The following is a 1,105,250-nucleotide window of genomic DNA, read 5'->3' as shown; positions in this document are numbered from 1 at the left end:
GGGCAGATCCTTGCGGGTCCTGTTTTAAACTTCTCTTGGTGCATTTACCATCTCCCAGGTCAGAAACGAAACTAACCCACCCAAGCCCCCTTTTGAAGGAAAAACAATCGCCTCTGTGTCACGGGCAAGTCCGAGTCCGGCGGCGCGTGGAGCAGAAAATGGCTAGCTTGAAGTCAGGCAAATAAAAGAAACCAGAGCCAGCTCGCTCTGCTACCCTTTTATCTTGGGACTGCTGGGCGTTCCCTTAGAAGGGAAATTTAGAACTTCAAAAGCACCTCGGGAAGATATGGAGGGGAATCCTCTGGATCGTTAACCAGGGGCGTTATCGACCGTGTGGTTGCTTTTGCTTTTAGCGACGAAAATCACAGCACGCGAGCTTCCAGGCAAATAAAATTGAACCTCCGAAGAAAAATAACTATTTACCTTTCTAAAGACCCTAAGTCTGCTGTTTTCATGCACAACTGAAAACGGGGGAATCTCACACTTGAGTTCAACAAGCCACATGAGAATAATTACTGTTGAATGAAACCAATTGCAGTGGCTGAGCTATCAATTAAGAATTAACTAACGTTTAACACTGGCGTGTATCAGGCAGTGCAATACCCCTGGCTAACAGAACAGAAAGATTCTCAAGAAATGGGTCTTTCAATTTGCCTAATAACTCCTCCAAGGCAGGGCTGAATGGTGAAAGTGGCCCTCTTTATATGAGATTTAGATATATTATGCATCATCTTCTGGAATTACAATAAACTAATCATTGACTTTCTGTTGATTTTTATTGTTTGTTTTTTGATGGATGACAACATGTCATACATTTCACCGTTCTGCCAAAGATTGTAGAAGGGATGTACAGAGTCCACCACTGTGTCTCATTTAATCCCCATAACCATCCTGTAAGGTGAGCGTCATTAGCCCCATTTTAACATAAAGGAATCAAAGGCTCAGCCAGGTTACATAAGTAAATTGCTCCATAACGCCCAGAACTGCCGTTGAAACCAAAGTTCATTCGATTCCGAAGCTATTTCTTCTCTTTAGAGTAGGGATGGCCCACAATCTACACACACTCAAACACTGTAATGCTAAAAATAATCCACAGACCCAGGCCAGTGCTCTCACAGACCAACTTCTATACTATTACCATCGTGCTGTTTGTCAAGCCTACACTATTCCAAGCTCCTAACATATTTCTGAATCCTTTTTTCCCCTGCACTAAGTCTTTCCGTGCAAGACATCCAAATGAATTTGCTAAAACAGTTTGGTTTTGCTATCAACATCTTCCTCTAAATCAGGCCGCCCTTTCCCTGCAATTCTTAGCTGGCCATTTAAAACTCTCCCCGATCTGGCCTCTATGTACCTTTCCCGCCTTATCTCCCACTTCAGTCCTGGGAAACATTCCACTACAAACTGGTCTACTTTCATCTCACCTTCTCGCCTACCTGGAATCCCCACTCTCTTCTGTGTGTGAGAGCTCTGTGGGGTTTTTCGTTTTGTTTTGTTTTTGAGAACTTTTAAGATCTACTCTCTTAGCAACTTTCAAAGACGTAATACAGTATTATTAACTATAGTCACCATGTTGTACATTACATCCCTATGACTTACTTATTTTATAACTGGAAGTTTGTTCCTTTTGACCCCCTTCTTCTGTGTGTTAAGTCCCGCCCTTCTCTCAAAGCCTAACGTCCTTGTCCTTGCTGTGCCCTACAGAGGACAGAAAAAGTGGTCCATTGTCCAGTTCTGCAACTCACTTGCTGTGTAACTTTGACCAAGTCATTAAAACATCCATCAGAAACCTAATCACCTCCTTTATAAAATGGGGCTGATAAGACTCAGATCAAAGGTTATTGTAAGCCTTATTGATATAGTACAGATGTGTAAACATATGGTTATATATGTCTAGTTATATACATTTCCTGTCTTCTCAAACTCTGAAGAGGATGCTGCATGCCTAATACCTCTTTGTATTCCTTACACTCAATTCAAGGAAAACACTCAATAAAAATATAGGATGGAAAATAGATCAGCAGATCATCTCTAACCACCCTCCATTCCTTAAATGTACCCAAACCCCAAACGATCTCATAGCCAGAAACCATAACTACTTAACTATCTCCTCTCTCTCTCTCTCTCTCTCTCTCTCTCAATGCTTTGCCCACAGTCCTTCTGTCTTCCTGCCCTCCCACCATTCATGCAACAACCCTTAACCCCCTCAGGTATTTTATGCACCAACCACTTAACCTGCCTCTTAGCCACTCACCCCTCCTTCTCCCTCAGTCAGGGACCCACTTGTCTGTCGTGCCTGTTGCCTCTCCCAAATGCCTTCCAACAGTGGCCGGGTGGCTACCAGTCATTCTTCCAGCCCCAGTCATAGGAAGCCTGCCAGGGTTCACATTCTACAACCAGCAGCAGGAGATGGGGGAGGGAATGTCCCACCCCCAAAAGGATGGCAGGATAGAATAACAGGAAGTTGCCTCCCATCCCCTCTGCAGCTGGAGTGATGAGAGCTGCCATCCAAGTCCAGAAAACAAAAGACTCAGGAGGAAAACTGAAAACAGGCCAAGGCTGGGGCAGTAGTGTTCAGACCAGGGGTTCCAGAGTAGGTGAGGAAGGAACCAATGGGTCAGATTTCAGCCTCCTTCTCCCCTCTCTTCTTCCCCTTCCCCTTAATCAGAGTTACAGCTCTTATATGTTCTACATTTAGGCTTCACCGTAATGCTTCATTTTACAACCAGATCTAACACTTCAATGAATAGATTGAAACCAGTGGTCTCTGGGTATCTTGGGGAAGCCCCAAAGAATCAGGACATTGCGGGAAGCAAATTAGGATGCCTGATGAGCAGGTACCCAGAGTCTACCCACTAACCTGGATCTTAGCTGCTTTAATGGAAAAGTCCATTTACAACTCCTGTGGTTTCAACACTGAGTAACTCTGAAGGTCTAGATACCTATTTTCTGCCTAGTTATTCCTATGATCAGCCTGACCTGTAGTACCTATGAGTTTTGCCAGATAATATCACTATGGGGTAGAGGTAGGGAAGAGGACAGCATGAAAGCAGGAAAAAACCTGCAGAGAATAACAACAGTAGAACTTGAAATGGACCCTAAAGGTCATCTGATGTAACGACCTACAGTGGTCCTGACAAGTACCCTTCTGACCCCTGCCTGAATTTATCTGGGGCACACGAGCTGGGAGAACATCCCACCACTGATGGGATTCTTTCTCCTGGGAACCCATATCCTGCTTTTCTGACTAGTCCCTCAAAGAACTCTGTCTCGTGTCTCATTTAATCCTCACAACCATCCTGTAAGGTATCATTAGCCCCATTTTAACATAAGGAATTAAAGGCTCAGCACGGTTACGTAAGTAAATTGCTACGGAACACCCAGAACTGGGATGGAAACCAAGGTCTCTTTGACCACAAGCCATCTTTTCTTTATCTATCCAAAGCACTGATTGTTCACAATCTACTCTCTTTCAGCTCCGCGCTCTGGAGTAACAGAGAGCTGGCTTTTTTTTGTTCCTCCCACCCTCAAGCCTGCGCAAGGGCAAGGATACATCCTTTACTTTGTTTGGTTAGATGCAGGTACCAGGAGAGGCTCACCCCTCTCGTCAAGGTTATATCCTTTGCCGACTGGTCTTCATAGGCCTCCAGCTGCAGCTCTCCAAAGCACAGTCGTAATCACTCTCGACTACGTTCAAAACACTTGACCGTCTCCCCTTTACCGAGGAACAAAGTCCAAACTCCCCTCTGGCGTCCAAAGATCCTTATATCCCGGCCCCCAACCTACCTTTCTGAACTTCTCGTCCACTCTGCTTCATACTTGCACACTCCACAAATGAATGACTTTGCACCCATATTCTCTGATAATGTTTCCTCAGTTAAGGAAGATTTTTGCCCATTTCTACTAAAATCTACCGCCCAGGGTTGTTTCGATGATCTGATGTCATATGCAAGGTAACAGAGCACATTGCCTGACACATAATGAGTCATCAGTAAACATATTTCCCTTTTTCTTATGACAGAAAACAATTGTAGTATTATTTTTAATATATGGCTTATGGCTCTCACTGACTGTAAGTTCCTTACGGTCCTTGAGGGCAGGATGCCAATTTGTTTCATCTTTACATTCTTTATGGAATTTAGAAGCATGCGTTGCCCTATGGACATTCGATAAAAATTCACTGAATGAATGAATGAATGAATGCTGCCTTTTGCTTAAGACTTCTAACCTGCTGTATAGGCTGTGCCTTTAGAAATTCAGGAAGAACTCCACCAGCATGATCTTAAAGGATCTGGGTGCCTCAGGTTGTTCTCGTCCCAGTGACATCAACAAACACAGGGCCGGTTGAACACATGGTATAAATCATGAACCCAAGTTCAAATGAAAGAAGCTTAGCTTTAGAATTCCTTCTAGAGGAAATTGCTGCTTATTCTGTCTGATTCTAAGCATGACATGGGTGATAACCCAGATACCACTTTAATATCCTTTAGCCGAATACTGAGCCACTACTCAGCTATCACCACTGACATCATTTATGAACCCAATCCTTCACCCCAGTCCCTGCCTGCCCATGGAAACAGGTTAGAAGTAGGCCCAATATCTCGTTCCAAGCAGTCTTATTTTAATCACTCTTTCCTTGCATCCCAGGTTGTGCTGTATTCTCTGGTTACCTGCCAGAGATATCCAAACACCTAGTTACATTCAACTTCCCCATTTTATTATTCTATTTATAAAAGGAAATTTTACAGCTAAAAATAGAAACTATCTCTTTTCATGGTGTTTGATTAATGTTCAATTAATGACTCAAACAAATTAAATTCCTTTAAACAATTCATTCCCTTTACAAATGCAGTTAATTCAGTTGCTTAAAAGTGCATCTGATTCCTGTACTCTGAGAGAGGTCAGGAGGATAGAGAGCCCTTTCAACACATAGCAGCAGTTCTTATTTTCCATTCCATGCAGATGGTCTGCATAGCATTCTTCCCAAGCAGGCGGAGCATTTATGCAGGCTGTCAGGCCTCTCCTGAGGTGACAGGTCACTGCCATTTCTTCCTACCAACACCCACTGTGCACAGACCTCTTTTAGAGGTCGTGCGAACATGCTCAATCAACAACAGAGCATTACTCATAACCAGTAATTCCCACCTTGATTTTCACCCGCCACAATATGAAATAAGGCTCACTTTTCAAATAATACATCATGGCTCACTACCAGGTTACACTAGCAGGTTACACTAGCAGGTTACACCAGGTTACACTACCAGGATACACTACCATGTATCCAGGTTGACATTGTGGTGCACCCCATTCTCTGGACCCGTGTCACCTACAGCTCCCAGGCCTCCAACGGATCCATTAATTCCTACTCACTCACCTTTTCACCTGGACAATCATTAATTTACTGTTGCTTTATTCAGTCTCTCCTAATCCTTTACTAGCATTCTTCTACTTAACTAGAATTTACATTTTAAAATGGCATGTCAGACTTCACTCCAGAAACCTCTGTCTACAATGACTAAGAGGAATAACTTTTAGCTAAAACAGATGTAAGACGAGGATGGGACAACTGGCTTAAATAAATGTTTTCATTAAAGGAACTTTCTTGCAAGTTGAAACAAGTTACTGATAAACTAATCTTCAGGCTAGAGCATCTTATCACCCAAATTCTATAAAGAATGTGTTTCTCTGCTGCTTTCCCTTGTTCTTCCAGATTCTATCTCCAGACGAGCTTTTCCACTGATGAATGCTGATTGTGTAGGACCTGAATTGCCAGATAATTGGTACTGTGGTTTGTTAAACTAGCCAAGGTATTAAGGAAGCAAAGAGAAAGTGTCACAGCTATCACTTTTGTATGTCTGTCTTTTAAATGCTTTAAATCACTTCCCTCTTGTGTTACCTTAGATAATTCCCATTTGACCCTACATTGTTTGAATTCTGAATTAGATATAATGTAATAGCCATAGAAAGAGTAGCTTTTACATTGCAAGATGCCATTTCTGAAAAAGATCATCACCCGTTCTTGAATAAAAGGAAGAAATACCCTCTTCTTTGGTAAAATTAAATAAAGCACTTCATGTATTCCGAGCTATAAGACCTAGGATCACTTTACCGTTTTGAGTTTCGGTTTTTCATCTATAAATGGGATGGCAATAATGCTAAAGAAAGAGTGCGTTGGGGTGGAGCCATGACACCCTGGGTGTTGCTACCCTCCTTCTGGCAGAGTCTAATACGGTTCCCTACACACAGGATTCTCAGTTAATATCCTGAAACCCTTGCCACCTTGAACAGTACAGATTGGACCATGGATGCCCTCCTGAATCAAAACAGTCCAGTATACACTTGGCAGCAGCCTGGGGCAAACAAGCATAAGGACACTTGAGCAGAGCTCCATACTGAATTTTCCGTAAGTGGCCCTATCAAATCCTCTCTCAAGACACTGAATGTGAGACACGTAGAAAACAGACGACAGAGCAGAGCAGAAAAACGCAAAGGGGCGTACAGAAGGAAGGCAAGAAACACGAGTTTCTTGAAGCACGAGTAGGTAGAAGCATGAGGTATAGAAAATGAGATCAGAAGAAAGTCAGTCACTCAAGTAAAACATAAAGCAGAAAGGGATGGACGCTGAGAGTCACGTGTAAAAAAGGTGGCGAGAGTCATACACAGAAAAGGTAGTCATCAGAACTATGGAGCAGTAGACACCATGAGGGTCGTGGACAGTAGCTGCAGAAGTAATTAAAAATATAACAACAATAATAAAAATGATGCTAATAGGACATACCAACGTCTGTGTGCCTCGTTCTATTTTCAATGCTTTACATATATTAACTTCAGCCCTGTGAGACCTGTTTCCATTTCACAGATGTGGAAACTAAGCCACAGAGAGTTTAAGTAACTTACCCAAGGTCACATGGTAGAAGGTAGCATGACTCAACGCACTTCGGCCTCAGAGTCTGTGCTGAGAGAAAAGCTGAGTTACAAGCATGATGGACACGTAGAGTTCCTGTTAAATCCTCAACCACGTGCAGGCTTGGGGGTCCAGTGATTCCCTGCATTTCCTTCATTCCCCAGGTACTCACACTCCATCTCCATCACCTGAAGTAACCTGAACACCCTTTAACTCCTTACCACTTGAAGGAGCCTAACTAACACCGTGATTTCAAGTGAGGTGATAAATGAGAGAGCATTTTACCTTCCCTGAAATAAATGGGACAAAGTGAAGTGTTTTTATTCTGAAATGAGGTAAAAGTTCTGAAGACGTGGTCTGCTGGTCAAGACTGTCTCTACATCAAGCTCCTTTCACACATCACTTTGGGCCAGCCTCTGTTTGTCTTGGTGGTATATTTTGCCACACGCTGGGGGAATTTCAGAATGTATTTGTTTTCAACGTGTAATGATCATCATATATCAATTAAATAGAATTATATTAATGACATGACCCTGTTCTCCCTCATTCCTTCTCTAAGCAACTAGAATGAAGAGCCTATGATTATGGGGACAATGAATAAAAGCCAAAGGAAAAGGAGCTTGAATATTGTTTTATCTTTCTACCGCCTCTCACAGCAGCAGCCAGATCTTTTAGGGTCTTAAAGGAGTTTAGATTTATTCTAATTATACTGCGAACCAAGCCAGGACATATCTTACTACCATATTCTTGTTTCGCTAAAAACAAAACCTTCTCTCAGTCAACCCCAATTTGCTTTTATCGAATACATTTGTGAGAGTGGCCACTGGTCCAAGGACAGGTGCTGCTTTCTTTTAGGATTCATTTACAAGAGTCTAAACTCTCCTATCAAAAGGGCAATCAGTGGGTATCATGAATCAGTGATTCCAGCATAACGTTAAGAAGAAAAGTGTTGGAGCCTAGATTCAACCCTGCCTTAGGAGAGATTGTATTACCAAAAATTAAAATCTGTTGAAATCTTTCAGAAGATTAAGAACTTTATGTCTTGTACCAAAGATTATTTCCATATGATATTATTGTTTGAAAAATTATTAGTGTTGGGCATTGTACTTTAATCCATTCAAACCACTGGCTTTCAGAAGGTAATACATATGTCAAAGAAAATATTTCCTCCTTCCCAAATGCCACTCAAAATCCCCTTTCTTTACCTGCTAATGAGGATTAAATTTACAAGGATCAGCTGTATTTGTCTTGTCCTATTTTAGACATCAGGGTTGTGTTCAGTTGCCTTCTAAAGCTTTATTTATTTGTAGAATAAAAGAGTCACATGTGTGGAAATAATAACACTTTTGTCAGAAAGTCAGGCAGCAACATGGAAGCTCCAGGGGTCCATATGCCACTCTCAGGGGAGCATACTTCCTCAGGAGCAGGGAAGAGAGAAGGAGGGGGAGAAAGAAATTTCATGCCCTGCATCAGAGACCCTAAGCCCATAAATAAGCAAATTATTAAATAAGCCACACTGTTCACCCCAGCAGCTTCTCTCAGCTCTGAGATGTCCCTGTCCCCTCCCCCCCCACTTTCCCTCCCCGACACATACATACACACTCTCCCCTCCCCCTAACTAATGGCTCATTGGCCATAAATAAAGAAAACAAGCCATTCTTGTGATCCTGGGGCTCAACCCAGGCAGGACATTTAATGTGAAACTTTGAACACCTTTCTTGGTCACCCCTTCATGTTCTCTGAGAGCTTAGTCCTAGAATCTGATCTAATCTTCTCAGCAAACCTAAAAGTAAGTGCAATTACGATCACTGCTTTCCAGACAGGGAAACTGACATCTAGAATCAGAACCGGCTTCGTGGGTGGGAAGTATGTTCCCTGGCACTTAGAGGGGCCCTGCACTTGTTTAATGCTCCACTGTTGCCGTCTTGAAACACTTAATAATTTTTTAACGACGGGCCCTACATTTTCATTTTGCACTGGACGCCACAAATTATGTAGTTTATCTGGCCTAGAAAGGTTATGTAACTTTCCTAAGGCCCCTGTATTAGTTTGCTAGGGCTGCCATAATAAGGTTTCTGGGTGCCTTGGGCAGCAGGAATTTACTTTCTCACAATTTTGGAGGCTAGAAGTCTAAGATGAAGGTATTGGCAGGATCGGTTTCTTCTGAAGGCTCTCTTTTTGCATTGTAGATGGCTGTCTTCTGTGTCTTCACATGGTCTTTGGGATTAGGGCCCACCCTAACGATCTCATTTTAACTTAATTACCTCTTTAAAGATCCTATCTCCAAATTCCCTCACATTCTGAGGTACGGTTAGGACTTTGGCACATGAACTGGGGAGGGAGCACACGATTCAGCCCATAACAGTCCCATAACAACCAGTAAGTAGAAGAACCACTAAGATTTGTTTCATTCACTCTGCTCTATTTGTCTTCACAAATACCTGTATGAATATTTATACTTGTATAAATATGTAAGAATGGCTCTTCTCACCACCAACAGGAAAAGCGGAGGCACAGAAAGACCAGTGCTTGCTATGGTGAAACAACGTAGCAGTACAGGAACTATATTAGTATAATGATAGCACTGGGTCCAAACGTTAGCCCTCCTGGCACTGAATCTACTGCTGAGCCCGTACTGCCTTTTACAACCTGCACACACAGACACCACTGCCAGAAAAGACAGTCCCTCTCTACAATTATAGGTTCTTGGACGGTCTGCCTTTGGTAGATTTCAAAATAGCCCAGTGGACTCCGATTCTAGCCAGGGGGGAAAAAAAAATCATTACTCTTCGGCGCACAAATTATACAAAGGCACCTCTGTGGAGTGCACCCAGCATGCCAGGGTGTAGCCTCTGTATCTCATTCTTTTGCTGGCTCCAAGCTGTAAGCATCCAGCAGTGAGAGGTGAGTTTGTGGAGATAGCCAGGGAGTAAGGTAACCCATTTAAATGATAAAACAGGTAGCCATTTCCAGTTTGGACGTGGATAGTGTTTTAACGTGAACAGCTCTGGAGTCTGGATGGGAGACCTGGGAGAATTATAATACAGAGTGGCAAGGAGGGGAGGCAGCAGGTTTCTCCTTTCGAAGAAAAGGGTTCTTGGGTGACCGATGGGCAGGGAAAGCCTTTGTTGTGCTTTGCTTCGCAGGTACAATGGGCGGGCGGGGGTGGGTGGTGGTGGCAGATCAGAGACAGAGTATACTCTGGCCTTAGATACTAACATTGGGCAAGTTACTTTACCTCTTCGAACCTCAGTTTCTTCCCTGCAACGTGATGCTTTAAAGTTCCAGTCTATGTCTCAAATTCAGTAACTCTTGTTGGGGTGTGATGAGTGCTGTTTGTACAAATGAGAGCATGACATATAATTTTTTATGAAATTCAGTTTCCCGTTATTAAAATATGAAAAAATTCTTGCATCAGTGGGGAAACCAGACAACATCTTAACCAGCTGATGAACTTTATATGCCTCCAGATATGATGCTCTGAGAAGGACGCAACACCACTTAGGTAACATTCTGGCCTAAAATGCATAAACTGAATCTAACCATGAGGAAACATCAAACAAACACAAACTGAGGACATGATGTAAAATAATTGGCCTACTCTTAAAGAATGTCAGTGGCATGAAAACAAAGAAAATTGAGAAAGCTGTCCAGATGAACAAATAAGACAAGTAATATCTGATCCTGGACTAGATCCTTCCTGGAAAAGAATTTCTATAAAGGACAGCTGACAAGATAAGAATATGGGTAGTAGATTAAAGTAATGTGTCAATGTTAAGTTTCCTAAATTTTTTAACCATACTGTTATAAAAAAAACACTTCTGAAAGAGAACATTTTTGTTCTTAGGGTATATACATTCAAATATTATAGAGTAAAAAAAAATGATATATGCAGACTTTCAAATGGTTCCGAAAATATATAGAGAAAGAGAAATTAAGAAAGCAAATGGTGGCAGAATGTTAAATATTGGTGATTCTGGGTAAAGGATATATGGGTATTATGCATTCTAGCAAATTTTCTATAAGTTTGAAATTATTTTAAAATGAAAGCTTTTTAAAAAAGGTAATGCATTCTCACTGCATAAAATTTTCTGAAGAAGAAAAATCACTTGCAATCCCTCTACCCAGAGGGTAACTGTTAACCTTTTGTGTATACTGGATTTCTACTGAAGAAATTCACTGGTGACAGCTGGGCAGGGTAAGTGTTTGCTGTGCTCACAAGAAAAAGGGAGTGGGGAGGGTGGCAGATCAGGACCAGTAATTGGTTTGTTGGGGCCTGTGATCTGGTCTGGCCAAGCGTTTCCCAAGACGAAGTCCGCTGGGAGTTTCTCAGAAAGATTTTTTCCTCTGTTGTTTTCTTCTGTCGCACATTGTATCACGGGAAGATGTTTGAAGTAGCCATCTTGGGATCGTAAGGCGAAAGCCAAGAAAATATAAGATAAGGTGACTCAAAACACATCAATGAGCTTAATTATCCACCCTAGCTGTAGATATTTCATCACATGAGGTAATAAATGTCCTTATTCTTTAAGCCAATATTATTTAGGTACACTATTGCAGACAAAAACCTCCCAACTGTTAAACCTCTACTATTAAATAAGACTATGCAACCATTTGCTTCACTCTTCTATCAATCACCTGTAGCAAAAGCTCTTCCAGGGCTTCCCTGGTGGCGCAGTGGTTGAGAGTCCGCCTGCCGATGCAGGGGACATGGGTTCGTGCCCCGGTCTGGGAAGATCCCACATGCCGCCGAGCGGCTGGGCCCGTGAGCCATGGCCGTTGAGCCTGCGCATCCGGAGCCTGTGCCCCACAATGGGAGAGGCCACAACAGTGAGAGGCCCGCGAACCGCAAAAAAAAAAAAAAAAAAAAACTCTTCCAAGTGAAAAGAAGTCATGGGACCAAATCGGAATTTTGGGCGTGTGGCAAATTCCCCAGCCAGAAGCTAAAGGGAACACAGGCAGATTGAGACAGGCAGTGTGGGCTTCATGCCCAGAAAGAAAGAAAAAGGGAGGTCCAGCCCTACTCTCTGGTGCAGAGTGGCCCTGAGTATCAGAAAAAATTATTGGACTTTAGACTTGCTTTGGTTTCCTGAAGGGGATTCAGTGTGGAGTAGACAGTGGAGGAAGCAGAAAAGTTTGTAGTCCCTGGAGCAGCTCAGTAACTGTGCCTCACAGGCAGGCTGGGTGAAGAGCGGGCCATTGGCCATTCCAAGACTATGTCAACCACCTTTGCATCAGCATGGCTCCTGGAAGTAGCGATCAGTGGTGGAGATGACTCCAGAGAGCGGCAACATGACAGGTGGTATGTGAAAGCTTCAGCACTGGTGGAAGCTGTACTTGACACAACAAATGTTAATTCCTTGGTTCATTACTAAACATTTATTGAGCACTTGCTATCTTGTAAGTAATCTACTAGATGCTAAATATACAGGGCTTAACATGGCATTGTTCCTTCCTCTTACAGAGCTTACAATCCAGTTCTGAGAGGCTGTGTGTTGCATGAAAAGGATGCAGGTATTAAAACTTAAATGGTTTCACCCTTCATGAAGTTATGCCAAAATTGAAGCTAATCTCCTAGGTAACTAACAGGCCTCCCTCACACACTCCATCCCCCATTGCAAACTAATTGTCCTGTGGACAATTTCTACCTTTCCCCAGTTCTGCTTGGCCATAGACCCGGGGACCCTTAATTTGAAGATACTGTCTCATTCAGTCCCAAACTAAGATGAACAGTATAACCTTAGGCTAAATTTCACCAGCCAATGAATTTAATTTTGCTTCCTTGGGACCCAGTAAGTACTGGGTCGTCTTACTACATTTGTTCAGTCTGCTCTCTCCTCTCTAGCCTAGCATAGTTGCAGGGTCTATATGAATGACTTTAGTCAGCATAACTGGGAAACCCACTTCCCATACATGGAACATGTTTTCCTCTTTTCCTTTTAATCCTTTATTTGGTGCAAGCCTCCCAGAGATCCGGCCCTTCTCCTTCCTCATGATTTCTTACCCCTTTTAAACTTTGGCTCTCTCACACACGATATAGCTTATTCCTCTTCAGCCTTTCAACATTCAGAGCAAAGTAATCATTCTCAGGAAATTTTTCTTAGTGATTATAATGCTAGTATCCCCACGTTCAAATGGACGTATTTTCTGATATTACACGTATAGATAATGTGGTGTCTATGAAGTCCCAGTTTAGCCTCTGCTCTTGTGGAAGTTACATTTCAATGGAAAGAGACAGATAAACAATAAACCTAATAAATGAATAAATTCTATATTATGTTAGAAGTCATGGCAAAAAAATAGAACAGAGAAGAGCAATGGTGAGGGACGGAATGGGGATGGGATGGGAGGACTGCAATTTTAAACGAGACTGTCATAGGTCTCATAGGTCATATGTCTCATTAAGAGGATGACATTTTTAAAAATTGAGGTATAATTCATAGAGCATAAAATTCACCATTTTAAAGTGTACAATTCAGTGGACTTTGGCGTATGCACAAGGTTATGCAACCATCACCACTATCAAATTCCAAAATATTTCTTCACTGTAGAAAAGTCCTGTACCCATTAGTAGTCACTGCCCACCCCCAGCCATTCATCTACCCTGTCTCTATGGATTTCCCTATTCCAGACATTTCATATAAATGGAATTGTACAGTAGGTGACATTTTGCTTCTGGCTTCTCCCACTTAGCATAATTTTTAAGGGTCACCTATGTTGTAACATGTATCAGTATTTCCTTTGTTTTTGTGGTTGACTAATACTCCATTGTATGCATATACCACGTTTTGTTTATCTGTTCATCAGTTGATGGCTGTTTGAGTTGTTTCCACTTTTTAGCTGTTCTCAAATGCTGCTATGAACATTCATATACAGGTTTTTGTGTGGACGTATGTTTTCAATTCTTTTGGATATAACCTAGAAGTGAAATTACTAGGTCATACGGTAACTCTATGTTAACTTTTGGGGGAACCATTTTCCTAAGTGGCTGTATCATTTTACATTACCATCAGTAATATGTCAGGGTTCCAATTTCTCCTCATCCTTACCAAAAACTTATTATCTGTCTTTTTGATTATAGCCAAGAAGATGACATTTGAGCTAAGATTTGAAGGCACTGTAGGAGTTAGCCATTTGGATAGTCAAGGGAAGAGACTGCCGGGCAGAGGGGCCAACCAGGGCAAAACCCTGGAGGTGAGTGTGCCTGATGTGCTCCAGGAATAGCAAGATGGGCAGTGAAACTGGAGTGGTGTGATCAAGTGGGCAAGGAGAGCAGGGTGAGGTGAGGGAGCTAATGGAAGGCCAAACACAGGTCATTGGAGGGCATCATAAGGACTTGGGCTTTTACTCTGAAAGAAATGGGAAGCCATTGAGGGTTTTGGAGCAGAGGGCTGATGTGATTTGACCTACATTATAACCATATCACTCTGACTGCTGAATTACATGTGGGCAAGGGTAGAATCAGGGAGACTCCAGGAGACAGTTGGTGGATGTTTGCAATAATGATGGCTTGCAGGGTAGTTGGTATCAGGGAGGTGGTGAGAAGTGGTTGAATTCTGCATATGTTTTAAGGTAGAATCAACAAGATTTTCTGCCAGACTGTGAGCAAAACATGAAAAAGAAAGGAGTCAAAATTTGTGGTTTTTTCATTTCTACTTCAGGATATAGTATATCAGGAAGTATATTCAAATTCATTTCTTCCCTATTAGATCAGACTCCAAATTCTTAATTAGGTAATCTCACATGTTTAAAAATATTGTCTATGATAATGATAATGATAATAATAATTAATAACACCCTACAACCTAATAAACATCAGGGGTTTCCCTGGTGGCTCAATGGCTAAGAATCTGCCTGTCAATGCAGGGGACACAGGTTCAAGCCCTGATCCGGGAAGATTCCACATGCTGTGGAGCAACTAAGCCCGTGCACCACAACTGCTGAGCCTGTGTTCTAGAGCCCGCAAGCCACAACTACTGAGCCCGCGTGCCACAACTACTGAAGCCTGTGCGACTAGAGTCTGTGCTCTGCAACAAGAGAAGCCACTGCAATGAGAAGCCCGCGCACCGCAACAAAGAGTAGCTCCCGCTCGCTGCCACTAGAGAAACCCCCGTGCAGCAACAAAGACCCAAAGCAGCAAAAAAAAACAAAACCTCAGGTCCTTTAATCCAACTATCTCATGAGGCAGATATTATTTTCCTCAATTTATACATGTGTAAACAAAGATGTGGTTAATAAATGACAGCTTCCCTAATTTTTGTCCCCCTTTTTAGGACCAACCAGAGAAAGTCAAACATGTACCCCTAACCATTATAGGATGCCCTGCTTCTGGTCAGCCCACCTGCATCTTCCTCAGGCCAACAGCCTTCAGTTAGGGCGAGCGTCCCCAACCCCCGGGCCACGGACCAGTACCAGTCCATGTCCTGTTAGGAACCAGGCCACACAGCAGGAGGTGAGTGGTGACCTAGAGAGCGAAGCTTCATCTGTATTTACAGCCGCTCCCCATTGCTCGCATTACCACCTATCTCCGCCGCCTGTCAGATCAGCTGCGGCATTAGATTCTCAAGGGGGAAGAACCCTACTGTGAACTGCACATGCGAGGGATCTAGGTTGCACCCTCCTTATGAGAATCTAAAGCCTGATGATCTGAGGGGTAGCTGAGGCGGTGATGCTAGCGTTGGGGAGTGGCTGCAAATACAGATTATCATTAGCAGAGAGGTCTGACTGCACAGAGACCACAATAAATCAATTGCTTGCAGACTCATATCAAAACCGTATCAGTGAGGGGCAAGTGAAAACAAGCTCAGGGCTCCCACTGATTCTGCATGATGGTGAGTTGTATAATTATTTCATTATATGTTACAATGTAATAATAATAGAAATAAAGTGCACAATAAATGTAATGCGCTTGAATCATCCCGAAACCATCCCCCACCTGCTGGTCCATGGAAAAATTGTCTTCCATGAAACCGGTCCCTGGTGCCAAAAAGGTTGGGGACTGCTGAGTTAGGGGACACCTGAAGCCTTCCTCTTTTTCCAATATAAAGCTTTCCCACTCCTCTGCCTTCCTGAGTCTCTGTTGAAACACACGTGTTGGCAGTTGACTCCCTTGCTTTCTTTAGGAAGCTCTGAATAAATAGCCTTTGTTTGCCCTCATTTGGTCAGTCTTCATTTCCACAGGTATCTTCAGTCAAGTTTCCCTGAAGTGGACCTTGAAATGAAGACCTGAGTTTAGGTTTATTGGAGAATACTCTCAAGATCATCACATTTCAAGGGGATGGTGGGAACAGGACTGGAGAGAGGGAGAAATCGAACTGCTGTATGGTTACACCTTAACCGATCCTATGGGGAGCTCTGAGTCTGGGATGGCCCTTCGGAAATGTACCCTGGCCTGGATCAGTCACTGGATGCAAGAAAGGAGAGGAACTTTAGGTGAAGCGGGTCTCTTTGACCAAAGGTAATTGCAAGGGAAGATCCTAGCTGTGAGCTCTCGGCAGCCCGCGCTCTGGGCAGCCGGGGAACAGTGCTTGGATCCCGTTTGGGGTGGGGCTGTGAGGGTGTGGGAAAGGTGGAGACTGGCATACAGTTGACAGCAGGTCATGACCGTAACTCAACCTTGAACCCAAGTTTAAAGCTTTTTTCACTACAGCATAGCTGTCTTCACTCAAAAAAACATGACAAGTGGAGATTCTGTGACCCCTCATTTTCTTTCCTCCCAGCCCCAAATCAAGACCATGTTGTAAAGTGATTCCAACATTTTTTGGTAAGTGATCTTGAGCATAGCAGTTGACTCAGTTGAATACAGCATTTTAAAGATCTGAAATAAAACCAACCAAAGCAGTGAACTGAATTATCACACGTAGACATTTATATCATCTTAATATTACGGTACTTTACAAAGTGTTTCCCTCTCTCAGTAGAGAACATTGTGACATCCTGCTTTCCAGCTTGAGATGCTGACAAATTGAAAATAAATTGATGTGAAATAGCACCATTTCCACTTTAAGGGTATTCATACCCCAGGGAAAATGATTCCCTCTTAGTGAAAAGCCTAATAAAGTGTATCTTGGAAGTTAGTAAAATATTAATTTATTCTTCAAAATAATCTAGTTCCCCTACCTTACTTCATCACTAGTGTCATATGATTCTTGCAAGACTTTTAGCTTTATTTGAGCTACTTAAACTCAATGTTTCTATTTTTGGTTTTACAAATAAATCAGCTGATACTGTATCCAGCAATGATCATTTACCGAAAGGTTATAAAAAACATATGCCAAGTTCTGTCTACAAATTGGCCTGAACAGTCTTTTTATCTGTAAACAAGTCTGTGACTTTTTTTAATCTGTCAGCATATTCTCTCACTATCACAAGACCTTTCAAATACATTACGCATTGTTCCCAGAGCTTTTGGCTTTTTTCCTTTCCGTGTGTCCTGGAAATTCCCTCCCCCCATATCCCGACTCCCCCTGCCTGCCCCGCAAATTTCCTAGCCTCTTGTTTAACCTTGTATGAGATCTCAGCCGAACTGTAATTCCAGGTAACTTCTGCCCGTAGCATAGCATGGTAGTTCTTAAACTTTGAGCCCCACGAAATGCTAGGGGAAATGATTAAAATAGAAAATATTAGAGATTCACCCTAGATCTAAAGATTCAGAATTTCTGGAGGTGATGCTAAGGTAAATGTATAATTAAAAGTCTCTTTATGGAATCCTGGTAGCTATCCCAGCTTTAGAGTCACTCACAAGCGTATTTCATACATCTGGCTACCGCTGTAGCTTGCTGGCTGTAGACTATCAGGACAAAAGTGGCATGTGGAGTCTATTCTTTTCTAAGGTTGGTGAATAATAGCAGTTTATGGAAGTGGAAACAACAGGCTGGCTTTTCTCAGCAATAATCCATTTGTATGTTAAGACCTATCAGAATGGAAACATTATAACTGCAAAGAACAGGGGCTGATCTGAGAACATTTTCTGTAGAAGAATTGGAAGGGCCTGGTGATTCCTGGAAGGTTAAAACAAAAAGATAGTAAAGGACCTGATGGTTATTTCAAGGGTGTGAGAAGATGTGGGGACACTGGGAAAATGGCTATGATGAAAATTTTTGAACAAATATTGAATGTAACACTAAATGAGGTGATAGGGAGGCCACAAAGATAAGAGCACCTAATTTAATTTACTTCAACATGTATTTACTGAGTAATTACTGTGTGCACAGCATTGTCATAAGGTGTACCATGGCATGGTTCCCAAATTTGGGATCTGTATTAGATTCAGCTGGAGAGATTTTTAAAAATAAAGTTCCGGGCCCCATATTAGTTCTGCTGAATCTAAATATCTGGGGGCAGGGTTGGAAATCTCTACTGTTTAAAGCTCTCCAAGTGATTCTGATGCATCCAGTTGATGGACCAGAATGACCATGAAATGAACAAGGTCGAGTGTTTGTTTTAAAGGAATGTACAAACTATACTGTTGGTGGGAATGTAAATTGGTGCTGCCACTGTGGAAAACAGTGAGGAGGTTTCTCAAGAAACTAAAAGCAGAACTACCACATGACCCAGAAATTCCACTCCTGGGTATATACCCCCCAAAAACACTAATTCAAAGAGATACATGCACCCCAATGTTCATAGCAGCATTATTTACAATCGCCAAGATACGGAAGCAACCTAAGTGTCCATCAATAGATGAATGGATAAAGAAGATGTGGTATATATATATATACAATGGAATACTACTCAGCCATAAAAAAAATGAAATTTTGCCATTTACAGCAACATGGATGGACTTGGAGGGCATTATGCTAAGTGAAATAAGTCAGACAGAGAAAGACAAATCAGTATTTGTATGATATCGCTTATGTGTAGAATATTAAAAATACAACAAACTAGTGAATATAGCAAAAAAGAAGCAGACTCATATAGAGAACAAACTAGTGGTTACAAGTGTGTGTGGGGGAGGGCATTATGGGGGTGGGAAAGTGGGAGGCACAAACTACTGGGTGTAAGATAGGCTCAGGGATGTATTATACAACCCAGGGAATATAGCCAATATTTTGTAGTAACTGTAAATGGAAAGTAACCTTTAAAAATTGTATAATTTTTTTTTTTTGGCCATGCCACGCAGGTTGTGGGATCTTAGTTCCTCGACCAGGGATCAAACCCCTGCCCCCTGCAGTGGAAGTGCGGAGCCCTAATCACTGGACTGCCAGGGAATTCCCCAATTTTTTTTTTAATTAAAGAAAAAAGGAACATACAAACTGGTTTGTTGAGCAATTTGCTCAGCCAGATTTCTTGATTCTGCCTTCTGTCCATGGCTCAAATTTTACTCATGCTGTTATTTTCTCTGAAATGCCTTTTCCTCAATCTCTTCCATGAAAATAGTATCTGTCCTTCAAGACCTATTCAATGTGAGGAGAACTGAACTGCATTCCACACCTCCCTTTGTCAGCATCCTTCCAACCCCACATCCATCACCCACGCAAATATCATAACATCCACCCTTACAATATCTACCTCACCCATCAGCTCCTTTTTATCCCCATTCCCACCTCTTTAGCTCACCTGAACCACTGAATGGCCGTTTAACTGATCTCTCACAAACCATCTGCCCACCTACTCCAGTTCATTCTTCATGGTTCTACTAACCTTGCACAGTTCAATTATAACTATTTTTCGTATTGCAAATAATGTTCACTATTTCCCCATTACCTACAAAGCTAGGGATAAAAATGCTCCAGTCTGGCTTTCAAAACTACTGTATCGATTAGACTTCCTTTTTAAATATGCTACAGAACCAACTCTGGCTACCTTAAGCAGAAAAAGACATGGGCTGGTTCACAAAATTGAACTTCCCGTCATTTTCCTTCTTTGTATGATTGTTCTCAAAATTCTTATTCTTAGAGAATGTCTGATTCAGCATATCCCCAACTCTTGCTAATAGGAGGACAAGGAACATTCCTTCTTCTCGTTAATAGGAAGACAGGAACAGAGAACAATAGGAAGACTGAAAAGCCACCTATAACTATGCCCACTGAGAAAAGAAAGTTCTTTCAAAGCAAAATCAGGATGCTGTTACCAAAAGGAGAAATGAACGGTAGGGAGCAAGACCCAAAAATGTCCACTACATTCAAAATATGGACCCAGGGCTTCCCTCGTGGCGCAGTGGTTGGGAGTCCGCCTGCCAATGCAGGGCACATGGGCTCGTGCCCCGGTCCGGGAAGATCCCACATGCTGCGGAGCGGCTGGGCCCGTGAGCCGTGGCCGCTGAGCCTGCGCGTCCGGAGCCTGTGCTCCGCAACGGGAGAGGCCACAACAGTGAGAGGCCCGCGTACCGCAAAAAAAAAAAAAAAAAAAAATATATATATATATATATATATATATATATATATATATATATATATAGACCCAATTTGACTGAATTAAAAATGGGGAGGAATTTTGTGCTTTCTTTTCTGAGACATCAGAGGTCAAAATGGGGGAAATAACCACCCATGAAAGCTAATGTCTGATAGTCTCAGTGTCCTTGGGGGTGGGGGAGAAGAGAGGCTAGTGGTTTGAAGGAAATGTTTTTAAAAATGCATGCAGGGACTTCCCTGGTGGCGCAGCGGTTGGGAGTCCGCCTGCCAGTGCAGGGGGCACGGGTTCGAGTCCTGGTCCGGGAGGATCCCACATGCTGCAGAGCGGCTAAGCCCGGGCGCTACAACTACTGAGCCTGCGCTCTGGGGCCCGCAAGCCACAGCTACTGAGCCCATGCACCACAACTACTGAAGCCTGCACGCCTAGAGCCCGTGCTCCACAATAAGAGAAGCCACCACAATGAGAAGCCCGTCGACACAACTGGAGAAAGCCTGCGCGCGGCAGCAAAGACCCAACGCAGCCAAAAATAAATAAATAAAATAAATAATTTTTTTTAAAAAAATGCATGCAAAGATTCAAGATGTCATTGTGAGTCATGAGGATAAAGATAAATTGTTTTCATTTTTTCTGTTATCAACCAATTTCCACATAACTACAATGTCCTTTGCAAAACACCCTATAGTGTTTTTTAAAAAATAAGTTTACGACTGTAATATAAGAACAGCCAGAATTTTATTAGGAAGAAAGTCAGTAGGGTAACAGTATCTTTAGGAGAGTAACAAGTCTTCCACTTCCAAATTCAAGAAAGGGCCAATAAAGATGTTAAAAAAAAAAAAAAAAAGAACGTTCAGAAGAAAACCGCACTGATGTGACTCCTGGTTCCTCCACCCATGTAGCTCTATAAATTCAAGTAAGTAACTGAATTTCTCTTAAACTCTGTTGACATCTGCAAAAGAAGGAACTTGGAGTAGATGGACCTAAGTCCATCCTAGGGCTGGCACTGGAATTCTAAGATTCTAAAGCCATGAAACAATGAATCCCTGGGTTACTGTGAGGCTCTTTCCTTTGAAATACTCTTCTCACACTCTAGCAGTTATTGCCATCTCTACCTCACTTGGGAGGTATAGGATGCCTATTTGGGAGGAAATAAAGGCGCAGGCAGTTAGATTTTCCTCAGGGTACAAAATACCATGTGACAAGTGGAATTCAGCTCTCTCTATCAAGTTTTATCCCAGCACCAGACATGCCCTTTTTGTATTTTATTTATTTGCTTTGAAGTCCTTGCATTATTATTTTCTAATTATAAATGCAATACATGATTGGGGTAGAAGATCTGGAAAATCCAGAAGAACACAAAGAACAAAAGAAATGTCACAGATAATCCAGTTGCTTGGAGATAATTACCTTCTATAACAGGTTTCAGAAGAGCAAATCTAGAGCACAGTTAAAGCTAGCCATGGATCTATGTTGTGACCCAACTCAGTGGATTCCATGAACCTGAGCCAAGTTTCTTGGCATTATTGCCACTGGCTATCTCTTGGCAGTTACACAAATCATTGCTTCTACTTCACACATTTATTAAAGAGCCAATGTTCCTAAAATACTCTATTATGAAGAGACTGTGATGGCTGCCAAGGTGAAGCAGAGATGTTCTGTCCTCAGGGAGCACTAAATCTAGATTTGTTCTTTCTTATGAAAAGAAAAATGACTCACTACCAAAACATATCTAGTAAATAAATACTGTCTTCCTAAATCCCAAAATTAATCATCTCAGAAATGCTAAGCTGGAACATTCTCAAAGAAACACATTTTAACATTAATTTTTTAAAAAAATTTTTTATTTGGCTGTGCCAGGTCTTAGTTGCCGCATGCGGGATCTAGTTCCCCGACCAGGGATCAAACCCAGGCCCCCTGCATTGGGAGTACAGAGTCTTAGCCACTGGACCACCAGGGAAGTCCTAACATTAATTTTTAAAAGAGAAAAATCGTTTTTTTCTAAATTACAGATAACTTGGAAAACAGAGAAATGAAAAAACTATAATCCCATCACTTTAATATAATCAGCTAAGTTTTCTTTTTTCTTTCTTACCTTTCCTCCTTTGATTTATTCATCTTTCTATTTTATTTTAATTTTTGGTTTTTTCTTTTATTTTGTTTTTCTTTGGTTTGTTTCTCTTTTGGTTTAGAATGTGTCCTTCTAGTTTGCCCTTTCTTTCAATGAACACTTCAGGTATGGATGGATTCAGATCTATTTCTTGATACTACTGAATCACTTGATTTTTTTCTTTTTTGCGGTACGCAGGCCTCTCACTGTTGTGGCCTCTCCCGTCATGGAGCACAGGCTCCGGATGTGCAGGCTCAGCAGCCATGGCTCACGGTCCCAGCTGCTCCGTGGCATGTGGGATCTTCCCGGACCAGGGCACGAACCCGTGTCCCCTGCATCGGCAGGCGGACTCTCAACCACTGCGCCACCAGGGAAGCACTACAAAACATTCTTAAATGTTCCTTCTTGCACGCTCCAGGGCTTACTATTCAGGGATGTTCTCCTTTGAAAACTGCAAAGATGTGGATGCCTGGGGATCTTCCTGTTGAACGTGATCTCTTTCTTGCTCAGCTTGTTCTGCTCTGCAGGTCCCGGTCATGCCCAGCCTCCAGCTCCAACATATCCTGATAAAGATCATGAAGAAAGCAAAGCAGAACAAAAGGGTTATCACAGGAGGTGGTGGCCCCCCTTCTCTGGGGGCAAGCACATAGTCCCCTCTGAGGCTGGAGTCTTCTGATGCATCTGTGAGGTAGGCTGACATGCCCTCCTGCTCTGTGACAGAGGAAGGCTGGGGCAGGGACATGGAGAGTAGAGAGAACAGATCAGTTTCTTATTGAAATATCTGTGTACATCACTGACCAAGTCAATAGGAATAACATTCACATACCTCTACAAATTGCCTTCATGTACATCATTTCTTTTAATTCTCGTGATAGCCCTGAGGTGGATAAAGGTAGGTACTGAAATCCCCTGGGCCATTCCTATTTGGTGATTTGGTCAAGGTCATATGGTGTAGTGAGTTAAGTGATGACCCCAAAATGATATGTCCATGTCCTAATACTAGGCCCTGACAATGTGACATTATTTGGAAAAAAAAAAAAAGAAAAAGGGAGGGGTTTTTGCTGAGGTAATTAAGTTAATAAACTTGAGATGAGATTATCTTGGATTACCTGGGTGGGTCCTAAATCCAATGACAAGTGTCCTAATGAGAAACAAGAGGAAACAACACAGAGAAACTCTTGTGAAGACGGAGGCAGACTGGAGTTTATGCAGCTACAAACTAAGGAATGTCTGGAGCCAGCAAAACCTGGAAGAGGCAAGGAAAGAGTCTCCCCAGCAGCCTTCAGAGGGAGCGTGGGCTCGCTGACCCCTTGATTTTGGAATTCTGGCCTCCAGAACTATGAGAGAATACATTTGTGTGTGTGTGTGGTTTTTTTTTTTTTTTGCGGTACGCGGGCCTCTCACTGTTGTGGCCTCTCCCGTTGAGGAGCACAGGCTCCGGACGCACAGGCTCAGCGGCTATGGCTCACGGGCCCAGCCGCTCTGCGGCATGTGGGATCTTCCCGGACCGGGGCACGAACCCGCGTCCCCTGCATCAGCAGGCGGACTCTCAACCACTGCGCCACCAGGGAAACCCTGTGTGTGCGTGTGTGTGTGGTTTTAAACCACCAAGGCTAATTTGCCATAGCTGCCACAGGAAACCAATCGACATGGCTGGTAAGTATATGGACTAGAACTTGAACTAGGTTTTCTCATTCCAAAACCATGGAATTGTATTTAGGACTTGGGTTCAGGTTAAAGAATACCTAGTCCCTACCGTTGGCACTCTCACAACCCAGTGTCACCTCACCAGTGATGTAGGTTTATTATCACATTTACAGATGAAGAAATCAAGGCTAGATTTTCCAAGTATTATGTGACTCCACTATCTCTTAGCTACCTCTTCATGAATAAAAAGCAACCATCATTTCAATTTCTTTCCACCGTACCTTTGACCAGTATATTCAAAAGCAGCAGACACGCTGTGATGTGGAGAAAGACACCACACTGGAAATCAGAGGACCAGAGGTCTAAGTCCTGTCCTACTGCTGTGGATGTTGAACAAGTCACTTAACCACTGTAAAGCTCAGCTTCCTGGCCTGTAGTAAGAAAATTGGGCCAGATCATCTCTAGAGTTCTATGTCCAATAATTGATGGTGATATTTCTTATCTTTATCGGTCATTTCATGGTAATGGTTAATATACTGCAAAAGAGTCAAAAGGCAGGAAGTAGAAACAAAAAGAGTTTTTAAAATCTGCAGGACCGAACACATAAAGAAATGTGTGTGTTTTTTAAATAACAGACTAAACGTGTACTTGCACGAAATACACAGTCTAAAGGCATTCTTTTCCATTTACATGCAGCTCTTTGAAGAGCTCACATGTCTCCATTTGGATGTTTCCTAGGCACCACAAACTCAGAAAGTAAAAAATGGAACTCGTCATATTTCCCCTCTACCTTGTTCGGGTTCGCCACCCTTGCAAATGGTCTCCCTATCCATCCAGATGCCTCTGCCAGAAACCTGAAAGAAGCTCTTGAATTGCCACGGGAGACATTCTTTTCCCTCTTCATTACCTACGTTATATTCACTTTGTGCATATCCACTAATAATACCTGTCATTTAAATCGGTGTACTTTTTTCCCATCCCCCCAGCACCACTGCTCATGGCATCCCAGACAGGGCCCTACTTTGAGTCCTCCTCAGATCTTGATTCCTGTTGATGTCCTGGCTTCCCGTCTGCATCCTGCTCTATCCCTACCTCAGTGTCCTGCCTGCCTGTCATGCCTTTTCCTGCACCCTTCCTCTCTCACAACACAGTTTCTCTTTGGCTTCATTGTCTTTGCATGTGCTGTTCCTTCTCTCTGAAACGCTTTTCATCCATCCAGCTCATCCTTCAAACCTCAGTTGTCACATCCCCAGTCTTCTCCCTGTACAGCCCTCCCTCCCGTGTACTTCATAGCTCATCTGCTCCTCTAGGATGGATCTTACACAGCCACGGTCTCGTCTGAGTCCCTCCTAGCGTGTGAGCTCACTGAGGGGAAAGGATTTTATATATATGTATCCTAGCACCTAGGGGATCCTCAGTAAGTGCTTTTAGAATACGTAGGCTTCAGAAACAGGCAAATACATTCTGCTTGTGAGAGATGCAAACAAAAGCAGGAAATAGGAAAGTCTGTTCACTGACCTGGCATCTAAAATCGACACTGTATGTAGCAGTGCCAGGGATTAGCAATGTGGAACCAGAGCAAAGTATTCATTTCTAAGTATTTTAGGGGGCTTTGATGGGTAGACATGGCAGCTTTGGCAGTCTGGTTAAAAAGCCTATTTTGTTAATTAACCCAACAATTTTTTCTTTACTCCTCTTAATTCTTTGTCCATTTTCTGGACCTGTCCTTTAAATCTTTCTCTTATAAAAGACGAAGATAAGATTATGCAAAGTAGAGACCTCCTGGTTTGTTTTCAGAGAATAAGAGAATAAGTGTCTTCCTCAAGAAGTCATATATTTGTCCTTTTGTTAGCAGATAGCCAAATTTTTTAATAATTATTTGTTAATTATGTGATTGCCTATGATTTATTTGTATGTAATTGTAGAATTTTCCATACAAACAGACATAAAGAAATACAATCATAAATTTTAAAAAATATTTTGTTAAACCGTTATGCCCTGATTTGAAGTTTGTAAGAAATAGTCTATAACAATGCCTTATACCCTGAGAGTGTGGACTATTTGATAAACTCTTCCAGAGTGAATAATTTTATTATCTAATTAGACTTATTCTGTCCTAGGCCAACAAGTGATGATATCACCATTCACTGACTAACAGGATTCAGCAGGGTTCACTGAACCACAAGTACAGGGAAGTTGTCCTGGAAAAGTAGGTCTAATGGTAGCAGCCCTTACCTGGAGTCCAGGGACAAGGCCCCTGTAAAGAATCAGATGACACTATTTATAGAGTTACACCTTCAATTCATGTGTTGCCTAAGATCATCCCTACGATCACCTCAATTTCCCTATTTTCATCCTAAGACTACTCTTCTAATTCAGTTCCTATTATTCTTTTTTTTATAACAATTATCTGTCTGTCTCTTTCCACTTTTTGTCTTATTATTATCTATACTCCACACGTCTAACTCCATTCCTTCACACCTTCTATCCCCTTCTATTTCTTTTTTTTTTTTTCTTTTCCCTTTTTTGCGGTACGCGGGCCTCTCACAGCTGCGGCCTCTCCCATTGCGGAGCACAGGCTCCTGACGCGCAGGCTCAGCGGCCATGGCTCACGGGCCCAGCCGCTCCGCGGCATGTGGGATCCTCCCAGACCGGGGCATGAGCCCGTGTCCCGTGCATCGGCAGGCGGACTCCCAACCACTGCGCCACCAGGGAAGCCCCCTTCTATTTCTCTTGTTTCTTTTTTCCTTACTGCAGAGTCCTTGAAGGTAAAGTCCAGTTTGGGATATTCTTTGAGGACCTTTCTTTCTATGGATTGTAGAGTTAGCCATCCTCGTATCCAAAATGTATTCAAAAGAGAAGTAGACAAAGAGATGAATCCTGAGCTTCCATAGGGGGCTGGATAAGCCTAGGAAGAGGAAATACCCACTCCATCATTTCTGTATGTTTTTCTGACTGGTTGAAATCACCTTCCTCTATAGCCAATAGCCTGGGGAATCTATGGGGAGATCTGTTCATCAATAATAAAAGGGGTCTTGGCCATGCATTTGCTTTCAACTAAATGAAAGCGTAAACCCTCTCCAGGACAATCTCAGGCATTTTGTCCAAATTTCTCCATTCCATGTCAGCTGGGTGACTGAATTTCAGACTGAGAGAGGTTCAGACTGAATTAAGAGTAAATGGGTGCTCACTTCAGCAGCATGTATACTAAAATTGGAACAATATAAGGATTAGCATGGCCCCTGCACAAGGGTGACATTCAAATTCGTGAAATATTCCATATTTTTTGTGAAAGTAAAAACATCCCATTTTAAACGGCATCAAGAAGAATAAAACACCTAGGAATAAACTGAGCTAAGAAGGTGAAAGACCTATACTCTGCACACTATAAAAAAATTAATGAAAGAAATTGAAGATGATATAAGGAAATGGAAAGATATTCCATGTTCTTGGATTGGAAGAATTAATATTTTTAAAATGGTCATACTACTCAAAGCAATCTACAGATTTAATGCAATCTCTATTATTTAAAATACCCAGGACATTTTCCATATAATGAAAACAAATAATCCTAAAATTTATATGGAACCACAAAAGAACCTGAATTGCCAGAGCAATCCTGAGAAAAAAAGAACAATGCTGGAGGTATCACCCTACCAGATTTCAGACTGTACTACAAATCTACAGTAATCAAAACAGCATGGTACTGGCACAAAAACAGACACACAGATCAATGGAACAGAATAGAGAACCCAGAAATAAACCCACACATCTATGGTCAATTAATCTATGACAAAGGAGGCAGGAATATACAATGGAGAAAAAACAGTCTCTTCAGTAAGTGATGCTGGGAAAATTGGACAGCTACATGTAAAGCAATGATATTAGAACATTCCCTCACACCATATACAAAAATAAATTCAAAATAGTTTAAAGACCTAAATGTAAGAATGGAAACCATAAAAGAGAACATAGGCAGAACACTCTTTGACATAAATTGTAGCAATATTTTTTTTTGGCTATGTCTCCTAAGGCAGAAGAAATAAAAGCAAAAATAAACAAATGGGACCTAATTAAACTTAAAAGTTTTTGCACAGGAAAGGAAATCATCAACAAAACGAAAAGACAACCTATGGAATGGAAGAAAATATTTGCAAATGATATGATCGATAAAGGATTAATATCCAAAATATATAAGCAACTCAATATCAAAACAACCCAATCCAAAAATGGGCATAAGACCTGAATAGACATTTTCCAAAGAAGACATACAGATGGCCAACAGGAACATGAAAAGATACACAACATTGCTAAATTATTAGAGAAATGCAAATCAAAACAACAATGAGATATCACCTCACAACTGTCAGAATGGCTATTATCAAAAAGTCTACAAATAACAAATGTTGCTGAGGATATGGAGAAAAGGGAACCCTTGTACATAGTTGGTAAGAATGTAAATTAGTGCAGCCACTATGAAAAACAGCATGGAGGTTCCTCAAAAAACTAAAAATAGAACTATCATACAATCCAGCAATTCCACTCCTGGGTATATATCCAGAAAAAATGAAAACACTAATTCAAAAAGATACATGCACCTCAATATTCATAGCAGCACTATTTATAATAGCTAAGATATGGAAGCAACCTAAGTGTCCATCAGCATGAATGGATAAAGAAGATGTTGTGTATATATATATATATATATATATATATATACACACATACACACACACAATGGAGTACTACTCAGCTGTAAAAAGAATGAAACTCTGCCATCTAAAGCAACATGAATGGACCTACAGAATATTATGTTTAGTGAAATAAGCCAGAGAGAGAAAGGCAAATACTGTATGATATCACATGTGGAATTTAATAAACAATACAAACAAATGTATATAGGAAAACAAAAAGAGACTCACAGATGTAGAAAACAAACTAGAGATTAACTAAAAGGGGGAGGTACAAATTAGGGGTAAGGGATCAAGAGATACAAACTACTATGTATAAAATAGATAAGCAAAAAGGATATATTGTATAGCACAGGGAATTATAGCCAATATCTTATAATAACTTTTAATGCAGTATAATCTGTAAAAATACTAAATCACTATACTGTACATCTGAAATTAATATAATATTCTAACTCAGCCATACTTCATTTAAAAATGAGTAAATGGATCTCTCTAATGCATCTATTGGAAGACAATCTGCAATCCAGGGGGCAATTCTACATACAGTAATTTGCTCTGAGGTAAAAAATGTCACAGTTATTTCACAAATCCCAAGGACAAAAATAAGGTAATGCACAATTCTTTGTATGGGAATACTAGTAAGTCCCTTGTGTAATAACAGCAGGCTTCAGAGGAGAGAATGCCTCCATCTTGATTTTAAAGCCCTGAACATCTCACACCTATTATGAGGAAACCTTGTGATAATATCCTTGCTGCTTTGAGATATGAAATATGAAGTTCCTCTCTTCACCCACTGTGACATTTAAGTCTGTCCCTTACCCATTTTTTAGTCTCCAAATCATGAAGGAAGTCAGTTTGAGAGTTTTCAGAGAAAATGTCCTCATCATCTGATCTGTCCAAGATGTGGTCCATTTTGGTAAATTCCCTTAGCAAACTGTAAGGCACACAACTGAAAAAGATACTGTTATTATGTCTTCGGTCTATAGCTTAGGCCTGCCCTAAACTTCTCTAGAGGGAGAACACTGGATCTTTCCGGCCCCAAAGAGCACCTGGTACTCTTGTACTGATTTCATTCTGTGTGAATAATGTCTAGTGTAGTGCATTACACGAGATAGGACTAGAGAGGCTGGATAAATATTTGTTGACTGAATCAGTAAATGATTCAAAGTGAGATCCTGAATTCTGAAGCCATTGCAGCTCTTTGTGTGTATATGCAAATGCGTGTGTAAAATAAACAAATAATAAATAAATATGCTTCTTTAAAAAGTAGAGTTAAAAAAGTGTCATATGCTTCAAAGGAAAGGAGTAAGTCTGTGCTACCATCATGATTTCTAGACCCAAGACGTCCTCCTCCCAACATTTACTAGTTTCTTCTTTATTCTTCCACAGAGATTCTATGCATAAATAAGCAGCTATGTTTATATAAATATATACATGCCTTTTTAAGTACAAATGAGAGGATATTATCTTGGAGTCCATTTCGTACTAGTACCTATAGAGCTGCCTCTTTTTAAAAATTGTTATATGGTATTGCATCATAATTTGCTAATCAGTTCTTTATTAATGTTTATGCACACTGTTTCTAATCCAATGCTACTGCAAACAATGCTGCAGTGAATATCCCCACATATCTGTGTGCATATGTACAAGAGTCTCCATTGGATAACCCTAAAAATAGAATTGCTGGGTCAATAGATACGTATATTTTAAATTTTTGATAGATTTTACCAGATTATGCTTTGAAGAGGTTAAATCCATTTACACTTTCAGCAAAAATGATGAGACCGCCTGTTTTCCAACTCCTTTTCTGAAACCACGTGTTAGAAAAGTTTTTGATCTTCGCCAATCTCGTATGTTTAAACTGGTATCTCACTATAGTTTTAATCTCTTTTTATGAGTAAGGTTGAGCATCTTTGCCCGTACGTATAAAACTCATTTGTACTTCCTTTGCTATGATAATCCCTTGCCCATTCCCTATTGGACTATTGTTATTTTGCTGGGCTGCATATATGTGTATAGCTGTGCACACACACACTCACACACTCAAGTATACTTTTAAATGAATTGCAATATACTTGTGATGGAGGCCTAAGGCAGTGGTTTCCTATATGTGGGTCTTGAACCCTGAGTTGGGGGACATTCTATACCTACCCTGATAGACAGTGGTCCTGGAAAGTATATAGATTTCTATAGATTCAATAAATACTGCTGAATGTTTCCAAATGTATATGCTACTGTTATTAATAAATTATAAATGGATTTAAAAACATCCTTGATATCATAGTAGCTTTTTTGACATATGAGGGGTTCTGGAAAATCTTTTCCTTTAGAAAAGTTCTTCCAATTTAAAAAGGTTGTTAACCATTGGTTTGTATTAGTATACATTTTTATCATGTATTAACAAATGCATAAATACTTAACAAATATTTATATGAATGTGTGTTTCCTCTACTCTAGAAACCATATTAAATGGTTTATATCTTTAGCAGGTGAAGATGATGAAGGAACAAAACAATCAACGTTTTTTCACAAATTGAGACGAGCATCTTGACCATTCCTATTCAACTGATATCTGCCTAATTTATGACCATAGGTCCCTTGACTATCCCACAGGACCTACCACACTAGATATTCGTGAGATCAAAATTAGAAGCATTATAGAGAAGAATGTCAACCCCAACCCTGAACCTGGAAATCTCGTCATGCGGTCCTACCAGGCTGAGGAAGTCTCCAGACAGGACCCCAGAAACTGCCCCTGGGAGCTCAGCCCTGACTTACTTCTGCATTGCACCTTCAGCCACATCGATGTTTTGGAGAAAGCCATTGTTTTTCTCTGTCAATTCTTGCTCCTTCCCAGCTAGCTTCATCTGCAGAAGCATCTTGACACTTAGCTTCGTGAGAGCCATTTCTTCAGCACTGCAGGGGCAATGGTATATTTCTTTCTATTTGTAAATTGATGTTTGTTTTACTCTTTTCCTATCGTTGACAATTATTTCTAATTTCTCACTGCTGTAAACAATATAGTAATGAATATATTTGTTTAGGAATTTTCAGTGCATTTCAGTGCATTCAGTGTATTACTTACTTAGAATACTTCCCTAGAAGTGGAACTCCTGGTAATATGATATACTGATTTTTAAGGACTTAGAAAAATATTCCCAAATTACTTTCCTAAAGGTTCAACCAATATATATTACTAGCAGCTGTGTGTGAGAAGAGGCACCTTCATTTCAGTCTGATAGGCAAGTGTTAGCTGCAGAGCAGAGAATTGAATTGTTAAGAGTATTTAAGTACTGTAGTGAGAAAAATAATAGTAAAAGGAAATAGGAAAGAAGGTAGAAAAGGGTGAGACACGTTCTAGGAAGCTCATATGAAAAGCCATAATAAAGGGTCCATGCGAAACATAACTTGTAGTAACTAGCAGAGATCAGAGGTGGTACCCAGCCTTAAACAGAAAGAAACCTTTTCCTTTGTGCACTCAACTAACTATAATAAATTGTCACTGGAGGGTGGTCTGGTCTCCAGGACCCTGTGGGACAGAATCCCTGAGGGACAGAGGGGACGGTAGACTGACAGGAATGGAAGTGATTAGCAGGGATGGTCCTAGAAGAGTGATTATGGCTGCGATTAGAAACAGAGGGAAGGAGAGGCACCGGGAACCACAGAGATACTGGAATCATCTGAGCAACCAAGGGCCCGGCCTATCACTCTGGGGCAAAATTGAGCTTTATCTTTGACCTGTGTGGGGATCCACAGTGGATGTTGTTCAAAGGGGACCCCTGTAAAGTTGAAGCAGCAGAAAAAGGCCAGAACCTTGAGCGCAACAAAAAAGAATAAACCTTTGATCTCTTTCAGGAAGGACACTGTGACCTGCCCGATCTCATCACAGCTCCCATCCAGACAGTCCGTCTGTATCCTGAAGCATTACTAACACAATTCCAAGCTCTGAAAGACAATGACCACTGAGATCTACCTAGTCTCTTTCCTGTCCGAAAATTAGAATCCTGTACAAATAATAAGGTTTCCTTATTTTGGTAACTTTTTGACATCCTAATGGCTTCCATTGGGTGATTTAAAAGGAAAATCTATTCTTCTCAATTCAGGTAGCTACACAAATTCTGCCTCCATACATTTCCTCACATTTCAAGTAACAGAGTCCTAATGAAGGCTTATGTTTGTGCGGCTCCTAATAAATTACACAGTGTTTCTCACGTATGTCCTTATTCAGTTCCCACGACAACACGGTGGGGAAGGTATTAGCCCCATTTTCTGTGCACGTTGACCAAGGCTCTGGGAGTTCGCATGATGTACTTAGCAAAGCCACGACCCAGAACTCCCATATCCTCACAGCTACTCATAAGGGATTTCTTCCCCAACCTAAAGATGATCTAGATGAAGGCTCTCCAATAAAACTCTCTGTGATGATGGACATGTTTTCTACACTGTTCATTTCAGTAGCACCAGACACCTGTGTCTACTGAGCACTTGAGATGCAGCTAATGCAACCGAGGAACTGAATTTTTAATTTAATTGAAATACATTTAAATTTAAATAGCCACCTGTGGCAAATGGCTACCATATTGGACAACTCAGAATTTTCTAGACCAGGGATCGGCAAACTATAGTCCACAGGCCAAATTCATCCTGCCATCTGTTTCCGTAAACAACATTTTATTGGAACACAGCCATACCCATTCCTTCATGTATTGTCTGTTACTGCGTTGGTGCTGCAATGACAGAATGGAATGGTTGCAAGACAGACCTAAATTTGGCATGCAGAGCTTAAGATATTTACTATCTTGCCCTTTACAGAAAAAAAAAAAAAAGTTGCCAACCCCTGTTCTAGACCATCACTTTTTTCTATGATGCTTTTTCTATGGGTGTTTGCTACAATGAATCAACTGAATACATTGAATAAGAGCTTGGATTTTGGAGAGTCAGGCTGAGTTCGTATCACGGCATCAACACTCAGCAGCTGGGCCTAATCTTAAGGTTCTAGGTCTTACATTCCTCATCTGTAGAATGGGATTTAACACAGTGCAAAAGCTGGGCAATGGTATCTATCTATTTATAACAGTAGGAATGGGAGCTATTGTAAGGTTTCTTTGGTTTCAAATATTACAAATAATAATAATATGCTTACACACGTGCAGCACCTTCAGTTTAAGAGGCACTTTCACTAAGTTGTTTCTTTGATCCTCACAGCTACCCTGTATAGTCAGTCAACCAAGGCAGATCCTATTACCTCGATTTTTTTAGATGCAGAAACTGACACTCAGAGATGATCCATGATCTGCCCAAAGTTTTATTGCTAGAAAATGGTAGAAACAGGATTTCAACCTGCAAACCTCTGGCTACAAGTTTTGCAGTTATCCTACCATTAAACATAAATCTGATACCCAATATGTTTTAATGGATTGGTTAGCAGCCTTCTTACCTCAAAATAAGCCATCTTTTGAAGCTAACTTTTGACTAGTTATGTAGTGTGGACCCTTGCTATTCAAAGTACGGTCTGTAGATCATCAGTATAAACTGGGAGCTTTTGCTAAACACACAGAATCTCAGGTTCCACCCTAGACTCACTGCATCAGCCTCTGCATTTTCGCAAGATCCCAGGTGATTCCCAGTCATATTAAAGTTTGGAAGTGCCTGTACTCTAGGCCTCGTCAGCTAGAATCTGTCTTCTTCCCCTTCCTACATCCCATCTCTTCATTCCTATATGTTTACACTATGGGCCTCTAGGACTGTTAGGTACAACTGAATGGATCCCTCCTCCTTCCACCCGCACCTCATCAAAACCTTTAAAATTACAAATTTGGAGAAGCGTTAGTCAAAAGGAACAGATCAACTGTTTTAAAAGACCACCGATGACATCTCTAACTTACATTTTGTGTGCATTTCCTCTAGGCCAGACCACCCAGATAACCTTCTTCAGTACCTGTTAGCTGGACAACTTGAGATATCAGAAATTTTAAAGCATGGTTCCAAGAATCAGGGATTTGGTGTCCCCCTGGCCCTGGCAAGGTTATAATGTGCAGGTATGGCTGTGAAATTGTATATACCTGGTGATATCCTTGCTCTTCCCAATTTGGTGATCACAAATACCTCTAAGTTCAGTGGGGTAGACTAGAAACAGTCAAGTTTCCCTGGAAAATTCTGGTGATGCCTCCTTTCCCCAGCGCCAAAGGCAGAGAGGAGGCCATTGACGAGGGTGCACACTTCGGCAGGTGAGTTTGCAGTTGGACTCGCCCTCTCTGACATTCTACTTGGAATGTGGCACACGTGACCCTTCAACCCCCCTCTCACAAGGTTCCAGGTACGCAGTGCTCTCCCGCTTTCCTTTTACCTGCATCTCCAGCCTGTCTCCCAGCTTCCTGGCTTCTCTTGCCAACTTTCTGGAAACAGAATCCCTCCCCCGCCCCAACCCTCTGTCCATCATCTACTGGCCTCTGACAGGAGGCTCTGGGAGGCTCTTCCCACCTCGGCTTCTCCCATGCCTGCCCTTTCATCTCCTTGCCTGAACGAAGCATCTGAGACCTTCTACGAGGGAGGACAGGACTTCACCTACTCCTTCCCTCCTCAGCAGGAATGAGGAAGCAGTTGATCATGTTGCAAACTAGGGCTGCTCCTACTTTACGGCTCGGTCACCTACTCGCCTTTGCCTGCCACATTCACAGCCCACTCTCACTTCTTCCAGGACTTCAGTGCTAAATTCACATTTCCCTCTGTACCTCATCTTCTCCCCTCATTCTCCAGGAACTCAGCACCTAGGCGAGGGGTCTAACATTCTGACTTTACAGATTCTCAGTCCCTCAACTCTTGAGGCTTTCCCCTTCACCTACCAAAATTATTCAGCAGCACGGAGATGAAATACAGAACGTTTTTTCATACATATAAACATGAGAGTTAGATCAGTGTTGGAAACCTGGTTTTGCCATTTATTAGTTATTTGATTTGCAGCAAAATTTAATTTTTTGTCTGAAAAATGGGTTTGATAATACCTGCCTAATTGGTGTGTCGAGAAGATGAAGGTAATAGTGTAAAGAAGGAGTTTAGGGTCGAGCTGGACGATTGCTAGTGATCCCGCCAGAATGTGGGCTCCATGAAGACAGGAGTGTTTGTGTGTTGTGTTGACTGCTGTACCCACAGCACTAGAAGAGTGGCTGGCACATAATAGGTGCTCAGCAAAATTTTGTCAAAGGAATGGGACGAATGCACATATGGTGGCCATGATTTTTATGGCAACAAATTAGGTCTTGTCATCACCCTGAGCGTTTCCTCAGATAGAAGCTCAATCTGAGATGTCTCACCTCCCTCCTGGGCTTCCCTATGTTCTCTTCCTAGCTGGGAACCCAGACTCCCTCGCGTTGCCCCCCCACCCCCCCACCCCAGTGCCTGCCGGGCTAAGCTTCAGCCTTGGGTACCTGTCCCATATCAGGACTAGGCTCCTAGCTTTTGTTGTCCCAGGTGACCTCATGTTTCTTTAGGAAAAATCACAAGATTCTTACGAGAGGTTTCACCACAATTTAATAACGACAGCAACAATAATATCTAACACTTATGAATGTTTCCTGATGTACCAGGCACTCTTCTAAGTGTTACATATATGACCTAATTTAATTCTTACCACCTTCCAAACAGGGGGGTTCTGGGATTCAAACCCAAACCTGCTCAATCTGGCTCCACGGACCATGTCCTTAAGCGCCCCTGTACACGACTATTCTTCTCAGTATTACTCAGCAAAACTGTATGCATCTCTTGTTGCTTCCCAAACACGTGGGCCCCAGCAGCTGTTTCCTGTCTCGCTCCGCTCCTTTCCCACTGCCAGGCTCGCTCCCAAATGCTGCCAGCTCCCTCCGCCAGCAGTGACCCGGCCTCTGCATTACTGCACTGATGGAGGCCACATGATGGGAATTTTCTCTCCACCACCAGACAGCTCCTTGGTGTAGCACTGCTCCATTCAGAACACACCATGTTTCCCTCATCCTCTCCCACGGCCCTTCTAAGCTCCGAGAAAGTTCTTTTCACCCTCCTTCCTCAGGCTCCCTGGAAGACCCTTGTTTGTTTGAGGGGGAGGGTGGGATCCTATTCCATCAGGATCAATTCCCTTGCAATTTCAAAAACTCTTTTTGAGCTCCACTTCAGGCATCCCACGAAGAAGCTCACAATTTCTTTGAGGAAACAGACATTTTCTTACATCTTCTCACATCTTCAAGTTCTGCCTCTGTCCTATCACTTTGCCTCCGTGTGCAAACCACGTCCTATTTCCCCTCTTGTAGGAAAATACCCTTCATCCTGTATATTTGAGCTACGATCTTTTATGTCTCTTTCCTTTTAACAAAACTTTCTCAACATTTCAGAGACTGTATGTTGCTCATTACATATTCTTATGCTAAATGCTTTCAGTATGGCTTCTTGTTTGCAAGGTTTTTGTTAGTTTGTCTGTTTGTTGCTTAGTTTTCTATTTTTAGAGGCTTTGATTTTTGGTGGGGTGAAAATAGTACACTTTGTTTCTCACACTCATTTGACTCCACCAGAGCTGCTTCTGAGCTCAAAGCACTGTGTCTCATGGACCACACTTTGGGAAACCCTTTTATAAGATCATAGATACTGTAAGTAAAGTTCCAGGCACACAGGAAGCTCTCCTAAACAGCAGCGACCACAGTCATAGGGCGTCCCCACTGTTGCATCTTGGAATTCTTGACCTTGGCAGTTTCTTGAATGACTTCTTTTTGTCCACTGTCATAATCTCTAGGTGCTCAGAAATAGGCTTTCTCCCAGGCCTCAGCGAGGTCTAACCCCAGCATCTGTCCCATCCAGCGAGTTTTGGTCCCAGTTTGTCCTCACTGCCTGTCACCAGGTCACCCCCAGCCCAGCGAGTCCTGAGAGGTGGCCTTAGTATCAAGAAGGATGTTGGATTCCTGTGAAAACCCTAAGCCCTGTATATGTTGGCAAAAGGCCTCACTGAGGGCCCAGAGATTTCAGGACTAAAAGCTAGAGACGAGTGAATATGTGTTTATGTATGTTCCCAAAGGAATAGGAACTTTTAATGAGCACCTTTCCTTGGCGGGTTCTGCAATATTTTCATTTGCTAACATTGTTGTGAAGCCAGCAGTTAGTTCACCGAATCTGCTTTGAATGTGACTCTTTTCAAACTTTGCCAGGACAGAGAGATCCCTGCAAGCTACTTCATGTCTCTGAGCTTCCCTTTTTTCATCAACAAAATGGAAGAACGTCGACCTTGAAGGCTTATTGTGAGTAGGAAGTGAAATGCTGTGTATAAAGCAGCTGGTACAGTCCCTGGAGCACAGTGGGCACTAAAAATGAGAAGTGACGGCCTGAAGGAATAGAATACGTAAAACCACATGTGAAGGTCTTGGTCACACAAGGAGAACATTGCTTGGGATAAGGAGAACATTACTCATTCTGCATCTGGGAAGCCCCTGGCTTCCAGCCCTTTGATAAAACGATAAAGTCACTGTTTTTAAGGATACTGAGTTGAAAGAGAGAAAGGGCATAAGAAGGAGAGGGAGGAAAACTGTGTTTTGCCTGAGGTTAAGGAAAGATCTTGGAAGCCCAAACTCTCCATTAGACCCTAAACAAGAGTGATGTCAGAGTTGGAACTGTATAGAAATTGCTAGGGAGCTCGTAGAGAGAGAAAGATTAGGGAAAGTAGTGCCTGCACCTCCACAGATATTTAGGAATCAGTATCTGTGTGAAGTTCCCTTATGTGGTGGTAACAGCATCCTCACCTCTCTTATCAAATATTCATCAGCTGGTTATTGAATCTAGGACAATGTGCTAAAGAAGGCAAGGGATAAAAGGATGTGCAAGACAGTCTTTACTTCAGTTTAGAAGAAGGTAAATGACAACAACAGTCAGTATATGTTGAATGGCAAATGTTGAGCGGCAAATATAGGATTGCTACAGGATCGCGGCGATAAGGGATTATTGGATGGATGCCTACATGGGGGTAGGACAGCTGTTCTAATACTTTTAGAGAATTTCACACAGTGAGTATGACTTTAATATTATTCAGATAAATGAAGAGTAGGGAAGAAAATCTTCCAGGGAATGGGAACTGTCTTAAATGCCAACATAAAAGTTCGAACTTAAATAGGACTTGATGAGGAGATAGTTTTTCTGACACATTTCATTGTATTTTATTCAATTATAATTTAATTGGTGTTTTAACCTATTAAATAGGAAAGAAGGCAATGGCAAAAGGCATTTATGTCAATATGTATTTATAGCCATATCTATATTTTTACTTTACGTAGATAATTTGCAGTATGTTCACCCAAAAGTTAAAATAGGCTATTTTGGAGGGGTGGACATTTTTGTGATTTTTATGTGCAATACAGATTTCAAAAAAGAGAAGAGAAAGGAAGAAAGGCAGGAAGGCAGACAAGGCCACTGGCAATGGGGAATTAGTATTCCCATGAAAGGGCGTGACATGAAACAGTCATGCTGTAGGAACACAACCGTTTCAGGCAAGGTTTAAGAAAGGAATGTATGGCTTCTAAGCAAGCTGGTAGAAGAGGAAACAGTGGTTTGGGGGCACTGGGGTGGGTTTTCCAAGACAAGCCTTGTGAAACTCATTTCACTTATTTTTGCAGGACAGAGATGCCATTAGTCTCTCCTGCACACAAAAATCTTCTCTCAAACATTTTAAACAATGCAATTGACGTAAAATGAGAAAAAGGGGATCATTGTGGAAGCCCATATCAGTAAACCATGAGAAGACAATTTAATTTTTCTGCTAATGCAAAAAAGAATAAAAAAAGGAGGTAGAACACATGAGCCCATGTATTGCCAGAAATCATCAGTCATTTGAAGCTGTGATTTCAGGACCTGGGTGCTGACGGCTGCTCAGAACTCTGGCTGAGGCTGACTTCCAAGGCTCCATTCCCCCTCAACCCCCAATCCCCCAACCCCCTACCATTGGTTGGCTAGTGAGTGATGCTGATACTTTGAAAGCACGAAGAAGACTCTTGGAACTCAGAGAGTGTCTAATCTACTGTCATGACCGACTACATAATTTATGGGGCGCAGTGAAAGTGAAAATATGGGGCCCCTTATTAAAAATTATTAAGACTGTCAAGACAGCAACAGAAGAACACTAAATCAAGGGTGGGGCTCAGGTAACTGCGCAGATCTCAAGCCTTTGAAGCTGGTTTGTAATGAAGCCCGTGCTGATTTCAGGTTTCAGATATGTTGGTATTTTACTTAAAAGTTAGGAGGGGAAAGGTTTCTCCTGCTAGAAAAAAAACAGCGACAACAAAAGACAGAAGGAAAACAACTGACTTCAATCCTTTTATTTCCTACTTTAAAGAATATTGTTAAAAATCACAAAATGAAAACAGTTTAATGTTATAAGAATTAAAACACTATAAAAATATGCAGACTAAAAATTTTGCCTTACAATCCCATTTCTCTCCTCAGAGGTTACGTATCAATATTTTGATCTGTATTCTCCCAGATACTTATCTATTCATATCTACATTACATATTCAGATACTTTTTAATATAACATTACTGTGCTGATACTTCATATTCTGTCCTATAACTTGTTTTTTCCCTCAGTATCTTAGAACTTTCCATGTCAGTCTTATACATCTTCCTCATTCTTTTTAATCGTTGTATAATATTTCATACTATGGATTACCATAAAGTATGTAAACCATCCATTTCCTCCTATTCCTGAATATTATTTTATTTTCAGTTGGGGGATTGTTGTTTTTATAATAAACAACTCTACAATGAATGTCTGTGTCCATGCCTCTTTTTGTACAGCTCAGGGGCACTGCAATTCACAAACCTGCGGAGTTATAAAGGACAACTATCGTCCAAAAATATATTGAGGTAAGGCTACGAAGAGGACTTGAAAGCAAGGCAGAATTGCAGGAAACAGATTTCAAGAGGTAGATTGGAGTTGCCTTTAAAGCATATGAAAAGCGGCAGAACTTCGACAATGATGCACTTGGCCAAAAAGGGCATATGCGTTTTTTCCTGAATATATTCAGAGTATTTTTCTTGTATACATAACCTATAAGTGGATTTGCTGGCTTGAGAGGAATTGAGATGCAAAAAAACCTACCCCATGGCACACAAGGTTTTTTTTAAATAAATTTATTTATTTTATTATTTTTTATTTTGGGCTGCGTTGGGTCTTCATTGCTGCACGCGGGCTTTCTCTAGTTGTGGCGAGTAGGGGGTGCTACTCTTCGTTGCGGTGTGCGGGCTTCTCATTGCGGCAGCTTCTCTTGTTGCAGAGCACAGGCTCTAGGCGCACGGGCTCAGTAGTTGTGGCGCATGGGCTTAGTTGCTCCATGGCATGTGGGATCTTCCCGGACCAGGGCTCGAACCCGTGTCCCCTGCATTGGCAAGTGGATTCTTAACCACTGTGCCACCAGGGAAGCCCAGGTACACAGGTTTTAATGGTAAAGTTGGTGAGATAATAAGCTTGGCAAAAGTATAAACTGTGTTAACTTTGGAAAAACAGTGTGGAACTATATACTGAAAGCTGTACAGCTGTATCATATCTTTCGACACAACAAAGGTGCATCTGGGAATAATCAGAGATCTGTGCAAAGATATCTCTATAAAGATGTTCATAGCTCTACTAGTTGTAATATTGATAAATATTCTGATATTCAGAAAATTTGCACCAATATAACCATATGGGTAGTTAAAATATTGAAAATCTTTTGTGTGATTGATAAAGAGATGCTGCTTGCATCCCTTCGCTCAAGTCCCTGTATACTGCCTGCCTCCTAGATCCTCCCCCAGATCCCTGCCATTCAAACACTAAACTAAGGTTCATGCCTGGCAGTCTGAAGCCTCCAGAACCCAGCTCTGGTCCGACTGCCTGGTCATTCTGATTGGTTGGCCCATGCCTGGGGCTGTTAAATGCTTTCTATATATTTTGCATATAATCCCTGGAAATAATGTGGAAGTTCAACAATAGGAATTGGTTAACTGGAAGACCATGCAGCTATTAAAAATGGGGGTTTGGGGGATGCTGAAAATGGGGAAACTATGCATGTGTGGGGGCAAAGGGTATATGGGAAATCTCTGCACCTTCCACTCGATTTTTCTCTGAACCTAAAAACTGCTCTAAAAATTAAAGTCTATTTTAAAAAATTATAATCTGAAGATACATGATATCATTGCAAAATATTTAGAATATACTACCAAGTGGGGGAAAAGGCAGAATACAAAACAGTATACCCAATATAATCCAACTGGAAACATGTTTATTCGCACTGATTCACAGAGAAAGGCTAAAAGAAAACAAAAATGTCAACAATGATTATATGCGGAAGACAGGGTTATACTTGATTTTTGTGATTTGCTTTGCTGCTTATCTGCATTTTTCAACACTTTTTGCAATGAGCCTGACAACTTTCAGAATTAGAAAAAAAGTATCGTTTTAAAAGCAAACTGAAACTAGTTTCCTAACTGGGAAAAGGCAATCTTTCTTCTTGATTCACACATTTGCCATACTTGCGCGAATACAGCTCCCTGGGGAGTGAGCCAAAGAGTAAGCCGGGAAGGCCGACAGGAGTTCAGTGAAAACATCTGGGAGGAGTGAGGCTGGCGGAGGAGGGGCCGGGAGGCTGAGAAAGCAGCCCGTATCCAGGCTCCTTTCACTCTTCCTACCTCCTTTTGTTCAGACAGTTCGTTTTTTTCTTTTGTTTGTTTGTTTTGCGGTACGCGGGCCTCTCACTGTTGTGGCCTCTCCCGTTGCGGAGCACAGGCTCCGGACGCGCAGGCTCAGCGGCCATGGCTCACGGGCCCAGCGTCTCCGCGGCATGTGGGATCTTCCTGGACCGGGGCACGAACCCGTGTCCCCTGCATCGGCAGGCGGACTCTCAACCACTGCTCCACCAGGGAAGCCCCAGACAGTTCGTTCTAATGAGACAACAGGCATTTTTGAAATTCTGCGATGTGGGGAGCTGCCAGGGCAGCCTTGCTGTTCCTTCATGTCTGAGCATTTGTGACTGTTTTTCAGGGAATACATACAAGCGAATGTTCCATTCTCTAGCTGGGCTTTAATCCAAGGAATAGATTTACAGAACTGTGCACACAGCCACTGAAATAACACTCATATTCCCCAGCATGGGATGGGGCAGCAGCTTTTATCTCAGCAGGCTCTAGTTAGAATCATCTTTTCATAATGATAAACCTTTAAACAACAGATGGCAAACCCAAACCACCCTAAAGAATCTGGACCACGTTTCAAAGGCTGTCATGGTACATGCTTTCCCAGCCAGCCAGCCACTGGAGGAGGTACTCCAACGCCAGCAATCTCCTGTGGTATGAGGGATGCTCAACTCCAAAATCCCATCTGCTTAGAAACCTGGGGCCAATCGACAGGTACATATCTCCTTGGACATTGAGATGAAAGTCTGAAATACAGAGACCCCAGGAAGAGTGGTCTGGGAGCTCTCATGCTCTGAGATTTCTGGCATTAAACAGAACTCCAGGACCATAGACTTCACAGAATATATTTTACAACCATGGGCCTAGGTAGAAAGTTTCAGTTCCCAGAGTAGGTGGTCCCTTACATGATATGATATCAGAAATGTTCCTTCTTTATCCTCATTTCCTTTAGAATCCACCCTCCCACTCTGCAACCTTTTATTAAAGTTTCATTAAATATAATGAAGGAACAGATTTTACAACATCATAAATATCTCTGGAACAGGCATCATATCAACTATGACCTGTTAAATTCGATTGAATTTATTGCAATCAATTCCTGCGAGCTCACATACGTTCCCTGCAGAGAGTGGTAGATATTAGCCAACTTTAACAGTGGGGAGGGAAGGGATTCGATTAAGGACTTTGCGTCAGGAAAGCAGGCCCAGGAGGGTTCTAGAACAGAAGACCAAGAATGAATGAAGGTACTTGAGGGAGAGGTGGCTGAGGAACCAAGAATATATACAGTCAGTCCTCATTAGTCACAGATTCCATATTTGCAAACTGACCTACTCACGAAAATTTATTTATAAACTTCAAAATCAAAACTCTTGGCACTTTTGCAGTCATCTGTGGACTCGCGCAGGGCAGTGGAAATTTTGAGTCTCCTGACCACACATTCCCAGTTGAGGCTGGGCAAGGTGATGCACTGCCTTCCTGATTCAGCTCTGATACCGTAAACGAGCATCCTTTGGGGAACCATGGTTTTCACATTTTAGTGTTTTTTTGTTGATGTCACTGCTTAAAACAGACCCCAAGCAGAATGCTACAGTGCTGTCTGGTGTTCCTTTGTACAAGAAGGCTGTGGGGGCTTCCCTGGTGGCGCAGTGGTTGAGAGTCAGCCTGCCGATGCAGGGGACGTGGGTTCGTGCCCCGGTCCGGGAAGATCCCACATGCCGCGGAGCGGCTGGGCCCGTGAGCCATGGCTGCTGAGCCTGTGCGTCCGGAGCCTGTGCTCCGCAGCGGGAGAGGCCACAGCAGTTAGAGGCCCGCGTACCACAAAAAAAAAAAAAAAAAAGAAGGCTGTGATGTGCCCTACAGAAAAAAAAAAGTGCGTTAGGTAAGCTTCATCCAGGCATGAGTTACAGTGCTGTTGGCCGGTAGTTCAATATTAATGAGTCTTGATATATATTAAATATGGTGTCTTTAAACAGAAACACACATAAAAGGAGGTTATGTATTGATCGGTTGATGACAAACTTGTGACCAGAGGTTCGCAGAAGCCTAGCCCTGCATTTGCCCTCAGAGCAGCCGTTCACTGTTTGCTAATTCACAGTGTTCACGGCGACTTCACGGAACGTAACTACCATAAATAACGAGAACTGACTGGGATCTGAAATTTTGGAAGGAAAAGAAATAGCAGATGGTAAATAACTATCTGTAGCGATAAAATAAATGACATGTGTTTGTATCTTCCTATTATTTTCACGAGAAAAGAGGAATGAGAGCCTCAGCTTGGCAGTTTCTAAAGTTGATCAAAGTCTAGAATTCCTTGGACTCTATCAATGTCTCATAAAGAGGTCCCTGTGGAGTTACTGTTAAAGCACTTCGTGCTCTCGGAACATGTGGGTCTGAACAAGTTTTAGCTGTAACAAACTAAGCTTAGGTAGCTTGTGTTGCAAGTTATCAGTTTTGTAGTTGTGGCTCCTGTTTCATTTTTCAGTATCCTAAACTAAGGTAGTGGTATGAGTATTTGAAATTGAAATAGGGCTGCCAGATAAAATATAGGATGCTCAGTTAAATTTGAATTTCAGATAAACAGCAAATAATTTTTTACTATAAGTATGTCCCAAACAGTGCACGGGTTATACTAAAAAATTATTCATTGTTCATCTGAAATTAAAATTTAACTGATGTCCTATATTTTTGTTTGCTAAAGTGGAAACTCTAACCTATAATTAATATAGATAGATGAATATTTATCAAATGAATGATGTGGTTGATCAGATGTATCAAGTGAGAGGCGTGATGAGTGGATGATGCCTTACAGGTGTCTGGCTTGAAAACTGGGTAAATATTTGTGGCTACAGAAAAACAAGGGGCCGTGGAGGAAAAGCTGATTGAGGAGGAAGGACAAAGGGATGAATTACGTTTTGGACACGTTGAGATTTAAGGTCTTTCTGGAACAAATAGGTAGATGTAACCAGTAGGCAGTTGGAGACACAGTTCTGGAGCTCAGGAGAAAGATTAGGATAGAATCATAGATTTGAGAATCATAAGCAATTGGGTGGTAGGGAATCTCTACTTGTGGATGAGATCACAGAATATAGGCCACATAGAAAGAAAAAGCCTAGGACTAAGCCTGAAGGAATTCCACCATTTGAATGGCCAGAGAGCTGAGAAGGAAACCAGGAGTGAGATATCACAGAAGCTGAGGAAAGCAGATTCAAGAAGGGGAGGAAGGTGTCTGCAGTAACGAATATTAAAAAGAAAGAAATGCTAGAGACAACAAGGAGGTCGCTGGTGAACTTGATGAGAAATTCAGTGAGGAGTGTGAGGGAAGAAGTACCTTGGAGGGGAGAAACTGAAAGCAGGCAGCATGGACTCTGGGCAAGCTGTGAAGAGGAATAAACGGAACTGAGGATGATTGCTTTGCTACCAAGAGTCAATAGCGTAGGTTTAAATGCCGAAGGGGAAGAGGTAGAAAAGAGGGAGATGTTGAAAACAAAAGAGAAGACAGACTGAGGTGGCTAAGGTGTTGGGAGACCAGATGCAGAGTCCAGGAGAAGGGCTCTTTGGACAAGAAGAGGGGCCCTCTTCTGTTCAGATGGGAAGGAGGATGGAGGGATGGCCCTGTGCGCGGTGAACAGGTGGGCTCAGTGGAAAGATGTGGAGCGTGGCAGGAGCCCTGTACACAGACTCTCCACCGAAGGAACTTTTCCCCTTGTGACCTGTTCATCCAGTTGTACTCATTGCCTTGGCTAATGTAAACTGTTGTTTTTATGAAAGTTAAGCTTTGGGGAAAAAAATCTTAAAACGGTGAGTTGCCCTTTTTTGTTTTTGTTAAAGTAGGTGTGGGTAATGCAACTTTAAATGTTTGGAGTTAAAAAAAAAAAAACCTAAACAAAAAATCTAGTAGGATTTTCCACTCACATTGCTTCAACTAAAGAAATTCAGATTGGACAACACAAATGATAAATCATTGGCATGGTTTCTGCAGAACTCCAGGTAATGGACCGCCCCCAAAATGCCTTGGTCCTAACTCAGAATTATTAACAAATGGAGGCACAATTTTTAGGTTAAAACAAAATGTTTGTTATACATGTAGCATTTTTAAAGTGACTTTCTATTTTTTCTTAGTGTGTTTACAATAATTCTTTCTAGTTTTATTGATGTAGGATTGGCAAAAATTGTATATATTTAAGGTGTACAATGTGATGTTTTGATTTACGTATACATTGTGAAATGATTACCATAAACAAGTTAATTAACATCCATCATCACATAGCTACCATTATTTTTGTGCGTTATGAGAACACTTGAAATCTACTCGCTTAGCAGATCTCAAGTATACAGTATGTTATTAACTATAGTCACCATGATGTACATTAGGTCTCTAGAATTTATTCATCTTCTAACTGAAGTTTGTACCCTTTGACCAACATCTCCCCTTTTCTTCCACTTCTCTGCCCCTGGTCCTAACCATTCCACTCTCTGTTACTCTGAGTTCCACTTTGTAGATTCTCTGTATAAGTGAGATCATGCAGTATTTGCCTTTTTCTGTCTGACTTATTTTACTTAGCATAATATCCTCCAAGTTCATCCGTTGTCACAAATGGCAGGGTTTTCTTCTTTTTTATGGCCGAATATTACATATCTCACATTTTCTCCATTTGTTCATTTTGTTGGACACTTACATTTTTAATTTTTTTTTTTCTACACCGCACGACATGCAGAATCTTATTTCCCCAACCAGGGATCCAACCCATGCCCCTTGCAGTGGAAGCACAGAGTCTTACCCACTGGACCGCCTGGGAAGTCCCGATGGACACTTAGATTGTTTCCATATCTTGGCTACTGTGAATAACACTGCAGTAAATATGAGGGTGCAGATATCACTTTGAGATACTAATTTCATTTCCTTTGGATATATATACTTGGAAGTAGGATTCCTAGATCACATGGTAGTTCTATTTTTAATTTTTAAAGGAACCTCCATACTGTTTTTCATAATGGCTATACCAATTCACGTTCCCACCAGCAGTGTACAACAGTTCCCTTTTCTCTAAATTCTCACCAACATTTGTTGTCTCTTGTCTTTTTGATGATAGCCATTCTGACAGATATGAACGGATATGTCACTGTGGTTTTGATTTGCATGTCCCTGATGATTAGTAGTGTTGAGCATCTTTTCATGTATTTGTTGCCCATCTGTATGTCTTCTTTGCAAAAATGTCTACTCAGGTCCTTTGTCCATTTTTAAAATTGGGTTGCTTTTCTTTTCTTGTGTCCTCATCTAGCTTGGTATCAGGGTAATACTGGCCTCTTAAATGACTTTGGAAGCTTTCCCTCTTCAATTTTTTTTGAAGAGTTTGAGAAGGATTAGTATGTATTCTTTAAATGTTTGGTAGAATTCAACAGTTAAGCCATCTACTTCTGGACTTTGAATCAGTAATCAAAACCTCCCAATCTCCTTACTAGTAATTGGTCTGTTCAGATTTTCTATTTTTTCATGGTTCAGTCTTGGTAGGTTATATGTTCTTAGGAATTAATCCATTTCTTCTAGGTTGTCCACTTTGTTGGCATACAACTGTTCATAGTAGCCTTATGATCCTTTGTATTTCTATGGTACCAGTTGTAATGTTTCCTTTTTTGTTTACAATTTTGTATCATCTTTCTTGTTAAGTCTAGCTAAAGGTTTGTCTATTGTTTATTTTTTTAAAAAAAGCTTAGTTTTTGCGGTTGACATGTACATACTGTTATGTTTAAAATAGATAACCAACAAGGACCTACTGAATAGCACAGGGAACCCTGCTCAATGCTCTGTAATAACCTACATGGGAAAATAATTTGAAAAAGAATAGATACATGTATATGTATAACTGAATCACTTTGCTGTATAACTGAAACTAACATAACACTGTTAATCAACTATACTCCAATACAAAATAAAAAATTTTTGAAAATTTTTAAAAGCTTAGTTTCATTGATCTTTTCTATTAGCTTTTTAGTCTTTATTTCATTTATTTTTGCTCTGATCTTTATTTCCTCTCTTCTGCTAACTTTGGGCTTAGTTTGTTGTTCTTGAGGTGTTAAGTTAGGTCGTTTTGAGATTTTTTTTTAATGTGCACATTTATCACTATAAAGTTCCCTCTGAGAAATTCTTTTGCTGCACCCCATACATTTTAGTACACTGTTTCTATTTTCATTTGTCTCAGGGTATTATTTGATTTGTCTTTCAATTTCTTCTTTGATTCATTGGTTGTTCAGGAGCATGTTTTTTAATCTCTACGTTTGTGAATTTTCCAATTTTCTTCTTGTGATTGATTTCTAGTTTTACTCATTTATAGTGAGAAAAAATGCTTAATATAGTCAGAAAAGATGCTTAATATGATTTCAATATTTTTAAAGTTAAGACTTCTTTTGTGGACTAATATATGATCTATCCTGGAGAACATTTCATGTGCACTTGAGAGGAATGTGCATTCTGCTGCTGTTGGGTAGAATATTCTGTAAATATCTCTTAGGTTCATCTGATCTAGTGTGTAGTATATATTCAATATTTCCTTATTTTCTGTCTAGATGATCTGTCTGGATTCTTGAAAGTGATGTATTAAAGTCCTCTACTATTGTTGTATTGCTGCCTATTTCTCCCTTCAGATCTGTTAATATTTACTTTATATATTTAGGCTCTCCTATATTGGGTATAGAAATATTTACTAATATATCCTCTTGATGAATTGACCCCTTTATCATTATATGACCATCTTTGTCTCTTAGACTTTGGCTTAAAGTCTACTTAGTCTGGTATAAGTTTAGCCACCCCTACTTTCTTTTAGTTTCTATTTGCATGGAATATATTTTTCTATCCCTTCACTTTTAGTGTATGTGTATCCTAAAGGCAAAGTGAGCCTCATGTAGCAACATATAGTTGAGTCTTTTTTAATCCATTCAGCCACTCTGTCTTTTAGAATTTAGACCATTTACATTTAAACAAATTATTGATAGGTATGAACTTACTATTGCTGTTTTGTTCATTGATTTCTGATTGTTTTTAGTCCGTTGTTCCTTTTTTCCTCTCTTGCTCTCTTCCTTTGTGATTTGATGATTTTCTGTAGTGGTGTGCTTCGATTCCTTTCTCTTCAACTCTTGTGCATCTATTATACACTTATGCTCTGTGGTTACTGTGAGACTTACATAAAACATTTATAAGTTTGTTTTAAGCTGAAAGCAATTTATCTTTGAACACATACAAAAGCTCTACATTTTTCACTGCCCCCACATATTTTGTTTTTGATATCATAATTTATATCATTTTACCTTGTGTATCCATTAACAAACTGTAGTTATTTTTAATACTTTTATCTTTTAGTCTTAGAGTATGAGTGACCCACATTACAACACTAGTGTATTTTGAACTTAACTATATGTTTACTTTTACCAGTGAGTTTTACACTTTCATACGTTTTCCTGTTACTAATTAGTGTCTTTTTGTTTCATCATGAACTCCCATAAACAACTATCTTGTAAGGCCAGTGATGATGAACTTCCTCAGCTTTTCTTTGTCTGGAACACTCCATATTTCCTTCAATTCTGAAAGACAACTTTGCTTGGAAGAGTATTCTTGGTTGGCACTTTCTTCTATCAGCACTTTGAGTATTTCATCCCACTCCCTCCTGGCCTGCAACATTTCTGCTGAAATAACTGCTGATACTCTTTTGGTTTGCTGGCACATGTGGAAGGACTACAGCTCCTGGGTCTGGGGTGGTGGTGGTGTCAGTGCCCAGGTCATAGGAACCCCTGCTGCAACATCGATAATGTTGTGTGAGGTGCAGGTGTTTGTGGAGCAGCTATGGAGTTGGGGTTTGGAACATGGTCTGAGCAGAGTGGCCACAGCTCTGGGGTATAGGGTATGCACAGTATTAGGAGAGGGTGGCCCTGCTCTCAGGACTGGGTAACAGCAGATCCTTCTTTAAGGGTGACAGTAGCAATGTCCCCATTTATGGGGATCTGTGGTGGCAATGGCTGTTGGTTACCCTGAAGCTGCCAGTGTCTTCCCATAGCAGGCTGCTGGGGTCCAATGCTGATGAACACTGTGGTGTCCTCTACTGTGGAAGCTAGGGAGAGTCCACAGCTGCTAGATGCTGCAGGAGTTGAGGTCCTTGGTGGCAAAGGCCGTCAGGGTCCTCTGTAGAGCAGGCTGCTTTGGACTGGTGGCAACTACCATGTGGCTGATACTGTTAAACCCCACCCTTTGTCTTTGTTCTTAGCCATCTCCAGGTGTCTCAGCCATGCCGATCTTCTTAGTATCCTTTCTGTGTGGTTAGTTCTAGTTTTTGCTCCCCTGTGCTGCTGTAGGTTCTTAATTGGATTCTTAAGCTCTCACTGGACTATTATCATTCATGGATAGGTGTCCCATTGTTTTATTTTCCCCCCATGGGAGGATGAAATCTAGTGTCTCCTACTCTGCCATCCTGCTGATATCACTCCGCATAATTCTCTATTTTAATCAACCTTTTCAGTTAATCAAATAATGAGAAGTCCTGACCACATCAAATACATAGGTTTCTGCATTGTTTTTATGGTGAACATGGTGAAGTGATATGCAAAGTTATCTTTCATAAATACACACAAAGCAGTAACATAAAAGGTTTGAAGAAAGTGTGGATGGTCTGAAATAGCTGTTAATGGAAATGGGCAAGACAACTGGCTTCAGAAATATATGTGTAGCCTTATTGTCATGCCCTTCAGTGCCTGAAAGGGCATGTGGATACAGTCCATTACCAGGAGAGCACAATATTACAAACTTACCCTTAGCTAGCTCACTAGGACCATATGTGGGGGTCAATAGATGGAGTAAAATTTTACTATGGCCCATCTGGTCACAAATTTATACAGAATCAGACTGAGGTAGGCATCCAGTAGCACGTTCTCTCCCTGGCTTTCTTTTTCTACCCCCACTTCATTTTTTTCCTACCCCTCTCCTCTCCTATTAGATCCCTCCTGAATGTGCCCTTCAGGGTCAGGGCTGGGAAAGGACTGTTCCTGGCTCATTGTGGTGGGTAAGTGTGGGTCCATTCAGTGGGTCACTCCTACAGTCCCAGTCTCCCACCTCCAACATTTTCCATTCTTCAATCTGCAGTATTAATAAGACAAAACCAAACCAAATCCAAACAACTTTTTGTTGTTGTTAATATTGAACACCGTTCCAATGTGTGTATGAGCTCCCCACTCCAGGTGAGGATGGAAGAGATGGAGGTGGGTGAAGAGAAATAAGAACTTCAGGCTGCCTCACTGAGGCTCATGAGTGGGAGACCACAAATTTATGCAGACTTACGATTTTCTCAAGTGATATTACTTGGTAGTCCTAGTGTAGGTGTGGGGTTGTCAGAGAGCTGAATTGATCCAGAACTGGGATTTTTCTGGGGTTCACTGAGGCTAAAGGACAATGGGGCGAAGGCGTTGAGCATTGATTAAGAGTAAGCCAAACGATAGCCTTTGAGGACCAGTCCAGTTGTGGAAGGAAGTAAAGACTGTATGTGTTTTGGGGAAGAAGGGAGGATGCGTGAGGGGAGGGGATAAATAGGGAAAAATGAGAGTGATCAAAGGAGTAGTGGTTTTAATGAAGATAAAGAAAAGGAAGGGTGATTTTTTTCCTACCCACTTTAACAAAAAGGGGAAATGATCTCTCTAGAGCAGTGGTTCTCAACTTGGGAGAGAGGGGAGAGATTTTGCACCCCTTCCTCCAGAAGACAATGGCAATGTCTGGAGATGTTTTCGGTTGTCACCATGGCGGTTGCTACTGGCATCTAGTGGGTATTGGCCAGAGGTGCTGCTGAGCATCCTACAGTGTACAAAACAGCCATCCACAGCAAAGAATCCCCCAGCCTAAGATGTCAATAGTGACAGGGTACAGAAACTCTGCCCTAGAGAGAGTGTCATTATAATCTGAAAATCATGAAGTATCTCCCCAAATGGAAATATTACTCAGGATTTTTTTCAAATGCCTGGTTAGGGAACCCAGTTTTTCAGCAAAATTCACATGGCTATGAAGGTGAATGTGAAGGTCTACAGAGGGCGGGTAGATTTCAGGAACCCCTCAGAAGGTGGTGGCTGTGACTAGAGCCTTCAAGCCACCCACCATGGCCCAGTACCAGATGCCACCTCTATATAGCAGACAGCCTCCTACAGAGGCGCAGCCACTGGATCTGCTCTGTGGGGTGGGATGTCCCTTCAATCCTTAGAGCAAAGATGCCCTCTTATTTGGCTTGTGGACAGCCTCCACTATTTAAAATGTCCTCTTTCTATTTATATGAGTTTGGACTGTTTTCATAGGGGGGGAAGAGCTACACTATTTTCTTCTTAAGCTGCCACAGATATTAGTCAATTTCATAGCTATACTATACTCTTATCCTGTACTTTTTCCCCTTTTATTTGTTATTTGTAGAGCAATCATCTAAACTTAGTGACAACAGAATGGATCTTTTATAGCTGGCTTGTTTTCCTGAAAATGCTAGCAAATCTTTTTATGTTCTAAAAATACAGAGACAATTTTTATACTCTATTTTGCTACAGAGGGAGGGTCATTTCTGATTGCTCATTAGATGTTATATTTGGAAAACAGCCTCTGTACTCTGCTCCTCAAATGTGGGGAATTTCCATTATTATCAAGATCACACAGAATGAGAAACTTCAAAGAGTCTAGGTAACATAGATCATACTAATAGCATATGTGAACTAGATTAATTCTCAAACCTTAGCATATATCAGAATCAGCTGGAAAACTTGGTCGAACAGATTACTGGGCCTTAATCCCAGAGTTTCTCACTCAGTAGGCCTGGGGTGGGGCACAAGAATTTGCATTCTGACAAGCTCCCAGGTGATACTGATGTTACTTATCCCAGGACCAGATATTTAGAACCAGTGTGGAGTTTTACATTTTTTTTGGTAAATTCTATTTCCATGTTAATTTATGTTTAAGAAATCAGGTCTTTATAAGGTTTTGCACCACACAGTATGATTTTCTGTTTTAGAAAGGCTAGATTTAGTTTTTTAACAGGTATTCCTGTGAACACACATATCTGAGAGTGAAAAACATTAAGCCTTAAGATGTTTTGCAAACTTACATATTCACAGCAACTGCTGCTATGATTTTTAAGGACTTGATTTATTTTCTATAATCTCTTGAAAAGGACCAATTTAATAAATGCTCACCAAAATTGTACCTATGTAAACACAAAAATCTAGAGTTAAGTGAGAGCCAGACTCTAGGTAGTGGGCCTGAGTGGCCATGTTTCTCATTTGTATAAAATACCAGGTAGATAGCATATTAATAATTACATCATCCCTTTTGTTTAGTTATTCAATCTTTTTAATCATTATGGTTTATAATAGTCACTAAAAGTAGGACAGTGTTTTAGACTTTCTTTCTCTTCCCAGTTTTCAAATTTTCATTCCTAGTTTGAAGATATGATATTCTTTAAAAAAAATCTTCCTTTTTAGTCAGTAAAAATTAAATAGAAGTAGATCAAGATTGCAGAGTAGAAGGACCCAGAGCTCACCTCCCCCAACATACACTTCAAAAATACATCTACATGTGGAGCAGTTGTCACTGAAAACAAATGAGAAATTGGCAGAAAGACTTTTCTACAACCAAGGCTATAAGAAAGATCCATGCAGAGCTGGATAGGAAGAGAAGAGAAGTGATCATGTTGGGGACCTGTGCCCCTAGGAGGGGACACAGAAGAGAAGGATTACAAAGATTCAGAGCAGTTCAAACCACTTACTGGGCACTCAGCCCTGGGATCCAACACTGAGAGGATGAATCCCCTTAGCTGGTTTGAAAACCAGTAGAACTGACAGTGGGGCTGTAAGAAACCTAGACTCCATTCGTGAAGACCACACACATACTTGCTTACTTCCAAAACAAGGCAGAGGAAGCAGACTGGAAGTGACCACCCCAGCCCAAGCTGAGCACCCATTCTGGCCCCCTCTCGCTCTACAGCATAGCTGAACACTAGGGTGAAGGCAGTCAGGGCTTAGCAGAATGCACAGATGTGTAGGATGAAGCTGCCTCAGACCCAGCATCTGAAATGGGGTCAGGGCAACTATTCCTGGCACATGTGGAGGCAACAGATTAGAAGCAATCTGGAACTCTGATTGGTGTGCCAGAACCACCCCAGTGTGGGCCCACACTGGGTGCCCTCTCCAGCCCCTCTTGCTCTAGCACTGCTCCCCTCTGGGGCAAAGGTGCCAAGGCTGGGAGGGGAAGAACACACATGCTTAGAGGGAACAAAACCAGCCTGGACTCTACCTTCAGGACTTCTTTTCCAGCAACTTAGGACACACCCTACCCTTAATAAGGTGGCATTGGTCACTAAGCAGAGGAGAAGCCATGGCTCACACCTGGCTCTGGCTCTGGCTCTAGCCCCTTTGTGTCCAGCCCCACATCTTACCAAGGTAACAGCTACCAGCAAACCCTGGGGGAAGATGTGACTCATGCTCACTTCAGATACAGGTCTTCACCATAGTCACTGGGCACACACAGGCTGCATAGGGTCACTCCCACACAAAGACACCCCTTCCAGACCAGGATAGGTAACTGTTTCACCTAACTTCATAGAGTAAGAGAAAGTTAAGCAAAGTAAGGAGACACAGGAATCGGTTTAAAATGAAAGAACAAGGGAAAAAACAATTAACTGAACAGAGATCAATGATTTATCAAAGAGTTCAAAGCATTAGTACTAAGAATGTTAACTGAACTAGGGAAAAGAGACGACCAAAGTGAGAATTTTAACAAGGAACTAGAGAATATAAAAAAGAACCATTCAGACATGAAGAATAAAATAACTGAAATGTAAAACCCATTAGAAGGAATTAAAAGCAGATTAGGTGATACAGAAGAACACATACGTGATCTGGAAGATAGAATCATGGAAATTGCCCAATCAGAACAGCTAAAAGAAACACAAATTTAAAAAAATGAGAACAGTTTAAGGGACCTCTGTGAAAACATCATGCATACCAACATTCACATTATAGGGGTCCCAGGGGGAGAAGAGTGAGAGAAAGGGGTCAAAATGTATTTGATAAAATTATGGCTGAAAACTTCCTGAATCTGAGGAGGGAAACAGATATACAGGTACAGGAAACACAGAGAGTTCCAAACAATATGAAACCAAGCAGACCCACACTAAGACATATAACTAAAGTGGCAAAAGTTAAAGGGATAATTCTAAAGTCAGCAAGAGAAAAACAAAGAGTCAATGCAAGGGAACCCCCATAAGATATCAGCTGATTTTTATGCAGAAACTTTGCAGGACAGAAGGGAGTGGCATAATCTATTAAAGTTCTGAAAGGGAGAAACCTACAACATAGGATATGCTACCAATCAAGATTGTCATTCAGAATTGAAGAAGAGATAAAGAACTCAGATAAGCAAAAACTGAAAGAGTTTTATCAATCTACCCTAAAAGAAATATTAAAGGGGCTTCTCTAAGTGGAAAAGAAGTTAGACTCTATAGGAAAGGGAAAATTGCAGTAGTAAAGGCATATATATAGTAAATTCTGTGGATCTACCACTTAAATAAGCTAGTAAAAATATTAAAAGACAAAAAAATTAAGACAAAATTGTAAAATCAACTATAACTACAATAAACAGTGAAGGAATAACCATGAAGATGTAAAATATGACATCAAAAACACAAAATGGGGGGGAGGGGAGTAAAAAAATTTAGATCTTTTAGAATGTATTTGAACTTAAGTGACTACCAGTTTAAAACAAATAGATATAGTTATAGGTCAACATCTATGAACCCCATGGTAACCACAAATCAAAAACCACAAAAACTAGAAAGAAAGCAACACAAGCATACCACTAAAGAAAATCATTAAACCACAAAGGGTTTAAATTTGTTTAAACCACAAATCATTAAACCAAAAAGAAAAGGAACAGAAAACTACAAAACAACCAGGAAACAAGTAACAAATGGCAATAAGAACATACCTATCAATAATTACTTTAATTGTCAGTGGACTAGATGCTCCAATCAAAAGATATAAAGTGGCTGATTGGATTAAAAGAAAGCAAAACCCATCTATATGCTACTTACAAGAGAACCACATGGACTGAAAGTGAGGGGATGGAAAAAATATTTCCTGCAAATGGAAACAAGAAAGCAGGGTTAGCAATACTCATACCAGACAAAATAGACAGTAAACAAAGTCTATATAACAAAAGACAAAGAAGGGCATTATATAATGATAAAGGGATCAATATAAGAAAAGTATACTATGCTTGTTAACATATATGCACCTTATACAGGAGCACCTAAATACATAAAGCAAATATTAACAGACATAAAGAGTGAAATTGATAATAATACAATAATAGTAGAGGACTTTAACACCCCACTTACCTCAACGAACAGATGATCCAGACAGAAAATCAATAAGGAAACAGTGGTCTTAAATGGCACAATAGACCAGTTGGACTTAAGAGATATCTATCAGACATTTCATCCAAAAAGAGCAGATTACACATTATTGTCAAGTGCACATGGAATGTTCTCCAGTATAGATCACATTCTAGGCCACAAAACAAGACTCAACACATTTAAGAGGATAGAAATTATATCAAGCATTTTTTCTAACCACAATAGTATGAAACCAAAAATAAATTACAGGTAGAAAATAGGAAAAACACAAACACGTGGAGACTAAACAACACGCTAATAAAAACCCAGTGGGTCAGTGAAGAAATCAGAAAATACCTCAAGACAAATGACAATAAACACGCAAGTTTCCAAAATCTATGGTACACAGCAAAAGCAGTTCTGAAAGGGAAGTTTATAGTAATAAAGGCCTACCTCAAGAAACAAGAAAAATCTCAAATAAACAACCTAACCTAACACCTTAAAGGAATTAGAAAGAGAAGAACAAAGCTCCCCCAAAAGAAATAAAGATCAGAGGGGAAATAAAGACCAAAAAAAAGAAAAAATCAATGAAACCAAAAACTGGTTTTTTGAAAAGATAACAAATTGATAAGTCTTTAGCCAGACTCATCAAGAAAAAACAAGAGGACCCAAATAAACCCAAATAAAGATAAAAAATAAAAGAGGAGAAATTACAACTGACATCACAGAGATACCAAAAAAAAATAAGAGAATACTACAAATAGTTCTGGCCAACAAATAGGATAATCAAGAAGAAAAGGATAAATTTCTAGAAGCATACATTCCAAGACTGAATCAGGAGGAACAGACTAATCACTAGTAGTGAAACTGAATTAGTAATCAAAAAACTCTCAGCAAACAAAAGACCAGGACCAGATAGCTTCACAGGGGAATTCTACCAAACAGATAAAGAAAAGCTAATAGCTATACTTCTCAAACTCTTTCAAAAAATTGAAGAGGAGGGAACACTTCCAAATTCATTCTAAAAGACCACCATGACCCTGATAACAAAACCAGACAAAGACATTATAAAAAAAGAAAAGTACAGGCCTATATCTCTGGTGAATATAGGTTTAAAATTCCTCAACAAAATATTAGCAAACTGAATTCAACAATATATAAAAAGGATCATACACCATGATCAAGTGGGTTTATTTGAGGGATGCAAGGATGGTTCAATATCCGCAAATCAATCAATATGATATACCACGTGAACAAAAGGAGGGATAAAAATCACATGATCATCTCAATAGACCCAGAAAAAGCATTTTACAAAATTCAACATTCATTCATGATAAAAACTCTCATCAAAGTTGGTATAGAAGAAACATATCTCAACATAGTAAAGGCCATTTAAGACAAACCCACAGGTAACATCATACTCAATGGTGAAAAGCTCAAAGCTTTTCCTCTAAAATCACTAACAAAACAAGGATTCCCACTCTCACTACTTCTATTCAACTTAGTATTGGAAGTCCTAGCCACAGCAATCAGACAAGAAAAAAAAAAGGCATCCAAATTGGAAGGGAAGAAGTAAAACTTTCAATATTTGCAGATGACATGATATTCCATAAAGAAAACCCTAAATTCTCCACCAAAATATTATTAGAATTAATAAATGAATTCAGTAAACTTGTAGGATAAAGGATTAATTTACAGAAATCTGTTGCATTTCTATACACTAATAATGAACTATCAGAAAGAGAAAGCAAGAAAACAATCCCATTTAAAATTGCATCAAAAAGAATAAAATACTTAGGAATAAACTTAACCAAGGAGGTGAAAGACCTATACTCTAAAAACTATAAAACATTGATGAAGGAAATTGAAGAAGATTCAATGAAATGGAAAGACATCCTATTTTCATGGATTGGAAGAATTAATATTGTTAAATGTCTGTATACCCAAAGCAATGTACAGATTTAATACAATCCCTATCAAAATACCCATGACATTTTTCACAGTACTAGAACAAATAATCCTAATAAAATCACAGAAGACCCTGAATAGCCAAAGCAATCTTGAGAAAAAAGAACAAAGTTAGAGGTATCATCCTCCCAGACTTCATATTATACTACAAAGCTACAGTAATCAAAACAGCATGGTACTGGCACAAAACAGACACATAGATCAATGGAACAGAATAGAGAGCTCAGAAATAAACCCACGCACCGATGGTCAATTAATCTATGACAAAGGAGGCAAGAATATACAATGGAGAGAAGACAGAATCTTCAATAAATGATATTAGGAAAACAGGACAGCTACATGCAAAAGAACGAAATTAGAATATTTTCTCACACCATATAAAAATAAATTCAAAACGGATTAAAAACCTAAATCTAAAATCTGATACCATGAAACTTTTAGAAGAAAATATAGGCAGAACACTGTTTGACATAAATTGTAGCAATATGTTTTTGGATCTGTCTCCTTAGACAAATGAAACAAAAGCAAAAATAAACAAATGGGCCCTAATTAAACTTAAAAGCTTTAACCCAGCAATGGCAACCATCAAGAAAATGAAAAGACAACCTACTGAATGGGAGATAATATTTGCTAACAGTATGACCAATAAGGGGTTAATATCCAAAATATATAAGCAGCTCATACAACTCAATACCAAAAAATTACAAACAACCCAATTGAAAAATGGGCAAAAGACCTGAATAGACACTTTTCAAAAGAAAACATACAGATTGCTGATAGGAACGTGAAAAGAAAAGATGTTCAACTTCACTAGTCATCAGGGAAATGTAAATCAAAACCACAATGAGATGTCATTTCACATCTGTTAGAATGCCTATCAGCAAAAAGACCACAAATAACAAATGTTGGTGAGGAGCTGGCAAAAAGGGAACACTAGTACACTGTTGGTAGGAGTGTAAATTGGTGCAGGCACTATAGAAAACAGTATGGTGGTTACTCAAAGAACTAAAAATAGAACTACCATATGACCCAGCAATTCCACTCCTGGGTATGTACCCAAAGTAATTGAAAACAGTATTTCAAAAAGATACATGCACTCCAATGTTCATTGCAGCATTATTTACAATAGCCAAGGTATGGAAGCAACCTAAGTGTCCATTAACAGACGAATGCATAAAGATGATGTGGTATATATATATATATATATATATATATATATATATATATATACACATATACATACAATGGAATACTACTCAGCCATAAAAAAGAATGAAACTTTGCCATTTGCAACAACATGGATGGACCTGGAGGCTATTATACTTAGTGAAATAAGACAGAGAAAGACAAATATTGTATGTTATCTGTTAAATGTGGAATCTAAAAAATAAAGCAAATGAATAACAAAACAGAAATAGACTCATGGAGACAGAGAGCAAACTTTTGGTTACCAGTGGAGAGAAGGAAGTGGGGAGGGGCAATACAGGGGTAGGAGGTTAAGAGGTACAAAGTACCATGTATAAAATAAACAAGTTATGAGGGTATATTGTACAACACAGGGAATATAGCCAATTTTTAAAAACTTTAAGTGGAGTATCATCTACAAAATATTGTATCACTATGTTGTACACCTGAAACATATAATATTCTAAATCAACTATATTTCAATTAAAACAAATTAAACAATTTGTGCAGACCAGATTCCACAGATGTAAAATAAAGTTGACTAACATTTTTCAGAGTATTGACAGCAATATAAAATGATCTTTCAATAGGAAATATCAGAGAACTATTTCAATATCTCAAATATTACCTATTTCTTTTTTTTCCAAATATTACCTATTTCAGAAAAATCTAATTTCATAGTATTTTAATAAGGAACAATGTGACAAAAAGGGTTCTATGATAATACCAAATTAGGAAAGAATGGATTAATCAGTTCAGTAATTTCTTTCTGGGGGAACTTCTTAGTGAGTTTAATATGCTTATAATCATTATGAATCTGCAATCATGACTCTTTTTCAATGTGGCATGTTTGAGGAATTCTCCTTCACCTAATGTTGTTTTGGAGGTGCTTGAGGACAGGATGATAAATAGATTTTATCTATATGTTGCCTCAGTTGATTATGAGTGGTTGCCTGGAGCAGTGTGTTGAGAAGGATTCTGAAGCCCAGTTGGATTCAACAAGAAAAATTATGTTATTTCTTTAGCCATGTCTGCCATGCATGTGAAGAGGATGGTGGCATAAATACCATGTCCTGCCATACCTCCTCTAGATATCTTAGAAGAATAGTTCTTCTTTGTCCCATTTCTTCTTATATAACTGTAAATTAGCTTCTCATATTTACTGTGCTGAACTAAGTAATGATTTGTAAATATAATTTCCTTCTACCTATTTGAAATTTCCTAAGGTTTTCAAAATTCATTTCACTATGGTCTTTAAAAGTTTGTAATGTATTTCTTTCCCAGATAGATAGGTTATATACTTCAGCAACTGAGATGGAAATAAACACCAAAAGTATAGGCAACAAAAGACAAAACAGACAAATGGAAATGCATCAAACTTAAAACCTTCTGTGCATCGAAGGAAACAACAGTGAAATGGCAACATACAGAATGAGAGAAATATTTACAAATCATGTATCTGATAAGGGGTTAATATCCAAAGTATAAAGAATTTCTACAACTCTCAATAGCAAAAATATCCTGATTGAAAAATGGGTAATGGACTTGACATTTCTTCAAAGCAGATATGCAAATAGCCAACAAGCATATGAAAAATGCACATCACGAACAATTAAAGAAATGCAAATGAAAACCACAATGATAAATCAACTATACTCTAATAAAATTAAAAAAAAACACACAATGAGATATCACCTCACACCCATTAGGATGACCACTATAAAAAACAAAACAAAATAACGAGTGTTATTTGGATGTGGAGAAATCAGAACTCTTGTGTATTGTTGGTAGGGATGTAAAATGGTGCAGCCACTATGGAAAACAGCATAGCAGTTCTTCAAAAAGTTAAACAGAACTACCGTATATGATCCAGCAATCCCACTTCTGGGTATGTATTCAAAAGAATTAAAAGCAGGATCTTGCAGAGATATTTGTATACCCATGTTCATAAAAGCATTATTCACAATAGCCAAGAGGTAGAAGCAAATGTCTATTGATGGATGAACGAATAAAAATGTGGTATATACATATAATGGAATATTATTCAGCCTTAAAAGGAAGAAATCCTAGCATATGCTACAACGTAGATGAACCTTGGAGACATTATGCTGAGTGAAATAAGCCAGTCACAAAAAGACAGATACTGTATGACTCCACTTATATGAGATCTGGAGCAGTTGAACTTATAGAAACCGAGAGTAGAATTGTGGTTATCAGGGGCTGGGAGGAGGGGGAAGTAGGGAGTTGTTCAATGGGTATAGTCTCAGTTTTGAAGGTGAAAAAGTTCTAGAGATCTATTGGACAACAATGTGAATATAGTTAATCCTACAGAACTGTACACTTAAAAATGGTTAAGACAGTAAATTGTATTGTGTGTTTTACAATTTAAAAAATATTTAAAAGAAAAGAAAAGAAAAATAGTGGTGCATTGCGTTTAGGACAGGGTTAGGGGAAGGTAGAAAGACCCTGAGAGTCCTACAGCAAATCAAGAGGTTTACCAAAACGCAGGTTAAGAGCAACAGTCTGGGCCGCTCAGGTCTGGATCCAACTCCACAGCTTACAAGCTGGGAAACATTGTTGAGTTATTTAACTCTGAGCCTCAGTTTCCTCATGTGTAATATGGGGCAATACCAGCATTTATCTTCAGGGTTCTTAGGTGGCTTAAATTAATACATGTAAAAGGTTTAGGAACTGTGCCTGCCGTTTTAAGAATTTAATAAAAGTTAGATTTTATTCTTATTCCCTCAGAATGTCAGCAACTTAAGGGAATGCAGCCTGTAGCATTGGACAGATGGTTGTTCCAAGAATAAACGTCTTCTATATATAACAAAAGCATAGAAGAATGCTAAACACATCAACACCATTCCTCAAAGACGCAGTTGTAACATAAGTGTGATTAACTGACTTAAGTGATCTATTTGTAGTCTGATAAATTTAAAAGTTTATTGAAGAAGAAATGTTGAAGATCAGAAAAGGCTACTATTCTCGCTACTTTATGAATTTATAAATTCATAGAAATACATATTTTTATTTTTAAAACTTTTCAGTGAAAAGGAATGAAAAAGTGTGGCACAGGAAAAACTTCCTTCCACTCTCTTAGGTTTTGCTACTGGGCCTAAGAATTAAACTGACAAAGACAGGTTAACAGAAGAAAAGCATTCAAATTGCTTTAATTTTTTGTGTGTGCATGAGATCTCTTTAGAAGGAAAATGAAGACCTGATGAAGCTATTAGGCCCAAAAGCTTATATCCATTTTTACACGAGGAAGGATAAATTGTGGGGATGTGATAAGACAAAGGAGCTTGGGCTAGGGGCAGCAAATTGTGGGACAGTGACTAGGAACTAAACGGGGGAAACTGATGGAAGATTGGTGTTATTTTACGAGGTGTGTTTGTACAGGTCCATTACAACATCGATTTCCAGTTTCTGGTGAAAGAATGTTCTTCTCTTCCTGGTACAGGGAAGGCATCTTTCTTTGGGGAAATTTCATGTCCTGCTTTTACGTAGAAAGGGGGAGTCACAGAGCCCTTCCTGTACCTGCTGTTCTCAAGTGCCTTCAGTTTAAAATAATCTGCCAAAGCAGCATGTTTTGGAAAGTCATGTTCTGAACCCTTCAGAAGAAAAGGTGATATACTATCTATTACATTTAATTAATTTAAGCGGTTTGGTACTGGTGAAAGAATAGACAGATTAACTCAATAGCACGGAAGTCTCTCCCCTCCCTACCTTCCACTACCTGCATCTCCACCACCACCTCTTTTCCAAATAGGTTCCAGAATAGTATATAACAACTAAATTGATGGTAAAGGTAACATTTCAAAATGGTGGGAAAAGGAAGGACTAGTCACTGAATGGTTGTGGGGCAAGTGGCTAATATTTTGGAAAGAATAAGTAAACTTCTGTATGGTTAACAATTAAAATAAACTTCAGCTAGATTGAAGCCTTTAGGGTGACACTATAAAAGCACATGACACCGAGGAGGAAATACAGGTGTGTGTTTATTCGATCTTGGGGTGGAAAAGTTTTTCTTTTTGAGCATAAAAGCAAACAAGATTAAAAAAAAGGAAATATCGACATATTTAACCAGGTAAAAATTAACTCTGGAAAGAACACTGTATACAAACTTTATGGGAATTGGGCAATGTTGATCCGTAATTACACTTCAATAAAGTCATTCTAAACAAAATAGTAAACATTTGTGTAGAAGGATGTTAACTGACATATTATCCATAATAGTAAAACTTTCCAAACATCCTAAATGTTCCATAGGAGGGGAATATTTTAAATAAATTGTTGGCTCCCTGTTCTATACCCATTCTGGATAAATCAGGAAGTGGCAATAGAACCATATTTAGAAATATAACTACAAATACCATAGTCAGTGAAAAAAAAGTTTCAGTGGTTGATCTAGAGAGTGAGAATTAACAATAAGTTGCCCCCTCTATTTTTTTTTGGTACTTTTATGCCTTTCAATACTGACTTTTAACTGATATACATCTGTTACTTTCCTACAAAAAATATAAGAATAATACAATTGTATAAATAGCAGGATTCTAACTTCAAAAAAAATCATCAGAATATAAAGGCCTAGAAAAAAGAAATATTCAAGTATCAATTGTGGTTTTTCACTAGGTAGTAAAATTATAGTTGATTTTTATTTTCTTAGCACTGTTCTATATTTCATTTTTTTCATTTTCACCATTGCACATTTTTTTATTGAAGTAGAATTGATTTACAGTGTTTAGTTTCTGCTGTACAGCAAAATGATTCAGTTATATATATATATATATATATATATATATATATATATATATATATATATATATATATATTCTTTTTTATATTCTTTTCCATTATGGTTTATCACAGGATATTGAATATAGTTCCCTGAGCTATATAGTAGGACCTTGTTGTTTATCCATTCTATATATAATAGTTAGAATCTGCTAACCCCAAACTCCCAGTCCATCCCTCCTCCACCCACCCTCCCCCTTGGCAACCACAAGTCTGTTCTCTATGTTTGTGAGCCTGTTTCTGTTTTGTACACAGGTTCATTTGTGTCATATTTTAGATTCCACATATAAGTGATATGGTATTTGTCTTTCTTTTTCTGACTTACTTCACTTAGTATGGTAATCTCTAGGTCCATCCATGTTGCTACAAATGGCATTATTTCATTCTTTTCATGGCTGAGTAATATTCCATTGTATATATGTACCACATCTTCTTTATCCATTCATCTGTTGATGGACATTTTGGTTGTTTCCATGTCTTGGCTATTGTGAATAGTGCTGCTATGAACATAGGGGTGCATGTAACTTTTTGAATTATAGTTTTGTCTGGATATATGCCCAGGAGTGGGATTGCTGAATCATACTGCAACTCTATTTTTAGTTTTTTGAGATACCTCCATACTGTTTTCCACAATGCCTGCATCAACTTCCCAGTTCCCACCAACAGTGTAGGAGGGCTCCCCTAACAACCAGCAATTGTTATTTGTAGACTTTTTAATAATGGCCATTCTGACCGTGTGAGGTGGTACCTCATTGTAGTTTTGATTTGCATTTCTCTAATAATCAGTGATGTTGAGCATGTTTTCATATGCCTGTGGTCCATCTGTATGTATTCTTCGGAGAAATGTCTATTTAGGTCTTCTGCCCATTTTTCCATTGGGTTGTTTTTTTGTTGCTGAGTTGTACGAACTGTTTGTATATTTTGGAAATTAAGCCCATGTCGGTCATATCATTTGCAAATATTTTCTCCCAGTCCATAGGTTGTCTTTTCGTTTTGTTTATTGTTTCCTTTGCTGTGCAAAAGCTTGTAAGTTTGATTTAGGTCCCATTTGTTTATTTTTGCTTTTATTTCTATTGCCTTGGGAGACTGACCTAAGAAAACATTGCTATGATTTATGTCAGAGAATGTTTTGCCTATGTTCTCTTCTAGGAGTTTTATGTTGTCATGTCTTATATTTAAGTCTTTAAGTCATTTTGAGCTTATTTTTGTGTATGGTGTGAGGGTGTATTCTAACTTCATTGATTTACATGCAGCTGTCCAACCTTCCCCACACCACTTGCTGAAGAGACCTTTTCTCCATTGTATATTCTTGCCTCCTTTGTCAAAGATTAATTGACCATAGGTGTGTGGGTTTATTTCTTTGCTCTCTATTCTGTTCCATTGATCCATATGTCTGTTTTTGTGCCAATAACACACTGTTTTGATTTGTATTGTACTGTAGTTTTGTATTATTTGATTAATGATTTGTACTGTAGCTTTGTATTATTATCTGAAGTCTGGGAGGGTTATGCCTCCTGCTTTGTTCTTTTTCCTTAGGATTGCTGTGGTAATTCTGGGTCTTTTATGGTTCCATATAAATTTTAGGATTATTTCTTCTAGTTCTGTGAAAATTGTCATGGGTAAATTGATAAGGATTACATTAAATTTGTAGATTGCTTTGGGTAGTATGGCCATTTTAACAATGTTAATTCTTCCAATCCAAGAGCATGGGATATCTTTCCATTTCTTTGAATTATCTTTAACTTCCTTTATTAATGTTTCATAGGTCTCAACATATAAGTCTTTTACCTCCTTGGTCAGGTTTATTCCTAAGTATTTTATTTTTTTGGATGTGATTTTAAAAGGAATTATTTTTTTTACATTCCCTTTCTGATATTTCATTGTTAGTGTAATGAAATGCAACCAATTTCTGTACGTTAATCTTGTATCCATTACTTTGCTGAATTTGTTTATCAGTTCTAGAATTTTTTGTGGGGAGCTTTTAGAGTTTTCTATATATAGTAATGTTATCTGCATATAATGACAATTTTACCTCTTCCCTTCCAATTTGGATAACTTTTATTCCTTTTTCTTGTCTGATTGCTGTGGCTAGGACTTCCAATACTATGTTGAAGAGAAGTGGTGAGAGTGGGCATCTTTGTTTTGTTCCAGATTTTAGCAGGAAGGCTTTCAGCTTTTCATCATTGAGTACTATATTGGCTGTTAGTTTGTCATAAATAATTTTTATTATGTTGATATATGTTCTTTCTATACCCACTTTGGGTAAGAGGTTTTTATCATGAATGGATGTTGAATTTTATCAAATGCTTTTTCTGCATCTCTTGAGATGATCATGTGGTTTTTGTCTTTTCTTTTGTTGATGTGGTGTATCACATTGATTGATTTGCATATGTTGAACCATCCTTGTGATCCTGGGATGAATCCAACTTGGTCGTGATCTATGAGCTTTTTCACGTGTTGTTGGATTTGGTTTGCAAATATTTTGTTGAGAATTTTTGCATGTGTATTCATCAGATGTTGGCCTGTAATTTTCTTTTTTGATAGTGTGTTTTCGTCTTGTTTTGGTATCAGGGTGATGGTGGCTTCATAGAATGTCTTTGGGAGTGTTCCCTCTTCAATCTTTTGGAAGAGTTTGAGACAGGTAAGTATAAATTCTTCTTTGTATATTTGGTAGAATTCACCTGTGAAGCTATCTGGTCCTGGACTTTTGTTTGTAGGGAGTTTTTAAAAAAATTATAGATTCTATTTCACTTCTAGTGATCAGTCTGTTCAAATTATCAGTTTCTTCTTGCTTCAGTTTTGGTGGGCTGTATGTTTCCAGGAACTTGTCCATTTCTTCTAGGTTGTCAAATTTGTTAGCATATAATTCTTCTTTTTTTTTTTATATATTTCTGTGGTATCAGTTGTTATTTCTCCTTTTTCATTTCTTATTTTGTTTATTTGGGTCTTCTCTCTTTTCTTCTTGGTGAGCCTGCCCAGAGGTTTGTCAATTTTGTTTACCCTTTCAAAGAACCAATTCTTGGTTTTATTGATTTTTTCTACTTTTTAAAATCTCTGTTCTATTTATTTCCTCTCTGATCTTTATTATTTCCTTCCTTCTGCTGATTTTAGGTTTCATTTGTTGTTCTTTTTCTAATTCTTTTAGGTAGTAGGTCAGGTTATTTATTTGTGATTTTGTTTTTTGAGGAAGGCCTGTATCGCTATGAACTTCCCTTTCAGAACTGCTTTTGCTCCATCCCATAGATTTTGTATGGTTGTGTTTTCATTGTCATTTGTTTTAAGGTGTCTTTTAATTTCCTCTTTGATTTCATTGTTGACCCACTGGTTTTTTAGTAGCATGTTGTTTAGTCTCCATGTAATCATTTTTTTCTCATTTCTTTTTCTGTGGTTTATTTCTAGTTTTATGCAATTGTGGTCTGAAAAGATACTTGAAATAATGTCTATACTCTTAAATTTGTTGAGGCTTGTTTTGTGCCCTGGTATGTGGTCAGTTCTAGGGAATGTTCCATGTGCACTCGAACAGAATGTGTATTCTGTGGTTTTTTTGTATGTAATGTCCTGAAAATATCAATTAAGTCTAACTGTTCTATTGTATCGTTTAGGATCTCTGCTGCCTCATTGATTTTCTGTCTAAAAGATCATTGGTGTGAGTGAGGTGTTAATGTTTCCTACTGTTATCATCACATTCCTTTCAAGTTCATCACATTCTGTTATCATCACATTCCTTTCAAGTTCTCCCTTTATGTCTGTTAGTATTTGATTTATGTATTTGGGTGCTCCTCTATTGGGTGCTTCTATGTTGATGAGTGTAATATCGTCTTCTTATATTTATCCTTTTATCATTATATAGTGTCCTTATTTATCTTTCTTTATGGCCTTTGTTTTAATGTCTATTTTGTCTGATATGAGTATTGCAACCCTGCTTTCTCGTCATTTCTGTTTATGTGAAATAGCTTTTTCCATCCCCTCACTTTCAATCTATGTGTGTCCTTTGCCCTAAAGTGGGTCTATTGTAGGCAGCATATTGTAGGCTCTTGTTTTTTAATCCAATCTGCCACTTTGTCTTTTGACTGGAGCATTTATTCCATTGACATTTAAGGTAATTATTGATAGATATGTATTCATTGCCATTTTAAACCTTGTTTTCCAGTTGATTCTGTATTTCTTCTTTATTCCTTTCTTTTCCTTTTTTTCTTTTTGTGGTTTGATGAGTTCCTTTTATATTATGCTTGTGTTCTCTTCTTTTTGGCTATTGTGAATCTATTGTATGTTTTTGATTTGTGGTTATCCTGTTTTTCAAGTATGTTAACCCCTTCCTGTATTTACTTGCTTTAGACTGATATTCATACAGGCTCAAAAACATTCTAGAAGAAAAAAACCCTACATTTTCTTACTCTCCTCCTCCATATTTTATTATTTTGATGTCCTCTTTTACATCTTCATGTTTATCCTTTTGCTGTTCATTGTGGTTATTATTACCTCACAAAAAATTTTTTTGATTTTTTAAATCTGTATACTGTCTTATTTAAGTGATTTACTTTCCAATTGTGATTTTCTCTTTCCTATAGCTTCTTGCCTCTTTTCTATTTAAAGAAGACCTTTCAATACTTATTTTAGGATAGGTTTAGTATTGCTGTATCCTTTTAGTTTTTGTTTATCTGAGAAATTCTTTATCTCTACTTCTATTCTAAATGATAATCTTGCTGCGTAGAGTATACTAGGTTGCAAATTTTTCCCTTTCAGGACTTTGAATATATCTTGCCACTCCCTTCTGGCCTGCAACATTTCTGTAGAGAAATCAGCTGATAGCCTTATGGGGGTTCCCTTGTAATTCTTTGTTTTTCTCTTGCTGCCTCTAGAATCCTATCTTTAACTTTTGCTGTTTTTATTATAATATGTCTTGGTATAGGTCTGTTTGGGTTCATCTTGCTTGGGATCTTCTGTGCTTCCTGTACCTGGATATCTGTTTTCCTTTTTAGGTCTGGGAAGTTTTCAGTCATAATTTCTTCAAATACATTTTTGGTCCCCTTTTCTCTTTCTTCTCCTGGAATTCCTATTATGCACAGATTGGCACACTTTATATTATCCCATAGGTCTCTTACATTGCTTTCATTTTTCTGTTCATTTGGCTTTCTGTCTGCTGTTCTGGTTGGGTGATTTCTATTATTCTATCTTCCAGATCACTTATTTGCTCTGCATTGTTCAATCTGCTATTCATTGCCTTTAGCTCAGCTTTTATCTTAGCAAATTAGTTTTCTAATTTTTCTTGGATCCTCTTATAGTTTCTAGTTCCTTTTTATAGTAATCTGCATTTCTATCAGTAGCCTTTCTTAGTTCCTTCAGTATTTTCATTCTCTCATTTTTGAACTTGGTATCTGTCAGACGGAAGAGGTCTGTTTCATTGTTTGTTCTTCCAGGGGAGTTCTTTTGATCTTTTAACTGGGAGCGGTTCCTTTGCTTCCTCATTTCACTTATATTTCTCTTACTCTGTGAGTTTAGGAGAAACGATTATCTACTGTGGTCTTGGAGGGCTATTTCTATGTGGGTGTCCCTGTGTAGCCTGCGTGGGTTTAATATTTTTAGTGCAAGGGCTGTTTTTAGTATGAATGCCTGCCACCTCTTTCCTCAGTGTGTCCTAGCCATTATCCCCTTGATAGGGGGTGTGACTGATGTTGTGGTGACCAGAGCCTGCCCTGGATGTTGAGCGGGTCCTCCTCTTTGCTCTGTGGTTGTCACAGCACTGTCAGGGGCAGGGTCTGCTCCCTAGTTGTTGGAGTAGAAGCTGCCAGATCCGTTTTTAAGCTGCATTTCTGAGCTGCGGTGTGAGGTAGGTGGGATCATATTCCTCCGTCACAGCTGTCCACCAGTGAGTGCGCTCTGTTGTGTCACTTTTCACCTGTTGTGTGGGCTCACAAAGTACACTGTTGTTGGCATCGCCCTTGGCCCTGCCTCAACCGTGGGAATGCTGGCAATTGACCCAAGTGTCCCTCAGGCATTGTTTTCACAAGGCCACCAGCACAGATCCATTACGTCAGGTCCCGGACTGCAGTAATCAGGTATCTGAACCCGTTGTGGGAGCTAATGAGGCAGCTCAGACCCTCACCTCACCCAGCCCCCACCTGTATGTGCCCACAAAGCTCATGGTTGATAAAGCCAGACCCATCCCAGCCACAGGAGCCCCTGTTGTCTGCTCAGATGTCCTGCAGGCACTGAGTTTACAAAGCTGGTGGCAGAGGTTTAAATTCATGGTTCATACAGCCACAGGGAGATATTTCAGCCCTGCTTTTTTTTTTTTTTTTGGTACGCGGGCCTCTCACTGTTGTGGCCTCTCCCGTTGCGGAGCACAGGCTCTGGATGCGCAGGCTCAGCGGCCATGGCTCACGGGCCCAGCTGCTCCACGGCATGTGGGATCTTCCCGGACCAGGGCACGAACCCGTGTCCCCTGCATCGGAAGGAGGACTCTCAACCACTGCGCCACCAGGGAAGCCCTCAGCCCTGCTTCTTAACTCACACGGCCCCTGGGGCTCAGCTATGATTTCATCCCCACCTCTGCATGTGGGCAACCTGCTGGTACCTGCTCCTGGAGCCCACTGAGGCAGTGGATGGGGGGCAGAGAAAGAGGCTGCTAAGGCGGGCCCACCCCTCCCTTTATGCGCCACTTATCAATGGCACTTTGCTTTAATGGCAGGCCTGGGCTTCTTCCGTGTACACCCCTGTTTGCAGCTGCACCACGCTCCAGCCCCACTCAGGCTGTCTCCATGCAGCCAACCCCAGTCTTCTCCCTGGATCTGTCCTCTGAAACCCGAGTTTCAGCACCCAGCCCCAGCCTGTACCAGCAGACATGCGTCTTGGGCTGGGGCACACAGAGCTGTGGCACGGACCATCTGTGCAGGTCTCTGCTCTGCCTGCCACAAACCAGTTGTTGTGATCTCCATGGAGCCTCTAAAGCTCCCTTCTGTCCTGGCTGATGTCCCTGGGACTTCCCAGGGTGTGGGAACCTTTCCTCCCTCCCAGGGGCACAGGTCCTCTTCTGCTTCAATTTTTTTTTTTCCTCTCGTCCTACCCAGTTATGTGCAGATCTTTCTTGTCCTTTCAGGTGTCTGAGATCTTCTGCTAGCGTTCAGTAAGTATTCTGGAGAATTGTTCCATATATAGATGTATTTCTGATATATCTGTGGGAGGAGGTGAGTTCCACGTCGTTCTACTCCCCATCTTGATTGGATCCCACTTTTCTGTATTTCTGAATTTTCGATAATGAATATAAAGTTCCTTTATAATCAGAAAACCAATTAAAAACAAAATATGCTGCTACCGTTATTACAAAGAAATAGAATAGTATCCTTTCTATTGTAAATATTACGAATTTGATTATCTTACATATAATCTGATATGTATCCATCCTCCCCAAAAAAACCATTTCAGGCCCTATAACTATGTCTTTCTTGATCTTTGTTAAATGAAACAGAATACTATGGATTCCCACAAATAACTGAACAATCAGGTAATTGTTTGCTATTGGTCTAGATGTTGGTTCTGATAGACGGGAAGCCTTTTGGGTTACTCCATATTCAACCAAGTATTAAATGAGATTTCCAAGAGCTCACTTAAGTTACAAGTTTACATAATCTAGGCTTCTAATTTTAGTATTTTTTAACAAATATTTTATCGCAAAAATTATTTTGATGTCTTTACCCCCAAGGTAACATGCAACAGATTTCTTCCTGGATAAGAGTAAATGTGGGAAATACTGCCTAACAGTCAGCCTAGTGCTAGGACTGCCTAAGAAAGTGTAAATTCAATGCCAGAAACACATAGGGAGACAAGGATTTAACAACCCTTTATTGTCTCCCTCAACACACACCTTAGGCAATGGACAGAGCCCTCCAAAGTGACTAGTGGCTGGGTATCAAACAAAAGAGGTAGCCAAGGCTTAAAAACATGTGATGTAACTTGCTATTCCTTGCCATGACCCACGCTCCAAAAAAAAAAAAAAAAAAAAAACAAACACCAAAAAACAGCAATCAAAAACAAACTATGAAAGACTTGAGGCTCACATAACCTAAACACACAATTCTAGGAAATCATCAGCTCTCAAGAGTTACAAGCTTTCCATTGTCTCTTCTGCCTACATCCTCATTCCTTCCTCTGGCCCTAGGCTGTCAGGCAGTTGGCTATTTTTGACCTGATTTCCCTTTCAAGGATGCCTTTAAATCCAGATTTAGTCATGGAACCAAAGCCTTGCCATCTGTATGTTTCAGCCTGTTGACCCCAGAAAAGTCCATGTGAACCAAGCTGAACCAGAGGCTTAATCAATGGACATTTTTGTGTGAATTACTAGGAAATAGAGAAGCTCTCTTTCCATTGTAATTGTCAGGTATAAGGATAATTTGTGCTTGGAGCTTCTGAGCATTAGTATGGAGAACAAGGTCCACTAGAGGATAACACCCGCTTACAGGAAAGCAAAGCTGAGAGTTGGAAAGAGAGAGAGGCAGGGAAGGGGGAGGAGTCAAGTCAGGGAGACAGTGCTAACGACATCAGATGTGATATGAGCAGAAGGAAACCTTTAATGGATTAAGCCACTGACACTTTAGAGTTGTGACAGCAGTTAGTACACCCTGATGAACACACCCCAAAATGTATAAAGTAACATATACCTCCCTTCCCAGTGGTCTTAGAACACTGGATCTTCTACCCATTCTATGTTTCCACTTTATAAAATAGTTAAGGACACACTTTTTGGAGGAAGTTTAAAATGTTAAATGAAAACTTCAAACTAGTAATTATTATAAAATATAGTTTAATTTCACTCTTCATTATTTACCACAAAATTTAAAAAATACCAACATACAGATAAGAGCAAGTGAAATGGAAAAGAGCTTAAAAATTGTATAAAAGACAAACCTAAACTCAACACTAAGAGCAGTGACACACACACTCAACACTCCGCAATGAGTTCAGAAAGCATATTCTAGGTTGGACGGGTTTTCCTTCCAAAGTCCGCTTTTACTGGAGCCACATCTGGAGAGGTCTCTAAACCAAAATTCTTATTTTATGTGGAAGGGATCTTCCCAGACTTCTCTTAAAAAGCATTTCTTATAAAACAGGGGCAGACTTATTCTAGACACAGAAGTCGTAAATGCCTGTCCTAGGCCCCATGGAACTTGGAAAAATTAATCTAATGAAAACAAAGCCCTATAGGAATGGGAAAGTGACACCTAGTGGCCACGCAGCAGGTTTTCTTTATGGCTTCTGATCATTGTAGACGTCAGGGCTGCTGTGCCCACAATACTATGCTTGGCAAATCTGAATCTCTAATTCCAGAGCTCAACAATGACCTACCTGAGTGGTGGATTCCTCTTTACAGCAGGATCTGAAACTGGACCCACTAAACATGGTCTGATACCGAGAGAGTTGTTATTTTATATACCTATGTCCTAGACTCTATGGAGATTTGTCAAAGATTATGAGGACCAATGAATATAAGCCTTTTCCCATTATGACACTGTAATTAGATACTTTCCTTTAATCCCATTTATTTACCAAAAGTCTATTCTGTATCTCCTTGTTTGTCTTTGTGCTTATCAATGGATTTCCCAATTTAGTGACTACCATAGGGTGTCAACATATACCTCAAGTTTTGTTTGATTTCAGGCTAATAAAATGTCTAACATTTTCAAGGTTACTCATTTCAAAAAAGTTTTAAATTTGATACATCGATAGAGGTTCACAGTTATTTGCACTGAACCGAGGATCAATAAATGTCCTTTAAACCATAGCATTTAGAGGTAAATATCATACTTATAACCTTTGGTCTGCTTAAATAACATCCACTTAATAAAATGTTCTAGAGCAGGGCCATAGAATGGAAATATAATGTGTGCCACATGTGTAATCTAAAACGTTCTAGTAGCCACATTAGGACGGTAAGAAAATAAAATTAACTTTAATGTTTAATTTGGTATACCCAAAATATTTGAACTGTAATCAATATAAAACTGTTAATGTGATATTTTATATTCCCTTTTTTCATACTAAGCCTTTGAAATCTGGTACGCACTTTACATTCATAGCACATCTGAATATGTATTAGCCATGTTTCAAGTACTCAGTAGCCACATGTGGCCAGCGGCTATCATACCGGACAGCAACAGGCTAATGCTCGAGTCCTGCGGGTCAGAATCACAGAATTAGAACTGGAAGTAAATGGAGAGATCAAACCTCTTTTTACAAAAAAGGAAACAGAGGTACAGAGAGTTTAAATGACTTGCTTGAGGTCACACAGATAAATTTAGGTTGAGTGGGCTCTCCTGATTCCAGGCATGCCTGTCACTCCACTACATCATTGTAGGTAATTCTCAGAATTAAAAAAAAAAAATAGGGCTCCCCTGGTGGCACAGTGGTTGAGAGTCCACCTGCCGATGCAGGGGACACGGGTTCGTGCCCCGGTCCGGGAAGATCCCACATGCCGCGGAGCGGCTGGGCCCGTGAGCCATGGTCGCTGAGCCTGCGCGTCCGGAGCCTGTGCTCCACAACGGGAGAGGCCACAACAGTGAGACGCCCGCATACCGAAAAAAAAAAAAGAGTATTCTTTATAGGATGTTTTCATTAAACTTATATTTTTCACCAAAACGTAAGAACTTAATTGGTAGGAGAAAAAAGTAATATAGTATAAAGCATAAAAATACGTCACTCCCAGTAGCAATCAAATATAAACAGAAGGCATTTTGAAGCAAGCACTGAACTTAGAGCTACAGCATCATACAATGCATGGATTGGATCCTGGGTCCAGGGCAAAAGCTAAATATCAGAGTGGGCTACTAAAGGATCAAAGCCTTCAATTGACTTTCCATCCATAAGGCTATGGGATAACCTCTCCTCTTGCAAAGACAGAATTGTTACTGTGCAAGCAGCCATGGCCAGCCTCTAGAAAGTCTGCCTCTCAGATCCCTGCATCATGAAGTTTTGCCCCACCTGCTTTGGAGGTCATGCAGCCACAATGACCTATCCTGCTACCACTAGCTTAGGCTGACTCTGGAGGTCTAGCCCGACCTGCAATGGTCCAGATCCCTAAAACGTTACATTTGTAGGCAGGCCTCTCTGGGCTTAGAGAACAGATGTGATCCTTCATGCTTCTTCAGACTTAACTGTCATGCTTAGGCCACTACAAACCAATATATCCCCCATCTTGTGAGGGTTTTTTTTTGGCTTATTCTAAACCTAGATGTCTCCCAAGTCCTCAAATGCCAGAACCAGGAACGGTGCTGACCCTCTGACGTTACTGGAACATTGCATCGGCTCAAGACAATAGGCCAATACATCTTTGCCCACACGGCCACTGCAAATGTCAAACGTGAAGGAACATTTGATTTTGGTTGTTGCCTGTTGCTATGTTTGCCATTAACGTGTCTGAAAGTTCTAATCTATTACTTACAGCCTACGGAAATATGTGAGGTCAAAAGAATGCTTTGTTTTCGTGGGGCTCTGAGGGAAATCTGCTGGAGATGTACAGCACCACAGAGAAAAGGAAAACTGGATTTGATCCCCATATCTGAGCCTCAGAGTTTCCCAGTTAGTTTCCTAGACTATCATTACTTTCCCTGTGGGGCACAAAAGAGAATATATGGGAACACACGTAATAAACTAGAAAGAGCTGTTAAAACCATAGGTATTACGGAAGCATGATCTTCAAAAAGGTAGCTACACATACAGTATTTTATTTTTGGTTTTTTGGGGGGTTTTTTTTGGCTGCGCTGCACTGCTTGCGGGATCTTAGTTCCCCGACCAGGGATCAAACCCATGTCCCCTGCAGTGGAAGCGTGGAGTCCTAACCACTGGACTGCCGGGGAAGTCCCTACATACAGTATTTTAAATATCCTTAATTCTTGCCCTCAATTTGAGCTACCTCTGAATTAATTACTGGTTTAAAAAATGCTCTCGATTTTTAATTATAGCTAGAAAATTGGTTTTTAAATTCTTTCTCGTTGCCTCATGGTTTTTTTTTTTTTTTTTTTTTTTTTTTTTTTTTTTTTAATTTGAAGTGGACCTCTCACTGTTGTGGCCTCTCCCATTGTGGAGCACAGGCTCCGGACGCGCAGGCTCAGCGGCCATGGCTCATAGGCCCAGCCGCTCCGCGGCATGTGGGATCCTCCCGGACCGGGGCACGAACCCGCGTGCGCTGCATCGGCAGGCAGACTCTCAACCACTGCGCCACCAGGGAAGCCCTGCCTCATGGTTTTAAAAACACACTTATATAACTACCTTTGGTTACAGGCAATAGTAACTGTAATTGCCTAATAATTTAAAAAGCCAACAACTGTTCCTAGGTCAGTTAACTAATCATTTAACCAGTGAGACTACTGCTTTCTCAAATGTGTATAAAGAAACTGGTTTATATACATTAAACATTAAAAGACGTATGAACTTAATTGTGACATTACACAAGGCGTTGACTCTGCCTGGGCCTGTTTCTTCCTCTAAGACTAATCCTAAAGGTTGCTAAAAGCCTTTTCAGCATCAAAACCCTGTTCTATCTGTAATAAGAATCTTGAGTGGTTATATTAAGACTAAATCTTATAGGAAATAGTTAACCACCACCAAGCTGTAGGGCCCAAGATCTTTCCTTTTCTGTAAGCAAAGCTGAAACTCTCTCAGCTTTTTTTTTCTTTTCTGAGTTTTAAATAAGAAATCATCTCACTTAAAATCCATCTCAAAGTGCTCAACTGAGCGTAACTATCGTGGCTCTGTGCTTGCCCAAGTCTACAAAGACTGAATACAGTATTCACTGTGAGTACCACTACAAATTGCACTGTCCCTTTATTTTTTTTTTTGCGATACGCGGGCCTCTCACTGTTGTGGCCTCTCCCATTGCGGAGCACAGGCTCCGGACGCGCAGGCTCAGTGGCCATGGCTCACGGGCCCAGCTGCTCCGCGGCATGTGGGATCCTCCCGGACCGGGGCACGAACCCGTGTCCCCTGCATCGGCAGGCGGACTCTCAACCACTGCGCCATCGGGGAAGCCCTGCACTGTCCCTTTAAATGTTCAAGTACTCATCGTTTTCTTAAAATGGATAAGCCCTATCCTCAATTAAGGAAATACACAAGGAATGGAAATGTTCCAAATTACACAAATCTTCTATTATAAATCAATTATAAATGAATCTCAGACACAAGGAAGATGTCAACACATTAAATTCCCCAAAACAAGTGCATCAAAAAATAAAAACAAAACCCAAACAAGATACATGTGGTATTCTTGGTTAGAAAGACTTTAGCAAAAATATAGCAACTAGTGGGTTTTAAGCTATGTCAGTGAGTAAAGTGGTCTATAGAAAATTTTGAGAATTTGAAGGGAAACATCACATTTCCCTGTACCCCTGTGAAAGTCAGGAGCAAATCTATAAAAACTGGTCAACCATTAATAGGAATAAAAGATAAAAACAGTTATCAGTACAGTACAGAAGAATATATAGTTTTTTGTAAGCGAAATGCTTCAAAATATTTCTCATGTTGAGTTAAAAATCAAATGCTAGAGTGCCCAGTGGATGTCACTGAAGTCCCCAGGGTCTCCCAGCCCCCCCTCTGCTTCTAAGTAATTCATGAAGGCAGCCACGGCTGTGTCGTCATTGTCACAGAGGGCATCAAAATCCAGCTGGGCACCTTCTCCTATTGAATTAAAATACAGGCTTATGTAAGTACACTTGGAGGTTAAAAAATGAGTTATCATCAAAAACGGCAAAGCAAGGCTAGGATACCATACAATGTATTACTGAAGGCAAAGTATACGTCTTAAATTGCAGAAGCCTGATACATTTTTAAATGGGTCGCCTATTTTTATAACAATCTGCTGTCAGATAAATTGAGCTTCACTCATTGGATGCATGTAAGTGAGCTAGTCTACGAGCTTTCTAATAGAAAGTAAAAACTAAGAGGTACAGACTCCCAGACAGTTGGAAGCTAGGGGTTGGGGTTTATTCATGTGTGTATATAGAGCCTTGAAGGAGAAATTTAACTTTAATCTGCCTGTGAAAATACTCTGCTTGTTTAACCCCAAAATGAGAAGGCTGAGACAAAAGCATCTTCTTCCAAATTTGAAAGACTCTTATAAAAGTGGGGGCGGTCCCCAGATTTTTGATTGAAAAAGGAAATAAGGAGGAACCATGGAAATGAGATTTAAATCAGAGATAAGGAAGAGGTTCTAGAAATTCAGGGTTAAAACACAGCTACAGATTAATCGAAGTTTTCTAGGTATCTTTCAAAGCACAATAGAATTGCGATGATTAATATGTGGCTCTCTGTGAAGCTGACGTCCAGGTTCCTTCAAGTCCTTTGATTCTCTTTAACATATATTTTCAGGAGATCAGAGTCAGTTATGGGGGGGTATAAAATTGTGTCATTTCAATTTTCTTCATTTGGACTTTGCATAAACATAGTTAAAATGAATAATTACATCTTAAACATTTTATGACTGGTATCTTTAAAAATTCTTTTTCCTAAGAATGGACATTTCCCCCTAAATACAATAGCTTTAGTTTTACTGAAATTGTGTGTTTTAATAATACCCATAACTGATTCAGTGGATAATCAAATTGTCAATGACAGGTCCATTAAGTAGCATACACTTAAAAATTAACAGCATGATTACTGTATTTATGATTTTGAATGAAAAACTCTTAGTTATTTTTATTGAAGTATAAAAAATATATTATAATGTGTTAGTTTCTGGTATACAGCAAAGTGATTTAGTTTTATACATATATGTTTTATATGTATAAAACTGAATCATTTTATATAAAATATATATGTATTCTTTTTCAGATTCTTTTCCATTATAGTTTATTACAATATATTGAATATAGTTCCCTGTGCTATACAGTAGAACCTTGTTGTTTATCTATTATATATATAGTAGTTTGTATCTGCTAATCCCAAACTCCTAATTTATCCCTCCTCGCCTTTTCCCCTTTGGTAACCATACGTTTGTTTTCCATGTCTGTGAGCCTATCTCTGTTTTGTAAATAAGTTCATTTTTTTAGATTCCACATATAAGTGCTATCATATGATATTTGTCTTTCTCTGTCTTACTTACTTTACTCAGTATGATAATCTCTAGGTCCATCCATGTTGCTGCAGACGGCATTATTTCATTATTTTTTATGGGTGAGTAATATTCCACTGTGTATATAAACCACATCTTCTTTATCCATTCAACTGTCAGTGGACACTTAGGTTGCTTCCACGTCTTGGCTATTGTAAACAGTGCTGCTATACACATTGGGGTGCAAGTATCTTTCTGAATTAGTTTTCTCCAAATATATGTCCAGGAGTGGGAATGCTGGATCATATGGTAGCTCTATTTTTAGTTTTTTAAGGAACCTCCGTACTGTTTGCCATAGTGGCTGCACCAATTTACATTCCCACCAACAGTGTAGGAGGGTTCCCTCTTCTCCACACCCTCTCCTGCATTTATTATTTGTAGACTTTTTGATGATGACCATTCTGACCGGTGTGAGGTGATACCTCACTGCAGTTTTGGGAAAAATCTTAAAGTTGTTTGCATCTCTAGAAATTTCCTAAGCCTGAAAATATAGTGATTAAGAAAGAGTTTTTGGCAAACCAAAATGGCAGGCAGTTGCCAAAGAAAACTTACCAAGGAGTGGTTCGTGCCTATGGGGAGCAACAGCGCTTTGGTTTTGCTTTGTAGCCTGTAGCTCCCCTATTTCAGAAGGACTTAGTGTAGTCAGCTCCTTATTTGACATCTGTAAAGAAAGAATAACAAACAGAAAGTTTCCTATTTGAATGAAATAAAGACCTCTTAGCAGTTTTCAGATGCGGGCACTCTGGCAATGCCACCACTGCCATCAACAACATGGCAGCTCACACTTCGTATTCTGTGCTAAGTACTCCACAAGCATCATCTCGTTTCATGTTACACATGTCGTGAGGTCAGGCATCTGAGGCCTCAGGAGTCTAATATCTTGCCCAAAGTGCTGGAGCCATGATTCTAACCCAAGTCTACCTGACTTCAAAGCCCCCGCATTATTCATAACCATAACTGAATTACATACATAAGGAAAAGTTTTCAATTAAAAATGAAAAGCTATTTCAGTTTTTTTAAAATGATGATAAAACAGTATCTCATATGAAACTACAATGGGAAATACTGCTTTGGAGTAGGGAATGGAGTAAACCAGAGACTTTTACCAAAATGTTATCATACTGTTAAATAGTCACAGGACAAACAATCTAATGTTCATGTAGCTCATCATAAGAAGAAATCTTTTACCTATGTTGTCTTATTCAGTTGATGAACTTTGCCATAGAATGCCTATATAACGTACACTACTTGGACATTCTTGTGTGTTACAAGGACTTAAATCCCTGTTTCTGGCATATTGTCTGGCACAAAATGGGTACCCAATAAACATTTGCTAAATGTATGAGTAAAACTGGCAAATACTAGATCAAAAGCCTATATTAATATAAAAAGATGTTTTCAAGTTCCCTTTTGTCCCTGGTCAGATTTAATTTCTCTTTTCTCCTACATTCTTACACCACTTAGTTTATATACCTACTTTAGAGCTTTCTGTTGTCTGGGGTACATCAGAACTGTATATGGGTCTTCCACATTTTCAGCACTATGTTCAGTCATTTTTGTATATGCAACAATGCATTTCAAATAGCTAGTATTTGTTCAATTGAATTAAATAGTAGGTAGTACTTAATTTGTAGCTTATATTATTTAAACATCTTTCCAGACCCTAAGGAGTATATTTAATCCACGGAATCGAATCTATTAAAATAACAATAATAGCTACCATTTACTGAGCACACATTGTGTCCCAGGCACTGTGAAGTTTTTGTTTCTTTGTGTATTAAATCATTTAATTCACACACCACTCCAAGAGACTGGTGCTATTATTAATCCCTTTTTTACAAATGAGGAAGTTGAAGTGCAGAGTTTAAATAACATGCAGGAGGTTACCCAGAAGTAAGTGTCTGAATCACAACTTGGACCCAGATAGTATGGTCCCAAGCGACTTCACTCTTAACCACTATTCTACATTGCCTCTTAAAAACTCTGAGCCAAGTAGAAAGGGTTCATTCTTTACAGGATGGCCTCTTTTCTCAAAGGAAATAATCAACAAGGAGCAATGTTACTGTTCATTTATTTCACAAATATTATCACTTACAATGGTACTTACATTCCTGCAGTTTATAGTGTGAGTATCTTTCAATAAATCTGTTGGACTTGAATCATCAAGGGATGAAGAAGACTGTAACCTTCAAAAAGTGACACATAAAACATTTTATGTGTCTATTTATATATATTTTAGAAAATTTTCTCCTCTGAATACATAATCTACTGATAAAAATACAGGGAGGAACATAAGACTGAATATCACAACAGTTTTCATAATCAGACTGACTCGTTCAGTGCCAGACTTATTTTTGACTATGGAGTGCTGAAAACACTATATAAATAGAAACAAACTCTGAGGTGAAAGCTCTTAAGTAAATCACGTTACCTGTCTTAATACAGCACGTGGCAAAGTAATGGAATAACAACATGGTTCAAGACAGGCATTCAGTTCCTCATCAGGATACTGAAAAGCAGAACTAAGAATAAAGAAAGATTTCCTAACATCCTGCAACCTTTTTTTTAAAGTAGAAAATGCGTCATATTTTTACTGTAATAGGTCATCCCCAGGTCCAAAATCAATGGAACACATAAAGACAAAAACATAATCATACGCTTTGATCATAAATCTCTTCAAGACTTAATATGTAAAACTGACAGTGTCATATAATATATTACTAAATGCTCAATTATGTGAAATATAATGGCATAAACATAACTTTATGTCCTTTTGTATTCCCAAGAAGGCAACTGACAAGAAAGTATAGAGGGAGAAATTAAAACAGAAGAATGAAATGAATTAGGTAGGAAACACAGACGAAAAGATCAGTGACATGTCTTAGAGATTTTTCACAATGTAATGTATATAGCTTGGCTGGCTTCCCATCTGTGGTTCATGGTTTAAAATCACCATCTGCTCAACTAGCCTTTGTTTAAAGATGAAAACTATCTGCCCCCACATGCACATCACTACCAGATTAATCTTCTGAAGTATGGCTTTCTTCGTATTAGTCACTGGGCAGAAACTTGCTATTTAAGTCCCTCCACTATTTGACTTCACCTTAGTTAAAAGTCCCTTTAATCAAGTTAAAACTCAGTTGCTCAGCAACCTGACTCTTCTCTCAGTGAATCTCCTTGATGTTTGCTGAAACCACCATGCTTTCTCCCGCTCACCTCCATACGTTGGCTGAGGTGCTGCCATATATAAATGCTCTCCCCACTGTATCCTGCAGCTGCACCCAGCTAGCAACTCTGGCTCAATTTCCACTTTCCCTACGAATCCCTGCCAGCATATACAGTCAAATGATTTTCAACAAGGGTGCCAACATCATTCAGTTGGGGCAGGGACAGTCTTTTCAGTAAATGCTGTGAGGAAACTGAATATCCACATGCAAAGGAAGTTGGATTCTAACCCTACTCAGGGTAGTGTTTTGGTCGAACTTTGTCCTACTTAGTACAAGTATTTACAATTCACTCCAGAAATACATTTTAAGCTTTTATTATGGAAAACTTAGATATAAAAACAGACAATATAATGAAATCTCATATTCCCACCAAACAGCTTCAATAATTATCCTAATCTTGTTAAATGTATTTAACCTGAACTCATACTTCCCCTCTCCTCCCAGACATTTCACCATTTAATCTGTAAATACTTCTCACTGCAGAAATACTGATTTAATTGATTTTGGGGTGCTATCCATGATATAACTGTTCTCTGCGGGTATTACACATATATCTTAAAAATAATTGAATTCCAGGGGCTTCCCTGGTGGCGCAGTGGTTGAGAGTCCGCCTGCCGATGCAGGGGACACGGGTTCGTGCCCCGGTCCGGGAGGATCCCACATGCCGCTGAGCGGCTGGGCCCGTGAGCCATGGCCGCTGAGCCTGCACGTCCGGAGCCTGTGCTCCGCAAGGGGGAGGCCCCAACAGTGAGAGGCCCGTGTACCGCAAAAAAAAAAAAAAAAAAAATTGAATTCCAAAACATTGCCTTTCTCAAATCCAGAAAAATTCTGAGTTCAAAACCTATCTGGTCTAAAGGGTTTTAGATGAGCAGTTATGGGCCTGTATATACACATATTCACATATAACAACACATATCTTTCTTTTTTCTTATACAAGTGAGTTATTATACATGCTATTCTTTTGTTCTATTCCTGTGCTTTTTTCTATTAACCAGATAAAGCTCTTGCCATATTAGCATAAACAGAGCTACCTAATATTTAACTGTTGCAGAGTATGCCATTGTATGGATATACCAAAATAAGTTATGGTTATGGTAAAGATTTAAATATTTAAATCACTACTTAAACAGTGCAGCAAGAAACAGTCTTGTTCATGGGTCTCTGCGCAGTTGTGTAAGAATATTTGATCCTGGGGTAGAGATGCTGAGTCTGAGATCATATACACGATTTTTGATGGCTGTAGTCAAATTGTGCTTCAAAGAGCTCGCACTAGTTTATATTCCCATGGACAGTTTAAGAGGGACTGTTTCCTCAGACTCTCACCAGTATCACCAAACTTTCAAATCTTTGACAATCTCCTAAATGAAAAAAGGTATGTCATTATTGTTTAATTTTGTATATATATAATTTTAACTGTGAGTGGGGTTGAGCAATTTTTAAAGTTTCTTGGCCATTTGCACTTTTATTTTCTATTTATGTCCACTCTCTAAATTTTTTGTTATTGAGTTATTTAAATGACTCCTTTAATAACTTTACTCTTTATTCTACACATAAAGTTTAATATATATAAAATTATACAGTTTAATATAAAGTTCAATAACTTTATTCTTTATACAAATCTCTTCATGTATTAAGATAATGAGTACATTTTATCATATGAAGTACATTTTCGGTGTATAATTTGTCTTTTAACCTTGCTAATTATAATGGTTATAGTTATGTTTTTTGAGTTTTTATCTAATTAAATTTATCCATTTTTTTCTTAATAAATTTGGCATTTTGTGTGATGTTTAGAAAGGACTTTCCAAACTATGTTGCTACTGTAAAGGTGATCTTCTCTTCCATTATATTATTGAACTGGTTATTGTTTGCATATAGGAAACCTATTGATTTTTTAATATTGGTTTTGTAAATATGATGATAATTTTGTGAAAGTATTTGCAGCAATAAAACATTACCTTTGTAAGTCCAGAAGTTCACTTGCAATATCTGTTCCGATACTACCAGCACCAAGTACCGTTCCCGTATACATTCCAGGCACACTAATGCAAGACTGTCTTGAGTATCCTAAATAATAACAGAAGGAAAGATTCAATAGAAGGCTTTAAAATAATATATAACTTTGGTCAATATCTTTCTTTCAATTCAAATATATTTCCTATTTCCCTCTTACTTAATAAACCAGCTGCATCCTAAAATGTTACAAATATTCATGCTTACATTACAAACGTAACTCATGATGGTTTAAGATGCTTATGAAGAGTGATGTGAATCAAATATGTGGAAAGTCATTGAGGGTTCAATCATGACCTGTAACCTTTGAGTACATACAGTTCCTTCCCACTTTAATCTCCACACTAAAGCCAGAGCAATACCACTTTTTTTCTTTTATTGAAGTACAGTTGATTTATAATATTGTTAGTTTCATGTGTATAACAAAATGATTCAGTTATATATATGTATGTATATATATTCTTTTCCAGATTCTCTTCCTTTATAGGTTACTACAAGATATTGAATATAGTTCCCTGTGCTATATGGGAAATCCCTGTTGTTTATTTTATATATAGTAGTGTATTATCTGTTAATCCCATATTCCTAATTTATCCCTCTCTCCCCCGTTTCCCCTTTGGTAACCATAAGTTTGTTTTCTATGTCTGTGAGTCTGTTTCTGTTTTGTAAATAAGTTCATTTGTATTACTTTTTCAGATTCCACATGTAAGTGATACCACACAATATCTGCCTTTCTCTGAAGTGACTTACTTCACTTTGTATAATAATCTCTTTGTCTATCCATGTTTCTGCAAATTGCAATATTTCATTCTTTTTTATGGCTGAATACTACTTTATTTTAAATATTTCCTAATATTTTAATTTTTCTTTATACAAATAATATATTAAAATATTCCTGTGGTAAAGAACTAAGATAACTCCCCCTTAGTGCTTTTCATTAATTTGACCAACAGATATTTGAGTGCCTTAATGTATAAGGAACTATGCCAGCTGCTGGGGATGATAATGAGTAAAACACCATTCCTATCCTTGAAGAACTCACAGTCTAGCAGTGAGCCAGTTGAGTGAACGAATAATTGCAGTACAATGTAAGACTGTAACAGAAGTGTGACCAAAGTACTGTGGGAATTCTGAGGAGGGTAACTCAACCCACTGAAATCTTTTTTTTTAATGAAACTCTCTAGGAGTTAAGCCAGCATTTTATTTATTTATTTTTGGCTGCGTTGGGTCTTCATTTCTGTGCAAGGGCTTTCTCTAGTTGTGGCAAGCGGGGGCCACTCTTCATCGCGGTGCAAGAACCTCTCACTGTCGCGGCCTCTCTTGCTGTGGAGCACAGGCTCCAGACACACAGGCTCAGTAGCTGTGGCTCATGGGCCCAGTTGCTCCGTGGCATGTGGGATCTTCCCAGACCAGGGCGCGAACCCGCGTCCCCTGCATTGGCAGGCAGACTCTTAACCACTGCGCCACCAGGGAAGCCCCTGAAATCTTTTTGATTTCACCTTGAAATTTTTCCCTCTCCAAGACAGAAAATGATGGTAACTTAATAATAACAGTCTTAGTAATAAGCCTCCATCACCTAAAACTAACTTACCTTCTGATGATTGAGAGCTGCAAGGAAGTAATGATGTTTCTCCAGTATCACTATGTCCCCTAGAATTAAGAAACACCATAGGTGATTTTTTTTTAAGGTGAAGGAAAATGTTAAAGCAACTACATTAAGCTCTCTGTATTTGAATTATCAGTTTTTGACCTATTTGTGTTTTATATACATATTGTTAATGTCACCACCAGAGACGGAGGTATTGATGTGCTAAGTACCAGGGCTTTTGCCAGATGTCATATTACCCTGTAATGTACATGCTTCCAAAGATACAAACTCTCAGCTCATATTCTAATGATAAGGAGACAAGAATTATTGGGATAAATAACAGAATTATTGGGATGGGTAATTAGTACCTGCTGGAGGCACTAAGAACTGGGGGGCTCTTTTTTTAAATATTGTACATAAGGAAATAGAATTGGTTTGATAAAACCTTATAGCAATTTTAAAGAGAAACATAGAAAAATAATACTTAAGAACAAGGCCATGCTAGCATATTGAGCAAATCAGGAAAAGCTGCCTCTCCCTTCAGGCTGACACAGCCATAGACCAGGGCTTGAAAGGCAGTGAACGGGCTGGATTTGTGCTTATCCCTCAGCCAAGTACTCCTGCACAAGCATATGTGCTCCCCAGGCTCAGAAGATGGACATGCAAAAATGATGTGGAGGACAAAACAGTTTCTTACCATCTTAAACAGTTTAAAGCCACATCCACATCGTTTTTTGGAAGGACAAAGCAAGGCCATGAAGGGTACGAAACAATTGCCTGAATAAATGCATTTACTGTCACATTTTATACTAAGCCAAAAGGAATTTTTTATGAAAGGGCAAACTTTTAGCTTAACTCTGAGAACTAATGCCAATGAACGGTGAATGAATTACTCAAAATATATACTCAAATTCCAAAGCCAGAGGATCACACAGGGTTTTTTTTAAAAATTGAAGTATAGTTGATTTACAATGATTCAGGGGTACAGCAAAGTGATTAATATACATATACATATATGTATACACACATATTCTTTTTCAGTTTCTTTTCCACTATAGGTTATTATAAGATATTGAAGATAGTTCTCTGTGCTATATAGTAGGTCCTTGTTGCTTATCTATTTTATATATAATACTGTGTATCTGTTAATCCCCAATTCTCGATTTATACCCCCCTTCCTCTTTGGCAACCATAAGTTTGTTTTCTATGTGAGACTATTTCTGTTGTGTAAATAAGTTCACTTGTATCATTCTCTAGATTCTACATATAAGTGATATCATATGATATTTGTCTTTCTCTGTCTGATTTACTCCACTTAGTAGGATAATCTCTAGGTCCATCTATGTTGCTGCAAATGGCAATATACTCAAGTTATAAAGCCAGAGGATTAAACAGGTTTAATGGTTTAGCAAGATGAAAAGAGAGAAGCAAAGATACTCATTTGAAATCAATATAAAGGTCTTAACAACATAAAAAATTACTTACAAAACTAAAGTGTTGACAGACACAATATATTCCAGTTCTTTGGTCCAAGGATTTGTGAAACTAAACCACTGGCTTTTTAAAGTTACGAAAGAGCCATCTTTTGCTCTGAATTTGTATGAATCTGTAAATATTTTCTCTTTACTCTGCAGAACTTAACAAGAAAAGAAAATAATCAGCATAACAGTCTACCACTATATAAATCAATCCCTTAAGGATTAATTCAAGGTTCAGATTTCACAGGAATGAAAAATTAAGAGTTGAAGTTGTAATTAAAAAGTACCAAAAGACGATCCCACTCAATGCATACCTGCTTTGTGCTTGTCAGTCAAATTACTGTGGTCATCTTGATGAAAATATTCATAACAAGAAGTTCCCAAAAGTTCCTGAGGCAGATATCCTAAAATTGCTGTTGCCCTGGTTTTAAAATTAAAAATAAAGTTCAGAATTGGTGGATGTATCCCCTTCCAGAATACTGTTGGTCCACACATGGTCAGGATAGTAGAGAAGTAGACCGGGGGGATGAGTAACCCATTTGCTTTACTGGGCTCCCTTGGCTGCCCTAGACCCAGATTAGAGCTGCAAAGCAGAATGGACATCCAGGCACCAGGCTACTCCAGAGGCCGCCTACCCAATCCAGGGTATGCTATTCCTACCATTCACCAATAAAATTGTGGCCATAGACCATGCCCAGTTTCTGCACCATTGGCTAAGAAATATTTCAAGTTTACAATTTGGCTTGAACAAATTTACTGATATATCCATATCCTTATTTCATTTAAACTTTATTTCCTGTTCTAAAGCCTTAAAAAAAAATCCAGCCGTGCTACTAAGCCACATTTTTTTTTTTTTTTTGCGGTACACGGGCCTCTCACTGTTGTGGCCTCTTCCATTGCGGAGCACAGGCTCCGGACGCGCAGGCTCAGCGGCCATGGCTCACGGGCCCAGCTGCTCCGTGGCACGTGGGATCCTCCCAGACCGGGGCACGAACCCGTGTCCCCTGCATTGGCAGGCGGACTCTCAACATTGTGCCACCAGGGAAGCCCCTAAGCCACATCTTTAATAGTCTTAAACATCCCATTGAACTCTAATCATTATGGCACATAAATGTTTACCTTTGATCAACATAGACAAATTGTCCATTCACTGCAAAACGGGTAATAAATTCAGTTGGTTTCACTTTAATCTCTCCACTGTTCTGCGGGACAATATATGGATGTAATCTTCCAATGGCAACAAGGCAGGTAAAATTACTACTGTCTTTCTTATTGTCCATTTCTTCTTCCATTCCAACAATATTTGGAGGCCAGTTTCTCAAGTAACCAGTGCAGTGGATAGTACAGAATTTTCTATGATCTAATTCAAAGGTTTAAAAAAAAAAAAAAAAGCATTTGTCAACTATATCACAATAAAACTAAAAAAAAGATAAAAATTTAAAAAGCATTTGAACCATTATGAATTCTTAAATTTGTTACACTGACATTTATAATAGTTATAATTGTGCTATGAAATAGTCTTTAAATATGCTAAATATGAAAGGGAATAGGATTGCATTAAAAAGAAATCATCAATCATGTTTACTTAACAACTTCATCCCTAATGGGTTACTTTTCTCAAGAACTAAACTATACGTACTACATCAAAATGACTGTTTTAATTTCGGTTTAAATAGGTCTATAGTTATTTTGTTATTTCCAAGTTAATTTTTTAAATTACAGTACTTTATGTGTTAGAAAAAGTTAAACTTCATGCTCCCTTGCTCTCAGCTACAGAAGTATTGTTTTCAGCTTATTTAAATTTTGGTATATTATAATTTATATTCATAAATTTAAAGGATACATGGATATATTCATAAATTTCTTATATAAGCACTTATAATGGCTGATACATATGATTATAATATATTATAGAGACATTTCAGAGAACATTTAGAGAAATTTATAATAAAATGTATAAAAATAAAACGACTCAAATTTCACTTTTCAAAAAAATCTTAATCAATTAACTCATAAGAAAAAGCTCATCAAACAGATCCAACCAGAAAAATAAAAAATTGGAAATAATCCATATATTCAAATAACAGGAAATGCTTAAGAAAACAATGACAGTATAAAAGATAGGCAGTATACAGATTATGGCAATCTACAAAAAAGTAACTTAAAGGTTAAAAAGGGGGGGGGAAGCTGATAAAAATTACTTAAAACAGTTGCTTGTGATAAAATTTAGAAAAGACCAGAACAGTCATTGTTTTAAGTTGGCACCTTTTGCTAAGACTGTTACTACAAATCTTTAAAAAAAAAAATTTTTTTTTTTAATGGAAGATGATATGGGCTGTCTTATAAGATAGCAACTAATAGTATTAGCAAAGGTGTAAAGAACACTTTATGTGCCATGCTCTGTTTTAAGTTCTCTAAATGAATAATTCATTTATTCTTCTTAGTAGTCTTATGATAGGTTCTAATATCATCCCCATTACCTCAGGAAACTGAGAGTTACTGCCAGGGTCACAGCAGGGAAGGGTGGAGCTGAGGGTAAATTACATCCAGACAGGCTGGCTTGAGAACATCCTCTGTGAACCACTACTGTGGTGCTATTTGATGGTAGTGAGTGCCTGTCATAGAAGGTGTTCAAACAGGAGTTGCCTGAGTGATGGAGGGGGAGTACTACAAAAAGGTGTTCCAGTCAGAGGGAACAGCCAGTGCAAACAGAGTCAAGAGCGAGCAGTCAGAAGCAGCTGAAGCATAGTCTGTGATGGGGAAGTGGCAGAATAAAGCAGGGAACAGATAGTTTAGCTCTTGTAAGCCCTGCGTAGAACCTTGTATTCAACACCTAACAGACATCATCCCCTCCACAGCCCACAGATGCCTTAAATTACATGTCTTTATCCCTTCCAACCCCAACCCAAGCCTTTATCACTTATTCCCTATCCGGCTTAATGACACCACAATCAACCCAGGTAGTTAAATGAGAAACCTGGGCTCCTCCCTTCACCTCACCCAACATCCAAGATATCTTAAAGGAATTAAAAATTGGGGTAAGTGTAATACAAGGTTTTCATTCATATTAACAAAATTAGATGGCAGTCAAAAATAAAAAGGTTTACATCTGTGACAACATGGGTGGACCCTGAGTATATTATGCTGAGTGACATAAGTCAGACGAAGAAAGACAAATACCATGTGATTTCACTTCTATTTAGAATATAAAAAACAAACAAACAAAAACCAAAATAAATGAACAAACCAAACCAAACAAAAGCAAACACATAGATACAGAGAACAGAGTGGTGGTCACCAGAGGGGTAGGGGAGAAGGAGAGTGGGGGCAGAGGGGAGGGCAAGATGAGTAAAGGGGAATCAACCGTATGGTGATGGATGGAAACTAAACTTTTGGTGGTAAGCATACTACAGGGTATACAGAAGTAGAAATATAATGTCGTACACATGAAACTTACATAATGTTATAAACAAAAGTGACTTCAATAAAAAAATAAATTAACTTTAAAAAAGGCTTATAAACTGAGTTTGGCATTTCTGATGATGCTTGCAAATTTACAAATGATACTGACGAAAAATATTCTACTCAATGGAAAATATAGACTGAAAAATGTTTTAAATTTATATATGGAATCTCATCACACAGAACTTAGCCTCTTTAATTCTTCTCTAACAACAGGATTACTAACAATTTCCAACTCAATTCTCACCTTGAACATTTGAACATTTATTCAGTTGGCAAAATTCTAGCTGGGATTGTGTAATTCCATTCACTGATGGAATCTGACCCATTTGATCAATTATTTAAAGTTTAAAAAAATCCTATTAAAAAATCCTCTTGGGGATTGCTTCAAGATGGCGAAGTAGAAGGACGTGCTCTCACTACCTCTTGTGAGAACACCAGAATCACAACTAACTGCTGAACAGTCATCGACAGGAAGACATTGGAACTCACCAAAAAAGATACTCCACATCCAAAGACAAAGGAGAAGCCACAATGAGATGGTAGGAGGGGAGCAATCACAATAAAATCAAATCCCATAACTGCTGGGTGGGTGACTCACAAGCGGGAGAACACTTATACCACAGAAGTCCACCCACTGGAGTGAAGGTTCTGAGCCCCACATCAGGCTCCCCAACCTGAGGGTCCAGCAACAGGAGGAGGAATTCCTAGAGAATCAGACTTTGAAGGCTAGCAGGATTTGATGGCAGGACTTCGACAGGACTGGGGGAAACAGAGACTCCACTCTTGGAGGGCACACACAAAGTAGTGTGCACACTGGGACCCAGGGGAAGGAGCAGTGACCCCAGAGGAGGCCGAACCAGACCTACCTGCTAGTGTTGGAGGGTCTCCTGCAGAGGCGGGGGGTGGCTCTGTCTCACCGTGAGGATGAGGAGACTGGCAGCAGAAGTTCTGGGAAGTACTCCTTGGCCTGAGCCCTCCCAAAGTCTGCCATTAGCCCCACCAAAGAGCCCGGGTAGGCTCCAGTGTTGGGTTGCCTCAGGCCAAACAACCAGCAGGAAGGGAACCCAGCCCCACCCATCAGCAGTCAAGCAGATTAAAGTTTTACTGAGCTCTACCCACCACCAGTCCCTCCCATCAGGAAACTTGCACAAGCCGCTTAGACAGCCTCATCCACCAGAGGGCACACAGCAGAAGCAAGAAGTATTACAATCCTGCAGCCTGTGGAACAAAAACCACATTCACAGAAAGATAGACAAGATGAAAAAGCAGAGGGCTATGTACCAGATGAAGGAACAAGATAAAACCCCAGAAAAACAACTAAATGAAGTGGAGATAGGCAACCTTCCAGAAAAAGAATTCAGAATAATGATAGTGAACATGATCCAGGACCTCAGAAAAAGAATGAAGGTAAAGATCAAGAAGATGTAAGAAATGTTTAACAAAGACCGAGAAGAATTAAAGAACAAACAAACAGATGAACAATACAATAACTGAAATGAAAAATACACTAGAAGGAATCAATAGCAGAATACCTGAGGCAGAAGAACGGATAAGTGACCTGGAAGACAGAATGGTGGAATTCACTGCTATGGAACAGAATAAAGAAAAAAGAATGAAAACAAATGAAGAGCCTAAGAGACCTCTGGGACAACATTAAACACAACAACATTAGCATTGTAGGGGTCCAAGAAGGAGAAGAGAGAAAGGACCCGAGGAAATTATTTGAAGAGATTATAGTTGAAAACTTCCCTAACATGGGAAAGGAAATAGCCACCCAAGTCCATGAAGCACAGCGAGTCCCATACAGGATAAACCCAATGAGAAACATGTCGAGACACACAGTAATCAAATTGGCAAAAATTAAAGACAAAGAAAAATTATTGAAAGCAGCAAGGGTTTTCCAACAAATAACATACAAGGGAACTCCCATAAGGTTAACAGCTGATTTCTCAGCAGAAACTCTACAAGCCAGAAGGGAGTGGCAGTATATACTTAAAGTGATGAAAGGGAAGAACCTACAACCAAGATTACTCTACCAGGCAATGATCTCATTCAGATTTAATGGAGAAATCAAAAGCTTTACAGACAAGCAAAAGCTAAGAGAATTCACCTCCACCAAACCAGCTCTAAAACAAATGCTAAAGGAACTTCTCTAGTGGGAAACACAAGAGAAGGAAAGGACCTACAAAATAAAGCCAAAACAATTAAGAAAATGGTCATAGGAACATACATATTGATAATCACCTTAAACGTGAATGGATTAAATGCTCCAACCAAAAGACACACATTGCTGAATGGATACAGAAACAAGACCCATATATATGCTGTCTACAAAAGACCCACTTCAGACCTAGGGACACATTCAGACTGAAAGTGAGGGCATGGAAAAAGATATTCCATGCAAATGGAAATCAAAAGAAAGCTGGAGTAGCAATACTCATATCAGATAAAATAGACTTTAAAATAATGTTACAAGAGACAAGGAAGGACACTACATAATGATCAAGGGATCAATCCAAGAAGATATAACAATTATAAATATATATGCAACATAGGAGAACCTCAATACATAAGGCAACTGCTAACAGCTATAAAAGAGGAAATTGACAGTAACACAATAATAGTGGGGGACTTTTAACACCTCACTTACACCAATGGACAGATCATCCAAACAGAAAATTAATAAGGAAACAAGCTTTAAATGACACAATAGACCAGATAGATTTAATTGATATTTATAGGACATTCCATCCAGAAACAGCAGATTACACTTTCTTCTCAAGTGCTCATGGAACATTCTCCAGGATAGATCATATCTTGGGTCACAAATCAAGCCTCAGGAAATTTAAGAAAACTGAAATCATATCAAGCATCTTTTCTGACCACAACGCTATGAGATTAGAAATCAATTACAGGGAAAAAAACATAAAAAACACAAACACATGGAGGCTAAACAATACAATAGTAAATAACCAAGAGATCACTGAAGAAATCAAAGAGGAAATCAAAAAATACCTAGAGACAAATGACAATGAAAACACGACAATCCAAAACCTATGGGATGCAGCAAAAGCAGTTCTAAGAGGGAAGTTTATAGCTATACAAGCCTACGTCTACAAACAAGAAAAATCTCAAATAAACAATCTAACCTTACATCTAAAGGAGCAAGAGAAAGAAGAACAAACAAAACCCAAAGTTAGCAGAAGAAATCATAAAGACCAGAGCAGAAATAAATGAAATAGAAACAAAGAAAACAATAGCAAAGATCAATAAAACTAAAAGCTGGTTTTTTGAAAAGATAAAAAAAAATGATAAACCATTAGCCAGACTCATCAAGAAAAAGAGGGAGAGGACTCAAATCAATAAAATTAGAAGTGAAAAAGGAGAAGTTACAACAGACACCGCAGAAATACAAAGCATCCTAAGAGACTACTACAAGCAACTCTATGGCAATAAAATGGACAAACTGGAAGAAATGGACAAATTCTTAGAAAGGTATAACCTTCCAAGACTGAACCAGGAAGAAATAGAAAATACGAACAGACCAATCACAAGTAATGAAATTGAAACTGTGATTAAAAATCAGGGGCTTCCCTAGTGGCGCAGTGGTTGAGAGTCCGCCTGCTGATGCAGGGGTCACGGGTTCGTGCCCCGGTCCGGGAAGATCCCACATGCCGCGGAGTGGCTGGGCCCGTGAGCCATGGTCGCTGAGCCTGCGCGTCCGGAGCCTGTGCTCTGCCACGGGAGAGGCCACAACAGTGAGAGGCCCGCGTACCCCCCCAAAAAAAAAAAAAAAAAATCTTCCAACAAACAAAAGTCCAGGACCAGATGGCTTCGCAGGTGAATTCTACCAAACATTTAGAGAAGAGCTAACACACAACCTTCTCAAACTCTTCCAAATAATTGCAGAGGAAGGAACACTCCCAAACTCATTCTATGAGGCCACCATCACCCTGATACCAAAACCAGACAAAGATACTACAAAAAAAGAAAATTACAGACCAATACCACTGATGAATATAGATGCAAAAATCCTCAACAAAATACTAGCAAACAGAATCCGACAACACATTGAAAGGATCATACACCATGATCAAGTGGGATTTATCCCACGGATGCAAGGATTCTTCAATATATGCAAATCAATCAAGGTGATACACCATATTAACAAATTGAAGAATAAAAACCATATGATCATCTCAATAGATGCAGAAAAAGCTTTTGACAAAATTCAACACCCATTTATGATAAAAACCCTCCAGAAAGTGGGCACAAAGGGAACGTACCTCAACATAATAAAGGCCATACATGACAAACCCAGAGCAAACATCATTCTCAGTGATGAAAAACTGAAAGCATCTCCTCTAAGATCAGGAACAGGAATGTCCACTCTCACCGCTATTATTCAACATAGTTTTGGAAGTCCTAGCCACGGCAATCAGAGAAGAAAAAGAAATAAAAGGAATACAAATTGGAAAAGAAGAAGTAAAACTGTCACTGTTTGCAGATGACATGATACTATACATAGAGAATCCTAAAGATGCCACCAGAAAACTACTAGAGTTAATCAATGAATTTGGTAAAGCTGCAGGATACAAAATTAATGCACAGAAATCTCTTGCATTCCTATACACTAATGATGAAAAATCTGAAAGAGAAATTATGGAAACACTCCCATTTACCACTGCAACAAAAAGAACAAAATACCTAGGAATAAACGTACCTAGGGAGACAAAAGACTTGTATGCAGAAAACCATAAGACACTGATGAAAGAAATTAAAGATGATACCAACAGATGGAGAGATATACCATGTTCTTGGATTGGAAGAATCAATATTGTGAAAATGACTATACTACCCAAAGCAATCTACAGATTCAATGCAATCCCTATCAAATTACCAATGGCATTTTTTATGGAACTAGAACAGAAAATCTTAAAATTTGTATGGAGACACAAAAGACCCCGAATAGCCAAAGCAGTCTTGAGGGAAAAAAACGGAGCTGGAGTAATCAGACTCTCTGACTTCAGACTATACTACAAGGCTACAGTAATCGAGACAATATGGTACTGGCACAAAAACAGAAACACAGATCAATGGAACAAGATAGAAAGCCCAGAGATAAACCCACGCACCTATGGTCAACTAATCTATGACAAAGGAGGCAAAGATATAAATGGAGAAAAGTGGTGCTGGGAAAACTGGACAGCTACATGTAAAAGAATGAAATTAGAACACTCCCTAACACCATACAGAAAAGTAAACTCAAAATGGATTAAAGACGTAAATGTAAGACTGGACAGTATATAACTCTTAGAGGAAAACGTAGGAAGAACACTCTTTGACATAAATCACAGCAAGATCTTTTTTGATCCACCTCATAGAGTAATGGAAATAAAAACAAAAACAAACAAATGGGACCTAATGAAACTTCAAAGCTTTTGCACAGCAAAGGAAACCATAAATAAGACGAATAGACAACCCTCAGAATGGGAGAAAATATTTGCAAATGAATCAACGGACAAAGGATTAATCTCCAAAATATATAAGTAGCTCGTGCAGCTCGATATTAAAAAAACAAACAACCTAATCCAAAAATGGGCAGAAGAGTTAAATAGACATTTCTCCAAAGAAGACATACAGATGGCCAAGAAGCACATGAAAAGCTGCTCAACATCACTAATTATTAGAGAAATGCAAATCAAAACTACAATGAGGTATCACCTCACACCAGTTAGAATGAGCATCATCAGAAAATCTACAAACAACAAATGCTGGAGAGGGTGTGGAGAAAAGGGAACCCTCTTGCACTGTTGGTGGGAATGTAAATTGATACAGCCGCTATGGAGAAAGTATGGAGGTTCCTTAAAAAACTGAAAACAGAATTACCATATGACCCAGCAATCCCACTAATGGGCATATACCCAGAGAAAACCATAATTCAAAAAGACACATGCACCCGAATGTTCATTGCTGCACTATTTACAATAGCCAGGACATGGAAGCAACCTAGATGCCCATCGACAGATGAATGGATAAAGAAGTTGTGGTACACAGATACAATGGAATATTACTGAGCCATAAAAAGGAATGAAATTGGGTCATTTGTTGAGGCATGGATGGATCTAGAGACTGTCATACAGAGTGAAGTAAGTCAGAAAGAGAAAAACAAATATCATATATTAATGCATATATGTGGAACCTAGAAAAATGGTACAGATGAACTGGTTTGCAGGGCAGAAATAGAGACACAGATGTAGAGAACAAACGTATGGACACCAAGCGGGGAAAGCGGCAGGGTGGTGGTGGTGGTGGTGTGAAGAATTGGGAGATTGGGATTGACATATATACAGTGATGTGGATAAAATTGATGACTAATAAGAACCTGTTGTATAAAAATAAAATAAAATAAAACTGAAAAATTCAAAAAAAGAAAATCCTCTCATCCCAAGAATTCTTTAGACTTTTACCTAAATACTGGGGTCATGGGCCTCAATCCTCTCAAACTAATTATTTACAATCAGCTCCACAGGGTAGACTCATGTGCAATCGACTGCATGATTTTAAAAAGAGAAAGACAAAGAAACAAAAACAACCCAAACACTGCCTTAATCCACAGGGTATCTTTTCAAAATCCTTTATGAAATTTTTCTTCCACAAGTTGCCGGCTGGGTCTCTCAACTTGGTATCTTGATGGCTTACTTTGAATTCTCACAGACGCTGATCCTGAGACAAGGATTTGAGTATAAGAAGTGTATTTGAGAGGTGCTCCCAAGGGAACTCTGGCAGGGAAGTGAGACAGGGAAGACAAAGAAGCTAATAATAGATACATTTTTCAACAAGTCCCCACTTTGGGAAACTAAAGCTTAACCTATTGGGGCATTCTGGGAAAAAAATGTAGAACAAGAACCACAGTTATGCAGCTTGAACGGCCTCAAGGAAAAGACAGCAAGAATATTTATCCATCAGCTCCCCTCAGTCAGTGGATGAGGGACCCTCCGGGGAGCACTGACTCCCCAGCACTGGAGGTCCGCCCCTTGCTGGTACAAGCAGAACTGTCTCTAAGGACCAGAGAAAGAGGTCAAGCAGAGAGTCACGAGTATTGGACACTGGAAGCCAAGGGGCATGAGAGGATGCCACATCTTGTTGCACAAGAAGCCCATGGATTACTGATTATCTTACCAAGATAAATTTAAGAAATACCTAAGATATTTGGTAACAATCATCCATCCTTATCAGCATTTGATTTCACAAGTGGAGACACATAAGCAATCTTAACCCCATTTTAAAAGCTGTTTCAAAATTTGAATCCATGGCATTTATGTTAGAATCATGGTAGAAATAATGTTTTTAATGCCAATCGTGTTTTTAAAAAACTTTTTATTATGGAAAATCTCAAATATTCACAAAATCAGAGAGAATAATATAATGAAGCCTCACTTGAGCGACTCATAGCCGATCTTGAGAAATGGCCTTTCCATAAACCTTAATTTTTATTTTTTTTGGTTGTGTTGGTTCTTAGCTGTGGCTGGCAGGCGCCTTAGTTGTGGCATATGGGCTCCTTAGTTGTGGAAGGAGGGCTCCTTAGTTGCGGCTCGCCGGCTCTTTAGTTGTAGCATGTGAACTCTTAGTTACGGCATGTGTGTGGGATCTAGTTCCCTGACCACAGATCGAACCTAGGTCCCCTGCATTGGGAGTGCAGAGCCTTACCCACTGCGTCACCAGGGAAGCCCCTTAAATTTATTTTCAATTAGCATTAAAAGGGCTGCTTTCTAGTCTCTCTTCTTTTAAATTTAAATATAACGAAGGCAAAAGTAGGAAAGAAAAAATAAGTGACTGCCAGGGCTAGTTTGGGGGAGAGATGAATAGACAGAGCACAGAAGATTTTTAGGGCAGTGAAAATACTCTGTGTGATATTACAATGATGGACGTATGTAATTATACATTTGTCCAAACCCACAGAATGTACAACACCAAGAGTGAACCCTTAGGTAAACTAATGGACTTTGTGTAATTGTGATGTGTCAATGTAGGTTTCACCCTTGTTTTAAAAAATATATATGGTATTCTGGGTGGGGGATGTTGATAATGGGGGAAGCTATACATGTGTGAGGGCAAGGGGTACATGGGAAATCTCTGTACCTCTCTGTCGATTTTGTTGCAAACCTAAAACTGCTCTAAAAAATAGTCTTAAGCAATAATTTAAAATTTTAAATGGAACTGGCACATCCTGGTAAAAGGGAAGAAAAACACCTTTACTAACTACAGGCTTTCTTCATTAATAGGGAGTGGTCTTAAAACATAGTGAATTCCATTAGCTAATTATTATTGGAAAAAACAATGTAGTAGCAACTCTATGCAAAAGATAATCATTTCACTTGACGGACATTGCCTTTGGTTAAAGTAAAATACAAAACAGTCTCATGAGTGGGAAGCCATCCACGTGGCCAATCAGGGTTACATTCTGCGGTTACCTCATTGGGGCCCAGGCATCTGTCTACATACACTGCTCCCCAACTTCCAACTCTTCCACTGTGGGGACTGGCCCTGCTGATGGTTAACACAAGCCCTCATCACCTCTTAGGCCAAATCGACCTCATGCCTTTGGCACAGAGCTTTGGAGTATTAAGAGAATACCTGGTCAAGTACTTGAGCAGATTAAAAAGTCCTCTTTGAAAACATACTTGGCTCTAACTGCAGGCATCTGTGTGGCCCAGCTTCGCGTGGGGATGAGCATCTGTGTGTGGGCGGGGGTACATTCCCACAGCAGGAGCCGACCCCCTTGTTGTGTGTCTGCTGCAGAAATCATCTAGAATGGATCTCTCCCGTTAATAACCTTTGGCATCTAGGAAGCTACTCTAATAGGCGGCACGGCATAGTGGAAAGAAGACAGATTTTAAAGCCAGATTCCTGATTCTGCCACTTTCTATGTGACTTCAGACAAGTTACAGAACCTTTTTCAGCTTCTGGTTTTTCTCATTTGCAAGACTGGGATGGTTTGCACAGGACTGTTATGCAAATTAAATTAGGTACTTATGCAAAGTGCTTGGCGTACAGACTTTAAATACATACTGATTCTCCTTCTTGCTCTTTTATTTTCCCTCTCTTCTTTCTGAGCCACAAATAAGAGCTTACACATAGTGAGTGCTTACTAGGAGCCAAACACCGCCTCAGCTACATGTGATCCTAACCACACTCCCGTGAGGTGCTGTTAGCCTAGCCATTGTATCAGTCTGCTCAGGCTGCTATACAAAATACCACAGACTGGTGGCTTAAACAATAGAAATTTATTTTCTCAAAGTTCTGGGGGCTAGAGGTCCATGATCAAGGTGTTGGAAGGCTTGGTTTCTCCTGAGGCCTCTCTCACTGCATCCTCAGGTGGCCTCCTCTGCGTGTATGCACCCCTGGTGTCTTCTCCTCCTCTTATGAGGATACCAGTCACACCGGATTAGGGCCCCACTCTTATGACCTCCCTTAACCTTTATTACCTCTTTAAAGGCCCTGTCTCCAAATACAGTCACATTGGGAATAAGGCCTTCTACATGTGGATTTAGGGGAAACACAATTCAGTCCACCCACCCATTTTCCATATATTGAGAGGAACTTGCTTAATGTCACACAGTTGTTAAGCAGCATACCTGACATTAAAACTCTATTGAATTCAGAGCCCAGGCCCTGTCCACTCTGTCCTAAAGCCTGTCCACCAGCATGGCTGTTGTGAAGCAGGACCTAGTATAAGAACCTGTGACAATGGAGGGACTTAAAGATATTTCAGTTTCTTTAATGCATCACAGAATTCAACTATAAATTAGCTCCAATTGACCGTTTACCAGATATTCTTGAAATATCTGTCTTTTCCCAGTAGGATTATCAATATTTATTTCAAAGGAAAGAAACTTTCCCTGCCTCTCTTATACATCTCTAAAACTTATAATTAAAAAAACAATCCTTTTAGAAACCACATGGAAGGACTAAAGTTTGATTATTACATTCTTCAAGAATGCTGCTTGGATTTTTTTTTTTTAACCTATGACTATACACATGTGTTTTTGCTTAAGATTCAGTATTTACAAGACTGCTTTGGAATGCTACCACAGTACCATGTAGTTTCACAGAAGATATCTCACTTTCCTTTCGGTATCTTTACAAAGGGTTAAAAGGCCAGACACAGAAAGCACTATACCTCTAAGATTATTATTAGTGACTAACTGTATATATTCAGTCATGTGCTGTCCTAGAATTTGACAAAAAATGAAATGAAAACTCTAAGGTAAGAGAAAGGACGAGCCTAGACAAGGTAGAGTCCTACCACCGATTTGCGACTTGCAGTCCCGTATTTCAAGACAAACTGTAAAATGCCAACTTAATAAACATACATTTATTTTCAGCAAGGCCAAGATTCCTTTGGTTTCCACTGCAGAGCCTTTTACTTATTGGAATTTTGGTAGAGAAAAATGATCCAAGCTGTTTCCCATCCTAGTCAGCTGGGGCCCGCATAACAAAGCGCTACAGGCTGAGTGGCTTAAATAACAGAAGTTTATTTCCTCATAGTTCTGGAGGCTGGAGCTCCGAGGTCAGGATGGCAGCATAGTTGAGTTCTGGTGGGGACTCTCATCCTAGCTCACAGACAGCTACCATCTCGCTGTGTGCTCACAGACTGCAAACTCTCTGGGGTCTCCTCTTAGAAGGAGGGCATCACCCCCATGACCTCACCTAAACGTAATTATCTCCCAAAAGTCCCATCTCCAAATACGACCATATTGGACTTCAACATATGGATTTTAGGGGACATAATTCAGTCCATAGTATTTGCTCAAAATGTCTTGGGGGAAAAAAATCTCAAAATGTGTTTAAATTGCTTCTTTGGTGAAAGAAAGTCCCTGTAATGTAGACTAATTCACTGGATTCTTAATTGTTCTTGTAAACTGAAGAGCAATGATGTGGTCAGTGAATCAGGAACAAAGGGCAAGAGGACGGTCACTTATGCCTTCAGTAAATGTTTCAGTGCCTACTGTGTGCCAGGCATCATGGAAAGAGAAATGAAGCTCTCAGTTTAGTGTGGGAGGCAAACAAAACAATAATAATAATTTTGATACAGTGTGGAAGGGCCATGATGTAAGAGATGCTCAGGATTATTAATGGATTAGCAAAAGCGGGTACTGGGGACTCAAGCCAACCAACAAGGGGAGGGTGTCAGGGAAGATTTCCTGGAAAGAGGTGTTGCCTGTGCTTTAATGGTCCAGGATCTGCCAATGGGCTTGCACTCTCCATTCCTTCCAGCAGGATGCCCTGGTGCTGCTTTTGGCATCCTGTTTTGGAGATCTGAGTCTGGGAAGCCTCCAGGGCCACAGGCTTGACAGGCACCAATCTTTTCTTCCACACTGGGCACTTGTCAATTCAGGATTAAACCTTCATTAGGGTGGAGAAGCACATCACCAAGCTGTCCTCTTAAATCTTTCATATCTCCACTGATCATCCTGTAGTCTTCCTTATTCGGGACAGATCTTTTGAAATGTTTGTGAGGTTCTCCTAGCTGGTCTACACGTCTTGCCCTTCCTGTGGTCTTAATATGAAGTCCTAAGGGGGGCAGACCCAGGGTGTCTGATTTAGTACTTCATATGTTACTGCGGTGATGGCAATGGTCACTTAGCTCCCACTGGACCTCATATAACATGAAAAAAGTCTTTCTCACTATCAGGTGAGGGGTCTACTAAAAGCACAGAGGTGTTCCTAGGGGTATCCTGTGACTCATCTATTACTTCTCTAATCTCTAAAGCAATGGCCTTCAAACATTATTTTGCACGCTATAAAAAAACTGTAAGCGGGCTTTCCTGGTGGCGCAGTGGTTGAGAGTCCGCCTGCCGATGCAGGGGACGCGGGTTTGTGCCCCGGTCCGGGAAGATCCCACATGCCACGGAGCGGCTGGGCCTATGAGCCATGGCCGCTGAGCCTGCACCAGTCTCGGCACTGCTGCCCAGGGCATCCCCTCTTCCTCTACCCTTTCCTCTTCTTGTGTTCCCAAAGAATCTCATACTTGACACAAGAGTTTAAAGCAGTGGTTCTCAAAAAGAATAGAGAGGTTGCAACCTACGCAGTTGCAAGGTTGAGAAACAAAGAGTAAGATGCTAGGCCGGGAGCAGAGGGTGAGATCAGGTTTTACAGAAGTAAAATGGTTATCCTGGACACTAGCCATGCACCACAACAAAGAGATGACTGAAATATTAGTACTAAATAAGTCCACGTGGAAACTCTTTTCTTCACAGAAGGAGAGAGAAATTAATCTGGTGGTCTTTAAAACACAAACAAAACTTGATAATGTTAGCCTCTACTCAATTTATAACTTGCATCAAACATCACAGAGATTTCAGCCATGTTAAGGTAGTTGGGTTGGCCGCCAAGGTTTTCTCTCATATGGACTGCTGTGTAGGTTAGCTGATTCACTTACGGTTGGATCTACTTAACACGGTCTTGGTTCACCAGAACCAGAATTATTTAGATAAATAAATGCTTTTGGCCTCAATTATTTGCCTCGACCATTCAGCTTATTTTTTTTTTCTTGTACAGAAAATATTTAGGACATTTAATTTTATATCCATGGCTCAAATCACTTGACATTTCAAAAGGACAATACCTTTCTTCTTTGAGTTGAGTAAGCATTCGTGCTCTTCTTTAACAGAGATTTTACAGCTCTTGATTCGACAGAAAAAGGATCGTCTTGAGCCAGAATACACACAACTCCTTGCGGTGTGGAAATTACTGTGAGCTTGCAAACCAGCTTTCATAGTGCAAAGAGGTAAGAGAATAGGTAGAAAATAATATTTTCAAATAATTTTGAAATCTATCTCCTAACATTTTCTGGTCATCTATTACTTGAGAAATGGTTATTGACATTATTATACAGTAAGCCCCAAAGTGAAACATACCAAAAAAATGTATTTGTCAAGCAATCACGTTTTGATAACTTATAATCACTTGAAATTTACCTTTATATTTTTCCCCAGGGGGGCAGATAGTAAAGATAATTTAAATGAAATAAAAATTAAATGAAAAAAACCTTAACTAAAACAGTAATCAGTAGCATAAAGCATTATTATTTTTATATTATAAATAATTATTAGGCAATAAGCATTTTCAGAGAAGAAAATTATTTCTGGAGAAGATAAAGAATATGTATACTTCTCAAGCACAATTATACAAGGCCTTTCACATTGAGTAGACCTAACTAACACATTTAAGAAAGAGAATAATTGTCCCTCAGCATACAACTAAATAATAAAAAAACTCCTGCAATTTTTTTATCCCAAATGATACTTTCCTATAAATATTTTATTAGCATATGAAAAATAGAGAATATGAAGTAATCACATTTTCCCCAAAGCATCTTCAGATGAATGTATTTGTTTTTATATATGTGTACAAATACATGAATTCTCTATATAGTTATATATTTTTTTAAACTGAGGTTGATGATTATAAAGTTTACTAAATAATTCTCCTCTTGATAAAACCATAATTAGCTAATGTTTTCAAAACACTGTACAGACGTACTCTGAAGTAATAATTACATTTACGTAAAATGGTAAGAATGCTGAAATGAGTACTTACTTTCGGCATCTATTAGCTTCTCTCTTGGTGAAATATCAGAGGAAGAAAGTTGTTCCTTTACTTCGGCAACATCTTTTGGATGTAAGAAGTCAAATAAGCTTTGTCCAGTCAAACTAGCCTATTTATAAGGTAGATGTTCATTGAAAATCAGTATCATGTCATTTCTGCCTGTCCTCATACAGACATAGGATACTCTTTCTTTGGTTTAAAGTGGCTTTTTCTTAAGCTCAGGTACATTTACTGTACTGGGTGACCTTAGCTTGGTCAGTGTTAAAAACAGTGATACGTGTAGATAGAAAAAAACACATGCACACAGACCCATAACTGGATACACACAAACCACATACACACACCTAGTAACTAACATTCTATTTATTCTTGTTACTCTTGGTAACATCCCCAATTCACATGTTACTTCAAGGCATATTATTATTTACTTTAAACTTTACCATTAGTAAAAGAGATTATAGTACAGTATAATATAGAAGTCAGAGAATACCTGTGATTTTTATGGTGTAACTCAAATTTACCATACTGCTTACAAATAATTACCATACTGTTGATAACGCAAATCCAACCTGGAATACGTCTCATTTGGCATTCCACTTCTCCCCACATGCACAGCATTCCTCAGCCCATGACTTTGCTTGCATGGTCTCATCACCTGGAATTCATTACCTTTTCTCTAGAAACTCAGTTCCCTGGCTGATCCAGCCAATTGCCTTTTACTCCCTGAATTCCAAGTTTCCTTCTCCCAACCTGAAATGTCTTCCTCCCCTTCTATGCTCATCTTAAAGCCTAGGAGACATTCTACTTCACATGTGAAGCCCACAGTGATCACCCCTCTTCTGAACTCCTTTATTATCCAAGCAGACATTCCTACAGAAGGTAAAAAAATGGACCAGCTGGCCCAAGTGGCCTGGAGTGCTTGGCAGTTAGATATCGCTATCAAAAACAAAACAAACAAAAAAACCCCACTAGCAATCTGATTTATACATCAGTCTATTGTGTGATTGGCTAAGATAAGTCTATACCCAGAACTGCTTCGAGCAAATCAGTTTTTTTTTTTTTAATTGAAGTACAGGTGATTTACAATTTGTGCCAATCTCTGCTGTTCTAGACAAATCAGATTTCTGAGGCTGAAAAGCTGAAGACCAGACCCTGTACCATGGGGATCCCAAAGTCCTCCTGAGCAGTCAGTGAGTCTCTTGAATGGTCTCTGAAATGCAAAGTCAGTGTCCAGTGGGGCTGGCCTCCATGTTACTAATTTGGAACTTAAGAGCAACCTTGAATTGTCAAGTATCTTGGTATGTATGTATGTGTGTGATGTTCTCTATTTCCAATTAGAAGACAGAAAAATCAAGTCTTACCCTGCTTTTGTGTCCCCACCTATAAACAGCTGCATGATTCATTTGGTTTTCACTCCCTCTGTATGTAGGTTCATAAAATCTTTTTCTGTTATTTAACTCATTACCTATGAATGCCTTCTATCTCTCCAAATTTTCAAGTTTGGGGGGAATACAGGCAGAGATTAATGGGAGTTATTTAAGATTAAAGCTGGGGGCTATCTTATTTCTATATTATTTATTATATCTTTATATATATTATTATTATCTTTTTTACAATGGTGTGTTAGTTTCTGCTTTATAACAAAGTGAATCAGCTATACATATACATATATCCCCATATCCCCTCCCTCTTGCGTCTCCCTCCCTATCCCACCCCTCTAGGTGATCACAAAGCACCGAGCTGATCTCCCTGTGCTATGCGGCTGCTTCCCACTAGCTATCGGATTTACATTTGGTAGTGTATATATGTCCATGCCGCTCTCCCACTTTGTCCCAGCTTATCCTTCCCCCTCCCAGTGTCCTCAAGTCCGTTCTGTAGTAGGTCTGCATCTTTATTCCTGTCCTGCCCCTAGGTTCTTCACGACCATTTTTTTTTTAAGATTCCATATATATGTGTTAGCATATGGTATTTGTTTTTCTCTTTCTGACTTACTTCACTCTGTATGACAGACTCTAGGTCCATCCACCTCACTACAAATAACTCAATTTTGTTTCTTTTTATGGCTGAGTAATATTCCATTGTATATATGTGCCACAGCTTCTTTATCCATTCATCTGTCGATGGACACTTAGGTTACTTCCATGTCCTGGCTACTGTAAATAGAGCTATATATATTATTTTTATTATGTATTATATTATTCTATTTCTATTTTGAAGGAGACCACAGGTGCTAGTTTATTCACTCTGTTGGTTTCAGTGCTATAGTTTTTGAGTAACTAGTTTAAATTAAATGGTGTTCAGTAAAAAGGAGGCAAATCAGTCACACCACTAGTTAAATGAAAGACGTATTTCAGAGTTTGTTGCCAGAGCCCTGATAAAAAGCTGTTTTGTAGTGTGTGTAACTTAATAAATAATAATGCTGTCTCTTGGAGGAAATAGAGAAGGGTGACCGATATTTTTCAGACACTCAAATATGATATCGTATTTAGTGCTTACATCCTGAGAGACAGGTATAATCATAATTTCCACTTTTTACATAGGAGAAAGCTGAGGTTCAGGAAAATGAAATAACTTGCTGAAGGAAGTGAACACTCCTGTCAATAACAAAAATTCATATTTTCCACACATCTTCCCATCTCTCTTAGTTCTAACTTAGCAGAAGCCAATCCCACAGCCCAATGGGAAGAAAGAGTTCAGAAAAACAGCTTCAAGGTATTTTTTTTTTTTTTACAAAATAAACATAGTGGGACTTCCCTGGTGGTCCAGTGGTAAAGAATCGCCTTCCAATGCAGGGGACATGGGTTCGATCCCTGGCTGGGAAAGTACGATTCCACATGCCATGGGGCAACTAAGCCCACATGCCACAACTACTGAGCTCGTGCGCCTCAACTAGAGAGCCCGCGTGCCTCAAACTAGAGCCCATGCACCGCAACTAGAGAGAAGCCCGCATGCTGCAACGAAGAGCCCATGCGCCAAACGAAGAGCCCACACCACAACGAAAGATCCTGCATGCCTCAACTAAGACCCGACGCAGCCACACAACCCCCCCAAAATTTTTTTTTTTAATTAATAAACATAGTAAGAAAATATCCTCAGTTTTGGATACCTGATCATAATTAAGTATTTTGGAGACTGATTTAGAAATGAAGAGAATTTTTCCTCTTTCACATCCAACCACAAATAGGAAGCCTTCTGCAGTCTAGAATTTAAAAATACAAAGTGAATATTTTAAAAATACAAAGTGAATTCTGTCTCTCTCATACACATACATTCAGATTTGGAGGAAATTATTGTAGCAATGAAACTAGTAGAGTGGTCATAAGAGCTAGTAAAATTAATTTTAAGAAATTTTCTCACTACATAAAAAGACTGATAAAATCAAATTGAACCCCAGTCTAAAGTAATGTTTTTGACTTGGAAAGTCCAGGCATGGAATATCTAGTTGAGATATTTCAAAATATAAAAATTACCTATGTTGAATTCTATACTCATACAGAAACTCTGTAAAGATATCAAAACACATCAATAACAGTTGCCTGTGGATGCACTGAGACGGAAGGACTGTGCAGATTGGGATGAAGGAAGCATCAGGAATACTATATTTGAATTCAGCTGTTCAAATAAAAAAGGGCTCTTTAAAAAAATTAAAAGAAAAACGGACAAATGTATATCAAAAATCTTTCTATTTAATCATACTAAGGCATAAAGCCTAGTAGTAATAGCACAAGATCAAGACATGTATCACCTCCTGGGAGCAGGATAAGCCAATGACATGGTCATATTTGCCACGTCAAATAAACCTGTAAACCAGTGAATCTGAAACCCAGGCATGCACGTGAAATGATGAGGACAGAAATGGCAAAGCATCGACTAATAACTCATTCAGTAAGCAGTGGCTGGCTCATCTGCAGACAACAGGATCCTGAAGGAACTGAGTACAAGGTAGATGGCCTTGAAGGAGGTGCCAATAGTGGGGAGTAGAGCCTACGGTGTGGGAAGTGAGTGCAGCAGGCAGTGTAAGGAGCTTAGCATTAAAGACAAGCTATGCTCTCTCCTTTGGAAAGTGCCTATCCTCTGCCTCTACATTCATTAGCCCAAACTAATAAGACATATTTACTTGCATAACTTAAATTTTTATCTTAAAGGAAATTTTGTATAATACAGAGTCCTGTATGTTTAGAACAGGAATTTTTAGAACTAAAAATCTTCCTCCCTTTCAAACAAAAATGAAAGGACAAATACAACTTAAACAAACATATCTCTTAACTTACCTTAAGAATTAAGTGTCTGAGCTCATTATCCTGAATGAATGAAGGTCTGTAATTATTTCCTGCATAAGAACTTGTCATACCTGAAAATAAAGAAGTCAACTAGTTATTAAAAATAGAGATGGAGGGACTTCCCTGGTGGTGCAGTGGTTAAGAATCCACCTGCCAATGCAGGGGACATGGGTTCGAGCCCTGGTCTAGGAAGATCCCACATGCCACGGAGCAACTAAGCCTGTGCACCACAACTACTGAGCCTGCGCTCTAGAGCCCACGAGCCACAACTACTGAGCCCCTGAGCCACAACTACTGAGCCCGCGTGCCACAACTACAGAAGCCCGCACGCCTAGAGCCCGTGCTCCGCAACAAGAGAAGCCACCACAATGAGAAGCCTGTGCACCACAACTAAGAGTAGCTCCCGCTCACTGCAACTAGAGAAAGCCCACGTGCAGCAACAAAGACCCAATGAGCCAAAAATATAAATAAATAAATTAATTAAATAGAGTAATAAAATAGAGTATTTCTTTAAAAAAAATTAGAGATGGAAATGTAGTAAATGCTCAGTGAACATTAGCAATGCTGCTGTTGCTATTGGTGACAACGACGATGATGGTATTTTCTCTTTTAGCACACTCTAAGACCTCTTCCGTAATCATTCTCTTTCTTCGTTATTACTAGACTGAAATGTCTAGTAATACAGCCTCTCAGACTGTAAATTCTTAGAACTACTTATTCCATTATACTCAAATGTGCAGACAGTAAGAGCTGTATATTGAAAAGTAATAAAGTGCAATATATTATCTATAACATTATAATAACATGCAACAATATTCATGACTCTGGTTATTTTTATAATTTCTTAGCTTATTAAAACTGATCATATGAATTACCCTGAATAGAGAGATTCTGGAATTCTAAGCAAATTTTATGGATTCATAAGATTTCCCATAGGACGCTTTAAAGAGCATATGGAGACTTCTGATAATACAAAAAAATGTATAAAATATAAATGAAATAATTCACTTTAAGCCCTTAGCATAGAGGTTACTGTATTAAAAGGAAAGTCTCTAAAGAAACCAGAAGAGCTGGGAAAATGATAAGTAATGATCATGTCAAAGCTAGGTAAAATTTGACCTGAGCGAAGTAAGGGAAGAACTAAAAGTACGTTTGTCTTGAGGGCATCCACCAACCTTGACAGGGAAAGCCCTTCATGGCCACAAGGGGGCGCAGGGGACAGTTCATCAAGCCAAGGTGTGCTGTCCCCAGATAACCTCCAAGAAAAGGTGATTCAAAAGTAAATCACATTTCCCTCCCTTACACTTCCCAACCTCCCTAACCCTAAACCCCTCCTTCTAGGCACCGCAAGGAAAGATGCTTTTGCAAAAGAAAGGTAGGGTAACACCCTGAGACATGTTAACCATTAATTGGTCCTTGGATGAATTTATAGCCGAAACTCACCAACTACCTAAGTGGTGGGGAAAAAACAAAACCAGAAAAATCACACACACTCATGGAGTGATTTGGTAAAGTCTTCTCAGACCGGCAGCACCCCTTAAAGGCCTGGCATAAGCAAACGAAATCTCTTTTGGAATCTACCTTCCAGGTAGCCCTCAAAGAATTCCCCCAAATGACTGTTATTATTATTATTACTACCCAGTAGCCTGGTAGGAGGGAGTTGAGAAAGGGATGAAAGACGCAGACTCTGCATGCCAAGCCAGGCACAGGAATAAATCAATGTGAGTGAGGCGCTGACACTTCCAGGCTGGCCTGAAGCGAGGTTGGCGGAATCGTGCTGAGGAAAGCCGGTCAGTGTCTGTCAGCCAGAATGGGCGACCCTGACGCAACAGGAGAGTGAGGACGTGAGGACGTGAGGACGTGAGGATGTGCCAGGGAGAAAAAGAGGGCAGTCAGCAAAGAGCTGAAGCCAGGGTGAGGTGAGCTAACAAAATGCAAGCCGTGCGATTCTGTATGCCTGCCAAAGGGCAGTGACAAAGTTGAGTCTCAGATTCTGGTGGCAAAAATAAATGAGGAAACATGATCACTGACTTCTGTTATAAAGTTCATCACTGTCATTAAAAAATGACAGTATGACAATGATCATTATAATAAGGATAATAATGATCAATATGACAATAACAATTCTTCCTCCTGTCCTCTGACCACCACCTCCAGCATCAAGAAACCCTGTGCTCTTTCTCTGACATCTGTCTTAGGACAAACTTCATATGATATCACTTACATGTGGAATCTAAAAAAATGATACGAATAACAGAAACAGTATTTACAAAACAGAAACAGACTCACAGACGTAGACTCACACTTGTGGTTACCAAAGGGGAAAGGTGTTGGGGGAGGGATAAATTAGGAGTTTGGGATTAATGGATACAAAATAAACAACAAGGACCTACTGTATATGTATAGCTCAATATACACTTTGCTGTACACCTGAAACTAACACAACATTGTAAATCAACTATACTGCAGTAAAAAAAAGAACAATAATGAAAAAAAGAGAAACACTGTGCTCCCCCTTTACACTTGTCCTTTACTCTTAGCAACAACCCTATGAGGCAATGCATTATCCCTGTTTCACAGCTGTGGGAGTTGAGGGTTAGAATGTGAAGTAACTTAAGTCCCATGGCAATTAAGGCAGGGAGCCAGGATTCGAACCCAGGTTTGCCTCCAGGACCCACGCATGCATTATTGGCTCCCAGGTGTTCAGACCCACGCAGGTTCTCGGAAAGCACCTGCTGCTGCAGAAGAAGGCTTACTCCAAATGTGGTCTGCAAACCACTGTCGTCATCAGCCCGTGGTGAGATGAGCACAGAAATTAAGAATACACATTTAGACACTTTTATGGAAACGTAACACTGTTGCGGCATCCCAGCCCATGAGCGTTTTTCCACTGATTAATTGTACCGTATTTTACAATGGATGGGGGTGGGGAGCACTTGCTCTCCCCCCCAGATAGTCTGCAAAGCACTGCTGCAGAGTGTAGAGAAAAAAAATCATTTCACCACCCTCTGTCTTCAAAGTAATTACGTGTGGACCATCCACGTGCAGCCTTCTCATGATCTGGCATCTGGGCATTTGTGGATCGAGTTGGGGTACACTCTGGCTAGGGCACTGGAATGCAGCCCCAGCTGCTTTAAGTCATCTCATCCGTGGGTAGCACTGACTAAGGATCTGGTCAGGATGTGTGATGCGTACATGACCACTTCGCTTCAGCTTAGAAGGGCCAATGGTGAAATCTACGCTCTGTTCCAAAGAATCCCTTTTGGATTTAGGCAGCATCTCCTCCCTACTGAGCTGCCCCTCGACCCAAGCATACTTCCACATAACATTTATCACACTGGGTGTTAATGATCTTCTCCGGGGTCTGTCTCCCTTGTCCACCACGAACCCCTCCAAGCACAGAGATCTTGCCTCCTTCATTTTCCTAACCCCAGCACAGGACAGGAACCGAGCTGAAGCTCATTTCATGTTTGTTGAATTAGTTGACTGATTCATGGCTTTTCCCTTAGGTCCTCTTCTGCCAGGACGTTGTGAATGTGAAAACTGTTGGGTAATTTTAGGGCTGCAAGCAAATGACCTCGGTTGAGCCTGCTAATGTTCACTGCTAAAAGATTGAAGGGAAGTGTTACATACAACTTATGCAAGACCCAGTTGTGGGTAAAAGAGAATCTTCTTTCACAACAGACTCTTATGAACCAAAGACCTCCTATCATACTCCCAAAAGGAAGCCTGCCAGGCAGTCTCCCAACACCTGGGCTGCTCTCTGCATGGCACTGAAGGGATCAAGGGCTGAACTTGCTTTTCCCCACTGCCTGCACTCCAGATCTGCATGCACTCAGCTCATCACAGTGCATAAGTCATTTTTCTACCATCTGTGGAGATCTAAGGAAGGTGATTTAAAGTACAACTTGCACAAATTACTACTGAATAGCCCTTTAATAGCTGTCTCTAGTTTTACTTCCTAATTTGCCAATGCCCCCTCCTCCTCCAATCCGAACAGATTTGCCAGGATTTTTTGTCTCATTATGAAGTAAGATCCTCTTTGTCTGGGCTCCAGTTTGCACCTGGAGTCCAGGGAGCACTGCTTTCCTCTAAGCCACTTTAACTTGACTTGGCAAAGTCTCTACGTTCAGACCACAGAACTTCCTTTTCCCTGAAACAGATTCCTTTTCCTGGTATGCAGTATAGGACAGAGATCTAAAGAAGACCCTTGGTCTTCCTTTGCTTATTCCTTTCTTATACTTTTTGAGCCAGATTTCACTATAATCTTTTAGATCTTTACAAATCTGAACTTTCAGAGTCTTCTCAGTGGTCTGCAGCGAACTCCTCTGCCGGTCCTCTGATAATCTCAATGTGAATTTATGTCATTAACGTTCCTGTACCTAAAACTCAATTCTATTTCCATCATTCTGCCCCCCAAGTCAGACCAGGGTTATTCCCAAACCAGATGTGATTTCGACTACACATATGCACAGAACACTTATTACACTTGGATTTAAAATTCAAGCTCAAATAGGGGAACTTCTAAAGTCAGAAACGATCCCGCACGCCCCAAGAAGCATCAGCTAAGGACCTCCTTCACCCAATGTCTCGTAAATGTGAGAATATCTTAGAATAGTAAGGTGTGATGCATTTTCAGTACTACTTACAAGTCTGAATAAAGTTTTAAGAGAAATTGCTGAATTTAAGGAGGTTTTCTTTTCTAATAGTGGAAATCTGTCAACTTAAAATTATAATAATTAACATTTAAAAACTTCTAAAATATTGAGAGGTATGTACAGCAGGTTTTATCATCTTCATATTATGTATGAGAAAACTAGTAGAAATATAAAGGCTTTTCAAGTTCACATAGTAAACTCAAGATGAAGCTTTTAGTGAAACCAAGTTTTCTGACATCCAAATTAGTATTTTCTCCATGTACAGAATACGGACAAGCATCAAAATGAATACCTATAAAGTTGAAAGACACATCTGTATAAAATCTCAGTAGCCAATAACAACAAAACAAACCCATCAGGGACTTCAATTACAGGGAAGACTTCACAAATCCAAGTGTGGAGGCCATTTTCAAACTCACCTTTTAAAGATCTCAAGTGTTCAACAGCCATTCTTAAAACTGTCAGTTTGTCCAGTTTCCGTGCCATGGGATTGCACTGAGGGATCATCGCGGACAGTTTTTCAATCAGGTTGTTCATTTTATCTCTCCTGCGCTTTTCGGTTTGGCTATGCGCTTCTCTAAGAAGGAGAAAGAGCTTCCATTATATTTAACATTTAACAGACCCCCAGTGACTCCAGAGGCAGCAGTGGGAGCACGGGTGAGGCCAGCAAGCCCCCACTGTTCTTCCTCCCGACTTTGGCCCTGCAGGTGGCATTCAGGGAAGAGGCAGGAGTGGCACTCATTCACACTGCTTTTACCTCCACCCCCCATACCCTTGCTCCTTCCTTCCTGACCTTATTCCCTGAAACCTTCAAGAACTAAGACCTCTGTGCGAGAGCTGCAGCAGGTGGTTTTTTAGCTTCCCTCCAGCCGTAGAGGAAGAATGGGCCACCTTCTATTCAAAGCTAACTCCTTTCTGGTCTTTGCTTGCACAGTTATCAGCATTTTAAGCTCATTCTCTTTCACAGCTCCTTCTATGCGTCGATAAATGGGCTCAAGTCTCTTCCCTTTGAGGAAGAAATCCCTTTCCAGAATTCTAGGGATTTTTTTTCCTTGCTAATGTCTTCCCTCCTTGGCCAGCTTCCTGAGAGTACGGTCTCCACTTAACGTTTCATCTCCCAGGTGCCTCTCCTATTAAAATCAACCTCCCAGGACTTCCCTGGTGATGCAGTGGTTAAGAATCCGCCTGCCAATGCAGGGGACACGGGTTTGATCCTTGGTCCAGGAAGATCCCACATGCCATGGAGCAACTAAGCCCGTGAGCCACAACTACTGAGCCTGTGTGCCGCAACTACTGAAGCCCATGCATCTACAGCCCGTGCTCCGCAACAAGAGAAGTCACTGCAACGGGAAGCCCACTCACTGCAACGAAGAGTAGCCCCCGCTCACCGCAACTAGAGAAAGCCCACGGGCAGCAACGAAGACCCAGTGCAGCCAAAAAAAAAACTGAAATCAAATCATCCTCCCAGCCCCCATTCCACTACAACTACTCTAGCAGAGGTCATACTCATCTTATGCAACCCCAGGTGATCCCTGCCTTGAATTTGACACTACTGCCATTTCTCATTCTTCGCTGGCTTCTGTGACCTCTCCGCTCCTCCAGCCTCTCCGCTCAGCTCCGCCCCCTTAGCCTCCCTACTCAGCTCTTCCTCTGTCCTTCAATACTGGCCCCCCAGAGACCCCTCACTTGACACCACTCTCTCCTCACCTATAGCTTCACCCTAAGGGACTGCACACCTTCATAAGGCTTTACAACTACTCATTAGCTACTTACCATTCAATCCCTATCTCATTCATTCTTTATCCAATTCCCAACCTTCAGAACTAAAATTATGCACCTCAGGGATTCATAAGCCCCCTAAAACTCAAGAAATCCCAAACTGAATGCATTCTCTGCAGCTGACCCCATTTTAATCCTTCTTCTGCCAGCCCTGATTACTCTTCCTTCTATAGGGTTTATCTTGATTGGTGATGCCACTAGACTAGCTCTAGACCCTCCCTCCCTTCTTCACCCTGAAGAGCCAAATAACCACAGACTCCTATAAATTCTAGTTCTTAAAATAGTTCTTAAATATTTGAGATGGCTTGAGCCACGTGGTCAAACTGAAGTTGCAGAGTCACTTTCCCTGGAGTACACATCCTGAGGAGCCTGAACATGGGAGGGCACTCGGGGCACCAGGACGCGCAGTTAACTTTGAATTTCAGATAAACAGTGAATACTTTTTTAGTATAAGTATATCCTCGTGCAATATTTGGGACATACTTGTACTAAAAAGTCTTCATTACATATCTGAAATTCACAGTTGGCCAGGTGTCCTGTATTTTATCTGGCAGCCTAGTCTGGGGGGGCCTCATTCACACTCCCCAGCAGCCAGTTCAGCAGATGAGGGGCAGTCTTGGCCTCCGGATGAAACCACAACGATGTGATGTCACTTAATCCCCTCTCATCTCTGTGCCCCTTTTCTAACTCAGAGGTTACGTGACTTGTCTATGAGCATGAGGCTGAAACTTGAACCACACATGGCCCCGGCCTCTCGAGCCTCCTGCTATTATCACAGTGCTCAGCAAAGTGGTCGCCACAGCCCAAGAGAGAACTGGTTCTTCCCAGGGTAAAATGGTCATTCAGCTGCATTGACATAAGAGAAATATTGGCAACATGTGAAACGTTGAACAAGTTATGCAACCTAAGCACTCTCTCTTAAGATTTGTTAAGAATCTTGTGGTTATAGATGATCTTATTTGCAAAGCAGAAATAAAGACACAGACATAGAGAACAAATGTATAGATACCAGGGGGAAGGAGGGGATGAATTGTGCGATTGGGATTGACATATGTACACTACCATGTATAAAGTAGATAACTAATGAGAACCTGCTGTATAAGCACAGGGAACTCTATTTGGTGCTCTGTGGTGACCTAAATGGGAAGGAAATCCAAAAAAGAGGGCATATATGTATACATATGGCTGATTCACTTTGCTGTACAGCAGAAACTGACACAGAAGTGTAAAGCAACTATACTCCAATAAAAAAATAAAAAAATAAATTAAATAAAATAAACATATCTAGGTTCTGAGTGGGGAAAAGAAAGAATCTTGTGGTTACAAGTGACAGAAACCTTCACTTAAACTGACTTAAAAAGTATAAAAAGGGCTTCCCTGGTGGCGCAGTGGTTGAGAGTCCACCTGCCCATGCAGGGGACACGGGTTCGTGCCCCGGTCCGGGAAGATCCCACATGCCGTGTAGCGGTTGGGCCCGTGAGCCATGGCCGCTGAGCCTGCGCATCCAGAGCCTGTGCTCCACAGCGGGGGAGGCCGCAGCGGTGAGGGGCCCACGTACCTCGGAAAAAAAAAAAAAAAAAAGAAAGAAAAAGGTTATATTACAACAAAAGAATAAAAAGAAGAAGAAGAGTTTGGGGAAGGCAATCTAATGGGAAAGAGGAAAAATAGGAGACTCCTCCCGATCTGTTCTTAGAGACTTTAAACTAGATGGAAGAGTGGGGCCAAGGCAGGAAGCGCTGATGGAGCTCCATCCGCCCAACCATTCACGCTTGGCCAATGGCACTCCTGGAACAAAATAAGTACTTTGGGGTGAACTGGATGGAATTCAAGTTACCTGTGTAGTTACATAAAATGCAGTTATCTGCTCGTACTTTGGTCTATTCATGAGCAATTTTTATTTATGTTTATTTTTGGCCACACCACACGGCTTGCAGGATCTTAGTTCCCCGACCAGACTGAACCCAGGCCACAGTAGTGAAAGCGCTGGGTCCTAACCACTGGACCAGGGAATTCCCCCATGAGAACTTTTTAAAGATTTATGATTTTTAAAATGTTATGATTATCTACTTGCTATAATGTTCACCTCTTCTTTCTAACAATATTACCCATTAGCATGGACAGTAGCAGTGGAAAGAGATGCCTGATTCCAGGAATGTACAGCAGAAGGGAAAGTGACTTCTCTTAGAGCCTGGGTTTTGAGGGAGATGAGAACAGGTAGGAACAAGGTCACTTGGGAATAATGAATGATGATGCTGGGAGCTAGGAAGACAGAGGAAGGTGAAATAGCCAGTTTTTGAATAAGGTACTTTACTTGAAGGAGGTGCACCTGAAAAGACTTCTTAAAGAATTTTATTAAAGAAGGGCATGTTTACCCAGAGGCAAGTTCTCTGCTTAATAATTTATCAGGGCTCTGGCTCTTAATTCTGGGAACTGTTACTGTCACTTTGAACCATGTCAGTGTTCTGCAGAGTCATATTAAAAAAAAAAAACAGAATAAATGGAGAAAAAGCAAAACTGAGATCTGGCCATGTTGCCAGATGTAGGGAAAAAAAACTTGTTGATGTTGAAAGAATATGATGAAACAAGTGACAGACTTTATGGTGATGGTTCCTAATAATCAGACACTCCTTGTAAGTAATTCTGATTTGCTTATTGGATGAATTAGGTTTTCTCTAGTGCTTCAAGAAAATAATAGTTGTTTTCAATAAATAGCTATTCTGAGAAAAATTTAAAGACATGTAAGCCAAAATGTTATTCAAGTAGATAGAGAAAAAAGGTATAATGTATCTGATGATGGTACCAGATGGTTTTGTTTTGTTTTTTTAGAACTGTATTTATTTCCAGTCAGTCCTACTCCTTCACCCTGAGTGGCTGCATTACTTCAAGGCAGGGGTCTCTGGCTCCGTGGAGAAGGAAATGAGTTCCCATTTCAGACTTCCTATGCTGAAAGGTGGTCCAGCAGGGCTGAGGGAGCTCGGGAATGCTCTGGACTCAGGGCAGGCAGGCACGCGGCAGGGACCCTGCCCTGTGGGATCTGCCTGGCTTCTCTGACAGAGAAGCAGAACTGCTGGCATCACCCACCTGACTCCCTGCATGCATTCCAGAGCTGGAAATGAGCTCATCAGAGCAAAAGGAACTTATGAGCGCCACAATTTGGGCCTGAGGTATCTGCATCTTCTCAGAGCAGAACATATGAGAAAAAGCTAATATTCATGAATCCATTCTACCTTGACATCACCATTTGCTTTAGCTAACGGTCTACATGTGCGACCTCTCCCACCCACCGTGTACCCTCTCAACAGTTCAGTATACCTGAAGGACTTCATTTTTACTTGTTGTTCACCATCTTCCATTCTACAAAAAAGCAGGATAAAATATCAAACTACATGAAACAGATTTTTGGTAATTCTTGAGAAATAAATGTGGGATTAAGTCCAATCATCCTAATTCCTATTAAGTCTTTAGTTATACATGCTACCCTGAGCTCCTAATTGAAACAATTATTACTGTCTGCATGGGCTGCTCTCCTACTCCTGCTCTCCTATTATTACTGTCTGCATGGGCTCCTCTCCTACAAGTTGACAGGTGCCTCATCCCCATCAGGTAACAAAACTATGTGAACTGACAATGAATGATAATTACCGTTCTATTTAGAAATTATCCCATGCCAATCTTGAAAAGGAATATAATGTTCATAGAGATAACATTAAATAAAATAGCTATTTTTAAAACAATTGATGGATTAGCCAAAAATTTTATAATAGCTCTATTAAAATAGCCTGAAAATACATTAAGAATCTCAGATCTTTAATCAAAAGGAATTCATTTTACCTGAAAATTCATCTAGATGGTAAGAAATATTTTTAAAAACTGGAAACCGATCACTTGCCAATAATATTAATTTTCACATTAGTATATGCCTTAGCAGAATATACTAAATGTATATATATGTGTGTGTATAAATATTTATATATACATATACATACATACATGTGCTCTATGGGTGTGTGTTTATTCATTCAGAAATGTAGTCGCCAGACCACTACCAAAGTGAAATATACTGATGGTGATAGAATACTTTCCACATTAAAAAACTATGCAGAAGGAATAGGTCTTTTTAAATATGTATTTTAAAAAATACATTCCCAAATGTATCACTTTTTGAAAGGGCATTTTAAAAATTCAGGGCAAAGCACCCATAATCTCATCTGGAAATAACCACAGTCAATATTTCAATGGGTCTCCCTCCAATCTCTTTCCTAGACATGTGTCTAGATTCATACAAAAAACAGCTTTGACTATTTTACTTAGCTATGGGGGTGGTGGTGGGGCATGGGAGGATATTTATGTAGATGTGTGTTATATATATATGTGTATATATATATAAAATAAACAAAATTCAGATCATAGTGTAAAATTTTTCATGTCTTGCCTTATTCACTTAATGCTGTAACATAAATATTTTCCCATAGTTTCAAATATTCTTGGAGAATATGATTTGTAATGATTACATAGTGGCCCATTGGTTAGCTGCACTACAATTTATTTAATAATTTTCTATTATTAGATATCTCAATATTCTAATTTTTCAATATTATCAATAGTATGACTAATACTATTGTGGTACATGCATCTTTGATGATTCTCCTGGGATAAACCCTTAGACAAACAATTTACGGATAACTATTTTAAGGCTTCTGACTCATCTTGCCAAATTTCCCTCTTAGACGACTCAACAATGATCATTTTCCAGGCTTTGAAAAAAGTTTGACCTACCTTTGAACTATTTTATTCATGTGGTGTATTTTATTTGAGGTTTCAAGAATATTTTTTGCTTACAAAAGATAAATATATGTTGTTTATAGAAAAGTTAATAAAATTTATGAACAGATGCATATAAATATTCCAAATAAAAAAGGACCACTAAGGTAAAACCTTAATCAAAGGATGCTTTTCCTTATCACTGTCTAAATAAATAGCTTTGATGATAGTTTATCAAAAATATTTTCACATGTGTTATTTCATTCTCACAGCATTTAAGAATCATGTAGTTATTACTATCCCCGATTTTACAGATGAAGGAATTGAGGCCCAGTAAGGTTAATGACCACTCAAGGTCACAGACCTAACAGGAGGCCAGTGAAACTTATTCTGTGCTGGCTGGTGTACCTTCCTCTATGCCTTGATCATTGTCAGCCTGCTCTATGGTATAAAATTAAACAGCTTCTTTGAAGCAAAAGAGAGGGTTAGATTAAGTCAGCTTCTTTTTTTTTTCTCTTTTCTGCCTGACTTCATATTTATGGACTAAAACAGAAAATAATTATATAGACGAATGATTTTCTTCCTAATGGTCTGGAATTATATATACATATACATTACTTCAATCTCAAAAGGTAAAGTTTGGCTGTTTTAAATCATGCTTTTGCTTTGATTATACGTGTTTTAGCAAATTAACTCACTGACTGAACTTGCCTCCTTGGTGAAATCCAAACCTATTGTACTTAGGAAATCCAAATACACTTTTATTTAACGGTCCCCTGCAGAACAGAATAAAGGCACGACGTTGTTAGTCATATAATTCATTTCTTTATTTGCAGCACGCACCTAGATAATTAGTAAATTTGCTCTTTGTATTTTTCTCCATGCTGGCATTTGGTCTACAGTCATAATATTTATGAATTTTAATAAGCTCTCTGATATTAATAACATTCACATTACTTAGATGCATTTTCTTAGTGTAGCATCTTATATCACAGTAACATAATTTTTCCAAAACACAGTGCAAGCTTTCCTTGAAAACTACTTTCACTGCATTTTGAATCCCTAAATCAATGAAACACAAACAAAATTGGAAGCAAATACGGTCAAAACAGCCTCCAGATTTTCTGTTTTCTTTTTTTTTCTTTCTTTCTTTCTTTTTTTTTTTTGTGGTATGCGGGCTTCTCACTGTTGTGCCCTCTCTCGTTGCGGAGCACAGGCTCCGGACGCGCAGGCTCAGCGGCCATGGCTCACGGGCCCAGCCGCTCCACGGCATATGGGATCTTCCCGGACCAGGGCACGAACCTGTGTCCCCTGCATCGGCAGGTGGACTCTCAACCACTGCGCCACCAGGGAAGCCCCAGATTTGCTGCTTTCTATGCCTTTCTCTTTTTAAAATTTTCTTCCTTCGGTTTCTGAGACGTCGCTCCCACTTCAGAGCCTTCTGGGTAGGCGTCCCCTCCTCCATGAGCCCCCCAGTCTTCCCACTCCATACATGCATCCATGCCAGTCCACTTGCTCTCTGTACATTAATGGTGTCTGAATCTCCATCTCCGGGGCAGGCCTCACCCCTGAGTTCCAGACCTTCATATCCATCCACCCACTTAAAGATCCCATAAACATCACACTCTCATTGTGGCCAAAACTGAACTCATCATCTTTCCCTCAGCCTCTGTGAATGAAAATACCATCCTCCATCTAGGTGTCCAAGTCAGAAAACCTGGATGCTTCCTACATTTCCGCTCCCCCCCATGAACAAGCACGAAATCTTAGAGATTCTATCTTCTAAATGTGCCATAATGTGTCCCTCCCTTTCCATGCCCTTGCTGCCTAGGGCCACTCTCTTGGACCAATGCGCAGAAAAACCTATTCCCTAGCAAACATCTCTCAGCTGTTTTCTCTGCCTGCTGGATTTTCCTCCTTCAGCCCATCCTCCATGCTGTTTCCAGAGTGGTCCTTTCAAAATATAAATCTGTACCACTTCACACTTACTACGATAACTTTTTTTTTAATGGAAAATAACAGGTGCCAGCAGGAAAACGGAGAAATTGAATCCCTCACACATTTCTGGTGGGAACGTAAAATGGTGCAGGCACTGTGGAAACCAGTTTGGTGGTTCCTCAAAAACTAAACATAGAATTACCATCTGAGGGGCTTCCCTGGCGGCGCAGTGGTTAAGAACTCGCCTGCCAATGCAGGGGACATGGGTTCGAGCCCTGGTCTGGGAAGATTCCACATGCTGCGGAGCACCTAAGCCCATGCTCTACAACTACTGAGCCTGTGCTCTAGGGTCTGCGAGCCACAACTACTGAGCCCCTGAGCCACAACTACTGAGCCCGCATGCTACAACTACTGAAACCCATGCGCCTAGAGCCCATGCTCCGCAACGAGAAGCCACCACAATGAGAAACTCGCACACCACAACAAAGAGTAGCCCCCGCTTGCTGCAACTAGAGAAAGCCCGCACACAAGCAACGAAGACCCAATGCAACCAAAAATAAATAAATAATTAATTTTAAAAACTGATGAATCTCCAAAAAAAAGAAAAAACAATTACCATCTGACCCAGCAATTTTACTCATAGGTGTATACCCAAAAGAATCGAAAGCAGGGACTCAGATACTTGTACACCAATGTTCATAGCAGCATTATTCACAATAGCCAAAGGGTGGGCACAACCCAAATATCCACCAAAAAGTGAATGGTTAAGCAAAATGTGGTATATACATACAATGGGATATTATCTAGCTGTAAAAAGGAATGAAATCCTAATACATGCTACAACGTAGGTGGAATTTGAAAACATTACACTAAGTGAAATAAGCCAGAGACAAAAGGACAAATATTGTATGATTCCAATTATGTGAAATGTCTAGAACAGGCAAATTCTTAGAGCTAGAAAGTAGGCTAGAGGTTACCAGGGGCTGGGGGAAAAGGGGGTACGGAGAACTACTATTTAGTGGGCACCGTGTTTCTGACTGGGGTGATGAAAAAGTTTCAGAAACAGTGGTGATGGTTGTACACACCATGAGTGTAATTAATGCCATTTAATTGTACACTTAAAAGTGGTTAAAACAGCAAATTTTATGTTACATATATTTTACTACAATAAAACGTTTTTTTAAAAAGTGCAAAGGCAAGCAAGGTTTTAAAAATGTAATCTGATCAAGCTCTTCTCATGCTTAAAATCCTTCCATTTTCCTTACTGCATTCAAGACACTTTTCAGATTCTTTAGCAAAGACACTTTTCTGACGCTTTAGTTCCGCAGAGGTTCATGACCTAGTCCACGTTTACCCCTCAAGTCTCATAGCCCACCCACCTCACCTCCTGGTGTGCCCTCCGCTCTACTGTGACAACCACTTGTTTCCTGATCAAGCAGTGCGCTGCTTCATACTCTGTGCTTCTGCACAGCTGTTCCTTCTGCCTAAAGTACCTTCTCTACTCCTGCTCTGAATGGCTCATTTCCATTCTTCATTCAAAACTTAGCTTAACTCAACATCTCCAGGAAGCTGTCCTTCACCCTGATCCCAATATTATGTAAATACCCAACTTTCCTTGTTGCCATAATACCTAGGGTCCCCCTTATGGAAGCTATCATGATGTGCAATAACTATTTGTATCTTTCCCATTTGTACAAGTTTCTTGTATCTTATCTGTGTGTCTCCCACCTGGTCTACTGGGTATCATATAGCAGGTACTCAGTAAATGTTAATGACTACCTTCCAAGGTATCTTCATCAATGACTGTTTTAAAGAACCAGCTCTCCACTCAAACCCAACAGTGCTGCAGAAAGGGTGAACCTTCTCATATATTCTTCTTTGTTTAAATATATCCAACACTTGGAGGCTCCACCAATGAAATCAACTTCATGCCCCAAGTCTCTGGGAAGGACGCTATACAGTCAGTACTTCGTAAAATCCATAAAGTACTTTGACATCCCTCATTTCATTAGAGAGAATGGAAAATGGTGGGATGAAAGAAGGATTGGGGCAGAATGGAGAAGCTCTGGGATAGATAATGGGCAAATCAGTAGGGTGTACGCTCTCTTTCTGCTGCTACTATATGCCGTCTTCAAGTAGGAATTATGTCAAATGATAGTCCAGGACTTACCTGCTGCCACTGGATGCTGGTATTTCTACCCTTGTGGAAAGGAGATAGGAAAAGGGATTCTGAGAAAGTTTTTCCACCATTTTTTCTTTCATGATTCCTGACCTGGAAGGAGGGAGGCCTTGGGTCACCCCTACCAGACATGCTGGAAAATGGACAGCATGGTTGTCCTCATGTGCTAGAAGCACCCTCCCCTCCAGTTGCAGAGAAACAGGAACCAGGGTGTAATGAGGAAACTACCACACTGACAATCAGGCATTCCAGCTAGCTGGATAATGTTGGGCAAGGCAGTTGACATTTCTGAGTTCCAGCTGCTTCATTTTCTAAAATGCAGGTAATTGACTAAATAATCTCTAGTGTTGCCTTCTGCCAAAAAAATCATTATCTGTCATTACTTTGCATGTTTCTAGTATTTCCCGTGTCACTGCCCTCATTTTCCCATTCACTCTCAAAACCACTATAAGGTCTCAACCATGCCCCTACGTCGCGTAAAATCATGTGACTCTAGTTCTCACTTGAAAGCCACATTCTTATTTAGATATTAAGAAAGAACAACGGTGCTTATGATTCTAAAGAAAATAAAAAAGGACTGACAGTCACTTCTAGCTCGAGGTGAATGGGGACTAACTGATAGCCTAGGATGTAGCACAGCAAACAGTTCTAGATAGACTGGCACTTGATCAACTGTAGTTATTTACAATCATCCACATTATTGGAAGAGACTAAGAGAATACAGACAACCAAAAGCAGTAGATAATCTTCAAGTCATTTATATGTGTCTTGGGAAGTGTGTTGGTACTTATATTTGAATAACACTGAATCTGCTGTCTTGGAAACTGAAGCTAAAGTACATAAAGTGTCCTAGGAAGAACTGAGTTATAAAGAGCTATGATGTTTCATTACGTCCTCATCCTGTCCCCCACTCAGGATTTTTCCCTTTGTTCATGATTTACATAAAGTACCAGCCTAAAATGAATTGCTTCAGATTGCTATATTTACTGTGCCCTATTACTTCCACCAGATCAACCCCAGCCTTGGGGAGGTCATTAAAGAATATTTGGGACTGCAAGCTGCATTAGGCAATAAAAATGAACCAGGAGATAGTAAGTATTCTCAACATTGATTGTATAATCTACTTGGCTTACTAAACAGGGAAAACAAGAGTTTTATTTGATTAAAGTCGCCACAGATAACCAAGGGTTGGTTGTTACACGAATGGTAAGTAAGGAAAGAAGCAAGTGGTGATTATTATTGTAAGCCAAACATGCAAGAAGATGTTCTCCTCAAAGTCAAGTGTTTCAATTAGGAAGGCAAATATCTTCCTGTGACCATAAATGTTAAGCAAATTAACCTCCAGTTGACCTTCCTGGATACCTAATAACCTTCAGAGTTGGATCAGTCAATGACAGAGGTGGCAGCTGGGTGGATAAATAATTGACCCTATCCAAATTTTTAATTACCATGTAATTAAAAATAATGATTTAAAAAGTAGTCTTTTTCTAAAGAAGATGTGGTATATACAACAGAATATTACTCAGCTGTAAAAAACAATGAAATGATGCCTTGTGCAGCTACATGGATGGACCTACAGATTATCATACTAAGCGAAGTAAGTCAGGAAGAGAAAGATACCATACGATATCACTTACATGTGGAATCTAAAATATGACACAAATGAACTTATCTACGAAACAGAAATAGACTCACAGCCATTGAGAACAGACTTGTGGTTGCCAAGGAGGGGTAGGGGTAGGGTTGGATTGGGAGTTCGGGACTAGCAGATGCAAACTATTACATATAGAATGGATAAACAACAAGGTCCTACTGTATAGCACAGGGAACTATATTCAATATCCTGTGATAAACCATAATAGAAAAGAATATGAAAAAGAATATGTATGCATATGTATAACTGAATCACTTTGCTGTACACCAGAAACTAACAACATTGTAAATCAACTAAAGTTCAATAAAATAAATAAATAAATAAAAAGAAACTAAAGGTTTTAATTTGTTTTTAAAAGAAAAAAAAGTAATACTTTTCTTTCTTCCCTGGAGTCGAAGATTTCTTGGGGTTAGAAGAACAAATTCACTTACTGGGATGGGTCTGAATCACTCCCTTTTCGTTTTCTTGGAAACTCTGTCACATGTGGGCTGAAGGATCCAATAGTTGCTGGTTTTGTCCATGGGCTCAGATGACTGGAAACCATGGCAGCAATGCACTGGTTCCCTTCGATCAACACTTTACCTATGAGACATAAAGCACAATAAGGCATCTATTTGAAACACTGACTTTTACTTTATACATATCCATATCCCACATTTTAAATGGCTTTTTACTTTGATATTTTAAAATGTCAACTAAACAGCAACATAACATAGAATGAAAGACTAATCATGTACACCCAAATATTAGTTAGAAATGTATTGTTAGTCTATATTTTTAAGTTTATTTTCCCTATCTAATTGGAAAAAAATATATGGATATTGTAGGAAATATGAAAAACACAAAAGAGTAGAAAGGAAAACCAAATCTCACCAACTAATATTACTATTTAGAATTACTTCCTTGTAGAATTTTTTCTACAGTTGTTATTATAGTAATTGAAGTCATAGCGTATACTCTGCATTATTTGCATATCATTGTGATAATAACGTTACAGTGTTATTACAAATTCTTTATAAATGATTCTAATGGCTGCATAATATACCATCGTGTAGCTGTGTGCTACTTAACCACTCTTCTATTGTTCGAATGTATATTTGGTTTTTTTCACTACCATAAATATGTATGGTGCTTTTATCTATGTGTATAAAACTTTTTATCTACTGGTTATTTCTTTTCGTCTTCTAGTTATTATTATTTTTGGGGGATAGCATCCCAGAAATGAGTTAACAAGGTTAAGGGACAGGAATATTTTTAACCCTGAATTGCTAAATATGATAGTAAAATCCTTTTGGTCTAAACTGTAGTTTACTAAATGTTTTATAAAATGTAAAAATCAGAATCGCTGAACTAAAAATAACTTATAGTCTAAATGTAGGCCTCTCTGAATATATTTCTCATATTAAAATTGACCTAACAAGTTTAAACTCATTTGTACCTTATAACATAGACTGAAATATATAAGCAATATTTACAAGGAGAATGCAATACATCTTACAGTAAGAGTGGGAGCTTTAACACATCTCTAGCAGTAACTGATAGAGTGAGCATTCAAAAATAATGATATAAGAAATCTGACCCACACAACAGACAAGCTTGATATGACAGACATATAGACCACTATACCTAGCAGCTTCAAAATCCAGTGTTGTTTGTTTTGAGGTACCCATGGGGCATTTATACTGGACCAAAAAGATTGATATTACACATGAAACATTTTCTGACTACAACGTAATTATGCTAGACACCATAAAAAGATTGAAATTTAATGAGCTAATAATTTATTTTATGAAATTAGGAAGACTAAAATAAATCTAAAGAATTAGGAGAAAATCATTAAAATAATACCAGAAATAATGAAATAGAATACAAATTAGTACAGATCAAAAAAGCTAAACATAGGTTCTTCCAAAACATTGGAAACTCTAATAACCTTATGGCAAGATTTTTCCAAAAAAAGGAAAGAGGGAATAAATGAATAAAGATAGGAATGAAGATGGGGTCATAATTTTAGATGCTCTAGAGATATAAAAGATAAAAATAGATAAATTCTCATGAATTTAGAAAAACATTATTCTAAAAATTTGAAAATTTAGAGAAAAATTTGTAGGGAATTTTTTTTTATTGAGGTATAGTCGATTCACAATATGTAATTGTGACACACTAATTGTGTTAGTTTCAGGTGTACAGCAAAGCGATTCGATTGTACATATATATAATATATGTACTTTTTCAGGTTCTTCTCCATTAGAGGTTATTACAAGATATTGAATATAGTTCCCTCTGCTATACAGTAAATCCTTGTTATTTATCTATTTTATACATAGAAGTGAGTATCTGTTAATCCCATACTCCTAATTTATCCCTCCTCCCACTTTGTCTTTGGTAACTATAAGTTTGTTTTCTATGTCTGTGAGTCTGTTTTGTAAATAAATTTGTTATTACTTTTAAGATTCTACATATAAATATATCATATATTTGTCCCTAGAGAATTTTAACTGACAGAAAACGAAGCAAAGAGAAATAAAAACCTGCATATTCCTATATTCTTTCTTACACATACTATCCCAATATATAGTAAACTCAACTTTTTATGAGGCTTATAGAAATTTGATATTAAAATTCAACAATGGCAATACAATAAAGGATAACTATAGGCCCATCTCATTCATGAACAAAGATACAAAAATCTTAACAAAATATTAGCAAACAAAATTCAGAAATGTATAAAGAGAATAACCCATCATGACCAAGACAGCTTTATCCCTGGAACACAAGACTGGTTTAATATTAGTAAATTAATGAATATAATTTACCACAATACCAGCTTAGTGGAAAAATATGATTATCCTAATAGATTCAGAAATATTAACGAAGAAACACTGAAAGAATTCTTTTTACAATCCAAAACAAGAAGATCTTTTATCAGTACCCCTTTCAACACTGTATTAGAAGAACTGCTAGTAGAATACGGCAAGAAAACAATATATGAAGTACAAGAATTGGAAAGGAAGAAAAAAAATTTGTCATTATTGGGAAATGACATGATTGAGAATACAAAAAACACAAAATAATCAACGTATAAATTATTAAAACTAGGAAGTGTATCAAGGTTGACTGTTTGTAAAGTTAATATATAAAAATCAACTGCTTTTCTAATCACCAGCAACAAACTATAAGAAAATGATATTTTAAAAAACATAATTTATAATAACTTCAAAAAATATATAGTACCTAAAGAATAAATGTATTTAGAATAAATGTATAACCTAATAAAAGTATACAAGGTCTTTCTGGAGAAAATTATAAAAATTTATTTAAAATATTGAAAAAGATTCAAATAAATGGAAACATACACCATGCTTATGTACTGGAGGTCTCAATATCAAAGATGTCAATTCTCCTAAAATAGATGTGTAATTCCTCTCAAAATATTCTTTTTTTTGGTGGGACTTCACAAGCTGAATATAAAATGCACATGGAAGTGCCATGAGTTATGAACAGCTAAGGGAAATGTGGGAGAACTGGACCTCTCATATATCAAGATATTATAAAGCTATGGCAGTTAAGACAGTGTGGTATTGGTGCGGAGATAGACCAAAGGAAAAGAACGGAGAGCCCAGACATGTAAATATGGATATCTGCTAAATGTCAGAGATGGAATTTTCAGATCAATGTGAGGAGACCAGCTTTTTAATAAACAGTCCTGGGCCAACTGATTTTCTCTATGGAAAAGAATAAAACCAGATCCCCTACTACCATATGCCAAATATAAAAACCAAACCAAATATAAACATTCAACTCAACTGGATTGAAGACCTAAATGTAAAAGGTCAAAATAAACAGAGAATACTCTGAAGGAGAAAGAATATCTCTGTTATTGGCGTAGAAAGAATTTCCCAAAACAAAAACTAAAAACAATAAAGGAAAAGACTGATCAATTCAATCTTCTTAAAATTAAGTTAACGTTGATCAAAAGACCCTATAAAGAGAATAAAACCGCAAGTCACAGACTGGGAGAAGATGTTTGTTACACACATAAACAATAAAGTGTTACCATGTAGACTGTATAAAGAATGCCTTTGCATCATTAAGAAAAAGACCAACACAAAAACCCAGCAGAAAACTGGATAAAATTTAATGGGCACTTCATAAAAGAAATTCTAATTGTCAGTACAAAAATGAAAAGATACTCAACCTCATTAGTAATCAGGAAAATCCAAAGTAAACTATAGTGATAGACTATATACCCATCTAATGGCTACAAATGAAAAGTTTGATGATACCAAGTGTAAGTGAGAAAACAGAGCAATGGAAAGAGAAACGGAACACTCATGCTCTGTTGGTGGGAAAGTACATTGCTACACCACTTTGGAAACCTTTTTTGCATTACTTAATAAAGTAGAACACATGCAAATAATATGGTTTAGCATTTCACTTCTAAGTATATGGAAAATTCTTAATATATCTTAAGAGATATGTACAAGAAATACATTCACAGCATTGCTTGCAGTTGAACAACAAAAAATAATGAGAACTGGAAACTATAATTTCCATCAACAGATGGATAAATTGCTTATTCATTGAATGGAATACCAAGAATAATAAAAATGAATAAAGTACTGATATACTCAGCATGGATGAATCTCAAAATAATGATGCTAGGTAAAAAAAAAAAAAGTCACAGACAAAACAGTAGCATGTTTTTTAAAAAACTGCATAAAGTTCAAAAGCAGGTAAAACTAACTAATATGTTTTTACTGATATCTACATAAGTTACCTCACTATATAGAAAAGAAAGGGAACAGCTAACACAAAAGTTAGAATTCTCTTTGGGAGAAGAAAGCGGGGTGCAATCAGTGAGGGATATACAGGTACTTTTTTTTTTTTTGTCTTTATTCTGTTGAGGTAGGTTCCCTCTATGACCACTTTCTGGAGAGTTTTTATCATAAATGGGTGTTGAATTTTGTCAAAAGCTTTTTCTGAATCTATTGAGATGATCGTATGGTTTTTATTCTTCAATTTGTTAATATGGTTTATCACATTGATTGATTTGCATATATTGAAGAATCCTTGCATCCCTGGGATAAATCCCACTTGATCATGGTGCATGATCCTTTTAATGTGTTGTCAGATTCTGTATGCTAGTATTTTGTTGAGGATTTTTGCATCTATATTCATCAGTGATATTGGTCTGTAATTTTCTTTTTTTGTAGTATCTTCGTCTGGTTTTGGTATCAGGGTGATGGTGGCCTCATAGAATGAATTTGGGAGTGTTCCTTCCTCTGAAATTTTTGGGAAGAGTTTGAGAAGGATGGGTGTTAGCTGTTCTCTAAATGTTTGATAGAATTCACCTGTGAAAGCATCTGGTCCTGGATTTTTGTTTGTTGGAAGATTTTTAATCACAGTTTCAATTTCATTACTTGTGATTGGTCTGTTCATATTTTCTATTTCTTCCTGGTTCAGTCTTGGAAGGTTATACCTTTCTAAGAATTTGTCCATTTCTTCCAGGTTGTCCATTTTATTGCCATAGAGTTGCTTGTAGTAGTCTCTTAGGATGCTTTGCATTTCTGCGGTCTGTTGTAACTTCTCCTTTTACATTTCTATTTTAATTGATTTGAGTCCTCTCCCTCTTTTTCTTGACAAGTCTGGCTAATGGTTTATCAATTTTGTTTACCTTCTCAAAGAACCAGCTTTTAGTTTTATTGATCTTTGCTTTTATTTCATTTATTTCTGCTCTGATCTTTATGATTTCTTTCCTTCTGCTAACTTTGGGTTTCGTTTGTTCTTCTTTCCCTAGTTTCTTTAGGTGTAAGGTTAGATTGTTTATTTGAGATTTTTCTTGTTTCTAGACGTAGGCTTGTATAGCTATAAATTTCCCTCTTAGAACTGCTTTTGATGCATCCCATAGGTTTTGGATCATCGTGTTTTCATTGTCATTTGTCTATAGGTATTTTTTGATTTCCTCTTTGATTTCTTCAGTGATCTCTTGGTTATTTAGTAACGTATTGCTTAGCCTCCATGTGTTTGTGTTTTTTACATTTTTTTCCCTGTAATTCATTTCTAATCTCATAAGCGTTGTGGTCAGAGAAGATGTTTGATATGATTTCAATTTTCTTAAATTTACTGAGGCTTGATTTGTGACCCAAGATGTGACCTATGCTGGAGAATGTTCTGCACGCACTTGAGAAGGAAGTATAATCTGCTGGTTTTGGATGGAATGTCCTATAAATATCAATTAAATCTATCTGGTCTATTATGTCATTTAAAGCTTCTGTTTCCTTATTTATTTTCATTTTGGATATCTGTCCATTGGTGTAAGTGAGGTGTTAAAAGTCCCCCACTATTATTGTGTTAATGTCGATTTCCTGTTTTATAGGTGTCAGCAGTTACCTTATGTATTGAGGAGCTCCTATGTTGGGTGCATATATATTTATAATTGTTATATCTTTTTCTTGGATTGATCTCTTGATCATTATGTAGTGTCCTTCTTGTCTCTTGTAACATTCTTTATTTTAAAGTCTATTTCATCTGATATGAGTATTGCTACTCCAGCTTTCTTTTGATTTCCATTTGCATGGAATATCTTTTTCCATCCCCTCACTTTCAGTCTGTATGTGTCCCTAGGTCTGAAGTGGGTCTCTTGTAGACAGCATATATATGGTTCTTGTTTTTGTACCCATTCAGCAAGCCTGTGTCGTTTGATTGGAGCATTTAATCCATTCACGTTTAAGGTAATTATCGATATGTATGTTCCTATTACCATTTTCTTAATTATTTTGGGTTTTGTAGGTCCTTTTCTTCTCTTGTGTTTCCCACTTAGAGAAGTTCCTTTAGCATTTGTTGTAGAGCTGGTTTGGTGGTGCTGAATTCTCTTAGCTTTTGCTTGTCTGTAAAGCTTTTGATTTCTCCAGTGAATCTGAATGTGATTCTTGCGGAGGAGAGTAATCTTGGTTGTACATTCTTCCCTTTCATCACTTTAAGTATATCATGCCACTCCCTTCTGGCTTGTAGAGTTTCTGCTGAGAAATCAGCTGTTATCCTTATGGGAGTTCCCTTGTATGTTATTTGTCATTTTTCCCTTGCTGCTTTCAATAATTTTTCTTTGTCTTTAATTTTTGCCAACTTGATTAGTATGTGTCTCAGCGTGTTTCTCCTTGGGTTTATCCCGTATGGCACTCGCTGCACTTTCTGGACTTGAGTAGCTATTTCCTTTCCCCTGTTAGGGAAGTTTTCGACTATAATGTCTTCAAATATTTCTTCAGGTCCTTTCTCTCTCTCATCTCCTTCTGGGACCCCTATAATGCGAATGTTGTTGCGTTTAATGTTGTCCCAGGGGTCTCTTAGGCTGTCTTCATTTCTTTTCATTCTTTTTTCTTTTTTCTGTTCCGCAGCAGTGAATTCCACCATTCTGTCTTCCAGGTCACTCATCCATTCTTCTGCCTCAGTTATTTTGCTATTGATTCCTTCTAGTGTAGTTTTCATTCCAGTTACTGTATTGTTCATCTCTGTTTGTTCTTTAATTCTTCTAAATCTTTGTTAAACATTTCTTGCATCTTCTGGATCTCTGCCTCCATTCTTTTCCCGAGGTACTGGATCATCGTCACTATCGTTGTTCTGAATTCTCTTTCTGGAAGGTTGCCTACCTCCACTTCATTTAGTTGTTTTTCTGGGGTTTTATCTTGTTCCTTCATCTGGTACATAGCACTCTGCCTTTTCATCTTGTCTATCCTTCTATGAATGTGGTTTTTGTTCCACAGGCTGCAGGATTGTAGTTCCTCTTGCATCTGCTGTCTGCCCTCCATACAGGTACATCTAAGGAATTCATGTTCCACTTCTTAACCTAGGTGTGGGTTCACAGAGAATTGTTTTGTTTGCATCCTTTAAACTACATATGTAATTTTTACAGTCCTCTGTAGGTATAATGGATCTCACCATAAAGAAGGGAGGAGAATAATTTTACCAATGATCGTTGGGAATGAAGTTTCTAATTTACTATATCCCAAGACTTTTAGGCCTGGACTCTCTTCATGGGACCAATTCGGGACCATCAGATACCACATGAGATTAATTACGGTTTCAGCCCCTAGGCTTCATTCTAATGTATTTTGAATGGCAGAACACCATTTGTCTCCAGAGAAAAATGTGGGGAAATTTATGAGATTAAATAGCAGATCAATAGGAAAAATTCACTATGTAATATTAGACCCCTCCCATTTCCCTCCCACCCCCCAACACAGACTCAAGCAGGCACACTCTTTCCCTCACATAAGTTCAAAACAGAAATAAAATGAAGATCCCTTTTTGCCTCTCATTCTAGAAGTCACGATCTCCACGTCTTAATCCTTCTTTCTTATTAACCTTGAAAATAAGAAATGGACTATCTTTAGGCAGGCAGAATAATATACTTCTTTTCATGAAATCAAATCTGAATCACCTACGGGACTTATTTTTATATTCCTTAATGGGTGGGGGAGTATTGCCCCATAATTAGCTATGTTCCATCATGAAGCTATGTCAGTAGAAGTGTATTCAAAACAGGGCTTTCTGTAAACAAAAGGAAAAGATGGGTTAATGGGACTACGTAGTTCTGGAAGAAAGGATCTGTTCCTTGGAAACAATTCATGTAGTGGACTTTTATTTGTTAGGTGACTCACAATTTAAAGAGTAAAGCTTTCTTTTTAACCTTCCAGTTTACTTTACTTTCAGCCTCCACATATACTTATGTAGAAGATGAGATCATGTGTTGAGAACTGAAATTTAACTCTGTTTTTATATAACTCATTTTGGAGGTATGATTTAACACTTTGGTATTGTCTTTCCTCGCCAAATTGGGTCACTTCTCAATGGCGAAAGTAATTTGTGTTATTTAACACTCGGTAAAATAACACAGAATTTAGATTGAAAAAAGATACTGTGATTATCTTTTACAAAGGAAGTTTGTGGTTTTATTTAAAATGAGATCCACAGTAAATCTTGCTCCACTCTACGTACATCTCCCTGGTGACGGTAATCAATCTACCAATATTTTAAAGTATTTAGTATCAAACTGCTCAAGCATGGAAATAAATTGTGGGATATGAGCTGCTGCTTAGGAGCCATAAGCAGGGGAGACCAAGTAGCCACGTGGCTTAGGCCCACAGTTACAAAGCGGTTCAACTTTAAAATTTGACATTATGCTTGAGAGAATATGTTTACACATATACATATACATGTGCACACACATTTGATTCACAGAGGTGAAGTGGTAGGATGGAAAAAATATACTTCTTTAAAACAAAAAATTTTGTCCCATTACCTACTTTCCTTGCCAGTGTGCTGCATGTTAAAATTTAAATTATTCCATGAATAATTTTTGTTGTTAAAAACCATTTTTTCAATGTAAACATTTAAATTACTTCCTTAAAAAATGGAAGTGGCCTTTGCTTCTTACCTTCTGAGAGTCTATGCTCACAAAATCTTTTTAATCTGGTCTACACATGTAAGCTGAGGCACCTGGTGGTCTACTGTCTAGGATTCGATGCTTTCACACTATAAACTGGTGTTTTTTTTTCCTTTGGACAAGTCATTTAACATATCTGAGCCTGTTTCTTTAATACAGAAGTAATTTCCTGCAAACCTCATGGTTTCTTTTGGGAATCAAATAATGTATTTGAAATCTGTTTGAAAACCAAAAGTTTAATGATGCTAAGTAACTAGTCCAGCGAAATTTGAGTCCAGTGTTTTTGTTTTGTTTTACTTTTTGTTTTCCAAAGGAAAAATTTTTTAAAATTGAAGTATAGCTGATAGAGGGACTTCCCTGGTGGTGCAGTGGTTAAGAATCCACCTGCCAATGCAGAGGACACAGGTTCAATACCTGGTCTGGGAAGATCACACATGCCGCGGAACAACTGAGCCCAGGTGCCACAACTACTGAGCCTGCACTCTAGAGCCCATGTGCCACAACTGCTGAAGCCCACGGGCCCTAGAGCCCGAGCGCCGCAACTACTGAGCCTGCGTGCTGCAACTACTGAAGCCCACGCACCTAAAGCCTGTGCTCCGCAACAAGAGAAGCCACCGCGGTGAGAAGCCTGTGCACCACAACGAAGAGTAGCCCCTGCTCGCTGCAACTAGAGAAAAGCCCGCGTGCAGCAACGAAGGCCCAATGCAGCCAAAAATAAATTTAAAAAAAAAAGTACAGTTGATGTACAGTATTACATAAGTTACAGGTGTACAATATAGTGATTCACAATTTTTAAAGGTTATATTCCATCTCTAGTTATTATAAAATATTGGCAATACTCCCTGTGTTGTACAATATACCATTGTAGCTTATTTTATACATAATACTTTGTATCTCTAAATCCTCTACTCCTATAGTGCCCCTCCCCCCACTCCCCTCTCCCTACGGTAACCACTAGTTTGTTCTCTGTATCTGTGAGTCTGCATTTTTTTAGGTTACATTCACTAGTTTGTTCTACTTTTTTGGTTCCACATAAGTGATATCATATGATATTTGTCTTTCTCTGTCTGACTTATTTCACTTAGCATAATACCCTCCAAGTCTATCCATGTTGCTGCAAATGGCAAAATTTCATTCTTTTTTATGGCTGAGTAGTAGTCCATTGTGTGTGTGTGTGTGTGTGTGTGTGTGTGTGTGTGTGTGTGTGTGTATCATATCTTCTTTATCCATTCATCTCTTGATGGACATTTAGGTTGCTTCCGTATCTTGATAATTGTAAAGAATGCTTCTATGAACATTGGAGTGCATGTATCTTTTGGAATTAGTGTTTTCTGTTTTTTTCCATATAAATACCAGGAGTGGGGAATTCCCTGGCAGTCCAGTGGTTAGGACTCCATGCTCTTCACTGCCAAGGGCCCAGGTTCAATCCCTGGTTGGGGAACTAAAATCCCATAAACTGCATGGCACGGCCAAAAAAAAAAAAAAACAACCCCAAGAGTGGAATTGCTGGTTCATATGATAGTTCGATTTTTAGCTTTTTGCAAAACCTCCATACTATATTCCACAGTGGCTGTACCAATTTACATTCCCACCAACAGTGTACAAGGGTTCCCTTTTCTCCCCATCCTTGGCAACACTTGTTACTTGTGGTAGTTTTAATGATAGCCATTCTGACAGGTGTGAAGTGATATCTCATTGTGGTTTTGATTTGCATTTCCCAGATGATTAGCAATGTTGAGCATCTTTCCATGTGCCTGTTGGCCATCTGCATGTCCTCTTCGGAAAAAATGTCTATTCAGTTCTTCTGCCAATTTTTTAATCTGGTTGTTTATTTTTTATATGTTGAGTTGTATAAGCTATTTATATATGTTGAGTATTAACCCCTTATCAGTCATATCATTTGCAAATATCTTCTCCCATTCAGTAGGTTGTCTTTTTGCTTTGTTGATGGTTTCCTTTGCTGGGCTAAAGCTTTTAAGTTTAACTAGGTCCCACTTGTTTATTTTTGCTTTTATTTTCTTTGCTTTCAGAGCCAGATCCAAAAAAATTGCTACAATTTACGTCAAAGAGTATTCTGCCTATGTTCTCTTACAGGAATTTTATGATTTCCAGTTTTACACTTAGGTCTTTAATCCATTTTGAGTTTATTTTTGTATATGATGTTAGAGAATGTTCTAATTTCTTTCTTTTTTTTTTTTTTTTTTTTTTTGCAGTACGCGGGCCTCTCACTGTCATGGCCTCTGCCATTGCGGAGCACAGACTCCGGACACACAGGCTCAGCGGACATGGCTCATGGGCCCAGCTGCTCCGCAGCATGTGGGATCTTCCCGGACCGGGGCACGAACCCGTGTTCCCTGCATCAGCAGGCAGACTCTCAACCACTGCGCCACCAGGGGAGCCCTAATTTCATTCTTTTACAAGTAGCTGTCCAGTTTTCCCAGTACCACTTATTGAAGAGACTGTCTTTTCTCCATTGTATATTCTTGCCTCCTTTGTCATAGATTTACAATAAGTGTGTGGGTTTATTTCTGGGCTCTCTTTTCTGTTCCAATGATCTATGTGTCTGTTTTTGTACCAGCGCCATACTATTTTGAATACTGTAGCTTTGTAGTATAGTCTGAAGACGGAGTGTGATTTCTCCACCTCTGTTCTCTTTTCTAACGACCGTTTTGGCTATTCGAAGTCTTTTGTGTCTCCATACAAACTTTAAAATTATTTGTTCTAGTTCTGTGAAAAAAGCCACTGATATTTTGATAGGGATTACACTGAATCTGCAGCCTGTCTTGGGTAGTATGGTCATTTTAATAATATTAATTATTCCAATCCAAGAACATGGTATAGCTTTCTGTTTGTGTCATCTTCAATTTCTTTCATCAGTGTCTTATAGTTTTCTGAGCACAGATCTTTTACCTCTTAGGTAGGTTTATTCCTAGGTATTTTATTCTTTTTGATGCAATGATAAATGGGATTGTTTCCTTCATTTCTCCAATACTTTATTGTTAGTGTATAGAAATGCAACATTTCTGTACATTAATTTTGTATCCTGAAACTTTACCAAATTCATTGATGAGCTCTAGTAGTTTTCTGATGGCATCTTTAGGATTTTCTATGTGTAGTAGGATGTCATCTGCAAAGAGTGACAGTTTTACTTCTTCTTTTCCAATCTGGATGACTTTTATTTCTTTTTCTTGTCTGATTTTGTAGCTAGGACTTCCAGTACTATATTGAATAAAAGTTGTGAGAGTGGGCATCCTTGTCTTGTTCCTGATCTTAGAGGAACTGCTTTCAGCTTTTCACCACTGAGGATGATGTTAGCTATGGGTTTGTCATATACGGCCTTTATTATGTTGAGGTATGTTTCCTCTATGCCCACTTTCCTGAGAGGTTTTTTTTTTTTATCATAAATGGATGTTGAATTTTGTCAAAAGCTTTTTCTATATCTATTGAGATGTTCATACAGTTTTTAATTCTTCAATTTGTTAATGTGGTATATCACACTGATTGATCTGTGAATATTAAAAAATTCTTGCATCCCTGGGATAAATCCCACTTGATCACTGTGTATGATTCTTTTAATCTATTGTTGGATTCGGTTTGCTAGTTTTGTTGAGGATTTTTGTATCTATGTTCATCAGTTGATATGGACCTGCAATTTTCTTTTTTTGTGATAACTTTTTCTGCTTTTGGTATCAGGGTGATGCTGGCCTCACAGAATAAGTTCAAGAGTGTTCCTTCCTCTACAACTTTTTGGAATAGTTTGAGAAGGATAGATGTTAACTCTTCTCTGAATGTTTGGTAGAATCCACCTGTGAAGCCACCTGGTCCTGGACTTTTGTTTTTTGGGAGTTTTAAAATTACTGATTCAATTTCAGTACTGGTAATTGGTCTGTTCATATTTTCTATTTCCTTTTGGTTCAGTCTTGGGAGATTTGCACCTTTCTAAGAATTTGTCCATTTCTTCTAGGTTGTCCATTTTATTGACATAGAGTTGTTCTTAGCAGTCTCTTATGATCCTTAGTATTTCTGTGGTGTCAGTTGTAACTTCTCCTTTTTCATTTCTGATTTTGTTGATTTGGGCCCTCTCCCTTTTTTTCTAGATGAATCTGGTTAAAGGTTTATAAATTTTGTTATCTCTTCAAAGAAACAGCTTTTAGTTCCATTGATCTTTTCTGTATTTGTCCCTATTTCATTTATTTCTGCTCTGATCTTTATGATTTCTTTCCTTCTATTAATTTTGGGTTTTGTTTCTTCTTCTTTCTCTAGTTGCTTTAGGTGTCAGGTTAGGTTGTTTATTTAAGATTTTTCTTCTTTCCTGAGGTAGGCTTGTATCACTATAAACTTCCCTCTTAGAACTACTTTTGCTGCATCCCCTAGGTTTTAGATTGTCATGTGTTTGTTTTCATTTGTCTCCTCTTTGATTTCTTCAGTGATCCCTTGGTTGTTTAGTAGCATACTGTTTAGCCTCCAAATGTTTGTGTTTTTGTAATTTTTTTCTTGTAGTTGATTTCTAGTCTCATAGCATTGTGACCAGAAAAGATGCTTGATGTGATTTCAATTTTCTTAAATTTACTGAGGCTTGTTTTGTGGCCTAGCATATGATCTATCCTGGAGAATGTTCCATGTGCACTTGAAAAGAATGTGTATTCTGCTGCTTTAGATGCAATGCTCTCCCTATATATAACAATTAAGTCCATCTGGTCTGATGTGTCATTTAAGGCCAGAGTTTCCTTATTAATTTTCCATCTGGATGATCTGTCCATTGATGTAAGTGGGGTGTTAAAGCCCCCTACTATTATTGTGTTACTGCCAATTTCTCCTTTTAGGTCCATTAATATTTGCCTTATATATTTAGGTGCTCCTATGTTAGGCACATATATATTTACAATTGTTATATCTTCTTCTTGATTGATCACTTGATAATTATGTAGTGCCCTTCTTTGTCTCTTTTAACAGTCTTTGTTTTAAAGTCTATTTTACCTGATATAAATATTGCTACTCCACCTTTCTTTTGATTTCCATTTGCACAGAATACCTTTCACCATTCCCTCACCTTCAGTCTGTGTGTGTCTTTAGAATCAAATTGAGTCTCTTGTAGGCAGCATATATATAGGTCTTTTTTGGTATTCACTTAGCCACTCTATGTCTTTTGACTGCAGCATATAATCCATTTACATTTAAGGTAATTATTGATATGTATGTTCTTACTGCTATTTGGTTAATTGTTTTGGGGTTGTTTTGTAGGTCTTTCTTTCCCTTCTTTTGTTCTCTTCTCTTGTGATGATGACTATCTTTAGTGTTATGTGTGGATTCATTTTTCTTTTTCTGTGTGTATATTAAAGATTTTTGATTTGTGGTTACCATGAGGTTTTTATATAGCTATTGATCTACCTATCTATCTATCTATCTATCTATCTATGGTTGTTTTAAGTTGCTGGTCTCTTAATTAAAATGCATTTTAACAACCCTGCATTTGTACTCTCCTCCCCTCATAATTACTGTTTTTGATATCACATTTTACATCTAATTGTTTTGTGTATCCCTTAACTGCTTATTGTGGATATAGATGATTTTACTACTTTTGTCTTTTAACCTTCCTACAAGCTTTGTGTGTGGATGATTTCTTACCTTTACTGTGTGTTTGCTGTTACTGGTGAGCTTTTCATTTCATAATTTTCTTGTTTCTAGTTGTGGCCTTTTCTTTTTCACTTAGAGAAATTCCTTCAACATTTTTTGTAAATCTAGCTTGGTGGTGCTGAACTCTCTTAGCTTTTGTCTGTAAAGCTTTCAATCTCTCCATCCAATCTGAATGAGAGACTTGCTGGGTAGAATATTCTTGGTTTTAGGTCTTTCCCTTTCATCACTGTAGATATATCATGCCACTCCTTTATGGTCTGCAGAGTTTCTATTGAAAAGTCAGCTGAAAGCCTTATGAGAGTTCCCTTGTATGCTATTGCTCTTCCCTTGCTGTTTGTAATATTCTCTTTATCTTTAATTTTTCTCATTTTAATTACAGTATGTCTTGGTTTGTTCCTCTTTGGGTTAATCCTGTATGGGACTCTCTGTACTTCCTGGACTTGGGTGACTGTTCCCTTTCCCAGGTTAGGGAATTTTTCAGCTATTATTTCTTCAAATATGTTCTCAGCCACTTTCTCTCTCTTCTCCTTCTGGGACCCCTATAATGTGAATATTAGTGCGCTTGATGTTGTCCCAGACGCCTCTTAAACTGTCATTTCTTTTCATTCAAAAAGAGTCCATTGTTGATGAACCACTGCAGATGCTTAAGGTGTCAGTCAAGAAAAGGAACTGAGTTAAATGTCTTTGAATCTTTTTTTAATTAAAAAATGTTAAACTTTTAATTTTGAAATAATTTCAAACTTGTAAAAATAATACAAAGAATTCCCATATACCCTTCAATCAGATTCCCCAAATGGTAATGTCTTACTTAACTCCAGTCTAATTATCAAGACCGGGATATTAACACTGATGTAGTATTATTATTTAATTTATACACCTTATTCAAATTTTGCCAATTTTCCCCCTAATGTCCAGAATCCAATCCAGGATCACATGATACATTTAAGTGTCTATTATTTGTCCTCAGTTTTCTTTAAACATCTGGTTTTCTTTCATCTTTTTTGAGATTTTTGAAGGGTACTGGGCAGGTATTGTATAGACTGTCTTTCAGTTTAACTCTTTCTGTTATTCCCTCATGACTAAATTCAGGTTATGCACTTTTTTCAAGAATACCACAGAATTGGTTTCTGTGTCCTTCTCAGTACTAAATGCTTTCACTTTAAATTTAATTGCTTCTGGTGCTTTTTGTTGCCTCATTAAGATCCTCTTCTTCAGGATGCCAAATGGTGTTCAGCTCATGGAATCCACAGAAGAAGAGGCAGGGGAAAGATTTATGAGATCCTCTAATTAGGCTGTAAGCTCCATCACTGGAAAGCTTTCAGAATCATGTCATTTTTTAGCTCAAAATCTTAGCACAGGGGCTGACATATGGTGTTTAGGGTTTGCTGAAGGAATGAATCACATTTCATTTCATTACCCCCAGACATTCAAAAGAGAATCTGAAAGAGGTGTAAAATCAGGATTTCCAGATTCATGTATTTGGGCTGCTGGGATGATGAAATTCCCAGAATAAGGAATATGCAAATCCCCACTGTACCTACTTCACAAACAAGGAGGCCTACTCCCTACCATTACTTCATTTTTACTATTTTTCTTTCACAAAAGGAAAAATATACCTGATTGTCCGCTGGAAAAAAAAAAAAAGGCACTGTGTGGCATGAGATTTGGCAATCGGAAGTAGCTCTCTGGAATAACAAGCAGTCGTTGTTTCACAGGTTTGTGCTAATGCATTACAATGGAAACCAAATACTGTTTCTCACCACTGACAAATTACTGTAAGATGCTTAGTCAATAATAAAAATTCAGTACTAGTTGGCACTATTCAAGAAAAATACCAACTCGCTATATATATAGAAATTATGAAAAAGCTTTGGCTCAGCAGAGATTAAAAACACAGTATTATTCCACAGTATTTTTTAAGAATTTAACCCAGGTGGACAATATGTCTAAAAGGGTTAAGATTTAGTACCTGCCCTTAAGAAGCTTATGATCCTGTATATGTTTGTGCATATGCAGGGGAACAGACATAGAAATCAAATACTGAATGCAATTAGACCTAGATGGAGACACAGGTTTGTGAGTTTATGCTGCCAGAACACAGAAGGAAGGGCACTTAATTCTGTTTTGGGAAAGGAGTAACATTTGAAAGCATTTTTTGGATGGGTATTTCAGACTAAGAGAACACCATGAACAGGAGGTGAAACAAATGCATTTAGTATAATCCTATGCTATCATTAAAAATGACGTTTGGGTAATGAATCCAGAAAACATATCAAAGTCAGGCGTTAGAAAATGCATCTGCTGATATGACTCTGATCAGTAAAATTGGACTTTTTCAAAACAATTTTACGTTCTCACACATGAAACTAAATGCACACTAAATTGACAGAACACCTATCAGACCAGAAACCAGATACCTAATCATCATGCACCATCCAGAAATGCAGCTTCCCAAGAAAATTCAAAATAGAGATGAGGTTTAGATTCACTGATATTTTGGACTTCCCTGGTGGTGCAGTGGTTAAGAATCCTCCTGCCAATGCAGGAGACACGGGTTTGATCCCTAGTCCAAGAAGATCCCACATTCCGCGGAGCAACGAAGCCCGTGCACCACAACTACTGAGCCTGTGCTCTAGAGCCCATGAGCCACAACTACTGATCCTGCGTGCCACAACTACTGAAGCCTACGTGCCTAGAACCCGAGCTCCGCAACAAGAGAAGCCACTGCAATGAGAAGCTGCGCACCACAATGAAGAGTAGCCCCTGCTCACCGCAACTAGAGAAAGCCCACGCACAGCAAAGACCCACTGCAGCCAAAAATAAATAAATAAAATAAGTTTATTTCAAAAATGTATATAAAAAAAGGATTCATTGATATTTCATGCAAGTCCATCAAGATTTATTTATCCATGAATCCTTACTACACTTGGAAAAGGCAGGCAAGTGTGTCCCCCATGACCACCTTTCCTGAATTCCAATCCAAACAGCCATACAAACCCTGAAGAAAAGCAGATATTTAGCAAGACTGGTCTTAACTGAAGCCAGCAGAGTATCTTGCTCAAAATGGGGGTTCATAGTGGGTGTTGAGATACAAGAGCCTAATTAGGTAATTTTCCAAATTTCCATCCATTCTCTTCAACAGGACTTGTCAACAGAATCTTCACACTTCAAATACCCCTACTCTTTTTGAAGGGTACTCAATTTCAGACTCCAGTGCATGCCTTCCTATTCTGGAAGAATTGCACCTGTGATAACCTGGTTCTTCCACCATCTCAGCCTCAGTCACCGGGGAAGAGGAGAAGAATCTGAACTTTGATTCAAAGGCAGGATTTCTACGGGGGTCTACCTACAGGGAGAAAATGAAGGAAACCACGTGGACACCCAGACAAAGTCGTATGAGGGAGACACTTTGCATTCACTAATAAATTAGCATCCTGTTTTTACATGTCAAAAAAATGACATTTAACGTCTCTCCCTATGATACCAGCCTGTGTCACTGGTCTCCCTCTTCTGTTCACTGAAAAGTGCAACACCTTTGGCAAGTGGGTGTGGCTTGGAGGAAGACGTTTCAGGGGCTGATAGAAGTTATATCCTAGGAAGCACTTATTTTCTTGTAGCACCATCCAGTTGCTGCATTTGAAGAACACTCTACTTGGTATTTGCCCTGTTATTTAATCTAAAGTCAGAGGGCCTGGAATTTTATTTTATTTTAATTTTGGTCTTATTTATACATGTTTAATTCACATGCACTCTTTTCCTTTTTTTGAAATATAAAAACTTTTAATGACGTATAGTTAATTTACAATACTGTGGCAATCTCTGCTGTAGAGCAAAGCGACTCAGTTGTACACAGAGACATTCTTTTTTAATATTCTTGTCCATTATGGTTTATCACAGGTATTGTGATAATACCTGTGCTGTACATTAGGACCTTGTTTTTTATTCATTCTAAATGTAACAGTTTGCATCCACCAACCCCAAACTCCCAGTCCACCCCTCTCCATCCCCTCCTCTTCCCTGGCAACCACAAGTCTGCTCTCTATGTCCATGAGTCTGTTTCTGTTTTGTAGATGTGTTCATTTGTGCCATATTTTAGGTTCCACATATAAGTGATATCATATATTTGCCTTTCTCTTTCTGACTTACTTCACTCTTTATGATAATCTCTAGTTGCATCCATGTTGCTGCAAATGGCATTATTTTGTTCTTTTTTATGGCTGAGTAGTATTCCATTGCATATATGCACCACATCTTCTTTATCCATTCACCTGTCAATGGACATTTAGGTTGTTTTCATGTTTTGGCTATTGTGAACAGTGCTGCTATGAACAGAGGGGTGCATGTATCTTTTTGAATTATAGTTTTGTCTGGGTATATTCCCAGGAGTGGGATTGCTGTATCATATGGTAATTCTGTTTTTAGTTTTCTGAGGAACCTCCATACTGTTCTCCATAATGGTTGTACCAACTTACATTCCCACCGACAGTGTAGGAGGGTTCCCTTTTCTCCACACAGAGGGTCTGGAATTTTAACCTGACCTGTGGACCAGAGAGGTTGAAAGTGCTTCACTCTTGGTTGATACTCACGTTGCCCTTCTGCCTGGGAGTCTGTCTGGCCCCTTTCCATAAACATTTTTTTTCCAACGCTTACAGCTCTTCAGTAGAAACTTGTTACATGCATCATCATTTGTGAAGTTGGAGAGTCACAGCTTCAGCTATTTGACAGGCTTCCCACAGTGAAGGCTTTGATCTCTAACACTCAGAAAATCTCGCAGCAAGCGGCTCTCCCATCTCTCCTTTCCTGCTGTACCACCTCACACAGGGCTCTGAGGAGCACGCTCCTTCTCAGGTGATGGGCACTCCCTACTTGGTCTGTTAATAGGCAATGTGAGGCAGAAATAAGAGGACATAATTTTAACTTTGTCTTAGCACCGATTTGGATGCTGTTATGGAGTGAATGTGTCCCACAAAATTCATATAAAATCTAATCCCCAATGTGATTATGTTTGGAGGTGGGGTCTTTGGGAGGTAATTAGATCCTGAGAGTAGAGTCCTCAAGAATGGGATTAGTGCCTTATCAGAAGAGGCCAGAGAGCTGGCTGTCTTTCTGTCACATGAGGCTACACCAAGAAGCTGGCCAGCTGCACCATCAGAGCACTCTCTCCAGAACCCAACCACACTGAAACCCTGATCTCAGACTTCCAGCCTGCAGAACCATGAGAAATAAATATCTGTTGTTGACAAAAAATAAAATAATGTTTATGGGTTTTATAACTATGGAAAATGTTTATGTAACATTTAGTTTAAAAAGCAGGATGAAAGACACAGAGACTACATAATATCAAGAAACTAAGATAATGTATTTTCAGGGAGAAAAAAATCTAGAAAGAAACACAGTGAAATGTTTCCAAGTGTTTTGTCTGAGTGGCCAATTAAAGCTTTTCTTCCTTTTTACTTTTCTGTATTGTTCTAAAATTTTACAAGTGTCATGTCTTACTTTTGTAAGACATACCTACAGTTCAGAAAGAAAAAAGAATATATATGAACTATTAGGGAATAGCAAGTAGATCTGTATGGCTGCATACAGTGTGAAACATTAGGAAATCAAGCTGGAAACACAGACTGAGCTAGTTGGTGGAGGGCCCTGGATGTCCTACTGCGGAGTCTGAGCTTGATTTCCAGGTAGCAGGGAGCTAGTGAAGTTACCTAGCACTGCATTTCAGCCCCCTTTGTTTCTTGGCCAATCAGCACGAAGGCAGAGGGCACATTTGTTCTCTCTTCTAGGAACTAGTCTTCCCATCATAAGCTACAACTTTTATCCTAATGCATTCCACCTTTGTCCAACCTGAACGGCTCACTTCTTACCTGGGTCCCTATTTATTTCTGTAATGAAGATTGTACTCAGAGCTGTTCACTGAACCCTTTCCGGCTTGGCTGGGAAAATAAGGCTTTGCTGCCAAGCATGAGCAGGGAAAGCCAAAGATCCTTCCACACGGGGATCAGGGTCCCACCTAAGGATCAACCACCACTTATCTCAGATACAGTATCAGAGCATCACAGAAGGAGCCACCTCTCCTGCGTAGGCTGGAGGAGGAAATGTTATACTCTTGGCCTTGACTTCAAACGTAGCAAGATGTCTAAAAGCTGGAGAACCAAAGCAGAGAAAATAGGTGGCTTTACTTGCCCAAGGCCAGTCACTAGCCGGGGAAGTATGCAGAAAGTCAAAAGAACAATGAATAAGTGATGCCTACAACATCCTACAATTGACCACTGAACAACACAGGTTTGAACTGCACAGGTCCACTTATACAAGGATTTCTTTCACTAAATACGTACTAGGGTACTACACAGTTGGCAGTTGGTTGAATGTATGGATGTGGAACCATGGATACAGAGAGCTGACTGTAAAGCTATACAAGGATTTTTGACTGCATGGAGGGTAGGGCACCACAATCCCCGCTGTTGTTCAAGGGACAACTGTAGTAAAATAGTGCATCACAGAGTACAGGCTGGTAGGAAAGCAAGAGACACCAAAAAGGAGCTGAAAGAACAGGCAGGTGGCTGGAATGTTTGTGTAAGTGGCAGAGTCATAAAAATACAAGACCATGGTCAGCAGGGAGAAGTTCAGACTTGGGGATTCAGAGGTAAAGCATCTGCAGCTGATTCAAGGGCGAAGTAAGAGGTGCCCAGGGGGCACTGCAGTGCAGTGACGATGGGGTATTCTGGGGAAGAGAAGAAAGACCAAAGTCATCCAGGATGACATCAGGGGATGGGCAGGAGAGGAAGATGTCTAAGAACACAAGGGGCAGCATCCTGGAGGTGGGTAGATGATTAAAATAAGGATAGAAGAGGGGTGAATAAACAGAAAACCTAAGTGAAGGTACAGGCACACCTCGTTTTACTGCACTTTGCAGATATTGTGCTTTTTACAAATTGAAGGTTTGTGACAACCCTGCATAGTGCAAGTCTATTGACACCATTTTCCCAACAGCTCACTTCATGTCCCTGCATCACACTGTGGTAATTCTCGCCATATTTCAAACTTTTTCATCATTATTATATTTGCTACAGTGCTCTGTGATCAGTGATCTTTGATGTTGCTATTGCAAAAAGATTATGACTCACTGAAGGCTCAGACGATGGTTAGCATCATATTAGCAATAAAGTATTTCAAAATTAAGGTATGTACATTTTTTACACATACTGCTATTGCACAGATTATAGTATAGTATAGACATAACTTTTACATGCACTGGGAAACCAAAAAATTCCTGTGACGCACTTTAATGCAATATTAGCTTTATGGCAGTGGTCTGGAACCAAACCAGCAGTATCTCCAAGGCATGCCTGTCATCAAGTGACAAAGGGGAATAACGTCTGGAAGAGGCAGTGAAGCTGAAATAAATGCCAACCTCACTTCCTAGTTCTGAAATATAGGAGAGAGTGATTAGCTTCCACAACCCCACTATGATCATTCCTTCAAATTTAGGTTGACCACATTACAGATCACCTGAGAATTACTGAAGTGAGAAAAGAAACGTTTTTCCCCCTATCAAACTGACTTATCCTAATAAATTATTGTACCCAAAAAGGAGTCTTGAAGAAGGGGAAGAGGTGAGAAGAGAGACACTCTCACAGTTTCATATACTTCTGGTGGGAATGAAAACTGGCATAACCTTTCTAAAATGCAATTTGGAAAACTGTATCAAGGGACACAAAGATACTTACATCCTTTGACCCAGAATTCTATTTCTTTGAGTTTATCCTAAAAATATTAAAGATGTACATACAAATGAACTAAAATATTTCAACAGTGTAAACCTAACAACAACCTAAAGGTATCAACAAACAAGGAAACAACTAAAACACTAGGCTGCAACCATGTGATGGACCGCTCTGCAGCTTTTAAATACAATGTTTTCCAATTATTTATGAAAGAGTAAATGCTATATGAAACACTAAATTTTGTACGTTTCTTTACTGTTTAAAAATACAGTATATTAATATAAGATTTAAGGTACACTAAGGCCAACAGATCAGGAGACAAAAAGGTAGACTGCTACTCACGGTTCCCAGGAGGAGGAGGCATGCCAGGCCACATGGGGCCACAAGGGAAAGCACCAGGGCCAGTCAGGAGGCAGAGGGAGAGGGGCATCTGTGGGTAAGAGTCTCTACTGTGGTTTCTGTGGGAAGGAATGGGCAAGACAGGCTGAGCAGGTTTAGTTTGGGCTAGTTTGAATGATTTCAGCAGCCTGTGGGGCATCGGGGCTGTCCCTCGTTGTCTGGTACCTGGCCCAGGGGCAATTAGGACAGGCAGACAGTAGCCCAGAGTGTGAGATCCCAATGAAGGAGGTGGCCGGGGTGTGGGCTCTGGATTGGCTGGTGTGGTATTTGACAAGCGCACTCACAGGGCAAGTTGTTTACTCTCAGTGGGCGGATCCTGGGAGGGGCAGTCCCTCCCGAATCAGCAGGGTCCCACATGTGAAAACATCAGAATACAGAAAATAAAGAACATGGTGAATGCATTTATTTTCCTTAATTTAAAATTATTTGAAAATAAAAATTTTCAAATTTTCTACAACACATACTATTTTTTTAATTTAGAAAAAATAAACATTCCCCCCAAAGTTTTGTGTTATGCACAAGCCTTGGGCATTTTTTTGAAAGGATAAATTTATACCACTATTTGAAGAGTCATGTATGCGGCCCTTCTTATATTGTTTTTTTGTTTTTGTTTTTGTTTTTTACATCTTTATTGGAGTATAATTGCTTTACAATCGTGTGTTAGTTTCTGCTTTATAACGAAGTGAATCAGTTATACATATACATATGTTCCCATATCTCTTCCCTCTTGCGTCTCCCTCCCACCCTCCCTATCCCACCCCTCTAGGTGGTCACAAAGCACCAAGATGATCTCCCTGTGCTATGCGGCTACTTCCCACTAGCTATCTATTTTACGTTTGGTAGTGTATATATGTCCATGCCGCTCTCTCTTATATTGTTTTTTAAAGCCAAAGAGCAAATACAGACTGCTGACACCATGAACTTGTTGTTGCTGAAGATGTGAGCACACACTGAGCCACTTTCATGGCACATCTTAATGTTTTCCTATGAGAAGCGACAGGGAGTTTCTAATCAAATGCACACGAGTCCAGACTGACCCTTGTCCTAAACTGTGTGTGAAAGAGAGGTCTGTTGGCGAAGTATTTAAGGAAGAGTCAAGAAGAAATTTTCCACAAGCGTTACCTGCCTATAGAGGATTCCCTTTGTTGAGGAGGCAGGGAGAGTAGGTAACTGTTCTGATTTCTGAAAGTGGCAGCCACGCTGGATAACCGACTGAAAGCACCCATCAGGTACAATGTTTAATGCTCTGGAAAGAACTGTGACACCACAGAGTCCATAAAAGGCTGTTGTCTGTGGCAGGCAATAGCCACAGTCTGCCCAAAGCACAGCTTCTTCATGGGGAGTGACGAAGTAACCTGACAGCCTGTACTGATTTCTGACGATTCTCCTAAGGGAAGAACCTCCTGACTGTATGGCCTTCATGGAGCCCAGCTCAAGTTCAGCCCCCACTGCAGTAACACTGCTTCCCACACGTGAGCAGCGAACCAGGCACAGCCAAGAGCACTTCTGTCCAAGCTTCCCCACCTCATTGTGTGGCTCCAGGTGAGTGGTTGACCCTCTCTGTGGAGTCCTCATCTGTAAAATTAGAGGTTATGATGCCGACTAGAGTTCCCTTGCAGAGCTTTGATACGAAAAAAAATGAGATAAATGTTGAAGCCTCTTGGAATCTATGAAGTTTTGCTGGACAGATAGTAGGTAGGACATTAATTACTTATCTGAATTGGGTATAATGGGCTTACGGCCACGCAAAAGATCTAAATGGATACCGATGTGCACCTCTCTCTACCCTCACACAAACGGTCAGATTGAATGATGATGTAACTGTTAAAGATGACTGAGGTCTGAGTCAAATTAAGGGGCAGCTACAGAGCTAGATTAAACCAGAAGTATAGTGTCAGATAATTCAGATCTCCGCATGAAAATCCTCATATAATCATTAAACAAGAAATCTCTCCCGCCGCTTCTGAAGAGGGTAATGTGAGACATTCATCAATAACCAAACACATAATTCAAAACTGTGATCGTTGCTGTGAAAAAAGCAGCACGCTACTCAATATGCAGACCACCAGCAGTATGATCATTGCACAAGGGCTTTGACTACTGCATTTCACTGCTCAAAATTCAACTGTGGCTCCCCACTGAATTTTTTTTTAATTGAAGTATAGTTGACTTCCCACGTTATGTTAGTTTCAGGTGTACAGCTCCGCGCTGAAGTGTTTGTTTGATTATTTATTTTTTTGCGGTACGCGGGCCTCTTATTGCTGTGGCCTCTCCCATTGCGGAGCACAAGCTCCGGACGCGCAGGCTCAGCGGCCATGGCTCACGGGCCCAGCCGCTCTGCGGCATGTGGGATCTTCCCGGACCAGGGCACGAACCCGTGTCCCCTGCATCGGCAGGCGGACTCTCAACCACCACGCCACCAGGGAAGCCCCCCGCTGAGTTTAAGATGACATGAAATACAAAGTTTTTCAGCCTCCCTACGAGCCTCACCGCATGCCGCTCTCTTACTCGTGACCCAGGCAACAGGCACAAAGCACTAAGTGACAGTCCCCAGCCATGTCATGTTCCCCCCTGGCTCTGCTTCTCTAGGCATGTTTATGCCTGGAATGCCCTGTCCCCAAATCAGGTTAACATAAACTTACTTGTCAAGACATGTTATCTCCACAAGAAGCCCTCTCTGACCACTGCCCCCCAAACCTGCCACCTAACTGGGGCCCCTCCTATGTAATCCAGTAGCACCTTGTAATTGATACCATCATTGAGCTGATCCCACTTCACTGTAATTATCTTGTCACTAGTCAGTCTCTCTCACCAGACACAGCTCCTTGAGGGCAGGGACCATGTTTGTATTCCCAGCTTAAAACAATCCCTGACACACCACCCACACTCAATAATTGAGGAAATGACGGATTATTCAATTAACTAGTATTAGGTCAATTCCTTACCTATTTGGAAAATATTAGATCTCTATTTCCCGCTATTTACCAAAATAAATTTGTGCTGGATGAATGAGTTAAATGTAGGAAAATAAAATCATAAAAGTATAAAGAAAAAAATATGTGACTGTTTACATAACCTTAAAGTGAGGACTTTCAAAGTATGAGGCCAAAGGTAAAAACCACAAAAGAAATGATTACATTAAAAAGTTAAAATTTCTACATATCAAAAACCACCATAAAATTAAGACATGAAAAAACCAGGAAAAGGTTTCCCCAAGCCCTTCCCTCCACCCCAATCCCAGGCAAACAGTGACTTGCTTTTAGTTTTTTAACCATTTGTTTGCATTTTCTAGATTTTATATAAATAGAATCATATGACATACCCTTTTGAGTCTGGCCTCTTTCCCTCATAATGATTTTGAGATTCATCCACGTTGTTGTGCGGTTTTATTGCCAATTTGTTTCCCCTTGGGTGGGTATCATATTTTGTGTATCCACGGAATTCATTTGTTGATGACCATTTGGCTTATTTCCAATTTTTGGCTATTGTAAATAAGGCTGCTTCAAATATTCATGTACCAGTCTCTGCTTAGACAAATGTTTTCCTTTATCTTGGGTAAATACTTAGACACAGAACATGGGTTGCAAGGTAGGTACATGTTTACATTTTGGGGAAACTGCCACACTGTGTCCCTAAGCGTTTATGCCATTCCACGTTTCCACTAGCAGTATCTCAGAGTTCCAGCTGCTCCATCCTCACCAACAACTGGCATTGTCAGCCTTTTTAACTTTATTCATTCTAATGAATGGGTTGTGCGATGGATTACATAGTAATCCATGTAATTTTAAGATGTTTTTATTAGTTGAAAAGGTTACTTCTTGGAAAGCCAAAAAGTCTCTCTGTAATTTCTATCCAACATCCCTATGTCTGATGAGTCTAATAAGTTTCAATTCAGTTGCAAGTACTTGCATACTTACTACTGTGCAAGGCACTGGGCCTTCACTTTAAACTGTTGATTCGGGCTTCCCTGGTGACGCAGTGGTTGAGAACCTGCCTGCCAATGCAGGGACGCGGGTTCGAGCCCTGGTCTGGGAAGATCCCACATGCCGCGGAGCAACTGGGCCCGTGAGACACAGCTACTGAGCCTGCGCGTCTGGAGCCCGTGCTCCGCAACGAGAGGCCGCGACAGCGAGAGGCCCGCGCGCCGCGATGAAGAGTGGCTCCCGCTCACCACAACTAGAGAAAGCCCTCGGACAGAAACGATGACCCAACGCAGCCAAAAATAAATAAATAAAATGTAAACTGTTGATTCATTCATGTAATTTTAGAACTGTAACTAACATTAGAGATGGTCTAGTATAGCTCCTTCTTCTTCCAAGAAAGAAACAGAATTCCATAGTTGATTAAGTTCCTTGCCCTTTATCATACAGCCAGACATTGATGGAGGAGGGACTGCTATGTAAGTCTCCTGATTCCCAGGTAGGGATTTTCTCGAGTAAACCCAAATCTGTCTTTTCTACGGGCTGCTGTTAAGTCACATCTTTACCATTTCATACGTCTGCATTTTGTTTTACACTGAGGTGCTGGCCCTTTTTTTGTCGTTAAGTTTAATCTTCTTTGGTATCACCCTATAAACATCTTTTTGGATTCAGAATCTGTCTACCAGATTGACTAAGCCTCCTTAAAATACGCCATCTGCAAAAGTGACCAGCATGACATTTACATTTTCAAACCAAATGTCCGGCTGGCATGTTTAACAGCAACAACAAAAAGCCAAAGAGGGAAGAGTAGGGAATTATTCACTGTGACCAAATACAGCATAGACAAAGCGAGAGCTCAAGTCAGAGTCACAGAGGTAAGCCAAAGGTTGACACTAGGGAAGAGATGTGAATGGTCAGAGTGGACTCAAACAATCACTCAGCCATAGGAGAAAGGATCCACTTTGGGTTGGGGAAAGCAGTCTGGGAGTACGACAGTGAACAATGCAAGGGTGTCAGAGAGCCTCAGGGATTAAGTGGTGTTCGCTGCATGGACTATGTTGGGTCTCCTGGCTTAAAATGGGCCAGAGGGCAACCTGGTTTCCTATATGACACATCCCTGCTACTAGTAAGGAGGGGCCAGGGATCTCCCAGGCTTGCTCTGTGCAAAGGCATTTATATTCCAGAGCACGTGTGAGGTAACATGTGGATTTGCTTACATCATCCCCATCTGACTAGGTACTAAAAATGGCTTTAAAATAAGCAGGTGCCCTGGATCTCCTGCATGGCATATGCTAAGGCCCTCCATATCTGGTCATGAGGGCGCAGTGCTCAGGGTGGAACACAAACCAATTGCATGGGTGTGAATGGGAGGAGTAGGATACAGGAGGATAGGAAATTTATGGCTTCTAAACCTTAGAATGAGCTAAAAAGACAGTTCCCCAGTGTGCAGCACAACAGTACAACACAACAGGTAGAAAGGGCATGGGAGGAAAAGAGCTAGCCAAGTCCCCTATTGGCCTAGTCACCTGGTGAGTGGAACCTGTCAGCTGTGGCCCTTGGACATCCTGCATGTCGTGCCATCAGTACATACTCATCAAGCTCCTGTGAAGCAGACACCGTGCTGTAGGGGCTGAGAATATGATGGTGACCAGAGACCGCTCCTTCATGGAACTGGAAATCTGATCGATCCTCCTGTAATACCTGGGATTCTACCAGGTATTAACCAAAGGCTTGAGTGCTGCTGGTGGTGCGGTGAAATGGAAAAAAAGGACAAATTATTGGGAAAAGGCATCATTTACGCATTTCAATGAATAAAATCTGGAACGTGATCTTAAACGTTAAGGTTCACAGCCCACTCGCTTGCTGTATGACATTCAACGCCAAAGATGTTATTCCTATAGACTTTTAACAGTTCCTAAGTTCGTTCATTTGTTAACGAGTTGTTTCTCATCCGACAGAGTGGGGAAGTGGAAGATTCTCTTGGCTAATTCTTTATTTACTATTTGATTCAACTACTGTTTGATTGACCTATATTCAAAAGTACTGCCTTTTAAGTATCTGTTTTGATCTGGAAAAAAACAAACAACTTTTGCTCAAAAAGATAAAAATTACTATAAAATATAAAACCCTAAAAATATACACCTGATTTTCTTAATTTGCAATAAAAGATTAAGAGGAGGGAAAGGGAACAAAAGACGTTATCCTGTCCAATTCACTCACCTTACAGTTGAGGAAACTGAGGCTCAGAGTGTGAAACAAGATGCCCAGCTGTGTGTTACACTACAGTTTCAATAAAAGAAACAGAACTTAAATACAGTAGCCTCTTTTGGAGAAACAGTTCTCATGCATGTCCCACTCTCAATCACTACAGAAATTCAAAAACAAAAACAAAAACAAAAGCACTCAATGCCACTGGGGAAGGCAGTCCTCCCTCCCGCGAGCTTTTAGCAAGCAAGCGGTGCGTAGCGCTTTTGGGGGAGGGAGTACACTACTGCAGTAATATACTGAGGAAAGCCATAAACACAGTGAGTCTGGATTGCAGTAAGACATTTTTTTCAAAGATGGAGAGTAGTGAGCTACTTTAATTCTCCAATATAGTCTTGAGAAAAAAAACGGATGAGAAGAGATTTTCGGTAGGAACATCAGTTAGGCAGCACTTCCTGCAGTAAACCAGACTGGTCAGGAGAGTGATAAGAAAGGGGATTAAGTCACCAATGCTGGGCGAGATCACAGCTGCTGCTGCTGTCAGCATCCCCACTTCCACCACCACCACCAGTTAAATAATCTTGTGCTGAATCTTTACACGCCAGGCACCGTGACCTTTACATACCTTACTTCGTACAATCCTCACAACAGCCCTATGGCGATGGTTTAGCGTACAAGGAGACAGCCTCAGAGGAATGAAGTAACTTGCTGCCGCGGTCTTTTTGCCGTGTCAGCTTGGTTGGCTACAGTCCTCAATTCACTCAGTCAGATACGAATCTAAGTGTTGCTGTTGAAGGTATTTTGTAGATGTGATTAAACTCTATAATCAGTTGACATTAATAGGGGTGACTGTCCTAGATTAGGGTCAGGGTTAGAGTAGGGCTAGGGTTATCTAGGGTTATCCTAGATGATATGGGTGGGCCTCATTTTATCAGTTGAAAGGCCTTAAAAACAGAGCTGAGGCTTCCCTGAAGAAGAAACTCTGCCTACGGACAGCTGCTTCGGCCTGTGCCTGAGAGCTCCAGCCTGCCTTTTCTGATGGCCCATCCTACGAATTCCAGGCTTGCCTGGTTTGCTCCCACATTTGCGTAAGCCAATTCCTTGTAATAAATCTCTTAATATACATATCTCCTACTGGTTCAGCTCCTCTGGGTGAACGCTGACTGGTACACATGCCAAAGATCACACAATTATTAGGTGAAAGAGTTCACATTCTTCCAAAGCCAAAAGTAGGCCAGTATTCCACACTCCCTCCCAACAGGAGCTCAGTTTTAGACATCAGAACATCACAGAAATGGTACCTCATCCAGAGGTCTAGCAGGCTTTGAAGAAGAGGATAAAAGCTCTGGAGGCCAGTCTGCCTGGGTTCAAATCCTGGTTCTGCTACTTACTATGCACACTTTACCTTGGGCAATGTACTTAAAATCTCTGTGTCTCAATTTCTTCCTCAGAAACATGGAACAATAATAGTACCAACTTTACAGATTTGCTGAAGATTCGTGAATCATACCATGTCAAGCATTTAGACAACTAGCACAGAGTAAATCCTCAACAAAGGTTAAGAATTATTCACTCTTTAGAAGAGCCAAAAAGTGAGAATGATCCATGCTAAGCTTTTGAAATGGGGCAAAGCGGGAAGAGAAACACCCAGAATGACTCGAAGGAAATCGGAGTCACGGGAAACCACGCAGTTATGATGCAGAATATAATCAGAGTGATATAAGCACCTAAGAATGCTTCCCTGACGACGACTGTTGCAGAAAAGGCCAATCTTCCAGAGGCATTATAACCTCATCCAGGATGGCAAAAGCAAGAAAAAGCAGTTCATTCAGAATTTGTTCCACACTGAGACAGAAAATTCCCCTAACCTGGTCCAGGCCTGATTGATCCTCATGCATAAGAATGCGGGGTTCAGCATTTTCAGTATCAGCTGCTTTCTCCTGAAGTCACAGAAACATCTTTAGATTTTGATGGGCTACCCCACAGCATTGTTACACAGGAAGATACAACGCAGTACATAGGAAACACAGTGTAGGCTATTATCATGAGTAATATTAGTCAGGTATGATTTGATATGCAAAATTCGATACAGAACCTACAAAACATATCATGGTTCTTCACATCTAAAGTATCAACAAAGTAAGACACCTTCAGTTAACTTTGGGGAAAAAAAAATTTGTCAGTGTGCACAAAAATATTTGTGTATCTCTTTACCCAATGGTGATTAGTCTAGAAAGAAGGAGACCCTTTAAAAGGGGGTGGGGCGGGAAGCACTGCCACTGCAACAGGAAAACGCTGAAGTCCTAAAACTGAAACACAGTATGAGTTTTAAAAGTAATAAAACCCAACATGACATTTATGACTTCAATATTATCTACAGATAACATACCATAGTTATAATGATGATTAGAATCTAAAGCTGCCTTCGGGCTCTTCCTAAACGAATAGCTAACAAAAAATTATTTTAAAACCTCTTGATAAAGAATTCGGCCTAGACGTCTTCTAAAATTTGAGGTGTGAATTCGAACGTCCTTCTAAGATCTGGCTGCTTGGTTTGCGACCACATGTCCCGGAGGTGGCAACGGTTACTGCTGCTGAAAGGAACTGACAAGCCAAAAGCTCTATGTGAACTCAAGTTGAAAAGTAAAGAAAAGAGAATTGTCCTAAAGAAACCACTAGCGCCATGATGCCTGGAAAATTGAGTCTGGTCTCTCTTTCCTAGGTCAGTGCTGTTGTCTGGATGACTCATTCCAGAAGAGATGGCCTCCCTACAATGCAATACGGTTTGTCTCCCTGGTAGTGTAAGCACTGCCTACCTTTGGGTACCACGTAACTCAGAGAGGAAATCCAATACTCCAACCAGGGAGCTGGGAAGAAAGACAAATGTAGAGCCAGAGATTGCGTTCAACTTTTTCAGTAAAAACTATTCTCTAGATTTTGACAAAACAATTACTAATCTTCACTATCTTCTATGCCTTTAAACATATATTGATCTCTGCTGTGAAAAGCATTCAATTTCAGTTCTGCTCATGGTATGCTGATCTCTCTTTCACAATCTGTATTTCTATAAAATACATACGGCTTTGGTACCGTCTAGCTCAACAACAACCTCTTCTCCCTATATTCTCCTCTCCTAAGAAAAAAAGATGCAGAGGTATTTTGATATATATATAAGAGCTTCTGCTTTCAAGTAACTTCTAAGCCAGAGATCCTCTGCACGGTGTCTGAATCAAAATAAGAACATCTTCTGATGTTATCACACACAGGTGTTTCCAGGAGTGCTCTTTTCACATTAGGAACATGTTCTGACTTGCCTGGCAATGGATTCCTTTTGGTTTATAAATCTTCACTGTTTGTTTTGGAAGTCAAGGTTGAGAGCCTGGTGCAGCCCTGTCCCGTGCAGCTGCACGGGAAGGGTCTGAGATCAGGCCAGGAGCACATGTCCATAGGAGGGGCACATCAGCGACGGGGACAGTGGAACAACATAGGTCATTACACTGAACAGATGATGCAAGTCCAGAAACCTGCTTCTCAACTGGCTGCAATGGGAATAAATGAAATAGCACTAGTGAGGCTTTTCAGAAGAAAGAATGTGAAATGGATTTAAAGATATAAGCAGCTGCTTTTTTTCAGGGAAAAGAGGATGAGACAAAGTAGTGTCCCAGGTGCACTTGGAGTGAAGGCTAAGACCATACAACTAATCATCTGCCGAGAACCAGGATCTCTGATTTTTTTCTTTCTGATCAGAAACATGCCACAACTAGCCTTTCAGGGTGATACAAACGCTCTCTTGCTGGCCAGGGACCCAAAAGAAGCTACATGGATCTTTCCTTTTGGAGAGAAGGCAAATCACCAGGCTGTAACTCAGGCTTTCTGTGTTAACTGTCCTGCCACATCACAGGCGTGGGAGGGGAAGCCCTCGATGGCACTAACAAGACGACGACAGGCCAGTTCTTCCTTTTCCACTTTTCCTGGCCAGACCCAAAGGATCTTAGCAACAGTTTTTCCAAGCACATCACTGACAATTTTCCACATCCATGCCTAGTCTCTGTCCTGGAGGACCCTCTTCTGGGCTGCTAAACAAGAGTTGTCTAGTCACCAATACTAAACTTGACCTCTTCTCTAAAAGCCTTCTCTGAGTCCCTCCCCCACAAACTAGGTATAATTTTTCCCAACTTTGGGTGAGGAGGCTCACTCCTAGCAGTTAAACTATAGATTTTGCTAAGGTCTATCTTACACGACACATCAGGCTTTTCACCTTGCCTAATACATCTTATAAGCTCTTTAACCCTTTTGCTTGATTTATCCATTTCTTTATCTCTGTTTGCCTAGAACAGTAGTAAGTACGTACTGAATGGATACTTTGTGAATGAACCAGCCCTGCCTGTACCTCAAACCAATATTCACTTAAAATCGATAAAACTTGATTAGGTACTTAATAGGTACGAGGAGTTGAAGACTGTAAAGATGATCAAGAACCAACCCTGTTCTCCTAGGAATGTGCCACCCAAGGATGGAGCTAAGATGCGTACATATGCCGTGGCAAGCAGGCACAAATGTTCTCATAGGCACACCAAAATCTACAGTGTGGAAATAGAAGGGGAGAATCATTTCCATCTAGGGATGGGGGAAGTTCTGGGAAGGGTTCGTGAGGAGAAGAAGAAAAATCATTTGTTGAACATCAGATTTCACTATACAGTTTGGAATCATCTCATTTAATTCACCATAACTCTCCAAGGTAAATTTTTAACCCCCATTCTATAGATGAGGAAATTGGGGCTCAGAGCAGTTAAATAATTTGGCTGAGGTCACATAGCTAGTATATAAACTCGCACTCACATTCCCAATGGCCTGGCTCCAAAGCTTGTGCTGATTTTCCTACACCAGATCTTCTGCTCCACAGGCGGATGAAACATAGTGATTCCTGAGCTCGGCCCTCAAGACTCCTACAGGCCCATCTGGAGAGAGGGCAAGACAGTCCAGGAGCAGTGAACAGCCTAAGCAGAGGCCTGGACGTGGGACCGTTTAAACCGTATGGGGAAAGGCACATAACTGAGTCTAGTACATGTAAGGGAGACACAGTGGAGATGTTTTGGAAGAGAAAGTTGATCGATGCTTCTCTACTTTCCCTGTAATAGGCTCAGAATATACAGTAAAGCATACTTCTTACCTAAGTAAAAATATTAATAAAATATTGTAAGTAAAACATTTGGAATGTATTGGAAATTGCTGTTTTATAGCAATCATCTTGACCCTCAATTGTAAGTATCCTATCATGCAAACCATGTTAAGAGGAAGAATGAGTCTCTATGTCCTTTTCCTTCAGTCTTCTTTGTTTTTCTCTCTCTGTAAAGACACTGTCTAGAGATTTAAATCATAAGATTAAAGACTAGAGAAACGAAATACTAATTTACTTAGATAAATGACAAATTTCTTATCATGCCAACCAACATTTAAGTATTTTCAAATGAGAATTTTAACATTATATAACTGGACTGATTTAAATATTTTAATTAGTTTTAAAATATTTTAAGGTTAAAAATTGCAGGCTGGGTAAACGAGATATTATAGCCTAAAGTGATATAACACTACGTGTCAGAGACCAGTAAATGTGACTTCACCCGAGTAAGAGAACAAAACAGGGCGGGGAGCGTGTACAGCCAAGTGCTTCATAAATTAGCGGTAACTATCCAGAAACACTACACACTACTGCAGAGAACATCTTTCACCTGGGGTCGCAGCTCCACTAAGCTTAAATTGTAGGTTCTTCTAAGCTCTCAGAGCCTCCTGCCGCCTGGAAGGAGAGAGGCATTGGGTGAAGCAGGGGGTACAGAAGGGCTGAGATTTGGGGGGAGCCACTCCATACAGCAGACTTGCAAAAACCAGAGCAAGAAATCACTGTCTCAAAGCAAAGGCAGATGGCTCAGGTACACTTGTCTCCTGTGGGGCACCTGGCTCACTGAGCCACTGGTGATGCTGATGCTGACCCAGATCCCAGGCACCTGTGTTACTCAGCTGTCGTGGTGGAAATCTGCAGGTCTTCAGCTCAATGGGGCAACTGAAGTCAGGGCTATAGAATGAAATGTTATCACCTTGGTTATGATGTCCTGAACATTATGTAAAGGGAGAGGTTTCGAAAGGATGCTCTAATCAATGTTCACTGCACAGAAAAAGATCATGCTTTTTAGAACCAGGAAGTCTTTCCACAAGGAAAAAAGTACACTGAAATCACTGTATTTACAAATATTTTGGTTTTCCCATATATTTTTTTTATTTTTTGCGGTACGCGGGCTTCTCACTGTTGTGGCCTCTCCTGTTGCAGAGCACAGGCTCCGGATGCACAGGCTCAGCGGCCATGGCTCACGGGCCCAGCCGCTCCGCGGCATGTGGGATCTTCCCGGACCAGGGCATGAACCCGCGTCCCCTGCATCGGCAGGTGGACTCTCAACCACTGCGCCACCAGGGAAGCCCTCCCATATATTTTAAACATTAAATTTCTTTTTATTTTTCCTGGAGTCAAACTTTGATGGGTGTCAGTCCCTACCCTCCCTTCCTTCTCTCCCCCATCTCTCCTCACCTCCATCCCTCCTCAGCCCTCCCCCCTTTCCCCCAGTGCTCCTTTTCTTACTTCCCCATTCCCTCCTCTGCCTCGTTCTCCCTCGTCTCCTCCCCCTCTGTCCTCCCCTTTACACCCTTTCTACCCGGCTACTTCCCTCTCTCTCTCCTCCTCTCTCTTTACTCCACCCCTCCTCTCCTCACTCCTCCTCCCCCTTCTCTCTTTTCCTCTCCCTTTCCTTAACCTAAAACATGTGAAAAGTAATTTTAGTCCATCCTGGTTTATCCTGAGTAATGCACGTCAGGCTGAAACTTTGCCTAAGGATCTAGGCCAGGAAAAGGAGTTTATGCAAAGTTGATTAAGACATGACTTTTGATGTCACGAATGACAAAAATGAACTTAAGCCACTATAACTACACCTCAAAAGAGTTGGATCTGATAACATCACAGGTGAGAACATGGGACGGTAAGGTAAAAGATAGGGGTGGAGGGAAGGGAAGGTGAGAAAGCTGCCCCTCAGATGCCTAGACCGAAGAGCAAGTCTGGCAGTCAGTCGTGGGAAATGTGCTGCTCCCCCAAGATTGGCTGCTTCCTAACTCCAAGGATTCTGGAATCTGTTACCAGGAGGACGCCCAGGCACTTGACAGCTTGCTTTATCTTGGTGTTTACCATAGCCTGTCAAAAACAAGTGAGCAGGCAATTATGTACCAGCTGATTTCAGGTGGCCATCTTCAAAACCAGGCGCCCAGTTTTTTCAGCAGTGGAACCAAACCATGGGGAGGTTTCTCCATACACCAGTCTTAGATTTTTTTTTTTTGGCCCCGCTGCACAGCATGCAGCATCTTAGTTCCCTGACCAGGGATTGAACCCGTGGCCCCTGCAGGGGAAGGGCAGAGCCCTAACCACCAGAACTCCAGGGAATTCCCAGATTTTTATTTTACCGTGAGGGCCTGAATGTCAAATTGCCTAGGAAAAAGGAATCTGCAAGGATTTTGTGCCAGGGAAAAAAACCATGGCCCTGGATTCTGACATTGAGAATTCTGTTTTGTTTCAGTTTTCTTCTCCAGGAATGGGAGAACTTGTAACAATATTTTTTTTTCTCCCTCTTTAGATAAAGAGGGTGTCTGGAAGTGAGCACACTGCTCATCAACCATCCAGCCAGCCAGGAAAGAAAGGAGAGCAGCCCAGGCAGTAGTCACAGATTTTAACTTCAGGTTTGTCAATTTCTGGCTACAGCCTCAGTGTTCTCACCTCATCTATGAAAGGGAGATAATATCTCCTACATCACAGGGCTGCTGTGAGGCCACAGAAGGTCTCCCTCATGAAATGCCTGGTACATAATAGGACCTCAATAAATGCTGGCCCTTCCGGCCCCCATGGAAACTTTGCTCCTCTTACCTAAGAAAGATTAGTGTTGATCACTCCCAAGTTAACATCTGGTATTCAGCTAAATATCAGTAAACTTTGTCCAAATACTTGTCATAAGACTTACCTGGTGAAAGCCCTGTTTTGAATTGGTAGGTATATTTTCACATGTCTTTTTTTCAGAAAAGCCCAAATAGTCTTTCAATTTGGCCAATTTCAGCTTGTGTGCAACAACACTTTCTTAATAGGCTAAACGAGATTCATTACTTTCACAAAGCAAATTGAAGCTGTAAACTAATAACTATATTAAGCTAATATTTACAGCATACTTACTATTTCCCAAGAACTGAGCTAAGCACTTTATAGGTATTTAAATATATTCATATCTCCTTTAATCGTCACTATTCTATAAGACAGATACTATAATTATCCCCATTTTACAGATGAAGAAACTAAGGCTAAATAGCAATAACTTAACCCAGGTGACAGAGTAAAGGGCAGAGTTCAGTCACAGCCAGAGCAGAGAGGATGTCTGAGCTTAAAACGATGCCTTCTCTTTTCAAACCAGTGCTTACTCACATCTTCATATCGTCCAGAAAGACTTCAAATATTCACATGACAGAATTTTAGAAATCTCCGCATGACCCAAATCCCCACAACTGTATTAGATTTTTCAAAAGCACCTCTTCTCATGATGCTGTATTTCAGAGAACAATCTAAACTCATCACAATATTCCAAAAGGAAAGTGGAAATTTAATAAACTGCTTCCCTGAACTTCTCTCTGCCAGTCTTCCTTTAGCTATTTCTATGGTTTTTTTTCCTGCCTCCTGTTCGTCTTAAGTAACAAATATTTTATGATCAGCCCATAATTACATGAGTAGTCATACGGAAGAGACCGCCAGTGAATACCAAAGAGAGGAAAAAGACGTAGCAACGCTTCCAGCTCAAGTCACAAAAACTCCAAAGAAATATAAAACGAAACAAACCAATTCCACTGATGGCTTTCCTAAAGCTGTAGTGGCACAAGAGCCGCCTCTCGCTGACAGAGAGCTGTTGCGGTGCAATCTGTGGTTTTCGAGAGTACGAAGTGCGGGGAGCCCTGCCTCCCCGCGCTCGTCTGCCGCTGGGCAGTTTTTGAAGAAGGGAACAGAAGTGAGTATTTCCAGTTCAGAGGGGATGGGCTCGCAGAGCCCGAGCTCCTTTAATGGCTGCTGGCAACTGGTTTATACACGGGAAAAACGAAATCTAAGAAGTCCGCACAGCAGTCCCTGCAGACGGCGAAGTGAACGCCCAGTGGTGGGCGGGGTCAGGCTGCTCGCCATCACAGGGTGGATGGTCCCTCGCCAGCTCACCTTCGTCGACACGTCCGGCCCGGGGCCAAGAAACTGGGCTGCTGGCAGTCCGAAAGCCGGCGGCGACCGCGGGCGTCACTCCCCGCCTCCCGGTCTCGGGGAGGATGCGCGGGGCGACGCACCGCACCTGTACCGCAAGGAACGACCTTGGCCCCAGAGGCCACAGCAGGTGATGCCGGGCCGGAGGACAGCCCCCCCCGCAAAGTGCGCCCACCTGGCGTCGCCGTGCCGGCCGCTTGCCCCTCAGCCTGGCCCGAGCGCCCCTAGCGCATCGGGCGCCGCTCTCGCAGCTGGAGCCACGCGCCCGCAGCCTCACCTCTCGCCGCCTCCTCCTCTTCCGTCGCCATCGCAGGAGCCACCCGGCCGACTCCGCAGCCCCCGGGCCGGCAGCATGGAGAGCCCCGGGCTCGCCCTGCGCCGGCCCAGGCGGCGGTCCCGGGGTGAGGGCGCGGGCACACGCGGGGCTCTGCCCGGTGCCGCGGCGGCCGCCACTGCAGCCCCCGGGCACGCGGCCAGCGGAGTCCGCGGAACGTGCGGCGGGGATTCGCCCGCTCGCGGGGGTCTGGGCGCCGCCGGACCGGGGGCGGGAGAAAGGGACGGCGCGCAGGGCGGAGTCACGGCGGCCCCGCCCCGCCCCGCCGACCCCTGCGGCAGGAGGTAAAGTGCGTAGAGGCCAGCGACAAAGCCCCTCGAGGCTTTCTGGAAACCGGCCTCTTTAAAACAGGTTTCCCCGATCACTTACAGGTCAGTCGTCTGCCTATTTTGGAGGTAGGAGTTGTTTCCCTTGGGGGGAAAAGGTAAAGGATGGATGCAAATCATTGCATGGCGGGGGTTACGGGGCCGGGGGCGTAGGGGTGCGTGGGAGGGGCTTCCGGGGGGAGCTGGAAGGGGGACTGCTCCGGCCCCTTCTCTTTTCTGCCGTGGAAGGGCTTAGCTGCGAAGACGAGGGTACGATGACAGAGAGGGGTCACCGAGGAAGCCCTTTGGGATACTGCAACAGTTGTTGTGAATCCAGAAGCAAGATCCTTTGCGGATCACTTGACAGCCCCTCATCATATGCCGAATACGCTGGTTCGCTCCACGCCCACGGGACCCTCGGGTTTTACTTGGTCACAGTTTGTCTAGTAGAGGTAGTGGAGAAAAGGAACGGCCGAGAAAACACCAAAGCTTTGCATCAACCAGGCTAAATTTATTAGTCTTCCTACCAGGACTCTTCATTACAGCGTAGAAACTAGCCGCTTTTTGTGTCCTGAGGGCTACTTAGGACCGAACCTGGCGGGGGCATTTGGACGCGTGTTCCCGACGGAAATAGGCAAGACCCGGAGAAACTGTTGCGCTTAAGGTGGGCACGGGGACTTCATCCTGCTGGAGGTGAAAGGAGAAGCTGCTCTCAGTAGCACACAGCGAGACACATCCCTAACGAAAACCATTCTTGAAACATCCCAGCCCTAGCCTTGACTTGGAGCTCTACCCCAAATGCACCAACACCAACGTATGTTGTCAGCTCAGAAAGAAAAATTCCACACAGAGCCTGGCAGATACTCTTGCAATCTGGCCTAGGTTTCCCTGAACGCGTTCAAACCCTGGCTTTCCAGACAAGTGTACACTGTTTGGAGGTGGTTTTCCAAGATTGGGAGGCTAAGGGGACATTCTTAGACCCACACGTGTTCAGTGCCACCTTAATGGTGAAGTGGAATTGCTAGGATCCTGGTTACAATGTACAATACAGACTGTGTATACACTTTTGCTTACAAAGCATTTTTCCCTTTATCATCTCATGTGAGCCTCACAACAACCTTTGTGAGGTGGTTGAACACCTATAATTCTTGTCTTCTCGGTAGGCAAACAGAGGTTCAGAAATGAGTATTTTGGCCAGGATCACTCAGTAGATGGTAGAAGCCAGATGGTGAAAGTCAGATCTCCTTAGGAGTTCATAGTGGCATGATAAGGTTGCCGGTGAATCACTGCAGTCCTCATTTCTTGGAAATGTTGATTCACTTCCACCAAAAGCCTGAGAGCAAGAGAAAAGAATCTAGAACCTAAACATGACAGGAGGAAGTAGAACACACAAGGGGAACAGACCCACTGGATTCCTTGGGGCAAATCATTCTTAGTTTAACGTGTGTTCCCCCAACTGTTCAAGTTTAGATTCTACTTTCTAGTTTTTCCTTATGCTCTGGAGCTTTACATTCTAAGGCATGATTTTTTTTTTTTTCAAGAGTGGTTATACCCCCAAGGATAAGGCAGAAATACACAGTCACACAATGTCTTGACAGATGGATGGGAAATTCATCTTTCATTTCCAACTATTGGTCTTCTTACATTTTCTCCTCGGGCAAAATGTAAGAAAAGTGATTTGGAACATAACTTGTACAGTGCATGGTATAGTTTCTTCTGGTCAATGTGGTTTCCTTGACAAAAGCCCAGGAATAGGTTGCTCTTTAGGAATTATTGCTAATCCTAGGAGGAACTTAAGTTTGTTCAGTAATTGGCTTCACTGCCAAGTACTCAGGCAAGAACAGGACTGGCATTAGGAACCACTGTCTCACACACTATAAATTCCTATTCTTGTCAGCCTCCTGCTGGGATTGTAACAATGTAATTTAGTTTGGGGTACCCTTTAAGTTCACTTAGATATTTCTGTTGGTCCAGGACAAAACACAAATCCACCTGCTTCAGAGTGTAGTTAAATTGAAGACACCATCTCCAGTGATGCATAAAACTAAATAACTACCCATTAATGAGCTCCCAAGTGACTGAGGAAATAAATTATTAATATTTAAAACTACCCTTTCTTCCCCATCACTCTGCCACCCCTGGCATTTTATGGAGGGTGAATTCTGGGGAAGATTCTTGGATTTGCTGAGTAGGTTGATGAGAGAGAGTGCAGTTAGGAGAAACAGGGGTGCCAAATGTGCTTAGAGGGATAGATGGGCCTCTAGTGGGCTTCTGGAACGGGAAAGATTGGCTTGGGCTTGGCCTGTGGAGGGGAGAAGCAGAGAAGGTAATTGCAGGAGGGTATCCTCATGAGAGAGAGGAAAAGAGGTGGTGGCAGCTGCCACAGGGAGGGAAATCTGAGAAAGATTTTCTAAAAGGGTATTTAGGGAGCTTCACTGTGTAATGCAAAATTTCTTACATTATTTCCCTGTAAAATAACAACTTTAGCAAGAGATACATTCCTTTTCAATGCTTTTGGAGTTATGTTTTTATTAAAAGTGAAAACATTTTGAGGTTGGCCTTAGAGGGAAAGAAGGGCCGCCCACAAAATGCAGTTATTTATTAATTCATTTGTTCACAAATGCTTATAGAGCACCTACACTGTGCCAGGCATGAATCTAAGGGCTGACTGCTGTACGTCACCTACTGGGCATTCGTTACTTCATATAGATGTTCTCACAACAATCGATGAGGCAGGTATTATTTCATTTTAGAAAAGTCCAACCGCAGTGCCCTTTTTCCTTTAGCTTAGTAGTTCCCCAAGTTGGATTGAGACAGTGCAGAAGTTCAAAACCACCCCAGAAACTCTGATTCAATAGGTCTGGGGTGAGACACACTCAATCCTTATTTCAAATTCGCATCCTAGTTGATTTTGAAATAGTTGCTCTGAGCACTTTACTTCAGGAAATATTGCTTCAACTTGTCAAGAATGAATTTTCTTAAGGCTAGGTTGTCGCAAGGGATAAGTTGTGTGTGTATTTCTACAAAAGCCAGAGGACAGAAGTAGTAATAAACTAAACTTTCTAGAAAAATACAGGGAGAACAAAACTTAGGACAAGAGGGAATAGTTGTGCGGACATCTCTTTATATATGGATTTCCCCCTTAGAGATTATGTATTTGTGTATGTACGTATCAAAAGCTAAACTAATTTTTACTTCTGCAGGTTTTGGACACTCTTACAGTAAGTATGGTGCCCCAGGTCCCCCTCAATCCTCCCCATATTGTACAGAACTGTACAGGAGCGTTCTTCAAGTTCTGCTCATGACTGTCTTACCCAAGAGGACAGGAAAGGCAAAGGACAATTTCCCTTTCCTGTTATGGATTTCTCCCTTTGACAGACTTAAAAGTCAGCCTATGTTTAAGGGTTTGATAAGGAATGTAAGTTCAGAGATAACTTTGTAATGGTTAGCAGTCTCCTAAGAAATGTTTTTTTTTTTTTTTTGCGGTACACGGGCCTCTCACTGTTGTGGCCTCTCCCGTTGCGGACAACAGGCTCCGGACGCGCAGGCTCAGCGGCCATGGCTCACGGGCCCAGCCGCTCCGTGGCACGTGGGATCTTCCCGGACCGGGGCATGAACCCGTGTCCCCTGCATCAGCAGGCAGACTCTCAACCACTGCGCCACCAGGGAAGCCCCTGAGAAGTGCCTTGATTTCTATTCATCAAAGCCCAGATTCTCAAGTTAGACAAAGCAGTTGAACCAACAGTGATTAGGCCCACCCTTGGCTGGATCTTGAAGGGAAATAAGTTGGTGAGGATCCCTAATACTGATACAACAGTTTTGGGGGAGATGGACCAATGAGGAGATGAATAGCAGCTGGCAGGGATGGCAATAGCACCAAAAAGACCAAGCCCTGATCACTGGGCCAAACATCCATTGTTTGAATGATGTCCAGAGACCCACCCGTACTCCTGGTTCTCTGAAGGACAAGAAACCTGGGGTCCCAGTAGCTGAGCCATGGTCTAGCACAGTGGTATTCAGTATTCCTATTTTAGATGGGTCAAGAAAGACGTTAATGGACCAGCCTTCGGTTTATACATAGGCAGTGGCAGAACCAGCAACAAAATCCAGATGCAGTGACTTCAGGTAAGAACCATTGCTATAAACCTGTGTGGCACCCTTTCGAGTATCTTGGAGGTTAACTCCAACTTGGGTCTGGTATCCCGTAGCCCTGTGCTTTAGGGGAGCCTCACTCTGGCACCAGGGATGTGAATCCTGATTAGTTTTAAATCAGTCACCAGGCCAGGTACTGTTGTAGGAGGGGATGGATGACATGATCATGGCCAACAAAATGTGTGTGTGTGTGTGTGTGTGTGGAGGGGGTACTTTGCTTAGAATGCTTCTGGAAAAGATTTTCTTTGCTCTTAAAAAGAGGATGAACAAGCAGTAGTTTCTCTTTTTAAAGACTTGTTGTGTGAGGATTTGATGCTTAGGCTCCCTGTGGCCATCTAGCCCCTCTAAGAAAACAAGACCAAGGACATCCAACACAATGAGGATGACAAAGTAGAAAAATGCAAAGAACTTATATTCTTTTTTTTTTTTTTTTTTGCGGTCCGCGGGCCTCTCACCGTTGTGGCCTCTCCCGTTGCGGAGCACAGGCTCTGGACGCGCAGGCTCAGCGGCCATGGCTCATGGGCCCAGCCGCTCCGCGGCATGTGGGTTCTTCCCAGACCGGGGCACGAACCCGCGTCCCCTGCATCGGCAGGGGGACTCTCAACCACAGCGCCACCAGGGAAGCCAAGAACTTATATTCTTGATGATATTTTTGAGATCCTAAATTTACTCTGGAAGGTCCCTATATTGTGTCTTAGTTTTACATGATACTCATTTTCCTTATTGTTGAAACCACTTTTACTTTCATCTTCTGATACTTGCAGTCAAAAGCACCCAACGTGACAACTCTGTCACTTGCTTCCCATGTGTTTTTCTGAGGTCTAGAAGCATACGAGGTAATTTGCAATGAAGCATGCTCTGTGATTTGGGAGCAGACTGGACTTGATCCAAGAGCAATTTATTACCTGTTTGGGTTAAGTCATGCTCAGCTTCATGTTCATCACCTGTAAAATGATAGTAATTATTTAATTTCACAGATTAATAGAATAAGGTGAGAGCATTTTGTACACCAATGTAAGTTCTTTTAATCACAAGATGCTTTTGAAAGAAGGTAAATGTAGAGAGGAGTCCAAGTTTGCTCCAGCGTCCAAATTTTGACACTCAATGTTTTCACCGTTTTGTCTTAACAACAGCATTACTGAAATAATGTCAGTCAGGGAACAGTTGGGAGCACAACTAGGATGAATAGGATTCTGATTGGCTCTCTCTGAGCTCAGCAGAAAGAGTATCATGATCAATGATCAGTGTCTCCCATGGGACAGGTGTGGTGGTACCTGGGTACCTGGGGCACTTACATCACTCGTTTCCATACTATTTTGAGGCATTTTCAATTTAATTTTGAGGCATTTTAGATTTCACTTCTGCCTGCCAATTGGTTTTGGCCTAGTGGGTGGGGTAGCTGTATATAAACCTGTACAACTATCTTAATTGTTTAAACACAATTGAAACTTAAAATATTTATTTTGTTCTTGATGTAATTCTTTAAGTATAAAAGTTGGATACATTTACAAAATAGTCTTTCTTGAGTTTTGGATAACACCTATCTCAAAACTTGAAAATATAACCAAAAAACCTCACCAGCAGAAATATTATAAACATAGTTTTTATTCTTTTCTTACCTTCAAGGAAAAAGGCCTCATGCCACCAAAACATTTCTTTGAAACTCAGTAACTGAAGACAGAACTCGATAGCCTGGTGATTATTTTTCCAGACAACTGAATAATTTATATTGCTTTAAAAAAAATAACTAAGATCTATTTTTATTATTTCAGACCTTTTTAAAACAGCAATATCTCCCTCATTTTTTTTCACAAAAATCTAAAATATCTCTAGTAGTCCTAAGTGTCTTGTACTTATATTTGTTCCAAGTGTTTGTTTCATTAAAAGTTTCCAGAAATAAGTGCACTTCTATAGAGAAAATAAAATTTAAATAAAGACAAGAGGAAATAATCATGGTTGTACCAAAACGGTTATTTTGAATGTTCTCAGTCTTAGCAATTCAAAGAGAGAGTGTGTTTGGTGGGTAGGGACCTCTCTACTGATTAAAAGCTCAATTCGTTTATTTGTAGATCATTGATAGATGGATAGCTGTTTCTCCTACCAGTAGATACTGATGGGTTGATTGTCTAAAGGTTTTCTACAATAAAGCACCAAAAATAAATGTACTTAAAAATGTTTTGAGATATACAGATTTATACAAAGATAACAGGTGTTTAAAAAAACAGAAAAAGTATGTTATTATAGAAATAAATGAAATTCTATCTTGAGCCTTAGCAACCAAAGAAAGTTTTGAATATTCCACACTTATTTTCCATTCAACTAATAGCTTATTAAATCATATATATATTCCATTCAGAAGAGGTTGACTTATAAGAAATTCCCTATTCTCAGATTGTACTATGCTTCAATAAATTTAAAGATTTAAAGCTATGTTAATAAGAAAAGCATAAAAGAAAAATAACATAACTTGCTTTAATATAAAGGTTTTTTTAATAAAAAAAGTCAAAGTCTACATTAAATCAGGAAATCAATAAATCTGAATTATACAAGCTTTCTATATACTTAGAAAAACCAAGAACACACAGTTTATAACAAAACTCTTTAATTCAAAATAGTCTAATTTAAAGAAAATGTCATTATGCTCAGTTGATTAGATAGGGTTTTGTCATTTAAATTAAATGGTTCACCTGAAATATGGGAAGTATATAATAGAGAAAATTCAATCTCAAGGGTACTTCGCAAATCATCTAGCTAATTTGCATCATGAATCAAATTCTTAGCTTCCAAAGGGCAGATACAGTCTTCAGTTGCTTCTAGATAGGCACTTAAGAAATGCTTTTGATGAGGAGGAAACCCCAAAGATTATGAATCACTCTATTAACTCCAGGGAAAAATGAGACTCTAAACAAAGTAAATTTTCCCTAACTGCCCTTCCACTGCCAAGAAACCATAACTGTTCCCCAGTTCTTCCTATTATTAAGAATGAAGGAGATGGAAACTAAAATGCTCTATTCTTATTCAATTAAAAGGTAAACTCAGCTCCTTTATGTCAATCTCTCTCCAACTTGAATTAATGAATTTTTTTATACTAGAAGAGTTACCATATTAGAGCCAGAGAATGTTGCAATTTCCCCATATCTTACCCATTCACTATCACACTAGCAAAACATCCTTTTTTAAAATGGGGGGGGGGCGTTTGAGAAAAATCTCATAAAATTAAACATAAGTTAAAGATTTTTTACAATTAGAGGCAGTTATAATTAGAAAAACCAGAGTTAGTCAAATTGAGATAACCCCAGGATTTTAATAGATCTCTCTCCTAGATGAGAGATGATCCAAATAAGAAAAATGGAGATGAACTATTAGATGAACACATAACAAGTATCAAACAAATACTAGGAAAGAGTGGGGTGAGGGAAAGGCAAAGGAAGGAAAGGGAGGGAAGGGAAGGAGGGGGGAGGAGGGGAAGGGGAGAACAGGGCAGGAAAAAAACCTAGAATGACCTTATTAAAACACTGTGGAGTTCCCCAGCAAGCAGCGACATTTATAAAATCTTTTGTAGATTTGCATAATGATCCTATGCAATTCTTCCCCACTAAGAAGAACATCCGTACAAATAAATTATCATTTTAGATTCTGATCACAGATCATTTGTAATAGTGATAACTGTTGTATCTAAAAAAATTCCACCAGTTAACAGTTAGGACAAACATTAGGCCATTCTTTGATAAAGTATTACTTCTCCACTACTACTGATGAAACCAAAACCTCAGAGAGTCATTTTAAAATTAAAATGTTGAGCTAGAAAAGGCTATTCCATTCTTAGGGAAATACCCGAAGAATTTGCTGCTGACATCATCACGCCTGTTCTCTAATCACAACCCACCGGCCTTCATTTACTTCCTTAATTCCATTTACATTAGCCACAGTGATGTAGCTAAACATGAACAATATTGCCCTTGAATGAACTGGCCTCTATCAAAGATCTGAAGACAGCATTCCCACAGGACAGTAGAATTCTCCTCAGTTGTGAACATCCACTCTGTTCAGGATCTTTGGTACATTTGGAGTATAAGAAAATAATGGCACAATAATACAAGTACTATCAAAGGAAAAATTTTCATCAAAAGAAAGAAAAGTTAACCAGCCATGATAAGTAACAACTTTCTAGAAAACCAAAGTAAATAGCTCTTTGTTCTCTACAAGTCCATTTACATGATCAGAAGTCTGACGTTTAAAAAAATAGTTTAATAAAAATACACTAGTTCTCTACAAGCAGCCCTCATGGTCATTTCTTAAATTCAACTCACCATAATCAAATTAAAATAATGCCATGTCCTCTTGTTAAAAAAGAAGTCCTCTTGTCACAAGAAAAGCAACTTTACATTTTATATAATACAGTACATCTCCCTATGAGTATACAGACTACGTATATAAAGGTCATCAGTATTTCTGAATGCAAAGTAAATATATTAGTGGAGTGCTTGAGTGAAGGTGTTAAAACTTCCTCCTTATTATAAACTTGTCACTCCCTACTGTGGAGTTTGTGCAATAACATGATAAATTCTATTTTTTAAATAACCAGTGTATTTCCTTTTTAAAATGTCTTAAAACCATTATGGAATTTGTCTTCATATATATTCTGTACATGTCCAAACCAATAGGGCAAGTGTTCTAATGGCTTTTATTGATTATCTAGACCCATAAGGTTTGCAGTAAAACAGCAATACTGCAGTGTTACCTACAGGTTAGCCTATGTTGCTTTAAATGACATATGTTGCTCCTGAATTGATTAGAGGTGTTACAGTACAAAGCCACAGCACACACAGGCAGAATGGACCTTAATACGCATGTAGGCAGTGCAGTTAGAAAGGGATGTACATTTCTTTTATTCCAGTACCTTCATATAATAAAGTTAACAAAAATAATAAAATATTAAAAAAAAAAAAGCCAGCTGGCACTGCCAACCAATTCCTGTAGTAGTCTTAGAAATCCTAATCCTGTAGAATTTCCTCTTGTAGTCAGAAGCACCACCATCTTCGGGAGTATTTCAGTGTACTGTTATCTACGCCAAGCAAGCCTGGTGATGCAGCTACCTGAGTTCTCTGGGTTGTGAGCGAATGTGATCTTCATTCATAATTTCCCAGCTTTCATGTAGGTGGGGATAGAGCCACGCTGAGTCAACCCTTCAAACCTTTTATAGGTATAATTGAGAAAAACCCAGTCTTTGGATTTGTAGTCCGGTTCTGTGGTGTTTGGCACTAGGAAGATAGAAAAGTTAACGAAGAGCAAAGGGATTTCATTAATGAAAATGTCATCATCTTCAGAGACTTTTAATAGTGTTAATTGTGTTGTAGATTGTCCTACCTGGTTGTAAAATATCAGATTCAGGAAAGTCATCAAAATTTGATGTATCATCAATGCTTTTGATTTCTATAGGGATCGCTGCTGGCCTTTCCCTATAAAAAGGTATTGAGTAACCATGGTAAGTTTTCTTGAACTCAGTTTTCCAAAACATAATCCTGCCTGCAAATTCTGCATGCTGTTCTATAGATATTAGAAGAGCCAAGGAAATTTATTATGGATTTGAAAATACCTGTAGTTAAGTGGATTTCATAGATGAGTATACTTTTTTTATTAAAATATTATCATTTACTTGGAAGTTTTATTTCTTTGTACCAAGACTTTCTCATGCTGTCTTTTTAAAGAGGAAAAATAAGAGTTAATGAAAGGGAAAGCTGAAAAGATTTTATTTAAAGAACTTTGTCATTATATAAAGTACCCTAGATATTGTGGGGACTGGATCCTACCTAATTAATTCAGGAATAGAATTCTTCTAGTAGAGGATCCGTAAATCAAGTCATTTAGGAAAATAAGGGGCTCAAAGAGTGAAGGGACTACACATTTGTGATGAAATCTGAATCCAAACACTTCTCAGTCATATAAATGTTAAGGGAATCAGGGACATTAGGTTAAAAAAATACTAAGTCATGAAAATACCTTCTTATCATGCTAAAAATAGTTAAAAGAATTTATCAATTTTTATTGCTTCTATATTTTTAATAACTACTTATTGGATCTATTAGGTGATAAGTTTACAGAATTATGTAAGAGCATGTATATATTTTCCCCAGAATTATTCTAACCTATTTATACTTAATGTACTAACTTAATAAATTTACATTAGTTTAGTGTAAAGAAGCATAGACCCTGGTGCCCTGAGATCTAATCTCTTGTCATTACTTAGCAGGATGACCTTAGGTACTGCGAACTGTTCCCTAATATAAAACCAGGAGACTGGACTGGTAGTCTCTAAGCATCCTTCCAACTGTAACAGGGGGGAATCATAGTTCTGCTCAATGAGGTGTTGTATAGACAGTGTAATACAGTGTAGCAGGTAAGAGTCAGGACTCTAGAATCAAACTGCCTGGGTCTAGTTCTAGTTAGCAGTTCTAGCTAGATCATTCACTAGCTGAGGCACTGCAGGCAAATTAATTCTCTGTGACAGGTTTATTATGAGGATAAGATGAGAAATGCATCTAAAGCACTTACAACAGTGCTGGACATACAATAAATGATCCCCCCAAATTGGCTATAATCAGGTAGAGTGCCTAGCATATCACAGAAGCTCCAGTGAAGATCTCCAGTGAAGGGACACATAGACTGTCTTGAAGGTGAAAAGGGGCTGGCTAGGCAGGGCAAGGGCAGGGGCAGGGAGGTGAAGAGCATTTTCATCAGAATGAAGAGCAAATGACAAAACCCTGGGGTGGGAGAAGTGGGAAAGACCATACAAGATGCAGCTTGTACAGATGAAGCAAGAGCCACATCCTACGATCCTGAAAAGCAGTTAAGGATCCTTAGTTTTATTCTAAGTGCAAAGAGAAGGAAGAAAACGGCACGATCAGACTTGTTTCTAAACTGTTGCTGTCTGAGGAACAGACCAGAGCCACTGAAGGTGGTTTGGCCACAGACTGAATAAACGCCAATGCTCACAACGAACAACTGTAAGCAAATTCTTAAAAGTTACTTGCATTATTTAACTTTCCCCACAATGTTCAAAAGAGGGACTGTATATTCTTACAAATTAATGAAGGAGACACAGTATGGTATATTAATTAGAGGACAAAAATGAGGGGTTATAGAGTCAAATGTAATGATATCTTTGTTGTCCGAACAGTCTCCGTCATGTAACTCTGAATATCAAAATCTAAACAGGGGCACAATATGTGCTTTTTCCTTAAAGTGGACATTAGATAAAATGAGTCATTTAGCTATAGCCACTATAGTCTCACTCATTTATATAATCCAGAGAACACTGATTTATCACATTATCACAGTGCTACTTCTTGTATTTAATCTAGCAGAATCAAAGAAAAATTAATCACCAAATCTAGTAGAAAAGTTTTTACTCAGACCTCTCCCACTCAAAGCCTATAAACATACCTGATGTGCCCCCAATCTACACCTTCAAAAAAAGGATGACTTTTTATTTCTTCTACTCCACTATTCCCAATTCTATTTTCAGAATCAATACAAAACCTGGAAAACGGAGACAGAGAAATTATCATATGCAGATTACATCTAAAGTAGTCTATTTGCATGATTTCAAACATTTCATCTTTTTTTCTGTTTACTGAAGTTAACTCTATTGTGGGAGATGTGGGAAAAAAATAGAAATCATCTATAATTGCACTACTCAGACATAACTACTATAAACACTGAAGCCATTTCCTTCTAGTCTTTTAATATAATTTTTAAAATATTGTGTTAATAAGTAGTTACCATTTTAGGACTATTTTTTTCACTTAGAACATTTCTCAAAGTCATTAAATATTTTTCTATAACTTCATTTTCTACAATTTACACATGGAAACACTACAATTTATTTAGCCAGTTCACTATTGTTGAACATTTAGAAGGTTTTCAATTTTTCATTACTAAAAACAATATCAACATACTGTACCTAAATCTTTACACACATCTGATTATCTGCATATGCGAAATTCCTAGAAGTAGCATTGCTGGCTCAAAGGTCATAGACAGTTGAAGATTTTGTATAATATGCTGCCAACTGGCTGTTCCCATGGGTTGCCCAATTTATATTCCTTCCAGCCATTTACAACAGAGCCTAAACACTTCATCTTAGTTGAGAAACAGAATGGAATCTTGTGCTTAGAAAAGGTTTCATGTAGAGACTTTTGTGATATGAACTGCTACTAAGAATTTATTTTCCCTTTCTCTTTAGGGAATAGGGATATGGTCATTGTATTTTTTTTTTTTTTTGCGGTACGCGGGCCTCTCACTGTTGTGGCCTCTCCCGTTGCGGAGCACAGGCTCCAGACGTGCAGGCCCAGCAGCCATGGCTCACGGGCCCAGCCGCTCTGCGGCATGTGGGATCTTCCCAGACCGGGGCACGAACCCGTGTCCCCTGCATCGGCAGGCGGACTCTCAACCACTGCGCCACCAGGGAAGCCCAGGTCATTGTATTTTAACAGGAGTGACCTTTGAAATAATACAAGGCCTCTTCCCTCTTCTTAACTCTGACTTTTCTTCCTGCATAATTCCTTTTAAGAGTCTTCATTTTTAAAAAACACCTTTTCTTTACTGATGCCTTTGACTGTATAGATCAGTGATAGTCTTTTTCCTCCCACAAAGCTGAAACAGGCAATTTAGTCTTTTAGGTCCCTGTGAAGTTTTAAGATACCACAAACTCTTCTAGGGATTTAACTACTAACCTAAGAATTAAGTCCTTGGCTTTTTCAGATATAGGCACCTCTGGAGGAAATACCAGAGTTTCTTTCCAGTTCATCACTTTCCTATATGTTTCTTGAGGTGTTTCAGAGCAGAAAGGTGGATATCCTACGTATCAGAGAAAACAAGTTTCATGAGCTTTTGTGATCAAATATGCTACACCTATTATATGTGTGTCACAAAAAACAAAATAGCCCTGGGTGCTCTGCTTAACGATAAAAAATACCACCATTCAGCCATTTATAATAAAATTGCTAATAAAGTCAATAAAGTAAAGGATTTAAAGCATTGCCCCTCTTTTACCTAAAAGGCCATGCAGACACAATTTTGATACACGGGAGTTCCAGTTAAATGCCCCCTTCCTGACAGAGGATCCCTGGAGAGCTCACTGATACTTATCAGTGTGTATTTTAACATTGGCGGATGTCAGAAATCAGTTAAAAGAGTTCAGATGTTTCAGCCCATAATATCTACAATATGTTCATCAGTGGCACTCAAGGAAATTTATATGGTATGTACATAAATGAATGATAAAACATACCTATTAGCATTTCATACATAATTACTCCTAAAGACCACCAGTCACACAATTTGTTGTACCCCGTCTGCATGAACACTTCTGGAGCAATGTAATCTGGTGTCCCCACTGTGGAATATGCCTGCAAAGGAACAGCTTGTCAAATCAGTGTTCTCAATATATATTTTTTTAAAGATCCAAGTATGGCTCACTACTGGAAAAAACAATATATACAGAAGTTAATTTTTCATTTAATACTTGTTTTGCGTGTTTATCATGTATAAGGCTTGGTGATAGGCACTGAGTCAGATAATTTGTTACTTAAGACATGATTTCTGTCCCCCAAAGAGCTCAACAACGTTATTTATGTATTTAGCGCTAAATCCATTCCAAAAAGAATAAAAAGCTTGTGCCCAGTGAGCCTGCCTTCCCCACTCACTAGTAATGTGCTCTCAGGCAAGTTATTCAACCTTTCTGAGCCTCAGCTTCTGCTCACATAAAATTGGAGTAGTAATACCTGCCCTAACAGAGTGGATACGAGGATGAAACAAGCGAAGGAATGTGTTTGTAAACTACAGCCTACTATAAAAACGTCACGTATTTTCATTATAAACTCATTTCCAGGGCACTGCTTATCCATCAGAAAGCAATGCAGTTTATGATTGGCATAGAGTGGGCAGGGGATACAGGTTCTAAAAGAATTTCCTGCCCCAAATACCAAGAGTCCCCTCTGTTTCTTCACTGGGAAACACTGATGTAAGTCACGATGGTCACAAGAATAATAAAACCTGCACATGAGTAATCAGTGTGAATATTCTGTAATCAGGGGGTACAGAATTCCCACCATAGCCTTAGGCAGTATTCATTTTTCCCTTTAAAAGTAGGAAATACTACAATTCTTTTCTCAATTGTAAAATCTGATCTAAAAGTGACACATTTAAAAGTAGAAGGAAGATTCTGTCATTAATGCATAGCTCAAAACATTTTAAAAAACTTATAAAAACACCAAAATGTTTTACAAGCACAAAAAGTTTACTTGGGCTAATGAGAGAATGAGCTCAATAATGCAAAGGTCATTTTATTTGCTTTGAGAGGGTATCAGACTCTTGCCTTTCAGTCTATTTACCTTCCTGAGGGACTGCTGAATGAGTTTCTCTTCATCACTTGGTTGAATTTAACAAATATTTAGAGTGTCGATATGTACCAGGCTGTTGTACAAGAAGTTAGGAAATTAAAGTCAAAAGGCACATTCCTAACCTTGACAATGTTCATGGACCTAGTTAAGAGGATAAAGGGAAAGAGGAAAAGGGGCAAATGATTCTAATATTTGCTGAGTAATGGAGGAGGAATCGTGTGGGGTTAAAAATAGACAGTGTCGTTCCACATTAAAGCAGTCATTAAGTTTATCTGCAGTAAAGTCTGCTTTCCAATTTTATTTTATCTATTTTATTGTAACACTGTTAACATGCCTAACTTTCTGTTTACTTTCTCTATGAAGTTCTTAGAAGCACACAATAACCTTACTTATGCTGATTGACATTTGTTGCATCAGGACAGGTAGGGAAAATGGAAGCATGAAAATCATACGGCATTTACTACAATTTACACTCATCTCGGTGAGTTTTATAGAGAATGCACTCGTAAATAGACAGATTAACTAACTATAGATATGCTTGGTAAAATATTCTGAAGTGAAATCATAAAGTAAAAATCAGCATTTTCCTTTACAGGCAGGGAAATGTTACCGAGAAACTAGGAAAACTCTATGATCCTGGAACAAGCTCTATCATTGCTATGAAGTAAGAACTAATCATTGTGAAGCTCCAAATTACCAAGCAAATACCAAGTGAGAGTTTAGGACCAGGGCACAAACTTCTGCCTTCAACTCACCAGTTGTCTCCTGTTCTTCTTCCATGTTTCTGCTTTCCTCTTTGAGTTCATGTTCTGGAATGCTAATTTCAACAAGACAGAATTGTAATTACGAGGGAAAAACTCTTACCAGAAAACAAATTCACACATATCCATTGAAAATACGTTGGTTTAAGGGGTGAGGAGAAGGAGAGAAGCTTCAGTTCTCAACAGTCCTGCATTAACCAGCTGTACTACTTTAACCCCCAAAAATCAAACTTACAGAAGTCACTTGGTGGGTTGTGTGTAAGATTTCTGTAGAATTCAGTCCTATGAGCCTTCTTTAATCCCGTGCACAAACCAAAATCAGATAATTTTACGTGACCCTAAGGAAAAAAAGAAGAAAGACAAAACCTAGTAAAATCAATAGGTTTTATTAACTTAGAGACAAAAGCCTCATTAAAAACTCTTCTAAATGGGCTTCCCTGGTGGCGCAGTGGTTGAGAGTCCGCCTGCCGATGCAGGGGGCGCGGGTTCGTGCCCCGGTCCGGGAAGATCCCACATGCCACGGAGGGGCTGGGCCTGTGAGCCATGGTCGCTGAGCCTGCGCGTCCGGAGCCTGTGCTCCGCAAGGGGAGAGGCCACAACAGTGAGAGGCCCGCGTACCGCAAAAAAAAAAACCCAAAAAACCCCACAAACTCTTCTAAATGCAATCATAAAAATTCTTAGCTTAGAATTCATACAGGTGAAACGTAAAATTATCAATATTTGATGATGATTATTTTAAGGAGTAGAAAATGGAAGATGATAAAAAGACAGCCAGTTTTCCCTTGATGTCATTTCACTTCACAGCTCTCTCCTACCGTATCAGTCTATGAAATAATGTAGGTTAGCAATAATATAAATTGCAGTTGCCCATTTCCAATCACAAAATCACCTCTATTACTTCATAAAATAATCAGCAACCTAATAATTCACTTTATTCACATGCCTTGGCATCCAATAAGAGGTTGTCTGGTTTAATGTCCCGATGGATGAAACCCAACTGGTGGATCGCATCTATTGCCAGAACAGTCTCTGAAATGTAGAACTGTGTTTCCTCTTCCGTCAAAGTATCTTTCTTCATTAGCAATGTCATCATGTCACCTAATTAAATGAGAATAAGTACCATGTGTTAGAAATGCCTCAAAAAGGGGAATGCCTTATAAAAGATTTCTTTGTAATATACAACATATGCCTGATTTTTGCACTTTATGATCTACCCAGTGTACCTCCTACCATCTCTAGGGCCCAATAAAAAAAGTGTCACTGCATAAGGAAAAGTTTCATGACATTTAATGGTTTCAAGGTAGAAAGTATGTGAAATCAAATCAGGGCAGAGGTGATAAAGAAGTAATATCTACCACTCAACATCCAGAATAAGTGGCTGAGGAAAATATGTCAAAATGTGAGAATGAATCAGTGTAAGCACACCTGGAAATGGGATATATTCTTTCAAATTCAGGTTTCAAAAACACTCAGTACTCTCTGGGCCAACAAAAATAGGTCATCATCCCACCAAAAGGGTCATTTCTAGACATTTTTTTGTTTTCAAGAAATCTTGCTCTTTTACAAGGGGCAAAGAATAAACACTGGTGAATTTACAACTCAGAATTGACAGTTGTTGATATTTTTTCATGATGCTTCATGTCTTAAAAAAAAAAAAAATACCACGCAGGCTCTTTGTCCTCCATTCCCATTCTATTCCCCTTTCCCTTTTTGCTGAGTAGCCATTATCATGGATTTGGTTTGGTGTGCATTCTTCCAGCTTATTTTTGAAGTATGTTTTCATATACATATATATTAATCTATGAATTTACCGTCTTTTGTATGTTTTTAAAAATTACATAAGTAATATCAACTGTACATAATTCCACAGCTTGCCTTATTATTCTACTTTGTTTCTGAGATCCTACTGTTGAAATAGAGCTCCTGACTTTTCACTACTGTAAAACATTTCATCACACAATTATGCCACATTTTATTTATCGATTCTTCTACTGATGGACATTAATCTTGTGTCTAGCTTTTCACTATTATGACACTGCTGCAATGAGCATCCTCTTACAGGCCTCTTGCGCACGTGCATTTTCAGCTTTGCTGGTATCTCTGAACTGCTCTCTGGAAGGGTTAGAGATTCCTTCGCACAGATGAGAGGCCCATTTCCCACAGCCCCATCAGACTTTTGGTGTTTTTACTAATCAGATGAGTGTGAAATGGAATCTCATTCTTGTTTTAATTTGCATTTCCCTGAATATGGGTGAAGTTGAACATTTTCCTATCTATTTGTGGACTAACCAGAGTTTTCTTGTGTACACTGCCTACCATTTGCCCACTGGGTTGTCTGTCTTCTTCTTTAGTGACTTGTTCTTAACTCCAGACTTGTAAAGATCTAAATAAGTATATACAGTAAACACAGAATGATAATATTTAAAATGTGCCAACTTTATCGTTTCTTCAAAATAATCTGATTTGTGGTCCAAATTAGCATTATTGTGGGAGGAACTATTAGAAAATCATGACTGACTGTGTAAAACCTCAGAGCTAGGGATATAAAAGTAAATCTAATAAAAAAAACTATAATTACATATAACAATGTGCTTGTGTCAGTCTGTCATTGCTATTGTTTGCTTTTACCTCCAGGGAGAAATTCCATGATTAGATAAAGGTTCCTCTTATCTTGAAAACTGTAAAACATCTTCACCACCCAGGCACCATCTGCTTCTACTAAAATATCTCTTTCTGCTCGGATATGGGCCACCTGGAAGAATGTATTTTGAAAAAATAATTGTAACACATTACATATTTTCCAAGCTTACTTCTTAACAATTATCATATTCTCAGTAAATTTGGAGAAGCTCAGGAAATAGTTTATTTTAGCTGATATCATTAGGCCTGAAAAGGTGGGATCACAAGGGGAAGCTGAGGCCTTTGAAGTAGAAAAATGATTAGTCTAAAATTTTTCTAACCAGAATCTCCACCTAGCCAAGGATCTTGGCTTTGTCATGTAAATTTAGGGTCTGACTTTTAAAAGTTAAAAGTAGTAAGCAATGCCCTATAGATGGGTATGACAAAGTCTGGGTCCTTAGCAAACTATTTTTAACTCTTACTAGTCCAAAAAAGGGACTGACTTGGTCTTTAACCATTAGGTTGTTTTTCTAAGAAGGAGAAACATTTATAATAATTTTATATCATTTTGTTACAATGAACTTTTATAATATTTATAAACATCTACAGCAAATCATTATATAACTTTTTGGGATTTTGCTACTTACTTTTGTCAGACACATAATTACTAGAGCTACTATTACATGAACAATAGACTGAAAAATTTTATAAACTGAGTGATTTGTGGGGTTGGTATAATCAACTTTCAGATGCTTTTCCACTGATATCGTTATACATTCTTTCTTCAAAGATTAATGATAGGATTTGACTTTATGCGTTTGCTATTTTCATTGTGCATCATTATGAACTCTGACCTAAAGCACACAAGAACACAGATTTTGTAAACCTTTTCATGACAACAAAACATGATCTGCTTAAATTATCTGGGATTATTGTATTATGATCTGATACAGTAAATGCTCTGAGATCAAAATCAAAGCACAAGAATAAACGTTAAAAACTAAAAACTTGGGCTTCCCTGGTGGCGCAGGGGTTGAGAGTCCGCCTGCCAATGCAGGGGACACGGGTTCCTGCCCCGGTCCGGGAAGATCCCACATGCCGCGGAGCGGGTGGGCCCGTGAGCCATGGCCGCTGAGCCTGCGCGTCCGGAGCCTGTGCTCCGCAACGGGAGAGGCCACAGCAGTGAGAGGCCCGCGTACCGCAAAAAAAAAAAAAAAATCTAAAAATTTGTTTTCTGGCATCAAAAACCTTAAAATCTCTCTGGACCTGTTTCATAAAGTGAAAAATGATACCAAAATTCTTACCTATTGCCCTTTACAAAGCATTTTAAGACGGTAAAGGAAAAACAAACTTTTGATGTTGCCTCTGTGGTTGTCAGGATAAACTTGGCTTGATTATTTTTAAGTATCTTAAAGCCAGATTACAGGATATGTTTTCAAAAATGAGCCTATGTTTCTAAAGTATAGGAAGTATCATGCACAGTAATCCAGTACCACAATAGTGGGGAGAAAAGTTGCTACTTAATTTTGCAGAGTGGTTAGCATTCAAGTAAATGTGATAAAAACTTAAAATAATGACATATTAGAATTGAGTGGGGAAAAGGTTTTCTAAAATGAAATTCAATGGTGACAAAAGCAGATTAATTTATATAGGGGAAAAAACAACCCCAAAGTGCGAAACAGACTTGATGTTGGACTCCAGCGAGATCCTCCTGCAAAATATTCTAGACCAGGGCTGTCCAATAGAAATAAATGTAAGCCACGTACATCATTTTAAGTTTTCTAGTAGCCACACAAAAAGTAAAAAGAAATGGGTGAAATTATTTTTAACAATATAGTTTCTGTAACACCCATATATCTAAAATGTTGTAATTTCAGTATATAATCAATATAAAAATTGAGATATTTTACACTCTTTTTTTTTTTTTTTTGCACCAAATCTTCAAAATTTGCTGAGCATTTTCCATTCACAGCACATCTCAATTCAGACTAGCTACACTGAAGTGCCCAGTAGCCACACGTGGCCAGTAACTAAAGACTACAGCTGGAACTAACTGCTGCCTTTTGTTCTTCCTCTAAAACCCAACCCAGGACTAATCCCATATGGCTTAGTTAGAAGATTCCTGTTTATGTCCTCATCTCTGAGGATCAACATCTTGACACAGACACTTATTCCCATCATTGTCTGCAATTCTCTAACACAGCTCAGTATCTCGACCTTCCTTGTCTTCCGAACCGCTTCCCCCTGGAATCAGCCTGTGTTCAACAGAACCCCTGTCACCTCATCTCTGTTCCTCCTGTCACCTTCTCATCCTAACTGAAATCAGGCTGTCCATGGAGAGTCCCGTCTTCCTGCAGAGTGAGTTGTCAGGAATGACCCGCCTTCTCTCTCGTGTTTCTTGGTTTCCTGCTCATCCTAGCTGCTTCTGAACCACTGATACTTTCCTCATGCCCAGCTCCTCTGCGGGCATGCTGTCAGGCGCCGTAGCTGTCATCCTTCCTCCTGGTCAACCCCCTCAGTCATTCATGACTTCAGCTCATGGTTCACCAGCTTCCTTTCCATCCTTTCTAGTCATGGGTGAATTTCAAGATCCATAAGGACGAACCACCAAATACCCCATCTGCACAGCTCCTGCATTCTCCCTCACCTCCAGTGATCTTTTCCTCCACTGCACCTCAGCCACCCATGGTAATCTTCTTGTCCTTTTCATAACCAATAACTGCCCTCCCTCTAAAATCTCCACTTTAAGGAACTCTGTTTCTGATCCCCACCTTTTATCCTCCCAGGTGTCTTATTCTTGTACTTCAATCTCCATTCCATGGACCCTACACCACTTTTTCTCTGTTACTCTCCTCAGAACCTCATTTCTTTCTCTACCCGGCCTTGGTTCCATCATTATAGTCACTCTTTTGCAAACAGCTTCAACTCCCTTGTCCTCCTCTCCCTCTGTTGTATTTGCCTGGCAAAATACCAACCCTAGTTAGGCCCAAATTTCTGCCTATTCTGTACCTGCCCCAGAGCAACTAAGTATTACCAGAGAAAAATCACCCAACGATACCAAGTGGTTTCACTTTACGTTCACGACTGAAAATCTCAAGGGACATTCAACTGCAAGTCTGCTTTCCCACACTTCAAGTCAATAGTTGTGACTGTTTCACAACTTCTCTCCGCTTACACCTCCAGCAAGCTACCTACCCCTCCTTTCCTCCTGCTGATGACTCCCTTATTTGCACTCAGGAGGAACCTGGCACGCCAGATCAACCACCCTGCGTTTGTTCCTACTTTCTCTGCTTTTCTTCCCTGTCGTAATGTCCCAGCTCCTATCGAAGATCAACTTCTCTGTCATCTGTGTACTCCCGTAATTATCTGCCTTCTCTCTCCTGCATCTTCAATTTTTCTCTCTCTAATGGATTCTTCCAATCAGCAGTGCCTTAACAATAACAACAAAGAAACCAACATTCTTTACCAAACTGTTCTTTGTTCCGCTTTAAGTGAAAGACTTATCTATACTCACGTTCTCCACTTCTTGCTTCCCATTTTCTTTCCCACTATTCCACTTAGGCACTCCAATCCACTGGAGCTGTCCTTCCCAAGTTATTCAGAATCTCCAACAGTGACACCCAGTGGCCTGTCTTCCTCTTGCCCCCTCTCTTAGCAGCCTTCAACATACGTGACCATTCACCTTCTCCTTTGAACGCTTCCTTCTGCTGGCTCCCGTAACACCATGTTCTCCTAGGGTCTCCCTTAACTGAGCAGATGTCCCCTCTTAGTCTCCTTTCCTGGATTCTCCTCTGCCTAGTGTTCCCTAAGGCCCTCTTGTCTTCGCTATATTTGTTCCCTAGGCAACTTCATCTGTCCCATTACTTTAAATACTATCAATCTATTGATTACTTCTAAATTATATTTCTTTTTTTTAAATTTATTTATTTATTTATTTATTTATTTTTGGCTGCGTTGGGTCTTCCTTGCTGCGCGCAGGCTTTCTCTAGTTGTGGTGAGCGGGGGCTACTCTTCGTTGCAGTGTGCGGGCTTCTCATTGCGGTGGCTTCTCTTGTTGCGGAGCACGGACTCTAGGCGCACGGGATTCAGTAGTTGTGGCTCGTGGGCTCTAGAGCGCAGGCTCAGTAGTTGTGGCGCTCGGGCTTAGTTGCTCCGTGGCATGTGGCATCTTCCTGGACCAGGGCTCGAACCCATGTCCCCTGCATTGGCAGGCGGATTCTTAACCACTGTGCCACTGAGGAAGTCCCTAAATTATATTTCTAGTCAAACTTCTCCCCATATTCTAGCCAACTGTCAACATAATTATCTCTACTTGGATATCCAACAGGGAGCTCAAACTTAATATGCCACAAAGAGAACACTTGATTCCCAGTGTCACCAAACCTGTTCCTTCCTCAGTCTTTCCTACATTAGAAACTGACAGCATCAGGCATCCCATTCCCAAGTAAAACTCTAGGTATTATCCTTGATTCCTCCCTCCCTTTTCACTCCCCTTACCTCTCCTCTCACCACCCCCCAACACAGAGTATGTCACAGAAAATCCTGCTGGCTCTTCCACGGAAACATAATCTGTTTGACTTTTTTCCTCTTTGCTGTTGTATAAGCCACAGTCACATCCTGGCTGGAATCGCTACACAGTCTCTCAAGTGTTCTCCCTGCCTCAACTCTTGTTTGTCCTTCCAGCAAGCAAAGGGATTGATTCATCTTTGTAAAACATCCATCAGACATGACGCTTCTCTGTTTAAGCAGAACATGGCTTCCCACTGCATTCGGAGTAAGACCCACATGGCCTGCAAAGCTGTGTGATCTGGTCCCTGCCTCCCTCTCCCCCTTCATCTCCACCACTCTTCCCCTCACTGAATTCAGCCACAGTGGCTTCTTGCCGTCTCTGAGCAGGCCAAGATTATGCTTGCCACAGGGCCTCTGCATTTGCACCCTGGATCTTTGTTCTACCAGATCCTTAGATCTCATACTTTCTAATTATTCAGTCTCTCATCAATATTCCCTTCTCAGAGAACCTTCCCTCATCTCATTCTTCCTCCTAAAGCCAGGTCATCTGCATCACTTTATCCTTTTGTAAAATCTATCTTCATACTACTCATCAGAAATGACTATTTCAAGTAGCTGTCTGCCCTTTTTCCCCACGACTGTCAGTGAACAAGAATCAGGCTTCTCCTGTTAATCACTGTACTCCCAGAATGTAGAATAGTATTTGACACATCATAGGCACGTAATAAATACTTGTTGAATAAATGGAATAGAAATAAAGTGAAACAGTGCAGTGAAAATTAAAGTGGGCCATATTTAAATAAAAATCAACATCATACTGCTGTACTAACAAAGTAAGCTGTAGGTGGGACTAGAGACTGACATCAAGCATTAGGTGCAGAGAGGTACCATCTCTCTCTGTACCCTTGTTGAGTCCTTCACTAGCATATATATGTTCACTTAGAGTTCACCCAGACTGGAGATACAGGTGAATGCATGAAATAATACTACTGATGTTTTCAGATTTATGGCCGCCCCATAAACTGCATCAAGTCACAGGAAACGTGGAGAGAGCCCAGGAGTACAAAATTGGAGTGGTTACAGATTTGGGAAATATGTAAAATCAGCAAATTCTCAAGAGACTGGTTTGCTTATTTGATAGGTGACAGGGACTGAGAGAGCTGAGAACTGTCCTTTATTTTCACTGAATTCAGAGAAGGAGGTATTCTGTTACAGACTGAATGTTTTTGTCCCTCCTGAAAATTCCTACGGTCATGTGCTAACTCCCAGTGTGACTGGGTTTGGAGACGGGCCTCTAAGAAGGTACTGAAGGTTAGTGAGGTCGTAAGGGGCAGGGCTAGTGTTCTTGTATGAAGAGACCCCAGAGAGTCACTCTCCCCTCTCTGTGCACACACCAAGGAGAGGCTATGTGGGGACCTGGTGAGAAGGCGGCCGTCTGCAAGCCAGGAAGAGTGCTCTCACCAGCAACCAAACCCTGCTTGCTCTTGGACTTCCAGCCTCCAGAACTGTGAGAAAAGAAACTTCTGTTGTTTAAGCCATCCAGTCTGTGGTATTTTGTTAGACATGTAAATCAGATTATGAATTTGGAAGAAATCTGAACTATAAGAATTGAGAAACAACAAAGCAGGCTACCAAAAGTCTACAGATGATATAGTAAGATGTGTAGGTTTCTTTCTAAAAGTCCCAGTTTTAGCACTTGCTCTAACACCTAGGCAGTGGACACCCCTTTGGCTACGTGTGTTAGAGAGCTCATACCTGCTCTTTTTCAAGCATATCAGCTTTTCTCAATATCTTCATTGCATAGATATGGCCTGTATCTTTCTTCTGGACCAGCCGCACCTAGAATGTAAAAATTCATATCACAAATGTCAAACAATCACTACTATTTGTTTCGGAGTGAAAGGTAGGCTCCTTTAAAGAAAGCAGTGTTGTAGTTTGCTGTTGCTGGTGTTTTAGAAATTCTATTAAAATTAAGCTATTTTAATACACATTTTAATATATTACACTACTTTAATACATATTGAGCTATTTTAATACATATTCTGAACTATCTTAAGATGCACATGTTCAACAGCAGTGACTTAAAAAAGAAGCACACCTCCCCGAATGCTCCTCTTCCTATAACTTTCAGAGACTCAAAGTCATCCAAGCCAAGTCTGGTCCGCTTGAGCCGTAAGAACTCTGTTTCCTTGCGAGCATGTTGTGATCGGCGTAACTTTTTCTATTAAAAAAGGACAGTTTAAAAGGATGATTTTAAAATCAGATTATTTCAAAGGAAGCCTATAGTATTAAAAGATGAGATACATTATAATGAGGGTAATGTATCTAAATATTATATACTGGTGCTATAACTTATTTACCAAAGTTGAATATTTATTAAGCGTGGAAAAAATAAAATAATCTGAAAAAAACAATTTTAAATTTTTAACAATTGATAAATCTTTATTCTTGAGGCAGACTCCATTAAATATTTCTTCTTAACTAGTTCACATATTCTTTCATTTTTATGCTAAAGTAATTCAAAAACAAAAATTAAACTTTAGGAAATGCTAATAGTATTCTGATATTGATTTTTTACTGTCAAGAAATCTACTTTGCTTCAATTCCCTAATTTCCAAGGTTGTTCTGTCACAACTACTGAGACTTCTGACACCGAAATAACACAACAGCAGTATTTCCATACAGATTTATTTATGGTAGAATTTATTCTTGGGCAGATTTTTAATAAAGTGCTTGAGACTTGTCACACAACTTCTTGAAATTGCAACAAAAAAATAATTACACAAAGTATCCTTTAAAATATCCAAGTCAAGAATTTCATAATTCATTCTCCAAAGATTACAAAAAATACTATTAATAAGAAACATTATGAAATACCTGAAGGTTACACTTGGAATGGGCATTTATTTAACTGTTCTAAACCTCATTTTTCCCCTCACCAAACAAAATTCTCTTTTTTTGACATAGAATTATGTCAAATTACCTCTCCTAGTAGAGGTCACATAGAATGGGTAACGAACAAAATCAGGGAAAAAATTAAACCCCGGTTCATCTTCAACTGAACCCTATCAAGCTTTCAGTGGTTCAGGTCTGAGGAGAAAATAAGTCAAAATGACTGAAACTGTTCAGAAACATTACTCCTAAATGCAGTACAAGATATAACCACTGAGTAGTCCCTTCCTACCCCTGTGTACATCTGTTTCCAAAAGGGTAAGGTGAACTATTAATTAGAATTATGCAAGCATGGGCTTCCCTGGTGGCGCAGTGGTTAAGAATCCGCCTTACAATGCAGGGAAGACGGGTTCGAGCCCTGGTCCAGGAAGATCCCACATGCCGCGGAGCAGCTAAGCCCGTGCGCCACAACTACTGAGCCTAAGCTCTAGAGCCCGCTGAGGCACAACTACTGAGCCCACGTGCCACAACTACTGAAGCCCGCGCGCCTAGAGCCCATGCTCCGCAACAAGAGAAGCCACTGCAATGAGAAGCCTGCGCACCGCAACAAAGAGTAGCTCTCGCTCGCCGCAACTAGAGAAAGCCCGCGCACAGCAACGAAGACCCAACGCAACCAAAAATAAATTAATTTATTTATTTTTAAAAAAAAAGAAAGAAATATGCAAGTATGTATCATTAATGCAACAGAATTCTGATACTTCTAACAAAGTTAATCTAAGAGGATAAAATTAGGAAATATGTCTTCAATCTAAATATCTTTAAACAGCTAAGTAAAGTCACATCAATGGTGAAAACAGTGAAGACCTCCTTTGTTTAAAAATGCCTTTTGAATAATAATGTTGAAAAATGAATTATTAGTAAAACAAAAGGAGAGCTCAAAAGTAGCTTTTCAACTATATATCTAATAAAAAAGGCCACATGGTGGCACTATACCACCATCTTTCAAAACAGCACAAGCCCTTTTTAAAATTACATAAATGAACAAATATAAGAATTTTGAAAGGCATTCTGGATTTATGACTTTATGGATTATAAAACAGTGTGCAGTTGGATGTAGTTCAGAAACTGGTCTAATCTGAATGGAAAAGATGACCTCATCACACAGTTTCATAAATTATGCTCAAAATCGACAGACAAGAGAAACAGCCAAAGAAAATAATGTTTATTAGTATTTGATAGGTTGTGTAGTGCAGTAAGTAAATGATGTTTATGTAGTTTTGGGGACAGCTATTAAATGGCAAAAAGGAAGATCACAGTGTATGGAATATATAATACTACAAAAAAGGGAAATCACCTACAACATTGTTATAGTACTTTAAAAAAAAAAAATCTATCCATGATATTAGAGTCAGTGTTGTAGTCCAGAGACAGCTGAAACAAGTTCACATTAAACTACAAAAAAAAAAAAAATCGATGAAAAATCATTGACACATCTGCTCACAACCTGTGTAGATTAAGTCACCTTGAAAAACAAATAACATTTTTGAGGTAATCACATTCTTTCCTCTCCAAAGACAACAACAAAAATCTGTGGACAAACTTAACAGCTCATGGCTCTCTTGCAGCTTAAGACTTGCCCAGTTTGGTTTTCCATTAGAGTAAATAATATTCCATGTTCGATGGGATTTTAAGTGAGATGAAACTAGAAGTACGCCATTTTCTTTTTTTTCTCCATTCCTTTTCAAACTGCTGTTCTTCAAACTCTCAATCTGTAGGGTGCTCGGTTTTTGTAGAGGACAGTGTACACAGAAGTTTTAAGATAAGAAAGGGGTCAGCTAAGAACTTCACCTCAGTATAAATGCTTTTTAAGGCCACATTATATATGGTTGAGTTTTCACAAATTATTTCACAAATAACTTTCTATTACAGAATGGATTAAGGATGAATTTATTTTTATAAAACAATTTTACTTTGAAAAGACCCACCCCACATAAAGATAGTTCCAAAATACTGTACATTAGATTGAGAGACCATGTCTATTTTATAGAATGTGACAGCCTGGGACCTAGTATGGGGCCTAACAAGAAGCATTTGTGGAATTCAAATACCTTTACCAAAAATTTTAGATGTTTTATAAATGGTTATAATGGGCCAATGAGCATTTTTAGGGGTAAAATCACCTCACATTTTCTACAAGTTATTTAAGGAGAAACAAAGAAAACAGCTCTAGATGTACTTAGTACTTCCTGGTGTGAACCAGAGATTACAAGCCAGAAGCTACAAGCTGTACTCAACTCACAGATGCATTTGATTTGGGACCCCAAGTTGTTTTTTTTTGTTTTTTTTGTTTTGTTTTTTTTTTGTGGTACGCGGGCCTCTCACTGTTGTGGCCTCTCCCGTTGCGGAGCACAGGCTCCGGACGCGCAGGCTCAGCGGCCATGGCTCACGGGCCCAGCCGCTGCGCGGCATGCGGGATCCTCCCGGCCCGGGGCACGAACCCGCGTCCCCTGCATCGGCAGGCGGACTCCCAACCACTGTGCCACCAGGGAAGCCCACCCCAAGTTGTCTTTAAATCACTCTAATGACTTGCCAATATTTAAAAAAGCGAGTGTTTTCACAAAACTCCAGATTTCCAGCTTCTCTTGAAAAATAGGAACTTGGCCTCACTGGGCCAACGGTGCAGCCCCCTTGGGTGGGCAGCAAGCAGCTCTGGGACCGGTCAGTCCCTATCAAGGCGCCAGTCACCGGGCGACAGGTATAATCGGGCTGGTGCTCTTGTTCTCTTTCAGTAAAGTGAAAAGTGGTATGTCTTTATCAAAAGATAAACTGTGAGGAGGGAATCTTTTACAACAAGGCAAAAAAAGAATCTATTTCTTCGTGGAAATGAAAAAAAAATGAGAGTTGAATATGCAAAGTATGTTAGATCAAAAGAATATAACCTAAGACGTCACTATGAAACAAGCGTGGCCAGCTTTTCTCATTCATGTTTACCTGCTTGGCCCTTGGACATCTGCTTTCATACAGTTGTTCATTATTAAAGTTCAATAGTCTTCATATATTCAATATTTTGTACATACCTCTTAACGATCATGTAAATTCTACCTATTTCTTTAAGATTCAAATCAATTGTTACTTCTTCCATGAAACGTTTTCTGATCCCCTGAATTAGGGGAAAAAAATCTCCATATTTTCAAAGTTTGCCACATTCTATCGTGTGTACATATTTTTACACACACACGTAATCTTTCCTTCCAATCTGTAAACTCTTCAGGGAGAGATCCATTGTCCATTTGTTCATTTATTCACCAAATATTTATTCTCGCCCTCTGACAGCCCTGGAGATGTAAGGAGTTTCTACTCTGGGAAGATGGTATTTTAAGGCTGCCACAGGGACAGGAACAGAGCTCTGTCCCAGTGGACATGATGCCTAAAGTGAGATGGAAAGAGTCTTGAAGAATAATGAGACTCAGGCAGGAGGAAGGAAGAGTTCCAAGCAGCAAAATAAAGCACGGGAAAAGGTCCACAGGCAAGAGCGTGGAAATGAAAGTAATTTGACATTGTTGGTCAGCCTGGCAGCAGGGTGACAAAAGATGAGGCTAGAGACAGGGAAGCAGAGGCCAAATCATAAAGGGCCTTGTACACCCATGTTAAAGAGTTAGCCTTATCCCAAGAGTACTTGGGAGCCAGTGAAGGGTATTAAGCAAAAGAGTGACATGGTCAAATCTGGTTTTTGACAGATAACCCTGGTTGAAGTGTGTAGAAAAACTGGGAGTGGGAATGTGGCTGAGAATGGAGGAAGAGAGACCAGTTGGGGGCAGTGATTCTTCAGGTGAAATACACGGTAGTTTAAACCACTGGGTTCATGGCACCAGACTAGTGAACTGGGTGGTTTTAAGAAATATTTAGGAAAAATGTAAGGAAATTTGGCAACTGATCAATTATTCTTGAAGCCCTCTTTTCTTATTCCTCACACTAGATACTATTCACTGAATATATATATGTTCTTGGAATTAAAAAAAAAAAAGCTGCCCCCTTTCAAAGATTTCCATCACAGCAACAAAGGAAGAAGCTCACGTTCAAATAGGAAACCCACATTATCTAAGTTATAAAATCATCTGATACCATTATAAGAAAAAGTCACTGGGGTTGCTTTCATACAGTAGTTTTTCCCCCTTTTATTGAGATATAATTGATATGTAACATTGTGTAAGTTTAAGGTATACAATGTGATGATTTTGTTTTTTTCTTTTTTGGCCATGCCGCTAGGCTTGGGCTTGCGGGATCTTAGTTCCCCTGACCAGGGATCGAACCCGGACCCCCTGCAGTGGAAGTGTGGTGTCCTAACCACTGGACCACCAGGGAAGTCCCTACAATGTGATGATCTGATACAGGTATATACTGTACCTTGTGAAATGATGACCACAATAAAGTTAGTTAACACATCCATTACCTCACATAACTATTTTTTTTTGTAGTTTAAGATTTAGCAACTTTCAATTATATAAGAGAGTACTGTTAACTAGAGTCATAGTAATTATAGCTTACATACCTCTTCATCTGCTAATCCTTCTTCTTCCATAGCCACTTCTAATTTCTTCTGCCTTTTCAAAAAAAATTATTTAAATTTTAATATGTACCTAAGTATTCCCACTTAAGAAATGTACATTTATTTTTTCAAGTTTACACTCAGTTTGCCATGCTAAAAAAATCTTTCAAGTTGAATCAAAATAATCACTAAGAATAGTGACTAATATTTATAAACATATATGCACATATAAATATTTCTTTCTCAAAATATAAATACAGTCCAGAATTAGCTGCCTCATACTAGCCAAATGAATAATTTACTTCTAAAGCTGCCTAAATGAATCGTTAGCAAAGGTGACTCATGTTCTGATACAGAAAACTCTGTTATCTAGTGTTCAAATCTCCAAAATCATTAACATTTATCAGAGTTTATACTAGATGTATAAAAAGGTAACTACAGTGACTAAAAGTAAAAAGTTTTAAGGTGGACATCCCTGTGCTCGAACCTTGGTTTTAACGCTTATTAGCTAAAGGAGCTTGTCCAAGTGCTTCACTTAAACACTAAACTTGATTTTCCTAATTAATCACAGAAAGATGTTCAGTGCAATTAAGTGTATTTTATTCTAATTCTTGGAAAATTGGAAAGTCATATACGTACATTAAAAAATAACCCATTAACTACCAGAACATTTGCTTTTCTAGGTATAGCCAAGTTCAGTTCTTCAATATTTTAAAATGCACCCTTAAAGTTACTTAAGCTACAGGTGAGGGGGTGATGGATGAAATAACTAGTAACCAGACAGATAGCTGTGGCACACATTTTGCAACTCATTTGCAAGTGACTATTAGTATTTTATTTCCATGGTATTGCTCTTTTTCCTAAAGATAAACCTGGGAGAGCTCGTCCTAATTAGTTTTGGAGCATCTCAGATAAAGACTAACTTTCAAGGATTTATCCAAATGGGTATGAGGGCTGAGGATTGAAACCATCATACAAATCTTTTGGCATTTGTTGTTTATGACAATATGTCCAAAGATAAGCTCTTTCCTAAACCACTGTTAAGATCCTTTTTATTTCTTATGGAAAATTCATAACAAAAATACCTAAAGCCTGTTCATAAATCAGCACCTAAAAGTATATCCTCCACTGACTTTCTCAATTCTAGTAATAAGCACCTACCCTGATGCTAATCACACTGATTTTTATCTTTTTTTACACATTATTCACCCAAGCCCAACCCTTCCAATGGACTAAGTTCCTAATGCTGGATTCTGTGCCTGCCATCAGGCACCTCCGGGCGCCACAGAGCTGCTTGTTGAATGATTTGAGTTTTCTTCTCTGCAGGAAGAATCCAAAGAGTAAGAGGACCATTAACCCAGGAGGACAATCAATATACGAACAACTTTATCCCTACTGTCCCCTTTCCTCAGTCCTTGCTAAAGCTAATATTTCAGTAAATTATCCCTCCTTCTAGGGAGACATGCAATAACTTCTATCCATTTCCATACCTAAATGAGAAGACCCAAGGACTTCTCTTGTACCTTTCTAAAAAATAGCTTTCCTGCTAAAATGACCTTATGCTTTGTTCTGATTGGTACTTTATTTGACTTATGCATTTATCCAGTTAATTAAGCCTTAAAAATTCATCACATGTTTCTTAAAGTATTAGCTTCTAGAAAATAGCTGACTATTTAATTTGACTTCCATGGCACCACCATGCTTTTTTTTTTAATAACAGTAGATACTTTTATTCCTATTTTCCTTTGTTTGGGAACAGAGAGCAAAACTGAATTATTTTAAGGTTTCAGCAATAAAAGACAATGAACCTTTAAAATTCTGATGAATAACTTGAGTGACTGTCGAAAAAATACAGGTCTTTCCTTCCTTGGTTCTCTTTTACTTTATTCAGTCTCCCTTGATGATCTGCTCACTTCCAGAGACTTCCATTGCATTTACAATTAGTATAATTTCTTACATGTTTGGATTTATTTCTAACTTATGGTGTGGTTTCTACTTGTGCCTGCCTTTTGGTATTTCAGTTTTTCTTTTTCCCTTGGCTTCTTCTGAACTTATTTTTCCCCCATCCATTTTTTTTCCTTCTATTAGTTGGAAAGTTACAAACTCTATTTTTATTCTTTTAGTGGCTACCCTAGAAATTACATGTACACTTAATTTGTCAAAGCCTTAAATTAACCAATCTTTACCCCTTTCTGTGTTGTATCCCTATCCTTAGAGACACACTGATCTCTAAGAACAATTTAATTCCACTTACTTCCCTCCTGACTGACAGTCTACTGCAGGAAAATATATATTTTTTAATACATGTGACATTATCATTATTGTTGATTTTTCTTACACATTAGCCACATATTTACATTTAGATCTTCTGAATGCGATCACTTTCCTTCTGCCTAAGTTGAATCTTTTGGAATTTCTGCTGATGGCAATCTCTTAGTTCTCTTTCCTCTCTTCCTTTAGGAAATTTGATCAAAGATACGTTTGCTCTCCTCACTATTCTGCACGTTTCTTAGCTCTCTTTTATATTTCCTTACTCTAAGTTGACTTCCGAATAGTTACTTAAGTTTCATTTTCTAGTTCTAATTCTCTCCCCAGCCACGTCTAATCTGTAGTTGGACCTGCCCAAAATTATGTGCAAAACCAGATTCTTCCCCTCGAGTTCTGTTTCACTAAGTTGTACCACTCTCTGGTTGCCCAGGTGTGAAATTTCAGAGCCAGCGTGGACTACTTTCTCTCACATTCCATATTTGGGTAGTTGCCGTGTTTTTTCTGTCTTTCTCACTCAGTTCTTCCCTGTTGTTGTCATAATCCTAAAGCAAGCCTCCCTTCCACTGGCCTGGACTACAGTGCTAGCCTTTCCTGTTTCTGATCCCTCCTCCCACAGTCCACTCTGTACATCACAACTAAAGTAATCTTCCAGAGAAACACCTGTGATCATTTAAATCTGTTCAAAAGTTTTCCAGGCTCTTTACTACCAGGAAAATAGCTCCATTACAAAGCATCCAAGGCTCTCAGGAAACGGTATAAAAATCCAGCTTGAGTTAAACTGGACAGTGCCTGACCTGGCAGTAAAGGTGCTTTCTTCTGTCTCTGATATCCTTCCTCCTGCTCCTTAACCTCTTTCTTCTCCCTTTTATGTATATATAAATAGTACTCTTCCTTAGGAGCTCTGTTTAAATGCCACCACCATTTATGAAGCCTTCCCAGTTGCCTTAGTCAAAACCAATCTCCCCCTTCTTTGCCCTTCTCAAAGGGCATACTTTTCACCCTTTCATGTAATATTCATGTGCATTATCTCCCTTACTATAAGTTTCCTGAAGGCAAAATAACGTCGTTCATTCTTTTTATAATTCTCCCATTTCCACTGATATACACACAACACTACAAAAGTTTCTGGATTAAAGGCAGTCATTAAGTAGCCCTCTAAAAGAGAGTATATAAAAAAAGAAAGTATAAAGATATACCATAATTTCATGGTTAGAAACGTTTTGTTTAAAACATCAATTGACATGTGATATAAGTATATGGGTGCCCAGGACAGGACACTATTCTGTGAAAATAAAACAAGGAACCAGGTATACTGTCAGCATACAGGGACCCACAATATTTATATTATTCATGGACAACATGCTTACACCCCACTTGCGGTATAACAGCTTATTTAACTACACGGAAAATTTTGACCAGTCTTTACTATACCTGGTTTCTCTCTCTTCATGCTGTAAAATGAGGTTGCTGTAAAAATTCTCCAGCGTGAGCTTGGCCACAGTCACTCTTTCCCGGGTATGGTTGCTCATAGGAAAGGTGGTTGTGGTCCCTGCCGTCATTGCCATAGTAACAAAAACTAGAACAACACAGAGACACAAATTACTCAACAGAAAGAAAACTTTCTATCCCTTTTAACAAACTCTAGAAATGGTTTCATTTCTACTAGTCAACAACATTTTACCCTAACAGTTAAGACGTTCAAATGAAACTCAAATCCCTGTAGGAACCAGGCAGGAAACAAAAATGTATGAATCAAGCCAGGTGACAACATGGAAGTTTTATGGCTTTTCCTGAACAATGTTTGTCTACTTAAAGCCAACTTTTAAAAACCACTGAGCCAGCCAAACAAAGTGCTGGTTTAAAGAAGATAATGTGGGGACTTCCTTGGCGGTCTAGTGGTTAAGACTCCGCATTTCCACTGTAGGGGGCACGGGTTCGATCCCTGGTCGGGAACTAAGATCCCACATGCCACATGGTGTGGCCAAAAAAAGAAAAAAAAAAAGATAATGTGGACAATTAGACAAGATAAGGAATGTAAGACTGAACTCTGGTGGCTGCTATAGGTGGGCACTGACCCTAAGAGACTTGCCTACCATAGTCCACATCTAGACCCCAAAAAAAAGCCCACAAAAAACAAACAAACAAAAAACCTAGAATGGTTCCATACATTAAAGATGTTTTTGCTTATCTGGACGGGAATCATAACAGACTATCTTAGAGGAGATCCAGATTGCCAGGGTGACCATCCAACATTGCATTCTTAGCCGAAAAGTATTCTTCCAAATCTGCCACCTATTTCCCAACACCTACCTCTCCTTAACTACATAAAGACACAGAGCCCTGGATATCGACCTCAACTGGGATAGTGGAATGAACCAAAGACCTTTCTTGTTCTTCATGTGAAACAAGTCAAATACAGGTTGAAAGTAAACAGTTTAACTATGGCAAACTCCCAGTTCCACTGTTGTCTTAGTGGGTTTATACCTCCATTTACTGCTTCAGCCTCATTATGTCGATTACTTCAACATCATAAACTTGTTCCTCTGCTGACTACTATAAATCTTTTCTTTTTTTTTGCGGTACGCGGGCCTCTCACTGCTGTGGCCTCTCCCGTTGCGGAGCACAGGCTCCAGACGCGCAGGCTCAGCGGCCATGGCTCACGGGCCCAGCCGCTCCGCGGCACGTGGGATCTTCCCGGATCAGGGCACAAACCCGTGTCCCCTGCATCGGCAGGCGGACTCCCAACCACTGTGCCACCAGGGAAGCCCCTATAAATCTTTTTATAACAAGAAGCTGATGACATTACTTGTTTAAATTGTTCATGGCACGTACAGCAAGTCAAATTAGCTTAGCAAGATAAACAAAGACAACCCACAACGCGGAGTGCTGGTATCTAACAGAAACTTGATGAGAGTTTATTCATTAATTTTCCCCTTTTCTTGCCTGAGGATTTAAGGCAGTGGCACTCCTAGGCATGACTGCATTTCTTCCTCACAGAAGCCTGGTAAAGAAAGGAAGTGAAGCTTGGCCAAGTCACACAGCTGGTGAGCTGCAGAGTCCAACCCCACCCAAGTGCTACCTCCAACTTGCCTTTCTGGCCTTATCTGCTGCCCTTCCTCACCACTCACTCTTCTCCCAACATACTTGGCCCTTTCATGCCTCCAAGCCCTGACAGGACCTATTCCTGAACCAGTTACGTCCTACACTCTATTTGCAGGCATCCTGCTGGTCCTTTACAGCCCAGTTTGTCTGAAGCCTAACTGCGGTGACTTCTCTAAGGTTCCCTGCCAGAAGAGACATCGATGGACCAGAAGGGGCCAAACGGCATTCTTTCGAGCGTGCTCTCTACCATTTGTAACAAATACTCCCAGGACCGGTGCTGAGCACTTCACCTGCCTGTCCCCCTAAACTAGGAATACCTCTGGGAAAGAACTTTTTCTGAATCATTTTTGAGCGTTCACCTTGATAGCACCGTATTGGACACACAGTGGGCATTAATGAGTGAAGGAGTCCACCTATCAAATGGCAGGGGGAGGGGGCGGTGTGGGAGGAGCGTTGAAAAAATAAGCAAAAACTGCCTATAAAGGTTGGCAACTGTGGAAAACGAAACTTACTGAACCTTGGAGTCAGATATTTAGAGATCTAATCCAGGTCCTGCTGCTAACTGATCACATGGTCTTATTCAAATCACCAGAACGCTCTGAATTCAAGTCACTTTCCGGCCCAGACAGGAATTATGGCACTTGCCCTGCCTCGTTCACAGGCCTACTCTAAGGCCATCTGAGATAATATAACATAGAAATTATACAAATGTAAGACATTATTTTAGGCATCTAGTTTAATTTTTTTAATGTGCTTTAATGATAGTGAGCATTATTTTTTAAACAGTAATAAAAATAAGCTCAAGAATTACTCTGGCCAAGTGATTTTTAAGCACTAAGCTTGGAATGCTACCTAAGGCAATGCTGCCATACCATCTCTGGAAATCTCACCTGGGTTCGTGTTTTATGTTTCAGGATCACATGCAGAAAAGTCAAAGAAAGGAAAAGAGGGAGTGGGATTGTCTATAGCAAACATCCCAAATCGTGTTTGCTAATTGGGATTTGGGGATTTGGGGATTTGGTGAGGAGAGGGGAGCTGGGAGGATGGACTAGAGGTGGAGGAATTCAAATAAATTTAGGAAATCCAGATTATACAAAGTTTCTTACTGCGAGACTTCCTGGCATCATTAATATGTTAATATGTATCCTGAATCCTCAAAAAGGGTTGGGTATACATTTGCAGTAGTATTCTAGGGAGCCTCTTAGGCATATAAAATTTAAATTTATAGACAGTTATCTTTAAACACTGGTTAAAAAGTGCCTGCTACTCTTTTTCAATATCTGGGGGAGGGAGACTTAGAAACTCCAACAAAGAGTAATTAATACCTAGAAATTTTAGGGCTTCCCTGGTGGCGCAGTGGTTGAGAATCTGCCTGCCAATGCAGGGGACACGGGTTCGAGCCCTGGTCTGGGAAGATCCCACATGCCGCAGAGCAGCTAGGCCCGTGAGCCACAACTACTGAGCCTGCGCGTCTGGAGCCTATGCTCCGCAACAAGAGAGGCCGCGATAGGGAGAGGCCCGCACACCGCGATGAAGAGTGGCCCCCGCTTGCCACAACTAGAGAAAGCCCTCGCACAGAAACGAAGACCCAACGCAGCCAAAAATAAATAAATAAATAATAAAAATAAAGGAATTCCCTTAAAAAACAAAACAAACAAAAAAATACCTAGAAATTTTAGAGTGCTTTCTGATTTGTCCAGAGTATCTGTAGCTGATAGAGAATTTTCAGATTGGTTTGCCAACTTGCAGGAGGAAAAAAGGTCAAGACCCAACTATAGTGGTCTATAGTTTCCTTTCAAAAAGTGAATGATGCAAAGACTAACAAACAAAATCATGCCCCTTGAAAAAAAGCACAGAGAAATAACACATCAGTAATATTTGTAGAAGTTGGAAAGAAAGATGTATGATGAACTCAGGGTGTGGCCTTGGAAGGCAGCTGACACGCTGCTCTGCTCTGTCTGGCAAGAAGCAAGGTCTGGCCTTCAGCTGCCAGCGTCCCAGGACAAGGGAATTCTGGAAGCTCCTTTATCCTCACCAAGTTCACAAGAGACTGATACACAAGACATAATGGCAATTTGCTGATTCACACAATAAGAAACTGAGGAACACGAAACAGATACTTGTATCTCTGGGCAAATGTGCTCCGTCCTTGCAGACTAGCTGAATGTACAGACTGAAGAAGACTGCTTGGTAAGCATGGCATCAAAACAGAGAACTGTTATGCAATTTAACTGTTTAATGGCATAAGGATAAGGAATCTTAAAAAAAAAAAGATCGATTGCTATCCTGCCCAGGACACCTCTGCCCACTTCAAAGTGGCTAGAGGAGATGGCCAATATTAAGCCCTGCTACTAACTGGGCTTTCCCAGATGATGCAAAATTGGGGGGGCTAGCAGTGGGCAGAAATATTACTGAGAAAAACTTTGGGGGAAATTTTTGTGAAACATAAGAAAGTTAGGGAATTGAGAACAATTCCAAACTACAGAAATTGTTTGCATTAACAGTACAGAAATAAATATGAAATTGTTTTAGATAAAGATTTTTGAACCTGAGGTCTTTATAAAAGAGGGGTAAAGAGAAGATCAGGTTTCTCCATTATAAAGACGTAATGAGTTTATAACTCCAAGGTTCAGAAGTGGATATCGAGTAATGAAAAACAACTTCCAAACACTGTATAATTTAACCATCATCACTATGGTCTTTCCATTCTAGTTATACATACATGCAAGTGTGCAAGCCCTGTTTAAAAACCAAATCAGAACAAAACCTATGTCTATTCATCTTTGTAACGGAAGTATTACAGCACCCGGCAAAGTGCTGAGCACACAGTCGGCATTCTGTAAACGACGGTGACTAACTGAACTCAAGTTTAATGGATTTTAAATTATATATGTCCCATATATAATAATTTCCTTTGGATTAAAAACTACAGAATTACTTACTGTTATGTTAAGCTTCAGAGAGACAAATCCTACTTGAGAGATACAACTACAGTAAAAGCCAAAAATCCCACCCTTAGTCTTGATTGAATAACATCTTTTAGAGATTAGCTTAAAAAAACAAGAAAAAATTATTACTCTCCAACCAGACACAAGTAGGCTTTATAAAATTCAAATTAAACATAACTAAGAACAGAAGTGACCAAATTATTAAAAAGAATGATCTGGATGACTGGCACTTATTATACTGCAGATTTATTCCTCTAATGGATTTCACACTGTTCTTTGTCTTTTACTAAAGCCCTTTCTTTAGCCAGAAAAAGAACAGGATACAATTTGCAAGTCTAGAATTCCTGGACTGATAAAAACAACACTAGGTGCCCTTGGATTTCCTGTTCATGTGTTTTCTCCAGACTCCCCTGTTCATTAATGGAGACTCTACCAATCGTTGAGTCCAGCATTCTTTCGTGTTTATCAAGCCTGGGGAAAGGAGATAACAAATCTGGCGCTCAGGCCATCTATAAATACACGTAGTGTCTCCAGCATTTGCCATCACACTTCTAAAATAGGAAAACAGAGCTGCTTTACCTGACTGGTAAAACAATACTTAACCGATGATTTCACCTTAGCTTCTTCATACTATATTTCAGAGTATCATTAATGCCTTCGTGTATAAAAATTTTCCTAGATTCATCATTAGTTGCCACCACAGTGTCCTAGGCTGCAACAGGTCCACAGTTGGACACTGCGTCCGCTGGGTCCCTAATGATAACAGAGCAGCCACAGCTTCTTTCCTCTACGAGGTACGATCCGAAGAGCAAGAAATTCACAGTCGGGTGAGAGTTCAAGTCCCAGCACTAACTTTTACTAGTTGTATTATTTCCAACCAACATTTACTGCAGATATACACTACCTTCCAGCACTGCACAAAGTACTAAGAATGATAAAATACAGTCCCTGCCCTCAGGGAGTTCACAATCCTATGCGGACACAAGGGAAACTGAAGGAAAAGTGTAGTCAGAGGTTTAAGAGAGGAGGAGATGCCTGAATTGAATCTTGGTGGTGGGTTGGGAAGGATAAGAGTTCACAAGTCAGACGGCCAGGGCAGAAGAGGAAGAGGTGAAAGGGCATGAAATCAACTGACTCACTTGAGTGTAGAGAAGGGCTTGAGTATACATTTGGTGAAACAGCCAAAGATGAAGGTGGAAAGTCAGTTAGGAATCATGATAAAATACCTTTTATGCCATGTTAAAAGATTATCCTGAGTATAAATGGGAGTCATTTAAGGCTTTTAATTAAGTGAAGAACTAATAGCCAATAAAGAACATTAATTGAGTGCATACCCCAGTACAAGAACTTTCCTAAAAATGTTACGTTTTAATACTTTTAATCCGCCTAACCACCCCTAAAATTCTATCTGATTGGCACTTCAGATAGATTATGCTAGCAAAGGGAAGACGGCAAGAAGCCTGGGAGTAGACTAGACTAGAGGAGTGTAAATCAGGTTAGGGGACTCAGTAATAAACACTCAGGGGTTACAAACTGGTGGCCTGCAGCCATGTTTTGTGTGACTTGCACTATGATTCAGACATTAGAAGATTTCACGTAAAAATCCAGATTTTTGGTTCCTCTCCAAAAATCAAGTCTGTCAAATTTGAATCCATATTCCTGCCTGCAAATAGGCAGCAAGGACAGAAGAAGCAGGCCCCTTGCAAGCCCGCATCCCACCAGAGTCCGCCAACTTTCTTCCCTCAGGCCCAGCCTCCTTCACTCCTTGCATTACCTGCCTGCTTCCATTAGCATTTGAGATTCCAATTCTGGTTTACTGCAGAATAATAAGGGCCCAGTTTCACATAGCAGCAGAAGAGATTAAAAGAAGGGCTCAGATACTCAACTGAAAACACTGAAATCTATAATTCAATTTCAGATTTGGATGACTGGGTAAATGTTGATATCATTAGTAAGAATAGGAAGTATAAGAAGAGCTAACGGTGGGGAAAGAAAATAAGTTCAAGGCTGATCCTGAGTTATTTCACCAGACACAGGATCCATGTCTCTAAAATGGATATAAACCATGCCAGCCTTACAGAGCGGATGTGATGCTCCAGTGATGGCAGAGCACAGTGACGAAGGACCAGAGCGCTAGATCTGAATCTTGGCTCAGACACTCACTGGCCGTGTGAGTTTAGGCAAATTACTTAAACTTTCTGTGCTTCAGTTTCCTGTTGACTAAAATAAAGATAATGATGGCCAACTTGTGTACATGCTTATTATGTTAATGCAAGACTTACAAGAATTATGGAAGTTAATATTTATAAAGGACTTAGAACGGTGCCTAGCACAGAGCAATGTCATGTGTTTGATAAATCAATATATAAATGAAAAAATATTTTAAACACATCCGGCTCATGTTAAATGCACAGAAATGATGAATTTTCTTCCCTTCCTTACCCAATCCTCCTGCTCATTCTTCCTTCCTTGAGCTGCTATCCTAGTAAGTTAGTTTGTAAATTTATTCTCTAGTGGATATTCTCTATCTCTTCTAGTCTTCAAACCTACTTGATTTGAAAATTTAGAGTGCTTTTAGTGGAGAAAGAAATGTATCAAAAAGTACTTATCAGTTTTCTAAATAGAAAGACGTGAAGTACAGAAAAACAAAAGACAACAACAAAAGCTTTCGGTAGAAGTCTTACTAGAAGTTAGTGGTGATTTGGGGCTATGACTAGGACAGGAGAAGGTGTTCCAGAGAAAAACTAATCACTCCTCTTGCAAGATGGAGTAATTCTCCTGAGACAACAGACATCCACTCTACTTATAATCTGTTTACTGTGTTTAGTGCCAAGAGCTTTTGTTTTTCATTAGTTAATGTGACTCTTTCCATTTGGTGTGGTGTCCTGTTCACCAGTCCAGAGGAGCGAATTCATACAGACGGTTGTCCTTGCTTTCTGTGTGTCATAAGCCTGATGGTGATGGCACAGTGGTGCTGAAATCAACATTATCATTTTTATTTTCAAACCTGTTTTACAAAGAGGCATTTTTCCCTGCTGACCAAAATATAGTTCAAAGGTTGAGCTCCCAAAAGCTTATTTAGCTATAGTAATACTGTTAATAGCAGACTATTTAAGTATGTTGATCCGAATAATTACTAAAAATCCCTCTGCACATTGTTTTTTTTAACTTGAGAAGGGAAAGTGTTTATGAAGTAAATGTAAACAATTAAGCTAAATTAAACTGAATTAAATTTGCCAAACAAAGTAGCAGTAATTTTATCTAAAAACTGGCCTGTTTACAGATCTTAATGTTTAGGTAAGGTAGTACCCCATTTTTCTCAAAAATATTCAGAAAGAAGCCATCTATTCTTAAATGTATTTACAAAATTAAATTTTCTATCGTTATAGCTGTCTAGTAATGCATTAGATCTTGCCTGCAAAAGATGCTCAGTTCAATCTACCAAGTCATAGTGAACTTAAAAAAATAAACTGGGTCTTCCCTGGTGGCGCAGTGGTTGAGAATCCGCCTGCCAATGCAGGGGACATGGGTTCGAGCCCTGGTCCAGGAAGATCCACATGCCGCGGAGCAACTAAGCCCGTGCACCACAACTACTGAGCCTGTGCTCTAGAGCCCAGGAGCCACAACTACTGAAGCCCGGGCGCCTAGAGCCCGTGCTCCGCAACAAGAGAAGCCACCGCAATGAGAAGCCCGCGCGCTGCAACGAAGAGTAGCCCCCGCTCGCCGCAACTAGAGAAAGCCCGCACGCAGCAACGAAGACCCAACACAGCCAAAAATAAATAAATAAATTTATTTATTTTTAAAAATTTTTTAAATAAATAAATAAAAACTAAACTACTTCAGCTGAAATGCCGAACAACTTAGATACTGATAATTTAGCACCAGAATGGTAAAACAAAGTTAGATAGTAGAGGCACCCCTAAAAGAATTTTAGATCAAGTTCTATTAATTGGTACCCTCATAAACACACACAGGAAAATACTCGCCTTTATTAGACTAAAAGAGGAAAAATAAAAATCACAATTTGCAAGGCAAGAAGTGGGGGGCATGGGGGGAACGGGGGAGGGGGAGAGTAAGGGAGGACCAGAGTGAGGACTTCAAAGCTATTTGTAATGGAGAATTATGCAGAAACAAAACAACAAAAATAACATGGGAAAAAAACAAGGATTAATAGATTATAAAAATACATCCTTATTTATTAATATTTTATTTACATATAGAATTCATATATGTAGAAATTATAGAATTTACAAACATGAACTTAGTAGCCTAGAGAAGTTCTTGGAGAGCGAGAGAGCGTGAGAGGGAGTGAGGGGTTACGAGTGATCTGGAGCCTTCTGGGCTCCCAGCCTTAAGCTGTGGCTCTGAATTGGGAGGTGGAGGAGTAAGATGAACAAAGACACTGAAGGCGCCAAGAGAACTACCCCTCCCTGCGCCTTGTCAGATGGTCACACTCCCATCTATTTCCAATACCCAACAACATGAGTTTTCTGTTTTTCGCCTCTGTTATAAAGAATATGGGTCACTGAAAGTAAGACAATGATTTTCTAAATAAAGTGTTCAATTTGAAGGTTAAAATTTATGCTTTAAAAGGTTAGTTTTAAAGATAGACATTTAGAAATGGAAAAATAATCCTGTTCACAAAAGTAGCAAGGAGGAGGAGACGGAGAACAACATTCATAAAATCCCTGGAATAACCTTGGTCCAAAACAAAACAAAACAAACAAACAAAAAAAAACTGTTGGCCTTTTAATGAAGAAATCTCATCATAGATCGTGGAAGGAAGGGAAGAATTATTCAATTAATGTGCTGAGACAACTGGTTATCTATTTGGGAAAAAAAGCAAGTCAGATGTTCATTTCACTCAAAAGATCAAAATAAATTTCAAGTGGTTCAAAAGGGTGAACATAAAAACTAAAGGAAAAAACAGAAAGGAAGGAAAAAGAAAGGGAAGGGAAAGAAAAGGATGGAAAAGAACGGCAAATAAAAGTAAAAGGAAAAATGAAACTTCAAGAAAATAAGATGAACAACTGATCTTTTAAAGAAAAAGGACTGTCTTAAAAGGAAATCATCACAATGAAAATACTGCTAGGAATCATTACAGAAAAATTTGGAATATACATATATGTATGTCAAACAAGATTAAAGGATAGTATTTTAAGCGAAATTGCAAAGTAACATTATATATTAAACGCTTATGTTAAAAATACCTTATACCCATGTTAAAATAACAAATTATATTTCTTAAAACATATATAAAGTTCGTAACAGCTTTTATAACATTAAAGTTGTAAAGAGACAATAAAAACCTTACTAGTAAGTGGCTAATACTGATTGACAAATATATATAAGTAAAAGTAGCTAACAAACATATGAAAAATATTCAATTTTACCAATAAATCACAGACATGGAAACTTTAAAATAATGCAATATATTCCCTACCTGAAAGTAGCCACAGTTTTGGGGAAAACCTTCTTGGTGGGGTCCAGTCTATCATCAGACATCTTTCTACACATCATCTGTGTTCGTGTGTATGTTTTTCTAGCTTTATTGAGATATAATTTATATATAAGATTGTGTAACTTTGAGATGTACAATGTAATGATTTCATATATGTATATATTCAGAAGCAATTATCATAATAAGGTTAGTTAACACATCCATCACCTCATATAGTTACAATTTTTTTGTGTGTCTAGTGAGAACTTTTAAAATCCACTCTCCTAGCAACTTTCAAATATACAATACTTACAAATACTTTCAACTTTCAAGTAACAGTATAATATTGTTAACTATAGCCACCACGTTGTACATTATATCCCCAGAACTTATTCATCTTAAAACTGGAAGTTTGTAAGTGAAGTCAGACAGAGAAAGACAAATATCATATGAAATCGCTTATATGAGGAATCTTAATGTGGAATCTTTTAAAAAAATGATACAAATGAACTTACAAAACAGAAACAGACTCACAGACTTAGAGAAGTACTTATGGTTACGGGGGGGGGGGGGGGAAGGGGGAGGGGGAGGGATAGATTGGGAGTTTGGGATTTACATGTACACACTGCTATAATTAAAATAAAATGCCTTTCCATGAAAAAAAACAAAACGAAACTGGAAGTTTGTACACTTTGACCACCTTCACCTACTCCCCCTCTCCACTCCATCCTCACCTCTGGCACACTGCAACCACCAAGCTGCTCTGTTTCCATGAGTTTCAGTTTTTTTATATTCCACATCTAAGTGAGATCATACAGTATTTGTCTTTCTCTGTTTGACTTATTTCACTTAGCATAATGCCCCCAAGGTCCATGAGTGTTGTCACAAATGGCAAGGTTTCCTTTTTCATGACTGAATAATATTCCAGTGAGGTGTGTGTGTGTGTGTGTGTGTGTGTGTGTGTGTGTGTGTGTGTGTGTGTGTGTGTACCATTTTCTTTATCCATTCATACATTAATGGGCAGTTAGATTGTTTCCATGTCTTGGCTATTATAACATGAGGGTGCAGCAGTGTCTCTGAAAGTAACTTTATTTCCTTTGGATAGATACCAGAAGTAGAATTGCCAGACAATATGGTAGTTGTATTTTTAATTTTTTGAGGAACCTCCATACTGTTTTCCATAGTGGCTGTACCAATTTACATTCCCACCAGTAGTGTACAAGAGTTCCCATTTGTCCACATCCTCAATAACACTTATCTCTTGTCTTTTTGATAATACCCTTTATAACCAGTATAGAGTGATATCTCATTTTGACTTGCATTTCTCTGATGATTTGTGATGCTGAGCACCTTTTCATGTAACTGTTGGCCATCTGAATATCTTCTTTGGAAAAATGTTTTTTCAGATCCTTTGCCCATTTTTTTATTGGATTGTTAATTTGCTACTGAGTTGTATGAGTCCCTTGTGTATTTTGGATATTAATTGGGGAGATTTTTGATTACTGATTCAATCTCCTTGCTCATTACTGGTTTGTTCAGATTTTCTGTTTCTTCAGGATTCATTCTTGGTAGGTTGTATGTTTCTAGGAATTGATTTCTTATAGGTTGCCTAATTTGTTGGCATGTAATTGTTCATAGTAGTCTCTTATGATCCTTTGTATTTCTGTGGTATCAGGGTAATATCTCCTCTTTCATTTATAATTTTATTTATTTGGGTCCTCTTTTTTTCTTGGTTAGTCTAGCTAAAGCTTTCTCAATTTTGTTTTTTCAAAGAATCAACTCTTAGTTTTGTTCATCTTTTCTATTGTTTTCCTATTCTCCATTTCACTCATTTCTGCTTTGATCTTTATTATTTGCCACCTTCTACTAACTTTGGGCTTAGCTTATTCTTTTTCTAGTTCCTTGAGGTGTAAAGTTATGTTGCTTATTTGAGAGCTTTCCTTTTTCTTAATGTATGCTTTACATTTATCACTATAAACTTCCCTCTTAGAAGCTTTTGCTACATCCTGCAAGTTTTGGTTTGCTGTGTTTTCATTTTCAATTGTTTCACATTTTTAAATTTTCTCTTTTGATTTCTTCTTTAATTCATTAGTTGTTCATGACTGTGTTATTTAATTTCATGTATTTGTAAATTTTCCAGCTTTCCTCCTGTTATTATTTCTGGTTGCATACTGTTGTGGTCAGAAAAGATACTTGATATAATCCTTATCTTCTTGAATTTGTTGAGACTTGCCTTGTAGCCTAACACGTGATCTCTCCTAGAAAAAGTTCCATGTTCACTTAAGAATAATATATGCATTCTGCCTCAATGGGATGGAGTGTTCTGATTTTGCCTGTTAGATCTATTTGGTCTAATTCAAATCTGCTGTTTCCTTATTGATTCTCTGTCTGAATGATCTATCCATTATTGAGGGGGGTATTCAAGTCCTCAGTTATTATTGTATGGCTGTTTATTTCCCCTTTTCATTGTTAGTATTTGCTTTATATATTTTGGTGCTCTGATGTTGGATGTACAATTATTTACAATTGTTCTATCTTCTTGATGAATTGACCCCTTTATCATTATATAATGACCTTCTTGTCTCTCTTGACTATTTTAAGCTTAGTCTATTTTGTCTGATATAACTATAGCTCCCCCTGCTTTCTTTTCGGTACCATTTGCTTGAAATAACTTTTTCCATCCCTTCACTCCCAGTCTATGTGTGTTCTTAAAGTGTCTTGTAAGCAGCACATTATTGGATCTTCTTTTTTTATCCATTCAGCCTTTCTATGCCTTCTGATTAAGAATTTAATCCAGTTATGCTTAAAGTAATTATTGATAGGTTAAGACTTACTATTGCCTTTTTATTGTTTTCTGACCGTTTTGTAGATCCTTTGTTCTTTGCTTCCTCTCTTGCTACCTTGTTCTGTGAATGATGACTTTTTGTGGCAGTGTGCTTTGACTCCTTTACTCTAGTCTTTTGTGAACCTACCACAGAAAGTTTTTCCTTTGTGGTTACCATAAGGCTTACATAAAACATCCTATTTTAAGCTGATAACAACTTAACTTCAATAGCATATAGAAACTTTATACATTTAATCCTCTGTCGCTCATATTTTAGGTTATTGCTGTTACAATTTACATCTTTTCAATATTGTGTATCCAACAACAAATTATTGTAGTTATGGCTATATTTAATACGTTTGTTTTTTAACTCTTTTTTTTTTTTTGTGGTACGTGGGCCTCTCACTGTTGTGGCCTCTCCCGCTGTGGAGCGCAGGCTCCGGACGCGCAGGCTCAGCGGCCATGGCTCACGGGCCCAGCCGCTCTGCAGCATGTGGGATCTTCCCGGACCGGGGCACGAACCCGTGTCCCCTGCATCGGCAGGTGGACTCTCAACCACTGCGCCACCAGGGAAGCCCTGTTTTTTAACTTTTAAACTAAGTTTTTAACTTTTAACCTAGGGTCACAATTTCAAAGAACCAGATTTTGACCATATATTTACCATTACCAGTAAGTTTTACATATTCAGATGTTTTTATGATGTTAATTAGCATCCTTCAATTTCTCCTTGAAAAACACCCTTTAGCATTTCTTGTAAGTTAGGTCTAGGGGTGATGAAATCCCTCAGCTTTTGTTTGTTCAGGAAATCTTTTTCTTTCCTTCATTTGTGCAAAACAGCTTTACTGGGTATAGTATTCTTGGTTGACAACTTTTTTCTTTCAATATTTTGAAAATCATCCTCCCACTCTCTCCTGAACTGCAAAGTTTCTATTAAGAAATCGACTTACAATTGTATGAGGGCTCCCTTGTATGCAGGCTTACACAGATGCTAGCTGAGGCTACTGCCCATATTCTGCGGTATGTGGCGGTGCTGCTGGCTGGGCTCTGTGGTTGGGTGAGACTGCTGGCTGGACTCTACATCCAAGCAGAGCTGCTGGGAGGGCCCCCTCACACGGTGGGACTGCTGGCTGTACCCGTGGTCAGATGGGGCCGCCAGCTGGATTCCACAACCACCTCTGGCGGGGTGAGGTGGCAGGCTGTGTTCCTTGGCAACATGGTGCTGCAGGTTGGACTCCATGAATGGGAAGGTCTGTGGCCTGGGCTCTGCGGATGCTCCTGGTTGGGTGGGGTCTCAGGTTGTGCCTCCTAACCAGATGGTGCTCCTGGCTGGACTCCATGTTAAGGGGGGTGGTCCAGGCTGGGCTTCGCAATTGGGCAGGTTATTGGCTGTGCCCTACTGTTGGACAAGGTCACCGGCCACGTTCACTGGTTGGGAGAGGCTGTATCCTGCAGTTGGATGAGCTACAGACTGTGCTTTTCAGATGGTCAGGGTCACTATCCAGGCTCCCTCAACAGGTGGGGCTGCAGGCTATGCTCTGCAATTGGGCAGGGTCAGTCGCTGGACTCCCTGCCTAGGCAAGGCCACAGGTTGTGTTCAACAGTTGGGCAGGGCCCTAGGCTGGGCTCTGCTGCGGACCAGAGCAGTAGGGTGGCTCCACAGCTGTCGCCATGGTTTCCTGGTCAGACAGGACTACAGGCTATGCTCAGCAGTTAGGCAGGACTGTGAACGTGCTTCTCTGCCTGGGTAGGCCTGTGGAATAGGCTCCACGCCCAGTTTGCTCATTGGCTGGAGACCTAAATCAGGCCGAGTTGCTAACTGAGCTCCCTGGCCAGACAGGGCCACCAGCCTGCCTCTGCAGATGGACAGAGCCACTGACTGGGATCTCTGCTCAGGCACCACTGTAAGCAGGAATGTGGTCCACCAAGATCTGAGCACTGGTTGCTGTGAACCCCACCTACCTTCTCTGTCTCTAGTGTCTCCCAGTGGTTGAGTCCTACAGATTTCCCCAGTGATTCCTGTGAGGTGAAACCCAAGTGGGCTTCCCAGGAAGTGTCCCGCATCACTGGGGGAGCCGGATGTCCAACTTGGGCTCTTTTTCCCACTGGAAAAACCACAGACTCAGGGGGACCCTCTTGGTGTGGCACTGTGCTGGCCCGGGGGAGCAGCAATGCATTCAGAGGGTGGCTGCTCCTTTCCCCCTTTTAATGTGGTCGTTCTCGGTCTCTGCAGTCCCGAGGGGTGCGTCAACCTCACCCCCGGGTTGTGGGATTTTTACAATGGTGTCTGGTCCACAGATAATCAATAATTGGTCCTCTTGTGAGGGGGACTGAAGTTGGCGATGACTTATGTCACCATCTTGATGATAACTTTCCCTGTGCTTATGTTAACTGGTCGGGATTAATCCTTTCTGACAGGGAATGTGGCAGTTTATACCAAGAACCTTAAAGTTGTTTTTTTATCTTTTGACATAAATAATTTCACCTTCAGGAATCTATGCTAAGAAAAGAATCAAAATTGCAGCAACGATTCGAAGTTGTTTTTTTTTTTTAAATCAAAGCATTATTTAAAACAGCAAAAAACACAAATGTTTAAAAGTAAGTGAAATGACTGATGGAATGGTGATAGCATGAAATATCATAGAAATAATACTGAAGAAAATTTCCCCCCCAAAATTTAACAACATGAAAAATAATGTTAAGTAAACAGGATACAATGTTCTATCTTCAGGTAAAATATGAACTCAACTATATGGGGGGAAAGGGGAGTAAATTAGGGTGAAATATGATGTGAAATTATGGATGATTTAAATTTTGTCCTTTATCTTTTTTTTGATTTTTTTAATTTTTCCATAATGGGAAAACAACCATTTTTATAGAAAAAAAATATTTAAGAGTGTGTGAGGGTGCAGGTAGGAACAGTAAAAGGGAATCAACTTGCACTTTTCAGCCCACAGAGGTGGTTTTCCAGGTACCACTGTACTTGAATTTTTTCTCTATGAACCAAATTCTTAGTTTTGGTTTAGCGGAGGATTGTGAAAAGAGTCTGAGGCCACAGCATAAAACTAAAGGCAACCAGAAGACTAATGGGAATTCTGCAAAGTTTTTCAGTCACACCTTACACTTCTTTTTAGAGAAGCATTTTCTTAGTGGCTTATACCTGTGCATATTTACAAGGGCTCAAACTGTCACTCTCTCCTCAGATAGTTTTTCTACTGGTGACTCACAAGGCCCATAGCGAAATCAAACAGCAAGGCAGCACAAATCTCAGCTAAATGAACTTCAAGTCTTACTTAAGGTAAGGGAACTACTTCTCCAAAATCATAAGAGACAAAATGATTGCTCTAGCTTTAAAGAAGATCCCCACTCCCCTTTATTCCTTCTTTACCTGGTTTAAAGGAGATAATAATGCCTGATTCAAAGCACCAGTACAACTAAAATTGCCTATTTTGTGCTAAAAGGTGAAGGTTTGGTGTACAGAGAACAACCAATGAATGGGCAAGGCAGGAAAATGGTGAGTTGTGAGAGGTGGTGTGACTTGCTGGTAAAGGAACGGGGAGGAGCTTTGGGAAGCAGCCTGAACACACAAATCCCTCAGCAGCCCAGTTATAAAAAGTTTGGTCATCTCTGCACTATTACCTTTCACTTTCCTAAAAGTAAGCTTCTGAGAGGAGAGACAGAGAGAGAAAGAGAGAGAAACAGACCAACATTCACACACACAATAAAACTTGAAAACAGATCTGAGTTTAAGTGAGGCTGTAAAATATAAATTTCATTAAATGACTTTAATTAAAAATATAGGGGCTCCCCTGGTGGCGCAGTGGTTGAGAGTCCGCCTGCCGATGCAGGGGACGCGGGTTCGTGCCCCGGTCCGGGAAGATCCCACATGGCGCGGAGCGGCTGGGCCCGTGAGCCATGGCCGCTGAGTCTGCGCGTCCGGAGCCTGTGCTCCGCAACGGGAGAGGCCACAGCAGTGAGAGGCCCGTATACCGGAAAAAAAAAAAAAAAAAAAAAAAATATATATATATATATATGTATGTATATATAAACTCCTATTTTAATTTCCCCATTCATTCAAAATATTCAAAGCTTCTACATCACTAAATAGCTTCAGGAGAGACTTAGGTAGATTCCTCCATTATATCAATTTCTTTTATATTTCTTAGTTTTAAAATTACTGGGTTGCTTTTTGTTTGTTGTTTCTTTTTAAATGAAAACCACTCGCTGAAAGAGATCAGACTAATTTAACAACATAAGAGCCAGAAGCAGAAGTGCTTTTTGAGGGCAAAGATTGGATTAGACTAAAATTAAAACATGATATCATGAGTTACCTTTAGTTATTTTGAGTGATTTAAACTCTCCCAAGAGACTTTTGACCATTACAACTGACCAACGAAAACTGTTCCCAGCTAAAAGCAGACATACCATATGACTCATCAGACTCAGATATTGTGTTTAACACACAGATAATACTTGACTTCTGCAATCATGAGAAAATCCAGGAGGTATCCACCTCAGTTAGACACCAGAGAACAGAAAACTTTAAGGCAGAAAAAAATATTTTTAGTGCTAGTGACCTTTATAATTAATACCTGAACAGCTTATTATCTAAGTATCAAACAGGGCCATACCACTTTATTGAACACAATTCTGGTTTATTTGGAAAACAAAGATAGGAGAAAAAATGCCTAAAATGGAATAAAAAGTAAGTAATACAGTTTTTTGTCATCAGGGATAGCCTGCAATTCAAGTAAACATTCTGGCAAACCCTTCCATAAATCACTTTATGAGCTCAATGCTGTTCAGCATTTTTCTAGACTCCACTAAAGGTCTCGGTCACAAATTTAGCTCGCCACCAGGCAAGACTGTTAGAATCACAGAACTCGAAAACAGAAACTCTATTATCTAGTCCATCTCCCTCATTTTACAGACGTGAGGCCCACAGTCACTTGGCTATCTGGGGCAAAAGCCTGGACTGGAACAGACCACTCAACCTTTAGGGGGAGCCCCCAGTCCAGCTGGAGAGTCTACAGTGCAGTGGCAGCTCTAGGACACTGTGTAGCCCCTGCAGAGAAGCTGCCCTTCAGAACACTGACAGCTAGGTCAGTCCTGGACCACAATGGTGCCTACCAGCTCTGTCATTGATGTCCATATCTGACACTGACACTGCTTCCTATCTTAGGATTACGGGTCCTTGGATCAAATAACTGGTTTTCTGCCTGCTTTTCAGACGACCGAAGAATGACATTTTTACCCCAAACTTCCTGGAAGCCAAAGTATTGTGACTAAAGTCTTCTTAAAGGCTATTAGTACCACGATTACAGAAGTTAGTCACCATTAAGCGATCTAGATTTAGCTTAGGACTCCACCTCTATCTATAATTTTTTCCTTATAAAATTATGCCCCAAAGTGAGGTTCTCAAAATCATATATACTGTAACAGGGTCCTGTGTACTCCTTGTCTAAGACACATGGGCACGAGGGCAAACCTAAATGTACAAATATTCAGGTCTCTGGAATGTGCCATAGGTATTCTATAACAGATGAAATAAGGTTTCTAAAACATAAAAATACATTTTTTTTCCAAACTGGAAATATCTTCTTTTCTATTTATGAAAGTAAAATATCTGTCATGTAAAAATGTGAAAATATCCAGAAGTATATAAACTGCCAAGTGAAAGTGACTTCACCATCCTACCACCCATAATATCCGGTTTTAACTGTTGGGTGACAGACTGGAGTTAGACTGCCTGGATTAAATTCTGGGCCTGCCACTTATGAACTGTAAGACCTCTCAGGGTGTCAGTGTCCTTATCTACAAAACAGAGATAATGACAGCATGTGAGAATTATTAACTAGTGTTGATTTAGTACTTTACAAAGTGTAGGTATTGTTCTAAGCACTTAAAACATATTAACCAACTTTAATAAGGTAGTTGATTGATCCACTAAATGGTTAAAGCACTTAGAATAGTGCCTGAGAATTAGTCGAGGGCTCATTAAGTGCTAACTGTTGTTATATCCTTCCAAAACTTTAATGCCCATATAAACACACACACATACAGTTTTAACATAAATGGGTTTATATAAACTGTTCTGTATCTTGCTTTTTCCCTTACTATCTTGCAGACATCCTTCAATGTTAATACCAACACATCCACTTTATCCTTCGTAAGCAACACACAGTAAGAATATTTTCTAACGTATAATGAATTGTTTTGTGCTGGACCCTGTACTTTGTGTATCATCTCACTTAATCCTCATAAGACCCCTAAAATGCACGTGCCATTATCATTCCTATTAGAGAAGAGGGAGGTGAGACTTAGCTGGATTAAGTAATTTGCCCAAGATCATACAGCTAAACATGGTGGAACCAGGATGTGAACCTGGGTTCCTCTGCAACTGAGGGACCGTGCACACTCCATTTTCTACAGTGCTGTACTTTGTAACTAATGTCCCCTAACAGATGTTTGGATGGTTTCCATTGTGCGGGGGTGTGTGTGAGATTTTTAGCAATGTTGCCGTGAACATATTAGATCATAGGTTGTGCATTCTTTCTCCTATTTCCTTACTATATTCTTCCATATATGCAATTGCTGAGTCAAAAAAAATTCACATTTAAAATTCTGATACACACTGCAAGATTGCTTTCCAGAGATACAGAACCAATCGATCCATCACAGTTATATGACAGAGCCAACACTGGTCACTGACCATCGTTTTAATCTTTGCCAGCCCAATAGGTTAAACAGGACATCTTAGTTTTGCTTATGCATTTCTTTGATTGTGATGAGATAAGCATATTTTCATATATTTTAAGTAATTATTTCTTCTTTTATAAGCTGCCTGATTTAAGTTCTTTGCCCAGCTTAAATCATACCATAATGCCAATATTTAAATAATTTCAATTTATACAATCTAAGAGAAAAATCAGAGCATGCTTTAGTTCATGCGGGAACTATAGTTATTACATTAGCAGCAGGGCACTTTCCTGTAAATCAATAGGATCAAATCAAAACTACTGTCACAAAATGCAAAGGTTGAGAATATATGTAGAATATGACTTTCCAAACCAAGTACAATTTTCTGTGATACAGATGTGACATTAAGACCCTGTTGCTTAGACCCTATTTATTTGGACTAGCATATATAAATTTTTTTAATAATGCCAACTTATTCTTTAGCAGAAAACTTCCCAGCTTAGACCACAAATCTCTGGAAAGCAACTAATCAATGTCTTTACTGTTATCATGATCATCACTGCCATCGTCACAGCCATCGTGATGGGCCCGACAGTACTGTGTGCCTCATCTCGTTTAATCTGCCCAATGGCCGCGTGAGGTACTATTTTCGCATTTTCCAAATGCGAAACTGAAGTTCAGAGAGGTTAAGTCACTTGCCAGAGGCCTCTTAACTAGAAAGTAGCAGAGCTGGGATTTCAACCCTGTATGACTCCAGACCCTGTTCTATTGTTCCAGTAAGGTGCCTACCCTTCATGACCAGACTCAAGCAGTTGAAGCTAAAGCCAAAAATAAATCTATGACTTTCAAAAAGCAACTCCAGAGAATGACTGGTCTTTTCTCACATGATCACCTTACTTATTCTTGACAAATCTTAAGTTGCTGTATAATTCCCAGTTTTAAAGAAACTTAAAAGGATGGACTTGCCCATCCTTCTACCAGAAACAAGGCTGTGCTAACCTTCTTCCCACTCAACTTGCCTTCTCACCCAAACAGCTCTATAAGCTGTTTAAAAGAGATTTATAATCTTTGTCGTCCTCATTTACTTGTCTAAATAGGGAAAAAGTATCAGAATGCTTTGCTGTATGAGCTGGAGGATTAACCAACATTGAGAGGCAGCCAGAATCTTGGCAAAGATACCATCACTCGGGTTGAAGTCCAGGTTTAAGCTGTATCTAGATGGGGTTGCAGGAGCCCTGAAATAACCTCAGGGGACAGAAAGGTCTCCTATGGTGACAAAGGAGTCCTTCTTATCTGCTTGGCAGCCTTACAGTCAGCGAGTTCTTACATCTAACCTAAATCTCTCCCACTGAAATTCAAACCTATTTCTTTTTCTCAAATTCTCCATAAAAAGAAAGAACTTTACTGCAGCAATTAACTTGCTCACATTCTCACAGCAAATTTTTAAAAAAGGTAGCTGGAATCAGCACTGATTTTCTTTGATTCTCTTCATTGCATAATCAGAAGTTCTTAATTTTCAGTCCTTTTTGCTAAGGGAAGAATTGCTTGTCTCTCTCAAGAAAACTGTGAAATTGGTTTGAAAATAAAGTTGCTTTATTTATAAATCTTCATGACTAGTACCTAACTGAGAATTTCAAAAACAAAAGCCCTTCACAGTGCTTTTACAGCCTTTACTAACAAAAACCAAACCATAGGTAACTTTTATCAAAGGCTTCTGTGTCAAGTACAGCGCTAAACGTTTAACATGTATGACGTTCTTTCATCTTCACAATAATTCCATGAAGTAGATGTTTCCCACGTTTAAAAATAAGGAAACTGAGGCTTACTTAAGTCGCCATCCCAAAGACATACAACTAGTAAATGGAACCGGGTCTGCCTCATACCAGAGGCTAAGCTTATAACCCATTCGGCTGCATCGTCTCTCATCTGACCTTTATTTTTAAATGGGTAAAAGCCTCTGTTTATAGAGCATTTTGTTCCTAAAAGCACCAAGTTCTTTATAAGTAATTTTATTTTCCTCATCTCTTTCCAATACAAAATTTGTGCAATATAACAACCCCAAGGTTTGACAAAACTAAAGAGAGTCGTACTTAAGAATGCAGCAAATATCTTAAAAAACTAAGAAAAAAATACGTGTGCCAAGATTTAGGAGCCTGAGTTTCAGCAAGCATAGAACTTTTGCACTAGATAACCATCTGGTAACAGTCCACTTTGAAATTCTACTCTGTTCCATCCACCTACTTATTTATTTATTCTCATACTTAAACTAAGCTATTTCCAGAGCTGTAAAATACATTTTGACATCTGGTTGGGTAAGCCTCTCCCCTTTTTGCTTTGTTTTGCCCCACCCCCAGATTTTTACACACTCTTTCACCTGAACATTAGACTCTGCTTGTAAAGTTCAATTAAAAATATTGATTGGGTATCAGTTTTTTAAAAGAGGGAAAAAAGCATGGTTCAAGCAAATCCAGCTTCAGCCCCAGGATTAAAATTACCAATTTGACTTTGGTTCCTTTGCCAAGGTATTTCTGCCACCTGGGAGACAAATATCCAAACTGAAGGTTAAGGTTTTAAAATCCCTTTTAAAAAGCTGCATCCAAACTTACAGTGTCTGTTACTGATTACAGAAAAAAATTAAATATTCAATAAACCTATCAGGTGGTGTTTGCAAGGCAGGCCTTCAGGATGCCTAAAGATAGAGAAATAGAAGCAAGGAGCTGATCAAATAATTGGCATCAAAAGCACCCATTAGAGAACAGACACTTTGCTGGCAGGAAGAGACCCAAACAGTAAGAGAGACGACACGAGCGCTTAAAATCCCGTAATCTGTTGAAAGAAGCAAGGCTAACCCACAAAAGCAATCAATGCATATGACAAATATGCCTGCGTGGGCCTTTCTGATATAAGCAGGGCTTCAGAACAGGGAAAGATCAGTGTGGGCTGCGGTGCCCAATGAAGACTAATAAATTGGGTACACTCAACTCTAGCTTACCCGAATGTGGTAACCAAAATTTAATGACAGCTATTTAGAAGCCCATGTGAAGAAAACCAGTGATGAGCTCAACTTGGTTTACAAATCATGACTGAGCCAAACTTCCAGCACCCTGATAAAAGGGCAGAGAGCCTATAAGCAAGCATCTCTCACTGTTCTTGCAGCAGCTACTCCAGATGACATGCAGAAACTGTGGCCGGAACCGGATTAACACAATGGGAAATCCCCAAATACTCTGCGGCCTGAGGGCTATTCAGTACCAGAACCTGACCCTACTCCCCTATACTCAACCTGAAAAGTCCCTTTTCCAGAGGACTTGTATCCACAAAAACTCCACCCAGTTTCCTGACATCATGGAAATTCACTAGTTCACTCAGAAGACCTAGTATGTGGGCTCATCTATTCGTGGAAAGAGGTAGCTCTTTCCAAAAGTACTGAGTCAGAAATTTTTACCAGCACTAGATTTGTTCAAAAAAAAAAAAAAAGGAAAAAAGAATTTTTTTAGTTGAATAAACAGGATGAGCACTGTATCTCCTTCCAAGGAGCAAAAAAATAGTGCTAAACATAGCTGGGAAAACTGGTTGGGAGGAATTGGGGTGGAACTTCTCAAAACCTGAAATCATATGCAACCTCTACAGTTATTAATTTTAAAACATTAATAGATAATGCAAAGCAAGACGTCTCAGTGACTTCTTTACCAACCTGACATGTCAGTAAGCATTACTTAGGGAGGGTATTTGCTTTGAAAATGAGTAGAAAACTTACCTGTGAGTTAGTTTTAAGACAGTGTCACTAAAACGAGGAAGTTAAGACTATTTAATCTTCTGAGGTTCCTTCCCAATCCCATGACACTGTTTATACTTTTTAAAGGTAATTATTAGTACTTTAAGCAGAGAACCTAGCAGGCTGTGAAGAGCTTTCACACACAAGCCTCAGAACTCAATTTCTAATGAGATACACTGTAAATCATAAAACATCTCCTCATATCCTATAGCTTTTATTAAGTGAAACTGGGTTAATTTGGTGGGTTGTACATTTTTAGAAGTGAAATAAACACTCTATATGGTTTAGACAATAAAACTTCTACATCCAGGATAACAGTTATTTTCGGGGAGAGAAGGAAGGGAAGGACTGCAAAGGCATCTCAAACTCTATCTGTAATGTTTTGCTACTTCAGTAAAATCCGAGACAAACAGAGCAAAAAGTTAAGATTTGTGCAGCAGGTACACGAATGTTCCTTACATTTTTCTCTATAACTTTATAATAATTCATAATAAAAAGTCAACTCTAAGTTTCTAATGTAATCTTGAGAAAATAAAAATGACAAACATTCCAAGGACTTTTAAAAGGTTTCTTGCGGATAAACCTTTTTAAAGCTATTTAACCTTTTACTGTATATAAATAGAGTAGATTGTTTACTACTAACAACTATCTATTTTCCTTATTAATATCGTCACCATTTCTTTTCTTCCTTACACCTCCATCTAACAGAGTCTACGTAAAAAAAGCACAACTCTCTCTAGGGCATGTGGACAAAGGAAGCTCAGGGAGATGGGCTCAGTGGAGGTGATAGTCCTGGAACAGCTGGGGAGGGGGAGGGGAGAGCACAGGTACAAAGACCACCACCCAGTGGGAGAGGCCGCAGATTTCTGGAACCGTGTCTTCAGTGAGGCTGCATTATTTTGCCTGAAGTATCAAGACTTCCCAGAACACCAGAGAGATCTATATTTAAAAGATTAAAAACGTATCCCATACATACTATAGTATTCCCAGATGAAATATTGTAACATCATCAAGAATCTGCTGCAAAATAATATGGAAGGAATGGGTGTGGGTATAGATGAAATAAGATTTATCATGATTTGGTAACTGTGGAAGCTGGTGATGGTACATGGGAATATATTACACTCTCCTGTGCACTTCTGTGTATATTAAAATTATCCCGCAATAAAGTGTTCAAAAAGTATCCCCAAACTAAAATAAACTGTTTAACTATTATCACATTAAAAGCCTTGCCCCATTCCCACTTATTAGACCTATTCACGACAAGGAGATCAGCAGTCAGACCAGAGTTAATTCTGACGCTATCACTCCTCAGCTGTGTGCTCTGGCCTTAGATACTCAGTCTCTTTGGTTTTGAGTTGATTCATTTGAAAAAATGAAAAGGGCTGGATGAGGTGATGTCTTAAGTTCCCTTTTAGCTATAACACGATTACTGGATTTATAAAACTGACTTAGTTACTGCATAATACAGTTAAGAACTGCACGTTATTAATAATATACTATGGTCACACAGGAGCATCTTTAATCCCTCACTTATTTATTTATTTGACAAACATTTAGGGAATGTGCACTATGTGCCTGACAGTATCACATGTGGGTAGAATACAAAGTTAAATGATGCAGAATCTCTGCCTTCAAGATCCAACCTAATGGTGGAAGACAGATGTATAAACAATACGATATAAGTATATGATAAGAGCGGTGATGGAGGTGAAAATAGTAGAAGGCCTTCCTAGCGTGAGAAAGCAAGGAACTGTAAATAATTTCATATGCAGAGGGAAAGAGGAAGTAAGTGGCAGAAGATGAGACTGGACAAGAAAGTAGGGACCAGATTGAGAAGAGCCCTGTATGTTATGCCAAAGAATTTGGACAGTATATTGAAAAGTGATAAAGAAGGTATTTTAAAGATTTCTAAGCCAGAAATGATGTGGTCCAATTTACATTTTAGATGAATTGCTGGAACAGGAATATAGATTTGGTGGTGACTGGTGGTGTCTGAGGAACAGAGGAGAGTAAAAAGGAAGGAAGTTAAACCTAGTATTTAAGAGATAACTAAAATGGTCCAGCAGGATATGATGAGGCCTTGAATTGAGGTAGTATTACTGGAGATTACTGAGATACTGTTCTAGCAGCATCTTGAGGCTTGGAGTAGGGAATAGAAAGCATACTAAATTATATAAGGAGTTGTTAATGCACAGTAAAAGTAATCAGTTCCTTCTCCAAAGTAAAGGTAAGCAAAGATCTTAGAAATGCACATTTTAGGTACTCTATTTCTACCCCCGTCTTTCAAGATACCATAGAAACTACGGCATGAGACAACAGTATCTCTTCACCACCGGTGGGGGACCAGCTTCAAGCACAGTGCCACACATATTAGGCGCTTAATAAATATGGGTTAGGTGTCGAACGTGACGAGTTTTAATAACTAATGAAACAGTGCCACATGGTACAGGGGGTTAACTCCCTGCTCACCGGCCATATTAGCAATGATTTGATCAAGAGCACAAGTAAGGAAAGATGAAAATTCTTTTTCAGGTGATTTTTACGCCCCTCTGAAACTCTTCCCATAACCCCTCATCCCCTTCAGATTTTTAGACCATATCAGCAATAATCCTCACACAATGGAGTGGACAGCTAAGTTCTTGTTATTTGAGTTAGACTACACCCCACATGTAGAGCATTATAGAAGATAGTTTTTTCCTTATAAATTACATTGTACCTTTAACCTGAGCCCCCAAAGGGGCACCTCTGAGAGAAGAATCAGAAGTGCTCAGTCAGTCCTAGGTGTTGCAAACCACATGGACTTGTTTCAACTTTTATAAAACAAAAGCAATACTTTTTTCCCTCAAAAGCCATTATCTTTATTTGAATAAAGATAAAAAGTAAAGCACAGGAAGGTAGGTCATCTAGACAATGTCTTGCTGTTAATGGCTATTAGTCTGAAATTAGAAAATTCTGCCCATCTGTTAAGTACTACTTTCTTATACTTTAAGATTTTCTCAGCAGTAAGCCTGTGGTACCAAACAATGAAATGTAGAAATCTGGTCACTCTATTCCAAACTCATAACTTTATAAAATGTTAATATCACCCCAAATGTTATTGACATAATTGTCAATAATATGTTGATGTTATTGACATGTTACTGACAATAATGACAATATATAATTAATAATAATTAACTGAATATTAATTATGTGCCAGGTAGTAAAGCTTAACACTTTATATACACTGTCTCATTTGATTTTGATCCTCACATTAACCCTAAGAAGTAGTATATAAAGTTACTGCCATTCTGAAGTAGGAAAAAATGGGGCCCGGAGATGTGTATCATATCTGATTTTAAATAACCAAAACAAGCCTGTCAGACTCAGTAGCCCAGAACTCTTCATCACTCTGCAGTACTGTCTCTCCCAAACCATGTCAGGTAGGGGGGCAGGTAATATCCCTATTTAAGGACAAAAAACCTGAGGCTCAGGAAGTTGGCAAAGCTTGTCGAAGGTCACACATTTAGAAACAGAGCCAGCGTTAGGCTCCTGGTTCAGGGCCTCTACCACTCTACCTCTAATGCTGGATCTGTTCCATGAAAAAATCATAACCACCCCACAGGAATCAGCAAAGTATAAAATCCCCACCCTGTTTCAAAAAAAGAAAATCAAACACAAATGGCTTTGTCAACATAGCATAAAGGTCATGAGGTTCTTAAAAAAAAAGAGAGAAAAGCCAGTAAGATTTCTTTTTGCTGCATCAAAGTCACTTTTTAACTCAGATCATAAAAGGAGCTAATTTCGAAAATAATGCTTTTCAGATTTCTAACTCTGCATTTATTTTTGCTTTCCCAATATTTATTTATGTGTTTCTTTTACAGTCCACATTCAATTGTCAAAGTTTTCAGTATTTATCAAGGACTTGGGAAAAGGTTAAAGAGCAATTTTCTGTCCCCAACCCACAGAGAAAACAATGTATACAATTAATGCTCATAGAACCTACTGCCAAGTGACAAGCAGGTGCAATATTTCTCCAATGCACTGGGCGGGTGTGGGGCAGGGGGAGCAGAAGGACAGGAGGGGTGAAAGAGGGCAGAGAGAAACACTGAAAACAAACCACACTTGGTGGGGTTCATTTCTTTTAAGTGACTTACATCTCATAAGGCATTTGGCTGTTGACAAGATGATCCCGCCCTTGAATACAAGGAAGTTGCACCCAGTCTCACAAAGCACAGATTCAATCACCCCAAACAGAAGTCTGGACTTCCCTCCAAGACAAATATGGAATTCAATCTGTGTGATGCTTTGAACACAGCTAATTAATTTGCAATCCTTCATTATGACCATACAAGGAAGGGAAAAGAGCTACCTTCCTAGTCCTTCCTTGAGGGGGAAGCAATAGAGGAAAAAGCATAATATTTAAACCCCACAGCCAAGTTTTAGAAGTTTTCCATTAAGATACACACCCTAGCTGAGTCATCAGCATAATACCCTACAGTGGCTCACCTCAGTACTAACTACCTTTCCTATACATGGTCTTCCAACTCTGCTAATTGACTCAAAACAGAATTGGTAAGAAGCTATAACTTGTTTCATTCTTTTCACTTAGTCATTTAACCCTATAATTTTTAGAGTAAATGCACTGACCTTAATCCACTTAAGTACTTAATCTATAGCTAAATGAATAAAGAAACCACAACTCAGTGAAAATTGTATCTGAAAATAGCCAATAGCCAAAGCAGTAATAGCAACATAAAAAAATTGCCTCGGGCTTCCCTGGTGGCGCAGTGGTTGGGAGTCCGCCTGCCGATGCAGGGTACACGGGTTCATGCCCCGGTCCGGGAGGATCCCACATGCCGCGGAGCGGCTGGGCCCGTAAGCCATGTCCGCTGGGCCTGCGCGTCCGGAGCCTGTGCTCCGCAACGGGAGAGGCCGCAACAGTGAGAGGCCCGTGTACTGCAAAAAAAAAAAAAAAAAAAAAAAAAAAAATTGCCTCATGAACCAATGAGAATGTTTTAAATCCAAAACAAAGACTCAAAGACTATGAGGGGGGGAATTCTCTTAACCTAAGGTTAATGAGCGGACCCTTTTCAAATATGTTTACTCCCAAATAGTTGTATAAGATTCCCCTACTAAATCTTTTGGGAGGGTTCCAACCAAGCTCTAAAATCAGTGGGAGACCTCTGTGGTACTTCTAAAGCCATTTTCCCACTTTTCCCTTTCCATATAGTTGAAAATGGCATACGGGGGACTGAATTAAAGGTTATGGATTTCCTGACCTCTTTCACAGGCCATCGTCCACTCACACAGATCCAAAGTGTTCATAATGGAAGCCTGACACATCAGGCAACTCCAGCTCCAAGCTTTGCTCCTACCTTAAAAGTACCTGATCCCATCTACCACGCTGAAAATGTGTTTTCCACTCTTTCACCACCACATTAAAAAAACAATACAGAGTTTTAGGCAAATTCTTTTAAAACTAAATGAAGGGCTTCCTGGTGGCGCAATGGTTGAGAGTCCACCTGCCAATGCAGGGGACACGGGTTCGTGCCCCGGTATGGGAAGATCCCACATGCCGCGGAGCGGCTAGGCCCGTGAGCCATGGCCGCTGAGCCTGCGCGTCCGGAGCCTGTGCTCCGCAACGGGAGAGGCCACAACAGTGAAAGGCCCGCGTACTGCCAAAAAAAAACACAAAACACTAAATGAAGTAATACTTCTTCAGATACGAAGCTGATAACTATCTTAGGAATCTGCTTCTAAGACTGCAACGAGACTCCCTGGATTTGAATCCCTGATTCCACTCTTGCTAGCTTTGTAATTTTACAGAAGTTAATTCACCTGTCTGAGCCTTGGTTTTCTCACTGATCAAGGAAATTCTTGCCAGTTACTACATGTAATGCCTTTAGGACAGTACCTAGCACATGGTAAGTGGTCTGTCTGAAGAAACTATCATTACCATTATCATTGCTATCTATCATCACTGTTGTTAACTTGACAATCTGTTAACATGTCCCTTTTACCATCCTTCCAATATATGGAAGAATCTATCAAGAGATAACTAGATCTCTGAATTACCACTAAGCTAAAGAAAATAATACATTAACAGCTTGGTCAGCAAGTTACATATTCCAAAGAACTTAAGTCTGTGACTTAATACCATAAGGACTCAACGACTCAACTATAATAATAGTTTAGGATTCATTTGAATCTCTTATGGGCAACTGTTACAGACTTCAGGAAGGCCCTAAGTTATGAGTATTCAACTTTTGAAATCATGAAGCCAAAAATGTTTCGTCTTCAAAACAATCACAATACATTTGGAGAGAAGGATGTACCTATAAGTAGGCTACAATATAGAGAATTAAACTACAGTAATTTGAACAGGAAATTAAATAGGTTAAATTTTCCTGGGGTTAGGGAAAAAACAGCAGCAGCAAAAAAAAATGGTACTGCAGATTGAAAAGTTATAGGTTATGAACTATAACATTTGCACCATGAATTTGCCATGGTGATACATATGTAATTCAAGATTTTATATAAAACTTAATTTATACATATGAAAATACTATGGTAGAAAAAACACATTAGCATCACAGAATGAAAAATAAGCCATAAACTAGCATAAGATATTTGCAACATATAAAAACAAAGAACTAAATACAATGGTAATACAGTATTAACAGCTATTCTTATATAGTTCTTACTATGTATCAGGTACTGTTCTAAACAATATATGTGTATCTTAAATACATGAAGAATTCCTATGAATCAATAAGAAAAACACAAACAACAAAATTTTTAAATGAGCAAAAATCCCAAATAGGAATTTCACAGAAGAGAAAACACAAATGGCCCATACACATAATGAAAGATGCTCAACTACAATTCTAATCAGGGAAATGAAAATTAAAGCCCTGATGAGGTATCAGTTCATACCCTAGATTTGCAAACACTGAAAAGGCTGTCAGCATCTAGTCCTATTGAGGAAGTAGAACAATGAGAACTCTTATCCACTGCTGGTAAAGGTCTAAATTGGTATAACCGCTGTGGAGAAGAGTTGGATATTACTCAGTAAAAACGAACAGCCAATGACCAAGCAATCCTATTCCTAGGTATACACAGTAAAGATACTCCTGCACATGGGCAGTACCTAACAACATTCACTGGACATTGTTACCACGGACAAAAAAAAGTACGAAACAAATGACCATCAACAGAAGTGGAATTAAAAAAAAATAGTCTGGTATATTCATCTAACTGAAAACTACACAGCAGTTAAAATGAACAAAGGACCACTACATGGATAAATCTCAGACACATGAAGTTAAAAAAAAGAAAGTGAGTAATAGAAGAATATGTACTGTATGTTTCTATTTATATAAAGTTCAAAAAGAAGCAAACCTAAAAAATAATATTGACTCAGTGGGATGTATTCCTAGGTGATGAAACTATAAGTATAAGCAAGGAAGTGCTTACCATAAAATTAAAGACAGCAGTTACCACCAGGAGGAGGAAGGGCATATGAGGAGCTTTGGGGATACTGGTAAAGTTCTATTTCTTAAGCTCCCTGGAAGATTCTTTGTTGTCTGTTTCATTATTTTTTCTTACTCTGTACAGATACATTTTATATGCTAATATGTGACACACTTCAAAAATCTTAAAAAACAATTTAACATGTATTCATTCCTTTGTAGGCAAGTCTACATAATGAATCCATCATTGAAACAATGTATACACTGCAGAGTAGAAAAGTAACTACTTTAAAATAAAGAAAACCTTAAAATCTGCAACAGAAACAAAATCCTAAAACTTTAAAATTGAACCAAACTAATTCACAAGCAGAAAAACTACACAGTAATGACCCAAAGCGTCATTTGTCCAAGTGTGTTCTACAAGATATTTTTTTCTTAGATGTCTGAGGGAAAATGGGTACCAGGAGTGAAATAAATTTGAGGACTAATGGGTTAAACAAGTAAATCTCCTAAGGAGGAAACAGAATTTCCCGAACTCCTTAACTCTGGAATCTTTTAACGTGGTGAATTACATAGTGATTCTTTTAGGATTCACGTTTCCTATAACACAAATCGGGGAACATTTTATGACACAGAGGTCATACTAGAAAGAGAGCAGGAGATACTCTGATAAAAGGTACTCAGATATCTAAGTCTTCAGTAGCTGAGCAGTCCAAGCCAAACCCTGGCAGTTGGGATCAAAACCCATAACCAATTACAATACTTTAGTAACTAAGGGAACAGTCATTTGAGGTGTTGCATGAACATGGAGACAGCTTTATGTGCCTCCCTTGGGGGCAAAACATGATATAAGCAGAAGGTGCAACAGAAAAGATCTGGATGGTATATAAAGAAACATTACTACAGCTTTTACGGTCAGGGTAGACTAATACAGAGGGTTTATTTGGCTTAGGTAGAGTTCAATAGAAGCCTCCAGCACAAAAATCTGTTTCAAATCATATCTCTCAGTTAAAAGGTTTTTCCACTAGGCTTCTCCTAATACAATTAGAAATTCTCTAGTTTTCTACTAAAGTTTTCCCCAGGTACAACGAATCTGTGAACTGGATCTGCCAATTCTTCCTAATGTGCTTTTATTACCATAGGAAATTAAGATGGTGATGCTCTTCAAAAGGAAATATAAACTCTGCACATTTATTTTTAAAACTTCTTTATGATTAGACCACTAACATATACTTCTGCAAACACTTATTTCTCTTGGAAACTAACTTCTGTATTTTTAAGGAAAAAGTTGTCAGACACAATGTCTTTGTATCTCAAATGTGTTAAAATATTATTTGAAGAGAATCAAGCATCTGTCTTTCCAGGGTAGCACAGGGATTCAAACTGGAAAATGTGGTCCTGACACAGGTTTCTGTAAAGATGGCAGACGGGCTTCTTCAGAGGGCTCTTGACAGATGGCATTGTTACTTGACGATTTACTGCAACCCACGCCCAATCTACAGCCTCACAAATTCAGAAATTTGTTTTTACCAGCATCAGGTATCTCCTTCTCTTAGGAGCAAACAAAAATAAACCAAGCTTCAACAGGAATCAGAATACAAACCTATTAACATAGAATGACAAATATGACTGTGACAGAAGGAAGAATGCCTATTTGTGGCCGTACATGGCCAATTATTTCATTACAGCCAGATTGACACTGACAGCCAAATCACAATCACAGGGTTCCTGAGTACGCATGGAAGCAGAATTAAGGAAATAAGAGGAACTGAGTATTTAATGGTCTTCTGTCATCCTGGCAATAACTGTTGTGTTTTTTATTGTTGAGGTTGTTCTGTTTTGTTTTTAATTAAGCAACTTCTATGTCCAGGCATTCTTCCAGGTCCTAGGGAAACAGAGGTCTCTGCTTTCAGAGAGCTCAAATTTAAGTAACAGCTGAAGAGTATATATTTCACCGAAGTTTGCTGTAATATTATTAATAAGACCAAAAATATATGGAAGCAATCTAAACGTTCAACGATAAAGTTGCAAATAAATAATGATAAATCTAAATGATGAAAAAATGCAGTTCTTAAAGAAAAGTACTTCTAAGCAGTTATTTATGACATGGAAAAATGATCATGGTGCAACATTACATGAAAAAAGCAAGTTATGAAAGTATACGTACAGGAAACCTGCACAAGCCTCTTAGATACCCTCATCCACCAGAGGACAGACAGCAGAAGCAAGAAGAACTACAATCCTGCAGCCTGTGGAACAAAAACCACATTCACAGAAAGATAGACAAGATGAAAGGCAGAGGGCTATGTACCAGATGAAGGAACAAGATAAAACCCCAGAAATACAACTAAATGAAGTGAAGATAGGCAACCTTCTAGAAAAAGAATTCAGAATAATGATAGTGAAGATGATCCAGGACCTCGGAAAATCAATGGAGGCAAAGATCCAGAAGATGCAACAAATGTTTAATAAAGATGTATAAGAATTAAACAACAAAGAAACAGAGATGAACAATACAGTAACTGAAATGAACACTACACTACAAGGAATCAACAGCAGAATAACCGAGGCAGAAGAACGGATAAGTGACCTGGAAGACAGAATGGTGGAATTCACTGCTGAGGAACAGAATAAAGAAAAAAGAATGAAAAGAAATGAAGACAGCCTAAAAGACCTCTGGTACAACATTAAACGCAACAACATTTGCATTATGGGGTCCCAGAAGGAGAAGAGAGAGACAAAGGACCCGAGAAAATATCTAAAGAGATTATAGTTGAAAACTTCCCTAACGTGGGAAAGGAAATAGCCAAGCAACTCCAGGAAGCGCAGCGAGTCCCAGGCAGGATAAACCAAAGGAGAAACACACCAAGACACATAGTAATCAAACTGGCAAAAATTAAAGACAAACAAAAATTATTGAAAGCAGCAAGGGAAAAACAACAAATAACATACAAGGGAAATCCCATAAGCTTAACAGCTGATTTCTCAGCAGAAATTCTACAAGGCAGAAGGGAGTGGCATGATATACTTAAAGTGATGAAAGGGAAGAACCTACAACCAAGATTACTCTAGCCAGCAAGGATCTCATTCAGATTCGATGGAGAAATCAAAAGCTTTACAGACAAGCAAAAGCTAAGAGAATTCAGCACCACCAAACCAGCGCTACAACAAATGCTAAAGGAACTTCTCTAAGTGGGAAACACAAGAGAGGAAAAGGACCTACAAAAACAAACTCAAAACAATTAAGAAAATGCTCATAGGAACATATATATATCAATAATTACCTTAAATGTGAATGGATTAAATGCTCCAACCAAAAGACACAGGCTCACTGAATGGATACAAAAACAAGACCCATATATATGCTGTCTACAAGAGACCCACTTCAGACCTACGGACACATACAGACTGAAAGCAAGGGGATGGAAAAAGATATTCCATGCAAATGGAAGTCAAAAGAAAGCTGGATTAGCAATACTCATATCAGATAAAATAGACTTTAAAAAAAAGAATGTTACAAGAGACAAGGAAGGACACTACATAATGATCAAGGGATTAATCCAAGAAGAAGATATAACAATTATAAATATATACGCACCCAACATAGGAGCACCTCAATACATAAGGCAACTGTTAACATCTGTAAAAGAGGAAATTGACAGTAACACAATAATAGTGGGCGACTTTAACACCTCACTTACACCAATGGACAAATCACCCAAAATGAAAATAAATAAGGAAACAGAAGCTTTAAATGACACAATAGACCAGATAGATTTAATTGATATTTATAGGACATTCCATCCAAAAACAGCACATTACACTTTCTTCTCAAGTGTGCACGGAACATTCTCCAGGACAGATTGCATCTTGGGTCACATATCAAGGTTCAGTAAATTTAAGAAAACTGAAATCATACAAGCATCTTTTCTGACCACAACGCTATGAGATTAGAAGTGAATTACAGGGGAAACAATGTAAAAAACACAAACACATGGAGGTTAAACACTACATTACCAAAAAATCAAGAGATCACTAAAGAAATCAAAGAGGAAATCAAAAAATACCTAGAGACAAATGACAATGAAAACACGACAATCCAAAACCTATGGGATGCAGCAAAAGCAGTTCTAAGAGGGAAGTTTATAGCTATACAAGCCTACCTCAAGAAACAAGAAAAATCTCAAAATAAATAATCTAACCTTACATCTAAAGGAATTACAGAAAGAAGAGCAAACAAAACCCAAAGTTAGCAGAAGGAACGAAATCATAAAGATCAGAGCAGAAATAAATGAAATAGAAACTAAGAAAACAATAGCAAAACAATAAAACTAAAATCTGGTTGTTTGAGAAGATAAACAAAATTGATAGACCATTAGCCAGACTCATCAAGAAAAAGAGGGAGAGGACTCAAATCAATAAAATTAGAAATGATAAAGGAGAAGTTACAACAGACACCGCAGAAATACAAAGCATCCTAAGAGACTACTACAAGCAACTCTATGGCAATAAAATGGACAAACTGGAAGAAATGGATAAATTCTTAGAAAGGTATAACCTTCCAAGACTGAACCAGGAAGAAATAGAAAATATGAACAGACCAATCACAAGTAATGAAATTGAAACTGTGATTAAAAATCTTCCAACAAACAAAAGTCCAGGACCAGATGGCTTCACAGGTGAATTCTATGAAACATTTAGAGAAGAGCTAACACTCATCCTTCTCAAACTCTTCCAAAAAATTGCGGATGAAGGAACACTCCCAAATTCATTCTATGAGGCCACCATCACCCTGATACCAAAACCAGACAAAGATACTACAAAAAAAGAAAATTACAGACCTATATCACTGATGAATATAGATGCAAAAATCCTCAACAAAATACTAGGAAACAGAATCCAACAATACGTTAAAAGGATCATACACCATGATCAAGTGGGATTTATCCCACGGATGCAAGGATTCTTCAATATATGCAGATCAATCAAGGTGATACACCATATTAACAAACTGAAGAATAAAAACCATATGATCATCTCAATAGATGCAGAAAAAGCTTTTGACAAACTTCAACACCCATTTATGATAAAAACTCTCCAGAAAGTGGGCAAAGAGGGAACCTACCTCAACATAATAAAGGCCATATATGACAAACCCACGGCAAACATCGACCTCAATGGTGAAAAACTGAAACCATTTCCACTAAGATCAGAAACAAGACAAGGTTGCCCACTCTCACCACTATTATTCAACATGGTTTTGGAAGTCCTAGCCTCGGCAATCAAAGAAGAAAAAGAAATAAAAGGAATACAAATTGGAAAAGAAGTAAAACTGTCACTGTTTGCAGATGACATGATACTATACATAGAGAATCCTAAAGATGCCACCAGAAAACTACTAGAGCTAATCACCGAATTTGATAAAGTTGCAGAATACAAAATTAATGCACAGAAATCTCTTGCATTCCTATATACTGATGATGAAATATCTGAAAGAGAAATTAAGGAAACACTCCCATTTACCACTGCAACAAAAAGAATAAAATACCTAGGAATAAACCTACCTAGGGAGACAAAAGACCTGTATGCAGAAAACTATATGACACTGATGAAAGAAATTAAAGATGACACAAACAGATGGAGAAATATACCATGTTCTTGGATTGGAAGAATCAATATTGTGAAAATGACTATACTACCCAAAGCAATCTACAGATTCAATGCAATCCCTATCAAATTACCAATGGCATTTTTTACGGAACTAGAACAAAAAATCTAAAATTTGTATGGAGACACAAAAGACCCCGAATAGCCAAAGCAGTCTTGAGGGAAAAAAACGGAGCTGGAGGAATCAGACGCCCTGATTTCAGACTATACTACAAAGCTACAGTAATAGAGACAATATGGTACTAGCACAAAAAGCGAAACATAGATCAATGGAACAAGGTAGAAAGCCCACAGATAAGCCCACGCACCTATGGTCAACTAATCTATGACAAAGGAGGCAATGATATACAATGGAGAAAAGACAGTCTCTTCAATAAGTGGTGCTGGGAAAACTGGACAGCTATACGTAAAAGAATGAAATTAGAACACTCCGTAGTACCATACACAAAAATAAACTCAAAATGGATTAGAGACCTAAATGTAAGACCGGACACTATAAAACTCTTAGAGGAAAACATAGGAAGAACTCTCTTTGACATAAATCACAGCAAGATCTTTTTTGATCCACCTCCTAGAGTAATGGAAATAAAAACAAAAATAAACAAATGGGACCTAATGAACCTTAAAAGCTTTTGCACAGCAAAGGAAACCATAAACAAGACGAGAAGACAACCCTGAGAATGGGAGAAAATATTTGTAAACGAATCAATGGACAAAGGATTAATCTCCAAAATATATAAACAGCTCATGCAGCTCGATATTAAAAAAACAAACAACCCAGTCCAAAAATGGGCAGAAGCCCTAAATAGACATTTCTCCAAAGAAGACATACTGATGGCCAAGAAGCACATGAAAAGCTGCTCAACATCACTAATTATTAGAGAAATGCAAATCAAAACTACAATGAGGTATCACGTCACATCAGTTAGAATGGGCTTCATCAGAAAGTCTACGAACAACAAATGCTGGAGAGGGTGTGGAGGAAAGGGAACCCTCTTGTGCCGTTGGTGGGAATGTAAACTGAAACAGCCACTATGGAGAACAGTATGGAGGTTCCTTAAAAAACTAAAAGTAGAATTACCATATGATCCAGCAATCCCACCACTGGGCATATACCCAGAGAAAACCACAATTCAAAAAGACACATGCACCCCAGTGTTCACTGCAGCACTATTTACAATAGCCAGGTCAATGGAAGCAAACTAAATGCCCATCGACAGATGAATGGATAAAGAAGATGTGGTACATATATACAATGGAATATTACTCAGCCATAAAAAGGAACTAAACTGGGTCATTTGTTGAGACGTGGATGGATCTATAGACTGTCATTCAGAGTGAAGTAAGTCAGGAAGAGTTAAATAAATATCGTATACTAACGCATATATGGGGAATCTAGAAAAATGGTACAGATGAACCAGTTTTCAGGGCAGAAATTGAGACACGGATGTAGAGAACAAACGTATGGACACCAGGGAGGGAAAGCCGTGGGGGGGCGGGGGTGGTGATGGTGTGATGAATTGGGAGATTGGGGTTGACATGTATGCACTGATGTGTATAAAATTAATGACTAATAAGAACCTGCTGTATAAAAAAAGAAACAAAAAACCTGAGCCTAGAGGGTTAGGGGAGGGATGGAGTAGGAGGTTGGGGTTAGCAGATGTAGCTTTTGTATGTAGAATGGATAAACCGCAAGGTCCTACTGTATAGCACAGGGAACTATATTCAGTATTCTATGATAAGCCATAATGGTAAAGAATATTAAAAAAAGAATGTATAAAAATTTTTTAATAAAAAATAAAAAAAGAAAGTATATGATCATATGTACATATATGTATCACATGCATATATACATAGATGTATATTTTCTATTTCTTTGTATGCATAAGAAAAAGACCAGAAAGAAAGTCACCAAAGTACTGTTAATAATTATATATTTTTCCTTGATACCTTTTCAAATTTTCTAATTTCCTGAAATATCACTACATGCCTTTCATCACCAAGGGGAAAAAAATTACTTTTAAAGTAATTTCAACCAATACGAATACTAGAATCTCTTCAGATTTATCTGTAAGAAGTTATCCATGAATGCCAGTCCTTGACTTTGTCTTTGAACTCTCAGGGAGAGGAGTCACCCTTCCCTATGCCTTTAAGCCATACTCTACAAGGATGAGCAATACACCTGAGTAACACACCCTGTTATCTCTTCACCCTACTGGCAGTCTCATATTTCTTGCTGTCATTTCAACTTAAACACCTTACAGGTAACTCATATTTAATTATGTCTGAAAGTAAATACATAACTCTTCCCCCACAGCCCATCTTCTAACAACCCCATTTCTAGCCATGGCACTAACCTTTCTCCCAATCAGATAGCTTAGAAAGCAGCCTTAATTTCATCTCTCCCTTTCCCATTTCAGGTTCATCAATAAAACCTGTTGAAATCTCTCTCCCATCCCATCTTACTCATCATTCTTACTTCCATCACCATGCAGTCCAGGCCCTGACTGCACTCACTGTCAGTAACATGACTGTACCAGTATTCAAGTGGGTCTTCCTGATGCCATTCTCTCCCTTTGCTAAATCACAGCTCCTTATACAGAATTTGGATGATGTCATTCCTAGGCTCAAAAACTTTTAAAGCCACCCCCTTTTTTCCATTCCAATCTAAATTTCTTTGCCTGGCTTTTATTAAACCCCATAATTTGGCTCCACCCTTACTACTTAACTTTATTTTCCATTATTTTCCGGTCTCGTCCCTCATGAACCAACAGACATGCCATAATCAATCTTACCACCAAGCCCTGATATATCTAAACATAAAAATGGCCCTTCCCTTCCCCTCTACTTATATTTAAAGAACCTAATGAATATTCCCTCTTCTACAAAGCTTTTCTTGATTTCTCCAACCTCATTTACATTTCACTTTTCAGAAATTGTCTAGTGTGGTGTGTGTGTGTGTGTGTGTGTGTGTGTGTGCATGTATAAGTTCTTCACCTATTCATCCACTGATGGACACTTAGGTCATATCCACATCTTGGCTAGTGTATATAATGCTGCTTGAACATGGAGGTGCAGATATCTTTTCCAGTTAGTGTTTTTGTTTCCTTTGAATATATTCCCAGAAGTTACTATGTAATTTTGACTCACTGATCAAGTGGACTTTAAGCTTAAAATGGAAGCAGCGGTAGAAAAAGTCCAGATATTACCGTAACTACGAAAGAAGCTAGTCATACTCTTAAAGAAAAAATGACAATAATGCGTAGGGTCTAACAAATTATTTACTGCAGAAAAAGAAATGGGAAGGGTGTGAGCAACAATGTGGTCTTAGGTCCCTGCAAACCCATGTTCAGAATATGGTATTAAATAAAGAAAACTGACATTTTAAAAACAAGTTAATATAATACCACTAAGCATCGCTGAGATTTGATGGTATGGGACTCTGAACTGGAATAGAGCGATGGTGGAAAAGGAGAAGCATAAAGAACTGCTGGTTTGCTCTTGCACTGTTGGTGGGAATGTAAACTGATACAGCCAATATGGAGAACAGTATGGAGGTTCCTTAAAAAACTAAAAATAGAACTACCATATGACCCAGCAATCCCACTACTGGGCATGTACCCTGAGAAAACCATAATTCAAAAAGAGTCATGTACCACAATGTTCATTGCAGCTCTATTTACAATAGCCGGGACATGGAAGCAACCTAAGTGTCCATCGATAGATGAATGGATAAAGAAGATGTGGCACGGGCTTCCCTGGTGGCGCAGTGGTTGAGAGTCCACCTGCCGATGCAGGGGACACGGGTTCGTGCCCCGGTCTGGGAAGATCCCACATGCCGCGGAGCAGCTGGGCCCGTGAGCCGTGGCCGCTGAGCCTGTGTGTCCGGAGCCTGTGCTCTGCAGCGGGAGAGGCTACAACAGTGAGAGGCCCGCGTACAGAAAAAAAAAAAAAAAAAGAAGATGTGGCACATATATACAATGGACTACTACTCAGCCATAAAAAGAAATGAAATTGAGTTATTTGTAGTGAGGTGGATGGACCCAGAGTCTGTCATACAGAGAGAAGTAAGTCAGAAAGAGAAAAACAAATACCATATGCTAACACATATATATGAAATCTTAAAAAAAAATGGTTATGAAGAACCTAGGGGCAGGACAGGAATAAAGATGCAGACCTACTAGAGAATGGACTTGAGGACACAGGGAGGGGGAAGGGTAAGCTGTGGCAAAGTGAGAGAGTGGCATGGACATATATACACTACCAAATGTAAAATCGATAGCTAGTGGGAAGCAGCCGCATCGCACAGGGAGATCAGCTCGGTGCTTTGTGACCACCTAGAGGGGTGGGATAGGGAGGGTGGGAGGGAGGGAGATGCAATAAGGAAGAGATATGGGGATATATGTATATGTATAGCCGATTGACTTTGCTATAAAGCGTTATAAAGCAGAAACTAACACACCATTGTAAAGCAATTATACTCCAATAAAGATGTTAAAAAAAAAAAAAGAACTGCTGATTTGGAATATGTTAGAGACTGAAGCTGACATAGAGACAAACTGAGCTGTAATGGGGACTTCGACATTTGGGATATCTGCTAGAATTCTCCCACAGCTAAAAATCAAGGCATCTGATAAATGCCTCGCTTAGCCTTCCATCTCTCACATAGGGAAAGAAACATTCTGGATATGCATGCAACCACTAGGAAGGAATTAGCCGATTAAATGGCAACGATTAATTGGGAAACCTCAGAGTAATTCTGAAGTTGGTTACAATGGCTAGGGATGGGAATGTGGGACATAACTAGGGAACAAAAATTACAAAAAGTTCAGAGAAAAGTAAATCCCGCTTGAGACTATAAAAGGTAAGATATGTCATACGTTTCAGCAAGTTCTCAAGAACAGAATTCTAGTTAAACTAGCCTTGATTAATTTTTTTAAACATCTTTATTGGAGTATAATTGCTTTACAATGTTGTATTAGTTTCTGCTGTATAACAAAGTGAATCAGCTATATGTATACATATATCCCCTCCCTCTGGAGCCTTCCTCCCACTCGCCCTATCCCATCCCTCTAGGTGGTCACACAGCACAGACAAAGGTGGGTGATAGCTAAAATCAGCAAGGATTCAGGAGGAACAAGTCTTGCCCAGTAACTTTATTTCTTTTCTTGGCAAATCTACAAGGCAAACAATCTATGTGACTCTCTGAAAGGTACTTAACAAGCTCCACTCTCCAATTTTTTTTAGAGGGGTAAGGGAGAAAGATGAAGAAAAATGGGCTGAGTAATAGATGTGTTGATAACTGATTAAGCAACAAAACCCAGAATGCTCATAAGAAAGTTCTGCAAGGCTCACTGGGCTTAGACAGTTATATTACCAATGAACCAGATAAAGCTTTTGACGACATCCTTATCAAAACATGAGGATGAATAGATCCTAGAGAATAATCAAAAGTGGGGCAGCAGAGTCAGAATCCAAACTAATTTTTACAGAAGGTTAACTTTAACAAGTGAAATTGAACAGAGAGAAGGGAAAAATTATATTTGGATTCAAAAGCAATCAAATGCTAAGTATAAATTGTGATAAACTGTTATATACATAAAGAACAACTAAAGTTTTTGTTGAATAAAGCTTGCCACAAATTAAAGTGTGGAATGACTGCCCCCAAAACTTACATGACCTTAATCTTAGGCTGAGTTAACAGACACAGGTTAGGAAGAAGCAAGGTGAATGCCATACTCTTTGCTGTATTGTTGGGCTCATACCTGGAGAAGCTTTCAATGGTCGGCAATGCCCTGCAGACAGTATGAAGGGACAAAGTAAAATGTTCTCGTAATTTGAAAATTAAGTCCTCTCCGGGAGTAATAACAGCATGAAACAAATCAATTAGATAGTAATTCCAAGAAAATGTGTAACTGAAAATATTTGAGAATATCCCAATGCAATCAAAAGTGAGCAGGGCGGGCTTCCCCGGTGGCGCAGTGGTTGGGAGTCCGCCTGCCGATGCACGGGACGCGGGTTTGTGCCCCAGTCCGGGAAGGTCCCACGTGCCGCGGAGCGGCTGGGCCCGTGGGCCGTGGCCGCTGGGCCTGCGCTTCCGGAGCCTGTGCTCCGTGACGGGAGGGGCCCCAATAGTGAGAGGCCCGTGTACCGCAAAAAAAAAAAAGTGAGCAGGGTGTACTTTTTGGGAGGCAGGATTAGAATGTGAATTAAGAAAGCTGAAACCTTGTCAATTGCTTTTCTTCTGGCTAAAGGAAAGACTGTGTTAATAGAAGAGTTACATTAATTAAGAGTTACATTAAGAGTTCCATTAATCTAGGGGGCGGGGGAAGCAGGAGTTTAACAAGCAAGGTTTTGCCTGCATTCCCCTAACATTGTCTGAGGTGGAGATGGCTGACCATATCCAGAGCAGTGCTGGGCAGGTGCACCCTTATAAAAAAGAGGCTCCATCAGCTATTGTGGCTTAGTGACACTCCTCAGGAGGATGACCCATTTTGATTAGAATGACCACTTCCTACGTAGATTGTTCTACTGAGGTGACAGTGCGCTGATCAAATGATGCAAGCTTCCGTTCTACTCACAGTGATATTAACAAATTCATTAGTTGACATTTTTGTTTCTATGTCAGTCTCCTGGTCACTTGCTAAATGTAAGTAAATTCTAGAATCCTGAGTATTTCTGGACACACACACACACACAAACACACAAATTCACATCTATGTACTGGAAAAGTGAGATCTACATCTTAAATATGACAATCTATATATCCAGATACTACACACCTGTGAAGTTCTGCTTCTCTTTATGACAACTGTAATTTATCTAAAACTGAACCACACATTTTAAGAGAGAAAACTAACGAAATGTAACACATATGGAGGAGAGTGGCCAGGAAGGTAAGAAGTCTGGAATCCATGATATTTGAACAAATTAAATGAGCACGCTTAGCCTGAAACAGAGAAGGCATAAGACAGCTGTCCTCAAACATCACTCTTACAGTGATACAAAATTCTCTCTAATTCTGTGATGACAACCAGTTGAAAGCTGCATAAGGAAGAACTTTCCAATTTACACTGTTCCATGCCTGGCACATAGAAAAAGCTCAGTAAGTTTTGGCACACGATAAATGTTCACAATGTTAGCTGTGATTGGGTTTTAAGATATAAAAAGTGTCATGAGAGAGATGCACAAGATGCTGTGGGAAAGCAAAGGAGGAGCACCTAACCCTGAACAAGAGGTGAGAGGTCAAGGCAGGCATCCCAGAAAGTGGAGATGCCTAAGCAGAGTACTAAAGAAAGCACAGGAGTTACCCAGAAGAGTATGGGAGAGGGCATTCCAGAAAGTAGCATGTAAGACCCAAGGTCAGAGAAAGCTAGAGGTTCAGTACAGCTGCAGAGGTGTGTAGAGGGAGTAATGAAAGATAAGGCTAGAAAAGCAAAAGGGCACCACTTCTTAAAGGGACTCAGGCTCGCATGCCATGTTAAGGAATCTGGAGGAGGCGATGGGGAATCATTGGAAATTTTAACTGTAGGAGTTACATAATCAGATTTACATTTTAGGAGAACCCTTTTGGCAGCCACATAGAAAACGGAAGACAGCAAGACTGGTAGCAGAGAGATGGCTATTTTAGTAATTTGGAGTCCACGTGAAGATACTGACACTGAAAAAGGGCCGAGATGGATAGAATTCAAGAGGTAGTAAGGAGGACTTAATAAATAACTGGATGTGAGGGATAAACAAGAAGAGGAGTCAAGGATGATTTCCAGGTTTATGGCTGGGGCAACCAAAGAGAGAATAACATCATGCATTGGAGGAGGTAAGAAGCATGAGAAAGATTCTGGGAAAGGAGAAGATAACATTGACTCTTGCGGAAAACACCCAGGTGGTGATATCTAGGAAAGAGATGGACCATGGGGTCTCAAGCTCAGAAAAGGGTCTGATTTGGAAGTCATCATCACAGGGTTGTCAAAGAAGAAGATATCGGAGCATATGAGACCATCCAGACCCCAGAGTGTGTGGAGTGAGAAGAGGATCGGAGACAGAAGGCTGGAGAACACCAACCACTGAAGAGAATGAAAGTCAGCAATGCTGTGATCTGTTAAGTTTCTTATCTTTAGGCGAGGAACGGAAATCTTTAGGCAAAGACTAAACACCCACTTACCAGGGATTAGAGGGAATTCACAGTAGAGAACTGGACTGTTTGACCTCTACAGCATCTTTCAACTCCACAGCATCTTTCAACTCTGAGTCAAAGACTTTAATTCAATCCAGTATTTCTTACAATCTGAGAAAACTTTTTATCACTGTTAACAGAAAAACTAAAATCATACCTATTTTTATTCTTTGGCTTTGTTTGTCCAATGATGAAAAAACATTTTGAAGAACAAGTTTCTTATTTGATAATGTTTTCATAAAGGGAAGGAGGACCTGTGTTGACCTAGAAAGGAAAACACAGGCTCTAGAGCTAATTTCTTATCCTACTTTCCCCTCTATGCGTCCAGTTATACGGCTGGTATCAGCATGCAGTTTTACCCAAACACATGTGCCTACTTATTCTTCCTTTCCCTTTCTGTCACCTTGTACCTGACTGGGACTATACATAATCTATGGTTTTAAGTCTTAACATTTCAGACGGGTAGCTATAACTTTCACTAATATTTAAAGTGTGTTGGTTTCTGTTTCCATTTCTGCTCAATTCTAAAAACAGAGAGACACAGGTACATAAACAAGTTTTTAAACTTAAATCCAGAAATGTTTGATGAAAACAAACTGTCATTTTTGGCACAATTCACCCAGGGTATTTTTAGACAACACTACTTGCGGCTCAACTTAACCTTAAAATATGGCACTGGCCCCACCAAGTGGCACCTGGAATGGGTGTTAGAGGTGCTTGACCTCCGTCAACTATATGCCCCTTTTCTCCCGCCCCCCGAAGATGCCTCTCCCGCCCCTCGGCAAGCCTTCGTTTTCTTCCCCTGTCCTGCCTTTCGCTTTCCTCCTGGTAGTGGCCATAGATTTTATTACCACTAATGGCACTAAAGCTAACACAGCTGTCAACACCGCCGCCCCCACCCCCCGCCAGAAATACACCTAACTGGGGTCTACAATGAACTTTTCAGTTGTCCTTAGAAAACAATTTAACTATATTCTGTGTCAGTGGCCCAACTCACAGGACAGAAAAAACAAATGGCTGCAGAAAGTAAACCTTTGTGAAAAGAAACCTTGAGTGCTTTTTAGCTCTGGCAGTCTAATGTCGAGACTCAGAATCATGACTTGCAGATGCAGGTTTCTAAATGACCAAAAAAGGTGGAAGCAGGACAAACTAGAGACAATGGCTGACACCATTTGAAGTTTAGAGTCATGCTAAGTAATTACAATATAATAAGCGCTAGCATAGAGAAGATGAAAAAAAAAAAGGCTATATCCAGAATAAAAGGACTTTAGCACTAGATACTACAATTCTGGGAAACTTTTAGGGCGCCATAAAACTTGATGGGAAAGGTAAATAGTTATGTTCCTACCACAATCCCCTCAAGTCAAGTGCTCCTGAAGCCATGCTCTGATGCGCATTCTCCTTATACGTCAACCCTACTTGCTCCGGGCACTCATCAAAGAAAAAGGTTTTAGTGGATTTCTTCTCCTCTATCTCTCTGGCTAATGGTGTCATTACCTTTTCTATTTAATTTCACAAAATGGAAGCAAGAGACATTTATCCCTGGCAGCAGGCTGAGTGCGAAACACAGCAGAGGTGCTTCCACAAGGCTGTAAGAGGCAACAGAAACACTTCCTTACAGAAGCTCAGAGTGCTAAAGCGGAATAAAATAAATATAGAAAAACACAGCAAAAATAAAGTTATTTTATTAGGACAAGTTCGTTTATCTTATCCAGCCTCTTGCCCCAACACTAAAATAATCCCTCAACAGCCTCTTACATTCTATGCTATAATGTTTTCCTGCTGCTTTTTGGCCTGAAAAACTCCTACTCACCCTTCAAGTCTAAGCTCAAACACTACCACCTCCCTGGAAACCTTCTTTGATTTTCCCAGATAGGTGCTCCCTTTCCTTAGGTGCTCCCCTGAGTGCTCCTTCATTACAGCAGCTACATGACACTGCAATTATTTCTAAACCTCTAAGCAGCCCTGCAGGTGCCTGCCTGCTTTCTGAGTGCACACCATGTCTTTTCATCACTGCATTTCCTGGTACTCGACACGTACCTCATAGGTAATTCACAGAGTCCAAGAACTCCCTAGGTCTCAACATGAAGGGGCATCACCCATTCATCCAAGTCTCTCCTTTCCAATCCCACATGGTTTAGAACTTCATTATCTATCTCCTAGATTATTTAAATTAGTCTCTTCATTGGTCTTCCCATTTCCGGTCCCTCTTCCCTTGAATCCGTTCTGTATACTGTTGCCTCTGTAACATTACTAAAGTATTGATAATACTTTAATTAAATATACCAGGTTGAGCAGTTGATGATGCAGAACATGAAAAGCTGAAAAAACACCTGTTCCCTAAACTGAATGGGCTCAAGTCCAGTAGGGCAGAGAAGTAAATAATTAACATATAATTTATCAGGTGTTGTACAGACGTTACCAACTCATGCTAATCCCTCTGCCTAGCATGTCCTTCACTCATAAATGGTCAATTCCTATTTCACTTTATATAAGAAGCCTTCCTAATCTCTCCAGCCAGAAGCAATCTCTCCTTCCTCTGCTCCCACAGGGCCCTGTTACTTGCTTATCACTTTCTGCTTGAATTACAGTTATTTGTACCCATACATTTTGTCTCTTACTGGATTGAAGCTTTCTAAATAGAAGGGCAATACATTTTACTTGTCTCTATTTTGCCATGGTACCTAATACAGTGCCCAGAAAATAGCTGATAAATGTTGAAGTGTGATGATTAACCTCACTAAAATATTGAGTCTGTGATTAATTCAGGATTTGCCAGTATTAAGACTATCAGTGGGTCAAATACATACAATTCAAGACTGAAATTTTTCCACTCTAGCCACAAAAATAGAAAGTCTATTCTGTTTGGCGAGGTAATAGTGGACATATGGAGAATATTCTCAACCAGATTTGAAAGATGTGTCCAAATGAAATGGATCTCTATTGTAAAAAGACAACAAAAGGCAACTCCCTAGTCTTCAAAACCAGACAATTAGCCCCTGCTGACAAATACAGAAAAATTAAGAAGGACAAACATGGTGTGGTATTTCCATAATGGGGGCAAGTCAATGGACAAATGCTCAGCTAAGTAAAAATGTCCACAACTCAATAAAAACTAAATTTAATAAAACAAGATACTGGCACAAGATAGTATTTCAAAAATGGTTCATTACATAAGCTCTCTGATCTCTCAAATAACACAACTTTCCAGAGGTGAATACTTGCAGCTTATCCATTCTTTAAAATTTATAACCAATTTCCTAAAACAGTGCTACTGTAAGATACCCCATCAAGCCCTTGTTAGGATCCCCAATTCTTTAATTTCACTTTTTTTTAAGCTAACATTTTATTGTATTGTATTGTACTGTATTGTATTGTACTGTATTGTACTGTATTGTATTGTATTGTATTGTATTGTATTTTTTGGCTGCCTTGGGTTTTTTGCTGCACGTGGGCTTTCTCTAGTTGCGGTGAGCGGGGTCTACTCTTCGTTGCGGTGCGCGGGCCTCATTGCAGTGGCTTCTCTTTGCAGTGGCTTCTCTTGTTGCGGAGCACAGGCTCTAGGCACACGGGCCTCAGTAGCTGCAGCTTGTGGGCTCCAGGAGCTGTGGCTTGCGGGCTCTAGAGCGCAGGCTCAGTAGTTGTGGCACACGGGCTTAGTTGCTCCACAGCATGTGGGATCTTCCCAGACCAGGGCTCGAACCCCTGTGCCCTGCATTGGCAGACGGATTCTTAACCACCACTGTGCCACCAGGGAAGTCCTAATTTCACTTTTGAAAAAGTATCTGTCCTCCCTCCACCCCATTCCTTCATCATAATTGTTCTAGTTAAATCCAACAGTTGTGTGCAGGATGAGGTAGACAGCAATTTAACTATCATTCACCTGAATCACAAGAATTGAGAACTTAAAACATTTTATGATTTAAAATGCAGAACTAAAGCTCCAACTTCTCAATTTTGACCAAAAAAGAAGTTCAAAGCTCAAAACTATAAGACCTTTTAAGAAAACGCTGGGCTACAATGATATATATCTGCTCCCATTTGGCTTGAATGAAGTCAGAACATTTGATCATATCATTTATTTCAACATTAAAACTGCTTAGGGCAAGAACTGTCTCATCAACTAACTTTATAGAAGCCTTAGCAAACTACCTGTAGCAGCTTTTAATCTAAAGACCCGAATTTAAGTTTGCTTTGAGGATTAAGCGAGAAAATGTGTAAAAATGCTTTATAAAACTCTAAAGAACAACACAAATGTAAGGTGTTACTAGTATTATTCTTACAATAAGCTCTCTCCAAGAGTAAATCCCCCTCTATAGGAAATCAGAAGAGAGCTGAAATATTTCTGTATACTTTTCGCAAGAGAATTTATGCTCTACATCAAAAATGTAAATAACTCCTAAAGAAGGAGGGAGGACAGGGAAGAAAGAAAATTCAGGTGGGACTAGAAGAAGGAGGTAAATTAAATAGCAAAGGAGAAGTTTTTGTAATAAAATAAAGCAATATAAGAGAAAGCAAACCTGGCTCTTAGGAATCAGTTTCTAACTCTGCCACTTAACTATCTACTCATCTACTCATGAGGCCCTGGTCCCTTCACCCCACTAGGCTTCAGTTTCCTTGTTTGTAAGTAGTAGAGATAATAACTCAGAGGGTTGCTGTGGGGATTAACTGGGATAATATTTATATAGAGTATTTAGCACTATATCTGGTGCATAGTAAGTGTTAAGTAAATGATTACTGTTGTTGATAAAATTATTACTAGGGGCTTCCCTGGTGGCGCAGTGGTTGAGAGTCCGCCTGCCAATGCAGGAGACACGGGTTTGTGCCCTGGTCCAGGAAGATCCCACATGCTGAGGAGCAGCTGGGCCCGTGAGCCATGGCCGCTGAGCCTGCACGTCCAGAGCCTGTGCTCCGCAACGGGAGAGGCCACAACAGTGAGAGGCCCGCATACCAAAAAAAAAAAAAAAAAATTATTACTAGACCTGCACCCTAACTGGTGACATTCAGAAAGAAAAAGGAGCCAAGAACATGTCAGTGGGGAAGATGATATACAGACAGCTAAGTCTACATACCACTGTTAGGAGACAGTGTGTGAGAAATACAGATTACACAGAGCATTTTTCATATTAAATGCACAAATTACTTCCTGTGCCTCCAGGACGGCAGAAGGATCTAGAGAAGCGTAGCCAAAATCTCCGAGTCATAAAAGCTGAAGAGCGATGACTGTACAGAAGAACAAGACCAAGAAAAATCAGAGGTGCTTATTGATGTGTACAGAGGCGTCTCTGATTCCGAACTTTCGATTTTCTAAATATTCATAGAATGAAAGCGAAGCTCCATAGCAAAGACACAGCAACTCTGCTTGCCCAAAATAGATGGTATTAGCATCATGCAGAGTCATTTAAGTTTCTGCCATCTTGTTCTTTATTCTGGGGAAGTGGTTGTATCTGCGGTTGATTTTGAGGTGTTAACCATTATTAACTCCATCATATTTGGTAATTGCAAAAGCAGTAAAAGTGCCCCAAAATTAGGAAGAAGAGGAATAGAATCCCCTCCTGAGGCTGATGTAGAGATAGCAAATACCTGTAAAAGGTGAAAGAGCAATGGATGCTGCCTTTGCACATGGGCTCAGTGACTTACACACCCGTGGAATCAATAAGAATCAGCAAAAGACAAGGAAGACAGGAAACCTTCCATATGTGTGCCCAGAGAATCAGCACCAATTTGGGTTGTCAGCTGGTCTGGTGTTAATTCAGGGGAAGACAAGGAGCTTGTTTAAGAATTTAAAAGTTGAGCACAGTACAAGTACTACTATCGTAAGCCACAGACAAATTGCCAAAGTTCGAGGCCTTTCTGAATTTACACAACATCAACCTGAATGGTCGGCTCACTATCTGACCTGTACCTTCTAAGGTCTCAGGGAGGCTACCTGTCTCAGTGGGCTTTCAATGCAGACAAAACTAGCCTATGGGGCTTCCCTGGTGGCGCAGTGGTTGAGAGTCCGCCTGCCGATGCAGGGGACACGGGTTCGTGCCCTGGTCCGGGAAGATCCCACATGCCGCGGAGCGGCTGGGCCCGTGAGCCATGGCCGCTGAGCCTGTGCGTCCGGAGCCTGTGCTCCGCAACGGGAGAGGCCACAACAGTGAGAGGTCCGCGTACCAAAAACAAAAAAAAACTAGCCTATGATGGGAAAAGATGCCCCCAAAATTTCTATCAGCAAGGAGGTGAGAGTATGTGTCTGATTTCTCTTTGAGTTTGCCCAACTCACACTCCTTTTTACTGAGAATAACCTTTCAAAACAAAACCCGTACTTAAAGGAATGTGGAACTTTTTACAACAAAGCATAGTGGACTTAAAAGCATCTCCCTCAAATTATGGGCTGAAGATCCTGAAAATTTTATTAATCAGGGGGTGGTAAATGGAAATAATATGCCAGCACTGCTAATTCAAGCTGTGTGGGAAAAATTTCTTAAATTTGTTTTGCCATTTTTGTCTTATTGTAATAATATAAATACATGGGCTTTAAATCCTGGTTATTGTTCTGCCACTTTTCCCATTAGGTTTTACAGTCATCAGGGTTTTCTAGAATCTACCACACTCACACAAGGAGAGAACACTTATATTCATTCACAGAGACTGTGCCTCTGGAGCTCTACTTAAAACTATGAGTATGGTCGATCAGTGCACTGACAAAGGTCTCCATCTTGCTAGACGGGTAAGGACAGGTAAGTACCCCTACCACTGCCTAGACATACTTTTTTTCCCTAACATTTAAATCCAATTGAGTTTACTGTGATTTCAATACCTAGATAACCAATAACAAATACGAACCATTCCTGAAACTTCATAAACAAGATCAGTTGGACCATTCATTCAAAAAAGAAGCATTTACTGTGTAGGCCTATACTGGGCCCAGTGTAATTCTATAGCACCTTTTATTTCACAATCCCAGAGAGCTTTCAAAGTTGCCCTAACATAAAGTATCAGTGATTGAACTTCTCTCATTTTAAGCATGCACAACACTCTATTCAAAACACTGATTCAGGCATTATAAATTTAGCTGTTTGTGGAAATAAAAACTGAAAGGGCTGAGAATGACAGTCAATCATTAACTAAATTCCAACTTCACAATTCAATCCAAAAAATACCCAGTGCCAAGTGGTTTAAAAAAATCACAAGCCAAATATACAATGATTCAAACATTCCACTAGGCAAAGGAGCTAATATAGTTATAACTTCTCACTTATAAATCCTTATGGGTATTGCTTCTAGGTAATAAGTCAAATTTATCAAAAGTCCCACTCAATGATTACATTTAATCTGCACCAAGAGCAACTTCCAAAAAGAGATTAAATATCTAACATGCCAAAAATAAGTTATTTACCTGGGTTTTTGCTATCTTGGAGCTCTTTCTAGAAAACAAATCCCTAAATTTAAGTGCCAGAGGAATGTATTTTTCCAAATCAAGTCTTTGAAACTACAGACCTGAGAAAAGTCATCAAAAGCGGGAGATAGGGCCTCCCTGGTGGCGCAGTGTTTGGGAGTCCGCCTGCCGATGCAGGGGACAAGGGTTCGTGCCCCGCTCCAGGAGGATCCCACGTGCCGCGGAACAGCTGGGCCCGTGAGCCATGGCCGCTGAGCCTGCGCGTCTGGAGCCTGTGCTCCGCGACAGGAGAGGCCACAACAGTGAGAGGCCCGTATACCGCAAAAAAAACAAACAAACAAACAAAAAAAAAAAACAAAAGCGGGAGATAAAATAAGGAGAGTGGTTAAGCACAGGGATGCAAGTATAAGTCAGAATGCCTGGGTTGGAATCCTTGCTTTACCATTTTATAGGTACCTCAGTTACCCTGTCTGCAAAATGGGAATAAAAACACCTACTCCATACAGTTGCTGTAAGGATTAAACCCAGGTAGATTAGTACTGTAAGGGTTTAGAGGCAAGCAGCATTATATAAAGTGTTTGCTTATGATGACTTATCATATGACTAGCTCATCCAAATCATCTACACAAATGCCTTTCTCTACTGAAAGCCTTCCTTAATTGGTCTAGTAGAATTTAACCCCTCCCTCCTTGGCTTCTCCACAAAATGCATTGTGTACTATAGTTATTGGGTATATTTCCCTCCCATGACGTTGGAGACAGAGACCAGTTCATCTGAGTGTACAGGACAGCAAATACTGTTCATTGTTGCCCTTCAGTTTCCTCTCTCTAAAAGTTCTGAACAACAATATCCTGTCAATTAGCAAACCTTTACCTGGAGAAAGGAGCTTTATGTAATCAGCACACTTAAGTACTGGGCATACCTTGCTAAATGTTATAAGACTTAAACAAACATTTGAGGGGTTGGAGTGGGGGGAAAGAAGGATTCACTTAATATTTTTATAACTAATGACCAAGGTTATCTTCTTAAATTAATTTTTAAAAATTTCTTATGCTTTAAAAGCTTATTCTCATTTTTTTCATTCAAAAAGTCTATGGTGCTTTTAATATAAAAATACAGTAGCATAATTTCTGCATATGTCAAGTCTACTTAATCGTAACTTGACCATCTGCTGATTTTAACATTACTTTGAGATGCCAATCTTTCTGGCTTTGATTTGTGCCCTCTTTTCTCTCACAAAAAAGTGCCACACACATACAAAAAAGCTTCCAACTTATCCCAGATCACTGGGAAAACACTTTATAAAGTGTTATCCTACTTCGCTAACATAATGATGTTGCCCTTCCTTTAAGAGGACAGAACTTTTCTGAAAACAAATGGCTGAATTGAGTCCCTTGCTTTGTTACCGCTTTCTACAAAGTACAATTCTTCCTTTGTTTTTATAGAGTCTTACCTATTGAAATTAATTTTTTTCTGGCATAAAAACTGCTGAGGACACCTTCTTAGTTGCACAAATATTCCTGGCCTCTACTCTTTGATTTATTTTAAAACAAACTCAAAAACAAAAGGCTAAAGAAGAATTGCACTCATTTAATGTGGTTTTTCTAAGTCTAATTTTTTCATTCCCCAGTGGCACGGCCTTTCAAAGGATTACACAAACTACACCCAATTTGTTTCTCATTCTAAACATAACCCAACCAAATGGGGAATGTTATCAGCCATCTTAACAAGGAGAACACCACAAAGCTAAAACCAAACCAAAGATCAAACCAAAAAAAAAAATTTTTATCCATTGTACCTCCTTTGAGATTAGGACTTTTTTACATAAAGGTACTTTGACGTACCTATGCAATGAACAAATGTCATCATAATTTAACATCCTATTTTGGACTAATTTCTCTCCCCTCAAATAGTCACAAGAATGGCCAATTCACATACAATACCTCTCAGCTACTGGGTAGAGAGTATAATAAACTTAATTGTTTTATATATCCTGAGGCATACAAAGAAAGACTACACAAACACAAAGAGGTTTCCAGTATCTTATATACATTTATGATTGAGACAAAGAACTTTCAAAAACCTGCCCTCAGTAAGCAAAACTGGGCTTAAACCACAATAAACCCTGCCTTTAAGTAGGGAGACCTGACAAGTTTAAGCCCCCAACCCACTCACACCCCCCAAAAGACTAAGTCTCACTCCCTTCTTACAGCTAGGAGGCATAATTAAAACACTTGTAAGTTGTTTCCTCAGACTCTAGTAGTAATAAAGCTAATACTCAGGCCACCTTCTCCGAGCAATCGGCTTCTATCAAAACTTATCACAAGTTGCATGAAATAGACAGGAGCGTTGGTTTTGCATTTTATCAAGTGAATAACAACAGCATCACACTTTTTGGAGAAGCCACTACTCTCAGCACCACCAGCTCTCCCAGCCCCCCTCCCCATTTTTTTTTTTTTATGTCTTTCCTCCAAATTTACAGTCTGAAAAGCAGTCCCACGAAACAAAAGTATCAGTAAACGGGAGTCAGTCCACTGGTTTTGAAAATAAAGTTTGTTCTTTTGCTATCAACCTGACAACTTTTTAAAGGTGAAACGTCTCCTCCTCAATCGGGCACAACCTTCCCTATTCCCATACCAAACAACCACTCATTTGCCCCCGATAGTAAATGTGAAAAAAGGGAGTGGGAGAAAATGATGTTGAAAAGAAGGGTCTAGGGTTCCAGTGGTAGGGACGGATTTTGAGACCGGTTTTGAACACTCCGTGTCTTCTGGGAGCTGGGCAGCTTTACTGTGTCTATCTGAGAAATGTTTAGCAATCTGACGCATCAGTTTTTAGGAATGGTACACAAACAGCCCCCACAATCTAAGAGCCATGCCCAGAATCCTTCCCCTCGGTGGCATCGGCTGAGGGCAAGGGAAGGGAGAGCGGGGGATACAGGACAGGATCCGCGACATTTGTTATTGTTTATGAAGCCCAGGCAGGGACCGGGAGCGTGGTGCTTGGGGGCCGAGGAGTGGAAGGCGAAAGGAGCAGGGAAGGACAAAGATGCCTCCCGGGGCTCGAGGCCACCTCTCCGGGCACCCGGTGCCAGTACCACCCCGGGAAACAAGAGGGCCAAGGCCGTCGCCGGAGCTTCACCGGAGACATTTCCAGCCCCGAAATTAGCCCGGCTTTCCCTGGACAGCCAAAGACACCTAAGATCGTCTACCGCTCCCGCTCTCAGAGTTGGGGCCGGCGCGGCGAGCCGAGCGCCCCAGCCCCCTCCGCCGCGGAGCGCCGCATCCGCGCACTCACCTGCCTCCGGTCGCTCCAGCGGCCGGCTCAGCCTCGCACGGGCCGCAACCGACCCGCCGCCAGTCCGCTCCCTTCTGCCCGCTCCGCCCTCGCCCCGCCCCCGAGAGGTGGGACCCGCCGCCGCGCCGGAATCTCGGAGCGGCCTCCCTGAACTCTCGCGAGGCCTCCCTGCTCCGCTTCTAGGTGGCTGGGCCGGTCTGGCTCGGTCCTGACGTCATACGCACCACAGCCGGAAGTAGCCTTCTGTCGTCAACGCAGCCAGCCCCCCTACCGCCCCTCCCACCTGCACCTAGTGAATTCGTGACTGACCCTGGAGGGGTTGTTTGGGGAGTCACCGTTTCCCTCCTTCATCAGCCTCACCTCACTTCCCTCTTCTCTGCTCAAAGCTAGTTCAGGCCACTCTTGAGAGTGGCCCAGTGTGTTGCCACATTAGTCACGTGTCCTAAATGTCGCCAGAGTTTTTCTTGATGCTTCACAATGCAATGTGAATGTTAGAGGAGGAAAGGGGCTTAGAGATCATTTCAATTATTTTTTTGGAACATAACTGTAGAGCAGAGTAGGAAAATGTGATCAACAAAAATGGACTGACTGACCTAGTTGCCTAGGTAGTAGCTGTGGCATCTAGAAGCCACCCAGCTTCCTTGATCCTTTTCCTCTTCATCATGACTCAACTGTAGAGACTAGAGAGGGATCCACATTTGGAAAAGCTACCAAAATAACTCCACGGTATTCATGAAAAACTTGCTTGGGTTATCTTGGAAAATCTAAAATAACTGACAATACTGGGCTGCTTATTTAGGATCAGAGAACTAAGAGGAAAATCACCTGCCTGTAGCATGACTCAGAAAGGATGGCTTTGGGAAAATGATAATAGAGAGAATAGTTCCCAATTATTGTTGACAAATTATCTTCTATCTGAATAGTGGAGATTTTATTAAATACCATTTACTTGTAGTCTGTTAAGACAGTATACAAAGCTAGTACTGTGCTTGCAGAAAATATAATTCAGAGATGCCAATCATTATCTTTAAGTTTCACCAAGAGCAGGTGACATGTACGAAAGACTTAGGGAAGAATCTGAACATCACTTCTATTTTTTTTTTCACTGTGCTTTTTCATGCATAGCTTGATAGCAGAAAAAGCACTATGTAGTCTGGTAATTAGTGTATTCTTGGGGAAATCAGTTCATTCTATATCATACGGTCATTTTGAGGCTCAAATGACAATTGCCATATGCGAGCATGAGGTTTAATTGTGATCAAACATGCTCGACAGAGGCCTGTACAACTCTCTCCCTCCACCACGCACATAGTACTTCAAGTGGGTAGGATTAAGAACAGTTTATGGAGTATTATATAGCAAATTTATGTTTTCAAATGCGCCGTGCTATTTTCATGGAGCTAGAGTAATAGGGACTTGTCTAGGGTGTCAGACTAGGATAACATGAGGCAGGCTAAAGCTTCGACTTTTAGTTTCTTAATTGAGGCCATTCCAAATAAATTGCCCCTGGTTGTTGAAGTCACCTGAACTGAATCAAATTAGATCCAACTGCTCTTTTGGAAGTTTGGTGAAATCTATGGACCCTTTTTCAGAACAGTGTTTTTAAAGGCATAAAATAAACTACCTAGGGCTATAAAGGAAATTGATTATATTAATATACAATTATTAAAATAGTAAAAAAATGAGGTTTTGATATAGTTCTGTAGTAGGCAGCTTCTAAGATGATTCCCAATAATACTCACGTTCTGGTATTTCTGTCTTGTGCAATCCCCTCCTCTTGAGTGTGGGCTGAACCTAGTGACTTGGTTTGGGTTTTTTTGGTTTGTTTTTAAGTTTTTTTGATGTGGACCATTTGTCTTTATTGAATTTGTTACAATATTGCTTCTGTTTTATGTTTTAGTTTTTTGGCTGCGAGGCAAGTGGGATCTTAGCTGCCCGACCAGGGATCGAACCTGCATCCCCTGCATTGGAAGGCAAAGTGTTCACCACTGGACCACCAGGGAAGTTCCTGTGACTTGGTTTTGAAAAAGAGAATCTGGCAAAAATGATGGGGTGTTACTTCCATGATTAGGTTACAAAAGACTCTGGCTTCCATCTAGTTCATCTTCTCTTGCTCCACTTCTTACTTACTCTGATGAAAGCCAGCTGTCAGGCTGTGCCCTGTCTTATAGAGAGGCCCACGTGGTACAGAACAGAGCAAGGTCTCCAGTCAACCGCCACTGAGGAATTGAGGCACCCAGTCCAACAACCCATGAGGAACTGAATCCTGCCCACAACCACTGTGCCTGGAAGCAGACTCCGTCCCAGTGGAACCTCAAGATGACTGCAGCCCCAGCTGACACCTTGACTGAGCCTGGTGAAGGACCCTGAGCCAACAGACCCAGCTAAGCCTTGCCAGATTCCTGGCCCCCAGACACTGTGAAATAATACGTATTTATTTTTTAAACCACGCATTTGGGGGGACAGTTAATTTATTATACAGCCATAGATAACTAATAGTTATATACTTGCTTCTTTATTAATGCATTAAATTACAAGATCAATACCTACAGTAATTTTGCAGTAATGATGCACATAAACAATATTTTGAGATATCTGCACCAACTTTAATGTGGTAGAAAATATGTATGAGTTCTATTGGGGGCAAAGTCACTGGTTGCTAATATTACTGTGGTTTGCTGACTACCTTCATAATGAAAGAAATGCTAATTTTCAACTAGGTAGGGCTTAGTGAAAAATACATTTATTTTTTGCATATATATTATTACAGACCCAGATTAAGAACATTTAGTCTAGATAATAGATTTTTTGGTAGGGCTTTCCAAAACTCTTATTATCAACTGTCTTATTATCAATTGGAATTAAATAAACCCAGGTAACCATGGCCATTGCAAACTGTATTAACCTACAGTTGAATATGAATTTTTATCCCCTTTCCCTTGTTCCCTCTTCTCCAAATCTATGCTAAGTGTAGGTAGACAAGCTAAAATTGTAGGCCAGAGGAGAGAGAGAAAAATCATGATGAAAATCTTTTCAGCACCCAGAATTCATCTGATTTTTGTTTTCAGTGTGTGCAGTTTAGTATTACTTTTACTCCCCTAGGCCTACCACATAGTAAATAACCAAAGAATGCCAAATGATGGTAGTAAATGACAACAGAAGGAAACTATCAATAAAACTCTTCCATATAGAAAACACAGAAACATAGAAAAGTTGCTTTCGTATATATGCAGCTTTGCAACTGTGGGATATGGTCAAAGCAGCTTTTAGAGAACAACTTACTGCTTTAAATGCATTTAACAGAAAACACAAAAATGTAAAAAAAAAATGAACCAAGCTCTCAATTCAGGAAACCTGAAAAAGGAAACAAAATAAATCCAAAGAAAATAGAAGGATATAAAGATTAGAGCAGGATCCCTTCCAGATGTCTTTGGCAAGACTAATTGGGGGTGAGCAGTGGCCGGGGGGGAAGGGGGTGGGGGGAGACACAACTAGCAAGAATGTTAATAGAGCTGTAACTGCAGATATGGAGTTTTTTTAAGCATTACAAAATCATGATTAAAAAGAGAGAGGCTATCAAGACAAGCTGTGTGAGTATGAGCAATGCTAATTCCTGATTAGCTCCATGGATAGACCAAGAAGAGTAGCTAATATTTACTGAGTTCTTTCTGTGTGCCAAACATTGTGCTCTTTGCTTGTACTGTCTCATTTAATCTTTACAATAAGCCAGTGAGTTAGGTATTATTGTCACCAGTTTATAGGTGATGAAACTGAGGCTCAAAGAGCTGTAGTGACTTACCTAAGATCACCCAATAGCAAGTGGCAAAGCCGGCAACCCAGATTCCTAACAGTAGATAAAATAAGTACTACTGAGCAAAAGTACAAAACGGAATTTGGAGACAGGGAAACTAGTTTGAAGTACTTACCTGTTTACAATATGCTCGATGAATGTTAGCCTCGAGTACTATTATTATGATAATCCCCATCCTTTAAATGGGATTAAGAATGCTACAACTGCAAACATGCAGAGATATGGACAGAAAGTCACATACAAAGATGTTTATCTCAGCATTATTTATCCACAACTGTAAAAAGTTGGAACTAATCTAAATATCTAAAGATAGGGATTGGTGTAATAAATTATGGTGGATCCATACAGTGTAATAGCATATGTGTGTTAAAAATCATATGTAGATAAATGGTTAATGACATAGAAAGATGTTCAGAATATACTGTTAGGTTTGGGAGTTCTTCTAAAGCACTTTACCAACAGTGTAATAGCTTTGGTATACAAATTATTTGAAAAATAATATATCTATGTATTCATAATATACACATTCCACATCTATCTATATTTAAAGACTAAAAAGAAAAACAGTAAAATAAAAACGTTCAATGTTGTGATTATGGGAAAAAGTTAATGATCTATAATGTTATGCCAATTAATTTTTGAGGAGAGAGAGAATAAGTGCTTTTCAGTTCTCTTGGAAGACTGTCCGATGGAAAACCATTAATTTTTTTATTGTGGACAAATAGAAAGTTGATGGGATACAAAGAAAGTTGAATGGACCTTTCCAGTTTGACATGAAGAGTGCTTGACCCCTGGCTCCTTTTCTCACAGCCAAGACTTTCAAAGGGGCTCTTGCCCAGACAGGCTAAATGCAATTGAGTTTGTTTGTTTGAAAATAAAGGTTCTTTTCTACAAGCTTCAGGGGACTTTCATTGGACCATTTAATCAAACACATGACAATCCATTCAGAACTCTCACCAGACTGCCTTCTGCAGAACACTTTATAAACCTGGAAACAATGACTTCTAATTGATTCATGTTTTAATTTTTAACTGGCTTGACTAAAGTGCAAACTATTTATCACCTAGGGTGTAAAGCATTCCAGGTTTAGGCTATTAATCCTCCAAAGTTAAAAGCACCTTTGTAAACCAGAAACCTGAAGAAAAGCATTAAGGAAAGGTGAAAATATATTATGTCTAACTATCTCTTTGCATTATAGTTATTGCTCTGCAAAGTGTAACAAAGAACCACATGGGATTTGTATTCCAAAGACCTGGTTCTTTTACTACTGTACGACCTTGCACAGATCAAAAAAGTTCTGTGAAGTCTTATTTCCTCATTTGTAAGATGGGAGAATATCAACATGATAGTTGCTGCAAAGATGAAATATTTTTTGATGAAAGGACTCTGTGAACCATACAACATCACTGCCATAATGGAAAGAACACTGAAGATAGAAAGATCTCAGTTTGAAAAATAGCTACCTCTTAGGATTGAATGAAATTAAATGAGATAATATAAATAAACACCTAGGATATATTCACACTCAATTCAAGGTAGCTATTATTATTATTATCATCACTAATACTAATAATTAGTGATATAACAAAAACGCATGTTTCAGTATGAAACCCTTTTGTCAGCTGCAAATTAAATGGATTCTCTGCATCTGCAGAAGATTTGGGTGCTGTTTACATTCATGAAGAGAGAAAGTCCCTGTCAGACCTTTCTTGCTTTGATTCTTGTCTACTCTATTAATTTTTACAGATTCCTGATACTAACAGAGATACAGTGGATTTTCTATCTGTGAAATAGGAAATACAGTGCATAAGTAAGATGAGGATAAGTGATGCTGTGGTAACAATCACAGAATTTTAGTGGCTTCAAATGTTGAGTACTTATTTATTGCTAGTGTTTTATGTCCTTTGCAGGTCAGCAATAGTGCTTGCTCATCAGGGTCACTCAGGGTTCCAGACCAATGGAGCAGATATCATCTTGCACATTGCTGATCTTCATGCCAGAAGGCAAAGACAAGATTGGAGAGTCTCGGGCTTCGCTGGTGGCGCAGTGGTTGGGAATCCGCCTGCCGATGCGGGGGACGCGGGTTCGTGCCCCGGTCTGGGAGGATCTCGCGTGCCGCGGGGCGGCTGGACCCGTGAGCCATGGCCGCTGAGCCTGCGCCCCGCAGTGGGAGAAGCCACAGCAGTGAGAGGCCCTCGTGCCAGAAAAAAAAAAAAAAAAAAAAAAGATTGGAGAGTCTCAAGTAGAGACTTTTGCTCACAACCCATTCATTGGCCAGAAGTGGTTGGATGGCCCCATACAAATAAAAGAAAGCCAGGAGGTACAATCTTTTAATATTCCAGGAAGGAGCAAAAACCAGGAATATTTGGCAATAGTACTAATGACCACCACATATTGTATATGTGAAAAACACTGTCCGAATGCTAGATGGTACATTATTCCCTTTCTCTACTTCTTAAAGAAAAACTGATAGTTAAGCTCTTTACAAAAGAAAAATACAAGACACTATATAATATTTTGTGATAATATATGCTATATTTGAATGGTTTAAAGTTTTAGAATAGCAAATCAAAACAGAAAAAATAAATTTCTGCTTGGCGTTTTTAGTCTCCCAAAAGTGACGTTCATTGACATTAGAAATTCACTAACATTGCATAATATTAAGTTTTAAAAATACCTTCTTTTTAAAACTAAAAAGTGGGTTTTTTTCCCCTTAAATCTCACTGCCTTTCTCATTCCTAATTTTAGGATTGAGTCCTAAAAATTTTATTTTCTCAAGTAAGAAAAAGAATACCCCGCCCCAAAGACTGTTTTTCATCACAATAGTAGAATTCAACTTATAGAAAAACCCATTCATGTTTAATGTAGGCAGCTGAAGAAAGCTAAAATAATTTGAATACATTCTAGGAAATTATTATAGTCACTTTGTTGTAGAGTCTATTCATATTCTGTGAGTCTAGTACTTAAAATTATCATACCTTTAAAAAGCAACTACTCTCCAGTTTTTTATTCATTTATTTTAAATATTTATTTTAATTATTATTTATTTATTTAAATTATCATTAAAATATTTATTATAAATAAATAAATAACCTATTTGGTTTTTGGATCTGCACCAGAGTTCCTATACTTTATTTGGTTCTTCTTCTATAACTTATTAGCCCATTTATATAGAATATATTTTTTTAAGTTGATCTCTTTATAAGTGATTATGACTCTGCTTCAAAATCTATTTAGGTTGTTATAATGCACTCTTTAGAGATGATGTCAGGTCTCAGAAAATCTATAAACTAAGAGGGTTTAGAGGGGGTTTCTTTTTTGCAACTCCCATCTGCGGGGGTGGGGACTCTTTCCTTTTCTTACAGCCACGTTATTCAGTGACTCTAAGTGCAGCTGCTACTCCTCAACTACTACATTCTACTTTCAATCTACTTTCTTTATTTTTTATTTTTATTTTCTAGATGTTGAAATTCCTGGGAATGGAGGAACAGGGCAGATGGAGAATGTCTGTAACTCATACCCCTGTAGATGCCCGAGTGCCAGTAGATGTTTCTATAGTTCTATAGTCTGAGCCTGGAGGGACAGTCGGACATAGGGGCAACAATCAGATCTATTTTCCACGGTTTGAAGTAAACGGCCTGTGCTCAGAGATGGAGGACAGGACTGATCAAACAGTCAGGCAGGACAGAGGGTCCCAAATGTGTCACACTGTGCAATGGAGGGAGGACCACATCTGAGGTCCACATTTGGACTAAGGGCTGAGTCCTTAGTCTTGTGGTCTTGGGCACTTAAACTCTCTAAACCTCAATCTACTCATCCATAATATGGAAAATGTAGGATGTTCTCATTATCAGAGGATAATTGTTACCAGCAAAAAAAAAAAAAAAAAGTAAATATCAGAGGGAGGGCCAGTATTTTTTTTTTTTTTTTTTTGGTTGCATTGGGTCTTCGTTGCTGCACGCGGGCTTTCTCTAGTTGCGTTGAGTGGGGAGCTACTCTTCGTTGCGGTGTGCGGGCTTCTCATTGCAGTGGATTTTCTTGTTGTGGAGCACGGGCTCTAGGCATGTGGGCTCAGCAGCTGTGGTTGGCGGGCTCTAGAGCACAGGCTCAGTGGTTGTGGCACACAGGCTTAGTTGCTCCATGGCATGTGCGATCTTCCCGGACCAGGGATCAAACCAGTGTCCCCTGCATTGGCAGGCGGATTCCCAACCACTGTGCCACCAGGGAAGTCCGAGGGCCAGTATTTTATAGAAACTATGGAAGAAAATTTATGTTATATGTATTTTACCAAAATAAAAGTAATTGGAAAGAAATTTCACATTGCAGTTGTAGCCATGCAGTACTTAGACTGAACAAAGGCTGAATCACATCACAATCATATAGAGGACTGCTCTTAAAAAAAATGTTTTCTGAGATCTTTTGATGTTCACATTTTTGTATTTTAAACCATTGTTTGTAACAGTGTCCACTTTGTGAAAACAGTTAAAACAATTGAACTTCCTTCTCAGTTATCTCTTCCTACTAGAGAGTGTCGACTTTAGGGTGAATTCCTAGAAGTGGGTCAAAGAGAATGCACATTTTATTTTTCCCACACCGATTGCCAAACTACCATCCAGAGGTTGCACTAATTTCCACTGTTACCGGCAAGCAGTACAAGAAAATTCCCCATTTCCCCACATGCTGTTCACAGTAGGCTTTGTCCAGACTTTTAATCTTAACAGCGAAAGAGAGGCTTACAGTCATAGAAAACAAACTTACAGCTACCAAAGGGGATAGTGGGGGGAGGGGAGAGGTAAATTAGGAGTTTAGGATTAGCAGATACACACTACTGTACATAAAATAGATAAACAACAAGGACCTACTGTATAGCACAGGGAACTATATTCAATATCTTGTAATAACCTATTATGGAAAATAATCTGAAAAAGAATATATACATATATATGAATATATACATATATATTTTATATATATATATCTGAATCACTTCACTGTACACCTGAAACTAACACATGTAAATTAACTATACTTCAATTTTTTTTAATGGTTTAAAAAAAAAAGACAGAGACTAAGACCTTGGCATGATATTAGAGATAAACCCTAGTGTTAAGCAGAAGGGGAATTTGTATGGAGACTCATTTTGTAATTGGTCAGTTGGTTAGTAATTATTTTCATGTTTTGATGATTCCCTCGAACAATTTTATAACAGTGGAGACTCAGAGAATGAATAAGGAGGATCCCCTCCCTCCATCTAATAGAGTTGTGAAAACTAAATTAGATAAGGTACATGAACTGACCACCACCAGAGTACCTCTTCTTCCTGTCAGCTCTGGAGCTAAGGTTGGGAACAAGACAGTGTAAGGAAGTAAGTGACAAAACCTGTGGCTTGTTTAAACAAAGAGGATTCAAGTACGGTCAGGGGTAGTGCTGGTTGTTGCTGCGTTGAAAATTTCTCTTTGCCAGATAATTTTATAAATCTGAAGACAGGGATTGTAGGGGAGAAGTTACTGGACCTGCCTCTCATTGTGCTATGCTTTCCAACCCTTCTGTGAGTCAGGTTGTTTTCAGAGGGTTGGGCTCATGCATTTTATGCTGACTTGGTTTCCCGGAGGAAGTAACCCAAATAGGGCTTTCAAAAAATTGATCTTTTTTCTCATTCGGCCACACGGGGCCTTGTGGACAAGGTTAAGGAGATTTATCTTCACTTAATAGCAACTGGAAGCTATTAAAGGGTTTTAGGCAGAGGGGTGATGTGTCAAATAGGCATTTGAAAAGTACTCTGATGCTCGTATAGAGAACTGGTCTCATAAGTATCAATATTAAATTGTATATTGTAAACAGTTTGGGGCAAGAATGCCATGGTAAGCAGAAATAAATGTCTGGTCTACTTGTAGGTGTGTCCCACCAGGGCTGAAGAGTGCAAATATGATCAGATATGATAAATCAGATAAATGAACATCAGATAAATCATCTTAGTCATCACGTAAATTTCTGACTTGGCTTCTCATTTAGATTTTCTTATAAATTAAGGGTGTGCCAATTAACCAATAGCAGTTTTTGGTTTGCTAGGCAATTACATGTCTCATTATAAACTGCTACATGTTCTTTTCTGAGTTAGATTACCATTACTCTGTATTAGTTTCTCTGAGTTTTATCACCTCTGACAAAGTTAAATTTCTGGCCATGCAAAGCTAAGGATCAAGCTCTATCCTGAGCAACAGAGACAGTGTCTCGTTGACTTCTTAGCGTGCATGTTCTCTGACTACAACAGTCTATGGTAGAATATCACTGGAGTAAACTTCTTGTTAAGAGGATTAATATGCAGACTATTTTAATGGTTTTAATATGTTTAAAATGAGCCTGTTTTAATGTTTGAAAGGATTATGAAAAGACTCACTCACATATGTAAAATGGCCCAGTCGTAGGTCAGGTTTCCTGGGGAAAAGACCCTAAAACTCTCAGATTAACATGCAAGAGATTTACTGGGGAGTGCTCTCTGGAACAACTCAGGTGAGTGAGAGAAGACAGTAGGATGAGGCAGAGGAAGAAGTTGAACTCAGATGCAGGTGAAAAGGAGGCCTCAGCCTAACCTGCAGGGAGCTCTGGAGTGGTGATGACTTTTCCGAGTTGTCCCAGTTGAGACAAGTAGCCAGGCCTTTGTACCCCAACTGCAGCCAGCTGTCGAATGTGGGAGAGGCAGCCTCTTGGCTGAGGGAATAACTGAAGAGGGACATGTCTCTGGGCTGTCAGAAGCCAGGGTTCCCAGCAGCTGTGTGTTTGATGGTACCCCACAGCATCCACTACCAGCCCCCTGGAGTCCTGGCCTTGATCCTTGGTCCTAGGCCTGTTTATTGCATGTACCAGTAAAATACTGCTCTTTAAAAATGTTCTACTTTGCCTTCTGATATGATTTACTGAGGTCACATCACTTCGTCTTACCCTGCTTACCCTCAAATTAATCATGAAGAACATCAAACAAACAAAAAGTCAGAGATATTATACAAAATAAATGGCCTATGCTCTTCAAAATATAAATGTCATAAAAAAAGGCAGACTGGGAAATTGTTCCAGATTTTTAAAAACTAAAGAAATAAGACGGCTAAATGCAACATTTAATCCCCAATTAGATCCTTGACCAGAATTGCATTATTTACCGTAAAGGCCATTATTGGGACAGTTGACGAAAATATGATTAAGATCGGTAAATTAGATAAAGTCAATGTAAATTTCTGATTTTGATAATCATTCTGTGGTTATATAAGAGAATATCTTTCTCCTAAGAAATACACACAGGAATATTTAGCATAAAATGGTAAAATGTTCCATTTGAACAGTACCATTTATTTTTATCTCAAATAGTCCCAATTTTGCCCTGGGAAAAACTACTGTTTCTGTCAACGGAGAACATGACATTTTCAGTAACTAGGACTAATTACATCCCACAGAAATACATTTACCTAGAATGCATATAAGAAGAATAGATCCTATTTTCTAAAAGGGCCCTTTCTTATAGTTTTTTTACAAAAGCCAGGTGGCTTTGTTTATTTTAGATTGGTGCAACTACCTCCTTCCTGCCTATGTTCCTTAGGTCCAAAGGCCCTGTATCATTTACCATCCTTCTTTGATATTTTTTAAAAGAACAATTTGTTGTGAACTAGTTCCATATTATGTAAATATTGTTAGTGAACCTCCATGGGAATTATAGTATCTAAATAATGGTAAAAGAATCCCTCTAAGCTCAATCAGTAAGGTGCTTTGAATCCTGCTGAGTCTCTCTGAATAAAATAAGAATAATATTGTTACAAAGCTTTACAGTTACTTAGTGCTTTCATCAAAGGATCCCAAAGCAATTTACAGGTATTACTTAAGCAATCAAACACTCCTGTGAGCACACTGCATATTATTCTCCTCACTTCAAAGCTGATTCAACTAAAGAAAAATTAAAAGGTGCATATATACATACATATACATATAAATGTATATATATATTTAAGTGCCTATATGGGTTATAAAATTAATGGAAAACAATGTTTATCACATAGACCTAATGCCCTTTATTTATATCTATATAAATATGATAACCAACTCATCAGTTTGCCAGGGACTTTCTTGGTTCCAGCAGTGAAAATCTTGTGTCCGAGGAACTCCCTCGATATTAGGCAAAGCAGAACCATTGGTCACTCTAAGTAAAACTTTTGCTTTTTTCAAGGTAAATGAATGAAAATTGACTATAAAAGTCAGAGACCCCAGTAGTTAATAAATTATGGACTGGCCTTGTGGTCCCATAAATTTAAACTCTCATTTTGTTCTATTAAAGAAGTGAGACCTGGGTCAACTTACATGGGCTTTTGCATTCTCCACCAAATATTTTATATTCACATCTTTTTTGAAGAACTGACTATATAAATAGTGGTATAAAACAGAATTGCATATTGCTTCTTGCCTCTTGTGAGCCCAATCTTAAAATTCATAGCACTGAGAAACAGAAGTTATTAAAGTTTTAAGGGGCTTGAAGCTTCATAATAGGAAGGTTGACTAGGAAAAACATAAAATCAAAAAACACATCAATAGAACTCTCAGAGATGTTGTGAGGAATAACAGACTTTGGCAAAATAGAACCAAGAAGTATGTTAATGATGGCTTCCTACAGTAACACTGGATCTTGACCCCAGCTAGCATCATCATCGTCATCATCAATGCCATCATCATCATCACTGTCATCATCATCAACATCATCCCACTATAAATTGGTACTGTATAGACTTACAGTTTATTCATATTTTATATATAAGGAAAGATGAGGTTAAAAAGGTGACTAAAATGAATAAAACAGCCATTGTGTATAGCCATGTGTATGGCTACTGTGTATAGCAATTAAATTACCTGTAACTAATTCATGTAACTATCCCTTAAAAATGAAAAGTAAATGGAACAAAAAGAAAGCATACAAAGAAGAAAACATTCCCTCATTTACACTGTTTGTATCCTGTTCACATTTTACCGCAGCATTTGCAACATTCCAAGCATCTACAGTGATTATTGATATATAATGAATATTCAATAAATATTTCTTGAAGAAAATACTTGGAGAAAGAAAAGCAGTCAGGCAAGGGTAAATAGTCTACTGAAAATTAGTTCTTCTAAACACACAGGTGCTAACTAGACAATGGTAAGACATTGTTCTTAATTGGGAGGAAGGGTATGAGGACAAAGAATGTAAGATTAGCCTTCTGTCATTAAGAAGATTGACCTTATATTAGGGAGCTATGATTAAAAGTTTAAAAATGCCTTGTGTTCAGTACAATAGTACAACTCTCCACATAAGTAAAAGTCAAATGAATGATAAGGACAGTAAACTTGGAGGAGACTGCAAGATCACTGTGACCTAGACTAGAGTAGGTGAGGTCTTAGCTTAGATTCACCTTCTCCAGGAACCCTGGCCTGATGACCTAAGATTGGGTTATATGTTCCTCTTATGGTATCACTCTCACAGTATGGAGGTTTTGAAATTGCCTTTTCTTCTCTTTTTCTGCCACTAAGCAAGAATGTCCTTAAAGGTAGAAACTCTATTTCATTCACCATCACATCTCCACTAGCTGCCATGATGCTTGGTAAATAAAAGGCCAAAAAGAAATGGTTTTTGAAAGGCTGACTGAGTACCTCAGTGAATAAAAAAATCTTCTGGCTGAATCTTAAAGGATTTGGAGAAAGTAAAGGATTGGACATTCAGAGACAGGGAAAGCAATGTGGACAAATGTGCGGAAGCAGGAACAATGTGTTCACAGAATAGTGACTGGACCAGAAGTCCCAGGAAGGAGAATTTAGAATATAAAGCTAGAAAAGTAAGTTTTAAGGGGCTTGAACATCAGAGTAAGGATTTTTAACTTGGTGTTCTTAGGCAAAAGGAAGGCAATAAAGGTTTGAATTGGGAGATGATAGAAATCAAAGAAATTCTTCTGGGAGATTAGTGGCAAGGAATGGATGCATTAGTTGAATGAGGGAAGGGAAGACACAGAGATTAGTTAAAAGGCCAGGGCACTGGTCCAAGTCAAAAAGGCAAGAACATGAGGGTGGCCTTGAAAAAAGAAAAGCAAGGACAGACAAGAGAGATATTTTATTTGTTTGTGATCCCACCATAAAACAGATATATTCAGGAGAGATTTTGAAGAAAAGATCTTTATAGTAGATTGGCTATGGGCAAGGTCAGGGAAGGAAGTAAAGAATTATGTTCTTGGGCCTGGATGAATTAGTGAATGACAGTTTTAGCTATGTATATTAAAAAACCAAACAAACAAACAGAATAGGGGGATGAATTTGGTTTTGGAATGTTGCTGTGGTAGCTGGTCTGAAGATGCTTCCAAACAATTGCACCATTCCCTATATACTCAAGCTGCTTCTCCCATCAAGAGGTAGAGCTTCTGATCTCTCCCCTTGAATCTGGCTGGGCCTAGACTGCTTTCATCAATAGAATGCAGAGGAAGTGATGTTCTGGGACTTCTGAACTCAGGCATTAGGAAGGCTCAGCAGCTTCTGCATCCTCCCTCTTGGAGCTCTGAGCCCTCAGGTAAGAGGTCTAGGATACCCTGCTAAAGAGAGTAGGCCATGGGGATCAGATGACACATGGAAAACCATCAAGCCACCAGACATCCAGCCCCAGCTGCAGCCCTAGATACAATCCGACTGCAACTGCATAAGAGAATTCAAGTGAGAAACACGCAACTACCCAGCTAAGCCATCCAGGTCAAACTATTTTTTGTTTTTGTTAAATCTGGCAATCTTACCATTAGCTGCAATATGGAGGATTCTTGCCTAAAAGAAAACCACGTGCAGCCAGTGTGGGCATTAGGCTTCCCCAGTGTCTCCCTTTGCATTCAGGAAGTTGAGGGATCCGTGTAAAGTCTGGCTCCTGAGGTGAAATCAGCCCGCCAGCAAAACCCACCCAGATGCACAGTAAAACAAGGAGATTTGGCAAATACATTTAGAATATAGAATAAAAAAGACATTAAGGTAAAAAATAGGAGAGAAAGTCAAGAAATGAGAGATCATTCCAGAAAGTCTCAACTGACTACAAAGCATTTCAGAAGGAAAGAACGGCAACATAATAGAAAAGCTAAATGGAGAAACAAAATGTCTTCACATTGCAAAAGCCCACTGATTGCAGAGTAGGATGAGTAGGAAAAAAACAAAAAGAAAAAGTAAAAACCCAGATACATCACTGGGAATGTATAAAGATAAAATCTTAAAAGCTTCTAGAAAGAAATTTCACACACACACACACACACACACACACACACACACACACACACACCTGTCATCAAAGGCATGACTCAGACTTCTCAACAGAGGTAGTGCTGTCAAAATTCTAAGAGAAAAAGAGTTTCCACCTAGAATTCTATGTCCAGCCTAACTATCAGTTAGGCTGAAGACCAAATACAGACTTTACAAATATGTAAGAGGTTGGCAATTTTACTCCCAATGCATCCTTTCTTAGGAAGTATTTGAATACTGTCTCCAGCAAAATGGAAACAGAGATCCATAGGACCGATCAAGGAAAGTGATGAAGGCAGGTACCAGCGTGGCATCTATTTAGCAGGTTTAAGACAGAAACTCCTTCATTTATCCAGCCAATACTGACTACGCACCTACTGTCTCCTAGGCACTCTTCTACGTGCTGGGAATTCATCAGTGATCAACAAAGTCATCATAATGCTTCCGTTCGGACACGGGAGACAAAAGAGGTAAACAAGTATGTATATAAGCTAATTTTAGGAAGTGATCAATGCTATGATGAAAAAGAAAGCAGGGAAAGAAGAGGTGTTGCTCATTCAGGCAAGGTGGACAAGGAAAGCCCCTCTGAGGGGTGGCACTTACGGGGAGGCTTGAAAGAAATGAAGAACTGGGTCATAGGAAAAGCTGGGGGAAAATTACTTCAGGAAGAAGAAACAGGAAGTGCAAGGCCCCAGAGGTAGAAATGAGCTTTGTGTGTTTGAAGAGTGTAAGAAGGTAACTGTAGCCAGAATGGTGGGAGTGACACAAGGTGTGGTAGATGATGTGAGAGAGGTAAGCAGGGGCTAGATCACAAGGGCCTTCTCTGTCCTGTTCACTGTGCCCATAAGTCATTGAAGGGTTTAGAGCAAGAGAATGAGCGGAGCAGGACAACGGAGGGATATAGGAAAAGGAGGATTTCATGGGCTTAAATGTGTGATTGAAATAATGGAAAATGTTAAGGATCAAGCCAAAGAATGAGAGAAAAAAATGGAAGGTAATTTGAAACTATAGGGGGACAAGGTGGTAGAAAAAATAAAGGTAATCATGGCACATTAGGCGCCTTTCCACTGAAAGATATTTAACTCAACACAAAAATAGAAATAATTTTCATTGACTTTCAGATTTTAGGATGGATTGGGGGAAGCGTGAAACAGAGGAAGCAGAATAGCACAGTAGTTAGAAGCACGGCTTCTAGAAGCAGACTGCCTGAATTTGAATCCCAGCTTTGCCATTTATCAACTGTGTGACCTTTGGAAAATTATATTACCCGTTCTTCAGTTTCCTTACCTAGAAAATGGGGATAATAAAAGTACCTACCTCATGTGGCTGTAAGGAGTAAATGAGTTGACATTTGTAATGTAGATAGAACAGTATCTGCACATAGCTGGCATTAAATTAGTGTTTCCTTAAATTATAAACGGAGTATGATTAGAGGGCAATAGAAAATTGCTCCACCCGAATTTCTCCCTCCTACAAGTATGAAATTCCATTATCAGAAATTCTGTCCAAGGCTTTACAATCTTTTAGAGTCCCCCGTTCAGTAAAATTTCTCTTGAGAGGAATGACATCTTAAATTCTCATTTGCTGCAAACGTGTTTGAATCAATCAAATCCTTTCCAACCTTGGTTGCTGTCTGAACACAGAGGCAGCATGGTGGGCTGCTGAGATGGCCAGAGGGCTCCACCTGCCAGGAGAGTAAACAGCTTCAGAAAGGGAGGTGAGGGGATAGTTTAAAAGGCAACTAACGTGGAGAACTCCAAGACAAACGACCTCCCCATGTGGCCAAGAGCCAGACTTCAACCAACAGAGTCCTGGCTCCTGTTTCCCCATGGCCAGTCCTGGCTGTGTCACATTGACATGTTAGAACCAAGATAGACCTGGGCATGAGTTCCAGGTTTGGCACGAGTTCCAGGTTTGGCACAGGTACAGGTTCTTTATCAACAGACTGAAAAACCACATTATTTCTGGGTCTGCCATGGAGTCAAACCCAGGGACCACTTTCTTCACACTTATTTTTGTCCAAGGCTCACTGGCCCCTATAGTGGATTTGATCCCAAATGGTAATCCCTGAACCAGCTCAGCCTCAAGGGCTTGGGAGGGGCTGTTTGTTCAGACAGGAAACGGTACCCAGAAACTCAACCTGCCTTTGGGAGTGGTTGCCTCGGGAGACCTTTCAATCCCCGTGGACTGGGGCCTCTGGCTGGCCAAATTTCCCTACTATTTCCACAAAAACAATGTCTGCATTTGAGTGGAAAGAACATGTGGACAAGTTAGGACTTGCCCCTTTTCAAGATGAGAATTTCTGATCCATAGACAATTTACTTTGGGAGTTGATGAATTCTGAAATGTGGCCATTTACAGGAAACTTTTTCAGGCTTTTAGGTTTCACTTGGAGAGAAATATGATACAGGAGAAAACCGTGCTGGCTTAAACCATCACCATCTGTATTTGTATTTAAAGTACATAAATCATAAAATTTTAAAGCTGGAAGAGACTTGACATCATCTAGTCCCCCTCCTTTCTTTTTATATATGAGGAAGCTAAGGTATGAAGTAACTGAGAGCGACTGAGATTAAACTCAGGTGTGTTGACTTCCAGGCTAGGAATTCAACTCATCAGACACCATCCATAAACTGGAGGGGATTGGAAATATACTCTATGAGGCTTGGTGAAAACACTATATTTTCTTTGTCTGATACCATTATTATCTACAAAAATGCAAAAATAATTTCAAATGCTGTAAAATTTTTAATACTTAAATGGTTTAAAATTTTTAAAGACTATAAAAATTTAAAACCATCAACATCTCACAGACACCTGTAGCCTGTGGCATGTCCACTGGGAAACTCTACAGATCCGCTCACCTAAGGAGTCGGTAAAGCCCTCTGAAGTGCAAGTAGTTAGTGGGGAAAAAAAAGTATTAGATATCTCCCTTGCAGCCCCACTCCTACCCAAATGGCCAAGCTTAGATGTCTGGGTGTTTGTGAAGGCAAAAGAAACTCAGAAGCTGGGGGCTGGCAATGGCCAGGCCAGGCCAGTCTAGACCAGCGTGTCTGCTGTACTGTGGGCCCAAGGGTTCTGGATCCAGAGCACCAGGGAGCTAGAGACAGAAGCAAGGATGGGAGGGAACAGGAAAGTTTGGGAACAAACAGGTAGGAATCAGACATATAGGACTGTGCTCAGCTAAGGATGAGCCCATCATTCTGAGACTTAGCACAGCTACCTATGGCTTAGGCTGTAAAGTGTATCCACCCTGAAATATAGAAGTATTAATATTCGATCAGACTGATAAAATGGGCACATTGGAGGAAAGACGAAGTGACTGAATCCTTAAATGGGTGAAGGTAGGGATGGAGTGGGGGAATACAGGATGTCACGGAAGAAAGCAAACTTTCCTCAGCAGTGTCAGAGAAAACTAGCCTCTGCTACTCAACACTTTTATCCCTCTCACTGACTCATCACTTATAGTCTTTCAAAAATGAACTTTATTTTTTAGAGCAGTTTTAGGGTCACAGCAAAACTGAGTGGAGGTACAAAGAGTTCCCCTCACAGACACAACCCCCATCACTTTCAACATCCAGCACCAGAGTGGTACATTTGTTACAATTGATGAACTTAATTGACACATCATTATTACCCAGGTCTCTAGTTTACACTAGAGTTCGCTCTTGGTATTGCATGTTCTTTGGGTTTTAAAACAATGAATGATGAACGTAATCCACCATTACGGTATCATACAAAATAGTTTCACTGCCCTAAAATTCATCTATGTTCTGCCTATTCATCTATCCCTACCCTGTAACCCCTGGCAACCACTGATCTTTTTATATGTCCAGAATGTCATATTGTAGGAATCATACAGTTTGTAGTCTTTTCAGATTGGCTTCTTAGTCTTATGCATTTGAGGTTTCTCCACATCTTTTTTGGCTTAATAGACCATTTCTTTTTAGCAACAAATAACATTCATTGTCTGGATGTACCACAGTTTATTTATCCATTCACTGACTGAAGAACATCTTGGTTGCTTCCTTTCTTAATGACATATGATGTTGAGCATTCTTTCATATGCTTATTTTCCATCTGTATATCTTCTTTGGTAAAGTGTCTGTTCAAGTCTTTCATTGATTTTTTAATTCAGATTGTTTATTTTTTACTGTTGAGTTTTTCTTATTGTTGAGTTCTTTGTATATTTTGTACAAGTCCTTTCTCAGATATGTCTTTTGCAAATATTTTCTCCCATCTTATGTCTTCTCATTATCTTTAAAAAAAATTTTTTTAACACCATGCATTTCCTTTTTTAAATATTTTATTTTATTTTATTTATTTTTGGCTGCGTTGGGTCTTCATTACGGTGCATGGGCTTCTCATTGCGGTGGCTTCTCTTGTTGCAGAGCGCAGGCTCTAGGTGCGTGGGCTTCAGTAGTTCTGGCTTGCAGGCTCAGTAGTTGTGGCTCGTGGGCTCTAGAGTGCAGGCTCAGTAGTTGTGGCGCACAGACTTAGTTGCTCCGTGGCATGCGGGATCTTCCCGGACCAAGGCTTGAACCTGTGTCCCCTGCATTGGCAGGCGGATTCTTAACCACTGTGCCACCAGGGAAGCCCTGTCTTCTCACTATCTTGACAGTGTCTTTCACAGAGCAGAGGTTTTTAATTTTAATGAAGTCTAACTTATCAATTATTTCTTTCACAGATAATGCCTTTGGTATTGTATTTAAAAAGTCATTTCCACACCCAAGGTCATCTCAATTTCTCCTCCTATGTTATCTTCTAGGAGTTTTATAGTTTTGCATTTTACAATTATCTGTGAACCACTTTGAGTTAATTTTTGTGAAGGGTGTAAGGTCTGTGTCTAGATTCATTGTTTGCATCTGAATGTCCAGTTGTTCCAGTACCATCTCTTGAAAAAGCTATGTTTCCTCCATCATATTGCCTTTGCTTCTTTGTCAAAGTAACTTGCTGGGATTTTTATCGAGATTGCCTTGAATCTATAGATCAAGTTGGGAAGAACTGACATCTTGACCAGATTTGGTCTTCCTATCCATGAACATAGAATACCTCCCCCTTTATTTATTTCTTCTTTGATTTATTTCATCAGAGTTTTGTAGTTTTCCTCAAATAGATATTGTATATATGTTGTTAGATTTATACCCAAGTATTTCTTTAGTATTTCTTTTGGGGAGTACTAATGGAAATAGTATTGTGTATTTTATTTCAATTTTTACTTGCTTATTCCTGGGATAGGAAATTGATTGACTTTTGTATATTAACCTTATATCCAACAACCTTGCTATAATAGCTTATTAGTTCCAGAAGATTTTTTTTCTCTATTCTTTCAGACTTTCTACATAGACCACTTATGCTCTTTTAAGTTTTGTTACACCTGTGTTTTGTTTCAGTTACTTCCAGTGGAGCACCAGAGTTGGGGGAAAGGGTTTGTGGGCAGACAGTTTTCCCTGATTCCCCAGACTGGACTGAGCAGAGCTGCAATTCAGATGAAGCTTGTGTTTAGGTCAAGTCACTCAGAAGGATAGTGAAGGGATGAGATAGTGGGTGAATAAGATATTTAGTTCACCAATTTTTCAGATATTTTGTCTGATTTTTGGCTATTGTTTCCCCTAAGTGCTTTCTTTGTCCAAACAGCCACGGATGGTTGGAGATACCATCTTGTTCTCAGGACCTTGTACAATGCTTCTAAAATTTCTAATGTGGAATTGTCTGGTCCTTAGGTTCGCTCTTTTGCAGCCCTGGCTACCCAGCTAGTCTCCAGAGAGACAGCTCCTTAGTGGAGCAACCTCGAACTTAAAATATATATATATATATATATATATACCTTTGCTGTTTTATCTTACTCCTCTCTCCCAACCTCCTGGAAGTCCTGGGCCAAGTCAAGTAGCCCCTACAAGCAAATATTTACAAACGTTTGTTCAACATTGATTTGGTCAGGATATGGCTAAACTTTTTTTAATCAGTAAAAAAAAAAAAATGTATTTAGAAACATATTTACTACCAATTCACTTCCACTAGCTGAAGAACAGGAAATGTTCTAAAAAAAATTTTAACAGTCACTTCCTATTTTTCTGAAGCTCTCTTCTCTCTTGAGTTTTGTTTGTTTGTAATTCTATAAACCAGAAAACATTTTGAGAGGCATATGAAAGGGTTAGTAAAACAAACCACCCACTCTCAAAAAATAGCCCTAGGTCGTACATTAACTGATTCAGGAATTTCAGCTGACCACTAGTGCACACATGCATCTCAAAAATATCCAAATTAGACGGACTGCTACTAATAAAGAGTGCTGTTTTCATCTCCTTTTGAGGGGAATGTCTACCTCAGTGAGACTGGAACCAATTTTCATTTTCTTAGCTATATAAGGAGTTGATAGATAAACCAGCGTTAAAGGACACTGCTTTCCAGTTCATTCCAGTGAAATGTTGGAGTTGATTTGTTTTTGCCAATGTTATTTTAACATCCTTTTAAAATCACCCTTCCCCACCCACCTCCTTCCACAGCTGCCCACTGGCCTGCCTCTTTAATCTGGCTCTGAAACTCTGTGACCTAGTCCAGTCACATAGTTGCTCCTTAAAATACTTTTTTTTTTTTTTTTGCGGTACACGGGCCTCTCACTAGCGGCCATGGCTCACAGGCACAGCCGCTCCGCGGCATGTGGGATCCTCCCGGACCGGGGCACGAACCCGTGTCCCCTGCATCGGCAGGCGGAGTCTCAACCACTACGCCACCAGGGAAGCCCAAAATACTCGTCCTTGACTTGCTGACTTGAAATTGAGCCCCTGAATAATTTAACTCCTTTCTTGGAATGGCCACATTTTAAGACCTCTCTTCACTTTCACTTCTGAGGGTGGAAAGAAAGTAAAAGTGTTAGAGACTCACTATGTACTTGGCTAAGGAGTACATGGACCTGACAGTAAGAATTTTTACTCAGTCTGATGTATGGGCATCATATAACCCTAGCTTGATCTGTACTCACCACAGTCCCCACCTTTACTCATACAAGTGTGATGGTTTGACTGGGATGCTCTCCTTTAGTCAGGAGGGGGTGGGGGTATGAAAAGAAGAGACAAGACTGTTTCATACTATAATTCTACCCTGACCCACTGTAGCAATATCAACCATAATTCAATTCAAAATTCCACATATTCCACAAGTATATTTGGCAATACCATTCTGGGAGGTATTTTGGAAACATGCACCGAAACCTTAGACTATCTATATTAGGCAAAAGTCTTGGTTGCCTAAAGACAGAAAGTCAGCTCAAACTATTTTAAGAAAAAAGGGGAAGTTATTAGGTCAAGTAATTGGAAAAGTCTCGGGCAGCATCTTGCTTCTGGCATGGCTGGAACCAGGAACTCAAATGATATCATCAGGAATCTCCCTTCTCTCTCTACCTCTCAGCTCTGCTTTCTTCTGTGCTGGCACCATTGTGGCAAAGTTGACTTTTGTCAGTTTCAATCTTAAACAGTCCTTGTTGCCCATAATTTCAGAAGAAAAGAGATGTTTTTATCCAAGTATCGTTAGCAGACTTGGAAAAATTCCCCCTAATTGACCCTGCTTAGATCTTTTATACCACTCCTGGGCCAGTCACTGTGTCTGGAGTGGTCGGAAACAGGACGCTCTGATTAATCCCAGCCATGTGACAGAAAGTTCCACCAGGTCAGGGAGAAGCAATTCCCGAAAGGCAGTTCATAAGTAGAGTGTGAGATCTGAAAAGGGGAAAGAATTCTGCACAGGCAGAAATAAAGGACATCTATACCCAAAGTTCTTATTCTTCTATGTATTAACCCTTAGGAAATAATCAGGGGTATGAGAGAGTTACAAGGTTATTCACGACAGAATTATTTATAATAATGCGAAACCGGAAAGAATGGAAATATTCAATAATAAGGGATTAGTTGAATAAATTATGATACATGTATCCAAAGGAACACCATGCAGCCTTTGAAAAGTGTGTTGTTGAAGAAAATGACGTGACAAAGTGTTCATGGTGTGTTGTTAAGCATAACAACAGGGCACAGTGTCCCAATTTATACACATTTTTACACAGGGACACATTTTATCTAAAAAAAACATATTGTGTAAATGTTTTGAAAGATTGAAAGCATAGATGACGTTGATTACTTCTAGTTGGTGATATTAGGAGTAATTTTAATCATTCCCATACTTTTCTCTATTTTCTACAGTCAATTCACCAGTTTTCTGAGATTAGCTAAGACCCAAATGTATTCTCCACTGTGTCACATTTCCACATTTTGAGACTTTTTTTGTAGGCACACCACTAAGTCTTTCAGAATTAATCAACCAGCCAGCTCCACACTCAAAGCACAGGCCCAGATATCTACACAGAGAGAGACTCAGGGTTCCTTTCTAAACCTTACAATTACTCCTGAATGTATCTGAAGAAAGTGAAATGTATTTCCTACTGCTAGAGACCAGGACTTTTTCTTGATCGTATTAGAAATATTCAGATTAGAGGAAACTACTTCAGTGAAACAGAGAGCAATAAACACCCTAAAGGAACAAACCTTAGCTCCCGAAGCTCACTTACTCACAGTTTCTCCTGGAGAATTCCCTTTATGAATGAGACGTGGCATCAACCAAAGAGCCTCTACGTTACCCAACCCCTGGAGAGAGGATCGAATAATTGGTCTCTCCCCAGTTTACTAACAAAGTATCAATGAGCCAAATCTTTATAAACCTAAAGGGAAAATTGTAATTATGTCAGTGACTTTTAGAAAAGCACAAAGTTAGGAGTAAGGACAAAAAGCAACACGCATGTTCCCTGATTTCTACCATTACCCGAGTCCATCACTTCACCTGGAAGCTAACCCCATTTCCTTTTGAATTACCAAACCAGAGGCAGATTGATGCCCTTAGAAGACGGCCTACAGGGTGCTCCCTATTAAGATGACATTTCTGTTTCTTGGTACCTTCCACCATGGGATACACTTACTCGTAGAAGTTTGTTCAACATAGAGTCCGCTTTATCTGGTAAAGTTGTTCTTGTCACTCGAGAAGGAAACTTAACAAAGTATATCTGATACAACAGTGGCCTATACAATATCCTTTCTTCTTTCTTATTAACAGAACTCCAAATCTCTTTAGGAGGGCAACATGTCCAGCTGGAAACCCCCATTTTCCAGAGTGGCACACGTGGGGATGTACCGGTCAAATCCCCTTGCTTCTGGAAAGGATTTGCTACCCATGTCAAAGAGTGTGGTTAGCTGACTGCCTCCAGTTATTAGCTCCTGTCAACTTTCAAGCTGAGATCCTGCTCTCCTCAAGGCAGCCCCCAGCCAATAACTAAGTAAGATGGTAATACAAAGACCTAGCCATTTCCACCCAACACAGGATTCCCCTAGCGGGCAACCCTGACTCTCACCGGGCTGGCAGAGACTGTCAGGTTTGCATCAGTGAATGCTGGCTTCCCCTGCCCAGTTTGGCTTCCTGCTTCTTTCACAGTGTCACTCCCCATTAAACCTTTCTCACTCCTCACTATCTCAGCATCTATTGATACTTCCTGAAGAACATAACTGATGACAGCCAGCTTCCTTTGTGGCTTTGGGCAGACACATGACACAGTTCTGACCAGTGAGATGTAAGTGGAAGTGGCTAGGTGGGAGTCTAGAAAAGTACTGTCATCAGAAGCAGTTTCAACTGACACACACCTTCTGCTCTTTGCTTTTTCTCTTCTTTTTGCCTGGGTTACAGATGCATTTTAAAGGGTGGAGCAGCTATCTTGTGACAATGAGGTAACAAGCCCAAGGTCTAAAACCACATACTAAGGATGGCAGAGTAGAAAGCTGGAAAGAACCTGGGTCCTAGAAGGCATTGTGAAGGGATCATACCAGCCTTGGACTGTGTATCTCTGGGTTTCTTATTTTGTGTCACAAATAACCCCCTTACTTGTTTAAGACTTGATATGCAGGCTTTACAGTGGAATGCAAATCTAGCTAATTCATAGGACATGGGAAATGGTCTTGATATTAAGCATGTTGTTAAGCCACACCAGTAGGTTACAGAGCATGTATGGGGCGTGGTCCTCATTAGCTGTGTGTGTGTACATACATGCAAATGTGCAGATGTCCTTTATATACACATTTTTAACATGCACACATGCAGATATCTTTTATACATACATTTTATCTATATAAATCTAAAATATGTGCTTAAGAAGAGGAGGGGCATGGTGATACCCACCTATTCAGACAAATGAGCTAAATCAGCCTCCTTCAGTGAGGGGATCAGGAGTGACATAGGTTTACCCTCACATTCTCCTGTAACAGTTTAAGTCATGAGGAATAAACCAGTCAGTAGGGCTTCCCTGGTGGTGCAGTGGTTGAGAGTCCGCCTGCCGATGCAGGGGACATGGGTTCGTGCCCCGGTCCGGGAAAATCCCACGTGCCGCAGAGCAGCTGGGCCCGTGAGCCATGGCCACTGAGCCTGCGCGTCCGGCGCCTGTGCTCCGCAATGGGAGAGGCCACAACAGTGAGAGGCCCGCGTACCGCAAAACAAAAACAAAAAACAATCAGCATATGAAATATTTTGTGTGCAAGACAGAAAGCAAATGTTTATCAGTTGTGTAATACCCGTATTGATTTACCCAGTAAACTGCAAAGCGAAATGCTGCACATAATTTAAGCCAAGCAACGCTTTTCCTAGCGGAGTAGGAGAATTCCAAAGTTCTACCTTGTCATCATCTGACAGTTCCCAATGACAAGGCAAGATATGCAACCTTCAAATTTCTGAATAAGGAAAACCAGGCAGCCACCTGTGCTTTGGTAGTAGAAAATCTGAATTGCAGCCCTCGTGTACTGAGTAACTTCATCGGCAAAGGTGGTAATATGGCTTGTCTTAACCTTTTTCACAGGGTGTTGTGAAAATCACATGAGATAATGACTGTAATATGATATAAAACATAAATTAATAGTAATAATAATAACTAACGCTGTCTGTTATGTCAGGCGCTGTTTACAAACTTTATACATTTTAACTCATTCAATCCTTGTACCAACCCAATGGTATTTTGTGATGTGACTATGGGACCCAGAAAACTGGGACCCAGAATACGCTGGGGGCCATTCACCCATTTTGTGGGTGGCCACATTTATGTACTTATTATGAAGGAAACATGCTTCACTGGTATTTTCACATTTCAGGAAACGTGTTTAATTATGATCGAACTGAACACTGAGACACTTGTAGATCTTTATGATTCTAATTATTTCTAAGAATAGAAGACACACAGGTAAGGAAAACTGTTGAAGAGGGAGGGACCTCCTTTCACCTCATGAGTTTGCCTTATCCCAGAGGAGAAGGAAACTCACTACACTTCTGTCCTCTCTCGTTTCACTTCTTTCTTTGTTTCTCCTCATGGGAGTGACTGAGATGATTGGTCAGAGTTGGGAACACTTGTTGGGCTAGATTCACTGGTGGGGGACCTGTTTTCAAGGCTAAAGGTCAGTGCTCATGACTGTCCTGTCCTTTCCTTTGCTTCTGAGCCCAGATCTGACTTGACTTCCTGTCAGAGTGGGAAGCACATGTGGGCAGGGCCTGGAGCCTACCTCTTAACAAGGAACTTGTGGTCCTTGCTGTTTGTCTGCCATTTGGGTAAGTGACCCAGGGGCTGCTCTGAAGGCCCGGCCTGTGTTTCCCAGCCGCATGCCTGAAATACTCAGGTAGCGAGTCTGCTAGTCAGTGTGCAAAGGAGGAAACCCCAGTACAGCTTCAGCCAGACTCAAACTTCAGTCTCTGACGCTGCAGTTTATCACAGCCTTGCATCTGGGGGCATGTGTGGCTACTGCCTGGATTAAGAGAGTGGTCTACCCTTTTCATTTGCCTAGTGATCTTTTCACTTGTGTTCCTAGAAGAGAAGAGGGTTAGTGGCACCCTAATCCCCTGAAAGAAATTCAAACCCAAAAGAATATATATATATATACATATATATATCTGAATCACTTTGCTGTATACCAGAAACTAATGCAACATTGTAAATCAACTGTATTTCAATAAAAAAAAGAAACAAAGAAATCCAAACTGCAACTTAAGAAACTTCATGTCTTCTGTTAGATGGAACCAGATACCCTTCTTCTATGTCTCCGGGTTGCAGCATAAGATTGGACCTATAGTAGTGGCTTTAAAAATGCTTCCTGGATGAATTAATAAATTATGTCTTTTTTAAAGTAGAGTTTGAAAAAAAAAATCGAATAGAACAAGTTTCCAGAAAGATGAGAAGGTAAACTTAGCTTTGACAGAACAAAGAAGGATACAGTCTTTCACAGAACCAAGGCAAAGTACTCAGAACTGAAGAAATACTGGACTTTGGAGATAACAGAAGTATCCAAACTGAAGGGCTAGAGTCAGAACACAAGGGCACACATCCTCAGGCAGTTGCAGAAATTAAAGTTAGCTATCGACAGGTGGGCTGCTCGACTGCAGAGCCCTCCACAGGTAGGTCTTGAAATATTTACTGTCTGACTCCCCACAGTTGAAACATCTTTAGATGTTCAATCAAGGTACCTGTCAATATCATGTATTTTACATGTCAAAGGGGAGCAAACCAGTATAGGATAGTTGTAACTTCTCAAAACGTAAATAAAAGATGTAGAAGAAACAGTATGTGCAGTCCTCTAAAAAAATCTGTTTAATGAATTAATTAAATCTTATCAAAACAACACAGGTGCACTTAAAACAAATAGTGAAAAAAAGGCTTACAATGAAAACAGCAGTTCCTGCTTCACCATTCACCAATCCCCAGTACCTGTCATAACAGGCCACTCTTCACTTTTTATCTGTTTCTTTTGGTGTGTTTCTAAATAATATGCTTATATTATAATATTATTATTATATTTCTTGACTAATGTCAGAAATCTACTAACTTCTTTTGATGGAGGATAAAACTTTAACTCTACTTTCCCTACTCTCATTCACTGTATAGAGTTAGGTCAGGATAACTCAATAGTATTATTATAACTATGTAATTGTTGACTATTGAAATAAGCAATGTACTTTGGGGGGGGTTCTATCTTTTTATTTTTCCTACAGTTAACCACTGCCTCATTTGTTCATATGCTTAATTTCCAATATTTATAATCCTTAATTTTTTCTATCAATTTGTTGCACTTGTAGCAATGATAATTTTCCAAATGCCAGACACATCAGTTTTTTCAATCAAATCCATTTTTCCCTAAAGCCATTCCCTAATCTCAGCTCCAATTCTGACTGGTTTTTGGGCACAGGATGACATCCATGAACTTTATTTTGTTATTTTCTTACGTTAGATCTCTATTTACTAGATCTCATTTCTCAATTGTATTAAGTTGATGGCTTTATACTTTTTACAAGTTATCAGCACTAATTTTTCTGCTTTCTACTCATTTTTATCAAATGTTAAGGACAAGATGCCATTAAACTATCCTAAAAATTACACACACTACTGTTTAACAGAAATAACAATGCCCTCAAACTCAGTACCACCAATAAAATCCTCAGACATATTTAGTGCACAACTGTTACAGAGGAATGTACAAGAAGTACTGCCTGGGTTGTATTAAGGTTTCTGTGGGCGCAAGAGAAGCTTCTGATTTGGTGTCTCTTCAAACCAATCTCTTAAAAATATTTCCTTAACTTCTGTGTGTGTGTGATTAAAAGGATAAGCTGATTTTCGGCAAATTGAAATTGTATGCTTTTTCTTCATGTCTCTAACCCTTATTCCAACAGTATACTCATCCTCTTCTTTGTTTCCCCTAAACAAGACTCCATTTAACAATAATGTTAGTGACTCAATTTTTTCTGAAAATTCCACTGCGGGATAGTGCACTTATACTTATACTTATATGTATAAGCTTTCCACAAAAAGAAAAAAAAAGGAAGGAGAGAAGGAAGAAAGGGAGGGAGGGAGGGAGAGAGTCCACTAGCTATATCTCTTCTTCCAAATCTCTGTATTTGGCTTGAAACCACCTTCTCCCTCTAGCATTAAACTGGAGCTATCCCTGGGGTCTTGGATCTTCCCCCACCCCCGCAACTCTCTCTTTCGCCAAACACTTAAGCTCTGCCCCAGCCTCTTGTTCCAAATTTGCACAACAACCATTTGTTACTACTACTCCCGCCTCCTAGTGTGTCAAAAGCTCTTAGATTGATCCTCTAGTTAATGCGGATCCATTTTCATTAGGAGTCAGTGAAGGATTATTAATAATAAATTTTCCTCTTACATGTTCAAAATCAAACTAATGGATTATTTTATGCATTAAAATAAGAGTTGGACTGGGGATTCCCTAGTGGTCCAGTGGCTAAGACTCTGCGCTCCCAATGCAGGGGACCCAGGTTCAATCCCTGGTCAGGGAACTAGATCCCACATGCCGCAACTAAGAGTTCACACGTCACAAATAAAGATCCCTTATACTGCAGCTAAAAAGATTCCTCATGCTGCAATGAAGATTCCACGTGCCACAACTAAGACCCAGTGCAGCCAAATAAATAAATTTTAAAAAAACAAGAAAAACGAGTCGGACTAACTTCAATTTCTCCACTTATATAGGGAGATGCATGTAAAAATCTAGGTTTACCAGCACCAAATTTCCAGTTGGGGTGGGGGTGGGGTTCATGTTTTGTTCCACTTACAGATTCTTACCTGGGTAGCTGGTTGACTAACACTGAGAGTAGGTTAGTTGAAAGTGGAGTAACTGAAATCGAGGACCACCATGGAGTTTTCCAGAGAAAGGCAAGTCAAAAAGAGCACTGGGAGCCATGGCCGCTGAGCCTGCGCGTCCGGAGCCTGTGCTCCGCGGCGGGAGGGGCCACAGCGGTGAGAGGCCCGCGTACCGCGGAAAGAAGGAAAAAGGGAAAGGAGGAAAAAAAAAAAAAAAAGAACTGCTTTAGACTGTCAAAAAATGAGGAAAAAAAATGTGGTTAGATATATGATTAAAGAAAAAAAAAAGAGCACTGGGGGTGGGGATTTGGGGATATAAGGCAGCATAGTATCCAGTGTTCGGTTCTCTGAACTGTGATGGAACACTGTTGGACTTTCAGTTATAAATGAACTCTTACAATTAAAGTGCTTTCTTCATAGCACTGTTATGACAACTACGTAATCCAAGACACAAAAGACATTTAGAACACTGCCTGTCATATCATAAGCCCTCATTAGCTAATAGAAACATTGGCTGCAACTTTGTTCACTGACCTGTGCAGCTGAGACCAATTTACCTGTTTTTCTCCCTGCAGAAGCCAGACCTGGTCTTTGGTAAGGACAATAGAAGTCAGCATGTCACTCAAGACAGGCTTGAGTCAAAATTGATCTGGGGCTTCCCTGGTGGCGCAGTGGTTGAGAGTCCGCCTGCCGAGACAGGGGACACGGGTTCGTGCCCCGGTCCGGGAGGAGCCCACATACCGCGGAGCGGCTGGGCCCGTGAGCCATGGCCGCTGAGCCTGCGCGACCGGAGCCTGTGCTCCTCAACGGGAGAGTCCACAACAGTGAGAGGCCCGCGTACTGCAAAACAAACAAACAAACAAAATTGATCTGACTTCACAATCACGTCCCTCTAGGAGAAAGTCTTTGCCTTCCACCCCGTTTTCCACAAGAGTTAAATTTCCTTGCTCTGAATTCCAGCCTTTTTGACCAGGTCTTTCGTGCCTGTTTCTAGACCTCTCTGATGCCAGTTACTTGTCCATATGGGTCTTTGTTAATTATCTGCAACTCTATCCTCTGCTCATCCCTTCTTCTACATGGCTTGGGTAGAGATGGTTGCTTTGACAATGGTTCTGACCTTTTGCTAATAGAACATGACCATAAAGTGTTTGGGTTAGTATTAGGTTCATTTATGTAAAATAGAAAACTAAAATAATTAACTTACACAAGTAAGAAATTTTTTTTTCCCCATGTAAAATAAATCCAGGCTGTAGAGTTGCTCTGTGACGTCGTCAATGTTCACCAGTCTCCTGTCTCATTCTGTAATCCTGTCCATAGTGGTGGATTCCACACTCAAGGTTGCCTCCTGAATACCAGACAGTAGCTGTAAAAATAAATAATAAAAAATAAAAAAATAAAAATTAACATTCCAGGCAGAAAGAAAGAGGGAGAGAAAGGAAGTGTGTGCCTGTAGGTAAGTCAGTCCACTTTTAAGAACTTCTGTAGATGCTTCGCCCAAGGGCTTCTGACATCTCATTGACTACCACTATCTACAAGGGAGGTTGGTAAGTATACTTCTCAGGATTGCCATATAAAGTACTGCATGGGACATTCTTAAACTGAGAAATTATTCATTGTTTATCTGAAAGACAAAATTAACTGAGAGTCCTATGTTTTTAATTTGTTAGGCTGGCAAACTTAACGTTTTTATTTGACAGGACACATTGTCATACCCAACAACATGGGCATCTAATCGGAAGCAGAGCAGTCTATGAGCAGAGTCGCTGCCATGTTGAGCCTTCAGTTTTCTTCTGTTGCTTAATCCTCCAGTTTTTAACCCATGTTTCCTCTCCCTGTTCCCTAGAGTAATTAGCCAGTTTTAGTTTTCCTACGGTTCCTCATCTACTACAATTCTAATATTAAAATGATTTTATTTTTAGCAGTACAATAAATGCCATTGTGTATTTGAAGTTTCCCTTGAGAGGTGAATAGAAAGAGAGGCATTTAGCTCAAACTGGATGTTAAAGATAACTGAATGCTAATATAATTTGTCACATTAATTTTTTTTTTTTTTTTTGCGGTACGCGGGCCTCTCACTGTTGTGGCCTCTCCCGTTGTGGAGCACAGGCTCCGGACGCGCAGGCTCAGCGGCCATGGCTCACGGGCCTAGCCACTCTGCGGCATGTGGGATCCTCCCGGACCAGGGCACGAACCCGTGTCCCCCGCATCGGCAGGCGGACTCTCAACCACTGCGCCACCAGGGAAGTCCAGCCACATTAATTTTATAGCCTAAATCTTTGGGTCCACCTCCCTATGTAAAATGTCTTCTACCTCACTGCTTTTATAGTACTTAACTCTGGGTTTTAATAATTAATTTTAAGGTAACAAGTATAGGAACAAAAATGGTGATGTAATTATATTAAAAGGAAAGCAGAGGGGAAATAGAGGAAGGTATGGGGAAGTGAGCTGTTTCATCATCCATTGTAATAGGATGTCAACATACCATGTTTAACACTGATAAATTACAAATAGTTAAATATATGTATATATTATTTTAAAAGGTTCCTCTTGGGTTTTGGTGGAGTGGGGCAGGGAGCTATTGCCTTTCAATATAAACCATTATTATTTGATTATTTTTAATCCTGTGATTGAATTATTTCACTAAAAATTGAAATGTGAAGGGGAGATTGCTCACTGATTACACATGGGATTTTATCTTCTTGGAATAAACAGGATGGCTTAGCAAGAGAGCCGTTACAATTAATCAGCAATAGTGACCAACAGAGTGGGCCCTAGTAATTAATGAACTAGGCAAAGGTTATGTTTGTTGCCCACCAACTGCCAGATTTTTCTTTTTACAGACTTCCTTCCTTTCTGTCCACCTGAAAGCTAATATTTTCATTCTTCAGAAACGTCTCACCTGCAAGGATCAGAATTCATCTACTCCACTATAAACTACCAAGCTTAAAGAGTTACTTTCTTCATGGCTATTTTGATTAAAAAGATAGGAAGTGAGAGAGTGGCATGGACATATATACACTACCAAACGTAAAATAGATAGCTAATGGGAAGCAGCCGTATAGCACAGGGAGATCAGCTCGGTGCTTTGTGACCACCTAGAGGGGTGGAATAGGGAGGGTGGGAGGGAGGGAGACGCAGGAGGGAAGAAATATGGGAACATATGTATATGTGTAACTGATTCACTTTGTTATACAGCAGAAACTAACACACCATTGTAAAGCAATTATACTCCAATAAAGATGTAAAAAAAATAAAAGCCTAGTGTTCCACAGGATATAAAAATGTTAATGTAACTGGAGCATGGCTACTTGAAGCAGTCAAAATGTTTGGACCTATACATGGATCACCATGAATATGACAACTATAAATACAGACTGATACCACATACTACAGTTGTCACTGGTGATGTGATTTTCTAAATAATTAATAATTTTGAACAGACTTCTGAACAAAATAAAAAATACAAATATTAATGTAAAAAAAAAAAAACCCTATCAGTGAGTGGCAACTGAAAACAAGCTCAGGGCTCCCACTGATTCTGCATTATGGTGAGCTGTATAATTATTTCATTATATGTTACAATGTAATAAGAATAGAAATAAAGTGCACAATAAATATAATGCCCTTGAATCATCCTGAAACCATCCCCTCACCCCACCCCCACTCCGGGTCAGTGGAAAAATTTTCTTCCATGAAACCAGTCCTTGGTGCCAAAAAGGTTGGGGACCGCTGTCCTGGACCATCCTGTGGACTATGGCCTTGCTCAGTGATGACTGGGTTTTTCACATTGTACCCCTTTGCTTTAGCATTTTTGAGATTTCAAGGTAGTCACCTAAGCAAGGATACCTATGAGATGTAGGTGACATTGGGAGAATATCAATGCAGAGTCTTTTCAGGCTGGTTATGCTAGGCTACAAAAGGCATTTAGGCCCACCTGGAATAAAAGTGCTAAGAGAGGAAGATTAATCTTGTTATTAGAATTGATCTTCCTAGACTATATTTCAAGATGGTCTCAACCGATAATCCCAGGGACCTTCTGCAGGCTCTCAGGAGGTAAATACTCTTGTGGTCTGGTTGAGGTGCTCGTGATTCACACAGAGGTCCTGAGACCACACAGCAGATGCTGCCAGCGCTCCCTGAGGCCCTGCTGCAGCATCCTGCCCCTCTCCCAACATACGCAACTCAGGGTACCACCCTCTTGGTCTGGATCAGGGATGGAAATATGTGGCACGCATGCCATTATTCTCCCCATCCTTCCTCCCGGCCCATGGCAGACATTGCTAATCCATCATGGTGGCCTTTTCTGAAAAGTCTGAATGTGGTCTCTAAACGCTCCAGAACACAGTACTCCAAATATCCGACATCTGTCAAATACCTAGCAGAGCAGGTAGATGGTGGGTACTTGGAGTTGGCAAGAGCATGACAGTGGATAGGATCCAAGTGAACAGAGATGGGTACTTTCCTCTTCATCTAGGAACATCTCTCAGGTATCCATGCCTGTCGCCATCCTTCCACGAGATCTGGTGACAAAGGTCTTAAAGCAGAGGCTGACAACCCTATAGTTTCTCTCCAGGTAGTTCTTCGATGGGGACCGGATCTCAGGTAGGTAAACTGGATTTATTGCTAATTAATCATGTTACTTCTTCTCATCAAGGCCAAATGCATCCCCACAATCCTTCTCAAAACAGCTCCAGAGGGCCTCTACCAATAACTGTAGATAAAATCTGCTTGCATCCCATCAATGGAGACTTTTTATATTTTTTAACTGGACAAATGGGAATCTTGACTGTGGACTGGCAACAAGGGAATCAAAGGATGGCTCGAAAGCTGCCCTTGTCTCAGCACGGCCCATTTCAAGCTGAGGCTTGTGACAGTGCACTAGCTCAGGTGGGCTCAGGCACAGGGTGAGGGAAGTCCCTGCAACAGAAGGCCCACAAGAAAACGCAATAAGCCAGAACGGATGAAGACTGGCTTCTTTGGCCTGGACAGAGGCCAGGGAAAGACTTGGCTAAAGAAAACAGCAGGGCTTCCCTGGTGGCGCAGTGGTTGAGAGTCAGCCTGCCGATGCAGGGGACACGGGTTCGTGCCCCGGTCCGGGAGGTCCCACGTGCCGTGGAGCAGCTGGGCCCGTGAGTCACGGCCGCTGGGCCTGTGCGTCCGGAGCCTGTCTGTGGTCTGCAACTGGAGAGGCCACAACAGTGAGATGCCCGCGTACTGCAAAAAAAAAAAAAAAAGAAAGAAAAGGTGGTCCAAAGTTCAATATTCAGTGGGCAAACCCAGCTTGGATATGATGACCTCATGAGCAGAGACTGGGCTAGTATAGCTGGGAAGTCAGATGGGACACTGGTCAATTATCTGGATATCTGCCCTGATACAGCAGACTTAACAGCTCTGAGCAGAGTTTGGGGAGCGAGATCCAGCTCCTGGAAGGAAAGGCTGGGAGGTACTTGTCTGTGTACCAAGGTCCTAGTCCTAAAGAGGCACTTGGGTACCAGTCAGGGAGACTCAGGAGGAGAAACTAGACAAAACTGAATGTCTATGAAAGAAAAAGAAAACACAAGGCATGGAAAATGCTGTGGTGAAGGAATCTCAGAGGGCACGACTGCAGGAGACCAGTGCTGATACCACCAGGCGCTGGGTCCCAGGAGCATGACTTCATTCCAAGCCACCTTGGTGAGGCTACAGTTGCTAAGCTATGTGCTGAGGGAGACTAATCCTAGAGTAGGCACCCAGCTGTGCAGCTCCGAGAAAGGCAAAGACAGGAAACGGGGTGAGGCCCACAGCTACGTATCAGACTTTACTTCTCGGTGTCCCCTCTTCCCCCCCTTGTGCTCCCTGTCTCTGTTCATTTTCTCACATGGCTCCTCCTGCCTACAATCCCTTTCCCTCTTTCCAGATGAGCTGATCCTATACCTTCCAGCCTTTCTAAGCCAGAAATATTTGGTCCTCACTGAGGACACCGCATTTCACATCGTATTCTGTTTATCTGCTTACAGGTTCCCTCCACGGTACTGAACTTGAGACTGTCTGTACATTTTGCATTTTCATATTTCTCCACAATGCACAACACGGTGTTAGTAGATTCTTTTTCTTAAATGCTCATAACCTTTCCTCTTTCTTTTAGTTCAAATGTCAGCAAACGACAGCCTGTGAGCTAAATTCAGCCCTCTACCGGTTTTTGTAAATAAAGTTTTATTGGGACACAGTCATGTTTGTCATTTATGCACTGTCTATGGCTGCTTTCACTCTAAAACAACAGTGTTAGGTAGTTGTGACAGAAATATAAAGCCTGCAAAGCCGAAAATATTTATTATCTGGCCCTTTACTAAAAAAGTCTTGCTAATCCTTATCCATTTTTAGTAAGAAAAGAGATGTGCCCTTTGGACTTAATCCATTAAACCACTCACTGTTTTCCCTCTCACCTTATAAAATCTGCAAGCATTAGAATTGTGAAGAGGAATATTCATCATAAAATAGAATCTCAGTTCGGGAAGTGTCAGGTGTCAGCTAAGGGCCCTGAAGGAAATTCATCTACAGCCAAAATGTCTAGAAAGTGTCTAATTATCACTGAAAAATAATGACCTGACATTTTAGATTCGTAGATAATTTTCTCTGAACTTGGATAATAGGAACCTGCCATTTGTGTCCACCCCAGCGGGAGTTAGTCTCTCCTCCCCCAAAGCCTCCAGAATACTTCATTCTCTCTGTCACAACGTCTATTTCAATTGCCCTTGCATTAATTTCTTTTCATGAGTGTACTTCCAGACTCGGGTTATCAACACCCTGTGGTAAGGAACCTTTTGTCTAACCTTGCAGCCTCCATGGAGTTTTCCCAAATCAGGTATTGATAAAGGGCAATTGAATGAATGTCACTAAGACAAACATGAAAAATAGGTTTACAATACATTGATCTTATGAAACCTCGGGCAATCCCTCAGCAGAGATTCTTCATACTATGCTTCATGCATACACGTTTTCAACCCTGTTTTTTCTGCTTATATCTCTGTTTCATTTGTTCATATATGTGTACAAAAAGGAAGTCATCTCAAGAATGCTTATATACAATAGCGCTCTGTTGTTTTAAAAAAACACAAGACAAAACAATTCTCTTGAAAAAGTAAATGGCTTGTCTGGGGTCAAGCAATGTTCTCAGGAAATTAACATTATTGTAAACTGGAACACCCTTCTGGACTTTATTTCCTTAACTCTTTACTGTTAAACTTCAGCAGATAATGAATCCCATTTAGCAATCCAAGTGACAGGTGATCCAATAGGCCTCTGGTTTTCATCCGTGTGAAGTAATATTTATAGTTCAGACCCAGTAGAAACTAACTTGAAAAACAAAGCATCTCTAAGTACTTTATTTGCCTTTGTGTAAATAAAGGTATTGGTTGCAAGACGATAGAAACACAGCTTGAATTTGCCTAAGAGAAGGGGATGGGCAGCAGGGGTTGCTGGTTCACAAAATCCAAGGAGGTAAATAACCAAATGATGGGGGAAAATAGGATGCAGCAGAGCTTCTGAAACAATGGGAACCAGGGACTGGAAAGCTACCAGAACTCTCTCCTTCTCCATTTGGAATCTCTGCTTCTCTCCACATGCTACCCTCAATCTCAATAGATCAATCTACTCTACCAGGAGGAAACCTAACCTTACACATCTCCTTTTTCCCCTCTCTTTCAAATCTTACAGATCTATTCCTAAAGAGGGACAGTGTCTCAATTTTAATTAGAAAAACCCCAGGGAAATCCTTTGGGCCCAGGTTGGATCAAACCTAACAGATGTGTCATATAAGAAAATGATACTCTTGACCTAGCCATGAGGGTAAAGAGGGAGAGAGGATGGAAGAGAGACAGATCCTAGGAGAAGGGGGCTGGAAGGTTATTGGGCTAACAACTCCATCAATGTTCTTTGCTTTTTTCTGAGGGCATGCACTGTCCTATTTACAAACAAATCCCTAAGATTCTGGAAAGACAAAACAGGGCTAGTGAAGAGACTTACCCTGGATACTTGACCTCAGAGAAGAGACTTTCATCATAGTAGCTTCAGCTAAAGGTAGGGAGAGGTGAAATGTTTAACTATAGTCAGTGACAGTAGGCTTCCCATCAAAGGGCTTTGAGAGAAACTGACAAGAAGCACCTAACATGTGTAGCACCTGAAATGGAGCATACTGGGAGGGGTCTGGTCTGTTTTCCTAATATGAAAGACTATAACTACAGAGTGCCTTAAGGTTTCTCCAATCCCTGCCCAGGACTGCTGCCAGCCCATGCAGTGTCTTTGTCTAAATCACAAAGGCACACCTTCGTTGAGGCAGACCCAGTGCCCACCTACCTCCCTAGCACCCTGCCAGGACTCCCGTGTTGAGTGCTGAATTTCAGCTTCCACGTACCCCTCAGCCAGGCACCCTTGGGCAGGGTCCCACCTGCACAAGCATCTCTGGCAGCCCTGGCCCACCCAGAAGGAGGTGAGGTAGGCAGGCTATCCCTTCTCCAAAAGCGAGACTTCCAGCATCAGTAAAAGTGAAGGCTCAGTGGTAGCTTGGGTTTGGTGATGGAAGACAGTAGCAGGAATGGCAACAATGGCTGAATTCAAAGGACTCTAGCCCACTTCCGGTACCGGAGCCATAGGGACATCTCTGGGAGCGGAGAGGCCAGCAGCAAACTCCATGGGCGGAGCAACAGCAGAAGCAGCATTAGCTTCTGAGGCTCCTGGAGTGATTCAAGGAGCAGCAATGATGAAGGTCTGTGCATGCTTGTCTCTCCCACTTACAAAGATGTAATTATTGCATATTAGCAGCATGTAATAATTACATCATAAGTTCTCAAGCAGAGGCAGTCTATTGCAAGGACCTTTATGCTGCCAGTTATCACAGGCTGTTTTAAGTTAGAAAACTGAATAGCAACACTGAATACTGTAGAAATGCACTTTGCTCAGTAATACTTGAGTTGTTGCAATATTTGGTTATCCGTTTGGTTGCTACAGAAAAATTCTTAACTGTAATTGATGGTTGTTGCAGTAATAGTATATTGCCTGTATTTCTACCTCTGGCAATGGGCTTTATGTGCTAGATTTTAATATCCTTGAGCCTGGGCAAGTGCACAAGTCTTTTTAAAAGAAACATGGTTTACTTGCACAAAACTGATCAGTTTTGAGAGATCGTAAATGCCCTTGAAGTGGTCTTTGTGGGTGTGAAACAAATGGTGAGAATTTGAATTGGTCCTACTTAATTTATCAAGTCCTGTTCATGCCCTGATTTTATATACTTGTATCTATCAATAAACATTGTGATACTTGAAAAAAAATCAAGAATTAATTAATTAATCAATTAATTAATCAAGAATTTACATAGCAGAATGCCTTGACAGAGATGAAACTTTTTTATCTCCTTCAAATACCATATGATATCACTTATATGTGGAAGCTAAAATGTGACACAAATGAACTTATCTACAAAACAGAAACAGACTCACAGACATAGAGAACAGACCTGTGGTTGCCGAGGGGGAGGGGGGAGGGGAGGGATGGACTGGGAGTGTGGGATGAGCAGATGCAAACTATTATATAGAGAATGGATAGAAAACAAGGTCCTACTGTACAGAACAGGGACCTATATTCAATATCCTATGATAGGGCTTCCCTGGTGGCGCAGTGGTTGAGAGTCCGCCTGCCGATGCAGGGGACACGGGTTCGTGCTCCGGTCCGGGAAGATTCCACATGCCGTGGAGTGGCTGGGCCAGTGAGCCATGGCCACTGAGCCTGTGCGTCCAGAGCCTGTGCTACGCAGCGGGAGAGGCCACAACAGTGAGAGGCCCACGTACTGCAAAAAAAAAAAAAAAAAAAAAAAAATCCTATGATAAACCATAATGGAAAAGAATATGAAAAAAAAGTTATTCATGAATAACTGAATCACTTTGCTGGACAGCAGAAATGAACACAACATTGTAAATCAACTATACTTCAATAAAATAAATGTTAAAAAGCATTTTTGGCTCCTTTATTTTTACCTTTGAAACATGAAGAATAACTCCCCTTTGAAGGGGGTGCTTGTGTAAGGATTTAAGGAAGCTATACTTAGAAGAGGTAATGTAAGGATTTAGGAATGCCATGTTTTAATTGGGTTGGCCCAAAAGTTCGTTCGGCTTTTCCTGTAACAGCTTAAAGAACCCGAACGAACTTTTTGGCCAACCCAATATAAGGTTGTATTCAAAGTTGTAGGGTAGCCCCTCTTCAAAGAGAAGTCACACCCCCATTGTCCCCAAAGAGGGAGCAGTCAGTCCATTTAAGGTGGGTGTGCGAAAGAGAGGCACTGGCACCCTGAAGCAGAAAGAGAGGGAGGGAAAATGATCAAGGTCAGGGTCTGGGTGTAGGGGACACCAGAATCTGGGTGTGCCTTCTGATACCAGTCGGAGATCGGCATTCACCCTGGAGGTCCTGAGCACCATGAACCTGGGCGATCACGGTGCAGTTCTGCTGCAAATGGGCATCGGGCCAGTGCCTGAAGCAACGGCCAGAATAGAGAAGCCATCATCCCAGCACTGCAGTCCAGAGAATAAGTGCCCAGGCAGTCTGCCACTGTGCTGTTAGAGCCCCATTTATTTTTGTCTTTCGAAGGAGCCGCCCATCAATTTTCCAGTCACTGCATGAGTCAGAGTCTTGTTCTCCAAGCGTTGCTGCAACGCCGCCTCCATTCCACCCTCTTCCCCCACTTCCTGGACTCCATCTGAGATGCCCATCACCAAGTCTGTGTATGAATTAGGGGCTGGGCTGGGTCTCATACTCTGACGCTAGCACAGAGCCACAGGGGGCAGGGAGATGGGAAAGAACTGGGCCCTAGTTATGTGAGTATGTGACAAAAAGTGATATTCAAACCATTGAAGAAAGTAATGGATCATTTTATTTTTTTGGCCATGCTGCGAGGCATGTGGGATCCTAGTTCCCTGACCAGGGATGGAACCTGCGTCCGCTGCATTGGAAGCATGGAGTCTTAACCACTGGACCGCCAGGGAAGTCCCAAGAACGGATCATTTTAAAATGTTGGGTAAATTGACTTGTAATTAGGGTAAAAAATACTAGCTCATTACTTCACTGCATCTAAATAAATACAGACAGGCCAAAGATTTAATGTAAACATTTTAAACATAAAAATAACTTTAAAATAGGAAAAACAATAAGTAAATAATGTTGAGTACAAACAATTGGAAACTTCTGTGTGGCAAAAATTTTTAAATCACATAAAAGTTTGAAACATAAGTGACAATCAGGAAAATAATAAGGGTAATGTGAGGCAAAAATTTTTAAATCACATATAAGTTTGAAACATAAATGACAATCAGGAAAATAATAAGGGTAATGTGAGGCAAAGGCTTTCTATTCATAATATTAAAAGAGCTCATACAAAGCACGAAAAATTAAAACTTCAACAGAAAAAAATGGGCAAAAGTCACAAACAGGTAATTAAAATACAAATGGACAATAAATATGTGAAAAAATGTTCAACTTCACTAATATTCAAAAAGGCAAGTTGAGGGCTTCCCTGGTGGCACAGTGGTTGAGAGTCCACCCGCCGATGCAGGGGACACAGGTTCATGCCCCGGTCTGGGAAGATCCCACATGCCATGGAGCGGCCCTGCCCGTGAGCCATGCCGCTGAGCCTGCGCATCCGGAGCCTGTGCTCCGCAACGAGAGAGGCCACAACAGTGAGAGGCCTGCGTACCGCAAAAAAAAAAAAAAAAAAAAAAAGGCAAGTTGAAACAATGACAAGATAATTTTCACTGTCAGATTGGCAAATTTTTAATTGCTGAAACTCACAAATTGACGAGGTTGGAAGAAACGTGTACTTCGTGCTTTTTTTTTGTGGGCATGTAAAATAGTACAACTTTCCCAGAGGGCAATCTGACAAGAAGTATCAAAGAATAAGATGTATATACTCTTTGATGCAACAATTCTGCATGTGGGACTTTAATCCAAAGGGATTATTACACACATTTGAAAAGATGTATTCAGACTTTACCATTTTGAAAAATGAGAAACAACTTTAATGTTCCTCCGTAGGGGCTATTTAAGTAGTTGTGGTTACATGCATCCCTGGACTACTCTATAGCTCTTAAAAAGAATGATGTAAATCTGGGACTTCCCTGGTGATGCAGTGGTTAAGAATCTGCCTGCCAATGCAGGGGACACTGGTTCAAGCCCTGGCCTGGGAAGATCCCACATGCCGTGCAGCAACTAAGCCCATGTGCCACAGCTACTAAGCCTGCACTCTAAAGCCTGTGAGCCACAACTACTGAAGCCCACGGGCCTAGAGCCTGTGCTCTGCAACAAGAGAAGCCGCCACAATAAGAAGCCCGTGCACAGCAACGAAGAGTAGCCCCCGTTCGCCGCAACTAGAGAAAGCCCATACGCGGCAACGAAGACCCAACACAGCCAAAAATAAATAAATAAATTTATAAAAACTATAAAGAATTGATGTAAATCTATATTGACACAGAAAGACGACTTCAATTGTTGATTCTCTGAGGATCATGCCATTCAGTCATATCAACCACTATCCTTCCTCATCAGCAGTTTCCGATAAATCTCCCCTTATTAATCATAGGCTTCGGCACTTAGCTCATCGTCTTCCAACTGACTATCATCCAAGGTGACTTCAATATCTGTATTGACAACGCATACCCTCTCCAGTCTCAGGAATTCTCGAATTCCTCATTTACAATACAATACAGTAGATGTTACTCTGTCGTCACCTACTTTCTTGGCCATGGTCTGCACCAATTGCCCCATCTCTAAAATTGCTAAAGCATCCCTCTCTCTGACCACATCCTCTTTTCGTCTCAACTAGCCTGCTCGATTCTCATGATACATTTGTTTTTCTTTTGCTTCAGGTCTTCTAGGCACCCCTCTAGTCATTGTAGACTTAATGATTGACCATTTCAAACATTCTCTTGCCCATATTTTAAAGTCCTTTACCTCATTATTCTCCCCATACCTGCTGCAAAATCTCCTGCCCTTTGTGGTTTGGATTATCTGTTCTTGTTGTTTTTTTCATACCCTGGCTACCAAGTAACACTAGAGTATCACACCCTGGCAGGCAGGTATCACTATTCATTGATTCACTAATTTCAGCTGGGCCCTTGTCATGAGTTCAGTTCCCACAAAGGCAGAGCCTGAATCAAAGATTCGGATGCAAATGGTTTATTTGGAGATAATCCCAAGTAGAGGAATGAAGTGGGGAGCAAGAAGAGGAGAGAAAGAGGGAGAGAGGGATAGAAATAGAGAGAGAGAGAAGTGGGGCTGGGGGAGAGGGCCCAACACAGGGCATGTTAATGAGCAGATTACCACCATGGGCAACTGAAGCTCAGTTCCACCGGGAGCTCCAAGAGACTGTGTAGAGCCACTCCTTCCTCTCTGCCTTCGGTTGAGGACTGCTCTCAGGGGCATGAAGTCCCTCTCATTCCAGGCAGCCTCATGAACAGGTCACGCAAGCTCCTAGCCAGAGAACACCCTCGGGCAGAGTTGTAGGTGTTTGTGGTAGAAAGTTATCAGCACGTGTGCACCAGAACTGTGAGTGTCAGGGGATGTTGGTGGGTCACCAACCGCATATGCTGCAGCCTCAGTGTGGCCCAGCATCTTTGCCCTGATATCTTAGTCCCCTTCGTCTTCCCTCCCTACAACCATTTCAAAATTCCTTGTCACTTCAAACCTCTGATGCTGTTTGTTGTCCCCTCACTCTCAGCAGATGACCTTGCCTTCTAGTTCACAGAGAAACATTGAAGTTATCAGAAAGAACTCATCAAATTTCTGCTGACAATTCTACCACTCCATCTACGTCTACACCCATCACATCTCTCTTCTCTCCTCTTTAATAAGAGGCATCTCTCCCCCATCAAAGGCCAACATATCTGCCCGTTCTTTTTTTTTTTTTAACATCTTCATTGGAGTATAATTGCTTTACAATGGTGTGTTAGTTTCTGCTGTATAACAAAGTGAATCAGCTATACGTATACATACATCCCCATATCCCCTCCCTCTTGCATCTCCCTCCCACCCTCCCTATCCCACCCCTCTAGGTGGTCACAGAGCACAGAGCTGATCTCCCTGTGCTATGCAGCTGCTTCCCTCTCTGCCTGTTCTTAACATTCCCTTCGTCTTCTTGGTGACTCTCCTCAATTGATTGCTTTTTCTCTCTCATGAGTCTCCAAACTCTGTCTCCCTTGCCTCCTCCCTCCCATCTAGGGAAGGCAAACACCCTTCCCTAGAATTCACCTCCCATTCCATCTACGGTCCTGTCTCTTTCCTCCTCTTCACACCAGATTTATTGAAAGAGCATCTTATTCACGTGACCTCCAGTCTCTCTCCTCCCTTCCACGTCTTCCTGCTCCATAGTAACTGCTCTCACCAGGGTCACAAATGGCCTTCTTGTGACAAAAGTCAGAGGATGCCAGTCCTTATCTCTCTTGCCATCTCAGCAGCATTTGACTCTGCATATTAGTTTCTCCCTGGGCTTCCAAGATATCTAATTCTTTTGGTCTTGCTCCTTTCTCTCTGTTCATATCCATTCAGTGTCTTTTTTTTTTTTTTTAGGGTGTCATTCTTTGGTTTTTAAAATTTATTTATTTAATTTATTTATTTTTGGCTGGGTTGGGTCTTCACTGCTGTGTGCAGGCTTTCTCTAGTTGTGGTGAGCGGGGGCTTCTCTTGTTGCGGAGCACGGGCTCTAGGTGTGCGGGCTCAGTAGGGCTCTAGGTGCGTGGGCTCAGTAGTTGTGGCGCACAGGCTTAGTTGCTCCGCGGCATGTGGGATCTTCCCAGATCAGAGATTGAACCCATGTTCCCTCCACTGGCAGGCGGATTCTTAACTACTGCGCCACCAGGGAAGTCCCCCTTCAGTGTCTTTATTCATCTCTTAAATGACGCTGTCCTCTGCTCTTCAACACTCTCCACCAGTGTTCTCATCCACTTCCACACCTCTATCACCATGCTAAGGGAGATGACCTCTACATCTACAGAAACAGCTCAGATTTCTCTGCTGAGCTCCAGACCTAAATATGCATTTGCTTAATGCACACACTCAAATCTGTCGCTTTTGCCAACTCATTAAACTCTCCTTAACCTATGTTCTTGAGTGTAATATGAAAATGAGATACCTATCTCTTCTATCCTTTAAAATTTTTTTTGAAATAATTATGGAGTCACAGAAAGTTGCAAAGACAGTACAGAGATGTCCCCTGTGCCCTTCACCCAGTTTCCCCCAATGGTTACATTTTATATAACTGTAGTACAATATTAAAACCAGGAAATTGACGTGGGAACAATGTGTGTAGTTCTATACCATTTTATCACCTGTGTGTGTTTGTGGACCCACCACTGCAGTCAAGACACAGAACTATTCCATCACCACAAGGAGCTCCCTATTTCCAACTCTTTTTACATGTTTCTTTCTTTTTTAAAAATGCTCATCAGATCCCTGAGCGAAGGGACAGCTATGTTATTTGGTTTTGTGTTTTCAGAGTCTCATGTGGTGCCCTGCTCTTTGGAAGGCACTGCTAAATGTTTGTGAAAGCAAGGATGGAAGAAGGAAGAGGGATTCTATCTATGGAGGCCAGGGACAGTTGCCTGGGATCCAGAACAGGTTATGACAATGCTTAGCTCCAAACCAGTGGCCAGGGACCTGAGGACAGAGGCCTCCTCCTTGGATTTATCTCCTGTTTGAAGAATATGTTGGCAGATACAAGAAGAGTAAGAATGGTGAGGCTCACCCCACATTAATTCTAATAATCACAGCTCTGCCTGTAGAAGAGAAGGACTTTCTCAATCCAGTACCTTTTGTGGGAATCTCTCACATCACACCACATGGTCACTTCCCCACTCCACCCATCTGATGCCTGCCCTGCTCTGCCTCACATCACTGGCACATCCTCTGCTTGCTGGAAGAATCAGGAAGACCATCCTGACCTCATCTGGTTTGCTACCTGGCCAGCATGTGGGGCAACATTTGGCTCAAGGCTCAAGGAAAGCGTTCAGTCCTAGGGCATGATTTTAAAAGTTTTTCTTAGTAGTAATTGCTCTTGATAGATAAGTAATATTTTTGTTTGTTCAGTAATTATTATAGTCAATAGGAAAACTCTGAAGCTGGGAAGAGAGAAAAGCATAGAAGAAAACAGCTAAAGAAACTGCATAGACAATTACACATACATTCACAGCTATACACACCCCATATAGAACGTGTGTGTGTGTGTGCGTATCATCAAATTACTATTCCTATTAGAAGGAGAAATAAGGGAATATTTATCAAACATGATCCATGTTATTATAACAGATTTTAATCCGAGCAAAAGTCAATTGTGTTCCCTTAAATAGCATGGTTAGAGCCTCCACAATGAGATGTATTAGCTTGGAATCTCTTTGCCAGCAATGAGCAATTTGTGTTGTCTAGTCTGCAAGTCTCAAAGGGCAATTATTTGATTTCCAAGTCTTAACCTCGTTTATCAGTGGTAGTTTATAAACTTGGTGTAGCGATTTGTGAGCTGATGTCATGCTTACAGCAGGGTGGTTTGGAAATGGTCCAAATGGGAATGCATTTTCTTTTTTTTTTTTCCTTCCTTCCTTCTTTTTTTTTTTTTTTTTTTTTTTTGGCCACGCTGCATGGCATGCAGGATCTTAGCTCCCCAGCCTGGGATCAAACCCATGCCCCCTGAAGTGGAAGTGCAAAGTCTTAGCCACTGGACCACCAGGGAAGTCCCGGGAATTCATTTTCGACGGAGGAAGGGATAGGCATGGAATTAAGGCAATACTTGTCTCCATCATCTGGGAAAATTGGGGGGGGGGGGTTGGAAGTACAGTGTGTCTTGTCATTAAGTGGAAGACCCACTGATCTCATGTCAGAGTGTGTTTGATTTTAAAGATCGATGTTCGCAGAGAGCACATACAGGATGGACATGGTTAGAAGGACAGGGATCTTGTTTAATTCACTTGCGTTTCCTCAGTGCTCAGAATAGTTCTTGGTGGATGGTGGACTCTCAGAAAATTTTTGTTGAATGAATGGTCAATACTTACACCGCATACAAGGGAGAAAGGACAAATCAATAGGTGTTCAATTATCAACCAACCCAGGGCACTCTGGGTAATAATGTCACAGCTCAGACTTAGCCACAGAGCCTGTTGGGTCACAGCAAAATGAAACAGGATTGAGAGAGAAACAAGGAGTCAGAAGAATAAGGACAGAGGGGACAATCAAACCAGCTCTGAAACCATCTGTGGTTCAGGGCCAGCTTGGGTTGGGTTTGGGCAAGTTGGTCCAGTCTAGAGGGGAGGGAATGACAGCGTCAGTCCCCGTGACAGGCTAGAATCAAAGTCAGGTGGATGGAGAACATTCCAGTCCTAGCAGAACCTAGTCAGTGGCTGAAGATATGAGAGAAAGGATTTAGTCTTATAGGAGAGGGACCTGGAAAGAGCTAAGAAGGTGAAAGGATCCAAACACCAGCAAAGTACTAGACTGCAGGAGAGTGGAATGGAGATCCACCCAAACTTACTGGGCTGACCTGGCAGATGACTGGGGCAGGCTGATATCTGGTGGGTCCACATGGATGTCCAAGGCGCCTGGTTTTCTAGGTCATTTTCTAATCCTGAAGGTTCACCAACTGATGGGCAAGGGCTCACATTGTAGGCAGGGCTGAACCTACAGGTAGAGGGAAGCAGATCAGCCCCTCACTGTGTGCTTCCATGGTATCTGTAATATGCTTTGGGGTAACACTCATCACACTTGCAATTCCTTCAATGGCTTGTGTTTCTTCCTGTTTTTATTTTTATCATCACTGTTTGCACAGCACCAATACTTGGCACATAGTAGGCACAAAATATGAGTAAAAGAAAGAACCAGGGCCTCTCTACAGAAGAGCTTGGGAAAGCAGAGACAGACTCTGAGACTTGGCAGACTTACATCCTGGCAGTATTTCTCACCCCCTCCACCACTTATGTCCTTGCAATGGTCAGACTGGCATTGAGAAGAAGGAAGGAGACTAGTCATGGCCAGCCTTGCAGAGTAAAGCTCAACGAGGCAGCCCAGAATGTATATATATATATATATATATATATATATATATATATATATCTATGTTTTGGGTTAGCCGAAAAGTTTGTTCGGGTTTTTCCGGAAGATGTAAGATGTTACAGAAAAACCCGAACGAACTTTTTGGCCAAACCAATATAACTGAGTCATTTTGCTGTACTGTAGAGACTGGCACAGCACTGGAAATCAACTATACTTCAATAAAAAAATAAAATAAAACAAAACAAACAAATGAGGCACCCTGGCCACACTGCCCCTTTTTTCCTGAGCAGCCCCAGATTTTCTGTTGCAGTCATACACTTTGCTCTTTAAAGAATGTATTCTCATGCCAGCATTTTCTTCTACTTTACAGAAGAGAGCTAGTAAGACAGTATGAGTTTCAAGGAGAGGAAAGGCGAGGAGGAGAGAGAGGAAAGAGAGAAAGAAAAGGGAGAAATTGCTAAGGAGAAGCAAATTGGAAATCTCTGAGCTATTTTCCATGTTTCAAGAGACAAATAAAATCACGAAATCTCCAACTGAAAGACTGCTGAGACTAAAATATCAATTTGCTTAGCGTTTGATTTAAATTATATCAACTAAGTTAATCTCTCTGGGTATATCATGCCAATTAGAAGTATCATTTGAGAATTCTATATGAAAGTGATTTGTAACAATGGAAAACAGAAACATTGTTACTTAATAAATACAATCTTGTAGACAAAGTTTTTTCAACTATAGGATGAATGCAGGAAGAGGTAATTAAATACATGGGGTCCTAGAGTACTCTTATATGGTTTTGGGAAACAAGACATTCATCGATGTGCCTGACGGAAAGATATTGCTCAAGAGCCACATGTTGAATTAATAAACAAACAGATGGGCTTCCCTGGTGGCGCAGTGGTTGAGAGTCCGCCTGCCAATGCAGGGGACACGGGTTTGAGCCCCGGTCCGGGAAGATCCCACATGCCGCGGAGCGGCTGGGCCCATGAGCCATGGCCGCTGAGCCTGCGTGTCCAGAGCCTGTGCTCCGGAATGGGAGAGGCCACAACAGTGAGAGGCCCATGTACCGCAAAAAAAAAAAAAAGAAAGAAAACAAACAGATATCTAGGTTGTAGGCTTAAGAAAAAAAGAAGAAGAAAAGAAAAGGAAGAAATTAAGATACCCTAGTACCACTTGCGCCAGGACAGGATAGGGATTGCTGATGGCCCACCTCCCAGTTACTGCCCCCATCCTGCCTACTCCTGACTTCCACTCTCCCGAAACACTGCAGCTGCAGCAAACTGCAACCTCAGGAGAGCCATCCGAGAGACAGAGGGAGCCCTGCCCACCGCAACCCAGCACAGCAGCCACCTTTGTTCTGAGCGCCTGACTTCCCGTACCATATACACTGAAGTTCTGCTCTCCTGTGGTTACTTGACCTTTTAGGGCTTTTTTTCTTTGTAGCATAAGCATCTCAATCAGTGAGACAGAGCTAGAAGGTCATACACTCTACAATGCCTCTGAAACCAAAGCTAATAAATAGCTGAAAAATGGGTGAATGGTGGGAAAGAAAGACTCTGTGTGTGTCTATGTGAGATTTTAAACTAACGGGAAAATCATTGTAAATAGAATTCCAACAGGACAAAATCCTATCCAACAGGAAACTGTAAATAGTCCTAAGAAATAGCAAAGAACATAAACTGTTTGCAGAAAAAACTGAGGGATGACATCATCACCTCTAAAAGGACTTGGTGTCTGAAAAAAAAATAAACTGACCCATGAAGCAAAGAGATAACAGGAGCATATCTGGAATGTGTGATTCTTTGACCCATATTTTCATAGAAAGTTAAAAAAAAAAAAAGGGTTTCAAGCATGATTCTAAGAGGGAGGAGGGAAAAAACAAACAAACCAAGTGAACATGCAGCTTCTATTCTAGTGGAGTGACAGGTGATAAACCAATAAGCAACACAGTATATAATACAGTGGCATGTAATAATACGCACTCTAAAGAAAATGAAGTGATGGAATGCTTTTTACGTAGGATAGTAAGGAAAGGCCTTGATGAGGAGATGGTATTTGACAAAGATCTGAATGGAGCGAGGACACAAATAGTGTGGCTATCTAGGGAGAAGAGTATTCTAGGCAAAGGAAAGAGCATATGCAAATGTCCTGAGGCAGGCACATGCTTGGGGAGCTCCCAAGAGAGCAGGAAGGCAAGTGTGACTCAAGAGGTGTAAGGAAAAAGGGTAGGAAATGAGATCAGAGAAGTAGGCAGGGGCCGGATCATACAGAGTCTTGTAGGCGTGATGAGGACTTTGGATTTTGTTTAAGATTAGCCATAAGCCACTGGAGAGAGTTGAACAGTGAAGTGACATTATCTGACTTATGTGTAGAAGGATTGCGAGGGTGAGAATGAGAGCATGGAGAGTTGTTGGGTGACAATCATCTAGATATGAGATGATGGTGCCTTAGCCTGGGTAGTAAGAAGACACTGTATTTGAAGGGAGACGTTATAATAGCCTTGTTGTCAGGTTGGTCACAAGGTGTGAGAGAAAGAGGAAGCATGGAAGTATTTGTTCTGAGCAACTTGGGAGAGTGGTATCACCATTCACTGAGGTGAGCGTCATTCAGGAAGGAGCCATTGGGGGAGGGGAGGTGTTGAAAAGTTTGGCCTTGACTGGTTAAGAAGATGTGAGATATATATATATATATATATATATATATATATATATATATGTAATGGAATATTACTCAGTCGTAAAAAAGAAAGAAATAATGCTATTTGCTACAACATGGATGGACCTAGAGATTGTCATACTAAGTGAAGTAAGTCAGACAGAGAAAGACAAATAATCACGTGATATCACTTATATGTGGAATCTAAAAAATAATACAAATGAATCTATATACAAAACAGAAACAGACTCACAGACATAGATAACAAACAAAGGTGGGGGGAGGGATAAATTAGGAGTATGGGATTAACAGATACAATTACTATACATAAAATAGATAAGCAGCAAGGATTTACTGTATAGCACAGGGAGCTACATTCAACATCTTAAAATGGAAAGTAATCTGAAAAAAACATACATATAACTGAATCACTTTGCTGTATACCTGAAACTAACACAAAATTGTAAATCAACTATGCTTCAATAAAAAATTTTGGTCCTGGACATGTTAATTTTGAAATACAAATTAGACATCCAAATTCAGCAGGCAGTAGCAATGAGATTTTATAGTGGAACATTAATAAAAATAGTGACTACAGCAAGTATTTCCATGACAGGTTCGAGGGCCTGTGTGGGGACAGCAGCAGGATAAAATAGGAACCACCTCGCAGGCAAGGAGAACCGAAGGTGAGATGGTGGCCAGCAGTTCAGAAGCCCTCGTGCAGTGGTGTCAGGCACAGCGTCAGCCAGGTGACAGTGGCAGCATTCGGGCAGGTAAGGGAAGGGGATTTCTCAATTGGGTACAAATAACTCCAGTGTCACACTTGTTTTCACCCTGTCTATAGATTCTGAGACCGAGGCTGTGAGGCAAAAATAAATCACTTAGGGCTTCCCTGGTGGTGTAGTGGTTGGGAGTACCCCTGCCGATGCAGGGGACACGGGTTCGTGCCCCAGTCCGGGAAGATCCCACATGCCGCGGAGCGGCTGGGCCCGTGAGCCATGGCCGCTGAGCCTGCGCGTCCGGAGCCTGTGTTCCGCAACGGGAGAGGCCACAACAGTGAGAGGCCCGCATACCGCAAAAAAAAAAAAAAAAAAAATCACTTAATATTTCTAAGCGTCTTATTTTTATCTGTAAAGTAAGGAAGATAGACTAACAATACTAATAAGAACGAATAATTATTGAATATTTTTCTCTATGCTGGACCCTGTACTAATTATTTTACAAGGACTGTCTCCTTTAAATGTCACAATAACCCAGAAGACAGATGTCATTTTACAGACAAGGAAACTGAGATTTAAAGAAGTCAAGGAACTCTCCCAGGGTCACATAGCTTGTAAGCGGTTAACGGACAGAGACCAGGATTGAAATCCAGTCTGACTCTAGAGCCTGCTAAACAGTTTGACACTCAGCTCTCATGCCCTCTTAACATAGGATAAAAATGCCACCTCACATAGGTGTTACATATGACAAGGCACTCCTGAGAAGCACCGGTATGTTTCATTCAGGGTACCTAAGGTAGTAGCAGCTGGCCAGCATCAAATGGTGTGGGGGGCTGAACGGTGCCCTTCTGTCCCCACTGCCTCCTCCCCAGGACCATTAGGATGTCCATGTCCTAATCTCTGGAACCTATGGCGGCTGCATTATATGGCTAAAGGGATTTTGCAGATGTGATGAGACTGGGGATCTTGAGATGGGGAGATTGTCCTGGATTATCCAAGTGAAGGCAATGCCTGAAGGCAATGTGAAGATGGAAGTAGAGGAAGATTGAGATTTAAAGATGCTATGCTGGCATAAAAAGAAATGAAATTGAGCTATTTGTAATGAGGTGGATAGACCTAGAGTCTGTCATACAGAGTGAAGTAAGTCAGAAAGAGAAAGACAAATACCGTATGCTAACACATATATATGGAATTTAAGAAAAAAAATGTCATGAAGAACCTAGGGGTAAGACAGGAATAAAGACACAGACCTACTAGAGAATGGACTTGAGGATGTGGGGAGGGGGAAGGGTAAGCTGTGACAAAGCGAGAGAGAGGCATGGACATATATACACTACCAAACGTAAGGTAGATAGCTAGTGGGAAGCAGCCGCATGGCACAGGGATATCGGCTCAGTGCTTTGTGACCGCCTGGAGGGGTGGGATGGGGAGGGTGGGAGGGAGGGAGACGCAAGAGGGAAGAGATATGGGAACATATGTATATGTATGACTGATTCACTTTGTTATAAAGCAGAAACCGACACACCATTGTAAAGCAATTATACTCCAATAAAGATGTAAAAAAAAAAAACTGGTACAAAGCGACAGCAAAATAAAAACAAGAAATAAATTTTAAAAAAGATGCTATGCTGGGACTTCCCTGGCGATCCAGTGGTTAAGACTTTGCCTTCCAATGCAGTGGGTGCATGTTCGATCCCTGCTTGGGGAGCTAAGATCCCACATGCCTTGCGGCCAAAAAACCAAAACAGAAAACAGAAGCAATATTGTAATAAATTCAATAAAGACTTTAAAAATGGTCCACATCAAAAAAATCTTTTAAAAAAAAATAAAGATGCTATGCTGCTGGCTTTGAAGATGAAGGAAAGGTCCATGAGCCAAGAAATGCAAGAAGGGACTTGCCTGATGGTCCAGTGATAAAGGATCCGCCTTCCAATGCAGGGGACGCACGTTTGATCCCTGGTCGGGGAACTAAGATCCCACATGCCGCGGGGCAACTAAGCCTGCGCGCCACAACTACTGAGCTTGCGCACTTCAATAAGAGAGCCCGCGTGCCGCAAACTACAGGGCCCACGCGCCCCGGAGCCTATGCACCACAATTAGGGAAGAGAAAACCCCGTGCACCACAACTAGAGAGAAACCCAACTGCCGCAACGAAGAGACCACGCCACAAGGAAAGATCCCACATGCCTCAATGAAGATCCCATGTGCTGCAACTAAGACCCCATGTGGGGGCTTCCCTGGTGGCGCAGTGGTTAAGAACCTGCCTGCCAATGCAGGGGACACGGGTTCGAGCCCTGGTCCGGGAAGATTCCCACATGCCGTGGAGCAACTAAGCCCGTGTGCTACAACTACTGAGCCCACATGCTGCAACTACTGAAGCCCACACACCTAGAACCCGTGCTCCACAACAAGAGAAGCCACCACAATGAGAAGCCGCAACTAGAGAAAGCCTGCGCACAGCAGTGAAGACCCAACGGAGTCAAAAATAAAAATAAATAAAAATTAAATAAATTTAAAAAACACAATCAATCAAAAAAAAAAGACCCAAAGCAGCCAAAAAAAAAAAAAAAAAGGAATACAGCTCTAGGAGCTGGAAAAGGCAAGGAGACAGATTCTCCCCAAGAACCTCCAGAAATGAACAGCCCTGCTGACACTTTGGCTTAGACCACTGAAACCAATTTTGGACCTCTGGCCTCCAGAACTATGAGAGAATAAATCTGTGCTGTTTTTAAGCTCTCAAGTTGGTTGGAATTTGTTACAGCAGCCATAGGAAACTGATAGAACAGGGCAGCATGGCAGCTACTGGCACGGGTGATGTAGAATTGGTGAGGTGGTGAAAGTCCCTGGACGTCCTCAAGGGTAGGACAGTCTGTGAGAAAGTGCCAAGAAGTAGCCTCAAGCGTGGGATGGATGTAATTTTTAACCAGCTCATAGAAGGCGGTGCTTCCAGAAATGTCAGGAACTGGTTTCCCGCCATGAAAAGGTATGTTGAATCAAAGCAAGTTGTGCGCTGCCCAGACTTTCTTTAAGGTTAAGGACTGACACACCTGCACCAGGTGAGATTGGATCCCAGGCTTTGGGGGTGAGGAATGGCACCTTGGCTTGGCACCCAGGACCGTGCCTTGTACGTAAAGGGGCTCCAGTAAAACTGTCCTTTGTTTTCTCCTGGACAGTGTGGCTCAAAAACAAGAAACACACAGACATACAAACACATTCTCTTTCTAGATTTCTAAACAAAGCCCTAACTTAAAGGATTAAAGAAAGTAATGACACATAGGGAGTGGTTCTGATTCTAAGGAAATTCATGCTGTTTTTCATGCATATCCAGACTCATGAGCGTTCTGCCCACAGAAGGAAAAAACGTCAGCATTAGCAGGAACAAGTTACCACTGTGCCTGATTTATCCCTGGCTCTGGGGTAACTGCAAACATATTCCATAATAATTTCATTTTAATCAGCCATTGTGTGACTAATTTAAATACCAATACACTACCTTTCGTTTGGAATTAAATTAAATTAATTAAGTTATTATTTTTGGCTACGTTGGGTCTTCGCTGCTGCGCGCGGGCTTTCTCTAGTTGCGGCGAGCAGGGGCTACTCTTCGTTGCAGTGCGCGAGCTTCTCACTGCGGTGGCTTCCCTTGTTGTGGAGCACGGGCTCTAGGCACACGGGCTCTAGGGTACAGGCTCAGTAGTTGTGGCGCACGGGCTTAGTTGCTCCGTGGCATGTGGGATCTTCCCAGACCAGGGATCAAATCCATGTACCCTGCATTGGCAGGCGGATTCTTATACACTGCACCACCAGGGAAGTCCCTACACTACCATTTTCAACAGGACTATCTAAATTTCCTAAAGTTGTTCCCTGTAAAGGCTGCTTGCCAAACACTGGGAGTATTGCTGATTTGCTCCCCAGGAAAGCATCATTCACAGAATGACATTGTATCATTTCAGACCTCCAAGGTTTTTAGAAAGCTTCAAGTACACTTGGTTTGAGTGACATTGAACCTAATGGGTTTTGGTACACAGTTATTAGAATTCACAAATTCAACCCCAGATACGTCATTTTTATTATTTTTTTTCCTGATTATTAAAAACAGTGCATGTCATTGTAGAAAATTTAGGAATGCAGAAAAGTGTATAATAGGAAAATACAAATCAGCCAGCCATAACAGAGCCACCTGGATATAGAACTATTAGCATCTTACTGAATTTTTAAATATATTTTATTTCAAGACAATTTTTAAACGTTTATATACTAATGTGTGTGTGTTTTCTTTTTACAACATTCAGAACATACTGAAAAACTACAACCTGAATTTGTATTGTATCACAAACATTCTCCCAGGTCATTAAATATTCTTGAAAAAAATCTGAGTTTACTGGTTGTATCACGTGGATTTACCATACTTATTAATGATTTTACACTATTGGATTTTAGATTGTTTTTCCAAGATTCAATTATGAGTCTTGTACTTAAACATTTATGACAACTTCTAATCATTTCTCTAGCTAAATTCTTAGAATTACTGGGTTAGAGGATAGTAATTTTTAAAGGTCCTGATACAGGAAGGTAATAACAGTTTATATTTCCACCAAACTTATACCCATTCTGAGTATTATCTTGTTTACATTAAAAACTAAGACTCAAGAACAAACAGAAAGACTCCAACAGTCATAAACATGCACATGTCAGATCGTAAGTAAATCTACCTTTCCTGAACAGACAACTGAAATTTCCGCCTGAACAGACAATTGGAATTTCTAGCAGAGTTTCACATTTACAGTTTTTAAAAAGCAGTGTTTTCCTTCTTACTTCTTTTCTGGTGTGTGTGTGTGTGTGTGTGTGTGTGTGTGTGTGTGTGTGTGTGTGTGTGTGTGTGTGTGTGTGTGTTTCCAATGAGCGTCTATAACTTTTAGAATCAGGAAAACAAATCCTAAGTTAAAAACCTGAGGATACTCAATAGTTGTACGAAGACTTGCTGAATTAGTACACCTATTTATACACAGCTTTCAGTAATAGAACACAATCAGAATATTTGCTTTCCTTGCCTGTCAAATGGGATCCAGTGAAAGAAAGACTCTATTTTGTGTGTTTGTTATTTTTTTGTTTAGTTTACCAGAAGGATTTTTAACAGAAAGAAAACAATGCAACTGGAACAGTTAAAAGAGGCACTGCCTTAGATAGTGTTGCTTGAGTTTCTTTGCTCAGAATGGAAGGGAAAATGATCTTTTTCTATTAAAAATCCCTAAAGATTCCTTTACCCCTCCACCTGCTCCTACCTCTTCTACCATCTCTTTTCTCCTCTACCCATCAGACTTTTGAAAGTTGTCTACACTTACTGGAAGGCTTCACTTCCTCAGCCTCCCCTTCAGTTCATAGTTGCATCATAGCTCTGTCCCAACCATTCCGCTAAAACATGATTTTCAAGAGCAGTCAGCGACTTTCTATTGAGAAATCCATTGATTACATTTGTCCTTATTTAAGTGGATCTTTCTGCTGAATGTATTGCTGGAGACTACTTCTTCCTTAAAATTCTCAACCCTTGGCTTTGGTGACACCATATTTTCCTGAGGCTTCTTAAGCCCTTCTAATCCTTTCTTCTTGGCCACCTTCCTAACCACTGCCCACTCCATAGGTCTCGATATTCTCTCTTTTTCCCACTAGCTCTCTTCTCTTTTTGCTCTACGTGTCCTCCCTGGCAGACCTCACACACTCTTACAGTTGTAACAGATACCTGAATGCCAAGTCTCCCAAACCGATACCTCCCTAAAGCCTCAGACACACAAATCTGTCTGTTCAACTTATCCATTGAAATCTACCACCACAGACACTGCCAGTGAATTGACTGAAATTGGTCTTTTACTGACTTTTCCTCCTTTGTTAATCGTATTGCTTTCTTTCACTTAACTTCATATTTCGATTTTCCCTTGCTCAATTTTTGATAATATGCCTGGCTGATTAATTAGGATGATCTCTCAACATCATAAAATGCTGTGGAAAAATACACATATTTGGTGTATGTGGTTTCCCAGTTTTCAGCGATACAATAATCACTTTTCATTAGGAAGATATACTTTTTCAAAGACTTGTGCAAAAACATATCAGGTTGCCTTTTGGTGCAATAAGCAGGAATTTATTAAAGTGAAATATAAAGGCATGCTTGTGCTCATGTGCCTCTGACCAACATATCTTATTCAGGTTGGGTGGGGATTGGCTGTGTTTTCTAACTCAAGGAATGGACTTCTTATGAAAGGTCATCTGTCTAATGCATCCAGCCTTGTCAACTAAAAGTGCTAGCCATCTTATTTCTGTCTCTTTGAAGCACTCCAGCATACATAGCTCTAAGAGCTGATAAGATATTCCATGCCGTAAGACTCCAGTAGGATAAAAACTCCCCTGTCTTCAGAACTGCTTTAAAAATTCTGACCTGAGAGAAAAAGAAGAAAAATTCCTGGACAATAGTAAATTCAACATCATGTAAGGTCTGAATGTTAATAATTCACTTTAATTATTTGCATCTATTTAGCACATCATTTGACGACTTTCACATGCCTGCTACAGAACGCAGCATCCTTTTGCCTTAAAGTCAAGATACATTTGGATGTCTGTAGGTCTACTCTTCACTTTTAGGAGGAAGGAGATACTTTAGAATCCACTCTATTCATGTGTTTGTAATAAACCATCTTTCCTAGTCTTCCTTTTATAGCCTATTAACATAAATGACCCCCACCCTTTATTACTATCCCCCTTCTAGGAGACATGTAGAGTTCCTCTCTTGAGAGAAGATCTCTAAGTTGGGAATTGACATTATTATGCATTTGGCAATGTTATTCATTCAGTCAGTCAATAAAATTTTTTGAACACTTGCTATGTTTCAGGCATTGTTCTGAGAACTTCAGATTTGGCCTTGAGACAAAGACACGAGGTCTGTTCTCACAGACGTTAAATTTCTGGGGGAGGGGTATGATTTCAGTCAATTAAAAAATTGAGTGAATAAGATAATTTCAGGTATTGCTATGAAGAATATATAGCCCAGTAATGTGCTAGAGAGTGTGGCGGCAGGGGGGGCTACTTTAGATTTGATGCCAAGGGAAGGCTCTCTGAGCAGGGGGCCTACAAAGGTAAGCCACCCCTCACTCCCAGCCTGGTCTGACAAGGAGGGATTGAGAAAAACTAGCTGAACTGCCCTGTGAAATACACTAAAAACTTTCTCAGTGACAGTGGGGATGGGAAGTAATCTTAGGGAGATTCTTTGATGTGAACTGATTGTTTTTTTCTTCTCTTCCCACTTCTTCTGACTGGAGCCAGGACAGATGTCAGAGTCCTGGATTTCAGGAAGCAGGCACAGTGTATTTGTTTCCTAAGGCTGCCATCATAAATTACGACAAGCTGGAACAACGGAAATTTATTCTCTCACAGTTCTGAAGGCTAGAAGTCCAAAATCAAGTTGTTAGCAGGGCCATGTTCCCTCCAAAGACTGTAGGGAAGGATTCTTCTTTGCTTCTTCATAGCTTTTGGTGGTTGCCAGCAATCCTTGGTGTTCCCCTTGGCTTGTGGCAGCATGACTTTAATCCCTGCCACAGTTTTCACATAGCCTTCTCCCCTGTATCTCCTCTGTGTCTGTTTTTATTTAAAAATAAATATTTTTAATAAAAATTTCCCTCTTTTTATAGATACTGGTCATTGGATTTAGGAGGACCTACCCTAACCCAATAGGACCTCATCTTTTTTTGTTTGTTTTTGTTTGTTTGTTTTTGCGGTACGCGGGCCTCTCACTGTTGTGGCCTCTCCCGTTGCGGAGCACAGGCTCCAGAGGCGCAGGCTCAGCAGCCATGGCTCACAGGCCCAGCCGCTCCGCTGCATGTGGGATCTTCCCGGACCAGGGCATGAACCCGCGTCTCCTGCATCGGCAGGCGGACTCTCAACCACTGCGTCACCAGGGAAGCCCAGGACCTCATCTTAGATTGATCACATCTGCAAAACCCTACTCCAAATAATGTCATATTCACAGGTTCTGGGTAGGCATGAATTGGGGAGAAGGGGAAAATATTCAACCCACAGCGGAGTCAGCTGGAACTGTCATCAGTGGGAGGAAACGTACCCCAGTAACTTGATGTCATCCAGGGACTAAAGAAGAAGGAAAACTGCGGGGACCGCCTGAGAAGCGTGGTCTGCGGAGTCTTGGAACAATGTTATTTGGTATATAATTTTAACTTTGCTTCCAGTGTCATCAATCCCTTCTGTCATCCTCAAGAATTGACTTAGGTGTGGGTGGGTCTTCGGGCCTCGGCGGGCGGGCGCCCGGGCTTCACCTCCAAGGCGTGTCCCCGGGTAGAGGCCAGAGCGTCTAGGCGGGTGCTGAAGGGTGGCGGGAGGTGGTGTGGGCGCCACACGTGACCCACACCCTCCGCCTTATCCCCGCCCCCCCCCCAAGGGAAGTGGGCCAGATCCTGGAGCCGCTAGCGCTTGTGGACTGTGGCAGCCGGAGGCCGCAGCACGGCCAGAGAAAGCCATCGCGTTCGCCTACAGGCTCTGCGCCGTGGACACGGACGGGGTGGAGCCCGTGCAGTCAGTCCTGGAGGATGCATGTCTGTGCTTAAGATCCGACAACGTGGCAGAAGGCAACTGTGCCAAAGAACTGCTACAAAACTCCCGTCGAGATGTGGAGGAGTATTTTGTGGCCCCCCAGGTCGTATGTCTTGGCCAAAGCTAGATGGAAAAGAGCCCCTCTCACACTGCTGAGGACCTATTCTGCGAAGGGGCGCCCTATGAACAGGTGGAAGGGCAACGACTATTTTGTTATTATGAACACAAGTGTTCCCGCTCTCTTCAGTCACCTGAAAAAAGTGATGGTTAGGGATCTTTTAGTAACTAACTCTTCTGAAGACAGAATTGGGAAAGATCTAGCTAAAACAAGGCAAAGAGTCCCTGATGCCAATGGAAGTAGAAGGTATTGCCAGTTTCTAAGAAAATGGATCAAGTGTTTACTCACAGGCTGTTCAGTATGGAAGGCTTTATCCCCTCCCCAAAGACGGTCTAGCAAATGGCACTTAAGTGAAGTTTTCTACTCATGTAACTGTTAGACATTGCATCTGATCACTATGTGACAACCTGAGCTGTCCCTTTCAGTTGCTGTTTCCATCGACTTGAGCAGCCTTTTATCTTTACTGAACACACTAAATTTGTTCCTGGGTACCCACTGTATTCCAAGCAGAGGGCTGACTTTCAGCTAAAGTTAAAGGAGTAAGGAGGCAGCTTTGGGAGGTGATGTGTATGTTTACGGCCTTCAAGGTTGTGATTTCATGCATGCATACTTAACCCCAAACTCACTGACTTGTATACATTAAATAAGTACAGCTATTTACAGGTCAACTATATTTCAGTAAAATGGTTTAAAAAGAATTGAGTTAAATTTGTTAAACCGCCAAAGCCTCTTAGGAGTTGTTTCAGGAGGTGGCTCAGAGTAGTTGAGTCCATGATTAAGCAAAGTCGGTGAAGAGATCACAGCAGCCCAGAGAGGCAATTGCCACACAGTGGGTTGATCAGCAGTCTCGACCTGAGATGACAACGAAAACCAGGACTACCTGGGTGTCCTCGGAAACGTTTGCTGACAAAATCTTTAATGATGCAGGCTTCATTCACCCAGCCAACAACATTCCTCAAATACCTGCCGTATGCCAAGTACCTTGCTGGTGTTGGGAAAATGCTCAGCAACAGGAAGCTGGTCCCTGCTCTTGAGAATTTCACTGTCATCAAGGAGGGTGAGAATTTGAAAGATGGGGTTATTTGGATACAAAGGAAAATGTGACCCCAGGAAGCTGAATTGAGGACATGACTTACACTGATTATAAAGTGAGGGACAGCACAACAAACGTTTGTTGATTGCCTCCCACGTGCCAGGCGCTGTGCTGGGTACCAGCGTCCAGAAGCAGCATCCTCCCTGCTCCCCTTCCTTTAGCTTCTCCTTCACTGTTCCGTGGAATCTTTAGACACAACAAATCTATAAGACACTGATGTCCCTATGACCTTCCCCAAACAATTCCTTTTTGTGTGTTTCATTTGGAAATAGCCCTGTAATAGTATCAAATACCAAACACTTGATCACTCAGCATTCCAGCCCGAAAAACCCAAATCAATGTCCCTCTCCTTCATTTCGATTTAACCCCCACGGCACAAAGACACATGGCACAGTGTCCAAAGCAAAGTAGACATTCATTCACATTTACAACTACTCTGCACCAGGCACTGACCAAATGTTAGTTCCCTTTTCCTTCCTAAATAAATATCACAGGTTTGCTTGTTGGTCACAGCAATGAGTTTAGTATAAAACAAATAAAATTCTGATGAGTGATCTCACTATAATTTAGCCAAAGAAAGAATCACTGTAGTTTAGAATTTCAGAAAAGTTATACCTTCTCAAGATCTTAAGAGAACCCATCTCCAGCTTTTCTTTAATGTTGAATTTCCCTCCAGGCATAGTTCCTGTTATGTAATCCTCTTGTCTTCTCTCCCTTCTTGCCTTCTCCTCTGATCCCCCATCCAAGATAGAGAGTCACTCACTATTAAGTTTGGCCAACTACAGGCAACTTGTAATACTTTTGTCTAAATAAAAGTTAGATGGGCAGTTTACATCTATCTTATAAGAGCTTCTAGAAATCAATGTCTAAGTCATAACTTGTGAACGTACCTGATCTGACGTGGCTCACTTTTCTTTTACAATTACGGACACCATGACATTTTGGAGTGTGATGGAAGACCAGGGTTTCGGGGTCAGGTGTAGTTTTGAGTCCCTATTCTTCCATTTGCTGCCTGAGTGAACATAGGCAAGTTCCTTAATTTTTTTCAGCTGAAAATCATAGCTATATTTTTGGACTATAGTGAGAACTAGAAACAATCTATGAAAACTGTCTGGCAAATAATAGGCACTGAATTCGTGGAAGCTACTCCTATTATTCTAGTCATGTCCAGTAATCTACATAATCTCTTGGATCTATTTATGGTGGCTTCTGACATTTCTACTTTTGCTTTTTTTACATTGGTTATGAATGTACTTGTAAAAAATAAACTGGTGTCTTCCAAATGCAAGGGGGGAAAACCCAATGAAGATTACATTACATAAAATGAGTGTCCTGGAATTCAAGCTGTGAGATACTAAACAGATTACCTACCATGGACTGGTGGTGAGGTCATAGCTGAAAATAATTTGGCAGAGTTAAACCAGACTAGCACACACTTCTGAATTGGCACATAGCACAAAAGGTAGCTCTCCCATGCCCAAATAAAGAGGTTGACTCATGCCGTCTGGGTGAAACATCTGAGGAACAAAGTGATATCATCCGAGGAGGGAGGCTGACTTCATTCTGCAAATGTTTCTCGTCTGTCTGGTTTTGGGCTTGGGACTTCTGGGGCTCCTATGTCTCATGATTTCCATCCGTTGCTCTTAAACTCACCCCTCCTTGAGGGAGGCAACAGCAGCTCCTGCCTATCTTTAAATTTCCTGTATGATATAAATATTTTTTCCATGTCTGGCACAGTATCTGGTTTCCACTCTGCTCATTCTGTTGAAACTGGTCTCAGAAGGGTTGCTAAAAATAGTCTAGTTGCCCCATCCAATGGATTCTTTTAAGTTTCCTTCCCACTGGAACTGTGCGCTGTGGTTGACACGTAGATCAACTCTTCTTCCTCGCCCCTTTCTTTGCTTCCTTATATGTCTCCTGATTCTCTTGATTCTGAAGATCACTTCTTCCAAGGCTTCTTCACTTGTTTCTCTTCTACAGCTCACCCTTAGATGTTCTCCAGAGCTATCATTCCACCCTCTTCTCTGACCACAGGCCCCCTTGGCAAGCTCATCTCCCCTCTTCCCTGATCTCAATCACTGCTTCCGCAACAACCTTCTCCAGACCAAACCTGGACAGGTCACTGCCGCAACTGAGAACCTTCCATTTTCACTGTTGCTTTCAGGATAGAGTCCACACACTCTAGGAAGACTGTTGCCTCCTTTATTACCTGGATTAGCAAATCTTCTGACCTTCATCTCCCACCATGGAGCTTCTCTGCCTCGGGTCATGCTGCTCCTCTGTTTCTCTACCCGCTGCCTCCAAAAATCTTATAGATCCTCTAAGATCCCATCCAAGTGCCACTTCTACAAAGTCTTCCTTAGCAGCTTCCTCCCTGCCACCCTAGTGGAATTAGTGGCTCCTTACCACGTAACATTTTTGCATACTACTAGTGGAGCTCTTACCACATTTTGTTACTGTCTGTTCCACACTTATTTTTCTGTTCCTGTAGATGGTGATTTCTTGAGAGCAGAGATATTACCTTCTTTGTTTTATTATTATTCACACCACCCAGCACAGTGCCTTGAAGATAATTACATTCTCAAGAAATACTTCTCCGTTTGAACTGAATCTATTTTTCAAAAATCAGTCTTATAATCAGGTCAGTTGCTTTGCTACTTGCAACAGAAGAGAGAGAGACACAAACTCTGCCACGCACTCAATGTATGTTAGGCCATATTGGACTTGCTTGGCAAAACTCTTTTCCACACTCTCTGTATATAATTTAACTGTGGCCAAAAGAAAGGTGTGTTCCATGCTTTTTTATGCACAACCAACTCCCAGGTCAGCTAAATTCCAACGCAGAATCATCAGAAAGAACGAACATGTCTAATCTACTCTGTGTGAATAAAGGGCATCCTCCATTAAGTTGAGTAAGCCCTTCTAGAACAACAGGGTATCATTTGGTAAATTTCTTCTCCTAGGAGATTAAATAGGGCCTGGATATATGTTATAATAAATGCACATAAGCTCTAATTTTGTTCAGCAAAATAAATGGTTGCTTAAGATTAAGACTGGATCAACTCAAATGTATCATGTAGCCAATCCAGACAGAAATAAAGCTCATGATAATGGTTGTGAAGAGCACAGTTTTTCTACTTTCAAGATCTACTTCAACAATCATCTCTGTATAGGAATATCTAGTTAAGTTCTTTAGCTCAGGATTTCATAAAGGCAACAGAAAAAAATCTGTGAATGACTGAATTTCTACTGCTTAATAAGGGTGCATACAATGTATATGTTTCTATAAAATAATGGATAACATGTATTAAGCAATAGCATGTATATGTAAAGCCCTGGCTGTGCATCTTATATGGATTATCTCATTTCCTCACAGTAACCATATGAGGGGAACTGTTATTATCTCCATTTTAAAGATGAGGAAACTGAAGGTCAAAAGGTCAAGTAACTTCCAAGTGTTACAGAGCTACTGCACAGTCAGCTGGGAGTCAAAGACTGAACCTGGCTCCAGCGAATTTAGGGGATAGAAAGAGATTTTTGATGTCAGTTACTAGCACCTGTTTATGACGGGAAGGATGATGACCTATAAGCCATGTGAACAAGGAAACATGGTCGGTCAGGTCTCAATCTTTATGCACTTTCTTCCAGCCCAGGCTTTACCAGTTACAGGTTCAGAAGACTTTCTTTCTTTTTGAAGTGGAAAAGGGGATAGGAAAGGGAGAGATGCCGAGGAAGTGAAAGTGTATGAATGCACATTTTCCTGCTCAAACCTAGCTTATAACTATGTGTGGATAAGTGGAGGCTGTGCTCAAAATCCCTTAGGACCTTGACAGTGGGTCTGATTGCACCTTAGCAGAAACAATTCCACCTTTGCCTGGCTCTCTCTTCCACCACCCCAGGGGAGTTCTGCAGCTTGGAGCCCAGGGGACTGTAGTACAGGATGGTCAAACACTGCCATGCAATCACTTCATTTATATGGACATTTCTTTTGTAAAGTGACATTTCTCTTTCACTTTTTCCTGTGTCTACTAGAAAAATACTCCCATATCCCTTTTGAAGTGGAAGAGTCAAAATATTGAATTGTATCTCTAAGAATAAATGTTACCAGTTCTCAAACAAATCACTTCAAGGCTATCATTTAAAATAGAATTGCAATTATTATTAAATGCAATAATTGATGCATGGTATTAGCTAAAAACTGCATTTTAAAAAATCTCAGATGGATTATTAATGAGCAATACTAATAATGGTACAGCAAAATACAAAGCATTTGACAGCACACTGTATTGCTGAGGGTGTGGGAAAACAGACATTCATATGTATTACAGGTAGGCGTAGCAATTGATGATTTTCATAGACAGCAATTTTGAAATAACTATTGAAATTACAAATGCATTTACAGATGATTCATAGGTGATTCACTGTAGCTTTGTTTTGTAACAGTGAAATACTACAGCCTAACTCTCCATCAACAAGGTATATACAATGTAAACCTAAAAAGACTGAAGAAGCTCTATTAGTGATATGGAATGATAGTTGGGGTGTGTGTGTGTGTTTATACCATGGTGTGCTGGTACATGTTCAACTACCAGCTCCCCAAGTGTAGTTCCATGAATGATGGTTGACAAGTAAAGTGAAAGGGAAGCAATGAAGGTGTATTCTGGGGCTTCACTGGTTCCTCAGTGCTGTGAGTGACTTCTTTGCCGGACTGGATAACAATTTCAAATATTGGAAGAATATTTATTTAATTTTTTATTATATTCACATAAACAAACATTTAGCTTTAATTTGTATTATTAACATATTTACCATCATTTTCTTAAGTCTAGACAATCACTGAAACAAAAAATTAAGTACTGATTGTATCATATTCTGATTTCTGTGGTGGAAATACTCCCACTATGGCCAATTTCAAGCTACAAATGTGACATCACTGAATACAGAGTTGCAAGAGATGCACGTACCTGCATGAACGTCATTATACAGCATTTACACCTTTCTGATACAGTAGATGCAAATAATCTCACAACACACATACAATAGAGAAATGTAGTAAAATAATTAGGAAGTGATGAAATTTTAGTATTTATTATCTGTTATAATTTATTTAATTGTAAGTTTCTTTTATTTATTTTAAAATAGTGGCTGTGTTTGATAGCCAGCACACAAAACTCCTGTATACCACCAGGTATACAATTAGATATTTCCCGCGGGGAAACAGAAAACACACTTAGATGAAAATCTGAAGAAAATTTGGGACTTCCCTGATGGTTCAGTAGTAAAGAATCCGTCTTCCAATGCAGGGGACACGGGTTCGATCCCTGGTCGGGGAACTAAGATCCAACATGCCGCAGGGCAACTAAGCCCGCGCACCACAACTATTGAGCTCACACGCCTCAACGAGACATCCCGTGTGCCACAAGCTACAGACCCCATGAGCTCTGGAGCGTGCAAGCCACAGAAGCCCAAGCACTGGAACGAAAGATCCTGCATGCTTCAACGACCTGACACAGCGCCCCCCCCCCAAAAAAAAACCAGAGAAAAAAATCTGAAGAAAATTAATTGAAGGGTGTGATCAAGGTTAAGGAAACACAAAGAGAGGCTGACAAATCTGTGAATATCCAAAAAAAGAATTTTACACTTTAAGTGAGTGAATTGTATCGTATGTGAATTACACCTCAACAAAGCTGTTTTTAAAAAAGAGAAAGATGCTGAGGCCCCCAGGGACCATCAGGGGCAGGAAGCCACCATCATCCCTAAGTCTCATGGGGCAAGAAGACGGAAGGGTGTTATCAGAGCCTGTGTGAGATAAAGACCCAGAGGAGGCACTCCCAGCAAGAGCTGCAACTGTAGAGGGATTCAGCCACCGCCCCAACAGTAGCTCAGAAGAAGAAAATGTCAGTGGTGGCGGTCGTGGGGAATAACCCAACCTTTCTCCTCTCCTGCCCTTCAATCTACTGATGCCTCACATTGACCAAACTCAGCTCTAAGTCAGAGGATAAGGCAACCTGGGTGCTATTTGCCTACAGGTCAACTCCCTGACCACAGAGCAGATCCATGAAAGGTAGATAATGAATCTGAGGGCAAACAGAGAATACACACACACACAAGTATTTGCTAATAAGGTATATATAGAGAATATTTCTGGAAGAAACACAAGAAAATTGTTAACACTGGTTGGCTCCCAGGGAAAGAGAAAGATCGAAGGATATAGACTTTTTCACTCTATAACGTTTTATAGCTTTTGAATTTTGAACCATGTGAATGCATCACCTATTTCTAAAAATAAATAACATTTACATTTTAAAAATGAAAATAAATTTAAAAACAAGGAAGTCTGTGGTAGTCATTAAGTTGTGCATGAATAGCCTGATACTTTTCTCCTGCGTGCAGAGAAGAACTGTAACTCTCTATGTCTGCTGAAGTTAGGTGTGACCACATGTCTTATTTGAAGAAGAAAATATGAGCAGAACTAATGTGCACCACATCAGGCAGGAGCTTTAAGAGCCAGTGCATGTACTGCCACTTTCTCTTTTTCCCGCCTTATAGATCATGGAAGCATCATGGCACCCCTGTGAGCCAGAGTCCATGACATACAAGGAGTAGACACCCTCCCTCCTACCCCACTACACTAACGTTGGACTTGTAGCATGAGTGAGAAATAATCCGTGTTGTTTTAAATTACTGAGATTATGGGATTGCTTGTTACCACAGCATAAACTGCCCTATCCTTGCTGATAAATGGAACCAGATGACTCCTGGCATTATTTCCAAGTAAAAAATATTTTAAAGAACATTTAAATTTAGCCTCTTGTATTAAAAACAATACACATATTTGCACCCATGGAAATACCATTGATTTTTTTTGGGGGGGGGGCATGCGGCTTGTGGGATCTTAGTTCCCCAAACAGGGATTGAACCCAGGCCCTCAGCAGTGAGAGCGTGGAGTCCCAACCACTGTTCCACCAGGGAATTCCTAAAATATCATTGATGTTAATGACAGTATGAATGTTGATTTGTGAATATTAATTCTCAGCTTAAATTTGGCAATTTATAACAAAACCTCAAAAATGCATACCTTTTGAACAAACAATTCTACTCCTAGGAATTAATACTAATGAAATAATCAATAATAATGGCTAAATGTTACTGAACAATTATTATGCACCAGGCACTCTTCTAAGTGCTTTGCACAAATTAATTTAGAATGCTTATAGCAATCCTATTATGTATGACATTATTATTATTACCTACTATTATTATTACACTTTTACACAAGGAGACTGAGGCTTAGAGAAGTTGAGTAACTTGTAAAAAATTATATAATGGAGGACCTTCAAGATGGTGGAGGAGTAAGATGTAGAGATCAGCTTCCTCCCCACAAATACATGAAAAATATACCTAGGGCTTCCCTGGTGGCGCGGTGATTGGGGGTCCGCCTGCCGATGCAGGGGACACGGGTTCGTGCCCCGGTCCAGGAGGATCCCACATGCCGCGGAGCAGCTGGGCCCGTGAGCCATGGCCACTGAGCCTGCGCGTCCGGAGCCTGTGCTCCGCAACGGGAGAGGCCACAACAGTAAGAGGCCCACGTACCACACACACACACAAAAAATCTACATGTGGAACAACTCCTACAGAACACCTACTGAACGCTGGCATAAGACCTCAGACCTCCCAAAAGGCAAGAAACTCCCCACGTACTTGGGTAGGGCAAAAGAAAAAAGAATAAACAGAGACAAAAGAATAGGGATGGGACCTGCACCAGTGGGAGGGAACCGTGAAGGAGGAAAGGTCTCCACACACTAGAAGCCCCTTCGCAGGCGGAGACTGCGGGTGGCGGAGGGGGAAGCTTCGGAGCCACGGAGGAGAGCGCAGCAACAGGGGTGCAGAAGGCAAAGCGGAGAGATTCCCGCACAGAGTGCCAACCGGCACTCACCAGCCCGAGAGGCTTGTCTGCTCACCCGCCGGGGCGGGCGGGGGCTGGAAGCTGAGGCTCGGGCTTCAGAGGTCGGATCCCAGGGAGAGGACTGGGGTTGGCAGCGTGAACACAGCCTGAAGGGGCTAGTGCGCCACAGCTAGATGGGAGGGAGTCCGGGAAAAAGTCTGGAGCTGCCGAAGAGGCAACAGACCATTGCTTTGGGGTGTGCAAGGACAGGGGATTCAGAGCACCATTTAAACGAGCTCCAGAGATGGGCATGAGCCGCGGCTATGAGCGCGGACCCCAGAGACAGGCATGAGACGCTAAGGCTGCTGCTGCAGCCACCAAGAAGCCTGTGTGCGAGCACAGGCCACTCTCCACACCTCCCCTCCCGGGAGCCTGTGCAGCCCGCCACTGCCAGGGTCCCGGGATCCAGGGACAATTTCCCCGGGAGAACGCACGGTGCACCTCAGGCTAGTGCAACGTCACGCAGGCCTCTGCCGCCGCAGGCTCGTCCTGGACTCCGTGCCCCTCCCTCCCCCCCGGCCTGAGTGAGCCAGAGCCCCTTAATCAGCTGCTACTATAACCCTGTCCTGTCTGGGCAGGGAACAGACACCCTCAGGTGACCTACGGACAGAGGCAGGGCCAAATCCAAAGCTGAACCCCAGGAGCTGTGCGAATAAAGAAGAGAAAGAGAAATCTCTCCCAGCAGCCTCAGGAGCAGTGGATTAAATCTACACAGTCAACTTGATGTACCCTGCATCTCTGGAATATCTGAATAGACAAGGAATTATCTCAAAATCAAGGTGGTAGACTTTGGAAACAACTGTATACTTGGGGTTTGCTGTATGCGACAGACTAGCTTCTGATTTTTATGTTTATCGTAGTATAGTTTTTAGCGCTTGTTATCATTGGTGGATTTGTTTATTGGTTTGGTTGCTCTCTTTTTTAAAATATTTTTTTATTTTAATAATATTTTTCTATTTTTTTATTTTAATAACTTTATTTTACTTTATTTATTGTTTTTTCTTTCTTTTTTTTTCTCCCTTTTCTTCTGAGCTGTGTGGCTGACAGGGTCTTGGTGCTCCAGCCAGGTGTCAGGCCAGAGCCTCTGAGGTGGGAGAGCCAAGTTCAGGACACTGGACCCCATGAAATATCAACTGGCGAGAGCTCTCCCAGAGATCTCCACCTCAACACTAAGCCCCAGCTCCACTCACAACCGGCTAGCTCTAGTGATAGACACCCCATGCCCAAAACTAGCAAGATAGGAACACAAACCCACCCACTAGCAGAGAGGCTGCCTAAAATCACAATAAGTTCACAGACACCCAAAAACACACCACCAGACGTGGTCCTGCCCACCAGAAAGACAAGATCCAGCCTTATCCACCAGAACACAGGCACCTGTCCCCTCCACCAGGCAGCCTACACAATCCACTGAACCAACCTCACCCACTGGGGGCAGACACCAAAAACAATGGGAACTATGAACCTGCAGCCAGCAAAAAGGAGACCCAAAACACAGTAAGTTAAGCAAAATGAGAAGAAAGAGAAATATGCAGCAGATGAAGGAGCAACCAGACCAAACAAATGAAGAGGAAATAGGCAGTCCGTGAAAAAGAATTCAGAATAATGATAGTAAAGATGATCCAAAATCTTGGAAATAGAATGGACAAAATACAAGAAATGTTTAGCAAGGACCTAGAAGAACTAAAAAGCAAACAAACAAGGATGAACAACACAATAGATGAAATTAAAAATTCTCTAGAAGGAAGCAATAGCAGAATAACTGAGGCAGAAGAACGGATAAATGACCCGGAAGACAGAATGGTGGAGTTCACTGCTGCAGAACAGAATAAAGAAAACAGAATGAAAAGAATTGAGGACAGTCTCAGAGACATCTGGAACAACATTAAATGCACAAACATTCCAATTATAGGGATCCCAGAAGAAGAAGAGAAAAAGAAAGTGTCTGAGAAAATATTTGAAGATATTACAGTTCAAAACTTCCCTAATATGGGAAAGGAAATAGTCAATCAAGTCCAGGAAGCAAAGAGAGTCCCATACAGGATAAATCCAAGGAGAAACATGCCAAGACACATATTAATCAAGCTATCAAAAATTAAATACAAAGAAAAAACATTAAAAGTAGCAAGGGAAAAACAACAAATAACATACAAGGGAATCCCCATAAGGTTAACAGCTGATCCTTCAGCAGAAACTCTGCAAGCCAGAAGGGAGTGGCAGGACATTATTTAAAGTGATGAAAGAGAAAAACCTACAACCAAGATTACTCTACCCAGTAAGGATCTCATTCAGATTCCATGGAGAAATTAAAACTTTCACAGACAAGCAAAAGCTAAGACAATTCAACACCACCAAACCAGCTTTACAACAATTGCTAAAGGAACTTCTCTAGGCAGGAAACACAAGAGAAGGAAAAGACCTCCAATAACAGACCCAAAACAATTAAGAAAACGGGAATAAGAACATACATATCGATAATTACCTTAAGTGTAAATGGATTAAATGCTGAAACCAAAAGACATACACTGGCAGAATGGATACAAAAACAAGACCTGTATATATGCTGTCTACAAGAGACCCACTTCAGACCTAGGGACACATACAGACTGAAAGTGAGAGGATGGAAAGAGATATTGCATGCAAATGGAAATCAAAAGAAAGCTGGAATAGCAAGTCTCATATGAGACAAAACAGACTTTAAAATAAAAACTATTACAAGAGACAAAGAAGGACACCACATAATGATCAAGGGATCAATCCAAGAAGATATAACAACTGCGAATATTTATGTGCCCAACATAGGAGCACCTCAATACATCAGGCAAATGCTAACAGCCATAAAAGGGGAAATCGACAGTAACACAATACTAGTAGGGGACTTTAACACCCCACTTTCACCAATGGACAGATCATCCAAAATGAAAATAAATAAGGAAACACAAGCTTTAAATGACACATTAAACAAGATGGATTTAATTAATATTTATAGGATGCTCCATCCAAAAACAACAGAATACACTTTCTTCTCAAGTGCTCATGGAATATTCTCCAGGATAGATCATATCTTGGGTCACAAATCAAGCCTTGATAAATTTAAGAAAATTGAAATCATACCAAATATCTTTTCCAACCATGATGTTATGAGACTGGATATAAATTACAGGAAAAAAACTAAAAAATACAAACACATGGAGGCTAAACAATACGCTACTAAATAACCAAGAGATCACTGAAGAAATCAAAGAGGAAATAAAAAAATACCTAAAAACAAATGATAATGAAAACACGATGACCCAAAACCTATGGGATGCAGCAAAAGCAGTTCTAAGACGGAAGTTTATAGCAATATAATCCTACCTCAAGAAACAAGAAAAATCTCAAATAAACAACCTAACCTTACACCTAAAGCAATTAGAGAAAGAACAAAAAACCGCCCAAGTTAGCAGAAGGAAAGAAATAATAAAGATCAGATCAGAAATAAATGAAAAAGAAATGAAGGAAACAATAGCAAATATTAATAAAACTAAAAGCTGGTTCTTTGAGAAGATAAATAAAATTGATAAACCATTAGTCAGACTCATGAAAAAAAGGGAGAAGACTCAAATTGGTAGAATTAGAAATGAAAAAGGAGAAGTAACAACTGACACTGCAGAAATACAAAGGATCGTGAGAGTTTACAAGCAACTATATGCCAAGAAAATGGACAACCTGGAAAAAATGGACAAATTCTTAGAAAGGTATAACCTTCCAAGACTGAACCAGGAAGAAATAGAAAATATGAACAGACCAATCACAAGTAATGAAATTACAACTGTGATTAAAAATCTTCCAACAAACAAAAGTCCAGGACCAGATGGCTTCACAGGTGAATTCTATCAATTCTATCCAATATTTAGAGAAGAACAAACACCTATCCTTCTCAAACTCTTCCAAAATATAGAAGAGGGATGAACACTCCCAAACTCATTCTACGAGGCCACCATCACCCTGATACCAAACCCAGACAAAGACGTCACAAAAAAAGAAAACTATAGGCCAATATCACTGATGAGCATAGATTTAAAAATCCTCAACAAAATACTAGCAAACAGAATCCAACAGCACATTAAAAGGATCAAACATCATGATCAAGTGGGGTTTATCCCAGGAATGCAAGGATTCTTCAATATATGCAAATCAATAAATGTGATACACCATATTAACAAATTGAAGGAGAAAAACCATATGATCATCTCAATAGATGCAGAAAAAGCTTTTGACAAAATTCAACACCCATTTATGATAAAATTCCTCCAGAAAGCAGGCATAGAGGGAACTTACCTCAACATAATAAAGGTCATGTATGACAAACCCACAGCCAACATCGTCCTCAATGGTGAAAAACTGAAACCATTTCCACTAAGATCAGGAACAAGACAAGGTTGCCCACTCTCACCACTATTATTCAACATAGTTTTGAGAATTTTAGTGACATCAATCAGAGAATAAAAAGAAATAAAAGGAATCCAAATCAGAAAAGAAGAAGTAAAACTGTCATTGTTTGCAGATGACATGATACTACACGTAGAGAATCCTAAAGATGCTACCAGAAAACTACTAGAGCTAATCAATGAATTTGGTAAAGTAGCAGGATACAAAATTGATGCACAGAAATCTCTGGCATTCCTATACACTAATGATGAAAAATCTGGAAGAGAAATTAAGGAAACACTCCCATTTACCATTGCAACAAAAAGAATAAAATACCTAGGAATAAACCTACTTAAGGAGACAAAAAACCTGTATGCAGAAAACTAAAGGACACTAATGAAAGAAATTAAAGATGCTACAAACAGATGGAGAGCTATACCATGTTCTTGGATTGGAGGAATCAACATTGTGAAAATGACTCTACTACCCAAAGCAATCTACAGATTCAGTGCAATCCCTATCAAACTACCAATGGCATTTTTCACAGAACTAGAACAAAAATTTTCAGAATTTGTATGGAAACACAAAATACCCTGAATAGCCAAAGCAACCTTGAGAAAGAAAAACAGAGCTGGAGGAATCAGCCTCCCTGACTTCAGACTATAATACAAAGCTATAGTAATCAAGACAGTATGGTATTGGCACAAAAGCAGAAATATAGATCAATGAAACAGGATAAACCCATGCACATATGGTCACCTTATCTTATTTTTTTTTTCTTTTTTGCAGTACACAGGCCTCTCACTCTTGTGGCCTCTCCCATTGCAGAGCACAGGCTCCAGACGCACAGGCTCAGCGGCCATGGCTCACGGGCCTAGCCACTCCGCGGCATGTGGGATCTTCCTGGAACGGGGCACGAATCTGTGTCCCCTGCATTGGCAGGCTGACTCTCAACCACTGCTCCACCAGGGAAGCCCCCACCTTACCTTTGATAAAGGAGGCAAGAGTATACAATGGAGAAAAGACAGTCTCTTCAATAAGTGGTGCTGGGGTAACTGGACAGTTACATGTAAGAAAATGAAATTAGAACACTCCCTAACATCGTATACAGAAATAAACTCAAAATGGATTAAAGACCTAAGTGTGAGGCCAGACACTATAAAACTCTTAGAGGAAAACATAGGCAGAACACTCTATGACATAAATCACAGCAAGATCTTTTTAGACCCACCTCCTACAGAAATGGAAATAAAAACAAAAATAAACAAATGGGACCTAATGAACCCTACAAGCTTTTGCACAGCAAAGGAAACCATAAAGAAGATGAAAAGACAACCCTCAGAATGGGAGAAAACATCTGCAAATGAATCAACTGACAAAGGATTAATCTCAAAAATGTACAAGCAGCTCATGCAGCTCAATACCAAAAAAACGAACAACCAAATCCAAAACTGGGCAGAAGACCTAAAGAGACATTTCTCCAAAGAAGACATACAGATGCCCAACAAACACATGAAAGGATGCTTACCATCACTAATCATTAGAGAAATGCAAATTAAAACTACCATGAGGTATCTCCTCACACCAGTCAGAATGGCCATCATCAAAAAATCTACAAACAATAAATGCTGGAGAGGGTGTGGAGAAAAGGGAACCTTGTTGCACTATTTGTGGGAAGGTAAATTGATACATCCAGTATGGAGAACAGTATGGAGGTTCCTTAAAAAACTAAAAATAGAACTACCATGTGACCAGCAATCCCACTACTGGGCATATACCCTGAGAAAACCATAATTCAAAAAGAAACATGTACCACAATGTTAATTGCAGCACTACTTACAATAGCCAGGTCATGGAAGCAACCTAAATGCTTATCAACAGACAAATGGATAAAGAAGGTGTGGTACATATTTACAATGGAATATTACTCAGCCATAAAAAGAAATGAAATTCGGTCATTTGTTGAGACGTGGATGGATGTAGAGATTGTCATAAAGAGTGAAGTAAGTCAGAACCTAGGGGTAGGAGAGGAATAAAGACTCAGACGTAGAGAATGGACTTGAGGACACAGGGATGGGGAAGGGTAAGATGGGACGAAGTGAGAGAGTGGCATTGACATATATACACTACCAAATGTAAAACAGATAGCTAGTGGGAAGCAGCCACATAGCACAGGGAGGTCATCTGTGGGCTTCGTGACCACCTAGAGCGGTGGGATAGGGAGGGTGGCAGGGAGATGCAAGAGGGAAGGGATATGGGGATATATGTATACGTATAGCTAATTCACTTTTTTATACAGCAGAAACTAACACAACATTGTAAAGCAATGTTATTATACTTTATTATACTCCAATAAAGATGTTAAAAAAAAAAAAACCTTCCCTGAAATCCATCAGGGAGTTTGGGTCTTTAGAACATGAGCTTCCCATTCTCCTTGCTTGGCCCTGCAATAAACACTGTACTTTCCCTCACCAAAATCTGTTGCAGTAGATTGGCTTTGCTGCTCATCAGATGAGGAGACCCAAGTTTGGTTTGGTAACGGTCTGAGGATCTAACGTATAACATAGTGACTATAGTTGATAACACTGTACTATATAATTGAGATTTGCTGAGAGAGTAGAACTTAAATGTTCTCTCCAAAAAAAGGTAAATTAAAAAAAAATTCCACATCCTGCAATATGGATGAATTTTACATTGAAGAAAAGAAGTCAGCACAACAGAATTCATATTGGGTTATTCTATTTATATGAAGTTCACAAACAGGCAGGACAATACTACAACGTGTGAAAATTCATGCATGGGTGGCAAACTCTACAGAAAAGCATGAATGTAGTGACAATAAAAGTCATGATAGTTTTTAACTTTGAAACAGAGAGGAGTAGTAAGGAAGAGGGAGCACAGGGGGAGATTACAGAGTTTAGCAATTTTGTATTTCTTGATTTAAGTGGTGGTACTTAAGGTTGGTTTGAGATTAAATGCACCTCTACTTCAAGGTTTGTTCATTTTTATTTATCTATGTTATGTTTTACAAGAAAAATTTAATTTTTTTAATTGAAGCATATTTGACTTACAATATAATACTAGTTTCAGGTGTATTACCTAATGATTCAATATTTTTCTAGATTATACATCACACAAAATTATTATATTATTGACTATATTCCCTGTGTTGTACATTATGTTTCTGTGATTTATTTTCTAGTACAAGTAGTTTGCACAAAAAAAGTTTAAAGAAAGCTATATGTCTAGGAAAATAAATGAAAGTTTCTCCTAACCTAAAGACGTGAAAGTTTCTCTTTACATAACAGCCTTCCCAGGTCCAACTCCTGGGAACATGTGTTGGGTACCTCTTTCATTATGCATATACCGTATGCATATCTCTGTGTATATCACACATTTTTAATTTTTAAAATAAATTTTACTATTCATATTTTTTAAAAATTATATAACTAATAGAGTACCCGGATTTAAATCAATCAGCTTGAGTCCTGAGCTTGTACAAAATTTCAACCACTATGATATACTGCTACTTTTTTTTTCTCTGTTTCTTCTTTGACCTATAGACCTCTTAATTTCCAAAGGTATGGTCTCTTTCTAGTGATCTTGCTTTTCCAAACTTTACTGAGGAATAATTGACAAAAATAGTCATGTCTATTTAAAGTGTATGACGTGATGATTTTATATATATAAATATTTTATTTTATAAATATAATGAAATAATTACCAAGATCAAGATAATTAACACATACATCACCTCACATAGTTAACTCTGTGTGTGTGGTGAGGATGCTTAAGATCTATTCTCAGCAACTTTAGGTATACAATAACTTATTATTAGCTGTAGTTGCCATGCTGTATATTAGATACTCAAAACCTGTTCTTCTATAACTGAAAGTTTGTGCCCTTTGACCTATATCTCCCCATTTCCCCCCTCCCCTCAACCCCTGGCAACCACCATTCTATTTTCTGTTTCTATGAAATTGGCTTTTTGTTTTTTTAAGATTCCACATGTAAGTGATACCATACCTATTGCTGCTTCTTAAATAGCTTCAAGGATGTAAATCATAGCACTGCTTTAGAATCACAGAGCTGGGAAACAAATTTGAAGTCCAAATGTGAGACAAGGTTGAATTAGTTGTAGTCACACTGTGTGATAGAATACCATGCATGAGTAGGTACACAAAAAATGATTGCAATACATAGAACGAGAATAAGTTAAAAAAATCTTGTCCCATTTTTCAAAAAAGTATATGCATAAACAACAATCTAGAAAGCTTACACTTGGGTAGTAGGTCTTGCATGAGATTTTCTTCTAAGTGTCTACATGTATGTTTTGACTTTCTATAATAACATGAATTAATCATTTTCTTTTTAAAGAACTTTACTGATATACAATTGGTATGCAATAAACTGCACATATTTAAAATGTACAGTTTGACAAGTTTTGGCATATGTGTACAACTGGAAAGCATCACCATCATCAAGATAATGAACATATTCATCACAGTTTAACCATTCATTTTTTGATAGACATTAAGGTTGTTTCAAATTTGAGGCTATTCAAAATAAACCTTCCATTAACATTCATGTACAAGTCTTTTCATGAACATATGCTTTCTTTTCTTTTTGATAAATAGCTAGGAATGGAATGACTGGGTCATATGGCAGCCGTTTCTTCAACTTTTTGAGAAACTGCCAAACTATTTTCAAAGTTGTTGTATCATTGTACATTCCCAGCAGCCCATATGAGTTTCATTTCCTCCACATCTTCCCCCAACACATAACATGGTCAGTCTTTTAAATTTTAGCCATTCTAACAGGTATAATGTGGTATCGCACTGTGGGTATTTTTAATTTTTTAATTTAATTTAATTAATTCATTTATACAGCAGGTTCTTACTAGTTATCCATTTTATACATATTACTGTATATATGTCAACACCAATCTCCAAATTCATCCCACCACCACCACCCTGCCCCACTTTCCTGCCTTTGTGTCCATACTTTTGTTCTCTACATCTGTGTCTCAATTTCTGCTCAGGAAACTGGTTAATCTGTACCATTATTCTAGGTTCCACATATATGAGTTAATATGATATTTGTTTTTCCCTTTCTGACTTACTTCACTCTGTATGACAGTCTCCAGATTCATCCACATCTCTACAAATGACACAATTTCGTTTTTTTTATGGCTGAGTAATATTCCATTCTATACATGTACCACATCTTCTTTATCCATTTGTCTGTCGATGGGCATTTAGGTTGATTCCATGAAATGGCTATTGTAAATAGTGTTGCAATGAACATTGGGGTGCATATGTCTTTTTGAATTATGGTTTTCTCTGGGTATATGCCCAGCAGTGGGATTGCTGGGTCATATGGTAAATCTATTTTTAGTTTTCTAAGGAACCTCCATACTGTCCTCCATAGTAGCTGTATCAATTTACATTCCCACCAACAGTGCAAGAGGGTTCCCTTTACTCCACACCCTCTCCAGCATTTGTTGTTTGTAGATTTTCTGATGATGCTCATTTTAACTGGTGTGAGGTGATACCTCATTGTAGTTTTGATTTGCATTCCTCTTATAATTAGTGATGCTGAGCAGCTTTTCATGTGCTTCTTGGCCATCTGTATGTCTTCTTTGGAGAAATGTCTATTTAGGTCTTCTTTCCATTTTTGGATTGCGTTGTTTGTTTTTTAATATTAAGCTGCATGAGCTGTTTATATATTTTGGAGATTGATCCTTTGTCTGTTGATTTGTTTGCAAATATTTTATCCCATTCTGAGGGTTGTCTTTTCATCTTGTTTGTAGCTTCCTTGGCTATGCAAAAGCTCTTAAGTTTCATTAGGTCCCATTTGTTTATTTTTGGTTTTATTTCCATTACTCTAGGAAGTGGATCAAAAAAGATCTTGCTGTGATTTATGGCAAAGATTTTTCTTTCTATGTTTTCCTCTAAGAGTTTTATAGTGTCCAGTCTTACATTTAGGTCTCTAATCCATTTTGAGTTAATTTTTGTGTATGGTGTTAGGGAGTGTCCTAATTTCATTCTTCTACATGTAGCTGTCCAGTTTTCCCAACACCACTTGTTGAAGAGACTGTCTTTTCTCCATTGTATATCATTGCCTCCTTTGTCATAGATTAGTTGACCATAGGTACGTGGGTTCACCTCTGGGCTTTCTATCTTGTTTCATTGATCTATATTTCTATTTTTGTGCCAGTACCATACTGTCTTGATTACTGTAGCTTTGTAGTATAGTCTGAAGTCAGGGAGGCTGATTCCTCCAGCTCCGTTTTTTTTCCTCAAGACTGCTTTGGCTATTCGGGGTCTTTTGTGTCTCCATACAAATTTTAAGATTTTTTGTTCTAGTCCATAAAAAATGCCATTGGTAATTTGATAGGGATTGCATTGAATCTGTAGATTGCTTTGGGTAGTATAGTCATTTTCACAATATTGATTCTTCCAATCCAAGAACATGGTATATCTCTCCACCTGTTTGTAGCATCTTTAATTTCTTTCATCAGTGTCCTTTAGTTTTTTGTATACAGGTCTTTTGTCTCCATAGGTAGGTTTATTCCTAGGTATTTTATTCTTTTGTTGCAATGGTAAATGGGAGTGTTTCCTTAATTGTGTATAGGAATGCCAGAGATTTCTGTGCATTAATTTTGTATCCTGCTACTTTACCAAATTCATCGATTAGCTCTAGTAGTTTTTTGGTGGCATCTTTAGGATTCTCTATGTATAGTACCATGTCATCTGCAAACAGTGACAGTTTTACTTCTTTTCCAATTTGTATTCCTTTTATTTCTTTTTCTTCTCTGATTGCCATGTCTAGCACTTCCAAAACTATGTTGAATAATAGTGGTGAGAGTGGGCAACCTTGTATTGTTCCTGATCTTAGAGGAAATGCTTTCAGTTTTTCACCATTGAGGACGATGTTGGCTGTGGGTTTGTCATATATGGCCTTTATTATATTGAGGAAAGTTCCCTCTATGCCTACTTTCTGCAGGGTTTTTATCATAAATTGGTGTTGAATTTTGTCAAAAGCTTTTTCTGCATCTATTGAGATGATCATATGGTTTTTATTCTTCAATTTGTTAATATGGTGTATCTCCTTGATTGATCTGCATATATTGAAGAATCCTTGCATCTCTGGGATAAATCCCACTTCATCATGATGTATGATCCTTTTAATGTGTAGTTGGATTCTGTTTGCTAGTATTTTGTTGAGGATTTTTGTATCTATATTCATCAGTGATATTGGTCTGTAATTTTCTTTTTTTGTAGTATCTTCGTCTGGTTTTGGTATGAGGGTGATGGTGGCCTCATACAATGAGTTTGGGAGTGTTCTTTCCTCTGCAATTATTTGGAAGAGTTTTAGAAGAATGGGTGTTAGCTCTTCCCTAAAGGTTTGATAGAATTCACCTGTGAAGCCATCTGGTCCTGGACTTTTGTTTGTTGGAAGATTTTTAATCACAGTTGTAATTTCATTACTTGTGATTGATCTGTTCATATTTTCTATTTCTTCCTGGTTCAGTCTTGGAAGGTTATACCTTTCTAAGAATTTGTCCATTTCTTCCAGGTTGTCGGTTTTATTGGCATCAAGTTGCTTGTAGTGGTCTCTTCGGATGCTTTGTATTCCTGTGGTGTCTGTTGTAACCTCTCCTTTTTCATTTCTAATTTTTTTGATTTGAGTCCTCTCCCTCTTTTTCTTGATGAATCTGGTTAATGGTTTATGAATTTGTTTTGTCTTCTCACAGAACCAGGTTTTAGTTTTATTGATCTTTGCTCTTGTTTTCTTTGTTTCCACTTCATTTATTTCTGCTCTGATCTTTATGATTTCTTTCCTTCTGCTAACTTTGGTTTTGTTTGCTCTTCTTTCTCTAATTCTTTTAGGTGTAAGGTTAGATTGTTTATTTGAGATTTTTCTTGTTTCTTGAGGTAGGCTTGTATTGCTATAAACTTCCCTCTTAGAACTGCTTTTGCCACATCCCATTGGTTTTGGATCGTCGTGTTTTGATTGTCATTTGTCTCTAGGTAGTTTTTGATTTCCTCTTTGATTTCTTCAGTGATCTCTTGGTTATTTAGTAACGTGTTGTTTAGCCTCCATGTGTTTGTGTTGTTTACGTTTTTTCCCCTGTAATTGATTTCTAATCTTATAGCACTGTGGTCAGAAATGATGCTTGTATGATTTCAATTTTCTTATATTTACTGAGGCTTGATTTGTGACCCAAGATGTGATCTATCCTGGAGAATGTTCCGTGTGCACTTCAGAAGAACATGTAATCTGCTGTTTTTGGATGGAATGTCCTGTAAATATCGATTAAATCTGTCTGGTCTATTGTGTCATTTAAAGCTTCTGTTTCCTTATTAATTTTCTGTTTGGATGACCTGTCCATTGGTGTAAGTGAGGTGTTAAAGTCCCCCACTATTATCGTGCAACTGTTGATTTCCTCTTTTATAGCTGTTAGCAGTTGCCTTATGTGTTGAGGTGTTCCTATGTTGGGTGCATATATATTTATAATTGTTATATCTTCTTCTTGGATTGATCCCCTGATCATTATGTAGTGTCCTTCTTTGTCTCTTGTAATAGTCTTTATTTCAAAATCTATTTTTTATGATGTGAAAATTGCTACTCCAACTTTATTTTGATTTCCATTTGCATGGAATATCTTTTTCCATGCCCTCACTTTCAGTCTCAGTGTGTCCCTAGGTCTGAAGTGGGTCTCTTGTAGACAGCATATATACAGGTCTTGTTTTTGTATCCATTCTGTGAGCCTGTGTCTTTTGGTTGGAGCATTTAATCCATTCACATTTAAGGTAATTATTGATATGTATGTTCCTATGACCATTTTCTTTATTGCTTTGGGTTTGTTTTTGTAGGTCCTTTTCTTCTCTTGTGTTTCCCACTTAGAGTTAGCGTTTGTTGTACAGCTGGTTTGGTGGTGCTGAATTCTCTTATCTTTTGCTTCTCTGTAAAGCTTTTGATTCCTCCATCGAATCTGAATGAGATCCTTGCTGGCTAGAGTAATCTTGGTTGTAGTTTCTTCCCTTTCATCACTTTAAATATGTCATGCCACTCCTTTCTGGCCTGTAAAGTTTCTGCTGAGAAATCAGCTGTTAACCTTATGGGAGTTCCCTTGTACGTTATTTGTTGTTTTTCCCTTGCTGCTTTCAATAATTTTTCTTTGTCTTTAATTTTTGCCGATTTGATTACTATGTGTCTCAGCATGTTTCTCCTTGGGTTTATCCTGCCTGGGACTCTCTGCACTTCCTGGACTTGGGTGGCTATTTCCTTTTCCATGTTAGGGAAATTTTCAACTATAATCTCTGCAAATATTTTCTCAGGTCCTTTCTCTGTCTCTTCTCCTCTGGGACTGCTATAATGCAAATGTTGTTGTGTTTAATGTTGTCCCAGAGGTCTCTTAGGCTCTCTTCATTTCTTTTCATTCTTTTTTCTTTATTCTGTCTCGCAGCAGTGAATTCCACCATTCTGTCTTCCAGGTCACTTATCCGTTCTTCTGCCTCAGTTATTCTGCTATTGATTCCTTCTAGTGTAGTTTTCATTTCAGTTATTTTATTGTTCATCTCTGTTTGTTTGCTCTTTAATTCTTCTAGGTCTTTGTTAAACATTTGTTGCATCTTCTCTATCTTTGCCTCCATTCTTTTCCCGAGATCCTGGATCATTGTCATTCTGAATTCTTTTTCTGGAAGGTTGCCTATCTCCACTTCATTTAGTTGTTTTTCTGCAGTTTTATCTGGTTCCTTCATCTGGTACATAGTCCTCTGCCTTTTCATCTTGTCTATCTTTCTGTGAATGTGGTTTTTGTTCCACAGGCTGCAGGATTGTAGTTCTTCCTGCTTCTGCTGTCTGCCCTCTGGTGGATGAGAATATCTAAGAGGCTTGTGCAAGTTTCCTGATGGGAGGGACCTGTGGTGGGTAGAGCTGGCTGTTTCTCTGGTGGGCAGATCTCAGTGAAACTTTAATCTGCTTGTCTGCTGATGGGTTGGGCTGAGTTCCTTCCTGTTGGTTGTTTGGCCTGAGGCGACCCAATACTGGGGCCTACCCGGGTTCTTTGCTGTGGCTAATGGTGGACTCCGGGAGGGCTCACGCCAAGGAGTACTTCCCAGAACTTCTGCTGCCAATGTCCTTGTCCTCACAGTGAGACACAGCCACCCCCCGCCTCTGCAGAAGATCCTCCATCACTAGCAGGTAGGTCTGGTTCAGTCTCCTATGGGGTCACTGCTCCTTCCCGTGGGTCCCAATGCACACACTGCTTTGTGTGTGCCCTCTAAGGGTAGAGTCTCTGTGTCCCCCAGTCCTGTTGAAGTCCTGCAATCACATCCCGCTACCCTTCAAAGTTGGATTCTCTAGGAATTCCTCCTCCCATTGCCGGACCCCCAAGTTGAGAATCTTGATGTGGGGCTCAGGACCTTCATTCCAGTGGGTGGATTTCTGTGGTATAAGTGTTCTCTTTGTGAGTCACCCACCCAGCAGTTGTGGGATTTTATTTTATTGTGATTGCACCCCTCCTAACATCTCACTGTGGCTTCTCCTTTGTCTTTGGATGTGGGGTATCTTTTTTGGTGAGTTTCAGTTTCCTCCTGTTGATGATTGTTCAGCAGTTAGTTGTGATTCCGGTGCTCTCGCAAGAGGGAGTGAGCGCACGTCCTTCTAGTTCGCCATCTTGAACCAATCTCAACATGAATAAATCTTATGTTTCATAGTGCCACACTGAGCTCACATAGTAGATCCTGAAACAAGAGCTTGCACACAGTGATGCTGTCTTGGTCAGCGATCCTATAGGGAGCAGGAGTGGGAATGTGCCAGAGTGAAACCGGATGGAAGGAAAGTGAAATCAAGGGTGTGATGTGGTATAAAGCTGATCACCACTGTGGGAAACTGAGGTGTTCTCTCTAGAACTCTCTCTAAAGAGTCAGATGGAATGGACCTCCCCGTTGTCTGCCTGAGGGACATAAGACAGGAGGACTTCTCTGTGGTCCCTTCCCCACTGGTCAAGGGTGTTAAGCCCCTCCTGTTTCCAGGTTGACACATTTGACAGAAAAGCTAAGAAGGTTGCTGCAGGTGACCCACTGCAGAGCAGAGACACCTCTGGACAGAAAGCCAGAGCTATGAAGGGCAGCTAAAGTGAGGTGCCAGAGTGTAACTGAGGAAAACGAGATGAAACGAGAGAATGAGCCTTAGGGCATGAGAGGTACACCATATGTATAGCTTTGTGAAGGTTTAGGGATTGAAATGCCTTGCTCTTCCAGTCATGACTCTCTTCTTAATTAGAATGTGATGAGACGCACGTCTTATCTTGTTTTTCTTTTAGAGTAAGAGCCTCATTGTAGAAGAAAAAGTCAAGTGGGATCCTCTGAAACTACCCACCTCCCCATCCAGCCAAGACAGTAAATAAAAAAACCAAGTCACATCTCAGAGGAGCATGGAAGAGATTAGACCCATCCTCAAAGCTTTAAGGATGCAGGGGTGGTAGCTCCCATTTACTTATTCTGGCATCTATGGAAACCAGATGGTGGATGATCATGCATTACTCAATGGTAACAAAGGAGGAGCCCCAATTGCAGCTGCTGGGCTGGATGTGGGACCTTTACTGAAGAAGATTAACAGAGCCTCAAGTATGTAGTGTTCATTTGATCTGGTGAGCATATTATTTTCCATATCATTCAGAAAGAAGGACCGAAAGCAGTTTTAATTGGCATGGAATGACAACAGTATATATTCACAGGATTGCCCAGGCAGTATGTTAATTCTCCCATTTTCTCTTGTAAGGATCCATACTATTTGGACATTTCACAAAAATTACATTGGTCTATCATTCTGAGGAAACATGTTGATGAGCAAAATGTGCCATGTACCCCTGATGCCTTGATGAGACATACAGAATTCCAGAGGGTGACAAGCCAACCCTAGAAAGATCCAGAGGCCTGCCAGATTAGCATAGGTCATGCAGGGCTATCCCCTCCCAAGTACAAGGTAGGTTACTGCATCTTTCACTTCCAATCTATAAAAAAGAAGGACACCACTTGTCAGGCCTCTTTTTTTTTTTTAATTTATTTTTTTATTCTGGCTGCTCCGGGTCTTAGTTGTGGCATGTGGGATATTTTAGTTACAGCATGCATGTGGGATCTAGTTCCCCAACCAGGGATTGAACCTGGGCCCCTGCATTGGGAGTGCAGAGTCTCACCCACTGGACCACCAGGGAAGTCCCTTGTCAGGCCTGTTTATCATTTGCTTGCAGGCTATTCCACACTGAGATACACTCCTTCAGTCCATTTATAGGAAGGTTGCTAGCTTTGAAGTGGAGCCCAGAGCAAGAGAAGGCTTTGTAGCAGGTCCAGTAATAAAAGCAAGCTTGCGGCTTGGGTCATATACCCCGCAGATCCCATGGTAGCAGGAGTACCAGTGGAAGAAAAGATGCCGTGTGAGTTCTTTGGCAAGTCCCAGTAGGAGGATCGCAACGCAGACCTCTAGGGTTCTCAAATGATGCCATGCCATTTGCTGCAGAGAACTATGCCTCATTCAAAATGCAGCTCCTGGCAGACTACCAGGCCCTGATATATAGTCTGAGTACCTCACCATGGGACATCGTGTAACCCTGTGTCCAGAATTGGTCATCATGAGCTGGATGCTCTCAGATCCCCAAGTTCTAAGTTAGGCGGACCGAGCAGCAACGTGCTATTGAAAGAGATAAGTGGTACCCTGGAGACAGTGCCTTGAATAGGCACAGAGGCCCAAATAAACTGCATGGGAAATGACCCCAACCCCTGGGATCACCCTGCCGTTGCCCTGACTGACATCTCTTCCTCAGTTCACGCCTATGGCCTCACGGTGGTTTCCCAACGACCAGCCAGCAGAGGAAGAAAAACCCAAGCTTGGTTCACAGACGGATGAGCTGGGTGAAGTTAGTTCGGGTTGATAACGGACTGATAATTCCCATTCAGGGGTGGCCTTGAACGACAGAGGTGCAGGTAAATCTTCTCAAAGGTCAGGCCACTTAAAAAAAATAATGAAATTGTCTTTGTACACATTCACATGTTAACTTTTAAATGTATATTACCTCTACCCACAAGCTTTATATAGTGCTTAAAAATAATATTTGTATTAAGTGTTTGCTTAAATGTCCTGGGTTTAAATTACACCATCAGTAATGAAAATTATTTCGCTACTACCATTAACATTGTTAGTAAGAGAGAATCAAAGGGAAAGACTTCCAAGACCATATGGAGAACATGCATGGGAAGTTAATAGGCTCTTGAGAATTTTGTTATGTTGCCTCCACAGTGGGAGATTTGGTAAGCCTTAGCGAAAGAACAAGAAGGCAAATCGAAGTAGCAGGCCAGCAGGCTTTCAGAACCAGATAAATGTGGCTCTGAGTCAAGGCTCTGCCACTTACTAAGTGTATGACTTTGGGAAAGCTATTTAATTTCTCGTAACCTCAGTGTCGTTCTGTGTGAAACAAGGTTGATGATACTTTAACTAGCTTCTTGAGAGGCCTGCCAAGTACAGTTGTGCAGCCTGTGAACTGCACAAACGTACCTAGTGGAGGAGGTGAGAAGGGGCTGACATCCCACTTGGGCTCAGATCCCTGGGTAGCATCTACCATGCTGCAGTACCTATTTCTAATTTGCACAAGGCCCCCTATAGGCTACTTCAGGCCTGCCTGTTGTCAGGATTTAAATGAGATCACATATGTAAGGCACCTAGTAAGTAGTAATAAATGGTAGCTGCTACTGTATTCTGTTGACTCCAAGTCCAGTTATTGAAAGCCTAAGTTAAAAATAGAAGTCGGAACCCAAGCCCTGCATAATACAAATGGTCACACAGGAAGGGCATGTCTCTGACGGAATTGGGCTTCCCCCAATGGACTCTAAAGACCACAAGGCTGGGACCTGCCTCACTCACCTCTGGATGCTCCTGGCACCACTTAATAAATATTTGCTGAATGATTGGTTGAATGAATGAATGGATGGAAGGATAATTTCACTTTTTATGAAACAAAGTAACAGCATCTTTGAAAATATTTGCTTGGAGTTGTTCTTGAGTATCTTCCCATACCTTGATTTCAGTTTGCCAGTTCCCAGAGTTTCCTGTAGTTTTGAGGCCACTTATAGAATAAATCTAGGTCAATGTTCAGAATAGGTTGCTTCAACTGTCTTAAATTTAGTGACAGAATCCTCCAATAGTGCAACCAAGCAATAACAATCCCACAGTTTCTCCAAGCTTGGCTCTTTGTCATGTTTACCATGTGATCAAACTATGTCTTTTGGCCCCTTTAGGCTACACTGATCAAACTTAAGTCTGATTTATTTAGAGTTATTTTTGTTGTCACTTTTAGACTTTTAGACTACGTAGAAAGAATCTGGTTCCTTACGTTAAGCTTCCTGAACCATGTGGCTGGTGGGGTGACTACTACAAGAGGGAGAAATTGTCTTTGGAGACAAGTTTCTGTGGTAGAACTTTCTCTGGTTCTACCACAGACTCCTCCCCTTCTCAGCTGTGCAGTGGAGAATGAGACCTCCCTGGGGCACTGTTAGCAGCATGGTGAGCTCCAGAACAATCCTCTTGGGTGATAAGGGTTGCTGTGAGATATTATGGAAACTAAGTCTTTCCAAAGGAATAGAACTTGCACTGGAATCCAGCAAAATAATGTTTTCAGTTCAGCAAATTTAGTTTTCCTGTAGTTACCTCTGATTTAGCATAAGTGGTCTGAATTAGCTCTAAAGTATGATACGATGTGATGATGAAATGCGATAAGCCTTACTCCCGTGGGTCGTGGGTCGTCTGTTCCGTTCGCGCTCCCTCCCTTTTGTTCCATTGTCTGGTTACATTCCTCTCTTCCTCTTACCTCACCACTGGCAGGGCTTATTAACTGGGTCAGAATTAAATTTTACACGTTGCACCAACAGTTTTAAACATTAATGAGAACTCCAGGCCCCGTAACTGTAACAGTGAAAAGGAGCTGCACAAACCTCCCCAAAAGGACAGCCTCAGTGAGGATCGGAAGGGCCTTTGTTCATCTTCAGAACAACTAATCTCCCTTGCTAAATTCGCCTTCCATGCAATTCCAGAGACTTCTGAATAGTTCTGTTCTTGGAGCATTTCCTTACTTGCTCCTAATATGTTTCATTGTCACAGTAAGCCAGATCTTTTGCTGGTTTTAGTTGCCTGTTTAGAAGTTACTTTTAGGATAGTCTGCTTTTAAATTAATCTTTATAGTCACTAAGTTTGATGGTAAACTAGCAGTATTATGTTGTCATTTCTTTATGAGAACAGGATTTCCCAAATTTAATTATATTAAAGCCAAGATAAGAAGTTTTGGGGCATTTAAGAGAGCCTATATCTGTAAATGCAGTTTAAAAATCTTTTCTCATTAAGTAAATTATATTAATTCAATTTACTTCACAGCAAAATGATGAAAGGAAGAGGAAATAATTACGTTCTGCATAATAATTATGTTTTGGAAAGCCACGTTATAAAATCACAAAAGATTTGAAGAGAGGGTGATACAGATTTCTTCAGATAAGGTTTTCCATTTTTGGTCTTAATAAAATAATTGATGCCTGGCCTTCTGTTCCTGATCTAAGAAGTTCTAGGTTCCCTTAATTTCAAAATGATTACGCAAGACCCTCTCCATTCCCAGAACCTTCTCATGCTCACCAAATTCTCTTTCTCGGATACTGCCGTGCTGTCCCATTAACATCTCAAATCCCATTTCTCAGATACCCCAGGAAAACAACAACAGAGAGAAGCCTTGTAAGGGAATGGCTAAGAGCGTGGACCCTTATGCTAGACTAGCTCTACCACTTACTACCTGTATAACATTGGGCAAGTTGGCTAAGCTCTCTATGCTTCATTTTCCCATCTGTAAAATGGGGATAGTAACAGTATGTACCTCGTAGAGTTATTAGGAGGATTAAGTGATTTAATCTTTCTAAAGTACTTAGAATAGTAGCAGTAGGTACTATATGAGTGTTGTTAAATAAAATTTTATCTAATAAAGTTTAATCCTGATTTTTACTTTTTCTCTCCAAAATCAGAAGGATTTTTATCCCATAAATCCAGTAGAAGAAATTGTTAGTAATTTTTAATGCCTTTTATATAAATAATGTATCTAATAAATATCTTTATCACAGATTATAAACAAACTAGATGTCCAACAATATACAAATTGCTAAAACTTCAGATATTTAAGTGACATAATCTATTTTCAATATGTTTAAGTGAAAAAAAGTAGGTTACATAAAAATAATATGTATTATGATCCCACTTTTTAATTGGAACAATATGTATCATATACAAAGGCCAAAAAGAGTAGTCATCTATCTTGTTGTTCAGATAGACAACAAAATGTTTGTAATGGTTATTTTTTGGTGATGAAATGATGGATGGTTTTTTATTTTCTTCTTTTTGAAAATCTGGATCATCTAAATTATCTCCAAGAATCTTAATTACTTATTAATAAAGGGAAACTAAAAATTAATAATAAAAATATAATTTATGATTGTGGAAATTTATTTTCTCTCCATGGGAATCTCTAAGGAAAGTGGAGAAATACATTAAATTCCTCTAATTTAATTCAATCACAGCTTCCATAAACTGGACAATTTATTTATTTATTTATTTTATTTTTTGGCAGCACAACACGGCTTGCAGGATCTTAGTTCCCTGACCAGGGGTCAAACCCTGGCCCCAGCAGTGAAAGCACTGAGTCCTAACCACTGGCCCGCCAGGGAATTCCCATAAACCTCAAATTTAGTAAGATTTTTTTTTATCCCATTGTTTTTAGATATGCTAAGACACTAAAAGGTATTTTAAACAATCTTGCATTTATTAGTGTGGATCTTTTAATCATTTGTTCTCACTTTTATCTTACTTTAGTTGTGGATAATTAATGTTTAATGTTGGTTTATTTTGTGTAAGCAAACCTTTAAAACAACTTATTACACTAAATTTGAGAACTGAAGTAGATATTCTGTGAATACAATAATTTTAGTTGTTTCTTGAGTTTATCAAATAACAGAAATAAAAAGTTTCTAGCATTACTTATGAGTCAAGATAGATGACTACTTAACTGGATACATTTTCCAAGAATCAGAGAGAAAAATTAAATATACCATCTTATGGAACAGAATAGGGAGCCCAGAAATAAACCCACATACCTACAGTCAATTAATCTTTGACAAAGGAGGAAAGAATATACAAAGGGAAAAAGACAGTCTCTTCAACAAGTGGTGCTGGGAAGGTTGGACAGCCACATGTAAATCAATTGATGTTAGAACATACCTCACACCACACACAAAAATAAAAATGGCTTAAAGACTTAAACATAAGACATGACGCCATAAAACTCTTAGAAGAGATCATAGGCAAAACATTCTCTGATATAAATTGTACCAATGTTTTCTTAGGTCAGTATTCCAAGGCAATAGAAATAAAAACAAAAATAAACATTTGGGACCTAATCAAACTTACAAGCTTTTGCACAGCAAAGAAAACCATAAACAAAATGAAAAGACAACTTACAGAACGGGAGAAAATATTTGCAAATGATGAGACTGATAAGGGCTTAATTCCCAAAATATACAAATAGCTCATACAACTCAACAACAACAAAAAACAAACAACCCAATCAAAAAATGAGCAGAAGATCTAAATAGACATTTCTCCAAAGAAGAAATACAGATGGCTGATAGACACATGAAAAGATGCTCAAACGTTGCTAATTATTAGAGAAATGCAAATCAAAACTACAGTGAGGTAACACCGCACACTGGTTAGAATGGCCATCATTAAAAAGTCTACAAATAACAAATGCTGGAGAGGGTGTGGAGAAAAGGAAACCCTCCTACACTGTTGGTAGGAATGTAAGTTGGTGCAGCAACTATACAAAACAATATGGAGGTAACTCAGAAAACTAAAAATAGAATTACCATACGATCCAGCAATCCCACTTCCGGGCATATATCCAGATGAAACTATAATTCAAAAAGATACATGCACCCCTATGTTCATAGCAGCACTATTCACAATAGCCAAGACATAGAAACAACCTATATGTCCATCAACAGATGAATGGATAAAGAGGATGTGGTACATATATACAATGGAATACTACTCAGCCATAAAAAAGAATGAAATAATGCCATTTGCAGAAACATGCATGCAACTAAAGATTATCATACTAAGTGAAGTAAGTCAGAAAGAGAAGGACAAATACCATATGATATCACTTATATGTGGAATCTAAAATATGATACAAATGAACCTATCTAAGAAACAGAAACAGAATCACAGACATAGGGACCTCTCTGGTGGTTCAGTGGTTAAGATTCCACCTTTCCACTCCAGGGGGCACAGGATCGATCCCTGGTTTGGGAAGTTCTGCATGCCACACAGCGTGGCAAAAAAAAAAAAAAAAAACTTTAGAAAGAATCACAGACATAGAGAACAGACTGGTGGTTGCCAAGGGGGAGGGGGTTGGAGGGAGGGCTGGAGTGAGAGGTTGAGGTTAACAGCTGTAAGCTATTGTATATAGAATGGATAAACAACAAGGTCCTACTGTAGAGCACAGGGATCTATATTCAATATCCTGTGATAAACCATAACGGAAAAGAATATTCAAAAAAGAATGCACACATATATATGTATAACTGAATCACTTTGCTGTACAGCATAAATTAACACAACATTGTAAATCAACTATACTTCAATTTTTAAAATGTGTAAATGTACCATCTTAGCATTAGGGAGATTGTACTGCAACACTTCTGATTTTGCCCTTCTTGAAGTGTGACCTTGTTTCTCCTCAAGCTCAGTTGTAATTTTTTCCCACTCATCTGTGACCCTTGTATTCTTTCCTTTAATCAACTTTTAAAGTGTTCAACAGATTCTTAAGTAAAATCCTTGCAAAAATGCCAACTACAGCTCTTTTTTCTTCTTTAAAAAATAAAAATAAAAAACTACAAAGGGAATTACCTTTCTCTCTCATACTAAGAACCATAAACCTAAAAGCCACAGTGAATCAGTATGTTGGAGAACTGATAAATCAATACATTTAAATTTGAGGGAAGTCAGTTGATCTTTGTTCTCCCACAAAACTGAGAAACCGATTTGTCTCTCATTAAATCAACTGTTAACCCACTAATTCACACACTTCTTTCATCCGCTAGAAATATTTATTTCAATCTTGCTAATTCCATGCAACCATCCTCTCTAGCTATTTTACTTCTTTTGTCTCTAAGAGGAGTTCCCCACTGGATTGTTGAAAACTTTCCACCTTTGTTTCCCTTGAATGTGTTCTCAGATTTAGGGAAAAAAAAGTTCTGAAAAGAAGATGATCCTGATTTTTTAGAGTGAATAAAAATTTTCTTCACCCACAGTGGAAATCTTACAGTATTTTTCCCCAGAGCTATAAGATGGTGGAAAAGGAGTATTTTTTTTTTCTTATTTAGAAGTATTGAATAAAAGGTGTCAAAAATCTTACTTAGAAAATCTACCAACCAAGATTCAGTAGAAAATCCCAGAAAACTACAAAGAGGTTTAAAAAAAAAATTAAGGGAAAGCCTCTTTTCTTGTAGTCTAACTTCTCTATTTACTTAAAGTTTGAATGAGTCTTTTTATTCCAGATCTTACAGTATAAAGACAGTTTATTAACCAGTGACACTAGGTTAGGAAAATATTTTACTCAAGAAAACAGATAGCCTTTATATGCCATATAAAAAGAGAATGCTGTTTTAGAAAAACACTCAAATATAGCTCAGAGCAGAAAGTATTAAACTATATGTATATAGTTTAATACTATATATATATAAAGTATTAAAATCTATATAAGGAATTTATCAGATTTTCTGGAAAGCTGAGAGTTTTTCATATTTTTTTCTGATATGCTGTTTCCCTTAAATGTATTGGCTCTTCATCTCCTGCTGTTACATCTACAAGAAGCATCTTAAAGATATTCTTTTACAGTGTCTAAACACTTAACTCTAAAATTTTCTACTGCCACCTCCTCCCTGCTACTCCCAGGAATACATTCTAATTACTTACATTTAATGTTTTTCCTTCATCCATTTATGTATTTATTCAACAAGTATTAATTGAGCCCTTACTATGTGTCAGTCCCTGGGTTAGGCTCTGGGAATGTCATGGTGAGCACAGATAGACAGAGTCCCTGCTCTTATAGAGCTGAACATCTAATGGGGCATTCAGATAGTAATCAAGTAATCACACTAATGGAGGGATAATTATGAAATAAGGTTCACTTTCTGAAAAATAAAGAACACAATCTTAGAACCCAAACAGCAGGAACCTCACCAAGACTAGAGGGACAGCCAGGTTTCTCACAGGAAACAAACCAAAACAACATCAAGACCAAACTTGACTGGATCTACAACACAAGATTTAATTTATTTTCATAATGGCATTGCTGTAAGCCAAGCAAACAGCCTATTTATTAATTCTAAAGGTAAGTAGAAGAAAATTTAATCTTGACCCTTTCCCCACCAAAAGTATTCCTTCTCATCTGAGAGGAAATATTTACCATCACTCACCTAAGCGATAGATTTTACACGGTGCCCCCCGCCCTGGTTATTCCCATAAATTATCTAAGTGAGAAAAAAAGAGTTTTAAAACATCTCCAGCAATTTTTCATCATTTTGCTTCTCTGTCAAATGAATTACCCTCTTGAAATATTTTCTGTATATTAAAAAAAGATGCTTCATGGGTTCTTATTTGCAAACCTATTCCATAGATATTGCTTTAGTAGATTCAAAATGTATTCTTTTTTGCCCCCTTTGGAAATCTGTGACTCTAGATCAAATTACTCCTCACTTAGGTTTCATTGAATGGAGTATATTAGATAATTTTTATTTCCAATCATTGCTTTATTATGCATTTTGAATCATTGTAAAGAAGATATTTCTTACATCAAAATTTTCCTAAAACTCCAAATATATTTGGTTACTTTTCATTTGGTTGTTCTTTTCTTTCTTTTTTTCTTTTTTAAGTAAAGGTTTGTCTTCATTTCTGTTATCTTACTCTAATTATCCCTTATCCTTATTTTAAACTCTGCTGGGTTTTTCCTTTATCTCATAGATTTTATCTTTTTGCTATCAGCACAGCATTTCAGTCCACAGAAATCACTAGGAATCCTAATTTCATAATCTCTCATTTTAGCTAAACCTCCTACTTTTTGTGATCAACACATTTGAAAATAATTTCTTCTAAGCCTTCATTTAAAGCATTTATTTAAAATGTCAAACCATTTATAGGATATCGTAAGGATGGCTAAAAGAGAAAGGACAAGAACCAAGTAGCTCACTACACAACTCCAGTGAAAAGACAAATAAGAAAGAGAGAAAAATAAGAAGAAGTCCTATGGATGCAGTAATGACTTGCTCTGGGTGCACAGCTGGAACTCCAGCTTAAAAGAAGGGAAGGGAAAATGGAAAATAGATAGCTAGTGGGAAGCAGCTGCATAGCACGGGGAGATCAGCTAGGTGTTTTGTGACCACCTAGAGGGGTGGGATAGGGAGGGTGGGAGGGAGGCGCAAGAGGGAGGGGATATGGGGATATATGTATATGTATAGCTGATTCACTGTGGTATACAGCAGAAACTAACACAATATTGTAAGGCAATTATACTCCAATAAAGAAGTTTAAAAAAAAAACTTGTACTGTCAACCAAAAGCAGTACCCACGGTGAAAAAAGATGTGAGAACGGGGAACTGAATTCAAACAAATCTGCACAAATCTTTTGATATTATCCCAGGGAGAGCTATGTATCTGTATGACTGCAAAAAGTTGCATGTTGATGCCGTTTAAGTATGCCTGGAACGTTACAATAAAAATACATGCTTTTCTGTTTCTGTTTCATAGATTCATTTGTGTCATATTTTAGATTCCACATATAAGTGATATCATATGATATTTGTCTTTCTCTTTCTGACTTACTTCACTTAGTATGATAATCTCTAGTTGCATCCATGTTGCTGCAAATGGCATTATTTTGTTCTTTTTCGTGACCAACTAGTATTCCATTGTATGTATGTACCACACAGAATCACGCACATAGAGAACAGACTGGTGCCAAGAGGAAGGGGATTGGGGGAGGGATGGAGTGGGGTGTTGGGGTTAGTAGATGTAAGCTTTCATATACAGAATGGATAAACAACAAGGTGCTACTGTATAGCGCAGGGAACTATATTCAATATCCTAGGATAAACCATAGTGGAAAAGAAGATTTTTAAAAAGAATGTATATATATGTATAACTGAATCACTTTGCTGTACAGCAGAAATTAACACAACATTGTAAATCAACTATACTTCAATTTAAAAATTAGTTTGGCAAAAACAAAACAAAACAAACAAAAGAGATACATGCTTTTCACAGCCAATTAGAAGATGGAAGGAAGATTTGACCGCTGTTGCTTGAATCAGCAACGTGTGTACTAGTCGACATGGCACCTGTATGCAAATTAGAAAAAGATGACTCTTCCCCAGGCTGACATAGCTTCACACAAGCGCTTGTCAAGAACAGCACGGGTTGGACTTCTGCCCTCACTCACGCCCTCGGCCAGGAGTCCCGTGTGCTGACCACACATCTCGGCTTTGCTAGTGGGCTCCTTGTTAGGCTCTGACAATAGGGGGCGCTAGAGGGAGCCCGAAGGGCTGGAGGAGGAACAAGGGACTTGCTCCTGCCTGTGACCCTCCTGGTGGCTGTGTTCTTGCCAGTGGTACTCCATTACCACTTCTTCCCCGTAGCAGCAGTTAAATCCCGTGTGCAGTTCTCCCAGCACTTGCAGGACTAGTTGTCTCGTGCCCCCTCAAGGACACCTGGCACCAGACCCTTCCTCAGAGGTGGGTCCCAGCTCAGTGAGGCACCTCCTCCAAACGCAGAGACACCAGCGCCCCCTGAGCAGCACCCGCTTCCTCAGAAGTCTGAGTTTCAGCTCCACAGGGCCCCTCCTCTAAGTTTCTACATTTTAATAATAATTCTTACCTCTTGACATTGTTTCCTCAATCCTGAAGGTAATTAACCATTTCCTGTAGTTGCTACCTCAACAATACATTCGATTTCTCTTTATACCTTTATGGTTACCAAGTTGACAGTCGTACACCTAACTGACAGTTCATTATGTTAAATTCTCTTTGTCAAATAACTGTGTAGTTTCTGTCTCTTGACTAGACCCCGACGGGTACAAAGAGGAAGATGAAGTAGAACAATAAAGGGTACAATCTACATACATGGTATTTTTCAGACATTACTTGAACTGCCCTAACAGACAGACTATGCAAAAAGGGGAAACTTTCCATCAGCCTCTTGAGCTGGGGATTATTGCCAGAATCAAAAAACTAGCTGGCTTAGTTGGCAAGCTCCCCTTAAGGAATCCTGGTTGGAGAGCGATAACCCAACCTACATCTTTCCAAAGGGGTTGTATTAATCACAAACAGGTTATTCTACAATAACAAGCAACTCTCCAGTTAGCAATGACTTAGAACATTTACCTATCTTAGAGGTTTCCTGGTAGCCGAGGATCTGCTGCAGCTCTGTTCCATGGCTCTGCTCCAAATATCTTCTTCATTTGGAGGCCTGGGCCAAAGGTGGGATGCCCCTCTCCTTGTCTCCTGGCAGAGGGAAGAGGGTAAGAGTGGAACCAGACAGTGGCTGCTGGGAGGAGGCATAAATCACCTCCACTTGTGTCTAAAAGCAAAGTCAAGTGGTCAAACCCATTATCAATGGGGCAGTTTGGATAAAGGGTGAACGAAATTTTTTCCCCGCTGTGTAAGAATTCAATCTTTAACCTCACTAACTCTATTCCCCTGGAACCAGATGAGAGTAATACGTTAACAGTGTTCCTCAACAGCTTTGCTTATAATAAAAATGATCTCGGATTGGAAGTTGCATCTGTACTGGGAGGAACTATAAATGCACGATAGACCCCTGGTGGAGGCTGTGTAGCTTTTAGCTTTCCTGAGTGTGGTGACTGTTTTCACTGGGCGTGTCCTCGTGGGGATGCTAGAAGTTATGGCTCTGAAGCTGTTAAAGGACATATTGGCTCCTGTGGGGTAGGAGTGGTTCCTGCACCTGCCCCAGGTAGATCTCATCTTCTTGCACTTGAGCTGTCCCTAGGCAGCTGTGTGACTTGATGTCCCAACAGAAGAGGAACACCTGATGGCGCCCTGCTGGCAAACTGTGGTTCCTCTCCTGTGTTCTTCTGCGTGACTCCGATGCCAAAGTGGTCGATGGTAGATTTGTGCGTCTGAATGCTGAGTTGAACCTAAAAATACCGCATGGTGGGCACTGTAGGAGCAAATGTATACTCTTCCACAGGGAAGCACTACAAAGGTGTGGGCCCTTCTTACAGGGAGAGGAGCAAGTAATTAGGTGCAGTAATAAACTACATGGGAGAGTCTCCTGCAGGACCCTGGTACCTTCCAGTAAATAATAGATTGAGAACTACTGATCAATAGAGGCAAATGGAAAGAGAAATAGGTTTGTGACTCAGAGAGATCTCAGAAGCCTGGATCTCTTGCTTACTGCTTGTAACTTGACTGATTGAGTAGCAGAATCATCACCTGTGAATTTATTATCATTCTGGCCTTTTTACTAAAAAGGAAAAAAAAGACAACCGAAACTCAGTTAAGCAAAAAAAGTGGAATTATGTGTTCATGTGATTGAAAAGGGCAGGGATGGAGTTGTAATCTAATGGACTTGAGTCTCCAGGACTCTCTTTCTGTCCGTATCTCCAATTTATTTGGCTTCTTGGCTTCATCCTATCCTACTTCAGGAAGGATTTTTTTTTTTTTTTTTTTTTTTTTTTTTGCCGTACGCGGTCCTCTCACTGTTGTGGCCTCTCCCGTTGCGGAGCACAGGCTCCGGACGCGCAGGCTCAGCGGCCATGGCTCACGGGCCCAGCCGCTCCGCGGCACGTGGGATCTTCTTGGACCGGGGCACGAACTCGTGTCCCCTGCATTGGCAGGCGGACGCTCAACCACTGCGCCACCAGGGAAGCCCAGGAAGGATGTTTTTTACATGACAGAGCTGCTGGCAGTTTTGGCGGACATTCTTACAATGAGCATATATAAGTCTTTTTAAATTAATGGTTTCATTTTAAAATGTGACTGGGTTCTCTCATTATCTCACCTGTCTTACTTAGATGAACGTCTTTATTTAGGCTAATTGTCCTGACGTTTGTACATTGAAGGCTATCCTTCTTGCTAGAGAAGCTGAAGCAAAGGTAGAAATTGAGTAAAGTGATTATCATAAAGTTCTATGTATGGTCGGGACCATGGAGATCACCTGGTCCATGAGTTCTGCCCTCATCTAACCTTACAGCATCCTTCCCGGGATGCTGGCTTACCCTTCTCTTGTTCTTGTTCAGATCATGCCTTGAAAGTCTTTCCATTTTTATTAAGAATATTCACAAACTTACACTTATTCTGGACTTTAATCTTTGCAACCATCCTAGTGTCTTCATATGTTTCTCCAATTTTTTCTCCTTTGGAATTTTTCACATTTATGCAGTCAGATATTTTTGTTCTTCTTTTTTGGCTGTGTCGGGTCTTAGCTGCGGCACAGGGGATCTTTGTTGAGACATGTGGGACCTTTCTCGTTACAGGGCACGGTCTGCTCGGGTTTCTCTCTAGTTGTGGTGTGGGCTCCAGGGGGCCTGGACTCTGTAGTCTGCTGCACGCAGACTCTCTCGTCGAGGCGCAAGAGCTCAGTAGTTGTGGTCCAGGAGCTTAGTTGCACTGTGGCATGTGGGATCTCGGTTCGCCGACCATGGATCGAACCTGTGTCCCCTGCATTGTAAGATTCTTTACCACTAGACCACCAGGGAAGTCCAAGTCAGATATTATTTCAGAATGTTCTCCTTTTTTCCTATTACATATGGTATTTCTCTGAATTTTTGTAAACCTGCTTTTCTAAACCTATCCATTCTGTTAGGATGTAACTATTTCATAGTAATTTTTTTCCCATATAACCAGTCTTTTCTTTCTTATTGGTAGGGGAAAAATTAGAATATTGGGTTTCCCTTTGACTTTCTCTACTTTCTAAGAATGTTTCGGTTAGAGGTCTTGGTTGCAAACAAAGAAAATAAATCTAGTTTGGTTAAGGAGAAAAATGACTTTTGGAGGGGCTGAAAGTTGCACAATAGGCAAGAAGGCTGGATAAACAGACTTGGGCAGGAACACAGGTGAACAAAGCACAGCCAAGATCCTGCCAAAAGAGCCATCTGTGCAGGATGCCCTATTGGCGCTGGCCCTGCTTGAGAGTCACAGCTGTGCTGCTGGCATCTGCTCCCTCTGCACATTTACTCTCATGCCTCCGAACTCACGGTGTCTCTATATATACAGTGACTGGACTGACATTACCAGAATCAACTGTTAATTAACCAGAAAGACTATCATTCCCTTTCAGTTTCCATGCTGTCAATCAGAGCTCTTTGTTTCTTATTTCTCCCCTTGGGATTCTCCCAAACAAAGAAGGTGTCCATGTACTGGGTTACCAAAACAAGAACTGACCTTTACAAAAATATCCAAGAAATGTAAGGATTTGTCAGCGTCATTCCTTTAACATAATTAGTTTTCAGGATGTTGGTATATTTGAATTCTTACATTACCACTCTAGCCTGTCCCTCTGCAGTTTTTATCATTTATATGAGGAAAGCATCTTTTATATAATCTACCATCCTATGTCTTCATTATAATCTAACAGCAATAGCATTTTTGTTTGTCCCTGTTTTTATCCTAGTCTGAGGTCCTATGAGATGTTCAAACTGTGTTCTGTGGAGGGAAACTTACCATATAACATTGAGAAGCACTACAAACTATAACTCCCTTTTGAAAATGTTCAAAGCACAGTAGCATATTAAAGGTTTGGGGAAATCTTGAAGTAAAGAAATGTGTTTAATTTTAACTCAGCTTTGACCATTCTTACTATTGTTCTAGTTATCTGACTATTGGCCTCCAACTTCATATTGGCCTTCACCTCTTTTTTGCATCTCAGGGGCCGGAAGCCTGAAAACTACATCTCCCAGACTCTCTCATCTGCTGGGTCTGATTAGGTTCTGGCACGGGAGGTCCTGGCAAGAGGTTACAAAGCAGGAAGCGCAGAAGAGCCCTTACTCTCCTTCCTCTGCTCTGGCTGGGGCAGCAGCGGTGGCAGGCCATCACAGGCCACACAGATTGCTGTAATAGTGGCACAGTCATAGCAACAGTGCCGGAAGACAATTAGCAGCTCCAGCAACAGCAACATCTCTCAGCAAAAACGGGACTGTGGCTTCCAGAAGCCTGAACCATCACAGGGACCTCTGGCTTCCTGTGAAGCAGCAGCTGCTGTGGTTCCAACAGTGGCAGTGCAGCAGTGGTGCTCTCCAAGCCCCAGCAGCACAGCACTCAGGGGATCTGGGCAGCACCCTTTCCCTTTTTCTCCTCCCGCCTTATAGTTTGGCAGCTTCCTGGACTTACTGATATCTGAGTAGCATCCTATCACCTTTTGGCCCCTTCAGCCCTTCTAACACTTTTGCAAACAATTCTCTGTATCAAAGGCTAAAGGTTAGAAATACCCAAATTGTGGGACTTCTCTGGTGGCACAGTGGTTAAGAATCCGCCTGCCAATGCAGGGGACATGGGTTCGAGCCCTGGTCCGGGAAGATCCCACGTGTCGCGGAGCAACTAAGCCCTTACGCCACAACTACTGAGCCCGTGTGCCACAACTACTAAAGCCCGTGCGCCTAGAGCCGGTGCTCCGCAGCAAGAGAAGTCACCGCAGTGAGAAACCTGAGCACCGCAACAAAGAGTAGCCCCTGCTCACTGAAACTAGAGAAAGCCCGCACGCAGCAACAAAGACCCAACACAGCCAAAAATAAATAAATAAATTTATTAAAAAGAAAAATACCCAAGTTGTTTCTATCATTCTGACTAGACACTGAAAGATACAAACACAGTAATTTCCCCCCCCAGCAAACATAACATCTTTTATGACTACAGTATTCTGCATGACATAGTTTAGGAAAGGCAAACAGCCCAAATTCTCTCTACCTTTCTTCTGTTTTCTGGTTGTTGTTTTTCTATAAATAAGTACTTTGACTATTTACAGTGAGTGAGGGAAAAAATGGGAAGAATTAAAAGTGGAGATAGAGTAAGATTTTATATTTTCTTGAGCGTGAATAATCATGTGTGCTTAAAGATCAGATTTATAAATAGGGATACAGAATTCCATGTTCTGGTGAAGTTTACTAAGAGAAACTAACACCTCACAGATGAACCAATGCTCCTAAGTATAAGTTTTGGTTCTCAAATATCTGCTGAAGAAAAACCATACACATTTCAGAACTGTAATGAGTCAACAAGCTGAAACCAATTTTGTCCTTCAAAGTACTTCAAAGGAAAGGTGTACCTCAGCCACTCCTATATTCTTTTTTCTAGAAGGTAAACGAAGGTGACTAAAGCAATTGGTGATCTGAAGCCTGTATTTTTCTTACATGGACCAAAAAGACCTCATAAGGATTTTGAGTTTCATTATTCATAATGAGTCCTTTCTATCCCTATAACAGGCCAAGCTTGTTCCCCGCCTGAGCCCTGGCTCTTTGCTCAGCTGGTTCTCTTTAATGATCAAAGTCTAAGCTCAAATTGCTGCCCCCCACAGATAGGTCTTCCCAGACAACTTTATCTGAGACTTCTCCACCCTCCTCACCATCTCTCTCCATCAGCCTGCATCCCATTACCCTGTCTTACTGTCTTCTTAGCTCCTATGTACGCTATCTGAAATTACCATTTTGATGTATTTATTTGTTGATTGTTCATCTCCTCCCTCCACTATGTGATCTCTTTAAAGATATCCCTGGGATTAACATTTTTTTTGTGTGGCTGCATTGGGTCTTTGTTGCTATGCGTGGGCTTTCTCTAGTTGCGGCAAGCAGGGGCTACTCTGTTGCGGTGCGCGGGCTTCTCATTGCGGTGGCTTCTATTGTTGTGGAGCTCGGGCTCTAGGCGCGTGGGCTTCAGTAGTTGTGGCACACGGGCTCAGTAGATGTGGCTCGCAGGCTCTAGAGAGCAGGCTCAGTAGTTGTGGCACACAGGCTTAGCTGCTCCACGGCATGTGGGATCTTCCCAGATCCCACAGGGATCAAACCCATGTCGCCTGCGTTGGCAGGAGGATTCTTAACCACTGCACCACCAGGGAAGCCCTGTGATCTCTTTAAGAATAAAGACCTGATTTAAAAAAAAAAAAAAGAGTAAAGACCTGGTCTGGCTTATTCATTGCTATATCCCAGGGCAGTCCCTGCACACAGTGCGGGTGCAATAACCATTTGCATCGTGAATGAATAAGTAACTGACCCCCCCTACTATGTTCAATTGTTCAAGACACTGTGCTGGACCCTGTACAATGTTAAGATGGTCCCTGCTCTTTTTGAAACACTACCATGTCAAGTGTGAGCCAATGCTCCTAAAGTTTGGGTCCATAAATATCTACTGAAGAAAGATGGATCTTAGTTTCATGTGAAAGTAATAAAACAATACATAGTCAACAGAAAATTAAATAAATCCAATAATTAATGTATGCTTTGTTCACAAATGTTCAAAGTTCAAGTTTATATACTTATCTGAATTCTATAAATCCTCCGAATTTATTAAATGAGGTCTAAGATTATGTAAGAGATCAAGCTTTTATGATTCTGATTCCTGTACTTACAAGATTTAGGACGGAGTATTGGCAAGTGCCCTGGAGTACTGGAATCAGAGGGCCTGCCACAGGCAGGCTCTGGGTCAATTGACAATTAACTGTTGATCCTCAGTTTACCCTTGGAAATAGCGATATCTACCCCACAATAACCACAGAGATATGTGAGGTTCAAGAAATAAAAGAAAACCAATTATAAATAACATTTTTTTTTTTTTTTTTTGCGGTACGCGGGCCTCTCACTGTTGTGGCCTCTCCCGTTGCGGAGCACAGGCTCCGGACACGCAGGCTCAGCGGCCATGGCTCACGGGCCCAGCCGCTCCACGGCATGTGGGATCTTCCCGGACCGGGGCACAAACCCGTGTCCCCTGCATCAGCAGGCAGACTCTTAACCACTGCGCCACCAAGGAAGCCCTATAAATAACATTTATTGGTCACTTCATAACAGACTAAATACTTGACATTATTGTTCAGATCAACTTCATAATCCAATGAGGTAGGTCATTATACTTTTTATTTTATAGATTCGGGATCTGAGACACAGAGTGGTGATGTGACTTAATCAAGGTCACATGACTTGTAAGTGGTATGGCCAGGGTTCAAACCCAGAGCCTATGTACTAAACCGTTATGTCTTACGCCTTCTAAATAGTAAAAAGTTGTTCAAAGGTGATGTGTCAATTCAATCAAGAAGTTCTTGCAACAATAATCAGGAGACTACACAGTTCTTTCAGCAGTAATCAAGAGACTGCATAGTAAGATCCTATTTTTCATAAGCTCAACTTACATCTACTGAACCCGAAGCCAATGCTTCTGGTATTCTCAGTAGCTGCATCTAATTTCCAACAAAATCATGGGAGTAAAATTCAATGCTGAGTCACCATATAAGTCCTGGATTCTGCATAGCATGCTTTATTGGCAAGTATTCCTTTGTTGTGATTTAGCCAAACCAGAAAAAAAAAAAAAAAAAAAAAGGCTGACATTGAACTTGCATCTCAAATCTGAAAAAGCCTCTCTGAATTCCTATGTATAAACCATTGTTAGAAAGAATAAGTACAAATCAAGGGAATTAAGTTTAATCCCCCTAATAAATAAAGAGAGCCTTAGCCAGGGTTAGGGAGAAATCTCTTCCAGCAGCGCTCTTAGGAAGGATAGGGATTTACCGTACTGTTTTGTGTTATTTGCTGAAGCATTTAGAATAAGCCACTGTCTAAGAGAGCAGACTACATCAGGAAGGAGCTTAACTCTTCTAAAATTAAAGTGTATGTTCAATCTCTTATTGGATTTTTTCTTTGAAAAGCACTTGTTTCTAATACACAATTTCTTCACTGTCGGTTGAGAACAATAATTTCAAGATCACAGATAGGACCCTGGTGTCTAAGGATTTTCTTAAATTTTTAGCTCTGGCAGAAGAAAAGTATAATTTCAGGGGAATCTTCCAACTTTAGCCAATCCTGGGCCTGAGAAATAAATAAGATCAATGTAAACAGTCTGGATAACTGACAAGGAAATGCTTCATTGTCACGCTCAGCATGGTTATGTGACTTAGGAGCGTCCTCCATAATGTCAGAATTCTTCTTGCCAAAACAAAACAACTAAGATAAAATACCAAGCTATAACAGACCTCAGCCAAAGAGGAAAGAGTAAGAAGAAAAAACTATAACCACTAATTGTTACATCTGCTGCATCACTATTTGAGGTAAGCGTCTTCTCCTCTCACCCAGACCCTTAAACAATCTTAGCAAAGTAAAGGTACCACGCTGTCTTATTTTATTTTGAGGTAGCAGTTCTCAAACTTTTTAGTCTCAAGACCCCTTTATACTCTTAAAAATTATCAAGAACTCCAAAGAATTTTGGGTTGGATGATATCTAATAAATGGGAAATTGTTAAAGTTCAGGCATACCTCAGAGACATTGTGGCTTCTGTTCTATCACCGTAAAGCGAATCTTGCGATAAAGCAAGTCACATGAATTTTTTGGTTTCCCACTGCATATAAAAGTTATGCTTACACTACACTGTAGTCGCATTTTGTCTAAAAAAAAAGTACACACCTGAATTTAAAAATACGTTATTGCTAAAAAACGCTAACCATCACCTGAGCCTTCAGTGAGTCATAATCTTTTTGCTGGTGGAGATTCTTGCCTCAGTGTTGATGGCTGCAGACGGATCAGGACGGTGGTTGCTGAAGGTTAGGATGGCTGTGGCAGTTTCTTAAAATAAGACAATGAAGTTTCCTTTCACAGACATTTCTCTGTAGCATGCAGTGCTGTTTGACAGCATTTTACCCATAGAACTCTTTTCAAAATTGGAGTCAATCCTCTCAAACCCTGCTGCTGCTTTATATAACAGTCCTTTGTTATCATTTCAATAATTTTCACAACATCTTCAACAGGAGTAGATTTCATCTCAAGTAACTACTTTCTTGGATCATCCATAAGAAGCAACCCCTCATCCATTCCAGTTTTATCATGAAGTTGCAGCAATTCAGTCACCTCTTCGGGCTCCACTTCTAATTCTAGTTCTCTTGCTGTTTCTACCACATCTGCAGTTACTTCCTCCACTGAAGTCTTGAACTCCTCGACATTATCCATGAGGTTGGAATCAACTTCTTCCAAACTCTTGCAAATGTCGATATTTTGACCTCTTCCCATGAATCTCAAGTGTTCTTACTGGCATCTAGAATGGTGAGTTATTTCCGGATTTCAATTTACTTTGCCCAAATCCATCAGAGAAATCACTATCTATGGCAGCTATTGCCTTACGAAATTTATTTCTTAAAGAGTAAGACTTGAAATTCAAAATTACTCCTTGATCCATGGGCTGCAGAATAGATGTTGTATTAGCATGCATGAAAACAACACTAATCTCTTTGTACACCTGCATCAGACGTCTTGGGTGACCAGGTGCACTGTCAATGAGCAGTAATAGTTTGAAAGGAATCTTTCTTTTCTGAGCAGTATGTCTCAAGAGTGGGCTGAAATTCCTCAGTAAACCATGCTGTAAACAGATGTGCTGTGTGTCATCCAGGCTGTGTTGTTCTATTTATAAAGCACAGGCAGAGTTGATTTAGCATAATTTTGAAGGGTCTTAGGATTTTCCGGATGGTAAATAACTTAGCTTCCACTTAAACTCGCCAGCTGCATTTGCCCCTAACAACAGAGTCCTTTGAGGCATTGAAGCCAGGCATTGACTTCTCCTCTTTAGCTATGAAAGTCCTAGATGGCAACTGCTTCCAATAGAAGGCTGTTTCATCTACAAATTGTCTGACAATCTGTTGTTTAGTGTAGCCACCTTCATGAATTAGATAATCTGAATAACTTGCTGCAGCTTCTACATCAGCACTTGCTGCTTCTCCTTGCACTTTTATGTTATGGAAAAGGCTTCTTTCCTTAAACTTCATGAACCAACCTCTGCTAGCTTCAAACTTTTCTTCTGCAGTTTCCTCACCTCTCTCAGCCTTCGCAGAATTAAAAAGACTTAGGGCCTTGCTGTGGATGAGGCTTTGGCTTAAGGGAATGTTGTGGCTGGTTTGATCTTCTATCCAGACCGCTACAACTTTCACCATATCAGCAATAAGGCTGTTTCTCTCTCTTATGTGTTCACTGGAGTAGCACTTTTAATTTGCTTCAAGAACTTTTCCTTTGTGTTCAAAACTTGGCTAACTGTTTGGCTCAAGAGGCCTAGTTTTCAGCCTATCTTGTCTTTCAACATGCCTTCCTCACTATGCTTAATCATTTCTAGCTTTTGATTTAAAGTGAGAGACATGCAACTCTTCCTTTCATGTGAACACTCAGAAGCCATTGTAAGGTTACTAACTGGCCTGATTTCAATACTATTATTGTGACTCAGGGAATAGGGAGGCCCAAGGAGAGGGGGAGAGACAGGGAATGGCTGGCTGCTCAGTGGAGCAGTCAGAACACACACAACTTTTATCTGTTAACTTTGCTGTCTTGGGTGTGCACAGTTTGTGATGCCCCAAAACAATCAACAGTAGTAGCACCAAAGATCACTGATCATAGATCACCTTAATAAATATATTACTAACAAATTTTTTTTTGAAATATTGCGAGAGGTACCAAAATGTGACACAGAAAGGAACTGAGCAAATCCTATTGGAAAAATGGTGCTGATAGACTTACTAGATGCAGGGTTGCCACAAACCTTCAATTTGTTTAAAAAAAAAAACAGCGTCTGAAGTGCAATAAAGCAAAGCACAATAAAACGAGGTACGCCTGTATTAATATATTCTACAATAAAATAATGAGCCCAATATATGTAAATATAAATAATGTAGATTTTTATGGAATTTAATTATATTTTCCAAAACAAACTAGTGAGAACAGAAGGATTTTGCAAATAATGGATTATCATATCTGCTTCTGTGTTCAACCTATTATGATATCGTTTTGATTGAAGTATGTGAAAAAAATCTGGATGTGCAATGTGAACAGGGAAGCGTATTTTAATAGTCTTTTCAGATCATTGTGGATATTCCTCTTTGATCCAGCCCTGAGAATCAAGTCAGTTTACGAAAAGTCAGTTGCAATGTGGAATCCAAAATCATTATCAGTGAGCTTTCTTATTGCGTTACAGTAAAATCCATTGCATTTAAATGGATATTTTACTGGTGAATTATTTTATAACATCAAATAATGGCCATTTGGGGGAAAATGGTTTGCTGAGCTATTTAGATCTTCCCTATATCGACACATATTATTAAACAATACTTTAAAAATCACAATTGGTAACCTCATCACTCATTTCATCAGAAAGATCTCAGAAAAATCTTTTAAGTATTGGGAAGCTATTGAACTCATGAGGAGGATACAAGTTTTCCAAAATTCTAATTTTTGCTTGAAAACTCATATTTTATCGTTGGCAACAAATACTGTCAGTTGTGCTCCTTGAAGTGACAAGATTACTTGATTTATAATATTTCTGAGACAATTATCTCCCAAGTTACCTGAGTCCGAACAGTTTGTCTCTCAGTCATTAGTAAATGATGTTCCCTGAAAACAAGCAGCTAGTGTAGCTCACAAGTCAAAAAACTAAGTTCTTTCTCCTTCATACAACCGTTATACATGGATATGCAGCAGAAGTGCTATATGTATTCGTCATAGTTTGTCACCCAGAATAATAAAAAGATGTACATTCAAGGGTCAAGATTTAATAAAATTAATTTTTACTGTTTCATCAGGGGCATTCTTAAATGAATAGGCTTTTTCCCCCATGTGAGTGTATGACAGTAAAGAATGACAGTTTATGATGAGTTTGTTTCCAGTGCCTTGACTCATGGCAAGGCTCCAGAAGTTTTACCCACCATGGCTCTTGTCCCATCAGTACAATGCCAACACAGCAGAAAAGGCAAGTAATATCTCAGCATTATTATGAAAATACTTTTGACTTCACAGACCTGGGTATCCATGAGCCATACTTTAAGAACTGTTTTCTATAGCATAGCACATCAATACCTGGATTTAAATGTGGATATTCTAAAACCACTTTCTAGGGTTTTCTTCTTGAAAGACAGCCCTAGAAAAATATTCTGACTAAATGTTGCTATTGAGATGACCTGATATTTAATTGAGTATATGGGTTGCTTTGTTATCATAGAGGTCTATGATCCCCCAATTTATTATTGCACACCCCATCCCAACAAATGTTGAGTTGACATCCCTGATACATGCATATTTATTTCTTTACAAACTATACGTAGTGCTGTCCTAATATATTTGTTATTATAAGTCATACTTCCAAAGACAGAAATTTTGAAAAGATGAGATAAAAAATTAAAACTATTCTTCAATATGGTATTTTATTTTATGTTTTATAAAACATTTCTTTGCCTTCGCCAAAGAAATTTTAGTGAGAGAAATGTAATTGAAGAGTTTTGTTTCTATAAAATTTGGCTTGGTACTATTGGATAAAGTGATACGAAGTTCTGGTTACAAGTTAGGTTTATTCCAATATTTGGTGTTAATGGCTCTCACAGCTGAAAAAGATCCTGCAAAGAATTATGGATTCAAATCGAAAGGTTAGCTGCATTTACTAAATCAGTTCATCCACCTGTTATAAAAAGCTTTTTTTTAACATCTAAGTAGTAAATTTCCATCTTCCCAGATGTCAATAAATTGTTCTTCCAAACAGTGAAAGTTTTTGCATTTCCATATTTTAAACAAATTGGTTCAAAACTAACTTTTTGGAAAATTTTAAAATAGATCAGACAGTTTTGTTTCAGAGATATTTTAAGTGTTTAGATAGGAGAGCTTCAGAGAGGATGAATATCATTTTTGGCCAAAAAAAATCCTGTAATAATGGGAGTATTTCCAAACATCTGTTGTCAAAACGTCTTTTACATTAGAAGAGTTTCTTTCAAACTGAAGATACATATTCTCACTCAGTGTTAAATATTCCCCTTCTCTTGAAATGACGTATTAAATGTGTTTTTTCTGTGTGTGCTTTATTTTGTTTCTTATTTCCATACAACCACTTTGAAAACAGTTTTGCAGATTCTTAAAACATGTTAAATATACACCTATCATAAGATCCAATCATTCTATTCCTAGGTATCTACCCAAGAGAAATAAAAGCATATGTCCATATAAACACTTATACCTAAATGTTTATAAAGAACTTTATTTGCGTTGGACAAAAATTGGAAACAATCTAAATGGCCATCGACAGGTGTATTGATAAACTGTGGTACATCCATACAATGGAGTAAGACAGCAGTAAAAAGGAATGAACTATTCATATATACTTCAACATGGATGAATCTCAAAATCATTATGCTGAGCGAAAGAAACCACACAAAGTACATATGTGTGATTCCTTTTATATAAAATTCTAGAAAATACAAACTAATCTACAGTGACAAAAAGCAGGCTAGTGGTTGCCTGGGGTCAGAAAGCAGGAGCAGGGAGGGGATGGAGGAAGGAATTTCAAAGGGACATGAGGAAAACTTTGGGGAGTTACACCTACACACCTCCTGGAGTGGCTAAAGTTAACAGACTGTTATAAGTGTTGATGAAGGTGTGGAACAACTGGAACTCTCATCCACTGCCAATGAGAAAGTAAAATGGTAAACTTTGGAGAAGAGTTTGGCAGTTTCTTAAAAAGTTAAATATATAACTAATAAATACCCTAGATGTTCCACGCCTAGATATTTATTAAAGAAAAATTAAAACAAGTTCACAAAAAGACTTGTATAGAATAGCTGTATTCATAATATCCCAAACCTGGAAACAGCCCAACTATCCATAAACAGATGAAAGGATAACCATATTTGGCACATCCATTAAATGGAATACTCTTCAACAATAAAAAGGAATAAATTACTGATAAACTCAATAACATGTGTAAATCTCAAAATCATTATCCTTAGTGAAAGAAGCCAGACAAAAAAAGAGTACACACTGTATGATTGCATTTATATAAAATTCTAGAAAATACAAACTAATCTATAGTGACAAAAAGCAGATCAGAATTTCCCTGAGGATGGGGGTGGACGGAGGGATAAATTAAGAAGGGGCAGGAGGAAACCTTAGGGGTTCTTGGAAATGTTTGTTATCTTGGCCTTGATAATGGTTTCATGAGTGTATGTGTACATCAGACTTATCAAATTGTACACTACACCCCCCAACACACATGCAGTTTATTGTTATCAATTGTACCTGAAGAAATTTGTAAAAACAAAGGACTGGAATATGATGGTTATTGTTAGGTGCTACAATCAATGCATTGGGGTGGGGGGGGATGAGAGGCTAGAGGTATTAATCACCAATTTAAGGCGAAGTGTGAAAGCCAGAAGGTGTCCTTGACAGCAGACACTCAGCTCTTATAGCCTGAAAGCAGAAAAAGCTGAAGATCACATTCAGTCTTTAATTATAAGAGAAGTGAGCCTCCAGAAATATTTGATTCTCAACCCAGGCAAGTCAGCTTCACCAAAGTCAGGGCATTGATTGGGAAGGAGTGTGACACTCCGACTTAGAATGGGGCCTTCTTGGTGACAGCACTCAAACATCTTGAATCACCAGATTCATCTGGGTCTGAACAAGGCTAGCTCCTCCCCACTAAAGGCTAGCTCTACTCACTTCCTTGAACATGATGCAGAATCCTCTGCTTTGCAAGACAAATGCCATACCCACACATCTCTGGCCGGGATATACCGCCACCTCATAGCCTGGCTACCAGATAAGAAACTAGGGTCAGTCACAGTCTAACACAGCTGAGGAGGTTCTGGGTCTACTGAGAAGGATAAGGTGCTGCAGGACCTAGCTAAGGTGTATGGGAGGAGCTGAGAAAATATATGCAAGACCAGGACATGACACCAGTGTACAGAACCAAGGGGACAAAAAATAAAGTTGGACAAGGGAGACTTTACTGCCATCAGACCACTCTCTTGTCATATAACATTTAACATCTTGTGTTTAACAACTAGTTCATAAAATTCCTAAAAATGTCACTACTGGGTCTTGTAAGAACTGATAAGAGCCATCCTGCCCTAGCACACCACTGGCTAAGGCTGATGGCAGAAGATGCTGGCATTAAATTGGGCTACCTGACAGTAGTAGAAATGATAGGATCCCAAATAGGGGTCAGGTGGTAATGCTTATCAGATGCACAACATGGGCTCAATCATAGTAATAAATAGCAAAGTCAGAGTGGCTAGCAATGGGGACCCTGACTTCAGAGAACTTAACACATGGAGTGTGTTAAGAGAACACGAGTCCCCAAGGGCAGGAGAGATGGGCAGTACTGCTCAATCAATACAATCCAATGAAACCAAGGATGGATGATTAAACACCAAAGAGCTGCTGCCCCAATTAAAAGTCACAATCTCTTCCCTATTTCCAATCTTGAGACCCTTGTCAGATTTAGAACCCATTGTCCTCATGAGGATCCCCACAAGAAAGACTCTACAATACCATAGCAAGTGTTTATGATAATTCTCCCAGGCCTACTCCCAAGGGACCCATGGCCGTTTACCCAGGTAACTGTATACAAGGAAAAGAGAAATACCCAAGGCATTTTGAGGAGTGTTAGCTAAAGGGTCTGATTTGACATTAACACATGAGAATCCAAAGCATTATCATGGCCCCTTTGTTGGGGAAGGTAATAATAAACAATAAATGGTGCCCTGGGCCAAGATCCCACGCATAATAGGTCCACTGGTTCCATGACTTACCTTACCAGTGACCATTTCCCCAGCCCCTAAACTTCACAGTTAGCAACCACTCCACATGAGTTACTTAACCCCTGGCATAAGAGCTATGGAAGTGGACAAAGGCAAGTGGAAGCTCTGAAACTGTCCCTCCCACTCTGCCTTGGTCAAAATAGTAAATGAAAAACAATATTGCATTGGCAATATTGGAAATAAAAGACAAATATTGCAAATATTTGTAAATGCTGTAAAAATTCAAAACAAATTTATAAAATTTTATTATAAATACTGTAAAGAAAAAACAATATTGCCTGGAACTATGGCAGAGATTGAAGCCACCCTTAAAGACCCAAAAGATTCAGGCACCATTATCACCATCACATCCCTACTTAATTCAATAGTCTAGGCCCTACAAAAACACACGTCCAGCATATGAACCTATCTATGAAACAGAAACAGAATCAGACATAGAGAACAGACTTGTGGTTGCCAAGGGGGAGGGGGTTGGGGGGAGGGCTGGAGTGGGAGGCTGGGGTTAGCAGATGTAAGCTTTTATATATAGAATGGATAAACAACAAGGTCCTACTGTCCAGCACAGAGAACTATATTCAATATCCTACGATAAACCATAATGGAAAATAATATTTTGTATAAAGGAATGTATATATGTATAACTGACTCACTTTGCTGTACCACAGTAATGAACACAACATTGTAAATAACTATAGTTCAATAAAAAACAAAACACGTGTCTAGGAGGATGATGCTACACTACTGCACACGTATACTCATTTACCCTTCGTAACAACCCCATGAGGAAATTAGTAATATTTCCGCTGTTTTTCAGTTGTGTTGAGACATAGGTAACCTGCCCAAGGTCATACAGCTAATTAGTAGCAGTGCAAGCAGGTGGCACATGCGCCTATACTATTAATCACTTTTTTCATTGCCTCTCCATGTAGGGCAGGTTTCTGATGTGTGGCCTGTCCAACACACACCCACATGTGTGAAGGTGGACGTAAAAGATAATTTACCATCCAGAGAAAGTGCTCATTGAGCTTCCTCTGTGGCCCATGCCAGGACTTAACAACCTCTGTATGAAAAGCCATGAAGGTGTGTCCCTGTCCTTTTATTTTCAGCTGAGAGTGGACAGCTTGGTCTCAGATTCAAGTTACTGGCTCCAGGACACTAGTTCAAATCAGAATCATAACACTAGTTTGAGTGGATTCCAGGGGAATCGTAACCTGGCACGACAGCTAGTGTCCACATACCCCTCTAGGTCACAGAACAGCCACTTCCTGAATGGAACCAAAGTTCAGGGTCAAACGGCCCTCTCGTGGTGAAAGATGGATACTTGTTTGGTCTCAGAAGCCCCAACCTGCAGCATCAGTGCCTTAATGGAGCTTTCGCTCCATCTGAGGCCTTTCTCAGGCAACTGGAAGAAAAAAAAAATGCAACCCTCAATAGGCAGGGACAAGGATGCAGAGCAAGGACACGGCGGCAGGCAGTTCATCTTCCTAAATTCTACTCACTGTTGAACTTCTGAGGAGTTGCGGAGACAGCGGGAGTCAGTCCTGTGGAGGAAGATCGAAAGGCCTCTTCCACCAATATCTATAACTGGCTAACAGCAAACCAGTTCTGCCGAAATCAAACACCACTGAAGCATTATGCTGCTTAAAAATGTGTTGCCTCACCATTTACAATAGCCAAGACATGGAAGCAACCTAAATGTCCACCGACAGATGAACATAAAGCAGTTGTGGTATACATTTAAGATGTTATGGAAAAACCCAAACGGACTTTTTGGCCAACCCTATATATAAAAATATAAATATAAATAAATAAATAAATATATATAAATATATATATATACATATATATATATAAAATGGAACGTTAGCCATAAAAAGAACGAAATAATGCCATTTGTGGATGGACCTAGAGATTATCATATTAAGTGAAGTCAGAGAGAGGCAAATATTGTGTGACATCACTTATATGTGAAATTTAAAAAAAAATGATAGAGACTTCCCTGGTGGCGCAGTGGTTAAGAATCTGCCTGCCAACGCAGGGAACACGGGTTCGGTCCCTGGTCCGGGAAGATCCCACATGCTGCAGAGCAACTAAGCCCGTGTGCCACAACTACTGAGCCTGTGCTCTAGAGCCCACGAGCCACAACTACTGAGCAGCCCACGTGCCACGACTACTGAAGCCCGCGCGCCTAGAGCCCGTGCTCCACCGCAATAAGCCTGCACACCACAACGAGAAGCCCCCACTCGCCACAACTAGAGAAAGCCCGCGTGCAGCAACGAAGACCCAATGCAGCCAAAAATAAATTAATTAATTTTAAAAAATGATACAAATGAATCTATATACAAAACAGAAATAGACCCACATACATACAAAACAAGCTTACAGTTACCAGGGGGGGAAGGGGAGAGGGATAAATGGGGAGATTGGGATTGACATATACACACTACTATATATAAAATAGATAACCAGCAAGGACCTACTGTATAGCACAGGGAACTCTACTCAGTACTCTGTAATGACCTATATGGGCAAAGAATCTAAAAGAGTGGATATATGTATAACTGATTCACTTTGCTGCACACCTGAAACTAACACAACATTGTAAATCAACTATACTCCAAGAAAAAATTTTTTTAAATGTGCTGCCTTAAACCTTATCATTGAAAACATGACCCTTAAACATAGTTTACGTGAAATATTGAGTTTTATTAAATATATTCCTTCCTGTTCAAGAATATTATTACACTTACCTTAAAAGACCCTCTTCCCAATAGCATTCCCTTCTTTCCACCAGAGAGGTAATCAGTGCCCCGAATTTTGTCTTTGGAATCTCCTTATTTTTAAATTATATAAACATACATGTATAGGCCTGCCCTGAACGTATACAGCCCTGGCCAAGAATACTTGGAAGCCTAGGGACCATATATCCAAATTATAAAATGTATAAATCAAGCTAGCAAAGTGTTAATTAAAAAAATAAGAAGTTTTGTCCTCCTGCCTGGAAAAGTGAACCTTCTTGAACACCTAGAAAGCCAGATTCAAATTTCTCAGATTACCAATGAGGCTGAGCATTTGTGCACCTTTATTGGCCATTCCTCTGCTGTGAAATGATTATTTTGTGATTTTCCTAATGGGTTGCTTTTTTCTTTTTTTTTTTGATTCATAGAAGGGTTTTACACATTTTAGATACTAACCCTTTGTCCAGTTCCAAGTACTGTAAATACCTGCTGCAAGGCTGAGCTTGCATTTTTATTCTTTTTGGAGTACTTTCATGAACAGAAGATCTAAATTTTAATGCATTTAAATGTATTAACCTTTTCTAAATTAGTTAATATATGTAAGTTTGAAGCAGTGTCTGACACATTGTCTATCGTAATTTTTGAATTCTTTTCCTTTATGATGTGAAATTTTTATATCTACTTTAAAAAAGCCTTTCCTATCCTGAAGCTATGCATATTTTCCTAAGAATGTCTTCTAAAAATTTTAGATATTTGCCCTTCACCTGGCATGAAATTTTTTTCTTTTTCCTTTTTTGTAACGGCTTTATTGGGAAATAATTAGCATACCATAAGTCACCCTTTTAAAGTATGTATTTCAGTGTTTTTCAGTAAACTCAGTTGTGCAACAACGTCCACTAATTCCAAAACATTTTCATCACCCCAAAAAGAAACCTCATAGGCACTGAATTTAATATATAGCGTATATATAACCAACATCCAGCACAATTTCTATTATTTCCCCAGTGATTCACATCATTGCCATCACAAATCAAGTTTTCCAATCTGCGTGGATTTCTGTTAGATCTCTCTATTCTCTTCCACTGGCCTATTTATCTATCCCTGCACTAATACATGCTGTCTTATTAAAGCAAGCTGTCATTCTGTATTTTCTAATGAGAATACTGATTTCTACTGACACTTTGTACTTCCATATAAATTTTAGAAATAACTTGTCAATTTCCACAGAAATCCCAGTTGGAAACTTAGTTAAAATTCTGGGGGCTTCCCGGGGCTTCCCTGGTGGCGCAGTGGTTGAGAGTCCGCCTGCTGATGCAGGGGACATGGGTTCGTGCCCCCGGTCCGGGAGGATCCCACATGCCGCGGAGCGGCTGGGCCCGTGAGCCATGGCCGCTGAGCCTGCGCGTCCGGAGCCTGTGCTCCGCAACGGGAGAGGCCACAGCAGTGAGAGGCCCGCGTACCGCAAAATAAATAAATAAATAAATAAAAGAGGCAGAAGGATATCAACCTAAATTCAAAAGTCCACTATCTCTGCATTTACCACCTCTCCTCTGGCTTGAGGGATGTTTTGATTTGTAAAGACTGTAGAAATATGACAAAAATAAAGACAAATTACATCACAACAGAATTTTATAGTACATCTGTTTAATTATATTATGACCATTAATGCAATATCTGCCTCAATAATTTAACCCAGATAACAATTTAAAAAAATGGCATAATGACAGTTTAAAGCTGGTTCAATCACGATTTTACAAGCTTATTATTAAGAGTGAAAACAGAAGACTATTTAAAATAGCTAAGAAGATAACATGTGTCATAGTGCTTAACGTTTCTGTAACTGTTGGTAAGGCTTCCATCTAAATCTGATGCAGAATTCTCAATGGCATTGAAACAGTTCTTTTCTCAGCCGCACGCACGGTATAGATACACTGTGCTATGAGTCTGGAAGAGACTGGCTATGGGTGCCACTTCTTGTCTTCAGCTGGGACTGTGCAATATCAGCAAGTGCGCTCTGTATCTTTTCCAGAAGCATGTCCCCTCGATAAACAACATCCTCCAGACACGTAGCAGCTTCGTGATTTTCTTCTTCCAGCTTATACAAGCTTGCAGCCTTTATAAGACACAAATTTAAGAATGTTCTGAGAAATGAAAAACTTGGAGATTAAAGAAAGTTGAGGCGGAAAGAACCTGCAGTAGAAGTATTTACTTTTAAATCTGATGACTACCCAACCATTGTGATAGAGTTTTCAGTTGCAGAAATCCTAAGATCAGATAAAACTTTCAGTGGCAGAAATCCTAAGATCAGAGTCTTCCCTGTATGAATTAACTTAAAAGATGACTTCGACTGGAGATCTCTGGATGGCTACATGAGACTTCCTTCCACGCTGCTTTCGGACACTACTATTCTACTCCACACCCAGAATGTGCCCCTCCTCTCACTCTTTGCAAGGAAAAGAAGCAAACTGAGGAAAATGGCAAGTTTTCTTTAAGCTCAAAATTGGACAATTATACACATTCAGCTCAGTCTTTAACAGACTACAGTAGTTCACAGTAAAATTCCCACTTGAAAATTTAGATTAACTTTGAAAATTGTAACAAAAGGCACTAAATCTATCTCTTTAATTCAAAATTCTCTACTCACAAAATTCTCAAAGGAAAAGATATTTTTACCTGTAAAGCAGCTGTAGATTCTTCACTGGGTAAGGAATCTATCAAAACATCAATGTCTTTTGCTGTTCGTGCAATCAACGCTGCAAAAAGCTGGGCATATTCTAGAGAAAGATGGTACTCGTTTAGGATATTAGAGAATCTCAAGTTTTCAGAAAGAGAAATTAAACTTTATGAAAACAGAAAACTTCATAACTTTTTCTGTAGCAGGCTTCTAATGATTAAAGTGTAATTTCAACACATCAATTCTATTACGTTTGAGAATTAGCTTTAATATTAACTCAAATTGGAATGTAAGCATAATGTATATCATTTCATTTATTAGGACAATACAGTGGTCACTTGAATAAAGGAATCTATAAATGGGATGCCTTTCTTATTAAGGTCCCTCAAGTAAAATTCAGCTAAATTCATACAATTCTCCTCTAAACAAGTAAAACGTCTGTTATTTGACAAGAAAAGAATTATGAGGTGTTACATAAATTGACTATAACAAATTCATTTCTTTTATGACAAACTTGCAGTAATATTCTCAAACAATAACATTTTTAGAAAGCCATAAATAAGTTGAATTTTTCAATAAATCTAATTTTAAGGGATTACAGGTAATGTGAGAGTCAAACTAAGAGAAGCCAAGAAAATCTATTTACCTTCTGTAGGATTAGCTGGCTGATCTTTGTTAATGGCTGTCTGAATATTACTAAAAGAGGCAGGAGGACCACACTGCTGCAACACTCCAATGGCATTACAAAACTGATCCGCAAGCTTGAGGCCAAAGGAAAGGTGGCAAAGTTAGAAAGGATTTATCTGTTTTACCGATTTTATTGGTAACGGCAGCAACAATGTTCCTATTATAATGGTCTCTGAGCAAGAAAATAAAACAGAAAGGAGTAATTCTGGATAACATAAACCAGTTACTAACAATGATTAAATGTTTTAATCATACAAAGAAACTACGTTTGGTTTCAATCAAAGAAATACAAAATAATCTTTCTTTTCTTCCCAAGGTAACAGAATGACTAGAGAAATATATGCCAATACTTACTGCAAGCACAAGTAAAGACTTTTGGGGAAGTAGTGGTGGAAAAGAGCAAATGTGATAGGCAAATATCTAAGAATGGCCCCAGGGTAAATTTTAAAATGTGACCCCTTTTCTCAAACTAGAGTAGTTACAAGAATAAAAGTGGGGAAAAGACTGCACCTTAAGTATTCTGAAATGTTTTTCTCCAGGACTCAAGCTGTGAACTCCCAGGGCTCTAAAAGTATTCCTTAATCAGTTTTGAAGATTGAGAATACCAAGTCCTTACAGAAACCGTGTCCCATGGGGTTAATGGAAGCTGTCACGCTAACAAAAATACTGGAGTATGTCTTACAGAACAGCAGATAAGGGAACAGCTCGTTAGAAACCCCTCTGCTTGTAACCTGCCTTTAATGATTAAGACTGCTTTAGTTTTTTTTTCTTTCCCTAATTGCACACCCTCCAAGCTTCACGTAGCCCATGTCATACCACACCAGACTTCTTACCACCCCTACAGATAACACTGCTGATGCGTGCATCACTGTAGTAACAGGGGCTTAAGTTGTTTTCCAGAAATTTGGAAGATTTGGAGTGGGCCCCTGCCCAGTTCAGACCACCTAAGAATTGTTGGGACCACCAACCCTAAAACTGGTCCCGTGCACAACACCAATTACCTCACCTTTTCCCTACCTCCACCCACCCTTCCCCAGGCCTGAGAACACCCTGCTTCTTTAACCCATAAAATCTCAAGCCTCTTGCCTTCTGGGAAGCAATCTGAGATTTGTTCTCCTGTCTCCTCACTCCGCTGCCTCCTGAATAAATAAACCCCTTCTCTGCTATGAAACTCGGTGTCTCAGTGTTCGGCCTGCTCCAAGTCCAGCAAACAAACCTGGCTCCATAACATTACCATCTCCAAACCTAAGATTCCTAGTCTCCCCACCAACTGCTCTCCATAGTCCCGACCTCTCAAACCTCAATTCCTTATCTCCAATCAGTGAATCAGCATTTCCACTAAGATTCACTGCCATTATTTGAATGACAGAACTCAAAGTCAACTGTTTCCTTTGTTTAATATCTAATTTCTATTGAGAATCTCCTAGTGAACCAGTCTAACTTCAGACTCAACTTTCATCTTCAAATCCTGCTAATACTACTACAAATCTTTCCCTTTTCCTTCTACCATCACTGCTGCTGTTAGTTCAACTTCACACAAGAATTGTTTACAACAGACTCCTTATTAATTTCTAGTTCTTATTTTCTTTTTTAAAATTATTTATTTATTTATTTTTGGCTGCTTTGGGTCTTTGTTGCTGCAAGCCGGCTTTCTCTAGTTGTGGCGAGTGGGGGCTACTCTTTGTTGTGGTGCACGGGCTTCTCACTGGGGTGGCTTCTCTTGTTGCGGAGCACAGGCTCTAGGTGCAGGGGCTTCAGTAGTTGCAGCTCAAGGGCTCAGTAGTTGTGGCTCGCCGTCTCTAGAGCACAGGCTCAGGGGTTGTGACGCACAGGCTTAGCTGCTCCGCAGCATGTGGGATCTTCCCAGACCAGGGATCGAACCCGTGTCCCCTGCATTGGCAGGCAAATTCTTAACCACTGTGCCACCAGGGAAGTTCCTAGTTCTTATTATTTTCTATGTTATTTTACTCTGCTCAAAAATTTTGAGTTTGCCCCAGCATGGTCTTCAAGATAAATCTTCAAGTCTTCAGGCTATTTCAAAGCTTTCAATAATCTAAGTCAACTCTACTTGTTCATTATCTACTCCTCCTTCACATATGCCTGACTGGTGATAAATTCATTCCTGACTACACTGCTTTTGCTCACATTTTGCAAAGGTAATAGAGTGGCAGTCACTGCTCTGAAGCTGTACAAATGTGGATTCTAATTCTGGTTCTGCTAACTCGAGTTTCTTTTAATTTTTAAATTGGGAACATTCTCACATTATAGCATTGTTATGAAGAAGACAGAAAACACACACAAATATTCAACACACTGGCTATTTGCTCTGTCCTTATGAAGCTCTCAAAATCCATTTATTCAACAAATACTTATCAAAAATCAACTCTATGACAAGCATTGTATATAACTGTATAAACACACTGATACAGTGAACAAGACAGTTTCTGCTCTCATGGAGTTCTCAGTGGGTAAAATAAATTTTATTTTAATAATTTCACAAATAATTACAATTCAGATAAATGCTAATAAGATTCCCTCTATTTTAATTAATATCACTCAACAGTTCACTTTACTTCAGCACTTACAGCTGAAAACACTCAATTCATTACAACTCATAACCACATACTGCCTTTGCATTATTTAAATGTCTCTTGAGTATATGACATCGTTCTAATCAGACTGTAAACTCCTCAAGGAGTATTTCTCTGTAACCATGGTGGTGCACCCATCATGGATACCAGGCACCCATACCAGTTAACCTAGAGGTTTTTCTCCAAAATCCAATGATCAGCCTGCCTACCATGGAGTTAAGGGCCATATTCACTTTTCCTTACCATCCTTCTGGCTGAGACATGTATGAATACACAACATTTCCCCTAAAATAACATTTGTATCCAGTTGCATCATTACAATTTGATTTTGTAAAGCGTCAAAGGAGTATCTCCTTGAGGGAGACTGGTTGGCAGCCCAGGCAAGTCACCAAAGGTAGAATTTACCTTGGTGAATTCATCAACATTTAGGGGCTGGCCCTCACACACAAAGTAGATCAGTTTCTTGTGAGCAGATTCACACTCTTCAAGTGCACAAAGACTAATAACAGGAATACCAACTTATTAGCTTCCGCTGAGAAAAAACTGGCAAGAGACCAGGTACTTGGATTTTCCAGTCAACATCTCACCTGGGACATCAAATTATAAATAGAATAACAGAAATGTAAACAAGTTAGCTCTTAATGGTAATAAGTATATGAATTCTTTGGTTTGCATATACTTTCTACGTACACATAACAGGAAAAATAATCAGAAGGATCAAAGTAAGGGGGTCTACTCACAACACCTGACTTTTCATAGGGAGTAAACCCACTGGCAGGCATTTTAAAAACCTTAAATAAAGATATACGAAGGTCAGAAGATTGACTATCATAAAGACGTCGGTTTTCCCTAAACTGACATGCTGGGGGCGTAGCCAAGAGATGGAACCCTTGGTCTATAGGAACCAACTAAGATGAAACAAAACTTTTCACTTTACTATCACTCCCGCCCCAACCTGAAAATTTTGGCGAAGGAATATTCTCGGCTAACATCTAATGGCAAAAATCCAATCATTAAGAACAAGAATTGCCCTCCGTGGGTTAAAATTGATAAGGGGAAAAAAGCTTCCGCTTCCTCTCCCCTCCCGGCCAAAGAATCCCATAAGCACCACTGACAAGCAAATAAAACCTTTCCGAGAGAACATGATAAGGCCGTGAAGCGTGACAGTCCACGCAGTCCTGTCACGGAGTGGAGTGAGATTCTCCACTTCGCAGGCTAAGAGGCCGCTGGCTCCCGCACCGCCCCGCCGCCGGCCTAAGACCTTCCAGACCGCGGCGCCGCCTCCCCCCAACCCCAGCGCTTGATGCTGAAGCCCGGCCTCACTCCACTCCCCACTTCCGAGTTTTGTCCCTCGGACCTCTTTTTCTGCCTTGCTTTCCCTCGGGAAAGAAGACGACGGAGATTAATCGCGCGCAATTACTCACCGAGTTCACGGCGTCCTGCAACTGCGTGAGCCGATCCGCCATGTTCCTCCCGCAAACAAAGAAACGCGAGAGTAGCTGCTCGTACGCAATTGGGCAGCTCTAGGATGCGTCATGGCCAATCACAGGGCTGCGTTCTTGGAGTGGGTGGAGTCAAGCCTTACTCCACGCCCGGCGCGAAGTGGGAGGGACTTTCCGGAGGCCTACTTTATATGGACTACTTCCACCTGGGGCGACTCAGCTGTGCGCACGTTCGGTAACGCGGGGACTGTACAGGGCCCACTTTGCTTGGGGTGCCAACATACTTTCTCGTGGCTTTTAGGTGTTAAACACTTTACAGAGATTGTTGGATTATGCGGTTTTTAAAAGTAATTTTCCCTATCCTCCCTTGTATCCATTTATAAACATCGCCTTGAATACTTGCATGGACCACAAAACATACACAGCAAACAACTAAAGAATACTTGGGAGTCACGGTACCGACTTGAGTGTCAAGAAATCCAAATTAAAATTCAGCAAGTAATCAGGACGGGCTGTGTTCGGGTGCCCCTCCGTTGCTTTTGGGTGCGGAACGCCTGGATACGTATTTAAATGTGGGTGTGCTGGGGCAGCTGACACACGTGAGATGGAAAGTGTCCAAAACTAGTACTAAACTGAGCTGTAATGGCCGTGTTGGAAGATTATGGAAAACATAGGTCTTGTGGGCAAAAGTGAGAGGAGGAAGACGGTAAGGTAAGAGGTAAGGTGTAATCAGCATCTCTTGTTTGTGTGACTGCGAGAAACTCGGTAAGGAACAGAGCAGGGTTGGTGGAGAAGAGAGTGGAAGTTTCACAGTGGGAAAGAGGAGGTTCCTGGAAAATAAGCCAGGTGTGTAGGTGCGGTATGTTCAGTTTTAAAAAAGATAAGCTGTGCAATTTAGGCTTAGACTTGGTACCTATTGAGGGTTTCAGTGTGGAGAGTGATGGTCGAAACTTGGTATTTAAGGAAAGTTAGAGCTGGGGATAGTCTGGAAAGAAATGAGGCTGGAATCAGCTAATGACTGCTTTGTGGACTTGAGACAAACTCACGGACCCTCCTCCTCAGGCTGATTATCCCTGATTACCCTCCTGGGGTTGGGGGAGGGTGGAGAAAACTCTCCGTTGGGAACTCGGCTTGTGGGATCTACTCCAGCCCTAGCTGGGAAGCTCCACTTCTGCTTCACCACCACATGACCCCATCTCCAAACAATCGACAAAACTGCTGGGACCTAATTGGGAACCTCTACAGGTGAGGCACCTCCCCCCTTAATGGGATTATTGAGAGAATTCTAATTTGTTTTAACTGTAATATGGGGTAAGCTTGTGACCCTCTCTTCTCACCCCCAGCTGAGAGTGTTCCTTACTGAATGTCTGCCACGTGCCAGAAAGTTATGTGGGTGCTGGGTTTGCAAAGATGAATAAGCCAGGGGCTCACAAGGAGGAGGGGTCTGCAGTTATTCAAGAATGAGGTGAGTTGGGCCTAGACTAGGGTGTTGAGCCTGAGAAGAGAAGACAAGGCTAGTTTTGAAGGAAAAATTCACACGGATTGGTGCCTGGCTGGATACAGAGGGATGAATGACAGCACCCATGAAGGGAGAATACTAAGTTTTGTAGCCTGATTGAAGAGAATTTGGGCACTTGGGGTAGAACCACTCTGAAGCAACTCCTATTACAACCCAACTTCCATCCTGTTGTCCTGTCGTTACGTTCCTTACAGTTTTCAGTAGCTCCACAGAGACTTCAGGTTGATGTTCAGCCATTTCTGCTTGGGTTTCAAGGTTGACCATAATCTGGCTCTAGGAAACAGATTCCCGCCTCCTCGTGCAATAGTTTTCTGAGTGAAATAATCACTTCAGATTATTCAGCCACAGCCCCTGAAAACTTTTGTTTTTCCTGCGCTTCTTAAGCCTCTTCTGGCCATGGACCCCTAAAGAATCAGATGAAAACTGTGGACCTTTTCCCAGACCAGGCTCTCAAAATTTTGCATACATTTTCAGGGGTTTATGAACCTCTTGAAGCTGTGGACTTCAGGTAATAATCCACCTGCAAAATACAGTCTTATATGTGTAGCTCAGGATGCCTCAACAATGGCTCTATTGACTTTTGAGGCTGATTATATTCTCTGTTCTGAGGTGCTGTCCTGTGCATTGTAGGATGTTTGTCAGCATCCCTGTCCTCTACTCACGAGATGAGAGTAGCAACGCCCCCCCACCCAGTCGTGACAACACAAAATATCTCCAGATATTCCCAGATGACTCCTAGCAAGTGTGGGGCAAAATTGCCTCCAATTGATAACCACTCAATTCTTTACCTTTATCAAAACAATTTCTTTGCTGTTATTTAATTCACACTCGACCTTTTAAAGTTTTACTTTTTACTTTTAATGTAAATTTTATGAATTACTAGATTCCACATGGACCCCTTCTCTCTCATGATTTTGACTTTTTTTTTTTTTTTTTTTTTTTCGCAGTACGCGGGCCTCTCACTGTTGTGGCCTCTCCCGTTGCGGAGCACAGGCTCCGGACGCGCAGGCTCAGCGGCCATGGCTCAGGGGCCCAGCCGCTCCGCGGCATGTGGGATCTTCCCGGACCGGGGCATGAACCCGCGCCCCCTGCATAGGCAGGCGGACTCTCAACCACTGCGCCACCAGGGAAGAAGCCCCGACATTTTTTTCATATGCTTTTTAATTTGCTTTTCTTGAATCCCCTACTGGATTATATGGTTTTAAGAGGAGGAACTCAGTATTATGTATCTCTTATCTTTGAAACACAATTTTGGTATGTCCTTTTAAACTTTATATTATTAAAAGTTTCAAACATACACAAAAGTAGAGAGAATAGTATGGTGAACACTCATGTACCCACCACCCAGCTTTGATTTTTTTATCAACTCATAGCCAATCTTGTAGTAAGTACTTTGATTTTTTTAATCTGTAGTGACTCCCTATTTTTTCAGGAAAAAAAGTCTTTAACAGTTCTTTAACTTGACATTCTAGACCCTTAACTACCTTTATTACCTACTCAGTCACAATTTATTAAACATCTGAACTGTTCCAAGCACTGTGCTGAAATACTGTAAATAAGCATTTGTTACATTAGATTCTTTGCAATTCCCTACAGATGCTCTGCTGTTTCGTACTCCTATGCACATCATATAAGATGCATTAATTCTCTCTTCCTTGTATGAAAAGCCCACACTTCCATCCCTACCTCGATTTTGTTCCCCTGTTGATCATCCACTCAGCTTTAAACCTCAGTTTAAACATTTCTTTCTTGATAAAACCTTTCCTGAAACCCTGGAGTAAGTTAGTTGCTCCCAATCTTCAGAATTGTTCCTTGTACTTGTTATTCCATTTAACACATTGAGGTTTAATTATCCATACATGACTCTAATTCACTCACCACCATGAGCTACTTGTGGGCAGGAAACATATTTTAATTGTTTCCATATTTCCAATGCCTAGCACCTAGCATTTAGCCTGACACTTAGAAGACTCTGAATGCATATTTATGGACTAAATGAATGAATTTCCTAGCATAATCATTTCCATATGTTACTAAATAAACATTTATTGAATTTAATTTAATGAACACAGTCCAAAGAATGTAACCCACAGGAAGAACAAGTGTTAAAAAATACAGAGCAATAAAATGGATAACTAATAAGAACCTGCTGTATAAAAAAAATAAATAAAATTCTAAAATTCCAAAAAAAAAAAAACCAGAGCAAAGGTGAGGTTAGAATGAGATAGAATACATGGGCAAGCTTCACAGAGCACCTTTCCTGCCTTTCCCCTGGAGCTCTATTCCCATCTCCATCCACGGTGTCTTGGGCTTTGTCAAAAATCTAGGATAGGTTGCCTGCCTTCTTTTTCTAGACTTGAAGCAGTCCTTAAGGCTCTAGTTATCTATATCTTGGATTTGGGAATCTTGTCAGTTTTTGTGTTTCCTTTCAATTCTTAGGAATAAAAACTCATCTGCAAAGCTGCTGGGCCCATTTGCTTCACAGGTTGCCAGTGGAACTCTGACATGAGCAAGGAACCCCAGCCAATATTCTTCCCAAGCTGTTACAGTATTTTGAAGCCAAGGTAATGAGGCCCTCTGCTGCTTACTGACACATCTGTCATCAGCTGTCCACTGCAGGCACAGGGAACTGCAATGCTAAAGTGTGGAAGAGAGGGAATGGGGTTAGTTCAGGGAAGTGAAATTAATTCAGCATGGCCAGCATAGAGGAGTTGAGTTGCAGCAAGAACCTGGAGAGCTGGACAGGCGCTACATCATGAAAAACATTATGTGTCATACTCAGGAAGATGGACTGTTATCCTGAATGCTTTTACCAGAAAACCTTTAGAAGTATATCTTTAAAAAATTTTTATTTTCTTATTCAAAAGCCATACACATTCAATGTAGAAATTTTACAAAGAGCAGAAATGTGCAGAGAAAATCATTCTTAATCCAATCACCTGGAGATAAACTCTTTTAAACATTTTGATAATGTTCTTTCAACCTTTCTATGCATATAAACATGAATGCATATTAAAAAGAAAACAAAATAAAGCTTATACTATATACATACATATATATATATTGCTTTTTAACTTGCCTTTTCATAAACACTTCCTGATCAATCAGTTGCCTTTTAAAAAATGATTTTTGAAGGGCTACAAGGTATTCTATTATATGGCTATGTTACAGGTTATTTAATTAACTTATTGTTGGGCATTTAGGTTGTTTTAGTTTTTTTGCTATTGTAAATAACATCTTGAACAGTTTTGTGCACTAATATATATATATATAATTTTTATACATATTTCATACTTAAATCCAAAAGTGTAATTATCACACCAAAGCTGAGTATTTTTAAGATTTCTGATACAGCTCATGCCATAAAAAGTTGTATGAAATTACACTCTCACTAGTTAGATCTTACAATGTCTTCTCAGCTCTTTCATCCACACTCGAAGTTCTTGTTCTTTTAAAATATTTACAGCTTAGTTTCTTAATTTGATTTTGTGTGTTACTAGTGAATTTGAACATTTTTTCATGAGTTTACTGGCCATTTGTGTTTCTTTTCTTCTATTTTTTTGTTTTTTTAATTCCCTATTCATGTCGTTTGCTAACTTTTACTTTTGGTCATCAACTTGACTTTTCATATGGTTTATTGTTTATGGTGTTTATTGACTTTAATAAAATTAAAATTTTTAAGTAGCCAAATCTACCAATCTTTTCCTTTATGGTTTCCTCCTTTGCTTTTTTGCTTAGAAAGTTCCTCCACTGAATAATTCTGATCACTTCTTGTTTGGCACTGCCAGATTCCAATAGATTTTTGCTCAAATAAACTCTTAAAAGAAAAAAAAAAAAAGACAGTTCCATCATTCTGCGATCAACTTTTTTTTTTAAACGTGTATTTCTTCTAGCTCTTTTAAGATTTTAATTTTATTTATTACTTTGGGATTTCATTGTGACAATGTGAGATAGAGTTGTAATCCTCTCTCCCCAGTACAGTGCAGCTAATCAGTTATCAGACACAATTTACTGAATAATACATCCACGGGTCCAAATGCTACCCTTATAATCGCTGCTATCATCGTCCCGGGGTTTCATCTATTGAGAGTTACTGGAAAGAGGGTATGTAGGACAGTGAATAAACACCATAGGAATAAATAGTACTACCGCAGGTGTGAACATTTAGACCAGGCAGAGGAAGGACAGTAAAAGAGTTGTGCCTATTAACATTATGGTGATTGCTATAGGTTTTTAGTTTAGTAGTGGGTTAACCACATATGGAATTTTCAACATAGTTGCTTATTAAAATAGATAACTGAAAAAGTTAAAGAACAGGAAAAATAAAGCAGGGCAATCTTCCCCAAATAAATTTGAGTCTATAAATCTAATTCCACAATCGTCTCACGAGCCATCTGTCACATGGACTACGGTCCTTTAAACAGCCCTCACGTATAAAATTTGAGAGAGGAAGTTCAGATGAAGGTCTTGAGTCTTCGAGGATAATTTCACTTAGAGAAAACGAAACATTTTTAATTGTGGCGCTCATCACCAGCGCAATAACCACCACAGAAACAGCACTGCCCCCGTATTTTCATACCAACATATCCCTGAGGAGCTAAGGCAATTGCGACAGGGAGAAACGATCAACTCTTACCGTTTTGAGCACCAGATTCCTGTTTTTTTCCGTTTGCAAAGGAAACGCGGGAAACTGGAGCCTGGAGACGTTAGGCCGCAACAGAAAGGGTTATTTTTCACTCGAACGGTAGTTTTCGTAAGTGCGAAAGATACCAAAGTGAGAAGTACAGGTTACAACCCAGAACTTCCTGGGGGCGCCGCAGCCCCCGGCGCAAGGGTGCCCGCAGCGTCGCCGGCCGGGAGGAGGCGAGCGTCGCCCGGGCACGCCCCTCCGCTCCCGTCCCCGCCCTCGCCCCGGGGGGCGCCGACGCCGTGACGTGAGGGGCTGGAGGAGGCGTGGGGCCGCGCAGCGGTGCTGATTGCAGGAACTGGAGCCCTCTGCCGGGGCGGGGGGCGCGCGGGCTCCGCGGGGCTGGCAGGTGTGCTGCGCGTGCACCTGGCGAGCGATGGCGCCGGACGCGGGCGCCCCGGGATAGCGCGGGCTAGGTGGCGGCGCCCGGCTGGGGCAGCAATGGAGCTCCTTCGGCTGCTGCTCCTGGCTGTGTTGGCGTCGGAACCGGCGGCGGCCGCCGGAGCCGAGACCGTCGGGAACTCCAGCGAGGGTAAGGTCGGGGGCGCCTGACTGCTGCAACCCAAACTTGGTCTTGCATTTCTTGCAAGGTCAGAGTCCACCCCGGGGTCTGTCCGCGCAGCGGGGGAGGCGGTGAGTTCAGAACCGGCAGGAATGGATCGAGGTCCTTTCCTGCAGAAGGCAAGTCCCATTGCTAAGGAGGCCTTACTGTCAACCTCCTAATTTAGGTTGGGGGAATGGGAAGAGATAGGAAACTCTCTTGTTCAGACACATTATTCTCTCCCTTAGGGTGCAGCCATGTTTGTAGGTTTTATTTAACACATTAAAACACCTCTTTGCTCCCAAGTGGCTGGTCTGAGCGTCTGGACTGCGAGGCTTGATGCAGCCAAGGTGCAGCGGGTTTTTGTACTCCAAAATCTAGGTGCTTTTCAAACTGGTTATGCTCTACGGAGTTTCAGAGGAAAAGTGAACCCAGAATGGGACTTTAGACCGTAGGTCATGTGCTTGGTGAATGGATTTTAGCAATAGTTGGTGGTTTGTTAATATAAACTGTAAAAAGCGTTAATTGTGTGAAGCTGATAATCATGTGCTTTTCCACGGGGTCAAGAACATTCTTGGTTTTGTTTTGAGCTTAAGAGACTAGTTGTAGTTCTGAAACATAATATTTTCTGAATAATGTGATTCTGTTTCTGAATGCTTATCTTTGAAAAGCACTTGTGCAAACTGAATCCTAGAATTTTTGCCTAGAATTTAAGGCCAAAGCTGAAAAGGGCGGTTATAGTTTTGCAGAAAAAATAGCCTTATTTATAACAGGGCGCTAACATTCACTGCGTGCAGTACGTACCAGGTGCCTTTCATGGCAGTGTTATTTAATCCTTACAACCCTGTTAGATAATTATTGTCCTCACTGGTGGAGGATGAACCTGAGGCCCAAGACGATGCTCACTACACAAGCAAACAGCTAAGAGGGGCACAGACAGCAGATGAACCCGTGTGTCTTGCTGTCAATTTCATGGTCTTCCACTTCTACAAAGCTGCCCTCCAGTGAGAATGTTTTACTCAGTGTGGTGCTTTACACTTAATTCTTCTCTGAATTCTCATTCCTCAAAGTAGAGTCTCTTCTCCCTCCCTCATATGGCTATTTCCATTCTTCCAAGGTGAAGAATCTGAGAGATTGAGTTTGCAGATGATCAGACGAGAGAAGGAATTTGAGAAACTAATGTTTTTCAGACACTGTTTCTCACCTCTTTTCTGCGATTACAGCACTGTTATTTCCTCAACCACATTATTCTTCTGACCTTGCATCAGTATTGCTGTTGTGTGCAGGAGAGGGACAGCAGGTGGGAACTTGACTGCTGAGGGTTAATGAAAGCTGATATTCTCCACATCTGTCAGATAAAGATCAGAGTGGAAATTAAGGAAGACTTAGTTCCAGACTTGCATGATCCTCCTGGAAAATGTCTGGATTTCTATTTGAGGATTCTGGTGAGTACACAAACTCGAAATTGAGTAGCTGCTGTAAGTTAGGAGGATTTACCCATCTTTAGCAGGAAGAGCTAAACACCTTGAGTAGTGGCTTAGAAGCTAAGTGAATCTTTGAAGGTGGCAGATCGAGTTCTAGAATGTCTGAGGATGGTGCTTTCTGTGACCAGCAGGAGATGAACCATACATCTAAACAGTTTTCCCTTCTCTTGGAGTCCCGGTTCCCTGCTACCCTGAACACCTTTCATTATTGATTCAGGTTCATATCTGGTAACTCACAGGAACCTACCTAGTGATTGGAGTTGAGCAGAGTGCTATTTGAACCTTCTCCAGTTTGTGCTATCCATAATGCTTAAGGAAGGTAGCAGCCCACTTGTGTAGTTGGTTGCAGGTGTTCTCTTTCTCTCAAAAGTGTGTGCATTTTTGTGTTTCCTTTCACCTTTTAGGGCTAATGAAAATTCATAAGAAAGTATCAATGAGAAATTGGGAGGGGCAGTTGAATGCTGGCCAGCTCAAGTAGCTGAATGGTTTTTGTTTTTAATATTCCATCTGAAAGAATTATGAAGACTAAGCGTTGACAAATCTGTCCTAGAATTTTTCTGTTGAGTTAAAGCAGAAACAGTGGAGGTACATTTCAGTAAATAGTAAAAAGGAAGAGGTGGAAAATTTTAAGGTTGCAAGTTTAGGATCTGATTGAGAAAGAAAAGGAACATATTGGGATTGGGCAGCTCTTTTTAGAATGGAATTATTGGAAGGAAAGAGTGACTCTGGGTAGGAATGGAGGAAGGGTATGAAAAATAGAAAAGGGTCCCCTGCTGTACGTTAGATGGCAAAAAACATTTTTGCCAGAAAAAGCAGAGCTACTGCTTTTTAGAGGAGAGCTACAGCTTAAGTGCTCAGTCTCGTGTTAGCCATTTGCCCTGTAATAGCCTTCTTTTTTTTTTGTTAAATTTATTTATTTTTGGCTGCATTGGGTCTTCATTGCTGCACGCGGGCTTTCTTTAGTTGCCGTGAACGGGGGCTACTCTTCGTTGCAGTGCGTGGGCTTCTCATTGTGGTGTCTTCTCTTGTTGCGGAGCACGAACTCTAGGTGTGCAGGCTTCAGTAGTTGTGGCACGTGGGCTCAGTAGTTGTGGCTCGCGGGCTCTAGAGCGCGAGCTCAGTAGTTGTGGCACACGGGCTTACTTGCTCCGTGGCATGTGGGATCTTCCGGGACCAGGGCTCGAACCCGTGTCCCCTGCATTGGCAGGCGGATTCTTAACCACTGCGCCACCAGGGAAGCCCTGCCCTGTAATATCCTTGATGTGCTGTCATTCCTGTCCACTCCTCAAGTCATAAGATCTAATTATCCCTCAAAAAATGTTTCTGATGCATCCTTTTCCAGATGACTTAGAAGCGCAGCTAAGTTCCTGTTAACCTCTTCAGGATATATTTTTGTATTTGTGTCTCCCTTTGCCATGTCTGTTTTTATGAGTAGAAATGAAATGCAGTTTCTGCCAGGCTAGACTGTTAAAGTTGTCTTGACTTTCAGTATATTTCCTTGTCGCTCTGTGGAAGTCACTTTCTCAACTCGCTGTTCATGATGGATGTGCTGGGCGTTTTATATCTGTTAGTCCTCTTCTTTCCACTAGTTTATTTGTAGGAGGACCATACTGACTGCCTGCATTTTTTTTTTTTTTTTTTGATAAGGACATGAGCCTCTGAAACATTGGAAAGCTAATAGAAACTAATAATGATATTTTATTGTGTAGTATCGGACAGTTTACAAATTTTTTCCCATTTGATACTTTCAGCAGCCATGTGATGTATGCAGCACAGTTAACTGCATTTTACCATGAGGGAACTGAGGCCCATAGGAAATAATTACTTGTCTGAGGTCACAAAATTCAACTATCATTTACCAAACATATACTGTGTGCCAACCAGGTACCTGGCACCGTGTGAGGCTCCGGAACATCAAATATGACAGGGCCCTGCAAGTCAGGACTCAAACCATAACTGGTTTGTTTAATATACAGTATTCTATAAAAATTGTGAAATGGCTCTTGGATTGCCAGAGGATTTTCACACAAAAGTTAGATAAAGATAACAAAGAATAGGAAAAAATATAAATTCCTTCCCTGATTCATCAAACGTTGTGTTAGAAGTTCTCACGCCTGGCTAGACATTAGAATCACCTGGAGCCTTGAAAAAAAGGCATGTTGGTGAAGAGACAGCTAGAAATTGAAATAGAAAATAAAAAGTAAATTTATAATACCATCAAGAAATATTAAATATTTAGGGATAATTATAAAGGGATATGTTACAATCTCTATAGAGAAGACTATACAACATTCTTGAGATGAATTAAGAAAATAAATAAATAGAGGGATATCTCAAATTCGTAGATTAGAAAAATTCTGTTATAAAGGTATCATTTTTCCCTAAATTAATACATTCAGTGCCATGTCAATCAAATCCCAGTAGGGTTTTTTTTGTGGAAATTGACAAGCTGCTTTCTAAAATTTATATGGAAATGAAAAAGGGCCAAAAATACTCAAGACAGTCTTGAAGAGGAAGTACAATTTGGGGCAGAAATTAAGACAGTGTAATATTGGTGTTAGGATAGGCAAATAGACCAATGGTACACAGTTAAGAGTCCAGAAATAAACCCTCACATATGTCACTTGACTTATGTGAAAGGTGGAATCGCTGAGCAGTAGGGAAACTACTTTCAATAAAGGTTGCTATGCCAACAGGATATTCATATGGGAAAATGAACCTTGACCATCCCGCCTCACACCATACATAAAAATCAGTTTCAGGTTGATTTTAGACTTAAATGTGAAAGGTAGAACAAAGTTCTAGAAGTTAACATGGGGAATGTATCTTCCTGATCTTGGAAAATGTTGGCAAAGAATTCTTTAAAATCATAAAGGAAAAACTTGAGAAATTGGACTGCATTAAAATTAAAACTTCTGTTAATCTAAAGGTAACGAGAGTGAAAAGACAAGCTATAAGAGTGGGAGAAGATATTTGTAACACATATCTGACAGAATACTTGTATCAGTGATGACTAAAGAGTTCCTAAAATTCAATAAGGACAGATAATCCAGTTTTTAAAATGGGCAAAAGGCTTAACAGACCCTTTCACAAAGAGGATATTTAAATAACCAATAGGTAAAACAAAATGTTCTTACCAAGTATTGGTGAGAGTATAGTGTAACTGGAATACTTCCTCACAAGCTGATAGAGGTCTAAATCGGCAAAACCATGTTGGATAACTGTTCAGGAGTATCTACTAAAATTGAGCATAAGTATACCCTGTTACCTGATAATTCTACTCATAGGTTCCACCCAATAGAAATGTGCACATGTGCACCAAAAGACGCATACAAAAAATTGTCTGAATGGAGTTATTTATAATTACTACAAACTAGAAATAGTCCAAATGTTTGTTAACAGTAGAATAGATAAATAAATTGTGGTATATTTATTTCATGAAGCACACAACAATGAAAGGGAATGAATAGCAGTTACGATAGCAGCTGGGATGAATCTCACAAATAAAGTGTTGATTTTTAAAAAGCTGGACACAAAAGAATTCATGCTGTATGATTCCATTTAATTAAATTTCAAAGAAAAAAGCCCAGCTGTGGTGTTAAAAGTTAGGATCATGGTTACCTCTGGGGAGGGGGGAAGAGGTAGTGATTGGAAGAGGCCACCAGGAGACCTCTAAGAGGTTAGAATGCTGTTTCTTGATCTGGCAGTGTAAACTTTGTGCACTTCTTTGTAGGCATTTTTTTAAAAATTTAATTAATTAATTTATTTAGGCTGCGACTGGTCTTAGTTGCAGCATGCAGGATTTTTTTTTTTTTTAATTGCGGCATGCAAACTTTTAGTTGCGGCATGCATGTGGGATCTAGTTCCCTGACCAGGGATAGAACCTGGGGGCCCCCTGCAGTAGGAGCACGGAGTCTTACCCACTGGACCACCAGGTAAGTCCCTGAATGTTATTTTAATGAATATTTGTTTTGTAATTGATACTTGAACCCTAATCCCAGGAATTTTGATTTAACTGGTTGGAGAGGGGCCCAGGCAACAATATCTTTTAAAAAGCACCTTCAGATAATTGTAACGTACAACCAAGGTGGATGACCACTGTATTAGAATTCCTTTCTAAGAAGGGCACCTCATGAGCACCACAGAAAACATGAAAAATAGGAAATGTGTAAAGAAAAGAAAACATTATTTAAAATACACCCCATAGGTACCTGTTTTTAATAGCCCTACTTACTTTGTCAAGTGACCAGTTTTTTTAAAAATAATGTATACAGTGTCTCTCCCCTTTGTTGTCTGGCTTTTTTCTGGTTCTTGTCACAGGCATTTGACTGGGGAAAGAGGGTTAGTAGGCATCACCTTCCTTTCGGAAGCTTTCGGAAATCTGTTTCTGAAATGGCAGGTGTTTTTCTCGAAGAAGTCGGAAACAGAGACTGTCACTTACTGTTTTTGTCCTGATCATTTTATATTCTCACAGAAGCTGTTTGTTTTCATTTCTGATTTTCTTAATGAGAACAAGACTTCTTAGTTACTTTAACTATTTAAAATCAAAGGTGATCTGCTACACTGTCACAGCAAAAACCTTCTCAAATAGGTTTATTGCTTGGCATATATATGTACACACACACATATATATATGTTTTTTCTAGAGTATTCTTTCACAAAATAGAACTATTTTATTTCTTATTCATGCTGGATGGTAACAGCCTATATGTTCATTAGTAAGGGATTGGTTGAATAATCATGTTTACCTAGAATGGAATATTTTATAGCTTTTAAAATGATAAAGCTAGAATTATCTGTTGATGTGGAAAGATATCTAAGATCTATGAAATGGCTATACCAAACATATTTGTGTCTTTCTTTTTCCATCTACATAGAGATGCTCATGCTGATATCTGCCTAAATCCTGAAAGATGTATACCAAACTGTTAACAGTGATTATTTCTGTACAGTGTACTTGCTGGAGGAATTAACTTTCTCTGCAGTTCTTGCCTTTTAAAATATGGCTTATGTATGATCTGGAACAATATTACCATTTTAAGGGAAAAACAAAACAGGTGACACTTGTTGAGTGTTGACAGTGTCACCATTTTGTCTAGATTGTGTCCCTGTTTTATAAATTTCACATGAAGAGTTGAGGTAGAACCTGTGTTTTGAGTGCCATGAGGAAGGAGGTTTTTTCCAAATTGTGCATTTCCTTTCTGGTAAGAAAGCCTCATTATTGCTATAGAAATCTGATAAACAATGAAATGTGTAAAGAAAAGGCACTTAGGGCTTCCCTGGTGGCACAGTGGTTAAGAATCTGCCCGCCAGTGCAGGGGACACGGGTTTGAGCCCTGGTCCGGGAAGATCCCACATGCCGTGGAGCAACTAAGCCCGTGTGCCACAACTACTGAGCCTGCACTCTAGAGCCCGTGAGCCACAACTACTGAGCCCGCGTGCCACAACTACTGAAGCCCACGCGCCTAGAGCCCGTGCTCTGCAACAAGAGAAGCCGCTGCAATGAGAAGCCCGCACACCATAACGAAGAGTAACCCTCGCTCTCCGCAACAAGAGAGAAACCTGCGCACAGCAACAAAGACCCAATGCAGCCAACAATAAATAAAATAAAAATAAATTTTAAAAAAAAGAAAGAAAAGGCACTTAACATACATCCCCAGGAATACCAACTTTTATTACCCCTACTTATTTTGTTAAGTTACCAGTTGTTTAGTAGTATATTTTAATTTCTGTGGTCCTGTGTTTCCTTACTGTCTTTTAAATCACTGAAAGTTTTGGTTCTCCAAGTATTTCTGATTTGTGATTTATCTTCACCCTTATGTGATACATTAAGGAAACGTTAAGAAAACCAACACTTCACTAACTGATAGCTTCAGTCTCTTCCAGGGCTTATAAATGTTCTGGGTAGTATTTTGATTCAAGGCCCATGTAATGAGAGACAGATATAAAGATCATCAAAAATTTCTAAGATAGGCTTAAGGGCAAATTTAAGTGTTATTTAAGTGATTATAACCTTTATGAATTTACTTATGTCATTTCTGGTCACAGTATTCAATAGGCAGAGCGACTAGTCCATAAGTACTAAAATAAGTATTTGTCAAATAGAGAAAATGGGATGGCGAGGGACTGAAAAAACAGAAAAACTGAAAACGTAACTCGAAAAGGCAGGCCGGTAAGTGAGCTGAGTGCTTTGGACAGTTAAAGGATGGAAATCCAATTAATTCCTAGGAAAACAAACTGAGACTGCTCTTAGACTGGAATTTGTGGATAGTTTTAAGAGTTGGAAGGTGGAGAATGGATGGGAACAAAGTTAAACTGCAATACATGAAAAGTTTTTAGGGCCATTTACCGAGTTCCACTTAATTTTATGTATAATTTAGTTTCCTAATAAAGTAATCCTGATGCTGGGAAAACATGGAATATTAAAATGTTCCTTGTTCCCCTTTAAAAACAAAAAAACCCCCAGAAAGCTCCCCACGTTTTCCAGACTTCCGTAGATTCTGTTAGCCACTTCCTAATATTTTTACCACTATTCAGGCTGGAGTTTTGTTCCACATACAAGGTGAAATGTCTTTCCAGTTACATAAATAGAAAATATACCACCTTCATTTGTCATTGTTACAACTATTAAAATTTTCTCAGGATTTTTAGAAATTAAATTAGAACCACAAATAACCTTTTTTTCTATAATCAATTAAAAAGTTATGAAGATAATATAATAACATCATGGAGTTTGGGGAAATTTTTTTTTTTTTTTTGGGGGGGGAAATTTTATAGAGAGTAACCTTTATTCTAGTTCTAGCAATGTTTGTATGTTCTGTTTGGCTTTCTTGGTTAGCCTTTCTTGATAGTCTTTTTTTTTAATCATCCAAATGGAGTACTTGTGTTAACTACAAGAACAACAAAAAGTGCTGAAAAAATTAGCCTTCTTAGGAAACGGTACATAAGAGTGAGTTAGTGTCTGGGGTGTTTTCTTTTAGCTCCCACTGACTCAAATTTCCTTCTAAAATAAAACATGATCCTTCCACTGTGGGACTCTGGTGAATATAATCTTTACCTCATCACCTACTTTTCATCTCTATTAAATTGAAATCTTTTTTTCCTATTTTGAGGTTCCAGCCCCCAAGACTGCTTATGTAATGCTTGCAGGCTCCTCTGCTGTTTATGCAAAGACATACTGACTCTAGGGCAGGGGGTGAGATGGGAACCCAGAACCACACAGAAGTCAAAGCAGCCTATTTAGTGGATCCCTTGAGAATTAGGTTGGAAAAGGAAAGAACTGGTGAGCAGCCGGGAGATAAGATACAGTGAGTGAGTGAAACACAAGCAGACAGTGGAGGCAAGTGGACAAATGGGAAAGCCTAGGTGAGGTGTTGGAGAACTTGTTAGAGCCTATCTTTTATGTGGACTCTGAACTTGATCCTCAAACAAACGAAAAGCTCCTTCTTCCAGAAGCCCTATGATTCCTGAAGTTCCTGGTGTGGACACTCAATAGACATTTTTGCCTGTGATGATGACACCTTCCTTTGCAAGCTGAGTACTTCAGTCCCATTTGACAGATGAAGAAATTGAGGTGTAAGGGAATTAAGTAACTTGCCTGAGATCACACAGCTAGTAAATGGTGGGGTAAAATTGAAGCCAGATGTGTCTCTCTAGCTGGGCTGACTTCAGAATTCACTGGGTTGTAATAATCTTTAGTACCAGTGCATTTACGATTGTTAGTAACTCATCAGGGTGGTTAATCCTTAAATTCAGGGACTCTGTTCTGAATAGAGTTGTTATTGCTGCTACCAGAAGGGGGATTTTCCTGGGCTCTGGGAGCCAGGCGCTTTGAACGGCCTATTTTTCACATCTTTTGAAATACCTTTCTTCCCCTTAGGTTCTCAGTTCCACCCTTTGTAGCTGAGGCACTCTGGGCGGGCAGCTTCACCCCTTTGAGCTTCATTGTTCTCATCAGTGAAATAGGAGCAGTAATAATAATATTTATCTCAACGGGTTTTTCTGAGGATTAAATTAGCCATGCATTTGTGTTTAAGTATGCAGTTTGTACAAATCGCTGTGAGAGATGTAAGTGTTACAATGAAACGTTTCTCTCCTTGTAGGTCTTCTTGAATTTTCTGTGGGGAGATTTAGATACTTGGAGCTCAAGAAGCCCTCTCCAGAGGAAGCTATTTTGCGTCATATTTCCAGCAATGTCACTTTTCTTATTTTCCAAATACATTCACAGTATCAGAATACAACAGTTTCTTTTTCTGAGGTAAGTACAAAGAGTTACTTCCATAAAAGTCATTTCCACATTTTGGGGTCTTGTATTTAGCATGAGCGGTAGAGTTTTTTTTTTTTTTAAAGACACATTGTTGGGTTTTTTTTTGGCTGCATTGGGTCTTCGTTGCTGCGCACGGGCTTCTCATTGCAGTGGCTTCTCTTATTGTGGAGCACGGGCTCTAGGCGCACGGGCTTCAGTAGCTGCGGCGTGTGGGTCAGTAATTGTGGCTCACAGGCTCTAGAGCACAGGCTCAATAGTTGTGGTGCATGGGCTTAGTTGCTCCGTGGCATGTGGGATCTTCCTGGACCAGGGATCGAACCCTTGTCCCCTGCATTGGCAGGCGGATTCTTAACCACTGAGCTACCAGGGAAGTCCTGAGCATTAGAATTTGATGCCACTTTATGTCTTAAATTTTTTTTCTTTTTTTAACAGGAGGGGGAAAAAAAGAGTTTATTTACACGTACAATGTGCGTATACGTGGGGGAACGCAGTAATGAGTAATTCAAAGAGGTGGTTAGAATTTGGGGCCCCCATACCATCTTAACAAAGGGTGATAAATTTGTGGAGAAGTGTATGTCTTAAATTTTTTAAAAAAATAATCAAGATTGGGTCCTGTCAAATTAGTGGTTTAGACTGGCTTAAGAGGTGAGTATCACAGGCCTTTCCTGAGTGGTGACCTCTGACCTAAAGAGGGGTGATGCTCCTGAGTTTGGGGGAGGGTGGCTTGTACCAAGTGTCTCCTGTCTGCAGTTAAGCTTTCCTCATGCTTCCCACCTTTTCTTTTTCTTACCCTAGTGTGTCCTCAGTGATTTTTACCTGAGAGTACATTTTAATGGGTTTGCTTTGTCATTCAGCCATTTAGTGTTGAAGTTTATTAAGACTCCTGTAGGCTCAGCGTTATTCTTTGGAGTCTCATGGAAACAAAAGAATCCTAACACTCAGTTTTAACCAGTGCAGTGCTTTGCTTCCAGCAGCATTTAGGACCCTGTTACAGAGATCATCACTACACCCCTGAACCTCAACCTCAGCTCTGGGAAGTTTTTCAAATGTCCTGGGTCAGCTTAAGCTATTCAGGCTCTGCCATTTATGTTAACCTTTTACAAATCTATTTATATTTAGTCTATATGACCCTCTAGACAAATAAATGAATTTCACTCTGTATAAAGTTGTGCTGCGTTTTTATGTGTCCTAAGCCTACCTTCTCATATTGTGGTAATTATATTACCACATATATTCTAATATTGTGGTATTTGCTAAACAGAGCTGTCTTAGTCCAATTCCTATATATCTTATGGGCATTGGTCACAGTATCTTTCAAACTAAGTATTTGGTATTTTTTGTTCCTGCTTTCCTGTCTCTGCCACGAAGGTTTTGAAATTGTGTGTGGTGATCTAATAGACTAGAAATGGAAGGGTTTGATCAAGGAAAAGAGGAAGGAGTAAGTTATGTTAATTGAAGAGATAACAGTGTCTATGACCCATATATATATATATATATGTTTTGTTTTGTTTTTATGACCCATATATTGATTTTGCCTGAGTTCTTTGCAACCAGAGCAGAGATCAAAGCAAGTTAAATTTCATAACTTTCTTAGAAGGAAGAAACATGCCAGTTCTTGAGGGGAAGCGAAGTTTTTTTCTGGCACTAAATTCAAATGGAAACTTTCTATTCAGGCCCTTACATAGGATACATAGTAAAATGGCACAGAGATAATTTCCTTCTTAATAATATCATAGCAAGGACAACATTTGAAGGAAGAGAAAGGATGGAGAAAAAAGGCATTTCTATTTATTGCATGCCCACTGTGTGCTAGGCCAGTGATCCTTAAGCTCCTGGGGCCATAGACTTGGAATTTGCTGAAATCTCAGGACTCTCCACCTGGCAAAATGTATGCCTACATCTGTATAATTTCATGAGGACCTCTGGAAACTCACTGGGCCTCTGGGGCTCCTAGTTAGGAGCCCTTGCATTTGGTTTTCCACGTAGTTAATTTAATTCTCATAACAGTTCAACCAAGTAGTTCTAATGCCTATTTTTACATTTGAGGAAACTGAGGTTAGATAAAGGGAGGCCAGCATTACTAACGTGACAAAAATGGCCTGGATGAACAGCATCTTGGGCCTCGGTTTTCATGCAGAAAGGATCTTAGTTATCCTTAATTATAATCGTGTTCCTTTCTTGGACTGCCTTTAGTTCTCACTGTATTTATGCTGCTGAGAAGATGATAACCAGAACTGCACATAGCTCTAGAAGTGAGTCTGTGAAGAGAACTTTCTGTTGTAACTTCCTGATGAAGTGTGGCACTTTGGAGTTTCTGGGTCATCTTGGCAGTTAGTTTTGTTTGTTTGTTTGTTTGTTTTGCGGTACCCGGGCCTCTCGCTGTTGTGGCCTCTCCTGTTGCGGAGCACAGGCTCCGGACGCGCAGGCTCAGCGGCCATGGCTCACGGGCCCAGCTTCTCCGCGGCATGTGGGATCCTCCCGGACCGGGGCACGAAGCCGTGTCCCCTGCATCGGCAGGCGGACTCTCAACCACTGCACCACCAGGGAAGCCCAGCAGTTAGTTCTTTGAAACTGCTGACCCTGTAGTTCCTCACTTAGTATTTGGGTCATTCTCTTTTACGCTTGTCAAATTGAAACCCATCTGGCACTTTTTTCTTTCTATTTCCTTAGCTTTAAGAAAACACTGAATCTCCTACCTCTTAACTTAGTACTTTGTTATTCAAAAAGCTTTCCCAGCAGATGGGGGCAGGGGATGGGAGAGTGGCTGGGGTCTGAGTAAGGGTTAGAACAGGGCACAAAGAAGGTGATCTGTGTGTTCACTGTCTTGGTTGTGGTGATGGTGTCAAAGGTGCCTACATTTACCAAAACCTACCGTTAGTATACTTCATGTGTAATTTATAATATGTTAATTACAACTCAGTTTTTTAAAAAAGCTTTCCAAGAACTGAACTCTTTGGGGGCAGAGCTTATATTTTTGCCTTGGTAGTGGTCAAGTTAATTTGTATATCGGGACCACAAATGGAGGCTGCCCCAATGGCTTGGTCCACGTCACAAATCTAAACCTAAGTCAGCCTGCACTTACAGGGAACCCCTGTCAAGGAAACCTACCTTACACTGACCACAATCTTCCAGCTCAGCTTAGCCTAGAAAACAGGACCCTCTCGACTTTTATGGAAATCCTGACCTAGCCAAGCATGCCCTTCTAATGCTCTAAAAAACTGGTTCATGCCCCACATCCCTTGGGAACAGGACTCCACCGCTAGTGAGGCACTGTCCTCCTCCAATCCATGGGTTGTTCTCCCTTGAATAAAGGACATCAGACTCATTACTAAATTGTTTTCGTTTTGTCATTCACACAGTAGTCCTTAACCCAGTGGTCTTAGTACTTGACATAGTAGATCCTAACTGAGAGGATTGAAAAGCTTGGGGATTTTTCTGTGTATCTGCTATTCCTGATCAAAGACGTATATTTTAAAGAGTTCCTTCACATGTGTGTGTGGTCACTTGCACATAGAGGTGAAAAGAATTCTTTAATCATCTAAGGAAGATCTGTTTTTATTCCTTTTTGCTTTGAGAAGCTTTGGAGCAGGGCATGCACACTAGACCCACTCCAAAATGTAAGCACTCTGGTCAACTCCCGATTCACGATGACTCTTCTTTCCTTATTGCAGACTCTCCTTCCCAATGCCTCGGGAACAGGCACTGACAAAGGACTGGTTTTCATTCTTAGACCAGAGCAGAGTATATGCACTTGGCACTTGGAGACTTCAGACCCTGAGCCTGTCCAAAATGTGGCCATTCCACTCTCCTACTCGGAAAGCGGTAACCTTTCTATTGTCGACTCCCCGTTACTCTCCAGAATGCGGGACTTGTGTGTGAAAATTTAGGGAAAACGATAATCCTATTAAAAGTGTTTATTATAAGTACAATACCTTGAGTCAGAAAGGTATTAACAGCAGGGGAGTCAGAGAATTAGCCTGATGACTGAAAGCCCAGGTAGGGAATAGGAGAACACATTTATTCATTTGGAAAACATTTAAGGAGCCCTTGGAGAAGCTGTAACAGAAAGACAAGGCATGGTCCTTCACACATTAGTTGGTTATCGGAGGCCGAGGAAGACGTGGAAGAAGAATGGGGTGTTTGGAGGATGGTGAACAGTGGGTGTGGCTGGAGCCAGGGTGTGAAGGGCCTGGTGTACAATGTGAGGTTTGCCCTCTATGCTGAAGAACATAGTGAGTTTTTTTTTTTGTTTTTTTTTGGTTTTTTTTTTTTGCGGTACGCAGGCCTCTCACTGTTGTTGTGGCCACTCCCGTCGCGGAGCACAGGCTCCGGACGCGCAGGCCATGGCTCATGGGCCCAGCCGCTCTGCAGCATGTGGAATCTTCCCGGACCGGGGCACGAACCCATGTCCCCTGCATCGGCAGGCGGACTCTCAACCACTGCGCCACCAGGGAAGCCCCATCGCGAGTTTTTAAGCAGAGGAATGATCTGATACATTTAATCTCTTAGAAAGTTAACTCTAGAAGCAGTGTGAGGAGTGGGTTGGAGAGGGCATAGCAGAGTCAAGACAGCACAGCTTTCAGGACTCATAGTGAGAAATGAAGATGCGAACAAAGGCCCCTAGAGGGCGCTGGAGAGGAGGAGCTGGGTTGAGATATTCAGAAGGTAGAATTGACAAGACACAACGACCAGTGGTTATGAATTGTAAAAGTGGGGAGCATGGGCTTCCCATTTGGGCAGCTGGGAGGTGGTGATGCAAAATAGGCATGGAGATAGGATTTTTGTGGTGCTGGATGTTTCAGGGGGTTGGGATGAGGTAGATGGTGACTTCAGTTTGGGACACATTGAATCTGAGACCCTTATAGGACATCTGGATGGAAATGTATAGTAGGCAGTTTAAAATAAGGGCCTGGAGTGGAGGTGTGAGGTTAGATATCCAACTGAATAGTTGTTAGTAAAAGCCATGGAAGTGAGTGAGATTGTCCAGGCATGAACTTAGAGGTTTAGGGGGGAAAAATAATAGCAGATAACTTCCTAGTGCCTTTCACGTGCCAGACTGTTTCTGGGGGATGCTAACTGCTGAAGAATAATTGTAAGACTAAGGAGTAGACAGGAAGGTAAGAGGAGAGCCTGGACATCCTGCGTTAAGTAAGGAGTGGTAAATAGTACTTTGCAGAGAGATCAAGAGAGTGCTGAAAGTGTCCATATGATAGCACAACCCAGAGTCAGTGGTGGCCTTTAATGAGAGTCATTTTAGTGGCACAGTGAGGGTGAAAACTAGATTACAGTGATTGAGGAGTGAAGGTGAGGTGAGGAAATTTACATTCTTTTAAAGTTTGGTAGTAAAGGGAAGGAGAGGTTGCAATAACTAGTAAAGGAGGTAGAAGCCAAAAAGTGATTGGAGTTGAAGAAAGACAGTGTTATGTAGCAAAAGGGTAATTACCTGATTGAAAAATGATAGATTTCAAGCTTCCCTCAGGGTCAATGCACAAGAAAATTTATGAACAGTGGAGTGTCAGTTACAATGCACATGCTTTTCTCAGGTGTGGTAAATATTTGTAAATGTAGGGAAAGGAGAGTGTGAAAGAAAGGCATAGAATTCTGAGAAAGATTCCACAGAAATTGAAACAGTGCACACTGGGTATCTCCAATCTGCAGAGTTCCAGCAGTTTATGGAAACTAAGAACCAGCTCTGGGAATGATTGGATGAGTGTATGAAGTTGAGATCTTAAAAACCTTTAAATTGGTTTACCTTGTTCTTAGCTTCTCCACTTGAGTCTGCTGTATACAGTTCTTTGCATGGAATTGAACTAATGTCAAGTGACTTCTTAAAGTGTTGTCTTGCTTAAAGGTTATGAATAGGATTTCTAATAAGAAAAGAAGAGCTGTTTTAACCACATTATTAATGTAACTTAAATACCCCAAATTTATTTTCTGTTTAATTATACATATGCTATTCTAATACGTGGTCTTGGGGTTCTTGAGATTTTTAAATTTTTACTCTTTTATATATACACAAAGACTTCCAGCAATGAGGATGACACCATCTTCCTCCCTGTTGAAAGAGTCATGTGAAAAGTGGACACCCTTCTTCTGTATATACTAAAATCTAATAAAAACTTCTCTATGTAGGAAAGGCACACATTCAACCTTTGGCATACAATTTCAAGGTGTTCACGGAGCCCCTGAAACCCACTCTTGGACGCCAGCTTAAGAATCTTTGCCACTTCTGACCTTTTTAACTCTAGTGCAGAGGTTGGCAAACTCTAGAGCGCAAGACAAATCCAGCTTGTTGCCTGTTTTGTACATAAAGTCTCATTAGAACATAGCCCAGGGACTTCCCTGGTGGTCCAGTGGTTAAGACTCTGTGCTCCCAATGCAGGGGGCCCAGGTTCTATCCCTGGTCAGGGAACTAGATCCTGCACGCTGCAACTAATATACCGTGTGCTGCAACTAAGACCTGGCACAGCCAAATAAATAAATAAATATTAAAAAAAAAAAGAAAAGCAACTAAAAATCTGATACTTAAAAAAAAAAAAACAAAAGAACACAGCCCATTCGCTTCCGTATCATCTATGGCTGCTTTCCTGCCACAAGAGAAGGGTTGAGTAGTTGCCACAGAGACCATCGAGTCTGAAAAGCCTCTAAAATATTTACTATCTGACCCTTTACAGAAAAGGTCTTCTAATCCCTGTTCCACAGCCCGTAACCTCAGTTAACTTTACCCTTAGTCCATGAGGTAGTACAAAACCAGAAGCTGTCTATTTAACTTCTATATTGGGAGTTCTTATAAGGGGTGGGGTTCTGTTTTTCCGAGTGTGGTTTGAATATATAAGAATTCTATGTTAAGTAACTTCCTTGTTTTCCATCCAGATCCTATCCCTGGTGGTTGTAATTTGGAGTTTGATTTAGATATCGATTCCAACATTTACCTGGAGTATAATTTCTTTGAAACAACTATCAAATTTGCTCCAGCAAACCTAGGTCATGCGAGGTATGTCTGTCTCCCGACTCCTAAAACTCCTTTTAGGACGTGCGTTGCTCGCTGTTGCGTAGATTGAGTAAATTCTCTCAAAATCCATAGTTTCTCTTTAGCAAAATTGAATTGCTAATTTTTTTTTTGGAATGGAAGTAATTTAAGCTTTGTTACGAATACTCGAGCTGTCATTTACAGTTAATGTTGTTTCCCTTCATTCTTAGGAAGGGCCAGATGTTGAGCCTTTATTATGAGCTTAGAAGTACATCTTAGTTTTTGTAAAGAGTTTTAAATATAGAAAACATTCTGGAGGCGTGAAACACTCACATTTTTTGTAAGCAGTTTATTATTTTAATTAACATTCTGCCCTAGTTTCTACTTTAATAGTAATGATAGCTAACGTTTGAAATGCTCCCTGTGTATCATCCATGGTGCTGCTAAGTGCTGTGTGTTGTCATTTAATCCTAATTTTATGAAGAAGGGGCTGCTGTTCTTATTTTACAGAAAGGCCCCCTAAGGGTTGTTGAGATTAAGTGACTTGCCCACATACACACAGCCAACAAGTAGCAAAGCGAGCAGTTGACTCAACCTGACTGATACATCTGGTTATGTAACCATACATACTGCCTCTCCTTTCTTGGTGGTGCCAAACTTGGCATCGTTGCAGAAGTTTGAAGTTCCAGCTTTCGGTTCTTTTTTATAGATGAGACTTGCAGCACAAGAGACTGATGTTCAGTTTTGTTGGTTGACTTTAGAGGCGCAGATGCTCCGCCGTGTGACGTCAAGACGGGCCAGGACTCCAGGTGGAGGTTACAGTATGACGTCTATCAGTATTTTTTGCCGGAGAACGACCTCACTGAAGAGGCATTGCTAAGGCACCTGCAGAGGATGGCCGAGGTGCCTCAGGTGCAGGCCAATGCTCTCAAGGTAAATCTGACTCTCATAATTTGTGTGGCCAGACTGTGATGCCTTTGTAAGAGTTGAGAAGGGGAGAAGCTACCAGGAGCTTTTTTTTTTTCTTTTAAACTGTTTTCTTGGTTTTTCTGGGATTCTCACTTTTTCTCTTTTATTTCATTATCACCTTGGAAGTCATTACTAGTGATATCCCTAAGTAACGTTGGCTTTTGAGGAGATGCATGTAAATTGTGTTATATTTTAGTTGCAGCCACATCTATGACTGGTAATCTTGAGCTATGGATGGAAGTGGGTGGTAATTTTCTATGTACTCCCATAACTATTAGATTAAAAAAATTTGGCAAGTCTAAAGGTTATAGTGTTTTGAGAAAAAATAATGTGAAACTGTTTAAGGATATATACGTTACCTTTAATATTTAAACCCAAATGCAAAGTTTCTAACTTGCAGCAAAAGTTTTCTTCGAGCTTTTGAAACCCCTGAAAACTCTTGTGACTCCAAGGGTGGGGACAGGCCAGCAGCCTTGGCATCATCTGGGAGTTTGTTAGAGTTGCAGACTCTTAGGCTCCACCCCAGAGCTATGGAATCAGCATCTGTCTTTACGATCCCCAGGTGATGCCTATGCAAATTAAAATTTGAGACTCATGCTCTAGATCATTTTTGTGGAGGGCAGGATTTTATCTTTATGTCTTAAAGGGTGCCTGATATCGGTCTAATAAACAAGGTCATCTATCAGTCTAGTGGTTGGTGGGTAAAGTTTTTCTAGACTGCTAAGATCTTCCTAGAAGGTTGTAGATTATCAGATTACATAGAAAGAAGCGATTGAAACTGGGTGTCTGTGATTAACCTAGGCACTCAGCCTGTTGCAGAGTAAGATCTGATTTTGTTGCTGTGTCACCTAGCATGTTATTTCCCCATGCTAAGAGGGAGCCTTGAACAAGAAAACTCATTGTGCTTATTCACCAATTAGGAAGCTCTATTGGCAAAGGTTGCCTTCGTACATAGGAAATTTTGAAGACCATTTTTATTCTTATAAAGAATGTAAGACTTCTTAGAGTCTTTTTAGTTTACTTCTTAACTTTTGGTTAAGAGCTAGAATATCGCGTGCCAGAATTCAAGGAAACCCTCAACGACTAATGAGGGCGTGTCGAGAAGACTCTGGAGCCTGCTTTTTCTGGTTGTTCTTTGTTTTCTTTGGAGTTTTTTTGATGTGGACCATTTTTAAAGTCTTTATTGAATTTGCTACAATATTGCTTCTGTTTTATGTTTTGGTTTTATGGCCGCGAGGCATGTGGGATCTTACCTCCCTGACCAGGGATTGAACCCGCATCCCCCGCATTGGAAGGCGAAGTCTTAGCCACTGGACCACCACGGAAGTCCCTGGAGCCTGTTTGAGGAGGCTCACACTGGCCATCTCTGGGACAATTCAGTCATCAAAGAGAACGTGATTGATTATGCCTTGAATAAACAAAAACACGTCCATAGTGATACTAAAAAAAGAAAAAGGAAAAATGCTCAGTTGCTACCGTTGGAGCAATGTACACAAAATTATACTCTGAAAATTAATAAAGGGAAGGAATTTACCCTGCCTTTTTAAAAGGAGGATCTGTAATTCACTCCCAGTTGATAAGAGAAAGTTCTGCTTTACAGAAGAATGCCAGCTAGTAAATGTAGAAGGAATAATAGAATTAGAAAATCTCCATTTTCTGACCCTCAGTGAAATAATTCAGGCAAGGATCACCAGGTGGAAAGAGTGTTGGGGGGAAGGATATTCCCAGGATACCTAAATAGCACCCTCAGATTAATTCTTATTGCAAAGGGAAAACTACTCTCAGAGTGGAGTGATCCGATGGTCTCTACCTTATCCATGTGGTCAGAGTTAGCTTTGCTGATAGTAGGTGAACCTGCATTATGTGCTCATGTGAATGTAGGCTGACTTTATCGCCATAACCTATGGAATATTCTAGCAAAACAGGTTTAACTTGAGTTCCTGTTTATAGGAGTCCCTGTTTACAAGAAATGCATAGGATCAAAGTACAAGTTAGACATCTTGAGCACAATCTGATAAGTTCAGATTGTGGAGTGATCTGTAAAATAACTTCCTTAATCTTTCAAAGGTGATTCTGGATTGCAGAAATTGGAGATAAACATCATACATGAAACTTGGTTGGATCTTGGTTAAGGGGGAGAAAAGCTATAAAAGACATTTGGGAAAATTTGAATATGGACCGTGTATTAGGTAATAAGAAATTATTAATTTTCTTAGGTGAGCTGAGGTATTGTGAGCACATAGGAGAATATCCTTGTACTTAGTACCTTGCTATTCAAAGTGTGGTGGATGAATGCATAGCGCTGCATCACCTGAGAGATTCTTAGAAAAGCAGAATCTCAGGTACCTCCTCTGACCAGCAGAATCAGAATCTGAATTTTAACAAGCTCCCCAGTGATTCATAGGCTATTACGTCTGAGAAACACTGTGTTAGGACATGCATGCTGAAGTATTTAAAAGTGAAATGCCATGATTCCTGTAACTTACTTTAAAATGGTTCAGCCAAAAACTATATATGTGGGGTGGGGAGGATCAGGAGGGAGGGACAGAGAAGCAAATACGCTAAAGCAAGAACGGCTGTTGAATCCAAGTGGGGTGTATAACGTTTTCATTGTATTATTCTTAACATTCTGTTGGACTTGACCAATCCTTTGCCCAGAACACACATATATATATATTTTTTGCGGTATGTGGGCCTCACACTGTTGTGGCCTCTCCCGTTGAGGAGCACAGGCTCCGGACGCACAGGCTCAGCGGCCATGGCTCACGGGCCCAGCCGCCCCGCAGCATGTGGGATCCTCCCAGACCGGGGCATGAACCCGTGTCTCCTGCATCAGCAGGCGGACTCTCAACCACTGCGCCACCAGGGAAGCCCCAGAAAACATAGTTCTGAAGGCTGAGCACTATATTTAAACGGTAGAAGTTTTCTAAGAGGCTCCTAATTATTTACTCCTGAAACCCAAACATTTCGTTTTCTCCCTTCCGTTAGTAGGAACATATCTGTGTATTAGGGCTACGTGGGGCCTTTGTTTCTCCTATTATATTTATCCCCTATTTAACAAACAACCTTTAAAAGGGAATTTTTGAAGTGAAGGGCTACAGGGCAGCACAGCTGTATGTGATTTTTCTTATCTCAGAGCCTGCTAGACAAAGGTAAGTGGGTGCTCTCTGTGAGACGTTAACCCACACGGCCTACGTCAGCTCTGTAGCTCGCAGTGACCGCTCACGTTTGTTGGACGCTTACAAACGTCTGTGCTAATTACTGAGGGGACACTAGTGAGCAGGATCAATAAGGTTCCCGCCCTTACGTCATTTACAGTCTAGCAGACGAGACAAAAATTCTTTTCTTTGTCCTAACTAGCGCTTTTTACTTAAATCATTTATTTATATCACATTTTACTTAAATTATTAACATATACAAAATCTTTAGATGCATTTTGTGTAAGAGCTTGTTCATATCAACACATGCAGACTGTGCAGGACAATCTCTTGACAAAGTCTAATGGGTTGGTAAACTATTTATATGTAGGATGGATAGCACAGGGAACTATATTCAGTATCCTGTGATAAACCATAGTGGAAAAGAATATGAAAAAGAATATATATATATATGTTTGACTGAATCACTTTGCTGTACAGCAGAAATTAACACAACTTTGTAAATCGACTGTACTTTAATAAATTGTTTTAAAAAAGCCAAATGGGCTAGTGTATATTTTAAACAAGAGTTGTACTTTCATGTTAGAATTTAATAGCACATGTAGGTGGGGTTATAATAGAAAAGCTTGTGGGGTTTTCTTAAAATTAATTTTTATTGGAGAATAGTTGCTTTACAATGTTGTGTTGGTTTCTACTTTACAGCAAAGTGAATCAGCTATACGTATACATATATCCCCTCTTTTTTGGATTTCCTTCTCATTTAGGTCACCACAGAGCATAGAGTTCCCTGTGCTATACAGTAGGTTCTCATTAGTTATCTATTTTATACACAGTATCAGTAGTGTATATATGTCAATCCCAATCTCCCAATTCATCCCCCCCTTCCCCCTTGGTATCCATATGTTTGTTTTCTACATCTGTGTCTCTATTTCTGCTTTACAAATAAGATCATCTATACCATTTTTCTAGATTCCACATATATGCATTAATATGTGATATTTGTTTTTCTCTTTCTGACTTACTTCACTCTGTATGACAGATTCTAGGTCCATCCACATCTCTACAAATGACCCAATTTCATTCCTTTTTATGGCTGAGTAATATTCCATTGTATATATGTACCACATCTTCTTTATCCATTCATCTGTTGATGGACATTTAGGTTGCCTCCACGTCCTGGCTATTGTAAATAATGCTGCAATGAACATTGGGGTGCATGAGTCCTTTGAATTATGGTTTTCTCACTGTATATGTCCAGTGGTAGGATTGCTGGGTCATACGGTAGTTGGTTCTGTTTTTAGTTTTTTAAGGAGCCTCCATATTGTTCTCCACAGTAGCTGTATCGATTTACTTTCCCACCAACAGTGCAAGAAGACATGCCGATGGCCAAGAGGCACATGAAAAGATGCTCAACATCACTAATTATTAGAGAAATGCAGATCAGAGCTGCAATGAGATACCACCTCACACTGGTCACAATGGCCACCATCAAAAAATCTACAAACAATAAATGCTGGAGAGGGTGTGGAGAAAAGGGGTTTGCTTTTTTTAATCTAAACACTAATCGTGCATTATTTTTGGCTTCAGGTGGTTACCCTAACAGCTGATGATAAGACAAGTGTTTCTTTCTCCTCCCTCCGTGGACAAGGTGTCATTTACAACGTCATCGTTAGGGATCCATTCCTAAATACGTCTGCAGCTTACGTCCCTGCTCACACGTACGCTTGCAGCTTTGAGGCAGGGGAGGATAATTGTTCTTCCCTTGGTGAGTATGTGGATTTCAACTGTGAAAATTCTTCTTTGGCTTTGCGGATCTTTATCAACTAGTACAGCACTTAAGGATATTTAGAAGTGCTTTTGTCTCATTCATTCATGCATTCAGCACATGCCTCCTGAGCCCCTCCGTTACTCCACTCTCTGTTCTAGGCACTGGGATAGAGCAGTGGACAAAACAGACAAAATACTAGCCCTCCTGCGGCCTGCATCTTAGTGGGGGAGACGAGACAGACAAGATACATTTGTGAAATATATCGTATGTGAGATATACATGACGAGGGTAAAGAAGCAAGAATTAAGTAGGAAAGGGAGATAACCAGTGAGGGCGAGAGAATTTGAGAAAGCATGGCTCAGGAAGTCCTTGCTGAACAGGTAGCATTAGGATAAAGACCCAGGGCGAGGCAGGGAGCCATGGACGTGTCACCGGGGGGGCAGTGGCGGGGGGTGCCAGGCCGAGGGGACAGCCAGCGCAGAGGCCCTCAGCTGCGAGCCTGCCTCGTGTGGCTGCTGGAGCGGGCGGCCTCGCAGGTCCCAGTTTGGACTATAGCTTTTCTTCTGAGAGCAATGAAAAGGCATTGGAGAGCTTGAGCAGATGGTGCTGATTCGTGTTTCAATGGGATCACTCTGGCTGCTTTGTTTTGTTTTGTTTGAGAAAAATCAGGCAAGAGCAGAAATAGGGAGATTGACCATCATAGTGTCCAGGAGAGAGAGGGCGCTGGCAGTGGGGCTGCTGTAAGATCTTTCTGTTTATGTCTATTTAGCTCTTATTTTGAAACAGTTTCACAGAAAAGATGCAGAAATGGTTCAGAGAATTCTGCATAGTCTTCACCAATGGTCCTCACATGTTAGTTACCACGTTAGGCTGTTTGCTTTTTATTCTTTCTCTCTATGTACACATATATATACATTTTTTTCCTGAAGCATTTGAGAGCAAGTTGCAGACATAGAGACCCTTTGGCCCTTAAATGTTTCTATTTATTTCCTTATGTAACTAGTAAAACTGTCAAATCACAAAATTAACATGGATATAGTACTGTTATTTAACCTACAGATGTTATCAAATTTCACTAGTTACTCCACCAATGTCCCTTATAACCAGAAGAAAAATTTTTTTTCTGGTCTAGGGTCCACTTCATGATCACATGTTGCATTAAACTATCTCTTTTATCTTCCTGCGTCTGGCACAATTTCTTAGTCTGTTTTTGTCTTTCAAAACCTTTACCTTTTTGAGGAGTACAGGTTATTTATTTTTGTACAACATCCTCAATTTGGGTTTGTCTGATGTTTCCTTGTGACTAAGTTCAGATTATGAATTTTTATAGGAATACAAAAGAAGTGATGAAGTGTCCTTCTCTAGAGGCACCTGATATCTGTGTTTTCCGTTACTGGCGGTAGTAACCCTGATTACTTGGTTAGGGGTGTCGGCCAGGTTTCTCCACTGTGTAGTAACTGTTTTCCCCTTTAAGTATCTTTTGGGGAGATACTTTGAGTACAGGTAAATAGTCGTTTCTCAAACTCTTCACTTGCTGGCTTTAGCATCTGGTGAGCCTTGCCTGAAACATTTATTACCAGCCGGTTGCCAAATGGCATTTTTCCATGCTTATCATTCCTTTTATGTTTATAGCTGTAGGAGAGGGAGGGGGTCTAAGGACTGAGCCCCGGGTGCTCCAATGATTACTGAGGTCAGGAAATTGAAGGAGATCCCACCAAGGAGACCGAGAAGGAGCAACCAGATTGGTAAAAGGAAAGTTTTTTGTAGCTAAGAGAAGAAAGTGTTTAGAGGAAGGCAGAGTGATCACCTGGGTCAGATGCTGCTGACGGGGCAGCTGAGAAAGAGACTGGAAAATGACCATTGGATTTAGCAACATGGAGGCCACAGGTGCCAGTCAGAGCATTTCAGGGTAGCCTGACTCGAATATGTTCAAGAACAAACAGGAGGAAAGAAATTGGAAAGAGTTCAAACAACTCTTTCAAGGAGTTTTGCTCTAAAGAATGAAGTCTGTCGGCTGGGTTCAAGCCGGGGTTTAATGTTTGCTGTCTTCTGTAGCCTGCCCAGTCTTCCACTGCCACGCGCAAGGTCCTTGAGAGATACAGAGCAAGAGACCAGGCAGATATAAGTTCTGCGTTTTTGACTGATGGGTTTATCTTGTCTGGGTTCCTCCCTTTCCTTTCCCTCAAACTCTTTGCGCCAGGGCCCCTCCTAATGAGAGTGAGCTCTGGGACTTGTCTTTTCACATTAGGCGGAGGGGAGGGAAAGGTCCCATCCTACTGTTCCTCCAGCTCAGAGTTCGGTTCTGTGGCTTCTGTCTTCAAGCTCGATGCACACTAGGATGCCTTTCCTGAGCTTACAGTAGGGCGGATGGACCCACGTTGCCTTTTTTTTTTTTTTAATTTTTTAAAATTTATTTATTTATTTTTGGCTGTGTTGGGTCTTCGTTTCTGCGCGAGGGCTTTCTCTAGTTGCGGCGAGCGGGGGCCGCTCTTCATCACGGTGCGCGTGCCTCTCACTGTCGCGGCCTCTCTTGTTGCGCGGAGCACAGGCTCCAGATGCACAGGCTCAGTAGTTGTGGCTCACGGGCCCAGTTGCTCCGCGGCATGTGGGATCTTCCCAGACCAGGGCTCAAACCCATGTCCCCTGCATTAGCAGGCGGACTCTCAACCACTGCGCCACCAGGGAAGCCCCACATTGCCTTTTAATTAAAACCTTGGCCTCTGTCATAGCTATAGTGATTCCGTCATGATTAAAAACACTAAACATTGGCTCCCCTGTGTCTTCCCCTCCCACTCACCCCTTTGTCTTCATTTTCCCCAGAATTCGTACCTTGTGTTGTCTCTAGATTCTACTTATGAAATCTCTCCTCTCGGGCTTTACTTGTATGTTTAACTTTTTCTCTCCTTCCTTCCTGGTACTGTGATCCGAGATTCTACTTAGTTCCTCTCTGCTGTCTAATGTCCTGGAGGAACATATCTAACTGTGTGTGCCAGTTTTTCTTGGGTTGCTGTCTTTGGTGACTGCACCACTTGCTGGAAACTTCCGCTAGATTTTCACTTGAAAAAAATTATCCCACTGAACTGCATGTTTTTGCTCTAAGGATTGAATCGTAGAACTGCTGTCAGCCGCAGGTCTGAAATAAGCAGGATGTTGCAGTAACTCTCATTTCATCTTTCTTTTGAGCTCTTCATTCTCAGAGAAACTGATATGTAGGTATATTTTATGCCCTGCAAATGGTGGTCTTCTGTTTTGTGTTCCTTATCTAAATGTAGGTCTTCATGGTATCCATCTGAACACTCAAGTACTTTATGTGTGTGTGTGTGTGTGTGTGTGTGTGTGTTTTAAAGCACTGACTGATTTAATCCTCACATCCACAGTGGCATTGGTACTTTTGTTTTTAATTAATTTATTTATTTTTGCTGTGTTGGGTCTTCGTTTCTGTGCGAGGGCTTTCTCTAGTTGTGGCAAGCGGGGGCCACTCTTCATCGCGGTGCGCGGGCCTCCCACTATCACGGCCTCTCTTGTCGCGGAGCACAGGCTCCAGACGCGCAGGATCAGTAGTTGTGGCTCACGGGCCTAGTTGCTCCATGGCATGTGGGATCCTCCCAGACCAGGGCTCGGACCCGTGTCCCCTGCACTGGCAGGCAGATTCTCAACCACTGCGCCACCAGGGAAGCCCCTTTTATGTGTTTTGACTTGTGGTCAGTTTGTAACACTTCACAGGAGTTTGCGTAGGTGCTTTGTTTTTGTTTTTAGTTCGGGGATGACTTTCTTGTGTTTATCTCAAAGGTGTCACGATGGTGGTGAATTTAGTGGATCTGTTTTTCCCTTCAGTAGGGCTTGTCTTTCGAATCCTGTTTCTTCTATTTAAGTTTGTGCCGATTGAGGATCACAGGGTTTGGATTCTTCGGCATCAGGGAGCATATTGTGCTTCATCATTAGTTATTACACTACATTTTTTTCCCAAGCAACATGTATAATTGAGAAGATTGGTAGTAATTTGTTCATGTGTTACTTATAGAATAATACGTCTTCTTTAATTTAATGTGAGTTTTGGTTAAAATTTTTTGTGGTGGAAAACTTCAGTGAGCCTCCATATATCATTATCCCGCCTTAGCAATTTTGATTCATGGCCGTTATCTTGTTGCAGTTATACACCCACCTGTGTCCCTGTGCCCCACCCCCCTTATCACTGGATTCTTTTCGAGTGGGTCCCTAATGGTCATTTTGCTTATGAAATTTTAGTACAGTATGTATATCTTAAAGATAAGTGCTGTTTTTAAAAAAATATATAGCCACAGTATCATTAGCACAAGTCTCAATGAAAAATATTGAAGATAATTCCTTAATAGCGTCAGATTAACAGCCAGTGTTTACATTTTCCCAGGCTTCTTAATTGTTTTTCACAGTTTTGTTTGTTTGAATCAGGTTTCAGATGAGGTCTGCACATTGTTTTTAGTTCATGTGTGTCTTAAATCCCCTTTAAGCCATCGTTCTCCCTCCCCCGACCCTCCTTTTCTTCTTGTAGTTTATTTGTGAAGAAACAGTTATTTGTTTCAGGCACGCTCTCTCTCCTCCTCCTTTCCCACTTCTCCCCCATCCCCTCCCCCAAATGTGTCGTGGGTAGCATTGCAGACCTTCATCAGGAAGCAGTGTCGTCTGACTTCTCTTTTTGTGACACCAGCAACCATTGGTATTCACTGCCCACATAGAGTAAGTCATTAGGGGTGGCAAGGATGTTTTTAAAATAAGTTATACACGTATGGAATAAATTATTGTCAGTTCACTTTGCTTTTTTTCATGACGCTTTGTTCTATATTGATTCAAAGTATCAAATTCGATGTATTATGCACTCAGTTTTCATTATTTTTAGGAAGAGTATCTACCAAAGTGTTCTTCACTCTTTTTGCCCTGCTTGGTCTCTTCATCTGTTTCTTTGGACACAGATTCTGGAAAACAGGTATTTTGTCTAATATAGTTGCTATTTACATGCCTTGTGGTCTTTTTTCTGAAATGCTGCTGGCGAATTTATGACTTGTAAGGAGAGTAAGCAATTGGCTACCTCCACTATCTTCATAGATTTGTAGCTGGGGTCTTTTAGTAAAGGTTCTACTGAATTACAGTGCATTTTGATTTTTTCTCTTTTCTCAGCAATGGAATGCAACCTTCTCTTATTAAGAGGGGAATAAAATTTGATTTGTGCATCAGAACTTCAATTGCTAGATTGACTAGTTGACCAAAGATTACTAATTAGAAATCAGGACGTCTATGTAAAAATATATGTGGATTCTGGTGATGGTGATTGACATGGTTTCGTATAAATCAGGCTGCAGTGTACAGTACAGGGAGGTCGAAATGTCTGCACAACCCTGGGAGGTTCAGACAGCAAATGGGAACTCCACGATCTGCTCAGTGAAACCCAATGGGGGAAGTAGAATATGAATTATGCTCATTGAATTGATTTGAATTCTCTGAGCTGACTTTTTTTTTTTTTTTTTTTGTGGTACGCGGGCCTCTCACTGCTGTGGCCTCTCCCGCTGTGGAGCACAGGCTCCGGACGCGCAGGCCCAGCGGCCATGGCTCACGGGCCCAGCTGCTCCATGGCGTGTGGGATCTTCCCGGACGGGGGCACAAACCCGTGTCCCCTGCATCGGCAGGCAGACTCTCAACCACTGCACCACCAGGGAAGCCCTGGGCTGAATTTTGTATTTGCAGTTACTAAAAAAACAAAAAATCCTTATATAATTCATTAACCGGCAGTATAATGAGCATCAAGGGGAGAGTAAACATAATCTTGATCTTATAAAACTCTTCGAACTTGCTTTAATAAATTGTTTGAAGCAGCAACTCCTTTCCCTCCATTACTATACTTGTTTTCTTGATTGAGAAGAGAATATTGTGAAGAATATTTAATTTCTCAAAGTGTAGAATGATTCTATAATACAGAATTTAATTGTTAAGCTGTATGCAAGGTCCCAAAGATATTACTAGGTTTTTTATAGATAAAGACAATGGTTGATGTTCATCCTAAACAGGAAAGGATGACTTAAAAGAAGACATAAAAGTCACATTTTGCTTTGGAATATTTTTTTTTTTAACCTTTCAAATTGTATTCTTGCTCATGTAATGAATTGAAATCTAATCTGTAATTTCAGATCAGACACAATGACAAAAGTACTATTTTTGTTTTAAGTAGGAAGTATAAATGTATTAAAATGAGCTATGAAATTAACAATTAACTGACCAATTGAAATTGACCTATATACAAGAAAATGTATCCAATAGTTAATACTTGAATTTGTACCCATTTAATGATAATATTTACTCCCAATGACTTCTGAATTTTTCCTGCCTTTTAGATAATTATCTCTCTTCTCTGAATGCCCTCATGTGTACGTTCTGGGAACTGAAGCATGTATTTGTAGATTAGACATTTAAATTGCATTTACTAACTGTAGCTTTTGTTTTTTTTCCTTCCTTGGTCGTTTGCTACTAGAACTATTCTTCATAGGCTTTATCTTCATGGGATTCTTCTTTTATATACTGATTACAAGACTGACACCTATTAAGTATGATGGTAAGTGAAAATAATATAGTTTGATTGAGTGTTCAAAAAGGAAGGCACCGTTTACACCCACCTTTCCTTCTACAGTTTGACCAGTATTGTGTGTGATATCCTCTTATGTGTGTAAAATAACTGGCCACCTGTGCTCTACACATCTTTTCTAAACTACTCCTCGTTCCTTGGAGGAATTCCTTGGTACTGAGGGAAGTGAAGGACCATATTGATTATAAACCTGTGTTCCAGCTGTGTGGTATATTGACCATATGACATTTACAGCAATCAGAGTGTTACGATTTTCTTTACCTTAAAACAAACACAGCTCCTCCTTCCGTGTCACATTGAACAGAACGCTTGTCACCCCTTCTTCCTCTGCCCCAATTATAGGTTGTACCAAGCCATGCCTGTCACTAGTCCTTGGAGGTTTAGCTCCCCGGCTGGTTTCCAGCCTCAGACCGGGCCCTCCCTAGAGAGGGCCTCCCCGTGCCGGTTTCACTGCACCACTGATGCGCCTTCGGTGCCTGACCCAGAGAAGGGCTAGGCTGGCTCTGGTAATGGTATAGTGTGTCTAAGGGTGCGGTTGGAAAAGCTTCCTCTGATCTAACTGTTCATCCTCTCTCCCTGTGCAGTCCGCCTGGTTCTGACGGCCGTTGCCGGAAGTGTCGGTGGGATTTTTTTGGTCGCTGCTTGGTGGCGATTTGGAATCCTCGTGCTCTGCATGCTGTGTGTTGGACTAGTGCTGGGGTTCCTCGTCTCATCAGTGACTTTCTTCACTCCACTGGGTAGGAGATGTGGAACTCACGTTGTGTGTGTTCAGTTCACTGTTTAAAGAGTTCATTTCAGCTCTCTAGTATACATATCCCCTCGTCAGGTATTCGGGGCCTCTCCTTAGAGTTCTGGAAATTTGCACGGATAATGTGGCACTTTGGGGAGGGTCAGTACCAGTAAGAATCCCTCTCTCCTCAAAGGCGCTCTGTATAGATAATTCTAGAATGTCTTTGGAGGTAGCTTTGTATCTATTTGTCATGTTAAGGGCAGTGTGGGTGTGTGTTTCTGTTAGTTAAAATTAAGGGAGGTAAAGGGGATTCTTTATATATGGCAGAATAGTGGTTTTCGTTTTTCATTTGTTAAACCCTGGAACTCTTTCTTCAAGTGAATTTTAAGCAGAAGCCTGATACACCCCACAGATAAACTTGGTGCTGCTCTGATGGCAGCTGAGCTGAGGAACCTGGTGCTTCGTCCCCCGTCTTCTCTTTACCCCTAACCTCTGCTCCCACCCTTTGCCAAACCCCGAGTATTCCCAAAGTACCTACTTGTAGTCATCCTAGGACAGTAGCAAAGGGATGGTTCTGGGGATTTTTTTAAGTTATTCAATTTCTATCAATTTTTAAAATCTAGTTAGCTTGTAAGTTAACTTCCTTTTGTAGGGGAGGAAAAATTTTCCTTCTACCCTTCTAGGTTCTTTGGCTGCTCTAATAATTAAATTGACATAAGACAGGTCAATAGGAGAAAAACAGATTTAATTTCATGCCACTGGAGTCCCATAAAAATATAAGCCTCAAAGGCAGTCAAGCAGTTGAGGCTTATCTGCCATCCCGAGCTAAGAAATGGAATGGAGTCTGGGGCTTCAAAGGGGAGGAGGGCAGTTTACAGGAACATTATAAGAAGAGCAGATGTTTGCCATGCAGGTAAGTCTTTCAGATAAAAAGTTATCTCTGGTAATTGCTTTCGTTCCGGGCCAGGCCCCTGATCTAAATTCTTTTAGGCAGTTAAGGGAAAGAAAAGTTTTTCTGAATCTGCGGGGTCTTGATTGCCTTTCAGCTCATGCCAAAGGGGCACATTTTGGGGTGCCCCATTCTGTTTCCCTTCACTTTGCAGTTGTACAATAACTTAACATTTCTTGTTTGTTGTCAAAAATGCAAAAAAAAAGGAGTATCTACACACTACTATATTTAAAATAGATAAACAACAAGGCCCTACTATATACCATGGGAACTATATTCAATATCTTGTAATAACCTATAATGGAAAAGAATCCAAAGAAGAATATATATATATGTGTATGTGTGTGTGTATAACTGAATCACTTTTGCTATACACCTGAAACTAACACAACATTGTAAATCAACTGTATTTCAAATAAGAAAAAAAAGGGAGTATCTACATTCAAAAGTATTAGGCGGGCTTCCCTGGTGGCGCAGTGGTTGAGAGTCTGCCTGCCGATGCAGGGGACACGGGTTCGTGCCCCGGTCCGGGAGGATCGCACATTGCCGCGGAGCGGCTAGGCCCGTGAGCCATGGCCGCTGAGCCTGCGTGTCCGGAGCCTGTGCTCCACAGCGGGAGAGGCCACAGCAGTGAGAGGCCCGCGTACCACACACACACACACACACACACACAAAAAAGTATTAGGCTATTTCCTTCTTGTGACAATGTTTAGTTCTTATATAATAATATCAGATTAAAGGTGATGAAAATGTTAGATATAAGAAGAGCTGTCTCCAAAAAAAAAAAAGAATGCCTGTCTCTTGAGGCTGTCAGTTCTTGAGAACACAGGATATTGAGTGCAGTTGGCTCTCTAAAGATTGTTTTTTAAGATCAGAGAGAATTGGTGACCTGTGTGTTTACTGACCATTCCAAGGCCCTTTGTTCTGATTTTAGCAAACCTATAGCCGAGTTCATTTCCACAGCCACCCCCGCACCCCGCAGGTAGCTTTTTATCTACCTGGAAAGTAGCATTGTTTAGATTTGACTAAATGACAGGTTCCCAGGGATGTCTGTTGAAAATGCAGATTCAGAGCTCTACTCTGGAAGTGCTAAATCAAATACTACTTAATGAGCTTCCTCCCTCTTTGTTAATGCTTAGAGGATGGAGGGCTGATGGGTTAGAATTGTTTGTAGTTGATGTATTGAACTATCTTATTTTTGGTAGTTAATGTATGAACTATCTCATTGCTTAAGGACATTTAGGGTGAGTGTCTCCTTAATAAGAGTGGGTGCAAACTCATATATATATATATATATATATATTTTTTTTTTTAAAAACCCTATTAAATCGATTTTGGTGCTTATATGGGAGTTCATATGGTTAACTCTGAATGCCACTTATATTTTTTACTTTGCAGTACAGAATCATGGAATCATAGAAATTTGTAGCTAGAAGGGACGATTTGAAGCTTGGGGATGAAGTAGTTCAACCATCTCGTCTTATGGGTTAGGAAACTGAGGCCCAGCATCACAGCTGGTAAACGGAAGAGCTTGGACTAGTCCAGCCTCTTCTAAATTATCCTGGTAATAAATGCAGAGTATTTACCTGCTTGATTTTCCTCCCACCCCTCTACCTTCTTAGGACACTCCCTTCAAAGGGGATTGTATTGACAGTTAAATGAAAAAAGTCAGTTCATATCTAATTGCCGACATATTCCCTGGTTGTTAAATTAAATCTTCGATGTGCGTCTATGTTCACACGTTGAGAAAATGAAATTTAACTTGGTGAACCTGTTGTTTACTCTTGATTTCTTTTTGCTTTTCCAGGAAACCTAAAGATTTTCCGTGATGACTCAGTGTTCTGGGTGACCTTCTCTTGTATAGCTATTCTCATTCCACTGGTTTTCATGGGCTGCCTAAGAATAGTAAGTGTCATCCGGTCAGTTTATTCATCCTATTGTCCTGGGCCTTCAGTTGTTTTGCATTTTTATTCACCAGAGAGAGCTGTCTGATTATCTGTATCAGATGATTGATTTTTTTTTTTTTTTTTTTTTTTTTTTTTTTGCGGTACGGGCCTCTCACTGTTGTGGCCTCTCCCGTTGCGGAGCACAGGCTCCGGACGCACAGGCTCAGCCGCTCCGCGGCATGTGGGATCTTCCCGGACTGGGGCACGAACCCGTGTCCCCTGCATGGGCAGGCGGACTCTCAACCACTGTGCCACCAGGGAAGTCCCAGATGATTGATTTTTAAATAGCCTTGTTACTATGAAAGCAAGAGAAGTTCTAGTTACCATTACCTAGTTACGATGTTTTTTCCATCAAGTGGTGCAGGTCATCCCTCTTTTAACAGCAGAAGCGGAGAAGGTAGGGCTTACAGTAATGCAACAATCTGCCGGATTGTTCATTTCAGCCGTCTCTCCAGAAGAATGGTTCTTAATCTAATTAGAATTTATTGTTGAAGTTCTTTCACAGGGAAGATATTTTCTATGATGAGGGAAACTGTTTTACCAACTGTAGGTGTTGAAGATTGTTTTCAGTTTATATTTTCAGGTAACCTTTATTCAGCTGTAAGACTTGGTCTCTCTTCACATGCTCTGAGGGAGAAGTAATTCCCTGGGATTGAGGCCAGTGATCAAAGTTAAAAACTATTATTGTTCTACCAGAGGTGCCGCCTAAACGCTTCTGCTCTTCCACAGCTGAACATACTGAGTTGTGGATTCATTGGCTCCTATTCGGTGGTCTTGGCCGTTGACAGTTACTTGTACACAAGCCTTTCCTACATCACTTTGAACGTACTGAAGAGAGTGCTCCACATGGATTTCCGCAGAGCTTTCATAAATGTGCCTTTTCAAGCGAATGGTAAGACTCAATCCAAGAACCAAGTGATAGTCAGATAGGAATACTGGCCCACCTGTGCTAACAAGAACTCTTGGTAACCAGATTGAAAGATTGAAAGAAGGTTAACTGGACAAAAGGTGGAAATTCACACCATCCAAATGCGATAAGAGCCCTGTGTTAATAACTTATGATCATAGGAATGAAGAATTTAAATTTGTAAGGTGGCTGAAAGCCATACTTCTAAAAATCTAGTAAATGAACTTTATTAAGAAATTTCTAAGTCAGGATTACAAAGGTTTATCTGGTCAATTCCCAGTTGTAAGAAAAATGCTGAGAATAAAGCTGTTTGGCACCTTATGAGTTGGGGTGGGGTGAGGGGTGAGAACGACAACCTGATATTTTTAAGCTATTCCCTTGTTTTCCTCCTATAAAGAAGCACATAATTTGCTAATCAAAGTGAAAGTGGTTTTCAATCAGTAGCTGTATTTTTCCTCAATTGTAAGAGTCTACCCATTAAAGATTTTCCATTCACTTTTTGAAAAAAATGACTACTAAATTAAATGTTCACAAAGATTATAAGATATGTTGGTTTCAGAAATGTTAGAATAGCGAGCATGGAAAAGCAGGTCTTAGAATTGAAGATATATAAGCACCATTGTGATTGTTATGAATATTTAAGGGCACATCTTTCCCTCTGCTATCCTGAACCTGCCCTCATTCTTTAGGAGGTTGATGGTAAAGACCTTGAAATCCACATGTCTTGGAAGTTTGACAGTATTTTGCCAAGTCTTCTGCTAGAAGCTCAGTACAATTTGTTGAATCTTTTCATGCACTTCTGTATCCACTCTATATGCGTGGGGTGGGGTCCCATATAGGGTGGGATGGCAAAAAAGAGCATCATGACGTTCCAATGATGTACATTTGTGAGATCACTGCCTTTCCCCCCCACCTCTGGAGAAACACAGCAAACAGCAAACAGCTGTGTCTGTGGGCACTAGTCATAAAATATTGGAATGCCAAGGGTCCAAACAACTGATTCCTTTACAACCTGTCTGGACTTTGAAATGCCGGTAATTGGAAACTCCTATTTTAAAATGTAAGACCATAGCTTCCTCACTTATTCCTTGGCTGGTGAGGAAATACACATATGTTTGGACAAACTTACCAGAAAGTCTAATATTAACGGAGAAAAGATGATACAGGTTGAGGCTATGAAATGTTGTCTTCGATCTGTGTTAGGTTTTAAAATACAAGAGTTCAAACTGTGCTTCTCTACCATTCTTTAGACTTTATTATCCTGGCAGTATGGGGCATGCTGGCTGTAAGTGGAATTACGTTACAGATTCGAAGAGAAAGAGGGCAACCGTTTTTCCCTCCCCACCCATACAAGTTATGGAAGCGAGAGCGTGAGCGCAGAGTGACGAACATCCTGGACCCCAGCTACCACATCCCTCCACTGAGAGAGAGGCTCTACGGCCGATTAGCCCAGATCAAAGAGCTCTTTCAGAAGGAACAGCCAGCTGGAGAAAGAACACCCCTGCTTCTGTAGATGCGGAGGGCTTGGTCAGTGCAATCTTGAAGTACAACCCAGGTACCGCCTCAGATTGGGTGTTGCTGCCTTGCTGCTTCAGCAGTCTCTGGGGCAAGTCTGCTAAGAAACCAGCTTCTGTGTCTGTGCTTTGTACAGTATTGTGGTCTCCTTATTGATACAGGGTAAGGGTATACCAGGGAGATGACAGTAATTCTAAGTGAGAGGGAGAAAGATGGCCAAAAAGTTGGTGGTAGGGAGGTTCTTCCTTATTATAAAATACGTAAGGCATTACCTTTTGGTTTATAAATATATGTCAACTTATTCCATTAAATAGATACACTTAAAAAAAAAAAAAGGAACTTGAAAACAGTGGTTCTCTTGTAAAGCCCTGGTGTTTTTTTTTTTTTTTTTTTTATAACACCTTGAACAATTCTGTCACCTGAGTCTGTCCAAACTCGGGGGCCAGGGCACGGAGAGTGGTTTAATTTAAGGGTTGGATTGAACTTTTATTTGTCACTCTGTTTGGAGCTTTGGGAATTTGAAACTGGGCCTTTGAACTTCAGAGTACAAAACAGGGAAAACTAACTTATTTTCTTACTGATAGCAGTCTGATTACTTAGTTGCATCTTTCTTAGTATTATATATTATCAAAAAGTACCCTTCTTTTGTTTATGGTAAAATACATATTTACTGTATCGATCATTTTTTAAGTATATAGTTCAGTAGGTACCCCTCGTGTTTGCCTTTTATTGCTTAAAATGGTATTTTAAATAGCTAAATTATTCCAGTTATTTGAAAGTAGCTCCATTTATATAGATAATAGAGCTTTTATATGGATGATTTATTTATATTCCAGATTAAAAAATGGCCTTTTTTTTTTTCTTTCAAGACCTTTTAAAATAGTGTTGACAGCTGATCTCTAATTGAAACTGCATTCGATGACGTATGAATTGTTTTATTTTTAGGAGACAGATTGGCTCCTAGCTTCATCCATAATCCCATTAATAGGGAAACCTTTAAAAAATTTGCATTTTGTAGTTCTTTCTGCTAAATTAGTTGTTAGAGCATTGGCACAGTTTCAGAAAATCTGTGCATGAAGCCTTTGTTTGTCCTGTCTGTGTTGTAAAGCGCTGAGGAGGGGGTCAGAAAGGACTCAGGTGTTTAATAGAGCTGCTTTCAGTGACTTGGACTCTGTAAGGAGAGTCCCTTCAGTTTTGACTTTGTTCCACCACGAGAAAGCGCCCGATGCCCTGGGCTGCATCCCTTCTCCTCACGGCCTTTTAACTGTCAGAGCCTCTGCCGAGGAGGTTCTGCCTTGCATTTAGAGCTGGGAACTCTGACGTGCCTGAGTGGCCTTGAGGTCGGTTGTGGTTGTTGCATTCCCATTTGTAAGTTAACCGCTGTTTACATGATGCTGCTTTTCTGAGGTTTTCAATGGACAGTAGGTTTCTGAAGTTTCGGGTAACTGGAAAATTTTCAACTTTCGCTCTTAGAAGTGTTCTGGTAAGGTTGAAACAAAATGAAAAAATGTATGACTAATCATTTCTTGCATTGAAAAATTATACACAGGTGTTTGTTTACTATTTATTTTGTAATCTTCACTGTTTATATAACTCCAAAAACACTTAAACTTGAAGAAAAAATGTGTTTTCTTAATAATTCGCTGTAGGGATTCTGGATTCTGCTGTACTGTTGTAAATTCTAACAAAGTTATATGGAATATGTGTGAATTTTTTCCTATACCATCAAAATGCACTGACAGTAAGGAGTATAAAGACAAAACACACTTTCTTGGAGGGGGGAGACATATTGTTTAAAATTTTTCATGCTAATTTTTTTTTGTGAGTAATAAGTCAGTTCGTATAATTTTTTAATAATAAATACCTATTTTGAAAAAATGCTAAGAAGTCTCATTATTATAAAATTCTTATAAAATTTTTTACCAACTGTATTTTTGTACCAAAGTAACAAGACATGAGAGGACGGTTTCACAGCTATAAAAACAAAATTATTTAATCTGGACAAACAATTCTTTATTAAAAAAATCAGTTTAAGTATAAATTGAATGATAGGAAATGAACAAAATATGGGATAATGTGTTAAAAGTTATATCCTTTGGGGCTTCCCTGGTGGCGCAGTGGTTGAGAGTCCACCTGCAGGGGACGCGGGTTCATGCCCCGGTCCAGGAAGATCCCACATGCCACGGAGCGGCTGAGCCTGCGCGTCCGGAGCCTGTGCTCCGCAACGGGAGAGGCCACAACAGTGAGAGGCCCGCGTACCGCAAAAAAAAAAAAAAAAGTTGTGTCTTTTGTTAAAAGGAAAGCTGATGTCTTTAATGCATTAGTTTGTGTTGGTATCTTTAGTACTTCAGTTGTGTCAAACAAGAAAAATAGTGTTGCTGGAAACTTGGCTCTACTATTTAAATGTTTTGGTTCTGATTAACCTATTGTAGATTAGCTACTAGGTTGCCAAACCACAGCAGCTAACCGTGCAATAGACTAGTTGAGTTCTATATAAATTGGGATAGAAAACTGATTCTAGCAAAGAAATTGCTAGAATATTAGACCAGGAGTGAACTTCAGAGATAATGTTAACTGATCTTAACATGTTATCATGTTATTTCATACCTGAGGCAATTCTTAACCAAGGAGTAAATTATATGAAGTCACAGTTATCAAATAATTGTGCCCAGACCAAAATTTGAGAACTCCCTATCCAAATGTGCTTTATACTCTGTCATAATGAAAATGTAATTCATTGGCTATTTTCAGTTTTCTTCTGCTGCTGAATTGGTAGGAAGCTCGTATGCTCCTAATATTGCCATGATCTCTACTTTTGGGGAGTTATTAACTTTACACAGTGAAAACATGTTTTTCCAAGTTAATTCTCTTTGGTCGTGGACCATTTCCTGTTCATTACAAAGTACAAGATAGATACTTAAAATTTCCAATATCCATAAGTATTTCTCCACAGCAGCATTTGTAAAGAATTTTTTGGTATAAAGTTCACTCCTTGATGATGTACTTGATACCTGTTATTAACCTTCATTAAAACCCCAGAATTCTTGGCTAATCTCCTGAGAACTGGGTGGAGGCTTTCCCATTGTGCTACAGCCCTTCTTGGGAGGGAGGCTACCTGTGTTTTCCTTTTTGATATGGGCTGAGTTGTGTTCCCCCCTCCCAATTCATATGTTGAAGCCCTCACCTCCCAGTGCTTCAATATGTGACTGTATTTGGAGAGAGGGCTTTATTAAAGAGAGAATTAAGTTAAAATGAGGCCATTAGGGTGAGCCCTTATCTAATCTCACTAGTGTCTTTACAAAAAGATTAGAACATACGGAGACCCTGGGGCAAAGTACATGTGAGGACACAGTGAGAAGGTGGCCATCTGCCAGCAGAGGAGAGAGTCCTCAGAAGAAATCAGCCTTGATCTTGGACTTCCAGCCTCCAGAACTGTGAGAAAGATTCTGTTGTTAAGCCCCCCAGTCTGTGGTATTTTGTTATGGCGGCCCTAGCAGACTAGTACACTTTACAAGTCCTTTTATCCTGATGGTTGATTGAAAGACACCTGGGCACTTTGGCCACTACGTTTGCAAGGACCACTCTTTAGGAAATTGAGGTAAAGAGGGGCTCAAGTTTAGCGGAAACTTGGGCTTACCAGGGACTACCCCATAATCATTACACGGGGGAGGCTGGCAGTTCTGTACGAAGCTGCATCACCAGGGGCAAAATTTTAATAACCGTAATACAATGAATGATAATAGTCTGATTTCGATCTCACCTTCACCCATTCACTCAATATTTTGTTGAGTTCCTAAATGCCAGGCATTGCCTTGGGGCCTAGAAGAAGATGACAAACAATACAGGCCTGGTCCCTGCTTCAGGGCTTAGAGTGTGATAAGTGAGACAGATACTAAAATACTTACAGAAGAAGTAACAATATGCAATGAAAATCTACAATGGAATTGGGGGTGGAATCTGAGATGCTGGGGAAGAATTCCTTGAGGAAGTGACATTTAAGTGGAGATCTGGAGGAAGAGCAGGACCACAGGGAGGCTCAGTGCATTCCACATAGTGGAGGAAAAGCACCAACAAAAGCCTGGAGGCCTTCCCTTCTCACTTGGGAGGTGCCCCGGTGGAGTCTCACTTGTATGCCCACCAGTCATTATAGCCCTTCATTTTGGTGCTTGGTGGGAATCAGCTCTCCTATTCTCAGCTTTGGACATTTTGAGCAGTTGATCCAGACCAGGACGTTGTCAGGTTTTGTTTTGTTTTCTTTAAAATCGAGTAATAATTGACATATCAACACTGTATAAGTTGAAGGTGTACAACGTGTTGATTTAATACATTTATATATTATGATTATCACAGCATTAACTAGCATCTCTTATCATGTCACATGATTATTTCTTTTTTTGTGGTGAGAACAGTTAAGATTTAGTTTATTAGCAACTTTGAAGTTTATAATACAATACTGTTGACTATAATCACTATGCTGGATATTAGATCTCCAGAGTGTATTTATCTTCTAGTTGTAAGTTCATACCTTTAAACATCTCCCCAGTTCCCCTACCCCCAGCCCCTGGTAGCTACCATTCCGCCCTCTGTTAGTAGGAGTTTGGCGTTATTAGATCACACGGATGAGTGATATCATAGTGTTTGTCTTTCTCTGCTGACTTATCTCACTAAGCCTAACGCTCTCAACGTCCATCCATGTTGTCACAAATGGCGGAAATTCCTTCTTTCCCATGGCTGAATAATATTCAGTTGTATACAAATGCAACATCTTTATCCATTCATCCGTTGAAGGACACTTAGACTGTTTCCCTATCTTGGCTACTGTGAATAATGCTGCAGCTGAAGTAAATTTGGGAGTACAGATTATTTTTCAATATCCTGGTTTTGGTTCTTTTTGGATATACGGAAGTGGGATTGCTGGATTATATGGTAGTTCCGTTTTTATTGTCAGTCTTCTCTTCCTCATTAAATTTTAACTGTACTACAGAACTGCACGGAGCACACCTTACCTCTTTATTTACCTTTCTTTTTCCATTCCTTCCAAGACCCTAGTGATTCCTAATGATTCCTTACAATCATTCCCTGGCAGGTAGTTCAGAACTTGAGTGACCCACAAGCTGTGGCCCTCGGAATCATTCTTTCTATTCCAGAGTCTATACATGTGAGTACAATAATATACCTGACTCTACTGCCCCTAAGGGTGAATGCCTTCCCCTGGAAGGAGGTTAAAGCATGGCCACAATTTTTTTCTTTTTGAAGTCCTTAAGGGTGAAAGGCCTATTCTGTCTCCCATGAGGTTCTCGTGGCTCCTCCTGTAATGGATTCTCTCTCCCAGACTAGCTTGAATGTGCTTGGCCTGCCTGCACTCGTGGTGCAGGATGGATGATCTGGGAGCTTTGAGGAAAGTGCTAGAGGATAAGAAGATGAATGCAGCTGCAATAAGCAAGCGAGACACATTACTAAGCCTGCCTTGGCTCCCCCATGCTCCATGGGCTGTGTTTTCAGGAATTGAACCAGTTCTCAACTTTTTAAAGTAAACTAGCTGTCTCATTTGGAGACCATCCGTGTATCAAAATTCCTTAAAATGACTAAAATATATGTATCATTAGGGCCGGGCCTAAGGTTCTAGGGCAGGGGTACCCAAGCCCTGGGCCACGGACTGGTACCAGTCCATGGCCTGTTAGGAACCAAGCCGCACAGCAGGAGGTGAGCAGCGGGTGAGCAAGCGCAGCTTCATCTCTATTTACAGCCGCTCCCCATCGCTCGCATTACCGCCTGAGCTCCGCCTCCTGTCGGATCAGCGGCGGCATTAGATTCTCATAGGAGCACGAACCGTACTGTGAACTGCGCATGCGAGGGATCTAGGTTGTGCGCTCCTTATGAGAGTCTAATGCCTGATGATCTGAGGTGGAGCTGAGGCGGTGATGCTAGTGCTGGGGAGTGGCTGCAAATACAGGTTAGCATTAACAGAGAGGTCTGACTGCACAGAGACCACAATAAATCAATTGTTTGCAGACTCATTTCAGAACCCTATCAGTGAGTGGCAAGTGACAATTAAGCTGCATCTGGGGGCAGGCTTTAAGTCAGAATCCGACACGTATTTTAGTCCGTGCGTGGCCCACCCATTATTTTATTTACTACTTCCACCCGTGCCTCTTTCCCACACTGCGCACTTGTCTCAGTCACAGTTTTGGTAAGCCCGCAAGCTAACCCTAGCCAAAATGAGTAAAAACCAAACGTCGCTGGAGAGCTTCTTTGAAAAGGGGAAAGACACAATGATGAGACAGCAGAAGGCTCTAAGACTGCCAACAAAAAGAAAGCTGCATTTAAAAGAAAGTACCAAGAGTCCTACTTAAATTACGGGTTCATCGCAACAGGTGATTCACGTCCTCCAAGCCCGCTGTGTATAATATGTGGCGACCGGCTATCCAACAAAGCCATGAAACCTTCAAAACTGCTTCGCCACGTGGAGATCAAACACCCTGCATTAAAAGACAAGCCTTTCGGGCTTCCCTGGTGGCGCAGTGGTTGAGAGTCCGCCTGCCGATGCAGGGGACACGGGTTCGTGCCCCGGTCCGGGAGGATCCCACATGCCGCGGAGCGGCTGGGCCCGTGAGCCATGGCTGCTGAGCCTGCTCATCTGGAGCCTGTGCTCCGCAGCGGGAGAGGCCGCAGCAGTGAGAGGCCCGCGTACAGCAAAAAAAAATAAATAAATAAAAGACAAGCCTTTGGAGTTTCTCAAAAACGAACCGTGAACACAAAGAACACAAGCAATTACTGAAGGCCACAACTTCCTCAAATGTGTCTGCACTGAGAGCATCATTCTTAGTGGCTAACCGCATTGCTAAAGCTGAGAAGCCCTTAGTATTGGTGAAGAGTTGATCCTGCCTGCTGCTAAGGGCATTTGTCGTGAACTTCTAGGAGAGGCTGCAGTTCAAAAGGTGGCACGTGTTCCTCTTTCGGCTAGCACCATAAGTAGACGAACTGATGAAACAGCAGAGGATATTAAGGCACAGTTGTTAGGATTAATGAGTCACCGAGGTCCTCAATCCAGGTTGATGAGTCTACCGATGTTGAAAACAAGGCAACAATACTCACTTTTGTGCAATATATTTTTCAGGAGGATGTGCATGAGGATATGTTATGTGCACTTTTGTTGCCAGCCAACACCACAGCTGCAGAACTATTTAAGTCTTTGAATGATTGATTACATATCAGGAAAACTGAATTGGTCACTTTGTGTCGGTATATGCACAGACGGAGGTGCTGCCGTGACTGGACGGCTTTCTGGTTTCACTACTCAGGTCAAAGAGGTCGCTTCTGAACGTGAGTCTATGCACTGTGTCATCCATAGAGAAATGCTGGCTAGCCGAAAAATGTCACCTGAACTTAACTGTTTTGTAGGATGTGATTAAAATTATCAACCACATTAAAGTACATGCCCTTAGCTCATGTCTGTTCACGCAGCTCTGTGAGGAGATGGGTGCAGAGCACACACGTCTTCTCCAATACACAGAAGTGAGATGGCTTTCTAGAGGTAGATTACTGGCCAGAGTTTTTTTACAAGAGCCGCTCCAGAGATTACTTTTAGAAAAAGTCACCACTGGCAGCACATTTCAGTGACACAGAATGGGTCGCAAAACTTGCTTACTTGTGTGACATATTCAACCTGCTCAACGAATGCAATGTCACTTCAGGGGAGAATGACAACTGTGTTCAAGTCGGCAGATAAAGCGGCTGCCTTCAAAGCCAAACTGAAATTATGGGGGCGACAAGTGAACATTGGGATTTTTGACACGTTTCAAACATTAGCAGAGATTTTAAAAGAGACTGAGCCAGGGCCTTCTTTCTCCCAGCTGGGGCATGATCACCTGTCTCAGCTTTCAAGAGTTTGAGCATGACTTCTTAACCACAAAAGCCCGAACTGGGAAGGAATGGATCTGTGACCCATTTGTGAATAAGCCAGGTGAATTGACTTTGTCCGTGCTAGAAGAGGATCAACTGCTTGAGATCGCAAATGACGGTGGCCTTAAAAGTATGTGTGAGACAACTTCAAATCCCCATACGTTCTGGATTGAAGTCAAGGTGGAATATCCTGAGATTGCCACAAAAGCACCGAAAGGCCTGCTTCCATTTCCAGCATCCTGTCTTTGTGAAGCAGGGTTTTCTGCAGTGACGGTGACCAAAATGAGATCACAGAGTAGACTGAACATAAGCAGGACACTTGGGTGTCACTGTCTCCCATCCCCCCCAGATGGACCATCTAGTTGCAGGAAAACAAGCTCAGGGCTCCCACTGATTCTGCATGATGTGAGTTGTATAATTATCTCATTATATATTACAATGTAATAAGACTAGAAATAAAGTGCACGATAAATGTAATGCGCTTGAATCATCCTGACACCAGCTCCCCACCCGACACCCCCGCCGTCTGTGGAAAAACTGTCTTCCACGAAACCAGTCCCTGGTGCCAAAAAAGGTTGGGGACCGTTGTTTTAGGGGACTAATTTCAGGGATGGGATTGAAGGCCTTTCTCTGAAAAAGAAGACAAAAGATGCACTCTCTCATTTTGCTTATTAACGTCGGAAGGTTTTTCCAACAGAGGACAACTTCCCATTCCACAAGTAGAGCTACTCAACCTTTCTTCCAAACCAGCTCTCCCTCCTGAATCCCTTCAATGATAGATACCAGTGATTTTCTTTCTACTGAATAGAGATGGTTTTCACTTCTTGTATTCTATACATGCTAGAGTCTGCATGAGCTAGGAACAAAAACCTTATAATTACTGAGGCAGGTCTTAAAATGAACATATTCTAGGGGAAGTTAGTATTTGAGAAATTCATTCACTTGCTCTCACATCAGCCTTTGGTTTGACAGGCCAGAAGTCTGAAATCAAGCAGGGTTGGTCCCTCCTGGAGGCTCTGAGGGAGCCAAGGTCACTCCATGCATCTCTCCTGGCCCCTCATAAACCTTAGGGCTCCTTGATTTGCAAAACCCTCTGCCTCTGTCTTCACATGACTTTCTCCTTGTGTGATTCAAATCTCCCCCTCTCCTATAAGGACAACAGTCATTGGATTTGGGGCCCATACTAAATCCAGGCTGATCTTATCCTGAGATCCTTAAATCTGCAAAGACTCTATCTGCAAGTATGCTCTCATCCACACGTACAACAGGTTAGGACCTGGGCATACTTCTGGGGGACACTATTAAACGCACCACAGATGATCAAAAGGTCTGCCAAGTCAGCAGTAAGTTGCTGGCCAATTCCTAAGAAATACAGATAGAAGCTGTTGCTAAGTACTAAGTTTCTGGTAAGAAAAAATAAACTTGGAGACCATACCAATTTTAATCGCTCATCTTTACTGATAAAATAGGTTCCTAGTAGTACATATTCTCAGACATAAATTTTAAGGTTCTGCTTAAAAAAAAAAAGTATGGGCTAGAACACTTGCTATATAATAACATAAATGTCTTTAAACACCAAGTTCTTAAAATAATATCCAAGTAAGAAGACCAAGAATAAATTAAATCAACTTATCTGTTTACAAAAATAATTATTTATCAAGTAATGTTTTATAATAGAGCTGCCCCAATGAATTGCCTCAGACTTACTCTCAATTGTGTAGCTTATTTCAATTCTGACTTGGGATAAAAACTCTATGAATGAATGTGGCATCAAACTAAAGGATACTTTCCCCAAAACCAACAGAAAAGTTGAAAAATAAAAACTGTCACTTGTTTACCAAATAACAATTAAGGCCTCTGAATGAGAAAAGAAATCTATTTAATGTTTGGGCCATTAGCCCTTTTCTATTCAATCAGTCCCATCAACCCCACTTTCCCCAAACTTAAGATAAAAAATTCCGAAGTGAAAAGTAGTTTTGAATTTTACCAATATATGAAATTATACATAAAAGTTACCATGTAAATATTACTTTAACAAATTATATACTCCAAAGTAGAATTTTCTACTGTGCTATTTTTAATATATATTTAATGTGAGTACAGTATATTTAATAATCATATTTGACACTCTTACCTTTTCTTCTATAATCACGACAAAACATGAAAAATTTAGATTTCAACTGATGTTAAAGCACATTTCTATTTCTAGCAGCTTTTAAAAATTTATATACTGGATATATATTCTGTAAAAAATAAAACAAATACTTATAAATCCAGATTTCCCCCTCACCACCCCCTAGCCCTTTGACTGAAAGGTTACAAGGAACATCTTGTAGGTTATGAGAACCAGATGGAACTTAAGAATAGATCTAGAAAAAAATTTTTTTTATATTTTAACTTACTGTTTCTATATGTCTTAAGCGTAATTACTTAAGGAAAAAAAAAAGGTTTTGAGGCAGAGGAATTCCCAATTTACTTTGAAATTACCATACTTATCTTGCTATATCAAACATTTCAACTGTTAGCTAAATGAACTACATAATATCCTTAAAGATCAAACAGAGAAGAGAAAAATCTCATCTCCATTACTGATTTAGAACCAAAACTTATTCTTTCAAAGAAGTAGTTTAACCTACTAAATATGTCTCTTATAAGCTCTTCTTTCTTAGAAAGTAGTATTCCTTCTCTTTCATTCCTGAAATATTTCATATACTTAAGCAAATCATGGACAACTGTTAGTATTAATTAGGATAAATTAGCTAAAATTAAATTACCTCTTTTATTTATGGTGCATATAAAACATTCCTAAGTCTTTCAAACTGAACTTTCTTTGACAAAAATTTAAATTAATGAGAAGGTAGATAGGCAATCATTAAAGCTGAAGTCTCATGGTACATAAGCTACTTGCTAACTTTCACCATACAGCGAGGATATAATTTAGTATGACGATTTTCCATTCACAATTCTGTGGCAAAATTTGTATTTTAAAATTGGGATGTTTCTATTAATTCCCAGACACTTGTTGGGCATATTCATGTTTATCCAAGTGTCAACCAGAAAGCCAGCAGCACTGCTGAAAGCTCTTGATACATTCAGCAGTCACTGTGAAAATCTTTAACTTGTTCACCAGTTAACAAAGGCTTAGTTTCTATTTTTCAATTATAGTTTGGAATAACATCTATGACCATTAACTATGCATTTTCTTGTTGCTGTCTTTTAAAAATGTCATTGCCAGTGCACTGTACATATTATAAAAAATAAAACAAAGGGCAGCTTGAGATGGATTTTTCTGTTAATTCATTCACAGACTTAAAAGCTCTTCAGCTCTTCCTCAGACTCAGGTCACTATTGGTCACTAATGCTGATAAAGATGTACTTTCCGACACATCATCTTTTCTAAGATTCAAGAATGATTCTCGAGTTATTTGAAGGATCTCTCTCAAGCCTTTATTTTCTTGCTATAAGAAAGCACAAAAACAAAGAAGCAGTCACCGAGGTGGCTACAAGAGTACAAACATATCTTAAGAAAAGCCAAACACATGAAGGTATGATAAATAAAAAGCAAGTACTGTAATTGGCAGAAATGTATTCAATGATATATGCAGCTGAAGTTGACAACTTGAATCCACGGAACACTTTTTTAAAGAGGTAGGAATCATGTATTCAATGTCTTCCACCACTGAAAAGCCTTTTTATTTATGCAGCTGTAACTGTAGACAGAACCTCAGAAACAGCCCTATTTTATAATCACAGTATAGAAAATCACAGTAAGAAAATAACACCTAGATTTATATTTGTGTAAACTCAGAAAGTCTGAATAATACCCTGGGGCTAAAAGCTCTCAGTACTTTAGTAATTTGATTATTTCCATGATAGCATGGAATGCAGGGCAAGGCCTGGTTTGCTTCCCTCACTGGAATTTAACAGCAGCAGGGCTGGCTGAATAGATTGTGATATTTCTTAGAAGGAAAGTTAAGTGACCAAATCTAGCACTGGTAAACAACTTTGCCTTTGCCCTTTCCTTCTAGATTAGTTACTGCAAGAAATTTTTAGACATTTACAAATAACTCTCATAAGTTATTCTCTACTGCTTTGTCTTTTGGTCTTACTTTCTAAGTTTCAATGGTATAAATAAAGCAGAGATCAGCAAACTATGGCCTGGCTTGAGTGAGGCCTGTTATTGTAAATTAAACTTTACTGGAACACAGTTGAGTCCGATCTTATTTTTTGTGTGTATAGCTGCTTTTTCATTACAATGCCAGAGGTGAGTAGCTACAACAGAGACTGCCTGTTTGCAAAGCTTAAAAGATTTACTATCTGGCCTTTCACTGAAAAAGTTTGCTTACCTTTGTTATAAAGAATGAGAGAACTTTGTACACTTAGAGAAATCATTTTTGGCCCTCTATAACCAATTTCTCCACCACGATTTCAAAAGAAAGGTTTTAAAAGTATAAAGGTCTACTCTACTGATTTCAGTTATTCAACAATGACTTGTGCTTCTGCTACCACAAAATAAAGGACAGATGCGATAAAAGCTTTTATATTCCCCAGAAAAATACAAGTGGCCAAAGAATATGATTTGTGGACTGAAAACATTTCTCCCTGCATCACTGTGACCTCTAATAAAATAAAGATATTAAAAAAAATTACTAAACTGAAGAAGTATATTCACCTAATAACAGAAGAGACACAGGATAAAAAACAAATCAATTTTCTCAATTACTGGTATAAGTTTACTATTGATCCTAGACTCTTGCATTACTATATAAATGGTCTTGCATTATACACCCATATAACCAGTATCCAGATTAGGAAAAAGAACACTACTAGTATCCCAGAAAGTGTGTGTGTATATATATACATATATTATTTTTTTAAGATTTTTTTGGGACCATTTTTAAGGTCTTTATTGAATTTGTTACAATATTGCTTCTGTTTTTTTTTATGTTTTGGTTCTTTTGGCCACGAGGCATGTGGGATCTTAGCTCCCTGACCAGGGATCAAACCCGCACCCCCTGCATGGAAGGTGAAGTCTTAACCACTGGACCGCCAGGGAAGTCCCCAGAAAGTATATATTTTAAAGTGGGATATATTTTCTGGCATAAATCTTTGTATAGACAGTTTTCACCTACATGTGCAATTTAAAACTTACCTCAAGTTGAAATATTCGTTCCTGTTCCCTGCAACCCTGTTGCTCATCGATTTCAATGGCTTTCCTCATTACTGCTGCCATTTCAGTTATCTGGTCAACGTGTGCTTGTAATTCCTGAAAAAAAAGAGATGGAAGTTGTGAATCAGTGAAATACTTTTTTAAAATTTTTGGATCCTCCCCTTTTTATAAAATCTGCATTGCCACTTAATATGAATGTAATGTCTTTTCATTGCCATTTAACATAAATGTAATATATCAAACATATTTACAAGAAAGTTGACTGACCATGAATGTGCTTTTGAAGTCAGATTTCTGTTAGGACTAGGATTAAGGATAAGCAGCACAGCATATCTAAACCCGTAAACAGGAAAAATACTCATTTCACATTCCTCTCACCACAAATGATCAGCAACTTTCTTTTCTGCACCTACATACCCATTGACCAAAGTAATGGGAAAGATAAGCATTCAATCTCTTTTCCTCACTGAAGTCTTCATGATTTAAAAATATTTTCTGTATTTTCCATGCCTAAAAATTCATCTCAATTCAATCCAGAACCTCTTCTAGATTATAATCCTCATTGAGAGCAGGAACTGTACATTGCTTATATTTGCCTACTATCTAATGTTAGGTACATAATAGATAATAAGTATTGAGTAAAATGAACAGAGTTCTTCTTTAAAGTATGGAATATTAACTGGCCTTCGCAAACTGTTCAAAATATAATTTTAGTATAAAATAGACATCCACATTTGTTTGGCACAGCAAGTAGCATAAATTTCTTCCAATCTCATTCTCTTATTCTTTTTTGCATACCTACGATGAGCCAGGCACTGTGCTAGGTGACAGGAATATGAAGCCTGTTAAGAAATGTTCCCTGATTTCAAGGAGCTTACAGTCAATGAAACAGACAGACAAAAGGTTTATAATCAACAAACATGAGAATAATACTTTTTTAAATGAACAAGTTCTACAGACCATTGTTCACTAGCAACTGAGGGTCATTTTATTATACTAAGGACAAAACTTAAATATAAAAGTTAATAGCTCCCCAAATAAACACTGTCTCTTAAATAGTTGTATATACTCTGTAAAAAGTATTTGAACAAGACCCCCCAAAACCTACAAAACTAGTAAACTATGGAAGGAATATAATAGAGAATAGGAATATCTTTAGCAAACCACACATTTAATATCTTCTTAACCAACAAAAATACAGATCCTTATATTATTTTAACACAATCTATAAAAAGCTGGTACGCAGGAAGAAGTCAAAATAAAAGATTACGCTGTCCACTATGGCACTATTTAAATTGAAATTACTTGAAGTCAAATACAATTTTAAGAAATTAACAATTCAGCCCCTCAGGTCGCACTAGTCACACATCAAGTACTTAATAGCCACATGTGGCTGGTGGCTTCCATACTGAACAGCATAAAGAACATTTCCATCACTGCAGAAAGTTCTATTGGACAGCTCTGGATTAGATTATGATAGCAAGAATGATATCAAGACAAACATCTGTCGTATTCTGTAGTAGTTTAAAAAAAATGATTACAATCCCTCCCACTGTAAAGGGAGCCTAATGTTTAAACGCAAGTTAAGTATAGATAACTGCAGCAGCAAACTGAATAAGGGTAACGAGTAAAAATTTTGAATACCAACAGCTTTCTCAGTTTATGATTTGGTGTCTTATGGCACTGACCTAGGTTAAACGACTACAAGGAAGCAGAAAATTACTTGCCTTTAAAACGAAAGAAGACAAGAAACTACTAATTTTTTCAGGACAGTCTGTTTTAATACAATCATCGTAAGAAAAAAACCCCAATACTTCAAACAGAAGTGTATTTTTATAGGTCTGGTTCCTGGGTGGTTCACTTATTACAATAAAATCTTCAGGGAAGTGTCATGGATCTCTTAATAGGCACAAGAAGGCAAGACCTGTGCTTTCAAAACTGTCTTAAAGGCAAGAAGTGCTAGCAACATAAACCTTGCACTGTCTTGAAATGCCTTTCAAGAAAAAAAAGGCAGTTAAAACACAATAGACACAATGGAGAGGGTATACTGCTATACTTAGTAACACCTAAACAAAGGCAATTTTACTGTGAACTCAAACTAAAGGACTATAACTATCGAAAATCTGAATTAAAACAGTTCAATAGTTTGATTGAACAAAAATTTTTAGAAAATCAGATTAAAATTATTACCAAGAAAACATCTTTGATGTCCAGCAAGAGGATGACCGTTTGAAGCTTACTAAAATTTTGCATCTGTAGCTAACAAGAACAATAACATGAAAGGCTGGCCCAAAGAACCTTTAAAGCCTGCAATTATCTAACAGGCTATGTATAATACAATACACAGAGAATTGATGACAGACTTAAAGTTTCTACACTGAATACTTTTGCAAGGCTATGAAAAGCACAGCGTTTTTAAAAGCAATTTCATTTATTTGCTGATTTAATTTGGGAGGAGAATTCAATGTAAAAGAACTTTTTAAATGGACCCCCCTTCCAGCCACACCCCAAAAGCTGACTGTTTTATTTAGTGTACATTCTGATTTGCTTCCAAGTGCCTCCTCTGCAGTCCATGTTGAGGTGCTTCAAGGATGTGTCGAGATGCATCAAGGAAGAATCCTTCGGAGTTGTTACGATGCACCATGTCAATCTGTAGTACAGAGTCATTATAATGTTAATACGGATATTATCCGTAATTTAAAAACTGAATGAGTGTTAGTTCATGCGTGTTAGCCAACTGTTTGAAATGTTTGTTTTTTTAAGATTTCCAAAAAGGTAGCAGTTCAAAAATAATGTAAAAATGAGTATTTGAATGAAAATGAGTTCTCCTCAAACTTTTTATTGGTTTTTAAATGTGTGCTCAGAAACTTCCAGGTGAGGACAAAATTCTATGTTACACTAGTCTCAAAAGGTTCTCTTACTCCAAAATGCTGTTACGTGTACCTTTGTTTATTAGCCTGAAATGTGTTATAAAATTATTTTTGTGCTTAGGCATATCAGAGCACTAGTATCTAAACATATCTTGGAAGCTCATATTTATCATACAAGTTTCTCTGCTCACCCACTTCTGCTTGTTGACCCCAATAATTAATTCAAGGCTAGATTTAGATGGATTTGCTACCTTTCCTTGCCACTTTCCCAGATTCTCCTCATGAGAACTAACCTTGCTTCCTCTAGTATTCCAGTAATAATTCAGATCTCTATTTTAGGATTCATCACATCCTACCTTATATTAGATAATCATGTTTGTGTCTGTATCTCCCAATACACTGAAAGCTTCTATGGTAGAGTAATAAACTTATTCATTCATATTATTAATAATAACTAAGCCAGTGCAAGTGTTAATAAATATCTGTTTGAATCAAAGTGTCTCCTTTTTGTTAATAAATATCTGTTTGAATCAAAGTGTCTCCTTTTTGGGAAAAATCAAAATCACAAACATTAATATGTATTAGTTAGAATTAATAACAAGTAACTGAACTGTCATTTCATGGAAGGCAAGAATCAGCACTTAGATGAAGACTTCAACTGACATAATTGAAAAAGGATGATTTACAGCTATCTTAAGAAATGTTTAACTTTGCTAATTAATAAAACAGCTGTGATGAGTGGTAAAATCTAATGTGTTTCAGAAAACATTTGCTTCTGACATAGCTGCTACCACAAGAGACTAGCTAGCGTCAGTACCTTATTCTTAAGCACTAGTTCGCCAGAGCATTCTCTTTAGATCTTAAAAAAATCTAAGCTGTTAAACATAAGGGCCTTTTGGAATGTCTCAAGATTATACTTATCTTACCAATAATTTTAAGTCAGTTCATATTTGTACCTTAAAAAAACCTCTTAAATTATATATTTAAAATTAAACTTTTTATAATGATCTCATTAACAATAGATACAGTTTATAGTCAAAAGATTGCCATTTAACTATCCAAGGTTTCTTTTTGGATAGGAGATGAATAACATAATTAGATAATATTAAAGCCACATTTATTTTTACTGTTTTACTATTTGACACAAGAGCTGTCGATTACTAACTTCCTTAATACGTAGAGTTGAATTTACATATTAAAGCAATTCACTAGGTATTTAATTTTAATAGAATTAATAATTTTAAAATACCTACAAGCACCAAGATGGAAGAAATATAACATTTTAAGGAATCTAAAAAGTGTTTCAATAATCGAGAAAGATAAAAATGTTATATGAATATTTCTTAAATAACATTAGTTATAACTAATAGTTAGTTCACCATTATCCAATACAGATAATGGCCTAGTAGTCACAATCTATTCTAATATTTTTATTTCACACCAGCAGTTAAAAATCAGTTTAAAATAAAACATAAACGGAAAAGGACTATTCTACCTGTTTTCAAAACAGGTGCTAGTAAACACAGGGATCAGAATGAGTACGATGAACAGCAGGAAAAACACTAATTTCTATTAGTTCAGCTCTGTCTCTAGAAATGATATTAAGTGATATGTGATGGAGGAGGGGGTTGGGGAGGCAATGTATTTTATATATACATAAATCTATACATATATTTGACATATATATGTCTTCTCCCCCCACCATGGCACTACCATTAATAATCAGGAGTATCTATAGTCTGGATGAATTAACCTCATTCAGAAAATAGTCTTAAGAAAAACAAATCTACCTTTAGCTGTTTTCAGATTTTTAAAAAAGTTTTAAGCATTTAATTTTCATTTTTGCAAGAGATATCAATACACAAATTAAAAGAAGTATTTCTTACAAGCAGATAACCTTATAAAAATAATTTTGAATTGAACAGACTTACCTTTATTTCCCAAATAAAGTTTATTTTTTAATATATATTAAAGCTACTAGGGAAGAATGGGAGTTAGAAGAGTAAATCAAACAGAAAATGACACATAACATGAAAAAAATAAGAAGAAAATGTCAAAAAGAGAAGTATTCAATATCATGTAAGTAAGATTCCTATGATTTTTTTAAAAAATCTGAAGACAAGTTAACCAATTGTCCTCCTTTTCTATTTCAAATTATATTTACAGAAAGGATTACCTTGGTGTGCTGCTCTTTTAACTTCATTATTATCCCTGGATCATCTTTTTTGCTAGCCATTAGCAATCTAAACATTTGCTCTCGATACTTGCTCATTATAAGTTCCAAGGCAGACTGATGTTCTTCCAGGGATGTACGTAATTCTATCAAAAACAACAGTATATTTTATTCAAACTTGAGTTCAGGGTGTACAAAGTATTCTCTTCCACATTAATCAAAAAAGCAATTTATAAAGGGGGTATTTTAAAAAGAAAATATGAGGTACAAAAATCTAGCCACATAGAAATAAAGGATACCGGGGCTTCCCTGGTGGCACAGTGGTTCAGAGTCCACCTGCCAATGCAGGGGACACGGGTTCGTGCCCCGGTCCAGGAAGATTCCACATGCCACGGAGCGGCTGGGCCCATGAGCCATGGCTGCTGAGCCTGTGCGTCCAGAGCCTGTGCTCCAAAACGGGAGAGGCCACAACAGTGAGAGGCCCGCGTACAGCAAAAAAAAAAAAAAAGAAAGAAAGAAAGAAATGATACCAAATGGAGTCCTTTATTAGTTCTCAAAATGACCATTTTAAACTCAGTTTTTGAGAAATCATTTTAACAAATATTTACTGAACAGGGATTAAGTATCAGATCATGCTCTATATTAGGAATACCAAAAGGCCATAAAGCTCAGAGTCTAGTGGAGAAAACAAAACATAAATAATTAAAATACAATGTGGTAAGTGTAGAGTGGAGCTCTATCCAAATACATACAGAAAGTCTGTGAGGAAAAATTGGTGAAAGCTTCACAGAAGTATGGTATTGAGATCAACTTGCATTCCTTGAAATGAAAAATAAACGACAGGGCATTCTAAGCAGGGAGGCATGAAACTGGATGGTGTGTTTGGGAAATCGTTCAGGGTGACAAGAGCAAAGGTTTCACGGAGAAGAGAAGTATGGGAAGAATACAAAAAAGAAGGCTTGGAGTCGACTTTGAAGGACGATGGATAAGAAAATAGTACACAGTGAAGGTTCTCAAGCAAAAGAATAACATAATCAGATATATTTTTGAAAAATCAATCTGATGCCTGTGTTGAAGATGGACTGGAGGGAAAACACACTGAAATCAGGGAGACCAATGAGGACAGTTCAGGCAAGAGACTATGAACACCTAAGTTGTGGGCCAAAGTGGTGGGACTGCCGAGAATGAAACTGAGTTATTTCATAGGTAATGACAATGGTGCAAGCTGGATACTGAGGGTGAGAGTCTAAGATCCAAGTAAGGTAGACATTCATATGTAGGAAAGGATAAAGAGCAATAAATATCCTCTCTATCTGGGGAGCTACCTTGATCACACGCCTCTTAATCACCACATCAGAGCCTTTTGCCCTCAGCTGTCTGTGGTTCTGGTTCTGCATGGGCTCCAACTAACTTCACATGGGAGCAATCTGACTTCAGGCTTCTGCCTGGCTTCCAGCTAGCACCGTGCACCTCTGTCTTCCACGCTTGAGTCACATAGCACAAATGAAATTGCCTTTCATAGCTAAGCTAAAATAGTTTTATTACTTAGTACTGAGAGTACTGGCTGATACAAGGGAGGAGATGTAGAGTGTCAGGTCCATTAAAAATATGCTATCTTAATCCTCATCCAAATCTGAGAAGAGGATATTATCCATTCCATCATCTGGATGGAGAAACTGAGACTCTGCAAAGGATAAAATATTTCTCCAATTTAATAAAATTCAACTGTAAAAAGAGTGATGTGTGACCCAGCAGAAACAAAAAATAGATGTGTGATAGCAGCAAGAATGGAGAAGAAGTGAAGATGGAGTGAGTCAGGAAATGTGTAGGTATGGCTGCTAGTCCGTGGGTGCCTCAACATTCCTTGTTGTTTCCTTCCACATTCCTGAAATAGTGCCTTCACTGCCTTTTCCTCAAAGTCCCAGCTAAGCATGCTGTTTCCTAGTGGAACCCTAAGTAATACAGCAGCCGTGTGGTTGACAGGGTCTTGGAGCTTGGTCCTGGTGTCAGGTGGGAGAGCTGAGTTCAGCTGGGAGAGCTGAGTTCAGGACACTGGACCACCGGAGACCTCCCAGCCGCACGTAATATCAATTGGCGAGAGCTCTCCCAGAGATCTCCAATCTCAACGCTAAGACCCAGCTCCACCCAACAGCCAGCAAGCTCCAGTGCTGCACGCCCCATGCCAAACAACTAGCAAGACAGGAACACAACCCCACCCATTAGGAGAGAGGCTGCCTAAAATCATACTAAGTTCACAGACATCCCAAAACACACCACCGGATGTGGCCCTGCCCACCAGAAAGATAAGATCCAGCCCCACCCACCAGAACACAGGAACCAGTCCCCTCCACCAGGAAGCCTACACAACCACTGAACCAACCTCACCCACAGGGGGAAGACACCAGAAACAACAGGAACTATGAACCTGCAGCCTGCGAAAAGGAGACCCCAAAGTTAAACAAAATGAGAAGACAGAGAAATATGCAGCAGAAGAAGGAGCAAGGTAAAAACCCACCAGACCTAACAAATGAAGAGGAAATAGGCAGTCTACCTGAAAAAGAATTCAGAGTTTTGATAGCAAACATGATCCAAAATCTTGGAAACAGAATGGAGAAAATACAAGAAACGTTTAACACGGACTAGAAGAACTAAAGAGCAAACAAACAATGATGAACAACACAATAAATGAAATTAAAAATTCTCTAGAAGGAATCAATAGCAGAATAACTGAGACAGAACGGATAAGTGACCTGGAAAATAAAATAGTGGAAATAACTACTGCAGAGCAGAATAAAGAAAAAAGAATGAAAAGAATTGAGGACAATCTCAGAGACCTCTGGGACAACATTAAACACACCAACATTCAAATTATAGGGGTCCCAGAAGAAAAAGAGAAAAAGAAAGGGTCTGAGAAAAGATTTGAAGAGACTATAGCTGAAAACTTTCCTAACATAGGAAAGGAAATAGTCAATCAAGACCAGGAAGTGCAGAGAGTCCCATACAGGATAAAGCCAAGAAGAAACACGCCAAGACACATATCAATCAAACTATCAAAAAATAAATACAAAGAAAAAATATTAAAAGCAACAAGGGAAAGGCAACAAATAACATACAAGGGAATCCCCATAAGGTTAACAGCTGATCCTTCAGCAGAAACTCTGCAAGCCAGAAGGGAGTGGTAGGACATATTTAAACTGATGAAAGGGAAAAACCTACAACCAAGATTACTCTACCCAGTAAGGATCTCATTCAGATTCAAGGAATTGAACTTAAAACCTTTACAGACAAGCAAAAGCTAAGAGAATTCAGCACTACCAAACCAGCTTTACAACAAATGCTAAAGGAACTTCTCTAGGCAGGAAACACAAGAGAAGGAAAAGACCTCCAATAACAAACCCAAAACATTTAAGAAAATGGGAATAGGAACATACATATCGATAATTACCTTAAGTGTAAATGGATTAAATGCTGCAACCAAAAGACATACACTGGCTGAATGTATACAAAAACAAGACCCATATATATGCTGTCTACAAAAGACCCACTTCAGACCTAGGGACAGATACAGACTGAAAGTGAGGGGATGGAAAAAGATATTCCATGCAAATGGAAATCAAAAGAAAGCTGGAGTAGCAATTCTCGTATCAGAAAAAATAGACTTTAAAATAAGGACTATTACAAGAGACAAAAAGGACACCACATAATGATCAAGGGATCAATCCAAGAAGAAGATGTAACAACTGTAAATATTTATGCACCCAACATAGGAGCACCTCAATACATCAGGCAAATGCTAACAGCCATAAAAGGGGAAATCTACAGTAACACAATAATAGTAGGGGACTTTAACACCCCACTTTCACCAAAGGACAGATCATCCAAAATGAAAATAAATAAGGAAACACAAGCTTTAAATGATACATTAAACAAGATGGACTTAATTGATATTTATAGGACATTCCATCCAAAAACAACAGAATACATGTTCTTCTCAAGTGTTCATGGAACATTCTCCTAGACCATATCTAGGGTCACAAATGAAGCCTTGGTAAATTTAAGAAAATTGAAGTCATATCAAGTATCTTTTCTGACCATAACACTATGAGACTACATATTGATTACAGGAAAAAAACTGTAAAAAATACAAACACATGGGGGCCAAACAATACACTATAAATGACCAAGAGATCCCTAAAGAAATCAAAGAGGAAATTAAAAATTACCTAGAAACAAATGACAATGAAAATATGATGACCAAAAACCTATGGGATGCAGCAAAACCAGTTTTAAGAGGGAAGTTTGCAGCAATACAATCCTACCTCAAGAAACAAGAAAAATCTCAAATAAACAACCTAACCTTACAACAAAAGCAATTAGAGAATGAAGAACAAGAAAACCCCCAAAAGTTAGCAGAAGGAAAGAAATCATACGGATCATATCAGAAATAAATGAAAAAGAAATGAAGGAAACAATAGCGAGATCAATACAACTAAAAGCTGGTTCGTAAAGAAGATAAATAAAATTGATAAACCATTAGCCAGACTCATCAAGAAAAAAAGGGAGAGGACTCAAATCAACAAAATTAGAAATGAAAACGGAGAAGTAAAAACTGACACTGCAGAAATACAAAGGATCATGAGAGGATACTACGAGCAACTCTATGCCAATAAAATGGACAACCTGGAGGAAATGGACAAATTCTTAAAAAAGCACAACCTTCCGAGACTGAACCAGGAAGAAATAGAAAATATAAACAGATAGATCACAAGCACTGAAATTGAAACTCTGATTAAAAATCTTCCAACAAACAAAAGCCCAGGACCAGATGGCTTCACAGGCGAATTCTATCCAATATTTAGAGAAGAGCTAACACCTATCCTTCTCAAACTCTTCCAAAATATAGCAGAGGGAGGAACACTCCTAAACTCATTCTACGAGGCCAGCATCACCCTGATACCAAAACCAGACAAAGATGTCACAAAAAAAGAAAACTATAGGCCAACATCACTGATGAACATAGATGCAAAAGTCCTCAACAAATACTAGCAAACAGAATCCAACAGCATATTAAAAAGGATCATACACCATGATCAAGTGGGGTTTATCCCAGGAATGTAAGGATTCTTCAGTATACTCAAATCAGTGTGATATACCATATTAACAAATTGAAGGAGAAAAACCATATGATGATCTCAACAGATGCAGAAAAAGCTTTTGGCAAAATTCAACACCCATTTATGAAAAAAATTCTCCAGAAAGTAGGCATAGAGGGAACTTACCTCAACATAATAAAGGCCATAACCCCACAGCCAACATCGTCCTCAATGGTGAAAAACTGAAACCATTTCCACTAAGATCAGGAACAAGACAAGGTTGCTCACTCTCACCACTATTATTCAACATAGTTTTGCAAGTTTTAGCCACAGCAATCAGACAAGAAAAAGGAATCCAAATCAGAAAAGAAGTAAAACTGTCATGGTTTGCAGATGACATGATATTATACAGAGAGAATCCTAAAGATGCTACCAGAAAACTACTAGAGCTAATCAATGAATGTGATAAAGTAGCAGGATACAAAATTAATGCACAGAAATCTCTTACATTCCTATACACTAATGATGAAAAATCTGAAACAGAAATTAAGGAAACACTCCCATTCACCACTGCAACAAAAAGAATAAAATACCTAGGACTAAACCTACCTAAGGAGACAAAAGACCTGTATGCAGAAAACAACAAGACACTGATGAAAGAAATTAAAGACGATGCAAACAGATGGAAAGATATACCATGTTCCTGTATTGGAAGAATCAACATTGTGATAATGACCATACTACTCAAAGCTATCTACAGATTCAAAGCAATCCCTACCAAACTACCAAAGGCATTTTTCACAGAACGAGAACAAAAAATTTCACAATTTGTATGGAAACACAAAAGACCCCAAATAGCCATAGCAATCTTGAGAAAGAAAAATGGAATTGGAGGAATCAGGCTCCCAGACTTCAGACTATACTACAAAGCTACAGTAATGAAGACAGTATGGTACTGGTACAAAAACAGAAATATAGATAAATGGAACAGGATAGAAAGCCAAGAGGTAAACCCACGCACATATGGTCACCTTATCTTTGATAAAGGAAGCAAGAATATACAATGGAGAAAAGACAGTCTCTTTAATAAGTGGTGCTGGGATAACTGGACAGCTACATGTAAAAGAATGAAATTAAAACACTCCCTAACACCATATACAAAAATAAACTCAAAATGGATTAAAGACCTAAATTTAAGGCCAGACACTATAAAACTCTTAGAGTAAAACATAGGCTGAACACTCTATGACATAAATCACAGCAAGATCCTTTTTGACCTACCTCCTAGAGAAATGGAAATAAAAATAAACAAATGGGACCTAATGAAACTTCAAAGCTTTTGCACAGCAAAGGAAACCATAAACAAGACCAAAAGACAACCCTCAGAATGGGAGAAAATATTTGCAAATGAAGCAACTGACAAAGGATTAATCTCCAAAATGTACAAGCAGTTCACGCAGCTCAATATTAAAAAAATAAACAACCCAATCCAAAAATGGGCAGAAGACCTAAATAGGCATTTCTCCAAACAAGATATACAGATTGCCAACAAACACATGAAAGGATGCTATCACCTCACACCAGTCAGAATGGCCATCATCAAAAAATCTACAAACAATAAATGCTGGAGAGGGTTTGGAGAAAAGGAATCCTCTTGCACTGTTGGTGGGAATGTAAATTGATACAGCCACTATGGAGAACAATATGGAGGTTCCTTAAAAAACTAAAAATAGAACTACCATATGACCCAGCAATCCCACTACTAGGCACATACCCAGAGAAAACCATAATTCAAAAAGACACATGCACCCCAGTGTTCATTGCAGCACTGTTTACAATAGCCAGACAATGGAAGCAGCCTAGATGTCCATCAAGAGAGGAATGGATAAAGAAGATGTGGCACATGTATATAATGCAATATTACTCAGCCATAAAAAGAAATGATACTGAGCTATTTGTAGTGAGGTGGATGGACCTAGAGTCTGTCATACAGAGTGAAGTAAGCCAGAAAGAGAAAAACAAATACCGTATCCTAGCAGATATGTATGGAATCTAAAAAAAAAAAAAAAAATGGTTCCAACTAACCTAGGGGCAGGACAGGAATAAAGACGCAGACGTAGAGGATGGACTTGAGGACATGGGGAGGGGGAAGGGTAAACTGGGATGAAGTGAGAGAGTGGCAATGACATATATACACTACCAAATGCAAAATAGATAGCTAGTAGGAAGCAGCTGCATAGCAGAGGGAGATGAGCCCGGTGCTTTGTGACCACCTAGAGGGGTGTGATAGGGAGGGTGGGAATGAGATGCAAGAGGGAGGGGATATGGGGTTATACGTATATGTATAGCTGATTCACTGTTATACAGCAGAAACTAACACAACATTGCAAAGCAATTTTACTCCAATGAAGATGTTTAAAAAAAAAAGAGCAATAACTACGATTTAGGCATAATGGACTAGAAATTGTCACAAAGTAACTTTAACTGGCTATTTTCCCATTTAATTTAATTTATTTATTTATTGACCATGCCGCACAGCTTGTGGAATCTTAGTTCCCCAAGCAGGTACTGAACCCGGGCCCATGGCAGTGAAAGTGCAGAGACATAACTGCTGGACCACCAGGAAATTCCCTTTTTTCCCATTTTAAAAAATAGTAATTGGTCCCAAGTTGATAGTACAGTTGCAGATTAAAGTTCTCTTTTGATTTGGTATACACAGTGATAATATAGCTTGCCTTTGTTCTCTTGTTGCAATTCTCTGATTTGTCTGTTTTCTTGCTGGATACCCATAACTAATGTGGACCGTGGCCGATGTCTTGCAACTTCATTAAGTTCTTGAATTTCTTCTTGATACTAATGAAAAGATTTTTATTAAAATGAAAGAGAAAATATTTGAAAATATGTATCTGATACACACACACACACACACACACACACACACACACACACACACATATGTATATTTGATAAAGAACCCTTACAACTCAACTCAATACAACTCAATAAAAGGAAAAATAACTCAATTTAAAAATGGGCAAACAAGTAAGTTCTGAGAATGTAATGTACATCATGGTGTCTAGAGTTAACAATATTGTATTATATACTTGCAAGTTGCCAAGAGAACACATCTTAAATGTATACACACACACACACACACACACACGAACGGTAATTATGTGAGGGGATGGAGGTATTAACTAACCTCATTGTGGTAGGTAATCTTTTCACAAAATATACATATATCAATATATATTGTACACCTTAAAGTTACACAATGTTGTATGTCAAGTATATCTCAGTAAAGCTGGAAAAAAATGGGTAAAGGATTTGAAGAGACATTTCTCTAAAGAAAATACACAAATGGCCAATAAACACATGAAAGATGCTTAACATCATTAGTCATTCAGGAAATACAATTCAGTGTAACAAGGAGATACCACTTCACAACGACTAGGATGAGCTTAATCAAAAAGCAAGTAATAACAAGTGTTGGAGAGGATGTGGAGAAATCACTCTCATATACTGTTCATGGGAATGTAAAATGATGTGCCTGCTCTGGAAAACAGTCAGGCAGATGCTCTAAAAGTTAAATATAGATTTTTAAGACCCATCCATTCTAATTGAACTAGGTATATACCCAAGAAAATTGAAAACATATGTCCACATAGAAACTTACAAACAAGTATTCATAGCAGTATTATACATAATAGCCAAAAAATAGAAACAATCCAAATGTCCATCAACCAATGAACAGATAAACACAATGTGCTGTATCCTTACAATGAATATTATTTAGCAATAAAAAGGAATCAAGTACTGATACATGCTACAACATCGATGAAACCTGAAAACATTACGTTAAAAAAAGTCACAAAAAGCCACATATTGTATGATTCCATTCATATGAAATGTCTAAAATAGGCAAATCCATGGAGACAGACAGATTTGTAGTTTCCAGCGGCCAGGGAAAGGGAGACCTAGGGAGTAGCTACTAAGGGATATGGGCTTTTGGGGTAATGAAGTGTTCTCAAACTAGATAGTAATTATGGTTGCACAGCATGTGAATATACTAAAATCCAATGACCTGCACTCTTCAAAAGGGTAAACTTTATGGTATGGTTCTTAACTCTGGTTGTCAACCCCCCTTTTTTACAACTCAATACCAGATATATATGTTCACTGGAATGCATGAATCAAGGTAGACAGGGACGTATGTAATGTGCTTAGGGCAACAGAGTTGCAAAACAAAATAAGTAAACTTCCTTCACTATTTTCAGCAGCTTTGTTAAAAGCAGTAACCCTGGGTTGCTTCCTTTTACAAAAGGGGTGATGCATTTCTAGAGAGTAAGCTATGAATATATATTTTCCTCCAGTGATTTCCATCATAATATCAGAGATTTTATAACTCTCTTAGAGTTGCAACTCTTTATCAAAAGAGGGCTTAAAATAGTAGCTCACTGTAAAGTTCTTATATACAACAGTAAGGATAACAAGAAGTGAAGTCCTTTTTATTTCTTCTTTAACTGGCAGCATTAAATGAAAAATAAGGTAGCAAGTACAAATGCAGTAACTGCAAAAGGTGGAAACCAGATATGGCTTTGCATCATTTTCAAAAACTATTTTATTGTTAAATAGTGTCACTTAAATACTCCTATAAAGAAAAATATTTCTACATTATAAAAATAGGAGACAGAGCAAAATATGTGTCAATTATATAGTGAAAGATATTATCTGGTCTTTGTCAAATGTATCTAGACCTAAAAAATTCATGTATTTTCCAAACTCAAATGTGCCTCACTGTCAGAAAAGTAATCAAGTCTATATGTTTTAGAATATCTACATATATACATGCCAGCTGAACTTGACAAAATTACATTTCAATCTAAAGTAAACTGAAACACACAAGTCAAGCTACTTTTAAATTTTAGAGAACATTAAAAAATAATAAAATACTAATTAAGCAGAAGTTTACAATTCAAGCAACACATAAATATCAATGACTGCTTTTTAAAAATGGAATCAGCAAGGAAAAACATCAAACCTGCTTCATAGCTTCTACTCGCTTGTTGAGAGCTGTGGTTTGCTCAATCAGAGATTCTGCTGCATCGTCGTGATCTCTCAGTCTTTCAACAAGGGCTTTAGCATCAGCAAGTGCCTTCTCAATTGTGCAACTCATTTCTAAAGGAATATGTATAATTAAAAATGAAAATCAAGATTCAAAACAAAGCTGGCATAGCATCTTATTTTAGTTTCACGTTAACACAGATATGCTTAAGTTACATTTGTTACTGGATTGCTCACTGTCTCGGAAGAAAAAACATCTAAGAACATCTGTGGTTTTGATTCTGTTAAGGTAGAACAAACTCAAAAGTGAATTTATAATATTCAAAAAATACAATGCGTGTAAATATATATAATTATATAATTACATATATATATACACACACACACACATATGTGTGTGTGTGCGATCATACATGTATGATTTGCAGACATAATCAGAATGTATTTAAAACACCCTGAATTTATAGTGGGGAAAAAAAGTACACATCCAATGGATATATTTTATGTTATACAGAAATTGTGCTCTTCATAAGGGCAAACCCTATCAAGTCATTTGTCATTTATGAAAAAGGTCACTTTAATAGTCTTTATTCTGCAGTCAATGACTGTCAGGTCTCTGACCATAGACCCTTCCTAGCCTCTGCTTGGTCAGGTGACCTGAGACACCATTCACAAATGCACACTACTGACCAGCCAAAGTGGCCTCTATGTGTCATGCTATGCTCAAGTGTCAACCTCCTTCTGGAGGAACTTTGGCTTCTTATACAAAATTGCATTATAATCCTAACTCTTGCACTTTCCTTAGTGAATGGCAAAGAAAGTTTTAACTTAGAACAACACTGGCCATTGTGGGAAACTTCTGAGGTGTTAAAATCAATAATTAATATGCATAAAAGGAGCTCAAAAAATTAGGAGGCAAAACATGAAGCAGCCAACAGTTATTGTAGTTTCTTCAACTGGCAAGCTGAGACCTCAAAACAAAATTTTAGTCTTAAAATAATGTCTCTCAAAAACTTTAACCTTCTAAAACTTATCATTCTTGAATTTTTCTCTTTCTACTAAGTGTCACCTTACTTTCTATATAAGCTACCCTTTCTTCAAGATTTTCTCAAAAAATAAAATTATACTGTAAAATTACTAGGCCAGAAGCCAGGTCTATAGATATTAAATTAAAACTCAGGTATAGAACCAAGTTAAGGGCTATAATGAAGGATTTTCATCAAGTTTAGGAAGACAGAAATTTGCTACAGAATGTAGGACAGTTAGATGCTACTGTACTGGACTATAGTTCAGTTAATTATTAGCCCCTCAGACAGAGAAAAATGCAGTAAGTACAAAAGCGATTTAAATAACCCAACTGTGTAACATTTTAAAAGAAGGAAAGAGAACACATCAGGCCATTTTAGCAGGCTTTCATTTAAGGTTATATAGCAAAGATTCAAAATTGTAAACTAAATAAAGATGAAAAAACGTTCAAACAGTATTCTTGGTTGTACCCAACAGCTGAAGCAAAGGGTATACTGCCCTGTTATTATAAACAGGTTTAAAGCTGAATAAAAAGATTTAATCAAAATAAATTAAAATGTAAAACTGCCAATCTAGAAAATATTCATGACTAGACATTTCCAGAGAGCTTTAAGAATTAAGCTGGAAACTAATACAATTTCTGTCTCTCTAGATAAAACAACCAAAAGATTTGTCCTCTAATATCTAGGAGATTTAGATAAGTGTACTTCAAAATACAAGCAAAAGGGCAATTAAAGGAACCAATGGCTTGTACTGGCTAAAACACAAAAGGACAGCCATTCAAAATCTATCTAAGATGCTCCAAGGGAGATATTAGTCTCCAATAATGCCTTGCCCTTCCTCTAAACTTCCAAGGGGAATAATCTAAAAATATAGATAGGGGCTTCCCTGGTGGCGCAGTGGTTGAGAGTCCGCCTGCCGATGCAGGGGACACGGGTTCGTGCCCCGGTCCGGGAAGATCCCACATGCCGCGGAGCGGCTGGGCCCGTGAGCCATGGCCGCTGAGCCTGCGCGTCCAGAGCCTGTGCTCCGCAACGGGAGAGGCCACAACAGTGAGAGGCCCGCATACCGCAAAAAAAAATAATAAAAAAATAAAATTATAGATAGGTAATAGTATGGCTTTCCTATTTATGTGGGAGTTACTATATCTCCATATCTCCTATCAATCCCACTACTATAGAACAGCAGATTCTTCAGAGAAAAATTTTAAAGTTATTTGTGGGAAAAAAAAATTAAAAAGAAAAAAATATTTGTCTTATAGTAAAAATAACTGGTTGTAATAGATGGTGAAAGAAATAAAAAAAACAAAGTCTAGAGAAAGTTATAAAAGATCTTAGAGAAGTAAAGTTTATCTTGATTTAATAGAACAAGTATGAGGAACCTCTGACAGTCCTAGGTTCCAACCTAGGATATTGTTAAATGATACTGTTGGGACTACTATGAGAAGAATACCTCTTTATGCTTTGTAACAACATGACATCTACAAACAATAGATAGGATGCGTTTCCAAATAAAATGCACTAAAGTTCCTATATATGATCAGATGATAGGTGATCTAGACATGAGAATACCTATACTGTGTGTAATTCAATAAGTTGCCCTCTCCCCAAAAGCCATGCTCCCAGAATTCTCTGGGTGAAGGAATCTACAGAGCCCTGAAACTAGATGGAATCTTTCCAGATAATCATAAATCTTTCTTTTTGAAATACGAAAGAGTTGGGACTTCCCTGGTGGTCCAGTGGTTAAGACTCCATGCTCCCAACGCAGGGGGCCCAGGTTCAATCCCTGGTCAGGGAACTAGATCCCGCAATGCCACAACTAAAGATCCCGCATGCTGCAACAAAGACCCTGTGTGCTGCAACAAAGACCCTGCATAGCCAAATAAATAATAAATAAATAAATATTTAAAAAAAAAAGGAATATGAAAAAGTTAAGCTGTGTTCTGGGGGTATCAACTTGACAACATGGCACCAAAGACCCACTGCCTATTAAATCCTAAGCTTTGATTCAGTAGCTAAGGCTCACCCTCCTTGCCTCAATCACAGGCCTCAACTAAATTAGTCAAAGCACCTTCAGAGTTTATACTAGGTCTTTATACCTAATGTTCCCATATGTAGTAAATCCCAACTGCTAAATGAAAGCACCCTAAATCATCTACTAGTGGAATAATTATGAAATGTTGTTACTTTCTCCGCTTCATATTACCATCTTCTGGTACAAAACTCTTACTCCAACAATCATGCCTACTGGAAGAAAATCTCGTGACTGTGTTCCCAAAATTCACGGAGTGTCCAAGCCCAAAGCAAAGACTTTGAACTCTCTAGCACCAAATCCCGACTTTACTGTTTGTTAATGGGTTTTACATCAAACATGAAAAGTGACGTGCATCAGGCTTGATACATAACAGGCACTTCAGTCATGCTGATAAAATTCAATTTCTTACCAGAAGCCAAACTGATCAAATGACTTAACTGTGGCCTTCTAAGATAGAGCAACTCGTTAAAATGAAAGAGTAAATACATACACTAGTAGCTGAGTTGTTTTTGGAATAATTCACTTTTTTAAATGCTGCAAGGAAGTTCCTCCGATATCCTTTAAAAAACAACAAATACATTAACTACTTGATGGCTTGATGCTACCTAAAATAATAAGGTAGAGATGCACAGTAAAAAAAAAAAAAGATTCTAAAGCTAGTATCGTATATTACAGATACTATCGAACTACTTTAAAGTACATAGTTATAAAAACATTACTTTTACTAAAAGTCCTATGCAAGGGTTTCATGTAAAACAATAAAATCATAAGAAATCCATGGAGAAGTCAAAGATTCCATCACAGACACACAAAATCTGGCCTTCCAAATTCCAGAAAGAAACATGGGATGATCAGGTTATAAAACCCATGAGTATAAGAGCTGACATAATCAGGATGGCTACCTGATAGTACCAGACAAAACCCTGAATGAACACTAACTCATTGCAGTAGAAAAAGATTAGCCACAATATTAAACACTGATGGGAAAATTGCTTGGATGGCAGAGGATATGGTCCAGTACACACCTTATTTGTAAATAAATGTATCCGGAAAAACTGTAAAGGTGAAGCGAGGACTAAAACCATTCCTAAAGGACGTTTTGAACATCTCCAAGTGGATTTTATGGGGTTGCCTCTCTCTATGGTTTAGGACTACATAACATTCCTAAATATATGAGCAATGTATTAATAATAGCATATTTATTTTTGTTACGTATAGATTTTAAAAGTCCCCTACTGAAAAGCCATAATACTCACAATGGTTAATATACTATTATATTTTGTGTCCTTCCAAGAATATTCTACCTTGTCAATCAGGTAAAATAGAAACATTTAACTGGATCAGTTATTCATGAATTTAAATTATGCAACACTTTGCCTCTTTCTCAGAAATCTTTCTGCTTGTATCATTCTCAGTCCTCAGCAAGCCCAAAACAGGATAAATCCAAGAAGGTCCAAGCTCAGACACATCATAATCAAATTTCTGAAAATGAAAGACAAAGAAAAATCCTGAAAGCAGCCAGAGAAAAATAACATATTACTTACAGACAACCAACATTTTGAATGACTATAGATTTTTCATCAGAAATCAGGAAGGCTGGGGCTTCCCTCGTGGCGCAGTGGTTGAGAATCTGCCTGCTAATGCAGGGGACATGGGTTCGAGCCCTGGTCTGGGAGGATCCCACATGCCGCGGAGCAACTAGGCCCGTGAGCCACAACTACCAAGCCTGCGCGTCTGGAGCCTGTGCTCCGCAACAAAAGAGGCCGCGATAGTGAGAGGCCCGCGCACCGTGATGAAGAGTGGCCCCCACTTGCCACAACTAGAGAAAGCCCTCGCACAGAAATGAAGACCCAACACAGCAAAAATAAATTAATTAATTAATAAACTCCTACCCCCAACATCTAAAAAAAAAAAAAAGAAATCAGGAAGGCCAGTTAAAAGTGCTGAGGAATGGAATGCTCAACCCATAATTCTATATCCAGTGAAAATACCCTGCATATATGAAGGTAAAATAAAAATCATTCTCAGATGAAGAAGAAGAGAATTCACTTCTAGTAGATTTGTTCTAAAGGAAATTCTTCAGAGGGAAGCAAAATGATAGCAGAAGGAAACTTAGAGTATCAGGAATAAAGGAAGAGCAAGAGAAATCATAAATATCTTGAAAAAGAGAATAGACTATTCTCTTTTTGAGTGCTTTAAAATGTCTGATATTTGAAAACAAAAGCTATAACTTTTGTGATGGAATTTTCAATTTATGTAGATGTAATATATAACTATAACATAAACGGGGAGGGTAAATGGACCTATACTATAATGTTTCAACATCTCACTTGAAATGATAAAATGTCAATTGTAAACAAACATATATGTTGTAATACTAGAGAAATCCCTAAAAAAAGCAGTATGGAGATAAGACTTAAAATCATAACAGATGAATTAAAATGAATAAAAAGTTTTAATAACCCAAAAGAAGGAAAAAAGGGGAAAGGAAGGAACAAAACACTGAGGGTACAAACAGAAAACAAATAAGATGGTGGATCTAAATACAAATATATTAATAACTACACTAAATATAAATGTTCTAAACACATTAGAACACGCAGTCTGATAATCTAACTCTTTAATTAGGATTTAAAACAGGACCTAATTATATGTTGTCTACACGAAACTCACTTTAAATATGATATAGGTAAGTTAAAAGTAAAAGGATGGAAAGAGACACACTATATAAACACCAATCAAAAGAAAGCCAGTGTACTAATAATAAGTACATGAAAAGGTGCTCAACATGATTAGCCATCAGGGAACTGCAAATCAAAATAACAAGATTCTACTTCATATCTACTAGGCTGGCTATATAATAAAGAAGATAGTTAAGTGTTGGCTAGGATGTAGAGAATTTGGAGCTTTCATGGACTGCTGGTTGGAATGTAAAATGGTGCAGCCACTTTGGAAACCAGTCTGGCAGTTCCTCAAAAGGTTAAACACATGATCTAGCAATTCTCCTCCTAGGTACACACCAAGAAAATGAAAACATGTCCTTGCAGAAAATTTGTACATGAATGTTCATAGCAACACTATTCATAATAGCTCCAAAGTAGAAATAGCCCAAATGTCCAACAACTGAAAAATGAATAAATAAAATGTGATACAGTGAATATTTTTTGACCCCCAAAAAAGAGGAATGATGTACTGACATAAGCTACAAAATGGATGAAACTTGAAAAATTATGCTAAGTGAAAGAAGCTGGTCACAAAGCACATATTTTGATTCCATTTACATGAAATGTCCACAAGATGCACATTCATATAGGCAGAAAGTAGATTAGTGATTTGTCTAGGGTCAAAGGCAGAGGGGGAAGATAAGGGGAATGGGTAGTGACTTAATGGGCATAGCTTTTTGGAGTGAAGAAAATATTCTAAAATCGATTGTGGTGCTGGTTGCACAACTCTGTGAATATACAAAAAAACCATCAAATTGTACACATTAAATGATGGAATATTATGGTATGTGAAATTGTATCTCAAAAAAGGTATTATATTTAAAAAAGAGAGCTGGTGGCTATATTAATACTAGATGAGGGACTTCCCTGGTGGCGCAATGGTTAAGAATCCACCTGCCAACGCAGGGGACACAGGTTCAAGCCCTGGTCCGGGAAGATCCCACATGCTGCAGAGCAACTAAGCCCATGCGCCACAACTACTGAGCCTGGGCTCTAGAGCCCACGAGCCACAACTACTGAGCCTGCATGCCACAACTACTGAAGCCCGCACACCTAGCGCCCGTGCTACACAAGAGAAGTCCACACACCGCAACTAAAAGTAGCCCCCGCTCACTGCAGCTAGAGAAAACCCACGCACAGCAACAAAGACCCAACGCAGCCAAAAATAAAAAAATAAATTTATTTTAAAAAATATACTACATGAATTAGACTTCAGAGAAAAGAAAATTACCAGGGATAAAAGAGGGGCAATACATAGTTGATAAAAGGGCCAACTCACCAAGAACACATAAGAATCCTAAATGTATATGTACCTAACTAGGGAGCTTCAAAATCAAATAAAAACTGAAAAAAATAAATAGACATACCCTCACTTACTGCTGAAATCTTCAACACTTCTTTCTCAGTAATTGATGGAACTAGTACAGAGAAAATCAGCAACGATATAGAAGAAATGAACAAACTCCGTCAACTAAGTAGACTGAATTGATATTTATAAAACACTATAACCAACAACAGCAGAATACACATTATTTTTAAGTACACATGGGACATTCACTAGGATAGAGTATATCCTGGATCAAAAAACAAACCTTAACAAATTTAAAAGAACTGCAGTCATACAAATTATGTTCTCTGAACATAATGGAATTAAACTAAAATAAATAACGAAGAGACAACAAGAAAATCTCTAAATGTTTGGAAATTAAACAACACACATAAGTAATCCATGAGACAAAAAGAAAGTTTTTTTGGAAATTAGAAAATATTTTGATCTAAGTACAAGATATCAAAATTTTGGCATGCATGTAAAGCAGGAAATTCATACACTAAATGCTTATATAAGAAAACTAGAAAGATATTAAATCAACTATCTAAGCCTCAACCTCATGAAATAAGGAAAAGAAAAGCAAAATAAACACACAGTAAACAGAAAGAAGGAAATAATACAAGAGGAGAAATTAATGAAATTGAAAACAGGAAAACAACAGAAAAAAAAACAATGAAACCAAAAACTAGTTCTTTGAAAAAGCAAAAAAAGTTGATAAACCTCTAGCGTAACTCACCAAGAAAAAAAAGAGAGAAGACATAAATTACCAATGTCAGGAATGAAAGAAGGGATATCACTGCAGACTCCTAATTCATTAATAGGATAAGTGAATACAATAATAAATTTCATACACATGAATTGGATGAAATGGACAAATTCTTCAAAAACCACAAACTACATAAAGTCATACAAGATGCAACTATTAGTAATAATTATTATAGCTATAACTATTAAATACCTGTAACTATTCTATAGTCCTACAACTATTAAAAACATTCGTAGTTAAAAATCTTCTGCCAAAAATCTCTAGACTCAAGTGGTTTCAATGGCAAATTCAACCAAATAGTCAAAATAATTTTGAAAACAAAATTGGAGAAATCACACTTCTAAATTTTAAGACTTACTATAAAGCTATAGCAGTTAAGATGGCATGGTATTGGCAGAGCCAGTCAGATAAAACAGAACAGAGTCCAGAAATAAGCCCACAGAAACACGACCAACTGATTTTTGAAGAAGGTGTAAAGGCAAGTCAAAGGAGAAAGGATAGCCTTTTCAGCAAATGGTGCTGGGAGACTGGACATCTGCATGCCAACATGTTAAGTAATTCTTACAATTTTCACAAAAATTAACTCCAAATGGACCATAGCTCTAAATGTAAAACGAAAAATGGTAACGCTTCTAGAAGAAAAAACAAGAGAAAATCTTTGTGACCTGGGGTTAAGCAAACACTTTTTAGACATGATACCAAAAGCTTGATTCAAAAAAGGAAAATTCAATAAACTGGACGTCATCAAAATTAGAAACTTTTGCTCTGGGAAACACTGTTAAGACAGTCTGAAAAGACAAGCTATAGACTAGGAGAAGATACAAATCACATATCTGACACAGGACTTGTATTCAGAATACATAAAAACCTCTCAAAACTAACAATAAGGTAATAATCTAATTTTTAAAAATGAGCAAAAGACTTTAACACTTAACCAAAAAAATATATGGATGGCAAAAAAGGCACATGAAAACATATTCAACATCATTAGCCATTAAAGAAAAGCAATTAAATCCATGATGAGCTCCACTACACCCCTATTAAAATGGATAAAATAGAAAGTACTGACATACCAAGTGCTGGCACGGAACTCTCACACAGTGCTGGTGAGAATGCAAAATAACATGGTTATTTTGGAAAATGGTTTAGCAGTTTCTGAAAAGTTAAATGTATTCTACCATATGACCCAGGAATACCAATTCTGGGTATTTACTGTAGAGAAATGAGTGGATAAACAAACTGCAGTACATACCATCCACACAATGAGATACTACTCAGCAATAATACTGAATAAAGCACTGATAAGGCAACAACATAGGTGAATCTCAAAAATATTATGCTGACTGAGTGAAAGAAGACAATCTCAAAGGTTACATACTGCTTCCATTTACCTGGCACTGCCCAAAGGACAAAACCACAGCGGTAGATAAGAGGGTACAAAAGAGATCAGTGGTTGTCAGGAGCTGGAAGTGGGAGTGGGCACGGGGGTGGGGGAGAAGGGTGTGGCACAAGAGAGTATTCTGAAATAATGGATAGTTCTGTATCCTGATTGCGGTGGAATCTGTACACATGTTAAAATGAATAGAACTATATTGCAAAAAAGGGCATAATACATTAATTTTAAAACTTAAAAAAAAAGATCTGTCCCCAAGGTTTTGCCTTTGTCTTTAATTCATCTGCTGTTTATTTGCATGCGTGGTATAAGGAAGATATCTAATTATATTTTCCTTTTCTCATGTGGACAACTAGTTGCGCCAGTTCCCATTTATTGGATAGTACGTTCTTCCCCCACTGAATTGTAATGCCACACCTGTTGTATGTTTTTTCAATAAATGTATGGGTATGTTTCTGAGCTCTCTATACTACCTTTGTATCTATTATCTATCTTTACATCAATATGCTGCCTCAACTGTTACAGTTGTAAAATAATGCTTGCTATCTGATATGGCAAGTCATCTTTTCCTTCTTCAAAAGTGTGTTAGCCTTTTCTCCAACCTAATTCAATCTAAATGGACTTCTACAGCACTCCAGAGTAAAATCAAACTGCTAGGTAATAATTTTAATTAATTCCAACTGTTGGTAGCTTTCTGAGCCTGAGTAATACAACCTTACACTGAATCTTGCTCATTGGGATAACTGTTATTTCCATTTTACCAATGAGGAAACAGACTCAGGATTTCAAAGGTAAGGAGCTGACTGACAGCACCATGTAGCAAGGAAGGAGCCAAGCTAGTACCAGAAATAGCACTTCTGACCCCCAGTCTAGTGGATATTCATGAGCCATGATGGCTCTCCAGGGCCCTGTTTGCTTTTACCTATATAAAGACTATCCTGGTCTCCTGGGTGGAAAAACAAAGCAAATTCCTTGCCCTACTCGACCGATGAGACTTCCAAAGTATTATATAAATTGCATTTCAAACCAGCAATAGAAAATAAATGGAAGTGTAAATGAAGATGAAAAAATAACAAATATTTAATATTTTTCTGCATAACCAATAAAAGCCTAGTACCTATTTTAACCAGCCATCACAGTTAATTATAAGACTGTTAAAAACAAGAAAACAGGCCCCCAAATGCCATGTCACTTATGCTAAGCCCCACATCACCAAACCAAGATTTAACTTACAGTTTTGGCCTCTTCCAGAAATAGAACCCTAAATCTGTCGATCAGGAATCACTGTGAGGTAATTTGTCTGACAGACCCCTGCCGTCCCCTAAAGGAAAGTGACCTTGTCCCAACCAATCTGCTTTTTGTTAGTATAACTTCCTTGTCCCTTCTCCTATAAAAGTCTTTCATTTTGTACAGCTCCTTGGAACTCCTTTCTGCTAGATGGGATGCAGCCTGATTCATGAGTCGCTGAACAAAGCCAATAAGATTTTTAAAGTTTACTCAGTTGAATTTTGTTTTTTAAGGAGACCAATTAGACTTTCTGAAACTAGAATTAACATCCACTTTAAAAAACATTCTCTACATTGCATAATGAAATACCACTATCAAAATGAACTATATTTGTAATTTCTTTTGTAACTATAAAAACATACCTGTTCAGGGAAAGGAATTATAAATAGCAGGTAATTAAAAGCATACCTTTATTAGCATTTCAGAAAAACAGTGACACAAAGTTTCTGTGAATCTGCATGTTCATTTCCTGTATGTAAAACCACAGAAAAGTTTAAAATATTTTATAATATGCCTTTACTTTGCCACCTTTTTTGAAAACCATTGTGCTTTTCCCCCTGCACTGTTTGGCTGGCAACTGGAGTGGGAGGAAGATTGTTTTCCACATTCTCTAACAAGTTTTAAATTTAAAAGACTCCAGTTAAAAAAAAAAAAGATATTCTCAATTTTATCTATTTTTAGAGAGCATGTCTTAACTAGTCACACTTAACTAGTGTACTTACTTACATTATCTTCTATAGGTAGGTTCATATTACAGGTAAAATTTTTTAAAGCAGTTCCCCGCCCTCCACATTAGCCACATTCTCACCCACTTTACCGCCCAAAGACATTCGCAGTCAGACTCCTGGCAGAGGGTTCAGAACATTGTGCTGCTGATAAAAGAGAAACCACCACCCACCCAAGACAGAAACTGCCAGCTGTTAGTTTTAGATTTTGGTTAAGAAAAATTTAAAGAAATTCAAACCACTCTTCTTTCCCCTTTATCCACAAATCCATTACCCTATACCTGGAACTACACAGAAATACTGTGACCGCTGACATACCACAGATGTGTCTATCAATGTCAACAATCTAGTTTAAAAATTTTATTGTTCAGGCAGGTGCCTCTAAAGTTAATTAGTAGATAATACTAACTGACACATATGGAAATATAAAAAGTCCTAGTTATGGCTCTCTTAGAAACTTATAAAGAGATCAAGAAAGAAAACATGTAAATTATAAATTACATATTTTTAAAAAGCATCTTATACAGACATAGCACTGTATCTGAAAGCACAAAAAATTTTCACTGTCCTTGAAAATGATGGAATGAACACGTTTGGAGTTTTATGAAGGTGCTTTATGAAGAAAATGAATTTTTAAAGTTATAAGAAACAACCTGAAAGTAAGGACACAGGAGAATTTCTTTTTTTAATTATACATTACCTTGGAATTGTGGCTAAATATAAGTTGCATACACCTGTATGTTCAAACAGGTATGACAATTCAAGAAGGATCTAACTTAATCTAAACCAGTTATTTCTAACCTATGGGCAAGGAATCATTGGAAGGGCTGCATGGATGTACATATACCAAGCATGGTCTGTAGTCTAAATACTTCTCTCACATAAATAGCCCACTATTTTTAATAGAGACTAGTAATAATAAAATACAAAAGCATTTAAAAGCATAATAGTCTTTTTGCCACTATGCACAATCTCAACTAACAGATACTAAAAGTACAATTACTTGTGTATTGGTGGTACAGGGTTCCTCATATTCAAAACAGGTCAGGGTTCTTTGAGCTAATATACAAGGTTCCTCTGGCTCTAAAATTCTACACTTTTAAGGATGCTAAGGATTCCTACTCCTATGGTGAATCTTCAGAACTATAACTAACCTGCTATGTGCCAAGCATTGGTCTAACTTTTGTGACAAAGATGAATAAGACGTGATCCCAGGCTCAAGTTCAAATTAGCGCAAGAGACAGATAGTGGAACAAATAATGTTATACAACCTAAGGAATACTGCAGAAGTACCGTCTCAAGTGCTTTGGGAACACCGTGGTACTATCAATATCATCTGTGGGAGCCTGAGAAGACAATGGTCTATGAATTGGATCTTGAAAGTTGGTTTAAAAAAAATAAGGAAGAGTAAGCATTCAAGACAGATGGTACAACACATACAAAGGCACAGAATTGTGAAAGTGCTTCCATGTTTGGAGAAACATCCAGCAGTCTGGCATGACTGGGTATTGAAGTATTTGGAGGAGAGGCAAAATAAGACAGAAAAGGTAGAATGGAATGTATTGGAACAGACAGTATAAGGTCCTAAGTGATATGCTTAACAATTAGGACTTAATTCTGTCAGCAATACGGTTATTCAAAAAGCTTAAAGAAAGTATTGCTATGAACAGATTTGTATTTCAGAATGGTAACTCTAGGGAAGGATGATGGTGGAGAAATCATCTGGTGAAAGAAAAAGAAATAGCATCGTGCAGTGTAAGTGGAAATACACAGTCAAGGATGAGCCTTAGGTTCCTAGTTTGGACAGCAGGATGGACACCGGTACCATTATCTGAGATAGGATACATAAAAAAGGCAGGAAGAAAACCAAGAAAAGAGTAGGATTCTTCAGAGGGCAGTTTCCAGACAGTATGGTTATCCGTGAAGAGTACCAGGAAAAGAGTAATATTTCTTGGAGGGCAGTTTCAAGAAAGAGGGAATGGTTCTCCATGTCATATGCAAAGAGGTAAATTGAAAACTGAAAAGAACCCCTTTTGCATCCCTGCCGACCACCCCCCAACCCCGCCCCACAAACGGTGAGCTCCCAGGTGGGTTAGGCAGGAAACAGAGAGGGAAGGTGTGTCCACAGGGTTAGGGCCAAGGCTTTTCATCGAACTTTCCGCACCTCAGTTCCGGAAAGAGGTGCTCAGAGCTGAACAAGGAGAGGAAGTACCGCGCCCAGTAACTGGCAGCCGGTAGTTCAAGAGGTGGTGCAAATCACCATCGGGGAAGGAAGCTTCCGACTCCCTATGCCCGCTCTGGTCCCTGGATTGATTCCACTTACTCTGGTCTCAATCCCTCGCAGCCGTCAGCTGTGGCGGTTAGGACTCAAGCCTCGGCCAACGGGGACCTATGCACCCAGGGAAAGAGACTCCTCTTGCCTGTTCAGCTTCTTCAGCGAGCAGACGCAGAACCAAGCAGAGGCAGTGCAGGGGCGGCCTGGGGGAAACAGAGGGGCTCAGCCCCATCACTTGCCAACGGAAAACCTCCGTTCACCGCCTCCGACCAGCGCTCTCAGAGCGCTTCAACCTCGCGAGATTTCCCTCCTCGCGTAACCGTGGGGGCAGAGCCCAGCGATTTTTTTTGAGGCCTCTAGCTGACATGCGCGAGAGTTAGGGGCGGGCCTCCCCACTAATCCACGCTCAAGCTTTCTCTCGGCCTCTCGCAAAGTCTCGCGAATTTTGCTAGGGGAAACGGGCCTGGGTGGAGAGGCTGAGAAGGGGAGATCTGGTGGGCGGGCCTTGCGCTTAGGGGACCGTAGCACCGTTAGCCGGTGCTGTGGTTGGTACTTCGCTGTTGGGGACGCTCTCAGGTCGCCCGGATCAATTTTCCCAATGGGTGACTGGAAAATTAGGGGGTAGAAAATCTTGAGGGTCGGAGGCATTTTTTTCCTTGGCTCCGCCCTCTTCCTGTTAGAGACCTGGGCGTCTGGCCCGCAGAGGGGGAAGGGCAGCTTGGCGGGGCTGCAGAAGAGTGCTTTGCGCACGCGCCAGTACGAGTGTGTGAGTGTTTGTGTTCACGCGCAGGCGCGCGCGCTCCTGCATTTAGGAAGCCTGGGAAGGACCGGTGTGTTAGGAGATGAGCGGGGAAAGCATAGTCCCCTGTCTTTGGTACCAGACACTCCTGACTGAGCGCTGACCCTCCCCACCCAGCCAGCAGCCTTTTCCAGAGAGGCTGTGGTGCATAGCCTCTGTTCGTTTTCACTGCAGGACCAGGCACGAAAGTAAGCGAACCTCGATCCTGAGGTCTTCCTTATCCACTCACCTTGTACTCCCCCCCCCCCACCCCAGTTTCCAGCAGAGTGTGTCTAGGTTTCTCAAAGAAGAGTTTTGCGTGAAGGGGAAATGCATTGGAAAGCAGGAGAAGAAAATAGCTGGATTGTAAAAAGTCGGTTCGTTTTAATGAACACTTCTGCTGTGTTTACCCTGTGCTTTTCGAATGTGGATTGTCTATTCAGTGTAAGATTTTATTAGCGAAGCAAGGGAGTTCTTTCAAGAAAAAGTTTCAAAAGTTCCTCCTTCCCACCATGTGATGGTAGCACCTAAGTTTTTCTGTTCTACATGATGAATTACCGTGGTGTTTCAGAAGCTAAGGTGGAGAGTGTGAATTTGAGGTCCTTATCCTAATGCGAAGACCAGATATGCAGTTATCGTAGGAGATGTTTGTTATGTTTTGAGCTTACCTTTTGTTGTCACTCTTTCCAGTTCATTCTTTCTCCCCAATCCCCACCCTTTTTCAGAAGTCTTGAGATTTTTTTGGAGGGAAGCCCCCAAATGCTGACTTATATTACTTTAGGGGTTTATATTTGATTGATGTCAATTAGCAAGGATCATCAAAAGTGTGTTTGAAGGGTGTTTGTCGTTTATTTTGTTTGGTATTACGTAAGGGAAACCAATACGATTATTTGTAAAAATGTTTTCTTCTGGCAAATTTAAGTTCATTCCAAAAGCAAAAAATATCTGCATGTATTGTAATCTGCCTGTGTCTGGTAGAATGACAGGTGAATATGGTGTAGCTCGTCCCTTGAATTGTTACTTTCTGGTCATGACCTCATTAAATCTTGTCCTTTGTTCGATAAATTTCTTTGACTACTGATTATTCATGTTCCCTATCAAATCTTGAGGAAAAGACGCATTTGTTAGAAATAATTTAAGATATTAAATGTTACGTATAAGGTGTTTGGCTAATATATTTTATCCCTTACAGGTTAAAACAAAATGAAGATTTTTTCTGAATCTCATAAAACAGTATTTGTTGTGGATCACTGCCCTTACATGGCAGAATCATGCAGACAGCATGTCGAGTTTGATATGCTGGTGAAGAATAGGACCCAAGGAATCATCCCTTTGGCCCCTATATCTAAATCATTGTGGACTTGCTCAGTAGAATCTTCCATGGAATATTGTAGAATAATGTATGATATATTTCCTTTCAAAAAGCTGGTAAGTGTGAAGTACAAGTAAAATCATGATTTGGGGGATGTACTTGACTACTTTTTACACTTTTTATGTATGACTTTGCTTTAGATTTGACTTACAACTGTTTATTTACTACTTTAAAAGTGTAGTATATAGAACTCCCCTTTGGGGTTAATACATGTATTTAATTGGGGCCAACAACAATAATAACAGCTAACAATTATGGAGCACTTAACGTGTGCTTCATATTAACTCCTTTAACTCTTAACAGCAGTCCTATGAGGTAGCTACTGTAATTACTGGGACAGTATTCAAAGTGTATAAAACCAGAATGGAACAGACACTGACCACTGAGAACTGTTGTCAGCCGAAGCAGAAGGGATGTTGGCTGAAAGCACTTTGTCAGAATGTGTTGGTATGTTCCATCTGAATATCAGCCTTGTTTATTACTGCCTTGTTGGAGATGCAGAAACTGAGGTAGAGAGAAGCAATTTGCCCTGAGTCATGTAGCTAGTTAGAGGAAGAACCAGAATTTGAACCTGGCTGCTTACAGTTTTAGTGGAAGTGTCCTAAATTGCTGCGGGATTTGGCCATATTGTAAAGAATGCTCTTAAGAATGCTAAGGGGAAATTGTTTTTATCAGTAAGAAGAGAAATTGAAGATTGATAGAAACTCCAAGTGTGAAAATTATCTTCAGTTTTCAGAATCCCCACTGTTTTATTTTGGGAAAGTCATTTGGTTAAGCCACAAGTGGATGCTTTGCTTTCTGTCTCAGTTGGAGCAGCATAGGTTGGGACCTAGCCTGTTCATAGACCAGCACAGGCACAGCAGTAACAGTAAGGCTGAACACAGAGAGGCTAATATATATTATACATTCAGATATGTTCCAAATTAAAATATAAATTGTTTTAGTCCCTCTGTAAATTGTGTATCATGTAAGGTAAAAAAGTATATATGAGAGGAAGCATAATGTAGTGGTTTAGCACACAGGTTTCGGTTCAGGTCCTGGCATCGTTAGGCTACCGGCAGTGTGACCTTGATCATTTCGCTTCATCTCTCCAAGCCTCGGTTTCCTCCCATGTAAGCATAACTATGATTGTTGTAAGATTTCAGTGAGGTAATGTGAGTAAAGTGGCCAGTAAAATATGTTCCTGTCAGGTAAGTCTTAGGAGAAAAGGCTGCTTATCAAACTTACTGGGGAGGCAAAATGAGTATTACATGGATAATAGGAAAAAAGATCATGACTTAGATTATATAGTCCAGGGGAAAGAAGTAATCTCACCCTCCTCCCCAAAGGGAACATAGCCCTCATTTGATATATTTTCTAATGTATCCTTACTGTTATCATCTTACCTGATATATTTTGTTTGCATTTTACTTTAAAAAATTTTTTTAAGAAATTTGACAGATACAGTGGAAGAACTAGGATGCTTTTTATTTATTTATTTATTTATTTATTTATGGCTGTGTTGGGTCTTTGCTGCGCATGGGCTTTCTCTAGTTGTGGCAAGCAGGGGCTACTCTTTGTTGCCGTGCGCGAGCTTCTCATTGCGGTGGCTTCTCTTGTTGTGAAGCATGGGCTCTAGGCATGCGGGCTTCAGTATTTGTGGCACAAAGGCTCAGTAGTTGTGGCACACGGGCTCAGTTGCTCCGCAGCATGTGGGGTCTTCGCGGACCAGGGATCGAACCCTTGTCTCCTGCACTGGCAGGCGGATTCTTAACCACTGCGCCACCAGGGAAGTCCCTTTACTTTAAAATTTAGAATAAAGTGCAAATCCATTCTTTTAGCTTTCAATGCTCTAGGTTATATGGCCACTGCTTATTTTTCTGACCTTATCTCCTACCTCTCTGACCTTCACCCTTTTGAGGGTGTGCACCTAGAGGCCTTTGCATTTGCTGTTTGCTGTACCTGGAATTCTGTACCTCCAGCTCTTTCCCTGGCTGGTTTCTTTTGGTCATTTTGGATTTCCCTCAATTGCCACTTCTGTAGAGAGCCCTTCTCTGATCACCCAACCTAAAGAAGCTAAACAACTTCTGTTTCATAGCATTTATCACTCTCTGAAATTATGTTGTTCATTTATTTTTGTTTGTATTCTCCCTGCACTACCCTCTGTCTTACCACACCTCAGAATCCTGGCTTTCCCCACATTGTGAGCAACAGAACTGTTGTATTCATCACTGTATTCCCATATCCCTAGTGCTGAGAATAGCACCTGGCCTGTACTAGGCATTCGGTAACTATAAAATGATTGAATGAATCAATCAGCAAACCAGAGCTAGAGACTGCACTCTCTATTTATGTTTATGTTATATATAATATATTAAAAGGTATTTATAATAAAATAAATGTTTTAAATATGATGTGATTGAGAAGACTTGGAGTTGAATACTAATTATTTCTTTGAACTCTATTAGGTGAATTTCATTGTGAGTGACTCTGGAGCACATGTTTTAAATTCTTGGACTCAAGAAGACCAAAATTTGCAGGAGGTATGCTTAGATTTTGAACTGTGGCCATTTTTGAAAATTATCTGGACCTGATAATACTTTCTTAAAATATAATTAATGTTTTAAATAGGTATAGTATTTGCACATAGTTTTAAAACACCAACTAATACTAAAAGAAAAACAGCTGTCTGTCTTCCAGTCTTTCCCCACTTTCTAGAAGCAAGCTTTCAACTCTTTAGCTCATCTAGTATTTACTTCATATTTCTAAATAACATGTTTTTACTGCTATTTACAGAATTCTCAATTTAAACTTCATTTATCATTACTGTCGATGAGGATTTACCTTTTATACTTCCTCTCACCCATGCCACTCTCACTGCCTTCTTCCCTTCCCTGATTTTCTCAATATTATATCAGAAGTTTTGTTTAATTCAAAATTTCATGTTTACATTGTAATGTCTACATAAAGTGTTATCCACTGCTAAGCCAAGTGGCATATGTGATTATTTCCTTTGTTTTGTGTTTTATTAAGGTTTTATTGACATATAGTTGACATACAGTACTGTATAAGTTTAAGGTCTACAGCACAATGATTTGACTTCTGTGTTATTTCCTTTGTTGTACAACTTTTTGGTGTTCCTGGAATTTATCATTTCCTTTTTTTCTCCTTTAATATGCTTAGTTTTCTGAGAATCTATTGCTGCTTTTCCTCATATGTCTGTGAAACTTCCCAATATACTTATCATTAATGTATTAGAATTTTAGTAGTTTGATTTTCTTTTCCCCCCTTGAAAAACTTCTTGGAACGCAGTCTTGGGCTGCACTTTGAACTGGTTGCTTTCTACGCCTGGTGCACTGCTGTCATCCTCCTTGCTTTTTGTGTGTGTGTGTGTGTGTGTGTGTGTGTGTGTGTGTGTGTAATCTCTTGTTTTGGTAAAATATAACCTCCAGAATTCTTGTAACTTACCTTACAGTTTATTGATACTTGAGGTATAAAAATTTCAGATTGGAAATAATTTTCTCCTCAAAATTCTGAGGGCCTTACCCCACTGTTTTATAACTCCCAGTGTTACTGTGAAGTCCAGTATCATTTTTCTTCATAATTTCTCTCTGAAACCTTTTAGAATCTTTTCTTTCTCCCTTTATGTTCTGAAATTTCTCAATGATTGGCCTTGGTGTTGGTCTTTTCTCATTCATTGTGCTAGGCTTTATATTCTTCAGGAAAATTTCCCCTGTTGTTTCTTTGATAATGTTCTTGTCTTTGTGTTCTGTGTTTTTCTGGAATCCCTATGAATGGGATGTTGGACCTCCTGGATTAAATTCCTTATTCTTTTTCTCACTGATCCTCCCATTGTTGTTCCTTCTGGGCCTTTTACCTATTTCCTTTTAATCCTTATATGGAACTTTTTATTTGATCTTATTTTTAATTTCCAAGAACTTTTACTTACGCTCTAATTATGTCCATTTTTGTCATATCCTTTTCTTGTTTTATGGGTGTAATTTTTTAATCCAAAGGTATTAGTTTATTTGAAGTTTTCTTTTGATCTCCTTCTGTTTTCAGTGTTCTTTTCATGTTGAGGCTTTGCTTAAATGCCTACTGATATTTAGCTATGCAACCTTATTTAAAAGCAGGCCGCTAAAGAGCAGGTTAGAAGATCTGCATGTTGTGGAGTAGGTATTGCTGACTGGCCTTCATCGTGATTTATTTAATCTAGTTGTTTTCCCTGGGAGGCCTCCAGATGTCAGAATAGACAGATTGTCTCTCCGAGACTTCTCGGGGTCTCCAGAGAAGATCTTCCACTCTTCCACCTGCATGCTATAAACTTGGTTGTCAGCCTTCTGGGAGCCAGGGGAGAGGGTAGGTTCTACCATCCAGTAGGTGAACTTTCACTCAGTCTTTCTGTTTTTGGTCTAGTACTGTGCTGTCCAATATAGTAGCTACTAGCCATATGTAGCTACCATTAGCTATCAGATAGCTACTATTTAAATTTAAATTAATTAAAATTAAATGCAATTAAAAAATCCAGTTTCTCTGTAGCACTAGCCATGTTTTAAACGCTCAGTAGGCCGCATGTGGATAGTGGCTACTGTACAGCACAGTTATAGAACTTTTCCATCATCAGAGAAAGCTCTTTTGGGCAGCACTGGTCTAGTGTCTTCCCCTGACACTCCGCTGTGCTTTGTGGTATCCATGCTTGGTATCTCTCTGGTTCATTTCCTCCAAGGACTGTGATTCTGTATCTGGGGGGGTCAGGAAGAGAGAGTCACTTGCATGGGTAGGGTGTGAGTAAGATCGGGAGTCAAGTTGTTCCTTATACTGGCTTCAAGTCTTTCAGTTTTCAGTATCTTGCCTCATCCTTGCTTTATGTGGTACTTGATGCCTCCAGTTCCTGAACTTCTCCTGGATTCTGAAAGGCATATCATCTTGCCTTTTCCCTCTGTAGGTGCTTAGATTTCAGTTTATTCAGTCTTGCTAAGTCCATTACCATTCCTCCATCCATTTTCATACATTCTTGCTGACATCTCTTGATTGTTCTCTTGTCTCCTCCTCCATTCTCTTCATCTTTGTGGGTTTATGGGTTGTTTTTTTTTTTACCCCCTTTGGTGTTTCCTTTTTTTTTTTTTTTTTTTTTTAATGCGGTACACGGGCCTCTCACTGTCGTGGCCTCTCCTGTTGTGGAGCACAGGCTCCGGACGCACAGGCTCAGCAGCCATGGCTCACGGACCCAGCCGTTCCGCAGCATATGGGATCTTCCCAGACTGGGGCACGAACCCGTGTCCACCGCATCGGCAGGTGGACTCTCAACCACTGCGCCACCAGGGAAGCCCTGGTGTTTGCTTTTTTAAATTAAATTCCTTTACTACAGTTTTAGTGGAGTTTGAGGGAGCAGAAATAAACCCATGCTCAATTCATCAAGTTTATGCTTTTTAAACGTGTCTAAAGCTATTGAATTAGTGGTAGATTACGTTCTTTTCTGTCGTTTAGGTGGATAGAAGACTTCAGTCTATTAGGTCCTTCACTGATGAATATGAACATGAGAGACAGGCATTAGTGAAGTATTTGAATACATTATTTGAACTATTTCATGTTAAAATTTTTCTGTTAATGGATGCCCTTTAGTGGAAATAATCCCATGCAAATGTGTTTCAATGAAAATGTGTTTCTTACGATGTTTGGTCTTAAAATGTTGTGATTAATATTATAATATGTAAACATATCTAACCTTTTTTTCTTTTGAGGTAACTCACTGAAGGGGGACTTTTATTGGCTTGGCTTTGCATTTATATCACTCCAAAATGTTCTTTATTCTTTCATTGCTTGAAAAAATATTAAGGATTCCGTACATTCCCCCTGTACTATCTTTTTGAAATAGCATGTATTCTGCTTTGTTCTTTCAAGAGGTACTGTGAAAGAAGACTGAAGCTTCTCTAGTTGTGTATAAATAAAAATAAGTACAAATTTGAATAGATTTTCGTTACTGCACCTCTGCAGTGCAGTAAGAGGTATGCATTTAATAATGGGAGCTATACTGATGATACGAGAATTACTGCTTCCTTCTGCTTTCTGAAGGTGAAGGCATATTATATCACACGCATTGCTTTTAGATTATGAACAGAAGGGGAAACTCCAGGTGTGAAGGCAACTATATAGCAGATCCCTAATGTTTAAGATGATATAAAGTAATTGACATTTTGTATAAATTATGTATAATCTTGTTTGTGTAAACACATTTAATGTTTAGCTTTCGTTATCTGTGTCACACCTTTCTCTAATTATTGTGACTGATCATGAGAAGCAATTGAAGTAGATTGATTGAAGAATGTTTGGGCTGGAAAGATTGTAGACATCTTTTGCTTTGACTCCTTCCTTTTGCAGGTGAAGGAACTGAAGCCCACAGGTGCCAGAGGTAGTTTGACTTGCATACCTGGGTCCAGGACTCTTTCTGTTACAGCACGTGACTCTATCCTCTACATTGTAGATCTTATTACAAAAAATTTATCAGATTTCAGGAGTTTTGGTCTTGTTTTTGTTGGGTAAATTAAAGTTTGAAAGTATCATACTAATGTGGCACAGGTTCTATTATTAGTTTCACTTTCAGATTAGGAAAAAAGCTAGGAGAGTTAAACCAGGGTCACACAATATTAAAAGTCAGAGCCAGCATTTCAGTCCACAGTTACCTGACTCCAGAAGTTAAGCTTTCTGCTGCTTTCCCAGGACCACAACACCCCTGTCCTAAAAAGCTTTTTATTTTTTCTCCTATGTACCAGGGACTTTTTATAGTCCTATATATACAGTAATTTTTCTTTTATTTTTGATCACTTTTTATGAATAGGTAATACCTATGTTTTTAAAAAATAAATTTTACGTATATACTTGCATGTACACATATGTGTGTGTGTGTAAGTAAAAGCTAAGCCTTGAAAAATTTCCCACTCATCCCCTGTTCCAGTTAGTGTTGTGCTAGAGCCTGGTTATACCAACTTGGAAGAGCTGAGTGTGTGCATCTCCTATCAACTTTACATTCAGTGAAAGCTTGAAAGTAGCGATCATGGGAGTACTTAACCATAGATATTGGCAAACACTACAAATTAGGTTTATTTTTTCCCTTTGGAGAGCTGGTTTACCACCACATCACTATTTATCCCCACCACTATTAGTTTTTAATGGGTCCTTCCAACGTATCTTTATGCATATATAAAGCAAAGTCCTTACACTTTGTTCTTTTTTAAGAGTGTTTTAGCTGTTCTGTATCCCTTGTAATTCCATATGAATTTTAGAATCACCTTATCAATTTCTATCAATACAAAGAAGTCAGCTGGGATTCTGACAGGGATTATGTTTAATCTGTAGTTCAGTTTGGGTAATGTTGTCATCTTAACAATAGTAAGTATTCCAGTCCATGAACATAGGATGTTTTCTATTCATTTAGATCTTTAATTTCTTTCAACAGTATTTCATAGTTCTCAGAGTATAAAATCTGCATTTCCTTTATTAAATTTATTCCTAAGCATTTTATTCTTTTTGGTGCTATTATAAATGGAATTGTTTTCTTAATTTCATTTTTGGCTTGTTCTTTGCAAATGTACAGCAATACAATTGGTTTTTGTCTGTTGATCATGTATCCTGCAACCTTGCTTAACTTGCTTATTATTTCTAAAAAATTTCTAATGGATTCCTTAGGATTTTCTACATACAAGATCATGTCATCTGCAACATAGAGATAGTTTTACTTCTTCCTTTCCAATCTGAATTCCTTTTATTTCTTTTTCTTTCCTAATGCTTGGGCTAGAAGCTCTAGTATAGTATTGAATTGAAGTGGTGAGAGTGGATATCTTTCTGTTTCTGATCTTAGAGGGAACACATCTAGTTTTCACTATTAAGCATGATATTATGTATAGGTTTTTCATAGGTGCCTTTTATCTGCTTGAGGAAGTTCCCTTCTGTTTCTAGTTTGTTGAGTGTTTTTTATCATGAAAGGGTTTTAGATTTTTGTCAAATGCTTTTTCTGTATTTATGGGGATGATCATGTGATTTTTAAAAATTCCATTGATATCGTTTGCATTAATTAATTTTTAGACGTTAAATCAACTTTGTGTTCCTGGGATAAGTCCAACTTGGTCATGGTATATAATTCTTTTTATATGTTCTGGATTCAGTTTGCTAGTATTTTGTTGAGGATATTTGTATCCATATTTATAAGATACATTGGTCTGTAGTTTCATTTTCTTGTGATGCCTTTGTCTGACTTGTGCTTATTCTTGTCAACATGATTGTTTTCCCTTTTACTTAGCTGATGGCAGCGTTAGCTGCTGTTGGGCCTCCTAATCCACGGGCAGATCCAGAATGCTGCAGTATTCTGCATGGTCTTGTTGCAGCAGTGGAAACCCTCTGTAAAATTACCGAATACCAACATGAGGCTCGTACTCTACTAATGGAGAATGCAGAACGTGTTGGAAATAGAGGACGAATAATTTGCATTACTAATGCAAAAAGGTGAGCCATTAATCACAGTAATTCTTTCACTGAGGGAATTTTAATATCCTATTGTAGTTTTTATTTAAAAAAAGCAGGGGCAACATGTTAGCATTTAAGGATATCACATGTGGCCTTTCTAATATCGAAACCGTGTTTATCCAGTTCTAAAATATCCAGTTCATCTTACTGAAAACTGTTTAGATTGTTATCACGTAGGTCGATTTGACTTTTTTTCCTCACTAGTTTTTCATTCAATTGGTTGTTTAGTATTGTAAATGAGCACACTACAGACAGTCCTTATTGAAGTAATTTTAAGTGCCTGTAACAAGATACTACAGCTGAATAGTGTGTTTAATTTTTTCTCTTACTATTTATTTATTTAAGTTGGTTTTATCTTTTTTATGCCATAGTGATAGTCATGTGCGAATGCTTGAGGACTGTGTCCAGGAAACAATTCATGAACATAACAAGCTTGCTGCAAATTCAGATCAGTGAGTATAATCCATAAATGGAATAAATATTCCATTTTATAGTCATATTTACTTCATTATAATTATTCCAATAATTTTAATGATAATTGGTACCATTCCCTTGAATTCTCTACTGGCTCTACAAATTAGTCAAAAATGTATGTTCGATCAGAAACTTCTTGTCCCATTTTCCCTTTAAGTTTAAAATTTTACTTTTTGCTCACAGAAAAGGTGAGCAGAAGGATAAAATAATACATGAATTTATAACGCATATTTTTTTGATGGCTTGTTCTCATACTCTGTATTACAAATCTATAAAATGAGCAAATCATTGGTAGCATTATTCAGTATGTACCAAGCAAAACATAACTAATTATATTGTCTGAATTTTTTAAAAAGAAAAAAGCCACTAAAGATATGTTTGGGGCAATTGCTGTGAGGAGTCTGTATTAGATTGAGCTACTATTAATTTTCTAGGTGGAGTACTGTTATCATCAACAAGTAGGATTATTCTCACTAGGAGAAGGAAGCATGCTGAGGTATTTAGGAATGAAGTATCATTTCCTCTGCAACTACTCTCAAATGACTTAGTAAAAAAAAATAAATGTACATCTATTTAGGCATTTATAGTGAAAACAAATGTAGCTAACAGCTAATTAGCTAATCTATGTTAAGGATATATGGGTGTTCATTGAATAGTACTTTTCTTTCAATTTTTCTGTAGGTTTGGAAATTTTAAAATAAGAAGTTGGCTCACAGATATAGAGAACAAACTAGTAGTTACCAGTGGAGAGAGGGAAGGGGAGAGGGGCAAGATAGGGGTAAGGATTAAGAGATACAAACTACCATGTATAAAATAAATAAGCTATAAGGATATATTGTACAACATGGGGAATATAGCCAGTATTTTATAGTAACTATAAATGGAGTATAACCTTTAAAAATTGTGAATCACTGTCGTATGTCTGAAACTTTTATTATTGTACATCAGCTGTATCTCAATTTAAAAAAAGAAATAAAATAGAGGGGGCAAAAAATAAATAAAATAAAAAGTTGGGGGTAACTTTTTAGTATTACAAATTCTGTATTCTTGGAAATAACCAATTATAGGTAATATAATTTGTTCTTGAAAAACACTAGTAAAAGGGAAATTAATACACAATATATTCATTTTCTCTGTGGCAGTTATCTATTGAAAATTATACCAGAGTATAAGAATTTTCTCTTTATTTTATCCTTCGAATACACAAAATGATCATTTTTGCATTTCAATTAAACTCATAAATTATTCATTAAATGTTCATACAAGTACAGCAGTTATACAGTCTTTCTGAATATTTAGCTTTTATGTTAACTGTGGTATCTGATTATAGAGACACACTGTTTTAGTATATAAAACTTTTTATAGTTTACCTGCCTGAATTCTTTACGTAGTATATAGTCTTATATTCTAAGTGAAAAGTTTCTCTTTAAGTCTCATGCAGATTCAGAAGTGTGAGCTAGTCTTGATCCATACCTACCCAGTTGGTGAAGACAGCCTTGTATCTGATCGTCCTAAAAAAGAGGTAAGTGCAGAAGTAATGGAAGAAGAGATCATTGTTAATTATTAATAATAAATGCTGAGAAGGTTTAGCATAAGAATGATCAGGTTGCCAACATTTTCTGATACAAAAATATTTAGAGTTTTGAAAGCAACCTGTATGGCAAAGTACCTAGATTAGTGCTTTATGTTATAATTGTAGATTTTGAAAGTATTTTGTTTTGTTTGCCTGTTGATGTTTATTTTAAATAACTGTGTTCTCAAACCATACACAATTTGTATCGTTCCTCAAATTTCAGTTACTGTAATGGATTTCAATTGCTTTAATGACTTCTTACTCTGTAGAACTGTTTTTCTTCTCATTAGGAAAACAATACACTCTTTAATCAAAATACACTCCTATAACAAAGAAATTAACTTTACCTATCCAGAGGGGTAAAAGACTAATTTCCAACCTTGGTTTTACTTTTCAAATAAATTTGAACAATTTTAAAGGAAGAGATGAGTCTGTTGATTGTTAAGTGGATTCACATCACATAATATTCTCCATTGGTGGTCTGTGTTTAGAAATAGAGATATGTGTGTTTGTATAACTATATTAAATGTGTATGTTCTTATTTTTGTTTTTTTTAGTTAGCATTACTTAATATAAACGTGAAGTATTAACTTAGATAATGTTTTTTTTAATAGCTGATTTCTTTTTTAGGTCATTATCTTTATCATTGTGTTTTATGTGGTTTCCAGTGTAAGCCCATTTTTTGTTAACTTTTTTCTGACTCTTGGTGACATAACATTATATTGGCTTTACTTTGAGATAAGTAAATAATTTACTTACAATAAATACTATTACCCTGGAATGAGTAAAATTTTGTTGCCTTGTTATAAGTAACTTTTGGCTGCCTTATACATTTCTTGGTGACAAAATATGATGATTGTAGTGATTTTCATTCTTCGTAATAAGTAGTAGTATCTGCAGAGGTTTGTCCTCTCCACAAAATTAATTATTTTTTCTACCGTATTTCTGTGGGACACTTCAAATCAATTTTGCATATAGATAAATAGAAGTAAAAATTATAAATTAAAATATAGATTTAAATCAAAGACTATTCTACGCTAAGTTTCAAGAGGACAGGGATTTCGCCTGTTCACTGCTGTATCCTCCAGTAGCTCACACAGCTTCTGGTAATTTATACAGTAAGTTCTCTTTAATACCTATCGTTGAATGAGTGAATGTATAAAAATGTATTACTAAAATAATGATTACGGTTAATTTATGGACCTTTTCCCCCCTAAATTCTCACAAGTAAAAGTACTTAATTTTCATGGGTTGAAGTAAAATATTTAGCACTAAGTTAAAATGTTTAAAGTTTTGTGGGGTTTTTTTTTCATACCTTTCTATAGTTGTCCCCCGTTTTAACCAGCGAAGTTCATAGTGTTCGTGCAGGACGGCATCTTGCTACCAAATTAAATATTTTAGTACAGCAGCATTTCGACTTGGCTTCAACTACTATTACAAATATTCCAATGAAGGTAGGCAGTTCTTTTTCTTGCTGTTTTGAAAGCCCTGCTTTGCATTTTAAATATTTGATATGTATTATTTATTTTAATGAACCTTAACTTTTTCTTCCCATATCATATTTTCTGTTTTGCTAGCACACATTCAGTGTCTTTGACCAGGTTAGTAAATAATGAAAAGCAACAAGAAAGGATCACAGAACAAAGTGCTGTATTTTTTTTTTCCTAATAAGAACATTCTGTATCAGCTTTTTTGTTTTTAATTTTGTTCTCATTACTTTCATCAAAATATAATTTCTATCTGAAATGATTACTTTTTCTGTGATTCTTTTCCTGACAGTTGTTATTAGATTTTACTCACTTTGTGTGTTCTAGTAGATCTTTTCTTTCTTATATTTTTGTTCTTGCCTACCCAGTATAAAGGTGTTTGTAACTAATAGGTCTAACTAGGGAAAAATAGTTTATAGTTTTAAACAAGTTTATGATTCTAGCTGAAAAACATATGAGTCTTATGATTTTACTAATGGATTTTCTTAGGAATCTGTTACTGTCTTGTCATTTTCATTATGTTATTTAGTTGTCTAAGACCAGCACAATATCTGGGCCATAGAAAGCTTCAAATGAATTTTTACTGAGGGGAGTTACATTTAATTGTATTGATTATATTTACAAATATAAAGTAGCCAGTATATCTAAAAATTTAAATTAGCTTTCTTATAAGTCCAGTTTCATTTTTTTTGCCACCATATGATGAAAACTAAATTGCGTGAGAAATGTAATCTTTTCATTATTGATTTCCTCCTTATACCACTGGCTGGCTCTTTAATAGAAATTATAGCCTTAACTAGTAGAACAGTTTAGGTGAGGCAGCAGTGAACAACTAAAATAGCATGATAGACGTATTTTAATATAATTTCATGAGTTATAAGAAAAATACTCTGAGGGTGACAGATACCTTGCTTTTTAAATTTGACCATATTTGTGTGCTACTGGTGTGACTCCTCAGTCTTTGTCTTTTTCTTGTAAATAGATAATACTGAAGTTTCTATTTACTGTTTAGTGAGGACAAGTTACTAAACTTGTTTATTAGTCTGTATTTGCTATTTTATATAATTGGTGCTTGCTAATTTACTATAGGTATTTAAAGATGCTATTTCCTCCTTCAATCAACTATTTTACATTGAGTAAACTATTTCAATTACATCATATTTGTGTACAAAAAGTATTGGCAGGACAATGCATTCAGAGTAAAAAAAATTCTAAAATTTCTAGATGAACCATCTATGTTAATTCTGACATAACATAAGAAAAATCACTACTTTATTACTGATACGTAGCCAGTAGTTTTTTAATATAGTTTATATTGCTGTGGAAAATTATTGCATCTTTAAATAGATTAATTACTGAGCAAACTATCCCCTTATTATAGCTAATTATTGTTGGGTATATTTGATCTCACTTTAAGCAAAATGAATAATTACTTCATTGTTTTAAAAACAAAACCAAGTTATTTTAAATTTTGCTTTAAGGAAGAACAACATGCTAACACATCTGCCAATTACGATGTGGAGCTACTTCATCACAAAGATGCACATGTAGATTTTCTGAAAAGTGGTAAGTAAGAGACGTTGGAAAATACTATTTTGTAAGATCTAACATATGAAAGCATACTAACAGCTTTGAGAAGTTCTTGAGTAAATAAACCTGATTGACTTTAGTTCATCCCCTTCCAAACTTACCTGACAATATCACCCATTAATGGCCGTGGAACTAGTGTTCTATTGAATTTACTTTGGGAAAGACTAGGCTAATGGAACAAATACAGACATACCTCATTTCATCATGCTTTGCTTTACTGTGCTTCACGGATGTTGCGTTCTTTTACAAATTGAATGTTTGTGGCAACCTGGGTTGAGCAAATCTTTGGCGACATCTTTTCAATAGCACTTGCTCACTTCATGTCTCTGTGTCACATTTTGGTAATTCTCACAGTACGTCAAACTTTTTCATCATTATTTTTCTTATGGTGATCTGTGATCAATGATCTTTGATGTTGCTCTTGTAAATTGTTTTGGGGTTCCACAAACTGTACAGATATAAGACAGAGAACTTATTCCATAAATGTTGTGTGTGTTCTCACTGCTCCACTGACTGGTTATTCCCCATCTCTTTCCCTCTCCTTGGGCCTCCCTATTCCCTGGGACACAACAGTATTGAAATTAGTCCAGTTAATAACCCTGCAGTGGCCTCTAAGAAAGGAAGAGTTGCACATCTCTTACTTTATTTTTTTTTTCATGGAAAGGCATTTTATTTTAAATATAGCAGTGTGTACATGTCAATCCCAAACTCCCAATCTATCCCTCCCCCCTCCCTTCCCCCCTGGCAACCATAAGTTCATTCTCTATGTTTGTGAGTCTGTTTCTGTTTTGTAAATAAGTTCATTTGTATCATTTTTTTAGATTCCACATATAAGTGATATCATATGATATTCATTTTTCTCTGTCTCACTTCACTTAGTATGGTAATCTCCGTGTCCATCCATGTTGCTGCAAATGGCATTATTTCATTCTTTTTAATGGCTGAGTAATATTCCATGGTATATATGTACCACATCTCTTTATCCATTCTTCTGTCACTGGACATTTAGGTTGCTTCCATGTCTTGGCTATTGTAAACAGTGCTGCAGTGAACATTGGAGTGCATTTATCCTTTCGAACCATGGTTTTCTCTGGATATGTGCCCAAGAGTGGAATTGCTGGATCATATAGTAGCTCTATTTTTAGTTCTTTAAGGAACCTCCATACTGTTCTCCATAGTGGCTGTATCAATTCACATGTCTACCAACAGTGCAAGAGGGTTTCCTTTTCTCCACACCCTCTCCAGCATTTATTGTTTGCAGATTTTTTGATGATGGCCATTCTGACCAGTGTGAGGTGATATCTCATTGCAGTTTTGATTTGCATTTCTCTAGTAATTAGTGATGTTGAGCATCTTTTCATATGCCTGTTGGCCAGCTGAAGCTATGTCTTCTTTGGAGAAATGTCTCTAGGTCTTCTGCCCATTTTTTGATTGGGTTGTTTTTTTTTGATATTGAGCTGCATGAGCTGTTTGTAAATTTTGGAGACTAATCCCTTGTTGGGTCGCATTATTTGCAAATATTTTCTCCCATTCTGTTGGTTGTCTTTTCGTTTTGTTTATGGTTTCCTTTGCTGTGAAATGTCTCTCACTTTAAATCAAAAGTTAGAAATGATTAAGCTTAGTGAGGATGGCATGTTGAAAAGCCAGGATAGACTGAAAGCGAGGCCTCTTGCACCAAACAGTTAGCCAAGTTGTGAATGCAAAGGAAAAATTCTTGAAGGAAATTAAAAGTGCTACTTCAGTGAACACACAAATGATAAGAGAGTGAAACAGCCTTATTGCTGATATAGAGGAAGTTATAGTGGTCTGGGTAGAAGATCAAAGCAGCCACAACATTCCCTCAAGCCAAAGCCTCATCTACAACAAGGCCCTAACTCTCTTCAATTCTGTGAAGGCTGAAGGAGGTGAGGAAGGTACAGAAGAAAAGTTTGAAGCCAGCAGAGGATGGTTCATGATGTTTAAGGAAAGAAACTGTCTCCATAATATACAAGTGCAAGGTGAAGCAGCGAGTACCGATATAGAAGCTGCAGCAAGTTTTCCAGAAGATCTAGGTCAGATAATTCATGAAGGTGGCTGCACTAAACAGATTTTCAGTGTAGATGAAACAACCTTCTATTGGAAGAAGATGTCATCTAGGACTTTGATGGCTAGAGAGGAGAAGTCAGTGCCTGACTTGAAAGGACAGGGTGACACTCTTATTAGGGGCTAATGCAGCTGGTAACTTTAAATTGGAGCCAAAGCTTATTTACCCTTCTGAAAATCCTAGGACCCTTAAGAATTGCACTAAATCTACTCCACCTGTGCTCTATCGGTACAACAACAAAGCCTGGATAACAGCACATCTGTTGACAACATGGTTTACTCATTATTTTAAGCCTACGATTTAGCCTACTGCTCAGAAAAAAAGGTTTCTTTCAAAATATTACTGCTCATTGACAGTACACCTGGTCACTCAAGAGCTCTGATGGAGACATACAATGAGATTAATGTTGTTTTCTTGCCTGCCAACACAACATCCTTTCCACAGCACATGGATCAAGGAGTCATTTTGACTTTCAGGTCTTACTATTTAAGAAATATATTTCATAAAGCTATAATTGCCATAGATAGTGATTCCTCTGATGGATCTTGGCAAAGAAAGTTGAAAACCTTCTGGAAAGGATTCACCATTCTGGATGCTGTTAAGAACATTTGTTTTTTATGGGAAGAGGTCAAAATATCAACGTTAACATGAGTTTGGAAGAAGTTGATTCCAGCCCTCTTGGATGACCTTGAGGGTTTAAGACTTCAGTCTTCATTATTATTTTAACATCTGTTTACTCTGAACTCCATTAAGGCAAAAAGTGCTCATTGTTACATCTTCTTATATATTTACCTTATAGATTCCTCATTTTATGTTTCTTCTAATAAATTTATTGGGATTCAGTACAATGAGTTGTGCATTTTAGGTTCCTGAAGCTTTCTACATAACCATGTTAATCATTTAATGGTGTCAGAGGGTAGCAGTTGTAGATTCTTAAAATTTTAAAAAATTTGCTGTTATTTTTAGTGTAGTGACTGAAATGATTAAATTAATTAATGAGAAATTTGTAGGAAAACAAAGTACTTATTTTAATAATAACTGATATCCAAAGTCAATTTGGTATTTTTCTAGGAGACTTTCTAAACAAAGATGTTCTCTCAGAGGTATTTTCTCTTATAGACCTTAAACTCTTGGAAATCTTGTCAAACATTTGAAGTTTGTGATTATTTAGTAATGTTATTATTTCTCTAACTTATTTTTAAAGGTGATAACCACTTAAGTGGAAGCAGTAGAGAAGGCTCATTTAAAGAAACAATAACATTAAAGTGGTGCACACCAAGGACAAATAACATTGGTAGGTATTTAAAAATAATTGAAAGAGAAAATAATAATCAAAAGATTCTTTAAGTATTGTGTAGGCATTATTTGTTTCTTTTTGAATTTTTGTTTTTCATTGTTTTAGAGGATCAAGGAACAAGCTTTTGTTTTTGCTTGTTTTTCCTCTTTTAATTGTGGAAATATTTCTTTATATTCTTTCAAATCAGTGTTTTCTTCTATTTCAGAATTACACTATTGCACTGGCGCTTATCGAATTTCACCCGTAGATGTAAATAGTAGACCTTCCTCCTGCCTTACTAATTTTCTTCTAAATGGTAACTTTCATCATTTAATTGTTTTGACCTAGATTATGTCAAGTGAAATCATTAGTGAGAATATGTGAAAATGTGAATTCTCGAAAAGCTGTTTTTTTCAATATAGTCTAACCATTTTATTTCCCAAAGCTGTTTTAAATTTATGTAATGGGAAATACCCTTTAACAGTTTTACTAATGTTTAAAAATAAGTTGACTTTGTCTTTCACACTATTGTAGCTAAGTAAATTTACTTAATATATTTTTTAGAATTTTTATTTTAAAAATTTGATATTTAGAGTCTAAGTTAATTTTTTTTGGACGATAGAATAATATAGACTTGTTTATCTTGACCTATTGAATTTTAAATTACAAAATATATATGGAATTATTTCTCTTTAAACACTATATCTTTATTATAAATAAACATGTTATTTTCAATAATATACCATATTATTCTTATAGATATGACTTTAAATCCGATGTTTCCTTGTGTAAAAAATTTTTTAAAAAATTATTGAATTCCATTTGCTAAATCTAAATTCTGATGGCTCCTCTGATGATTCTTATAATAACTAGGTTTTGGAACCACTGTTGTAAAGAGTTACTCTGCCTTTATCATAAGGTTAATTTCATTGTTATATTAAGCACAGTTTGATTATCAGATTATGTAATGTTCAGATTAAATAACATTTGGTCATGTAAAGTAGCAAGTAGTTAAAATAACAATGCCAATAAGGAGGTATTGTAGAAGTGAATTGAGACTTGCTTTCTCCCCCAAATGGTTTGTAGCTTTGATAACCTAAGGGTTATATAAGAGTTGTCCCACTTTTCTTCTTGATGTCCAGGAGAAAAATTTTGTATGAACTTGTAATTGAATGAATAATATAACCAAACATTATACCAGAGACCACTGTACTTACTTTGGAAAACTGTGTAACTATGTAAGCTTGGAGAAGCAAAGAGAAAGCTAAGGCTAGAATGCAGATTTTTAGGACTTGATATGCAGATACACTCAATTAGCAATGCTGGTTAAAATATGAAGAGCAATAAATAAAATGAAAAATCTAGACATAAATCTTAAGGGAAGAACTAAGAGCCCTTGGGATTTCATTACTGATAGAGTAATCTTGTTTTTGACAGGTCGTTCTGTTTTATTGGAACAACCACGAAAGTCAGGTTCCAAAGTCATTAGTCATATGCTTAGTAGCCATGGAGGAGAGATTTTTTTGCACGTCCTTAGCAGTTCTCGATCCATTCTAGAAGATCCGCCTTCAATTAGTGAAGGATGTGGAGGAAGAGTTACAGACTACCGGATTACAGTAAGACTCTAATATCTATAAATTTTGAGTCTGTCATTCAGCAAGTACATAGAGTACCTATTATATGCTAAGATCTGTGACAAAAAGTTTAGAGAAGTTGGATTTTTATTATTGTTTTAATCAGGTGAATTTCCTGCAGTACTTGCTCAAAAGAGCTGTTTATCACTATGTTGTCTTCCTTACATACTCAGTGTATGCTGAGAAGTATCTGAATAGCATTGACACACACTGGAATTATAGGCGAGAATGGAAGTTGATTCGAACTAATATTTTAGGTAGAATTTTATTTCTAGTAACTTAAGTGCCAAGCATAAACATTTGAAAGTTTGGATTCTGCTACTTTGAAATAACACTATAAATTTTTATATTATTGAGAGGTGCATACAAGGAAATTCTATCTATTTTTAGTAGAAATTGTATTGTTCTGATTTGAATTTTTCACTCTTCCACCCTTCTTTGATATTTCATGGCTGTCTACTTTTTAAGGTGGTTATAAAAATTAAATGTGAATGATGTATATGAATATACTTTGTAAACCACAAAGTGTTTTGTACTGTAATTGTTTTTGATTAGGCTTTTCATTTTTATTTTTACATAATTTTTTAAATAAGGAGAAAGCTAGTAAGTATTCATTGTAGAAAATGTAGAAAATGTAGATTCTTTTTATAAAAAAAGCAAAAACAAAGACTATCAATTACCTGTAATTCCATCATTCAAAGATAACCACTATTAACATTTTAATGTTGTACTAAGGTAATTTTTAAGTAAGCAAAATGGTATTCTAATGTGATGAACTTATTCTTTTATCTGCATATAATAGAAAAGAGTTAAATTATAGAAGTGAAGAAAAATGAGTGTTTTTAAAAAGTGGAAAGAACCATGAATGTATTAATGTTTGAAGCTTTCTTCATCTCTGTTGAATAAAGGCTGATAGGTTTCATGTTCAAAAAGAAAGGAAGAAATTAGTGTGTGGAGGGCGGGCTGTCAGAGAAAATGCTTTGTTGCATATCACAGGACAGAAGACCTCAGGGGAACAGACTGTTACATGTAATCCGTACTGAAACATTAGAAAATAGTTTCTAATTTTATCTTATTTGGTTATCATTAGGATTTTGGTGAATTTATGAGGGAAAACAGATTAACTCCTTTTCTAGACCCCAGATATAAAATCGATGGAAGTCTTGAGATCCCTTTGGAACGAGCAAAAGATCAGTTAGAAAAACATACCCGTTACTGGCCTATGATTATTTCACAGACCACCATCTTTAACATGCAAGCGGTAAGTGTTAAATAGTTTCAGTTTTTCTTCTAGATTAGTTATATATTCTTTACAAATAACATTTATCAAGCAAAGAATGAAATATAAGAGTTTGCTACAGTTAAAGAATTAGTAATAGAAAATGGAAGTGATGGTTATAGATTAGCTCTCCATGGTGATGCTTAAAATCAATTCAAGTACTGTCTAGATACTTCAATACTTATGTTTCACGACAGATTTTCTTTTTCTTTCTTTCTTTTTTTTTTTTTTAAATCTAACAGGTAGTTCCATTAGCCAGTGTTATTGTGAAAGAATCTTTGACAGAAGAAGATGTGTTAAACTGTCAAAAGACAATATACAACTTAGTTGATATGGAAAGAAAAAATGATCCTCTACCTATTTCCACAGTTGGTACAAGAGGAAAAGGCCCTAAAAGGTAGGGTTTTTTTCTTTCTTTCTCGTATATCACATTTTCTTGATGCTTACTGTTTTTTTGAGCTAACTTATTCCATATGTAAATTATATGTTTGGGAGTGTGTATATACACATACATATGATTAAGATGAAATGATATAAAATAGCAGAATTAGATACATTATCACTTAGAATTGCACCATTGGAAGAGAAAGGAAACCCATGTTTAATTATTTCTTTTAACTTTATCAGTAACAAGTGACACTTGGATATTATTTAAAGAGTATTTTGTAAGGACATTATTTTAAATCTTTACTTTTAGAGATGAACAGTACCGTATCATGTGGAATGAATTAGAAACGCTTGTCAGAGCCCATATCAACAATTCGGAGAAACATCAAAGAGTCTTGGAATGTCTAATGGCATGTAGGAGCAAACCCCCAGAAGAAGAAGAACGAAAGAAACGAGGAAGAAAAAGGGAGGACAAAGAGGACAAGTCAGAGAAAGCAGTGAAAGATTATGAACAGGAGAAATCTTGGCAAGATTCAGAGAGGTGATTTCTTAATTAAATTAACATAGCACTGTGGTGCCTTTTGGCATAATCCATGCTACATGTAGCACATTTGAACATTCAGACCTTATTTATTAGTACTTCATTTAATATGTGTTTATTGTATTTTATAACTATTATTTTATCATTCTTCAAGTCTGGAAGGTCTTTCTTGGGCTTAAAGAGGTATGTTTTTTTTTACTATTGGGGCAAAGATAGTGTTTAATTTTTTTCCTAATTAACTTCTGAAAGTCATAATACATGATTTTTGGTATCAGTAGTTGCTTTTATGTGTTATGAACATCAAAGGCATAGTTTTATTTCTTTATTCAGTGAATACTTATTAAATGCCCATGATGTGCCAGGCATTTGGCATACGATCCCTGCCCTGGAAGAATGTACAGTGTTGTGTAGAGGTAGGCAAGTAAATGAGCGATTTACAGCAAAGTGTGGAAGATGCTATTATAAAAATAGGCATAGGAAACCCTTGAAAGCATGAAAAATCATAGTCCTATTCTGAAAACCTTCCTCAATAGTACACTCTTTTCCTCAGTTCATGATTTATATAGTGATGTCGGGTTAAATTTGGAGAAAAACGTTAAAAGTAATAAAGGTCTATAAATAAAAATATCATGACATATTATCAGTAGTTGGCTTTATCTTCTACCTCCTTGCCAGAAATCAGGCAGAGAACCAGGTAACTATTACAATGGCAATGTAGTCAGTCCTTAAAAACAGAACTTACTATGGAAAATTTGAAACTTAATCCAAGAGTAGAATAAAAAGTTACCTATTATCTACTTTTAAAAGTTAATCAATTCATGGCAGATCTCATTTCATATATAGTCACATCCATTCCCCTCACCACTACCACCCTCCAACTCCCCCACCCGAATAGTTTGAAGCTAATTCTGGAAAATGTATTATTTCATTCATAAATAAGTAGGACACTTTTATTCCCTTTGGCCTTAGAGGTTCACTTCTTCCTTAGTGCTGCTGAGTTTCTGAAACAGAATTGTCTTGCTTTAAGAAGAGGGGGGAAAGAATATTCTCATTCAGATCCCACTGATCTTCAAGTATATGAAATTCAAAATAAGCTTGGAGTTAAGTTCCTACCTTAAGGAACATAAGTACATTTCCACAGTACATAAACTTGGGAACAAATGCTAGTAGATGTCTTAATCTTATTTGTAATTTGAAATAGTATTTTGTCTATATCTTTAGAAATTAAAATTGTGAAGTATCTTCCAAAGATCACTTTATTTGTTTTTTTTTGAATTTTACTTTATTTTTTATACAGCAGGTTCTTATTAGTTACCTAATAGTTTAGTGTATATATGTCAATCCCAATGTCACAATTCATCACACCACCAACACCCCCCTGCCACTTTCCCCACTTGGTGTCCATACATTTGTTCTCTGCATCTGTGTATCAATTTCTGCCCTGCAAACCAGTTCATCTGTACCATTTTTCTAGATTCCACATATATGCATTAATATACGATATTTGTTTTTCTCTTACTGACTTACTTCACTCTGTATGACAGTCTCTAGATCCATCCACATCTCTACAAATGACCCAATTTCTTTCCTTTTATGGCTGAGTAATATTCCACTGTATGTATGTACCACATCTTTATCCATTCCTCTGTCATTAGGCATTTAGGTTGCTTCCATGACCTGGCTATTGTAAATAGAGCTGCAATGAACATTGGGGTGTATGTGTCTTTTTGAATTATGGTTTTCTCTGGATATATACCCAGTAGTGGGATTGCGGGGTCGTATGGTAGTTCTGCTTTTAGTTTTTTAAGGAACTTCCATACTGTTCTCCATAGTGGCTGTATCAATTTACATTCCCACCAACAGTGCAAGAGGGTTCCCTTTACTCCACACCCTCTCCAGCATTTGTTGTTTGTAGATTTTCTGATGATGCCCATTCTAACTGGTGTAAGGTGATACCTCATTGTGGTTTTGATTTGCATTTCTCTAATAATTAGTGATGTTGAGCAGCTTTTCATGTGCTTCTTGGCCGCCTGTATGTCTTCTTTGGAGAAATGTCTATTTAGGTCTTCTGCCCATTTTTGGATTGGGTTGTTTGTTTTTTTAATATTGAGCTGCATGAGCTATTTATATATTTTGGAGATTAATCCTTTGTCTGTTGATTCATTTGCAAATATTTTCTCCATTCTGAGGGTTGTCTTTTCATCTTGTTTGCAGTTTCCTTTGCTTTGCAAAAGCTTTGAAGTTTCATTAGGTCCCATTTGTTTATTTTTGTTTTTATTTCCATTACTCTAGGAGATGGATCAAAAAAGATCTTGCTGTGGTTTATGTCAAAGAGTGTTCTTCCTATGTTTTCCTTTAAGAGTTTTATAGTGTCCAGTCTTATATTTAGGTTTCTAATCCATTTTGAGTTTATTTTTGTGTATGGTGTTAGGGAGTGTTCTAATTTCATTCTTTTACATGTACCTGTCCAGTTTCCCCAGCACCACTTATTGAAGAGACTGTCTTTTCTCCATTGTATATCCTTGCCTCCTTTGTCATAGATTAGTTGACCATAGGTGCATGGGTTTATCTCTAGGCTTTCTATCCTGTTCCATTGATCTATATTTCTGTTTTTGTGCCAGTACCATATTGTCTTGATTACTGTAGCTTTGTAGTATAGTCTGAAGTCAGGGAGTCTGATTCCTCCAGCTCTGTTTTTTTCCATCAATACTGCTTTGACTATCCGGGGTCTTTTGTGTCTCCATACAGATTTTAAGATTTTTGTTCTAGTTCTGTAAAAAATGCCATTGGTAATTTGATAGGGATTGCATTGAATATGTAGATTGCTTTGGGTAGTATAGTCATTTTCACAATATTGATTCTTCCAGTCCAAGAACATGGTATATCTCTCCATCTGTTTGTATCATCTTTAATTTCTTTCATCAGTGTCTTACAGTTTTCTGCATATAGGTCTTTTGTCTCCCTAGGTAGGTTTATTCCTAGATATTTTATTCTTTTTGTTGCAACAGAGATCACATTATTTCTGACCTTTAAAATTTTACCTTTATAAATTCTTCTTCATTTTCTTTTATAATTTTAGCCCCATTTTACAGCTGACTACGTTACTGAATTACTGCATTATAGGGAGGAAAAGGGAAACTTGTGTTTAAATTTGTTAACTTCTCTTACCTGATTTTAAATTGAGGTATAGCTTCTGATTTGTTCCTAGGCTTATGTTGTGAGAGCTGGGTATCTTTTATTGATTGGTATGTAAAGTCCAGTTAAATTATTGAACCATTCAGATTTCTAAGAATTTAAACTTTTTAAGTTTTTATTATTTGTCCCTCTCACAGATTAAAAGGAATCTTAGAACGTGGAAAAGAAGAGTTGGCTGAAGCTGAGATTATCAAAGATTCACCTGATTCCCCAGAACCTCCAAATAAAAAGCCTCTTGTTGAGATGGATGAAACTCCACCAGTAGAAAAATCAAAAGGTAAGGTAGAACTGCGGTAACTATGTTTGTAAAAAGTTTTCCAGTTTAGTTCTGTTGTACAGTGTCCTTTTATGTTGTGTGTGAGGAAGAGCTACTCACTGCTCCTGATGTTGTTTAGGAGACCCTTTGTTCACAGCCTTGGAAAATATAGGCAGTAAATACATTTGTCAGCTTTTTTTTTTTTTAATTTTAATTTATTTTTGGCTGCACTGGGTCTTCGTTGCTGTGCATGGGCTTTCTCTAGTTGCGGTGAGCGGGGGCCACTCTTCGTTGAAGTGTGCAGTCTTCCCATTGCAGTGCCTTCTCTTGTTGTGGAGCATGGGCTCTAGGTGTGTGGGCCTCAGCATTTGTGGCACACAGGTTCAGTAGTTGTTGCTCCCGGGCTTTAGAGTGCGGGCTCAGTGGTTGTGGCACATGGGCTTAGTTGCTCTGCGGCATGTGGGATCTTCCCAGACCAGGGCTTGAACCCATGTCCCCTGCATTGGCAGGCAGATTCTTAGCCACTGTGCCACCAGGGAAGTCCCATTTGTCAGTTTTAAAGGAAACATAGTGTTCTAGCTTTATTAATGAAGCCTTTGGAAGATAAACACTTTTACTATAAAGTCTGTGGTTTAAGAAATTTTAATTACATAAACTTGAATCTGTGTATGTTCCTAACACTATACTAAGTGCTAGGTTATTGAGGACAGACTCTTTTCTCTAAGCTGTTACTGAACTTAGGGAAGGATCTAATATCCCCATTTATTGATACATTAAAATGTCTTGTGAATGGGTTTCAGTAAAGGTATTACAAACAATATTTTTATTGTAATACCTTTTATGTCTTAGTTATACGCTGAAAAGCTGAATTTCCTCTTGAGGAATTCTAGCAGTCAAAGATAGGATTTGGGTTTGGGAGTGCCTGAAATCACCGCAGGCTTTAGTTATCTTGAAGGTAAACTAAATTCAGTTCTTTCAGGGTAAATGGGAAACGGTATGACAAAGGACTGAGTTCTTACCACTGTGCCTTTACATAAGACCTCAGAGCTAGTTACAATTATTGGCAGCTCATCCTAGGAAGAAGGTGGGATTGTTTGTTTTTTTATATACTATTGTTATAGTATATATTGTAATACATGTTAATATTGTCCAGTTCACTGATTTCTTTGAAATTAGAGGTAAGATCTTATCATATTTGTCTTTTAGGCATTTGCCCAGGGTACCTGGAAAATAGTGGGATTTAAATAAATGTCTATTGGTAAATTATTCTATTACTCACATGCCACTGCTGATTAGGATGAGGTTAATTTAGGTTTAATCTAAGCAATGCTTCAACACTGTTTGGAAAATAGAACTCTAAAAATTATTATTTATAGTAGCAAAAAGTTGCAAGCAACTGAAACATGAATTAGCAAGAGAATGACTTAAATGATGGTGTGTCCATAGGGTGGAATTTATAAAGCCCCAGAATAACTATTTTCACAAATACCCACTCTTTCCTCTCGCTAATGTATATCATTCAGATTTTAACTTAAGTAACTACTTTTTCAGAAAAGACTTCCCTGAGGACTTCCTTTCACAATTAAGTTAGGTACTTCTTTGTGTTTCCATTGCATCCCATGATTAATACTATGGTAGCACTTAGAGTACTGCATTGACATTATTGATTGATATGTTGCCTCTACTATTCGTCTGAAACATTTCGAAGGCAGGGGCTTTTAAAAATTTACTGTTGTAAATTTTCACTACCACCCACTACAGTCCCTGGTTCATAGTAGAAGTTCAATTATTACTTGTTAAATGAAAAAATTAATGAATTAATGTATAATAAGTTAAATTTAAAATGCAGGTTACACAGCCATATATACCATGATGTCCACTTTGTTTTAAAAGGAATTTTTATACACATACGCACTAGAGCGTGTCACTTAGATGAAATATCAGCTATAATTCAATTAACCAGATCCCTGAAGCTTTTCATCCTGGAAACACTATATAGAGTGGCCTGTATGAGAAGCAACTTGATTGCAAATCACTGCCTGCCCTTGTAACTTTCCATTCAAGACTGGTATTTTTGTTTCTTTTTTCATTCTATTTTACAACCTAAGTCATACGTCTCTCCTGATCAGCAATTTGATATGGGTCTTTTATTGTACCTCTGTTTCATCTGCTTTGGAAAATAACTTCCTAGGACTCTCCAAAGTGAATTTTGTGCTTGCTGTGTAGTCTGCATGGAAGGTTGGGCTATTCCAAACATGCCCTGTAGATGTGGTGAAAATCTGTTCGCCTCTCTTAGTGTAATGCAATAATAGAAAAACCAAAATGTAATTTTATTGCTATAGATTGACATTAAAAAAATATGTATAGTTGTTAGAGCAGTAGTATTATGGGTGATTTATCCCCTCTTTATATGTTTTGCTGTTTTCTACATTTTATCTAATGAATATGTGTTAGTTTTATAATAAGAAAAAAATGTTTCTAATTTTGTTGTTATGGAAAATTTATATGCAGTAATATAAACTCTCTCTGGCACACAGTCTGTGAGTTTAGACCTTGTATACAGTTGTGTAACAGCCACTACCACAGTCAGATATAGAACAGTTGTGCTCGTCCTACACTGCCCTGCCCCCAATCCCTCATAACCATGGATGTGTCTTTTTCCCTCTATGATTGTGCCTTTCTCAGAATGTCATATAAATAAAATCATAGAGTATGCTGCCTTTTGAGGTTGGCTTATTTCATAGAACATAATGCATTTGTGACTCATCTGTGTTGTGTGTTTATCATTAGTTTTTTTTTTTTTATTCCACTGTATATGACTGACTTTATTAGAAAGTGCCAACTCACTTTTCCAAGTGGCTGTACATGTGCATTCCCACCAGCAGTTAGTGAGAGTTCTGGGTGGCTGTACATGTGCATTCCCACCAGCAGTTAGTGAGAGTTCTGGTTGTTCTGCACCCTTGATAGCACTTGGTATTGTCACGATTTTTTTTTCTCTCCTAATAAGTATGTAGTAGTATTTCCTTGTGGTTTTAATTTATATTTTTCTCATGACTAATGATGGCGAGTGTCATTTCATTTGCTTATTTGCCAACTGTATATCTTATTTGACGAAGGTCCATTCAGATATTTTGCTCTTTTTTAAATTGGGTTGTTTGGGGGGTGGTTTATTGTTGAATTTTGAGAATTTTTAATTTATTCTGGGTACAAATCTTATGTTGGATATGTGATTTGCAAATGTTTTCTCCAAGTCTGTGGATTGTCCCTCTCCTGAGAGCGACTTTTGCAGAGCAGAAGTTTCTAATTTTGATGAAGTTCAATATATAAATTTTTTTCTTTTATGATGTGCTTTTGGTGTTATATGTGAGAAATCTTTGCTAACCCAAAGTCACAAAGATTTATTTCTATGTTTTCTTTTAGGAGTGCTATAATTTTATTTATCTATTTATTTATTTATTTTTATTGAAGTATAATTGATGTACAATATTATATGTTACAGATGTACAGTATAGTGGTTCACAATTTTTAAATGTTATGCTCCATTTATAGTTATTATAAAATATTAGCTGTATTCCCAGTGTTGTACAATATATCCTTGTAGCTAATTTTATGCATAATAGTTTATACCTCTTAACCCCCTCCCCCCTTCCCTCCTCCCACTGGTAACCCTTCCCCCTTTCTTCTCCCCACTGGTAATTACTAGTTTGTTTTCTCTATCTGTGAGTCTGCTTTTTTTTTGTTATATTCACTAGTTTGTTGTATTTTTGAGATTCCACATATAAGTGATATCATACAGTATTTGTCTTTCTCCGTCTGACTTCTTTCACTTAGCATAATACCCTCCAAGTCCATCTGTGTTGTGGCATATGGCAAAATTTCATTCCTTTTTGTGGCTGAGTAGTCTCCCATTGTATGTATGTGTATATATGTATACCTACATATACACACACACACACACACACACACACACACACACACCCCCCACATCTTTATTCATCTGTTGATGGACACTTAGGTTGCTTCCATATTTTGACAATTGTAAATAATGTTGCTATGAACATTGGGGTGCATGTATCTTTTTGAATTAGTGTTTTTGGTTTTTTTGGATATATACCCAGCAGTGGAATTGCTGGGTCATATGGTAGTTCTATTTTTAGTTTTTTGAGAAGCCTCCATACTGTTTTCCACAGTGGATGCACCAATTTACATTCCCACCAGCAGTGCACAAGGGTTCCCTTTTCACCATATCCTTGCCAGCGTTTGTTATCTGTATTCTTTTTGACAGTAGCCATTCTCACAGGTGTGAGGTGATACCTCACTGTGGTTTTGATTTTCATTTCCCTGATTATTACTGATTTGAGCATCTTTTCATGTGCCTTTTGGCCATCTGCATTTCCTCTTTGGAAAAATGCCTATTTGGGTCTTTTGCCCTTTTTTTTTTTTTTTTTTTGCAGTACGTGGGCCTCTCACTGTTGTGGCCTCTCCTGTTGCGGAGCAGAGGCTCTGGACGCGCAGGCTCAGTGACCATGGCTCACGGGCCCAGCCTCTGCGGCATGTGGGATCTTCCCAGACTGGGGCACGAACCCGTGTCACCTGCATCGGCAGGCAGACTCTCAACCACTGCGCCACCAGGGAAGCCCCTTTTGCCCATTTTTAAATCAAGTTGTTTGTTTGTTTGTTTTGATGTTGAGTTGTAAGGGCTGTTTTTATATTTTGGATGTTAACCCCTTATCAGTCATATCATTTGCAAATATTTTATCCCATTTGGTAGGTTGTGTTTTTGTTTTGTTGATGGTTTCCTTTGCTGTGCAAAAGCTTCTAAGTTTAATTAGGTTCCATTTGTTTATTTTTGCTTTAGGAATCAGATCAGAAAAAAATAATTGCTATGATTTATGTCAAAGAGTATTCTACCTATGCTTTCCTCTAGGAGTTTTATGGTTAATGGTCTTACATTTAGGTCTTTAATCCATTTTGAATTTATTTTTGTATATGGTGTTAGAGAATTTTTTTGCCTTTTCTATTGTGCAGAAAAGAGTTAACTATAGCAGGCCTGAGGGTATTATCATTAGAAAAGCCTGCTTTCAAGTTTGGCCCTTGGCTGACATCTGGGAATATGGCTTTTGAAACATTCCCCAAATGATGAAGTTATTTTGCCTTATATCTGAACTGAACACCTGCTTTCCTTCTGGGAGTCTGGAATTTTGGTAGTTGTAGTTAGGCAGGGAATGCCTACGTGACCAACCCCCAGAAAAACCTTGAACTCTGGAATCTTAAGTGTGCTTTTCTGGCAGAAATATAGTACACACATCGCTGCATTTTTGCTGCTGGAGGGAGTATGCACTCTTGTGTGAACCCTCATGGCGGGGAGAGAGCATGGAAAATCTGCAAATGGATTCCTCTAGTCTTTTGACTGCTGTGCCTTTTCCCCACACTGGTTTGGCTGTGTGTCCTTACTATGCTGTTGTAATGATTCCTAGCTGTGACTGTAACTTTATGTTTAGTCATTTGAGTCCTTACAGCAAATCACTGAACCTCTAGTAGGTAGTCTTGGGGACCCCTGAACACATACAAATTTTAGAATAAAGGGAAGATGATATTGCTTAAATTATATAAAGTGAACAATAGACTAAGGGGTAAATTTGTTAAGTTTGTAAATTTTAAAGTAATGAATTATTCTACCTTTGTTCTCTTTCAAATATTACACCAGGGCCAGTGTCCTTATTATCCTTATGGAGTAATAGAATCAATACTGCCAATTCCAGAAAACATCAGGAATTTGCTGGACGTTTGAACTCTGTTAATAACAGAGCTGAGTTATATCAACATCTTAAAGAGGAAAATGGGTTTGTATTCATTATTGTAGAAATTAGTTTTGTTAATTGCCTTATAGTAAGTTTAGAAAAATAAATGCTGCTTGTTTGTTGTGGTCAGCAATTTTTTATTACTTATAATAACTTTTATCTTATTACTTATAATATTATGGACTCATACATGTTACTTATGAAGAGAAAAAAATTACCTTCTTTGATTCTTGGTACTTGTAAAAGACCTGATATTATTGATTGTAACCATGAATGTTCATTAAACATCATAGAGGGAAAAATTGTAGAGAAAACATAGTATGCAACACTGACTCTTGTATAAAATAACAGGGAGAAAATATTTTCCTAGTAAGTAATACAGTATTAGGAATATTGATTTTAATTGAATAAATCTAAAATCTAAAAATAATTGAAGATTTATTAGAATAAATCTAAAATAATTTAAGTGGTTATTTTAATCTTTTTTGGAAGAAATTCTCTTAAAAATGTATTGATAAAAGAATTGTTTAGTGGAAGAGGAAATAAATCCTTGTCAAAATGGAAGAGATTTTTTTCCTTAGTTTTGCTTGGAGCAGTATAGTGGAAAAAAACCAGTGGCCTTTGAAATGAAAGCTTGGGGAAGTCATGTAATCTCTCTGGGCCTGCCTCAATTTTCACTCATTTGCAAAATGAGGAAGTTAAACTAACCAAGGGGAACCCTAATTTTAGTCATTTTCTAAAGTGCTTACATTCTTCTCTTCTATGACTATATTAAATTTTAATTTCATTTAATAGTTAGATAAGGAGAAAAAGTATTGGTCGTTAATTTTACCAACTCATTTTTTCCTCCTATTTTTCAGAATGGAGACAACAGAAAATGGAAAAGCCAGCCGTCAGTGAAGAGTGACTTGAGCAACTGAATTTAGTATATTGCATAAATATTTTGGATGGAATTTGATATAAGAACTTTTACAGCAAGATTGTATAGTTATGTTGCCTGGACTGGTTTTTACATTTTTAAAATATTTCAACTAACTTTATCTTTTTTGTATTAATTGTAAAATTAGCACATATGTCAGAAATATACATTTGTCCTCCCAAATTAAACAAATTTATTTTATGGTAAAGGGTGTTCCCTCTGGAAATGTTTTTTAAAAAATTCTTAGGCTTCTCTTTGCCAAATAAAACTCTTAAAATATCTGAAATGCAAAATATCGGAGTATTCCTTTAGGAAAAAGATAATATTCATATAATGGCTGACAGTTTTAAGAAATTTTAACAGAATTTGGGTGAGATTTATGTTTAATATAAAATATTGCCTATGAACCTGCAGCATATGCAGTGCTTTTCCAAGAAATAATGTTTTTCTGTTTATTTATTTTGTATTTTAATTTAAGTTGTTTTGTGTGTGTGTTGCCTACTTAAAAGCAGAGTTTTCAGGTAGTTGGGGTAAATTTATGTTTACCCATATTGGATGATGTTATATATACTTTTTATGCTAAAAACTTATTGTTCATTAACTTTTCATGTTGCAAGAGAAGCATGAAGGAGATTGCTTCGCAGACTTGGAAGAAAGAAAAGTTACTGTGTTACTTGTTTTAATCCCAGAAAAGAATCTTGGTCTCCTCATCTCTCAGAAATGTCATGGTTATATGGTGTATATTTGGTGAGTCTTCTTCCTGTGCTGCTTCTGGAAGCTCATAACATGTTGCAAGAAACATGTTATTTCAATGTTAAATGCTAATTCTAGGCTTGTCATTTTTCCTTGAGTATCTGTTAGAGAAGGAAAAGCTCTTTTTTTAAATATAGAGATTCAGTATTTTTTATTAAAAAAAAAATAACTGGTGGTTAAATAAGGGTTCAGCAGGCTTTCAATCCAGTGAAATATACATTGTTCTCCTTTATCAACTCCTGTATCATTCTTAGCCCTTGCATCTGCCCTCTCCCCTAAGCTAGAGCCATTTTTATTCCTTACCACTGTGTTTAGATATACACCACTCAAAAGCATGACCAGGCCTTATTAGCGCCTAGACTTGCAAGATTTCAGGAGCTGTAACCCCGTACTCAATTATTGGATCATATTTACTTGTGGTTGAGTTCTGACCTTTTGTGTCTTATCCTTGATACCCATTCAGCTTGTACCAAGTAGGAGTCCTTGCTGTAGTTCTTGATTCAAAAACTTTTCTTTATAAACCATTTCAAAGACCCTTTTACTCTCAATTTGTGCTTTCTCCTTTCCCATGTGCTAAGGCCATGCTTGTTGACAGTCTTATCTACATTTCAGTCTCCATTTTTAAGTATTATCTTTGCATATATACTGCTGTTATTGTGTTCTACCAACTGGTAGAATGTTTCTGTGGCTACATTTTGAACTACTGTACAAGTAGTTTTCTATATTATTCCATATATTGTTGGTGGTTAAGATTGTCCAGCAGACTCATTCTGTGTGCTTAACTAGATGCCTTTTGAGCACCTAAAATTGAGCTCCTCCTCCACCTCCCACAGAGCATCAAGCTATATATTCTTGGTCTTATCTTGAGATACATTTTACAGCCTTTTGGTGGAAGTGACTGTTTTAGGACAGAAATAGAAAAATGACTGGTAGTTGTTGGCTCTTCTAAAACAGGATCCATATTGAGGATTTACTAGTCAAGATAAGTGAACAAAATTTAAATTAAAAAAAAATTATTACCCTTCCAGACTTAATGATTGTGGGAATGAAAGTTATTCTAGAGAGAACAAGTGCCCTTTCAGTTATAAAATTCTGATATCAGTATCATGGTAGCAAAAGATGTCCCTCATTTTTGTCCCCTTGCTCCCCAACAACAGCAAAAACTTGACATCCATCCATGGACAAAAGTGCCTTTGAGGGAGCTGTGGCATCCAGCATCCAATGCCAAGTGACCTGGGAAGGGTGTCACCCACCTGTGTGTTGGATAAATAGGCAGACAAACCTTGGTCTCAGCTGTGGACCCTGCAGTAGCCCATGAAAGGCTCCATACCCTCTCAGCCACAGTCTGGGAACCCCTGGAAAACACTATCTTAGGCACTCATCCATGGACATGGGAGCCTTGTGGAACTCCAGGTTTCTAGGTGAGAGGTTTCAGCACACCATTGGAGTAAAAAAAAAATATGCATCTGGAAGCACTGGAGTAGATAAGAGAAATACCTTGACTTTACCCACATTACCCTTCCTCCAAGGTGATGACACAGCTTAGGGCCAAAAGGGAGCTCAGCCCATGATTTCTCCTGTGGGGGAAAGTGAGAGTGTGTGAGCGAGCACCCAACTTCCCCAGCTGTGTGGAACGTTGCCAAGGGGGCTCATTTCTTTGTTGCCCCATCCAGAGTACTGAACTGTGAGCTACAAGACAAGGGGGTTGGTGAGAGGGGGTGGGAAGATGCTGGGAGAGTGGCAGATAGGATTCTCAGAGGGCATTAAAGGGATGCGAATCTTACTGTGTTGTAGACTCTATCAAGAAGCCCATCCGCCAGCTGCTGGGAACACCTCACCTTGGGTCCGCCCAGCTAGCCCATGGACAACACTCAGTGCTCTGCATGCCTCACCCAGAGACCCCTACCACGCTGTGGCCAGCTCCCTTTGTGCACTGCTGATGGCAGCAGTGAGAGTGAGCTTTGACAGACAGCTAGTGAGCACATGCAGAAAGCTGGATTGAAATCTGCAGGCAAGGGTGAAACTACAAACTTGAGCTTTAGCCACCTTTGGGAAAACAAAGAGACGCTGTCAGCACTTGGCCTGCTGTACTGTAGAATCCAGAGAAGGCAGATAAGCTTAAGAATTTTTCCACAAGAGGGAGAAAGGAGCGTGGAGCAGGTGTATTCACAGAAGGTCTGAGATAGCCTCTGAACACCTAGCAGGGCCGACAGAAGGTATCTCTCTCCTACAGGCAGTTAGTAAAGACTAGAGGAGGTGACTGCTACTTCAAAAGCAAAAAAAGCAATACAAAACTTCAAGAAACATGAAAAATCAAGGTAACATGACACCACCAAAGGATCACAATCTTCCAGTGACAACCCCAAAACATGGAGATCTGCAATTTACTCAATAAAGAATTTTAAATAGCTGTTGACCAGGAAACACAATAAGCTACAAGAAAACAAAGACAATTCAACAAAATCAGGGACAAAAATACATGAACAAAATGAGAAGTCTAATACAAGGAAGTCATAAACCATACAAATTCCTGAGGTAAAGAATACAATGAATGAAATGAAATGGAAAATGTACTAGAGAGCAGCAAAAACAGAATGGATCAATCAGAAGAAAGAATCTGTGAAACAGAAGACATAACTTTGAAATTATCCAGTCAGAGGAGTACAAAGAAAAAGGAATGAAAAGGAGTGAAACAAGCCTAAGTGTTCTATGGGCTGCCCTCAAAAGAGCCAGTTGGTGAATTACTGGAGTTCCAGAAGAAGAGAGCAGGAAGGGGGCAGAAAACTTATTTAAAGAAATAGTGACAGGACTTCCCTGGTGGTGCAGTGGTTGGGAGTCCGCCTGCCAGTGCGGGGGACACAGGTTCGATCCCTGGTCCGGGAGGATCCCACATGCCGCAGAGCGGCTGGGCCTGTATGCCGCAACTGCTGAGCCTGCGCTCTGGAGCCCGCGAGCTGCAACTACTGAGCCTGCGCTCTGGAGCCCATGCTCCGCAACGGGAGGGGCCGCCACAATGAGAGGCCCACACACCACGGCAAGGGGTGGCCCCCACTCGCTGCAGCTGGAGAGGGCCCGCGCGCAGCAACCAAGACCCAACACAGCCAAAAATAAACAAATAATTTTTTTAAAAAAAGAAATGATGACAGAACTTCCCAAACCTGGGGGGAGATTCGGATATCCAAGTACATGTAGTTCATATGTCATCAAACAAAATTAACTTAAAAAGCTCCTTTCCAAAATACACTGTAATACAAGTGTCAAAAATCAAAGACAGAGACTCTTAAAAGCAGCAAGGGGGAAAAAGCTAGTAACTTATAAGGGAACCCCCAAAAGATTATCAGTGGATTTCTCAGAGAGACCTTATAGGCCAAGAGAGGGTGGGATGATATATCCAAATTGCTGAAAGGAAAAAGCTGCCAAACGAGTATTTTATATGGCAAAGCTGTTCAGAAATGAAGGAGAGAGAAAGAACTTCCCAGACAAAAGCTGAGGGGATTATCACTGCTAGACCTGCCTTATGAGAAATGCTGAAAGAATTCTTTGAGTTGAAATGAAAGGACAATAATTAGTAACATAGAAACATGAACATGTAGTGGTAAAGGTAAGAGTATGGTCAAATTCAGAATAATACTATAATATTGTGGAGTATTAACCACTTAACTCTAGTGTAAAGGTTAAAGGACAAGAGTGTTAAAAATAACTATAGCTACAATAATTTGTTAATGAATATACAATATAAAAGAGGTAAACTGTGACATCAAAAGCTTGAAGGGGGTAGTAAAAGTGTAGAGTTTTTGTATGTGATTGAAGTTAAGTTATTATCAGTGTAAAATAGACTGATATATGTATAAGATATTTTATGTAAGCCTCTTGGTAACCACAAAGCAACAATCTACAGTAGATTCACAAAACATAAAGAGCAGGGAATCAAAGCATACCACTTCAGAAAATCATCAGTTCACAAAGGAAGGTAGCAAGAGAAGAAGAAAGGAATGCAAGAAATACAAAACAGCCAGGAAAAAAGATGACATTACTAAATCCTTACCTATCAATAAGTACTCTAAATGTAAATAGATTGAATTCTCCAATTAAAAGACATAGTGGCTGGATGGATTAAAAAAAACAACAACAAGATACAACTATATGCTGCCTACAAGAGACTCACTTCAGCTTTAAGGACACACATTGGCTCAAAATGAAGAGAGGAAAAACATATTCCATGCAAGTGGAAACCAAAAGAGAGCAGGATAGCTATACTTAGATCAGACAACATAGACTTAAAGCCAAAAATGATAACAGACAGAGAAGGTCGTTATATAATGGTAAAGGGGTCAATTCATTAAGAAGATACAAGAATCATATATATGCATCCATAATTGAGCACCTTAATATATTCAGAAAATGCTAACTGATCTGAAAGGATAAATATTATCGTATTGTAACAATACAATAATAGTAGGGGACTTCAGTACCCTAATTTCAACAATGGATAAATAATCCAGATATAAAACCAAAAAAAAAATTGGACTGTAACCAACATTACTTAGACCAAATGAACCTAGGAGACATACAAAACATTCCATCCAACAGCAACAGAATACTCAATTCTTCTCAAGTACACACAGTATTCTCCAGGATAGTTCATATAGGTCACAAAACAAGTCTTAGCAAATTTAAGAAGGTTGAAATCATACTAAGTATCTTCTGTGCCCACAATGGTATGAAACTAGAAGTCACTAACAGGAGGAAAACTTAAAAATTCACAAAAATGTGGAAATTAACACTCTTGAACAGTCAATGGGTCAAAGAAGAAATCAAAGAGAAATTTTAAAATATCTTGAAACAAAAATGGAAATACAGCATATCAAAACATGGTATGCGGGCTTCCCTGGTGGCGCAGTAGTTGAGAGTCCGCCTGCCGATGCGGGGGACACGGGTTCGTGCCCCACTCCGGGAAGATCCCACATGCCGCGGAGCGGCTGGGCCCATGAGCCATGGCCGCTGAGCCTGCGCGTCCGGAGCCTATGCTCTGTAACGGGAGAGGCCGCAACAGTGAGAGGCCCGCATACCGCAAAAAACAAACAAACAACCAAAAAAAACATGGTATGCTGCAAAAGAGGGAAGTTTGTAGCAATAAACACCTACATTAGGGAAAAAAATAAAGATCTGAAGTAAACCTAATTTAACACCTCATGAAACTAGAAAAAGAAGAAACAAAACTAAGCCCAAAGTTAGCAGAAGGAATGAAACAACAAAGATCAGAGCATAGGGAAATGAAATAGAGGCTGGTAAAACAATAGAAGAGGTCAATAAAAACTAGGAGCTGGATTTATTGAAAAGATAAAATTGACAAATCTTTAGCTAGACTAAGGAAGAAAGAAGACAAAATTATAAATGAAAGAGGAGACATTATAATTGATAATACAGAAATACAAAAGATGATGAGACTACTATGAGCAATTGTATGCCAACAAATTGTATAACCCAGAAAAAAATGAGTAAATTCCTAGAAACATACAACCTACCCAGACTGAATCATGAAGAAATAGAAGATCTGAGCAGACCAATCATGAGTAAGGAGATTGAATCAATAATAAAAAAAATTCCCAAAAGGAAAAGCCCAGAACCAGATGGTTTCCCTGGTGAATTCTACCAAACTTTTAAAGAAGTAATGCCAACACTTCTCAAACTCTTCCAAAAAACTGAAGAGGAAACACTTTCAAAAGCATTCTATGAGGCCAGCATTACCCTGATACCAAATCTAGATAAGAATACTACAAGAAAATAAAACTAGATCTTATGGATATAGATGCAAATTTTTCAATAAAATGTTAGTAAACAAAATTCAACAGCAAATTAAGAAGTGTACAATGATTAAGGTGGACTTATCCCTGCGATGCAAAGATGGTTCAACATATGAAAATGTAAATGTAAATGTGATGTGCCACATTAGTCGAATAGAAGATAAAAACCATATAATCACCTCAATAGATGCAACAAAAACATTTGATAAAATACAACATTCTTTTGTGATAAAAACACTCAACTAATTGGGTATAGAGGTAACATCTCAACATAATAAAGGCCGTATATAAAATGCTCACATTTCACAGCATACTCATTGATGACAGGTTGAAAACTTTTCCTCTAAGATCAGGAACAAGACAAGGGTGCCCACTCTTACCACTCTTATTCAGTACAGTACTAGAAGTCCTAGTCAGAGTAATCAGGCAAGAAAAAGAAAGAAAAGGCATGCAAATTGGAAAGCAAGAGGTATAATTGACTTTGTTTGCAGATTACATAATCTTACATATAGAAAAATCCTAAAGATGCCACAAGAAAAACTGATAGAACTAATCAAAAATTCAGTAAAGTTGTAGGATACAACATCAACATATAGAATTCAGTTGCATTTCTGTACACTAACAATGAAATATCTGAAAAAGAAATAATAGAAATTCCATTTACCATAGCATTAAAAAAGTAAAGTATCAGTACTTAAGAGTAAATTTGACCAGGGAGGTGAAAGATCTATACACACTGAAAACTATGACACTGATGAAAAAAATTGAAGAAAACACAAACAAATGGAAAGATACCCCATGTTCATGGACCAGAAGAACTGATATTGTTAAGATAGCCATACTACCAACAGCCATCTATAGATTCAATGCAATCCCTATCAAAATTCCAATGGCATTTTTACAGAAATAAAAAAAAAAGCCCTAAAATTTGTATGGAACCACAAAGCAATCCTGAGAAAGAACAAAGGTGGAGGCATCACACTCCCTGATTTTAAACTAAATACAAAGCTACAGTAATCAAACAGTATGGTGCTGTTATAAAAATAGACACATAGACAAATGGAACAGAATTGAGAGCCCAGAAATAGACCCTTGCATATATGGTCAACTGATATTTGAAAAGGGAGCCAAGAATACTCAATGGGGAAAGGATAGTCTCTTCAATAAATGGTGTTGGGAAAACTGGATAACCACATGTGAAACTGGATCCCTATCTCATAAAAATTAACTTGAAATGGATTTAAAACTTAAACACAAGACGTGAAACCATAAAACTCCTAGAAGAAGATATAGGGGGAAAAGTTCCTAGCAATGATTTTTTGGATATGACACCAAAAGCAAAAATTAATAAGTGAGACTACATCAAGCTAAAAAGCCTCTGCACAGCAAAAGAAACAATCAACAAAATGAAAAGGCAACCTTACCTTTGGAATGGGAGAAAATTTTGCAAATTATATATCTGATAAGGGGTTAATATCCAAAATATATAAAGAACTCATACAGCTCAATAGCAGAAGAGGGACTGAATAGACATTTTTTCCAAAGAAGATATACAAATGGCCAACAGGTTCATGAAAATGTGCTCAACGTCACTAACCATCAGGGCAATACAAATCAAAACCACAATGAGACATCAGTTCATATCTGTTAGGATGGCTATCATCAAAAAGATAACAAATGCTGATGAAGATGTGGAGAAAAGGGAGCCCTTGTGCTCTGCTAGTGGGAATGTAAATTGTACAGCCACTATGGAAAACATTATTGAGAACAACCTTACATTAACAAACAAAACATTAAATTAACATTTAATTAACAAAAATTAAATTAAATTAATAAAACATTACATTAACAACAAAACATTAAAAATAGAACAACCTTATAATTCAGCAATCCTACTGCTCGGTATATATCCAAAGGAAAGGAAACAGGATATTGAAAATGTACCCAAACTCCCATGTTTATTGCAGTTTTATGCATAATTGCCAAGAAACAACCTAAGTTTCCTTCAACAAATGAATGGATAAAGAAATTGTTATTGTATTATATATATAAAATAGAATATTATTCAGCCATAAGAAAGAAGGAAATCCTGCCATTTGCAATAACATGAATGGACCTTGAGGGTATTATGCTAAGTGAAATAAGTCAGAGAAAGACAATTACTGTATGATATCACTTATATATGTAATCTACCAAATCAAACTCAGCAAGAGTGGAGCTTGGGAGTGGGGGAAACAGGGAGATGTCGGTCATAGGATACAGAATCCAGTTATAAGGCAAATCAGTTCTGGGGATCTAAGCACAGCATTGTGATTCTAGTTAATATTACTGTATTATATATTAGAAAGTTTCTAAGAGAGTAGATCTTAAATGTTCCCACCACAAAAAAGAAATGGTAATTACATGACGTGATGGAGGTGACAGCTAACCCTATGGTGGTAATCATTTTGCAATATAAAAGTGCAGTACATCAAGTATACACCTTAAAATTACACTATGTTATATGTCAGTTTTATCTTAATAAAGCTGGGGGGAAAGATTCTACTGACTAAAAGCTCTTTTATTTTTGTAATCATAGTAAAAGGCAAAATTTTCACAATCCTCTGATAATTGCATGGCTTGTTTGACAAACTATTACAGTCATAAATACTGTGATATTTTACTCCAAAAATTCCAGTTTATATGGAGACTGTTCAAAATCACTGTGTGGACATGTGCAAACCTCATTAATACATAGACTTATTAATATATGGATTGACACTGGTATATCATGTAAGTATTAAGAATAAGACTGAAAAATACACAGCTCAGTTTTAGAGGAAGGTCACCAAGTGTTTGAATTCTTGAATACTGCACTTGTATTCCTGACTTTACAGTACTAAGGTGCCCTTAATTGAGGGCAAAACAATCTACAGTACTTTGGCCAACTTGTTTTATGAGGCACTGTGTTATTTGCTTTGTTATTTCTGGAATATTTCAATTAAAGTCACCAGTACAATTGCACAACGTGTAGAGAACAAAAGTGTCCAGATGCTAACTTTGTTATGGAGGTGCTGCTCATATGAGCAAATCTAGAAATTTCCATATTATTGTAAGGATTTGAAGCACTAGACTTAATTTTGAGATCTCCAGGATCTGAATTTACACTTATTAGGTTTAATTTCATTCAGATCTATTTCCATGATTAAAATGAACATATTAGATTGAACCATACAAAATTGCCATTTTTATATTCAAAACAAAATTGAATATTGGCCATTTCATATGGTTCAATTTATAGATTTGTTTTTATATCCTGTCTAAATATTCAGTAGAAACTAAATTTAGCAGGTTGTGTATATTGAAACAAGTTCCTCCTAGTGAAATGTGTAAACTTAATGTCTGATTAGGATTGTCTTATTTGTAACATTTTAAATTTAATTCCATCTCTGCTCTGAATCAACTGAAAATGAAAAGCTTCAAAGGAGAAAACATTTTGAATTAAAATGCCCCTGTAATTTCTTTCTTAGTAAGGAATGGGGTCATAACTATTTAGATGAGAATATTAAAAGAAGAGAGAAAATATTGTCCTATTTAAAAGTAGACATCACATTAAATTTATGTACATACCAAGTTCAAGGACAGTCCTTGGGAATATGTTTTAAGGGGTAGAAGAGAAGGAAAAATAAAGGTCAGAGAGGTCAGAATAAAGAAGCGCCACAAAAGTTGCAGAGGTGTTCAGAAGCCTGAAGACTTAAACAAGGCCAACCAACAGATATGCCAACCAAGATGCTGCAGATGCTGGCAATTACTTCCAAAAAGCCATTTCCATGGAGCAGCGGGAGTAGAAACTAAATTGTAGTGATTAAAATGTTACTTGAATGAAGTTAGAAGTAGAGGATATGAGTCAGCTCTTTCAGAAGTGTAGTGACCAAAGCACCCTTGCCTGTTATGGTAGCTCAATAAAAGAATAGAATCGAGGGAAGGTTTGTTGTTATTTTTTGTCAGTCTTTTTTTTTTGCAGTACACAGGCCTCTCACTCTTGTGGCCTCTTCCGTTGCGGAGCACAGGCTCCGGACACGCAGGCTCAGCAGCCATGGCTTACGGGCCCAGCAGCTCCGCGGCATGTGGGATCTTCCCGGACCGGGGCACGAACCCGTGTCCCCTGCATTGGCAGGCAGACTCTCAACTACTGCTCCATCAGGGAAGCCCTTTTGTTAGTCTTTTAAAAGATCAGTATGAGGTACTTGTTTGTGAGTCAAAGGTAAGAATACAATGGAGAAGTCATTTTAACAATATTAATTCTTCCAATCCATGAGCACAGTATGTCTATTTGTGTCATCTTCAATTTCTTTCATCAGTGTCTTATAGTTTTCTGAGTACAGGTTTTTTACCTCCTTAGTTAGATTTATTGACAAGCTTTTTTTTTTTTTTTAGGCCATACCTCTTTGTGGCTTAAGGGATCTCAGTTCCCCCACCAGGGATTGAAGCTGGGCCACAGCAGCGAAATCACTGAAGCCTAACCACTAGACCACCAGGGAACTCCCAATTCTCAGGTATTTTATTCTTTTGGTTGTTATTGTAAATGGGATTGTGTTCTTAATTTCTCTTTCTGATAGTTTGTTGTTAGTGTACAGAAACACATCAGATTTCTTTATATTAATTTTGTATCCTGCATTCATTGATGAGTTCTAGTAGTTTTTTTGCTAGAATCTTTAAAATTCTCTATGTATAGTATCATGTCAAAGGCACAGAGTGACAGTTTTATGTCTTCCTTTCCAGTTTGGATGCTTGTATTTCTTTTAGTTGTCTGATTGCTATGGCTAGGACTTCTCTGTGAGAGTGGGCATCCTTGTCTTGTTCCTGCTCTTAGAGGAAATGCTTTCAGCTTTCCACTATTGAGTGTGATGTTAACTGTGAGCTCGTCATCTACGGCCTTTATTATGTTGAGGTAGGTTCCCTCTATGCCCACTTCCTGGAGAGTTTTAAATCATAAATGGATGTTTAATTTTGTCAAAAGCTTTTTCTGCATCTATTGAGATGCTCGTATGATTTTTATTCTTCAATTTGTTAATGTGGTGTATCACATTGATCGATTTGTGGATATTGAACCATCCCTGCATCCCTGGGATAAATCCCAGTTGATCATGGAGTATGATCCTTTTAATATATTGCTGAATTCAGTTTGCTAATATTTTGTTGAAGATTTTTGCATCTATGTTTATCAGTGATAGTGACCTATAATTTTCTTTTAGTGTGTGTGATATCTTTGTCTGGTTTTAGTACCAGGGTGATGCTGGCCTTGTAGACTGAGTTTGGAAGCATTCCTTTTTCTGCAATTTTCGGGAATAGTTTGAGAAGGATGGGTGTTAACTCTTCTCTAAATGTGTAGTAGAATTTGTGAAGCCATCTGGTCCAGGGCTTTTGTTTGTTAGGAGTTTTAAAATTACTGAGTCAACTTCATTCCTGATAAGTGGTTCATTCATATTTCTATTTCTTCCTGATTCAGTCTTGGGGGAAGAATTAGCATTGTTAAAATAACCATACTAACTAGGGCAGTCTACAGATTCAATGCAATCCCTATCAAAATACCAGTGGCATTCACAAAACTAATTCTAAAATTAGTATGGAAACTAATTCTAAAATTAGTATGGAAACTAATAATTCTAAAATTAGTATGGAAACACAACAGATCCTGAATAGCCAAAACAATCTTAAGAAAAAAAAGAACGAAACAGATGTATCACATCCCTGACATAAAACTATACTACAAAGCTACAGTCATCAAACAGCATGGTACTGGCACAAAAACAGACACATAGATCAATGGAACAGAATAAAGAGCTGAGAAATGAACTCACACTTATATGGGCAATTGATCTATGACAAAGGGGGCAAGAATATACAATGGGAAAAGACAGCCTCTTCAATAAATGGTTTTGGGAAAACTGGAAAGCTACACGCAAAAGAATCAAACTGGACTACTTTCTCACACCATATACAAAAATCAACTTAAAATGGATTAAAGACTCAAATGTAAGACCTGAAACCATAAAACTTTTAGAAGAAAATATTGGCAGTATTCTCTCTGACATCAGTCTTAGCAGTGTTTTTTGGATATGTCTCCTCAGGCTGGACAACAAAAGCAAAAATAAATAAATTAAACTACATCAAACTAAAAAGCTTTTGCACAGCAAAAGAAACTAACAACAAAATGAAAGGCTGCCTACTGAATGAGAGAAGATATTTCTAAATGATATATCTGACAAGGGGTTAATATCCAAAATATACAAACAACTTATACAACTCAACATCCAAAAACCAAACAACCCAATTTTAAAAATGGGCAGATGACCTGAATAAACATTTCTGCAAAGCAGACATACAGATGGCTAACAGGCACATGAAAAGATGTTCAACATCACTAATCATCAGGGAAATGAAAACCAAAACCACAATGAGATATCATCTCAGACCTGTCAGAATAGGTATTATCAAAAAGTCAACAAATAACAAGTGTTGGCAAGGATGTGAAGAAAATGGAACGCTTGTGCCCTGTGGTGAGATTGTAAATTGGTGCAGACACTGTGGAAAACAGTATGGAGATTCCTCAAAAGCTAAAACTAGAACTACCATATGATCCAGTACTTCCACTCCTGGGCATTTATCCAAAGAAAATGAAAATACTAATTAGAAAAGATATATGCACCCCTATGTTCATTGCAGCATTATTTTCAATAGCCAAGATATAAAAGCCACCTAGAGACCCATAATAGATGAATGGATAAAGAATATGTGGCATATATATATATATATATATATATATATATATATACACACACACACACACACACATATGCACACACACACAATAGAATATTACTCACATAAGAAAGAATGAAATCTTGCCATTTGTGACAACAAGAATGGACCTCTAGGGTATTATGCTAGGTGAAATTAAGTCAGAGAAAGACAAATACTGTACAATCTCACTTATATGTGGAATCTAAAAACAAAACAAATGAGCAAACAAAATCAAATAGAAACAGAGTTATAGATTCAGAGAACAAATACGTGGTTGCCAGAAGGGAGCTGGGTAGGGGGAGGAGAGAAAGAGGTAAGGGAGATTAAGAGGTACAAACTTTGAGTTACAAAATAAAAGAGTGAAGGGTATGAAATGTACAGTGTGAGGAATATAGTCAGTAACTGTAATATCGTTGTATGGTGACAGATGACAAGTAGACTTCTCATGATCATTTTGAAATTTATAGAAATATTGAATCATTATGTTGTGCACCAGGAACTAACCTAGAGTTGTAGGTCAATTATACTTCAAAAACAAACTGATAAACAAACTCATAGAAAAAGAGATTAGATTTGTGGCTACCAGAGGGGGGATAGATGAAGGCAGTCAAGAGGTACAAACTTCCAGTTGTAAGATAAAGAAGTACTAGGGATGTAACATACCACATGATAAAGATAATGAACACTGCTGTGTGTTATATATGGAAGTTGCTAGGAGAGTAAACCCTAAGAGTTCTCATCACAATGACACATATTTGTTTCTATTTATTAAATGTATCTATATGAGATGATGGATGTTCTCTAAATCATGGTAATCATTTAATGATATATGTAAGTGAAATCATTGCTTATACAGTGCTGTATGTCAACTATATCGCAATAAAACTGGACAAAACCTTTCAAAATACAATGGAGAGGGGGCTTCCCTGGTGGCGCAGTGGTTGAGAGTCCGCCTGCTGATGCAGAGAACACGGGTTCGTGCCCTGATCCGCGAAGATCCCACATGCCGCGGAGGGGCTGGGTCCGTGAGCCATGGCCGCTGAGCCTGCGCGTCCGGAGCCTGTGCTCCGCAATGGGAGAGGTCACAACAGTGAGAGGCCCGCGTACCGCAAAAAAAAAATACAATGGAGAGGTAAACATTTAATCATTCTTTCCTATACACAGTCAAACCTTAACCTATTGCAGAATTTATTTATCATTATATTATTTATGCCTTCATACTGAAGGTTGTGATGAGTATCTTGGGCCGGCAGTTTACAGCATTTTTCACATTTGGATATGCCGTTGCCAGTGATGCAATTTCTTTCCATAATGGATGATTCATTACATGATTTGTTTATGGTAGCGGTGGTCTGGGTGACATAAACTTATAATTGACCGTCAGGCTTCTAAGGAGAAATAAGTGATTAGAATTAATTGGTAGTATGTTAATACAGTTAACATGGAGGATGAATTATTTATTGCTTATCTTTTTACAATTTGACTCAGCAATTGTTTATTTTACCTGCTTTCTAGATCAGTTATCCCTGTTTCTCATACAGTTGTTGATACCTTTGGATTTCTGATAGTATTACTCACTTCTCCTCTGGCTAGTGAGATCCATTTCATCATGGAATGGGAGTTGACGTTTTGAAGGCTGCAAGATTGACTACTCTTGTGTCTGTGGCAGAGGTCACGTTTTCTCTGTAAGGTTGATGTTGAGAAGACAATGGTGTCCCTCTCCATAATCCAGCTGAGGGTAGAACTTCACACTCCAGGATAGGGGGCTTTCTCGGCCTTAGCACATACATTTCTTAGTCTGAATTACTTATTAAGCTTCTCCCTTGAAACACCAGGGACTGAGGAATAAGAAAAGTCTTATAGTTCCTATAGAAATGGTAAGCTACACTTGCCGCTATTGCCACAATCAGTATACACATACTTACCAACAAAGCCAAAATAAGATTTCTAATCCAGTGGGTATTTTCTATGTTAGATGAGGCAAGAATGCTGTTTTCAATTACTGACCCATTATCTGGCTCTAGAATAAGGCAGATTCCACCATATGTGATGTTCTCAATTGTGCCAATTTTGTATTCCGGTGACATAGCATATGCAAAATCTGGATGGACGTTCCCATCAGGCCTTCTTAGTTTAAACATCACTTCCTGAATTTTTCTGTTAGGACACCTTTTCAGAGAACTGCCGTTGACTTCACATAAGGTTCTGTTATACCAGGATATAATAGTAGACCCTGGTCTCAGGGTGGTTAATACAATTTGTTCAGGGCTACTGGAGTTTAGATAGTCAGTGAGTTTAGCAAGAAACAAACTAATCCTCTCTCTCTTCTTGATAAATGAGTAGAAACTGTTTTTAGTGCTCAGAGTGTAAGTGTGGCAGGGTGTACTTCTGGGCAGCTTCAGTTCAATGGTGAAAAGCATCTGAGCAGCCAGGCCCCCAGAATCTGTGGCATGAAGAATAAATTCCTGAGGGGAATACTGAAAATCCAGTTCTAGGGGATAACCATGTAGTATTTGATGAGTCAAATTAAATTGCAGCCAGCTTTCTGAGCCTGAAGGATATTCATCTACTGATTTTATTGCAAGTGTCAAATGAGTTGAGCTGCCATCTTCCTGATCATAAAATGTGTCAGGATGGATTGGGAAATGGAGTCTGTGCCCGACAGTTGCTGTTATCAGTTGAATTGGATTAACAACTGTTGGAGATGTGTTGGGTTGACCTAGAAGGAGCAAACAAGAAACAAATTTCAACAAAAACCATTCTTATTTAGATGTTTAAGGTTGTCTTGGTGGTTGACTTATTTCCCCCCCATATTCATTTTTGGACCTGATTTGCATAGGAATGTGGGAAATCACAGACATCCTGTATTTGGGTACCACATAAGTAATTCCAGGAAGGAGTGAAAGAGACTGACTTCTTTCATCTCTGTTTTTAGCCTTTGATTTGGGGACACTTCCTCCATCTACTCAAGGGTCAGGTTCATCCGTCTTAAACTCTGTCTGCACTTTCTCTTTTGGTTTTCTTTCTCTCACTTCCCTCTCCCTCTTCTTTGACCTTCTTTGTCTTCTGTCTTATCATCAACTGGTAGAGTTTGCATTATAGCTTTGATGCTACTTCTTCATATTCACAGAGGTTGTTAGTTTCCAAATTTCCTAATCCTCTCAGCCTTAAATTATAGTATGGAAGAAGATCTTGAGATTAGCTCATTAGTAGTATCAAGTAACTAAGTCTGGGTTAGAGAGCTTCAGAAAAACAATATTTTGGCAGTGGGCTCAAATTTCTAAACTGATTGTGTGTGTGTGTTTGTGCGTGTGTGTGTCTGTATGTCTATGTTAAAAAGCTCAAGAGGGACATTTTTTAAAGTTCAGGACGTAACAGTTGTATAATTGAACAGAAACATAGTAATGAACTAGTGCTCTAATTTCAAAGAACACATTTAAATCCCAAGGCACCTAGAAAACAATTCAAGCTCTGCACAGAAAAGATTTGGTGTTGTCTGAGAGAGATGATGAGGTAGGTGACTATCGCAAAAATGGGAATATGCTGCAACATAACAAAGGCAGGTGGCTTTAGATATTGTGAGTCGCACTAAGCTGGAAAGAAGAGTGTCATACTAGGAAAAAGCGGTGAATCTAGAAGACAGGATGGGACAATTACTTGATGAAGGAAAGACTATTTTGAAGGGAGATCTGAGCACTGTTGCATATTTCATGGGATTGACTAACGGTGTATGTTCTAACTACCAGGGAGATAAGTTTCAAACAGGCTCAAGTTCCATCAGCTTTCCCTCCTTGGTGATAGAATTGCTTACCTGGGGGTGACATGTCCTCAGGTTTCTGAGATTCAGGATGGAGAGCACATGTCTTCAGAATCTTTGCTGCGTGAAGCAGTTCATATTTAGTGAGAGACAAACTGGTTGTACCTTGTCTAAATGATGTTTCTGGAAACTCTGTAGTGAATCCAGATAAAATGGTGAGCCTCAATTTAAATTAGATGTTTAATTGAAACATAGGAAATCCCCCAGAATTAAAAATCATCCATGCAATTTTCCATGGAAGTTACCATACAAGTATGCTTCAATATGAAACAAGTTCTAAGAGAATCACTCCTATATGAGTTACCTAGTTCAGAAAAGAGAAGCTGGGCAGACATGATAACAGGTTGCATTTAAAGAACATTTACCCAATGCCAGGCACTTCACAAAGTACATATTTCATTTTACCTTCATGACAAACATATTGGGATAATGATTATCCTCAATCTATAAATGACGAAAATAAAATAATAAAATTAAGTAGCTACTCAAGGTCACACAAATAGTATATTATAGAGCTAGATTTTGAACCCTTGGCTGACTATAGATACTGAATTCTTAATCACAGTATTGCCTGTGTTTAGAGTATATGATGAGAGAGAAGATGGTCTTAATTTTACCAATAGAGATTGAATTTGTTAGCAAGCCTTTTTCTAATTATGATGAACCATAAGGTTGCAACAGATTATCAGTGTCTTTCTGAGATAATTAAGGAATAATAGTAACTAGACAGAGTATGGTCTAAGTGATGGCTTGAAGTTCCTTCCACGTTTGTGAATCTTTGATAAATCTGAATTATATTTAATGTGTAGAGGGCATAAAATGGGTACTGCATTTTGTTGTTGACTTTTCTTACATAATATTTTCTTAATTTTTTTTCCTCCTGAAAATCACTATGCTCCTTGTAGAAATATTGGAAAATACAGAAAATATAGACAGAAGAAAATCCAGCACTCATAAAGTCATCACAGTTAACATTAGGCACTGTATTTTAATCTTAACACTATTTTAATCTGAATATTTTAACCAACATTATTTGGTTACTACTTGTTAGTATAAAGATTCACTGAAAAATATAGCAAATAGAAAACTAAGCAACTACCACAATCTTACCTTGCATGTTGTTAACGTCAGAAATAGTCCCATATCTTGTCAATAAGTTTTGGGTGGTATGTGGGTGACTTACCACCATTCCAGTAGGATCCAGGTTAAACATTGTGTTGCCTGGTGAAGTTTGGCTAGTTCTTGAGAATTTGCTAAAAGCTAAATGTTCTATGCCTGAATACCAGTCACTAAGAAAATGCATTATAGTCCTTGAGCCCATGCTTTCAGGTAACTCAAATGCATTTGCAAATTTGGGCAGCTCAGAAAGGGATGAATCCAATAAATCAGGTAAATGAGTAAATGATGAGGTCTCCTTAGAATAAGATTGAGTTTTCAAAATCACATCAGATGATGAGTCTTCCTCTGATTGGTTGCTGGAGAAATGAGCAGTTTCCCACAGCAAAAGAGTTGAGTCAAATGTACTATCCCATGCAATTCTGGTATTTACGCTCATGCCAAGAGGTGAAACTGTCTCTGTAGGAGTGGGGAATGAATGAATCCACTGAGAAACTTCAGGAGTCTCAGACACATGACCATGCTCACGAAGATGCTTCTGCCTCAGCCAGCTTGGCAGGGGCAACTGGCTGAACTCAAGGGGAAAATGCGAGACTGCCAGTATCTCCCTCGCTGAGGCTGCAGGTATCAGGAGACTGTTACGTGACTGTACAAACCTTCCCAGGTAGACTGGATGAGAGCCACTCCATCTGCAGAGGAATGTTGTCATTGAAGATAGTCCCTCGGAAGGTGTGGCCACATCCTGTATCACCTCCTCAGAGACTGAGGACCCAGGAAAATGAGAGTACTTGGATGAGGCAAGAAAGGCTCGTGAATACCAAGGTTGACTAACAGACTCTGAGACAAGGTCAGATAAAACAGGATGCTTTTGTATTTTTGTTCCGTGGATTGGGGTGTGCCCCCTTATATCCCACTCTGTAAAGTCTAGTTTTTCTAACAACACGGATACTGTAGAAGTTCTACTCTGAAGGAAATCAGAATCTGTGAATGAAGTAGCTGTTAATACCATAGAAGGAAGGACCTCAGGAAAAGCAAAAGAATATTCAAGGTTTGTTGTCAAGGACATTTTCTTTAATGTATTCTGTGATGCTACTGTATGCAGTGGCCTTGTCATCTTTGTATACCTTGGAGTACCTGGAATAAAGTCAGGATGGAGGATAGGAGTGATCCGTCTTAAGGCAGCAAATAAGCCAGAAATTGAAGAGGCCTCATCTTTAGGGATCCAAGGAGTCACTAAGGTGGGTAGTGAAACAGAGAAAGGGTTGTTTGGTTTTCTCGTCATTTCATTTGGCCCTACTGTTGGGACTGGGATAGCCCTTAACTGCCTGGGTCTTCTTTGAGATTTTTGAAGTAATCTCCAACCTTCAATCTTATATCCTAAAATTTGGGCAAGATACTTAGAGGAAGCATGCTGTTGAAAAACTTGCATTAGCTCTGGCAGTGCTGTAGAAACATCATGTTCCATAGACCAGTGGAATTGTACAGAGTGACCTTGTAAAGGAATGACTTGCCTAGGATCTTCAGCCAACACTGGAAGGTTCCAGAGATGCTTGTTTACCTTGCTTCTGAATGTGCTCATGGTCACCAAAGAAGGATCCAAGTGGAAATAGTCTGCCAGTGTATGTACCAAAAAGAGACGGTCTTGAACACCAAGAGTTTCAGCAGCTGCTTTAAGAGTAATTTCAGCTATGATGGTGGAAAACTCCTTTGAGCCTCCGTGGGTCCTAATACTGAAGATTGAAAAGAACAATACAGCATGGAATATTGCTTTATTAGCAATCCCTTATTTTTATGTAGGCCTTCAGGGTATATATAGCATTCTCTCATACATCGTTTATTGTTGCCTCCAATAACTAGGAGGATAGGGAAGACAATTATCATAATCCCTAATTTATAGTTGAAGAAGCTGAGATTCAAAGTGCTAAGAAAAATGTCCAAAGGCACAGAGTAAATACCTGATCCTAATTCAGGTGTTCTGACTTCAATCAGAAGGTAAGAATTTCAGTGGGAAAGTTGTTTTGGAGTTAGAAAGTTTTGAGTTATTTAACTGATCTGAGCTTCTGTTTCTTCGAATAGAGAATGGGTATAAAAATTTCCCTTGCAGAGCTATTTTGCATATTAATTGATATATGCACTTCACAAGTTATTACCTGGCACACAATAAGACTTTCACTCTTACTGCGCCTGTCCTGTTCCTTTCTGTCCCTTCTCGTCTCTTCCCTGTGACCTTTCCTATCCTTCCCATCCTTGTGTCCTTCCTTTCATCCTACCTTGTGTCCTTTCCTTCCTTGCATTCTTTTTTTTCTTTCATCCTTCTGTATCCCTCTTTTCCTTGCATCCTTCCTTTTGCTTTGCTCTCTTGTACTTCTTTATCTCACATCTTTTGCATCTAGATGTGACCTCCTCTTAAATGGAAGTACTGGTTAGTAGTCCTTCCTCTTAAATGGAAGTACTGGTTAGTAGTCCCTGCAATGACTAAATGCGCTCTTTTAAGTAATAGCCCATGATTTGACTTTAGTCCATAGTTGGGATTGTGAGGCCAATGTCTCTAGAAGCTCGTGGCTTTGCTGAATGGAAACCCAAGTAATAACTCTCACAGATCCAGAAAGGATGTGAGCATAGGATAGCCCTAGTTTACTGTTGAAATGAACAGGTATGCTAAACCAAAAAGTATAAAAAAAAAATTTAGTTCTTTTAAGAAAATGAAAACAGGATTAATTTTTAGGGTGAAATGATTAGATTCTGTTTTGAATGCATTGTTAAGGCTTTCATTTCTTCCCTTCATCTGTAAGACTTTCAAATGTGCCACGGAGCCCATAAGGCTTTTCGAGATCCAGCCTCTGCTAACTTCTACAGCTTCATGTCCCGCCACTACCCAGCTCACCCTGTGTTTCAGCAATGCCAAATTTTGTGTGGTTTCCCAAACATAACATTCTGTTTAATGTTTTTGTAACCATTCAACAGGTCCTTCTTTGAGCCTATAGTGCCTTTCCTCCTGTTTTGGCTAGCTGACTTCAACTTCAACTTTAATGTCCATCATGGACATTACCTCATCCAAAAAGTTTTGCCAACATCCTCCCCCAAGGTGAGTTAATCTACGAATGTAGCCTCTATATCTTACATATATAAGATATATGTAATGCATTCTTTGCACCATATTACCATTTTTTAAATTACATTTCCACATACCCTACCGGAGCAAGTTCCTCAGCAGCAATTTATTCATATTATCTCCTACGCCCAGTTCAGGGATCTGGCAAATAGTAGACACTCACTAAATTCTTAATGAATGAATGCGTAGGTAAATGAAAAAAAATGAAAAAAGATGCAATGATACATGGGAAAACACCTTATAAATTGTGAGTTGCTGTGTAAGAGTTGGTTATTATTGGCCTGAACTATGTTTCATAGTTTTGCATAAAAATTATTCTAGAAGTTAAAAAGCAACTTTCTAGAGAAAAACTTCAAAATTTTAGATTAAGAGGGATAGCAAACAACATGGTTATTTCCATATTGGAAAATAACTTAAGGAAAATAAAAAATACTCAAAATGTGAATTGTTAAACCCTATAGAATTACCTTTTAATCGATTTTAAAACAGATAATACATGAACACAATATAAGATTCACAAGGCACAAAAATGAAAATCATGTAAAATACACTGTGTTCCTTTTTTACCCCGTCATCCTTATTGCCCAGTCTCCCAGTTTTCCTCCCTTACTGTTACCATAATATTCCAATGTATTCTATGCTTACAAGGCATATGTGTATTCAGATGCTGCTTTTTGAAAGAGGAAAAGAGAAAAGGACTGTTCTCAGTTAGTGCATGGTCCCTGAGTGTAAAATAAAATGGTATGAGAAATAAAAACTTAGTTCCCAAGAGTTCATTTACTTGGGGAGGTTGTTTTCCAATTCAAGGAATTACCATAATAAGCTTTGCTCTAAGAGCCTGTTTATTAGCAACACTGTGAAATGTGTCTACTTCTCCCTTTTGTGATGGTCTTCTGTTCCTTATTCTTCCTCCAGTGCAAGGTTTTGCTTCTTCATATCCTGCCCTTGCTCTTTTGACTAAACTCATAGGCTCAGCGCCACACCCAGGTGTCCTGGTACTTTTTTAATGCGGACACTTACCCACTTGGAGAAGGAATCATGCTTGCTTCCTTTACTTCATCCCTATCCAGCACATGAAGGGTAAAGGTGATGGAGGCTGTTCGTGTTTGCTGGAAACAGAAATCCCCAGACACTAGCACCATGATTTGGTAATCTCTTCCTTCATCTTCTAAGGGCAGTCCTTGCAAGGTCTTGATAGAGGGATTATATTCCAGCCATCTTGGCAGTTTGACGTTATGAACCCCTGTAACCTGTTCAATTACACATGAAATAAAGTCTGAACTTGCCTTTAGGAAGAGGTTTTACATTTGTTTGCTCTGTCCCTGTGGCAGAGCACTGATAACAAGAGTTATACCTCTTGTTGAGTATAACCTCAGAGTTATACTCAACCTCTCAACAGGTTGAGTATAACCTCAACAGGTTGAGGTTATACTCAACAGAGAGTATAACCTCTCTGTTGAGGTATACATTTCAAGTTTAATCATAAACCAGTTTTTTTTAAACGCTAAGAATATACTTCTTTCTTCTCAGCTTCATAAAGTTCTTTTGAAAAACCTAAACTTTGAGTAGAAATCACAGAATAATCACTAAACTCATTAAAATACTGGGTCAAGTATTTCATTAAAAGAAGTTTACAAAGCCTAGGAACTATTTAATATGATTGACAATTAAGACTTGTGTCTAAAAATGCTAAATTCTATTAAATTCATATATTGGATTGCTTTTCCTCTCAGACTAGGTTCCTTACAGTAGCTCGTTATCTGTAAGCCTTTAAAAGTACTTTCATTTTCTTGGACAGTGCCCTGAGACACCTACATATAAACTATTACAGGGTTACAGGGACTACTTGGAAAGCTTGAACCCTGTTTATTTTTAATATCTACGAAACACAGTGCTGAACAGATTGGTTAGAGATACTTAGATGCTTACCTGAAACTGACTTATTTTCCCTTGGAAGGCATATGGAGAAACTGGATAATAGAATAATTTTCCAACGAGAGCAGCTGTGTCTGGCACGCCGTGAAGAACTCGGGTCTCTGCACATGAATAGTGAGTTGTCACAGCCAGCCCATGCATGGAGACAGAGGTCAGCACCAGCGCAAGATACGGTATTGCTGAAACTCTTCGGATCCAGTCCAGGGACTGACGGGTGCCGGCGAGGTCCGCTCCCGTGCGTTTCTTACTGGTATCCATGGCTTCTGTATAGTTAGCTCCACTTGGGTAACTGGATATCACCTTACTGAACCGCAAACTGCTCAACCGATTACTATTTCTTATCTATCTTCAGAGCAATATTTAGGGTTTAGAATCCTTTTGTTTTCACATATCATTTGCATCAACGGAGAATTAAAGATTCCCACTATCTCAAAACATCACTGCTCTGTGGTGAAAGCACAAGTGAGAGAGGGAGAGCACTGATGCATTTTGACATAGAGTCTGCCTTGCATGGCCCCTTTAGTGATCTCCATCCAGCGGTACCTAGAGATTAATACGGTGCTCATAAAAGGATGAGTTAATGTAAAAAGACAGTAAAAACAAATACAATACAGCAATAAAAAGACTTCCGCAAAGATAGCCTTATTCCCATTTTCATCTGTGCCCCCATAATAGACATCAGAGGTTTCTCAGCATCCCTGTCCCTCTTTTGGTCATAACAACCTCCCTTTGGGAAAATTTCCCTCGCCTACCTCATGACCAAATGATGTAGGTCCCAATCGTAGTCACCCATCTCTCTGGCCAGAGAGGTGAGCAAATAACTCGGGGCTGGTAGGTCAAAATCCTCAGTGCCGGGCTTCCCTGGTGGCGCAGTGGTTGAGAGTCCGCCTGCCGATGCAGGGGACACGGGTTCATGCCCCGGTCCGGGAAGATCCCACATGCCGTGGAGTAGCTGGGCCTGTGAGCCATGACCGCTGAGCCTGCGCGTCCGGAGCCTGTGCTCCGCAACGGGAGAGGCCACAACAGTGAGAGGCCCACGTACCACACACACACACACACAATCCTCAGTACCTCTTGCTGTGGGGAAAGCCCAGGTTCGGGGAGGAGACCCAGTCTTGGATTTTACTGTTTTCTGGGGTTTTCCATGGACGTGCTGGGACATAAAATCTCTCTTTCCTCTAGGGTTGCGTGTTAACCTGCCGCTTCATCAGTACGCCTTCCCCTCCCCACCCCACCTCAATCCTTTCCCAGCACCCCGCGCCCAGCCTCCTCTCGTTTCTGGAACTTGTTATAGAACAGCCCAGTCATGTACAGGCAGGCACTCCGGAAAATGTGGAATAACCCACGGCCCTAGTTGCAATGTATTCCTTTTCAGCTCCCAGTGGACTGGTGTCTGTAGCATTTCTTCTTTATGTTGAACACGATGTTAAGCTTGGCCAGTAGAGGGCACTGGAGAGACACTGCAGGAAGAAGGAGGTGTCTGGTTTCCGGGCGCTGTTTTGCTTTCGGTAGCTGCTGCTGTAGGGTTCAGCAAGGTTGTATGTGGAAGCGGACATCCAGTGCGCTCTGCACCAGCCTCACACTGTCCCTTGGTGACCTTGCAGTCCAGCCCAGGCCCAGTTGGCCACTAACCATGACCCTCCTGCCTGGACGCTGGTGTGTTCCAGACCTCGTGTCGGCAGCAGCACCCAGACCCTGTCTGCATCCTCCCACCAGCGTCGGCGCATCTGTACCCTGCAAGGTTGTCTCCTGCTGCCTGGTGACTGTGGACCAGCTCTGCATCTGACAACCCAGTAAACTTCCCTGCCATCCCATGGGTGGCAACCATCCTTTTCTCTAAAGAGATCTAAACCTTACTATTGGAGAGTGGGCCTTCCCCCAAGTTTTCTCTTCCTTAGGCACTCTCCAGCAGCCCTAGGTACCCCTAGAGTCTTCTTTACATCTTTTTTTAGCTACTCTCCTACTTTAAGTTAATAATTCTTTACATAAAACCTTCCCTGTTCAAACATACTGTGTTTCCAGTTTCCTTATTGTCCAGACTGATTCACCCCTTATTCTTAACATTACTTTTAGTTTCGGTGACTGGCTTTGTTCTTTTCTTATATTTAGGTTGGTAATGTTTTATTATTACTATTCCACCACTGAAGTCTATGTAAAATGGGAGAAGCTATGCCTGTCTTACCTGTTATCATGCATCTGGAAGAGTCTGTAAATTATGAAGTGACATTTTATGTTCGTTGTTTTTATTATCTAACAGCCCTTCTCTCTTATTTTCTTTAGTCTCACCCTCTCTCTGCATGTTTCCAGGATGCTGGTTCTTGACTTTTGCCTTCTCTCTATACCTTAGCTTCTCATACCTATAGCTTCGTCTTGATCTCTTGCTGGAGCTCTAGGCTTATGTCTCTATGACTCTCTTCAGTTATTCTCCACTGTCTAGATGCTGGAAGATAATGTCCTAAATTTTTAATTTGACAGTCAAAACTTCATTAATTCAACATTCACGAGGGCCTGTTTAATGTGCAAGGTACTATTGTGGGTGCCAGGCATACAGAAGTGAACTGGATAGGCAAAGCCCCTACGTTTATGGAGTTTATATTCCACAATTTAACCCTAATCTATCCTTCCAGACGTATCTCCCTGCATTAACTTGTGATCCAGGGGAAAGTAAACAACTCCTGGTCATTTTCCTGTCTCTCTACCAATTATCAAACGTGAAATGATCTTTGCCCTCTTTGTCTATCCAAACCCTATGCTTTAAGACCCAGTTTAAAAGCATCCATGAATCTTCAGTAGACAACTCCCAAAGCACTTAGAACAGTGATCCACAGCTTTTCCCAAAGCAACTTATCCGGGAGTTAAAATATGCCCTTTTGTAACAGTGCCTCAATATGCATTATTCTCAGTGGGAAAAGGGAGGGTTTTTGCCAGAATTTCAGCACATAGGTATGGGGGACATGTATAATTTGAAAGAGTCTCCCCAGTGATTCTGATATGTCTCCATAGAAGGATATGGCTCCTTCCCTGTTGAGAATCACTGGTCTATACCTTATGTTTCTCAGTGAAATGTGTGCTGCTTTAAAAACATTTTCTATTATTTAAATTCTCATGACTCATCTCTTTACATAAATGGAAACACATTAGGAAAAAGTCAGTGGGTCTACTACTTCTTGAGATTCTTCCCTGCCCACAATTCCTGTTTGTGTGTATTACACACAGAATGTTGAGAAATATTGAAATGATTATTGGTTTTACTTGTAAATTGCAAAAACAAAGTAAAATACTACTCACTTTAATAACTGTTGCCCATGCTTTCCTTTTTTTTTTTTTGACCAAAGCATTCCTAAGCCCATTGCCTGACTTGTGCCTTGAACTTAATTTTAGTTTGAAAAATCAAGGTTATATCTAAATATAAGTTAAACTTAGAAAACTTCTAGAAGAAAATTTGGGGAAAAGCTTTATGACCTTGGATTAGACAAAGAATTCTTAGGATATAAAAAGCACATAATTACCAAAATGATTAATTTTTTTTAGGTTGACAGTATCAAATGCTGGCAATGATGTGGGAAAACTGGAACTCTCATACATTGCTAATATAGTTACAAAATGCCACAGACACTTTGAAAAACACACTGATAGAGCTAATCACATAAATATAGACTTTATCAAATATACAGTTTGTTGTTATTTCTAGTGGCAATATAACATTTCAGAACCCCAAATTTGAAGTTACCTTAAGGATTAGCACTTTGCTTTTTAATGAGGCAATTCCTCCTTAATGTATTTTTCTGCACTTAAATCATCACTTAGCTGTCTCTTCTTAGGTAAACATCCCCAGCTCACTCAACTCCTGCAGAGAAACCACTTCCTGTCCTTTAGGCTTTTTAGTTACTTATCTTAGACCCTCTTTAATATCTCCATCATCCTTTCACATGAAGAGAGTAAAAGTAAGCATCAAGGAAGGGTTTCATCTTGTCTAAATATAAAAAGACAATTTCACTAAAAAATGACTGGGGGGAAATGTGGCAAAGCACTAGCAACATTTGAAGCTACCTTTGGGAAAGTAGCTGATTGTATGAGCATGACTGCCACCCCTGCAGGTTTCCCACACCTGCTGGTGTCCACCCTTTGAACTCCCTGTGAATAGGACGGTGGTGCCAGGAGGGAATGCAGGTATGTCTCAGAAAGGGAATGTGGACCCGGACAAACTGCCAGCTGTTTCACTGGGAATCAATGACCCAAGAAAGTTAGAATCCATCATTCTGATGAGTCCTGAAAACAGGAAGTCCCTCCACTCAACAGTTTGTACTCTGCTTATTAGGCATTTAAGGTTTATCAACAGAAATGATCAATGGAAAGTGGGGGAGTGAATGGAAAGCTCTTTGAATTGGAGGGAGTCAAAGGGTTCTTGTCCCTTTCACAATGAATCAGCTAGTACACTTTGGGAGAATCACTTCCTTTCTCATGGTCTCAGATTTTGCAGTTGTTCAATTAGAGAGGGTCAGACCAGAAGTTCCCTATGGTCTCTTTTGATTCTTCACCTTTTATGATTTTGTAGTAATAGGCCTCAAGAACTTACTAAAGTGAATCCTTCTCCCTGTGGCAATCATAAGAGAATTAACAGAAATAACTACCCTTGCTGACTTGGCTGTCTTACTTGGAAGCACTTCAGTGACTCCAGAGTGTCGAAAAGACTGAGCACTTCAAATTCCATTTCATGACACACACTGTTAAAGAAACCCTGAAACAGATTTACTGGAGAGCTTGAGAATATGTGATTGAGTCCGTCAGAAAGCTACTGTTCATTCATTTATTTATTTAGTTTAAAATTTATTTATTTATTTATGGCTGTGTTGGGTCTTCGTTGCTGCGTGCGGGCTTTCTCTAGTTGCGGCGAACAGGGGCTTCTCTTAATTGCTGTGGGCGGGCTTCTCATTGCGGTGGCTTCTCTTGTTGCGGAGCACAGGCTCTAGGCGCACGGGCTTCAGTAGTTGTGGCGTGCAGGCTCTAGAGCGCAGGCTCAGTAGTTGTGGCACACGGGCTTAGTTGCTCCACGGCATGTGGAATCTTCCCGAACTGGGGCTCGAACCTGTGTTCCCTCCATTGGCAGGCGGATTCCTAACCACTGTGCCGCCAGGGAAGTCCTGTTCATTTAAATAGGTAGGAACTTAATAGACTCTATTCTCTGCAACAAGTGATAACAATTAGAATATAAATAATAGAATAACTTTGCCAGAGTTTTAGATTCTGTGTTCCTTTTGTTGGTGAACAGGATGATCGAAGAAGTAAACAATAGAGAATGGTCTCATTCTTAAAATCTTGATTTTAAGGTACTTTTCCAAAAGAAAAGTATATTTCATGTGCAAGGTCTAAAAATCATACAACTCAAAAAACTATGGCTAGAAAATTCATAAAGTTTTGATCTTAAAAAGATTCGAGTTTGCTTCTTTTTCTTCTCAGAACTTCAGCAGCGCATAGTTAGATATGCTGCGTGCAGCGGTTGCCTAGTAACTGCTTATTTACAGTGACTATGGGGGCCACTTCACCGTAGCCTGATTCTAAAACTAGAAAATTCAGGGAAAACGCAAACACTAAATGATTTATTTCATTGATTATCAGTTTGATTTTCAAACGTTCTGTAAGTACCAGCTTTAAACAGTGGGTTTTAAAAAAATCCAGACTGACATTTGCTTTTTTATTTAGTGGGAAAATTTAATACATTTTCCTTTATTGTGGTTATTAAAATATTAGGATTGTAGAAATAAGTCTCATTATGTCCTTTCTCTTTGTGCTGCCTTTTCTGCCTCCCCTCTTTATTATTGCTGTCTTTCAAATTCATTGAGTTTTCCCTTCCTCCTCTTATTTGAGTCTTTCACATGTATTAACTTGGAAATAATAAGCTCTGTGTCTTTTATTTTGGTGGTTATTCAGATTATTTTATTTTATTAATTTATTTTATTTTTGGCTGTGTTGGGTCTTCGTTGCTGCGCGCGGGCTTTCTCTAGTTGCGGTGAGTGGGGACTGCTCTTTGTTGCCGTGCACGGGCTTCTCATTGCGGTGGCTTCTCTTTGTTGTGGAGCACAGGCTCTAGGCACAAGGCCTTCAGTAGTTGTGGCACACGGGCTCAGTAGTTGTGACTCACAGGCTCTACAGTGCGGACTCAGTAGTTGTGGCTCGCAGGCTCTAGAGTGCAGGCTCAGTAGTTGTGGCACACGGGCTTAGTTGCTCCACAGCATGAGGGATCGTCCTGGACCAGGGATCACACCCGTGTTCCCTGCATTGGCAGGCGGATTCTTAACCACTGTGCCACCAGGAAGTCCCTCAGATTATTTTAATGTGAATGCTTGTCAGAGTTTATAGTTGTTCAATATTTTTGCCTTCCAAAAATTGCAAAGACCTTAGAGTGTTTTAATTCTGATCACCCCCTCACTATTTATGAGCTACTATAATGGTCTTTTGGGTCAATTATTCCCATTGATTTTTATTATGTGACAATCAATGTAGCCAATTATTATAAACCATCGATGTTGCTTTATTTTACCCATATATTACCAATGTCTTTGATCACCATTTCTTTAGCAACAGAGTCCTTCCTTTAATATTCCTTTAGTGAGCTCTTTGGTGGTAAAGTCTCTCAGTTTTTATTTGTCTAAAAATTATTTTCTTAAAGGTAATAGATTGTCAGTTGTTTTATCTCGGTCTATTGAAGATATTCTACTACCTCTGGCTTGTCTCACTACTGCTGAGAAGTCAGTTGTCAGCCTCATTGTTATTCCATTGTGGGTGCTGTGTCTTCTCCCTGTGGACTGTTGAAGGCTTTTTGTCTTTTGGTGTTTTGCGGTTGTGGTTAGGTATGGAATTTTTTTCCATCCTGCTTTTTGTTTTTGTTTTCATTTGGTTTGGTTTTCCTGGATCTGTGTCTTCTAACCATTCTGGAAATTACCAGCCATTATCCTGACAAATATTATTTCTAACCTATTCTATTACCTCATTTTGGAATGATAGTTAGACCTCACTCTACACTCCATGTCTTTTAACTTCTATTTCATACTTTTCATTTCTGTCTGGGATATTTCCTGAACGTCTTTGTGTCTTTCTTCCAGTTCTCAAATTCTCTTCTCAGGTGTAGCTAACCAATTATTCCTGTCCACGGATATTTTATTAATTCAATTGTTGACCTCTAGAAATTCTGTTTGGTTCTATTTATTTATGTATTTATGTTTTGCTCATGCATTTTATTTTATTTAAAACATTTTTATTTCATAATGGAGTATAGTTGATTAACAAGGCTGTGTCAGTTTCGGGTGTACAGCAAAGTGATACAGTTATACATATACATGTATCTCTTCTTTTTCAAGTTCTTTTCCCATTTAGGTTATTACACAGTATTGAGCAGACTTCTCTGTGCTATACACTAGGTCCTTGTTGGTTATGTATTTTAAATATAGCACTGTGTACATGTCAGTTGTTTGGTTCTCTTTAAAATCTGTTTGTTCATCTTTTGAGTCTGTTGTTCTTCTTTTTGGGTGTGTAAACATCTTTACTGGAGTCTAATTGCTTTACATTGGTGTGTTAATTTCTGTTTTATAACAAAGTGAATCAGCTATACATATACATATATCCCCATGTCTCCTCCTTCTTGTATCTCCATCCCACCCTCCCTCTCCCACCCGTCTAGGTGGTCACAAAGCACCGAGCTGATCTCCCTGTGCTATGCGGCTGCTTCCCACTAGCTATCTATTTTACGTTTGGTACTGTATATATGTCCATGCCACTGTCTCGCTTTGTCCCAGCTTACCTTTTCCCCTCCCCGTGTCCTCAAGTCCATTCTCTACATCTGCGTCTTTATTCCTGTCCTGCCCCTAAGTTCTTCAGAACCTTTTTTTTTTTTTTAGCTTCCATATATATGTGTTAGCATACGGTATTTGTTTTTCTCTTTCTGACTTACTTCACTCTGTGTGACACTCTTTATGTCCATCCACCTCACTGCAAATAACTCAATTTCGTGTCTTTTTATGGCTGAGTAATATTCCATTGTATATATGTGCCACATCTTCTTTATCCATTCAGCTGTTGATGGATACTTAGGTTGCTTCCATGTCCTGGCTACTGTAAATAGAGCTGCAATGAACATTGTGGTTTATGACTCTTTTTGAATTATGGTTTTCTCAGGGTATATGCCCAGTAGTGGGATTGCTGGGTCGTATGCTGGTTCTATTTTTAGTTTTTTAAGGAACATCCATACTGTTCTCCATAGTGGCTGTATCAATTTACATTCCCACCAACAGTGCAAGAGGGTTCGCCTTTCTCCACACCCTCTCCAGCATTTATTGTTTGTAGATTTTTTGATGATGGCCATTCTGACTGGTGTGAGGTGATGCCTCATGGTAGTTTTGATTTGCATTTCTCTAATGATTAGTGATGTTGAGCATCCTTTCATGTGTTTGTTGGCAATCTGTATATCTTCTTTGGAGAAATGTCTATTTAGGTCTTCTGCCCATTTTTGGATTGGCTTGTTTGTTTTTTTGATATTGAGCTGCATGAGCTGCTTGTACATTTTGGAGATTAATCCTTTGTCAGTGGCTTCATTTGCAAATATTTTCTCCCATTCTGAGGGTTGTCTTTTATCTTGTTTATGGTTTCCTTTGCTGTGCAAAAGCTTTTAAGTTTTATTAGGTCCCATTTGTTTATTTTTGTTTTTATTTCCATTTCTCTAGGAGGTGGGTCAAAAAGGATCTTGCTGTGATTTATGTCATAGAGTGTTCTTCCTGTGTTTTCCTCTAAGAGTTTTATAGTGCCTGGCCTTATATTTAGGTCTTCAATCCATTTTGAGTTTATTTTTGTGTATGGTGTTAGGGAGTGTTCTAATTTCATTCTTTTACGTGTAGCTGTCCATTTCTCCCAGCACCACGTATTGAAGAGACTGTCTTTTCTCCACTGTATATTCTTGCCTCCTTTATCAAAGATAAGCTGACCATATGTGCATGGGTTTATCTCTGGGCTTTCTATCCTGTTCCATTGATCTATATTTCTCTTTTTGTGCCAGTACCATACTGTCTTGATTACTGTAGCTCTGTAATATAGTCTGAAATCCAGGAGCCTGATTCCTCCAGCTCCGTTTTTCTTTCACAAGATTGCGTTGGCTCTTCGGGGTCTTTTGTGTTTCCATACAAATTGTGAAAGGTTTTGTTCTAGTTCTGTGAAAAATGCCATTGATAGTTTGATAGGGATTACACTGAATCTGTAGATTTCTTTGGGTAGTAGAGTCATTTTCACAATGTTGATTCTTCCAATCCAAGAACATGGTATATCTCTCCATCTGTTTGTATTATCTTTAATTTCTTTCATCAGTGTCTTATAGTTTTCTGCATACAGGTCTTTTTTCTCCTTAGATAGGTTTTTTCCTAGTTATTTTATTCTTTCTGTTGCAATGGTAAATGGGAGTGTTTGCTTAATTTCTCTTTCAGATTTTTCATCATTAGTGTATACGAATGCAAGAGATTTCTGTGCATGAATTTAGTGTCCTGCTACTTTACCAGATTAATTGATTAGCTCTAGTAGTTTTCTGGTAGCACCTTTAGGAGACTATGTATAGTATCATGTCATCTGCAAACAGCGACAGCTTTACTTCTTCTTTTCTGATTTGGATTCCTTTATTTCTTTTTCTTCCCTGACTGCTGTGGCTAAAACTTCCAAAACTATGTCGAATAATACTAGTGATAGTGGACAACCTTGTCTTGTTCCCGATCTTAGAGGAAAAGGTTTCAGTTTTTCACCATTGAGAATGATGTTGGCTTTGGGTTTGTCATCTATGGTCTTTATTATGTTGAGATAAATTCCCTCTATGCCTACTTTCTGGAGGGTTTTTTATCATAAATCGGTGTTGAATTTTGTTGAAAGCTTTTTCTGCATCTATTGAGATGATCATATGGTTTTTCTCCTTCAATTTTTTAATATGGTGTATCACATTGATTTGTGTATATTGAAGAATCCTTGCATTCCTGGGGTAAACCCCACTTGGTCATCATGTATGATCCTTTTAATGTGCTGTTGGATTCTGTTTGCTAGTATTTTGTTGAGGATTTTTGCATCTACATTCTTCAGTGATATTGGCCTGTAATTTTCTTTCTTTGTGACATTTTTGTCTGGTTTTGGTATCAGGGTGATGGTGGCCTCGTAGAATGAGCTTGGGAGTGTTCCTCCCTCTGCTTTACTTTGGAAGAGTTTGAGAAGCATAGATATTAGCTCTTCTCTAAATGTTTGACAGAATTCGCCTGTGAAGCCATTAGGTCCTGGGCTTTGGTTTGTTGGAAGATTTTTAATCACAGTCTCAATTTTAGTGCTGTGACTGGGCTGTTTATATTTTCTCTTTCTTCGTGGTTCAGTTTCGGAAAGTTGTGCTTTTCTAAGAATTTGTCCATTTCTTCCAGGTTGTCCATTTTATTGGCATAGGGTTCCTTGCAGTAATCTCTCATGATCCTTTGTATTTCTGCAGTGTCAGTTGTTACTTCTCCATTTTTATTTCTAATTCTGTTGATTTGAGTCTTCTCCCTTTTTTTCTTGTTGAGTCTGGCGAATGGTTTATCAATTTTGTTTATCTTCTCAAAGAAACAGCTTTTAGTTTTATTGATCTTTGCTATCGTGTCCTTTATTTCTTTTTCATTTATTTCTTATCTGATTTCTGACTTCTTTCCTTCTGATAACTTTGGGGTTTTTTTGTTTTTCTTTCTCTAATTCCTTTAGGTGTAAGGTTAGGTTGTTTATTTGAGTTGTTTCTTTTTTTTCTTTTTTTTAATATATATTTTTTTGTGGTACGCGGGCCTCTCACTGTTGTGCCCTCTCCCGTTGCAGAGCACAGGCTCCGGACGTGCAGGCTCAGCGGCCATGGCTCACGGGCCCAGTTGCTCCGCTGCATGTGGGATCTTCCCGGACCGGGGCACGAACCTGTGTCCCCTTCATCAGCAGGTGGACTCTCAGCCACTGCGCCACCAGGGAAGCCCTTGAGTTGTTTCTTGTTTCTTGAGGTAGGATTGTATTGCTGTAGACTTCTCTCTTAGAACTGCTTTTGCTGCATCCCATAGGTTTTGGGTCATCGTGTTTTCACTGTCATTTGTTTCTAGGTATTTTTTGATTTCCTCTTTGATTTCTGCAGTGATCTCTTGGTTATTAAGTAGTGTATTATTTAGCCTCCAAGTGTTTGTATTTTTTACAGATTTTTTTCCTGTAACTGATATCTAGTCTCATAGCATTGTGGTCAGAAAAGATACTTGATATGATTTGAATTTTCTTAAATTTACCGAGGCCCAACTTGTGACCCAAGATATGATCTATCGTGGAGAATGTTCCATGAGCACTTGAGAAGAAAGTGTATTCTGTTGTTTTTGGATGGAATGTCTTATAAATATGTATTAAGTCCATCGTGTTTAATATATCATTTAAAGCTTGTGTTTCCTTATTTATTTTCATTTTGGATAATCTGTCCTTTGGTGAAAGTGGGGTGTTAAACTCCCCTGCTATTATTTTGTTACTGTTGATTTCCCCTTTATGGCTGTTAGTATTTGCCTTACGTCTTGAGGTGCTCCTACGTCTTGAGGTGCTCCTATGCATAAATATTTACAATTGTTATATCTTCTTCTTGGATTGATCCCTTGATCATTATGTAGTGTCCTTCTTTGTCTCTTGTAATAGTCTTTATTTTAAAATCTATTTTTTCTGATATGAAAATTGCTACTCCAGCTTTCTTTTGATTTCCATTTGCATGGAATATCTTTTTCCATCCCCTCACTTTCAGTCTGTATGTGTCCCTAGATCTGAAGTGGGTCTCTTGTAGACAGAATATATATGGGCCTTGTTTTTTATCCATTCTGCCAGTCTATATCTTTTGGTGGGAGCATTTAATGCATTTACATTTAAGGCAGTTATTGATATGTATGTTCCTATTACCATTTTCTTAATTGTTTTGGGTTTGTTACTGGAGGTCTTTTCCTTCTCTTGTGTTTCCTGCCTAGAGAAGTTCCTTTAGCCTTAGTTGTAAAGCTGGTTTGGTGGTGCTGAACTCTCTCAGCTTTTGCTTATCTATAAAGGTTTTAATTTCTCCATCAAATCTTAATGAGATTCTTGCTGGGTAGAGTAATCTTGGTTGTAGGTTCTTCCCTTTCATCACTTTAAATATGTCATGCCACTCCTTTCTGGCCTGTAAAGTTTCTGCTGAGAAATCAGCTGTTAACCTTATGGGAGTTCCCTTGTATGTTTTTTGTTGCTTTTCCCTTGCTGCATTTAATATTTTTTCTTTGTATTTAAGTTTTGATAGTTTGATTAATATGTGTCTTGTCATGTTTCTTCTTGGATTTATCGTGTATGGGACTCTCTGTGCTTCCTGGATTTGACTGACTATTTCCTTTCCCATATTAGGGAAGTTTTCAACTATAATCTCTTCAAATATTTTTCAGAACCTTTCCTTTTCCTCTTCTTCTTCTGGGACCCCTATAATTCGAATGTTGGTGCATTTAATGTTGTCCCAGAGGTCTCTGAGACTGTCCTCAGTTCTTTTCATTATTTTTTCTTTATTCTGCTCTGAGGTAGTTATTTCCACTATTTTATCTTCCAGGTCACTTATCCATTCTTCTGCCTTGGTTATTCTGCTATTGATTCCTTCTAGAGAAGTTTTAATTTCATTTACTGTGTTGTTCATCATTGTTTGTTTGCCCTTTAGTTCTTCTAGTCCTTGTTAAACGTTTCTTGTATTTTCTCCATTCTACTTCCAAGATTTTGTGTCATCTTTACTCTCATTACTCTGAATTCTTTTTCAGGGAGACTGCCTATTTCTTCTTCATTTGTTTGGTCTGGTGGGTTTTTACCTTGCTCCTTCATCTGCTGTGTGTTTCTCTGTCTTCTCATTTTTCTTAACTTACTGTGTTTGGGGTCTCCTTTTTGCAGGCTGCAAGTTCGTAGTTCTCGTTTTTGGTGTGTGCTCCCAGTGGCTAAGGTTCGTTCAGTGTGTTGTGTAGGCTTCCTGGTGGAGGAAGTGCCTGTGTTCTGGTAGATGAGGCTGGATCTTGTCTTTCTAGTGGGCAGGTCCACATCCAGTGGTGTGTTTTGGGGTGTCTGTGGACTTATTATGATTTTAGGCAGCCTTTCTGCTAATGGGTGTGGTTGTGTTCCTGTCTTCCTAGTTGTTTGGCATAGGGTGTCCAGCACTGTAGCTTGCTGGTTGTTGAGTGGACCTGGGTCTTGGCGTTGAGATGGAGATCTCTGGGAGATTTTCGCCATTTGATATTATATGGAACTGGGACATCTCTGGTGGACCAATGTCCTGAACTTGGCTCTCCCACCTCAGAGGCACAGGCCTGACACTGAGCTGGAGCACCAAGACCCTGTCAGCCACACGGCTCAGAAGAAAAGCGAGAAAGAAAGAAAGAAAAAACTAAAATAAAAAGAAAGTTATTGAACTAAAAAATTTAAAAAACTTTTTAATAAAAATTAAAAAGTAGTAAAAAAAAAAGAAAAAAGAAAGAACGAAAGAAGAGAGCAACCAAACCAGAAAACAAATCCACCAATTATAACAAGTGCTAAAAACTATATTAAAAAAAACAAAAATACGGACAGACAGAACCCTAGGACAAATGGTGAAAGGAAAGCTTCACAGAGAAAATCACACAAAGAAGCATACACATACACACTCACAAAAAGAGAAAAAGGAAAAAAAAATATGTATATAAAAAAAAAAGAAGAGAGCAACCAAATCAATAAACTAATCTATCAGTGATCATAAACTCTAAATACTAAACTAAGATAAACATAAAACCAGAAACCAGTCAGTTGCGTACAGCAAGCCCCAAGTCTACAGTTGCTCCCAAAGTTCACTGCCTCTATTTTGGGATGATTCATTGTCTATTCAGGTATTCCACAGATGCAGAGTACATCAAGTTGATTGTGGAGATTTAATCCACTGCTCCTGGGGCTGCTGGGAGAGATTTCCCTTTCTCCTCTTCGTTAGCACAGCTCCTGGCATTCAGCTTTGGATTTGGCCCCGCCTCTGGGTGTAGGTCACCTGAGTGCGTCTGTTCCCTTCCAGACAGGACAGGGTTTAAAGGAGCAGCTGATTGGGGGCTCTGACTCACTCAGGCCGGGGGGAGGGAGAGGTACAGTATGCGGGGCGAGCCTGCGGTGGCAGAGGCCAGCATGACTTTGCACCAGCCTGAGGCGCACCGTGTGTGTTATCCCGGGGAAGTTGTCCCTGGATCCCGGGACCCTAGCAGTGGCGGGCTGCACAAGCTCCCGGGAGGGGGTGTGGATAGTGACCTGTGCTCACACACAGGCTTCTTGGTGGCGGCAGCAGCAGCCTTAGAGTCTCATGCCCGTCTCTGGGGTGCACGTTGATAGCCGCGGCTCGCGCCCGTCTCTGGAGCTCCTTGAAGCAGCGCTCTTAATCCCCTCTCCTCGCGCACCAGGAAACAAAGAGGGAAGAAAAAGTCTCTTGCCTCTTCGGCATGTCCAGACTTTTCCCCGGACTCCCTCCTGGCTAGCCGTGGCGCACTAACCCCCTGCAGGCTGTGTTCTCGCCGCCAACCCCAGTCCTCTCCCTGAGCTCCGACCAAAGCCCGAGCCTCAGCTCCCAGCCCCGCCCGCCCCAGCGGGTGAGCAGACAAGCCTCGCGGGCTGGTGAGTGCCGGTCGGCCCCGATCCTCTGTGCGGGAATCTCCCCACTTTGCCCTCCGCACCCCTGTTGCTGTGCTCTCCTCCGCGGCTCCGAAGCTCCCCGCCTCCGCCACCCGCAGTCTCCGCCCGTGAAGGGGCTTCTAGTGTGTGGAAACCTTTCCTCCTTCACGGCTCCCTCCCACTGGTGCAGGTCCCGTCCCTATCCTTTTGTCTCTGTTTATTCTTTTTTGTTTTGCCCTACCCAGGTACGTGGGGAGTTTCTTGCCTTTTGGGAGGTCTGAGGTCTTCTGCCAGCGTTCAGTAGGTGTTCTGTAGGAGTTGTTCCACGTGTAGATGTATTTCTGATGTATCTGTGGGGAGGAAGGTGATCTCCGCGTCTCACTCCTCCGCCATCTTGAAGGTCTCTCCCAAGTCTGTTGTTCTTTACTCATATTTTGAGTTTTCATTTTTATTTATTTAAACATATTAAATATAGTTATTTTATATTCTGTGTCTAATCATTCCCACATCAGAAGCCTTTGGGGATCTTCTTCCCCTGTTTCTGCTGTCTCTTTTTCATGGTGCCTTGCTACCTCATGCTTTGTGATATTCAGCTGTGAGTTACTCCTTTTCCTTGGATCTTTGTGTTTGGGAATTTTTGAGTCCTGGATTTTACTCTTTTCTGCCAACCATTTAGGAGAGAATATCACCACTTTGAATAATATTGTCATCTTAAATTTTGTTTTGTTTTTATCACAGTGACAAATTATAAATCACAATTCAGGCTATCAGTCCCTGTGAAAGTCAGGCTGTTAATTTCTGTCAGACAGGGCTTTTACTTGGTTAGAAGATCTGAATATTTCTTACTTTCTTCCTATTTTTATCCATCACTTTGTTTCTATTGTGAGAGTCATTTAGGGCGTCTAATCTGCCATACTGCTGGAAATGGAATAATCTTATAAAATTCCAAGTTGAATGCAATTTATTTTGGCACCAGAATTTCTTTTCTTTTTTTTTTTTAATAACTATTTTATTTTTATTTTTAATAACTATTTTATTTTTATTTTTGGCTGCGTTGGGTCTTCGTTGCTGTGTGCGGGCTTTCTCTAGTTGCAGCGAGTGGGGGCTACTCTTCGTTGTGGTGCATGGGCTTCTCATTGCAGTGGCTTCTCTTGTTGTGGAGCACGGGCTCTAGGTGCACAGGCTTCAGTAGTTGTGGCGCGTGGGCTCAGTAGTTGTGGCGCACGGGCTTAGTTGCTCCGCGGCACGTGGGGTCTTCCCGGACCAGGGCTCGAACCCGTGTCCCCTGCATTGGCAGGCGGATTCTTAACCACTGCACCACCAGGGAAGCCCCCAGAATTTCTTTTTTGACACAAAATGCCAGTGACTACAAAGCCACGAAATTTGGATCAAGCTTAGCAGAAAGAGCAAATGAGAATTATTATAATGTAAATGGGGCCGTAGTTCTACTTTTTGTAACATCCATGGCACATAGTACCTGACACTTGCCAACTTTCAGAATTTACTGTACTCAAGACCTGTATTATTGACTTTAAAAAGTAAAATGTACGTTTTAAAAGAGACTTGGATGGAATCCCTCCTAGTAATTTAATGTTAATAAACAAATTATCCTATTTTACGTGCAGGATCCACACTGGGAGTGGTTCATACTTGATACTGGGTCTGAAAGTGACAATTCCCACGGATGGATATAGCCAGGTGTGTTGTGATGACACCCAGGAAAGCATTCCTCCTTGCCTTCTCTTTTTTCTTTTGACTTTCTCAGTTGCCCTGAGGTCAGAAACAGGTATTGCTTTCTGAGAACAATTCTGAAAAATAGTTCACTTTGGAAATTCACATGAACAGACTACTCTTAATGCCAATAGCAAGTTGGTAAACACCATGTTCCTAGAAAAAGGCAAATTGCTGTATCCCTGTTTCTACCTCTACAGGACACAGTGAAACCTGCTGTTGTCTTAAGAGTTCCTCAACCAGATAACAAAAAGAAGGAAACTCCATACTCAGCTACTGCTTCCTGTAGCCCACAGAGACCCAAGATTTCTTCCAGCTTAAAAATGCTATCATTTCTTTGATTTACTGCAGACTATACATAGAAACGTCCACTATCTCTCGGAAAGCAGTTAGCTGAATGTGGCTCTCACTGTAGGGAGAGTGAGTGGCCAGTGAGGAGACCACCCCTGTTCCTCCAAGTCCTGTTCAAGTAGGCAATCTAGAAAGCTGGTCTCAAAGAGACAGGTAAGCAGTTAGGAATCCCCAAGTCAAAGATCTCACAAAACAGCAGCTTATTCCATAATTTAAAAAAATATTTATTGTGTGTCCACTGTGGTCTCTGGCATTGTTATAAGTGCTAGAGATACAACAGGGAGCAAAACAACTTCATTCCTACAGCGCACAGTCCTTGAATGGAGGGCAGATGAGACAAGGGACGATTCCATTACCAAAGTTTAATGAGGACCGGGATACCGGTGGTAGAAGCTGCTACCTAACCACCTCTGTGTTCACTCTTACGGGTCCGCATGGACCTTTTCAGTCAAAATTGTACTACGTCACAACGCAGCATATAAAATGGTATCTAGAAACTATGTCCCTATAAAAGAGACATGGAGGGTGGGGTGGGAAAGGGAGCAATGAATAATGAAGAAAATATAATAATTATTTGACCTTTTTTTAACCTTTCAGAGAAGGTTAAACTTTCAAATATATTATATCAAGAAAGGCTGTTTAATAAACAAAACATTGGAACATTTGCCTGCATGTGTAATTCTTAGACAAGAGTGGGAAAAGGAAGTGAAGAAAATTTTTAGTTTAGAACTAAAAAATCAAATTTTAGTATTTTTCTATGTGTACAAAAATAGCTTTATTTTAAAAATTAAATTCCTATGTAAAGCAATTTTTTAGGGCAGTGAAAATACTCTGTATGATATTATAATAATGAATGCATGTCATTATACATTTCTCCACACCCATAGAATATACAACACCAAGAGTGACCCATAACGTAAACCATGGACTTTGGGTGATTATGATATGTCAATGTTGGTTCATCAATGTAACAAATGTACCCCTTTTGTTGATAACGGGGGAGGCCATGAATCTGTGCCGGCAGGGAGTATATGGGAAATCTCAGTACCTTCCACTCAATTTTGCTGTGAACCTAAAACTGCTCTTAAGAAAAAGTTTTGTTTGAAAAAAAATATTTTGCATCTTGGTTGGGAGCTCTGAGCACACCCCCTTATAATGCAGCCATATAAGTGAATCAGATATTACAGAATAAAAAGCCCATTAACACACAGGCTCTTAAATGAACAGGAATGGCTCTAGCACTAGTATGTATTAGGGTTTTCTCAGGAATAATAGATAAAGCTTAGCACTCCCATTGGAGCATTAAGACCATTTTCTCTCCTTTTTCAGATGTCAAACCTGAGAGCTGGCGTACTCACCAGCGCCCCCTTACGTATGCTCCTTCTAATTTGTTTGTTGCTACTTGTTAGCACCTGGCTTCTCCCTGTTCTCTCTGCTTGAGCTCTGGACGCAAAAGTGAAGTTGACAGTTTTTTTTTTTTTTTTAACATCTTTATTGGAGTATAATTGCTTTACAATGGTGTGTTAGTTTCTGCTGCATAACAAAGTGAATCAGCTATATGTAAAGATACATCCCCATATCCCCTCCCTCTGGCCTCTCGCTCCCACCCTCCCTATCCCACCCCTGTAGGTGGTCGCAAAGCACCGAGCTCATCTCCCTGTCTCCATGGTGACTGTTGCAAGATATAAGTGACCCTTCCTGTATCGTTTTGCAGTGAAAGCCTGACTCCAAGTCTCCGAGCTGTCCTCCGCATCTTGCCTGGAGAAGCCAAAACAGCCGTATTTTCCCTTGGGCCCTGGCCATCTGGCCCACTCCCCATGCACTGTTTTCTCTAGATCAGGAGACTGGGGCAACCACCATTCGCCCTGAGGGGGAGGAGGTGAAGGGAGTGTTGGAGTGGAAAAGCCTAATTTTAAATAGGGAATATCGTGGGCACCATGCTTACCAGGATAGCCTGGTGTGATGAGAAATCTTTATTTTTTTCATATCTTCAACAATATTCTTCTGATCGGTATGCCTTTCTCATCACTAGTCCTATCTGAAATTTTTACACTATTCTCTCTTCATGAGAAAAAAAATCTGTGTTTAGTTTAAAAACATTACATTATTGAGAAACAAATTTAAAGTACTTGACCCTTTGCTGCACATTGTCACAAAGAGTTGTTTTAACAAATGAGACATAAAAGGATGTTTTCAAGAGTCCCAGGAGAGGGTGGGAGGGAGGCTCAAGAGGGAGGGGATATGGGGATGTATGTATACATATAGCTGATTCACTTTGTTGTACAGCAGAAACTAACACAATACTGTAAAGCAATTATGCTCCAGTAAAGATATATGTATATATAAAGAGTCCCAGGAAAATGCAATGTTATTTCTTAGGATATAGACTTTAGATGGGGTGCTGCATGGGAGCCCCGGATGCTAGTGATAGTCTTGGTGGAAGTGAGTTAGGCATCAAGAGAAAGGAGAGATATAACATAAAAAAGATAACTTGGCTTACCTCACATTTGCTCAGGGCAAAATTAGCACAGACCACTGAGCATACATTTACCCAGAGGTACTTTTTCTATTTACCACCAGGGGCCCTACCTGACTATAATCAGGTGATTGCATTTTTTTTCTTTTTTAACATCTTTATTGGAGTAAAACGGCTTTACAATGGTGTGTTAGTTTCTGCTGTATAACAAAGTGAATCAGCTATACATATATCCCCATAACCCCTCCCTCTTGTGTCTCCCACCCAACCTCCCCATCCCACCCCTCTAGGTGGTCACAAAGAGAGGTGATTGCATTTTGAACTCTCCGTATGGAGCAGGAAAACCAGCTGGCTTTCAGTACTAACTTGGGGACTTCGGTTTTGCATATATTGGGTTGGCCAAAAGTTCGTTCGGGATTTTCGGAAGATGTTACGAAAAACCTGAGCCAACTTTTTTGGCCAACGCGATACCTTTTCAATCAGGTGCAACTTCATGCTTTACTGGATCTTTAATGGTAGTTTAAGTCACTTGATTAGTTGATTAGACGGAGGTTTTTGTTGTTGTTGAGTCCATGAAAAGTTCACTTTTCACTAAGTTAAAAAAAAAAAATTCATTCAAGTTTCCTTTTTCTTTTTCCTCTTTGGCTTCTAGTTAGTGAGTTTCAGTTTTTAAACTCACTTTCAGGCACATTTTATCCATTCATGTGAAATTCCAGGTAAGTGTGGCCTGCATGGGCATCAGACCTGACCCTTTTCTTTACCTCATACCCTACATCCAAATCCTGTCGGTTCTACTTTCAAAATATAGTATATTCCTAAATCAAGTATGTCTCAACATGACATCTTAGTCCAAAACACCATTAACTATTTCCTGGACGGCTGAAATAGAGTTGTAATTGGTTTCTTTACTTCCACTACCTTCTACCACCTTCCCACCCACCCAGCTGTCGGGTTGGGCCACTGAGTCTCCAGAGGTTTAAATGGCAACATTTTTTCAAGGAAATTGGCTTGGAGGTCCCGTCCCTCACGCGGTTTGTTTTTGCCTTATCTGGATGGTCGTCCCTGGCTCATCCCTGAGAGGTGACGTGTGAGAGACTAGATATTACTACATAAGTAAGAATAAGGAGCTGCTGTGGAGTGTAGAGCACACAGAGAAGAATCATGAAAAGAATATTCTAGTTCATGTTGGACAGGAGGATTTTTTGCATGAATAAGTGACTCCTATCTTAACAGCTTCTGCTTCAAAATAAACAAGTTCCAGGACAAAAGTTTAATATAATTAGAGACTCCGAGGGGAGTAAGCAGAAGGTCACGTAAGTCATGAGGAATAAGGTCCAGGAATTTTCAAGCAAAGATAAACATGGGGCTATACACACAAAATAGGATGACCTCAGTGAATATGATAACATTTATTTTTATTTTTATTTTCTTAAAATTTTTGGCTGTTTTGGCTCTTCTTTGCTGTGTGCGGGCTTTCTCTATAGTTGCAGTGAGTGGGGGGCAACTCTTCGCTGTGGTGCGTGGGCTTCTCATTGTGGTGGCTTCTCTTGTTTAGGAGCACACGCTCTAGGTGTGCGGGCTTCAGTAGTTGTGGCACACGGGCTTAGTTGCTCTGCGGCATGTGAGATCTTCCCCGACCAGGGATCGAACCCATGTCCTCTGCATTGGCAGGCAGATTCTTAACCACTGTGGCACCAGGGAAGTCCTCTGAATATGACAGCATTAAACGCAGGGGCCAAGTTGAAAGGGACAATTTGTCTTTAATGAATTTTTTTTCCCCTAGATTTCTGTTTGTAAGCTTCAAGTACTATTCCCTTCTCCACTCTGTCTGAAGTATGACTATCTAATACAGATACAACTGCAGCAAAATGAATGCCAGTCAGCAAACTGAACCGTGCAAGAAGTCTGTTTTTCTACAGGCCTCTGCTCTACCAGCTGAGCTATAGAAGGGAGTACAAAAGTCTTCTTTTCTTTCTTTCTTTACTGGCCGCATCCTGTGGCATGTGCGATCTTAGTTCCTAGAACGAAGATCGAACCTGCATCTGCAGTGGAAGCATGGAGTCTTAACCACTGGGCCACTGGGGAAGTGTGGAGTCTTAACCACTGGACCACTGGGGAAGTCCCCAGAAGTCTGTTTTTCTATAACCTAATTTCTGTTTTGAGCATTCTTCCAATGCAGCAGAAATTAATCTCTGTCAATTCAGGGAATTCCTCCCACACTTCCCAGAGTTGCATTGAATATCTGGAGGATGTTCAAGTGACAAGAGGTTGGGGGTGGGAGTACCAGGTTGAGTCTGACCACTGGTCACCATTTGTCCATTGTGGCATCACTGTGATGGCCAACGCCAGGAACGTAAAAGACCTCCTGCCACTCCAGCTCCCACAGGGACCATACCCTCAGTATCTATCTGCTGGACTCACCTCACAGTCATTTCTCTGCTAGGTTATTCTTGCTCTTTCCCTTTGATCTGGGAATCCACAAACCTGTCTGGAGGTTTGGTAATGCCTCCTTCCCACCTGCCACTTGAATGGGTGAGGGAGAAGGGGAGGGGGCAGGCCCATCCCAGGGCCATATTAGCATCTGTGTTATGCCGGCTTCCTGCCCCGGGAAATCTTTGTGAGGCAGCCCTTCCTCTAAATTACCGAGTAGATTTCTACATCTTATTTACGCCCTGCACATTTGCCATTGCCCTTGGGACCTGTAGTTTGGAGACTCAAAATCCAAAAGAAGCTCATTATTTTCTGTTTTCTGTTAACTTATTCTCCCTGAAGGTAATAGAATTCAAGTAACCTATCTGCTGTTTGGAAGATGGTAAGAATGAAGAAGTAGAGAAAATACTAGAGGAAAGCATTGGCGAGTACTTCAAAACTGTATCCTACCTCATAACTTTCTACTGATGAATTCCCTAACAGAGGTCTGAAACACAGACTGGAATGGCATCTGAAGCAGAATAAACCTCTTGATGAACGACTGAATGATGCATACATGCTCTCATATAATACATAGGAGCTCTTAAAAAATATTATATGCAACAGAAATTACTTAGAATACAATTAGATTATATGGAGTCTATCTCTGCTATGATCTGGCTGTAGAATGCTAGGCTTCATCCATCGCTTTACTTTCTGAGCATAGAGTTCCCCATTTGTAAAGTGGAGATAATAACCTCTACTTCACAATCTTTCTGTGGTAATTAAATCATGTTAAATAATCGAGGTGATTCATGACAACCATTCAGTAAATTCTTATTTGTTCATTCATTCGTCTATCCACTCATATGGTCACCGTTTCTTTCATCAGTTATGCATGCCTTACTCCTGTATAGCAAGACTATAGACACTGTTAATGAACCTTTTGTGATATGTACAAATAGGTCGTCGGACGGGTGTGACTGCCCTAGCCATTTATCTAGTCAGCTCTAGATGGAAGCCTTAAGTAAGATCAGTGAAGATAAGCCCTAGAGTCACTATTCCCATGGATCTGATAAACGATGCTCACGACTAGGGCCTCCCCATTGCCCTTACTGGTTTCTAGTGAACAAGTAGTTTAGAGCAGAAATAGTGACTTATGGACAACAGTACCTCCTCACCTCTTCTCTAAATAAATGTTATCAGTGATACTTTCCGGGCTTGACATAGAGAGTTGGCTGAGATAAAATCTTAGATCCAGAGCAGAGTTCATAACTATCTTTCTCTTTTAAGTGAAGTATAATTTTTTTTTTTTTTTTTTTTTTTTGCGGTACGCGGGCCTCTCACTGCTGTGGCCTCTCCCGTTGTGGAGCACAGGCTCCAGACGTGCAGGCTCAGTGGCCATGGCTCACGGGCCCAGCTGCTCCGCGGCACATGGGATCCTCCCGGACCGGGGCACGAACCCGTGTTCCCTGCATCGGCAGGCGGACTCTCAACCACTGCGCCACCAGGGAAGCCCCAAGTATAATTTTTATATGGTAAAATGAACAGATCTTGTGTTCAATTCAATGAGTTTTTGACAATTCTATACACTCATTTAACTACCACCCAAAACAAGAACTTAACATTTTTATCACCTCCCTCCACAATACTCTCATACCCCTTTCCAGTCAATTCTCCTGCCAATATGGCAGAATTTTTATTGTGAAAGCTCCCAAATGTTCTTAGGGATGTCTTCTATTTTACTTAGCATTTGAATTCTGACAACTTTCATCTGTTGGAAGTAAACTAGTGACAGCCAACGTTTGCTGCATCATCTCAATACCCATAACTATTCTATGAGGTAGGAACTATTACTCCTTTCATTTTACAGATGAGAAAACTGAAGCTTAATGAGATAAAGTGAGTTTCCCAAAGGCCAAAAAGCTCTTAAGTGGGAGAGCTGGAATTTGAACTCAGATGGGCCTGATTCTAGAACTTAACTTTTATTTTCTTTTTTTAAAAAGACATGTTTATTCAGCATCAGGATCAGACCATTACATTTAGCAATCAACAGCATGGGTACAAGAACAAAACAAACCCAAAAAACTACATTAAAACCCTTCGTTGGAATGCTTTACACTTTCCACAGAAGAGAAACTGAAATAACGTGTTATACAATTAGTCACAAATACAGTCCTTGAGTTTTTTATTGCCCATACACATGAGTATTGTCTAAAACATATCTTCTCTGTAGCAGCTAGGCCCTGCCACCACTGTTCTTGCCTGAGCTCACAAATCTGTTATAACCTGTAGCTTCCCTGTCACTCCTCTGGCTCTCTTCTCCTGCTAAGCTTTGTTTCCTGGCAGTAATTAAAACCTTCTGCCACTGCCAGAGGTCCTGCTGCTGCTGGAACAGCCACAGCCGCCTTGGTTTCGTGGTTTGGCAAAGTGTTGGCCTCCGCCACCATAGGGGCCAGATCTTCTGCCTCCAAAGTTTCCTCCATTCATGGGTCCAAAATTTGAAGATTGATTGTTGTAATTGCCAAAATCAATGCAGCTTCTGCCACCTCCAAAATTACTTCCATCGTTACCAAATCCATTATAGCCATCCCGCTGCCACCATATCCCCCACCACCGCGGCTGCCACCAAAGGCATCTCGACCACTGAAGTTTCCTCCACGACCAAAGGTGTTGTTCCCACCAAACCCATCTCCGCGACCACCACCAAAGTTTCCAGAACCACTTCGACCTCTTTGGCTGGATGAGGCACTAGCCATCTCTTGCTTAGATAGGGCTTTCCTTACTTCACAGTTGAGGCCATTCACAGTGTGGTATTTCTGAATGACAGTCTTGTCTGCGGAGTCATGGTCATCAAAGGTTACGAAAGCAAAGCCTCTCTTTTTGCCACTGCCTCGGTCAGTCACGATTTCGATCACTTCAATTTTCCCATACTGTTCAAAACAGTCTCTTAGGTGATGTTCTTCAGTGTCTTCTTTAATGCCACCGACAAAAATCTTTTTCACAGTGAAGTGGGCACCAGGTCTCTGAGAATCTTCTCTCGAGACGGTCCCCTTTGGTTCCACCACTCTTCCATCCGCCTCGTGTGGCCTTGCCTTCATGGCTGCACCCACCTCCTCCACAGTGGCATATGAGACAAACCCGAAGCCTCTAGAGCGCCTGGTGTTTGGATCCCTCATCACCACACAGTCTGTGAGCACTCCCCGCTGCTCACCATGGCTCTCCAGACTCTCTTTCAAAGCTCAAACCTCCGATGAAGAGCTTCCATAGCTGTGCAGGCTCTTTGGGAGACTTTGACTTAGACATGACCTCAGTCGTGGCGGGGTGGGGGGAGACTTTAACGATGCTTACTTGGTGGCGTCCACGGGCAGAAAGGCTAGAACTTGACTTTTATTTTATTTTTTAAAATTAAATTTAATTAATTAATTTATTTTTTGTCTGCATTGGGTCTTCATTGCTGCGCGCAGGCTTTTTCTAGTTGCGGTGAGCGGGGGCTTCTCTTTGTTGCAGTGCGCAAGCTTCTCATTGTGGTGGCTTCTCTTGTTGCGGAGCACGGGTTCTAGGCAGGCGGGCTTCAGTAGCTGCAGCATGCGGGCTCAGTAATTGTGGCACGCGGGCTCTAGGGCTGGCAGGCTTCAGTAGTTGTGGCACATGGGCCCAGTAGTTGTGGCTCGCAGGCTCTAGAGCACAGGCTCAGTAGTTGCGGTGCACGGACCTAGTTGCTCTGCAGCATGAAGGATCTTCCCGGATCAGGGATCAAACCTGTGTCCCCTGCACTGGCAGGCGGATTCTTAACCACTGCACCACCAGGGAAGTCCCTAGAACTTGACTTTTAAATCACTGTGCTAAAGAGCAGGTGCATCCTGAGGTTTGGCTAATGATTGCAATTTTCCCATGTCTGGATTTTGTGCATCTGCTATTATGACAAAAGGAGAAAAAATAAGTTGGTTGACTTAATACCATCATACAGTGTAACTTCCATTTCCTTTATAATATCCTCACAAGGCTTGTTACCCTTTCATTAATTTGTGCCTGCAAGATTTTTACCAGATGACTGTTAAGAACCATGATGGAGATCATGATAATGATGAGAATTACGAAAGCAAACATATCGGAGCACTTACTACGGCTCAGGAGCTGTGTGAAGCACTGCACCTGAATTTCTTTATTTAGTTCTCATAAGCACTTTCAGGTAGAATCTGTCATTAACGTTTTTACAGACTTTTTAAAATTTTAAAATTTTGAGACTTTGAGAGCCTGAGTGACTTGCCCGGTGCTGCCCAGTTAAAAAGTTGGTAGAGCTGATTTTCAACCACTGCCGTATACAGCCTCTTAATCCCCTATTTACGTCCTCAGTCCTGTTAATAAAGAATGATCTTCGTTCCTGCCCCAACAAGACTTCACCAGGATAAATATGTGAACGTGAACTCTGCCAGCTGGCACTGTTTTAGATAAGATTTTATTCGTCCTAAACACTTAAATCCACCTGGTCTTCAAAAACTTGGAAAACAGCCAGGCTGGGCCTTGGCCAAGTTGTGAAGTAGAGGAAGTTTGTCTCGGGCATTTTATACTCCTCTGCACTCTGCCATACCCTCTAAGTATCCTGTCAACCAAAGACTCCTCTAATTTTCCGTTCCTGGAGCCCAAATCTTGCCAGAGGGACTGAGCTCTTCAGCTTCTGCCCCTTTACTTGTTGAGACTCCCTGATGCCCCTCCCACTCCCACCTGCCCCAGCTTGTTGATTTCCCATCTGTATCTGAGTCAGTTTCCCGCTAGCTTCTCCATCCAAGCCTGTGCTAATGTCCTCATGGAGGGAGGTTAGCAGGAGGCCCTCCAGACACCAGCGGCTTTCTAGAGGTAGGACCCCTATCTATTTTGGCAACCAGAGTTCTGTGTCGTCCAGGACTGATAGCAAAGGAAGAGAGGGCAGCCTTAGTGATAACAACAGCTAATCATGTAGTATTTAATCTGTGCCCTGTACTGTTCTCAGTACTTTATACGTATTAATTTATTTAATCCTTACAACTGTCCTATGAGGTATGTTAGTCAAGGCTGCAGCAAGAAATAGGAGGCATGCAGAGATGGAATTCTGAAGAGAATTCAAAGAAGGGACTATTTGCAGATGTGTAGGCAGATTTAAGGGAATCAATCAGGAATATGGAGGTTCACAGGAGACTAGCCATAGCAGGAAACTGTTCTTACTCCTAGGCCAAAATGGCAGGTGAGAAAATGGTGTAGTTAGAGCCTGATGAAGAGCCATTCGAGGAAGAGCTGCTCTAAGGGGCCGATGGCAGTCATGGAGGGATGACGCCAGAGCCCCAGTGGTGTGGGGTTGGGGGAAGCAGGGGAAGTGAACGTCTTGGGGGTTGGTGAGGTGTTGGGGAAACTAGGGCTCTTCCTCCTTCTGATTTCCTATTGGCTGAAACAACTAGAAGCCTGAGGTCAGGGGCATCTGGGTGATACAGGCTTGACGTACCAGTCACCATGGAGATCAGTACAGGGCACAAGGACAGAGAAAAACAAGTCCGTGAAGAAAGTGAAGCACAGAGAGGTTGAACAATGTGCCCAAAGTCACAGAATTAGGAAGTGGAGGCAGTAGATTCTGAACTGAGGCCGTCATGTCTGCTGTAGCAGAGGAGTTTTCCCACACTTAACATAGCATCTTACAGGTTCCAAAAATGCTCTCGGGCTCCATTCATCTGTTTAAAATGTCCTTGTACACAGTAGACCCCGAGCAGAAATTACTTCATGACAGGTTTGGGTGACACTGGTAGGCCTTGGCCAATTCAGTGGGTTAATGATAGCTAACGTGGTCAAGTTTATGAAACAGAAAGATCATGAAATATTTAGTAAGTTTGCTGGAAAACTGCTGAGAAGTTGGGGAGAATCATTTTGCCTCAGCTGAGGAGAAACTGAGACTTGTGGTTTCTGGGTGAGAGAAGTCAGTATGTACTCAATGTGAACAACTTATGCAAAAAAAAAAAAAAAAAAAAGCTACCCACCTGGGTTGAACCTGCTGGTGGCAGAACAACTGGTAGAAAATACATGCATCGCGTGGAGACATTTCCTGTGAAAGGAGGTACAGAAAAGCACTGTTTTGTGAAAAAGAGAATTCAAGAGAGATGAAATGATTAGAATAAGTCCTTTTTACATTAAAGCAGTGAAGCTCTAATGATAGCCTTTTAGTGTTTATTTTTTATTTTATTTTATTTTTTTTGGCAGTACACGGACCTCTCACTGTCGTGGCCTCTCCCGTTGTGGAGCACAGGCTCCGGACATGTCTCACGGGCCCAGCCGCTCCGTGGCATGTGGGATCTTCCCGGACCGGGGCACGAACCCGTGTCCCCTGCATCGGCAGGCGGACTCTCAACCACTGCGCCACCAGGGAAGCCCTAGTGTTTATTTTATTTCTAATTAAGTTTTTGTTTTCTCCTTGGTAAAATGCGGCAGCAAGCTGAAGTGCTCTTTTCATGGAGCCAGACAATGGTTTCTATGAAGAAAAAGGGTGAAGCTGGGAAAGAGGGAAGAGGCCCAGGATGATGCATTTAGAGGCACAAAAGTATAAGAAAAATACTGGCTTTTCTTATGTAATTTAGCAACAAAATTGTGTAGCGTGTAATGGGGTACTATGGCTTGGCATTATCGCTATGATTTGAGAAAGAGAAGCAGTCTTTACAGACACAACAGTTCTGTGATAGAACTCTGTGAAAAGTAAATCAAATGTACTCAGCTTATAACCAAACCAAATGTTATAGACCCAGAGAATATTCTTTCCTACTAGACATTTTTCTCTCCTACTAGTTGTTCAAAAATTGTTCTTGTAAAATTCTATTAAGCTATTTGAAATGTGGAAGTTGGGCTTTAGGTAAGCAATCTTTATTTATCACAAAGATGGAATATAATTGCCTTAATTGTTATTCTTTCTAGAATTTAGCTATTTCTAAAAGCGGATTATTAATAATATTTATTAGACAGCTGGTTTGTTTCAAGCCATAAATACTAGACACATATATAAATAGTCAAATAGACATGAAAAAGGCACTCCCTATCTTTCTTTCCTCTGAACTCTAGGTTTCTTAGGATGCTGTGGCATGGGGCCTGGGGCCCTAGGGGTCATAAAAACTTGTAAGAGGGGACTCCATCTGAACAATGATTTCGGGAAAGGATAGTCAAAAAGATCGTCTAATGTGTATGCATCCAACCCTTCAAAGGGCTGGGAACTTATACCCCCGCATTTGAAAGTAAAAACTAAAGCAACATCCAAATTATAAAATAGAAGATAGGGTTGGGTAATGTCCTTAAGAATCCTAGAAATGGTTCACATTTAAAATACTGCTTAAACCCAAGGATATTTGTTTATAATTGATACATACAGCAAGTGGCCATGATTCTGGTTTGTAACCGGTGTGATCTACGTTGTTTTCCAACCAGACTTATCTATGATTTGTCTAATGGACTCGAGAAATATATAAGGTATGCTGTGCATCTACTTTGCTATCATAGTTTAGGAGGTAGAGAAAGGAACATCTGTCTGTTGAGCTATGACAATATATCATCACCATCTACCTGTTAACTGTCCTCGACTTACAGCAGAACAGCGGAAAGGCAAAGTTATCCTTAATGGTGGTATAACAGCTAATCTATAGGCTGTAATTTACAATAGCATTCCCCTGTAGGACTTGAGTATCTGCTAGTAAGGCGGACAAGCCTAAGGCATGTCCACCCTTTCCATTCACCCAGGCACCCTTCACTGGGATCTGGGAATGATCCTTGGGAACGACATGTCCCCAGGCCCCAGCCCATCCTTAACAGATAGCTGTCTTCCCAGCCCTGCAGTCCCCAATCCTTCCTGCACTCTCCTTGCTCTAACTGCCTGGGCCCTCCCTGCCCTAAATAACCAGTGTCTCTAAGGAGATGACACCCAGCATAGGGGATGGATGTTTCCAATTGTAAGAGACACACCTAAGGGAGCAATTTTAAAGTAGGGACATTTTAGATTAGATAAAAGACACTAATACTAGAAAATCAACATTTGCATTTCTCAGTTCAGTGCTAATTTTTCATTTATCTCTGCATGTCATGAGTCCGACAAAGGCAAATTCAATGAAGTCAGTGTGATGAGAAACTGACATATTTAGCAGAGAATAAAATGTAAGTGGTTTCAGGACTGTCTTGGTATTGAATCCTATCTATCTAATAAGAATATTGTAATTATATTGTGAAAGTCATTGTATTTTGCTTTTTCTAGTCATTTCCTTATTGCTCCTTACTCTCCCTTTCATCTCTATAAACCCCTCAAAAAATAAGTTACTTTTGTTGAATCTTTACTATTTGCCAGAAGCTGTGTAAGTTCTTTACATGTGTTAACATATTTCATCCTCACAACAACCCTGTGTTAATATCTCCCAGTTTACAGAGGATAAAAACAAGAGTCAGAGAGGTTAATGTTCCCAAGGACACACAACTAGTAAGAAGAGAACAGGATTTTTTTTTTAAATTTAATTTTTGTTTTATATTGGGGTATGGTTGATTTATGGTGTTGTGTTAGTTTCAGGTGTACAGCAAAGTGATTCAGTTATACATATACATATATCCATTCTTTCACGTATTCTTTTCCCATGTAGGTTATTATGGAATATTGAGTAGAGTTCCCTGTAGGGAACTGTAGGTCAGTTCCCTGACCTATATAGTAGGTCCTTGTTGATTATCTACTATAAAATATGGTAGTGTGTATATGTTCATCCCAAACTCCTAATTTATCCCTCTGCCCCGCAACTTTCTGCCCCCTTTGATAACCATAAGTTTGTTTTCTATGTCTGTGAGTCTGTTTCTGAGAACAGAATTTAGATCTCAGAGGGTCAGTTTCCAGAGTCTAAGCACTCAGCCACTAAGCTGAAGTGTCTCTGCATGCTCTGGTGGTTTACACTATAGAAATGGGTTGACTACTTCTCATCTTTCCCCTTTATGTATGGTGACTTACAAATGTAACTAATGGCCTGACAGTCCGTACATGTGTCCTCTTCACTTTCCTGCTCTGTGTCCTGACTCCTGTCTGTGTCCCTTATGTTCTCTCTGAGGTCACACCATCTGATTCCACAGTATTCTGAGCATAGTATGAGGGGAAGCTCAGCAAGTTGGTGAGTGCACTGCTGATTACCCCACTCTCCAGATATTTGAACTTGTAGGAAATCTCATGTCAACCAGAGATACAGCAAAACAGAAAGATTGGGTGTCCTGGATTCGAGCATTCTCTATAGATATTGGAAAAGGGGCTAGCCCTATAAGTTCCCAGCTCTTTTTAGATTGGCTGTAAAGTTGCAGCTTTCAAAGTTCTTGACCACAACTTACCATTAGAAATACATTTCTGTTGCAACTCAAAACACATATATTTACATACAAAGAACTGAAACAAAATATCAAAAGACAACACTTACCTTTGCTATGTGATATGTGTTCTGAATGTTTCTATTCTATTCTATTTTTTTTTAAAGATGCTGGTTCAGATCCAGTAAATTGATTTCACAACCCATTAATGGGCCGTGACTGGTAGATTAAAACACACCACAATAAAGAATTATTTCTAACTCAACATACAGTGAATTTTCACTAGTAATAGATTCAGACCAAAATATGGTTCATGCCTTGATTATCTGTGAAAAATTATGCAAATTATTTGTGTTTTCCTATGTTCCATATGCTTACTAGAGGTCAAAATGCCAGTAAGGGGGAGCATCATGTGAGAAAGATTTTAAGATTAGACTTATCTTTAAAATGCAAGGCAATCTTGAGGAAAAAGAACAAAGCTGGAGGTATCTCATGCCCTGACTTCAGACTATACTACAAAGCTACGGTAATCAAAACAGTATGATACTGGCACAAAAACAGACACATAGATCAATGGAACAGAATAGAGAGCCCAGGAACAAACCCCTGCACCTATGATCAAAAGGAGGCAAGAATATACAATGGAGAAAATACAGGCTCTTCTATAAGTGGTGCTGGGAAAACTGGACAGCTACATGTAAAAGAATAAAATTAGAAAAATTTTTTAACACCATATATAGAAACAAACTCAAAATGGATTAAAGACCTAAGTGTAAGGCTGGAAACCATAAGACTCCTAGAAGAAAATACAGGCAGAACATTCTTTGACATAAAACATAGCGATATTTTTTAGATCTGTCTCCTAAGGCAAAAGAAACAAAAGCAAAAGTAAACGAGTGGGACATAAGTAAACTTAAAAGCTTTTGCACAGCAAAGGAATCCACCAACAATATGAAAAGACAATCTATGGAATGGGAGAGAGTGTTTGCAAAGGATATGACCAATAAGGGGTTAATATCCAAAATCTATAAACAGCGCATACAACTCAATATCAAAAAACCAAACAACCTAATTAAAAAATGGGCAGAAAACCTGAATAGACAATTTTTTTCCAAAGAAGACATACAGATGGCCAACAGACACATGAAAAGATGCTCAACATTGCTAATCATCAGAGAAATGCAAATCGAAACCACAGTGAGGTATCACCTCACATCTGTCAGAATGGTTATCATCAAAAACTACAAAAATAACAAATGCTGGCTAGGATGTGAAGAAAAGCAAACCCTTGTACACTGTTGGTGGGAATGAAAATTGGTGCAGTCACTATGGAAATCAGTATAGAAGTTCCTCAAGAAACTCAAAACAGAATTATCATATGCTCCATCAATTCCACTCCTGAGAATATATCCAAAGAAAATGAAGACACTAATTCAAAAGGATACATGCACCCCAATGTTCATAGCAGCATTATTTACAATTGCCAAGGTATAGAAGCAACCTAAGTGTCCATCAACAGATGAATGGATAAAGAAGATGTGGTACATATATGCATATGCAGTGGAATATTACTCAGGCAAAAAAAGAATAAAATCCTGCCATTTGCAACAATGTGGATGGACCCAGAGTATATTATGCTTAGTGAAATAAGTCAGAGAGAGAAAGACAAATACTGTATGATGTCATTAGTATGTGGAATCTAAAAATAAAACAAAAGAATGAGTATAACAGAACAGAAACAGACGTAAAAGTAGAGAACAAACTAGGGGTTAACAGAGGGGAAAGGGAAAGAGGGAGGGGCAATATAGGGGTGGGGTTTAAGAGATAAAAACTACTCTGTATAAAATAAATAAGCAGCAAGGATATATTGTACAGCAGGTGGAAATATAGCCACTGTTTTGTAATAACTTTAAGTGGAGTTTAAACTATAAAAATATTGAATCACTATGTTGTTCACCTGAAACTAATATAATATTGTAAATCAACTATACTTCAATTTAAAAAATGATTCACAGATGGGGGTTGTAATTGTGTTTGACTGTACATGAAGGAGATTATGGCCTTTCCTGAATACATGCTAGCTAAGATTAGCTCTACAGTGTTATTATAATCTTTTAAAATATTAAGATTTGGTCAGTTGCATAGTGGGGACAATTGGAAAAATTTGAATGTGGTCTAGGCCTTAGGGAATTATTGTTAATTTTATTAGGTGTGATGATGGTATTGCAGTTGTGTAGAAAAAAATGTCCTTTATAGATGCTTATTGAAGCGTTTATGGGTGATATGTCATGATGTCTATAATTTATCTTAAAATAAATATTAACAACAACAAAAAAGACTGGGGACAGGCACATGGAAAAGTAGCCCCGTACCTCAGCCAGGGGCAGCTGCAGCAGATGCTACCATTGTCCTGCTGCCACTTCTCCAATCTCCTCTGTAACTAAAACTCCAGTTGCTGGGGATGGGTAAGAAGGAGAAGGAGGGAACAAACGTCCATGGACCCACTGAGAGTTAGATGTTAAAAAAAATTGGTGTCATGTTTCTGGTTCCAGGATAGATGGATTAAGCGTGCTACTCCCTGTCTCTCCAACTGTGTGCAGCTATAAAACCTGAAAAACAGGCGTGGAGCAGCTATCTGAGGACTGTGAAAAATAACTAGGACAGGCAGATTGGCAATAAGAACAGAATTTGAAGTAACATGAAAATGGCAGTGAATTTACAGATTTTAAAAATTCTAACATTGAGCAGCATGGATTCGAGACCATCTGAAACATGGAAGTGGACATGACTGTGGACAGAGAGAGCCCCAGAAGCCTCTAGTTCAAGCATGAGGAACAGGAGAGGAGACAAAGAGTTTCTAGATATAAAACCCAAAGGCACAATCTTTATTTATTTATTTTTATAAATTTATTTATATTTTATTTGTTTATTTTTGGCTGCGTTGGGTCTTCATTGCTGCACGTGGGCTTTCCCTAGTTGCGGCGAGAAGAAAAACTTTGCCAATTAGACTTCATTAAAATGTAAAACTTTTGCTCTGTGAAAGATATTAGGAAGAGAATGAAAAGACAAAGTACAGACAGGGAAATTTTTGTAAATCACATATTCGATAAAGGACTTTTATCCAGAAAATGATAAAGAACTTTCAAAATTAATAATGAGAAAACAAATAGCTCTCCACCCCAAAAGGATAAAAGACTTGAATAGACACTTCACTTAAGAGGGTGTATGGAAGGCAAATAAGCACATGAGAAATGCTCAACATCTTTAGTCATTAGGGAAGTGAAAATTAAGGCTGCAATGAGAAACCACTAAACACGTATTAGAATGGCTAAAACAAAAGATACTGATAGTAGCAAGTGCTTTCAAAGAGGTGGAGCAACTAGAACTCTAAATTGCTGGTGAGAATTTAACATAGTATCACCACTCTGGAAAACCAGTTTGCAGTTTCTTATAAAGTTAAACATATGGTTACTATATGATACAGCAATACCTCTAATGGGCATATACCCTAGAGAAATGAAAACTAACATTCACACAAAACCTGTACATGAATGTTTATATCCTAATAATTAAAGATCAATTAAATAAATAAAATTTAACAAAATATTAATTAATATTATTATATCATAATAGAATATAATTTCATAATTGCCCCAAACTAGAAACAACACAAATGTCCTTCAACAAGTAAATGGATAAACAGATTACTGCATTCATATACTGGAATGCTAGTCATGCAACAATCTGGATAAATCTAAAAGAAATTATGCTGTGTTACAAGATGCTAGCCTTAATAGGCTAATATTATATAATTGCATTTATATGACATTCTTGAAAAGACAAATTTGTAGTGATAGAGAACAAATTGGTGGTTGCCAGGAGTTACAGGCAGGGGGAGGCTATGACTGCAAAGGGATATCATGAGGGAATTTGGGGGAGGTAAGTAAAGAATTCTATATCCTGATTGTGGTGGTGATTTTATGACTTGATACATGGGTTAGTTTTACTCTATGTTGGTTTAAAACTAAAAATTAAAAAAGCTGAACCAAAAGTGACAAAATTCTAGCAACTGTTAATCTATGGAATGTCTCCTCTGTGTATTTGAAAATTTTCAAAATAAAAAGTAAAAGGAAACATTTATTCAGTCAAAACACCATTTTACAATGCAGCAGGGCACATTGATTAAGAAATCAGTTTCTAATTTCAGATTTTTAGTTTTCAGGTCCTAGTTCTACAATCAACTAGTTACGTGACCTGAAGCAAGTTACTAAACTATCTGAAACCTCAGTTTCTTAATCTGTAAAAAGGGATAATAATAGTATCTATCTCTTAGAGTTTTTATAAGGACTGAGTCAATAATGTCTGTATTTAGTAAACACCAATAGTTGTTATCTATTACTGTTGTTACTTTACTATCCCAAACTTGTGATGTAAACAGGATCTTCTGAATATTGAATTTTGGACTGATTTAATAAAAGTCTAGGTCTCTAAATCTTTTATTCTAAAATCAAACAAAATACAGAACATTAAGATATTTTTCTACTATTCTATAAATTCTTTTCTTGGTTTCCTTTCATTCTCAGGGGGATAAAAATGTCATTAAGAAGTACCTGGACACCATATTGATAATTGTTATTTTCTAGGTCATAATTGGTATCCTAATATTTTAGAAAATCTGCAAGAAAGAGAGTTAAAGTGAGTCAATATAATTTGTAAAGGTGTACAGATGTACATCTGTACACGTACAGATCTGTACACGTACAGATCTGTACGTGTACAGATATTCTGATAATTTTTAAATATTGTAAAAGAATTTATTAAGCATTGATACTAATCAGACTGAAGCCTACGAATGCATCATTGCTCCAAAATTCTAGATTATATTAGTAAAGGAGGGATTTATGTGCACCTAGAAAAGAAAGCTATGGTCACCAGAAACCAGCACAGATTCACAGGGAGCAAGTTCATTGGATTGACTGCATCTCCTTCTTTGATAACATTACAATCAGGGAAGTGTGGACCACTTCAAGGCCTTTGTGAAAGTCTCATGATATTCTTTTGGATGCAATTGAAAAATATAGGTTGAATGAAGTACCAGGTCATTGTTAAACAATGGTTTCCAGAATCTGGAGGGAGGTACATCTTTCTTGGTTTTCCCCTTTGTCCTCCGCTATTACACATTTTATCGGTGATTTGATTAATGATACAGAAGGAAATACTCATAAAAACATCAGTAGATTCCATAAAACTTGGATATCAGAATTAGGTTTTAGTAATTTCCTGATAGTTGAAGGGATGAGATGAAGCAAGCAGAATAAAATTGATGTAGATGATTGTTAAGGTTCTGTTCTTTCATCCAGAAAATCAACCATATACATGTGATGTGGAGATTTGTTACAATATCTATAAGCAAAACCTCTATTGCCTAAGCTGAATATGAGTACGTTAGCTTCTCTATTGCTGCTATATAAAAATTATCACAAGTTTAGTGGCTTAAAGGGACACAAATTTATTCTCTTCCAGTTGTAGAGGTCAGAAGTCTAAAATGGTTTAGCGATGCTGCATTTCTTCTGGGGGCTCTAGGGAAGAATTTGTTTCATGCCTTTTCCAGCTTCTATAAGCTGCCCACATTGCTTGGCCTGTGGCCCCACATTGCTCGGATCACTACTTCTGTTGTCACATCTCCTTCTCTGACTCTGGTCCTCCTGCCTCCTTATTGTGATTACATTGGGCCCACCAAGGTAATCCAGGATAATTTCCCCTTTTCAAGATCCTTAACTTAATTGTATCTGCAAAGTCCTTTTTGCCATGTAAGGTAACACATTCACAGGCTCCGGGGTTTAGGATGTGGACATCCTTGGAGAACCATTATTCAGCCTTTTGCAATGATGTTATTGCCAAAAGTTATGAGATCATTGGAGGCGTTAATATTTTGAATAAAAGTTTATTTTGATCATATTTAATAAATACATTGATAATATAGCAAACTATAAAAATAATATAATACTTCAAATGAAAGAGGTTATAGTTTTACTCTACTCTTCCTTACCAGAGAATATGTAGAAAATTAAGTTCAGCTCCCGATACCATACATTAAAATACAGTCAAACAGGGGTACAATCAAAGACATATTGTGAAAGGATGTAAGAATGAGGAGCTAGAATAAGAAATTGGAGATGTCTACTGGAGAAAGAGGGTTGTGGAGTATAGCATAGCTATCTTCCCTCTTTGCGACAATAGCATATGGAATAAGCATTAGAGTTGTTATGAAAATTTTTAATGGGACAAACTAAGGAAAGAGCTGGCCACATCAGAGAAACATTTTAGTTCAATGGAAGGAAGAGCCGTTCGATCTGGAACGGGTTCCCTCGAGAGCTATTGAGTTTTCTTTCACTGGAGACTCTCATGTATGGACTCTCCGTGATTTATGTAAAAGCAGTGCAAACATATAGAGAGTACCGAGCCAGATAAATTGCAATGCCCCTCCCATATTTCAAGTTCCATGATTCCAATGACTAAATATCTGTCCCTTCTTGAGGAAAGGAGAGAGAAATATAGCCAGAGCACAAGAGGCAGTGAGCAAATAAAGCCTTTGTAATGGTCTGAATGGGCTGTTTTGATGACTGATGCTGTGTAAATAAATAAATGTAAGCTTCACTGTATCAGATCAACAATGTGTATACCACAAACGTATGCAAAGTTATATGTCAATCATATCTCAAAAAAACTAGAAAGAAAACTAAAACTGCATTGTCTAAAATGGATCTGATCCTCCTGAAGGCCCCACCAGCTGGGTGACCGGAAAAGAACTGACTTTGGTCTGCTCTAAGTGTTGATCTAGTTACATACATTTAAGCAATCTCTTTAGGTAAATATCTAATCTCTTTGGGGTGAAATGTTTGGTCTTTTTGATTTCACCTGGCGGGATGTGGTTTTGTGACCTTGTGGTCGTGGGGGAATGGTGTCCCTGCCCTGTGCTCTGGCTTCTCTCTTCTCTGTGGCAACGTGTCTGTCTGCCAGGCTGCTGCTCACTCTACTGACATTCTTGGCTGAGTTCTAAGCTGGTGTCACTCATGGTCTGGTCCCTGAGATTGATCCGAGCCCAGTAATCCTCTTTCACCGACTTGGCATTACCCTGCTCGCTATGCTCCCCTCTGAGTTTCTGCCCTGTCTCCTATCTGGCCACTGGCCTGGTTGATTATGGATTCTCTAGCCCTTCACCAGAGTGGGGAGGGCTGTGATACAGTGGCCCTGTGGCAGCCCCACTGGGTCTCAGTTCATGTGACTTCACATGCTAACTCTCAGATGAGCACTTTGGTGCTCACCTCTACCACACGGGAGGGAAAGCAAACTTTGGGGATCCGCTATCAAACTTCCCTCTCTGCACAATTACTCTGACTCACCAGTTTTTTTCTGATGTGGCATTCTGCCTCTCTGGTTAGTGTGGGAATTGCCTGAGAGGCAACCTGCTTTTGGAACTCTAACTGGAAGCAGGGCAAGACCCCTTCTCTGCCCTCAGCACTGCCCTCAAACTAGCCTAGGAGCCCTCCATCCTCCTGTCTCTAAAGCCCCAGAGTGAGGAGATCAGAGCATCTTGCCCCACGTCCCTTGCCTCCTTTCTTGTCTTTTTTTTTTTTTTTTTTTAACCATACTTCATGCATTCTAAGAAACATTCTCCACCCCCTTCATATGCATCTTTGAAACTGGGTCTTAGAACTCGTATCATGTCCTAGTTAAATTAGCAGAATTTTTTCTTTCTTGATGGTATAATGGTGCATCTTACAATCAATGTTCTCTTAGAGTCTATAAAATACTGCATCTCTCTATTTCTCCTCTATCACATTCTCCTACCTTCCTCCTTATCCTCATAACTCAGTCCATTAATGGCACCAAAGACATTTTCCCTACTCTGTGGCAGGTGCTCTTTGTTGAAAGGGAGATAAAAAATTTAGTAAATTCCTTCTTCACCAGTCTGAATTTCTAACTTATTGTCTTGATCAACAAATCCAAAACAAGCCATCCTAGGCCTAGTACCATAAAGCTCCAGGGCTTGGTCTCTGAGATGAAGGCTGCACTGAAACCTGATTTTAGGGGGGGAAATAAAATGTATCTGTTTAATAGTTGCAAAATGAATGTGGTACCTGTTATTCATTTAAAATATCAAAGCAAAAAATACTTTTATAAAGGTATTGCTGATAGTGAAGGTAACAATTTCATGCATATAGTAGTTTATCAAGAAATTTTAATTGCTAATAGTGATAACTAATTTTCTAAAATTGGAAAGTATTTGTATAGATTGTGCCATCTTTAAATTAAATTTTTTATTAGAGTACATATTTTTTAAAAAATTAATTTTCATTGGAGTATAATTGCTTTGCAATGCTGTGTCAGCTTCCACTGCATAGCAGAATGACTCAGCCATATATATACATATATCCCCTCCATTTAGGACACTACAGTACATTAAGTAGAGTTCCCTGTGGTATACAATATGTTCCCATCAGTTGTCCATTTTATACATTGTATCAATAGTGTATATGTGTCAGTCCCAATCTCCCAATTCCTCCCACCCACACCTTTCCAGCTTGGTATCCATACTTTTGTCCTTTACGTCTGTCTTTATTTCTGCTTGGCAATTAAGGTCATCTATACCATTTTTTCTAGATTCCACATATATGTGTTAATATACAATATTTGTTTTTCTCTTTCTGACTTACTTCACTCTGTATGACAGTCTCCAGGTCCATCCACATCTCTACAAATGACATAATTATATTCCTTCTCATGGCTGAGCAACATTCCATTGGATATATGTACCACACCTTCTTTCTCCATTCCTCTGTTGATGGACATCTAGGCTGCTTCCACGTCCTGGCTATTGTAAATAGTGCTGCAATGAACATTGGGGTGCATGTGTCTTTTTGAATTATGGTTTTCTCTGGGTATATGCCTAGTAGTGGGATTGCTGGGTCATATGGTAGTTCTATTATTAGTTTTTTGAGGAACCTCCATACTGTTCTCCATAGTGGCTGTATAATTTACATTCCCATCAACAGTGCAAGAGGGTTCCCTTTTCTCCACACCCTCCCCAGCATTGGTTGTTTGTAGATATTTTGATGATGGCCATTCTGACCGGTGTGAGGTGATACCTCATTGTACTTTTGATTTGCATTTCTCTAATAATTAGTGATGTTGAGCATCTTTTCATGTGCATTTTGACCATCTGTATATCTTCTTTGGAGAAATGTCTATTTAGGTTTTCTACCCATTTGTTGATTGGGTTGTTTGTTTTTTTGATGTTGAGCTGCATGAGCTGTTTGTAGATTTTAGAGATGAATCCTTTGTCAGTTGCTTTGTTTGCAAATATTTTCTCCCATTCTGAGGGTTGTCTTTTCGTCTTGATTATGGTTTCCTTTGCTGTGCAAAAGCTTTTGTTTCATTAGGTCCCATTTGTTTATTTTCGTTTTTATTTTCATTACTCTAGGAGGTGGGTCAAAAAAGAACTTGCTGCGATTTATGTCAGAGAGTGTTCTGTCTATGTTTTCCTCCTAGAGTTTTACAGTGTCTGGCCTTACATTTACGTCTGTAATCCATTTTGAGTTTAGTTTTGTGTACGGTGTTAGGGAGTGTTCTAATTTCATTCTTCTACATGTAGCTGTCCAGTTTTCCCAGCACACTTATTGAAGAGGCTGTCTTTTCTCTATTGTATATTTTTGCCTCTTTTGTCAAGAATTAGGTGACCAGGGCTTCCCTCGTGGCGCAGTGGTTGAGAGTCCGCCTGCTGATGCAGGGGACGCGGGTTCGTGACCCGGTCTGGGACGATCCCACATGCCGCGGAGCGGCTAGGCTCGTGAGCCATGGCCGCTGAGCCTGCGCGTCCGGAGCCTGTGCTCCGCAACGGGAGAGGTCACAACAGTGAGAGGCCCGTGTACAGCAAAAAAAAAAAAAAAAAAAATTAGGTGACCATAGGTGCGTGGGTTTAGCTCTGGGCTTTCTATCCTGTTGCATTCGTCTGTTTTTCTGTTTTAGTGCCACCACCATATTGTCTTGATTACTGTAGTTTTGGAGTATATTCTGAAGTCTGGGAGCCTGATTCCTCCAGCTCCATTTTTCTTTCTCAAGATGCTTTGGCTATTCGGGGTCTTTTGTGTTTCCACACAAATTGTAAAATTTTTTGTTCTAGTTCTGTGAAAAATGCCATTGGCAGTTTGATAGGGATTGCATTGAATCTGTTGATTGCTTTGGGTAGTATAGTCATTTTCACAATATTGATTCTTCCAATCCAAGAACATGGTATATCTCGCCATATGGTTTGTGTCATCTTTGATTTGTTTCATCGTATCTTATAGTTTTCTGCACACAGGTCTTTTGCCTCCTTAAGTAGGTTTATTCCTAGGTATTTTATTCTTTTTGTTGCAATAGAAAATGGGACTGTTTCCTTAATTTCTGTTTCTGATATTTTGTTGTTAGTGTATAGGAATGCAAGAGATTTCTGTGTATTAGTTTTGTATCCTGCAATTTTACTAAATTCATTGATTAGCTCTAGTAGTTTTCTAGTGGCATCTTTAGGATTTTCTATGTATAGTATCATGTCATCTGCAAACAGTGACAGTTTTACTTCTTCTTTTCTGATTTGGATTCCTTTTATTTCTTTTTCTCCTCTGATTGCTGTGGCTAGGACTTCCAAAACCATGTTGTATAATAGTGGTGAGAGTGGGCAACCTTGTTCCTGATTTTCACCACTGAGAATAGTGTTTGCTGTGGGTTTGTTATATATGGCCTTTATTATGTTGGAGTAGTTTCCCTCTATGCTCACTTTCTGGAGAGTTTTTATCATAAATGGGTGTTGAATTTTGTTGACTGTATAATTGATTTAAAATGTTGTGTCAGTTTCTGGTGTATAGCAAAGTGATTCAGTTATACATATATATATTCTTTTTCATATTCTTTCCCATTATGGCTTACTACAGGATATTGAATATAGTTCCCTGTGCTATACAGTAAGGCCTTGTTATTTATCTATTTTATATATACTGGTTTGTATATGTTAATCCCAAGCTCCTAATTTATCCCTTCCCAACCCCCTTTCCCCTTTGGTAACCGTAAGTTTGTTTTCTGTCTGTGAGTCTTTCTGTTTTGTATATAACTTCATTTGTGCCATATTTTAGATTCCACATATAAGTGACCTCATATGGTATTTGTCTTTCTCTTTCTGACTTACTTCACTTAGTATGATAAACTGTAGGTAAATTCAATTTTTTTATAATTGAAATAAGCATTTGAGAAACAAGGCAAATAAAAATTTACTCCTAATGGAAGTATGATAATGATTTATTGTTTAGTGAGAAACGCTAGTTTCCAAATTGTTTGACTAGGACTATCTTTTTCTATTGTTAATCTTATTTTCTATTTTACTACTATAAGCATGATTTATTTGTATAGTACTTTAAAAATTAGGCATAGTTTCTGTTATTAGGATTAATAAAGAAAAAGATGCTAATATGATACTATAATGAGATGAGAATGAGAAGGTTATGATTTAATTCCTGATTTATGGATGAGTCACCTGATTTATTTAGTCCCTAGCTTTTGTCACTTGTAAAATGAGAAAAAGATGATATTCATCTAGGTGTGGAGATGTTATCAAGACTGGGAGTGTTCTGTTTGCAAAATCAATAGGAAAACTGAGCTCAAAACAAAACAGAGAGCAAAAACAGACACCTAAGCTTAAACTCAAGTATTTGGGTATTTCATTATAGTGTGAATTATCTAGAGTATTGCTTTAGGTCTCTGCCTCATTTTGCATTTTTAGTAAACATCATCAGAAACACCCACAAATGTTTTAACTCCTTCACCTATAATATCTTAAGAAATTTAAAAATATTAACTGAAAGAGATATATGGAAATAGTCACCTTATTATTGCTATCTTAGGGATACTAAGATTAATTAATATTGATGATTCAGTCATTTCTCATGATCAGATTGAATGATATAAAGTTCACAGTCATTGATTCCTTTCACTTCTCTCAGGCACACCCTCTGTTCCTATAATCCATCTTCGAGTAAGAATTATGTTGAAAAACTGATGAATAAGGAATTTCCTATTCTGGAATATGCAAGTGTTACAGTGAAATAAGAGGACTTTCATTTTAAGGTTAATGGTGACTTGTTAAATATATGCCAGGCATATAGATTGAATCCTTACACAATTTCCACAAATTTATATTGTGATTTTCTTCAGATTACATAAAATTTAATAATACAGTCTTTGGGATTATACCACATGGAGAATAGATGCATTTTCTGTTAATAAATCCAATTTGAGAATTTCTCTAACTCAGAATAAAGATGAAAAATCTAAAAGTGGGCAAACGAAGTATGTGCCTGGAAGCTATTTGGTACTTTTCATTACAATCTGAGGGAGTGATAAAAAAAGAGAAAATGCAACTTATTTTCCCGAAAATGTTACCAAAGAAACAAGTTCTGATAATCTATTAATATACATCACAGTTTTTTCACATTTACAAATACCTTCCCTATTTTCAGACATAATTTTTAAAAATTTTCTCCTTTTGTTCACTGTGTCTATTTGAGTATAGCTCAACTAGATACAGAAGTAATTCTGAAAATTGTTAAAACTGTTAAAATATATGTTAAGTGATAACGTTGTTTTAAGCAGTCCTTGTACAAATGGTTAGGCCAAGAGAATTCTGTTGTGAGAATTCATATTAAATATTAATATTTAGACAGTTAAATCTATTTTATAAGCAGACCATGTTATTGAGGAGGGATTGTGATGTCCTTCCTGACCTTCAGAGAGATGCTGGTCCAGATTCATTGAAAACTGCCAGTGAGTAATAGGTAGCTGATAGTATGTGATATTTGTTGATTTGTGATTACCACAATTTCCTGCTTTGCTTTGGCTTTGCAAACATGTCTTTATTTTCCACATTAATACATACGAACCTAAAAAAGGCCTAAGTGCAGTCAGCTATGTGCCCTCAACTGCAATTTTTGCAAATGTGACATGAATCCAAAATATATTTTGATCAAAATTAATATGCAAATTTTTTGTTAAAATGAGTTGTATGGGAACAAGCTATATCCTAGAAGAAATAAAAAGCTTGAGAGCAAAATCAGAAATTCTCAACATTGGTAAGTGTCTAACCGTTTAATTATTACACATGGGAGGCAATTATTTTCAGTCAAAATGCATATTTTTATTCTTTGAAAAACATTCAGTGAAAGCATCTGTGGCACTGACATTCTAAAATCCAAACAGAGAATAGATGCATCCTAATAAGTAAGCTGATCCTAGGAAGGCTGGCTCTTGCTGGCCCAGCCTGTCTACCTTGTTCTGCATAGCATTGCAGGGGTAGGGGGATATTTATCTTTATTGTTCCTTTGCTTCTCCGCCCCTCCTCTGCCCTTCGACCCTCTCCATGCCTTTTCCTTCCATTCCCTTTGCTTTCCTTTCCTTCTCTTTCCATATGTTTTGTGTAACTTTAAAAAATTCCTAGTTTCGTCTTCTTTCAAATTGATAAAACACATTTGTAAGTGTCATTATGCTGTTAAAGATATACTACCAAAATAATACTTGATTATAAGAAATTCACACATACAGACAGAAAACATTATGAATATTTCAATTTGGGATAAATTATGGAAACAAATAATAGAATGTGTTTGATTTTTATAAGTAGTAAATACTATGGGACAGCTGCATGTAAAAGAATGAAATTAGAACACTCCCTAACACCATACACAAAAATAAACTCAAAATGGATTAGAGACCTAAATGTAAGACCGGGCATTATAAAACTCTTAGAGGAAAACATAGGAAGAACACTCTTTGCCATAAATCACAGCAAGATCTTTTTTGATCCACCTCCTAGAGTAATGGAAATAAAAATAAACAAATGGGACCTAATGAAACTTCAAAGCTTTTGCACAGCAAAGGAAACCATAAACAAGACGAAAAGACAACCCTCAGAATGGGAGAAAATATTTGCAAATGAATCAACGGACAAATGATTAATCTCCAAAATATATAAACAGCTCATGCAGCTCAATATTAAAAAAACAACCCAATCCAAAAATGGGCAGAAGACCTAAATTGACATTTCTCCAAAGAAGACATACAGATGGCCAAGAAGCACATGAAAATATGCTCAACATCACTAATTATTGGAGAAATGCAAATCAAAACTACAATGAGGTATCACCTCACACCGATCAGAATGGCCATCATCAAAAAATCTATAAACAATAAATGCTGGAGAGGGTGTGGAGAAAAGGGAACCCTCCTACACTGTTGGTGGGAATGTAAATTGGTACAGCACTATGGAGAACAGTATGGAGGTACCTTAAAAAACTAATAATAGAACTACCATATGACCCAGCAATCTCACTCCTAGGCATATACACTGGGAAAACCATAATCCGAAAAGATACATGCACCCCAATGCTCATTGCAGCGCTATTTACAATAGCTAGGACGTGGAAGCAACCTAACTGTCCATCAACAGAGGAATGGATAAAGAAGTGGTACATATATACAATGGAATATTGCTCAGCCATAAAAAAGAACAAAATAATGCCATTTTGCAGCAACTTGGATGGACCTAGAGACAGTCATACTGAGTGAAGTAAGTCAGACACAGAAAGACAAATATCATATGATATCACTTATATGTGGAATCTAAAAAAATGGTACAAATGAACTTATTTACAAAACAGAAGTAGAGTCACTGATGTAGAAAAAACCTTATGCTTGCCAGGGGATGAGGGGGGAGGGATAAATTGGGAGATTGGGACTGACATATACACACTACTATATATAAAATAGATAACCAGCAAGGACCTACTGTATAGCACAGGGAACTCTACTCAATACTCTGTAATGGCCTATAGGGGAAAAGAATCTTAAAAAAGGAGTGGATATATGTATATGTGTAACTGATTTACTTTGCTGTACACCTGAACCTAACACAACATTGTAAATCAACTATACTCCAGTAAAAATTTTTAAAAATTAATGGAACAGAAAAAAAAGAAAATACTATGCACACAGAGGATGAACTTTATTGAGCTAATATTTTAATATATTTTTAATGTGAAAATATTTCACATCATTTATCACACAAACCACTCAAAACTGCCTTTTTTTTATCCTTGAGAGTCTCTTTATAATAATTATCTTATAAATATAAAATTTTGGAATTTTTTAATATGTATTCTTTGAAGGACATGTGTCATTATATACTTATTGTTCATGGGTGACAGTATACGGTTTCATTTTTTTTTTTCCCGTCAGAGCACCAGTTTTCTAAATTCTCATTCCCCACCAGATGCTTTCTTAATAACATATACAACAATACATCCCTATCAGAGGAAAGTGTCCATCCAAAAATTTCAGGAGCTTAATCGTTTTTTCTTCCAGTTTTATTGAGATATAATTGGCATACAGTACACATTTCAGGTGTACAGCATAATGATTTGATTTACCTTCATCATGAAGTGATTATCACAGTAACTTTAGTGAACATCCATCATCTCATATAGGCACAAAATTAAAGAAATAGAAAAAAAATTTGGTGGTGGTTGTGTTGAGAATGCTCAGAAATTACTGTCTTAACAACTTTTATATATAACATACATCAGTGTTAGTTATATTTATCATGTTGTACTTTACATCCCTGGTACTTATTTATCCCATAACTGGAAGTTTGCCTTCATCCAGTCCCCCTACACCTCACTCCCACCTCTGGTAGCCATGACTCTGATCTCTATTTCTATGAATGTGTTCGTTTTTGAAATATAATTGACTTACAAAACTATGTTAGTTTCTGTTACACAACATAGTGATTCTACATTTCTATACACTTCAAACTGATCGCCATGATGAGTCTAGTTACCATATGTCACCATACAAAGATATTACATAGTTATTGAAGGTATTCCCCCATGCTGTACACTTCATATTCAGGAGTTTAATCCTTATTGTGATGTTGAAATATAGCCAAATTTAATTTAGACTTTAATATTTTGTTCAGAAAAAGAAGAGGAAAATAACAATTTTAGTGGTGGAGGAGATTTTGCTGCCTCTCGCTTTGTGTAGCTCCTGGGGATAGCAGGAGAGGGGAATTGTTCTCCTCTGTTTCAGCAGCATCCGACCTTTGGGAGTGTGAGCTCATGACAGTTCTTGAAGAGATTCAAATGCTTAAAGGGTAATTTTTTTCCCACTTTATTCAGTTTTCAAATTAATTCTGATTTTAGAACTCAATCTTCAAGCAAGATGGAACTGGACTTATAATTCATAAAATATTTAATATCAATTTTTTTCTTTAATGCCTATCCAATTTTACATGACTTACGAAAATAAGTTGGCATTTTCTAAAGGATATTTAGATCAGACTCCTTGAGGGCAGAAACAATTTCTTATCACTCTTGTATAACTACCACGGAGCATAGGTACTGGCACACAGTAGGTGCTCTATGAATATTTGCTGAATGAGTAAAATGACTGCCAGTATGTCCCATTAACTTTGAATAAACTGTTACATTTAAAGCATTTAAAATGTCTATGTCTATTTGCTTTATAAGAACATTGTCAGGTGAATGACACACAGTTTTATGTTTCCAAAGCCTGTGTGCAAATTGACCTGGCCATGGAGGAAAAGAACACAGGGAGACTCAGTTTGGGAAAAAAAAGAAGGCTGAGGCTTCCATCAGGTTAGTGGAAGGAGTGGATGGATATACAGAAGTGGAGCAACCTGAAAGCATCTAACCTGACGCAAACTTTAACAGGACTCTTGGGAAAGGTCAAAAGCTGTATCAGGAATAAACATGAATAGCGCCTGATGTATGATGCCATGTGGCTTGGTGGGCTGTGTTGCAGCAGTCGTGAGAGCAGACAGAATGAGCACTCTCCTCTCTTTCCATATCCCTGTCTTTTGGTCCAAGAATACGCCGACAGTAAGAAAATCTGTGAAAAAAAGTTAGACAAACATTAAGCTGGAAGAAAATACTAATGACTAAAAACAAATGATTTCTTTTCCCTTTTTAAAAAAATTTATATTATTGGGGTATAGTTGATTTATAATGTTGTGTTAATTTCTGCTGTATAGCAAAGTGATTCCATTATACATGTACATACAACCACTCTTTTTAAGATTCTCTTCCCATATAGGTCATTACAGAGTATTGAGTAGAGTTCCCTGTGCTATACAGTAGGTCCTTATTAGTTATCTATTTTATATATAGTAGTGTGTGTATGTCAATCCCAATCTCCCAATTTATCCCTCCCCCCTGTCCCCCCGGTAACAATAAGTTTGTTTTCTACATCTGTGACTCTATTTCTGTTTTGAAAACAAATGATTTTTAAACTCTAAGGATGCAAAGTAAGGTTAATGTAGATTTGTAATGTAGCTGCCAAAAAACCAATATCGTGCAACTTTATATGGTGTTGTGTATGCCCGTGTTGGGGGAGATGGCATATGTTAAGAAATCTTAATATCAGAGACATGGACCATTATGGAATGACTCTAGGGGAGAGTATTCCAAATGCTGTGGGAATGAAGAAATTGCATGTTCGTCAGAAGCAAACAGAAAGATGCTGCTAGCAAGTTTTCTTAAAGGTTCTACCACATTCCCTGCCCATCCTCTAGTTCCACCCACTGCCATTTACACCTTCTCTCAGAAATTCTACTATGAAAAGACAGACTACAAGGAAGTGAGCACGTATTCAAAACCTGTTGTTGTGTTATCTTAGTCCCACACAAACATGGGTAGGAAATGACGTCTGAGGCAGGTGTCCATCCATTCAGGGAAATGAAAGTCTGTGTGAAGCAGCTGTGATGGTTGCAGTATTTGAAGGAAATTTTTTTTCTAGTGTAAACCTACTTCAATAGGAAAAATACTGGATTCAATTTATACAAGAGCCTTTAGGCATTCTTAAGAGTAGATGCAATCTGATTTGGGAGAGTTTTGGGGAGCTGAGTTTTGGCCCATGTATTTGAATATCCATCAAAATCTCTTACTGAAAAGAGTTTAGAATTTTATCTCTCCATCAATATTTTTATGTCACTTATTGCAACGCTTATTCAATACCAAGCCTGCTCCAGTTTGATAAGCAGAGATTGTAATGGTGAGCATGGCCAAATCCTTGCTTAGCCCGAGGCAAAAATGGTAACAGGTTTAGTTGCAACACTTTCCTGGAACATGGTACCCAGAAATAACCAGACCCCAAACACTGATAAGGTTGTCATGGAGAACTACATTCCAGTCTTAAATCTGTTTTTTGCCAAGAAGGGTGGATTCGAATTCTACAGGCTTCTTAAATTTCCACTTAGCATCTTTGTCTACTGAGATGTTCTGAAAGATGCCAGGAGACACTGGGCCAGCCTAAACTGAATTACTGAAATGCTGTGAAGCTGTATGTCCTCTGCTTGTAATTTCACTGTAAAGACTGTGATAAATACTTCTTAAAAATATGCATTAATAAGAAAAGATTAATTAAAACACCAGAATCAAAAGGCAGTTTCCTAAGCATGTCTTCTGCATGACTGAATCTGTTGGTTCCAATTTCTCCTGCTCTGTTTTCACTCTACTGTGTCAAGTGAGACTTTGAAAAATCTTTGTCATAGTTTCTTCTTTAGAAATTTTTCCATTTAAAACCAAATGTCACTTATTGCTGTGTTTTTCGTCATTTAAAAATAATATAAACTCTCTAAAACATTAGGAAAGTAGAGAAAATTAGCCATAGTTTTATCATACAAATCTTTTTTTTCTAGTATGTTGTTTTTCCCTGATATTGTAGTGACCAAACTCATTACAGAACTGTTATCCTACTTCTAAGTCATGATATAAATCTTTTTATATATTATTACATAGTCTTAATAAGAATCATTGGTACATATCATGTTAGCTACTCCTTTCTACATCATTAGTTTGCTATTGTTCAATATTTGCTTTGTTTCCAGTGTATATTATTATTATTAATACTATGACAAACATAATTTTGAGTATTTTTCATATATAGGATTTTTCCTTAGGATATACTCCATAGATCCATATTGTTGCTTAAAATGGTTGTACAGATATGAGATTGGCTGTTTCACTCTCAGCATTGGTTATTATAATAAAAAATTTTTTTTGCTAGTCTGATATATGCGAAATGTTATTTCACTATTATATTACTTCTATTTCTTGCTTACACCCAACCCTTTGCCTATAACATTCGTTGCACATGGTTTACCCATTTGGTTGTTTTCTTTTAAGTTTTGTTTATTAGAATTTTGACATAAAAATTTATAGCTATAGGAATCAAATCTACTTGATATTTTGCTTTGTTTTTATATTAATGCATATGTATTTCTAAGCTAGAAAGCCCTTACTCATAGAATTTTAAATATTAATTCCATTTTTGAGTTTTTATATTGAAAAACCACATATTCCCCTGAATTTATTTTCACCCTAAGATATCATGTGATATCCTAGAACTAAACTAAAATTTTCAGCCAACCATGGTATGCCAACATGGTACAACTTTACATGGATGTGTGAGTGCCTGGGTGTTGGTCGAATCCTAAGATGCAAAGCCCATGGATAGGGAGGGCCGACTGTACCAACCATTTTATATGCTCGGGGGATTTTGGCATCCAAGGCGGCTCCGGGAACCAATCCCCTACAGATACTGAGAGACAACTGTACAAAAATTCATACCGTGTACACAAATGAGAGGAAAGCAAGGCAAATTTGAGGAAGGGTCAAGAGGTCAGAAAAAAGACTTCAGGAAGTTCTCGTTGGGTTTATTCTCCCTGTTTTTGCCCTTTTCTGAGTGATGGTGCTATTTTTTCCTTTCTCCCATGTATCTTATTACTTGGGTGACCTTGGGTATGTTCCTTAACCTCTCTAAGACTCAAGTTTCTTCCGCTGTTAAATGGGATTGATAATATCAATTACCTCCTGGAGGTTCTCAGATAATATCAATATATGAAAAGTGCTCAGCACAGAGACTCAGATATATGTTATTAGTATATATTACTTTCCTCCATCTCTTACCCCTCTACCAAACTTGTTCTCAGATCCAGATCTTTCATTCTCATTGGCATTTACCAGTTGACGAGTTTGGCCTTAGTAGTCTGTTTCCATTCATTAAGACAAGGTTAAAATTCCTGAAGTAAGCCTTTAAGAGCAACCCAGAAATCCCCGGGGATCTGGGAAATGGAATTATAAATTGAGAAATTGCTCTTGGTTTGCATTGTAGGACCTTAACTGCCCCAGCTGCACGTTTTATGGTACCGGAAGTCTGTAAGAGGTGAAGGATAGTCAAAGTTCTGCATTGCGTCTTCCCTGTTACCATGCCAGGGACCGCAAGCCTGACGGCTTTCTCTGGTGCTAGATGGCAGTTTTCTCTGTGGGTTTTATCTGCCCCCTTCTGTGAAGAGATAAAAACTGTCAGCTTGTGGAAGGCAGCGTTCCCATGGGGCACTTTGGGGTGGTTTTACAGCACCAGGTTGGGAATTTAGCCACTTTTGTTTCTTTTGTCTCAAAACTTGTTTTCTTTTCTTTATTATGCCTGACATTTCCCTGTTAAAAGTTAGATTCTTTCTTTTACAGAAATTTAAAAAATTCCAATATCCCTGAAAGAGGTTATCAGGCATTTACGACTGTTTACTGAAGGGACTGAAGTGTAAATGAAGGAGCTACGACTCAGACTCTGGAGATGGGTCTGGTGCTGGCTCAGTCACTAATGTGTCTTCTTGCACAGGTCAAAACATCTCTGATGCTTGGTTTTCTTATGACCTTTAATATTGCTTTTCTCTCAAATAATGACAATCATAAAAATAGCTAACATGATTGAGCACTTACTTTGTGCCAGGTACCGTGCCAAACCCTTCAAGTGTGTTTTCTAATTTAAATCTCACAAGGCCCTTAGGAGGTAGGTACTATTGTCCTCATTTTACAGATCAGGAAAATGAGGCATCAGAGGTTGAATATTTGCATAAAGATTGGCAGAGGGTAAATTAGTGAGTTAGTAATTTAAACCAGGTCTATGTGATGCTTGTATTAAGTATTCTGGTATAGTTATGATTGGTGAATACTGTCCTGATATCTAGCTGAGAACATGAAATTATATTTGGGGAAGAATCGTTGCAAATTGAAGTAAGCAAGAATTGAAATATTCGAGTAATTTAAGAGCAGATAGTGTAAATAGCTCTAAGATTTGTGACTATCAGATAGATTCGAAGAATATTTTAATAGGATGTTAGATTGTGAGTTTCAGTGGAGGCATTGAATAGATGCAAATCATGAAGGGAAACATTTGAGTTGGGCTGTTGGAGATGAGAGATGGTTTTGAAGTGCTTTCGAGTGAGCTGCTGCTGTGTTGTGAGTCTTACCACACCCCCAGTGCATGGGCAGACCCGTGTGTGTGTGTGTGTGTGTGTGTGTGCGCGCGCGCGTGCGTGCGCGCGTGTGTGTGTGTTAGGGGAGAGGGTGTGGAAGGGATGATTGGCTCTCATATCTAGTTTAGTGGGAAGAACTTCGAAGGCACCACTGGGGGAGCTTGGTATTTGTCCCTGGCAGGTAGGGAAACATGGTAGACTGATGTCAAACTCCAGCTTTGGAAACAGAGAGGTTAAAGGTCAGGAGATGGGTTGGACACCATTTTTGGCAGGAAAATCAGACTTGCTGCTGCTTTGAGACTGGCCTACATTTCTGGAGTTTTCTCAAGCTAAGAGAATGTTTCTTGTGAAGCAAACATTGAAAAGACAGCTGGTTTGGGATTACTGCCAAACTCTTCTCCACTAGACAACACTTTGACAGTGATCAAAACTAATGTCATAAATGAGGGGGCAGATGGACACTGTGTGCCTGAAGTCAAGGTTACCTGAGGAAGTACAGTTCATCACTTGTGTATTATTCTAGCTGGAAATGCTTAACCTAATCTAATTATGAAGAAATGCAAGACAAACCCAAATTGAGGACTATCCTATAAGTAAATGGCTTGATTCTTCAAAAACATCAATGTCATTAAAGACAAAGGATGGCTGAGGAATTGGTATAGATCAAAAGAGACTGAAGAGATATGACAACTAAATGCCATATGTGATCCTGGATGGGATTCTGTCCTGGAGGAAAAAAATGCTATAAAGGATACTATTTGGACAATTGACAACATTGGAATATGGACAGTAGATTAAAGTTTTAGATCAATGTTAAATTTTCCGAGCTGGATAGCTGTACTATGGATATAGAAGAGAATATCTTTGTTCTTAGGAATACATGAAGTATTAGGTAAAGGGGCATGATTATGCAACCTATAGTCAGATGGTTCTAAACATAAATTGTATGTGTGTACGTGTGTGTTTGTAGAGAAAGACAATGATGAAACAAACATAGCAAATTATAAAAACGGATGAATTTGGGTCAAAGTGATGTACTCTTTGCAAAAAGTTACTCTTTTGTAACTTTTTTGTAAGTTTGAGATTATTTCGAAATAAAAATGAAAAACAAGTCATTTTCTCAGCAAAGTGTTCCCACTAACCAAGGTCTGTTTCACCCCCGACTCCCCCAACCCTTGCCCACACAAAACCACCCCCTTCAGAAGTGCTAGTAAGCCCCACTCTAGACCTGCTAAGTCAAAAATCTCATGGGGCGGGGCCCAGGGAGCTGTGTTTTAAGATGGTTCTTACACTAAAGTTTGAGAAGCCCTGGTTCAGACCAGTGAGGACCCATGCTCAGAGTTGGGGGGTGGAGTTAACCCCATTCAGGCTGTTAGACATGGGGGAAAAGTGGACGGCTCTCTGGGATCTACCTCACAACAGCAGCTGAGGATGACTATGAGATTGTCCTTCTACATTCTTCCCTATATCATCATCTACTCTTCTTCCAGCCTGAACCTACAGGCAAGTCACAGCATTTTTTTTTAGTTCAAAATTTCACAGCACGCCGTATAAATGACTAAGGTATATTTGCTAGGGAGCAAATCCACAGAACTCTCCACCATGAATATGGAGATGGGGATTCAGTAGGAAGGAGAACTTTGCCCTGGCAGTATCTGGGAAGCTTCACTGGGGAAATGGAGCTTGGGCATGTAGAAGCAGGAGAAGGAAAGGAGGAAGGGCAATTTCTGGCAGAGGGACCATCACACTCAAAAGCATGGAGACTAAAATTGTCAGATTATATGTGGGAAGTCTGGCTTTCCACGAGGATATGAGGAGTGGAAGAGTAGAAACTATGGATATCAAAGGAGGAGACCAGGTCATAGTCAGTGTGGAATGCTAGGACATGGTGGTGGAAATCCATTTAGATGGACTGATGTTCACAATATCTAATATTCACACTAGCAGGTTAAAGACTTTGAACTTTCTTCTGCAAACAGGGGGGTGTCATTGTAAGTCTGAACAGTTTTGATCAGATCAACTTTGTAAGGAAACTTCTGGCTTGCTTTGAGGATGGTGAGTGGGGGAGACTGGAAGGGTGGAGACCAGTGAGTAGGCAACGGTATAGAACAGAGCAAGGATAGTGGAGAAGGTAAAGAGGAGACATTCTTGAGATAAAAGAAAGAAATAGGTAGAGGAAAGAATAAAGAGTGACTCTAAGACTTTGTGCCTGGATTCTTACGAGGTTGCTGATGCTACATGATGACAAAAGTGATTTTCATTGGAAGATGGGACATTTTTGAGTTTGTGTAGTCAGACGATTAGTGAGGAATTAAATAATGTGTTTTACCCCACCTACAGCTTCACTGAATTCTTTTTATTTTAAAAAAATTTTATTTATTTATTTTTAAAAGTCTCTCTCTTTTTTTTTTCTTGGACCATTTTTAAAGTCTTTATTGAACTCGTTACAATATTGCTTCTGTTTTATGTTTTGGTTTTTTGGCCAAGAGGCATGTGGGATCTTAGTTCCCTGACCAGGGATTGAACCTGCATCCCCTGCATTGAAAGGTGAAGTCTTAACCACTGGACCACCAGGGAAGTCCCTGAATTCTTTTTAGTTTGAACCTAGCACACTTTCCCCCTTCTCGGCAGCTAGGTATGAGGCTACCCTTGCTTGAAGTAGGTGTCAGGTGGAACCGAGAACACATAGGTCAAGTTAAAGGGAAGTATATGCTGAACAGAGGTGTAAGTTTGAAGAATACTTTCTCATCACCCCAAAAAGAAACCCTGTGTCCTTTACTTACCCACTACAGGCCCTAGGTAACCACTACTTAACTTTTTATCTACATGGATTTGCCTGTTCTGGACATTTTATGTGAATGGAATCATATGTGATCTTTTCTGACTGGTTTCTTTTACTTAGTATAATGTTTTCAAGGTTCATCTATGCTGCAGCATGAATCAATAGTTCATTCCTTTTTATGACCAAGTAATATTCCACTATGTATTTATCCATTCATCAGTTGATGGATATTGGCTACTATGAATAAAGCTACTATGAACATTTTTGTACAAGTTTTCCTGTATACATATGTTTTCATTTCTCTTGGATATATACAAGAGATGGAATTGCTGGGTCAAATGGCAAGTCTACATTCACCTTGTTCAGGGACTGCCAAACTCTTTTCGAAAGTGTTGTACAATTTTACATTTCTACCAGCAGTAGAGGGTTCCAGTTTTCCCATATCTTTGTCAGCACTTGTTATTATCTGTCATTTTTATTGTAGCCATCCCAGTGGATGTGAAATGAAATCTCATTGTTGTATTAATTTGTGTTTCCTTGATGATTAATGATGTTGAGCATCTTTTTGCGTGCTTATTGGCCATTTGTATATCTTCTTTGGAGAAATGACGATTCACATCCTTTACTCATTTAAAAAGTTATTTGTCTTCTTATTGTTGAGTTGTAAGAGTTTTTCAAAAATATTCTAGATACAAGTTACTTATCAGATACATGATTTGCAAATATTCCCTCCCATTCTGTATATTGTATTTTCACTTTTTTTATAGTGTCCTTTGAAGCACAAAAGTTTTAAACTTTGGTGAAGTCAAATTTATCTATCTTTTTTTTGTTGCTTATGGCTTTGGTGTCATATTTAAGAGACCATTGCTAAATTCAATATTATGAACACTTACCTCTATGTTTTCTTATAAAAGTTTTATATTTAGGTCTTCGGTCCATTTTGAGTTAATTTTTGTACATGGTGTGAGGCCAAACTAGTTTTTGATAATTTAATCTGTTTTAAGTGCCCATCTCTACTGATGGCAAACTTAACCTGGCCAGTTCTGGATAAATTCAGTAACTTCAGGTTTTCTCAGTCATTGCAGCTTTAGTCTCAGTAAATTCAGGACTCTCCCTTTTCCTTCATTCTCCTCTCATGTGGGATTTAGCTAAATCACAGTGGGTTAATGGTACTTATTGACAGGTAGTGTAGAGTGAGTTAGAATTAGGATTAGGTGTAAATGGGGAGGTCTGTGTCCCACGATTAGCTTCAGAGAGAAGATAATGATAGAACATGAAGAAAGTTTGGGGATCTGAGATTAGGGTGAACATGCATCCCAATTGAAATATGGTTACTCTTGGAGGGAGCAAGCTTCACAGAGGTCCTGAGACTCCACAAAGATGTTGCACTAGGTGATTTTTTTCCCCCCACTCACTCAACATACATTTATTAATAGGCACATGATAGTGCCAAGAGCTCTTTCATAGAGTGGAATAAAGCAGTGATGAAAACACACAAATTCTCTGCCATCATGGAACCTATATTCTACTGGGAGGAGACAGGACAAATAAATAAGCAAATAAATATATAACATGCTATGATAAAAAAAAACTAAGAAAAATAAATAGAGAGACTTCCCTGGGGGCTCAGTGGTTAAGAATCTGCCTGCCAATGCAGGGAACATGGGTTCGATCCCTGGTCCAGGAAGATCCCACATGATGAGAAGCAACTAAGCCTGTGTGCCGCAACTATTTAGCCTGTGCTCTAGAGCCCGCGAGGCACAACTACTGAGCCCGCGTGCCACAACTACCGAAGCCCGCGTGCCTAGAGCCCATGCTCCGCAAGTCGCTGCAACTAGAGAGAGCCGCGTGCAGCAACAAAGACCCAACGCAGCCAAACATAAATAAATAAATAAATTTATTAAAAAAAAAAAAGAAAAATAGAGTAGGGAGATAGCAAATGGGGCTGACAGTATTTTATATAGCGTCGTCAGGGAAGGCCTCATGACAGGGTGACATCAGAGCAGAGATCTGAAGCAAGAGAGGGACTGAGACTTGCAGATCCACATGGGAAGAACATGCCCGGCAGAGGGAACAGTAAGTTAAGTGCCCTCAACAGGGAGCAGGCTTGGCATATATGAGGGCGAGCAAGGAGGCCAAGGTGGTTGGAATGAGAAGGTCAAGTCAGTGGCAGGAGATGAAGTCAGAGGGGCAGTGGGGGGCTCTGAGAACAGTGGTGCAGGTGCGCACTGCTCACTGCTCACTAACGTGTAAGTGCCACTCACACATGCGTACCTGCACAGACGAACAATACGTCGGCTCAGGGGGCACATTAAATAGGGCCACATAGGCCATGGGAGTGACTTCAGAATTCATTCTGAGATGGGAAGTCGTTGCAGTGTTTTGAGCAGAGACTTGATCTAACTTCTATTTTAACAGCAAATGTCTCGCTTCTTGGTTGAGAATAGATCACAAAGGTGCAAAGGTGGAAGTGGGGAGATCAGTGAGGAGTCTGTTACGACCCAGGAGAGAGATGATGGAAGCATGGACCAGGGTGGTAGGATGTTGTTTATACTGTGAAGGTAGAGCTGACAGGATTTGCTGACGGACTGAATGTGGGGTGTGAGAGAGGAGTCAGAAACGATTCCAAGGGCTACCCTGGTGGCGCAGTGGTTAAGAGTCCGCCTGCCGATGCAGGGGATACGGGTTCGTGCCCCGGTCCGGGAAGATCCCACATGCCGCAGAGCGGCTGGGCCCGTGAGCCATGGCCGCTGAGCCTGCGCGTCCGGAGCCTGTGCTCCGCAATGGGAGAGGCCACGACAGTGAGAGGCCCCCATACTGCAAAAACAAACAAACAAACAAAAAACGATTCCAAGGTTTCTGAGCTGAGCAAATAAAGGCAGAGTTGCCAGAATAGGTAAGGCTGGGAAGACTCTTTTAAGGAGGCTTGGCTGCCATGGAAGGAGAGCTTAAACCTTTGGTGGTTGGCTGACTATCTTTGCCATGTTAATGCAGCAGTGTGACCAGATCCAGGCCTCAGACTATATAGGACACCTCAGTGGGTGGTGACTTGTGAGGACGGGGTGAGGAGGAAGAAACCCATTGGTCTTGGGTATGTGGTTTGAAGTTTGTACCTGTTCATTAGCATAAACAATCACCCACTTGTTTTGTAATGTCTTGTTCACTGATAGTTTGTACCTAGAGGAAACAAAGAAAAACATTCATGACTTTGGCTAATAATTGTGGAGCATCCCTTTGGATGTATGGTACAGGACTGTGCAACATGGGAAACCATAGAATGTAACCCATAGATCTCTTGGATAAACAGAAACCTCCATTTTCAGGGTCTTCATCACGCTCCATCTCAAGCTTTTAAATAGCTCGTCCAATGTCTTGGAGGCTCCCAACAGTAATATCATGTATCATGTAGACAGAAGAGGGCTTGTATCATGTAACAGGCATTTCTAAGTTGCTAAGTAACCATTTCCAAAGGAGAACCCAGAAGTAAAGAGAGATCTGTCTGCTGCATGGTAGGACAATGACTGGGTCCAGTTTATCTCAGTACATTCAGGCTTTGTGCTGGAATTTCCTGGATTCTGGGTCTAACACTTTATTCTCCTCTATCCTGCAGGCTTTCTAAACACAGGTGTCTGAACATTAAGCTTATTCTTTCCTATTCCATTATATGATTATAAGTCTCAACCCAAACCATCTTCAAACTGTAAGACAGCCTCGAACTGTAAATTTACATTTTGGTCAGTTGCACAATTTGGCACACACCTCTGTGCACGCCCTGGGTTCCTCCACCTTTCAGCAAACCTTGCCCTAGGGGGATTACTTAGTTCACAATTCTTTGGGTGGCTAGTGTCATAACTGCTGTCCAAGCCTGCCTTCTCCAGGTCTTCCGGAAGGGTAGGACAAAAGTCTTGTAAAATGATGAGGGTTACAAAAGCAACGGGGAAGGTGTGGAAACGTGTCCCGCTGCCAGTTTCATTTATGACCGTTGGAGCTTTAAGAGTCAGAAGCTTTAAAAGTAAACAAACCAAGACGGTCAATGAGACTGTGACATTGGGCTTCCGGAAGTAGAAAGTTAAATCTGGGCTCCGGGTTAAGAGCAGGGGGCGCGGGATTAAGAGACCAGGAGGCTTAAGAGAAGGTTCACCGCCTATGGTTGGCTAAAAAAATTGCTGGCCCGGCCAAGTGACTTTTACCTCATGTCCACCTGGACATCTGCTGACGGGTCAAGTTTCACTAACGCCCTATACTCGAGACAAAACCTAAACTACATAGTCCAAATAGAGACAGACCTCCCCCCCTTCCCTCCCTTCCCCCTCCTTCTCCTTTTTATTTTCTTTCTTTATTGTGTATTTTAAAAAATGTTCTACTTTTTCCTTTGCTTCAACACCTTCCTTCCTCTCCCTGTGTCAGCAAATTATCCACCCCACGCACCCACGCCGCTCCGGCTCCTCCTTTTCATCTCCACGGGTATCGCCGGCTCACTCCGCTCCGGTCCCGCGCGCGCGCCCCAGCTCCAATTCTCAATCCTCCCCGCCCCCTTTAAGACAAGGGACTGGGTCTCGGCCCCGCCATCCTTCGCTTTCCCAGGCGGGAACTGTCGCCCCCCAAGTCTAGCCTCTCCTGGGCGGCTCTCCGGCGACCGCTTCCCGGTTCGGGGATCCCGCCGCCCCTCCAGCGCCACCCCCGCGTTCGGTCAGCGCGCGCCACTGCTTCCCGGGTGGCCGGGCCCCACCCCCTACCCTGGTCGCCCCGCCCCGTACCGGCTCCGCCCCAGGCCGCCGCCGCCTGATTGGCCTCCGCTCTCTCGTCCCCCGGTTCCTCTCCTCCCCTTCGCCCAATGGGCACCACCACCTGGTGCAAAAATTCCCCCGAAGGAGCCGAGGGGCTCTGCAAGCACCGTCTCTGGCCGGGCTGCGGGGACCGCTGCGGCTGGGTGCGGAGCGGGGAGGGTAGGCGGAGGAGGGAGCGGAGGAGGGAGGAGGAGGAGCAAAAGGTGTTGGAGAGAAAACTTCTAAAAGGAACAGGAAACTTGCCGGGGAGGCGGCGGCGGCTGCGGCTCTCCGGGCGTCCGGGCGGCGCACGTCGCGGGGTGTCCGGAGCTGCAGCGCCGCTCCTGGCGGCTCCCCAGGCGCGGGGCAGGGCTGAGCCTGACACTTGATCCCTCGGGCCGTGCCCGCCGCCGCCGCTCTGGGCGCTACAGGCAGGCGCTCCGTTCCTCTGCCGCGGCGGCTCCCCGGAGAGGGCGGCGAGGGCGCAGAGAAGAGGAGGGACGTATTCTTCGGAGCATGAAGCAGCATGTCCGATAAAATGTCCAGCTTCCTCTACATAGGGGACATCGTGTCCCTGTACGCGGAGGGCTCGGTCAACGGCTTCATCAACACGCTGGGGTAAGCCGGGGCGCGGGCTGGGGAGCGCTGGCGCTAGGGCCCCTAGGAACCCATCCCAGTCCCTCGTGGCGCCGCCGCGTGCCCCGGCGCCCGCTCCCGCCTGGGGTGGCCGGGAGGCAGGGCAGCCTCTGCGCCCGCGGACAGCGCCGTGCGCTCGGCTCGCTCGCTCGCAGGAAGCTGCCCATAGAGGCAAGACTTTCTTTGCTACTTCGTAATCTCAAGCTCGGAGACGCATCTGAAAAGGAGGAAGTGATTCAAAAGCCCGGAGACAGGCCCGGTGAAGAAGTCTTCGTTGGGTTCTCCGTGGGTTGTTTTGATTAAAAAAAATTTATTTTCCCTGTGAAACAAAATGCCTCCTCTTCCCCATCTTTTCTCGCCACCGCTCTCAAGCCCTTGTCCTTCAGGGCCGGGTTTGTAAGACCAGTCAATAAAAGTCCGTGGCCTTGGATATGAAACTCAGGCGATGTGGCGAGCGGGAGTGTAGCTTTTCCCTGCGGGAGGAGCTCACCGTCCCACTTCGCTAAAGTGATTTCCTTTTGGCCTTGCCAAACGGGGACTCGCCCCGCCTCGGGGGCAGCCTGGGGGCTCCGACGGCCTCCTGGGTTCTAGAACTCACACCTGATTTCTCCCCTCCCCGGGCTTTGGCCCACTGAAATGCTCAACCTCTCCTGGGACTCGGCCAAGTGCAGGGCTCTTGAGATTGGAGTTGATTTACGAATGGGGGAAATAGATATATAAACATAACCGTGTGCTAGATGGTTAAAGAGGACTTCCTTGATTACTAGTATTTTCTCTCTGTCCTGATTGTAAATACCAGCTCGCAGTTTAAACGCACACTGACTGCACTGTATTTTGATGCGTACATTTTTTTGTTGTTGTTACCGCCTGGTCTCAGTAGCTAGACTCCCCAGTCTTAGAGATTTCAAGCTGAGAAACTGGTGTTTCCACTTCGGACTGGTCACTTTTTTCTGCTGTTAGGTTTTAGGGCACATGACTTAACATGCAGTGTCCCCGGACGGTGGCTTTGAGCCATGCCATTAATGGAGTGGTGTCTACCCCACAGGGGACGTGGACGTCACCAGAACTTCCCCAGTTTCTGTTATTTGTGCATCTCCCTCAATGGGTGAAAGAAGGGAGGTAGATTTAACTTAATCCCTTTAAGATCAATGTTAAGTGAAACTGAAGCATGGAAGAAAAGAATAGCTGTGACAGGTGCTTTTGTGCTGGGTTTGTAAATCATAAGCTGCCATTTGTTTCCCAGAGAGTTCTTAGTACAAGGTCAGTGTTTGGGCTTCCCGCAACGTTTTGCAGATGGACTCTGCTACACCTCACCCTTCCCCTCTGTAGACTCTCTAGGTGTGTTTAACCTGGTGGTTGATCAGGAAGGGCTTGGGGTCAAATACCGGCTTCTCTGCCTGTGAACCTTATGACCCTGGGCAAGTCACATAATTGCATCTCAAGTTTCCTCACTCATGGTTACTGCCTCGTAGGATTGTGCTGAGGAAGAAGTGAGTTAACATAAGGTGCTTAGCACAGTACGTGGCGTATGAGCACTTGTATTAAGGGTTAGCTGTTGTAATTGTCACTACCTAGGTGGCTGTGAGTGACAGTTGCAGTCGTGGGCAAAATAATAAAAAGGATTAGGAATAGAGTATAAAACCTAGTGAAATAAAAAACCATGTTTTTGTAGTGTCTCATTCAGCAAAGGTATGTGTTTCGGTCACTACATACTTTAGCAGTTGTGGAGTCTGTCCTGCTCATTTTGGAGACAGAGAAACCTAGGGGAAGAGAAATGAAGTGACTTACCTGTGAAGCAGAGGAAGGACATTAATGCCAAAAGCTGGAACTATAACCCTGTCTCCAGACTTTCAGCCAAGTGTGTGTTTCGTTGGTTACACATCATCTTGAGAAAAAGAAGCTTTAATGTAGCGTATGTTTGTATAAAATATTTATTCATATTCAACATTTCTTGCTGGTGTTTTGGAAGTTGAGTTGCCTTAGAGTGTGTTTGTGCAGTATTATTTTTCCGTTGACAAACTGATTCTTGTTGAGGTTAATATGACAAGACCTCTGTGCAGCTCAATTCTAAGGTGAGGACGAATCGTTGGAAATGCTGCCGCTGGTGAAGCTTGGTGCTCTGATTAGATATCCTTTTTCTTTAACTCATGGAACTACGTTGGCCTGAGAGTTTTAGTAGTTACAAAGCTGGCAGGAGCCTATGTTCATGCCACATGAAATGTTATCTAGGCAAAGTAGCATCACCTACTTTGTTAGCTTAGATGACAACTGGTAGATACTTCAGGATGTGTTTTAGGACCATGAAATCAAAGCAGCATTATAGTTTTTCATTATACTTTTGTAGGCTCATTATACAGGTTTTCTATCAAAGACAGAGTACATACTTCAAGTTGAATTTCTTTGCTCTTCTATAGTTGGAGGTCAGTTGTCCAAGGTCTGTTGCTAATTATGACCTTGTTCATATCATTTATTCTCTTTTCTGTGTCAGCATGTCTTTGTGGAGAGTAAGAGAAGGAGTATATGATGTCCCTGCCCCTGGAATATTATAAAAGTGAATGAAAGAGACAGAAAGGAAAGAGCCCATTTTTTTTAAAGAGTTGCTAGGAAAATCCACATTATGCTTATATTATTGTGGGCCTTAAGTTTCTTCAAAGTTGTGGGAATTGTTAAAGTGAATCAGAGAGCTCCATGGGAGACACTGGCATTGTATCTATTTAGCCAGCATAGTTCGTTCCACTGTAATATTAAAAACTCAACGGAAGAGCTAAAAACGAGGCTGGAAGTTTCTGATTTCTATCTTTGCTGTTTATCTATTTGACGCTTTTGGTTGCATGATGGTTTTTCAAATTCACCTTAGGAGATAGTTAGTGAGAATGGAGTTTACAGCATTACAGGTAATTCATACATATTTATTTTTCTGCAGATAAATTTTGTCTGATTTTAGTATCTCGTGTATAAATTTGTTTGGCAGGATGCACATTGTTATTATTGCTTTTGGGAATTTTTGTAATAAGGTCATGAATTTTTCACCTGAAAAAAATCACAGTTTCACTCTATTAGAGTTTAGTAGGCCCTTTCAGAGGCCCTTCCAACTGGAAATGTAGGAAGCTTTTTGTAGGCTCTGTGACCTAGCTTTTAAGTTTGATATCTCGGTCTGAGGAATTAGACTGCTCCGGTTGCAAAGACTTGCATTTCCCTTTTTTCCCCAGTTATCCTTTAACCAGGATTTACCTGACGTTTCTGAACCCTGAGTTATTGCTAAATGAGGTAGAGTATTGTTCTCCCAGCTTGTATTGGTGCAAAAGGGGCCTGGTTTATGTTTTCTAACTTAATTTTTCATCTAAAGATCTATTTAGGAAACACTTATCTTGACTTAAGGAAAACTACTTTAAATCCTGTTGGATGAAGATGGTGAATATATTTTAAATAAACAATTTTTTTTTGTACTGTACATTTTAGGGTTATGGTTTTTATTTTTCTTTTAAAAGAGAAGGGAGGGGGCTTCCCTGGTGGTACAGTGGTTGAGAGTCTGCCTGCCGATGCAGGGGACACGGGTTCGTGCCCCGGTCCGGGAGGATCCCACATGCCGCGGAGTGGCTGGGCCCGTGAGCCTTGGCCGCTGAGCCTGCGTGTCTGGAGCCTGTGCTCCGCAAAGGGAGAGACCACAACAGTGAGAGGCCCACATACCGCAAAAAAAAAAAAAAATAATAGAAGGGAGGACTTTTGGGATATGTTGTACAATTTCAGATGCGGTGTTACTTTTGTTTTTTCTTTTTTTATTTTTAAATTGAAGTATAGTTGATTTACAATGTTACATTAATTTCTGCTATACAGTGAAGTGATTCAGTTATACATATATATACATTCTTTTTTTTAATATTCTTTTCCATTGTGGTTTATCACAGGACACTGAATATAGTTCTCTGTGCTATACAGTAGGACCTTGTTGTTTATCCATTCTATGTATAAAAGGTACATCTGCTCACCCCAACCTCCCACTCCGTTCCTCCCCCAACTCCCTCCCCCTTGGCAACCACCAGTCTGTTCTCTATGTCTGTGAGTCTGTTTCTGTTCATTTCTGTCATATTTTAGATTCCACTTATAAGTGATATCACATGGTATTTGTCTTTCTCTTTCGAATTTACTTAGTATGATAATCTCTAGTTGCATCCATGTTGCTACAAATGGCATTATTTCATTCTTTTTTTATGGCTGAGTAATAGTCCATTGTATATATGCACCACATCTTCTTTATCCATTCATCTGTCGACGGACATATAGGTTGTTTCCATGTCTTGGCTATTGTGAAGAATGCTGCTATGAACATAGGGGTGCATGTATCTTTTTGAACTAGAGTTTTGTCTGGCTATCTGCCCAGGAGTAGGATTGCTGGATCATACGGTAGTTCTATTTTTTAGTTTTCTGAGGAAGCTCCACACTGTTCTCCATAGCAGCTGCACCAACTTACATTCCCACCAACAGTGTAGGAGGGTTCCCTTTGCTCCATACCCTCTCCAGCATTTGTTATTTGTAGACTTTTTAATGATGGTCATTCTGACTGGTGTGAGGTGCTACCTCATTGTAGTTTTGATTTGTATCAAATGCAGTGTTAATTGTCCCTTCCTCCTTCCTCCATTTCTTTATACTAAGATTTACTTCCCTGGTCATTGACACTTCTGACACTTCATATTTTGGGTATATCAACTTGACCAATGGTCAGGTACCACACAGTGGGAGTGAGCATGGCAGAATTCCCAGGACGGGTGGGACAGTAGAATCAATAGAAAGTATACAGTTGTTTCATTGTCTGTTCTCCATGTGGTTGAGAGGTTAGTGAATGACAAGTGTGCACGTGTGTGTGTGTGGTGTTTATGCACGTCTGTATACATATGTTTAAGTGATTGTTGCCTTTGACTTGTGGCTTCTTTTTGGGATCTACTAAGAATCAGCACCCACTAATTAAGGTCTGAGGAAACACTCAGGTGACCACCCATTGGTGCAGTGACTGCCAAGTATCATGACAGTGTTTTACCAGAGTGGGAAAAGATCAGGGCCCTTATTCTTAATTACTGCTTGATTGTGGCCAATTCAATGCGCTTTTTAATTCCTTTGTTTCCATGTTCAACAGTAGACATCAGGTAGGGGGACGGTGGGTCACACAGTGTATAATTCTGACTTAATTGCTTAGATGGATGAATAAGACTTATGTTTTATTTTTACCAATTATAGTCCTTTGAATTTCCCTTCCTGATCTTTTTTCTGCTTAAAGTTTTAATATTTAAATGGTTGCAGATTTGATTTATTATTATTTTTCTTATTTAATTGTGCTATTCTTATCATGGTTTGAAAAATCTTTCCCTTAGTAGGACTGTTTGATCAGTAGAGAGTCATAGATGAAGCAAGGAATGGTTATAGCCAACTTTTATATTTGCATAATTTGTAATTTATCTTTAGCCTCTTCTAAACAGAACCCCACCAAGTAACAGCATTATTTTCTGCTATAACTAGGTGTATGAACTTAGCTTTGTTTTGGCTAGGGCATATGTTACTGTGATAAAAGTTGTCTAAAAATCTGTTGAGTATTTGCATGTGTGTTTAGTGGGGAGGAAGAAGACAGTATAATCTTGAATACTGAGTTGTTCTGGAAAGTCTAAGGGTTAGTAGTGTCATGTTATGGAACTTTAAATCAGCTGGAGTACAAAGACAGTTTCTGAAGTGGTGAACATAAAGTCTATTTTAAGCTGAAAGGTCCACCATTTCTTAAACTTAAGTCATTCTATAAACAACACTGCAGCTTTTAGACCCGCTCAGTCAGGTAAACAACCATCGTTCCTTAAGTACCCCTGATCCTTGGCTTTGATAGAAAGAGAATTCAGAAGCAGTTGCTTGGCCTCATTCTAGATTTAACAGAGGTTTTTTGCTTAAAATTTTTTTTTTTTTTGCGTAGGTAGCACTTTTCACAGTCATGTTTCCCCTTTGGAACTGTTCTTGTATAGATAGCGTGTATATAACTTACAGAATAGAGACAGATTACTTTAAAACTTTAAAGTTAAATTCAAACTTTAAAACTTAAATTCCAGGCACAAGGTATATCTTCATATATAAATACAAAGGAAGTAACAGTGGTCTTCTATGACAAATTTCTAGCATAACAATAGATTGAATTTTACTCCTTTTTTTTTTTTTTTTTTTGTGGTACGCGGGCCTCTCACTGTTGTGGCCTCTCCCGTTGCGGAGCACAGGCTCAGGACGCACAGGCTCAGTGGCCATGGCTCACGGGCCCAGCCGCTCCGCGGCATGTGGGATCTTCCCGGACCGGGGCACGAACGCGTGTCCCCAGCATCGGCAGGCGGACTCTCAACCACTGCGCCACCAGGGAAGCCCTTTATTGAATATCTTTGAAATGGTTGGATTAGCCCTCTCAAAATTCGAATCAATGATTGGTTAATAATGCTACTTTATAGTTTATTCTGACACAAACCTATAGAACTCCAACCCTGAATTAAGAATAAATTATCAGTTTATTCAGAAAAAAATTTAATCATAAAATTGAAAATGTGTCCGCATCGTGAATCCAGTCTATGGACCTTTCCTGGTGATGTGGTTTATGCTGGAGGATGCTGCAGACTGAATCATTGGTTCACCTGACGCATATTTAACGAGCCCTGACTATGAGTTAGGGATACAGTATGAAGAGATGCCAGATATTGTGCTATTTTAAATTATTATCTCAAAAACTCAAACTTCCTTTGAGAAATCTGTGGTATGACACTTGACTAGGATCTATGGGAAACTAAAGGCATTTGATAGTTTTGCTCTCACAGTTGTAAATGCCACAAGATCAGGAACTGACTCTGACTTTATAATCCTTGTATGCTCAGCACCTCACACAGTTCCTGGTAAATGGTAGGCATTTAATAAATATTTGTGAAATCAATGTAGTCATTATTTAGTAATGGAGATAAGATTGGTATTGAATAACTGCAACATAAAGCAATTCTTTTCAAATAAAGATGATTAAAAACCGTATTCATAGGGAAACAGAGGAGGATTCTTCCTCTGGCTGGTATGACCTGAGGAGGACTTCAAGGAGGAGGTGGTATGTAGCTGAACTTTGGAGGATCATTAAGATGGATATTTGTCTCAAATCTATACCCATAATTTGATCATATATTCTTGGTACTTTTTTCTTTTATTAAAAAAATTGGTGACGTTTTATTGTTCATTTTAATAGCTCCAAAAAAGGAAGGAAACAATTTGATATTATTGAGATATGCAAAGATAGAAGAAATCATCAAAAACCATATTTTATGCTTATTTATCAAATGTGAGAGCTTTAAGTTTGATTCAGACCCTCTGAGTTTATTTGGACTGCCTTCAATCCTTGTCATGTGTGCTGAGTTTACTGAGACCAGAGATGAAGAGGGCAGGATATAAAGCCCAGAAACTTGGCTATTTTGGGGGGGAATTTTACAATGTTGCCAGCTCCTTTGCATATTCTGTTTTCACTCCTTTCCCCTTTATTGTTCCTTAGCCCCAGTGTTTCGTAGTTTTTCTTCATTAATCATGAACTTCAGTAGTCTTCTAGATCCCTGGAAGCTTTGGCATTAAGGACAACTTTCCATCTGTAATAAAATAGTTCTAAATTTTTTTGTCTCATAGTGCCTGTGACTATTCAACACACACACACACACACACACGCACACACACGCACGCACACACACACACACACACACACTCTCGCTCTCTCTCCCCCACTTGGCATAGAATACCCTTCTGGTATGTGTGTAGTACACCATGCCCTCATTTCCTTTTGGTGTTTAACAAGCGATAGAGGCCATAGATAGAGTCCCATGAATGCCGGGAAAGACTTAGGAAGTAAACAGAGCATAATCTATATTCGTATCTAAATTCTTAATTCAAGCACATGTTACTGAGGTTCTATCTATTAAAGTGTTTGAGTCATTGTTAAACTGTCATCATAAAAATCTCTGTGAAAATTACAAAATGCTGGACTTTTACATGTTAGTTATCCAAAAAATTCCTCGGTGGAGTCTTAGAAAAAACTTTTAGGTTTCTAATTAATTCCTAGATATCTAGCTCTCCAAGACCTTGTGGTAATGACTGATTGTGAAATAGATACCATAATATCTAGCTCTCCAAGACCTTGTGGTAATGACTGATTAGGAAATAGCCACTAGGAGCAGACACTACTGCTGTCCGTATATCTCCTGTTTAAAGAGGATTCTGCAAATTGTGTAAGGAATTTATGGATCAGCAGAGCTAAATATAAGAGCTCAAACAAACAAACAAAAACCCAGCAAAAAGAAACTGGATTAAAAAATTCTTGATTAACTTTCTAGCGGCAAATAGAAGTATTATTTGTAAAAATTTCAGAGAATAAAGTGCTCTCCAACTCACATTTAGTTAAATTTTTGAAAGCCTCGTACTGAATTGTCTTGGAACTCTTGAAAAACAATCTATAGGTATCCCTTGCTATCCCAGTTCTTACTGTGTTGTCACAAAAGCTCCAGAGATTTGGAAAGCAAAGGACATTTGCATATCCCTTTGCCCATATGGATAAAGCTTAAGAGTTGAGTATTAGAACTAAGGTTCTGTTGTTTGTAAGGAACAGAAACCATCTTTGGACAGCTTAAGGAAAGAAGGAAATTATTAGCATAAAGATACTGGAGGAGCTCCAAGAAATTGAATGATGAGCTGAACAACTGAGCATTAAGAAAGGCAGAAACCCAGTGCTGCTGTGGGCATCTCAGTAGCAGAACCTTCTCTCTGGGTCCTGCCATTTACATGACTAGGATACAGCAGTTTCCTATACTCTGTATCTCTCTTCTTCTTATTATTCTTTTAAAATTTTATTTATTTATTTATTTATTTACTTTTGGCTGTGTTGGGTCTTCGTTTCTGTGCGAGGGCTTTCCTCTAGTTGCGGCAAGCAGGGGCCACTCTTCATCGCGGTGCGCGGGCCTCTCACTATCGCGGCCTCTCTTGTTGCGGAGCACAGGCTCTAGAGCACAGGCTCGGTAGCTGTGGCTCACGGGCCTAGCTGCTCCGTGGCATGTGGGATCTTCCCAGACCAGGGCTCGAACCCGTGTCCCCTGCATTGGCAGGTGGATTCTCAACCACTGCACCACCTGGGAAGCCCAGTATCTCTCTTCTTAACATTGAAAATACAGAGTGATAGAATTTGGCCCCTCTTGGATTATTCACTTATGTCCATAAAAGAAAGTCACGAGGCCAGATCTGACTACCAGGGAGATCCCTGTTAGCAGGGCTCTGAGTTTTGCCTGCTTCTGGGGCATTGTGGTAGGGCAGAAGGAAAGCACAGAGGACCTGGGCATGAGCTGAGGTGTTACCGCTTAGTAGGTAATTTAATAGTAACTTCTTAGCACCTTTTAAAATAAATTATGGTAATATACATAACATAAACTGTACCATCTTATTCATTTTTAAGTGTAAAATTCAGTGGCGTTAAGTGCACTCACAATATTGGGCAACCATCACCATTACCCATTTTCATCATCCCAAACAAACTCTTTATCCTTTTGACAATAACTCCCCATCGTCTCCCCCACCATCCGCCGTAATCCCTAGTCTAGTTTCTGTCTATGAATTTACCTATTCTAGGGGCCTCGTATACGTAGAATCATACGATATTGGTCCTTTTGTGTCTGGCTTATTTTACTAAGCATAATGTTTCCAAGGATCATCCGCATTGTAACATGTATCAGTACTCCATTCCTTTTTATTGCTGAATAATATCCCATTGTAAGGATACAGCACATTGTGTTTCATCACAATTCATCAGTTGATTATCATTTGTGTTGTTTCTATTTTTTGACTATGATGAAAAATGCTGTGATGAATATTTGTGTACAAGGTTCTATGTGGACATATGTTCTTAATTCCTTTGGGTATATACCTAAGCAGGGGAATTGCTGGATCATATAGTAACGTATTTAACATTTTGCCTCAGCCTTTCCTGTTCTCCTTACCGTGCTTTACCTTTTTTTACATACCATCTTATTACACACAGTATAATTTACTATTTATTGTGTTCATTGTTTATCATCTGTCTACACTGGTAGAATGTAAGCTCTTTGAAGGCAGAGATCTTTTGTTTTGTCACTGAGCATCTCAAGTGCTTGACTCCATAAATATTTATTGAATGAATATTTGTTGAATTAAGATATGCATATTCCCAAATCTTTAAGTAGCTGTTAATATCAGTCCCTTTCTGGAAAAAAGTCAATGTAATTGTAAAGTCAGTGTAATTGTTCTCATTAAATATTTTGAGAATTCATATGGGTAATTCTTTTAAAATGGATGAAGGCTGCCACTGGATTTATAGTGCCATTAAATCTTGCTATACTAGGTACTTTTATCATCTCTTGGGTCATATCTCTGCACCTACCTAGTCCAACATGTGATAAAACTTACAGCCTAGAAAAAGTAATGCATATAGCCTTATTTAATGATTTGTATGTTATAGGCACATTAAAGTTAATATTTATGAAAGTTCAATTTTGTTTTTAATGTGTGCAAAGAGTTGAATTTGTAAGCATTTTGTGAGACCATTTCTTAATTTCCATCAGCCCTTTCTCTTAGTGGATAATATATAATACATCCAGGGAAATATTTTATACTTTAACAGCTATCAGCAGAAAAGTTTAGTTGGAAATAATTTGCCAATTTGGAATCAGAAAGTAATTGGGGAATCTATAGAACTTTAGAAAAATAGAAGAGGGCATACAACAACTTGTAATTTTTATTTTTGAAATTTAGGAGTAAGTGTCTGGAAAGGGATAGGCATTTCAATATAGGTTGAGGAGAACAAATGAACGGTATTTTTGTTTTTCATTACTTTATATTCTTTCTATTGACTAAGTCTGTTTTAATGTGCTTTGCCTCAGTCTTACTCTAAAAGACATGTTTGGTCATTCTCTTCAAGAACTTGAAATTCTCCGGTGTTGTACTCTTATTCTTGGAATCCTCACTGGTAGCGGTGTACAAATGAGAACTTCTCTGAGAGCATATCTGCGTATAGGACAGAGGAATAAAGTGAAAAATGTAGATATGTAAAAATTACACAATAATAATTTAAAAAAGCAAAACAAGGTCGTTCTATTCCCTCTAGTTCTAACATCCACTATGATGTTTAAAAATACAATATCTTTAGAAAATAATTTTGAGATGAAAGATACAAAATGTTATCAGAGTTCTGCTTCATTTCTATAACATCCAGATGAATCCTTTTGAAGTGTATCATACCAAGTAAAGACAGTGACTTAAAAAATCTCACCCAAATCACCAAACACAGTTACGTTAGGGATCCAAAGTAAGGTAATGATTTAAGGACCAGTTACTTGTGTTTGGCTAAAGTGTTCAATGTCATTGCTAGTATCAGGGACATAACTACTTAAAACATTTGCATTTCAAGTAGATTTTTGGTTTCAGCCATGTTTTCAAAGAGGGTAATTTCAGTCTTGGTTTGTTAAAATAGGCAGGGAAGGTAAAGGACGGAATTTTGTTGTATTGAGGACTCTACTTGTGGCTAGGAATGGTAAATACTATGACATTTTAAATCAAATCAAGACTCGTTGATGAAAGTGTTAGTTATCTAAAACTTTACTAAATTAATCCATTGCTAGGATTAATAACAAATGATAAAGGGCCTTTATTTACCTTTCTTCCCTATTTACCTAGCAGGACATGATTTAGTAATTGAGTTCCAATTCTAAATCCATGTCAAGAATGAGTCTTCTTTCCTGGTCAGTACAAATGAAGTCATTGTATCTGTCAGGGTGAAACCAAGTACTTATTTCTGAAGTCTTGGCTGCTAAAGAATCTCTCAGAACTGGGTCTTAAAAATTATCAAATTACAAGTCGAAAAACACTGTTAATTACTGGAGAATCCGAATAAAGAATTGTTTAAGTAAACTGACATGTACAAGTCTTGAGAGGCAGTAATTACTTTGGCAACAAGATATCCATAAATTTATACCATTAACATTTTCTAAAGAGTAGATCAACATTTGTATTGCACATTTTTTTTCAAAATAGAAGTTATAATAAACTTAATATCAACTGAATCATTTAGTTTGAACTGTATTTAATTTAGCAAAAAATGCATATTAATTTTTATTTCTGTATCAGAGATTGCTAGTTATTCCCCCAAATTAATTTTTCCCTCTTCCATACTAATAGAAGTACTTGAGTTTGTGGATACTCAGAATAAAGACCACGTTCCCTAGCCTCCCTTGTAGCCAGGTGTGGCCTCAGACTATCATTTGTGGTTAGGTTCTTAAAGGAGAGGTTTACTCTCCTCCTTCCTTTCCTCCCTATCCAGTCCCCATTCAGCTATTTGTAATGTGGCAGGGAAGAAGCCACCTTGAACCATGTGGATGAGGCCAATACTTCAGGAATAATAGAATATCAAGAAATGAACCTGATCTCTGGACAACCTCAAATCCTGACTCTACTGTATTCGAACAGAAGATGAAACTAGATGGGCAGACAAGGACCAGATCATGTATTCCCCATTAGGCAGTGTGAGGCCATTGATGGATTGTTAAGTAGAAGAATGAAATAATCAGCTTTTGCTCTAGGAAGATCAGACGGTGGTAAAGAGAAATAGAAGAAGGCTGCAAATGGCAGGCATGGGAGGAATCAGGTGATACATGAAGGCAGCCTGAATCCAGCAGCTGGAGTTGGGAATGAAGAGTAGCTTGTCATCAGAATCATTGAAAGGGCAGTATCTTTGTTTAGTGTTTGCCTTTAGACCCCAAAAGATTTATGAATTAAAATATTCATTGATGCTTTATTACTTTAAAAAATGGAACATATACACTTGAAAGAAGTTTCCCCTTCATTTGCTTACAGTTGGTTAGAATGTCATTACGCCCGGTATGACTTCAGGCTTTCCATGGTTCTGGGAAGAGGTACAAGCCTTGTCTTGCACCATATTTCCATCCTCTGGCTCTGTTTCAGGCATAAGGCCTTTTTTTCCCCCTTTTTAGTTGCACAAACATTCTGAGCTCCCTCTTACCATAGGGCCTTTTCACATGTTTGTTTCCTCTTTCGATTGGTTTCCCCTCTTAACCCCCTACGCCTTTCACCTAATTAATGCCTGTTTATCATTCAGATTTCAGCTCTGTGATACTTCTTTTTTCTTTTAATTTTTACTGAAGTCGAGTTGATTTACAATGTTGTGGCAATCTCTGCTGCACAGCAAAGTGACTCAGTTATCCACATACAGACATTCTTTTTTTTATATTCTTTTCCATTACGGTTTATCACAGGATATTGAATATAGCTCCCTGTGCTATACAGTAGGACCTTGTTGTTTATCCATCCTCTATATAATAGTTTACATCTGCTCATCCCACACTCCCAGTCCTTCCCTCCCCCACTCCCCTCCCCTTGGCAACCACATGTCTGTTCTCTATGTCTGTGAGTCTGTTTCTGTTTTGTAGATAGGTTCATTTTTGCCGTATTGTAGATTCCTCTGTGACACTTGTGCAGTGAGCTTTTCCTGATCTCCCTGACTGTGTGAGCTCCCTTTGCTGCATATATGCTCATACAGCACCATATTTGTTTCCTTCAGAAAATTTATCCCAGTTGTAGTTTGAATTGTACTTCTATTTATAAGATTTATAAGATTATTGGATTATGTATGTTTCTCCCACTAGACTTTAAACTCTGTAAGGGCAGCAACTGTGTTGTGTACAGTTATGTCCTCAATATCTTGCACAGTGTCTGTCACATAACAGGTATTCAAGAAATATACTGAACAAATGAATATTTTAGCATGATGGTTAAGAGGATGAGTGTTTGATTCAGACAAACCTGGTTTCAAATTATGGCTTTACTCCTTCTCATGGTATGATCTTTGGAAGTTACTTAATATCGAGAACCTCAATTTCCTTATCTGTAAGGTGGGATTATTGCCTGGCTTGTAGTATTGCCATGATGACTAATGGCAGTTAAAATATGTAAAACTCTTAGTAAGCATCAGGCCCTTGGGCACCTAAGTGTTAAATAGGTGGAAACCATTATTATTATTATTACTACTACTATTATTTTTATATCTGAAAAATCAGCAGGAGTCTCTTTGGAGGCTTGGCCAAGTTCATATTGCATTGATTTAAAAGTTCTGCTGTATTATGTTTATAAAAATTTGCAGTAAACCAGTTTTTCAGCTGGTATTTGTTTAGTAGGCTATTCAAAGGCACTCCGCCTTATCTATTGTTTATTTTGTTTTTGGACCTTTTTTTTCCCCTTCCTTACTTTGATAATGCATACTACTAAACTGCAGGCACTTATAATTATCTTTTCTTAGTGGTTTGATGCATGCTATCTTTTTGATGTAATGCAAACACCCGAAGTGTATCAGCATTAGTAATAACCTTAGAATTGCTTGGCATATATATATATATATATATATATATACCATATCTTCCTTGACTAGAATTTTCAAGTCTTGTTAAATTTTAAAGCCAACATGTTATTTCAGTTGCTAACATTTCTCCCTACTGGAACATAGTGGTAAAAGGAAACAGTTTTGTTTTATTTATTGAGACAAAGCAAATGTTTGCTTTGGAGCCATTAGAATGGATGTTTTGCACAAGTTTCCTATTGGCCAAGAATTCCTGCTAAACTTCAGTGACTGTTAGAGGGATTAGCAAAAACATGTATCTAACTTGGATAATGAATCAGTTGACAAATAAACAAATTGGTCTAGGACAGTCTTGTCAGATTTTAAACAGTGACTGATCAAAGGATAATGGTTACTTCTCTTTAGAATGCTAATGAATTTTAGACAAAATCCTAGGGATATGAAAGGCATAGAGAGTGTATCTTATTCCTGCCTCTTAGATATACCTAATGAACAAAAATTATCCGGCTGTAGCCTTCTTTTGGTTATGCCATAAAAGGAGATTTTACTATTTTCTAAATCTTAGTGTGTATATGCACACAAACTATTGAAGAACTCTTAAAAATTAAAGCATTAAAAAGCACTTAAAAAGAACTTTCTTTGCAAACTCTTGTTAGAAAATTTCTCTATGAGAAGCTGTTTCCTTTCAGTTAACATAAATTCCTTATGGTGCAGTTTATGCCAGTTTGTTATTTGTAGTCGTATTGGACTAACTACTAATGCATGAGAGAAAAGTGCCACATTCCTTGTTATGACAGTGAATTAGTCAATCTGAAGACCATTTATTAACCAGGATTTTTTTGGTTGCAAGAAACAGAAAACCCAATTAGAACAATTGTCAGCAAAGAAGAGAACTTTCTGGTTGAGGTAGCTGAAAAGTCTATGCATAACATTGTTATAGACTCTCTCTCTTTATCCCTGATTCTGTTTTGTCATCAATATTAGTCCCATCCTCAGGCAGACCTTCCGCCTTTGGTGGCAGCATGGCTGCTAGCAGCTTCAGCCTTAGCGTATCCCATCCTCTTACATCCAGAGCTGAATAGAGAGTGCCTCATGTCCTCAAACTCTAAAAGTGCTGCATTGTTTGTTTGTTCTATTTTTGTGACTAGGCTCATAGTCTCATCTTCAGCCAAACACTGTGGCCAGAGGAGGGGATGCTCTGATGACAGAGGTGACGTCATCATGCTCTGAGTGGAAGAAGAAGAGCCCTTCTCCATTCTTCTTTCAGGGCTCAGTTGCCAGAAGGAAGGCAGTGGATGCTGGAAAGGCAAAGACAACATGTGTCCGTTGTAGCCAGATAGGATCACCCCGTGGCCTTCACAAGCCATGTTTCCTATGTCCTTATGTCAGGTTTTAAAATATGAAGCCCTTAATTATTTTTGGTACTTATATAAGGCTATTCTCTTTCCAGTTTACTAGTTTTGGGCTTTATACTAACACTGTTTCAGGCGGAGCCTACTGCCTGATGCAAAGTAGAATTGTCTAAGTACTTTACATGCCGCAGTAAAGCCTTGTTAGTCTGGTCTGGTCTAAACTTTTCTTTTAGCATCAGCTCCTGAAGGAAAGCATTCTGAGGATATCAGGGGTGAGGGTCATGGTGAAGGGTCAGAAAGGGAAGGCAGCATTTTATTGTAATGTTGATGCAAAATAAAAAAGAGAGAGGAGCTTAGGAAACAAACTTTTTCAAAATGTGTACACTATTCATAAGTCTATGAATAAACCTGCTTCGATAAATGAATCTCATCCATGAAGGTATATGATTTGAGCCTCTTCTCACAGTAAATTTGATTGTGAACGTATTTGCTTTTAGTTTCAATAGCTTTTGTTTAGACACAAGTAGCTTATCCACTTTATGGAATGATTGAGGCACCTTCTGTGTACACAGTGTACAAGAATTAATTATTATGATGGAGGTGTGTACAAAGCAGGCTGTAATATAAGCAGGATTTAAAACACAAAATTTAAAATTGAAAAATTATTAATTCCGATATCAAAATTGGAAAATTTTGTAGCTAAAATGCTTTTAATTAAAAATTCCTTCTGTAAAACAAATATTTACTGTGCCAGAGTTAGATCTGAATTATAATTCCTAATTAATATGTTAATATTTGAAATGTATGTAATATTTAGATCTTTATATAATATTTAGAAAACACATAGTAAATTTTTCTAACTCTTAAGAGTCAGTGTCTTCAACTTTTTTTTTGGTCATATCTTAAATATTTAAAACTTGGGTCCATCTTGAACTATTGAACAAACTGGTTGGTTATGAAATGACTGTCTAAAACTCATATTTAACTTCAAGGTTGAAGTCAAACCATTGAATAAAAAGATGTTTGATAATGAGTTTTTAAAGGCAATACGGATTTTGGAAAGAGCTGTTTAAGTGCTTAGATTTGAATTCTAGTCTACCCTGACGAGGTCGAGAACTTGGACAAATCATTTAATCTCTGAATTCAGTTCCCCATCTTTAAATTGGGAGTACTATTAATACTTGTCTTCTGATCCTCAGTGGTCCTTTGGGAGTAGGAAATGATGCTATACTTGTGTATTTGGAAAGCTCTACTGGTACATGCTGGATATTTAAAAAGTTAGTATTAGAGTTTAAAAATTTAAAAAACTCAGTTTATTGAAACTAAAAAAGTTCACACATTTCTCCCACCTCCTACCCCCCACCTCTTGCAACTATCTGTGAGCCTTTTTTTTTTTTTAAAGAATCCACATATAAGCGACATCATATGGCATTTGTCCTTTTCTGTCTGACTTATGTCACTTAGCATAAGGCCCTTAAGTTCCATTCATGTTGTCACAAATGAAAGATTTCCTTTCTTTTTTATGGCTGAATAATATCCTATTGTATATATTCATTAATATTTTGTTTCGATAATATTCCATTTTATGTGGTATATTCCACAGTTTTTCTGTTCATCTATCAATGGACACTTAGGTTATTTCCATATCTTGGCTATGGTGAATAATGCTGCAATGAAATGGGGTTTATATATCTTTTCAAATTAGTGTTTTTGTTTTCTTCAGATATATACCCAGAAGTGGAATTTCTGGATCATGTACGGTAGTTATATTTTTAATTTTTAAGGAATCTCCATAATGTTTTCCATAGTGGTTGCGCCAATTTACATTCCCAACAGCAGTGCATGAGGGTTCCCTTTTCTCTACATCCTTGCCAACACTTGTTATTTCTTTGTCTTTTTGATAATAGCCATTCTGACAGGTGAGAGGTGATATCTTATTGTGGTTTTGATTTGTATTTCCCAGATAATTAGTGATATTGAGCATCTTTTCATGTACCTGTTGGCCATCTGAATGTCTTATTTGGAAATAAGTCTATTTGGGTCTATTGCTCATTTAAAAATTGGATTTTTTTTTTTTTTTTTGCTATTGAGTTGTATGAGTTCTTTGTATACTTTGGATATTAACCCCTACATGTATGATTTGCAAATATTTTCTCCTGTTCAGTAGGTTGCCTTTCATTTGTTGATAGTTTCCTTTGCTGTGTAGAAGCTTTTTTTTTCTTTCAAGTTTTATTTAAAACTTCTTATGTAGTTTCCATCCCAAGTCACAATAGAGCCATGATTTCTTTGGTTTACAGTACATTTCTCCAAAACCTTTCATTAAAGTGTACCCACTCTGAAAGTATGCCATGCATACGCTGCAGTGTTTTGTACCTCTGCCATATTTCAACACATCTTCCTTTATCATTGATATTCCAGTTCAAAATAGTATTGGAAGCCTTGTGTATTCTTTTTATTTTTTTTTAAACATCTTTTTTTGGAGTATAATTGCTTTACAATGGTGTGTTAGTTTCTGCTTAGAAGCTTTTTAGTTTGACGTAGTTCTGCTTGTTTATTTTTGCTTTTGTTGCTTTTACTTTTGGTGTCAGATTCAAAAAATCATTGTCAAGAGTGATTTCAAATAGGAGCTTACTGCCTTTGTTTTCTTCTAGGAGTTTTATGGTTCCAGGTCTTACGTTAAGTCTTTAATCCATTTTGAATTAATTTGTGTGTATGGTGTAAGAAAGTGGTCCAGTTTCATTCTTTTGCATGTGGCTGTCCAATTTTCACAACACCATTTATTGCAGAGACTATCCTTTCCCCATTGTATATTCTTGGCTCCTTTGTCATAAATTAATTGACCATATATGTGTGGGTTTATTTCTGGGCTCTGTATGCTGTTCTGTTGATCTATGTGTCTGTTTTTTCCCCCCAATACCATACCGTTTTAATTACTATAGTTTTGTAATAGAGTTTGAAACCAGGGAGTGTCATGCCTCCAGCTTTGTTCTTTCTCAAGTTTGCTTTGGTTATTCAGGGTTTTTTTTTTTTTTTTTGTAGTTCCATATAAATTTTCAGATTGTTTTTTCTACTTTTGTGAAAAATACCTTTGGAATTTTGATAAGGATTACACTGAATCTGTATATTGCTTTGGGTAGTACAGACATTTTAACAATATTAATTTTTCCAATCGATGAGCACAGAATATCTTTCTATTTATTTGTGTCTTCAATTTCTTTCATTAATGTCTTGTAGTTTTCAATATACAGCTCTTTCACCTCCTTTCTTAAATTTATTCTTAGGGTTTAAAAATTGATAAAGTCATAAAGAGGTCACCTAAACCTATTTATTAGCAACAGTTGAATCATATTACATATTTTAATATCAGTGGCTTATTTTTCCAGATTTGCTATAACTGTAAAGGCAGGAAAATGTCTCCCCTGTACCAGTGATGCAAATAAAAAGAAAATGTTGAATTAGTTACATAACTCAGTATTTTCTTGATTTATTTTGTGTTTATTGATAAAGAAACATATTTGGAAAAGAGAAATAATTTATACTAGTTATATACATAATTAAATATCTTGGATATTTTGGATAAACCACTGTTTTAGGCAGTGGTTTTAAAACTACAGTCCAAATGTCATCTAATTACAATTCAACAGATCCATCATGATATTTGGAGTGACATTAAGGTAGCCTACCTTATTACTTTTTTTTAACCTTGAAACATGAGAGAAGAGATGAGACATAGATTTAAAATTTGTTGATTTTTAAAAAGAAATCTAGTCAAGCTATTTCTTAAAATTGCAGTGTTCAGGGAAGTTTAAAGGGTGAAATACTAAGCATAGTTATGTGTCTACTTCAAGGTATTCATAAATGAAAGGAAATGTAACATTAAGTGAGGGAAAATAAAGCATTTCCTATCACATCCTTACTGTTCCTGTTTTTACATTACAGGCTCTTTAGAGAAAACTTTAGCTGCTTAGCAGTTCTTTAGGCCATGGATGGAATACTTATGAGTCTGGCCTAGTAACAGCCCCTGTACTGCCAAGTTCTTGGAATTTAGATTTCGACAGTCAGGGAAGAGGCTTTTGATTGGTTTGTGAAAAGAAAGGAGGACTGAACATCCCTGTGGTGCTGTGCTGAAGAGAAGGGGAGAATTAGAAAGGGTGGGTGCCGGGGAAGCAGCAAGTCCCTACTGTACGGCTTTTTTACATTCAGAGAGCATTCAGTGGTTTAGAATATTGAATTCAGCAGGTAACTGAAGAGATGTCATTTCACTAATTTAACACCAAAATATAGCACTCTCTAGGGGAAAAACTATAAGGCTTTTGGGGGACCCTTTACTGTAGGGACTATCCACAGAATTACTTTGAGAGAGGAAACTAAAAAGGGAATGGGGTGATTCTACTGGTAATACTAAATCTTGGTCCAGAGTGAATCGTGTGCCTTTTTCATAGACTTTCTTCAGACAGGACGGAAACAAGGGCCAAGTGCGATGGTGAAGGTTTTTTATTCTTTATGATTTAGGGTAATTTCTACTCCTCCCGGCAGCAGTTGTCAGCATCTGCAGGGATGAGTCCTTCCCGTGACAAAGCCCTTAGTGTACAATCCAGAACCAACACGCAGTTGCAGAATCGTTTTGTCTCCTAATGGATGTACTTTTTCCATGTAATTTGTTGTTACGAATGGTTTGTGACTTAATGTGCAAAGCTAAAAACTTAAAACAAAAAAGCTGAAAGTTGTATTGGTTTGTGGGAGAGATTTTTTTTTTTTTTAACATCTTTATTGGGGTATAATTGCTTTACAATGGTGTGTTAGTTTCTGCTTTATAACAAAGTGAATCAGTTATACCTATACATATGTTCCCATATGTCTTCCCTCTTGCGTCTCCCTCCCTCCCACCCTCCCTATCCCACCCCTCCAGGCTGTCACAAAGCACCGAGCCAATATCCCTGTGCCATGCGGCTGCTTCCCACTAGCTATCTACCTTACTACGTTTGTTAGTGTGTATATGTCCATGACTCTCTCTCGCCCTGTCACAGCTCATCCTTCCCCCTCCCCATAACCTCAAGTCCGTTCTCTAGTAGGTCTGAGTCTTTCTTCCTGCCTTACCCCTAGGTTCTTCATGACATTTTTTTTCTTAAATTCTATATATATGTGTTAGCATACGGTATTTGTCTTTTTCTTTCTGACTTACTTCACTCTGTATGACAGACTCTAGGTCTATCCACCTCATTACAAATAGCTCAATTTCGTTTCTTTTTATGGCTGAGTAATATTCCATTGTATGTATGTGCCACATCTTCTTTATCCATTCATCCGATGATGGGCACTTAGGTTGTTTCCATCTCCGGGCTATTGTAAATAGAGCTGCAATGAACATTTTGGTACATGACTCTTTTTGAATTTTGGTTTTCTCAGGGTATATGCCCAGTAGTGGGATTGCTGGGTCATATGGTAGTTCTATTTGTAGTTTTTTAAGGAACATCCATACTGTTCTCCATAGTGGCTGAACCAATTCACATTCTGTGGGAGAGATTTTGTTACTAGATCTACGTTTGTTTCTTAGAGGATGTCCAATAAGATAGGGTAAGCATGGAGGTTTGTCTTTTTCTTCTTGATCAGAAGTTTGGTTTGAAATCATCAGTTTGGCAATTGAGCCCTAAAGACGGTAGCTCTAAAAGACAGTTTAAAAAATACTTTGAATAAATTGTACTTAATATCTGTTTAAAGCTTGACATTATGAAAGGGAAGGAATGAGAGAGACAGATATAGATAGAGTACTAAGGGAAGCGTGGGTTACCTAAAGACTGTAGTTGGTTTTATTATGGAGCAAAGTGGTTGCTGGCGACATTGTTTTTCTCTTACCTCTCCAGCGGGGAAAGAGAGTTGTACCATCTTGGAGGAAACTGGGAAACCTTACCAAAATGTCAATTGTTGCTTGTCCCTGGGAGACCTCTTTTGGAGAAGAGTGGAAGTAGCGGGTCCCTCGTGAATATGAATCAGTGAATTATTTGGGCAGGATAAAAAAATTCATTGTGTCCATTTGATTTCTTGGTCTTCAGTTTCGTTCCGTAGGATGGCAGGAGGTTGAGAAATGAGTTGTTTTGCCTTGAAAAGGAATCTGCTTTTGGTAGCTTAGGTGTAGGAGCAGCCAAAGTGAAAGCCACCAGATCACATTCTTTTTTATTTTTTAAAAATTTATTTTAGAACTTTATTTATTTTTTTATACAGCAGGTTCTTATTAGTTATCCATTTTATACCTATTAGTGTATATATGTCAATTCCAATCTCCCAATTCTTAGGGACAGTTTTGGTGAGAAAATAATTGTAACGAATCAGCTGCTGTTTAAACATCTCTAAAGACCTCTTTTTGAATAAGAGAAAGCAGTGACCCTGGTTCCTGTTTTTTTTTTTTTTTTTTTGTCTTTTTATCAGATAGGAATCTGATCAGTATCAGTTAGAAGAAAACCATTTTGCAGATTAAAGGAGATACCTTTTCTTTTGGGTCCAGGAAATGCAAGTGTGAAACATAGACAGCCTGTCTATAAAAGGAGTTAGAAAGTAGGGCAGAATATTCCCATCCATTCAGATGAAGGGCAGAATGCAGAAGATGATATATCCTTCCTTGAGTTTGTCTTTGGAAAATGATTTTCCTCACACTTAAAATTCTAAAGATGAGGCACAGAACTTCAAGAGAAACTTCTATAATGGTAATTTCCCCTGTGATTTTTGCTTGTTGCAACTTGATTGCTCTTTAGTATGGTATTAATTTACCACATGGAAACTTCCAAATACAATTATGTTGCTAAGGGAGAAGAAAAAAACCCTGGCTATTAATGATAGCAATATTTGTAAGTGGGGCCCTTTAAAACAATGTGGGCAGAGGGGATGGAATCTTCCTTTTAAAAAGAGATGTGTAATTCGTTTGCTTCCCATCGGTTTTAAAAAAAGTTATCGAGCTATATGTTAGCCATGAACAGCTTCCTAGGAATATGAGACTATGTTATCTTGAGGAGAGGATCTATTTTATCCTCTGTTCCATACAGCCCTTAACTGAGGTGCTAATTTTTGAGATACTCTCCAGCTTATTAGGGGTTGGGGCAACCAGTTATTAGCTGTTAGTTGTGTTTCCACAGAAAAAGGAATTAGCCTCATAATATATTTTCAAGGAGAGTGATATTTCTGTGAAATGCCTGCTGGATAGAGTGTGTCTTCTTTCAACAAAACTAGGCTAAGGTTAAGATATGAGAATTTCCGTAAGAACTTTAAAACATCTTGATCCTAAGGTATGCTTATGTTCAGAGAGTCTTTCTTAATCTTTTGGGGGGTCATCTTCCCCTTTGAGACTAAAAGAAAATTTATGTTGCAACTTCCCATGAATATATACAAACATAAGATTTTACATATATTGAGGGTGTTCAAAACTCCCTAAAATCCACTCCCACCCAAGCTTGGGAGCACTTGTTCTAACATGTAATAATGGTCCTTACATGAAGACATAAGCTCTGGGTTTGGTCTGTCTTGTACTCTGCTGTTTCCCCAGTGCCTAGGACCATGCCTGGCTCGCAATCAGCACTCAATGGATATTTGTTGAATGAATGACTCAAGGACAAAATGAACGTATTTTATTTTTGGTTATGCGGCTAGTCTGGATTTTCTGGTTGCTTATACTTCCTTTATCAGTTCTTTACCAGCTGTGTGACCTTCATGGCTACATTTACTTCTTTTGCAAGGAACAGAAACCCAATCTGTTTAAACGAAATAGAGGCTTTTTGGTATGCATTTCCGGGAAGTCCAAGAGGAGGTGCTAGCTTCAGGTACAGTTAGAATCAGGGGTTCAGTTGATGAGACCAGGATTTTGTCTTTTTCTTCACTTTTTTCCTCCTTCTAGGCTGTTTTCTCTGGTAGACTTTTGCCACCCATGGTGGGGAAAAATGATTCCTGGCAGTGTTAGGCATACACTTTCCCTCACAATGCTTGATCCTAGAAGGAGATTAAGACCGCTCCCTTTCCCATTCATTCATTGTTCATATCTGCTTCTGTAAAGGCACTTTGGCCCTGCTGGGGTTGTGTACACTCTCTGGACCAAGTACTGTGTCTGGGGGGATGGGAGAAAGAAGCGCCAGCCTAGGTCTCTTCTTTTTTTTTCTTAAATATATTTTTATTTTTTGCTGTGTTGGGTCTTCGTTTCTGTGCGAGGGCTTTCTCTAGTTGTGGCAAGCGGGGGCCACTCTTCATTGCGCGCCTCTCACTATCGCGGCCTCTCTTGTTGCGGAGCACAGGCTCCAGGCGCACAGGATCAGTAGTTGTGGCTCACGGGCCTAGTTGCTCCGTGGCATGTGGGACCCTCTCAGACCGGGGCTCGAACCCGTGTCCCCTGCATTAGCAGGCAGATTCTCAACCACTGCGCCACCAGGGAAGCCCCCAGCCTAGGTCTCTTACCGTAAAGGAGTCCTTTTGGTTCTTAAGCTGTCCTAAGAGTTTTAAGTGGGAAATGGAAGTTCCTAAAAGGGTAAGTGGCAGGATAAAAAGTAACATATGTCTGAAGCACCTATTATATATAATTAGTTCAATCTAAGGTTGCTATTGTGGTCTTAGGATGTCAATGGGTCCCTTACTGAGCAACTGGTTTTCTGGATATCACCAAACGCGCTTACGTCCTCAGAAGAAAGACTCCTATCTTTCTTACAGAATTTTTAAGAATGAAGAGAATAAATACCAACATTAACTAGGCGAGCATTAATAGGAACCTTGTGAAACCTGTTATAAATCAGAGAGAGCTTCTGTCTTCAGATTGCAGAGGCAGTGATTTGGATTTGCGGTACGTGACATCGTGTTCTAGCTTTGGCTTCTTATTGGCCCTCTGGTGCCTCCAGAAGGGTATCAGCCTGTGCTTAGCACACTGTGCTTGGCACGGCTCACAAATGGAAGCAGTGCAGTTGGCTCTGGGTGGGGAAGGAAATGCTTTAGAATATGAGGGTATTGTTTGAAATACTATTCTATATATTTATTTCAATTATAATTTCTTTTTTAAAATTAATTTTTATTGGAGTATAGTTGATTTACAATGTTGTGTTAGTTTCTGCTGTACAGCAAAGTGAATCAGTTATACATATACATGTATCCATTCTTTTTTAGATTCTTTTCCCATATAGGGTATTGAGTAGTGTTCCCTGTGCTATATAGTAGGTCCTTATTAGTTAGCTATTTTATATCTAGTAGTATGTATATGTCAGTCCCAGTTTCCCAGTTTATCCCTCCCCCCCTTGGTAACCGTAAGTTTGTTTTCTACATCTGTGACTCTACTTCTGTTTTGTAAATAAGTTCATTTGTACCATTTTCTTTTAGACTCCACATAGAAGTGATATCATACAATGTTTGCCTTTCTCTGTCTGACTTACTTCACTCAATATGACAACTCTAGGTCCATCCATGTCCTGCAGGTGGCATTATTTCATTCCTTTTTATGCCTGAGTAGTATTCCATTGTATATATGTACTACATCTTCTTTATCCATTCATCCGTCAATGGACATTTAAGTTGCTTCAATTATAATTTCAATGATTCTTTCTTTGACATATATTCTGTTCAACATTGACTTTCCAATAATGCATTTTTTTTTTAAGGAGAAGAGGAATGTTTTCTTTCTGTAATTATCATGCAAGTTTGAGAATAACTTGTTGAGGAAGATTCAAATGCATTTAAAATCTTAAGATATATTTTGATAAGTTAAGATGGTTTAATTTTGAAATGCATAATGTTCTTAATTTTCTTTTGGTTCATTGTGAACCCGTGCTGAGCAGGAGACTATTAAATCCTTGATGCAGTGCTAACTTTTTTTTTTTTTTTTTTTGCGGTACGCGGACCTCTCACCGTTGTGGCCTCTCCCGCTGCGGAGCACAGGCTCCGGATGCGCAGGCCCAGCGGCCATGGCTCACGGGCCCAGCCGCTCCGCGGCACGTGGGATTCTCCCGGACCGGGGCACGAACTCACATCCCCTGCATCGGCAGGCGGACTCTCAACCACTGCGCCACCAGGGAAGCCCCAGTGCTAACTTTTGAAACTTAGATTTTTAGTATGTTCGGATCCTCATCCTGAACTTCTTTTCATGTTTAGTAAGTCAATGCGAACTTATTTGGAATTTTTCCACACCTTTAGACTTTTTTTTTTCCCTGAGTCTCTTAGTTTAGAGACTCAGTTGGAACCTAGTGTGCCAGTTGTCTGTGTTTAATGAAAGGATGAGCAAATGTAAATTAATGTGTAACAGCACGCAACAGTGTTTAACGGTGTGCTTCATGAGCAGGAGGTCTAAATCAGATTTTTTCCTATTAAAAATCATGTTTGAAGAACATTTTCCACCAAGAAGTTGAATAAGTTAATTTACAGAATTAAGTAAGTGATTATTAAGTATTTACTCTGTGTCAGACATTGTCTGGTTTTTTTGATTCTGAAGTACTTATTTATGGTAAATACTATATTGCTACAACACTAATTGCTGTAACACTCTATGGTAAATATATATATTATACTGATATTAGTTATAAATAATGTGTAAAATTCTACCTGAAAACCAATATAATGACCCTTAAAGAGACAATAGGTATTCACATCTCTCCTGACATATCTTCTCTTCTTCTTCGTTAGGATATTGATAGTTTGCATGCGATACATATGGACCCTCACTTTTCTCACCTGGGTTCCTGTGCTCATTTCCACAGTGAGCTCCCTACCTCTGTCTCCCTGACTATTCTCAGCTCAGCAAAGCAGAGGGAGCTTTTTACGTAGAAGCCAGATCATGTTGACTTTTCTCTGCTCCAAGCCTTTCAGGGGCACATACTATCTCATGCATACTAAAAGCCAGAGTCATTACTATACGTAGGAGGTCCTATAGGATCTGGCCTTCCATTCCCTGGCTTTTCTGACCTTTCCAATCGCTCATCTTCTTCTCACTCCCGTCAGGTGTATTGGCTTCCTTGCATGTGCTCAAGCACTGCAAACATGCTCCCACCGTAGGGTCTTTGCACTGGCTGTTCCTTCTGCCTGGAATGCAGTTATCTTAGGTAGCTCCCTCACCTCCTTTGTGTCTTTTGCTATGTTTTATGTTTCCTTTTTTTTAGATAGCACGTATCCCTTAGCACACTATGTAATTTATGGATTTATTATGTTTATTGTTTCTTGTCTCCTTCTTACTACTCCCTGCCAGAGTGTTGGTTTTGTTTGCTCCTAGAACAATGCCTGGCACATCATAGCTGTGCAGTCAGTGTTTGTCGAATGAATGAATTTCCTCATGAAGAGATTTCATTTTTTCTGAAATGATTACCTTACTGCTGAACTTCTTTCAACAATTAAGTGGTAATAATAGATAACAGGGATGAAAATGATGAACCCTAATAATTATTGAGAATGTACTTTGTGCTGGGCATTTATAATAAATAACATTGATGATGATGATGGCTAACCTTTATTGAATGTTAACTTTGTACTGGGCATTTTGCATCGTCAAATCAGTTGTTTTTCAAACCAGCTCTATGAAGTTAGTACTAGAGTTATCTCAATTTTATAGGTAGGCCGGAGAAATAACTTCCCAACATCACACATTTATATGGAGTAGATACAGTTGTGATACTAGAATCTTAAAAGGAAACGTGTATTGTTAAATTTATATTATCCCATTTTTGTCCTAATCTGGTAGAAGCCAATATGTCTCTTTGGGAATATTTATTTGTGGTTTGGTGATCGCTGTCTGGAGGATTAGGGATCTGCATGCATTTATATCAATAGATAAATTCATTACCTAGGATTGATTACAAATTCTACTTTAATAGTAGTACTATTTCTGTTTTTTCCAGGGGTTGGAAAAAAATTTTGCCCAATCTGGAAGCAAGAGAAATCATTTAATTTAGCATATATATGTGCGGCTCTTTTCAGTTATCAGACTTTTCTGCTTGTTTTTGTTTACCTTTGATTTTACCCTCAGTTGGCTCTGCTTTTAGAGATCATGTGTGTTGCTTCATTATTTTCGGGTAAGGATTCATTCACTTCATCCCAGAAAGAGAAGGCTCTGTTCCTTAATTAAAACACTGCAGAAGAGGGTATATATGTCATTTCAGCTACAATTAGACCCTTGCCAATAACACAAATAAGTCTGGGATTATTCTCTTTGTGCACAGAAATGACTTAAAAGAGGGTTTTATGCCCATTGATTCCATCCATACCAATTACAGGTGTGACTTTAGAATGACATCTGTGTTTTTAAACCCATACTTATACACATTTAGCCACTGTTAATTAAATGTTGGAAGCTATGTCTCCGAGGGAATTATGTGAGAGTGTGAAGTTTTTTTGTTTTGTTTTGTTTTGTAACAAGAGTTTTTACCTCTCCCCTTTTCTGGTAGATCTTAGAAGTGTCCCAGTTCTTATTGACTCAGTCATCTGCTTGTAGCTTTAATGAGGTAACTTTTATACCATCCAACTTCCTGGAAAAAAAAGTCTCGTTTCTCGTGCTAATAATTGTGGAAATTGGTCTATAGTTGCCAGAAGTTTTTCTGGCCGGGGAACTTCTCTTGCCAACTGTTTCCTCCTAGGTACGTTTCTCTTTTGTGTCTGATTAGCCAGGAAGTGGTATTTGGTTCTCATATTCATCTCTTTTTGAAGAAGGCAGCATACTTAAAAGAACAGGGAGAAGGCAGGTCCTTACAGCTATAAAACTAATCGCCGATTGCATTGTACTCTGACGATTTCAAAGGAAAGAAATGTTTCTGGCTAAATTATGTTCTGTTCTGCCTAGGAGTTCCTACTGACTGGATTATTTTTTGAGGTCTCTTTTAGCCATTCACTTCTAGAATATATAGTTAAATGTTACTTTATGGCTTGCTGAGGGCATGAGCCAGGGAGGAACGGTCTTACCATTATTACGTACTTAATTCATCTTTTCTTCCTATGTTCTTCCTGCTGCATTTTCATCAGCCTCATTTTGTCCATTGAAGTATGGAAGTTCATTCATTCAACAATTATTTTTATGTACTGACTACATGCCAGTCACTGTGCTAGGTATTGAGAATATGAAGATTAAAAATATACTGCTGCAGTCCCCAAGGAGCTCACTGTTTTTATTAGAGACACGGAGCTAAAGGTATCATACAGTAGATAACAGCTTGAAAGGGTGTATATCAAATATGGTGGGATCATAGAAGGAGACCCTAAGCCTCTAGAGGATGGATGAGTATGGGGTTTTAAGCTAAACATAAGTGCAACGTGAACCAAGAGAATTTCTTAAAACCTTGTGAATTTAAGCTATATTTTAGAAATATAGTAGGGATAAGGAAACCATATAATCTGAAAAGAATTGAGGGAACTGGTGTATTAATGTTCTGTATATGCTCAAAAAGAAAATATTTTCTCCAGTTGTTGAGTTTTATACATTTCCATGAGAAGTTATATGTTTTATATATGTCCGTTAGATCAGGCTTGTTAATTATGGGTTTCAAAGCGTGTATCCTTACTGCATTTTATCTGTTTGCCCTATCAGTAATTGAGAAGTGTGTTGAAATCTCCTACTCTGATAATGTCTTTGTTAATTTCTCCTTCTATTTCTATAAATTTTGTTTTGCATAATTTGGAGCTGTTACATTTAAATTTAGAATTGTTATATATTCTTAGAGAACTGAAACACTTATATTTAATGGCCTTATTTGTCCTGAATAATGTTTTTTTTTTTTGCCTTAAAGTCTATTTTTCTGATATTATCACTGCTACCATAACTTTCTTTTGAAAGTTTTTTCTTTGTTGTGCTTTTTTCTGTCCATATGTTATAGGTATGGCTCTAGTCAATAGCATATGGTTGGATTTTTTCATCCAGTCTGGAAATCTCTTTTTTCTTCTTTAAATCTGGCTTTGAAGTGATGTTAAAAATTAAATATATTATGATTAATATTGACTTATTCCTACCCTCTTAATTTGTGCCTTTATATTAATCATGACTTGCCCTGATTTTTCTTCTCTCTTAATTCTTTTTGGATCGACTGAAGTTTTTCTTATTTTTCTTCTTGTTCCATTCATCTTTCTCTATTGGCTTTGTATTTATATACTATTTCTGTTGTTTCAGTATTTTCTTTTAAAATTATACTTTGTACACTCAGCAAAGTATAAAGTTAATTGATATTTTAACTCATTCCTGTACAATTCAGAGCCATGGAACTATTTAACTCTGATCACTCCCTTTCTACTTATATGCAGATGTCTGGTATGTAGTGCTGTACGTTTAAAGACTCACGTTAGTCATTATTATTCTTTTATACCAACAACATTTATTTAAATTTATTCACATGTTTAACAGTTTTTTCCTTCCCATTTCTTTTTTCTTAAAAATTAATTAATTAATTAATTTTTGGCTGCGTTGGGTCTTCGTTGCTGCACGCGGGCTTTCTCTAGTTGCGGTGAGCGGGGGCTTCTCTTGTGGAGCACGGGCTCTAGGTGCACGGCCTTCAGTAGTTGTGGCTCGTGGGCTCTAGAGATTATTAATTAGCTGTGTCAAATTTACTGTCTTAAATCCACCTACTTAAACAATTATTTTTCATTTCTAGAAATTCTTTATCAAATCTGTCTGCCCATTTTTGATGGGCTCTTACTCTTTGCTCTTTTACGAAAATTATCTTTAATGTCTTTAACCATTCATAATAGTTATATTTTTAGTTGGTAATTAACAATATGTTTATTGTTGTTTTTGCTGATACATGCATAGCAGTTTGTTGCGTTGTCTTATTAGTAATTTGTAAAATATTTGAACTTATATTTCTTGAACTTAATCTTCAGTATAACTACTATAAATTCTGGACAAAATATAAAAAACAACTATGTGGAAATGTGAGGAAGTGACCAAAGCCAGGCAGAAACCTGGGGCCAGGGAGGTGTCTATTCTTGGAATAAGAGAGTGTACCTAGGTGAGTTCCCCATTTTACAGCCTTTTTTCCTGAGAAAGTTGGTGCCAACCATGTGGCAAAAGCTCAGATAGGAATGACAGTCTGGTGGTGGTAGTAGTAGTAGTAGCAAAGTTCTGGACTTGAACTTTGCCTAGTGTGTCACTTTTACCAGTGCCATTGATTTTCTAGCTCTCTGCAGATAATTGAGAACTGGTAGTAGTTAAGGTCACCTTAGCCATCACTAAATAAGTGATCTCAACTGGTATAGATGCCCATTCATATCCTGAGAAAGACACTTTACAAATGCGTTGACTTTCACGAGAACAGTAATGGACCAGCTAGAACAAAATGCTGCACATACTGACTTGCAATAGTATTGGGTTCAAAGAAGTTGAGCAGGCAGGGTAGAGAGGATCAAGGAAAGGAAGTTATTAGATGGAGAAGGAAAATCCTAGAAGAAAAAATCAGATTGCTTTCTTTGGCTGGATTAGGACTTTAAGCTTTCAAAATATACAGGTAAATCCTGTCTGAAGTCATGGTCAGATATACATGCTTCTCTTTGAAAGGCAATGTGTAACTCTTAGTCTTTTTCCCCCAAGTTTCACTAGCATCCATACTCTGAATATAATACAGACGCAAATGTATCGAAGAAATGTGTGGACACCAAGTGGGGAAAGAGGGGGGGTGCTGATGGTAGTGGTGGTGGGATGAATTGGGAGATTGGGATTGACATATATACACTAATATGTATAAAATAGATAATAAGAACCTGCTGTATAAATAAATAAAATAAAAAAATTGTTTCACAAAATGATGGCTTCTTGTGGTGATTTCTAAAAAAAGTTAACATGTGAGTGACAGCGTTCCGTTTGTAGTCCTTATGATACCCATTTTGTTTAAAGGTCTTTGAGTCATTTATATGTGGTTTAGATTAGTTTTATCGTTCATGGAAGAACGACTGGAAGCATTTTAAATACCTAAAGAGCAAGCACAATTTCAGCTTTGGAAGGAACCAATTTTAGAAATATTAGCAGCAACAAACCTGTGCATGGTTGAAAAACTTGCACATGGAATTAAATATACTTTTAATATTTAAACTTAAAGTATTTGTTCTCATAAAGATATATTATTGAAATAAGAAATCTAAAAAGAGAAGATAATGTTAAACCTTATTGGTTTAACTTTTAAAAATCTCATATTTCCAATGGCAAAAGGGAATTTAACTCTACTTGTCATCAGAGACAAAATATGAGTTACAGCTATGAGTGAATTTTCTGTGTTGCATCTGTTTTGCATTTACAAGTTAGAATACTTTTTGGCAGAAAGTTTTACAATGAAATTACTTCCCTCTTTGTGTGATTAGAATTGTTTATGGCCTTGTGCAGGGGTGTGTCCACAGGACCTATCAGACCTAAGGTATGGAACTGGACATTTGTAGAACCTAGCATTTCCTGTTAAGATGCTCTGAATTATGAGCCAGATTAATTGGCTTACAAACAAGAATCTACAGGCCTGGAGGTTGGCTCCGTACTTAGGCAGCTTGAGTACTGGTCAGTAAAAAAAGGTCCCTATTACTAAATGGCAACACCTTAAGATGCTAAAATACTGTGTTCTGAGACTATGGTCGTTATGGTGAATGAATGGAACAAAAATCACATACCAGCACTTTGCTTGGAATGATAAAATAATGAATAAACTTAAAAAAATTGATTCTAAACAGTTAAACTTTCAAACTACAATGTATAAAATATTATAAAGTCAGAATTTGCTGTTGGAAGATGATACCACAAGCCAAACTTGATTATAATACAGGATCAGAGAAATGAAAAAGCACAGAAATAGAAGGAATTTGTGAGATCACAGCTGCCGCATTTAGATAATGAGGCGCAGAGAGGTTAAGTGGCTAGCAGAAACACAGCTGGTTATGGAATGGCAGACCAAGGATTAGAGAGCTCAATTTTTTTTTTTTTTTTCTTCTACTCTAGTACTACTTCTACATGAAGGTGAAGGAGAGGTTTGACTGATGTGCCAGGGTTGTGGTGATGGTGGGTGGTAGGGTTGTGTGCAGTGATGGACAGTTTTGCTAAGAAGTCAGAAGATTGCAGCTAAGGGAGAAATTCATATGGCCAGCAGGGTAAAAATCCTAGAGTTAGGGATAAAGTGATTTGTGACAGTCCTGAAAGTGCTGTAAAGGCAATTCCACCCTACTTATGAACCTGGCCACAATATTAGCCCCCTTTCTTACCAATAGTTTTTAATAATACCCACTGTGGATTCCCCACCTTCTCTCTCCCCTCAAATTCATTTTCTTTAAATATGCTTCAGTGCCATTGTATCGATATTAGAAATGAATTATATCACTTAATTGTACAAATATCAGATATATGTGGTAGGCATATATCAGGAAGATAGCACACTTACTTTTAAAAAGTATTCAAGGTAGAAATACCGTTTATGGCTTCATGAGGAAAAATATATGACTAGCATATTTTACCTATCTCATGACATTTTCTTGGCAGTTGGTGGAATAACGCAAGACTGGAGACCAAAGAATAATTTGCTTTCTTTTGGAAATCTACTTACAAATCTGAAAGCCATGTATTTTTATACAATAATTTATTTACACTCCATGTGTGTTCCTAAAATATATGCTGTTTAGTTTTGCCTACTTATGCTGTCTATATAAATGGAATTATATAACATTTGGGACTTCCTTTTTTTTAGCTCAACTTTATGTCTGTGAGATTTTCAGTGCTGTTGCATGCAGCTGCAATTTATTCACTTTAAAAAATAGTTATCTTTCTTTTTAACATCTTTATTGGATGTTAAAGGACTGTCTGTCCTTTTGTCCCTCAGCTAGAAGCTGTAATGGTTACTAGATTTTCCAATAAAGTGGAAATTTGGAATCAAGAGGAATATAATCAGTTTCCATTCATTGTAGTGCCTGATTAAATCTAACCTGATTTATTTAAAACATATGCTCATTTTCTAGTTTGCATATAATTTTCATGTATCCATATAAGGATTGCTTTACTGCTTTTCTGCCCAACTTACCAATTCTGGCTCTGAAAATTATTTTAAAACTGTGTGTCATCTGCCTTATGTGCCCATATAACCCCACTTATTTGTTTGGTTTAGACAGTGATTCTGGAATGAGTATTATCTAGTAAATGTGCTGTGTGTACAAAGCATGGTAACCATGTTTTTAGAGAAGTAAAGTTTTAAAATTAAAAAAAAATTGGAGTATAATTGCTTTACAATGTTGTGTTAGTTTCTGCTGTACAACAAAGTGAATCAGCTATATGTATACATATATCCCCACCCTCTTGCATCTCCCTCCCACCCTCCCTATCCCACCCCTCTAGGAGGACACAAAGCACTGAGCTGATCTCCCTGTGCTATGCGCCTGCTTCCCACTAGCTAGCTATTAAAAAATAGTTATCTTTTGTATGAAATCATTCATTTGTCATAATTTATTTATCCATGCTACTATTACTGATGGACATTTGGGTTTTTCCAGTGTTTGCTATCACTCTTGTACATGTCTCCATGTGCACATTTGCAAGATTTCTCTAGGGGGCATATCTGTCCAGTTAAAATTTGATTCACATATATTTTTGATTTATATTTATGTATGAAATCTTCAAAGGAGCTAATGAAATCTCCTTATAGATACCTTGGAAGGTCTAATTGTTGAATGATTTTTTTCTTGTCAATTGCAGTGACCAAATAATTTACAGCTATGACCTTATGAAGAAAAGATAGATATGAAGGAAAACAGATTTTATGTTAGTTGAGCTTCAGTGACAGGTTGAGAATTTTAAGCTATCGCTTAGAATTGCCTGTTTGGCTTAGTTGCTGATTCAGACAGGGGAAAATAAATGCACCCCATTAGCTGCATTTAATTTAGCCCATTAAAGTGCACTGATAGATTGGGTTGAAAGGTGCTATATAAGATATTGTTATTTAGAGCAGGCTATCTTGACCCTTCTCAGGATTTGACATTTTTGATAACTTTCTGAGACATGTCTGGATGGGGAATATTTCCTACCCCTTCTTCCATCTACTATTAGGTAACCATTTGTTAGTTCCAGGTTTTTTTTTTAATGTTTCTGTGATCTACCAAAAATACCATGATTGATTTACTCACTTACTCAAAAAGTGACTCAGTCATTCACTCAATTAATAATTATTTAGCATCTTCCATGTTTGAGGCCTAATACTTAGATTTGGGCATATTATGGTGAGCAGAACAGGAATGCACTGACTCTCATGGAACTTATAATTTTTGGTGCTAGTGAAATATGCTTATATAAGAAATCTTGATGGAGTGTGTGATAAGTTGTCTTATAGAGGAGACCCTTGGGTACTCTGGGAAAGCAGGTACTCGTAATCCATTCAAGAAAGTTTGGAGAGCCTTTAAAAAATACAGATTCTTAGACCTTATCCCCAGAGATTTTGTTTTGTTAGATCTGGACCAAAGAAACTTCTTATTATTACCTCCTATATATATACGATTCAGCCAATGAACCGAATGTGGGAAACATTGTTTATCAGTGAGAAAAATGGGCGGTAATCATGAGAGGGTATTTAAATGACTTAGGGATGGAATAGATGGTTTTCAGAGGATTTCTGTTCTTAGGCCAAAGGTTGATCTTTATATATGTCCCTATTCAATTGTCAATTCTTATTCCTAAGTTGTAAAAGTTAACTGCCCCAGTGGTGGATGGGAAAGCCTGGCTTATCAGTAGTACATACGAAAAAAACTTGGAATCGTTTAGCTGTAAGCCCAATGAATGTCAGAGGTGGGTTTGACTGCCACGGAAGCTACTGCAATCTTAGGTTGCATAACTGTAAGCGTAGTGTCAGAAAGAAAGAGGTAACGGTCCCCTGACCCCTGCACTTGTTGGGGGCACATCTGGACTCATGTGAATAGCTTCCAGGATCACATTTAAGGGGGATGTTGACACTTGGGTGTATGAAAGGATGTTGAGTTCCTTGGTAAATATCCATATGAGGAAGAACTGGAGAGAAACAGTCTTGTTCATTCCAGAAAAAGAAAACTTAGTCTATGTAGTTCCAGAAGAAAGAACTGAGATCAAAAAGGGAAAGATATTTGGGAAAGCAAGTCTCATTTTTTCGTTGATTTATTTAACAAATGTTTATTAAGTGGCTACTATATATAACACATTCTAGCGGATGCCAAGGATATAATGGTAAACAAGTTGGATTTAGTTTCTGACTTCACGGAGTTACAATTTATTGGAAGATCAGACAATTAAGCAAGCGGTCATAAGAAAATGTAAGTACTGGGATGGGAAAAAGACCTATACAACAGATTTCTAATATTAGTACTGGCAGAAAGGTGGTAAGTGGTGAATACTCTGGCCCTGGAGGTATTCAAGAAGATGCTCTTGTAGATATTATAGAAGTTGTGCAGTAAAATCCTGTTTGACGTTTAGCATCAGTGATCATATATGTTTTTATAACAGATTCACACTCCTTGTTTCTTTTCTCACCCATTTAATCCTAACCTTCCCTTTCTCCCCTTCTCTCTAAACTCAGCTCCAGTTCTTTAAGTCTGCATGATGAGATGACTTTCTTTATAATTTTCACAGACCTTTGTTTATAAGGGATAGGACAGATTCTTAGAACTGAAGGCACACTTAATTACTGTGTTTTTCTCTGGGCTATCAGATATTTGAGAATAGGCATAAATGTTTACATAAATGCACTGTGACCTGATTGATGGCTTTAGTTTTTCCCATTCCTCTTGGTGGCTAGCCCATGCAGGTGAGGACTCTTCGGGGCATTCTAGGGGAGCCTGCATTTCTGTGGGATTGGCAGGCACTAAGAATATGTAAAATACCCATGGCGCTTTTAATATAATTTTTATGCGCTCTAAATGAGACTATGTGTTTTTTTTTTTGTTTTTTTACATCTTTATTGGAGTATAATTGCTTTACAATGGTGTGCTAGTTTCTTCTTTATAACAGAGTTATTCAGTTATACATATACATATGTTCCCATATCTCTTCCCTCTTGCGTCTCCCTACCTCCCACCCTCCCTATCCCACCCCTCTAGGTGGTCACAAAGCACCGAGCTGATATCCCTGTGCTATGTGGCTGCTTCCCAGTAGCTATCTATTTTACGTTTGGTAGTGTATATATGTCCATGCCACTCTCTCACTTTGTCCCAGCTTACCCTTCCCCCTCCCCATATCTTCAAGTCCATTCTCTAGTAGGTCTGTGTCTTTATTCCTGTCTTACCCCTAGGTTCTTCATGACATTTTTTCCCCTAAGATTCCATATATATGTGTTAGCATACGGTATTTGTCTTTCTCTTTCTGACTTACTTCACTCTGTATGACAGACTCTAGGTCCATCCACCTCACTACAAATAGCTCAATTTCGTTTCTTTTTATGGCTGAGTAATATTCCATTGTATATATGTGCCACATCTTCTTTATCCATTCATCCGATGATGGACACTTAGGTTGTTTCCATCTCCTGGCTATTGTAAATAGAGCTGCAGTGAACATTTTGGTACATGACTCTTGGTGAATTATGGTTTTCTCAGGGTATATGCCCAGTAGTGGGATGGCTGGGTCATATGGTAGTTGTATTTTTAGTTTTTTAAGGAACCTCCATACTGTTCTCCATAGTGGCTGTACCAATTCACATTCCCACCAGCAGTGCAAGAGTGTTCCCTTTTCTCCACACCCTCTCCAGCATTTATTGTTTGTAGATTTTTTTATGATGGCCATTCGGAATGGTGTGAGATGATATCTCATTGTAGTTTTGATTTGCATTTCTCTAATGATTAATGATGTTGAGCATTCTGTCATGTGTTTGTTGGCAGTCTGTATATCTTCTTTGGAGAAATGTCTATTTAGGTCTTCTGCCCATTTTTGGATTGGGTTGTTTGTTTTTTTGTTATTGAGCTGCATGTAAATTTTGGAGATTAATCCTTTGTCAGTTCCTTCATTTCCAAATATTTTCTCCCATTCTGAGGGTTGGCTTTTGGTTTAATTTATGGTTTCCTTTGTTATGCAAAAGCTTTGAAGTTTTATTAGGTCCCATTTGTTTATTTTTGTTTTTATTTCCATTTCTCTAGGAGGTGGGTCAAAAAGGATCTTGCTGTGATTTATGTCATAGAGTGTTCTGCCTATGTTTTCCTCTAAGAGTTTGATAGTTTCTGGCCTTACATTTAGGTCTTTAATTCCATTTTGAGCTTATTTTTGTGTATGGTGTTAGGGAGTGTTCTAATCTCATACTTTTACATGTAGCTGTCCAGTTTTCCCAGCACCACTTATAGAAGAGGCTGTCCTTTCTCCACTGTACATTCCTGCATCCTTTATCAAAGATAAGGTGACCATATGTGCATGGGTTTAACTCTGGGCTTTCTATCCTGTTCCATTGATCTATATTTCTGTTTTTGTGCCAGTACCATATTGTCTTGATCACTGTAGCTTTGTAGTATAGTCTGAAGTCAGGGAGCCTGATTCCTCCAGCTCCGTTTTTCGTTCTCTAGATTGCTTTGGCTATTCGGGGTCATTTGTGTTTCCATACAAATTGTGAAATTTTTTGTTCTAGTTCTGTGAAAAATGCCAGTGGTAGTTTGATAGGGATTGCATTGAATCTGTAGATTGCTTTGGGTAGTAGAGTCATTTTCACAATGTTGATTCTTCCAATCCAAGAACATGGTATATCTCTCCATCTATTTGTATCATCTTTAATTTCTTTCATCAGTGTCCTATAATTTTCTGCATACAGGTCTTTTGTCTCCTTAGGTAGGTTTATTCCTAGTATTTTATTCTTTTTGTTGCAGTGGTAAATGGGAGTGTTTTCTTGATTTCACTTTCAGATTTTTCATCATTAGTGTATAGGAATGCCAGATTTTCTGTGCATTAATTTTGTATGCTGCTACTTTACCAAATTCATTAATTAGCTCTAGTAGTTTTCTGGTAGCATCTTTAGGATTCTCTATGTATAGTATCATGTCATCTGCAAACAGTGACAGTTTTACTTCTTCTTTTCCAATTTGGATTCCTTTTATTTCCTTTTCTTCTCTGATTGCTGTGGCTAAAACTTCCAAAACTATGTTGAATAAGAGTGGTGAGAGTGGGCAAACTTGTCTTGTTCCTGATCTTAGTGGAAATGCTTTCAGTTTTTCACCATTGAGGACGATGTTGGCTGTGGGTTTGTCATCTATGGCCTTTATTATGTTGAGGAAAGTTCCCTCTGTGCCTACTTTCTGGAGGGTTTTTATCATAAATGGGTGTTGAATTTTGTTGAAAGCTTTTTGTGCATCTATTTAGATGACCATATGGTTTTTCTCCTTCAATTGGTTAATATGGTGTATCATATTGATTGATTTGCATATATTGAAGAATCCTTGCATTCCTGGACTAAACCCCACTTGATCATGGTGTATGATCCTTTTATTGTGCTGTTGGATTCTGTTTGCTAGTGGTTTGTTGAGGATTTTTGCATGTATGTTCATCAGTGATATTGGCCTGTAGTTTTCTTTCTTTGTGACATCCTTGTCTGGTTTTGGTATCAGGGTGATGGTGGCTTCGTAGAATGAGTTTGGGAGTGTTCCTCCCTCTGCTGTATTTTGGAAGAGTTTGAGAAGGATAGGTGTTAGCTCTTCTCTAAACGTTTGATAGAATTCGCCTGTGAAGCCATTTGGTCCTAGGCTTTTGTTTGTTGGAAGATTTTTAATCACAGTTTCCATTTCAGTGCTTGTGATTGGTGTGTTCATATTTTCTATTACTTCCTGATTCATTCTTGGCATGTTGTGCATTTGTAAGAATTTGTCCATTTCTTTCTGGTTGTCCATTTTATTGGCATAGAGTTGCTTGTAGTAATCTCTCATTGTCTTTTGTATTTCTGCAGTGTCAGTTGTTACTTCTCCTTCTTCATTTCTAATTCTATTGATTTGAGTCTTCTCCCTTTTTTCTTGATGAGTCTGGCTAATGGTTTATCAATTTTGTTTATCTTCTCAAAGAACCAGCTTTTAGTTTTATTGATCTTTGCTATTGTTTCCTTCATTTCTTTGTCATTCATTTCTGATCTGATCTTTATGATTTCTTTCCTTCTGCTAACTTTGGGTGTTTTTGTTCTTCTTTCTCTAATTGCTTTAGGTGCAAGTTTAGGTTGTTTATTCGAGATGTTTCCTGTTTCTTAAGGTAGGATTGTATGGCTATAAACTTCCCTCTCAGAACTGCTTTTGCTGCATCCCATAGGTTTTGGGTTGTCGTGTCTCCATTGTCATTTGTTTCTAGGTATGTTTTGATTTCCTCTTTGATTTCTTCAGTGATCACTTCGTTATTAAGTAGTGTATTGTTTAGCCTCTATGTGTTTGTATTTTTTACAGATCTTTTCCGGTAGTTGATATCTTGTCTCATAGCATTGTGGTCAGAAAAGATACTTGATACAATTTCAATTGTCTTAAATTTACCAAGGCTTGATTTGTGACCCAAGATATGATCTATCCTGGAGAATGTTCCATGAGCACTTGAGAAAAACGTGTATTCTGTTATTTTTGGATGCAATGTCCTATAAATATCAATTAAGTCCATCTTGTTTAATGTATCATTTAAAGCATGTGTTTCCTTATGTATTTTCATTTTGTATGTTCTGTCCATTGGTGAAAGTGGGGTGTTAAAGTCCCCTACTATGAATGTGTTACTGTCGATTTCCCCTTTTACGGCTGTTAGTATTTGCCTTATGTTGAGGTGCTCCTATGTTGGGTGCATAAATAGTTATAATTGTTATATCTTATTCTTGGATCGATTCCTTGATCATTATGTAGTGTCCTTCTTTGTCTCTTCTAATAGCCTTTATTTTTAAGTCTATTTTGTCTGATATGAGAATTGATACTCCAGCTGTCTTTGGTTTCCATTTGCATGGAATATCTTTTTCCATCCCCTCACTTTCAGTCTGTATGTGTCTCTAGGTCTGAAGTGGGTCTCTTGCAGACAGCATATATATGGGTCTTGTTTTTGTATCCATTCAACCTGTCTGTGTCTTTTGGTGGGAGCATTTAATCCATTTACATTTAATGTAATTATTGACATGTATGTTCCTATTCCCATGTTTTTAATTGTTTTGGGTTTGTTATTGTAGGTCTTTTCCTTCTCTTGTGTTCCTTGCCTAGAGAAGATCCTTTAGCATTTGTTGTAAAGCTGGTTTGGTGGTGCTGAACTCTCTCAGCTTTTGCTTGTCTGTAAATGTTTTAATTTCTCCATCAAATGTTAATGAGATCCTTGCTGGGTACAGTAATCTTGGTTGTAGGTGTTTCTCCTTCAGCATTTTAAATATGTCCTGCGAGTCCCTTCTGGCTTGCAGAGTTTCTGCTGAAAGATCAGCTGTTAACCTTATGGGGATTCCCTCGTGTGTTATTTGTTGTTTTTCCCTTGGTGCTTTTTTTTTTTTTTTTTTTTTGTGGTATGCGGACCTCTCACTGCTGTGGCCTCTCCCGCCGCAGAGCACAGGCTCCGGACGCACAGGCGCAGCGGCCACGGCTCACGGGCCCAGCCGCTCTGCGGCATGTGGGATCCTCCTGGACTGGGGCACGAACCTGCGTCCTCTGCATCAGCAGGCAGACTCCCAACCAGTGCGCCACCAGCGAAGCCCCCTTGCTGCTATTAATATGTTTTCTTTGTATTTAATTTTTGACAGTTTGATTAATATGTGTCTTGGCGTGCTTCTCCTTGGATTTATCCTGTATGGGACTCTCTGTGCTTCCTGGACTTGATTAACTATTTCCTTTCCCATATTAGAGAAGTTTTCAACTATAATCTCTTCAAATATCTTCTCAGTCCCTTTCTTTTTCTCTTCTTCTTCTGGAACCCCTATAATTCGAATGTTGGTGCGTTTAATGTTGTCCCAGAAGTCTCTGAGATTGTCCTCGGTTCTTTTCATTCTTTTTTCTTTATTCTGCTCTGCAGTAGTTATTTCCACTATTTTATCTTCCAGGTCACTATCCGTTCTTCTGCCTCAGTTATTCTGCTATTGATCCCTTCTAGAGTATTTTTAATTTCATTTATTGTGTTGTTCATTGTTGCTTGTTTCCTCTTTAGTTCTTCTAGGTCTTTGTTAAATGTTTCTTGCATTTTCTCTATTCTGTTTCCACGATTTTGGATCATCTTTACTATCATTATTCTGAATTCTTTTTCAGGTAGACTGTCTATTTCCTCTTCATTTGTTAGGTGTGGTGGGTTTTTATCTTGCTCCTTCATCTGCTGTGTGTTTTTCTGTCTTCTCATTTTGTTTATCTTACTGTGTTTGGGGTCTCCTTTTTGCAGGCTGCAGGTTGTTTTTGATGTCTGTCCCCAGTGGCTAAAGTTGGTTCAGTGGGTTGTGTAGGCTTCCTGGTGGAGGGGACTTGTGCCTGTGTTCTGGTGGTTGAGGCTGGATCTTGTCTTTCTGGTGGGCAGGTCCACGTCTGGTGGTGTGTTTTTGGGTGTCTGTGGACTTAGTATGATGTTAGGCAGCCTCTCTGCTAATGGGTGGGGTTGTGTTCCTGTCTTGCTAGTTGTTTGGCATAGGATGTCCAGCACTGTAGCTTTCTGGTCGTTGAGTGAAGCCGGGTGTTGGTGTTGAGATGGAGATCTCTGGGAGATTTTCGCCGTTTGATATTACGTGGAGCTGGGAGGTCTCTTGTGGACCAGTGTCTGAAGTTGGCTCTCCCACCTCAGAGGCACAGCAGTGACTCCTGGCTGCAGCACCAAGAGCCTTTCATCCACATGTCTCAGAATAAAAGGGAGAAAAAGTAGAAAGAAAGAAAGAAAGAGGATAAAAGAAAATAAAATATAGTAAGATAAAATAAAATAAAGTTATTAAAATAAAAAATAATTAAGAAAAAATCTTTTAAAAAAGTAAAAACAAAATAAACAAACAAAAAATCAACCAAAAAACGGACAGATAGAACCCTAGGACAGATGGTGAAAGCAAAGCTATACAGACAAAATGTCACACAGAAGCATACACATACACACTCACAAAAAGAGGAAAAGGGGAAAACATCATAAATCTTGCTCTCAAAGTCCACCTCCTCAATTTGGGATGATCCGTTGTCTATTCATGTATTCCACAGATGCAGGTACATCAAGTTGATTGTGGAGCTTTAATCTGCTGCTCCTGAGGCTGCTGGGAGAGATTTCCATTTCTCTTCTTTGTTCTCACAGCTCCCGGGGTTCAGCTTTGGATTTGGCCCTGCCTTTGCGTGTAGGTCGCTGGAGGGCGTCTGTTCCTCGCTCACATAGGACGGCGTTAAAGGAGCCGCTGATTCGGGGTCTCTGGCTCACTCAGGCAGGGGGCGAGGGAGGGGTACGAATGCGGGGCGAGCGTGCGGCGGCAGAGGCCAGCGGGACGTTACACCAGCCTGAGGCGCGCCATGCGTTCTCCCAGAGGGGTTGACCCTGGATCCTGGGACCCTGGCAGTGGCGGCCTGCACAGGCTCCCCGGAAGGGAGGTGTGGATAGTGACCTGTGCTCGCACACAGGCTTCTTGGTGGCGGCAGCAGCAGCCTTAGCGTCTCATGCCCGTCTCTGGGGTCCGCGCTGTTAGCCGCGGCTCGCGCCCGTCTCTGGAGCTCCTTGAAGCAGCGCTCTTAATCCCCTCTCCTCGCGCACCAGGAAACTAAGAGGGAAGAAAAAGTCTCTTGCCTCTTCAGCAGGTCCAGACTTTTCCCCGGACTCCCTCCCGGCTAGCCGTGGTGCACTAACCCCCTGCAGGCTGTGTTCACGCGTCCAACCCCAGTCCTCTCCCTGCGCTCCCACCAAAGACCGAGCCTCAGCTCGCAGCCTCCGCCCGCCCCGGCGGGTGAGCAGACAAGCCTCTCGGGCTGGTGAGTGCCGGTCGGCACAGATCCTCTGTGCGGGCATCTCTCGTCGCTTTGCCCTCCGCACCCCTGTTTTTTTTTTTTTTTTTTGATTATTATGTTTTGAATTCTTAACGTGTCCTAACTAATTAGAAAAGCTGACCTTTCCCTCACAGCATTTTTTAAAATTTAAATACTACGTTTTGACATTCTCAGGACTCTGAGGCTTTCACGTTCAGTGTTACAGCCTGATCGGATATTGTGGAGGTTTGGGTTTGCTTTCTCTTGACCCAATGTGACTTCCTGTTTCTAGGAAAACAATTTTAAAGACTCTTAAAAGGAATTTCTTGCATGCTTGGCAGCTCCTGTAGAAGCACATTTTAGTAAGCCAGTGTGAATGAAGTATATTAAAAAATCAAAGAAAGAAGCATATTGCTTGATCAAATTAGCATTTTTTTTTGTGGAAATTGGATCTCATAGAAAAATCCAGTGATTTAGGAAGTGGCTGCTTTTGTAACCCAAGAACTAAAAGTTTCATCTTGATTTGTGTAATCATCCTAGTTCAAGGGGACAGTTGGTCACGAATCGGGGTTTACTTTTTGCTGGAGTTAATGCATACTAGTGAGTCCTATTAATATGTTTTTTTTTTTAAAAAAAACAAAGTCACAACTGGGGCATCTCTCTTCAAACAAGCTCACAAATTTGGAACTAATTCACATGCATTGTCACAATATTCTGGAGAAAACCCCAGTTACTTCCATCACTTAATCAATGGAAAAAATGAACATTAGTGAGTCTTTTGCTAGTCAGATATTACTCTGAGCAGGAGATTCACGCCTCCTGGCTCTCAGGTCAGAGATTCAGCTTCTCTGGGAATTGTCCTAGAAATTGGCTTCTCGTGAATATTTTAATAGGGGTATGTTTTTGTAACTAGATAGGTACTTTATTCATTTGAGTAATGTTTGCTGAGTACTCACTGTGTGGTAGGCACCTTTCTAGAGGCAGACAGTATGGTGAGGAATAAGGCAGGGAAAGTCCCTGATTTTATTTATCTTTTAAACACTTGTATAAGGGCTTACTCTATGCCGGAAACTGTACTAGGTACTTTACAGATGTTAAATCATTTAATCCTCCTAACAATGCTGTGGGATGGGTACTCTTATCCTTGTTTTGCAGGTGTAAAGAAGGAGGCTCAAAGTCACCTGGCTGGAAAGTGACCGAGCCAGGGTTGAACACAGGAGGAGTGCTCTTTACCGCACTGTGTGGTCATTCTGTAAGCCTGATCTCATAAGCTTACACATTCCTTATAAAAGCAAAACAAAACACACACGCACACACACAAGAACATAAAACCTATGGGCAGGGCTTCCCTGGTGGCGCAGTGGTTGAGAGTCCGCCTGCCGATGCAGGGGACGCGAGTTCGTGCCCTGGTCCGGGAAGATCCCACATGCCGCGGAGCGCCTCTGCCCGTGAGCCATGGCCGCTGAGCCTGCGCGTCCGGAGACTGTGCTCCGCAACGGGAGAGGCCACAGCAGTGAGAGGCCCGCGTACCGCAAAAAAAAAACAAAAACAAAAACAAAAACCTATGAGCAGTCTGACCACTGTTAATGTTTTAGTGTCTCTGTTCCAATCCTCATCATATGTGTCTGTGTAGAGGGGGGTGTGTGTGTGTGTGTGTGTGTGTGTGTGTGTGTTTAAATGTATACAATACCTTATTGATTGGTTCCCACTTATTTTCACAACATATTATACATGTTTTGCAGGCCAGTGCTTTTAAAGAATAGAATTGTAACTAGCTCTACAGTGTTCCGTGGTTTGTCCATATCATGATTTCTCTAACCAGTTTCCTACCACTTAACAATGTTTCTTAATTTTGTATTTCATAAACCCTGCTTTAATTCATGTCCTCGTAACCAAATCCTTTTACAAATCCATGACTCTTCAAACATTTCTGAGTGAAGAATGGTATTAAAACTCTGTAAATATTTATGCGGTATCCACGTGCAGTCAGCGCTTTGTGAATATGACGATGTCAACATGTGAACATGCTTTTCCTTCCAGGCTAGTGGATGACAGATGTGTGGTGCACCCAGAGGCGGGGGACCTCGCCAACCCTCCCAAGAAGTTCCGAGGTAAGAAAGAGATGCTTACTTTATATTATGTGATCCAACTGGGGATACTTTTGTGTCTTAAAATAAGGAATGTTAGAACTTTATTCAGCGTGAAACTTTCAAATAGAAATATGTCCACTGAAAATTCTTTCAAAAATATCCCCATCATTTTTCTTCTTTTACACGTTGAAGGGTTGATACTGAAAGAATAGTTTCAAGTTTTGTTTTGCTGGACAATAGTCTGTGTGTTGAAAGGAAATCTTGGTAATTAACTGTGAGAGGCCACTTTTCAAACCAGTAAATACGGCCGAATGATATGTGTTTATATATTTCCGTGTGAGTTGTACTATAAATGTTAGTGTTTCATTATCAACTCTTTAATTTATCTTTGTAAAATCTCCAGGATGGTGACGCTGATGTGTTAGCTTAGCTTTTAAAATGTCACTTTGGCTGGTATCTAATAACTACCAATTGTCTTAGAACTCCCTTGTAGGTATAATTTTAGAGACAGCATCATACTGTCAACTGAGAAATTGTTCATAGTAGGAGACTGATTATAACTGTTACAAGAGAAGGATTAATGGAACTTGCAGAGAATCATAGACAACTAAAACCAGTAATTAAGAGCTTGTGCAAATCAATTTCATAGTTTGTGTATACTTATAATAATAATTTAAAAACAGCATTCATTTTGAACATACTGTGTAAGCATTCCTCCTCACAATGATGAAAAGCAGGTTTAATAAGGGATACAGATCTAGAGAGAGAGTCAAAGGGATTTGCTAGAGCCCCAGACCCAACTCGGGATGTGCTCTCCCTGCAGTGGGGAAGGGAGATGCCTAATGTTTGGTACATGTTTCCCACGTTTCACTTTCTGTGATAGGCACTTTCTACACAGTTCTTATAATAATATGCAAGAATATTGCATTTTCATCTTGCAGAGAGAGTGACGAGGACAGTAAATGTCCTTTGAGTGGAATTGGTCACTTAAAAAAAATTAATAAATAAATTAATTAATTTTTGGCTGTGTTGGGTCTTTGTTGCTGCACATGGGCTTTCTCTAGTTGCAGCAAGCGGGGGCTACTTTTCGTTGCGGTACATAAGCTTCTCATTGCGGTGGCCTCTCTTGTTGCAGAGCACGGGCTCTAGGTGCACGGGCTTCAGTAGTTGTGGCGTGTGGGCTCAGTAGTTGTGGCTCATGGGCTCTAGAGCGCAGGCTCAGTAGTTGTAGCGCATGGGCTTAGTTGCTCCGCAGCATGTGGGATCTTCCCGGACCAGGGCTCGAACCCGTGTCCCCTGCACTGGCAGGTGGATTCTTAACCACTGCACCACGAGGGAAGTCCCAAAATTGGTCACTTTGAATAAGTGATCCAGATGTCTCCCCAGGTGGAGAAATTAGCAGAAAGAAGGCTGTGGGAGATACACCACCCATTAGAAGCACCCGTAACAGTGCTCAGTGGGGACACTCCCCCAGCCCTGGGCATGTGAGGTGTTGTCAACTATACACAGTTCCCACCGAGGATGGACTCACAGTAGAACTACATGAAGGAGAGTCAGCAGTTGTGGCAAACAAGATGCGAAGTGCTCCGGAACACCTTGCCAGACGCTGTGCAGTAAGTGTGTGGAAATGATTTCAGAGACAGAAGAGGCTAGAGGAGCCTAATGGAAGAATGGGCAATATGAAAGGGAAGATGTAGGTTCTAAAGAGCGTGAACTAGCTATTATATAAAAATGAGGAGACAGTGTTATAGAAAAGAGAGCTGAGGAAATTACCCAGAATGCAGTGCAGAGGAAAGTTTGAACAAGTCATTAAAAGCTTGGAGGAGGGACTGAGAAGATCCAGCAGCATCTAATCGAATTCTAGAAGGAGAGGCTGGAGCGCATGAGGATGAGGCAACATGTAAAGAGATAGGGGCGAGAACCTTCCTAAATTGTAGAAAACCACTGTTCCTCAGGTGGAAGAGACACACTGAGTTCAGAGTAGGGATGATAAGCAAATCGAGATCCACAGACACTCCTTTGTGCACTGTAGGATGATAAAGATAAAAAGTTTCAAAAGCGAACTGGGACAACAAATCAGCATTTGTAACAGAAAAAAGCTTGGGGTCCGGGTTTTAACGGCACTTTCGCTGGCTGTGTCATCTTAAGTAGGTCACCCAGCCACTTAGCGTCTCAGAGGACATCTGTCATTGGCTGCTGAGACCAGGGCTGTATAAAAACAAGAATAATCTTACCACACAAGGCTTTGTGAGGCTTGGAATCTTTCCAGAGAATAAATGTAGAAGTGTTTTAAGTCATTATACAAATGGTAGCTAACTTATAATAGGCATACTGTATTTCCATTAAACATATTTGACTCTGCTCTTGCATTATAACCTCTTCAAGGGAAGGATTTTATTTATTTATTTTTTTTGTGTGTTTCCCAGGCACAGAGGTTTGCCCATAGTAGACATCCAAAAAAAAAAAAAAAGCCATTAGATGCTTGTGGGTGGGAGACCCAAACTTTCCCTGGGATCGTGTGAAACAGCTTGGTTCCCAGGGGTGCTTCACGGCCACAAGCTTGGGTAGCCTTATTCCTCTGTCAGTCAGGGGAGGTTAATCTGTCAAAGATAAACCTTCAGGTTTTGTGGCTGCCTTTTTTCTTTTAGATATTTGACTGTATCTGAGGGAACTCTGCGGTAACAGCTCTGTACCCAGTAGGTAATAATACACAGATACTTGGTGTCATATGATTCAGTGGGCGCTGGTTCAAAGTATGAATCACTCAGGTGCTCCGTCCGCCCCTGGAAGGCTGGCTTTTCCTGTAATCTAATACTTTAGGTCATTGTCCTTGCTAGTTTGCTCTCATTTTCTACCTCTAGTTTAAGACTAAGCCATTTGTCTCACTCCACTCATCATTGGAGAAGGAGGGTATCTTCCTGTTGGAGATTCAAGGTTCCCTTTTATCTTAAAGCTCCGACTCTTCTCTGATTCTTGGAAGCCCATCCTAACGGAGCCCCGGAGGAGGATTCCCTGAGACGGCTTGTCTCTGCCCTGACCTTCACACTGCTCGGCAGCTATAAGCAAACCTTGTTTTCCCCAATGCTGTATCCTTTCTCATACCTTGTGTTTTTGCAGCTTCACTCTTCTCTTCCTGAGTGTATTTCTCCTGTTCCCTTTGGCTGTAAAAGCCATCACTTTTTCATAGATTTGCCTTCCAAGATCACCGCTCCTGCATTTCCAGACTCCTCTGCTAGGTTTCCAGAGCCACCCTCCTTTCTTGTTACTTTTCAGATAATGTGAAGAAACTATAGTGTATCAGAAACTATAGTTCAGCTGCCCCTCAGTTCCTCTTGCCTTAGCCAAATGATGTTCTGAAATTAATTTGAAAAGATTTTTATTTTTCATACTCACTTTATGATTTGTTCAAGTGAATCATAAAATCTTAGAGCTTTAGCCAATTAAAAGTAAATCTAGTACAGTTCCCCACTTTTTTGAATGAGGCGCCAGAGTTTGAAAGAGGTTAACATGTCTCCTCAATACACAAAATTGTACGAGAAGTGCTCCTTTGACTGTGTCATACTGCCTCTCATGAACAGAGGAAATGAAGTTTTAACAAACAAACAACTTCCCAAGGGTTACTTAAAACCTGGCGGATGGAGAGCTATTTTCAGTAGAAACCACCCAATCGGAATAGTATTAACCGAAGCGTATTGGCTTTCTCTTAAGTGAGTGCAAAATTATTTTCATGATCAAATATTCTCTCATTTTTAAAGATCAACTTTAAACTTTGGAATACATTTTTATTTATTTATTTATAAATATTTATTTATTTTATTTATTTATTGTGGCTGCGCTGGGTCTTATTTGAGGCCTGCAGCCTTCTTAGTTGTGGCATGCATGTGGGATCTAGTTTCCCGACCAGGGATCGAACCTAGGCCCCCTGCATTGGGAGTGTGCAGTCTTACCCACTGGACCACCAGGGAGGTCCCTGGAATACAGTTAGATGTAAGAGGAGTCGTGAAGGTAGTATAGAAACTTCCCTTCCATCCAGTTTCCCCTGTGTTAGCATCTTACATAACCATGGTACATTTGTCAAAACCAAGAAATTACCATTTGTACATTCCTATTGACTAAATTCCAGGCTTCCTTCGCATGTCACCAGTTTTCCATTGTCCTTTCCCCATCATCCCATCCAGGATCCCACGTGCCGTTAGTCATCATGGCTCCTTAGTCTCCTCTGGCCTGTGACACTTGCTTAGTCTTTCCTTGTATTTTTTCTATGACCTTGATACTTTTGAAGGGTACTGGCCGGGTATTTTGTAGAATGTCCCTTGGTTTCGGTCTGGCTGATGTTTTTGTCATGATTAGAGTGGGGCTTAGGTTTTGAGAAGGAATGGCACTGAGGTTAACTGCCCTTCTCCTTGCCTTGTACAGGGGCACATATTATCAACACGATTCATCAGTGGTCCTGTTTTTTGATATACAATTTAACCCTCTTCCCCCACACTAAATTATAGCAGTCATTTTTGTTGACTTTATATTCTTTTCATTTTTCTTTTTTTTCTCCTAGTTCTTTTATGCACGTACATCTCCCCCTGTTCTCTAGAAAACCCTGGTGTAGATTTTTCCAAAAGTTTGTGTGTATTAATACGTGTGCAGTTTCTATTAGGAGGAGAAACTGATCTAAATCAAAACAAGGGAGGTCTGTGTGTCCTTTTATTACCATCAGGGTGATAAAACACAGAAGTAATGCAGAACCCTAGGGGCCACTCCCCAGGAGGGCTGAGGAAAGCAGAGACAGCTCCTTTTCTTGGTTGATTAGATAGTTCACAGCCTTGGGCCATTTGGTCTTGAAATTTCCAACTCTGAGACTCTGTGGTCATTTGACACGTGACTGTTTCCTAATCCGCTAACCCTACCAAGTGGCTGCTTCTGGAAAGCAAAAAGTCATTCTGAGGCAATAAGTTAGAATGCTTCAGGAGCTAAAACAGAGACTTTCTCTGCTGTGCGGTGCCACACGAAAGCAGGTAGTGAGTTTCAGGGACTTGGGAGAACAGTGACAAGACCATTTCTTTAACTCAGTTCCTTCTCTGCATATAATTCCGGGAAGCTGTCTTGAAGGCTGGCACTCTTACCTTTTGGCTCTACTCATGGAGGTTATACACTTAAAAGCATCTGTGAAAAAGCCATCCAGCTAGGTAGTAGCTTCGACTTTTTATGTAGTTGAACATGTCAGTCTTGTCTAGCACAGTAGTCCTCTGGTATGAGCCAATTATAAATACTTCCTCTACCAGCTTAACAATTGCTTTATTGTATTTCTTCAGATTTGATGTTAGTGTAAATTTTTTGGGATGAAGACTGAAACTGTTTCAGGTTTGAAGTTACTACCATTTATCGAGCATTTAATACATGCTACACTGGGCTCAGGGCTTCCTGTGCATTAATGTTTAGTCATCACAATAACCCTATAAAGGAGAAATTGTTGCTATCCCAATTTTGCAGTTGGACAGTTCAGTATAAAGAAACTATACAACTGTTTTAAGGTCGCTGAGCTTATTAGTGGTAGAGTCGGGAGTCAAAACGAGTTTGTCTGACTCCAGAACTGTTTGTTTTGAACCACTATACCATACTGTCTATTGAATAATGCCCTCCGGTAAATTCTACCTGTTGGTCCAGTAAAGCCACACAGATTCCATCTAATCCCTCTTCCACACAGTGGAGCTTTAAGTATTTATTTAGAACGATTATATTCCTGTAGGTCTTTTCTTCTACGGTCTTAATTAAAAAAAATTCTTTCACCTGTTGCTAGCTACAGATTCTTCAGTGATTTCTCTAGTCTTCATTGCACTGCTGTGTTTGGTTTCTGGTTAGGCTCCTGTTTGTCAAATTAATTCTTAGCGGTGTAGAAAGAACTGAACATAGTACATTTGGGTGCAGTCTGATGAGACTCTCCCTCTTTTTTGGATGCCACACTTGCAGCTCAGGAGTCCTGAGTAGGACTCCCTAACTCACCTGCAGCTGTTAGTCAACCCAAACTCCTGAGGCTTTTTCATTCGCATCTCTGGACCCTTGTTTCCCTCCTCGTGTGCTGCATAATTGGTATTTTGGAACCAAGCGGAGAATTGGCTACTTTCATCTTTTTAGCATTGGTCATTGTTCTAACCTGCCAAGCTTCCTCTTTCTCTCTCTCTTTTTCGATCTTAACTCTCATCCACGTTATTTATTCAAATGCCCAGCCTCATGACATCTTGAAATTTAAGTGGATAAAAGGGATATATGTGGGCTTTCCTGGTGGCGTAGTGGTTGAGAGTCTGCCTGCCGATGCAGGGGATGCGGGTTCGTGGCCCGGTCTGGGAGGATCCCACATGCCGTGGAGTGGCTGGACTCGTGAGCCATGGCCGCTGAGCCTGCGCGTCCAGAGCCTGTGCTCCGTAACGGGAGAGGCCACAACAGTGAGAGGCCCGCGTACCGCAAAAAAAAAAAAAAAGGGATATATGTGATACTCTCCCTTCATGTGTTCTTCTAGTGTGATTGGATATATCTGAAGAGAAATAGATTAGGACTGTGTTAGTTGGAGCACCTACACATTCGACCCTGGAAGATGTGGTTGGAGCGAATTACTTTGGGAGGTGGTCCTGGGAAGCGTGAGTGAGGGAGTGAAGGAGAGTCAGCCTCATGGAATGAAAGTCAGTAAAGTGTGAATAAGACCCGCCACTGTGGCAGCTGGAACTCAGTCCTGCAGGGCCCTGGGAGAAACTACGAGGAACGTGCTTCAGAATCTCCTACCCAAGGGCGGAAAGGCTGGGACCAGCTTCCATCCTCTGTGGGCTGAGTTGTCACCCCCTCCCACACAGACATCTGGATTACTTCTGCTTGCAGCTGAGCAAGTTCTTCAAGTGTCAGGGAAGCCCTCATGAGGACAAGAGGAGAGATGCGGGAGCTTGGGCTTGGAACCTGCCCACAGGCTGGGATCCACTGTGGTGTCAGCGAACTTGGGCCCGAGGACGCGGTCACAGTACTGTGCGTGCTCAGAATTTGCACTCGTTTCTTTAGTTGAAAGACCTGCAATTAGACTGCCAAGTGTCTGAGGGCAAGACTGTGTTCTGTTGAATTCCCAAGATCAAGAACAGTGTTTTCAATATCACTGGGGCTGACTTAATTTTTGTTGAATTAATAAATAAATGTTTTTCTAGAAAAAAATTATAATTCTTAAAGGCAATATAATTTCAGTTTTTTTGTCACATGCTTTTTTTGGAGGTCTTAATACTACCAGCATGTAACATAGTTGTTAGCTGATTACTTCATTTATGAGAAGGCAATGTATAGACCTGTTATAGTATTACAGTTTTGTATTCTAGGCCTCTAAATTTCAGCTTATTGGTGTTAAATGTGCATTCTAGCATATAAATCTGTAGTGTGAATAGCAGAAGAGGAAAACTTCTACATGCGTTAAGTGAAGTTCTTTTAGGTTGTAGTGTTTTGTGGTTTGCTGCTACTCAGAGAAGTTTAGAAAATTGCAGTGGATTTCCAAGACAGAAATTACAAAATTTATTAACAAATGTCTTTAAAACTCTCCAGTTCAATGTTATTGCTGTGTTGATTCTATGTATTTATGGTAATCATATTAAGAACCTTCCACAGCTTATTATTAAACTCTTAAGTGGCAGTGGAAATGGGGTAATAAGTTTATTCTTTTCAGTGAGGTTTCAGAGAAGGCCCAAAGGATGAAATGAAAACAGATTGCTTTGCTTCTTTGCTTCTTCTGTTGAAGCTAGTCAGGGTTGTAAAAGGGCTCGTACTTTAAAATACCTTAGTCTCTATTGGAGGGGAGTTGCTGTGGTTTTGAATGGTCAAATAAGACTACTTTGGAAATCTAATCACCTGCTGTTTAGGGCTGCCCTCATACAATTAATTGAATATCTAAAATATATATGTGCTGTATGAACTTTGATTGATTTGTGGCTTTGACTTGTGAAGTTTAATGTTCTCCTTGAAGAGTGAAAAGTAATGGGCAGAAAATTAACACTTGTGATGTACGTGGTTTAGTGGTGTTAGAACAACTCCCTTGCTTACTGATCGTGTATCCACGGGCCGATTTTCCTGAGCTGGGGGCTCGTGTGTTAAAATCTCCCTTCTAATGTTGCGTATGAAATTAAATATGTGTCTAAATTTTTTGCAAGTACTGAATAAATGCCTTTTGTCTGTGAACACTTTAACTTCATAACCAAGATGGCTCTTTCTAAGAATAGAAAGTCCTAAGTATTGGAATTCTTAACTTTGAGTGCTTTTGATGGCCTTTATCCATGTTACCTTACTTAATTCTTAATAGCCCCATTTTACAAATTTGGAAACCACACTGTGGAGAAGTAAAGTTAACATGCTCAACGTCTCACAGTTGGTAGGTGGCGAGGCGGGCTTATTTGAAGCTGGCGTTTTTACACTGTAAGATCTTGATAAATTTAGTAGAGATTTATTGGTTATCCACTCTGTGCAGTGCAGTGTGTGAACTAGTTACTAAGGTTCAAATGAATCATAAACGAATGCTGCTCTCAAGGAATTTATAATCTACTGAGGGAGGTAAGATATGTTTATAAATAATTGCAACCCAAGGTAGACAATGATAAGGGCTAAATAAAAAGTTGTGGTAAAGGTATGGTGGGAGGATGGAGATTTTAATTTCCTGTTTTGAGAGATGAGAAAAGCTTCTTAATTAAGATGGCAATTGACCTGTAACTTGAAAGATTGGTGCCTGCAGGGAAGGGACATCTAGGCTTTTCAGGCCTAGTATTCACCTTTTCATGAAAGTAGCTCCTAGGGTAATGATTGGTACGCAGAGTTAAATTGCATTTCCCTTTTAAACAGTAACGGAATGTTTGGTAGTTTTTCAAGTACAATACTGAGATGAAAGTGCCAAGCCATTACCCCAATAAATTTGGTCTTCTGCAGGAGATAGACAAGTAAAGCAATGATAACTAAATGTGACCAGGGCTACTCTGTTACCACTGAGGCTAATCACTGACATTTATTTAGTCCTTACTATATGTCAGGTGATGTCTGCAATGCTTTACATTCTATTAATCCATTTAATCCTTAAGCAACCCTAAGTGGTACGTATTTTTATTTTTTTATTTTTTTGCGGTACGCGGGCCTCTCACTGTCGTGGCCTCTCCCGTTGTGGAGCACAGGCTCCGGACGCACAGGCTCGGCGGCCATGGCTCATGGGCCCAGCCGCTCCGCGGCATGTGGGATCTTCCCGGACTGGGTCACGAACCCGTGTCCCCTGCATTGGCAGGTGGACTCTCAACCACTGCGCCACCAGGGAAGCCCAGTGGTATGTATTTTTATTAAGATATTATTATTAGCTGCATGTACTAGATAAGGCGCTGTAACAGAAATAAAACAACAACAGCAAAAACCAATGGCTTATATAAGATAGAAGTTTATTTCACTTAATAGCGCCTAGATGAGTAATCCAGAACCATCTTGCCACTCTACTCTCTTCAACATGTGGTTTCCAAAGTTGCTTCAATAGTTACTACTTCTCAGTAAGTAGAAAGGGAGCAAGAGGAATCCAGGGCAAGTAGCTTCTTCTTTAAGGAGGACTTCTGGAATTGCGTATATTACTCCTACTCATATGTCATAGTCACATAGTATATTGGGTTGAATGGCTGTCTGCCGAAAGGTAAGTCCATGTCCTAACACCTAGACGCTGTGAATGTTACTTTCATAGGAAAAAGAGACTTTGCAAATGTAATTAAGTTAAGGATCTTGAAATGAGATCACCCTTGATTACCCAGGTGGGCCCCAGATCCAATGACAAATGACATTATAAGAGACAAAAGAGGGGGAGACACACACATAGAGGAGAGGCCTTGTGAAGACAGAGACAGAGAATGGAGTTATGTGGCCACAAGCCAAGGAACACCAGGAGCCACCAGAAGCTGGAAGAGGCAAGAGAGGATTCTCTCCTAGAGCCTTCGGAGGGAACACGGCCCTGCCGGCACCTTGACTTTGGACTTCGGTCTTTGAGAACTACAGGAGAATAAATGTCTGTTGTTTCAAGCCACCAAGTTTGGTGATTTGTTACGGCAGCCACGGGAAACTCATACACATAGTTACATCTGCTGCAAGGAGGCTGAGGAATGTGATGGTTAGTGGGCTGGCCATGTGCCTACCTAGAATTCAGGAGTTCTGTCATCTAAAGGAAGAAGAGAATGGATACTGGAGGGTGGAGGGAAGGGTAACATTCTCTGCCACATCCCATTCTATCGAGGAAATTGAGATACAATACAATGAAGTTAAGTAACTTGACCAAGGTCATATAACTAGTAAGAAGCAAAGGATTGGTTGAAATCCAGACACTTAACCGCTAATTATACTGTCTTAAGTCCCAAAGGGCTGTGGAAGTAAGAGAAGAGGATTATAATTGCCTTGGGAGTTTAGAAGAAGCATGGAGGTGAGCTGGAGCTATGGAAGAATGGGCAGTTGTTAATCCGGTGGAAAGGAGAGGGTTGGGGAGAAATAGGCACAGGGGTGTGGAGTAGCATGACCCATTTGTGGTTGTGGCTTTTAGGAATGTTAAAAGCTGAGGAGAATGTGGAAGAGTGGCGGAGGTGAGCTTGGAGGAGAGTCCAGACGCCCAATGGTCTTGTATGCTGAGGCAGTTAATTTTTATGTCAAAGATAGTGGAGCACAATTAAAGACTTTTAAGCTGGGCTATGACATGATCAGAATTGAAATTTTGAAAGATGATTTTCTTATATGGAGAGACGGAAAATGTAGGATGGGATGTCAACTAAGAGACTGTTAAAAAAGTTCAGAATATGATAAGGGACTAAGTAGCTAGAAATTTAACTATATTAGGAATTGATGACTCCTTGTATGTGGGAGTGTGGTGGAAGGTCAAGGTGAGGGAGAGGACGCATCCTAGAATTCCCCCAGGTGTCAGATTTGGGCAATGTGGTAGGTATTAGTAGCACTTATTGAGATATGGAATATAAAACAAACTACTTGATAGGGGAGGATAATTATGTTAGTTCTGTATTATTATGTAACAAAACCCCCCAAACTGAGTGGCTTTCTGAGCATTCATTTACTTAACTGATGAATCTGCGGGTTTGCTTGTAGATTCTTTTCTTCTGAGCTGGCTTGGCTGACCTCTGATGAGCTTTTGCTCATGTATCTGGGGTCAGCTGGCAGCTGGATGTCTGGGTTGGCTTCATTCACGTGTCTGCCTGTGGATAGGTTGTTGATTGGGGTGGCTGGGCCATGTGTCTCTCACTATTTGGCAGGCTAGCTCACATTCTTCCCTAGGGAGAGCGTGAGAACAGCAAGAAAGCGCAACCCCCCAATGCTCAAGTGCTATTCAAACCTCTGTGTCACATTTGCTAATGTTATATGGCTAAGTTCAGAGGCAAAAAGTGGAGAAATTGACTTCGTCTTTTGATGGGAGTACCTGCAAAGTCACCTGCAAAAGGACGTGCATACAGGGATGAGAAGAATTTATGGCTGTTTGCAGTTTACCACAGTAATGAACTTGGTTCTGGCATCCTTTCTGCCAGAGGAGAATATCTAAGAGATTTCCTGATATGTTAATTTGGAGGCTCAGGAGAGAAATCCAGATGGAAAATTCAGATTTGAAATTTAATAGCATGTAGATAGAATTTAAAACTGTGAGAGTGAGAAGAAAAGAGTACCCTAGATGGAATCCCTGGGAACACCAACATTTAAGGTGCCGCCCTAAAAACAGCAATATCAAGAGCCACAATGAAGTACCTCTACAAAAATGGCTGAAATAAAAATGCTGACAATATCAAGTGTTGACAAGGATGCAGATCAACTAGGACTCTCATATGTTGCCGGTGGTGGACCAAATGCTACAGCCATTTTGGAAAAGAGTTTGGCAGTTTCTTATAAAGTGAAATATACACATACCATATGAGCCCTAAATCTCACTCTTAAATATTTACCAAAAGCAATGAAAACTTAAGTTCACACAAAGATCTGTTCCTCAATGTTTACAGCAAAAACTGGAAACAGTTAAAAAATATCTTTCAATTGGTGAATGGATAAACAATACATGCAGTGGAATACCACTCTGCAGTAAAAAGGAGTGAACCATGGATACACCCAACAACACCGATGAATCTCAAAAACGTGATACTAGGTGAGAGAAGCCAGTCTCCAAGGGCTGCATAACGTATGACTCCATTTATATAGCATTCTGGAAAAGACTGAGGCAGGAGGGGTGAACTTAGCTAACTCAAGGTAGGATAGTCCAGAGAGGAAAAATAGCCCTGAGGTGGTTAGAAGTTTACTTGACCCAAAAATAATCTCTTGACTTCACTGAAAAATAATGAAGTCTCCCCACTCGACACTTCTGTGACTTCTTTTAACTTCTAAGTCTAGCTGTGTGGGAAGATGGAGAAAGACTTTATCCATTCAGGACTCTTTGCCTCTCTGGGTCCTCATACATGGGAGGGTCCTTGGTGAGGTCTTCAGATATTTACATGATACAGTAGTAATTTTGGGGAAAAGAATGATCCTTATGAAAGTATAACAAAGCACATTTTAATCACTTTTACAAGATGTTCGTTCTTCTAAATATATGGAGGGTTAGAGTATTTCTACCTATGCTATATCCATTTTTATCTTTGTATTCCCTAGGAAAGTAATCCCAGTTATATTACTCCAGTGAAATTTCCTATGAGAAATGCATTGCTTTTGTAATATAGTTTTCAGAAACACATGGTGGTAAGAAGCACAGACTGTCTGTAAAACTAAAACTATGGCTCACTCAAAAACTCTTCAATGTATTATATAGTAGCTATTTTTCTTTTTTTTTAACATCTCTATTGGAGTATAATTGCTTTACAGTGGTGTGTTAGTTTCTGCTGCATAACAAAGTGAATCAGCTATACGTATACATATATCCCCATATCTCCTCCCTCTTGCGCCTCCCTATCCCACCCCTCTAGGTGGACACAAAGCACCGAGTTGATCGTGTGCTATGTGGCTGCTTCCCACTGAATAGTAGCTATTTTTAAATAAACTATTTCCCTATCTTCTCGTATTTTGTCATGTATTAGGCATATTAAAAGACATATTAAGGGACTTCCCCGCTGCTCCAGTGGGTAAGACTCCGTGCTCCCAATTCAGGGGGCCCGGTTTCCATCCCTGGTTGGGGAACTAGATCCCGCATGCTGCAACTAAGGGTCCACATGCCGCAACTAAAGAGCCTGCATGCCACAGTGAAGATCCCATGTGCTGCAACAAAGACCCAGAGCAGCCAAAAATAAATAAATATTTTTAAAAAGACATATTAAAAAGTCAGTCACCCCAGTTTTCACATGCTGTATAGCATAAAGTATCCCCAGTGGGAGAGAGAGTGTCTTACACATATTTGTTATTTTAAGTGAAAGTATGTGTGAATTAAGATTATACTTCTATAGCTTATGGTAGGTGGGCCTTACTTGTTTTACTCTTTTGAGTATTAAATATATTAATATGTTTTGTTTATGAAAGTCTCTGTGCATCTCCATAAAGCTTACTAATCATTAACTTATTCAAGCTACCCCTAAGATAAAAGATTGATTTGTACATTGTGTGTTCAAGTCCAAGTCAACTGCCTTTTCTTCCCAGGTGTTAATATAGTGAATGAGCAGTTTAAAGATCTTCTCTGATCAGGTGCCCTTGTTTACATTTTGTGGTTTTCAAGGTAAATACAGCAATTTCAGAATACAGCGAACTGCTGGCGGGTGGCAATGTTTGTTTTACAAATGCTTGGAAGTAGTTTGTAAACTTGGCCTTCTGAAGAACAAGAGGTAAAAACTGAACAAAGCAGCCCTCGAGTAGAGATCCACCCTCAGCTGGTCACGCACCACCCTCTCACCTTGTTCTCCTCAAGCCTTATTGTCCTTTGTTAGCTGGGGACCCCTGCAAAGAGATTTATGCCCTGAAAGTGAAAGTGATGTGTCCCCAGGAGTTCACGGAGTCTCGCTACTTTTCTAATGTTTTGCTCTATGACTGTGATTGGTGGTGGTGGTGGTGGTGGGGTGTGTGTGTGTGTGTGTGTGTGTGTGTGTGAATCTTCCTCTGGGTAACTTAGAGCCGGTTAAAATTAAATTTCCAGAGGCTCTCCAGGTCCATGAAGAACCAGAAGATAATGTGTCCTGTCTTGGAATCATAGGCATAGGTAGCCTAAAAATGCTTCTTCAGCTAGCACTTTCTAAACGACAGAAGTTTCAGCTCTGTTGAGAAATAGGGCTGCAGAATTTGTCCTTCTAGTTCCACTTAGATGTACTGCGTGAAGCACAAGTCGAGCTATGATTGTTCTAGAAAGCTTCACAGTTACGCAACTTGTATTCTGATTGTATCTGCATAATTAAAACCTCCATGTGGATAAATACTGGAAGGAAAGGAGTTAAAACAAAGTTAAGTATGTGGTTAGGTTGGGAATTAGGTTTTGTAACGTTACAACACAAAAGAAAAACGTCCAATACCGGAAATGTCATGTTAAAAAAACAGTGTGGCTGTCCAGTGGGCAAACGTACAAACAAAGCAAAGAGCAACTGATTGAGTGTAACGGATATTTTGACTTAAAGCAATAACAGTGAAAGTTCTTTAATTCCTATTTCTTTCTCACCCTTGTTTTTTCAAAATATATATTTGGCCAGCATTGTTAATAAAACTAAAGGCAGTTACCTTCACTAGTTGGCTTCCATGTAGACAAGTCAGGAGAGCAAGTGAGTTCCCTATTTTCACCTAACACAAGAGATAGGTAGCATGGTCTAGTGGGTTCTTTGGTTGCTCTGCCTGTCCCTTCCTTGCCCTCCTACATAAGATTTATTAAACAGCCTGGAATTCAAGGTCTCATCACTTAAATAGCCTAGAAGGTAAATATCCTGGAAACATTGACTTAGTTGAGTAAAATCTTTAGGACTCGGAAACTGATCACTTTTTTGCAGAGGAAACAAGGCAATCAGGAGCATTTATTACTTGTGCCCTGTGAGCCACACTGGGATGGTTATATAGTAACCAAGCAAGCCAAAGACAGCCCCACCATCGTGGTCATAGGCCATAGGAGATGGTCAATGCAAAGTGTGAGTTTGTCGTAGGACAAAGACCTAGACGTAGTTCTCTAGCTTGGGGGTCTTCAAGACCCTTTTGAGAGGGTCTACAAGATCAAATTATTTTCGTAATGACAGTAACTTGTTATTTCCCTTTTCTACTCTCATTCTTTCTTGATTGTACAGTGGAGTTTTCCAGAGGCTCTGTGAAGTGTGATGCTGTCATCTGTCTGTTGGCTAATGAAACATGTGCTTATGTTTTATGGTGTTGCAAATGTCTCAGTTTTAATCTGTTATACAGTAAACATCCATAGAAACAGCCCACAAAAGAAAATCTCTTAGGGGTCCTCAATAATTTTTTAAGGGTATAATGAGGTCTTGAGACCAAAAATTTGAGAACAGCTTACTAGAGAAACAGTCAAGTAGCAAGAGTTAGGAATCAGCTTACCTGAGCTATAGGAAAAGGCATGTGTTAAAAGCAGTGAACAGGCAGGGAATAGGTGAGAACTGTGGTCAGGAAAAGTAATTAGAAGTCAGGAAGCCAGCAGATATACCAAGGAGGCAGGACAAAATGAGGGGACAGGAGAAAGAGCTACTTTCCATGAGCTTTTCTAGTTCAGCTTTGTATCCATAGCATTGTGCCTATAGCAGGATGGGTCTTTGATGACTATTTGTGAATGATTGAATTAAGTATAAAGATTGTAGAACTGCATAAAAATTTGAGAAATGTTTGAGATGCAGTGTTTATCATAGTATTTTTCATGACGAAGTAAACTTAAATATACAAAAGGAGGAAAAGGATGTATACACCATGATGAGTCCTAAGTGGGAATTTAATGTTTTCAAATAATGTTTAATAACTATAAAATGTGAAATGTGTATATATATATATATATATATATATATATATATATATATACACACATATACCACATCTCTTTATCCGTTAATTTATTCTGTTGGTGGTCACTTAGGTTACTTCCATATCTTGGCTGTTGTAAATAATGCTATGATGAACAGAGGGGTACATCTGTCTTTACAAATTAGTGTTTACATGTACAATGGGTTATTACTCAGCCATGATTAAAAATGAAATCTTGCCATTTACGACAACAGAGATGGACCTAGAGAGTCTTTTGCTAGGTGAAACAAGTCAGACAAAGACAAATACCGTACCATTTCACTTTTATGTGGAATCTAAAAAACAAAACAAATGAACAAACGTAACAAAATAGAAACTGAGTTGTAGGTTCATAGATACAGAGAACAAACAGGTGGTTGTCAGAGTGGGAGGAGTGTGGGGAGGAAAGAAATAGAGGAGGGAGATTAAGCAGTACAGACTTCCATTTGCAAAATAATTGAGGCTTGGGTATGAAATGTACCAGTGTAGGGAATATAGTCAATAACGATGTAATTATCTTTGTATGAAATGTATAGAAATATCGAGTCACTGTGTTGTATAACAAGAACTAACATAGTGTTGTAGGTTAATTATACTTCAAAAACAAACAAACCAACTGATAGAAAAAGGTAACAGATTTGTGGTTTCAGAGGTGCGGGGGAGGTGGGGAGAGAGGGTAGATTGGAGAAAGGCAGTCAAAAGGCACAAACTTCCAGTTATAAGATAAGTAAGCCCTAGGGATGTAATGTACAACATGATAAAGATAATGAACCCTGCTGTGTGTTATATATGAAAGCTGTTAAGAGAGTAAATCCTAAGAGTTCTGAGCAGGAGGGAAAAAAAATAGTTTTTTTCCTGTTCTTTAAAGTTGTATCTATATGAGGTGATGGATGTTCACTAAACCTGTTGTGATAATCATTTAATGATGTATGTAAGTTAAATCATTATGCCGTACACCTTAAGCTTATAAAGGGCTGTATGTAAATTGTATCTCAATACAACTGTAAAAAAAAGAGAAAGTGTGAAGTGGAAAAAGAGCTTTACATGAAACTGTACATATAATACATTTTCAGTTATCTAAAATATATATGCATGTATAAGTGTATATTTTGGTAACTATCTGTCTGCCTTTCTCACTAAGGATATACATTAAAATGATAAACATTGTTAACTTTGGGACATGAAAAGAGGTGGGACTTTATTTTTTCTTTAGATTTTCCAAATTGTTTTTCAGTGATCATATATCAGTTTTATATTCAGAAAAAAAACCAAGTTTTTTTTTATATACACAGACATATAAACACATACATTTTTAAAGCCACTAGAAAAAAATTTGAGTTGTTTCATATTGAGTTCGTTTTCTGTCTCAGGCTCAGAATTTTTTTATTTCTTGGCTGCCTATGTGAAGCTGGCCTGAATGTCTGGAGGTGGCAGAGGCCGGTGGGAGTTCCAGGCAGAGGGGGGAGTACTGGCAGCCAGTACTGCTCTTATCAGAAGGAAGACTCAAATTCAAGAAGTCGTTTTAACTTGTCCTGAAATACCTACTGCCCCATGTGAAGATCTGTAACAGACTCCAGGCTCAGAAGGAGGCCTGGCTGCTTCAGCGGTGTCAAAGAAAGAACAAGAAAGCTTGTAGCAGCAAGAAGAGGAAAATACTTGTTGATCTGCAGCTTTGCCTGCCCTTCGCCACTGGAAGGGCTAAAAGCTAGGCCCATAATAGGAGGAAAAATAATAATAATTAAAAATACATATTACACACACATATATTCTGCTTGCTAAAGTTTTTAGGGGTTTGAGTTTTCTAGCTGTAACGCATAGGTTGTCCTTTGGTGCTTCACCTTTATCTTTTTTCCTGTCTTTATAGTAGCAGGAAATCTTTGGACATTTAAAAGTGAAAAGACCACACACAGAAATTAACTGAAAGAGGATTATAGGCTTAAATGTAAGAGTTAAAACCGTAAGACTGGGCTTCCCTGGTGGCGCAGTGGTTGAGAGTCCGCCTGCTGATGCAGGGGACACGGGTTCGTGCCCCGGTCCGGGAAGATCCCACGTGCCGTGGAGCGGCTGGGCCCGTGAGCCATGGCCGCTGGGCCTGCGCGTCCGGAGCCAGTGCTCCGCAACAGGAGAGGCCACAACAGTGAGAGGCCTGCGTACCTCAAAAAAACAAAAACCAAACAAAAAACCGTAAGATTATTAGAGGCAAATATAGGAGTAAATCTTCGTGATCTTGTGTTATGTAATGATGTCTTAGATATGGCACCAGAAGCACAAGTAACAAAAGAAAAAAATGGATAGACTGGACTTAATCAAAATTATTGATAAAAATTTTTGTGTTTCAAAGGACAGCATCAAGGAAGTATAAAGGCAACCCATGGTCTGGGAGAAAATATTTGCAAATCATATATCTGATAAAGGACTTGTATTTAGAATATATAAAGAGCTCTTACAACTCAATAATAAAAAGACAGGGACTTCCCTGGTGGCACAGTGTTTAAGAGTCTGCCTGCCAATGCAGGGGACTCGGGTTCAAGCCCTGGTCCGGGAAGATCCCACATGCCGCGGAGCAACTAAGCCCGTGCACCACAACTACTGAGCCTGTGCTCTAGAGCCCGTGAGCCACAACTACTGAAGTCCGCGTGCCTATAGCCTGAGTTCCACGACAAAGAGAAGCCACCGAAATGAGAACCCTGCACACCGCAGTGAAGAGTAGCCCCTGCTTTCTGCAACTAGAGAAAGCCCGCACGCAGCAACGAAGACCCAAGGCAGCCAAAATAAATAAATAAATAAAATAAATGTATTTAAAAAAAATAATAAAAAGACAAATGACCTAATTGAAAAATGGGCAAAGGATCTGAATAGATATTTCTCAAAAAAAAGAAGATATAAATTGGTCAATTAAGAGCATGGAAAGATGCTAAATATCAGTAGTCATTAGGAAAATGCAAATAAAATCCACAATAAATATCACTTCACACTTGCTAGGATTGCTATGCTCAAAAAGATGGATAATAACAAGTGTTGTTGAAGATGTGGAGATATTGGAACCTTCATACACTGCTGGTGGGAATGCAAAATGATGTGTGATTTTGGGAAACAATCCAGGAGTTCCTCAAAAAGATAAAGTTATTATTTGACCCAGCAAATCCCTCCCTCGGTATATACTTAAAAGAGATGAAAACATATGTCCACACTAAAACTTGTATACAGATGTTCATAGCAGGATTATTTATAATAGCCCAAAGTGGAAAAATTCCCAATGTCCATCAACTGATGAATGGATAAACACAACATGATATATCCCCACAGTGGAACATTATTTAGCCATACAAAGTAATGAAGTACTAATACATGCTACAGCATGGATGAACCTTGAAGCCATTATGCTAAGTGAAATAAGCCAGTCACAAGAGACTCCATATTGTATGATTACTTTTATATGAAATATCCGGAACAGACAAACATACAGAGACACAAGTTAGATTAGTGATGCCTAGGGATGAAGGAAGAGGATATGGGGGGGGGGGGGTGGGTTGTGAGTACAAAATTTCTTTTTGAGGTAATGAAAATGTTCTAAAATTAGTGTATGGTGATATTTGCACAACGCTCTGAATATTTTTAAAACCATTGAATTGTACACTTTAAAGGGGTGAACTTAATGCTATATAAATTTTATATTAATAAAACTGCCATGAAAAAGCAAAATATTATGTAGCCAACAGGTGATAAATGTTAAAACTCATAGTTACAGGTTGAAACAACTTGATGTACCATTATGATTGTCCAATCAGCCAAAATATGTGAAAACTGTAAGCTCTAGAGAGGCTATGTACTTCCCCCTCTTAAAAAAAGAGAGGCTGTGTGGAAATGGGTACTCTTACACTCAAGGAGAAACTATAAATTGGCAAAGACTTTCTGGAGAGCTGTCAGATGAACCAAGCCTATTTTACAAGGCTTTGGCTGATGGAGGAAAATATAAAATAACCAGCAAGCAAAGAATTCTGATCTTAAATGTTAAATAATAAAGTTTCATCTCTACGTACTCATGAAGATACAAGTTCAACGATGAACGAACTTATAAAATCTATTACTAACGTATGAAGTATATAATTAACATAGGCTGTTGAATCAAAATAGGATGGCTGTAGTTCAACGCAAATAAGGTATCTTTAGTTGTTTTGTATGTCCCATAGAAAATACTGTTTTTTGGGGTTTTCGCACAAAATTCTAGGGTATTGCTTAAGTTCCACTTAGACAAAGAAATGTTCCAGGTTGTGTCAGTTAGACTTTCCTTACTGTCCTATCTGACAGCAGATCTAGATGGAAGGGCCTGGTAATCTTATCAAAGCCTTTGTTTCAGTTGAGTCTTAGTGTAGCCAAAAAAGTGGACAAAGAACTTGCAGAACTATTTTTTTTTTTTAAGCTGTGTTCCTCAAAATAGCTAGAAAAGAAAAACAATAAAAATCTTCAACAGTTTAGGAATATTTTTATATTTTTAGGCTAAGTAAACCATGAAATATCAATGCCACTAAAAAGAAATATGTGCACTTTTGCTACACGTTCATGAGTATACATTTCCCCTATGAAAGTGAAAGCTCTACGAACAGAGTATAACCATTTTAAAAAAAAATATTTATTTATTTTTAAAAGTTTTGGCTGTGTTGGGTCTTTGTTGCTCCGTGGGCTTTCTCTCTAGTTGCGGTGGGCGGGGGCTACTCTTAATTGTGTTGCGCCGGCTCCTCATTGCGGTGGCTTCTCTTGTTGCACAGCACGGACTCTAGGTGCGTGGGCTCAGTAGTTGTGCCTCGCGGGTTCTAGAGCGCAGGCTCAGTAGCTGTGGCGCACAGGCTTAGTTACTCCGCGGCATGTGGGATCTTCCCGGATCAGGGCTCGAACCCGAGTCCCCTGCATTGGCAGGCGGATTCTTAACCACTGCGCCACCAGGGAAGTCCCGAGTATAACCTTCTTGTTTATTTCTTCATCCACAGCAAATACCATAGTGTTTGTCGCATACTAGGTACTCATTAAATGTCCAACAAATGAGTCTGGAAAATTTTATTTTTTGTTAGGCTTTTCTGTATATTTGAAGTAGTTCATAGCTAAGAAAGATTAAAAACAAAAGAAAATAATGTACCTACCTCTCTTGTTACTGTATAACCTTTTATTTATTAATAAAATTTGAAGAGGATATGTTACTTTATGTTTTGAAATATTTTCCTTTAAAATTGTAAGTATTATTAAAAAATAAGAGCAACACATACTTTTAGTCATCCTAGAACATTGGGAGTTGCTATTTGGTGCAGATTCTACTTTGTTCAAAGTGTCACCACAATCCACAAATTCAGAGACCATTATCAGTCTTCTGCTTTCTCATGGAAGGGCAGATAAGGTGTCAGGATCATTTTACAGAGGAAACAAAAAGCCCAAGGAGTAAGAAAGGGAGGGGGAAAAGGTCACTCTTCTCTTACTTGATAAATACCACTTGATGGAGGAGGAAAAAGGGAAGAGGAAAGATGAAAACTGCCAATATTAGGTTGGCTAATCTAGAATTAACTGGGCAGAGCCCCCAACTAGCCTTGCTCTTCTTTTATTAGACACTTATTTTTAATTTTTTTAATTTTTTGCGGTACGCGGGCCTCTCACTGTTGTGGCCTCTCCCCTTATGGAGCACAGGCTCCGGATGCGCAGGCCCAGTGGCCATGGCTCACGGGCCCAGCCGCTCCACGGCATGTGGCATCTTCCTGGACCGGGGTACGATCCTGCATCCCCTGCATCGGCAGGCGGACTCTCAACCACTGCGCCACCAGGGAAGCCCAGACACTTATTTTTAAGAGCAGTTTTAGCATCACAGCAAAATTGATGGCAAAGTACAGAGATTTTCCATATCAACATCCGCCACCAGAGTAAGACATTTGTTACAATTGATGAACTTATGTAGACACATCATTTCATCCAAAGTCCACTGTTTACACTAAGGTTCACTCTTGGTTGAGTACATTCTATAGCAGTTAATGAATGAATAACGATATGTATCCACTGTCATAGTAACACATAGAGTAGTTTCACTGCATATGTGCTCTCCACCTATTCATACCTCCTTCCCCCCCGACCCCTGTCAACCCCTGAGCCCTTTTTTCCAGTTTGTTGAGGTATAATTGACATACAATATTGCACTAGTTTAAGATGATTTGTTATATGTATATATTGTGAAACAACTACTACTACAAGTTCAGTTAATATCTGTTACCACACGTAGTTACAATTCTTTTTTCTTGTGATGAGAACTTTTAAGATCTACTCTCTTAGCAACTTTCAAATATACCATACAATGTTGTTAACTACCGTCACTATGCTGTACATTACATCGCCAGAACTTATTTATCTTTTAACTGGAAGTTTGTACCTTTTGACCACCTTCACATCCCCCCCGCCCCCGCCTCATCAACCCTCGACCTCTGGCAACCATTAATCTGTTGTGTTTCTGTGAGTTTGTGTTTTTATTTTTTTTAGATTCCACATAAGTGGAATCATACAGTATTTGTCTTTCTTTGCCTGACTTATTTCACTTAGCATAATGCCCTCAAGTTCCATCCATGCTGTCATAAATGGCAAGAGTTTTCCTTTTTTATGGCTAAATAATATTCCAATGTATATGTTCCATTAATATTTCATTCCAATAATATTCCATTGTATGTGGTATATATTCCATTTTCTTTATCCGTTCATCCATTGGTGGACGCTTAGATTGTTTCCATGTGTTAGCTATTTTTAAATAATAATGCAACAAACATGGGAGTGCAGGTACTTCTTTGAGATAGTGATTTCATTTCCTTCACGTATATACCCAGAAGTGGGATTGCTGGAACATTTATAGTAGTTCTATTTTTAAGTTTTTGAGGAATCTCCAAATTGTTTTCCATAGTGGCTGCACCACTTTACGTTTCCACCAACAGTGCACAAAGGTTCCTTTTTCTCTACATCCTCACCAGCACATCTTATCTGTTATCTTTTTGATGACAGCCATTCTAATATCTCATTGTGGTTTATATTTGCATTTCCCTGATGATTAGTGACGTTGAACACCTTTTCATGTACCTGTTGGCCGTCTGTATGTCTTTGGAAAAATGTCTATTCAGATCTTCTGTCCATTTTATAATCATATTGTTTGGGTTTTTGCCATTAAGTTGTATGAGTTCTTTATATATTTTGAATATTAGCCTCTTATCAGATAGATGATTTGGAAATATTTTCTCCCATTTAGTAGTTTGCTTTTTCATTTTGTCGGTGGCTTCCTTTGCTATTCAGATGCTTTTTAGTTTGATGTAGTCCCACTTGTTTATTTTTGCTTTTGTTACCTTTGCTATTGGTGTCAAATCCTCTGTCCATTTTTAAATTGGATTGTTTGTTATTTTGCTCTTGAGTTGTCTGAGTTCCTTATACATTTTGGATATTAATCCCTTATCAGTTATATGTTTTACAGATATGTTCTCCCATTCTAACCTCTGAACCTTTTACTCACCATAGTTTTGCCTTTTCCAGAATGTCATATATTTGGAATCATACATTATGTAGCCTTTTTAGACTGGCTTCTTTTACTTAGTCTATGCATTTACTGTTCCTCCTTATCTTTTCATGGCTTTGATAGAGCATTTCTTCTTAAAATATTTCTTTTTAGAATATTATTATATTCTGTCATCTGCACATCCCACAGTGTATTTATCCATTCACCTACTGAAGGACATTTTGTTGCTTCTGAATTTTGGGGATTATGAATAAAGCTGCTGTAGACAGTGCAGGTTTTGTGTGGACGTAAATTTTCAGTTCATTTGGGAACATACCAAGGAGCAGGATTGCTGGATCAGATGTTAAGATTATGTTTAGTTTTATAAGAAACCACCAGATAGTCTTTCAAAGTTGATGTACTATTTTGCATTCTCACCAACAATGAATGAGAATTCCTGTTCCACATCCTTGCCAGTATTTGACGGGGTTAGTGTTTTGAGTTTTGGGCATTCTCACAGGTGTATAATTGTATCTCATTGTTTTAATTTGCAATTTCTTAATGGCATAATGTTGAGCATCGTTTCAATTGTTTATATGCCATCTCTATATCTTCTTTGGCTAAGTATCTGTTTAGATCTTTTGCCTGGTTTTTAATTGGGTCACTTATTTTCTTATTGTTGAGTTTTAAGTATTCCTTGTGTATTCTGGATAATAATCCTTTATAGGATAAGTTTTTTGGCAAATATTTTCTCTCAGTCTGTAGTTTGTTTTCTCATTCTCTTGACAGTGTCTTTTGCAGAGCAGAAGTATTTCATTTAATTTAGTTTTTTTAAAAGATTTTTTTTTGATGTGGACCATTTTTAAAGTCTTTATTGAATTTGTTACAATACTGCATCTTTTTTTTATGTTTTGATTTTTTGGCCCCGAGGCATGTGGGATCTTAGCTCCCCGACCAGGGATCGAACCTGCACCCCCTGCATTGGAACGCAGAGTCTTAACCACTGGACCATCAGAGAAGTCCCAGTTTTTAATTTTAAAGAAGTCCAGCTTATCAATCATTTCTTTCATGGATTGAGCCTTTGGTGTTGTATCTAAAAAGTCATTGCCATACCCAAGGTCATCTAGGTTTTCTTCTATGTCATTTGCTAGGAGTTTTATAGTTTTGCATTTTACGTCTAGGTCTATGGTCCATTTTGAGTTCATTTTTGTGAAGAGTATAAGGCCTTTACTTCTTTTTGCATGTGATTATCCAGTTGTTCCAGCACCATTTGTTGAAAAGACCATCTTTTCTCCATTGTGTTGCTTTTGCTTCTTTGTCAAAGATCTGTTGACTATAATTATGGGAGTCTACTTCTGGACTCTCTATTCTGTTCCATTGATCTGTTTTTCTATTTTCATCAATAGCACATTGTCTTGATTACTACAGTTTTATAGTAAGTCTTGAAGTAGCCCTTCTCTTTTTCATTAAGGACAAATTGAGGGGAGGTGGGGAAGTTGGATACTAAAATTTCACCTTTTATAAGATAAGGGCTAGGTATGAAGATTTGGCTTTAGGCATTTTGGCCAAGTTGGGTGTGCTGATTGTGAATCTAGAATCAAGTGGAAGTCTTTACCCAGTAATAGGCAGCATTCAGGTAATCAGGTAAGCCCCTTCATTTCCCTGGGTGGGGGGAAGCAAAGGGGTGAGAAATGCCATAGTTTGACTATTCAAGTTGCCATCACCAGAAAGAAGCGATGGAAGTGGAAAAGAAACTCCCCAATAATAGTACTGTTAAAACAACAGCAACGGGCTTCCCTGGTGGCGCAGTGGTTGAGTCCGCCTGCCGATGCAGGGGACGCGGGTTCGTGCCCTGGTCCGGGAGGATCCCACATGCCGCGGAGCGGCTGGGCCCGTGAGCCATAGCCGCTGAGCCTGCACATCTGGAGCCTGTGCTCCACAACGGGAGAGGCCACAGCAGTGAGAGGCCCGCGTACCGCAAAAAAAAAAAAAAAAAAACAGCAACATGAATGCTGATCGGCCAACTTAAAACTAGAACCTGCAAGTACTTTGGAAGCACCCTCTGTGCCCCTACTTCATCTCCCGACCTTTCTTCCCCTGCAGAGATAACTACTGTCCTGACTTTTGTGTTAACCTATCCCTTTCTTTAGTTTTATCATTTAAGATGTATGTATGTATCCCTAAATTAAATATACATGTCTCATTGTTTTCTGGGTCCATGAAGTTGGATGGAAAAAAATTGCATCCATTTTTTTCACTCACCTTTTTTCATGAGATTCACTATTTTTTATTAGTTTATTGCCTTCAATTATGAATGTAGGTATTAAAATATTTTTCTCAGAAGGGGTACGTGGGCTTCACTGGATGACCAAAGGCCCCTGGCACATTCCTGCTAGGGTATTTCCCTAGGAGTGGCATTGCTGGGAAACAGCAGATGCTCCATTCTGGCCCTTCTTGCCAGGAATCCTCATTTACTACAGAGCATGGACAATAATTTGAGGGACTCTTCTAAGTTCTCCAAAGGATGGCACGTAACCATTCCATTCTATTACATGGTAGGAGAGGAGTTGATTTGTTATCTATAGTGAATTCCCTAGGCATTAGGGCTTACTTCTCTCCTGGAACCACAGGTTGGCATTCAAGTCTTGGTTGGCTTACTGGGAACTTCTTTTTTCCTGCACTGGGTATAATGGAGTCTGACTGATTGAGATTTAGACCCTGCCTCTGCCACTTACTAGGAATGTGACTTTGAGGGGTTACTTAATCCCACTCTGTCTCAGTGTACACACTGTAAAGTGATGGTGATATAGACATCCTGGGGTTCTTTGAAAATTAATTTGTGTAAAGTAACTAGCACAGTTACTGGCTCAAGGTAGGATCACTAAGGGTTGTTTTCTTCCTAACCCCCATTCCATTCCCTATATAAGGAATCAGAGATACAGATGGTAAGATACAGTTAAATTTCCCTTCTTTCCTTCACCTTTTCCTTGAAATGCTGAGTTGGATTTTATATATATATATATATATATATACACACACACACACACACACACACACACACACATATATATACGTATATATGTATATATATGTATATATCTTAATTGAAAATTTAAAAAGTATGTATTTTAATTGAAGTATAGTTGATTTACAATGTTGTGTTAATTTCTTCTGTACAGCAAAGTGGTTCAGTTATACATATACGAGCATCCTTTTTTATATACTTTTCCATTATGGTTTATCACAGGCAATTGAATATAGTTCCCTGGGCTAGGACCTTGTTGTTTATCCATTCTCTTTATATTAGTTTGCATGTGCTACACCCATACTCCCACTCCATCCCTCCTTCACACCCCTTCTTCCTTGGCAACCACAGATCTTTTGAGAGTTGTTTTTAATTTCATCTTTATTATTCCAATGCAATCATGTTTGATTCTGGTGACCTCCATATTGCTATGACTTTCTTTAGTTCAGACTTTGCTTGGGCTTAGTGGAGGTGTCAACATGAGTCACTGCAGCTCTAGAAAAGCTGATGTGGATCCTGGCCTTGCCCAAATCTGCTCCTTCAGTGTTTTATCACTCTGTTGTTTAGTCCTGCTCTGCCACCTCTAAGTACTCTTCAGTCTTTGAAGGAATCTTTCTCATTTTCCTTAGGTGGTTTGTGTGTGCCAGCTCATAGTATCAGTAATTTTGTATTTAATTTGTCTAGATTTGCTTGGTGTTTGCAAAGCTTGTGTAATTTCCTTAGGTAAGATATAGTTTACAGCAGAATGATACCTTGCAATTTAAATAGCAGCTGTTGAGGGAAGGCAGACAGTTAACAAACTACTCTTTCTGTTCTTTTGCAAAGAGCTATGCTGTGATGAAATGAATAATATATTTTAGTGCATACCTGGATTTGCTACTGTGGTTTGATTTACATGGACTAAGAAAAAAACCCTAGTTATTTGAATTTGTTTCCAAATGCAACACAAGTTAGATTGCTATGAGAGAATTTTGAAAGAATAACTGTCTTGTTCCGAAGAGAAGGAAATTCTTATCTGTTAGTTCTTACAGTAGTTATGGCCCATCACCTAATTCTGGGGAGGGGTGTTTCTTTTGCAAGGGGAGAATTTATATGTGTGTATCATTCATTTATTTCTAAAGTATTTAATGAAGACTCTTTATGTGTTAGATACTTTAAAAAGTTAAAAGAATTTTTTCCCCAGCTTTATGGAGGTTAATTGACTAATAAAATTATGTAGATTTAAAGTGTACAAGGTGATGTGTTGATACATGTATATATTAGGTACTTTGATAGGCACTGGAGATCTTAAAGTAATTAATACAGACACTGTTTCTGCCCTCGTGGTGCAAATGGCCATTGATGCCCAGAACATTTAAGTTCGACCTCTTGACTTTGGTCATAGGGGGTCGGATGTGGTCCATAGAGGATTAATAGCTTGTTTGAAAAGCCGTATGTTTTGTAAATACTTCATTTTATATTACCTTTGGGACTTAATAAGAAAAGTTAAAAGAAAATGTTGGCTCATTTCCTTTGCATTAAGGAGAATATAGACAAATCTCTCTTTCCGTCCATGTGCCCAGTTCAAAAGGGGAAGCCATGGACCGTTGAGAGATGGGCGTGTGAGTTGTAGCAGGTGAAATAAATACCTTGGTGGCAAATGCAACTCAGTAGGGTAGTCAGGCTACTGAATCAGGTGCCATGTCCTACCTGGGGCTTCTCTTTCTGTGTCTCATCTGTAGACATGGACGTTCTCTTTCCTAATAAGAGGTTTCATATTCTGGACTTATGCCTTTTAACAGAAACATTGCAGAGTTGGAATTTTTTAGAGTCATTTTGGCTCAGTGTTATGGGGAAAGGCCAGTGTTAAGGTGGGGAATCCTATTTTCTTCCTTAAGGGATATTAATCCTCACAAAATTAATCAAGTAAAGGCCAATTACAAGGCAAAAGCAAACAACAAAGAGGGCAGGGTTAACATTAATAATCATCTGTTATGTTAGGTAGTATTTGCTTATTTCTCAGTTTTCTTGTCCCACTAATGTTTTAACACTGAGAAAAGGAGACATCAGTGTATATTAAATGGATACTTAGAATATGCTTTTCTATACTCTGTCTAGTTCATGAAGAGAGATGAGAAGGGGGAGATGGAGGGTGGGAGTGGTGGGAGGGAAGACAGGATGAGGTAGCGATGGCCCCAGGTGACAAAAGAGATGGAGATGGAAGAGCCAGCCACGTGCAGGGAAGAGGAGGCAGGAGGAGAGGTACTCACCCTGGACTCTTGATTTGGGTAGTTTTTTTAGAATCAAATATTGTTGACTATTATTGTTCTTTGGAATTCTAACTAAGGCGTAAGCAATTATTCTTAACGCTCCGAAAGCTATCTTTGACTTTCTACAAATTCTCGAGTAGGAGAGTCATAGCAGTCATCTCCTATCCTTACTTCCCATCTTCTACATCCTGAAGAGGGTGTTTTTCTAAGGATTCTGGCTCAGGCATCCTCACATCCTTCCATGCCCTAGTAGACTGTTTAGAAACTCCCTGAGAATGTGCATATCTTTGGGGGAACCTACTGCACTGCTATTTTTGCCATTACGATGACTCAGCTGTTTTCATTGCCTGAGTGGCGTTAACTAGCTACCCGATCTTGGGCAGATATCCTCACTTAACTCTTGTGTAAATTCGGGGGTAATTGTAGCGATCTCATGGAATTGCACTAAGGTATCTCAGGTTGTTTGCAGTGTCTGAAATGTCAGCTACTTTTCCTGATGCCATTTCTCTTTATGTCACCTCTTCTGTTCATTCATGATATGCACTTCCTTCTCTTCTGCCTTGGGATATTATCTTCCTAGTTTCACTCTGTGTGTTTCTGCTGACTTTCCCCTGAGTCTCGTGTACAGAGAGAGAGGATCTGTTTAGGCTAATTTGTTATAATGAGGTGTCCAAGTTTACGAGTCAATCCTGGTTTTTATCCATTGTCCCAGTGTCATTGCAGTGGTTCTTTTAACTTTTAAAGGTGTCCTGGTTTAGAATAAAGGACATGGTCCCCCTATTAATCAGCCACCAGCAAGTATAGAGGACCTCTGTGGGGGAAGACCTCTTGAATGAAGGTCACCTCCTTGGCACTGCACAGCCGAGAGATGGTGACCTTCTGATGAGCTGTTAGTCTCTCGTTTATCCCATCTGTTACCAGAAGAGAGGGGTCTCATGACTTACTACTCAGATTGCAGAATGAAAATCAAGAATTTATTGGGTATTGAACTTGGAAGTCTACATCTGCCACCTGAAGCTTGATATCATGGTGAACGTTTTCTAAACTGAGAAAAAGTTCTTTCAATTTGGAATGAAATGTGCTGCTATTATGTAAGGTTACCCTCAAATTCATAACAGGAGTTAGAAATAGGTCTTCTTGTTCTTCCTCAGGCTCTCAAGGAGGAGCAGAATAATTTATTGTTCTCCTAATGGTTTACTCAAGACTTTTGCTCCCTGTTTTGTGTTTTTTTTTTTTTTTTTTTTTTCCAGTTCTGGCTCCATGCTTCACCCCTGTTGGACACTCAGCAAATATTAATTACCAATTGTGAAGGTTATTCTAACAGTGCTGGGGGAAAAAACCATACATGATTAGTAAATCATGCATGTCCTTTTCACTTTCAGATAATCCTATAACTGTGTCCCTGAGACATAGTATTTAAAGTTACTAGATTATTTAGGGAATCATAGGTAGAGGACTTACGTCATAAGAAAGAAAAAGAGTTTTTTGGTATTTATTTTGACATTAGTGACATTTATGGGAATTGATCACATAAGTAACTAATGAACAAGTTAACTTTTGCATTACCTGAGATCTATAGGCTTGGTTTCCTAAAATGAATGTAATATTTGGTTGTGATCCTTAGAGTTGAAATGTTAACAACCCTGACACAAGACTTGAAAACAAAAGTCTTTATTTCTTCTCATAGAATTAGGAGCATGTTGTGAATGTAGTGGAACATATCAGCATTTCATTGTTTCTCCAGGAATAAAAAAAAAAACCAGGGATTGAAACTGTATGATGAGTACACTTAGAAATTCAGTTATGACTTAAATGTGGCTACAATTCAGATTTTTCCACAAATGCTTGACATTTTACACTGTAGACTAAGCAGTGACTTTCCCCTTAGAAATTTATATGAGTAATATGTCTGAATGATTGCTACTTTGGGTAACAGTCTATTTTTAATTTTCTGACCTGGACGTTTACAAGTCAGTGCCAACCTTCGTGAGTTCGGTTTTGTCCTTTAGTTTCCATATTGGACTTACTGAAGAGTAGGAATGATAACCCATAAGAACTTAGTAGGGAATCCAGAGAAGACTTTTGGAGAAAGGCTGCAGATATTTGAGTACTGTATGGTACCATACAGTCAAATCCCAGTAATGAATTTCACTTGGTTTAGTCATTCAACACGTATCTAAAGGTATAGATTTCCTTAGGTTTTGCTCTTTTCCCTTCTCACTTCTTTTACTTCCATTTTAAAATTTCACTTATTCTTGTGGCATAAATTGCCATCTTTGTGCTGAAGGACTTTAAAATTTATATTTCATGTTCCTTGTAATTTTCTTCTCTAGTGACTCATCACCCATGGGTTTCCTGAAGGAAGTGGTGTTTTAGAATCCCATCTACTGTTTCACAATTTAAAAACAAATTTATTTAAATATCAAGAAATGATCATTGTAATTCCCATTAAGACTAAAAGGCGCAGATGTAGAGAATGGACATGAGGACATGGGGAGGGGGAAGGGTAAGCTGGGACAAAGTGAGAGAGTGGCATGGACATATATACACTACCAAACGTAAAATAGATAGCTAGTGGGAAGCAGCCGCATAGCACAGGGAGATCAGCTCGGTGCTTTGTGACCACTTAGAGGGGTGAGATAGGGAGGGTGGGAGGGAGACGCAAGAGGGAGGAGACATGGGGATATATGTATATGTATAACTGATTCACTTTGTTATAAAGCAGAAACTAACACACCATTGTAAAGCAATTATACTCCAATAAAGATGTTAAAAAAAATACTAAAAGGACGGTCTAATCTCATGTGGAAAATGGGACACCCAGTGGACACGTTCTGCAGACAACTGGGAAATCATGGCACTGAACCTTTGTGAGAAGATGGGTTAGAGATACATGTTTGAAATTCAGGGAGGAGCAATTGTAGAAACAGTGAGAAAGAATGAATTTTTTTTTTTTTGGTAATATTATATTAGTTGAGTGTTAACAAAATTAGTTAGGGAAACCTTCCTGGAGAAAGTGATTCTTCAGGGTTTTGAAGTTAGAAGGGACTTGACTTGGTGGGAAGTTGATAAGCCGAATTTTTTTTGTTTTTTAATTTGGCCACACCGCATGGCATGTGGGATCTTAGTTACCTGACCAGGGATCAAACCCGGACTCCCTGCAGTGGAAGCATGGAGTCCTAACCACTGGACCGCCAGAGAAGTCCCTAGGCTGAATTATTTAGGTGATAAAACAACACCCATAGGTCTCTTAGGAAGGAAAAACAAGCTATGGGTTTGGGGCAGGGAATTTTTTTTTTGGTCTGAAAAAGAGAATCTGTTGAACAATAATGAGAAAAGGTTAATGAAGTAATGATATGAGATAGGTGACTTGGTGGAGGACACTCAAGATGAGGTAAATAAATTTGCATCTGATGCAGAAGAATTCTTAAACAGGAACCTACGTTAAAAAGCAGTGTTGGGGCTTCCCTGGTGGCACCTGCCGATGTAGGGGACACGGGTTCGTGCCCTGGTCCCGGGAAGATCCCACATGCCGCGGAGCGGCTGGGCCCGTGAGGCATGGCCGCTAAGCCTGCGCGTCCGAAGCCTGTGCTCCGCAACGGGAAAGGCCGCAGCAGTGAGAGGCCTGCATACCGAAAAAAAAAAAAAGGCAGTGTTGGAAGAAATTGACCCAATGGTCTTGAGACTGGATTGGAAGGGAAGATATTTGTGAGGGAGACTCGAGCAAGGACATAGTTACAGTTGTCTTGCTGAGAGGTGACGAGCTGTGAGCTTTGACGAAGTTGTGCAAATAGAGAATGGTAGCAGTAAAAATAGAACAAGAGGCATATCAGGAAAACCGTATGGAATTCGATTAGACAAAAATTTATATTTGAATGTGTAATATTAAGACGAGAGGAGTTGAAGATTTTTTTTTTTTTTTTTTTTGCGGTACGCGGGCCTCTCACTGTTGTGGCCTCTCCCGTTGCAGAGCACAGGCTCTGGACGCACAGGCCCAGTGGCCATGGCTCACGGGCCCAGCCGCTCCGCGGCATGTGGGATCTTCCCGGACCAGGGCAGGAACCCGTGTCCCCTGCATCGGCAGACGGACTCTCAACCACTGCGCCACCAGGGAAGCCCTGAAGATGTTTTTAATCATACATTATGTTTGCACTGTATGAAATTACCAATATTTGAGTTTTTAAATCTACCGAAGTGGTAGTTTTATATGATTCCTTGTCATACACACCTGGTTGATGATAACTACTCTCAAAAATGGATAATGGCATCAATAAGGAGCCAAGAATTGCCAGGGTAACAATGCTACCAATTAAGTGAGGAGAGTGATTTTAAGTGACGGTGGGTATTTTCAGAGCTCTGAGCTGGGAGCTGAGTAAATTGTAGAATTGAGAACAAAATAAATAAATAAAGGCAGATTTCTTGAATAATTTTTCTTTGAAATTTTAAACATGTTCCTATTTAGGTACTAACTCAAAGTCCAGATAAAAGAATATGGCCTTTGAAACTGGACTAAGTAGTCCTTAACCAGTGTAGAGAAACCTTGGAAGATTGGTTACCTCTTCAGACAGCTTTACGCTGACCTGGGCAGTTGCTCACTTTTGATTTATTTGGATATTAGGAAGAAAAAGGATTTTTGTGAATTTGAAAGGGAGTCTGGAAGCATGTTTGTCTCACTTTTACAGTCATTCTTACATAGCTAGTAAGAGAATTAGGCTCAAGTTAATTAAGCAACTAAACAAAATAACACTCTTACACACACACACACACACACACACACAAATGATAAGAGAACACTTGAAATCTTTGGAGGAAAAGGCGTGTATGGACAACAGTGCACTGTTTTGAAATACCCACTTTGACTGAATTACTTTGATAATCCTCTACTTTTCTTTATGCGGATCTTATTGGTGAGTATAAATTAGTCATAAGTGGCCCACATGTACTTCACTAATAAAGAAAACAGTGTTGCCAGATTAAATTAGTGATGCCTCTCAGCAAACCAGGGGTGATGTGAGCCTCTGGATGAAATCTCCCATAGACTCCTTTGAAAAAGACGTGAGTCATCAGACCTGATCTCCCGGGAGTCAGGCCACACCAAGTAGGACCGAGCAGTAGCTGAGGAAAGAAGTGTTCACGGTTTAGAGTGGCAAACTGTCAGGTTGTTTCTGCTCATTTCCTATTCAAACTCACATCCAGTGCTTCCTGCACACCACAGAGAACACTAGCCCTGTCTTCTCTAGCTCAGTAAATGTGGGACATGGGGCGAAATAGAATGGGCTCATTCTCTAGGTGGCCTCCATTTGCATCCAGATTTTACTGGGTCTTGAAAGAAGCAGCTCATGAAAAGCCATGCAGGAACGTGTATGTGTGTGTGTGTGTGTGTGTGTGTGTGTGTGTATGTGTGTGTGTGTGTGTGTGTGTGGTTTGCAGGAATGTTACATTTCGAGCTGTTTGTCTCCCTTGGGATAAATGGGGTGAGATGTTTTATATTTAATCCCACTCTGTGTCCCCCTGGTTAGGTGCTGTTGGGTTATTCAAAAGAAATTTAATGCTCAGTCTCTGAATTTGAGGGAGTTGGGAGGTCAGTTGGGGGAGATAAGCCTCTTTGTATAAAATAAAGAACAACAAAGCCGTTTATAATCACCGTTGGATAGTAAGTATTGGAGGGATCTGAGAAGGGGATTTCTTATGAGTTGCTGTAGTCAGGATAGCTTCTTGGAAGAATGAAGTTTATGTTTTAGAATTAAATTTCAGTTAAATTGGTACTTATTGAACATCTGCTATGCCAGTCTCTGTTCTCAGTAAGGACTAAAATTTGAGTTATGAATAACCACTCTGGTGTAATTCTCTTTGTATACGTTAGGTAAAGCCACTTTTTGAGAATCGTGTTACACAAAATAACATTATGACAAGCACATTTCTCTCTCTCTCTTTTAAACCAAACGTTTCTTAATTTTTGTGCGGCGCAATTGTGATTCCCCTATAGACTTCTCTAAGTAAGGATTTTGTTAAGGCATTGCTTCTCCTTTCTTGAGGCGGTGGCTACGGGAAGGAGTTCAAGGGCGCTGCAAACAGTGTGAGTCAGCTTTCTCGGTAGCAGTCGTTCTAACAAGCTGATAGTTCAACGTTGCCGTTTGGACTATTGAAAAATAATCCTGTACCACTTACCGTATTGTTAGAGCATCCAGAATTTATGCCTCAAATAAACTTTTATGTCTGTGGCTCAGAGGGTTGCTGCTGTCCTTTGCCTGGATTCAGTCACACAGAATGGGAGCATCACTACGTGTCATCATTAGAAGTGCAATCAAAACCAAGCCTCTGCTGGACCAGGTTGCACTTAGCGAAGTCACAGCTGCTTTATGTCTGTGTTTGTTCAAGGATAAAAGGCAAAAGCACCCGGTCTCTTTTCTGTTACCATGTTTTCATCTGGCAGGCGAGGAGCACAGGAGGTCTGTTGTTTGCCATTCCTGCATCACATCAAAGCCCGCCCGTTCCGGCAAAGCTACAACTAACCTGTGGGCAGGATGGGCCTCTGTGACCTGTGAGAACGTTTATGATTCTGCTACCTGGGAAGGATCTCTCACTTTCACAAAAACATTTTAGCTCAAAGAAGTGGCACCTGCCACCATTTGCCTAACTTTTTAACAGAGAACTTTTCCGGGCAATCTCTAAATGAATAATAACATTGTGCCTGCAAATTTATTTCCTCTATGCTCACACTTTCCTTTTAAAAGATCATAGCAACCGCTTTCAGGGAAAGACAACACACTTCTTTGTGCTTTCTTGTTTTTGTTTTACTTTTTAGGCATATCATGGGTAGGATCCAGTTAAATTGCAGGCTCCTGTGGTTGTGCCTTATGTCTTTCGTTTATGGTCCAATTAATCCATACTTATGATAAAAAAATTCAGATTGTACCAAAGGTCGTGGGATTTTATTCAACATCCAGGGATTAATATCACTAATTTTTATTCATTTCTTTCATTCCTTTATTCATGGGTGTGTGTTCATTTTTTCAGGAAACATTCATTGAGCACCTACTAAGTGCCAGGCATTTATCAGGTGGTGACACGCTAGGTGGAAAAATAGAGCAGGGCAGCCTAGAATGCAGGCTGGAAAAGGGGTGCTATTTTTACAGGGCCAGGGGAGGCTTCACTGATATTTAAGCAGAGGCCTAAGGTGGGAGTCAGAGTTGACCATGCAGAAATTCTGGGGAAAAGGCAAAGGCAGAGGGAGCAGCAAGGCCAAAGGCTCTGAGGTGGAGGTGTCCTGGTTAAGTGCCAGTGGTGGCAAGCAGGTAGGGTGGCTGGCGGGGACCTTGGGAGTGGCCTGGGGGTGGCAGGTGAAGTCAGGACAGTCCTTGGGGATGGTGGAGGCGAAAGACTGGAGCCACTGGAGGGTTTTGAGCAGAGGCTGTGGGACCTGACTTGTGTTTCAGTGGATTCACTCTCCCCTGCCTTCTGGAGACTCAACAGTCAGAGGGGCAGAAAGAGGGAGGTTTGCTAGGAAGGTGTTGCTGTAGCCAGGAGAGAGATTGTGGTGATTTGGATCAGATCGATGAGTTGGTAAGAAAGCAGATTCTAGATACATTTTAAAGGTAAAACGTATACTGTAGGGGCTTCCCTGGTGGCCCAGTGGTTGAGAATCTGCCTGCTAATGCAGGGGACATGGGTTCGAGCCCTGGTCTGGGAGGATCCCACATGCTGCGGAGCAACTAGGCCCGTGGGCCGCAACTACTGAGCCTGCGAGTCTGGAGCCCGTGCTCCGCAACAAGAGAGGCCGCGATAGTGCGAGGCCCATGCACCGCGGTGAAGAGTGGACCCCGCTTGCCGCAACTAGAGAAAGCCCTCTCACAGAAACGAAGACCCAACACAGCAAAAATAAATAAATTAATTAATAAAAACTCCTACCCCCAACATCTAAAAAAAACAAAATAAAACCCCAAAACCCCAAAAAACCCTATACTGTAGGTTTCTTTTTGTTTTGTTTATGGTTTCCTTTGCTGTGCAAAAACTTTCACGTTTAATTAGGTCCCATTTGTCTGTTTTTGTTTTTATTTCCATTACTCTAGGAGACGGATGCAAATGGATATTGGTGCTGTTTATGTCAAAGGGTGTTCTGCCTATGTTTCCCTCTGGGAGATTTATAGTATCTGGTCTTACATTTAGGTCTTTAATCGACTTCGGGTTTATTTTTGTGTATGGTGTTAGAAAAGGAAATAATGCCATTTGCAGCAACATGGATGGGTCTAGAGATTATCATGCTAAGCACAGTAAGTCAGACAGAGAAAGACAAATATCATATGACATTGCTTATGAGTAGAATATAAAAGATGATACAAATGAATTTATGTACAAAACAGACATAGAAAACAAATTTATGGTTACTAAAGGGAAAGGCGGGGAGGGATAAATTAGGAGTTTGGGGTTAACACACACACACACTACTATGTATAAAATAGATAACCAACAAGGACCTACTGTATAGCACAGGGAACTCTACTCAATATTTTGTAAAAACCTATAAGGGAAAAGAATCTGGAACAGAATAGATGTATCAATATATATATATGTTAACTGAATCACTTTGCTGTACACCTGAAACTAACACAATGTCATAAATCAACTATACTTCAACAACAACAAAAATAAATAAAAAATAAAATTGTATCTATTCCAGTGGGTTAAAAAAAAGAGAACCTTATAGGGGTTTTATTATTTTGGACATGAGGTACAAGAGATGGGAGTCAAAGATGGCTCTAGGGTTTTTATTCTTTTATTTTCATTGTTTTTATTAATCCTTGGTATTTTTTTTAACCATCTTTAATTGGAGTATAATTGCTTTAAAATGGTGTGTTAGTTTCTGCTTTATAACAAAGTGGATCAGTTATACATATACACAAAGCACCGAGCTGATCTCCCGTTGCTATGCGGCTGCTTCCCACTAGCTATTTATTTTACGTCTGGTAGTGTATATATGTCCATGCCACTCTCTCACTTTGTCCCAGCTTACCCTTCCCTCTCTCCGTATCCTCAAGTCCATTCTCTAGTAGGTCTGTCTTTATTCCCGTCTTGCCCCTAGGTTCTTCATGACCATTTTTTCCTTTTAACTTCCATATATATGTGTTAGCATACGGTATTTGTCTTTCTCTTTCTGACTTACTTCACTCTGTATGACAGACTCTAGGTCCATCCACCTCACTACAAATAACTCAATTTCGTTTCTTTTTATGGCTGAGTAATATTCCATTGTATATATGTGCTACATCTTCTTTATCCATTCATCTGTAGATGGACACTTAGGTTGCTTTCATTTCCTGGCTATTGTAAATAGAGCTGTAATGAACATTTTGGTACAAGACTCTTTTTGAATTATGGTTTTCTCAGGGTATATGCCCAGTAGTGGGATGGCTGGGTCATATGATAGTTCTATTTTTAGTTTTTTAAGGAACCTCCATACTGTTCTCCATAGTGGCTGTATCAATTTACGTTCCCACAAACAGTGCAAGAGGGTTCCCTTTCTACACACCCTCTCCAGCATTTATTGTTTGTAGATTTTTTGATGATGGCCATTCGGAACGGTGTGAGATGATATCTCATTGTAGTTTTGATTTGCATTTCTCTAATGATTAATGATGTTGAGCATTCTTTCATGTGTTTGTTGGCAATCTGTATATCTTCTTTGGAGAGATGTCTTTTTAGGTCTTCTGCCCATTTTTGGATTGGGTTGTTTGTTTTTTTGTTATTGAGCTGCATGAGCTGCTTGTAAATTTTGGAGATTAATCCTTTGTCAGTTGCTTCATTTGCAAATATTTTCTCCCATTCTGAGGGTTGTCTTTTCATCTTGCTTATGGTTTCCTTTGCTGTGCAAAAGCTTTTAAGTTTCATTAGGTCCCATTTGTTTCTTTTTCTTTTTCTTTCCATTTCTCTAGGAGGTGGGTCAAAAAGGATCTTATGAACGCATGTCATAGAGTGTTCTGCCTATGTTTTCCTCTAAGAGTTTGATAGTTTCTGGCCTTACACTTAGGTCTTTAATCCATTTTGAGTTTATTTTTGTGTATGGTCTTAGGGAGTATTCTAATTTGATTCTTTTACATGTAGCTGTCCAGTTTTCCCAGCACCACTTATTGGAGAGGCTGTCTTTTCTCCACTGTATATTTTTGCCTCCTTTATCAAAGATAAGGTGACCATATGTGCGTGGGTTTATCTCTGGGCTTTCTATCCTTTTCCATTGATCTATCTTTCTGTTTTTGTGCCAGTACCATACTGTCTTGATTACAGTAGCTTTGTAGTGTAGTCTGAAGTCAGGGAGCCTGATTCCTCCAGCTCCGTTTTTTTCCCAAAAGATTGCTTTGGCTATTCAGGGTCTTTTGTGATTCCATACAATTGTGAAATTTTTTGTTCTAGTTCTGTGAAAAATGCCAGTGGCAGTTTGATTGTGAATGTATTGAATCTGTTGATTGCTTTGGGTAGTGGAGTCATTTTCACAACGTTGATTCTTCCAATCCAAGAACATGGTATATCTCTCCATCTGTTTGTATCACCTTTAATTTCTTTCATCAGTGTCTTATAATTTTCTGCATACAGGTCTTTTGTCTCCTTAGGTAGGTTTATTCCTAGATATTTTATTCTTTTTGTTTCAGTGGTAAATGGGAGTGTTTTCTTAATTTCACTTTCTGATTTTTCATCATTAGTGTATAGGAATGCAAGAGATTTCTGTACATTAATTTTGTATCCTGCTACTTTACCAAATTCATTGATTAGCTCTAGTAGTTTTCTGGTAGCATGTTTAGGATTCTCTATGTATAGTATCATGTCATCTGCAAACACTGACAGCTTTACTTCTTCTTTTCTGATTTGGACTCCTTTTATTTCTTTTTCTTCTCTGATTGCTGTGGCTAAAACTTCCAAAACTATGTTGAATGAGAGTGGTGAGAGTGGACAACCTTGTCTCGTTCCTGATCTTAGTGGAAATGGTTTCAGTTTTTCATCATTGAGGATGATGTTGGCTGTGGGTTTGTTATATATGGCCTTTATTATTTTGAGGAAAGTTCCCTCTATGCCTACTTTCTGCAGGGTTTTTATCATAAATGGGTGTTGAATTTTGTCAAAAGCTTTCTCTGCATCTATTGAGATGATCACATTGTTTTTCTCCTTCAGTTTGTTAATATGGTGTATTACATTGATTGATTTGCGTATATTGAAGAATCCTTGCATTCCTAGAATAAACCCCACTTGATCATGGCGTATGATCCTTTTAATGTGCTGTTGGATTCTGTTTGCTAGTATTTTGTTGAGGATTTTTGCATCTATGTTCATCAGTGATATTGGCCTGTAGTTTTCTTTCTTTGTGACATCCTTGTCTAGTTTTGGTATCAGGGTGATGGTGGCTTCGTAGAATGAGTTTGGGAGTGTTCTTCCCTCTGCTATATTTTGGAAGAGTTTGAGAAGGATAGGTGTTAGCTCTTCTCTAAATGTTTGATAGAATTCGCCTGTGAAGCCATTTGGTCCTGGGCTCTTGTTGGAAGATTTTTAATCACAGTTTCCATTTCAGTGCTTGTGATTGGTCTGTTCATATTTTCTATTTCTTCCTGGTTCAGTCTTGGAAGATTGTGCATTTCTAAGTATTTGTCCATTTCTTCCAGGTTGTCGATTTTATTGGCGTAAAGTTGCTTGTAGTAATCTCTCATGATCCTTTGTATTTCTGCAGTGTCAGTTGTTACTTCTCCTTCTTCATTTCTAATTTGAGTCTTCGCCCTTTTTTCCTTGATGAGTCTGACTAATGGTTAATCAATTTTGTTTATCTTCTCAAAGAACCAGCTTTTAGTTTTATTGATCTTTGCTATTGTTTCCTTCATTTCTTTTTCATTTATTTCTGATCTGATCTTTATGATTTCTTTCCTTCTGCTAGCTTTGGGTTTTTTTTTTGTTCTTCTCTCTCTAATTGCTTTAGGTGTAAAGTTAGGTTGTTTATTTGAGATGCTTCTTGTTTCTTCAGGTAGGATTGTATTGCTATGAAGTGCCCTCTTAGAACTGCCTTTGCTGCATCCCATAGGTTTTCGGTCATCGTGTTTTCACTGTCATTTGTTGCTAAGTATTTTTTGATTTCCTCTTTGATATCTTCAGTGATCTCTTGGTTATTAAGTAGTGTACTGTTTAGCCTCCAAGTGTTTGTATTTTTTACAGTTTTTTTTCCTGTAATTGATATCTAGTCTCATAGCATTGTGGTTGGAAAAAATAATTGATATGATTTCAATTTCCTTAAATTTACCAAGGCCTGATTTGTGACCCAAGATATGATCTATCCTGGAGAATGTTCCATGAACACTTGAGAGGAATGTGTATTCTGTTGTTTTTGGATGGAGTGTCCTATAAATATCAATTAAGTCCATCTTGTTTAATGTATCGTTTAAAGCTTGTGTTTCCTTATTTATTTTCATTTTGTATGTTCTGTCCATTGGTGAAAGTGGGGTGTTAAAAGTTCCCTACTATGACTGTGTTACTGTCGATTTCCCCTTTTATGGCTGTTAGTATTTGCCTTTTGTATTGAGGTGCTCCTATGTTGGGTGCCTAAATATTTACAATTGTTATATCTTCTTCTTCTTGGATTGATCCCTTGATCATTATGTAGTCTCCATCTTTGTCTCTTGTAATAGTCTTTGTTTTTACATCTATTTTGTCTGATATGAGAATTGCTTCTCCAGCTTTCTTTTGATTTCTATTTGCATGGAATATATTTTTCCATACCCTCACTTTCAATCTGTATGTGTTCCTAAGTTTGAAGTGGGTCTCTTTTAGACAGCGTATATACGGGTCTTGTTTTTGTATATATTCAGCCAGCCTATGTCTTTTGGTTGGAGCATTTAATCCATTACATTTAAGGTAATTATCTATATGTATGTTCCTATGACCATTTTCTTAATTGTTTTGGGTTTGTTATTGGAGGTCTTTTCCTTCTCTTGTGTTTCCTGCCTAGAGAAATTCCTTTAGCATTTGTTGTAATGCTGGTTTGGTGGTGCTGAATTCTCTTAGCTTTTGCTTGTCTGTAAAGGTTTTAATTTCTCCATCAAATCTGAATGAGATCCTTGCTGGGTCGAGTGATCTTGGTTGTAGGTTTTTCTCCTCCATCACTTTAAATATGTCCTGCCACTCCCTTCTGGGTTGCAGAGTTCCTGCTGAAAGATTAGCTGTTAACCTTATGGGGATTCCCTTGTGTGTTATTTGTTGTTTTTCCCTTGCTGCTTTTCATATTTTTTCTTTTCTTTTCTTTCTTTTTTTTTTTTTTTTTTTGCGGTACGCGGGCCTCTCACTGTTGTGACGTCTCCCGTTGCGGGGCACAGGCTGCAGACGCGCAGGCTCAGCGGCCATGGCTCACGGGCCCAGCCACTCTGCGGCATGTGAGCTCTTCCCGGACCGGGGCACGAACCCGTGTCCCCTGCATCGGCAGGCAGACTCTCAACCACTGCGCCACCAGGGAAGCCCCACAGTATTTTTTAATTAAGTTTTCAAATTGAGATATAATGTATATACCATAAAAATTTACATTTTAAAGTGCACAATTCAGTGTTATTTAGTATATTTACAAATTTGTGCAACTATCACCACTCTCTAATTCCAGAACTTTTCAACATCCCCAAAAGATGTAAGTATTAGTAGTCACTCCCCCATCTCCCCCACTTCTACCCCTGGCAACCACGAATCTATTTCCTGTCCCTATGGACTTGTGTATTCTGGACATTTCATATAAATGGAAACATATAACATGTGGCCTTTTGTGACTGGCTTCTTTCACTTAGTATAATATTTTCAAGGTTTATTCATGTTGTATCATGAATCAGCAAACCATTCCTTTTTACTCCTGAATAATATCCCAATTGTGGGAATATACGATATTTTGTTTATCTATCCTCAGTTGATGGAAATTTGGGTTGCTTCCAATTTTAAGCTGTTATGAATAATGTTGCTATAAACATTCATGTACAGTTTTTTGTGTGGGACACACGTTTTCAATTCTCTTGAGTATAGACCTAGGAGTGAAAAGTACATCCTCGTGTGGCTGGTTTCTTCTGATCAACATTATGTCTGTGTAATTAATTCATTTTTGTTGTTGCGTGTTGCAGCAGTTCATTCGTTTTCATTACTTTTTAGCATTCTATTCTATGAACATGCCCCAATTTATCTATCTCCAATTGATGGACATTTGGATTGTTTCCAGTTTGAGGCTATGGTGAATAATACTGCTGTGAACTTTCTTTATATGTCTTTTGGTGGAAAAAGAGCTCATTTCTCCTGGGTAAATACACAGAAGTGATGTTGCTAGGCCATCCTTCTTTATCTGTCTTTCCGCATCATTCCAGCGTGCTTATTCACATTGGTGCTGGGCATGCCCTTGGCTTCTTGCCAACCTGCTGCAGGAGTCCTTCCCTGCCTGGGCACACATTTAGGACTGACTTTTCTTCTGTCTAGTCTCTCTGCAAAGCGTCTTGTAACAATCCTCTCCTTCCTTATATACTTTTTCTCCTGTTGATTAACAAAGCAGAGCTTAGCTCATGCCTGCCTACGGCTCACTATGTTTGTACAGTTACCAGCTTGAGAGCCTAAGATAATTTATAATGGTGCATTACCTTACAGTAATGGTCACTACGGGTTTTGAGGGGCCTAGATCCCTCTTAGAATCTGATAAAAGCTATAGGCCCTCCCATAGAAAATGTACACACACACACACACACACACACACGCACACATACACAATTTATCTTACACCTTTGTGGGATTTGTGAACCTCCGTGAATCCCATCCAACTGTGTGTTCTTGGTTCCTAGGTTAAGGATCTTCTCAATTTTGGGGAATTCCCTGGCGGTCCAGTGGTTAAGACTTCACCCTTCCACCGCCGGGGGCACGGGTTCAATCCCTGGCTGGGGAACTAAGATCCTGCATGCCTCACAGCATGGCCAAATGAAATGAAATGAAATAAAATGAAATAAAATAAAGTATTAAAAAAAGAATCTTCTCAATTTTGTAATACCTTAAAAATATCAGTCCTCTTCAGCCTTCCTCTTACTCTTTAAGATCTTCTATTCCAAGCTGTCATTGTCAACTGATGTGCACATAGGAAGGACCATATAGTCACAGATATAACACTGGCTAATGCAGAGATCCTGATCTCGTTGACAGAAGGGGTAAGAATTACTAGCACTTACAAAGTCACTGTTATTGTTGTGAAGTCCTCATTCTTCCAGTTCTGCTAGCATTTGAGAACTTTTCTAATTGTATCCTTCACCACTCCTGTTCAGCTCCTTAACTGGAGATTAAAAAGGGTACATTGCAGTTGAACTGGACCCTCCCAGGCTGAGAAGGCGTTGCCCTGGCTGCAGGTGCCGCTGGCCTCGGAGCTGGGTGTGCACGCCTCCAGCTTCCTCCCTCACCAGGAGCCTTCCCCTCCTCAACCTGGCAGAGTTTCCTGTCTCACCTTTTCTTCATGGACGAATAATTGGGTGCCACTCAATCACAGAGTTGCATGGAAAAGAACGTGTGTGGACTAAATGAAGTGGCCAATTAAGCAGTCCACAGTAAGTTAGATCTTTTTCTTGGAAAATGAAAAATTTTTGTTTAAAAAAATGATTGGCTTAAAATTTTGATAAAATTAATAAAAAGCACAAAATGAAAATAATTTTCCCTCCTCTGCAATGCCCATTTCCATTCCTCAAGGTTAATAGTTTATCGTCCTGGAGTTTTTGTCAAGCATGGTGTAGATGTGTTTGTTTTTACAGCCCTGAGATCACATTAAGCAGCGCGGTGCATCTTGCTCCTTCCACTTTGCAGGGCAGCACAGACATGCTTCTGTGTATACGCTGCATATGTGCTGTTTTACCTTCCTCTTTTCTTGTCTTTCTCTTTTAATGCTTCGTTTCCTTTACTCCCTCGTATTTAGAGTAATGAGTTGGTACCCTGCCCTCCAAAGAGTACTAATAAGTATTTTTCTTATAACTATGAACTCATGGACTTTAACGTATTTGATGTGCTTTAATCCAATTTAGTCATTAATCTTTATGCACAGGTAGCCTCGTTCTTGTTCAAGGGTGAGGCTTGTTTGAAGTCCTCATTCTTTCAGTTCTGCTGGTATTTGAGAACTTCGCAACAAGCCTCATCCCTCTTCAAGTCCTTTTGATGTGACTCAGTCTGTGTCACTCACTTTCAGGTGGGACAAGGTATTCCAGGCTGTTCTTTCCTCCAAATTAAAATTAAAGTTTGGAATAAGCCTCAATTTTATTGTGTGGCATGTTTAGGAAAATGTATCTCACTAGGTTTAACCAGATCTCCCAGGTGCACCCCTGGGTGTGCCTTATCAGTCAACTGCCAAGTGTGTGTGAGAGCCTACAGGTGCAGGGCAGGCAGCTAGAGCCTGTTATGTAGCCGACAAGTCGCCCCGTCTAACTCTTCCTCCCAGACCAAGCAAACCACAGCGCAAACAACAAAAACAAGTCCTTATTATGTCCTCAAAGTTTATCCTTTTTCAAAAAAATTATTTTTAATTAATTTATTTGTTTTTCTGGCTGCGTTGGGTCTTCATTGCTGCGTGCGGCTTTCTCTAGTTGTGGTGAGCAGGGGCTACTCTTGGTTGTGGTGCACGGGCTCCTCATTGTGGTGGCTTCTCTTGTTGTGGAGCATGGGCTCTAGGTGCACGGGTTTCAGTAGTTGTGGCACATGGGTTCAGTAGTTGTGGCACACGGGCCCTAGGACGGGCGGGCTTCAGTAGTTGTGGTACGCGGGCTCAGTATTTGTGGCTCGCAGGCTTAGTTGCTCTGTAGCATGCGGGATCTTCCCGGACCAGGGATGGAACCCGTGTCCCCTGCATTGGCAGGTGGATACTTAACCACTGCGCCCCCAGGGAAGTCCAAGGTTTATCTTTTATCTTAAGAATATTTATGGGACACCACTGATCCATAGAAAAGTAAGCAGTTGAGGGCTGTCTACAAATCTATTGATGTTTTGTTGCACAATAACTTACATACAATCACATTCACCCATTTTAAGTGCTCAGTTCAATGAGTTTTGGTAACAGTTGTGCAGCCAACACTATAATCATACTTCTATCACCGTCCCGCCCTCCCCGCAAAAAAATTCTTCTTGCCCCTTTGCAGTCAATCCTTGTCCCCAGCCCAGTGCCAGGTGAACCACTGACTTTCTTGTGGATGCTCTAGGTTTGACTTTTCTAGAATTTTATATAAGTGGCATCACATGGTGTATAGTTTTTGTGTCTGGCTTCTTTCCCTTAGTATATGTTTTTGAGGTTTATTCATGCTCTTGTGTGTATCAGTAGTTCAGTCCTCTTTTTTGGCTCAGTAGCATTCCGTCGTAGAGATATACTACCACATTTGGAGGTGGGTTGTTTCCCTGTTTTTGTGGCTACTATGAATAACGTTGATATGAACATTTGTGTACAAGGCTTTGTGTGGATATGTGTTTTAATTCTCTTGAGTAAATACCTAGGAATGGGGATTGCTGAATCATATATTCAGTATATGTTTAACTTTTCAAGAAGTTACCAAAACGTTCTCTCCAGTTGCCGAACCATTTGCTTCTTACCATGAATGAGGGTGTGTATACATGTATGTATGTACCATGTGCGAGGCTTCCAGTTGCTCCACACCTTCACCACCGTGATGTTGTCATTCTTTTTTATTTTAGCCTTTCTAGGGGGTGTGTAGTGGCATGTGACTGTGGTTTTAAGTTGCATTTCCTTAATGACCAGTGATGCTGAGCATCTTTTCCTTGCTTACTGGCCTTCCATGTATCTCTCTTTGGTGAAGTGTCTGTTCATATCTGTTGGGTTGTATGTGTTCCTTTATTGCGTTGTAAAAACACTTTCTATGTTCTGGATCCAAGCCCTTGTTAGATATATGTTTTGCTTTTGCAAGTTAATTTTAAGTTGAGTTTTGATAAGAAAATGTCCAATTCATCTGTATTTTATTTGAAATACAAAAGGTATAATCTTATCCAAGGAAAATCATAATACCTCTTAAGCACAACTTTGTAATCATGTAAGGAAGAGAAAGAAAGAAAAAAGAAAAGAGAAAGTTCAGAGAAGAGATAAAGGAAACATTGGGGAAAGAGTAAAATGAAAGGAAGAAAATGATTAGGAGAAACGAAAGAACTAGACAAAACTGAAAAGAGAGATGGAATGAGAGAGAACCTAGGAAGTGAAGGAAGAGGACAACAAAAAAATTTACAGTTGTGGAGGGAAGAGGAAAAGTGGAAGGAGACGACAAAAAATACAGGGAGAAGAAAATGCCTCCTCATGCTTTGATTTCCCCTGCCCTGTTTTCTGCAGCAGCTTCTCTGTCACCCCGTCTTTCAGTTTCCTTCTTCTGAAAAGCAGGCTCATGTCCAGCCTACTGTCTGCCACTTCCCACTTCTTCAGTATCTACTGCCCTTACTGCCAAATGTGCAACATAGCTGGGTTATGTGTGTCCTTTCCACCTTCAGTGTATAAAAGCACAGACTCTGAAGTTAGTGGTGTGTGTTTGAATCCCAGCTCCGCCACTTGTTTAACTCTGTGACCCTGGGCAGAACCTAACCTTCAACCTCCAGTTTCACCATCTGTAAAATGGGAATGATAGTAGGACCTGCCTCTTATTTTTCTGTGAAGATTAAAGAATCCACGTGGAGCTCTTATCATAGTTCTTGGTACATAGTGCTTGACCATTCAGTGTTAGCTGCTATTAGAGTGTGTGTGTGTGTGTGTGTGTGTGTGTGTGTGTTTTGTGGGGAGAGGGTATTTCTTGGTTATCATTCTTTAAACTTTAGTTTTCTGTTCATCTTCTTTTCATCTGGGAGTATCTTATGAAATTAAAAACTTAAGTGGCATAATATCACAACAAGCATTATGCTTCTGAAACTCCAAGATATAATAAACACAACTGTATTTGCTCATCTGGAATGTAAAGTTGGAAGCAATAATAATGGATATTTATGCTTTAACTTTGAGTATTTTAACCTGGTACTGACAGATATTTAATAGTAGAAGGCTTATAAGATCCAAGGCTGCAATTTTCTGGTCCTTGTAATAGTGAGATTCCAGACCCATCCACAATGTGATAAACACAGTTGGGGCAGGTGAGCCATCTGAGCTTTTTATCAGTAAATACTGGACATGAACTCTACCCTTTCATGCCAATCATCTCTGCCACAATTCCCGTCATAAAACAGAAGGTAGTAAGTAGTATTTGGAAGGGGCTGTCTTCCCAATGCAAGATCCCTTCTACAGCATTTCTCATCTGCCTCTGCCTGAACACTATTGTAAAAATTCACCTGTCTGTGATTAATTTGTATTTTTTGGACATTTCCAATTGCTGGCAAGATTTTCCTTACATTGAACTAATTGACAGTGAATTAGTATAGAAAAAAATGTCTTCCCCTTTCAGCTTTATAAAGTAAGATTACGCCTACTGTTTCTTTCCTGTGTTGGGCAGTGTTTTCCAGTTCCAACCATTGTTCTTCAAACAACATGATTTCTATATTATGCCTGCTTTCCCATTTGCCCAACTTTGGATACAGGCTATTTTGTCAGGATGCCACTTAAAATGTGGCAGCTGTAATTGAGCCCAATATTCTAGACATCTATAATTTTTTTTTTGTTTGACCACACGGCATGTGGGACCTTCGTTCCCCAACCAGGGATCAAACCTGCTCCCCTGCATTGGAAGCGCTGAGTCTTAACAACTGGAATGCCAGGGAAGTCCCAAGGTGTCTATAATTGAGCCTAATATTCTGGGTGTGTCCCTGCTTCTCTGGTTGGGGCTTCATTCTTCCATGAGTAAGTCTAAAATGGCTCCATCAGTTTTCCAGCTGCCACATCACGGTATTCATTTATCATATTTGGGGTGAGCATATACTTTATCATCTAAACCAGGACACTTTTGAGAGTGAAAAAGGACACAATGAATAATTAGGCACAGGTAACAGGCATAAACCAGAATTGTCCTGGGCACACAGGGCTGAATGGTCACTATAATTATATGAAGTTGAATTCAAGTCTATCACATACTGAAACAGTTGAATTTTTCTGAATTTAAATGCAGAACTGTATGTTTGTTTGAAGTTTAATTGTGTTGATGTTTGTCCTGTAGAGATTATTTAAAATCTAGATTTTTGTCTGTCAAATTAGTTATTCCTCCCCAGTCTGCGCCATCGGAAAATTTGATGCACCCCTTTCCTCACCTCCTTCCCAGGTGTTGGTAATGTAAAAGGTGCTTTCCCCAGATCTGCAGCACCAACCCATCTCCAGTTTTAAACTGAGAATCAGGATCTTAGTGTGTTCCCTTCTCAGGTTTTTGCATTTTAACAGGATACAAAAAAGACTGAAACCTTTCGGAGCAGAAATCTAATGATTGTTTCTCAGGCACCTTGGCAGGTGTTTCCCCTGCAGATGCTGAGCATCTTCCATATACCAGATAATAGGTTGTGAATGTAGAGTTACATGCAAACATATTAACTAACGAAAGATACCATTTGATGGATAGGTACTGGAGTAAAGGTAGAGGTTAACTAGAGTGGAGGTGAAAAGGAGGAAGATATATTTAAAAGGGCATCTTCCAGTTTCATTGTAATTGGCTATATAAAAATTTGATGGGGCAGTTAATAAAAGGATAGTTTTTATTTCAAAGTAAAACTGGACTTCAAACGTAATTATAGAGCAAAAAGAAGGTCCCTTAGTAGTCTCAGTTTTCTCTCCTCTTGAGCACAGGATTCCTTCCTCCCTCCCTCCTTCCATTCCTTTCTTCCCTCCTTCCCGTCCTTGCTTCCTCTCCTCCCTCCCCCTCCCCCTCCCCTCCTCTCCTCTCTTTATATTTATTTGTTTTTTTAAAATACTTCGGTTCCCTTAACCCTAACCTATATACATGTATAGCCCTCTAGAATAGTGACTTTCAAACACTTTTTAAAAAAAAAAAATTTATTTATTTATTTATTTTTGGCTGTGTTAGGTCTTCGTTGCTGTATGCGGGCTTTCTCTAGTTGCGGTGAGCAGGGGCTACTCTTCGTTGTGGTGCGGGGCTTCTCTTGTTGCAGAGAATGGGCTGTAGGCACGTGGGCTTCAGTAGTTATGGCACGCGGGCTCAGTAGTTGTGGCTCGTGGGCTCTAGAGAGCAGGCTCAGTAGTTGTGGCGCACGGGCTTAGTTGCTCCATGGCATGTGGGATCTTCCTGGACCAGGGCTCGAACCCCTGTCCTCTGAATTAGTAGGCGGATTCCTAACCACTGTGCCACCAGGGAAATCCTCAGACACTTTTTATTGCAACTCTCAGTATGGAATACTGTACATTTCACATTGTAATCCAGCATGTACACACACACACACACACACACACACACACACACACACACCCCAGAAACAAGTTTCTTTTTTTATCAGAGTTTAAAATTTTTTAAAATTTTATATTGGAGCATAGTTGATTAACAATGTTGTGTTAGTTTCAGTGTACAGTGAAGTGATTCAGTTATACATATATCTATTCTTTTTCAAATTCTTTTCCCATTTAGGTTATTACAGAATATTGAGCAGAGTTCCCTGTGCTCTACAGTAGGCCCTCAGAAACAAGTTTCTTGAAAAGATTACTTGCTATTGCAGTGTCCTCTACTCCTCTTCCCTTCCCTTCCTGTTCCATTCAATTCTATTCCACTCCATTCCATTCCACTCCATTCCATTCCATTCAAAAATGGCTGATTGAACCAAATAAATTGACTTGAAACATGGTTTTCACAATTACAGTTTTTAAAACACTCTCTAAAGTTATTGTCCATTGACTGCTAAATTATTTATAGAGATAGATGCTTTATGGTTATAATAAGCAACAAAAAGCTGGTCTCACTTGGGCATAAATCTACAGTAATAATGATGATTAGGACTTTATGATCTTTTTTTGTTCTTATGGGTAAATATCTGCTCACAGAGGACCTAGCACAACAAACTGATTTTGTTTTGGTTCTTCCAGATGAGAATAGCAATTAATTTAGTAGCTAGACAATGAACAGTGAGCAATTCTTCAATCTAAATATTACATAAGTCTCCATTACATAACTGTAACATGGCATAAAATATCCTGTGTTTGACTTAAAAAAAAATTTAGGCCAGTAGTTATTATTGCAATGCTAAAACTGGTTTAAAAAGCCTATCTCTATAAAGTGAATTTACCTGTCTTAATAATTTAGTTGTTCAGCTATTCGAAAATTAGGACTTTCCAAGTGGAGACCTTGAGGCCATAAAATTCCCTGCCCACTGTTTCTAACTTTCTGGTTTGTTACTTCTATTAAGTCATAGTTACAGATACTTGGATAGTCTCTTTTTCATACATTTTGGGGCCCTTGTAGGAGAAATTCAGGTCTCTAGAAGTATGAAACCAGGGAAAGCTAGACTATTGTGTTGTGTGTTTTAATTTCAGTGAATGTACCTAAATGCACTTTTTTAGCATGTATCAGAATTTTTATTCTTTTTATGGCTGAATAATATTCCATTGTAAATGTATACCACGTTTTGTTTATCCATTCATCTCTTGATGGACATTTGTATTGCATCTACTTTTTGTCTATTGTGAATAATGCTGCTATGAACATAAGAGACTCAACTTTCAATTCTGTTGTGTACTCAGCAGTGGAATTGCTGGATCATATGGTAATCTTATGATCAAACCTTATTTTTTGAGAAGTTGCCATACTGTTTTTCATAGCGGCTGCATCATTTTATATCTCCACCAACAATGCACAAGGGTTCCAGTTTCTCCACATTCACTCCAACTCTTGTTATTTTCTGCTCTTTAAAAAAAAATTAACTGTTCTAATGGATGTGAAGTACATATATTTTTTTATGTTTTAATTTCATAAATATGGAATGTCTTCTATGAAATTACAAAGATGGGCTTTGGACAGAGATTGATCTGGATTAAGTCTTAAAACTAGTTTTGAGACTTTAGGATAGATCTTTAAAATGTTTAGAGTTTTTCTTTCTTCATTTATCAAGCTAATGGTTACCTCAGAGGGTTTTTAGAAGAATTAAATGATGGAATGTGACCACCCCTGATACGTAGGAGACACTATGGCAGTATATTATATACTTATAAATGAAAATACAAGTAAACATATATAAAATATATTATATATGTAAGTATTGTGTATGTATGTGTCTATATGTATAGACACACACATTTATGTATATATAAATTTACTTGCATTTCTTTTCTTTCAGACTTAATTTGTGTAATGGGATTTGGAGACTTGTATTTTGATTTTGGAATCAGTCTGCTTATTACACTTTCTTTTGATTATCACTGTTAATATGATAATTTGAGGATGGGAAAAATTAGTTGAAAAATTATACATTATGATGTTCTGATAGCGATTTCTACTTACGTCTAATGTAATGGTTTGCTTAATGCTAAAATTTACAACTTGACAAGAATGAAAATTAGCATTGGTACATTTGGATTTAGTTTTTCTGCCTCACTCCAACGGAAGCAAAATAGAAAGTTTCATTTGTTTCTGAGTATTTAGCCATTAATCTAGGAATCAGATAATTAATGTTTTTGAGACTAAGATTTTATAACATTCCTATTGATGTCTTACCATTAATTGTATATGCACATGTGGCGTATTTCCCATGAGAAAACATAAATGTTTCTTTTGAAGTATTACAACTCTTTTATATCTATCTATCTATCTATCTAGATATCAGATATTTATGTATCTATGGATGTAGATAGATAAAGCTATATATCAGAGGATCTCAGTTCAAGTTCCAGCTCATTTCCTTACCAACTGTGTGGACTTAAGAAGAGTCTCAGTTTCCGTCTCTGGAATATGGAGAAAATAATCCTGGCTAAATCTCAAGGGTGTTGTGAGGATCAAATGATCTTTATTATCAATATGTAGTACTCTCTGTAGTTCACAAAGTGCTCCATGGCAGTAATCTGTAATGAGCAAACCAACTATGGTATTTAAAAATTTTTTTTTGTTTGTACTTCAAAATTTTTTTTGGAGTATAGTTGATTTACAATCTGTGTTAGCTTCAGGTGTATAGCAAGGTGAAGGAGTTATACATATACATATATCCACTCTTTTTAAGATTGTTTCCCATATAAGCCAGTAAAAAGCATTGAGTAGAGCTCCCTGTGCTCTACAGTAGGTCCTTACAAAGTATGGTATTAACATCCCTGCCACCAAGGGGCCAGACAGTCACTTGTCAGGGCTTTCAAGCATGCTATGTGTGGTTGAACTTGTTCATATTTATAAATTATTTTAATCTAGAGAGTCTGTCGTGAATGACTAAGGCAACTCACTCTGAGGTTTTGCTTGTTTATCTCAGAGAAGGGAAAGGTTGGATTTTATCTCGGGCCCCTTCGAGTTCTAACATCTTCGCAGTCTACAAGCCTGTAATTACAAAAGGCCGTTTCTCTCCCTCTTGAGTAGTAAAATAGCTGACTTTTGCTTAGAGGAAGTTATCCTGTAATAATTCATGGTCGTCCAGCCATATTGGTCGTCCAGCCATATTGTGATAAATTTTAATGTTTGCTAACAACCGCAATAAATTTTCTTTGGCCTTTGTAACATTCTAGAGGACACTTTGCCTCTGACATACCCTCTCTGTACTTGCTTTTGACTATGACCAAAGGAGTAGATGTTTGGTTTGAAATTTCCATGCATAAACAAAACACACTCCTTTTAAAAACACACTCTAAACATGAAGAGTTCTATACACACACTGTATTTCAGGATGCATTTCTTAGAGAAACTGAAGAACAAAAAGAGAGCTACAGTTATATTTTTGGCTAATGAATGTGTACCTCTCCCCTGACCAACTCTGAATTCTAATTGCTGGTGTCTAGTGGCCCCTTGTCTGCCTGTCCCTGACCCTAGGGAGAGTTTTGTTACCACTTTCCAGTTTATCATTGGGAAGCTTCTGTTGTCTTCATGGAATTCTGCTCCATCCTGTTTATATGAAAAAGAGAAAAAGGAAAGCTCCTCCCTCCTCACCTTTCTCCATGTGGAGATAATAAAGCCCTTGGCAACCACGTTCCCTGTAATCAGTATGAGATAATTTTACAAGCTACCATGGAAGAGCCTGCTTTGTGACAGGCATTTGCTGATGGTTTAATTATGTCTTGCCTCATTTAAATCTTACAACATCTGGGGAATTCCCTAGCGGTCCGGTAGTTAAGACTTTGCCTTCCAAAGCAGGGGTGTGGGTTCGATCCCTGGTCAGGGAGCTAAGATCCCACGTGCCTTGGGTCCAAAAAACCAAAACCACAAAAACAGAAGCAATAGTGTAACACATTAAATAAAGACTTTAAAAATAGTCCACATCAAAAAATTAAAAAAAAAATCTTACAACATCTTTTGGAGGGAGGAGAAATGAAACAAAGTTTTCTTTCCACCATTACCAAAGGAAATTGCTGGCAGCTACATAACTTGAACATCCTATATAATAGCCCAGAATGGAGTCCTATAGTCAATTTCTGGGGTGCAGAAGCTGCCTTAGATACAAATATTTTAGGAAGTACTTGTATACATACAAAGCAAAACGTTTCAGAACTATTTAGTGAGGTATTGTGAGTGGAGGTTTAGACTGGGTTCTTTCCAGACGTACATGGAATCGCGTGAGAAAGTTAGTTCTTTGATTTACAGGGTTATATACCATGGATTATGTGCTCCACACCATTTGAATGGCTTTCATATTTCTTCCCTCCACTAGCATTTATTCGCAGGTTAAAGATGCCAGCAGATCTTTTAGTTTAACACGAGCACTTCTGGGAGGCTTGGTTTCCTTCCACGGTTGTAAAAAACCAGTTCTAATTCTGAGACATTGTTTTTAGCATATTGCCCGATTGAACATAGCCCATTTTGTCGAAGTTCTAACATTTCCTAAACTTATGTAATTCTGTGAAATTGCTGGCCATAGTTCTTAAGGTTAAGCTTTTAAAAAATTTAACTCAAATTACTTCCTTCTCTTTGTGCTTTTGGTGTTTGCTCTATGAAGCAAATCTTGCCTTTTTTATTATTCTTTGAGTCTTGAAATGCTGAAAAGATTGTTGTTACCTAGTTAATAAATGACACTGAGCAGGTTTCTAATTAGAAAACCCCCCCCAAGACCTTTTCTCCTAGCAGTTTATACATCTCTAACTTTAGAGAATGAGCTGACTAAGGGATTCTAGAGAGCTAGTTCTAGAAGCAGGGTGAGGAGCTCTGGGTTCCTGCATGCCAGAGAAACACAGGCTTTTCGTCAAAGACTGCATCCATGCCGGCGCTAGTGATTGCTTCTGCATATTTTAAAAGATATTAAAAGGTAATGGAGATTCACCCTCTGCTCCCTGCCATGCTGTTTCAGGGAATTCAAGAACTGTATAAAAAAACACATCGTGGTATCTTAAAACAAAGGGGCGAACACCTTGTCACGAATTGGGCACTTTTGGGTTATGTTTGTGTTTAATCCAAGAACTCTACTTATTGAAGCTCTTTGCTGAGAGCTCTGTAAGGGTTTAGTCACCTCTCAGTGAAACTATCGCTGAATGAATGAAGCAATATTGATAATAATACCTTACATTTAATATTTATAATAGGCCTTTCAAGTTCACAGAGTAGTTTCACAGATTCTCTTTTTTGCGCATCTCAGCAGCCCTATGAACTAGGCGTGGCAGGTATTATTAATGCCTTTATTATGTAGTAAATTTAGAATCAGACAAGATACGCGACTAGTCCAAGACCAGTAGATTTTTAAAAAAGTTTTCCAAAGGAGGCAGAGAGAGAATCACACACACACACACACGCATGCACACACACACACACACACACACACACACACACACCCCCGTCAGAATCACCACCACCACAAGCATTTTTACAGACATCTGCATGCCCTAGGTTCCCTCCTGTCAACCAAAATACTCCTGTGATATTAGTTGCCACACAGAAACAGATCGTTTATTTACAGAATGAGATGCCTCCTGGGGAGTGTTGCTGAGGAGAGCCATACAGCTGAGGCCCTGAAAATGGAAAGGGCTGTGGAAATCTAAGCCTTAGTGTCTCAGAGGGAGTGGATGGAAGCCTGTTTGGCCATCCTCACTCTCTCTCTCCCTCGCCCTTCCCCACCCCACACTAAGAGATAAGACGAAGCCTGTTGGTTCTACTGCTTTGTTTTTAAATCTACAGCTACCCTAGAACTCCCATACGCCCAGATTCAGATCCTCCCTGGCTCTCATCACACTGGCAGTTGGCTTTTGTGCTGGGTTTCTTGCCTCGTGTTCACATCATCCTTCACGTGCTGTAAGAGCTGAAAACCCTGTATAAGAGTTCGCATTTTCCCTGGGATGCAGTGCATACTTCTAACCTAGAACATGGCACTCTGCAGAGGCTGATTTCAGCCAGCCTCACCGATTTCATTTCGCAGCTGGGGCTGTCGTTTTTTGGCACGGTTGGCAGGTCCCTGGGCATTCTCCTTCGCTGCCCTTGTACCGGCCATGGGCTCTGGTTGGGACGCCCCTCCCCTCTGAGCATTTGAACCCTCTTGCGAATGTGCTGAATTAGTATGGGTTCTTTAACACTTGACTTGTGCCTTCTTTTTTGGAAGACTTTTCTGGCCTCCCCTAAAGAATGTGAAAGGTCAGATTCATCTCTGAACCACACAGCACCTTCTCCAGAGCCCCATTGAAAAACTTCAGCCTGTTTCACCCGCTAGACTGAGAGCTTCTGAGGACAGGGTCTGAGCCTTACAGCACCCAGAGGCACAACCTAAGCATTAAACCTTAGTTGGCTGGATGCTTAACTTCGCTTCACAATCACTTTAGCTATGATGACGAGGATCACGACACCCAGTTTCTTTCCTAGTTACCTAAGGATACCACTAGTTAGGAGTGCTACTGGTTGGTCTAGAATTTAGGACAAATATTTTCTTTGTCAAAAGACCATTTCCTGGGCTTCCCTGGTGGCACAGTGCTTAAGTATCCGCCTGCCAGTGCAGGGGACACGGATTCCAGCCCTGGTCTGGGAAGATCCCACATGCCGCGGAGCTTCTAAGCCTGTGCGCCACAACTACTGAAGCCCGCGCTCTAGAGCTGGTGAGCCACTACTGAGCCCGCGTGCCACAACTACTGAAGCCTGCGTGCCTAGAGCCTGTGCTCTGCCACAAGAGAAGCCACCGCAATGAGAAGCCCACGCACCTCAACAAAGAGTAGCCCCTGCTCGCCACAACTAGAGAAAGCCACGTGCAGCAACGAAGACCCAATGCAGCCAAAAGAAAAAAAAGAAGAAAAAAAAAAAGACCATTTCCTAATGAACTTAATTAGGAATTTGAAGTAATGGAGAAGAACACATTTTTTTTTCTCTTTTCATAGTTAAAGGAAGTCAGAAGTAGAGACTGCAGATTATAGAGTTCAGTTCTACTTGAATATGGACTTGTGTTTTTGCTGCACTAAACAATGTAGAGTTTGGCCACTTGCCTGATACAGGACAGTCTAAGTAGCCTGCTGTATTAAATTGGGAGTACTCTTTTGGAGCTATCTGTAAACAACCTCTATATGTGTGCTTGAAAAATTGTGTATTCTCTTTGTAGATACTAATATATGGAAATATTTTCTAGGGTTAATTAAATATGTTGTCAAGAAAAACAGTTTTCAGGTCCAGTTATTTGGTTTCCACACCGTTGTTCTAAGTGATGATTCCTGTAACCTACTGTAATTCTAACAGTCTCTCAACCAACTTTCAGCAGTTAGAAGGTGTCTGTTTTCTGTTGGTTATAAAATCTTTACTCATCCACATAAGTAACTTTTAGACCAGAAGTTAATAATGTTTTCTATAGCTTTGTATGTGTAGGTGGGAGGTAATCAATAGAACTTGTGTTTATAATTACAAGCTATAGGAGAAAAGTCATTATTTCTTCTGACTTTGAAAAATTCCTTAAAAAATTTATGGTCATATTTCTTGGTCATGTGTGCCATTAGAACCATAAAAAAGTGAGATATGAAAAGAGGTCGTCTCATTTAATTTTATAATTAATTTTAAAGAGAATAAAAGAATGAGTGCACATATAGTATAGTCAAGAATGTGGCTAAAATGTATGTTTGAGCTGACTGAGTTTTATTTTTGTGAAACATGCTTGAAAAATGGGAATGATTGTAAATATTAACACATCGATCAAAACAAGGTAAATTTGTTACATAGAATTCTTACAATTTTTTGTGAGAAAAATGAAAATAATGTTTAGATCTTCTATGTCAATACTCCTTTATTATAGAATATTCGGAATTGACCTTTATTCTAGATTGTGTGTTATCCACTCCACAAATGTACAGAATCATTAGCATATGAAGGCCTTTGTTTAGTCAAACTTTCATTTTCCTCATTAAACAGAAAAAAAATTTGTTTTTTGACTTAGAGATATCACTAACTATATTATTCCACTATGATTTCCTAACTTGATATTTAGTAGTAGAGTTAGGACTATAATCTTGATTTAGTTTTTTTTGTTTTGCTTTGTTTTTCCCTTATAACATACTGCGTCTCAGATGTCTACACCATGTTCACCCCAGGTATGTGGAAGCTTGGGGAATAGATGACTGAAATGCGACTGCTTGATTACTGTGGTTGTTTCTACTTCTTCCATCACTTTGGCTGTCAAAGATACATACCATGAATAAGTAATTAATTGTGCAAGGTCAGATGAGGCAGTGAAAGGCACTAATCTCATTCTATTGACTGTCTAAGTCCAGGCACCTTATTATAATTAAGAAGTGCTTTATAATGATTACATTGGTTTGATTTCTTTATAAATCACGCCAGCTGTGATTTCCTATAAATTAATGAAAAAGAAGGTATTTTAACAGGCTAAATGATTATTTAAAAAGGATGTTATAGGGATAATTTAACAGTTGACTGGAGGATGGGCTAGATGATGTTTAAATGTTATTTATACTCAGGGATTCCGAGATTCCAATGCTAGGCTATAAGGGAAGTCTAAGAAATGCTGGTCTCCTTAGTTACAGTGTTTTTGTTTGTTGGTTTGTCATAGACTGCCTCTTTAAGGTGTGCCCTATGAACCGATATTCTGCTCAGAAACAATATTGGAAAGCCAAGCAAGTTAAACAAGGGAACCACACAGAGGCAGCCTTGCTGAAGAAATTACAGGTAAGGGCCAGCCTTCCATCTGTCTGGTTTAGGCTAGGACAAGTACAGCAATAACAAAAGATCTATTCTGTAGCTTAGTGATTTCACTCAATACACTGAGATTCAGAATAGATGTGGCAACACATTAAAAGCGGAAAGGACTTTAAAGTTACAGGGTGTGGCTACTGATTTCCTGGAATGTAGGTAGTGCATTTCTGCTGTTTATTCAGGTGTGCCACACTAATTCAGATATTCACATCACACTGAAAGCCAGTCCAGAATCTCTGCAGGAATACCAAATCCAGTTGTATTTTACTTGACATAGTACCTAATTTTTTTGAAAGACTATTGGAAAAACATTGAAAGTCTGTTGTTTCTGATCTGGGCTCTGTGGAAATTTAATAGAACTTATTTTGTGTCATTAAAATTCCTGTTACTTTTGAATTGAAACTGAATCTTGAGGCTTTTGAAATTTACCTACTATGTTTGGTTTCTCTAGCAATACTCCTTCTGAAAATAATTTTATAAGACCAAAGTGCCTAGTACTTTTCTGAAATTTCCAACATAAAAGCATCTCAATATATTTTGGGCTACATTTCAGCATTAAAATGAGAGATTTTTATCGCACATTATCATCATGTATTTAATTATTGCCCCTCTTTCTCCCGAAGCACCAAGAGCAAAGCAACCCGCCTATTTTAGTCTTGGTTGTATTCTTTGTTCCTAAAATAAACCTTATTTCTTTGTCAATTATTGTGTTCTGTTTTCTATGCTTCCACACTAAATATCTGATAATCAATTTATAGCATGCTGCAGAACTGGAACAAAAACAAAATGAATCAGAGAATAAGAAGCTGTTGGGAGAAATTGTGAAATATAGTAATGTTATACAAGTAAGTGTCTATTTACTTTTGCTTAAAAGGGGTGAATATTTTATGGTTAATTTGCATTTGGTAGGAATGCCAACCTGCCTTAAAATTGGGGGATACAGTGGTTTGTTCTTTGGTGGGAATTATACAGTGTGATATTTTCTGTTAATATTCAGCACACCGTTCTGTATGAATAAATCTGGTGCATACACATAAAGAAGTGAGCTGATCCGGATGTACGCACAAGTTATTAAATCAAAAGGAAGAAAATGGGGAAAACCTGTAACAAAAGAGTCCTTTAGAATTAATGGGACTAACCTGTAACAAATGAAGCTTTATGTTTTCATTTTGTAGGGAGGAAAGTTTTCAAATTGTACTTTTAGATGGGAACTGTCCTTGAGGTATTAGCTCTTCCATTTCAATTAGTATACACACTGATTTCTCTCAGCAGCATTTCTTTCTTGTGCTTCACTTAGATCTTTTAGCTTTTTACTCGGGTAGTTGTGAATGCCCCACCTTGTTCCAAAAAGAATGTAAGGCATTTTCAAAAATACATTCCACATAAGATAAAATATTAATAGAAATAAATAAGGCAACTGGATCAAAGGGAAAATAATGATTGCATGAATAAAATGAAGTCAAGGGTGAGGCATGTTTATAAAATCCATGCTGTAAAGGCTGATAAACTTTGGCTGGAAGCCTTTTTGTTGCTTGAGTAGCTATAAGGGCAGTGTAAAATATTACAGCATTCACATAGAAGGTCCGTACAGAGAGCTAGGTCAGAAGTTTGGAAGCACAAACATTCCCCGGAAGAAGACCAGAGAACTGTTTCTCCAATGAGCTCTCATAAAGAGGGCACTGTTTAATATAGTAAACAATGGCCTTAACAACTTCCTTACTGTAAATACTACAATGAGGTGTTTCATAGAGCTGTTTCAAAAAATAACATCCCCTGATGTTTTGTTATCGGCCAATGGCAAAGTGTCAGAGCACAGGACTGGCAAAGCGGTTCTCTGATGGTACAAGAGGAGAGCCCTGGGTCTGCGGCTCCCTGGACGTATGAGTTAATCTAATGATAGATTGTGTGATACCTGTGGCTGCATGTCCCTTGGGCTTCTGCCCTCATCTGAGAAGGAGTGGGATTGCGTCCTCTTATGGAAGTGGCAGAGTTTATTTAGGATGGGCAGGCTGTCTCCGCACCCAGGGGGTGAGGGCTGTCTGCAGGCAGGGGTGGTTAATAATACTAAGTGGGTAGGTGCATTATTACAGGTCCTCGGTTATTCTTTAATATGTTCTGTTTTTGTGGCCAGGCAGGGATTGAGAAAGAATGTAGTTTGGGGGGACCTCCTGGTCTCCTTTGGAAAGCTTGGGTTTATCTTATTATTTATCAGTAGATGAAAATCATTCAGAAGTGTCCCCTGGTTTGTTTTCCTTATGTGCTCACTTCATTATGAAAGAGAATTGGGGATGGAGGTGAGGAGGAACCCAAAGAAAGTCAGCTTAGAAAGATGGTGACTGTGGAGTCTGGAAAGAACTTCTTTGTTTAAACTCTATCCCGAGCCGTGTTATGTGGGCACATGATATAAGTATAAACACATATATGCAATTAGCAGAGGAGACCAAAGAATAAAGGCGGTAATCCATATCTTTCTTCTACAGCTACTGCATATAAAAAGCAACAAGTATCTGACTGTCAACAAGAGATTACCTGCTTTACTGGAGAAGAATGCCATGCGCGTGTCCTTGGACGCTGCAGGAAATGAAGGGTCTTGGTTTTATATTCATCCCTTCTGGAAGCTGAGAAGCGAGGGTGACAATGTATGTAACTATAAGATTAAGAGAAAAGCAGCACATTCTTAAAGACTGTAGCTCTTAGTAGTAGAGAATCCAGAAAGTGCAAAGAAAACAGATATAGTTTTCAATCTTCAACATATTATTTTTATGTTAATTTCTTTAATAGGTTGAAAGCATTTATTTATAGTAAAAATTATGCTCAGGAATCATAAAAAGACAAAGATCAGATTAATTTAAAAACATCTTCCAGCCAGAATTTGTGTGAAAGAATTTAAGAACGTTAATCTTGGCTGAGACTTTTAAGGGAGAGAGAGGCAGAGTTTGCTTCTCGGCCTGTTCAGGAGGGAGCATGGCTGTAAGGAAAAAGCTGTGTTGCAGAAGATGGAGTCTATTCCTTTCAATTAATAGAGTGACACAGCAAATCATGACAATATGTCATTTACTGCCTCTGTAGCCAGTTGTTTGCAGTCTGTACATCTTAATAGATGTGTAATGAATGAGGAGCTATAGATTGGCAGTAGCTCATTGACGACAATACTTAAATACGTTGTGGAATGCGAGCGTGTTGTAGCATGTGAATTTTAGTAGTTGCTAAAATATTTTCCTGCTACTTTAGAGCAGAGAAAATAAAATTATGTGCAATGATTCAACAGGATCAATAGTTAGATATTTTTGTGTGTAATAAATGAAGTAGCAGGTGACAGTCCCTGGCACATGGAAGATGCTTAATAAATTCTGGTTGACCCCAAATACAGAATAACTTTCATAAATAGACGACTTTACAGATATTGGGTCAGGTGATGAAGAAAAATAGTTGAGATTAAAAAAATTAACATAAAAATTCAAAGCAATATAAAAGTGTAATTATTCTGACAGTTCTCTCAATCAATACTGTGATGACATTTTAAAATGTATTGGGGCTTCCGTGGTGGCGCAGTGGTTGAGAGTCCGCCTGCCGATGCAGGGGACACGGGTTCATGTCCTGGTCCGGGAGGATCCCACATGCCGCGGAGTGGCTGGGCCCGTGAGCCATGGCCGCTGAGCCTGCGCGTCCGGAGCCTGTGCTCCGCAACGGGAGAGGCCACGACAGTGAGAGGCCCGCGTACCCCCCCCCCAAAAAAAATCATTAAAATGTATTGGCTGTTTCTTGTCTTAGAAATGTCTTCTGTTGTAGTGAATCTATTTTTTCCAGTGAATTTTGAAGTCCAAATTCAATTCTACGGGATGCAAGCTTCATGGTTTAATTTGGTTAATAAGTTATCTGATGATATCCTCCTTAGGTAAGGTTTGGGAGAAGCATGGCATGTAGAAATGTAGTGCACTTTAAATCTTGTGTTGGATTTCTTAAAAATAAGTTCTCTTTTTTTTTTTTTCCTTTTGGCATCAAGTGATGTATGCTGTGAGCATGACATATATTTTAATTTCAGTAGGTAGTTAATTACAATCAACTCTCAATTATTCGGGGACTGGTTATGCAGTTTATGAACAACCTGTGTGTTTGGATGCCCTGTTTTGTAATGCTCGTTCCCTTCTCCAGCGGGGCCCCCCGCCTCACTCCCACTGAGTACGGTCCCTGTTGGCAGGTGGTCAGTGAATTTCAAAACAAAATGTCAAAACAAATAAAACCTGAACTCAAGCTCTAAAGGAATGTGATGAAATGATTGGATAAATTGGGACCTGTGACTAGCTGTGGATTTTATTAATTAATTCTGTCTAGTTTTCCGTTCTATCTATTCCTTTCCCTGCTCCCAAATGCCTTTACAGGCTCAAAGAGAGTTGAATGTAATGAACTATTTCAAATAATTAGTTGTATTGGGTTGTGGGGTGGGGAACAACCTACCACCCAAACATTCCATCTTGGTTAAAATGGACAATGTAATTGTTAAGTGCGATGTAGAGATCCTCCTTATATAGATGTACTCTATAAAGCATGGCTAAAGCAACCTTACACACTGCTTTTTGCTGAAATAGCTCACTGTTTTTGCTCGCCACTGTGTAGCTTTTATGTGTGATTAAAGTTGCTGTGAAAACATAAGCATATCCACAGCCCTATATTTGCCATGTAAATAATTGTATCGTAATGGTCATTTTCTTTGCCAGGAATCGGTAGCATTTTTCTAAAATATAAGCCTACTGTATTTTATTGAAGGCAATTGGAAACACTGTTATTTCATAACAAGTGGTTTAATTACTGTTGATTTTCTTTAAAAACATATTAAACTTAGGGGAGGAAATTGCAAGGTTTAAAGGACTTTAAAATTCCTATTTCACTATTTAGCAATTAGTTAAGTTGCGATTTAGGTTATAAGTATCCACAAGATGTTCAGTGACCAAAATGAAATGTAAGAATGAAGCTGATGATAGTCTGGGGAGAAAAATGCTTGTATCCTCAAAAATCAGTTGTTTCTACTGTTTAAGGACACCTTTGTCATTTATCTTATAGAATTTCGGGGTGGATAGTTTTGGGGGGAAAATAGATTCATGGATACCTCAGCTGTATAGAAGTCCTCACTTGCTGTTGCTCAGTTAGAAAGTCACTGGGGACAGCCTTGAGCAGAGTTCATAAATATTTCATTTTCATTTATCTTCCCATGATTGAGTAGTTAATTTTTCATTTAAAACTGATCTAAGAAGGCCTTAGTTCTTTACATTGGTGGTAGATTTTAAAGGGGAGAAAAGGCCAGATATTCTTTCAATCAAGAAAAAAACCCAACCCTTAGGGAAAGAGTCTCCTTAAGTAGATAGCAAGTAGATTTTGCTGTTTTGCAAAACTAGACCCCTTGGAATTCTGGTGAAGGTGGACTCGATCCCTGGTGTTTTGATTTCTATTGCAATGTTCTTTTCACCACATCAGGTGCCACTTCAAAAGAAGGGTAGCTGCCAGTGGCATTACATTGCTCTTCATTTTCGGTAAAATCCCACCGTGAATCTTACATGGCTGTTAACGTAGAATCAACAGACGTGCTTTTGGAATTGCAGGTTTTTTAAATGTTTGTGCACTAGGGTGAATGTGATATGGCAGAAAATTCAAGTTCTGCTTTAAATATGTGACTTCTCAGAAGGCATCTGACCCTATCAGTGGATCAGGCTCCATGCCTGTACTCGTCTGAAAATATTACCAAGTTCCATATTTACCAAGTTATCTAAGTAGATGTGAATTCCCTGAAAATAGAGACTATTTATTACACACTTTTGTGTTATTCCTGGCACTTCTTACCGTTCTTTTTATATCTTATGATTAGCATCTTGTCCATTTCATTTGTAAGTTTTATTCAGCGTGGGTAGTCAAAGTAACTCTTGTCAAGAACAAGACCTAGGACCTGGAAATTAGTGAATTAATGCTAGATTCTCCTTATGAATACCATTCTTATGAATCCGTGGAGTTGGTGACATTTTGGCTATATGGCTAGTCTCTTAAAATTATATAAGACTTTACAGGTGGTGTTTTGAGGTAAAACTAACTTTGGGATTGGCCCAAAGCATACAGACAGCTATAATAAACAGTAAGACTTAGAGCAGTGAATATAGGTGCAGTCAAAAGTATTCTTTTAATTGGAAAGAAATAGCTAAAATATGTCATTATATTTAGCAACTTACTGGCTAATATTTGTATGGTACAGATAAGAATGACAGTGAACCAAATCGAATTGTTCTTTAAGAAATTGGAAGACCAGATATAGCCCTGGCAGAATGTGGTATCGAGTCCCAGTGTTTAGGGTATGGAAGACTACTCAGGCTTCTACATGATTCTGAGACTTGCCTTGGTGTCATGTGCAATAACACATGTTTTTGTTTTTCGAGGGGATGTTGAAAATATGTCTATGTCATGTTGACTTTTATTTTTTGTTTATAATTTAATTGTTTAAAACAGGCAACAATTCATGGTTCAAAGATAGAAAACAATATAAAGATATATCGGGAAACGTCTCTTTCTTATCTTTTTTTTCATGTCCTCAATTCCCAGTTCTTTCTTTTACAGTTTACCACTGGGAGAATTTCTTATGCGTACACTCCTACTCTCTTTCCCTTTTTTATACAAATATAGGCCAGTTCTGCCCCCTCATCCTCTCACTCAACACAGTTTCTTTATGATTTTTCCTTATCTGGACATATAAAGAGTTTCTGTGATGGATATTTTGAGTCACAGCATCTGCCTGATTATGGACTTGAAAGGCAGGATGGTGAATAGAGACCAGTCCTGTAAATAACAGAAGCTATTCCTGCAAACTAAAGGATAACCTTCTGTTGCTCCATTAATGAGCTTGAGGCTTCTCTGTCACATTTAAATCTTCAGATATAGTTTGTGCCAACAGTACTATAGGTGAATGTAGACTCCGGTGTATAATTTATTAAAGGTTAATTTATATTAAAAGTGTGAAATTGTGTTCCTTAAAATCTTGGTCTAGGTTCAGATCCAGGGAGAAGAAGTCCTGTCTGTTTTTACTGTCTGAGTCCTAATTTGTTTTTCAGTTGTCTACTAATCTACTCTAATATTCAGTTGATATGAAATATGCAGAGGGAAGGTGTTGGTTTTCATTTCTGAGATGGTGGTGAGCAATTCTCTGAAGGAGAGTGTAGGTAACTACAGTAATAAGTCTTCTAGCAGAACCTAACAACAAAAGTAACTTGAATAACTATAAAATAACTGTTCATTATTATCATTAAGAAAGCACAACTTAATTTCCCCACAATTTGAGATATGAATAAAAATACTTGAAGATTAAGCAGACATTGTTAATGATAGCATAAATAAAAAATCAACTTAGACTTACTTCTTTAGAGCACTTTTCCCATAACTGATTTTAATTTTTATCTAAAAATGAGCACGAACCTATTTGCAGGGCAGGAATAAAGATGCAGATGTAAAGAATGGACATGTACACACAGTGGGGGGAAGGGGAGGGTGGGGTGAATTGTGAGATTAGGTTTGACATAAACACACTACCATGTGTAAAATAGATAGCTAGTGGGAACCTGCTATATAGCACAGGGAGCTCAGCTCGGTGCTCTGTGATGACCTAGATGGGTGAGATGGGGGGTGGAGGGAGGGAGGTCCAAGAAGGAGGGGATATATGTATACATATAGCTGATGCACTTCATTATACAGCAGTAAATAACACAACATTGTAAAGCACCTGTACTCCAATAAGAAAAGTGAGATAAAAAAATGAGCACCAGGTTTAAGGAGCAATATTAGTGTTGGATGTTTAAGACAAAAGTGAACCATTTGCCCAAGGCCCAAACTGTAAATGTATTCCTAGAGGGTCATACTGGATTCTGCATTCTCTGAATCCGGATGACATTAGAATGTTTAATAAACTTCTGAGACTATAGGGAAGATCAAATATAATAGATTTGTTTTTAATTCTGGAGATAATACAAATGTATAAGGTTTCCTACTTGCACTTGAAGTGATTCTAATATTTAGGCAGATTGGTTTATTTGTGGTGGGTGCATTCACTCTTTGTATCTCCTGTATACATGGCATCAGACCTGGTGTGGAGGGATGCTGACATATTTATTGACATTAAGAAAGCTCTAACTGAAATAGGAGACCAATAAGAAAAGGATCTAGGGACTTCCCTGGCAGTCCAGTGGTTAAGACTCCACGCTTCCACTGCAAGGGTTGTGGGTTCGATCCCTGGTCGGGGAACTAAGATCCTGCATGCTGTGCGATGTGGCCCAAAAAAAAAAAAAGTATCTATACCAGCTTTATGAATCCAGACTGATAGGCACTGTGGGACGTGATTATATAATCATTTATCAGAAGATATTTTACCTCGAAGAGAAAAAGAATTAAAATGAAGGATAAATGGGTCAAATGTTAGGTCAATGACGAGGACTTCTGTGCAGTTAATTTTAGCTTCAGGTATAGCACCACAGACCCATGCACTGTCTCAATTGCAACTTATTTCTGATTCCCAGATTGTTGTTGGAGATAAAGTTGTTTTGATGCCCGTGAATGCAGGACAGCCACTACATGCCAGCAACATAGAGCTTCTCGATAATCCAGGGTGTAAAGAGGTAAGTTCAGGAGGAAAGAAAATGAATTTGTTGATTTTCTCATGAGAGGGTAAAAAAAGTCCCATAGTTTCATTGTTTCCATAAGCATAAGCCCAGTTATGCTAATTACTATTCCTGAGGTACATGTAGATTTCAGATGGTCCTTTGAAGATATTTTTTGACATACATACCAAAGTTGTTCTTTCTGCTCCTTCTACTAGTTGAAGTAGTAATTTCTGGTATAAAGTTGAACCTGCAGTCTTATAACTTAATGTTTCTTCATTAATAGGTGAATGCTGTTAATTGCAACACTAGCTGGAAAATTACTCTATTCATGAAATATAGTTCCTATCGAGAGGATGTACTAAAAGGGGTAAGTATGCGCTACCTAGACATTTACTGGAAGAATTGAAGGTAGTCTTACTGAGCTTCTAGATGCAAAACCTGTGTATTCACTGAGGTTTGAAGCTTAGAATGTGACTATAAACCTTAAAACTCACATTGGGTTTTCCCTCCTGTATTTGGAAACGTACATTTATGCATACTCATTAAAAGCCAAGTGTTAGCAGAAGTCCCAGAGCAACAAAACTATAGAGAGACACCCACTTCTTATGTCTATTTGTTCAAACTTTTGTTGGAAATATAGTTTTCTTGACCTGTTTTTCTAGGGTGATGTTGTTCGATTGTTTCATGCGGAACAAGAGAAGTTTCTGACTTGTGATGAATATGAGAAAAAACAGCACATTTTCCTTCGTACAACTTTGCGTCAATCAGCCACTTCTGCTACCAGTTCGAAAGCACTCTGGGAAATAGAGGTATGTAAATATTTTCTGGCTTTTAATAAATACTTATATCAATAAGACAAGGTCACTAGGCTGGCTGGTTTATTGTTATAAGCGTCATTTGTGATAGACCCATAAATCGGTAATTTTGGTGAAGCCACTTGTACCTCTTTACTGCTGTGACCAGCTTGAAATGTTGCTATACTTCCTTTACCTATCTTCTCAGGGGCATCTCTCTCTCTCTGTCATTTAATAAGGGCATATATATGATTTAGCTTTTTAAAATTCCATCGTGAAGTGTTGAATGGTACTGGGGTTGAAATGGAGTGAGGAGGACTCACTGTAAGTGAGGATCTGAAGGGCACAGTCACTGAAATGAACCTCTGTGTCTTCTGGGGATGCCGTTTCTATTGGAGCGAGGAGACCCATAGTTAAGAATTCATCGTCCTTTAAGAGGTATTTGCTTAAGTGTGCCAATATGATAGAGTAATTAAGAAAATGTAAGATGGATTTTTCTTTAAAAGACCTTTCTGTACCAGGGAATAGATAAGATATACGTAGTTAACTGCAAACAACCTGATAAGTTCCATCTTGATTTTTTTGTTTGTTTGTTTTGCGGTACGCGGGCCTCTCACTGTTGTGGCCTCTCCCGTTGAGGAGCACAGGCTCCGGACGCGCAGGCTCAGCGGCCATGGCTCACGGGCCCAGCCGCTCCGCGGCATGTGGGATCCTCCCGGACCGCGGCACGAACCCGCGTCCCCTGCATCGGCAGGCGTCCTCCCAACCACTGCGCCACCAGGGAAGCCCCGATAAGTTCCATCTTGATTTAATGGAAATCCAGACCCTACAGCAGTGGTTCTCAACCATTTCAAATTCATCACACCTCTTTTACAGCATATATTTTGTTATCTTTCCTTTATGTATGAAAATGAAAGTCATATTTAATATTATTTTATAGTCTCATGATTAAAAGTTAATAAAATGCCCAAATCCTAATATAAAGGAGAAACAAAAGAAAAATAATTTATATAAAACAATATGTATTTCAACATCTAAGTACCTACTTTAGAAGACAAAATATTTATATCTATCTTCGATGGATACATTTGGATTTGAGAGAAGTAGAAGAAGAGGATCAGAAGACATTCTGTACAAGTACAGGAAAATGAAAGAGCAGAGGTAGATGTGTGCCATCGCATAATATCTAGTATTAGGTGAGGTAATAACAGAATAGACTTATTTGTATGTGATTTAAAAAAAAATCGCTATAATTGAAACAGGGATAATGAGGCAAATTCCAAACTATTGAAACAGAGAAAGTGAGGAAGTATCATGTTTATGCAAATGAGCTGAGCCTTAATTATAAATGAAGCGTCAAAATAATTCTCTAAGTTATGACATGGTTTAGAATAGAGATGAAATAGCACGAAAGCATAGCTTTTATCTTGAAACCCCACTCATGTTGAGGCATACTTTCAGTCTCTAGCATTCAGAAGAGACCATATCCTTCAGTATATTTGGAGACCATATCCTTCAATAAGTGAAGGGAATTGAGAAGGTCTGGGGAAAACAGCCACCACCCAAACTACATGATATTCTTCCCAGGAGCCTACCCCACAACTTCTCTTATCAGGGTAAGAGAAAGATAACAGGCAACTAGAAGATAAATACATAATTAAAATACACATTTCCTTATCACTGTGCTTCCAAAATTTTCAAAATATAGGGATAGCAATAATGTGAAAGATTATTTTAAAACTTTATTAGCAAAATACAGTGATGAAAAAGTCAGATAGCAACTTCCCTACACAGTGAGTTCCCTGCATTTCACGTGTCTCTGTCTATTTAATGTTTGGTTCTAAGTCTGTTAAAAGGAGTTTTGAATCTCTCCTCATATATTTACCATTAGTTTTATAGCTTTTGCTGTAATTGCACCTCTGCACTGAAATCCTTTCCAACAAAATGTGTGGTTGGAAATGCTGCGTCCCATTGAGCAGTCCGAATGGAGAGAGTGAATAGATTATTCAGTAATTCTGAGACAATGTCTTGGATTCATGTAAGCTTCCTTCTCCATAGTGGATTTCTCTAAAATTATTCGCCTTTTCATGTAACTTGATGTAAAAGCTTTCTAGTATGATTTCACGTTAAAGCATTACCAGTTTATATTTGTGGTAGGTTTATTTCTGCAATACTATGGGACGTTTCTGTATTGTGTGCTGCATCAGCCAGGCTTCAGTCAGGAAGCCTGAGCATCAGGTGTTTCAAGCAGAGAGGTATTTAATACAGGAAATGAGGTTTCAACGTTGTTGGAAGGACTGGGTGGGAGAAAGTGGGGCGGGGAATGTGGTCTTATCTGAAGATCTGGCAGTGCCAGAAGCCACTTCTCTCTGTGGGAGCCTGCACAAGACAGCTGCCACCACCTTTACTGGAGCCCTAAGAGGATCCTCTCTTTCACTTTCCTCTGCTTCCCACCCCTGTGCTACAGGGGAGCACTTTGAAGGGCAGGGATGCTCCCGAGTGTCGTACACAATATCTAGCCTATGCTGAACTCTCCTGTGAATTGCAGGATATTTAATGTCTTGGCTACTGCCCATTCGTGCCACTAGCATCCCTCCAAAATCATTGTGATAAATGAAAACACCCTCCCTTCCCTATCTGCAAATTGTCCATAAATGAAAACACCCTCCCTTCCCTATCTGCAAATTGTCCCCTAGGGAGCTGTGCTACTGTTGCTAGACCCGATAGTGGATAGGACAGGAGTTCTTAGTCTGTGATTCACGGTGAGCTTCAAGTTACTTGTTAACCTCTAGCAGTGGTATACAAAAGGTGTGTGTGCGTATGTGTGTATGTGAGACAACCACTAGATATGATCAGATTTTTAAAGATATCTGTGCCTCTCGCAAAGGAGTAAGAGTTCAAACATTGACAAGGTCACAGTAGCTGGTGGGATTAGCAAAGGATTGGTGGTAGAAGGTCGATGTGAGAACTGAGCTTTGAAGGATGGGCAGGTGTTTGGCTACAGGGGGAGCATTTTTGTAAGACTTCACCCACTTTGAAGTATTTTCATCATTACCTCATTAAGCTTTTGGAGTAGCAGAAGACATAGGAGCTAGAGTCTAGCAAAAGGCATTAGAAAGTCCTGTACGTTAGCACCCAGAATTTGATGCTGGGGTTGGAGGCAAACAGTATGAACGAGATGGAGGCAAAGAGTATTAATCTGTTGGAGAATAGTGGGAACTTATCTGAGCACTCTAATATGTGTTACGATATTTAATCTTCACAACAATCCTATGAATTAAACCCACTTGGTACATGAAGAAGCAGGCTTGAAGATGTTACTTGCTGTGATCATACCGTAGTAACTGGTGGAGCTGGGACTCATAAACAGTCGTCTTTGGACTGGAAAACCTGAGCTTTGCTACAGCACCGAGCCACCTGTCCTAAGTGACAGTTGCAGACCCACTTTCATTCTCAGTGAGCCTAGTGGCTTAGCATCTGGGGCAAGACAGGTTTCTAGGACAGGTATCAAAGGACATGATGTTAGTAAACAGGCAACACATGGAAAGGGCCAGGAAGTAAGTTAATCCAGACCTCCAGGCCTTGGCGTTTATGGTTCTCTCTGCCTGGAATGATCTCTTCCAATCTCTCTGCATGACTGTCTCATTCTTATCCACCAGAGTGCCCATGCTGATTGCAGTATCGATGGAAAGTAGCCTACTCTAGGTACCCAATCATGCGCTGTATTTAGTTCCTCCTGGCACTTGCCAAATCTTATTCATTGAAAGCTCTGGTCTTATTCATTACTGCGGTCCCTACTGCCTAGAAGAGTACCTGACACATGGTACGCAACAGATTCATTCATAATCTGTTGAATGAATGAATAACAAATGTGGGGAAACCCCACAGTATTTACAGTTTTGGCCCGGGAAACATGTCTTTTGAAGTAAGGCATCTGTATTTGCAGCTGTGAGGTGTGAGAGTCATGCAAGCCCAGTGAGTTAACTGTGTAATTACGCATTTATGGGGAATTTTGTTTTTCTGCCACATTGTCCTCCTGAAACATATATTAGATCTGACAAGTTTAGCATGAACAGGTGGGCACCCCATGTAAACTGTTGGCATTTGCTGGCCAGGAACATGCATGTCTTTTAGCCATTATTTTTGTTTCTCTTTTTGTCTGTAGGTAGTTCATCATGACCCATGCCGTGGAGGTGCAGGACAGTGGAATAGCTTGTTCAGGTTTAAACATCTTGCAACCGGGAACTATTTAGCTGCAGAGGTAAGATTAATGGATATAGTGCTGTTAAATCTCTGATTCTCAAATAGTGGAACAGGCAATACAGAAGATGTTGTATTTGAAGAAACAGTTATTATGCACATTTCATTACTGCCTGTCGTGTTCTGGATTGGCATGTCAGTTGTTCTCAAAATGTAAATATTAGTTAACACCTTAAAATAATCTTTGTCTCGAAAATGAAAACAGCAGCAGCCACCACAACAGAACTGTGTGGTTAGTTTGCTCTGAGGGCATCTAAGGGGGTATCTGATTTGCATCTGTGTGGGATGCGTCCTGAGATTTGCTGTTTAGCTTCACTCTTTCAGAATGTCTGCGTTGGAGCCGTGATCAGCGCATAGTCGATGTGGTGTAGTCTAGATAGTTTCTGGTTGATCTTCTGTGGCTGTTCTTTTACTGGTGGGTGGCTTTCATTGTTCAAACCATTGGAGAGGAAAGGGTTTTTTCCTTGAGATACTGCACTGTCCTAAAACTGTCAATAAAAATGGTAAAAACTTAGAAGGGTCTTTTCTTTCTCCACTGAATGCATGTTGACAATCAGAATGAAGGGTAGGTAGATAGAGTAGTACAGGTGTTTTAGCAATGATTTAATTAAAGTTTGGTTATCTGGTTTAAAACTAATTTTGAAAATATTTATTTTTTTAATTTAGTTTTTCTTAAATCTTTTTTGTAATTGAAGTATAGTTGATTTACAATATTGTGTTAGTATCACGTGTACAGCAAAATTATTCAGTTGTACATACATATATATATATATGTATCTACTTATATTCTTTTTTCAGTTCTTTTCCATTGTAGATTATTATAAGATATTGAATATAGTTCCCTGTGCTATACAGTAAATCCTGTTGTTTATCTATTTTATATATGGTAGTGTATGGAAAATATGTTTTCAGATGTATGAAAATGTCCATTCATTCTACTCTCCTCAACTCTGTTTTTCAATTTAGAGTTTCTTTTGGGATTCTAAACCAGAATTTGGTGTTGGAATTTGTAGTATTACTAAAAATTTTTATAAACGTGCTGACCCCAGTCTAAGCTGGAACCCAACCCTGTTACTATCTCCATCGTGTTAATCTGTGATGATTTTCTTTATAGTACTTCCCACAATCTCACTTATCGTAAATTTTATTTTTTTTGGTAACATCACCACTGTGTTTCCAGCACCTGTGACAGTGCCTGGTGCTTCGAAAGCATTTGGTAAATAATTTTTGAATGAATGAATATGAAGAAGCTATTCAGGCTTCTCTAAGCTTAGAGAAGGGGAAGAAGAAAATTTCGGGATTTGTATCTGGGAGGCATTCGGAGCCATATTTGGGCAAATGAATCTCTCTAAACTCCCATTTCCTCTTCTGGAAAATGGGGATAATTGCAACATTTGTATAATGAGACTATTAAGAGAATGAAACGAGGTGAAGTGCTTGGCATCACGTGTGACCACGGTAAGCATCTAAGAAGGGACGCCGGCATGATTAATTTTATAATATGATAAGTAGAGCTTGTTCTTACTTTTATAAATATCTGACTCAATTTTAATGAGTCTGCTTGACTGAATGAAATAGAGCTTCGCAATCTGTGGGCTGTTTGTACCATAAATGTTTTGAAGTAACTGTTTTGGAAAAGTAACCCTTTGAAAAATGAAGCAGTAAGGTAAGAGAATCTTGTCTAAAATAAGAATTAGAAAAGTCTACTAGATGTCCTATAAAAGAATAGAAATTAGGATTAAAATTCTTTTGGTGATAGGGAGGCACTCAAGAGCAACACACCTTTGGTAGAGGGGGCCAGGGAGGTACAAGGAAGGGCAGCTGCTTGGTGGACGAGTAAGGCAGTTGGGGAAGAGTGGGAAGCGTGTTCAGGCAATGAGGAAGAGGAGGTGTGTGGCATCTTACATTTCCTAGGGATAATTCATGTATCACACGTAAGATGTGTGTGAGGTTAGAAGTGGTACTAGAAGATGGGAAGGGAGTGCTGGGGCCAGAAATGTAGGGCAGCTGTTTTTTTTCTGGCCATGGATATTAAGCCAAGGAGAGTGGATTTTTTTTTTTTTTTTTTTTTGCGGTACGTGGGCCTCTCACTGTTGTGGCCTCTCCCGTTGCGGAGCACAGGCTCCGGACGTGCAGGCCCAGCGGCCATGGCTCACGGGCCCAGCCGCTCCACGGTACATGGGATCTTCCCGGACCGGGTCACGAACCTGCGTCCCCTGCATCGGCAGGCGTACTCTCAACCACTGCGCCACCGGGGAAGCCCCAAGGAGAATGGATTTTATGTGTAACTTAAAGAGCAGTGTTCTAAATAATTTGTGTTCAAAGCAGACCACTCCAGAGTGGCACTGTCCAATGTGGTAGTCACCAGCCACACACTGGTTATTTAAATTAAACTTAATATTCTTAAAATTAAGTAAAGTTAGAAAGACTGGCAGCCTGAGAAGTCATATAAGCAACTGGAAAATCAAATGGGCTGAGTCACAGATGCCAGGCAAGGGAAGATAAGTGTTTCATCGAGGGGGGATGCTACCTAAAAGGTCAGGAACAAAATGTCTTTACAATATTTGGCAAGAACGGGGTCATCTGTGACTTCACTGAGAGCACTTTTAATGGAAACCGGAATGCATGGGGTGGGGAAAGGGATGAGGAAGTCAGGAAGCAGAAAGAAGTGCCGACTGAGTTTTCGTATAATGACTGCGAAGGGGGAGAAATATTAATAAAAGGAGAGTAAGAGTCCAATTAGACAGACTTTTATGAAGTAGTTTTAGAAAAAGTAAGGTGGATGAGTTGTTTTTATATTAAAGGGAAGGACCTATCACAGGGCAGGATTTGATGGTGTCTTTTCCACTCTCAGCACACCGATTTATAATTTAAAATATTAATTTAATGTGCTTGAGGCACCCCTGGTAAATTGGATGATGTAATTCTTGAATTGCCTTTGAGTTTATGGTGTTTATATTGGCCAGTGTGGCAAAGAGGGCCTAGAGTAGTGGGAAGAAAAGTCCCAGGTAGACCGCTCACAATCTCTCTGCTTTTAAGCAAATAGTTAACCTCTCTGAATTTCAGTTCCCTTGTGTGTAAAAAAGGTGATAATATATATTACATGGGATTTTTTTGGAATTAAAGAATATCTTGTGAATTTTCAGCACCTTGTACGTAAAAGGTATTCAGTAAGTTCCTTCACTTCCACTGGGATGAAGGAGACAGAAATTATGCAGTAGTGTTTATTATTATAAAATTTATTTTTATTATTTTTATTTTCCAGAACTGACATTTCTTTGTCAATCAGATAACTTAATGGGGAAAAAAGCTGAGAGGCTCACCACTGGCTACCTTGTGCCTAGAACAGTGTCTGATGTTTAATTTACATTCAGTAAATATTACATAGTCTAATGAATGAATCATAGAGACAATGAGGTACACATCCAATCATTTCACTTTACAGAAAAGGAAACCCAGACTCAAAGAGGTGATTTATTTTGTCTGAAGTTAAAAAACAAGATTAATGATAGTATCCAGGCTGAATGCTACACTTACTTCATCCGTACCAGTGGTTCTCAGCTGAGGGTGATCTTGTCCCCAGGGGATATTTGGCAATGTCTGGAGACATTTTTATTGTCACTGTTGGGGAGAGGTGGCCACTGGCATCTAGTGGGTAGAGGCTAGGGATGCAGCTAAACACCCTACAATGTGCAGGACACACCCCACAACAAAGAATTATCTGGCCCCAAATGCCAATAGTGCCAATGTTGAGAAACCCTGATCTCCGTTATACTGAAATTACACGACCTTTTATTGACAGTCTACTAGGTGGAAGCACTACTTTGTTATTGTGGAAAAAACGAAGATGACTAACATTTTGTCCTTGTTCTTTAAGAATTTGCAATCTAGAGGAGAATTAGATTAACTCATCACTAGGACGTCTCTTTTGCAATTGTTTCCAGCATACATAAACATCTGAGATAACTGGTTTTGTGTAATGTTTACATTATTAACATCTATAGAAGACCATGATAAATCTCAGAGTAAGTTTAAAGGGTGCAACCTTAAGTGTAAGCATATGTGAGAAAAAACACCTAAAATTTTTACTTATACTTGCTTAACATGATATTCTATTTAACCAGTACTTACTGGGTGGCTAAGTTATTCAGAAAAATGTAATAAGCTTATTGTTTGTTTAGAAATGAAGGGAAACTAACTAAATAAAATTAGACCATTCATATGATGAAGATTCTGTAGTCTAACTATAGAGACAAAGCACATAAATTGCAAGCTATTCAAGAATAGCACCATATTTTGTGTGTGTATATGTGTGTGAATTGTGGAAAACATCTAGCAATTAGGACAGTGATATAACACTGTTTAGATTTTATTCTCTAAGTTACTAAAGTGAACCGACATTTAGAAATGGACCCTTATTCAATTTGAATATCTCCAACAGTATTGTCTTAGGGAATTCAAGGTTTATTTTTGAGTAATATGCAGTGCTAGAAACTCATGGACAAAACGTGGAACAAAGTATTTAATTATGAATTAGGTAATCAGGGCATTTGTGGCTGCATCAGATAATGCATTACAGTACTGTATTATTAGGCTGTCTTCCTATAATGTCAGTTTCTGTGGGCCATACAAGAAATTAGGTGACATGAGGGGAAAGTAAACAGTCATGTCTTTTTGCTTTTAATATACAGGACAGTTTTGCTTTTAATGTCAGCACACTCTGTGCCATTTTGCTATAGATCTTTTTCTTGTATCACCGTATTGGTTCAGGAGAGTTCACAACCATGTCTGTGGGGCAGAAAGTAAATTGATCATATTTTGAATAGGATAATATGGGAGCCTTAGTAAATAGTTCTTCTACAGCCATGGAGAGAATGATAAATCAGATATCATAACTTCTGATCTGCTGCATTTTCTTTCTTTGGATATTATTAAAGCAATAACTTTTGATGATCCTTTCCAAAACAAGATGGAGGGACTAGTGCAAAATAATTTTGTTAAAGATTTTATAATTGCCCTTTTAAAGACTGCTAGCTTATTTGTTTGTAGATAGTCCGGACTTCCACCAGATGGCAGTAAACACTTATTTCCTAACTATACAGTAGTCTTCGGCTTTAATTAATTAGGTAAAAACTTTGTACTCAAGAACCTGTACCTTAGCATAGAATCTTATGCATATTAGGGCTGTAGTTTTAAATATCCCAATGTTTAGTTCTCTATCAAATGTACCAGCCATAGTATATGAAAAATGACTCTCTCACTCTCTTTCTCTCTCTCTCTCTCTATATATACACACACATATATCACACACATATATACATGTACAATATTTATATATAATAGAGGAATATGCATACCAGACCCTATACACATGTATAAATATATATCAAAATAGAAATGATGCCTGGCACATATAAGCATCCAGTAAAGGTTATTTTTCCCTTCTTTTCTTTTCTAGACCTAACAGCATAATAGGTTGGCTCTGAAATGCCTGGTCATTCGAAAGAGGAACATATAATTATTTAGAAACCCACATGTGATGGTTTTATAACTTCAATGGTATATATAATAAAAATTGATCAAAAGACTTTTCATTATAAAAAAGTAACTTTTTTTTTTTTACGAAAATGAACAAAAATTATGGATTTACAACTTGTGGTCTGCTTCTTGCTATTGTTAGAGGGACAGTTGCAGCTGTCTTTAATTTGATAGGTGGTACAGCCATGACTTTCTCTCTCTAGGTGTTCATGATATCACTCTCTCTCTCTGCCGCTTTTCTATTCTGACTTAGTCACACTCTCTACCTGACTTCATTCTGGTCCTCTTTGGCCTCTTAAATGAGGACTCCCTTCAGAGCTTAGTGGTGGCTGTTAGCTCTTTCTCTTCTCTGTCACTCACTCCCATGGCTGCAGTGGGTCGTGACTTCGATCTCGGGTATCCCACTGCCATTGAAACTCAATAATCATATCTAAGATGGAACTGTTTTCCCACAGAGAGTGAATTTTCTTAGCTCTGGGTTAAAAACTTGGGAGTCACGATAAACGTGTTTTTCTCTCTCGGTTTATGCATTCAGGTTCTCCTGACTCTGTCTCTGCAAAATCTTTTGCATCTGCTTTTTCCTTTCCATTTCAGCATTGATATCGTTGGGGCTCTGCCACCTCTTACGTGAACCCCACACTTGGTTACTTTGCTTCTTTCATCATCTGTCTCTGTCTCCTACTACTTACGGCCAAGTGAGGATTTTTAATGCACTGTTTCTGCAGACATTTTCCCAGTGATATTCAAAATCTTTCTGAAGATGCAAACCCTTTAGCCTGTGGCAAAAAGCCCCGTTGGCCCGGCCTCTTCCTACCTTGGATCACACCAGTACTCGTTATGGAGGTGGGAGGGAAGTTATATGCTATCAGAACTAAAAGATATAGCTTTGGAGCCCTCAGACCTGTGCTTCTGAATAACCCTGCCGCTCGCCAGCAGTGTGACTTTGCATGGGGTACTTCACTTGATGCCTCCTCTGGAAAATGGGGCTAAGGGTCCCTTCTAATAGGGTAATTGTATGGGGAAATGAATGAACTTTAAAAGCATATAAAAAGTATTCCGTAAATGACATTTATGGGTCTTCTCTCATCAAGGCTCATTTTCTCACCTATTTGGCATTGGCGCCGCCTGCACTGCCTGTCCTCTTTACCCCCTCTTCCTTCTTCTTCTTTTTTTTTTTTTGCAGTTTTAGTTTTTATTTTCTTTTTTAACTTTTATTTTATATTGGAGTGCAGCTGATTTACAATGTTGTGTTAGTTTCAGGTGTACAGCAAAGTGCTTTAGTTATACATATACATATACCTATTCTTTTTCAGATTGTTTTCCCATATAGGTTATTACAGAGTATTGAGCAGAGTTCCCTGTGCTATCCAGTAGGTCCTTGTTGAGAATCAATTTTATATAGATAATCTTTCCTTCTCTCCCAGTTATACTGAATAATTCTACCTATCCTTCAAGGCTTTGCTCATATGCTCCCTTCTCCATGAATAATTCTTCAATAAATTTGCCCACCACAGATCCCTCCTTCTGCTGACCTATATTATTTATAAATTATGCATTCCTGTCTTATATCTCTTGTCACATTCTATTTTGTATTACCGCTAACTGTATTTATGTCTTCTCTTCCCTCCTAGATTGTAAGGTCTTGTGGTCAGGGGCCATATTCTCTTTGTCTTTGCTAAAATACCGTATGCCACCATGCTTTGTCCATTATAGATGTTCTATTAATATTTATTGAGTAAATGATTGAGTAGCATATTAGATCTCTCTCTCTCCAATGCCAGATTTATAACTTATTTTTTAACATAAAGAAATGTTTCCTTTAAAGCCCTAAAAGATTCAGGAACCTCCACATCACTATGTCTTTTTTCTCCCATCTTTAGAAATGTATTTTTTGGATTCATCCTTAGTCTAATTACTTAATTACTGTGGTTATTATGGTTAGAGTAGGAAATCAGCAGTATAATTGAAACATATATTAAAGTGTATATTTACTTGGCCTTTGGTTAATTTTGGTGAATTTACGTAGCCATAGATTTGTTTGGGTGCTTCCTCTTCCTCTTTCTCCTTCCTCGTCTTCCTGTTCTTCTCCTCCTTCTCATTATTATTATTATCACTTTAATGAATTTACTGAAGCAATAATCTTATTTATTTTTTAATGTTTTTTTAAAAAATTTATCTATTTGGCTGTGTCAGGTCTTAGTTGCGGCACGCGGGATCTTTCATTTTGGTGCCCAGGCTTCTCTCTAGTTGTGGCCCACGGGCTTAGTTGCCCCGCAGCACTTGGGATCTTAGTTCCCCGACCAGGGATCGAACCCACGTCCCCGGCATTGGAAGGCGGATTCTTAACCACTGGACCACGAGGGAAGTCCCTGAAATAATAATTTTATATAAAAAAGGCCACATTGCAGCCTGTGAGACACAAGATGAGGCGAAATCTAACTGATCGGCACCGTCTTTAGTATTGTTGCCAAAGACATGAATATATAAAATTTAATGACATGTAATTAGTATGATTAGGTTTTAGTCATAGGCTTTTCTCTTTTACAGATGAGGACCCTGAGTTCCATGGAGGTTAGGCGACCTTTCCTAAGGCCCATGGCATTTCCTTCCAGACCAGAGTCTGGAATCTGGTTCCACACACATCCCTCAGGAACTGAACTGGGTGATCCTAAGAGGGTGAAATGTGTGAAGACAACTTTAGAAAGTAACATTGTCTTTAAGGTAGAATATGACCTATGTCTTAAGGGGCATACATGACTCCTGTTTGACTTAGGTATGTTAATTCCTGTTTCTGTACACATTTTAGTTATGGATATGTCATGGCTTCCAGCATGAAGTTAATATACTTTACAGTCTTTAACCAACTAGTCTAAATGCTTACTGAATGAAAGCTTTGACCATAGGTATATCCTGGTTAAACATGTTACATATCTTTTGAATATAATTTAGCTATAATTTTACTATGTATCTTTTAATTTAAAAAGAAAAGTCTGAATTCTTCGAACTGAAAACAAAAGAACATAACACAGTGATCCTTTTTTTTTTTTTAAGTCATTTTATTTTATTTTTATTTGGCTACACCACATGGCATGTGGGAATCCTAGTTCCCCGACAAGGGATCGAACCTGGGCCCTGGCAGTGAAAGCGCCAATTCCTAACCAGTGGACCGCCAGGGAATTCCCTGAAACAGTGATCCTTGACTAAAAGAGCTAAATAAACCCCTTCTGTGCACTATGCTGACCTTTCATTACTACTGAGTAAAAGTGTGTCTTTTTGAGTTTGATTAATCAGTAGACAGGAGGCCAGTTAAGTCACTGTCTTTTTACTTTCTACCTTTCACTGTTGGATTCCAAAAGCAGGAATAATACTGTTTTGGGACTGATTCGTTTATTCATAATTCAAGGGAATTTAAGGAGCCTGAGGTATGCATCTCCATAGAAAAATAAAATTCAGCCTCAGATCTCCCCAATTGCTGGCCTAGCACCAACAAGCAACTTGTAACTGGATTCCTGTTTTATCATCCCTCCCCCACCCCCATTGTCTGTCTGCTCTGAAAATTGAAAGACTGCTGTCCAGTGGCTCTTGGACTTGGTTCTGCCTTCCAGCCACTCCTCTCCCACTCACTTTCTGATCTGTTTAACTATTTGTTTAACCACAGTTTAGTTTTGTCTGTTCTTAGATTTCCTATAAATGGAGTCATACCATGTCTGGCTTCTTTCACTTTAAAATCGAGATGTAATTGACATATAACATTGTATTAGTTTCAGGTGTACAACATAATGACTTGAGATATATATATATGACATATATCTATATTGACATGATTACCACAGTAAATCTTGATAACATCCATCACCACACATAGTTATAAATTTTTTTTCTTGTGATGAGAACTTTTAAGATCTACTCTCTTAGCAACTTTCAGATATGCAATTCAGTATTATTAAATGTAGTCACCGTGCGCCATCACATTACCAGGACTTATTTTCTTATAACTGGAAGTTTGTGCCTTTTGACCCCCTTCCCCGATCTCTTCCACTCCCACCCCTGCCTCTGGTAACCACAAATCTGATCTCTGTTTCTATAAGTTCGTTTTCTGTTTGTTTGTTTGTTTTAGATTCCACATATAACTGAGATCATACAGTATTTGCCTATCTCTGACTGACTTATTTCACTTAACATGATGCCCTCAAGGTCGATCCATGTTGTTGCAAATGGCAGGATTTCCTCCTTTTTATGGCTGACTAATATTCCATGGTATATATTTCTGAGATCTACCCTTGTTGTGTACATCGGCAGCCCATCATTTTATTGCTGAGTAGTACTCCATTGTTTGAATACGCCATATTTTGTTCATCCGTTCTCCTGTTACATGATATGCATTTTTGTCTAAGCCTAATTTCTGGCCCTATTTTATGTCCCTACCATTGTTCCCCCCACCTTTCCCATCATCCTCAAATGAATGTGCCTGTTGGAGTTGATTTTCCTGGAATAGGGTTACCTCTGCATACAGAGTTCTTTCTTTAGCTGAGGAGAGCTTTATTTTTCATAATCTTTGATTATTGCTTGTATTCCACTGATTTTCTGTTCCTTCTCATATCCTCGTTGCTCATTAGTTGATTCCTCATTCTCTGGTCCTCCGTGACTATTTCCTTTTTCCTAATTTTCATTTCTTTACACCTTTCCTCTATGGTGAAAGATAGCTGCTCCATGTTCATCCTTTGCATCACTCATTTCCAGTAATGTCAGCTATGCTTGTTCCTGCTGCTGACATGGACTTTAATTTTGTATTTATGTTCTCATTGTTATTGAGATCCTCCTTAATTTAACTTCTTTTTATATTGTGATTATTTCTTATATTATTTTATTATTTATCTGATTATTTTTATATTATATTTTTCTGTTCATCTTCTGCTGCCTTCATATGGAGGCAATGTTTACTTGCACTTTCTTGAATATGCCAAACCATTTCCTGAAAATTTATTTTGTATCATACCCTAGATAATATTCAGAAAAAGTCTGAGAAAGAATTCCCCCCCATTTTAACATACTTTTTAACCAGTTCCGTGTTGTTTTTTCCTGCTTTCCTCCCTTATTGTCCTCAGACGAGTGAGCTCCATGCAGAAGCAGAACGGTTGAGTGGACGGTCTTTTTGTTCCATTTCTTTTTTTCTCAGTCCTCTTGCTAAATCTTCAGCTGCAGGGCAGCCTGCAGGGTCCTGATGTACTCCCCAGTTCCAGCAGGTGTCAAGTCTGCGTCCCTGGACTCTCTTGAGGCTGCTTCTCTCCCCGGCCCTCTGCTATTTTTCCTTTATCGCACAGTGTCATTCCAGCCCACAGCAGCTACAGTTCTTTCTCTTCTTGCCCTTTCTTCAGACAGCGCTTCTTAGAAAGCCCTCTGCCATCATCTGCTCCCTCCACTTTCTGCCCATTTGCTTTCTGAGCTTTGCTGTATCTCTTTGGCCATGAGAAGACAGACAGAGGTAGTGGACAGTGGGTGGGAGGATGGGGGAAACAATTTTCTGCTCCATCTCACAGCAGCTTCTCAGTGATGGAGAAGCACTTCTGTATAGGTCTTTGGTTGGTGAATACTCGGGGTCTCTGGGTTGGGGGCACATAGTGGAACCGCACCAGGTATCTTCTGAACTGTGTTCACCTGGCCACTAGCTTGAAGTCAGGTTGAGGTTTGCCATGAGATGACAAGTGAGGAGTTGTTGCCTCTCCCCCAGCACTGTCGGCTTTATAATTACTGTCAATTCATTGATGATTGGGGGTTCAGATGGATTTCAACCTTAGTCTTCAATGAGATGGAGAGTGTTTTGCTTTGTTTTTGATCATTTTCAGTACCGTCATTAATATTTAGTGATAAGTTGGGAGGGGCGTTCCTCAGAGCTACTAGCCAAGTGTAATTCTGAGAAAGACTCCCAGCCTTACATCTTAAATGGTGACTTTAATTGCCTGGGGTTGCGTATTGTATACACCAACCGATTCACATTCATAGGATTACATTCAATTGGACAACTTGTTATTTTGAGAAAACACCTTCTAAACCATATGCTTTACAAATGATCAGTGAGGACATCTTTTTGAAACTGTGTAGTCAGGTGGGAGTCAGGAGTTACGGATGCTAAGCAGCTGGAAATATGTGGGCCAACAGGCAGCATGTGCAGAGCTCATGCTTTCTCATTGGAACGACCCCTGAACTCCACAGTCCAACCCAGAGACATGTGTTCTTTTTTTTTTTTTAACATCTTTATTGGAGTATAATTGCTTTATATTGGTGTGTTAGTTTCTGCTGTACAACAAAGTGAATCAGCTATACGTATACATATATCCCCTTATCCCCCCCCTCTTGTGTCTCCCTCTCACCCTCCCTATCCCACCCCTCTAGGTGGTCACAAAGCACCGAGCTGATCTCCCTGTGCTGTGTGGCTGCTTCCCACTAACTATCTATTTTACATTTGGTAGTGTAGGTATGTCAATGCTACTCTCTCACTTCGTCCCAGCTTACCCTTCCCCCTCCCTGTGTCCTCAAGTCCATTCTCTGTGTCTGCGTCTTTATTCCTGTCCTGCCCCTAGGTTCTTCAGAACCTTTTTTTTTTTTTTTAGATTCCATATATGTATGTTAGCATATGATATTTGTTTTTCTTTCTGACTTACTTCACTCTGTATGACAGACTCTAGGTCCATCCACCTCACTACAAATAACTCAGTTTCGTTTCTTTTTATGGCTGAGTAATATTCCATTGTATATATGTGCCACATCTTCTTTATCCATTCATCTGTCGATGGACACTTAGGTTGATTCCATGTCCTGGCTATTGTAAATAGAGCTGCAATGAACATTTTGGTACATGACTCTTTTCGAATTATGGTTTTCTCAGGGTATATGCCCAGTAGGGGGATTGCAGGGTCGTATGGTAGTTCTATTTTTAGTTTTTTAAGGAACCTCCGTACTGTTCTCTGTCTCTCCATCTGTTTGAGACATGTGTTCTTGTTTGTTAGTTTAAATAGTCCTCATGCATTAGCTGACATAGCGGATATATAGATCCTCTTTTGCTTGACTTTCTTTTCTTGTGTGTATAGCACGTGGAGCATGATCTTGAATCATTGTTAAAACTTTCCTTTGGTCTACTTTTAGAAATCGGTGTCTGCATTATTGGTCAATAGCAGATTCTGTGGTGGGCAAAATGAACTCTCTTGAATGCTTCTTAAGAGGTGGTGAGACTGTCAGCTCTCACTTGTTCAAAAATGTCAACAGTTTGATACAAACAAAGGCCATAAATTTGGCATTTTAACTCTTGTCTCCTGCAACTAGGGTTTGAAGGTATTTCCTAACCGTTTCTTTCTTAGCCTCTTTTTATGTTAAACGTAGTTAAGTGTACAATAGTGTACTGGAATTAAAGATCACTGGTCTTGTTAATGTGCTTTTAATAGCAATTCAAAACTAGCTTTGTTTTTTGTTTTTAGCTTAACCCTGATTATCGAGATGCCCAAAATGAAGGAAAAAATGTGGTGAGTAGAATTGCTTTTTTCCCCATCAAATACAAGCATATTATTTATATTTTATATGAACAAATTGAAAAGTTAGTAGAAAATTTGAAGACTAGGGCTCTGAGAGAGATTCTCCAAGTAGAGGCTGTGGATTGAAGATAAAAAGTAAATGATGATTTGGCTTAGATTATAAGAAGATGACCAGAAGTGGGTGTTTAGGGAGATTTCCAGCAACTTGGAGGCCACTTATGATAGATCGCTGAAGGCAACTGGATTTGGGAGGTATGGTGGGTCTAGGTTTAGTTTTCAGAAGTTCGTAGAAATTAGGATGGAGGAATGGCATTGTGGCATAATATTAAAATAGGACAACAGAACAATCCTTTTCAATTCAAAATAATTTGGTTTCTATTTATGGGGAGAAATTGTTCAGTAACTAGATAATTCTAATCTCTAATAATCTACAGTGTGCTACTCAAAAAAAATTGCAATCTTATTTTAAAGCCAGTTTTCATTATAAATACTTATTATTATTTATCCTGCTCATCTCATCATAATTTGGAAAGAATATGACTTAACAATGACAACATGATTTAATTCAATTAAAAAATTCATAGAGGAAGGGAGTTACCAGTGGGGATGGGGGTGGGTTATGGGTGAAACTGTATGGTGATGGATGGCAACTAGACTTGTGGTGGTGACCACTTTGTAGTATATAAGATGTCGAACTGTTAATGCTGTACACCTGAAACTTATTAAAAAATTCAGAAATTCAGGATATTTTGATGTGATCCAAATAAAGCCTGGACGATGCACTGGATTTTTTTTTTTTGGTGTTTCCTATTATCAATCATTTTTATTATTGTTGTTATATCAATATTTTTGATTACTCCTGCAGCTACTGTCCACTGCTCCATGGTGTCTACTGCATTTTCTGTGTGTGACTCTCAGCAGGGCTGGATTTCTTTAAAAGCAATTTAGCCAGATATTTTGATATAAAATAGACACAGTCTGTAATACAGTTTTGTTAGGAATTTTGCCATCCCTTTTGGAATGGGTAGGTATTATTACTGCATCACCCCAAATTCTGCTCTTTGATAGAAACTGTTGGAATGTTTCATTAAAATGACTACTGTTGTACATTGGCGCACAGATTTACGTTTTAGGAGGATATGGGGCAGATGGATCAAATAAGAATTTCTGGACCTGAGTCAACCCTGTTTGACTCCTCTCTCCATATGATTATCATGTTTACAATAGAAATAAGTGAAGTATCAGGTCACTGACCCAGTGAAAACTTTAATTTGTGTCAAAATGTCTTTAAATATAGAAGTAGGTTTGTTAGATCCATTGGATCTTTTATTTATGATTCAATTTTATGTGTCTGTGTGGGCTTTTCTCCCCCTGGTTTTCAAATAGCTGCAGCAGGACTGTTGGGTCCTTACCTTCCTATGATTTAGGAAAATGCTATCAGTAGCCATGTTTAAAAAGCAAAGTGTGAATCATAGTTTCTTTGGTTCTTCCTATAAGCTTGTCGATGGTCTCAATGGTTTCCGGCCAGAGACCACCAGGAAAATACCCATAGAAGTGGCGTTTATAACTCACTGCACGCACACTATGGGGAACCGTGCTGCTTCTGAGTAAGAAGGTGTTAGAAAAAACGTCTTATAGGAATTGGGCTTGTGCGATTGATTTTGGGGAAGATTTAAAGAAGTGGGGCTTTGCTGTGGACGGGAATGCTGTTAGGAAGAGGAGGTATCTTAATACATTTTATCTGTGGGTAGGGCAGGCTACGTCTGTAATTGCTAAAGAAGCAGCAGTCGCTCATATTCGCTAGAGGACAGGAGCAGGATTGTCATTTTTTGTGGCTTGAACAACATTCACAGTCTGTCGGTGTTCAGATATGGTCAGGGAGTGGTGTTGTTTTGTCTTGATCCATTCCAGTCATGAAGTGACCTTGTCTGGTGTTGCTGTTTTGTGAAATTGTCCATATTCACCAGGAGAACACCATGGCCCAGCTTGAGTGTCAGGCCAGCTCCTAGCAACACCAAGGCCTGGCTCATCCACCAGGCCAGCTGTCGGATGTCGGGGACTGCTTTTCTCTTTGTCAAGGTTCATTTCTGTGATATTCTATGTGACTTCTTGAGCGTGCTGTCGAGACAGCGGAGCTCTACTGTAGCACCACCATGCACTTGTGTAGCCTTGGACAAGTCAGATAGCTTTCCTGAGACTCATTTTCTTCACCTGTCTGATAGGATGAGGATGTTTGCCCTACATCTCTCACCTGCATGCCATGGGGATAAAATGCCAGCAGACAAATGGGAAACTCTCTGAATAAAAGATGTTCGTAGGCTAAAAATGTAAGTTGTTTCTATTCAAAGGTCATCATATCAAAGCTTCAAATTGTGCAATTGAATTAAATCTCTGGCTCGTCTCCTTTTGGCTACATACCCTTTGGAGATGCTACCGATCATTCTGGGCAGAGCTGAGCGGGAGAATAGAGTGAATGAAGGGTTATGGAGCAGCGCAGAGCATATAAATAAGTAATAAATCCATGGTGAAGTTTACTCTTTGTGTTAATCAAGCTTTTGATTAGACTTGCTAAATATTTTTCCTTTGTATTCTGAAGTACAGTTTCTTTATCCTCCTCTAAAGGTGAGAAAGAGGACTCTTCTGTTTAAGCAGTGTTACTAGCAATACTTTAATTGCATACAACGTAGTTGGGTTTGCTTTTGCTGTAGCATTTTATGACTGGATCTCATCTGTCATCTCAGAGACACATCCAACTGGAGACATCTGATTTCCTTCTCTCTAAAACCCCTAGCTTGAAGGTAAATAAAACTGAGAATATGGAACAGTAAAGCTAACAACATGGCTTCTCATTTTAGACACCATTTACCATCTAGCAATGATGATGTTTCTGTCTAAAAAAGAAAACAGAGGAGCATTTAGAGTGTAGCCTGTGAAAAATGAAATCAGTTTCCCAAAACAATGCTATCTCACCTCAGATCTGGGTTCCAGTAACACTGAGTTCCCTGTGACCATGCTAATTATTTTCTTTCCTCATTTTCCCTATGTTGTCTATTTAATATCCAGTTAATATTTTTCCTGTAATTTAGAAACCTTTATCACATGTTGCCTTCCATTTTTGAAGTTTCAGAGGTTAATGGATAATACTGCTGAAATGAGGCGGAGTGTGTCAGAGCTCCCATTAAGACCCAAATAGCTGTATTTATTCTACAAAGAAGTCTATTATTTCCAATCTTACAAATGTACAGCATCCACAGGGACCCTGTAAATATTGGAACTGTGTCAAGCCCAGCTGGGAACCTGAAAGTCGTTAGTTTTTTCTCCGTGCAAACTGGCATCTTTTCAAATGGCTCTTTGAAGGAGACTTTTCTGGAATAACACCACCCATTTTAACATTACCTTATTTATGTGGAATGTGATCTGATTCTTCCAGGGAATGTCTTTTGTCTGTGCTGGGGATCCTCGGCCTCAGCAATACTGATATATTGATATTCGGGCCAGATCATTCTTGGTTGTGGTCGGGCTGTTCTCCGCATCGTAGGATGTGTAGCAGCAGCTCTGGACTCTACTCACTAGAGACCAGGAGTGGTCTCCCTGTTCTCCATCCCCCATCCCCTGCCCAAGTTGTGGCAACTAAAAGTGTTTCTGGAAATTGCCAGACGTCTCTGGGGAGCCAAACTCTCTCCCTTTGAGAACCATCCGTCTTTGTGCAAAAACATACATTAAACAGAAATGTTCTAGGAAGCATGAAACTTTGCTGAAATAGACTTGAAAATTCTATTCTGTAGAATTTTTCTTTTGGGGGGAGGGTACCAGATCCTGAAAGAAGACCCGCAAGTTTCTTTGTGTTTTACTCTGTATTCGTCAGCGGTAAGATGATAAGGAAAAGAAAGAAAAAAGGGTCATATTGGGAATTAGTTTGAGAGCACCCGATTGTCAAGGAACCGTGGCAAGAGAAGAAGGGTTTGCAGCTTTAAATGGCAGGGTTGTGTCTGTTCCATAAAGTCTGCAGTGAGAGCCCCAGAGGGTCTGGACCAAAACACAGATGCCTACACAAAGTTATGCTGCCGTGGCCACAGGTCTGAATCGGCCCTGAAAACGCAGACATTGTTTCTTACCGAATGTCTCTGGCTCTTCACTGCAGAACTGCTACGTGATGTCTCTGCTGAAAATGCGATGACTCACAAATGAGGCAACAGAGAAGGTATAACAGGAGGCTCCCTGCTGTGCGCCGCGGGCAGGGCCCCCAGGAGCTAGAGAAGCTGGCGAGCCATTAGCATCCTCTGGCTTCTCATACAGGATTTTCAATTTGTATAATCTGCGAGACTGTGTGCCTTTCCTTCCAAGTGAAAATGCTAGTTTTCTAAAAGCCCAGCAGACTAGGTTAACATTCTGCAGCCCTTCATTCCCTAAATTGAGAGTGTTTTGGAGACTGAGATGCTGTTAAATTTCACACCTGTTTAAGCTCTGTTGTACCTTAATGTCTTTTCATGATGCAAAGAGGGAGGGCAGTGTGCTTCTGTAATTCTCTGCAGAGAACTAGTGTTTTGGGGTCTTTTTTCTTACTTAAAAAGAGATGTGGGTTCATAAACAAAAGCCACAAGCACACAATTTTGAACAGAACTGCCTTCATATTGTAGAAATATAATATTAATTTTCTTGATATTGAAGCTTGATCCATTTATTTAAAAACTGTATGCTTATAACTCATTATTCATATTTTATTATTTAAAAAATTCCAAGGGGCTGGCTTGAAGTTTACTGTCAAACTGCTATGACAGCTTGTGAAGCAAATTAACAGAGTACAAGAGATTAATAGCAGAATGCTTAAGACTATAGCACTGTTTTAAAAAACTTCTAAATGTGTTAGAAGCTCTTATTCACACATAAACAATTGTTATGCTATTTATAAATGGAACTTATCTATTCATTAAAGCTTTTTTCCTCAAAGACCTAAGCAAATTATTTGGGGGTACATTCCACTTATCCTAGGTAATTAAAATTAAACCACAGGTCTTAAATAGTATGAGTAACTTAGGGTGACCTCTTTTAGCTAGCCCTAATAAGTGAGGTTTCTCTATGGAATAGATTTTTATTTTTCACTGTAAGAGTGTCAAAATAGAGAGGGCTTTTGACTATTCTTATCAGGATCCCACGGGGAGATATTACCAAGGGGGATGGGGTAGGAGGGCAATCTCTTGGGACCTGAATCTGCTCGCCTTTTATAAGTCTAGAAAATTCATTTTATTAGCCTTTCGAAAGGGGGAAAAGGACAGTGCATACAGGAGGATTGATTCCACTAATGAATTCACAAATGACTGACGTATAAACCACAGTGCCAACTGTCAGTTGCTAAGTAGATCTAAATCCTTGGGTCAGTTAGTGCATTTTCCCTGAAGGAAAATCTATATCAAAACCTAAATTATGATTAGAAGATTGGCGTGGAGAGCTCAGGAAATTAGATGACACACATGCCTTTCAGGGATATGGAATTCCTCCAGGAAAACTGGAATACTAATTTGTTTCATCTACCCTAGCCCGCGGAGAGAGAAACTGTCAAATTCTTGTTCATTGACTCTCCGTTTGTTTAGGTTACATGCTTATCTTCTGTTCATAAAGCCTTTCTTCAAATATGGTTCAACGTAATTGATTAGATTTTATTTTCCTTAGCTAAAATCATATTTTAATTGTGCCTTTCTAATACTCCATTTAAACCACTTGTGCTCAAATCCCTGTGCCTACATATTCACAAAAATCCTTTGAGTTTTTTTCTACAACTGACTGATCTCGTCCATTATTTCTGCATTCTTACATTCTGAGGCAATCTTCCCTCACATGTATTAATAACACTCATTATGTTGGTGGTTCTTTCTTTTGGCTGCAGTAGCATTGCCAAATCCAGAAAAGAGCTCTTTCATAATATTTCTTTGTGACTGTAACTCTCCTCGTCTGTTTCCCCCCAAGTTTTCATGTTAAGATGTAATAAACAGCAAACTTCCTTTTCTTTCTTTTAGAATTAGCACTTCCTCTTCTTAAATCTCTCCCTTCCTCTTTCTCTGCCTTCTTCCTCATCATAGTGATTATTATCTTCAATTTCAGACGTCACCACCATTTTTCCCATAGGGAAGGAGTTCATAGCTGCACGTGGTATTCTACTGGGCCCTATGTAAGAAGATTGTGTAGATCTTCTTAAGACCTTCTTGACTCAGTTGTTTGGGGTCAGGCAGAAGTGTGATTCCTGTGTCACCATTACATTTCAGAGCCTTCATGGAAAACTGCTCCTTTGCTATCCATATCTTAGTATAACACCTGGATTTTCATGTTGAGCTGCATGGCAGAGATCAACGCAACAGCACACTTTTTTTTCATTGTTTTAGTTAGTTTGTTCATTCGTTTGTTCCTTCCCTCCCTCCCCCTCTATCTCCCCGTCTCTCCCATCTTTCCTCCCTCCCCCCTCTCTTTTCTTTTCTTTCCTCCCTTCCTTCAGTAGCTTTATTGAGATATAGTTTACATACCATAAGAATTCTCATGTTTAGAATTACAGATCAGTGGTTTTTAGTATGTTCACAGAGTTGTAAAACCATAACCACTATCTAACTTTAGAACATTTTTACCACCCCCGAAAGAAAGCCTGTATCCACTAGCAGCCCCTGGCAACCTGGATCTACTGTCTCTATGAATTTGGCTTTTCTGGACATTTCATAGGTGGAATCATGCAATATATGGCCTTTCTCTCATGGCTTCTTTCACTTAGCATAATGTTTTTAAGGTGCGTGCAGGTTGTACCATGTATCTGTACTTATTCCTTTCATGGCCAAATAATATTCCATTTGGTGCATGTACCACATTTTGTTTATCCATCATTTGGATGATGGTTATTTCTGCTTTCTGGCTTTTATAAGTAAAGCTGCTATGAACATTCAGTGCAAGTTTCTGTGGGGTCATATACTTTCATTTCTTTCAGGTAGATGCCTAGAATTAGAATTGCTGGTTATATGTTTAACATTTTGAGGAACTGCCCAACTCTTCCTAAGTGGCTATACCATTTTGTGTTCCTCTAGCAATATATGAGTGTTACAATTTCTCCACATCTTAACGCTTGTTATTGTCTGTGTCTTTGACTATAACCATCCTAGTACATTTTCCTAATTAGTAATGATATTGAGCACCTTTGCATGTGCTTCTTGGCCATTTGTATGTCTTCTATGGAGAAATGTCATCACATCCTTTCCTCAATATTTATTTATTTATTTATTTTTGGCTGTGTTGGGTCTTTGTTGCTGTGCGTGGGCTTTCTCTAGTTGCGGGGAGTGGGCTACTCTTAGTTGTGGTGCACGGGCTTCTCATCGCGGTGGGTTCTCTTGTTGCGGAGCACGGGCTGTAGGTGCACGGGCTTCAGTAGTTGTGGCATGCAGTCTCTGTAGTTGTGGCACGCAGGCTGTGTAGTTGTGGTTCTTGGGCTCTAGAGCACAGGCTCAGTAGTGGTGGCGCATAGGATTAGTTGCTCCGTGGCATGTGGGATCTTCCCGGACCAGGGATCGAACCCGTGTCCCCTTCATTGGCAGGCAGATTCTTAACCACTGCACCACCAGCAAAGTCCCTTCTCAATTTTTAATTGGGTTATTTGTCTTTACAGCTAGCTATTCAGTTTTAAGTGTTCTTTATATATTCTGGATACAAGTCCCTTATCAGATATATAATTTACAAATATTTTCTCTCAGACTATTTTTTTTTAATAGACACTTTTTAAAGAGAGTTTTAGATGCACAGCAAAATCCAGTGGAAGGTACAGAGGGTTCCTACATACCCCTGCCAGCACACAAGTACAGCCTACTATCAACATTCCTCACCAGGGGGGTACATTTGTTACACTGGTAAACCTGCCTTGACACATCGTTATCACCCAAAGTTCATAGTTTACATTAGGGTTCTCTCTCAGTGTTGTACATTCTATCAGTTTGACAAAAGTATAATGATATGTCTCCACCATTATAGGATCATACAGAATAGTCACACTGCCTTTAAACTCCTCTGTTCTTTTCCTATTCATCCCTCCCTCCCCCAATCCCTGGCAGTATATTCACAGTATATTTTTATTGTGTCCATAATTTTGCTTTTTCCAAGTATCATATTTGGAATCACACAGTGTGTAGCTTTTTCACATTGGCTTCTTTCAAGATGCATTTAAGGTTTCTTTGTGTCTTCTCATAACTTGATGGCTCATTTATTTTTAGTGCTGAATAGCATTCCATTGTTTGGATGTCCCACAGTTTATTTACCTACTCACCTACTGAAAGATTGCTTGGTTGCTTCTAAGTTTTGGTAGTTATGAATAAAGCTGCGGTGCAAGTTTTTGTGTGGACATAGCTTTTCAGTTCACTTGGGTAAATGACAAGGAGCACGATTGCTGAATCACATGGTATGGAATGTGTTTTGTGTAAAACCACTGAACTGTCTTCCACAGTGGCTGTACCATTTTGCATTCCCGCCAGCAATGAACGAGAGTTCATGTTGCTCCACATCCTCGTCAGCATTTGGTGTTGTCAGTGTTCTGGATTTTGGCCATTCTACTAGGTGTATATGGTATCTCATTGTTTTGAGTGATATCTCATTAGAGAATTTGCTATTCCCTAATGACATTTGATGTTGAGCATCTTTTCATGTATATATTTACTGCCTGTATGTCATCTTTGGTGAGGTGTCTGTTCAGGTCTTTTGCCCATTTAAAAATTGGATTATTTGTTTTATTATTATTGAATTTTAAGAGTTCTTTGTATATTTTGGACACCAGTTCTTTATCAAATATGTCTTTTGGAACCGTTTTCTCCAAGTCTGTGGTTCATCTTCTCATTCTTTTGAGAGTGTCTTTCACAGAGCAGAAGAAACCCATTTTCATGAAAACCAGTTTATCAATGATTTCTTTCATGGAAATTGCCTTTGGTGTCATATTTTTCTTGTACACTGCTATTTTTCTTCTAGTGTTCACGCTCATTTCCCTTTCTTTCTCCCTCCCTCATTCCTACTTTCTCGTTCCAGCTATTTCTCTTTCTTTAGACTCTTTCTCCCAACCCACTGTGAGAGTTGAAATATAGGAAATAAACAAAACTGTAGAAAGGCTGTCTAAACTTCAGTAGGGAATAATTAAAGACTAATGTTTTCAAGACCCAAAGGAGTAAATTACAAGTTATAGTATTTCACTAGACTAGCTGCTGCCAGAGATTTATTTGGAAGAAGTCTTTTTAGCTCACAGATGATCTATAAAGATCCCTCCCAAGCTTGATATTCCATGAGCCTAAGCTGTTACGTTACCCAGGCAGCCTTCTTTCCTGACTTATTTGTCTGGCCAGACTACTCTTATTGGGTTATTTAAAGACATTTAGGTTTTCCTCTCTCAGGATGTGATGGTGTTTTGGCCCTTCAAAGACTGTTGTCTTTAGTTCACAGACTTCCATGCCCTCAATGCAGATCACTGTGAATCACTGTGAAATGGGTCTCCTGACCCATGAGAATTTTTTCAGAAGACCTAAAGAAGGTTCTTTTTTTTAAAAAAATATATTTATTTATTTTATTTATTTATTTTTGGCTGCATTGGGTCTTCGTTGCTGCACACGGGCTTTCTCCAGTTGTGGCGAGCGGGGGCTACTCTTCGTTGTGGTGGGCGGGCTTCTCATTGCGGTGGCTTCTCATGTTGTGGAGCACGGGCTCTGGGCGTGCGGGCTTCAGTAGTTGTGGCTCGTGGGCTCTAGAGCACAGGCTCAGTAGTTGTGGCGCACAGGCTTAGTTGCTCCGTGGCATGTGGGATCTTCCCGGACCAGGGCTCGAACCCGTGTCCCCTGCATTGGCAGGCGGATTCTTAACCACTGCGCCACCAGGGAAGGAGGTTCTTAACCATGAGTTCATGCCTACTCTTTGAGGAGTGACTAATTCAGTGCTTAAGGGCTGCAGACCAGGCCGCTGGCTTTGGTTAATTTGGACTGAGGCTTGACTAGTTGAATATGGGGTTGAGCATTCACTATAGCACCCACTGCTCCCCTTGCCTTCCTCTTCCCCCCTCCTTTTTCCCTTTTTATTCCCTCCTCTCCACCTCCTCTCCCTCCTTCCTCTCTCCCTCTTCTTCACTCCCCCTTTTTTCTACTCTGGTCCTTCCCCCTCTCCATCCTCTTTCCTTTGCTCCTTCCCTCATCCTTCATCTCCTGTAGGTAACTGCACTCATGTCTTTATTTAAAGGAAATAATCTCATCCTCCTCTCTCTTAAATTTTTGTGGTAAGATTAGTGAGAACAGTCAAGGGAACGGTTTTGCTATTGTGAGAACTTTTGTATCAATTCAGAAGTGGGGTTTGCTTACTGCTTTTGCGTTTCCTTCTCTCCTATTTCCCTATACTCACTTCTAGTGTATAGTACGTTAAGAATACCTTTTTCTGATGAATGAACACAGTTCACATTTGCTGGTAAGAAACAACTGTTATGGGGGTTAAACCACCTGGGGAGAGTTTTCCAGACCCCTGTCTTCATATAAGTCTGAACTTAGATCTCTGCAGAAAACATATAAATCAGAGATGACAAGAGCTACCAGATACTCCTAGCCTACGTGAGATTTAGCAGATAGCAATCCTGTTCCTTCTTAAGAACACTGGCAGTTCCTCTGCCCATTCACAGTTAACTGGTGCTACCCGTTTGTGCACCATTTACAGAAGACACCAGCATGAAACTGCAAGGGTTTACTGATCCAAGGAAAATGACTTTCACAGTCTTGGGATGGAGCTTCAAGTGAATGTTTTGGAATGAGCGGATGTAGGATTTCATTGTCATGGCAGCCTTTAAAGAAATGCTTGTCTTTGGATACAGATGGCTTTCATTTGCCTTTGAGCATCCCTTCCCACCTATTTTCTTTCAACTACCTGTGATGGTACAATGACAGTTTTTCTCTCTCATTTTCAAATTTCATTTGATTTAATAATTATATATAAGTAATTATATTTATGTACTTTACTACCAAGCTTATATTACATTTGCTGTATCATGTTTTGGTTTTCTTATACATCAGATTCTTCCATGGGACGCTGGAACTTGGGGAAGTTCGAGTGAAAATACATAATCATCAGTCTTGTGTTGTTTTTTGCTTCAAATGGTAGGAGTGTGCTAGAAATATTGACTGAGTTTCACATCATCTGAAGGCTTCTATTCCATTTGATTTCACTTTATATGCCATTATACTATGTTCTGGGATCTAATGGAATGAGCTGATGAACTGAATGGGAATGTTGCTGTTGATTCCCCCTCCCTCCAAGTTAATATCCCAATGATTTTTGGGAGTTAGGCAGGAACTCTGAAACACTTCCATGCTTACTCTTTAATTTATGAACTCGAGATGATTCAACACACTACTTCTTCTCTGTGTTTGTTTTAAATGTGGAATGGTCAAAATTACTACTGTGATAATAGGTTTAATACCAGGGAAGGGATCAAAACTATTGTGACTGGTAGTGCCTTGATAATTTGCCCAGGTCAAATCACCCCTCTGGAATGTGGGACTTATCACTGTTAATAATAATTACCTGAAAGGCTCTCAGACCCGATCTGCTCTTTCTGGATGATGTGAACTGGACATCACTATAATCCAATGAAGAAATAAATGCAAATTTAAAACTTATCTTCCAATTAATTGGAGAGTTTAGTAAGAAACATATAAAAGTAAAAAGTCTTGTACTTCCTCAACAGAGAGATGGAGATCTTCCAACTGCAAAGAAGAAACGCCAGGCAGAGGAGAAGATCATGTACACTTTGGTCTCAGTCCCACATGGAAATGACATTGCATCCCTTTTTGAACTGGATGCCACAACTCTTCAGAGAGCGGACTGCCTGGTCCCAAGGTAAAAAAAAATATGGTTAAACAATAGTGTTTCTCTGAATAATTTTACTGGCAGGTAAGGAATAAAAATCATAATCTTAGTATAATTTTTGTGATATAAAGAGAGCAAGCATAAGTGAAGAACAAGAGTTAAAAAAATCATTCCTCTTTTGTGAGTAGATTAACATAGTTTGTTTTATTCTTAAAAATAATTCAAATGTGCAGGAGAAAAGAAATTCTGAAAAATTCATAAGAATCATTTATTCTTATTACTTATATGGCCTGTGGTTACTAAAATAAAAAATGATCTAGAAGCATTTCCATTAATAGTCATGGCATTTATTTTTATTATGTCAAATTAAAAATTTCATTCACTCATCATCCACTTGTTCATTTATTTAGTCATTCAGTCAACAAATCTTTTTAAAAAGAATTATTTTATTTATTTGGCTGTGTTGGTTCTTAGCTGCAGCACTCCGGATCTTTGCTGTGGCATATGGAATCTTTTGTTGTGGTGCATGGGCTCCTTGTTGTGGTGCACGGGCTCCTTGTTGTGGTGCACAGGGCTCCTTGTTGCGGCCCACGGGCTTCTCTCTAGTTGTGGTGCGGGCTCCAGAGTGCGCGGGCTGCTCCTTGTGGCATGCGGGCTTCTCTCTAGTTGTGGCAGGGGCTGCAGAGCGTGGGCTCAGTAGTTGTGGCATGTGGGCTTAGTTGCCTCACCGCATGTGGGATCTTAGTTCCCCGACCAGGGATCAAACCCGCGTCCCCTGCATTGGAAGGTGGATTCTTAAGCACTGGACCACCGGGGAAGTCCTTCCGTCAACAAACCTTTATTGAGCATCAATTCCATTCCAGGCATTGCCCTTGGCATTGGGAAGAAAACCATGAGCAAACTGGTTATGAACTTAAATTCAGATGGGAGTGGGAGGCAATAAACAAATAAACATAAAATATAAGGTGAGGTAATAAGAACGCTTTGAAGAAAAATTGAAGAGTATGGGGAGTTCTATTATGAGACCTCTTGATTTAGGACATCCGAGAAAAGATCTGAATGATTTGAAGGGTCAGATCCTCTCCATATGGGAGAAGTGTTTCAAGCAGCAGGAACACAAAGTGGAAGAATCTTGAGGTTTACTAGGTGTGCTGAAGGACCAGCTAAGAGACCAGTTGGCCCCCAGTGAGGCAGGGGAAAGGAGATTGTTAATGAGGGAGTCAGAACTTAAGGTAAGAGAGTATTTTACGTTCTTTCACTTCAATTTGATTATTTTAATTAAGATTTTTTTGTTTTGCCTAGAGCTGTCTACTTTCCAGCAATAGCACTCTGATGTGATCTCTAGATGCATAGAGGGGTTTTGCCCATATATTCAGGTCTAGTGAAATGGTTCTAAATTGTCCTTGGTACAGCATGATTGTCTCAGCCTTGGGCAGATGGCAGTGGTTAGGCCGCAGGTACCTGCTCAAAATGCAGACATTATTGTGTAGGTTACTTTCAGGGCAGGTAAAAAGTTGCTGTACTAACACTGCCAAGAAACACTGCTCCTTGGACTTCCTTGGCTGTTTCCTGGCTGTTCTCATTCATGAGAAATGTAGCTCAGTCTACGGCCATACCACCCCGAATGTGCCCAGTCTTGTCTGATCTTGGAAGCTAAGCAGAGTCGGACCTGGTTTTTACTTGGATGGGAGAAATGTAGCCTGAATCTTGGCCTTATATGAGCCATCTCTCACTCTCTTGTACCAATAGAAGCCTGTAAAGAAATACCCTCTGAAGGTTTGGCCTGATGCAGGTCTTTGACCTTCTCTTCTGAGTATTGCATCTTAATAAATCCTTACTCTGACTATGCATTTTCGATTTTAACTCAGCAAGAATAGAGTCCTTCTTGAACTCTAACCAAGAAAGTTTGCTTAGGGAAATGATAGAAAGATCTTACTCTAATGTGACTAGACCCAAGACAAGCCCCTGAGCCTCACTTTATATGGAAGGTTTCATCTATTCCTGTTTGAGAACTGCTGAAGCCCTTCTCAGTATCGAACAGAATTTTGTATTAACATAGATTCATTTGTCATTAATTGTTTTAAAGCGAACACTAATGAACACTTAGTAATGACTACTATTATAACTCTGGAGCGCTGGCTGTGTGCTAAGCACTGTGTCAGCTTCTTTATAAATGTCTTATTTAATGCTGGCAGCAACTCTTACAGATCAGGAACTAAGGGCTTAGAGCAGTGCTTTTCAATTTGGCTCTAAACTGGAATCACCTGGGCAGCATTGCGCCCTCTCCATGCTCTGGCCACACCAAGACCAGTGAAATCAGAGTCTTGGGGGCAGGATGCAGGCTTTACTTTTAAGAATCAGTACCCAGGTGATTCCAATGTGGGGTCAAATACTTCTCAAACTTTACACTCTGTAATCAGTGCTTCTCACACTTTAATGTGTACTGAACTGCCTGCGGATCTGATGGCAGCTCAGATTCTGATCTGCTTGGTCTAGGGTGGGGTCTGAGGTCTGCATTGCTAACAGACCCTCAGATAATGCTGATGCTCCTGGTTTGTGGACTAGACTTTTAAGTATCAAGGGCTTGGAGCAGTGGTTCCCAGTCTTTGGTGCGCGTTGGAATATCTGGGGATCTTTAAAAAGTACTGATGCCTCCTCTTACTCCCAGACATCCTGATTTAAATGGTGTGCGGTGCAGCTTGGGCAATAATAGGGTTGTAAAAGCTTTCCAGGTGATTCTAACATGTAGCCAAGTTGGGGAACCACTGGCTCAGTGTGATTAGGTTGATTGATCCTTGTCAAGCTCATGAAGTGGAATTTGATCCTGGATTCTGTGAACTCAAAATCTGTACTCTTAACCACTGTGCTACTGTGCCTTCATATTTTAGACATTCCGATTATATCAAGATTTCAACAATGGATTTATGTGGCGTGGGTCCTAAAGAGTTACTCATTTCCAAAATTCTTAGAAATTGCAGGTTATTATGCTCAAATGTAGTCTCTTTAGAACCCAGCCATCTAGGTTGACTCCATAAGCAGCTATAGAAGGTCCAGGAGTAAGAATAGGGGGAACGACACAGAGCTGAATAAGCTATGGCCTCACTTTCCAGATGCTTAAAATATCAATACAATGAGGAAGATAACTGAGTCCAAGTGACATCTCCTGTATAATTCCATGCAGAAGATAAGTGGTAATACAGAGGTATTTCAGGATTGGACCTTTGCTGATTATTTGGACAAGGATTGGACCTTTGCTGTTTTAGATTTTTGAAACAATCTCTATTTCTTTTTTTGCACTTAATTTATTTGAAACTTTGTTCACGTCTTGCTAAAGCATTCTAATATTTCGTTCCAAGTGTGATAGCGGTATAGCAGGCACCTCTGTGCAGGGCAACAGAACATTTATTACAAACATACCGTGTATCACAGTGCTTTCCCCTGGAAGAGCAGACTCTATACTTTCTGGCGGCATTTTTTTTAGTCCTGTGGGTATTATTTCCTCTAGAATATGTTCTTTTATTTTACCTGATAGTCCACAAGGTGGATCTTTGCGGGGGTCTCTTTTAGAAACACCACGAGAGGGACCAGGTGTGGGACTACCACTGCATTCACCAAAATGGTCAGTTACCCATTCTCTAGCTACTGCTAACAAAAATTGCTTGTAAGACATTTTATTCAGTGCATTAACTCAGTCTCTATTTTATCTACTTTTATGAATGAAAAGAATCATGATGTTTGAGAATGAATCTCTTTCCCTGAAGTCCTTGGCGTTTTATTTGATTTTCTCTTATTGGCCTTAATGCTTTCTGCCTCATGTTATATGATTTATTTATCTTATCTTTCCTACTGAACTTTCAGCAACTTGAAGGCAGAGAACTTACCTCAGTGGTTTTCTTTTAATAGATACTTTATCCATTTTGTTAAAGAAATAATGATAATAGATTCACCAAAAATGATAATATTTGAGCTGGGTGAAGCTCTAGCTGTCCTTTCTTATGCACTCTCTCTCAGTTCACATATAGTTGATTCTTATTATTTCTGGAACATGAATTAGCAAATACTGACCCATTGCTTCTGAGGGAAATGCAGAGTTAGGTTCCTGCAAGCCTCTGGGCACAATATTTTTGTCAATCAATCAATACTCAACCTTATTTGATATGTGTTTTTGTTTAAAGACACCTTATTTAATATATATTGTTTCATTAGCGTTGAATTCACGGCCATCATCACTATAACTCATGCCTGAATGAAGCATCTCTTATATGAGTTATTTTCTCCGTAATGCACATCACAGTCTTGCTGTATAGGAACACAAGACAGCACTTCAGCACTGTGCTTAGGACTGTTTTAAACAATGAATTCACTAACAACAGATAGTGAAAAACATGGCGCCAAACAGACCACAGAAAGACACTTGTTGACAGTATGAGAGCAGAAACGAGAAGGAAGAGCATCGTGTTGTTCAGCCTCACTGGGAATGTGAGTGGCAGGGAATCAGATTTTTTGCCACTCTGTGTATGTCTGAGAATGACTTCCAGAGTGACCCAAGTATTGATTTTGGGGTTACGGATACATTTTTGTGAGTAGGCAAATTCACAGGCATGGAATCTGCGATTAATGAGGATCGACTGCACTATGTACTTTTACGTGCAGATGATTAAACCACAAAAGGGACTACAATCAGACAGCAGTTTTAACTCAGATGGTTACACAGTCAGTGCTTCTTACTCTAGTATGCATCAGAATTGCCTGGAAAGGCTGGTAAAATCCTGTTGGATCTCACCCTCAGAGCTTCTGATTCAGTGGACTGGGATGAAGCCTCAGAATTTGCATTTCTAACTAGTTCTTAGGTGATGCTGATGTTGCTGGTCCAGGGACCAGATTCTGAGAACCACTGGTTTATGTAATAATACTGCATGCTTTGAAATAGCCTGTAGTTCAGATATTCCCTTTAAACCAGACTGATCTACACTTGAGTCAGTTACTAAGTCTAAAAATATATTTATATTCATATCATGTATGAAACTGGTAAATATGTTGATATGTAAGTGTGCTAATTTTTTATAATCTGTGTTTTTAATACTATTTTTCTTTTAGGAATTCATACGTTCGGTTAAGACATTTATGTACAAACACGTGGGTAACCAGTACTAGCATCCCCATAGACACAGATGAAGAGAGACCTGTTATGTTGAAGGTAAATGCTGCCGAGAGTGGTTTACTTTTCAGCCAGATGTTGTGTGAATAGGATTAGGGGGTGACTGACATGTTCTTACAATTGAGCTTCACCAGTATTAGAGATTATTGCAATTAATTTCATCAGGCACTCGTGCCTACCGGTTGCTTTAAGTAGCTGCACTTAGAGGCTAGACTGCAGCCGGGCTGTGATTCGGGAAGATGTAGCAGAGATACCAAAAGAGTGGGAGTAGCATATAGAAAGGGAAGAAGATTCTAGGAGGGCATTTCCTCTCCTCTGTTGAAACTGAAGCAAAGAACATGTGTGAAAGGGATACATTTCTAGGCGGGCTTTGAAAACAAGGCAGGAAATGGGCACGGGAAATCTGTGTCCCTACGGCCTTTCATAGTGGACGATGCGTGTAGCAATTATTGTGTTTGGATTCTCTACTCCTGTTTTGTATCTCTTAAACAGTACTAAGATGTGTTAGTAGTTGAAGAATATTGCATAGTTATTTAGTAAAACAACTAATCTCAGTGGAAAAACACATTGCAGATCGGAACTTGCCAAACAAAAGAAGATAAAGAAGCTTTTGCCATTGTGTCTGTCCCGCTGTCTGAGGTCCGAGACTTAGACTTCGCCAATGACGCAAATAAAGTGCTGGCGACCACAGTTAAAAAGCTGGAAAATGGCACAATAACTCAGAATGAAAGGAGGTTAGTGACTTTTAAAATGACTTTTAAATCATAGAGTCAGTTGTCAACTCTTGCAGTAGACCTCAGGTGAATGAATGACTCTAAGGGAATATGTAGAATGGTTTCCATAGCAGCACACCTGCTTCTGAATGAGCAGATCCCGGTGAGTGAATGAAAATGGTGACATTAAAATCTGGTGGAATATTTACTTTTTCCATTTTAGCTTGGCTTGAACACAGTTGTTTTTAGTTACTTTCTGGTCTTTCCTTTTAAATGTTTCGTAAGAGATGCCTTTTGCTGCACTTGATTTGATATTTGAGTTGGGAGTTCTAAAGGTCCTAAAAGAGGTTTTATGTTTTTTTCTTCTTACTTATTCAAGATACATTTCTCTGCTCAAGTACCACAAAACAAGCATGTTATATAATACCAGCAAACAATCTGCAAAGTGTACCTCTCTGCGCTTGTAACTGCCTCAGAGAAAATGGATCTTTGATTCTTCAACTCTGGTTTTGGAAATGAGTGAGACAGAGAATGATACGGATAGCTATCAGTCATTTTATCCCTAATTTATGTTGGTACCATGTTAGGCACCGTAAATATATTTCTCTAGTCCTTCAAACAGCCCTGAGATGGACATTACTCCCATCTTACATAAAGGAAAATTGAAAGGTTAAGCAAATTAGGTAAGGTCACACAGTAAGTGGGGGATTTAATCACGTGTGGTTTTAAAGTCCATAGGTTTCCAACACACCAGAGCACAAGCATTGTCTGTATTTCTCCACTTCATGGTCTGCTATATACCTTTCAATTTGAACAAGAAAACGCTATTTACCAATTTCCCAGGCATTCATACGTTGGAACTCTCATACACAGCTGGTGAGATGATAACTGGTATAAGCACTTTGGGACATAGTTTGACAGTAATGAGCAAAGTTAAAGAAGCAGTCTCTCCTCATGTAAGTGGAATCATGTAGTGTTTGTCCTTCTGTGACAGGCTCATTTCACTAAGCATAATGTCCTCCAGTTTTATCCACATTGTCACATGTGACGGGATTTCCTTATTTTTTAAAGTTGAATAATATTCTTAGGACAGTTTTCTTGTGCAAACTGTCAAGATGCTGAATGAAATAGGTGGGTACAGATGGAGAGGGAGGGCGCAGACTGCTGACATTAAAGTACTGACCTCCACATTCTGGTTCTCCTAATATCACAGCTGTGAGGAGTCAGAACCCAGAGAACGGCCGACTGCATGTTTGGTTCATTTTCTTAACTGCGAATGTAATCTTCGGATGATAATAAAATAGATTATAGAAAAACTGAAAAAAAAGTTGAATAATATTCTATCATAGGTGTATATTGCATTTTCTTTATGCATTCATCCATTGATGGACATTTAGTTTCCATATTTGGCTGTTGTTAATAATGTTGTAAAATAATTCATAGAAACAGAGACTGGTCTGGTGGTTGCCAGGGGCTGGGGGGAGGGAGAAATGAGGAGTTTCTGTTTAACGGGTATGAAGTTTCATTTATATGAGATGAAGATCGGCTGTACAACATTGTGCCTGTAGTTAACAATACTGTATTATGCACATAAAAATTTAAAACGGTAGATCTCATGTGTTCCTAACACACATGCACGCGTGCGCGCGCGCACACACACACACACAATCACACACACACACACACACACACACACACAGAAGCAAGTAGTCCGTGACTTACCAATTCTGCTCCTAGGCTGAACATTCTTGAACATCTGTCCAAAAGAAGTTTCTATATGTGTGCACCAGGACACATTTAAGAACGTTCAGCCTTAGTCTAAATAACCCCAAACTGAAAACCGTTAAATGTCCATCACCAGTGGAACAGGTGAATACGGTTTTGGTATCGTCACATGGTGGTATACGTATATAACAATGAAAATACATGACCTACATCTATGTACAGCTACATGGATAAATCTAATAAACTTTAGATTGAGTGAGAACAAGACACAAATGTATTCACTGTAAGATTATTTGTAAAGTCCAAAATCAAGCAAAATTGAACTCTTTGGGGTTTAAGAAATTGGCAGAACTATAAAGAAACGCAAGGAAAGAATTGTCACAGAAATCAGGATGGTGTTCTCGGGGGGAGGGATTTGAGGAGACTTTTTCAATGTTCCACTTCCTACTCTGCGTGGTGGCTTGATAAGGTTTACGTGGTAAGCATTCCATAATGAAACACATATGTTTTATGAACTTTTAGATCCTGTCTTACAATACAAAGGAACAGAAAAATCCAAGTTGCTTCCTTCCAGCCGTATCAATAGAAAAAGTCATAAATATGCAAACCAATGGAATAGTTATTTCTCAGCTTCCTCTGTTCTTACCTCTGTTTCCCCCCTAACACACCTGCATTTGAAAACCACTCTTGTGTATGCAATCGACCTCCAACCCCGTCGGGTGAAATGAATAAAGACCACAAGCTGAAGCAACTGCTCCCCTGTTCTGGACGACAGATAATTAAATATCAGAACTAAATTGTGACAGGCAATGGATTCCCATGTGTAGATACCACTTTTTTTATGTCTGTTATTTAGCTATTAACTCTGCTTTTGATGAATCTGTTTCTTTGTCTCTGTCATTGTCACATACGCGCAGAAATTTCCTCAACCTCGCTAAAAAGTCTCCCTTGCTAAGTATTGAGGTGTTCCTTGAAGAAAAGGACAAATAAAGATTGATTATGAGCACTCCGCCATTGCCGACTGTAACTCTTCTTCAGTTACTGCCGGAGAGAATCTTAACCTCTCGAGATGATTCTCAGGAAGGTGGTGGACCAGGACTGACCAGGGATCGTGCATTTTTATTCCCCCGCTATTTTAGAGTGAAAAACATCGTAGCAAAAAGGAGGTCTTACCTGAGAAATAGGAAGTTGCAATGATTGATCTTCATTTAGTAATTTGCAAAAAGCCACCTGCCATCAGAACTCATTCAAAGCTGCCTGTCAGTACAGGGGAGCTTATAGGCTTAGTTGAATGTGTTTATATTATTTTCTCAGTTTTAGAATTTGATATAAAATTCTTTCTGAAAATTCCACACAACTCTGACTCCCTCCCCTCCCCAGAGAATGAAGTTATTATTAGAGATTCTTTTACTCAAAACCATGAAGAATGTTACAAGGTCAAAGGGAACATGTTAGAATATAGGAGATCTGTCTGAAAATGCCTGTATTGTTCCAATCCTTCTTCCCCTACCTCCCCTCCCCTTTCATTCACCCCAGGAGTGGGCTCCAGAGGCACAGCTCCTGTGTTCTGCTCCAAGATCCTCAACCTCAGATATTTTTTTCGTGGAATTTTCCTCTGCATAGCTGCACCAACAAAATAGACAGTATTGGGAACACATTGGGGTGGGAGAGGAGAGAGGATGGAGGGGGGTAAATCCGTTCAGAGCTGGAGGAGGTGAGTCCTGCACCACGTTTTACCTCTGAGGGTACAGAAAAAGAGGTGGGGTTCCTCTGCTGCCTTTACAGTTCAGTGTCCATTTGTTTTCAGTGTTACTGAACTCCTGGTCCATGCCAGGCACTGGGCGCTGCAGCGTGTGTACACACAGTGCCAATGCAGTGGTGAACAGCCCAGACCCCAGCCAAGTCTTTCTGCAATTTGGGGGCTTGAGCACTGGTTCGAATTCCTTGTGATAGGATTTCAGGATCTAGAGCAGGGGTCATCCAACATGTGATCACCAGATCAGATGTCCTGATTCAAAGTTAATATTTTCCTATAGCAGTATCATCTCCCCTTGAATTTTTATTTGCCTGATACTACTATCTTGACAACAGCTAACTTTTGTTTAGTGTTTGACTAGATGTCTTATTTTCAATATCCATTTGTTTCAGATTTCCCGGTCATTTTGTTTTGTTAATGTCTCTTGTGAGCGGCTGAGAGCTGGATTTTTAAAATCTAATCTGATAGTCTATTTGAATTTGCTAAAGTTTAATTACTTTGCATTTGATAAATAATGTGTTTGGACTTAATCCCTATGGGTATCTTATTTTGTTATTTTCTTTCTTTAGTGTAGCTTTTTTTTCCTTTTCCTCCACTTCTTTCTTGCTTTCTGTTAGATTGATGAAGTTTTTATTTTCTCCCTATTTTTCCTTTTCTTCTACTGGTTTAAAAGCTATAGATCATATTTCTATTCTTTCGCAAGTGCCCTTATGTTCTTGTCATACATTTCAACTATATATTCTTTCTTACAAAACTTGAAGATATTAAATATTTCTTTCTCTCATGGGAGAAAAATGCCTCAGAGTGCTTTAATTATACACTGACATTCTACCTCCCATCATTTTTTGGAATAGTTGTCTAAAACCATAGTTCTGTGTTTATTCTTTAAATTACTTGTGTCACGTAAATTATGATGTATCACTTTTTATTACTGAAAATCCAGTTCCTAAAAATTTCTTTTAGTTATTAATTATATTTCTTAATGTACTTTACCTGTTGTTCTGTTTGCTTTTATTTCTTGCATCTCACTCCTGTCTGGGTTCACTTTTCTTCTTGCTGAAATTTGTTCTTTAGTCTATTCAATGAGGTTATAAATCTTATTAATCTTCATGTATGTGAGAATGTCTTTATTTTTCCTCCTATCTTAAGTGATACTTTATGTATGGAATGCTAGCTTGACAATTCTTTTTTTTAGTATTTTAAAGTTGTAATTTAATTATTTTCTATTATCTCTTGTTGCCATTAAGAATTGTTATTCTTTATTGGCATTTTTCTTTACTTTCTGATAATTTTCTGTTTTTTTTTTCTTTGTCTTTGGTGTCCTAAAATTTCACTACAGTGTGTTTACAAGTAACTTTTATTTTTGTTTTTCCCACTTGACATTTAGGGTATGCTTTTGATCAGAATACTTAAGTCTTCCTTCAATTCTGGAAAATTTTCAGCCATTTTCTTTCAGATATTACTTCTTTGTCTTTTCCTCTTATCTCTCTTCTGGAACTCCTATTAGGTGTATGTTGGATCCACTTAATTCATCTTCTTTATCTTTTAAATTTCCTTTTATAATTTGCCTTTTAGAATCTGTTGCTCTCTGGATTGAATTTTTCAATACTGTCTATATTGTAAGTCACTACTTTTTCTTAGAATGTGTGTATAATAGTTTACTTTCATGAATTATATTTTTATTTAAATGATTATAATTTTATTTCTCAGATTTCTATTGATTCTTTTGCATAGCCACCTTTTCTTCATTTGTATCTGCCCTCTTTTATATATGTTGTCTTTTTTGGTATATAGTTATTTTCTTTATCTCTTTGAGGGTTGGAAACACTTATTTAAAAGCTATTTTGAAATTGTTCTGTTACTTGAATTTTGTTGGTAACGAATTGGCCTCCTGATTTTTTAGTATGATGGTTGGCTTTCTTAATGTCAGTTTTTCTCATGTGCTTTGGAATTTAAATATGCAGGCTCTTCTTGGATGGGCGATTTTTGCTTATCCTCTCTCTACATTCACTCATCTTTTTTATTAGTTTTATGGTTGCCTCTACCTGGCTTGCCTCAACAAGTCTGGAGCCAGATCTGATATTGAGGGCTGAGAGTTCATGTCTTATGGTAATTTAAGGCTTTAGCCATTGAGATCACAGGTGGGTATGTCCAGTCCTGTCTGTGCTTCCTCTCTTTCCTCCTACTACTCACTGTACAGCTAGGGCCCAAACAGGGATCACCACATTTTTAAGGTTCCTTTAAGAGATGGAGAAGCCCTGCTTTAGTCTCTGCTTTCTTGTCTTTAGTTTAACTCCTTATCACATGCTTTCAGTACCCATTTTCTTGCCAGTACTGAATATTATACTTGCTCATCGCTGTCTTTCTTATTTTATTCCTGATCCACAAAGCTTTTTATTATGGTTTTAGGTATGTCTTTTAAAAAAATATATTTCATCTCTCATTGCTGCCTATGATAAAAAAGTCACAAAAAATTTTTTTAGTAAAAGCAGATTAATAAGATTGAATGAGTTAGTAGGACCTAACCATCTCCCAGTATAGAATTGTAATTTTATCTAAACTGAAAAAACTCACTTTTGTCTGCCACAGGTGGGATGCTTGAGGTGAAAAGACAAAAGAATAAGGTTTCAACAGTTTCGGAGGTCAAAAGAGAAGACTAGTTTTCTTGGCTATCATTGCCTCAACATCAAGGGAGGTGGGCTCTGCAAATAAGTTAATGTACAGTGATCCTCAGTCAAGACTTAATTTTCTTCATCATCACTCCATTAACTATATCAATTTTTAGGCCATTTGGAGGAGTTTGAAGCAGAGTCATTTGTAGTTGCTCCCAAAGTTGCCCTTTCTTAGATGTCTAAACGTCTGAATACAATATCCTCAAAACAGCAAGAGAAAAAGAACACTAGTACTTTTAAAAAGAAAATGCAGATATATTTATGCTCGGACTGGACTTGTAGATTGAGCCACTAAGGTTCAACTTAATTTCAGTTTGTTCAAGAAATCTGAGCTCAAAATAAATGTTTTATTATTTCTTTTAAGAATAACAGAATGATATAGAAGACATTGAGTCACAATTTCAAAAGAAATTCACACCACATTTTGATGCGTAGGAATCATGTTTTACATTTCTGTGGTTGCCCACAGAAGTTGTGTGAGTGAATCCTATTCGTTAGACATGTTGTCAAAAAGAAATAGATTGGGTTAAGATTTTAAATAGGCACACAAGAAAACATAATATCTCTGGAATTTGGGGGTGGAGTTTATGATCCTTGGAAGTGTGCTGAAATTTGGATGTGGTGGCTAAATTCTGGATTATGGATGTGTCCACTTAACTCCATTCCATTGCAGGAGGTAAATCTGGAGATAAGATCGAGATGCTTCCTAACTGAATACATTACACACTTTGCTAGAGTCGCTGAATCTCTTAAATTGTAGTTTTCTTATTGATGTTATCATGATTGATCATGATGATAATGGTGAATAATTATGCTAACGTATGTGGATAAAGCTTATTTATTTATTGAAGTATAGTAGATTTACAATGTTGTGTTAGTTTCTAGTGTACAGCAAAGTGATTCAGTTATACATAAATATACATATTCTTCTTCACATTCTTTTCCATTCCAGTTTATTACAGGATACTGAATATCGTTCCCTGCGCTACGCAATAAGACCTTGTTGTTTATCTATTTTATATATAGTAGTTTGTGTCTGCTAATCCCAAACTCCTAATTTATCCATCCTCCACCCCCTTTCGCATTTGGTAACCGTAAGTCTGTTTTCTATGTCTCTGAGTCTGTTTCAATAAATAAGTTGTAAATAAGTTCATTTGTGTCATATTTTAGATTCCACATGTAAGTGATATCATATGGTATTTGTCTTTCTCTGTCTGACTTACTTCACTTAATATGATAATCTCCAGGTCCATCCATGTGGCTGCAAATGGCATTATTTCATTCTTTTTTATGGCTGAGAAATATTCTATTGTGTATATATATACCACATCTTCTTGGATAAAACATATTTAAATATTTGTTGGATAGCTTTTGTTGTATCCAAAAATTCACATACGGTGCAGCTCCCTGGTGGTCTACTACCTGGGATCATAAAAAAATTCATATAGAAAATGAAAAATCACAGGAAGGAGGAAGAAGAAGGCTAAGGGGGGAACCACTGAAGTTCAAGTAATTGTTAAAATAATAACTGAAATGTAGAATTTAAAGGTGAACATTAGTGTATGATTTTAGAATATTATGATTTTTATAGATCAGGTAATACTTTCAGAACAATTTAGAGCATCTGATTGCTTACTCTTGTCTTTCTATGAAGTTCAGTTAAGTTTTTCCTCTTTTGTACAGGGAGAAATTGAAATGTAGTGAACATTAAGAGATGTAGACTGATAAAAATAGAACTACCATACGACCCAGCAATCCCACTACTGGGCATATACCCTGAAAAAACCATAATTCAAAAAGAGTCATGTACCGCAATGTTCATTGCAGCTCAATTAACAATAACCAGGACATGGAAGCAACCTATGTGTCCATTGACAGATGAATGGATAAAGAAGATGTGGCACATAAATACAATGGACTATTACTCAGGCCTAAAAAGAAATGAAATTGAGTTATTTGTAGTGAGGTGGATGGACCTAGAGTCTGTCATACAGAGTGAAGTAAGTCAGAAAGAGAAAAACAAATAACATATGCTAACACATATAAATGAAATCTAAAAAAAAAAAAAATAGTTCTGAAGAACATAAGGACAGGACAGGAGTAAAGACGCAGAAGTAGAAAATGGACTTGAGAATAAGTGGTGCTGGGAAAACTGGACAGGTACATGTAAAAGTATGAGATGAGATCACTCTCTAACACCATACACAAAAATAAACTCAAAATGGATTAAAGACCTAAATGTAAGGCCAGAAACTATCAAACTCCTAGAGGAAAACATATGCAGAATACTCTATGACATAAATCACAGCAAGATCCTTTTTGACCCTCCTCCTAGAGAAATGGAAATAAAAACAAAAATAAACAAATGGGACCTAATGAAACTTCAAAGCTTTTGCACAGCAAAAGAAGCCATAAACAAGACCAAAAGCCAACCCTCAGAATGGGAGAAAATATTTGGAAATGAAGCAACTGACAAAGGATTAATCTCCAAAATTTACAAGCAGCTCATTAACAAAAAAACAAACAACCCAATCCAAAAATGGGCAGAAGACCTAAATAGACATTTCTCCAAAGAAGATATACAGACTGCCAACAAACACATGAAAGAATGCTCAACATCATTAATCATTAGAGAAATGCAAATCAAAACTACAATGAGATATCATCTCACACCAGTCAGAATGGCCATCATCAAAAAGTCTGGAAACAATAAATGCTGGAGAGGGTGTGGAGAAAAGGGAACACTCTTGCACTGCTGGTGGGAATGTGAATTGGTTCAGCTACTATGGAGAACAGTATGGGGGGTCCTTAAAACCCTACAAATAGAACTACCATATGACCCAGCAATCCCACTACTGGGCATATACCCTGAGAAAACGATAATTCAAAAAGAGTCATGTACCAAAATGTTCATTGCAGCCCTGTTTACAATAGCCCGGAGATGGAAGCAACCTACGTGTCCATCATCGGATGAATGGATAAAGAAGATGTGGCACATATATACAATGGAATATTACTCAGCCATAAAAAGAAACGAAATTCAGCTATTTGTAATGAGGTGGATAGACCTAGAGTCTGTCATACAGAGTGAAGTAAGTCAGAAAGAGAAAGACAAATACCATATGCTAACACATATTTATGGAATTTAAGAAAAAAAATGTCATGAAGAACCTAGGGGTAAGACAGGAATAAAGACACAGACCTACTAGAGAATGGACTTGAGGATATGGGGAGGGGGAAGGGTAAGCTGTGACAAAGTGAGAGAGAGGCATGGACATATATACACTACCAAACGTAAGGTAGATAGCTAGTGGGAAGCAGCCGCATAGCATGGGGATATTGGCTGGGTGCTTTGTGACCGCCTGGAGTGGTGGAATAGGGAGGGTGGGAGGTAGGGAGACGCAAGAGGGAAGAGATATGGGAACATATGTATATGTATAACTGATTCACTTTGTTATAAAGCAGAAACAAACAAACAAGAAAATGGACTTGAGGACATGAGGAGGGGGAAGGGTAAGCTGGGGTGAAGTGAGAGAGTGGCATGGACGTATATACAGTACCAAATGTGAAATAGATAGCTAGTGGGAAGCAGCCAAATAGCACAGGGAGATCAACTCGGTGCTTTGTGACCACCTAGAGGGGTGGGATAGGGAGGGTGGGAGGGGATGCAACAGGAAGGAGATATGGGGATATATGTATATGTATAGCTGATTCACTTTGTTACACAGCAGAAACTAACACACCATTGTAAAGCAATTATGCTCCAATAAAGATGCTAAAAAAAAAAAAGAAATGTAGTCTAAGTTAATAGTGAAAAAGAAAAGAATCTAACTTAAGAATTTAGTTTAGATCTCAGAGCCGTGTCCCATGCAGAGTCTCTGCAGGCATCCCACCACCGCCATATTAAAGTGCCGGTGCTGTCTTTTCACAATCTGAAGCACTGCATGCAAGGTCTCTGCACAAGGCCCCCTGTGAGCATGTGAAACTAGACAAAGCACAAAGGAAAATACATAAAAAGGAAGAACTACAATCCTGCAGCCTGTGGAACAAAAACCACATTCACAGAAAGAGAGACAAGATGAAAAGGCAGAGGGCTATGTACCAGATGAAGGAACAAGATAAAACCCCAGAAAAACAACTAAATGAAGTGGAGATAGCAACCTTCCAGAAAAAGAATTCAGAGCAACGATAGTGACGATGATCCAGTACCTCAGAAAAAGAATGGAGGCAGAGATCCAGAAGATGCAAGAAATGTTTAACAAAGATTTAGAAGAATTAAAGAACAAACAGAGATGAACAATACAGTAACTGGAATGAAAACTACACTAGAAGGAATCAGTAGCAGAATAACTGAGGCAGAAGAACGGATAAGTGACCTGGATGACAGAATGGTGGAATTCACTGCTGCGGAACAGAATAAAGAATGAAAAGAAATGAAGACAGCCTAAGAGACCTCTAGGACAACATTAAATGCAACAACATTCGCATTATAGGGGTCCCAGAAGGAGAAGAGAGAGAGAAGGGACCAGAGAAAATATTTGAAGAGATTGTAGTCGAAAACTTCCCTAACATGGGAAAGAAAGTAGCCACCCAATTCCAGGAAGCACAGAGACTCCCATACAGGATAAACCCAAGGAGAAACACACCGAGACACATAGTAATCAAATTGGCAAAAGTTAGAGACAAAGAAAAATTATTGAAAGCAGCAAGGGAAAAATGACGAATAACATACAAGGGAACTCTCATAAGGTTAACAGCTGATTTCTCAGCAGAAACTCTACAAGCCAGAAGAGAGTGGCATAATATACTTAAAGTGATGAAAGGGAAAAACCTATTACCAAGATTACTCTACTGGGCAAGGATCTCATTCAGATTCATTGGAGAAATCAAAAGCTTTACAGACAAGCAAAAGCTAAGAGAATTCAGCACCACCAAACCAGCTCTACAAAAAATGCTAAAGGAACTTCTCTAAGTGGGAAACACAAGAGAAGAAAAGAACCTACAAAAACAAACCCAAAACAATTAAGAAAATGGTAATAGGAACATACATATGGATAATTACCTTAAATGTGAATGGATTAAATGCTCCAACCAAAAGACACAGGCATGCTGAATGGATACAAAAACAAGACCCATATATATATGCTGTCTACAAGAGACCCACTTCAGACCTAGGGACACATACCGACTGAAAGTGAGGGGATGGAAAAAGACATTCCGTGCAAAAGGAGATCAAAAGAAAGCAGGAGTAGCATTACTCATATCAGATAAAATAGACTTTAAAATAAAGACTGTTACAAGAGACAAGGAAGGATACTATGTAATTATCAAGGGATCAATGCAAGAAGATATAACTCTTATAAATATATATGCACCCAACATGGGAGCACCTCCATACGTAAAGCAACTGCTAACAGCTATAAAAGAGGAAATCGACAGTAACACAATAATAGTGGGGGACTTTAACTTCTCACTTACACCAATGGACAGATCATGCAAAATGAAAATAAATAAGAAAACAGAAGCTTTAAATGACAAAAAGACCGGATAGATTTAATTGATATTTATAGGACATTCTTTCCAAAAACAGGAGATTACACTTTCTTCTCAAGTGCACACAGAACATTCTCCAGGATAGATCACATCTTGGGTCAGAAATCAAGTAAATTTAAGAAAATTTAAATCATATCAAACATCTTTTCTGAACACAACGCTATGAGATTAGAAATCAATTACAGGGAAAAAAATCTGTAAAAAACACAAACACATGGAGGCTAAAAAATACATTACTGAATAACCAAGAGATCGCCAAAGAAGTCAGAGAGGAAATCAAAAAATACCTAGAGACAAATGACAATGAAAGCATGAAGATCCAAAACCTGTGGGATGCAGCAAAAGCAGTTGTAAGAGGGAAGTTTATAGCTATACAACCCTACCTCAAGAAACAAGAAAAATATCAAATAAACAATCTATCATTACACCTAAAGGAACTAGAGAAAGAAGAACAAACAAAACCCAATGTTAGCAGAAGGAAATAAATCATAAAGATCAGAGAAGAAATAAATGAAATAGAAACAAAGAAAACAATAACAAAGATCAATAAAACTAAAAGCTAGTTCTTTGAGAAGGTAAACAAAATTGATAAACCATTAGCCAGACTCATCAAGAAAAAGAGGGAGGGGACTCAAATCAATAAAATTACAAATGCAAAAGGAGAAGTTACAACAGACACTGCAGAAATACAGAGCATCTTAAGAGACTATTACAAGCAACTCTATGCCAATAAAATGGACAACCTGGAAGAAATGGACAAATTCTTACAAAGGTATAACTTTTCAAGACTGAATGAGGAAGAAATAGAAAATATGAACAGACCAATCAGAAGTAATGAAATTGAAACTGTGATTAAATCACCAGATGGCTTCACAGGTGAAGTCTATCAAACATTTAGAGAAGAGCTAACACCCATCCTTCTCAAACTCTTCCAAAAAATTGCAGAGGAAGGAACACTGCCAAAATCATTCTATGAGGCCATCATCACCCTCATACCAAAACCAGAAAAAGATACTACAAAAAAAGAAAATTACAGACCAATATCACTGATGCATATAGATGAAAAAATCCTCAACTAAATACTAGCAAACAGAATCCAACAACACATTAAAAGGATCATGCACCATGATCAAGTGGGATTTATCCCAGGGATGCAAGGATTCTTCAATATACACAAATTAATCAATGTGATACACTATATTAACAAATTGAAGAATAAAAACCATGTGATCACCTCAATAGATGCAGAAAAAGCTTTTGACGAAATTCAACACCCATTTATGATAAAGTCTCTCCAGAGAGTGGGCATAGAGGGAACCTACCTCAACATAATAAAGGCCATATATGACAAACCCACAGCAAGCATCATTCTCCATGGTGAAAAACTGTAAGCATTTCCTCTAAGATCAGGAACAAGACAAGGATGTCCACTCTCACCACTGTTATTCAACATAGTTTTGGAAGTTCTAGCCACGGCAATCAGAGAAGAGAAAGAAACAAAAGGAATACAAATTGGAAAAGGAGTAATACTGTCACTTTACAGTTGACATGATACTATACATAGAGAATCCTAAAGATGCCACCAGAGAACTACTAGAGCTCATCAATGAATTTGGTCAAGTTGCAGGGTACAAAATTAATGCACAGAAATCTCTTGCATTCCTATACATTAATGATGAAAAATCTGAAATAGAAATATAGGAAACACTCCCATTTACCACTGTAACAAAAAGAATAAAATACCTAGGAGTAAACCTACCCAGGGAGACAAAAGAGCTGTATGTGGAAAAGTATAAGACACTACTGAAAGAAATTAAGGATGATACCAACAGTTGGAGAGATATACCATGTTCTTGGATTGGAAGAATCATTATTTTGAAAATGACTATACTACCCAAAGCAATTTACAGATTCAATGCAATCCCTATCAAATTACCAATTGCATTTTTTACGGAACTTGAACAAATCATCATAAAATTTGTATGGAGACACAAAAGACTGCTAATAGCCAAAGCAGTCTTGAGGGAAAAAAACGGAGCTGGAGGAATCCGTCTCCCTGACTTCAGACTATACTACAAAGCTATAGTAATCAATACAATATGGTACTGGCACAAAAACAGAAACATAGATCGATGCAACAAGATAGAATGCCCAGAGATAAACCCACACACCTATGGTCAACTAATCTATGACAAAGGAGACAAGCATTTACAATGGAGAAAAGACAGCCTCTTCAATAAGTGGTGTTGGGAAAACTGGACAGGTACATGTAAAAGAATGAAATTAGAACACTCCCTAACACCATACACAAAAATGAACTCAAAATGGATTAGAGACCTAAATGTAAGACTGGGCACTATGAAAGTCTTAGAGGAAAACATAGAACACTCTTTGAGATAAATCACAGCAAGACCTTTTTTGATCCACCTCCTATAGTAATGGAAATAAAAACAAAAATAAACAAATGGACCTAATGAAACTTCAAAGTTTTTTCACAGTAAAGAAAACCATAAATAAGACGAAAACACAACCCTTAGAATGGGAGAAAATATTTGCATATGAATCATTGGACAAGGGATTAATCTCCAAAATATATAAACAGCTCATGGAGCTCAATATTAAGATGACTAGCAACTCTATCAAAAAATGGGCAGAAGACCTAAATAGACATTTCTCCAAAGAAGACATACAGATGGCCAAGAAGCACATGAAAAGCTGCTCAACATCACTAATTATTAGAGAAATGCAAATCAAAACTACAATGAGGTATCACCTCACACCAGTTAAAATGGGCATCATCAGAAAATCTACAAACAACAAATGCTGGAGAGGGTGTGGAGAAAAGGGAACCCTCTTGCACTGTTGGTGGGAATATAAATTGATACAGCCACTATGGAGAACCATATTCAGGTTCCTTAAAGAACTAAAAATAGAATTACTGTATGACCCAGCCATCCCACTACTGGGCATATACACAGAAAAAACCATAATTCATAAAGACACATACACCCCAAAATGTTCATTGTAGCCCTATTTACAATAGCCAGGTCATGGAAGCAACGTAAATGCCCATCGACAGACGATTGGATAAAGAAGAAGTGGTACATATATACAATGGAATAAAAGCCATAAAAAGGAACGGAATTAGGTCATTTGTAGAGACGTGGATGGATCTAGAGGCTGTCATATAGCGTGAAGTAAGTCAGAAAGAGAAAAACAAACCGTATATTAACGCATATATGTGGAACCTAGAAAAATGGTACAGATGAACCAGTTTGCAGGGCAGAAATAGAGACACAGATGTAGAGAACAGACGTATGGACACCAAGTGGGGAAAGCGGCGGGGGAGTGGGGGTGGTGGTTTGATGAATTGGGCAGTGGGGGTTGATATGTATAAACTGATGTGTATAAAATGGATGACTAATAAGAAAAATAAATAAATAAATAAATAATTTAAAAAAAGGAATTTAGTTTAGCTGTTCTCCCTTAAAGCAGAAATACTCTTCTTTGGTAATCAGTCATGGAAGAGCATCTGTGGATAGGTGAAATGCTCTCAACACATCTGTTTTTGGGACTCACAGGGTTTTATTTCATAGTTGTGTTTCCAGATATTTGATTAGAGGTGGAGGTGGGGTCGGGTTGGAGTAACTGAAAAAGGTATGCTCTTCATAAAGATTTAAGTAAATATTAACTGCATTAGGTATTTTGTTAATTAAATAATTATTATAAAATACTTTCACTTTCCTAGTATTTTAGTTCTTAGTGTTTATTTAAATACATTTCCAAAATTAAGCACACCATAATGTTTCCTTTTTGTTTTATGATAGGTTTGTGACCAAATTATTGGAAGACCTTATCTTCTTTGTTGCTGATGTACCTAACAATGGACAAGACGTTCTGGATGTGGTAATCACCAAGCCAAACCGAGAACGTCAGAAGTTAATGAGGGAACAAAACATATTGGCACAGGTGAATGTTTCCATGTACTAATTTTTCATATTTTATCTTTTTGAATTATAGTATCAGGAAAGTTCTTGTATTCGTTATCTATTGATGTGTAACAAGTTACCCGAAAACTTAGTGTCGCAAAGCAGATACTTACAGTTTCTGCAGATTAGGAATCTGGGGGTGGACAGTTCTTGCTCAGGGTGTTTCACAGGCTGCAATCAAGGTGTTGGCTGGACTGCAGTCACCTCGACGCTCAAATGGGAGAGGATTCACTTTCCAGCTCACTGGCATGGACCTCCGCACAGGGCTGCCTCAAGAGCCGGCAGTTTGCTTTCCTTAGAAGTGAGAGATCCAGGACAGAGCAAGAGAGGGCCTTCAGATGGAGGCCATAGTTTTCTTGTAACCTAATCTTAGAAGTAACATCTCATCATTTCTACCTTGTTTCTTAGTTAGAAGTGAGTCCATAAATCCAGCCCACAGTCAAGAAGACAGTATTCCATACGAGTATAATTCCAGGAGGCAGGGATCATTGGGGGCCATCTTGGAGACAGCCTATCACAGACCTTTAAAAACCTCCGTGGTCAGACTGTCTCCAGAAAATATGCTGTAATGCTTTTTTAAGTACAGTTTCCAGGGGAACTTGAAAGCTGCCATCTCCATTTGGTTCCTACTTTTTTCCCTTTCTTCCTTCGAAAAGTAGGGCAGTCTATTCATCAGCTCCCAAGTGCTCTATACGGTATTCTGGTTTTTTCCATGAAAGTCTAGAGCTGCTTCTATGCTATGTCTTCCTGAAATTGTTCATAACATGCCAGTAAATTAATTTACTCCTTAATAATATGCACATTTGGACATGCCTACCTTCATGCATTAATTGTGGACTGAAGGAAGATACTTAAATAAAATTTATGTTGTTGATATACATGTTCTTGTGGAGTTGGGAAAGGAAGACAGTAGACATATTGTCAATTAATATTCTATAGCTGATTGTCTGAGTATATAAAATCAACATTTTTCTCAAAGAAAGTAAAGGTTGTAAATCTAATGAGAGAAAGCCTTTTCTGACATTAGCATTTCTTTTGTATAAAACATTTGATTTCAAGGACTTTTAGGACCTTGAATGATTTATTAATATTATTTCAACCAACATATGTCAAACATTTTACTTTAGTATTATAGATAATAAAATTCAAGGTTTAGTGAATATAGAATTACTGAAGAAACTTTAATTCATGTTATATTTCATGAACTACAAAGGATAATTCCATTCCGTTTCGCTTTCTTGTATGACTCCTCATATCTTTGCCTAGTTGCTCTTTCATAAACAATTTGCTTATCCTACCAGTTCATCTCCAGGTGATCCTACCTGCTGTCTTGCTGCCTAAAAGAATTATGTTCCTTGGTGATTTTTAAATACTTCCCACTGCTAATCTTCTTACAAGAAGAATCTGAGTCACTGGGTATCACTAGCTGCCCATATGGCTCCTTATTTATTTTGAATGCTTATGCATTCATTGATTTGGCCACATCTTTATGTATAGAAACAATAAACTAATTCTTTTATGAAGAGGTTTAAAAGCAATATTTGGAGGCAGTTTTTTGATGTCAGTTTCAGATGAAAAGTAAATATTTTCCTTATATTATTTTGATTCTAGAAAGTTATAGAAAATAATAGAATTATAAAGCCTATCGAAATCAAACTATATTTTAGTTCATCTGAATATGTTCATGTAACTTGGTACAACCTAACATCTTTATATTTTTATTTTAATACAATAGAATTTCTAAACAAAATTAAGCATTTTATTTAAATATTTTTCGTCATTCAATTTAGGGAATCCTCTTAGCAGTATTTTTCTGTCCGTTAATATGTTGGTCTTGTATCCTAAAAAAATCTTTTTTATTTTTTACTTTACGTTAATTCTATTCAAATATTACAAAAGTGTTTTCCAGTCAGTGTAATAAAACACACTGTTTATTGCAATGTTGCAAAACGTGCACCTCCATTCATCAGAATAAGCGGTTGTTTTTTTTTCCTGTTAGGTATTTGGGATTCTGAAAGCACCCTTTAAGGAGAAAGCCGGAGAAGGCTCAATGCTGAGACTTGAAGATCTGGGGGATCAAAGATATGCCCCCTACAAGTACATGCTGAGGCTGTGCTACCGTGTGCTGAGACATTCACAGCAGGACTACCGGAAAAATCAGGTGGAGGGTGGCTCTCCTTTTTACCTCTGTTTAATATCTAAAGTATGGGCAAAGTTCTTTGGTAACTGTTCTAAGACATTTAAATAGGAACGGGAAATTCTGCTTTGCAATGCAATGTTTTATATCGGCAACACACAAAAATGACTTAAAATGTAATTGAGCTGACATATGTATTTATTCTTCCATGTAAAGTTAGAATTGTCAGGGGAGGATGTCTAAGTCCTTGTATGTGCATGGTATTAGCTCCTGCTGGGCAGGAGCCATGCTGGATATGTTATGTAAAGATGAATGAGACATTTTTTGGCATTTCCAGGAGCATGTGCAGTACCAAATCGCTGTGTGTAGGCCAAAGAATTCATTGTCTGGTGGAAAAGGTATGACATGTACATCTGAAACATAAGGTAGAGGCATAGAGGGGACAGGAGAGATAGGAGAGCATTGTGGGAATTCAGGAGAGAGAGGAGCTCAGCTGGGGGAACCCAGGAAGAGCACTTGGAGAAGAAGCATTTGGGTTGGATGAAAATCATTTTCAGAAATTGTATGGGAACAAGCATTTTAGTGAAGAGATATTTCTGAAAAGAGAATGATGGATCCTAGAAAGGGCACTTTCATCCCAAGACATTCCTAACTGTGGAGGACAGGGAACCCAGGTGTGTCCAGGGATATAGCTAAAAGTTCCCAACTGCAAGTGAAGTTTCTTTTAAGTCTCAGTTTTGTCTTAAAATATATATAATATTTTGCAATGTGCTCAATAATACACATTTGCTGAATATAACATTGCTTTCAGTTAATTATCGTTTGGTGTATTAGTGTCCCATGTTTCTCTTAGCCAGTTGGAGAGATGAGTACATAGTTTGTAAACTTCACTGATGAGTTTGGTCCATGGGGAAGGATGCTGTAAGAGAAAGCTGGGAAGGCAGGTAGGGCTGAGCCATGGAGGGGCTAGGTTGTCAGGCCTGGAGGCTGCAGGTTATTTGGGAATAGTTAGTAGTATTTACTGAGTGCTAACATTTTACCGGGTTCAGTTCTAAGCACTTTTCACAACATAACTTGGTTAATACTGGGTTAAGATGAAGAACTGAGGCACAGAGAGGTTAAATAAATTGCCAAAGAATACACAGTTTTGACTGGAGCCAGTATTCAAACCCAGGGTCCTAATAATCATAGTACTGCCTCGAAAGTAGTCTAAAAGTTATTTGGCAAGAAAAAAAAATTGCTTTAAAAAAAAGTGTGAAAATACATTTTTTTTGAAATTCAGTTTAAAGATTAAGAAAAAGTCTAAAAAGAATATGTAAAACAGATTAACCAGAAGATAAATAATTTGACAAGGACAAGAGTGAGGAAGCAGATAATATAAACAGATTCTTAAATGCTTTTTAATATAATCCTAGTTATAAACATTTTTCCTCCCAATTGAAAATGCTTGTCATTGGAATTGTTTTTCCCAACTTCATTGCATTCCTTTAAGATGGCAAGGTAATGTAGGTAAAGTTATGTTGTTTTATTGGAAGGAAAATTAAGTTCCAGAACGTCAAATGACAGCACTCAGAGAGTCAGCTTCCGAGAAGCCCCAGATACCAGGGCCATGTTATTCAGCGGAGGTCAGGGATGGCGGTGGGACTGGCGGTCACTCTGTGGCCTCATTTCCCTTCTCGGGCCTAGAAAGATCTACTTTGCTAGACAGGCCTGCACGCCACAGTACATGCAGTAGTCTATGAGAGAGATTGAATTAACTGAAAAAATCAATAGGTCTACAGGGTTTACCTGGTACCCTCAGAACCATGGGACCCCCTAATGTGTGTGTCCTCCGTTACACTCAGTCTTTGGGAGGGTCCTGTGGACCCGCTTTCCATAGCACTGCCCTGTGCTTCAGCACCGGATATCCTTGGTTTGGCTGTTCTGCTAGTACCTAGTAGATTGTCCAGGCAGCATGTCTCAACTGGTGTCTTTTCCCAGTCCCTCGAGGTCTGGCACAAAGTTCTTTCTCACTCCTCCCTGTCTAAGCTGGGGACTCCCATGCCTGGTGTCCTGAGGAGTGACTTCCCTGGTGGTGCAGTGGTTAAGAATCCACCTGCCAATGCAGGGGACACGGGTTTGAGACCTGGTCCAGGAAGATCCCACATGCCGCGGAGCAACTAAGCCTGTGAGCCACAACTACTGAGCCTGCGCTCTAGAGCCCGTGAGCCACAACTACTGAGCCCACATGCCGCAAGTACTGAAGCCCGCATGCCTAGAGCCCACGCTCCGCAACAAGAGAAGCCACCGCAATGAGAAGCCCACGCACTGCAGTGAAGAGCTCACTGCAACTAGAGAAAGCCTGTGTGCAACAACGAAGACCCAATGGAGCCAAAAATAAATAATAATAATAATAAAAATAAAGCATGAGCAGAAAGACTTTCTACTTTCTTCATAATTCCTTCTTCTCCTTTATCCTCACCTATATTTTGTAGAGTCCTAATAGGGAATTCTTTTGTGATTTAGTACTAACCCAAGTCTTTCATGTTGAATTTCTGTTTATTGTTATTTATAGAATTTGGAGACACCTCTAATTTCGTTTGATTATTTACTGACATCTTGATCTATTTATCAAACATCTGGAGGTTTGCCTTATATCGGGGTCTGATTACCATAGTCGTACGAGTGTATAAATTAATACATATCTTTAAAATGATACACTAATAAAAGACATTTACTTTACAACTGGTACCCAATATACAAAACCATCATTTTGAAAAAGGCCACAGAATTGCTGCGTAGAATATAATGAGATTTGCGTAACCAGTAGCATTTTCAAGGAACAGGTAGGTTCCAGTAAATCTTAAGGCAAAAGCACTTTCTAATCAATAGATTTTCCCATCATAGAAAAAATCCCCAAGGAGAACCTCCAAGACATTGAAGTGAAAACTTTGGGTTGTGGATGGGGTTAAGCTTACCAGTGCTGTGGTTGGCTGAGACGTGGCTCGGCAGAGAGGCGAGGTGGTGGGAAGAAGGAGCAGATGGAACCATGCATGAGGGAAGCTCGCCAGTGGCTTTCTCTTGCTCTAAGAATGAATGTTTCTGTGTTCACCGTGGCTCGCAAGGGCCTCACCTGCCACGTCAGCTCTTGCTTTCTGCTCGCTCGCTGTACTGCAGCCACAATGGCCATCTTGTGTTTACAGAACTCCGAAGACTGGGTTCCGCCATTATAGAGCCTTCCACTTGGTACTCCCACTGCTCGATGGCTTCTCTCCCCACGGCTGCCTCCTTTTTTTTTTTTTATCATTTCCATCACTTCTATCATAGGGCAAATGTCCCCTCTTCAAGAGTCTACCCCATCTCAAGTTGTCACCTTTTCCCATCCCTCTGTTTGTTTCATTTCACTTCTCAACATGTAAAATGATCCTATTTACTACCTCATTGACTGCCCCTTCTCACTAGGATGTAAGCTCTATGGGAGCTTATCTGTCTTACTGCTGCATCCCTAGTCTTGCAAACTACCTGGAATGGCTTTTCAGAAATATGTCTTGGATGAATGGATCTGATCAATAAAGTGATCAATCACATTATCTTGTTGGATGCTTTTTAAAGACAAAAAGTGCTGTGAAATTTTATCATTATTTTAAAGAGATTTAATAGGTCATTGTGGTATATGTACAAAAAGGAAATCAGCTAAGTTCACCTGGGATCATCATGTAATGGTATAGAGCTCATGCTTCATGAACCAAATGTCAAAGAATCATTTTTGTTTCTATAATTATGCCAGAATCCTAGGTTATAGCTCCTAGTGAGTGTTCGAAGAAAGGCGTCTGTTATACTGGTGAAATCATTTCTTAACATGTCATAAAAAATTGTCATTTTAACTCAGTTTATTTTTGTTTTTCTCACTTGTAAGAGTGTAAGCACCCGTATGAAAAATTATTACTAGGCACGTAATTTTCTGTTATAATTTGAATGAGGTATATGCGAATAGATTTCCATTTCCTTCCTCAGATATCCTATTTACTAAAGAATTATTTGCTCTTCTTTAACAATAATTTTTAGCGAGTTTTCTGTTATGAATAAATTAATCAATGTTGCTGACCCTAATAGAACTTGTTATTTTTGAGCTGTTTGTCAGTGCGTTCTGACAGTCTTTCTCCTTTGTAGGAATATATTGCTAAGAATTTCTGTGTCATGCAATCCCAGATTGGCTATGATATTTTGGCAGAAGATACCATCACAGCTTTGTTGCACAACAACAGAAAACTACTAGAGAAACACATCACAGCAAAAGAAATAGAAACATTTGTTAGTTTACTCAGGAGAAATCGGGAGCCAAGGTTTGAAGTGGTTCATGCAGTATTCTTTTCTTGTGGGGACTGTGGCTTTTTGCTTTATTTTTAGAACTTTTTTAAAGTTCGACTTGTTTCATGGACAAAACAGTGTTGGGCTTATTGCTATAATAATTATGTACCATAAACAGTTATTATAGGAGATCAAAACCCTTTATAGACATATTTAAGTGTAATTGATTTTCACTCTGATAACTTGTGTTTTTATAGTACCCCATAGTTTTTCAAAATATATTCATATTTCATTCAATTCAATACATTGCCTCATTTAAACCCTTGCACATTCTCATGAAGTACACTGGTCGTATAATATTATCCACATTTTAGAGATGAGAAAATAGAAGCCTAGAGACCAACTAGGAACAGAATTTAGAGTTTCTGACTCTGCACCAAGTACCCTGTCTCTTATACCATGCTGCCTTATCTGGGAGAAATGAATGCAGAAATGTCAAGCAGATTGACAAAATTTTCTTACTTAGCAAGCAAATAAGTGTTAGAAGGTAGAATTGGGCCTCAGACTTGACCAGGCCATATTCATGTTGATTAAGTATGTGCTGTATGTCTGTTTTACTCAGTACAACATTAGCCTTGATCTGGCTTTGTTTTGATGTTGTAAATATAACAAGTCACAGTGCTGTGGGATGACTATCACCAAATAAATAAAAGCAAACATATCATTTTTGGAAACAAGATTTGTCCTAAATACAAATAATTGGATATTTAATTTGTTTCTAATGGTGCGGTAGATACGCAACACATTAGAAAAATGTTGCATGGAAATAATATTAAAAATATATCTAGAAAGTCAGTTTCATTATATCTCAAAGTATATTTGGGGGTATGATTTTATAAGATGCTTTTTGTTAATGATCAATTTAATTTTTTCTCTTGTCAGGTTTTTGGATTATTTATCAGATCTCTGTGTGTCTAATACCACGGCTATACCTGTAACTCAAGAACTCATCTGCAAATTTATGCTGAGCCCAGGCAATGCAGATATTCTCATTCAAACTAAGTAAGCCCAGAGGATGGAGACATCCTATCCTGTTCATTATTTGTAAGCAGTACAGTTCCTTATCATGTTTCTGAATGAGCTTGTTCATAGATTTTGTGTGTGTTATTTATTTCAAGGCTGGTCTCAATGCAAGGAGACAACCCCATGGAGAGCGCCATCCTTTCAGATGACATTGATGAGGAAGAAGTTTGGCTCTACTGGATTGACAGCAACAAGGAACCTCACGGCAAAGCTATCAGGCACCTTGCTCAGGAAGCCAAAGAAGGCACCAAGGCTGATTTAGAAGTTCTTACCTACTACAGGTTAAGTATTGTAGAGAATGGTAGTTCTTAGTCTCACATATTCATTGAGAGATGATTCTCTGACATCTATAAAAGTTCGGTATCTATGAAGAAGAAATTTAAGAAGTTGTGTCAGAACTAGGGTAGCTGAAATATTTATTATTATTTAAAGTATTCACAGTAAATGTAAACATCTGTGTTTTCCACATATACCACTTGCAATTTTCTAGTTTCCCACTAGTTTGGAACTGTTGTGCAGCAAAGGATTTTTTCCTCTTGTTGACTGGTGTGGGTGCAGGTGAGAGACATGTTGGGACCTAGGTAATCGAGTTGAGAGGGAGGTGAAATTGGGGTTGGGGAAGCTGATCCGGTTGTAGGGGTGGCCTCAGAGAAAGTTAGCTGGTAGTTATGTATATACCACTTGTGATTATGTGGAGACCTAGGGCTTCAGAGAAACTGGTGTCTTTAGCTGTGAAAGTTCAGCGGGGGCATATGGCAGTCGAAATTTCAATGGTAGTTCCTGGTGGTCAGTATATTGGGAGCAAGAAACTAGCTGGCATTTTTGAGTCTAAGGCTTGGAAACCCAAGACAGAAGCCCTTGGGCAACTTTGGGCCCAAAAGACAGGAATCTGAGAAAGGCAGAGAATTCACTGTGTTCCCTGGGTTCTGTAGCTACAGCTACAAAGCCAAAGGCTGCTTTCTGGATCTCGGAGGCTGATGAATCCAAGTGTACTGATGCCTTTGGATTGATCACATTTGGTTTGGGAACTGAGTGAGTCTATCCTTGGAGTGTAGATACCAGAGCCTGGAGCTGAGTGAGCCTGGGAAAGGCAGAGAAACATGGTTTCATGTGAGCTGTTGTCCATAGCCTACAGGCTTAGTGTATTTGCAGACCTAGGAAACCGAGAACTGAGAGCCTAATGACACTCTCCACCAGATATATGTTGCTGGAACAAGTAAGAGAAGTTGTAACTGAATGGGCATAGAGGTGATTTCATCTGTGTGTTGTCATTTTTTTTTTTTTTTTTTTTTGCGGTGTGCGGGCCTCTCACTGCTGTGGCCCCTCCCGTCACGGAGCACAGGCTCCGGACGCACAGGCTCAGCGGCCATGGCTCACGGGCCCAGCCTCTCCGTGGCACATGGGATCCTCCCGGACTGGAGCACAAACCCATGTCCCCTGCATCGGCAGGCGGACCCCCAACCACTGCGCCACCAGGGAAGCCCTGTGTGTTGTCATTTGATCACTTAACCTACTACCAGAAGAGTTTTACACCAGTTATCACCTACACTGGGAAATATTGGAATCATAAAAGTAGATGCTGATTGATACTAATATTTATGAATTTTATCTAGATAAGACAAATAATGTAATATGTTTAATATTTTTAAGGTACCAGCTAAATCTCTTTGCAAGGATGTGCTTGGATCGCCAGTATCTGGCCATAAACCAGATTTCTACACAGCTCTCTGTTGATTTGATCCTGCGGTGTATGTCAGATGAGAGCCTGCCCTTTGACCTCCGAGCATCTTTTTGTCGCCTTATGCTGCACATGCATGTTGACCGGGATCCCCAGGAGTCTGTGGTGCCTGTTCGCTATGCCAGGCTCTGGACAGAAATCCCCACAAAGATCACGATTCATGAGTATGTTTGGAAAATTTTCTTTTTTAAAAAAAATTTTTAAATTTTATTTATTTTTTTATACAGCAGGTTCTTATTAGTCATCAGTTTTATCCACATCAGTGTATACATGTCAATCCCAATCACCCAATTCAGCACACCACCGTCCCCACCCCCCCACGGTTTTCCCCCCTTGGTGTCCATACGTTTGTTCTCTACATCTGTGTCTCAACTTCTGCCCTGCAAACCGGTTCATGTGTACCATTTTTCTAGGTTCCACATAATGCGTTAATATATGATACTTGTCTTTCTCTTTCTGGCTTACTTCACTCTGTATGTCAGTCTCTAGATCCATCCACGTCTCAACAAATGACCCAATTTCGTTCCTGTTTATGGCTCAGTAATATTCCATTGTATATATGTACCACTTCTTCTTTATCTATTTGTCTGTTGATGTGCATTTACGTTGCTTCCATGACCTGGCTATTGTAAATAGTGCTGTAATGAACATTGGGGTGCATGTGTCTTTTTGAATTACGGTTTTCTCAGGGTATATGCCCAGTAGTGGGATTGCAGGATAATATGGTAATTCTATTTTTAGTTTTTTAAGGAACTTCCATACTGTTCTCCATAGTGGCTGTATCAATTTACATTCCCACCAACAGTGCAAGAGGGTTCCCTTTTCTCCACACCCCCTCCAGAATTTGTTGTTTGTAGATTTTCTGATGATGCGCATTCTAACTGGTGTGAGGTGATACCTCATTGTAGTTTTGCTTTGCATTTCTCTAATAATTAGTGATGTTGAGCAGCTTTTCATGTGCTTCTTGGCCATCTGTATGTCTTCTTTGGAGAAATGTCTATTTAGGTCTTCTGCCCATTTTTGGATTGGGTTGTTTTTTTAATATTGAGCTGCATGAGCTGTTTATATATTTTGGAAATTAATCCTTTGTCTGTTGATTCGTTTGCAAATATTCTCTCCCATTCTGAGGGTTGCCTTTTGGTCTTGTTTATGGTTTCCTTTGCTGTGCAAAAGCTTTGAAGTTTCATTAGGTCCCATTTGTTTATTTTTATTTCCATTACTCTAGGAGATGGATCAAAAAAGATCCTGCTGTGTTAGGGAGTGTTCTAACTTCATTCTTTTACATGTACCTGTCCAGTTTTCCCAGTACCACTTATTGAAGAGACTGTCTTTTCTCCATTGTATATCCTTGCCTCCTTTGTCATAGATTAGTTGACCATATTTGTGTGGGTTTATCTCTGGGCTTTCTATCTTGTTGCATTGATCTATATTTCTGTTTTTGTGCCAGTACCATATTGTATTGATTACTGTAGCTTTGTAGTATAGTCTGAAGTCAGGGAGTCTGATTCCTCCAGCTCCATTTTTTTCCCTCAAGACTGCTTTGGCTATTCGCGGTCTTTTGTGTCTCCATACAAATTTTAAGATTTTTTGTTCTCGTTCTGTAAAAAATGCCATTGGAAATTTGATAGGGATTGCATTGAATCTGTAGATTGCTTTGGGTAGTATAGCCATTTTCACAATAATGATTCTTCCAATCCAAGAAAATGGTATATATCTCTCCATCTGTTGGTATCATCTTTAATTTCCTTCATCAGTGTCTTATAGTTTTCTGCATACAGTTCTTTTGTCTCCCTAGGTAGGTTTATTCCTAGATATTTTATTCTTTTTGTTGCAATGGTAAATGGGAGTGTTTCCTTAATTTCACTTTCAGATTTTTCATCATAATTGTATAGGAATGCAAGAGATTTTTGTGCACTAATATTGTGTCCTGCAACTTGACCAAATTCATTGATTAGCTCTAGTAGTTTTCTGTGGCGTCTTTAGGATTCTCTATGTATAATATCATGTCATCTGCAAACAGTGACAGTCTTACTTCTTCTTTTCCAGTTTGTATTCCTTTTATTTCTTTTCCTTCTCTGATTGCCATGGCTAGAACTTCCAAAACTATGTTGAATAACAGTGGTGAGAGTGGACATCCTTGTCTTGTTCCTGATCTTAGAGGAAATGCTTTCAGTTTTTCACCATGGAGAATGATGTTTGCTGTGGGTTTGTTGTATATGGCCTTTATTATGTTGAGGTAGGTTCCCTCTATGCCCACTTTCTAGAGAGTTTTTATCATAAATGGATGTTGCATTTTGTGAAAAGCTTTTTCTGCATCTGTTGAGGTGATCATATGGTTTTTATTCTTCAGTTTGTTAATATAGTATATATCAGTGATTGATTTGCGTATACTGAAGAATCCCTGCATCCCTGGGATAAATCCCACCTGATCATGGTGTATGGTCCTTTCCATGTGTCGTTGGATTCTGTTTGCTAGGATTTTGTTGAGGATTTTTTCATCTATATTCATCAGTGATATTGGTCTGTAATTTTCTTTTTTTGTAGTATCTTTGTCTGGTTTTGGTATGAGGGTGATGGTGGCCTCATAGAATGAGTTTGGGAGTGTTCCTTCGTCTGCAATTTTTTGGTAGATTTGAGAAGGATGGGTGTTAGCTCTTCTCTAAATGTTTGATAGACTTCACCTGTGAAGCCATCTGGTCCTGGACTTTTGTTTGTTGGAAGATTTTGTTTGTTTTTTTTTTTTTGCGATACACGGGCCTCTCACCACTGCGGCCTCTCCCGTTGCGGAGCACAGGCTCCGGACGCGCAGGCTCAGCGGCCATGGCTCACGGGCCCAGCCGCTCCGCGGCACGTGGGATCCTCCCGGACCGGGGCATGAACCCGCGTCCCCTGCATCGGCAGGCGGACTCTCAACCACTGCACCACCAGGGAAGCCCTGTTGGAAGATTTTTAATCACAGCTTCAATTCATTACCTGTGATTGGTCTGTTCATATTTTCTGCTTCTTCCTGGTTCAGTCTTGGGAGGTTATACCTTTCTAAGAATTTGTCCATTTCTTCCAGTTGTCCAGTTTATTGGCATAGAGTTGCTTGTAGTAGTCTCCTAGGATGCTTTGTATTTGTGTGGTGTCTTTTATAACTTCTCCATTTTCATTTGTAATTTTATTGATTTGAGTCCTCTCCCTCTTTTTTTTGGATGAGTCTGTCTAATGGTTTATCAATTTTGTTTATCTTCTCAAAGAACCAGGTTTTAGTTTTATTGATCTTTGCTGTTGTTTTCTTTGCTTCTATTTCATGTATTTCTGCTCTGACCTTTATGACTTCTTTCCTTCTGCTAACTTTGGGTTTTGTTTGTTCTTCTTTCTCTAGTTCCTTTAGGTGTAACGTTAGGGTGTTTGAGATTTTTCTTTTTTCTTGAGGTAGGCTTGTATAGCTATAAACTTACGTCTTAGTACTATTTTTGCTGCATCCCATAGATTTTGGATCATCGTGTTTTCATTGTCATTCGTCTCTAGGTATTTTTTGATTTCCTCTTTGATTTATTTAGTGATCTCTTGGTTATTTAGTAACGTTTTGTTTAGCCTCCATGTGTTTGTGTTTTTTATGGTTTTCTCCTGTAATTGATTCTAATCTCATAGAGTTATGGTCAGTAAAGTTGCTTGATATAATTTCCATTTTCTTAAATTTACTGAGGCTTGATTTGTGACCCAAGATGAGATCTATCCTGGAGAATGTTCCGTGCACACTTGAGAAGAAGTGTAATCTCCTGTTTTTGGATGGAATGTCCTATAAATATAAATTAAATCTATCTGGTATTTTGTATCATTTAAAGCTTCTGTTTCCTCATTTATTTTCTGTTTGGATGATCTGTCCATTGGTGTAAATGAGGTGTTCAAGTCCCCCACTATTATTGTGTTACTGTCGATTTCCTCTTTTATTGCTGTTAACAGTTGCCTTATGTATTGAGGTGCTCCTATGTTGGATGCATATATATTTATAATTGTTATATCTTCTTCTTGGATTGATCCCTTCATCATTATGTAGTGTCCTTCCTTGTGTCTTGTGGCATTCTTTATTTTAAAGTCTATTTTATCTGATATAAGTATTGCTACTCCAGCTTTCTTTTGATTTCCATTTGCATGGAATATCTTTTTCCATCCCCTCACTTTCAGTCTGTATGTGTCCCTAGGTCTGAAGTGGGTCTCTCGTAGACAGCATATATATGGGTCTTGTTTTTGTATCCATTCAGCTAGCCTGTGTCTTTTGGTTGGAGCATTCAATCCATTCACATTTAAGGTAATTATCGATATGTATGTTCCTGTTCCCATTTTCTTAATTGTTTTGGGTTTGTTTTTGTAGGTTCTTTTCTTCTCTTGTGTTTCCCACTTAGAGAAGTTCCTGTAGCATTTTTTGTAGAGCTGGTTTGGTGGTGCTGAATTCTCTTAGCTTTTGCTTGTCTGTAAAGCTTTTGATTTCTTCATCGAATCTGAGTGAGATCCTTGCTGGGTAGAGTAATCTTGGTTGTAGGTTTTTCCCTTTCATCACTTTAAGTATATCATGCCACCGCCTTCTGGCTGTAGACTTTCTGCTGAGAAATCAGTTGTTAACCTTATGGGAATTCCCTTGTATGTTATTTGTCATTTTTCCCTTGCTGCTTTCAATAATTTTTCTTTGTCTCTAATTTTTGCCAATTTGATTACTATGTGTCTTGGCGTGTTTCTCCTTGGGTTTATCCTGTATGGGACTTGGTGCGTTTCCTGGACTTGGGTTGCTGTTTTCTTTCCCATGTTAGGGATATTTTCTACTATCATCTCTTCAAATATTTTCTCTGGTCCTTTCTCTCTCTCTTCTCCTTCTGGACCCCTATAATGCGAATGTTGTTGTGTTTAATATTGTCCCAGCAGTCTCTTAGGCTGTCTTCATTTCTTTTCATTCTTTTGTCTTTATTCTGTTCCGCAGCAGTGAATTCCAACATTCTGCCTTCCAGGTCACTTATCCTTTCTTCTGCCTCAGTTTTTCTGCTATTGATTCCTTCTAGTGTATTTTTCATTTCAGTTAGTGTATTGTTCACCTCTGTTTGTTTGTTCTTTAATTCTTCTAGGTCTTTGTTACACATTTCTTGCATCTTCTGGATCTTTGCCTCCATTCTTTTTCCGAGGTCCTGGATCATCGTCACCATCATTATTCTGAATTCTTTTTCTGGAAGGTTTCCTAACTCCACTTCATTTTGTTGTTTTTCTGGGGTTTTATCTTGTTCCTTCATCTGGTATGTAACCCTCTGCCTTTTCATCTTGTCTCTCTTTCTGTGAATGTGGTTTTTGTTCCACAGGCTGCAGGATTACAGTTCTTCTTGCTTCTGCTCTGGAAAAATTTCTTGAAGACTTTAAATTCAGCAGATGAACTCAATGATTTTGATTATGTCTTCCATTTTTAAAAAATTTATTTTATTGAAGTTTAGTTGATTTACAGTGTTGTGTTAATTTCTACTATACAGCAAAGTGATTTGGTTATACATAGGTATACATTCTTTTTCATCTTCTTTTCCATTACGATTTATCACAGAATATTGAGTGTGGTTCCTTGTGCTATACAGTAGGACCTAGTTGTTTATCCATTTTATATATAATAGTTTGCATCTACTAATCCCAAACTGCCAATCCATCCCTCCCCCAAATGTCTTCAGTTTTGAAATGAAATATAACAAAAGGCATTTCTTTATTCAGACTTGGATTGTTAATTTTCCAAATGCAAACAAGATACTCTTTTTGTAAAGTAAAATGACAGCTCTTGATAATAGAAAAGTTATTCTGGAAACCAATAAACAGAAATCATGTTAATGAAAGGAGTAACAATTAATAAAAGGAGTAACAATGGTAGACTCTGATTTAAATGCTTTACATGTATCAACTCATTTCAAAATAGCTCCATTTTATAGATGAGGGTACAAAGTGTAGAAAGTTTCATTAATTTACCCAAGCTTAGAAGACAAGAGGTCAATATATATATATTTTCCTATTTTAAATGATTAGAATCAATTTAACTTCTTTTAAATTCTTTCTGTCTTCATAGATATGATTCTATAACAGACTCTTCCAGAAATGATATGAAGAGGAAATTTGCACTGACAATGGAATTTGTTGAAGAATACTTGAAAGAGGTTGTAAATCAGCCTTTTCCTTTTGGAGATAAAGAAAAAAACAAACTGACATTTGAGGTAATTTTTTTAAACAATTAATCCATGAGGTTATTCAATTTATGCTGTCTAAAATTAGATACATTGAACATCAAAGATTTTTTTCCCTCTAATATTTAGAATGTTTTAGTAATTAGGTAGTTAAATTTATGAACATATGATTCCCTCTGCCACTGATTAAAGGATAGAGTTGATGCTTTAATTATACCTGATATAGAATACTAAATATTTTATTTATAATTACCTGTTAGATACTCTGATTTTTTTAGTTTCATTTATTGTGTAAGCTTTATTGCATTTAATGAACAAAGACAGCTTTGCATATTTATAAAATGGTTGGATATGTTTTTTTCATCTCCATGAAGGTAATGTTTTTAGCCTTATTAAACTGAATTGAAATACCACCAGTTATAATATCACTTTGGGGATATAGGGGCAAAACTAGAGAAAAGATGCCACTACAAGATATCTGGGGTATTAGGTGCCTACTGGTGTGTAACAGATTACCCCCAAACTTAGCAGCCCAAAGCAACAAGCATGTATTATCTCACAGTTTCCATAGGTCAGGAATTTGGGAGAGCTTATTAGTTGGGTAGTTCTAGGTCAGGGTCTCTCATGAAGTCAGGATCTCACAGGCTGTTGATTAGGGTTGCAGCTTCCGTGGGTCAGGAATCTGGGAGGGCTTATTAGTTGGGTAGTTCTAGGTCAGGGTCTCTCTTGAGGTCAGGATCTCACAGGCTGTTGATTGGGGTTGCAGTTTCCGTGGGTCAGGAACCTGGGAGGGCTTATTAGTTGGGTGGTTGTAGGTCAGGGTCTCTCATGAGGTCAGGGCCTCACAAGCTGTTGATTGGGGTTGCAGTCATCTAGGGTTAGATGATTTGCTTCTAAGATCACTTGTGTGGTTGCTGGCGGTTACACTTCCTTGCTGGCTATTGTCTAGACACCTCATCTTCTTGCCGTGTGGGCCTTCCCATAGGCTGCCTCAGTGTCCTTACAGTATGGCATCTGGCTTCCCCCAGAGCAACCATTAGAGAGAGAGAAAGAGAGAGCCCAAGATGGAAGTTGCAATCTCCTATAACCTAATCTTAGAACTGTCGTGTCATCACTTCTGCTGTATGCCGTTGGAGACACTGCCTAACCCTGGGGCAATGTGGAAGGAGACCCTACATTGGGCGCCATCTTGGAAGCTGGCTCTCACACCTAGTATGTCCTACAGTATCCAGGAGACCACACAGTGGCATAAGGAACATATATTTCTAGACAAATTTCTTGGATAATATTCATTTATTAAAGTAATTCATTAAAGTAACTATTAAGTGGTATCCTACTGACGTAAGTTAATGTTTAAATAAGAGGTAAATCATTCTAATGTAAACCTCTTTTAACCACCCTGATACAACTAAAATCTTGTCTTGTCCCTTCCTTGCTGGCTGTTGACAAGATACCTCATCTTCTTGTCACATGGGCCTTTGATGGGGTTGATGAACTGGTCTTATTTGGATTTAATTCTAAACTTGACTAAATTGGAGTTCAGTGGTTGCTTTCACAGGTATTTCAATTTCTAGGTATTAAAGAATTAGAAAGGTTAGAAATACCTGCACTAACTTAGATAATAAAAAGTCAATGCTAATTTCCGTTCCTAATGTTTTTCTTTTCTTTTTCACCTTCTCCCCGCCTTTTTAAAATTAAGGTGGTCCACTTGGCTCGGAATCTTATATACTTTGGATTTTATAGTTTCAGTGAATTATTAAGGCTAACAAGAACACTTCTGGCTATCCTTGACATCGTTCAGGCCCCCATGTCATCGTATTTTGAAAGATTAAGCAAATTTCAAGATGGAGGTAAGAACTTTGGAGAAAAGTTATAATCTTTTTGGTATTTCTTTGAGGTGAGATAGAAAACAAATCTATAGAGAAGTGGTTGTTAACATGTACCTGCTAATATATGTGTGCAAATGGAATGTCATACTGCGATAGGACTGAGTGACCAGAGGCTGGATATACAAACATTCTTCTCTGTTTTTAATGAAAAGCTTTAAAAGACAACTTCATAAGATCAATGAATTCCACCTTCAGCAGCTCATGTTAAGGTCAATCCACTAGTGAAGTATTATGTGTTAAAAAATCTTAATACTTGTGATCATCGTGGTGTGTGTCTGTGCTGGCTACGCTTCATAGCATGGCATAAAAAATGCAGAGAATGGGCACACTCAGGGTCACACCAGAGAAGCAGAGAGTGCAAGGCTAGCACAAGAGGCAGTACAGTAAAGTGGGCAAGAGAGCATGCGCTTTTGAGTCAGAGTGCCTATGTTCAAATCCTGCCTTGACCATTTATTAACTTAGGCAAGGTACTTATCTTCTCCAAGAGTTTCTTTTCTTATCTGAGATATGATGTTGAAAATAACAGTATCTTCCTCACAGTCTCCATGTGAGAATTAAGTGAATGTGTACAACATATTCAAAGCACTTATAACAGTGCCCATCTCATAACTCAATAAAATTTTTTTCAGACGGTGATTGTCTTTAAGTAGGATGCCCTGAAAATACCATGTGGTATAGAATTGTTTGCAGAATGTATATTGAAGAGTGCATTTAAGGTATACAGCTGTAAGGAAGTGGGGAAGGTAGGATTGGGCAGGCAGAGAAGCTGAGCCACAGTGAGGTTACAATTGAGGTCATTGCTGATCCTACAGGGAGCTCTGGAGCTGAGTTGGCCCTTCAAAGTGGTCACAAATTAAGGCAAAGGGCCTGAGCTTTATATCCTCGCATTAGCCAGCCTTGACTGCTGGCTTCATCACAGAGGGGGTGTGTAGCTTTGGGTAAGGCAGTCCCCCTGGACAAGGGTCACTCTTAGTGGGAAGCGTGGCTTCGAGAAGACAGCAGTCATCATGCCCAGCAACTGAGGAAATAGATACCTCAGCTCTAAGAGGCGATGCGGGTGGAGCATAATGTATCCACTATAGTATCCACTACAGGATTAAACAGTAGAGCCAGAAATCTAACTTCGGACATAGGGAAGAAATATATGACTAGGAATGATAAACGAACAAGTAGCTGAAGTAATTAATTGTGATGCCTAAATCTCAATTCCTTCTACATCTGCCAAAAATCTGTACAGACCAACAAAAAGCAAATTATACCCCATAAAGCCCTCACCTTCAGCAGAACTAGAGAACAGAGGACAGTCCGAACTTCAGTTATTATAAGTGGAAAAGCAACATCAGTTTTTAGTGGCACTGTCTCACTGTTCCTACTGAGAGCCTCTGTGGACAGTTAGGGAGTTCTGGAAAAACCATGTAGAAGAGACAGGAAGGGATTGTACGAAAATCACCCTTAGAATTCCTTGGTGGTCCAGTGGTTAGGACTTCTTGCTTCCACTTCCGGGGGTCTAGGTTCAATCCCTGGTCAGGGAACTAAGATCCATCAAGCCGCATGGTGTGGGCAAAAAAAAAAAAGAAAAGAAAAGAAAAAAGAAAACCACCCTTAGAAAAAGAAAGTCTGTCTATCCTAAGGGTGAAAATATTGAAAGAGATTCCAGGTAGATAAGAGCACTGAGTAAGGAGGAAGGAACTTGAAAGTACACAGGTAGCAGTTGTGGAAAAGCAATGCTTCTAGGGATGAACAAGGTTAAAAGTAAGGAAGAGGCACCCTTTGGAGTCTTGTTGATGAAGGCAAAAAGAAACAAGGTGGGGAAATCTAGAATACCAGATAAAAGAAACTAACACAGTATTGTGAAGCAATTATACTCCAATAATGATCTATTAAAAAAAATTGAAGGAAATATAACTTCCTCCACTGCCCCCCAACAAAAGCCAGACTTTAAAGAAACTGCACTTCATGACTCAGACAGAAGAGGGTGCTCCTGAACTGAAGATCTTGTAAACCAGCTCATGTTGTCACCTTGTCCATGAAATGCAGTAATGTAATCAATCTTCATCTCTATGAAAGGACTGTAAGATCAAAACATTTCAGTTGATGGAAATTTCTCTCTGAACATCAACCATGAAACAGAAGAAAATTGTCAATGATACTCTAAACTGAATTAAATATCTTCAAACATGAAACATGAATGTATGAAATACACCTTGAATCATAAATCCAAGAACTAAGGTTAGAAATGGACCAACACAAACCAGTGGGAAATGAAATGAAAGTTGATTGGACTCAGAAAAGAAAAAGACTTTATTATTATTATTTTTAGAAATAACAGATCGACTTACAAGGTATCAAAGGAAGAATACATTTGAATGAAAGTATAGTAAGCACCATTGAAGAAAGGCAGGAGAACAGTGATGAGAATGTTAAGGATTTAAAGAAACAAGTGAAAATGGTCAGTGAGAAAGTGGTTGAAATGGAAGAAAGGCAAAGAAGAGCCATCATATGAATAATTGGAGTCCCTGAAAAAGAAAAGCAAAACAATGGAACAGACCTGAGATTTAAAATTCCAATCCAAGAAAACATTCTGTAACTAAAAGATAACCTGAATTCTACATGGTGAAGTTATGTAGGATGGTAATCTCCAAGACTTAAGACATAGAAAAATGAAACTATTATATATAGTATATATTCAGACAGAGTGGTGAGGGGGACAGGGAGGCACTATGAAAGCAAATGGAGAAAAAAGGAAAGGAAAGATGCTTCCTGGTATGATGCTTTTTACGATACCCAGTTTACTTTACACCAGACCATTCTTTAAAAACTTAGAAATTGATTTCGACTTTTGTTCTCAGTGCTTATAGTCTGCTTTCAGAGTTATACCCTACAGAGTATTTTATTCCTCTGAAAATTTGCTGATATCTTGTACGTACTCTCCACTGTCCTGTGTGTGTCTGCCCTCTAAGACACGTTTTCTACTCTTTTCAATAGTTTATAATTCTCATATTTTCTCATGAACTCCATTCACCTCTGGATACCTTAATCATTCTTTCAACTCTCTGAGAACGATTAATTTTTCAATAAGAATTTATTGAGCAACTATTGCATGCCAGACATTATTCTAGACACTGGAAAAAAAATGATGAACAAGATAGAGTCCTTAGTCCTTAGTCCTTAGGGGGGACAGACAATTAATAAATAGGCATAATCCCTCACCTCTCCCTATTGGGGGAAACAGTCAGATAATAAACAAATGAATATACACTATTACATTGGGTAATACTATGGACAAAAATCAAGTAGGACAATATGGAGCATGATGGAGAAGGGAGGGGCAGTTATTTTTAGCTAGAGTAGATTTTTTTTTCAATTGAAGTATAGTTGATTTACAATGTTGTGTTAGTTTCAGGTGTACAGCAAAGTGTTTCCGTTATACATACATATATATCTATTTTTTTTCAGATTCTTTTCCCTTATAGGTTATTGTGAAATATTGAATATAGTTCCTTGTGGTGTATAGTAGGACCTTGTTGGTTGTCTATTTTATATATAGTGATGTGTATATGTCAATCCTAATCTTCCAATTTATCCCTTCTCCCCTTACTCCCTGGTAACCATAAGTTTATTTTCTACATCTGTAACTATTTCTGTTTGTATATAAGTTCATTTGTATCATTTTTAAGATTCCACATATAAGTGATATCATATGATATTTGCCTTTGCCTGACTTACTTCACTTAGTATGATAATTTCTAGGTCCATCCATGTTGCTGCAAATGGCAATATTACATTCTTTTTTATGTCTGAGTAATATTCCCTTGTATATATGTACCATATCTTCTTTATCCAGTCATCTGTTGCTGGACATTTAGGTTGCTTCCATGTCTGGCTGTTGTAAATAGTGCTGCTATGAACATTGGGGTGCATGTATCTTTTCGAATTATGGTTTTCTCTGGATATATGCCCAGGAATGGGATTGCAGGATCATATGGTAGTTCTATTCTTAGTTTTTTAAGGAACCTCCATACTGTTCTCCATAGTGGCTGTATCAATTTACATTCCCACCAGCAGTGCAGGAGGGTTCCCTTTTCTCTACACCCTCTCCAGCATTTATTATATGTAGACTTTATGATGATGGCCATTCTGACTGGTGTGAGGTGATACCTCACTGTAGTTTTGGTTTGCATTTCTAGGTAGTTTTTGTTTGCATTGAACAGCCTCTCTGATGTCTGAGCAGAGACCTACATGCATCAAGGAAGACAGCCCTGAGGCAGAGTCAGCTTGTTCTGTGTGAGGAGCAGCAGGAAGGCCATTTTGGCTGAGGCAAAGTGAGGGAAGGGAGAATACAGGAGAAAAGGCCGGAGAAGCTCAGACTGTAGAGATTTGTAGACCCTTGAATTTGGATTGTGCTCTAAGTTTGATGGGCAACTTCAGAGGGTTTTGAGAAGGGATCAGTATGATTTGATAACTTTGGCTGCTGAGTGGACAGTAGTGAACATGTATGTGGACATAAATGTTAGAAAGACCATAGAAAGGAGGCTATGGCAGGATTGGAAGATGGTGTTGGACTAGAATAGAAGTGGTAGAAGTGGATGAATTTGGAATGGTGCTGTCCTGACTCATAGGACTTGGATGTGAAATGGGAAAGAAAGAAGAGAGTCAAAGATTATTCCTGGGTTTTGAAAGCAGTTGGATGAATGTGGTACTATTTATTGAGGTGAGAAAGACTAGTGGATAAGTAGGGTTGTAGGGACAATCGGGATTTCTGTTTGGGCACATCAGGTGGGAAATGACTGTTAGGCATCCAGTTGGGGATGTTATGGTGACAGTTGGATATGTGGATGAACTTAGGGTATTGTCAGGGTAGAAATATGAATGTGAGAATTGGTGCATAGGAGACATGAATATGATCACTTAAGGAGTGATTGTTGATTGGGAAGAAATGACATCTAAAGACTGAATCCTGGATGCACCAACATTGAACACCAAGATAGAGCAGGCCCCTGCAAAAGAGTCTGGGACAGAGAACCAGTGAGGAAAGAGGAAAACCAGGAGAATACGTTGTCTTGGAGGCCAAATGAAAAGTAATTGTAATTGTTTGTTGGCTTATATGATATATTTCCTAGATAGCTGCTGTTCATTGAGTACTGTATGTGCTGAGTGGTTTTCCATGGACTACTTTCCATGTAGAGTGACTTGTGCTTAACCATGACACACAGTGTTACTCCATTAATTAAATATAAAACACCGTAATTCTATTCCAGTATAAATGGTGATTCATGATAGTTTTTATCAGCCCATTATAATTCTCTAAGAAACTTCTTGCTGTGTTGTAAGAAATACCTGTATGTGTCCTGCATGAACCGAGGCTCAGAGGTCTCTTCCTTTTGACACTCGACTCGTGTGGTGTGTAGAATGGTGTTTCTTTATTTGGGGAAAGGCATTTTCCTAATCTGCGGAAAGGGTTTGTGGATTTTGCCTAGATTTTTGGAATTTGAAAGAATATGTTTAGTAGTAAATACCCTAGAAATCTGTTATTCTGGTTCTTGGGGCATTGAAATTAATTTGAATTTAAGGACTATAGTTTAAGATCCCTTCTCTTGATATTTGCAAATCAGAGGGTAAATTATTTCTTTTATACATTCCTATTATTGGATACATAATGTAAACTGTGAGAAAATATAGTTTGTTGTTAAGGACGATTTGATAACAGTGATGATTATACTACACAAGATACCTCTGAGAGAATTTGTTAGAGTGAGCTTTCTTCATTTCTCTCAACTCTAAAAGCCCTTCTCAAGGAATCATTTTTGCTTTTACTAGCACTAAATGTTTATTTAATATCATTCTCTTGCCTACATATGGGAGGACAATGCTTTTATAGTAAAACACTCTTCAGATTTCTTTGGAGCATAACTATACTTGCAAGACAAAAAAAAAAGTACTATACTTTTTGTCAATGTTGCCTTGAGGTACATTTGAAAAAGTGAATATGTGGCTTTATTTACATTACATAAAACAGAAAAGAAAGAATGTACCTCGCAGGGATACATTGTTTGCTCATAAATATTGCCAATATGCGAATGTAATGGAATTGTGCCTGGATTCCACACTGTTTTGTAAGAAGTACCAATATAGAAAACCATAATCAGGGAGATTAATTAATTTGCGTAAGATTCGTGAGTAAGTCAGTAGCATTGCGAAGAGTTAAAGTGCAAGGAATTAGTCTTCCTATCTTTTGCACCACTCAATTATTTATTAGTCTGATGAACTAATATTTTAGAAAAATTGTTACTGAGGTTAGAATTTTGGTCCGTAAATTTTTTTGAAGTTAACACTTCTGTAGGGGCTCGGTCTTATAGGTATTCTTTAAGGTAAGTAAACAAAATAAAGAGTTGAAAATAAATTTTTAAAATAAAAAATAATAAAATAGGGACAAAGCAACATCATGTGCCTCTAGATGTGACGTCCTGAGAAGGACACAACATTGCCTATTTAGTATTCCTGACAAAAATTCATAATCACCATCTAATTATGAAGAAATATCAGACAGGTACAAATTGAGGGGGGTATTTTATAGAACAGCTGGCTTGAATATTTCGAAAATGTCAGTGTTATGAAAGATAAAGTTTGAGAAACTGTTTCAGAATAAAGGAGATAAAAGAGACATGACAACTACATATAATATGTGGTTTTGGATCAGGAAAATTATTATCTACAGAATACATTATTGGCACAATTGGTAAAATTTGAATATGGATTGTACATTAGGTTGTAGTGTTGTATCAGATTTCCTGAATTTTATAATTGTACTGTACTGTAGTTATGTAAGAGAATGTACTTGTTTTTAGCAAATACGTGCTGAAGAATTGAGAGTTAAAAAGGTCATGATGTTTGGAACTAACTCTCAAAGAGTGCAGGAAAGATTGTGTGTGTGTGTGTGTGTGTGTGTGTGTGTGTGTGTGTGTGTACAGAGAGAGAGAGGATGTAAATGTGGCAGAATTTGTGAATCTGATAAATGTGGGCAGAGGGTGTTATGATGTTCTTTGTACTATTCTTGTAACTCTTTCCATAAATTCGAAAGTATTTCAAAACAGAAAAATTAATGACTTAAATAATTAGCCAAGTAAGAAAATGATTTATTATATGTAAGATGACATTTCAAACTTACAGCATTATCTTGCAACTCTTCTAGGAGATGTGTTATTATAGCTCAGTTCTCTTAAGCTATAAATTCCTAAAAAAGCCCTATTAGACTCTATAAATTCTTAGCAAAAGAAGCAAGAGACAACACATTTCTGGAATTTCCATATGTGGAGACAGGATTGTCAGGCCTGGGAAAAATTCCTGTGGTACAGGGTGAGACTGAGGCTGATGCCAGAGAGGAAATCCCAGATTACAGGAAGTACCTGGAGAAAAAAGAATTGTTATTCTAAAGGACGAGTCAGGGAGCTGTAGCAATATTGCCACAGTATAATACCCGGTGTAGCACCATCTTGGCTCTTGTATGTTAAAAGTGTTTGATTATATTTTCTTAATTTTAGTGAAACTTTATTTTTATTGGTAGTCATTTGCAAAATACAATTTTTTAAAAATAGGAGGTAATTTTATAAGCACTGTTGCTGGACAGGCCAGCTCTTTCAAGTAAATGATAACAGCTTTCTTTTCTCATACTGTGTCTGGAAAATTCTGTGCAATAGAACTATGTCTTTTTTTATCCTTTTGATCGACTTACCACTTAAGAATTCTGCTCCAGCACAGTTGGGGTTGGACATTCAGAGAAATGTGTCTGGTCATTGTTTGGCAGGTCAGACCCAGGGGAGCGGAAGAAGAGAGAGGTGTGTGGAGAAGGTGAAGGTTTACGGTTCCCGGAGTTCAATCCCAGTGGCGCCTGTCTTAAATAGGGTGTGCACACAGCATTCATATGTTTTTCTGGGAAATCCTGTAGGCTTAGATGCTAGTGATTCGTGTTTGAGGCAATGGGGATGGCTGCCTTGGAAAGTGGCAATTACAGAAGTTTTCCTCTTCTGGGTCCTTGGTTACAGTGCAGCCCTTCTCGTCACTGGGAGTTGTCCTCATCCTAGAGCTGGTTGGGAGTCTGAGTCTAGCTCCCAGGTTGTATCTGTTCACCGTCACGGTGGCTTTTTAGTTGGCATGCTCAGCAGAAATTGATAGGTTCAGAAGCAGTTTCTCATTTTCGTGCCCTAGAGGTGGTCCATTCAGAAAATTATCCAGGCACACTCACACGGAGACAAAAGGAGCTGGCACTGCCCTGGCCTTTACTGTAGTGAGGCAGAAGATTCTCGTCTTCAGAGCTATCAACTATCAACTTTTCATTCACTAGGTACTCACTTAAGAAAAGAAATACTGTTTTCAAACAAGTGTATTCACTCCCGGCAGGCTATGTTGTTCAGTCAGTGTGCTTTGCCTAATACCTGTCATTTACTCTCAGTGATTTAGAATTCACAGGCACCATTCAGTGTAATTGATCTTTCGAATCGAAGGATTATGTCAAGCAGTGCTCTTCTTTGTCATGTTTAGAAGTTAAAAGCAAATGCCATATACAGGCTGATAAACTGGATATTGTCAATATATTTGTGAAAGTACATTTCATATAAAAAATTATGCGTCTCTCTTTATGCTTGCTGAAGGATACACAATCAAGGATTGATACTACTACAGGCATACCTTCTTTTATTGCACTTAGCTTTATTGCATTTCACAGATATTGCATTTTTTACAAACGGAAGGTTTGTGTCACCCCTGAGTCCAGCAAGTCTGCTGGAGCTATTTTCCCAACAGCATTTGTTCACTTCGTGTCTCTGTGTCACATTTTGGTAATTCTCAGAATATTTCAAACATTTTCATTATTAATATGTTTGTCATGATAATCTGTGATCTTTGATGTTGCTCTTGTAATTGTTTTTGGCCACCACTAGCCATGTCCACATAAGCCGGCCAACTTAATCAATAAATGTTGTGTGTGTTCTGACCGCTCCACCAACCTGCCGTTCCCCGTCTCTCCTTCTCTCCTTGGGCACCCCTATTCCCTGAGACACATCAATATTGAAATTAGACCAGTTAATAACCATACAGTGGCCTCTATGTGTTCAAGTGAAAGGAAGAGTTGCACGGCTCTCACTTTACATCAGAAGCTAGAAATGATTAAGCTTAGTGAGGAAGGCATGTTGAAAGCCAAGATACACTAAAAGCTAGGCCTCTTGCACCAGTTAGCCAAGCAGTGAATGCAAAAGGAAGGTTCTTGAAGGAAGTTAAAAGTGCCACTCCAGTGAACATATGAATGGTAAGAAAGGGAAACAGCCTTATTGCTGATATGGAGAAAATTGTAGTGATCTGGAGAGAAGATCAAAGCAGCCACAACATTTCTTTAAGCCAAAGCCTAATCCAGAGCAAAACCCTAACTGTCTTCAATTCTCTGAAGGCTGAGAGAGGTGAGGAAACCGCAGGAGAAAAGTGTGAAGCTAGCAGAGGTTGGTTCATGGGGTTTAAGGGAAGAAACCATGTCCATAACATTGAAGTGCAAGGTTAAGCAGCAAGTGCTAAGGTAGAAGCTGTAGCAAATTATCCAGAAGACCTAGCTCAGATAATTCATGAAGGTGGCTACACTAAACAACAGATTTTCAGTGTAGACAAAGCAGCCTTCTATTTGAAGAAGTTGCCATCTAGGACTTCCATAGCTAGAGAGGAGAAGTCAATGCCTGTCTTCAAAGCTTCAAAAGACAGGCTAACTCTTATTGCGGGCTAAAGCAGCTGGTGACTGAGTTGAAGCCAGTGCTCATTTACCCTTCTGAAAATCCTAGGGCCCTTCAGAATTATGCTAACTCTACTTTGCCTGTGCTCTATAAGCACAACAACAAATCCTGGATGACAGCACATCTGCTTACAACATGGTTTACTGAATACTTTAAGCCCACTGTTGAAACCTACTGCTCAGACGAAAAGATTTCTTCCAAAATATTACTGCTCATTGACAGTGCACCTGGTCACGCAAGAGCTCTGATGGAGACATACAACCAGATTAATGTTGTTCCCCTGCCTGCTAACACAGCATCCATTCTGCAGCCCATGGATCAGGGAATAATTTTGACTTTCAAGTCTTATTATTTAAGAAATACATTTTATAAGACTATAGCTGCCTTAGGTAGTGATTCTTCTGATGGACCTGGGCAGAGTAAATAGAAAACCTTCTGGAAAGACTTCTTATTCTAGATGTCATTAAGAACATTTGTGATTCATGAGAAGAGGTCAAAATATGAACATTAACAGGAGTTTGGAAGAAGTTGATTCCAGCCCTCAGGGATGACTGTGAGGGGTTCAAAACTTCAGTGGAGGAAGTAACTGCAGATGTGGTATAAGTAGCAAGAGAACTAGAATTAGAAGTGGAGCCTGAAGATGTCACTGAATTGCTATAATCTCAAGTTAAAACTTGAACAATTGATGAGTTGTTTCTTATGAGAGAAGAAAGTGGTTTCTTGAGATGGAATCTGCTCCTGATGAAGATGCTGTGAAGATTGTTGGGATGACAACAAAAGATTTAGAATATTATATAAACTGAGTTGGTAAAGCAGTGGCAGGGTTTGAGAGGATTGACTCCACATTTGAAAGAAGTTCTACTGTGGTTAAAATACTGTCAAACAGCTACAGAGAAACTGTTCATGAAAAGAAGATTGATGCAGCAGACTTCATTATTGTCTTATTTTGAGAAACTGCCGTGACCACCTGAACTACCACCAAGCCCCACCCTGATCAGTCAGCAGCCATCAACACTGAGGCAAGAGCCTCCACCAGCCAACAGATCGTAATTCCGTGAGGGCTCAGATGATGGTTAGCATTTTTTTTTATGATTAAGGTAATTTCATTCATTTATTCTTACATTTATGAATTTATCAAATGACATGTTATTTTGAATACACTCTGTGGAAAGACTCAACTGTTATTAGGACAGGCATGTCGTGCAATGTTTGAACATGGGTAGACACTGACCTTCTTTGATGCTAAAAGAAAATAAACAATCCAGAGGGTGAGCAATTTTTAGCATTAAAGTATTTTTTAAGTTAAGGTGTATACATTTTTTTTTTAACACATAATGCTGTTGTACACTTAATAGACTAAACCATGGTGTAAACAACTTTTATATGCACTGGGAAACCAAAAAATCTTCCTGAGACTCATTTTTATTGCGATATATGATTTGCCGTGGTGGTCTGGAACTGAACCTGCAGTATTTCTGAGGTATGCCTATACTAATGTGATTAATTAAGATCACTTATTGCAGGTGCGTGGGTGTATTTTGTTCTACTAGAGAGTCATTTCAATGGTTGGGACAAATGTGAATCGTACTTATACATTCTCCTAAGAGCAGCATAACGTGTTAACTCGGAAAGGTGAGAGTATCATCTCCATTTGAGCAGGGTATAGAACTTGACACAGTCTGGAAATAGCTTAAGTCTAATTTGTTGTTTAGTTATCCTGTCAATATCCTTTCATTTATCTGTTTGTTGTTTGAATCGAACTGGGGTTCAAATTTAAACCTCCAAAATGGAGCAATAAAGTCTAACCATTGAGTAAGACTTGGGCTCATTCGGGTGTCTAGGTCACCACTGTCATTTCTTCTCACAATTGCCCCCCAACCCTTGAACTCACCGCAGTTTGAAAAGACAATAGATCAGAAAACTGCCAAAAGGTCAAATAAGAGCCGAATAGTTTCTTTTCATCTTCTACCATTTTGCTTTTTCGCAGCTCCAAGTTCTTGGGAGTTTCTGTAGTCAATCCCTGAAAGGTCGGCCTGTTCCCAGTCGGTAACCAGATAATCTCTTTTTTTGGCATATGTGTTATAATATTGAAGAAGAGAAATCACCAAAAAAAAATCGATGGAAATTCCATTTACTTTTAGGATCTCCTTTCCTTTGAGGTTTCAGGGTGGGAGCTGAAGTGCCTTTGGTCTTAGAGAATAAAATACAGGTAACCACAGCAGCCCGAAATTATCCTCCTGCCCTAAAAGGATTCCAGCTGCACTGGTGACTCACGTAGCCCTGTGGGCCCAACCCAGGGTAGAGAAGAGATAAGGAGGGAGGGTAGTAGAGGCACCTTGGATACACAAATGTCCAGTAGTACCCCTTGCCCCAGAAGATTGGGGGAGGAGAATGAGGGTGTGCTAACTCCCCATCTAGTGGCAAAGAACCAGCTGCTTCTTCAATTTAACTTTTTTTTTTTTGCCTTGGCTGGGACTTCACATGATCCACCTTGAAATGCTTTTCCTGGCAGCGTAGTTGCTTTTTAAAAGGAGAAGGGAAATTGAGATGGAAGGTGGAGCAGAAACATTTTTTAATAGTGTTCTATGGGTGGGAAAGGAGGAAAATATTTGCAGCAAAAATCTGCCAGAAAATAGTTTCTTCCTTTATAAAATCAGGAGGTTAATCTAAATGTGATCTTTACAGTCTCTTTCAGTTCAAAGCTGTGATTCTTCGAAGATTAGTATGTAATTCTCATTCGCTCACTCAATGGTATTCTTTTTAATGTGTGTTGCAAAAGACTCCTTTTAGCAGATATCCATGAAGCATGACTGCTGGTTAAGAGCTGTGATTGCTCTTTGTAAAGACACCAGCTACAATGCCTTGAAACCAGGAGCCTTAGTTCACTTAAAATATCGAGTGTATCAAAAAAATCAAGCAAGGGCTTCCCCGGTGGCGCAGTGGTTGAGAGTCCGCCTGCCGATGCAGGGGATGCAGGTTCGTGACCCGGTCTGGGAAGATCCCACATGCTGCGGAGCGGCTGGGCCCGTGAGCCATGGCCGCTGAGCCTGCGCGTCCGGAGCCTGTGCTCCGCAACGGGAGAGGCCACAGCAGTGAGAGTCCCGCGTACCGCAAAAAAAAAAAAAAAAAAAGCAAGTAAGCAAGCAAGAAAGGCTTACCTGTGTGCAAGTTGGGACTCCGAGGACGTGTATATGTGGAGTTGGAGGATGAGAAAGAACAGAAATGAGGTTTAGTACAGTGACCATCACCAAACAGCAGGTAGCAAAGGTCCAGGCAGCTTCATTTTAAGGACTCTCTCTAATGTCCCTTCAGCTCCTGTCAATGTTTCATCAGACTGAGCTCCTTCCAGGTCGGTATAAACGACATAAGTTCACAGCACAGCTCACAGTGCTCAGAAGTGTCAGGCAGGTTGGCTTGCCGGAGGAAGATGCCACGGTGACCAGTCATCATCTGAACATCTCTTTCCTGGACTTCTGGACTTAATTTTTCCCACCACCATTCTGCCCCTCGCGATGCTTCTTTTTGATGGTCCTGCCTCATCTCTGCTTCCAGCCTGTCCCTCGCCTTCAGGCAGATCTGTCTCATCCACTCTGGGTCTCGTTCCTCACACCTGCCTGCTCCCATCAGCTTCTTCTCCCTTCTGCCTACACCTTCTCCCCAGTCCCATCATATGCTTCTAGTAGAGGGAGCTGGAGCCTCAAAGAGGCGGCCGGGACACGTGTGCAATCCTGTCCACAGTGATAGGTTTCTCTTGTCCTCTGTGTGTGTGCCCTGGGTCAGATGAGTGTGTTCTCATCATGCCTTGAGATCCGTCTCCTGACAGCAACTGCCCAGGATCTCTGGAGGTCCTTAGTGCAGGTTGTGTTCCCCAGGAAGCAGACTCTGAACAGAGATGAGCACGCCGGAGGCTTATTAGGGAGAGCTCTTAGCATCAACACTCGTGGAATGGAAGGGAAAGAAGCAGGCCTGGGCCAAGCGAGAAATTGGGTTGTGTTGTGGTCTTAGTGGGGAGCCTCTGGGTGGTGTGAAGTTGGGGTGTCCTTTCAGAGTTCTCTCTCATTGGAGTGAGGGGGCTGAGTTTTTATGGCCCCGTGGGCTGCCCTGGAATGGGGTGTGGTCTTGCTTGAGGCAGCTGTTTTCAGACCAGCCAATCCCCAGAGGACTGACTTTTGAGGGCTGTCCCCCAAGTGGCACTGCTAGCAGCTGAGGCAATAGTCCTTCCTTCCTGAAAGGGAATCTGGGCAGGACCATCACAGCATCCACTACAGATATTTTCCAGAGAAGTACCAAGACTGGAAAAACTGTAGGTCAAGATTAAGATCTCATAGGAAATAACAGATTAGGAAGAAAAATAAAAATGATTCAGATCTTATAGAAGATAGAGATTAGGGAGACAAATAAAAACAACATTAAGACATTTAAATGCACAGAAAAATTCTAGACATGAAAAAAATTTCTAGAGGCTACCTACTTCCAAATGCCCCAGAATCACTGGCATCAGAAATCTACTCCGGGCAGCAGGTGTTTTATGGAATCCTTTTCTTCGGATGTGAAGGAAGATTTCTGTGATATTCTGATCTTCTGAGTCTGGTTCTCTTACCAACTTTGTGCTGTGCTGACTGCACCTCTAAGTCCTTTCTGGCTTAATGTATAATGTCTTTTACACTTTTGTTATATATTTTCTTCCTCCTTAAGCTTTAAGGTTACCAAAGCCTTAAGGTTACCTTAAGGATCCTTATGTGGGAATGTGGAGAAAAAGCCAAAAACAGCGTCAGGGAGAACAGCAGGGAGTGAAAAGGAACATCCAACTTCAAGATATTTAAGCGGTAACAGTTTTAAGACTTGTGTTTCAAACTTTTCTTCTGAGACAATCCCAACAACGGTTCACGAAAGCGAGATTCTTGGCTTAAATTTTTTTTGAAAGCCTTAAGGTTACCAAAGGCTTTCCCCTTTGGTAACCATAAGTTTGTTTTCTATGTCTGTGAGTCTGTTTCAGTATTGTAAATAAATTCATTTGTATACTATTTTAGATTCCACATGTAGAAGTTTTAGAAAAAGTGCCTATAACTGTCAGGTTTTCTCTTAGTTATCAATGGTGCCTGGGAGGACTTGTTTTCCCCCTCTGGGCCTAGTCTTCTCTCTCTGTATCAAGAGGTTCTCAAACACATGATCTACGCTAGATCATGTCCCTTTCAAAAATCAAATGAAGGTAAAAAAATAGGCAGAGAATAACTGTGTAATATGTCTATTAAATAGTTAATAGTGAGTGTCCACCATTTGCTAGGCCACACATTTGACAGAGGATTACTTCAGAAGGGAATCTATTATTTATATCTAACGCCTAGCACACATCAAAGTCTTGCATATTTTTATCTGAAATCCTTGTCACAATCCAGCAAGTAGGTTTTGTGGCCACATTGTGCCCAGGACATGTGCTCGTACAGAGGGTAAACACTTGCCCTGAGACCATACAGCCTGTAGCTTGCTGAGCCACATTTTGAATTCAGCTTTCTTTTTCTTTTTCTCTAGTTCTTCACAAAAACCAACAGCCCTGCCGCGGATGTGCTTTCGGCTGTTACACTACTTTCTGTACAGATGACTTCTTCATCTGCAGGGACTCTGCTTTCTACTTTTTCCAAGTTTCCCAAGAAAGTTTAACACGAAACAGTGGGTGTTTATTAAAGAGTTTTGATTTAACTTGAGGTGACTTCGCAAGTCAGATCCAAAAAAAAAATTTAAGCCAAGAATCTCGCCTTCGTGAACCGTTGTTGGGATTGTCTCAGAAGCAAAGTTTGAAACACAAGTCTTAAAACTGTTACTGCTTAAATATCTTGAAGTTGGATGTTCCTTTTCGCTCCCTGCTGTTCTCCCTGACGCTGTTTTTGGCTTTTTCTCCACATTCCCACATAAGGATCCTTCTGAATCACATCCTCTACCTCTTACTAGTTATCATCATCTCTTAGAGAGTAACAACCCAGTTCCCTAAGAAGCCCACAGGTCTTCATAATCTGCATTAGACGTCTCTAGTTCTGTCTCTTGCTGTTTCCCCAGCAATACGAAACAATTTTATCCTCCAGGACACTTTGCTATGAGCTACTTCTGTATTTCATATATACTTTCATAACTCGCTTATCACTAGGATGAATGTATGTGCCATGCCTTATATAAACATGCATTTGAAGGACAAAAATATTTAGAGACCCTAATATTCCAAATGTATGTTGGTGACTTTTTTTTGTTAGTGTTGAAATTTTTTATGTCTGTTTTTCCTAGTAGACTTATGAAAGGCTCCATGACTCTTAGAATTACTACCTAGAAAATTCAATAATAAAGATTCAAAATTATTGACTGAGAGAGCCAGAAGTGGGGAGAAAAGCTATGAAAATGCATTCTGTTTCTGTTTCCATAGCTGACTTGTACCATGCCTAAGATAACATGCATACTTGGCTTTCAGAAGTATTTACTGAGTGACATACATTTGATGAATGTATGTAACCTACATGTTTTATATAAATATGTATTTGAATGATAAGGATATTTTCTAGATCATGACATCTCAGATTTATGATTGTTTTTCTTTTATTACTTAAGAACTTTTAATCTGGCTTTCAAAACTTCCAATGAATGGGAGATAACATGACAAATGCCAGTTCATGTTAAAATACTTCCTGGTATTTTGTTTCTACAATTTTAGTGATTAATGTTATACCTTTTCACGATCTCTGCACCATCTCTTTTTTATAATTGATGTATAGCTGATTTACAGTGTTTTGTTAGTTTCTGGTGTACAGCAAAGTGATTCAGTTATAAGTGTGTATACACACACACACACACACATATGTGTAATATATTCTTTTTTATATTCTTTTCCATGATGGTTTATTACAGGTAGATATTGAATATAATTAGTTGCTTGTTCTACACAGTAGGAACTTGTTGTTCATCGGCTTTATATATAATAGTTTGCATCTGCTAATCCCAAACTCCTAATTTATCCGTCCTCCCCCGACCCTGGCTTTCCCCTTTGGTAACCATAAGTTTGTTTTCTATGTCTGTGAGTCTGTTTCAGTATTGTAAATAAATTCATTTGTATAATATTTTAGATTCCACATGTAAGTGATATCATATGGTATTTGTCTTTCTCTTTCTGACTTACTTCACTTAGTACGATAATCTCTAGGTCCATCCACACTGATGCAAATGGCATTATTTCATTCTTTTTTTATGGCTGAGTAGTATTTGGTTGAATATATGTATACCACATCTTTTTAATCCATTCGTCTGTGAGCATTTAGGTTTGGTGCACCATCTTAACAGAATAATATGGTTCAAATATTCCCTTGCTAACTGTGTAGGTTCATAAATTTCAGGAGGATTTAATGGGTATGATGCATGCATACTTCCATGTTACACTAAGTCAGGAAGCAACTCTATAACTGCCTTCTAGTTCTCTCAGTCAGGGGTTTCTCACATAAATTTATGATACATAAAAATATTTTTGTTATACTTTGTAATTAATTTAACTCAGTAGAGGCAGAAGACTCTGTAGGTTCATCTGTATTTCTCTGGGATGTGTTGGAAACAAAGGCACTGTCTATAGTACTTTGGGTTTTGGTTTCCCAAAGGTATCAGCCACACAATGGATGAAGCACCTTCCGCAGTTTAGTGTGGAGTTTATTCTTATTCTCTAAGCTATAAAGTGACTCCAAAACCTCTGGAGTTCTGTAGGAGTGGTGTAAATGATTCCTGGCAGCCAGGAAGAGCTACTGACATTACCAAATTGAGTTAATAGGACAGAATCAATACCTAGATGACCTCACAAATAATGAGAATGACTAAAGAGGACCAGGTTGTCCTCACCTTCTTTCTACTCAGTTATTTCATCCAATTGTTTGACCCTCAGAATCTAATGCCTCAAGGTGTTAATACACTGGGGTAGGTTCCTCAGTTCCCTCAATTTCTGGTCAAGAGCATCCACCAGTGACCTACTAAGGCACCTTATTGGAACCCAATCATAGATTTGTAGAATGTTAGCACGTAAAGGGACTGTAGAAATCGTCTATATGAACTTCAGATCTTCATAGTACCTGTAGCAAATGGTCATCTAGGATCTTTTGGAACACCTGAGTGACCAAGATTTTACTGCTGCAAAAGGTAGGCCTTTCTTATTTACAGCAGCTCCAAATATTGTCTCTTTTGTTAGGTTATCCTAAATATACCTCCCTCTCACTTCCAACAAGCAGCCCTACTTTTGTTCCCTGGAGCCATGTGGAAATCTAGCCTCACTTTCACATATCAGTTCTTTCTATGTTTGCAGATGGCCGGCATGTCACCTGAATATCTCCTCCTCTCTGTGTCATCACCAGCAGTTTCTTTAACAGTTCCTCTTATGTTTCTAATATTTTTGATCACTGATATGGCAAGAAAAGTCATTTTCTCATTCATAATAAACACTTTACTTTTGTAATACAGTCTAGATGAAAATGAGTGTTTTTGGTAATGATGACATAGTATTGATTTCTACTGAACTTGAATGAAACTAAAGTTCTAGTTTGTGCTCTGTTAACATCACATTTTCCCATCACATACTTGAGTTCGTTTTATTTGGACCTAAATGGCAGGGCATTTTATATTTTGATTTTACTTTGTTGGATTTAACCCATTAGTTTTCTTTTGTTAATGCATAGATTGATTTGCACATATTGAACCCTCCTTGTGAACTGGGGATGAATCCCACTTGGTCGTGGCCTATGATCTTTTTTATGTATTGCTGGATTCGGTTTGCTAATATTTTGTTGAGAATTTTTGCATCTATATTCATCAAAGATACTGACCTTTAGTTTTCTTTTTTTGGTGGTGTCTTTGTCTGGTTTTGGTATCAGGGTGATGGTGGCTTCATAGAATATCTTTGGGAGTCTTTCCTCCTCATCAATCTTTTGGAAGAATTTGAGAAGGCTCAGTATAAGTTCTTCTTTGTATGTTTGGTAGAATTCGCCTGTGAAGCCATCTGGTCCTAGACTTTTGTTTGTAGGGAGTTTTTTTTTTTTTTTTTTAATTACAGATTCTATTTCACTTCTAGTGATCGGTCTGTTCATATCATCTATTTCTTCTTGATTCAGTTTTGATGGGCTGTATGTTTCTAGAAAGTTGTCCATTTCTTCTAGGTTGTCAAATTTGTTGGCATATAATTAATTGTTCATAGTATTCTCTTACGGTTTTCTGGATTTCTGCAGTGTCAACTGAGATTTCTCCTTTTTCATTTCTTATTTTGTTTATTTGGGTCCTCTCTCTTTTCTTCTTGGTGAGCCTGGCCAGAGGTTGGTCAATTTTGCTTACCATTTCAAAGAACCAGCTCTTGGTTTTATTGATTTTAATCCATTAGTTTTCAACCTGTCCATGGAGTTTTGGGATTTGATGGAGTCATTGACTATATTAGTTATCCTTCATTGTTTCATGTTGTCTTTGCATTTGCAAAACATGCTCTTTCTGACTTCACCTGTCACTGACAAAAATACTTATGTGGGTGAGGCAACAGCAGATCAGCAAGGAACTAGAGGCCCTTGTGTACTTTAACAGTGATTGATTTAATACTATTGTTTGGCCATAATCAGTTAACTAAAATCATATACCTATGAAACTGTACACTATTCAGTGTATATCTCTATGGTATGATATATCAGAGGAGTGGTTGTTTTTGGTGGTGGTGGTGAGGGGGAATGTAGAGCTCAATAACTGGGAAAGGGCACAAAAGAGCTTTCTGGGGTAACGGAAATGTCTGAATATCTGGATACCCTGTGGTTTATATGGGTCCTTCTTGTCCAAACTACTAAAATCTTTCATTTAAGATCTGCGTATTGCACTGTATTTAATTTACATCTCAATTATAAAAATAGTATGTAAGTCCACTTATTGCTTCCATTAGCAGCTGTTAAGAATTAAAGATCAGTTTGGCAAATTAAAATGAAATCTTGAGGTTTGGAATACTGAAATGACTTTGTCAGTATTGGACAGTGATGAAATCCAGAATAAGATGTAGGACTTAACCAGTGTTTTGTATGAATTGCTTTTTCAATTTATCCTTTGAATAACACTTCTTTAGGGTGTGGGTTGGGAAATAATTTCCCTCTAAGCAGTCTACTTGATATTCAGAAAAAGACAGCTGATAACATTACTATACTTTAGTAACATGTTTCTAGTAGGTTTTGCTTTGTTCTGTTTCTTTTTTTTTTATAAATGTATTTATTTTATTTTTATTTATTTTTGGCTGCGTTGTGTCTTTGCTGCTGTGCACAGGCTTTCCCTAGTTGCAGTGAATGGGGGCTACTCTTCATTGCGGTGCGCGGGCTTCTCATCGCAGTGGCTTCTCTTTGTTGTGGAGCACGGGCTCTAGGCACGTGGGTTTCAGTAGCTGTGGCTTGTGGGCTCTAGAGCGCAGACTCAGTAGTTGTGGCGCATGGGCTTAGTTGCTCCATGGCATTTGGGATCTTCCCAGACCAGGGCTTGAACCCGTGTCCCCTGCATCGGCAGGCGGATTCTTAACCACTGCACCACCAGGGAAGCCCTGTTCTGTCTCTAAGGTCTTGGAAAGTTGGAGTCTGTAAATGGCTTATCAACATACTGTGTTCAACGAGTGTTTATTCAGAATGAAGAAAATTAGGTGTCATATCATCTACTCTGGCCATTGAGTATTCTTTACAAATCATTCCTCTGCAAGACTTCTCCTTTTAGAGGTGATATTTTTTGTCAACCATGTCATAGTGTAAGAGGTAATGAGCTATGATTATGTGATGGACCACAGGCTCATTACTAAGGTGGCGACCACTATAATAGAACATAATGAAATAGAGAAGAGCTGTTTTTCATGGCTGTAGTGAAAACATGCATGTGTCCTCCATTTTTCATTTTGAGGTAATACAATTATATGGTATTTTTCATTCTTCATTTTATTTTGCACACATTACATAATTTTATTCTCACAAGAAATTGGGACCTATTTTTATTAGGATTAAGGTTCTGAGCATCGGATGGCAAAGTGATTTGAGAAAGATCACAGTAATCTAAATCCTTTACACCATTCAAAGCCTAGTTCAAAATTGTATCTCTTCAGTGAAGCTGCCTTTCACTCTCCTCACCCTAAGATAATTTTCCCAATTAAAATAAACATCCTAAGCAATTTTGTATACCGTCCATGCTATACTATTACTATCTTATTTGCTTTGTATTTGGTCTTCAATTGGGGAGGGGGGAGACATGATTTCTGTTTTCTTAGCTCTATTATAAACTCTCTACTTCTCTTGTGTCCTCCCATCCTCGATATCCCTAATATAAGAGCCAGATGAACGTTGGTTACCTAATAAATAGTTTCTGAACAGGGGCTGCCCTTAAAATTAAATTGTGTCATATAAACATAATGCCACGAGTAGTGTTGGTTCATTATATAATAATAACTGGTGGATAAAATCACTTGAGAATAATGTGAGCAGATTCATGATATGATTAATAGTAATTCTACGTTTTCAGTACACAGTTTTAACTAGGATATTTTCTTTCTGCATTTGGTAGGTTTCTGAGTTCTAGTATACAATCTTTGGAAACTTGGAAGGTGATAGCCTTTAGTGAAGCAACATGGTGTGGGGAAAAGATGCACATTGACATTAGTTGACCTGAATCTGAGGCTCTGCCACTTTCCGGCCGTGTAAAATGAGATGGGTTCCCCACCTCCCTACCTGCTGTGAACAGTGTATGTGGCCTAGCAAAGTACATGGGATGTGATATGCCCTTGATAAAGTCAGATTCCATGATTTTCCTTATCTTATTATCTATTTTTTCTTTTTAACAAATATTTTTGTTTTTCTTTTTAACAAATACGTTTTTAAGTAACATTAAATTATATATGCTTTTAGAAAAAGTTAGAAAATTAAGAAAGTATGTTTTTCTTTTTAACAAATACGTTTTTAAGTAACATGAAATTATATATGCTTTTAGAAAAAATTAGAAAATTAAGAAAGTATAAAAGAAAGCAAGCAAAAACTCACCTTGATGAAACTTACCCTTAGTGTACTAATATCTAATTTTTTATATAAGCCTTATAAAAATAATTATTATTTTTTTGACTGCATTGGGTCTTCGTTGCTGTGTGTGGGTTTTCTCTAGTTGCGGCGAGCGGGGGCTACTCTTTGTTGCAGTGCATGAGCTTCTCATTACGGTGGCTTCTCTTGTTGTGGAGCACGGGTTCTAGGCACATGGGCTTCACTAGCTGTGGTGCGTGGGCTCAGTAGTTGTGGCTCCCGGGCTCTAGCACTCAGGCTCAGTAGTTGTGGTGCATGGGCTCAGTTGCCCCGCGGCATGTGGGATCTTCGTGGACCAGGTATCGAACCTGTGTTCCCTGCATTGGCAGGCAGATTCTTTTTTTTTTTTTTTTAATTAATTAATTAATTAATTTTTGGCTGCGTTGGGTCTTTGTTGCTGCGCACGGGCTTTCTCTAGTTGCAGCGAGTGGGGACTATGCTTCGTTGTGCTGTGCAGGCTTCTCACTGTGGTGGCTTCTCTTGTGGAGCATGGGCTCTAGGCATGCGGGCTTCAGTAGTTGTGGTGCACAGGCTCAGTAGTGGTGGCACATGGGCTTCGTTGCTCCACGGCATGTGGGATCTTCCTGGACCAGGGATGGAAGCCATGTCCCCTGCATTGGCAGGTGGATTCTTAATCACTGCTCCACCAGGGAAGTCCCTTGGTAGGTGGATTCTTAACCACTGCACCACCAGGGAAATCCCAAATTATCATTTTTAATAATTGGTTTGTTTATCCAACTTGTTTTTACTTGTGCAGTAATCTAACAAGTATGTATGGAATGGCTGCTACATGTCAGGCACTATTCCTGGTGTTGGAGATAGAGCAAAAGCTAGAGAGAATCCATGTCTTCATGGAGTTTATGTTCTTTTTTGAGGGAGGATACAATAAGCACATAAACAAATATAAAATATGGTGTGAGATAGTGATAATGCCGTGACTGAAATGTAAAGCAGGGTCCAGAGTGATGGCAATCCTTCTTTAGAGAGGGTGGCCGGAAGAGATCTGAGGAGGGGACATTAAACCAGAAATCAGAAAGGATTTTGAGGGAGTGAGCCAAGCGACCATCTGGGTAAGAGACCTCCAGGCAGACGAGTTCCCGCCAGCTCCAGCTCATAGATTAAAAACTCTGTTTGCCTGAATGGATAAAGAAGATGTGGTACATATATGCAATGGAATACTACTCACCCATAAAAAATGAAATAATGCTGTTTGCCTCAACATGGATGGACCTAGAGATTATCATACTAAGTGAAATAAGTCAGAAAGAGAAAGACAAATATATGATATCACTTATACGTAGAATCTAAAATATGACACGAACTTATCTACGAAACAGAAACAGACATAGAGAACAGATTTGTGGTTGCCAAGGGGAAGGGAGGGTAGGGGAGGGATGGGATTAGTAGATGCAAACTATTATATATACAATGGATAAACAACAAGGTCCTACTGTATAGCACCGGTAACTATATTCAGTATCCTGTAATAAACCATAATGGGAAAGAACATGAAAAAGAATATATATATTTATGTATAACAGAGTCACTTGGCTGTACACCAGAAACTAACACAACATTGTAAATCAACTATATTTCAATAAAATAAATAAAAAAAATAAAATATCATTGGAAAAAAAAAAAGAAGTTCATGGACTGGATGTGTAGTTCTCCAAAATACTGTGATCTGACTTTGAACTGGGAGTGCTGGTTATTTATTGTCTTCTAGGGTGTTAAATCTTGATCTTTCTTTTAGTCCAGGTTGATACCATGTTCCCTATTACTCTGCTTATATCACTAGCTTAACTAAGGTTTTGATCTTGTGTTAATGTTTTTGGGTTTTTTGCATCAGAAAAGTCCTTTTATAACCCAGACCCTAACCGCTGGGAGGAAGCACTGCTCCAGAGAATGTTCAAAATAGAAAAAACTACTCTAGTTCTAGAGAGTGTAGGCATTTTCCAGCAAGTGAAAGTTTATAAGGAGCTGCTGAGCGGGGAGGGGAAGTAGGAAGATGTCCTGAAACATGTCTTTACGGTTTAACATCATTCTGTTTCAAATGAATTATAATAACAGCAGATACATTTTTCCAAGTCCAACTATAAAAATATGTTTCAGGGAAATAAGAATGGTTTTGGGGTTATCCATTTTTTGGCTTCTATTACTATAAAGCATTGAGAACTGCCTTTGGTAGTCACTAAACGAGAAAATCGCTGTGAACAATTTTTCACAGAACTCTTATCAAATATGTCTATTATCTCTTATAAATGTTTAGAAGATTTCAGAAGTGTCTATCTGAAATCTAAACAACTGGAAAATTCAGATTATCCTTTTTATTCTTATGTGTTCATAGGAGAAAAGTATTTCTAATAGAAAGAGGTAACAGATAAAGATGACTTTAAATAAAACACCAAGGGAAGTAAGGTAAATTTCAATCATGTAAGATTCTGTTAAATCTCTTATACTGTCTATAAATCCACATAACTCTTAATGATTGTTGAAGCCTATAGTATGATTACCGGCAGTAAAATGACTTTGGAATAACGAAGAATTAAATCACGGTCAGCACAGCTTTAGTGTTATGTAAATTCCTTATTGCTTTTCACGTCTCTGGAATTGGTAATGGAAACTTGGCTCACTGGAACCATCAAAGAAATAAAGCAGTGAACGCTCAACCCGTTCCCAGTTACCATTTCTAGTATGCATTTACTGTACTTGTCTTACTTTGGGGTTTTTCTCTTGAGGGAATTAGGATTAGTAAAAATATCTATACAATCATATAATGAAAGAACCTGGACAGTCTATCTGCTTTTGTTTCTAAGCAATTCTTACCTCTGTACTTTTACCTAACGAAGATGACTCCATTTTTCACACCATTTCAATATACTTTATACATACATCCAAATTCTAGTTGTTGAGTTAATATAAAAGACATAGAAAACCTGAATTTATCCAGAGGATTTATATTATGATACAGTAGCCCTTTCACTGAAAACTTTTCAGTAGTATTAACTAATTATGGTTGAGAAGAGAAATAGATTTCTTCTTTTGCATTGCTGAAGACCGATCACCTTTGACTTATCTCAGCAGTCTAGAATTAGAAATTTTTCTGTGGAAAAATGGATACCAGGAGCCTTGCACGTCTGTTATTTATGTGGTGTTTGACTTATGTTTTCCAAGCTGTAGTAGTTCCTAATTGAAGCACTTCTCATCACCACCAAGCAACTCTAGAAAATGTAGCATGTTTTTTTTTTTCTTTGCGGTATGCAGGCCTCTCACTGTCGTGGCCTCTCCCGTTGCGGAGCACAGGCTCCAGATGCGCAGGCTCAGCGGCCATGGCTCACGGGCCCAGCCGCTCCGCGGCATGTGGGATCTTCCCGGACTGGGGCATCGTGTCCCCTGCATCGGCAGGCGGACTCTCAACCACTGCGCCACCAGGGAAGCCCGAAAATGTAGCATCTTTTAATTTGCAAACTCAGAGTTGCCCATATATGGAGATGTTAGGCGAGTTGTGTGGCAACCACGTGCCACAGGCATCTAAGGATGTGGTATCACTGGAATGAACCCTCCCATTTCATTGACGACATGTGTTATATATTATTATGTTTCTGGCCTCTAGATTTTAATTTCTTGGTGACAAGATCTATATTTGGGGGAAAGAATTGTCTGAGTGAATGTTTTGTATGTAACAATCATTTAGATTAAATGATATTTTCCATGCAAATCTAAATAAGATGCAGACACTGGGTGCCAAGGATTTTTGTGTGACTCAAGTGTAAGAATAACAGAGGAGCCTGTTCTGTGTTGGTGGTGAGAAAGCATCTCTTGGAGGCTAACGCATATACATACTAGAATCCAGGCTCGGATAAATGTACTGGTTGAACATCGATGACCCAAAACTATTGCCAACAACCAGATTGTATCCCTGCAGTCTATGGGGGGATTCGGAAATACTCAACTGTTACGATTGTATGAGAACCATAGACAATGAAGCATTCTGCCTCATTACAGGTTTTTCTGTTAGAAAATGGGGCCGTCTCAAATCCTTTGTCTCAACCCTGTCCAAACTTGGAAATTATCTTTCATATATTTTTTTCTTATCCCTTTTTTTTGGCTTATGCAAGCAGCAGTGTAATAAAAGTTCCTAGATTCTCAGAATGAAAACCCAAATTAATTTCTGCCTGGAAGGTGCCACTCTAGAAAAAATGTTCCTTCATTGCCTACTCAAAAATGTACAATTTCAGTACCACCCTCTTGTACGTATACTAATTTCATCTATGGATAAGATAATGAATTTTAAAAGGCATTTCACCTTGCACAATGTACAAATAATACTGGTTACCACTGGCTCCATGGTAACTGTGATCTGCGCATAGGACCGCGAAGTCATCCTTTACATATTTTCCTTTTCTTTATTTGTTTGCCTTTCAATCCTGTAGGTATTCCCACAGTTTATGCTCTTTGCTTAGAGCTTAAAGTTTTATCTCATCCCATCTTATTTCCATTTCCCTTTCTCTTGGTTTACACCCTGAGACACTGGGAGAAAGGAAAATTCTTTGCCAGATGCTTAGGCCTTTGCTTGAGGCAAAGCTCCACGAACACCCACGAAGCGAAAACCACTGTTCTGAAGAGAAAGTAGACAGTTGTTCTTGCAAATCCTTGTTGCTTGTTGTAGGGATTTAGAAGTGAGAAACAGCAGTTAAGCTGGAGAGGGTAAATCATAACAGTGGCAGGAGGATCCTTTGGTACAACTGCTTGTGGTCAGTGTGAGGAATGAGTGCGTGGGCAGTTCTTTGGAGGACAAATTAAATGAGAAGCCAAACTCAGGAGAAGACACAGAAAAGGAGTAACACCTCGTTGAAAATGATCATTTGTCAATAATTTGTTTCCCTAATTATCTCAAACGTAGCTGCTTTTTGTGGATTTTGAATTACAATTTTCTATTCAGATTGATGCAGGAATGGATAAAATGGTGCTTCCTCTCTAGATAAGAGCTTTTCTTAAAATGAAGCTGTAAAAATCCTCCTCCTAAGCTCTTTTCACAAGCATTACGAAAGCAAAGCTAAAAAGTCCTTGGTTTGAGGGTAGGGTTAGGACACTAATTTAAATGTTTTCATATAGTCTTTGTATCCTCACTTGCAATGCCCTTTATTGTAGAGATTGATAACCTTTCTTCCTCATTGTTGTAAGAGTTAGTGCCTACTGGTGCGGTAGTTGGTAGGACTTACTGTGCTCTAGAAGGACCTGATTAGGATATTGTTAGAGCTACCGACAGCTCACCTGCAGTGTGTCATTTGAAAGCACTTTCTGAGAAAAGTAAACTTTCAATTCTGAAATCTGTCATTTTGAAATGTGTCTGCACTATTTTAACTTTATCTGCAAGGAAATAGCTGGAGCAAGGCTATTCATTCCCATCCTTAGTACTCTTCCTGCCACATTTTCAGTCTGGTTGTGGCCAACTGGATATAACAGCTGTCTCCCGAGGTGGCGTGTGTGTTGACTTAAGGACTTTTCTCGTGCCAGGAAACAATGTCATGAGAACCATCCATGGGGTGGGAGAATTGATGACCCAGATGGTGCTCAGCAGAGGTTCCATCTTCCCCATGAGTGTGCCTGACATCCAGCCCAGCCTGCATCCCAGCAAGCAGGGGAGCCCCGCCGAGCACGAGGATGTCACTGTCATGGACACCAAGCTGAAGATTATTGAGATTTTACAGGTAGAGGGCCTAATGGAAGGGAAGTGACAAAACACCTAACTGTGCCTATTGGTTTAACTTCTTACACATTTTGTTCCAGATCATTGTGTAAATATTCTGAAGTGGTATTGATCTAATTTTATTTCTTTTACATGAATGATAAGCCTGGTAAGAAATCTCACACTGACACTATTTAACATATTAATTACATGTGTGAATTCTCACTAAATATAATATATTAATGATGGTACCTAACAAATGTGGAGCGCTTTGAGGTTGACATAACTTCTTTCATATGTATTTTCTCATTTAGCATTGACCCTGATTAAATTTTACCTTTATTTAAGAAGGATTTCAGAGTAGGCAAAGTTAAGATTGAATTCCAACTGTTTTTCTATTTTTAATTGAATTAGGCATATGATTCTACGTATACAGATTTATCGTAGTAAGAAACTCAAATAAAATTTTATTTTTGTTGACAAAAATGTTAATAATTGTTTTTAGTATTTTATGTAAGTGACTATCTCTCTTGATTTCGTTTCTAAGAGGCTAGGAATAATATATATATTTTAAAATTAACCTAGTCTAATACCTATCTCTATGAATTTCAAGGGGGTAAATTACTATTTCATGACCAATGGTTTAGTGGATAAATTCCCCATTACTGTAGCTATAAATTCTTAGCTTTTTTTTTTAAGTTTGGAAAGTAGTTTTATGATCCTTTAATTATAGCATTTATTCCAGATTCGAAGAATGGAGTCTGGAGTTTTTGAGGATCTATTAAAATTCTGGAAACAGTTTACTAAGTCTTTCATCATCATTTAATGTAGACCGAGCTACCAGAAGTGGGTTAGTAGTCCTGGAAGGGTCTGTACATTTTTATTTAAAGTAATTAGATTTATAATCATAAAAGATTTCACAGTTCCTCCAGGAGTTCCAAAGGCCGAATCCCGAGAAATATTGGCAGCCCTCCCAACCCTGTGTTCGTGACCCGGAGAAATCACTCAGTTGTCCTGTTCTTAACCTGTGGAAGGTGTTGAGCACCTGACCTGTGGGTGATGGGCCTCCAGCTTAGCCTCCTTCTCCTCATGGGAGAGCCTCTGAAATACGTGTCCTCATTTTAGCCCAATGACAGTTCAGAAAAGCCGCATTTACAAAACAGTCCCTAACAGCCAAAAAACGATGAGATGGAGGTACTGTGGCAGGGCCGGCTAGCGCTGACTTGCTTTTGCTGCCTCTTTGGGTTCTTTATGTATTTCTTGTTGAACCTCTGTTCTTGCTCTGATTTTTGTGCCTCCGTGTCTGAGTCTGATGGGCTGTGTCTGTGTTCCCATGTGCTGCTCTTGAATGTTTCTTTCTTAGAACTTCCCTTCAAGAATTTCTTTGTAGCCACGTTCCTTAAGCAAGTTTCCTGCTTTCTGCCATCTCTTCCTCCTCTCAGGCTCTTCCTTTCTTTTCCCCATCATTTCTTGTATTTCTTTTAGTCTTTTTATTTCTCTCTTATTCTCCCCCTCTATCTGTCTTCAGCTCTTTCTCAGCTCTCTTTCTCTGACTTCCTTTTTATTCTTCCCTTTCCCCCCTTCTCTTCTACCTTCCATTCTTTTTCATAATTAAATACAGTAGAGGATGATAGTTTGAATTTTGGCTCTATTTATAAAATATAATTCATTGAACGCTAATCTTCACCTAAAAGCTAATAAATGCTTCATTAATTCATGTTTTAATAATCTGTTCTTTACATAAGTTTGTTTAAAAAACACCCTTCTTTTTATGCACCCACAGTCTAGCTTCTGCTCCCACCCTCTGCTCAGGGCTGCCAAATCCACTGGCTCTTTCTCAGCCCTCTTCTCCCACAATCTGTCTCCTGCTTTGAAAATCCCCATATTAACTGGAATCAGTTCAGCCAGTATGTGTTACAGTGCTCACTGCATATTAATAAAAGAGTCTCTCTGGTGTTTACTTTTCCTCCTGGATTATATGCTCTTCAAAGGCAGGTTTTATATCCTCGGTACCTTTTCTGTACCCTTGGCAGCTTCCTCAGTAGCTGGCTCAACACGTTTGTTGAACTTGATGGAACATAGCTAACATAGAGCATGGTTGCTGCCCAGGAGGAGCATAAAGGTCTAGCAGAGGAGGAGAAGGGGAAAAGGGAGAGGGAGAGAGAGCAAGAGTGAGAGAGAGAGAGAGAGAGAGGGAGGGAGGGAGGGAGGGAGGGAGGGAGGGAGGGAGGTTGATTCAACTTTGGACCTGTAGGTGTAAATAACGTGTTGGGTGAGCAAAGAGGAGAAAAATTGATTCGGACTGGGGAGCTAGGGAAAGCTTCATTTCAAAAGGGATTTAAATAGGACCTTGGAGGATATCTCAAAAGCTGGTTATTATGGGGTGGAGGAGAAGAATATTCAAGGTAAAGTGAACAACGGAAATGAATGTGCGGAGGCAAGAGAGAAACTGCAGACATTCCAGCTTGTGCTGTCAGGACTGAGAAGAGTGGAACAGAGAGTGAGAGAAAGGGGGCAGCAGGAGGGGGGCGCGGGGGAGGGGTCTGATACGATGGCAGCGTAGCTAGAGCTAGGGGGAGATGATACCACCAAATACCAAGTTTTCTCGGAACTTGCCTGACCATTACTGTTTGCTGGAACAATGAGAGTCTCTCAAGAGAGTGTAGGGGACACAGATAATAATTATACTGGGAGCGAAGGCCAACGCAGGCCTCTCCCAGGCAAACTGGGATGGAAGGTCACCCTGTATAAGTACAGCTCTCTGTTGTTTCCCGTCTCCACTCATGTCGGTGGCACACACTGTTTCCTTCTCTGATCTCCACTGCATTCTATACCACGTGAGGTAGCCCTCCTTAATTTCCTAATTATTTTAACAATGCTGTATCTTGTTTTCCCAACTCAATCACTGGCAACTTGAGGACTCTGGGCTTCAGGCATTTGCATTCTTCTCAGTGCCGAGCACAGACGGGAACCTTATTGACACTTAGTTTCTGTCAATACGTCCATTAAGGAGAACAAGGACAAAAACACAGACCCAAGGAAAAACAGGCACTAAGGAGGCACATCCCTGGTATATTAGATGCTATTACTTAAGCTATCCTTTTGTAGCCTAGATCCAGGATTCATTGTGGTGTAGCCAGAATCCACACTATTGCAGCTGAAATCTTGCCTTTCTGTGCCTGAATGAGGGTCACAGCTCCAGTACTTTCCTTGCAGAGCTGGTGAAAACTCTGCAAAGTGCTTGGGAAATGATGTCATTGTTACCTCTTCATCCAGACCCAGGAGATACCTCTACTTGGAATATTCTGAGAGTAATCATGGAGAGTCAGGTTTTCTTCTTTCCAAAAACTGTTCAGGGATTTTACTGACATTGGCTAATGGAAATGCATCACTTTTCTTAGTGTTATGACTGATTATCATGTAAGCAACAGAAGTGATACGAGTTTACCAATAAAGTTTCTAACTAGTTCATGTGACATGTTGATAGTACTGTGGTTCTTGGTGTCCTGTAATGAATTTTTAAACACCATGCTGATGAAAGAAACTTATGTTGTTTTTAATGTTTCTTGTAGTTTATCCTGAGTGTCAGACTGGATTATAGGATCTCATATATGCTGTCAATATATAAGAAGGAATTTGGGGAGAACAATGGAAATGCTGAAACGTCTACCAATGGCTCTCCCGATACATTGCTGCCATCAGGTATCTCCTCTGTGACAATATTTCCTCTTTGGATGGTGTTTTCCGGAGAACCTGAAAGTTCCTTTTATGTTTTAAAACAAGAAGTATTCCTATGAGACAAAAATGTCAAAATAATCTCCACCAATAAAATGAAGGAACTGAGATACAAATTAAATAACTTGCCTAGAACGGCAGCGAGGATGTTTGCTGCTACTGGTGCTCAGTCCTTTAAATGCAGTTTTTCTGGTAATCTTCACAACTCTGTGAAGTCCAGGTACTGTGTTCTTTTTTGTTTGTTTGTTTTTTTAACATCTTTGTTGGAGTATAATTGCTTTACAATGGTGTGTTAGTTTCTGTTTTATAAAAAGGGAATCAGCTATACATATACATATATCCCCATATCCCCTCCCTCTTGCGTCTTGCGTCTCTCTCCCTCCCTCCCACCCTCCCTATCCCACCCCTCTAGGTGGCCACAAAGCACCGAGCTGATCTCCCTATGCTATGCGGCTGCTTCCCACTAGCTATCCGTTTTACATTTGGTAGTGTATATATGTCCATGCCACTTTCTCACTTCCCCTTCCCCCTCCCCATGTCCTCAAGTCCATTCTCTAGTAGGTCTGCGTCTTTATTCCCATCCTACCCTTAGATTCTTCATGACCGTTTTTTTTTTTTTAGATTCCATATATATGTATTAGTATACGGTATTTGTTTTTCTCTTTCTGACTTACTTCACTCTGTATGACAGACTCTAGGTCCATCCACCTCACTACAAATAACTCAATTTCATTTCTTTTTATGACGGAGTAATATTCTATTGGATATATGTGCCACATCTTCTTTATCCATTCATCTGTCAATGGACACTACGGCTGCTTCCATGTCCTGGCTATTGTAAATAGAGCTGCATTGAATATTTTGGTACATGACTCTTTTTGAATTATGGTTTTCTCAGGGTATATGCCCAGTAGTGGGATTGCTGGGTCATATGGTAGTTCTATTTTTAGTTTTTTAAGGAACCTCCATACTGTTCTCCATAGTGGCTGTATCAATTTACATTCCCACCAACAGTGCAAGAGGGTTCCCTTTTCTCCACACCCTCTCCAGCATTTATTTTTTGTAGATTTTTTGATGATGGTTCTGACTGGTGTGAGATGATATCTCATTGTAGTTTTGATTTGCATTTCTCTAATGATTAATGATGCTGAACATTCTTTCATGTGCTTGTTGGCAATCTGTATATCTTCTTTGGAGAAATGTCTATTTAGGTCTTCTGCCCATTTTTGGATTGGGTTGTTTGTTTTTTTGATATTGAGCTGCATGAGCTGCTTGTAAATTTTGGAGATTAATCCTTTGTCAGTTGCTTCATTTGCAAATATTTTCTCCCATTCTGAGGGTTGTCTTTTGGTCTTGTTTATGGTTTCCTTTGCTGTGCAAAAGCTTTGAAGTTTCATTAGTTCCCATTTGTTTATTTTTGTTTTTATTTCCATTTTTGTAGGAGGTGGGTCAAAAAGGATCTTGCTGTGATTTATGTCATAGAATGTTCTGCCTATGATTTCCTCTAAGTGTTTTATAGTGTCTGGCCTTACATTTAGGTCTTTAATCCATTTTGAGTTTATTTTTGTGTATGGTGTTAGGAGTGTTCTAATTTCATTCTTTTACATGTAGCTGTCCAGTTTTCCCAGCACAACTTATTGAAGAGGCTGTCTTTTCTCCATTGTATATTCTTACCTCCTTTATCAAAGATGAGCTGACCATATGTGCATGGGTTTATTTCTGGGCTTTCTATCCTGTTCCATTGATCTATATTTCTGTTTTTGTGCCAGTACCATATTGTCTTGATCACTGTAGCTTTGTAGTATAGTCTGAAATCTGGGAGTCTGATTCCTCCAGCTCCGTTTTTCTTTCTCAAGATTGCTTTGGCTGTTCGGAGTCTTTTGTGTTTCCATACAAATTGTGACTTGTTTTGTTTAGTTCTGTGAAAAATGCCAGTGGTAGTTTGATAGGGATTGCATTGAATCTGTAGATTGCTTTGGATACTATAGTCATTTTCACAATGTTGATTCTTCCAATCCAAGAACATGGTATATCTCTCCATCTGTTGGTATCATCTTTAATTTCTTTCATCAGTGTCTTAAAGTTTTCTGCATACAGGTCTTTTGTTTCCTTAGGTAGATTTTTTCCTAGGTATTTTATTCTTTTTGTTGCAATGGTAGATGGGAGCGTTTCCTAAATTTCTCTTTCAGATTTTTCATCATTAGTGTATAGGAATGCCAGAGATTTCTGTGCAATTAATTTTGTATCCTGCTACTTTACCAAATTCTTTGATTAACTCTAGTAGTTTTCTGGTAGCATCTTTAGGATTCTCTATGTATAGTATCATGTCATCTGTGAATAGTGACAGCTTTTCTTCTTCTTTTCTGATTTGGACTCCTTTTATTTCTTTTTCTTCTCTGATTGCTGTGGCTAAAACTTCCAAAACTATGTTGAATAAGAGTGGTGAGAGTGGGCAACCGTGTCTTGTTCCTGATCTTAGTGGAAATGCTTTCAGTTTTTCACCATTGAGAACGATGTTGGCTGTGGGTTTGTCATATATGGCCTTTATTTTGTTGAGGTAAGTTCCCTGTATGCCTACTTTCTGGAGGGTTTTTATCATAAATGTGTGCTGAATTTTGTCAAAAGCTTTTTCTGCATCTATAGAGGTGATCATGTTTTTTCTCCTTCAGTTTGTTAGTATGGTTTATCACATTGACTGATTTGCATATATTGAAGGATCCTTGCATCCCTGGGATAAACCCCACTTGATCATGGTGTATGATCCTTTTAATGTGCTGTTGGATTCTGTTTGCTAGTATTTTGTTGAGGATTTTTGCATCTATGTTCATCAGTGATATTGGCCTGTAGTTTTCTTTCTTTGTGATAGCTTTGTCTGGTTTTGGTATCAGGGTGATGGTGGCCTCATAGAATGAGTCTGGGAGTGTTCCTCACTCTGCTATATTTTGGAAGAGTTTGAGAAGGATAGGTGTTAGCTCTTCTCTAAATCTTTGATAGAATTCGCCTGTGAAGCCATTTGGTCCTGGGCTTTTGTCTGTTGGAAGATTTTTAATTACAGTCTCAATTTCAGTGCTTTTGATCGGTCTGTTTATATTTTCTGTTTCTTCCTGGTTCAGTCTTGGAAGGTTGTGCTTTTCTAAGAATTTGTCCATTTTTCCAGGTTGTCCATTTTATTGGCATAGAGTTGCTTGTAGTAATCTCTCATGATCCTTTGTATTTCTGCAGTGTCAGTTGTTACCTCTCCTTTTTCATTTCTAATTCTATTGATTTGAGCCTTCTCTCTTTTTTTCTTGATGAGTCTGGCTAATGGTTTATCAATTTTGTTTATCTTCTCAAAGAACCAGCTTTTAGTTTCAGAGTCTGAATCTTTTACGCATTATGCTCTTTTGGTGAAAATCCAAGGTTTTTTGGTTTTTGACTTGGATCAAAGAATAGTGCGAAATGCTGCTCTCAGGAGGAAAGGTATTTTGTAGGAATCACCCCGCTCAAGAAAAAAGACATGGCATTCCCCACAATGGTCTGGATGTGGGTGTTGGCTTTATTGTGTGTGTGTATGCATGCATTCGTTCTTTATTTCTTTGCATGGTTGTAAATTGGTAGTATATTTCAGTTTTTCACATTTAAAATGTGTAAGAATGAAGTCACTCTATCTGTGAGTGTGGGAGCATAATGACATAAGAGCATAAAATTTATTGTAAAAATTTTGTGACTCTGGAAAGTACCTTATGAAACCTAAGGTATATTAAATTACCATTTTTCTGGATAGATCAGGCCAGTCATGGCAAGTTGGAAACTATGTTGTATTGAAGAATTACCCAGTTAACAGAATTCTTTTGCTGGGGCAGGATTTGTACACAGATATGATACTTTCTTTTAACCACAACCACTGTGATAACATCAGGAAGCCTCCTCTTCTTTGTGCATCAATCGATTTGATAGGAATGAGTCAATGATTATAAGTGTGTAGTTAATGTAGATGCTCAACCAAATGTCCTGCTGTCCGACTCATCGGTACCATCCAAAGGCAGCATGCCTCTACGGAAGGGGTTAAGCTGTCCTGAGCTAGAAGTCTCCTTGGAACATTTGCAACAGTGTTGGTTTTTTTATGCTTCCCAGAACTGTAGAACTCCAAAGGGCTATTTCCAGGAATGTTAGGGCAGAACCAGAAAGTCTTGCTGGCAGTTGCATTGACACTAGCATAAGAATTATTGGCTTTCAGAAGCCAGACTTCTGGAAACAGGAGCTCTAAGTGTCAGTAAAAGTGTGGGAGGGAAAGTCTAGGGGCATCCCCAGAAAACCAGTTCTCTCTGATTTACCTGATCTCTTAAATTGGTTGTATTCATTAGAGGTAGCATTCTGGGAAGAATTGTTTTTGCCTTTTTATGTCTTGCTCTGTTTTCTTTTCATACTTTTGGAGGTAAGAAATAAATTGTGTACTTATCGTAGATATTTTCAAAATGTTATTGTTGGGGATGAGTGAAGAATCATGATTGGTTCACATTAAAAAAAAAAAAATCAAATACCCTGTCCCAGAAGAAGAAGGGACGGATTTATAGAAGTAAGCTTAGGTTAAAAGATCATGTTTGGAAGTACCATGTAGTAACAAGGTTCCGTATAGGTATACTGTGATTCTTTAAAAAATATTATCCTTCCATGTCATTACCCATTTAAATTAAATGTGTGTATATAGGTGTGTGTGTACTTGATATATATATATATATATATATATATATATATATATATACACACACACATACATACTTATATAGATGTGGAAAGTTTGTAAATGGTCCTTTCTGATCTTTTAAATGTATCTTTGACTATAACAATATATATTTTAAAATGTAAACTTCAGTTTAACATATTGACCGATAAGGGGAACTGTATTGTGACTTTTTTAAAGTGTTAATTGACTTTTGGTGGCATAAAGAAATTACAAAAGTATTTTTAGGTAAGCTAATATTATCATAAATATTGGGACTCCTAATTATAAAATGATAAAGAATGGATTTTACCATTTGTCTTTGCAGCTGTTGTTCCTGACATAGATGAAATTGCAGCTCAGGCAGAAACTATGTTTGCTGGAAGGTACAGTAACATTTATGTGTCTTTTTCTTGTAAATAAGATTTTACTTAGAATTTGATTGACACTTTATTGTTCACTTCGCTATATCTATTTAATTTTAGATCCTTTATCGTTGCCAACATAATTTCTGCCATAAATGAAGCTGCTAATTTACTGTAGAAGAGAAAGCATAGCTTTTCTTTAGGTCAGGTAAAAAAAAGACAGGAGACTTGAGTTCAGTGTATTGAACTTTCCCCTGAATTCTTTGCTTTTCTTTCCTCAAATAATGACAGCACACGAACGCCCTTTAAGTTTCCTGGTATGAATATTGCTGCCTCTTGCAAAACGTTGCTTCCCCAAATCTGAGAAATTGGAGGCAAGAAAGTAACTTCTTTCAACGTTATCATTAACTTTATAAGTGAGAAATAACGCTATTTTCTGCCAATTGGAAATATCCATGATTAAAGAAAATGAAACATCTCTGACATGACTATTCTCCTTTGCTGTCAGGTGCCCTGCTACTCACTGTTTTTAGGTTGTTTCTTTTTTTCCCATAAATGAAAGTAATAGTCAAAAAGAAAAGTCAAAACCGTGAAATGTCTGAGCTACAAATTATTGAGTTTCTGGCATTCATTTTTATCATAGATTTGCCATGAGTACCTAAACAAATTTCTGTACTAAGGCACTGCATTTTCTTTGGTTAGAAAGAAAGACAAGAATGAGGAATCAGGGGAACCCAAAAGGATTTTTATCTCTAGTGAACATTTGGTTTAAGTTTGTTTTTATATTGTTTTGCCAGTTTTTGCTGTTGTTATTGTTGCTGTGTTTTCCTATTCAAGTATTTCATTATTCCCGAGAAAAGAGAATAAACCAGTGTATGATTTTCATCTTAAAATAAATGGACTTTTTATCAGGGGAATCTTGCTCAGAGTCTGGATACACCAAACTTGCAGAGTTGCTCTGGTGATACCTGTGTGCCTGTGTGCACGAGCACTGCCTTCCCCGTGCCTCACCACCTGTCTTGGAGAGGTTTCTGGACTCTGGGGAAGTTCAGTCCTTGATGTACATCCAGCCAAGTATGTCTTCTCAATAAACGCTTCAGGATTGATTCAGATTCTATCTTTTGTCTTTGCCTACATGACCAAATCATCCCAGTTTGCCTGCTACTTTCCCAGTGCAATGACTTAAAGTCGCCTATCTTGGGAACCCCCTCAGTCTTGGACAAACTGGGACTTAGGTCACCCCTACTGTCATGGACAAACACAAGTTTTCTCTATGTTTTGTTTCCTCATTAGTTACCCGAGGCCAAAAAAGAGTAAAAATTTCTTCCTTTATACTTTCCAGTTTTTTTTGGCAGGGTGGGTGGGTGAGAACTGAGGATGAACACACAATTTTAACCACTTCTGACTAAATTTTATGTAAATATAAGTTATTTTAGAATAATTTTTGGTTTTATAGAAAGGAAAAAAATCCAGTTCAACTTGATGATGAAGGAGGCAGGACATTTTTACGGGTCCTCATTCATCTGATCATGCATGACTACCCTCCTTTGCTATCAGGAGCCCTGCAGCTGCTGTTCAAGCACTTCAGCCAGAGAGCGGAAGTTTTACAGGCATTTAAACAGGTGAGATTCAGTAGCCCTCAGTAGTTCCATAGCAGAGGCTCTGAAAATATTGTTTATAAAATCCAACTTGACTTCATGGTTGCAGAGTTAATGAGACTGTGCAGCTTTCCCTGGGAACACTTTCTATTTTTAAAGATAGATATGGCCTTGTCTTAGGCCAAGACTTGATCTATTTTAAAAAGAGATCCCCACAAGTGATTTTTCAGTTAATATCTTTAATGTAAATGACAGGCACTAAAATTTAGGAGGGCACTGGGAGATAAAACCATATTAGGAATTTTGTTGCCGGTGCTGTTATTTTGACCCCAGATTTTACTGATAAATTTGGATAATGCACTGAAATAAATGTCGTGATTGAAAAAATGTAGAAATCCAAAAGAAAGGAATTGTGATGGATCTAATCTTTTTCTTTGTTGTCTTTGAATGATATCAATCTTGAGACCATTAATGAGAAATATCTCAGGGCTTACATGTATTTCACTAATATTTATTTAATAGAGCATTGATCTTCATTAGGAAGTTTTACAAGGGTATGTTACAATATGAAATAATTAAAAGAGTAATTATATAAATACAGATAATTATTCATATATTTGTAAATGTCACACAATACATATAAATTTAGGTTTAGACTGTATCACTGTTTTCTTCCACTTGTTTTTATGCTTCTACCTCTTTTCAAATAGAGAGAGTCTCAGAAAAATTAACTTTAGCAGTAAAATTAGAGTTAGGGTATCTCTTATTTTAAATTACTCTTTAACACTTTAAAAAGCTTTGCTAGGGCTCACTTTTTTATATGTATAATTCTTCATAACATGTGAATATATTGAGTAGAGTTCACAGATACTTTCAGGGGAATTTTCATGATCAATATACATCTAAAATATGTAAAATATATGTAAATATATATAAAATATTCATAAATAGTCTAGAAATACTAAACTTCAACTGAGGGGCAAATATGTTAAAAAGACTTGGGATTTTTGACATAAATGAAATAGGAATAAAGGAAATTCCATAAGTAAGTTAAGTAAACTAAGGATTGCAATTCTGTTTCCAGGTACAGTTACTGGTGTCCAATCAGGACGTAGATAACTACAAGCAAATCAAGGCAGACCTAGACCAGCTTCGACTAACTGTAGAAAAATCCGAGTTATGGGTTGAGAAGAGCAGCAGCTATGAGAATGGAGAAATGGGTGAAAATCAAGTAAAAGGTGGTGAAGAGCCAATTGAGGTCTGTTTTCAAGATCTATTTTGAAATAATCCAAACAATATCTTTTAAATCAGCATAAAATTTCCATTTGCCAAGTCAAATATCTGCATAAATTTGTACTTTGGTTAATTCTTGTCAGTTGCTCTCACTTGTTACCTCATCTGACTACTTTTTCACTCTTCTTCCTTCCCACTGTAAATCCTATAAGCCAGGAATCAGGACAATAGGAGGGAGTGAGGTGGAGAAAAAGAGGAATAGGTCCTAAGCTGAGACCTGTACAGAGAGGGGAATTTTTGTTTCTACCATTCATGGTGGCTTTTTATTGGCAACCTATAAATCATTCCTTTTATTATTGAATAGCCTTATAAATATGTAAAAATACCCAATGGATGGACAATATGCTTTATTACCAACATGAAAATCCCCCAAATCTGTGTCATCTACAGAATAGTAAGACACTGATCATAAATCCTCTGTTATATTGGTTTTAATTTTCAGTAGGTTAATTAGTTGCTGTTTTCAGATTTCACTAAATACTAAATAAACCATAAAAATTTTTAAGCAGCGTTTTAGTAGACTAGTGCCAACAGTATAAAGATAATGTATTGAGTTTCTTAAATACCTCTCTAGTGTTTTATTTAGTTGTTATTTTATTTTATTTTATTTAACATCTTTATTGGAGTATAATTGTTTTACATTGTTGTCTTAGTTGCTGCTGTATAACAAAGTGAATCAGCTATATGTATACATAATCCCCATATCCCCTCCCTCTTGCGTCTCCCTCCCACCCTCCCTATCCCACCCCTCTAGGTGGACACAAAGCACCACACTGATTTCCCTGTACTATGTGGCTTCCCACTAGCTATCTACCTTACATTTGGTAGTGTATATATGTCCATGACACACTCTCACTTTGTCCCAGCTATCCTTCCCCCTCCCCATGTCCTCAAGCCCATTCTCTACATCTTCGTCTTTATTCCTGTCCTGCCCCTAGGTTCTTCAGAACCATTTTTTTTTTTTTTTTAGGTTCCAGATATAGGATGTTCACGTACAGTATTTGTATTTCTCTTTCTGACTTACTTCACTCTGTGTGACAGACTCTAGGTCCAACCACCTCACTACAAATAACCCAATTTGGTTTCTTTCTGTGGCTGAGTAATATTCCATTGTATATATATGCCACATCTTCTTTATCCATTCATCTGTCGATGGACACTTAGGTTGCTTCCACGTCCTGGCTATTGTAAATAGACCTGCAGTGAACATTGTGGTACATGACTCTTTTTGAGTTATAGTTTTCTCAGGGTGTATGCCAGGTATTGGGATTGCAGGGACGTATGGTAGTTCTATTTTTAGTTTTTGAAGAAACCTGCATACTATTCTCCATAGTGGCTGTGTCAATTTACTTTCCCACCAACAGTGCAAGAGGGTTCCCTTTTTTCCACACCCTCTCCAGCATTTATCGTTTGTAGATTGTTTGATGATGGCCATTCTGACTGGTGTGAGATGATATCTCATTGTAGTTTTGATTTGCATTTCTCTAATGATTAAAGATGTTGAGCATTCTTTCATGTGCTTGTTGGCAGTCTGTATATCTTCTTTGGAGAAATGTCTATTTAGGTCTTCTGCTCATTCTTGGATTGGGTTGTTTTTTTTTTGATATTGAGCTTAATGAGCTGCTTGTAAATTTTGGAGATTAATCCATTGTCAGTTGCTTCATTTGCAAATATTTTATCCCATTCTGAGGGTTGTCTTTTGGTCTCGTTTATGGTTTCCTTTGCTGTGCAAAATCTTTGAAGTTTCATTAGGTCCCATTTCTTTATTTTTGTTTTTATTTCCATTTTTGTAGGAGGTGGGTCAAAAAGGATTTTGCTGTGATTTATGTCATAGAGTGTTCTGCCTATGTTTTCCTCTAAGAGTTTTATAGTGTCTGGGCTTACATTTAGGTCTTTAATTCCATTTTGAGTTTATTTTTGTGTATGGTGTTAGGGAGTGTTCTAATTTGATTCTTTTACATGTAGCTGTCCAGTTTTCCCAGCACAGCTTATTGAAGAGGCTGTCTTTACTCCATTGTATATTCTTGCCTCCTTTATTAAAGATAAGTTGACCATACGTGTGCTGATTTATCTCTGGGTTTTCTATCCTGTTCCATTGATCTATACTTCTGTTTTTGTGGCAGTACCATACTGTCCTGATTACTGTAGCTTTGAACTATAGTCTGAGATCCCAGAGCCTGATTCCTCCAGCTCCGTTTTTCTTTCTCAAGATTGCTTTGGCTATTTGGGGTCTTTTGTGTTTCCATACAAATTGTGAAATTTTTTGTTCTAGTTCTGTGAAAAATGCCAATGGTAGTTTTATAGGGATTGCATTGAATCTGTAGATTGCTTTGGGTAGTATAGTCATTTTCACAATGTTGATTGTTCTAGTCCAAAAACATGGTATATCTCTCCATCTGTTGGTATCATTTTAAATTTCTTTCATCAGTGTATTATAGTTTTCTGCATACAGGTCTTTAGTCTCCCTAGATAGGTTTATTGCTAGGTATTATATTATTTTTGTTGCAGGTGTAAATGGGAGTGTTTCCTTAATTGCTCTTTCAGATTTTTCATCATTACTGTATAGGAATGCAAGAGATTTCTGTGCATTAATTTTGTATCCTGCAACTTGACCAAATTCATTGATTAACTCTAGTAGTTTTCTGGTGGCATCTTTAGGATTTTCTGTGTATAGTATCATGTCATCTGCAAACAGTGACAGTTTTACTTCTTCTTTTCCAATTTGTGTTCCTTTTATTTCTTTTTCTTCTCTGATTGCTGTGGCTAGGACTTCCAAAACTATGTTGAATAATAGTGGTGAGTGTGGATATCCTTGTCTTACTCCTGATCTTAGAGAAAATGCTTTCAGTTTTTCACCATGGAGAATGATGTTTGCTGTGGGTTTGTCATATATGGCCTTATTATGTTGAGGTAGGTTCCCTCTATGCCCACTTTCTGGACAGTTTTTATCATAAATGTGTTTTGAATTTTGTTGAAAGCTTTTTCTGCATCTATTGAGGTGATCATGTGGTTTTTATTCTTCAATTTGTTAATATGGTGTATCACATTGATTGATTTGCGTATATGGATGGATCCTTGCATCCCTGGGATAAATCCCAGTTGATCATGGTGTATGATCCTTTTAATGTGTTGTTGGATTCTGTTTGCTAGTATTTTGTTGAGTCTTTTTTCATGTATATTCATGAGTGATATTGGTCTGTAATTTTCTTTTTTTGTAGTATCTTTGTCTGGTTTTGGTATCAGGGTGATGGTGGCCTCATAGAATGAGTTTGGGAGTGTTCCTTCCTCTGCAATTTTTTCGAAGAGTTTGAGAAGGATGTGTCTTAGCTCTTCTCTAAATGTTTGATAGAATTCACCTGTTAATCCATCTGGTCCTGGACTTTTGTTTGTTGGAAGATTTTTATCACAGTTTCAATTTCATTACTTGTGATTGATGTGTTCATATTTTCTATTTCTTCCTGGTTCAGTCTTTGAAGGTTATACGTTCCTAAGAATTTGTCCATTTCTTCCAGGTTGTCCATTTTTGGGGCATAGAGTTGCTTGTAGTAGTCTCTTAGGATGCTTTGTATTTCTATGGCGTTTTTTGTAATTTCTCCTTTTTCATTTCTAATATTATTCATTTGAATTCTCTCCCTCTTTTTCTGGATGAGTCTGGCTAATGGTTTATCAATTTTGTTTATCTTATCAAAGAACCAGGATTTAGTTTTATTATCTCTGCTATTGTTTTCTTTGTTTCTGTTTCATTTATTTCTGATCTGATCTTTATGATATCTTTCCTTCTGCTAACTTTGGATTTTGTTTGTTCTTCTTTCTCTAGTTCCTTTAGGTGTAAGTTTAGATTGTTTATTTGAGATTTGTCTTGTTTCTTGAGGTAGACTTGTATGCCATAAACTTCTCTCTTAGAACTGCTTTTGCTGAATCCCATAGGTTTTGGATCATTGTGTTTTCATTGTCATTTGTCTCAGGTATTTTTTAATTTCTTCAGTGATCTCTTGGTTATTCAGTAACGTATTGTTTAGCCTCCATGTGTTTGTGTTTTTTATGTTTTTTTCCCTGTGATTGATTTCTAATCTCATAGTGTTGTTGTCAGAAAAGATGCTTGATATGATTTCCATTTTCTTAAATTTACTGAGGCTTGATTTGTGACCCAAGATGTGATCTGTCCTGCAGAATGTTCCGTGCACACTTGAGAAGAAAGTGTAATCTGCTGTTTTTGGATGGAATGTCCTATAAATATCAGTTAAATCTATCTGGTCTGTGGTCTCTTTTAAAGCTTCTGTTTCCTTATTAATTTTCTGTTTGGATGATCTGTCCATTGGTGTATGTGAGGTGTTAAAGTCTCCCACTATTACTGTGTTACTGTCAATTTCCTCTTTTAGAGCTGTTAGCAGTTGCCTTATGTATTGAGGTGCTCCTATGTTGAGTGCATATATATTTATAATTGTTATATCTTCTTCTTGGATTGATCCCTTGATCATTATGTCGTGTCCTTCCTTGTCTCTTGTAACATTCTTTATTTTAAAGTCTCTTTTATCTGATATGAATATTGCTCCTCCAGCTTTCTTTTGATTTCCATTTGCATGGAATATCTTTCTCTATCCCCTCACTTTCAGTCTGTATGTGTCCCTACATCTGACGAGGGTTTGTTGTAGACAGCATATATATGGGTCCTGTTTTTGTATCCATTCAGTAAGCCTGTGCCTTTTGGCTGGAGCATTTAATCCATTCACATTTAAGGTAATTATCGATATGTATGGTCCTATGACCATTTACTTAATTGTTTTGGGTTTGTTTTTGTAGGTCCTTTTCTTCTCTTGTGTTTGCCACTTAGAGAAGTTCCTTTAGCATTTGTTGTAGAGCGGTTTTGGTGGTGCTGAATTCTCTTAGCTTTTGCTTGTCTGTAAAGCTTTTGATTTCTTCATCGAATCTGAGTGAGATCCTTGCTGGTTAGAGTAATCTTGGATGTAGTTTCTCCCTTTCATCACTTTAAGTATATTATGCCACTCCCTTCCAGCTTGTAGAGTATCTGCTGATGAGAAATCAGCTGTTAACCTTATGGGAGTTCCCTTGTATGTTATTTGTCATTTTTCCCTTTTGCTTTCAATAGTTTTTCTTTGTTTTTAATTTTTGCTAATTTGATTACTATGTGTCTTGGTGTGTTTCTCCTTGGGTTTATCCTGTATGGGAGTCTCTGTGCTTCCAGGGCTTGGGTGGCTATTTCCTTTCCCATGTTAGGGATGTTTTCGACTACAGTCTCTTCAAATATTTTCTCTGGTCCTTTTTCTCTCTCTTCTTCTGGGACCCCTATATTGCGAATTTTGTTGCGTTTAATGTTGTCCCAGAGGTCTCTTAGGCTGTCTTCATTTCTTTTCATTCTTTTTTCTTTACTCTGTTCCATAGCAGTGAATTCCACCATTCTGTCTGCCAGGTCACTTATCTGTTCTTCTGCCTCCGTTATTCTGTTATTGATTCTTTCTAGTGTGTTTTTCATTTCAGTTATTGTATTGTTCATCTCTGTTTGTTTGTTCTTTAATTCTTCTGAGTCTTTGTTAAACATTTCTTGCATCTTCTTGATATTTGCCTCCATTTTTTTTCTGAGGTCCTGGATCATGTCCAGTATCATTATTCTGAATTCTTTTTCTGGAAGGTTGCCTATGTCCACTTCATTTAGTTGTTTTTCTGGGGTTTTATCTTGTTCCTTCATCTGGTATATAGCCCTCTGCCTTTTCATCTTGTCTCTCTTTCTGTGAATGTGGTTTTTGTTCCACAGGCTGCAGGATTTTAATTCTTCTTGCTTCTGCTGTCTGCCCTCTGGTGGATGAGGCTATCTAAGAGGCTTGTGTCGGTACAGTTTTTTTCCTGTAATTGATATCTAGTCTCATAGCATTGTGGTTGGAAAAGATACTTCATAAAATGTCAGTTTTCTTAAATTTACAAAGGCTTGATTTGTGACCTAAGATATGATCTATCCTGGAGAATGTTCCATGAGCACTTGAGAGGAAAGTTTATTCTGTTGTTTTTGGATGGAATGTCCTATAAATATCAATTAAGTCCATCTTGTTTAATGTGTCATTTAAAGCTTGTGTTTCCTTATTTATTTTCATTTTGGTTGATCTGTCCATTGGTGAAAGAGGGGTTTAAAAGTCCCCTACTATTATTGTGTTACTGTCAATTTCCCCTTTTATGGCTGTTAGCAGTTGCCTTATGTATTGAGGTGCTCCTATGTTTGATGCATAAATATTTATAATTGTTATATCTTCTTGGATTGATCCCTTGATCATTATGTAGTGTTCTTCTTTGTCTCTTGTGATAGTCTTTATTTTAAAGTCTATTTTGTCTGATATGAGAATTGCTACTCCAGCTTTGTTTCGATTTCCATTTGCATGGAATATCTGTTACCATCCCCTCACTTTCAGTCTGTGCATGTCCCTAGGTCTGAAGTGGGCCTGTTGTAGACAGCATATATAAGGGTATTGTTTTTGTATCCATTCAGCCAGTGTATATCTTTTGGTTGGAGTATTTTACTCATTTATATTTTAGATAGTTATTGATATGTATAGTCCTCTTTCCATTTTCTTAGTTGTTTTGGGCTTGTTATTATAGATCTCGTCCTTCTATTGTGTTTCCTGCGTAGAGAAGTTCCTTTAGCATTTGCTGTAAAGCTCGTTTGGTGGTGCTGAATTCTCTTAGCTTTTGCTTGTCTTTAAAGGTTTTAATTTCTCTGTCGAATCTGAATGAGATCCTTTCTGGGTAGAGTAATCTTGGTTGTAATTTTTTCCCTTTCATCATTTTAAATATGTCCTCCCACTCCCTTCTGGGTTGCAGAGTTTCTGCTGAAAGATCAGCTGTTAACCTTATGGGGATTCCCTTGTAATTTATTTGTTGTTTTTCTGTTACCGCTTTTAGTATTTTTTCTTTGTATTTAATTTTTGATAGTTTGATTAATATGTGTCTTGCCATGTTTCTCATTACATTTATCCTGTATGGGACCCTCTGTGGTTCCTGGACTTGACTGACTATTTCCTTTCCCATATTAGGGAAGTTTTCAAGTATAATCTCTTCAAATATTTTCTCAGTCCCTTTTTATTCCTCTTCTTTTTCTGGGACCTCTATAATTCGAATGTTCATGCGTTTAATGTTTTTCCCAGAGGTCTCTGAGACTGTCCTCAATTATTTTCATTGTTTTTTCTTTATTCTGCTCTGTGGTAGTTATTTCCACTATTTTATCTTCCAGGTCACTCCTCTCTTCTTCGGCCTCAGTTATTCTGCTACTGATTCCTTCTAGAGAATTTTTAATTTCATTTATTGTGTTGTTCATCACTGTCTGTTTGCTCTTTATTTCTGCTAGGTCCTTGTTAAGTGTTTCTTGTATTTTCTCTATTCTATTTCTAAGATTTTGGATCATCTTTACTATCATTATTCTGAATTCTTTTTCAGGTAGACTTCCTATTTCCTCTTCATTTGTTTGGCCTGGTGGGTTTTTACCTTGCTTCTTCATCTGCTTTATATTTCTCTGTCTTATCATTTTGCTCAACTCACTGTGTTTGGGGTCTCCCTTTCACAGGCTGCAGGTTCATAGTTGCCGTTTTTTTTGGTGTCTGTCCCCAGTGGGTAAGGTAGTTTCCATGGGTTGTGTAGGCTTCCTGGTGGAGGGGCCTGGTGGCTGTTTTCTCGTGGATGAGTCTGGATCCTCTTTTTCTGGTGGGCAAGACCATGTCCAATGGTGTGTTTTGGGGTGTCTATGAACCTAGTATGATTTTAGGTAGCCTCTGTGCTAATGGGTAGGGTTGTGTTCCTGTCTTGGTACTTGTGTGGCATGGGGTATCCAGCACTGTAGCTTGCTGGTTGTTGAGTGGAGCTGAGCATTGAGACGGAGACCTCTGGAAGAGCTCTCCAGATTGATATTACAGGATCCAGGAGGTCTCTGCTGGTCATCTCTCCCACCTCAGAGGCTCAGGCCTGACACCCAAGCGGAGCACCAAGAGCCTGTCACCCACACAGCTCAGGAGAAAAGGGAGAAAAAATATAAATGAAGAAAAATAAAATAAAATAATTAAAATAAAAAAACATATTATTAAAATAAAAGAAGTACTTAAAACAAAAAAAGAGAGCAGTGAAATCAAGAACAAATCCACTAATGATAAGAAGCACTAAAAACTAAACTAAGAGAAGCATGTAAATCAGAAAATAGTCTGTCGCATACAGCAAACCCCAAGTCTGCAGTTGCTTCCAAAGTCTACCGCCTCAGTTTTGGGATGATTTGTTGTCTATTCAGGTATTCCACAGATGCAGGTACATCAAGTTGATTGTGGAGATTTAATCCACTGCTCTTGAGGCTTCTGGGAGAGATTTCCCTTTCTCTTCTTTGTTCGCACAGCTCCTGGGGTTCAGCTTTGGAATTGGCCCTGCCTCTGCATGTACGTCTCCACCCAGACAGGACGGGGTTAAAGGAGTGGCTGATTAGGGGGCTCTGGCTCACTCAGGCTCACTCAGGAGAGAGGGCTACAGAATGTGGGGCGAGGCTGTGGTGGCAGAGGCCAGTGTGACATTGCAACAGCCTGAGGCACGCTGTGTGTTCTCCTGGGGAAGAGGTCCCTGGATCACGCGACCCTGGCAGTGGCGGGCTGTACAGGCTCCCAGGAGGGGAGCTGTGTATAGTGACCTGTGCTTGCACACAGGCTTCTTGGTGGCTGCACCAGCAGTGTTAGCATTCCATGTCCATCTCTAGGGTCCAAGCTGATAGCAACGTCTCATGCCCGTCTCCGGAGCTGTTTAGGTGGTGCTCTGAATCCCCTCTCCTCGTGCACCCTGAAATAGTGGTCTCTTGCCTCTTAGGCAGTTCTAGACTTTTTTCCGGACTCCCGGCTATCTGCGGTGCACTAGCCCCCTTCAGGCTGTGTTCACACAGCCAACCCCAGCCCTCTCTCTGGGATCTGAGCTCCAAAGCCTGAGCCTCAGCTCTCAGGCCCCACCCGCCCCGGTGGTGAGCAGACAAGCATCTTAGGCTGGTGCGTGCTGGTTGGCGGCGATCCTCTGTGTGGGAATCTCTCTGCTTTGCCCTCCACACCCCTGTGGCTGTGCTCTCCTCTGTGGCTCCGAAGCTTCCCCTCCACCCACCCCGTGTCTCCGCCAGTGAAGGGACTTCCTAGTGTGTGGAAGCTTTTCCTCCTTCCCAGCTCACTCCCAGAGGTGCAGGTTCTGTCCCTATTCTTTTGTCTCTGTTTTTTCTTTTGCCCTACCCAGGTACGTGGGGGAGTTTCTTGCCTTTTGGGAGGTCTGAGGTCTTCTGCCAGCATTCAGCAGGTGTTCTGTAGGAGTTGTTCCACATGTAGATGTATTTCTGATGTATTTGTGGGGAGGAAGGTGATCTCTGTGTCTTACTTCTCTGCCATCTTGAAGGTCCTCCTTAGCTCTTATTTTAATCTGCAGGATTATAAACTGTTACTATTTAGAGAGGTTTACCTACCCCGAGTCTTCTGTTTCTTGGAATACCTAAAATATTTTGTAGTGCAGGGTGATGAGCAGAGGTAATTAGTGGGAGGGGGAGGTAATTAGAGTCATCAAAATGTTAAAGGGAAATTCAGTGGTGGGTAACTACTTTCTACTTGTCTCAGGACTAATTATCACTGATCTGCACAACAGTTTTGACTTAATTCTTTAGGAACTGTTTCTGTGATTTTATGTTGTAAGTTAGTAGAATGTAGAATTTCTAAAGCTTTTACTTATTTATTTATTTTTTTGGTTAAAATAGAGTTCTTCCATGGTATATTTAAGAAATAAGAGAAATTTCAACATTTATTTAGTATTTGCTGTACACCAACTCCTGTAGCCGACACTGTCATGCATGGTATATCTTTTAAAATGTTACAACAAACTTTGGAGATAGTTATAAACATCACGTTTCTGAGCATGAACCAACTGAAATTGAGAAAACCTAAGTGTTTTCTCATTGTCAAGAAGCTCTATGTGATTTTAACTCAGGTCTTTTTTGATGATAAGTTCCAGGCTCTTTAATGTAAAATTGCACTTTCTGATATAATACTTTGTTATTTAGAGATGTATTACGCTTTCACGAAGTTAGAATACCTCTTTCTTTTACAAATACATATTTTGTAAATATTCTAGAGGATAAATGTAATGTTGCTTCCCCTTTCAGAACATTTAATTCTTTTATTTTAATCTAGAACAGCTCTAAACCTCAGCAAAATGCAGTATGCGTTTGTAAAAGTTGGCCCCCAAAAATCACCGAAGAGTAGAGGTGAGATGTTCCATGAAGGATGTTAGTCACTGGTCTGCAGTTTAAGTTCCCAGTCATGAGGAAAAGTGGAGAAAGAACCTCTTTTATAGTGCATATCAATGGCATCCTCATAGCAGTTTAATAAACAGTTTGTATTGATGTGAGAAAGAAGATGAATAAGTCATCTGAGGGTAGTCATCTTATTAAAGATAAAACTGCATTACATGTGGGCTATAAAACTATTTTTCTAGGGACTTCAGACGAATACAAGTCAGTGAAGCTGAAATGTATTTATTTATTTGTTGACTTCAGGATTTATCAGTTCAGCAAATGGTAATAATTTTGGGTACTTAAAGCAGGAAGTGATTTAATACAAGGAATTAAATTTTTGAACAGTCTGGAGGAATACAGTTTAGAGTCTGCCACTGGACTATTGATTTCAACGTCAAACAATCATAGCAATGATTCAGAGCTGAAGAAGCTGCTTCAGCTAATGCCAACACTGCTGCTGCCACCACCACTGATGCATACCTTAGAAGCTTGTGGCCAGATAACAGAACCCTCAGATCTATTGGGATTTTCTTTTCAGCCCTCATAGCCACAAGAAGATGGCCTTGAATGGATAGTGTATTAAGAGTATAGGTTTTAGAGTCTAAAGCTGTATACAGTCACTAACTGTATGTATGACTTTGGGCAACTTATTTTAATTCTTTCAGTTTTATTTTCATTGTCTGTTCAATGGACTTAATAATGGTACTTAGCTCATATGATTATTGTGAAGATTAAATGAGCAAACTCTGTGCATGTGGTGTGTCAGTTAATATGGCTTCAGTGGGAAAATATAAACAACAAGGTGACATATTATCTACTAACAAGTCAAGAAGTGAGGCTCCAGTTTTAATTAATTTATTGTCTCAATGCAATCATTATGGACCACTTCTGAGACTGATCTTTCCCATGATTGCATCACGACAGCAGCATCCTAGACATCACAACACTGTCACAAAAGAATATCTGTGCTTTTCTAAGTCTCCTGTTTAGGAGCAAGTAAACCTTTCCCAGGCGCCCCTTAGTAGATTCTATCTCATGTCTCCTTGGCCAAAGCAGGACCACATGTTTACCTCTAAACCAATGGACTCTAAGATTAGCTTAGACTAAATAAAAGATGCTCTGCAGGCTAGGATACTCTCCCCTGAGTTACGTGGGGGAAGGATAAACGAAATCAAAATCTGCTGGCAAGAAGGAAGAAAGGATGTCGGTGTCTGCCAAAAGTCCACAGTCAGTGAATGCTTGTTATAATTATTATTGGTTTTCATGTGCAACACAGTGTGCTGTTTACTATGATGCATATAGAATTATGAAATCTTAAAAGATACTTGTTAAATTAAAAGATACTTGTAGGGTTATCAAGTCTATTTCCTGTGTAGGAAGTTATCAAGTCTATTTCCTGTGTATTCTCTCTCTAAATAGGTCACCTAAGTGAGATATTTCTTAAAATAAAACAAACTTCTGTGATGGGAAATTCAATACCTCCCGAGGTAGAACATTCTATTGAAATTAATGTATTGCTTAAGAAATAGAATAGTACCAATAAGAAGTCTCTGTGGTCCATCCCTATATCCCAGAGGAAACCATTATCATGAGTTCATGTTAATAATTTCCTTGCTTTTCTTAACTGTTTTACCATGTATATCTATATTTTTAAAACATTTAACAAAATGAAAAATATTTCACTTAGTCTGTTTTAGATATGTTTTGTCCTCCATCTTTGTTGTTGTATAGCAATGACTTATTCATTTTCTCTAATATACATTATTACATTTTATGCACATGTTTATCTAGTAAACTGTTGATGAACATTTTATGTTCTTTACATATCTAAAAGAAAAGTTTTAGAAGAAAGTTTTAAAGAAAATTTGCTACAGTTTTAAAAGAAAATTTGCTACCAAAAGGAGCTTAAAAAACTTTTTAATGTCACCTGATGCACATGTTTAAGCACCCCTTCAGGATATATATTTAGGTGTTAATATCTGGTATGTTTACCTTTACCAAATAATGCCAGTTGTTTTCCAAAGACCAAATGATACTCCCTCCAGGGCGTATGAGTTTCTGTGGTTCCCCATCCTGATGACTACTGGTTTTCTCATTTTTCCATTTTTCTTCTTTTTTTTTTTTTTTTTTTGCGGTACGCGGGCCTCTCACCACTGCGGCCTCTCCCTCCGTAAAGCACGGGCTCCGGATGCGCAGGCCCAGCGGCCACGGCCCACAGGCCCAGCCGCTCTGCGGCATGTGGGATCCTCCAGGACCGGGGCACGAACCCGTGTCCCCGGCATCGGCAGGCGGACTCTCAACCACTGCGCCACCAGGGAAGCCCTCACTTTTCCATTTTTGATAATTGAGTGTGTTTGGTATATTAGCCCTGTTGTGATTTTCATTTTGCTGGATTATTATGAGATTGAGCATGTTTTTATATGTTTATTGGACATTTCACTTCCTCTTCCAGTTTAGATTAAGCTAAATTCTGTGTGCGCAGGTAGTTAGGTCCTACCAATTCATGTATAGCTACCTAAGGTTAAAAATATTTTTGACATAAAGTCATGGTGATGCTATAATTCAAACTTGAACACTATCTTTTCATCTATTATTTCTTTTTTTCTTGCTTTATTGTGTTGGTAAGGTTTTGCAGTACAATGGTAAATAGATGTGGTGATAATGGGTATCCTTGTTTTGCTTCTGATTTTAAAGGGAATAATTTTAATATTTCACTATTGAATATAGTTTTATGGTACTTTTTTTTTTTGTAGATACCTTTTACCAATTGAGGAAATTCTTTTCTGTTTTTCGTTTGCTAATTTTTACTATGATTGTTGACTTCTATTAAATGCAGTTTATGCATCTGTCAAGATTGTTATTTTTCTTTAATTATAATCTGCTAATTTTGATAACATGAATCATAAATAGAGCTGCTACCATAGTAACCTTGCATTCTAGAATAAGTGTATCTTGGTGATATTTTTTACAGTACTACATCCAGTTTGCTAGTATTTTGTTCAGGATTTTACATCTTTGTTGTCAGTGAGGTTGGCCTCTAATTTTCCTTTCTTATACTTTTCCTGTCAATTGTTGGTATCAAGGTTAAACTAATTCTGTAACAAAGTGAGTTACACAATCTTCCCCTTTCTTTATCTCTTCTGTGAATGTTTGGTAGAACTTTTCTAAATCTGCCTGGGCCTTGGATTTAGTTTGTGGGAAGACTTTTACTAGTAATTAATTTTTAAAGTTTATAAATTCATTAAAATTTTCTATTTTGGGTCAGCTTGTATATTTTTCTGGCTATATACTTTAGTTTTCAAATTTATTCATCTTATTTCATTATCTTTCTTTAAAAATAAATTTATTTATTTATTTATTTTTGGCTGCATTGTGTCTTCTTTGCTGCGTGCAGGCTTTCTGTAGTTGCAGTGAGTGGGGGCTACTCTTGGTTACCGTGTGTGGGCTTCTCATTGCAGTGCCTTCTCGTTGCAGAGCACAGGCTCTAGGTGTGCAGGCTTCAGTAGTTGTGGCGCGTGGCCTTAGTTGCTCTGCGGCATGTGGGATCTTCCTGGAGCAGGGATCAAACCCGTGTCCCCTGCATTGGCAGGCGGATTCCTGACCACTGCGCCACCAGGGAAGTCCCTTGTTATCTTTTTAAGTATCTGCTATATCTGTAGCTCATACCCCTTTTTCATTCTCTTCTTCTTTTTCCCTTTAGATTTCACTCTTTGTGTTGTACAATTCTGTGGGTTTTGACAAATGTATAATGTCAGGTACAATCTCACCAGAGCTGGATATACTTTATTCATCCGTTTAACGAGTCTATTTTTGGCTTTGTTGAGCGCCTGTGTTTGTTTGCTATTTCATTATATTTATCCTACTATACTATAGCCTTTTATGTTGACATACTTTTCAGACTTTTAAAAAATTTAATGATATAATTTCCTTCTAAGGAGCTGCGTCCCACAGATTTTGACAAATGGTATTTTTATTACTGTTCAATATTAGATATTTAAATAATTTCATTATGATTTCTTCTTTGGCCCAGTATAGTTTCTTGGAAATGAGTTTTTAAATTTCCAAATGCATTCTCAAAATTTTCCCTTTTTTTGGTTATTGAATTCTTAATTAACTTGTAGCAAGAGAATGTGGTTATGATGATATCAGTTATCTAAAATTTGTTGAGACAATTTTTGGTCTATTATATCTTCAGGTTTTAGAAATACTTAATGTGGGCTCAAGAAGAAGGTGAATGCGTGTAAGTTTCCTTATATGTGATTAGTAAATCTAGTTTATTGTATTTAAATCAGCTATCTAATCACAAATATTTTCTTGATGTATCAAAAATTGGGAGAGATTTATTGACATTTCCCACTACAATGGTAGGGTTATCAGTTTCCCCTATAGTTCTATTAATCTCTATATGTTTTAAGGCTATTTTATTTGATGCCTATAAATTTAAAATTATTTTTAACTGGAAACAAAAACCTTTTATCAGTTGAGATTTATTTTCTCCCACTTCTGATGATACTGTTGCATGTCTTCTGGCTGCCGTTGCTACCGTTGAGAAGTTTGCTGTTTGTTGAATAGTGGTGCTTTAATTCTGATTTTAAAACTGATTAAATGTTTGTTAAACCTTATTATTGCCTCCATAGCTATTAGTTTCCTTTTTATATTTTCCATACCTGCGACTTTATGCTGAATTTGAATAATTTCTTAGAGTCGTCTGAGTCGCTCTTCAGGCACGTCTTATTTGCAGTTCACTTTACCTCTTGACTTTTAATGTCAGCCATTATACTTTTTCACACCTGCAATTTGACTAAATAAATCTTTTTGGTCATTTTTGATCATCTTTTGTTGCTTGCTAATTTTTGTGATTCCATATGGCTATTGAATAGCCTGTATGTAATACTAATTCCATGTTTCATTATATATTTGGTCATCTTTGATTATGAGCTCATATCTTTTATTGATAGACTTTGTTTTTAGAGCAGTTTTAGGTTTAGAGAAAAATTGCACAAAAGGTACAATATATCCTTATATCCTCTCCTCCCCTCCCTTCAGTTTTCTATTAACATCTTAATTAATGTGGTACATTGCAATTGATGAGCCAGTATTGATACATTATTATTAACTGAAGTTCATAGTTTACTTTAGGTTTTGCTGTTTGTGCTGTATGATTCTGTGGGTTTTGACAAGTGTGTAATGCTATATACAGTATCATATAGAATAGTTTCATTGCCCTAAAATTCCTCTCTGCTCCACCCATTTGTCTCTCTGTTGTGAGTCCCTGAGCCCCTGGGAACCCCTCAGGAACCCCTGATCTTTTTCCTGTCTCATGTATAGTTTTGCCTTCTCCAGAATATAGGTGGAATTGTACCATATCTAGCTTTTTCAGACTGGCTTCTTTCATTTAGCAATATGCAATTGAGGTTTTTCTATGTCCTTTTGTAACTCACTAGCACATTTCTTTTTATCGCTAAATAATACTCCATTGTCTGGATGTACTATAGTTTGTTTATCCTAATTCACCTATTGAAAGACCTCTTGATTGTTTCCAGTTTGGGGCCATGATGAGTAAAGCTGCTGTAAACATTCGGGTGTAGGTTTTGAGCTCACATCTTTTGGATTTAAGAATTTGAAAGATGGTATGTTTTCCTCCTTAGAGTATTTGTGATTACCTTGGCCTATGGCCAGGGGGCGCTGTGAGCCTGAGACCACATTGCTCCCTTCCCACACATGGGTCTAAAGGCAGGAGTCTCGGCTTTAGCTACTCTGACTTGACACTTGCTTAGAGCTGGCTTGTCTTTCTGGGTTGCAGGCCTGGTACTACTGGCATTTGCCTTCAGGGAAACTTACCATGTTGCCCTGAAGCTTGGAACTCTCTGATCTGGTTTCAGTTTACTTTTTTTCCATTGTAGATGGTGGGTGGGGTCTTTCAGAGTTGTCCTTCATTTCCAGTGAGCCCAGAAATGTACTTAAAATAGGTTCTGTATCTAGGATCTAGTGGTTTTCTAATAGGAAGGCCATTTGCAGTTTTAAGTGTGCTATTCTTGCAGAAGTCCTTGGGAATGTGTTTACTTAGTTAGTAATTTAAAAAATGTATTATGAACTTAAATTCTTTGGAATATGTGAATTCCTCTGAAGTTTGTGTTTAATCCAGAGAAGATTTCATTTGCCTCATTGAGACACTCTGAGATACGACATTTTGTAAACATGTTAGACAAAGTTTTTGGCTTAGAACTTTTGGAGCCCTTTTATTAGTGGGAATTCTATCCCCAAATCTTGAGTGAAAGTGGGCTTGTCTTTGTATATAGGAGCTCAAGAGAGTTTTCTCCCTTTTTTGGCTTTGACCAGGCCAAGCCAAGACAGGTACCCCTTTGTTCTTCTATGGGCCACGTTTTTCCCTGGCTCGTCACTGTGGGTGTCTCCTTTAGGTATTCCTGATCCTGAGGCAGGTTTCTGGTCAGACCTTCCATCTTCTTGGAATTCAGGCTTTGCTTCTTTTCTGTTGTGTGTGTGAGACAAGTTAAAACTCAGTTGTTGGTTATCAGCTTGGGCTGATGCCCTCAGGGCCAACAAATGAGTCCCTGCTTGATTACTGCTTGGAAATTTCATGTATTTTTCTGGTTTCCGGCCTCCGTTTGCTTCCTCTTTACTAAAAAAGAGATAGTTTAAATATTTTATCTATCACTTCTGAATGTTGTGTAGTCAGAGGGGTTCCTCTGCATTTCTACTTCAACATTTTCTATTTCTGACAGTTCTTAAAAGTAGAAAACTCTATTTTGAGCTCATATATTTATCCTTGTAATGTCTGTTTACTGATGTTAGTATTGAGGCACTGTGGACCATATCTGAACCTACTCTACTTGATTGGCTGTCATTTTTCTCCAGAGAACAACCCCTTTTTTGAATATTCTGCTTAAAGTACAATTTCATCCCTTCACCATCATGCTTCCTTGCCTTTGTACATACCTGAATTTCTCATTTCCCTTCTTAAAGTTTGATATCTAGAATCAAATCTAATATTTGAGCTATGGCTCTTGTCCTCAAAGAATGAACACACAGATTAACACACATAAAACAGTATGACAAATGTATGATTGAATATTGAACTGTTGTAGCACAGAGAAGGGAGAGGTCAGTGTGGGCCTGGCTACTTGGAGAAGGCTTCAGTGTTTTGAAAGGTTGGGAGGATTTTGTTAGTGATTCAGGAATAATCACAAGAGAAGCAGAAATTCAACAGGAATAAGTGATTGGTGTTTGAAGTGGCTGGGACATTGGGAGCCTTTGAAGATTTGGGGGAAGGATGGTTCAGCAGCACAAGAGGCTAAAGGAGGGGACCAGTTAAGGGCCTCTTGCCCAAGTTCAGGTGTGAGGTTAGGTAAGCAGGAACTAGGGAAGCAGCAGTAGAAATGTATACAAGTAGGTGCATTGAGAAGCCAGGAGAATGGTACATTTATAATAGATTAATATAAGGAGAAAAAGTGAGAAACTACAAAGTTACTAATTGTACACAGCCAAATAATCTACATTATACAATGAACCAACTGCCAGAGGTAGTGACAGTTTATTGTAAACAGGATGAAATATATCACAACATCAATGGAAACAGCCAGTAGCAGGCAGCATGTACTCTGGCAGGCCAATCAGATAATAATCCTTTGTTGTTTAGTAGATCTTTACAAAGGCTCTAAACACACGATGATTGGCATTGTTTTAAAACAGCTCATAATGGTCTTTGTGCCTGCTTAGACATCAGAAGACCAGATAGCATTAAAGTAAGTCTTCATTTTAGTAATCAGAAATGTTTCCGATAACATAAAAGTGTTTTTTTCCCTCAATGGTAAACTCTGTGTACTTGGGGCAATAAATGTGAATTGATGATCCATTTACTAACACTAACGAATCTCAGCGAAGCCAAAATTATCCCGTTATTGAAGTTGATCTCGTAGAAGCAGGGGGAGGACGGGCGGATTTGGTCTTCTAGTAAGCCCATTGTGTCCCTAGTACCTATGAGCTTTATTACCTAGTGTATCTTCCAGGGTTTCCCTTTATTAACTTGCCTTCCACGACATGAAAAGATTATACCATTGTTGCTGAAAGCTTGATGGCTAGGGTGTAACGAGTTGACTGTCTCAGTAGTGTTACTAGCGCCTCACATTCAAATATGTTGTGTTGACTTCTAAATATAGGAAGGGGAGGGATTAACTCAGGAAGCCATATCCGAGTGGGTTAAGTCGGGATTGCCCGTTATGCTCATTCACCTCTTAAGAGCTGAGAAGCAGGCCACATGGGCATCACAGGACACAAAGTTCCCACTCATGTTAAATATTTTGGTGGTTGTTAATTTTTCTTCACAGTGATTGTGCTTCTGTGTCTGTATATCTATATTTGTCTCTGCATCTAGCTACCTACCTATATGTGGTCGCCTGCTCCTTTAAAAAGAAATTATAGTCATCTCTGATGTCTGATGTTTAAACCATCTATCTAGTTTTTACTTCAAGGACTATTTTTTTCCTTTTCGGGGTTTCTGATTGATTCTTTTTCATATCTATGCATTCTAGATTCATATCTGCCTGTTTTCACTTCATAACTTTTTGTTCTTTTAATGGGTGTGTGATGTATGGGGCAGAATTAACTGGGAAGTGTCCCTGGGGGCTCACTCTGGGTTGCCTGGGCAACCAACTGGCTGTCTGTTTGCAGGGTGAGGTGCGGTGGTGTGAGGGGCAGGGCAACATCTTCTCTCCTAAGAGGCTGTGCACTAATTTGGCTTCTCATGGGACCTAAGGCTTCTGCCCCTCAGCAGGAGCATTCTCGTTTCTGTGGGCCTCATAGCTCGTGTACCTGGTCAATTTCTACCAACAACAGGTACCTGAATCCAGACTGCCTGGTGCCCAAGACGTTTTGTGTACGTCCATTGACCTGTTACTCTCAAACTTGCCCTGTGAGAAGTTGCTACGAGGTAGGGGCACGGGTGGTTACTCAGAAGTGTAGACCCAGACTGGTGACCAGCAGAGCAGCCGTACCTCCCCGGGGGGTGATGGAAGGCTGCTGCGCACACGCCTTCTCTTCTCTGCTGGCCCTTGGCTTGTAGTTCCCCCTTTCCCAGTAGAGCTCTCCCTTATCCCCGCCGAGTGATGCTATCGGGTCATCCCGAGCTGCGGTAACCACAGAGGGGTCCACCTGGGGTGAGAGATGTTGTTCCTCACTTTATCTCTATGATTATTTTAAACGTACTTATATTTCAAAGTCCTTTCAGATTATTTGATTGTTTGCGTTTCACTGGGAATGATATAATCTCATTATTGTTTTTTTGTTGTTGTCTTTCTTAGCATTAACTTTCCTCACAGGTATTTGAATTTTAGTTTGCTGATTTATCTTACTGAGAGAATGAATTCCTTCCTTCCTTCCCTCCCTCCCCCTTTCCTTCCCTCTTTTGCTTTTTCTCTGCTTCTCTCTCAGCACCCCTTCGCTGTCTGATGGTTTTTCTCTTACCTCCACATCTCATTACTCTTTAAAAGCAAAACCCAGTTTCCATTCTTTGCCAACCACTTCTGATCTTTTTTCTTTGATGAAGCAAACAGGTAAGGAGGCTGATCCCTCTAGAAAGATATCTTGAAAGAAAATGGTGCTTTCCCAAGTGTTAGTACTTTGATTCTGCACAGCAGGGAAATAGTTCTATATAGACTTGGTTTCTTCAGCAAAACTTCTGATTGACTCTTGGCAAAAGTAACTGGTAGAATGTCTAACCTTCACTGCTTGGTTCAGAAAGACTACATGAGTTTCAGACAGAATATTCCTACAGGATCTGACCAGTGAGGGACACTGCGATAGCTACATGGAGAACTTGTATCCATTCATTTGGGAGAGTGCTTTCTGGAATTTTCCTTTTACGGAATTTGTTTTCTTGTCTCCACTTTCTGTTTTTGCCCTCAACCTCCTTGTATATTTATTTTACTTCTTTATATCCCATTACATATCTCTGTCCTTTATGTCTGAGCTGATGTTGCTGAAGGTGATTGCTACACATGAGTGTCAAAGTCCTTTCACAAGCCATGCATCTGAAAACTAATTTTTGGCTTTGAGCCAAATGCTACTTATACACATTCTCATTCTATTTGGTTGTAATGCAAGTTCTTAAATGTAATGCTTATATCTCCTGAGTTTGTTTCTTCCAATTATTTCCAGGATAAGAATCTTTCTCCCTCTTGTCTTCTGGCCTACATTTAAAATTAATGCCGTTTTAGCATAAACTTATTATTTCCTTTCATGTTATAGAGGACAGTTACTATTTTATTCAGTTTTTCACTTTTCCATTTGTTCTCAATTTCATATAAGTTGGTAGCGTGGATTCGAACTTCCTGTATGTTTTTTTGCTCAACGAGTGGCTTGCAAGGAAATTATAGAAGTTGATTCATTCAAATAGGAGCCACCTGTGTCATTGGGCCAGGCAGCAGCGTTTCCTTAATGATTGCTTGCTGGAGAGGGAGTCGAAGAGAAGGTGGTGCTGATTTCTTCCTCTCACCTTCTATACATACAGCTCCCTCTCTCAGTCACACTGGGGTGCGCTCTGAGGTGACTGTGACTAAGAATGCTTCCTTCACATGACATCAGGTAGCAGACATAGTCTGTAAGGGCTCTATTTATATCACTGTTTTCATTTCCTGCACAGTGCTTTGCTAACCTTTGCCACCCTGCTGACTAAAGGGTTGCCTATCCTTTCTAATTTCATGTAATACTGGTGAGGAGCGAATTAAAAAGTATTATATAATATAAATAAAGTATTATAGAAAGTATTATAGAAAAAAGTACTGTACATTGCTGTGCTATAGTGGGTTCCTGTTGTACTCCTAGGAAAGCAGCTATTAGTTTACATGGAACATACCTATCATCAGTACATTCCCTTTTTTCTGGAATATGTCTTTAAGCAAAGAGAATGCACTCCAGTGGTACATCCTTTTTTGGTTACTTATTTATCAGAGATATGGATAGTCAAAGAGTTTGGGGTATTTTCTAGGACATCTGATTAAACATCATCAAATACTCATTAAAATGGCATCAAATGAATCTGAAAATGCCATGTTTGTATTTGTCTTAGGACAAAGGAAAGGAAAACAGGTTTGGAGTAAGACTAAGAATATGCATTTACCCTCTAGAAGGGCAGGGATTTGTGCCTAGGTTGAGGGAAATCTGGAGGGGCGTTATCGGCCAGTGTTGGTGGACACAGCCTCTTCCCCGCACTGTGGATCTTGGACCAAGCCTTCAAGCAGCCTTAGGTGCCAGCCAGGGAAGCAGAAACGACCATGACCCCATGATGGTCTGAATTAGCTTTACAGACAAGGTCAGATAAGTAGATCTAGGCTGATGCTAGGGTTCCTGCATCCCCCTGGATATCATCCCGAATGGGTGGTATGTGATGTTAGTCTTAGGTGGGAGGGAGAGAAAATACCTCCTTCTCCCACGGTGAGGTTATCATTCAGTTGTCTGAAGGAGGTGCTATTTACTAGGAAGAGCTTCAACTAAATTATCATATGGTTGGTCAGTCAAGTATAAAAGACTGAGTATTAGATTTTTTCTGTGTGTTTCGGAGGGAGGTGGGAAGGGAAAAGGATGGCGTTTGGCATCTGAAGTTGGGAGGAGGGTGATTGGTAAATGATGCCACTGATTCAGTTAACTAGTGGATACAGGAAGAGAAGGCTGGGAATCCAGACGGTGAGCAGAATGCTTTGCAGTCTTGCTGACTTGATGACATTTGCTGGGGAAGGACACCTGTCACTTCACTGGGATGGGGACAAAGAGAAGACATGCACTGAGATTTTTTTTAATAGATCTTTATTGGAGTATAATTGCTTCACAATACTGTGTTAGTTTCTGTTACACAACAAAGCGAATCAGCCATATGCATACACATGTCCCCATATGCCCTCCCTCTTAAGCCTCCCTCCCGTCCTCCCTATCCCACCCCTCTAGGTCATTGCAAAACACCAAGCCGATCTCCCTGTGCTATGCTGCTGCATCCCACCAGCCAACTGTTTTACATTCGGTAGTGTGTGTATGTCGATACTACTCTCACTTCGCCCCAGCTTCACCCTCCCACCCCATATCCTCAAGACCATTTTCTATGTCTGCCTCTTTATTCCTGCCCTGCAGCTAGGTTCATCAGTACCACTTTTTTTTTTAGATTCCACATGTATGCGTTATTTGTTTTTTTAGATTCCACATGTATGCGGTATTTGTTTTTCTCTTTGCCTTACTTCACTCTGTATGACAGACTTTAGGTCCATCCACCTCACTACAAATAACTCAATTTTGTTTCTTTTTATGGCTGAGTAATATTCCATTGTATATATGTGCCACATCTTGATCCATTCATCTGTTGATGGACATTTAGGTTGGTTCCATGTCCTGGCTATTGTAAATATGCCCTGAGCTATTTTAATCACAGCTGTAGTAGATGCAGGAAGTTCTACATTGTAGGATTTGGAAAGTTCTTTTTTTTTTAAAAAAAAATGATTGCCCTTGTTTAAGTTAAGGAGCCAGATCCTCATTAATTTGTGCCCATGTTTAGTTCACCATATGGTTCATACAATACTATTTTCTTATATCATTTTTGCTATTGATCTAAAAGGCGTTTCCATGCCTGATGCCAAATAAATTTGAGAGCAACGCTGTGTTCAGAACCACTATTTGTTTAGGTATTCACTCTGAGTCTGTCTAGATCCATGCGACCATCTAATTTCTAGACTCTTCCCTAAATTTCTAGACCCTTCTAGACTCTCCTTGCTATGTTGTTTCTGAATGTACTGCTTTATGTTACAGTATATACTGTACAATTAAAAATCTAGCCACCTCAATAAAATCACTTAACTAAGTGGTTCCCATATTCCACTAGAGGAAATAAATTCAAGTTCTTCCAGATGATTGGAAACAATTGCAATAAAGTGCAAGTGTTTTTGGAGTTCCATATTTATTCTTCATCACTGCTGTCAAAAGGATAATATGGATATTTACTAGAAGCATGGCATTGTTCTCAGTGTTACACATTTTTTTTTTCCTGAGTCCACTCAGCTCTGGGACTCTGAATAAACTATAATTCTACATTTTACACATAACTAATATTTTGTCATTAGGATAAAGCCACGGCTTTGTAGATTTGGGCACTGATGTAGGGCCAAATTTGCATAGGATATAAAAAATATAATTAATTTCTTCCCTTTCTGGAAGAGAAGTCTCAGAACATCTTTACATAGAGAATTTTGGCGTCAACATAAGAAAACAAAACCTCACTGTAGTTATATAGTTTACATATTTCTTAAATTCCCCCAATCTCTGTTTTGGGATCTTCCAGATGTTCTGTGGGTTAATATTTTTGTTCGGTTTAATTACATTGTATTATTTTCTGAAACTAAAGGGGGCCGTTTATTGAATTCTCCAGCATTGCCTCCTTTTGTTGACTGCTGGCAATTTTAAATTAAAATAAGTTTTCTTCATCATTCCCATACTTAGAAAGTTTAGCATTGTCTGTACCCTCCCTTGGGCAGGACTAGAGAACATAACTTTTTGTAATGTAGTACATCTTCCCTGAGATTACTTTTCTTAAAACAAGACAGTTGCTTTTTTTGCAGGCCATTGTTTGAAAAATAGACTTAAATATATCTGCCAAAACTTTGCCTGTATCTCTGACTGATTTTTTTTAAGTTGACATATGTCAGAAAGATCTCCTTTCCACCTTAGGAGCTTTGTCAGTCTTTAGACTTGGTAGCATCTTAATCCTGGCTTGGAATACAAGGGTGGTTTTCTTTAATATTGCTTCTCTTCCAGAAAAAAAATGAATATGGCCTTTTTAAATTCAGCCTTCACCTTTGTGATCAGAAAAAGGAAATTTAATTATATGTCTAGCTTTGCGATTTCTATTTCTCATCAATAAATTATTTTTGGTATCAAATAGAAATGCTGTTTGTCTCATGCTCTGACCTCCAGCCTCTTCCATCTAAACAGTTTATATTTACGTGAGCCGCTTGGGCCCCTTCCCTCTTCTACACTGACTTCACTTACATATATAGTTTTACATTTTCTTCTACAACTTTTTCAGATTCACTTAATGTTTATTGTCTTGTAGACAATATCTCCCATTCTTTTTTCTCTTTTATTTACCTGGGGTGGAGATTGGATTGCTTTCATTTCTTTCCTAGGATTTATTAACATAGGTGATACAACCCTGGAAGGAAACAGTAACGGTTTGAATACTTGCAGTGTTTTTATTCTTTAATTTTTGCAGTTCCAGTTCCATTGAGTGAAAGAGATAAGGTGGTCAGAAAATCTTGGAGAGTATCCTGTCATAGTAAAACAAAGTGAGATTTAAAGCAAATGGTAGTGAGCCATAGAATCAGATGCCAAAGACAGTTCTAGTAATTGAGTCATTGACACATAAAAGAATTTTAATACAGTAGATTATTCTTTTGAGGAATTTAGTGGGGGTAGTAATCTATGCAAGACTACTTCCCAGAATGGGTGGTATCACAGAAAGTGCTTGGTTGGCCTCAACTTGGCCATATTTTCAGAGAGTTAAGAAAGAATCAGTAGAGGGTAGAAACTGTCCGTGCGCAAGAAACAGAGATGAAGCAGAGAGAAGAGGCAGGGGGAGATGGAATTTAAAAATCCGTGCTTCAAAAGTTCTTTTTCTCTGAGACATAGCAGGGAAGGTAGACGGTTTTGTAGATGATACTGGACATTTTCAGACGGAGAAGAGGCAATGTCATGTAGGGGAATTTCCTTATGCTCAGTAAAATGGGAGAAGAGTTACTTGCTAAGTGGAGTTCGGATTGGGAGCCTCCGTCTTGGACAGTATTTGCCTGGAGAGAAGTCACAGAGGAACACGGAGCTTACTGAGCAGTGGTGATGGTACCGCATGGGCCAAGTCACGCACCTGCTTGAAGCCTTCCATCAGAATTCTTTGACTAGCAAGGAAAATGTATATATTTTTCTTTCTTGGTTTGCATTAATTTTGTGATTTTTCATGGAACACAGTAGGAAAAACAGGGACAAATAAAATTTATCAATTGGCTTCACATATTTTTTACTTTTGCCTGAGCTTAGATTGGAGTCCCCTTTAACTGTGAGTCCAACACCTTCAATGTAGTCAGGACTTTAGGGTGTTTTTTAACCCACGTTGAACTTGACATTCATCCCAAGTGCAATTTTGTACCTGTTGTAAATCAGGGAGGTGGTCGGGCCCCACTCCATCTAATGGTCCAGTTTTGCAACATGCTTTGTCAGTTCTTGTCATTTTCTACACACTGTTGTGCTTTTCTTTCTACAGTGCCTTTGGCTAAGGTGACTTCTTCGCCTAACAAGTGTACCCCTGCCCTTCCACACCCCTCTCATACTTAACTATGAGTATATGTACTTATAACTATGAGTATAAGTAGTTTTCATCTTTCAAGACCTTAGCTTAAATTTCCCCCCCTTCATAAAGCTGTCTAAAGCTATAACTAGCCTCTGTCTCTCTCTTTGAATAGTGAATTCTGCTCAGTTCAAATCTTTATTTTCATATTTCTCCCTGTTTTCTTAGGTAAACTGTAATTTTCTTGTGGGAAGGACCATATCTTCTATTTCTTTTATATCTATTCACCATTGCCTAGTACCAGAAATGTATTAAGTCTTAATAAATGTTCAGGTATTAAATTGTTTGTAAGTGATGTTTTATTTTCATATGGTGACTCCAATAGTTGATATTTAAAATATCTATCTCCCTGTATTTGTTTTTTTATTGTACTGCTACAGATAATGGTTGTTATATTGAAATGCTTTTGGTGTTTCAAGTCCTCTTAATAAGCTTTATTAATTTAAAATATTATTTTTAAATAAAGAAAATTTTTTTTTCATTTTCATGATTCTGTACATGGTTGGTTGGCCCCCAGTCATGACTCTTAAGGATGTCATGGTAACCTGTCAGAGAATTCTTGGGTTAAGGTGCTTTTTCCTCCCATCCCTGAAGTGTTTTAACATGTCATGTTATGATATGCTCCTTCAGTCTTTTTTTTTTTTCCCTGAAGTTCATCCCTAATAATAAAATTATGCCTCCTATGCCCTGGATTTTTACTATTCCTTTTCCTGTAGGCAATATAAAGTCATGATATGTCTGATACATTTAGCATAAGGAAATAGACTGATAATGTTACTTGTAATACCCTTTCCTTTTAAACTTAATTCATTAATTATTAGTAATGCCATAGATCTTGTAATTGGTTGTTGTTGGGAAGTGGTCATTTTCATGACTCATTTAAGCCAAGGAGCTTTTTATGGGATAAAAAATACCAAGGAAACATTTAAGTTGAATAATTAATTCATCACAAAATAATTACAAGAAGTATTTCTTACAAAATAAATAAATTTATTACAAAGATATATAGGGCATAACATACATCTTTGTGTTTATTTTAGGACTCAAACATTTTAAGTCCAGTGCAAGATGGAACAAAGAAACCACAGATTGACAGCAATAAGAGCAACAACTACCGGATTGTAAAGGAGGTCAGATGTGAAATATTTCTATATGAGTTTATACTGGCATGGCAAAGAAGTTTTGTTCATTTATTATATTTAATGCTTTTCTTCTTCTTTGGAAAGATTTTGATTAGGCTAAGTAAACTCTGTATACAGAATAAAAAGTGTCGGAATCAACATCAACGATTACTGAAAAATATGGGAGCCCATTCAGTGGTGTTAGACCTGCTGCAGATACCCTATGAAAAGGTAAGTTCTTAGGTACTGTTTTCCTTTTTAAATTTTGATACAATTTCAATATAGCAAGGTTACAAAGAATCTTTTTCCTTGAACTATTTGCAGGTAAGTTGCCAACCTGATGCCCTACCACCCCTGAGCCCTTTAGTGTATATTCCCTACAGGTATAACCAAGTAACAACCTTCCAGATCGGGAAAGAGCATCCCACTCTACTGCTACCTAATCCTCACATGCCATTCACATTTCTCCCATCATCTCAATCATGTCCTGTTTGACAAAAAGATCCACTTCAGAAACAGGAGCTGTTTGGTGTTATGTGCATTTTAATCTCCTCATGCTGGAACTCTTTGACGTTGACACTTTTGAAGACAGACCAGCTATTTTGAAGACTGTCCCTTAATTTGAGTCATTTGATGTTTCCTCGTGATTCGATTCAGTTATGCATCTTTGGCAGGAACGTAACAGAAGTAACACTTAAGTTTTTCCCACCACTTCCTATCAGGCAGCATGCGATTTTGATTTGCCCCATGACCGGTGATGTTTACTTGGGTCAATTGATTAAGGTGGTGTCTGCCAGGATTATCACTGTGAAGTACTCAGTTTCCCTTTGTAACAAATATTTTGTGGCGTGGTTCTTTGAAACTAAGTAAACGTTCCATTTTTTTATCAAACTTTCAATTTATTCATTTATTTTTATCAGTATGGACTTACAGATGCTCGTCTTATTCAATAGGTTATATTTGGTTTCTAGCACTGTTTATTTTGATTGTCCCAGATTTGGCCAATGGAGCCCCTTCAGGCCAGCTGACCTGTCCTCTAACATGGTCCCATCATTCTTCGAGTAGTTCCTTGCTTTGTTGCACATTAAAATAGTCCAGGCTCCCTTGCATTTTTCTTGTTCCACCTCTGGAATTAGCCATTTATTCAGGAAGCCCCAGTTCCATTTGGGGGAGAATGGTATTTGGGAGAAAAATCCTGAGAACTAAATGTACTTATTGCTGTGGAGGTTTGCCCCTCCAGGCCCTTTAAGTAGACAAATCTAGAGAATATATGTGTGTGTGAATATAGTTATTCTCTTACTCCATCTGATCTTCCATCACCACTGCTGCCCATTCCTCCTTATGAATGCCCTCTGCACCTCACTCAGGCTCTGACCCCTCCACAAAGGTGGATGCCCTCTTCATCTCTCTTGGGCACCAATGTGCCATGCCAGGCCCCTCTCTGTGGATACCCTCCCCACTTGTACTTTTCACTTCTCATACTGGATTGCCCCCTGTCTGACTTAGTTATGTTTTAATATGTAAATTTATAAGGTGGTATAATTCAAACTAGGTTAGATAATGCAATGAAAGAATTACTGAAAAGCAAGAAAAAGTATTAAACCTTAAAAAAGGTATTAAAAAAGATATTTTCCAAATTATTATATCTTTGATATTGTAACATGGGCATTGGACATGTGATCAAGTCCCTTTTTCTACTATTTAGTATAACTGTAGTGTTGAGTATTTTACTACTACTTTGTGTTTTGCTGTTTTATTATTAATCATATTTTTATTGAAGTATAATTCACTTATAATATTATATTAGTTTCTGGTGTACAACAGAGTGATTTGATACGTCTATACATCACAAAATGATGTGACCATACAAAGTTATTACGATATTATTGACTATATTCCCTATGCTGTATATTACATCCCTATGACTTGTTTATTTTATAACTGAAAGTTTGTACCTCTTAATCTCCCCCACCTAGTTCACTCATTCCCCCCGACGCCGGCAACCACTAGTTTGTTCTCTGTATCTATGAGTCTGTTTCTGTTTTGTTATGTTTGTTCATTTGTTTTCTCTTTTAGATTCCACATATAAGTGAAATCATACAGTATTTGTCTCTGTATGATTTATTTCACTTAGCATAATACCCTCTAGGTCCATCCATGTTGTCACAAATGGCAAGATTCCATTCCTTTATGGCTGAGTATTATTCCATTGTATATGTATATCACTTCTTCTTATTCCATTCATCTGTCAGTGGACACTTAGTTTGCTTTTGTATCTTGACTATTGTAAATAATGCTGTAGTGAACATATGGGTGTACATATCTTTTTGAATTAGTGTTTTTGTTTTCTTCAGAAAAGTACTCGAAGTGGAATTGCTGGATCATATGATAGTTCTATTTTTAATTTTTGAGGAAACGTTATATACTGTCTTCTGTAGTGGCTACACCAATTTACATTTCCGCTAACAGTGCATACGGGTTCCCTTTTCTCCACATTCTCACCAACACTTGTTATTTGTTTTTGATAATAGCCTTTCTGACAGGTGTGAGGTGATATCTCACTGTGGTTTTGATTTGCACTTCCTTGATGATTAGTGATGTTGAGCATCTTTTCATGTGTCTGTTGGCCATCTGTATGTCTTCTTTGAAAAAATGTCTATTCAGTTCCTATGCCCATTTTTAAAATCAGATTGTTTGTTTTTTTGATGTTCAATCATATGAGTTTTTTGGTATATTTTGTATATTAATCCCTTATTGGATATATCATTTGCAAATGTCTTCTCCCATTCAATAGGTTGCCTTTTCGTTTTGTTGATAGTTTCCTTTGCTGTGCAAGAATGTTTTAGTTTGATTAGGTCCCACTTGTTTATTTTTGCTTTTGTTTCCCTTGCCTGAGGAGACATATCCAAAAAGTATTGCTGAGACCGATGTCAAAAAGTGTACTTCTCACATTTTCTTCTAGGAGTTCTATGGTTTCAGGTCTTAGATCTAAGTCCTTAATCCACTTTAAGTCTACTTTTGTATATGGTATGAGAAAGTAGTCCAGTTTGATTCTTTTGCATGGAGCTGTCCAGTTTTCCCAACACTGTTTATTGAAGAAGCTGCCTTTTCCCCATTGTGTATTCTTGCCTCCTTTGTCATTCCTTCCTGATGCATTTCTACCACTCTTCACCAGCCCAGAATGTCTAAATCAAGTGATTTTTACTTGCATCACCTAAAGCTTAAATAAAAGGTTGAAGAATTTTTCTACACATCACTGAAAGTCACATACAATGTGACATCCTCTCTCTCAGAGCTCATTCCTTGGTTAATTGACCGTAGTTCTTGGGTTTATCTCTGGGCTCTCTGTTCTGTTCTGTTGATATATGTGTCTGTTTTTGTGCCAGTATCATACTATTTTGATCACTGTAGCTTTGTAGTATAGTTTGATATCAGGGAGCATGATATCTCCAGCTTTGTTCTTCTTTCTCAAGATTGTTTTGACTATTCAGGGTCTTTTGTGGTTCCATATAAATGTTAGAATTATTTCTGGGAAAAATGCCATTGGGGTTTGCTCAGTTTTGATACCTAGATTGTTCAGGAACAAACAAAAAAAAGCATAAGATGACAGTTTCAAAGAAACACCAATTCCAGTAGAACTGGCCCTGATGTCCTCCTGTGTGGCTGGCTTTTCTGTGGGAATTGGGTGTTCCTGCGGCTAAAGTTCCTTTGATGTTTTTTCACTATCCCTGGATTACACACATAAAGGAAAATGTTAGTCGATTTTGAAATAAAAACTTCCTATTTTCAAGATAGGAATGGAGTTTTCTGGACATATTTATGAGTCTGGTTAGTTCATCCCTATTTTCAGTGTGAGGAAGTGAGTCTATTAATGATCCGAGGCAGTTTATTTAGTTATAGATGGCATAAAATATAGACTCTCAGGTTAGGAAAAAAGAAAACATTAAATGCATTGAATATGAACTATTACTCAAAACATGAGTCCATTTTGTGTATCTGACACTGACCACATGACCTACCCAGAAAAATTTTAGGTTGTTTCAGTGATATTGTTAAAAGACCACTTTTAAAAAGAGACCTTTGCATTCTTTGTGAGTTTTGAGACTTAAGTTCCTTATTGAGATTCTTATTAGCAGTGAAGTACCTTATTGTAGGACTTTGGAAAATGACAGTGAATAAGGAAACAACCTAAGAGTGTGTGTGTTAAGAAAGAGGGGGACAAAGAGAGAGTGGAAAAGAGGAGGTCGGAAAGCGAAGAGAAAAAGGAAAAGAATGAGATGGAAAAAATAGACAAAGTAAGTCGCAAAAGGAGGGTGCACAGAGAGGGGAGAGGAGAGACTAGAGGTAAGGTCAGAACTATATATACAGAGAGAAATTTACAGAGTGGAGAAAAGAGGGCAAGTGAGTGGAGAGAAGAAAGAGTGGGGGCAAAGCAGGAGGACAAGGGAGTGAGAGCAGGAGAGAAGGAGCAGAAGGGGCCAGAGGAGGAGGGATAGATGCCTCCTGGAAAAATAGAAAGGGAGGAGTTGGAGAAAGAGGGGGATAGAGATGGTGGGGAAGGAGGAGAGACAGAAAACAAAAGGAATAGGAAGATCCAGGTACATGGAAACACTGGGAAAGATGGGAAATCCAAGAGAGGGGAGGAAAGAGAGGGATTGGAGGGTGCAGGACAGAAGGGAGCAGAACCCAGGAGAATGAGGGGGCCAGAGAGAGAGGAAGGGGGGACAACGGGGGTGTGGGGACAGAGGCAGGGGAGAAGAGACAGCTTTGTACGGAGATGGGAAATTGTAGTGGACAAGCAGGAAAGTTGGGGAGAATGAGAGATGGACCGTGAAACAAAAAGGGGGAGGAAAGAGTGGAGCAGAACAGATAGGAGGAGAATTAAGAGAAGGGGAGAGACATCTACAAAATGGGGAGGGTGGATGGGACGGGGTAACCGGGAGAGGGGTAGACACAGAAAGGGGAGCATAAAATAGTGGCATGGAGGAAAAAATGCATGTGCGAAAAAATATATTCTTTGATAATATTTTTGCTCCTGTGTGTTTCTCTGTATCACGTGCTACTCTTTAACTTCTAGAATGATGAAAAGATGAATGAAGTAATGAATCTGGCCCATACATTCCTGCAGAATTTCTGTCGGGGAAATCCACAGAATCAAGTTCTCCTCCATAAACATCTGAATTTGTTCTTAACCCCTGGTGTAAGTATTTGAGTGACTTCTAATATTTATAGTAAAGTGTCAATCTCATTCGTTTTAGCAACTTTGTTGGATAGAATTTTATTCATCTTCATCACCACATTTTTTAACTTGTAGGGGGTTCTCCTCCTAAAAGTGAATATCTTTTATTTCCATTAAGGAAACATTTAAAGAAACGTGAAAAATTACACAGATCTTACCTTCAGATGACAACTTCATTTATATGTACATAGTTTAATGTTAGGAAAAAGATGTGGTAGGACAAAGACTAACTCTTTGATGCCGTGAGTAAGTTAAATCTGGAAAACTCAAAGGTGGAGTTAAATCTGCTCTGTAAAACATGTGTCAGCGAATACTAAGGGGCAGCTACTTTTGAATAATACATAATTAAATTAATCTCAAGAATACTGTTGCCAACTTGTTGACCTTTATAATAAGCCCCGTCTTCCAACTAAATTCCTTTGTGAGCTCAGTTTTTTTTTTAAGTGCTGAATAATCTCAATGCACTTTGTAGAAGACTTGCACAGAAAAACTCACTACAGTTTTGCATAAAATAGGAAACTAATCACAAGCTGCGCAATTGATCTAAGTACTGTAGAATAGAAAATTGATCTTGTCAGAGTTACAAGGGCACATTCCTCTGTGTGTAGCTCCTTGAAGCAGAAACCATGCGGCACATCTTCATGAACAATTATCATCTGTGCAATGAAATTAGCGAGAGGGTTATCCAGCACTTCGTGCACTGCATTGAGACACACGGCCGCCACGTGGAGTACCTGAGGTTTCTGCAGACGATTGTCAAAGCAGACGGTAAATATGTGAAGAAATGCCAGGATATGGTGATGACCGAGGTATGTTCTCAGTTTGTATTTTATCAGCTTCACATAAACAATATGCTCAAATATGGGTTTTCTGTTAATTTAGAGTGACAAACAATCCCCCAGCAACATAGGTTTGGAAAATAAATTAAGTACGACTACTTAAGCACAAATGTGTTTTGCTTAGACCTAGGGAAGTAACGTATCATAAGTTGGTGTTATAATTTTCTAGGAGTTTATTTTTTTTTGATTCTTAATGGATTTGTGTATTTTAAATAATGGGTAAAATCCTATGAAAAGTTATAGATTATTTAGAATGAAAATGATTAAATTTTATATTTTTAAGTTTCAGTATGTAACAAAAATGGATTAAACTCTGCTTTTCAAGTGCCCTTATTACTCGGTTCCTGAAACATAGACTGGGTGTTCTTTGCTACTATTTACAGGGGGCTTTGAAGGGAATGAAACTAATGAATAGAAATTATCCATCAGTGATTCATTATATATGGAAACTTAGCTATTTAGAGTAAGTTAAAAATTTGAGAAAAGCAAATGGATGGAGTACTTCATTTATTTTGCCCTTTTCATTATGTTGTTTGTCATTGAGCAAGATTTATACAATGAATGAGTTAATCACTGGGAACCCATACTTTGGAGAATACTTTGAGCCTGTTTGGGTAAATCATTGCTCTGTGACCTAATGGTTCTCTAAAGGCCTGTATGGATTAGGCAGCTTTCAAACATGGCTACAAACAAGTTATATAGTAGATTATAGTGATTTGGGGGGATTTTCATAATGATGTACCTTAAATTTGAGAGTGCGAGTAGTCTCTATATTGGTATAATGTGAGTCCCTCTTGCTCCATAGAAATGCTAAAGTTAATTCAGTTGGAAGCCTTGAATTTTAAACGTAAATTATTGTTATTAACATTTAAGGAGCATTTTAAACTTGTAAAATTTACCTCTTATCTGTATTTACGTGAACATTAGCCCTTCATTGCCTAGAAATGTGAGAATTAATTTGATTTTGGAAAATCATCATGGAAAGACTTAAAATGGGAAAGCAGCGCATAGTTAAGCCAGTCCTATGGCATTTATTAGGTGAAGCATTTCTGTGTGTAAAGAAGTATTTATAATATTATGTTAATATATAAATTTTTGACCCATATACATTCACTTTCAACAAAACTTTCAGTGTAAGCCAATTAATTGTCTTATCAATTCGAATAAAATAGAGAGAAAAATTACATAATCTGTGTTCTCCACCAGAATATTTCACATTGGCGTCAGAAAATTGGTGCTGTAATAGACAACAAGAATTGAGGCCTGCGCAGCTCCTGACCTGTCTGTGGTTTGGGGTTGCTATCTGCCTCATAAAGCAAAGTAGAGGGTTTGTCTTCTGGGAAGACAAAAGTCTTCTCTGCCAAAACCTCTTACATAGTTGGCCTTGGCATCTTCCAGGAATTGGAGGGCAGGGATTGAGACCTCTTGAGTCTGGGTTTTCAGTTGAGGTAGAGAGAGAAGACAGTGGTTATGAAGTCTGGAGTGGGGTGTAGTTACCTCCAGAACTCATCACTGTTAACTCAGCCTGGGCTTCACGACAGTCAAAGTGGATTCCTCAATAAAATAATAATACAGTTTCCCCCCCCAAATAGACAAGGCATTATGGTGATTGAGCAATAAAATGACCACCTGCTGGAATTCTCCACTGAAGTTATATAAACAAAACAGGGAGGAAAATTTATGTCCTAAAAGCCCCTACATATTCATTCTTTGTCTCTCTCTCTTTTTTAAAAGTTGTCTTTTTCTCTTCATTTCTCCCATCTCTGCTTTTACCTCCATTCTCTACCGACATCCATGACACGTGGAATCTCCAAATTCTCGTAGAGTTGCATTTGGTTCAGTGTACTTGCTTACTTATTCTGTCACTATTGAAGGAGATGGGGATATTTTATTCTATAGTAAAATTAGACTTACGAGATTTCTCATGCTTGGCAATGGAGTCTGCCATTTGAAGTAGAAGGAAGTAACTTCATTGGAATATTTTGCAGGTTCAATTTCAGTGGGTGACTCACTGAACAGTTTACTGTCATCTGTGTCCTTAATTCTTGCCCCTCTCCATCTCTCCCGTGTCTCTCCGACTGGTTTTGATAACATTCATAACTAATCACTTGACACATGCCTAGAATCTTTTTTACCATCCTGCCTTGGTGTAGTTCTGCATTTGCAGTGTTATCTATGTTTTTACAAAGAGATGCACGTATTTCCAGATAGACCAAGCCTTTGGAAATAACTGCAAGGATGAACATTTGGACTGCTATGTCGACTCTCTTGTTATCATTTCAGTTGATAAATGGGGGTGAAGATGTGCTGGTATTTTACAATGATAGAGCATCATTTCCCATCCTTCTCCATATGATGTGTTCAGAGAGGGACCGAGGGGACGAGAGTGGCCCCTTAGCCTACCACATCACCCTTGTGGAGTTGCTGGCAGCATGCACAGAGGGGAAAAATGTCTACACTGAAATCAAGTGCAATTCCCTTCTGCCCCTGGACGACATAGTGAGGGTGGTGACCCATGACGACTGCATCCCTGAGGTAAGCCTGGCAAAAGCTTAGTGGCTATAGAATTGTTAGTAATTTTTAATAAGTGCCGGAAGTCCTCCTACTATTATTTATAATGAGATAATGTATTTAGTGAAGGAATTGTCCTTAGCTATACAATTAGGAACATTTAAAAGAGCATAAAAAGTTTACTCTTTTGTTCTACAAGGAACTATGAAAAAGGATAAACCTTTTTAAAGTATAGCCGCTATTAGTTTACTAGAAGCTACCATAGGAATTTCTAGGTATGGCATTGTGATCAAACGGAAAAATTGACTTGTAACCTCTAGTATGTTCCTGAGCATAAAACAGATGCTTCATAAATAATTCACAGTCATCAATAGGAGAGGCTAGGATGGTACTGCAGGATCACTATCAGATTCTCTAGGTTTACCTTTGCTTTATGGAGTAGATGCATTCTTGGAAATATGGACACATTTTGCTTTATTCACACATCATCTTTTACCCTCTGTTCTTGTTTGGCATGACGGCAGGGAAGAAACTCATTAGAAGCTGGTTGTCTGCCAACAAGATTAACGAGGCTTCCAGGAACGTGCATTGCAATAATGTTTTTCTTTTCTACCATTGTGGTGTATTGTTGCAAAGTTTATAAACATGTGATACACTAAATCCAAACATTTTAAATCACAGTAGCTTAAAAAGGCATCCAGTTAGGTTAACTTCCCTACTTCCAAATAGTCCTACACAGTGATGGACTTGAAAGTATATTTTTATGAAAATTTGTGTAATTGTTGATACCTCAAACCAAGGGTACTTCATGACCTGATTGGTTTGAAATAAGATGGCAAAGAAAGGAAGCATAGTGTAGTGATTAAATCCGTGGGTTCTGTCTTTATTTGAGGTCCTGATTCTGGCCATGCAGTTCTCTCGGACATAGCACTCTAACCTCTTATATTCACATACTTCACCCCTCGTCATCCTTCAGATCTTGATTCCAGCATTACTTCTTTAAGGAAGACCCTCCTGGCTTCCCATAGTAGAGTCTATAAGAGCCTATAATTTGAAATTTGATATTTGAATTTTATTAGTTAAAAATATCTGTAGCCTTCACATTCTTTACCAAGATTATAAGCTAAATGAGAGTAACACCTGGGTCTGTTTGTAGTCACCATTATATTGTCTGAACCTGAACCTACATTTAATAAGTATGTTCTGAATGAATGAACGAATGGTTTAAAGAATGAGTCAGAATCTTGGATCCATTACTTTCTAGCTGTGTGACTGATTCCAACAGGGTACTTAACCTTCTAATCTTCAATTTACACAATCTTGAAGCAAAATAATTATAGTATGTACCTGATAGGATTGGTGGAGGATTAAATTAAGATATTACATACAGACTGCTGAAGGCGTTTGGCATGTAGCGAGCACTGAATGCATATTAACTGCTGTCAAGATGATTATGATATGCACCAAATGGCTCTGATGTCTCCGTGACACAGGCACCCTGCCATTGAAGATTTGCTTCAGACCTCAGTCAGGCAGAGATAAGTACTAAGGGCATGAAAGCTGGCCCTGTATTCCTTATGGTTCTAACTCGGATTCTGTGAACGCTCTGAAATTGTTTACATGATTTTTTTATGTGTGTGCATTTTTCTGGGGAAATTTATAGCATTCATCATATTCTTATACAGAGAGAGAGAGAGGAGAGAAAAGAAGAGATAAGAAAAGAGAAGAAGGGGAAAGAAAAGGAAAAACAAAAACTATTGCCCTATGCACTTTAGAAAGGGTATATGTTGGTGAGACTCATGCCAGTCTTTTATGAGGAACTTTGCTAAATCTGGAAAGGAACTTTACTACATCTTAAAATAATTCAATTTTTTTTTTTTTTTTTTTGGTAAGCTGTGAGCCTGCCTCTTCTCAGAAATAGTAATTTAAATGCTTTTGAATGGCAACAAAGTATTATTTAGTCAACATACTGAAGCATTGTATTAGATCTCTTTTGGTTGCAAGTGACAGAAACCCAATTTAAACTAGTTTAAATTTTAAAAGGGAATTTTATTGGCTCTTGTATTTGGGAATTTGAAGAATAGTTGTTCATATGATTCAAGAGGTTCAAACAATGTCAGGATTCCTTCTATCTTTTGTTACCGTTTCCTTTGGGGTTTTGCCTCATTCTCTTTATCTGAGCATAATTTTCCTCCACACACCTGGAGAAGATGGATCTTGGAGTCCAGGTTGACCTTGTTCCATTTTGACAATGAGAGAGGGGGAAAGGGAGCGAGAGAGAGAACGAGAGAATATGAATGAATGAATGACAGAGACAGAGAAGGGGAGGGGAGGTGGGGAGGTGAGGTGGAGAGGAGGGAAGAGAGGGAGGCAGAGAGGGAAAGAGAGTACTTTTGACTCCTAGTGTCTGAAATATGTTAGACTTGGTTTACATGAAGTTCACATTCTCACACCAATCACAGGGCCCAGGGGAATGGAATACTAGGTCATGTGTTTACCCTGGGCCAGGGGGTGGAGTGTTTTAGTAAAAGAAAGGAGATGGGAATGCTCTCTGGGTACACCCAAAGTATACTATAATTTACTATAGGAAATAACACAGTTTCACATAACCATTCATAATACATATTGGAAGATGAAGAATAAGGAAAAAACTCACTCTCTTCTCTATTTGAAACTTGCGCAGGTTAAAATTGCTTATGTGAATTTTGTTAATCACTGTTACGTTGACACTGAAGTGGAAATGAAAGAAATCTACACAAGTAACCACATTTGGAAATTATTTGAGAGCTTCTTGGTGGATATGGCAAGGGTAAGTCACGCGTTGATCATTAAATACTACTTCCTGTTTAGTAAGGTCATTGATATATATTTTGACTAAACAGTATCAAGCATCTGGATGAAAACTTAGAATTAAACCGACTATGTTTAGATGTCATCTGTTACATTCAAAAAGTTGTGACTGAGTTTCATAAGACTGTGAGATTCAATGAGTTAATGTACTCAAAATGCCAGTACAGTGTATATGGCAGCAAGGTGTTCATTTTCACTTTTACAACTGACCGTATTGGCCTGTTAGTAAATGGAATTTTGGTAGCCTTTTTGCATCGGTTAGAGATGATATTTGGCAGAGGTCAATTTGTATTCGACCTTGTATCATGAATGCAATTATAAACCAGAGATGGAAGAGATCGCACGAGGTCTTGGATACTGCTTTCAGGCAGGTAGGTACTTGCAGACTATTTAGGACCCAGCACTGCCCACTGTTGCCTCTTCCACATTTTCTTTGGGAGTGTGCTCCAGTAATTGAATCATCTGCTGCTTTCACTCATGTCAGTCAGAATACAGTCTGCTTTTTACTTTGAGTCCATTTTCTCATGTTTGGCTTTTTGGGAGGTTGGGGAGGACACATGGAGCTGGCTGGCATTTTCCAGATACTGTCCAGCATATGTTTTTGCTCTGTTAATATTGAGTACATGAATGAACGAAGAAAGGAAGGAAGGAATCTTTGATAGACAGCACTTAATTTGAGTTAGTATATCTTAGCCCCTTTTTTGCCTGCCGAATGATAATGTCCAGGGTGTATTATTTTAGTTATTTTGTGGGGGGACGATCTTCTCCGGTTTTCCCATTAAAATTATGGGACATAATGTTCAAACATGAGTTTCACTAATAGAAGATAGTGTATAGCTAACTCCTTAGACTTATATGACTTATGGTGGCCTGTCCCAGTCCTTTGGCTTCCTACATTCCTGAGTGCTGGTCGTTTACAGGGGCCTCACTTAGATGTATTGGAGGAGAGGGGTTAGTGAAGTCCACATGGATGGGTGCCGATTGCTATCCGTTAGCTCACTGCCTTCCTACAATTCTTTCTGGAAGGAAGGAAGACTAAAGGGATATAATAAAACATTAGCTGTAGATCCAGACATCCAAGAGCAATCTTAGATAATAGAATAAATCACATATTCCAGTCTAGGAGCTCTTTTATTTAGTCAAGGCTCGCAGGTGGAATGTACTTATTTCGCCTGTGGTATGGGGTAGTGTGAGTGAGCTCTGCTGTGTTCACGCATGTGTGAAACAAGGCAATCCTGTTTTACCTCATTTCTGGAGACCTTAAAAGCCACTCGCTACCTTCCTCAGGTAGACCTGCATCCTGTTTTACACAGGACTTAACATACCACTCATATTTACCCCTGTGACCTTGTGAAAGCCCTTGTAAGTGACTGGCCACAAGTATCTCCAGAGACCTTGGAGCAAAGGATGGTTTATATGCTGATGGCTGAGCTTTAAAACTGCACGTGCAGGAAGACATTAAAGAGATTACAGACTGATTTGCAGAGTTGCACAGTGCTATGGACTAAAGATAAGCTTGAAAAGACCAAGGTCACATTCTAGGCATCATGATCTGCAAAGCTGAAAGGATTTTTATTTTTAAACCAAAGAAGGCTTGACGATAACTGTCATTGATTATGCTACCTTGGAAACAGTCTTTCCATTGATGTGTTTATTCATAAGGCTAAAGGGTACATATTCTTTTTTTTTAAAGTATGCATGTAGGGAGGATTTTTATTTTAGCTATTCAATATTTAAATAGACATAGTGTTATTAGTATATAAAGGCTTTAAGGGAATTTCAAGTTTTCTTGGTCTATTCAATCATTATGTCTAACCACAACAGCTTAACTATACTGCAGAAGCATTTTTGTTCTTTCCTTCTTGTTTCCCTCTGATTTATATTTTAAAGCAGCAACTCTCTTATCCCCTCACCGAGAATGACAAGGACTCACCCTTCCTACTTCAGGGAAGGGGCAGGAAACCTGACTTTTCCATATTTGGGATTTGTCTTTCTCCCCGTGAAGACAGATTAAGGAGCCAACACACACTTTCAAATTCAAATACAAAAAAAATATGGTTAAAAAAGTGGAGTGTGGCCTTTGAGGTGAATTTTCAGTTCAGTAGAACAGTAGCTCTCAAACTTTAGTGAGCAGCAGAAGTATCTGTAGGATTTGTTAGAACACATGTTGCTGGGCCTCACTCCCATAGTTTCTGATTCAGTAGATGTGAGACTTGGCATTTTTAACAAGTTTTCAGGTGATGCTGAAGCTGCTGGTCCAGCGACCACACTTTGAGAATCACTGCAGTAGAGCAAGGTAGTCAGCAATAGGCATTTTAGAGTCATTAGCCAGACCAGAGTTCAAGTGTAGGTTCTGTCTCTTACTAGCTCAGTTATCCTGGGCAAGGTACTTAGCCCTCTGACCCTGAGTTTCCTTATTTGTCAAATACATACAATAATAACACATTCCTGGGCTTCCCTGGTGGCGCAGTGGTTGAGAGTCCGCCTGCCGATGCAGGGGACGCGGGTTCGTGCCCTGGTCTGGGAAGATCCCACATGCCGCGGGGCGGCTAGGCCCATGAGCCACGGCCGCTGAGCCTGCGCGTCCGGAGCCTGTGTTTCGCAGCGGGAGGGGCCGCAGCAGTGAGAGGCCCGCGTACCGCTAAAAAAAAAAAAAAAAGTAAATAACACATTCCTTATGGCGTTACTGGGAGGCTTCAGTGAGATAATACGTATACAGCTCTTAGCACATGCTCGGCACTTAGAGAGTTGGTGCCATCACCCATTTTATCCCTGTCATGGTTAACATCGCTGGTATATTACAAGGTTATATGTAGCCTTTAAAGCAATTTCAAGTAGCTTCCCCAAGACCCGATAACAATGTTGAGGATAACCTAAAGGAGGCCCATCTTATGCAGGCAAGAGCCAGAAACCATGTTCGTGAAGCTGGACACACCCAATAGTGACTTGATGTAGAGATGGACTAAATTCAGATATTACAACAAAGTTATGAAATCCTGGAGCAACTGATTTACATCAGTGAGACATGGTGAAGGTAATCTGGAGGAAAGGTATTTGGTAAATTGGACCTAAAGAATCGTAGGATCTTAGGGTTGAAAGACACTGGCAGTCCTACCGTTCACAGTTTCTAGCACCTGCCTGTATATTTCCATTTCTAATGATCTCATTACTTTTTTGTGAGACAACTGATTTCATTACTGCGCAACTTGAATTGTTAGAAACCAAAACTGAGCCAGATTTTTTTTTTAATTTTTAAATTTTATTTTATTCATTTTCTTATACAACAGGTTCTTATTAGTCATCAATTTTATACACATCACTGTATACATGTCAGTCCCAATCGCCCAATTCATCACACCACCATCCCCACCCCCCCGCTGCTTTCCACCATTGGTGTCCATACGTTTGTTCTATAAATCTGTGTCTCAAATTTCTGCCCTGCAAACCCGGTTCATCTGTACTATTTTTCTAGGTTCCACATATATGCGTTAATATACGATATTTGTTTTGCTCTTTCTGACTTACTTCACTCTGTATAACAGTCTCTAGATCCATCCATGTCTCAACTAATGACCCAATTTCGTTCCTTTTTATGGCTGAGTAATATTCCATTGTATATATGTACCACATCTTCTTTATCCATTCGTCTGTCAATGGGCATTTAGGTTGCTTCCATGACCTGCCTATTGTAAATAGTGCTGCAGTGAACATTGGGGTGCATGTGTCTTTTTGAATTATGGTTTTCTCAGGGTATATGCCCAGTAGTGGGATTGCTGGATCATATGGTAATTCTATTTTTAGTTTTTTAAGGAACCTCCATACTGTTCTCCATAGTGCCTGTATCAATTTACAGTCCCACCAACAGTGCAAGAGGGTTCCCTTTTCTCCACACCCACTCCAGCATTTGTTGTTTGTAGATTTTCTGATGATGCCCATTCTATCTGGTGTGAGGTGATACCTCATTGTAGTTTTGATTTGCATTTCTCTAATAATTAGTGATGTTGAGCAGCTTTTCATGTGCCTCTTGGCCATCTGTATGTCTTCTTTACAGAAATGTCTATTTAGGTCTTCTGCCCATTTTTGGATTGGGTTGTTTGTTTTTTTTAATATTGAGCTGCATGAGCTGTTTATATATTTTGGAGATTAATCCTTTGTCAGTTCCTTCATTTGCAAATATTTTCTCCCATTCTGAGGGTTGTCTTTTGGTCTTGTTTATGGTTTCCTTTGCTGTGAAAAAGGTTTTAAGTTTCATTAGGTCCCATTTGTTTATTTTGGTTTTTATTTCCATTACTCTAGGAGGTGGATCAAAAAAGATCTTGCTATGATTTATGGCAAAGAGTGTTCTTCCTATGTATTCCTCTAAGAATTTTATACTGTCTGGTCTTACATTTAGGTCTCGAATCCATGTTGAGTTTACTTTTGTGTATTGTGTTAGGGAATGTTCTAATTTCATTCTTTTACATGTAGCTGTCCAATTTTCCCAGCACCACTTATTGAAGAGACTGTCTTTTCTCCATTGTATATCCTTGCCTCCTTTATCATAGATTAGTTGACCATAGGTTCGTGGGTTTATTTCTGGGCTTTCTATCTTGTTCCATTGATCTATGATTCTGTTTTTGTGCCAGTACCATATTGTCTTGATTACTGTGGCTTTGTAGTATAGTCTGAAGTCAGGGAGACTGATTCCTCCAGCTCTGTATTTTTCCCTCAAGACCGCTTTTGCTATTAGGGGTCTTTTGTGTCTCCATACAAATTTTAAGATTTTTTGTTCTAGTTCCATAAAAAATGCCATTGGTAATTTGATAGGGATTGCATTGAATCTGTAGATTGCTTTGGGTAGTATAGTCATTTTCAGAATATTGAGTCTTCCAATCCAAGAACATGGTATATCTCTCCATCTGTTGGTATCATCTTTAATTTCTTTCATCAGTGTCTTATAGTTTTCTGCATACAGGTCTTTTGTCTTCCTAGGTTGGTTTATTCCTAGGTATTTTATTCTTTTTGTTGCAATGGTAAATGGGAGTGCTTCTCTTTCAGATTTTTCATCATTAGTGTATAGGAATGCAAGAGATTTCTGTGCATTAATTTTGTATCCTGCAACTTTACCATTGATTAGCTCTAGTATTTTTCTAGTGGCATCTTTAGGATTCTCTATGTATAGTATCATGTCATCTGCAAACAGTGACAGTTTTATGTCCTCTTTTCCAATTTGTGTTCCTTTTATTTCTTCTTCTTCTCTGATTGCCGTGGCTAGGACTTCCAAAACTATGTTGAATAATAGTGGTGAGAGTGGACATCCTTGTCTTTTTCCTGATCTTAGAGGAAATACTTTCAATTTTTCACCACTGAGAATCACGTTTGCTGTGGGTTTGTCGTATATGGCCTGTATTATGTTGAGGTAGTTTCCCTTTATGCCCACTTTCTGGACAGTTTTTTAATCATAAATGGGTGTTGAATTTTGTCAAAAGCTTTTTCTGCATCTATTGAGATGATCATATGTTTTTTATTCTTCAGTTTGTTAATATGGTGTATCACATTGATTGATTTGTGTATATTGAAGGATCCTTGCATCCCTGGGATAAATCCCACTTGATCATGGTGTATGATCTTTTTAAAGTGTTGTTGGATTCTGTTTGCTAGTATTTTGTTGAGGATTTTTTCATCTATATTGATCAGTGATATTGGTCTGTAATTTTCTGTTTTTGTAGTATCTTTGTCTGGTTTTGGTATCAGGGTGATAGTGGCCTCATAGAATGAGTTTGGGAGTGTTCCTTCCTCTGCAATTTTTTGGAAGAGTTTGAGAAGGATGGATTTTAGCTCTTCTCTAAATGTTTGATAGAATTCACCTGTGAAGCCATCTGGTCCTGGGCTTTTGTTTGTTGAAAGATTTTTAATCACAGTTTCAATTTCATTACTTGCGATTGGTCTGTTCATATTTTCTATTTCTTCGTGTCAGTCTTGGAAGGTTATACCTTTCTAAGAATTTGTCCATTTCTTCCAGGTTGTCCATTTTTGGGGCATAGAGTTGCTTGTAGTAGTCTCTTCGGATGCTTTGTATTTCTGTGTTGTCTTTTATAACTTCACCTTTTTCATTTCTAATTTTATTCATTTGAGTCCTCTCCCTCTTTTTCTTGATGAGTCTGGCTAATGGTTTATCAATTTTTCTTATCTTCTCAAAGAACCAGCTTTTAGTTTTATTGGTCTTTGCTCTTGTTTTCTTTGTTTCCATTTCATTTATTTCTGATCTGATCTTTATGATTTCTTTCCTTCTGCTAACTTTGGGTTTTGTTTGTTCTTCTTTCTCTAGTTCCTTTAGGTGTAAGTTTAGATTGTTTATTTGAGATTTTTCTTGTTTCTTGAGGTAGGCTTGTACAGCTATAAACATCCCTGTTAGAACTGCTCTTGCTGCATCCCATAGATTTTGGATCATCGTGTTTTCATTGTCATTTGTCTCTAGGTATTTTTTGATTTCTTCTTTGATTTCTTCAGTGATCTCTTGGTTATTTAGTAATGTATTGTTTAGCCTCCATGTGTTTGTGTTTTTTATGTTTTTTTCCCTGTATTGATTTCTAATCTCATAGTGTTGTAATCAGAAAAGATGCTTGATATGATTTCCATTTTCTTAAATTTACTGAGGCTTGATTTGTGACCCAAGATGTGATCTATCCTGGAGAATGTTCCATGCTCACTTGAGAAGAAAGTGTCATCTGCTATTTTAGATGGGATGTCCTATAAATATCAGTTAAGTCTATCTGGTCTATTGTCTCATAAAGCTTCTGTTTCCTTATTAATTTTCTGTTTGGATGATCTGTCCATTGGTGTATGTGAGATGTTAAAGTCCCCCACTACTATTGTGCTACTGTCAATTTCCTCTTTTATAGCTGTTAGCAGTTGCCTTATGTATTGAGGTTCTCCTATGTTGGGTGCATATATAATTGTTATATCTTCTTCTTGGATTGATTCCTTGATCATATGTGTCCTTCCTTGTCTCTTGTAACATTCTTTATTTTAAAGTCTATTTTATCTGATATGAGTATTCCTACTCCAGCTTTCTTTTGATTTCCATTTGCATGGAATATCTTTTTCCATCCCCTCACTTTCAGTCTGCATGTGTCCCTAGGTCTGAAGTGGGTCTCTTGTAGACAGCATATAGATGGGTCTTGTTTTTGTATCCCTTCAGCAAGCCTGTGCCTTTTGGCTGGAGCATTTAATCCATTTACATTTAAGGTAATTATCAATATGTATGTTCCTATGACCATTTTCCTAATTGTTTTGGGTTTGTTTTTGTAGGTCCTTTTCTTCTCTTGTGTTTGCCACTTAGAGAAGTTCCTGTAGTGTTTGTTTTAGAGCTGGTTTGGTGGTGCTGAATTCTCTTAGCCTTTGGTTGTCTGTAAAGCTTTTGATTTCTGAATGAGATCCTTGCCGGGAAGAGTAATCTTGGTTGTAGTTTCTTCCCTTTCATCACTTTAAGTATATCATGCCACTCCCTTCTGGCTGTAGAGTTTCTGCTGAGAAATCATTTGTTAACCTTATGGGAATTCCCTTGTATGTTATTTGTTGTTTTTCCCTTGCTGCTTTCAATAATTTTTCTTTGTCTTTAATATTTGCCAATTTGATTACTATGTGTCTTGGCATATTTCTCCTTGGGTTTTTCCTGTGTGGGACTTGCTGCCTTTCCTGAACTTGTGTTGCTCTTTCCTTTCCCATGTTAGGGATGTTTTCGACTGTAATCTCTTCAAATATTTTCTCTGGTCCTTTCTCCTTCTGGGACCCCTATAATGCAAATGTTGTTGCGTTTACTGTTGACCCAGAGGTCTCTTAGGCTTTCTTCATTTCTTTTCATTCTTTTTTCTTTATTCTGTTCCACAGCAGTGAATTCCACCGTTCTGTCTTCCAGGTCACTTATCTGTTCTTCTGCCTCAGTTATTCTGCTATTGATTCCTTCTAGTGTAGTTTCATTTCAGTTATTGTGTTGTTCATCTCTGTTTGTTTGTTCTTTAATTCTTCTGGGTCTTTGTTAAACATTTCTTGCATCTTCTTGATATTTGCCTCCATTCTTTTTCCGAGGTCCTGGATCATCTTTACTATCATTATTGTGAATTCTCTTTCTGGAATGTTGCCTATCTCCACTTCATTTAGTTGTTTTTCTGGGGTTTTATCTTGTTCCTTCATCTGGTACATAGCCCTCTGCCTTTTCATCTTGTCTATCTTTCTGTGAATTTGGTTTCTCTCCACAGGCTGCAGGATTGTAGTTCTTCCTGCTTCTGCTGTCTGCCCTCTGGTGCATGAGACTATCTAAAAGGCTTGTGCATGTTTCCTAATGGGAGGGACCTGTGGTAGGTAGTGCTGGCTGTTTCTCTGGTGGGCAGATCTCAGTAAAACTTTAATCTGCTTGTCTGCTGATGGGTTGGGCTGAGTTCCCTCCCTGTTGGTTGTTTGGCCTGAGGCCACCCAACACTGGAACCTACCGGGGCTCTCTGGTGGGGCTAATGGAGGGCTCTTGGTGGGCTCAGGCCAAGGAGTACTTCCCAGAACTTCTGCTGCCAGTGTCCTTGTCCTCACTGTGAGACACAGCCACCCCCGGCCTCTGCAGGAGGCCCTCCAACACTAGCAGGTAGGTACGGTTCAGTCTCCCCTGGGGTCACTGCTCTTTCCCCTGGGTCCCGATGCGAACACTACTTGGTGTGTCCCCTCCAATAGTGGAGTCTGTGTTTCCCCCAGTCCTGTCGAAGTGCTGCAGTCAAATCCCACTAGCCCTCAAAGTCTGATTCTCTAGGAATTCCTCCTCCTGTTGCCAGACCCCCAGGTTGGGGAGCCTGTTGTGGGGCTCAGAACCTTCACTCCAGTGGGTGGACTTATGTGGTATAAGTGGTCTCCAGTCTGTGAGTCACCCACCCAGCAGTTATGGGATTTGATTTTATGTGATTGCGCCCCTCCTCCCATCTCACTGTGGCTTCTCCTTTGCCTTTGGATGTGGGGTATCTTTTTTGGTTATTTCCAGTGTCTTTCTCTCGATGATTGTCCAGCAGCTAGTTGTGATTCTTGTGTTCTCACAAGAGGGAGTGAGAGCACATCCTTCTACTCCACTGTCTTGGTTCAGGGCCCCAGATTTTTATCTATTATAATTTTTACTTATTCTTTCCTTCTATAGCAGCATAGAATGATTCCATTCAGGAAGAATGTAGGTGTTTACTATTCTCCTCGCTGATGATGTAGTTTGAAATGGTAAAATTATTCAACTTAAAGGAACTTAAGATCATCTAGGCTGACCTCCTAATTTTGCTCCTGAGTTCCAGAGAGATTAATTTGCTAGCATGGAATGACTTGCCTGGCTAGTAACAGAGCTGGGAGGTCTGTGGCAGCCTATTTCAGGGATCTTTCCACAATAACTTCTCAAATGTGTCACGACAGTCCTCATGTCTCCCATTATTTTCTCCATGACTTTCAGTGGTTCCTCTTCTGTTCAGGCTTCTGGGCTCCTTGTTTTCAGTACAGTTTTGAGTTCTTTCTAATTTGTCAGTGTTTTAAACATATGGCATTCGCGATGGAACCCAGTGCTTCAGACAGGGTCCAGCCAGCACGAAGCAGATGATTATTTTAGTAGAAATTTGGAAAGCAATCCTATTTAGAAGGCAAATGAACTATTAATATGTAGTGGCCCGCGTACCACCGTCCACCTTTCTCCTCATGTTTCTCAGGAGTCAGCACCACCAAGTTCTTTTTGTTTGCTCTTGGTAAAGCTCTCTAAAGAGTCCCCTTAATTAGTATCTTTTAGTTTCCTGTTTGTACCCCCTTGTCTGTTATCTTGGTAAGACCCATATAAGAAAAGCTTTCTGAAAGACTGCTTTTAATGAACTAAATTTGTTTATTTTTAATTTTTATTAATTTTATTTATTTTTATTTGTTTATTTGCACTGGATTGTTTCACGTCCTTACTCTATTCTGATTTTCTGACAGAGACTGCATCCATGTCCTGTAAATATAGCAGGTTTAGATAGGCAGCAAAGCTGTTAGATACATGAAAATTTGCTCTACTGTCCTTTAGAGCATTTAACGGCAGCCCACTTTGATCTCCATGCCAGTGCAGCTAAAATTGGTGTTTGTAGGGCAGAAATGCTTTCCTTTGCCTTCATAACTGATTGTTGTTGCAAAGTCAGGGGATTTGAGTCATCATTAGAAAGCATTTGGGGGGGGGGCAGTGTTCAGTGTCAGACTCCCTTTTCTTTTGAAGATGTTCTCAATTTTGCTGTCAATTTCAAGATTCTCTAATGGCCAGCAATACCCTAAATGATGTACTGGCAGATGAAATTAGACCGAGGGATAACTTAGAGACACACCTAACACATTGTCATGTCATTGCCCCATCAGTCATTGCTAAACAAGACAAATCAGAGTATTTCATTTCCAAAGAGATCACTTGAGCATTCTCTCCCTTTGTTTAGCTTACCAAATAGGTAGGAAATGGGAGTAAAGATAAATTTATATGTACTCTGAAACACATTTTCTAGGTTCTCTAATTTGATAGGATTGTGTAGGTTTTCTTTCCTTGATGAGTTGATTCCATTATTTTCTTCACTTTCTGAAGTTGAACGAGCCATCGAAAAGTCTCATTCTAAAACCTTCTTTGAATATGCCCTTATTAGCTAACATTGCAGCCAAGTGAAGAGTGTAAATATTCTGTAAATATTGTTTTGTGTGTAGCACCTTTCCCTCAGTTGTAATTCTGTTTTTCTCCTCAGTTTTCATGCTGAATTATACTGATGGTGCCCAGGTGGGATGAGCACTTGTTTGGCTCTTCTCGATTGATGATTGGTTGGCCCCTGTCCTGCCCTTCAAGTCAATTTCAGTGTTTATCATAGTTGATTGATTCCTTCTTGAAACCTGTCCTCACTTGGCCCCCAGGATATCAGCCCTGCTCCCACCTCACTGGCCACTCCCTTTCAATCTCCTTTGCTGTTTCCTCCAAATCTTCCCAGCTTCTAAACATTGAAATGTGCCAGGCTTAAACCTTAGACTTGCTCCCTTCTCTGTCTACAGTCACTTGCTTGCTGATCTCATCCACTCTCCTAACTTTAATCCCACGCTGGTTGAAGCTTGGGTCCTTCCCCTGATAGTCTCACATATCTCGCTGCCCATGAGACATCTCCAGTTGGCTATCGAACCTCAAACTCTTCATTCACTTTCATGGCCCACTAAAATTAATTCCTTCTCAAGTCATTTGTATCTCAGTAAACGGCAATTCCATCATTCAGTCTAGGCATTCGGGCATAAAAATCTTGGTGTCATCTGTAACTCTTATTTTCTTGCTCTTCAGTTTAATCCTTTAGCAAATTCTGCAAGCATTAACCTTAAAATATTCAAAATCTGACTACCTCTGAATACTTTGATCAGTGCCACCCTGCAACAAGGTACCATTAACTCTCATCTGGATAACTTCAGTAGCTTCATAACCTGTCTTCCCTGCTTCTACTCTTGCCCCCTCCCTTCATCATCTATTCTCTATACAGCAGCTATAATGATTAAAAAAGAGGAAGAACTTTGATTCAGGTCACTCCTCTGCTCAGATTCCTCACAGAGTAAAACCACTACATGATTGGGCTTTCCCCTGTCCAACAAACACCCCCATCCCTGCCCTTACTTCCCAGTGTGCTCTTGTTCTCCCCCTACCTAGCTCTCTGCTTCATCTGGTGGCCTCTTGCTGCTCCTCAGATATGGCAAACACACTCTCATCTCAGCATCTTTGCATCTGCCTGGGATGCTCTCATCCCCCAGGTACCCTCCATTCTCGTGACTTCTTTCAGGCCCTTGCCTAAAGTCTTCAGAGAGGCCTTGGCTGACTACCTGGTGTAAAGTAACAATGTCTTCCTTCCGTCCCTCTTTCATTTGCTTCATTTTATCCCCACCTGATGTGTTTATATGTATTTGTGCTTGTTTCTGCTGAAACAAAAGAAAGGCAGAGATTTTGTCTGTTTCGTTCACTGCTGCATAGCTGACCTAGAACAGCATCTCACACATAGTAGATACTCAGTATTTGTGTTATTATTTATGTATTTATTTAGGCTGCACCATGTGGCCCGCGGGATCCCAGTTTCCCAACCAGGGACTGAACCCGGGCCATGGCAGTGAAAGCCCTGAGTCCCAACCGGGGAATTCCCAGTATTTGTGGAATAAATAAATAAATATCATCTGAAGTTAAAAATATTTAAAAAGTGAATTTGAAAACAAATTGTGTGGTTTTAGCATAGAATTAAGTGGGCCTGTCAATGGAATGGAATAAATAGCCAGAAAAAGATTTTTACTTATGTAAGATATTAAGATATAATAAAGAAATTATCACCTATTAGTAGGGAAATGATGGGTCATTTCCGGTGATCAGCAAACGTTTTCTGTGCAGATCTTGATAGTTTTTCAGGCTACTATCACAGCTCTTATAACAATTACTAAAGGAAAAGGAGTCATAGACAATATATAAATAAATAGATATGGCTAGATTTGACCCATGATAGTTTGCCTACCCCTGGATTATTAAATTAAAAATAATAAACTCCATTAGGGTTGTGACTTTTATATGTTTTGTTGTTCACTGATGGATCCCAGGTACACAGAATGTCCTTGGCATGGAATATGGGCATTCAATAAAAATGGTTGATTTGAGCTAAATCAAAATGACATTTGAAGACCCTGGCTATTTGGGGTGAAATGAACTCAGTTCATGTCCTCACATCATACATTAGCGTAAATTGCAATAGATTTTAGAGATAAATGTGAAATGATAAAAATGGTTGGAAATGTAGGTGGATATTTGTCTGTCTTTGGATGAGAGAGTTATTTTTAAGCATAAGAGCAATAGATGAAGTTAGCTAAGGAAAAAACATTTCACTATTTGAAAATTTAAAACTTAAGTATATAAAAACATCATAAAAATAAAAGAACATCAAAATAGAAAAAGTTACTCTACATTAAAAAAAGGCTAATAACCTTTATACAAAGAACATATAAATAGATAGATAGATAGATAAGAAAAGCACTATAACAATCTAATGATAAAATGAGCCAAATTCAGGCATTCATGGTTTATAGAGGAGGACATACAAGTAAATCCCTGAGAAAATAGTCAACTGTTAATAATTTTAAGAAAATAAAAAGGAAAATAAGATCTAATTTCTAACTGTCAAAGTTTAAGACTAAAAAGATAAAAGTAAAACGGTAATATTAAATGTTGGTTCACATACCTTGCTGATGAGAGTAAATTTATGCTCATTTTGAAAAGCATTTTGGTAGTACATTAAAAAAAGCCTTCATACCTTTTTAATGTGTCAAGTAATTTACCTTCCAAGAATCTGTCCTTAGGAAATAATTAGAAATGATATCAAGGATTTATGGGCAAGGAAGTTCAACATATTTTTATAATAAAATACAGTAGGAAATAGTTTACATATTTAATAATAGAGAAATGTTTCAACAAATTATGATATATCTAAAAGATTTAAGTTATAGTATCACTGATTATTTTTTGAAGTTTTTTTTTTTTTTTTTTTTTGCTGTACACGGGCCCCTCACTGCTGTGGCCTCTCCCATCGCGGAGCACAGGCTCCGGACGCACAGGCTCAGCGACCATGGGTCACGGGCCCAGCCGCTCCGCGGCATGTGGGATCTTCCCAGACTGGGGCACGAACCCGTGTCCCCTGCATCGGCAGGCGGACTCTCAACCACTGTGCCACCAGGGAAACACTGAAGATTTTTAATGATATGAGAAGTGCTAATGATTGAGTGATGAGTATTAAAAGGGGAATAAAAAACCGCTTATCCAGAATTATTTCTTTTATGTAAAATATATAGGAGCAAAAAGATTAGAAGAAAAGATTCCAAGATGTTAACCATGGTTTTGTTTGGATTTTGAGATTATGGATAATTTTTGTTTTCCATTTTGTATTTTTCTATTTTTTACAGGATTCCTACAGTTAATATTTTTCTTAACATCAATATATATTACCTTTTAAAAAATGAATTTAAAATTCTAAGAAAGTGTAGGCACAGATGACTCACATAAAAAGGAGATATTAAAAGCGAATGTTTGGAAAAGTTTTGGCCTCAAATAAAGGAATGCAAATTAAAATAAATATGAGATATCACCTCAGATATTTATAAGAACATTTTTACTGCCTATGAGGAATAAAAAAAATGATTTTTAAGATTTGTATTCCGTGGTCTGTATGATCAAAAGTATATTACTGGCGAGAGCTGCCCTATCCAGTAGGGTAGCAACTTGCCACATTTAAATTTAATTAGATAAAATAAAATTTAAAAAACGATTTCAAGTGCTGAATAAGCACATGTCTAGTGGTTACTATCTTGGACAACCCAGATATAGAAGATTTCCATCATTGCCGAAAGTCCTCTTGGACAGGGCTGCTCCAGTGTATGTATGATAACTTATTTAACCCAATCTGTCATCTTTGGAAGAGTAACAGTCACTTTTAGAGCAGGAGAGAGAAGGGACATCATATATACAAGGGGAGAAATCTCAGAAATAATTATATCTAGAAATTACGCTTAATGTTTATTTGTTCAACCAATAATTTTAAATACGTACTATGTGCTAAGGTACTGCATGTGCAGTGGGGACCAAGACAGAGCAGCTCCTGGTGTCTAGGGACTTACATTCTAATGGTGGAGACAGATTTTTACTTGCTCTTCCCCCAGAAACCTCCATGGCTATTTCTTCACTTCCTTTGGTTCTTTGTTAAAATGTTACCTTATACAGAGAAGTTCTCCAAGCAATTTAGATAAAATAGTAATCCTTCTCTGTACCTACTCCTCCTGCTGTATTGCCTTCACTACTTGCTTTTTATTTTTCTGAAAGTCTATTTATTTGCTCTATTTTTACCACTTATATGTTTGTTAATTTGTATATTGTGTGTCTCTTTTGATTAGAATCAGAGTTTCAGTAGAGTAGGGACTTTGTTTTGTTTGGTTCACTGTTCTAACTCCTAGTCTAATAGTTTTAATTTAACAATTTATGTCCCTAAGTGATAGTCCATGAAATTTTATAGGTGCGTAGTAAAATTCATCTGGAAGCAGAAAAGGACAGATATTTCAAAAGGTGATTTTTTTTTCTTGGAAAGGACAATGAAGGTAGACTTGTTTTTCCAGTGTAAAACACATTACAAATTGAAAATCATTTCATTCTTATAGAATTGAATTAAAATACTTAAAAAATAATGATACGTGGAGCATACCAGAGATATGAGGAGAGATTTAAACAGTGATTAGTGATACACTATAAGATAAAATTCAAGTAACCTGAGAGTGAGGCAAGAAATTACTATTAAATCCATGTTTGGAGGACAATTGGATATCAGTATGGAAAAAAACTAATCAGAATGCATGAATCGGGTCACCTACAGCAGCAAATTCAGATAGCTTTAAAAGTTAAGTAGGAGTCAACATGTGGATGGAGATGGGAGAAGGACTCCCAAAAAAAGCTAGAACAAAAATGTACAGAATATTCTTTTCTTTCATGGAAGGGATTTTTCCTTCTTTATATTAAACAAATGGAAATGACCCAAATAGAGAAAAACAGTGCCTGAATGCTAAAAATTATTTTACACCATGAAATGTAATGAAAGGAATATTCTAAAGAGTCAGAATGTGAAAATACATGTGAAATGACTGCTGAAAAGTTTATTATGTAAAATACGTTTACTGATATGTAATATACAGTCATTATCCATGTTTCATTTTAAAGTGGCTTAGAGGGTTTGAATCATCTCTACGTGACAAAATATAGACATGAAATTATTATGTGAAAAATGCCCTGCCTTGTTAGCAATGTCAGAAATGCCAGATAAAATAACTTTTAGGTATCATTAAACTGGCAAAAGTCATTATAATTTACAGAGATAACAGTTCTAGCAGCAAACAGATGGCACACTCCAAGAGGTGTGGGAAGGGTTAAAGGAACCAGGAGTGACAGGGAAGCATCCAGGAATTGGTAACAATGCAAAGCTATTGCCACCCCAGGCCTGAAGGGGCAAGGGTGGCACCAGTGTTACCAGAGCCCAGAGAGAACTTGGAGACATTGCAGAAGGGCTCCAGCAGAAGCTATACCCAGAGACACAGACACTGCTGAAGCCTCAACGAGGAGAATGGAGATTGGGATGCAGGTAGAGGCAGAGGCAGAGTAGGTACCTGACTTCTTTCTCTTCCACTCTGTGATCTTCTGCCAGTGCGTCGCATCAGCTGAACCTAACCAGAGCCCGAAAGCTAGAGCTAGTTGATGGTAATGAAGGAACATCCTGTGTATGCACAGATAGGTTGTTGATATCATTGTAAATTTATTGTTTTAGAGGATGAGCCCAGCAAGTAGTACAGAACTGTCTATATAACCTCATCTGGTGATTCCTCTTTTAGTGACATATACCCCCAAAATCTGAAAGTAAAAATAATAATTTTGCATAATCCTGTATAATAACAATAATTGGGGGGCGGGGGGGAATCACATAAGACTCGCAGGAAAGAAATAGCTAAGAAAATAAGAAAATGATTTGTATTTTTTATCTACGTATACCTAACTAAACTCATTCCAAAAATGGATTAAAGCATGATGGTGCATTAGAGTAATGGAATAAATATAGCGTTTTGAAATAAGTGTTTAAATAATGATGGTACATGGGAATGTTTGATAGGAAATAATGGTATGTGAATAATATCTGCAAACAGAAACTTTAAAAATATATGTATTACACATAAAAATTAATTTAATATGATGTAATTTTATTTGAGCCATTTCTAATCTTTATTGGGAAGAAACAGTAAAAATAAGTAAAAGACAAGATAAAGAAATATTGCTAATAATTAGGTTCCTTATTTCCTGAAAAATTTTTAAGGACTTTAATTAAAAAGGTGGCTTCCTTATCTCTTGCCTGTCCATAATATTACAGTGTAAGATACAGGCTCTAAAGGTGAAAAAGTTGTCATTCATCTGAGGCATAAAAAGTATCTTGAACATTATTTGAATTTCTTGTACAAATGAATTGAGGAATAGGTTCCACATAGTTGTGTAAACCCAGAATTTCCACGACCAGGATTTTGAGGAAAGCCTTCATCTAGAAGTGTTATAGATAACTTTTATTAATTAATCCACTGACTACAGCAAATCTGTGGGGTTCTTTAGCAAATGATCAGTTGCAGGTAATGTAGTGTGATTCTATAGTAGCTCCAGAAAGCCCCGTTCAATTGTGTGAAATGTCACTGGATGAGGAAGAAGCTTCTCTGGGCTGGTTATGGTAGAATTGTTCAACTACTTACTCAACTTTAATATATTTTTATCCTATGTATCAGAAAAATTCACCATAAAAGCCAGTGCTGTAAGACACTAAATGAAATAAATCCTACTTAATACCCATCATGGGAAAATCAATTTTGTATTAGATCTGGGACCACATTAAATTTTAACCTGAGGTTTGATATTCTACAAATAGAGTCTAACTCTTAGTTAAACTAAGATAAAATGAGTCCTTTCTTATTCTCTCTTATTCTTTCATTAAAAAAAATTAATTGGTTCATTCTTTTCACAAACATTTATTGAACTTTTGTATTTACTACGCATTATGTTATGTGCTGAAACAATAACTAAAAGATGACATAACTTGACATAATTTATTTTCTTTAATTGCATCATTTTCTACAGTAACTATGGGATTAGACACACTAAAAACCTTTTAGTTCTGATGACACCCCTGTCAGGTAGGTGTCATTTAATAGATGGGGAAAAAGTGAGCTGCCCCCGACGGGAAGCCACTTAGAAGCAAAACAGACCCTGTGCTCTTTCTTCTCTCTCCATTCAGCAAACACTGTTATTTTCCAGACTGAAACATTGGGGCACGTGGTTTGAGGAGGGAGTTTTTGGAGAATTTATTTGTGTGCAGGGTTTTAAAGGAATATCAGATTAAATTATGTTTCCTTACTCTTGATTAATCACCTATTGAAAAGAATAAAAAACTTACATAAAAATTCGAATTGTCTAAGAACATCTGGAACATCTGGCCACCATACTGACTCACTGTAATCTCGTGGATATTTAAACATTCTTCCTTTGCCCAGTTCTTGAGTCCTTCCTCGCACCCTATGTTCTCCCTCCCTCACTTCTTTTTTTATCTCCATGCTCTTTTTTTTTCACCACCCAACTTTTTTTCATTCAGTTTTAATCGTGTATCTTAGCTTTTGCAATTTGTCAACCCTGACATGTTTGGAAGTTTACAGTTTGTTTAGCAGAATGACCAATTACAGCCTCATTTAATCCCACATAAAGGTCAGAGCCCATGTTCTTTGCTGATGTTCCCTTTGCTCTAGTGTCCTGTCTTCTTGCTTAGCCAACTCTGAGAAGAAGGCACGAACACACCCTCCATGCTTCCTAGATAATCTGGGGATGAACAGTCAAAATTGTTGGCAAGTTTGACCTTTTATTTTATTTATTTATTTATTTATTATTATTATTATTTTTTTTTTGCGGTATGCGGGCCTCTCACTGTTGTGGCCTCTCCCGTTGTGGAGCACAGGCTCTGGACGTGCAGGCTCAGCGGCCATGGCTCACGGGCCTAGCCGCCCCGCGGCATGTGGGATCTTCCCGGACCGGGGCACAAACCCGTGTACCCTGCATCGGCAGGCGGAATCTCAACCACTGCGCTACCAGGGAAGCCCGACCTTTTCTTATCTTTCTGTTTTCCTCTCCAAATATTTTCTGTTTGCATTCTCTAATCTGAGCCAGGTATTAGAGGTGAAAATGTATAGAGAGATATGAGCCACCATTAATCACCTTCACCACTTTCTTGTACTTATAATGACTGTTTCCTCTTTGATTTCCTCACATCAAGTGGAAAAGTGTTTTCCAGCAAAGCTAGGCTTGAGGATGGAGGGAGAAGGTTGTGTGCAGGAGGAGGGAGAAGCAGATCTGGAAGAAGGGGCTGGGGTCTGTGAAAGAATTCTGGCCCAAGGATGAAATGGCAACCAAACTTAAAGGTGAAACTACTACAGAATGATAAACTTTGAATGGATTTCAGGCAGAAATTTTTTTTAAAGTATATTTATTTAGTTATTTATTGGCTGCATTGGGTCTTAGTTGTGGCATGCGGGATCTTTCATTGCGGTACGGGGCTCTTCATTTTGGTGCACAGGCTTCTCTCTAGTTGTGGCATGCAGGTTTTCTCTTCTCTGGTTGTGGCATGCGGGCTCCAGAGCACGTGGGCTCAGTAGCTGCAGCACGCGGGCTTAGTTGCCCCACGGCATGTGGGATCTTAGTTCCCCGACCAGGGATCGAACCCATCTCCCCTGCATTGGAAGTCGGATTCTTTACCACTGGACCACCAGGGAAGTCCCAGAAATGTTTTTATTCAAAGCAACTTTCAAAAGCAGAAGAAATGTTATAAACAACCATTTCATGACAATTTTTAGAAGGTTCCAGTATTGACTTATAATTCAAAGATGAGATAGAACACATTGAGTTGTTTTGTTTTTCTCTCCAGGTTTGCAACACAACTACAGACAGGAAACACGCAGACACCTTTTTGGAGAAGTGTGTTACTGAGTCGATCATGAACGTTGTGAGCGGCTTTTTTAATTCTCCCTTTTCAGACAACAGTACCAGCCTGCAGGTAATATAAACAAACAAGTACAAAAGGAGTCTGTCACACAGAATTTCTGTACCTTATTTGAGTGTAGAAAACTTCAATACGCCTGGAAGTCCTTTCCTACACTTCTCAAGATCACTCTTCTTTCCTATTATTTCCTATTATGCCGCTTTCTGAGTTTCCCAAGCTTTATTTTAAATAAAGAGGCTCCATCTTCAAACTGAATTATTTTTGCTCTCCCTCTAAGCAAAAGAGGAACTTTCACATCTGTAGATTGACTGCCAAGTGTCGAAATAACTGGTAATGATTCTTTAAATGGATAGACATTTTGACTCAATAATTCCAGTTTAGTAAATCCCGAAAGAATTCGTAGGGATTTATATACTAAGATTTTCATTGAAGTGTTTATAATACTTAAAAATTGACATCAACCTTAAATGTCCACAAACAGGGGAATAGCTGAATAAATTATGATATATCTGTAGACGGCTTATTATATAGCAATTAAAAATCATGTTTTAAAAGAAAAATTGATGCCTAAGGAAAATGATCATGAAGCAATGTAAAGTGAAACAGGCCACAAAATTGCATCATAGTGTCATCCAGGTTTGTGCGTGTAAAGAATATATGTGCATATATACATAAGAAAACTCAGGAAGTAATTATTTTAAAAATGTTTATACTGATTATCTCTCCATGTTAGGATTATTGGTGATTTTCGTTGCCACATATTCTACAGTGATTGTGTATTGCTCTTATAAAAGTATTATTTCAGTTATACTTTTTTTAGGGAAAACTTTTGAATGAACTATTAGAATCATGTAAAATTGTTTTTGTAGGTCAAAATTGTTGTCTCCTCTACTTGCTGATCATAGGAAACAAAAACATACAAGCAGTGAAACAAACAAACCCAAAATGCCTGCTCTGTTTATACTTGGAAATAAACCAGAGATTGTAAAAATATACTTAAATCCATGTCATTGGCTTCAAGAAATGCCATATTTTCCTGATGAAGAATATAGTTAAAATAATCAGTTTTCTATAGTGTCTGGTGTGGTGCCTCTCATGAGATGGGTACAAAATAAATATTTGTTGAATGAGATGTTCATTAAGTGGCACTGAAACTTAAAAGGCACGACAGTATTTTATTTTGGTGGGCCTTTTTTGATAATGCATAGATACTGCATCAGGAGTGTTAACGGTTTAGTGACCTGTTTGCCTCTTTTCTTTCTGTTCTCAGACACATCAGCCAGTTTTTATTCAGCTGCTTCAGTCTGCCTTCAGAATTTACAATTGCACCTGGCCAAATCCGGCACAGAAAGCCTCGGTGGAGTCCTGTATCAGAACTTTGGCTGAAGTGGGTAAGTCAGAGTGTCAGATTTTACTTATTTTCACATTTTGTGAAAGAAATCAGGCTTTTGGCTAATAGGCAATACACGTAGCTTTCCAGTTTTCAACTTAAAAAGAGAGCAGGTGTGGTTTCTGTGAAGCTGAAGATCAGTGATCAGCAAATGACTCTGAAATTGCATCCTTTTTGAGAGGGGAATATAATTGTTATATTTCTTCTTTTTAACTATTTTAAAATATATTTATTTATTTTTAAATTATTATATTTCTAACCTTAAATTTAATATTGTATATGGTGCTTTACTATAGCTCAGTAAGATATTACACAAATGAGTTTAGTTTAATTGTTATCTCAGATTTCATTATGGAATTGTCTTGTCTGTTAAGTAGCCTGATTTATTAACATCTTCATGTGGCAGGAGGACTTTCTGAGGGGTTTTTAGTTTTCTAATTTTGTGTGAAATTCATCAGTATTCATTGAGGCTCTGTTATGCATACAAGGCTTCAGAAATTCCAAATAAAATGGAATGCAAGGGAATAACAGCTAAGGGAAGGTTAGTACATTGTAGGAAGAATTTCTCATAGAGTCCTCTTTTTTTTAAATAAAGTTAATTAGGGCTGTCAGAAAGGAGGAGGGAAAAGAAATATGGACTGGGCTGGACTTCAAAAAACAAACAGAAGAGCTGGATCATTCTCTCAACTACAGGTGGTTCTGCAGGCATTGGGAAGGGCAGCTTATAGTGTGTTTCATTATCGTGGTCATCATCACTGCTGACATTTGTCTGTGCACACCATTTGCAATGCTAAGCAATTCACACGTATTATCTCATTTAATCCTTAGGTAGGCTCGTTGATTATTTACATTTTACAGTTGAGGAAACAGAATTATCTAGATTAGGTAACTTGGCCAGGGTTATGGTATGTGCTCAGTAAATATTTGATAAATGAATAAATGGTTTAACTAATTAATGACCACGTAAAATATTTTTAGTCTTTTCTCCCCATCTGCAATTTGGTTTAAGTAACTTAATATTAACAAAATTTAATGATGTCTCAATTTTAATTTGAGTACATTCAAAAGCAGTTATAACCCAAGAGGATCAATTGAAAATTATTAAAACTAAGAGATTAATAGAGTTCATCTAGGTGATTAATTATAAATAAGTATTAAACTTGGTAGATTTTCTATATATCCAAAAGGGAGAAAAAATGTGAAAAAGATATGTCACAACAGCAATAGAAATAGTAATTACTTAAGAGAAAACTTAAGAAACATAAGAGAATAAAATTATATTGCTATTTTGAGGGATATGAAAGATTTTAATAAATGGAGAGTTATACTATTTCTGGATTTCAAAATTCAACTTGTAAGGATGCCAGTTCTCCTCAAAATTATAATTTTAATGCTTTACATCCGAGACCCCTCCTTTGCACACACCCTCCCCTCGTCACGGCCCACTCGGGCTTAGGCACCCCAGGTAGGGCCACGCCCCACAAAGATGCATCCTCTGGCAGCTTGGCCTTTGCCACCTTCCTGCAGTTCCCACTGGTCCACGTCACCCTGCTGCTCTGAGGGACGGCCTCTCTTCCCGGGTGGCCTCTGACTCTGTGCTGGGTCACTCGTTTGCATGAATACCCTTATCACTTTTGACGTGGCGCCAGGCTGTCCCCTGCCGTGGACGCCCTCCTCACCCGACTCAAGTCTAATTCTCCACTCCTGGCAGCCTCCTGTGCACACGCCTTCCACTCCTTTCTGGGCTCGAGTGCTCTGGACCACCTCGGCCCCTAGCACTCCTTGTCCAGTGCTGGCATTTGACTTTGCTCTGCTCCTCCTCCAGGTTTTAGGACAGAATAGTTCAGGAAGGGGAGGGAAGAGGTAAAGGAAGAGGCCACCATATGCGTTGCCATAAAATAAAGAAGGACACAGAAGAGAAGCTAAATTTTATTTTAAAAAGTTGCACATAGGGCTTCCCTGGTGGCGCAGTGGTTGAGGGTCCGCCTGCCGATGCAGGGGACGCGGGTTCGTGCCCCGGTCCGGGAAGATCCCACATGCCGCGGAGCGGCTGGGCCTGTGAGCCATGGCCGCTGAGCCTGCGCGTCCAGAGCCTGTGCTCTGCAACGGGAGAGGCCACAACAGTGAGAAGCCCCGCGTACCGCAAAAAAAAAAAAAAAAAAAGTTGCACATAGCAAAATGTCCGGCAGGATATCAATAAAGAAATAACATGGTATCTCTGGCTGGTGGAATTATAAGTCAGTCTGGTTCTGTTGTTCTTGCTTTCCTTTAACTTCTGAGTTCTTAATAATATACTTTTCAAGTTATGATAAAACAGTATTAAAAGCATCTTCATTTGGACCAAATCAGCTGGGAAATATACTAACCATCAAAAACTATAATCTGAAGGAAAGGCAAAGAAATGTGATGATGCTATTTACTTTACATAGGAATACATTGTGTTTGCTGCCAAGTATATTTCTATATTTTACATTTTAAGGCAGTCCCCCCTCTTCCTCCTCCCCTTTTTTTTTTCTTTTCTTTTTTTTTTTTTTTTTTGCGGTACGTGGGCCTCTCACTGTTGTGGCCTCTCCCGTTGCGGAGCACAGGCTCCGGACGCGCAGGCTCAGCGACCATGGCTCACGGGCCCAGCCGCTCCGCGGCATGTGGGATCTTCCCGGACCGGGGCAGGAACCCGTGTCCTCTGCATCGGCAGGCGGACTCTCAACAACTGCGCCAACAGAGAAGCCCCTCTCCTCCCCTTTTTTTCTCCTCTTTCTTCCTTCTGCTCTTGCTCCCTCAGTACTTAGTAAATGCATTGAGGGAAGACACCAGTTGGCCCTACCCAGGGCACAGAGGGCATGCTGTTCACACCACTTACAAATCGAGAGGCGAAGAGCTTTGAGCCACAGGTGAGATTCCATGCTGTGCTTTCCTTCCGAGTTGCAAGTTGCTGCTTCAGTGGTGTTCCCTGTGTACTCACATCAGCTCTTGCAGAGCAGGATGGCAGAGCTTTGGGAGTTTAAAACAGTCACTGAAACTGGATCAGGCTAAAGATTCTTTCATTCCATTTTCTACCAGTTCCTCGACTGTTTATGATTTAACAGGAAATTTTAGTCTCTTTGTATGCTAAAAGACATATGTGATAGGAAGTCTAAAAAATAATTATATCTAAGTCTACAATCAGGGTAGGTTTGGAAGAGTGATGTATTGGTATAAAATCTGTTTTATCTTTGTGAACATTTTTTTTTAATTGAAGTATAGTTGATTTACAATGTTTCAGGTATATAGCAAAGTGATTCAGCTATACATAAATATACATATTCTTTTTCATATTCTTTTCCATTCTGGTTTATTATAGGATATTGAATATAGTTCCCTGTGCTATATAGTAGGATCTTGTTGGTTATCTATTTTATATATAGTACTGTGTGTCTGTTAATCCCAGATTCCTAATTTATCCCTGTTACCCCTTTCCCCTTTGCTAAACATAAGTTTGTTTTCTCTGTCTGTGAGTCTGTTTCTGTTTTGTAAATAAGTTCATTTGTATCATATTTTAGATTCCACATATAAGTGATATCAAATGATATTTGTCTTTCCCTGTCTGACTTACTTCACTTAGTATGATAATCTCTAGGTCCGCCCATGTTGCTGCAAATGGCAAGCCTGTTTTCTTCCGCTTCCTTGTTTGCTGTTTCCACCTGAACAGTTAGGAAGCTGTGGACATTCCATTCCCGCTATCCCCCGCATTTGTACTTCCCCCACCTTCTCCTCCATAATGGCCTAGTTTGACCCCACTTTGCTTCCTTTTTGGACCACTGTAAGCATTCAATGTACTTTCCTTCTGTCTTTCTTCACTTAAATCTGCTACCAGAATAATCTTGAAGTGAAATTCTCTCTGTTGGTTTAAAAACATCAACAACAAAGTCCTCAGCCTTCAGCAGCATACCTTTGTCTAACAAACTAAGGATGGATTCCTCGTTGCAATGTTTGTGGCCTCCACAGCCCTACCTCCTCTTTTGACCTTGCTCACTGCTTCTCATCCCCACCCAGCAAACTGAACTATTATGCCCCAGGCATTGCTCACACTATAACTTTCTTTCTCCAGTTTCCACCATTGCCATCTCTCAGCATCTTTTCCATTACTCAAAAAAATTCTTTGTCCAAATTCCTCCATAAAAGCCATTTCTGACTCCCAGGTCCAGATCTGAACTCACCCTCATTTGGCCGTTTATACTTTTCTTACGGTCTTTACTGTATCCTAGCTTACGTCTTCATAGGTATTAATCTACTAGATTTTGAGGGGCAATGACTATGAAGTATCTGTCAAAAAGACATTAATAAAAGCTATTGTCTAGGATAAAAAAGGTGGAAAGCAAATTCTGCTATGCAATGGGTAGGCCACATCTTTTTTTATTTGTTGGTGGATGCTTTTTATGGAAAAACACATAACCAAAATGAGAGACATTCAGAAGTGAGCACCCATAGTAGTAAAGGGATCTAAACCCCTCTTATTTGTGTAGTGATTGAAAACATTTGAAATATTTAGACAAAGAAAAGAAATCCTAGGGGGAACATAATTATTTTCCAACATTTCAAGGTGTGAATGGACTTCTTTTACAGGTTCCCAGGAATAGGATTATAATTAACATATGGTAGCTGCAAGAGGCAGATTTTTGTCCCGTTGTAAAGAATAACTATTTTACAGTTAGTAATCTTAAAACCTTGGGAGTCACATATGATTCTTCCCTTTTGTTCACTTGCATTAAATACAATAGCAAGTTCTATTGGTTCCACTTCTAAAATACACCTTTTTTTGTGTTCTCTTGTGGGGCACCCTTGTCCAAATATACCATAATCTGACATGGATTACAGAAGAGTCTCCTTGCTGAACTCCCCACCTCTCCAGTCTCACTACAATCCATTCCCTACACAATAATTAGAGTGATCTTAAAATGTAAATCAAACACTATCTTTCACCTATGTAAAACTCTCCATTTCACTGAAGATGCCTATACCTTATCATGACTTAGAAAGCCCTTCATCATCTGAGCTTCATCTACTACTCCTTTCCCCCATTTCCCTACCCTCACTTCACCCACACTGGCCTTCATTCTGTCTCTCATCTACAAGCCTTTTTCTCATCGTAGGGCATTTGCGTGTGCTATTCCCACTATTTGGATCCTTATCTCCCAGGTGGTCACGTGTTCAAAAGTTCAGTGCTCAGTGAAGTGTTGCAGCTCCCCCCATCCTATCTTACTGTCTTAGCACTATTTGAAAGCACCTTGTTTGTTTGCTTCTTTGTTGTCAGCTTCTCCCATTAGAGCATAAACTATGAAAGCAGGGACTTTGCTTTATTCACTGATCACTACTGCCTAAAAGTGTCTGGTTCTGATGAAGCCGGTTTATGAATGTTGTTGACTGACAATAATTCATGAGCTAGATATTTCGCAGATAGTGAAATTTAGGAATAGAAAGGTTAAATAACTTGCCCAATTAACAAGTAGTTGAGTTGGATTTGAAATCCAGGTTCCTCTGAGTGTCATATCTGAGAAGTCATATCTTAGGAAGCCCTGACATATAAACTAGAACTATGGCAGTCTGGCTTGCTGGTAGGGAGCTGTCTGAAATTTTATAACTCAGGTGCAAGGTCATTTCCGTGTTTCAGCAACTCTTTAAGAATACAAAAGGGCATTATTATAATTCAAATATGTAAGAATTTATAGTTATAAAACAAAGACTATACATATTTAAGAAAAATATTACAAGTCGGGAGAATACTTAGTTTTTATAAAGCAAATTTCCAGTGCATTTACAAATTGGTAAACATACTCCTATACATACAAATAGCTATTATATTATCTATTATAGTGACATTTATATAACAGTTTTCAGTTTGTAAAGTGCTCTCAAGTACATTGGTTCAACTCATCTATCATCAAAAGTATTTCACTCTCTTCCATATTTGTACATTGGACACAAAAGGTAGTTAAAACAGCAAAAGTATTTACTAAATTAGCACTTACCTGGCTGGGAGTAGAGAGCATTTATTAGTGATAGACATTGTGGTAAACCCTATGATGTGGACATAATTCTTAGCCCCATTTTACAGATGCAAACATGAAGTTAGCAAGGTTAGACAGCTTGCTGGGTCACACAGGCAGGTGTGAACCCCTTCTAGACTGACATGTTAGCAGGCATTTGTGATGCTCTACTATCACAAATAAGTTTAAGTAAACATTGTTTTATACCTTTAAAGTACGAAATATTGATCAAGATGTTAATGCCCTTGGTCAGTTACTGTTCCTCAGTTTATTCATTTATATAAAATACAATAGCACGTGTTAGAAGTACTTCAAGAAAAAGCATCCAAGGATTACTCCCATGTTACTTCACTTAAAAAAGAATTTTGTTCCATGTGTTTCATAATCTTCAAATGATTTAGGGGGATTAATATTGGGTACTTTGTTGGAAACATAATCATTTTTTCCACATGGAAATTCTGTAAAATATCTTGTACAAATGGTTTGAATAAAGAACATCCATCTTCAAGCCAGTTGTTTCCCCCCCAAATTCGAATGTGTGTAAATCATTAATTCTTTGAGAAGAGAAATTCAGTCTTTATTAAAACAAACATGTCTATTTTCATCTATCTAGATGTTATGGCTGATTGTATAAAGAGCTTGACATAATACATCCCTGTAATTATGGTTTTAAAGTAATAATGGAAATATAAAAACTCCATTATTAATTAATTAATTTATGGCTGCGCTGCATGGCATGTGGGATCTTAGTTCCCCAACCAGGGATCGAACCCATGCCCCCTGCAGTGGAAGTGCACAGTCTTAACCACTGGACCACCAGGGAAGTCCCTCCATTATTACTTTAAAAAAATTAAATATGAATGAGTCAGAAGACAGGGCAAAATCTTATAAAGGTTTTCACTTATTTATTAATTGAACTATTTATAATGAATCATCATTACCTGAAAGGCATTATTCTAGTTGTAAGGGAACTGCAGTCTGTCAAACCATATTTCCTGCCCTCAATGAATTTCTAGTACATTGGGGGTAGATGTAACATGTATAGAAATCACAAAGCAGAATAAAACTAAGTACCTTATCTGTTACAAAGTTCTAGAGCCTGACACTGTGCCTAGAGCATGGTAGGTACTCAGTGAATATTTATTGTATGAACAAAATACCTGGGTGAATACAAAGAAATGAGTGAATATCCTATTCTTGTCATTGGCTGCGTGATATCCTATTGTGTGCCTATATTCTAATTTATTTAACCCCACTGTTGGTTATTTATGTTGTTTCTAGTCATTTTGCTCATGAGGAAGAATAAGGTAAACACCTGAAGGTAGAATTTCTGGGTGTTCTAATTTTGACAGATACTGCCCTCTGTAGAGGTTGTTCAATTTATACGCCACAAGCAATGTAGGAGAGTATCTTTCTCCTTGATAATGTGCTGTGTTATCAAATTCTTACATATTTTCAAATCTTATAAATAAAAGTATTGTTATAGTTTTAACGTGTGTTTCTCTTCTTATGAGTGAGGGAAAACAAAACCTTTCCATATGATTGATTCATTGGTATTTTCTGTGAACTGTCACTTTTTGTGTTTTGCTCACTTTTCCTGAAGGCTTTGTTTTTCTCGATAGTTTGGATAGCCCTTTATTTCTTAAGAAAATGAGCTCTTTGCCTATAAGTAGCCAATATTTTTTCTCAATTTTTCATTTGTCATTTCAATATTTTTTGGCATGCAGGAATTTCTTTTCTTTTTTTTATAAACATTTATTTTATTCATTTATTTTTGGCTGCATTGGGTCTTCGTTGCTGCACGCTGGCTTTCTCTAGTTGCGGCGAGCAGGGTCTACTCTTTGTTGTGGTGCATGGGCTTCTCATTGCAGTGGCTTCTCTTGTGGAGCACGGGCTGTAGGGCGCATGGGCTTCAGTAGTTGTAGCACGGGGGCTCAGTAGTTGTGGCTTGCGGGCTGTAGAGCAGAGGCTCAGTAGTTGTGGTGCACGGGCTTAGGTTTTCTTTCATCTTCAGAGTGGCCTTGATCAGTATAAGATGCTGTTTCTTAATTTCCATTGAGAATTTTCATGTTTTTAGTTTCTCTGTCTGTTTGTGTTTTTGGTGTGACTGTTTACAATTTTGAGTTATCTGGAATATATTTAGTTGTAAGGTATAAGATATGGAATTAACTTAATTTTTTCCAGATGACTAGTCACGTGTGCCAATACTAGTTCTTGCACAACCATAAAATTATATATATTTTTTAATTGAGGTAAAATTGATATAGAACAATATATTAGTTTCAAGTATGCAACATAATAATTTGATATTTGTATACACTACAAAGTGATCATCACAATAAGTATAGTTTCTATCCATCACCATGCAGTCGACCCCCTTCACTCTTTTCACCCACCTCCTAACCCCCTTCTCCTCTGATAACCATTGATCTGTTCTCTGTATCCATGAGTTTTGTTTTGATTTGTTTGTTCATTTGTTTCGATTTTTAGATTCCATGTATAAGTGAAATCATGTGATGTTTGTCTTTCTCTGTCTGATTTATTTCATTTAGCATAATAACCTCAAGATCCATCCATGTTATTCCAAATGGCAAGATTTCCTTCTTTTTTATGGTTGAATAGTATTCCACTGTATGTGTATATATATGTTATATATATATATATAAAAGATATCTTCTTTATCCATTCATTAATTGATGAACACTTAGGTTGTTTCCATATCTTGGCTATTGTAAATAATGCTGCACTGAACATGGGGGTGTGTATGTCTTTTGGGGTTAGTGCCTTCGTTTTCTTTGGATAAATACCCAGGAGTAGAATAAGTGGATTATATGGTAGTTCTATTTTTAATTTTTAAGAAACCTCCATACTCTTGTTTTTCATAGTGGCTGCACCGATTTATATACCCACCAACAGTGCAAAAGGATTCCCTTTTCTCCACATCCTGTTTAACACCTGTAATACAATTGTTTTATTTATTCAATTTAGGGGTTAATTAAGTATAGTTTGAGTACCAAACAAGAAAGATACATTTTGTGTTTTTAGTGTTCTTTGTATTTAAGAACACTAGTGTTTCGGTACAGATTTATCCTGGATATTTTGACATGATTCAGAACCCCATTATACCTTCCTTGTGCACCAGCTGTCCTTGCTCTTGCGGACCTGTACAGGAGAGCTTGACAATAAATGAAGCGTTATAGTTACTGCTCACACTTTCTGTTGCCTTTTCCCCTACCTGTCAGTTTATCTCTCTAAGCACTTTTTTTCCTGTCAGTTTATCTCTCTAAGCATTTTTTTTCCATGGTGCTTACCACTGCAGTATGTGTGTTCTCAGAGATTTTTGGTCTGGCAGTTACCACCAGTAATTTTGTCTAATTTAAAAATTCCACACAATATGCAAGACTTAATGAATAATAATTAGCAATAGATTTCAATTACATCTTAAAATCACTGCAAAGTCTTGTCTTATCTAGAGAATTTTCAGGATTTGTAAGCCTAATTAGTTGGTTAGCCCAATAATCACAATACCTGTGAATAAAGATAGCGCATTTTAGAGAACTGTCGCTGCGCAGAGCTCTATAAAAGGTGAATTAATAACAACCCATCCTCTCTCTTATTAGTTTTTAAAGAACTCCATATGCTTATTCTCTGGCAAAATACCCTTAACAAGATAGTATCTTAGCTTCAGTCGAACTTAGGAGTGAAACTTAGGAACATTTATTTTTTAAACATCTTAAACTTTAATGCGACCACTAAAACACAGAAGTTGGAGTTATGTGCCCAAAGAATAACTGACTGTTGGTAAATTCATTAGTTTTTCCTTATTGGGGGTTGGGAGGTGGGGTAACCATTAACCCCAAGAATTCGTCCTAGTTCACATTGCAATATACTATTTATATCAGAATTTTTTCTAGCTAAATAAAAGGAAGCTAAGTTTGAATCATATTTTTGGTTGCATTTGAAAAATATTATTCTAGTTATTAATGGTCTTGTAAGTGAGATCATGAATTAATTCCTTTCTTTTCCTAGTCACAATCTTCTGCTTTAATTTTTAAACAATATATAGGAAGCTAAATTAGCACTGTCAACTTTTTTATTTTTTTATTTTATTTTTTATTTTTAGCTGTGTTGGGTCTTCGTTTCTGTGCGAGGGCTTTCTCTAGTTGTGGCAAGCGGGGGCCACTCTTCATCACAGTGCACGGGCCTCTCACTATTGCGGCCTCTCTTGCTGCGGAGCACAGGCTCCAGATGCGCAGGCTCAGTAGTTGTGGCTCACGGGTCTAGTTGCTTCGTGGCATGTGGGATCCTCCCAGACCAGGGCTCGAACCCGTGTCCCCTGCATTAGCAGGCAGATTCTCAACCACTGCGCCACCAGGGAAGCTCAACACTGTCAACTTTGCTTTCAAATTAATCTTTATAATATTTTGACAGTACAGAGAATCTATTTCAGGCCATGTCTTTAATGGTATTAATATTTTTACAATTGCTTGAAAAAGTTTCGTCATTATCTACACAGCTGACTTATTTTAACTCAAATCCTTTCCCCAGTTGCATAGTTAATTTTCTTTTATTGCCTAGAAATTGTGATTTAGCCTTTGGCTAGAGTTTACCTTTGGACATGAGAAAGTAGGGTTTACTTTAGCCAGTTAATTTATATCGTGCAATCTGTGCTAAGACAAGAGACTAGAAAATACCACCTAGAGTGGTACAGTTTGGAGACCAAAAAAACCCTTTCAATAAACTTTGGGATGGTGGAGTCTTCTCATTCTGGTTTGTCCCTGCTGCTGGCCGTAGTGGAATAGTGGCAGCAGCTCATAGATGCATGAGGTAGGGGTGCGGGGGTGAGACTTCCCTGACCACACTGATAGGAGGGCTGCACTGCTAGGAATAACAGAGGTGCTACCATCGGATTCCATTCCCACTGATATCATTAGAATACTCCTTGAGCACGTCTTTGTGTAAGTGACGTTCATAGCAACAAATGCTCACTTGTTGGTTAGTTGTATCTAACGTACCTGTTTCCTAAAGGTGAGGTTAAGTCCACCCCCCCCCCAACTTTGTTTAAACATGAGCGAAAACTTTGTTGTAATAAGTTTTGAGCAACTTTCAGTTTTACAATTTTCGTTATTTTCTGTTGCTTAAAAAACAACATATAAGAAGTATTGTCTTCTGTTTGACTTTGAATGTTTAGAGCAAACCCAGTTTATAAGTGAAACAGCCATAAAAGGATGAAAGTCTCGCTGGGATTTGATCATGGTGCAGGATTAAGTATTTATTAAAATATGTGCAGCCTGGACTTTTCAAGGCTGTCGGTCCTTCAGATGGGACAGGAGTGCAGTTGCTTTGCTGTGAGTGATGGACAGAAACAGAGACATTGTATGCTTTGGAAAGGGAAATTTATAATGAATATTAGGAAAACATTCACTACGGAAATTTGGGCAGTGGTGCAATTGATCGTTAGGGTTGCCTTAGAGCTGTTATTATTTCCTTAATGCTTCAGCTTGAGCCCTTGTTTAAATTGGGAACTTTTTGTGTTGGTAGCTAAAATTATCTGTTTTCGAGAAGTTTTTAAGTATCTCTGAGCTTCAGAGAATTTTCACTGGCAGAAATAGTACTGCCCACTGTTGTTTTCCTTGGGATTAGGACCTCAACATATATTTTTGGGAGGCACAATTCAATCCATAATAACATTATAGATGTTTACTAGAATATGGCCAATATGCTTATTTAATACTATTAAACACACACAGTAGACCTTCTCAGTTTAAGGACTTAACATCTTTCTTCAGCTCAAGGTGACTAATTGTCCTCTATCTTTTTTTAATCATTTCTTCCTTTTCATTGTCTCTGATATTTTTTCTAGAGCTTACATTTATTAGTTATTTGACTTCCTGGATGACCCTCCCTATTTCATATTCTCTGTTTTATTTTCCCTTTGACTCTTTTAAATTAATTAATTAATTAATTTTTGGGCTGCGTTGGGTCCTCGTTGCTGCGCATGGGCTTTCTCTAGTTGCAGCGAGTGGGATCTTCTCTTCATTGCTATGCGTAGGCTTCTCATTGCGGTGGCTTCTCTTTGTTGTGGAGCATGGGCTCTAGGCACGCGGACTTCAGTAGTTGTGGCGCACGGGCTCAGTAGTTGTGGCTCACCAGCTCTAGAGCGCAGGCCCAGCAGCTGTGGCACGCGGACTTAGTTGCTCTGTGGCATGTGGGATCCTTCCAGACCAGGGCTCGAACCCCAGTCCCCTGCATTTGCAGGCGGACTCTACCACTGCACCACCAGGCAAGTCCCCCCTTTGACTCTTTTATGCTCTACAAGATTCCTTAACTTTCCCAGATTATCAGCTTGGTCCTTATTCCTATTTTTTTCTTTTTCAGCCAATTTTGAAACGTTTATTTGCGCAATCATATTTTAATTTCCAAGATTTCTTTCTTTCTTTTTTTCCTAATGTTTTGGAGGCACCATATGCTCACATTTTCTGAGGACAATAATTACAATTATTTAAATATTTTTTGTGCTTCCCTAAATCATTTGTTTTCACTGGGGCTGGTTATTCTTAACGTTCTTGGTTTTCCCTGTGATTCTTGGCCGTGTGTCGTAAAGATCTATAATGACTGGCGTGGGCTTCCACTGCAGTTTGTTTTTTTTTTAATAATATTTGTTTTATTTTATTGATTGATTTCTTTTTTTTGGTTGCGCTGGGTCTTAGTTGCAGCTGGTGGGCTTCTTAGTTGTGGCATGCAAACTCTTAGTTGCAGCATGCATGTGGGATCTAGTTCCATGACCAGGGAACGAACCCGGGCCCCCTGCATTGGGAGTGTGGAGTCTTTAGCCAGTGCACCACCAGGGAAGTCCCCCGGATCCTTTTTTCTGATCCATTTCTTCCAGGGTCATAAACTCCTTTAGGCTGATGCTGTATGAGGCCTGTTCTTTTGAGCTATCCTATTCTGTTCCTCTCAGCTGAGTTGCTAGGCGAGTCTGGCTAGGTGTTGGATGATAGACCAAAACTGGAACTTGATCCAGATATGGCAGCAGTGGCTCCTGATCCAGCTCCGTCCCCTTGCCAAAGCTAGCCCAGTCAGACTGAGACTTGTGAGACAGGGAGATGTCATCCGAAGTGGGGGACTTAAGGCACTTCCCCCTCTTCCGGGGCTTGAGTGTGTGATCTGTGTGCTGTTTTGACAGTCTTCCAACCTCGTTCTTTTTTTTTAATTATTAATTAAGTAATTTTTTTATTTATTCATTTTTGAATTTTAAAAATTTATTTATTTTTTATAAATCACAGCAAGATCCTTTTTGACCCATCTCCTAGAGAAATGGAAATAAAAACAAAAATAAACAAATGGGACCTAATGAAACTTCAAAGCTTTTGCACAACAAAGGGAACCATAAACAAGACCAAAAGACAACCCTCAGAATGGGAGAAAATATTTGGAAATGAAGCAACCGACAAAGAATTAATCTCCAAAATTTACAAGCAGCTCATGCAGCTCAATAACAAAAAAACAAACAACCCGATCCAAAAATGGGCAGAAGACCTAAATAGACATTTCTCCAAAGAAGATATACAGACTGCCAACAAACACATGAAAGAATGCTCAACATCATTAATCATTAGAGAAATGCAAATCAAAACTACAATGAGATATCATCTCACACCAGTCAGAATGGCCATCATCAAAAAATCTAGAAACAATAAATGCTGGAGAGGGTGTGGAGAAAAGGGAACACTCTTACACTGCTCGTGGGAATGTGAATTGGTACAGCCACTATGGAGAACAGTATGGAGGTTCCTTAAAAAACTACAACTAGAACTACCATATGACCCAGCAATCCCACTACTGGGCATATACCCTGAGAAAACCATAATTCAAAAAGAGTCATGTACCAAAATGTTCATTGCAGCTCTATTTACAATAGCCCGGAGATGGAAACAACCTAAGCGTCCAACATCGGATGAATGGATAAAGAAGATGTGGCACATATATACAATGGAATATTACTCCACTGCAGTTTTGAGGCTCTGTTTCTCTACTAGCTTTCTCATATAAATGACAGGGCTTACCCTGAGTTCTGGGTGAGGGGCTGAATAAATGATACACAGGCTTTCTTGGAGTGTGTGTGTGTGTGTGTGTGTGTGTGTGTGTGTGTGTGTGAAGCAGAAGGCAAGCTGGGAATACTAACAAGTGTTAAAATAAGGAGGGCTTTCGTCAGGGCTTGGGATCTTTTGTATATTTTCTCTTCTTCTTTGAGCTGCCTTCTCTCTCCCGGCTGTGCTACTGCTTATTTGATGAGGACTTTGCAGTTTCTTCAAGCTCTGTTCTGCTTCTCTGTCAATTCTTAGCCCCTTCATTTGGCATTCTCTCCAGGCAGGTATTCGTGTTTGTTGAGAGAACATTTCTGCATGTCTTTAACTTTATCCTCTGGGTAAAAACCTCTGCTGCCAGCTGCTCTGTTTATGCTAGTCAGAGGGATGAAGGCCTTCACTTCCCAGATATTCAGATGCTATTCCTTCTTGAGTTGCCAGATGACTTTCCCATCCCCCGTGACCACTTTGTGTGTGTCTGGGAACCTAGGAAGACCTGTTCTCATTCTTATGTCTTGTAGAGCAATTTCTTCTTTCTTCTTTCTCTGATGGACAAATCCCATCTTCATTCTGCTTGCAGAAATGCCTCAACATTTCTGTTTTCCTTACGGCAAGCACTCTTATTTTTCAGTATTGTGATATAAGTGTATTAATATATAAATTTCAGTGGATCCTGGGAAGAAAGAAGGACGTGTACTGTGTACTGTCTTCCAATGCAGATTTTTTTATACTTGTCAGTTTTTTATTTCTTCTCTCAGATGTTTTACCACATGCAGTTTGGTGCATTTGTGCATGTTTGTGCACAGACACATACACGTGAATTATAGTAATAAAGTGGACTGGCAGGATTTTATCATGTGTCTTCTGTCTGCTTTTTAATTTTCCTTTGCATCTTGGAAGGTACAAATTTACATGGTTGGTATACAGTGTTTTGCCATATTGGTGCTTTGTAAAGTGCGTTTCAAACATTAACCATCAAGAAATCACATAAATTCTTGAACGTTAATGAGCCCACTTTAATAATTGGTCTTAAGAATTGAGATACTTTCAAGTTAAAAACTTTTCAGTTATATAAAATAATTTGACAGAATTTGAAGGTTTACATTTTCTTTTTCGCCCCAATTTTATTGAGATATGATTAACATGTAATATTGTCATTGATATATGTATATATTGTGAAATGATTACTACAATAAATTTAGTTAACAATCATCATCTCACATAGTTACAATTTTTTTCTTGTGATGCGAACATTTAAGATCTATTCTCTTAGTAACTTTCAAATATATAATACACTATGGCTAACTATATGCTTTACATTACATCCCAGAATTTATTTATCTTATTTTTTTCTTTTTTATTTGTTCTATCTTTACAAAATTATTTTGATAGCATGCAAGTAGCTTTAGTCAAATAAAGAGGAAAATATTTTAAATCTTTCTTTTTCAGCAAAGAATCGTGGAATTGCCATTCCAGTGGATTTGGACGGCCAAGTTAATACTCTTTTTATGAAGAGTCATTCCAATATGGTGCAGAGAGCGGCCATGGGTTGGAGACTATCAGCTCGCTCTGGACCACGCTTTAAGGAAGCTCTTGGAGGGCCTTCTTGGGATTATAGAAATATTATTGAAAAGTTACAGGTACAATAAGAGCATGAAATGGCATTAATATTTTCTAAATTATAATTTTTAATATATGTAGTCACATAAATAAAATATGGTTAAAAATATCAAATTCTAGTTGGGGACCAGGCTTTACTTTACAATGTCCTATGAACACCACCCTTTTAAAAAGCATAGCTTCTAGGTAGAAGTTGCGGTGAGTTGTTTTTGGTGAGTATGTATTATTTAATGTGCTCTGATAGTAGAGTAATGGGTCTTAATAACTTCAGTACATTAGGTAAAATAATTTACTGTAAAGACTCATGTAATAAATATTTACAACCTTGCTTCAATTCATCTCTAAGTATACTTTTATACTCCTTTGGTGAGAATGGTGTGAGCACCTTTACTCCCAATTTATTTGCATAGTATCCCACTCCTGTTTTTGGCCTGGACATTCTGGGACACTGAGTAAAGAGAGACATTGTATTAGTCTGCTTGGACTGCCATCACAAAATACCACAGACTGGGTGGTTTAACCAACAGAAATTTATTTTCTCACAGTTCTGGAGCTAGAAATTCAAGATCAAGGTGTTAGCAGGTTGTTTTCTTCTGAGGCCTCTCTCCTTGGCTTGCAGATGGCCTAGTTGTCACTGTGTCCTCATATGGTCTTCCCTCTGTGCACATACACATCTGTGCCCTAATCTCTTCTTATAAGGACACCGGGCATTTTGGACTAGAGGCCATCCATATGAATTCATTTTAACTGAATTACCCCTTTAAAGGCCCTAACTCCAAATATAGTCACATTGAAGTACCAGGGTTAGGGCTTTATCATATGAGTTTTGAGAGGGACACAATTCAGCCCATAACAGATATCTTTCCTCTCACATAATTAGTGGAAGATTTCATGGGATGATCTGGGGTATGGCTTGAGGAAAGTTCTTGGCGTGAAGAATGGTCAAGACATGAACTGGAATAAATATTGTAAGAGGTAATGAGTAGATTAAATGGTGAAGGTTCAGAGTTTTGATAGATGAGCATTATACGTGATTATAAAGACGAGTTAGGGACTTCCCTGGTGGTCCAGTGGTTAAGATTCCGTGCTTCCACTGCAGGGGCCACAGGAGCGCAGGTTTGATTCCTGGTCGGGGAACTAAGATCCTGCATGCCACGTGGCAAAGCCGAAGGGAAAAAAAAAAACAAAAAACAAGTTAGACTCAGTCTGAAAACTTGAAGGTTATAAGTCATTAAATGTTTTGAGGAAAATGTCATTATAAATGAGTAAGCAGTTATTGGTTTGCAGGATAGAAATATCAGGAAGAGACTAGAGGAAGGCAGATTAATAAGAAATTACTAAACATATCAGCCAGGTGGTGGTATCAATGAAATGAAAAAGTAGGTGTTATATACAATAATGAAGGCAGGGTGAACAGACCTGGTGGTTTTTGGATGGAGACAGAGAGGGGACATGAGGGGTGTTTAAGAGGCACTGATGATTGGAGACTAGGTGATGTTATAGACTCTTCATTGTAAGAGGGAAGGAGAGGATCCGGTAAAAGATGTTGGCTATGATCATTGAACATACAGTGAATTAGGTTTATAGGCTACTGAATGTATTGGAAGGTAAGTCTATATTTGGAGATAATAGTTGGAGTGAGGATAGTGGTTGGTATTGCTGAAGTAGAGAGTATAGTGATAGGAAAAACAAAGAACATTTTGTGAGTGGCCGGAAGTGGCAGAATGGCCAAATAAATGAGGAAAAAAAGACACCGTCAGAAAGGAGGGAAGTCAGGTTCATGAGAGCCAGAGGCGTAGACATTTCAGGGGAGAAATAAAGAGGGCGTGCTTTAAACTTCTTTTAGCACAGTCATTGGCATTCACTGGATAAATATATATTTGATGAAAACTCCGTTCCAGCCACTGTGTTAAGTACTGGAGATAGAACCATGAGGTCTGTGCCCTCATAGAAAATGCATTCTGATGCATTAAGTAAGTGATATGATGTTACAGAATTAAAACTGCTGTGAATAAAATAAATCAGTATAACAATATGATGGAGAATTGCTGGGAGAGTGATCCTGCAGGGAGGGAGCTCCTCTCTATTAAGGAGACAGTGAGTTGAGACCCAAATAATGAAGAGGAATAATCTGTTCAAAGATAGGAGGATAGAGAGCTTTATGGGGAGGGAAGAGTAAATGCAGAGATGTTAAGGCAGGAACGAGGATGTGGGTTTGAAGAACCAAGAGAAGCCCATTGGGGCAGGAGTGAGCAAAGGAAGAGAATATTATGAAATAAGGAGCCAATTCATGTAGAGACTTCCATGGTAAAGCATTTGGATTTATTCTAAATGTGATGGAAAATCATTAGAGATTTTTAGCAGACTATAGGCATGACTTGGCTTACCTTTTAAAAAACACTGTGGATCTTGAATGGTGAATGGATTGTAGGGTCCAGACATGGAAGCAGTGAGTCTAGTTAGGTAGTTATTGTATTAATTCAGGCAAAAGGTGTTGGTGGCTTGGCTTAAGGGGATAGCAGCAGCAATGAAGATAAGTAGATGAACTTTGGATATAGTTGGTCCCCTAGGGCCAGGGGGACTTGGTGGATGGATGGATGAGATGTGGGATGTTGGAAAGAGAAATCAAGGATGAGCCTGGGTATGATATGATTGGATCATTTCCTAGGATAGGGAAGAATGGGAGAGTTGGAATCAGGCGTTCTGTATGGAGAATTTTAAGTGTTGGATGTCTATGTCAGTATCTCTGTGAGTGTGTCAAATAGGCTGCTGGATATATGAGTCTGAAGTGGTTTGGAAAGATGTCCATACAGGAAATATAGATGTGGGGATTTTCAGCATACGTATGATATTAAAACCATGGAATTGCGTGAGATTCCTCGCAAGAAAATGTAGATATAGAAGAAAAAGGACCAGGAGCTACCAGGAGCTGGTAAAGGAGTGGTCAGGACATAGGTGGAAAATAAGATGAGTGCGATGTTACAGAAGCCAAGCGCAGAAAGTGTTTGACAGAGTAGGGCCAAATGTGTAAAATGCTTAGCAGTGGTTGAGTGACATGAGGTCAGAAAAGGAACCACTAGGTCTGGCAACAGGGTGATGATTGCAGCTAACTGGTACTCAATAATTACTAACATTTATTCAGGAATACTAAGTGGTCAATACGTGTTAGAGCCTGTTTTTTTTTAACCATTAAAAAAAATTGAAGTATAGTTAATTTACAATGTTGTGTTAGCTTCAGGTGTTCAACAATGATTCTTTTTCAGATTCTTTTCCATTATAGGTTATTACAACACATCGTAGAGGCTGTTTTATGTATTTACTTTTAATCCCATGTAATTGCTAGTATCATTATCCTGGGTTTTCACGTGGAGAAATAATGAATCAGAGATCACATAGTTGGCCCATGATCAAAATAGGAGATAAAGACAGAATTCACATCATAGAAGCCTGGGCACAATTTGTTTAGTAAATGAAAGGAAGAAGAGAGGTAATCTGAAAGATAGGTATGTGTTAGTGATGTTTTATTAAATATGGCCACATTGGATAAGCATATTCTTTTCCCACCTTTGTATAATATCTAGTTTCCCATTTATGTGATTTCCTCTCTAGTAGTCTCTCCTAGCTGTCATGAGGAATTTCTCAGAAAGCTTATTTAGAGTAATTGAAGTAGAAATGATCACTTTTGCTACAAAGAGAGGAAAGAGTTAAACAAGTTAACCCCTGAGATCTAGCCATAAGAAATCAAGAGACTACCAGGAAGAAAATAACATAAAAACACATGTTGTCAGACTTCCCTGGTGGCACAGTGGTTAAGACTCTGTGCTCCCAATGCAGGGGGCCTGGGTTCAATACCTGCTCAGGGAACTAGATCCCACGTGCGTGCCGAAACTAAGAGTTCGCATGCCACAACTAAGGAGCCCGCCTGCCTCAACTAAGGAGCCCGCCTGCTGCAACTAAGACCTGGTGCAACCAATTAAAAAAAAAAAAAAGCGTGTTGCCATAGCTGAGAGTAACAATAAGCAATCGGCAGTCAGTCTTCTGCTTAACAAAATATGCCACAGGTATGGGTGAATAAAGTATTGCTTTATGTGAGTTTTTTTGGTTTATTTTCTAACTTAGTTATCTTAAAAACAAAGGGGATGCTTTAATCATTAAAGAATGATCAGTAAATTATTGCTTATAGTCCGTTTGAGAAACATGTCAGATGCTTTCAGCTATAATTAACACAATATTCAGCTAAAAGTGGCTTAAACAATAAAAAATATATCTTTTGCATAGCAAGGAATCTGGATTTGGGGCTCTTCCTGAGGTGTTTAGTTCAGTTGCTTGATAGGTCCAGGCCTTAACACCATTGGTCTGTTGCCTTTCAGCATAAGGCTGGTCTCCAAAGGTCATAAGAGGGCTGCCTTGTATTTTGGATTTTCACACTCTCGAGCTGTCTTGAGATAGCTACTATCTCAAGTACACTGCAGTATCAAGTATACCGTAGACACTACTATCATAGGTAGTTCCTAAAGAATCTGCCCGGTCCTCCCCCTATACACAGCCCCGCACTCAGCAGACTTCACCAGATGTCTTATTGGCCAGGACTATGTCACATAATCATTCCTAATCAATTACTGGCAGGGGAAATGGAATGACCATGACTGGCTTAAACTAATCAATCTTGTCTTTAGGCTGAGGGAGCTCATCTCCTTGAGAATGTTGTTACCTGACTGAGAAATAACATGGAGATTCTGTTAGCAAGGAAGAGGATGAGGAAAGGCTATTGGCAGGTGACCAATAGTGTCTATCAAAAAATATAATTTGAAATACTATTAAGTGCAATTGAACCCTTGTACAGTACTACTGCTGGTTCAGATAATACGTCAAGGAATTTTCCCGTTGGAAGAAATGGTTAGTTCCGGATGACCAATGACATATATGAAGTCTTTTTTAGCTGTTTGCTGAGCATACCCCAATTTGATGAATACCTGCATCGTCTCTATTGCAATCTTAAACACTGCAGTGCTTGTAACAGTGGCTTTACTGACTTATCATCTTGTCTGTATATCCTTAGAAATCATATAGCTACCCACCCCTCCCTTATAGTATAAATGAAAAAGGAGACTCAAACAGTTTTCATACGGAAAACCAGCCTATACTTAAAGCACAGACATTTGGTATCGTGGGAAGTAGGGTGCCTCTTCTCTGAAATTCCCACATCTCATTCCTGGTTAGTATTCTTAAGGTTGTCCTGTCTTCAAAGGATGAAATCCGAGTTAGGTCTTTACATGGTCTCTCTTGTGCTTTATTCCTTAGGATGTAGTGGCGTCCTTGGAGCAACAGTTCAGCCCGATGATGCAGGCTGAATTCTCTGTGTTGGTTGATGTGCTGTACAGTCCAGAGCTACTGTTTCCTGAGGGGAGCGATGCAAGAATAAGATGCGGTGCTTTTATGTCCAAGTAAGTGCGTACAGCCTGAGACGCTGCAGGTGCTGCTCCGCTGAGCTGGCCTCTGACGTCCCTGCTTTTTACTCTGCTGATCCCTAATGACAGTTCGCAGAGCATGTAAAAGGTCTAAAATCCGTGTTAAAATATACCTCCAAAAAATTAGTCTGTTTCAACAGAAATTCTGTTTTGGTGACGTTCAACTTACATTTATTAATATTTGCTGAAAATGAAATGTCATTATTGGGCACAAAATACCACGTAAAAGAGTATCTTGGTTCTGATTCCTTTCTATAACTCTATGGTATGAAGTTTTAAAAGATTCCTGTTTAAAGTCACTGATTTTCATTAACAGAGAGAGGAAGGAAAGGGTAGTAGCATTTATTGAGGCCTTCCTATGTGCACTGTTATCCTGTGTGTGTTATCTAATCTGCACAAGTGCTCTGCGAGGTTGAGCCTCATTTTAGAGATGAGAAAGCTGGGGCCCAGGCATGCTTCGGGGAAGAGCTGTTAAGTCTCCACCCAGCACCTCCCATGATGCCTTGATGATCCTCATCTGTAGCTTTCTCATTTACGTATTTCTCTCAGCATTTCTGTGGTATTGTCAGGTCTATTAGAGTAGATGTGTTAATCGTGGCATATTTTCATTTTAATGGTAAAGGAACAATTCTTAAGGAAATAAAAGCAGTTGTGAGAAAAAGTGTAAGTAGCTCCAGAAAGAAAAGACAGACCTTAATGTTGAGGACCCTTGGCTGAGTGATTTGCGCAAGTAATTACACGGAGACTCAAGATGGCCAGTCAGAGGTGCTCGGTCACCTTGGGGAGAGTATCTGGATGGAGAGTCAGAAGAGGCTTCCAACCCTCTTGACCATTATCCATCACAGCCTGTTCCTGTGCGGTTGAGGATACAACTGAAATGGTCTCAAAACCTCCTCTGTTGACATACTGAGGGCAAAACTGAAGGTTGTGGAGACACAAGAAGTATGTTCTTTCTTTTACCAGTTACAGCTGGGATTTGGGGAGAGAAAACAAGATATGGGGTGCAAAGAACTGACTGCAGGGGTCTTGTTGAAGAATAGGTGGGTTTCTGTATTATGGCCAGAATCACGGATTCTTGGCTTTTGATTGCTATGTCTTAAGGGGCCTGGGAAGAATGGATTTGTCTGGACATTGGCCAGACTTCTAATAAGAATTTTTAAATGAAGAGGTCCAGAGTGTCTGCAAAACTGATGATGGTGGAAGCCATTGGGAAAAAAAATTAAGTAGAGATATTGCCTAGTATAAAAATAGGGTCTTTGACAAATATACTTAACCTCCCATGAATAGGTATCAGTGTATAGAATATAGGTTAAAAAGTGGGTAATAAGCCTGAGAATTTTAACTCCAGTATATTCATATGATACTATAGCTATATCCCAGAGACTTGATAGTTTAGACAAGTGATTGGCAAACTCTGGCTCACAGGTCATTGATCATTTTTGCAAAGAAAGTTTTGTTGAAACACAGCCACACACATTTATTTACATATTGTCATCTATGGCAGCTTTCATACTGTTGTAGAAGAACCCACTAGTTGCCTAGTCTGCATGGCCTACAGAGCCTAAACTATTAATATTTACTGTTTGGCCCTTTAGAACAAGAGTTTGCTGATTGAGTGTCAAGAATTAGAGTGTCAATACAGTAGCTGCTAACTGTCCATGGCTACTTAAATGAACGTTTAAATTAATTAAATAAAAGTAAAATATTTAGTTCCTCAGTTACATTTGCCACATTTTAAGTACTTAATGGCCATATGTAGCTAGTGGCCAACAACTAAGGCAGCACAGATACAGGATATTTTAATTATCACAGAAAAAGTTCTGTTGGACAGCACTGGTCTAGAACTTAAAGATATAGGTCTATAAGAAGGTAATATAAAGTAACTCAGAATATCAAGAAAATATTGACCTGTGCTGAAGATGAAGCAAATCTGTTGCAATATTAGGTAAATTCAAAGGACAGAAGCAGAGTGATATGATAATGGGAATATATCACAGGTCCTACACCCAGGTGGAGGAAGAGGGTGTCACACATAGGGTAGTGGTTAGAGAAAAGCTTTTTGTTCTGTTGTATGTGTGTGATTGTAGTATGGCCAGAGGCTCAGGGATATCTGTTTACTTACTCCTTCCTTAATTCTGGGAAGAACCAAGAGTTTTATTTGCAAAGATATCTATTAAAATTAGAGTCCAACTTCATTAATTGCTGTAGACCTTAAGTGGGCCTCCTGACTTCCTCAAATGAATTTAATTCCTGGAACTTGCTGAGTCAGATGTGTCTGCAGGAGAATGCGAGGGCTAAACCCCAGGAAAGGACCAGATTTCACATAGAGTAAGAGAGAAGAGAAGAGGTCATTGTGGGTGTTAGCTTTTATGGTGGCTGCTTATAGTTCATTCATATCAGCACTCACTCCTCTCTTATGAAGGAAGAAGCTTTGTTTCCCAAACTGTGGTATGTGACTTGTGGAGAAGAGGCAACTGTTAATTTTAAAAAATGAATTAGGAAAGAATACAGAATATCAGAGTGCATCTTATAGAGTAAAGATAACTTTTGCATTAGTTTTACAAATACACTCACAGACATGTATTTGCATGGTGGGGTTCATAGAAAAAAGTATTTGAAAGTCACCTGATCTAACTCAACCAAACATTATATGATAGACGAATACCTGTATAAATCCCGAGCAAGTGTTCATTCATTCCCACTGATATTTTCAGATGGTTAGTGAATTAAATATTTTATCTAAAGAAAAGTTAAAAAAATGGAAATAGCCTAAGAGAGAAAAAAAATCAAAAGAAATGTACAGTGTCCATCAAATGATTTTCATATCTTTAAAGACTATATCATGTGGGAAAAAAAAGACTAAATAGCTGAGGTTTTAGAGAGGCAGGTTTTTTTTTTTCATGTCAGGAGAACTTTAGAACAATTATTGTGCCTGACCACATGGACATATAGCACCCTGCCCAGATGGAACATGTCTAAATGGAAATCACTATTCCTTCACAGTGTGAAATAGGTGTCATTTAAAAGTATCATATTCCATCTACTGACCCAACTCACCCATTTCAGGCATCTGTGATCTCCCTTCCCTCTCTTCTTCCACTTTCTGTATGTCGTCGTTTGCCAGGTCTTGGCTATTTTGTTTCAATATTGCTTTTGGTATCCTTACCCCATCACATGCCCTGTTCATCTCTTGCTTGTTCTCACTCTTCTGTGCCCTTGTTCCCACCTCCATCTGACGTATTTTTGTCACAGGCAGGCAGGGCCATACAAGTCCTTTAACACAGTGGTTCCCCATTTTCTACAGCGTAAATTCCAGACTCTTTAGCACGATATTCCCAGATCCTTCTTTTCAGGCTGCACCTCTTACACTCTCCTCTTCCATGTCTTTAAGTGTCAGCTGGCAGTTGGAGTACTTATTCCCTGGACGTGCCATCAGCTTTCTGCATCTGCCCTTTGTTCATTTCCTTTGCGAGGATGCCTTTTCTCTGCACCCTTCCCTGCCAGGTGAAATCTGTATAGTTAAGTGTTACCTTGTCACCGAAACCTTCTCTCATCAGCCCTAAGCAGCTCCCCCAACAGAATATAATTGTTTCTTTGTCCAGTTTATGGCATTTGCCACTGCCTCTGCTATAGCACTTACGGTGTCACATAAGAGGCAGCTGTGTACGACCTAGCGTGTGTCAGGACTCTTCATCAGTGAACTGTCCTGTCTCCACAAAGTGGTGCTTCAGAATTTTGGCTCTGAAGTCAGATGGTCCTGGGGTCTATTTCCAGATCCCACCACTGAACAACTGTGTAACCAGAGGCAAGTTACTTTCTCTCTTTGGGGCTCTGTTTTCTCATGAGCAAAATTAGCCTGATAATAGAAACTATTACATTAGCTTGCTGTGAGGATGAATGGAGAAAATCCAGGGGAGGTCTTCATACTTCACCCTGAGAGCTGATAAGCACTCCTGGACATTATCTAGCGAAAGGTCACTTTTCCTCAGGGCTCTGTCCCTCAGGACTCCTGTTATGTCACTGAAATCAGATCATTCCGTTATATTCTACATCGTTTTGTTTTTCTAGGAGGACACATCTCACAGGGTCATTTTGCGAACCAGCTTTTTAACAACATGAGCTATATGTGCTAAGCTGTAAATTCGGATTCTGAACGTCTTACTTGATTCTGAATTTTTGGAGAGTTATAGAACTGTGATCTGCAAACTTTTCTCTTGACAGAGCACCAGTGCAGACGTCACCACTGTAAAATTAATTAGAGTCTTTGCCTAAATTATAGCAAACATAGTAAATGGGTAGACTGTGTTGATGTTCCTTTTTTTTTTTTATTCTAATCACAAAAACTGCCTGTTTTTACCAAGCCCTAGCAGTGAAACATAGCAATTATTATTAATGGAAACTGGAAAGCAGCCCATTAATGCTAAGGTTCCAAAGTTGTGTACTGCTGCTCTACTATACAGTTAATGTGATATAGTACATAGAAAATAATATAGTATGACATAATATAATAAAATGTAATATACTGCAGATATTCATGTGCACTGGGATAAACTGACTGTAAAACAAAGGTTTTATAATACAAAGCTTATAAGCTGAAGTATAATTTTAAAACTTCGACAACATGTATCTGGTTTGCTTTATACTCTCAAATAATAGTGTGATTTTTTTTCCTCTAGCATATGATGTTAGTATATAGCTTGAAGAGAAACCACTGTCCTATTAAAGTTTAATGTTTTCTTTTAAGGTTGATCAATCACACAAAGAAACTGATGGAGAAAGAAGAAAAATTGTGCATTAAAATTCTTCAAACTTTACGAGAAATGCTAGAGAAAAAAGACAGCTTTGTGGAAGAGGTATTTAAAATTTTTTCTTAGTATTTGAAAATAAAATAGAATTTCTAGAATATTATAATGAATGAATTACAATAGGCTATTATATAATTCCTTGCATTACGTATTAATGGTGTCGTGTACTTAGATGAATTAGATAATTTGAGTTTTTATGCTATTCAACTGTCATGTCTGCTTTGATTTGAGAAGGGACTAAGATTAGAATGGCCCAAGTATTTGGTTTATTTTTTATCATATTTTATCTTGATTATGTATATTTTTCTCATATAACATCAACAGACCAAGTAAATTTTTTTTAACAATGAGCAACTGAGATGCGTTATTAAGATTCTGTATAAAGTTCTACTGCGTATTGAAATGGTCTCTGCATTTTGGAATATGTTGATTTTTCATTGTAAATATATGTTCATGTCATTTTCTATAATATTATGCCAAGTATTATAAAATAATACTTTTTAAAATAAATGCAACTGTAAGTTTCTATTCTTAACTGTATTAATGTAAGTATTGCACAGATGACTTTTCAGGGAATATCAACTTATAGATAATAATTGTCAGTCTGTTATTAAAAATGACAGCTCAGTTGCTCATTAAGAGATAGCTAGCAGCATGTTTAATACCCAAGATGATACACTTAAATATAAAATATATATCTAGTGTAGGTTTTTTTAGCTAGCTACCTTTACCCTTTACTTTTATGCTAGGTATCAAACATAATTTGTACCATGCTCCTTAATAATTTTTTTGGTCTGTTTCTGTAAATACTAATCATCTGCTGTGTTTAAAATTGGAAGGATTTTATTTTTATTTATTCATTTATGTATATGCTATCTAATTCCAAAAAGATTGTAGTGGTAGGGTTTTTTTTTTAAAAAAGTATTCTTGTAGAAAAGAAATACAGTGCAATCTTGGATATTAATAGAAGGGGCATAGCTTTAAAATACAGCATCTGAATCAGATGTTTCTTCAGTAATCAAAATGACTTAAGCTTTGTGTTAGTTCATTTAATCTATATTTGAGAAACATCAAAATACAGGTGAGGTGGTCAGTGCAGTTTTAGCAAATGTTTCTGTGGCATAGGACTCAAGAAATATGCTTATAAGTTTGAGTATATGGCATCCTTTAAAAAAATGGTACATAGAGTTCCTTGGGACTTCTTGTTGTTTTTCTTTGGTTCCTCAAAATATTGCTGTAGATTGTTTGATTTTTGGCTGACGTACTAGATCCTAAAGGTAGAAAAATGGGATCATATGAATTTTTGACAGAAGAGTGAGGTTTATGATAAGTAACTTGTGCTTATCAGGAGATACATAATAAGCCTTCCAATTTTATGTAATAGATTATTATTGAATTTCTCTAAAGGAAAATAGGGAAGAAATCAAGTAACATTTTACTCTGACTAGTCAAGAGTATTTCAGCAAATCTCCCAAACCACCCTAAAATAAATCATGCTGGCAATTGTTTCTCCTTTCCATTCCCAGGGCTGTCACTAGTTCAGGCTTTCATTTCCTCTTGTCTAGAAAACTCCAATAGCCCAGCTCCCTGAGACCTCCTGAAGGGAGGCAGGGCTGCTGTTTTCATAACTCCAAGGACACCATTCCCATCACGCATAATATGCATGGCACTCTTGGGACACGGTCCTCAGGGAGAGGGTCAGACGAGAAGGGCTATTGGGGCTCAGTCACTCAGCTCACACACACTGTGAGCAACTATTGAGTGCCGGTTCTTGTGCCTGGGCACTGGGGAGAAGGTGGCGAACGGCACGGCTTGCTAAGGGCCACCACGGGGTACATTTCACATGCTAGTGGACTCCGGTCACAATCTGCAGAGATCACGAGAGCCTTTCAGGAACCTTCAGGGGCTCTGCACTGCCTTGGTGTTCCAGGCTCTCCATGGTGCCCCCTATGCTTCCCCCCACCCTTCCTCATCCATTAGCCTCGCAAAATCTGTGCCACTCAGTGTGCCTGCAGTGTCCCTCAGGCTTTCCTTGCACCGAGGCTTGCTACATCCGGAATCAGGATTGTTAAAGTCCAAACAAGCCTCAGTATCCCTAGTGTTATCTTTGTGAAGGAGCTAATGAGGAGCACTTATCAATTGTTTTTGCCAGAGGTGACTACTTTCTCCATAGAATTAGCAAAATACTTTGTACCTCTCTTTTAAGACACTGCATCTTTAGTTCAAGTTCCTTGTTTTATAGATGATGTCACTGAGACCAGAGAGGTTATGTGATTTGCTCAAGGTCACATGGCAGTGTCAGGACCAGGGCTTAAATTGGAACTCCTTCCTCTCTGCCTAATCTTATTTATTAGATCGCAGCCAACTTTTACAAATGGTGTATATCACTATTAAGAAAGGTTAATATATTTTGTCCAGCATGTTTAGAGGTCCAGATTTTAAGTCATAGGCAGGCGGAACATAGCAGAATATAATATCCAAAATAGATAAAGGTTTAGAAAACCTCTAAGAAAATATTAAAGAATATGGAAGTGTAGTCATTAACTTAGAAAGAAAAACCTGAAAGAGACTTATATGTATCATTTCTCAATTTCCATGTTTACTAAAGACAGAGTAAGAAAAAAATTTTTAGCTGAAAGAATTCTACATCTTAGACAACTTTTTCATTCTAAATGTTTTAGAATGAGAAGCATTTCTACTAGTGGAAGGAGAAGACGTTTTTCCCCCCCAAGAAATTTTTTAAAAAAGCATATTAGATCCAGAATGATTCAAATACCTATGCTGGGAAAGAGACAGGCCTGGATGATCTCTACATGTTGTCAGTTGGCCCGTCTTACACAGCTGGTGTTCCGTTATCCGTGCCAGTGGAGGGGATCTAAAGGACTCGCCAGTCTGGGGGGAATGGGTTTGGGAAACAGATTCAGAAACTGGTCAAAGCTATTATTTTACAACTTATTGTGTATTCTCAGAAAAAAATTGTGAATATCAGTCCTGGGATAACAGGTGGTTGTGCTTTCATGATCATATTAGTTTCCTATTTATCAGAAAGTTAGTGGTTTACAACCCACATGTTTATTATCTTATGGCTTTGGAGGTTGAAGTTTAAAATCAAGGTGTCGATTGCGTTCTTTCTGGAGACTCTAGGAGAAAATTCGTTTCTTTGCCTTTTTTAGCTTCTAGAGGCCTCCTGTGCTCCTTGGCTCATGGCTTCTCCCTCCATCTTCAAAGCCAGCAGCAGTAGTATCTTCAACTCCCCCTCTCCCCGCGCTCTCTCTCTCTCTCTCTCTCTCTCTCTCTCTCTCTCTCTCTCTCTCTCACACACACACACACACACACAGAGTCTCCATTGTCACATCCCCTTCTCTTACTCTGACCCTCCTGGCTCCCTCTTACGAGGACACTTGTGATTACATAGGAACCACCTAGATAATTCAGTATAATCTCCCCATCGAAAGATCCTTAACTAAATCACATCTGCAAAATTCACTTGCTGTGTAAGGTAACATTCTCAGGTTCTGGTTGGTTAGGGCATAGACATCTTTGGGGAGGGCCATTATCCAGCCTATCACAATGATCCTTTTACTGACACTGAGAAATGGCATGTAGAGTGTAGATGGAGAGCTTGCCTGTGGCTGATTAAAATGTAGGGCAGTTTACATGTGAATGAATATGACAAAAAATGCTTTGAATGTATAGCACTTTGCTGTTTTCAAAGTATTTTAAAATATTTTGCTACCTTTCAACAGTTCTAGGAAGTATATAGAGCAGGCAGTGTTATCTCCAGGTTTGTAATGTGGAGGGACTCAGGAGAACTGAATTGCATTGTTACATACATTACCTAATACTTGGTTGTCTAACGCTTAATCGACTGGATTTCTTCTGTCTGTGTATCGAAGCATTCCCAAGAGATATCTCAGAATTAAAACAGAAAACTCACACCAGGGTTTTTCACACAAGCTATCCAAATACTACATTTGAGACTTCACTTATTTAAATTTAAAATCTTACCTTAAAAGAAAATCTCCATTTTCATTTTTGTTTATTTGGTCTCTGATACTGGAAGTTGTGTGTGTGTGTATGTGTGTGTTTCTGTGTATAGCTGGTGCAAATTTAAAAATAGAGCAATGAAGCAAGTTTGCTTCATGGTTGAAACAGATATCCTTAAAGCAATTTGCGACTTTGAGACCGAGTTTTCTGATTTTATTAGCCTTCTATGTATGATATATTAAGGAAAATCATTACATAACTACGTTTTATCTGGTATTTAGTCTACCTTAAAAACATTTACAATTTGTAATCCCTTTGATTACAATTCCTAAATTAATTTTACTTAATATTCTTCCTTGCTTTCGTGTTCCTTTGCACCAAAAGGATGAGAGAGAAGATGTGGGTGGCAATATCTTGAAGATTGCTAAGAGTAGTATAAGTAAATGAAAATTGAATTTTCTATTAGGCATGTCTGTGTGAAATCCAGTGATCACCTCTGTACCGTTTGTTATAAGTTAACAGTACTTATTTTTATTGAAGGTTAAAACATAAAAATTGTATACTGAAAGTCCCGAAGGGGGAAAGTTAGCTAAGTTTTATAAAAATTTTATAAAGTTTTGTTTGTTTAGGCGATTCTGGTAGAAAAGCAAAAAGTTACAAAGGATATATATAACTCTACCTTGGACGCTCAGTGTTCCTTTGGGATGGGTTCTGTTTGACAGGCTCCTTTAAGGTAACAACAGCAGGCATGTTTATTTGCATTTTAAAAAATATGTATGTTGGAAAATGTGGGCGGGGAAAGAGAAGAGAAGGAATGTTTTCAAAATGGCTTTAAGGCAGTATGATTTCTAATGTTCTCCATCCTCAACGCCATGCTGTTTTACTCTTATTTCTGTGACTCTCTACCACAAAATAGAAAGACCTGTTAGCATGTGTGTGCTGCTCAACAGTGTGGCTTAATTATAGCATCACACCTTAGGTTTGTGTACTTCGAGGTATTTTAGGTCCAGGTCTGAGTAAGGGTTCACCTGAGGTGGTCAGGAGATAGAAGGAGCTGGGTGGATTGGATAGAGGTGGGCTGGTGGAAGGTGGAGCAGGAAATAGGAAGGACTTGGTTCAATGGATTGGTTTGGTTTTAAGGATTTTTTTTGGGGGGGGGGTCAATTTTCTTCACCTTACACTCTTCAGTATGTAATTCTATTAAGATTTATAGAGCATTACAAACTATTCCCTCTCATAAAAAGGGAGAAACATATAAATCATAAATAGTAAAGATGTCTATAAGATATGATTCTGAATATATAAAATTCGTAGTTTCTGTACTGTAGTATTAGAAAAGATAATGAGTACTGAAAATATTCCCTGGTAGCCTGTGGAACTGGTGATTTACGGTCTCTTTCCTTACATTGCAGTCAAAGAAGTTGACCTATTTAGAATGCCAATCATAATTTCCCCTGTGAATATATTCCTGTCTACTCGTAAGTTACACTGACAATACATGTAATCTACAGGATGACAAAGATGTTTAGTCAAGTTCAATATTCTTAAAATGTTCAGGTTTGAAGAGCCATATATCCTTGGAATGTTATTGCAAAGGGATCTAGAAATCACCTCTACTCCCGTGTAGTTTTGTGCTCTGGTGTTTATAAAGTAATGATAGCTAGCATTTATTGGGAGCTTCCTGAAAATTAGATACTCTTCCTCTTTATATTATTTAATCTTTAACTCTTTGTCATAGGTAGTATTATATCTCTCTTTTACTGATGAAGAAACTGAGGTATAGAGTTTGAGGTCACACATCTAGTAGGTGAAGAGAGCTGGTATCCCACCCAAACATTTTGGCTCCTGAGGTCTTAACTCGCATGTTAGAGCCAAACAGATGATACGACTTAAAATCACACCTCTTCTGTTTTCTCAGATATTCAACTAAATAAAATGAAAAGTTCTTTAGTTTTGTTCTTGATAAAATTTGTATGCATAAGTACTGGAAAGCCTAAGCCATTTATTCAGTGAGCTGCTAAGGAAAGGCTTGAAGATTTTAGACTGAGCTGTGAGGGAACAACATGATGCAAGAGCTGTGCAGATTTTTAAGATTTATTTTTACAGACCTACAGATCAATATCTGAGCTCCCCAAGACCCACCCTGTGATCATGGTCTGAGTTGCTAGTAGCCTGAATATTATATATAAAAGTTCTAAACAATGCTTTATAAGATGACATGGTAGATAGCCCCTTGTGGAAATGTGGCATTCAGCAAACAGCATAGCATCTGATTGAGAGCTGTGATCTTTATGAATGCCCAGGTGGGGTAGGTGATATTTACACGTTGAACAGTGCAGGCAGACAGAGGCTTCTTGATTTGAAAGTTGGTATGTGGATTGATATGGAATAAAGATCTTTAAGAAATGATGCCTTGAGTTATTTTTTAAATACCTTCCATCTTTTAACTCAAAAACTTACTGTCAGCTGAGTTAACTAGATTTTATTGTTTTCCTCAGCAGGAAAAAAATCATTGTAGTTAATCTTTTATTTCTGATTTTGAGGAGCAGCAAAAAGAATGTCAGATATATACCAAGGAACTTAACTCCTTCATCAAATACGCAGACTTCTCAGTCCCGACAGTAATCACATTCTTGCAAATTTGTAAGTTGTATCAAGCTCCTCTTATTGTAAGAGTCTGTGCGGAATCATTCACCTTCTGTGCATGTACTCATTTCACTTTTTAGGAGGCAGATAAACAGATTTAAGTAGAATTGTTGTACAGAGTGCACTGTAGCTTAAGAATTTGATAATAACTCTTTTGCTAAGGGAAAATTAATTTCAGTTTTAGCATCAGCTGCATTTTGTAGAATTTTTTAAAAAATACATTTTAGAGGTGAGTACGGTTTTTCCCGTATGTTCTAATGTTTTTTTTTTTAAACTAGATACAATAAGTGCTGTTGCAAACCTTTTGTACTACCATTCCTGTATTGTGAATGCGTGAGTGTGTGCGTATATGTGTGTATTGTGTTTTAACTAGGTAACTAAATGGTTGGAAATATGAAATTATGTTGATGTCTCCTTACAGTAAGAGATCTGTTTTAGAAATATAATTGGTATACTCTTCCACTTTGGAATTTTTATTTTATATTTTTATCTGGGCAAAAAGACTTTGACCATTCAGGTGGGCACAAAGGAAATAATTATGTTTAGAAATTTACTCTTTAGTTGCTGAGCTGGCTTGGTCGCTTGTTAGGCCATTCAAAGTGATATGTTTATCAGATTTACTAAAGTCACTGTAACCTCATTATTACAAATATTATGAAGTTCTTAATTACGTCTTGCCTTTACTCTCCCACTTAAAAATCTGACATAATAACATCACTGCCTCAATGATTTTTGAGATATGCTTTGATTCTGTAGAGATCAGTGACTAAAAGATCATGTTGAAAATATTATGAATACTCAAAAATTAGCCAACTATTTATTGCCTCCAGTAAGACACTTGGTAGTTAATGATTGTAGGTGAAAAATGGTATTGTGATTAAAAAATAAACATGGATAATATAAAAAGTAAAAAAAAGTATAAGAAAAAAGAATAAAAGAAAAAACACTAAAATTAATATATTACTAAACTATCGTGTTAATTATTTCTACCTAAATCTAACCTAAACTCTTTTTCAGGATGCATTCATGATTAGTTTCTTTTAACTCCATATTATTCTAGTTTGTAATCATTTCAGCACTTATAAAATCATGTCTGTCTTGTTAGTACACTAACAAGACCTTTTATTATCCTGCCCTCTGAAGGATTTCTTTGGTGTGTGTTGTTATTTTAAATAAATTAGAAACTCCTTGAGGATGGGTCTGATACATACGCTGAAGAAATGCACAGAAGGCCTTTCAGAGCTGAGATTCTGTAAAGGTCTAGTTCTGTATTTTCTCTCCAGTCCCACTCCACACGCCATAAGTGTTGTACTATTGAGGGCAGAGATGGGCAATCTTATTCGCTGCAGTGTTCCCCATGGCTGGCACTGTGCCCTGCACACAATCATTGCTCAATAAGTTTTGTGGACTGACTAATTTATACATAGTAGCAATAAATGTTAGTGACTGTCTGCTAGTACAGCACATTGCCCTTCACTAGTCATATCCAAGAAGCGGGTTCTAGAAGTATCACTTCAGTTCTACTTTGCATCTCTTTGTAACCCAGGACATGGTAGGTTTCTTGGTACTTGGCACACCTGCAGAGTCGGGCCAGCTGCAGGGAGAGCTACATACAGCATTGAGCACTGGGGAAGGGGATTATCTTGCAGCAAATGCTTTGTCTGATGGGCTGTGTAGTGTCTGCTTGCTCTCTGGCTTGGAAGGGAAAGAACTGGGGAATCCCCAGACATAGTAACGTGGGTGCTCAGCTCAGGGTAGCTGCGGCAAAGGGAGGATGACTGGATCTGGAGGCAAGCAAATGGGAGGAAGGCTCCGGCCACTGGGCTTCTCTCCCAGGAAGGGCCCCGCTCCCCGAGAAGCAACTGGGAAGAACAAGCAAGGAACTTAGGCCACACTAGAAGGGGGAAGAGCCCACTGTGTAGCCAGGAGAACCTGAGAGCAGCTGGGGCTCTGCAGAGCCCCTGCTGAACTGGTCACTGAGTTTGTCACGCTAACTAGTGTAAGTAGCTGTAGAGGCCACTAACTGTTGATCTCAAGCAGCACTAGGATCTCCTGCCACGGGACAGAATTGGTGTTTGGAACCGTTCTGCTGTTACCACCGTAACGAGGAAGAGGGATGTAAAGGCTTGAAGCAGATTGGGCCTGAGACATTTTACTTTTTCCGTCTGATACCTTCATCTCTGGACTAGTATTTGAACAGGTCCTCACAGAGGAGATACCCGACCTAGTACATGAGGCACTAAAACCACATTATTGTCCTTGCTGTTGTTTAACTATTGTTGATTGTGCATCTCTAAAGAAGCCATTTGCAAAGTAACAATGTGTCTGTGGGCATTTGGAGCCTCACAATAACTCTCTGAGGTAGGAAAATATTTTTTAATCTCCATTTTATAGATAAGAAAACTGAGGCCCAGAGTGTGGAATGATCTGGTAACAATCATATGATTCATAAGTGGCAGAGCTAGGGATGAATCAAGGTGTTCTGATTCTACTCTGTATATGATCTACTCTGTAAATGATCATTTAAATTTGATTTCACCTTGTGAAACCACCTCTTTCAGACTTTCAGTTCTTTTACTACCTCTAGAAACCTGAAGGTTCAAACAATCTTGAAAAATTAAAATTAAATTAAATCTTGAAATTTAAAAAGGAAATGTATTCTCATTCTTTTTTAGGTACATACTCTAAATAATAGCAATAGCTATAACTTCTGTGGTGTTTACTGTATAGTAAAAGCCAGGTGCTCGTATAAATGCTTTACAGCGTTAATTCATTTAACCTCCGTAACAACACACTGAGGAAACTGCAGCACAGAAAGGTTACGGAACTTGTCCGAGGTCACACAGCAAAAAAATGGTGGAGCTAGGATGAAAACTCAGGCCTTCTGGCTCCAGAGCCCATGTTTGCAATCACTGCGGGAGGCTGCCTTTCATTCTAGTCTGGTATCAACTTACAAAGCCACAAGAACGTCACTCATAGCTGTCAGAGGAAAACTATTTTCTTGTTTCAAGTAACACAAACAACCTTAAGATATTTCTTCTTGTGTTTAATGATTTTGAACAGCTACTATTTGCTGATTTCTTCAGGGTAGGCTCGGTTTTTGCACATTCCATCTGGTACTTGAAACTCTCAAGCATTTTTGGATAAATCTTGGTTACTTACACCAGAACAGCATACAACATTTTGAATATTTGCAGATTGCTCAGTGCGATGTAAGGTTTATCTTTTCTCAGTTGTTCTTAGCCTTTGGCTGAGTTTTTAATTAAAACTCAAATTACAGACTATACTGGCTCTGCAGCCACAGAGTAGGGAAAACAGACATGATGTGTTAATGAACACATCCTGGCAGCTTGGTTTAACGAGTTGGTGGCACAAAAAAAATCTAAGTGAGGGCATGTGACAGTTAAAATCAAATCGAATGCTTGTAATTAATATCAGATAGATGGAATAATATTGATGATTCTAACTCAGAGGACGTGTACTTGTAAATTTCCATCCCAGGTATTGAGTCAATTTCCCTTTCTCTCAAAATGCCAGAGTATGTTCATATAGTAACCCGAGATGTGCTTGCCAGAAGGGATGTGGTAACCGGCAGTAATCTCACACTTGGGCGCACCTTTGAGAAGGATGCTTTCTTTAGGCTTCTCATCGTCTTCCACCGTGGTGCATGCAGTCGTTTATTCATTCAACAAGTGGGCTGCACCATATGTAGAGTCGGCTGAGATTCCCTGTCCCCTTGGCAGAGTTAGATAAGACCTCTGGCTGTTGGCCAATTGCCCGCTCTCTTGAAAGAGAGCTGTCAATTCCATACGCTTTTGCCATTCAGGACACAAAGTGTAAACACTGAGCCAGTCCTGGTGCCCCTGCTGTCTCCATGGCATTGCCCATCTCCTTGCCCGGACCTTGCTATTTCTCTCCTCCTCGGTCTCCCAGGCTCTTCCTCTCCACTCTGTCCCTCTCAGAAGGTGTTCCTATGTCATTATCTTCTCCTCTATGTGTTCCCTCCACCTTCTTTTCTTAAAATTATTTTATTGATTGATTGATTGATGTATAGTTGATTTACAATGTTGTGTTAATTTCTGCTGTTTAGCGAAGTGATTCTGTTTTATATATATATATATATATATATATACATACATACATTCTGTTTTATATTCTTTTCCATTATGGTTTATCCCAGGATATTGAAGATAGTTCCCTGTGGTCTACAGTAGGACCGTGTTGTTTATCCATTCTCTGTATAATAGTTTGCATCTGCTAACCCCAAACTCCCAGTCCATCCCCCACTTTCTTACTTTAAAGGAAGAGTCACTCTCCCTGAGGCCACCCCTCTTTGTCAGCAGCTCTGTGGATTAGAGCTTTTCTCTCATACCCAATGTGCGAAGAGGCTTTGTCTTCATGCTCTTTTCTGCTGGTTATTTCTAGACCAATTCCTCTGCTGTCTTTTAAAATCTGAGGCCCTCTGACTCCATCACCCTGGCTCTGCCAGCATTCCAGTCCCTCCCTCTCAGCTCTCTGAGACTTTGGAACCTGGCTCCCATTCTGTGTCCCCACCCCCAGACCTGCCGTCACCGGGGCAGCTTCAGTCCACGTGGGCCGTGCATCCAACACTCTGGCCTCTCAGGCCCTTGACCCCTGCATTTGCACTGACCTTCTCCCCTCCACACCCATCACTGACTTCTTTGGCAACATTTTGGAAGTTTTTATCACCAGGAACCGCTTCTTCCCCACAATAATGAATTCAGACATCCTGTTGGCTGCCCTTTCCTCTCTCCCATTCAGCTTGCTTATTTAACTACACCCATTATGACTGTCCTTTGACTTAATCAGAACCACTGACCCCTCTAATTTCCCAATTGCCCAGCTTGCTCCCTTCCTCTGCCTGTTAACCCAAGATTTCAGAGTCACAAGCCCAACTGTTGAGCAGCTGTTTAAGGCGGGCCGCTAACAAGCAGTCCTCACAAAACAGCATGGAAGACTGGAGAGTGGTTCCCCAGGAGAGAATTGGAGTACTGTTGCCAAAAGGTAGGGGAAGGGTGCCAGGAAGGCCAAAACAACCGATGACCACTCCAGTTTCTTCTGCAATTTCTGCTTTATGACAGATTGAGTAATTTAGATTATTTAAGTTGTTTGCCTGATTTTCTATTCATGCTCCACCTAACTGTATATGCCACGTCTTTCCAAGTGAAACCAGAATTCTTGGCTCAAAGTTCCCTGACAGAAAAGCTTCTACTTCACTATATACACAGGCACTCCGTGTTCTCCAGAATTGAAATGGCTGAGGATATCTTTTCTCAGGCTGAGAAAACATATGGACAAGAGTTCGCTACTTCTCGTAGTCTGTAGCCTTTTGACAAGACATCTGCTGTAACATTTTTTGCTCTTGGATCATAGACTGTTGTTTGCCAATTGTTTTCATAAATATTAATCTTTGAAATCTTGACTGACATCTAAGTTGTTCTTTTTGGATTCTTTTCTTCTTTATATGCACCATCTTTAAATAATTGTGTCACAATATAACAACAAAAAAAAGGGTTTTCTTATGAAAAATTCCTACTTTAAAATCAAGGGCTGAAAGTTCTAATTCAGTAACTTACATGCTTTTTTTTTTTTTTTAACATTTAAATTCTCCCTCCTTTTCCTTTACTTAACTAAATGTATTGCCATTGGAATAACACTTCCGCATTAGTTTTGCAAAAAGTAGTCTTTCACTTCAGCCCTTGAAAGCCCCTCAGGAAGACATTGAAACTCAAATCCCCCAGGCATTTGACTGAGTCCCAAGGTTGGTAACTACACCTTCTTTGTCTGAAACTATGAACTTGAGAACCAGATCATGATCATGAACTGGGCTACAAATATCGTATTCAAGATGTTCACTAATGGTCTTAATTTCTAATCATACCTTTGCATGAGAAGGTAATTGACAAGGCTGTGATGGAAGATACAGTGAGCACAACTTCCACCCTAGGGCCTTATCTAATGACTGTTGATCAAGTTTTTCCTGGATCTGGGTGTCCTCGACCACGCTCTAAGTAACGAGTGGAAAGCAGTGTGCATGCACCATGCAGCTTTTAGGCTCATTTTTATTATGCACGATAGTTTCTGATGTATTGTACTGTTAACTCTGGGGATCAGTAATTCAGTCCATTTTAAGTTGTTTCATTTATTCCTCAATTAATAAAACATTTTTAAAATTTTTATTGGAGTATAGTTGATTTACAATGTTGTGTTAATTTCTGCTGTACAGCAAAGTGATTCAGTTATATATATATATTCTTTTTCATATTCTTTTCCATTATAGTTTATCACAGGATATTGAATATAGTTCCCTGTGTTATACAGTAGAACCTTGTTGTTTATCCATTCTATATATAATAGTTTGCATCTGCTCACCCCAAACTCCCACTCGATCCCTCCCCTACCATCCCCTCCCCCTTGGCAACCACAAGTCTGTTCCTCTATGTCTGTGAGTTTGTTTCTGTTTCGTAGATAAGTTCATTTGTGTCATATTTTAGATTCCATATATAAGTGATATCATATGACATTTGTCTTTCTCTTTCTGACTGACTTCACTTAGTATGATCATCTCTGGGTCCATCCATGTTGCTGCAAATGGCATGATTTCATTCTTTGTTATGGCTGAGTAGAATTCCATTGTCTTGGGTTGGCCAAAAAGTTCATTCAGGTTTTTCGTAAGATGTTACAGAAAAACCTGAGCGGGCTTCTTGGCCAACCCAATATATATGTACCACATCTTCTTTATCCATTCATCTGTCAAGGGACATTTAGGTTGTTTTCATGTCTTAGCTATTGTGAACAGTGTTGCTATGAACATTGGGGTGCATGTATCTTTTTGAATTACGGTTTTCTCCAGATATATACCCAGGAGTGGGATTGCTGGATCTTATGGCAACTCTGTTTTTAGTTTTTTGAGGAACCTCCATACTGAATAAAACATTTTTTAATCATAAGAATGAAAAGCCTCCATACAGATACCTGATCTTAAGGCCTATTACCAAAGAGTTATCTGTGTGTTAAGCCAGTATGCCAGACACAGCAGGAGACTCATTTTAAGGGGAACCTATTTGTTCACAGTGCTGTGGGATCTTCTCTTCCTTAGTAAACTACCTGTTCAACATTGAATTTAATCTGTTTTTAAAAATAGCTTGCAAGATCTCATTACAAGAGCTTGCGAAGAATACTGTGTTCTCAGGTTTTCATAAGAGTATTTCTTTCTCTCATTTTTTAAGCCAGAGTACTCTATTATTAAAGCAGAGTTAATAAATTGGAAAATATAGTAACTCACTGATGTGCGATGAAGTTATTTCTTCAGCTCTATCTAGAATCATGTAAAAATTAGAGTAGAAGAGATTTTTACATTTTGCGGTCCTAAGGGGTGTGTCAGGGTCTGGGAATGTATCTCACAGTTGAGATCAAGCACAGTTCCCTCTGAGGTCTGTTGGCAAGAGTCAGCTCTCCTCAACCTCTGAAGTTTCCTGAAAGTAAAACGAGATTCACACGGTTGCATACCATCCTGCTGATTCTTGCCAGGGATACTTTCTGGAAAGAGCATACTGAATATGTCTGCTGTGCCTATATTTTAGGGAGAAAAGAAAATCTCACACAACTTGGGACCTATTCCATCTACTCCAGGAATTTGAGGAGTAGATGAAGGGCCTGCCCCAGGCAGACCTCTGCCACGGCGGCCAGTGATTCCACGCAGCTGAGGGATGGGTGCTGAGCGGTGTTCCTCTGGGTCAGGGATTAGGCACCAGAGAGAGGATTATTTGGAGAAAAGCCTGGCCTCACTTGTACCGTTTTAGTCAGATAACCACACCTCCTGAGAACGTGCCACGAGCTGCATTATACTCTGTGGTAAAATACTAAGGATTGACACGATACCACCTGCATTAGTTTTCTTGGGCTGTCATAACAAAGTACCACAGACTGGTAAACAACAGAAATTAATTTTTTCAGAGTTCTGGACGCGAGATGTCCAGAGATCACGGTGTTCGGGAAGTTGTTTCTTTCTGAGGGCTGTGAGGGAAAGATCTCTTCCAGACCTCTCTCCTTGCTTGTAGATGACCGTCTTCTCCCTCGCATCTTTTCATGGCCTTCCCTCTGTACACGTGTCTGTCTCCAATCTCTTCTTCATATAAAAGATACCAGTCATATTGGATTAGGGCCCACCCTAGCGACCGTGTTTTAATTCACTCACCTTTTTAAAGCCCGAACCTCCAAGTATGGTCCTATTCTAAGGTAATGGGAGTTAGGACTCCAACTATGAACTTTTGGGTGACGTGATCAGCCTGTATGACCACCTCGGACTTTACTCTACTCATAGATAAGACGTGTATAAACGTTTTCTGTGCACGCTTCTCTTTTGCCCATTTGGTCGAGGGCAGCCAGAATGGACTGAGCAGATTGCTGGCACCTACAAGCAGAGATTTAGGAAGCTATTTTTAAACATTATTTAAATCAGTCGAAACCAACGAAGAAACGTAGGAAAAGGATTTTGCTTTCCTCTTGTTTCATATCTTGGATTCATGTTGAAAGAAAACCGTTGATTGGCATAAAAATTCCAGTGATGCTTGGAAGTACATGGATAGATGTTTGAGCGTAAAATTGAATCACTATATAGATCTGACTGGTTCTGAAAACACAAAATGGGAAAATTTTAAAATTTGATAGAATTTAATGTTTGTGATAGTCCTTAGCCTTGGCCTGACTTTCAAAACCATAGTCCAGTTTTTTTCTTGGGCACTTTTGACAGTGTTTCAGCACAATCACAAAGAATTGGAAGTTTCAGATATGATCTTTGGAGTTTCTCTGTTTGCTCCAAATTAAATTAAAGAATTATTCTGGAATATCATTTTAGCAATTTATCATTCTGGTCCTCTCATAAAAAATACACACTTAAAATCCTTCATTGAAAAATATACCTTTTCTAGAGGACCGGTTTCCTACTATTTGTAAACCACACATGCACAGTTTTATTTATTTTGATAAGTGATCAGTTTTTTAAATGGTTATTTCTAATACTCATATAAAGATAAAGCAAGTTTTTTTTAATAAATTTATTTATTTTATTTTATTTATTTTTGGCTGCGTTGGGTCTTCATTGCTGCTTGCGGGTTTTCTCTAGTTGCAGCGAGTGGGGGCTACTCTTCATTGCGGTACGTGGGCCTCTCATTGCGGGGGCTTCTCTTGTTGCAGAGTGCGGGCTCTAGGCGCATGGGCTTCAGTAGTTGTGGCACGCAGGCTCAGTAGTTGTGGCTCACGGGCTCTAGAGCGCAGGCTCAGTAGTCGTGGCTCGCGGACTCAGTAGTTGTGGCACATGGGCTCTAGGGCTGATGGGCTTCAGTAGTTGTGGTGCGTGGGCTCAGTAGTTGTGGCTCACAGGCTCTAGAGCGCAGGCTCAGTAGTTGTGGCACACAGGCTTAGTTGATCTGCAGCATGTGGGATCTTCCTGGACCGGGGCTCGAACCCATGTCCCCTGCACTGGCAGGTGGATTCTCAACCACTGCGCCACCAGGGAAGCCCAGATAAAGTAAATTTTAAAAAACATAACACAACCAGGAGCACTACTTTTAGCCTAGCCTCAATGCCTTATTCCTTGTGCTTGTATGTGGGAGGAAGTGATAGGTTCTCCTTATTTTAAGAAAGAAAATGACTCAAGTCATAGTATTACTTTGGTAAATCTCCTGGTTTATAGAACATTTTTCTGATAGTTTAAAGCAGTGCTACTTTATTTTCTTAGGTGTAAAGTTTTTCTTTTTGTATATTTAAAATCAAGTCTCTCATTCTAACAAATGTAAGGTAAGTAGTATCAGAAAAATACTTCAAGACACATTCACACAATAATTTCTTCTGTTTGTAAACAAGTGACTGTATAGCTAAATTAAGATTTTTGATCATTTTTGTTTTGATTTTTGTTGTAATCTCTCCCATGGGTTTCTAAATGGTTGCTTCACTAACTGCACAAGAGAAGGGAATTTTCTTGGATCATTCAGGTAAACATTTATACATGTATGTAAAGCAGTAAACATCAAACATAGAACATGGTAGTAGAAAACCAAAGGTGTATGTGAGAAAATATTGCCTATAATTAAAAACTAGACTAAGGTACATTATTCTGGAAGTGGAGAGCCAGTCTGAGCTATATAAGAACAACCATCATCAGAGCATTTTTATGGATGTATCACAAAGCTAAAAGGACTAAAAAAACCCAGGAGCATTTTTAAAAACCACTATTTATACCTGTCCACTGCTGAATTTCTCTAAGTTTAGTTTTTCACTCCAGTTTAATATACACGACCACTGTGTAGTAAATGAACGTTTAGAAGGACGTTACAGACTTTAATGAGGAAATCTTTTTTCTGATCTTATGGCTCACTGCTGTTATTTTCAGTACGTTTATTGAAATGTCTTACTCACATAATGCTGGAGTGTATTACACTTGTCTGTACTTCACATTTGCCTTAGATATTTCAGCGGGCAGAACACAATGAGGTACATTAGGAAAGTCCGATGAATGTTGATGGCATTACTAGGGAACGACGTACAGAAGTGAACTTGCTCAGCTCCCAGACATTTATCTTTTCTCTTACTCTTAAGGATATTTAAGATAAAAACAATTTGCTGTACTTGATTTATTTTACCAAATATACTAGATATACTAGATGGATTTCAGTGACCTGTGAAGAAATGTTATTACAGTCATCTTCCCCCTTCAGGTTTTCATAAGGCTGGGTATTGTTATAACAAGTGACTAAGGAAGACTATGGGAGAGGATAATTAGATAGATGCTGTTTTCCTGGGATTAGATGCAGTGTTCCTAGATGATCTAAGGGTATTGGATTTTTTTTTTTTTTTTTTTTTTTTTGTGGTACGCGGGCCTCTCACTTCTGTGGCCTCTCCCGTTGCGGAGCACAGGCTCCGGACGCGCAGGCTCAGCGGCCATGGCTCACGGGCCCAGCCGCTCCGCGGCACGTGGGATCCTCCCAGACCTTGGCACAAACCCGCGTCCCCTGCATCGGCAGGTGGACTCCCATCCACTGCGCCACCAGGGAAGCCCGGGTATTGGATTTTATGTTTAGCTCTGTAGCCTCAAATGAAAATTCAGCACCCTGTGTGGTTCTAATTCAAACTATCTGTTAGTGTTTGAGAGGGGCCCTTAAAGAGCATCATTCTCCCAGGATTTGTAACTGTTGAGAGACATCAGAGTCACTCAGATTGAGATCAGAGTGTCAGCTTACTAGCTGGAATATCCAACTGGACAACATGCTTTCAATCTGTGGATATGTTTGCTAACATTTTGCCCCAACCTAATAACAACCCCAGATTTCCCCAGAAGGGCAAGCCTCTTAGAGAATGGCAGAGAGCAGCCCAGAATTCACCTGCTTTTGTGGTCAGGAAGAACTCAGGAGAAGCTTTGCTAAGCATCTTCCTATTCCGTCTTTCCAACTCACCAATCGGATAAGATACTTCCCCTTTTTAGGGGGGAAGTGAGTGAGTCGGCAGAGAGAGGTCAAAGTGTCGCTCTTAGGAGTTCCGCCGCCCAGGACACATGAGGTGCAGAAAAAGGAAGTTCCCCACTGACTTTTCTCCTTTGGGAGTTTTATTTAATTACATAACAAATTTTAATTGCCTTCATCCATGCTAAGTTCACAATTCTATAAGAAATACTGTATATGTATACTCCTTGCTTTATACAATGGGAGCACTAGGTCTTAACTTTTTTTCACAGAAACGTATTGATTAATAACTTGCCGTCAATATTGGGACTTCAGTCTATGCTACTGCTAAGCTGTGCATAATTGCCAGTTTCACTGATGCTGAATCTTTTCTTTTCTCTGTGAGCTTGAGAACCCCTAACATAGGTATGTTTTAGTCTAGACTGACTTAGGAAAATGTCTCTAAAATGAATATTTGGAACTGATTTTCTCAGTGAGTTTACCGGTAAACCTGAATTGAAAGGTATTCATTTGATTTCCATTGCTCAAAATGGTGAGCATTCAGCTATATCAGAACCATTCTGATTGGTTGGACACTGTTTACTAGAATTCTCAGGATGTGATGCTACTGTTAGCCGTTATACTCTTCATCATCAACAACAGACACTTTCAAAAGCCTGCTTCCTACAAAGTACAGTACTACCAAGTTCTGAGGCATCAGAAAGTATCAATTATCTGCCCACAAGAAGTTTGTGCTCTAATGTAGAATGCATGCCAGGCAAGTACATGTGAAAAGGAAATAACGTGCATTAAGCCTGTGCTTCCTGCTAAGTGAATTATATAGGTGTTAGAAGCAGAATGCTAAGTCATGCACCAAAGACATTTTTGACAGGTTTGGGATGGCTACAAGCCATTTCCTAGGAATTATTCATAAAGTTTGAGACACTAAAAAATGAGTGTTACTGTTAACTTTGCAGGAGTAGATTATTATGAGATTTTTGGTCCTAGGAAATTTCAGGAAGGAGGTAGAATTTTAACTGGTCATCTGATATCCCAAGGACCAAGTCGTTGGTACCCTTCTCACCCTGCATACCACTTATTAGTAAGTAGCATCACCATCTACCAAGCTGCTCAATCAAAACCTTCAGTGTCATTCTTGATCCCTCTTTCCTCTCATCCACACAGCAAATGCATCAGTAAGTGCCGCTGATTCTACCTATAATGTTTCTTGAACACACTCAGCTGTCTGTCTGCCTTGCACCTCCCTGGTCTGGACTCATTATCCTGACCTAAGACATCATCATCTCCTGCCTGGACTACCCCATGATGTCCTAATTCATCTCCCTGCTTCCATTGTTTGTAACCTCCAGTCCATTCTTTCCATAGAATAATAGTTGTAAATCATAAGTAAGTTGATATCATTCTCCTGCTAAAATCCTTTGATGTTTTTCTATTGTTCTTTAAAAGTCACATTTCTTACCAGAATAAATAAGGCCCTACGTGATCTAGCTTGTGCCATCTTTTTAATCTCTTTCCCTTACGTTACTGTAATGTAGCCACATAATATCCTGTCTGTTCCTCAAACAAAATAATCTCTTTCCATTTAGAGGCTTTGCATTTGCTATTCCTTCTGCCTGGAATGCTGTTCCTTTGGCTGTTTGTGTACCTGTTCCCTTTTATCCTTTAGGTCTCAGCTCACATGTCACATTCTTAGCTCAAATGCCTTTTTTTGATGACCCCATCTAAAATAACTTCCCTCAGTTGTCTTCTATTATATTATCCTATTCATTTTTTTCATAGCACACTTTAGAAAATGCGAATGTCTAGTTCCATTCTTTTATTGTTTATTTATTATCTGTCTCCCTCTATAACCCTATAACTCCATGAGGATAAGAATCTTGTCTTTTGTGTTTATTACTGTATCTGCAGTGCATATCAAAGTGTCTTGGATTACTCAGTAAACATTTGTAAAATTATTAAGAATGCAGCCACATAGCACAGGGAGATCAGTTCGGTCCTTTGTGACCACTTAGAGGGGTGGGATAGGGAGGATGGGAGGGAGGGGAGATGCAAGAGGGAGGAGATATGGGGATATATGTATATGTCTAGCTGATTCACTTTGTTATAAAGCAGAAACTAACACACCATTGTAAAGCAACTATACTCCAATAAAGATGTTTAAAAAAAAAAAAAGAATGCAGCTCATATAAGCAGAGGAGAAAGAGAGGGGCATTCCAGCTTGAGTGAGAGTGTGAGGAAAGTGCAAAATAGTTCAGGATGTGGTCTGTGAACAAATTATGCAGAGCACTGTTCTTTTTGGGAGTAATACTGTTTATATGGTGCAGTTTTATTTTAATTGTACTTGGATATAAATTGGAAAGTAAAACTAACTTATAGAAGGTCTTAAAGCTAAAGTTGTGGGAATAGAATTCACTTTGCAGTCAATCAACTTGAAGCTACTGAAAGAATATTTTTGATCAGGGAGTGACTCTATTAAAGTTAACCCTGCAGTGATATCATTGGTGAGAAATGCTGTAGGCAGAGAAGTCATGTAGGAGAGGATTGTAGTTGTCTATCTGAGAGCTTATGAAATGTATTTCTATGACTCTTTCAACTAGAAAAGGATGGAATTTATATGTCTGTCATAAATCCCCAAATAAAAACTCTCCAAAGGGAGTTATCATGCAATGAAGAGCTTGAAGACTTGGACTTTGGAAGCTTTAGGATTAGAAAGGACTGGAAAGCTTGGCAGGAACATGAATGTCTCTTCTTTGCCATTCCTTCTCTTCCATGTACATACTCTCCTCATGGTAGTGATACTCGTATTTTGCACTGAAATCTTGAAATTTCCTCTTTCTGTCTCTTCGCTAAGACGATAAATGAACCAAGAACCTATAAAGCTGGGCTGCAATGTCACAACTCATCAGTAGGTGTCAGCATCTCACAAATGAGTTATCCCACTTTGAGAATTTGTCAAATGTAGAGCTTTAAATTATATAAAATAAATTACTGTTTTATTTTATCCCATATATCTTTTGAGTTCTCACTTCATAGTTATAAATATTTATTCAGGTCACATGAAATCAACAAGTTTTTTCTAAATCTAGTTACAGTAACATAGTCACATTTTATTCACAGTTCTGTTGTTTTGTGACACTTTTTAACAATTGATAGTCCACTTAATTTTAGCTACTCTGGTATTACATTACTTATTTCAATAATATTTTAATATTTGGTGGAGCTGTAGACACATCTGGGAACCAGAAACAATATGGTTTGTGTACTTTGTTTTCATTTTCCTGTTTCTTTCGTTTTCATTTTTTTTCCTCTCCATCTAACATTTCCACCATCACAGAAAGTTCTGTTAGATAGCCCTGCTATAGACTAAACTGATCTCTTTTGTTAAAAAAAACAAACAAAAAAAAATCTGTGGACATCACCATGTGCCTGGGTTCAGGATCTTGTACATAATATATGTTTAAAAAATTTTAAAACTAAATATGGGTAGTTGTTCTTTGTTTGGGGGGTTTTCTTTGTTTGTTTAGTATGTATTATATTTCACTCTCAGTTTTAGAATTCTTTTAACATTAGGGCACAACATTATCAGTAAAATGGAAAGAAGGCAAGGGTTAAATGTCCAGGTTTATATGCTAGCTCAGTATTTTCAAATCAAATAACATTACTTGAAACCTAGGTATACTTAATATTTTAAAATTGTGCATATTCTAATCAATCCTTGGAAATAGGAGTACATGAGGCTGGGAATTTATAGGCGCCCCTGTAGCTCATTTTCAGGAATAACCAGCTCATGTTTGACAATTGGTTATACTCTATGCAGCTAGTTGTAAATATAATGTAAATGCGATGTAAATAGTTGCCAGCCTGTGGCAAATTTAAGTTTTGCCTTTTGGAACTTTCTGGAATCTTTTTCCCCAGGTATTTTCGATCTTAGGTTGGTTGAATTCACAGATGCAGAATCTGCAGATAAGGGCTGACTATATTTTTCTTGACTCTCTTACTTCATTTCTGGCCACCAAATGTATAAGTCCCTCCCTCCCTCCCCCCATTGACTAATTTTCCACCACCAGCTAGGTGTCTTACAATTTAATTCAATTCTGACTACCAGAGACAAGACTACTGTTTACCTAGAGGCAGCATCAGATTCCACAGATTAAGGACTCAGTCCCACAAGACTGCTTTCCTTCTTCAGACGCCGAAGTAAAGTCCAGGTTTTTACCTGTGCTTCTGACTGACCGGCTATAAATCCGAGATTCCCATGACCCTCTCCTCAGGTTTGATAATTTGCTAGAGTGGCTCACAGAACTCAGGAAAAACAGTTTACTTACTGAATTACAAATTTATTATAAATGGATACAACTTAGAAACAGCCAGATGGAAGAGATGTGTAGGACAAATATGTGGGAAGGGGTGCGGTGCTTCCCTGCCCTCTCCCAGCACCTCCACGAGTTCACCAACCTGGAAACTCCCTCAACACCGTACTTTAGGGATTTTTATGGAAGCTTCATCATGTAGGCATGATCGATTGTTAACTCCATTTCCGGCCCCTCTCCCCTCTCTGCAGAATGCGGGTCAGGGCTGAAAGTTCCAGACTTCTGATCGCAACTTGGTCTTTCTGGTGACCAGCCCCCAACCAGGAGCCCACCAAGAGTTACCTTAGAACAAAGGATGCTCCTGTCACCCAGACAGTTCCAAGGGATTGAGGAGCTCTGTGTCAGACACTCCTATTACTCAGGAAATTACAAGGATTTTAGGAGCTTCTTGTCGGGAACCAGGGTCAAAGACCAAATATTAGCAGAAACCGTGGGCAGAGACTATTATTATTTCACACTTATTATTATTCACGCTTAATTATATGAAAAGTGGAATATTTGATATTTTCTCTCGCTTGCTTAGAAGCTTCAGTGTTGTATGTGTCTTCTTTCCTATCCTTAATCTTATGTGCTGTGTGACTGGTTTTAATGAACTGTTTCTACCAGTAGGGAAATGGTCCCTGTTTTATTAACTGCTATGAAAGTCTCAAAACATGTGACTGTCCATGTGAACAGCCTGTGCAGATTAAAGCTGCAGGGCATGATTGGAGGAGACACGGACTGCCAAGCCACGAGGCGGCTAGGAAGGCATCCTCTGCCAGCGACAGCACGGGATTATGTAACGCCTGCAGTGTCTGGCACTGTGCTCCACTGGAGACACATCACGTGTTGTGCAATGCTCTTGGCCCTGAAATTCAATTAGATTGCTTTGAATGATCCGTGAGTCTGCATGAGATAAGCTTCTACTGCTCTCCACTAGAAAGCAAATGGGTTGATTAACCCCACGTAAATTGAGAAACTGCCATTATAATTCCAGCAAGGGTAGTTGCATTATATATACATATATATATATATATATATATATATATATATATATATATATATATATATATCATTGTGCCACAGAAGAGCAGAATTTAAGCATTATGTAACCTGGATAAATAATGGGGGGAAAAACCCAACCCTCAAGACTAGAAAAAAAATATTTTCTTACAGACAGCTATAGATTTTCTTTTTAAAAAATAGATTTTGCCATTGTTTTGGGAGATCTGCCTAAAAGCTGCCTATGTGGTGTTTTTTTTTTTTTTTCAATGCCATGATCTGTGAATGAGAATAAAGAAATTGATAGAGCGATAATTTGGTTGGGGGAAGGGACTTTCATTGGAAAAAATTTTTAATTGTGAGTTCCATGATCTTTTTATACTGAGCAAGTTTACTTCCTTTGTGAAATTGTAGCTGAGCAATTTAAAAAGTTGGGAGCCATCTGAAATTAACCCCGTATTGTTTGGCTGAAACTTCTTGAAACCTTTTCACAAAAGAAGATCTGGGATGGAGGAGGGAAGATAATAGTAGATGTTAAGAAATTGAAAACTTGGAATAAAGTTGAGGATTATTATCATACTAAGGACTTAAAGGGCCACTGGGAAATCACAAAAATCAGTGATGTGAGCTTGACTTTCCCAGGTTCTTATACCCCCATTTTCCTCCAGATGGGCTTTAAGGTGTCAACCAAAACCCCTGGTGAGAAGTTAAAGTTCATTAGAATTGTTTGGGACACTGAATTGAAACCTAGGGTGCCGAAATGCTATGCAGAGAGCTTCCGTTTTGTTATATCAACAGGGATTAAGAGTATGGTTCCTGGGCTTCCCTGGTGGCGCAGTGGTTGAGAGTCCGCCTACCGATGCAGGGGACACGGGTTCGTGCCCTGGGCGGCAGGGCCCGTGGGCCATGGCTGCTGAGCCTGCGCGTCTGGAGCCTGTGCTCCGCAACAGGAGAGGCCACAACAGTGAGAGGCCTGCGTACCGCAAAAAAAAAAAAAAAAGAGTACAGTTTCTTTGTGATTTAAGGTAAGGTCGTCTTGAACTGCAGCAAAACCACCACTGTTGTCGTAGTTTTATCCCTATTGAAAAAGGCTTGTATTTCTCTCCTATCCTTTGAAATCCTTAGGACACAAATTTGCTCAGGGTAACCTTATATCCTGCCTTTAGTGTAAGTGGATATTCACGAGTAGTTTGTTTTCTAACATGTCGTAGTAAAACCCAGATTTTAACCATTTTTCTTTTTTGATAGATTATCTAAATTTTGTGAGATTTAACATGCATAGGTTTTTCTCACTGGTTTAATTTTTCTAGCTATCTGCAGTAGGTATTATTACTATTGTTTTTATTAACTAAAGGGAAAATTGATGCATACAGAGGTACAATGAGCTGCCCCGGGTGACACCGCAAGGAGTGACTGCCTAGGGTTTCCAAAACAGCTCGTAAGCATTCTCATCCCTCTATGTATTAATGGTCCCCAAATGCTGTTCCATGGACTGGTGCCAGGCTGGCCCATATTTCAAGGAAATTCTATTTTATTATGCCTAGAGTGAAGGTCTGGGATTATGTCATTTTAAAATAGCTTCCCAGGTGATTCTGATGCAAGATAAGAGTTGGTAGCTACTTCACGTTTAATATTCTGAGCTATAGAGATAGCAGTAGAACATCTCTATTTATGCTCTACTTCAAAAATATTTTTTTCTGTTCATCCTTCTGATATGTGTGTGTATTTATATATGTACGTATATATATGTATATATATATTCAGACCAAATTGTAAAAACATAGTTCATTCTTTTTCTGTTTCTTGGTAAAATTTTAATAGAAAATGTATCTTTCCAAAATGGACCTAAATTATTTTGTGGCTAACGTAGTAGTATAATATTCAAAAGAATACAGTGAGAAACGTAATTCAATAAATGGCATCTGCTATTAAAAGGCCAGCTGGCCTCCAGGTCTTAAATTGATGCTAGCTGGTGTAACTTTGTTAATGAGGGAATTCAGAGTTGGTTTAATGAGTTGGTGTTGGAGGGATGGCTCGTTATCATCAGTGGATGTAACTTGCTGCTGCATCTTTGAAAAACAATAAAAAGGGACTAGCGCATCCCTTACCCTACCGTGATTCTTTTTTTTCCCTTTCTTGTTTCCATCTTTAAAAGAGGATGTGTGATCCATCACTCCTGGGGCCGGGACTCCATGAGCATCTTTCCTTTCTTTATCTCACTCCCCAGCTTAAGCCCACCCCACAGCCCCACCCTATCTTTTTGCAAAGATCATCTTGTTTTGTACCACAAATGTTTGTTTTAAAGGGAGATGTTTGCGAAGGCCAAATTAAGCCTGTGAACCTACATGCTTCATGACCAAGCATCATGGCTTGGGCTTTGGATAGACTTGGAAGGGGGCTCTGAATGCCTGCAACGAATCTGAAAACTTTTGACAGTTCTAAGTTAATAGTCAGGGTACAGACAACTTTGCAGAACATATACTTTCTAGAAGCACATTCTTAGTAGTTCAGCTGTCATAACGCATTTGCCAAGTACATGATTGGCAGGTATTTAGGCATTTTTTAACTTACATTTTAGTATTTACGTAATACTAGCATTACATTATAAATAGAAATAATTTTTCATGTGTTGTACTTATGAAAGTAAATAATAAAGTGTGATATGGTTTTCTGAACTTCAGTCATGAGCAAATAAACTTTTCTTTACAAATGAACCATATATTTTCAGTTTTTCATAACTGTTGAAAATGCACTGTCTCGCAAAAATGTCTTTAGGTAATAAAATAAATGAAATCAGCCTTACGCGGGCTGGTTAGATGGAGTCTCTTTTTGAGGATTTGCACCATAGAAAGGAAGCTACTTAAGGGCAGAATCTGGGTCTCTAGTGTACTTTCTTTCACAAAGACGCATATTGTTATATTAATGTGATGATGTTCGGTCCAGGAAATAATTTATTCAGATACTCTAAAAAGAAATTATATTTCTTTCATAAATGACTTCTCCCTAGTTCCTGACTCGTTCTGTATAGTTTTTCAAAGTTATATCAGCCTATAGAAGATCCATTCCCACAAATATCTAAGCAAATTCATAGGTAGTATGTGCTTAAAATTTTTTTTTAAAAGATTTGTTTGGTGTATTAATCAGGTTTCAGTCAGGAAAAAGCAAAAGACACAAGTTATTTTAACAGATTGTTTAAAATAAAGAATTGCTAATTAGGAATTGAAGAAATGAAAGGCTAAAAGAGAAACACTAAAGTGTGATATAGAAAGGAACTTTAAGAAGCAGCTGTCACCCCTAGGGCTGGAGCAAAGGGAAGAGATTAGAATCACTAAGACGTAAAAACTTAGCAGAGGGGACCGGTATGGCTGGATCAGACTTCTGAGGCATGTGGCAAAGGCCAGGAGTAGATGTGTTTGGGGGAAAGGCATGATGGAAAAGCTACACGCTGGGTTAGGTGTAGCTATGGACAGAAATCACCCCTGCCAGAATAATGTGTGGCTTGAAAGCCACTCCCAAGAACAAGAAGTAGAACCAGGAAGTCCACCGGCAGCCCGCAGGAAGCCGACAGGAAAGGACAAGCCTCTTCCTTCAGTCCTGCACTCTCTCCCTCTCCTGCCTCCTACTGGCAGATCCTCATTTGGATCCAGCCAGCAAAGCAGAAAAGAGATTTATAAAATCCTAGCACCCGCACCTCAAGGGACAGTTTGGAGCTGAGAAGCAATAGCTTAAAAACCGGCACGCTCGACTTTAAGTAACTTAAGAAAACCCTCTCAATTAAAAATTATTTGAGGGCTTCCCTGGTGGCACAGTGGTTGAGAGTCCGCCTGCCGATGCAGGGGACACGGGTTCGTACCCCGGTACGGAAAGATCCCACATGCCGCGGAGCGGCTGGGCCCGTGAGCCATGGCCGCTGAGCCTGCGCGTCCGGAGCCTGTGCTCCGCAACGGGAGAGACCACAACAGTGAGAGGCCCGCGTACCGCAAAAAAAAAAAAAAAAAATTTGAAATTTAATTTTTGAACAGGTAATATACCACGTGGTACAAAAATATAGAGAGAATGATTTCGCTCTGACCTTCACACCCCTTGTATCCTGTTCCTGCCCTCCCATCTACCTCCAACTAGATAATCACTGTTGTTCGTTTCTTACGTACCCTTTCAGAGTTTCTTTATGCGTTCATAAGCAAATACAAAATTCTTTAATTTTTACTGAAGTATAGTTGATTTACAATGTTGTGTTAGTTACTGCTGTACACCAATGATTCAGTTTATATATATGTATGTGTGTATATATATACATTCCTTTTTTTAAGAATATTCTATTCTATTATGGTTTATCATAGGATATTGAAGATAGTTCCCTGTGCTATACAGTAGGACCTTGTTTATCCATTTTCTACATAATAGTTTACATCCGCTAACCCCAAACTCCCACTCCATCCCTCCCCCAACCCCCTCCCCCTTGGCAACTACCAGTCTGTTCTCTATGTCCGTGATTCTGTTTCTTTTTCATACATAGGTTTATTTGTGTCATATTTTAGATTCCACATATAAGTGATAGCATGTGGTATACAAGTACATATTCTATTTTTTTTAAACATCTTTATTGGAGTATAATTGCTTTATAATGGTGTGTTAGTTTCTGCTTTATAACAAAGTGAATCAGTTATACATATACATATGTCCCCATATCTCTTCCCTCTTGCGTCTCCCTCCCTCCCACCCTCCCTATCCCACCCCTCTAGGTGGTCACAAAGCACCGAGCTGATCTCCCTGTGCTATGTGGCTGCTTCCCACTAGCTATCTATTTTACATTTGGTAGTGTATATATGTCCATGCCGCTCTCTCACTTCGTCCCAGTTTACCCTTCCCCCTCCCTGTATCCTCAAGTCCATTCTCTAGTAGCTGCGTCTTTATTCCCGTCTTGCCCCTACGTTCTTCATGAGCAATTTTTCTTTTTTTAGATTCCATATATATGTGTTAGCATACGGTATTTGTTTTTCTCTTTCTGACTTACTTCACTCTGTATGACAGACTCTAGGTCCATCCACCTCACTACAAATAACTCAATTTCGTGTCTTTTTATGGCTGAGTAATATTCCATTGGATATATGTGCCACATCTTCTTTATCCATTCATCTGTTGATGGACACGTAGGTTGCTTCCATGTCCTGGCTATTGTAAATAGAGCTGCAATGAACATTTTGGTACATGACTCTTTTTGAAGTATGGTTTTCTCAGGGTATATGCCCAGTAGTGGGATTGCTGGGTCATATGGTAGTTCTATTTGTAGTTTTTTAAGGAACCTCCATACTGTTCTCCATAGTGGCTGTATCAATTCACATTCCCACCAACAGTGCAAGAGGGTTCCCTTTTCTCCACACCCTCTCCAGCATTTATTGTTTGTAGATTTTTTGATGATGGCCATTCTGACCAGTGTGAGGTGATACCTCATTGTAGTTTTGATTTGCATTTCTCTAATGTTTAATGATGTTGAGCATTCTTTCATGTGTTTGTTGGCAGCCTGTATATCTTCTTTGGAGAAATGTCTATTTAGGTCTTCTGGCCATTTTTGGATTGGGTTGTTTGTTTTTTTGATATTGAGCTGCATGAGCTTCTTGTAAATTTTGGAGGTTAATCCTTTGTCACAAGTACATATTCTTTTTTTTTTTTTGTGGTCCGCGGGCCCCTCACTGCCGTGGCCCCTCCCGTTGTGGAGCACAGGCTCCGCGGCCATGGCTCACGGGCCCAGCCTCTTCGCGTCACGTGGGATCCTCTCGGACCAGAGCACAAACCCGTGTCCCCTGCATCGGCAGGCGGACTCTCAACCACTGTGCCACCAGGGAAGCCCACAAGTACATATTCTTATCTTTGTTATCATATTACTTCTCATACCACTTTTTGGCATCTTGATCTTTTTACTTAACAGTATATCTTGGTGATTTTGCTGTATTCATACATAAAGGGCTTCATCATGTTTTAATATCTCATTACCTTAATGAATTCTCTCTTTTCAGTAGTTTCAAATTTTATTCTCTTCGGTGTTCTCAGGGTGAAATGACATCATCTGCAAATGCTGATCGTTTCCAAATTTTCTTTCTATCTCTAAAATCATTTCTCTCTGCTAATTGTTTTGGTACATTCAGCACCGTGTTAAATATTGACGGTAATAGTGAACATCTTTGTCTCTTTCCGGCTTTATTGGGAATGCTTCTAATATTTCCCATTAAGCATGATGTTGGATTTGGGGTATGATAAATATATTACTTTGTTAAAGGAATTATCCATTTATTGAGCTTATTTTTTTATAATCAGAAATGATGTTGAATTTTGTTAAATGGCTTTTCAGCATCTATAGGGCATGACCAACCATGTGACTTTTCTTTTTATACTTAATATATTAGATATATTTCTTTTACTTCCTATGTTGTTAATAGATTTCTTAATATTTCTAATATTGAGCCATCTTTGTATTCCTAGAACAGAGTCCACTGGGTCATAGAATTGTTAACAGACACACACACACACCCAATGATACTTATAAAAAGATTATAGGGGGCTTCCCTGGTGGCGCAGTGGTTGAGAGTCCGCCTGCCGTTGCAGGGAACGCGGGTTCGTGCCCCGGTCCAGGAAGATCCCACATGCCGCGGAGTGGCTGGGCCCGTGAGCCATGGCCGCTGAGCCTGCGCATCCGGAGCCTGTGCTCCTCACGGGAAAAAGATTATAGGTATTTGTTATTATCTGTCACTATTCCTTGGGTTTTTATATCAGTTTTACTGTTTCATAAGAAGAATTTGGAAGTCGTTCTAGTTTTCCTCTCCTGAAACAGATAGCATTAGAATGATCTCTTTAATGTTTGGTAGAGTTTCCCTGTGAAACTGTCTGGGGTTGGTGCTTTTTGGGTATTTAGCTCTTTGACAGTTTTCTCTGTTTCTTCGTTGGAAATGGACCTTTAGTTTTTTTTGTTTCATTTTGGTTCAACTTTGTTGAATTATATTTTACTAGAAAGTTATTTATTTTATTCAGATTTTGAAGAAAACTTTTATATGGAGATGAAAAATTATATTGATCGTAGAAAATCTTACGATCATTTAATTTTTTTCTGTTTGGTTATTTCTCCTTTGCAATGTATTACTTAGTGTTTTAGCATTTTTTCCCTTTCTTTACTATGTCAGATGGTTAATCTTTCTCATTTTTTCCCAAAGGGAAAGTTTTAAAAAATTTATTTATTAGTGCTATTTACTTTTCTAACTCATTACATTGTACTTCTATATTTTAAATTTTATCTGGCTTAAATTTTTGCTCTTTTTTATTTTTCAGTATGACATTTAATCTCCTTTTATTGCTGCAACTGTTTAGGGCTATGGATTTTTCTCTTGGCTCTGTTTTTCCTATATCCTATAGCATCTGTCTCTATATAGGAATTTATTCATTGTTGTTGTCTAGAAATTCTGCAGTTTAGTTGGAATTTTCTCTCTGGCCCAAAAGTTTAAGGAGAGTTTATTATTTACCAGATGCAGGGGATCTTGTTTTCAGATTTTTAAAACTAATCCCTAGTTTTCTTGTTTGTTATCAATGATATACTCTTAAATTTTTCTTTGCATTTAGGAGAATTCTATTATGTTATATCTTTTTAAGTATTTGCTCTCTTCCATTTCTTTGGTTTTCTTCCTCATACCTCCAATTACGTGTACGTTGTTTTCATTCCCTATCTTTTTTTTTTCACTTTCTCTTTTAACTTTTGAAGAAATTACTTAATGTCCATTTTATTTGTTTTTCGTATATCTGTCTTCTGTGTCTCTCTGTTTTCTGTAGTGTCCCTTCCAATTATTTATTCATTTCTGAAGAAATATTTTCTTAGTTTCATCTCCTACTATCTTTTCCACAATCTCTTTTCTGAATTCTTATCTTTTTGCTCTGCTGTGTTCTTTTATAGAGGTGATTTCATCATAACTTCAAAAAAATGCATATTGGGGGCTTCCCTGGTGGCGCAGTGGTTGAGAGCCTGCCTGCCGATGCAGGGGACATGGGTTCGTGCCCCAGTCCGGGAGGATCCCACATGCCGCGGAGTGGCTGGGCCCGTGAGCCATGGCCGCTGAGACTGCGCGTCCAGAGCCTGTGCTCCGCAACGGGAGAGGCCACAACAGTGAGAGGCCGTGTACCGCAAAAAAAAAAAAAAAAAAAAAAAAAAATGCATATTGAAATATTTTGTTAACAGTTTTAATTTGCATGTATAATTCATAAGAGTGACATTTATTGATAAGTTTTGCTGCTGCATTTCACCTTTTCTATCCTTTCATGTCCCTTTTTATATATTCTTTCTGTTGATACAACCAAGTACTTTACAGGAGGTGTTAAAGGTCCAAAAGCACTTTCCTTTTCTGCCACCACAAAGACAGATCCTATAAATATGGCGACTCTAGTTACTCTGCACCTCTCACATTGCTTTTCCTCACTCTCATCCTGACATCTAGTGATGCAACGTGGAATGTAGCTTTTGTATTTGGGGCGGGGGGCAGAGGGGGGTTGGTTCATAACTTCAGGGGGTATATTTTTGCCTTCCCTTTTTGGCTCTGCTGCAGGGCCATCTTACCACTCTTAATGCTTCTTCCTGACACTTTATCATGCATGGCTTCTGCCAGACAGCAGCTGATATGGACAGCCTTTCTATGTCCTTTATAGTCTTTGGATTATATCTATCTCTTCCTTTTGCTGAAAATGGAATTTTCAGGGTTTCATTTTATTCATTGTTGTTTTTGTTGATTTCCACAGAAGTATAATGATGTTAAATTAATTAGTACAACACATACTGGAAGTCTATGTGCTTTTAAAGAATAGCATTTTACTATTGGACTTTGATGGTTTACACAGGTAATATAGTACTTAAAACAGGTGCTGTTCAAAATAATGTTCAGACTGCCCCCAGAAAGTCACTGTAGAAAATGAGAGAGATGCTGCTTTTCTTTTTCTTGACTTTTATTTCCTTAAAAAGATCTTTTAGTATTGGAACTTGGTGCTAGTATTTTGATAGTCCAGGAAAATTATTTTCATTAATAATTGATATGAAGCTTCTGTTTTTTGTGTGTGGTTCTTTTCCCCTAGAGTTTCCCTTTTTTTAATTTGTAAGCTCTTTTTCTTCTTCTCTTTGCTGCTACCGGACCAAATTGGCCCAATTTGAGTAAGATTTTATGGACCCTGTTTTTCACCGTTTTTTAGGTGTCTTGTTTTTTTTCTGATAGTGCAAAATATGTTAGTGAGTACTGAGGTAGAAATTACTTTGTGTGTTTGTTAAACTGTCCAGAGTATAGGAGAATAATTTTCTACTGTCTAACTTTTAGTTGATGCGAAATAACCCAGATTCTGTTCTGTTTGAAGGATAATTTTTTTAGTCTGTTGTTATAAATACAAACAGCAGTGGATAATTATGTTTTGTCTGAAGAGTAGTCATAGTTTAAATGCAAGTTTTAATTGATAAATTAAAATAAGAAAAATTAAGGTCAGCTGTTCATTAAGTCTTTTCCCTTTTTGGTTGTTGTTAGTTACCAAACTTAAATGGCTTGAATTAAGATTAAAGGTGAAGCTTTAGAATTAATTTCCCTTGTAAAATACAGTTCTCCACAACAGAAAATAAATGAACTGAAATCAGTGTTCCAACAGTGTAACTACGCATGCGGTAGCAAGTTACTGGAGCTGACAATTTTCAAGTGATAGTAGCTGGTTATATAAGTCACCCAAGGTGGCTTGATGTACTATTATTTACAGACAGAATTGGAAATAATACCACGTGCCAAGGTACCAGGCAGTCAGACAAAAACGTAACAATTTACTTTCCAATAATTATCATCACTTCTAGCCAGGCTGGAACTTGATTGATCCCGTACAGAAGAATATTTTTTTTGTATGGATTTATTTCAAACCCAGAAACATCATGACTGTAGTAAATATTCCTGTAAATCATTTTTTTGGACTTCATTAGAAGAAATAGCAATAATCACTTTATTCTTTGTGTATCAAACTAATTGATACAAATTCCAGCTGGTACCATTCATCAATTCATTTGTCCCTGTTTCCGTTCCCTCACTCTTGCTTTTTTCCTGTCTCTCTTTTTAAAGAATGAAGTTAACTGGAAGTTTTTACATGAGAACTGATTATGCTAAGAAATTTAGCTCATACTTCTTCCATAGTTGGTAAAATAATAAAAAAAATAAATCTTGCTTCATATTGTTTGGAAGTATCATATTGTTCTTGGAATGTGTATTTAACTTAGGGATTTCTAATACTTTCAGAGGCTTATTAAGCCTTAAGTTATCACCGTGGAAGGGATATGTTTTCAGAGGTTCAAAGACGAGACAAATGAAAACAGACAAATGACAAAGTTGGTGGAAACATAGCTGAATGGTAGAGAGTTTGAAACAGTTGGTGATAGGCATGCGGCCTGAAGTCAGTTGATTTTCCTTCTGTATTTCCCTGTATTCAGGGTCAGCCACATGGGAAAGAAGGAGAGAAAGAAAGAGAGAGAGTGTGTGTGTATGAATCGTAGTAATGGGGAGTTGGAGACAATGGAAAAATTGGGTAAGAGAGAGAAGGCAAAGATGCTGGAAAGAGGGAATACTGTGGTAAGCTAAGGAAAACCTGTAAACGCTCTCGTGTGGATGAAATTTTATTCCCAGATGACTTTTCATGGTAGCTTCATGACTAGCTTGTGCTCAGAGTTTCTCCAGACAGAGGTGGGTCTGGACAAAATACCACAGGAAGAGTCACAGCTGGAGCTGCCAGGAACCAGACCAGCAGCTCTCCATTCAGGCCAACCCACGCTGGCCTATGTTGTTGAAGGTAGCACTAGCTAATGAACAGATAAACCCGAAAACCTCCGTAGCTTAGTGTAATAAAAGTTTGCTTCTGTTTTCGCATCATGAAAGTTAGAATCCTAAGGGGAGTGTCCTGGCCAGGCAGCTTCCCAGCAATCCAGAGCCCTAGGTTCCTTCCTTCTCCGGGCTCTGCATCTTCCTAGGCGGCTGTGCCTTTTTGCCTTAGGCTACAATAGAGGAGAGGATGCAGGATTCCCACGTGGGCCGCATCCCTGTCCCTTCTGCTCCCCTTCAGTGGGCTCAGACTCAGTCACATGACCCCACCAGACTGAGAGGAAGGCTGGGCAATGTAATCGAGTTGTGTGTTCAGAGGAAAAGAGAGAGGATTGGTGAAGAGCGGGCCAGCCTCTTCCTCTCCTAGCAGTAAACCAGAGAGTTTGTCTTTTCCTCTCTTGTGTTGGTAATGTCAGACTTACAGGGCAGGGATAGCTGCTGGTGTGTTTAACACTGGATGTTTTTAAAACGTTCTATGTTTTCCAAAAGGGACAACTAAACTAATATTCTTTTTTCAAAGGGCTGAAATGTTAGCATCATGGCAATACTAACAAAAAATTATAGAGCGGTGTATATATGTGTGTGTGTGTGTGTGTGTGTGTGTATATATATATATATATATATATATACACAGTATATACTTACAAAAAAATTACTGAATGTCTGCTAACCCCTGAAGATACGTTGATGAACAATCTCTGTTACATCCTGAGAGTTTAGAGGTCAGTGAGAAAGTCAGGTACCAGCGAAATAGTTGGGCTGGGATTAATTAATTTTTTTTCTTTACTTAATGACTCTGAGCAAAAAGTCCCAAGTGCTATAAGAGTGTGTAACTGGAGGATACAGGTTTGGCGAGCAGAGGGGTATCCAGAAAACGGTGTTTCCAAGAAAGTGACATTTCAGCTGAGACCAGAAGGATGCCAAGGTGTTGATGAAGGCGGTAGGAGCAGTGGCATAGCACAGGGTGGAGGGAACAACAGAGTCAAAGGCTACTGCACCGTGGATGGGACGATACTGGTACAGATCTCGCCTCCCTTTAAAAAAATTAGACACCCAGAAGCAAAAGGGACTGCAAGGAAGGAACTGGTTACAGCTCAGGTGAAAGGAAACTGAGAAAACAGGAAGAATTGGGGGGAATCAAGATGATAGAGAACAAGAAATAGGGGAAGAGAGTTGGCAACAGTCAAGAAAACTTGATTCGAGCCGAGTTCTATTTAATATAAGTGTTTTCCTGGGTAGAGTTCTTTTTGTGTTCTTTTACTATCAACTTCTGCCCCCAACATTTTTAGTGAATGTTTTCTAATTTTTCAAAATGTCTCTATTTTAACGTAAAATTAAAACGAATGCATACCTTCCAAAAATATTTGGGACAAGCATATGCAGTGAGTTGACTCTTGCTGCTAAGTGAGGTGTTATGTCAGTTTGCTGTCAGCATCGAATGAGATATTTGTGAAATTGTCCTGATATATATCAAATATTGGTTTAATTTGATTAAAATTTACTGATTCGTTTGTCTCCTTTATTAAAACAGTTTGTGTTCTTTCCCCTCACTCATGCTGGATCTCACGTAATGACAGGACTAAGTGGTCCAAGGAAAACAACCATATTTTCATGCACGCTGGTTCTCTCTTGAGTTCTGGGAATGAATCCTGACTTGGTTGCCTAATAGGGAAAGTGATTTGGGGACATGGAAAAAGCTGATGCTATGACTTTCTGATTCTTCTTCTCTAACCTTTAAAGGTGTGAACAAAGAGGTGTATGGTCAGGTCTTCTCAGCACAGTGGAGTGGGGAATGTCTCCTTTTCTTATGAAAGCTACATGTGTTCTTCTCATGCTTTGTTTTGTTTAATTCTGCAGTGGTTGTTGAATAACATTGTGGCTTTCATGCTACATCTGGAAAGTGTGTAGTCATATTCCATGGGAAGGAACAAAAGGATGGTGGGTGGGGTAATAACCTGGTTGTAATCACAGTGTACATTTATTTGGAAAGATCAGCATATTAGTACGCAGTGGCCAGATTAACTGAACTCAGCTGGAATAATTCGATATATTTGGTTTCTGTAAAAGCTAAATATCTTTAAAACTCTAGAGGTTTGCTGTAAACCTTTTGATGATAGATGCCTTTTGAATATGGCTCTCCCACTACTATGAATTCTAATGCAACTTAAAAACTATCCTTTTAAAAACCTTGCCCCCCCTCACCCCCCCAAAACCTTATCCACTTATCAACAAAACAAATTCTAGCATCTTTCTTCAGGAAAATTAGTATTTCTTTAAACTAATAGATTTTGTGAAGCATAATTTTCTTGAGGTTGTTTTTAAATTTTAGTTTCTCCACCTCAAGTAGTGTGAGGTATCCATGGAAACTGTCCAGCCTGTATTCAGTGCACTGGACTGCCTTCCCACACAGGTCAAGACACAAACAGTCTTAGTTACTAGTTCAATTTATTGTGCCTTAAACATTAGATAGTTTTGAAAAGAAATTGGCTCCTAATTGACACATACAGTTTTATATTTAATTAGCAGTTTGAGCCGCTCTACATTTTACTAACAGATGTAACATTCAAAACATGAGCCATTATAATACATCTGTCGTACAGATGCACTTAAATGCGAGAGCTTTGTGGCAAATAGCAGTAATGGCTCAGCAGCTTAGCAAAAAGTTGGACAGAACCGACATTATTTTCTTTAAGATGTGGATTTTAAAATCATTTAAAGAGTGAATTTCTGTAATCTAATGGATATATTTTATTTTTTTAACAGCTTTATTGAAATAGTCACACATCCTAAAATTCACCGGGCTGAAGTATACAGTTCCGTGGTTTTTAGCATATTCACAGATTTGCAAACAACACCCACTGTCTAATTTTAGAACATTTTCATTACCCGCAAAAGAAACCTCATGCCCATTAGCAGTCACTCTCCATTCCCTCCCCCACCTCCTGTCAACCACTAATCTACTTTCTGTCTCAATGGATTTACCTCTTCTAGATGTTTCATATAAATGCAATCATAATATATGTGGTCTTATATAACTGCCTTCTTTCACTTAGCATAACGTTTTCAAGGCTCATCCACGTTGTAACTTGTATCAGTACTTCATTCCCTCTTTATTGCCAAATAATATGCCATCATATGGATAGATCACATTTTGTCTACCCATTTATCATTGATGGACATTTGGGTTGTCCCTACTTTTTAGCTATTATGAATAATGCTGTGATTAACATTCACGTACAAGTGTTTGTATGGGCATATATTTTTATTTTTCTTTTGCATATCCCTATGCAAAAGGGGTCATATGCAAACTCTATGTTTAATTTTTAGGAACTGCAAAACAGTTTTCCAGAATGATAGCACCATTTTATTATGGTCATCAATGTATAAGAGTCCCAATTTTTCCACATTAACAGTGTCGTTATTGTCTGTCTTTTTTTATTTTAGCCATCCTAGTGGGGGTAAAGTATCTAAGGGTGAATATTTTAAAGGACAGCAATTTCATATTGTCTGTGCTTCATAAATTAGTTAAATGCATCTCTCTTATTTATTTACTTTTCCATGGCTCTTCATTTGTAAGTACAATATACCTCTTGTCTCTGTCAATATTGTCATTTTGTTTACTGATTTTAATGTAGGCCCAGTTCAGAGCATGTGACATCAAAATGTAAGACAGTGGTGAACTGAGGTATTATACACAACATGTAGCAGTAAAAAAGGGAAAACACTAAAGACAAATAGTTTATTTAAATCTCTGGTATGATTTCATCTTGCTTTATGTGAAAAATGGGTGTGATAGAAGTACCAGACACTGTGAAGCTTTGTTGAGTTCCAATGCCAGATTAAAAGATATTCTTTTTTTCTTTTTTTTTTTTTTTTTGCGGTACGCGGGCCTGTCACTGCTGTGGCCTCTCCCGTTGCGGAGCACAGGCTCCGGACGCACAGGCTCAGCGGCCACGGCTCACGAGCCCAGCCGCTCCGCGGCATGTGGGATCTTCCCGGACCGGGGCACGAACCCGTGTCCCCTGCATCGGCAGGCGGACTCTCAACCACTGCGCCTCCAGGGAAGCCCCGATATTCTTATTTTTTCATTCAATGTGATATACATCTCATCAGTTCTAATACGCCATCAATTGTATCACTGGAAAAAAAGAAAAGAATGTTGCCAGTTGAGCTATGATAAACCATTAATTTTAGAGTGACCTGTGATTCAGGAATGTTAAAATTTGGGGAAAATTTTAGAATTTTGTTAGAATCATTGAAATGTAATAGGAGATGTGCTAGTGCACATTTTGGGGGGGAGGGGACCCAATCATCTATGCTACCTATACCCACAGGAGAAAACAAGACTTTTCATACCTCAAAGATTTGATAAATACCTTTTTACACATATTAATATCCAGAAGTATAAAAGTGACATATTACACACACTCACGCACACACACACACACACAGATAAAGAAGAGTATAAAAAAGAGGGAGAGTCATCAACTTATTATTACCCAGTGTGGGAGTATGAAATTAGCAACCTATAATTCACTGAAATTCTTCTTTTTCCTGTATTCTTTAATTTACTAATTGAAAGTAGCTTGCTTCCCTCAAATCAGATTTTTTCAAGATTGTGTTTTCTTTTCAGTCTGAGAATGTTGTTTTGTTCCTTTCCAAAGCTAACTAGACAGGTGATTCACAGGCCTGTGAAAATGTTTATAATGCAGATACCTCTCACCCCAGCACTACCAAGCAGCTCTACTTCCATACCAGCAAACGTGCTTTGCATATTATTAGACATAAAGTGTTACTTTCTTAGTGCCCTGGATTCCAGTTACAGTTGAGGATGTGTGAAGTAGTGAAATATCTGCCATGATGCATGCCAGAGGGAATCAAAATGACTTTCAAAATAGTGTTCACGAGACTGTGATAAGCCTAGTCAAAGACTTTCTGCAAAAGCCTCTTCCTAAGGTAGGCATTTGACACTTTGTCTTTTAATCAACTCAGGCATCTTTAGGTTGGTTTGGATTGAGATCTTGTTTTCTTTGGGTAATAATTGTATTGGTGCTTTGAAATGTTGTCGAACATTTATGGAATTCCTAGATTCTACTAGTTCTAAATCATTGTCTCACAGTTTTTCATTGTGGAATTCTTTGAATGTTATGGTTAACATATAGAACACAGTTGGGAGGTGTAAGAAGATACTTGCTTATATAACAGTAGGCAAAATATATCATCTCATGACAATTTGATGCAAGAAATCCTCAACGTTAGACCTACATAATTTTTTATTGTCACTAAAGAAAACACTAAAGAAAAACAGGATTTTCATTTGGTGAGGGGAAAATGAGATAAAATAGAATTATTTTTAATTTTATCTTTTGTTATAAATTATGGCACACCCAAACATAATATTTGTTAAAGAAAATAGTAACTTGGTATCTTTTAAAGTGATACATTTACATAATATTAAGAATTACGTTGCTCAGTCAGATCCTTGCAGTGATGTACAGCATCAAGGTGGTTTCTGTGTTTTTCAGTAAAGTATGAACATCCTATTTCATTAGACATATGGTGACAGGGAAGAACTTAGACTACACTTTCGGCATATTAGCGTATTCTCTTGCATTAGGCCATATCACAATCATTGATTAATATTTTACCTTCCAATTTTTCAGACTGAATGTTAGAATTGTTTACTTTTTCTTTTTGGTATTCTAACATTTTGCTTGTTGGATTCCAACATAACTTCCTTCTTTCAGCCATAAAACTATAGTTAATGAGTTTGTACACTAAAAACATTTAATATGCAAGTAACATTAAATATATCTCAAATATCTGCCCAAGTTGTAAGACATGATAGATATCATATATTGCAGTCCTTAAATAGGTGGCACTCAGTACAAATCTCTTTTGGTAGATAGTGATCTCTCATTCAGAACCATTGGTTTAGACATTCATTCAAAAGTATTTATGAAGTACTTAATGTGCCAGGTTTTGCACTAGGTGTTGGAGTTGTTTGCTGGGCAGCCAAAAAGGGGAAAAAAAGCACAGTCCCTGTGCTTGTGGTGCTTATAATCTAGTAGAAGGAGATAGAAATCATTCAAACACTGATATAAATAGCTATAAAACTAAAATACTTGGTGAATGAAGTGCAGGATATTATGAGAGGACTGAAGGAGAACTAGCTTAGTAAGGTTAGAGAGAATGACTCTGATATGGTTGAGCTCAGACCTAAAGGTTGAGTAGGAGTTAACTAAGCAAAGCTGGGAGTACTTGGGGATGGGGGTACACAGAAAGCATGGCTGGCAAAAGGAAACCTCATCTGCTAATGCCTTGAGGAAGAGGAGACATGAGGAGACACTGAAAGGCCTGTGTGGCAGGAGGAAGATATAGATTGATTCAGAGAACAAGGATGACAATGGTTCAAGATTTGTAGATGTTGGATCATGAGTCCTTACCTAAACCACGCTATGGGTTTGGGTCAGTATTCAAAAGCCACAGAACATGATATGCAGGAAGCAACCATCATGATGCTTAAATATAATATTGAATTTATATGAAATAATATATACAACATCATTTAAAATTATGAAGCATACCAATATAATGGAGACCCATGAATCCCTCAGCCAACTGAAGAATAGCTTGTATCTACCTATGTGTTTTGGCCTCCCCTTCCAGAGGCAGAGGCAACTAGGACATCTCAGTTTTAATACCACACTACGTGTCTCCTAGGACTTCTCTTTTTCTCTCAAGATCGTGTTGCTAAGGCTCAAGTTTTTTTTATATTTACCAAAGATATTATTACCCTCTGGGACTATACTACAATTTACTGATCCGTTTTTCCTGTCAGTGGATATTTGGATTGATTCTAGTGTTTTGGTTTATTTTTTGCCTGTTTGTTTCGCTGTCAATGCTAATAGAAATGTCTAGGATGTGGTACTATGGGTCTCCTGGAGCACATGTTTCCTTGGGAATGTAATTGCTGGGTGAGAACATGTTTTCTAAAATGGCTGTACCAATTTTCATTCCTACAATTGGTCCACATCCTCTCCAGCACTTCATTTCGTCAGACTTCTTAATTTTTGCCAGTCTAGTGCGTGTGAGATGGTGGCTTATGGTAGTCTTTCTTTTTTTAATTATAGTTGATTTAAAATGTTCTGTTAGTTTCAGGTGTATAGCACAGTGATTCAGTTATATATATATTCTTTTTCAGCATAATCTTAATTAATACTCCCTAATTACTAATAAAAGGTAAGCATGTTTTCCTGTTTATTGGCCATATGTGTTTCTTATAAGAAATGCCAGTTCAGTTCTCTTGTCTGCTTTTCTACCAGATTTTTTTCTCATTGATCTGTAAGCATTTTATGTATTCATATATATTCAGTTCTCTGTTGTTTCAGTTCTCAGTTCTCTGTTATAGTTCTCTGTTGTTTCACAACCCTCTGAATGACAGAGAATGAATTGGGGGGGGGCACCAAGTGCATATGGGGAGCCTAGTTAGGAAGCACAATATTTCCTAATGGACATTGTGTGATAATTTTATAAATGTTTTTAATACTTTTTCTTACATTTCTTATGTTAAAAACAAATATTAGGAAGAAATATTGCTCTTTTCTAAGAGAACATTGGACCTTTGGTCTTCCCACTTAACACTACTTTAAGAAAAGTTGATTTAAATTGGCTTCTGAAGAGTTCTGCTTTGTACACGCACTAGGGATGCTTGAAACTTATGCATGTGTATGTGTTATTTTTATGAAACCATAGCATACTGCTCAAGTAGGCTTCAAAGTGATCTTCTACGAAATGAATGCTGTTTTTCATTTGCCTTCTCTTAAAAATTTATAGGAAGTTGGAACTGGATATTTATGTCAGAACTTAAAGCTGTGGGTGTCTTCATGGCACTGGGCATTGTCATATCCTATATATGCCAGTTGCGCAAGTCTTTCTCAAATGAAGCTTATTTTTTAAAACATTAAACAAAATATTACAATAGCTGTTTATTTAGTACTTATTATGGGCTAAGAACATAAAGTTTTCCATAAACAATTTCTTTTTCTTAAAATAGTCCTGCAGTGTGGATATTATTACACAAAGATGGGGAAACTGAGTCTGAGGGCAGCTAAATAAAATTCTTGAGATCACAAAGCCTGTGATAGAACTCAGATCAAACCAATTTTTTTTTAAATGGTGTCGCCAATTTACACTCATCAACAGTGTATGAAAATTTCCATTGCTCCATAATCCTTGCCAACATTTTGCACTGTGAATCCATTTTGTTTTTTAAAGGAGCAAGCCGCTTTTTTTTTTTTTTAATTTTTTATTTATTTTATTTTTGGCTGCATTGGGTCTTCGTTGCTGTGCGTGGTCTCTAAAACATTATCATTTTCACTAAGTGCACAGCTTTCCAATGCTGGACCCTTTCGTAAATCACATGATTATGTGTTAAACTGTGTGCAGATAGATATCATCTCATTTAATTCTCAAGAGCTTCCCTTGAAGTTGTGCTATGCAGAGCTCCTCTTCATTCCATTGACTCTGTAGATATTTCTATCTGAGGAAATTCTAAATATATTCTGAACTTATTAAAATTTGGCTTCATACTTCCTTTGTCAAAATATTGGCATTGATTGATAAGTAATGCAAGTGCTAGTTTTCTCCTTCCCTTTCAAGGATAATTTCTTTCTAGTATTTTTGGGAAAAGGGATTAGGTTTCTCTCTCTCTCTTTCTGTAAGGGGGTGGGTATTCTACCATGCTGTTCTCCTGATAACTCTTACAAGTCCTGTGCTCCTCTCACTGCCCCGTGGGCCAAGACCCTCTTGGTTGTAGGTGGTAGATTCCCAGCTTGGAGCTCATGAACTACACTGAAACAGGAAGGTGAATATAGAAACAGGGAGGTGAATATAGGGCTGGAGTGTGCTGGTCTTACCTCTCTGTCTTTTTTTCTTTTGGTTTTGTTTTGTTTTTGTCTTGTTTTTTGTTGTTGTTTGTTTGTACATCTTTAGCTTTACTAAGAATGTCAAATTGTTTTTCAAAGTAGCTGTACCAATTTGCCCAGCTATCAGTGTTCCGTTTGCTCACATCTTTGTAAAAGCTTGATGTTGAAAGAATTTAAAATTTTTTCCGGTTGTGTAGGTGAGAAATCTCTTACTGCAGTTTAAGTTTTCATTTCTCTAATTACTTGTGAGGTTGATTATCTATTTTCTTATGTTTATTGGCTACTTGGCTTTTCTCTTCCATGACGTGCCTGTTTGAGCCTTTTGCTCGTTTTCTTTTGGATGATGTATGCTTTTTTTCTAGTGTGCAGGAATTCCTTAAACACTATACACACACACACACACACACACACACACACACACACATATAATATCTTTTCCCAGTTTGTGGTTTTAATGATGTGTTTTAATTAATGGAAGCTCTCAATTTTACTGTAGTCTTTTATAGTTTGCAGTTTTAATTTATTGTTTAAAGAATCCTCCCCTACCCCTGTATCATAAATATACTCTCCTCCACAGACCTCTGAAAGTGTTACACTTTTGTCCTTCACATTTAAATCTTGAACCTACCTGGAATTGATTTTTGTGGATTGTGTGAGATACAGGTTGAATTTCAATACTTGATATATTGTTCCTTGCCACTGTTACTCCATCTTGCAAAGTTGTACCTATGTATCAGTCTTTACCAAATGATTGTGGAAATACAAGAGGAATCACAGCACTTGAGGATCTAAAACAGATATCACTCTTCCTGTTGTCCAGGAGGGAAACTCTCCAATTGTACTTCACATTATTATTCAGATCAAGGTCAATTCTCTCATTTATTTCCATCTCCTCCCCTTCTTGCTCTGTCCCCTTATGTTCTCTGAGACCTCCCATAAGCTGAATCTTATTTGCTCTATACCTCTCCATATCATCCTTCAGGTACACAAAGCCTTTGCAGAAGCTTTGAAATTAACCATTTGAAATTCCATTTTTCCTGGCCTTTGGTGTGAGTGTGCATGCTTGCATTGGCAGCATATTGATTCCATATTTCTCAGTAACAAGTAGTTTCTATACTGTGAACCAGCGGATTATGGGCTTAACTTTAGTGGTTGTGTGCACTGCCATTTGAGTGTAATTTTACGAGGTAGTGATTTATGATGTGTGAGTCAAGGAGTTTTGCTTCAATAGGGAAATGGTGTCTAAGGCTCCTCTGCTTATTGTCTGATTAGTTACTCTTCTCTCGACTTTATGTTCTGGAGATGAGATGAAGACTGCTTACTCAGAAAGATCCATTTACAAGCAGAAAGATCCATTCTCCAGTACTGTGGGTGAAGGGTTGCATAAGTTCTCAACCTCTGAATTTAAGCAGACCCTGTATTAAAATGGGTGAGGTGTATGATTTTGTTGGGTTTCATGTCAGTCCATATGCTTCCTGGAAACCCAATACTGAGAGGCTTTTATTAAACCCCAGAGAAGGTAAATAGTTTCCTTTACTTCTCACTAGTTAGAGGGCACAAACTCATCCTCTAAGAAAAGCCTTCTCAGCAACCTTGTTTGTCTAGAGGCTGGGATATTTGATAAACCCAGAATGATGACTTTAAGTGGCTCTTATCTCCAGTATCATCATCAAATGTTTTAAATATCATCATTTACTGTGTAAATGTTTAAATTTCACAAATGGAATCAAATGGTCTAGTGAGGATTATTTATGTTGAAAAACAGTGCCATATGTCCTCTACATATTTGAAAATACTTTTAGCATATGCTTGCTTTTTGCACCCCCTTTCCTAGTTCCTGACACATGGTAGAAATATAATGTCTTTACAGTGAATTAGAAAAAGGGAAGAAAGGAGATGGCAGTAGATTGCCATTGTGACGTATGAATAATTGGTTTAAATTTTTTCCACATTGTTTTTTTTTTTGTAACCTCCTTTACAAAAAAAGAATTTCAGAATTCTTTTCAGAATTATTGAAACATCTGTATGTTTTTCAAAATTATCATGATTGTGTCATTGGGTTGATGAAGAGCATCTTGTGAATGTATATAATAACTACTCCTATTGAAGTTTATGTTTCTTATCTTAAGAAAGTGGGGAAAATCATCAGGGGAAAGAATTGGCTTACATTCCTTGGAGTCAGTGACCAAGAAATACAAACCATTAGCCAGTTGGATTATAGGAGATTGGCCACATTTCCTCAAAGGAGTTCCTTAAAGATGGAGTTGATTATAATGACAGATCTAATGTAATTCCACTAGGATACAGCTGTTGCAATAATTTATTTGAAATTAGATATATACCTTTTTAACCCCTGGGAATTCAAATGAGGAAAAATATCTAATCAGACAGGCTATCATTAATGAAAAGGTTAGGGGAACGCCAGTTAGACTAATATCAAGTTTAATGTTAAAATAAGATTGTGTGGAGACCACAGATACATACAATCACCTCCTTACAGATCTTATCCAAGCTGATTAGCAGCTAATTGTTAGTCTTGGAGGGAAAACCCTAAATTAAGCAGCTTCAGTTTGCAATTTTCATTACCTTTTGAGTTTCTAGTTGAGGGCTTAGTTTTCTAAGATTCTGGTTGTGGTGACACATTTTGATGATGTCTTGATGATATTGCACACTGTGGAAAAAATATTACTTTAGTGTATGATACTTCCAAGGGAACAGGAACAGAGGTGGAATCAGTACCTCAAACATCACGTCCTTGAACTCTTCACTCCTAATGCTATTAAGTCCCGTTAAGGCAAACAGGGCTGTGCTTCTTTGAAAATCAAAGAAAACCTTTAGTCCTTTCTAAGACTAATACATTTTTGTTATCATTTCTATCCATGAAAGGCAATCATTTCTGACTTCTTAATTTTCTGTTAATTAATTAATTAATTAATTTATTTATTTTCCGCTGCATTGGGTCTTCGTTGCTGTGTGCGGGCTTTCTCTAGTTGTGGCGAGCAGTAGCTTTTCTTGTTGTGGAACACAGGCTCTAGGCATGTGGGCTTCAGTAGTTGTGGCACGTGGGCTTAGTAGTTGTGGCTCGCAGGCTCTAGAGAGCAGGCCTGATCAGTAGTTATGGCACATGGGCTTAGTTGCTCCGTGGCATGTGGGATATTCCCATTCCAGGGCTCAAACCCGTGTCCCCTGCATTGGCAGGCAGATTCTTAACCACTGCACCACCAGGGAAGTCCTGAGCTTCTTAATTTTTGATCCATTGGAGTTGATGCAACAGGAAATGGCCAGGAAAAACCCATCATCTCAGATTTTCACAAACTGTCAGTGTGACTTCTCTTTTTATGGAGATGTTTTGTTGTAATTTCAGAAGGTGGTTGTTAGTTATGTTGGCTACATTACATTTAGTACATCTGGGATGTGTTCACATGAAGACATTGGCTAAAAGCTGTGTCTTGTGGCCTGGAATTGACTCTGATATTGAAAAGACTGGGAAGGACATTCCTTGCTACTTGGCCTAATCTAACAAAGACACCTTCTTGGGAAGCCCAGTCAGGAATTCATTTTGGAATTGAAGAACGAGTACAGAAGTTGAACTTCTCAATTGTTGTAGAATTCTTTTCAAAATATGTTTTTAGTTCTTTCCCAAATTTCTGCCATGGCAATTATAACTCTGAGACTATTATTTATAACCCTGGCACCAGAATTTCTGACCATGGCTCTACAATTACTTTTATTTGAGTTAAAGGAATTTGTGTAAATGACTTGCCTCTGAGCTGTCACCACTGTAAGGCCAAGACAGGTTTGGACGTAACACTTGCCTCCCATGCCTCAAGGCAGAACTCAGTATTTGACAACAGGAATCAGTTCTGCTAAACTTGTGATGTGGCAATATCTAAAGTTTTCCAATCTTAAATGAGGACGATTAAGACAAACAGAACAGAATCCTGCTCCATCTCTGCCCATTCTTCATTCATGTTTAGCACCAAAGTTTGCCTTTTTTGAAAACTATGGAGTTTGGACCAATGTAGAATTTTTTCCACCTAGTTGAAGTTGGAATGTCCGTTGTGAGCCCCAGGTCCATTAGCTCACAAGTATATAATTCCAAGGACTGGTTAAAATAGTGGATAACTAAAGATTTTCAAGTAGTTTATCATTTATTATTTTTGCCATTTTCTTAGTACGTGGGACGGTTTGGTATAAATTGAGAAAGTATGTACAAAATCACCTTGTCAACTGTAAACTGTTCTGTGATCTGAATAATATTAATACTAGCAACAACAGCATCAATTATACACAACTTATATATAGCATTTACTATGTACTGTTTTGAGTACTTTACATATTTTCCCCTATTTAATCATCACTGAAGCCCTCTGAGAGTAAGTGTTATGATCATTCCGTTTGACAATTATGGGACTGGACACAGGGTAGTGAAGTAACTTAAGATATTCCAGTTAGTATGTGGCATAGAGGGGATTGAAATGCTGGCAGTGTGGCTCCAGAGTTGCGAACAGAGATATAGGGAGCCCCCATCTCCTTTCGGTGGCATTCTGAATGTCACATAGTTAGAAAATGTACGCTTCTAACTAGGCTGGAACTAGGCTGGAATAGCTCCCATCTCCTTTCGGTGGCATTCTGAATGTCACATAGTTAGAAAATGTACGCTTCTAACTAGGCCGGAAGTAGATAAGAAGAGTGTTGCTCATTTGATTTAGATGTTTATGAATCTGATAAGCACCTGTGATTTCATCTGCCTGAAAAGAATTTAGCAATGATGGCAAGTATGGTGCTCATTTTAATGTGATATGAAACACTTCCACTGTCTGATTGGTTTTGAACAGCTTTATTCTTCTAGTAGTATAAAGAGCATTTTTAAAAACAGAGGGTAAAATGTAGCTTTCTATAATATGTATCCTTTAAACTATTGCTTTTCTATCTCTTGGTTGAGTTTTTGGATTAATGTGGTTAAAAGGCTCTTACAGAGAATAAAAAGGGAGCTCATTCCCATGGACCTGGGGTTCCACTCACAACAGGTTCTCTTCCAGACAGTGACACTGACTTGTACTTGTATTTCAAGAAAAACAGTCCTGTGTTTTCATGTTTGTCAGTTTTACTTATTACAGCTGGGCCAACTGTATGTTACCAGGTTAGAGTGAGAAGCAATCCATTCATGTGTAGAGGTGAGAACCGTGATTAGTGCAGCAAACTGAGGTGCCCTTTAAAGAAATTAAGTACTTCAGTCAATGTATTCTCATGTCTTTCTCCCCAACATACAACCTCAGCCTTATAATTGATGGGTCTATAAAGGTCTCTTGTAGCATCTCCTTCTGCTGTAATGAGATACACAGTAAAAGCCCATTTGATTCCAAAGAAATGTCTTATTTTGTTTTTCCTCCCCTGTTGGAAGGATGCTTCTTTGGCCAGATGAAATTAATTTACTCAAAAGGCTTTCTTTTAAAAGAAAAAAAGAAATTTTCATTTCTTACGTCTTCTCTAAGTGCCCCACTTTGGTTTGACAGGGGCGAGTTGAGTTCTCTTCACTGGTAGAATAAGCTCTTAACACCTCACTGTCTCTTCCAAGACTGATCATCACCTTTGCTCACAACACCCCACATGAAAAAGTCTTAGAGGAAGAAAACATGAAATAGGGGACAATAATAGATGTCTGTGTTCTAAAAAATTTAAGTGTCAATAAGTGAAAGTTGCTATAAGGCTCTGGGTGCCTGTTGAAATTCTCGGCACTGTGACATTTAGGACATACATATTTGTTCCACACTGTGCACGAGACAGCTTTGCTGGGACGATCGTCTGGGTTAGCAGGGGAGGTTTGCCATGTAAAGCCTCTTCCGAATCAGCTGTTTCCCCTTAAGCGCTTCCATAGGGCTTAGTATACATCTCTATTATGGAACCGATGGTATTGCAAATTCTTTGAGGAGACGGTTATATCTTATTCACTTAAGATAGTTCCTAAAACACACTTGGTACCTAATGAATATTGGTAGAATGGAGGGAAAATAGGACATGTCCATAAACAAGAAGAAGAAGAGCTTTTCAGACAGAGAATATGATGTGAACAAAGAGAAAGACTTAGAAAACTGTGGTCGAGGAATCATCACATAGTTCAGTTTGGTTATAATATAATGGGTGAAGACACTTTTGGAAGTAACTGTTGAAAAAGTAGAGTAGGCGGGATTTCACAAATCATTGTCAAGTTGGGGGTGGTGGCTAATAGATGATCCCTTAAGTTTGGAGCCTAAAAGACCAGAACGATGTGATCTCCTTGAAATGAATTGAATTTCTTCAGTTTGAGAGGAAAACCGGTTTAAGAGAGAAGGAATATTCCCTTCGGAAAAGTTGAGTTTGCGGTGCCACCAGAATCTCCGGATGTAGATAAGGAAATGTAAGTGGAAACAGGATGAGAGGCTCAGGAAAACAAGGTCAAAGCTGAAGGAAACACACTTGGCAGTGAGACCTGCACAGGTGATTGTGCAAGCAAGGGTCAGATGAAGTTGCTGATGGGGAGAAGGAAGCTGAGGGGAGAAGAGCTGAGGACAAAACGTGAAACAAGGCTGGAGAAACAAGGTCAACCAAAGCATGAGAGAGAGAAGGAGCAATGAAAGCCACCTGTCTCAGCATAAAAGGCAGGCATGCTGGGGAGGGAGCATGCAATGCAGCACGGGGAAGTGGCTGGGTTTTGCCATCAAGAGTTGAGTTCAGGTCTTACTCTATCACCTGTTAGCCGCAAGATCTGCAGCCAATTACATAAGCTCTTGGACCACAATGTCCTTACCTTGGCAGTTGTGGTGTTAATTTAAATAGTTTAAACATACAGTCTTTAAATAATACTTCAAAAATTACTCTCGTCTCTTAAAATAATAACCAGTAAACTGGAAGATTTAGAGTTGTCTATATTTCTTATGTACATGCAAGCAACTATATTGCAAAATATATCATTTAAAAAATGTCTTGTAATCCATACAAAATTGAAGATTTAGGAATTTTTGAATTACATGTTTGATACACTTTTGCCCACTGTCTTCAGAATACAGCACTTGGAGTTTAAATATAATTCTCTTTGTCTGATCAAGCTTAATTTTTTGAGCACCTGCTGTATACCCAGCACTTTTCTAGCTCTTTTTACTGAGCCCCTCTAACTAAGGCTTTTTCTTTCCAATTCTTAGGGTATTTATTAATCTGTGTTTTCTTTAGCCACCATAAATATTCTTACCAACACTTTTGAAACAACTTAAAATGTATAGTGTTTGTGATTTTCCTAGTATAGTCCATTGAAAATACTATATTTTATTCTTTATTTCTGGGAGAAGCAAAACTATTGTTATTTTCTTGGGAAACATTTGCAAATTTTTGCCTCAGAAAATATTATGCAGTATAAAGTTACTTTTTCCATGTCTCAAATCATTGATAAAATGCATTTTAAGTGGCACTTTAATGTATTGATATTTTTTCTTTTGCTAGAAAAAGAAACAATAACTTACACTTTTCTAATCCTTTTTATTAGGGTACTACATTAAGAAAAATACTCCTGAATCGGTACTTTAGAGGCGATTATGGTGTCTGTATGAACGGACACCTCTCTGGAGCCTACTGCAAATCTGCACAAGGAGGAGGCAAGACATCATTTTTTCCTCACTTTTGGATTTTTAGAGCGTGTCTGCATGCAGTGCTACTTAGTATTTTACTGAACATAGCACAAATATAAAAATCATTTAAAGAGCACTATTATCGGCCACAGCAAAAATAAGAAGATCCTGCCATTTGCGCCAACTAGGATGGACCTCAAGGGCGTTATGCTAAAGTGAACTAAGTCAGCCAAAGACAGGCTGTCTTTGCTATGGCTTACATATGTAATCTAAAAACACCAAACTCCCAGACACAGGCATCAGATTTGTGCTTGCCCGAGGCAGGGAGTGGGGAGTAGGGGAATCAAGGGAAAGGGGTCAAAAGGAACAAACTTCCAGCTCTAAAATAAATACATCCAGGAGATGTAATATACAACACGATGACTATAGCTAACAATACTGTACTGCATATTTGAAAGTTGCCAAGAGAATAGATCCTAAAAGTTTTCATCACAAGGAAAATAAATTAACTTTATGAGATGATGAATTTAATTAATCTTATTGTCGTGATCATTTTGCAGTATATCATATATCAAAGCATTATGTTGTACACCTTAAACGTACACAATGTTATATATCATTGATATATGATGTTATATCTCAATAAAACTGGAAAAATAAATTTTAAAAGCACTATTAAAAACCTTTGCACAGGGGCTTCCCTGGTGGCGCAGTAGTTGAGAGTCCGCCTGCCGATGCAGGGGACGCGGGTTCGTGCCCCGGTCCAGGAAGATCCCACGTGCCGTGGAGCGGCTGGGCCCGTGAGCCATGGCCGCTGAGCCTGCGCGTCCCGAGCCTGTGCTCCACAACGGGAGAGGCCACAACAGTGAGAGGCCCAAAAACCTTTGCACAATTTTGGGTTCATAAAACAATGGATTTGAACATTTGAATTAATTTTGCCTTCTGACAAAGGTTTATTTATTTGTTTTTCCTAATCACAGGAAGCTTTTCTGGACAAGATTCAGATAAGATGGGGATATCCATGTCAGATATTCAGTGTCTACTGGATAAAGAAGGTGCATCTGAACTTGTCATCGATGTTATAGTGAGCACCAAAAATGACAGAATTTTTTCGGAAGGCATTTTACTTGGCATTGCCTTGCTTGAAGGAGGAAATACACAAACTCAGGTACTTGCTTACCATCATGACCATTTGTTACATTTTGTTATTTTGTATTTCTTATTTACTTGTTATAGAAACCCAGGGAAAGTAATGTTTTTTCATTAAGCTTCTCATGACTGTTCCCCCACCCCAAAACAACCACATTTTCCTTATATATTTATTTGATTTGCTGTAGTACCTACAGAGCTCCACAAATTATTCGGTGAAGCAGAACATTCCTTAGCAGCATCATTTCTAACATGATACCAGAAATTCTGGTTTGCTTAGGGAAATCTTAGGCTTACTTTCAGCAAATCAGGACAACATTTTGACTCATCAAAGAATTAAATGTAGAAGAAAAAGAATTAAGTGCATTAATTAAATGAGGTAATATATATAAACTCCTCGCACAGTATTTGTCATTAAAACAAGTTCCCATAACATTCCCCACCCATCTCAGATACTTTTTCAGAAGCTCAGTACTCTACCTTTCCCTTTTGCCCCAAATCTCTCAGTGCTCGTTACCCTGCTGCCTCTCCCTGCTTTCACTGGTGTGGGGAGAGAAGAACCATGTCTTCTTTTCTTCGTTCTGTTTGCTCATCCACCTCAGGAGGGGTGACTTGAGAGTCATCGTTCATCTATTCAGTGCTCTGCTCCAGTGAGCGGTGTGCTCACTTGCATGCAGGATCAGACCACTGCTTCTAGAAGGCATGTGTTTCACTTTGAAATTCCTGCCAAGTTGTGTCTGGACTCCCCCCACTTAAAGGCAGAGCTCGCTCATTGTGTGATCCCCGGAGCTGGGAAGTGTTCCCAGGGAACAGGCATCATCCTCCCAGCCCTGCCGCTCACTAATCCGATATTTCTAGGTTTGCCTTGGTCAAGAAGGAAACGATGCTTACAACTAATTGGAAAATCCAGAATCCATTTTCCCTCTTCATGGCAAGTAGAAGCCACATCTAATTAAACGCTAAAAAAAAAAAATCATGTTACCTCTAAAGATATCTCTCCAAAACACACGTTATTCTCCTGCTTAAAATCAGTCACTTTCCCTGTAAAGGCAAACTCTACCGTAGTCCATAAGATCCTTCGTGATCTAATCTCTTCAAGTTTTCCATCTTTCCTTTCTTATTCCATCTCTCCCCTCCCCCGTCCTCTCTCTTGTGCACCAGCTATACTAAGCTCTTGTAGTTCCTTAGATGTGTTGTGCCGTTTCTCATGTCACTTTCTCCTCTTCAAGGACTCAACTCATGAACTTCTTTTGGAAGCCTTTTCTGATCCTATGTCCCACTGGGCAGAATTGTCCACTAGGTACTGTATGCATCTGCTCTATCCTGCAGGAGTTCATCAGGCCATGATTCCTTAGAGGTTGAGACCACATGTTTTCCATCTTTGCATCCCTTGTGTCTGGCACCATGGCTGGCCCAGCCTAGGGATTCAATAAATGTTCAGGAGTGAATGGCTCTATGAATGAATGGTCCGAATCAAATTCTACCTCATTCACAAAGTCTTCCCTGTCTGGTTGGGGCCTTCGGGACCAGTCCTTTATCTGAGCTCCCATAGCATTTGTTTCTTTGATGCTCACTTGGCACTTTGCCGGTGCAGCTTTGTTTGGTTGTTATTTATTTGACATCCTGTCTCTCCAGTTAAATGTCATCTTCTTTAAAGTAGGGCATCATGTCTTGTTCTTTATATCTATGCTGCTTTATAGCCATTCAACAAATATTTGTTGGTGTGGATAGCATTCAATGATTTTTGTATAAGAAAACCTTCTTTTAAGATGGGTTATGACAGTCTCATGTACCAGCCTTACCCTATTCGTGTTTCTCACTTATCTACATCATTGTGTAACCCAGATGTCAACTGTGTGCTCCTGGCCCTAAGAGGTCTAGTTGAGGTCAACTTGAATCCTTGCCCTCGCCAAGACTTCTGCCAAAATCCAGGAGGGGTTACATTCTCATGGTCTCGCTGGCCACTAATGTCTTGCTTTCTTATTAGTTCGTGGGCTGTCTTGGCACATGGCAGCTTCTGTAGTACTAAGGTAGGAATCTGATCCTCTTCCTTAATTTCTATCCTCCTAGCTACATAAATCAATTTATATGTTTAATATACTTTATTAGAGAATGGTTGAGGGGGAGGATAGAGGAGGTGGTTAGATTACAATTTCAAATTGCACGCTAATAATAGCAACAATGAAAATAATACCTCCACCAAGTGCTATTCTTGGTGCTTTCTGTGTAATAACTTGGTTAATCCTCACAAACAACCTGTGCAGGAACTTGTGTCTTCTATCTTAACAAAGAAGAATCTGAGATATACCTAAACTCACATAGCTAGTCAGAGATCGAGCTAGGATTGGAACCCATGCAGACTGGCTCCCGAGTCTGTGCTGTTAACCACTGCAAACATCTCCTTTCGAAAATACCCTTCTACCGCTTCACTCCTAGGAAGTTTCACTGGCTGATCACCCTGCGTCAAACCCTGGTCTTACTTCATCTCTCTGGTTCCTCACTTCACTTCTCTTCTCTGTCCTCTCATTTCTAGTCTCCCCCACCCCCTTCCTGGGGGAAAGTCCTTCCTCTGTCACATAGATCTGTTTATCTATCACCCGTGGCTCCCCCCAAAAACCTTAGAGTTTCCTCTTATACTCTGAAGCTCATGGAGGTGCTTCCCCAGTCAAAGCCCACCTTTTTTGTGAGGTAAATCGTTATGCTACCTGTTGAGGTTATATACACATATAAAAAGCATACTGTTTATCTTTATTAAAATCATACCGTTCAGTGTTATAGAGCCCTGGTTTTTAAAAGTCTGTGTAAATCATCTGATATTTTGAGCTTAAGGGGTTATTTTATAAATTTAGTGATTTAGAGTCAGAGAATCTGGATTTAAATCCTAGCTCTACCCACTTTCTACTTATATAATATTGGGCAAGTTGTTTACATTCACCAAACCATATTTTATTGATCTACAAAATGGAAATAAGAATACCGTGTTCATCCCACAGTTGCACTGAAAGAATCAATGAGATAATATACGTCAAGGAACAACATAAATTATAAAACTTTGTTTTAATAGAACCACAAAGTTCTTTAACTTCCTCATTAATATATAGGAATCCCTTTCTACCTTCTAACGCCATTATTTTGAAAATACTAGGGTTCAAGCATGAGCTTAATTTATGAGACCACAGAGGTCTCTGAATGCTGAATTTATCCTTTGAATTAACAGAACCAGCTTGACTGTTTCACTGTGGTTGCTATGGTTACTGTGGCTTTTGGGCCTGCTTTCTTGAGTTGCTGCTAGCCCTCTGCTTAGAGCTTCCCCCTTGTAGGTATGAAGCCAACTTGTAAGACTTCATGAAACACTTGGAGAATATGCATTGCCCACATCACAAATCGCAGGACAGGCATCCATTTCAAGCCCTGATGTCATTAGAGTCTCACCTATAAGTTCCAGGACCTATGAGTCATGGTTTCAGGCATTCTTTCAGGAAAGTATATCTGCAGGAGCCAAACATCCCCAAAATTGACTGTTTAGATATATTGGATTATGGTCAATTCTAGTTGATCTGGAAGTCATTATTTCTTCAGCTGTTTTCTTCCCGTTGTCTCTCATCAAGGTTATATAACTCTTTTTTATCAGCACAGTTCCTGGAATTATTATCTTTATTAATTTTTTTTTACTTTCTCTTGTTTGTGTTGCATCTATTCCAAGGTTTTAGTCTTAATAACTTACAATTTCCCCACCCAGTGTGAATCCTGACTTCTTTGGAGCGTACCACCTTTCCCATCTCCTACCTCTTCGGTTACTTCCTGAAGTCATTAAGCAGACCATGATTAGGGCAGATATTCTCAAGTTTCAGTATTTCCACCTCTCCGTGAGATATGTTTTATCATACTTCGGGTGTTGAATCCTTTCTACATCATTATTTACTCTAAAGCAGAATTCACTTTATACATTTTATGGTGGGCTTGCCCTAGACCCCATGCAAAGCAACATATCTAATAAAGTACCGAAAGAATTTAGTGCCTACTTATCAGTGGGTTCCTGTGAGTGAGGCTGCCATGGTAACACATTCTAAATTAAATGTACTATAATTTAGACAAAGAGAAAAATAACTCTTTATAGACTCACATTTACCATCAGATTAGTGGTTGTTTTCCATGCTAGATTACAAAGTCACAAGGGCAGAGACTGTAGTTGTTTCCCCTGTTTGTTCTATCCCTTCATAGCATGGGACCCGGCACATAGTAGGCCCTCAGTAAATACGTGTTGAATCAAAACCTGACTTCATAATAATATAAAAATCAAAGCGCTCTTTGCATACCCCTTCTTACAGTACCTTTGTAAAATTTTAAAACAAATAATCAGTAAAGATGAATTCAATAACATGAAATTATGTTGGATTTTAGTGGAAAGTGCTAAGCAAATACAAGCTGTTATTAGGACACAGTAAATAGTACAGGAGACTAGCAAAGCTGTCAGTTTATGAAATAATCATGGGCAGCACATTAAATATAGACTTTTATCCATAATGCTTATGTTTATTTCAAACGTAAAAACATTATTTTCTCCCCTTGGGTATAGATGTCTTAAAATATGTTTTCTTGCAGTATTCCTTCTACCAGCAGTTGCACGAACAAAAAAAGTCAGAAAAATTCTTCAAAGTTCTCTATGACCGAATGAAGGCTGCTCAGAAAGAGATAAGATCAACAGTGACAGTTAATACCATAGACTTAGGTAACAAAAAAAGGGATGATGACAACGAATTGATGACATCTGGCCCACGAATGAGAGGTAAAGAAATAGTTGAGTATTGGGGAGAATAGAATGAGAGAAAAGAGGGGTAACACAGTTTTTAGATCTCTCTTATGTTTTTTATCTCACTTGTCTTAGTCTAATTATTCCAGCTGTGACTCTGTTTATGGAACTCCACCCTTGAATTTTTGTGGTCATGGGGTTGACCTTGAAAGAGCACTGTAGGGCCAAGCTCAAGCAAGGAGTTATCAGTGCAAAGCAACAAGTGACATGAAAATGTTTGATTTCAGTGTGAAATTTATGGTAAAGAACAACTGCCCAAACCTTCTGAATGTTCATGAAATTTAAACTGTAAGAACAGGAATTACAGCAGTGAACTCTATGAAAGATTTTTGGTATTTGGAATAATGAAGTCGTCAGTGTAGTAAATACAAATCATCTAAATATTAACATTTTTGAAGTTTGCCCTATTTTCCCACCTTCTCGTATTCAAGAACTCTGACATTTTATATTTATCACAAAGACAGGAGCCCTTCTAAAATTGGCTAAGCATTAAGATCTTTTTTTAAATATCCCAGTGCAAAGTTAATTTTTTAGTTGCTACCTCTCAGATTCTTTTTGGGAAATTCTTGCACCTCTTGTCAGGTGATTTTAAATTCAATTGTTAGAGAATTTGGATAACTGTCTTTTTTTTTAATTAGCAAAAGGAAGTTAATTCATAAATGTAAGAATACTGCTTTATTTTCAGTAAGAGATTCACCATTACATTTAAAAGAGGGAATGAAAGGGCAATTAACAGAAGCTTCTTCGGCAACATCCAAAGCATACTGTGCGTACAGAAGAGAAATGGATCCAGAAATAGACATCATTTGCACAGGATCAGAAGCGGGAAACGCTGAGGAAAAGTCTGCGGAGGAAGTAACAATGAGTCCTGCCATTGCCATCATGCAGCCGATTCTGAGATTTCTTCAGTTACTCTGTGAGAATCACAACCGGGAACTGCAGGTATTTGTTCTATTTTGTGTGAAAGCTGAGCATACAGCCTATGATTATAGGTAGTTAAATTCAAATAAAACTAACAAGTAGTTTTGGAGAGAGTTTGGGAGAAATAATAAAAACAATAGTGCTCTTCTGAAATGGAAGAAACTTTGGTATCTAAGTGAAGAAAAATGAGAGGAAAATTCCTTTATGCATGAAAAAAAATCAGGCTCCTGCGGTATCATTCTTTGCATTTTCAACTCACATCTCTTTAGCCTCAGTGGGTATCATCTAACCTTAGGACTCCGGGATTTGTTAAGTAAGGTCACATTTGCCTCATCTGTATCTTTCATGGTTTTATAAGACTGTAGAAACTTTCATCATTCCCAACTCAGTTCATATTCCTTGAGCGAGGATACAGAGTATCTTTGTATGTCTTCATTAGAAACAGAGTTAATAAAGGGGATTTTTCTTTCTTTCTTTTGAAGTGTAGTTGATTTACAATATTGTTTTAGTTTCAGGGGTACAGCAAAATGATTCATATATATATATTTCCTTTTTTAAATTCTTTTCCATCATACCTTATTATGAGATATTGAATAGTTCCCTGTGCTATACAGTAAATCCCTATTACTTATCTACTTTATATATGGTAGTGTGAATCTGTTAATCCCATACTCCTAATTTTTCCCTCCTCCTTCCCCCTTCCCCTTTGGTAACCATATGTTTGTTTTCTGGCTGTGAGTCTGTTTCTGTTTTGTAAATAAGTTCACTGGTACTGTTATTTTAGATTCCGCATATAAGTGGTATCTCTCTAGATCCATCCATGTTGCTGCAAATGGCATTGTTTCAATCTTTTTTATGGCTGAGTAATATTCCAGTGTGTGTGTGTGTGTGTGTGTGTGTGTGTGTGTTACATCTTCTTTATCCATGTGTCTGTTGATGGACACTTAGGTCTCTTCCATGTCTTGGCTATTGTGAATAATGCTGCTGTGAATATAGGGGTAAGTGTATCTTTTTGAATTAGAGTTTTTGTCTTTTCTGGGTATATGCCGAGGAGTGGGATTGCTGGATCATATGGTAACTCTATGTTTATTTTTTAAGGACCATCCATACTGTTTTCTATAGTGGCTGCACCAATTTACATTCCCACCAATAGTGTAGGAGGGTTCCCTTTTCTTCACACCCTCTCCAGCATTTATTATTTGTAGACTTTTTGATGATAGCCATTCTGACTGGTGTGAGGTAGTTTGGATTTGAATTTCTCTAATAATTAGCAGTGTTGAGCATCTTTTCATATGCTTGTTGGCCATCTGTATGTCTTCTTTGGAGAAATGTCTCTTTACGTCTTCTGCCCATTTTTCAACTGAGTTGTTTGCTTTTTTGATATTGAGTTGTATGAGCTGTTTATATATTTTGGAAATTAATCTCTTGTCGGTTGCATCGTTTGCAAATATTTTCTCCCAGTCTGTAGGTTGTCTTTTCGTTTTCTTGATGGTTTCCTTTGCTGTGCAAAAGCTTGTAAGTTTTATTAGATCACATTTGTTTATTTTTGCTTTTATTTCTTTTACCTAGGAAGACTGACCTAAGAAAATATTGCTACAATTTATGTCAGAGAATATCTTCCCTATGTTCTCTTCTAGGAGTTTTATGGTGTTATGTCTTATATTTAAGTCTTTAAGCCATTTTGAGTTGATTTTTGTGTATGGTGTGAGGGAGCGTTCTAACTTCATTGATTTACTTGGGGAAGAGGATTTTTTATAGCAGTGAAGGTTGATACCTTTGTAAATTAATATAATCCTGGCCTTACATCTTCTTTGGTACATTTTTTGTTGTCAAATAGATGAACTTAGGTGTGCCTAGGAATTTTGGCCCCTTTGTTTTGGGCATCATTTGTACATGCTGCTTATGTCACCATAGAAAAACCACATGAATGGTGACATCATGTCTAAGAGCACAACTCCAGTATTAGAGCAACAGCAGAGTTTGAAGCTGTGTTTTCTAGTAAGCATCTAAAGTGCAGGTGTTCTGAATTGGTAAGAGAGGGTAGATTCATATTAATTGGATTGAATATCCTCCAAGGAGATGAGACCCTCAGGAATTAATGAATGGCGGAAGCCATGACTCTTGTGGACCACCCCACCACAACTTGGAGAGAGCTGCTGCAGAACTGTCAGCAGGAAAAGACCAGAAGCTTTATTTGCAGAGGGGAGATATTGAATATGTGCCTGTGCACTTATCCTGACCCATGTGGTCTGTCCATGTGGGAAGTGGATGTGTAGTATCTGATCAAACATTTTACTGATAGGAATGTGGGATCAAACAATTTGGAAAATGCTACTTATAAAAGAGTTTTGTTTTATTATGAATCAGTGTTAGAATTATTCACAATATCTAATATGTAGAAGCAGCCCCAGTGTCCATTAACAGATGAATGGGTACACAAAATGGAGTGTGTACAAAAAATATAATATCATTCAGCCTTAACAAGGAGGGGAGTTCTGACATGCGCTACAACATGTATGAAACTGGGGACATTATGCTAAGTGAAATAAGACACACAAAAAGACAAATATTGTGTGATTCCACTTATATGAGATAGAGTAGTCAAAATAATGAAGACAGAAAGTAGAAGGGTGGTTGTCAAAGGCTAGGGAGAGGGAGAATATGGAGTTGTTAATAGGTGTAGAGTTTTAGTTTTACAAAGATGAAAGTAGTTATAGAAATGGATGATGGACATGGTAGCTAAACATTATGAATATGTTTAATACCACCGGACTGTGTACACTTAGAAATGGTTAAGAGTAAATTTTATGTATATCTTGCCACAATACAAAAAATTGAAAAAAAATCACAAATGCAAACTAAAAGGAAATAGAATAAATGGTAGAAATGAATTCAAATGAATTAAATAGTAAATTAAATTTGTGAAAATAAGTAATAAAATAAAATAAAAGTTTCCATCTTTGCTTACCCTTTCACCAGGTTTATTCCCCCATGAAATCACTTTTTTTTTTGTTTGTTTATACAGCAGGTTCTTATGAGTCATCAGTTTTATACACATCAGTGTATACATGTCAATCCCAATCTCCCAATTCATCACACCACCACCCCCATCCCCCCGCAGCTTTCCCCCCTTGGTGTCCATACGTTTGTTCTCTACATCTGTGTCTCAACTTCTCCCCTGCCGACCGGTTCATCTGTACCATTTCTCTAGGTTCCACATATATGCGTTAATATACGATATTTGTTTTTCTCTTTTGGACTTACTTTACTCTGTAGGACAGTCTCTAGATCCATCCACGTCTCAACAAATGACCCAATTTCATTCCTTTTTATGGCTGAAATATTCCATTGTATATATATATACCACATCTTCTTTATCCATTCGTCTGTCAGTGGGCATTTAGGTTGCTTCCATGACCTGCCTATTGTAAATAGTGTTGCAATGAACATTGGGATGCATGTGTCTTCTTGAATTATGGTTTCCTCTGGGTATATGCCCAGTAGTGGGATTGCTGGGTCCTATGGTAATTCTATTTTTAGTTTTTTAAGGAACCTCCATACTGTTCTCCATAGTGCCTGTATCAATTTACAGTCCCACCAACAGTGCAAGAGGGTTCCCTTATCTCCACACCCTCTCCAGCATTTGTTGTTTGTAGATTTTCTGATGATGCCCATTCTAACTGGTGTGAGGTGATACCTCATTGTAGTTTTGATTTGCATTTCTCTAATAATTAGTGATGTTGAGCAGCTTTTCATGTGCTTCTTGGCCATCTCTATGTCTTCTTTACAGAAATGTCTATTTAGGTCTTCTGCCCATTTTTGGATTGGGTTGTTTGTTTTTTTAATATTGAGCTGCATGAGCTGTTTATATATTTTGGAGATTAATCCTTTGTCCATTGATTCGTTTGCAAAAATTTTCTCCCATTCTGGAGGTTGTCTTTATATTTTGTTTATGGTTTCCTTTGCTGTGCAAAAGCTTTCAAGTTTCATTAGGTCCCATTTGTTTACTTTTGTTTTTATTTCCATTACTATAGGAGGTGGATCGAAAAAGATCTTGCTGTGATTTATGTCAAAGTGTGTTCTTCCTATGTCTTCCTCTACGAGTTTTATAGTGTCTGGTCTTACATTTAGGTCTCGAATCCACTTTGAGTTTATATTTGTGTATGGTGTTAGGGAGTGTTCTAATTTGATTCTTTTCATGTAGCTGTCCAGTTTTCCCAGCACCACTTATTGAAGAGACTCTCTTTTCTCCATTGTATATCCTTGCCTCCTTTGTCATAGATTAGTTGACCATAGGTGTGTGGGTTTATCTCTGGGCTTTCTATCTTCTTCCTTTGATCTATGATTCTGTTTTTGTGCCAGTACCATATTGTCTTGATTACTGTAGCTTCATAGTATAGTGTGAAGTCAGGGAGTCTGATTCCTCCAGCTCCGTTTTTTTCCCTCAACACTACTTTGGCTATTCTGGGTCTTTTGTGTCTCCATACAAATTTTAAGATATTTTGTTCTAGTCCTGTGAAAAATGCCATTGGTAATTTGAGAGGGATTGCATTGAATCTGTAGATTGCTTTGGGTAGTATAGTCATTTTCAGAATATTGATTCTTCCAATCCAAGAACATGGTATATCTCTCCATCTGTTGGTATCATCTTTAATTTCTTTCATCAGTGTCTTATAGTTTTCTGCATACAGGTCTTTTGTCTCCCTAGGTCGGTTTATTCCTAGTTATTTTGTTCTTTTTGTTGCAGTGGTAAATGGGAGTGTTTCCATAATTTCTCTTTCAGATTTTTCATCATTAGTTTATAGGAATGCAAGAGATTTCTGTGCATTAATTTTGTATCCTGCAACTTTACCAGATTCATTGATTAGCTCTAGTAGTTTTCTGGTGGCATCTTTAGGATTTTCTGTGTATAGTATCATGTCATCTGCAAACAGTGACAGTTTTACTTCTTCTTTTCCAATTTGTGTTCCTTTTATTTCTTTTTCTTCTCTGATTGCTGTGACTAGGACTTCCAAAACTATGTTGAATAAAAGTGGCGAGAGTGGACATCCTTGTCTTCTTCCTGATCTTAGAGGAAATGCTTTCAGTTTTTCACCATTGAGAATGATGTTTGCTGTGGGTTTGTCATATATGGCCTGTATTATGTTGAGGTAGGTTCCCTCTATGCCCACTTTCTGGACGGTTTTTATCGTAAATGTGTGTTGAATTTTGTCAAAAGCTTTTTCTGCATCTATTGAGATGATCATATGGTTTTTATTCTTCAATTTGTTAAAGTGGTGTATCACATTAATTGATTTGCGTATATTGAAGAGTCCTTACATCCTTGGGATAACCCCACTTGGTCATGGTGTATGATCATTTTAATGTGTTGTTGGATTCTGTTGCTAGTATTTTGTTGAGGAGTTTTGCATCTATATTCATCAGTGATATTCGTCTGTAATTTTTTGTTTTTGTTGTATCTTTGTCTGGTTTTGGTATCAGGGTGATGGTGGCCTCATAGAATGAGTTTGGGAGTGTTCCTTCCTCTGCAATTTTTTGGAAGAGTTTGAGAAGGATGGGTGTGAGCTCTTCTCTAAATGTTTGATAGAATTCACCTGTGAAGCCGTCTGGTCCTGGACTTTTGTTTCTTGGAAGATTTTTTATCACAGTTTCAATTTCATTGCTTGTTTTTGGTCTGTTCATATTTTCTACTTCTTCCTAGTTCACTCTTGGAAGCTTATACCTTTCTAAGAATTTGTCCATTTCTTCCAGGTTGTCCATTTTACTGGCATAGAGTTGCTTGTAGTGGTCTCTTAGCATGCTTTGTATTTCTGCGGTGTCTGTTGTAACTTCTCCTTTTTCATTTCTAATTTTATTAATTTGAGTCCTCTCCCTCTTTTTCTTGATGAGTCTGGCTAATGGTTTATCAATTTTGTTTATCTTCTCAAAGAACCAGCTTTCAGTTTTATTGATCTTTGCTATTGTTTTCTTTGTTTCTATTTCATTTATTTCTTCTCTGATCTTTATGATTTCTTTCCTTCTGCTAATTTTGGGTTTTGTTTGTTCTTTCTCTAGTTCGTTTAGGTGTAAGGTTAGATTATTTGAGATTTTTCTTGTTTCTTGAGGTAGACTTGTATAGCTATATACTTCCTTCTTAGAACTGCTTTTGCTGCATCCCACAGGTTTTGGATTTTTCTGTTTTCATTGTCATTTGTCTCTAGGTATTTTTTTATTTCCTCTTTGATTTCTTCAGTGATCTCTTGGTTATTTAGTAACGTATTGTTTAGCCTCCATGTGTTTATGTTTTTTACTTTTTTTTCCCTGTAATTGATTTCTGATCTCATAGTGTTGTAGTCAGAAAAGATGCTTGATATGATTTCCATTTTCTTAAATTTACTGAGGCTTGATTTGTGACCCAAGATGTGATCTATCCTGGAGAATGTTCTGTGTGCACTTGAGAAGAAAGTGTCATCTGCTGTTTTTGGATGGAATGTCCTATAAATATCAATTAAATCTATCTAGTCTGTTGTGTCATTTAAAGCTTCTGTTTCCTTATTTATTTTCATTTTGGATGATCTGTCCATTGGTGTAAATGAGGTGTTCAAGTCCCCCACTATTATTGTGTTACTGTTGATTTCCTCTTTAACAGCTGTTGGCAGTTGCCTTATGTATTGAGGTGCTCCTATGTTGGGTGCATATATATTTATAATTGTTATATCTTCTTCTTGGATTGATCCCCTGATCCTTATGTAGTGTCCTTCCTTGTCTCTTGTAACATTTTTTATTTTGAAGCCTATTTTATCTGATATGAGTATTGCTACTCCATCTTTCTTTTGATTTCCATTTGCATGGACTATCTTTTTCCATCCCCTCACTTTCAGTCTGAATGTTTCCCTAGGTCTGAAGTGGGTCTCTTGTAGACAGCATATATATGGGTCTTGTTTTTGTATCCATTCAGCAAGCCTGTGCCTTTTGGCTGGAGCATTTAATCCATTCACGTTTAAGGTAATTATCGATATGTATGTTCCTATGACCATTTACTTAATTGTTTTGGGTTTGTTTTTGTAGGTCCTTTTCTTCTCTTGTGTTTCCCACTTAGAGAAGTTCCTTTAGCATTTGTTTTAGTGCTGGTTTGGTGGTGCTGAATTCTCTTAGCTTTTGCTTGTCTGTAAATCTTTTGATTTCTCCTTCGAATCTGAATTAGATCCTTGCCGGGTAAGAGTAATCTTGGTTGTAGGTTCTTCCCTTTCATCACTTTAAGTATATCATGCCACTGCTTTCTGGCTTGTAGAGTTTCTGCTGAGAAATCAGCTGTTAATCTTATGGGAATTCCCTTGTATGTTGTCATTTTTCCCTTGCTGCTTTTAATAATTTTTCTTTGTCTTTAATTTTTGCCAATTTGATTAGTGTGTGTCTCAGTGTGTTTCTCCTTGGGTTTATCCTATATGGAACTCTCTGCGCTTCCTGGACTTGGGTGGCTATTTCCTTTCCCATGTTAGGGATGTTTTCGACTATAATCTCCCCAAATATTTTCTTTGGTCCTTTTTCTCTCTCTTCTCATTCTGGACCCCTATAATGCGAATGTTGTTGCGTTTAATGTTGTCCCAGAGGTCTCTTAGTCTGTCTTCATTTCTTTTCATTCTTTTTTATTTATTCTGTTCCGCAGCAGTGAGTTCCACCATTCTGTCATCCAGGTTACTTATCTGTTCTTCTGCCTCAATTATTCTGCTATTGATTCCCTCTAGTGTAGTTTTCATTTCAGTTATTGTATTGTTCATCTCTGTTTGTTTGTTCTTTAATTCTTCTGGGTCTTTGTTAAACATTTCTTTCATCTTCTCGATCTTTGCCTCCATTCCTTTCCCGAGGTCCTGGATCATGTTCACTATTGTTATTCTGAATTCTTTTTCTGGAAGGTTGCCTGTCTCCACTTCATTTAATTGTTTTTCTGGGGTTTTATCTTGTTCCTTCATCTGGTACATAGCCCTCTGCCTTTTCATCTTGTCTATCTTTCTGTGAATGTGGTGTTTGTTCCACAGGCTGCAGGATTGTAGTTCTTGCTTCTGCTGTCTGCCCTCTGCAGAAGTTGGTTCTTTAAAGAAGATCGGTAAGATTCTTATTCCCTCAGCAATACATATGGAAACTCCTCTATGCTGTCATATAGTTTGCTGTAACCTCTCACCTCTAGCAGGAGCACTGAGACCGTGGGGATGCTTATCCATGGCATTGAGTGGACAGAATGCATAATCTCTCGATAGACTTGGTTCTAGAGAGGGTCCCCCCACTGGCTGCCGATTCAGTTCCTGCGGGGCCCCAGCTGCTCCAGCTACTGGACCGCATCTGTCAGCAAGCGGGCAAGGTCTCGAAATCACTCTAACAGGTTGTGTTTCCTTCCAGACATTTTTATGCACATATAAGCATACTGATCTGTACATGTAAACCTTTAAAAAAATACACACACAATATAATGGTCTTCCACTTACTTTTATCATTTACTAATATATCTTATTACTAAATTACTTATTACTAGATTATGTTTATATCAGTACATATTGAAGTACCTCATTCTTAGAGCTTCAATATATTCCAGTGTTTGGATGTACATTTATTTATTAAATCAGTCACATTGTGATGGATATGGTGCGGTTTCCAGTTTGGGCTGTTATAAGCAGTATGCGGTGAACCTCTTTGCAGTCGTATGTTAACTGAAAATATTGATAGATGCTTCCAAGTTGCCCTCCATAATGGTTGCATCATTTACTGTTTGAAGCTACACTGTTTATAAGGGATCATTTAGTTGAGTATTTGATTTCTTCTTTCCCTAATGAATTTCTTTCCAGTTTCTTTTTCCTTCTTTTCCTACTACCTATTGTTTTTGTCCTTTGTATATAGTTTTAAGACAATGATGTTGAGAAATATTTGTTATGAACCATACTGATAAATATAGATGCTTGGGAAAAAAATGCATCTTTTATTTCTTAAACCCAGGAGAAATTTAATAAATGTAAATGCTTCCATATAAATAGCCATTCCATTCCACATTACCACGGGGATCCTCTCGAGTTAGAAAAACACTCCTATGGAGAGAACTAAAAACAATTATCACAGTGATTTTTTTTTTAATGCTTCAGGTATGCTTTCTTTTGCCTTTAGAATTTCTTGAGGAATCAAAACAACAAAACAAATTACAACCTTGTCTGTGAGACCCTTCAGTTTTTGGACTGCATTTGTGGAAGTACAACGGGTGGCCTGGGCCTCTTGGGTCTCTACATCAATGAGAAGAATGTAGTGCTGGTCAACCAGACTCTGGAGAGCTTGACTGAGTATTGCCAGGGCCCGTGCCATGAAAATCAGGTAACTGTGAAAGCAGCCCTTCACGCACAAGTATTCTGACCAGTCAGCAAAAGGATCAGATTGGTGAAGGAGCCAAGCTTTGTGTGCCTGTAAAAGACCTTTCTTCTTGCTTTGCCAGATAGTTTTACCTTCCTAACAAAACATACAAAGACTGAATTATGGACTAACAAATACTATGCCATATTTTAATTTAATTTCACCTTAAAAGGAAATTCCCATGAAAATATTCCAGATAAAAATCAGAGTTATCAAAAAACGTTAAATACGTTTTTTTCATCATTGATCAGTTTTCATCTTTAGTCAATCTTTCTAGGATTTGTGGCATCAACTCCCATTGGTTTCTTCGGCTCCACTGCAGTGGGTTGTGTATATTATCTCCTTCATATTCACAGTAAACTTATGAAATATGTAATAGTGCTTCCATTTTGCTGATGAATAGGTTCTGACTCAGAAATCAAGTGGTGTTCCAGAGTCTCAGAGTAACCGAATCTGTACGTTGTAGGGCCATTCTTAAAACTGAGGACTTGGGCTTCCCTGGTGGCGCAGTGGTTGAGAGTCCACCTGCCGATGCAGGGGACATGGGTTCGTGCCCTGGTCCGGGAAGATCCCCCATGCCGCGGAGCGGCTGGGCCCGTGAGCCATGGACACTGAGCCTGCGCGTCTGGAGCCTGTGCTCCGCAACGGGAGAGGCCACAACAGTGAGAGGCCCGTGTACCGCAAAAACAAACAAACAAACAAACAAACAAAAACTGAGGACTTGTGGTTTAGTCTAGAGTGCACTTTTAACTGTATTACATTTTCCAGGGCAAGGTTTCGACTCCTTTTTCCAGAATGTGTCTCTGATTCCATTTTCTTGGATATCACAGTCACATAGAAGGAGTAGACAGTAGAACACTTGGACTAGTAAAGTGGGGGGCACCCTGGAATTTACTGACTGTTCACATCTACACAGGTTGTTACAGGGCTACCATCACAAGCATGGATCCACCCTGGAAGGAAGAGTTTTCAAGTCACAGACATTTCTGGATATTAATTTTAAAGAAGCCATTGAGACCAAATATCAGTGCTTAATATAGAAAAGTGAAAAAAGTAATTTGCTTTTCTATTGTGAATTATATGATGTATATGTACAAAAATGCACACACACATACATGTAAATGCATAGGTATGTAGAACAAAAACGCAATTATTGATGTAAATAATTTGTTAGGGGCATACTTCTTCCCCCCCCATAATATGCACGTGACATGGTGAGAGAGTTTGTGGATTTTGCTCTGTGTTGTATTTCCCTCTCCTAGGGCAACGATACAAGAAAACCTAACTGTTGATTTAAAGTTAAGGAAATACATGCAAATTCAAAGATTTGGTTTTGTTGTTGGTTAAAATCATGTATAACAGAAAACAGGTATTCTCCACTCTTGGTTTTTTACTAAATCAGGTAAGCTCTAAAAGTAGAAATTAATAATAAAATAGCGTGAATCCTGTATACTCTGGAAATATACTTACTCTGAACCCCGTGCTCTGGAAGTGTGTGGAAAGAAAGAAAGTGGCTAGCAAATTCCGGACACAGTCTGCAAATTGATTCCCTCTAAGTTTAGCAAACATTTTAACAATCAGAAGAACCTCCGGAGATGTAGAAGACAGATGGAAAACACCTCTCTTGGGTGTCAGGGGAGTAAAAATTTCCTTATATGAAGGGAGAAACGAAGCCCATTCTGAAAAATAACAGTCCTTTCAGAGTCACCTTGATTTTACTCTTTCTCATTTATCTTACCTGGGTTTCAATTTTTCAGACACCTTGACAGTGGGTGCTGTGTGGTAAGCTGTAGTTCCACAAAGTCCAACCCACAAGTTCCTGATTTTCAAGTCCTATAAAATGAATTAAATTCGGAGTCCTAGCACAGTAGACCCTAACCTTCAAAATACTGACATTTATCTCTCAGGATTTTTTTTTTTTTTTTTTTTTGCGGTACACGCGGGCCTCTCACTGTTGTGGCCTCTCCCGTTGCGGAGCACAGGCTCCGGACGCGCAGGCTCAGCGGCCATGGCTCACGGGCCCAGCCGCTCCGCGGCATGTGGGATCTTCCCAGACCGGGTCACGAACCCATGTCCCCTGCATCAGCAGGCAGACTCTCAACCACTGCACCACCAGGGAAGCCCCTCTCAGGATATTTTATAAGCTTTTCTCAAGTCAGATTCCTCTGTGAATCACTTAAGTTTGAGGAATCTTCTGACCTTTTCCCTCAACCACCATAATTGACAAGATGTCTCCAAAACATCAGGAGGTGCCTGTATTCCCTGTCTGCTGCCACAGTGATCAACAGCATCACTTGTTACTCATTTAGCATTAAGTAGCAGATAAATGAAGTTGCTACATCATTTCCAATAAAGTTTACTTACAAACCTTGGACATAAGGGGCGCATTCCTTTTGTAAATAGGAATATTCTCTTAGCCTGGATAGATCAGATCTTAAAATTCTAAATTTAAGGAATTCCTCTAATGAAGGGCATATTAAAATTTAGTGACTGAGTGTTTTACTTAACCATTGTTTTTTGAAATTCTCTTAAAATGGTTCATTGAAAAGATACCTGTTTCATACAATGTCTATCTCTATGTTCTTCATACAAAGCCATTTAGCTAATACTAATCAACTAATAGACTCTATGCAAAAGAATAAGTTAAAGTTAAACCTTTGAGTTATCTTAGACTTAATCTCAAAGTTAAATTTTAATTATATTTTAAAAGTCGAAAGGCTAAGGTGATTCTGTAATTTTATGTCATGGCTTCTAGCGCACTTATGTCGTACATAGAGTGTTATTTTATAAACATTTTTTTTTCCTAGACATGTATTGCTACTCATGAATCTAATGGGATTGATATCATCATTGCTTTGATTCTAAATGACATAAACCCTCTTGGTAAATATCGAATGGACCTGGTGCTCCAACTAAAGGTAGAGTAAATCCACTATTCGGGGGGGGAAGTGACATTCTCTATATAAAACTCCCTTTCAGAGTTGACTCTAAATCTTCAAGTAGGTCTTGTAAAAAGCAAGGTATTATCGTATTTTCAACTAATGAATTGGCAGAAAGGGATAGTTAAAGCACCGTGAGCGCTAAATTCCTGATAGTGTTAAATAAGATTTGAGATAATGTTAGTTGGAGGGTACTTTACTGGAAGTTTTTTTAAGCAGCCACTTTGTTTTGCTGTTTTTCTTCTGCTTTTATTTTCTATTTTTCATTATATAGAGGAGGAAAAGGTTCTGAACATTCACTATCCCATATATTTTTAAGTCGTCTTGACTACAGAATTCTATCTAGCAAGTCACGATTAATGAGACTATGTCAGAGGAGGGCTGCATTTTAGTTTTATGTCTCTCTACTTTCTAAAAGTTGTTTTCTTTTATTATATCTTAGAATCTTATTTTTTTCCCCAAATAAGCTAAGCCATTTTCACACTCCCTTTGAGGAGGTGCTTCAACTTAAACCATGCGCATACTTCCCAGCAGTTCCATTGATCAGAGGTCAGGAGCACAATGGCATTTTGAAAAAAATTTCTTCAACTTTTTGTTCAAGTAGAAACAGATAAATGAATATACACAAGAAACGATATAATCCCAAATATAAAGGCATGCTATTCAATTGAGATGAATTATTAAAGACCACATATGTTTAGTGTTAAACAGGTTTAAAAATCATTGGTTAAATAAAATTTTTCTGTAAAGACAGGTCGATCCAATATCATAGAGAGAATAAAGTTTAACTTTTTAAAGGGTAAATTTATGGCCAAGAAGAATAGAAGTGATATTTCTATAATTATGTTTCTAAATATAGATTTAGATATATAACGGAATATATATTATATATATGTCCTACTTATGTGGAGATTGTGCTAATGGCTCTTAATAAGCAAACAAAGAGATAAGTGAACTATTTTCATTTGCAATATATATAATCTTTGGGTATGTATCTTCATAGATTAGAAAGAAGGTGATCCTTATGTAGATTGAACGTGTGTCCTTTTCCTAATTAGCTTCATGCTTCACTTAGTAAAAACAGCCTAGGCCTATATAACAGACAGCTTAATTTGAATTACTAGAAAAAAATTATTATATCTTGAATTCATTTTTAACCATAATTCATAAAGAAACAGGCTTTTAAAATTCTTTATTTACCTAGAGACTCTACCTTTAAATCTCTCTCTCTCTTTTTTTTTTTTTTGGCCATGCCACGAGGCTTGTGGGATCTTAGTTCCTCAACTACTAGGATTGAACCTGGGCCCTCGGCAGTGAAAGTACAGAGTCTAAATCTAACCACTGGTCCTCCAGGGAAGTCCCTAAGTCTCACTCTTAATTGACATAACTTAATGGGGAAAATACTGAAGGATTTGTCAAAGTATAGGCATACAGATTATTTACAAATCCAGACCTATGTAAAAAAACCTAAATTAAATGATGGGGTGTGTGACTTAACAGTACAAAGATACTCTTGGCTATTCAAATGGAAATCTTTTTTGAAAAAGGGTCATTTAAAATTTCATTTATGTTTCTAGGCATAATTTATATATACCTTTTCAAAATATGACAGTTGGATAGATCAAGGTATGTATAAAATACAAAATGAATGAATTTGACTTGAAATATTCATAGTTTTCTACTTAAAGAAAGAGGTGAGTGTACATTTCTACACAATCCATGAGGCTTTGTACATAATGGCCAATATGAGAACAATGTTTGTAAGACAGAATGATATAGTATATCGGCAAATTTTAGAAGGTATAGGTAGTATGCTTTTAATTATAAATTCTCCAGAACATTATAGAGATTCCATATTAAAAATGTTAAGGTTTTATTTTATACCATCCACCCTTAAATTTATACTTAACCAGTTATAATTTTAAGTATATTTAACTTTACTAATTTGCTATACCATTTTATGAATTTTCTGATACATATATCTTGTCCCTTTTAATTTATATTTCATAACTGATCTGGGACTATAAAGTGCTAAATTTATAAATAGGTAGGTTTTTTGTTACTATTGTTGGTTTTTTGTTTTTGGTTTTTCTTCTAAGGACTCCAGCTTCCTTTGGAAGAAAATCCTCTATTAACACACATGAATTTGATTTCTAAGCATATATAGGCTCTTGTACTTTCAAACTGATTCAAATTTCAGTAAGTCATTTACAAGATTTCTGTTCCTCCAACATAGTATGAAAAAGATTGGTCAGAAAAAATACCGTATTGCCAATAGCATTCTGAAATCGGATGTATTTTTAAGCTATTACGTATTGGGCCTGCTGAGTGAGGTTCATTAGAGAGTACTGTTAGCGTTGCCAGGGTTTTAGTTTTCAATTCTATGGGGTCAATTAATATTGCTCTAAGGATCTAAGCTCTCCACTAACACTGGAGCCTTATTTTTTTAGGTATGTTGTTTATATGGGATGCTAGGTTATAAAAAAGGAATTTTAGGATTAGTACAAATCTGTAAAAATTGAAAATGGAACAGAAAAAATAATGCTACCTTTCCCACAAAATCCTAACATCTTTTTAGGATGGGTTAGTGACGTTGGTATCATCATCACCATCACATTATCATCATCGTTACTAATATTAGCCATTTAATCAATAGGCTGTATTTCTGAAAGAAAAATAGTTGGGTAGAATTTGGTATTAAAAATATCCAGTGTAATTAATTTGCACAACTTTAACAAAATTTGTATTGTGAATGCCTGCATCACCAAACAACTGATTCAATTTAAGTTTTCATCCCGTAAGATGTTAATTTTGAGTCACTAAGAAGCATCTTAGAGCCATTTGGCTCTGCGTGTGTGGAGGATGAGATTTTTATCTAAGTGAATATTACAAAAACACTATAGAAATATCTCCCAGGTCGTGTTTATCATCTTGCAGTGTGCCACAATTCTAGGGCAGTGCTATTGAAAACACAGTATAAAGAAACATCATTCCAGGGACTTCCCTGGCGGTCCAGTGGTTAAGACTTCACCTTCCAGTGTAGGGGGTGCGGGTTTGATCCCTGGTTGGGGAGCTAAGATCCCACATGCCTTGCGGCCAAAAAACCAAAACTTAAAACAGAAGCAATATTGTAACAAATTCAATAAAGACTTTAAAAAAAAAAAAAAAAAGAAACATCATTCCAAATGTCGAGGATATTGTACTTTGCGTTGCAAGATGGTGTATAACTATGTTGTACCCGTTTTGGGTAATAAATTGGCTGTATCAGAAACATTTCTGATTTCAATATGTAAGCGTGTTTGAGACAATATATTTATAAACTAAATTAGAAAACACCAAAGACAACATAAGCTGTTTTTATTCTCTGTTAAACAGAAATAGAAAATATTATTCTTCTACAACCCAGATGGTAAAAATGTTGCATATATGCTACCATGTAGGGAGACTAGTAAACTGTTATCAATAAATATTTTGTTTCTAACTCATGAATTTAGAATTTTATAGATTACTTTTCACTAATTATCGCTCAAATTTATTTAAAATTTTGATTTGCTAGTGTGTGTTAATGTTTCGTGTTAAAACAATTATACTAAATTCTTTGTAAATTATATGCCATTTTTGTGGAATATGTCGTTGATACTGGTGTCTTGTTAAAGTTTCATCATAGAAATGCCTATTTAGGAAATAGTCAAGGAAGATATGATTAGATTTTAATGTATTATATATAAACTCAATTTTGTGTTTAAAATTCCTTTTCACCAATATTTAAAATATCCTTTGTAACATCTCTCTCATATTCATTATTTTTATTTTGTGTTAACAATAAAGTAAAATACTCTATTTTAAAATGTTAATAAGCCAAACTAAATTAGCAGTTTAAAATTCTGCTTGATTTAAAAAAAAAATAGTCCTGATAATCTCAATTAAAACAAATTGAGGGGATCATTAATCCATGAAATAGACCTTTCATGTGTATCAACTCAATCTGTATCTCTAGAACAATGCCTCCAAGCTTTTGCTGGCCATCATGGAAAGTAGACATGACAGTGAGAATGCAGAAAGAATTCTATTTAACATGAGACCCAGAGAACTGGTAAGAAAACTTTGGAAAGCTGTGTTAATAATGTGTAACCTAAAAGTGATAATTTATAGTGTGCATGTCAGGGGAAATGTCTGCTGGCTTTCACTGCTCTACCAAGGCACCATGGCACATCAAGACCTGCTATTACAAGTACCTCAGAAGCCCCATGATAGCGAAGGCCTGTGTGATTTGGGTCCTGATTTCTTCATTGGCTTTATCCACTTTAAGTGCTTTTCTTAACTAGATTTTCATACTTGCCTAAACTATCTGCAAATTATTTTTTGCCAGAAAAAAATTTTGCTTTAGTTTTTGTATTGGAATATAGGTGAGGAAGGTATATAAAAATGTTTGTACCCCTCAAAAATTTGATTTATACCTCTTTCTGAAAATAAAAACAAAATAAATCTCTTTGGTAATTGTTCTTATTCATAAAATGTTACACAGTACTCAGCCTAGAGGAAACTGTGTGGAGACCTGCTGGGAATTCCACAGAGATCATTAGTGTGTCTTCCTATTGTAGAAGTTACATTTTCCTCCTCACTTGTGACATGGAAATTATGAAGAAATATCACCATGCTTTAAAATCACTGGGTTTCAAAAGCATTGAGAACATTCTCGAACCGTATAAGCCAGTGCCCCAATGACTAAGTCCAGTCTTATAAACACCATTGTTGGTGCTATGGGGAAACCTGTGAAGGCACTCTTTTGCTCTCTTTAATAGTAAGGGATGGATTCAAAGAAGGCAGATAAAGAGAAAGATAAGATGCAGTTTGATTTAACATACATTTAATGAGAGCATAGGACCTGCAAAAAACAAAAACAAAAAACTCCATCCATGGAAGGCAGTGGGCTAAGAGGAGCAAGGCGTTCCTTATTCTTACGCTTAAATGGAGCGGTGAGTTATATATTCGTTCGACAATATCTCTGCACAATAGCCCTTTGAAAATACCATTTCCTTTGCCTACAACATTTTTATCCCATCATCTACTTCTTGCCTGAGTTAGTGCCCCTGCCCTATGCTTGCTGCGTGTCTCACAGTTGTGTTGGCCTCTTGATTTGCTGACAGTAAGTTCCCTGGGGGCAGATACTCTGTTGTATCCACTGTTGGGTCCTCAGGGCAGAGAATGGTGTCTAGCACCATGTGTTCTTATTATTAGTGGGCCCTTAATAAATAATGGATGTTTATCAGGGTTCCAACATCTCCCAGTTGATGGGAACTCTGGCACAGTCAACATTAAAAAACCAAAGCCAAATTTCACAAAGAAAACAGGGAATATTGTAGGAAAATACTTCCATATTCATTTAAATACAGATGGTTTCCTAGGCTGTTTTCATTTAGAATTCTTTTATACTTTTCAAGTCTTAGGAAGCATTCCAAGTTTTAATTACACCTCATAGCTGATGTAAATGCATGTTGTTTGTGGCATTTCAAGCCTTCTTGTTCCCCTTTGTTTTTTGATAGGTGGATGTGGTGAAGAATGCCTATAACCAAGGATTGGAATGCGATCATGGGGGTGATGAGGGCGGAGATGATGGTGTTTCCCCAAAAGATGTTGGACACAATATCTATATTCTGGCCCATCAGGTGTCACATTTTATATCTTTATATTGTTTTGCTAATCTTATCAATCATGTCTTGTGTCAACGCTTGCTATCATATTTTCAAGTTCTGGTCCCTCCATTTTTTCAGCACTTGCCTTCCTTGCTCTGGGTCAAGGAAAAGAAAAAGCTCCCGGAATGCCTGATGGTGCCTCCAGGGCTGTGCTAGGGGCTGGTCCACAGGAAAACGATACTTGGTACCAAAAACTGGGCCAGCAGGGAGGAGACTATCCCATGTCCGAGCCTGTGGAATAGGTAAACCTTGGCAGCAGGTGGAAGTCTTGAAGGAGAGAGGAAAGAGGCTACTGAGAAGATAGAGAGTATGAAGTAAGGGATTGCATTCAGGTCAAAACAGGCTTCTGGCCTCTTTGAATTGTAGGTTGGCATGTGTCCTGCAGAAGCTCTAAAGTGACAACCTCTAACTGGGTTTTGTTGGACTTCTAATAAATATAAGGCTAAATTTACAGTCTTTTGAAGGAAAACCATTTCTATTTTATAGTAACTTGTGAAAACAGGTGCTTGATAAATTTTATTTGATAAATTTAATTTCATTAACCTGAAGATCAGCTTTAAATTTGCATCTCCTAATGCAGAGTTTTTAGAAGTTAAAAAATTGAAATGACATATGCCCACTTGATTTTATCCATATAGCTCTCATTTTCTTACAGCATGAAGTCCAGACTTCTAGACGTTCCCAATCTCTCTTTCTAGTCATTTTCTCCCACTGACAATCTCTTCCTTTTCCTGCTTCCCTGTACATCTTACCAGATAATTGAACAAACATTGGTAGATATAAGTAAGACTCTGAGTAGATTAATCTTTTTAGTTTTTAAATTTTTCCACTTTTATTGAGATGTAATAGACATACAGCACTCTGTGAGTTTAAGGTGTTAAAAGTTTCCTCTTTTAGACAGTTATTGCCCTTCTCTGTCCTTTGTATAACTCCCTAATGTATGTAACCATGAATATAATTTTTACAAAAAATTCAGGGAAGGAGGGCTTCCCTGGTGGCGCAGTGGTTGGGAGTCCACCTGCCGATGCAGGGGACACGGGTTCGTGCCCCGGTCCGGGAAGATCCCACATGCCGCAGAGCGGCTGGGCCCATGAGCCGTGGCCGCTGGGCCTGCGCGTCTGGAGCCTGTGCTCCACAACGGGAGAGGCCACAGCAGTGAGAGGCCCGCGTACCGGAAAAAAAAAAAAAAAATTCAGGGGAGGAGTCAAATTCTAAAAGATACTAATACAAGAAGCTGGTATCATTTTGTAATATAGTTGCACCATTGAGAAGATTTTTAGGTCTCTCACAGTGTAGCGAAATGCACAGATAGAACAGAAGAAGGTGAGGGCACATGGGTTATAGCTAGGAAGACAAGAGAGAATTTTAGTTATTGAGGAACTGAAAGTTAAGGTGAAGGGCACACTGAAGGAAGTAGAACACAGAGATTTAGGATGTGGAAAAGAAAGGGAGAGAGAGGGAGAGAGAGAGAGAGAGGGAGGGAGGGAGGGAGGGAGGGATAGAGAGAGAGACAGAGAAAGAAAGAAAGAAAGAAAGAGAAGGAAGAAAGAAAAGAAAGAGAAAGAAAGGAAGGGAGGACGGAAGGGAGAAAGAAATTGGGTGACAGGCATTGAATCAAGCTGGAGAAGGACTGTCCAGAGTCTGAATGAGTCTGAATGAGCCCGAACTGAGAATTAAAATCATATTGGTTTCTAGAATGAATATAGAAATACAGTGACACAGCATGGGTACATGATCAAGGAGTTATTTCAGAAGCTGTAGCATTGTGGAAGGAAAACAGCAAAAAAGAGAAGGGCAGAATGAGCAGTAATAAATTTTAGAAGAAGGAAGTCAGGGAATACAGCCACCCATGTCCTTTTGACTGAAAGCTAGTGTTGCTCTGTCTGGAAAGGTTATCCCAGCTACACGAGCAAGACCTGACCCTGTGTCTTTTAAGTGGGAAATGAACAACCAGACCAGCCAAGTCAGACCTAGAACAAATAGAGGAGGAGATGTTGGAGCCAGATCACCTCACACCCATGAAGAAAAAGTTTAAAAATGCAGTTTCATGTTACTACTTATAATATGAGTAACAATAAAAAGATCAACGTCAAGAAATGACCTATGTTAGGTCAGTCCAGTTTTAAGCGGATTAAGTATAAGAGTAGAGAATACAGATTTTTAAAAACAGGTTAAGGGCTTCCCTGGTGGCGCAGTGGTTGAGAGTCCGCCTGCCGATGCAGGGGACACGGGTTCATGCCCCGGTCTGGGAAGATCCCACATGCTGCGGAGCAGCTGGGCCCGTGAGCCATGGCCTCTGAGCTTGCGCGCCCGGAGCCTGTGCTCCGCAACAGGAGAGGCCACAACAGTGAGAGGCCCGCGTACCACAAAAAAAAAAAAAACAGGTTAAGGTGAAGGTCGAGAAGAGTGGAGAATAAGGATAAAGGATGCAAGTGCTAGTCATGGATTGAAAGATTACGATTTAAAATGTGAAAGAAGTTTAAAATGAAGACAGCATAAGGTCAATGATTTTGATGGATTTGAGTTTATGAAACTGCTAGGAGAGAACAGATTAAATTCAACGATGATGGTGGAATTGTCTAAGGAGTGGGAATTCAGAAGCAGTTAAAAAAAAAGTAACAAGGGGTTAAAAACAACTTACTGAAATGAAGAGATGAAACAGTGGATGTGAAAATGGTCTGAATGGTTGTCTAGAGGTTTCTGAATTTCTGAAAACCAAAATGTTAGAAAAGTGGTAGTTTGCAGAGCTGGGATGGTACAATATAGAGATACATAAATAAAGCCAGTCTTCAGGAAGAGATAATGTCAGACTGAGTGAGGGGAAGAAGGAGGTTCGGAATTGCTGAATACTTAAGGGCTTGTGGTTAAATTGTAAGAGTGTAAACACGAAACGAGAGTCCATGGGAGTCCCTTCTAGGAACTCAAGGAAAGGACAGGAATGGCAAAATATATGCAACGGTATATGTAACCAGCAGTGTAGTTAAGCAAAGGTCTGCTCACTTTCTTCCAGTGACACAGGAAGTTGTTGCCTTGCCACTTTATAAATGTGTTCTCTGTGAGGTGACTCCTCCCACCAATTTTAATGAAAAATTCAGTTTTCACCCAGAAGAGAGCCCGCTGTGCTATTTTGATCTTTCCACAAATGACTCCTTTGGCTTTCTCTAGGCCAGCATATTGTGCTGGTTTCTTAGGAGGCCAAAGATGGTTGCTGAGTTCGTTGTGAACCTGTTGTCCAAATAGCCCCCATACTGAGACACAAATGCCAAAGACAGTGGTTGTGAACACTGCTTCAGAAGTAGCCATGTAGCTGTGCTCCAAGAGTTTTCTTGCATCCAGGTTTGGCTGTTTTCATCGCGAATGCAGAATCGTTTGGCTCCAGCGTGCTAATGACCATGCAGATTGATTTCTGCCTTTGCACAGTTCAGTAATTCCAAAACTGAGGTTCAACTTCCTCCTTGTTTTACTATAATCATCTTTTGTACAGACAGTTTATTTTGGTGCCCTCAGACTTTCAATTTTTGTTGTTATTCTTTTCATGGTAGTGAGGTAGTTCTGCTTTTTCCACCATGACATCCTTTTGGCCCTTCCTGTGGTTGGTGTTACAAGAAAAAAATAATGCTTCTTGTAAGTGTCTTGTCTGATCTACATAGAACTATAAATACATCAAAAAAGGGAATTTCTTAAGTTCTAATACCATAGTGTCGTGCAGAGAATTTCCTTAAAATTCAGCTGTGTGTCCGTTTTAGACTTTCTGTCCTCCACATGCCCTTCTCATGCGTCTCTGTCTCCTCTGTCTGCTCTAGTTTTGATCTTTTATATTCTGCTTTCTTCCTGTTCCTTCTCTTTCTTCCTGTCTTTCTATAGAACAATCGCTGCCTGCAATCTAGAACATTGCTCAGTACTTTAGGTTAAGTTTAACATATAAGTCATATTGTTTCTTTGATTCCATGTAGCGATTTCTGTTTTTCCAAGACTTTTAGTTTAGCTTCATTTCTTCCTCAGTTGTGCTGAGATATAATTGACATATAATATTGTATCAGTTTAATGTGTTACAACATGTTGATTTGATACATTTATATGTTGCAAAATGATTACCACCATAGCATGAGTTAACACCCAATCCAGTAACATAATATCATTTTTCTTTTGTGGTGAGAACATTTAAGATCTCCTCTCTTGGCAACATTCAAGTTTATGATACACTGTCATTAGCTATAACCACTGGGCTGTACATTAGATCCTCAGAATTTATTAATCTTATAACTGGTAGTTTGTACCCTTTGACCCCCATATCTCTCCCTCTTTCCCCCACCTCCCAAACCCTGGTGACCACCACTCTACGCTCTTTCTCTGAGTTTGTCATTTTTAGATAGCACATCTAAGTGATATTATACAGGATTTGTCTTTCTCTGTCTGACTTATTTCACTAAGCGTAAGGCCCTCAAGTTTCATCCAGGTTTTTGCAAACAGAAGGATCTCCTTTCTCATGGCTGAATAAGATTCCATTGTATATCTATACCACATCTTCTTTATCCACTTATCCATTGACAGACAGCTACATTGTTTCCATACCTTGGCTATTGTGAATAATGCTGCAATGACACCCTTTATTTCAATACCTACTAGAATTAAGCCTAGGGAGAAGTGTTATGTGCTTTTCAAGATGAGGAGAAATATTATATAGCAAGCCTGTGGAAAGCAAAAATAACTCCTGGCTCTTAAGGCAGGAAAGCATGGATCCCTTTCATTGGATATGTGAAATTATTTTTTAAATATAGGCTTTAAATTTTTTCATCAGCATTTCCCCATGTCATTAAATAGTCTTTGAAAATGTAATTTTAATGTCTGCATAATTGTTCATCATTTGAATGTACCATAATTTATTTAATCACTCTTTATTGTTAGACATTTAGGTTTCTAATGTTTTTGATATTATAAATTACGCTATGATTAACATCCTCATACATTAATCCTTGTCTGCTACACTGACTATTTGCCTAGGATAAATTCCAAGAAGTTTAATTACTAGGTTGCAGGGTAGTAACTATTTTATGGTTCTTGATACACATTATAAAATTGTTTTTCACAGTGTGATGGTAGTCATCTTACTGAATCTTAAAATTATTACCATTTAAAAAAAGCTTCACCAAGTTGATAGTGTCAGGAACATAATGACCACTCAACACATGTTTGCTGAATGAATTAATGAGATAGATGAAAAGGGATCTCATTTTAATTCACATCTTTTGGATTAGTAATAAAATGGACTGTCTTTTTTTGTTTGTTTGTTTGTTTTGCGGTACGCGGGCCTCTCACTGTTATGGCCTCTCCCGTTGCGGAGCACAGGCTCCGGACGCACAGGCTCAGCGGCCATGGCTCACGGGCCCAGCTGCTCCGCGGCATGTGGGATCTTCCCAGACCAGGGCACGAACCCGTGTCCCCTGCATCGGCAGGCAGACTCTCAACCGCTGCGCCACCAGGGAAGCCCTGGACTGTCTTTTAATATGTTATTTGGTCATTTCTATTTATTCTCTGAATTACTTGAAAATGTGTTTACCCATTCTTCAGTTGGGGTTCATTTTTGTCTTAGTGAACTTTAGTTAAGGTTAATAAATCTTAGTCATAGTAGTTAGGTCTACTTCATCCTGGTTCATTTGCTTTTTAATGTTTTAATGATAGTTTTCTTCCACCACCTTGAGGTCTGTTAGACACTTACCTAGATTTTCTTCTAGTGTATAATGAATTCAGTTTTTGCTTTTAACTATGTAATTTTTCCGTGTCATAATGCAGGAATAATAAAAAGGTAAGTTCTTGTGTTAATTTATCTCTAAAGACATAGTCCAAGGTTTAGTAGTAACAGCGGTCCATGGGGGAAGGGTTTGTAGTAGTTATGTGAGTGTGGTGTAGGGCATGTGCGATCTTTACTGGAAGAGATCAGGGTCCAAATCCAAACCACATTCAGGGCCAAACAAAAATGAGTGATATGGGGGCAAGTGAGGCTGGGTCGATGGGGTGATATGGTAAACCTGTTGCTTACCTCTTCCGACTTTCCACCTGGGCTTGTAGGCTCTGAATTTCTTCTTCTTTCACTATTTCAAAAAGTCTGAATTTTGAAATTTAAAAAAATGTGAAAGCTCCTAATTTTTAAAAGTTGGCAACTCATTCAAAAATTTATAGAACACTGAGCAGTCGAAGCAAAACTCACCAGCAGGCAAAATGCAGCTCATGAGACATAGTTTGCCACTTGTAGAGTAAAGGATCTAAAGTTCTCATTCCTTTTTTATTCAGTTGCATGGACTTTTGAGTGCTTTACCAGATGTCAGGCACTGTACTAGATACTAGGATACAGTAGTGAAGGAGACCAGCAAGAGATCAGCTCTCAGGACATTTACATTCTGACTGGGAGCAGTGACAAATAGACGAACCAGAGAGAGCAGATAGTGACACAGCCTACGCAGTGAATGAGAAGAGGGTGTGATGAAAGACACTCAGGAGGTGCTGTTGTAGATTGGCTGATCATGAGGGTTTTCTCTGGGAAGGTGAAACTGAAGTTAGATCTAAGTGAAAAAGCAAAAGTCAGCAGTATATAATGGTGCAGAGTGTGGGGGAGCATCCCACAGATGGCTGGAAAGTGGCAGTGAGCTTGGCATGTTTACAGGAATAAAAGACCTGTGTAGCTGGACCTTCAGCCAGCCACCAGCACTTGAACACTATAATACTCACAAACACTGCACCTGAGGCTCATTTATTATAAGATAGTCATTCAAGAACATTTATTGAGCACCTCTTATGTCAAGCATTGCTTCAGTTGCTAAGATAGAAAATGAATAAAGATGCCATCAAAAAGCTCACAATTGAGTGTGTGTTGGAGGGGGGAGAGGGAGACAAATAAGTCATTATAACTGAATGTACTTAGGTTAAAATGGAGGTGTGCGCAAGACACGCTTCCCTTAGGAGTCAGGAGAGAATTCATGGAAGAGGTGACACTTGAACTAAATCTTGAAGAATAGGGGGAAGGGGGAGAACATTCCAGGCAGAGGTAATGACTTATGCACCATAGATATTTTAGAGAAAGGAACTTCTTTGGGGAATATTGGTAAGGATTTTGTGTGGTATCTACTTATGTGTTTATATGAAATGAATTACAATCATTTGAATTGAGTCAACATCTTTGATAACTGTAATGACCCTGATTGTAGGCATTTAACAAATATTGCATGAATGAGTGAATGAATGAGTAGGACATGATACACTTTAAAAATTTAGTATTTTATAATTTAAGTATTATAATAAAAAACTGAATAAAAATATTTTACTGTTATCATCATTATCATCGAATATCATAAAATTAATGATATTTTTCCCCACTGGAGTGTAAATCCTTGTGCACAGTTATTTTTTTCTGTTCCTGTGTCAAGTACATACCTAGCTATGGTAGACACTCAAGAAGAGTTTGGGGGAATAATTTCTTGTAAAAATGCATGTGTGCTGAGAATATTTTTATGTAATGAAGGTACTCTGGAAGATTTATAGAATCCTACAAAATTGATATTAGCATTCTGGCAATCAAGGATCTTATTCAACTGCTATGGACTTCCTTTTTAATTTTGTAGTTTATTCTTTGCTAATCATGTCAGCAAACCCTACATAGGTAGGACCCTATGATATCTTCCCTCGTCAGGAACTTTTCTTATTTTCATTCATGATGCCACCTTTCTGCTGAACTAATATCTCCTCCTGTTCTTAAAATTCACTTAGTATTACCTTAGTTCCTTTAAACTTCAAATTGAAACCTACTTACCCCATTTCCAGTCAACAATGATCTTTCTTTATTTTGAGTTCTTATATCTATTATGTTCACCCCAAACTGCATACATTCTTTCACACTAGCTTACGCTGTGTATAATTCTAGAGTTGTTCTTTATTTCATGTATATAGGTCTAGGCTACATAATTAGTAGCAGATTCACAAAATCTGGGTACCCATAAGGCCTCATTAAAAAACAAAACAAAACAAAAAAACTTCCCACAAAGAAAAATATCACAGGGAAAAATGCTTAGGTATTTAAATCCTCAAATAGGCACCTACATATCTTTCAACAAGCAACAGAGAATCTTGGGATTACAGCCATTTATATGACCTCTCAGATTCATGGTGAGTGGGAGCAATGAAAAAATATAGTCCAGGAAATGGATCGAAATTGGACTTCTAATTGTTAGTTTGCCGTGAGGATCTTGAAGCCAAGTTCAGTGGAAGCAAATATTTTTCTGCTTAACATTTCATGTTTGGTAGATTTATATTTATTTCTGAGTGACATAATTATTAGAGCATCAGTCTGAATTCTAGCAACATAAGAGGCCTTCACAGTGTCTTCAGCTCCTCCTTAGGTCTGCTCTAATTTCAACTGTATTCATTGAATTCAAAATCTACTAGGAGAGCTAGGGATACCAGGCAGGGCTGCATCTATATATATTTTTTTCCATGCAGGGAAATACATACATCTCCTAGCATATTTTAGACCTTTGGTTTGTTACCCTGTCCCCAGCCAAAGCCAATATCTCTTTCTTTCCTTTCAGGGGAGAGGATGGTAGGAACTGCCATCCTGTTTCAAGGACTGGGATGCTTTCTGTCATGCTGACAGAATTTGCTAGATATCTTGATAGTCCTCATTAATATGGGTTTTTTTCCTTAGAATTTTGGTCTCATAGCTGCTGTTGCTTGAGCTATATTCATTTTAAGCGATATGCATATACATTACTCTAAGTAGCTAAATTTTAATTTGTACTGAAGTCATATGAAATGTATGTATTGCTCAAACTACTTAAAATGTTTTCCTTAGAGACTTAGGCTGCTTCACCTCTTTGCCACTTCTATTTTCTTATGCTTATATGTAGTAATCAGCATTGCTTCATTTACTTTATTTGTAGAAATAGAAGGATGAGCTTGTAATTGGATACATAACTTCCATCTTTAATATCTTTGAAGGGTTTTAACTAACAATTTCTTCATCTCTATTATTGCTTGTAGTGCAGAGAGTAGAAAACACAGCTGGGTTTTCAGCTCACAGAGGCACTTGTAGCTCAGCAATTTGCTGGCTAGAATATAGTACAAACAGCTTAACTCTTATTCACCCCGAACCCTGTACTTTCTCCATTAGCTGATTACATCACTCAACTTCTCTGACTTCAGCTTTCTCTAAAAAAATATGATGAGTATCCATGAGCTATGTTTGCAGAGCAAACTTTCAGAGACCTATTGGCCACTAACTAGAGAGTAGTTGGACCCTGATGGCTCTTTTACTGGAGTAGATTATGTTTTAAATAACATAACAAAGTAACTAACCAGCTACTGGATATTTATGCATTTATTTATACCTTACCTACTTATAAAAGGAATTTGAGATTGAATAAGAAATACACTTGTAAAATTAGACTGTTAGAATACAAGATCAAAGCCTTGAGAAGGAAAAGAATCTAAGTGTGCTAACGGTCTCGGCCAATATCCTCACTGTTTATCAGTGGTAGCTCTGAGCTTCTTGGTAACCAAGAGTAAAAAGTAATGGGCTGAGCCTGTGCGTCCGGAGCCTGTGCTCCGCAACGGGAGAGGCCACAACAGTGAGAGGCCCGCATACAGAAAATAAATAAATATATAAAATAATGGGCCATACAAGTCATACCTATACTATTCATTTATGACCAACTTATTACTGGTATTTAATTCTCAGATAAATGTATACAAGGGCAGAGGACAGCATGGTAAACAATGTTTTCTAAACTGTTCTGCAGAACGTACCAGAAAAAAAATGAACATAGCTGTTTTTAGTCCTCAGGGATAAATAATGATGTACACTTCTGAATTATAATTGAGTTGAATGTAAATAAACATGAAGTGTGTATGATACAACAGTCATTCTGAAAATAGATATGTAAGGTCACTTCATAGAGAGACTTTCATAATGTAGAAACTTTACAATATGTGAATTTAGTTGGAATAAAACTTGTTTAAATATCAAGAGATAGGGCTTCCCTGGTGGCGCAGTGGTTTAGAGTCCGCCTGCCGATGCAGGGGACGTGGGTTCATGCCCCGGTCCAGGAAGATCCCACATGCCGCGGAGCGGCTGGGCCCTTGAGCCATGGCCGCTGAGCCTGCGTGTCCGGAGCCTGTGCTCCGCAACGGGAGAGGCCACAACAGTGAGAGGCCCACGTACCGCAAAAAATATATATATATATCAAGAGATTATTTTATCAAATCGCAAAAAATAGGCTTATCCTAATTGCCTAGCTACGTGAAAAACCTGAAAATCTTGGCAAATAGATATGTAGAAATGTAAGCAACTGAAGGAACTTTGCCTGAAAACTTAACATAACTGCAGGTTTTCCTTTTTGAAAGAAATAGAAAAATCAGGTTCAGCTCTTTTCCCCCTACAAGAAAGATATTTTTCTGTGTTGCTATCACAAGGCAGTTTGATGTAATAAAATAGGTTATTACAAACTAATGTTACTTTGAGCATTAATTATTCTATGTTTCTTGGCAACCAAGGCAAAAAAAGAAATATTTAAGTTACATGATACATATATAATGCAAAAAAAAAACCCACCCAAAACCCAATCCTCCCCCAAAAACAACAAACCCATACTGATTATTAGTGAAGCACAACACTTCTTTGTACCTAAGGCTAATAGGAATTTACTGAGGGAACCCTCACTAGTAGTATTAATTACTGGTGATGTGATAGAGGTTTAGATTAATACAACTTAGTAATTTAAAAATGTCTGTCAGATACTAGATTAAAAAAAAAAAGCTTAGCTGTATCCTGTTGCCGTGCATACTCTGTAATAATAAAAGGCAATTGAATTTTCAATAAAAATTTTAACATGATGCTATATAGACAATTGTCTCCACAAATATTCCTACATACACAATCCAGCACCTGGACAGAGCCTGGTGCATCAGAAGTGCTCCATCAGTGTTAAGGCTAATCAGATTTATTTTCATGACCTTCCTCAGCTAAATTCATTCTCAGTTCGTTCTTAATTCAGTGTAAATTTATTGATCACATACTATAACCTGGCTGTGTTCTCAGCAAACAGATCTAAATCCCTTGCTCAATGAGCCTGTATTCTTGTGGGGATGTCATCCTCCTTGAGATCACATTGCCTGTTCCTTTTGGGACAGGTATGCTGCAGACATCAACTGTGCCACAGATGGGGAATCCCGAGGGTGTGAAAATGAGAAATAGTCTCTACCCTCATGGAATTTACCTTTTATTACCGGGAGACATAAAGACAATCACAGCTCAGCAGCCCTGTGGAAAATGTGTCCCTGGGATGCTCTGGGATCTCAGGTTAGGGGTGTGCATGGGAAAATGAGTGTGTGGCTGTGACAGAGAGGGAGAGAGAGAGTTAGAGGAACAGAGATATAACTTTCCCCCGTACTCGATCATTTGCTCAGCGTTCAAGCAGGCAAATCAGCTTCTCTAAAAAACCCCTAGGCCATTGACCCATAGCTCTGCTCCCTTTTTTAGCAAAACGATCAAAAGTTGTATACAATCGCTACCTCCATTTCCTCTTTCTATTCTCTCTTAAATTCATCCCTGCCAGCCTTTCATCCTGACCATGCCACCAGAACAGCTCGTAACGAGGTCACCAGTGACCGCCACCTGGATAAATCGAACAGCTTGTCCTCAGACTCCATCATTATTTGTCCTGTCACTAATATTTCACACAGTCGGCTGCTCTCTTCTCGAAATACTTAGCTTTCATGCAGCACGATTGATTTTCTGCTTTCTGCTTCCTCTCAAGCCCCTTATTCTCAGTTTCTGTCACTGGTTCCCATTCCTCTCCTGCTTCTATCAGAAGTGTTCTAATCAGAGTGTTCTAGGACCCATTCCATGGCTCTCTCGTCCTCTCAGTCGACACTCCCTCCCTAGATGATCTCACTCAGTCACGTGACTTTAAACTCCAGCTGTACCATAATAAATTCCCAATTTGTATCGTCAGCGTGAGCCTCTCGTCTGAACACCAGACTGGTATATGCAGCTGCTTGTTTGAGATCTGCGTTTGAATGCCTTTTTAGGCCTCTCACACTTTACATATTTGTAATGAAACTCTTGATTCTCCCACCGTCTTTTAAACTTAGATACAGAGCCAGACCCTGTGACTCCAGAACCTTAGTTTCTTCTCATTACTCTAACCCAAGGCTGGGTTGATGCCTGTGCTGTGTGCTCCCATCACACACTGTGCTTACTCTGATCACGGAACATATATCACTGAATTACTGTGGCCTGTTTACTTGTTTGTTACCACTAGACTCCAAGTTCAGCAAAGACAGGACTTGTGTTTTATTCATTAATGTGTTGCCTAGTGCATAGGACTGTGTTTGATACAGTAAATACTTTTGATTGACTGAGTAAATGAGTGACTATTACAGTTAACAGGTGCCATAGATCACTAGAAAGGAAATAGGTTAATATTGGTGTTGCTATAGAGGGCTTTGTGGAGGGGCTAACATTTTAGATGAACCTTATGTATTGATAAGATTTAGATAAAAGGAGAAAAGAGGAAGGCATTTCCATCACAGGGAAGGAGAGAGCAGAGGAAGAGGTAATAGTCATCATGATATATGTATGGAGGTGAGGAACTCTGGGACGCCACAACAAGGGATATGGAAAGCAGCGTGGTGCAGATGTAGAGGGAGAATGGAGGGACACATCTTAGCAAATTCTGGAGGGTTTTAAGCGCCAAAAAACAATTCAGTCAAAATATTTATTGAAATATAGCATAGGGCTTCCCTGGTGGTGCAGTGGTTGAGAGTCCGCCTGCCGATGTAGGGGACGCGGGTTCGTGCCCCGGTCCGGGAAGATCCCACATACCGCGGAGCGGCTGGGCCCGTGAGCCATGGCCGCTGAGCCTGCGCGTCCGGAGCCTGTGCTCCGCAACGGGAGAGGCCACAGCAGTGAGAGGCCCGCGTAGCGCAAAAAAATAAAAGATATCCACCAACTCAAAAGCATTATTACAAGTCTTCAAAAGATCTTTTAATGATTATACTTTTATTCACGAACTAGTTTATAACCTGACATTACTAAGCAAGTATTTAAAGATAGGTCAATTAAAAAGGAACCCAAGAGAAAATAGAACTACCATATGACTCAGCAATCCCACTACTGGGCATATACCTTGAGAAAACCATACTTCAAAAAGAGTCATGTACCACAGTGTTCACTGCAGCACTATTTACAATAGCCAGGACATGGGAGCAACCTAAGTGTCCACCGACAGATGAATGGATAAAGAAGATGTGGCACATATATACAATGGAATATTACTCAGCCATAAAAAGAAACGAAACTGAGTTATTTGTAGTGAGGTGGATGGACCTAGAGTCTGTCATACAGAGTGAAGTAAGTCAGAAAGAGAAACACAAATACCGTATGCTAACACATATATATGGAATCTAAAAAAAAAAAAAGGTTCTGATGAACCTAGGGGCAGGACAGGAATAAAGACGCAGATGTAGAGAATGGACTTGAGGACACGGGGAGGAGAAGGGTAAGCTGGGATGAAGAGAGAGAGTAGCATACACTACCAGATGTAAAACAGATAGCTAGTGGGAAGCAGCCGCATAGCACAGGGAGATCAGCTCGGTGCTTTGTGACCACCTAGAGGGGTGGGATAGGGAGGGTGGGAGGGAGGGAGATGCAAGAGGGAGGAGATATGGGGATGTATGTATACATATAGCTGATTCGCTTTGTTATACAGCAGAAACTAACACACCATTTTAAAGCAATTGTACTCCAATAAAGATGTTAAAAATTTTTTTTTAATTTTAAAAAGAGAAAATATAATTAGTAAACATGTAAGCCAATATGAAAACACTTATTTCAGAGCACAGGTAGTACTCTGGATGTATGTGTTTGTGTGTGTGCTTGCGTGTATCTGCCTGTGTTTATTGGTTAACTTGTTTTTCCAGCTCAAACATAAGTGAAGAAAGGTTAACTATATAGCTGACACTTTATTCCAATGATACATTGTAGAAGTATGAGATGGGATGGGATGGCAGGACATAGGGATCCACTTTACTCTTTTGGTCGATAGATCCAGTGGTAGAATATTAAGGTTGTGTATGAAAATACTAAAATAAAAAGATTTCTGATTTAATAGCCAAGAGACTTTTGTAGGTATGTGCGTCTTACTAGTAATGTAATGAGCTTGCTCAGCCTTTATGTTTTGTGCCTGTTGGTGCAGAATTACTTACAGAGGCACAGAAAAGTGAGACACCATAGTGACAAAATAATGCTTGAAGATAAACTGTTGAACTAAAAAGTCAGGTTTCAGAAACTGAAATAGTTATCCTCAGCCAGACCAAAAAAGTCCCCCATCTACATCACAACCAAGCAGTTATTTGAAATTATAAGTAGGGGAAAGTTCTGGAAAGTCCCTTGTTGGGATTCGTGTTATCAATGAAATAATATCGCTTCTAGAGATATAAAATGGTTTGGTTCAAAATATATCTTTTTTCCTATCTGTCTATCTATATCTAACATTTTGTCAGCTGTATGAGATCTGCAAAGTATTTGCAAGTGTGTTTTACTTTTCACTTTTATAGGTAACTTTTTGCAAAGGGCCGCGTAGTAAATATTTTAGGCTTTTTCAGTTACACAGTCTCTGCTGCAAACATTTAACTTGCCATTCTAGTGCCAAACCAGCCATAGACAATACATAAAGAAATGAGCATGGCCATGTTAAAATGAAACTTCATCTAAGAAAACAGGTGGTAGGCCAGATTTGACCCACAAGCCATCGTTTGCAAACCCTTGCTTTAGATGATTTTTAGAATCTTCACAATCAGAAGTTTCTCACATTTGAAAAACCTTTATGAGTCAGAATTGGTAAGTCATTTATTTGCAAGTATCTTTCGTGTTTATATTTATAACATTCAATTCACTTTGTATATGAGTGTAACACACATGCGTACACACACAACAGAGAGACGTACACTTAGAGCGTCTGCCTGGGTAAAAACGAACTCACTGGAGGTTCTTTCTTTCCATTGCTATGATTCTGTGATTTCAGTCTTCTGTGAGCAGTGGAAGCCTGATCCTAAATGACAGTTGACTCTGACCAGGCAGCGTAGGTTGAATCGTCAGATTGAGAGTATGAATGAATCAAGTAGGAAACAGGAGTGTGAGTGAATCGAGTAGAACAGAAGCAGAAGAGGGGAACATGAAGGCACAAGTACTTGAAATGACACAGATCTAGGGGTGGAGGTTAGAGGTCAGAATAAAGAAACTTCGCTGGGGAAAACGTAACATTCTGCTTCCATCTGGTACGTAACTGGGGAAACGCTGTGTATTAAAGTGGAGGTCAAAGCAGTGGTTCTGACATTGTAGTGGGCATCAAACTCCTGGACCCCGTCCCCAGATACTTGATTGAATAGGTCTGGGGCGGAACCCCAAATTGCTTCTTACCGTACATCCTGGGTATTTTTATTCAAGTTGTCCGCAGGCCACGGTTTCAAAGAAGCTGCTCCAGAGGTTTGCCCTCATCAGCTTCCTTCCCTAACTGTCCCCGGGGCTGGTCACCTGACCCAGATCCAGCCTCTTTTGAACTTTCTACCTTCCTGCTATCAAACGAATCTGATTATCACCTAATTTTCTTTTATGTGAAATTAAAGGAATTAATCTGAGCTATTTGTCAACAGAAAGAATCTTTTTAAAAAACTCGCATCAAAACAAGCAAAAACCATAACTCTGTCCTCCCTGGGCATGTATTCTTTGACCCCCTACAGCAGTGTGAGAATCCTGACACTCTCACTGATTTATATGTAAAATTCCTAAGGACCAAACCAAAAGAGAAGGCCAGAATGGCTGGGGCACAAGGTGGGAGAGGGCCAGAGATGAGGCTGCAGAGGTTGGCAGGGTCAGGTCAGGGCATATAGAGCCTCCTAAGGGGTTTGGCCTTTATCCCTGGAGAAATGAGAAGCCATCACCATCATATAAACGCAAACTCCACTTCATTTCTGGGAATGGCATGAGGAGAACCGGAATGTGGGAGAGTCTTGGATAACTGCCAGGGGTAGAGTCAGTGGCTGGTTAGATGATGATGCATTTCACAAGACTGGAGATAGAGAAGGCTGGGAGGTGGAATGGGGGGAGAAGAAGCTTGGTTCTAGACCTCTGGTGTTTGAGGAATTTATGGGATATTGGGTCAGAGGTGTTTAACCTGGTGTTGATTATAGGTACTTGGTTCTCAGGAACGAGAGCTGGGCTTGGAACATGGATGGACAGAGACATTAGTATATTGATGCTATTGGAAGTGCTGGGTGTAAATGAAATTTCTCAGGAAAAGCAATTGGAATGAGAGGAGGAAAAAGATCGAGAATGGAACACTTTAAAGGAAAGGAGGAGAAAGAGAAACGTATAGGTTGAGAATGAGAGATCTGAGCGAATGGGACATGAAAGCAAGATAAGAGAGAGACTCACAAAGGAGCCGGGGACCAGGGACTCCAAGGAACTCCATACACAAGGTGCAGCCCTACACCCAACCCCAGGACTTAGCACTTAGCAGGTTACCAACAGTCTCACTAAGAGCAATCCATACTGAGCAGTGGGGGCCGTAAACAGACAGCAGTGAGCAGAGGAGGCTGTGGGATTAATACCTAAAAAGGAGGTTCACTCCAGGTGCATGTTAGAGTCAGAGAAGCAGTGAATCAAAACAGCTTAGTCAGTGTATCCTCAGCAGCATGAAAGTGAAATATCAGTTCTAAGTCTTAGAGGGGAGGGAGGATGAGATAAACACTGGTGGCATTACAACTCAAATTGTCTCGCTGTCACTGAGCAACTTCATTTATACCCTTAATACACTGCAGTTGCTCTTCAGAAGACGTGGGTGTCTGCGTGTGTGTGTTTTGTTTAAAATGTCCATCCAAGATTTCCGCAGCCTCCTCATGTATGTTTGTCTCTGCTCTTAGCACATTACCGAAAAGCACTACCAGTAAAGGGCTAATAGGAAATATAGGTTCTCCATTGCACAAGCAGATCTTTAGCTGCCAGACAAGGGATTTGTTTCAGCCAGTACCCACCCCACGTGATGCTCCACGGTTCCCATCTGGCAACGCACGCTATGGGATCACAGCAATGGTGCTAATTAAATGTCAGCGGGCTCAGGAGGTGCAGCAAGGCCTTCGCGCTCAGATTCCTGAGACAGAAGCAGGAAGGAGAAGCACGTCAGCCTTCCTGAAGCTCATTAGGGTTGGGGAGGGCTCGAATTCAGACAGCTGCCGTGTTCAGATCCTAAGTGGATGCTGCAAGAGGGCCCACAAATGAGCTCCAAAAGGAATAAACAAACATTTGTCTATATGGTATTAACAGGAAACACTTTCTTTGGGCAAGTTTTCCTTGACATCCTCCATCACCCCCTATTTTATGGACTGCATCCCTGATTCTAGAAGTGCGTATTTAACTCGTTTTTGAAGTTGATCACTCCCACACGTTCAACACTGACACAAATGAAGGGAGAAGTTTTCCAAAGTAATCAGTTAAACACACATATCAAGAAAAGATCAGTGCTGAGGCTGCAGGTGGTGAGAGGCAGCCAGACCCTTCTGGCTTCTCCTGAGGGCCCTGACCTTCTCCTTTCTTGTGTGTTGCCGTCTGCGTTTACTGTGGCGCAGGGAAACAGTCTGAAAATCATCACCGGCCTCCCCGGAGCTATGCTGAGGTCCTTTTCTCATTGAGTGGCACGGTCCTCTAAGCAGTTACCCAGCTAGTAAGCCGGCATTCATCTTGACCCTTCTTCCACCCCACGCGGACAGCAAGGCCCACCAGTTCTGCCCTCTGGGCAACCCTCAGACCTGCCCGGTCTTCTTCCTCTTCCTGCCCTTCTGCCTGGATAGCTGCTGCAGCAGCTTCCTTTCTCTTTGCCTCCAGTCAAGTCCCTCTTTAATCCACTTTCCACAGGGAGGTCAAAGGGATTGTTTTAAAATGCCAACTGCTCGTGTCTGTCTCCTGACCCAAACTTTTCAATTGCTTTCAGTAGAACAGGGCACGCACTCAGGAACAGGGCTTGGGAGACCTTTGATGATCACGTGCCTGATTACTTTAAAAAAAACAAAAAGTTGGCTCATAGTTATCAAGTACTAAGTGCTGTCTCTCATGTAATCATCACCATAACTCTCTGAGATAAATATGAATAAGGTACTGTTATTGGACAGGGTCTGTTCTGAGCCCCTGACGCTAAGCACTGTGCAATCCCACTCTCTAGCCGTCTCTATCAGCATCCTTCCTCTTGTACTTTATATTCCAGAATCTGTCGACATCCTTCACTACCACCTAGTCCAAATCACCATCATCTCTCACCTGAGTTATTCTAATAAGCGTCTAACTGTCCTCCCTGCTCCATTTACCCCTGCATTCTTCAATGTCTTCTCTAACAGCAGCTGCACTGAACCCTTAAAAATGCAGTGCAGATTATGTCATCTCTCTGCTTACAACTTTCTGATACTTCTAGTTTCTAAACAAAAGTCAAATCTTGGCACTGGCTTCATAAGCTTCTCAGTATGACCTGACCCCTGTGCCCCCTCTACCTATATTTCCAGCCACCCTCTTCCTCCCCAACTTAAGCCACACTGGTCTCATGGCTGTGCTTTGAAGCCAGCAAACATAATTCTGCTTTATGTCATTGAATTTACTGTTTCTTCTGCCTTTTACATTTCTGTTACAGTGTTCTGACCATTTCATTTGAAATGGCAGCCTCCATCCCCCCTAGTGCTCATTCCTCCATCCTCTGCTTTATTTTCTTCTTAGCACTTTCCCCTTTTGGTAGACCATAGATTTGTTTGTGTATGTCTCCCCCATGACCAGAAAGTCCACTCCGTAAGGGCAGGAGTTTTGTCTGTTTTGTTCACTATTGTAATCCCTCATGCTTAGAGAATTACTGGGCACACACTACAGTTTCCTGAAGTATTTTAGAATGAACACACAAGGCATACAGCAGTCATAGTACTTAGCTCATGATTGCTTACCTGATGAAGAGAATTTTGTTGTTGTTGTTTTGGATTGGGATAAGTGGGTCTTTGTGTTACGTTAAAATTGCATATAACGTGCTTTATGGATCTAACAATATTTATGGATAATTCACGACCTCGTCGTGTAGGACCAAAGACGCTTAAAATGCAGGCAGTAGCTTTGTCCATAGTATCTATATGTTTGTGTTCAATGCGTGTTTCTTTAGATGTCTACCAGTTAGCTGTGTATTTTTTAAGAAAGGAGAGCAAATCTTCCTAAATGAGTTTGTCTCTAAATTTTCTTTCCTCCTTTTCTCTCTTTTCTTCGCATGCCCTCTCTTTGTCTTCTCATTTGCAACCTGGGTAATTTAACTTCTCAGTGACTAGATAACATTGAAAAGGTGTTGGGTGTCACAGAATGAACAAGTAACAGAAGACATCTGTTTGCAATTCTTTGTCTCTTTTCAGTTTGATTCAACTGATCTGAATCCTGACTTAGAGCTGAAATTCACCTTGCCTTCTCATTTCCTCCTTCATTAGGTTTGCCTTTGAAAGGCAGAAGTTCACTTGAGCAATAATTCTCTCACTTTTGAGAAGCGCTCTATCTAACAAAAGCTGACCTTTTTTTTAAGCAGCTGTTGATTAGACAGTTAAACATAGAGATGGCACTAGCATGGTATTTCTCAGTCTGATGTAACTCAGAAATAGAAAGCTGCAGAAACCGGAGGTTGCAACGCTTTCAAGCAACTGAGCTTGAAGTTCCTGAAAATGATCTCGCAGTGCTTCCTCTCGTCTCCCCACACTCCACCCCTGATTTTACATCTGGCTCGTGGGTTCACTTCAGATTGGATTCTTGAGCACACCGCAGGGTGAGAACTGTTGTGAAAATCATCATTAGGATTCCAAGCCTTTAATTAGGCCACTTTCAAATGGCTTTGTCAAGACTAAGAGCAAGAGAAAAGCAACTGGCTCATTCTTAGAAGAGGTTTATCAGGAAAGGAGAGTAGAATAGTAATACTGTGCTCTTCACTAAGTCTGGTTGGTTGAGGAATGTCAGGGGCATTAGAAGCACAGACCCTCCAGTAATTCCCTTTGATATGGTATTGTATGTATTATTGTTATTTCACAGCCAGGTAAATCAGACATAAAAAGGTCAAGGGATGTGTACGTGTTCCCATGAAAGGTCAGGGACAGAACCAGAGATAGTCCCTTAGTGTGAATAATAATCCCACTTACTCCAGCAATTACTGTGAGAGCAAGAATTCTCTAAGTTTTCCCAGCCAACCATAAGACCTACTTTAATATGGTCAAACCCTCAAAACGATGGCTTTCTTCACCTCTTGGTGCTTTCCTTGGGGGGGAAAAAAAGATCACTAGAAACAATGAAAGAATCAGAATACTTTTGAAGAGATAAGCAATGCTATAATTCCTAATTTCTTTATGTTGTAAGTAAATGACTGCTTTATTCCAGAAGGAAATTAGAACATCTTTCATATACACAAATTTTAATTCAATATTTTCTAAAAATCAATCTCTTTTGGAAAATTAAACACATTTGCCATTAAAAATTGAACAAAAACTCTCTATGTCTGCCATCCACGCGTCCATCCAGCTCTCCATCCATCCAATAAATATTTATTAAGGAGCTGTTCCATGCTGAACAGTGTTCTAGTTACATAGGACACAACTGTGAACAAAGCAAAATTCCTGTCCTCCTAGGACTTATATTCTAGGTGAGGGAGATACACTAACATCAAATAAATAATAATTCACACTCACATTTCATTATTTTAATTGTCATGGAAAAGGATCCTTCCGTTCTGCTAGTGTTTCCCAAGCCACATTTGAAAAATCACTAAGGAGGGGACATAATTGTAAATATCCAGCAAACTTATTTCTATTATTATTTCTAGATAATAATACTAAAGTATTATTATCCTCTTATCTCTGCGTCTGAAGAAATGCATTACTTCCTCTATGGGAATAGTAAGACCCAAATTTCAAAGACGTGTCTTGGGCTTCCCTTGGGTGGCGTAGTGGTTGAGTCCGCCTGCCAATGCAGGGGACACGGGTTCGTTCCCCGGTCCGGGAAGATCCCACATGCCGCGGAGCGGCTGGGCCCATGAGCCATGGCCGCTGAGCCTGCGCGTCCGGAGCCTGTGCTCCGCAACGTGATAGGCCCGCGTAAGAAATGTCTGTCATCAATTCTACAAAACAAAAGCAAACCCGAATGTACATCATTTTGGGGGTTTCCTAGACATCAGCTGCTGCTTTCTTTGTCATATTAATGTTTATCTGTATTTCGAGTAAGCTCACTAAACATGTAGAATTCCTCTTTTTTTCTTGCTCTTCACCATGAAATATTTTATTTATTTCGACTAGGACTGCCAAAATGATTAATATAGAATATTTTTGTAAAATACAGGTTTCAGAGAATATGACTTACTTAACATACAGTTTATTTTCATGTAGTTTTTAGTCATTCAGAAAATACTGATGTACATTTTTACATTGACATCAGAAGCAGTTCAGATTTATACTTTGCTAAAGTTTGCATGAAACAATGTAAAATGGCAGGTATTTTCCCTTAAAATGATAAATTCTTAATAAAATACTAATATATATAGCTTCTAAGTATTAAGGTAGGAGAAAGTGTGACCTGTTTCAGTTGAAGAAATGAAACTAAATAAATATGACAAATAATTGTAGGGAAAAGCTTGCTTTAGAAGGTAATTTTGTTCCTATTCATGAAAATACACTTATAAACTAATTTTATAAACTAATATATTTATTATATAGTATAATTATGTAAACCTTCTAATAAACTTTTTTTTATTTGAATGGGATTTTAGTATAGAAGTCTTTTTATTTATTTTTTAAAATTTTTATTAGAGTATAGTTGATCTACAGTGTGTGTTACTTTCTGCTGTACGGCAAAGTGAATCAGTTCTACGTGTACATATATTCACTCTTTTTTTAGATTCTTTTCCCATATAGGTCATTACAGAGTATTGAGTAGAGTTCCCTGTTGCTATACAGTAGGCCCTGATTTGTTATCTACTTTATATACAGTAGTGTGTGTATGTCAATCCCAATCTCCCAACTTATCCCTCCCCACTCATTCCTCCCCGGTAACCATAAGACTGTTTTCTACATCTGTAACTCTATTTCTGTTTTGTAAATAAGTTCATTTGTACCATTTTTTTTAGATTCCACATGTAAGTGATATTATACGATATTAGTCCTTCTCTGTCTGACTTACTTCACTCAGTATCACAATCTTTAGGTCCATCCTTGTTGCTGCAAATGGCATTCTTTCTTTCTTAAAGGCTGAGTAATATTCCATTGTATATCTGTGCCACATCTTCTTTATCCATTCCTTTGTCAATAGACATTTAGGTTGCTTCTGTGTCCTGGCTATTGTAAATAGTGAACACAGAAATCTTTTTAAAAGAGCAAAGTGAGCTCAGAAATTGGAAGCCATGAGTGATAAGTGACCAGTTTTCTTTTAATTAAGTGGAATACTTTTGATATGTCTGATCTCAATTTCAATTTTTTTTGAAAAATGGATTCAGTAAACTACTGTTATTAAGAGTATTTAATAAATGTTTACATTTTTCTTATAGGTTTTTAAAGGAAAAAACTTCTTTTAAAAAAGTTGCTTCTTTTATGTTTTAGATTACAAAAAAAGGGGATTTCCTGTCAAGAATATAAGTTGGTCATGGTGATAAAACATATTAAGGACCAGGATTCTGTTAGGAGGATTGGAATCTCCTAGAGGGTTGGTTAAACCAGGTTGCTGGGCCTCACCCCCAGAGTTTCTGAAGGTGAGGTGGGACCTAAGAAACTACATTTCTCATAAGTTCTCAGGTGATGCTGATGTCGCTGGCCCTGGACCACATTCTGAGAACCTTTGTATTAGCATGAATATTAGCCATCAGTAGGAAAGCTAGATTCTTCATCACAATTTGTAATGCTTTCTGTCACAACCTTAGTACCTAGAAAACTTACTACTTTCAATCATTTAAAAATGCATTGTTTCTTGCCTTTTTTGCCCCCTCTCCTTCTTTGCCCTGCTTCAAGGGTTGAGCTATCATATTTTTTATAACCATTAAAGGTCTTTTATTGATTTTACTATAATTTTGGACAGACCCTCATGAATAGGAGTCTAGATCATCTGGAAATTAGGAGTTTTAAAACTTTTCACAAATTTCTTGTCATTTTGCATGTATCTTTATCTTAGTTTGGCCACCGTTGTAAAATGGAAATAATAAACTGACCCCTAAGAACCATAAAGAATTTATTTTAGATATTAGTTAAGTAAAAGCTATGTTTTTTAGACTCCTTGGATAACGATGCTCTACCGTAGGGTAATGCTGGCTTTCCAGGGTCCCTCCTTCAGTCCTGCAGGGGGAGGGAAGGGACCAGTTCCTTACTTCCCTGTGGTGGTGTGTATGTGGCAGGGATGAGAGAAAACAGTCTTGAGATCTCATGCTTTCCTTCGGGTCTGGGGTTCTTTGGGCTGGTGGTTTATGAATTCTCCACAGCTGCCTGGCAAGGTGCTCAGAAGTTTGCCCCATCTCTTTCCCAGGGTGCCAAACCGTATTTCTCAGAATGAACACCCCCTCTGTTCTCTCTTCTGTCCATTGCCAGCTTCCTGGTTGGTCACGCTTTCTTTGGGGCTTTCTGTTGGGATTCTCAAGAGCCTATTTGGAAATCCAGAAAAATGAATAATTGCCTTTTTTCTCTCTCATTCTGGTTACAGTCCAAATTCTGCTCAAGATAATATGGATAGCTCTGTTTGACTAAGGAACAGGGAAGCTTGAGAAAGAGAAAAAGGGATTTTTTAACTGACTTTTTAAGAAAGACTGAGATTTGTTACTTTTCCCAGCTAATCCATTCCATTACACTGGTTGGTGGTGAATCAGTACTTTCCTCTGCTTCCCATAGCCCATCTATAATACTCTTCCCACTTCCTCTCATCCTCATCTGACCCCTCCTCCAACTCTCTAATATTATCACCTCCCTTCTTTGGGAAAGGGCATCATTTCCTCCTTGGAAAAGGAGCCCTTCACTACTTAACCTCAGACATGAGCTGAAAATTAATGGGGGTTTCCTGCAGCCTGAATTCTGCTGCCTGAAGTGGGAAGGGGGTGCTCCTGTCTACTGGGGGGCCTGAAGCTGATTCTCTTCTAAAGTATCTTAGTGCAAACACCGCCTGCCACGGTGACTGTCTTCTTGTCGAGACCGCAGGGCTGAACTGCCTCATGTGAGTAAACCTTTTCTTCTTCTGAACATGGCTTTGACCCTACTCCTAACAGAATAATAATTCTGGCAACCACATGCTAGAAGAAGAGTTATTTCTTCTTTGATCTATTTTCTTTATAAAGGACCTCACAGTCCTGAGAGTAGCTCTGACAGATGGCACCTTTCCCAAATGAATTCTCTCTAATCCCCCAATTCCTTTTCCAATAGAAGCAAAAAGAATAGGTAAGGATCTCAGTTTATCTTGCCACAGTTAATAGAAAAATTTCTTTATGGTTTGTATTAGCTTTTGCTATAGATTGAATGTTTATGTCTCCCCAAAATTCATATGTTGAATCCTAATGCCTAATGTGATGGTATTAGGAGGTATTAGGAGGTGGGGCCTTTGGGAGGTGATTAGGTCATGATGGTGGAGCCCTTCTGAATGGATTAGTGCCCTTATGAAAGAGGCCTGAGAGAGATCCCTTGCCTTTTCCACCAATGAGATTATAATGAGAAGACATCCGACTGTGAGGAAGTGAGCTCTCCTTGAACATTGAATCTGGGGTGCTTTGATCTTGGACTTCCTAGCGTCCAGAAATGTGAGAAATAAGTTATGTTTATAAGCCACTCAGTCTATGGTATTTTTGTTAGCACAGCCTGAACAGACTAAGACAGCTTCCTCGGGCTGCTGTAACAAATTACCACAAACTTGATAGCTTAAAACAGCAGGTTTTTATTCTCTCACAGTTTGGGGGGCTAGAAGTTCTAAATCAGAGTGTTGGCAGAAAAGCAAAATAAAAAGTGTTGGCAGGGCCAAGCTCTCTCTGAATGCTCTAGGGTAGGATCCCTCCCTGCTTCATCTTAGTTTCTGGTGGTTGCTGGCAATCCTTGGTATTCCTTGGCTTGTATCACTCCCATCTCTCCTGTCATCAGTTGGCATTCTCCGTGTGTGTGTGTGTGTGTGTGTATGTATCCAAATTTCCTTCTTCTTATAAGGGTACTAGTCATTGGATTAGGACCCACCAATATCCAGTATGACCTCATCTTGATTTCATTATACCTGCAAAGACCTTATTTCCAAATAAGGTCTGTTTCACAGGTCCTGGGGGTTAGAAATTGAATGTATCTTTTTGGTGGACACAATTCAACCCACAGAAGTAGTCTCTATTCAGACTCCTCACATGGGCATTTAGTGTGACTCCAAATTCTAGTCCCATCTCCTGCTATCCATCCTCTATGACTTGGTTCAGGCAGATCCCTCTCTACATTAGAATGGCTTCCTCATGCCATCCTCCTTCCCCTTTATCATTTTCTCTATTCTTTAAAACCTTTATCGGATGCATTTCTTACATGACTCCTTTCCTAGTACCACCAACCAAATGTGATTCCTTGTATTTCTGCCCTTGTTTTCCCTCTTTTAATTACATTTCTGTAGTTGTTTTAATTCCTCCAACTAGAAAGTAGGTTGCTTGAAAGAAGAAAGTGTCTACTTATCTCTATATTCCCACAATAGTTCTATGCTTTGCACATAACAGAATCACAAAATCAGAGAAAAATAGATGTCTTGAAAATACAAGACTTGTGTATTTTAAGCCTGTTAGAATATAGTTTATATATTTATATATATTTTATATATATATAATATAAACTATTTATATAATATAAACTATTTATATAATATAAACTATTATATATAATAGTTTATATCCTCTTTTGCTGATTTCTCTCTGCTTCAAACAAGAAGAGTGTTTGGTATAAAAGCAGTGTACCAAACCTAAGCAGATAAAGGTAATTATTCTGACTTCAGGCTGTGGCTCACTTTGTGATCTTTGGAAAGCTGGTAGCCATGTCAGTTTTACCAATTAATAAAAGTGGAGCTTACATGAAAAAGTTCACAGATGAGAGGTTCCAAAGAATAATTATCGTTGAATAATGTTCAAGTGCAATTGCTTGGTTTTTTTACTCCAACCTTACTTGGACCCAAACTGAAATGAACACTAAAATCCTAATGATAAGAAGACAAATGTGAAATGGTTTAATAAGGGATGCTGCCAAAAATGAAAAGCCCAAGTCTGTCATCTTTATTCCCCAGTCTTGGATTTTAAAAACGGAACAATGTTAGTCAAAGACCCTGCTGTAGGTTATATGTGTTTATGTATAAGGTGTGTGTATATACATAATATACATATGTTAATTTCTATTCAGTGTTGTGTATGTATTTAACTAAATTACAAATATGTCATAATTAATAATGAGGTACATGATTTTCACTTTTCTTTTCAACATATAGTGAAAGAATCGCTAGCCCTTCTTGGTAGTCCTTTGCTTCATAGGGATGTCTTTACTGTTTTATAAGGCTGACTGTCCACCAAAGCTTTCGATCCCTTCCTGACTTATATATGTGCATATATCTGCCCATGATTACATTGCATTTTGCTTTAAATTTTTTCTGTTATGATAGACAACAAATTATCTCGGGGCTAGTTTTTCTGTTTGTAATAATGAGCTAATGAGAGTTGTTTATTGGTAAAATCATTTTGGCATCCCTTCCTAAGCAGGGATGACAAATGTAAACCCACATCATATATAAAACAATTGCTATTTTGCCTTACAAAGATCGTTGCGGATTACAAGTTTTTCTAGAACCCAGAGATTTCCCACCTATGACATTATCCCTTTTGGCCTTCAGTACTGTTGCCCATGTTCAGAGTCTCATTATTACTAATACTGATTGCTGGTTGGTTTTCCAGACTATGTTGTGTTGTGACATCAGCTGATTTCGAGTACTGTGGTAAGGGTCTCTGTCAAGTACAGTTGGATATTGTCATATGGCTATCCTTGATTATTTTAATTAGCTGTTTTCCGGTTTTTCACTAGGATTTAAATTAGATTTCTTACTATGATGGCTCTCGACAGATGTGCTATACTTGTCCAGAAACTTATCAAGTGTTTTCACCTTTAGTTTCCAAAGCATGTAATACTAAATGATGCCATTGCATCTTTGGGTGCTGGGGTTGTTTTTCTTTTTTTATGTCATATAAAAAGGTACATGGCAGGTATAGCGGACAAAATGTGGCCAGAGTGAAGACCCCATCTCTAAGGAAAAACTGATATCTCTGGTTGGCAGTGTGGCCATTCTACATGATAGTTTTTATAGAATTGCATAAATAGTGGACTAAATCTTTCTTTAAAAAACAGTTGGGCATATGTTAATTGGTCTCTGAGAATTTGTACTGTGCTTTTTAGTAAACTCTAAATTTGGACCAAGAGAGCTCTATACTGATACCAGTCATTTTCACACATTTCAGAATCAGTGAGATACTCTACTTCTTTTGTATTTTGTCTGTATAATAGGAATGCTATCCTTGCTTCATAAAGGGTTCAATTCAATTCAGCATTTTTTGAGTATCCAGTCCCTTCCTCTCCAAATAGTTTACAATCTAGCAGAAGGGATATAAGTACATGAATAACTATGAGACAAGAAAAAGTATTAAAATATTTTATTTCTGTAAACACTGGGAATTTTATCATCATCTGATATCTAATCAGATTTCTTTGGCCTTTCTCTTTTATCAAGGAGAAAACAGAGAGATAATTTACTGAGATTTATGGGTACTTGCTCACTTAAGTGCATAATGAATGTCATTAATTAACCCATTTCTTTACTGATTCGACAAATATTTATTTTTATCAATTTGATGTACCAAGTTCTGTTTTTGACTCTGAGAATGTAGAGGTGAGTAAGACCAGGCACTTTTCCTCAAGCATGTCACAGCCTGTTGGAGAGTCATAATAGTTACTAAGATACAGTATGAGAAATTATACTATCTAGATATGTACAGGGCACTATCTGAACACAGAACAAGGAAAAAGACACTAGGTGACGTTAGTCAGGAAAGGCCATCAGTTACAAAGAATATAAAAGACATCCAGGTAGAAAAAAATGGTACAATTACTTCTATTTTTTTTTATTTAAAAAAATTATATATTTCAAATTTTCCAAGATTTGTATAGATTGCTTATATAATCATGAATGAAAATATTATTTTAAATGTTTGAACATGTGAAGGGAGGCCTAGGCATTTTTTAAAATGCCTTTTAGAGTGCCCCTTATCTGCAATCCACCAAGACAAATGTAGGATCATTTCATTAAGCCTGAAGGAAAGAGAGAGGCCCTGTCATGTTTCTGTTGAGCAGGATGAAATGAAAAGTATTTGTATAGATTTGTACTATGAATTATATCACATAAAATAGCATTAGTGGTTTCTTAAAATAATTATAGCAATTTTGACACTGTAAAGTGACCATAAAGAGGTAAAAGCTTTTTTTTTTTTTACAAATGAATTTATTTACAAAACAAAGATAGACTCAGACATAGAAAACAAACTTATGGTTACCAAAGGGGGTGGTGGGGGGGGCGATAAATGAGGAGATTGGGATTAACAGATACAACTACTATATATAAAACAGATAAACAACAGGGACCTACTGCATAGCACAGGGAACTCTACTCAATATCTTGTAATAACTTACGATGGAAAAGAATCTGAAAAAGAATATATATATATACATATATAATATATACACACACATATTAACAGTCTCTTTGTTGTACACTTGAAACTAACACAACATTGTAAATTAACTATACATCAGTTGAAAAAGAAAAAAGAGAAGGAAAAAGAAATAAAATGTTTTAATAAATAAATTTAAAAGAAATTATTCAAATTAATGTCTCACCTTGGGAAGCTCTCCATAATTTAAGATTGAAAGACTTACATTCAGTCGATTAAACAAGTATGTATTGAGCATCTAATATGTGCCAGACACTGTTCTAAGCCTTGGAACAGTGAACAGCAGTGAACAAACCAGATGAAAACCCATGTCCTCTAAGAACATACGCTTACTTTCTTCAGGGGGGAGATAACTAATAGATCAATGATAAAATATGGTATGTTGTAGTGTGTGCCATGGAGAAAAATAAAGCAGGAAATGGAGTTAGATGTTTTGGGGAAGGTGAGGGAGTTGGTCTCTGAAAGCATGGTTATTGCTAAGACAGTATTTGGAAGGAGTCCTGAAGTAGGGTTAGGGAGAAAGCCATGCAGGGATCCAGAGGTAGAGAATCCAGGCCAAGGGAACCGCAACTGTGAAATCCCTGAGATGGGAACGTGATTCTCGGGTTGAAGGAACAGGCAGGAGCCCAGTGGGGCTGGGACTGTGGGGAGGGTAGCAGGAGAGGATCCAGAAAGGGAGCGGGGCCAGATTCTGTCGTCCTTCTTGGCCACGGTGAGGACGGGGTTCTGGCTCTAAATGAGGTGACAGCCACCCGAGGGTTTGGGGCAGGAAAGAGGCATCACCTGATCAAAAAGATGACACCAGCTCCTGGGTTAAGGCGACTCCGGAAGACAAGGGTAGAGCCAGGAGACCAGGTACGAGGCTATTGCAGAATTCCAGGCAAGAGGAGATGGTGACTGGGACCAGGGTGGTGTGGAGGTGTGAGAAGCAATGAGATGATAGAAACTTCTGAAACCTGGTCCTTGCTGATCACTGCTCCCTGCACCCTGTCAGTAAGCTCCATTCCGAGTATCTCACTCTGACTAGCCCTCCCTAACTAGGACTTCCTTCTCCCACCTAACTCCCAACACATTTTAAAACCACGTTAGAAGCTACAATTCGTTGATCCTGTCACCTTTTCATTGTCCCTCCTGACTTCCTTTCCTTCCTTATTCAGCTTGGATTCCATGGTCCCATATACATTCCTTGCATAGACTCTTAAATTCCACCTCTCTCTGTTTCTTGTACGTTGTTGACCTCACCCAGCAAAACCACAATCTCATTGATTACAACTCTGCTTACTCCATGTCTGGACCCTGACAAATAAACATCAAGGGAGAAAAACACAGAGATGCTTATTGCCCTCACTTTGACCATAGCAGAAGGGGGACCCTTGGGGTTTCCCGACAATCCCATTTTCCAAGTCCATTCACTTTCCCTAGCCGACTGTTCCATACCTTCTCTTCCTCAAATTCCCAAACCTCTCTCCTCCTTGTCAGCTTTTTACTCCACTGAGAAAATAAAAGTAACCAGAAAAGAACTACTCTGTGTATCCACCACAACTGCCCACCCGTATTCTCTGCTGTCACTGTGGCTGGACTTGTTTCTACCTGAGGCAAGTTCTTCCATTTCTATACAAAATCATTGCATTCTCACCTAGTCAAGACATTGCTTTAGCAAATGTTCCATCTCTCTCAAACAAACATGACGCTATAATTGCCATCTTAAAAAAAATCCTCCCTTTTACCCTGTCCCTTTCTCTAGCTACCACCCTATATCTTGCCTCCCCCCTTAGAGCAACGCTCTTCAAGATCTGCCTACACTCATCATTTGTACTTCTGCTCCTTTCATTCTTATTTAAACTCACTACAGCTAGGCGTTGGTGCCCACCATTGCCTGACCTGCTGTTGTCAAGGTTACCATGACCTCCAAGTTGGTAAACAAGTGACCACTTCTCAGTCCTCATCTGATTTGATGCAGACAATTGCTGCCTCCATTTTTTAAAGTTCTTCCTTCATTTGGCTGCCAGGACACCTGATTTCACTGGTTTTGCTCCTACTTCACTGGCCCAACTTTCTCAGTCTGCTTTGCTAATACCGCTCATCGTTCTAGCCTCTGTCAGAGTTCCTTAGATCTCCTTTCTCTGTCTAAGCTTACTTTAGGTGATCTCACTAAGGTTCATGGTTTCAAATATCAATCATATACCGATGACCCCTGACATTTAGCTCCAGCCCCAGCCTCTGCCCAGAATTCCTGACAAACATCAACAACCTGCTCGCCATCTCCCTTTAGATGACGTCTAAAGCTTCATGTGTCTAAAACCAAAGTCCAGATACTCACCCCCTGAATATGCTCCTCCTGCATTTTCCCTTAGTAAGTGGCATTTCTAAACTTTCAGTTGCTCAATAATTTGGGAGTCACCCTGAACTCCTCTCTTTCTCTCATGCCCCAGATCCAATCCGTACACAAATCATGCCAGTCCGTGCTTTCAAGAACTGGCCGTTTCTTAAAACATATGCTAATGTGCCTAAATGATTACCATAGTTTTATCCTTTGAAACTCATTTAGATTTTTAGAAACACCTACAAGTCACAACAAGTTTTATGACTGTGGTTTGTAATAAAATCTGTATAATTCACATTTCAGTCAAAAATAAAATGTAAATATAAAACAGGAAATGGCTTTCTTGAGTGATTTATAAATATCCCTGAAAGCCTATTCTAAAATAATAGTTTCAAAACTGAGCAACATCAATGGAATGAATAACTTATCAAATCATCACTAACAAGGATGCTGTTTATTTACTTTTAGTTTTATAGGTTCTGGATTATTGTTTAAAATTTATCTCCATTCTGTATACTTACAATTAACAGTAACATTTCACGAGTAAATACAAAGACTTATTTATTGCTCTTTAACGTTGATAAGAGTATTGACTCTGCAACCATACAGCTTGGATTCAGTACTGGTTCTGTTATTAGCTGGAAAGCTGCATTCTCACAGGCAATTTCCTTAAGTGCTCTGTGCCTCAGTTTTTCTATCTGTAAAATGAGGATAAGAGTGCTTACCCCAGGATTTCTTACTAGGATGAAATGTGTTCACGTACTTAAATGTTTAGGATAGTACCTGGCACAGAGTAGGAGATAGGAATGGTACTAGCAATAAAAGAATTATATGGCAGATTCTTTGTTACTAGAAGCCCTCAGGGAACTTGAGGCTTAATAGAAAATCTGAAAGGTTAAAGACGTTATGGGGTTTTAGAGATTGTTCAAGAAAACCATAAAAGAGATATCTGAAGGCAATAGGTATTCGTTATCTACAAAGTGAGAGAACTGACCAACAAATGCCATAGACATTCAAGTGAGAAAGATTACTTCTATCAACAGCAGGTTAAGATAATTTATGGTGAAATTTTTGTGTTTTAAATGTTCGGTTTCAATTACAATAAAACTGAGATCTGTACTCATAAAGCACCAATACTGACATATGAACATGTAAAGCATAGGATTTTAGTACAAAGTGCTAATTGTAGAGCGTTGATTAGATGCTGTAGGAAACATAGATACCTATTTATGTGTCTGTAAGAAGCTTCCATTTATATTGGTACCACTACCACTGAACTATCACAGTGTTCATCAAGTTATTTATTACGAGTATCCGTTATATATCACTGTGGGCTTTTCTTCTTCCTGGCACAATTATACATTATTGAAGATGTGTATTTAGTCAACAATTAGTAAGTGAATACCTACTCTGGGCAAGACACAGTCTTCTCATGCTAAGAACCTATATCGCCAAATAAAAATGTAAGATTGCTATAGTGACGTTGTTATTTATGCCTTTCAAGTAGACATGCTTTCCTGAAATGGAATTAATTGCCATTAGCCCCAGAACTGTGAAGCTTTGTATAAAGTGGACAAAGTATTTTCAAAGTTTGTCCCCAGGACAGGGGAAGAAAACAGTCCTAACGCATTGCTTCCCTCTTTTCCCCTCTAGTTGGCACGCCACAACAAACTCCTGCAGCAGATGCTCAAACCAGGATCCGATCCAGATGACGGAGATGAAGCCTTAAAGTATTATGCCAACCACACTGCACAGATCGAGGTAACCATCTATATTGTTTCTTGAATGGGACCAACTGTGAAAAGATATGTTTACTTTCTCTTTCAGACCATTTTCATGATTGTTTCCTAGAACAACGAAGTCGAGTTGAGTGATGTAAACTGTAAAAGTATATATACCAAAAGAAGAGATGTGAGCAGTCACTTGTGAGAAATTCATGTGCACCTCTTTCAAAGTTGTCTTTATTTTTTGACCAGAAATATATGTAAATTGTCTTTTATAATTAATAAGGTTGTTTTTTTGTTTGTTTTGTTTTGGTCCTGGAAGAAATCATTGCAGAGCAGTGATATTTTAGAGACGGGATTATTACAGTGGATATTATCATTCAAGAAATGGTTTCTTTTTAAAAACTATGGAAAGCTTATTAAAGTAGAGATCTCTGTGTAAGAAAGTATTCAGAAGGGTGGGAAAAACGGAAGGCACTAGTAGAGTTTTCATATTGATAGCATGAGCTTGAAATGGTTTAACAATGTCCATTTCACTTTGCAGCGATTCAGTCCCACCCCCGTAAATGAGACCTTATTGAAGGGCTGGTGGCAGTTCAGGAGGTGCGGGTCAACATGGCCTTAATCATTTTGTGTTGTGAGACCCATCTGGCTGTCATTTACTAGCTGTGGTATCATTTTGACACTGGTTGGCAGAGCTAATCAGGCAGAAGTGAGCAGAGTAGTTGACGCCTGTCACTCGTAATTTACATTCACACATGCATTCACTTTGGCAGGTAGTTTTAGTTTTCAGCAGAGTGCATGATGGCATCACTGCTATTAACTCGCAGGGTACATAGTCACTGTACCTTCTTGTTTACTGTAGCCAAACCTCTGCAATAATGAGAATCATTACTTTGTGTCTCGAAATGAATCCCTCGCTCATGTGTATAAGCATCAATAGCTTTGGTGGTAGACTTGACTTAGTGCAGTGCGTGAGCTGGACCAGCAGCAAAAACATTGCTCCCTGCATCAGGGGCTTAGGAACTGGGAAGCTGGCGAAGTCAGCAAGCCGGAGGAATTGATACGAATAAATCATCAAACCACCAAGATTCTGCAGAAGGTCCCAGAGGCCAAAGTACAAAGCCAGGGATTAGCAGAGGCTATCAGGAATGATAGACAGAATGGGCAGGTAGAATAGCAGGTGGGCCAGAGGTAGAGGTTGGGTTAATACTTGTGTGTGAGAGACAGAGGTTGTTATTGAAGTTGGACTTCTATTGGTTCCCAGCAGTGAGGAGAGATTTAGCTGTAAATACATATATTTGGTAAATGTTTACTGAGCCTTTACTCTTTACCAATTACATACACATAGAGAAGGTCATTCTGTGTAGTAAATGTATAATAAAGGCCAACGAAATTTGGAGAAAATAGTAATTAACTGTGCCTGGGGAATTTCAGGATGGATTTCACAGAGAAGGTTGTCATAAAGTATATATTAAAAGAATAAGTAGAGGTTTCTCTCTACTAAAATTTGGGCGTGGGATTTCAGGTAGAATTAAATGAAGGGAAGGTGAAAGAACATAGGAAGGGGAATGACTCTCTTCAAAAGATTACTGAAGTTGCTGTTTGGAAAAGGGATTGGAAAAGGGAATGAGGCAAAGAATGCAGGTAGAGGAAATAGGAAGATAGAAAAGGGAGAAATGGTTGTACTGAAGATGACTTGATTGGAGAGAATAGACACACATATATTATAACACACACACACACACACATATACACATGTAAACGGCTTGATGCTTGATGTTGGACTGCACATGTAAGGTGAGGGAAATACTGGGGAAAAGGATGCCCCTGGGGCTTCTGGTTTGAATAAATGGACAGAAATTGGGGTTATGCATGGAGATCCTAGCTTTGGCAGTTAAAATGTACAGGAAGATCATTTGTTGATTCTTGGATAAATTGAATTTGAGGTGACTTTGAGGAATGCATTAAGTTCGATATAGAAGTTAAGGGTTCAAAGGAGTAGTCTGAGTTGATGATCTAAATTCTTCCCTTTGACCAATCCTCATGCCCTCCTTCCTTCAGGCATTCATTAATTTCATCCCACTATGCTCCCACAGCAGTTTGATCATTCTGTTAACGTGTCATGTTGGAATACTGTTAGCTTCTTCTGGGTAACTTGTTCCCTATTTGAGGCAGAAGCTAGTCTTGATCATCCTTTTATTTCCAAAACTGAACACTGTTCTTGGAGCCTAACCATAATAATGAGTATTGTTGAAAATAATAGTTTGTCTATATGTTATAGACTCAAAGACCCTGGGAAATAGGAAGGACCTTGTGGGTTACCTAGTCTGTTCACCTATCCAAGGAGGAATTGCTTTATAAGGATCCTGTTTCTGCTTTAAATTCTTCCTGTGATAGTGATCTTACCACTTCAGGAGGAAACATCCAATTTGGAATAACTCCAATAATTAGAAAGTTATTTTTTGATAAAACATGCAGTCTAACCCACTTTTATGTTTGCCTACTGTTCCGAATATTTGCTACCCTGTCAACACGACAGGCTTACCTCTAACATTTGAAGAACCATTGTGATTAGTAAGCAATACAAGCTTTTATAGATAGGGATTCATGTTGTTTTTTCACTTTGAATTTCCCAGGACTCCTCGCCTAAGGACTCAATAAGCATTTGTTGAATAAGTATATTTTAAAAAGTATACATTTTTGGCTTTTTACAGTTAACGCATTCCCATCTCTTTCAGTAATCCCTCCAGTCTGTCAATGCCCCTTGTAAAATGTAACAACCAAGATCAAACATGATGTGTCCTAAAGGGGCTGAAAAGCTTGGCTTATAGTAATCAGAACATTATTTCTTAAATGCACCCTGAGTTTTTTTTAAAATGTTTGACACTGTTGGATCAAGTAAACCTTTTTTTCCCCACACATAGTTGCTTACCATACCAAAGAGGTCCAATTCTTCTTTTGTACAATTGATTTTTTTAGCCTATGTTCAAGAATTTTATTTACCACTACAAATGTCTTCTTTGTTTTATGATAGTATTCTAGTATGTGGTCTGTGTATATAACATATCATTTAAGGTAGCTTCAGTTACAAGTAAAAGAATACCAGACTGACAATTTTTTAAACAATAAAAATGTTTGATTATCCCGCATAATGGGAAGTCTGGAGGTACCAGTAGTTCTATAATTGATTAAATGACTCAGTGATGTCTTCAAACACTCAGACCTTTTCCATCTCTTCTGCTAAGTCTTCCTTTTTATGCTGGTGATATGTCACTTCATGGTGGCAGAATGGCTGCCAGAGTTTTAAGTATCATCACCACCTTTTGTTCTAGGCAGGAAGAAAGACGGTACAGCAAGAAAGAGCTTTTGTGTTGTGTATTTGATTTTTTGTTGTTATTTTATTTGTCTCATGTGGCTTTCTGCCTTTTCAGGAAGCAAAATCTTTCCTGGGAGCACCTTGCAACCCCAGGATATTTCTCCTTATGCCTCATTTCCCAGAGCTAGGCTATTTGCTCCTCACCATACCAGTCAAAGGGAAATAGAATGACTCTTTTGCCTTAAACCAACCCTGTGATTCATTCTTGAGGGCTAGGTAGAGTACATGAAGCTTGGGACTTAGTCTACACAAACCCTTGTGACATAGGAAAGCTGTATGAAAACATTTACCCTGGGTTTCGCTGTTGTTGTTGTTGTTTAAAGTTAAATTCTTACAAATACCAAATAAGAGAAGTACAAAATAATGACTGTTCACATCTGGGTATATGCTTGAATGGAAGTTATACCTACAAAAATATGTCTTGCCACATTTTAATGACATAAAGCATTTTTCTCTGTAGAACTCAGGGCACATCATGTTGTATATGTCATTTGTTCCCCAACAGCCCTTTTTAGGAAGAACAAGCTAACAGCAGGTTAAAAATATACCAAGCACTGTGCTTAAGATTACATAGCCAGTCACTTGCCAGTTAAGCCCCTCTTAGTTCTCTGATGTACTTCATGAACATAAAAATGTGTGGCAAGAGTTTAATGCTAATCCAGAAAGAATAAAGATTTTCTTTTGTTATTTATAACAAAATATAATACTTATAATACATTAGTCCAGTTAACTTCTCTCATTTAAAGAGAAAAATGTAAAGGACTATTTCAGATACTTCAAGTTGGTACATTTTTTCATAACTGAAGTCATAAAGTATCATTAATAAAGTCATGCTAAAAACAGAAAATAGTTTAAGACCATCCAAAGCCTGAAAGAAATGCAAATTAATGTTTTCAGATCGTTCGGCATGACAGGACAATGGAACAAATAGTGTTTCCTGTCCCCAATATATGTGAATACCTCACGCGAGAATCCAAGTTCCGGGTGTTCAATACCACGGAAAGGGATGAACAAGGAAGTAAAGTGAATGACTTTTTCCAGCAAACGGAAGATCTCTACAATGAGATGAAGTGGCAGAAGAAAATCAGGAGTAAGTACAGTAAACTGAAATGGTTCATTTTGAGCATAATGTTAGATACCTTGGTACTTCGGGATAACTGACAGTATTCGTTTCAATTGGTTCTTAATTTCTTGCCATCTGATGTTACTGAAATCGTTTATAGGCTTAAGATTGTAAGCTCAGTCTGCAGCTGAAGCCAGGACACCTGTGGCTTAAGGAAAACAGAAAACTCTGACTAATTAGATCATCTTTTAGTGCTGATCCTATAGTTTTATAAATATTATGACATCCAAGATTGCAGCTGTATGTTTCAGCCTTGGAACAGCTGCAAGTTTGAAATGCATGAATAGGCCCTGACCGGCCTTAACAGTCAGTGAATGGGGTGGAGAGATGTCGGCACCAGCACTTTTGTCCTCTTGTGTTTCTGATCTTATGATTGAGTAGATTGTTTAATATTTTCTTCTGAGAGTCATTCTATCTTTCAACATATCTGTACCTCAGCAAATCAAAGTAAAAATTGTGTGACACTTGCATTCAAATAGGGCACGGTTACAACGTCACAGTTAAAAGTTACCATAATACAGTTACCATTACTTATTTCTCAGGTCTCCAGTCTATTTGGAAATATTATGTAACCACTTAAATGGGGAAAGAATTTGGAAAAGAATAGATACATGTATATGGATAATTGAATCACTTTGCTGAACACCTGAAACTAACACAACATTGTTAATCAAGTACAATATAAAATAAAAAGTGAAAAAATAAAATTACAAGTTTACAAAAAAATTGAAAAATTTTCAAGTTTAAAATAAAGTTTATTTTCCCAGATGAGAAATATTATGAGTTTTTAACAAAAATTGATAGGGGAAAACTTTTGATTAAGTCTTTTCTGACTTCTGGGAAGGTTTTCCAGATAGGCAGGCATATGTTCTCAATACCTCTACTCAACAGTGCTTCATCATTTTAGTTTCCTAGGAACTTCAGTGATTGTGGTTTATGAACTTGGTTGAGCTTGAGACATAGCATCCTCAGATAAAGATTGTAGCACGCGTCGTCACACTTCTTAGCAGGATATTTGAAAAAATATAGAAATTACTCTCCCTTAGCATTTTACCATGTAGAACCTTATGGAATTCAGAGAAAATTTTGGGTGTCCAGAATACATATGAAAACTTAATTTGATAAACATACTTTTTGTTCTTGACAAAAAGTAAATTGAATAATGAGCCAGTGCTTGTAGGATCTGTGCTTTCTTAGATAAATGTTTTGTCATTTATCAAAAAACAAATCTTGGGACTTCCCTGGTGGTCCAGTGGTTAAGACTCCGCCCTCCCAATGCAGGGGGCCCAGGTTCAATCCCTGGTCAGGGAACTAGATCCTGCGTGCTGCAACTAAGAGCCCTCATGCAGCAACTAAAGGAGCCCACATGCCACAACTGAAATAACCTGCCATGCCGCAACTGAGACCCGGTGCGGCCAAATAAATAAATAAATATTTTTTAAAAAAACAAATCTTAAAATAATTTCCAACATGCAGTTTACTTTTAAAATTTGGAAGCAGCTTATGATCAGGTTATAGACGGATCTAATTCATTTGATGGATTTGTTATTACAAATGTATGCGTCAACATCTTCTGATTTTGTCTCAATATTCTGCTTTTTAAAATGAGGACTCCTAATTCAGGAATGATGGAGATGCAGATGTTTACAATTTATGACACATTAGTCAACTAAATTCCATGGCTAATCATAGCCTACTCCAGTACTGGAATGCTCCATTCCAAGAGAAGGAAAACAAGAAGTACTGAAGGGAAGTGTAGTTTATAAGTAAGGAACAGACTTGAGATTGGAATTCACAGAACATAATTTGAAAAGCTTAAAATTTCCATTTGAAAATTGAGATGTCTTTCCCCCTCAATTGACTCCAATATTTTAAATCTGATGTTAAGCTATTAAGAGTTAGAGAATGGACAAGACTTGAATAAGTCACGTGTCAAACTTATATGCGTGACGTATCTGTTCAGTTCTTTAGGAGAGGTGAAAACAACTGAGTTTTGGTTTATGTAAATGTCAGTTGTGTTCAGTAGATGCATCTGCTAATTCATTTCTGACGACAGATACAGAATCCCGTTTCTGAAACTATTCAGCAAAGCCTCTCCCACTTATCGGTAGTTTTTGTTGTATCTTTCATTTACTTCTGCTGTTGCAAACCCAACAAGTTCTCGGGAAGCCTAAAGGTTTAAAACTTAGTGTTATAAATCACTAGTTCCCAGTAAACAATGCTATGCCGTGCTGTTAAGTTTCAGAGTTTCAGGTAGCTGTGACTGTGATTTGGAGTTTTCACCGGAGATAAATCTGTGCAAGGGGTGGGGGGGTTTATTTTACTTTGAGACACGGGAGTGAGAACAATTTATCAATATTACTAAATTACACAGCAATGTATACCATTCCATTAAAAGGTGCCCCAGGCGGCTGCTAAACTCTCTTCCCCCATAATCTGTTCTAGGGATAAATTAAAGAGAATTCATATAGAATCATCTTTTCTGACCACCTTTAGCAATTGCAGAATTACTCATCCTTCTACAATGGCTTAGATGTAAACTGGCTAAAGGAGAAAGAAGGAATCAAATAGAAGACTCCTTTTTGGTATCGATTATAAATGTTCTAAAATAAGTCGTAGTTTTATGGTAGTTAACAAAAATGCATTTAGTAAAATGTTATTTCAGTAGGGCTCCTGTGTTGAAATCAAAATTCATTTTCTGTCCTGTTCCTCTGCACTTCTTTCCCGCTAGGTAATCCTGCCCTGTTCTGGTTCTCAAGGCACATTTCTCTCTGGGGGAGCATCTCCTTCAACCTGGCTGTGTTCATCAACTTAGCTGTGGCTCTCTTCTACCCATTTGGGGATGATGGAGATGAAGGCAAGTGCTTGTCTATCTTTAAATGATAAGTATTTTTGAGTCTGAAACAATACTCTTGATGCATGCCCTAACTATCTAGACCTTCCCAATTGCAACAATTACAATCTTGTTGAACAGATTCATTGGAAATAGAGAATGATGGTAAGGAGAGTAGGCAAAAAACAATGGTCGATATAAATGTTTTTTTAGAAAGCTCATATACAGAAGAGCTAGTAGAGCTATATTATATATTGACAAATAAGGCAATGAAAAAATTATTTGTACATAATTTTTGTGACTGAAAGCATTTTTATACTGTATTGTTTCAATTACATAAATATATGGGAAAAATGAGAGGGATGTATGCCAAAATGTTGACTGAGATAAATAAGTAGAATCTCTATTTTACTCTCTTCTCTTTGCTTTCCGTGTTGTCTGAGGTTTCTACAAGGAGCAGGCAAGTAGTCTGAAAAGTTTTTAAATGTACAGGGTAAGACCAAATACGATAATAGAACATAAAAGATATTGACTATGAAGTTAATATTATTAAACGAACAATACATGAGGTTTTGCAAAAGCAAAGACAGGAGAAATTATCCCATGTTAAGTGAAATGGGAAATAATAGGAGAGGTATGCTAAAGGGTGGGACTGTGGGAATTAAGTTTTGTTTAAATCTGGCAAAAGTGCGTATGGGAAAGTATGTCACAGGCTTGGGATACAGTCCGGTCAATAACTTTGGAATGGGTGTTGAAAGAATGGCTTGAAGGACAAGATGGGAGATGCCAGCAAACAATCACCACAAGGTGCTTTTGTATCTCATCTGTTCATAGGATTATGTGAGAATCTAATGAGATGCTATAGGTACAGCGGTTAGAATAGCGGCTGGTGAGCGTGCCGTAAAGCTTAGCTGTCGATGTTGTTTGTTGTTACAAGATAAATAATAGTACTACAAAGGGAAACTCAGTGAAAAGGATGGTATGACACGAGCAACAGGTGTTTAAGCCTATTTCAGATGAACTGGAGGTGAGCAGGAAGGGAAATGGGAGTGTGCTGGTAATTTATTATTTCAAAGGTCCATACAGACAGCAGATATCAAAGTTCTAGCCTTTGGGTATAATCGGAGTGGTCATAAAAAGTTTGATTCTTTTAGAAGGTACGCCAGTGCTAATAAAAGAAGAATATTTGGCAGTGGAGTGGATGTGTGAGTTAAATAGCAATGAAAACATAGCAAATATTTGGCCGCCCTATGTAGGGAAGTTGCAAATACAGCAGGAAGTGGAAACAGCTTTCTCTTCTTTGTGTTTAGTCTCATTTAGTGATGATAGCCCTCTTGGCGTAGAAGAATGTAACTCTTGTTACGGGGAGAAGTCCAGCCGGAAATGATAAATTAGTATCATCTGCACAAGGAATGCTGAGAGTAGATCGTAGTGTCCCGGTTAACAGAAGCATAACGTCTTAGATATGGAAGCAGTTCTGGAATCATCTAATATCAAATCATCATTTGACACATACAGAGATGGAAGCCCAGAGAAGCTGAAGAATGGCAGATCTCAGAGTAGAAGGTTAACGCTTTTGTTTACAATCTAGGACTTTTCTCCGTGGATGATTAGGTTGGGAGTGTGTAGGTAGCAGGTACCCCTTTATACAGGACATCATCTTCCCTGAGTTCCATTCCATGATATCCCTTACAAAACCACCAGAACCAAAGTATACAGCCTCTGCTGCCACCAATTGTACATGAAATATCATGGAGATGGGCACTGCCACCACTCTGGACATCTACTCTTTACTCAGCAGCAGAAAGTAGAACACCTGCTACATTTTTTCATATTTGCCTGACTAATAACAATGATGATAGTAAAACTGATGAGGATAACAGCAGCTATTATTGTTTACCGTTTAGATAGGCTCAGGCAAAATGCTAAGCACGTCACATACATAACTTCATTTAATCTTCCTGACAATCCATAAAGTAAGTACTTCATCCTCATGGATAAAGACTTAGAGGCTTAGGAAGATTTGCCCAATAATTCGGGAGTAGAGTCTGGAACTGTGTATTTTTTTAACAAGCTCCCAAGGTGTTGCTAATACAACTGGTCCTTGAACAAGAACTTGAAACCACATACATAGTAGAATTGAGAATGAGGCTGCAGCCTCAGAAAGAAATAGGACTAACACAAACAAGGCAGGAAAACATGCTGTGTCATCATCAGGTGCAGATGCAGACTTTACTCTTCGAAAGGGACTGAATAGACGTTAACAGTAGTAACCAAGATGGAGGCCCACTCTTAGGTATCTGGGTGTGGGTGTGGCCCTAAGAGGGAAGGGAAGGCACGAGCTGCCATTTTGGCAATGCGGAATCCGCAGATTTTTTGCGTAATCTGATTACAGTTCTAGAGGGGTTATTTAATTATGGCTCCATGAATAAGGTTACAATTTTGGTCAGGATTAGCTGAGCCTCCAACCTTCAGTTACACGCTATGCATAGCTAGGAAGGCTGAGGAAGCAAAGTTAAGACTGACTGGCACACTTGGCCATCAGAACTGGCTGGAGAAGGTAAATTCTGTGCTGGACGTGCGAGTCTCTAACCCTGGATTTTGTCAAGCACAGGCCAGATGACTCCATGGCTGGAGCACTTTGAGGCAATTTAAAGATGAATTAGTTGATCATAAGATTCCTTCCAGGGCTTCCCTGGTGGCGCAGTGGTTGAGAGTCCGCCTGCCGATGCAGGGGACACGGGTTCGTGCCCCGGTCCGGGAAGATCCCACATGCCGGAGCGGCTGGGCCCGTGAGCCATGGCCGCTGAGCCTGCACGTCCGGAGCCTGTGCTCCGCAACGGGAGAGGCCACAACAGTGAGAGGCCCGTGTACTGCAAAAAAAAAAAGAAAAAGAAAAAAAACCCAACCAAACAAGAACAGATTCCTTCCAAAAAGTGCTAAAAAAAATGATGGGAACATGTCAGAGAACACAGGATTCAACTTGAAAGGTCTCCCAGTGGCCACATCAGTGGAAATTTTGAGAAAAAATATTGACAGTAATATGTAATAACCCATAGAATAAAATAAGAATCCAGCAGTCCATATTGATAGAAGAGAAAGTATTCCAATTAATCTGGAAACAGAATGTCACCATTTGGCGAATGTCATATGGTAGTAAGAATCATCAGTGGATGCTAAAATTAATAGGTGAGTGTTAGATGAAAAAGTATAATGAGAAACAGGACACTGACATACTCAAAGTATATTTCTCCATAATATGCTTATTATAAAAGAAACAAGAGTGACTTTAAAGTGGGGAGATCACTTTAATTATGTGATCAATGTTAATGTCACCAGTAATGAGACACAGCAACATCGAGTGCCTCTTGACATGATGTGCTGACAAGGACATGGCATCATTTGCCAAAAATGCGTAAACTGAGGAAATTTCAGGCAAATCCAGAATGAGGAACATTCTACAAAATAATTGGCCCATACTCTTGAAGCTTATGAAAGTCAAAGAGATATTGAGGAATTAAGAGACTAAAGAGACATGACAGCTAAAAAGAATGTGTAATCCCGGTTCAGAAAAAAGACCTTATTGGGGCAATCCATGATCTTTGAATAAGGTGTATAGATTAAAGTGGTATATCATATTAATTTCCAGATATTGATCATGGTAATGTGATTATGTAAGGTATTGGGGGAATCTAGGTAAAGGGTATATGGGAATTTTGTATTGTATTTGCAACTGTAACATTGTCAGAAAGTTTTGAAATAAAAAGTTAAAAAAGAAAAAAATAAGTAAATATGAAGACTCCATCCAACTCTGAGGTTCCTGGTTTCTGGGTATAGAAGTTGATCACAAAAATCACCTAGTGAATCTTGGGCCGAAAAAAAGACCTGTGGTCAGAATGGACCACCTTTCCCACCCCCAGATCCTAATGCAAACTGCTCCGGAGTCACTGTGGCTGATGCGGCACGGGGAATGAGCTGAGTATGCTTTCTCCAAGGGTATTTTCCAGCCTAACCACACATGAGCTACTGGCAATCAGTTGTGCCCAGATCTCTGGTTCACACTTGGGTTGTAATATTACCTGAGAGAATGGTGTCACCCTGCAACCAGGGTAGTAGTGTACAATAATTAAAGGGAGATACTTAGTGGGGAAGGTGATTCTCAGAGGATCAGCTTAGAAGGCACCCACCCTCCCAACCCCTACTGTGGATAATCTCCTTTCATTGCCAGGCTTTGTAGAGCTCTGAATTTCTTCAGGAATCCAGGGCTTATTATGTGGCTGCAGGTTTTGGTCTGGGTTTCCATGTTTGGTTGATTGGTTTATAGGTTTAACATGTGCTTCTCTAAAAAAGAAACTTGTGCCAAAGTTGAGGAATGATGCTATGCTTGTTGTGGCTGAAGCCACAGCTGTTGATGCTAGGGAATCTCCGAGATGTCCACTCAGAAGTTGAGCGTTGCCATGCCAACCATCCCTGCCCAGTTTGGCAAAGGCAGACCGTTAGCAGAGAAAAGTGCTGCCCTGGGAATTTCTTATATCCAGATAGCATGTGATTTTTTAAGAATATTGTGTTCGAATTTTGGGTGTCATTCTTTTTTCCCTCAAGTGCTTTGTTTTAAAGGAAATAAGTTCTTCAGGGTGGTTTTAATGCATTCATCTTAATAGCAACCGTTGATGGAGTGTGGCTGGGTGCCAGGCACTGTGTTAGGCCCTAGAGATACAAAGGTTGGGAAGGTTGTCCTTGTTCTCAAGGAACTTACAGTCTAGTTAAGGGATGAAGAAAGGAGTGAGGCACAATAGTAAAGAACCCATAGATTTATCTGGTCTACTTTAGCTGGACTGAGGTGGGGGAAACAGGAAATTCTGAGGCTCTGCAAGAGGCAGAGCAATGAAGAGAGGGGAGTAATAAGCGGCAAGCTCTCTAAGTAAACGTATAAACAAGTCAGCTGAGGTAGATGGAAGAGGTGAATTGCCTTGAGGTCTCCAATTTTTCTATTTGAATTTTTTTTATGAAGGACAAACTTTATACTTTCTAACACTTAATAATATATAGAGGGAATTCTAAAAATGTTTTCTGTTACAAAAGTAATACATGCTCATTATAGAAAATTAATATAAAGTATTAAGAAGACAGTCCCCCCTTTCAACCCTTAAGGATAAAAAATGGCTTTGACAGTCTGTACTGTCTTCTCTAAAGTTTGTCAGAGAGTTTCAGTTTATTCTTTTAGCATCAAATCTTCAGCTAGAAAACAGTATGATCATTCATATAGAGTATGATTACAAATTATTGTCAACTGTCAAAACTGTAAATTAATAGCCATTTTAAGTAACTTGTAAATTTATTTACTATTCACAAATACATATTTAACACTAAACTTTGTGCAAGGTACTAGGCTAGACACCATTTGAGTTCTCTCTACAAAGGGATCAAATACCCAGTTGTAAGTTCATGGTTATAATTTCATATTTAATCAAGGGGAAACCTCAGCAAGCCAGGTACTGTCTGGGAAAGAGTGGTCAAGATGTGGTTAGATGATCAGGCATTAGTGACAGTGCACGGTGTGACTATCAGTGCCAAAGCTGAGACTTTTAAAATAAGCATGTCACACCAAGTCATTGCTTATGAATTACGCTGAAGAGTCCAGTGAGTGGCTGAGAGTTGTTCAGTGTGCAAAGATGTTGGCAGTTTTAGTAAACTTAACAGTGAAGCTCCACAACTTGGGGAATTTATAACTGGAGACTTAGTTACTTATTCAAAACGAGCTCACAGGTTATGTTTCTGTTTATTCATCTAGTCAGCAAATATTTATTTGTTACTGCCCGCCAGGCACTGGGACGGGCCCAGAGGTGGTCCTCACGCTGACAGAGCTCACGTTCTGATGGCGCCCCAGTAAGCGTGAGAGAAGGTGGAAGGCATCATCCTCTCCGTGGCTCTTTCAGATCTGTGAAACCCGGGCAGCTGGTGGTCAGGCTATGTTTTGGTAGACATAGAGGGCTCACAAGCCAGCGTCTTAATAAACATGAGTTGGGTACCCATTTTGTTCGTGTTGCCAGAGACCAGGAATCGAAGGTAATTTCCAGAGCAAGCAGCTTACCCCTTTTTTTCCCACCATCTTCAAAGTACTCTTATCAGATCATAAATCTGGTAAAGGGGCAGATCAGATCTCTCCTCCCAATCCTCTTTCATCACTGCTTGCTTTGAGAGATAACATAAGAACAACCTTGCAAGAGTAAACCTGTCTAAGCCAATGCTGCTCATTATCTGACTTTTGTTTTGTTTGTTTTTTAATGACTGACAGGATCTTCCTGCCTACTTTGGATCCATTAGCACTCACTATGAACTAAAGGCCTGTACAGAATTCACTGACCGAATCCAGATAATTCCATGGTGTCCATGATAATACAGAAACTCTGCACATCAGAGCACTCGTGGTGTTTGCATTCAGAAGTGAATTTTATAAATAATAAAAAGAGGTGTGGCCCAGAGAAATCACTAGTGGAAAGTCTCTATTTTATTCTTTCCCCTCTGCCTTCATCAGCCTAAAGACACACGTCTGAGGTCTAATCAGCCCAAGGGTGTTGCCCTTTAATTTACTTCTGCAAATATAGCACCACATGACCTTCAGAGGGGGATTCTTTGAATCCCCATGTCAGAGCAAACGTCAATGAATTGTCCTTTTTAAAAAAGGAAATGTATTTTTGAACCCGTTTTAGGGCCATTTCTAAAGAAATTTTTGTCGTAATGGAGTTAATTTTGAAACATTTGGAACTTCTGTTTTCTGATGACATAAATAGCTGAACATTTTTTTTAGATGTTGATTTGGCTTTTAAATACACACATATACATATGTATTCATACACATAAATACAGTTGTATGTTTTAACAGTTAAAGCTTAGGTCTATTTCATTAAAGACTGGATATTCTACATTCTGAATTCTTTAGAGGAATCTATAACATAAAAACTTGATAATAATAAAACAGGACAAGGTATGAGTTCACTGCCTGATTCCATATGATTTAGCTGAACATTTAGTGGTCATTAATCATAAATTTTGAATTAAGACTCCCAAGTGAGATACCGCTATCCAAAGTATTTAGCATGTAACTCCCGTAGGAGAGAAAGATGAACAAGTCTCAGACTTAATGAAAGGAGCGTTGACTAGTGAGTATTTAAGCAGCCTGGGATTCATCACAAACTTTCTGGAAATGTAATAATGAGTAATGTGTACAGAGACATTTCCTCTAAGTATACAGTGTGTAGAGTGGGTTATTTTGAAGTTCACTGTTTTAGGGCTTATCTTGCTGTATTATATAAAGTAGACTGTTCTAGTTTTGTTCTTAGTAAAAATAAACTCCTTCCACATTTTGCAGGTACACTTTCACCATTGTTCTCGGTTCTGCTTTGGATAGCAGTTGCAGTCTGCACATCTATGCTGTTTTTCTTCTCCAAGCCTGTGGGTATTCGGCCATTTCTTGTGTCGGTAATGCTCAGATCAATATATACAATAGGTCTTGGGCCTACGTTAATACTTCTTGGTGCAGCTAATGTAAGTACTTTACTTAGCTTTCTGCTGTTCTGGATGAATTAAAAGTGTACTAAATATAAAACTGTAACTCTATGCTTTAACTCTGTATATTCAGTAAATTCTGATTCATTGTGAGTCCGAGTTAATCAGAGTTTAACTTGTACCTTTTTTATTGACTTCTGAGAGAAAGGAAAAATGGCAAGTGAGGGGCTTCCCTGGTGGCTCAGTGGTTGGGTTCGTGCCCCAGTCCGGGAGGATCCCGCATGCCGCGGAGCGGCTGGGCCCGTGGGCCATGGCCACTGGGCCTGCGCGTCTGGAGCCTGTGCTCAGCGGCGGGAGGGGCCGCAACAGTGAGGGGCCCGCGTACTGCAAAAAAAAAAAAAAAAAAAAAAAAAAATGGCAAGTGAAAATTTGATATATTTAAGATGGTAGCATTTGGGGCATGACCCAGTTCTGCAGTCAATTTAATCCAATTCAGTTTTAATGCCTTTGGCATCCTATATGGGCAGCTATTGACAAAATTAACTCTGAGCCACTGTTAACATCCTAAAGTAATTTCTAAATCATCCGAGAAAGATTAAATTATATTCAGCAGAATTTTAGAAGTGAATAATACCTTTTATAAAATGACCAAAAGAAAAGGGTTGCTGTAAGAGAAAATATGAAGTTGGACTCTTTTTATGAGAACAAAACCTATTAACTTGTGAAAGGCATAGATGAGACTTTTTTTCCACTAATTTTTTTTTTAATTTTGAAATATTAGAACAAGGGCATACATTTCACAACTTGAGCTAAGTAAGTTTAGAATAAGTAAGCCAGACTACTATTGCAAATAGCAGTAATTTTGCCCAAGAGATAAAATTTTCAAGGGACTAGACAACTTTTTGTATGGCACAGCTAAAAAGCGATATTAGGAAATGGTAAATCACCAGGTTGATGAAAGAACATGTGGCAGGTAAATAAATCTTGCTAATATGTCTGCTCAATAGCTAAGCACTTTCTATATTTTTTACTGGGTTTCTAACATAATATCCTATATTCTGGTGTCTGTATATCTGTGTCTGGTATCTCCCCTACTACATTATACAGTTCATAAGACTAATGATTGATCATTCAATGTCTGGAACATCATTGGTATTCAACAAATATTTCTTAATTAAATTAACTAATGAATGAGTGAAAGATTATCTTTGTATTCTTATACATTTACAGTGCCTTGCACATAAAAAACAGGTGGCAAATATATATTGCAAATGAATAAATGAAATAATCAACCAAACTTTTGAGAACTATAAAGCCAAGCTAGTATGGCCAAGTCTATGTTTCTGACCCCTATTATAATATTACATATAATATTATACATTATAATATTATAATTCTTCAAAAACTGGACATGATATATATGACAGATATATACATATATATGTCATGGATACATATATATACATATATATATGTGACAGATATATTTATATGTTTATATATATTAAATGATTACATTCAGGTCACCAAATTACCAATTATTCCTCAATCATTGTGAATAAAGGGAAGTGTACTATACATACAAAGGGCTCTATCAGTAAAGAATTCTGTAAAGTACGAAACATGTTATTCTGTAAGTTTCTTGAGGGCAGGGGTTGTCACATTCATAGATATAATCCTGTCTACCTCACTCACTCCCTACCCCATTTTTCTCCACCTTAATGCCTAGCACTTAAACATTCAAAAATTGTTTACATGAACTGAACTAGTACTTTCGGTGCTTTGGAAATAAGCTAATTTTGCGAAATTTCCAACCGAGTGAATTAAGGAATCTTCATGAATTTATCTGATTTTTTCTAAGCCTATTACTGCATCCAGCTTCTTATTTTTTCTTTAAAAAATACATTGACGATCGAACCCAATTATTTGAAGAAACAAATAATATTAAACTGATAACTGATCCTCAATAAGACATTAATCCAAGTGAGAAAATCCAAATTTGATAAATGAAATAATAGCTAGACAGAATTAGACCAAATAACAGCATTTATTGGGTCTCTGTTATCTAATAGACAATGGTAATAATAGAGGATTTGTGGTTCTTGCCATCCAGAAGCTTTAAGGATATTTAAAGAGGTATGGAATAACATTTTAAAATCTATTGGGAAAGCCAAAAACATTGGGAGAATTTTTCTTTTGCCCCTCATGGGACAGGATAAAAAGATAACTTCTGCCTGGTTTGGTGAGAATAGTTCCACTATAAGTAATGACTATTCATCACCAGAGGGCAGACAGCAGAAGCAAGAAGAGCTACAATCCTGCAGCCTATGGAATGAAAACTACATTCACAGAAAGACAGACGAAATGAAAAGGCAGAGGAATATATACCAGATGAAAGAAAAAGATAAAACACCAGAACACCAATTAAATGAAGTGGAAATAGGCAACCTTCCTGAAAAAGAATTCAGAATAATGATAGTGAAGACGATCCAGGATGTAAGAAAAAAAATGAAGGCAAAGATTGAGAAGATACAAGAAATGTTTAACAAAGACCTAGAAGAATTAAAGAACAAACACCTAGAAGAATTAAAGAACAAACACCTAGAAGAATTAAAGAACAAACAAACAGAGATGAACAATACAATAACTGAAATGAAAAATGCACTAGAAGGGAATCAATAGCAGAATAACTGAGGCAGAAGAATGCATAAGTGACCTGGAAGACAGAACAATGGAAATCACTGCCATGGAACAGAGTAGAGAAAAAAGAATGAAAAGAAATGAAGACAGCCTAAGAGACCTCTAGGACAACATTAAATGCACCAACATCCAATGCACCAACATTTGCATTATTGGGGTTCCAGAAGGAGAAGAGAGAGATACAGAACCTGAGAAAATATTTGAAGAGATCATAGTTGAAAACTTCCCTAATATCAGAAATGAAATAGCCACCCAAGTCCAGGAAGCACAGAGAGTCCCAGGCAGCATAAACCCAAGGAGAACCACGCCGAGACACATAGTAATCAAATTGACAAAAATTAAAGACAAAGACAAATTATTAAAAGCAAAAAGGGAAAAATGACAAATTACATACAAGGGAACTCCCATAAGATTAACAGCTGATTTATCAGCAGAAAATATACAAGCCAGAAGGGAGTGGCATGATATATTTAAAGTGATGAAAGGGAAGAACCTACAACCAAGATTACTCTACCCAGCTAGGATCTCATTCAGATTCGATGGAGAAATCAAAAGCTTTACAGGCAAGCAAAAGTTAAGAGAATTCAGCACCACCAAACCGGCTCTACAAAAAATGCTAAAGGAACTTCTCTAAGTGGGAAACACAAGAGAAGAAAAGGACCTACAAAAACAAACCCAAAACAATTAAGAAAATAGTCATAGGAACATACATATCAATAATTACCTTACACGTGAATGGATTAAATGCTCCAACCAAAAGACACAGGCTCGCTGAATGGATGCAAAAGCAAGACCCATGTATATGCTGTCTACAAGAGACCAACTTCAGACCTAGGGACACATACAGACTGAAACTGAGGGGATGGAAAAAGATTTTCCATGCAAATGGAAATCAAAAGAAATCTGGAGTAGCAATACTCGTATCAGATAAAATAGACTTTAAAATAAAGAATGTTACAAGAGACAAGGAAGGACACTACATAATGATCAAGGGATCAATCCAAGAAGAAGATATAACGATTATAAATATATATGTACCCAACATAGGAGCACCTCAATACATAAGGCAAATAAATGCTAACAGCTATAAAAGAGGAAATCGACAGTAACACAATAATAGTGGGGGACTTTAACACCTCACTTACACCAATGGACAGATCATCCAGACACAATATTAATAAGGAAACACAAGCTTTAAATGACACAATAGACCATATAGATTTAATTTATATTTATAGGACATTCCATCTGAAAACAGCAGATTACACTTTCTTCTCAGATGCAAACAGAAGTCCAGGACCAGATGGCTTCACAGGTGAATTCTATCAAACATTTAGAGAAGAGCTAACACCCATCCTTCTCAAACTCTTCCAAAAAATTGCAGAGGAAGGAACACTCCCAAACTCTTTCTACGAGGCACCATCACCCTGATACTAAAACCAGACAAAGATACTACAAAAAAAGAAAATTACAGACCAATGTCACTGATGACTGTAGATGCAAAAATCCTCAACAAAATACTAGCAAACAGAATCCAACAGCACATTAAAAGGATCATACTCCATGATCAGGTGGGATTTATCCCAGGTATGCAAAGATTCTTCAGTATACGGAAATCTATGAATGTGATACACCATATTAACAAATTGAAGAATGAAAACCATGTGATCATCTCAATAGATGCAGAAAAGGCTTTTGACAAAATTCAACACCTACTTATGATAAAAACTCTCCAGAAAGTGGGATAGAGGGAACCTCCTACCTCAACATAATAAAGGCCATATGCGACAATCCCACAGCCAACGTCATTCTCAATGGTGAAAAACTGAAAGCATTTCCACTAAGAACAGGAACAAGACAAGGATGTCCACTCTTGCCACTCTTATTCAACATAGTTTTGGAAGTCCTAGCCAAAGCAATCAGAGAAGAAAAAAAAATAAAAGAAATCCAAGTTGGAAAAGAAGTAAAACTGTCACTGTTTGCAGATGACATGATACTATACATAACTAATCCTAAAGATGCCATCAGAAAACTACTAGAGCTAATCAATGAATTTGGTAAAGTTTCAGGATACAAAATTAATGCACAGAAATCTCTTGCATTCCTATACTCTAAAAACGAAAGATCAGAAAGAGAAATTAAGGAAACAATCCCATTCACCACTGCAACAAAAAGAATAAAATACCTAGGAATAAACCTACCTAAGAGGTAAAAGACCTATACTCAGAAAAACATAATACACTGATGAAAGATATCAAAGATGACAAACAGTTGGAGAGATATAGCATTTCGTGGATTGGAAGAATCAATATTCTGAAAATGACTATACTACCCAAAGCAATCTACAGATTCAATGCAATCCCTATCAAATTACCAATGGCATTTTTTACAGAACTAGAACAAAAAATCTTAAAATTTGTATGGAGACACAAAAGGCCCCGAACAGCCAAAGCAATCTTGAGGGAAAAAAACAGAGCTGGAGGAATCAGACTCCCTGACTTCAGACCATACTATAAAGCTACAGTCATCAAGACAATATGGTACTGGCACAGAAACAGAAATATAGATCAATGGAAGAAGATAGATAGCCCAGAGATAAACCCATGCACCTATGGTCAACTAATCTATGACAAAGGAGGCAAGGATATACAATGGAGAAGACAGTCTCTTCAATGAGTGGTGCCTGGAAAACTGGACAGCTACATGTAAAAGAGTGAAATTAGAACACTCCCTAACACCATACACAAAAATAAACTCAAAATGGATTAAGGACCTAAATGTATTAGAACACTCCCTAACACCGTACACAAAAATAAACTCTAAATGAATTAAAGACCTAAATGTAAGACTGGACACTATAAAACTCTTAGAGGAAACCATAGGCAGAACACTCTTTGACATAAATCACAGCAAGATCTTTTTTGACCCACCTCCTAGAGTAATGGAAATAAAAACAAAAATAAACAAATGGGACCTAATGAAACTTAAAAGCTTTTACACAGCAAAGGAAACCATAAACAAGATGAAAACACAACCCTCAGAATGGGAGAAAATATTTGCAAACAAAGCAACGGACAAAGGATTAATCTCCAAAAAATATAAACAGCTCATGCAGCTCAATATTAAAAAAACAAACAACCCAATCAAAAAATGGCCAAAGACCTAAATAGGCATTTCTCCAAAGAAGACATACATATGGCCAAGAGGCACATGAAAAGCTGTTCAACATCACTAATTATTAGAGAAATGCAAATCAAAACTACAATGAGGTATCACTTCACACCAGTTAGAATGGGCATCCTAAGAAAATCTGCAAACGACAAATGCTGGAGAGGGTGTGGAGAAAAGGGAATCCTCTTGTGCTGTTGGTGGGAATGAAACTGATACAGCCACTATGAAGAACAGTATGGAGGTTCCTTAAGAAGCTAAATATAGAACTACCATACGACCCAGCAATCCCACTACTGGGCATATACCCTGAGAAGACCATAATTCAAAAAGACACATGCACCCCAGTATTCATTGCAGCACTGTTTACGATAGCCAGGTCATGGAAGCAACCTGAATGCCCACTGACAGATGAATGGATAAAGAAAATATGGTACATATATACAATGGGATATTTCTCAGCCATAAAAAGGAATGATACTGGGTCATTTTTAGAGACATAGATGGACCTAGAGACTGTCATACAGAGTGAAGTTAAGTCAGAAAGAGAAAAACAAATATTGTATATTAATTCATATATGTGGAATCTAGAAAAATGGTACAGATCAACCGGTTTGCAAGGCAAAAATAGAGACACAGATGTAGAGAACAAATGTATGGACACCAAGAGGGCAAAGCGGGGTGGGGGATGGTGGTGGGATGAATTGGGAGATTGGGATTGACATGTATACACTAGTATGTATAAAGTGGATTACTAATAAGAACCTGCTGTGTCAAATAAATTAATTAATTTAATTTAATTAAAAAAATAACTTGGTAAGAGCAGCAAGTGTTATACTTTAATTTCTTCCTGAGAAGAAATCTACATGGAGATATAACTTTCTTATTAACTATGTGAATCTGTGGGTAGTCTAATAGCCTTCACAGCATAAAACACTCATTTGCACAGCCCCCAAATGATACATTATGATCTGCCTGTCCAGGGCATTTTGACCAAAGAAAATATTAGCTTTGATTTGGGACAAATTGAATGGAATAATTGTAATTTTGTTATGATAGATATTGATAGAAGAGTTTTTACCTATAGTTTTGACACTGTACAGATTAATAAAAACATTTTAGCAAATATCATTTACCTTAACGTTTAACATAACAGGCTCATTACAGAACTGTCTATGGTTTACCATTTCCTAGGAGGTAGGAAAAAAAAGAAAACATAAATCAATCATATTTTTCCCTTAGATTTTAACGTATTTATTAACTTAATTTACACTTAAAACTTTGCATTGTGTAACAGGTGGAACTATAATTGCTAAAGTGATAGGTATCAGAAACGGAAAAATCGTCTACCTGAGAGTTAAGCCTTAATGAGCATCAGAGTTCCAGACCTTAGGTAAATAGCAAGCCTCTGAATTCCGTTCTTGTCATCAGTGAAATGAAGATATTAAAGCCTAGTCTGTCCTCATCGGGTTGTTGAGAAGATCAGTTCAGAAGATTAGTGTGAAGATTTAGAAAAGAACAATAGTATGATAATGATAGCAATAAAGGCTGCGGTTTACCGATACCTAATACATGAAGTAGTATTTAATTGTAAAACATTGCTGTCATGATCGTAAAAGTGTTTGTATTTTGGTTCACAGGGACTTGTTTGTTTCTGACTCAGTGTCTTTCACAGTGTTAAGCAAATACAGAAAGTCCTTTTTCTGGTAAAGGAATCAAGTGGGAGGAAAAAACCTCAATCTATATTCTGAGCACTTAGTATTATCAGTTTCTGCGTATTATGATGCTTCATCTTTATCATCTTTGCTCGTTGCTAAAAAAGTTTGTATTTACCTTGCAGCTCGCTTCTCTGTCTTGTCACGGGGGTTACCTCAATATTTGAGTTGTTTTAAAAATTCAAATGTTCTTCTCTGTTATAAAAGCATATCTTATAACCCAGTACAGTTTTCTTCCCACCTCTATGTTACATTTTTAGTTATTGCTAATGAAAATTAACATTATTTTGGCAAATATAAACACATTTTATCAGTTTGGGATCACTTAATATGTTTTCATACCATCAAACTTACTTATAAATCTCATTTTAATAATGATGGTATTAACCAGTTATATGGATGTTATATAATTTATTTAACCATTTCATTAATTCTCATTGTTTAGATTTTTATAATAAATAATACGATAAACACCTGTGAAATATATTGAGTCAAAACATTCATATTCTCGTCCTTTCTTTCTCACACACACACACACACACACACACACACACTCCCTGTTTTTCATATAATATAGTCACTGATCCTCCCACTTCTGATATTCAGTTGCAGAAACAGAAAACTGCCCCAGTGCTGGGAGAATACTAGCATGTGTTGAATTCAGTAAGAGACACTACAGTTTACACCACCCTCGTTTACTGTACTGTTTCGCTGGCAATTTAAAAGATCTCTTGGGTGATTTTGACTACATGACAATTTTGCCTCACACTTTGACTGTAGAACCTTATCCTGCCCAATATGTAACATCACTGAAATGGAGATTTTTGAATCAGATAATCTGATTTTTTAGTAAGAAGGTTGATGAATATATAGTAATATAGTTAAACTGCAGTTTAAGACAATAGATTCAATTTTACTTTTTAATAAATAGTAGACAATCTTTTTTGCTATAATTGTTGGAAAATAAATAGGAACAATGTAAGATGGGGATAGGATTATTGATCAGGGACATAGAACCAAATAAGACAAAAAGGATTATATAAAGGCAGCTATAAATTTCTGTGATCACATAAAATAGCAAACTTTAAGGGACACCACATAGAATTCTAGACCTGTGAGGCACCTTAAGGCTTATTCCCTTCTAGTCATTTCATTTTAGAAATGAGTGTATACATCCTATAGACACCAGGAGGATTTACCTAAGTAATTAGTGGCAGAGCCAAGACTAGAACTCTGATGGCCCAGCTTCTAAGCCAGGGTCTTCCCACTATATTGCACTGTTTAAAAAAAAGTCCTGCAAAGACATATCAATGAAATATAAAGTATCTATGAAAATATTACTATACTGTATAATTAATTTACCTAGTTAAAATTAATGAATTTGTTTTAGTATACATTGATTAACAAATGAACATTCATTTTTCTGTTTTGGAAGACCATCATTTGGATGATGTGTTACTTTTAAAAGGCTGTACAGAGAGCTTACATTGCTGCCGTTTCCCTCCCCCACCTGCCACTTTTCCCCCCAACCTTCACACAATTTATCCCATTCTTAATGAAAAATATATCAAGGGCAGCTTTGAAGAATAGATGGAGAAAGAAAAAAATATAAGGGACGGTTGTGATCATTTATATCGGTATTTGCGTGCTGATTCGAGGGTCCTTCCAACACCAGTTCAGAAGATGGCCTTTTAACCACCTTGCTCAGTTCCCACACCCCCCGTTTATTGTTGCCCACATGAACGCTTGCCACAGAAGCAATGATCGCCTACGTAATGGTATTGACAAACGAAGGACTGGTTAGACAATGTCAAGTAAGTCATGACATGAAATGGGAGAATGTTTTTGTAACTTCTTCATTTCCATAAATATTCCCAGCTTTCATGGAAAATGCTCAATAAAACTAATTTGCAAATTTCCAGGTCATGCATCAGGAAAAACCAGCGTTCAGGTTTTTTCCTACCCAAATCATTTATACTTACACTTATTTCTTCATGGTATGAATACTTCAAAATTAAAAGACAGCAGTTTCCTTGTTTCTGATCTCTGCAGAAATAGGTGGCTGCCACTACCAGCATTGGCTCCATCAAGAGAAGAGGAGCATATTCATCAATATGAAGCTTTATGTCAAGGTTCAAAAAAATTAACCTGAACCAAACAAGGCGAATCTTTCTTTTTCATGCAAGAATGGCCGAGGCCCTTTTAGGCAGAAGTGTGTCCTTGCTTTTGCATTATTTGAGAATTGAACTATATTGCTCTTGAGAACCTGAATTCAATGTATCCCTTTTCCTATAAGTATATAGGACTTACAGTTTTCCTGCATAATTTTTTTATGACTCAAATACACAACATTTAAACAATTTGTCTTCAACATATAATTCATCCTTCTGAAAAGTCATAATTTTAATTTTTATTTTTTATAGAACTTCTTATTTCTATTTCATATTGATGATATGGGTGAATGAATTAAACTTGCTTTTGGATAGTAAACATAAAGACATCCATTAATACAGTAGCTATATTTAATAGTAATGTAAAGGTGTGATGATGTAACACTAAATAGTGAAGTAAGACTTTCTATTTAACATTATTCAAGTTAACAAGATGATGAAATTGATAATATCTATTATTGAGAGGATATTTAATTAACATGGGGCAAACTTAGGAAAGGTTTGAAGTTTTTAATTGCTATGTTGTTGACTTGGTTTGGTTATCTTCACAACGTGCAGTGATAAACCATTTCTCATTTTATCTGTATTGATTTGGATTTCAGAAAGTGGAAGGAAAAGGTTTTTCCAACCTCTCAAATTTTACTTCTGCCCAAAGTGTTGTGCTCCTTCTTATGTTATTTAAAATCATTCCATAAGGCAGTTTCTTTCATATACATGGAAAAAAATCTATGATGTTGCAAAGAGCAAGCTGTCTTCCCAAAGTTAGATTTCGACATATAAAAACAAATATGATACCATTGCCAAAGAACCTCAGTATAAATTTCTGTATTCTGTATTTAAATTTCTGTACTTAAATTTCTGTATTTAAATGTATTTTTAATTTGAATACTCTACATCAGCGGTCCCCAACCTTTTTGGCACCAGGGACCGGTTTTGTGGAAAACATTTTTTCCACGGACCGGGGTTGGGGGGAATGGTTCAGGCGGTAATGGGAGTGATGGGGAGCGATGGGGAGCGGCAGATGAAGCTTCCCTCGCTGGCCTGCCGCTCACCTCCTGCTGTGCCACCCGTTTCCTAACAGTCCGCAGACTGGTACCAGTCCACAGCCTGGGGATTGGGGACCCCTGCTCTGCATGGTACCAAGGATAAAAAACACTCCAAAACATTTACTGAATAATTACCATACATAGGACTTGGAAGATACATCCAAGTATTATATTTATTTTAATCTAGGTAGAGAAGTATATTTATATTTTTTATGAATGTAGAGTAAATTAAATACAAAAATAATCTTTAATGGCCTACTTGTTTAAAATAATATTCAGTAGAGAAAGTCCAGGATAAAAAAATCGAGGACAAATCTCTGGATGTTTTCTGAAAATATATTTTTCTATTTCATTTATAGTATAATAATAAAAACATTGCATTATTACTTTTAATATGGAAAATATAATGAGTAATATTTCAAGAGTCATTGTACTAAGGGCTTCATATTCATTATGAATTATTTAATTCCTTGAAGAGTTCTATGAGGTGGGAATTCCTTTATTCCAGTTTTTGAGAAGAAACAACCAAGGCCTCCAGTTGCATGGCCTAGGTCAGATAATAGCAGTGGGAAAACTAGCATTTAAATTCACGTCTGTCTTGATTTTAGAGCTGCGGCTCTTAATCACTCTTCCTCTCTTTTCCTGGAACTGCAAAGAATACAGGGTTTGTCTCTATGGTGTTTACATGCAGATTTGTAAGCAGTGCTGAAAAATTACAAAATGAGAAATCATAAAAGAAAACCACAGACTTTGTGAATAATAGGTTTTGTCAATGACATGCTGTTTTTGTGAGTTTCAGAACAAATAAGACAGTAAAATCGAATCTTTTCCTCCCTTTAGCTTTGTAATAAAATCGTATTTCTGGTGAGTTTTGTCGGAAATCGTGGCACGTTCACCCGAGGGTACCGAGCGGTCATCCTGGATATGGCCTTTCTCTACCATGTAGCGTATGTCCTGGTTTGCATGCTGGGCCTCTTTGTTCACGAATTCTTCTATAGCTTCCTGGTGAGTACATCTCTATGTGGATAGTCACTGCTGAAAAAAATACATAATGCTGCTGCTTCTTATGCTTCTTCCTTTGATTTTTTTTTTTTTTAAGCAGAGTCTGGCATTTAGGACAAATTATGTTATTTTTAGACTTGCCTAGGAAAATCATGCATTATTATTATTTTTAGTCTTTATCTCTGAGAAACGACATAGGTGGTACAATTCTTTATTTTATCTCTGAGACCCACCTCTTGACCCAGGCTTTGTATAGCAGGCTGCTTTGGGTTTCAGCCAAGTCATATTTCCCTTAGAGATTCTTCAACAAGAAAAGGGATATACTTTCTTGGTACTGAATTCATTGCATTTATTTATAACAGCAAATATTTTGTGTATCTTTAGAATGGCATATAAATAAAATGAAGGGGAAAGCCAACTTAGCAAAAAGATGATGAGTTGTTTTAAGGGCAGTCTTATAGTTTTAGATTTAATATGTTGTTGTTGTTAAGCTGATTTACATATATCTATTCATTAAGTGGATTTTCAGATTTCTTCTAAAGCCGCATTTTGGTTTTGGTTTTGTTTTTTTGCTGGTTATCAGTTTTCCTTCCTACATATATGTTCTGTAGCTATAAACCAGGAGAGGAGTCAATACAAGTATATGGTAATGTTTTGAAACTTAGAGCATTACCAGGTTAGCATCATGATGCCAGAGGAACAATTTATTCATATCTTCAGCTCACAGTTGCTATGCAGAGGAGAACACTACCCAATAAAATAATCCCTGAAAACAAGCTGAAGATCTAAAAACATTACGCTGACCTGGTTTTCTTGGGTCATGAGGGGCAAATTCATTGCCTCCTGCTTCCCTGTGACCTAGCTCACCCATGTAGGAAGATTAAGTAAGAAACTAATTTTCTGTTTACCCTAAAACACTTGAAAGAGCCACAGTGAAGAGCGGATTTGTCCCTTATCAACATAAGGATACAAAATTATCTTCCAGGCAGCTAAGTTAGATTAGTATTCAGCCAGTTAAGTTAGATTAGTATTCGGCCATCAAAAGTAGACTTTTTTTTCTGATCCAAGGATTCTAATGAATTCCTTCTTTGCTCTAATTCACCACAAAAATTGCATTTTTTAAAATCTGCCTATGATAGGTAAAGGTCTATTATACCCAGCTCTTCTCCCTGACTGTAATAAATATGTAATATTTATTATAATGTTATTGTGCTTCAACCTCCTTGTCTATAAAATGGATAGGGGTAATATGAGAGCCTAGTAATATCAAGACCCATTAAAGAAATAATATGAAAAACATGTGAAATGATACATGTAAATCTTTGTTATTTAAGGAAAGGTTTTTGAAAAAATAAAGGTGTATTTGAATTATTTTATGAGTTATTACTAGTAATGTTACTTTTAATTTATGTTAACCTTAATTTCCAGTTGCATTTTTCTCTCATCTTTTTCAAATCATACAAACTTATGCTAATCTGTTTTCATTGGGTTGGTTATAAAAAGGATAGATTCCATTTTCATGTTTAGAGGACTAGAAGAAAATTTTAATGGACATGATGTCAAAATGGTATTTAAAAGTATTTTTAAAATATTTTTATGTTTTAAAAAATATATGAATTTGCATTCCCAGTTGTGTCCACAAATGCCAATCCTTTAACTGGTAATAGAAACCACACTCTAGATTTTCCTTTGAGAAATAAACGGAAGGAACCGTTCACCTGTCCAACATTGATACCTTTGCATTCTCAAGATTCTGATTCCGTGGGTGTGGCATAGGACCCAGGAATATGCATTTTCATCAAGTATCCTATGGGCTTCTGAAAACTATAAACTTTCATAAACTATCCAGAAATGATCTGGAACCATTTCCAGACCTTTTCTTTAAGCCACTGTTCAGCTGAGGGAAAATCTCCTTTCTGTCAACTAAATGCTTAAATAAGTTAAATAAGCCAGGTCAGTAATGTGGAAGCTGAACTTGCATTACTTAATTTGTCTTTAGGGAAGAATAAGGAATTTGCTTCTAAAGGTTGTATCTCCCTCCAGGAGATAAACAGATAGCAAAATAGTTAAACATATGTTTTTGTGTTTGACCATCAAAAAACATCAGTGTCCTAAGGTGAGCAAACAAGTTAATATATTTACAGCAATTATTTGCAAGACTATAGTTAAATTGGAAAGTAACTGTATAAGCCTCAAAACTCTGAAAAACAGAGTACAAGGCCCTGGTGTTTCTGAAGGGATGAGCGACACTGGTATTAATCATTTCAACCAGCTCAGAGATTTTAATCACTCCCCATAGATAGCAGAAAACAAACCCCAGTTATTCTAATATCAAAAATACTATTCATTTCTAAACTGATACTTATGCCTTCATTAAAGTAAATGTCAATATTGCTTTTAACCAGCTTTTAATAATGAAACATGTAGTTGCGAATGTATAATTTCAACTTTAAATATAGCAATAAATAAAATTGTTCTTAAAGTTGACTGCAGATAGCAGACACATACCTACGTTCTTGACCAGTGCATACGGATTGTCTACTACTAAACACAAAATGGAGAATAACCCGTTATCCATAGAGGAAGTGAATTAACACTTGTGAATTATATTTCTCTTTATACTTCTGTTCCCAAAAGCATATACTAAAGTAATAGGTTTTGCCCTCAATCTACCTGTTTAGTAAGAAAGATGTTTGCATTTCTCAAATATTTTTAAATTTCATACCTTTTCTATTTTGGTGGGCTCATAAAATTGAATTCATGTCATTTCACCTCTAATCCCTTGATTAAACAATCCATTGAATGAATCCTTCAATTATTCATCACTTAGTTCCCTAATTCAGCATTCTCATGTTAGCCATTTTACATATTCTAGAAGCAACTACAGAATATCAGAAAGGCTAAAAATAGGGAATAAGTAGCTAAGTTGGTTATGTATTGTATTACAATTTTTCTAAATTCAAATTTGAAGCTATGCTATTACCATGTCTTAAAAAATTGATATTACTTTGGTTATGAAACCAACATATGCACATTATATATTGTGTTAGAGTTATCTTTATTGAAAAACAGTTTATTAACACATTCAAACTGGAGAAGAAATACATATTTTGGTTCATTTTTAAGTTGTTATTTATACTGTTATTCTCTCACAGGTAAATTAAAATGGCCTGCATTTGTATTTGTGATTACCTTTGTATTTATTCACCCTTTGCTTCATTGCATTTTTTTCCTTGTTTTTGTTCTCTTTGGTTTTGTAGCTTTTTGATTTAGTATATAGAGAAGAGACTCTGCTCAATGTCATAAAAAGTGTCACACGGAATGGCCGCTCCATTATTCTAACTGCAGTCCTCGCCCTCATCCTTGTCTACCTGTTTTCCATTATTGGATTCCTTTTTCTGAAGGATGACTTCACTATGGAGGTGGATAGGCTGAAAAACAGAACTCCCCTTACAGGTATTGCTGTTACCACTAAATGAGCTTGCTCTGATGGCGGCTCTGACTGGTACATCTCTTGCTAAGAGGATCACAGATGAATGATGATAGAGGCAATGTTTTCTTCCATTCCTTTGAAAACATTTTCTTGTTCACTAAGAGCTCATGAGTGTGAAATACCCCTACGCTGTATGTTAGCTGACAGTGTGCATAGGAAAATCTTCATACAAGAAACGTCACCTGAGCTGTCTCAGTACAGAAGTTTCAACAGTGTTGACCGTACTCCCGGGGACAGTTGACAATTTCAGTGCAGGGTAATAATAGCTTTGGGATTCTTTCTCTTGGGGGATGTCTCCCCCAAGAACTTCCAGCATCATTCACAACCATTATTTCATACATGTTTGCTCATAGTACATTATATTACACTTGAATAGTTGGAAAGCATAAATGCTTTGATTTGGAAACCATCAGATAGAAAATATGCTATAGAAAAATGCTCAAAATATTGTCATTAAGGGGCTCTGTCCGTGAATATGTGACTGTCAGAATTTCTGTATGATACTTATTTTTATTGTCTGACTGGTTAGACATCACCCATTTATACTCACTGTGATTCTTGTGGTATGAGGGGTGACTCTTTCCATCTCACTTTGGACTTTTTATTTATTATGCTCCCTAATGGTTTCTTCTTTCCCCCTTTCCTACATTTTGTTGTTTTGGTTAAATTTTGTTCTTAAGTCTCTTTCCTCCTCTCCTGTTTTGCTGCATGGACATCACAGTTCTGCACTTTGCTGATAGTTTCTCTGGGTGATTCCACTGCCTATGGGTTGCAGAGAAGGGAAACCACAAAACGACTCTCTCTTTCTTCAAACCATCAAATTTAAAAGTAGGATTTAATTAGTGGTGCTTTTAGAATATGGGATAATTAAGTGGCATTTAGATCTATTATTTAGTCTAAGTAATCAAGGCATGGAATAGAAACATCATATACATAGATGGAAAGTTACTAAACTTGAGACTGAATTTCAGACCTAGGTAGTAGTCTTTATTCACAGACACATGGTATATTTTCTGTTATGGCCTTTCTTTTTCTCCCTTAAATGTTACTTTGTCTAGAGTTTTATAGGTGTAAATATTTGGAGGAAAAGCTCATGTATATACATACCCCCAAGACTCCACTTGTACTAAACTATCTGTGAATCATAAACTATCTGTTCTCAAAATTCTTTGTCTTAATTATTTACTAGGCATGATCACATTGAGTTATTCAGTACAGAGTGAGTCTGACACTGAAGCGTCACAATTTCTGAATTCAAACGTGTACAGTCGTTATTGTTTCATGAATCTTGTAGTAAATAATTTTAATTGTGTTGTTTAAAAAGTAAATTAGTGTCCAGAGGAATGGATAAAGAAGATGTGGTACATACATACAATAGAATATTACTCATCCATAAAAAGGAACGAAATGGGGTCATTTGTAGAGATATAGATGGACCTAGAGACTGTCATACAGAGTGAAGTAGGTCAGAAAGAGAAAAACAAATATTGTATATTAACGCATATATGTGGAATCTGAAAAAATTGGTGCAGGTAATCTTATTTACAAAGCAGAAATAGAGACACAGATGTCGAGAACAAACGTATGGATACCAAGGGGGACGGGGGTGGGGGACGAATTGGGAGATTGGGATTGACATATATATACTATTGATACTATGTATAAAATAGATAACTAATGAGAACCTACTGTATAGCACAGGGAACTCTACCCCGTGCTCTGTGGTGACCTAAATGAGAAGGAAATCCAAAAAAGAGGGGATACATGTGTACATATAGCTGATTCACTTTGCTGTCCAGTATAAACGAACACAATATTGTAAAGCAACTATACTCCAATAAAAAAAAGTTAGCGTCATTATATTATGAATATATTTTCTTTAGAAATATAAAAAAGTCTTCCTTCCTGTCTTTTACAAAATAGGAAGCACGAAAACTAAAATGTCAAGATCTTCACTAAAAATATTTATACATATTTATATAAAAAGTTGTTAAACAAGAGAAAGCATTTGTAAATACTATAAAAATATGGCATACAAGAACAGCTAACAAAGTTAAACTCTTGATTCTTCATAGACTGAGAGTTTTTGTTTCATAGAGAGTGTATGTGGTACCGTGCCCTGGAAGAAGCACTCATATTTTCATAACATTTTAAATTTAATTCCTAATACTATATATTATGTCTGTGGATATGTAGCATAAAGTTTATTCTTTCAATTATTGAAAACTATTTTCTCCCAAAGTTGAGTGAAATTATCAAACATAGCACATCTAGGGAGAAAGTGAAATTGGGTACACAGTTCTTCAGTGAATGTGGAGAAATCAGTGAACAAAGAGAGAAGGTTGAGGTTCTAGAGCTGAATGGCAGGTGCACCTCAGATGGATATGAGAGCAGAGGACCAATAATTTGCAAATGGCCTTGGGAGTTTAGGACAATGCATATCCCACCTCTGACACCAGTGGAATCTGAATCTGTAGATGCAGGAGCCTGAACTTGACGGTGTTCAGGGGAATCCATGTCTTAGACAAGCCCAAGGAGTTGGCGGGAAGGTAGTGTTGACAAGCGGAGGTTCCAGTGTCTCTCCCACTGCCCCCTATTCCCCATCCTCAGTGCTGCCCTCCTGTTTCTACCCTCATTTTGTCTCCCCAGAAAATGGCAGAAACTTCCCAGGTGCTTCCCCCCCGCTCAGCCTCTCTTCTGCTTGTGCAAGTCATTCATTCCCACCACGGTTCTGATTCTGTGTCTTATGGGTTTGAAAACTTTGCTGGGCCCTGGGCTGGCTGTGGGATGCTTGGTTTAAAATCATTAGCCTAGAAGCTCTGCCTTGTCTGTGCCTTTGCTGGCCTCTGTACCTTTTGTCATAGGATTGTACCTGGAATTGCCCCCGTTACCCTCTACCTCATCTTCCTGTGTGTAAATCCTGTCTCCTCTAGATGGATCCTTCTCCAAAAACCTTTGTTTTTTCCTTTCTAGAATTCACCTCTCCCTCTCTGAATGCACTACCTCACTTTACGTGTACCCCACTCCCTCCATTCAACTATAATTATGTCTGTACCTCTCTGTATTCCCTAATTGATTGTGGGTTCTCCAAGGCCCTGACTCCGAGTCCTCAGAGCTTAGCACGAAGTCAGTAAATATTAATTAAGGGAATGGCTCCTGGGGAACACTCAGGAGCCCCACCTCTCTGACCACTTGATGCTCACTCCACCCCGTGATGTACCCGTCCTTTCTGCCATGCTGCCCCAGTCAGGGTGCGGGGAGGTAAAGTTTGCGGCTTCCCTTCCTCATGGACCCGAGCTCTCCCAGCTCCAGGGCTTGTGTTGGTGGCAACTCCAAGCCTGGTCTCTCTCCTCATCACACGTCCAAACTCCAGCCACCATTCCCCACTTCTGCCTTCGCCTCATCAAACAATCAGGCTAACCTCGGTGGGTGCTGCCCTGAAATGCACATGAATATTTCCTCAGTATCTGAAAATGAACTTAATCCTCTCCCTCCACCTTCTGGACTTTCCTTGGTGGCTCCATGTGAAAAACAGGTTTGAGAGGAACGAACCTCTTCATGTTGTATTTGTTACTAACAACAAAATTTGTTATATGAAACTTGTTTTACGCAGATAAGAAGGTTACTATTTACTTTTCTATCGGGGCCAGGGAGATAGGGGGTAAAGATGGATCCTTGGGGACTAAGGAAGAAAAGATTCTGAACAGGGATCTGGAAGAAGATTCTTGCTTCCCTGAGATGTTTGATGGCCTGTTCCCAGGAACCCGCAGTTTACCGTTAAGAGATGCCACCTCCTGCTTGCTCTACCTCAGCCACGGGCGCCAGTGGCTGAGGGCTCAGGGTTACCAGCTACACTGGGGGAACATGTTCCTGGCATTTCCAAGCCAGAGCCCTGAATGCATTTGGCCATGGGAACATTGTTACACATGGTGGTTAAGGCCTGCAGTATTATTAGTCGTTTATCTCAGCCACTTTAGAAAGATAGAAAAGGCTTTCAGTGGGTTGGCCCATGAACCTATTCTCTATTTATAAAATTGATTCAGGAGGCAAGACTGTGTTCGGAATTCTACACTAACTTAACTCAATACTTTAGGAACACAGCTCATTTGGAGTAATAGCACCTTTTATTTATGTGCCTTTGTAATGTGTCTGCTCATTTCTTGTCACTTGCATATTTGTCTCTATACTGTGTCTCCATTGTGTGTTCTCAGGTAGCAATGCAGTTTCTGCTATGACTTTAACTTCAATCCTGGGAACATGTGAAAAGGACAACTGCTCACCCACAATACCGGCTTCAAATACAGGTCTGTAAAAAGGGCTCCAGGACAGCATGAACTCGATACTTCTGAAGTTATGTTTATTTGATTAAAGTTATTATAGGTTAGAGAGTTGCTCTAAAAATTTCATGGTGAGTTGAAATAGAAGAATGGAGGGTAAAAGAACCTAAAAGTTTCAAACTAGAGAAGGGATTCTCATATCCGTCATTTTGTATCCTCACCCTGTTCCTTGCGTTATTTGTAATCATGAGAACTTATCAAATTTACCCTGTGGTACATGCTGCTAAAAATTCTGTCACCATATTGCAAAACCATACCGCACTAAGCAAGACCCTTTCCACTGTATAGCCTTTAACTAAGAATATATTGCCTTTAACAGAAGAATCCATCCTTTAAGAAAGAATGGAAAAGCATGGGTTTAGAACTCAAAAAGCTTGGTTATAATCCCTGACCTGCCACTTTCTAGGTCTGTGTCTTGCATATGTTATGCAAATTTCCTGGACCTTGTTCAGATGGCTTGTCCTGAAAGAGAGGGAGGAAGGAAGGAAGGGAGGGAGGGAGGGAGAGAGGGAGATCTATCTAGGTACATAGGTACGTAAGTAGATAGATAGATAGGGCATATGATACTTTCCCTGCCTCCAAAGGAACAAATGGAACCATGCATATAAAAAGAATTTTTTAAACTCTAATCTGTTCTCAAAGGATGTGGCAGGAATTTGGAAACTATGGCATGTGTGAAATTTAATGAACTGTAGAAGGAATTAGTGATCTGTTTCCAGAAGCAGCAAAGATTTAGGGAGCATTTAGATATTTCAAGAGTTCTGTATATAAAAAAGGAATAGATTTAGTCTCTGTTATGTCTACAGAGGGCAAAATCAGACTCAGAGAAAATGAGGGAAGCAAGAGTTAATCACAGCGTAAGGATGGATTTCCCCACTTCCATCTGGAAGCACATTGTTTGGTCATAATGATAGAGCCTTTTTCCCCAAGTTGCCTTTTGCCTTAAGATGCTGGACTGTTGCTTGAAGTCCAACAAAAATGGACAGTCTCTTCTACTGACTAAATGCTCTATGACTTAAAGGGAGAATTAAACACATGCATATGTTCCATTTCCGCGTCCCAGCAGCTCAGGCACTGTGAACAGCTGCCACTCAGACTTCTTTCCCCCCTGACCTCCTGGGTACCCAGTTCAGGCCCATAAACCACAAACCAGCTCCTTCTCTACTTGTGTAGCTTTGCTGTGCTCTGAAGTTTCTAAAATCCCGTTACATGAATCCCCTGGCTTATATACCTCCAATTTTTTCAGCTTCCTCACATATTACAGCGATGACTCTTCATGTAACACTCCGAGGCAAGAAGCTGAGTGGTGTGACCATGTTTAGGATGGTGCAGTTTGCAGTCACACCACACGCTTGACCCATATTTGACTGACTCTTGGCTAAAATGCCGTTCTTCACTGGTTCAGCTGTCAAGCCATAAATGCCTATTCTGTGCTCACATAATTGGGAGTTTGGGATTTCAAGTATAAAACCATGCACTTATGTCTATATCTTTCTGCCAGCCCATAATCCCAGATTGTCCCAGTTTGTCCTGTGAATAGAGGAGGGACTTCTTGACAGATGATCTCTAGGTTTCAGGTCCCTTCCAGTGCTCACGTGCCATGAGGCTCATGGTATCTTTATGGGTCCTGATTCTATTAAGCAGAATATTCATTCTTTCTCACGTCATCCTCAAGTTTGATAAGCTCTAGAACACGGGTTGGCAAACCTGGGCCGTGGGGAAATACGAATTGTCACCTGTTTCTGTACACCCCTCGGGCTAAGAATGGTTGCAGCTTTTTTTTAAGTTTTTTTTTTTCTTTAATGAAAAAGATGCAATGGAGACTGTATGTGACCCACAACGCCTAAAATATTTACCATCTGGCTCTTAACAGAAAAAAAATTCTGCCAACCTCAAAAGATTTTCATTAAAGGTGCTAGAAGTGCTGCACGGGGACAGTGCTAAGGACAGAGTCCTCTGGTGTGTGGCCACCAGAAATGTGCTTTCAGATTAACATAGTCATGTTTTGTGCATTATTCACCCACAAAGAAATCTGCCTTAAATAAACGACCACTTATCCCATGTTCCTCCTTCTTTTAAAAAATATCTCATGAGACTCCTTCTCAAAGCCTCCTTGCCAAAGCCCAGATACATCATGTTTGCCAATATTCCCAATGTGAAGTTCGTCTGAACCCGTTACTGGCTTCTCTTGATTCTGACTCCTTCCCACACTAATCCCTTCAATGACGTATCTTATCTGGGGGAGCAGATCAATCTCATTTGTCAGCGGTTTGCAGAATTTGTCATAATCTCAACTTCAGATCTGCAGACGTTTTACTCTTCCCATTTTCCACAATTCAAAAAATCACAGAGAGCTATTTCAAAAACTCAGACATAGTTTAAGTAGCTGGCTAGATTTAAATAGCTCTTAGGATCTGTTGGCCACCTTGAGCATCAATTTATTGTTATAAGTACTTATCTCTTTTTTAATTCAACATTCTTTCTCTGTGACAGAGTATGAAAAAGAGTATGTTAAAAAATTTACTTTCTTGTTAGCATGAGTATTTTAACAACATGGTCCCAAGTAGAGTAACCCTATTTCTGCCTTGCTCTTCTAAAAATTATTTACTTTTTTAAAAAAACAAATACACTGGGTTTCCCCGGTGGTGCAGTGGTTGAGAGTCCGCCTGCCAATGCAGGGGACACGGGTTCGTGCCCCGGTCCGGGAAGATCCCACATGCTGCGGAGCGGCTGGGCTCGTGAGCCATGGCCGCTGAGCCTGCGCATCCGGAGCCTGTGCTCCGCAACGGGAGAGGCCACAACAGTGAGAGGCCTGCGTACCGCAAAAAAAAACCAAAACAAACAAACAACAAAAAAAACACTGTAACAGTGGTTTGATTTTAAGAGCAAAATATTGGTTTGCCAGTGAACCAAAAACAAAGCTAGTGTTCCTCCTGCCGGAGTCTATAAAGGCGGCTGACCCAGGGGCCCAGCACAGCAGCTGAGCCAGCAGCGCTCATCCAGCCCTAAGGTACAGTGAGGGAGCCGCTGAAGCCCCCCCTCCGAGAATGAGATCCTCTCTGTCATACACGTATGGACACATCCCAGGATGTTGCCGCCCAACCCTGTGCAAGTCTGCAAAGCTTAGGCTTTCTACAGTTTCCCAGGCATTGTTGTAGATGCTCAGCCAGGTATCCTAGTGTCATTGTTTCGTACAGTCTTACTCATGGTGACATTTTGATCTTAACATTCAACAGAATGAAGTGTTTTTGTAAAATAGGAATAGTTAAGTCAGATCAGTACAGGTCCTCAATGATGATGATGATGATGATATTAATAATTATAAAAACTCTGTGTATTCATTCATTCATACAGCAATATTTGTTGAGCCTCTACTGTGGGCCAGCCACCATATTCAAGACAGTGTTGAATAAAGAAATAATCCTGAACATTATGAAACTATAAAATAGTGAGGGAAGCATAAAAAGTTACAAAATACGTTACTGCAAATGGTGCTATGATAGGTAATCACAAGAGAGCCTAGCTGTAGATAAACAGAGAGGCCCTTCTGGGGAGGGATTATTTAAACTGAGACTTGGAGGGTGAAAGGCCAAGAGAAAGAAGGAGCCGTTCTGAGCCCAGGGAACAGCATGAGTGAAGGCCCTGAAGCATGTCCAGGGATAGATAGATTCTGCTAACTATCCTCATATTATAGGTAAAAACACTGAAGGACAGAGACATTACGTTCACAGCTAGTAAATCTAGATCTCTGATTCCAAGGCCTGTGCTCCAACATTCTAAATTTTATTGCCTCCTAATTAAAGGATTAATCTCTATAAATTATTTCTTTCCTAACCAAAATCTAGAGATGGTTAAAATTCTGCCTAATGTTGCCTTCCTCATAGAATGCTTGGATAGATGTTCGTTATGCGTATTGTCTTCTAAAGGCAATTTCTTAAAAAAAAGTAAATCTTCTCTGTTATGTATTTATCAACTGGAGTTGACTCTCTCCTCTCTTCCCCAGACATTTGACAATGTCTGGAGACATTTTTGGTTGTCATAATTCTGGGAGGAGTTTTACTAGCATCTAGCAAACGAGTAGGGGCCAGGGGTGCTGCTAAACGTCTCACAATGCAGAGGACAACTCCCCCCCAACCAAGAATTATTCAGCCCCAAAGGTCTACAGTGTTGAGGCTGAGAAAGTCTGTTCTGTCACAGAGTCTGTTTGGACATTGGTTTATACCTCCGAATGCAAACGCATTAAAGACTTCCCATAATACTGCTATCACCGTCATTTTCACCTAATACATTACACAAAGAACAGAACTTCCCTTTTCCCTGTGGACAAAAGGGGACAATTCTTCCAGGTGTATTGCCCCAGGGGCAAAGTCTGCATTTTTTTTTTTAGGCTGACCTGAACTGGGAGCTGTGGGTATGATTTTGCAGGGAAAGCTCCCAGAGTAAGGAGGAAAGAATCCTGGAGGGATTTCAGCACTGGAGGTGTGACAGGGACGCTGGTGGGATCCAGAGATGGTGGCAGTAGCTTTTCACGATTGGGGATCATTTGTAAATCAGTATTAAAAGCTACAGGAAAGCCTGTATTAATCTGCTCTTTCTTCTGTGACCTTCTTACATTTGACATGGTAAGTGATAAAATCCATTTGATTGAAAACTCTGCGGATCTGACCTTGTAACCCCGCCACCTTTAAATCTTGGCCACGTGTGTCTAACTGCAAAAGTAGAATGAAAGCCAGAACCTGGTGTTTGTGGGGCAGCGTGTGTCGCTTAGATGTAAAAATAACTTTGCTGTGTCTAAGACCAGGATGAAATTTTTTTTTAATTTACTTATTTTATTTACATTTTATTTTTTGGCTGCATTGGGTCTTCGTTGCTGCGTGCGGGTGAGCGGGGGTTACTCTTTATTGTGGTGCGTGGGCTTCTCACTGCGGTGGCTTCTCTTGTTGCCGAGCACGGGCTCTAGGCTCACGGGCTTCAGTAGTTGTGGCACGCAGTCTCAGTAGTTGTGGCTCTTGGACTCTAGAGCACAGGCTCCATAGTTGTGGCACACGGGCTTAGTTGCTCCATGGCATGTGGGATCTTCCCGGACCAGGGCTCGAACCCGTGTCCCCTGCATTGGCAGGTGGATTCTTAACCACTGCGCCACCAGGGAAGCCCCAGGATGAAAGCTGAATTTGCAAGCCCTAGCGTGCATTTGTGAAGGCCGTGGTTTGTTACCGAGTGGACAGCAGGTCCGCATTACAGAAGGCCCAGACACGCGCAGTAGCATGGTAACAAGCCTCGGGGAGTGGAAGGCTGAGCAGCCAGCTGCTGCGGAGGCTCCATAGGTGCGGGTAGAGTCATCCTCCCAGAGGCAGCGAATTCTCATGGCAACTGGCAACTGACTGCAGTTGAATAAAAAAACAGAAATCTTTTATTTCATTTGCTGCAGACTTCCCTGACTTCCTAGACAAAAATATTCTCCTAAAAAAAACCCCAAAACTGATTTGCTAGAAAAGTAAGGATTTTTTGAGGCAAAAAAATTATTTGCAATTATTTTCTAAGTAAAAATCATTTGAATGTACGGGAAAAAAGAGGTTTACAGATGTCCGACATTTATGAGTTATTCAAATTGAATATATTTTTGTATTTTACTTTAGTCAAAATGATTGATGTATAGCAGAACCGGTCAGTCTTTATGTCACACTACCTTTGACTTCCTACTGGGTGCCCCGTGTTTTTAATTTTTTTTTCCTAAAGTTTTTTAAAATCAGCAATTCCATATTGAGGTGATTGTGATTAAAGGGTAAGGCCAAGAAACAAGAGGTTCTCAGTTGTACTCAGAATTTCAAATATGTCTCAATGACAATCTATTGCTTCTAAGAAACCATTAAAAAGGGAATTATTTAATTGTTAAAGCAGAAAAAAATGGCATTAATAAATACTTTTATTTATGCATGTCCATAAAAATTTATAGACTAACACCTCAGATCGGGGGAAGTATTTCAGAGTCAATAGAATATGTTTTTATTCCTTTCCTCATATGAGACACCCCTATTATGAATTAAGAAAAAATCCTTTCTAATACTCCTAAACTGAAAATGAGGATAATTTAACCTCATATTAAGTATAGAATTTGTTGGTTATATTAAAACTATAACTTTGCATGAGATTTGACAGCCATCTATCAATAATAATGCTAATTATGATACTTGGAATTTATTACACCCCTAAACATATGCCAAGCAATGTTCTAAGTTCTTTACATGAATATACTTAGTTCCTTTAAAATGTCTTCACATTAAAGTCTATTTCCACTCATTGTTCCTTTATGCATGTAAACAAGGACGTGTCCTCTCACTTCTTTTATAACCACCTCTGTTTTCATCCTTACCCCTTTGCCACCATTAGCTAGATCTTTATTCTTGCACCTGAAATCTTTTCCTTGCTACCATCTGTTCTCTTTCTTCTTATATACACTCTTGGGTCCTAACTGAACCTTCTTCTGCATTCTCTTATCCCCTCAAACTAATATCCTCTTAATCTCCTTCCTTTCAGCACTAAATTTTTCTATAAAACAGTTGACCTACACTCTCTCCTTCAGTTTCTGAATCAACCATCTCTTAAACTACTTGCCATCTTCCTATGACATCTTCCTATGCTTTTCCTGATGACCTAATTGTTAAATCCAGTGACCTTTTCTTGTTTCTCATTGCCTTTGACCCTTCTGTAATTCTGATGTTTTTTGATACTCTCTTCATCTTTAAATTATTGTCTTCCTTAATTCTGGATCACAGTACTCTCCCAGCTCTTGTCCTCTCTAGCCTTTTAAAAGTCTTCTTGTCCGATAAACGTAAAAATCATCTGAGATTCTTTCCTTGTCTTCATCAAAGCCCCGGCATCCAGTTTTTCCATCCAGATGGTCTGTTTCTGTGGTTTAGTGAGACCATCCTTTCCCAGGTCACCGCTGGCTGGAAGCTTCAGTCTGATACTTCACGTTGCCGTCTCCTTCATACCGAGTCCCGTCAGCTCCCGATCTTTCATCCTTTCCATTCTCACAGCCATTACTCTGGTTGAGGCTCATAGCACATCATGCCTGAATTATTGCAACTGCCTCCTAAGTGGTCTTTCTACCTCCAATTATTCTCTCCTCCTCAATTTACCTACTATATCACCACTAGGCTACTTGTCAGAAATCACTGCTTTGAATATGTCCTTCCCTACCCACAACTCAAGGTGTCCACGATGCTCCATTACCTGCCAACTAAAATCCAAACTCCCTAGAGCTTTTCAGAGAACTGCCAGTTTATCTCCAGCCATATCTTACACTCCTCTACATACTGGTATTAGTGGCTCTTCATCATATAAGCAATTTTTTTAACTCCGGGGCTCTCTGCCCGTGCCATGTGAAATGCCTATCTACTGCTGTCTTAGTCCATTGAGGGACTCCCCCCTCATTATCCTTAGTATTAAAAGTTCTCTCTCTATTCTGATCTCTTTGCACCGCCCTTGTGGCTTTTATCGTGTGTTAATTTGTCTTGTTATTTGAGTTCATGTTTTGTCTCATACTGCTTTGCCAACTAGATGCTAAATCACCTTTCTTCTGTTTAAAATTCTCCAGTGACTCCCCATAGCTTTCAGGATAAAGTTTAAACCCTTTAGCTTGGTGTATGACTCTCTCCATAATCTGGCCCTACCTACTTCTCTTCTTACAGCTCCCGCACTCACCTGCAGATCCCAGAGGCCCTGGCATCCCAATCCACCTGCCATTCCCCAGACACTCCAGATGTTTTTTCATGCCTGTTTGCCTTCGCTCATCCCATTTTATCTGCCTGGAATGTCTTCACTGATCCTACTGGCCAACCATGCCCTCTTTCAATATTCAGCCCAGGTGCCCCCTCCTTTAGGATGCTACCCCTGACACCCCAGCCCATGAGATGCTTATCCATCCTGCCTCCTTAGTACCCATGGTACTGCACTGCCTCTGTTCATCTGCTACCCACATTTCCTAGGGGACCATAAGTTTCCTGGGGGCTGCAGCACTTTCGTCTTCCCACTTGTATTTCTAGCACCTAATGCAAGGGCTCTTGATATATTGACATGAAGCAGGTTTGGCATGGGGAGAGCTGGTTATGTAGATAGGTCTCCACAAGGTGGCATTTATTTAGGTGAATTCATCGTGACTCAGGGCCTGGCTCTCAGCCTGAAGGCCTGGGAACTTGGCTTAACATATGATGAATAGATCCATCTCACAAAGGTAAAACCTTATTAACCGAGCTCCTAGAGGCTACTGTGTAACTGGCATGCCCAAGCACTCGTTATGGAGTGAGTGGGCTGGACTATGGCTGACATTGACCCTGACCTGGGCACTCTCCCGCTGTTTACATGTCACACAGAAAGCCAATTCTCTTTATGTATTTGCAGCCAATCTATTTTATTTCACAATGGCTACTCGTGTGAATCGTGTGTGGATTTTACTAGCTCACCTCTTATTAAAGAGCAGACAACCTCACTTCTGAATTATTGGGGAGAGATGGGAGCACTTTCCTGTAGCTTCCATAAACTGATTAATCTGGTACTTAATCAGTCTTTAGTAAACATTGGTGTCATATGACTAGGTAGTTGCTGATGAAATAAACGAATGCAGATCCTGCCACTAGATAGAAGATTGATTGGACGTCTGACCGTGGCAAAGTAGTATATAGACATACTGCACGTGACTGCATTGCTGGAAAACCATATTTCTCTTCAAAAATTCCTTTAACTCTCGTACACATTTCTGACTATTTTCTTCGCATTCTTCCTAGCCAGCACCACCACCAGGTGTCGGGGACCTAACCAAGCACTGTGCAGACTGCGCTTTCTCACTGTCTTCTCTGCCCTTCTTGCCTCTTCTGCTGTTCTGACAGCTGGTACCACAAGCTTTACTTCTTCCTCATTTCTCCTGTCTCCAAAAGCGGTTTTATTTCTTCTACTTTCTAAGTCAGAATGTGCCTTGGTGCTCACCTCTACGGGAAGTGGTCCAGCACAGACCCTGCTGGTATCTTTGATACTGCATTTGATGCTTACCCTTCTCTGACTTCCGCCCTCCTCTTGAGGAGTATGTTTTAGAAAGAAGCAGCTCTGAATAAAGGGAAAATGCCGGATCCCTCGTCCATGTGATGTTGAAGTCAGCTTACAAGAAGAAAATCAACCCTTTCATAACAAAGTACCAGACAGGCTATTTGTAGTGGGTCAGGTACACAAAATTATCAGTAGAAGCGTTCTCTTTCTTTTTCCTTTGGTGGTAGTTGTTTTTACATTCACGCCGTGACATGCAGACTGGCTACACCATTCCAAAGTTCAGTGCCACTCTGGTTCTTTAATCTTGTAACAAGAAAAGTACATTTCTGCTTACTTAATTTAGGAAATCCTGATTCTAGTATCCAATTTGGTGTGAATTTATTATTATTTTAAATGACTGAGAGATTACTACCATATTTGGTAACTTTATCTTTAAACAAAATAAGACTAGGAATTTTCCTGTCACATTATACTTTTTTATCTCTCTCCGTTTGTCCCTAAATATTTTCACATAAACACATTCACATAAAATAAATTATTTACATGAAATAAATTGTTTACATAAATGCATCGTGCTTCTTACCTGTAGCTCCATGCTGGTCATTCAGAAAAATTTAGACACTTACTAAAGAAGTGAAATAGCATTTGCCCCAATTTGTGAGCCCTTAACTTACTATGGGTATGCCAATGTCTGTACAAAGTGTTTTACATACCTTAAATATAATCCTTAAATAACCCTCTGAAGGGTTTAATCCTTAAACAGACCCCCCCCCCTCATTTTACAGATGAGGACGTTGAGATTAAGTAACTTGCCCAAGTCCCAGTTCTGGAACAGAGTAGAATTTAAAGCTGGGTTCACCTAGCTTCCTTGTACAAACTCTTTCCCCCCCACAATACTTTTGCTTCCTGGGTGAGTTAACTGTGTTTTCAGAAGGTCTCACTGAAATCTCCCCACATCACGACAATGCGCAATGAATATTAGCTTTCTTATATTCTGTCCTTTTCGTTCTGTCATTTTCCACCGATGGAAGAAAAAATGATTTGGGGATATTATATGCGTGCTTTCTGAGTCTGTGTCAGTCACGGGCTTCACGGGCTGCCGCATGGAAAATAACGTGTTATATCCCTTCAGAAAACTGTGTCCTGACACAGTTATAAAGAAATAGATCTTTGACAGTACATAAGAGTGTGTTTTAAAAGCATGAGGTTGCTGTACTGTTTGACTTGTTTGTTTTTGTAGCTGCTGAGGAATATGAAGATGGAATTGAAAGAACGTGTGACACCCTCCTTATGTGCATCGTGACTGTCCTGAACCAGGGCCTCAGGAACGGTGGCGGCGTGGGAGATGTGCTGAGAAGACCCTCAAAAGAAGTAAAAGCTGGAGAAAAATGGTTTTTCAAGAAGCACATGATCTTGTTTTAACCTTTCTTAACAGCATTTACAATATGGTTTTTGTTTTCAGGGTACTGCATGTTATGTTGTTTGCTTTAACAGTATCACGGTGGCCATTGAAACCAATTCGCTGTATACTGGGATTACATAGAAACAGCTAATGTCCTAGAAATCTATGTATGTTAGTAGGGTCATGAACTCTGTACACCTTTGAACTGTGGACAGAGTTATATTCAACTATATATATTTCGACTATAGTCTTTATGGAGGAGTTGATTGTTACGTAAATAACAGAAACCAGGCTGCCTTTTGTCTGTCAGGTTTCTCAGGCATGAATATTTACTCTTTGCCTCTGAATAGGAACAGCCTCTATTATTTATCGAGGAGGAATATCAAATCTGAGCAAATTCTAACAGGATTTTGTATATTCAAATGGCAAGGCTGAAAAATTTCTCATTGGCTACAACGTCTCAAGGGCCACGCTGGGAGCTTGAATAATCTCAGTCCTCCAACAGGCCAGCCGTATCACGTTGTCCGTTCATCTCATGTTTCCTCATCTATGAAACATCTAGGCTATCTGATCTCTAATGTGTATTTTAATGCCATTTGTCAAGTAGAAATAAGCCTGAGTTGAATGTACTTAACTCTATAAGGCCAAGAACAAAATCAACTCCAGAAATGGACGGATCATTATATCCTCCTCAAATCTCTGATCTCTGACCTTTGGGACTGGTATTTGTCTACCTTTCGTGCAGCTTCTGGGATAGGGGCCCACTGCACCAAAACGCATTTAGCACAATGACACGTAAAGTGGTTTTTAATACACAGTAAGTCCCTCCCTTGGAGAGGAAAAGTGCAAGTCCTAGGGAATGGAAGGGGTCTGGGAACAGACTGGAAAATTTTCCTCACACTTAAAGAAAACAAAGATAGAAAGTGGGTCTTATTTTTCCAACTTGGAATACTATTCATATTTAGCAAACAATGGTTGAATATATACTTTCTGCTAGACAATATGCTAAATCAACATGCCTCGAAAATGTGTGTGTGTATATATATCTATATACACAATGGGCTTCTTTTTTAATGTTTTAAAATTTTTTATTTCAGGAGCCCTTGTTTGCTGCCCGAGTGGTGTATGACCTTCTTTTTTATTTCATTGTCATCATTATCGTTCTTAACTTGATTTTTGGGGTTATCATTGATACTTTTGCGGATCTCAGAAGTGAAAAACAGAAAAAAGAAGAAATTCTAAAGACAACCTGCTTCATCTGTGGTAAGTGTTCTCAAGATGCTAAAATAATAGAGAAAGAAACTGCCCAGTAGAAAGGAGGGACTAGAATGATTTTTGTTTGCCATGCTTTGGGAAAAATTATTTCAAAATGAAAGCTGGACAAAATTCAGATTATGTAACTGAGCGTTGGACTGGGATACTCTGCTTCCAGAAGAAGCAGAAGAATTACATCCCAAAGCTAACTTGCCATTATTTCTGCAATTTGTAAGAGTCTCTGACTATAGTATGTGTTACAAAGTACCAAAAGGTTCCACCAACTGACAAACAGATTTTTAATCACAATAACATATTGATTAAACAATAGAATGATTTTTATTGTATTTTGTTAGGTTATGAATCCACAGATGATTTTCCCAGCAGCTTGAACTTCTACTCACTGGCAGTACTTTGGTTTTGATTCTGAATTGTGGTTTCTCTCAATTTCTGCCACTCTCTCCCTCCCTCCCTCTCTCTCTCTCTCACACCCTGTCCTCCTCTTCTTCTATCGTTAGCTCTCTCAGGCCCACCCAACCCTCTCTTTGTCCTCATTATTTCCTTTGGCTCTATCCTCTGCTTCATAGACCTTAGCCCTTTCTGGCTTTAGTCGTCTCTGTAGCTGGCTTAGTCACCCTACGATCCTTCCCCCTCCTTGAATAATCACCAACTCCTGGTGATACTCACCATCTATTTTTCCACGTCAAGCTGAAGAATCTTTTTGATAAAAGTCACGAAACAAACATAAGGGCCTCACTACGATGTTTATTCTATATAACTTAAACTGGACCCGCAATAAATCCCCTTCCTTCCTTGGTTCACCTTTTATCAACTGTCTCATTTCCCTGAATGGTTCTTCCAAGCCTTTCCAGCATCCCTCCAACAGGTGGGAGTATGCCAGATATGAACCTGTGATCATGAGCTCTATTCCAAGGAAACAAACACAAATTAGACATGCCCTTCGGGGTGTCCACGATCTGTTGTGGAATACAGACACAGTAAATATCAATGCTATCTAATGCGTTAAGGGAAATGATGGAGAAGTTTACAGGTTGTTAACATCTCGTTGGGTTGTGGTAGGGGGCAGCCGAGGAAGAGTCAAGAAAGGTTTCTTAGAAGAAATGGTGATGGAGCTGATGGTAAAAGATGGAAGGGAGGGACTTTCCTGGTAGTCCAGTGGTTAAGACTCCACGCTGCCAATGCAGGGGGCACGGGTTCGATCCCTGATCAGGGAACTAATACCCTGCATGCCACATGGCGCGGCCAAAAAAAAAAAAAAGATGGAAGGGAGAGAGCCATATCCAAGTGGGCAGAAGCAGAGTGGCCAGCAGAAGGAGGAAAGGCGTGGACGGGTGAACAGCATGAGTAGAGTCTTCATTTCCTGTAAACAGCTCAATGTTTCTGGAGTGTAAGTTTCAGAGCAGGGCAATGCCAGCAAAAGAGATTGGCCAGATCATATGTGGCCTTTTATATTAGAAAGCTTGGACCTCATCCTATGGACTTATAGAAGATGGCGAACAATTAAAGAATTTTAAGTAGAGGATGCAGGGTCTAATTTTTATTTTCGAGCACTGTGGCAGCTATGGGAAGTTGTTCATCAGGGGACAATATTGGAGGCAGAGTAACTAGGTAGAAGGTTATTGCCATAGTCCATGAGAGGTAACAAAACCTTGATCCGGGAGAGGTAGTGGTGGCAGTATTCAGGATTAGAGGACAAAGTTAAGAAATACTGGGGAGATAGAATTTTTAAATTTCAATGGTTTGGTTTGGAATGGATATGAGAGAGCGTGGGTGCCTGGGTGGATGGCAGTACCAACAGCTGAGTCTGGGAATAGAAAAAGAAAAACAATTTTACATAGGCATATACTGAATTTGGCTTTGGAAGTACTGAAATTGAGGTATGTACTGAACAGCCCAATGGGATACACTCAGCACAGAGGTCAACATATCCGTCTGAGCCTCAGAGAAGGAGACAGTATCGGGGAATCCTCAGCCCGTATGACATAGAAAAAGCTGGAGTGTGGAGCAAGGCTTCCAAGTGAGAGGAGGAGGTGATGGGAGCTCACATGGAAAACGTCAGCATTGAAAAGTTGAAAGAGAAAGGGGATCACACACTCACAAAACCTTTCCAGTCTGAATGGTGTGAGGACAACCGGACATGTGTGGCACGTGGAAGTGAGGGGAGAAAATACCCTTGGGAACAAAAGAATTGATTATCAACTGTGTCAAAGCAGTAACATGAACTGAAGCAGAGCCTTTGAATTTCTCGTTTAGGAGGCTTTGGAGATTTTAGAGAGGAGTTTCCAGGAAAGTAAGGGCAGATACCAGATTGCACAGTGCTGGGGAGGGACTTGCTGGGAGGAAATGACACAAAGAGAAGAGTCTTCTCTTCATATGTCTAGATTAGATGGAGGAACACAAGATTGACGTGGCGCCAGAAAGATGTTGTGCAAGAATTGGGAGATTTGGGGAAGAGTTATTATATAGAAGGGTGAGTCCCACAGAGGAAGAAAGGTAGTACCTTTGAAGATCTTCCTGTGTCTCATGGTCTTGCCTTTACACTGCTTCCTCGAAGCCTTTTTCTTCACAATCGTAATAACTGTTATGTCAGCGCACTACCTCCGAAACATGAGTTCTTTGGAAAAATCTATCGGTAGACTGAGCTTCATTCTAAGACATCATCCTGTCCCCCCATTATAACAACAAAAAAACGTAAACAGCAAAATAAGCGTGTCACTTCACCCCTATTTCTGCTCCTCTGAGCTTTCCCTTCAATGTCAGAATTCTCTCTGGCTTTTCACGGTTATCAAAAAGCCTGTAGCCTGTAAATTCCTTAAAATATCACAGTAACCTTCATCACCAAGTTGAAATGTTTGTCTCAAATCTCATCATGAACTTCCTGCTGACCTTTTCTTCTAGCTCAGATTGCATGTTCTCTGGGTCTATCACAAGGCCCTAGTCCTTCTCCCAACCCCTGATCAGAGGTTCTGATTTTATCATAGACTCCTTGTCTCTTCCCTCTGCCCTTACGTAGATTATTGCCAAATATGCAGCCAGGGCTCCAACCTCTCTCCAGGCTTTTGTTCTTTATTTTCCATGGTTGATTGACATTTAAAAAGATATGGCTTCCTGGAAGCCAATTTTACCATATCTGCAAACCAGTGCATCATGCCTTTCCATCTCCTTCCTCTAACCTGGCAACTTCTCTTGTCTTCTGTATTGCAATTAATGATACCCCACTGGGCTGGAAACTTCTCCATCATTTTAAGCATCTCCTTTTTCCTCCTCCAGGTGCACTAGTTACCACGTGGTACTGAATCTGCTTTCACAGTCTCACTTCCTTCCACATATTCCCACAGCCACACCTTGGTTTTTGAGGCTCACCCTGGCTCATACCCCCCAAATGGACTGTTCAGTGCTGCCAGACAGAATTTTCCACTTTGAACTCATTTCCTTACTCAAAAGCCTATCAATAACATTGTACAGTCTATAACTCTAAAATTCTGATTTTCCTGTCATGTAAGCTGCCCCACAATTGGGCCCCTTCTTTTTTGCCTGCCTTTTCCTCCACTGTTCTCCCATTTATAGCTCAGGTTCTGGTTCAACTGCATTACTCATCTTTGACTCTCTCTCATGTGTTCTCAGTTATGGTGTTTCTGTTTGGAATACCCAAACTCCTAAGCTGTTGAACTACTGCCCTGTCTCTAAAGCCGTTGTTCCATGAATTCAGCTTTCTCTGGTCTCACTAACCAGAAGCAAACACATCTGCTGCTAAATTTGTCGATCACGATTAGCTATATAGTACTGTACGTATTTTTCATTGTCTCATCTCCTCTGTTGTATACTATGCCTTACCATCTTATAGAAAGTATATGAACTTTACCATCAAGTAGACATGGGTCTACACTGGTTCCACATCCTGGCTATGTGGTCTTGGTCAAGTTTCCTTTCACCTTGAAAGTGAGGAATATAATGCCATGTTTTGGGGTTGTGGTGGGTATAAATGAAATCCTGTATCTAAAAATTCTTAGCTCCATGCTTAACTGAGAGTAAGCTCTCAATACATGATAACTTCTCGTCTTTAGGAGATCCACATCTACATCTTATCCATTTTTATGCTTCCATAGTGTATATTAGGGATCATTCATAAATATTTGCTTAATGAATGACTATCCAATTAGTCACCTCCAAATTAACATTGTCTCTATACTTATGTGGCTTATAACCTATAAAAGGAAGATAAAGCAAGTAAGTCCTAAATTGCTATATACTGCAGGCAAAAAACTTAGATGCACTAATTCCAAGTTATCCCAAGTTTTGTCACATGTATGGTATTGTTTCTGTGGCACACACATGTCCACAGGGATATAGGGTGATATATCAGAAGGTATTAGATCAACATGGCCTATTTTTCAGAAGCTTCACATTTATTAACAAATTTGAGAGACCACTGAGGTGAGTCAACCTGAGAGCAAATTCAAATAGTATTTTTATATTAGAACAAATACTTTGTAAAGTAGAACAAATTTAGTGTGAACGTTTGAAATAAAATAGAAACTTACTTAAATATTGAAAAGTGTTTTCAAGCTCTTTTAGCTGCTAATCCCTGTGACCTCAGTAACATAAAGGTTCTTTATTCTCTGCCCTCAAAGGGCAGAAACATGTGGGAAGTGTCGTGATAAAGTATATCTAGATATGCATTCATTCCTGGAATCACTTACCACATATAAGATCTAATATATACCATATATATTAGAAGAACTTAATTACAAGAATAATTTAAACATTCGGGATATTTGGGGGTTGTATTAGTAGGCTATCAAATAGTTGTGATTAATCTAGAAACGGTTCTTGGAGGAGTTTGGTGTTAAATTGTGATCCAAAGGGGGATATAGTATCAAATAACAGAGGAGAGATTCTCCACAGTAGGAGCTGGCCCCAGGAGTATTCCAAGGATGCCCATAGTAGCAACAGAAGACGTAGGTACTGTGACAGGCAGTGAGAGCAAATGGGACTTTCCTAGCCTTGAAGACAGTGAACCAGGTGTTTCAGAGTTGGGATTCAGAAAACAGTTGCTAGTGGTCCAGAAGGTGGTCATGATGAGGTGATGATGAGCACATGACAGAGCTGAAGCAGTAAGCATGGAAACAAATCGACTCTGTTGTCCACATTAACTATTAATTTTGAATTACTAGAGGTGAAAAATCCAGTGAAAAGGAGATGTCGACAGACCAGGTGTGACAAAATAACAAAATGGAGAAAGGATTTGATGATAGGTCAGAACTCCTATCATAGGAGGGTCAGGTTCCTAGAATTAAAGATCTTTCTAGATGATTTAATAGGAAATAAAGGCTAAATTGTGAGGGGGGGCATCTAGGTTCTTCTCTTGGTAATTAGTCCCTTCTCTATACTTTGCGCATTATTTTATTATCTTTATTGTCTATACTTATGTGTGAAAGTCATTCATTCACCTATTTGTTCAACCGTTACTTACTGAGCATCTACTAAGTGCTAGGGTATTGCAGTGAACAAAAACAGACAAAAAACACTTCCATCATGGAACTTATTTTCCAGCATACATAGAATGTCAAATGATGACTATGGAGAAAAATAAAGCAGAGAAGAGGAATGTGGATGCCTGGCTAGTGAGTGGGTATGTTCCCTTACCTTAGTCATACTGGGTGGGAAACACAACATAAGTGTAGCCTTAACATTTTTCCTGAAAAGTTTGTATTGAGCACACAGAGCTCCTCTTACCCTTCCTTTCTTTCTCCCTTGGTTGTCTCATCTGATGCTCTGGCTTTCATTGTTCATTTTATGTCATTTATCCTTGGACTAGTGGAGTTATATCTTGAATGCTGTTTGGAATTTCCAGCTTCCTACCTAACATCCCAACATTGGTTGTTCCGTAGGCATCTTAAACTCAACACATCCAAAATCAAATACGTCCTCCCTTTAAAATCTCTTCCTTCTATTTTTTTTCCTCTTGATTTAGTGATATTACCTTAAACTTGGTCATTCAAGTCAGAATATCGAGTAGTCCTAGATTCCTCCTAAATTGGTACCTCTAATCGGACATCAAGCCCTCTTCAGTTTCTACCCCAGAGTCCTCTTCAATCTTTATTATTGATACATTCAGTTATTCTGTGAACTTTAGTTGAATGCCTACTGTTTTCCAGCTACTATGCCAGGTGCCGGTAATACAAGAATAAATCAGACAAAGCAGTAGAGCCTAAGATAGAAACAGACAAATTTTCGTAACAAAGACACAGAGAGGACCAACCAAGGGAGTCAGAGCTGTGGCAGTGGTTGAGTTGGCTCTTGGAGAAGAAATTCCTGTAAAGTGGGAAAGAGACTAGATGGGGGGCGTAGAGTTTTCAGAGGAGTTGGTGTGTTTGGAGAATGGTGAGAAAGTCAGGGTGACTACAAGACGTGCACAGAATGGATAGTCAGTGCATGAGTCTGAGGGCGACCTCAAGTTCACTGGTGGACAGGGATTTCATTAACAGAGGGGAAGAAGAAGGGCTAAAGAAACAAATCTTTGATGAGTTGAGTTTGACATGCCCATAAGTTATCCAGGAGGCAGCGGGAAGTAGAATCTAAAGTTGAGAAGAAGGGTCAGTACTGGGGATAAAGATCGAGAACTCATCAGAATGATGATGGTTGAAACCATGGGAATGGATGATCAAGCTTAGAGAGCAAGACCCAGTGAAGATGAAAGACAACCAGTTTCCCTCCCTTATATCCCTCCTCCCCTGTCCTAGTCCCCTGGACTCCTACCCTTAGCCTCTTCTCTCACAGTCTTCCTCTAAATCCTGGCACAGGGAGTTACTTAAAGCACAGCTCCCAGTATGCCAGGCTGCCTCAAAAATCTTCAGCATTGGGCTTCCCTGGTGGCGCAGTGGTTGGGAGTCCGCCTGCTGTTGCAGGGGACGCGGGTTCGTGCCCCGGTCCGGGAAGATCCCACATGCCGCGGAGCGGCTGGGCCTGTGAGCCGTGACCGCTGAGCCTGCGCGTCCGGAGCCTGTGCTCCGCAACGGGAGAGGCCACAGCAGTGCGAGGCCCATGTACCGCAAAAAAAAAAAAAATCTTCAGCATAAAGCACAGACTCCTTAGCTTTGTGTTTAGTACTTTTCATGTTTTGTGCCAAATGTACCATTTCATCTTAATTTCTGAGTGTTCCCTCCTGACCACACCAGAGGAACTGACAGTCCCCCTAAACAGGGCATTTACTCTCATCTCTAGCTTTGCTGTGCTATTTCCTCAGCCCAGAGGCAAAAGAACATGGCTTTGGAGTCAGGAATATTTTTATTTAAATACTGGCTGACTTTTCCACTAAATAGAGGTGTTAACTTGAGCAATTAATTGAATCCCTCTGAATCTCTTTCCTCACATGCTAAAAGGTCAGATCGGATTATTGTAATTATTATAGCATGTTTGGACATCTTTATAGTTGTCAGCATAAATAGGTGCTCAATAAAAGTTAAGTACCTTTTCTTACCATTCGTCTCTTCTCCATTTGCCATGATCATGTTTCATAGGCCAGACATTTAAAGTTTTATGCCTCTTTGAAACCTTTTAAAGTGTGCCTGGTCAGAACTCATTTTGTCCTCCTTTATGTTTCCTTGGAAGATTGTATCACTTCAGAATATAAACAAGTTGTCTGTTTCCTCTCCCATATTGTAGGTTAATTGATGGTAGACATTATCTTTATAGCCCTGTGTATCTTGCAACAGGTAGGGAATTGTTTGAATTGAATTCTAGGAGAAAGCTACTTTAAAATTTTCTCCTTTTTTTTTTTTTTTTGGTAATAACTCTGTTGAGGTACAATTCACATACTGTATGATTCACCCACTTAAAGTGTATAATGCAGTGGGTTTAGTATATTCAGAGTTCTCCATCCATCATCACAATCAATTTTAGAACATTTTCATTGCCCTCAGAAGAAACCTCATACCCTTTAGCCATCACTGCTCCCTTCCTTCCCATCAAACCTTCCATCCACCTCAGCCCTAGGCAACCATTGATCTACTTTCTGTTGCTATAGATTTGCCTATCCTGGACATTTCATATAAATGGAATCATAAAATATGTGGTCTTCTGTGACTTGCTTCTTTCACTTGATATGTTTTCAAGGTTCGTGTTATATAGCATGTATCAGTACTTCCTTTCTTTTTATTGCAGAAAAATATCCACTGTATGGATATACCATATTTTGTTTATCTTTTTATCAGCTGATGAACATTTGGGTTGTTTCTACTTTTTGGCTATTATGAATAATGCTGAATATTCATGTACATGCTTTTGTGTGGACATATGTCTTTCTTTTGTGTATATACCTAGGAGTGGAATTGCTGGTACACATGGTTACTCTATGTTCAACCTTTTGCAGAACTGCCAAGCTCTTCTGTAAAGTTGCACTATCTTACATTTCCATCAGTAGTGTAGGAGGCTTCCAAGTTATCCATGTCGTCATCCACATTGCTATTATCTGTTTTTGATTATAGCCATCCTAGTGGAACAATATTTTATGAGTGACATAGTCTTTTTTTTCTTAAAGTAATGAGAATTTATTGAAACAATACATGAGCCGTTTAAGATAACAGGTGCAGTAAGCAAAGAGCCATCATGGAGAGCCAGATGCTATTCATGAAACTAAAGCAAGACCCTCAGCCCCACCATACGCTATTACCCAACAACTTTTTTCTCAGCTTCCCCTTTCTTTCTGTCTAGAATGGCTTCCCTATGCTAATTGCTTCTCTCTACTTGCTGCTCTACCTCCTGGTTTCTGCCAGTTCACAGCTTCTACTGCCTCATTGCTTTCTGCTTATATCCTACTCTTTCTGCATCTCTTCAGTTCTGTTATATTCTTAGTGACATATTCTTAATTCACTCAATTAATATTTTATTCAGTGCCGACTATGTAGCAGGCAATATTCTAAGCTATTGGGACCATTGGTGAAGAAAAGAGACACATATATCTGCCCATGGACATGCAATAAGTAATCAACGTAATAAGCTCATATCTAAGTTCCTGGATAAAATGATATTCCTCTTTTCTGTGCCAGTTAGCAGGCTGGATTTTTCTTGCACAATCATTTTTACCTCTGTAATTGAGACTTGTGGTCCAGTTTAATAGAACACCTTTGATATGGCTATATTCAGTCTGTTAAGAGGTGATAAGCACTCTAGGAAAAGGAAGGGGACAAGGAAAGAGTGATCGAAAGTATTGGCAAAACGGAAGAGACAGGCTATAGGATTAAATAAAGTGATCAAGGTAAGCCGCATTGAGAAGGTGAGATTTGAGAAAAACTGGAAGGTAAGTGAGTTAGTCAAAGAGATACCAGAGAGAAGAGGGTTGTGGGCAGAGGAAACAGCCAGTTCAAAGGCCCTGGGGCAGGGGTCTGGGTGCAAGGATCAGCAGGGAAGCCACTGTGGCTGGAGGAGAGTTAGCAAGGGAGAAGATAGAGGGAGACAAAGTTAGAGAGGCTGGAGGGCCACATCACTTAGGGCTTAGCAAAAAGATATTAAGTGGGATGTAGTTAAACTCAACAATTATTTGATGTTTTTCCAAACTTTGAACTTAACTGGGCATCCTGTATTTTCCCCGGCAACCCTACTTGTAGGGCACTGTAAGAACTTTGACCTTTATTCTGAGGAGGTGAGCCGCCGCAGTGTTGGGAACAGAGGAGGGACACCATCCTGCTCGGGTTTTTAAAGAATCACTCTGGCTGCTGTGTTGAGAATAGGCCACAGAGAATAAAGGTGGAAACAGGGGGTCTGGAGATTATTTGGGTAATCCAGATGAGACATGATCATGGCTCAGACCAGAGTGGTAACCACGGAGGTGGTGAGAAGCAATCAGATTCTGGGTATATGTTGAAGGTAGAACCAGAAGAATTTCAACATGAATTGGATGTGGCATGTGTGAGAGAGAGAGAGAGAGGATTCAGGGTTGACTCCTAGACTTTTGGCTTGAAAACTGGAAGAACGGAGTTGTCATGGAATGAAAAGAGAACATGGGTGGAGCAGGTTTGGGGGAGAGGATTGGATTTTATTTGAAGCATGCTGAGCTGTTGATAGGTCAAGTAAGATGAGGCATAGCCATCTGCCAGCCAAACTTTATGGTATTTCCCGTAAAAATATCCAGTAATATAATTTAAAGGGTCACGCCTTCATTGGGGACAGGTTTTTTACTTATCGTACTTTGTTTTGCATCTTATTGTTTAAAGGGTCTTCTTCATGCCTAAATGGCCAAATGACCTTTTTTTAAAAAAAAAAAAAATATGTTTAGGAAAAGAGTAGCCAGGTTTGGAATTCAATTTCCAGATTTCTCCTCCAGTATCTGAACTGCAAAACCAGACTGAATCCCAACATCCCATTTTACTTGGCAGTATAATTCATTTTTCCATAGATGTTTTTCTTCATCCCCATTCATTTCCTTTCATCTGCGCTTCAACCTTTGAGAGAAAAGAATCTTACTACCCAGTGAGATTACTGCTCCGTGTCCTTCCAGAGGCTAAAAATATGCCCTAGAAATTGAGCAGACCTTCCCCTCCCCAAAATGCCTGGAACACAGTAGTCTAAGGGGTGGAATGAGCCTGTGAGTCCTTACTGCGCTCAGAGCCCAGATATCTGTGGACATTCGTTTGCCCTTCACTGATTACAAGTGGTTTTGAAGAGATGACTGTTAGCTGCCTTTTCTCCTTTTACCCAAGTTTCGGTTAAAATGACACTTTCTTTCTGCCCTGATTAACAAGCGTGTTTTTTCTTGCACAATCATTTTGACTTCTTTTTCTTAGACTTGCGGTCCAGTTTAATATGAGAATTTTGATACAGCTATATTTAAAATTGTCTGCAAATTTTACATCTATAATAGGACTGTGCATTTCTAAGGAGCCACAGGAAAGAAATTAAAAACTCTATGACTTTTTTTTGCAGGCCTTATATACTACGTTGTTTTTAATCATAACATTTTAAATTGTCATGGTCTTTCAGAAAGCGTTTTTTCACAATAATTATTATGTTCTGTTTTTATGCCAAGAAGCGAGTGCTGATTAAATTACACACATTGTGTCTCCTGTGATTTGCAGGACTCGAGAGGGACAAGTTTGATAATAAAACGGTTTCTTTTGAGGAGCACATCAAGTCAGAACACAATATGTGGCATTATTTGTACTTCCTAGTCCTGGTGAAGGTGAAAGACCCGACTGAATACACCGGACCTGAAAGTTACGTGGCTCAAATGATTGTGGTGAGTGAGAAGAGGTTTTGCATCTGTGACTATGTTGCATTTTGTCTGCTTTCACCTTCCCTACCCTACCTTTCTCCCAGAACATAAAGTTTCTAGCAATCATTTTGTTAACTTTTAAATAGGACTGGCAGTCATTGGAGAGCCCCTATCCCGGCTAAATCATTGGTTCCTAGTGGACTTCTTGGTTATACACACCAACTCTAAGCCTCAGGTGTGCAGATGGTATTTCCTGGAGAATTCTCTGTGCAGTGAATTCAGTCCTGTCTGTCATCCTCTGACCTCATGCCTCCTGTCATCACTAATGTCTCAATTCCCCAAACCTGGAACTTTGCCATTGGCAAAAGGAGATTCATACTTTAAGAAATTCCTTGAGTTGCAGAAATTAAGGATTTAAGCAATTACATTGTGTTCGGGGAGAGGATTAATGTTCGGTCCCAATGGGAGAGCACTGGCTTTTTGTCAGCACACATTTTGGATAGATTGACTGGTGTTGGTGATAGATTTGCACTGATCTTGCTGCATCCAGTTGCTTGTAACTCCTCCTTAAGATCAGTAGCATTGCACAGAGGGCGTGGTTGTCCATGATTTGAACTTTCTTCTGCTTCATAGTAGATTAAAACTAACAGGGTTAAAGAGAAGTCAAAGTTACAACTTTCTTGTATCCATGATACACAATTCGGGAGTGAGTATCATTGAATCTGATATAAATTCTTGTGTATAAACATAGCCATATATTGGATATCTTCTCAAAAATCATCCTCCAAAATTGTGTTAATAACTCTTTGAGAATGAGACCTTAGAAGAGTCATGACCCTCTTTGATGCTCAGTCCCAAGGATAACATTTAGTAAACACCAAAGTGTCAGAAGAGCCGGGTAACAGTGGGTCTATGTCTTCCCCTCTGCGAACTTACCATCCACTTAGGAAGACATAAACTACAATATAGGGAAAAACCAAAGAACATTTCAGAGGCTAACATCTCACTAAGTACAGGTTAATATTGCAGTAGTTTACCTTACCTGACAATATTTATGTGTCACGGGAGAGCTACATGTAAATTGAATTTTTATCATTCAGCGTTTGCCATCCTATCTTATTGACGTGCATTCTACCGTAAGTTATTTCCTCTCCATTCTTCATATGACAGTGGGCAGAACCTAACGTTGTTTCTTTTTCTCCACAAATCCTTTTCTGCCCTCTCTCCCTTCTACATTAGGCAAAAAGGTAATCATTTTGAGGCTATGCACTCATAGTCATCATTTAAACAGTCTTGATCTCAAGATGCTCAGAGACTGTGTGAAACATTTTGTTTCTTCTTGCTAGGGGAGAATCGTGTACAGCATTGCATTTAAAATGTGACCTCACACTGCTAGATTTTACCAAAGTTTGACTAAATTGAATTAATATGTATTTGGCAGGCATCCATTATGTCCCTTGGACTAAAAGATTGCAGGGAATACGCTGAGGAGGCTGAAATGTCCCTTCTGTGCCAAGGGATTTAGAGCTTACGAAGAAGAGGAGGGGGGCAATAAACCCAAAGTAGAACAGGCTAAGTTCCCCAAGAGTGGAACAGATGGAAATCTGGGAAGGCTTAAAGATGTAAAGTGACATCCAACTGGAAGGTGGTGGAGGAGAATCGGGGGGTGTGTGTGTGTGTGTGTGTGTGTGTGTGTGTGTGTGTGTGTGTGTGTGTCTGCGTGTGCATTACATGAGACAGGGTAGAGTTTGTGCAGATGGGGAGTGGCTGCTGGATTCAGAGTGAGTTCCTGTAAGAAGGAGCAGCCTGAACAAAAGCATAGAAATGGGACATTCAGACACTCAGGGGATAGTTAGTTGCCCGGTTTCACTGGTACACAGTTTACGTGTCAGGAAGTTCTGAGAGATATGACCCAAAAAGTAGATTGGACTTTTGAGCAAGAAGTGTAGGTATTTGGACATTATTTTCTCTCAGCAGCGGGAAGCCACCGAAGATTTTACCTAAGGGAAGAATGTGGCCTGGGGAACGGTGCTCAGGAAGTGGTGTGTCGGCTGGTTGGGAGAAGGGAAAGATGAAGTCAGAGGTAGCATCTGGCAGCTGGTGAGATTAGGAGGTGGGTGTGGAGAAGCGGGGCAAGGGGAGGACCACGAGATGAGGCAGAGACTCCCGCCACTGGGAGCTGGGTCACTGGGAGAAAGGTGGTGAATGGTTTCAGAAAGTCTCTGTTAGGAGGAGAAACCAGTCAGAGAAGAAGACTTGTGGATTTTGAAATGAGACCGGAGGCCGAGTCATGGGTTAGGAGGGCCGGTGTAGTGACAACAGTGTGGGCCTTACAGCCAGAAAGATCTGAACTCCAACACTGGCTCTAGCACGTCTGCTGTGTGGTCTTGATGTCTCGGGTGAGTCTTCAAACCTCCCTGAGATTCTACCTCCTCACCTAAAAGGCAGAAAATTGGTGTGAGATCAGTGAGATGACATGTAAAAAGTGTCCAGCTCGGGACTTCCCTGGTGGTCCAGGGGTAAAGAATCCACCTTCCGATGCAGGGGATGAGGGTTCGATCCCTGGTCGAGGAGCTAAGATCCCACATGCCGTGGGACATCTAAGCCCGCGCACCACAACTACTGAGCTCGTGCGCCTCCACGAGAGAGCCTGCGTGCAGCAATGAAAGATCGCACATGCCTCAACAAAGATCCCGTGTGCCTCAACTAAGATCCTGTATGCTGCAACTAAGACCCAACACAGCCAAAAAAATAAAGGAAATAAATAAAAGAAAATAAATATTTTTTTAAAGTGTCCAGCTCATGGTAGATACTCAGTAATTGACAGTTTTCAGTGGCATCGTCCACATGGAATGACAGTTGAAGCCTTCAGGTTAGCAAGAGGTGGGAGAAGGGAGAAATGCAGAGAGAGGAGAAGAGAAAGCCAGAGACAGAACCTGGGGGAATCTCCCATTTAGGAAAAAAGAGAAAGACAAGTAAAATAAGTAGAAGAGAAGACACTGAAAAGGGTAGAAGAAGAACCAGGCAATGGAGCGTGTTAGAAGCCAAGAGATGAGTATTTCCGTGTCAGAGTTCACAGCATCAGTTGCTGCAAAGAGGAGACAGGTCCAAGCCTTTGGATTTTGTGATGAGGAAATCACCAGGTGACTTTCACCGTGAGAGAAGACTGCTGCAAAAACGTTGACCCATCTTTAGCTTTCACATTAAGACCCGCATTTTGCCGGGCTCTCGTGCTTGAATTTTTAAGACATACTGATCCGTGTGTCTATCCATCCTCTCCTGTCAGAACTCTCTCCAGAACCAGGACAGGAGGGAGGAGAGCCCACAAGCTTATTGCAACATGAACTGTCTCATTCTCATCCAAGCAGTGCACACCCAAGAGAACAGGCACTGGTCCTGGATTTTAATGGGCAGGAGAAGAAAGAGAGATATTAAGCTTTGGAAGGATGGAAACAAAAAGTCACTTGCCGGTAAGAGTGTTCATTTACTGAAATAGCCTTTTTGGAAAACTTCTAAAAATCTGTAGTTGATGAACCCAGTTTGGAAAATCTGTTATTCCAGGCTCCTTGGAGATTATGGCCTCCTAATCTTGACCCTCCTAGAGAGAGAAGATTTTAGAGCACATGGCAAGTTGAAGCCTGTCTGTAGCTCAATTCAAAGACTACATTTTCTCTCCCTCCAGGTCAGAGGTAACTACTCTTAACAGTTTGGTAGGAAAACTTCCATTTTGCTCCCACTTTAATTTTTGGTCCTTAAAAAGAGGTGCATTTACCAAGTTGATTTAAGTGCTTAAACCAGTAGAGCTTTAGAAGAAGTTTTTAATTCCTCATAATTGACGTAGCTTTTACCCTCAAGGATTTATGCAAAATAAAATAAGGAAGTTCTTCATATTTGTTCACAAAACAACTCATCTGAATTCTACACACTTTAAGCCTGGTTTGTACCTAGAGGCCCTTAGAAAATGTTTCTTGTCTTCTGGTGAAATGAGAAAAACAAGAATATAACAAGTTTGGGGATGTTTCTCCCTCTGTATATTTTTTCGCCTCCAGTACTTCAACTTTATTCTTTACTACTAGGTCCCATAAGGAATATTTATACTAATGTGCATTACAACATACATTTTAAATAAGTTAATATATAGCTTCTAGGGGTTAGAATCTTAGGAAGTACCTTTGTGCCTCTACATCCCTCTAGTGACAGGATCAAGACCCTGAAATATTAACAGAAGCTTAAAAATTCCTCACCCCTGCCTTCAAACCCTACACCAAGCTGTTGGACTATCCACTGCCTGAGTCTTTGAATTAACACAAAATATTGTTAGGAGAGATGTGAATAGATCAAGGTATTTGGGTAATATATTTTCTTCTGGCAAACAAACGCTCATTTTTGATAAGAGAATGATAATTTGAGCTAGTATTTATTGGGGACAGAAAGTAAGAGACAGAAAAGAAAGGATCATGCAGAAAAGTAAAAGTAATGAAAGAGAATCCAATAAACTAGGAGGAAAGGGTCTAAGAGGATAAGTCCCACAGCCTGTGCTAGTGATGGCCTGTGAGCATCACTAAGCCCTTTTGCCTCTCCCATTACTCACAGGATGATATTGAAGAGGAACAAACAAAACAGAGAATCATTAGAAAAAATGCCCAAGGCTTTTAGAGGTTTCTCTAACACTTTGGAGACATTTTCAGTTGTTCGTTTGCTGAGGTATGTTCAGGACCTTTGGGAATATTTAGTACTTAATTTGACAAACAGTGGGATCAAAACCAGAGGTACCTGGAAGGACAGGTACCACATGTGTGTTCAGAGAACTGCCCACGTGTTCTGGTGTACTGGGCTGCGACCCAGACCCTGGCTGACCGTGCCCCATGACCATGGCTTTGTGGGGACCAGTTTCTCATTTTAGCACGTGGCACTTTTAAGCTCTTCTACTTATTTGACTCTTGACTAAAAATTCTTTGTGGACATCATAGTGATGTCAGCTGGGACAATTTAACTCATGTTTTTGGAGGGGGGTTGTTTTTTAAATTTTTATTAGAGTATAGTTGCTTTACAATGTTGTGTTAGTTTCTGCTGTACAGCAAAGTGAATTAGTTATACATATACATATATCCCCTCTGTTTTAGAGTCTTTTCCCACAGAGGCCATTATAGAGTATTGAGTAGAGTTCCCTGTGCTATACAGTAGGTCCTTATTAGTTATCTATTTTATATATAGTAGTGTGTTTACGTCAATCCCAATCTCCCAATTTATCCCTCCCCTCCCCTTCCACCCTGGTAACCATAAGTTTGTTTTCTAAGTCTGTGAGTCTGTTTATGTTTTGTAAGTTCATTTGTATCATTTTTTTAGATTCCACATATAAGTGATATCATATGATATTTGTCTTTGTCTGACTTACTTCACTTAGTATGATAATCTCTAGGTCCATCCATGTTGCTGCAAATGGCATTATTTCATTCTTTTTATGACTGAATAATATTCCATTGTGTGTGTGTGTGTGTGTATACACACACACGCGCGCACACACACACACATATATATACATACCACATCTTCATTCATCTGTCGGTGGGCATTTAGGTTGCTTCCATGTCCTGGCTATTGTAAATAGTGCTGCTATGAACATTGGGGTGCATGTATCTTTTCAAATTATAGTTTTCTCTGGATATATGCCCAGGAGTGGGATTGCTAGATCATATGGTAGTTCTATCTTTTAGTTTTTTAAGGAAACTCCATACTGTTCTCCATAATGGTAGTACCAATTAACTCATGTTTTTGTTAACATAATAATTGTCATGACACAAAAAATAATTGTAAGTTTCTTGAAGGCCACAACCAGGAATAGAGTAGCTTTTGTTCTGTGTAAGACCAGGGCAGATGATAGCTATAATATATATTGAAAGCAGTTCGATAGACACTGAGTGCCTCTTATATGCTAGCAGCTGTGCTGTGCGTTTGATACGTAAGGATAAATAAGAAGTAATCTCTTCCCTCAGGAAGCTCAAAACGTTTATTCAATGAGTAAATAAAATAATGAGTGAATTAACAAATGAACGGTTTATTCTTAGCCCTCTGGTAGTTGGACATAATTTACGGAAAGATACACCAAAATAGCTGCAGGAGTTGAGAACATGAACTTCTCATTAGGCAAATGTCATCTTTCCCCTCTTTTAAAATCGGAAGATAAAGACGCAGCAGGGGTGTTATGCCACCTGAACCAAGTATAATGAATGCAATATTAAAAGTCGGGTGGCTGATCTGAGAGACAGGCAATTTAATCCCTCCGTCGTCTCTCAGTATTTCTGAAGGCTGACCCATCCCATATATGCACAAATCCTCAGCAGTGCCCCTGAAGCTGCTGTCCTAGCAGAGGGGCAAGCATGCGCATTGGTGGGTTGTTCAGCGTAATTCACCCTTCAGAGTGAATTCTTCCTTGCATAATCTATTAAGGCCTCAGAAAGAGAGGGATTGTCCTTTTAATGAGATAGAAAAGAAATGTAGTCACCCAGAAGGAAGGAAAAGAGCTAAGAATTTTCCAGATGTTGTTTTCTGTGTCTGGAACTCAAAATCAATCTCATTTAGTTAAACCGTATTTTTGAGCCGTAACTATTGGAGGGAGGATATATTTGGGCTCATGAAAGACATCAAGTCTTCTAAGATTTGTATGTACCCCTCCTGCATTAGCACTGTTGGCCAGCTTAATGTCTGCCTTATTGTCATGTGCCATAATTATGAAATTATATGTTCTGATCCTATTATTTCCAATTTACGCTAATTGTGTAATTGAATCTAATTAAGCCAATTATGTAACTGCTCAATCTTGAAAACCTATTTTAAAGACGTTAGAACATAATAAGACACTTTTAAAATGCTTACATTTCAAGGCAAGCTGGGGGCGGGAGGTTGTAGCTTCAGAATGTACAATTAAGAAGGAAATGTCTACATTCAAGGAGATGCCACCTCTACTGTCCACATTTTAAATCCAGACATGTGTCTTCAATTTAAGAGGGATCTTTTTCCATTCCCAACTCTGGATTTCATTTTTGTTGTGGGACCTATCCTATACATTATCCTAATTTCCTATTTAGTATTCGTACTATAATCCATGAGTTACCACATATTTGTGCAGGTTAACGTCTTTCTAATTCTCTTCTTATTTTGAAAATGGAGATAGAAATGGTGACTATTTAACGGTGTGGCTGTACACGGAGTCTTCATCTCAAAGACCGTCCTCAGCGCCGGAAGTGAGGGTGGAAGGATTTGGGCCAAATTGTTTTAAATGAGTTTCGGATGGAAGTGGGGTGGGGAATAAGGTCGAGGGCAGGCACTTGAGGCAGGGACTCCCAGATGTCATTGACTTCTTCCTGAATTGATCAGAAACTGAATCTGCTGGTGTCCGGGTAATGGTCCTCAAAGTTCAAGAAGCTAAAGTGGCTCTTGTTAGTTTTTCTAATCAGCGTCTAAGGAGAAGCTCAGCGTCAGGGAAGGCACCTGGGCATCAGATTCTGAAGTCTGACTTCCTAGGATTCCCATTTATCAGATCGAGGACGACTTATTCCCTCTGTACTTCACATTACCCATCAATGAAGGAAGTGTAATCAGACAGTCAGCACTCGGAATAGAAGAAGGGGAATTGTCTGGAACCTGGAGGCCTCCTGCTGTGCCAGACCCTGTCCCATTAGCTGCCAGGTCATGGGGAGAAGGGGGAGGTAGGGATCCCAGGGAAAGAACCTGGGCAGAGAAGGCTGCAGGGTCATGGAGTCGGGGAGCGGGATTTAGAGGGCTTGGGACAGCAGGTAATTTGGCAACTGGGAGATACTGCAACAGTTTTAGCAACTAGTATAGCCATATCTATGCAAACCAGCTGAATATTGACCCTGTATATAACAAGACTTCCCTTGCAGAGTTGCTACCAGGATTAAATCAAATCGTGCATACTAACAGTACTATGACTAATGGGACTTCCCTGGCGGTCCAGTGGTTAAGACTTCGCCTTCCAATGCAGGGGATGCAGGTTTGATCCCTGGTCAGGGAGCTAAGATCCCACGTGCCTCTCGGCCAAAAAAACAAAACATAAAACAGAGACAATATTGTAACAGATTCAATAAAGACTTTAAAAAAATGGTCCACATCAAAAAAATCTTTAAAAAACAAAAACAGTACTACAACTAATATAAATTGACGTTCGATGAGTGCTATCTGCTGTGCAGTTTGACATGCATGATCTCTTTAAAGGCCTTGTATCAACCCCGGGAGGCAGTCTGATGTGATTATCCCCATTCTACACATGAGGAAACCGAGGCTTAGGGAGGACACAGCCAGCAGAAGGGGATGCTGTGTCGGTTACGTGCAGGACACATGCAAGTGGCCAGCGCGCGTGCTGTTGTTCTACGATGATGCTGTTAGTCGTGTAAAGCTAGCAGCGATGCTTCCTGTGAGGGCGGGTGCCCAGCACAAACCTCACGCTCTACAGAAGAGGGACCACAAACGCGCCCTGCAGGCCGGGGCTGGGAGTAACCTGGCTGGGAGACAGGAAGTCAGCGGAGAAGCCTACAATGGCAGGAAGGCCTGAGAGGAATACAAATATGAAAACTGTCCTCATTCAGATCTAGCTGGCAACTGCAAGTTTCCTGCAAAGATTAGAAGGGTTACAATGACAATTATTACAGTTGCAGGCAAGAAAGAAGGAACAGGACATTTCCATTTAATTTGACAAGCATTTACTGGGGAGACTATGCATGAGGCACTGATGGAAACAAGAATAAAACATCATCACTGCCCTTACAGAACCACAGTGTGATAGAAAAGACAGGTATATTCACCAGAAACTATAGTGCAAATCAGAACTCCCATGAGAGAGATAATAGAGGTTCAGACACACAGTAGCTGGAGAAATCTTAAAACAAATTATACCAGTACACCCCTGATTTATTAAAACCCTTCAGTGGTACTTGGAATAAAATTTAGACTCTTCCCCGTGGCCCTCTTATGCCATCTGGCCTCAGCCTACTTCACCAATTCCATTCCATCCCCCCTTCCTTAGCCCACGACAGTTCAACCACATTGGCCCTTTTCTTTTTATCGAAAATGCCACAGTTTTCCCTGGTCAGTACCTTGGTGTGTGGATGCCTTCCATTTGCAGTTGTTGTCCCCAAGCTCCTTCCATGCCTGGCCCCCTCCCTGACACCCCCATTCTGGTTACTTCCTTTCCTGTTACCCATTAGAGCACGTATATTCATCTGACCTAATATTGTTTTTATACTTATTGACATGTTTATTCCTCTCCACTACGACTCAGGCATTTACACATCTGTTTCGTTCACTGCTGATTCCCAGCCCCTAAATTAATGCCCAACACATAGTAGACACTCAGCATAGATCTGTTGAACAAAGTAAATAAGACATTGAGGCACTGGAACCCAGGTGACAGCACAGCCCTTTCTGGCTGAAGGCTCCAGGGACAACTACACAGAGAAGATTCGGAGGAGAGTTGGACCTTAAAAAATGAGGATTTTGTCAGAAGGGATGGAGAGGAATATATTCCAGGTGAAGTGTGTATCTTTTTTTTTTTTTTTTTTTTTTTTTTTTCGGTACGCGGGCCTCTCACTGTTGTGGCCTCTCCCGTTGCAGAGCACAGGCTCCGGACGCGCAGGCTCAGCGGCCATGGCTCACGGGCCCAGCCACTCTGTGGCATGTGGGATCTTCCCGGACCGGGGCACGAACCCATGTCCCCTGCATCGGCAGGCGGACTCTCAACCACTGCGCCACCAGGGAAGCCCTGAAGTGTGTATCTTTAAGGGAAACTGTAAACAGAGAAAAAGAAAGAAAACTAATTCAGTGTATACTATGTGCTAGCAGCTTTGCATGTTATCCTATTTAATTATACCCATTTTATGTTCACTGAGGCTCAGAGAAGCTTATTACTTATCCAAGGTTCTCAGTAAATAGGGCTTGAACCAGGATCCAAACATACATTTTTCTGGCACCTTTGTATATGATTTTACCTTTAGCTATTCCATCTCCTAGTGAAGAATCAAGTAGAACGACTAAAGTCAAATATATGTAAGTTCAGTGTTGGAGAAAAGGGAGGGCAAAAAAACCCAAACCCCAACCAAAAGACATCCTTTGGAAGGAGGAAATCTCTTTCTGCTTCTCCAACACGTATTTTAAGGAATTAGAATCCTTAGTTTTTAAGCTGCAATAGTTGAGGTGTGATCCAGAATGCCTTAAAACTGCAAACCAATAAATCTTTTTCCATCAGTTCAAGATTTGTTCATCCAATAAACGCAGGCTCACAGTCTGAGTGCTTACTGTGCTCCAGGCACTGGGCTGCCTAGGGATTCAAGGTTGAGGCAAATACCGTAGCTTCCTTCAAAAAACATTGGTGAAATACAGCAGAGAAATCAAATAAAGGGTGGTGATGGCCCATTGCAGCTGTGGAGCCTGCTGCAGAGCAGACAGCCTGGGCAGGGAGGCTTCACAGGGTCAGGCCTGGATGCTTGGGTGAGTCAGTAAATGAGGAGGGAGCAGGTGGAGGGAGCAGGTCAGCCTGTCTAGGGAGAGAGTGAGGCTGTCCAGGAGGAAATGTAACTAGGAGCCTGATCACAAGGTCCTTGTGTGCTCGCAAGTCTTTACCCCGAAAGCTAAGGGAAGCCCTTCAGAGATATTAAACCAAAGAGACAAGGTCAGATGTGCATTTTAGAAAGTATGTTCCATAACAGTGTAGGAAACGTATTCAAGGGGGCCTTCCTGGAGCAAGGAAAAAAAGAAAAAAACGGGTAGAAAGATTTCATTTCCTAGCAACAGTGATGAGAGCTGGTATGAAATGCCACTGCGGATTGAGAGGAAGTGATGAGTATGAAATGATTCAGGCAGAAGACTCACCGAAGGCAAGAGGAAAGAGGTTTCAGTCTCTGGCCTTAGATAGTTGGGGGTGCTGGGTTGAGCAGTGGGGCCCAACCCAACTCCTAGGAGTTCCTGAAGGGCCAGCTGAGGAGATGTGATGATATCAGTGTCCAAGTGCACAGGAACAGTTTGCGTGTCTAAGTGCATATGTCCAATAAGAAACTGAATAGATGGGTCTCCAATTCCCACAAGGAGTTAGAAAAGATCAACTACCACAGGGGGAAGATTTCCAGAGCATAGAGCAGTGGCTGGTATATAGTAGATACTGACTAAAAATTTGTTAAATGATCATAAAATTTATACACCACTGGAGTATACTTGATAGCTGAAATCACAGATTTGGATGAAGCGCTCCAAGGGAAACTATACAGAGTGAGTAAATCAGAGAAACACACTCTTAGACAGACGGACACGAAACTGTAACCGTTATTTAATACTGATAATAACAACTAATGAGAATAATAATGTGTAGGTCCTACCACCCAGATTTTACTCATCAAAAAGTAGAACCAGAAAGGAGAAAAACAATTTTCATAGGAGGGCTCCGAAAGACGATTTTAACTTTTCATCAGCCAGCGAACCTAGAAGTGTTTTGGTCAATATGTGGATATCCTGTAACCCAACACTGATTAATAAGTTTTAGTGTGGAATTATGCCGCAAACCCAAATGTTTAGAGCAAAGTGATTTGGGCTTTGTTCAATCTATAGAGGCCTGTCTGAAATGGTGACCCATCCTAAGGCATTTATTTGAAGCTTCTAAAGGGATGCTCACATCTCTGATTCTCATAACCTTGATAAAAAGATTTCTTCCCACTGTGCCAATGAAAATTCTTGTTTCAAAGTTCTAGTCATTACTGTAAGATCTTGTTCAATTCTCAGTTGGCTTTCTGGAATAATAATGTTCACATTGTTAGGACTGATATGTTTTACTCAGAAATTCTGGCTTTCTTCCAGAGAGTAACAGATGCCATGAAAATGTAAGTTGTGGGAATGAGAACTATATACTGTAAAGCCACACAGCTTCCGTCTAATGGTTTTTAATAGGCCAGCATAGCCTGTGCCACATCGTGAGTAATTGGTCAAGATGGCAATTAAGCTGAAACACTACTCTTGTGTTAGGTAAGGTTATCAGGCAAGCTAGTTTCTATAGGATTTTGGACTAGTTTTATCTAAGGGAATTACTGAAAAATAATTGCTGAATTTTACAAAAATGATTTAGCACTTGTATTTCAAAGATGAGTCACGTAATGTCCTGTTTGTGGAATCAGTTACTTTTAAGGGGATTTCAAGATCAAGGTGTTTTGAAATAATAGCAACTAAGGTGAGTCACCCCAGCTCTGAGTCTTGTTTCCTCACCTGTAAATGGGGATCCTACCCCGCTTTGCCAGGATCCCTGTATGTATTCAACAAAACCACCTCCATCCTTGGGCCTAACGTGGTGTCTGGTTCCTGGTCATTGCTCAAGAAATGTTTGATCATTCCACTTCCACTTAAAGTATTGGCCTCTTAAAATAATATGGCTACATTTAAATACTGTTTTGCAGATTCAGAGCATTCTTAAGCCTTTTAATGTTCAAACCCTTTTCTGATTCAGCATCATGTTTCTCTTAGAGGTCAGGCAATGGTCAACTTCATTTGTTCAATAAATACTACCTACCGTGTCCTAGGCACTGTGTTAGCCCCTGGAAAGGTGGGCAGAGGAGAGCAGGACAGGTGTGACCTGTCACGGAGTTTCCTGTTTAGAGCAGAAGGCAGACCCTAAACAAGTCACCACAGTTTTTACATAGTGAGTGTTACCACCAGGACAGGCCCTGCAGAAGGACCTTCCTATATCTTGTGGCCTGACTCAAACTCAAGTCCATTTGCATTTGTTCCTTTGTTAAACTGAAAGTCAGGAGCTCACTTAAACATTTGAATGGCTTGAACCATTGAAACCATTTGAGTTCAACAAGTGATTTTAGGAGAGATCTTGCCACAAAGAGGTATGGTGTGATGCCAGCAGGAGAGTCCCAGAGAGGACACGGGGCAGGGCTGTTGTGGAAGGAGCGCAGGAGCTGCCACTGAGTCAGAACAAAAGTGCTGGGAGGGGCTTCCCTGGTGGCACAGTGGTCGAGAGTCCGCCTGCCGATGCAGGGGATGCGGGTTCGTGACCCCGTCCGGGAAGATCCCACATGCCGCGGAGCGGCTGGGCCCGTGAGCCGTGGCCGCTGAGCCTGCGCGTCCGGAACCTGTGCTCCGCAACGGGAGAGGCCACAACAGTGAGAGGCCCGCGTACCGCAAAAAAAAAAAAAAAAAAAAAAGTGCTGGGAGAACAGATTTTGTCTAGCTTACTTCAAGTTCCCCCTGGGGTTGGGGGGCGGGGCAAGCTTTGCCCTTATCTTGTCTCTGTGGAGGGAGCCACAAAGGAAGTGTGTTTCATTTCCAAAGGCTACATTTTAGGCTTCTTCAACTGAAGAACTAACTTAACAGCATTTTTCAGTCATGTAATTACCTTTTTAATTTTTTCCCAACATTTGAAAAAGTTCCAATACAAAGCACACATTTCACTTTAGAAAGAATATCCTTCTGCATTGGTGTCCTGCTGTCATTATTAACTCTCAAGAAAGAATTCAAATTGTTTATGTCATTCTGTGAGATTATTGATTAGCATTTCAAACACAACTGACATTAAAAAAAAAAAAAAAACACCATTTCACCAGGATCTGAAATTCAAAACTAGCCAAATTCAGGGGTGGTTTATTTGCAGAGGTACTTACAGCTTGACAGAGAGATAATTACCCAGGAATTTTCTCTAGCCGGCTGGGTACCATGCTGTGATATAAAGGCCCTTGGCCCTGGTTCTACCTGTGACTTTGAGAAGAGACTTGACTGCCCTGCACATCAACTCCTCATTCACAATGAGAATCTAAGTGGTTTCCAAAGTCTCTTCATCCTAGTTCTAAAATTCTGACAACTCTAATATTTAAAATATTTCTTTATACTAAATTTTGAGTATGTTAATGTTTGTTCTCTATTACAAGCCGGAAGCAGTTGTGGTAGGAATTTTGGAGTGGTCCGAATTTGACTGTTTCCGTGTTATTCACTGGGAGGACTGTGTGTGGCCTGACCCCTCCCCCAACCCTGGCTGGAGTCCGGCTGTTAATTGGTAGTTGGTCCACTGTCCACATGATAACACATCCATGCTGCTGGGATTCCCCAGAGGACAGCACTGGTTAGGACCAGACCGTGAATTTTCCTCTAAGACTTGGAGCCTCACCTCTGAGAGAAAACTCAACTGTGGTTCCAGTGGGGGGTTGGGAAGTTTCCACTGTCTCAGCTGCACCTGTGCCGCAGGGCCTCGGAGAATACCTGTTTCCTGAATGAGCGCCTAGTACCATTTGGAAGCACTAAACCTGGTTTGAAATATCATTTTAGCAGACAAAGACATAGTGCCAACAGATATATAACAAGATAACTCATTTTACTGGAGGATGATAAGTTGTATTGTTACTTAAGAAGGTCATGCCTTCCTCACTTTGTCCTCTAGTGTCTAACTCATTTGTGCCCAGGTACCCAAGGATGAAATAAGAGTGGAGTGTTCAAAGGGAGTTACTAGAAGGAGGCTGTGTGTGAGAGAGACACAGCATGGCATGGTGTTTAGACACGGACCTAGGGGCTTATGCAGGTACTTTAACCTTATGTCTCAGTTTCTTCATCTGAAAAATGGGTAATCATCCCTACCACTAGGATTTTTATAAGATTAAACAAGTTAATAGTTACACAGTATCTGACGCAGAGTAAATGTTACATGAAAATTTAAAATATATATGAGTGAGGATCAGAATAGCATTTCAAGGCTCAAGAAATTATTATTTATTTAACAACTTTTATATTTAGTGCCTACCATGTTGGTTGCAATGGGTTAGATCATATAGGAGAGCACAAATAAAGGACGGATTAATTCCCAGCCATCAAGAAGCTTGGGCCTAACTCGGAGAGCATAACATGTGATCGTGAAGGTTGGTTGATGACACCACGTAGCAATGTTTGATGAGCTGCCGATGAGGAGCTCTCCTGCAAGTTAGGGAGAGAATGTTGTGTGTAAAGGAAAGAAGCAGATTCGAGTAATGATATCAAAGCCTAGGTGGACCCATACCCGGATTAGTTTGGGCTAAATGGTAGCAGTAATTCATTGTTCAGGATGAGGAGTTTCCGCATGATCTTGCAAGCAAATGAGAGACGTTGGCAGTTTTTAAGTAGAGGAATTATATGACTTTTTTAAATGGGTTTCTTTTTAATGGAGCGTCATATAGTTCATAGTAGGATGTAATGAAAGGGCAAAGGCTGGAGGAAGGGAAACCAGTGACCATTGCTCTGATGGAAAATGTGATGGAAGGAATCTGGAATAAAAAGGAAGGGTGGGGGGCTTCCCTGGTGGCGCAGTGGTTGAGAGTCCACCTGCCGATGCAGGGGACACGGGTTCGTGCCCCGGTCCGGGAAGATCCCACATGCCGCGGAGCGGCTGGGCCCGTGAGCCATGACCGCTGAGCCTGTGCGTCCTGAGCCTGTGCTCCGCAATGGGAGAGGCCACAACAGTGAGAGGCCCACGTACCACAAAAAAAAAAAGGAAGGGTGTGGTGGGACGAAGATTGGACCAAGAGTGAGGATGGGCTGTTGTCCTGTTCCACCACCCAGCAACCGGCCGGTCTTGTCCCCCCACACCTGCCTCTCTCCCTGTGCCCAGCCTCCCTGACTTTTCCCCTGAGCTTTCCAATTCTGCCAACCTTGTCTCCTGCTGTTCCCTTCACCTGGAATGTTTATCTTCAGGAACTAAGATCCTCATTCCTGGCCAAGCCCACTAAGACCCCAGGCCCTTGATAAGAGCACCCGGTTATATCTTTACAAAGTCCTCACCACTATCTGAAATGCTTTGCCTTGTGAATGTGCTGACTTTCTTTGGTCTTTGTTTCTCTGGGAACTGGACTCTTGACTGTGCTGCTCACTGTTTTCCCAGTACCCAGAACAGCTTCTGGAATTAAAAGGTTCTCAAAAAATATCTATTGAATAAGTGACTAAATCACTGATCTCTGAGGCCCTTCCAGACCTGATTTTTCACTCTCTGAGTCTACCTGACACATAAAAGAAGAAAACTATTAGCTGACAATGGATTTAAGAGAAAGGAAAAGAAGACTGAGGTTTCAGGTTTGGGTGACTAGAAGAATACTTTTTTTCCCCCCAAATCATGCAGGGAAACGGTAATTTTGGTTACCACCTCATTCCATGTATGATTACAATGGACCATCCATCCAGAAGTTCCTGATGATAACAAAACTGGGGTCCAGGAGAGTAGGCTGACCAAAACTGAACATGAGTTATGGAACTCATATGTGAAATTCATGTTTTCTAACGGGCGGTAATAACAAAGATTGATTTATTTGAAACTATTAGTGTAGCTATTGATATTTGAATGAAAATCCTACATTTTCATTCAAATAACCTAAAGGAACATGTTAAGAGCTTTTAGCATGGTAAATCAGCATTAACATGTAATAGTCACATGAATTTGCTCACTGTTTAGTACCGAGTGCTGGTGAGACTAAAGGCCTCCCTTTTCGTTAGGACCTGACTATGGATAAGTCATTCTCCTCAGGTCTGTTCTGTCTTGTACAGCCATGGTGACCTGGGGTGCTATTCTGATACCAGTCGTTATAGCAATACAGTTCTGGTGGTAACCACCCAGAGTTAGCTCAGACCCCACAAGTTACGGGCCATTGTCCCTAACAAGGCTCCCCTGACTTCAGATGCCAGCTGCACTTTGGGTGTTCCCAGGCCACCTGCACTCTGACCATAAATTCAGAGTTTCCCATGAGCCCTTCATGTCTGATAGTTCACTAGAGTGACACACAAAACTCAGAGACGCACTATACTTACAATTACAGTTTTATTATAAAGGATTTAGATTGGAAACAGCCAAATGAGATTTGGGTGGGTTTCAAACACAGTGCTTCTGTGCCCTCCCTCTGTGGAACAGGGTGCATCCTCCTTCTAGAACAGAGATGTGTTCACCAACCAGGAAGCTTCACTGAGCTGTGGTGTCCAGAGTTTTTGTTGGGGTTTCAGTAGATAGGCACAGTTGACTTTTTGTGACATTTGTCACATGATTGAACTCAATCTCCATCCCCCTTCCCCTCCCTGGAGGCTGGGCTGACTCAAAGCCCCAACCCTCTAAATCACATGGCTGGTGTTTCTGGTAACCAAGCCCCATCATGAGTCATCTCATCACTCAACAGACACTGAGGTGTGACCCAAGGGGCTCATGAATGACAAATACACTTCTATTAGATTAGAACCGCCCTGTCTGGAAGAAGAGATAAAGACCAATCACATTATACAGCAGATGTATTCCCCATTTTCTGCACATGCGTTTGTTGCTTTTTTTTTTTTTTTTTAAGCAGTTAATTGGAAAGGAGTTTTAAACCTTAACTGGAAGTTAGGACTCCTCATTCCTCTATCTCTCTTATACACAGCATACACTCCACCAAAGTACTTCATCTACACTATCCAGTGAAACAGATACGAATCTACTATTCCCAAAACTTCTAGCACTCTAGTCCAAATAACCTTCCACTCTCACTTAGACGGCTGCAGGTGCCACTGAACGAGTCTTTCTGCTTCCATACTTGCCCCTTTACTGATTATTCCTCAGAGAACAAGGTAATGATTTTTAAAATGTGATTCGGAATGTCACTCCTCTGCTCAGAGCCCTCTGCTGGCTTTCTAAAGTACATAGAATAAAATGCAAACTTCTTCCCCAGGCCTATACACTCTGACACCTGCCATCCCCTGCCCCTCCATCATTCATTGTCTTCAGCCCCACTGACCTTGCTCTTCCCACAATACGCCAAGCCTGTTTCTACCTGAGGGCCTTTGCATTTGTTTTTCTCTTGGCCCGCAGCACTCTACTTATTCTTTCACTTCTTGCGTGTTTCTGCTTAAACGTCGCCATCTCAGAGAGTCTTTCTCTGGTCACCTTTTTAAAAGGGGTCCCTTCTCCTGTCTGCATCATTCTTAATCCTCTTACCCTTCTTATTGACTCCCCCAAACACTTATTGCAATCTGACATTATGTTGCATATTTACTTTTTAATTATATGTCTGCCTCATACATACATAACATAATCTGCATTAGGGCAACAACTTTTTTTTATTCATTACTATATCATCAGGACTCAGAGCAGTGGCTGGCACGTAGTAGGTGCTCAGTAAATACTTGCTGAATGAATGGATGACTGAGTGAACAAACAAATGAATAAGAAATAAGTAACGATATGTCTCTAGTGGCTTAGCTTAGGTTCCTAAGAATGCAGGCGATAGCTAGTGAGCAAAATGGGATAGTAAGAAGAGCACAGGGATTAGACTATCTGAGTTCACATCCCAGCTTGGCTCCTTCCTAGCTGTGTGACTTCTGGCAATTCGCTTAACCTCTCTGCCTCAATGTACTCGTCTGTGAAAAAAGAAAAGAAAAAACTATTATGTACCTTAACACTTAAAACTGTGTTTGAAGACCTCTAACAGTGAGGAAACTACTCCCACCCAATACTTAATAACTCTCCAGTATGCACACATTCAAGTAGAACCTGGGATCAGAGGATCCAGCAAGTCTAACATAAACCTTGTGGACATGGAAGACTGAATTAGAGACTAGGAGACATGAGAGAGCTTGGCCATGTTTCTTAACCTCTTGCTCCCTTGTATGAAAAACAAGGAGTTGAGTTAAACTATCAAAAGACCCTTCGAGCCCTGATGTTCTGTGGTTTTATAATCAAAGCCATGAATCTGGGCAGACATGGAAGCCAGAGGTGGATCAGAGAATCATACACCAACCTTGAAGAAAAGCAATGGCACTCTCTTTCTTATAAGGTCCTGCGAATTCAAATGGTCACCAAGTAGTCCTACAGTGTCAATTAAATTTTCTTTGTGAGACATAAACAGTCACTGAAAAGCATGCTTCCATTGGTTATGATTAGGTTGCCAGTTCCGGTCTGTCTAGAGAAATGGCAACAAAAATGGAGCTGAAGGTGGAGTCAGATTGAGGTCAGTGCCCACGTCAGCATCTCTTTCCTCTCTTACTGTTTCTCAGATAAAGTACTACCTAAGAAGGAAGAGAGATTAGTTTAAATCATTAGTGAAAGGGCACTGTCTAGATAGAAACAGTGATAGAAACATGGGCTAACACATGTGAATGCAATTTCTCCATCTGGCAATACACACATTATTTGATCTGTTCAAATCATAGTAACATTGTCTTCTCAGAGCACATAAGTGGTTCCCTACTGCTTATTCTTAATTTTTGCCAGGTATGTGTCTTAGTTTGGTTCACTTGCCAGATTTCTTCTCTTCGTATAATATCATTGTTTCATTAATCTTCATCTGCATTATGAGTTTTTGTCAGATTTCTATATTTGGTTGCAATCCTATCCTTTCCTATCTTCATCTTTGCATATCTCTCTTTTTTTCAGTAGTTTTGTGGATGCGAATGTGGTAGAAGCTAAGATTACATCATCTTTAATAAAGGAGAAAATATATAATATGTAGAAGTCAGGTGAGCTACACAGAAAGAAATCAATCCGGTTGGCAAATTGCATCTATGAGACAAAGTGCAAAATGCTTTTTTCATGCAGTATTTATTGAAGAAGTTTGTGGAGATGGTTAAAATGTATATGGAAAAGTAAAGAACCATTTTGTTCAATTTAAATGACACTGATGTAGTTTTTACATTATGAAATCTTTCAATATTTCCAACAATCCTTGATATAGAATTTTACACAATTGCCTCAGAGGGCCTTCAGATATAAAAGTCTATATCTAAGGTTGTAAATTGGGCACATCCAGTCTATGTATAATAGGCATCTCTACAGTTACTCCACAGAGTTCAATAGATCAAGAACTGCATTATACCTTGGGAGTTTGGGGGAAGTTGTGGTTTCAAATAATCCTTAAAGCCCACAGTTAGCTATCAGTGTTTTTAATCAGTCCTAGTTTAAATTGTCATATGGTTTTCTGTAGGATGAAGTGTCATTTTATGCCCTTTTCTGTTCACTGTGAAAAAGAAGTCATAGTGTTGATTTTATAGAACGAGAAAATGTATTCTTCCAAAATGAGCAAAATGTCAAAATGACTTTTCTTTCCTTATGGTTACGGCAACTATTAATATGGGCATCCTTTTTAGAAGTGACTGCTCAATAGATTGTTTTTATTGTTTTTTCTCAAAAGGAAACATTTAAGCAAAGTACACCCCCCCCCCCAGATAAGTGGGTGCTTTCCTCCTGCCATGAATGTAAACAGGGGTGTACAAGAGGAGGAAGAATCCTCTCATAGAAACTTGCATTCTCTTTAGTGTTCTTAGCCTGAAAGATATTCTAAAACAATACTGGAGAAGAGCATGGTAGATTGTATTTGAGTTATTCCAACAACAACAGAAGAATGCATTTTATTTTGAAGATAGAGCAGAGGTAGGACTGTAGTTGAGTGGATCCTGATAAAAACATCCCTGCTAATGAAAAAACGTAAGCATAACCCCGTATAAGTGTAATCCAACATAAGCATTAAGGCACTTTCTGTAAAACAGATACCTAATAAACATTGAAATATCAAACTAAAATTAGCAAAAAGAATTGTCTCAACAGAGGCTTTATTTAAAAACAGGGTGTGAAACAGTTGCAACAGGGTGTGAAATTGTAGTTACAGCTCACATAGCCATTCATGACTTAATTTGCAATCTAGTTGGATTTTCCTATCTCCCCGTTGTTCCTGTAATTAGCCATTAAACCAGCAGAAACTACATTTTCTGCATCACATGGGCAATGTCTTTAAAGTCTGCAAAGAGAACAAGGAAAACAGACTAAACTGTTTCCTGAAGAGTCCAACTAATGTAGGAAAATATTTGTTGCATAAATACTGAAACCTTGTCGGCAAGCAGAAAGAGGATATTGGGCTGTTAATTAATTTAAAATAGATGTCTCTTGTATCTTTTTAAAGAAATCCTCTGTATTATTTTTATTTTCTAGTTTCATATAATTTATAGTTTTCATGGTTAACTGGACAATGTGCAAGAGTAATACAATATTACCTAAAAATACTCAACTCAGAAATGGTTTCTGTGCCGGCAGCAGCTATAGGGCCAGAGTCTGTCGAAGGTTTCCTCTTGCACACTCACTCTTGTGCCTACATCCCTTAGCTGCCCTCATCACGTGACATCATCTTAATTACATGGAATTGTTTTTTTAAGAAGTATCCGATTTAGGGCTTCCCTGGTGGCACAGTGGTTGGGAGTCCACCTGCCGATGCAGGGGACACCGGTTCGTGCCCCGGTCCAGGAAGGTCCCACATGCCGCGGAGCGGCTGGGCCCGTGAGCCATGGCCTCTGTGCCTGCGCGTCCGGAGCCTGTGCTCTGCAACGGGAGAGGCCACAAGGGTGAGAGGCCCGCGTACTGCAAAAAAAAAAGAAGTATCTGATTTAAATTCTTGAGGTGACAGTTTTGCCTTTTAATTAAAACATTTTATTCCTTTAAGTAGAAGGCATATATTTTTCACAACTTATTTTCCATAGAGAACATCTTCTTTTCTGCTTCTCACCTTCTAGAATAAATGCACAGATGAGCAAATTTATTTTGGGATTTAAAACTGTAAAGTTATATATATAATGGTAAACAAGCATGAACAATCTTACGTTTCGGGGATGTCATGTGTGCTTAATGAAAATTCTGATCTCTTACCTCTGAATTCCCATGTCTTAAGTCCGGGGATACAATATGTCAAGAAAAATATAACAGTTTCATAAAAAAATGATTCATGTAATTAAAGTTGCAGGAGCCATTTCTTGATTTTCTGCATGTTTGGGGAATGCACAATGCCTTATTCTTATATTAGAAATATTGTTAGTTACTGAGGCTACAGGAATTACTGAGCTTTAAATTTAATTTACATTCTATATAGTGACATGGTTCATTTTCCTTTCCTCGAGTCCTCTGTGTTCAAGCATGAAAATTCTCTGACTTCCTTAGAGTTTCCAGTTTAACCTTGCTAGGAAACCCCGCAATAAAGTTGTGGCTTGCTTTTGTACTCTTAGTGTGATACCAATAAGCGTCCTTTCACGATTACTGCTCATTGCTGTCATTCCCAAATTGTATCAGATAACTGTAGTTAGAATACTGCTTTACTGAAAATGCTTTATCCCTTATCCCGGATCAGATGGGAATGCAGTGATATAGGGCCACCACCTGGGGAGGCTGACCTACAGCAGGTCACCAGATGGTGTCTCAGGGACCGAGCTCCAGACAGGCCCTTTCCCAGGTGACAAAGTTCTAGATTCTGTGCTAAACTTCACAGGCTCAGATCCTAGATATCATCAGGACACACAGAATGGATTGGGGTGGGAATACGCTAATCAGAGTCAAAAGACAGAGCTATGGAGGCATCAGACTGCTTATGCATTGATTTAACAAGATAAATTATAATTTCCAAGCAGAACAGACACGTGTGCTGGCCGGTCGGTGTATTTTTTTCCTGCGAAGTCAGATTATAATCAGAAGGTTGCTTAATGAGCAGAGTTGTGGCGCAAAGGGAGTTAGTTGGATGCATGATTTGAATGTTTAGTGGGTCAGATAAGCTGATACAGCCTCGTCATTGCATGCAGCTGTAGCCTAGAGTGTAAAAGAGAACTTGAATCCCACGGGTAGGTCCTGGCTTTACCACCTAGGCGCTCTGTGACCTTGGGAAACAATCCCTCTGTGTAACAGTTTGCTTCTCTGTAAAATGAGATAAGACTAGTGCCTACCTTAGGGTTATTGTGAAAGCTCATTCATTTATTCATTCATTACCAAGTATTTATTAAGTAATTATAATGAACTGGGCATTATTTTAGGCACTGGGGAAGCAGCAGTAAACAAAACAGACAAAAATCCCTACCTTCATGAAGTTTACGTTCTGATAGCAGGCAATCAACAACATGAATAAATAACATAATATGCTAGATGGTGATGGATGCTACAGAGAAAACTAAAGCAGGGAAGGGAAAATAACCAGGGCAGTGTAGTTCCTTTTAAATGCAATGAAATAATGAATGTAAATGTGACAGCACTTGGACCATTATATTTTTCATTCTGAGTTATTATTATTACTGCTTTTCTCGTTTTCTCTTCCATGAGGAACACACAGAGCCTAGGCACATATCCCCAGGAGAATGCTAGGCACGCAAGCCAGTTCTGCCGACTTCTGCCCGCTTTGTCCCAAGCTAACTACCTTCCTCCCCACTGACAGAGTTGCCTTTTGATGTGTTAATTCCATTGATGAATTAAGAGTGGGTCTTTCTTTGTTCTGGAAGACATTTTATCCTTAAGTTGTGAGAATACAAATTTCTTTTATCATGAGTTCGTTTTTTTAAGTCTGACTTCAAGCATTTTAGAGGCATCTACATACTTAGAGCGATTTGTAGGATCTCTTCTAAGATAAGATCATGAAAAGGCTTCTGATACTTCATGATCTCCAGAGAAAGGATTTGGGGACCTGGGAATCAAAAGCCTGTATCCTAGTTCTGACTTTCTCATCATCTGTGTGACACTGCTTAAGCAATGACAGCTGTGAACCTTAGTTTTCTCTCCTGTGTCTTGGGGTGCCCTCCACAGAGTTTATGTGAACTATTTAAAACACCTATTTAGAGCAATGAACTATTTAAAGTAGTATGTGATTGAAGTAATACCGATTTTAATAATGTTTTTAGTGGTTTCTCCTTCACTTTTCCTTTCATATAAGTACCAATATTTTGCCCACAGTCCTAAGCAGGAGTTAAGATGATAAAGCGTAGGCTTCAGGAATCTTAGGGCTGCAATAACTAGTCCAACCTTCCAGCCCAACTCAGGAATCCCTCTCCCAAGAGAGGATCAGAGAACAAAAGTACTCATCCAAGATCAGTTGCCAGTAGGTTCCCTATCTTTGTCCCCCAGTTAAGCATTCTTTCAACTACATTACAAAGAGGTGATGAGGGAGAGTGAAGGCGCTGACCAGGATACAAGGGAAGATACCCGTACATGCGGCTGGGTAGCTGCCTAGCAGTTAGGCTTTAATGTTATAGCAAGAGACCAAGCAGTTTCAATGTGATAGGTTAGAAAATGATTGTGTTTAAGCAGATGAGGAACTTATTACAGTGGTTTAAAGGAGTCCTGACAGCACTGTAGTAGAGAAAAAGGGTCTGAGGACAGACAAAATATAAATGTAATTATAAGTAATCAGCGACTACGTAGCAGGTGGAGGGCATGATGATAGTAAAAAAATCTATCCACATTCTCGTATGTGTACATCCGGCCCCAAGTATCTGAGTGCTTGCTGGGCTTGTATGCCAAGCATAGGCAGAGAAAAATCTAAGTGTTCGTTAGGCGCATGTGACGTCAGGAAAGCATGGAAAGACACGTTTTCTAAAATGTCACGTTGACGTAACATAGGCTCCAGAAGCGCTATGTAAATTGTTTTATTTTTAATAAAGAACACATCCTTGGGAGCTCTGGGTTTGATCTTCAGCTCAGGCTGGAGATAAATTGCCAGTGACCAGGTCTGAGGGAGAGCCTGTACAGTGCTGTCAATGAACTTGGACCAGGTGGCAGGCACCCTGCTCTGTGCACCATCCCAGGCAGCTGCATGTGACTCCAGCCTGTTAATGGAACTTCAGCACTTTGACTGAAACCGGAAGCCAGGGAATGCAGTGCCCTTCGGCTGCAGGATCCCAAGCCACTTGGAAGCGGGGCACATCAGAAACACCTCATTGCCTTGCTCCAGTTGTCACAAGTGTATTTATTATAATGGGATTCTGTGCAATAAGGTGGTGATGCTGTGACTCAGGGAATAGCACAGGAGACTCTGTATTAAACGTGGGATTTGGCTGGTAGAAAGCTTATACTGCGCATCGCGTCAACTGCTTTCATCCTATAAAATTTGACTTTGCCATAAAATGGTTGTCAATATAAATAAGAACTTGCTAAATTAGCTGCTTAACCTTATGGTACACATCAAAAAATCTTTCCGTCACTTTTTACCCTAGATGCTTCATTGGAAGTTTACATATAAATGTATTTTGTGTTGAAAATTGAAACATACTTCCAATGTACCTGGGGAAGTTGATACTTAAAGAAATCCTGTGATTATTCCTTTAGGAAAGAAGCCTATGAAATGAATAGTAAATAATCTAATATGTTTGGTTTTGTAAATCTGTTTTTTATATATCACATTAACTTAAAAGACACCTGTGTCTTAGGTTAGAATAGATTATTTTTTTCCAGTAGTTGGTCATTGTGCACAATCTAAACCAATACAATCTGTATTATATAGTTGTATTGCCAAATCATTCCCCACGTTTTTCAGCAGATTAAAGAAGAGTTATGAAGCAATGGGGCTAGGAGTACAAGGATTACTCTGAGGAACAGAAATGCAGGGAAATTATGCTAAATCTTATATGATACATAAACCATGGCCAAGGATATAAATCATAACCAAATATCGTAAGTAATGTTGAATAGATGTTGCTGTAATTCTAATAGATAATGTAATTTCCAACCCAACACAACACAATTAAATGTGAGGCTGAGAAAAGACAGCCTCTTCAATAAGTGGTGCTGGGAAAACTGGACAGGTACATGTAAAAAATGAAATTAGCACACTCCCTAACACCATACACAAAAATCAACTCAAAATGGATTGAAGACCTAAATGTAAGGCCAGACACTATAAAACTTGTAGAGGAAAACATAGGCAGAACACTCTATGACATAAATCACAGCAAGATCCTTTTTGACCCACCTCCTAGAGAAATGGAAATAAAAACAAAAATAAACAAATGAGACCTAATGAAACTTAAAAGCTTTTTCACAGCAAAGGAAACCATAAACAAGACTATAAAACCATAAAAAAGACAACCCTCAGAATGGGAGAAAATATTTGCAAAGGAAGGAACTGACAAAGGATTAATCTCCAAAATGTACAAGCAGCTCTTGCAGCTCAGTATCAAAAAAACAAACAACTCAATCCAAAAATGGGCACAAGACCTAAATAGACATTTCTCCAAAGAAGATATACAGATTGCCAACAAACACATGAAAGGATGCTCAACATCGCTAATCATTAGAGAAATGCAAATCAAAACTACAATGAGGTATCACCTCACACCAGTCAGAATGACCATCATCAAAAAATCTACGATCAATAAATGCTGGAGAGGGTGTGGAGAAAAGGGAACCCTCTTGCACTGTTGGTGGGAATGTAAATTGATACAGTCGCTATGGAGAACGTTATGGAGGTTCCTTAAAAAACTAAAAATAGAACTACCATACGACCCAGCAATCCCACTACTGGGCATATACCCTGAGAAAACCATACTTCAAAAAGAGTCATTTACCACAATGTTCATTGCAGCTCTATTTACAATAGCCAGGACATGGAAGCAACCGAAGTGTCCATCGACAGATGAATGGATAAAGAAGATGTGGCACATATATACAATGGAATATTACTCAGCCATAAAAAGAAACGAAACTGAGTTATTTGTAGTGAGGTGGATGGACCTAGAGTCTGTCATACAGAGTGAAGTAAGTCAGAAAGAGAAAAACAAATACCGTATGCTAACACATGTATATGGAATCTAAAAAAAAAAAAAGGTCATGAAGAACCTAGGGGCAGGACGGGAATAAAGACACAGACCTACTAGAGAATGGACTTGAGGATACGGCGAGAGGGAAGGGTAAGCTGGGACAAAGTGAGAGAGTGGCATGGACATATATACACTACCAAATATAAAATACATAGCTAGTGGGAAGCAGCCGCATAGCACAGGGAGATCAGCTAGGTGCTTTGTGACCACCTAGCGGGGTGGGATAGTAGGGAGGGTGGGAGGGAGGGAGACGCAAGAAGGAAGAGATATGGGGATATATGTATATGTATAGCTGATTTACTTTGTTATAAAGCAGAAACTAACACACCATTGTAAAGCAGTTATATTCCAATGAAGATGTTGAAAAAAAAAATGTGAGGCTCTTTGGTAACATTCTTTTATATGCTAAATAAATACCCCAAAGTTTAATTTATTAAACTTTGGACAACTACAATGTCATGTAAAAGTATTTAAAACTGTCACATGAAGACATAGTCAAATTACATTAAAATCATCATAGAAAGAAAAATATGTATTCATATCTGCCTGGTGAAATGTATAAGATGTAACAGAACATCTACTGAGGAACTAAGGATAAATTCGAGTTCAGCAGGACCTTGGGAGTCTTGGCTACTAACACAGGCAAAACCATCAGTTTTCCATTCCTGGTGATAAATTTTAAATCCAACTAAATCCTGTTAGGGCAGTAAAAAGCCTTGTCAGCTCAGAAGTTAAGTAGGCACGCATTCACTGGCAGCATATTGACACCACAGACCGGGCCAAAGTGCAGACATCTCCTGTAATCGAATTTTCAAGCACAAAGTTAAGGCAAAGCCAAATATGGCTCCAAGGGCAAGACTTCTTTAACACAATTCATAGCATCACCCTGGGCTTTGGGACCAGGCAAAGCCAAAGGTCAACATCACTTGTTTCTCTAAAACAGTGAGCCTTGAAGAGAGGTGACAAGGAGGTCAGAGTGGGAGAGGGAAGAGATAAACTTGATGTGTGGAAGGGGTTCTCTGTGCCCCCTTGGGTTAGACAAAGAAGGAGGAAGTGGAAGAGAATTAACAGTGTGTTTTGTAAAATGTGGAAGGGCTAAAATACCCTGGAAAAAAGCCTCGTCACTTTCTTTCAAAGTCACAGTCCAGATACACCAATGCTGTGGTCTCTGACTGTGTGGCACCATTCCTGAGAAGCCTGACCACAGGCTTGCAAAGAAACGGAAACAAAAATAGAATTCTTCCACTCTGAGGTGGCCTCCCTCTTCTCTGTGTGTCAGTGATTTTCAAACAGTAGATTTTGAAATCCATGGTGACTTGAGGAATTTACATGTTAAAAACTGGGAAGCTATAAGCAAAAGCTGCATGTGGGGATCTGGAACAAATGAACAGGCTCCTCTTTCCCACAGGGTTACGAACAGTGGGGTGGGACAGAGTGGAGGGAATATCCGCTGAAACTCCCAAATAGCATTTGACATGGGAAAACGTTAAAACTCAATGTCAGGGTGACTCCTTGTTCTTGTCCCTGAAAATTTGTTGATTTCAGTGATGTCATAATCTCATGAGGCCAGTTACAGACCAGTCCTCCCACTCTCTCCCATCCGCTTTGCCCCAACCTTATTCTCCCACATCCTGCACCTACTCTGCCTTGCCTGGCTCCCATTCGACTCTCCTCCCACAAGAAACTTGTTATAAATATTATCTCTCGTTCCCCACAAGACAAAATCATTGCACCAGTTCGTCTACATCATTTCTTAATTCTGACACAAATCCTGAAAGATAGGTATTATTATCCCCATTTTTAGAGGGCGAAACTTGAGCAGTAATCTTCTCTGATCACACACCTAATGGGAGGCAAAGCTGGGATTCAGGCAGAGAGTGGACTGCCTCCAGAACCCCTGCCTTTTCCATCACAGCCTGCTGTACTGGCTCCTTGCTCATCAAAGCATCCTCTCATTTGGGGACTGTCTTGAGTGGTTTCACGTTGGTTAGTGCTAACACAAAGTCTGCACCTTCCCAGCACAGAACAAGTCACTTCACCTTTTCCCTGAATATTCCTCACCTCTGCTGCTTGAAAAAGTCAGAGCAGTGGCAGAAGACTTTTCTTCCTCTGCATCCTTCATTGTAGCCTCTACATTATTCCGCTAGCATCTAGTGAAAGCCTACTGTGTGCGAAACACTATTCTAGGCTCTAAGAATAAGCGAAACAATGCCCACCCTCCTAGAACTTACACTCTATTACTGGAAACAGGCAAATAACTATATAAGGGAGGCCATGTCAGGGAATGATGAAAAACACATGACCATCTCAAGAGACACAAAAAAAGCATTTGACAAAATTCAACATCCGTTCATGTTAAAAACTCTCATCAAAGTGGGTATAGAGGGAACATCTCTCCACATGATAAAGGCCATTTACAACAGACCCACAGCCAGCATAATGCTCAATGGTGGAAAGTTGAAAGCCTTCCTGCTAAATTCAGGAACAAGACAAGAATGCCCACTCTCACTGCTTCTATTTAATATAGTATTGAAAGTCCTAGCCACAGCAGTCAAACAAGAAAAAGAAATAAAAGCTATCCAAATTGGAAGGGAAAGGGTAAAACTGTCACTATTTGCAGATGACATGATACTCTATGTAAACAACTCTTAAGTCTCCATCCCCAAACTATCAGAACTACTAAATGGATTCAGCAAGGTTGCAGGACACAAGATTAATATACAGAAATATGTTGCATTTCTATACACTAATAATGAAATATCAGAAAGGGAAAGTTTAAAAAAAAAAAACCCTGTTTAAAAATGCATCCAAAGAAGATACAATACCTAGGAATAAACTTAATCAAAGAGGTGAAAGATCTACACTCTGAAAACTATAAAACATTGATGAAGGAAATTGAAGATGATTCCAAAAAATGGAAAGATATTCCACACTCTTGGATTGGAAGAGTTAATATTATTAAAATGGCCATACTACCTAAAGCAATCTACAGATGTAATGCAATTCCTATCAGAATACCCAGGACATTTTTCACAGAACTAGAACAAACAATCCTAAAATTTATATGGAACCACAAAACCCCAAATTGCCAAAGCAGTCCTGAGCAAAAAGAACAAAGCTGGAGATGTGACCCTCCCAGACCTCCGACTATACTACAGAGCTTCAGTAACCAAAATAGCATGGTATTAGTATAAAAACAGACACATAGACCAATGGAACAGATTAAAGCACCCAGAAATAAACCCATGCACCTATGGTCAATTAATCTACAACAAAGGAGGTAAGAATATATAATGGAGAAAAGACAGTCTCTTCAACAAGGGGTGCTGGGAAAGCTGGACAGCTACATGTAAAACAATGAGATTAGAACATCCCCTCACACCATATACAAAAATAAACTCAAAATGGTTTACCTACATGTAAGACCTGAAATCATAAAACTCCTAGAGAAGAATATAGGCAGAACACCCTTTGACATTAATTGTAGCAATATTTTCTTGGGTCAGTCTCCTAAGGCAAAAGAAATAAAAGTAAAAATAAACAAATGGGACTTAATTAAACTGGTGAGGAAAAATAAAGTAAGCTAAAGGAGTAGAGAGGGATGGAGGTACATTCTACTAGAGTGAGTGAGAAAGCCATGAAAAGCTCCAGGGATCAGCAAAAGCTAGCCCCTGACAGCAATGGGCTGGGCATGAGCGAGGACCAGCAGGGCAGCCACGTGACCAGAGCTAGTGAGGAAGGCAGATGGCAGCCAAGGATGTGGGAGGGGAGAGGGACAGAGACTAGATCATGCAGGGCCCCTGGGCTGGGAAAGAATTTTACATTTTATGCTAGGAAAATTTATTCTAAAAACTTTATCAGTGCTTTCACTTTTTGGTTCAACATTATCAATTATTTCTCATACACAAAATTCACTCCTGACAAGGAAATGGGTAGAACATACAAGGGTAAATAGTTCAACTCACAGAACATTCACAGGCTGGTAGATTTCAAATTGCTCCTAACCCCTCAGGCAGAAGATAGGGGCTAAAGAGAGAACTTAAGATGGCAATCCAACAGCATCCTTTTCACTTTATCCTTTTCCCATAAACACACCCTGGATAAATCTTTCTGCCTTGCATGGTCATATCCTAAGTATGTATATAACTGCACATTTCTGGGTGTATTCTGTGCTTCTGCAGCTCCCTTTAAAACAGTCCAATCGAATATTTATATATATATAATGTCTCAAACCAGCAACAAGTTAGCAAAAACTGATGCCTAGCTAGCCCAGTTTACCTGCACTGCTTGTCCTGCAGCTTCTTCACCATTGCTTCCAGGGCACCCTGCCCCTCTGGCCACCTGCAGCCACTGATGGCCACACGGCCCACAACCAGAGGCGGTGAACAGGGTTGGTGCCTATTCTAACACCAGCTATCCCATCTAGGGGCACTGCAATCCAGTTCTGTCATTAACCACCCAAAACTATCAGCAACCCCATAAGTTAGAGAGCATGATCCCCAACAAGACTGCCTAGATTTCAGACGCCAACTGCACTTTGGGTGTCCCCAGGCCACCCACACTTCCGACAGCCTACATATAAGTTCAGGGAGTCCCATGACCCCCCTCAGGCTCAATAACTCACTATAACAGCTCACAGAACTCAGGAAAACACTGTACTTATGATTACAGTTTTATTATAAATCAGGAGGGCCAGCAAAATAAACAGACATATGGACAAAGTCTGGGAGGGAACACAGAGCTTCCGTGCCCTCTCCCCACGGAATAGGGTGCGTTACCTTCCCCGCACATCAGTGTGTTTACCAACCAGGAAGTTCCACAAGCCTCAGTGCCCAGAGCTTTACTAGGCTTTCATTACATGGGCGTGATTGAATCATGGACACATACTTGAACTTGATCTGCAGCCTCTCTCCCCCTTCCGGAGGTCAGGCTGGCTCCAAGTCCCAGCCCTCTGTTCAGGAGCGCTTGGTCTTTCTGGTGCCTCGCCCCTGTCTCGAAGCTTTATAGGGGCCCACCGGGAGTCACCTCATTAGCATAAACTCAAGTGTGATCCAGGGGGGTTGTGAATAACAAAGACATTTCGATCATTGGGGAAATTCCAAGGATGCACGGTCTCCCCCTAGGAGCCAGGCAAAGACTAGTCTTATTTTTTATTGTACAGCAGTGCCCCAGCCAAGGAGAGTGACAGGCCTGGGAGTGGGCAGTTGGCGGTGGGAAGGAAAGTAACGGGGGTAGAAGCAAGTCAGAGGAGAAATGTGAGATCAGAAATTGCCTATACTGCTCGGGGGGCCACATACATATGGATTTATCCATGGTTTCAGCTCTTAAGATGTGTACCACCTAAATGAGGAGGCAATTAAAAGTCAGCCAGTGTTCGTTAGAAAACGTCTCAGGACAGCATCGGCGTTCTCATCAACACAGAGCACCTGTGTACAGCAGCCAATCATCACCAGGCATCACAGTGTTGCACCGACTGGCTCCATCATGTGTCAGAAGTGAGTTTTACACGTACACATTGCTTCAACATCTGTTTCAGTTTCTTTAAGTTTTGTGTCAGATTGACATTCCATAAAAACAAATCATCAGGGAAATGTTTCAAAAATAGAAAAATGGATAAAACGCATAAAACCCGAACTGCCTCAGTTGGAAAAATAGGGAGTTTATTTGTGAAGCTGCACAGACATTAGAAAGGCAACACCTACTGCATGTTCAGCGCCTGTTTCCACATTGCCTTTGTGTCAAACTGCTCTATGACCTATGGTTGCAATTCCTGTTCACCAAGACGCTGTGCCTTCTGTGACTTGGCATCTTATTATTATAATCAACCAGGGGTCATTATTCAAGAAGAGCCGCCATGCTCTGGGGTTTCGGTGCACCCTACTCTTCTCCCAGCCTCACTTGTGTCCTGGGCAGCCCGTACCTCTGCGTTGTCTTTTGAAGTCTCCCGTGTTCATCCCGCTTGAGATTACCTCATTTCTTCTCACATTTAACAGCTGCTGCTTGGCGGAGTTATGTGTCATCGCCTACGGCTGCTGGGCTCCTTGTGTTCAGGACTACATCATCTTTGGACCCGGCTGGCCAGCTGTTGATGCATTGGCAGCCTTGGTAAAATTCTTTTCAATCTGTGCACCATCCTACAGTTGTTCTAAGTCCCAGACAGTGGTCACTGCTATGCTCTGCAAAGCTATCATCCAACGTACAGTTCAGTCCCATGTTGACATCACACCCTGCTTGCCCCTATGCCAGAAGAACATATTGGTTTGGACTCAATTCAGAGTTTTTTATTCAGCATCCCTCAATCTGCATGATGTCCTATGCAGAAAAATGTAGTGAAGAAATGTTAGCTTGTTGATGCTAATGAAAAAGTTTGACCTGAGTGTAAGATTTCTTTGGTACAATGTGGCAAATCATCTTGGTCCAATTCTGAATTTATTTTTAGGTCTCTGTATTGTGCTAACCCCAAAGAACCACTCCAGATCTTTTTTATTCTTTATTTTTTAAATTGAAGTATAGTTGATTTACGATGTTGTGCTAATTTCTGCTGTACAGCAAAGTGACTTAGTTATACGTATATATACCTCCTTTTCTTAATATTCTTTTCTATTATGGTTTATCCCAGAAGATTGGATATAGTTCCCTGTGCTATACAGTAGGACCTTGTTGTTTATCCATTCTAAATGTAATAGTTTGCATCTATTAGCCCCAAACTCCCGCTCCCATCCCTCTCTCTCCTCCCATCCCCCTTGGCAACCACAGTCTGTTCTCTATGTCTGTGAGTCTGTTTCTGTTTTGTAGATAGGTTCATTTGTGCCATATTTCAGATTCCAGATATAAGTGATATTGTCTGGTATTTGTCTTTCTCTTTCTGACTTACTTCACTTAGTATGATAATCTCTAGTTGCATCCATGTTGCTGAAAATGGCATTATTTCATTCTTTTTATGACTGAGTAGTATTCCATTGTATATATGTACAACATCTTTATCCACTCATCTGTTGATGGACATTTAGGTTGTTTCCATGTCTTGGCTATAGTGAATAGTGCTGCTGTGAATATAGGGGTGCATGTATCGTTTTGAATTATAGTTTTGTCTGGATATATGCCCAGGAATGGGATTGCTGGATCATATGGTAATCCTATTTTTAGTTTTCCGAGCAACCTCCATACTGTTTTCCATAGTGGCTGCACCAACTTACATTCCCACCAACAGTGCAAGAGGGTTCCCTTTTCTCCACACCCTCTCCAGCATTCGTTATTTGTAGACTTTTTAATCATGGCCATTCTGACCAGTGTGAGGTGCTACCTCATTGTAGTTTTGATCTGCATTTCTCTAATAATGAGTGATGTTGAGCATCTTTTCATTTGCCTACTGGCCATCTGTATGTCGTCTTTGGAGAAATGTGTATTAAGGTCTTCTACCCATATTTCAGTTGGGTTGTCTGTTTTTTTGTCGTTGAGCTGTATGAGCGGTTTGTATATTTTGGAGAGTAAGCCCTTGTGGGTCGCATCATTTGCAAATATTTTCTCCCATTCCGTAGGTTGTCTTTTCATTTTGTTTATGGTTTCCTTTGTTGTGCAAAAGCTTGTAAGTTTGATTAGGTCCCATTTGTTTATTTTTGTTTTTATTTCTGTTGCCTTGGGAGATTGATCTAAGAAAAGCCACTCCGGATCTTGATCGTGACCATGCCCCAGCTCCTCATGATAGATTTTTGAAACAATTCAGGGACTGGTAGAGAGGCCAGTGACAATAAAAACTAAAGGAAAAAGTCTGGATTTTTTTCAGGAGAAGGTCATTGGAATCAAGGACAAATTTCAGGGAAGTATTAATATCCATCCACTTTATAAGAGAAAAAGAGAGAATAGGAAATAATGAAAAAAGAGTAGCAGGTATAGACTACTCCCATGAAAAATATGTCAAAACCCATTTTTATAGGCAATTTACAAGTGACCAAAATACATATGACTTCATAGTAGATAATACCTCACAAACATCCTTTCAGCAATTTATGTACATAAATGCAATTTTCTAATCTACAGCCTGCCCAGATACGGAACTCTTTCATTCTCCTAATTGGTCCAGATACTATAAATGATAGTCCAGGTTTCAATGGAAACCAGAGGGACCATGGTTGTGACGGGAACAATCCCCGTTATGCCATTGTCTCTGCAAAAATTTGTTTTTGGAAAGCAGAATGTTTTTATTTGCATATGATAAGACTGTGCTGATACAGCATCCTAAGGAATCCATAAAGAGTTACTACAACTAACATGCGAATTTAAAGAGGTTCAAAATTATAAAGTATACACAAAATAATATTTCTATATATTAATCAAAACCTGCTGAAAATTAAAATTTTAAATGCCAAAAACATGGAATAATTACAAGGAGATTTAACCAACTATAGGTGCAAACTCTGTTAAGAAAAGAAAAACTACAAGATATTGCTAGGAGAAAGAAATTTTTTTTTATTGGAATATAGTTGCTGCACAATATTGTGTTCGTTTCTGCCACATGGCAAAGCAAATCAGCCATACTGTGCAAAATTTTTAATAACACTGCTTTCATGCTCACATGTGTCCCTATTTAGCCTACAAATTAGATGATTTGTAACAGGAGTATAGTTAATAACAGGAGTACAGTTAAGGATTTCCTTTAAGGTTCAGCCAAAGGTTAGCGATGTTGATATATCACTGGTTAGGTCCTGAGTTATTTAAAGTGGTTGTTCTCAGACTTTAGTGTACATCAGAATCACCTAGAGGGCTTGTTAAACACAGATTACTGGGCCCCAACCTTACAGCTCCTGATTCTGCAGGTCTGGGTTGTGGCCTAAGAATTTGCATTTCTGTTTCCCATTTGATGTTAGTGCTGCTAACCCAGGACAGACAGCCTTTAAGGACCAACAACTCTTTTCCTCTGCTTGGGTAGTGTTTTGAAGACAAGGGAAAAGACTTTAGGATAAACCAAACAAGTTAAAGGAGCTATTTGATAAAAGGTCTTAACGTCAGGGGCTGGTATAAGAACAGCAGCTGGTGAGCTGGCTGACTGCAAATTCAGTCTAGTCAGATTATTACAGGTAAAGCCCCGTGACGATAACCACGTACTGGATCCTTCATTGATTTTTGTGTGTGATTTTGAGATTTGGTGACCATTCATACCCCCCCGCCCCGCCCTCTCAAGGGGGGCGGGGCGGGGGGGGGGGAAGAGCATTCTTTTTGTTGTTGTTGTTCCAGAGAAGGAATTTAAGTAGTCTTTTAGAAGATTTACTCATTTTTTGTTCGAGACAAACCTGTATGTGCTGTGTATATACATCTATGTGAGGTATAAAAAGCAGTAAAGTTCAAACAGTAACAGATGGAGTTACTAAAACAGATTTTAATTCCACTTGTTATTGTGTTACGTTTGACTCTGGTGTTAAAAAAAGTTCTGGAATGTTTTTTCTCTAGATCTGTGTTTTCTGTACAGACATTTTGTATGTGTGTGTACGTAAATTTTTCCTTGAGCTCTCTATATAAATTTACTATGATTTTTTTAAATAGATGTATTATTCTTAATTCTCCTCTTAATAAGTCACCTACAGTGGAAATGAATACGATGATGATATTCGAGAGAAATTTCAGGAGAGTCCTGTCAAAATAGCAGAAAAAGATGTTTTGATTTACATTTTACTGCTGGTTCACCACTTGCTATTTTTTCAATAGTATTGAAATATAAATTGCCCTTTTTGTTTTCATTATTGACTTTTTTTGATTATAAAGAACAGGCTGATCTTGATCTAAACATGCTTGTCATTTTCATAATTGAGGAGAGTTCTAGCCAAAGTACAATGTAAATACCGAATAACTGAAAAATTCAGAACAAAGATTAACCCGTGAACCCCGTATAGTAACAATTCAGTTGGTGACACCTTCTAGGGTCAAGAGACTTTTAAGGTCAGGGATGTCTTTGATGTATCAGGAGTCCTCCATTGTCATCCTGGTTCTGCCAATGATCTTCTGATTTGTGACTCAGGGGTTAGTGGTTAAATTTAAAGCATCTTTAAGGCTTCCTCCATCTCTGTTAGAAAGGGACATTCTCCAGTGGTGTGCTAATGTTTAACAACCAGTTCTGGCGGTAACGAGAAAGCCCTGATGGTCGCATTGCCTATTTCCATGGTGTAAATATTCCCACCGTGGCTGATTTCAGGCTGCCAATGCGGTGTCACTGACTCAGAGGTGGAACACAGTGGCACAAACCAGCTCTCTTCTGTGGGAGAACAGCTGTGGAGTTCTGCCCCAATAATCTATTTAGGGGATCAATTATCCAGTCTATCTGTTCACATTAATCCTGCAATTGTGAATGCAATCTTATCCTCCAGGAAAAGGTGTGGTCTGTCAACTATGCATTTCCAAACATTTATTTGCTGACTTCAAAGCCCCCCGGGGCTGACATTATTGTGACAGCACACCCTGTGTCCCACTCCTGCCACCCTTGCCAAAGTCCCCATGAATGCCCACCTGGAGATGGTGGTCTCCAAATGGGAGTCTACTATGTCTGTTCTTCATGCAGCAGCCAAAGTGTTCTGTTTCATTTTATTTTTATGTGTACATGTGTGTATGCATTTGCTGTAAACCAGGAATAGCCATTCCTCCACTGGGGGCCAGAACCCTCCTTGGCCCCCACTGCTTCCAGTCCTCCCCATAACTGGGTCTGCTTCTGGTACCTCATCTCCTACCACTCTCTGTCTCTCACTTAGTACCACACTCCAGTTCAACCTCCTTTCTGTTCTTCAAATATGCCAACCTCACTCCGAGCCTTGGGGCCTTTGCCTGACTGTTCCCTCTGCCTGAAGCTCTGTCCCATCACTTCAGTGCAGAGCTATTTCCTTCTCATCAACCAGGCATCACCTCCTCAGAGTAACCTGTATGGCCTATTCAATCTACAGTAGCCCCCTCTCCAAAGACAATGTTTCAAACCACTGTTTTCTTCAGAGTATGTAGCCTTATCTGAAATTATTTCATTTATTGTCATTTGTTATCGTCTCCCTGCTCTTCCTTCACCTTCTGTTAGACTGTAAGCTCTATAAGAGCAAGGACCCTTTCTGAGCTGTTCACTGCTTTAGCCAGAGCTTGGAACAGTATCGACTACATAATAGGTGTTCATTACATATACTTGAAGAAAGAAAGGAAGGAGGTCTTTTTGTTTTAGATTAGTAAAGAACAAAAAGAAGGGGGGGCTTCCCTGGTGGCGCAGTGGTTGGGAGTCCGCCTGCCGATGCAGGGGATGCGGGTTCGTGCCCCGGTCCGGGAAGATCCCACATGCTGCGGAGCGGCTGGGCCCGTGGGCCATGGCCGCTGAGCCTGCGCGTCCGGAGCCTGTGCTCCGCAACGGGAGAGGCCACAACAGTGAGAGGCCCACGTACCGCACAAAAAAAAAAAAAAAAGAAAGAAAGGGGAGTTGTTCATGGTAATGATATGTCTTCTTGAAAAGCTCAGGTTACCATGTTTACCGTATATAACAAATCCTAAGCATCCCTCCATTTTACCAACAATATGTATCGAGTGCCAACGACATAGAAATGGAAGAGGCAAGAAGAAATCAGAAAGAAATCCTGCCCTCTAAAGGGCTTATAAACTAAACAGCTCACAGATTTCTCCTCTGTGTAATTGATGACCCCATAATTAATTAATAATATTAATTATGTGTGACATCTATGATATGATATGATTGTGATATTTGATTTATGGTATGGTCATAATTATCCCATAATTATTATAGTATTAAATATGATTGTTATATAATAATTAGTTAGCTATATGACTTAGATAATTAGTTAGCTCTGTATGACTTAGATAAGGACCTTAGTCATTCTAGTTGAAAGTTTTATCACCTTTGTGCTGGACAAAATAGGCCAGTGTTAAATTAGCACCTGGCCTCTTTAGCCCCTTGACACTTGCACCAGTCGGTGAGTCTTTTTTTTTTTTTTTTTTTTTTTGCGGTGCACGGGCCTCTCACTATTGCCGCCTCTCCTGTTGCGGAGCACAGGCTCCAGACGCGCAGGCTCAGAGGCCATGGCTCACGGGCCCAACCGCTCCGCGGCATGTGGGATCTTCCCGGACCGAGGCACGAACCTGTGTCCCCTGCATCGGCAGGCGGACTCCCAACCACTGGGCCACCAGGGAAGCCCCAGTCAGGGAGTCTTTAAACAACAGCAACTAACCTGGCTATCTTAGGGGGGAAAAGGAATTTGTGGAAGGGATGCTCAGAATTAAGAGGAAAGTGACAACCAGGCCCAGCTGGGCAGAATCCAAGCAAAGTGAGCTAGCTGGCCAGAAAGTCCCACCTGGGGCCAAGGCTGGCTGGAGGGAAGGTGCCACTGCCTCTGCTGCTGTGTCCTGGAAGCCGGCCCTGGCACCAGTGGCATCACCACAACCAGAGGTCACTGTCTCAATCACTGTGAACAAAAAGAATTCTGCTTCTTGGTAGCCCTTGTTCCATGTCAAAATCTCAAGCAGGAGCAACTGGTGGGCCACTCTAAGGTCAAGTGACTGCGCTCTGACTACCACAGAGAGGACAGACTTTTCAGCTTCCTCAGCAGGACGATGGACCCAGCCTTCCACACGACCCCCAGTGGCAGTTTCCTCAAGCACAGGAGGGCATCAGGGGTTAGGCAGCCAGAAGTTGGACAGATGCCCACTTGAGTATTCAATACTCTGTTCAAAATACTTTGCCCCAATCTCACCACGAAGAAATCTCCAGTTTTTTCCTATCCCAATGAGACTTGCAAATGCTCATACTTGAGATTATTTGCAGAAGAAAATAAATATTTATGTTCTTTGATAAAGAGGCCAAGAGAGAGACTTAGGAGAGTAAATATGGGAATTAACAAATAATAAGATTAAGAAAGGGTTAGAGCCCCAAGAATAAAAATATAGATTAAGTAGAGTTATGAACTGACAGGAAAAGAAAACCATAAACAGGAAGGGAAATGACTGGCTCTAAGGAGGCCCTGGAGCTGCCTGGCGTTCCCGACAATCTCCTCTGTTACACAAGCTTTACTTATTTATTTTCCCTTTGTGGTCAGAGTGCTTCCCACTTATCACTTCTCCAGGAAAAACGGCAATAGGGATCTGGGAGAATGTCAGGCAGGCCCTTTGGTTCCTTGATCTCTCACAGCCAGGTGGCAGACAAGCCTCCCATCACCACATCATCAGACCTTTGACTGGGTTTCGGTCCCTGCCTCTGCAGCTGCTGTGTATCTTTGAATCAGCTGGCTGGTGGCTCAAAGCATCTTTGGCTGCGGGCCTCCACTCCCTTCCTCTCTGAGTGATTCCCCAACCTGGTCGGTGCTCAAGGTGGGGTCCATAGCCTCCAGCAACCCCATGTCACAGCTGCTGCCACAGCCAGAGACCTTCTGCCCCTTAGTGTTCCTGGTTACCAGCCTAGCAATCCTGCTAGTTATTGACAAGAGGACTGTAGCTCCCAGCAGCCCTAAGCTACTCTTGGGTCCGGATCCTCTTAGATCTCCCCAGCCATGGACCACTCTCCTTGGTGCAGCTCCCTCCCTGGGTGCCCTGTGGGCTGGGAGCAGATCAACCCCTCCACTTGCTGTTGTAGCTGATGCTTTGTGTAGACACCCAGGGGACACAGTTAGCTGCATCAGGGGTGAAAAGAGACCAAAAGAGAACCTATAAGCAGTTTCACTTCCATGTGCAGCCATTGCCCTCCCATCGTGGACATACAGGGTGTTGCTAAGAGGGAGGGTTGGGAAGGCGGGAAGGGCTAGGAAGCAAGGTGGGTGCTCCGGGGCTGTGGTCTCTGCCCACAGGCCAACCTGCTGCCCATGCTGAGAGCCGCCGCTCGCCGCCAGGGGTGCATCACCTATTCCAGGTCACTGCTGAGAGCCCTACTTTTCAAAATCGGCGCATTTTCAGGTTGCTGGAATAGGTAGGACTTGAAGATCACAGTTCTCTCAACCCCCAAATAGCCGGGGTCCCCCATCCGGCACGCAGACCGCACTCAGGCAATGACTTTTCCATCGGCCTCATGCATGCAGTGCCTCTTGCCCATTGCAGGAGGCCGAGGTCCACATTAACGCCTGACTTGACCAGCACCAGCTCCCACGCCAGTCTGGAAATGTTGAAGGACAGAAATCTCGACCCATGAGTCTGAAACTCCAGAGCCCAACACTTTTTTTTTAACATCTTTATCGGAGTATAATTGCTTTACAATGTCGTGTTAGTTTCTGCTGTATTACAAAGTGAATCAGCTATACGTATACATATATCCCCATATCCCCTCCCTCTTGCGTCTCCCTCCCACCCTCCCTATCCCACCCCTCTAGGTGGTCACGAAGCACCGAGCTGATCTCCCTGTGCTATATGGCTGCTTCCCACTAGCTATCTATTTTACATTTGGTAGTGTATATATGTCAATGCTACTCTCTCACTTTGTCCCAGCTTACCTTTCCCCCCCTCCCCGTGTCCTCAAGTCCATTCTCTAGTAGGTCTGCGTCTTTATTCCCGTCCTGCCCCTAGGTTCTTCATGAACTTTTCTTTTTTTTTTTTTTTAGATTCCATATATATGTGTTAGCATACGGTATTTGTTTTTCTCTTTCTGACTTACTTCACTCTGTATGAGAGACCCGAGGTCCATCCACCTCACTACAAATAACTCAATTTCGTTTCTTTTTATGGCGGAGTAATATTCCATTGTACATATGTGCCACATCTTCTTTATCCATTTCTCTGTCGATGGACACTTAAGTGGCTTCCATGTCCTGGCTCTTGTAAACAGAGCTGCAATGAACATTGTGGTACATGACTCTTTTTGAAGTATGGTTTTCTCAGGGTATATGCCCAGTAGTGGGATTGCTGGGTCGTATGGTAGTTCTATTTTTAGTTTTTTAAGGAACCTCCATACTGTTCTCCATAGTGGCTGTATCAATTTACATTCCCACCAACAGTGCAAGAGGGTTCCCTTCTCTCCACACCCTCTCCAGCATTATGACACTCTTGTTTAAGTGTTTGTTGAACTGTTTTGATCCTCTCTTCAGCCGAGGGGGGTCCACACTCACCTGTTTCACTCTGGCTCCTAAGGCGAGGAAGCCACAGAAGGCGGCTTTCAGCTCTGCAGAAGCTGAGCCTGCCAGGCTGTGATGCCCTCCTGCACGCCCCGTGCTGGGAACAGGGCAGCCACTTCCCCCACGGCTGTGCTGTGTGTGAAACTGGACCAGCGTCCAGTCCCTCCCAGCTGTAACTTTTTGACTGCCAGCCTGAGGTCCTGCTGAGATCAGTACCCTGTCGTCCTCATCCCAGCACTTCCTCCTTCATGGGCACTTTTGCTGGACCTATTTTTCTCTCTGCCCTTGGGAGCAGTGACTGGATTAAATAGGCCTTGTCCCTGGAGGGCTCCCCAGCCAGCAGGCCCCTTCCCAGCAACGATGCCCTGGAGGTGGGGGTGTGGAAAGGGGCCAGGCAGGAGCACCACAGTGATGCCAGGGGCTGTTGCTCTTTGAGCATTTGTCAGGTGCCTCTAAGGGGCAGGCTCCAGCCTTTGTGCGATCAGCTCAGCCGTCCAAGGATCCTTGAAGTTCATACACTGCTTTGTGGGGTTCAACCTACTTTCACATGCATAATGCAAACTTGATGTCCAAGCACTTAGATTTGTAAAATATTTCAAGGTTTGACAATGACATTTTAAAGGGATTTGTTACTTTACGAAAGCATTCAGTACAGATTTGCCTTGGATAACTAACACATTTTAAATTTCTCAATCCACACAAATGTGGTACTCCTACCGCATTTGCAGGAACTCAGTTGCAGAAGGAAGATACAGATACAGAATAAACAGGGAGAGACAGAAGGAAGATACAGTTAATAAGGGCTGAGGGACTTCCCTTGGTGGTCCAGTGGTTAAGAATCTGTCTTGCAATGCAGGGGACTCCGGTTGGATCCCTGGTCAGGGAATTAAAAGCCCGCATGCCCCGGGGCAACTAAGCCCACGTGCTGCAACGAAAGATCCCATGCACTGCAACTAAGACCCAACGCAGCCAATAAATAAATAAATAATAAATAAATAAATAAACATTTTTTTTAAAAAAAAGTGAGGGCTGGCAAATGAATCTTCCAGTCCTGGAACGTGTTATTTTTCTAATGCAGCAAAATTTGCCCTTCTTCCCTCCCTTTTCTTTAGAATGAGTTGCCAAGGTTTTCATTTATTTGTCAATCCAGGAATAACGTTTTAATTTCAAAGGACACAGCTGGATCCTTTCTGTCACCTCCAGTCCCCAGTGTTTGTCACACAAGAGTGTGTTTTCCAGCTCATCCTTTCTTCCTCAAAACCCAGGGCCTGCATCCGAACCCCTGTGAGAATCAGCCTTTTGTTGTCCAAACTGAGCAATGCTTGTCACATACAGGTCGGGTGTTCACCAGGAGCAAAGCTAGAAGCCCAGATGCCAGTGTTGTGGGTGTCCCTTAAGTTTCTTTTTTCTTTTTTTGGCTGCATCGGGTCTTAGTTGCGGCATGCGGGATCTTTTTTTCTTCAACTGCAGCACACAGGCTCTTCATTGCAACGTGCGGGCCCAGTAGTTGTGGCGCGCAGGCTTAGTTGCCCCGCGGCATGTGGGATCTTAGCTCCCCGACCAGGGATTGAATTCGCATCCCCTGCATTGGAAGGTGGATTCTTAACCACTGGACCGCCAGAGAAGTCCCTCCCTTAAGTTTTTGAGATAATGTCTCACCTGCCAGCAAGGCCGCCACGCTGGTCTGAGGGCGGGAAGCCCGCCATGCCCCTCCTTCATGGAGCAGAGGCTGGGATGGGGTACGTGAAGCACTTCGCGTTAACCAACACGATTCCTTTGACTTCAGAAAGAATCCCTGTTCCAGATATTGTCCTTGTTCTGAAGTTCCAGGAAAGCAGGAATTGTGTCTTTCCTTCGGGGACCTCCCAGGAAGTAGGGAGTATTAGCATTGCTGGTGTTCCTTTTGAGAGCCATTTCCGCTGACATCTTCAAACCAAAAGTGCGAAGAGAGGAATGCAGTGGGTCACAATGAGGCTTTGGGGAAATGGTTATACTCGTCGGCCTAGGAGGCTTTGCGCATGATTTTAGAATGGAAAATGAAATATAAACTTAAGGCTTAGAAGAGGATGGTAACCAAGAAAAACCTTTGCCAGTGGTCTTGTAACAGCATATTATAAGCATAGAGAGTCTAGAAGCAGAAATGAGAATACCTATTAAATGGTTTATGGATATACCAGTACAACACAATACAGTGCATGGTATGTTCAATGTGGTACCCCTCATTAACAGTCTTTTAGAGCACTCTGCAAAATTGCAGTGAATGTCAAGCATTGATCAATGTATTTGCACAGTATCTGCATCTGCATTTCTGATACAATACCTAAAGCATTTATTTCCGATTTTCAGTAAATAAACCTTTAGCATACCCCAGAAGAAGTAATCAAGGGGGCTCAAGTTATAAAATGTATTCTCCCTGTAGTCTCTGTTTTCTCTGGCAAGTTCAGAAGCTAAGCATTGACATCTCCCTTGGACGTGGAGAAATAGTCCAGTGCAGTGAAGGGAGCACAAGGTTTCCCGTCGCACAGAGTGGAGGCCAAAGCCTGGCCCAGCCACTTATAGCCCCTCTGTGGCCTTGGCAAGTAACTAGTCCTTTTCCTGCCTCAGTGTTGTCATCTGTAAAATGGAGATGGTAACAGTCTCAACCTTATGGAATCATTCTGGGTATTGGCCATAGCATGACTAAAGTGCCTGACACTTGTCAGGCAGCCAAAAAATGGAATTATTACTGTGTTATAGAACTACAGTGCTTGCTTTCTCTTTAGCTTACATGCAGGTGACTTATTTTTAATCTTTTTTTAAACCTTTTTTTATTGAAGTATAGTTGATTTACATTTTAGGTGTACAGCAAAGTGATTCCGTTATATATATATATATATGTATACATATATTCTTTTTCAGATTCTTTTCCATTATCGGTTGTTATAAGATACTGAATATAGTTCCCTGTGCTATACAGTAGGTCCTTGCTGTTTATCTATTTTATATATAGTAGTGTATATCTGTTCATCCCAAACTCCTAAATTATCCCACGTGACTTTTAATATGTACCTAGTGGAGCTAAAATGACATAAGACAGTTTCTCCAAGGTTGGGCTCACTGAAATCAATCTCCTCCTACTTTTCAATCTCGTTCTGATGCAGAGAGAAATCCGTACAATCTTTACATTTTCTCAAGCCTGTCACCAATTAAGCATCAGCAGGGCTAGATCATACAAGAGCTTTTCCACTACGTCATATGGAAGAACTTGTCCAGAAGTGGAAGTTAAGTGCAGGGAAACAGTTATAAGACCTCAAGGAAACCTAAACTCTCTAGGTTTCAGAATGGGCATTTGTAATATGCTGAGCTTGGGTTATGTGGCTTCAAGGTTGCTTCTAGCCTAAATGCTATGTTTCTGTTTGCTCACTTGGCGAGCTTGGGGCTTGTCTCAGCAATTTGGTTTGTAAAGTTTTGAATTCATAGCTTACAGAACGATGAGCTGGAAGAGACATAGAGACCACCCAGGGTAACATTCTGGTTGTACAGATGAGGAAACTGGGACTCAGAGAATAAGGCTTCCCCACCATCCTTATATCACATAGCTAGTTTTGGGCTGAACTAAAACCAGAACCCAGGTGTTTTGACTCCTAGATCAATGCTCTTCCCTTTATATCGCATGGCCTCTTTCCTGCAAATGGGGTATCACATTTAAGAACCAAATATGAAAACAGCACGGCTAAGCTCTAACTGACTCTGACAACCTAATTGTTTACGGAATAACTACAAAATTACATAAGTCAAATTGATCTGACTGTTGAAAGGACTATTTGAAAGGTTTTCACACTTAAGTCTGTCTATCTTCTAGTCATCGAGAAAAACCCATTATTATTAGAATTTAGGGATAGCAAGAGGGTTATGGCTGGCATGCTCTCAGTCCCTTCATCTCTGGGCTTTGCATTTTAGAAGGCTTGAGAAGCTCTGGATTTCCCATCACCAAGTAGCTAGGATCATACACTGTAACCTCAGAATCTAACACTTAATCTGCAGCTTCCCTGACTTTATATTACCCTGTGATTAAACATTTTCATTCCTGATGAAATAAGGAAATGGTGTCCTATTGACTAACCAGAGTCGCCATGGGACTCTGCTAATCACGAGCACGATCACGAGATGTACGTAGCATATGTGAGTAACCGAGAAATAACAAATCAAATCCAACTGCTTTGTTAGACGATGGACACATTACAAGTCGACGCGGTGAGGGAGTGGCGTCCTGTTAACCAGTCACCGTTCTGAGTGTCCGTCCTGCAGTTCTGGCTCAGACTAAAGTGCGGCGCTCTCCTTTCTCACCGGGCTCAGGCCGAGCCTTCCATGGAAGCCGCTCTTTTTGACACTGGAGCAGAGAGAGGAGCCTTGGGGTATTTCATTGGAAACCACTTTCAGTGAACAAGCCCATGCAGCATTTATTCTAAGAACTCTGCTTTATTTGAGTTAATTTTGGTGAAAAGAATATACTTTCTGCACGAATTTAGAGGAACATCAGTTGTGAACATTTATTTTTAAAAGTGTGGCTTTTTTTTTTGTAAAAAGAGGACAAAAGACCATACATTTAGGTTGCTTATTTTTTGCCATTTTAGTGAGATGCAAAACATTCAAGTCAGGTTCCTAAAAATTAAGAAAAAGAACCAGAAAGCATTCAATACTGAAAAAAAAAAATCTTAATGACACGTTATATTTTAGCTTCAGATTATGGTCCGTTGATATACAGAGGAAGAGAGGAATGAAACAAAAAGCATAAAGCTAGGAGAGAAAAGGCTGAGAACCAGGCAAACAAACAAAAACAGAGAAAGGTACAGGCAGTGAAAGGAAGAAAGATGAGAAAAACCAAAAGAAGGTTAGAAGAGAGAATGATTTTTAGGGACTAGGAGAAAGGACAGTGGAGCTGGGTGGCCTTCCTAGCCAGCCCTTAAGCCCGGCTTGTCGCTGTTTTCATCATCTTTGATTGAAGTCTTACTCTCCACCTAGACTGTCAATTCCACCAGCACAAGAACTGCACTGGGTTTGGCTCTCTATTGTTTTCCCAGTGCCTAGCACAGACATAGTCAACACTGTAAGAATTAGTCAATGAATGGATGAACAAAGGAACAAGTGAAGAAAGAATGTGTAAGGAAAGAGTCCTGTGGCCCAACCAGCTGGGGCAGTGGTCCCCTGAGAACTGCCATTGTTTCCTCAAAAGCAAGAGACCGTGGATTGGGCTGACCTGGGCCCCGCCACACCTACGAGAGCATTTCTTCAGAGGCAATTCCACCATCTCACCCATGTTCTCTTTGCTAAGCATTAGAACACTGTTTTGTCTCTCTTTCTCTTGGAAACTTTCTGAAAGCTGATGTTTTCGCCAGCCCCACCTTGGGTCCATCACCATGTCTCCTGGTACCTTCTCACCCCAGGCCCAGTTTTCTGAGGTTCTCAAACGCTTCTGTTCCATCAGCCTCCCTGGAATCCCTGTCCTGATACAGACCAACTCTCCTCTCCTACAAGGCTGCCTTCTTGGCTCTCCTGAGAGGAGTCCCCTGTCCTTTAACCCACTGGTGGCAGCGGCCGATCTTCCTACCCCCTCAGTACGAAGGGCCCCAGAAGAGGGTCAGCTGACTCAACTCCCCATCGCCAAGAAATCATCACATCTTCACCGTCATGTGAAAACCCATTCTTCAAGCCTTTCCATCACTGTCTTTTAATACCCCCTGGTCACTCCTGTGTGTCATCCACCCCTTCTACTGACCTCCTTCAGGATGAATTTGCGGATTTCATGCATGATTCATCCAAAAGATTCTCCTCTGCAAATTGTGATTTTTTAAAATCTGTAGTAAAATATACATAAAACATAAAATTTTACCATTTTAACCATTTTACGTGTAGAGTTTTATGGCATTCAGTACCTTCCCCTTGTTTTGCAGCCATCACCACCGTCCATCTCCAGAGAGTTTTCATCTTCCCCAACTAAAACGCTGTACCCATGAAATACTAACTCCCCAAACTCCCTGGCATTTTATCAGATTTCAGGCCCTCTCACTCTAGAATTTTTATTTCCTGAAGTTGTGCTGCCTTCAGAATTTTAAATATTATTCCACTTTCTGTCCACAGTCTCCCTTCTTGCCAGAAGGCCTGGAGGCAGACAAGTCTGGGTGGGAATCCCAGCCAAACTATTTGCCAGCCTCAGTTTCCTCATTTGTAAAATTCAGATATAGATAATACGGTAGATAATATAAATACTAAATAGATAAGAGAACTGGAGTCCACTGGATCGTCGAAAGGATTAAGTGCTGACAGAGCATTTAGCACAGGTCTGTGCTTCTCCATCCCTCCTACCAGTCCACAGGCTAGTGTGCCTCACTCCAATCACTGCTCTGCTGACATTCCTAGCTTCCTGATACCTTTGTCTTTCTGAGGCCCATTCCAGGGGACACACCATCTTGTATCAGTCCAACTCTCTGCCTCAACTCCACACCCACTTGGGCTGTTGGTGAACAGTGGTCTTTGCTGGAGTCATTACAAGGCACGGGCTCCCGGGCTTCCCTGGTGGCGCAGCGGTTGAGAGCCCGCCTGCCGATGCAGGGGACACGGATTCATGCCCCGGTCCGGGAAGATCCCACATGCCGTAGAGCGGCTGAGCCCGTGAGCCATGGCCGCTAAGCCCGTGCGTCTGGAGCCTTTGCTCCGCAATGGGAGAGGCCACAACAGTGAGAGGCCCGCGTACCGCAAAAAAAAAAAAAAAAAAAGGCACGGTCTCCCACTCCGCCCCTGCAAGCAATTAATGGGCCCCTATTTGGCTTCCTCTTCCCATTTCTCATGCCAGCCATTTCAGATCTTTCCTCTTCACTCCATTCCCCTACCCTGCCACTACCCAAGCAGTTACCATTTATCTTCTTCTATGTCTCCACAGATCAGAGTTCTTAAACTTTAGTGCACATAGGAATCATGCAGGTCCCCTAAGAGGTTCTAATTTCGTAAGAGACAGTGGGGTTGAAATCTGCTATTTTAACAAGCAACCCCAGGGGATTTTGATATGCAGAGTGCCCAGTTCACTTTTTGTGGAGGGCTTTCCTAAGCCACAAGCTCCTTGAGAGCAGACATTTTGTCTTACCTGATTTTCATCTCTAAATACCTGGCAATAGATATTGAAGGATTGATTGAATGAATGAATCTGGCTGTCACTCTGCACTTCCGCATAAGTTACCATTCTCCTTTGAAATGCTAATTGGCTACAGCTATTTAAATGCAGCTTAAATGTCTTTAATATGTTTTATCCTATCCTTTATCAGCCCTTTTCACTGCTATTGGGGGTAGGGGACTGTAAAGAACGCGTTATTCTCTGACTAACAACTACGAAAAAAAAAAGAAAAAAACCAATCCAAGGGCCAGATGAGGTTTAGGCAGAAGTCCAGAGATACATAGGTTGGGTCTTTCCCCTTTCCTCTTAGGGGAGGAACGTACTCTGCGGACTCTTGTTCTAGGGATCAGCTAGGCAGACGTCTTTGTAGCCACTGCAGTGGACTTTTCTGGAGTGGAAAGAATCTGAAGCAGGAAGGTCACTGCTAGGGATATTGGGAGAAGGTGACTTAGAGAAATAGGTAGAGATACAGACTGACATATCCAATCAGTGGTGGAAAGGCTCACCTGCCTTCAAATCCTGACTGCCATTTTCTAGCTTGTGATGAGGGTAATTAAACTGCTGGGGCTGCTTGATTCCTCGTCTGTAAAATGGGACAATGATTTACCTTGCAAGCTCTTTTGAGGATTGAAAGACGGGGTATAAGTAATTCACAGTGATTCTGTGATGGTAGGCAATCAGGGAGAGTTTTCAAGAGAGGTGGGTATCTCGTTAACCATCTGTCTTTACCACGATGGAGGGGACACACACACACACACACACACACACACACACACGTATGCACTCACACCCCTACACTCAGTCAGCCTGGAAAAACAGAAGTGGCACCAGCTATTGCCCTCTGGGGAAGTCTAACTCTAAAACCTCCCTCCCACTGTAATAAAATGTTTCCAAAGAGAGCAGACAGGGTAACCTAGGGCCATGCCCTTCCACTTCCCTCTTCCCTGAGCAGAGCTGGGAGCCTGTCTTGGGGAAGTGGGAGGTAAACCAGCATGGGTGGCTGGAACTGAAACATTTCTTTTAGCATCTCCAGACCCTACATCATCATTCATCAAGATTCACTGATCGCCCACAGCGTTCAGGGCGCTGCTCTAAATACTTTATCCGGGACCTCCCTGGGAGCCCCTACGAAGTTTGTTGCAATATTTAATTCCCACCCTCAACCTCTCCCCACCCCTGGCCAGAAAGAGTACCTTTTGCTTTGGGTGCTAAGAAACTTTGATTTAAATGTTAGTAATAATGAACACTTATAAACATTCTTTACAGAACTTCAGGCACTCTTCTATATTTATTCCCTTGTTCCTGCACATGTATTTGTTTTTAGGAGAAGAATTTGGACTGGTTTCCTCGGATGCGAGCTATGTCCCTTGTTAGCAATGAAGGTGACAGTGAACAAAATGAGATTCGGAACCTGCAGGAGAAGTTGGAATCGACCATGAGTCTGGTCAGACAGCTGTCGGGTCAGCTGGCGGAGCTCAAGGAGCAGGTGGGTGCGCTCGGCAGATGGAGCTGGGGGGGCGGGGCATGTGAAATTGTTCACCACTGTGAGGAAGGGGTGGCTGGAGACTCCTGGGCGCAAGATTGTTATCCACGATGGACTGTAAATTCCCATAAAAAAAACACCCCACGTTGTGTTGTAAGAACCAAATCTCTACAAGCAGAGGCTACTTCTGCTTATCACACCTCCCCATCTTGTGTGACACTTCTACCGAACGGGGAAGGAAGGAGCAGTTGCCGAAAGACAAGGACCTCTTTGGACTTTTTTATAGAAAATCGTATTCTTTTTTTTTTTTTTTTTTCTTCAGTGGTGCGCGGGCCTCTCACTGTTGTGGCCTCTCCCGTTGCGGAGCACAAGCTCCGGACGCGCAGGCTCAGCGGCCATGGCTCACGGGCCCAGCCGCTCCGCGGCACGTGGGATCCTCCTGGACCGGGGCACGAACCCACGTCTCCCGCACCGGCAGGCAGACCCCCCAACCACTGCGCCACCAGGGGAGCCCTAGAAAAATCGTATTTTCTGCCATCATAACCATTACTAAATTCATCAGAAAGGCAGATCGTCATTAGTACCTGTCATTTCAACACTACAATCAACCCCTTTGTCGTGTAAAATTGTTAGCATTAGTAAAAATAATATCAAAAGTAACCGTGGTAGGTTTTAAAATGACTAAGGTGATGGCGATGATTATGTGTGTGTTACAAGCAAGGGCTGCTTTAAAAGAACCACAGTTCCTCTTTCTTAACCACAGGGAGTGGTTTGCTCTGTTTCTCTGCCTAGGGAAATTCACTTTAAAAAATATTTTCTCCTTTTTGATAAATATATTTTCTGTGATGCTGGACAGACTATAGGTGCTTGGGAAATATTCACCCAGCATTGTGTGTCCCACCAGCACTGAGAATGAGTGAGAAAATCAGCTCAACGCATTCTCTCTTTTCCCCCAGATGACAGAACAAAGGAAGAATAAGCAGAGACTGGGCTTTCTCGGATCAAACACACCCCATGTGAATCATCACATGCCACCGCACTGATACCATGGGGGCAGCCGTGACTAGCCTTTCATCAGTGTACTGCCTGATCACTGAATAAAGAACTGAGATGGAGGGGAGTGAACAGTGCCTATTGTTGAAAAGTTAAAAACAACCAAGTGCCAAGATGTTGAGTGGTTTAGCTCCGAGAACAATTTCTAACTGTGTTTTCATGGTTGAGAAGACCAAACTTAAAATGCAGCCACTAAAAAGCACACATCACGCATTCTTAATGCAAAGAGAGGTCCCTTGCTCAAATGGACGGAGAAGGTAGGGGGAGGCGGGGTGGAAGGAGATGCAGGGCGGAGAGAGCTACCTTTGGCTGAATCTGTAAGAGTCCATTTTGTCTTAAATGCTGACTGCAACCTTTGTCATGGTTGGTTGGAATTTCTTTCTTTTAATGATGGCATATGGGTCAGTGATACAGGAAGTCATTTTGGTGGCTAAGTTTTACTAAGGGAAATAACTGAAAAGATTAAAAATGAGAGTTGCACACAAAAATGTTAATGCTTCCAAACCGTAGCTGTCACGGGCCAATTTCCTTATTTATAACCTGCAACACAATGGATTTACAGCTCTAGGAACTAGAGCTTTGGAGCTTATGCCCCTCGGGCTGACAATGCGACTGGAATGTGATTTCCTTCTCCCAGATTCAGAGGGGCTCTGTCACTATGGAGTACAAAAAGAGGTTTTCATAAAACTTGTTTAAAAACATGCTTAAAGTCATGTAGAGGCTAAGATTTTTAAAAGATTTGGGGACAAAAAAGATGACAGTAAGCCCCAAGGACATATGTATGCTATTAAAATACATTGAGATTAATAATGAACATGCTTAAAGGCGACAGGAAATATTGAGAAACTTATGATGGTGGCATTGCCTTTTATAGATATGGAGTAAAAGCTATTTGATTCATGTTTGCTGTGCTTAAGAACTGAGTGGTTTTATTTATCCTCTTCTTGCAGTTAGGAAAAAAATCCAAGAAACATATTGAATACTCAAGAAAATGCAGAGTTTCAATCGCGTATTTTAAACCGTATCAGGAAGAGCTTTTCAAAATGTAAAGAGATAATAATCTCTTCCTCAAATTGTTTGTATGTTAAATTATGCAACCAGAATTTGTGGAGGGAGAAATTAACCTGCCATGCTTGTATTATTCTTAGCGATTATGCTTTTAGAATGTTAAGACAAAATTCAGATCATGAAAGTGTTAGAACTGCCACGTGGCAGGAGAGCAGGCACATGACACCAGACTCTTGGAGGTGCTCTGCAAGCTGACCTTTCCTAGTCGCTGCCCCCAAAAGAACAAAAAATTGCATTTTTGAACTCTCATGTTATCACCACCAAGGTTTAAGTTCAGGACAGCGTTTGCTGTGACCATTTTTAAAGCTTTTGGATTATTTTAATATAGTTTAAGCTATTGGCTCCTAAAATTCTCAAATCATGGTCTGGGTAGATGATAAAGGATGCCTGAACCAATCCTTTTTCCACACACCCCATTAAAATGTAGACTTGGAGGAAAGCTGTTGAAACCCAGAGCAATGAATTTTTGAACTGAATCTGCTGGTACACCTCCCCCGCTCCTCCAAATCCCTCCCCAAGTTAAGAATTCCTTACTCTGATCTGGTAGTATTTTTCCTAACCAGTTGCTGAAGGATCATGATTCAAAGATACTCAGAAACTGGGATATATATCTGTATGCAACACAGAACTTTGAACCTAGAAGGCATTCAGTAAATGTATGAGAAATTCCAGTGTCATTCGATCCTAATGCTTCATTGAAACTTTATATCATATATTTGATTTTTAAAAATGGCTTCACCAAAACTGAAGTAGACCAAAGCAGCCATTGTTTTAAAAATCCAAGACCATTATTGTTATTAACAGTATTAGATGAAAAGTACCTTTCAAAGTATTTTAATTAGGCAGAGAGTTTCATGGGTAGGGAAAAGAAGAGAAAGGTGGAAAACATTGGCTATGTTCCAATGTCAGAACTTATCCCTGTTTAACACAAAGTAAAATTTTTCTGATGGATGTTCTAGCATCAAGAAAATAAGTTAATTTGTACAGATGAGAGCAACCTGCCTTTCAGATGAACCATCTAGTCTTTCCTTACACTTTTTTATAGAGAATGAGCCATTGGGTATGTACTGCCATCAAGAAATGGCTTCACCTCTCCAACCATTGTGGAGTGGCAGGTCACCGTGTCACAGTGTGTTTTCTCCTATGAGAAGTATTCAAAAGCGATTACAACTAACCAGACTCTTATTTAGTCAAAATTGAAATATTTCTCAGTTCTGTTTCTCTCTTTCCTGCCTAAATACTTTAAGACTATAAAGCAAAATAAACAAAAGCAAACAAAAAAAGGCAGTTTCAAGGCTATGAAATTCATGATGGAGGAGATAATCACGGGGAAATTTGACATTCGCTATAAATTTATGTTTGTTTTGTATATGTTTGTTAATGCAACTGGAATATTTGACCTAGGCAAGTATCAATTAACATTCTCATATTTATATAGCAATATTAAAATAAATATAATCACCTTTGATTTTGTTGTTAAGGAAAATGTTTTACTATTTAGTTATTAAAACCCATATTGGTTTAAAAGTATGTTTCCGCTGAACATAATTTTTAATTTCAAAAGGTTTTATTCCCCTACATGTTCCATTCTGAGGTCCAAGAGTTTCATGCAAGTATGTTTTAAGATTATAATATTTTAAAATATTGTAAAGCAATTATACTCCAATAAAGATGTTAAAAAAACCAAAATAAATAAATAAATAAATTTTATACTTGTAAAACATATTTAAACTAACTTTAAAAAGTTAGGGCTTATTTTCTTTCATACTGAAATTTTTGTGTTGTGATGAGGATGCAGTTTCTAGTGGATTATTGATAAGTCAGGAAGATATTTCATCCAAGTCAGAACTAATTGTTTGCTTTTTTCCATATTCTCAGCTCGCAACTCATTGTTTTGGCTGCTCTTTTTAGTTTATAGTTGTTTTATTAGAAGCAATCATGCAGTAGGGCCCACCCTCTACCCCGATGCCCCAGGGCTGCGAATGAGCGGAGAGGCTGGGGATCTGGAAACTTGGGGAGGGAAGGTGCAGATTGGGACTTCGCTATGATTAGAGGAAAGGAGTAAAGGACAGATAATAGGATGAGCGGGGCTTACCCTCCAGGAACCCAGTAGACTGGGGCATAAGTAAGTAAGTATTGCACAAGTATAATGATGTGACAGATTACAGGCTCAAGAGATAACCCTTAAACATGCAAAGAACAGGGCTTTGTGGGGAGTAGCCATAAGAGGTGTGTTCCCTCCAGCAGTTCTTAAATCTTTACAGAATAAGAAGTCAGCATATTCTGACCCACAGACCTGTTCCAGGATGCCCTGACACATGATACATTGCAAAAAGGGGTGCAGCAGGCATCTTAAAGACAAGCACAGGTGCCTACAGGAACCAGGCAAGTGACTAAAATGTATGCAAGTGTGAGGGGTACACTGTATGTAGGGAGAGGGAAGCCTGTGGAGAGCTTCTTTTTTAAAAAATTTATTTTAGTGAAGTATAGTTGATTTACAATGTTTGTGTTAATTTCTACTGTACAGCAAAGTGATTCAGTTTATATATATATATATATATATATATATATATATATATATATATATATATGTTATTTTTCATATTCTTTTCCATCATGGTTTATCCCAGGATACT

General features: G+C 39.2%; 7 protein-coding genes, 1 non-coding gene and 1 pseudogene across 30 annotated transcripts; 4 read left to right on the top strand and 5 right to left on the bottom strand.

Annotated features, from left to right (window-relative positions):
- Positions 1 to 27,191: 27,191 nt before the first annotated feature.
- LOC132434699 (U6 spliceosomal RNA) lies at positions 27,192 to 27,295 on the top strand. The gene has a single exon (XR_009521412.1). It is a non-coding gene; the product is annotated as a U6 spliceosomal RNA (small nuclear RNA).
- Positions 27,296 to 77,692: 50,397 nt separating this feature from the next.
- Positions 77,693 to 165,406, bottom strand: BMAL2 (basic helix-loop-helix ARNT like 2). Of its 8 annotated transcripts, none has more exons than XM_060024495.1 (16): positions 165,353 to 165,406; positions 126,870 to 127,020; positions 119,219 to 119,260; positions 114,547 to 114,704; positions 109,461 to 109,540; positions 108,296 to 108,388; positions 105,181 to 105,298; positions 104,207 to 104,350; positions 89,230 to 89,470; positions 88,425 to 88,531; positions 88,118 to 88,268; positions 86,636 to 86,694; positions 84,990 to 85,098; positions 81,912 to 81,990; positions 80,357 to 80,465; positions 77,693 to 78,372 (listed from the first exon to the last, which is right to left on the bottom strand). In XM_060024495.1, exons 1-16 carry the CDS (start codon positions 165,381 to 165,383, stop codon positions 78,236 to 78,238), a joined length of 1,809 nt encoding a protein of 602 aa, XP_059880478.1. In that variant the 5' UTR covers positions 165,384 to 165,406; the 3' UTR covers positions 77,693 to 78,235. The 8 variants fall into 8 exon arrangements, 7 of the variants coding, with proteins under 7 accessions (XP_059880478.1, XP_059880474.1, XP_059880480.1 ...); XM_060024491.1 differs by lacking the exon at positions 165,353 to 165,406 and adding an exon at positions 149,581 to 149,801; XM_060024497.1 differs by lacking the exon at positions 165,353 to 165,406 and adding an exon at positions 148,796 to 148,860.
- Positions 165,407 to 171,189: 5,783 nt separating this feature from the next.
- STK38L (serine/threonine kinase 38 like) lies at positions 171,190 to 254,689 on the bottom strand. 2 transcript variants are annotated; one of them, XM_060024489.1, is made up of 14 exons: positions 254,628 to 254,689; positions 199,296 to 199,440; positions 195,600 to 195,651; positions 190,257 to 190,379; positions 189,914 to 189,997; positions 183,659 to 183,782; positions 181,974 to 182,128; positions 181,266 to 181,368; positions 181,025 to 181,086; positions 179,159 to 179,276; positions 178,602 to 178,725; positions 177,310 to 177,405; positions 175,234 to 175,325; positions 171,190 to 175,127 (listed from the first exon to the last, which is right to left on the bottom strand). In XM_060024489.1, the coding sequence occupies exons 2-14, from the start codon at positions 199,427 to 199,429 to the stop codon at positions 175,000 to 175,002; spliced, it is 1,395 nt and encodes a 464-aa protein (XP_059880472.1). In that variant the 5' UTR covers positions 199,430 to 199,440; positions 254,628 to 254,689; the 3' UTR covers positions 171,190 to 174,999. The 2 variants fall into 2 exon arrangements, 1 of the variants encoding a protein (XP_059880472.1); XR_009521173.1 differs by lacking the exons at positions 171,190 to 175,127; positions 178,602 to 178,725.
- A 116,517-nt stretch (positions 254,690 to 371,206) lies between these two features.
- MED21 (mediator complex subunit 21) lies at positions 371,207 to 377,046 on the bottom strand. 2 transcript variants are annotated; one of them, XM_060024487.1, is made up of 4 exons: positions 376,950 to 377,045; positions 372,894 to 373,008; positions 372,247 to 372,347; positions 371,207 to 371,686 (listed from the first exon to the last, which is right to left on the bottom strand). In XM_060024487.1, the coding sequence occupies exons 1-4, from the start codon at positions 376,989 to 376,991 to the stop codon at positions 371,510 to 371,512; spliced, it is 435 nt and encodes a 144-aa protein (XP_059880470.1). In that variant the 5' UTR covers positions 376,992 to 377,045; the 3' UTR covers positions 371,207 to 371,509. The 2 variants fall into 2 exon arrangements, with proteins under 2 accessions (XP_059880470.1, XP_059880471.1); XM_060024488.1 differs by lacking the exon at positions 371,207 to 371,686 and having other exon boundaries at positions 372,296 to 372,363; positions 376,950 to 377,046.
- A 6,372-nt stretch (positions 377,047 to 383,418) lies between these two features.
- On the top strand, positions 383,419 to 420,869 carry TM7SF3 (transmembrane 7 superfamily member 3). 2 transcript variants are annotated; one of them, XM_060024485.1, is made up of 12 exons: positions 383,419 to 383,705; positions 393,301 to 393,455; positions 397,136 to 397,286; positions 400,338 to 400,458; positions 401,196 to 401,367; positions 406,149 to 406,326; positions 411,203 to 411,289; positions 412,826 to 412,906; positions 413,521 to 413,673; positions 416,423 to 416,520; positions 417,291 to 417,453; positions 418,719 to 420,869. In XM_060024485.1, the coding sequence occupies exons 1-12, from the start codon at positions 383,615 to 383,617 to the stop codon at positions 418,979 to 418,981; spliced, it is 1,713 nt and encodes a 570-aa protein (XP_059880468.1). In that variant the 5' UTR covers positions 383,419 to 383,614; the 3' UTR covers positions 418,982 to 420,869. The 2 variants fall into 2 exon arrangements, with proteins under 2 accessions (XP_059880468.1, XP_059880469.1); XM_060024486.1 differs by lacking the exon at positions 411,203 to 411,289.
- A 7,355-nt stretch (positions 420,870 to 428,224) lies between these two features.
- Positions 428,225 to 461,094, bottom strand: FGFR1OP2 (FGFR1 oncogene partner 2). Of its 9 annotated transcripts, XM_060024479.1 has the most exons (9): positions 460,863 to 461,094; positions 451,572 to 451,797; positions 450,806 to 450,873; positions 447,233 to 447,369; positions 444,927 to 445,044; positions 437,102 to 437,244; positions 434,592 to 434,705; positions 432,038 to 432,151; positions 428,225 to 430,343 (listed from the first exon to the last, which is right to left on the bottom strand). In XM_060024479.1, the coding sequence occupies exons 4-9, from the start codon at positions 447,365 to 447,367 to the stop codon at positions 430,206 to 430,208; spliced, it is 762 nt and encodes a 253-aa protein (XP_059880462.1). In that variant the 5' UTR covers positions 447,368 to 447,369; positions 450,806 to 450,873; positions 451,572 to 451,797; positions 460,863 to 461,094; the 3' UTR covers positions 428,225 to 430,205. The 9 variants fall into 9 exon arrangements, 8 of the variants coding, with proteins under 8 accessions (XP_059880462.1, XP_059880461.1, XP_059880464.1 ...); XM_060024478.1 differs by lacking the exon at positions 450,806 to 450,873 and having other exon boundaries at positions 451,693 to 451,797; XM_060024481.1 differs by lacking the exons at positions 450,806 to 450,873; positions 451,572 to 451,797; positions 460,863 to 461,094 and adding an exon at positions 458,223 to 458,471.
- A 275-nt stretch (positions 461,095 to 461,369) lies between these two features.
- On the top strand, positions 461,370 to 495,223 carry INTS13 (integrator complex subunit 13). 3 transcript variants are annotated; one of them, XM_060024474.1, is made up of 17 exons: positions 461,370 to 461,801; positions 462,785 to 463,020; positions 465,412 to 465,486; positions 471,237 to 471,439; positions 471,832 to 471,912; positions 473,366 to 473,456; positions 474,833 to 474,961; positions 476,476 to 476,560; positions 479,872 to 479,961; positions 480,170 to 480,259; positions 481,381 to 481,559; positions 482,668 to 482,838; positions 483,099 to 483,253; positions 483,554 to 483,784; positions 487,117 to 487,256; positions 492,943 to 493,078; positions 493,897 to 495,222. In XM_060024474.1, the coding sequence occupies exons 2-17, from the start codon at positions 462,796 to 462,798 to the stop codon at positions 493,934 to 493,936; spliced, it is 2,121 nt and encodes a 706-aa protein (XP_059880457.1). In that variant the 5' UTR covers positions 461,370 to 461,801; positions 462,785 to 462,795; the 3' UTR covers positions 493,937 to 495,222. The 3 variants fall into 3 exon arrangements, with proteins under 3 accessions (XP_059880457.1, XP_059880458.1, XP_059880459.1); XM_060024475.1 differs by lacking the exon at positions 481,381 to 481,559 and having other exon boundaries at positions 482,714 to 482,838; positions 493,897 to 495,223; XM_060024476.1 differs by lacking the exons at positions 461,370 to 461,801; positions 462,785 to 463,020; positions 465,412 to 465,486 and adding an exon at positions 469,304 to 469,321.
- A 46,026-nt stretch (positions 495,224 to 541,249) lies between these two features.
- LOC132434468 (heterogeneous nuclear ribonucleoprotein A1-like) lies at positions 541,250 to 542,203 on the bottom strand (annotated as a pseudogene).
- A 35,083-nt stretch (positions 542,204 to 577,286) lies between these two features.
- Positions 577,287 to 1,105,013, top strand: ITPR2 (inositol 1,4,5-trisphosphate receptor type 2). Of its 3 annotated transcripts, XM_060024470.1 has the most exons (57): positions 577,287 to 577,799; positions 623,385 to 623,455; positions 682,203 to 682,318; positions 683,104 to 683,190; positions 684,826 to 684,984; positions 690,886 to 690,984; positions 691,253 to 691,336; positions 691,632 to 691,778; positions 695,929 to 696,024; positions 709,031 to 709,075; positions 720,801 to 720,952; positions 726,020 to 726,119; positions 726,654 to 726,814; positions 742,327 to 742,468; positions 744,488 to 744,649; positions 748,775 to 748,947; positions 749,855 to 749,974; positions 750,091 to 750,276; positions 751,646 to 751,897; positions 757,801 to 757,945; positions 759,615 to 759,765; positions 787,157 to 787,350; positions 790,901 to 791,030; positions 796,091 to 796,148; positions 797,584 to 797,749; positions 798,810 to 798,983; positions 825,735 to 825,824; positions 825,921 to 826,046; positions 830,893 to 831,015; positions 831,663 to 831,863; positions 834,177 to 834,428; positions 837,088 to 837,213; positions 856,778 to 856,906; positions 858,123 to 858,243; positions 873,802 to 873,992; positions 879,274 to 879,416; positions 884,185 to 884,293; positions 935,009 to 935,117; positions 936,071 to 936,258; positions 940,842 to 941,025; positions 941,735 to 941,991; positions 951,100 to 951,300; positions 954,144 to 954,254; positions 958,273 to 958,368; positions 959,819 to 959,941; positions 992,768 to 992,875; positions 997,115 to 997,307; positions 1,000,072 to 1,000,197; positions 1,007,543 to 1,007,718; positions 1,019,320 to 1,019,484; positions 1,022,742 to 1,022,937; positions 1,027,186 to 1,027,278; positions 1,037,591 to 1,037,721; positions 1,038,850 to 1,039,015; positions 1,050,100 to 1,050,260; positions 1,100,335 to 1,100,496; positions 1,101,450 to 1,105,012. In XM_060024470.1, the coding sequence occupies exons 1-57, from the start codon at positions 577,708 to 577,710 to the stop codon at positions 1,101,534 to 1,101,536; spliced, it is 8,106 nt and encodes a 2,701-aa protein (XP_059880453.1). In that variant the 5' UTR covers positions 577,287 to 577,707; the 3' UTR covers positions 1,101,537 to 1,105,012. The 3 variants fall into 3 exon arrangements, with proteins under 3 accessions (XP_059880453.1, XP_059880454.1, XP_059880456.1); XM_060024471.1 differs by lacking the exon at positions 709,031 to 709,075; XM_060024473.1 differs by lacking the exons at positions 577,287 to 577,799; positions 623,385 to 623,455; positions 682,203 to 682,318; ... (5 more) ...; positions 695,929 to 696,024; positions 709,031 to 709,075 and adding an exon at positions 720,134 to 720,210 and having other exon boundaries at positions 1,101,450 to 1,105,013.
- The last annotated feature ends 237 nt before the right edge of the window (positions 1,105,014 to 1,105,250 follow it).

Source organism: Delphinus delphis, chromosome 11, assembly GCF_949987515.2.
Source record: "Delphinus delphis chromosome 11, mDelDel1.2, whole genome shotgun sequence".
NCBI classification, from domain to species: domain Eukaryota; kingdom Metazoa; phylum Chordata; class Mammalia; order Artiodactyla; family Delphinidae; genus Delphinus; species Delphinus delphis.
Note: the sequence above shows the minus strand (reverse complement) of the source record. Positions and strands in the feature narration are given on the sequence as shown.

Excerpts from the sequence above, each read along its gene's own strand:
- BMAL2 (XM_060024491.1), bottom strand. The coding sequence starts at position 149,776 with ATGCCCCACAGGCTGCTGAAATCATTCAAACTAGCCCAAACTAAACCT. Across the intron at positions 127,021-149,580 it reads GCCTCCTCCTCCTGGGAACC|GTAAAGTGTTGATCGAAGGG; the intron begins GTGAGTAGCAGT and ends TATGTCTCATAG. Across the intron at positions 80,466-81,911 it reads ACACTATAAACTGCAGGAAT|ATGTCAAATAAGGAGCTGAC; the intron begins GTAAGTACCATT and ends CTTTCTTTACAG.
- STK38L (XM_060024489.1), bottom strand. The coding sequence starts at position 199,429 with ATGGCAATGACGGCAGGGACCACAACCACCTTTCCTATGAGCAACCAT. Across the intron at positions 195,652-199,295 it reads CATGAAGAGAGAGAAACCAG|GCAGAAGAAATTAGAAGTGG; the intron begins GTATAGTAAAGA and ends TTTTTTGAAAAG. Across the intron at positions 179,277-181,024 it reads AGAAGAACAGGAGACAACTG|GCATATTCCACAGTGGGGAC; the intron begins GTGAGTTGAAGG and ends GTTCCTTTGCAG.
- MED21 (XM_060024487.1), bottom strand. The coding sequence starts at position 376,991 with ATGGCGGATCGGCTCACGCAGTTGCAGGACGCCGTGAACTCG. Across the intron at positions 373,009-376,949 it reads TGCAGGACGCCGTGAACTCG|CTTGCGGATCAGTTTTGTAA; the intron begins GTGAGTAATTGC and ends TTTGGCCTCAAG. Across the intron at positions 371,687-372,246 it reads AATCTACAGCTGCTTTACAG|GCTGCAAGCTTGTATAAGCT; the intron begins GTAAAAATATCT and ends TGTCTTATAAAG.
- TM7SF3 (XM_060024485.1), top strand. The coding sequence starts at position 383,615 with ATGGAGCTCCTTCGGCTGCTGCTCCTGGCTGTGTTGGCGTCGGAACCG. Across the intron at positions 383,706-393,300 it reads CGTCGGGAACTCCAGCGAGG|GTCTTCTTGAATTTTCTGTG; the intron begins GTAAGGTCGGGG and ends CTCTCCTTGTAG. Across the intron at positions 411,290-412,825 it reads ACACAGATTCTGGAAAACAG|AACTATTCTTCATAGGCTTT; the intron begins GTATTTTGTCTA and ends GTTTGCTACTAG.
- FGFR1OP2 (XM_060024479.1), bottom strand. The coding sequence starts at position 447,367 with ATGAGTTGCACAATTGAGAAGGCACTTGCTGATGCTAAAGCCCTTGTT. Across the intron at positions 434,706-437,101 it reads TAAAAGAGCAGCACACCAAG|ATTGACATGGTGCATCGTAA; the intron begins GTAATCCTTTCT and ends TCTGTACTACAG. Across the intron at positions 432,152-434,591 it reads ACTTGGAAGCAAATCAGAAT|GAATTACAAGCACACGTTGA; the intron begins GTACACTAAATA and ends CTTTTTTTTCAG.
- INTS13 (XM_060024474.1), top strand. The coding sequence starts at position 462,796 with ATGAAGATTTTTTCTGAATCTCATAAAACAGTATTTGTTGTGGATCAC. Across the intron at positions 463,021-465,411 it reads TATTTCCTTTCAAAAAGCTG|GTGAATTTCATTGTGAGTGA; the intron begins GTAAGTGTGAAG and ends GAACTCTATTAG. Across the intron at positions 480,260-481,380 it reads TACTAATTTTCTTCTAAATG|GTCGTTCTGTTTTATTGGAA; the intron begins GTAACTTTCATC and ends TGTTTTTGACAG.
- ITPR2 (XM_060024470.1), top strand. The coding sequence starts at position 577,708 with ATGTCCGATAAAATGTCCAGCTTCCTCTACATAGGGGACATCGTGTCC. Across the intron at positions 742,469-744,487 it reads AACAAAACATATTGGCACAG|GTATTTGGGATTCTGAAAGC; the intron begins GTGAATGTTTCC and ends TTTTCCTGTTAG. Across the intron at positions 796,149-797,583 it reads GAAACTATGTTTGCTGGAAG|AAAGGAAAAAAATCCAGTTC; the intron begins GTACAGTAACAT and ends TTGGTTTTATAG.